Here is a 1153433-nt window from a genome sequence, read left to right as displayed (position 1 = left end):
ATCTGGTTACGAACGACTGTCAAAATGGTACCTGTCGAAATAACAAACACCGCGCATCACAGTAGCGCGTAGAGCGATGGCTTGGCGCATTGTGTATCGGTCGCGCGCTAGCTATGCCGCCGAAGCATTACAAAGGTTTTTGTGGATTGACATGTTTGTTTGTTATCTGAATAAAAAATAATGGAGTCATTTTCAATATGAAGTCTTTAATTTTATTATTGTATGTATACCCTAATTGTTTTGGTGTTTTACTGAAAGTGACCGAGTTTCACGCAACAAACTTGTTTTGAAATGGTATGGTTATTATCATCAGTTTACTATCTCCTAGGCCTAGGCTAGTAGTACTAGGCTAGCCTAGCCCTAGTCGTAAAACGGTTCCGGACCAACTTTAGGCCTGGTTAACTAGGCCTGGTGTCTTTACTATGTGGATTTTGGCGAAACATTGATGTAAGATTTATGATTTATAAAATGTAATACATTTTTCGATAGTGATAACTTGTTTATATAGGCCTATCGGTGCCGTGTAAGTAACTTTTTCGTTGTTTGTTGATCTCACCGGGCGATATTTTCATATTGTGATGTCTTACACAAAATCGCGATTATCTCGACTTTCTTGCGCGAAACTACGAAAAATTCAAAAAGTGGGTTACTTTCATTTTACTATTACGATTCACATATTGCGATTAAAAAATCGTTCTTGGTACCATTGTAAAGCTAAAATCTTTATGATTATTTTAGTCTAAATTACATATAAATCAGATCACATACATGGTTTCAATCAGCTTTAATAAAAACATCGAATTGGGCTAAAAACGCTGGCGGTGGCAGTTTCTAACTGGAAAAACCTCTGGCAGTCAAAGTGTTAACACTTTGGTGTTTTTATGTTAACAAGTTTTTTCTAAATGCACAAAATGGTCTAAAACGTCTCCAAATGCGATTTGAAGCTATTCTGTACACTTTGATGTTTTTGTGTTACCAAGTTTTTTCGAAAATCATAAAATGGTCAAAAACGTCTCCAAATGCGATTTGAAGCTATTCTTAGCACTTTGGTACTTTTATGTTAACAAGTTTTTTCGGAAATCACAAAATGATCTAAAACGTCTCCAAATACAATTTGAAGCTATTCTGTACACTTTGATGTTTTGTGTGAGAAAGTATTATCGAAATGCACAAAATGTTCTAAAACGTCTCCAAATGCGATTTGAAGCTATTCTTAGCACTTTGGTGTTTTTATGTTAACAAGTTTTTTCGAAAATCACAAAATGGTCTAAAACGTCTCCAAATGCGATTTGAAGCCATTCTTAGCACTTGTGTGAAAAGTTTTAATTCGGCCCTTTTTTATTCGGCTCTTTCTGCATTACGTTCGGCTCTTTTTGATTTGGCCCTTTTTTATACGGCGCAATTAAATTCTAACCTTTTACATGGGGTCAAATGGAAGAAAATCAACGGCTGGAAATGAGTCTATGAAAAGTTTACAAAACATATAGATGCAGCATGTAGAGTGTTTGGTTGGTTGAATTAAATGAATTTGAAGGCTATTTCAATATGACTAATCATTTTATTGACATGATTAATGTGTTAGAGAACTTGCAATTGTCCCACCTTATTGACCATTTTGAGAGAGAAAAGGTTTGATTTATGGCCTAGGCTAGCAAGGCCTAGGCTAGTGTCAGCCTTACATTTAATAATAATAATTTACCCTTTCTCTCTCAAAATTTGTTAAAAGATGAATTAATTTAGGTTATTCAACACATCTTTAATCGGTTGGCTACTCATGGTTGGCACCATGATGATCAAATGTTTGTAAACTTTTCATAAGACTCATTTCCAGTCGTTGATTTCCTTCAATTTGACCCCATGTCAAAGGTTAGATTTTAATTGCGCCATGTAAAAAATGCCGATTTAAAAAGAGCCCAACGTAATGCAGAGAGGGCAAAATCAAAAAGAGCCGAAAGTAATGGTAAATTGGCCGAATAAAAAAGAGCCGAATGCTGATAAAGCCGAACGTAATGGTAAATGGGCCGAATAAAAAAGAGCCGAATGCTGAAAGAGCCGAATGTAATGGTAAATGGGCCAAATAGAAATGCGCCGAATGCTGAAAAAGCCGAACGTAATGGTAAATGGGCCGAATAGAAATGCGCCGAATGCTAAAAGAGCCGAATGTAATGGTAAAAGAGCCGAATAGAATTAAAGTTTGCTTCCGGAGGCAGCGATGGCGTTCCATAACAAATGCGATTTGAAGCTATTCTGTACACTTTGTTGTTTTATTTAAAAAAATTTTGTCGAAATGCTCAAAATGGTCTAAAACGTTTTTAAATACAATATTAAGCTATTTTGTGCTCTTTGATGTTTTTGTGTGAAAAGATTTATTGAAATGCTCAAAAATGGTTTAAAACGGTTTATAATGTGATTTTAAGCACTTTGATGTTTTTGTGTAACCAAGTTTCATCGAAATGCACAAAATGGTCTAAAACGTCTCCAAATGGGATTTGAAGCTATTCTGTACACTTTAATGTTAAGTTTTGTCGAAATGCTCAAAATGGTCTTAAACGTTTTTAGATACCATATTTGTGCACTTTAATGTTTTTAAGTTTTATCGAAATGCTAAAAATGGTCTAAAACGGTTTCTATTGTGATTTTAAGCTCTTTGATGTTTTTGTGTAACCAAGTTTCATCGAAATGCACAAAATGGTCCAAAACGTCTCCAAATGTGATTTGAAGCTATTCTGTACACTTTGATGTTAAGTTTTGTCGAAAAGCTCAAAATGGTCTAAAACGTTTTTAGATACCATATTTGTGCACTTTGATGTTTTTTTGTGAAAAGTTTAATCGAAATGATCAAAATGGTCTAAAACGGTTTCTATTGTGATTTTAAGCTCTTTGATGTTTTTGTGTAACCAAGTTTCATCGAAATGCACAAAATGGTCTAAAACGTCTCCAAATGCGATTTGAAGCTATTCTAAGCACTTTTGTGTTTTTATGTTAACAAGTTTTTTCGAAAATTACAAAATGGTCTAAAACGTCTCCAAGTGCGATCTGAAGTTATTCTGAGCACTTTGGTGTTTTTATGTTAACAAGATTAATAGAAAATCACAAAATGGTCTAAAACTTTTTTTAAGCTTTTTTGTGATCTTTGATGTTTTTGTGTGAAAAGTTTATTCGAAAATCACAAAATGGTCTAAAACGTCTACAAATGCGATTTGAAGCTATTATTAGCACTTTGGTGTTTTTATGTTAACAAGTTTTTTTCGAAAATCACAAAATGGTCTAAACGTCTCCAAATGCGATATGAAGCTATTCTGTACACTTTGATGTTTTGTGTGAAAAAGTTTTGTCGAAATGCTCAAAATGGTCTAAAACGTTTTAAAATACCATATTAAGCTATTTTGTGCACTTTGATGTTTTTGTGTGAAAAGTTTTATCGAAATACCACCCGATTCTGCTACTGTCCACAGGTGCTATCTGTAAAACTATAGCAAGTTATACACGTTGCTGTCTGCTATAAATGCTGTACTTTTAACACACGGTACACTGTCTGTAGCACTGTGTGTGTTGACAATTTACAATGATGTACAACCATAGGCAGGTTTTCGTACTGCCATGCAAGAAAGGATAGGTGTTTTCCGCCGCTTTTAGGCTTTCTAGTCAATTATTGTTATTATTATACGAATTACGTAATTAGTCTAGTAGCTCATCTACCTTTTTAGCAGGGCATAATGAATATTGTAGCTAGGCTAAGCCTACTTGTCTAGCGGGAAATCAACAATTATTTGGTTGGATACGAGTTTAGGGTAGGAAGTTAAGTACGAGTTGGCATGGGTACGAGTCAACCAGGGGTGAATCGACCAGAGTACACCCGGCCGCCCTACTAGAGCATAGGCTACAGGCCTGCAGGAATGGGAAATCTGTCCTAGCTATAGGCATAGGCCTACATTGGGACGCCCAAAAAAGCCATCCTATGAGCATAAAAAGGCCTCGTAGAGCCAGACATGTTAACATATACTACACAGTACTAGTACGTCTACCATTTATTATAGTTCCATGGTACTACGGATCACTACTATCTAGGTCTAGTAGGCTAGGGTAGGGTTCCAGTAATTTCGGTCGCGTTTTTTCAGGAGGGCATGTGAGAGGTGAGGTAGGTTAGCCCAGCTAGGCTAAACTAACATGTAAGTAGTATTCTACCATGGGATGGGAACGAGTCGGCATGGGGGTACGGATTGATCTTTATCCGTATTCCGTAACGTACCCATGTCAACTCTTACCAAACTTGGCTAACTCGTACCCAAATAATTGGTCAACTCGTACCAATAGCTTTATAGCTTTATTGATAGCTGGGTTCAAATCTAGGTTGGGACGGTTTTTTCTCATTCTAAAACAGATTTCCTTATAATAATAAAATAATATCGACCTATGAATTTAACTGTAATATTGTATTGTATACATAATATTAGTAGTAATAGTAATTCCCATTGCATTTTAATTTATTATTATAATATATTTTACGGTTACCCCTTAATTATACTATAGTTTAACTTCCTTGTTATATTTTACAATATTTTCTTCATAATTCAAAAATTTTTTTTCACAGCTAATTATCAAACTGAATCATCACACACCAAATCTCATGAAATCTCTAGTGTATTTCTCCAAGCTAATCCAGCTACATGGTATTGCCTTGAGGCTAAACTACATTGTATACTGGGCGCTACCGTCATTCCTGGCCCGTCAACCTGGACCACATTATGGTCCAACACAGTCGTGTACTACTGATTCCAAATAGTGAATTACATCCTGTGGTCAAGGATTTATTTGCACTTATGCTTATTTCCTCCAACATACAGAGTACGTAGGGCTTTTAATTTGCTTTTATACCTGTTAATTAAAAAATCGTTTATGCCTATTGTTGCATAAAGATCAAATTTAGACTGTAAATACTGGGATGATCACCCTAAATTTTCTTTTTCATTTAACAATTTTATATTTCACAGCCAGAAAAAAGCATACAGAGTTTTTTTATTCATAACTGTTGAATTGCATCCCAATACATGGTACCTATTGGTATTATATCTATAAATATAAAGTACTCTCTTATAAATAGATGTATCTCTCCAAACTACTCCAACTACCTAATCTAATAATAGTACTATTAGCATACTACTGTACACTTTGTAGACAATAAATAAGTTGTATCTACCTAGAGGACTTATGGTAGTACTGTACAGTCGATCGTCCTCTCACTGGCCTGGTCAACATAATCTATGCCTAGATTATTACAGTAATTAAAAAGTACATTATTACAGAGATTTTTTTTTTTTTTGCAGAAATCAAAGTTATGTGTATAGAAAGCAATACTCGTATTAAAAACTAAGCAGGTTGTACTGAACGCAAACTGGCAGGATATTTTGAATATTTTTTGTTCATTTTCTACGAACTGGAGACAAAGACATATTACGACCCTTTTATTTAGATTTATTTGGATAGACCTCCATGTAAATTTATTAAAGGCTATATGATTGTTTTATATTTTAATAATGTGATAGTAGAAAGCCATTTTGCATAATGAGGACTATGAATCTAATATTTACTTGCATTCTCATCTTTTTAACATTTTATTTATAATGCTGGTAATGAATTTACTATTGAAAAGGTCATGTTTCCACTTATCTCAAATGTTGGCACCCACCTCTAACCTTGGTAAAACTGACTGTTTTCTACATGAGTACATATAGTAGTGTTTCCACCAGACTACTTCAACCTGGTAATTGAATAAATTTCATTGGGGTAACATTTAAACTAATTATCACCTTTAACATAAAGTATCCTCCTGAAACATGTATTTGTACTGTACTTCATCTAATATCCATTACTTAATACTAATTTATGTGATTTATGTCTAACTTCAGGAATGATCTGAGGCTAGAAGAACGAATTTCTGTACACATATAAAAAATAAACCAATGTTTTCCTAATAATTTAACCCCTAGGTTGATAACTAACAAAGAAATTATTGAAATTATGTTCTCACAATATATAGGTGTACTGTATCTACATATGCATGCTGCTGTACTTGTTTTTAACCGCATAATGGCATTGAAAACAAGAATGTTTTATAATTATTATAGGTTATTTCCAAATATTAAAGGTCTGAAACAGAAACTAAATGTTACCAAACTATGTTTTTGAAAATCTCTGTGATATAATATAATAATATGAACATAATATTAAATTATATTGATAATCATCATGTCCTTATAAATTCATTTATATTTCTTTTGTGTAATATAGTTCATATAATTATTATGTATTGAATAAATTGGTAAGGTATTGTTTATATTTAAGGAAAGTTTATATACACTATTATTTTATGCCTACCAATATTAGTATTAATTGTTTATGTAACTATTTTCTCTAATTGCATTGATTTTTTGTATAGGCCAATGGCATTAATGTTTTTCTCAAACCAAATTAGCCTAATAATGCCATATTTAGACACATAATTCATTGATTTCTGATATTCTGTACTTGTGTATGCATTACTAAAATAGTAGTTATTTTATTTCATTTATAATGTATGTATAAACATTTATTCAGGTTTTTTATTTTGCGTTCAAGAGTACAACCTGCTTAGTTTTTATAACGAGTACTGCTTTCTATACACATAACTTTGATTTCTGAAAAAAAAAATCTCTGTAATAATGTACTTTAATTACATAGTACTAACATAAGTCCTCTAGGTGGATACAACTTCATAGCGTGACAAGAAAGCGCTAGGCCCCCTAAACATTCCATCGCTTGGTGAATTTCCACATCTGCCATTGTCGCTATGGCATGACGTAGTTCAAGTCGGACTTGCACGAAGAAAATAATGTAATTTGTATACAGTTGTAAATAAAGATGATTTTCATAATATAAAAATAGATATTTCATTCTTCAATATCTGGCCAATATAACAACTCAATGACTGTTAAGTTTTTCATAAACATCGTTTAAAAACCATTTAGTCGACCATTTCACTGCGGGGGACCAAAGAATTTTTTTGGAAAAATAGCCAAAGATCAGCGAGAGAGAGAGATAGATCAGCGAGAGAGAGAGATAGATCAGCGAGAGAGAGAGAGAGATAGCTCAGCGAGAGAGAGAGAGAGATAGATCAGCGAGAGAGAGAGATATAGATCAGCGAGAGAGAAAGAGATAGATCAGCGAGAGAGAGAGAGAGAGAGAGAGATAGATCAGCGAGAGAGAGAGAGGATAGATCAGCGAGAGAGAGAGAGAGATAGATCAGCGAGAGAGAGAGAGATAGATCAGCGAGAGAGAGAGAGAGATAGATCAGCGAGAGAGAGAGATAGATAGATCAGCGAGAGAGAGAGATATAGATCAGCGAGAGAGAGAGAGAGAAAGAGATAGATCAGCGAGAGAGAGAGATAGATTGATCAGCGAGAGAGAGATAGATCAGCGAGAAAGAGAGAGATAGATCAGCGAGAGAGACATAGATCAGCGAGAAAGAGAGATAGATCAGCGAGAAAGAGAGAGATAGATCAGCGAGAGAGAGAGAGATAGATCAGCGAGAGAGAGATAGATCAGCGACAGAGAGATAGATCAGCGAGAGAGAGATAGATCAGCGAGAGAGAGATAGATCAGCGAGAGAGAGAGAGATAGATCAGCGAGAAAGAGATGGATCAGTGAGAGAGACATGGATCAGCGAGAGAGAGAGAGATAAATCAGCGAGAGAGAGATAGATCAGCGAGAGAGAGAGATAGATCAGCGAGAGAGACATAGATCAGCGAGAGAGAGAGAGATATAGATCAGCGAGAGAGAGATAGATTGATCAGCGAGAGAGAGATAGATCAGCGAGAGAAAGATAGATAGATCAGCGAGAGAGACATAGATCAGCGAGAGAGAGAAATAGATCAGCGAGAGAGAGATAGATCAGCGAGAGAAAGATAGATCAGCGAGAGAGAGATAGATCAGCGAGAGAGAGATAGATCAGCGAGAGAGAGATAGATCAGCAAGAGAGAGATAGATCAGCGAGAGAGAGATAGATCAGCGAGAGAGAGATAGATCAGCGAGAGAAAGATAGATCAGCGAGAGAGATAGATCAGCGAGAGAGAGAGATACATCAGCGAGAGACAGATAGATCAGCGAGAGACAGATAGATCAGCGAGAGACAGATAGATCAGCGAGAGACAGATAGATCAGCGAGAGACAGATTGATCAGCGAGAGACAGATAGATCATCAAGAGAGAGATAGATCAGCGAGAGAGAGATAGATCAGCGAGAGAGAGATAGATCAGCGAGAGACAGATATATCAGCGAGAGACAGATAGATCAGCGAAAGACAGATAGATCAGCGAGAGCCAGATAGATCAGCGAGAGACAGATAGATCAGCGAGAGACAGAAAGATCAGCAAGAGAGAGATAGATCAGCGAGAGAGAGATAGATCAGCGAGAGAGAGAGATAGATTGATCAGCGAGAGAGAGATAGATCAGCGAGAAAGAGAGAGATAGATCAGCGAGAGAGACATAGATCAGCGAGAAAGAGAGATAGATCAGCGAGAAAGAGAGAGATAGATCAGCGAAAGAGAGAGATAGATCAGCGAGAGAGAAATAGATCAGCGACAGAGAGATAGATCAGCGAGAGAGAGATAGATCAGCGAGAGAGAGATAGATCAGCGAGAGAGAGAGAGATAGATCAGCGAGAGAGAGAGATGGATCAGCGAGAGAGACATGGATCAGCGAGAGAGAGAGATAAATCAGCGAGAGAAAGATAGATCAGCGAGAGAGAGAGATAGATCAGCGAGAGAGACATAGATCAGCGAGAGAGAGAGAGAGATATAGATAAGCGAGAGAGAGATAGATAGATCAGCGAGAGAGAGATAGATCAGCGAGAGAGAGAGAGATAGATCAGCGAGAGAGACATAGATCAGCGAGAGAGAGAGATAGATCAGCGAGAGAGAGATAGATCAGCGAGAGAAAGATAGATCAGCGAGAGAGAGATAGATCAGCGAGAGAGAGATAGATCAGCCAGAGCGAGATAGATCAGCAAGAGAGAGATAGATCAGCAAGAGAGAGATAGATCAGCGAGAGAGAGATAGATCAGCGAGAGAGAGATAGATCAGCGAGAGAGAGATAGATCAGCGAGAGAGATAGATCAGCGAGAGAGAGAGATACATCAGCGAGAGACAGATAGATCAGCGAGAGACAGATAGATCAGCGAGAGACAGATAGATCAGCGAGAGACAGATAGATCAGCGAGAGACAGATTGATCAGCGAGAGACAGATAGATCATCAAGAGAGAGATAGATCAGCGAGAGAGAGATAGATCAGCGAGAGAGAGATAGATCACCGAGAGACAGATATATCAGCGAGAGACAGATAGATCAGCGAAAGACAGATAGATCAGCGAGAGACAGATAGATCAGCGAGAGACAGATAGATAAGCGAGAGACAGATAGATCAGCGAGAGAGAGATAGATCAGCGAGAGAGAGATAGATCAGCGAGAGAGAGATAGATCAGCGAGAGAGAGATAGATCAGCGAGAGAGATAGATCAGCAAGAGAGAGATAGATCAGCGAGAGAGAGATAGATCAGCGAGAGAGAGATAGATCAGCGAGAGAGAGATAGATCAGCGAGAGAGAGATATATCAGCGAGACACATATAGATCAGCGAGAGAGACATAGATCAGCGAGAGAGAGAGATAGATCAGCGAGAGAGAGATAGATCAGCGAGAGAAAGATAGATCAGCGAGAGAGAGAGAGAGAGAGAGAAAGAGAGAGAGAGAGAGAGAGAGAGAGAGAGAGAAAGAGAGAGAGAGAGAGAGAGAGAGAGATCTCAGCAAGAGAGAGATAGATCAGCGAGAGAGAGATAGATCAGCGAGAGGGAGATAAATCAGCTAGAGAGAGATAGATCAGCGAGAGAGAGATAGATCAGCGAGAGAGAGATAGATCAGCGAGAGAGAGATAGATCAGCGAGAGAGAGAGATAGATCAGCGAGAGAGAGATAGATCAGAGAGAGAGAGATAGATCAGCGAGAGAGAGATAGATCAGCGAGAGAGAGATATATCAGCGAGAGAGAGATAGATCAGCGAGATAGAGATAGATCAGCGAGAGAGAGATAGATCAGCGAGAGAGAGATAGATCAGCAAGAGAGAGATATATCAGCGAGAGAGATAGATCAGCGAGAGAGAGATAGATCAGCGAGAGAGAGATAGATCAGCGAGAAAGAGATAGATAAGCGAGAGAGAGATAGATCAGCGACAGAGAGACAGATTAGCGAGAGAGAGATAGATCAGCGACAGAGAGACAGATCAGCGAGAGAGAGATAGATCAACGACAGAGAGATAGATCAGCGAGAGAGAGATAGATCAGCGACAGAGAGATAGATCAGCGAGAGAGAGATAGATCAGCGAGAAAGATATAGATCAGCGAGAGAGAGATAGATCAGCGACAGAGAGATAGATCAGCGAGAGAGAGATAGATGAGCGAGAGAGAGATAGATCAGCGAGAGAGATAGATCAGCGAGAGAGAGATAGATCAGCGAGAGAGAGAGAGAGATATATCAGCGAGACACAGATAGATCAGCGAGAGAGAGATAGATCAGCGAGAGAGAGATAGATCAGCGAGAGGGAGATAGATCAGCGAGACACAGATAGATCAGCGAGAGAGAGATAGATCAGCGAGACACAGATAGATCAGCGAGAGAGAGATAGATCAGCGAAAGAGAGTTAGATCAGCGAGAGAGAGAGATAGATCAGCGAGACACAGATAGATCAGCGAGAGAGAGAGATAGATCAGTGAGAGAGAGAAAGATCAGCGAGAAAGAGATAGATCAGCGAGATAGAGATAGATCAGCGAGATAGAGATAGATCAGCGAGAGAGATAGATCAGCGAGAGAGAGATAGATCAGCAAGAAAGAGATATATCAGCGAGAGAGAGATAGATCAGCGAGAGAGAGATAGATCAGCGAGAGAGAGATAGATAAGCGAGAGAGAGATAGATAAGCGACAGAGAGATGGATATCAGCGAGAGAGAGATAGATCAGAGAGACACAGATAGATCAGCGAGAGAGAGAGATAGATCAGCGAGAGAGAGTTAGATCAGCGAGAGAGAGATAGATCAGCGAGACACAGATAGATCAGCAAGAGAGAGATAGATCAGCAAGACACAGATAGATCAGCGAGAGAGAGATAGATCAGCAAGACACAGATAGATCAGCGAGAGAGAGATAGATCAGCGAGAGAGCGATAGATCAGCGAGAGAGAGATAGATCGAGGAGAGAGGGATAGATCAGCGAGAGAGAGATAGATCAGCGAGAGAGGGATAGATCAGCGAGAGAGAGATAGATCAGAGAGAGAGAGAGTGATAGATCAGCGAGAGAGATATAGATCAGCGAGAGAGAGAGATAGATCAGCGAGAGAGAGAGATAGATCAGCGAGAAAGAGAGAGATAGATCAGCAAGAGAGAGAGAGATAGATCAGCGAGAGAGATAGATCAGCGAGAGAGAGAGAGAGAGATAGATCAGCAAGAGAGAGATAGATCAGCAAGAGATAGATAGATCAGCGAGAGAGAGATAGATCAGCGAGAGGGAGATAGATCAGTGAGAGGGAGAGATAGATCAGCGAGAGAGAGATAGATCAGCGAGAGAGAGATAGATCAGCGAGAGAGAGAGATAGATCAGCGAGAGAGATAGATCAGCGAGAGAGAGATAGATCAGCGAGAGAGAGAGAGAGATATATCAGCGAGACACAGATAGATCAGCGAGAGAGAGATAGATCAGCGAGAGAGAGATAGATCAGCGAGAGGGAGATAGATCAGCGAGACACAGATAGATCAGCGAGAGAGAGATAGATCAGCGAGACACAGATAGATCAGCGAGAGAGAGATAGATCAGCGAAAGAGAGTTAGATCAGCGAGAGAGAGAGATAGATCAGCGAGACACAGATAGATCAGCGAGAGAGAGAGATAGATCAGTGAGAGAGAGATAGATCAGCGAGAAAGAGATAGATCAGCGAGATAGAGATAGATCAGCGAGATAGAGATAGATCAGCGAGAGAGATAGATCAGCGAGAGAGAGATAGATCAGCAAGAAAGAGATATATCAGCGAGAGAGAGATAGATCAGCGAGAGAGAGATAGATCAGCGAGAGAGAGATAGATAAGCGAGAGAGAGATAGATAAGTGACAGAGAGATGGATATCAGCGAGAGAGAGATAGATCAGAGAGACACAGATAGATCAGCGAGAGAGAGAGATAGATCAGCGAGAGAGAGTTAGATCAGCGAGAGAGAGATAGATCAGCGAGACACAGATAGATCAGCAAGAGAGAGATAGATCAGCAAGACACAGATAGATCAGCGAGAGAGAGATAGATCAGCAAGACACAGATAGATCAGCGAGAGAGAGATAGATCAGCGAGAGAGGGATAGATCAGCGAGAGAGAGATAGATCGAGGAGAGAGAGATAGATCAGCGAGAGAGGGATAGATCAGCGAGAGAGAGATAGATCAGAGAGAGAGAGAGTGATAGATCAGCGAGAGAGATATAGATCAGCGAGAGAGAGAGATAGATCAGCGAGAGAGAGAGATAGATCAGCGAGAGAGAGAGATAGATCAGCGAGAAAGAGAGAGATAGATCAGCAAGAGAGAGAGAGATAGATCAGCGAGAGAGATAGATCAGTGAGAGAGAGAGAGAGAGATAGATCAGCAAGAGAGAGATAGATCAGCAAGAGATAGATAGATCAGCGAGAGAGAGATAGATCAGCGAGAGGGAGATAGATCAGTGAGAGGGAGAGATAGATCAGCGAGAGAGAGATAGATCAGCGAGAGAGAGATAGATCAGCGAGAGAGAGAGATAGATCAGCGAGAGAGAGAGAGAGAGAGAGAGAGAGATAGATCAGCGAGAGGAGAGAGAGATAGATCAGCGTGAGAGAGATAGATCAGCGAGAGAGAGATAGATCAGCGAGAAAGAGAGAGAGAGAGATCAGCGAGAGAGAGATAGATCAGCGAGAGAGAGAGATAGATCAACGAGAGAGATATAGATCAGCGAGAGAGAGATAGATCAGCGAGAGAGAGAGAGAGAGAGAGAGAGATAGATCAGCAAGAGAGAGATAGATCAGCGAGAGAGAGATAGATCAGCGAAAGGGAGATAAATCAGCGAGACACAGATAGATCAGTGAGAGAGAGATAGATCAGCGAGACACAGATAGATCAGCGAGAGAGAGATAGATCAGCGAAAGAGAGTTAGATCAGCGAGAGAGAGAGAAAGATCAGCGAGACACAGATAGATCAGCGAGAGAGAGATAGATCAGCGAGAGAGAGATAGATCAGCGAGAAAGAGATAGATCAGCGAGATAGAGATAGATCAGCGAGATAGAGATAGATCAGCGAGAGAGATAGATCAGCGAGAGAGAGTTAGATCAGCGAGAGAGAGATAGATCAGCGAGACAAAGATAGATCAGCAAGAGAGAGATAGATCAGCAAGACACAGATAGATCAGCGAGAGAGAGATAGATCAGCGAGAGAGGGATAGATCAGCGAGAGAGAGATAGATCGAGGAGAGAGGGATAGATCAGTGAGAGAGAGATAGATCAGCGAGAGAGGGATAGATCAGCGAGAGAGAGATAGATCAGAGAGAGAGAGTGATAGATCCGCGAGAGAGAGATAGATCAGCGAGAGAGAGATAGATCAGCGAGAGAGCGATAGATCAGCGAGAGAGAGATAGATCAGCGAGAGAGAGATAGATCAGCGAGAGAGAGATATATCAGCGAGAGAGAGATAGATCAGCGAGAGAGAGATAGATCAGCGAGAGAGAGATAGATCAGCGAGAGAGAGAGATAGATCAGCAAGAGAGAGATAGATCAGCGAGAGAGAGATAGATCAGCGAGAGAGAGATAGATCAGCGAGAGAGAGATAGATCAGCGAGAGAGAGATAGATCAGCGAGAGAGAGAGAGAGAGATCAGCGAGAGAGATATAGATCAGCGAGAGAGAGATAGATCAGCGAGAGAGAGATAGATCAGCGAGATAGAGATAGATCAGCGAGAGAGAGATAGATCAGTGAGATAGAGATAGATCAGCGAGAGAGAGATAGATCAGCGAGAGAGAGATAGATCAGCGAGAGAGAGAGATAGATCAGCGAGAGAGAGAGAGATAGATCAGCTAGAGAGAGATAGATCAGCGAGAGAGAGATAGATCGGCAAGAGAGAGATAGATCAGCGAGAGAGAGATAGATCAGTGAGAGGGAGATAGATCAGCGAGAGAGAGAGAGAGATAGATCAGCGGGAGAGAGAGATAGATCAGCGAGAAAGAGAGAGAGATTGACCAGCGAGAGAGAGAGATAGATCAGCGAGAGAGAGAGAGAGAGAGAGATAGATCAGCGAGAGAGAGAGATAGATTGATCAGCGAGAGAGAGATAGATCAGCGAGAGAGAGATAGATCAGCGAGAAAGAGAGAGATAGATCAGCGAGAGAGAGAGATATATCAGCGAGACACAGATAGATCAGCGAGAGAGACACGGCTGTTTCAAAGATATGAATTAAGTCACGCGCCGCCAACGGTAGAGCGGTGCATTGTGGAGCTACCACTCGCAAACATTTAAACGCGAATCCATGTGTGTATACCGGAAGCTGATTACTCATAATTTGACCGTTATAAAACCAACCAATAAGAAATAAATATAGACCGAGAGCTGAAATAAACTTATGAATATTCATTAATACAACAGCCGGGACAGAAACCATGTTGTTGTTGAACCTATTCGATTGATGACATGCTGATTTTGAGTGTAGAAATTGAGGTCAATTCCAATTATTTTCATAAAATGCGTCTTACGTAGGCACAGTCGAAAGTAGGTATACATTTGTTTTTATATATCTTGGTTAAATGTATTTTTCACGATAAACCTGCTGTAGGGTTTGGTAATTTAGATCCTTGTGATTGTTGAAACATTGACTTTTTCAAAAGGTGCCGGCTGAAATTTAAATTATGGCCGGTTCAATTTATGCTATTTATAAGCCTAGAGGAAAATTTTTGCCTTCTCCAGTCTCCACGCGCACGTGTAATACACTACACAGTTCTAGGTCTACTACACACACAGTACTTACTAGGCTAGACCTGCCCTGTTTTAACTGCTACCTCGAATTCTAATTCTACTGCTAAGCCGCCGCCTAGGCCTAGACTATTATTTATTAATTAGTTAGGCCTGGTCTGGACCGCCCAAGTTAAGAGGGTAGGCTAGCTAGGGAGAAGTAGTTGTGGTATGGCCTAAAACCCTCCTGGCTAGTCAAGAAGGGGTAGACCTAGCTAGGCTAGCTATTTCTATTATTATATATGTGGCATACTACTAGGCCTACATCATTCATATCAATATCATATGTGGGTCTGATAAATAATAAGCATAATTCAAACAGAAATTACAAGAACTATCCTAGGCCAGGCGATCTACCGGTACTACAGTAGGCTAAAGATGCCTGTTTACAGTAAGTAAAGTATCATTAGGTCTAGGCAAACCCGTTCTGTTATATAAACCTAATAATATATATATGTTCTTTTTTATTTAGACCTATCTTAAGTCTATACTACAGGTAATATTGCTACCAAAAGGAAGAACGAAAAAAAAATGGATGGCAAACATCAAAAAGTAAACAGAATTTTTCACATGCGGACCTATACATGCTCATGCATACATGCATACAGAGTGGCAAAAATACAACTGATACGCGCAATGTCTAATGATGATTTTTTAAGATGAATATAGCTAGCTTTGCACAGATAAGTAACATAAAGAATTATAATTTTTTATTACAGTATTTATGAATATTGTTTTCAACAACATTACATAAATTAACTTTCTTATTCCTTTAAAAATAAACCTTAACAGGCAGTAATTTAATTAATTAACATTACATAAATTTCAACAACATACAATTTAACCTGCATTTAAATGCTTATGTCTGGCAAAACTACTATTATTAACATTACACAAATTTAAACTTTCTTATCTTATAATACCTTTCAAAATTAACCTCAACAGGCAGTTAGCTCATTCTTCCTATTTACAACAACAAAACATTAAATGTAACCTGCATTAAAATTTTAATGCACGCATTGGGCACAATGCATACTTGTACATTTAATTATTTTTCATCTTTATATTATATTAACATTACATAAAATTAAACTTTCTTATCTTATAATACCTTTCAAAATTAACCTCAACAGGCAGTTAGCTCATTCTTCCTATTTACAACAACACAAAATAAAATGTAACCTGCATTAAAACCCGTTCTGTTATATAAACCTAATAATATATATATGTTATTTTTTTATTTAGACCTATCTTAAGTCTATACTACAGGTAATATTGCTACCAAAAGGAAGAACGAAAAAAAAATGGATGGCAAACATCAAAAAGTAAACAGAATTTTTCACATGCGGACCTATACATGCTCATGCATACAGAGTGGCAAAAATACAACTGATACGCGCAATGTCTAATGATGATATAGCGTTTAAGATGAATATAGCTAGCTTTGCACAGATAAGTAACATAAAGAATTAAAATTTTTTATTACAGTATTTATGAATATTGTTTTCAACAACATTACATAAATTAACTTTCTTATTCCTTTAAAAATAAACCTTAACAGGCAGTTATTTCATTAATTAACATTACATAAATTTCAACAACATACAATTTAACCTGCATTAAAATGCTTATGTCTGGCAAAACTACTATTATTAACATTACACAAATTTAAACTTTCTTATCTTATAATACCTTTCAAAATTAACCTCAGCAGGCAGTTAACTCATTCTTCCTATTTACAACAAAACAACATTAAATGTAACCTGCATTAAAATGTTGGCACAATGCATACTTGTACATTTAATTATTCTTCATCTTTTCTCCGTTTCCTCTGGATTGTGTCTTGGATTGTTGGATCTATAAATGTTAAATGAGCTTTCATAATTGATACTAATTGATCTAGGGGGCTCTTCATCCCATACACTGACCGTTTCCTTCTGTTAAACTCAGCGTGAATTAATTCACCTCCCTGCTCGGCTAGTAAGCCGATACCAACTTTCCATTCCCTCATAAACTGGATACAATGATGTTCTAACATGTGTAGCTTTGGCTGGACTACTCTAGGAGCAACTCTCCTGTACTCTTTTGAAAAGAGTTTTATAGCACTTTCTGTGGAAAAAAAGCATATTGTAACATATATGGTAATAACATACCTGCATGGTAACAATGTATTCATAATTATTTAATTTTGATTGCATTATCAATATCCTTGTATTGTTATTGTGAATATTGATACTAATCTTAAATAATTATTTTATCATTTACAACTGAAATTTACCATATGTGTCTATCTCTTCGTCAGTTATAGATCGTGTATGATTGATAGCAGTGTGCACTTTACTAAATGTTGAAAACACTGGCGTAAACGAATCTTGGATTTTCTTGAATTTTACTTCAAGGAGGCGTTTGCAATTTTCTGGGCACTGGTACATTTGTTGTTTGAGTGTTACATCAACACCATCAAATAGCTTGTCAATTATATTTGACTGGAAAAAAAAACAAATATATAAAGGTATATACAACTTTTTAGTTATTCTGCATCCTTTTTTTTTAATAAATGCAGCTGGGTACATTGTGTTGGATTGCACTATTCAATATACTCACTTTACATGCTCTATGAACATGGTTGCCAACAAAACTTTTGCCGTGGTACTGTTGCCTAGGGATTTTGTTTTGTCTGAGGACCTCATCCATTTTCGTTGCCAATGGGCCGCAACCAAATTTCAGGTCTTGGTTTAATGATGTTTCCTTTAAATTTAGACAGAATAATTTTCTTTGTAAATTCTATTATTATTTTAGTGTGTACGGTAATTAAATAAAAATGAAACATACCAAATCCATGACTTCTTGTTTTTTCAGATTTATTTTTGCACCAAGTTCAGCTATTTCTTGAGGTTTTGCTTTTTGTCCAACAAGTGCATAGGAGAGGCTATTTCGTAAATCCTCAAGCTTTTGATTTGCTTTTTGCATTTTTTCTGCACAAGTAATTCTGTGTGCTGCACATTCTGCTACCTTACGATCAAAATCTGCTAGATGTTCACCTTGAAAAAATAATTAATTATTGAAATTATCTTTGAAAATGTGGAGGAAAAAGTTTTAAATAAAAAGGAAATTAACATTTACTGACATACCTGTTGGAATTGTCGATTCCTGTCTCATGTTAAAGATAATTACATCAAGATTGTGTATTTCAATCTCAAGCAAATCGTACATTTTTTTAAAAAGCCCGAGAGAAATATGCAGTGCTGGAATTGATACCTGGAAATATACATTAATTAAAGAGGTATGAAAATATTAGTTGTTTTAAGTTTGTTTAGAACTAATATTGTTATGGACTTATTTGTTTGAATTATAATTTAAATAACCTACCCGATTTAATTCAATATCAACCATGTAAGGCCGGATGACACTGTGTGATATCAGTTTGCTCTTCTTTGGGTCACTGCCATGGTCAAGAAAACTTTTGTAATCTCTGTTGTATGTCTTTAGGCATCTGTTTTCTGATGGTTTGTTGTTGGACCTAATGTCATCTTGACTACACAGGCAGTATATACAGCTATATTTTCCTTTAAAAAAATACCAGATACAGTATATTATTTTCTATCAAAACAATAGTTTATTAAGTTTAAAAACTTAAATAAAAAAATAGGTGAATTTAACTAACCGTTGGGACTAATTAGTCCATATATTCTGCAAAGAAAGTCATAGTCTCCGAAGAAAAAAAGTCTGATGTTGTGAGGTCTGAAATTAGATTTTTTTAAATGTACTAAATAAATAATCTCTTTATATAATATATACAACTCCCTCCTCTAAATGTACAAAATTATAATTTACAAATTTTAATGAAATTGTGAACTTACATTTTGGTTTTAGGAGATATCCACTGACTGCCATTCAATTCCATTACTTCATCCATTATTAAATTGAGTCCTTTGTTGATGTTGACAGTAAAATCTGGGGCCTGGAATATCAAGACTACTATAATGTTGTGGAGAGCATTTGGTTTGGGTAACGCACAAATTTGTATCTCAAATTTTGTGGTATCACCACCCTTATCGCCGCCAAATTTAATAAATATTTCTCCATTGTTGAAAAAAGTTAGCTCATCTGACCTGAAATGCAGGAAATAATTTGTTTTATATTTATAATTCCTTATGTTATTTATAGCTGTACATACAATTGTTAATAAATGTAACCATTGATATTTCTTATTACTAATTGATAACTTTTATTTACGGTAGTTTGGTTGTTAAATAAAATTGTTATTAACATACAGTTTGTGTTTGTTTTTTCTAAAAAAAGAATTTAAGCATAATCTTAAGCTTCGTTACAACAATTATTATTAAATGTTTATTACATTTTACGATATTTTAAAAGTACAAATTTTAGTGGTACTGTACTGTATGTATAATAAAAATGCAGATCACATGATACAGTACTATTAGTGAAAGCCAATCAGCAATGTGTCGTAAGGATAACCAGGAATGAATAAAAAATTGTGTACATACATTTCATATTGATTTAAATATTCATAAATCAGTTTCTTAATTTGGGCGAGTCTGACGACTGCAACTTCTTCCAATGACAGCCCACCAATTGACGTAGCTCCCTCCCTCTTTACAAACATATACTCGGTTGATTTAACCAAATAGCCATCAACAATTTTGTCTTGGCATATTCTCATCTGGCGTTCTGATGCTAGTAAGCCTGGACAAAACCTAAAATGCAAATAAATAATTCAACTGCATAATAATTTTCATAGTGATCAGTATGTTTTATTAGTTCTGCAGTGGTTTATAAATCAATCAATTTATTCGTTATGGATTATGAGAATTCACTAATTAAAACTTCAATTACCTTCGTAATGCCCGCTGCTGACTCCAATTTATTTTGCAGGCGTTCATGATACCAAGGCACCTTGTTGCATCCATTTTTTGACCATTAGTATCTGGTGCAGCAGCAACATTCACTTTGGTGGCTTGCGAAGCGGTAACCATGTTTAGTGGCTTCAAAATTGAAAATGTTTAAATTAATTACAAGCAGAAAATAATATTTAAGCCTCACAAAATAATGACTAATCAGATGATTTTAAAGGAAAATTATTTTATTATTATATAATATTAATAATCGGATTTGGAATCTTACCCGTCCTTGAGTTTTCAAAGTTATTTTCCCTTCCGTCACATCTTGATGAACTAGCTTATGTGCCAGATTTGATAGCTCTGTTGGGTAGACATTTGTGTTGGCAGTTGCAGTTTGGATATCTTTAACAGCATTTCTAATTTTCATAAATGCTTGTTCCTTTTCCGTTTTACATACATGATTGTCTGTTTCACTTAGATATAATTTTGACAGACAAATAGAACATTGAAGGACAACTGATGTTAATGAGTGCTCAATGATTGTCGGAATTTGCACAAGTTCGTCCTTCTTAAAATTAGAATTACAACTAAAACAGGGAATAGATAATTTGGAAAAAGCAGAAAACAATTTGTTTGTACAGTGTGTGCAAAAAAAATGGCCACATGGTGTCTGGACGCTATCAAGAGATAACATTTTTTTGCAAATTAGGCATTCATAAATTTTATCACAATCGTTTAAGATTTTAAACTGCCGACTGATTGGGGCTAGCGGCAGAGGAACTGAAGTAAAATTACCGCTTGTACCTCTTTGAAAATTTTGTTTCTGTCTTCGCCCTGATACTAGTTGGTTTCTGTATAAAAAACATGTTAAACATCTTTCTTCCTCATGTGGCTGATAGTGAAACGGCGAAAGAGAATGCCCTTTATAAAATCTTGAATGACAAGTGGAGCAAAGTCTATCTGGATCAACAGCATTTTGAATTTCCAAAAAAGGGGATAATTTTTTCATGTTGACCAAAGAGTACCTCTCATCCTTTTCTTTCATTTTTTTTCCACAATCAAAACAAATAGAGGACAGTGCCATCTCATGAAACTCCATCTGTGGGAAGATAGTATTTTAAATTTGATACAGTGCAATTTCATTTGTTGTAAATTTTAAGTTAATATCTAATAAGCCTAGCCTAGTTCTAGGCCTAGGAAAATATGCATATTCAGTGAATATTAAACTTAATAAATGGAACAATCGTATTAGCTAGCATTATTAAAAATTCTTAATAATCATGTTACTTAAAGAGTTTTAATTCATTGCGAAAAAATCACACAGGCTTGGGCCTAGATTAAAGCTAGGCCGCCAGAAAGGCCACGCTCGTCGCGGGCCTCGTCTGCGCCTGCATACCCGGTGATCGGCTAATGTTTAAAAAAAGGCTGTTGTATTACGATAATTTATAAGATATTGAACCGTCACCTTTTAACAAAACTATGTTAAATATTTCCAATTAGTATTAATGGTTTATAGAAAATAAGTATTATGTTTTAAAAAATAACGATGTAAACACAATCGGTGAAGTTTGACGGTGTATTTTTAACTTTTGTTTGTTTACAATATAGACTACGCTGTTCGCTGCTATTTCCGGGTAAATTAACCGACTTTTATATTCGATAAGTCGTCTTAGTAATTGTTTTTTTATCATTATGCTGTAAATAAATCATAAAAAATCTGGTTTCAAACCAGCAAATACTAACCTTAACTGATAACTTGATTAAAAACACGTTGAATTGACTACAAATGATACTTGTATATTTTTGACGTTCGCGAAAGTTTCATAACCTCTCGCGAACGAATTTTCAATCTTCCGCGGTTCAGAAAAAGTCGTCTGCTAACATTGAGGGCGCTTGACTTTTTCTAAAATATTATCATAGGTTGAAACAGCTGTGGAGAGATAGATCAGCGAGAGAGAGATAATAATATAAGTAGTTCTTTGATAGTAAACCAATAAAACTTACGTTGGCAAGACAGTTTCGTCTAGCTGTCAGCTTGACTTCTTCAGTTGCTATGATGCGTTATGGCGCCGATTGGTCTCCTTTCCAGCCACTAGATGATTTTGTTGTGTAGCCTAGGGGACCAGTCGTCGTCAGAAGCTGATCGTAAATGTGAGATAGTTGGTGCGCGCCTTCGTCTCTATTCATCTTTGTATTTTTATTTTGCTTTCTTATGCTGATGCTTTCTTTAATTTTACGTTTAAGCCAAACTTGTTCTTTGTGTAGTACCTCTATCTTATCCCAGTTAGGTATGTGGTTGTGTGTGGTCATATGGTCCGTGATTGCTGATTTATGTAAAATGGAGGACGAAACTTTCCGTGATGCACGCGTCTGCATGTTCTGTGTGTTTTCCTCAACATCTTTCTTGTGCTCTTTAATTCTGGTTTTGAGTGCCCTACCCGTTTCCCCAATGTACACCATCTCACAGTTGGTGCACCCCACTTTGTAGACGACACCACAGGAATCCTCTTTGCATGCTTTATCTTTCGGTCGGACGATTAAGTTTTTAATTTTGTTAGATGGTTTAAAGTATGTTCGTATGTTATATTTTTTAAATGTTCTCTTGATTTTCTCTGACAGGCCTTGAATATATGGGATGGATATCGACCCTCTTATATCTTTTGTTTCGGGTTGTTTGTCGGTTTTTTGTTTATCTAGGTTACGTTGTACCTTTCTAATCGTCCATGTAGGGTAGTTGCATTGTTTAAGTGAAGTATGTATCATCTCAGTTTCGTTCTGTTTGTCTGCATTATTTGTGATTATCGTGTTACATCTGTGTAGAAGTGTGCGGATAACGGATAACTTGTGTTGTAGAGGATGATGTGAGTTAAAGTCCAAGTATTGATTTGTGTGGGTGGCTTTTCTAAAAACTTTAGTGTTGATGTTGCCTTCCCCATCAATTAAAATTAGCGTATCCAAGAATGGGATAGAGTTGTCTGTTAAGGACATTTCTTCGCAAGTGAAATTAATGTCATCATCGATTTTGTTTAAGTGTTGTAATAATGGTTGTGTCGCATCCTTGGGAATTATTGTTATAATGTCATCTACATACCTTTTCCACATCCTCGGTTTTATGTCGGTGTGAGCTGTAGTTATTGCCTCATTTTCCAGCCATTCCATAAATAAATTCGCAACAATCGGAGAACATGGACTACCCATGGCCATACCTGAATTTTGCTGGTAGATATCCCCTCTGAAGCTGAAATATGTGGTGGTGAGGACCAATTGAAGCAATTCCATAATGTCGTTGATATGTAACCACGTTCTCTCTGATAGTTGTTTATCACAGTTTAAGCGTTCTTCAATTATTTTGAGGGACTTGTTGACTGGTGTTTTGGTAAATAATGACACTACATCATAAGAGACCAATGTTTCATTTGTCTGTAACTTAATGTCCTTTATGTCATTGACAAATTCAAGCGAATTGGTAACATGATGGATGCTGTTTCCAACTAGTGGTACGAGAATGTCGGCTAAGCTTCGTGACAAATTGTACATAATGGATCCCGTATAATCGACTATGGGACGTAACGGATTATTCATTTTATGGATTTTTGGTGTGCAGTAAATTCTTGGTGTGATGTCCGACGTGGGGTACAAGTAGTGTTTTTGTTTGACAGTGATTTTCTTTTCTTTGAGGAGTCTCGTGATTACAGTGATAAGTTTTTTCTTGTAGGATGAGGTAGGATTTTTCTTTAATAGCGTGTATGTATCAGTATCTGAAAGCATGTTTCTCACTTTCTCATCATATTCTTTAGTGTTCAGAATTACTGTGGCCCTACCTTTATCGGCCGGTAATACCATAATGGTTTTATCTTTCGCGATGTTGTTCAAAGCCTGCATCTCTTCCTTGGTTACATTCGGAGTCGGAGGTTTAGTAGATTTAATTAGGCTTACCATCTTCCCTCGAAGTTGATCTTTTTCTATTTCCGGTAAAAGATTGCATGCTGATTCCGTGGCAACGATCAGTTCTTCAGTAGGGTGGTTAGGTTTCGTAATCGCGTAGTTTAAACCTTTAGTAAGTACATAGTTCTCAGTATGTGTTAGCCGTCTGTTGGATAAGTTAATAACCCACTTTTTTCGTTGTGATCCTGTAGATTGCAAACCATCTGTATTCTTTTTGTCCCTTATGTTCAATTGTATATCTAACTTATTGATGTGAATGTCTTTAGTTTTCTTAAATTCCGATTCGCGTATGTTTACAAAATGGTATTTATTTGTTATAGTTGCGTTATCATCTAGGTCAACAATGTTGCAAATCTTTTCTTCAATACGTTTGAATTCTTCATTTAAGTTTTTAATCTTGTTGGTCGTATTTCTAATCCTTTCCCCTACTAATCCTTTTTGTGCTTTCTTAATTATGTCATATCCTTTCTTCGTTTTTAGCGGGAAGTTCAGTCGTAGACTTCGCGGAGTGATATCTTCTTGTTTACACCTTAATGTGAATGTTCTATGGTTACAAAAACGCGCGATCTTTTTTCCAACAATTTCTCCCTTTCTGAGTAATCGGACCAAATCTTGTCCATATTTCTCTCTCAATAATGAAAACATTTCTTCTGGTTTCGATTCGTATAATAATATAAGTAGTTCTTTGATAGTAAACCAATAAAACTTACGTTGGCAAGACAGTTTCGTCTAGCTGTCAGCTTGACTTCTTCAGTTGCTATGATGCGTTATGGCGCCGATTGGTCTCCTTTCCAGCCACTAGATGATTTTGTTGTGTAGCCTAGGGGACCAGTCGTCGTCAGAAGCTGATCGTAAATGTGAGATAGTTGGTGCGCGCCTTCGTCTCTATTCATCTTTGTATTTTTATTTTGCTTTCTTATGCTGATGCTTTCTTTAATTTTACGTTTAAAAAAAAAAAAAAAAAAAAAAAATATAACATACGAACATACTTTAAACCATCTAACAAAATTAAAAACTTAATCGTCCGACCGAAAGATAAAGCATGCAAAGAGGATTCCTGTGGTGTCGTCTACAAAGTGGGGTGCACCAACTGTGAGATGGTGTACATTGGGGAAACGGGTAGGGCACTCAAAACCAGAATTAAAGAGCACAAGAAAGATGTTGAGGAAAACACACAGAACATGCAGACGCGTGCATCACGGAAAGTTTCGTCCTCCATTTTACATAAATCAGCAATCACGGACCATATGACCACACACAACCACATACCTAACTGGGATAAGATAGAGGTACTACACAAAGAACAAGTTTGGCTTAAACGTAAAATTAAAGAAAGCATCAGCATAAGAAAGCAAAATAAAAATACAAAGATGAATAGAGACGAAGGCGCGCACCAACTATCTCACATTTACGATCAGCTTCTGACGACGACTGGTCCCCTAGGCTACACAACAAAATCATCTAGTGGCTGGAAAGGAGACCAATCGGCGCCATAACGCATCATAGCAACTGAAGAAGTCAAGCTGACAGCTAGACGAAACTGTCTTGCCAACGTAAGTTTTATTGGTTTACTATCAAAGAACTACTTATATTATTATACGAATCGAAACCAGAAGAAATGTTTTCATTAGAGAGAGAGATAGATTAGCGAGAGAGAGATAGATCAGCGACAGAGAGACAGATCAGCGAGAGAGAGATAGATCAACGACAGAGAGATAGATCAGCGAGAGGAGAGAGAGATAGATCAGCGTGAGAGAGATAGATCAGCGAGAGAGAGATAGATCAGCGAGAGAGAGATAGATCAGAGAGAGAGAGATAGATCAGCGAGAGAGAGATAGATCAGCGAGATAGAGATAGATCAGCGAGAGAGAGATAGATCAGTGAGATAGAGATAGATTAGCGAGAGAGATAGATCAGCGAGAGAGAGATAGATCAGCAAGAGATAGATATATCAGCGAGAGAGAGATAGATCAGCGAGAGAGAGATAGATCAGAGAAACACAGATAGATCAGCGGGGGAGAGATAGATCAGCGAGAGAGAGAGTTAGATCAGCGAGAGAGAGATAGATCAGCGAGACACAGATAGATCAGCGAGAGAGAGATAGATCAGCAAGACACAGATAGATCAGCGAGAGAGAGACAGATCAGCGAGAGAGGGATAGATCAGCGAGAGAGAGATAGATCAGCGAGAGAGGGATAGATCAGCGAGAGAGAGATAGATCAGCGAGAGAGAGATAGATCAGCGAGAGAGGGATAGATCAGCGAGAGAGATAGATCAGAGAGAGAGAGATAGATCAGCGAGAGAGAGAGAGATAGATCAGGGAGAGAGCGATAGATCAGCGAGAGAGCGATAGATCAGGGAGAGAGAGATAGATCAGCGAGAGAGAGATATATCAGCGAGAGAGAGATATATCAGCGAGAGAGAGATAGATCAGCGAGAGAAAGATAGATCAGCGAGAAAGAGAGATAGATCAGCGAGAGAGAGATAGATCAGCGAGAGAGAGAGAAAGAAATAGATCAGCGAGAGGAGAGAGAGATAGATCAGCGTGAGAGAGATAGATCAGCGAGAGAGAGATAGATCAGCGAGAGAGAGAGAGATCAGCGAGAGAGAGATAGATCAGCGAGAGAGAGATAGATCAACGAGAGAGAGATAGATCAGCGAGAGAGAGAGAGAGAGAGATAGATCAGCAAGAGAGAGATAGATCAGCGAGAGAGAGATAGATCAGCGAAAGGGAGATAAATCAGCTAGAGAGAGATAGATCAGCGAGAGAGAGATAGATCAGCGAGAGAGAGATAGATCAGCGAGAGAGAGAGATAGATCAGCGAGAGAGAGATATATCAGAGAGAGAGAGAGAGATAGATCAGCGAGAGAGAGATAGATCAGCGAGATAGAGATAGATCAGCGAGAGAGAGATAGATCAGCGAGAGAGAGATAGATCAGCGACAGAGAGACAGATCAGCGAGAGAGAGATAGATCAACGACAGAGAGATAGATCAGCGAGAGAGAGATAGATCAGCGACAGAAAGATAGATAGATCAGCGAGAAAGAGATAGATTAGCGAGAGAGAGAGATAGATCAGCGAGAGAGATATAGATCAGCGACAGAAAGATAGATCAGCGAGAGAGAGATAGAAGAGCGAGAGAGAGATAGATCAACGACAGAGAGATAGATCAGCGAGAGAGAGATAGATCAGCGACAGAGAGATAGATAGATCAGCGAGAGAGAGATAGATCAGCGAGAGAGAGAGAGATAGATCAGCGAGAGAGATATATATCAGCGAGAGAGAGAGATAGATCAGCGACAGAGAGATAGATCAGCGAGAGAGAGATAGATGAGCGAGAGAGAGATAGATCAGCGAGAGAGATGGATCAGCGAGAGAGAGATAGATCAGCGAGAGAGAGAGAGATATATCAGCGAGACACAGATAGATCAGCGAGAGAGAGATAGATCAGCGAGAGAGAGATAGATCAGCGAGAGGGAGATAGATCAGCGAGACACAGATAGATCAGTGAGAGAGAGATAGATCAGCGAGACACAGATAGATCAGCGAGAGAGAGATAGATCAGCGAAAGAGAGTTAGATCAGCGAGAGAGAGAGAGAAAGATCAGCGAGACACAGATAGATCAGCGAGAGAGAGATAGATCAGCGAGAGAGAGATAGATCAGCGAGAAAGAGATAGATCAGCGAGATAGAGATAGATCAGCGAGATAGAGATAGATCAGCGAGAGAGATAGATCAGCGAGAGAGAGTTAGATCAGCGAGAGAGAGATAGATCAGCAAGACACAGATAGATCAGCAAGAGAGAGATAGATCAGCAAGACACAGATAGATCAGCGAGAGAGAGATAGATCAGCGAGAGAGGGATAGATCAGCGAGAGAGAGATAGATCGAAGAGAGAGGGATAGATCAGCGAGAGAGAGATAGATCAGCAAGAGAGGGATAGATCAGCGAGAGAGAGATAGATCAGAGAGAGAGTGATAGATCCGCGAGAGAGAGATAGATCAGCGAGAGAGAGAGATAGATCAGCGAGAGAGCGATAGATCAGCGAGAGAGAGATAGATCAGCGAGAGAGAGATAGATCAGCGAGAGAGAGATATATCAGCGAGAGAGAGATAGATCAGCGAGAGAGAGATAGATCAGCGAGAGAGAGATAGATCAGCGAGAGAGAGAGATAGATCAGCGAGAGAGAGACAGATCAGCGAGAGAGAGAGAGAGATAGATCAGCGAGAGAGAGATAGATCAGCGAGAGAGAGATAGATCAGCGAGAGAGAGATAGATCAGCGAGAGAGAGAGAGATCAGCGAGAGAGATATAGATCAGCGAGAGAGAGATAGATCAGCGACAGAGAGATAGATCAGCGAGAGAGAGATAGATCAGCGACAGAGAGATAGATCAGCGAGAGAGATAGATCAGCGAGAGAGATAGATCACCGAGAGAGAGAGAGAGGGATATATCAGCGAGACACAGATAGATCAGTGAGAGAGAGATAGATCAGCGAGAGAGAGATAGATCAGCGAGAAGGAGATAGATCAGCGAGACACAGATAGATCAGCGAGAGAGAGATAGATCAGCGAGACACAGATAGATCAGCGAGAGAGAGATAGATCAGCGAAAGAGAGTTAGATCAGCGAGAGAGAGAGAGAGATAGATCAGCGAGACACAGATAGATCAGCGAGAGAGAGATAGATCAGCGAGAAAGAGATAGATCAGCGAGAGAGAGATAGATCGAGGAGAGAGGGATAGATCAGCGAGAGAGAGATAGATCAGCGAGAGAGGGATAGATCAGCGAGAGAGAGATAGATCAGAGAGAGAGAGAGATAGATCCGCGAGAGAGAGATAGATCAGCGAGAGAGAGAGATAGATCAGCGAGAGAGCGATAGATCAGCGAGAGAGATAGATCAGCGAGAGAGAGATAGATCAGCGAGAGAGAGATATATCAGCGAGAGAGAGATAGATCAGCGAGAGAGAGATAGATCAGCGAGAAAGAGATAGATCAGCGAGAGAGATAGATCAGCGAGAGAGAGAGGTAGATCAGCGAGAGAGAGAGATAGATCAGCGAGAGAGAGATAGATCAACGAGAGAGAGATAGATCAGCGAGATAGAGATAGATCAGCGAGAGAGAGATAGATCAGCGAGATAGAGATAGATCAGCGAGAGAGAGATAGATCAGCGAGAGAGAGATAGATCAGCAAGAGAGAGATATATCAGCGAGAGAGAGATAGATCAGCGAGAGAGAGATAGATCAGCGAGAGAGAGATAGATAAGCGAGAGAGAGATAGATCAGCGACAGAGAGATAGATTAGCGAGAGAGAGATAGATCAGCGAGAGAGAGATAGATCAGAGAGAGAGAGATAGATCAGCGAGAGAGAGATAGATCAGCGAGATAGAGATAGATCAGCGAGAGAGAGATAGATCAGTGAGATAGAGATAGATTAGCGAGAGAGATAGATCAGCGAGAGAGAGATAGATCAGCAAGAGATAGATATATCAGCGAGAGAGAGATAGATCAGCGAGAGAGAGATAGATCAGAGAAACACAGATAGATCAGCGGGGGAAAGATAGATCAGCGAGAGAGAGAGTTAGATCAGCGAGAGAAAGATAGATCAGCGAGACACAGATAGATCAGCGAGAGAGAGATAGATCAGCAAGACACAGATAGATCAGCGAGAGAGAGACAGATCAGCGAGAGAGGGATAGATCAGCGAGAGAGAGATAGATCAGCGAGAGAGGGATAGATCAGCGAGAGAGAGATAGAGCAGCGAGAGAGAGATAGATCAGCGAGAGAGGGATAGATCAGCGAGAGAGATAGATCAGAGAGAGAGAGATAGATCAGGGAGAGAGCGATAGATCAGCGAGAGAGCGATAGATCAGGGAGAGAGAGATAGATCAGCGAGAGAGAGATATATCAGCGAGAGAGAGATATATCAGCGAGAGAGAGATAGATCAGCGAGAGAGAGATAGATCAGCGAGAAAGAGAGATAGATCAGCGAGAGAGAGATAGATCAGCGAGAGAGAGAGAGAGAGATAGATCAGCGAGAGGAGAGAGAGATAGATCAGCGTGAGAGAGATAGATCAGCGAGAGAGAGATAGATCAGCGAGAGAGAGAGAGATCAGCGAGAAAGAGATAGATCAGCGAGAGAGAGAGATAGATCAACGAGAAAGAGATAGATCAGCGAGAGAGAGAGATAGATCAGCGAGAGAGAGAGAGAGAGAGAGAGAGAGAGAGAGAGAGAGAGAGAGAGATAGATCAGCAAGAGAGAGATAGATCAGCGAGAGAGAGATAGATCAGCGAAAGGGAGATAAATCAGCTAGAGAGAGATAGATCAGCGAGAGAGAGATAGATCAGCGAGAGAGAGATAGATCAGCGAGAGAGAGAGATAGATCAGCAAGAGAGAGATAGATCAGAGAGAGAGAGAGATAGATCAGCGAGAGAGAGATAGATCAGCGAGATAGAGATAGATCAGCGAGAGAGAGATAGATCAGCGAGAGAGAGATAGATCAGCGACAGAGAGACAGATCAGCGATAGAGAGATAGATCAACGACAGAGAGATAGATCAGCGAGAGAGAGATAGATCAGCGACAGAAAGATAGATAGATCAGCGAGAGAGAGATAGATCAGCGAGAGAGAGAGATAGATCAGCGAGGGAGATATAGATCAGCGACAGTGAGATAGATCAGCGAGAGAGAGATAGATGAGCGAGAGAGAGATAGATCAACGACAGAGAGATAGATCAGCGAGAGAGAGATAGATCAGCGACAGAGAGATAGATAGATCAGCGAGAGAGAGATAGATCAGGGAGAGAGAGAGATAGATCAGCGAGAGAGATATAGATCAGCGAGAGAGAGAGATAGATCAGTGACAGAGAGATAGATCAGCGAGAGAGAGATAGATGAGCGAGAGAGAGATAGATCAGCGAGAGAGATGGATCAGCGAGAGAGAGATAGATCAGCGAGAGAGAGAGATATATCAGCGAGACACAGATAGATCAGCGAGAGAGAGATAGATCAGCGAGAGAGAGATAGATCAGCGAGAGGGAGATAGATCAGCGAGACACAGATAGATCAGTGAGAGAGAGATAGATCAGCGAGACACAGATAGATCAGCGAGAGAGAGATAGATCAGCGAAAGAGAGTTAGATCAGCGAGAGAGAGAGAAAAAGATCAGCGAGACACAGATAGATCAGCGAGAGAGAGATAGATCAGCGAGAGAGAGATAGATCAGCGAGAAAGAGATAGATCAGCGAGATAGAGATAGATCAACGAGATAGAGATAGATCAGCGAGAAAGATAGATCAGCGAGAGAGAGTTAGATCAGCGAGAGAGAGATAGATCAGCGAGACACAGATAGATCAGCAAGAGAGAGATAGATCAGCAAGACACAGATAGATCAGCGAGAGAGAGATAGATCAGCGAGAGAGGGATAGATCAGCGAGAGAGAGATAGATCGAGGAGAGAGGGATAGATCAGCGAGAGAGAGATAGATCAGCGAGAGAGGGATAGATCAGCGAGAGAGAGATAGATCAGAGAGAGAGAGTGATAGATCCGCGAGAGAGAGATAGATCAGCGAGAGAGAGAGATAGATCAGCGAGAGAGCGATAGATCAGCGAGAGAGAGATAGATCAGCGAGAGAGAGATAGATCAGTGAGAGAGAGATATATCAGCGAGAGAGAGATAGATCAGCGAGAGAGAGATAGATCAGCGAGAGAGAGATAGATCAGCGAGAGAGAGAGATAGATCAGCGAGAGAGAGAGAGAGATAGATCAGCGAGAGAGAGATAGATCAGCGAGAGAGAGATAGATCAGCGAGAGAGAGATAGATCAGCGAGAGAGAGATAGCTCAGCGAGAGAGAGAGAGAGATCAGCGAGAGAGATATAGATCAGCGAGAGAGAGATAGATCAGCGACAGAGAGATAGATCAGCGACAGAGAGATAGATCAGCGACAGAGAGATAGATCAGCGAGAGAGATAGATCAGCGAGAGAGATAGATCAGCGAGAGAGAGAGAGAGGGATATATCAGCGAGACACAGATAGATCAGCGAGAGAGAGATAGATCAGCGAGAGAGAGATAGATCAGCGAGAGGGAGAAAGATCAGCGAGACACAGATAGATCAGCGAGAGAGAGATAGATCAGCGAGACACAGATAGATCAGAGAGAGAGAGATAGATCAGCGAAAGAGAGTTAGATCAGCGAGAGAGAGAGAGATAGATCAGCGAGACACAGATAGATCAGCGGGAGAGAGATAGATCAGCGAGAGAGAGATAGATCAGCGAGAGAGAGATAGATCGAGGAGAGAGGGATAGATCAGCGAGAGAGAGATAGATCAGCGAGAGAGATTTAGATGAGCGAGAGAGAGATAGATCAACGACAGAGAGATAGATCAGCGAGAGAGAGATAGATCAGCGACAGAGAGATAGATGGACAGCGAGAGAGAGATAGATCAGCGAGAGAGAGAGATAGATCAGCGAGAGAGATATAGATCAGCGAGAGAGAGAGATAGATCAGCGACAGAGAGATAGATCAGCGAGAGAGAGATAGATGAGCGAGAGAGAGATAGATCAGCGAGAGAGATGGATCAGCGAGAGAGAGATAGATGAGCGAGAGAGAGAGAGATATATCAGCGAGACACAGATAGATCAGCGAGAGAGAGATAGATCAGCGAGAGAGAGATAGATCAGCGAGAGGGAGATAGATCAGCGAGACACAGATAGATCAGTGAGAGAGAGATAGATCAGCGAGACACAGATAGATCAGCGAGAGAGAGATAGATCAGCGAAGGAGAGTTAGATCAGCGAGAGAGAGAGAGAAAGATCAGCGAGACACAGATAGATCAGCGAGAGAGAGATAGATCAGCGAGAGAGAGATAGATCAGCGAGAAAGAGATAGATCAGCGAGATAGAGATAGATCAGCGAGATAGAGATAGATCAGCGAGAAAGATAGATCAGCGAGAGAGAGTTAGATCAGCGAGAGAGAGATAGATCAGCGAGACACAGATAGATCAGCAAGAGAGAGATAGATCAGCAAGACACAGATAGATCAGCGAGAGAGAGATAGATCAGCGAGAGAGGGATAGATCAGCGAGAGAGAGATAGATCGAGGAGAGAGGGATAGATCAGCGAGAGAGAGATAGATCAGCGAGAGAGGGATAGATCAGCGAGAGAGAGATAGATCAGAGAGAGAGAGTGATAGATCCGCGAGAGAGAGATAGATCAGCGAGAGAGAGAGATAGATCAGCGAGAGAACGATAGATCAGCGTTAGAGAGATAGATCAGCGAGAGAGAGATAGATCAGCGAGAGAGAGATATATCAGCGAGAGAGAGATAGATCAGCGAGAGAGAGATAGATCAGCGAGAGAGAGATAGATCAGCGAGAGAGAGAGATAGATCAGCGAGAGAGAGATAGATCAGCGAGAGAGAGAGAGATAGATCAGCGAGAGAGAGATAGATCAGCGAGAGAGAGATAGATCAGCGAGAGAGAGAGAGATCAGCGAGAGAGAGATAGATCAGCGAGAGAGAGAGAGAGATCAGCGAGAGAGATATAGATCAGCGAGAGAGAGATAGATCAGCGACAGAGAGATAGATCAGCGAGAGAGAGATAGATCAGCGACAGAGAGATAGATCAGCGAGAGAGATAGATCAGCGAGAGAGATAGATCAGCGAGAGAGAGAGAGAGGGATATATCAGCGAGACACAGATAGATCAGTGAGAGAGAGATAGATCAGCGAGAGAGAGATAGATCAGCGAGAGGGAGATAGATCAGCGAGACACAGATAGATCAGCGAGAGAGAGATAGATCAGCGAGACACAGATAGATCAGAGAGAGAGAGATAGATCAGCGAAAGAGAGTTAGATCAGCGAGAGAGAGAGAGATAGATCAGCGAGACACAGATAGATCAGCGAGAGAAAGATAGATCAGCGAGAGAGAGATAGATCGAGGAGAGAGGGATAGATCAGCGAGAGAGAGATAGATCAGCGAGAGAGAGATAGATGAGCGAGAGAGAGATAGATCAACGACAGAGAGATAGATCAGAGAGAGAGAGATAGATCAGCGACAGAGAGATAGATAGATCAGCGAGAGAGAGATAGATCAGCGAGAGAGAGAGATAGATCAGCGAGAGAGATATAGATCAGCGAGAGAGAGAGATAGATCAGCGACAGAGAGATAGATCAGCGAGAGAGAGAGAGATAGATGAGTGAGAGAGAGATAGATCAGCGAGAGAGATGGATCAGCGAGAGAGAGATAGATCAGCGAGAGAAAGAGAGATATATCAGCGAGACACAGATAGATCAGCGAGAGAGAGATAGATCAGCGAGAGAGAGATAGATCAGCGAGAGGGAGATAGATCAGCGAGACACAGATAGATCAGTGAGAGAGAGATAGATCAGCGAGACACAGATAGATCAGTGAGAGAGAGATAGATCAGCAAAAGAGAGTTAGATCAGCGAGAGAGAGAGAAAGATCAGCGAGACACAGATAGATCAGCGAGAGAGAGATAGATCAGCGAGAGAGAGATAGATCAGCGAGAAAGAGATAGATCAGCGAGATAGAGATAGATCAGCGAGATAGAGATAGATTAGCGAGAGAGATAGATCAGCGAGAGAGAGTTAGATCAGCGAGAGAGAGATAGATCAGCGAGACACAGATAGATCAGCAAGAGAGAGATAGATCAGCAAGACACAGATAGATCAGCGAGAGAGAGATAGATCAGCGAGAGAGGGATAGATCAGCGAGAGAGAGATAGATCGAGGAGAGAGGGATAGATCAGCGAGAGAGAGATAGATCAGCGAGAGAGGGATAGATCAGCGAGAGAGATATAGATCAGAGAGAGAGAGAGTGTTAGATCCGCGAGAGAGAGATAGATCAGCGAGAGAGAGAGATAGATCAGCGAGAGAGCGATAGATCAGCGAGAGAGAGATAGATCAGCGAGAGAGAGATAGATCAGCGAGAGAGAGATATATATAAGCGAGAGAGAGATAGATCAGCGAGAGAGAGATAGATCAGCGAGAGAGAGATAGATCAGCGAGAGAGAGAGATAGATCAGCGAGAGAGAGATAGATCAGCGAGAGAGAGAGAGAGAGATAGATCAGCGAGAGAGAGATAGATCAGCGAGAGAGAGATAGATCAGCGAGAGAGAGATAGATCAGCGAGAGAGAGATAGATCAGCGAGAGAGAGAGAGATCAGCGAGAGAGATATAGATCAGCGAGAGAGAGATAGATCAGCGACAGAGAGATAGATCAGCGAGAGAGAGATAGATCAGCGACAGAGAGATAGATCAGCGAGAGAGATAGATCAGCGAGAGAGAGAGAGAGAGGGATATATCAGCGAGACACAGATAGATCAGCGAGAGAGATATAGATCAGCGAGAGAGAGATAGATCAGCGACAGAGAGATAGATCAGCGACAGAGAGATAGATCAGCGACAGAGAGATAGATCAGCGAGAGAGATAGATCAGCGAGAGAGATAGATCAGCGAGAGAGAGAGAGAGGGATATATCAGCGAGACACAGATAGATCAGCGAGAGAGAGAGATAGATCAGCGAGAGAGAGATAGATCAGAGAGAGGGAGATAGATCAGCGAGACACAGATAGATCAGCGAGAGAGAGATAGATCAGCGAGACACAGATAGATCAGAGAGAGAGAGATAGATCAGCGAAAGAGAGTTAGATCAGCGAGAGAGAGAGAGATAGATCAGCGAGACACAGATAGATCAGCGAGAGAGAGATAGATAAGCGAGAGAGAGATAGATCAGCGAGAGAGAGATAGATCGAGGAGAGAGGGATAGATCAGCGAGAGAGAGATAGATCAGTGAGAGAGATTTAGATGAGCGAGAGAGAGATAGATCAACGACAGAGAGATAGATCAGCGAGAGAGAGATAGATCAGCGACAGAGAGATAGATAGATCAGCGAGAGAGAGATAGATCAGCGAGAGAGAGAGATAGATCAGCGAGAGAGATATAGATCAGCGAGAGAGAGAGATAGATCAGCGACAGAGAGATAGATCAGCGAGAGAGAGATAGATGAGCGAGAGAGAGATAGATCAGCGAGAGAGATGGATCAGCGAGAGAGAGATAGATGAGCGAGAGAGAAAGAGATATATCAGCGAGACACAGATAGATCAGCGAGAGAGAGATAGATCAGCGAGAGAGAGATAGATCAGCGAGAGGGAGATAGATCAGCGAGACACAGATAGATCAGTGAGAGAGAGATAGATCAGCGAGACACAGATAGATCAGCGAGAGAGAGATAGATCAGCGAAAGAGAGTTAGATCAGCGAGAGAGAGAGAGAAAGATCAGCGAGACACAGATAGATCAGCGAGAGAGAGATAGATCAGCGAGAGAGAGATAGATCAGCGAGAAAGAGATAGATCAGCGAGATAGAGATAGATCAGCGAGATAGAGATAGATCAGCGAGAAAGATAGATCAGCGAGAGAGAGTTAGATCAGCGAGAGAGAGATAGATCAGCGAGACACAGATAGATCAGCAAGAGAGAGATAGATCAGCAAGACACAGATAGATCAGCGAGAGAGAGATAGATCAGCGAGAGAGGGATAGATCAGCGAGAGAGAGATAGATCGAGGAGAGAGGGATAGATCAGCGAGAGAGAGATAGATCAGCGAGAGAGGGATAGATCAGCGAGAGAGAGATAGATCAGAGAGAGAGAGAGTGATAGATCCGCGAGAGAGAGATAGATCAGCGAGAGAGAGAGATAGATCAGCGAGAGAGCGATAGATCAGCGTTAGAGAGATAGATCAGCGAGAGAGAGATAGATCAGCGAGAGAGAGATATATCAGCGAGAGAGAGATAGATCAGCGAGAGAGAGATAGATCAGCGAGAGAGAGATAGATCAGCGAGAGAGAGAGATAGATCAGCGAGAGAGAGATAGATCAGCGAGAGAGAGAGAGAGATAGATCAGCGAGAGAGAGATAGATCAGCGAGAGAGAGATAGATCAGCGAGAGAGAGATAGATCAGCGAGAGAGAGATAGATCAGCGAGAGAGAGAGAGATCAGCGAGAGAGATATAGATCAGCGAGAGAGAGATAGATCAGCGACAGAGAGATAGATCAGCGAGAGAGAGATAGAACAGCGACAGAGAGATAGATCAGCGAGAGAGATAGATCAGCGAGAGAGATAGATCAGCGAGAGAGAGAGAGAGGGATATATCAGCGAGACACAGATAGATCAGCGAGAGAGAGATAGATCAGCGAGAGAGAGATAGATCAGCGAGAGGGAGATAGATCAGCGAGACACAGATAGATCAGCGAGAGAGAGATAGATCAGCGAGACACAGATAGATCAGAGAGAGAGAGATAGATCAGCGAAAGAGAGTTAGATCAGCGAGAGAGAGAGAGATAGATCAGCGAGACACAGATAGATCAGCGAGAGAGAGATAGATCAGCGAGAGAGAGATAGATCGAGGAGAGAGGGATAGATCAGCGAGAGAGAGATAGATCAGCGAGAGAGAGATAGATGAGCGAGAGAGAGATAGATCAACGACAGAGAGATAGATCAGAGAGAGAGAGATAGATCAGCAAGACACAGATAGATCAGCGAGAGAGAGATAGATCAGCAAGACACAGATAGATCAGCGAGAGAGAGATAGATCAGCGAGAGAGGGATAGATCAGCGAGAGAGAGATAGATCGAGGAGAGAGGGATAGATCAGCGAGAGAGAGATAGATCAGCGAGAGAGGGATAGATCAGCGAGAGAGAGATAGATCAGAGAGAGAGAGAGTGATAGATCCGCGAGAGAGAGATAGATCAGCGAGAGAGAGAGATAGATCAGCGAGAGAGCGATAGATCAGCGTTAGAGAGATAGATCAGCGAGAGAGAGATAGATCAGCGAGAGAGAGATATATCAGCGAGAGAGAGATAGATCAGCGAGAGAGAGATAGATCAGCGAGAGAGAGATAGATCAGCGAGAGAGAGAGATAGATCAGCGAGAGAGAGATAGATCAGCGAGAGAGAGAGAGAGATAGATCAGCGAGAGAGAGATAGATCAGCGAGAGAGAGATAGATCAGCGAGAGAGAGATAGATCAGCGAGAGAGAGATAGATCAGCGAGAGAGAGAGAGATCAGCGAGAGAGATATAGATCAGCGAGAGAGAGATAGATCAGCGACAGAGAGATAGATCAGCGAGAGAGAGATAGAACAGCGACAGAGAGATAGATCAGCGAGAGAGATAGATCAGCGAGAGAGATAGATCAGCGAGAGAGAGAGAGAGGGATATATCAGCGAGACACAGATAGATCAGCGAGAGAGAGATAGATCAGCGAGAGAGAGATAGATCAGCGAGAGGGAGATAGATCAGCGAGACACAGATAGATCAGCGAGAGAGAGATAGATCAGCGAGACACAGATAGATCAGAGAGAGAGAGATAGATCAGCGAAAGAGAGTTAGATCAGCGAGAGAGAGAGAGATAGATCAGCGAGACACAGATAGATCAGCGAGAGAGAGATAGATCAGCGAGAGAGAGATAGATCGAGGAGAGAGGGATAGATCAGCGAGAGAGAGATAGATCAGCGAGAGAGAGATAGATGAGCGAGAGAGAGATAGATCAACGACAGAGAGATAGATCAGAGAGAGAGAGATAGATCAGCGACAGAGAGATAGATAGATCAGCGAGAGAGAGATAGATCAGCGAGAGAGAGAGATAGATCAGCGAGAGAGATATAGATCAGCGAGAGAGAGAGATAGATCAGCGACAGAGAGATAGATCAGCGACAGAGAGAGAGAGAGATAGATGAGTGAGAGAGAGATAGATCAGCGAGAGAGATGGATCAGCGAGAGAGAGATAGATCAGCGAGAGAGAGAGAGATATATCAGCGAGACACAGATAGATCAGCGAGAGAGAGATAGATCAGCGAGAGAGAGATAGATCAGCGAGAGGGAGATAGATCAGCGAGACACAGATAGATCATTGAGAGAGAGATAGATCAGCGAGACACAGATAGATCAGTGAGAGAGAGATAGATCAGCAAAAGAGAGTTAGATCAGCGAGAGAGAGAGAAAGATCAGCGAGACACAGATAGATCAGCGAGAGAGAGATAGATCAGCGAGAGAGAGATAGATCAGCGAGAAAGAGATAGATCAGCGAGATAGAGATAGATCAGCGAGATAGAGATAGATCAGCGAGAGAGATAGATCAGCGAGAGAGAGTTAGATCAGCGAGAGAGAGATAGATCAGCGAGACACAGATAGATCAGCAAGAGAGAGATAGATCAGCAAGACACAGATAGATCAGCGAGAGAGAGATAGATCAGCGAGAGAGGGATAGATCAGCGAGAGAGAAATAGATCGAGGAGAGAGGGATAGATCAGCGAGAGAGAGATAGATCAGCGAGAGAGGGATAGATCAGCGAGAGAGAGATAGATCAGAGAGAGAGAGAGAGTGATAGATCCGCGAGAGAGAGATAGATCAGCGAGAGAGAGAGATAGATCAGCGAGAGAGAGAGATAGATCAGCGAGAGAGAGATAGATCAGCGAGAGAGAGATAGATCAGCGAGAGAGAGATATATATAAGCGAGAGAGAGATAGATCAGCGAGAGAGAGATAGATCAGCGAGAGAGAGATAGATCAGCGAGAGAGAGAGATAGATCAGCGAGAGAGAGATAGATCAGCGAGAGAGAGAGAGAGAGAGATAGATCAGCGAGAGAGAGATAGATCAGCGAGAGAGAGATAGATCAGCGAGAGAAAGATAGATCAGCGAGAGAGAGATAGATCAGCGAGAGAGAGAGAGATCAGCGAGAGAGATATAGATCAGCGAGAGAGAGATAGATCAGCGAGAGAGAGATAGATCAGCGAGAGAGAGATAGATCAGCGACAGAGAGATAGATCAGCGAGAGAGATAGATCAGCGAGAGAGAGAGAGAGAGGGATATATCAGCGAGACACAGATAGATCAGCGAGAAAGAGATAGATCAGCGAGAGAGAGATAGATCAGCGAGAGGGAGATAGATCAGCGAGACACAGATAGATCAGCGAGAGAGAGATAGATCAGCGAGACACAGATAGATCAGAGAGAGAGATAGATCAGCGAAAGAGAGTTAGATCAGCGAGAGAGAGAGAGATAGATCAGCGAGACACAGATAGATCAGCGAGAGAGAGATAGATCAGCGAGAGCGAGAGAGATAGATCAGCGAGAGAGAGATAGATCGAGGAGAGAGGGATAGATCAGCGAGAGAGAGATAGATCAGCGAGAGAGGGATAGATCAGCGAGAGAGAGATAGATCAGAGAGAGAGAGAGATAGATCAGCGAGAGAGCGATAGATCAGCGAGAGAGATAGATCAGCGAGAGAGAGATAGATCAGCGAGAGAGAGATATATCAGCGAGAGAGAGATAGATCAGCGAGAGAGAGATAGATCAGCGAGAAAGAGATAGATCAGTGAGAGAGAGAGAGATAGATCAGCGAGAGAGATAGATCAGCGAGAGAGAGAGGTAGATCAGCGAGAGAGAGATAGATCAGCGAGAGAGAGATAGATCAACGAGAGAGAGATAGATCAGCGAGATAGAGATAGATCAGCGAGAGAGAGATAGATCAGCGAGATAGAGATAGATCAGCGAGAGAGAGATAGATCAGCGAGAGAGATAGATCAGCGAGAGAGAGATAGATCAGCGAGAGAGAGAGAGATATATCAGCGAGACACAGATAGATCAGCGAGAGAGAGATAGATCAGCGAGAGAGAGATAGATCAGCGAGAGGGAGATAGATCAGCGAGACACAGATAGATCAGCGAGAGAGAGATAGATCAGCGAGACACAGATAGATCAACGAGAGAGAGATAGATCAGCGAAAGAGAGTTAGATCAGCGAGAGAGAGAGATAGATCAGCGAGACACAGATAGATCAGCGAGAGAGAGAGAGATAGATCAGCGAGAGAGAGATAGATCAGCGAGAGAGAGATAGATCAGTGAGAGAGAGATATATCAGTGAGAGAGAGATAGATAAGCGAGAGAGAGATAGATCAGCGAGAGAGAGATAGATCAGCGAGAAAGAGAGATAGATCAGCGAGAGAGAGATAGATCAGCGAGAGAGAGAGATAGATCAGCAAGAGAGAGATAGATCAGCAAGAGAGAGATAGATCAGCGAGAAAGAGATAGATAAGCGAGAGAGAGATAGATCAGCGACAGAGAGATAGATTAGGGAGAGAGAGATAGATCAGCGACAGAGAGACAGATCAGCGAGAGAGAGATAGATCAACGACAGAGAAATAGATCAGCGAGAGAGAGATAGATCAGCGAGAAAGAGATAGATCAGCGAGATAGAGATAGATCAGCGAGATAGAGATAGATCAGCGAGAGAGATAGATCAGCGAGAGAGAGTTAGATCAGCGAGAGAGAGATAGATCAGCGAGACACAGATAGATCAGCAAGAGAGAGATAGATCAGCAAGACACAGATAGATCAGCGAGAGAGAGATAGATCAGCGAGAGAGGGATAGATCAGCGAGAGAGAAATAGATCGAGGAGAGAGGGATAGATCAGCGAGAGAGAGATAGATCAGCGAGAGAGGGATAGATCAGTGAGAGAGAGATAGATCAGAGAGAGAGAGAGAGTGATAGATCCGCGAGAGAGAGATAGATCAGCGAGAGAGAGAGATAGATCAGCGAGAGAGAGAGATAGATCAGCGAGAGAGAGATAGATCAGCGAGAGAGAGATAGATCAGCGAGAGAGAGATATATATAAGCGAGAGAGAGATAGATCAGCGAGAGAGAGATAGATCAGCGAGAGAAAGATAGATCAGCGAGAGAGAGAGATAGATCAGCGAGAGAGAGATAGATCAGCGAGAGAGAGAGAGAGAGAGAGATAGATCAGCGAGAGAGAGATAGATCAGCGAGAGAGAGATAGATCAGCGAGAGAAAGATAGATCAGCGAGAGAGAGATAGATCAGCGAGAGAGAGAGAGATCAGCGAGAGAGATATAGATCAGCGAGAGAGAGATAGATCAGCGAGAGAGAGATAGATCAGCGAGAGAGAGATAGATCAGCGACAGAGAGATAGATCAGCGAGAGAGATAGATCAGCGAGAGAGAGAGAGAGAGGGATATATCAGCGAGACACAGATAGATCAGCGAGAAAGAGATAGATCAGCGAGAGAGAGATAGATCAGCGAGAGGGAGATAGATCAGCGAGACACAGATAGATCAGCGAGAGAGAGATAGATCAGCGAGACACAGATAGATCAGAGAGAGAGATAGATCAGCGAAAGAGAGTTAGATCAGCGAGAGAGAGAGAGATAGATCAGCGAGACACAGATAGATCAGCGAGAGAGAGATAGATCAGCGAGAGCGAGAGAGATAGATCAGCGAGAGAGAGATAGATCGAGGAGAGAGGGATAGATCAGCGAGAGAGAGATAGATCAGCGAGAGAGGGATAGATCAGCGAGAGAGAGATAGATCAGAGAGAGAGAGAGATAGATCCGCGAGAGAGAGATAGATCAGCGAGAGAGAGAGATAGATCAGCGAGAGAGCGATAGATCAGCGAGAGAGATAGATCAGCGAGAGAGAGATAGATCAGCGAGAGAGAGATATATCAGCGAGAGAGAGATAGATCAGCGAGAGAGAGATAGATCAGCGAGAAAGAGATAGATCAGTGAGAGAGAGAGAGATAGATCAGCGAGAGAGATAGATCAGCGAGAGAGAGAGGTAGATCAGCGAGAGAGAGATAGATCAGCGAGAGAGAGATAGATCAACGAGAGAGAGATAGATCAGCGAGATAGAGATAGATCAGCGAGAGAGAGATAGATCAGCGAGATAGAGATAGATCAGCGAGAGAGAGATAGATCAGCGAGAGAGATAGATCAGCGAGAGAGAGATAGATCAGCGAGAGAGAGAGAGATATATCAGCGAGACACAGATAGATCAGCGAGAGAGAGATAGATCAGCGAGAGAGAGATAGATCAGCGAGAGGGAGATAGATCAGCGAGACACAGATAGATCAGCGAGAGAGAGATAGATCAGCGAGACACAGATAGATCAACGAGAGAGAGATAGATCAGCGAAAGAGAGTTAGATCAGCGAGAGAGAGAGATAGATCAGCGAGACACAGATAGATCAGCGAGAGAGAGAGAGATAGATCAGCGAGAGAGAGATAGATCAGCGAGAGAGAGATAGATCAGTGAGAGAGAGATATATCAGTGAGAGAGAGATAGATAAGCGAGAGAGAGATAGATCAGCGAGAGAGAGATAGATCAGCGAGAAAGAGAGATAGATCAGCGAGAGAGAGATAGATCAGCGAGAGAGAGAGATAGATCAGCAAGAGAGAGATAGATCAGCAAGAGAGAGATAGATCAGCGAGAAAGAGATAGATAAGCGAGAGAGAGATAGATCAGCGACAGAGAGATAGATTAGGGAGAGAGAGATAGATCAGCGACAGAGAGACAGATCAGCGAGAGAGAGATAGATCAACGACAGAGAAATAGATCAGCGAGAGAGAGATAGATCAGCGACAGAGAGATAGATCAGCGAAAGAGAGATAGATCAGCGAGAGAGAGAGATAGATCAGCGAGATAGAGATAGATAAGCGAGAGAGAGATAGATAAGCGACAGAGAGATGGATATCAGCGAGAGAGATAAAGATTAGAGAGACACAGATAGATCAGCGAGAGAGAGATAGATCAGCGAGAGAGAGTTAGATCAGCGAGAGAGAGATAGATCAGCGAGACACAGATAGATCAGCGAGAGAGAGATAGATCAGCAAGACACAGATAGATCAGCGAGAGAGAGAGATAGATCAGCGAGAGAGGGATAGATCAGCGAGAGAGAGATAGATCAGCAAGAGAGGGATAGATCAGCGAGAGAGAGATAGATCAGCGAGAGAGGGATAGATCAGCGAGAGAGAGATAGATCAGAGAGAGAGAGAGATAGATCCGCGAGAGAGAGATAGATCAGCGAGAGAGAGAGATAGATCAGCGAGAGAGCGATAGATCAGCGAGAGAGAGATAGATCAGCGAGAGAGAGATAGGTCAGCGAGAGAGAGATAGATCAGCGACAGAGAGATATATAGATCAGCGAGAGAGAGATAGATCAGCGAGAGAGAGAGATAGATCAGCGAGAGAGATATAGATCAGCGAGAGAGAGAGATAGATCAGCGACAGAGAGATAGATGAGCGAGAGAGAGATAGATGAGCGAGAGAGAGATAGATCAGCGAGAGAGATGGATCAGCGAGAGAGAGATAGATCAGCGAGAGAGAGAGAGATATATCAGCGAGACACAGATAGATCAGCGAGAGAGAGATAGATCAGCGAGAGAGAGATAGATCAGCGAGAGGGAGATAGATCAGCGAGACACAGATAGATCAGTGAGAGAGAGATAGATCAGCGAGACACAGATAGATCAGCGAGAGAGAGATAGATCAGCGAAAGAGAGTTAGATCAGCGAGAGAGAGAGAAAGATCAGCGAGACACAGATAGATCAGCGAGAGAGAGATAGATCAGCGAGAGAGAGATAGATCAGCGAGAAAGAGATAGATCTGCGAGATAGAGATAGATCAGCGAGATAGAGATAGATCAGCGAGAAAGATAGATCAGCGAGAGAGAGTTAGATCAGCGAGAGAGAGATAGATCAGCGAGACACAGATAGATCAGCAAGAGAGAGATAGATCAGCAAGACACAGATAGATCAGTGAGAGAGAGATAGATCAGCGAGAGAGGGATAGATCAGCGAGAGAGAGATAGATCGAGGAGAGAGGGATAGATCAGCGAGAGAGAGATAGATCAGCGAGAGAGGGATAGATCAGCGAGAGAGAGATAGATCAGAGAGAGAGAGTGATAGATCCGCGAGAGAGAGATAGATCAGCGAGAGAGAGAGATAGATCAGCGAGAGAGCGATAGATCAGCGTTAGAGAGATAGATCAGCGAGAGAGAGATAGATCAGCGAGAGAGAGATATATCAGCGAGAGAGAGATAGATCAGCGAGAGAGAGATAGATCAGCGAGAGAGAGATAGATCAGCGAGAGAGAGAGATAGATCAGCGAGAGAGAGATAGATCAGCGAGAGAGAGAGAGAGAGAGAGATAGATCAGCGAGAGAGAGATAGATCAGCGAGAGAGAGATAGATCAGCGAGAGAGAGATAGATCAGCGAGAGAGAGATAGATCAGCGAGAGAGAGAGAGATCAGCGAGAGAGATATAGATCAGCGAGAGAGAGATAGATCAGCGACAGAGAGATAGATCAGCGAGAGAGAGATAGATCAGCGACAGAGATATAGATCAGCGAGAGAGATAGATCAGCGAGAGAGATAGATCAGCGAGAGAGAGAGAGAGAGAGGGATATATCAGCGAGACACAGATAGATCAGCGAGAGAGAGATAGATCAGCGAGAGAGAGATAGATCAGCGAGAGGGAGATAGATCAGCGAGACACAGATAGATACGCGAGAGAGAGATAGATCAGCGAGACACAGATAGATCAGAGAGAGAGAGATAGATCAGCGAAAGAGAGTTAGATCAGCGAGAGAGAGAGAGAGATAGATCAGCGAGACACAGATAGATCAGCGAGAGAGAGAGATAGATCAGCGAGAGAGAGATAGATCGAGGAGAGAGGGATAGATCAGCGAGAGAGAGATAGATCAGCGAGAGAGAGATAGATGAGCGAGAGAGAGATAGATCAACGACAGAGAGATAGATCAGCGAGAGAGAGATAGATCAGCGACAGAGAGATAGATAGATCAGCGAGAGAGAGATAGATCAGCGAGAGAGAGAGATAGATCAGCGAGAGAGATATAGATCAGCGAGAGAGAGAGATAGATCAGCGACAGAGAGATAGATCAGCGACAGAGAGATAGATGAGTGAGAGAGAGATAGATCAGCGAGAGAGATGGATCAGCGAGAGAGAGATAGATCAGCGAGAGAGAGAGATATATATCAGCGAGACACAGATAGATCAGCGAGAGAGAGATAGATCAGCGAGAGAGAGATAGATCAGCGAGAGGGAGATAGATCAGCGAGACACAGATAGATCAGTGATAGAGAGATAGATCAGCGAGACACAGATAGATCAGCGAGAGAGAGATAGATCAGCGAGATAGAGATAGATCAGCGAGAGAGATAGATCAGCGAGAGAGAGTTAGATCAGCGAGAGAGAGATAGATCAGCGAGACACAGATAGATCAGCAAGAGAGAGATAGATCAGCAAGACACAGATAGATCAGCGAGAGAGAGATAGATCAGCGAGAGAGGGATAGATCAGCGAGAGAGAGATAGATCGAGGAGAGAGGGATTGATCAGCGAGAGAGAGATAGATCAGCGAGAGAGGGATAGATCATCGAGAGAGAGATAGATCAGAGAGAGAGAGAGTGATAGATCCGCGAGAGAGAGATAGATCAGCGAGAGAGAGAGATAGATCAGCGAGAGAGCGATAGATCAGCGAGAGAGAGATAGATCAGGGAGAGAGAGATAGATCAGCGAGAGAGAGATATATCAGCGAGAGAGAGATAGATCAGCGAGAGAGAGATAGATCAGCGAGAGAGAGATAGATCAGCGAGAGAGAGAGATAGATCAGCGAGAGAGAGATAGATCAGCGAGAGAGAGAGAGAGATAGATCAGCGAGAGAGAGATAGATCAGCGAGAGAGAGATAGATCAGCGAGAGAGAGATAGATCAGCGAGAGAGAGATAGATCAGCGAGAGAGAGAGAGATCAGCGAGAGAGATATAGATCAGCGAGAGAGAGATAGATCAGCGACAGAGAGATAGATCAGCGAGAGAGAGATAGATCAGCGACATAGAGATAGATCAGCGAGAGAGATAGATCAGCGAGAGAGAGAGAGAGAGGGATATATCAGCGAGACACAGATAGATCAGCGAGAGAGAGAGAGAGAGGGATATATCAGCGAGACACAGATAGATCAGCGAGAGAGAGATAGATCAGCGAGAGAGAGATAGATCAGCGAGAGGGAGATAGATCAGCGAGACACAGATAGATCAGCGAGAGAGAGATAGATCAGCGAGACACAGATAGATCAGAGAGAGAGATAGATCAGCGAAAGAGAGTTAGATCAGCGAGAGAGAGAGAGATAGATCAGCGAGACACAGATAGATCAGCGAGAGAGAGATAGATCAGCGAGAGAGAGATAGATCAGCGAGAGAGAGATAGATCGAGGAGAGAGGGATAGATCAGCGAGAGAGAGATAGATCAGCGAGAGAGGGATAGATCAGCGAGAGAGAGATAGATCAGAGAGAGAGAGAGATAGATCCGCGAGAGAGAGAGATAGATCAGCGAGAGAGCGATAGATCAGCGAGAGAGATAGATCAGCGAGAGAGAGATAGATCAGCGAGAGAGAGATATATCAGCGAGAGAGAGATAGATCAGCGAGAGAGAGATAGATCAGCGAGAAAGAGATAGATCAGCGAGAGAGAGAGAGATAGATCAGCGAGAGAGATAGATCAGCGAGAGAGAGAGGTAGATCAGCGAGAGAGAGATAGATCAGCGAGAGAGAGATAGATCAACGAGAGAGAGATAGATCAGTGAGATAGAGATAGATCAGCGAGAGAGAGATAGATCAGCGAGATAGAGATAGATCAGCGAGAGAGAGATAGATCAGCGAGAGAGATAGATCAGCGAGAGAGAGATAGATCAGCGAGAGAGAGAGAGATATATCAGCGAGACACAGATAGATCAGCGAGAGAGAGATAGATCAGCGAGAGAGAGATAGATCAGCGAGAGGGAGATAGATCAGCGAGACACAGATAGATCAGCGAGAGAGAGATAGATCAGCGAGACACAGATAGATCAGCGAGAGAGAGATAGATCAGCGAAAGAGAGTTAGATCAGCGAGAGAGAGAGATAGATCAGCGAGAAACAGATAGATCAGCGAGAGAGAGAGAGATAGATCAGCGAGAGAGAGATAGATCAGCGAGAGAGAGATAGATCAGTGAGAGAGAGATATATCAGCGAGAGAGAGATAGATAAGCGAGAGAGAGATAGATCAGCGAGAGAGAGATAGATCAGCGAGAAAGAGAGATAGATCAGCGAGAGAGAGATAGATCAGCGAGAGAGAGAGATAGATCAGCAAGAGAGAGATAGATCAGCAAGAGAGAGATAGATCAGCGAGAAAGAGATAGATAAGCGAGAGAGAGATAGATCAGCGACAGAGAGATAGATTAGCGAGAGAGAGATAGATCAGCGACAGAGAGACAGATCAGCGAGAGAGAGATAGATCAACGACAGAGAAATAGATCAGCGAGAGAGAGATAGATCAGCGACAGAGAGATAGATCAGCGAAAGAGAGATAGATCAGCGAGAGAGAGAGATAGATCAGCGAGATAGAGATAGATAAGCGAGAGAGAGATAGATAAGCGACAGAGAGATGGATATCAGCGAGAGAGATATAGATTAGAGAGACACAGATAGATCAGCGAGAGAGAGATAGATCAGCGAGAGAGAGTTAGATCAGCTAGAGAGAGATAGATCAGCGAGACACAGATAGATCAGCGAGAGAGAGATAGATCAGCAAGACACAGATAGATCAGCGAGAGAGAGAGATAGATCAGCGAGAGAGGGATAGATCAGCGAGAGAGAGATAGATCAGCAAGAGAGGGATAGATCAGCGAGAGAGAGATAGATCAGCGAGAGAGGGATAGATCAGCGAGAGAGAGATAGATCAGCGAGAGAGAGAGATAGATCCGCGAGAGAGAGATAGATCAGCGAGAGAGAGAGATAGATCAGCGAGAGAGCGATAGATCAGCGAGAGAGAGAGATAGATCAACAAGAGAGAGATAGATCAGCAAGAGAGAGATAGATCAGCGAGAAAGAGATAGATAAGCGAGAGAGAGATAGATCAGCGACAGAGAGATAGATTAGCGAGAGAGAGATAGATCAGCGACAGAGAGACAGATCAGCGAGAGAGAGATAGATCAGCGAGACACAGATAGATCAGCGAGAGAGAGATAGATCAGCAAGACACAGATAGATCAGCGAGAGAGCGATAGATCAGCGAGAAAGAGATAGATCAGCGAGAGAGAGAGAGATAGATCAGCGAGAGAGATAGATCAGCGAGAGAGAGAGGTAGATCAGCGAGAGAGAGATAGATCAGCGAGAGAGAGATAGATCAACGAGAGAGAGATAGATCAGCGAGATAGAGATAGATCAGCGAGAGAGAGATAGATCAGCGAGATAGAGATAGATCAGCGAGAGAGAGATAGATCAGCGAGAGAGATAGATCAGCGAGAGAGAGATAGATCAGCGAGAGAGAGAGAGATATATCAGCGAGACACAGATAGATCAGCGAGAGAGAGATAGATCAGCGAGAGAGAGATAGATCAGCGAGAGGGAGATAGATCAGCGAGACACAGATAGATCAGCGAGAGAGAGATAGATCAGCGAGACACAGATAGATCAACGAGAGAGAGATAGATCAGCGAAAGAGAGTTAGATCAGCGAGAGAGAGAGATAGATCAGCGAGACACAGATAGATCAGCGAGAGAGAGAGAGATAGATCAGCGAGAGAGAGATAGATCAGCGAGAGAGAGATAGATCAGTGAGAGAGAGATATATCAGCGAGAGAGAGATAGATAAGCGAGAGAGAGATAGATCAGCGAGAGAGAGATAGATCAGCGAGAAAGAGAGATAGATCAGCGAGAGAGAGATAGATCAGCGAGAGAGAGAGATAGATCAGCAAGAGAGAGATAGATCAGCAAGAGAGAGATAGATCAGCGAGAAAGAGATAGATAAGCGAGAGAGAGATAGATCAGCGACAGAGAGATAGATTAGCGAGAGAGAGATAGATCAGCGACAGAGAGACAGATCAGCGAGAGAGAGATAGATCAACGACAGAGAAATAGATCAGCGAGAGAGAGATAGATCAGCGACAGAGAGATAGATCAGCGAAAGAGAGATAGATCAGCGAGAGAGAGAGATAGATCAGCGAGATAGAGATAGATAAGCGAGAGAGAGATAGATAAGCGACATAGAGATGGATATCAGCGAGAGAGATAAAGATTAGAGAGACACAGATAGATCAGCGAGAGAGAGATAGATCAGCGAGAGAGAGTTAGATCAGCGAGAGAGAGATAGATCAGCGAGACACAGATAGATCAGCGAGAGAGAGATAGATCAGCAAGACACAGATAGATCAGCGAGAGAGAGAGATAGATCAGCGAGAGAGGGATAGATCAGCGAGAGAGAGATAGATCAGCAAGAGAGGGATAGATCAGCGAGAGAGAGATAGATCAGCGAGAGAGGGATAGATCAGCGAGAGAGAGATAGATCAGAGAGAGAGAAAGATAGATCCGCGAGAGAGAGATAGATCAGCGAGAGAGAGAGATAGATCAGCGAGAGAGCGATAGATCAGCGAGAGAGAGATAGATCAGCGAGAGAGAGATAGGTCAGCGAGAGAGAGATAGATCAGCGACAGAGAGATATATAGATCAGCGAGAGAGAGATAGATCAGCGAGAGAGAGAGATAGATCAGCGAGAGAGATATAGATCAGCGAGAGAGAGAGAGATAGATCAGCGACAGAGAGATAGATCAGCGAGAGAGAGATAGATGAGCGAGAGAGAGATAGATCAGCGAGTGAGATGGATCAGCGAGAGAGAGATAGATCAGCGAGAGAGAGAGATATATCAGCGAGACACAGATAGATCAGCGAGAGAGAGATAGATCAGCGAGAGAGAGATAGATCAGCGAGAGGGAGATAGATCAGCGAGACACAGATAGATCAGTGAGAGAGAGATAGATCAGCGAGACACAGATAGATCAGCGAGAGAGAGATAGATCAGCGAAAGAGAGTTAGATCAGCGAGAGAGAGAGAAAGATCAGCGAGACACAGATAGATCAGCGAGAGAGAGATAGATCAGCGAGAGAGAGATAGATCAGCGAGAAAGAGATAGATCTGCGAGATAGAGATAGATCAGCGAGATAGAGATAGATCAGCGAGAAAGATAGATCAGCGAGAGAGAGTTAGATCAGCGAGAGAGAGATAGATCAGCGAGACACAGATAGATCAGCAAGAGAGAGATAGATCAGCAAGACACAGATAGATCAGTGAGAGAGAAATAGATCAGCGAGAGAGGGATAGATCAGCGAGAGAGAGATAGATCGAGGAGAGAGGGATAGATCAGCGAGAGAGAGATAGATCAGCGAGAGAGGGATAGATCAGCGAGAGAGAGATAGATCAGAGAGAGAGAGTGATAGATCCGCGAGAGAGAGATAGATCAGCGAGAGAGAGATAGATCAGCGAGAGAGAGATAGATCAACGAGAGAGAGATAGATCAGTGAGATAGAGATAGATCAGCGAGAGAGAGATAGATCAGCGAGATAGAGATAGATCAGCGAGAGAGAGATAGATCAGCGAGAGAGATAGATCAGCGAGAGAGAGATAGATCAGCGAGAGAGAGAGAGATATATCAGCGAGACACAGATAGATCAGCGAGAGAGAGATAGATCAGCGAGAGAGAGATAGATCAGCGAGAGGGAGATAGATCAGCGAGACACAGATAGATCAGCGAGAGAGAGATAGATCAGCGAGACACAGATAGATCAGCGAGAGAGAGATAGATCAGCGAAAGAGAGTTAGATCAGCGAGAGAGAGAGATAGATCAGCGAGAAACAGATAGATCAGCGAGAGAGAGAGAGATAGATCAGCGAGAGAGAGATAGATCAGCGAGAGAGAGATAGATCAGTGAGAGAGAGATATATCAGCGAGAGAGAGATAGATAAGCGAGAGAGAGATAGATCAGCGAGAGAGAGATAGATCAGCGAGAAAGAGAGATAGATCAGCGAGAGAGAGATAGATCAGCGAGAGAGAGAGATAGATCAGCAAGAGAGAGATAGATCAGCAAGAGAGAGATAGATCAGCGAGAAAGAGATAGATAAGCGAGAGAGAGATAGATCAGCGACAGAGAGATAGATTAGCGAGAGAGAGATAGATCAGCGACAGAGAGACAGATCAGCGAGAGAGAGATAGATCAACGACAGAGAAATAGATCAGCGAGAGAGAGATAGATCAGCGACAGAGAGATAGATCAGCGAAAGAGAGATAGATCAGCGAGAGAGAGAGATAGATCAGCGAGATAGAGATAGATAAGCGAGAGAGAGATAGATAAGCGACAGAGAGATGGATATCAGCGAGAGAGATATAGATTAGAGAGACACAGATAGATCAGCGAGAGAGAGATAGATCAGCGAGAGAGAGTTAGATCAGCTAGAGAGAGATAGATCAGCGAGACACAGATAGATCAGCGAGAGAGAGATAGATCAGCAAGACACAGATAGATCAGCGAGAGAGAGAGATAGATCAGCGAGAGAGGGATAGATCAGCGAGAGAGAGATAGATCAGCAAGAGAGGGATAGATCAGCGAGAGAGAGATAGATCAGCGAGAGAGGGATAGATCAGCGAGAGAGAGATAGATCAGCGAGAGAGAGAGATAGATCCGCGAGAGAGAGATAGATCAGCGAGAGAGAGAGATAGATCAGCGAGAGAGCGATAGATCAGCGAGAGAGAGAGATAGATCAACAAGAGAGAGATAGATCAGCAAGAGAGAGATAGATCAGCGAGAAAGAGATAGATAAGCGAGAGAGAGATAGATCAGCGACAGAGAGATAGATTAGCGAGAGAGAGATAGATCAGCGACAGAGAGACAGATCAGCGAGAGAGAGATAGATCAGCGAGACACAGATAGATCAGCGAGAGAGAGATAGATCAGCAAGACACAGATAGATCAGCGAGAGAGCGATAGATCAGCGAGAAAGAGATAGATCAGCGAGAGAGAGAGAGATAGATCAGCGAGAGAGATAGATCAGCGAGAGAGAGAGGTAGATCAGCGAGAGAGAGATAGATCAGCGAGAGAGAGATAGATCAACGAGAGAGAGATAGATCAGCGAGATAGAGATAGATCAGCGAGAGAGAGATAGATCAGCGAGATAGAGATAGATCAGCGAGAGAGAGATAGATCAGCGAGAGAGATAGATCAGCGAGAGAGAGATAGATCAGCGAGAGAGAGAGAGATATATCAGCGAGACACAGATAGATCAGCGAGAGAGAGATAGATCAGCGAGAGAGAGATAGATCAGCGAGAGGGAGATAGATCAGCGAGACACAGATAGATCAGCGAGAGAGAGATAGATCAGCGAGACACAGATAGATCAACGAGAGAGAGATAGATCAGCGAAAGAGAGTTAGATCAGCGAGAGAGAGAGATAGATCAGCGAGACACAGATAGATCAGCGAGAGAGAGAGAGATAGATCAGCGAGAGAGAGATAGATCAGCGAGAGAGAGATAGATCAGTGAGAGAGAGATATATCAGCGAGAGAGAGATAGATAAGCGAGAGAGAGATAGATCAGCGAGAGAGAGATAGATCAGCGAGAAAGAGAGATAGATCAGCGAGAGAGAGATAGATCAGCGAGAGAGAGAGATAGATCAGCAAGAGAGAGATAGATCAGCAAGAGAGAGATAGATCAGCGAGAAAGAGATAGATAAGCGAGAGAGAGATAGATCAGCGACAGAGAGATAGATTAGCGAGAGAGAGATAGATCAGCGACAGAGAGACAGATCAGCGAGAGAGAGATAGATCAACGACAGAGAAATAGATCAGCGAGAGAGAGATAGATCAGCGACAGAGAGATAGATCAGCGAAAGAGAGATAGATCAGCGAGAGAGAGAGATAGATCAGCGAGATAGAGATAGATAAGCGAGAGAGAGATAGATAAGCGACATAGAGATGGATATCAGCGAGAGAGATAAAGATTAGAGAGACACAGATAGATCAGCGAGAGAGAGATAGATCAGCGAGAGAGAGTTAGATCAGCGAGAGAGAGATAGATCAGCGAGACACAGATAGATCAGCGAGAGAGAGATAGATCAGCAAGACACAGATAGATCAGCGAGAGAGAGAGATAGATCAGCGAGAGAGGGATAGATCAGCGAGAGAGAGATAGATCAGCAAGAGAGGGATAGATCAGCGAGAGAGAGATAGATCAGCGAGAGAGGGATAGATCAGCGAGAGAGAGATAGATCAGAGAGAGAGAAAGATAGATCCGCGAGAGAGAGATAGATCAGCGAGAGAGAGAGATAGATCAGCGAGAGAGCGATAGATCAGCGAGAGAGAGATAGATCAGCGAGAGAGAGATAGGTCAGCGAGAGAGAGATAGATCAGCGACAGAGAGATATATAGATCAGCGAGAGAGAGATAGATCAGCGAGAGAGAGAGATAGATCAGCGAGAGAGATATAGATCAGCGAGAGAGAGAGAGATAGATCAGCGACAGAGAGATAGATCAGCGAGAGAGAGATAGATGAGCGAGAGAGAGATAGATCAGCGAGTGAGATGGATCAGCGAGAGAGAGATAGATCAGCGAGAGAGAGAGATATATCAGCGAGACACAGATAGATCAGCGAGAGAGAGATAGATCAGCGAGAGAGAGATAGATCAGCGAGAGGGAGATAGATCAGCGAGACACAGATAGATCAGTGAGAGAGAGATAGATCAGCGAGACACAGATAGATCAGCGAGAGAGAGATAGATCAGCGAAAGAGAGTTAGATCAGCGAGAGAGAGAGAAAGATCAGCGAGACACAGATAGATCAGCGAGAGAGAGATAGATCAGCGAGAGAGAGATAGATCAGCGAGAAAGAGATAGATCTGCGAGATAGAGATAGATCAGCGAGATAGAGATAGATCAGCGAGAAAGATAGATCAGCGAGAGAGAGTTAGATCAGCGAGAGAGAGATAGATCAGCGAGACACAGATAGATCAGCAAGAGAGAGATAGATCAGCAAGACACAGATAGATCAGTGAGAGAGAAATAGATCAGCGAGAGAGGGATAGATCAGCGAGAGAGAGATAGATCGAGGAGAGAGGGATAGATCAGCGAGAGAGAGATAGATCAGCGAGAGAGGGATAGATCAGCGAGAGAGAGATAGATCAGAGAGAGAGAGTGATAGATCCGCGAGAGAGAGATAGATCAGCGAGAGAGAGAGATAGATCAGCGAGAGAGCGATAGATCAGCGTTAGAGAGATAGATCAGCGAGAGAGAGATAGATCAGCGAGAGAGAGATATATCAGCGAGAGAGAGATAGATCAGCGAGAGAGAGATAGATCAGCGAGAGAGAGATAGATCAGCGAGAGAGAGAGATAGATCAGCGAGAGAGAGATAGATCAGCGAGAGAGAGAGAGAGAGAGATCAGCGAGAGAGAGATAGATCAGCGAGAGAGAGATAGATCAGCGAGAGAGAGATAGATCAGCGAGAGAGAGATAGATCAGCGAGAGAGAGAGAGATCAGCGAGAGAGATATAGATCAGCGAGAGAGAGATAGATCAGCGACAGAGAGATAGATCAGCGAGAGAGAGATAGATCAGTGACATAGATATAGATCAGCGAGAGAGATAGATCAGCGAGAGAGATAGATCAGCGAGAGAGAGAGAGAGAGAGGGATATATCAGCGAGACACAGATAGATCAGCGAGAGAGAGATAGATCAGCGAGAGAGAGATAGATCAGCGAGAGGGAGATAGATCAGCGAGACACAGATAGATACGCGAGAGAGAGAGATAGATCAGCGAGACACAGATAGATCAGAGAGAGAGAGATAGATCAGCGAAAGAGAGTTAGATCAGCGAGAGAGAGAGAGAGAGATAGATCAGCGAGACACAGATAGATCAGCGAGAGAGAGAGATAGATCAGCGAGAGAGAGATAGATCAAGGAGAGAGGGATAGATCAGCGAGAGAGAGATAGATCAGCGAGAGAGAGATAGATGAGCGAGAGAGAGATAGATCAACGACAGAGAGATAGATCAGCGGGAGAGAGATAGATCAGCGACAGAGAGATAGATAGATCAGCGAGAGAGAGATAGATCAGCGAGAGAGAGAGATAGATCAGCGAGAGAGATATAGATCAGCGAGAGAGAGAGATAGATCAGCGACAGAGAGATAGATCAGCGACAGAGAGATAGATGAGTGAGAGAGAGATAGATCAGCGAGAGAGATGGATCAGCGAGAGAGAGATAGATCAGCGAGAGAGAGAGAGATATATCAGCGAGACACAGATAGATCAGCGAGAGAGAGATAGATCAGCGAGAGAGAGATAGATCAGCGAGAGAGAGATAGATCAGCGAGAAAGAGATAGATCTGCGAGATAGAGATAGATCAGCGAGATAGAGATAGATCAGCGAGAAAGATAGATCAGCGAGAGAGAGTTAGATCAGCGAGAGAGAGATAGATCAGCGAGACACAGATAGATCAGCAAGAGAGAGATAGATCAGCAAGACACAGATAGATCAGTGAGAGAGAAATAGATCAGCGAGAGAGGGATAGATCAGCGAGAGAGAGATAGATCGAGGAGAGAGGGATAGATCAGCGAGAGAGAGATAGATCAGCGAGAGAGGGATAGATCAGCGAGAGAGAGATAGATCAGAGAGAGAGAGTGATAGATCCGCGAGAGAGAGATAGATCAGCGAGAGAGAGAGATAGATCAGCGAGAGAGCGATAGATCAGCGTTAGAGAGATAGATCAGCGAGGAGAGAGATAGATCAGCGAGAGAGAGATATATCAGCGAGAGAGAGATAGATCAGCGAGAGAGAGATAGATCAGCGAGAGAGAGATAGATCAGCGAGAGAGAGAGATAGATCAGCGAGAGAGAGATAGATCAGCCAGAGAGAGAGAGAGAGAGAGATCAGCGAGAGAGAGATAGATCAGCGAGAGAGAGATAGATCAGCGAGAGAGAGATAGATCAGCGAGAGAGAGATAGATCAGCGAGAGAGAGAGAGATCAGCGAGAGAGATATAGATCAGCGAGAGAGAGATAGATCAGCGACAGAGAGATAGATCAGCGAGAGAGAGATAGATCAGCGACATAGATATAGATCAGCGAGAGAGATAGATCAGCGAGAGAGATAGATCAGCGAGAGAGAGAGAGAGAGAGGGATATATCAGCGAGACACAGATAGATCAGCGAGAGAGAGATAGATCAGCGAGAGAGAGATAGATCAGCGAGAGGGAGATTGATCAGCGAGACACAGATAGATACGCGAGAGAGAGAGATAGATCAGCGAGACACAGATAGATCAGAGAGAGAGAGATAGATCAGCGAAAGAGAGTTAGATCAGCGAGAGAGAGAGAGAGAGATAGATCAGCGAGACACAGATAGATCAGCGAGAGAGAGAGATAGATCAGCGAGAGAGAGATAGATCGAGGAGAGAGGGATAGATCAGCGAGAGAGAGATAGATCAGCGAGAGAGAGATAGATGAGCGAGAGAGAGATAGATCAACGACAGAGAGATAGATCAGCGAGAGAGAGATAGATCAGCGACAGAGAGATAGATAGATCAGCGAGAGAGAGATAGATCAGCGAGAGAGAGAGATAGATCAGCGAGAGAGATATAGATCAGCGAGAGAGAGAGATAGATCAGCGACAGAGAGATAGATCAGCGACAGAGAGATAGATGAGTGAGAGAGAGATAGATCAGCGAGAGAGATGGATCAGCGAGAGAGAGATAGATCAGCGAGAGAGAGAGAGATATATCAGCGAGACACAGATAGATCAGCGAGAGAGAGATAGATCAGCGAGAGAGAGATAGATCAGCGAGAGGGAGATAGATCAGCGAGACACAGATAGATCAGTGATAGAGAGATAGATCAGCGAGACACAGATAGATCAGCGAGAGAGAGATAGATCAGCGAAAGAGAGTTAGATCAGCGAGAGAGAGAGAAAGATCAGCGAGACACAGATAGATCAGCGAGAGAGAGATAGATCAGCGAGAGAGAGATAGATCAGCGAGAAAGAGATAGATCAGCGAGATAGAGATAGATCAGCGAGATAGAGATAGATCAGCGAGAGAGATAGATCAGCGAGAGAGAGTTAGATCAGCGAGAGAGAGATAGATCAGCGAGACACAGATAGATCAGCAAGAGAGAGATAGATCAGCAAGACACAGATAGATCAGCGAGAGAGAGATAGATCAGCGAGAGAGGGATAGATCAGCGAGAGAGAGATAGATCGAGGAGAGAGGGATAGATCAGCGAGAGAGAGATAGATCAGCGAGAGAGGGATAGATCAGCGAGAGAGAGATAGATCAGAGAGAGAGAGAGTGATAGATCCGCGAGAGAGAGATAGATCAGCGAGAGAGAGAGATAGATCAGCGAGAGAGCGATAGATCAGCGAGAGAGAGATAGATCAGCGAGAGAGAGATAGATCAGCGAGAGAGAGATATATCAGCGAGAGAGAGATAGATCAGCGAGAGAGAGATAGATCAGCGAGAGAGAGATAGATCAGCGAGAGAGAGAGATAGATCAGCGAGAGAGAGATAGATCAGCGAGAGAGAGAGAGAGAGATAGATCAGCGAGAGAGAGATAGATCAGCGAGAGAGAGATAGATCAGCGAGAGAGAGATAGATCAGCGAGAGAGAGATAGATCAGCGAGAGAGAGAGAGATCAGCGAGAGAGATATAGATCAGCGAGAGAGAGATAGATCAGCGACAGAGAGATAGATCAGCGAGAGAGAGATAGATCAGCGACAGAGAGATAGATCAGCGAGAGAGATAGATCAGCGAGAGAGAGAGAGAGAGGGATATATCAGCGAGACACAGATAGATCAGCGAGAGAGAGAGAGAGAGGGATATATCAGCGAGACACAGATAGATCAGCGAGAGAGAGATAGATCAGCGAGAGAGAGATAGATCAGCGAGAGGGAGATAGATCAGCGAGACACAGATAGATCAGCGAGAGAGAGATAGATCAGCGAGACACAGATAGATCAGAGAGAGAGATAGATCAGCGAAAGAGAGTTAGATCAGCGAGAGAGAGAGAGATAGATCAGCGAGACACAGATAGATCAGCGAGAGAGAGATAGATCAGCGAGAGAGAGATAGATCAGCGAGAGAGAGATAGATCGAGGAGAGAGGGATAGATCAGCGAGAGAGAGATAGATCAGCGAGAGAGGGATAGATCAGCGAGAGAGAGATAGATCAGAGAGAGAGAGAGATAGATCCGCGAGAGAGAGATAGATCAGCGAGAGAGAGAGATAGATCAGCGAGAGAGCGATAGATCAGCGAGAGAGATAGATCAGCGAGAGAGAGATAGATCAGCGAGAGAGAGATATATCAGCGAGAGAGAGATAGATCAGCGAGAGAGAGATAGATCAGCGAGAAAGAGAAAGATCAGCGAGAGAGAGAGAGATAGATCAGCGAGAGAGATAGATCAGCGAGAGAGAGAGGTAGATCAGCGAGAGAGAGATAGATCAGCGAGAGAGAGATAGATCAACGAGAGAGAGATAGATCAGCGAGATAGAGATAGATCAGCGAGAGAGAGATAGATCAGCGAGATAGAGATAGATCAGCGAGAGAGAGATAGATCAGCGAGAGAGATAGATCAGCGAGAGAGAGATAGATCAGCGAGAGAGAGAGAGATATATCAGCGAGACACAGATAGATCAGCGAGAGAGAGATAGATCAGCGAGAGAGAGATAGATCAGCGAGAGGGAGATAGATCAGCGAGACACAGATAGATCAGCGAGAGAGAGATAGATCAGCGAGACACAGATAGATCAGCGAGAGAGAGATAGATCAGCGAAAGAGAGTTAGATCAGCGAGAGAGAGAGATAGATCAGCGAGACACAGATAGATCAGCGAGAGAGAGAGAGATAGATCAGCGAGAGAGAGATAGATCAGCGAGAGAGAGATAGATCAGTGAGAGAGAGATATATCAGCGAGAGAGAGATAGATAAGCGAGAGAGAGATAGATCAGCGAGAGAGAGATAGATCAGCGAGAAAGAGAGATAGATCAGCGAGAGAGAGATAGATCAGCGAGAGAGAGAGATAGATCAGCAAGAGAGAGATAGATCAGCAAGAGAGAGATAGATCAGCGAGAAAGAGATAGATAAGCGAGAGAGAGATAGATCAGCGACAGAGAGATAGATTAGCGAGAGAGAGATAGATCAGCGACAGAGAGACAGATCAGTGAGAGAGAGATAGATCAACGACAGAGAAATAGATCAGCGAGAGAGAGATAGATCAGCGACAGAGAGATAGATCAGCGAAAGAGAGATAGATCAGCGAGAGAGAGAGATAGATCAGCGAGATAGAGATAGATAAGCGAGAGAGAGATAGATAAGCGACAGAGAGATGGATATCAGCGAGAGAGATATAGATTAGAGAGACACAGATAGATCAGCGAGAGAGAGATAGATCAGCGAGAGAGAGTTAGATCAGCTAGAGAGAGATAGATCAGCGAGACACAGATAGATCAGCGAGAGAGAGATAGATCAGCAAGACACAGATAGATCAGCGAGAGAGAGAGATAGATCAGCGAGAGAGGGATAGATCAGCGAGAGAGAGATAGATCAGCAAGAGAGGGATAGATCAGCGAGAGAGAGATAGATCAGCGAGAGAGGGATAGATCAGCGAGAGAGAGATAGATCAGCGAGAGAGAGAGATAGATCCGCGAGAGAGAGAGATAGATCAGCGAGAGAGAGAGATAGATCAGCGAGAGAGCGATAGATCAGCGAGAGAGAGAGATAGATCAGCAAGAGAGAGATAGATCAGCAAGAGAGAGATAGATCAGCGAGAAAGAGATAGATAAGCGAGAGAGAGATAGATCAGCGACAGAGAGATAGATTAGCGAGAGAGAGATAGATCAGCGACAGAGAGACAGATCAGCGAGAGAGAGATAGATCAGCGAGACACAGATAGATCAGCGAGAGAGAGATAGATCAGCAAGACACAGATAGATCAGCGAGAGAGCGATAGATCAGCGAGAAAGAGATAGATCAGCGAGAGAGAGAGAGATAGATCAGCGAGAGAGATAGATCAGCGAGAGAGAGAGGTAGATCAGCGAGAGAGAGATAGATCAGCGAGAGAGAGATAGATCAACGAGAGAGAGATAGATCAGCGAGATAGAGATAGATCAGCGAGAGAGAGATAGATCAGCGAGATAGAGATAGATCAGCGAGAGAGAGATAGATCAGCGAGAGAGATAGATCAGCGAGAGAGAGATAGATCAGCGAGAGAGAGAGAGATATATCAGCGAGACACAGATAGATCAGCGAGAGAGAGATAGATCAGCGAGAGAGAGATAGATCAGCGAGAGGGAGATAGATCAGCGAGACACAGATAGATCAGCGAGAGAGAGATAGATCAGCGAGACACAGATAGATCAACGAGAGAGAGATAGATCAGCGAAAGAGAGTTAGATCAGCGAGAGAGAGAGATAGATCAGCGAGACACAGATAGATCAGCGAGAGAGAGAGAGATAGATCAGCGAGAGAGAGATAGATCAGCGAGAGAGAGATAGATCAGTGAGAGAGAGATATATCAGCGAGAGAGAGATAGATAAGCGAGAGAGAGATAGATCAGCGAGAGAGAGATAGATCAGCGAGAAAGAGAGATAGATCAGCGAGAGAGAGATAGATCAGCGAGAGAGAGAGATAGATCAGCAAGAGAGAGATAGATCAGCAAGAGAGAGATAGATCAGCGAGAAAGAGATAGATAAGCGAGAGAGAGATAGATCAGCGACAGAGAGATAGATTAGCGAGAGAGAGATAGATCAGCGACAGAGAGACAGATCAGCGAGAGAGAGATAGATCAACGACAGAGAAATAGATCAGCGAGAGAGAGATAGATCAGCGACAGAGAGATAGATCAGCGAAAGAGAGATAGATCAGCGAGAGAGAGAGATAGATCAGCGAGATAGAGATAGATAAGCGAGAGAGAGATAGATAAGCGACAGAGAGATGGATATCAGCGAGAGAGATAAAGATTAGAGAGACACAGATAGATCAGCGAGAGAGAGATAGATCAGCGAGAGAGAGTTAGATCAGCGAGAGAGAGATAGATCAGCGAGACACAGATAGATCAGCGAGAGAGAGATAGATCAGCAAGAAACAGATAGATCAGCGAGAGAGAGAGATAGATCAGCGAGAGAGGGATAGATCAGCGAGAGAGAGATAGATCAGCAAGAGAGGGATAGATCAGCGAGAGAGAGATAGATCAGCGAGAGAGGGATAGATCAGCGAGAGAGAGATAGATCAGAGAGAGAGAAAGATAGATCCGCGAGAGAGAGATAGATCAGCGAGAGAGAGAGATAGATCAGCGAGAGAGCGATAGATCAGCGAGAGAGAGATAGATCAGCGAGAGAGAGATAGGTCAGCGAGAGAGAGATAGATCAGCGACAGAGAGATATATAGATCAGCGAGAGAGAGATAGATCAGCGAGAGAGAGAGATAGATCAGCGAGAGAGATATAGATCAGCGAGAGAGAGAGATAGATCAGCGACAGAGAGATAGATCAGCGAGAGAGAGATAGATGAGCGAGAGAGAGATAGATCAGCGAGTGAGATGGATCAGCGAGAGAGAGATAGATCAGCGAGAGAGAGAGATATATCAGCGAGACACAGATAGATCAGCGAGAGAGAGATAGATCAGCGAGAGAGAGATAGATCAGCGAGAGGGAGATAGATCAGCGAGACACAGATAGATCAGTGAGAGAGAGATAGATCAGCGAGACACAGATAGATCAGCGAGAGAGAGATAGATCAGCGAAAGAGAGTTAGATCAGCGAGAGAGAGAGAAAGATCAGCGAGACACAGATAGATCAGCGAGAGAGAGATAGATCAGCGAGAGAGAGATAGATCAGCGAGAAAGAGATAGATCTGCGAGATAGAGATAGATCAGCGAGATAGAGATAGATCAGCGAGAAAGATAGATCAGCGAGAGAGAGTTAGATCAGCGAGAGAGAGATAGATCAGCGAGACACAGATAGATCAGCAAGAGAGAGATAGATCAGCAAGACACAGATAGATCAGTGAGAGAGAAATAGATCAGCGAGAGAGGGATAGATCAGCGAGAGAGAGATAGATCGAGGAGAGAGGGATAGATCAGCGAGAGAGAGATAGATCAGCGAGAGAGGGATAGATCAGCGAGAGAGAGATAGATCAGAGAGAGAGAGTGATAGATCCGCGAGAGAGAGATAGATCAGCGAGAGAGAGAGATAGATCAGCGAGAGAGCGATAGATCAGCGTTAGAGAGATAGATCAGCGAGAGAGAGATAGATCAGCGAGAGAGAGATATATCAGCGAGAGAGAGATAGATCAGCGAGAGAGAGATAGATCAGCGAGAGAGAGATAGATCAGCGAGAGAGAGAGATAGATCAGCGAGAGAGAGATAGATCAGCGAGAGAGAGAGAGAGAGAGAGATCAGCGAGAGAGAGATAGATCAGCGAGAGAGAGATAGATCAGCGAGAGAGAGATAGATCAGCGAGAGAGAGATAGATCAGCGAGAGAGAGAGAGATCAGCGAGAGAGATATAGATCAGCGAGAGAGAGATAGATCAGCGACAGAGAGATAGATCAGCGAGAGAGAGATAGATCAGTGACATAGATATAGATCAGCGAGAGAGATAGATCAGCGAGAGAGATAGATCAGCGAGAGAGAGAGAGAGAGAGGGATATATCAGCGAGACACAGATAGATCAGCGAGAGAGAGATAGATCAGCGAGAGAGAGATAGATCAGCGAGAGGGAGATAGATCAGCGAGACACAGATAGATACGCGAGAGAGAGAGATAGATCAGCGAGACACAGATAGATCAGAGAGAGAGAGATAGATCAGCGAAAGAGAGTTAGATCAGCGAGAGAGAGAGAGAGAGATAGATCAGCGAGACACAGATAGATCAGCGAGAGAGAGAGATAGATCAGCGAGAGAGAGATAGATCGAGGAGAGAGGGATAGATCAGCGAGAGAGAGATAGATCAGCGAGAGAGAGATAGATGAGCGAGAGAGAGATAGATCAACGACAGAGAGATAGATCAGCGAGAGAGAGATAGATCAGCGACAGAGAGATAGATAGATCAGCGAGAGAGAGATAGATCAGCGAGAGAGAGAGATAGATCAGCGAGAGAGATATAGATCAGCGAGAGAGAGAGATAGATCAGCGACAGAGAGATAGATCAGCGACAGAGAGATAGATGAGTGAGAGAGAGATAGATCAGCGAGAGAGATGGATCAGCGAGAGAGAGATAGATCAGCGAGAGAGAGAGAGATATATCAGCGAGACACAGATAGATCAGCGAGAGAGAGATAGATCAGCGAGAGAGAGATAGATCAGCGAGAGAGAGATAGATCAGCGAGAAAGAGATAGATCTGCGAGATAGAGATAGATCAGCGAGATAGAGATAGATCAGCGAGAAATATAGATCAGCGAGAGAGAGTTAGATCAGCGAGAGAGAGATAGATCAGCGAGACACAGATAGATCAGCAAGAGAGAGATAGATCAGCAAGACACAGATAGATCAGTGAGAGAGAAATAGATCAGCGAGAGAGGGATAGATCAGCGAGAGAGAGATAGATCGAGGAGAGAGGGATAGATCAGCGAGAGAGAGATTGATCAGCGAGAGAGGGATAGATCAGCGAGAGAGAGATAGATCAGAGAGAGAGAGTGATAGATCCGCGAGAGAGAGATAGATCAGCGAGAGAGAGAGATAGATCAGCGAGAGAGCGATAGATCAGCGTTAGAGAGATAGATCAGCGAGAGAGAGATAGATCAGCGAGAGAGAGATATATCAGCGAGAGAGAGATAGATCAGCGAGAGAGAGATAGATCAGCGAGAGAGAGATAGATCAGCGAGAGAGAGAGATAGATCAGCAAGAGAGAGATAGATCAGCGAGAGAGAGAGAGAGAGAGAGATCAGCGAGAGAGAGATAGATCAGCGAGAGAGAGATAGATCAGCGAGAGAGAGATAGATCAGCGAGAGAGAGATAGATCAGCGAGAGAGAGAGAGATCAGCGAGAGAGATATAGATCAGCGAGAGAGAGATAGATCAGCGACAGAGAGATAGATCAGCGAGAGAGAGATAGATCAGCGACATAGATATAGATCAGCGAGAGAGATAGATCAGCGAGAGAGATAGATCAGCGAGAGAGAGAGAGAGAGAGGGATATATCAGCGAGACACAGATAGATCAGCGAGAGAGAGATAGATCAGCGAGAGAGAGATAGATCAGCGAGAGGGAGATAGATCAGCGAGACACAGATAGATACGCGAGAGAGAGAGATAGATCAGCGAGACACAGATAGATCAGAGAGAGAGAGATAGATCAGCGAAAGAGAGTTAGATCAGCGAGAGAGAGAGAGAGAGATAGATCAGCGAGACACAGATAGATCAGCGAGAGAGAGAGATAGATCAGCGAGAGAGAGATAGATCGAGGAGAGAGGGATAGATCAGCGAGAGAGAGATAGATCAGCGAGAGAGAGATAGATGAGCGAGAGAGAGATAGATCAACGACAGAGAGATAGATCAGCGAGAGAGAGATAGATCAGCGACAGAGAGATAGATAGATCAGCGAGAGAGAGATAGATCAGCGAGAGAGAGAGATAGATCAGCGAGAGAGATATAGATCAGCGAGAGAGAGAGATAGATCAGCGACAGAGAGATAGATCAGCGACAGAGAGATAGATGAGTGAGAGAGAGATAGATCAGCGAGAGAGATGGATCAGCGAGAGAGAGATAGATCAGCGAGAGAGAGAGAGATATATCAGCGAGACACAGATAGATCAGCGAGAGAGAGATAGATCAGCGAGAGAGAGATAGATCAGCGAGAGGGAGATAGATCAGCGAGACACAGATAGATCAGTGATAGAGAGATAGATCAGCGAGACACAGATAGATCAGCGAGAGAGAGATAGATCAGCGAAAGAGAGTTAGATCAGCGAGAGAGAGAGAAAGATCAGCGAGACACAGATAGATCAGCGAGAGAGAGATAGATCAGCGAGAGAGAGATAGATCAGCGAGAAAGAGATAGATCAGCGAGATAGAGATAGATCAGCGAGATAGAGATAGATCAGCGAGAGAGATAGATCAGCGAGAGAGAGTTAGATCAGCGAGAGAGAGATAGATCAGCGAGACACAGATAGATCAGCAAGAGAGAGATAGATCAGCAAGACACAGATAGATCAGCGAGAGAGAGATAGATCAGCGAGAGAGGGATAGATCAGCGAGAGAGAGATAGATCGAGGAGAGAGGGATAGATCAGCGAGAGAGAGATAGATCAGCGAGAGAGGGATAGATCAGCGAGAGAGAGATAGATCAGAGAGAGAGAGAGTGATAGATCCGCGAGAGAGAGATAGATCAGCGAGAGAGAGAGATAGATCAGCGAGAGAGCGATAGATCAGCGAGAGAGAGATAGATCAGCGAGAGAGAGATAGATCAGCGAGAGAGAGATATATCAGCGAGAGAGAGATAGATCAGCGAGAGAGAGATAGATCAGCGAGAGAGAGATAGATCAGCGAGAGAGAGAGATAGATCAGCGAGAGAGAGATAGATCAGCGAGAGAGAGAGAGAGAGATAGATCAGCGAGAGAGAGATAGATCAGCGAGAGAGAGATAGATCAGCGAGAGAGAGATAGATCAGCGAGAGAGAGATAGATCAGCGAGAGAGAGAGAGATCAGCGAGAGAGATATAGATCAGCGAGAGAGAGATAGATCAGCGACAGAGAGATAGATCAGCGAGAGAGAGATAGATCAGCGACAGAGAGATAGATCAGCGAGAGAGATAGATCAGCGAGAGAGAGAGAGAGAGGGATATATCAGCGAGACACAGATAGATCAGCGAGAGAGAGAGAGAGAGAGGGATATATCAGCGAGACACAGATAGATCAGCGAGAGAGAGATAGATCAGCGAGAGAGAGATAGATCAGCGAGAGGGAGATAGATCAGCGAGACACAGATAGATCAGCGAGAGAGAGATAGATCAGCGAGACACAGATAGATCAGAGAGAGAGATAGATCAGCGAAAGAGAGTTAGATCAGCGAGAGAGAGAGAGATAGATCAGCGAGACACAGATAGATCAGCGAGAGAGAGATAGATCAGCGAGAGAGAGATAGATCAGCGAGAGAGAGATAGATCGAGGAGAGAGGGATAGATCAGCGAGAGATAGATAGATCAGCGAGAGAGGGATAGATCAGCGAGAGAGAGATAGATCAGAGAGAGAGAGAGATAGATCCGCGAGAGAGAGATAGATCAGCGAGAGAGAGAGATAGATCAGCGAGAGAGCGATAGATCAGCGAGAGAGATAGATCAGCGAGAGAGAGATAGATCAGCGAGAGAGAGATATATCAGCGAGAGAGAGATAGATCAGCGAGAGAGAGATAGATCAGCGAGAAAGAGATAGATCAGCGAGAGAGAGAGAGATAGATCAGCGAGAGAGATAGATCAGCGAGAGAGAGAGGTAGATCAGCGAGAGAGAGATAGATCAGCGAGAGAGAGATAGATCAACGAGAGAGAGATAGATCAGCGAGATAGAGATAGATCAGCGAGAGAGAGATAGATCAGCGAGATAGAGATAGATCAGCGAGAGAGAGATAGATCAGCGAGAGAGATAGATCAGCGAGAGAGAGATAGATCAGCGAGAGAGAGAGAGATATATCAGCGAGACACAGATAGATCAGCGAGAGAGAGATAGATCAGCGAGAGAGAGATAGATCAGCGAGAGGGAGATAGATCAGCGAGACACAGATAGATCAGCGAGAGAGAGATAGATCAGCGAGACACAGATAGATCAGCGAGAGAGAGATAGATCAGCGAAAGAGAGTTAGATCAGCGAGAGAGAGAGATAGATCAGCGAGACACAGATAGATCAGCGAGAGAGAGAGAGATAGATCAGCGAGAGAGAGATAGATCAGCGAGAGAGAGATAGATCAGTGAGAGAGAGATATATCAGCGAGAGAGAGATAGATAAGCGAGAGAGAGATAGATCAGCGAGAGAGAGATAGATCAGCGAGAAAGAGAGATAGATCAGCGAGAGAGAGATAGATCAGCGAGAGAGAGAGATAGATCAGCAAGAGAGAGATAGATCAGCAAGAGAGAGATAGATCAGCGAGAAAGAGATAGATAAGCGAGAGAGAGATAGATCAGCGACAGAGAGATAGATTAGCGAGAGAGAGATAGATCAGCGACAGAGAGACAGATCAGTGAGAGAGAGATAGATCAACGACAGAGAAATAGATCAGCGAGAGAGAGATAGATCAGCGACAGAGAGATAGATCAGCGAAAGAGAGATAGATCAGCGAGAGAGAGAGATAGATCAGCGAGATAGAGATAGATAAGCGAGAGAGAGATAGATAAGCGACAGAGAGATGGATATCAGCGAGAGAGATATAGATTAGAGAGACACAGATAGATCAGCGAGAGAGATATAGATCAGCGAGAGACACAGATAGATCAGCTAGAGAGAGATAGATCAGCGAGACACAGATAGATCAGCAAGAGAGAGATAGATCAGCAAGACACAGATAGATCAGCGAGAGAGAGAGATAGATCAGCGAGAGAGGGATAGATCAGCGAGAGAGAGATAGATCAGCAAGAGAGGGATAGATCAGCGAGAGAGAGATAGATCAGCGAGAGAGGGATAGATCAGCGAGAGAGAGATAGATCAGCGAGAGAGAGAGATAGATCCGCGAGAGAGAGATAGATCAGCGAGAGAGAGAGATAGATCAGCGAGAGAGCGATAGATCAGCGAGAGAGAGATAGATCAGCGAGAGAGAGATAGATCAGCGAGAGAGAGATATATCAGCGAGAGAGAGATAGATCAGCGAGAGAGAGATAGATCAGCGAGAGAGAGATAGATCAGCGAGAAAGAGAGATAGATCAGCGAGAGAGAGATAGATCAGCGAGAGAGAGAGAGAGATAGATCAGCGAGAGAGAGATAGATCAGCGTGAGAGAGATAGATCAGCGAGAGAGAGATAGATCAGCGAGAGAGAGAGAGAGAGATCAGCGAGAGAGAGATAGATCAGCGAGAGAGAGAGATAGATCAACGAGAGAGAGATAGATCAGCGAGAGAGAGATAGATCAGCGAAGGAGAGAGAGAGAGAGAGAGAGAGAGAGAGAGAGATCAGCAAGAGAGAGATAGATCAGCGAGAGAGAGATAGATTAGCGAGAGGGAGATAAATCAGCTAGAGAGAGATAGATCAGCGAGAGAGAGATAGATCAGCGAGAGAGAGATAGATCAGTGAGAGAGAGAGATAGATCAGCGAGAGAGAGATAGATCAGAGAGAGAGAGAGAGATAGATCAGCGAGAGAGAGATAGATCAGCGAGATAGAGATAGATCAGCGAGAGAGAGATAGATCAGCGAGATAGAGACAGATCAGCGAGAGAGAGATAGATCAGCGAGAGAGAGATAGATCAGCAAGAGAGAGATATATCAGCGAGAGAGAGATAGATCAGCGAGAGAGAGATAGATCAGCGTGAGAGAGAGAGATAGATCAGCGAGAGAGAGAGAGATAGATCAGCGAGAGAGATAGATCAGCGAGAGAGAGAGAGATAGATCAGCAAGAGAGAGATAGATCAGCAAGAGAGAGATAGATCAGCGAGAGAGAGATAGATCAGCGATAGGGAGATAGATCAGTGAGAGGGAGAGGTAGATCAGCGAGAGAGAGATAGATCAGCGAGAGAGAGATAGATCAGCGAGAGAGAGATAGATCAGCGAGACACAGATAGATCAGCGAGGGAGAGATAGATCAGCGAGAGGGAGATCGACCAGCGAGACACAGATAGATCAGCGAGAGAGAGATAGATCAGCGAGACACATATATATCAGCGAGAGAGAGATAGATCAGCGAGAGAGAGTTAGATCAGCGAGAGAGAGATAGATCAGCGAGACACAGATATATCTGCAAGAGAGAGATAGATCAGCGAGACACAGATAGATCAGCGAGAGAGATAGATCAGCGAGAGAGAGATAGAACAGCGAGAGAGAGAGATAGATCAGCAAGAGAGAGATAGATCAGCGAGAGAGAGAGATAGATCAGCGAGAGAGCGATAGATCAGCGAGAGAGAGATAGATCAGCGAGAGAGAGATAGATCAGCGAGAGAGAGATATATCAGGGAGAGAGAGATAGATCAGCGAGAGAGAGATAGATCAGCGAGAGAGAGATAGATCAGCGAGAAAGAGAGATAGATCAGCGAGAGAGAGATAGATCAGCGAGAGAGAGAGAGAGAGAGATAGATCAGCGAGAGAGATATAGATCAGCGTGAGAGAGATAGATCAGCGAGAGAGAGATAGATCAGCGAGAGAGAGAGAGAGAGAGAGATCAGCGAGAGAGAGATAGATCAGCGAGAGAGAGATAGATCAACGAGAGAGAGATAGATCAGCGAGAGAGAGATAGATCAGCAAAAGAGAGAGAGAGATAGATCAGCAAGAGAGAGATAGATCAGCGAGAGAGAGATAGATCAGCGAGAGGGAGATAAATCAGCTAGAGAGAGATAGATCAGCGAGAGAGAGATAGATCAGTGAGAGAGAGATAGATCAGCGAGAGAGAGAGATAGATCAGCGAGAGAGAGATAGATCAGAGAGAGAGAGATAGATCAGCGAGAGAGAGATAGATCAGCGAGATAGAGATAGATCAGCGAGAGAGAGATAGATCAGCGAGATAGAGATAGATCAGCGAGAGAGATAGATCAGCGAGAGAGAGATAGATCAGCAAGAGAGAGATATATCAGCGAGAAAGAGATAGTTCAGCGAGAAAGAGATAGATCAGCGAGAGAGAGATAGATCAGCGAGAAAGAGATAGATAAGCGAGAGAGAGATAGATCAGTGACAGAGAGATAGATTAGCGAGAGAGAGATAGATCAGCGACAGAGAGACAGATCAGCGAGAGAGAGATAGATCAACGACAGAGAGATTGATCAGCGAGAGAGAGATAGATCAGCGACAGAGAGAGAGATAGATCAGCGAGAGAGATGTAGATCAGCGAGAGAGAGATAGATCAGCGACAGAGAGATAGATGAGCGAGAGAGAGATAGATGAGCGAGAGAGATAGATCAGCGAGAGAGATAGATCAGCGAGAGAGAGATAGATCAGCGAGAGAGAGATATATCAGCGAGACACAGATAGATCAGCGAGAGAGAGATAGATCAGCGAGAGAGAGATAGATCAGCGAGAGGGAGATAGATCAGCGAGACACAGATAGATCAGCGAGAGAGAGATAGATCAGCGAGACACAGATAGATCAGCGAGAGAGAGATAGATCAGCGAAAGAGAGTTAGATCAGCGAGAGAGAGAGATAGATCAGCGAGACACAGATAGATCAGCGAGAGAGAGAGATAGATCAGTGAGAGAGAGATAGATCAGCGAGAAAGAGATAGATCAGCGAGATAGAGATAGATAAGCGAGAGAGAGATAGATAAGCGACAGAGAGATGGATATCAGCGAGAGAGAGATAGATCAGAGAGACACAGATAGATCAGCGAGAGAGAGATAGATCAGCGAGAGAGAGCTAGATCAGCGAGAGAGAGATAGATCAGCGAGACACAGATAGATCAGCAAGAGAGAGATAGATCAGCAAGACACAGATAGATCAGCGAGAGAGAGATAGATCAGCGAGAGAGGGATAGATCAGCAAGAGAGAGATAGATCGAGGAGAGAGGGATAGATCAGCGAGAGAGAGATAGATCAGAGAAAGAGAGAGATAGATCCGCGAGAGAGAGATAGATCAGCGAGGGAGAGAGATAGATCAGCGAGAGAGCGATAGATCAGCGAGAGAGAGATAGATCAGCGAGAGAGAGATAGATCAGCGAGAGAGAGATATATCAGCGAGAGAGAGATAGATCAGCGAGAGAGAGATAGATCAGAGAGAGAGAGTGATAGATCCGCGAGAGAGAGATAGATCAGCGAGAGAGAGATAGATCAGCGAGAGAGAGAGAGAGATAGATCAGCGAGAGTGAGATAGATCAGCGAGAGAGAGATATATCAGCGAGAGAGAGATAGATCAGCGAGAGAGAGAGAGATCAGCGAGAGAGATATAGATCAGCGAGAGAGAGATAGATCAGCGACAGAGAGATAGATCAGCGAGAGAGAGATAGATGAGCGAGAGAAAGATAGATCAGCGAGAGAGAGAGAGATCAGCGAGAGAGATATAGATCAGCGAGAGAGAGATAGATCAGCGACAGAGAGATAGATCAGCGAGAGAGAGATAGATGAGCGAGAAAGAGATAGATCAGCGAGAGAGATAGATCAGCGAGAGGGAGATAGATCAGTGAGAGGGAGAGATAGATCAGCGAGAGAGAGATAGATCAGCGAGAGAGAGATAGATCAGCGAGAGAGAGATAGATCAGCGAGATAGAGATAGATCAGCGAGAGAGAGATAGATCAGCGAGATAGAGATAGATCAGCGAGAGAGATAGATCAGCGAGAGAGAGATAGATCAGCAAGAGAGAGATATATCAGCGAGAGAGAGATAGATCAGCGAGAGAGAGATAGATCAGCGAGATAGAGATAGATAAGCGAGAGAGAGATAGATCAGCAAGAGAGAGATAGATCAGCAAGACACAGATAGATCAGCGAGAGAGAGATAGATCAGCGAGAGAGGGATAGATCAGCGAGAGAGAGATAGATCAGCGAGAGAGAGATAGATCAGCGAGATAGAGATAGATCAGCGAGAGAGATAGATCAGCGAGAGAGAGATAGATCAGCGAGAGAGGGATAGATCAGCGAGAGAGAGATAGATCAGCGAGAGAGAGATAGATCAGCGAGATAGAGATAGATAAGCGAGAGAGAGATAGATCAGCGAGAGAGAGATAGATCAGCGAGATAGAGATAGATAAGCGAGAGAGAGATAGATAAGCGACAGAGAGATGGATATCAGCGAGAGAAAGATAGATCAGAGAGACACAGATAGATCAGCGAGAGAGAGAGATAGATCAGCGAGAGAGAGTTAGATCAGCGAGAGAGAGATAGATCAGCGAGACACAGATAGATCAGCGAGAGAGAGATAGATCAGCAAGACACAGATAGATCAGCGAGAGAGAGATAGATCAGCGAGAGAGGGATAGATCAGCGAGAGAGAGATAGATCAGCAAGAGAGGGATAGATCAGCGAGAGAGAGATAGATCAGCGAGAGAGGGATAGATCAGCGAGAGAGAGATAGATCAGAGAGAGAGAGAGATAGATCCGCGAGAGAGAGATAGATCAGCGAGAGAGAGAGATAGATCAGCAAGAGAGCGATAGATCAGCGAGAGAGAGATAGATCAGCGAGAGAGAGATAGATCAGCGAGAGAGAGATATATCAGCGAGAGAGGGATAAATCAGCGAGAGAGAGATAGATCAGCGAGAGAGAGATAGATCAGCGAGATAGAGATATATCAGCGAGAGAGATAGATCAGCGAGAGAGAGATAGATCAGCAAGAGAGAGATATATCAGCGAGAGAGAGATAGATCAGCGAGAGAGAGATAGATCAGCGAGATAGAGATAGATAAGCGAGAGAGAGATAGATAAGCGACAGAGAGATGGATATCAGCGAGAGAGAGATAGATCAGAGAGACACAGATAGATCAGCGAGAGAGAGAGATAGATCAGCGAGAGAGAGTTAGATCAGCGAGAGAGAGATAGATCAGCGAGACACAGATAGATCAGCGAGAGAGAGATAGATCAGCAAGACACAGATAGATCAGCGAGAGAGAGATAGATCAGCGAGAGAGGGATAGATCAGCGAGAGAGAGATAGATCAGCAAGAGAGGGATAGATCAGCGAGAGAGAGATAGATCAGCGAGAGAGGGATAGATCAGCGAGAGAGAGATAGATCAGAGAGAGAGAGAGATAGATCCGCGAGAGAGAGATAGATCAGCGAGAGAGAGAGATAGATCAGCGAGAGAGCGATAGATCAGCGAGAGAGAGATAGATCAGCGAGAGAGAGATAGATCAGCGAGAGAGAGATATATCAGCGAGAGAGAGATAGATCAGCGAGAGAGAGATAGATCAGCGAGAGAGAGATAGATCAGCGAGAAAGAGAGATAGATCAGCGAGAGAGAGATAGATCAGCGAGAGAGAGAGAGAGAGATAGATCAGCGAGAGAGAGATAGATCAGCGTGAGAGAGATAGATCAGCGAGAGAGATAGATCAGCGAGAGAGAGAGAGAGAGATCAGCGAGAGAGAGATAGATCAGCGAGAGAGAGAGATAGATCAACGAGAGAGAGATAGATCAGTGAGAGAGAGATAGATCAGCGAGAGAGAGAGAGAGAGAGAGAGAGAGAGAGAGAGAGAGAGAGAGAGAGAGAGAGAGAGAGAGAGAGAGATAGATCAGCAAGAGAGAGATAGATCAGCGAGAGAGAGATAGATCAGCGAGAGGGAGATAAATCAGCTAGAGAGAGATAGATCAGCGAGAGAGAGATAGATCAGCGAGAGAGAGATAGATCAGTGAGAGAGAGATAGATCAGCGAGAGAGAGAGATAGATCAGCGAGAGAGAGATAGATCAGAGAGAGAGAGAGATAGATCAGCGAGAGAGAGATAGATCAGCGAGATAGAGATAGATCAGCGAGAGAGAGATAGATCAGCGAGATAGAGATAGATCAGCGAGAGAGAGATAGATCAGCGAGAGAGAGATATATCAGCGAGAGAGAGATAGATCAGCGAGAAAGAGATAGATCAGCGAGAGAGAGATAGATCAGCGAGAAAGAGATAGATAAGCGAGAAAGAGATAGATCAGCGACAGAGAGATAGATTAGCGAGAAAGAGATAGATCAGCGACAGAGAGACAGATCAGCGAGAGAGAGATAGATCAACGACAGAGAGATTGATCAGCGGGGGAGAGATAGATCAGCGACAGAGAGATAGATAGATCAGCGAGAGAGAGATAGATCAGCGAGAGAGAGAGATAGATCAGCGAGAGAGATATAGATCAGCGAGAGAGAGATAGATCAGCGACAGAGAGATAGATCAGCGAGAGAGAGATAGATGAGCGAGAGAGAGATAGATCAGCGAGAGAGATAGATCAGCGAGAGAGAGATAGATCAGCGAGAGAGAGAGAGATATATCAGCGAGACACAGATAGATCAGCGAGAGAGAGATAGATCAGCGAGAGAGAGATAGATCAGCGAGAGGGAGATAGATCAGCGAGACACAGATAGATCAGCGAGAGAGAGATAGATCAGCGAGACACAGATAGATCAGCGAGAGAGAGATAGATCAGCGAAAGAGAGTTAGATCAGCGAGAGAGAGAGAGATAGATCAGCGAGACACAGATAGATCAGCGAGAGAGAGATAGATCAGTGAGAGAAAGATAGATCAGCGAGAAAGAGATAGATCAGCGAGATAGAGATAGATCAGCGAGATAGAGATAGATCAGCGAGAGGGATAGATCAGCGAGAGAGAGATAGATCAGCAAGAAAGAGATATATCAGCGAGAGAGAGATAGATCAGCGAGAGAGAGATAGATCAGCGAGAGAGAGATAGATAAGCGAGAGAGAGATAGAAAAGCGACAGAGAGATGGATATCAGCGAAAGAGAGATAGATCAGAGAGACACAGATAGATCAGCGAGAGAGAGATAGATCAGCGAGAGAGAGTTAGATCAGCAAGAGAGAGATAGATCAGCAAGACACAGATAGATCAGCGAGAGAGAGATAGATCAGCGAGAGAGGGATAGATCAGCGAGAGAGAGATAGATCGAGGAGAGAGGGATAGATCAGCGAGAGAGATATAGATCAGCGAGAGAGGGATAGATCAGCGAGAGAGAGATAGATCAGAGAGAGAGAGAGAGATAGATCCGCGAGAGAGAGATAGATCAGCGAGAGAGAGAGAGATAGATCAGCGAGAGAGCGATAGATCAGCGAGAGATATAGATCAGCGAGAGAGAGATAGATCAGCGAGAGAGAGATATATCAGCAAGAGAGAGATAGATCAGCGAGAGAGAGATAGATCAGCGAGAGAGGGATAGATCAGCGAGAGAGAGATAGATCAGCGGGAGAGAGAGAGAGATAGATCAGCGAGAGAGAGATAGATCAGCGAGAGAGAGATAGATCAGAGAGAGAGAGATAGATCAGCGAGAGAGAGATAGATCAGCGAGATAGAGATAGATCAGCGAGAGAGAGATAGATCAGCGAGATAGAGATAGATCAGCGAGAGAGATAGATCAGCGAGAGAGAGATAGATCAGCAAGAGAGAGATATATCAGCGAGAGAGAGATAGTTCAGCGAGAAAGAGATAGATCAGCGAGAGAGAGATAGATCAGCGAGAAAGAGATAGATAAGCGAGAGAGGGATAGATCAGCGACAGAGAGATAGATTAGCGAGAGAGAGATAGATCAGCGACAGAGAGGCAGATCAGCGAGAGAGAGATAGATCAACGACAGAGAGATTGATCAGCGAGAGAGAGATAGATCAGCGACAGAGAGAGAGATAGATCAGCGAGAGAGATATAGATCAGCGAGAGAGAGATAGATCAGCGACAGAGAGATAGATAAGCGAGAGAGATAGATCAGCGAGAGAGATAGATCAGCGAGAGAGAGATAGATCAGCGAGAGAGAGATATATCAGCGAGACACAGATAGATCAGCGAGAGAGAGATAGATCAGTGAGAGAGAGATAGATCAGCGAGAGGGAGATAGATCAGCGAGACACAGATAGATCAGCGAGAGAGAGATAGATCAGCGAGACACAGATAGATCAGCGAGAGAGAGATAGATCAGCGAAAGAGAGTTAGATCAGCGAGAGAGAGAGATAGATCAGCGAGACACAGATAGATCAGCGAGAGAGAGAGATAGATCAGTGAGAGAGAGATAGATCAGCGAGAAAGAGATAGATCAGCGAGATAGAGATAGATAAGCGAGAAAGAGATAGATAAGCGACAGAGAGATGGATATCAGCGAGAGAGAGATAGATCAGAGAGACACAGATAGATCAGCGAGAGAGAGATAGATCAGCGAGAGAGAGTTAGATCAGCGAGAGAGAGATAGATCAGCGAGACACAGATAGATCAGCAAGAGAGAGATAGATCAGCAAGACACAGATAGATCAGCGAGAGAGAGATAGATCAGCGAGAGAGGGATAGATCAGCAAGAGAGAGATAGATCGAGGAGAGAGGGATAGATCAGCGAGAGAGAGATAGATCAGAGAAAGAGAGAGATAGATCCGCGAGAGAGAGATAGATCAGCGAGAGAGAGAGATAGATCAGCGAGAGAGCGATAGATCAGCGAGAGAGAGATAGATCAGCGAGAGAGAGATAGATCAGCGAGAGAGAGATATATCAGCGAGAGAGAGATAGATCAGCGAGAGAGAGATAGATCAGCGAGAGAGAGATAGATCAGCGAGAGAGAGAGATAGATCAGCGAGAGAGAGATAGATCAGCGAGAGAGAGAGAGAGAGATAGATCAGCGAGAGAGAGATAGATCAGCGAGAGAGAGATATATCAGCGAGAGAGAGATAGATCAGCGAGAGAGAGAGAGAGAGATCAGCGAGAGAGATATAGATCAGCGAGAGAGAGATAGATCAGCGACAGAGAGATAGATCAGCGAGAGAGAGATAGATGAGCGAGAGAAAGATAGATCAGCGAGAGAGAGAGAGATCAGCGAGAGAGATATAGATCAGCGAGAGAGAGATAGATCAGCGACAGAGAGATAGATCAGCGAGAGAGAGATAGATGAGCGAGAAAGAGATAGATCAGCGAGAGAGATAGATCAGCGAGAGGGAGATAGATCAGTGAGAGGGAGAGATAGATCAGCGAGAGAGAGATAGATCAGCGAGAGAGAGATAGATCAGCGAGAGAGAGATAGATCAGCGAGATAGAGATAGATCAGCGAGAGAGAGATAGATCAGCGAGATAGAGATAGATCAGCGAGAGAGATAGATCAGCGAGAGAGAGATAGATCAGCAAGAGAGAGATATATCAGCGAGAGAGAGATAGATAAGCGAGAGAGAGATAGATCAGCGAGATAGAGATAGATAAGCGAGAGAGAGATAGATCAGCAAGAGAGAGATAGATCAGCAAGACACAGATAGATCAGCGAGAGAGAGATAGATCAGCGAGAGAGGGATAGATCAGCGAGAGAGAGATAGATCAGCGAGAGAGAGATAGATCAGCGAGATAGAGATAGATCAGCGAGAGAGATAGATCAGCGAGAGAGAGATAGATCAGCAAGAGAGAGATATATCAGCGAGAGAGAGATAGATCAGCGAGAGAGAGATAGATCAGCGAGATAGAGATAGATAAGCGAGAGAGAGATAGATAAGCGACAGAGAGATGGATATCAGCGAGAGAAAGATAGATCAGAGAGACACAGATAGATCAGCGAGAGAGAGAGATAGATCAGCGAGAGAGAGTTAGATCAGCGAGAGAGAGATAGATCAGCGAGACACAGATAGATCAGCGAGAGAGAGATAGATCAGCAAGACACAGATAGATCAGCGAGAGAGAGATAGATCAGCGAGAGAGGGATAGATCAGCGAGAGAGAGATAGATCAGCAAGAGAGGGATAGATCAGCGAGAGAGAGATAGATCAGCGAGAGAGAGATAGATCAGCGAGAAAGAGATAGATCAGTGAGAGAGAGAGAGATAGATCAGCGAGAGAGATAGATCAGCGAGAGAGAGAGGTAGATCAGCGAGAGAGAGATAGATCAGCGAGAGAGAGATAGATCAACGAGAGAGAGATAGATCAGCGAGATAGAGATAGATCAGCGAGAGAGAGATAGATCAGCGAGATAGAGATAGATCAGCGAGAGAGAGATAGATCAGCGAGAGAGATAGATCAGCGAGAGAGAGATAGATCAGCGAGAGAGAGAGAGATATATCAGCGAGACACAGATAGATCAGCGAGAGAGAGATAGATCAGCGAGAGAGAGATAGATCAGCGAGAGGGAGATAGATCAGCGAGACACAGATAGATCAGCGAGAGAGAGATAGATCAGCGAGACACAGATAGATCAACGAGAGAGAGATAGATCAGCGAAAGAGAGTTAGATCAGCGAGAGAGAGAGATAGATCAGCGAGACACAGATAGATCAGCGAGAGAGAGAGAGATAGATCAGCGAGAGAGAGATAGATCAGCGAGAGAGAGATAGATCAGTGAGAGAGAGATATATCAGTGAGAGAGAGATAGATAAGCGAGAGAGAGATAGATCAGCGAGAGAGAGATAGATCAGCGAGAAAGAGAGATAGATCAGCGAGAGAGAGATAGATCAGCGAGAGAGAGAGATAGATCAGCAAGAGAGAGATAGATCAGCAAGAGAGAGATAGATCAGCGAGAAAGAGATAGATAAGCGAGAGAGAGATAGATCAGCGACAGAGAGATAGATTAGGGAGAGAGAGATAGATCAGCGACAGAGAGACAGATCAGCGAGAGAGAGATAGATCAACGACAGAGAAATAGATCAGCGAGAGAGAGATAGATCAGCGAGAAAGAGATAGATCAGCGAGATAGAGATAGATCAGCGAGATAGAGATAGATCAGCGAGAGAGATAGATCAGCGAGAGAGAGTTAGATCAGCGAGAGAGAGATAGATCAGCGAGACACAGATAGATCAGCAAGAGAGAGATAGATCAGCAAGACACAGATAGATCAGCGAGAGAGAGATAGATCAGCGAGAGAGGGATAGATCAGCGAGAGAGAAATAGATCGAGGAGAGAGGGATAGATCAGCGAGAGAGAGATAGATCAGCGAGAGAGGGATAGATCAGCGAGAGAGAGATAGATCAGAGAGAGAGAGAGAGTGATAGATCCGCGAGAGAGAGATAGATCAGCGAGAGAGAGAGATAGATCAGCGAGAGAGAGAGATAGATCAGCGAGAGAGAGATAGATCAGCGAGAGAGAGATAGATCAGCGAGAGAGAGATATATATAAGCGAGAGAGAGATAGATCAGCGAGAGAGAGATAGATCAGCGAGAGAAAGATAGATCAGCGAGAGAGAGAGATAGATCAGCGAGAGAGAGATAGATCAGCGAGAGAGAGAGAGAGAGAGATAGATCAGCGAGAGAGAGATAGATCAGCGAGAGAGAGATAGATCAGCGAGAGAAAGATAGATCAGCGAGAGAGAGATAGATCAGCGAGAGAGAGAGAGATCAGCGAGAGAGATATAGATCAGCGAGAGAGAGATAGATCAGCGAGAGAGAGATAGATCAGCGAGAGAGAGATAGATCAGCGACAGAGAGATAGATCAGCGAGAGAGATAGATCAGCGAGAGAGAGAGAGAGAGAGGGATATATCAGCGAGACACAGATAGATCAGCGAGAAAGAGATAGATCAGCGAGAGAGAGATAGATCAGCGAGAGGGAGATAGATCAGCGAGACACAGATAGATCAGCGAGAGAGAGATAGATCAGCGAGACACAGATAGATCAGAGAGAGAGATAGATCAGCGAAAGAGAGTTAGATCAGCGAGAGAGAGAGAGATAGATCAGCGAGACACAGATAGATCAGCGAGAGAGAGATAGATCAGCGAGAGCGAGAGAGATAGATCAGCGAGAGAGAGATAGATCGAGGAGAGAGGGATAGATCAGCCAGAGAGAGATAGATCAGCGAGAGAGGGATAGATCAGCGAGAGAGAGATAGATCAGAGAGAGAGAGAGATAGATCCGCGAGAGAGAGATAGATCAGCGAGAGAGAGAGATAGATCAGCGAGAGAGCGATAGATCAGCGAGAGAGATAGATCAGCGAGAGAGAGATAGATCAGCGAGAGAGAGATATATCAGCGAGAGAGAGATAGATCAGCGAGAGAGAGATAGATCAGCGAGAAAGAGATAGATCAGTGAGAGAGAGAGATAGATCAGCGAGAGAGATAGATCAGCGAGAGAGAGAGGTAGATCAGCGAGAGAGAGATAGATCAGCGAGAGAGAGATAGATCAACGAGAGAGAGATAGATCAGCGAGATAGAGATAGATCAGCGAGAGAGAGATAGATCAGCGAGATAGAGATAGATCAGCGAGAGAGAGATAGATCAGCGAGAGAGATAGATCAGCGAGAGAGAGATAGATCAGCGAGAGAGAGAGAGATATATCAGCGAGACACAGATAGATCAGCGAGAGAGAGATAGATCAGCGAGAGAGAGATAGATCAGCGAGAGGGAGATAGATCAGCGAGACACAGATAGATCAGCGAGAGAGAGATAGATCAGCGAGACACAGATAGATCAACGAGAGAGAGATAGATCAGCGAAAGAGAGTTAGATCAGCGAGAGAGAGAGATAGATCAGCGAGACACAGATAGATCAGCGAGAGAGAGAGAGATAGATCAGCGAGAGAGAGATAGATCAGCGAGAGAGAGATAGATCAGTGAGAGAGAGATATATCAGTGAGAGAGAGATAGATCAGCGAGAGAGAGATAGATCAGCGAGAGAGAGATAGATCAGCGAGAAAGAGAGATAGATCAGCGAGAGAGAGATAGATCAGCGAGAGAGAGAGATAGATCAGCAAGAGAGAGATAGATCAGCAAGAGAGAGATAGATCAGCGAGAAAGAGATAGATAAGCGAGAGAGAGATAGATCAGCGACAGAGAGATAGATTAGGGAGAGAGAGATAGATCAGCGACAGAGAGACAGATCAGCGAGAGAGAGATAGATCAACGACAGAGAAATAGATCAGCGAGAGAGAGATAGATCAGCGACAGAGAGATAGATCAGCGAAAGAGAGATAGATCAGCGAGAGAGAGAGATAGATCAGCGAGATAGAGATAGATAAGCGAGAGAGAGATAGATAAGCGACAGAGAGATGGATATCAGCGAGAGAGATAAAGATTAGAGAGACACAGATAGATCAGCGAGAGAGAGATAGATCAGCGAGAGAGAGTTAGATCAGCGAGAGAGAGATAGATCAGCGAGACACAGATAGATCAGCGAGAGAGAGATAGATCAGCAAGACACAGATAGATCAGCGAGAGAGAGAGATAGATCAGCGAGAGAGGGATAGATCAGCGAGAGAGAGATAGATCAGCAAGAGAGGGATAGATCAGCGAGAGAGAGATAGATCAGCGAGAGAGGGATAGATCAGCGAGAGAGAGATAGATCAGAGAGAGAGAGAGATAGATCCGCGAGAGAGAGATAGATCAGCGAGAGAGAGAGATAGATCAGCGAGAGAGCGATAGATCAGCGAGAGAGAGATAGATCAGCGAGAGAGAGATAGGTCAGCGAGAGAGAGATAGATCAGCGACAGAGAGATATATAGATCAGCGAGAGAGAGATAGATCAGCGAGAGAGAGAGATAGATCAGCGAGAGAGATATAGATCAGCGAGAGAGAGAGATAGATCAGCGACAGAGCGATAGATCAGCGAGAGAGAGATAGATGAGCGAGAGAGAGATAGATCAGCGAGAGAGATGGATCAGCGAGAGAGAGATAGATCAGCGAGAGAGAGAGAGATATATCAGCGAGACACAGATAGATCAGCGAGAGAGAGATAGATCAGCGAGAGAGAGATAGATCAGCGAGAGGGAGATAGATCAGCGAGACACAGATAGATCAGTGAGAGAGAGATAGATCAGCGAGACACAGATAGATCAGCGAGAGAGAGATAGATCAGCGAAAGAGAGTTAGATCAGCGAGAGAGAGAGAAAGATCAGCGAGACACAGATAGATCAGCGAGAGAGAGATAGATCAGCGAGAGAGAGATAGATCAGCGAGAAAGAGATAGATCTGCGAGATAGAGATAGATCAGCGAGATAGAGATAGATCAGCGAGAAAGATAGATCAGCGAGAGAGAGTTAGATCAGCGAGAGAGAGATAGATCAGCGAGACACAGATAGATCAGCAAGAGAGAGATAGATCAGCAAGACACAGATAGATCAGTGAGAGAGAGATAGATCAGCGAGAGAGGGATAGATCAGCGAGAGAGAGATAGATCGAGGAGAGAGGGATAGATCAGCGAGAGAGAGATAGATCAGCGAGAGAGGGATAGATCAGCGAGAGAGAGATAGATCAGAGAGAGAGAGTGATAGATCCGCGAGAGAGAGATAGATCAGCGAGAGAGAGAGATAGATCAGCGAGAGAGCGATAGATCAGCGTTAGAGAGATAGATCAGCGAGAGAGAGATAGATCAGCGAGAGAGAGATATATCAGCGAGAGAGAGATAGATCAGCGAGAGAGAGATAGATCAGCGAGAGAGAGATAGATCAGCGAGAGAGAGAGATAGATCAGCGAGAGAGAGATAGATCAGCGAGAGAGAGAGAGAGAGAGAGATAGATCAGCGAGAGAGAGATAGATCAGCGAGAGAGAGATAGATCAGCGAGAGAGAGATAGATCAGCGAGAGAGAGATAGATCAGCGAGAGAGAGAGAGATCAGCGAGAGAGATATAGATCAGCGAGAGAGAGATAGATCAGCGACAGAGAGATAGATCAGCGAGAGAGAGATAGATCAGCGACAGAGATATAGATCAGCGAGAGAGATAGATCAGCGAGAGAGATAGATCAGCGAGAGAGAGAGAGAGAGAGGGATATATCAGCGAGACACAGATAGATCAGCGAGAGAGAGATAGATCAGCGAGAGAGAGATAGATCAGCGAGAGGGAGATAGATCAGCGAGACACAGATAGATACGCGAGAGAGAGATAGATCAGCGAGACACAGATAGATCAGAGAGAGAGAGATAGATCAGCGAAAGAGAGTTAGATCAGCGAGAGAGAGAGAGAGATAGATCAGCGAGACACAGATAGATCAGCGAGAGAGAGAGATAGATCAGCGAGAGAGAGATAGATCGAGGAGAGAGGGATAGATCAGCGAGAGAGAGATAGATCAGCGAGAGAGAGATAGATGAGCGAGAGAGAGATAGATCAACGACAGAGAGATAGATCAGCGAGAGAGAGATAGATCAGCGACAGAGAGATAGATAGATCAGCGAGAGAGAGATAGATCAGCGAGAGAGAGAGATAGATCAGCGAGAGAGATATAGATCAGCGAGAGAGAGAGATAGATCAGCGACAGAGAGATAGATCAGCGACAGAGAGATAGATGAGTGAGAGAGAGATAGATCAGCGAGAGAGATTGATCAGCGAGAGAGAGATAGATCAGCGAGAGAGAGAGATATATATCAGCGAGACACAGATAGATCAGCGAGAGAGAGATAGATCAGCGAGAGAGAGATAGATCAGCGAGAGGGAGATAGATCAGCGAGACACAGATAGATCAGTGATAGAGAGATAGATCAGCGAGACACAGATAGATCAGCGAGAGAGAGATAGATCAGCGAGATAGAGATAGATCAGCGAGAGAGATAGATCAGCGAGAGAGAGTTAGATCAGCGAGAGAGAGATAGATCAGCGAGACACAGATAGATCAACGAGAGAGAGATAGATCAGCGAAAGAGAGTTAGATCAGCGAGAGAGAGAGATAGATCAGCGAGACACAGATAGATCAGCGAGAGAGAGATAGATCAGCAAGACACAGATAGATCAGCGAGAGAGAGAGATAGATCAGCGAGAGAGGGATAGATCAGCGAGAGAGATATAGATCAGCGAGAGAGCGATAGATCAGCGAGAGAGAGATAGATCAGCGAGAGAGAGATAGATAAGCGAGAGAGAGATAGATCAGCGAGAGAGAGATAGATCAGCGAGAGAGAGAGATAGATCAGCGAGAGAGAGATAGATCAGAGAGAGAGAGATATATCAGCGAGAGAGAGATAGATCAGCGAGATAGAGATAGATCAGCGAGAGAGAGATAGATCAGCGAGATAGAGATAGATCAGCGAGAGAGAGATAGATCAGCGAGAGAGAGATAGATCAGCGAGAGAGAGATATATCAGCGAGAGAGAGATAGATCAGCGAGAAAGAGATAGATCAGCGAGAGAGAGATAGATCAGCGAGAAAGAGATAGATAAGCGAGAGAGAGATAGATCAGCGACAGAGAGATAGATTAGCGAGAGAGAGATAGATCAGCGACAGAGAGACAGATCAGCGAGAGAGAGATAGATCAACGACAGAGAGATTGATCAGTGAGAGAGAGATAGATCAGCGACAGAGAGATAGATAGATCAGCGAGAGAGATAGATCAGCGAGAGAGAGAGATAGATCAGCGAGAGAGATATAGATCAGCGAGAGAGAGATAGATCAGCGACAGAGAGATAGATCAGCGAGAGAGAGATAGATGAGCGAGAGAGAGATAGATCAGCGAGAGAGATAGATCAGCGAGAGAGAGATAGATCAGCGAGAGAGAGAGATATATCAGCGAGACACAGATAGATCAGCGAGAGAGAGATAGATCAGCGAGAGAGAGATAGATCAGCGAGAGGGAGATAGATCAGCGAGACACAGATAGATCAGCGAGAGAGAGAGATAGATCAGCGAGACACAGATAGATCAGCGAGAGAGAGATAGATCAGCGAAAGAGAGTTAGATCAGCGAGAGAGAGAGATAGATCAGCGAGAAACAGATAGATCAGCGAGAGAGAGAGAGATAGATCAGCGAGAGAGAGATAGATCAGCGAGAGAGAGATAGATCAGTGAGAGAGAGATATATCAGCGAGAGAGAGATAGATAAGCGAGAGAGAGATAGATCAGCGAGAGAGAGATAGATCAGCGAGAAAGAGAGATAGATCAGCGAGAGAGAGATAGATCAGCGAGAGAGAGAGATAGATCAGCAAGAGAGAGATAGATCAGCAAGAGAGAGATAGATCAGCGAGAAAGAGATAGATAAGCGAGAGAGAGATAGATCAGCGACAGAGAGATAGATTAGCGAGAGAGAGATAGATCAGCGACAGAGAGACAGATCAGCGAGAGAGAGATAGATCAACGACAGAGAAATAGATCAGCGAGAGAGAGAGATAGATCAGCGAGAGAGATATAGATCAGCGAGAGAGAGAGATAGATCAGCGACAGAGAGATAGATCAGCGAGAGAGAGATAGATGAGCGAGAGAGAGATAGATCAGCGAGTGAGATGGATCAGCGAGAGAGAGATAGATCAGCGAGAGAGAGAGATATATCAGCGAGACACAGATAGATCAGCGAGAGAGAGATAGATCAGCGAGAGAGAGATAGATCAGCGAGAGGGAGATAGATCAGCGAGACACAGATAGATCAGTGAGAGAGAGATAGATCAGCGAGACACAGATAGATCAGCGAGAGAGAGATAGATCAGCGAAAGAGAGTTAGATCAGCGAGAGAGAGAGAAAGATCAGCGAGACACAGATAGATCAGCGAGAGAGAGATAGATCAGCGAGAGAGAGATAGATCAGCGAGAAAGAGATAGATCTGCGAGATAGAGATAGATCAGCGAGATAGAGATAGATCAGCGAGAAAGATAGATCAGCGAGAGAGAGTTAGATCAGCGAGAGAGAGATAGATCAGCGAGACACAGATAGATCAGCAAGAGAGAGATAGATCAGCAAGACACAGATAGATCAGTGAGAGAGAAATAGATCAGCGAGAGAGGGATAGATCAGCGAGAGAGAGATAGATCGAGGAGAGAGGGATAGATCAGCGAGAGAGAGATAGATCAGCGAGAGAGGGATAGATCAGCGAGAGAGAGATAGATCAGAGAGAGAGAGTGATAGATCCGCGAGAGAGAGATAGATCAGCGAGAGAGAGAGATAGATCAGCGAGAGAGCGATAGATCAGCGTTAGAGAGATAGATCAGCGAGAGAGAGATAGATCAGCGAGAGAGAGATATATCAGCGAGAGAGAGATAGATCAGCGAGAGAGAGATAGATCAGCGAGAGAGAGAGATAGATCAGCGAGAGAGAGATAGATCAGCGAGAGAGAGAGAGAGAGAGAGAGATCAGCGAGAGAGAGATAGATCAGCGAGAGAGAGATAGATCAGCGAGAGAGAGATAGATCAGCGAGAGAGAGATAGATCAGCGAGAGAGAGAGAGATCAGCGAGAGAGATATAGATCAGCGAGAGAGAGATAGATCAGCGACAGAGAGATAGATCAGCGAGAGAGAGATAGATCAGTGACATAGATATAGATCAGCGAGAGAGATAGATCAGCGAGAGAGATAGATCAGCGAGAGAGAGAGAGAGAGAGGGATATATCAGCGAGACACAGATAGATCAGCGAGAGAGAGATAGATCAGCGAGAGAGAGATAGATCAGCGAGAGGGAGATAGATCAGCGAGACACAGATAGATACGCGAGAGAGAGAGATAGATCAGCGAGACACAGATAGATCAGAGAGAGAGAGATAGATCAGCGAAAGAGAGTTAGATCAGCGAGAGAGAGAGAGAGAGATAGATCAGCGAGACACAGATAGATCAGCGAGAGAGAGAGATAGATCAGCGAGAGAGAGATAGATCGAGGAGAGAGGGATAGATCAGCGAGAGAGAGATAGATCAGCGAGAGAGAGATAGATGAGCGAGAGAGAGATAGATCAACGACAGAGAGATAGATCAGCGAGAGAGAGATAGATCAGCGACAGAGAGATAGATAGATCAGCGAGAGAGAGATAGATCAGCGAGAGAGAGAGATAGATCAGCGAGAGAGATATAGATCAGCGAGAGAGAGAGATAGATCAGCGACAGAGAGATAGATCAGCGACAGAGAGATAGATGAGTGAGAGAGAGATAGATCAGCGAGAGAGATGGATCAGCGAGAGAGAGATAGATCAGCGAGAGAGAGAGAGAGATATATCAGCGAGACACAGATAGATCAGCGAGAGAGAGATAGATCAGCGAGAGAGAGATAGATCAGCGAGAGAGAGATAGATCAGCGAGAAAGAGATAGATCTGCGAGATAGAGATAGATCAGCGAGATAGAGATAGATCAGCGAGAAAGATAGATCAGCGAGAGAGAGTTAGATCAGCGAGAGAGAGATAGATCAGTGAGACACAGATAGATCAGCAAGAGAGAGATAGATCAGCAAGACACAGATAGATCAGTGAGAGAGAAATAGATCAGCGAGAGAGGGATAGATCAGCGAGAGAGAGATAGATCGAGGAGAGAGGGATAGATCAGCGAGAGAGAGATAGATCAGCGAGAGAGGGATAGATCAGCGAGAGAGAGATAGATCAGAGAGAGAGTGATAGATCCGCGAGAGAGAGATAGATCAGCGAGAGAGAGAGATAGATCAGCGAGAGAGCGATAGATCAGCGTTAGAGAGATAGATCAGCGAGAGAGAGATAGATCAGCGAGAGAGAGATATATCAGCGAGAGAGAGATAGATCAGCGAGAGAGAGATAGATCAGCGAGAGAGAGATAGATCAGCGAGAGAGAGAGATAGATCAGCGAGAGAGAGATAGATCAGCGAGAGAGAGAGAGAGAGAGAGATCAGCGAGAGAGAGATAGATCAGCGAGAGAGAGATAGATCAGCGAGAGAGAGATAGATCAGCGAGAGAGAGATAGATCAGCGAGAGAGAGAGAGATCAGCGAGAAAGATATAGATCAGCGAGAGAGAGATAGATCAGCGACAGAGAGATAGATCAGCGAGAGAGAGATAGATCAGCGACATAGATATAGATCAGCGAGAGAGATAGATCAGCGAGAGAGATAGATCAGCGAGAGAGAGAGAGAGAGAGGGATATATCAGCGAGACACAGATAGATCAGCGAGAGAGAGATAGATCAGCGAGAGAGAGATAGATCAGCGAGAGGGAGATAGATCAGCGAGACACAGATAGATACGCGAGAGAGAGAGATAGATCAGCGAGACACAGATAGATCAGAGAGAGAGAGATAGATCAGCGAAAGAGAGTTAGATCAGCGAGAGAGAGAGAGAGAGATAGATCAGCGAGACACAGATAGATCAGCGAGAGAGAGAGATAGATCAGCGAGAGAGAGATAGATCGAGGAGAGAGGGATAGATCAGCGAGAGAGAGATAGATCAGCGAGAGAGAGATAGATGAGCGAGAGAGAGATAGATCAACGACAGAGAGATAGATCAGCGAGAGAGAGATAGATCAGCGACAGAGAGATAGATAGATCAGCGAGAGAGAGATAGATCAGCGAGAGAGAGAGATAGATCAGCGAGAGAGATATAGATCAGCGAGAGAGAGAGATAGATCAGCGACAGAGAGATAGATCAGCGACAGAGAGATAGATGAGTGAGAGAGAGATAGATCAGCGAGAGAGATGGATCAGCGAGAGAGAGATAGATCAGCGAGAGAGAGAGAGATATATCAGCGAGACACAGATAGATCAGCGAGAGAGAGATAGATCAGCGAGAGAGAGATAGATCAGCGAGAGGGAGATAGATCAGCGAGACACAGATAGATCAGTGATAGAGAGATAGATCAGCGAGACACAGATAGATCAGCGAGAGAGAGATAGATCAGCGAAAGAGAGTTAGATCAGCGAGAGAGAGAGAAAGATCAGCGAGACACAGATAGATCAGCGAGAGAGAGATAGATCAGCGAGAGAGAGATAGATCAGCGAGAAAGAGATAGATCAGCGAGATAGAGATAGATCAGCGAGATAGAGATAGATCAGCGAGAGAGATAGATCAGCGAGAGAGAGTTAGATCAGCGAGAGAGAGATAGATCAGCGAGACACAGATAGATCAGCAAGAGAGAGATAGATCAGCAAGACACAGATAGATCAGCGAGAGAGAGATAGATCAGCGAGAGAGGGATAGATCAGCGAGAGAGAGATAGATCGAGGAGAGAGGGATAGATCAGCGAGAGAGAGATAGATCAGCGAGAGAGGGATAGATCAGCGAGAGAGAGATAGATCAGAGAGAGAGAGTGATAGATCCGCGAGAGAGAGATAGATCAGCGAGAGAGAGAGATAGATCAGCGAGAGAGCGATAGATCAGCGAGAGAGAGATAGATCAGCGAGAGAGAGATAGATCAGCGAGAGAGAGATATATCAGCGAGAGAGAGATAGATCAGCGAGAGAGAGATAGATCAGCGAGAGAGAGATAGATCAGCGAGAGAGAGAGATAGATCAGCGAGAGAGAGATAGATCAGCGAGAGAGAGAGAGAGAGATAGATCAGCGAGAGAGAGATAGATCAGCGAGAGAGAGATAGATCAGCGAGAGAGAGATAGATCAGCGAGAGAGAGATAGATCAGCGAGAGAGAGAGAGATCAGCGAGAGAGATATAGATCAGCGAGAGAGAGATAGATCAGCGACAGAGAGATAGATCAGCGAGAGAGAGATAGATCAGCGACAGAGAGATAGATCAGCGAGAGAGATAGATCAGCGAGAGAGAGAGAGAGAGGGATATATCAGCGAGACACAGATAGATCAGCGAGAGAGAGAGAGAGAGGGATATATCAGCGAGACACAGATAGATCAGCGAGAGAGAGATAGATCAGCGAGAGAGAGATAGATCAGCGAGAGGGAGATAGATCAGCGAGACACAGATAGATCAGCGAGAGAGAGATAGATCAGCGAGACACAGATAGATCAGAGAGAGAGATAGATCAGCGAAAGAGAGTTAGATCAGCGAGAGAGAGAGAGATAGATCAGCGAGACACAGATAGATCAGCGAGAGAGAGATAGATCAGCGAGAGAGAGATAGATCAGCGAGAGAGAGATAGATCGATGAGAGAGGGATAGATCAGCGAGAGAGAGATAGATCAGCGAGAGAGGGATAGATCAGCGAGAGAGAGATAGATCAGAGAGAGAGAGAGATAGATCCGCGAGAGAGAGATAGATCAGCGAGAGAGAGAGATAGATCAGCGAGAGAGCGATAGATCAGCGAGAGAGATAGATCAGCGAGAGAGAGATAGATCAGCGAGAGAGAGATATATCAGCGAGAGAGAGATAGATCAGCGAGAGAGAGATAGATCAGCGAGAAAGAGATAGATCAGCGAGAGAGAGAGAGATAGATCAGCGAGAGAGATAGATCAGCGAGAGAGAGAGGTAGATCAGCGAGAGAGAGATAGATCAGCGAGAGAGAGATAGATCAACGAGAGAGAGATAGATCAGCGAGATAGAGATAGATCAGCGAGAGAGAGATAGATCAGCGAGATAGAGATAGATCAGCGAGAGAGAGATAGATCAGCGAGAGAGATAGATCAGCGAGAGAGAGATAGATCAGCGAGAGAGAGAGAGATATATCAGCGAGACACAGATAGATCAGCGAGAGAGAGATAGATCAGCGAGAGAGAGATAGATCAGCGAGAGGGAGATAGATCAGCGAGACACAGATAGATCAGCGAGAGAGAGATAGATCAGCGAGACACAGATAGATCAGCGAGAGAGAGATAGATCAGCGAAAGAGAGTTAGATCAGCGAGAGAGAGAGATAGATCAGCGAGACACAGATAGATCAGCGAGAGAGAGAGAGATAGATCAGCGAGAGAGAGATAGATCAGCGAGAGAGAGATAGATCAGTGAGAGAGAGATATATCAGCGAGAGAGAGATAGATAAGCGAGAGAGAGATAGATCAGCGAGAGAGAGATAGATCAGCGAGAAAGAGAGATAGATCAGCGAGAGAGAGATAGATCAGCGAGAGAGAGAGATAGATCAGCAAGAGAGAGATAGATCAGCAAGAGAGAGATAGATCAGCGAGAAAGAGATAGATAAGCGAGAGAGAGATAGATCAGCGACAGAGAGATAGATTAGCGAGAGAGAGATAGATCAGCGACAGAGAGACAGATCAGTGAGAGAGAGATAGATCAACGACAGAGAAATAGATCAGCGAGAGAGAGATAGATCAGCGACAGAGAGATAGATCAGCGAAAGAGAGATAGATCAGCGAGAGAGAGAGATAGATCAGCGAGATAGAGATAGATAAGCGAGAGAGAGATAGATAAGCGACAGAGAGATGGATATCAGCGAGAGAGATATAGATTAGAGAGACACAGATAGATCAGCGAGAGAGAGATAGATCAGCGAGAGAGAGTTAGATCAGCTAGAGAGAGATAGATCAGTGAGACACAGATAGATCAGCAAGAGAGAGATAGATCAGCAAGACACAGATAGATCAGCGAGAGAGAGAGATAGATCAGCGAGAGAGGGATAGATCAGCGAGAGAGAGATAGATCAGCAAGAGAGGGATAGATCAGCGAGAGAGAGATAGATCAGCGAGAGAGGGATAGATCAGCGAGAGAGAGATAGATCAGCGAGAGAGAGAGATAGATCCGCGAGAGAGAGATAGATCAGCGAGAGAGAGAGATAGATCAGCGAGAGAGCGATAGATCAGCGAGAGAGAGATAGATCAGCGAGAGAGAGATAGATCAGCGAGAGAGAGATATATCAGCGAGAGAGAGATAGATCAGCGAGAGAGAGATAGATCAGCGAGAGAGAGATAGATCAGCGAGAAAGAGAGATAGATCAGCGAGAGAGAGATAGATCAGCGAGAGAGAGAGAGAGATAGATCAGCGAGAGAGAGATAGATCAGCGTGAGAGAGATAGATCAGCGAGAGAGAGATAGATCAGCGAGAGAGAGAGAGAGATCAGCGAGAGAGAGATAGATCAGCGAGAGAGAGAGATAGATCAACGAGAGAGAGATAGATCAGCGAGAGAGAGATAGATCAGCGAAGGAGAGAGAGAGAGAGAGAGAGAGAGAGAGAGATCAGCAAGAGAGAGATAGATCAGCGAGAGAGAGATAGATTAGCGAGAGGGAGATAAATCAGCTAGAGAGAGATAGATCAGCGAGAGAGAGATAGATCAGCGAGAGAGAGATAGATCAGTGAGAGAGAGAGATAGATCAGCGAGAGAGAGATAGATCAGAGAGAGAGAGAGAGATAGATCAGCGAGAGAGAGATATATCAGCGAGATAGAGATAGATCAGCGAGAGAGAGATAGATCAGCGAGATAGAGACAGATCAGCGAGAGAGAGATAGATCAGCGAGAGAGAGATAGATCAGCAAGAGAGAGATATATCAGCGAGAGAGAGATAGATCAGCGAGAGAGAGATAGATCAGCGTGAGAGAGAGAGATAGATCAGCGAGAGAGAGAGAGATAGATCAGCGAGAGAGATAGATCAGCGAGAGAGAGAGAGATAGATCAGCAAGAGAGAGATAGATCAGCAAGAGAGAGATAGATCAGCGAGAGAGAGATAGATCAGCGATAGGGAGATAGATCAGTGAGAGGGAGAGGTAGATCAGCGAGAGAGAGATAGATCAGCGAGAGAGAGATAGATCAGCGAGAGAGAGATAGATCAGCGAGACACAGATAGATCAGCGAGGGAGAGATAGATCAGCGAGAGGGAGATCGACCAGCGAGACACAGATAGATCAGCGAGAGAGAGATAGATCAGCGAGACACATATATATCAGCGAGAGAGAGATAGATCAGCGAGAGAGAGTTAGATCAGCGAGAGAGAGATAGATCAGCGAGACACAGATATATCTGCGAGAGAGAGATAGATCAGCGAGACACAGATAGATCAGCGAGAGAGATAGATCAGCGAGAGAGAGATAGAACAGCGAGAGAGAGAGATAGATCAGCAAGAGAGAGATAGATCAGCGAGAGAGAGAGATAGATCAGCGAGAGAGCGATAGATCAGCGAGAGAGAGATAGATCAGCGAGAGAGAGATAGATCAGCGAGAGAGAGATATATCAGGGAGAGAGAGATAGATCAGCGAGAGAGAGATAGATCAGCGAGAGAGAGATAGATCAGCGAGAAAGAGAGATAGATCAGCGAGAGAGAGATAGATCAGCGAGAGAGAGAGAGAGAGAGATAGATCAGCGAGAGAGAGATAGATCAGCGTGAGAGAGATAGATCAGCGAGAGAGAGATAGATCAGCGAGAGAGAGAGAGAGAGAGAGATCAGCGAGAGAGAGATAGATCAGCGAGAGAGAGATAGATCAACGAGAGAGAGATAGATCAGCGAGAGAGAGATAGATCAGCAAAAGAGAGAGAGAGAGATAGATCAGCAAGAGAGAGATAGATCAGCGAGAGAGAGATAGATCAGCGAGAGAGAGATAGATCAGCGAGAGAGAGAGAGAGAGAGATAGATCAGCGAGAGAGAGATAGATCAGCGTGAGAGAGATAGATCAGCGAGAGAGAGATAGATCAGCGAGAGAGAGAGAGAGAGAGAGATCAGCGAGAGAGAGATAGATCAGCGAGAGAGAGATAGATCAACGAGAGAGAGATAGATCAGCGAGAGAGAGATAGATCAGCAAAAGAGAGAGAGAGAGATAGATCAGCAAGAGAGAGATAGATCAGCGAGAGAGAGATAGATCAGCGAGAGGGAGATAAATCAGCTAGAGAGAGATATATCAGCGAGAGAGAGATAGATCAGCGAGAGAGAGATAGATCAGCGAGAGAGAGATAGATCAGCGAGAAAGAGAGATAGATCAGCGAGAGAGAGATAGATCAGCGAGAGAGAGAGAGAGATAGATCAGCGAGAGAGAGATAGATCAGCGTGAGAGAGATAGATCAGCGAGAGAGAGATAGATCAGCGAGAGAGAGAGAGAGATCAGCGAGAGAGAGATAGATCAGCGAGAGAGAGAGATAGATCAACGAGAGAGAGATAGATCAGCGAGAGAGAGATAGATCAGCGAAGGAGAGAGAGAGAGAGAGAGAGAGAGAGAGAGATCAGCAAGAGAGAGATAGATCAGCGAGAGAGAGATAGATTAGCGAGAGGGAGATAAATCAGCTAGAGAGAGATAGATCAGCGAGAGAGAGATAGATCAGCGAGAGAGAGATAGATCAGTGAGAGAGAGAGATAGATCAGCGAGAGAGAGATAGATCAGAGAGAGAGAGAGAGATAGATCAGCGAGAGAGAGATATATCAGCGAGATAGAGATAGATCAGCGAGAGAGAGATAGATCAGCGAGATAGAGACAGATCAGCGAGAGAGAGATAGATCAGCGAGAGAGAGATAGATCAGCAAGAGAGAGATATATCAGCGAGAGAGAGATAGATCAGCGAGAGAGAGATAGATCAGCGTGAGAGAGAGAGATAGATCAGCGAGAGAGAGAGAGATAGATCAGCGAGAGAGATAGATCAGCGAGAGAGAGAGAGATAGATCAGCAAGAGAGAGATAGATCAGCAAGAGAGAGATAGATCAGCGAGAGAGAGATAGATCAGCGATAGGGAGATAGATCAGTGAGAGGGAGAGGTAGATCAGCGAGAGAGAGATAGATCAGCGAGAGAGAGATAGATCAGCGAGAGAGAGATAGATCAGCGAGACACAGATAGATCAGCGAGGGAGAGATAGATCAGCGAGAGGGAGATCGACCAGCGAGACACAGATAGATCAGCGAGAGAGAGATAGATCAGCGAGACACATATATATCAGCGAGAGAGAGATAGATCAGCGAGAGAGAGTTAGATCAGCGAGAGAGAGATAGATCAGCGAGACACAGATATATCTGCGAGAGAGAGATAGATCAGCGAGACACAGATAGATCAGCGAGAGAGATAGATCAGCGAGAGAGAGATAGAACAGCGAGAGAGAGAGATAGATCAGCAAGAGAGAGATAGATCAGCGAGAGAGAGAGATAGATCAGCGAGAGAGCGATAGATCAGCGAGAGAGAGATAGATCAGCGAGAGAGAGATAGATCAGCGAGAGAGAGATATATCAGGGAGAGAGAGATAGATCAGCGAGAGAGAGATAGATCAGCGAGAGAGAGATAGATCAGCGAGAAAGAGAGATAGATCAGCGAGAGAGAGATAGATCAGCGAGAGAGAGAGAGAGAGAGATAGATCAGCGAGAGAGAGATAGATCAGCGTGAGAGAGATAGATCAGCGAGAGAGAGATAGATCAGCGAGAGAGAGAGAGAGAGAGAGATCAGCGAGAGAGAGATAGATCAGCGAGAGAGAGATAGATCAACGAGAGAGAGATAGATCAGCGAGAGAGAGATAGATCAGCAAAAGAGAGAGAGAGAGATAGATCAGCAAGAGAGAGATAGATCAGCGAGAGAGAGATAGATCAGCGAGAGGGAGATAAATCAGCTAGAGAGAGATAGATCAGCGAGAGAGAGATAGATCAGTGAGAGAGAGATAGATCAGCGAGAGAGAGAGATAGATCAGCGAGAGAGAGATAGATCAGAGAGAGAGAGATAGATCAGCGAGAGAGAGATAGATCAGCGAGATAGAGATAGATCAGCGAGAGAGAGATAGATCAGCGAGATAGAGATAGATCAGCGAGAGAGATAGATCAGCGAGAGAGAGATAGATCAGCAAGAGAGAGATATATCAGCGAGAAAGAGATAGTTCAGCGAGAAAGAGATAGATCAGCGAGAGAGAGATAGATCAGCGAGAAAGAGATAGATAAGCGAGAGAGAGATAGATCAGTGACAGAGAGATAGATTAGCGAGAGAGAGATAGATCAGCGACAGAGAGACAGATCAGCGAGAGAGAGATAGATCAACGACAGAGAGATTGATCAGCGAGAGAGAGATAGATCAGCGACAGAGAGAGAGATAGATCAGCGAGAGAGATATAGATCAGCGAGAGAGAGATAGATCAGCGACAGAGAGATAGATGAGCGAGAGAGAGATAGATGAGCGAGAGAGATAGATCAGCGAGAGAGATAGATCAGCGAGAGAGAGATAGATCAGCGAGAGAGAGATATATCAGCGAGACACAGATAGATCAGCGAGAGAGAGATAGATCAGCGAGAGAGAGATAGATCAGCGAGAGGGAGATAGATCAGCGAGACACAGATAGATCAGCGAGAGAGAGATAGATCAGCGAGACACAGATAGATCAGCGAGAGAGAGATAGATCAGCGAAAGAGAGTTAGATCAGCGAGAGAGAGAGATAGATCAGCGAGACACAGATAGATCAGCGAGAGAGAGAGATAGATCAGTGAGAGAGAGATAGATCAGCGAGAAAGAGATAGATCAGCGAGATAGAGATAGATAAGCGAGAGAGAGATAGATAAGCGACAGAGAGATGGATATCAGCGAGAGAGAGATAGATCAGAGAGACACAGATAGATCAGCGAGAGAGAGATAGATCAGCGAGAGAGAGCTAGATCAGCGAGAGAGAGATAGATCAGCGAGACACAGATAGATCAGCAAGAGAGAGATAGATCAGCAAGACACAGATAGATCAGCGAGAGAGAGATAGATCAGCGAGAGAGGGATAGATCAGCAAGAGAGAGATAGATCGAGGAGAGAGGGATAGATCAGCGAGAGAGAGATAGATCAGAGAAAGAGAGAGATAGATCCGCGAGAGAGAGATAGATCAGCGAGGGAGAGAGATAGATCAGCGAGAGAGCGATAGATCAGCGAGAGAGAGATAGATCAGCGAGAGAGAGATAGATCAGCGAGAGAGAGATATATCAGCGAGAGAGAGATAGATCAGCGAGAGAGAGATAGATCAGAGAGAGAGAGTGATAGATCCGCGAGAGAGAGATAGATCAGCGAGAGAGAGATAGATCAGCGAGAGAGAGAGAGAGATAGATCAGCGAGAGTGAGATAGATCAGCGAGAGAGAGATATATCAGCGAGAGAGAGATAGATCAGCGAGAGAGAGAGAGATCAGCGAGAGAGATATAGATCAGCGAGAGAGAGATAGATCAGCGACAGAGAGATAGATCAGCGAGAGAGAGATAGATGAGCGAGAGAAAGATAGATCAGCGAGAGAGAGAGAGAGATCAGCGAGAGAGATATAGATCAGCGAGAGAGAGATAGATCAGCGACAGAGAGATAGATCAGCGAGAGAGAGATAGATGAGCGAGAAAGAGATAGATCAGCGAGAGAGATAGATCAGCGAGAGGGAGATAGATCAGTGAGAGGGAGAGATAGATCAGCGAGAGAGAGATAGATCAGCGAGAGAGAGATAGATCAGCGAGAGAGAGATAGATCAGCGAGATAGAGATAGATCAGCGAGAGAGAGATAGATCAGCGAGATAGAGATAGATCAGCGAGAGAGATAGATCAGCGAGAGAGAGATATATCAGCGAGAGAGAGATAGATCAGCGAGAGAGAGATAGATCAGCGAGATAGAGATAGATAAGCGAGAGAGAGATAGATCAGCAAGAGAGAGATAGATCAGCAAGACACAGATAGATCAGCGAGAGAGAGATAGATCAGCGAGAGAGGGATAGATCAGCGAGAGAGAGATAGATCAGCGAGAGAGAGATAGATCAGCGAGATAGAGATAGATCAGCGAGAGAGATAGATCAGCGAGAGAGAGATAGATCAGCGAGAGAGGGATAGATCAGCGAGAGAGAGATAGATCAGCGAGAGAGAGATAGATCAGCGAGATAGAGATAGATAAGCGAGAGAGAGATAGATCAGCGAGAGAGAGATAGATCAGCGAGATAGAGATAGATAAGCGAGAGAGAGATAGATAAGCGACAGAGAGATGGATATCAGCGAGAGAAAGATAGATCAGAGAGACACAGATAGATCAGCGAGAGAGAGAGATAGATCAGCGAGAGAGAGTTAGATCAGCGAGAGAGAGATAGATCAGCGAGACACAGATAGATCAGCGAGAGAGAGATAGATCAGCAAGACACAGATAGATCAGCGAGAGAGAGATAGATCAGCGAGAGAGGGATAGATCAGCGAGAGAGAGATAGATCAGCAAGAGAGGGATAGATCAGCGAGAGAGAGATAGATCAGCGAGAGAGGGATAGATCAGCGAGAGAGAGATAGATCAGAGAGAGAGAGAGAGATAGATCCGCGAGAGAGAGATAGATCAGCGAGAGAGAGAGATAGATCAGCAAGAGAGCGATAGATCAGCGAGAGAGAGAGATAGATCAGCGAGAGAGAGATAGATCAGCGAGAGAGAGATATATCAGCGAGAGAGGGATAAATCAGCGAGAGAGAGATAGATCAGCGAGAGAGAGATAGATCAGCGAGATAGAGATATATCAGCGAGAGAGATAGATCAGCGAGAGAGAGATAGATCAGCAAGAGAGAGATATATTAGCGAGAGAGAGATAGATCAGCGAGAGAGAGATAGATCAGCGAGATAGAGATAGATAAGCGAGAGAGAGATAGATAAGCGACAGAGAGATGGATATCAGCGAGAGAGAGATAGATCAGAGAGACACAGATAGATCAGCGAGAGAGAGAGATAGATCAGCGAGAGAGAGTTAGATCAGCGAGAGAGAGATAGATCAGCGAGACACAGATAGATCAGCGAGAGAGAGATAGATCAGCAAGACACAGATAGATCAGCGAGAGAGAGATAGATCAGCGAGAGAGGGATAGATCAGCGAGAGAGAGATAGATCAGCAAGAGAGGGATAGATCAGCGAGAGAGAGATAGATCAGCGAGAGAGGGATAGATCAGCGAGAGAGAGATAGATCAGAGAGAGAGAGAGATAGATCCGCGAGAGAGAGATAGATCAGCGAGAGAGAGAGATAGATCAGCGAGAGAGCGATAGATCAGCGAGAGAGAGAGAGAGATAGATCAGCGAGAGAGAGATAGATCAGCGTGAGAGAGATAGATCAGCGGGAGAGATAGATCAGCGAGAGAGAGAGAGAGAGATCAGCGAGAGAGAGATAGATCAGCGAGAGAGAGAGATAGATCAGCGAGAGAGAGATAGATCAGCGAGAGAGAGATATATCAGCGAGAGAGAGATAGATCAGCGAGAGAGAGATAGATCAGCGAGAGAGAGATAGATCAGCGAGAAAGAGAGATAGATCAGCGAGAGAGAGATAGATCAGCGAGAGAGAGAGAGAGAGATAGATCAGCGAGAGAGAGATAGATCAGCGTGAGAGAGATAGATCAGCGGGAGAGATAGATCAGCGAGAGAGAGAGAGAGAGATCAGCGAGAGAGAGATAGATCAGCGAGAGAGAGAGATAGATCAACGAGAGAGAGATAGATCAGTGAGAGAGAGATAGATCAGCGAGAGAGAGAGAGAGAGAGAGAGAGAGAGAGAGAGATAGATCAGCAAGAGAGAGATAGATCAGCGAGAGAGAGATAGATCAGCGAGAGGGAGATAAATCAGCTAGAGAGAGATAGATCAGCGAGAGAGAGATAGATCAGCGAGAGAGAGATAGATCAGTGAGAGAGAGATAGATCAGCGAGAGAGAGATAGATCAGCGAGAGAGAGATAGATCAGAGAGAGAGAGATAGATCAGCGAGAGAGAGATAGATCAGCGAGATAGAGATAGATCAGCGAGAGAGAGATAGATCAGCGAGATAGAGATAGATCAGCGAGAGAAGGAGATAGATCAGCGAGAGAGAGATAGATCAGCGAGAGAGAGATATATCAGCGAGAGAGAGATAGATCAGCGAGAAAGAGATAGATCAGCGAGAGAGAGATAGATCAGCGAGAAAGAGATAGATAAGCGAGAAAGAGATAGATCAGCGACAGAGAGATAGATTAGCGAGAAAGAGATAGATCAGCGAGAAAGAGATAGATCAGCGACAGAGAGACAGATCAGCGAGAGAGAGATAGATCAACGACAGAGAGATTGATCAGCGGGGGAGAGATAGATCAGCGACAGAGAGATAGATAGATCAGCGAGAGAGAGATAGATCAGCGAGAGAGAGAGATAGATCAGCGAGAGAGATATAGATCAGCGAGAGAGAGATAGATCAGCGACAGAGAGATAGATCAGCGAGAGAGAGATAGATGAGCGAGAGAGAGATAGATCAGCGAGAGAGATAGATCAGCGAGAGAGAGATAGATCAGCGAGAGAGAGAGATATATATCAGCGAGACACAGATAGATCAGCGAGAGAGAGATAGATCAGCGAGAGAGAGATAGATCAGCGAGAGGGAGATAGATCAGCGAGACACAGATAGATCAGCGAGAGAGAGATAGATCAGCGAGACACAGATAGATCAGCGAGAGAGAGATAGATCAGCGAAAGAGAGTTAGATCAGCGAGAGAGAGAGAGATAGATCAGCGAGACACAGATAGATCAGCGAGAGAGAGATAGATCAGTGAGAGAAAGATAGATCAGCGAGAAAGAGATAGATCAGCGAGATAGAGATAGATCAGCGAGATAGAGATAGATCAGCGAGAGGGATAGATCAGCGAGAGAGAGATAGATCAGCAAGAAAGAGATATATCAGCGAGAGAGAGATAGATCAGCGAGAGAGAGATAGATCAGCGAGAGAGAGATAGATAAGCGAGAGAGAGATAGAAAAGCGACAGAGAGATGGATATCAGCGAAAGAGAGATAGATCAGAGAGACACAGATAGATCAGCGAGAGAGAGATAGATCAGCGAGAGAGAGTTAGATCAGCAAGAGAGAGATAGATCAGCAAGACACAGATAGATCAGCGAGAGAGAGATAGATCAGCGAGAGAGGGATAGATCAGCGAGAGAGAGATAGATCGAGGAGAGAGGGATAGATCAGCGAGAGAGATATAGATCAGCGAGAGAGGGATAGATCAGCGAGAGAGAGATAGATCAGAGAGAGAGAGAGATAGATCCGCGAGAGAGAGATAGATCAGCGAGAGAGCGATAGATCAGCGAGAGATATAGATCAGCGAGAGAGAGATAGATCAGCGAGAGAGAGATATATCAGCAAGAGAGAGATAGATCAGCGAGAGAGAGATAGATCAGCGAGAGAGGGATAGATCAGCGAGAGAGAGATAGATCAGCGAGAGAGAGAGAGAGATAGATCAGCGAGAGAGAGATAGATCAGCGAGAGAGAGATAGATCAGAGAGAGAGAGATAGATCAGCGAGAGAGAGATAGATCAGCGAGATAGAGATAGATCAGCGAGAGAGAGATAGATCAGCGAGATAGAGATAGATCAGCGAGAGAGATAGATCAGCGAGAGAGAGATAGATCAGCAAGAGAGAGATATATCAGCGAGAGAGAGATAGTTCAGCGAGAAAGAGATAGATCAGCGAGAGAGAGATAGATCAGCGAGAAAGAGATAGATAAGCGAGAGAGGGATAGATCAGCGACAGAGAGATAGATTAGCGAGAGAGAGATAGATCAGCGACAGAGAGACAGATCAGCGAGAGAGAGATAGATCAACGACAGAGAGATTGATCAGCGAGAGAGAGATAGATCAGCGACAGAGAGAGAGATAGATCAGCGAGAGAGATATAGATCAGCGAGAGAGAGATAGATCAGCGACAGAGAGATAGATAAGCGAGAGAGATAGATCAGCGAGAGAGATAGATCAGCGAGAGAGAGATAGATCAGCGAGAGAGAGATATATCAGCGAGACACAGATAGATCAGCGAGAGAGAGATAGATCAGTGAGAGAGAGATAGATCAGCGAGAGGGAGATAGATCAGCGAGACACAGATAGATCAGCGAGAGAGAGATAGATCAGCGAGACACAGATAGATCAGCGAGAGAGAGATAGATCAGCGAAAGAGAGTTAGATCAGCGAGAGAGAGAGATAGATCAGCGAGACACAGATAGATCAGCGAGAGAGAGAGATAGATCAGTGAGAGAGAGATAGATCAGCGAGAAAGAGATAGATCAGCGAGATAGAGATAGATAAGCGAGAAAGAGATAGATAAGCGACAGAGAGATGGATATCAGCGAGAGAGAGATAGATCAGAGAGACACAGATAGATCAGCGAGAGAGAGATAGATCAGCGAGAGAGAGTTAGATCAGCGAGAGAGAGATAGATCAGCGAGACACAGATAGATCAGCAAGAGAGAGATAGATCAGCAAGACACAGATAGATCAGCGAGAGAGAGATAGATCAGCGAGAGAGGGATAGATCAGCAAGAGAGAGATAGATCGAGGAGAGAGGGATAGATCAGCGAGAGAGAGATAGATCAGAGAAAGAGAGAGATAGATCCGCGAGAGAGAGATAGATCAGCGAGAGAGAGAGATAGATCAGCGAGAGAGCGATAGATCAGCGAGAGAGAGATAGATCAGCGAGAGAGAGATAGATCAGCGAGAGAGAGATATATCAGCGAGAGAGAGATAGATCAGCGAGAGAGAGATAGATCAGCGAGAGAGAGATAGATCAGCGAGAGAGAGAGATAGATCAGCGAGAGAGAGATAGATCAGCGAGAGAGAGAGAGAGAGATAGATCAGCGAGAGAGAGATAGATCAGCGAGAGAGAGATATATCAGCGAGAGAGAGATAGATCAGCGAGAGAGAGAGAGAGAGATCAGCGAGAGAGATATAGATCAGCGAGAGAGAGATAGATCAGCGACAGAGAGATAGATCAGCGAGAGAGAGATAGATGAGCGAGAGAAAGATAGATCAGCGAGAGAGAGAGAGATCAGCGAGAGAGATATAGATCAGCGAGAGAGAGATAGATCAGCGACAGAGAGATAGATCAGCGAGAGAGAGATAGATGAGCGAGAAAGAGATAGATCAGCGAGAGAGATAGATCAGCGAGAGGGAGATAGATCAGTGAGAGGGAGAGATAGATCAGCGAGAGAGAGATAGATCAGCGAGAGAGAGATAGATCAGCGAGAGAGAGATAGATCAGCGAGATAGAGATAGATCAGCGAGAGAGAGATAGATCAGCGAGATAGAGATAGATCAGCGAGAGAGATAGATCAGCGAGAGAGAGATAGATCAGCAAGAGAGAGATATATCAGCGAGAGAGAGATAGATAAGCGAGAGAGAGATAGATCAGCGAGATAGAGATAGATAAGCGAGAGAGAGATAGATCAGCAAGAGAGAGATAGATCAGCAAGACACAGATAGATCAGCGAGAGAGAGATAGATCAGCGAGAGAGGGATAGATCAGCGAGAGAGAGATAGATCAGCGAGAGAGAGATAGATCAGCGAGATAGAGATAGATCAGCGAGAGAGATAGATCAGCGAGAGAGAGATAGATCAGCAAGAGAGAGATATATCAGCGAGAGAGAGATAGATCAGCGAGAGAGAGATAGATCAGCGAGATAGAGATAGATAAGCGAGAGAGAGATAGATAAGCGACAGAGAGATGGATATCAGCGAGAGAAAGATAGATCAGAGAGACACAGATAGATCAGCGAGAGAGAGAGATAGATCAGCGAGAGAGAGTTAGATCAGCGAGAGAGAGATAGATCAGCGAGACACAGATAGATCAGCGAGAGAGAGATAGATCAGCAAGACACAGATAGATCAGCGAGAGAGAGATAGATCAGCGAGAGAGGGATAGGTCAGCGAGAGAGAGATAGATCAGCAAGAGAGGGATAGATCAGCGACAGAGAGATGGATATCAGCGAGAGAAAGATAGATCAGAGAGACACAGATAGATCAGCGAGAGAGAGAGATAGATCAGCGAGAGAGAGTTAGATCAGCGAGAGAGAGATAGATCAGCAAGACACAGATAGATCAGCGAGAGAGAGATAGATCAGCAAGACACAGATAGATCAGCGAGAGAGAGATAGATCAGCGAGAGAGGGATAGATCAGCGAGAGAGAGATAGATCAGCAAGAGAGGGATAGATCAGCGAGAGAGAGATAGATCAGCGAGAGAGGGATAGATCAGCGAGAGAGAGATAGATCAGAGAGAGAGAGAGAGATAGATCCGCGAGAGAGAGATAGATCAGCGAGAGAGAGAGATAGATCAGCAAGAGAGCGATAGATCAGCGAGAGAGAGATAGATCAGCGAGAGAGAGATAGATCAGCGAGAGAGAGATATATCAGCGAGAGAGGGATAAATCAGCGAGAGAGAGATAGATCAGCGAGAGAGAGATAGATCAGCGAGATAGAGATAGATCAGCGAGAGAGATAGATCAGCGAGAGAGAGATAGATCAGCAAGAGAGAGATATATCAGCGAGAGAGAGATAGATCAGCGAGAGAGAGATAGATCAGCGAGATAGAGATAGATAAGCGAGAGAGAGATAGATAAGCGACAGAGAGATGGATATCAGCGAGAGAGAGATAGATCAGAGAGACACAGATAGATCAGCGAGAGAGAGAGATAGATCAGCGAGAGAGAGTTAGATCAGCGAGAGAGAGATAGATCAGCGAGACACAGATAGATCAGCGAGAGAGAGATAGATCAGCAAGACACAGATAGATCAGCGAGAGAGAGATAGATCAGCGAGAGAGGGATAGATCAGCGAGAGAGAGATAGATCAGCAAGAGAGGGATAGATCAGCGAGAGAGAGATAGATCAGCGAGAGAGGGATAGATCAGCGAGAGAGAGATAGATCAGAGAGAGAGAGAGATAGATCCGCGAGAGAGAGATAGATCAGCGAGAGAGAGAGATAGATCAGCGAGAGAGCGATAGATCAGCGAGAGAGAGATAGATCAGCGAGAGAGAGATAGATCAGCGAGAGAGAGATATATCAGCGAGAGAGAGATAGATCAGCGAGAGAGAGATAGATCAGCGAGAAAGAGAGATAGATCAGCGAGAGAGAGATAGATCAGCAAGAGAGAGATAGATCAGAGAAAGAGAGAGATAGATCCGCGAGAGAGAGATAGATCAGCGAGAGAGAGAGATAGATCAGCGAGAGAGCGATAGATCAGCGAGAGAGAGATAGATCAGCGAGAGAGAGATAGATCAGCGAGAGAGAGATATATCAGCGAGAGAGAGATAGATATGCGAGAGAGAGATAGATCAGCGAGAGAGAGATAGATCAGCGAGAGAGAGAGAGATAGATCAGCGAGAGAGAGATAGATCAGCGAGAGAGAGAGAGAGATAGATCAGCGAGAGAGAGATAGATCAGCGAGAGAGAGATATATCAGCGAGAGAGAGATAGATCAGCGAGAGAGAGAGAGATCAGCGAGAGAGATATAGATCAGCGAGAGAGAGATAGATCAGCGACAGAGAGATAGATCAGCGAGAGAGAGATAGATGAGCGAGAGAAAGATAGATCAACGAGAGAGAGAGAGATCAGCGAGAGAGATATAGATCAGCGAGAGAGAGATAGATCAGCGACAGAGAGATAGATCAGCGAGAGAGAGATAGATGAGCGAGAAAGAGATAGATCAGCGAGAGAGATAGATCAGCGAGAGGGAGATAGATCAGTGAGAGGGAGAGATAGATCAGCGAGAGAGAGATAGATCAGCGAGAGAGAGATAGACCAGCGAGAGAGAGATAGATCAGCGAGATAGAGATAGATCAGCGAGAGAGAGATAGATCAGCGAGATAGAGATAGATCAGCGAGAGAGATAGATCAGCGAGAGAGAGATAGATCAGCAAGAGAGAGATATATCAGCGAGAGAGAGATAGATCAGCGAGAGAGAGATAGATCAGCGAGATAGAGATAGATAAGCGAGAGAGAGATAGATCAGCAAGAGAGAGATAGATCAGCAAGACACAGATAGATCAGCGAGAGAGAGATAGATCAGCGAGAGAGGGATAGATCAGCGAGAGAGAGATAGATCAGCGAGAGAGAGACAGATCAGCGAGATAGAGATAGATCAGCGAGAGAGATAGATCAGCGAGAGAGAGATAGATCAGCAAGAGAGAGATATATCAGCGAGAGAGAGATAGATCAGCGAGAGAGAGATAGATCAGCGAGATAGAGATAGATAAGCGAGAGAGAGATAGATAAGCGACAGAGAGATGGATATCAGCGAGAGAAAGATAGATCAGAGAGACACAGATAGATCAGCGAGAGAGAGAGATAGATCAGCGAGAGAGAGTTAGATCAGCGAGAGAGAGATAGATCAGCGAGACACAGATAGATCAGCGAGAGAGAGATAGATCAGCAAGACACAGATAGATCGGCGAGAGAGAGATAGATCAGCGAGAGAGGGATAGATCAGCGAGAGAGAGATAGATCAGCAAGAGAGGGATAGATCAGCGAGAGAGAGATAGATCAGCGAGAGAGGGATAGATCAGCGAGAGAGAGATAGATCAGAGAGAGAGAGAGAGATAGATCCGCGAGAGAGAGATAGATCAGCGAGAGAGAGAGATAGATCAGCAAGAGAGCGATAGATCAGCGAGAGAGAGATAGATCAGCGAGAGAGAGATAGATCAGCGAGAGAGAGATATATCAGCGAGAGAGGGATAAATCAGCGAGAGAGAGATAGATCAGCGAGATAGAGATAGATCAGCGAGAGAGATAGATCAGCGAGAGAGAGATAGATCAGCAAGAGAGAGATATATCAGCGAGAGAGAGATAGATCAGCGAGAGAGAGATAGATCAGCGAGATCGAGATAGATAAGCGAGAGAGAGATAGATAAGCGACAGAGAGATGGATATCAGCGAGAGAGAGATAGATCAGAGAGACACAGATAGATCAGCGAGAGAGAGAGATAGATCAGCGAGAGAGAGTTAGATCAGCGAGAGAGAGAGATAGATCAGCGAGACACAGATAGATCAGCGAGAGAGAGATAGATCAGCAAGACACAGATAGATCAGCGAGAGAGAGATAGATCAGCGAGAGAGGGATAGATCAGCGAGAGAGAGATAGATCAGCAAGAGAGGGATAGATCAGCGAGAGAGAGATAGATCAGCGAGAGAGGGATAGATCAGCGAGAGAGAGATAGATCAGAGAGAGAGAGAGATAGATCCGCGAGAGAGAGATAGATCAGCGAGAGAGAGAGATAGATCAGCGAGAGAGCGATAGATCAGCGAGAGAGAGATAGATCAGCGAGAGAGAGATAGATCAGCGAGAGAGAGATATATCAGCGAGAGAGAGATAGATCAGCGAGAGAGAGATAGATCAGCGAGAAAGAGAGATAGATCAGCGAGAGAGAGATAGATCAGCAAGAGAGAGATAGATCAGAGAAAGAGAGAGATAGATCCGCGAGAGAGAGATAGATCAGCGAGAGAGAGAGATAGATCAGCGAGAGAGCGATAGATCAGCGAGAGAGAGATAGATCAGCGAGAGAGAGATAGATCAGCGAGAGAGAGATATATCAGCGAGAGAGAGATAGATATGCGAGAGAGAGATAGATCAGCGAGAGAGAGATAGATCAGCGAGAGAGAGAGAGATAGATCAGCGAGAGAGAGATAGATCAGCGAGAGAGAGAGAGAGATAGATCAGCGAGAGAGAGATAGATCAGCGAGAGAGAGATATATCAGCGAGAGAGAGATAGATCAGCGAGAGAGAGAGAGATCAGCGAGAGAGATATAGATCAGCGAGAGAGAGATAGATCAGCGACAGAGAGATAGATCAGCGAGAGAGAGATAGATGAGCGAGAGAAAGATAGATCAACGAGAGAGAGAGATCAGCGAGAGAGATATAGATCAGCGAGAGAGAGATAGATCAGCGACAGAGAGATAGATCAGCGAGAGAGAGATAGATGAGCGAGAAAGAGATAGATCAGCGAGAGAGATAGATCAGCGAGAGGGAGATAGATCAGTGAGAGGGAGAGATAGATCAGCGAGAGAGAGATAGATCAGCGAGAGAGAGATAGACCAGCGAGAGAGAGATAGATCAGCGAGATAGAGATAGATCAGCGAGAGAGAGATAGATCAGCGAGATAGAGATAGATCAGCGAGAGAGATAGATCAGCGAGAGAGAGATAGATCAGCAAGAGAGAGATATATCAGCGAGAGAGAGATAGATCAGCGAGAGAGAGATAGATCAGCGAGATAGAGATAGATAAGCGAGAGAGAGATAGATCAGCAAGAGAGAGATAGATCAACAAGACACAGATAGATCAGCGAGAGAGAGATAGATCAGCGAGAGAGGGATAGATCAGCGAGAGAGAGATAGATCAGCGAGAGAGAGACAGATCAGCGAGATAGAGATAGATCAGCGAGAGAGATAGATCAGCGAGAGAGAGATAGATCAGCAAGAGAGAGATATATCAGCGAGAGAGAGATAGATCAGCGAGAGAGAGATAGATCAGCGAGATAGAGATAGATAAGCGAGAGAGAGATAGATAAGCGACAGAGAGATGGATATCAGCGAGAGAAAGATAGATCAGAGAGACACAGATAGATCAGCGAGAGAGAGAGATAGATCAGCGAGAGAGAGTTAGATCAGCGAGAGAGAGATAGATCAGCGAGACACAGATAGATCAGCGAGAGAGAGATAGATCAGCAAGACACAGATAGATCAGCGAGAGAGAGATAGATCAGCGAGAGAGGGATAGATCAGCGAGAGAGAGATAGATCAGCAAGAGAGGGATAGATCAGCGAGAGAGAGATAGATCAGCGAGAGAGGGATAGATCAGCGAGAGAGAGATAGATCAGAGAGAGAGAGAGAGATAGATCCGCGAGAGAGAGATAGATCAGCGAGAGAGAGAGATAGATCAGCAAGAGAGCGATAGATCAGCGAGAGAGAGATAGATCAGCGAGAGAGAGATAGATCAGCGAGAGAGAGATATATCAGCGAGAGAGGGATAAATCAGCGAGAGAGAGATAGATCAGCGAGATAGAGATAGATCAGCGAGAGAGATAGATCAGCGAGAGAGAGATAGATCAGCAAGAGAGAGATATATCAGCGAGAGAGAGATAGATCAGCGAGAGAGAGATAGATCAGCGAGATCGAGATAGATAAGCGAGAGAGAGATAGATAAGCGACAGAGAGATGGATATCAGCGAGAGAGAGATAGATCAGAGAGACACAGATAGATCAGCGAGAGAGAGAGATAGATCAGCGAGAGAGAGTTAGATCAGCGAGAGAGAGAGATAGATCAGCGAGACACAGATAGATCAGCGAGAGAGAGATAGATCAGCAAGACACAGATAGATCAGCGAGAGAGAGATAGATCAGCGAGAGAGGGATAGATCAGCGAGAGAGAGATAGATCAGCAAGAGAGGGATAGATCAGCGAGAGAGAGATAGATCAGCGAGAGAGGGATAGATCAGCGAGAGAGAGATAGATCAGAGAGAGAGAGAGATAGATCCGCGAGAGAGAGATAGATCAGCGAGAGAGAGAGATAGATCAGCGAGAGAGCGATAGATCAGCGAGAGAGAGATAGATCAGCGAGAGAGAGATAGATCAGTGAGAGAGAGATATATCAGCGAGAGAGAGATAGATCAGCGAGAGAGAGATAGATCAGCGAGAGAGAGATAGATCAGCGAGAAAGAGAGATAGATCAGCGAGAGAGAGATAGATCAGCGAGAGAGAGAGAGAGAGAGATAGATCAGCGAGAGAGAGATAGATCAGCGTGAGAGAGATAGATCAGCGAGAGAGAGATAGATCAGCGAGAGAGAGAGAGAGAGAGATCAGCGAGAGAGAGATAGATCAGCGAGAGAGAGAGATAGATCAACGAGAGAGAGATAGATCAGTGAGAGAGAGATAGATCAGCGAGAGAGAGAGAGAGAGAGAGAGAGAGAGAGATAGATCAGCAAGAGAGAGATAGATCAGCGAGAGAGAGATAGATCAGCGAGAGGGAGATAAATCAGCTAGAGAGAGATAGATCAGCGAGAGAGAGATAGATCAGCGAGAGAGAGATAGATCAGTGAGAGAGAGATAGATCAGCGAGAGAGAGAGATAGATCAGCGAGAGAGAGATAGATCAGAGAGAGAGAGATAGATCAGCAAGAGAGAGATATATCAGCGAGAGAGAGATAGATCAGCGAGATAGAGATAGATAAGCGAGAGAGAGATAGATCAGCAAGAGAGAGATAGATCAGCAAGACACAGATAGATCAGCGAGAGAGAGATAGATCAGCGAGAGAGGGATAGATCAGCGAGAGAGAGATAGATCAGCGAGAGAGAGATAGATCAGCGAGATAGAGATAGATCAGCGAGAGAGATAGATCAGCGAGAGAGAGATAGATCAGCAAGAGAGAGATATATCAGCGAGAGAGAGATAGATCAGCGAGAGAGAGATAGATCAGCGAGATAGAGATAGATAAGCGAGAGAGAGATAGATAAGCGACAGAGAGATGGATATCAGCGAGAGAAAGATAGATCAGAGAGACACAGATAGATCAGCGAGAGAGAGAGATAGATCAGCGAGAGAGAGTTAGATCAGCGAGAGAGAGATAGATCAGCGAGACACAGATAGATCAGCGAGAGAGAGATAGATCAGCAAGACACAGATAGATCAGCGAGAGAGAGATAGATCAGCGAGAGAGGGATAGATCAGCGAGAGAGAGATAGATCAGCAAGAGAGGGATAGATCAGCGAGAGAGAGATAGATCAGCGAGAGAGGGATAGATCAGCGAGAGAGAGATAGATCAGAGAGAGAGAGAGAGATAGATCCGCGAGAGAGAGATAGATCAGCGAGAGAGAGAGATAGATCAGCAAGAGAGCGATAGATCAGCGAGAGAGAGATAGATCAGCGAGAGAGAGATAGATCAGCGAGAGAGAGATATATCAGCGAGAGAGGGATAGATCAGCGAGAGAGAGATAGATCAGCGAGAGAGAGATAGATCAGCGAGATAGAGATAGATCAGCGAGAGAGATAGATCAGCGAGAGAGAGATAGATCAGCAAGAGAGAGATATATCAGCGAGAGAGAGATAGATCAGCGAGAGAGAGATAGATCAGCGAGATAGAGAAAGATAAGCGAGAGAGAGATAGATAAGCGACAGAGAGATGGATATCAGCGAGAGAGAGATAGATCAGAGAGACACAGATAGATCAGTGAGAGAGAGAGATAGATCAGCGAGAGAGAGTTAGATCAGCGAGAGAGAGATAGATCAGCGAGACACAGATAGATCAGCGAGAGAGAGATAGATCAGCAAGACACAGATAGATCAGCGAGAGAGAGATAGATCAGCGAGAGAGGGATAGATCAGCGAGAGAGAGATAGATCAGCAAGAGAGGGATAGATCAGCGAGAGAGAGATAGATCAGCGAGAGAGGAATAGATCAGCGAGAGAGAGATAGATCAGAGAGAGAGAGAGATAGATCCGCGAGAGAGAGATAGATCAGCGAGAGAGAGAGATAGATCAGCGAGAGAGCGATAGATCAGCGAGAGAGAGATAGATCAGGGAGAGAGAGATAGATCAGCGAGAGAGAGATATATCAGCGAGAGAGAGATAGATCAGCGAGAGAGAGATAGATCAGCGAGAGAGAGATAGATCAGCGAGAAAGAGAGATAGATCAGCGAGAGAGAGATAGATCAGCGAGAGAGAGAGAGAGAGAGAGATAGATCAGCGAGAGAGAGATAGATCAGCGTGAGAGAGATAGATCAGCGAGAGAGAGATAGATCAGCGAGAGAGAGAGAGAGAGATCAGCGAGAGAGAGATAGATAAGCGAGAGAGAGAGATAGATCAACGAGAGAGAGATAGATCAGCGAGAGAGAGATAGATCAGCGAGAGAGAGGGAGAGAGAGAGAGAGAGAGAGAGAGAGAGAGAGAGAGAGAGAGAGAGAGAGAGAGAGAGAGAGAGAGAGATAGATCAGCAAGAGAGAGATAGATCAGCGAGAAAGAGATAGATCAGCGAGAGGGAGATAAATCAGCTAGAGAGAGATAGATCAGCGAGAGAGAGATAGATCAGCGAGAGAGAGATAGATCAGCGAGAGAGAGAGATAGATCAGCGAGAGAGAGATAGATCAGAGAGAGAGATAGATTAGCGAGAGAGAGATAGATCAGCGAGATAGAGATAGATCAGCGAGAGAGAGATAGATCAGCGAGATAGAGATAGATCAGCGAGAGAGAGATAGATCAGCGAGAGAGAGATAGATCAGCGAGAGAGAGATATATCAGCGAGAGAGAGATAGATCAGCGAGAAAGAGATAGATCAGCGAGAGAGAGATAGATCAGCGAGAAAGAGATAGATAAGCGAGAAAGAGATAGATCAGCGACAGAGAGATAGATTAGCGAGAAAGAGATAGATCAGCGACAGAGAGACAGATCAGCGAGAGAGAGATAGATCAACGACAGAGAGATTGATCAGCGGGGGAGAGATAGATCAGCGACAGAGAGATAGATAGATCAGCGAGAGAGAGATAGATCAGCGAGAGAGAGAGATAGATCAGCGAGAGAGATATAGATCAGCGAGAGAGAGATAGATCAGCGACAGAGAGATAGATCAGCGAGAGAGAGATAGATGAGCGAGAGAGAGATAGATCAGCGAGAGAGATAGATCAGCGAGAGAGAGATAGATCAGCGAGAGAGAGAGAGATATATCAGCGAGACACAGATAGATCAGCGAGAGAGAGATAGATCAGCGAGAGAGAGATAGATCAGCGAGAGGGAGATAGATCAGCGAGACACAGATAGATCAGCGAGAGAGAGATAGATCAGCGAGACACAGATAGATCAGCGAGAGAGAGATAGATCAGCGAAAGAGAGTTAGATCAGCGAGAGAGAGAGAGATAGATCAGCGAGACACAGATAGATCAGCGAGAGAGAGATAGATCAGTGAGAGAAAGATAGATCAGCGAGAAAGAGATAGATCAGCGAGATAGAGATAGATCAGCGAGATAGAGATAGATCAGCGAGAGGGATAGATCAGCGAGAGAGAGATAGATCAGCAAGAAAGAGATATATCAGCGAGAGAGAGATAGATCAGCGAGAGAGAGATAGATCAGCGAGAGAGAGATAGATAAGCGAGAGAGAGATAGAAAAGCGACAGAGAGATGGATATCAGCGAGAGAGAGATAGATCAGAGAGACACAGATAGATCAGCGAGAGAGAGATAGATCAGCGAGAGAGAGTTAGATCAGCAAGAGAGAGATAGATCAGCAAGACACAGATAGATCAGCGAGAGAGGGATAGATCAGCGAGAGAGGGATAGATCAGCGAGAGAGAGATAGATCAGCGAGAGAGGGATAGATCAGCGAGAGAAGGATAGATCAGCGAGAGAGAGATAGATCAGCGAGAGAGAGATAGATCAACGAGAGAGAGATAGATCAGCGAGAGAGGGATAGATCAGCGAGAGAGATATAGATCAGCGAGAGAGCGATAGATCAGCGAGAGAGAGATAGATCAGCGAGAGAGAGAGATAGATCAGCGAGAGAGAGAGATAGATCAGCGAGAGAGAGATAGATCAGCGAGAGAGAGAGATAGATCAGCGTGAGAGAGATAGATCAGCGAGAGAGAGAGAGATAGATCAGCGAGAGAGAGATAGATCAGCGAGAGAGATAGATCAGCGAGAGAGAGAGATAGATCAGCGAGAGAGAGAGAGATCAGCGAGAGAGAGATAGATCAGCGAGAGAGAGAGATAGATCAACGAGAGAGAGATAGATCAGCGAGAGAGAGATAGATCAGCGAGAGAGAGAGAAAGAGAGAGAGAGAGATCAGCGAGAGAGAGATAGATCAGCAAGAGAGAGATAGATCAGCGAGAGAGAGATATATCAGCGAGAGGGAGATAAATCAGCTAGAGAGAGATAGATCAGCGAGAGAGAGATAGATCAGCGAGAGAGAGATAGATCAGCGAGAGAGAGATAGATCAGCGAGATAGAGATAGATCAGCGAGAGAGAGAGATAGATCAGCGAGAGAGAGATAGATCAGCGAGAGAGAGATAGATCAGCGAGAGAGAGAGATAGATCAGCGAGATAGAGATAGATCAGCGAGAGAGAGATAGATCAGCGAGATAGAGATAGATCAGCGAGAGAGAGATAGATCAGCGAGAGAGAGATAGATCAGCAAGAGAGAGATATATCAGCTAGAGAGAGATAGATCAGCGAGAGAGAGATAGTTCAGCGAGAGAGAGATAGATCAGCGAGAGAGAGATAGATAAGCGAGAGAGAGATAGATCAGCGACAGAGAGATAGATTAGCGAGAGAGAGATAGATCAGCGAAAGAGAGACAGATCAGCGAGAGAGAGATAGATCAACGACAGAGGGATAGATCAGCGAGAGAGAGATAGATCAGCGACAGAGAGATAGATAGATCAGCGAGAGAGAGATAGATCAGTGAGAGAGAGAGATAGATCAGCGAGAGAGATATAGATCAGCGAGAGAGAGATAGATCAGCGACAGAGAGATAGATCAGTGAGAGAGAGATAGATCAGCGAGAGAGAGATAGATCAGCGAGAGAGAGAGAGAGAGATCAGCGAGAGAGAGATAGATCAGCGAGAGAGAGAGATAGATCAACGAGAGAGAGATAGATCAGCGAGAGAGAGATAGATCAGCGAGAGAGAGAGAGAGAGATAGATCAGCGAGAGAGAGATAGATCAGCAAGAGAGAGATAGATCAGCGAGAGAGAGAGATAGATCAGCGAGAGGGAGATAAATCAGCTAGAGAAAGATAGATCAGCGAGAGAGAGATAGATCAGCGAGACACAGATAGATCAGTGAGAGAGAGATAGATCAGCGAGAGAGAGATAGATCATTGAGAGAGAGAGATAGATCAGCGAGAGAGAGATAGATCAGCGAGAGAGAGATAGATCAGCGAGAGAGAGATAGATCAGCGAGAGAGAGATAGATCAGCGAGAGAGAGATAGATCAGCAAGAGAGAGAGATAGATCAGCAAGAGAGAGATAGATCAGCGAGAGAGAGATAGATCAGCGAGAGAGATAGATAGATCAGCGAGATAGAGATAGATCAGCGAGAGAGAGATAGATCAGCGAGATAGAGATAGATCATCGAGAGAGAGAGATAGATCAGCGAGAGAGAGATAGATCAGCAAGAGAGAGATATATCAGCGAGAGAGAGATAGATCAGCGAGAGATAGATAGATCAGCGAGAGAGAGATAGATCAGCGAGAGAGAGATAGATCAGCGACAGAGAGATAGATTAGCGAGAGAGAGATAGATCAGCGACAGAGAGACAGATCAGCGAGAGAGAGATAGATCAACGACAGAGAGATAGATCAGCGAGAGAGAGATAGATCAGCGACAGAGAGATAGATAGATCAGCGAGAGAGAGATAGATCAGCGAGAGAGAGAGATAGATCAGCGAGAGAGATATAGATCAGCGAGAGAGAGATAGATCAGCGACAGAGAGATAGATCAGTGAGAGAGAGATAGATCAGCGAGAGAGAGATAGATCAGCGAGAGAGAGAGAGAGAGATCTGCAAGAGAGAGATAGATCAGCGAGAGAGAGAGATAGATCAACGAGAGAGAGATAGATCAGCGAGAGAGAGATAAATCAGCGAGAGAGAGAGAGAGAGAGAGAGAGATAGATCAGCGAGAGAGAGATAGATCAGCAAGAGAGAGACAGATCAGCGAGAGAGAGATAAATCAGCTAGAGAGAGATAGATCAGCGAGAGAGAGATAGATCAGCGAGAGAGATAGATCAGCGAGAGAGAGATAGATCAGCGAGAGAGAGATAGATCAGCGAGAGAGATATAGATCAGCGAGAGAGAGATAGATCAGCGAGAGAGAGATAGATCAGCGAGAGAGAGATAGATCAGCGAGATAGAGATAGATCAGCGAGAGAGAGATAGATCAGCGAGAGAGAGAGAGATATATCAGCGAGAGAGAGATAGATCAGCGAGAGAGAGAGATATATCAGCGAGAGAGAGATAGATCAGCGAGAGAGAGATAGATAAGCGAGAGAGAGATAGATCAGCGACAGAGAGATAGATTAGCGAGAGAGAGATAGATCAGCGACAGAGAGACAGATCAGCGAGAGAGAGATAGATCAGCGAGAGAGAGATAGATCAGCGAGAGAGAGATAGATCAGTGACAGAGAGATAGATAGATCAGTGAGAGAGAGAGATAGATCAGCGAGAGAGAGAGATAGATCAGCGAGAGAGATATAGATCAGCGAGAGAGAGAGATAGATCAGCGACAGAGAGATAGATCAGCGAGATAGAGATAGATCAGCGAGAGAGATAGATCAGCGAGAGATAGAGAGATATATCAGCGAGACACAGATAGATCAGCGAGAGAGATAGATCAGCGGGAGAGAGATAGATCAGCGAGAGGGAGATAGATCAGCGAGACACAGATAGATCAGCGAGAGAGAGATAGATCAGCGAGACACAGATAGATCAGCGAGAGAGATAGAGATAGATCAGCGAGAGAGGGATAGATCAGCGAGAGAGAGACAGATCAGCGAGAGAGAGATAGATCAGCGAGAGAGAGATAGATCAGCGAGAGAGCGATAGATCAGCGAGAGAGAGATAGATCAGCGAGAGAGAGATAGATCAGCGGGAGAGAGATAGATCAGCGAGAGGGAGATAGATCAGCGAGACACAGATAGATCAGCGAGATAGAGATAGATCAGCGAGAGAGATAGATCAGCGAGAGATAGAGAGATATATCAGCGAGACACAGATAGATCAGCGAGAGAGATAGATCAGCGGGAGAGAGATAGATCAGCGAGAGGGAGATAGATCAGCGAGACACAGATAGATCAGCGAGAGAGAGATAGATCAGCGAGACACAGATAGATCAGCGAGAGAGATAGAGATAGATCAGCGAGAGAGGGATAGATCAGCGAGAGAGAGACAGATCAGCGAGAGAGAGATAGATCAGCGAGAGAGAGATAGATCAGCGAGAGAGCGATAGATCAGCGAGAGAGAGACAGATCAGCGAGAGAGAGATAGATCAGCGGGAGAGAGATAGATCAGCGAGAGGGAGATAGATCAGCGAGACACAGATAGATCAGCGAGAGAGAGATAGATCAGCGAGACACAGATAGATCAGCGAGAGAGATAGAGATAGATCAGCGAGAGAGGGATAGATCAGCGAGAGAGAGACAGATCAGCGAGAGAGAGATAGATCAGCGAGAGAGAGATAGATCAGCGAGAGAGCGATAGATCAGCGAGAGAGAGATAAATCAGCGAGAGAGCGATAGATCAGCGAGAGAGAGATAGATCAGCGAGACACAGATAGATCAGCGAGAGATAGATAGATCAGCGAGAGAGGGATAGATCAGCGAGAGAGAGATAGATCAGCAAGAGAGAGACAGATCAGCGAGAGGGAGATAAATCAGCTAGAGAGAGATAGATCAGCGAGAGAGAGATAGATCAGCGAGAGAGATAGATCAGCGAGAGAGAGATAGATCAGCGAGAGAGAGATAGATCAGCGAGAGAGAGAGATAGATCAGCAAGAGAGAGATAGATCAGCGAGAGAGAGATAGATCAGCGAGATAGAGATAGATCAGCGAGAGAGAGATAGATCAGCGAGATAGAGATAGATCAGCGAGAGAGAGATAGATCAGCGAGAGAGAGATAGATCAGCGAGAGAGAGATATATCAGCGAGAGAGAGATAGATCAGCGAGAGAGAGATATATCAGCGAGAGAGAGAGAGAGAGAGAGAGAGAGAGAGAGAGATAGATCAGCAAGAGAGAGATAGATCAGCGAGAGAGAGATAGATCAGCGAGAGGGAGATAAATCAGCTAGAGAGAGATAGATCAGCGAGAGAGAGATAGATAAGCGAGAGAGAGATAGATCAGCGAGAGAGAGATAGATCAGCGAGAGAGAGAGATAGATCAGCGAGAGAGAGATAGATCAGAGAGAGAGAGATAGATCAGCGAGAGAGAGATAGATCAGCGAGATAGAGATAGATCAGCGAGAGAGAGATAGATCAGCGAGATAGAGATAGATCAGCGAGAGAGAGATAGATCAGCGAGAGAGAGATAGATCAGCGAGAGAGAGATATATCAGCGAGAGAGAGATAGATCAGCGAGAAAGAGATAGATCAGCGAGAGAGAGATAGATCAGCGAGAAAGAGATAGATAAGCGAGAGAGAGATAGATCAGCGAGAGAGAGATAGATTAGCGAGAGAGAGATAGATCAGCGACAGAGAGACAGATCAGCGAGAGAGAGATAGATCAACGACAGAGAGATAGATCAGCGAGAGAGAGATAGATCAGCGAGATAGAGATAGATCAGCGAGAGAGAGATAGATCAGCGAGATAGAGATAGATCAGCGAGAGAGAGATAGATCAGCGAGAGAGAGATAGATCAGCAAGAGAGAGATATATCAGCGATAGAGAGATAGATCAGCGAGAGAGAGATAGATCAGCGAGAGAGAGATAGATCAGCGAGAAAGAGATAGAAAAGCGAGAGAGAGATAGATCAGCGACAGAGAGATAGATTTGCGAGAGAGAGATAGATCAGCGACAGAGAGACAGATCAGCGAGAGAGAGATAGATCAACGACAGAGAAATAGATCAGCGAGAGAGAGATAGATCAGCGACAGAGAGATAGGTCAGCGAAAGAGAGATAGATCAGCGAGAGAGATATAGATCAGCGAGAGAGAGATAGATCAGCGACAGAGAGATAGATCAGCGAGAGAGAGATAGATGAGCGAGAGAGAGATAGATCAGCGAGAGAGATAGATCAGCGAGAGAGAGATAGATCAGCGAGAGAGAGAAAGAGATATATCAGCGAGACACAGATAGATCAGCGAGAGAGAGATAGATCAGCGAGAGAGAGATAGATCAGCGAGAGGGAGATAGATCAGCGAGACACAGATAGATCAGCGAGAGAGAGATAGATCAGCGAGACACAGATAGATCAGCGAGAGAGAGATAGATCAGCGAAAGAGAGTTAGATCAGCGAGAGAGAGAGATAGATCAGCGAGACACAGATAGATCAGCGAGAGAGAGAGATAGATCAGTGAGAGAGAGATAGATCAGCGAGAAAGAGATAGATCAGCGAGATAGAGATAGATCAGCGAGATAGAGATAGATCAGCGAGAGAGATAGATCAACGAGAGAGAGATAGATCAGCAAGAAAGAGATATATCAGCGAGAGAGAGATAGATCAGCGAGAAAGAGATAGATCAGCGAGAGAGAGATAGATAAGCGAGAGAGAGATAGATAAGCGACAGAGAGATGGATATCAGCGAGAGAGAGATAGATCAGAGAGACACAGATAGATCAGCGAGAGAGAGAGATAGATCAGCGAGAGAGAGTTAGATCAGCGAGAGAGAGATAGATCAGCGAGACACAGATAGATCAGCAAGAGAGAGATAGATCAGCAAGACACAGATAGATCAGCGAGAGAGAGATAGATCAGCAAGACACAGATAGATCAGCGAGAGAAAGATAGATCAGCGAGAGAGGGATAGATCAGCGAGAGAGAGATAGATCGAGGAGAGAGGGATAGATCAGCGAGAGAGAGATAGATCAGCGAGAGAGGGATAGATAAGCGAGAGAGAGATAGATCAGAGAGAGAGAGAGAGAGAGAGAGATAGATCAGCGAGAGAGATATAGATCAGCGAGAGAGAGAGATAGATCAGCGAGAGAGAAAGAGATAGATCAGCGAGAGAGAGAGAGAGATAGATCAGCAAGAGAGAGAGAGATAGATCAGCGAGAGAGAGAGATAGATCAGCAAGAGAGAGATAGATCAGCAAGAGAGAGATAGATCAGCGAGAGAGAGATAGATCAGCGAGAGGGAGATAGATCAGTGAGAGGGTGAGATAGATCAGCGAGAGAGAGATAGATTAGCGAGAGAGAGATAGATCAGCGAGAGAGAGATAGATCAGCGAGAGAGAGATAGATCAGCGAGAGAGAGAGATAGATCAGCAAGAGAGAGATAGATCAGCAAGAGAGAGATAGATCAGCGAGAAAGAGATAGATAAGCGAGAGAGAGATAGATCAGCGACAGAGAGATAGATTAGTGAGAGAGAGATAGATCAGCGACAGAGAGACAGATCAGCGAGAGAGAGATAGATCAACGACAGAGAAATAGATCAGCGAGAGAGAGATAGATCAGCGACAGAGAGATAGATCAGCGAAAGAGAGATAGATCAGCGAGAGAGAGAGATAGATCAGCGAGATAGAGATAGATAAGCGAGAGAGAGATAGATAAGCGACAGAGAGATGGATATCAGCGAAAGAGATATAGATTAGAGAGACACAGATAGATCAGCGAGAGAGAGATAGATCAGCGAGAGAGAGTTAGATCAGCGAGAGAGAGATAGATCAGCGAGACACAGATAGATCAGCGAGAGAGAGATAGATCAGCAAGACACAGATAGATCAGCGAGAGACAGAGAGATAGATCAGCGAGAGAGGGATAGATCAGCGAGAGAGAGATAGATCAGCAAGAAAGGGATAGATCAGCGAGAGAGAGATAGATCAGCGAGAGAGGGATAGATCAGCGAGAGAGAGATAGATCAGAGAGAGAGAGATAGATCCGCGAGAGAGAGATAGATCAGCGAGAGAGAGCGATAGATCAGCGAGAGAGAGATAGATCAGCGAGAGAGAGATAGATCAGCGAGAGAGAGATATATCAGCGGGAGAGAGATATATCAGCGAGAGAGAGATAGATCAGCGAGAGAGAGATAGATCAGCGAGAGAGAGATAGATCAGCGAGAAAGAGAGATAGATCAGCGAGAGAGAGATAGATCAGGGAGAGAGAGAGAGAGAGAGAGATAGATTAGCGAGAGAGAGATAGATCAGCGTGAGAGAGATAGATCAGCGAGAGAGAGATAGATCAGCGAGAGAGAGAGAGAGAGAGAGATCAGCGAGAGAGAGATAGATCAGCGAGAGAGAGAGATAGATCAACGAGAGAGAGATAGATCAGCGAGAGAGAGATAGATCAGCGAAAGAGAGAGAGAGAGAGAGAGAGATAGATCAGCAAGAGAGAGATAGATCAGCGAGAGAGAGATAGATCAGCGAGAGGGAGATAAATCAGCTAGAGAGAGATAGATCAGCGAGAGAGAGATAGATCAGCGAGAGAGAGATAGATCAGCGAGAGAGAGAGAGATAGATCAGCGAGAGAGAGATAGATCAGAGAGAGAGAGAGATAGATCAGCGAGAGAGAGATAGATCAGCGAGATAGAGATAGATCAGCGAGAGAGAGATAGATCAGCGAGATAGAGATAGATCAGCGAGAGAGAGATAGATCAGCGAGAGAGAGATAGATCAGCAAGAGAGAGATATATCAGCGAGAGAGAGATAGATCCGCGAGAGAGAGATAGATCAGCGAGAGAGAGAGAGATAGATCAGCAAGAGAGAGAGAGATAGATCAGCGAGAGAGATAGATCAGCGAGAGAGAGAGAGATAGATCAGCAAGAGAGAGATAGATCAGCAAGAGAGAGATAGATCAGCGAGAGAGAGATAGATCAGCGAGAGGGAGATAGATCAGTGAGAGGGAGAGATAGATCAGCGAGAGAGAGATAGATCAGCGAGAGAGAGATAGATCAGCGAGAGAGAGATAGATCAGCGAGAGAGAGATATATCAGCGAGAGAGAGAGAGATAGATCAGCGAGAGAGAGATAGATCAGAGAGAGAGAGATAGATCAGCGAGAGAGAGATAGATCAGCGAGATAGAGATAGATCAGCGAGAGAGAGATAGATCAGCGAGATAGAGATAGATCAGAGAGAGAGATAGATCAGCGAGAGAGAGATAGATCAGCAAGAGAGAGATATATCAGCGAGAGAGAGATAGATCAGCGAGATAGAGATAGATAAGCGAGAGAGAGATAGATAAGCGACAGAGAGATGGATATCAGCGAGAGAGAGATAGATCAGAGAGACACAGATAGATCAGCGAGAGAGAGATAGATCAGCGAGAGAGAGTTAGATCAGCGAGAGAGAGATAGATCAGCGAGACACAGATAGATCAGCGAGAGAGAGATAGATCAGCAAGACACAGATAGATCAGCGAGAGAGAGAGATAGATCAGCGAGAGAGGGATAGATCAGCGAGAGAGAGATAGATCAGCAAGAGAGGGATAGATCAGCGAGAGAGAGATAGATCAGTGAGAGAGGGATAGATCAGCGAGAGAGAGATAGATCAGAGAGAGAGATAGATCCGCGAGAGAGAGATAGATCAGCGAGAGAGAGAGATAGATCAGCGAGAGAGCGATATTTCAGCGAGAGAGAGATAGATCAGCGAGAGAGAGATAGATCAGCGAGAGAGAGATATATCAGCGAGAGAGAGATAGATCAGCGAGAGAGAGATAGATCAGCGAGAGAGAGATAGATCAGCGAGAAAGAGAGATAGATCAGCGAGAGAGAGATAGATCAGCGAGAGAGAGAAAGAGAGAGATAGATCAGCGAGAGAGAGATAGATCAGCGTGAGAGAGATAGATCAGCGAGAGAGAGATAGATCAGCGAGAGAGAGAGAGAGAGATCAGCGAGAGAGAGATAGATCAGCGAGAGAGAGAGATAGATCAACGAGAGAGAGATAGATCAGCGAGAGAGAGAGATAGATCAGCAAGAGAGAGAGAGAGAGATAGATCAGCAAGAGAGAGATAGATCAGCGAGAGAGAGATAGATCAGCGAGAGGGAGATAAATCAGCTAGAGAGAGATAGATCAGCGAGAGAGAGATAGATCAGCGAGAGAGAGATAGATCAGCGAGAGAGAGATAGATCAGCGAGAGAGAGATAGATCAGAGAGAGAGAGATAGATCAGCGAGAGAGAGATAGATCAGCGAGATAGAGATAGATCAGCGAGAGAGAGATAAATCAGCGAGATAGAGATAGATCAGCGAGAGAGATAGATCAGCGAGAGAGAGATAGATCAGCAAGAGAGAGATATATCAGCGATAGAGAGATAGATCAGCGAGAAAGAGATAGATCAGCGAGAGAGAGATAGATCAGTGAGAAAGAGATAGATAAGCGAGAGAGAGATAGATCAGCGACAGAGAGATAGATTAGCGAGAGAGAGATAGATCAGCGACAGAGAGACAGATCAGCGAGAGAGAGATAGATCAACGACAGAGAGATTGATCAGCGAGAGAGAGATAGATCAGTGACAGAGAGAGAGATAGATCAGCGAGAGAGATATAGATCAGCGAGAGAGAGATAGATCAGCGACAGAGAGATAGATCAGCGAGAGAGAGATAGATGAGCGAGAGAGATAGATCAGCGAGAGAGATAGATCAGCGAGAGAGAGATAGATCAGCGAGAGAGAGATATATCAGCGAGACACAGATAGATCAGCGAGAGAGAGATAGATCAGCGAGAGAGAGATAGATCAGCGAGAGGGAGATAGATCAGCGAGACACAGATAGATCAGCGAGAGAGAGATAGATCAGCGAGACACAGATAGATCAGCGAGAGAGAGATAGATCAGCGAAGGAGAGTTAGATCAGCGAGAGAGAGAGATAGATCAGCGAGACACAGATAGATCAGCGAGAGAGAGAGATAGATCAGTGAGAGAGAGATAGATCAGCGAGAAAGAGATAGATCAGCGAGATAGAGATAGATAAGCGAGAGAGAGATAGATAAGCGACAGAGAGATGGATATCAGCGAGAGAGAGATAGATCAGAGAGACACAGATAGATCAGCGAGAGAGAGATAGATCAGCGAGAGAGAGTTAGATCAGCGAGAGAGAGATAGATCAGCGAGACACAGATAGATCAGCAAGAGAGAGATAGATCAGCAAGACACAGATAGATCAGCGAGAGAGAGATAGATCAGCGAGAGAGGGATAGATCAGCAAGAGAGAGATAGATCGAGGAGAGAGGGATAGATCAGCGAGAGAGAGATAGATCAGAGAGAGAGAGAGATAGATCCGCGAGAGAGAGATAGATCAGCGAGAGAGAGAGATAGATCAGCGAGAGAGCGATAGATCAGCGAGAGAGAGATAGATCAGCGAGAGAGAGATAGATCAGCGAGAGAGAGATATATCAGCGAGAGAGAGATAGATCAGCGAGAGAGAGATAGATCAGCGAGAGAGAGATAGATCAGCGAGAGAGAGAGATAGATCAGCGAGAGAGAGATAGATCAGCGAGAGAGAAAGAGAGAGATAGATCAGCGAGAGAGAGATAGATCAGCGAGAGAGAGATATATCAGCGAGAGAGAGATAGATCAGCGAGAGAGAGAGATCAGCGAGAGAGATATAGATCAGCGAGAGAGAGATAGATCAGCGACAGAGAGATAGATCAGCGAGAGAGAGATAGATGAGCGAGAGAGAGATAGATCAGCGAGAGAGATAGATCAGCGAGAGAGAGATAGATCAGCGAGAGGGAGAGATAGATCAGCGAGAAAGAGATAGATCAGCGAGAGAGAGATAGATCAGCGAGAGAAAGATAGATCAGCGAGAGAGAGAGAGAGATCAGCGAGAGAGATATAGATCAGCGAGAGAGAGAGACAGATCAGCGACAGAGAGATAGATCAGCAAGAGAGAGATAGATCAGCGAGAGAGAGATAGATCAGCGAGAGAGATAGATCAGCGAGAGGGAGATAGATCAGTGAGAGGGAGAGATAGATCAGCGAGAGAGAGATAGATCAGCGAGAGAGAGATAGATCAGCGAGAGAGAGATAGATCAGCGAGATAGAGATAGATCAGCGAGAGAGAGATAGATCAGCGAGATAGAGATAGATCAGCGAGAGAGATAGATCAGCGAGAGAGAGATAGATCAGCAAGAGAGAGATATATCAGCGAGAGAGAGATAGATCAGCGAGAGAGAGATAGATCAGCGAGATAGAGATAGATAAGCGAGAGAGAGATAGATCAGCAAGAGAGAGATAGATCAGCAAGACACAGATAGATCAGCGAGAGAGAGATAGATCAGCGAGAGAGGGATAGATCAGCGAGAGAGAGATAGATCAGCGAGAGAGAGATAGATCAGCGAGATAGAGATAGATCAGCGAGAGAGATAGATCAGCGAGAGAGAGATAGATCAGCAAGAGAGAGATATATCAGCGAGAGAGAGATAGATCAGCGAGAGAGAGATAGATCAGCGAGATAGAGATAGATAAGCGAGAGAGAGATAGATAAGCGACAGAGAGATGGATATCAGCGAGAGAAAGATAGATCAGAGAGACACAGATAGATCAGCGAGAGAGAGAGATAGATCAGCGAGAGAGAGTTAGATCAGCGAGAGAGAGATAGATCAGCGAGACACAGATAGATCAGCGAGAGAGAGATAGATCAGCAAGACACAGATAGATCAGCGAGAGAGAGATAGATCAGCGAGAGAGGGATAGATCAGCGAGAGAGAGATAGATCAGCAAGAGAGGGATAGATCAGCGAGAGAGAGATAGATCAGCGAGAGAGGGATAGATCAGCGAGAGAGAGATAGATCAGAGAGAGAGAGAGATAGATCCGCGAGAGAGAGATAGATCAGCGAGAGAGAGAGATAGATCAGCAAGAGAGCGATAGATCAGCGAGAGAGAGATAGATCAGCGAGAGAGAGATAGATCAGCGAGAGAGAGATATATCAGCGAGAGAGGGATAGATCAGCGAGAGAGAGATAGATCAGCGAGAGAGAGATAGATCAGCGAGATAGAGATAGATCAGCGAGAGAGATAGATCAGCGAGAGAGAGATAGATCAGCAAGAGAGAGATATATCAGCGAGAGAGAGATAGATCAGCGAGAGAGAGATAGATCAGCGAGATAGAGATAGATAAGCGAGAGAGAGATAGATAAGCGACAGAGAGATGGATATCAGCGAGAGAGAGATAGATCAGAGAGAGAGATAGATAAGCCAGAGAGAGAGATAGATCAGCGAGAGAGAGTTAGATCAGCGAGAGAGAGATAGATCAGCGAGACACAGATAGATCAGCGAGAGAGAGATAGATCAGCAAGACACAGATAGATCAGCGAGAGAGAGATAGATCAGCGAGAGAGGGATAGATCAGCGAGAGAGAGATAGATCAGCAAGAGAGGGATAGATCAGCAAGAGAGAGATAGATCAGCGAGAGAGAGATAGATCAGCGAGAAAGAGAGATAGATCAGCGAGAGAGAGATAGATCAGCGAGAGAGAGAGAGAGAGAGATAGATCAGCGAGAGAGAGATAGATCAGCGTGAGAGAGATAGATCAGCGAGAGAGAGATAGATCAGCGAGAGAGAGAGAGAGAGATCAGCGAGAGAGAGATAGATCAGCGAGAGAGAGAGATAGATCAACGAGAGAGAGATAGATCAGCGAGAGAGAGATAGATCAGCGAGAGAGAGAGAGAGAGAGAGAGAGAGAGAGAGAGATAGAGAGATAGATCAGCAAGAGAGGGATAGATCAGCGAGAGAGAGATAGATCAGCGAGAGGGAGATAAATCAGCTAGAGAGAGATAGATCAGCGAGAGAGAGATAGATAAGCGAGAGAGAGATAGATCAGCGAGAGAGAGATAGATCAGCGAGAGAGAGAGATAGATCAGCGAGAGAGAGATAGATCAGAGAGAGAGAGATATATCAGCGAGAGAGAGATAGATCAGCGAGATAGAGATAGATCAGCGAGAGAGAGATAGATCAGCGAGATAGAGATAGATCAGCGAGAGAGAGATAGATCAGCGAGAGAGAGATAGATCAGCGAGAGAGAGATATATCAGCGAGAGAGAGATAGATCAGCGAGAAAGAGATAGATCAGCGAGAGAGAGATAGATCAGCGAGAAAGAGATAGATAAGCGAGAGAGAGATAGATCAGCGACAGAGAGATAGATTAGCGAGAGAGAGATAGATCAGCGACAGAGAGACAGATCAGCGAGAGAGAGATAGATCAACGACAGAGAGATTGATCAGCGAGAGAGAGATAGATCAGCGACAGAGAGATAGATAGATCAGCGAGAGAGAGATAGATCAGCGAGAGAGAGAGATAGATCAGCGAGAGAGATATAGATCAGCGAGAGAGAGATAGATCAGCGACAGAGAGATAGATCAGCGAGAGAGAGATAGATGAGCGAGAGAGAGATAGATCAGCGAGAGAGATAGATCAGCGAGAGAGAGATAGATCAGCGAGAGAGAGAGAGATATATCAGCGAGACACAGATAGATCAGCGAGAGAGAGATAGATCAGCGAGAGAGAGATAGATCAGCGAGAGGGAGATAGATCAGCGAGACACAGATAGATCAGCGAGAGAGAGATAGATCAGCGAGACACAGATAGATCAGCGAGAGAGAGATAGATCAGCGAAAGAGAGTTAGATCAGCGAGAGAGAGAGAGAGATAGATCAGCGAGACACAGATAGATCAGCGAGAGAGAGATAGATCAGTGAGAGAGAGAGATAGATCAGCGAGAGAGAGATAGATCAGCGTGATAGAGATAGATCAGCGAGATAGAGATAGATCAGCGAGAGGGATAGATCAGCGAGAGAGAGATAGATCAGCAAGAAAGAGATATATCAGCGAGAGAGAGATAGATCAGCGAGAGAGAGATAGATAAGCGAGAGAGAGATAGATAAGCGACAGAGAGATGGATATCAGCGAGAGAGAGATAGATCAGAGAGACACAGATAGATCAGCGAGAGAGAGATAGATCAGCGAGAGAGTGATAGATCAGCGAGAGAGAGATAGATCGAGGAGAGAGGGATAGATCAGCGAGAGAGATATAGATCAGCGAGAGAGGGATAGATCAGCGAGAGAGAGATAGATCAGAGAGAGAGAGACATAGATCCGCGAGAGAGAGATAGATCAGCGAGAAAGAGAGAGATAGACAAGCGAGAGAGCGATAGATCAGCGAGAGAGAGATAGATCAGCGAGAGAGAGAAAGATCAGCGAGAGAGAGATATATCAGCAAGAGAGAGATAGATCAGCGAGAGAGAGATAGATCAGCGAGAGAGGGATAGATCAGCGAGAGAGAGATAGATCAGCGAGAGAGAGAGAGAGAGATAGATCAGCGAGAGAGAGATAGATCAGCGAGAGAGAGATATATCAGCGAAAGAGAGATAGATCAGCGAGAGAGAGAGAGATCAGTGAGAGAGATATAGATCAGTGAGAGAGAGATAGATCAGCGACAGAGAGATAGATGAGCGAGAGAGAGATAGATCAGCGAGAGAGAGATAGATCAGCGAGAGAGATAGATCAGCGAGAGAGAGATAGATCAGCGAGAGGGAGAGATAGATCAGCGAGAGAGAGATAGATCAGCGAGAGAGAGATAGATCAGCGAGAGAGAGATAGATCAGCGAGAGAGAGAGAGATCAGCGAGAGAGAGAGAGGAGAGAGATCAGCGAGAGAGAGATAGATCGAGGAGAGAGAGAGATAGATCAACGAGAGAGAGATAGATCAGCGAGAGAGAGATAGATCAGCGAGAGAGGGATAGATCAGTGAGAGAGAGAGATAGATCAGCGAGAGAGGGATAGATCAGCGAGCGAGAGGGAGATAGATCAGCGAGAGAGGGATAGATCAGCGAGAGAGAGATAGATCAGCGAGAGAGAGATAGATCAGCGAGAGAGAGATAGATCAGCGAGAGAGCGATAGATCAGTGAGAGAGAGAGATAGATCAGCGAGAGAGCGATATATCAGCGAGAGAGAGATAGAACAGCGAGAGAGGGATAGATCAGCGAGAGAGGGATAGATCAGCGAGAGAGGGATAGATCAGCGAGAGAGGGATAGATCAGCGAGAGAGAGATAGATCAGCGAGAGAGGGATAGATCAGCGAGAGAAGGATAGATCAGCGAGAGAGAGATAGATCAGCGAGAGAGAGATAGATCAACGAGAGAGAGATAGATCAGCGAGAGAGGGATAGATCAGCGAGAGAGATATAGATCAGCGAGAGAGCGATAGATCAGCGAGAGAGAGATAGATCAGCGAGAGAGAGATAGATAAGCGAGAGAGAGATAGATCAGCGAGAGAGAGATAGATCAGCGAGAGAGAGAGATAGATCAGCGAGAGAGAGATAGATCAGAGAGAGAGAGATATATCAGCGAGAGAGAGATAGATCAGCGAGATAGAGATAGATCAGCGAGAGAGAGATAGATCAGCGAGATAGAGATAGATCAGCGAGAGAGAGATAGATCAGCGAGAGAGAGATAGATCAGCGAGAGAGAGATATATCAGCGAGAGAGAGATAGATCAGCGAGAAAGAGATAGATCAGCGAGAGAGAGATAGATCAGCGAGAAAGAGATAGATAAGCGAGAGAGAGATAGATCAGCGACAGAGAGATAGATTAGCGAGAGAGAGATAGATCAGCGACAGAGAGACAGATCAGCGAGAGAGAGATAGATCAACGACAGAGAGATTGATCAGCGAGAGAGAGATAGATCAGCGACAGAGAGATAGATAGATCAGCGAGAGAGAGATAGATCAGCGAGAGAGAGAGATAGATCAGCGAGAGAGATATAGATCAGCGAGAGAGAGATAGATCAGCGACAGAGAGATAGATCAGCGAGAGAGAGATAGATGAGCGAGAGAGAGATAGATCAGCGAGAGAGATAGATCAGCGAGAGAGAGATAGATCAGCGAGAGAGAGAGAGATATATCAGCGAGACACAGATAGATCAGAGAGAGAGAGATAGATCAGCGAGAGAGAGATAGATCAGCGAGAGGGAGATAGATCAGCGAGACACAGATAGATCAGCGAGAGAGAGAGATAGATCAGCGAGACACAGATAGATCAGCGAGAGAGAGATAGATCAGCGAAAGAGAGTTAGATCAGCGAGAGAGAGAGAGAGATAGATCAGCGAGACACAGATAGATCAGCGAGAGAGAGATAGATCAGTGAGAGAGAGATAGATCAGCGAGAGAGAGATAGATCAGCGAGATAGAGATAGATCAGCGAGATAGAGATAGATCAGCGAGAGGGATAGATCAGCGAGAGAGAGATAGATCAGCAAGAAAGAGATATATCAGCGAGAGAGAGATAGATCAGCGAGAGAGAGATAGATAAGCGAGAGAGAGATAGATAAGCGACAGAGAGATGGATATCAGCGAGAGAGAGATAGATCAGAGAGACACAGATAGATCAGCGAGAGAGAGATAGATCAGCGAGAGAGAGTTAGATCAGCAAGAGAGAGATAGATCAGCAAGACACAGATAGATCAGCGAGAGAGAGATAGATCAGCGAGAGAGTGATAGATCAGCGAGAGAGAGATAGATCGAGGAGAGAGGGATAGATCAGCGAGAGAGATATAGATCAGCGTGAGAGGGATAGATCAGCGAGAGAGAGATAGATCAGAGAGAGAGAGACATAGATCCGCGAGAGAGAGATAGATCAGCGAGAAAGAGAGAGATAGACAAGCGAGAGAGCGATAGATCAGCGAGAGAGAGATAGATCAGCGAGAGAGAGAAAGATCAGCGAGAGAGAGATATATCAGCAAGAGAGAGATAGATCAGCGAGAGAGAGATAGATCAGCGAGAGAGGGATAGATCAGCGAGAGAGAGATAGATCAGCGAGAGAGAGAGAGAGAGATAGATCAGCGAGAGAGAGATAGATCAGCGAGAGAGAGATATATCAGCGAAAGAGAGATAGATCAGCGAGAGAGAGAGAGAGATCAGTGAGAGAGATATAGATCAGTGAGAGAGAGATAGATCAGCGACAGAGAGATAGATGAGCGAGAGAGAGATAGATCAGCGAGAGAGAGATAGATCAGCGAGAGAGATAGATCAGCGAGAGAGAGATAGATCAGCGAGAGGGAGAGATAGATCAGCGAGAGAGAGATAGATCAGCGAGAGAGAGATAGATCAGCGAGAGAGAGATAGATCAGCGAGAGAGAGAGAGATCAGCGAGAGAGAGAGAGGAGAGAGATCAGCGAGAGAGAGATAGATCGAGGAGAGAGAGAGATAGATCAACGAGAGAGAGATAGATCAGCGAGAGAGAGATAGATCAGCGAGAGAGGGATAGATCAGTGAGAGAGAGAGATAGATCAGCGAGAGAGGGATAGATCAGCGAGCGAGAGAGAGATAGATCAGCGAGAGAGGGATAGATCAGCGAGAGAGAGATAGATCAGCGAGAGAGAGATAGATCAGCGAGAGAGAGATAGATCAGCGAGAGAGCGATAGATCAGCGAGAGAGCGATAGATCAGCGAGAGAGGGATAGATCAGCGAGCGAGAGAGAGATAGATCAGCGAGAGAGGGATAGATCAGCGAGAGAGAGATAGATCAACGAGAGAGAGATAGATCAGCGAGAGAGGGATAGATCAGCGAGAGAGATATAGATCAGCGAGAGAGCGATAGATCAGCGAGAGAGAGATAGATCAGCGAGAGAGAGATAGATAAGCGAGAGAGAGATAGATCAGCGAGAGAGAGATAGATCAGCGAGAGAGAGAGATAGATCAGCGAGAGAGAGATAGATCAGAGAGAGAGAGATATATCAGCGAGAGAGAGATAGATCAGCGAGATAGAGATAGATCAGCGAGAGAGAGATAGATCAGCGAGATAGAGATAGATCAGCGAGAGAGAGATAGATCAGCGAGAGAGAGATAGATCAGCGAGAGAGAGATATATCAGCGAGAGAGAGATAGATCAGCGAGAAAGAGATAGATCAGCGAGAGAGAGATAGATAAGCGAGAAAGAGATAGATAAGCGAGAGAGAGATAGATCAGCGACAGAGAGATAGATTAGCGAGAGAGAGATAGATCAGCGACAGAGAGACAGATCAGCGAGAGAGAGATAGATCAACGACAGAGAGATTGATCAGTGAGAGAGAGATAGATCAGCGACAGAGAGATAGATAGATCAGCGAGAGAGATAGATCAGCGAGAGAGAGAGATAGATCAGCGAGAGAGATATAGATCAGCGAGAGAGAGATAGATCAGCGACAGAGAGATAGATCAGCGAGAGAGAGATAGATGAGCGAGAGAGAGATAGATCAGCGAGAGAGATAGATCAGCGAGAGAGAGATAGATCAGCGAGAGAGAGAGATATATCAGCGAGACACAGATAGATCAGCGAGAGAGAGATAGATCAGCGAGAGAGAGATAGATCAGCGAGAGGGAGATAGATCAGCGAGACACAGATAGATCAGCGAGAGAGAGAGATAGATCAGCGAGACACAGATAGATCAGCGAGAGAGAGATAGATCAGCGAAAGAGAGTTAGATCAGCGAGAGAGAGAGAGAGATAGATCAGCGAGACACAGATAGATCAGCGAGAGAGAGATAGATCAGTGAGAGAGAGATAGATCAGCGAGAGAGAGATAGATCAGCGAGATAGAGATAGATCAGCGAGATAGAGATAGATCAGCGAGAGGGATAGATCAGCGAGAGAGAGATAGATCAGCAAGAAAGAGATATATCAGCGAGAGAGAGATAGATCAGCGAGAGAGAGATAGATAAGCGAGAGAGAGATAGATAAGCGACAGAGAGATGGATATCAGCGAGAGAGAGATAGATCAGAGAGACACAGATAGATCAGCGAGAGAGAGATAGATCAGCGAGAGAGAGTTAGATCAGCAAGAGAGAGATAGATCAGCAAGACACAGATAGATCAGCGAGAGAGAGATAGATCAGCGAGAGAGTGATAGATCAGCGAGAGAGAGATAGATCGAGGAGAGAGGGATAGATCAGCGAGAGAGATATAGATCAGCGTGAGAGGGATAGATCAGCGAGAGAGAGATAGATCAGAGAGAGAGAGACATAGATCCGCGAGAGAGAGATAGATCAGCGAGAAAGAGAGAGATAGACAAGCGAGAGAGCGATAGATCAGCGAGAGAGAGATAGATCAGCGAGAGAGAGAAAGATCAGCGAGAGAGAGATATATCAGCAAGAGAGAGATAGATCAGCGAGAGAGAGATAGATCAGCGAGAGAGGGATAGATCAGCGAGAGAGAGATAGATCAGCGAGAGAGAGAGAGAGAGATAGATCAGCGAGAGAGAGATAGATCAGCGAGAGAGAGATATATCAGCGAAAGAGAGATAGATCAGCGAGAGAGAGAGAGAGATCAGTGAGAGAGATATAGATCAGTGAGAGAGAGATAGATCAGCGACAGAGAGATAGATGAGCGAGAGAGAGATAGATCAGCGAGAGAGAGATAGATCAGCGAGAGAGATAGATCAGCGAGAGAGAGATAGATCAGCGAGAGGGAGAGATAGATCAGCGAGAGAGAGATAGATCAGCGAGAGAGAGATAGATCAGCGAGAGAGAGATAGATCAGCGAGAGAGAGAGAGATCAGCGAGAGAGAGAGAGGAGAGAGATCAGCGAGAGAGAGATAGATCGAGGAGAGAGAGAGATAGATCAACGAGAGAGAGATAGATCAGCGAGAGAGAGATAGATCAGCGAGAGAGGGATAGATCAGTGAGAGAGAGAGATAGATCAGCGAGAGAGGGATAGATCAGCGAGCGAGAGAGAGATAGATCAGCGAGAGAGGGATAGATCAGCGAGAGAGAGATAGATCAGCGAGAGAGAGATAGATCAGCGAGAGAGAGATAGATCAGCGAGAGAGCGATAGATCAGTGAGAGAGAGAGATAGATCAGCGAGAGAGCGATAGATCAGCGAGAGAGAGATAGAACAGCGAGAGAGGGATAGATCAGCGAGAGAGGGATAGATCAGCGAGAGAGGGATAGATCAACGAGAGAGGGATAGATCAGCGAGAGAGAGATAGATCAGCGAGAGAGGGATAGATCAGCGAGAGAAGGATAGATCAGCGAGAGAGAGATAGATCAGCGAGAGAGAGATAGATCAACGAGAGAGAGATAGATCAGCGAGAGAGGGATAGATCAGCGAGAGAGATATAGATCAGCGAGAGAGCGATAGATCAGCGAGAGAGAGATAGATCAGCGAGAGAGAGATAGATCAGCGAGAGAGAGATAGATCAGCGAGAGAGAGATAGATCAGCGAGAGAGAGAGATAGATCAGCGAGAGAGAGATAGATCAGCGAGAGAGAGAGAGAGATAGATCAGCGAGAGAGAGATAGATCAGCGAGAGAGATAGATCAGCGAGAGAGAGAGATAGATCAGCGAGAGAGAGAGAGATCAGCGAGAGAGAGATAGATCAGCGAGAGAGAGAGATAGATCAACGAGAGAGAGATAGATCAGCGAGAGAGAGAGATAGATCAGCGAGAGAGAGAGAAAGAGAGAGAGAGAGAGATCAGCGAGAGAGAGATAGATCAGCAAGAGAGAGATAGATCAGCGAGAAAGAGATATATCAGCGAGAGGGAGATAAATCAGCTAGAGAGAGATAGATCAGCGAGAGAGAGATAGATCAGCGAGAGAGAGATAGATCAGCGAGAGAGAGATAGATCAGCGAGATAGAGATAGATCAGCGAGAGAGAGAGATAGATCAGCGAGAGAGAGATAGATCAGCGAGAGAGAGATAGATCAGCGAGAGAGAGAGATAGATCAGCGAGATAGAGATAGATCAGCGAGAGAGAGATAGATCAGCGAGATAGAGATAGATCAGCGAGAGAGAGATAGATCAGCGAGAGAGAGATAGATCAGCAAGAGAGAGATATATCAGCGAGAGAGAGATAGATCAGCGAGAGAGAGATAGATCAGCGAGAGAGAGATAGATCAGCGAGAGAGAGATAGATAAGCGAGAGAGAGATAGATCAGCGACAGAGAGATAGATTAGCGAGAGAGAGATAGATCAGCGAAAGAGAGACAGATCAGCGAGAGAGAGATAGATCAACGACAGAGAGATAGATCAGCGAGAGAGAGATAGATCAGCGACAGAGAGATAGATAGATCAGCGAGAGAGAGATAGATCAGTGAGAGAGAGAGATAGATCAGCGAGAGAGATATAGATCAGCAAGAGAGAGATAGATCAGCGACAGAGAGATAGATCAGTGAGAGAGAGATAGATCAGCGAGAGAGAGATAGATCAGCGAGAGAGAGAGAGAGAGAGAGATCAGCGAGAGAGAGATAGATCAGCGAGAGAGAGAGATAGATCAACGAGAGAGAGATAGATCAGCGAGAGAGAGATAGATCAGCGAGAGAGAGAGAGAGAGATAGATCAGCGAGAGAGAGAAAGATCAGAGAGAGAGAGATATATCAGCAAGAGAGAGATAGATCAGCGAGAGAGAGATAGATCAGCGAGAGAGGGATAGATCAGCGAGAGAGAGATAGATCAGCGAGAGAGAGAGAGAGAGATAGATCAGCGAGAGAGAGATAGATCAGCGAGAGAGAGATATATCAGCGAGAGAGAGATAGATCAGCGAGAGAGAGAGAGAGATCAGCGAGAGAGATATAGATCAGTGAGAGAGAGATAGATCAGTGACAGAGAGATAGATGAGCGAGAGAGAGATAGATCAGCGAGAGAGAGATAGATCAGCGAGAGAGATAGATCAGCGAGAGAGAGATAGATCAGCGAGAGGGAGAGATAGATCAGCGAGAGAGAGATAGATCAGTGAGAGAGAGATAGATCAGCGAGAGAGAGATAGATCAGCGAGAGAGAGAGAGATCAGCGAGAGAGAGAGAGGAGAGAGATCAGCGAGAGAGAGATAGATCGAGGAGAGAGAGAGATAGATCAACGAGAGAGAGATAGATCAGCGAGAGAGAGATAGATCAGCGAGAGAGGGATAGATCAGTGAGAGAGAGAGATAGATCAGCGAGAGAGGGATAGATCAGCGAGCGAGAGAGAGATAGATCAGCGAGAGAGGGATAGATCAGCGAGAGAGAGATAGATCAGCGAGAGAGAGATAGATCAGCGAGAGAGAGATAGATCAGCGAGAGAGCGATAGATCAGTGAGAGAGAGAGATAGATCAGCGAGAGAGCGATAGATCAGCGAGAGAGAGATAGAACAGCGAGAGAGGGATAGATCAGCGAGAGAGGGATAGATCAGCGAGAGAGGGATAGATCAGCGAGAGAGGGATAGATCAGCGAGAGAGAGATAGATCAGCGAGAGAGGGATAGATCAGCGAGAGAAGGATAGATCAGCGAGAGAGAGATAGATCAGCGAGAGAGAGATAGATCAACGAGAGAGAGATAGATCAGCGAGAGAGGGATAGATCAGCGAGAGAGATATAGATCAGCGAGAGAGCGATAGATCAGCGAGAGAGAGATAGATCAGCGAGAGAGAGATAGATCAGCGAGAGAGAGATAGATCAGCGAGAGAGAGATAGATCAGCGAGAGAGAGAGATAGATCCGCGAGAGAGAGATAGATCAGCGAGAGAGAGAGAGAGATAGATCAGCGAGAGAGAGATAGATCAGCGAGAGAGATAGATCAGCGAGAGAGAGAGATAGATCAGCGAGAGAGAGAGAGAGATGAGCGAGAGAGAGATAGATCAGCCAGAGAGAGAGATAGATCAACGAGAGAGAGATAGATCAGCGAGAGAGAGATAGATCAGCGAGAGAGAGAGAGAAAGAGAGAGAGAGAGAGATCAGCGAGAGAGAGATAGATCAGCAAGAGAGAGATAGATCAGCGAGAGAGAGATATATCAGCGAGAGGGAGATAAATCAGCTAGAGAGAGATAGATCAGCGAGAGAGAGATAGATCAGCGAGAGAGAAATAGATCAGCGAGAGAGAGATAGATCAGCGAGATAGAGATAGATCAGCGAGAGAGAGAGATAGATCAGCGAGAGAGAGATAGATCAGCGAGAGAGAGATAGATCAGCGAGAGAGAGAGATAGATCTGCGAGATAGAGATAGATCAGCGAGAGAGAGATAGATCAGCGAGATAGAGATAGATCAGCGAGAGAGAGATAGATCACCGAGAGAGAGATAGATCAGCAAGAGAGAGATATATCAGCGAGAGAGAGATAGATCAGCGAGAGAGAGATAGATCAGCGAGAGAGAGATAGATCAGCGAGAGAGAGATAGATAAGCGAGAGAGAGATAGATCAGCGACAGAGAGATAGATTAGCGAGAGAGAGATAGATCAGCGAAAGAGAGACAGATCAGCGAGAGAGAGATAGATCAACGACAGAGAGATAGATCAGCGAGAGAGAGATAGATCAGCGACAGAGAGATAGATAGATCAGCGAGAGAGAGATAGATCAGTGAGAGAGAGAGATAGATCAGCGAGAGAGATATAGATCAGCAAGAGAGAGATAGATCAGCGACAGAGAGATAGATCAGTGAGAGAGAGATAGATCAGCGAGAGAGAGATAGATCAGCGAGAGAGAGAGAGAGAGAGATCAGCGAGAGAGAGATAGATCAGCGAGAGAGAGAGATAGATCAACGAGAGAGAGATAGATCAGCGAGAGAGAGATAGATCAGCGAGAGAGAGAGAGAGAGATAGATCAGCGAGAGAGAGATAGATCAGCAAGAGAGAGATAAATCAGCGAGAGAGAGAGATAGATCAGCGAGAGGGAGATAAATCAGCTAGAGAGAGATAGATCAGCGAGAGAGAGATAGATCAGCGAGACACAGATAGATCAGCGAGAGAGAGAGATAGATCAGCGAGAGAGAGATAGATCATTGAGAGAGAGAGATAGATCAGCGAGAGAGAGATAGATCAGCGAGAGAGAGATAGATCAGCGAGAGAGAGATAGATCAGCGAGAGAGAGATAGATCAACAAGAGAGAGAGATAGATCAGCAAGAGAGAGATAGATCAGCGAGAGAGAGATAGATCAGCGAGAGAGATAGATAGATCAGCGAGATAGAGATAGATCAGCGAGAGAGAGATAGATCAGCGAGATAGAGATAGATCATCGAGAGAGAGATAGATCAGCGAGAGAGAGATAGATCAGCAAGAGAGAGATATATCAGCGAGAGAGAGATAGATCAGCGAGAGATAGATAGATCAGTGAGAGAGAGATAGATCAGCGAGAGAGAGATAGATCAGCGACAGAGAGATAGATTAGCGAGAGAGAGATAGATCAGCGACAGAGAGACAGATCAGCGAGAGAGAGATAGATCAACGACAGAGAGATAGATCAGCGAGAGAGAGATAGATCAGCGACAGAGAGATAGATAGATCAGCGAGAGAGAGATAGATCAGTGAGAGAGAGAGATAGATCAGCGAGAGAGATATAGATCAGCAAGAGAGAGATAGATCAGCGACAGAGAGATAGATCAGTGAGAGAGAGATAGATCAGCGAGAGAGAGATAGATCAGCGAGAGAGAGAGAGAGAGAGAGATCAGCGAGAGAGAGATAGATCAGCGAGAGAGAGAGATAGATCAACGAGAGAGAGATAGATCAGCGAGAGAGAGAGAGAGAGATAGATCAGCGAGAGAGAGAAAGATCAGAGAGAGAGAGATATATCAGCAAGAGAGAGATAGATCAGCGAGAGAGAGATAGATCAGCGAGAGAGGGATAGATCAGCGAGAGAGAGATAGATCAGCGAGAGAGAGAGAGAGAGATAGATCAGCGAGAGAGAGATAGATCAGCGAGAGAGAGATATATCAGCGAGAGAGAGATAGATCAGCGAGAGAGAGAGAGATCAGCGAGAGAGATATAGATCAGTGAGAGAGAGATAGATCAGCGACAGAGAGATAGATGAGCGAGAGAGAGATAGATCAGCGAGAGAGAGATAGATCAGCGAGAGAGATAGATCAGCGAGAGAGAGATAGATCAGCGAGAGGGAGAGATAGATCAGCGAGAGAGAGATAGATCAGTGAGAGAGAGATAGATCAGCGAGAGAGAGATAGATCAGCGAGAGAGAGAGAGATCAGCGAGAGAGAGAGAGGAGAGAAATCAGCGAGAGAGAGATAGATCGAGGAGAGAGAGAGATAGATCAACGAGAGAGAGATAGATCAGCGAGAGAGAGAGATAGATCAGCGAGAGAGGGATAGATCAGTGAGAGAGAGAGATAGATCAGCGAGAGAGGGATAGATCAGCGAGCGAGAGAGAGATAGATCAGCGAGAGAGGGATAGATCAGCGAGAGAGAGATAGATCAGCGAGAGAGAGATAGATCAGCGAGAGAGAGATAGATCAGCGAGAGAGCGATAGATCAGTGAGAGAGTGAGATAGATCAGCGAGAGCGATAGATCAGCGAGAGAGAGATAGAACAGCGAGAGAGGGATAGATCAGCGAGAGAGGGATAGATCAGCGAGAGAGGGATAGATCAGCGAGAGAGGGATAGATCAGCGAGAGAGAGATAGATCAGCGAGAGAGGGATAGATCAGCGAGAGAAGGATAGATCAGCGAGAGAGAGATAGATCAGCGAGAGAGAGATAGATCAACGAGAGAGAGATAGATCAGCGAGAGAGGGATAGATCAGCGAGAGAGATATAGATCAGCGAGAGAGCGATAGATCAGCGAGAGAGAGATAGATCAGCGAGAGAGAGATAGATCAGCGAGAGAGAGATAGATCAGCGAGAGAGAGATAGATCAGCGAGAGAGAGAGATAGATCCGCGAGAGAGAGATAGATCAGCGAGAGAGAGAGAGAGATAGATCAGCGAGAGAGAGATAGATCAGCGAGAGAGATAGATCAGCGAGAGAGAGAGATAGATCAGCGAGAGAGAGAGAGAGATCAGCGAGAGAGAGATAGATCAGCCAGAGAGAGAGATAGATCAACGAGAGAGAGATAGATCAGCGAGAGAGAGATAGATCAGCGAGAGAGAGAGAGAAAGAGAGAGAGAGAGAGATCAGCGAGAGAGAGATAGATCAGCAAGAGAGAGATAGATCAGCGAGAGAGAGATATATCAGCGAGAGGGAGATAAATCAGCTAGAGAGAGATAGATCAGCGAGAGAGAGATAGATCAGCGAGAGAGAAATAGATCAGCGAGAGAGAGATAGATCAGCGAGATAGAGATAGATCAGCGAGAGAGAGAGATAGATCAGCGAGAGAGAGATAGATCAGCGAGAGAGAGATAGATCAGCGAGAGAGAGAGATAGATCAGCGAGATAGAGATAGATCAGCGAGAGAGAGATAGATCAGCGAGATAGAGATAGATCAGCGAGAGAGAGATAGATCACCGAGAGAGAGATAGATCAGCAAGAGAGAGATATATCAGCGAGAGAGAGATAGATCAGCGAGAGAGAGATAGATCAGCGAGAGAGAGATAGATCAGCGAGAGAGAGATAGATAAGCGAGAGAGAGATAGATCAGCGACAGAGAGATAGATTAGCGAGAGAGAGATAGATCAGCGAAAGAGAGACAGATCAGCGAGAGAGAGATAGATCAACGACAGAGAGATAGATCAGCGAGAGAGAGATAGATCAGCGACAGAGAGATAGATAGATCAGCGAGAGAGAGATAGATCAGTGAGAGAGAGAGATAGATCAGCGAGAGAGATATAGATCAGCAAGAGAGAGATAGATCAGCGACAGAGAGATAGATCAGTGAGAGAGAGATAGATCAGCGAGAGAGAGATAGATCAGCGAGAGAGAGAGAGAGAGAGATCAGCGAGAGAGAGATAGATCAGCGAGAGAGAGAGATAGATCAACGAGAGAGAGATAGATCAGCGAGAGAGAGATAGATCAGCGAGAGAGAGAGAGAGAGATAGATCAGCGAGAGAGAGATAGATCAGCAAGAGAGAGATAAATCAGCGAGAGAGAGAGATAGATCAGCGAGAGGGAGATAAATCAGCTAGAGAGAGATAGATCAGCGAGAGAGAGATAGATCAGCGAGACACAGATAGATCAGCGAGAGAGAGAGATAGATCAGCGAGAGAGAGATAGATCATTGAGAGAGAGAGATAGATCAGCGAGAGAGAGATAGATCAGCGAGAGAGAGATAGATCAGCGAGAGAGAGATAGATCAGCGAGAGAGAGATAGATCAACAAGAGAGAGAGATAGATCAGCAAGAGAGAGATAGATCAGCGAGAGAGAGATAGATCAGCGAGAGAGATAGATAGATCAGCGAGATAGAGATAGATCAGCGAGAGAGAGATAGATCAGCGAGATAGAGATAGATCATCGAGAGAGAGATAGATCAGCGAGAGAGAGATAGATCAGCAAGAGAGAGATATATCAGCGAGAGAGAGATAGATCAGCGAGAGATAGATAGATCAGTGAGAGAGAGATAGATCAGCGAGAGAGAGATAGATCAGCGACAGAGAGATAGATTAGCGAGAGAGAGATAGATCAGCGACAGAGAGACAGATCAGCGAGAGAGAGATAGATCAACGACAGAGAGATAGATCAGCGAGAGAGAGATAGATCAGCGACAGAGAGATAGATAGATCAGCGAGAGAGAGATAGATCAGTGAGAGAGAGAGATAGATCAGCGAGAGAGATATAGATCAGCAAGAGAGAGATAGATCAGCGACAGAGAGATAGATCAGTGAGAGAGAGATAGATCAGCGAGAGAGAGATAGATCAGCGAGAGAGAGAGAGAGAGAGAGATCAGCGAGAGAGAGATAGATCAGCGAGAGAGAGAGATAGATCAACGAGAGAGAGATAGATCAGCGAGAGAGAGATAGATCAGCGAGAGAGAGAGAGAGAGATAGATCAGCGAGAGAGAGAAAGATGAGAGAGAGAGAGATATATCAGCAAGAGAGAGATAGATCAGCGAGAGAGAGATAGATCAGCGAGAGAGGGATAGATCAGCGAGAGAGAGATAGATCAGCGAGAGAGAGAGAGAGAGATAGATCAGCGAGAGAGAGATAGATCAGCGAGAGAGAGATATATCAGCGAGAGAGAGATAGATCAGCGAGAGAGAGAGAGATCAGCGAGAGAGATATAGATCAGTGAGAGAGAGATAGATCAGCGACAGAGAGATAGATGAGCGAGAGAGAGATAGATCAGCGAGAGAGAGATAGATCAGCGAGAGAGATAGATCAGCGAGAGAGAGATAGATCAGCGAGAGGGAGAGATAGATCAGCGAGAGAGAGATAGATCAGTGAGAGAGAGATAGATCAGCGAGAGAGAGATAGATCAGCGAGAGAGAGAGAGATCAGCGAGAGAGAGAGAGGAGAGAAATCAGCGAGAGAGAGATAGATCGAGGAGAGAGAGAGATAGATCAACGAGAGAGAGATAGATCAGCGAGAGAGAGAGATAGATCAGCGAGAGAGGGATAGATCAGTGAGAGAGAGAGATAGATCAGCGAGAGAGGGATAGATCAGCGAGCGAGAGAGAGATAGATCAGCGAGAGAGGGATAGATCAGCGAGAGAGAGATAGATCAGCGAGAGAGAGATAGATCAGCGAGAGAGAGATAGATCAGCGAGAGAGCGATAGATCAGTGAGAGAGTGAGATAGATCAGCGAGAGCGATAGATCAGCGAGAGAGAGATAGAACAGCGAGAGAGGGATAGATCAGCGAGAGAGGGATAGATCAGCGAGAGAGGGATAGATCAGCGAGAGAGGGATAGATCAGCGAGAGAGAGATAGATCAGCGAGAGAGGGATAGATCAGCGAGAGAAGGATAGATCAGCGAGAGAGAGATAGATCAGCGAGAGAGAGATAGATCAACGAGAGAGAGATAGATCAGCGAGAGAGGGATAGATCAGCGAGAGAGATATAGATCAGCGAGAGAGCGATAGATCAGCGAGAGAGAGATAGATCAGCGAGAGAGAGATAGATCAGCGAGAGAGAGATAGATCAGCGAGAGAGAGATAGATCAGCGAGAGAGAGAGATAGATCCGCGAGAGAGAGATAGATCAGCGAGAGAGAGAGAGAGATAGATCAGCGAGAGAGAGATAGATCAGCGAGAGAGATAGATCAGCGAGAGAGAGAGATAGATCAGCGAGAGAGAGAGAGATCAGCGAGAGAGAGATAGATCAGCCAGAGAGAGAGATAGATCAACGAGAGAGAGATAGATCAGCGAGAGAGAGATAGATCAGCGAGAGAGAGAGAAAGAGAGAGAGAGAGAGATCAGCGAGAGAGAGATAGATCAGCAAGAGAAAGATAGATCAGCGAGAGAGAGATATATCAGCGAGAGGGAGATAAATCAGCTAGAGAGAGATAGATCAGCGAGAGAGAGAAAGATCAGCGAGAGAGAGATAGATCAGCGAGAGAGAGATAGATCAGCGAGATAGAGATAGATCAGCGAGAGAGAGAGATAGATCAGCGAGAGAGAGATAGATCAGCGAGAGAGAGATAGATCAGCGAGAGAGAGAGATAGATCAGCGAGATAGAGATAGATCAGCGAGAGAGAGATAGATCAGCGAGATAGAGATAGATCAGCGAGAGAGAGATAGATCAGCGAGAGAGAGATAGATCAGCAAGAGAGAGATATATCAGCGAGAGAGAGATAGATCAGCGAGAGAGAGATAGATCAGCGAGAGAGAGATAGATCAGCGAGAGAGAGATAGATAAGCGAGAGAGAGATAGATCAGCGACAGAGAGATAGATTAGCGAGAGAGAGATAGATCAGCGAAAGAGAGACAGATCAGCGAGAGAGAGATAGATCAACGACAGAGAGATAGATCAGCGAGAGAGAGATAGATCAGCGACAGAGAGATAGATAGATCAGCGAGAGAGAGATAGATCAGTGAGAGAGAGAGATAGATCAGCGAGAGAGATATAGATCAGCAAGAGAGAGATAGATCAGCGACAGAGAGATAGATCAGTGAGAGAGAGATAGATCACACATTCATTTAGACTAGACAAAAAGTAGTGAGCCCTCTAGCGGTCATTTGTGATTTCTGAGAGATTCATCGAAGCACGACAACATCACCCGGAAATGATGTGAATTTAAAATTTTAATAGGGTTAAACTCTTTTAACCAATTGAAAGCCTTAAATTATAGTTCCTTATGAATAATTCATGACAATAATTAAAGCAAGGGTTGAAGAAGCATGTGACTTGGTTTTTGGAACAGGATAGCAGTTATGATCGTGTCAGGTAATCATTGAATTTGCTGTTCTTTTTGTTAGATTTTATACGGTTTTTATCAATAATAATATTGTACATTTTTACGAGACCATAAAAAAATTCCTCAATTTTTGAGTAAACGAGTGACTAAATAAAAAGTTACTATGTAATGTAAATATTCGTTTGACAAAAAATGGGCATGTTGATATTTTCAGGTATTTTTTAAATGGCGATTGAAATAGGTAAACAAATCACATGTATAACGGTGGTTTGTGCGAAGCTGGGCCTAGCCTTGATGGTCCAACACGTACTGCGTGTTAATCAATGCGTATAAGATACACACGTAGTCGTTTAGGCCATTTTTTTTACATGTTTATTTATTAATATTAGGCCCCATTCTCATTTATTTTAATTAATGTACTACTGAATGTACCACACTTTACAACTCTATATAAATTATATTTTGTACTTGTATTAAATTCAAACGTTTTATGGGATTTAAAACATTAAGCTAGGCCTTGTAGTAGGCCTAGGACCACATGCTAGGTTTTTCAGCCTAATTTATCATGCAGTAGGCCTATACCTCTAGCCCATCTTTCAAATACATATTTAAATTAACATACTTTTTATATTTCTATATTTTTTATAGGATCTGACTCCAGAAAACATTTGCATCACTTGAAAGCGGCTATTTATGGACAGCATGTTGACATTAAAAAAAATTTGACCAGCTCTTATTAATTAAATGTCTTTTAAATTAAAGGTTTTTATTATAATGAAATGTACGGTGACAGAAATTTAAATGATTCTCATAATTGAGGTTTCTCATAGATTTAATATTGAAGATAAATAAATAAAGCTGTTTGTTATTCTTGCCTTTAGAAATAAACATGTTGTTAGTACTATATTATTAGGCCTAGGCCATTATACAAATTAAAACTAAAAAAATACAGTAATCATATTTAAGGCCTACACAGCAGTACCTTTACTTGATTTGATTTTTTTCAAATATTTAATTGATGAAATAAATGAGTTTGACTTTTCAATTAGTTGCCATTTTATTAGTTTCTGTGTGTTTTTATTTATATTCTTAAAATAATTGTATACAACAACTTTAAAGTATTGCGCAGAAGTGATCAAATTATAGTAGGCCTATTTGTATGTTATTGTCGCTTAAAATTATGCAGTTAAAGCATTTGATTTTAGGGTGACAGAAACGGTTAGGCAAGAAAAGAAATAAATTTTGGAATTTTGTTATGCGGTAAAAACAATTAAACATAATTTACCCCTAATGCATGTAAATGTAGAAAACATTGCTTATGTTAGCGCGACCGAAACTCGCTACTGGGAATAGAGCCTGCAAAAGCGACGCGTACACACCTACTCGGGCACCGGCGGAGCGCGATCGATAGTAAATATACCCGATTTCAAATGATCATAAAATTCTTTTAAAAAATATCAACATTTTGATTTTTTGAGGATTAAAAGTAAAGATATTGAAATTTAATATAATATTTACAAATATGTATTTAAAAATTCGGAAACAATTTTAGCGTGATATTAAAACAAAGTTTTTAGAGTTCCGCGATTTCCTACGCAGGATTTGTTTGTTTTCATTGTTAATGGGCGAATGTTACCCAAAACTAGAATCGTTATAAATTTTTTAAATTTGTATTATAAGTAATTTCTTTAGTATTCTTAGTAACATCGAATGTCTCAAATTAACTAGCAGTTATTTATACTAACTATTGTTCAATAATAAGCGTGTATGAAGTGAAAATCTATAGTAATAATGTTCTTAGTCAGTTCGTCTCGCTCGCGTGAAGTCTTCGGGTTTCTCAATACAATTCTCAGCGGTAAAGATAGGCTCGCGCTAATGTTTAAATCAAAAGCGCTCTCAAAACACTTTTTGTCCAAAATTCGCAATATGACGTGAGTGTGATCAGCGAGAGAGAGATAGATCAGCGAGAGAGAGAGAGAGAGAGAGATCAGCGAGAGAGAGATAGATCAGCGAGAGAGAGAGATAGATCAACGAGAGAGAGATAGATCAGCGAGAGAGAGATAGATCAGCGAGAGAGAGAGAGAGAGATAGATCAGCGAGAGAGAGATAGATCAGCAAGAGAGAGATAAATCAGCGAGAGAGAGAGATAGATCAGCGAGAGGGAGATAAATCAGCTAGAGAGAGATAGATCAGCGAGAGAGAGATAGATCAGCGAGACACAGATAGATCACGAGAGAGAGAGATAGATCAGCGAGAGAGAGATAGATCATTGAGAGAGAGAGATAGTGCGAGAGAGAGATAGATCAGCGAGAGAGAGATAGATCAGCGAGAGAGAGATAGATCAGCGAGAGAGAGATAGATCAGCGAGAGAGAGATAGATCAGCAAGAGAGAGAGATAGATCAGCAAGAGAGAGAGATGATCAGCAAGGGAGATCAGCGAGAGAGAGATAGATCAGCGAGAGAGATAGATAGATCAGCGAGATAGAGATAGATCAGCGAGAGAGAGATAGGATCAGCGAGATAGAGATAGATCATCGAGAGAGAGATAGATCAGCGAGAGAGAGATAGATCAGCAAGAGAGAGATATATCAGCGAGAGAGAGATAGATCAGCGAGAGATAGATAGATCAGCGAGAGAGAGATAGATCAGCGAGAGAGAGATAGATCAGCGACAGAGAGATAGATTAGCGAGAGAGAGATAGATCAGCGACAGAGAGACAGATCAGCGAGAAGAGAGATAGATCAACGACAGAGAGATAGATCAGCGAGAGAGAGATAGATCAGGCGACAGAGAGATAGATAGATCAGCGAGAGAGAGATAGATCAGCGAGAGAGAGAGAGATAGATCAGCGAGAGAGAGATAGATCAGCGAGAGAGAGATAGATCAGCGACAGAGAGATAGATCAGTGAGAGAGAGATAGATCAGCGAGAGAGAGATAGATCAGCGAGAGAGAGAGAGAGATAGCGGAGAGAGAGATAGATCAGCGAGAGAGAGAGATAGATCAACGAGAGAGAGATAGATCAGCGAGAGAGAGATAAATCAGCGAGAGAGAGAGAGAGAGAGATAGATCAGCGAGAGAGAGATAGATCAGCAAGAGAGAGACAGATCAGCGAGAGGGAGATAAATCAGCTAGAGAGAGATAGATCAGCGAGAGAGAGATAGATCAGCGAGAGAGATAGATCAGCGAGAGAGAGATAGATCAGCGAGAGAGAGATAGATCAGCGAGAGAGAGAGATAGATCAGCGAGAGAGAGATAGATCAGCGAGAGAGAGATATATCAGCGAGAGAGAGATAGATCAGCGAGATAGAGATAGATCAGCGAGAGAGGATAGATCAGCGAGAGAGAGAGATATATCAGCGAGAGAGAGATAGATCAGCGAGAGAGAGAGAGATATCAGCGAGAGAGAGATAGATCAGCGAGAGAGAGATAGATAAGCGAGAGAGAGATAGATCAGCGACAGAGAGATAGATTAGCGAGAGAGAGATAGATCAGCGACAGAGAGACAGATCAGCGAGAGAGAGATAGATCAGCGAGAGAGAGATAGATCAGCGACAGAGAGATAGATAGATCAGTGAGAGAGAGAGATAGATCAGCGAGAGAGAGAGAAAGATCAGCGAGAGAGATATAGATCAGCGAGAGAGAGAGATAGATCAGCGACAGAGAGATAGATCAGCGAGATAGAGATAGATCAGCGAGAGAGATAGATCAGCGAGAGAGAGATAGATCAGCGAGAGATAGAGAGATATATCAGCGAGACACAGATAGATCAGCGAGAGAGAGATAGATCAGCGGAGAGAGATAGATAAGCGAGAGGGAGATAGATCAGCGAGACACAGATAGATCAGCGAGAGAGAGATAGATCAGCGAGACACAGATAGATCAGCGAGAGAGATAGAGATAGATCAGCGAGAGAGGGATAGATCAGCGAGAGAGAGACAGATCAGCGAGAGAGAGATAGATCAGCGAGAGAGAGATAGATCAGCGAGAGAGCGATAGATCAGCGAGAGAGAGATAAATAAGCGAGAGAGCGATAGATCAGCGAGAGAGAGATAGATCAGCGAGACACAGATAGATCAGCGAGAGATAGATAGATCAGCGAGAGAGGGATAGATCAGCGAGAGAGAGATAGATCAGCAAGAGAGAGACAGATCAGCGAGAGGGAGATAAATCAGCTAGAGAGAGATAGATCAGCGAGAGAGAGATAGATCAGCGAGAGAGATAGATCAGCGAGAGAGAGATAGATCAGCGAGAGAGAGATAGATCAGCGAGAGAGAGAGATAGATCAGCGAGAGAGAGATAGATCAGCGAGAAAGGGATAGATCAGCGAGATAGAGATAGATCAGCGAGAGAGAGATAGATCAGCGAGATAGAGATAGATCAGCGAGAGAGAGAGATAGATCAGCGAGAGAGAGATAGATCAGCGAGAGAGAGATATATCAGCGAGAGAGAGATAGATCAGCGAGAGAGAGATATATCAGCGAGAGAGAGATAGATCAGCGAGAGAGAGATAGATAAGCGAGAGAGAGATAGATCAGCGACAGAGAGATAGATTAGCGAGAGAGAGATAGATCAGCGACAGAGAGACAGATCAGCGAGAGAGAGATAGATCAGCGAGAAAGAGATAGATCAGCGAGAGAGAGATAGATCAGCGACAGAGAGATAGATAGATCAGTGAGAGAGAGAGATAGATCAGCGAGAGAGAGAGATAGATCAGCGAGAGAGATATAGATCAGCGAGAGAGAGAGATAGATCAGCGACAGAGAGATAGATCAGCGAGATAGAGATAGATCAGCGAGAGAGAGATAGATCAGCGAGAGAGATAGATCAGCGAGAGAGAGATAGATCAGCGAGAGATAGAGTGATATATCAGCGAGACACAGATAGATCAGCGAGAGAGAGATAGATCAGCGAGAGAGCGATAGATCAGCGAGAGAGAGATAGATCAGCGAGACACAGATAGATCAGCGAGAGAGATAGATCAGCGAAAGAGAGTTAGATCAGCGAGAGAGAGAGATAGATCAGCGAGACACAGATAGATCAGTGAGAGAGAGAGATAGATCAGCGAGACACAGATAGATCAGCGAGAGAGATAGATCAGCGAAAGAGAGTAAGATCAGCGAGAGAAAGAGATAGATCAGCGAGACACAGATAGATCAGTGAGAGAGAGATAGATCAGCGAGACACAGATAGATCAGCGAGAGAGAGATAGATCAGCGAGAGAGGGATAGATCAGCGAGAGAGAGATAGATCAGCGAGAGAAGGATAGATCAGCGAGCGAGAGAGAGATAGATCAGCGAGAGAGGGATAGATCAGCGAGAGAGAGATAGATCAGCGAGAGAGAGATAGATCAGCGAGAGAGGGAAAGATCAGCGAGAGAGGGATAGATCAGCGAGAGAAGGATAGATCAGCGAGAGAGGGATAGATTAGCGAGAGAGAGATAGATCAGCGAGAGAGGGATAGATCAGTGAGAGAGGGATAGATCAGCGAGAGAGAGATAGATCAGCGAGAGAGAGATAGATCAACGAGAGAGAGATAGATCAGCGAGAGAGGGATAGATCAGCGAGAGAGATATAGATCAGCGAGAGAGCGATAGATCAGCGAGAGAGCGATAGATCAGCCAGAGAGAGATAGATCAGCGAGAGAGGGATAGATCAGCGAGAGAGGGATAGATCAGCGAGAGAGGGATAGATCAGCGAGAGAGGGATAGATCAGCGAGAGAGAGAGATAGATCTGCGAGAGAGGCATAGATCAGCGAGAGAGGGATAGATCAGCGAGAGAGAGATAGATCAGCGAGAGAGAGATAGATCAACGAGAGAGAGATAGATCAGCGAGAGAGGGATAGATCAGCGAGAGAGAGATAGATCAGCGAGAGAGAGATAGATCAGCGAGAGAGAGATAGATCAGCGAGAGAGAGAGATAAGTCAGCGAGAGAGAGATAGATCAGCGAGAGAGAGATAGATCAGCGAGAGAGAGAGAGAGATAGATCAGCGAGAGAGAGAGATAGATTTTTTTTTTCATTTCATTTCATTTATTTCAATATCATTATCGCAGCCTTAGCTGAATTACAAAGATATTTACATTTTCTCAATATTAAAATTTGTATATTAGTATAAAACCAATAATAATTATATATTAAAAAAAGGAGGCAATTTACACAAGAAATACAATACAGGAACATTAAAAAAGTTTAGCTTAAAATATTAAAATAGAAAAAAAAAACACCTTAAAGCACCAATAAGAATCGCATAGCTGTACTGGGTGATATATACTGATTATTCATTTAGAAGCGAGATAAGGTATGGTATTGCACTTTTTAGTCGCGTGGAAGCGACTCTATAGTTCACTATGTCGGTCGGTCGGTCTGTCGGTCTGTCGGTCTGTCGGTCTGTCTGTCGGTCCGGTATCACTATGCGTTTTATCGCTTTCTGACCTTATCTTGATATCAGTTTAATCTAGCTAAGTCAATTTTTCACAGTATATTCTTTATGGCCAGGAATCGATGTGCTTATGTTTTCACGGTGCGCAATAAAAAATTACGCGGTCTACGTACGATGTAACGAAATCACGTTTGTAATCATATCTTCACAACCATGAATCACAATTAAATAAAATTTGGTACTCATAAATTTCAGGGCATAAATCATCATATGGCAGTACAATTACGTGCGTAGCGCATGTAACGCATGCGTACGCGCGCTTAAAATTTTCAAAATTTATTTTCGATGAAATAAGAGTACGTTTCAGGCAATTTTAAGCGTTTACAAATTGCCATGAGTCAGAAAGCCACAAAGTTACGCGCGAACGCGCATTTAAAATTTTAAAATGCGAAAAATTCATTTTTAATCAACTTTCTACGCGTTTCTTGTCATTTTGAGCATGTCAAAAAATTCCCATACGCGCGCAAATTTTTACGCGCGTGGTGCGCACGTATCGTTAAATACATACTTTTTTTGCGCGATTTATGTTTTTGCAGCCTTTTCTAATAATTTTACCATCTTTTAAACAATTTAGACTTAAAATTACGTCATACGAGCACGTCGAATTGGATAATTTGCGCACGTTTTTAATGAAAAAGTAAAAAAATTCGTCAAAATTATGCCTTTTTAGTCGCGTGGACGCGTCTATAGTTCACTATGTCGGTCGGTCTGTCTGTCGGTCTGTCTGTCGGTCTGTCTGTCGGTCCGGTATCATTATGCATTGTAGCACGCGACTTAATGGCTGTTGGCCTTGTTCTATATCTTTCAACTCTGCATTTGGGTTGTTGATACTTTACACGTCTTAGTTTCATGTTACTTACATTCTTCACTGGAAACCATTTTCCAAAATGAATACTTTTTGAACAATTCAGAGCAAACTTATAGCATAGATTACGCCTTCTATCAGATAAAGTGTCTAAAGAAAGATCATTGAGTGCCTGGTCATAACATATGTAGTCATTACACAATATTATTCTGCAACCCCTTTTTTGGACAGATTCTATCATATCACTTTGTTTCTTAGTGAGACTAGAATGCCATACTCATGGGACAGCATATTCAACACTTGGTCTTATGTAACTCTTAAATACATCTACAAGATCAAATTTCGAAGATTGAACTTTCTTAATCTACATAATATATGCAGACGTCTGCTGGCTTTGGATACAATTTCTTTAACATTACGGTCCCATTTGAGGTTAGCTTGTATCCATAAACCTAGTAACTTAGTTTCATTAACGATTTCAATTGTAGCATTACCAATCAAAAGGGGTTCATGTTCATATTGAAAGTTAAAATACATAGTTTTACATTTAGTTGGGTTAAGTTTTAGTTTGTTTTCATTAGACCATACATTCAGTAAAGCAACATCATTCTGAATTGAGGAAATTTCATCCTTTTTTACTATCTGTCCTATGTACAAATCATCTACATATTTCCAAGTTTACATGGCGAGTCTTGCATGGCATCATTAATTAGAGCAAGAAAGATCATAGGCCCAAGGAGCGTACCTTGAGGGACGCCACATGTTAGATTAACACTCATTGATAAGGTGGATTTATAGCGTACTTGTTGGGTTCTGTTTGACAAAAAGCTAATTAACCACGGTACAATTTCAGGTCTACAGCCAAGTGTTACTAATTTAGAAACTGCTATTGCGTGGTCAACACAATCGAATGCTTTACTAAAGTCAGTTAAAACTAACTGACCAACAGATTTGGGAATGTTACTACCTTCATAGAACACATTTAGTAGATCAACCAAATTATGGGTTGTAGAAAAGTGTTTACGGCAACCATATTGGTTGTTATAAAGATTTTTCTCGATATCTGTTAAGAGCCATTTTTTAATGAAGCCCCTAGTACAACCATTTTCTTTGGGAACCGGAGTAACAATAGCCTCTTTCCACATAGTTTGGACATGACCCTCACTGAGGGAGGCATTTAAGATATTAGTCATAGGGATGCTTAGTTCGCATGCAAAATCTCTTATTAATCTGTTAGGCACATTATCAGGGCCCGGGGACTTATTTACTTTAACTTTTCTTAATTAATTGTACATTTTCCATTCTTTTACATTAGGGGGTTTATTAGCAGGTAAATACGTAGGAAGCTTACATAAATCAATACTAGGTCTGCTTTGGGAAGTTATAGCAAAATGGTTGTTTACAAAATTACTTATACCATGATAGTCATCCTGCGGAATATCCCCAACACTAATAAGTGGTTGGGGTTTTGTTTTATTAGCTAACATCTGCACGCCTTGGTGCCATTTATGGGGATTAGTGGCTTTAAGTTTAATAAACGTTCATTGTAAAAGTTCATTTTGTCTTTCTTGATCACTTTTTGTACCTTATTCCTATAGAATTTCCATTCCAGCGATTTACCATGATTAGTAAAAGCGTGTTGACGTTTCATTATAAGATCCTTTGCTTGTTGTGAAATCCATGGCTTATCAGTTGGATGTATCTTAATGGATTTAACCGTGAAGAAAGTGTTCATAGCAGAAGTCAATGACAAATAAAATGATTGCGTTTTCTGTTCAGTAGTACTCGCGTTAATAACCTCGTTCCAGTCATGGGTAGTTATCCAACGGCCAAATTCTTCAACACTTTTCGCTTTCATTGGTCTGATTACACGCTTTTCGATTTTGTTGCTATTCGTCCTTGTAGTTACTGACAACAGAACACAATTATGATCGCTAGCACCCATCGGCGACACAATTCGGGGATCGCAATAATACTGCTTCAGATTGGTGGCTATAATATCTAGTATTGCATCCCCTCGCGTTGGTTCTTTCACAATTTGTTTTAGGTTATGTGCACGGCATAGTGGGGCTAGGTCAGTTCTGTTCAGGTCCTCCATAATAATGAAGCCAGCGTCTGGGTGTTTAAGTTTAAGACTGTCAAGAGAATTAATAATATGATCCAAAAGTAGTTGTTGGTCAGAAGAATTAGGTGGAATATATATTCCACAAACTATAATAGAGGATACAGCTCTAGGAAGCCTCTTCGGTCTTATAAAAACCCAAACACACTCTAGCTCTTCGGGTACTACTATTTCAGGTATTCTTCGCGACAGAAATTCAGAATTAACATATACAGCCACTCCACCACCCTTCCTATGCGTTCTATGATAGGTATAAATATTGAAGTTGTTAATCAGCGAGAGAGAGAGATCAGCGAGAGAGAGAGATAGATCAGCGAGAGAGAGAGAGAGAGAGAGAGAGAGAGAGAGAGAGAGAGAGAGAGAGAGAGAGAGAGAGATCAGCGAGAGAGAGAGATAGATCAGCGAGAGAGAGAGAGAGAGAGAGAGAGAGAGAGAGAGAGAGAGAGAGAGAGAGAGAGAGAGAGAGAGATCAGCGAGAGAGAGAGATTAGTAAAAAGGTTCATCTGGATCACTGTATAGTATTTTAAGTAAGATCAAATGGGATTGTCGGAGCCTCCTCTTTAGTAAGTTGTTGTACAATTTTGGGACAAAGTTGATTATATAAAAAAAGTCCAAGGGATGCTCAATAAGGTATACCAAGCCTTAAACCACAACCCTACCAAAAGATACAAAACACAGTATGTTAAAATATTAAAACGGCTCCTAGATGAAAAGAAAATTAGCAATAAAGAGAAAGCTACTTTATTCCCAACTGAAGAAATCACACCAAGGTTATACTGTTTACCCAAAATCCACAAACCTGATGTTCCACTACGACCTATTGTGGATTGAAACACCATCTACTATAACTTGGGCAAAAAATTAGCTGAAATCCTCTCTCCGTTGGTTGGCACCTCCTGCCACCACGTCGACAATTCAAAACAACTAGTTGAGGAACTAATCACGCTTGACATTCCTGAAAATCACACATTTGTCTCGTTTGACGTTGTGTCTCTTTTCACAAAAACCTCCACCAAAGAAGCAATAGAAATAGTAGAAAGGAGACTTTCACAAGATAAGACACTGAAAAAACGCACAAACATGGTCATTAGAGATATAATAGATTTACTATCACTTGTTATTAATACCACTTATTTCAGCTTCCAGGACAAAATATATAAACAGATTGGCGGTATTGCCATGGGCAGTCCCATCAGCCCGATCGTTGCAAATTTGTATCTGGAGGATTTAGAAGAAAAAGCACTGCAAACAGCACCAGACGGAATGAAGCCAACATATTGGAAAAGGTATGTTGACGACATATTAGCTCTCAATCCAGAAGGATCAGCGGAACATCTTAACTCACACTTAAACACAATTGACAAAACAGGTAACATAAAATTTACAACTGAGCATATGTCTAACAATACATTACCTTTCTTAGACATCATAATTACACTGAACAATGGAGACCTGACGACGACAGTTTACAGAAAAAAGACCCACACAGACCAATACTTAAATTTTCACTCCTGCCATCCATTGGAACATAAGTTAAGTGTGGTTAACACTCTGGTTGACAGATGTGAAAAAGTTGTCACTAAAAAAGACGAGAAACTATGAAAAAGATTAAACATGCGCTCGTTGGGTACGAGTACCCTAATTGGTCCATGGACAAGATAATCCAAAAAAGATCGGAGAAAGGAAAACAAAATGTCAAACAAAAAAGTGATTTCTTTCTTTATTCATCCAAAAAAAACAACACATAAACATAACATTATAATATAAAATATTAAAATAATTGGATAAAAAGGAAGAAGAGAAAAGGCAACTTCATGCCTATCAAGCTCCACTCCCTGTATAACTAAAATATTTCAATTTTATTCAAATCAAACAAATCATATTATGATAGAATTTAATTACTAATAAATAATAGTATAATAGTAATAATAATAATAGATGTATATATATAACATATATAAATTATACTGTAAATCATATACATATACATACACACACACATATCATTCCGTTTCAATTGTATATACATACATATACACACATGTATATATTAATGCCATACATTTACTCACAAATTGTATGACTCCAACAGGAGTTCTATGACTTTGGTTTTAAAATGTTTCCTATATTTAATTTCCCGGACTTGTATTGGTATTTCGTTCCATATTTTTGTGCCTATACAGGTAATGGAAAATTGGCCGGATGTACTATTTGCCTTAGGTTGGTATAGATTTCCCTTACATTTTTGTCTAGTTTCAGATGAATGGGTGATAAGTGTTACATATTCGTTTAGATCATGAGGCAATTTATCGTGATACAGATCAAACATGAATAAGGAAATACATAATTTGTGTAACTTAAATACATCTAGCAAATTAAATTGTTTAAATAAAGGTTGGGAATGGGAGGTAAAGTCACTAAAAGAAATTGCTCTCACTGCCATTTTCTGAAGTAAAAAGATAGGTTGTAAATACGATGAATAACTACTTCCCCATACATGATATGTGGTTGTATAAATGATTTGTAAATTAATAAAAGAATATTCTGTGGAAGAAAATGTCTCAATTTAAAAATGATTCCAATTTTTCTTTTAATAGTAGTTCTAATTTTCTCTATGTTGTTTTTCCATGTCAAATGTTTATCCATAATTAGGCCAATAAACATGAATTCAGATACTTCCTGGATGTACTTATTATCAATTATAATATTACCTATAGTTGTGAAGTTGGAATATAATGAAATTTGTTTTGGACGAGTTAATTGTTATCTTATTTGCTTTGCACCATTTTAATACTTTATTTAATTGAAAAGATACTTCATCAAGATTGATATTAGTGTGTTTTCCATCATATGTGTGAAAAAGATTTGAGTCGTCTGCAAATAATCGAAAATTAAAGAATTTTGATGAAGTTGGTAAGTCATTTATAAACAAAAGAAAAAGTGTTGGTCCCAGGACAGAGCCCTGAGGCATACCATGTGTAATACGTTCTTCGGTGGAGTTGCATCCACCATAATTTACAAACTGTTTTCGGTTTGTTAGATAACTTTTAAACCAATCCAGGCAAATTCCTCTTATCCCGTAGTGATGAAGTTTGTTAAGTAAAATATTATGATCAATTGTATCAAATGCCTTTGCCATGTCAATGAAGATTCCAATAGTGACTTTACCTTCATCCACTTTCTTGATAATTGAATTTACTAGATTTACAAGAGACAATGTAGTGTTGTAATTTTTCCTAAATCCATATTGGTGATCATAGAGAATATGGTGGTTTTCGAGAAATTATAACATTCGGACATTAACAAATTTTTCAAATATTTTGGCTAAAATTGGTAGAACAGAAATAGGCCTGTAATTGTTTATAACATCTTTTTCTCCCTTCTTAAAAATAGGATACACCTTTGCTATTTTCAGAGCATCTGTGAAGATCCCATTAATAAATGATAAATTAAATACATGCTCAAGTGGTCTACTAATATGGGAAGCAGAGTCTTTGACTAGACGCCCAGACATGTAATCATAACCAGATGACTTCTTTATATCTATATTTTTAATTAGATTTTTAATTTCATAATGTGTAATTGGTTTCAAGAAAAAAGAAGGCGTTATGGGATTTTGTAAATAATCAGAAGGTGGTGTCGAGTTTTCATTAATTTTGCTGGCTAAATTTGGCCCTATGTTAACAAAATAATTTTTGAAAGTTGAAGCACAATTTTCTGGACCGTTACTTATTTGCTCACCCATGTCATAGACCACTCTGCGTGTATCGAGAGGATTTCCGTGATCATTAGAGTTAGATCCTTTAATTAGCATGTTTATATTGTTCCATATTTTTCCACTATCGTTTTTACAATTTCTGAACAGTTTACCGTAATATATTTTTTTAGCCTTTCTGATTACACTTGTTAATATATTTCTGTATTTCTTATAGCGTGAAAATATCTCTGGATTAAAATTTCTTTTTATACACTTTGAGTACATTTTGTTCTTTTTGTTTATGCTTGTCTTGATTGCTTTGGAAAGCCAAGGTTTATTCACATGCTGTTTCTTTGGATTTTGCGTTGTAATTGGGGCATGTTTATCACAAACATTCAGAAATATATCATTAAAATTATTATAGGCTGTATTTGTATCATTGGTATCATACACTTCTCGCCAATTACAATAAGCCAGTTAAGAAATAACATTTTCAACTTTATAATTTTTAAAGTTTCTGTTTGTTATAGTTATTGGCTTATCTTTTATTCTTAGGCCTAATGTAACATCTTCAAAAACAGCAAAAATAGGGAAATGGTCAGATATGTCTGTATAAATTGTACCGGAATGTATTTTAAATTTATGAATATTTGTATAAATATGATCAATTATTGTACTAGTAGTAAGCGTTTTTCTTGTTGGACTGTTTATAAGTTGAGTCATGCAAATGCAGTCCATTATTGAAAAAAAGTTATTATTAAGTGTGTTGTTGTCATTTGCATCCAAATTAAAATCCCCTAAGAGAATACAGTCCGTTCTATCAATGTTATTTTCCTTTAATGTATGAATAAGACTGTCTTGAAATTCTTTAATATTAGTATTAGGTTTTCGGTAGATAACGCCTACAAGGATTCAGAATTATTACTATTTGCAACTTTTTAACCACAAGGACTCAGCATGGGTAACATTGGCTTTTACAAGTTTATAATTTAAAGAAGAATGAATGTAGGCACCTACGCCGCCCCCACGAGAATCCTCTCGACATACAACTTCTAAATTATAATTCTGTAGCCGGTAAAGCTCAGGTTGGGAAATTTTCCATACCTCTGAAATACCAATAATATTAAATTTATATTTAATACAGGTTTCATAAAATAAATTGAGATTGTCGTAATTTTTACTTAAGGAGCGAATATTAACGTGTGAAGCGGAAAAGGCTTTATCTTGATAATTCATAAAGTTTTGATCAAAGTTATATGCATTTTGAACTGAATGCTTGACATTGAAGATATTAATTTCATTTTCTATGTTGTTCATTTGTTTTATTAAGAAGAAGAAAATAAAAAAATAAAAAGAAACAAAAAATTATCGAAAAGTGATGCTAACGGTATAATAATCGAGGTCACATTAGTTTCAATTTCAAAATCGTGCTTAGTGAATTTACCTAGTGATAATACATTTCTTTAAAAAATTAAATTACAAACAGTTAAGTGGTATTGTAAAATTCCGTGCATAACCATCGTATATCTCTCTCTCTTTGGATTAAATAACATAATTATAGATTGTTTAGTTCAGCCAATGTAAGAATGGTTAATTTTACTTCCCTGTCATTTCTGACTACTGTCGCCATCACCTTTCCATCGATTGACCATACGCTCTTTGTGCTTGGGTGCTTCTTGGCTTCAGCAAGTAGATTCCTTCTGTTCCATGTCAGGTCCTCTTGGATTGAAATACCACTTCCTTTCAGCTTTCTACGTGCTGTGATGATTCTTTTTCTGTTCCGATAAGAAGTGAATTTCACGATAATTGGTCGTGGACGATTCGATTTGCCATTTCTTGCTCTTGTCCGATGAGACCTATCAATATCATGCAGATTAATATCAATTCCAAGTTTACTATTTGCTAGGTTTACCACAATTTCATCAGTATTGTCTTTACTTGTCTCCGGGATTCCGAAAAAGCGTAGACAGTTTCTACGAGAATATTGTTCAAGATCGTCCAGTTGTACGGCCTGTTTTTTTATTTTGTGCTCTAATTCATCAATGTACGAGATTTCCAAAGCAGTATTGGTTTGCAATTTCATCTTGTTTGCTTTCAATATCAAACATTTTCCCTTCCAAATAATCAAACCTGGTTCTATTTTCTCTACAGCTTTGTTCACAGATTTCTTCAACTGATCCATAAAAATCTTGCTTTCGCATGCTGACGTTATAGATGATTTAATTAAATCAGCCAACAAAGGGCCCGTAAAGGCCTTACTAATGCTATCATCTATTAGCTTTACTAGATCTGGGCTGTGTAGTACGTCTGTTAGCGTCGAACGTACCTGCTTTGAATGCCTTGTGTTACCGGCTGAGCTCAACTCGTTGACTGGAATGTCCTTTTTACTAGACATCCCGTGATCAGCCTAGCTGTTTTGTTTTGGTTACAGGTGGTGTTGAAAAAAAAAAAATGCAACAGTTTTCGTGCTAAAATAACAGTTTTGTAGTTTTAAAATAGGTTATTCAGGTATTCAGGTAGATTCTACTCGGAGACCTTCGATCAGTATTATTATTTATCTCATCATTATATTCCTCTTTTCAGCTTTTATACCGATTTTTTTTTGGGCGAGCAGTTTCGACAAGCAGCTTCGTGTCTCGCTACCAATGGTAAAACAAAAGATACAACCAACAAAACAAAGGTAACATAGGGATACCTTACATACCAAGAATATCAGAAAGAATTAGACGCTGCTTATCTAGTTACAATGTCAACACTTATTTTACTCCACAAAACAAATTAAGAAGTCTTTTAGTTCACCCAAAAGACAAAATAAAAAATGATGACAAATCTGATGTAATACACCAAGTAAATTGCAACAACTGCGAAAAAACATATATAGGAGAAACAGCCAGAACCTTATCCACAAGGATAAAAGAACACAAAGCAGATGTCACTTCACATTGTACAGGGATCCTAACACGTTCAGCCAGAAATTCAGCTTCAGAAATTGTTCACAACTCAGCCATCACCGATCACATGACCACTCACACTCATTTACCAAATTCGAACGTAAAAATACTAGGCACAGAATCGTCATGGAAAGACAGGAAAATAAAAGAATCAATAAAAATAAAAAAACATGGTAACACTATGAACAGAGAAGACGGCGGTTTGGAACTCCCAACATTGTACAACAACTTACTAAAGAGGAGGCCCCGACAATCCCATTTGGGAAAACCTGAACGATCTATAGATGGCGCTATACCATATACGAGATCTAATGGTAACAAGTCCAAGTCACCGAGACTCACTCATGATTAAGCTGCGTCGTTGACCAGCGAAGGCTAGAGTAAAAAACGTAAGTTTACGAATTTTATTCGACTTTGGATCATCCAAAAGAAAATTTACTTAAAAGAAAGAGAGAGAGAGATAGATCAGCGAGAGAGAAAGAGATCAGCGAGAGAGAGATAGATCAGCGAGAGAGAGAGAGATAGATCAGCGAGAGACAGAGAGAGAGAGAGAGAGAGAGAGAGATAGATAGATAGATAGATAGATCAGCGAGAGAGAGAGATAGATCAGCGAGAGAAAAATAGATCAGCGAGAGAGAGATAGATAGATCAGCGTGAGAGAGATAGATCAGCGAGAGAGAGATAGATCAGCGAGAGAGAGAGATAGATCAGCGAGAGAGACATAGATCAGCGAGAGAGAGAGAGAGAGAGAGAGAGAGAGAGAGATCAGCGAGAGAGAGATAGATCAGCGAGAGAGAGATAGATCAGCGAAAGAGAGATAGATCAGCGAGAGAGAGAGATAGATCAGCGAGAAAGAGATAGATCAGCGAGAGAGAGATAGATCAGAGAGAGATAGATCAGCGAGAAAGATAGATCAGCGAGTGAGAGATAGATCAGCGAGAGAGAGATAGATCAGCAAGAGAGAGAGAGAGATAGATCAGCGAGAGAGAGAGATAGATCAGCGAGAGAGAGATAGATAGATCAGCGAGAGAGAGATAGATCAGCGAGAGAGAGAGATAGATAGATCAGCGAGAGAGAGATCGATCAGCGTGAGAGAGATAGATCAGCGAGAGAGAGATAGATAGATCAGCGAGAGAGATAGATAGATCAGCGAGAGAGAGATAGATCAGCGAGAGAGAGATAGATAGATCAGCGAGAGAGATAGTTGGATCAGCGAGAGAGGGATAGATCAGCGAGAGAGGGATAGATCAGCGAGAGAGAGATAGATCAGCGACAGAGAGATAGATCAGCGAGACAGAGATAGATCAGTGAGAGAGAGATAGATCAGCGAGACACAGATAGATCAGCGAGAGAGAGATAGATCAGCGAGACACCGATAGATCAGCGAGAGAGAGATAGATCAGCGAGAAACAGATAGATCAGCGAGAGAGAGAGAGATAGATCAGCGAGACAGAGATAGATCAGCGAGAGAGAGAGATAGATCAGCGAGAGAGAGATAGATCAGCGAGGGAGAGAAAGATCAGCGAGAGAGAGATAGATCAGCGAGAGAGAGATAGATCAGCGAGAGAGAGATAGATCAGCGAGAGAGAGATAGATCAGCAGGGGAGAGATAGATCAGCGGGGGAGAGATAGATCAGCGAGAGAGAGAGATAGATCAGCGAGAGAGAGATAGATCAGCGAGAGAGAGAGATAGATCAGCGAGAGAGAGATAGATCAGCGAGAGAGAGATAGATCAGCGAGAGAGAGAGAGAGAGATAGATCAGCGAGAGAGGGATAGATCAGCGAGAGATATATAGATCAGCGAGAGAGAGAGATAGATCAGCGAGAGAGGGATAGATCAGCGAGAGAGAGATAGATCAGCGAGAGAGAGAGAGAGAGAGATAGATAGATAGATCAGCGAGAGAGAGAGATAGATCAGCGAGAGAAAGATAGATCAGCGAGAGAGAGATAGATAGATCAGCGTGAGAGAGATAGATCAGCGAGAGAGAGATAGATCAGCGAGAGAGAGAGATAGATCAGCGAGAGAGACATAGATCAGCGAGAGAGAGAGAGAGAGAGAGAGATAGATCAGCGAGAGAGAGAGAGAGAGAGAGAGAGAGAGATAGATCAGCGAGAGAGAGATAGATCAGCGAGAGAGAGATAGATCAGCGAGAGAGAGATAGATCAGCGAAAGAGAGATAGATCAGCGAGAGAGAGAGATAGATCAGCGAGAGAGAGATAGATCAGCGAGAGAGAGATAGATCAGAGAGAGATAGATCAGCGAGAAAGATAGATCAGCGAGTGAGAGATAGATCAGCGTGAGAGAGATAGATCAGCGAGAGAGAGAGAGATAGATCAGCGAGAGAGAGAGATAGATCAGCGAGAGAGAGATAGATAGATCAGCGAGAGAGAGATAGATCAGCGAGAGAGAGAGATAGATAGATCAGCGAGAGAGAGATCGATCAGCGTGAGAGAGATAGATCAGCGAGAGAGAGATAGATAGATCAGCGAGAGAGATAGATAGATCAGCGAGAGAGAGATAGATCAGCGAGAGAGAGATAGATAGATCAGCGAGAGAGATAGTTGGATCAGCGAGAGAGGGATAGATCAGCGAGAGAGGAATAGATCAGCGATAGAGAGATAGATCAGCGACAGAGAGATAGATCAGCGAGAGAGAGATAGATCAGCGAGAGAGAGATAGATCAGCGAGACACAGATAGATCAGCGAGAGAGAGATAGATCAGCGAGACACCGATAGATCAGCGAGAGAGGGATAGATCAGCGAGAAACAGATAGATCAGCGAGAGAGAGATAGATCAGCGAGACAGAGATAGATCAGCGAGAGAGAGATAGATCAGCGAGAGAGAGATAGATCAGCGAGAGAGAGAAAGATCAGCGAGAGAGAGATAGATCAGCGAGAGAGAGATAGATCAGCGAGAGAGAGATAGATCAGCGAGAGAGAGATAGATCAGCGAGAGAGAGATAGTACAGCAGGGGAGAGATAGATCAGCGGGGGAGAGATAGATCAGCGAGAGAGAGATAGATCAGCGAGAGAGAGAGATAGATCAGCGAGAGAGAGATAGATCAGCGAGAGAGAGATAGATCAGCGAGAGAGAGAGAGATAGATCAGCGAGAGAGAGAGAGAGAGAGATAGATCAGCGAGAGAGGGATAGATCAGCGAGAGATAGATAGATCAGCGAGAGAGAGAGATAGATCAGCGAGAGAGGGATAGATCAGAGAGAGAGAGATAGATCAGCGAGAGAGAGATAGATCAGCGAGAGAGAGATAGATCAGCGAGAGAGAGATAGATCAGCGAGAGAGAGATAGATCAGCGAGAGAGATAGATCAGTGAGAGAGATAGATCAGCGAGAGAGAGATAGATCAGCGAAAGAGAGATAGATCAGTGACAGAGAGATAGATCAGCCAGATAGAGATAGATCAGCGAGAGAGAGATAGATCAGCGAGACACAGATAGATCAGCGAGAGAGAGATAGATCAGCGAGACACAGATAGATCAGCGAGAGAGAGATAGATCAGCGAGACACAGATAGATCAGCGAGAGAGAGAGATAGATCAGCGAGACAGAGATAGATCAGCGAGAGAGAGATAGATCAGCGAGAGAAAGATAGATCAGCGAGAGAGAGATAGATCAGAGAGAGAGAGAGATATATCAGCGAGATAGAGATGGATCAGCGAGAGAGAGATAGATCAGCGAGAGAGAGATAGATCAGCGAGAGAGAGATAGATCAGCGGGGGAGAGATAGATCAGCGAGAGAGAGATAGATCAGCGAGAGAGAGATAGATCATTGAGAGAGAGTTAGATCAGCGAGAGAGAGATAGATCAGCGAGAGAGAGATAGATCAGCGAGAGAGAGAGAGATCAGCGAGAGAGAGATAGATCAGCAAGAGAGGGATAGATCAGCGAGAGAGAGAGAGAGAGAGATAGATCAGCGAGAGAGGGATAGATCAGCGAGAGATAGATAGATCAGCGAGAGAGAGAGATAGATCAGCGAGAGAGGGATAGATCAGAGAGAGAGAGATAGATCAGCGAGAGAGAGATAGATCAGCGAGAGAGAGATAGATCAGCGAGAGAGAGATAGATCAGCGAGAGAGAGATAGATCAGCGAGAGAGATAGATCAGTGAGAGAGATAGATCAGCGAGAGAGAGATAGATCAGCGAAAGAGAGATAGATCAGTGACAGAGAGATAGATCAGCCAGATAGAGATAGATCAGCGAGAGAGAGATAGATCAGCGAGACACAGATAGATCAGCGAGAGAGAGATAGATCAGCGAGACACAGATAGATCAGCGAGAGAGAGATAGATCAGCGAGACACAGATAGATCAGCGAGAGAGAGAGATAGATCAGCGAGACAGAGATAGATCAGCGAGAGAGAGATAGATCAGCGAGAGAAAGATAGATCAGCGAGAGAGAGATAGATCAGAGAGAGAGAGAGATATATCAGCGAGATAGAGATGGATCAGCGAGAGAGAGATAGATCAGCGAGAGAGAGATAGATCAGCGAGAGAGAGATAGATCAGCGGGGGAGAGATAGATCAGCGAGAGAGAGATAGATCAGCGAGAGAGAGATAGATCATTGAGAGAGAGTTAGATCAGCGAGAGAGAGATAGATCAGCGAGAGAGAGATAGATCAGCGAGAGAGAGAGAGATAGATCAGCGAGAGAGAGAGAGATAGATCAGCAAGAGAGGGATAGATCAGCGAGAGAGAGATAGATCAGCGAGAGAGAGAGATATATATCAGCGAGAGAGAGAGATAGATCAGCGAGAGAGAGAGAGAGGTAGATCAGCGAGAGAGAGAGATAGATCAGCGACAGAGAGAGATAGATCAGCGACAGAGAGAGATAGATCAGCGACAGAGAGATAGATCAGCGACAGAGAGATAGATCAGCGACAGAGAGATAGATCAGCGACAGACAGGTAGATCAGCGAGAGAGAGATGGATCAGCGACAGACAGATAGATCAGCGACAGCCAGATAGATCAGCGAGAGAGAGATAGATCAGCGACAGACAGATTGATCTGCGACAGACAGATAGATCAGCGACAGACAGATAGATCAGCGACAGACAGATAGATCAGCGGCAGACAGATAGATCAGCGACAGACAGATAGATCAGCGAGAGACAGATAGATCAGCGACAGTTAGATAGATCAGCGACAGACAGATAGATCAGCGACAGACAGATAGATCAGCGACAGACAGATAGATCAGCGAGAGAGAGAGAGAGATCAGCGAGAGACAGATAGATCAGCGACAGACAGATAGATCAGCGTGAGACAGATAGATCAGCGACAGACAGATAGATCAGCGAGAGACAGATAGATCAGCGACAGACAGATAGATCAGCGAGAGACAGATAGATCAGCGACAGACAGATAGATCAGCGAGAGAGAGATATATCAGCGACAGACAGATAGATCAGCGACAGACAGATAGATCAGCGAGAGACAGATAGATCAGCGAGAGAGAGAGATAGATCAGCGACAGACAGATAGATCAGCGAGAGACAGATAGATCAGCGAGAGACAGATAGATGAGCGACAGACAGATAGATCAGCGAGAGACAGATAGATCAGCGAGAGACAGATAGATTAGCGAGAGACAGATAGATTAACGAGAGATAGATAGATCAGCGAGAGACAGATAGATCAGTGACAGACAGATAGATCAGCGAGAGACAGATAAATCAGCGTGAGACAGATAGATCAGCGAGAGACAGATAGATCAGCGAGAGACAGATAGATCAGCGAGAGACAGATAGATCAGCGAGAGAAAGATAGATCAGCGAGAGACAGATAGATCAGCGAGATAGAGATAGATCAGCGAGAGAGAGATAGATCAGCGAGAGAGAGAGAGAGAGATATATCAGCGAGAGAGAGATAGATCAGCGAGAGAGAGAGATATATCAGCGAGAGAGAGATAGATCAGCGAGAGAGAGATAGATAAGCGAGAGAGAGATAGATCAGCGACAGAGAGATAGATTAGCGAGAGAGAGATAGATCAGCGACAGAGAGACAGATCAGCGAGAGAGAGATAGATCAGCGAGAGAGAGATAGATCAGCGAGAGAGAGATAGATCAGTGACAGAGAGATAGATAGATCAGTGAGAGAGAGAGATAGATCAGCGAGAGAGAGAGATAGATCAGCGAGAGAGATATAGATCAGCGAGAGAGAGAGATAGATCAGCGACAGAGAGATAGATCAGCGAGATAGAGATAGATCAGCGAGAGAGATAGATCAGCGAGAGATAGAGAGATATATCAGCGAGACACAGATAGATCAGCGAGAGAGAGATAGATCAGCGGGAGAGAGATAGATCAGCGAGAGGGAGATAGATCAGCGAGACACAGATAGATCAGCGAGAGAGAGATAGATCAGCGAGACACAGATAGATCAGCGAGAGAGATAGAGATAGATCAGCGAGAGAGGGATAGATCAGCGAGAGAGAGACAGATCAGCGAGAGAGAGATAGATCAGCGAGAAAGAGATAGATCAGCGAGAGAGCGATAGATCAGCGAGAGAGAGATAAATCAGCGAGAGAGCGATAGATCAGCGAGAGAGAGATAGATCAGCGAGACACAGATAGATCAGCGAGAGATAGATAGATCAGCGAGAAAGGGATAGATCAGCGAGAGAGAGATAGAACAGCCAGAGAGAGACAGATCAGCGAGAGGGAGATAAATCAGCTAGAGAGAGATAGATCAGCGAGAGAGAGATAGATCAGCGAGAGAGATAGATCAGCGAGAGAGAGATAGATCAGCGAGAGAGAGATAGATCAGCGAGAGAGAGAGATAGATCAGCAACAGAGAGATAGATCAGCGAGAGAGAGATAGATCAGCGAGATAGAGATAGATCAGCGAGAGAGAGATAGATCAGCGAGATAGAGATAGATCAGCGAGAGAGAGATAGATCAGCGAGAGAGAGATAGATCAGCGAGAGAGAGATATATCAGCGAGAGAAAGATAGATCAGCGAGAGAGAGATATATCAGCGAGAGAGAGAGAGAGAGAGAGAGAGAGAGAGAGAGATAGATCAGCAAGAGAGAGATAGATCAGCGAGAGAGAGATAGATCAGCGAGAGGGAGATAAATCAGCTAGAGAGAGATAGATCAGCGAGAGAGAGATAGATAAGCGAGAGAGAGATAGATCAGCGAGAGAGAGATAGATCAGCGAGAGAGAGAGATAGATCAGCGAGAGAGAGATAGATCAGAGAGAGAGAGATAGATCAGCGAGAGAGAGATAGATCAGCGAGATAGAGATAGATCAGCGAGAGAGAGATAGATCAGCGAGATAGAGATAGATCAGTGAGAGAGAGATAGATCAGCGAGAGAGAGATAGATCAGCGAGAGAGAGATATATCAGCGAGAGAGAGATAGATCAGCGAGAAAGAGATAGATCAGCGAGAGAGAGATAGATCAGCGAGAAAGAGATAGATAAGCGAGAGAGAGATAGATCAGCGAGAGAGAGATAGATTAGCGAGAGAGAGATAGATCAGCGACAGAGAGACAGATCAGCGAGAGAGAGATAGATCAACGACAGAGAGATAGATCAGCGAGAGAGAGATAGATCAGCGAGATAGAGATAGATCAGCGAGAGAGAGATAGATCAGCGAGATAGAGATAGATCAGCGAGAGAGAGATAGATCAGCGAGAGAGAGATAGATCAGCAAGAGAGAGATATATCAGCGAGAGAGAGATAGATCAGCGAGAGAGAGATAGATCAGCGAGAGAGAGATAGATCAGCGAGAAAGAGATAGATAAGCGAGAGAGAGATAGATCAGCGACAGAGAGATAGATTAGCGAGAGAGAGATAGATCAGCGACAGAGAGACAGATCAGCGAAAGAGAGATAGATCAACGACAGAGAAATAGATCAGCGAGAGAGAGATAGATCAGCGACAGAGAGATAGGTCAGCGAAAGAGAGATAGATCAGCGAGAGAGATATAGATCAGCGAGAGAGAGATAGATCAGCGACAGAGAGATAGATCAGCGAGAGAGAGATAGATGAGCGAGAGAGAGATAGATCAGCGAGAGAGATAGATCAGCGAGAGAGAGATAGATCAGCGAGAGAGAGAGAGAGATATATCAGCGAGACACAGATAGATCAGCGAGAGAGAGATAGATCAGCGAGAGAGAGATAGATCAGCGAGAGGGAGATAGATCAGCGAGACACAGATAGATCAGCGAGAGAGAGATAGATCAGCGAGACACAGATAGATCAGCGAGAGAGAGATAGATCAGCGAAAGAGAGTTAGATCAGCGAGAGAGAGAGATAGATCAGCGAGACACAGATAGATCAGCGAGAGAGAGAGATAGATCAGTGAGAGAGAGATAGATCAGCGAGAAAGAGATAGATCAGCGAGATAGAGATAGATCAGCGAGATAGAGATAGATCAGCGAGAGAGATAGATCAACGAGAGAGAGATAGATCAGCAAGAAAGAGATATATCAGCGAGAGAGAGATAGATCAGCGAGAAAGAGATAGATCAGCGAGAGAGAGATAGATAAGCGAGAGAGAGATAGATAAGCGACAGAGAGATGGATATCAGCGAGAGAGAGATAGATCAGAGAGACACAGATAGATCAGCGAGAGAGAGAGATAGATCAGCGAGAGAGAGTTAGATCAGCGAGAGAGAGATAGATCAGCGAGACACAGATAGATCAGCAAGAGAGAGATAGATCAGCAAGACACAGATAGATCAGCGAGAGAGAGATAGATCAGCAAGACACAGATAGATCAGCGAGAAAGAGATAGATCAGCGAGAGAGGGATAGATCAGCGAGAGAGAGATAGATCGAGGAGAGAGGGATAGATCAGCGAGAGAGAGATAGATCAGCGAGAGAGGGATAGATAAGCGAGAGAGAGATAGATCAGAGAGAGAGAGAGAGAGAGATAGATCAGCGAGAGAGATATAGATCAGCGAGAGAGAGAGATAGATCAGCGAGAGAGAAAGAGATAGATCAGCGAGAGAGAGAGAGAGATAGATCAGCAAGAGAGAGAGAGATAGATCAGCGAGAGAGAGAGATAGATCAGCAAGAGAGAGATAGATCAGCAAGAGAGAGATAGATCAGCGAGAGAGAGATAGATCAGCGAGAGGGAGATAGATCAGTGAGAGGGAGAGATAGATCAGCGAGAGAGAGATAGATTAGCGAGAGAGAGATAGATCAGCGAGAGAGAGATAGATCAGCGAGAGAGAGATAGATCAGCGAGAGAGAGAGATAGATCAGCAAGAGAGAGATAGATCAGCAAGAGAGAGATAGATCAGCGAGAAAGAGATAGATAAGCGAGAGAGAGATAGATCAGTGACAGAGAGATAGATTAGCGAGAGAGAGATAGATCAGCGACAGAGAGACAGATCAGCGAGAGAGAGATAGATCAACGACAGAGAAATAGATCAGCGAGAGAGAGATAGATCAGCGACAGAGAGATAGATCAGCGAAAGAGAGATAGATCAGCGAGAGAGAGAGATAGATCAGCGAGATAGAGATAGATAAGCGAGAGAGAGATAGATAAGCGACAGAGAGATGGATATCAGCGAAAGAGATATAGATTAGAGAGACACAGATAGATCAGCGAGAGAGAGATAGATCAGCGAGAGAGAGTTAGATCAGCGAGAGAGAGATAGATCAGCGAGACACAGATAGATCAGCGAGAGAGAGATAGATCAGCAAGACACAGATAGATCAGCGAGAGAGAGAGATAGATCAGCGAGAGAGGGATAGATCAGCGAGAGAGAGATAGATCAGCAAGAAAGGGATAGATCAGCGAGAGAGAGATAGATCAGCGAGAGAGGGATAGATCAGCGAGAGAGAGATAGATCAGAGAGAGAGAGAGAGATAGATCCGCGAGAGAGAGATAGATCAGCGAGAGAGAGAGATAGATCAGCGAGAGAGCGATAGATCAGCGAGAGAGAGATAGATCAGCGAGAGAGAGATAGATCAGCGAGAGAGAGATATATCAGCGAGAGAGAGATAGATCAGCGAGAGAGAGATAGATCAGCGAGAGAGAGATAGATCAGCGAGAAAGAGAGATAGATCAGCGAGAGAGAGATAGATCAGCGAGAGAGAGAGAGAGAGAGAGATAGATCAGCGAGAGAAAGATAGATCAGCGTGAGAGAGATAGATCAGCGAGAGAGAGATAGATCAGCGAGAGAGAGAGAGAGAGATCAGCGAGAGAGAGATAGATCAGCGAGAGAGAGAGATAGATCAACGAGAGAGAGATAGATCAGCGAGAGAGAGATAGATCAGCGAAAGAGAGAGAGAGAGAGAGAGAGATAGATCAGCAAGAGAGAGATAGATCAGCGAGAGAGAGATAGATCAGCGAGAGGGAGATAAATCAGCTAGAGAGAGATAGATCAGCGATAGAGAGATAGATCAGCGAGAGAGAGATAGATCAGCGAGAGAGAGAGATAGATCAGCGAGAGAGAGATAGATCAGAGAGAGAGAGAGATAGATCAGCGAGAGAGAGATAGATCAGCGAGATAGAGATAGATCAGCGAGAGAGAGATAGATCAGCGAGAGAGAGATAGATCAGCGAGAGAGAGATAGATCAGCAAGAGAGAGATATATCAGCGAGAGAGAGATAGATCCGCGAGAGAGAGATAGATCAGCGAGAGAGAGAGAGAGATAGATCAGCGAGAGAGAGAGAGATATATCAGCGAGAGAGATAGATCAGCGAGAGAGAGAGAGATAGATCAGCAAGAGAGAGATAGATCAGCAAGAGAGAGATAGATCAGCGAGAGAGAGATAGATCAGCGAGAGGGAGATAGATCAGTGAGAGGGAGAGATAGATCAGCGAGAGAGAGATAGATCAGCGAGAGAGAGATAGATCAGCGAGAGAGAGATAGATCAGCGAGAGAGAGATAGATCAGCGAGAGAGAGAGAGATAGATCAGCGAGAGAGAGATAGATCAGAGAGAGAGAGATAGATCAGCGAGAGAGAGATAGATCAGCGAGATAGAGATAGATCAGCGAGAGAGAGATAGATCAGCGAGATAGAGATAGATCAGCGAGAGAGATAGATCAGCGAGAGAGAGATAGATCAGCAAGAGAGAGATATATCAGCGAGAGAGAGATAGATCAGCGAGATAGAGATAGATAAGCGAGAGAGAGATAGATAAGCGACAGAGAGATGGATATCAGCGAGAGAGAGATAGATCAGAGAGACACAGATAGATCAGCGAGAGAGAGATAGATCAGCGAGAGAGAGTTAGATCAGCGAGAGAGAGATAGATCAGCGAGACACAGATAGATCAGCGAGAGAGAGATAGATCAGCAAGACACAGATAGATCAGCGAGAGAGAGAGATAGATCAGCGAGAGAGGGATAGATCAGCGAGAGAGAGATAGATCAGCAAGAGAGGGATAGATCAGCGAGAGAGAGATAGATCAGTGAGAGAGGGATAGATCAGCGAGAGAGAGATAGATCAGAGAGAGAGATAGATCCGCGAGAGAGAGATAGATCAGCGAGAGAGAGAGATAGATCAGCGAGAGAGCGATATTTCAGCGAGAGAGAGATAGATCAGCGAGAGAGAGATAGATCAGCGAGAGAGAGATATATCAGCGAGAGAGAGATAGATCAGCGAGAGAGAGATAGATCAGCGAGAGAGAGATAGATCAGCGAGAAAGAGAGATAGATCAGCGAGAGAGAGATAGATCAGCGAGAGAGAGAAAGAGAGAGATAGATCAGCGAGAGAGAGATAGATCAGCGTGAGAGAGATAGATCAGCGAGAGAGAGATAGATCAGCGAGAGAGAGAGAGAGAGATCAGCGAGAGAGAGATAGATCAGCGAGAGAGAGAGATAGATCAACGAGAGAGAGATAGATCAGCGAGAGAGAGAGATAGATCAGCAAGAGAGAGAGAGAGAGATAGATCAGCAAGAGAGAGATAGATCAGCGAGAGAGAGATAGATCAGCGAGAGGGAGATAAATCAGCTAGAGAGAGATAGATCAGCGAGAGAGAGATAGATCAGCGAGAGAGAGATAGATCAGCGAGAGAGAGATAGATCAGCGAGAGAGAGATAGATCAGAGAGAGAGAGATAGATCAGCGAGAGAGAGATAGATCAGCGAGATAGAGATAGATCAGCGAGAGAGAGATAGATCAGCGAGATAGAGATAGATCAGCGAGAGAGATAGATCAGCGAGAGAGAGATAGATCAGCAAGAGAGAGATATATCAGCGATAGAGAGATAGATCAGCGAGAAAGAGATAGATCAGCGAGAGAGAGAGATAGATCAGCGAGAAAGAGATAGATAAGCGAGAGAGAGATAGATCAGCGACAGAGAGATAGATTAGCGAGAGAGAGATAGATCAGCGACAGAGAGACAGATCAGCGAGAGAGAGATAGATCAACGACAGAGAGATTGATCAGCGAGAGAGAGATAGATCAGTGACAGAGAGAGAGATAGATCAGCGAGAGAGATATAGATCAGCGAGAGAGAGATAGATCAGCGACAGAGAGATAGATCAGCGAGAGAGAGATAGATGAGCGAGAGAGATAGATCAGCGAGAGAGATAGATCAGCGAGAGAGAGATAGATCAGCGAGAGAGAGATATATCAGCGAGACACAGATAGATCAGCGAGAGAGAGATAGATCAGCGAGAGAGAGATAGATCAGCGAGAGGGAGATAGATCAGCGAGACACAGATAGATCAGCGAGAGAGAGATAGATCAGCGAGACACAGATAGATCAGCGAGAGAGAGATAGATCAGCGAAGGAGAGTTAGATCAGCGAGAGAGAGAGATAGATCAGCGAGAAACAGATAAATCAGCGAGAGAAAGAGATAGATCAGTGAGAGAGAGATAGATCAGCGAGAAAGAGATAGATCAGCGAGATAGAGATAGAAAAGCGAGAGAGAGATAGATAAGCGACAGAGAGATGGATATCAGCGAGAGAGAGAGATAGATCAGAGAGACACAGATAGATCAGCGAGAGAGAGATAGATCAGCGAGAGAGAGTTAGATCAGCGAGAGAGAGATAGATCAGCGAGACACAGATAGATCAGCAAGAGAGAGATAGATCAGCAAGACACAGATAGATCAGCGAGAGAGAGATAGATCAGCGAGAGAGGGATAGATCAGCAAGAGAGAGATAGATCGAGGAGAGAGGGATAGATCAGCGAGAGAGAGATAGATCAGAGAGAGAGAGAGATAGATCCGCGAGAGAGAGATAGATCAGCGAGAGAGAGAGATAGATCAGCGAGAGAGCGATAGATCAGCGAGAGAGAGATAGATCAGCGAGAGAGAGATAGATCAGCGAGAGAGAGATATATCAGCGAGAGAGAGATAGATCAGCGAGAGGGAGAGATAGATCAGCGAGAGAGAGATAGATCAGCGAGAGAAAGATAGATCAGCGAGAGAAAGATAGATCAGCGAGAGAGAGAGAGAGATCAGCGAGAGAGAAATAGATCAGCGAGAGAGAGATAGATCAGCGACAGAGAGATAGATCAGCGAGAGAGAGATAGATCAGCGAGAGAGAGATAGATCAGCGAGAGAGATAGATCAGCGAGAGGGAGATAGATCAGTGAGAGGGAGAGATAGATCAGCGAGAGAGAGATAGATCAGCGAGAGAGAGATAGATCAGCGAGAGAGAGATAGATCAGCGAGATAGAGATAGATCAGCGAGAGAGAGATAGATCAGCGAGATAGAGATAGATCAGCGAGAGAGATAGATCAGCGAGAGAGAGATAGATCAGCAAGAGAGAGATATATCAGCGAGAGAGAGATAGATCAGCGAGAGAGAGATAGATCAGCGAGATAGAGATAGATAAGCGAGAGAGAGATAGATCAGCAAGAGAGAGATAGATCAGCAAGACACAGATAGATCAGCGAGAGAGAGATAGATCAGCGAGAGAGGGATAGATCAGCGAGAGAGAGATAGATCAGCGAGAGAGAGATAGATCAGCGAGATAGAGATAGATCAGCGAGAGAGATAGATCAGCGAGAGAGAGATAGATCAGCAAGAGAGAGATATATCAGCGAGAGAGAGATAGATCAGCGAGAGAGAGATAGATCAGCGAGATAGAGATAGATAAGCGAGAGAGAGATAGATAAGCGACAGAGAGATGGATATCAGCGAGAGAAAGATAGATCAGAGAGACACAGATAGATCAGCGAGAGAGAGAGATAGATCAGCGAGAGAGAGTTAGATCAGCGAGAGAGAGATAGATCAGCGAGACACAGATAGATCAGCGAGAGAGAGATAGATCAGCAAGACACAGATAGATCAGCGAGAGAGAGATAGATCAGCGAGAGAGGGATAGATCAGCGAGAGAGAGATAGATCAGCAAGAGAGGGATAGATCAGCGAGAGAGAGATAGATCAGCGAGAGAGGGATAGATCAGCGAGAGAGAGATAGATCAGAGAGAGAGAGAGATAGATCCGCGAGAGAGAGATAGATCAGCGAGAGAGAGAGATAGATCAGCGAGAGAGAGATAGATCAGCGAGAGAGGGATAGATCAGCGAGAGAGAGATAGTTCAGAGAGAGAGAGAGATAGATCCGCGAGAGAGAGATAGATCAGCGAGAGAGAGAGAGATAGATCAGCAAGAGAGCGATAGATCAGCGAGAGAGATAGATCAGCGAGAGAGAGATAGATCAGCAAGAGAGAGATATATCAGCGAGAGAGGGATAGATCAGCGAGAGAGAGATAGATCAGCGAGAGAGAGATAGATCAGCGAGATAGAGATAGATCAGCGAGAGAGATAGATCAGCGAGAGAGAGATAGATCAGCAAGAGAGAGATATATCAGCGAGAGAGAGATAGATCAGCGAGAGAGAGATAGATCAGCGAGATAGAGATAGATAAGCGAGAGAGAGATAGATAAGCGACAGAGAGATGGATATCAGCGAGAGAGAGATAGATCAGAGAGAGAGATAGATAAGCGAGAGAGAGAGATAGATCAGCGAGAGAGAGTTAGATCAGCGAGAGAGAGATAGATCAGCGAGACACAGATAGATCAGCGAGAGAGAGATAGATCAGCAAGACACAGATAGATCAGCGAGAGAGAGATAGATCAGCGAGAGAGGGATAGATCAGCGAGAGAGAGATAGATCAGCAAGAGAGGGATAGATCAGCGAGAGAGAGATAGATTAGCGAGAGAGGGATAGATCAGCGAGAGAGAGATAGATCAGAGAGAGAGAGAGATAGATCCGCGAGAGAGAGATAGATCAGCGAGAGAGAGAGATAGATCAGCGAGAAAGCGATAGATCAGCGAGAGAGAGAGAGATAGACAAGCGAGAGAGCGATAGATCAGCGAGAGAGAGATAGATCAGCGAGAGAGAGAAAGATCAGCGAGAGAGAGATATATCAGCAAGAGAGAGATAGATCAGCGAGAGAGAGATAGATCAGCGAGAGAGGGATAGATCAGCGAGAGAGAGATAGATCAGCGAGAGAGAGAGAGAGAGATAGATCAGCGAGAGAGAGATAGATCAGCGAGAGAGAGATATATCAGCGAGAGAGAGATAGATCAGCGAGAGAGAGAGAGAGATCAGCGAGAGAGATATAGATCAGTGAGAGAGAGATAGATCAGCGACAGAGAGATAGATGAGCGAGAGAGAGATAGATCAGCGAGAGAGAGATAGATCAGCGAGAGAGATAGATCAGCGAGAGAGAGATAGATCAGCGAGAGGGAGAGATAGATCAGCGAGAGAGAGATAGATCAGTGAGAGAGAGATAGATCAGCGAGAGAGAGATAGATCAGCGAGAGAGAGAGAGATCAGCGAGAGAGAGAGAGGAGAGAGATCAGCTAGAGAGAGATAGATCGAGGAGAGAGAGAGATAGATCAACGAGAGAGAGATAGATCAGCGAGAGAGAGATAGATCAGCGAGAGAGGGATAGATCAGTGAGAGAGAGAGATAGATCAGCGAGAGAGGGATAGATCAGCGAGCGAGAGAGAGATAGATCAGCGAGAGAGGGATAGATCAGCGAGAGAGAGATAGATCAGCGAGAGAGAGATAGATCAGCGAGAGAGAGATAGATCAGCGAGAGAGCGATAGATCAGTGAGAGAGAGAGATAGATCAGCGAGAGAGCGATAGATCAGCGAGAGAGAGATAGAACAGCGAGAGAGGGATAGATCAGCGAGAGAGGGATAGATCAGCGAGAGAGGGATAGATCAGCGAGAGAGGGATAGATCAGCGAGAGAGAGATAGATCAGCGAGAGAGGGATAGATCAGCGAGAGAAGGATAGATCAGCGAGAGAGAGATAGATCAGCGAGAGAGAGATAGATCAACGAGAGAGAGATAGATCAGCGAGAGAGGGATAGATCAGCGAGAGAGATATAGATCAGCGAGAGAGCGATAGATCAGCGAGAGAGAGATAGATCAGCGAGAGAGAGATAGATCAGCGAGAGAGAGATAGATCAGCGAGAGAGAGATAGATCAGCGAGAGAGAGAGATAGATCCGCGAGAGAGAGATAGATCAGCGAGAGAGAGAGAGAGATAGATCAGCGAGAGAGAGATAGATCAGCGAGAGAGATAGATCAGCGAGAGAGAGAGATAGATCAGCGAGAGAGAGAGAGATCAGCGAGAGAGAGATAGATCAGCGGGAGAGAGAGATAGATCAACGAGAGAGAGATAGATCAGCGAGAGAGAGATAGATCAGCGAGAGAGAGAGAAAGAGAGAGAGAGAGAGATCAGCGAGAGAGAGATAGATCAGCAAGAGAGAGATAGATCAGCGAGAGAGAGATATATCAGCGAGAGGGAGATAAATCAGCTAGAGAGAGATAGATCAGCGAGAGAGAGATAGATCAGCGAGAGAGAGATAGATCAGCGAGAGAGAGATAGATCAGCGAGATAGAGATAGATCAGCGAGAGAGAGAGATAGATCAGCGAGAGAGAGATAGATCAGCGAGAGAGAGATAGATCAGCGAGAGAGAGAGATAGATCAGCGAGATAGAGATAGATCAGCGAGAGAGAGATAGATCAGCGAGATAGAGATAGATCAGCGAGAGAGAGATAGATCAGCGAGAGAGAGATAGATCAGCAAGAGAGAGATATATCAGTGAGAGAGAGATAGATCAGTGAGAGAGAGATAGATCAGCGAGAGAGAGATAGATCAGCGAGAGAGAGATAGATAAGCGAGAGAGAGATAGATCAGCGACAGAGAGATAGATTAGCGAGAGAGAGATAGATCAGCGAAAGAGAGACAGATCAGCGAGAGAGAGATAGATCAACGACAGAGAGATAGATCAGCGAGAGAGAGATAGATCAGCGACAGAGAGATAGATAGATCAGCGAGAGAGAGATAGATCAGTGAGAGAGAGAGATAGATCAGCGAGAGAGATATAGATCAGCAAGAGAGAGATAGATCAGCGACAGAGAGATAGATCAGTGAGAGAGAGATAGATCAGCGAGAGAGAGATAGATCAGCGAGAGAGAGAGAGAGATCAGCGAGAGAGAGATAGATCAGCGAGAGAGAGAGATAGATCAACGAGAGAGAGATAGATCAGCGAGAGAGAGATAGATCAGCGAGAGAGAGAGAGAGAGAGATAGATCAGCGAGAGAGAGATAGATCAGCAAGAGAGAGATAAATCAGCGAGAGAGAGAGATAGATCAGCGAGAGGGAGATAAATCAGCTAGAGAGAGATAGATCAGCGAGAGAGAGATAGATCAGCGAGACACAGATAGATCAGCGAGAGAGAGAGATAGATCAGCGAGAGAGAGATAGATCATTGAGAGAGAGAGATAGATCAGCGAGAGAGAGATAGATCAGCGAGAGAGAGATAGATCAGCGAGAGAGAGATAGATCAGCGAGAGAGAGATAGATCAGCGAGAGAGAGATAGATCAGCAAGAGAGAGAGATAGATCAGCAAGAGAGAGATAGATCAGCGAGAGAGAGATAGATCAGCGAGAGAGATAGATAGATCAGCGAGATAGAGATAGATCAGCGAGAGAGAGATAGATCAGCGAGATAGAGATAGATCATCGAGAGAGAGATAGATCAGCGAGAGAGAGATAGATCAGCAAGAGAAAGATATATCAGCGAGAGAGAGATAGATCAGCGAGAGATAGATAGATCAGCGAGAGAGAGATAGATCAGCGAGAGAGAGATAGATCAGCGAGAGAGAGATAGATTAGCGAGAGAGAGATAGATCAGCGACAGAGAGACAGATCAGCGAGAGAGAGATAGATCAACGACAGAGAGATAGATCAGCGAGAGAGAGATAGATCAGCGACAGAGAGATAGATAGATCAGCGAGAGAGAGATAGATCAGCGAGAGAGAGAGAGATAGATCAGCGAGAGAGATATAGATCAGCGAGAGAGAGATAGATCAGCGACAGAGAGATAGATCAGTGAGAGAGAGATAGATCAGCGAGAGAGAGATAGATCAGCGAGAGAGAGAGAGAGATCAGCGAGAGAGAGATAGATCAGCGAGAGAGAGAGATAGATCAACGAGAGAGAGATAGATCAGCGAGAGAGAGATAAATCAGCGAGAGAGAGAGAGAGAGAGAGATAGATCAGCGAGAGAGAGATAGATCAGCAAGAGAGAGACAGATCAGCGAGAGGGAGATAAATCAGCTAGAGAGAGATAGATCAGCGAGAGAGAGATAGATCAGCGAGAGAGATAGATCAGCGAGAGAGAGATAGATCAGCGAGAGAGAGATAGATCAGCGAGAGAGAGAGATAGATCAGCGAGAGAGAGATAGATCAGCGAGAGAGAGATATATCAGCGAGAGAGAGATAGATCAGCGAGATAGAGATAGATCAGCGAGAGAGAGATAGATCAGCGAGAGAGAGAGATATATCAGCGAGAGAGAGATAGATCAGCGAGAGAGAGAGAGATATCAGCGAGAGAGAGATAGATCAGCGAGAGAGAGATAGATAAGCGAGAGAGAGATAGATCAGCGACAGAGAGATAGATTAGCGAGAGAGAGATAGATCAGCGACAGAGAGACAGATCAGCGAGAGAGAGATAGATCAGCGAGAGAGAGATAGATCAGCGAGAGAGAGATAGATCAGCGACAGAGAGATAGATAGATCAGTGAGAGAGAGAGATAGATCAGCGAGAGAGAGAGAAAGATCAGCGAGAGAGATATAGATCAGCGAGAGAGAGAGATAGATCAGCGACAGAGAGATAGATCAGCGAGATAGAGATAGATCAGCGAGAGAGATAGATCAGCGAGAGAGAGATAGATCAGCGAGAGATAGAGAGATATATCAGCGAGACACAGATAGATCAGCGAGAGAGAGATAGATCAGCGGGAGAGAGATAGATAAGCGAGAGGGAGATAGATCAGCGAGACACAGATAGATCAGCGAGAGAGAGATAGATCAGCGAGACACAGATAGATCAGCGAGAGAGATAGAGATAGATCAGCGAGAGAGGGATAGATCAGCGAGAGAGAGACAGATCAGCGAGAGAGAGATAGATCAGCGAGAGAGAGATAGATCAGCGAGAGAGCGATAGATCAGCGAGAGAGAGATAAATCAGCGAGAGAGCGATAGATCAGCGAGAGAGAGATAGATCAGCGAGACACAGATAGATCAGCGAGAGATAGATAGATCAGCGAGAGAGGGATAGATCAGCGAGAGAGAGATAGATCAGCAAGAGAGAGACAGATCAGCGAGAGGGAGATAAATCAGCTAGAGAGAGATAGATCAGCGAGAGAGAGATAGATCAGCGAGAGAGATAGATCAGCGAGAGAGAGATAGATCAGCGAGAGAGAGATAGATCAGCGAGAGAGAGAGATAGATCAGCGAGAGAGAGATAGATCAGCGAGAAAGGGATAGATCAGCGAGATAGAGATAGATCAGCGAGAGAGAGATAGATCAGCGAGATAGAGATAGATCAGCGAGAGAGAGAGATAGATCAGCGAGAGAGAGATAGATCAGCGAGAGAGAGATATATCAGCGAGAGAAAGATAGATCAGCGAGAGAGAGATATATCAGCGAGAGAGAGATAGATCAGCGAGAGAGAGATAGATAAGCGAGAGAGAGATAGATCAGCGACAGAGAGATAGATTAGCGAGAGAGAGATAGATCAGCGACAGAGAGACAGATCAGCGAGAGAGAGATAGATCAGCGAGAAAGAGATAGATCAGCGAGAGAGAGATAGATCAGCGACAGAGAGATAGATAGATCAGTGAGAGAGAGAGATAGATCAGCGAGAGAGAGAGATAGATCAGCGAGAGAGATATAGATCAGCGAGAGAGAGAGATAGATCAGCGACAGAGAGATAGATCAGCGAGATAGAGATAGATCAGCGAGAGAGAGATAGATCAGCGAGAGAGATAGATCAGCGAGAGAGAGATAGATCAGCGAGAGATAGAGTGATATATCTGCGAGACACAGATAGATCAGCGAGAGAGAGATAGATCAGCGGGAGAGAGATAGATCAGCGAGAGGGAGATAGATCAGCGAGACACAGATAGATCAGCGAGAGAGAGATAGATCAGCGAGACACAGATAGATCAGCGAGAGAGATAGAGATAGATCAGCGAGAGAGGGATAGATCATCGAGAGAGAGATAGATCAGCGAGAGAGAGATAGATCAGCGAGAGAGAGATAGATCAGCGAGAGAGCGATAGATCAGCGAGAGAGAGATAGATCAGCGAGAGAGCGATAGATCAGCGAGAGAGAGATAGATCAGCGAGACACAGATAGATCAGCGAGAGATAGATAGATCAGCGAGAGAGGGATAGATCAGCGAGAGAGAGATAGATCAGCGAGAGAGGGATAGATCAGCGAGCGAGAGAGAGATAGATCAGCGAGAGAGGGATAGATCAGCGAGAGAGAGATAGATCAGCGAGAGAGATAGATCAGCGAGAGAGAGATAGATCAGTGAGAGAGCGATAGATCAGCGAGAGAGAGAGAGATAGATCAGCGAGAGAGAGATAGATCTGCGAGAGAGGGATAGATCAGCGAGAGAGATATAGATCAGTGAGAGAGCGATAGATCAGCGAGAGAGAGATAGATCAGCGAGAGAGCGATAGATCAGCGAGAGAGAGATAGATCAGCGAGACACAGATAGATCAGCGAGAGAGATAGATCAGCGAAAGAGAGTTAGATCAGCGAGAGAGAGAGATAGATCAGCGAGACACAGATAGATCAGTGAGAGAGAGAGATAGATCAGCGAGACACAGATAGATCAGCGAGAGAGATAGATCAGCGAAAGAGAGTAAGATCAGCGAGAGAAAGAGATAGATCAGCGAGACACAGATAGATCAGTGAGAGAGAGATAGATCAGCGAGACACAGATAGATCAGCGAGAGAGAGATAGATCAGCGAGAGAGGGATAGATCAGCGAGAGAGAGATAGATCAGCGAGAGAAGGATAGATCAGCGAGCGAGAGAGAGATAGATCAGCGAGAGAGGGATAGATCAGCGAGAGAGAGATAGATCAGCGAGAGAGAGATAGATCAGCGAGAGAGGGAAAGATCAGCGAGAGAGGGATAGATCAGCGAGAGAGGGATAGATCAGCGAGAGAGGGATAGATTAGCGAGAGAGAGATAGATCAGCGAGAGAGGGATAGATCAGCGAGAGAGGGATAGATCAGCGAGAGAGAGATAGATCAGCGAGAGAGAGATAGATCAACGAGAGAGAGATAGATCAGCGAGAGAGGGATAGATCAGCGAGAGAGATATAGATCAGCGAGAGAGCGATAGATCAGCGAGAGAGCGATAGATCAGCCAGAGAGAGATAGATCAGCGAGAGAGGGATAGATCAGCGAGAGAGGGATAGATCAGCGAGAGAGGGATAGATCAGCGAGAGAGGGATAGATCAGCGAGAGAGAGAGATAGATCTGCGAGAGAGGCATAGATCAGCGAGAGAGGGATAGATCAGCGAGAGAGAGATAGATCAGCGAGAGAGAGATAGATCAACGAGAGAGGGATAGATCAGCGAGAGAGGGATAGATCAGCGAGAGAGAGATAGATCAGCGAGAGAGAGATAGATCAGCGAGAGAGAGATAGATCAGCGAGAGAGAGAGATAAGTCAGCGAGAGAGAGATAGATCAGCGAGAGAGAGATAGATCAGCGAGAGAGAGAGAGAGATAGATCAGCGAGAGAGAGAGATAGATTTTTTTTTTCATTTCATTTCATTTATTTCAATATCATTATCGCAGCCTTAGCTGAATTACAAAGATATTTACATTTTCTCAATATTAAAATTTGTATAAAAGTATAAAACCAATAATAATTATATATTAAAAAAAGGAGGCAATTTACACAAGAAATACAATACAGGAACATTAAAAAAGTTTAGCTTAAAATATTAAAATAGAAAAAAAAAACACCTTAAAGCACCAATAAGAATCGCATAGCTGTACTGGGTGATATATACTGATTATTCATTTAGAAGCGAGATAAGGTATGGTATTGCACTTTTTAGTCGCGTGGAAGCGACTCTATAGTTCACTATGTCGGTCGGTCGGTCTGTCGGTCTGTCGGTCTGTCGGTCTGTCTGTCGGTCCGGTATCACTATGCGTTTTATCGCTTTCTGACCTTATCTTGATATCAGTTTAATCTAGCTAAGTCAATTTTTCACAGTATATTCTTTATGGCCAGGAATCGATGTGCTTATGTTTTCACGGTGCGCAATAAAAAATTACGCGGTCTACGTACGATGTAACGAAATCACGTTTGTAATCATATCTTCACAACCATGAATCACAATTAAATAAAATTTGGTACTCATAAATTTCAGGGCATAAATCATCATATGGCAGTACAATTACGTGCGTAGCGCATGTAACGCATGCGTACGCGCGCTTAAAATTTTCAAAATTTATTTTCGATGAAATAAGAGTACGTTTCAGGCAATTTTAAGCGTTTACAAAATTGCCATGAGTCAGAAAGCCACAAAGTTACGCGCGAACGCGCATTTAAAATTTTAAAATGCGAAAAATTCATTTTTAATCAACTTTCTACGCGTTTCTTGTCATTTTGAGCATGTCAAAAATTCCCATACGCGCGCAAATTTTTACGCGCGTGGTGCGCACGTATCGTTAAATACATACTTTTTTTGCGCGATTTATGTTTTTGCAGCCTTTTCTAATAATTTTACCATCTTTTAAACAATTTAGACTTAAAATTACGTCATACGAGCACGTCGAATTGGATAATTTGCGCACGTTTTTAATGAAAAAGTAAAAAAATTCGTCAAAATTATGCCTTTTTAGTCGCGTGGACGCGACTATAGTTCACTATGTCGGTCGGTCTGTCTGTCGGTCTGTCTGTCGGTCTGTCTGTCGGTCCCGTATCATTATGCATTGTAGCACGCGACTTAATGGCTGTTGGCCTTGTTCTATATCTTTCAACTCTGCATTTGGGTTGTTGATACTTTACACGTCTTAGTTTCATGTTACTTACATTCTTCACTGGAAACCATTTTCCAAAATGAATACTTTTTGAACAATTCAGAGCAAACTTATAGCATAGATTACGCCTTCTATCAGATAAAGTGTCTAAAGAAAGATCATTGAGTGCCTGGTCATAACATATGTAGTCATTACACAATATTATTCTGCAACCCCTTTTTTTGGACAGATTCTATCATATCACTTTGTTTCTTAGTGAGACTAGAATGCCATACTCATGGGACAGCATATTCAACACTTGGTCTTATGTAACTCTTAAATACATCTACAAGATCAAATTTCGGAAGATTGAACTTTCTTAATCTACATAATATATGCAGACGTCTGCTGGCTTTGGATACAATTTCTTTAACATTACGGTCCCATTTGAGGTTAGCTTGTATCCATAAACCTAGTAACTTAGTTTCATTAACGATTTCAATTGTAGCATTACCAATCAAAAGGGGTTCATGTTCATATTGAAAGTTAAAATACATAGTTTTACATTTAGTTGGGTTAAGTTTTTGTTTGTTTTCATTAGACCATACATTCAGTAAAGCAACATCATTCTGAATTGAGGAAATTTCATCCTTTTTTACTATCTGTCCTATGTACAAATCATCTACATATTTCCAAGTTTTACATGGCGAGTCTTGCATGGCATCATTAATTAGAGCAAGAAAGATCATAGGCCCAAGGAGCGTACCTTGAGGGACGCCACATGTTAGATTAACACTCATTGATAAGGTGGATTTATAGCGTACTTGTTGGGTTCTGTTTGACAAAAAGCTAATTAACCACGGTACAATTTCAGGTCTACAGCCAAGTGTTACTAATTTAGAAACTGCTATTGCGTGGTCAACACAATCGAATCTTTACTAAAGTCAGTTAAAACTAACTGACCAACAGATTTGGGAATGTTACTACCTTCATAGAACACATTTAGTAGATCAACCAAATTATGGGTTGTAGAAAAGTGTTTACGGCAACCATATTGGTTAAGAGCCATTTTTTAATGAAGCCCCTAGTACAACCATTTTCTTTGGGAACCGGAGTAACAATAGCCTCTTTCCACATAGTTGGGACATGACCCTCACTGAGGGAGGCATTTAAGATATTAGTCATAGGGATGCTTAGTTCGCATGCAAAATCTCTTATTAATCTGTTAGGCACATTATCAGGGCCCGGGGACTTATTTACTTTAACTTTTCTTAATTAATTGTACATTTCCCATTCTTTTACATTAGGGGGTTTATTAGCAGGTAAATACGTAGGAAGCTTACATAAATCAATACTAGGTCTGCTTTGGGAAGTTATAGCAAAATGGTTGTTTACAAAATTACTTATACCATGATAGTCATCCTGCGGAATATCCCCAACACTAATAAGTGGTTGGGGTTTAGTTTTATTAGCTAACATCTGCACGCCTTGGTGCCATTTATGGGGATTAGTGGCTTTAAGTTTAATAAACGTTCATTGTAAAAGTTCATTTTGTCTTTCTTGATCACTTTTTGTACCTTATTCCTATAGAATTTCCATTCCAGCGATTTACCATGATTAGTAAAAGCGTGTTGACGTTTCATTATAAGATCCTTTGCTTGTTGTGAAATCCATGGCTTATCAGTTGGATGTATCTTAATGGATTTAACCGTGAAGAAAGTGTTCATAGCAGAAGTCAATGACAAATAAAATGATTGCGTTTTCTGTTCAGTAGTACTCGCGTTAATAACCTCGTTCCAGTCATGGGTAGTTATCCAACGGCCAAATTCTTCAACACTTTTCGCTTTCATTGGTCTGATTACACGCTTTTCGATTTTGTTGCTATTCGTCCTTGTAGTTACTGACAACAGAACACAATTATGATCGCTAGCACCCATCGGCGACACAATTCGGGGATCGCAATAATACTGCTTCAGATTGGTGGCTATAATATCTAGTATTGCATCCCCTCGCGTTGGTTCTTTCACAATTTGTTTTAGGTTATGTGCACGGCATAGTGGGGCTAGGTCAGTTCTGTTCAGGTCCTCCATAATAATGAAGCCAGCGTCTGGGTGTTTAAGTTTAAGACTGTCAAGAGAATTAATAATATGATCCAAAAGTAGTTGTTGGTCAGAAGAATTAGGTGGAATATATATTCCACAAACTATAATAGAGGATACAGCTCTAGGAAGCCTCTTCGGTCTTATAAAAACCCAAACACACTCTAGCTCTTCGGGTACTACTATTTCAGGTATTCTTCGCGACAGAAATTCAGAATTAACATATACAGCCACTCCACCACCCTTCCTATGCGTTCTATGATAGGTATAAATATTGAAGTTGTTAATCAGCGAGAGAGAGAGATCAGCGAGAGAGAGAGATAGATCAGCGAGAGAGAGAGAGAGAGAGAGAGAGAGAGAGAGAGAGAGAGAGAGAGAGAGAGAGAGAGAGATCAGCGAGAGAGAGAGAGAGAGATAGATCAGCGAGAGAGAGAGAGAGAGAGAGAGAGAGAGAGAGAGAGAGAGAGAGAGAGAGAGAGAGAGATCAGCGAGAGAGAGAGATTAGTAAAAAGGTTCATCTGGATCACTGTATAGTATTTTAAGTAAGATCAAATGGGATTGTCGGAGCCTCCTCTTTAGTAAGTTGTTGTACAATTTTGGGACAAAGTTGATTATATAAAAAAAGTCCAAGGGATGCTCAATAAGGTATACCAAGCCTTAAACCACAACCCTACCAAAAGATACAAAACACAGTATGTTAAAATATTAAAACGGCTCCTAGATGAAAAGAAAATTAGCAATAAAGAGAAAGCTACTTTATTCCCAACTGAAGAAATCACACCAAGGTTATACTGTTTACCCAAAATCCACAAACCTGATGTTCCACTACGACCTATTGTGGATTGAAACACCATCTACTATAACTTGGGCAAAAAATTAGCTGAAATCCTCTCTCCGTTGGTTGGCACCTCCTGCCACCACGTCGACAATTCAAAACAACTAGTTGAGGAACTAATCACGCTTGACATTCCTGAAAATCACACATTTGTCTCGTTTGACGTTGTGTCTCTTTTCACAAAAACCTCCACCAAAGAAGCAATAGAAATAGTAGAAAGGAGACTTTCACAAGATAAGACACTGAAAAAACGCACAAACATGGTCATTAGAGATATAATAGATTTACTATCACTTGTTATTAATACCACTTATTTCAGCTTCCAGGACAAAATATATAAACAGATTGGCGGTATTGCCATGGGCAGTCCCATCAGCCCGATCGTTGCAAATTTGTATCTGGAGGATTTAGAAGAAAAAGCACTGCAAACAGCACCAGACGGAATGAAGCCAACATATTGGAAAAGGTATGTTGACGACATATTAGCTCTCAATCCAGAAGGATCAGCGGAACATCTTAACTCACACTTAAACACAATTGACAAAACAGGTAACATAAAATTTACAACTGAGCATATGTCTAACAATACATTACCTTTCTTAGACATCATAATTACACTGAACAATGGAGACCTGACGACGACAGTTTACAGAAAAAAGACCCACACAGACCAATACTTAAATTTTCACTCCTGCCATCCATTGGAACATAAGTTAAGTGTGGTTAACACTCTGGTTGACAGATGTGAAAAAGTTGTCACTAAAAAAGACGAGAAACTATGAAAAAGATTAAACATGCGCTCGTTGGGTACGAGTACCCTAATTGGTCCATGGACAAGATAATCCAAAAAAGATCGGAGAAAGGAAAACAAAATGTCAAACAAAAAAGTGATTTCTTTCTTTATTCATCCAAAAAAAACAACACATAAACATAACATTATAATATAAAATATTAAAATAATTGGATAAAAAGGAAGAAGAGAAAAGGCAACTTCATGCCTATCAAGCTCCACTCCCTGTATAACTAAAATATTTCAATTTTATTCAAATCAAACAAATCATATTATGATAGAATTTAATTACTAATAAATAATAGTATAATAGTAATAATGATAATAGATGTATATATATATAACATATATAAATTATACTGTAAATCATATACATATACATACACACACACATATCATTCCGTTTCAATTGTATATACATACATATACACACATGTATATATTAATGCCATACATTTACTCACAAATTGTATGACTCCAACAGGAGTTCTATGACTTTGGTTTTAAAATGTTTCCTATATTTAATTTCCCGGACTTGTATTGGTATTTCGTTCCATATTTTTGTGCCTATACAGGTAATGGAAAATTGGCCGGATGTACTATTTGCCTTAGGTTGGTATAGATTTCCCTTACATTTTTGTCTAGTTTCAGATGAATGGGTGATAAGTGTTACATATTCGTTTAGATCATGAGGCAATTTATCGTGATACAGATCAAACATGAATAAGGAAATACATAATTTGTGTAACTTAAATACATCTAGCAAATTAAATTGTTTAAATAAAGGTTGGGAATGGGAGGTAAAGTCACTAAAAGAAATTGCTCTCACTGCCATTTTCTGAAGTAAAAAGATAGGTTGTAAATACGATGAATAACTACTTCCCCATACATGATATGTGGTTGTATAAATGATTTGTAAATTAATAAAAGAATATTCTGTGGAAGAAAATGTCTCAATTTAAAAATGATTCCAATTTTTCTTTTAATAGTAGTTCTAATTTTCTCTATGTTGTTTTTCCATGTCAAATGTTTATCCATAATTAGGCCAATAAACATGAATTCAGATACTTCCTGGATGTACTTATTATCAATTATAATATTACCTATAGTTGTGAAGTTGGAATATAATGAAATTTGTTTTGGACGAGTTAATTGTTATCTTATTTGCTTTGCACCATTTTAATACTTTATTTAATTGAAAAGATACTTCATCAAGATTGATATTAGTGTGTTTTCCATCATATGTGTGAAAAAGATTTGAGTCGTCTGCAAATAATCGAAAATTAAAGAATGTTGATGAAGTTGGTAAGTCATTTATAAACAAAAGAAAAAGTGTTGGTCCCAGGACAGAGCCCTGAGGCACACCATGTGTAATACGTTCTTCGGTGGAGTTGCATCCACCATAATTTACAAACTGTTTTCGGTTTGTTAGATAACTTTTAAACCAATCCAGGCAAATTCCTCTTATCCCGTAGTGATGAAGTTTGTTAAGTAAAATATTATGATCAATTGTATCAAATGCCTTTGCCATGTCAATGAAGATTCCAATAGTGACTTTACCTTCATCCACTTTCTTGATAATTGAATTTACTAGATTTACAAGAGACAATGTAGTGTTGTAATTTTTCCTAAATCCATATTGGTGATCATAGAGAATATGGTGGTTTTCGAGAAATTATAACATTCGGACATTAACAAATTTTTCAAATATTTTGGCTAAAATTGGTAGAACAGAAATAGGCCTGTAATTGTTTATAACATCTTTTTCTCCCTTCTTAAAAATAGGATACACCTTTGCTATTTTCAGAGCATCTGTGAAGATCCCATTAATAAATGATAAATTAAATACATGCTCAAGTGGTCTACTAATATGGGAAGCAGAGTCTTTGACTAGACGCCCAGACATGTAATCATAACCAGATGACTTCTTTATATCTATATTTTTAATTAGATTTTTAATTTCATAATGTGTAATTGGTTTCAAGAAAAAAGAAGGCGTTATGGGATTTTGTAAATAATCAGAAGGTGGTGTCGAGTTTTCATTAATTTTGCTGGCTAAATTTGGCCCTATGTTAACAAAATAATTTTTGAAAGTTGAAGCACAATTTTCTGGACCGTTACTTATTTGCTCACCCATGTCATAGACCACTCTGCGTGTATCGAGAGGATTTCCGTGATCATTAGAGTTAGATCCTTTAATTAGCATGTTTATATTGTTCCATATTTTTCCACTATCGTTTTTACAATTTCTGAACAGTTTACCGTAATATATTTTTTTAGCCTTTCTGATTACACTTGTTAATATATTTCTGTATTTCTTATAGCGTGAAAATATCTCTGGATTAAAATTTCTTTTTATACACTTTGAGTACATTTTGTTCTTTTTGTTTATGCTTGTCTTGATTGCTTTGGAAAGCCAAGGTTTATTCACATGCTGTTTCTTTGGATTTTGCGTTGTAATTGGGGCATGTTTATCACAAACATTCAGAAATATATCATTAAAATTATTATAGGCTGTATTTGTATCATTGGTATCATACACTTCTCGCCAATTACAATAAGCCAGTTAAGAAATAACATTTTCAACTTTATAATTTTTAAAGTTTCTGTTTGTTATAGTTATTGGCTTATCTTTTATTCTTAGGCCTAATGTAACATCTTCAAAAACAGCAAAAATAGGGAAATGGTCAGATATGTCTGTATAAATTGTACCGGAATGTATTTTAAATTTATGAATATTTGTATAAATATGATCAATTATTGTACTAGTAGTAAGCGTTTTTCTTGTTGGACTGTTTATAAGTTGAGTCATGCAAATGCAGTCCATTATTGAAAAAAAGTTATTATTAAGTGTGTTGTTGTCATTTGCATCCAAATTAAAATCCCCTAAGAGAATACAGTCCGTTCTATCAATGTTATTTTCCTTTAATGTATGAATAAGACTGTCTTGAAATTCTTTAATATTAGTATTAGGTTTTCGGTAGATAACGCCTACAAGGATTTCAGAATTATTACTATTTGCAACTTTTTAACCACAAGGACTCAGCATGGGTAACATTGGCTTTTACAAGTTTATAATTTAAAGAAGAATGAATGTAGGCACCTACGCCGCCCCCACGAGAATCCTCTCGACATACAACTTCTAAATTATAATTCTGTAGCCGGTAAAGCTCAGGTTGGGAAATTTTCCATACCTCTGAAATACCAATAATATTAAATTTATATTTAATACAGGTTTCATAAAATAAATTGAGATTGTCGTAATTTTTACTTAAGGAGCGAATATTAACGTGTGAAGCGGAAAAGGCTTTATCTTGATAATTCATAAAGTTTTGATCAAAGTTATATGCATTTTGAACTGAATGCTTGACATTGAAGATATTAATTTCATTTTCTATGTTGTTCATTTGTTTTATTAAGAATGAAGAAAATAAAAAAATAAAAAGAAACAAAAAATTATCGAAAAGTGATGCTAACGGTATAATAATCGAGGTCACATTAGTTTCAATTTCAAAATCGTGCTTAGTGAATTTACCTAGTGATAATACATTTCTTTAAAAAATTAAATTACAAACAGTTAAGTGGTATTGTAAAATTCCGTGCATAACCATCGTATATCTCTCTCTCTTTGGATTAAATAACATAATTATAGATTGTTTAGTTCAGCCAATGTAAGAATGGTTAATTTTACTTCCCTGTCATTTCTGACTACTGTCGCCATCACCTTTCCATCGATTGACCATACGCTCTTTGTGCTTGGGTGCTTCTTGGCTTCAGCAAGTAGATTCCTTCTGTTCCATGTCAGGTCCTCTTGGATTGAAATACCACTTCCTTTCAGCTTTCTACGTGCTGTGATGATTCTTTTTCTGTTCCGATAAGAAGTGAATTTCACGATAATTGGTCGTGGACGATTCGATTTGCCATTTCTTGCTCTTGTCCGATGAGACCTATCAATATCATGCAGATTAATATCAATTCCAAGTTTACTATTTGCTAGGTTTACCACAATTTCATCAGTATTGTCTTTACTTGTCTCCGGGATTCCGAAAAAGCGTAGACAGTTTCTACGAGAATATTGTTCAAGATCGTCCAGTTGTACGGCCTGTTTTTTTATTTTGTGCTGTAATTCATCAATGTACGAGATTTCCAAAGCAGTATTGGTTGCAATTTCATCTTGTTTGCTTTCAATATCAAACATTTTCCCTTCCAAATAATCAAACCTGGTTTCTATTTTCTCTACAGCTTTGTTCACAGATTTCTTCAACTGATCCATAAAAATCTTGCTTTCGAATGCTGACGTTATAGATGATTTAATTAAATCAGCCAACAAAGGGCCCGTAAAGGCCTTACTAATGCTATCATCTATTAGCTTTACTAGATCTGGGCTGTGTAGTACGTCTGTTAGCGTCGAACGTACCTGCTTTGAATGCCTTGTGTTACCGGCTGAGCTCAACTCGTTGACTGGAATGTCCTTTTTACTAGACATCCCGTGATCAGCCTAGCTGTTTTGTTTTGGTTACAGGTGGTGTTGAAAAAAAAAAAAATGCAACAGTTTTCGTGCTAAAATAACAGTTTTGTAGTTTTAAAATAGGTTATTCAGGTATTCAGGTAGATTCTACTCGGAGACCTTCGATCAGTATTATTATTTATCTCATCATTATATTCCTCTTTTCAGCTTTTATACCGATTTTTTTTGGGCGAGCAGTTTCGACAAGCAGCTTCGTGTCTCGCTACCAATGGTAAAACAAAAGATACAACCAACAAAAACAAAGGTAACATAGGGATACCTTACATACCAAGAATATCAGAAAGAATTAGACGCTGCTTATCTAGTTACAATGTCAACACTTATTTTACTCCACAAAACAAATTAAGAAGTCTTTTAGTTCACCCAAAAGACAAAATAAAAAATGATGACAAATCTGATGTAATATACCAAGTAAATTGCAACAACTGCGAAAAAACATATATAGGAGAAACAGCCAGAACCTTATCCACAAGGATAAAAGAACACAAAGCAGATGTCACTTCACATTGTACAGGGATCCTAACACGTTCAGCCAGAAATTCAGCTTCAGAAATTGTTCACAACTCAGCCATCACCGATCACATGACCACTCACACTCATTTACCAAATTCGAACGTAAAAATACTAGGCACAGAATCGTCATGGAAAGACAGGAAAATAAAAGAATCAATAAAAATAAAAAAACATGGTAACACTATGAACAGAGAAGACGGCGGTTTGGAACTCCCAACATTGTACAACAACTTACTAAAGAGGAGGCCCCGACAATCCCAATTGGGAAAACCTGAACGATCTATAGATGGCGCTATACCATATACGAGATCTAATGGTAACAAGTCCAAGTCACAGAGACTCACTCATGATTAAGCTGCGTCGTTGACCAGCGAAGGCTAGAGTAAAAAACGTAAGTTTACGAATTTTATTCGACTTTGGATCATCCAAAAGAAAATTTACTTAAAAGAGAGAGAGAGAGAGATAGATCAGCGAGAGAGAGAGAGATCAGCGAGAGAGAGATAGATCAGCGAGAGAGAGAGATAGATCAGCGAGAGAGAGAGAGAGAGAGAGATAGATAGATAGATAGATAGATAGATAGATAGATCAGCGAGAGAGAGAGATAGATCAGCGAGAGAAAGATAGATCAGCGAGAGAGAGATAGATAGATCAGCGTGAGAGAGATAGATCAGCGAGAGAGAGATAGATCAGCGAGAGAGAGAGATAGATCAGTGAGAGAGACATAGATCAGCGAGAGAGAGAGAGAGATAGATCAGCGAGAGAGAGATAGATCAGCGAGAGAGAGATAGATCAGCGAGAGAGAGATAGATCAGCGAAAGAGAGATAGATCAGCGAGAGAGAGAGATAGATCAGCGAGAGAGAGATAGATCAGCGAGAGAGAGATAGATCAGAGAGAGATAGATCAGCGAGAAAGATAGATCAGCGAGTGAGAGATAGATCAGCGAGAGAGAGATAGATCAGCGAGAGAGAGAGAGAGATAGATCAGCGAGAGAGAGAGATAGATCAGCGAAAGAGAGATAGATAGATCAGCGAGAGAGAGATAGATCAGCGAGAGAGAGAGATAGATAGATCAGCGAGAGAGAGATCGATCAGCGTGAGAGAGATAGATCAGCGAGAGAGAGATAGATAGATCAGCGAGAGAGATAGATAGATCACCGAGAGAGAGATAGATCAGCGAGAGAGAGATAGATAGATCAGCGAGAGAGATAGTTGGATCAGCGAGAGAGGGATAGATCAGCGAGAGAGGGATAGATCAGCGAGAGAGAGATAGATCAGCGACAGAGAGATAGATCAGCGAGACAGAGATAGATCAGCGAGAGAGAGATAGATCAGCGAGACACAGATAGATCAGCGAGAGAGAGATAGATCAGCGAGACACCGATAGATCAGCGAGAGAGAGATAGATCAGCGAGAAACAGATAGATAAGCGAGAGAGAGAGAGATAGATCAGCGAGACAGAGATAGATCAGCGAGAGAGAGATAGATCAGCGAGAGAGAGATAGATCAGCGAGGGAGAGAAAGATCAGCGAGAGAGAGATAGATCAGCGAGAGAGAGATAGATCAGCGAGAGAGAGATAGATCAGCGAGAGAGAGATAGATCAGCAGGGGAGAGATAGATCAGCGGGGGAGAGATAGATCAGCGAGAGAGAGATAGATCAGCGAGAGAGAGATAGATCAGCGAGAGAGAGAGATAGATCAGCGAGAGAGAGATAGATCAGCGAGAGAGAGATAGATCAGCGAGAGAGAGAGAGAGAGAGATAGATCAGCGAGAGAGGGATAGATCAGCGAGAGATAGATAGATCAGCGAGAGAGAGAGATAGATCAGCGAGAGAGGGATAGATCAGCGAGAGAGAGAGATAGATCAGCGAGAGAGAGAGAGAGAGATAGATAGATAGATCAGCGAGAGAGAGAGATAGATCAGCGAGAGAAAGATAGATCAGCGAGAGAGAGATAGATAGATCAGCGTGAGAGAGATAGATCAGCGAGAGAGAGATAGATCAGCGAGAGAGAGAGATAGATCAGCGAGAGAGACATAGATCAGCGAGAGAGAGAGAGAGAGAGAGAGATAGATCAGCGAGAGAGAGAGAGAGAGAGAGAGAGAGAGAGAGAGAGAGAGAGAGATAGATCAGCGAGAGAGAGATAGATCAGCGAGAGAGAGATAGATCAGCGAGAGAGAGATAGATAGATCAGCGAGAGAGAGATAGATCAGCGAGAGAGAGAGATAGATAGATCAGCGAGAGAGAGATCGATCAGCGTGAGAGAGATAGATCAGCGAGAGAGAGATAGATAGATCAGCGAGAGAGATAGATAGATCAGCGAGAGAGAGATAGATCAGCGAGAGAGAGAGATAGATAGATCAGCGAGAGAGATAGTTGGATCAGCGAGAGAGGGATAGATCAGCGAGAGAGGGATAGATCAGCGAGAGAGAGATAGATCAGCGACAGAGAGATAGATCAGCGAGACAGAGATAGATCAGCGAGAGAGAGATAGATCAGCGAGACACAGATAGATCAGCGAGAGAGAGATAGATCAGCGAGAGAGGGATAGATCAGCGAGAAACAGATAGATCAGCGAGAGAGAGAGATAGATCAGCGAGACAGAGATAGATCAGCGAGAGAGAGATAGATCAGCGAGAGAGAGATAGATCAGCGAGAGAGAGAAAGATCAGCGAGAGAGAGATAGATCAGCGAGAGAGAGATAGATCAGCGAGAGAGAGATAGATCAGCGAGAGAGAGATAGATCAGCAGGGGAGAGATAGATCAGCGGGGGAGAGATAGATCAGCGAGAGAGAGATAGATCAGCGAGAGAGAGAGATAGATCAGCGAGAGAGAGATAGATCAGCGAGAGAGAGATAGATCAGCGAGAGAGAGAGATAGATCAGCGAGAGAGAGAGAGAGAGAGAGAGAGAGAGAGAGAGAGAGATCAGCGAGAGAGGGATAGATCAGCGAGAGATAGATAGATCAGCGAGAGAGAGAGATAGATCAGCGAGAGAAGGATAGATCAGCGAGAGAGAGATAGATCAGCGAGAGAGAGATAGATCAGCGAGAGAGAGATAGATCAGCGAGAGAGAGATAGATCAGCGAGAGAGAGAGAGAGATAGATCAGCGAGAGAGGGATAGATCAGCGAGAGATAGATAGATCAGCGAGAGAGAGAGATAGATCAGCGAGAGAGGGACAGATCAGCGAGAGAGAGATAGATCAGCGAGAGAGAGAGAGAGAGATAGATAGATAGATCAGCGAGAGAGAGAGATAGATCAGCGAGAGAAAGATAGATCAGCGAGAGAGAGATAGATAGATCAGCGTGAGAGAGATAGATCAGCGAGAGAGAGATAGATCAGCGAGAGAGAGAGATAGATCAGCGAGAGAGACATAGATCAGCGAGAGAGAGAGAGAGAGAGAGAGAGAGAGAGAGAGAGAGAGAGAGATCAGCGAGAGAGAGAGAGAGAGAGAGATAGATCAGCGAGAGAGAGATAGATCAGCGAGAGAGAGATAGATCAGCGAGAGAGAGATAGATAGATCAGCGAGAGAGAGATAGATAGATCAGCGAGAGAGAGATAGATCAGCGAGAGAGAGAGATAGATAGATCAGCGAGAGAGAGATCGATCAGCGTGAGAGAGATAGATCAGCGAGAGAGAGATAGATAGATCAGCGAGAGAGATAGATAGATCAGCGAGAGAGAGATAGATCAGCGAGAGAGAGATAGATAGATCAGCGAGAGAGATAGTTGGATCAGCGAGAGAGGGATAGATCAGCGAGAGAGGGATAGATCAGCGAGAGAGAGATAGATCAGCGACAGAGAGATAGATCAGCGAGACAGAGATAGATCAGCGAGAGAGAGATAGATCAGCGAGACACAGATAGATCAGCGAGAGAGAGATAGATCAGCGAGACACCGATAGATCAGCGAGAGAGGGATAGATCAGCGAGAAACAGATAGATCAGCGAAAGAGAGAGATAGATCAGCGAGACAGAGATAGATCAGCGAGAGAGAGATAGATCAGCGAGAGAGAGATAGATCAGCGAGAGAGAGAAAGATCAGCGAGAGAGAGATAGATCAGCGAGAGAGAGATAGATCAGCGAGAGAGAGATAGATCAGCGAGAGAGAGATAGATCAGCGAGAGAGAGATAGATCAGCAGGGGAGAGATAGATCAGCGGGGGAGAGATAGATCAGCGAGAGAGAGATAGATCAGCGAGAGAGAGAGATAGATCAGCGATATAGAGATAGATCAGCGAGAGAGAGATAGATCAGCGAGAGAGAGAGAGATAGATCAGCGAGAGAGAGAGAGAGAGAGAGAGATAGATCAGCGAGAGAGGGATAGATCAGCGAGAGATAGATAGATCAGCGAGAGAGAGAGATAGATCAGCGAGAGAGGGATAGATCAGCGAGAGAGAGAGATAGATCAGCGAGAGAGAGATAGATCAGCGAGAGAGAGATAGATCAGCGAGAGAGAGATAGATCAGCGAGAGAGATAGATCAGTGAGAGAGATAGATCAGCGAGAGAGAGATAGATCAGCGAGAGAGAGATAGATCAGCGACAGAGAGATAGATCAGCCAGAGAGAGATAGATCAGCGAGAGAGAGATAGATCAGCGAGACACAGATAGATCAGCGAGAGAGAGATAGATCAGCGAGACACAGATAGATCAGCGAGAGAGAGATAGATCAGCGAGACACAGATAGATCAGCGAGAAAGAGAGATAGATCAGCGAGACAGAGATAGATCAGCGAGAGAGAGATAGATCAGCGAGAGAGAGATAGTTTCTTAATAGAAATAAAAAATATATTACTAAATATGCTCTTAAATTAATTGCATCTTCTCTGACACAATGTCATTATGACTATGGGTGCTGTGTATGGTACTCGTGTACAAATAAATATATTAAAAATAGGCTACAGACGTCTCAAAACAAAATTATTAGGTGCATTTCGAACCTAGGACCACGATATCATATAGGTATACATGAGTTTGTAAACTTAAATTGGTTGCCAGTTGACCTAAGAGTACAAGTGAGGAAACTATGTATTATGTATAAAATAATTAACAAAAGTGCTCCAACTTACCTGGATACAATTACCCTGACGAGACAACGTCACAATCACAATACAAGATTTGCTAGAGACAGCATTTCGATCCAAATTCCAGTCATAGGAACTCACAACAGGTCAACTTTCTTAATAACAAGCATTCAGTTATGGAATTCACTCCCCTATTTTGTTCAAAGCTCCTCTTCATTACAATTATTTAAACAGAGATCAAAAAGTTATTTTTGTGAAATTCTTAGATTAAGAGAAATTTAATTTGCTATTTGTTTGTGTATTATGTTTAAGTTATTGTGGTTTTCCTTGTTTATTCTGTTATATTTGTTTAGGACCACAATGGAAATAAGTTTGCCGTCTCGGTACTTTTTGTGTTTTTATCCTATTGATTTTGTATCAGAATAAAGAAATAAAATAGCTCAGCGAGAGAGAGATAGATCAGAGAGAGAGAGATATATCAGCGAGATAGAGATGGATCAGCGAGAGAGAGATAGATCAGCGAGAGAGAGATAGATCAGCGAGAGAGAGATAGATCAGCGGGGGAGAGATAGATCAGCGAGAGAGAGATAGATCAGCGAGAGAGAGATAGATCAGCGTGAGAGAGATAGATCAGCGAGAGAGAGAGATAGATCAGCGAGAGAGAGATAGATCAGCGAGAGAGAGATAGATCAGCGAGAGAGAGATAGATCAGCGAGAGAGAGAGATAGATCAGCGAGAGAGAGAGAGATAGATCAGCAAGAGAGGGATAGATCAGCGAGAGAGAGATAGATCAGCGAGAGAGAGAGATATATATCAGCGAGAGAGAGAGATAGATCAGCGAGAGAGAGAGAGAGGTAGATCAGCGAGAGAGAGAGATAGATCAGCGACAGAGAGAGATAGATCAGCGACAGAGAGAGATAGATCAGCGACAGAGAGATAGATCAGCGACAGAGAGATAGATCAGCGACAGAGAGATAGATCAGCGACAGACAGGTAGATCAGCGAGAGAGAGATGGATCAGCGACAGACAGATAGATCAGCGACAGACAGATAGATCAGCGAGAGAGATAGATCAGCGACAGACAGATTGATCTGCGACAGACAGATAGATCAGCGACACACAGATAGATCAGCGACAGACAGATAGATCAGCGGCAGACAGATAGATCAGCGACAGACAGATAGATCAGCGAGAGACAGATAGATCAGCGACAGACAGATAGATCAGCGACAGACAGATAGATCAGCGACAGACAGATAGATCAGCGACAGACAGATAGATCAGCGAGAGAGAGAGAGATCAGCGAGAGACAGATAGATCAGCGACAGACAGATAGATCAGCGTGAGACAGATAGATCAGCGACAGACAGATAGATCAGCGAGAGACAGATAGATCAGCGACAGACAGATAGATCAGCGAGAGACAGATAGATCAGCGACAGACAGATAGATCAGCGAGAGAGAGATATATCAGCGACAGACAGATAGATCAGCGACAGACAGATAGATCAGCGAGAGACAGATAGATCAGCGAGAGACAGATAGATCAGCGAGAGAGAGAGATAGATCAGCGACAGACAGATAGATCAGCGAGAGACAGATAGATCAGCGAGAGACAGATAGATGAGCGACAGACAGATAGATCAGCGAGAGACAGATAGATCAGCGAGAGACAGATAGATTAGCGAGAGACAGATAGATTAACGAGAGACAGATAGATCAGCGAGAGACAGATAGATCAGTGACAGACAGATAGATCAGCGAGAGACAGATAAATCAGCGTGAGACAGATAGATCAGCGAGAGACAGATAGATCAGCGAGAGACAGATAGATCAGTGAGAGACAGATAGATCAGCGAGAGAAAGATAGATCAGCGAGAGACAGATAGATCAGCGAGAGACAGATAGATCAGCGAGAGTCAGATAGATCAGCGAGAGACAGATAGATCAGTGACAGACAGATAGATCAGCGACAGAGAGATAGGAGAGAGGAATTTTTTCGCAAAATAACAAAAATTTTCACCTTTTAAAATTCAATAATTAGAATATAATATTGCCATTTATGCACATATGTTGTGTAAACATCAACTTATAGAGCCATAGTAACTAGTTATGTCAAAAAATAAAAAATTTCGCCATTTTTGCGACAATTTCCCTGCGGGGGACCATACGATTTTTTTCGAAAACGACCACAATTTCCACCTTTTTAAATTCTATAATTAGGCTATAATATTGCCATTTATGCACATATATTGTGTTAACATCATCTTATACAGCCACAGAAACTCGTTATGTCAAAAAACAAGGCCAACAACAATAAGTTGCGTGCTCTCTGAAATAAATGAACTTTAAAACTTTTCTGTACATCAAAACAGTTCAAAAAGTACAGTAAAGCGATAAAACGCAAAGTGATACCGGACCGACCGACATAGTGAACTGTAGAGTCGCGTCCACGCGACTAATAAAAGGTTTGAAGTTTGGCCATTTTGGCGAAAATTTCCCTGCGGGGGACCATACGATCTTTTTCGAAAACGACCACAATTTCCACCTTTTTAAATTCTATAATTAGCCTATAATATTGACATTTATGCACATATATTGTGTTAACATCATCTTATACAGCCACAGTAACTCGTTATGTCAAAAAACAAGGCCAACAACAATAAGTTGCGTGCTCTCAGAAATAAATGAACTTTAAAACTTTTCTGTACATCAAAACAGTTCAAAAAGTACAGAAAAGCGATAAAACGCAAAGTGATACCGGACCGACCGACATAGTGAACTGTAGAGTCGCGTCCACGCGACTAATAAAAGGTTTGAAGTTTGGCCATTTTGGCGAAAATTTCCCTGCGGGGGACCATAGAAATTCTTTCGATAAATGGCAAAAATTTCCAATTTTCAAAATTCTATAATTAGTCTATAATATTGCCATTTATGCGCATATATTGTGTTAACATCATCTTATACAGCCATAGTAACTAGTTATGTCAAGAAATAAAAGGGTCGAAATTTGGCCATTTTTCGAACAATTTCCCTGCGGGGGACCATAGGATTTTTTTTCGAAAAATGGTCAAAATTTCCATAGTTTAAAATTCAAAAATTATGCTATAATATTGCCATTTATGCAAATATATTGTGCTAACATTATCTTATAGAGCCATAGTAACTAGTTATGTCACAAAATAAAAGGATCAAAATGTGGCCATTTTTTGAAAATTTCCCTGCTCCCCGGGGACCATAGGAATTTTTTCGAAAAATGGCCAAAATTTCCACTTTTTAAAATTCAATAATTATGCTATAATATTGTCATTTATGCAAATATATTGTGTTAACATCATCTTATAGAGACATAGCAGCTAGTTATGTCAAACAAATAAAAGGGTCGAAAAATGGCCAAAAATCCCACTTTTTAAAATTCAATAATTATGCTATAATATTGCCATTTTTGCAAATAATTATATTGTGCTAACATCATCTTATAGAGCCATAGTAACTAGTTATGTCAAAAAATAAAAGGGTTAAAATTTGGCCATTTTTGCGAAAATTTCCCTGGGGGGACCATAGGAATTTTTTCGAAAAATTACTAAAATTTCCACTTTTTTAAATTCAAAAATTATGCTATAATATTGTCATTTATGCACATATTGTGCTGACATCATTTTACAGAGCCATAGCAACTACTTATGTCAAAATATCAAAGGGTCGAAAATGGCAAAAATTTTACACTTTTTAAAATTAAATAATTATGCTATAATTTTGTCATTTATGGACATATATTGTGTTAACATCATCTTATAGAGCCATATTAACTAGTTATGTCAAAAAATAAAAGGGTTGAAATTTGGCCATTTTTGCGAAAATTTCCCTGCTGGGAACCATAGGAATTTTTTCGAAAAATTTATAAAATTTCCACTTTTTAAAATGCAATAATTATGCTATAATATTGGCATTTATGCAAATATATTATGTTAACATCATCTTATAGAGCCATATTAACTAGTTATGTAAAAAAATAAAAGGCTTAAAATTTGGCCATTTTTGCGAAAATTTCCCTGGGGGGTGGGGAGGAGGGGGAACCATAGGAATTTTTTCGAAAAATGATTACAATTTCCACTTTTTAAAATTCGAAAATTATGCTATATTATTGCCATTTATGCACATATATTGTGCTAACATCATCTTATAGAGCCATAGAACCTACTTATGTCAAAATATAAAAGCGTCGAAAATGGCGACAATTTTCCACTTTTTAAAATTAAATAATTATGCTATAATATTGCCATTTATGGTCATATATTGTGTTAACATCATCTTATAGAGCCATCGTAACTAGTTATGTCAAAAAATAAAAAGGTCGAAATTTTGCCAATTTTCGAAAATTTCCCTCTGTGGGACCACATGAATTTTTTCAAAAAAATGACCAAAATTTCCACTTTTTAAAATTCAATAATTATGCTATAATATTGTCATTTATGCAAATATATTGTGTTAACATCATCTTATAGAGACATAGCAGCTAGTTATGTCAAACAAATAAAAGGGTCGAAAAATGGCCAAAATTCCCACTTTTTAAAATTCAATAATTGTGCTATAATATTGCCATTTTTGCAAATAATTATATTGTGCTAACATCATCTTATAGAGCCATAGTAACTAGTTATGTCAAAAAATAAAAGGGTTAAAATTTTGCCATTTTTGCGAAAATTTCCCTGGGGGGACCATAGGAATTTTTTCGAAAAATGACTAAAATTTCCACTTTTTTAAATTCAAAAATTATGCTATAATATTGTCATTTATGCACATATTGTGCTGATATCATCTTACAGAGCCATAGAAACTACTTATGTCAAAATATCAAAGGGTCGAAAATGGCAAAAATTTTACACTTTTTAAAATTAAATAATTATGCTATAATTTTGTCATTTATGGACATATATTGTGTTAACATCATCTTATAGAGCCATATTAACTAGTTATGTCAAAAATTAAAAGGGTTGAAATTTGGCCATTTTTGCGAAAATTTCCCTGCTGGGAACCATAGAAATTTTTTCGAAAAATTTATAAAATTTCCACTTTTTAAAATGCAATAATTATGCTATAATATTGGCATTTATGCAAATATATTATGTTAACATCATCTTATAGAGCCATATTAACTAGTTATGTAAAAAAATAAAAGGCTTAAAATTTGGCCATTTTTGCGAAAATTTCCCTGGGGGGGGGGAGGAGGGGGAACCATAGGAATTTTTTCGAAAAATGATTACAATTTCCACTTTTTAAAATTCGAAAATTATGCTATATTATTGCCATTTATGCACATATATTGTGCTAACATCATCTTATAGAGCCATAGAACCTACTTATGTCAAAATATAAAAGCGTCGAAAATGGCGACAATTTTCCACTTTTTAAAATTAAATAATTATGCTATAATATTGCCATTTATGGTCATATATTGTGTTAACATCATCTTATAGAGCCATCGTAACTAGTTATGTCAAAAAATAAAAGGGTCGAAATTTTGCCAATTTTCGAAAATTTCCCTCTGTGGGACCACATAAATTTTTTCAAAAAAATGACCAAAATTTTCGTTTTTAAACATTCTATAATTATGCTATAATATTGCCATTTATGTACATATATTGTGTTAACATCATCTTATAGAGATATAGTAACTAGTTATGTCAAAAAATAAAAGGGTCAAAAAATGGCCATTTTCCGAAAAATTTCCCATGAGGGGACTACAGGAATTTTTTCGAAAAGTAACCAAAATGTCTACCATTTAAAATTCAATAAATAGGCTATAATATATCCATTTATGCACATATATTGTGTTAACATCATCTTATAGAGCCATAGTAACTAGTTATGTCAAAAAATAAAAGGATCGAAATGTTGCCACTTTTCGAAAATTTTCCTGCGGGGGACCATAGGTATTTTTTATCGAAAAATGGCCAAAATTTCAACTTTTTAAAATTAAAAAAAAAAGCTATAATATTGCCATTTATGCACATATATTGTGCTAACATCATCTTATAGAGCCATAGTAACTAGTTATGTCAAAAAATAAAAGGGTCTAAATTTAGCCATTTTTCGAAAATTTCCCTGCGGGGGACCATACGATTTTTTTCGAAAAATGGCGAAAATTTCCACCTTTCAAAATTCAATAATTAGACTATAATATTGCCATTTATGCACATATGTTGTGTTAATATCATCTTATAGAGCCATAGTAACTAGTTATGTCAAAAATATAAGGTTTGAAATTTCGCCATTTTCCGAAAAATTTCCCTTCAGGGGACGACAGGAATTTTTTCGAAAAGTAACCCAAATGTCTACCATTTAAAATTCAATAATTAGGCTATAATATATCCATTTATGCACATATTGTGCTAACATCATCTTAAAGAGACATAGCAACTACTTATGTCAAAAAATACAGGGTCGAAAAAGGACAAAAATGTTCCACTTTTTTAAATTAAATAATTATGCTATAATATTGCCATTTATGCACATATATTGTGTTAACATAATCTTATAGAGCCATAGTAACTAGTTATGTCAAAAATAAAAGGTTTGAAATTTCGCCGTTTTTGCGAAAATTTCCTTCCGAGGGACCATAGGATTTTTTTTGGAACAATGGCCAAAATTTCCAATTTTTAGAATTCTATAATTAGGCAATAATATTGCCATTTATGCACATATATTGTGTTAACATCATCTTATAGGGCCATACTAGTTATATCAAAAAATAAAAGGGTTGAAATTTGGCTATTTTTCGAAAAATGTCCCTGCGGGGGACCATAGGATTTTTTTTCGAAAAATTTTCAAAATTTCCATTGTTTAAAATTAAAAAAGTATGCTATAATATTGCCATTTATGGACATATATTGTGCTAACATCATCTTATAGAGCCATAGTAACTAGTTATGTCACAAAATAAAAGGATCAAAATTTGGCCATTTTTCGAAAATTTCCCTGCGGGGGACCATAGAATTTTGTTTCGAAAAATGTCTAAAATTTTCACTTTTTAAAATTCAATAATTATCCTATAATATTGGCATTTATGCAAATATATTGTGTTAACATCATCTTATAGAGACATAGCAGGTAGTTCACATCCACGTCAAACAGCGAAAATGGGACATTAAGTGTTCCGAGAGCCGTTTTCATTGTTTAAGTTAGCCGGAGCCTTTTTCGATTGGCTATAAATAGAAAGTTAACGAGCATTTCGAGCGACGCGAGTTCTGAAGTCCGTGTTTTATAGGCTGTCTAAATTTCCTTTTTAACGGGTTTATATTAAATTATATTGTTGTTTGATTTATTTCTTTTAATAAAGAACATTTATATTAAACAAAAACCACAACAATAGCAATTTTAGTTGATTATGGATTAATTTATTTGAATTCTAAGATAAACGTCTAAGCCAAGTGTAAACGTAAACAAAGCGAGTCATACGGCGAAAACAAAAAAGTGAAAACTAACTAATTTGTTAAAATAGCTAACATTAATTTGCAATTTTTAAATGAAATTCTGAAAATGCTATAACATAGTCTTATATGCATTTTCAAAGATTTCCAAATATAAGCTTGGGGTTATTTTTCAAACAAATTCTATAAGGAGTTGAAGATAGTGTATTTTGAGCGAAAGTGCGGTGCGCGTAGGCCTAGGAAGACGCGGCAAGGCTGGAATACTCGTTTCCTTAGGCGACGAGAACGACGGAAAATGCGCTCCATCACTGTGCTCTCAATTTTAGTTCTTGTTAAGTGGATGATGCAGAATCTTATAATATGGGCATATAAATTTTAAAATAAAGTGCTCAACTTTCATTTTTCTTATAATTATGAAGATTAGTGTGAAGTGGGGACTGTTTGCATGCTTGAACGGCTGACTTGGTAAAATACTGAAAAATCAGTCAATTAGTTAGGCCTAGGCTAATTAATTAATGTACACAGTATATAATGTCATATTTTTATGAATAGGCTTACTAGTAATCTCATAATAAATCTGTTAATGTCACCTTTCACTAACATATGATTGATTTAAGTATATGCTGAAAATGTTTACTTTTTATCGGAGCTAAAATGAAATTTCACGGTTCCCTGCTTTTTATTTTATTATAATAATGGAGCAATAAATGAAATACAAATACACACCAATTAACATTTTAACTTTTAATATTATCACAAATTGCACCTTAAAAATCAGACAACAAGTTTTCTACATGAACTTAGCTAACATTTTTTGTACTAAGCCTAATCTTCAAAAGATTTACTATTACTGTAGTAGGCCTATTATCATTATTTATTTGCCGATTTGAAATGTACATTTAAACTTTATTAAACTACTGCACAACAACCAACCGCCATTTGAACCTTTAAATAAGTAAATTAGGATAAGTTAAAGTTTTTAAAAAATAAATGTCTCTTTGGCAATACATCTATAAATATCAATAATTACAGTATTAATAGTGCTTTTTCACATTATATGCCAGAGGTAAATTAATATGACTCATAAGAAATTGTTGTTGATTTAATGCTATTTGTATTGAAGTATGTAGAACAATCCTCTGGGGTCTGTAAAAAAAACACAAAACATTCAATTAATAATAATCATTATTTAATTATATGTGTATATTTATTCTTATTTTCTTAGGCCTATAAACAACGCGCGCCTGACAATGAACACGCGCCAATAATGCACGCACTACCCCACTATTATCGGCTAAAGCCTGGCTCTCCTACTGTCAAGTCAAGTCAAGTCAAGTATCATTTATTATCATTTGTTTTAGGAAAAACATAGAAATTCTGTTTGCTCTGTTGGCGGAGCACAATATCCAACGGACACAACACGAACTCAAAAAACAAGAACATTACAAAAAAAAGTCTACATCATATTTAAGGCTCTAATAGATCCTGGAAAGAAACTATTTGTAAATCGTGCCTTATTGGCCTTAATAGAACGAAATCGCCGACCGCTGCGCATCAACTGGAACATACTAGAGGCCGGATGAAAATGATCATCTTTGATAGCCACTGCCTTTTTCAGAAGACGATCCGAAAATATGTTCTCCAAAGGCAGTTGTGTAGATCCAATTATACGCGATGCGGTCTTGACTATTCTATTTAGGTCACGCTTTTCATTTTCGGTAGCGCTACCGAACCATACCGTTAAAGAATACGTTATTACACTCTCTATAACTGACCTATAGAAGGACGACATTATTACAGAGTTTATACCAAATGATTTAAGTCTACGTAGGAAGTAGATTCTTCTTTGGGCCTTTCTAATAATGTTACGTGTGTTAATATGCCACTTCAGATCATTTGAAATATAAATACCCAAGAATTTAAATTCTTCTACAAACTCAACTGATATACCATTAATAAATATTGGATATTTGACATTAAGTGATTTACGGAAATCAACAACCATTTCTTTAGTCTTAGATACATTCAAGAACAGATTGTTATTACTAGGCCTAGACTATATTGATTTATAAATAAAACAAAGAGGCTTTGTAGAGTTTTATCATTTAAAACAGCTTTCCTATATATTATATGTTGCCCTTATTAATTGTGTACCGCCAAACCAAAACCAGGCGTTTGTCGGCAGCAAGGGATTTCTGTAAAATGCTTCTGAATGTGTAAAACCTATATCTTGACCATTTTTAGTTTTTTAAATAATCTTACAGAAAATTTACCGTAGATTCCAAAAATCTATGTATTTTAAAGAAATTATAAGTATAAATCAATGAAAATAACATTTTAATGAGACCCCCTTTTTCGTCTTTGGTGAAAAAATCAAGTTCTATTCTGTAATTTGTGTCTATTTCTAACCAACTTTTACCTCTTTGATTATGAGAAGACCCCTTAATGTGTGGTATTTTTAGAAAGCTTGTGAAAAAATCTTTCCAAAGATAAAGGTTGTAGGTCATGTAAAATAATCGTATAGCCAATCAAACACATTCTTTAATAACCTTTTGGTAAAAGCAAACCAGTCTTGTTGCTACGGAATCCTGAAACAGGCAATTTGATTGGCTAACAGAGTGGCTCAAGTCATTGAAGCGTTATATTTGCCTTTAACAGCTATTCAAAGTACACTGAGGAAGCGGTAAGGTTTTAACAAAACTTTCTTACTGTAAAAAACATTCAATATTAATTCATACTTGCTATTTATGCATCCTAGATAATAATAAAACAACATAGAATAGTTTAATGATTTATATAATATGAAAAGTAGAAATATTGGCTTCACTAGCGAATCATAAACAACAAGAGGTTAGAAAGTACGAAATGACTTTCTAGCGCGACACACTCAGTTTGGTGAACACAGAAACACTTTTGATCAAAATATTAGGCCTAGCCTAGGCATAAGATAAGAGATGAACTGTATGCCAGCTTAGTACTTCAAGTTAGCCTAGTAAAACCACCTAGCCTACCTTGGTCTAGGCCTACCCCAAAAAAAATGATTTTTAAATGTGTTTAAAAAAGTTTAATTTAATTTTTCATTCTGTTTTCAGATCTTGATTGGTAATACTGTAATGTATATACCAATAGTTTTGACAGTGGTGGTGATGCTGTTGCTAGGCCTACTTTCTCTTCTCAAAGAACTCCAATAATGGTGGTGATACGCTGCTTAATATAACTTTACAAAAATGACTTTGATTCTGATGATACATGACACATGTATTCTATTATGCAACGTAACCCTGAATAAAACCGTGAAATAATTGTATCGAAAAATATGTATGTATTTAAATGACCCGGCACAAAAGATGATAATACTGTTGTTGTAACACGCAGCCTGAAATGACCAAAATGTTATAATTTAAAGTGTACCAATTGTAAATAAATTTAAACACATCAAACACAATCAACTGTCTGTGTATCATTAATTTTGGTTCATTTCTATGTGTTGTATTTTTATTGTCACTTTATTAATATTAATAGTACAGTACTTATTTATAGTTATTACAAGCCTCACACATAACATAAGTTTAGTAAAAAAAGTTTACTAACGTATGTTGTTATTTGAAGTCTCATTTGACAATGTTAATGTTAATGGATTTCTTTGAAAATTTCAATGATTATAGAACAATGTATTAGTTACATTTGTGCTAAATTTCAAAGCCATAGGTATACTAGAAGTTAGCGTTGTCAAGGTGAACATGAGTCGCTGTCTGCCAGCACATTTAAACTTCCTGTTTGAACTATTGTTTATCTTTGAATGCATTTTTCACTGCTAAATAAAAATGAATTCTTACTTGTATTTCTTTACTTATTGTATCATAACTCTAAAAATACTTGACCAAATTGAATAATTTTTTCAGTATTTTAAAGCAAATTATGTGCTCTGTACAAATATCTTGAAAACTCAAAATGTCACATTTACGACAAATGCCTGGTTTTGATTTGGCTGTACACAATTTACAAAACCACATTTTTTATCTTATGGCGTAAAAAATGATTTTAGCTACAACCATGTGTTCCATTTTCAATAGTGAAATACCCAAGAAGGCACATGTTTAAGCAGCCATTAAAAAAAAATAAAAAATAACCCCAACGAGATTTTTTTATTAACTACTATTGAAAAATCAAATATTCAGAAACTATAAAACCCACCTTCTCAAAAAAATGCGTTGTTTTATTACAGCGTCAACAAATTAGACAACATTTTAACATTCGAATAGCCTAAAATTGTTTAAAAAACATCGGTGTAATTCACCCTTGTTTCACACAAATATAATGGGTTCGTCGATTAAAAAACAATATCACGTGGTTCGTAGATGCCTCTTCAAAGGTTTTCATGAATTATTCATTAGTAAATAAAACCAAAAGTTCCAATTGGCCAGTTTGCAAAAACCTAAGATTTACTTTTCAAAACAAAGTTGCTTCCGGGTAATTGTCAACGCTGTCTCGTGTGCAAAAACGATTCGCTGCCGATAGAGGGCTCACTACTTTTTGTCCCTGGTGAATTGAGTGTGAGTTATGTCAAAAAAATAAAAGGGTCGAAAAATGGCCAAAATTCCCACTTTTTAAAATTCAATAATTATGCTATAATATTGCCATTTTTGCAAATATATTGTGCTAACATCATCTTATAGATTCATAGTAACTAGTTATGTCAAAAAATAAAAGTGTTAAAATTTGGCCATCTTTGAGAAAATTTCCCATAGGATTTTTTTCGAAAAATGACTAAAATTTTCACTTTTTAAAATTCAAAAATTATGCTATAATATTGCCATTTATGCACATATATTATAGAGCCATAGTAACTAGTTATGTCAAAAAATAAAAGGATCAAAATTTGGCCATTTTTCGAAAATTTCCCTGCGGGGGACCATAGAATTTTGTTTCGAAAAATGTCCAAAATTTTCACTTTTTAAAATTCAATAATTATGCTATAATATTGGCATTTATGCAAATATATTGTGTTAACATCATCTTATAGAGACATAGCAGCTAGTTATGTCAAAAAAATAAAAGGGTCGAAAAATGGCCAAAATTCCCACTTTTTAAAATTCAATAATTATGCTATAATATTGCCATTTTTGCAAATATATTGTGCTAACATCATCTTATAGATTCATAGTAACTAGTTATGTCAAAAAATAAAAGTGTTAAAATTTGGCCATCTTTGCGAAAATTTCCCATAGGATTTTTTTCGAAAAATGACTAAAATTTCCACTTTTTAAAATTCAAAAATTATGCTATAATATTGCCATTTATGCACATATATTGTGCTGAGATCATCTTATACAGCCATAGCAACTACTTATGTCAAAATATAAAAGGGTCGAAAATGGCAAAAATGTTACACTTTTTAAAATTAAATAATTATGCTATAATTTTGCCATTTATGGACATATATTGTGTTAACATCATCTTATAGAGCCATAGTAACTAGTTATGTCAAAAAATAAAAGGGTCGAAATTTGGCCATTTTTAGAAAATTTTCCTGCGGTGGACCATAGGAATTTTTTCCAAAAATGGCAAAAATTCCCACTTTTTAAAATTCAATAATTATGCTATAATATTGCCATTTATGCAAATATATTGTGCTAACATCATCTTATACAGCCAGAGTAACTAGTTATGTCAAAAAATAAAAGGGTCGAAATTTTGCTTTTTTTCGAAAATTTCCCTGCGGGGGACCACATGAATTTTTTCGCAAAATGACCAAAATTTCCACCTTTTAAAATTCAATAATTAGACTATAATATTGCCATTTATGCACATATGTTGTGTAAACATCAACTTATAGAGCCATAGTAACTAGTTATGTCAAAAAAATAAAAGGTTTGAAATTTCGCCATTTTTGCGACAATTTCCCTGCGGGGGACCATACGATTTTTTTAAAAAACGACCAAAATTTCCACCTTTTTAAATTCTATAATTAGGCTATAATATTGCCATTTATGCACATATATTGTGTTAACATCATCTTATAGAGCCATAGTAACTCGTTATGTCAAAAAACAAGGCCAACAACAATAAGATGCGTGCTCTCAGAAATAAATGAACTTTCAAAAAGTAATGTACTTTAAAACTTTTCTGTACATCAAAACAGTTCAAAAAGTACAGAAAAGCGATAAAACGCAAAGTGATACCGGACCGACAGACAGACCGACAGACCGACCGACATAGTGAACTGTAGAGTCGCGTCCACGCGACTAATAAAAGGTTTGAAGTTTGGCCATTTTTGGGAAAATTTTTCTGCGGGGGACCATAGAAATTTTTTTCGAAAAATGGCACAAATTTCCCATTTTCAAAATTCTATAATATTGCCATTTATGCGCATATATTGTGCTAACATCATCTTATAGAGCCATAGTAACAAGTTATGTGAAAAATAAAAGGTTCAAAATTTGGCCATTTTTCGAAAATTTTCCTGCTGGGGGACCATAGGAATTTTTTCGAAAAATGGCAAAAATTTCCAATTTTTTAAATTATAAAATTATGCTATAATATTGCCATTTATGCAAATATATTGTGCTTATAGAGCCATAGTAACTAGTTATGTCAAAAAATAAAAGGATCAAAATTTTGCCATTTTTCTAAAAATTCCCTGCTGGGGACCATAGGAATTTTTTCGAAAAATTTCCAAAATCTCCACTTTTTAAAATTCAATAATTATGCTATAATATTGACATTTATGCAAATATATTGTGTTAACATCATCTTATAGAGACATAGCAGCTAGTTATGTAAAAAAAAAATAAAAGGGTCGAAAAATGGCCAAAATTCTCACTTTTTAAAATTCAATAATTATGCTATAATATTGCCATTTTTACAAATATATTGTGCTACCATCATCTTATAGAGCCATAGTAACTAGTTATGTCAAAAAATAAAATGGTAAAAATTTGGCCATTTTTGCGAAAATTTCTGTGGGGGGGGGGGACATAGGAATTTTTTCGAAAAATGACTAAAATTTCCACTTTTTAAAATTCAAAAATTATGCTATAATATTGCCATTTATGCACATATATTGTGCTGACATCATCTTGTAGAGCCATAGCAACTACTTATGTCAAAATATAAAAGGGTCGAAAATCGAAAAAATTTTCCACTTTTTAAAATTAAATAATTATGCTATAATTTTGCCATTTATGGACATATATTGTGTTAACATCATCTTATAGAGCCATCGTAACTACTTATGTCAAAAAATAAAAGGGTTAACATTTTGCCAATTTTCGAAAATGTCGGGGACCATAGGAATTTTTTTGAAAAAGGGCCAAAATTTCCAATTTTTAAAATTCTATAATTATGCTATAATATTTCCATTTATGCAAATATATTGTGTTAACATCATCTTATAGAGCCATAGTAACTAGTTATGTCAAAAAATAAAAGGGTTGAAATTTGGCCATTTTTGCGAAGATTTTTCCTGCTGGGAACCATAGGAATTTTTTCGAAAAATTGCCAAAATTTCCACTTTTTAAAATTCAAAAAGTATGCTGTAATATTGCCATTTATGCACATACATACCTTTTTATTTTTGACTATGGCTCTATAAGATGATGTTAACACTGTAGCTATTCTTAGCACTTTGGTGTTTTTATGTTAACATGTTTTTTCGAAAATCACAAAATTGTCTAAGACGTCTCCAAATGCGATTGGAAGCTATTCTGTACACTTTGATGTTTTGTGTGAAAAATTTTTGTCGAAATCCTCAAAATGGTCTAAAACGTTTTTAAATACCATATTTTGTGCACTTTGATGTTTTTATGTTAACAAGTTTTTTCGAAAATCACAAAATGGTCTAAAACGTCTCCAAATGCGATTTGAAGCTATTCTTAGCACTTTGGTGTTTTTATGTTAACAAGTTTTTTCGAAAATCACAAAATGGTCTAAAACGTCTCCAAATGCGATTTGAAGCTATTCTGAACACTTTGATGTTTTGTGTGAAAAAGTTTTGTCGAAATGCTCAAAATGGTCTAAAACGTTTTTAAATACGATATTAAGCTATTTTGTGATCTTTGATGTTTTTGTGTGAAAAGGTTTATCGAAATGCTCAAAATGGTCTAAAACGGTTTCTAATGCGAGTTTAAGCACTTTGGTGTTTTTATGTTAACAAGTTTTTTCGAAAATCACAAAATGGTCTAAAACGTCTCCAAATGCGATATGAAGCTATTCTGTACACTTTGTTGTTTTGTGTAAAAAAGTTTTGTAGAAATGCTCAAAATGGTCTAAAACGTTTTTGAATACAATATTAAGCTATTTTGTGCTCTTTGATGTTTTTGTGTGAAAGTTTCATCGAAATTCACAAAATGGTCTGAAACATCTCCAAATACGATATTAAGCTATTTTGTGCACTTTGATGTTTTTGTGTGAAAAGTTTTATCGAAATGCTCATAATGGTCTAAAACGTCTCCAAATGCGATTTTAAACTATTTTGTACAATTTGATATTTTATGTGAAAAAGTTCTATCGAAATGCTCAAAACGGTCTGAAACGTTTTCAAATACGATATTAAGCTATTTTGTACAATTTGATGTTTTTGTGTGAAAGTTTAATCGAAATGCTAAAAATGGCCAAAAAATAATTTCTTCCGAGTCAAAATACCAAACGACATTCGCTTCATACCGTCTCCGGACAAACATCACATTTATTAAGTTCGCTTTATAAAATAATTTCTTTTAACTTCTTTTAACGAAGTCGTATTGTATCGTGAACTAGCTGTTTTACCTCTTATAGGGTATTTATCGGGTATGTATTACGTTTAATTGCAATTTTTAAGTATCATGGAACTGATACCTGTTCGTCACGAAGTATGCATACTCGGACACTCTTTTATTCGGCGTTTGGCTGAACACGTGAGTAATTCTCCTGATGACAAACATTTGCGCCTAAATAAGACATATTTACTGGACTTTAAATCCAAAGGCGGTGCCAGAGTACGGAACCTACCCTCTCTATTCAAGGGCCGTACATCGTTCGACATAGTATACATTCAGATAGGAGAAGATGACATAGGAACATGTAATATTTCAACCTTCATACGACACTATCAGGCATTCACTGACTTTTTATTGCTGGGGGCAGATGTCAAATTAGTGATAATAGGAGAGCTCATCCGTAGGTTACCGAAAAACTCCGTACCCACGTTCAACACTACGATAATGAAAGTGAATAATATTTTAGAATCGCTTTTCGCTGAACATCCTAAAGTGATTTTTTGGAGGCATCGCGGTTTTAAGGCGGACTTTACTCACGTGGGAGGAGATGGTGTACATTTAAGCACTGCAGATCATGTCCACAAATTATCGGGAATGAAGCGATTCATTCGAAGTGTTCGGAACGCCCTTATATATGGAACAAAACTTTTAAGGCCAGTATAACATAAATTATTTAAGATTATGCTTTATAGACGACTGTTTTGTATCATCGTTATTGATACTAAGTCGACGGGATGGTGTGCAACACACATGTCTCCCACTTACATTTTTCTTTTACTGTCAAAGTAAAACTCTATTATTTACGTTTTATGTGCCACTTATAGGCCAAGTTACAATACGTAAATGTTATACATTTAATACCTGGATCATTTTTAACCTCATTTTAATTTCTTTTTGCTCATGACGGCGGCCTTAGACAACTGTTCTTTTATATAGGCCAACCATTTTTACACCGGGCTACTATTGGCAGAGTTTTTCACCCTGCCCTTGAGGTTATTTTTGCTCTCATTTTGAGCATTTTAGTTTCTACGATTCGTTTTGCTCTCATATAGGGGCCCCATTGGGGCCTAAGTAGAAACAGTTTATTTCCGGCTATGTTTTAGTCCAGGAAGATACCTTACTATTTGAAACTCTTGCTGCTACTTTGCTTTACGCCCGAGGTACAGTTTTTCTAGCTCAATGACTCATACAGTGCATTCGTTTTTAAAGAATTGCACGACCTATACTTAGTTGGGTGGTTTACATCAACACTATATCTGACCTATATTTCTGAGCTATATTTGGTCTCCTCGTATTTCTAATTTCTTTGCACATGCAATGCTTGGCGATTTTATTTAAAGTAAGCAAGCCTTTGTAAGGTACCAGTAATAGGTATCTTATGTGCTCAGGAAAATTCTTCACATTAACCTATCATTTTAAACACTTTTTTCTTTTATGCTGGGGCTACAGGAGTCCAGTAGGCGTCCAGAAACAATATGCCAAAAACAACGTCAACAAATTCAAAAAAGGGGAAAAACCCTCAGAAAAAGAAGGCACCACAGGTAGCGACGTCGCTTGACTATGCCAAACTGGCAAAAGAACTGCACGCCTTACAACAAGTGGAGAGTCAAAAAGAACCTCAGGACAGCCACGCAGTATCCAAGGACATCGTGTCGACGACACCAGTACCTGAATTTATCCACCAAATTCCAGGTGAGGAGCTTTTGGCTCAACCCGATATCCATATATCAGAGGCCATCCCCCTTGGGGCATTTATCAGCGCAGCCATCAAAAATAAAATATGGAATGATACATTTTTTGAACTGCGTTCACTACTTCCTAGTTATAAAGAACAAGCTACAGTAACGGGCATGTCGGTAGGCATGGCAACATACAGCTTCACCATGAACCACCCCAACAACAACAACCACTTGAATGTTTAGATTGGGTGAAAGCGATGCATATTTATGTATCCATATATTTATTGAAAGAGAAAGAAGCATGCCAACCTAGGCTTAAGTATATAGCTAACATTCTAGATATATATACGTCGGGTCCGGTAGGGGCCTGGCGAAGATACGACTTGAACTTTCGAAAAGCCAGACAATCTCGTCCACTAGAATGGGGGCTCTTGAATACGGAACTCCTCGTAAAATGCTATAATTATTTACGTACTGACACGTCCCAAACCAAACGTTTTCAAAGTAAATTTCAGAGTTCCTTTCAAAACACGCGAAACCGGGGAGTCTGTTGGAACTGGATCGACGGAAAGGATTGTAGAAAGAAACCCTGTACCCTCAAACATACTTGCGACATTTGCAGGGAAAACCACCAAAAAATTCGTTGCCAAAAACCTAACAAAATTAGGCAACCACCATCCTTTTGCTACCAACCCCAATTCGACTGAACAACCTAACGTCTTACTTAACAGGTTCACCACAAGGTATTTACACATCCATTTTGGCCGGCTTTAAACATGGTTTTACATTAGGCTCGATAACTCCACCCAATCCTATGACAGCTAAAAACCATAGAAGTTGTTTTACATACTCGGGAGCGGTAACTGACTTTATTAAAAAGGGAGTACTCTTAGGCAGAATTGCAGGACCGTTCTCATCACCACCCTTTAAAAACTTCAGAATTTCTCCGTTAGGTGTAATTCCAAAATCGGAACCAGGTATATTTAGAATCATACACGATTTATCTTATCCGAAAGGTAATTCCGTCCATGACACGATTCCTACAGGGGAAAAAATTGTACAATACGACAACATAGACACAATTGTCAAACAAGTATTAAAGTTTGGGGTGGGCAGTCTCATGGCAAAAACGGATATCGAAGAGGCCTTTCGGATTATCCCGATCACACCCAAAGATTATTGACTTTTAGGTTAGGGAAGGTAGTTTTTTACTATGATAAGTGCCTACCCATAGGGGCATCAAGTTCTTGTAATCGCTTTGGTTTGTTCAGCGACGCATTAACGTGGATTATGCAAAACAAGTTCCAAACCCAGGGCATATCACATTTATTAGATGATTTTTGGTTCATAGGGGAAGCCGATTCCAATACCTGTTTAAATTCCCTGACTAATTTTATGTTTCTTTGTTCACAAGTAGCGGTCCCGATCAAGTACAGTAAAACGGTTACGCCAAGAACATGCTTGACCATATATGGGATGGAAGTGGATACACTGTCTATGAAATGTAGACTTCCTATAGAAAAAGTATTAAAAATTCGGGAAAAACTATCCTATTTTATGTCTAGGCAAAAAGTCACCTTAAAAGAATTACAATCTCTGTTAGGTCTCCTCAACTTTGCTTGTTGTGTAGTCGTTCCGGGCCGCCCATTTTTACGCCGATTAATAAATTTAACAGCGGGAAAACAATCTAATTCAAGAAAACCCCTAGCCACCGATTTCCGTACTTTAACTAGCGAGCCCAAGGAAGACATAAACACTTGGTTAGAATTTGCCAATAACTTTAATGGGAAGGCCATGATTTTAGAGGAAATTTGGTTATCTTCATCAAACCTCAATTTATTTACTGATGCATCGGGCTCAATCGGGTGCGCAGGGGTTCTCAATGAAAAGTGGTTTGCGATTCGTTGGCCAATTCACATGCAATATCACTCAATCACCGCGAAAGAAATGTTTCCCATTGTTTTAGCTCTCGAAGTATGGGGCCATCGGCTATCAAATAAATTCATCCTATTTCAGTCCGACAATCTAGCGGTGGTGTATATCATAAATAAGAAAACAGCTAGAGATAACGTGCTACAACGTCTACTAAGACGATTAATACTCTGCTGCCTAAAGCACAACATTCATTTTAGATCACAACACATTCAGGGGGTCAAAAATGTTCTGGCTGATTGGTTATCTCGCTTCAAAATCGACAAAGCTTTACAAACCTTTAGGCAGTTGGAAAATATTCCATCTGTCGTACCCTCCTCGTTTATTTATATTTAATTTATTTTTAATTTTTCCCCTTTTACAAATAGTTATCCACTTTTTATTCATAGGGCCTTCAACAAGGGAAGATGACATATTTTGGCCTTCACGTGCTGACAACTCACAATCAGCTCGTCAATTAATCAAAGCGTCCTTGTCAACTTCATCTCGTAAGGCTTATTCACGAAGTTGGGAATTACTCAATAGGTGGTCGGTAGATAAAAGAACTCTACCGCTACTTCCAACCCATCTCTGTAACTTTATTGCATTTTTATTTGAGAAGGGGTACGCTCCAAGCACTATTCATTCTCACGTTTCGGCTATTTGTTTCATTCAAAAAATTCACAGCTTTCCTGACCCTTCCGATTCTTTTCTGGTTAAGAAAACTCTCCGCGGCATGCATGTTTCGGCAAATTCAAAAGACACTTTGATTGATATCCTTAGGAAATTAATCAGGGCCCTAGATACTACAGTTACGTCTAGAAAAATGAGAATGCTGTTGTCAGCATTTTCCTTAGTAGCATTTCAGGGTTTCATGCGAGTGGGCGAATTAGCGGCCCGTTCGGGTATGGAAGCAAAAGTGCTCCAACGTGATGATATTACATTCACTTCCACGGGTATGAACTTAACATTACGCCATTCTAAGACATCTACGGGAAAACCTCCGACCATTGTAAATATTACATCACAAACAAATAAGGCGTTTTGCCCTGTACACCACCTTCGGGTGTATTTAGATTCCTTCGGTCATACGCACGGTCTTCTATTCCAACACATTAACGGTAAACCAGTGACACCACAATTCATATCATCGTGCATTAAGACAGCAATTTCTTGTAGTGGGTTAAACACTAATTTATATAAGGGCCATAGTTTTAGAATAGGAGCGGCTACGCATGCCGCCGGTCTTGGGCTGTCAGAACATATAATTCAAAAGATGGGGCGTTGGTCCTCCGATGCCTTTAAAACCTATATACGGATACATTCCTTCAAAATCTAGTTTACCACATAAAACACGCCGTTTGACCGAACATACCGAGCGTATGGCTCTTGATAATGAGCTTGTGGCTCTTGATAATGAGCTTGTGGCTCAAGAGTAAGGTATTTTACATTAAATAGATGTTTGGTAGTTAACTAAGTACTGTAGTAGTATGTTAGATGATACTGTTTCGTTTTAAATTTCCTTGTTTTTTTTTTCTTTCTTGGTTTTGTTTGGGTGCTCCCATTTGCAATGGGTTCTGGCCTTTTTGGCACCCACCATTATAAGCATGTATCATTATATCATTATATTTTATTTTATATTAATTTAAACTACTGGGTTAACTACAGTTTTGATTTCAATGTTTATGTTTCTATTCGATCAATTATTATTATACATGTTTAACCTGTAATTTAAGGGCAGAGAGTGAACCCACATTTCGTAGGGAAGATCAATTCTCTCGTAATTTTTATTGCTTCCCTACTTTGCGTCATTATCAAATAAAATGGCATTTCACACTAACTTTGTTTCGTATTTTTGTGAGAGCCAGTTGTCACAAACGGTTTCAAATGTGATTTTAAGCACTTTGATGTTTTTGTGTAACCAAGTTTCATCGAAATGCACAAAATGGTGTAAAACGTCTCCAAATACGATATTAAGCTATTTAGTGCACTTTGATGTTTTTATGTGAAAAGTTTTATCGAAATGCTCAAAATGGTCTAAAACGTCTCCAAATGCGATTTTAAACTATTTTGTACAATTTGATGTTTTGTGTGAAAAGTTTTATCGAAATGCTCAAAATGGTCTAAAACCTCTCCAAATACGATTTTAAGCTATTCTGTGCACTTTTAAGTTTTTGTGTGAAAAGTTTTATCGAAATGCTCAAAATGGTGTAAAACGTCTCCAAATGCGATTTGAAGCTATTTTGTACAATTTGATGTTTTCTGTGAAAAAAGTTTTGTCGAAATGCTCAAAATGGTCTAAAACGTCTCCAAATGCGATTGAAAGCTATTTTATACAATTTGATGTTTTTGTGTGAAAAGTTTTATCGAAATGCTAAAAATGGCCAAAAACGGTTTCAAATGTGATTTTAAGCACTTTGATGTTTTTGTGTAACCAAGTTTCATCGAAATGCACAAAATGGTCTAAAACGTCTACAAATGGGATTTGAAGCTATTTTGATGTTTTTGTGTGAAAGTTTTATCGAAATTCACAAAATGGTCTAAAACGTCTCCAATTACGATATTAAGCTATTTTGTGCACTTTGATGTTTTTGTGTGAAAAGTTTTATCGAAATGCTCAAAATGGTCTAAAACGTCTCCAAATGCGATTTGAAGCTATTTTATACAATTTGATGTTTTTGTGTGAAAGTTTTATAGAAATGCACAAAGTGGTCTAAAAGGTCTCCAAATAGGATTTGAAGCTATTTTGTACAATTTGATGTTTTCTGTGAAAAAGTTTTGTTAAAATGCTCAAAATGGTCTAAAACGTCTCCAAATGCGATTTGAAGCTATTTTGTACAATTTGATGTTTTTGTGTGAAAAGTTTTATCGTTTTAGACCATTTGAGCATTTCATCATTGCATCTGCTTAAGGGATGGTCTACGCCGCCGAAAGATATCGTTTAGGTTCATCTAAGAGAGAATGACATTGTGAAACGATCTAATGAATTTTTATTATGAACAAACTCGATAATTTAATTGACTATCTTAAATTTGGACTGGAGTTTAAACATATTGTGGTTAGCCAGCTGTTAAAGCGGCACCCCAGTCGGGTAAGCTCTAACTTCAACGACTCTGTTGTGGACATTAACCGTCGACTTCAGGCGAATTATGCCGATGATGCATGTGTAACATATTGGCGTCACAGAGGCCTGTGGAACGACTGGTCCCATATTCACGCCGATGGCGTACATCTTAACAGAAGTTCTTCAAATGGCCGATCGTCAGGGATGTATCGGTACGCACGTAGCGTCCGACAAGCTATTCTACACGCAGAAAAAATTTTAAGGCCAGTAGTTTTAATTTCAATTTATATAAAGAGGTTCAGAACCTCCACATATTTTGCCTTCGGGCAAGAATTTTGGCCTTCGGGACTAATGTTTGCCTTCGGGCCCTGTGTTTGCCTTTCGGGCACTATGTTGGCCTTCGGGCCTAATGTTTGCCTTCGGGCTTTATGTTTGCCTTCGGGCCTTATGTTTGCCTTCGGGCCTTATGTTTGCCTTCGGGCCTTATGTTTGCTTTCGGGCCTTATGCTTGCCCTTGGGCCTTATGCTTGCCCTTGGGCCTTATGCTTGCCCTCGGGCCTTATGCTTGCCCTCAGGCCTTATGCTTGCCTTCGGGCCTAATGTTTGCCTTGTGGCATTCGGGCTTTGGACACATCCTCTTGTTCTCAGTCCGGTGAATTTCAGGCGGACCATGGATATATAGCACATACTATGGAAACCGGACGATTGTTACAAATGTAACTCCGCTTTTCAGTAGTCAATGTGTCAACCATGTTTTTCATTTCTAACCATCAGAGGTGTTTCTTTGATTTCTATACAGGTATAATGCCGAAAGCTCCAAGAGGCCGTACAGCGTCGGCTGCGGTCCACATTCATTTAGACTGGACAACAAGAAGAGGGCGTTGTGATTTCACTTAACCAAGGTATAGTTTTTTACAGCTCCTGAAATATAGTTAAAATTTGACGTTTTCTAAATCTCGATTGATTTCTAAGTGAGTATAATACAGTGAATAAGTCAAGTTAAACCAAGTCTTTGTTAAGGTGGAAGTTTTTACCTGAAAGAAATACTAGGAAAAAACAATTTGTATATCGTTCACGTCTAAGCCCGGTGAAAGCCAAACAATGGCGTCAAAAACCCATAGAAACGGGACTAACAAAGGAATGTACAGTGCTGCACAGGCTGACGGTGACGAAATCAGCAGGATGAACGGGCAAACAGTAAACAAAGAACGTAGTGTAGTGAAGCCAATCTTTTTGAAGGCTGATCAAATACCAACAGGAAAAAGCTTTTTCAAAGATGAAGACCTATGTATAGCCCTACTAAAAATAATTGCTGCAGAAAGTATAATCGGTGTTCAAAAAATACGGAACCTATGGCGAATTTATCTAAATAATAGAAATGATAGAGTGAAACTAATTACGAATGGACTAAACATTAGGAATTGTAATATTACAATTCATGATAAAAATCCTTATTTGGCATACAACAACATGGAAACAACGAGAATAGTCATAAAGGATATACCATTATCGGTTGCTGACGTAGAGATTGCTAGCAAGTTGAAAGCGCTAGGATGCAAACCAATAGGAGATGTTACAAGGCTAAAAATAAGGGTTAATGGTCAATTAACCAGCTGGCTAAACGGTGACAGAGCTGTCGTTGTAGAAAAGCTAAAATCGCAAATACCAAGACAGATAATAATAAATGGTTTTAGAGCACGGGCTTTTCATGACGGTCAGGAAGTGAAATGCAACAAATGTACAAAGACTGGGCATTTAGCTTTTCAATGCAAAGCTGATATAATCTGTTTCAAGTGTCATTTACCAGGGCATACTAGGGACAGATGTAATGTTGAAGCGCATAATGTATCATCATCTGGTTCACCTGGTGCATACATTAATACAGTTTGGGAATCGGTTTTTAACTTTGAAAACCCAAAAAATAATAATGCTAACGATAACCACTACGGGAAAAGAGCTACGGTACAATCTGATACAGAAACACATGATGAAGTGTTTAGTATTGATGGAAGTAGTGAATCATCAGATGATGAAAATGCGCAGAAAGAAACAAGTGTGATCACTATAGAACAACACACAAACCAAAATGAGCAGGAAGATGATGACAGAGAGGAGCAGAGAGAAGAGCAGGAAGTGGACGAAAGAGAGGAGGAGGAAGTTGAAGAAGGAGAGGAACAAGAAGTACCGGGAAGAAAGTACCAGAAAGCTGAAGAAAGAGAGGAGCAGGAAGTTGGGGAAAGAGAGGAGCATGAACAGAAGAAGGTAACTGACTACTTTGAAAAAAGTATGCAAAAAAGTAAAAGTGTTAGCACAAACAAGAAAGCAGCGAGAGATCTGAAGGAACAGTCCGGAAATGAAGGCAGGACAGAAGAAAAAACAAAGAGTATTGAAAAAAGAAGTTTAAGAAAGAGAAACAAAAACAAGTAATTTAATCTTAATAATATGTATTCTAAATATTGTAATTTCCCTAGGAAGCTCTTTACTCTAATCTTATGAATTTACATTGTATAACACTAAACGTTAGAGGAGCTAGAAATATAAATAAGCAACATAAGCTATTCCAATGGGTAAAAGATCAAAAAGCGGATATATGTCTGCTTCAGGAAACCCATCTAACAAATGAGATTATTAATAAATCAAACTTTGTTTGGGAAGGTGAAGCGATCCATAGTATAGGTAATTCACATAGTAGAGGAGTGTCGATACTATTACGAAAAGGTCTTGAATGCAAAATTGTTAAAAAGTTAACTGATATTGATGGAAGATATATATTTCTTAATCTAATGATAAATGAAAAGGAATTGGACATTATAAATATTTATGATCCTAATGAAAGCAAAAATAGAAGTGCATTCTTTAGGACCATACACAAATGTTACAATGACTTTGATGGAGGGAAGGGTAATTCTATCATTCTAGGTGGAGATCTGAATTGCATCATGAATAGTGACATTGACCAAAAAGGTAGCGCAAATAGGTCTGATAAATCTGTTTTTACGATTAAAAACCTAATGAAAAATTTAAATTTAAATGATATTTGGAGATCCAAAAACATGAATAAGCGACAATTTACGTGGCGTAAGAGATTTAACAACATTTTCCGTAGGCTGGATTACTGGTTAATATCAGAAGATCTCTTTTTAAATGGAGATGTTTTAGCCTGTGACATTCGTCCAGCTATTCTCACAGATCACCAGGCGGTATCAATTAAAATAGATTTGCATGAAAAAAAACGCGGTCCTGGTTTATGGATGTTCAACAATAGCTTTCTGAAAGATGAAACATTTACAAAATTAGTAATTAAAATAATTGATGTTTCAATACTAAAAAATAATAGAGAACCTGTAAGTGCAAGTTTGTTATGGGAGCTTGTAAAAACAAAAATAAAAGAATTTTCAATTGCATACGGAAAACAAAAAAATAAAAACCAGAATAAAAAGAAAGAAAAATTACAAAAACAAATAAAAAACTTAAATGAAACAATTATGAATACTCAAAATTGTGATATAACCATTGAAAATAAAATTGAAAACAAAAAAATAGAGCTTGAAAACATTTATAATGTAGAAGCAAAAGGCGCGCAAATTAGGTCCAGAGTAAAATGGATAGAGGAAGGCGAGCGGAATACAAAATACTTTCTTGGGTTAGAAAGATCCAAAAGTAAAAAGAAACACATAAAAAGTTTAATTACTAAAGATGGGAGCTTAGCAACGAGCCCAATTGATATTTTAAAGGAACAAATACAACATTTCGAAGGTTTATACGCAAAAAATGTTATAAACCCTGGAAAAATTAATAAATACCTTTGTAATTCTATTATAAACAAGCTTTCAGAAATAGAAAAAGAAAATTGTGAAGGTTACGTCACTATTGATGAATGTAAAAAGGCCATTTCAATGATGGAAAAAAATAAAACACCTGGATCGGATGGTCTAAGTGTTGAATTTTATGTGTTCTTTTGGAATAATATTAAACATTTAATTTGCGATGCGTTAAATGAAAGTTATAATTCTCAAGAATTATTCTTTTCGCAAAAACGAGGTGTAATCACCCTTTTGTTCAAGGATGGAGAAAGAGAAAATTTGAATAATTGGCGTCCCATTACCCTATTAAACACCGATTACAAAATTCTTGCACATGTATTAAGTAACAGACTTAAAATGGTTATTAAATCAATAGTAAGTTCAGACCAAAAAGGTTATATAAAAGGCCGTTTCGCTGGTGAAAACATTCGGTTAATAGAAGACCTGCTTTATTATACAGAGTGTAATGATATCGAAGGGGCAATAATTACCGTAGATTTTAAGAAGGCTTTTGACTCTATTAGTAGAGATTTTATGTTCAATGTTCTAGAAAAGTTTAACTTTGGAATGTTCTTTTGTAACTGGGTAAAAGTATTATACAATAACGTTGAATGTGTCACAGTTAACAATGGTTGGGTTTCAAACAATTTTAAAATGGAAAGAGGTATTAGACAAGGTTGTCCTCTATCTGCTCTGTTATTCATTTTAGTGGTTGAAGTAATGGCATCTAGAATAAGAAACAAAGATGACTATAAGGGTATTAAACTTCCAAATAATGAAAATAACATAGAAGCTAGAATAAGCCAATTAGCCGATGATACTGTTTTGTATGTTGGTAATGACAAAAGTATTAAGTCAGCAGTCAGTGTAATTGAACGTTTTTGTGAAGTATCTGGAATGACACTAAATAAAAAAAAAACCAATGCTTTTTGGATTGGTAAATGGAAGAACAGAATAGATAGACCTTTAGAATTAAATTGGGTAAAACACCCGATCAAAATTTTAGGCATATATGTAGGGTATAATACAGAAGAATGTACCAGAAAAAACTGGGATGTTAAATTAATAGAGCTAGAAAAGACTTTAAAACAATGGAATGCTAGAAATCTCTCAATTTTTGGTAGAATAATAATCCTGAAAAGTCTTGCACTATCTAAATTAACATATGCTGCAAATATCACTGATGTTCCAAACAGTGGTGGCGCCAGCGGGGGGGCCGGGGGGCCAGGGCCCCCCCGTCGGGAAAGCTGGCCCCCCCGTCGGGGAGTATTGGTCATATTTGTCGGGGAGAAAAATATGATCATTTCTTTTCTGGTAAAAAATAAAACCATATTAAGTGTACTACTATATATTTTAAGTAACTGCGGCATTCCATTTTTGACGTACGTACGATATACTGACAGCGAAGTAAACGGTATGATGTGGTACGCATTTGTCTGGCGGTGTCTCTTTGTACGAATCTTTCATGGCTCACTGCGGTATACGCGTCGACATACATCCAGGGACCAAAATGTGTATTTTTCAGATTCCAGGCGAAAATCGAAAATTCATTTGCAACTACGCATCGACGTACGTTCATACAGGGATAAAGGTACGAGTTATGTTCTCACGGTTCAGTTTACGAATTGTTTCAATTTACCAATAACCCTTGGTGTACCGCGTATATGTCCGCTGTCGGTTGGTTGGCCCGAACCATAAAACAGGGTCTGGTCACGTTTCTTTTCGCGCATAAATCTCGATCTAGGGTAGGTGGGTGAATAGGGTGGCTAGCCACCTCCCTTAATTCTAAAAGGAAAAAAAAGATGCACCAAACCCGTGACCGTCGCTAGACGCGGATTCGACGCACTTGACTCTTTTTAAGAAGAGTAGGCTAGAGCTATAGTTGTGTAAATAGGCCTACATAGTGAAATAACTATTTATGAATTCAAGAGTCTAAAAAGAAAACGCAATTTAAAATCTTCGGAAAATACCCACAACTGAGTTATTTTCAAAACACATGCACTCCCACTACCAGCATCACGTTTTCTTAGCTCGCTCCTCGTGTGAATGCTGACGTCATCACTCTCCAAAAAATACACCATTTTCCGCCCTGGTCCGTGTGCAAGCGTTAGCGTGGACCTGTATATTTACACCCCTGTACAGAGTAGAGTGTAATATCGTGAACTTTTTTCTCGCGTATGAAGGTTTTTTATATAATGGTATACAGTATAAACGATAAAAAAAACGATAAACATGATGTTCTTTTATTATTATTTCATAGGCATAACATAAACATGAAATGTCTTGTTCTATGTACACGGCCGAAAAAACGGCATTTTATTGATTTGTGTTATAGACACGGCGATTACGGCAATCATCATTGTATACGGTACTAAATTACATTGAGTTATTCACCCGGCTATAGGGTATATATCTGAGGTTAACAGACCACCAAAGCACAGTCGTACACTAAACACATGCACTATCGAGGCATTTTCGGATCAAAGTTTATTATTAGTTCGTCGAAAAAGATCCGTATTAGAGTATTTAGGAAAGATTTATTTAAATTTACATTATTATGAGACATTGTTATTAAATGTAATGGAAACAGTTGCTCTAGCCTATTAAACAGTGTGTAAGCATCTATTTTTTCAAAATTTTTTGAGGCTCGGGAGGGGGCATACCCCCTCCCAAACCCACCCCCGCTTTCGCGCGTACGGCCCCCGTGGGGGGGATTCGGCCCCCCCGTCGGGGAATTTGGCCCCCCCGTCGGGGAAATCCTGGCGCCACCACTGGTTCCAAAATATGTATATACACAAGTTACAAATCTAATATATAATTTTATTTGGAACAATAAAAGGGAAAAGATAAAAAGAAAAACTCTAATTGGTGATGTTGAGATGGGAGGCATTAAAATGCCTGATTTTACTCTTCATGTTAACGCACTCATGTGTGGCTGGTTAAAAAGAATTATGAATGATGATGGTGCTAAATGGAAAAATATTCCAATGTATTATATTAAAAAAATATGTGATGTTAATGTTTTACTTAATATGTCATGTTATAACATTATTGATGTTAATTCTGATAAAATTCCACTGTTTTACAAAAATATGATAAAAGCCTACATAAATTATAACAGAATCTCTAAAAAAAAACCTGAAACTTATAACGATATAATGAATGAGCAACTGTGGGGAAACCACTACGTTAAACTAAAAAAAAAACCGCTTTTCTACAAGCATTGGATTGACAGTGGCATTATCAGTATTAAAGACATTGTTAATAAGAACACTTTTTTTAACATCGAACGAAATACTGGTGAAACTACAATGTAAAACAAACTGGTTAAATGAGTATTTGTGCATTATTAAGGCAATACCAATTCAATGGAAACGTATTATTAAGGAGGTAGATATTTTCAATTGTGATGATAATGATGAAGTAGTTGGGACTAAGTATGAGATTAATACTACCAAACTAATATACTCATGGTTTGTGAAAGAATATTTCATTATTCCAATGTCACAACTAAAATGGGAAGAGTACTTCAATGATAACAACATTGATTGGAAAACTTCTTGGTTACGGAAAGTATGTAAAATGAAAGATAAGAAACTAGCACAATTCAATTATAAGATGTTACATAGAATACTGCCTACCAACAAACGGCTGTATCAGTGGAAAGTTAAGGAAACACAAACGTGTGACAAATGTGGAGAAATTGAAAATGAAAATCATTTGTTTTTTAGGAGGAAAATGCTTAGTATCTTTGTAAGTTTAAATCACAATAATAATATTATATCATTTAAACAATTAATACTAGGAACGGGAGATAAGCTAATAGATTATATTTACACTTTTGCAGCATTTACTATTTATAGAATAAAAATGTTATCTGCACTAAATAAGCCAGTGGGTAAATCTTTATGGAATTCATTTAAAAGCAATATGTTATATAACATTGAATGTGAAACATATAACAATAAAGAAACAAGTATAGAAAAATGGGTAGCTTTAAGAAATAAGATTATGATAATATAAATTCTAACTTGATACGATTAACCGAAAAGGAATTACAGTAATACGGGTTACTGGTGGTACTGAGCTATTATTGTTTTTTTTTATCATGTATATAAATATATTGTATAATCCGGGTTGTAAAATGAAAACAAACAAATGAAAATGTGTGAACTATTTTAAAACGGGATAGATGATAATGATGATCCTGTCAAGTGTATAACAAAATATAAGAAAATTAATGAAAAAAGGAGTAATACAGAATTCATATATGTAAAAATGTTACTTATGAACTGTAACGACATTTACAAGTTAAATAATACGATTTTATGTAATATGAGATAATATGAATGTGAATAAAAGTGGTGTTTGCGCCACAAAAGAGAAAAAAAAAAAGTAGTGAGCCCTCTTGCGGTAATTTGTGATTTCTGAGATTCATCGAAGCGCGACAACATCACCCGGAAACGATGTGAATTTAAAATTTTAATAGGGTTAAACTCTTTTAACCAATTGAAAGCCTTAATTTATAGATTATTATGAATAATTCCTGAGAATAATTAAAACAAGGATTGAAGAAGCACATGACTTGCTTTTTGAAACATGATAGCAGTTTATGATCGGTCAGGTAATCATTGAATTTGCTCTTCTTTTTGTTAGATTTTATACGGTTTTTATCAATAATAATATTGTACATCTTTGCGAGACCATAAAAAAATTCCCCAATTTTTTAGGAAACGAGTGACTAAATAAAAAGTTACTATGTAATGTAAATATTCGTTTGACAAAAAATGGGCATGTTGATATTTTCAGGTATTTTTTAAATGGCGATTGAAATAGGTAAACAAATCACATGTATGACGGGTGGTTTGTGCGAAGCTGGGCCTAGCTTTGATGGTCCAACGCGTACTGCCTGTTAATCAATGCGTATAGATATACTCAGAGTCGTTTAGGCCAATTTTTTAAGTGTTTATTTATTAATATTAGGCCACATTCTAATTTATTTTAAATAATGTACTGAATGTACCACACTTTACAACTCTATATAAATTAGATTTTGTACTTGTAATACGTATTTTAAATTCAAACGTTTTATGGGATATAAAACCTTTAGCTAGGCCTAGTAGTACTAGTAGGTCTATGACCACAGGCCAGGTTATTCACCCTAATTTATCATGCATTATACCTCTAGCCCATCTTTCAAATACATATTAAAATTAACATACTTTTTATATTTCTATATTTGTTATAGGATCTGACTCCAGAAAACATTTGCATCCCTTGATTGAAAGTGGGCTATTTATCGACAGCATGATGACATTCAAAAAATGTGAACAGCTCTTAATAATAAATGTCTTTTAAATTAAAGGTTTTCATTTAAAGAAATGTACGGTGACAGAAATTTAAATGATTCTCATAATTGAGGTTTCTCATAGATTTAATATTGAATTTAAATAAATAAAAGCTGTTTATTATTCTTGACTTTAGAAATAAGCATGTTGTTAATAGGCCTAGCCTATTGTACAAATTAAAACTGAAAAAAATACAGTAATCATAGTTTAAGGCCTACACAGCAGTACCATATTTTATTTATTTTTTTTCAAATGTTTAATTGATGAAATAAATGGGTTTGCCTCTTCAATTAGTTGCCATTTTATTAGTTTCTGTGTGTTTTTATTTATATTCTTAAAATAATTGTATACAAAAACGTTAAAGTATTTGGAAGAAGTGATCAAATTATATATAGTATTTGTATGTTATTGTCACTTAAAATTATGCAGTTAAGGTATTTGATTTTAGGGTGACAGAAACGGTTAGGCAAGAAAAGAAATAAATTTGGGAATTTTGTTATGCGGTAAATACAATTAAAACATAATTTACCCCTAATGCATATAAAAGTAGAAACAATTGCTTATTTTAGCACGACCGAAACTCACTACTGGGAATAGAGCCTGCAAAAGCAACGCGTACACACCTACTCGGGCACCGGCGGAGCGCGATCGATAGTAAATATACCCGACTTCAAATGATCATAAAATTCTTTTTAAAAATATCAATATTTTGATTTTTTGAGGATTAAAATTAAAGATATTGAAATTTAACATAATATTTACAAATATGTATTTAAAAATTCGGAAACAATTTTAGCTTGATGTTAAAACAAACGTTTTAGAGTTCCGCGATTTCCTACGCAGGATTTGTTTGTTTTCATTGTTAATGGGCGAATGTTACCTAAACTAGAATCGTTATAAATCTTTTAAATTTTTATTATAAGTATTTTCTTCAGTATTCTTAGTAACATCGAATGTCTCAAATTAATTAGCAGTATTTATACCAAATATTGTTCAATAATAAGCGTGTATGAAGTGAAAATCTTTAGTAATAATGTTCTTAGTCAGTTCGTCTCGCTCGCGTGAAATCTTCGGGTTTCTCAATACTATTCTCAGCGGCTAGATAGGCTCGCGCTAATGTTTAAATCAAAAGCGCTCTCAAAACACTTTTTGTCCAAAATTCGCAATATGACGTGAGTGTGGGTCCCAAAAACCACTAGGAAGAAGGCAACGGCGAACAAAGAGACCCCACCACTAGACTACGCCAAACTGGCGGCTGAAGTTGCGAAGGTATTGAAGGCGGGCGAGGCAACTGGCCCCATGACACCAGGCGGCAGTCCTCTAACATCTCAAGCCGCTACCACATCCTTGATTGTGGATAATGCCACACAGGATCAGCCATTGGACGCGTCTGTAAACGATCTCTTTGAAGGTGAGCCGTCTCGGGCCGACATAACAATGACTGACTCGATTGCTCTGGACAGTAATGTGCCACTATCGGTTAAAAATAAAATATGGGCAAATGGATACATTGACCTGAGGGCTCTGATATATAACGACAATGATACTACTGGGGTCTCGTTATCAATTATTGATAAACAACTCCGTGTAGAGACAGACAACAGTAAGAAAAAGTTAATCACAATTACTGAATGGATGCGGGCAGTTACAATATACATGTATATATTTGTTGAAAAATCGCCTGCTCAATGTTTGCCTATGCTTAAATATGTCAACAACATACTAGAAATAAATGCTTTGGGGAACCTGAACTGGCGGACCTATGACGAAAGTTTTCGCAAAGCACGACAGGACAGGCCTTTAAATTGGGATGTGCTTCACCCAGAGCTTATGTTAAAACTGGCTTCGTTAGGGAATGTATCTTCTTTCAGACCTAACTGGGGCAGCATAATTTTCGTGGCCAACAGATATGTTTCAAATTTAATGCTGGGAAGCAATGCCACGCCCCCACATGCCGCTTCTCACATCTGTGTACCGACTGCCGTCAACCACACGCCAGAATTCAATGCAATAAACCACGAACGACAAGTCGTCAAACCGGCACTCGAGCAAACCCATCTACCAACGCCAGTGGTAATAAATGAACTTTCAAGGTATTTAACAGGGTATACACACGAATTGTTTAACGAATTGTTAGTTGGTTTCTCGTTTGGATTCCGTCTCCTCTGTTTAAAGCCCCCGGTTTCGGGCATCGCCCGCAACCATCCAAGTGCCCTCGATCACCCGATACAGATAGAAGAATTTATTTCTAATGGTTTACGACTCGGTAGATTGGCTGGCCCTTTCGAGTCCCCTCCGTTTGATAAATTTATCTCCTCGCCATTTGGGTGTTGTTCCCAAAGCTGAATTATGCAAATATCGCATTATCCAGGACCTGTCGTACCCCCGAGGGGCTTCGGTCAACTCAGGGATTCCACATGATGTTTCACAGGTTTCCTACGACACAATCGATGATGTAGTTAGATTAGTATTAAAAAATGGACCTAGTGCATTAATGTCTAAGACCGACATAGAAGACGCCTTCAGAATTATCCCTATTCACCCAGATGATTACCATTTGCTGGAGTTTTCTTGGGACGGCAGGTTCTTTTATGACCGGTGTCTGCCTATGGGCGCCAGTCGCTCATGCAATATTTTCGAATCATTAATAAAGCGTTAGTATGGATACTGCGTAATAAATTTAATGTAAGGGATTTATCCCATATTCTGGATGATTTTTTCTTCGTCGGCCCTAATGATTCTAATGACTGCCACAACGCACTGTCTCAATTTTTATATCTTTGCGATAAGATCGGGGTTCCTATAAAGGTGTCTAAAACTGTAACTCCGACTAATGTCATTACAATATACGGGATTGAGGTGGACAGAGTCATGATGGAATGTCGCCTCCCGTTACCTAAGATTGAAAAAACTGTAACAAAAATAACTGAATTTTTAATTAGAAAAAATGTCACACTGCGCGATATGCAATCAATGGTTGGCCTGCTTAATTACGCTTGTAGTGTGGTAGTGCCGGGTAGGGCGTTTTTACGCCGTATGATAAACCTCCTGTCATTAGCTAAACATCCATCTCATTTCATTCGCTTAACTCATGGAGTTAAGGACGATTTGCGGATATGGCTAACATTCCTTGAATCTTTTAATGGAAAAGCCCTTATCCTTCCAGAAAAATGGCTAAATTCTTCGACACTGCGCTTATTCTCCGATGCAGCTGCGTCTTTTGGTTGCGCCGCAGTATTTTGCGACAGATGGTTTTACATCAACTGGGGGTCTGACTTTGTAGGTTTTTCGATCGCTGTTTTGGAGTTATTTCCAATTGTTATTGCCCTTGAAATATGGGGGCATGAGCTCGCTAATCGCCGCATTTTGTTTCGTTGTGATAATTCAGCTGTTGTGGCTGTTATCAATAAGAAATCTGCTAAAGACAAAACGCTTATGCGTCTTATTCGGCGGTTAGTACTTATATGCCTCCAGTATAACATACAATTCCGTGAAATGCATATTCCTGGAGTAGATAACGTGTTGGCGGATCTTTTATCAAGGAAAAAATTTACAGTGGCTCTGGAATCCTTTCCTTCTATCAGTCCAAATCCAATTCATGTTCCGTCCTACCACATTTATATTTAATTCATTCCTATTTACAGGTGTTGTGTCTTCTGCAAACAACATGGTACCCCTTAGCTGTGAAGCTACAACACTCATTCACTCGTCATTGGCGCCAGCCACGGATAAGGCGTATCAACGCAATATTCAAAAGTTGGCATCATGGTTGGGAAAACCCGTTCAGCTCCCTGTAAACCCGGCTACGGTATGCAACTTTGTGGCACATTTACATGGTCTACAATATGCACCTAGAACGATTTCGTCTATCATTTCGTCCGTCTCTTTTATACACAAACTAGCAGAATTACCCGATCCTTGTAATTCGTTTTTGGTTGTAAAAATGTTACGTGGCGTGCATTATGCTTCGGATCGTCCGGATGTACGCTTGCCTACCACTGCAGAAATTTTGACTAAATTGTTAGCGTGTCTAGAGTCGATAGAACCCAGTTTTTCTTATAGATTACTTTTCGGGGCCTTTTTCCTTACCGCGTTCCAAGGGTTCTTCCGGATTGGTGAATTGGCCGTAGGAAAAGGGGACGCGGATAGGAAGGTCGTGCAACGCAGTGATCTATGTCTTTCTGGAAATTCAGCGTCCTTAACTATATACCATCACAAAACCGGCGTAGGTAAGCCTCCTATCCACATTTCATTCAATAGTGCTACGGGCACTCGGTTCTGTCCAGTAAAATGTTTACAAGATTACACCAAACATTTTCGGCATACCTATGGTCCTTTGTTCCAACATATGGACGGTCGGCCGATTGCGGCTCGGTTCATATACGCAAAACTAAAAGAGGCGATTTGTTTCATTGGTCTTGACCCTACATTTTATAAAGGTCATAGTTTTCGTATCGGCGCCGCAACTCATGCTGCTTCCCTGGGTTTAGCGGAGAACACTATACAACAATTTGGGTGATGGAATTCTAAGGCCGTACAAAATTACATAAGAATCCAATCATTTTCCATATAGAAACGCTTTCGTGTTTCGGATTGTTCGAGCTTGGCCTCGCGAGACAAGTTTGTTTCTGTTGGTCCTATCTGTCAAGCTTAGCTTCAGATATTTTTTGATGTTTGTTTGTCTGGGTGGTAACCCTCTTTGTTTGTCGGGTTTGTGGCATGTTCACACAGCAAACTTTTTAATTAGTTTTAGTTTAGTAAGTCAAGTTAATCTTTGGATTCTTGATAACCATGCATATTATATTTAACATTCAATATATATTTATGTGATTTTATGTAATAACCAAGGTGTTTAGTTAGTAGTAGTTATTGTCCGTACATATACGGTACACTTGATACACTGAAGTTGCGAAGGTATTGAAGGCGGGCAAGGCAACTGCCACAAAGGCTCAGCCATTGGACACGTCTGTAAACGATCTCTTTGAAGGTGAGCCGTCTCGGGCCGACATAACAATGACTGACTCGATTGCTCTGGGCAGTAATGTGCCACTATCGGTTAAAAATAAAATATGGGCAAATGGATACATTGACCTCAGGACATAATAATGACAATGATACTACTGGGGTCTTGTTATCAATTATTGATAAACAACTCCGTGTAGAGACAGACAAAAGTAAGAAAAAGTTAATCACAATTACTGAATGGATGCGGGCAGTTACAATATACATGTCCATATTTGTTGAAAAATCGCCTGCTCAATGTTTGCATATGCTTAAATATGTCAACAACATACTAGAATTACATGCTTTGGGGAACCTGAACTGGCGGACCTATGACGAAAGTTTTCGCAAAGCACGACAGGGCAGGCCTTTAAATTGGGATGTGCTTCACCCAGAGCTTATGTTAAAACTGGCTTCGTTAGGGAATGTATCTTCTTTCAGACCTAACTCTCGTCCACATGGGCAGCATAATTTTCGTGGCCAACAGATATGTTTCAAATTTAATGCTGGGAAGCAATGCCACGCCCCCACATGCCGCTTCTCACATCTGTGTACCGACTGCCGTCAACCACACCCCAGAATTCAATGCAATAAACCACGAACGACAAGTCGTCAAACCGGCACTCGAGCAAACCCATCTACCAACGCCAGTGGTAATAAATGAACTTTCAAGGTATTTAACAGGGTATACACACGAATTGTTTAACGAATTGTTAGTCGGTTTCTCGTTTGGATTCCGTCTCCTCTGTTTAAAGCCCCCGGTTTCGGGCATCGCCCGCAACCATCCAAGTGCCCTCGATCACCCGATACAGATAGAAGAATTTATTTCTAATGGTTTACGACTCGGTAGATTGGCTGGCCCTTTCGAGTCCCCTCCGTTTGATAAATTTTTCTTCTCGCCATTGGGTTTTGTTCCCAAAGCTGAATTATGCAAATATCGCATTATCCAGGACTTGTCGTACCCCCGGGGGGCTTCGGTCAACTCAGGGATTCCACATGATGTTTCACAGGTTTCCTACGACACAATCGATGATGTAGTTAGATTAATATTAAAAAATGGACCTAGGGCATTAATGTCTAAGACCGACATAGAAGACGCCTTCAGAATTATCCCTATTCACCCAGATGATTACCATTTGCTGGAGTTTTCTGGGGATGGCAGGTTCTTTTATGACCGGTGTCTGCCTATGGGCGCCAGTCGCTCATGCAATATTTTCGAATCATTTAGTAAAGCGTTAGTATGGATACTGCGTAATAAATTTAATGTAAGGGATGTATCCCATATTCTGGATGATTTTTTCTTCGTCGGCCCTAATGATTCTAATGACTGCCACAACGCACTGTCTCAATTTGTATATCTTTGCGATAAGATCGGGGTTCCTATAAAGGTGTCTAAAACTGTAACTCCGACTAATGTCATTACAATATACGGGATTGAGGTGGACAGAGTCATGATGGAATGTCGCCTCCCATTACCTAAGATTGAAAAAACTGTAACAAAAATAACTGAATTTTTTAATTAGAAAAAAAGTCACACTGCGCGATATGCAATCAATGGTTGGCCTGCTTAATTACGCTTGTAGTGTGGTAGTGCCGGGTAGGGCGTTTTTACGCCGTATGATAAACCTCCTGTCATTAGCTAAACATCCATCTCATTTCATTCGCTTAACTCATGGAGTTAAGGACGATTTGCGGATATGGCTAACATTCTTTGAATCTTTTAATGGAAAAGCCCTTATCCTTCCAGAAAAATGGCTAAATTCTTCGACACTGCACTTATTCTCCGATGCAGCTAGCTGCGTCTTTTGGTTGCGCCACAGTATTTTGCGACAGATGGTTTTACATCGACTGGGGGTTTGACTTTGTAGGTTTTTCGATCGCTGTTTTGGAGTTATTTCCAATTGTTATTGCCCTAGAAATATGGGGGCATGAGCTCGCTAATCGCCGCATTTTGTTTCGTTGTGATAATTCAGCTGTTGTGGCTGTTATCAATAAGAAATCTGCTAAAGACAAAACGCTTATGCGTCTTATTCGGCGGTTAGTATTTATATATGCCTCCAGTATAACATACAATTCCGTGCAATGCATATTCCTGGAGTAGATAACGTGTTGGCGGATCTTTTATCAAGGAAAAAATTTACAGCGGCTCTGGAATCCTTTCCTTCTATCAGTCCAAATCCAATTCATGTTCCGTCCTACCACATTTATATTTAATTCATTCCTATATACAGGTGTTCTCATGCTGCTTCCCTGAGTTTAGCGGAGAACACTATACAACAATTTGGGCGATGGAATTCTAAGGCCGTACAAAATTACATAAGAATCCAATCATTTTCCATATAGAAACGCTTTCGTGTTTCGGATTGTTTGAGCTTGGCCTTGCGAGACAAGTTTGTTTCTGTTGGTCCTATCTGTCAAGCTTAGCTTCAGATATTTTTTATGTTTGTTTGTCTGGGTGGTAACCCTCTTTGTTTGTTGGGTTTGTGGCATGTTCACCCAGCTAACTTGTATTTTAATTAGTTTTAGTTTAGTAAGTCAAGTTAATCTTTGGATTCTTGATAACCATGCATATTATATTTAACATTCAATATATATTTATGTGATTTTATGTAATAACCAAGGTGTTTAGTTAGTAGTAGTTATTGTCCGTACATATATGGTACACTTGATAGGGGCAGCTCATACATTATGTATACGTCTTAGATGGAACTAAATTAGTTAGGGGCTGCCCCATTATAACAACTCTATTATTATATATATATGCTATTATGTGTTTCGTCATTTAAATAAATATGACAATTTCCATCCAAGTTGGTGTCTATTGTATTTTTCCGTCTGGCCTCTTGCGGCATAAAACACATTTTTCAAGCCTGGGTAGAAAGAAGAGTTTGTGCCGCAGGAGGGCGGGGCTCTACGTCATCACGTAGTGGGCTGCGGCGGCTAACGTGGGGAATTTGATACATCCGCGTGGTGTATGTGTCCTATCGCTTTTAGCATCCATCCGGAGTAGACGTGTTTAAAGATTTACCCACCGTCCTCCCCTGCTTCCACCAGTGTTTGAAGTTTACATTACTTGGGCATGTTCACCCAGCTAACTTGTATTTTAATTAGTTTTAGTTTAGTAAGTCAAGTTAATCTTTGGATTCTTGATAACCATGCATATTATATTTAACATTCAATATATATTTATGTGATTTTATGTAATAACCAAGGTGTTTGGTTAGTAGTAGTTATTTTCCGTACATATACGGTACACTTGATAGGGGCAGCCCATACATTATGTATGCGTCTTAGATGAAACTAAATTAGTTAGGGGCTGCCCCATTATTACAACTCTATTATTATATATATGCTATTATGTTTTTCGTCATTTAAATAAATATGACAATTTCCATCCAAGTTGGTGTCTATTGTATTTTTCCGTCTGGCCTCTTGCGGCATAAAATAGCTTAATATCGTATTTGGAGACGTTTTAGACCATTTTGTGCATTTCTATGAAACTTGGTTACACAAAAACATCAATGTGCTTAAAATCACATTTGAAACCGTTTTAGACCATTTTGAACATTTCGATAAAACTTTTCACACAAAAACATCAAAGTGCACAAAATAGCTTAATATCATAATTATTTCGAGATGTTTTAGACCATATTGTGCATTTCGATAAAACTTTCATACAAAAACATCAAATTGTACAAAATAGCTTCAAATCGCATTTGGAGACGTTTTAGACCATTTTGAGCATTTCGATAAAACTTTTTCACACAAAACATCATTTTTCACACATAAAATCACATTTGAAACCGTTTTAGACCATTTTGTGCATTTCGATGAAACTTGGTTACACAAAAACATCATAATGTACAAAATAGCTTCCAATCCCATTTGTAGACGTTTTAGACCATTTTGTGAATTTCGATGAAACTTGGTTACACAAAAACATCAAAGTGCTTAAAATCACATTTGAAACCGTTTTAGACCATTTTGAACATTTCGATAAAATTTTCACACAAAAACATCAAAGTGCACAAAATAGCTTAATATCGTATTTGGAAACGTGTCAGACCGTTTTGAGCATTTCGATAGAAATTTTTCACACAAAACATCATAATGTACAAAATAGCTTCAAATCCCATTTGGACACGTTTTAGACCATTTTGTGCATTTCGATGAAACTTGGTTAAACAAAAACATCAAAGTCCTTAAAATCACATTTGAAACCGTTTTTGGCCATTTTTAGCATTTCGATAAACCTTTTCACACAAAAACATCAAATTGTACAAAATAGCTTCAAATCGCATTTGGAGACGATTTAGACCATTTTGAGCATTTCGACAAAACTTTTTTCACAGAAAACATCAAATTGTACAAAATAGCTTCAAATCTTATTTGGAGACCCTTTAGACCATTTTGTGCATTTCAATAAAACTTTCACACAAACACATCAAATTGTACAAAATAGCTTCAAATCGCATTTGGAGACGTTTTAGACCATTTTGAGCATTTCGATAAAACTTTTCACACAAAAACATCAAAGTGCACAAAATAGCTTAATATCGTAATTGGAGACGTTTTAGACCATTTTGTGAATTTCGATAAAACTTTCACACAAAAACATCATATTGTACAAAATAGCTTAAAATCCCATTTGTAGACGTTTTAGACCATTTTGTGCATTTCGATGAAACTTGGTTACAGAAAAACATCAAAGTGCTTAAAATCACATTTGAAACCGTTTTAGACCATTTTGAACATTTCGATAAAACTTTTCACACAAAAACATCAAAGTGCACAAAATAGCTTAATATCGTATTTGGAGATGTTTTAGACCATTTTGTGCATTTCGATAAAACTTTCACACAAAAACATCAAATTGTAAAAAATAGCTTCAAATCGCATTTGGAGACGTTTTAGACCATTTTGAGCATTTCGATAAAACTTTTTCACACAAAACATCATAATGTACAAAATAGCTTCAAATCCCATTTGGAGACGTTTTAGACCATTTTGTGCATTTCGATGAAACTTGGTTACACAAAAACATCAAAGTGCTTAAAATCACATTTGAAACCCTTTTAGACCATTTTGAACATTTCGATAAAACTTTTCACACAAAAACATCAAAGTGCACAAAATAGCTTAATATCGTATTTGGAAACGTTTCAGATCGTTTTGAGCATTTCGATAGAACTTTTTCAAACAAAATATCAAATTGTACAAAATAGTTTCAAATCGCATTTGGAGACGTTTTAGACCATTTTGAGCATTTCGATAACACTTTTTCACACAAAACATCCTAATGTACAAAATAGCTTCAAATCCCATTTGGAGACGTTTTAGACCATTTTGTGCATTTCGATGAAACTTGGTTACACAAAAAGATCAAAGTGCTTAAAATCACATTAGAAACCGTTTTAGACCATTTTGAACATTTCGATAAAACTTTTCACACAAAAACATCAAAGTGCGCAAAATAGCTTAATATCGTATTTGGAAACGTTTCAGACCGTTTTGAGCATTTCGATAGAAGTTTTTCATACAAAATATCAAATTGTACAAAATAGTTTCAAATCGCATTTGGAGACGTTTTAGACAATTTTGAGCATTTCGATCAAACTTTTCACACAAAAACATCAAAGTTCACAAAATTGCTTAATATCGTATTTGGAGACGTTTTAGACCATTTTGAGCATTTCGATAAAACTTCTTCACACAAAACATCATAATGTACAAAATAGCTTCAAATCCCATTTGGAGACGTTTTAGACCATTTTGTGCATTTCGATGAAACTTGGTTACACAAAAACATCAAAGTGCTTAAAATCACATTTGAAACCGTTTTAGACCATTTTGAACATCAAAGTGCTTAAAATCAAATTTGAAACCGTTTTTGGCCATTTTTAGCATTTCGATAAAACTTTTCACACAAAAACATCAAATTGTACAAAATAGCTTCAAATCGCATTTTGAGACGTTCTAGACCATTTTGAGCATTTCGACAAAACTTTTTTCACAGAAAACATCAAATTGTACAAAATAGCTTCAAATCGCATTTGGAGACGTTTTAGACCATTTTGAGAATTTCGATAAAACTTTTTCACACAAAACATCATAATGTACAAAATAGCTTCAAATCCCATTTGGAGACATTTTAGACCATTTTCAGCATTTTAACAAAACTTTTTCACAGAAAACATCAAATTTTACAAAATAGCTTCAAATCCCATTTGGAGACCTTTTAGACCATTTTGTGAATTTCAATAAAACTTTCACACAAAAACATCAAATTGTACAAAATAGCTTTAAATCGCATTTGGAGGCGTTTTACATCATTTTGAGCATTTCGATAAAACTTTTCTCACAAAAACATCAAAGTTCACAAAATAACTTAATATCGTAATTGGAGACGTTTTAGACCATTTTGTGAATTTCGATAAAATTTTCACACAAAAACATCATATTGTACAAAATAGCTTCAAATCCCATTTGTAGACGATTTAGACCATTTTGTGCATATCGATGAAACTTGGTTACACAAAAACATCAAAGTGCTTAAAATCACATTTGAAACCGTTTCAGACCATTTTGAACATTTCGATAAAACTTTTCACACAAAAAACATCAAAGTGCACAAAATTGCTTAATATCGTATTTGGAGATGTTTTAGACCATATTGTGCATTTCGATAAAACTTTCACACAAACACATCAAATTGTACAAAATAGCTTCAAATCGCATTTGGAGACGTTTTAGACCATTTTGAGCATTTCGATAAAACTTTTCACACAAAAACATCAAAGTGCACAAAATAGCTTAATATCGTAATTGGAGACGTTTTAGACAATTTTGTGAATTTCGATAAAACTTTCACACAAAAACATCATATTGTACAAAATAGCTTCAAATCCCATTTGTAGACGTTTTAGACCATTTTGTGCATTTCGATGAAACTTGGTTACAGAAAAACATCAAAGTGCTTAAAATCACATTTGAAACCGTTTTAGACCATTTTGAACATTTCGATAAAACTTTTCACACAAAAACATCAAAGTGCACAAAATAGCTTAATATCGTATTTGGAGATGTTTTAGACCATATTGTGCATTTCGATAAAACTTTCACACAAACATATCAAATTGTACAAAATAGCTTCAAATCGCATTTGGAGACGTTTTAGACCATTTTGAGCATTTCGATAAAACTTTTCACACAAAAACATCAAAGTGCACAAAATAGCTTAATATCGTAATTGGAGACGTTTTAGACCATTTTGTGAATTTCGATAAAACTTTCACACAAAAACATCATATTGTACAAAATAGCTTCAAATCCCATTTGTAGACGTTTTAGACCATTTTGTGCATTTCGATGAAACTTGGTTACAGAAAAACATCAAAGTGCTTAAAATCACATTTGAAACCGTTTTAGACCATTTTGAACATTTCGATAAAACTTTTCACACAAAAACATCAAAGTGCTTAAAATCACATTTGAAACCGTTTTAGACCATTTTGAACATCAAAGTGCTTAAAATCAAATTTGAAACCGTTTTTGGCCATTTTTAGCATTTCGATAAAACTTTTCACACAAAAACATCAAATTGTACAAAATAGCTTCAAATCGCATTTTGAGACGTTCTAGACCATTTTGAGCATTTCGACAAAACTTTTTTCACAGAAAACATCAAATTGTACAAAATAGCTTCAAATCGCATTTGGAGACGTTTTAGACCATTTTGAGAATTTCGATAAAACTTTTTCACACAAAACATCATAATGTACAAAATAGCTTCAAATCCCATTTGGAGACATTTTAGACCATTTTCAGCATTTTAACAAAACTTTTTCACAGAAAACATCAAATTTTACAAAATAGCTTCAAATCCCATTTGGAGACCTTTTAGACCATTTTGTGAATTTCAATAAAACTTTCACACAAAAACATCAAATTGTACAAAATAGCTTTAAATCGCATTTGGAGGCGTTTTACATCATTTTGAGCATTTCGATAAAACTTTTCTCACAAAAACATCAAAGTTCACAAAATAACTTAATATCGTAATTGGAGACGTTTTAGACCATTTTGTGAATTTCGATAAAATTTTCACACAAAAACATCATATTGTACAAAATAGCTTCAAATCCCATTTGTAGACGATTTAGACCATTTTGTGCATATCGATGAAACTTGGTTACACAAAAACATCAAAGTGCTTAAAATCACATTTGAAACCGTTTCAGACCATTTTGAACATTTCGATAAAACTTTTCACACAAAAAACATCAAAGTGCACAAAATTGCTTAATATCGTATTTGGAGATGTTTTAGACCATATTGTGCATTTCGATAAAACTTTCACACAAACACATCAAATTGTACAAAATAGCTTCAAATCGCATTTGGAGACGTTTTAGACCATTTTGAGCATTTCGATAAAACTTTTCACACAAAAACATCAAAGTGCACAAAATAGCTTAATATCGTAATTGGAGACGTTTTAGACCATTTTGTGAATTTCGATAAAACTTTCACACAAAAACATCATATTGTACAAAATAGCTTCAAATCCCATTTGTAGACGTTTTAGACCATTTTGTGCATTTCGATGAAACTTGGTTACAGAAAAACATCAAAGTGCTTAAAATCACATTTGAAACCGTTTTAGACCATTTTGAACATTTCGATAAAACTTTTCACACAAAAACATCAAAGTGCACAAAATAGCTTAATATCGTATTTGGAGATGTTTTAGACCATATTGTGCATTTCGATAAAACTTTCACACAAACATATCAAATTGTACAAAATAGCTTCAAATCGCATTTGGAGACGTTTTAGACCATTTTGAGCATTTCGATAAAACTTTTCACACAAAAACATCAAAGTGCACAAAATAGCTTAATATCGTAATTGGAGACGTTTTAGACCATTTTGTGAATTTCGATAAAACTTTCACACAAAAACATCATATTGTACAAAATAGCTTCAAATCCCATTTGTAGACGTTTTAGACCATTTTGTGCATTTCGATGAAACTTGGTTACAGAAAAACATCAAAGTGCTTAAAATCACATTTGAAACCGTTTTAGACCATTTTGAACATTTCGATAAAACTTTTCACACAAAAACATCAAAGTGCTTAAAATCACATTTGAAACCGTTTTAGACCATTTTGAACATCAAAGTGCTTAAAATCAAATTTGAAACCGTTTTTGGCCATTTTTAGCATTTCGATAAAACTTTTCACACAAAAACATCAAATTGTACAAAATAGCTTCAAATCGCATTTTGAGACGTTCTAGACCATTTTGAGCATTTCGACAAAACTTTTTTCACAGAAAACATCAAATTGTACAAAATAGCTTCAAATCGCATTTGGAGACGTTTTAGACCATTTTGAGAATTTCGATAAAACTTTTTCACACAAAACATCATAATGTACAAAATAGCTTCAAATCCCATTTGGAGACATTTTAGACCATTTTCAGCATTTTAACAAAACTTTTTCACAGAAAACATCAAATTTTACAAAATAGCTTCAAATCCTATCTGGAGACCTTTTAGACCATTTTGTGAATTTCAATAAAACTTTCACACAAAAACATCAAATTGTACAAAATAGCTTTAAATCGCATTTGGAGGCGTTTTACATCATTTTGAGCATTTCGATAAAACTTTTCACACAAAAACATCAAAGTTCACAAAATAACTTAATATCGTAATTGGAGACGTTTTAGACCATTTTGTGAATTTCGATAAAATTTTCACACAAAAACATCATATTGTACAAAATAGCTTCAAATCCCATTTGTAGACGTTTTAGACCATTTTGTGCATATCGATGAAACTTGGTTACACAAAAACATCAAAGTGCTTAAAATCACATTTGAAACCGTTTCAGACCATTTTGAACATTTCGATAAAACTTTTCACACAAAAAACATCAAAGTGCACAAAATTGCTTAATATCGTATTTGGAGATGTTTTAGACCATATTGTGCATTTCGATAAAACTTTCACACAAACACATCAAATTGTACAAAATAGCTTCAAATCGCATTTGGAGACGTTTTAGACCATTTTGAGCATTTCGATAAAACTTTTCACACAAAAACATCAAAGTGCACAAAATAGCTTAATATCGTAATTGGAGACGTTTTAGACCATTTTGTGAATTTCGATAAAACTTTCACACAAAAACATCATATTGTACAAAATAGCTTCAAATCCCATTTGTAGACGTTTTAGACCATTTTGTGCATTTCGATGAAACTTGGTTACAGAAAAACATCAAAGTGCTTAAAATCACATTTGAAACCGTTTTAGACCATTTTGAACATTTCGATAAAACTTTTCACACAAAAACATCAAAGTGCACAAAATAGCTTAATATCGTATTTGGAGATGTTTTAGACCATATTGTGCATTTCGATAAAACTTTCACACAAACACATCAAATTGTACAAAATAGCTTCAAATCGCATTTGGAGACGTTTTAGACCATTTTGAGCATTTCGATAAAACTTTTCACACAAAAACATCAAAGTGCACAAAATAGCTTAATATCGTAATTGGAGACGTTTTAGACCATTTTGTGAATTTCGATAAAACTTTCACACAAAAACATCATATTGTACAAAATAGCTTCAAATCCCATTTGTAGACGTTTTAGACCATTTTGTGCATTTCGATGAAACTTGGTTACAGAAAAACATCAAAGTGCTTAAAATCACATTTGAAACCGTTTTAGACCATTTTGAACATTTCGATAAAACTTTTCACACAAAAACATCAAAGTGCACAAAATAGCTTAATATCGTATTTGGAGATGTTTTAGACCATATTGTGCATTTCGATAAAACTTTCACACAAAAACATCAAATTGTACAAAATAGCTTCAAATCGCATTTGGAGACGTTTTAGACCATTTTGAGCATTTCGATAACACTTTTTCACACAAAACATCATAATGTACAAAATAGCTTCAAATCCCATTTGGAGACGTTTTAGACCATTTTGTGCATTTCGATGAAACATTTACACCAGCATCTCAAGATGAGATCCGCAACATTCTGATGAAATCACCAACAAAATCATGCAGGTTAGATCCAGTTCCTACTTCTATACTGAAGAAGTGTATAGACGCAGTCGTGCCAATAATAACGGAAATCATTAACCATTCTCTTAATACCGGCATAGTGCCAGATGAACTGAAAATTGCTCACGTTCGTCCTTTAATAAAAAAGCAAAACTTGGATCATAACACGCTGAAAAATTACCGCCCGGTGTCGAATCTTTCTTTTCTTGGAAAGACTCTGGAGCGTGTAGTGACATCACGCATTACTCCATATCTTCAAAAGCATAATTTAAATGAGAATTACCAGTCGGCATATCGTGCATGTCATAGCACGGAGAGTTCCCTTTTAAAGGTACAGAATGATTTGTTACAAGGAATGAATGATGGGAAAATAACGCTATTGGTGTTGTTGGATTTGTCAGCAGCGTTTGATACAGTTGATCACCAAAGACTGATAACCCGTCTGAGAAATCGCATTGGCATAAATGGTGTTGCTCTTAACTGGTTCCAGTCATATCTTACAGGAAGACGTCAGCTAGTCTGTATCAATGATGCATTCTCAGATGAAGCTTGCCTGGAATATGGTGTACCACAGGGGTCAGTAATTGGGCCTGGCCAGTTTTCCATTTATACACTTCCCCTTGGTGACATTATTCGCAAACACAGTCTACATTTCCATTTCTATGCAGATGATACACAGATTTATGTGTCAGTAAATCCAGTGCAAAGGGATGTTGCTGCAGCAATCAGTAAGATGGAAGCCTGTATAGAAGATGTTCGCAATTGGATGACAACAAATTACCTAAAGTTGAATGATGGAAAAGACAGAGTTTATTATCGTCGGGTCTAAATGTAACATCTCCAAAATCAACATCACACATATCAGAATCGGAAACTCTAACATCGCTCCCTCATCGGTGGTCCGGAATCTGGGAATCATGCTGGATAGTAATCTCACTATGGAAGCACAAATAACAACTGTATCCAAAGCAGCATGCATATCGATTAGGAACCTTGGTCGTATTCGCGGTAATCTTAACAAGAAAACAGCTGAATTGATTGTACACTCATTTGTCACTTCTAAAATTGACATTGGTAATGCCTTGTTGTTTGGCATACCAAAATCTCAAATACAACGTTTGCAGCGCTTGCAAAATATGGCAGCTAGAATTGTAACTTATACAAAATCAAACGCTCACATAACTCCTGTCCTGATGGATTTGCATTGGTTGCCTGTTCAACAACGTATTAAGTACAAACTTGCGTTGTTTGTATTCAAGATCCTAAATGACAGTGCTCCTGCTTATTTATCTGACCTTGTGGATCGTTACGAATCATCCCGCAGAGGCCTACGATCATTGTCACAAAACCTTCTTCAAGAGCGTAGAGCGAAAAATCAGTGGGGTCAGAGATCTTTTTACGTTGCGGCCGCAAGTGTATGGAACAGCTTACCAGCAACAGTTAAATGCTCAACTAGTCTAAACAGTTTCAAGACCAACCTAAAGACGTCGCTATTCGCTGATGTTTTCGCACGTTGTTAATGCACAAAGCGCCATGAGCGCCACATGGGTGGAGGATACCGGCGCTATATAAGTTTTCATTTATTATTATTGGTTACACAAAAACATCAAATTGCTTAAAATCACATTTGAAACCGTTTTTGACCATTTTGAACATTTCGATAAAACTTTTCACACAAAAACATCAAAGTGCACAAAATAGCTTAATATCGTATTTGGAAACGTTTCAGACCGCTTTGAGCATTTCGATAGAACTTATTCACACAAAATATCAAATTGTACAAAATAGTTTCAAATCGCATTTGGGGACGTTTTAGACCATTTTGAGCATTTCGATAAAACTTTTCACACAAAAACATCAAAGTGCACAAAATAGCTTAATATCGTATTTCGAGATGTTTTAGACCATTTTGTGCATTTCGATGAAACTTTCACACAAAAACATCAAATTGTACAAAATAGCTTCAAATCGCATTTGGAGACGTTATAGACCATTTTGAGCATTTCGTTAACACTTTTTCACACAAAACATCAAAGTGCACAAAATAGCTTAAAATGGTATTTGGAGACGTTTTAGACCATTTTGTGCATTTCGATGAAACTTGGTTACACAAAAACATCAAAGTGCTTAAAATCACATTTGAAACCGTTTTAGACCATTTTGAGCATTTTTACAAAACTTTTCACAGAAAACATCAAATTGTACAAAATAGCTTCAAATCGCATTTGGAGACGTTTTAGACCATTTTGAGCATTTCGATAAAACTGTTTTACACAAAACATCATAATGTACAAAATAGCTTCAAATCGCATTTGGATACGTTTTAGACCATTTTGTGCATTTCGATGAAACTTTTCACACAAAAACATCAAAGTGCACAAAATAGCTTAATATCGTATTTGGAAACGTTTCAGACCATTTTGTGCATTTCGATGAAACTTGGTTACACAAAAACATCAAAGTGCTTAAAATCAAATTTGAAACCGTTTTAGACCATTATGAACATTTCGATAAAACTTTTTACACAAAAACATCAAAGTGCACAAAATAGCTTAATATCGCATTTAGAGACGTTTTCGACCATTTCGATAAAACTTTTAAAGACAAAACATCAAAATGTACAAAATAGCTTCAAATCGCCCTTGGAGATGTATTAGACCATTTTGTACATTTAGATGAAACTTGGTTACACAAAAACATCAAAGTGCTTAAAATCACATTTGAAACCGTTTTAGACCATTTTGAACATTTCGATAAAACTTTTCACACAAAAACATCAAAGTGCACAAAATAGCTTAATATCGTATTTGGAAACGTTTCAGACCGTTTTGAGCATTTCGATAGAACTTTTTCACACAAAATATCAAATTGTACAAAATAGTTTCAAATCGCATTTGGAGACGTTTTAGACCATTTTGAGCATTTCGATAAAACTTTTCACACAAAAACATCAAAGTGCACAAAATAGCTTAATATCGTATTTGGAGATGTTTTAGACCATTTTGTGCATTATTTCGATGAAACTTTCACACAAAAACATCAAATTGTACAAAATAGCTTCAAATCGCATTTGGAGACGTTTTAGACCATTTTGAGCATTTCGATAAAACTTTTTCACCCAAAACATCATAATGTACAAAATAGCTTCAAATCCCATTTGGAGACGTTTTAGACCATTTTGTGCATTTCGATGAAACTTGGTTACACAAAAACACCAAAGTGCTTGTCACCAAAAATCAGACATATTCGTAATTTAGTGGCAAGGGTCAAAATGTCGAATTGGCTCATATTTTGCACATTGGTAGACCTTGATGTAAGTAAACCTGATGTGTAGTTTGTTTGGTAAAATATCGCTTAGTTTTCGAGAAAATCGAAAAATAACAATTTTCGGCCAATTTTGTTAATTTTTGGTGTATAATTTACATTAAGTTTAACAGCCTCTGGAAGCCAAACGTAGCTACCTAGCGTTTTAATATTTTACACTTATGTTAACTAGCATCTTGAAAATAATTTAGTGAAGTTTCAAAAAATTTGATGAAATTCTAAGATTTTTACTAATTAATTACAAATTAGCATATATAAAACTCATAAAAAGTAGGGTAAAAACAAACGCATTTTTTTTTCATGTGCGACGAATTTTTTTTTAATAAAAAAATGATCAATCTAAAGTTTAGATACTAATATTTATGAATCAAGTAAAAAAAATTTGGGGAAACTATTTTGCGCTCCGAAGAAATTCAAAGATTTTATCTGTCGGCAAGATCAATCAGATGTACCTATTGTTTTCTATTTACAGATTTAAGGTAAATTTTACTAAGAGAAACAAACTTTAAAGATAAACTGAAAGGTCCTGAATAATTTGGAATCACGTTTTCATATAAACACAAACTAAAAATATATTTCTAGTAAAATTTAAACGACTAACCCATGATGAAATTAAGCATTTACTATCTGAGCTCAACATTATAACTCGCTTAGCTTCATCAAGCCTGTTATGTTTTCCACAAGGTGAATTTATTCGCGCGAATTGAACATTTTTTGCACTATACGCGCGCATGCACAGTTTATTTTTATCAACAAAGTGTTCCATTGGGCGTGCGCGTATACGCGAAAATGTTTGATTTGCGCGAATAATTTTGCCTAGTGGAAAACAGGCTTTACAACATAATGTTCTTATCTTCTCATATAGGGAGTTTTCGCACGAGCACGTTAACGCTATTTTGCAAGCTCCGCCCACTTTGTAAACAACTTGATCTGTACGTGCGCAAGCATTACGAAAAACTTTAGTTACGTGCGTCGATAACCTTATTTCTGAAAAATAGCGTCAATGAAAAACGTTAACCAAAACATGATTAAACATGCCTGGCTAGGCTTAGTCTCTAAACCCAAGGTATTCCATGATTTATTTTAATACTTGTTGCGTATGTTGCGTGCGCTACACATGTGTTGCGTTCTACACTTCCCGTCGAAGCGCAAAATCAAAACGAGCAAGTACGTTAACGCAAATGTTTGCTGAACTCTGTTGTTATGCAAATGAGTAGAATGGTGACAACCGTTAACGTTCATGTGCTCGTGCGAAATGTTCTAATAATTTGTAGCCTAAACAATAAATTATTGTTTTACCATTGTTACACCCCTTCGCTTTATTACAAATTTACAGAACGCGACTTAAAATACTAACAATTTAGACAACAGAATCGTCCCACATATTAAATTGTTATTTTAAAGAATTCTCACAGACACAGTTCTACCTTCGTTGCTACCTTAATCAATCGAGCAACTGCACGTGGAAACCAGCTTTCCCAACAAATCAATGTATGGCTTCTTGCGCTTTATGGTTATATCTGTGGTATCAAGTTCAAGAGAAGTACGCATTTCTTGCAACACTGACAAAGAGAATCTGGAGAGTTTTTCTTGAGCTTTCAGTTCACATATATTATGCCTTTCAAACATTATTGGATGCTGCAAGCCTATTGTGTCCAGTACGGTTTGCGACAAAAGTTGAATTTCTCTTTCTTTTTCCGTTTTTGAATCGTCTCCATTTTCTTCGACTTCGTCACCATCTTCATTACTATCGTAATCATCATCTTCGTCATCATCATCATGAACGGCTGCATCTGTCCTCCTTTTTTTAGCTAAGCGTGAGAAAAAACTTGCAATCTGCTGTGCTGTTAAAAATTCACTCTTGCTAAATAGATGTGAACCATCGCTGTGCCTGGCCGATCTCATCTCTCGTGAGACATCACATGGATCAGCTTTCTGGCTCTCCAGCGTCAAAAACATCAATAAGGTAGGTTTTCTGTGGAACAGAAAATCGGGTTTTTTTGCAGAGGACTTTAGCGCCCAGCCCATTTGCAGGTCGGGGCCAATGTCAAACCGTGGCAAATCGTTGGTTCTTGTTGGTTCTGGATTTTTAGAAGTACCCTCTTCTAGTTGTGTTGCGTATAATTTCATTGCCCTGTCATATAGTGTTTCATGTTCTAGTGCGTTCTTGTGATTTTCGTAATCTAAGTGTTTCTCTAGGGAAGAGTACCTCTGATATGACCTAATGCAACCTTGTTCGCGACAAAAGAACAGTTTGCTGGGGTTGCCAGGACTTTCTTCACTTTCTATTTGGTCGTCGTCATTTATATCAGCTTGTTCTTCATGAGATGTCTTGGCTTGTATTCTTGCTTTTACTGTAATAAATGATACTTGATTTTGATCAGACGTTGTATCTTTGTTATGAATTAAATTGGGTAGTTTCGAGGGCACACAAAATTTACTCAAAAAGTAGATTTTGTCCTGCACCAATACCATACGCCATCCACACCTTCATGGACCTGCTTCCGTACTCTATGTTGTTGATGTGACTCACACCTTTCCATTTCCCTGCTGCACAAATAGTACCAGTAGGTAAAGCACAAACTATGACTTTCACTCCAGGAATGCCTCCAAAGGACTCAATTGCTGCCTTCATCTGCTCTGGATTTTCAATATCTTTTCCTGAATTAAGATATTTATTCATGTGATTTTTGATATGGGCTGCCTTGCGGTCACATGCGCCCTTCCCCCCTTGAGGGTCCAAAAAATCAATACGTCGGATTTTGATCTTCGTTTCTTTCGCTATCTTTGGTAACGAGAGTAATGTTATGGCAGAGTGGTAGCATCCTGCATTATCTTGACGCAGATACACAAAGTGTATATCGGGTGCAATAGATGGCAGCTGCCTCAACACATCGTCGATGATTGCCACAACAGTAGTACTATCCTGAGTGCAAGATTAAAAAATATGCACAAACGTAAGCATCTGTACCTCTCTATCTTTATTCTTTTTCGTCAAGACTGTTATGTGCCACGGAAGTCCACGCTTTCCAAACCAGTCTCTTTGGCTTTCGCGGTATTTACGTGGTAACAACTTCATCGCCCAGTCTAAAACAATTAGGGCACAACCAGGATTCAAATCTCCTAAGATATCATGTCGTGCAGCGTCTTGGTTAATGGATCTTAAGATATGCGCCTTCCACGTCTCGATGTCTTGGACTGACCGTGTAATTACGTACTCCATGTCATCTTTTTCTTCAGAAGAGCAGCGCACTTCGTTTAAAGCTTCATGAATTTCAGACAAAGCTTCTGGAAATATACGACATCTGTCACATCTTGCATTGTGGTCATGATCACAGACAGTCTGGTAATAATTGTCTTCGCAAGAACTAAGAGCATACGCCCTACAATGATCGGCAACTTCAGAATGGTTAGAAATGTGAATCTGCAATAATATATAAAAGGAATTGTATAAAAAATATAATTAGTCTTGAATGTTTCTTACATGCTTTACTGAGCAACATTCAACGTGCTACTTTGTGTTTTTCTATTTATACTGTAGCAGTTATCAAGATATTTAAACAAGATTGTTATTACCTTATAGTCACCTTTTAGGTAGCGCTTGGCATCTTTAAGTTTTTGGTTTTTTTGTTTGGCCCAAGTCAAACCCATTTCATAGCAATCTCCCAGCTTATCAACGATGTTCTCCAGGTCATCGAAGGCTTTTCCACCATTGGCAGAGATATAATCAAGGCCCTGTAAGGATTTGCGTACAGAAGCAGAACAAACGCTGAGAACTCTACGCAATGTACTGCGGCTCATAGGTTGAAAATTCTTCTCTTGACAGTAACTCTCGTATTGAAGAATACATTGTTCTGGGATAAGATAAGGCACAACATTTGGGATTTTTATAACTCTGTCTGTAGAAAGTTTTAGAGTTTTTTCTCCAAATGGCAAGTCTTGTATAACTTGAAAACTTGTTATAAAGGTAACAAAGTGGTCAATTTTCCCTGGCTGTACGCATACTCTAGTGTTCTTTAGAGGTTGAATTACAGAACCTCTACCATGTAACAATAAATGGTGTTTGGCCACGTTAAAACGGTATCTAGTCAAGTTAGGTATCCATTTCTGCAGTTCCTTGAAGGTAACCTTATCAACCATGATCGATAAAATCTGACGTCTTGTATTCCAGTGGTTAGTATGAAGATAGCATTCTGATAGAGCATCTAATAGAGAAGAATCGGTTCTTTCGTCAGCTTCTGTGGTTTTATCACTTGATAAGCCTTCAAGTAGAGTAGTCGACTGACCAGGTGCGATTTCTTCCAGGCACATAGAGACAACTTGACGAGCCTTGCGCATGTGGAAACGTTTAGTAAGGTCTGAAACTTGCTCCAGCGGTGCAGATAAAGGATATCTAATTGGACTGACGTCCCTTGAATTGAGAAATGCATTTAATTTTTCTCTTGGTGTAGATTGAATTGATTCATCTTCTGAGGTAGTTGAAGCAAAAGTTGGATCACAAAATTGATATAGGCTCATTTGAGTATCCATAACATCACACGCCGGTGCTTGACAAGTTGGAGTGGCTAATGGCATGTAGAACTCATCCTTATTACTTTCCTGAAAATAAAAATAATATTGGTAAAAAATTACTACTGACTTTGATTCAATTATTGACGCACTGATTCGTGATATATATAAAATGATGATGACAATGGCAGGGAATGCAGAAAATATTCCTCCTACCACCAACATACGAAATAAAATGAACAAAGTAACATGAAACACATTATTTACTTAATCTTTCCGCCAATAAATGCGTATTCATAAATGTCATACTGTACGGTATTTTTTAACTTACAGTTGTTAGTGCGCTCATCTGATCGACGAGACTAGGGTTATTTGTTTCAGTGTTCGAGGTTACAGGTAACAATGACTTCAGCATCTTACGGCAAGTTGAACAGATACCTGATAAAAATCGTAAAAACATTTACTTACAGGTTTTTGTTTAATAGTTTAAATTACATTAAATATATAAAAATATAAAAATTAAATTATATTTACCTGAACCAACTTGCAGGAAAGTTCCTGTTTTCTTTAATATTAGTTGTGTGATGGGTTTGTCACACAGAAGTGAGCCCTCTAGAGTAAAAGAGAAGAGAGGAATAAAGATGGACGACAACTACAACTTGTTTTGTTATGTTCTTATTGTTGGTTTCAGCCTAACGAGCGAGCCCGTAACAAATTGGGGGGTCATCCGTGAACAAAGTGCGGAATTGTAGTTGTAGATCGAACTGATGGTAATTTTAGTTACTTATTCTAAGCTGGTTTTAAGTTTAGAGGCGTTTTATAACGAACGAGGTTTGGCGGTCGTCGAGCCAGTACACTGTGTTGTTGTTTTAGGCTTGTGTAGGCTTGCCTGTTGTGATAGTAGAAGTCGGTTTGGCTTTGATTTTAGGGGTCTAGTTATTGAGACCACGGCGCACGGTAGGTTTAATACTGTGTGGGCTTGGCAGGTAATTTATTACTGGTGCCTTAATTATCGTCATATTGGTTATTATTTAAACCTGTGTTTTAGTTTGTTTGTTTCAAATAGAAACTATGTCAGAAAGTGATTTTGACGAGGAATTTTTGGATAGCATGTCCATTGAGGTGGTAGCTCAGCTATCAGAGGAGCGTTTGCGACTCCTAGGTACTAGGGTTGGAGCATCTATAAATGATTCCATGAATAAATATGACTTGATAAATGTGATTGGAAATCATGTTGGTTTAATTACTCATGAATCCGTAAAAACTGCGGGGAATGAGGTCGAGTTGGCTAGAATTGAGTTGGAACGTGAAAAATTGATTTTTGAAAGAAGAAAAATAGAGATGCAAACTCAAAAAGAAATGGAAAAAGAAAAACATGAATTTGAGTTAAGGAAATTAGAATTAGCTAACCAAATGGGTCACACACGGGTTTCTACACCTAATGATTCAGAGATTACTCAGAATATTAAATGGGTTCCCAAGTTTAATGAGGACGAGGTAGAGACATATTTTTTAGCTTTTGAGAAAATTGCTAATAGATTAAAGTGGCCTGCTAGACACTGGACTGTGTTGTTACAAACTGCTCTTGTGGGTAAAGCCCAAGAGGTATTTTCTGCATTGGCTGATGATCAATGTGAAAGCTATGATGCGGTTAAAACTGCTGTTTTGTCAGCTTATGAGTTAGTTCCAGAGGCGTATCGTCAGAAATTTAGGAACTTAGGTAAACCTTATGATCAAACTTTTACAGAATTTGCACGTAAGAAGCAGATTCTTTTTGATAGATGGTGTAGTTCGGAAGGAGTAAAGGGTGAATTTGGAAAGCTTCGTGAGCTTATGTTAGTTGAGGAGTTTAAATCTTGTTCCCCTACTGAAGTTCGTACACATCTGGAGGAGCAGAAAGTTGATAATTTAATGAAAGCGGCTTCTGTTGCCGATAATTATGTGCTCACGCACAAGGTGGTGGATACCAAATCGGTTTCCAAATCTGTTGATGATTCTAAGGTCCAAAGTCAGAAAACTACAGTTAATAGTAGTAGTAAATTTGTCAGAACTTGTTTTTACTGCAAGAAAAAGGGTCATATAAAGGCAGATTGCTGGCTGTTTCAAAGCAAATCTAAAGGGGATAATAAGAAACCCCAATCACTTCCAAACACGTTAGTAAATACAGTCCCGTTGAAAGTGAAAGCGAGTCATGACGTTGATGAATGTGAGAAGTTGATCCAATCTTCAGGTCCGGAAAAAGTGCGAAAGCTATTTAAGCCTTTCCTCTCTACTGGTTCTGTAGCATTGATCAACGATATGAATCTGAGTAAAGTTCGTGTCTTAAGAGACACAGGGGCGTCACAATCCCTGATAATAGAATCGGCATTGTCATTTTCAAACGAGTCTTCTGCTGGAGCAAGTGTGTTCATTCAAGGTGTTGAAGGGGGTTATAAGGAAGTCCCACTTCATGTAATTCGGATTGAAACAGATATTGTTAGCGGAGATTTTGTTGTCGGTGTCGTTCCGAGTCTTCCAGTATGGGGTGTCACACTCCTTTTGGGGAATGATTTGGCCGGAGACAGAGTGACAGTAGAACCGGTTGTGTGCAAGAGTCCTGTTGAAGACGAAAGCACGGTGTGTTTAGAGAAAGAATTATCACATGTGTTTCCATCATGTGCGGTGACGCGATCTATGGCAAATATAACCATAGATGAGGATGAGAGTATTGACTTATGTGATAGTTTTTACGGAGACATTACGGATCGCGTTTCCCAAGAGGCTGTCTGCTCAGGTACCGAGTCACACACTGCCCAGGCTGAACAACAGCACCCAAAAGTGTGTGATTTCGGTCCGACAGTTCTCAATCGGTCCAGGTTAGTGGAAGAGCAGAGTAAAGATCCTGATTTGGTGTCATTTGGTCAGAAAGCTCTTTCTGTAGAGGAAATGTCTATTGTTCCTGTTTGTTATTATATAAAGGATGGCATACTTATGCGTAAGTGGAGGCCACCAGATATTCCAAGTAGTGATTTTTGGAATGAGATTCACCAGATAGTTATTCCTAGTGGATACCATCAGGATATTATTGGTATTGCGCATGATGATCCTCTTTCAGGGCATTTAGGTGTCAATAAAACGGTAGACAAAATTCTCAGGCATTTCTTTTGGCCAAGTCTTAGAAAAGATGTGTCTAACTATTGTAAATCCTGTCATGCGTGTCAGGTAGTGGGGAAGCCTAATCAAAGGTTCCAGTAGCCCCACTTAAGCCTATTCCTGCATTCGGTGAACCATTTTCAAGGGTTATTGTTGATTGTGTGGGACCATTACCACGTACTAAAAATGGAAATGAGTATCTATTAACAATAATGTGTGCATCAAGTAGGTTTCCAGAAGCAATTCCTCTTAGGCGTATTACAGCTAAGAATGTTGTTAAAGCATTGGTGAAATTCTTTACATGGGTAGGATTGCCTAAAGCTGTTCAGTCCGATCAAAGATCAAACTTCATGTCAAAGATATTTAAACAAGTCTTAGAGCAGTTAGGTGTTGCCCATATAAGTTCAAGTGCTTGCCATCCACAGTCTCAAGGGGCACTTGAGAGATTTCATCAAACACTTAAGAATATGCTTAAAACCTATTGTTTTCAATGTGAAAAGGAATGGGATGAGGAAGTTCCCTTATTGTTATTCGCTGTTCGTGAAACAGTGCAAGAGTCCTTAGGGTTTAGCCCATTTGAGTTGGTGTATGGTCATTCGGTCCGAGGCCCTCTTAAAATAGTCAAAGAAAGGCTGTTAGGGAATGCAGAAGAGTCTGTATCGATACTAGATTATGTGTCTGAATTTCGTGATCGATTAAATCGTGCTCGTGAGATGGCTAGAAAGAATCTTGTGAAGGCTCAGGGTAAAATGAAGAGATTGTTTGATAGGAAATCAGAAAAGAGAAGCTTTAGTTCAGGTGATGAAGTGTTAGTTATGTTGCCTCTTCCCAGTCAACCATTATCTGCCATATTTGCTGGTCCTTACAAAGTATTAGAAAGAGTAGGAGAAGTTAACTATGTGTTAGATACTCCAGATAGGCGTAAGAAGAAGCGACTGTGTCATATAAACATGTTGAAACCATACACAGTGAGAAATAATAGTGATACCTGTACGTCAACACCAGTTGCGTGTGTTGTTGAAGAGAATTCTGAAGAGTTTGGTGATCCTGATACATGTGTTAAGTTCAGTAATTCAGATGTTCTTGCAAACATTGAAGAGAAAGTTGGTCATTTATCTCGTGATCGTAAGGTTGAATTTGTTAGTTTGATATTTGGAAATCTGCAGTTGTTTTCGGATGTTCCAGGTCGAACGAACTTAGTGGAGCATGATGTTAAGACAGCTGATTGTTCACCAATAAAACAAAATCCATATAGAGCAAATTCGTTCAAGATGAAGATATTACAAAATGAGATTGATTTAATACATGATTAAGAATGATATAATCGAGCCTAGTTGCAGTGCTTGGAGTTCTCCATGTATATTAGTTCCGAAGCCAGATAAATCTTATCGTTTTTGTACTGATTATCGGAAGGTTAATGCCAAATCTACTACAGATTCATATCCCATACCGAGGATAGATGACTGTATTGATCGTGTGGGTAGTGCTAAGTTTGTCAGTAAATTTGATCTTCTAAAGGGTTACTGGCAAATTCCTTTAACAGAGCGTGCGAAAGAAGTGTCAGGTTTTGTAACTCCCATGGGTCTTTATCAGTATAAAGTCATGCCTTTCGGTTTAAAGAATGCACCAGCCACGTTCCAGAGATTGGTTAATGGTATAATTTCAGGGTTGGAGGGCTGTGAAGCTTATATAGACGATTTGGTTGTTTATAGTGATACATGGGATGTGCATGTGCAGAGAATTAAGGCATTGTTTGACTGGTTGACAGCTGCGAAGTTGACAGTAAATTTGGTGAAAAGCGAGTTTTCCTGTGCAGAAATTGTGTTCTTAGGTCATAAAGTTGGTTGCGGAAAAGTGAAACCATTAAGTGCTAAGATTAAGGCAGTCTGTGATTTCCCAGTTCCAAAGAGTTAGCAGGAGTTAATGCGGTTCCTGGGAATGGCTGGGTTTTATCGACGTTTTTGCAGAAGTTTCTCAACGCTTGTAGCTCCATTAACGAATCTGCTGAAAAAGAATGCGAGCTTTGTGTGGTTGGAGGAATGCAATAATGCGTTCATTAAAGTTAAAGCGATGTTATCAAACGAACCGGTGTTGATGGCTCCACAATTTGATAAACAGTTCTCGTTGATGATTGATGCCAGTGATGTAGGTTCTGGTGCTGTGTTGGCGCAAACAGACGAGAATGGTGTTGACAAGCCTGTGTGTTTCTACTCAAGAAAATTCAACCAGCATGAGAAACGTTATTCTACTGTTGAGAAGGAGACATTGGCTTTGATGTCAGCGTTAAAGCACTTTGAAGTGTATCTTGGATCTACCCCGTTTCCAATTGTAGTTTGGACTGACCACAACCCATTAACGTTCTTGGCAAGAATGAAGGACAAGAATCAACGCCTGTTGAGATGGAGCTTAGCAGTTCAAGAAATGAATCTGGAAATTCATCATATCAGAGGAAAAGACAACGTTGTAGCTGACGCTTTGTCAAGAGTTTAGATAAAACTTGCATGAAATGATTTCAAAAGTTTTGGTGATTTTAAAAGTGTTTATTTAATTATAATATGTTAGTTGTGATAGAGTGATGCATTAATGGCATACACGGATTTAAAGTAATTAGAACTTGTGAAATTTTAAAGAAGCAGTTGAAGTAAATTCATATCAACGACCTGTTAAAATAACTACTGTATAAGAAAAGATTTAAGATGTTATAGTAAACCGTTATAAGTTTAATCATATCAAACTTTCTTTAAGTGGGGGTGTGTGATGGGTTTGTCACACAGAAGTGAGCCCTCTAGAGTAAAAGAGAAGAGAGGAATAAAGATGGACGACAACTACAACGTATTTTGTTATGTTCTTATTGTTGGTTTCAGCCTAACGAGCGAGCCCGTAACAGTTGCGAATCTTCTTTGCTAATACCCCTATCGCACTTAGGTCCCTTTTCCTTGCTTTGGATGTGATTAGAGAGATCAGGCGGCACTCTACATCTGTTGTTATTTCCTCGAGACCAACCTAAGCCAAGTTCCGATCGATGCAAGGGACAAACAGTCCAACTATGTATATCAGCGGGCAAGATAAACATTGCTGCTCGACTAAGAATTAGGTCTACCTCACTATCGATGCTCGTAAACCTAAACATGTATCTGTGTGCAGCGATTTCCTTCTGGCATGCTTGTAAAGGTAGAACTCCAGTGCTCTGTTTGCGGTCTTTTCTATCGAATCCACAAGCTCCGCCAACAACCGATTTAAAAGAACATGAAATCTCCATCTTGTTTGAACTTGAAGCCATCAGACAATAATTATATATAAAAATTATTTTCAACACGTCTTTACATTGTAAGACATAAACTAAAATGGATAATAAATCAGTTCCGTTGTCAACGCCAATGAAGATATAGTTGTCTATCGAATATATGCAGTGTTTTGTCTACTGTGGTTAATGTTTTGAAACATTCTCGTTGAGTAAGTTCGACCAGGTTCGACAAACAGGAAAACGATAACAAGTTAAAACAAATGTGTTTTTCAGTTTTATCCTATATAAACTATGAGAGGATGGAATAATTATAATAATATGGTTTGACAAAGCATAAGCGAGTGATTTTTAGTTAATTGCTTAATTTCGTATATTGGTTAGTAATTGAAATTTTACCAGAAACGTATTTTTAGTTTGTGTTTAAATTGAAACTTAACTCAAAATTATTCCAGGAACTTTCAGTTTATCTTTCAAGTTTGTTTCGCGTAATAAAAGTTTGGCTCAAAGCGACTTAGATTGCTAAATAGATAACAATAGGTACATCTGATTGATCTTGCCGACAGATAAAATCTTTGAATTTCTTACAACTTTGCTGCTCTGGCGCAGAGCGCAAAATAGTTTCCCCAAATTTGTTTTACTTGATTCATAAATATTAGTATCTAAACTTTAGATTGATGATTTTTTTATTTAAAAAAAATTCGTCGCACATGAAAAAAAAACGCCTTTGTTTTTAACCTACTTTTTAAGAGTTTTATATATGCTAATTAGTAATTAATTAGTAAAAATCTTAAAATGTCATCAAATTTTTTTAAACTTTACTAAATTATTGTCAAGATGCTAGTTAACGTAAGTGTAAAATATTAAAACGCTAGATTGCTACGTTTGGCTTCAAGAGGCTGTTAAACTTAATGTAAATTATACACCAAAAATTAACAAAATTGGCCGAAAATCGTTATTTTTCGATTTTCTAGAAAACTAAGCAATATTTTACCAAACAAACTACACATGAGGTTTACTTATGTCAAGGTCTACCAATGTGCAAAATATCAGCCAATTCGAAATTTTGACCCTTGCCACCTAATGTTTTTTTTTTTTTTTTTCACATTTGAAACAGTTTTAGACCATTTTGAACATTTCGATAAAACTTTTCACACAAAGACATCAAAGTGCACAAAATAGCTTAATATCGTTTTTGGAGATGTTTTAGACCATATTTGTGCATTTCGATGAAACTTGGTTACACAAAAACATCAAAGTGCTTTAAATCACATTTGAAACCGTTTTAGACCATTTCGAACATTTCGATAAAACTTATTCACACAAAAACATCAAAGTGCACAAAGAGAATTTTCCGAAGCATATAGGAAAATAGTTTTGTGTCACTTAGCAGACAGGTATAATTGTAATTCCTGATAGAGCGTGCTTCATTTACCAAGTCATGCATAACATATCGCTGGAGTGGCTTTATAAGCGGCGGCGCATGTGGTTTAATCCTCTCCTTTGTTTTAATTAAGACTAAACCTATGTCCTGCGTCAAAACTCAATTTTCAAATTCCATTTCAACGTTGTCATTACATATATAATAATAATAATAATAAATGAAAACTTATATAGCGCCGGTATCCTCCACCCATGTGGCGCTCATGGCGCTTTGTGCATTAACAACGTGTGAGAACATCAGCGAATAGCGACGTCTTTAGGTTGGTCTTGAAACTGTTTAGACTAGTTGAGCATTTAACTGTTGCTGGTAAGCTGTTCCATACACTTGCGGCCGCAAAGTAAAAAGATCTCTGACCCCATTGATTTTTCACTCTACGCTCTTGAAGAAGGTTTTGTGACAATGATCGTAGGCCTCTGCGGGATGATTCTTAACGATCCACAAGGTCAGATAAATAAGCGCTGCAAACGTTGTATTTGAGATTTTGGTATGCCAAACAACAAGGCATTACCAATGTCAATTTTAGAAGTGACAAATGAGTGTACAATCAATTCAGCTGTTTTCTTGTTAAGATTACCGCGAATACGACCAAGGTTCCTAATCGATATGCATGCTGCTTTGGATACCGTTGTTATTTGTGCTTCCATAGTGAGATTACTATCCAGCATGATTCCCAGATTCCGGACCACCGATGAGGGAGCGATGTTAGAGTTTCCGATTCTGATATGTGTGATGTTGATTTTGGAGATGTTACATTTAGACCCGACGATAATAAACTCTGTCTTTCCATCATTCAACTTTAGGTAATTTGTTGTCATCCAATTGCGAACATCTTCTATACAGGCTTCCATCTTACTGATTGCTGCAGCAGCATCCCTTTGCACTGGATTTACTGACACATAAATCTGTGTATCATCTGCATAGAAATGGAAATGTAGACTGTGTTTGCGAATAATGTCACCAAGGGGAAGCGTATAAATGGAAAACTGGCCAGGCCCAATTACTGACCCCTGTGGTACACCATATTCCAGGCAAGCTTCATCTGAGAATGCATCATTGATACAGACTAGCTGACGTCTTCCTGTAAGATATGACTGGAACCAGTTAAGAGCAACACCATTAATGCCAATGCGATTTCTCAGACGGGTTATCAGTCTTTGGTGATCAACAGTATCAAACGCTGCTGACAAATCCAACAACACCAATAGCGTTATTTTCCCATCATTCATTCCTTGTAACAAATTATTCTGTACCTTTAAAAGGGAACTCTCCGTGCTATGACATGCACGATATGCCGACTGGTAATTCTCATTTAAATTATGCTTTTGAAGATATGGAGTAATGCGTGATGTCACTACACGCTCCAGAGTCTTTCCAAGAAAAGAAAGATTCGACACCGGGTGATAATTTTTCAGCGTGTTATGATCCAAGTTTTGCTTTTTTATTAAAGGACGAACGTGAGCAATTTTCAGTTCATCTGGCACTATGCCGGTATTAAGAGAATGGTTAATGATTTCCGTTATTATTGGAACGACTGCGTCTATACACTTCTTCAGTATAGAAGTAGGAACTGGATCTAACCTGCATGATTTTGTTGGTGATTTCATCAGAATGTTGCGGATCTCATCTTGAGATGCTGGTGTAAATGTTGTGAGATGCTGATGAACAGCTGTCACAGGCTCATTAAATGACATGTCATCAATCTTGAAGTCGTCTCTGATGATCTTGATCTTGTCTGTGAAAAACTGACAGAACCTGTTCGCAAGATCTAAGTCAGAATGACTATCTGGGAGAGGTGATACCTGGCGATGATGAAGGAGTTGGTTAACAATTTTAAAAAGTCCTTTCTGATCTGCTGCATGTTCTTCACACAAGCCAATGTAGTAGTTGGCCTTTGCCTTTCTTACCATGGAATTTACATTCCTCTTCTGTGCAATGTAAGCTCGACGATCTATTTCCAGATGAGAGATTCTCCATTTCTTTTCAAGCTTACGCTTTGTTCTTTTCTCAGCATAGATGTCACTGTTATACCAACTAGTGTTTGGTCGGACCTTAACTGTTCTCTTTTTCGGTGGTGCGTGTTTGTCAAGAAGTTCACTCAAAGTGGTGACATATAGTCGTACTTTACTTGATAAATCAAGATTTGAGAGCGAAGTTCCGAGATCAGACTGTGTGATATCTTTACATAATGTCTCAAAATTTATAGCATTCCAATGACGAGTTTCGATGGATTTAGTGATTACGGGTGGCTTCTTGATAAGGAGATTACATGTGATTGCATAGTGATCTGATATACCATCAATGACATTAAGGTTTGAGAAAACAGGAGGATCAGATGAACGAGTGATCAGCAAGTCTAATGTATGACCATGTCGGTGTGTAGGTGTAGACACATGCTGTTGAAGACTGCTTGCTACAAGTAGATTCTGAAAAAGAATTGCATCTGCATCATTTGGCATATCCACATGGATGTTAAAGTCTCCAACGAATAGTATGGGAGCCGGCTTCAATACATAGTGATCAACCAAAGTTGAGAATTCTTCAGTGAAAACATTTAGACTGCAACCCGTTGATTTGCTTTGAGGACGATATACTGCTACGAGGAAAACTGAGGATGCATTGCTGACTATTTCCACATTTAGCAGTTCAAATGATTTTGGTAATAATCCCGTGTCATAACATTTAACCGCTATGCTTTCCTTGTAAAGAAGTGCAACTCCACCACCTCTTTTAGTACCAGCACGGGGAGCATGTTTGAGAGAGTATCCGTTGGGTGTAATATTTCCTATAACTGATGTGTCTTCTGGTTTAAGCCACGTTTCCGAAAGGGCAACAACATCCAGATTATGTTCGATAACGAAATCCACAAATTCTGTTGTTTTGTTCCGAACGGATCTTGTATTAATACTGCAAAATTTAATATTGTTTTTAGATAAGAGAGAGTTTGATGATAAGTCCAGAAATGATAGATTGTTTTTAGTGTGTTTGTCACGCCCAGCTCTTGTACCACGCCTGGTTTTTCTTTTTGGCCTCCTTGGTAATAGGTGGATACTACAGCTACTGGAGTTCAACTTAAAAGATTGTATAATTAAGCAAGATTCTTCAAGAAGTTCACAACTGTTATTGTTGTTGGTTACACAGCCCTGTAAACCATGAAGAAACTCTGAGCTATAGCTAATTAGCATGACAACAGCAGATCTTCAAGCATGAAGTGCACAAGGTCATTTACATAACAATATGCACAGTCAGATATATGGAGTGTAATTTTTTGTATCACATCCTAACTATTCGTGATTTCTTCAGAATTCAACTGTATTTTACGCATTCTCCCTCGTTTCTGTAAGTAACTGTTTTAATTTATAAAGGTATCATGCCAATTACGGTATGCCTTTTTGGGCACTCCTTTATTCGGAGGCTACGTGACTATGCCAACACGCCGTTCAACAATGCGGCTAATATGAGACTATCGAAACACAACTTTGTTATTGGCTACAGATGTAGAGGGGGTCTTAAACTGCGATTTGTCTCATCTACATGTAGATGGTGTCCATCTCGGTCCATCAGGCATGTACAAGTATATGAGGAGTGTAAGAGGAGCGATGATGCACGCAGAAAAATTTTTAAAAGGCCAGTATTTAAATAAATGTTTCTATCATCAGTAAATATAAAAAATAAAAAAATTATTGATGATAATTTTTATAAGAATATGTGTTAATACTGCTACTACTATTATATATATATATAGATATATTATTTTATACTATATAATTATCATTCTTCTACTATTACTTAGTATTAAATTTTCTTGAACTAAATGCCAAAAAAACTAAAGAGGTTATTGTCGATTTTAGAAGGAAAAATAAAACTAATCATGTAAATATTGAAATCGATAATGAAATTGTTGAAATAGTAGAAAGTCATAAGTAATTTAAAATTAATTAATTGATAATAAACTAAATTGGGAGAGCAACACTAAAGAACTCCGTACCAAGGCTAATAAGAGAATGTACTTTATATACAAAATGAAACGGTTTAATGTTAGTTCTCATCTCATTCATATGTTTTATTCCTCTGTTGTTCAATCAATCATTTCTTATTGTATTATTGTTTGGTTTTCTCATATCAATGTAAACAGTAAAAGTCAAATTCAGAGATTAGTAAACAAGGCCAGCAGAGTTATTGGTGTAGAAGTGAAATCTTTAGATGAAATGTTTAATATATTCATACTTAAGAAATTTGACACAATTATGTCATCACACCCATTACATTCAGACATCATTATAAGTAGATCAGGAAGGGTTAGACTGACACAGGAAAAAATATCCACAGACCGTTTCAGATTTTCACCAATGTACATAGCATGCAATTTATTTAACAAAAACTTTTCAAGATAGTCACTTGTATCATTTGTATTTTATATTGTTATCACATCGTATTATTTATTCTACTCAGGTACAAAACATATCTCGAAATTGTAAACAATTTTGACAAAAAAATTATCTTGTATTACGGTACCTAACCACCAACTCATTACATGGTAAACGTTGTTTTTAATGTTTTAATTTTGTTTTTTATTGGTGGATGATTATGTTTTGCTTTGGAGACCCACTTAATAGTTTGATTTAGTTCGCTTTTGGGAATCCTGTCTCTCTCTATTGTTTGTTATTTTTTGTTATAATTATGTGAGACGAAATAAATGAAATGAAATGAAATGGTTTTCCTGGGTAATTTCCAGCTATTTTAGCTGTGGCTCCAGGCTTTTTATCTTATGGTCGGCCATTTTATCTTCGGTTGGTGTCAACAGGCGTTCCACATCTATGCAGCCATTTTTTTGGCAAAATTCCCAAAGGAATGTTTTAACATTTTAAAATATGCGAACAACATTTTGGAGTTGTCAATTACCGCACAGAACAATGCATGGCGAGCATACGATGAACAATTCAGAAGAGCCAGTCAAGAACGCTCCTTGAAATGGGAGGTACTGCACACCGAACTGATGCTAAAGCTAGTAACATATCAATCGGTCCCGATGACCACTTCAGGGGTGAGAACGGGATTCAATCAGCCCTTTCGTGGGGTTCCCAAAGGCTACTGCTTTGCCTTCCATACAGAAAAAACCTGCACAGCACATCCCTGTATTTTCAAACACAACTTCCCTTGTGCGACCTCCCTCATCCCAAAATCCGCTGCAGGAAACAGCGCGCCTCTGGATTCGGACATATCAAGGCCAGAAATCAAACAGCCAAGCAAGGCAACATTACCAACACCAGTAAAAGTTAAAGTGCTGGCCTCGTACTTTACCGGTTATTCACCACGCCTCTTTACAAATTTAATTTCGAGATTTTCTGTCGGGTTCAGACTTTGTTGCACCACTCCCCCTCCGCTGGGAATCGCACGCAACCATCCTAGCGCCATTAACCATCCGGAGCAAATCACAACTTTTATTAATATTGGTATCCAACGCAAAAGGCTAGCAGGCCCGTTTGTCTCCCCACCTTTCTCAGATTTTGTCGCATCACCGTTGGGCGTCATTCCAAAGGCGGAGGCGGGAAAATTCCGTATTATACAAGACACCCGCGGGGTGTCTCTGTAAACTCCGGTATCCATTCCGAAGCCTCTGCCGTGTCATACGATACAATAGATTCGGTAATAATGCTTGTTCTCCGCAATGGAATAGGATGCCTTATGGCCAAGGCAGATATCGAAGATGCTTTTCGCATTGTCCCGATCCATCCAGACGACTATGATCTGTTAGGTTTCAGTTGGGAGGGTCTACTTTACTTTGACAAGTGTCTACCAATGGGGGCTAGCAGATCCTGCCAAATATTTGAGTCATTTAGTCGGGCAATAATATGGATCATGGGGAACAAATTTCAGGTTCATGAGTCTTCACACATTTTAGACGATTTCTGGTTCGTAGGCCCGGCGCATTCGAAAACCTGTCGCGAAGCATTAGCCAGTTTCATATTCCTTTGTCGCAGAATTGGAGTACCCATAAAAGAATATCATCATTTACGGCATTGAAGTTGATTCAATCAACATGATATGTCGCTTGCCGGAGGCAAAAGTAACGAAAATAAAATCAATTCTAGATACATTTGTAACAAGGAAAAAAGTTACTTTAAGGGAACTACAATCGTTAATAGGGCTCTTGAGTTATGCTTGTTCAATTGTCCTACCGGGTCGAACTTTTTTGCGAAAACTCATCAACCTCCTCTCCCTTGCAAAACACCCAAACCATTTCATTAGGCTTAATTTAGAAGCGAAACAGGATCTGTACATGTGGTTTACCTTTATTAAACATTTCAATGGCAAAGCCCTCATTCTTCCGGAAAAATGGATCACCTCGGATACGATCCGATTATTTACCGACGCGGCGGGTTCAATCGGATGCGGGGCTATTTTAGGAAGTGATTGGTTTGCGTTTCCTTGGCCGTGTTCATTTTTAGGCAGGTCCATAGCTGTACTTGATTTGTTTCCAATTGTGATTGCGTTGGAAACGTGGGCACCCAGGCTCGCGAATAAGAGGATCCTATTTCGGTCCGACAACCAAGCAGTTTGCGAAATACTTAACAAAAAACCGCGAAAGACGCTACTCTCCTGCGGCTTCTGCGACGCTTGGTGCTTTGTTGCCTAAATCACAACATTCTGTTCAAAGCAAAACACATTCCAGGCAAGGAAAATGTGTTGGCCGACCTACTGTCTAGGCTCCAAATCAACAAAGCATTGTCATTGGATACGTCTCTTAGCGCTCATCCTACAGAAGTACAGCATGAGTTGCTTCACATTTAAATGGTCTGGGATCATTATGCAGTACGAAAAGTTCAGCTTGGGCTGCTTCTAAGTACTCAGTCACGAACGATGAAGTCCAGCTTGGGCTGCTTCTAAATTACTTGCACAAAACATGAAGTCCAGCCTGCTTCAATAACTTACTTACGTTAAACAAGATTAATTTGTATAGTTTATTTTACAGGCTTCTCCATAGACCCACAGCAAGGAGCAGCCAATCCCGCTCTGGCACCGACAGCGGTCTCCTTAATCGAATCCTCCCTCGCACCAGCCACCAGAAAGGCTTACAGACGTAGTCTGCAACTGTTGGCATCCTGGTCAGGAAAACGAGTAACCTTACCACTTGATGTAGGTACAATGTGTAATTTCCTGTCTCATTTATTTGACAAAGGTCTGGCACCAGGAACCATTTCCTCACACATGTCTGCAATCTCGTTCGTACACAAGTTAGTGGGCCTACCGGATCCTAGCGGGTTGTTCCTCGTTCAAAAAATTATCCGCGGAATTCATTCTAGGGCGGCAAAAGTGGACTCTCGGCTTCTCATAACAAAAGGGATCTTGATTAGGCTACTCGATGCATTGCAGTTTATAGAACCATTACTACCCCATCGTTTGTTACTTACAGCGTTTCAGGGTTTTTTTCGGCTCGGAGAATTGGCATCTAAAGCCAAAGATTCGAACTTAGTACAGCGCAACGATTTAACTCTGAACGAAACAGGGGCCTTAATCATAATACGACACCACAAAACTGGAATTGGAAAACCCCCCGTTTCGGTATCATTTGCACCATGGATTAGAGAAAAGTACTGCCCAGTGGCCGCAATAACAAACTAACTCGCACATTGCCACAGGTCCCTTGTTTCAGCACCTTGATGGCAAGGCGGTTACACAACAATTTGTGTCGTGCCGGCTGAGAGCGGCAGTGTCGTTTATTGGGTTGAATCAAGGGCCACAGTTTTCGTATTGGGGCAGCAACACATGCTGCGTCATTAGGCATGTCAGATAGTCTCATTCAACAATTTGGGAGATGGAAATCTTCTGTTTTCAAGAAATACATTCGTATTTCATCGTTCAGTTCATAAGGGTCACGTCCGTGGTTTTTGTTTGGTCTGGGTGGGAACCCATCCAAGGCTGGGTTTTTGGCGCTGACACCCAGACTCATGTCTTATATACAAATCGCATTTGAAGACGTTTTAGACCATTTTGAGCATTTCGATAAAACTTTTACAGACAAAACATCAAAATGTACAAAATAGCTTCAAATCGCCCTTGGAGATGTTTTAGACCATTTTGTACATTTCGATGAAACTTGTTTACACAAAAACATCAAAGTGCTTAAAATCAAATTTGAAACCGTTTCTGTCCATTTTTAGCATTTCGATAAAACTTTTCTCACAAAAACATCAAATTGTACAAAATAGCTTCAAATCGCATTTGAAGACGTTTTAGACCATTTTGAGCATTTCGATAAAACTTTTTCACACAAAACATCATAATGTACAAAATAGCTTCAAATCCCATTTGGAGACGTTTTAGACCATTTTGTGCATTTCGATGAAACTTGGTTACACAAAAACATCAAAGTGCTTAAAATCACATTTGAAACCGTTTTTAGCATTTCGATTAAACTTTTCACAAAAATCATCAAATTGTACAAAATAGCTTTAAATCGCTTTTTGGAGACGTTTTAGACCATTTTGAGCATTTTAACAAAACTTTCACACAAAAACATCAAATTGTACAAAAAAGCTTCAAATCGCATTTGGAGACGTTTTAGACCATTTTTAGCATTTCGATAAAACTTTTCACACAAAACAACAAATTGTACAAAATAGCTTCAAATCGCATTTGAAGACGTTTTAGACCATTTTGAGCATTTCGATAAAACTTTTACAGACAAAACATCAAAATGTACAAAATAGCTTCAAATCGCCCTTGGAGATGTTTTAGACCATTTTGTACATTTCGATGAAACTTGGTTACACAAAAACATAAAAGTGCTTAAAATCGCATTTGGAAACGTTTTAGACCATTTTGAGTATGTCGATAAAACTTTTCAAACAAAAACATCAAATTGTACAAAATAGCTTCAAATCGCATTTTGAGACGTTTTAGACCATTTTAAGCATTTCAACAAAACTTTTTCACAGAAAACATCAAAGTGCACAAAATAGCTTCAAATCGCATTTGAAGACGTTTTAGACCATTTTGAGCATTTCGATAAAACTTTTTCACACAAAACATCAAATTGTACAAATTAGCTTCAAATCGCATTTGGAGACGTTTTAGACCATTTTGAGCATTTCGATAAAACTGTTCACACAAAAACATAAAAGTTCACAAAATAGCTTAAAATCGTATTTGGAGACGTTTTAGACCATTTTAAGCATTTCAACAAAACTTTTTCACACAAAACATCAAATTGTACAAAATAGCTTCAAATCGCATTTGAAGACGTTTTAGACCATTTTGAGCATTTCGATAAAACTTTTACACAGACAAAACATCAAAATGTACAAAATAGCTTCCAATCGCCCTTTGAGATGTTTTAGACCATTTTGTACATTTCGATGAAACTTGGTTACACAAAAACATCAAAGTGCTTAAAATCGCATTTGGAAACGTTTTAGACCATTTTGAGTATGTCGATAAAACTTTTCACACAAAAATATCAAAGTGCACAAAATAGCTTAATATCGTATTTGGAAACGTTTCAGACCGTTTTGAGCATTTCGATGAACTTTTTCACACAAAATATCAAATTGTACAAAATAGTTTCAAATCGCATTTGGAGACGTTTTAGACCATTTTGAGAATTTCGATAAAACTTTTCACACAAAAACATAAAAGTGCACAAAATAGCTTAACATCGTATTTGGAGACGTTTTAGACCATTTTGTGCATTTCGATGAAACTTGGTTAAACAAAAACATTAAAGTGCTTAAAATCACATTTGAAACCGTTTTTGGCCATTTCTAGCATTTCGATAAAACTTTTCCCACAAAAACATCAAATTGTACAAAATAGCTTCAAATCGCATTTGGAGACGTTTTAGACCATTTTGAGCATTTCGACAAAACATTTTTCACAGAAAACATCAAATTGTACAAAATAGCTTCAAATCGCATTTGTAGACGTTTTAGACCATTTTGAGCATTTCGATAAAACTTTTCACACAAAAACATAAAAGTGCACAAAATAGCTTAAAATCGTATTTGGAGAGTTTTAGACCATTTTGAGCATTTCGATAAAACTTTTCACACAAAACATCAAATTGTACAAAATAGCTTTAAATCGCTTTTTGGAAACGTTTTAGACCATTTTGAGCATTTTAACAAAACTTTTTTCACAGAAAATAGTAGAGAGGCCAAATACACAAAAGTCCTCTATAAAAAGTTTGGGGGGCATTTTTTGTTAATAGCAGGCAACCATGTTGAATGTATCCTTTGTGGGGTGACAAAAACGATAGGGGTGGATGCCATCTTCAGTTTTGGGGTTTAAGGTCCGTTTATGTGGTCAAGAGGTCAAACAAGGTCAAAATATAGGATTTTTTTTTATTCACTGAAAATCATCTACATCATCAGATCTATCCAAAAAAGTATATTTGAAGATCAACTGATGCTTCATATTAAAGTAATAATTATGAGATAAACATTTTATTTTACACATAAAAACATAGGAAATTAAATATAAAAGTGTAATTTTCTCAAAATGTTGTTTTCATATATTTCTGTAAAGTACACACAGTTTTTTAATAGGCTTTTCCCAGTCTGTTGTAAATTTTTCGTTTTTATGTTTTCCACCAGTCATCGTTTTGATTTTTGTCGGAAAAAATGAAACGCCATATGTGCCAAAAGATTGGTCTTTTACTATAATATTATTAATATTACCTATAATAATGTAATATTTAGAAATTTGTTTTTAGAAAAATTATTAATATTACCTATAATAATGTAATAATATTTAGAAATTTGTTTTTAGAAAAAATTTCGAAAACAGAGACCCCTATATGACCTATTGTTGAGATGTTTTTGTTTTACCCCCTATAATGTAATTATTTAAACATTTTTTCATTCTTTCAATGATACAAGTTTTTTTTAAGTTTGTTGTTTCAAGAAATCTCGAAAGAGAAACCTGGGTATCGAGTCTTTGTTTTCAAAAACCCTAACTATTGGACTTTATCAAGGTTGGAAGGAGTGGTAAATGGGTTCTCCTTCTTCAGACCTTCGCATGCTATCTTGGCTGGCGGTGTTTACAGATATAAAACTCCTTAAGTAATTAAGAGGTTCTTTATACACATGGATAAAGACGGTTTTAACGTTATTTACAAACATTACGTTACATACTGTGTCCAGGTATGGAATCCCTTTCTCCAAAAAGACTTAAACGCACTTGAAAGAGGACAACGTCACGCGACAAATCAAATTCCAGCTATCCATTCTTATTCATATGAAGATCGTTTAAAGTTTCTTGGCCTAACAGCCCTGTATGACAGACGAATTCGTGGTGACTTGATTGAACATTTTCAAAAGGTTTTAAGGGTGTAGCCAAGGAAGACTTCCTTCAAATTGGATGCAATCTAAGCAGAAATACACGAGGACATCAGCTTAGACTTTTTAAACCTAAATTTCACAAAGGACTGATAGGAGATCCACTTTTTCATAATGAGTAATTATATATTTGAATAGTTAGCCAACCGAAGTTGTCATTTCTGAAACCACCAACACATTTAAAAACCGATTGGATTCGTTGTAGAAATGAGGTTAAAAGGGTAAACAAGTTTACCTATCTAAACTAATCAGAACCAATGACTCTCAACACTGAGTGGATGATTGATCGATTCAAAATAGAATCATTGGTATGACAAGAAACGCTGTAATTCATTGATAGGTTCTGCATGACATGGTCGGACTGATCACGAATCACACATAATACACAATATTATTTCGACCTAACAGATGATAAGGAAGATCTTATATTTAAAGTAACAACTTATTGAAAGAAAAAAACAGTAGAACTTAAAACTCCATGAGTCACTGAGAAAGCATCGCTCTAAACATTTGCGGATTTCTATAAGGCAACTGTTTCGATAAAGTATATAAAAACAAAAAAACTGACAGAAAATCTACTGATCACCCATTGGAGTATGATCATAGCCTAATTTTAATATCTTTAACCAAATATGACTTCACATATCTTGATGGATGGCGTTGAAATACCCACAGTTCCAGAAGAAAACTTAAAAACATGATGGTCATGCACTATAGGATTCAGTAAACATGGCAGTAAAACATTTTGGTGACTATGCAAGTATTTATGCAAGTTACCTAGATATTTCGTCATTTTGTTGTACTTGATCATTACATTGGAAAGGGGTGGATAAAAGCAGTGACACAATTGAAAGGATAGTCCCAATGTACTAATCTGTACTTCCGTATATGTTTTGGGCCACAAATATCTGAACAAATATCAGAACGTTTTCAGACATTCTTCTATGTCAATAACAAAGAGCTTGCAATTATACATGGAAGTTGATGTATAATGATATGTACTTTGTAACTCCAATAGCAACCGTACAAAAGTATGGACGATGTCTGGTATAGTGAACAATAAAATGGTTGAAAACCTATTACGAATAATCTAACCAGCTTCCATGTCATTACAGGTTGCAGCACGTCATTATTTGCTGGTTATGGGAAGAGGTCATACTGGAAATCATTTGTAACGCATCCACTCCTTGTAAATGGAATTGACTAAGACTTTGCACGTACAGTGTACAGTAAAGTTGAATATTGCCAAATATATGGTACTCTTGAACAGATAACTGTATAATAACAGAATACTCTTTGGAGGGTCTTGAAATGCTACCTCCATCTAGACTCAGTGACCATATACCATTAACACTATAGTGATATAAATTTCCCTTGAATATTAAGTATTTCAATTTACTTAATAAATATTTAAATACTGTATTTCCACTTAGGGAAACACAAATTTAAAAAACTCACCTATGGTGAATACAAACATCATAGAACCTAAACATACGAGCCAACTATCAGGCAGAGATCAGTATGTGGCCTAAATGAATCGGGTTGTTTGGAAGTCCCTAACCCAGTTGTCAGTTTGGAACTTTTTACATGTGTATGTAAACTAAAGAGCCAGATGAAGTTGTTACCAAAAGCATGCATGTGTGGTTGTGATTCAATCGTTTGCCATTACCCAGATGGCCAGTAGGCATTATATATCGGTGCTGGAAGAAATACCCACCTCAGAGCGTTTACCTCCTTCCATCCCAGAAAAATTTTGAATATTGGCATGGGCTATGTCGCCCATTACTCCCAACCCACAAACCCTTTGTGACCGTTTTTAAATGAAATTTAAGACATTCCAGTAGACCTCCAGTTTCGGTTATTTTGATACTCTAGGACTCATCCTCTCCATCCCTTGAACACCTTCCAGGAGTGACTCAAAAAGTTTAAAATCTTCCCATTACAATTCTGGTCTTTTTGACACCACACTATCCATCAGCCCCAGGCTATCATGAAAATTATGTTTATTTCAATTATTAATACCGATAATTAACAGGTCTGTGCTCTATTTGACCTTATGACCTTGAAAATGACCTTTAAACTTGTAAGTTGAAAAATTTATGAACTTGTGACCATCTACAGCAATATGTCAATAATGATCCAATAATGGTTACATTTCTTTTAATTAGCTTATACGTTGTTGAAAACAGCTTAAACCTCTATTTTACCATATTTGACCTTATAACCTTGAAAATGACCTTTGACCTAAAATTTGAGAGCGGCATCCACCCCTATCTTTTTTGTCATCCTATAAGGGATATATTCCACATGGTTGCCTGCTATTAACAGAAAATGCCCCCCATGATGAAAAAGCTCACATTGGCCGCCCTACTAAAACATCAAAGTGCACAAAATAGCTTAATATCGCATTTGGAGACGTTTTAGACCATTTTGAGCATTTCGATAAAACTTTTCAGACAAAAACATCAAAGTGCACAAAATAGCTTAATATCGTATTTGGAGACGTTTTAGACCATTTTGTGCATTTCGATGAAACTTGGTACAAAAACATCAAAGTGCTTAAAATCACATTTGAAACCGTTTTTGTCCATTTTTAGCATTATCACAATTACATAATCATGGCATATAAAATTACGGTGAATGCACGAAAGTTCGGACTGTTACAAGCATAATATAATAATTAGTTATTATTAAATTATTAAAATTAATAGATATATTCATTGTATACAGATCGACTATTTGTATAATATTATTGATTACAATAAATATTGATTGATTGATTGATTACATGCCATACTACCTATTCTATTTTATTACCCATTTAGAAATAAACCAGTACGTAATCGATTTTTATAATAGGCTGCGCATGCATTTTAGGCCTATTATTATTACCACTAGGGCTCGTAATATATTTACTCACTCTGATGAAGAAGTGTTTCTAAAGCTAGGTATTACATTCTCTATCTCTGTCCAATGATAAACAATTAAATGTAAATAATTTAAAAATTGATTTGCAAATAAAAACATTAAAATAAAAGAAATAAAATACGGGTAGATATTCCAGGTACCTAAACAATTCCAGGTAATTGAAACACAAATTTGTATTCCAAAGCATATAAATATGATTCATTTGCACTTTCTATAAAGATAACATTACATTGTATATGTTAATTCGTATTAAATCTTAATTTTACAATCATATTATTATTATTCTACTGTTATAATAGCCTATTTCCTATACAATAACTTTCCGTATCCCTACTCGACGTGCGAGGCGCCCTTTAAATTTAGCTCCATGTTGTCTCGCTTTTATTTGCATTGAACGAATAGGAAGTGTAACATCTTACTATCTTTGATAATAGCTGAAAAATAAATAAACATCAGAAAAATGGCTGTTCACGGAGGAGGAAGAGATGAAGGTTTGGCTTCTTTGGCAAGGGAAGCAGAGGCATTAAAAACAAAATTAGAAGAAGAACGAAAGAAATTAAATGACATAGAATGTATATGTAATCTTTTGCAATGATTTGTGTAAATACTAGGCATAGCCTAGCCTAGAAGTACACATAGGCCTCTAGGCCTAGGGAGGCCTAGGCTAGGCCTATATTTTTATTTTATTATTAGCTTGCTAGGTAGGCTAGCCTGGGCGCGACTCGGGTCGGGACAGACGATCGGGACCAAACGATCGGGACCAACAAACAAGACGATCGGGCACGTTTTATTTTGGTCGCAATAATTAAACCAACTTTTTGAATTTTTTATGGCGCGCGTCAGTTTTAGCTAGGCCTAGGCCTATAGCCTAAGGCATTTTTTTTACGCCGTGGTTAGGATTCCGGCACCGGAACTCAACTGCCCAGCGTTAGGGAATCCGACACGCTATTGCGCATGCCCAGAGCGAGGTAATCGGCGACTCTATACTTATCAACAGCGATGGATCATTTCATAGCTGCGCCACACGGCGAACTAGCCTATAGATGCCTACTAATACGGGATCCACTAATCTAGGCTAGGGCTACCAGTTAGACGTGACCAGTGGGCCTATTTATTTTGTAATTAAAAAGTGGTTGCTTTATTCATATATAAACTTCATATCATTATGAATTATAATAATTACATGACTAGTTTTATGATTTTTCACAACGCATTATTATACTGTACATAACAACAGGGAGTTGTCCCTGATAACAACATGCAATCACAAGTTGGATGTGAAAAAACTGTTCGGGAAGTCAGGGTCGCAACACTAAAAACAGCATTACGAATCTTAGATAGAAACTGATACTTATTAATATCATTATAATTATTTTAACGCGTGGCGTAGTCGTATTTTAATTATTAATTCATGTATGGCATAGGCAAAGTTTCATCCATCGCTCTCTCCCCTCGCGCAACGACTATCTAGGCTACAGTAATCCCTATAACACTCCGACTCTCGGTGGTGTGGTGTGTGTGGCACTCTATAAAGTGCAAGCTATAATTCACTTCCCAGAGCTATGGGCATGCGCAATAGCGTGTCGGATTCCCTAACGGTGGGCAGTTGAGTTCCGGTGCCGGAATCCTAACCACGGCGTTTTTTTTATCATATCTGTCATGTTTTTTTTAATCGATTGGGTTTTATTACGTCGCAGTGCATATCGGCCGCCAGTCATTTCGGCCGCCCATCCCTCCATAAGTCATAAATCGGCTGTGTGATTTACACACACACACACGTCTATAGGCACATGTATACACCCTTTTTGACAATTAAGGCGTGCCATACGTTATTAACAATATTGACGATTCTGGCGGCCGAAATGAACAATACATATTTTGTCTTTTTTGGCGTTTCATGATTTTGGGCGTTCCATAACCGGCGGCCGAAATAACTGGCGGCCGAAATGATCAGACACCTTTGTATTTGGCGCACTAAATACATTTTCGTGAATATTATACATTTTGTGATCGTTTTTATATTAGGTATGCCTACTGTAGATTATTATTTTAGACGATGAGTATTTATTTTGCTAATTATATATTTTATTTACTTTTTAATATTATAGGTGAGGAGAGGATGTGGTTTTCCAAATTACCATTATTCTAAAAATATGATTGTTCATAATTATAATTATACTAAATTAAATGTTAACATTGTTTAAATGTAATCATTTTAATATAATGAACGTCAATGGTCAGATAATTTTATGTGGTGGTAGGAGATGAGACCAGTAAATCTTCCTGTACTGTGCGCCTGTTGTTCAGCACATGATTTTTTTTATCGTGATACAATCTGGGGATTCCCCTTAAAATAAAAGGTAGCATGTTACAGAATAAACATCAAAGCAGTAACAGTTGCCTGCCAAAAGTGGAAACAGTTTGAATTTATATTTTCATTATAATTGCATTTGCAGTAAAATTAAAAGCAAATAAAAAAATCTGTCTTTATACATAATGGTTTGTAATTAACATCTGGTTAATTTCTGCATGTACACTTTTGTGGGTGAATCGTGAATTCTTATATTCATAGTGTCAATATGCTACGGTAGATTCCTTAATCAACTCTAATTATAAACTATTTTAATTATTAATTTCTGATTTTTTTTCAGAAACAACATTTTTGTACAATGATTTTCAACCTGTTAAATAAATTGAAAAAAATTATATATACATTAGGCCTAAATAAACATTCATCCCTTATACGTAACAAATATTGACCAGAACCAATTACTGTACAACCACAAAAGCGTATCAGCGACGCTCCATACCGAATAGCAGATGTTGATTTTTATTGGAACCAAAATAAAACGCAATCGATTTTACCATATTGAACACAAGACTATCGGGCCCTGCGTTAAGACGATCGGGCACAGCGAATGAGACTATCAGGACCACATTTTCTGGGCCCGATCTGGGCCTGATAACCGGTCTAGCCTAGCTAGTCAGGTCTAGACCTAGCTAGAGAGTAGGCTCGGAGGTTGTTGGCGATAAAAGTACTCTCCATGAAGGCTAGAATAGAGGCCTACTAATGCTAGGCTACAACCCATCCCTAGCAAGCCCTAGCCTAGGCAGCAACTCTCTCTCAGGCAAGGAAGGAAAAAGAGTTGGTATGAAAGGTTGGGAATCGTTTGGGCAAAACTAAAAGCACAAACTGTCTATAGCATAGACCCTATTTATTATTTGTTTTGTGTATTTATTTTTACTATTTAAGGAGTACTAAATAAACTGCTTTTAAAACTTTTCTAGCCTGTATGCTGCATGGAAACATTCATTATAAACTAGCCTAGGCTACATAATGTATAGGCCTAAAACTATATTAATATTTATGAATTCTGTTTTTTTGAAAAAAAAATATACAGTAACTGTTGTAGCTGAAAAGCTGGAAGCATTACCTCAGTTAAGTATGAAGCCTCGTCGAATTCTGAAGGGACATCAGGGAAAGGTACTGTGCATGGAATGGGCCAGGGATAAACGCCATTTGGTCAGCTCCTCACAAGATGGAAAAGTTATTGTATGGGATGCATTTACTACAAATCGGGTAAACAATTAATCAATGAAAATCATCAGTGTTTGATAGATACAGTAGACTTATGATTGATGGATGTGATCATTGACACCTAAAACCATGGTACACAGTGGTGGTGGTGGACATGACTAGGAGGTTTTGGTTGTGGTATTTTGGTAGTGCTGCAAATGTAGGGGTGACAAAATTAAAAAATGTTTACATTTTGGTGATGGTAAAACAGAGAGGGATTTCTTATGTATTCTTTGCTTTGCAAATGAAGCCCGAGAAGTGATGATAGGAGCTTTGTTAGTACAGTACCTATTCTCCATTTTTAAACGATCATACTTAAGTATAAAATAATACAGAAATAGTTCTGACTGCTATTTTTGCTAATTTGTATAGAGTAAGTTAGGCCAAGCTAAAAAACCTGCAGTAAATACTTGTGATAGATTGAATTATTAATACTAAGTTGCAATGATAGGTAATTAAGTGTTTATTTGGTTTTATAGGAACACAGCATCACAATGCCAACAACGTGGGTGATGGCATGTTCATATGCACCTTCAGGAACAATGGTTGCTTGTGGGTTAGTATCAGACAACAACAAATAAAAAACCTGATTAAAAAAGCTATAATATCCTTTAATTGCATTTCTGCTAAACATCCCCTCTTTCCAAATTTTACAAATGACCATATGCTAATCCTGGTAAGGCAAGAAACTTTGCAATTGGCGCTAAATTTGTGAATTTCAGCATATTCATTAATTTTTATTGAACTTCCTTTTCCCAGAGGACTGGATAATAAATGCTGTGTATACATGCTAAATCAAGAGGAAGATTTGTCAAGCAAAAAGAGAGCAGTTGCCATGCACACCAGCTATGTGTCATGCTGTACATTTACCAATTCTGACCAGCAGGCAAGTTGCATGCTACAGTTTCAATTATTTAACAAAAAAATACAAGTCAATCGAAAGAAGACAATAATATTGTGATATATAATTAAGATGCTTATTGTTAAGCTAATATAGCAGTAGCTAGCCTAAGACATACAGATAAAATAGTATAATAGTTGTGAATATAAAATATATAAATTATTCAGATCACGTGGATCGAGCACAAAAAATGATACAAGATAAACTTCATATTTATTCACTACAAGCTTGTTTCGTATGGCCAGCACTAGTCACACTCTTCAGGTGAATTACAAAACATGAGTTGTGAATATATGTAGAAGAATGATGCCTGGAGAAAATGATATAGAAATCTAGTAGAAAGATATTAATAGCATGGAAAATTTTTACGGTTCATAGTTTACATTTTAAATACTGTTTTCTATTAGATTCTGACAGGAAGTGGCGACAGTACCTGTGCATTATGGGATGTTGAAAGTGGTCAGCTGTTGCAAAGTTTCCATGGTCATGATGCTGATGTAATGTCACTTGACCTTTCACCCTCAGAAGCCTGTCATACATTTGTATCTGGTGTAAGTGTTCTACTTAAAATTATAGTTAGTATATAGCATGTCAATAAATATATAAACAAATTATTTAAACCCATTTAGCAGAGAATGGATTCTTTTCTATAACTTCTAGTTCCATAATTAAAGATGTATTGTCCCCCAAAAACATGAACAATGAAGATTGATTAAATCAGACTTTGAATATGTTATTTTGTAGTTTTAATAAAGTTAATCACGTCCGTAGAAAAAAAAAATTATGTTTTCACTCACATTCACAAAATGAGAAGATAATGGTTAAATTAAACCAAAAACCCATTGGCTGGCAGCCAATTTGACCATTTTTTGCTTTAATTTACAGTTTTTTCAGGTAAATACATTTTTTTTTCAATCCAATTTTTAGTCAATTCAAAGTGGATAACTATTATGTTATGTTAATATGGTGTATCAAATAGCCTAGTCGACACACGCAAAACCCACATTGCCGACAATAATAAAACTATGAAAAATCATACTTTAATCAATGGTTTTAATTACCTAAGATACCTTGGTGTTTTGCAATGTTTTTTTCATTCGCAAAAACGAAACAATCACATGCATGAACCTAGCTAGGTCAGCAATAGCTAGGCCACCTAGGCCAGGCCTAGCTAAGCTATACAGCCCAGCGAACCCACACACGTAGTGACGTACGTCGCGGTGAAGGTCGATCGTATTAATTTATGGCGTGCCACCAATGAAATATTAATTATTTTTAAATACCATGAATATTATGAGTTAAATTAAACATCTTAAAAGCCATCAAAGATTTGGTGGCAGGTGTTAAAAAATGGATTTCTCTCAAATTTTTACCATGAATAGACACTTTAAATTTGTTGTCTTTGTTGCCATGACAACGGTCAATTATCCAAATTTTGATGTTTTTGCCATTTTTCACAGATTTTCTATAGTGAAAAAATACAAGCTTGTATACTTATTTTTAAAAAAAATACATACAGTATATAGTTTTGTTTACAGCATTGTAAACAACCAAGTATTGAGTTCCATATGTAGAAAAAAAACAATTTACAAAATGGAGTTTAGTTGATACCATTATTTTAAAAAGGTGTTTTAAAAAAATATTTTGCTTATAAAAGTATTCCTCATAAACTATAACTTCCAAAGGGGTGTATCTATATATAAATTATGGTTAATTCTGACATAGGTGAGCACAATGCAAAAACTAAGGTACAAATTTCCATCTTCGATACCTACCTTATCTATCTCAGATGTACTGTGAAACGTAGATTTGATAACATTAGTTTTCAGTCCGACGCTTGTTCCATATTTCTATCTTAGGAAGATATTATAAAGAGTTTTTTAACAAAATTTATGATTTCAACAGTAGATTTTCAACTCAATTTCAATTCTTCGCGTTCAAAGTAATTTCCGGGTTTACAATGATTTCACCTTGTAATAACCTGGTTTCAACTATTTTCTCTCTTTTATACACAAGAATAAAATATATTTCAATCAATCAATCAGCAGTTAAAATAATAGATTTTACCCTAAAGGCCTGGAAACAGGCACTTTCCATTAATCAATACAGTGTCCCTTTGGAAGACAGAAGAAAAAAACAGATATAGTAGGACTGAAGCTTAAGTTGGCCATTAGTCATAGCCATTTCAGTGTTTTGTTTATTTTAGGAACGGACCGCGTGTGTGTGAAGGTACAGTAGTTAAAAAATAAAAATTATACTGCAAATTAATAAAGATCAAATTAAATATACGCCATAAAGAATCGGAATATATTGTGGGGAATAGTATTATAAAATTACATAGGGAGATTTGATGATAAGACATTTTGTTTAAAATCGAGTGAAATCCTGATAGCTGAGTTTTATTGAGTAAGCTGGCAGGAATAACTGTAGGCTATCTGTGTCCCGTTAGGACCGAGATGTCTGCCCATGTTGCAAGCCGTAATGTCTTCTTTCTTGGGCCCACTCTGTCACGGCAGTTAGTTTCAAAAGATGTTTAATTTAAATAATGTATTAATAATTATTAGGATGGTATTTATTTGAATAAACGCCTCTCCAATAAAACATCACTTTGAATAATAATCCCCCCTCCCCCACAACCCAACTATCTAATAAACGTCCATACACATTTATAATTACACAATACTATTTGTAGTAGAATTCATCGCACTGTTCTACAATTTACCAAGCATTTGTTATTCTTTTTTACCACTTTTCATATCTATTAGAGGATTTCATTTGATTATAAATGTTACCATATTATTAAAAGTAAAAAATTTAACATATATCCCTCGAATAAGCACCTCCCTCAAATGAACACCGCCTCCCCAAAGGGTCCTAACAAACAATAAACACTATACTTTAAACTGTTATTAATCATCTAAGACACTGTGAAACAGAATAGTTTAGTTTTACGAATGTCAAGCATTTTCAATAATGGTAACCGACAGAAAACGTACAAGGAGAACATTGTCATTCCGAAAACCATCGTCTACACTTCCTAGAGGGGGAGCGAGCTCACCCTCTAGTTTATATCAATGAGGCTTTGTAATTTGATAGTCAATAGGTTTTTAAACAATAATCACGAAAAAAAAACTGGGGTAAATTACGTACATAGGTTTTGTGTTGCCAGGAAAATACAGAAAATACAAAAAAAAATACAAACAAAATAACATCAAACAAAACACATAAAAAAAATTATGTATATGGCTAATCCAATAAAATATATATTTGGCTTTTCATAATGCTACTAGAGTCATACGAATAGTTTAGATAAAATACGAGAATGGGTTGCCAGGTTTATTTCAATTATTTGCCAGAAAAACAGTATTTTGCATTGAAATATTTAATTGATGGAAAATAATGTTCAACAACTTTGAAATAATTGCGTCCAGGTTTTTATACATTTTGACATCTAGTTTTTGTAAAGAAATACAGAAAGACGTCACAAAAAAACTGACTTTGTAAATAGGTCATTTGAGGTCAAAAGGGGTCAGAATGCAAAATCGGACAGGTCCCCGCTTTACTACAACTAGTAATGATTTATCATCATTTACAAGTTCATAACAATTCTCAAAAAATTTCACTAAATTTTCATATATATAGTGTTACTTTAGCAACCATTTCTATGTGTACCGGTAACTAAGGAAAGTAATTTTTTAACAAAGCCCGGAAACATGGTGTTTTTATGAATACAAAAATTGATTGCATTTGCACTCCTACGATTTCTCAGGTTTACTTCTACTGCATTCTAATAATCATAAAGTGATGACAAACTTGGCCTTTTAAATTCATTCATTTTGAGGTCAAATGAGGTCAACATTTTACCATAGTAACTTTTTCTATGCGAAAATATTTTTAAAATAAGGGGTTTTCATAAATACAAAACATTTCTTCTACATAGTTTTACATTTCTACTTTTTTCCAAATTTACTTTAAATACTGAATCCTAATAATCTCAGAAAAAAGTCTTGACAAACCTGAATAAAGGTAAAAAATTGACATTAGGCATTTCTCTCCCTTAGAAAAATCAGTCCATTTCACCTGGGTTTTGGAAAAAATCCGGGTAATAAATCTTGGTCTGTTTTAAACAATTTACAAGTTCTGATTGTTTATCTTGACACACATGAGAGGCCAGCTGGAGTGTGATAGACACTTCACTACAGAAATTGCTGAAAATTATGTAGGAATTTTCATGAGCTGTCTAGGGTCGTGTTTATACAACACCCTAAATTTGAACACGGCTTTAATTTTTAGCGTGTTGTTCAGACCGAGGTCAACCCACCTTAACGTTTGCTGTTATACTATAAATCACGATACCGTGTTGTACCGGAAGTTTCATCAACACGCAGTGCATTCTAGGATAAAAGGTCAAATCGTTGATCGCTTGAATTGGCGGAGTTGTCAACAATCATCGGTTATTACCATTTTCATTATTGTATTCGTTCACGTTTGCATTGTGTTTATTTTGTTCTCGGTTCATTTAAATTAATAAAAGTTATTTTAAGGGTTTCATTGTTTCATCTATACACTATGGAAGAAGATGCCATTTTTGCGACGTTATTTTTTCTTCTGTTTGGAGTGGGAAATGATAGAGGCCTACTACCACTACGAGTTGGCCCCACTAGGCTAGGCGTAAGACGTGGTAGTAGGATGATTGCTGGCAGCAATAAATGGGCCCAATCTTGTTAGCAACGTCGCATGACATGATTGATATTACGACCTGTTTTAACGAGAGGTCAAAATATACCCTGAGGACACTTCCAACACGGTAACGGCAACCGGGAATCCACCAAATTTTAGGATTCAGCCAAGTAGCCTTTTTTGCAATTAAAATCTCATTACACGGAATCTCTTTGTTGTTATACAACACACTTCTCGTAGGCGTGTAGAATATGCGTGTAATAGCGTGTTGTATAAACGCGCCCTAAGTGACCTTGTTGTAAATGACCTAATAGTACCCTTGGGTTGTATTTGATGGGCAGTTAATATCATCAAATTACAATTGTGTGTTTTATGGGCTGACAGGCCTGTGGACCATTCTGCTAAGGGAGAGTTTTGCCTCATGACCTTTAGTGTTATCTTAAACCTGTTTCTAGTATACATAACTAAGGATAATTGAAAAAAAAAATATGGGGTTTTCATGAGAAAAAAAATTACATATTAAGGTCAAATGACATCAACATTTTACCTATAGTGTATTGTACCAACTGTTTCTATGCGTAATTAAATACATTTTTTTTAATACGGGGTTTCATGACTAAAAAAAATTGATTACATAGCTTACTACTTTTTCCCAAATTTACTTATCTGCTGAATCCCAGAAAAAGTATGATCTTGTGAAAGGGTCACTTGTTTGTCAAATCAAAATGTATTATTTATGTTATCTTAGAACCTGTTTCTAGGCGTAACTAAGGATAATTGTTTTTTAAAGATGTATTGTCCCTTAAAACACAAAAAATGAAGGTCAAAATATTCTAAATTTAAATTGGCCATATCAAAGTAATATTAAGGTTATTCACTTTAAAGCTCAGGTACAGGCATGAATTTTAAATATAATATCTTGCTAATTTTACATAAATCAAATATTTGTAAAAGAAATCAAGAAGAAAAAACATGAATTTCCCTTAATATGGTCAACTCAAATACAAAATTCTGCAAAATTCTGCCATAAAAACCAGGAAGACTTTTTTTCAGTAGTATAGGTAGTTTAACGTAATGTAATAATGCATGTCTGGTGACTCCCTAAAAGGTGAAAAAAGATGGTGGATATACGGTGGAAAATTGTTGCTATAGCATGAAAATAAAAATCTGAAGTTGAAAAAAAATACCAGAAATGTCGTCAGTGTAGCTCAGGTTTCGAAATGAAATGTACCGCAGAACTGGCATAATATATAGGCTGAGCCAGGTATGCGGGACATGGTACATATACATATATATATAAACAAATCGGGCAAAGAACAGTAATTCTAAACCGCCCGGTGATATACTGAAATTTAATTAATTAATTTTAAGCGATAAAGATGAGGAAATCTGTGAGAATGAGAAAAATTCGCCCCAACCGAGACTCGAACTTGGACCGCCTGCTTGATATGCAGATGTCCTAACCATTAGACCACTGGGGCTTTCATGGTATTGTTCAAACTCGATTGGATAGCAACTCTTTAACATTCTCGGCGTGGTACGGCGGAACAGCACTAGTCCTCAGTTTTACGCACGCGCACCAGAGATCTAATTGATACGCCCTCATCTTTCAGTATTTTTATTCACGAGGCGGGATCTCCGAAGAGATACTTTTATATATATAAACAAATCAGGCAAGAACAGTAATTCTAAACCGCCCGGTGATATACTGAAATTTAATTAATTAATGTTAAGCAATAAAGATGAGGAAATCTGTGAGAATGAGAAAAAGTCGCCCCAACCGAGACTCGTCAGGCAAATATATATATATATATAATCTTGATTCAACTTTATGATATTCTAAATAATTTGTTGTAGGGCTGTGATAAACAAGCATTGGTGTGGGACATGAGGAACGGTCAGTGCGTGCAGTCATTTGAAGGCCATCAGTCGGATATTAATGCCATCCGTTTCTTTCCCAGCGGAGATGCATTTGCCACAGCATCTGATGATGCAACAGTAAGTCTTAATTTATGGCCACTACCTAATATGTGTTAATTAATTTATGTTAAATTCAGTGTCTTTAATAAGTGGTCAGGACTTTTTTAATCAAGCAGTTTTTAATTGTGTTTTATGTATTTTGTACTCTTAATTTAATTAAGTGTACTCTTATTTTATAACATTAAAATAGTATGTCATTCATATGATGATGTTTAGCCATATGAGGAATATCATATGGCTAAACATCATCATATGAATGACATATTATTTTAAGTTATAAGATAAGAAATATTTATAACCTAATACTTGTCTTTCAATTCTATTTTTATATCACACAATATTCTACTTTTCCACTATAGTGTCGTTTGTATGACTTGCGAGCTGATAGAGAGATTAATTGCTATGGGAAAGAAAGCATTATTTTTGGTGCTACCTCATTAGACTTCTCACTTAGTGGTAAGTAACAAACAGATATATGGCTGCATGGCCACCATGTGATAAATGTTAACCAGGCAGTTTCCATTGTTGGACCAATGCATTTTTGTCTTTAGTTAACAACATATAGCCTTACTAGTAGAGCATAATAAATGTCTAAAATATTGGGATGCTTTTTCCATATTCAAACAATCAATAAAGAGACTTATAAAGGTCTTTCAAATGTAATTGATAGATATTAGTTAATAAAATAGATATTTTACACTTTATTCTACAGGTCGTTTGTTATTCGCTGGCTACAACGATTACTCTGTCAATATCTGGGACACCCTTAAAGCAAACAGGCTAGCAATGTTGAATGGACATGAAAACAGGGTAAGCTGTCTCTGTATCTCCCCAGACGGAACAGCTCTGTGTACTGGAAGCTGGGACTATACCCTAAGAATCTGGGCCTAAAAATCTAACACATTTCATTGTTACAATTTAGTAATTTTACATGTATAGATGAACCTTCAATTCATGCCTTAGTTTGTTATTGCCCAAAAATGTTTGTAGAAGATTAGGGACCAATTGATTTAGAAGGTTATTATTAAATGGAAAAACATAATTGTGCTAAATTTTATTTTATGTATCAATAATTATCTTATTTATTATGTTAAATAGATAAGGTAATTCAACAGAAGAACATTCAGAAAAATGTACTATTTTAAGCTTACTATAAATTAGTCAAAGGGTTGATAATCAACAAGTGTGGTAATGCCATGAAAATGTCCAATAAGCAAATATTTGAAGTATTCCAAATACATTTAAATAAATGTTCGCATCCGTACATTTGACATTGTGTCCCCAGATAACATTGTGTCCCCAGAATTTCAAGATTACATGTTAAACTTTGGTATTTTGAACTCTGGTGTTGACACCTTGATGTGTGTAAAATCCAGAGTTTTGCTGGGCGATGTAAAGGGGTATCGTGCCAAAGAATAAGTTGGTACCCAGCATGCAGTTTATGAAGTTAAAATATAAAGTTTAAACTTTTTTTATATTTTAACTTTAGATTTAAAAATCAACATGACTTTTCTTCTCATGTTATCTGCATTGCCACAGACTTACTTGTTTACTTAATTAAAGAGCATTATTACAATCATGTCCTTCTGTTGTTTTAAGTAATATAAAATATTGATGGTCACTGTGAGTGTATGATTCCTGTCATTTTTTTAGTTGTAACTTTTGATAGCATATTTAATAATTGTATAAGACATTTTTGTATTACAAATTAGAACTATGTGCAATTACCATTTTTTGTATAAAATGACAATATATTATATATTACAAACATAATATACTAGTTTACCGATTCTTTAACAGTGTATATTTAATAGCCTTTAATTGTTAACAGTATTAAAAATGTGCTAAGTTCATTTTGTTTTATTGAATGATAATTCTTTTAAAAAGTGCTATATTTAAAATCTATGATTGAAATGATGAGTACTAAAAAGGACCATAATAAGAAGGCTTTCTAGGAATTCATTGTCATTAATTATTGTAACTGTGTTTATTATTTAAGATTGTATTGTATTTTTATGCAAGGTAACATCATAAAACAACTGTAAAGGCCATTGGAAAAGCTATAGCTAGCTAGCTAGCCTATAAGCTCAACCCGGCTGATACAAAGTCCAAAGGGTGGTCAGTATTTAGAGACTCCACTGTATTATTTTTAGTTAATTTATACACTGTATCATACACATGTTGTATTTATGTAATGTAAGTATAGAATAACTGTATTTTATAAATATGAGGTGTTTAAATTTGTTTTGAATATTGTTACATTTTTAAGCATTTGTATGTATAAGTATGCTATATGCACCCAGCTCAATTTTAACCCAGTAGCCACCGTATAATTCTAGATCTAAATGTTGTTTAGTAGCATCACTATTTCAATGGTTCTAATACACCATTTGTACACATTTTGTACAATTACTTGGTGCTAATACAGTATATACATATTTATTTGTTTTAAATTACCATTCCTCTGTTTTGTATTTTATAGTTTTACTAAGTGATGATAGCTTTTTATTTATATATATTGTATGATGTTTTATCTAGCTTAAAATAATAGTGTAGATGTCTTCCTGGTATGATAATCACGACGTCAGGATTCACAGTTGAGCCAATGACCCCCCACAAGTTCATTTTGATTCTTCTCTTAGTCTACCCCTAATCTAAATCTTTTTACATTTATTTGTGAATATACAGTACTTATAAAATAAGGGTGTTTTCCTTGGGTAGCACTTCAATACATGGGTTTACTTACAGCATTCTCAAAAAGTTATTCATTTTTCTATGCTACTACATCATATGATTTTGATAGCTGCTATAGGAAAACTATAATAGGCATTCTTGAATGAGCAAAAGGCAAATTTTTCATTTCCATCACCATGGTAACAGATTAACATTCTAGTAGTCAATTACAAACATTGGTAATATAGCACTTAGTGTAATTAAGCACTTAGTGTAATATAGCACTTAGTGTAATTATTGTGTACAAACTACAATAGTAAAGTGTTTGTTCTTTTCAGATATTGGTATCTAATGAAATAAATGTTTATATTACAGCGAGCTGTTACTCAGATGTTTAATTAGGTTATTGTGTCATGTCCAGCCTTTATTATTGTATTATGTTATTGAAAGAATTGAAAGATGAACAAGGCCACTTCAGCTTGGATCTATAATTTGCTTAAATTCATAGCCAAGAGTATAGTGGTCTATATTTTGTTTAAATTTCAATTTTTATATTTCACATTATTGATTATTGTAGTTCTAATATAATATGCTTCTGAGTAATTATTTACAAATTCCTGAAACGGAGCCTGTTGTGGCCGCTTGGCCAGTCAAGCATTAAATGTTACCATTAATTAAATTGAATACATAAAACATCGCAAAATGTCGTTAATATCTTGATAATTAACCAGAGATAAGAAACACTATTATTCTATAAATATACTTAATTATGCAATTTTGTATTTATGCTTAAATATGTTTGTTCAGTAAAGCAAGAGGGAGCCCTTTCAATGACCTCATATTGTAACATTGGTTGTCATCTGGACCTTTATTGTATTCAAATAATGTTATAAATGCATTGTTTCTTGGCATCTCAGATGTTTTGTAACTACAATCTAATGAATATCTTGTTTAATTACCTATTATATTAGATTATAACTATTATAACATACAATTTAAATAATGACTAGATCTTGCCTCAATTAATAATTGTTATGCCAATCAATATGCTGTAAAAAATGTAGCAATCTATATTTGGACATTATTTATTCAATATGTAATAATATGTATGTTGCTATTAATCTAGTATTTGATAGTTTAGGTCTATTCCATGTCATTTTTTATGGAAAAGGTAAAAACAACTATATTAATATTGTACTTTATTTGCATGCTTTTAATGTTTTACATTGGTGTAAATGCATTTATGAATAATAAATGGTTAAACAGAATTAACATTGCTCAGATTGTATTTATGTCGTGAGTTTTCAAATAATATTGCAAGTATCAACTTTATTTCGAAACAGACATTTTTAAAGGATTCTAGGTCCAGATGACAACCAACGTTGCAATATGAGTAGGTCATAAGTCACTGAAGGGCTCCCACTTGCTTTACTGAATATTTAAGCGTAAATACAAAATTGCGTAATTAAGTATATGTATAGAATAATAGTGTTTCTTATTACAGTGTCTCTGGTTAATTATTCTGGTATTTGATTGAAATATGCTTAACTGAAAGTTAGCCATGCTTCTCTTTAATCTCTTATAATATACTGTACCTAGACTATCTGAAAATGAACTGAAAAATTGCTAAGGTCAAGTTGAATTAGATGAATGTACAATTGCCTTGAAATCTATAGCAAATTCAAAAAGTAGGGGATGTGACGGCTATCCAATTTAATTTTATAAATTTTTTGGAATCAAATTGGTGACATTCTGGTTGAATCATTTAATTTTTGCTTTAATTATGGTAGACTAGATGGTCGTATCCACAGATGGTTCTCGAATACACAGTAATTTCAGAGTAGCAAAACTGGCGATTTCAAATGTATACGTACCGCAGGACTATAATACATTGTCGTTTACAGAAACGAATAAATTATAGACACGGTGATTTATGTAGTCAACTAAAATTAGCACCCTGGGAATTACTTCCGAAGGAAAAATTTATCACAAAATGAGTCCAAATTTTTGATTTGGACTCATTTAAAGAAACCCAATTTGTGTTTTGTATGTAACCAGGGAGATGTAACATTAGGGTTGAGGGATGGGAAAGCGGATAGTAGGTGCAAAGAGGAACAATTTTTAAATATATTCTTTATCCACTCAGTAACGAAATAGTTTGTTCATGTTTTATAGGCCTATAAATAATATACCTCTAAATACAGTAAAACATTTGCGATTTAATACTTTGTTAAAACTGTCACTGTCATAATCGATTGAAATATTAAAGTCACGATACACCACACTACGATGTTTATATTTTTGGTAATTATTAATTAATACAAACGTTGAGAAGGAACTGTCAGTATAAAGTTTATTTGTATATAATAATGTGTTTATATATCTAACAGTAGAGCCTATCCACAATCTCAGTAATAAGTTTATTTGTATATATTTTTATATTACATCTAACAGTACGAACATTCACAGTAAGAAATGTTCGATTCAAATGAGGACCAAAAATAGTTAATAGGTATTTACAGTATTGTTCAAGTTTATTCTCAAAGGGCCCATATATTTACCTACCGTATGTGTTAAACCAAGGGCTCATAAATTTACCTATTGTGTTAAACCAAACTCTGGCAGACTGAGAGATTGGGATGTTCCATTCATCGCAAATCAATACATTTGTATAATCGTATATTAAATCTATCAAAATAGTACGGTATTTATTTAAGAAAATCGGCCTGTCTTCAACATTATGATGCTGTACTCTAGCTGTTCAACCGGTTTTCAGCTATTAAAAACAATTATCGTAGGAGGAGATAGGAAAATGCGAAGCCTCCTCGCATTTTTGTGGCGGGTATTTTTCAAGATGGACATCAATTAGACAGTGTATACCACGATCGAAAAGCACCCCTATTTGGGGCAAATCGTTGAACCTAAATTCGTTTTAATCGTCAATAACTAATTATCTAACTTAATGTAATTAGTAAACAGGGTTACATCAGGTGATTAAAATCAGTACCGAAAGTACGAACCAACTTTATATACCATCGAGTAAAAATTCTAGAAGTAAGGCGCGATTTACCGAATTTTGCCCTTACGTAAATTTACATATAGACTAGATGGTACGCGAGCGTACCATCTAGGTCGTGCCTACAGATGGTTCTCGAATACACAGTCATTTCAGCGTAACAAAACTGGCGATTTCAAATGTACGTACCGCAGGACTATAATACATTGTCGTTTACAGAAACGAATAAATAGACACGATGATTTATGTAGTCAGCTAAAATTAGCACCCTGGGAATTACTTCCGAAGGAGAAACTTATCACAAATGAGTCAACGTTTTTGATTTGGACTCATTTAAAGAAACCCAATTTGTGTTTTGTAAAGCGGATAGGTACAAAGAGGAACAATTTTTAAATATATTCTTTATCCACTCAGTAACGAAATATTTTTTTCATGTTTTATAGGCCTATAAATAATATACCTCTAAATACAGTAAAACATTTGCGATTTAATACTTTGTTAAAAGTGTCACTGTCATAATCGATTGAAATATTAAAGTACATGTCACGATACACCACTACGACGTTTATATTATTGGTAATTATTAATTAATACAAACGTTGAGAAGGAACTGTCAGTATAAAGTTTATTTGTATATAATAATGTGTTTATATATCTAACAGTAGAGCCTATCCACAATCTCAGTAATAGTAATATCGGAAAACACCCCTCTTTGGGGCAAATCGTTGAACCTCAATTCGTTTTAATCGTCAATAACTAATTATTATCTAACTTAATTTAATTAGTAAATAGGGTTAAATCAGGTGGTTAAAATCGGGTGTCACGAAACCTAAGACCACGAAAGCTAAGACCCCCTAAGACCTAAGATCACGAAAGCTAAGACCCAAGACCTAAGATTACAAATTCTAAGATATACTACAGCTTAAAAACAATACTTGTTTATCCATACATAATTTTAAACACAGTAGGTTTCATTTATTACCATAAATATAATTTAATACTACCGCAAAACATAGATAAACTCACATTATTTTCGCCCGTTGAGTAAATGTATATTTTTTCTTTACAACAAACAAACTTGACGGGTTGTTTGTTGGTATATATTTACTCCAATGTGTTGGTTCACAGGATGTCTTTCTTACGCACCTGCCTTTCTTGTATTTTGACTCCAAATTTGTTGACTAACTTTATCCTGAATACCACACTTTAAAATTAGGACTTATAAGTACTTTCAGAAGGAGAAACACATAATAACAAATAAATAAATCCTTTCCCATCCTGATTTTACAGACGTGTTTCTTTTTATACTGTGTAATGTAACTCCTCGAGCTCCCCATGCTCAATGTTTTTGTTTCTATGGAGCGCCAAAAGAGCAACAATAATAGTACAAGTATAAAAACAGAAAGAAAACGAAACAAAAAAACTTACCATAATTTTTAAGTTAAAATTTATTTGCCAGTATTTATTTCTTCGTACTTGCATGATTATACTATTATCATTACAATTTTAATTTTACATTGTTCCATCCACACTGTAGATGGACTCCACACAGAGTTTTCAGCCCTCTATATAATTTTTGCTCTTTTGACGTTCCATAGAAACAAAAACATTGAACATCTAGTGTGCTGGAGGCTAGTTATTTTGTGTGCGAGAAAAACGTCTGTAAAATCATCAATTTAAAAATGTATTTGTTACTTTTTATGTGATTCTTTTTCATGAAAGTGCCAATTCTAAGGTGTGGTATTCAGAATAAATGTTGGGAGTTAAAATACAAGGCAGGTGCGAAAGATAAATATTTGTAATCTTAGGTCTTGGGTCTTACTTAGCTTTCGTGATCTTAGGTCTTAGGGGGTTTTAGCTTTCGTGGTCTTAGGTTTCGTGACACCCGGTTAAAATCAGTACCGAAAGTACGGACCAACTTTATTTACCATCGAGTAAAAATTCTAAAAGTAAGGCGCGATTTACCGAATTTTGCCCTTACGTAAATTTATATACTAGATTATCAGATATAGTCCAAAAGAGCATTAGGGTTTGACCCGGACATTTCTGGTAACAAGCTAATTTTTGCAGGAAAGGTCCAGAACTATGATTGGAACATCATACTAAAAGTCCTGAAAAATCCTCCTTGTGCTCTCCGAGAAATCCAAGATGGCGTCCAAAATGGCTGCCATTTTAATTAGTCTATAACTTTGTAACCGCTTGTCATAGAGTAATGGTTTTGGTGTCAAATAGTTCACAGTATATACATTCCTATTTGCTCTAACAGAAAATTTTATCAAAAAATGACCGCAACTACAGTTTCTGGTAGTTTGACCTTTGACCTGGTCTTATCATATCTCGGTAACGGCTTGTCATAGAGAATTGAGATTAGGCCCAAATTGTTCAGAACATGCAATATTTTTATTTGGTGTAATGAAATATTTTATCCCAAAATGACCGGAAGTGAGGTTATTGACTTTTTGACCTATTCATATCTTTTACCGTATCTCAAGAAATATTTATCGTATGGCGTTATTTTAGGTGTCAAATTGTTTGGAACATATACATTTCTATTTAGTCTAATACAACAGTTTGCCCTAAAATGCTCGGAAGTAAGTTAAAAGATTGAAAATTTTAAAAATCAAAGAGCTGCATAGGCAGAGTATATGAATACTGTAGATAAAATCAAACTTATAACTTTTAAAAAATGCCTTAAAACATGTTTTGGGCATAGCACATCATCAGGTAAAGTGAATTGTTACTAATCAAAGTTGGTTAATTAAACAAAAAAATGGGTTATTCCACAACAAGCGTTACATTTTATTGGGTAGTTGAATAGTGTTTTGTTGTTTTCAACAATAACCTTGAGGGTAAATTTTGCTGCGATAAAACAAAGAATATTGGTAAAGCTTGGTTCCCACTAGAACGTAACGCAAGGACGTAAACGCAATTCGCAAGCGTTTTTACCAATGACAAGCGAAGTTATAGACAGTTAGCAATCACAAGTGAATAAGCCATCGCTTGTGATTGGTCAATTCACTTGCGTTGTGTTACGTCCTTGTGTTGCGTCGCTAGTGGGAACCAAGCATAACACTTGTTACAAAAAATGGACGTGACCAAAACACAGGGAAACTTAAATTCTCATACTAGTTATGGTTGAAATTTTATTGCTACAAAAGTCACCCGTAGATGTCAATTGTCATGAATACATTTTAAATGCTTTATTTGTCTTTAACTCGCGTTACATACGCGAATTAGTGCTTTGTTGAAATCACGTCATTATTTTTATTATTTTATTTATATACAAATTACGATATTTATTTTTGTTCATAGAAGTATAACTTTTATGTAATTTAGGAAATGTATAGACGTTATGATACTGTGAAAATGAAATGTTCAGGTCATATACATTTCACATGAAAATGCCCAAATGGCAAACACTACAGTATGTACATGGCATATATTTACTCAGGATTGTCAAAAAATGAATGTAAAGACCATTTTGAAACATGAAACCAGGTCATTCCTTGTTAAAGAGAATGCACTCTTGATGTTCTCTAACTGGCAAGCCTAGACTCTAACTTTTTAACTGTTTAAAGATGAAAACAAATTAATGTCATAACTGTTTTTGGCAAACATATAAAACAACATCCATACAGATGAACATGATGATAATGATGTGAAAAAAAGCAACAAACACCAAGATGTTGAAGATGCAACATCAGATGATGAATGACTGTAACAGAATGCTGCTGATCAATATTACAGTGATTTAAAGATTTTGCATATTTTCAATATATAATAAATCCTATATAGGGCATATTTTTCATCTTAGTAGAACAGTTAAATATGTTGAATTGAATTGAATTGAAATTTATATTTATACTGGGTAACCTCTTCAGTCAAAGACTGGTCTCCCAGAGGGCCCAGTTGGTGATCAGTGGCTGTGATGTACTAATACACCGGGGTAACCCCCTACTCGTCTCGAAAGATATACTAGGTTCTTTAAAGTGCACACGAGCTAGATGTGTACACTGGACCTACGGTTTATAGTAGTCCTTATCCGAGAAGACTCGTTCTACCACCAGAACCATGGAGTGAGTGAGCCTCGAACCCCTGCCGATGTTATGGCTACGTAATTACGGTTCCACTGTCTGAACCGCTCGGCCACTCACTCACTCATTTTACATTGTTACTGGGGGACTAGCTCAAATGGTAGAGCGCTCACTTAGTATGTGAGAGGTACCGGGATCATTGCCCGTGTCTTTCAATCTATTTTTCATGGATTTCCACAAGTACCAAATAAAATCTGAATCTGAAAAAAGTCTATGCATGCCGGGTAAAGGGTGTTTGATGCGAAATACCTAGGGTACATTCTCTTTTTATCATAAATAAACCATATAACGAACATTTAAAACAAGTAATGTTTCAAAATGCGTTATTTTAATAAGTCAACAAGGCCATTTAAATTTGAGTTATTGTTTACTGACCTACCGACCGACTTACCGACCGAAATTGCTGAAAATGTTTGAAAATGTTGATTTTTTGAATTTTTAAAAACATGTATTAATATCGACTGTCAAAATAACGAAAAAATATGAATATGAGTTTAATGTTTACTGACCGACCAACCGACCGAAATTGCTGAAAATGTTAAAAAATGTTTAAAAACATTTATATTTGCCTCCAAGTATTAATATCCTGTGTCCAAATAACGAAAAAATATGAATATGAGTTAGTGTTTACCGACCGACATCGTGAGCTATAGAGTCACGTTTAAAAATCTAATCTAAAAATTGCAGATAAAGGGTCTTTGACATTTGTTTTTGACAATCCGGGTATGTGCCATGTATAGGTATATGTCATATATATAAAAATCCAAAGGCAAATTACTGAAAATAATGACAATGCTGTGGGTATCAGTGGCTGGATCTCAATGGAGATACAAAATAAAAGCGAAAAGCTAAATCAAAACGAGAAGTAAAACAGCCAGAAAAGTTAGCAGAGCTTTCGGGCAACACTAGCCCTTCATATATATATATATATATATATATATATAAATCATACTGTAAATTACAGAAACAGTGCTCATATTCGGAACATGATCTCATAATCGCGTCGAGCATAGCTCATTGGCGAAAGTTCCGTATTTTTTAGTTGTATGAAAAAATGTCTCTGGCGGGATTCGAACCTGCAACCTCTCGCTTACAGGGCGAGTATCATACCACTAGACCACAGAGCCATGTATGGTATTATCACAGATTTTCACCCACCAGATACATTCTCTCATACAACAAACAAAATAATTTACAGTATGATTTATATATAATTTACACAGTGCTACGCAACATCATTGATTTACATATACACAATATTATTTAAAAAACCGTTGCGATTTAAAGTTGGAATTTATTCTGACTTGTTAAGACTCCACTGATTGTGAGGGCGTTTGTTGTATGAGAGAATGTATCTGGTGGGTGAAAATCTGTGATAATACCATACATGGCTCTGTGGTCTAGTGGTATGATACTCGCCCTGTAAGCGAGAGGTTGCAGGTTCGAATCCCGCCAGAGACATTTTTTCATACAACTAAAAAATACGGAACTTTCGCCAATGAGCTATGCTCGACGCGATTATGAGATCATGTTCCGAATATGAGCACTGTTTCTATAATTTACAGTATGATTTATATATAATTTACACAGTGCTACGCAACATCATTGATTTATATATATATATATATATATATATATATAAATCAATGATGTTGCGTAGCACTGCGATTATGAGATCATGTTCCGAATATGAGCACTGTTTCTATAATTTACAGTATGATTTATATATATATATATATATATATATATATATATATTGTCTTTTGTTTACTTTAACCAACTTTGATTGGCCACTGACAGTTGTTCTTTGTAATTTATTGATTTTCTTTTTGTAACATTCAATTCACTTTACCTGATGATGTGCTATGCCCAAAACATGTTTTAAAGCATTTTTAAAAAGTTAAAAGTTTGATTTTATCTACAGTATTCATATACCTGCCTATGCAGCTCTTTGATTTTTTAAATTTTCAATATTTTAACTTACTTCCGAGCATTTTAGGGCAAACTGTTGTATTAGACTAAATAGAAATGTATATATTCCAAACAATTTGACACCAAAAGTAACGCTATACGATAAATATTTCTTGAGATACGGTAAAAGATATATGAATAGGTCAATAAGAGGTCAATAACCTCACTTCCGGTCATTTTGGGATAAAATATTTCATTACACCAAATAAAAATATGCATGTTCTGAACAATTTGGGCCTAATCTCAATTCTCTATGACAAGCCGTTACCGAGATATGATAAGACCAGGTCAAAGGTCAAACTACCAGAAACTGTAGTTGCGGTCATTTTTTGATAAAATTTTCTGTTAGAGCAAATAGGAATGTATATACTGTGAACTATTTGACACCAAAACCATTACTCTATGACAAGCGGTTACAAAGTTATAGACTAATTAAAATGGCAGCCATTTTGGACGCCATCTTGGATTTCTCGGAGAGCACAAGGAGGATTTTTCAGGACTTTTAGTATGATGTTCCAATCATAGTTCTGGACCTTTCCTGAAAAAATTAGCTTGTTACCAAAAATGTCCGGGTCTGCCTATACTTATGAACTAATGCTCTTGGACTAATAGTCAACGAAGAAGGGTAATCTCACTAATTCCGAAGGATGGCAAAGATGAATTATTAACAATTTGGAGGCCTATATCAATTTTAAACATTGATTATAAAATAATTACAAAAGCCATTTCAAACAGAATGAGGAATGTACTGATGATTGAATTTGCAGATACAAATGATTTTCCACGAACCTTATTTTTTATCGATTATGAAAACGTGTACGATAAAATTGAATGGTCTTATATAAGTGCCTTGTTCTGGTTTTAAGTAGTTGTGTTATCAATAATGATTATCTATCCAACTATTTTAAAATAACGAGGGGAGTGCATCAAGAGTGCCCACTTAGTTGTTATATTTTTATTTTGTGTGCTGAATTAATGGGCATTGCAGTACGGGAAACTTACAACAATATTAAGGGAATTTGTGTTAATCCTGACAGTCAAATAAAAATCACCCAGTTTGCGGATGATACCACTCTAATTTTGGATGGAACTGAAACTTCCATAGCTATAATGCAATTAAACTTATAGAAGACTTTGGTGATATTTCCAGGTTGAAATTAAATAAGGCAAAATCAAGCTTTTTAAATATTGGTTAGGCTGAAAAATAAAATTAAGAACTTCCCTCCTGATTATAGATTGACTAAAAGGACCTGTGGGAATAAACATCTCTTTGGATAAAAGCAAACTCTTTGAATTAAATTATGATGTTCAATTTGAAAAACTAAAGACGATTCTGAATATTTGGTCGCCAAGAAAAAAAATACCAATAGATAAAGTTGCAATTATCAAATCACTGACACTTTCTCAATTAAAATATTTATTCTCTGTCCTCCCATCCCCTTCTAGTGAATTTATGAAAAAATTGGAGCGAACTCTATTTAAATTTATTTGGGACGGGAAGCCTGATAAAGTAAGTAGAGAGACTATGTATAACGATAAAGATAATGGAGTTTTAAAAATGACAAATATTTATAAATGTAATGAAGCCTTAAAAATAACCTGGGTTAAAAGATTTCTTGACACAACATCTAATGGAAAACAATTATTTAGAAAACAAATTTTGAGCATCGGCGGGGAATGGATCTGGCTTTGTAAACCAAAACAGGGAATAGGAATTATAATTATGAAAAGCTTGGTAACTCCTTTTTACAAGATGTTATAATAGCCTGGTTTAAAGAAATGATTATGGTGATGATGCATCTGATGAGAATGACAATTGAGATAATGTGACTTCCTCAAACGTCTTTGGTTTTCCTTTTTTTCTGTTTGTAAAGTGATGTATTGTAATGTGTTTGATAAAATGAAAAAAAAATAAAAGTTTTTGAAAAAGAAAGGATTTGGAAAATATCTACGTCAAACAAACTTTTTAGAACATTTTATTTTTTAGGTTCTTCACGCAATTGATATAGTATATACTGTATTTCAAAAGCTGAATTTTGTTTTTATTCTGTAACCTTCGAAACATAGGCTTAGTAAAATGATAATCATAGTTAGCACATAAATTAGCAAAAACATGTTATGGTGGCCATTGAGTAAACTTCAAAAAGCTGTATTTAGATTTCTACCCTCAAAACACTTGCCACCAAAATCATTTCCATACATGATGTAGAAGAGGAGTTATGAGCAAAAACCTGTACCGGTATTTTATGGCGGCTTTTTTGTGTTTCAAGGGACAATACATCTTTAAGCAACACTTGTTTCTAATTTTTTCCCTAGAGAAAGTGGAAAATGGGGATACTATAAAGACATTTTGCGATGTTTTATTTTTTAAACTTTAATCCATGTAACATTTAATGCTTGACTGACCTTGCAAAAGCCTAACAATATATAGTTTAAATTAACAAAGTATAGATACGATGTCAATTTATCAAGAGAGATATATTGAAATATATGGAAAATCCTTATAAAGCTTCAATAATAAACATAAGAATTAACTAATACTATCATATATTTGTATAATACAAATATGTATTTATATTAGTGTATAACATCATGCAGGAGTGAGTATATATACTGCATTTTTTATAATTTTATAGGCTATTAGTAACTAAATAATTGGCGTGGGAGGCGCTGGTACTGTAGTTATATAGATTTGTACAGCTCAGTTATATATAACAAGTGTACTTTCCTACAGCAAGAGATTTGTATATATAAAGATTTTTTTCTGTATTTCTTCTTCCAGAATAAAAGAAAAAACGATTATGAGATCATAAGTCTGGTTTTGAGCATGTGGAGTCTCGTTCTGTGTACTGAAATACCTCAAAATGTGTACGAAAATATAAACAAAAATTCTCTTGTACCCATTTGTTTTTCTGATGGAAGCATAACCATCGGATACTTAAACATGGCAAACGATTATCAGTCTTGGAAAATAATCTTTGCCAAATCATAACCAAAAATATTGAAGACTATATAAACAAATACAGATGTTTTAACTGTAACTGTCTGTTGATATACAAGTCTGTTCACATAATGCACACACCCGTCCCAGTGGCGTAACAGCTATGAGCGCTCACTGGCTAAACTCCGGGGCCCAAGGCTTAAGGGCACCAGAGCATAAGCAGCCACAATTCAACTACCCAGCATTGGAGTGATAAACTAGGGGCCTTTGCACCCTGCATTACGTCACTGACCCGTCCACATAATAGATAAGTATGTTGTCCACATGATACTGTACACATGCATGTTGTCATAATACATTCGACTCTATGGTGATTACTGATCACACACCACTATCAGCTGGTCAGCGCCTTAATCACAGTATGATCGTGACTTGAGGAACAGCCTTCTAATGCTGCTAAATATGTTATACTGCACTGCTGGTCGTAATCGCTTGAGCATAGGTTACTGCCACATGGTGGAATGGAAGTTTTTCTCACATAATAACACATGCTTTAGACTTGGTTGACATGGTAGATTTTGTTGACAATTCTGACCCTGATGACTTCATAGATGTCATTGAACTAGAAGGATTTTCTGACAGATTTTGTGAGCTATTCTGACTTTCTGATAATTTCCTATTGTTCTCTTTAACTTTATTTACTGCATCAATAAATGTTTTTGAATATGATTTCTGTAAAGCAATCTGATAAAGTCCTTTTTCTCTGAAAACAGAATTAAACAAATTAAAATACTGTGTCTCAAAATGTCTTTCTCTATAACCATATTATTCGATAATTAAATATACATAATTGACACTTACAAGATAATAAACTCATTTTTTCTATTCACTTGCATTCAACAGCACATTACAGGATGGATAACCTACAGTATATCATGCAGGGTGAAGCTGTTTTACAGTAATGAATCAGAACTCTGGCACTAAGGTCAACAGGCACCTTGGACGCGATTTTTTTTTCTGTTCGACAGTCCTCCATCGGTTTGGTAAGAGCATTATTATTGTATATAATTTGAAGACATTTTATTAATACTAAATAGGCAGCCACAAACCAATGTACCATCAGATACACAGCAGCATTCATTTGTCAGTTGTCACAAGGCCTAGCTAGCCTAGCCCTACGTGTGCTTCAAAATAGTATTTTCATGTACAGTACTACTTTTTATTTTAATAAAATGATGTAGTAGGTTAGAAATTATGTGTACAGTAACACTAACAGATGTTTTTATAAAACCAAATACAATTTGCTTTAGGTTTTAAGCGTCAAAATAAAGCTTTTAATATTGTATATTTAATTTAATGATATCTTGGCCAGTGGAAACACATTTTTTTAAAAATTAATTTATTTCAGAAACCATTGGTATTGTTGACATTTTGAAAAATCAATGGAATACAGAAAACCGATCTTCATGATAAGATGATAGTATCATATTATATAAGTTTCCTGGGAAATCTTTTATTATTAAATGTATTTGTAGTGTGTCAGTAATTGAATGTTTTACTTTGTATGTATTTTTTATAATTTTCCCAAAAAAAAGTACATATACATATAATAGACAATAATACTAGTAGGCCTATAACTGCCCTTAAGATGTAACCTATAATTTCTTACACTTTTATCAATTATTATAATAACAATAACAATAATCATAATAACAATAATTACAATAATTAAACATAACTAGATGATACGCTCGCTTCGCTCGCGTACCATCTAGGTCGTGCCCACAGATGGTTCTCGAATACATAATAATTTCAGCGTTAAAAAACAGGCGATTTCAAATGTATGTACCGCAGGACAATAATACATGTCGTTTACAGGAACGAATAAATAGACACTGTGATTTATGTACTGAACTAAAATTAGCACCCTGGGAATTACTTCCTTCCGAAAGAGAAACTTGTCACAAAATGAGACCAATTGTTTAAGTCAAATTTAAACAAACTTAATTTGTGTTTTGTATGTAACATTAGGGTTGAGGGATGGGAAAGAGGATGGGTGCAAAGAGGAACAATTTTTAAATATATTCTTTATCCATCCATGTAGTAACGAAATATTAATTGTTTTCATGTTTTACAAATAATATACCACTAAACACAGTAAAACATTGTTGAAAACCGTCCTAGTCGATTGAAATAGTATAGTACATGTAACGATACATCACTACGACGTGTATAATATGTTTATATAATGTAAAACAATTTGTGAAAACCACCCCTATTCGTGGCAAATCATAAATTCGATTTAATCGTCAATAAATATTAAATTATCTAACTCAACTTAATTAGTAGGCCTAATGGTTTTCAATTGTTTCTTAGAGCCAATTCATACTTAAGTTGGTTCCTAACCCTACCCACCAAAGTTGTTCTGCGTTTAGGGCATGTGATGCACAGTAGGCCTATCCTCTACTGGCTTTACAACGCTACTCATGCCAGTGAGGGAAGGGTGATGATGTCACGTGGGTGGTTTAACTGCAATAATAAAGATTTGTACATAATAATATACGGCGACTGAAAACGCTAGCTCATTATCCGTTAAAAAAAATCTATATCCAACCTCTGCAGCACAGATTGAAAAAAAAATGGATCGAATTTCTGTTATGAGTATACAGTACTTGCCTTTACGACGCCTGAGGGAATAGACACTTGTGGAACAGAGATTGGAATGTTCCATTCATTTCAAATCAATACATTTGCATAAACGTATATTAAATCTATCAAAATAGTATTTTTTTAAGAAAATCGGCCTGTCTTCAACATTATGATACTGTACTCGAGCTGTTCAACCGGTTTTCAGCTATTAAAAACAATTATCGTAGGAGGAGATAGGAAAATGCGAAGCCTCCTCACATTTTTGTGGCGGGTATTTTTCAAGATGGACATCCATTAGACAGTGTATACCACGATCGGAAAACACCCCTATTTGGGGCAAATCGTTGAACCTAAATTCGTTTTAATCGTCAATAACTAATTATCTAACTTAATTTAATTAGTAAACAGGGTTACATCAGGTGGTTAAAATCAGTACCGAAAGTACGAACCAACTTTATATACCATCGAGTAAAAATTCTAAAAGTAAGGCGCGATTTACCGAATTTTGCCCTTACGTAAATTTATATATAGATAATAATTACTACAGTACGTAGTAATGACTCTAATTTTTATGTGTTTAAATTTTAAATGTAAATATGTATAATTATGTTTGCATGATGTATGTTTTAGCGGATATTAGCCCTTGATGGCATTTGCAGCAATAAAGAAATTGAATTGAATTGAATAATTTATTTAAAATACTGCATTGTTAATACATAGGTAATATGGTACTGACTAAACACATACAGTGTTTGATATATTTAAATTCTTGTTCATTGCTGTTTCATTGTATGTCTTGAATAAAACTTTATGCTACAGTATAAATTCATGATCTATAAGAAAATAAATAAGTCGAAATAAAATATTAGTATTAGTATTACTTTTTTTTTTTAATGAAGAAAAGTATTTTTAATTGAAAGACATTTTTATTCATACAGGAAATTGGATTCAAATAAATTATTACAAGAGTTATAGTTACAGTTATTTTTGTATAGTATTTTTAGGATATTTAATTGACCTAATTTATTTTAATGATATTCATAATTTGATTTAATAATTTGATATACTGTAATAACAATAGGATTTAGGCTATATTATATTGTATGTATTTTTTTATTCTGAAAGTAATATAATGAATTTCCATTTCAAGTAGACCAATACAATTTCTTGAATCTAGACTCTGAATAATATAAGTTTTTAATTTTAAAGATATATTGTCTCTCTGAAAAAACAATTTTTGTAAACATTTTATTGTTGAATATGTTATTTTAATGTCACATAATAGTTATTCACTTTGACTAGTAAAAATTGAATCGAAAAAAACATAATATAAAGCAACAAATAGCCAAATTGTCTGTCAGGCAATGGGTTTTTGGTTAAATTTAACTGTTTATATTGTTTTTTTATAAGTGAAATCATTTTTTTTTTCTATGGAATTGAGTAACTTCATTAAAACTCCAAAATGGCCTATTAAAAGTCTGAAATATTAGTATTTTATCATGATTTTGGGAGATAATAATTAATACTTCTTTAACGTAAAATTTCTATTAGCCTACAATATAAATATGAATTTAATAATACTATTTTAAAAAGTATAAAAAACATACACTGTGCACAGGATTTCCGACTGTACATCATTTTAAATTCAAAAGTAATACATGGTATACTGTAGGCCTACACAAGCTTTGCTAGGCTAGCTACAATTGCATACCATAAGAAAGATACCCTGTCCTCGTTTGTGACAAAAGGTCCATTCAACTTCAACAAATAATAATGTTATCTGATAGGGCCTATTATTGGGTCGTAGGCCTAGGCCTAAAATATCTTTAACATTCTATTATGTTCTTAATGTAATTACAAAGTAGGCCTAGTATTTATTAATTAATATGGCACTCAAAGTTCTTATTAGTGTAGGCCTATAGATTCATATTATTACTGTCGGTTGTGACGACTGTTTGTCGCGGTTTGTATACGTTGTCACGCATCGGTGAGCTGGCTTACCAAAGATAGTCAATTGAGGTTGAAACGAACCGATAGAGGAAAACAAATTGCAGCCTGGTTGTAAAGATCAGGACATTAACCACCAAGCTTTCACTCTACTCTAAACTCTTATAAAGCAACACATTTTACTCTCACGTGTACATACTGATAAAATGATCATGACCATGTCAAAATACCCGATGAAAAATTCTATGAATGAGAATACGTGTTCCTTATAGTCGACCTGTTCTCAAAATAGAATTATGTTTAACAGAATTCTTGACCTACCTTTGACCTCTTGATAATTGCTTCATAAACTGTGGTGCCTCATATGTCTTATATGACATTTCATCTTCCTCGCTATCAGTGCTTCCATCAACATCATCTGTTTCACTCTCTGAAGACGAAGATTGATCCTTATGTCGTACACTGTGTCTTTTTGGTAGTGTTGGCGGTGGTGGTGACGGAGGATCACGTATAGGCATTGATGAGCCAAGCGGTGCTGTGCTCTTTAATCCATAATTTAAAGTTTCATATAGCCTCTCCTCATCTGCAGCAGCAGAATTAGCCTCGGCACCTTTTATATAGATTTGAAAATTGTAAAGTTCTTTATTGTGTCTGTTTCATACACGCAACAATAAATTCAAATAACAAAATGCTAAATATTAAATTAATCTTACTGTAAGCTCATTATCATTGTAGTCTCATACAAACATAAATAATAATAATTTCAACACAGTATTAAGCAGAAGGTAAGGGTTCGAATCTCGGTTGGGGCGACTTTTTCTCATTCTCAGAGATTTATTTATTATTTATTTAACAAATTTACAGCTACTAAATCCACTAGCAGCGTTGACTTTTTGGACACTATATAAAATGGTACACTCAATACTGACCCATTTCGCAAACACACGGATAAAAATATGTACCTGCTACCTAGCAGTTGTCATTCCCGACACTGTACTAAAAACATACCGTACAGTCAAGCATTACATATCAGACGTATCTGTTCTTCAGATTTAGATTTTCAGAATCCTACAGAAGAACTAACCGGATATCCAGAATAGTAAGATAAGATCATTCCTATTCAGACACTGACGTACAAACCATGTCAGCCAAATTCGAGTGCTGTTGGTCAAAATCTATCACCCTAGGTTGCCACCATTACGGGCTGTTATTGAGAAACATATGCCCATTCTACAGTCCACAGAAATTCTTGGGACTGTTTTTCCGGAACCACCTATTATTACATTTGTAGGGCCTGTTTGTGCTGAGCAGAAATAATCGATTATTTTTGGGCAGCAGAAACAGCGCAAAATTAAATAACCGATTAAAAACACTCAATCCATTGCGTTTTTTAACCGATTATTTCTTGTTTTAACCGATTATTGCGGAGCAGTTTTGAGCTGCAACACAAATAGCGATTATTGACCACACTTTGACCTCTAGAATATGACAACTCACTCACAGAGCATGCTGTTTATTTGCACGATCGACGACGATCAGCAAAACAACGAGGTGGACTGATGAGATAAAATTTGATTGTTATTATTTTGTGGGGGAGAATTATACCGAGAGACTCCAGGATTTTGTGTTACAAGTACACTGTAATACATCCCTCCCAGTCCAGGCTAACGATGGTTTGCATGTCCTTTTTTAGGCCTGTTGTTTTCAGTAGAAATTATAGCCCAGTTACTGGGCTAGGCTAGGCAGAGTAGAACCAACAATAAAACAAACTTTCTTGCCGACGTGGTTTTTTTTCAGTAATTTACCTTTGAATTTATATATATAAACATATGGACAATTTAATCAACGAATGATTTATTTCTCACTAACAATGCAACAGCAAATTCAAACTATCTTAAATTATACTAGCATAATAATATAAATTTACCAAAATTAATTGCTACTGTACATTGAACTCAATCTGAATAAACAAGATTAGAACTTTAATAACATGAATATACAGCATAATTATGACTGTGATGTTCTGGAAGGTAAATAAAATTACCTTATTGGAAAATGTCTTTGCCTTTGGTATGAAATTAAAAATGTTTATGGTACGTACTTACGTTTATGTTTTGTCACCTGTGCATATACCACTTTCTCATGGCTTCCTTCGATTTCATCAATGTCACATGTCCCATTTAATCTAGGTCTGCGAAAAAAAATTAATAATAACAATACTCTATAAATTGTCATTAAACTGTGCTATTAAAATGCCAACCATATTTCACAGAGAAGCTAGTAAAAATCAAGATAAATCAATAAAATGCAGTAAATGTTTATTGACAATAAAATCACAAAATTGCTTCTTCAATAGAAATGTATTTATACTGTATAATCCATTATAGAGAACTGAAACAAAAATGGAAACTAAACAGTAGGTACAGTAACTTATTGGGGACCTCACACTAAAATTTGTGCATTTTTTATTGGAAAGGGCGGATCAAGGGGGGCTGCACTTGGGGCTCCCCATCTAAAATAAAATTATTAGTTACTTTTTTACATCTACGTATTTTTGACAGAGCTGATATTAATAATATGTAAGCACTCCCCATGAATCCGCCCTGATTAGTGACCTACTTGCTGCTGCAGATAGTTACCATTGGTAACCTCACATTGTGATTGCTATGGCACATTGAGATTAATGAAAGTAAATCTGCATCTTTTAAATTCATTTAATTGTGATAGAAATTTGTGTGTCGATTTAATTTGCAGTGACCGTATTAGATCAATATATTTTAATCAACTTTTGATTACATTACCCTATCATAATAATTGATCTTAAGAATAAATGTAACCTTTGCCACAACAAGGGTTTGATTGAAAAAAGTAATGCATTTAATAAATAATTCATGTTTTCCAAACCTAAAATTGTTCCTACTGTAATTACATTATCATAATTTTAGACCCAAAAGTAAATTATAAATGAAATATTTAATAAGATAATGATGATTGCAACCAGGGATTGCAACATTGAAAACCATAATTGACTAGTCAAAACAAATCAAATAATGTGTAATTTGTACAAAATATTCCTACCAATTCAACTGCTGAAATGTGAATTGAATTGAGCAATGTACTGTAACTTAATAAATGCATGGGATTTAAGATCATGTTTCCAAATTTATAGATTCATGAATATACACAGTAGGATTATAAACAGCACATTCTGTTTACATAAATACACAGTTGATCTCTTCATATTAAGGAAGACAATGAGGATGTTTTATAATGGGTTACACTTTGTTGGGTCCAAATGTGTCCCCTTAACAGAGGTTCTACTGTATTGTGAGTAGATACATACATAGGAGTCTGATCATCTGATGTACTGTCTGTCAAAGATGATGATGTCGCAACATCTCCTGATTGCTGAATCTGTAGTGGTGCATTTCTCTTTCTGGTAGAACCAGGCCTGGATGAGCTCACCTCTACATCTGGTAAAGATGAACTAAAACATAGAAAATTTAATCTATGTGACCAGCTTTATTTTCTTAATTTTTTTTTCAGCTGCAGAGATGGTACTTGAAGCAATACAATACAAACCATTGTGTAATGATTCAATACTTCTACAGTACATAATTATGTTATCATCAGGGTATTCTATATTTGTACATGTCAAATATTTGCACTTCTCTCATATTCATTGTTGCTTTAAACACACATACACTGTGCATAGTACATTTTGTAATTAGTTTACTATATGAGAAAGACCATTAAAGATTTTAATTATATTCTTGATATCATAAACTAAAACTAATGAATATCAGAATATAAGTTATTTAAAATTATATTTTAATTTATGAAACTAAACTTGAAATCTAATATATAATACATTTAGAAAATATAGGAAAATGTTTAAAACATAATAATATAAACATTTGAAAATTTAGGAGAAAGACATTGAGAAGCCAAGCTGCAACAATGTGACAAACATGGCAACTATACTCAATTGAGGTTCTGCACAGAAAGGGTGATGATGATAATGAAAAAATAACTATATAAAACTAGAAAGGCACTCTGAGAATACATACTGTACCTATACTGTAAAATTCTCCTACATAAGATTTGTTGTGTGTGTGTTAATGCTGTGTGTGATTTAGGCTAATTTCACTACAAGCATGTGTATACGAGTTTGGTGGAAAAGTATGTAACCAGACTTTCAACTTAAAATAGCTTAAGTTGACTAACAATAGAACAGGAACGCCAAAAACAAACGGGTGAATTTGAAAAGAAATCGGTTTTTTAAAACTACTTGTATCAAAAAACCTGTACATTAAATCAAATTATGTTTTAAAATTATAAATCACAAATTACTCTTGCCTCTTGTACAAAAATGATTTTTTTTGGACAAGTAGTTCTCGAGAAAATGCAATTTCAGTTTACTTGTTACTTTAAGACTGCTCGCTGGCTTTTGAAAATTGCCGTCTATCTTTTAACACTAATAAAACTAATACTAAAAAGTGGTCCAGAAAATTTAATGGAGTGGTCCTTGACCACATATCTATCTGTATTTTCATTTTGGTAAAGATCTTGTTTGAGTAATCCTGCTAAAAAACAAACAGACACACGCGATCGGTTACATATACCTCCTTTGCGGAGGTAAAAAACCAATAATACAAGCAAAGATGTTTAAGGATCCAAACTATATAGAAGGTAAAATTGTCTCAATGGGATCCTGACTTAACTAAATATAAAGTATAACAAGAAAATAATAATTAATAAATAAACAAATTAAAATAAATAAGTTTTTTAAATGAAAAAATCATACTTAATGATATAAACTTATAAAAGATAATAATTTTTAAAATTTTACTTAAATGAATACAAGCTACAGTAATATAAAATCTTTATTCATTTCCAACTTTCCAAAGTTATGTTATTAGTGCTAAATTCTGTCTATTTTGTGTCATATAGTATATCAGTATACACAGTATAATTTGTATACATTACATACAGTGTAGAATAGGTGAAATTACAGTTCCCGCCATTTATTCCAATTTTTAACATGGTGACGGTATCAAAATGAAACACAAAGATAGCAATTTTGAAAAGAAATTATCTCGGTAACAACATGTAGAAGAAATTTGAATACGTAAAATATAGATGTGCGCTCATATATAACTATGACGTAAAATATGAAAATATTCAACTGCCATATGGTGACGTCACCACATAAGATTGGCAAAATGTTCACATGAATTCGTATCTACAATCCAATAACAGATTTAAATTTACTGTAAAGATGAAAACATGTGACCCAAGTTCTTTAAATTTTTAGATATGATGACAACATAAAAATTAAAATATTTTTAAATCATTCGAAAGATAGTTGATTGAGCTAGACAATATTAAACTCTCGGGGAAAATGGAATACGGATAAGCTAGATGCGCTCTATTAAATGTGATGCTATGACGAAAGATACAATTTAAATCCTATATTTTATATTCGGAAATAGGAGGTGCACAACTTAAGGTAAATGTCCATATGTTGTCAAAGTTATGAAATGTTTATGTTCACACATTTTAGAAAAACGCGACTCACAAAAATAGAAGAAAGAAAGAAGAACAATACAGAAAAAAAAATATTGCGGATAACTAATAATACAGAAAAAAAATGTTGATCCAATACAATAACAAGGAGTTGTCCGCATATTGCGGATAACTAATAAAAAAATTAATTTGGATTCTAAATATAAAGATAACAAAATTACACAGATAAATTTACCATGATACTGACTGACGATGGTGATGAAACAATGTCGTAGTTGTTGTCATCAAAGATTGGCAAGTAAATCTGTGTTTTTAAGAAAGTACAATAAACTTTGTCTATAGTACACCTAAAACCATTGACTCTGCCTTCACACCGATTGTCACAAATAAAATGAGGAAATCAGCCAATCACACAATCATACCTTCTATGATTAATTATGCATTAAACACAAAAGAATTTATCTGGCATCCAATGCCATTATCTTTACACAGAATTAATTGGTAAAGAGACACACAGTGTATAAAGCGTTGCCATAGTGTTGGTTTACACATAAAACCTAATGAAGATAGTTGCTACAACAACACTCTATTCATGTTTCTACTGATAACTTGTCATTAATGGGATACTACTATTGGAAAAAAACGTGTAAATAACAAAATGAAAGGAATCATGGTAATGATTTAGCGGGAATATTTAATAACCATCAATTAACCTGTCAGTATACTGGTCAAATGAGTTCAGACATGTTTAAGTAATCCAGGCCATCATGTGATTTAGATTGATTGGTGGTCAGTTAGTATTAACTTTAGTCAGTAAACTAATCTCCTAGTAATATATTGTTTGAAGGTTTGCATGGTGAAATCAAATGTTGATATAAAGTTTGCGTTACACCACGTAGATTAGTTCTGAAAAGAACTGTTGAGTTTCTCAACGTTTCGATCAATATGCTTTGATGCTTTGAGTGAGGACGATCAAAGCATATTAATCGAAATGTCGAGAAACTCAACCGCTAACTTTATATCAATAATCTCCTAGTACTTATCTAGTTATATAATTTAGTCATCTAATCATTCAGTCAGTAAACTAGTCTCCTATCCGTCAGTAAATCAGTCATCTAATAATATTCAGTTCAGTCAGTAAACTAGTCTCCTATCAGTAAATCAGTCATCTAATAATATTCAGTTCAGTCAGTAAACTAGTCTCTTATCAGTAAATCAGTCATCTAATAATATTTAGTTCAGTCAGTAAACTAGTCTCTTATCAGTAAATCAGTCATCTAATAATATTCAGGTTCAGTCAGTAAACTAGTCTCCTATCAGTAAATCAGTCATCTAATAATAATTAATATTCAGTTCAGTCACTAAACTAGTCTCTTATCAGTAAATCAGTCATCTAATAATATTTAGTTCAGTCAGTAAACTAGTCTCTTATCAGTAAATCAGTCATCTAATAATATTCAGTTCAGTCAGTAAACTAGTCTCCTATCAGTAAATCTGTCATCTAATAATATTCAGTTCAGTCACTAAACTAGTCTCTTATCAGTAAATCAGTCATCTAATAATATTCAGTTCAGTTAATAAACTATAGTCTCTTATCAGTCAGTAAATCAGTTATCTAATAATAATAATATTCAGTTCAGTCAGTAAACAAGCCTCAGTTTAGCAAAATTGTGGTCAAGTTGAATTAGATGAATGTACAATTGCCTTGAAATCTATAGCAAATTCAAAAAGTAGGGGATGTGACGGCTATCCAATTTAATTTTATAAATTTTTTGGAATCAAATTGGTGACATTCTGGTTGAATCATTTAATTTTTTTCGCGTACCATCTAGGTCGTTCCCACAGATGGTTCTCGAATACACAGTAATTTCAGCGTAACAAAACTGGCGATTTCAAATGTACGTACCGCAGGACTATAGGCCTATACATTGTCGTTTACAGAAACAAATAAATAGACACGATGATTTATGTAGTCAACTAAAATTAGCACCCTGGGAATTACTTCCGAAGGAGAAACTTATCACAAAATGAGTCCAAGTTTTTGATTTGGACTCATTTAAAGAAACCCAATTTGTGTTTTGTATGTAACATTAGGGTTGAGGGATGGGAAAGCGGATAGGTACAAAGAGGAACAATTTTTAAATATATTCTTTATCCACTCAGTAACGAAATATTTTTTTTATAGGCCTATAAATAATATACCTCTAAATACAGTAAAACATTTGCGATTTAATACTTTTTTTATTTTATTTATTTATTTATTTCTTTTAAATATTCATTGTACACTAATTTTCCCCGTGTATGGCAAGAGATTCCTAATTATATTAGAGAACATTCTTTATTTAGTTTAGTTAAAACTGTCACTGTCATAATCGATTGAAATATTAAAGTACCATGTCACGATACACCACTACGACGTTTATATTTGGTAATTATTAATTAATACAAACGTTGAGAAAGAACTGTCAGTATAAAGTTTATTTGTATATAATAATGTGTTTATATATCTAACAGTAGAGCCTATCCACAATCTCGCAAGTTTATTCTCAAAGGGCCCATATATTTACCTACCGTATGTGTTAAACCAAGGGCTCATAAATTTACCTACAGTACTTGTGTTAAACCAAACTCTGGCAGACTGAGAGATTGGGATGTTCCATTCATCGCAAATCAATAGATTTGTATAATCGTATATTAAATCTATCAAAATAGTATTTTTTAAAGAAAATCGGCCTGTCTTCAACATTATGATGGTGTACTCTAGCTGTTCAACCGGTTTTCAGCTATTAAAAACAATTATCGTAGGAGGAGATAGGAAAATGCGAAGCCTCCTCGCATTTTTGTGGCGGGTATTTTTCAAGACGGACATCCATTATACAGTGTATACCACGGTCGGAAAACACCCCTATTTGGGGCAAATCTTGGAACCTAAATTCGTTTTAACCGTCAATAACTTATTATCTAACTTAATTTAATTAGTAAACAGGGTTACATCAGGTGGTTAAAATCAGTACCGAAAGTACGAACCAACTTTATATACCATCGAGTAAAAATTATAGAAGTAAGGCGCGATTTACCGAATTTTGCCCTTACGTAAATTTATATATAGATTACATGATATGAGTTTAATCAGTTAATAATAATAATTACTAAGTCAGAATAATGTAGTTACTTTTTGACAATCTGTTTTATTCTGTCAGTCAGTCAGTATATCTAAAAAGCATTTCATCATTTGTGGGTGGCTTATAATAACAGATACATTACAATATTTTGATAAGGGTTGCTAGGATAGAACTATATGTATCTAGATGCAAAGACAAATTATCCTGTCGGTTTGATTTATCCTATACTGCCTACCAATATTAACAATAAAAGCAATTGAAATAGATAAAAATGTCAATTAAAAATTCAAAATTGATTAATAGTCTTGCCACAGGACAAAACATATTATTTATTTTTATTATTTATTCACATCAGAAAAGTAATTTAATTCAATTGCATTGACAGTGTATAATGCTTTATCATTAGTTATAAGGGTATGATCACTAAATCAATCATAGACAACATACAGGTAGCTTTCTACTAGAAGCAATTACGTTTTAATTCTTATAGTGCTACTAATATCAATGCACTTAATCAACTGATAATCTTCATTGAAACATAATGGTTAATGTTTTCATTTATATTTAGACAAGGAAAACCGTAAGTATCATCCATTTTTCTTAAGGTGACAAGTCTTAAAGTTTAAACAAAGAGTTTTTTTTTTGTCAAGATAAAAACAGGACAGGATTTGAACCCACGACTCTAGGGTCAGTAGCCGGAGCACCATACCCATAAAGCTATAACTATATGACTCATTTAATTTTCAAAAAAAGCATTTCAGTTTTTTTTTTTATTTAATTTGATTACACTGATGATGGGATAATGTTTCCAAAACGATATTACATTTCAAGTAATGAATGTGACCATGGAGGTTTCCTCCATGATGTGACAAACTATAAACATTAATTCCCTATGCTTTACCGCATATCACAAAATACAGTATGTTTCACAATGGGTTTTAGCTTAAATAAATTTCAAGATTATTTTACTATGCAGTTCCTCAGACTCAGAGATGGGTTCAGCTACAAAACATAAAATATATATATATATATATATATACACGATAAAATAGTGGGTTGCAACAGAATCCGGTTATCTTTAAAATGATTTATTTCATATGCATCTAACAGAAAGCGACTCGCCAATACAGGATAGATAAAACTATTTTATAATCTATCATGCTATAATAATCTCATTTTCATTTGAGGCTTAGAGTGTAGAGTTGAAAGAAAAAAAACCTTTGCACTATATGGTCAAAATTGAATCTGGACCTTGGAATGATTTTAAATCAATAAATTTATGTTCTCTTTGAATGACAATGATTCTGAACACAAATGAGTTAAAATTTATGTTTAAAGTGAAATAAATGGAAATTAGAATGTTGTGCAAGAGTATAAAAGTGTATATATAACGCCCGTATTCTTAAACCGGACTTTAGTCGTAGTTCGAGCTAAAACTAAAAAAATGACATCATTTTAATTCATAAACCGAACTTCAACTAAATCACCGACTAAATCAGGCCAACCTCGACTAAATCGAGACGGATTTTGATCGATTATTTTAGTCCTGGAGGGGGCAGGCTAAATGGTCGACTAAATGGTTTTTAAACGATGTTTATAAAAAACGTAACAGTCATTGAGTTGTTATATTGGCCAGATATTGAAGAATGAAATATCTATATTTATATTAGCTTAATTAAATATACATTGGTATAAGTTATAATAATGAAAATCATGTTTATTTACAACTGTATACAAATTATATTATTTTCTTCGCGCAAGTCCGACTTGAACTACTACGAGATGCGGCAATTCACCATGCGATGGAATGTTTAGGGGGCCTAGCGCTTTCTTGTCACGCTAGGAAGTGCGTGGTTCGTCGCGATCATACTTTGTTGGAGGCCTAGAAAATATGAAAGTTACCGTACCGCCATGGTTCCTAAATATATTTTGAAGATTTTGTTTGTTGTTAATCAAAAGTACTTCACTGTTAGATTAATACTGATCTTGTTCTAATAATTAACGATTAAAATTATTTTTCATGTATATAGTCCTGATGCGTAAACAGTTTTGTAAGAAAATGGAAAGTGATATCAATGCGCAAAATTTCATCTGCTCCTCAAATACTCTCTTGTCATCGGCCAATGTTTAGCCTTTGTTACCCAGACGTGTGCAACTCGACTAAAAGCTCGACTTCATTAAGTCGAACTGCAAACTTCGACTACTTCGTTAATCGAATTTGAATAGCTCGAACTACGACTTTTTCAAGTCGAACTTTGAACTATGACTAAAGTCCGGTTTAAGAATACGGGCGTTAGACTCACCTCTGAATTTGATAAGCCTGTTCAAATAATTCATTGGTAGAACTTGCACCATCTGATAACAGGTAATTCAAGTTATCATTAATACCATCCATAGCCATGGCTTGAAAGGCAACTGATAACTCTGATTCACTTTCATACGATACAACTCCCTGAGGAACAGGCAACTCCGCCGCTCCAGTTCGCCTTTTTCCCTTTGATTTTTTTGCCTTCTTTCTCCTACATAACAGAAAGAATTTCAATGTATCAGATAAATGAATTTGTAATTCACTAACACATGTTAGTTAAACTTAGTATTGATTTTAACAACTGGGAGTATTGATTTCCTATAGTGCACTTTATTAAAAGCGCTTAACAAAAACAAATATAAATTCTTTGCCATTAGTAATTAAGGAGGGCGCAAAACATGTTACAAAAACTGCTTTTGGTTTTCAGTTGGTAGATAATTATCTACATATATAACACTATGTATGAAAGCGCTTAACAAAAGTAAATGCATTTACGATAACAAATTAGGGCGCTAGATACAATTTAAAACTTGTATCTGAATTCTTTGCCAAAATTAATAATTGAGGGCGCTAAGCAACGCTATTAAAACACTTAACAAAAACAGAATTTACAATAATAAATGAGGGCACTATATACAATCTACTTGAAACTTTCATCCACCAGATATTGGTTTCAGCTTTTATTCTTATTCAAAGATAGTAAGACATAAAATGTTGTGTCTTTATGAGGCTCGCTTTAATAACATATAAAATAATAGTACGCATAATAAAATATCATCAATACACAATCTTGAAAATATAATGAATAAATTTACAGTGATAATTCACATGCTATTCAAACAAACATCTCTCTCAGAAACACGAACAAAATATCCCAAATTAAATGTAGAACAGAGAGATTTAAGAAGTCCACACTCCCATTCCTGATTAACAATGACCTTATAGTGCAATAATATATGAAATTCGTAATTTTGATAGATAGGCCTACGGATGATTAATAATTTGGCTCGCAGTTTGTATATTCCTTATTTTTTAATGCATTTGTATATATATATATTTTTATATTGGATGTTTCTGTAAATTTTGCTTGTTTTTTGGTATATATTTTATGTTAATGTTACTGGACGCAATTCAGTTTTGTACTGCCTTTGATTTGTTTTAATAACCAGAATAAATAAAAACTTAAAAACATTTTTTAAATGCAATATTGTGCAACTTATGTTTGACTAAAAATTAGTTGGAGAGTTTTGTCTTTGTGATATCTACTGTAGCTTATTTTCTAATATCTAAACTAAATTTAATAACTTTTATTTAACTTTGTACAGTATTTACAAATTTAAATTGAAAGAAACTATAAACAGCACAGTCTCAACTTTGAAATGAATGAACAAGCTAATAAATAAAGGAGAAAACAAGCCAAGTTAAAATGTCAGCAATCAATCACACATACCTGGATGACCTCCTCTGGGGTGATGTCTGTTCTGTTGTGGTATGTTGAACTGGTTTGTGTGAAAGTCTATCAAGATTCTGTGGAACTACTTTATTGTGGGTAAACATACCATGTATTGGTGTTGAAATTATGCTTTGACCTTGGAACTAAAATATCATAGAAGAATAGAATAGAAATTTGGACAAATAAAATGAACTATGAACTATGAAAGTGCATTATAAAACATCCCCTTTAAACACTTATTAGGTTTTTCCATTTTGAGATTAGGATATTATTAAGGTTATTACTAACTCGCTTAATTATCACACATTTTGGATTTTTATTCAGGCATACAGTACTTTATTTTAAAATAAAAACAAAATGTATAGTAAGCATGACAAATATTAGCAGCCAAGGGCTCACACAATAATATTGGCAATAGTCAAAATAGGTGATCTCAAGTAAAGGATGAGATCGCAGTGATGACAATGGAAATGTTGATTCGATTTTAACAGAACGATTGTAAGCTATAACAGTTATACACAAAATATAAGGAGTAAAATTGTGTACATAAAGAAAAACAGATTACAAATACAAGGGAATCAAAACAAAACCAAATAAACTAATATGGTTTAAAAAAAAATTAGAAATATACCTTGTCTCTGGACAGTGATATTGGCCTCCTCTGTCCATTTAAAGTTGCCCTTACAGCACCAGACACCTGACATTCCAACACATTGGCAAGTTTACTGAGAATGCGACGACACACGGATGGTGCTAAATTTATGTGCTGTGCTATCGACGAAGACAGTTTATAGTGAACTATCGCTCTCTCAATATCCTGCTCTTCGTAGTTTACATCCGCTAAGCTTTCATACACTAAACATTGTCCATTTAAATCTCCTTTATGTAGAGAGAATAATTTCAAACGAGTAGTGAAATGATTAATGAAAATGAGAGATGCAGGTAATTGTATTGAATCATATATTTCAAAATGGCAGCTGAAATACAGGAAGCAACAGGTAAATCAAATATTGAAAATACTGTACCTGATAATTATAAGAATTACATTAATACTGTATCAAATCAAACATTTTCAAACAAATAAAATGTGTTTTAATTGAAATTAAAAATGTATATTCTACTAGATATACTGCACTACACATATTTTGCGCATGTTAGCAGTTTTTATTTTTAAAGAAAAATATAATTTATATTAAGATTTTATTTAAAAGGCAAACAAAAATTAAACAATCAAATTGTAGCAGACCTACCACATAGCTTTTAAACAATTCAACATTTACTTTTAATTTGATTATTTATACATCCTCTATATATCTCTTTATTTAACCTCACATTGACAGGTTACCTTCCTGTTACCTTCACTTTTCTAGCTAATGGATTTTAAGAATGTTAATGACTCTAACAGAAAACCACATTAATTCTCTTAATCCTAATTGGTCAGATGAGATGGGCCAAGCCCAATATTACCATGCACTGACCACATTATTAACACACTCTTTTCTCAACCAGCATCTTAGCTACACCGTTTACTGCATTGTCTTATCAAATATTGTATATTGTATATTTTATCTATTTATTGAGAATCCTCACTTGATTCACTTGGAATAAATTGCATAGTTTACTGTATACATTTAGTAGTTGTTTTGTTTTACCGTTGCGCCGACAATTACTAAAGTGGTGACCCTCGACTTTCTTATACCGAATTTAACTTAAAATGGAAGGACAACAGCAACAACGACAGCTAACGCAACCTCCAGCACAACCCCAGCACCAGGAACAACCTGTGGTGCCCGCTCCTGACGCAGCAACCGTCAACAGGCCAATTTCTTCGGTAGCGTTGAAACTGCCTCCATACTGGCCCAATGATCCGATATTGTGGTTCACCCAAGTGGAAGCACAGTTCACAACGCGTGGGATTACAGTAGATGCTACAAAATACGCTTACTTAGTCGGATCATTGCAACCTGAAATTGCGCAGGAAGTTCGGGATCTACTTCTCAACCCGCCTACTGATAACAGGTATGTGAACTTGAAAGATACCTTAATACGTCGGACAACTGACTCCGACCAACAGCGCCTCCGCCAACTCCTGACGGCCGAGGAGTTGGGGGATAGGAAACCGTCGCAATTATACCGACGGATGTTAGATAAGATAAGATAATTGATAACTTTTATTGATCCTCAAAAAGGAAATTCATTGCTCGTCATAAAACAAAGAAAACACTATAAAAACAAATATAGCATAAAACCATTCATATAAAAACATCTAAAAAATTACAATATAAAATTATCTTCTTGACTTCCTGTTGTACTGGATGATACCGGAGGGAATAAAGGATTTAGCAAATCGATTTGTTTTCACACTGAGGAGCCTCAATCTACCACTTGGATTAAGTTGGTCTATGATCACTTTGTGGAAAGGATGAGAGGCATCCGACTCAATGCGTTCGAAATCTTTCTGGAGGTGTTCTAGGTGCACATCGGTAAAGGAAGGCAGTTCCAGACCAATCATTTTACCAGCCCGACGGATGAAAGTTTCAAGGCGTCCTTTATTCCCTCCGGTAACATTACCAGCCCAACAGGAGAGGCAATACGTCCAAACACTACATATAACGGATCTATAGAACGAAAGTAACATCAAATCACAGGAGTTAAATTTATATAAAGTTCTCATACAATACATTCTGGGACTTAATTTTTTGCTGATGAAGTCTATATGGTCTCCCCAACTCAGTTTATCATTGAAAACAATTCCTAGATACTTGTACTGGTCAACAATTTCAATTTCTTTACCTTTGATAGTGATTGGTTGAAAATTAAATTTATGTTTAGTCCTAAAAACAATGATCATCTCCTTTGTTTTTGATGCATTTATTTGGAGATAATTATCGTCACAAAATTTAACAAATCTTTGTATTTCGCTACGATAATTTTCATCATTGTTTGAAACTATGAGACCAATAGTACTAGTGTCATCAGCGAATTTAACAACGGGGCAAAGCTCATCATTTAAAGATCTGTAATCCGCCGTATACAAGGAATATAATTTAGGTGCGTTGACAGTACCCTGAGGAACACCGGTGTCAGAGGTTACGATTTCTGACTTAACACCATTAATATTAACAAATTGTTTTATATCACAAATGAAATTTAAAACTAAACGAACAATCGGACGGGGAAACTCCATATTCAACATTTTGTCTGCTAAGATATGGGGTTGTATGGTATTAAACGCAGATTGAAAATCAAAATACATAATACGTGCCGAGATGGCCTTTCTTTACATTATCTAGATGTGAATACAATTTATGTAATTTAAAATAAATCGCATCACTGGTACTACGGAGTGATCGGTAAGCAAATTGCAACGGGTCTAACACTTTTTCAGCATAAGGTTGCATAATTTTTAAAATAATACGTTCCAATATTTTCATCGCGACAGACGTGAGTGCAACGGGTCTCAAATCATTCATGCTGTTAATCTTAGGTTTCTTAGGTACCGGTATTATGCATGAAAGTTTCCAAATATCCGGGAACGCATGATAAGAAAGACACATATTGAAAATAAATGTAAATATACCATCAAGGTGAGGAGAGCAGACCTTAAGTACTCGTGGTGGGATTCTATCCGGCCCAGCAGCCTTCGATGAATTGAGTTTCATGAATTCGTTATGTACATCAGAAATGCTTATACTAAATTTGGGATCATCTTCAGTCACCCGACACAAGCTAAATAGAGCCTCTCTTTCTTTTTTAAAATCATGAACATTAAAACGGTTATAAAATTCATTTAACTCATTAACATATTGCACAGTAACATTCGGAATCGAGGTGGGTGTATTACCACCGTTTGTGTAACCACTCATAAGTTTCATACCCTGCCAAACTTGTTTCATATTATTAGACCTGAAGTTATGTTCAACTTTTTTCCTATAAATGTTCTTCTGTTTCATTATTTCAGATTTAATCTCTCTAGTCAATATTTTCATACGATTAGAGTCGCCCATCTTAAAGGCTTTACGTTTCTCACACAACAGTAATTTAACGCCTTTCGTGATCCATGGCTTGTTGTTAGGGTAGATTTTCACTTTTTTAACTGGAACGCATTTATCAATACAAAAGTTTATGTACGAGCTCACTGCATAAGTAATACTATTCAAATCTTCATCCTCCGTAAAAATATCCCAATCGGTAGATTCAAATTCCGCTATCAGGGCTTCCTCGGCTTCAGGAGACCATTTACGTACATTAATAATTTTTGGTTGGCATGTCTTATTTAACGGGCGATATTTAGGACTGAGTAAAATCAAATTATGATCAGATTTGCCCAAGTTCGGTAGTGGGGTCGAAATATAGGCATCCTTCACACTAGAGTAGCATAAATCAAGAATCGCGTTGTCCCTCGTTTTACATGTAACATGCTGATAATAAGTGGCCGTTGTTTTCTTGAGCTTGCATCTGTTGAAATCGCCATTGATAATTACAAGCGCCTCAGGGTGACTACACTCAATACCTTCGATAATTTCTGCGATCTCATTTATAGCAGGCTTTTCAAGCTTTTTGTTAGGTATGTATACCATAACATTGATAACATGCGAGAACTCTCTCGGAAGATAGTAGGGGCGAATACCAACAACCAGCACTTAGGCGACAGGCCACTTGAATCTTCAATTATGAAACAACTATTCTTAAGTCGCCTCCCAACTAATGTACAGCTTATCCTAGCTTCAACCAAGGATGAGTTGGACCTGGTAAGCTTGACATCATTGGCTGACAAAATTATTGAAGTATCTGTAACTGCAACTGCGCCAACAAGTGTATCGGCAGTACACACGGACAATACATCCTCCTTGTCTGCGACCCTTGAAAACCTGCAAAAACAGATTCAACAACTGTCAACGCAAGTTAATTCCTTGCAATCTGACCGACGGCACAACAGATATCAAAGTCGCAGCACAAGTCGACATCGAAATCGATCGAGTGGTAGGCATTCATCTCCTGCTCAACCTAACAGTACCAATCGCTCAGCTCAACATTCAAACAACACTCCTCAACTCTGTTGGTACCATGAAAAATTTGGAGTAAATGCTCGAAAATGCAATCCGCCGTGTTCGGAAAACTCCAACGCCGACAACTACATGCGACGAATGTTGCTGGCCGTCAAATCGTAAGTCGCCTTTTCTTTATTGTTAATCAATTATCCAAACAACGTTTCCTCATAGACACTGGGGCAGAAGTTAGCGTTGTTCCACCTACTCGCCATGAGCGTCTACATAGGCGACAAGAGTCTACTTTGACTGCCGCAAATAATACATCTATCAACACTTATGGACATCGCTCTGTAACCTTAGACTTAGGTTTGAGACGAACATCTCAATGGTTATTTGTTGTCGCAGACGTCACACACCCCATCATAGGGGCTGATTTTTTAAGACATTTTGGACTGTTAGTCGATATGAATAATCGACGACTCATTGACACTACCACCAACCTGAGTATTCAAGGTGTCGCCTCCAAAACTTCGCCTCTCGGTCTTATATTTACCACCCTTGAATACAAAATTCCCAAACATTACACGCCCTTGTTATCAGGAAGCGTCGCTAAAACACGATGTGACACATCATATTCAGACCCATGGTCCACCAATTTCGTCACATCCTCGACGGCTCGCACATGACCGCTGCAAAACAGCCAGACATGAATTTGAACACATGATGCAGCTTGGAATTATACGCCCCTCTAAAAGTAACTGGGCATCACCTTTACATATGGTGCCTAAGATAACTCCTGGGGATTGGCGTCCCTGTGGGGATTATCGAGCATTGAACAATGCTACTGTTGCAGATCGGTATCCTATCCCGTACATGCACGATTTTACAGCATCTCTGCACGGATCCACTATATTTTCTAAGATTGATCTCGTCCGAGCTTACCATCAGATACCAGTTGAACCTGCTGATGTTCATAAAACAGCAATTACTACACCATTTGGACTTTTTGAATTTGTTAGAATGCCATTTGGCCTCCGCAATGCCGCTCAAACTTTTCAACGTTTTATTGATCAGGTAACGCGTGGATTGGATTTTTGCTACGCTTATATCGACGACCTGCTTGTTGCAAGTTCCAACGCCGAGGAACACGAAACTCATCTTCATCAACTATTCACACGTCTTAATGAGTATGGCGTTGTTCTCAACCCAGCGAAATGCCAATTTGGAGTTTCGTCACTCGAGTTTCTTGGACATCATGTTGATTCGCAAGGTGTCCGACCACTTCAAGTAAAGGTCGAAGCGATACAAAACTTTCCACAACCAACTTCTTTACGCAAACTACGTGAATTCCTTGGACTTATTAACTTTTATAGGCGATTTATACCGCAGTGTGCCCAGATTTTACAACCTGTCACAGCTCTACTTGTTGGGGCAGGTAAGAAACAGGATCTGGTATGGACCGACGCAGCTTTATTGGGATTTAATAATATTAAAGTCGCCCTCGCAAGTGCTACACTTCTCACCCATCCGCAGCCAGATGCACCTTTAAGTATCATGGTTGACGCTTCGGATGTGGCCATAGGGGGTATACTACAACAATGCATTGACAACAATTGGCAACCTATTTCATTTTTCTCACAGAAGTTGAAACCAGCGCAGACGCGATACAGCACATTTGGTCGTGAACTTTTGGCGGCATCGCCAAACCAAATCGTCACTCGCCACGCGAAATCCGTCATCTCGATTTCATATCTCAATTCACAACGGACATACGCCATGTGAGTGGAAAAGCTAATGCAGCAGCTGATGCATTGTCGCGAATCGAACTTAATACTTTCAGTCACAACACAACTAACATTGTTGATTTTAGTCTTATTGCTGCTGCACAAAAGAATGACGATGAATTGCACAAGCTACTTGAATCACCGTTTTCACTACAATTTCAAAACTTTCCAATTCCAACTTCTGACTCTACAATTCTTTGTGATATTTCCAAAGGCAATCCACGTCCATATATCCCACAAGAATTCAGACGCATAATATTTGACACTCTACATTCGCTATCACATCCTGGTATACGAGCAACACAACGTTTAATTACTGACCGTTTCGTATGGCCAGCAATCAATCGTGATGTACGACGATGGTCTCAAACATGCATTCAATGTCAACGTTCCAAAGTACACCGGCACACCGTTTCGCCACTCTCTACTTTTTCTACACCTGACGCCCGTTTTGACCATGTACATATAGATATTGTTGGACCTCTCCCTCCGTCAAATGGTTTTTCTTATTTACTCACTTTTATCGATCGTTTTACTCGATGGCCCGAAGCCGTACCTATTCCGGATATCACAGCCGATACTGTCGCACACGCATTTGTCAATCGATGGATCGCTTCATTCGGAATACCTTCAACCATTACAACAGATTGAGGAAGACAATTTGAATCTGCATTATTTCATTCACTCGCCAACTTACTAGGAACTAAGCACATTCATACAACTGCCTACCATCCTATTGCGAACGGACTTGTAGAACGTTTTCATCGACATTTGAAGGGTTCTCTCAAAGCACATAATGATCACACTAAATGGACAGAACATTTACCTATAGTACTTTTAGGCATTCGTACAGCCCTTAAGGCTGATCTAGGTCATAGTGCAGCTGAACTTGTTTATGGCACTACTTTAAGATTACCTGGACAATTCTTTAATTCAAACTCTGAACATTGTGATTATTCTAATTATATTGATAGATTGCGTGATAATATGAGTAAACTACGTCCCACACCTACCCGCACCAACTCTAACCGTAAATCCTATATCAATCAAGAAATATTTAATTGTACCCATGTTTTTGTGCGAAGGGACTCTGTTCGAAAACCCTTACAACGTCCATATGATGGTCCATTTAAGGTATTAAGTCGAACAGACAAACACTTTGTTTTTTTTTTCTCTTTTGTGGCGTTAACCACTATTTTATTCATTTCATTCTCAAATGATCAATACAATGATTTTACACTTCATCCAAATATATATTCCCTTGTTATTCTGTTCTGTTATTTTCTTGTACTTTCTTTTATCTTTAGTACGATTTGATCGAAACAATTCGGTCAAATATATATATATATATACTTTATACTTTTATATGTATTATCCACTTTTTTCATTATTTTCTTTTATTTTAACTATTCCTTTCTACAATAGGTCTATGTCTCTGTACAAAACACACAAGTGCATATATTCGAGTACATGATTGCACACATGCATACATACATACCCACGACAAAGGTATATAAATAAATAAATACTGTATTTACAATATATAAAATGCAATACAATTATTATTCTTAATTCTTTTTTTTTTTTTTTTTTACAATAAGAACATAAATAAAAATATAAAATTCAAATAATTATAGTAAGCTTAAAAAAAAAAAAAATTCTTTCCTTTACTCTTGTGTTTTAGTTTTATGTCTCATGGTTATATTTGTTGCTTACTTATATGTTACGTTTCGTTTTGTTTTTAATATTTATTTCATTTATTTTCATTTTTTTTTTTTTATAATTCTATATAAAGATTTAACCACCTATTGGCATTGCACAGCGTTATATAAACCTCTGTAGAATATACCGTATTATAATAGTCGGTTAAGGTATAACCTATTATTTTTTTCTGCCAAATAGAGGCGAGAAAGTGAACCATAATTCCATTTCTTTACTTTTTTCAAAATGTGTGCTTTATAGATACAGAAGCATCCAAGAGAGAACATGTGGTCAACATATCTGTTTCCGGTACCGAGTACAATATTTTGAAAGTTTGCCTCAATTCCAAACTTATATGTGGTATAAACATTAATGTATTTCCATAACTCATTTGCTTCAGTACATTGGTAAAAGAAGTGTTTATCATCTTCTATTACATTACATTGCAGGCAAGTGTCTGTATTATTAATATTCCATTTAAAGAGCCTTCTACAAACACTTTGTTCTCGATCTAAATGGTCGACAGGACACAGTCAGTATTGATCGCTTAAAGGTAGCTCATTTGGATACTGATATATTTAAAAGCCAAGAGCAAACCCTCACTCCCAAGCTACAAGCATCACCCCTAGTCAAACCAACCAACCCGTCACCCATTTTGGCAACCCCTCCCCGTACTACTCGTTCTGGTAGACATGTTCATTTCCCTCAACGTTTTGTCTCGTTCTATCATTAATTCTTTCACTGGAAGGGGGCTCCTGTAGCAGACCTACCACATAGCTTTTAAACAATTCAACATTTACTTTTAATTTGATTATTTATACATCCTCTATATATCTCTTTATTTAACCTCACATTGACAGGTTACCTTCCTGTTACCTTCACTTTTCTAGCTAATGGATTTTAAGAATGTTAATGACTCTAACAGAAAACCACATTAATTCTCTTAATCCTAATTGGTCAGATGAGATGGGCCAAGCCCAATATTACCATGCACTGACCACATTATTAACACACTCTTTTCTCAACCAGCATCTTAGCTACACCGTTTACTGCATTGTCTTACCAAATATTGTATATTGTATATTTTATCTATTTATTGAGAATCCTCACTTGATTCACTTGGAATAAATTGCATAGTTTACTGTATACATTTAGTAGTTGTTTTGTTTTACCGTTGCGCCGACAATTACTAAAAAATAAATCAATGATAATACAAATATCCTAAATTGTCTGGGCTGGTACACATTAGAGCAAATTGGTTGCCGAAGGTCTAAAAATTATAAAATTAAGTGCTAAACTTAACCTAATGTCCTATAATTTGCATGGTAATTACCAACATTAAAGGCCAGGTGTGGGCAAAAAATTTCTATTGATCATACATTCCAATAATTATCGATCTATAGTTTCCCCTATGTTTCATAATTTTTGGGATTTTATTTGTGTTACACGAGCTTGTTGAAAATAAGCACTTTCTAATCAGTGGGGGGATAGTTCAAATTACACAGTAAAATCTCTATTCTTCTGTACACAAATTTTGTAAATAGAGAGGCGTTTTAAAAAGCTATGAAAAATAAACGGTGTGGTAAAAAATGTTATCAGATGACTAAATATAGGTAATATAACTTAAATATTACATTTCTGATATTTTTATTCAACTTCAGATTTTTATTTTCATGCTATAGCAAAAACTATCCACTGTATATCCACCATCTTTTTTCACCATCTAGGGAGTCACCAGACATGTTATTACATTAGGTTAACTACCTAACTACTGAAAAAAAATTATACTGGTTTTTATGGAAGAATTTTGCCAAATTTTGTATTTGTCCATATTACGGGAAATTGATGTTTTTTCGTCTTGATTTCTGTTACAAATATTTGATTTATGTACAATTAACCAATTATTATATTTAAAATTCATGCCTGTACCTGAGCTTTAAGGGGAAAGGGTGCTGGCTGGCTGCCATTCCTTCCCCATCTTGGAAGTGAAAACACATTGTGGGTTCTAGGTCCAGACGACCAACATCACAGTATACTGTATTTAGGTCGTACAGTAGGTCAATGGTGAGTGAGTGGCCGAGCGGTTAAGACAGTGGAACCGTAATTACGTAGCCATAACATCAGCAAGGGTTCGAGGCTCACTCACTCCATGGTTCTGGTGGTAGAACGAGTCTTCTCGGATAAGGACTATAAACCGTAGGTCCAGTGTACACAACTAGCTCGTGTGCACTTTAAAGAACCTAGTAAATCTTTCGAGACGAGTAGGGGGTTACCCTGGTGTATTAGTACATCACAGCCACTGATCACCAACTGGGTCCTCTGGGAGATCAGTCTTTGACTGAAGAGGTCACCCAGTATAAAAATGAACAAACAAACAAACAAATGGTTATCACAAATTGAAAGTTCCCTAATAAAATCAAATACTATACCAATTTCTTCCATCTTCTGTAATGCATTGTGATAAGCTTTTTCAGCCTTCAAGTAATCATGTAATTGAGAGTATGAAAAGGCCATGCTGGCAAAACACCTTCCCATTGACTTGTGACTACTCAACAAACCTGAAAAACCATGCAGTTGTTATATAATTATCAGCACAGAATTTATTGGTAACAATTAATTATTTCTCACAATATGTTTGTGAAGGCAATCGAGTTGTTCATTATGATCGCTGTAAACCAACCAATCATTATCTCACTCGTAAGATTGTTTGCACAAACAAAATCATTAAATAATAAATTATATTATAAAGATGCATGAATCGAACATAATAACAATAATTATGTTCTTTATATCTAGATTAAAAAACAAATGTTTCTCAATAATATATATTCTTTTACCTATTGTATATTACAAATAATAAATGTGTGCGATCAAAAGTCCAGCGTCCCAACACACGCATAAACTTACCGAGTAATCTGAGAGTTTTCTTATGATATTGCAAAGACTCATGGTAGTGCTGTTCAACATTTAAAAGTTCCCCTATGTGCTGAAGACACGACGCTCTGTACCTCAATAACTTTTGCTGATCATGTACTACATTCGTTGTGATAGATGGTGTAGTAGGTAATAACTCTAAAGCTGTTTTAAAGCAATCGATAGCATCTGATGCGACGCTTGTTCTTCCAAATAATATACCAAGATCGTGATATAATTTTCCTATAAAATTTATTCAATTGTGTTTACAACAAATAGTAAAAAATGTTGGTCTTTGTTATTCGTAGTAGTTAGTCCTCTTATAATAATGATAAATATGCATCTTCCTATGCTAATCGATAATAAAATTGGAATAATGTACTAAACAACCTAAATGTTGAGTCATACGTTAAAACATGGTGTATCTAATTACTAGTGTACCACAAACATAACTTAGTGTACTAACATATTATTAGTCATCAAAAAGTGGCAAAAGGGCTGAGACTGAGAGTAATGTAATATACAGTACAGTATAATGAGATATAAGACATAATAAAAATGATAGATGCCATAAAGTATTTCAATGTTGATTGATTAATTTCTAATTGACCTTGAAATAGAAATAGATAAAATCATTAAAATCTCATATATATTCAGAACAAAATGTACATGAATGATATTAATTAGTAAGGATATTGACTGCTTAAGGGGTGTATATAACATTATATTTTTCTCAAGAAATTTTGTTTTCCTGAAGCATATTAAGCCATTTTTGTGTTGGTTATGTTTTCTAATTAAATAAAAGTCATCTACTGGGACTCGAACTCATATCACAAAGACTAGTCCACATCATCATGAGAAAACATTGTACACGCTGCACCACGTAACTTGCTTGAAGAAATAATTAAATTGACCTATTTAAACTATGCATACTGTACATAGCGCCTTCATTTTGTTATTCGCCCTCTAATGATGCGACGAAACACTGTTTATGGTCAATACTCACAGTGATTCTCCTCGAGAATGATATTTTGCTTTCGAGAACTATGTTTCTCTCAGCTGGCGCTTCTGGAAATATATTCCGTCAAGCAAAATATCATTTCTTTGGGGATGTCAAATCTTATATTTTACCTCTAAGCAGGCAATATCTCTATAAACTTCTAAATACTACTATTAAAAAGTACAGCAATGATATACTGTATTGTATAGATATTTTTATTACATAATAAACATTTTATTAGTTCAATTCATTAATAACAATTCAGTAATAAAATATTGTTTGTTGTGGAGTACCTCAATTTACTGTAGATTTTATAGCCAATGAATTTATCTTAATAGAAATATAAAATGAAGGGATCAGAAAACATTTTATGTTGTAAATTTAAGATCGTAAAAAAAACATTTAATCTATTTTGAGTTTAGAAAGTTAGGTTTGCAGTACTACACCATGTGATTTCAAAGGAAATAAAGTAGTGTATATGGCTGAGAGTCTTGAACTTTTGGTTGTTATGCTAAACCGTCTTCTAGAGAATGATAGGCAAGAAAAGATGAGTTGAAAAATAGCCCAGCATATTGTGTTTATTACTACAGTATGACCAACACTTAGAGTATTCCTTTAAAGGCCAGGTACGGGCTAAAAATGTATATTGATCATACATTCCAATAATTATCGATCTATAGTTTCACCTATGTTTCATAATTTTTGGGATTTTATTTGTGTTACATGAGCTTGTTGAAAATAAGCACTTTCTTATCAGTGGGGGGATAGTTCAAATTACACAGTAAAATCTCTATTCTTTTGTACACAAATTTTTTAAATAGAGAGGCATTTTAAAAAGCTATGAAAAATAAACGGTGTGGTAAAAAATGTCATCAGATGACTAAATATAGGTAATATAACTTGAATATTACATTTCTGATATTTTTATTCAACTTCAGATTTTTATTAAATTATCCACCATATATCCACCATCTTTTTTCACCGTCTAGGGAGTCACCAGACATGTTATTACATTAGGTTAACTACCTAACTACTGAAAAAAAGTCTTCCTGGTTTTTATGGAAGAATTTTGCCAAATTTTGTATTTGACCATATTAAGGGAAATTCATGTTTTTTCGTCTCGATTTCTGTTACAAATATTTGATTTATGTACAATTAACCAAATATTATATTTTAAATTCATGCCTGTACCTGAGCTTTAAAACAGGGGTTCTACTGTATGTGAACAAATTGTAGAATACACAAACAAAAGGTTACCTGTTTTAGTGTCTTGTTCCAACTGTCTACATATTTCAGGACATTTTCTGATAACACTTAGGCAAGATTCTGGGTTACAACTATGATATAAACAATTTGCTTGGTTGATTAATGCTTTCACTGCTTTGTAATAATCATGCAACTCATTACATATATCAGCATTTTTTTTATATTCGCTTGCCCCTTGTTTGTAATTTAAAAGGCTTGTGTAAGCCTGTGCTAGTAAGGTGTGCGACTCAGCTGATGATGCTCGCTTTGAGGCAACTTTGTCAAAATTCTCAATAGCGAACTTTAAATTACTAATAGCTTTCTCATACTGTTTAATCATAAGATATGCAAGACCAAAGTTATAGTAGACATCACCGTTTAAATAAAATGCTTCTGAATCATAGCTGACACCATTTTGAGGCAAACTCTTTTCGAGGTATTGCAATGCATTTTGAGTGTCACCAAGTAGAAGATACAGACCACCTAGATTACACGAGCATACTCTCACAGAGTGCCTATTGTTTATGAGTTCTGCTTTTCCTAAGGCTTTAAGGAACACAGAGACTGCTGCATCTGGATGGCCTTCTTTGATGCAGGATGTTCCTTTTTGGACTAATTTGTCAACTTCCTTTAAATCTTTTTCCAAGCTCATGGCCTATAGCATTAATTCACTTACTGTAAAAGAAAATATATAATTTGAATATCAAAATCTGCAAATTGACTTTACTTGATAACATTGTATCAATCAATTAAAATAACATGATTGACAGAGGAGATGCCTCAGAACCTCTCTGGACTTCAACCATGACGCTATGCACTCCAACTGTATTTGCAGGGGCAGATCCAGCATTATACAGTAGATTAGGGGATAAATATTTCATAAATTATAAAAAAGATCCGTCAGGTTGAAAAAAAATAAAAAATAGTAATTATTTTATTTTTAAAAGTTAAATTTTAGGGGGGGCTAAAGCCTTTTTAAAAATCCTTGCCTGATTTGGATCACAATAACAATCCACAATAACAGGCCACACCAGAAAACTACTACTGAATTACCAGGTTAATTTAAAATTCAAATAGTAAGTAGTTGAAATGTTGACACAAGTTAATATACTCTAGTATAATATTAATAAACTATTAATGAGTTGACATATCTAAATGATCATAAGATAAATGATAAAGAGACATTTGACCTTTGAAGTTATACTAAACAGTATAATTATGCTCAATTTAGGTTGTGCACTAAATTTCCCATTTTTTCACAGCCTACTGTACATGTTCAATACATGTCATTGCCAAGGACACATTAGTAAAATCTGTTTATTGTTCTCTCTCATTTATATACAGTATGATTTGAATTTATTTGGGAAAATCCATGCATTTATGCCTGTATAATTAAAAAAAGTTAGATTTTACTATCAGATTTAACTGGCAAACCATTAACTAGTCACATACTGTACTGTGGTTGATAAAAATGATATTTATAGAAATTAATTCAGGAGAATAATGTATCATGAAGAATAGATATTTACAAAACCAAGGTCTATATTACATCAAAGGGAATTGAGCTCAGAATCCATCTCGGGTTCAAAACCAAAACACTCAGCCCAACTTTAATTGAATTTGAAGAGTTGGGGAACACTAACATAATTTTAATAACTAGGACCCCATTTACACTTCAGCTTTTAGCGAGCCTGAGGCCGGCTCTGAGCCAAAAGTGCAAAAGTGTAAACACTCTGGGAACAACCGAGCCGGCCTCGAGTCGGCTCAATTTTAAGCCTAGTCTAGAGTAGGCTTCGGGCCGGCAATTGCGGGCTTTGGGCCTGCACTTCGTATAGTGTAAACACTCGCGGTCATAAAATGAACGTTCTGGGTCAACCATAGTTTAAAGTTTACGAAACTTATTGCTGATGAACGTGAATTCTTCATTGAAATTAAATTGGTGAAGATGTATACGCCTTTTTCACGAAACGGAAGACATCTTCGATCGATGACAAACAATGCCGTGCAACGAAGCGTAACCAACAGAAATAACATAGCGTTTTCAGGGGATTTCAGGACACCATGCGGCGCCTACGCTTATAGTTATACACTGTGGTGTTTTTTTTCGATGGCCTTTAAGAAGTGAAAACAAATTTTCTAATTTTTTTCAATCACACAGTATGTAGGCTAATCTTTAAAGAACATTTTACAGTAAAAATGTTGTCCATACGGCTGTTCGTTGAGGAGTTACGAATTAACGGAGTAACTTGTCCTCAGAAAATAGGCTGTTATTTCTGTTGGTTACGCTTCGTTGCACGGCATTGTTTGTCATCGATCGAAAATGTCTTCCGTTTCGCGAAAAGGCGTATTGATCTACTACTATTCTTCAGAAAACGAGACGCAAACATTAGTAGTAAAGCAATAATACAATTGTTTTGATCCATATTAAATACCGTTATTTGATTCTTTTTTGCTAAATTTTGATAGGCCTAGCCCTAGGCCTAGTGTAGATAGACAACGTTTAATAATATTAACTTTTTAAGACGGCGCACATGAGCGGATATGACGTGAATGTAGCGAAATCGTATCATTGAGCACTCTTCCGCGAGAGCAAGTGTAAACACAATAGTACTGTAGGGGCCTGAGGCCGGCTTTTTGGGTAAGTGTAAATGCATTGCGGGCAAAAAAGAAAGCCGAAGTGTAAATGGGGTCTAGGTCGTGCCCACAGATGGTTCTCGAATACACAGTAATTCCAGCGAGAAAAAAACTGGAAATGTACGTACCGCATGACTATAATACATTGTCGTTTACAGAAACAAATAAATGGACACAATGATTTATGTAGTCAACCAAAATTAGTACCCTGAGAATTATTTCCGAAAGAGAAACTTGTCACAAAATGGACTCATTTATTAACAAACCAAATTTGTGTTTTGTGTGTAGTGTTGAGAGATGGGGAAAAGGATACAAAGAGGAACAATTTTTAAATATATTCTTATCCACTCAGTATTTGTTTTATTTTGTATAGGCCTATAAATAATATACCACTAAATACAGTAAAATAGTAAAGTATGTGTAACGATACACCACTATGACGTTTATATATTTTTTAATTATTAATTAATACAAACGTTAAGCAACTGTCAGTAATAAAGTTTATTTATTTGTACAGTATATTATGTGTAATAGAACAGTAGGGCCTACCCACACTCACAGTAATAAAGTTTATTTGTATTTGCGAAGCATCCTTGTATTATTGTGTTCAGGTATTTTTCAAGAGGACATCCATTAGACAGTGTATACCACGATCGGGAAACACCCCTATTTGGGGCAAATCGTTGCACCTAAATTCGTTTTAATTGTCAATAACTAATTATCGAACTCAATTTAATTAGTGAACAGGTGGTTAAAATCAGTACCGAAAGTACGAACCAACTTTACATACCATCGAGTAAACATTTTAGAAAAGCGCGATTTACCGAATTTTGCCCTTACGTAAATTTATAGATTGTCTGTAGTGTCAGAAATAGGTATCAAAAAGTAAATGTTAATGCTCCCACACATTTTTAAAAGAAATAATGGATCCAACCCAGCAACCTAGTGTCCTAGAAACGCCATACGATTAACTCAAGTTTCCATTATTATATTTTTCCATATTTCCATTATGTATTTGGAACCTAGGAGTCGGTCAGTCTAAAATTACCGAAAACAACCATAAACAACCGAAAACAAAATAAAATAATCTAAATACCGAAAAGAAATTTGTATCATTTTTGTTTATGTTGCCCTCTACTGATGGGTGTTTCTAGAGCTAAGACCATGACAGAGAGAAGACCGTGTGCGCAAAAGCCAAGGAAGACCCTACAAAATGGTATTACTGTAACTTAAGTGACGAAAACACAATGTTAGGTAAAATCATGCTTTGTTTTTGAAAATCTAAAGACTAAAAACGAAATGTGTTTATAGACTTTGTAAGTAAATGGGGAGCTTGCAAGACTATTTTAAGGGGGTTGCCCAAGAGTCCTCAGAGGGCCGTAGATACTAAGTATTTGCTCCACATGCCCTGTAGTGGGGCCTGTGGCGAGGGAATTTTTGTTAAATGACACCCCTAGATGGCCGGAAATGGTACTCTCGCACGTAAAATTAACGATAAATAGAAATGACAATCGGGCTACAGTAGCAAACAGATCGTATCACGCCTGTTTTTCGGCCGGTATAAACACAAACACAAACATTTTTTGCGTTCAATGCGAAGGTCAGAGGAGGTACCCGACGAAGGTACTTCCGGTAATTAATCAATTCTAGCAATTAAAATCAATTAATACAAATTAATTATTATAGATTGATAGCCCGGGCAACTGGGGCAACACCCCTGCGTCCGCCCCTGCAGTCTACAGTGTAAATCATTGAATTTGTACGATTTTGAGGGGTATTGCTAAACACCGCAAACCTCGCAAACCTCCAAAAAAACATAGCAAACCCCACCAAACCAACATAAAAGTGATTGAATCATGTAGTGTACAACCCACTGGGTATATCAATGTAAAAAAAAAATAAATTTCTACTGTTAACAACTTATTTTTTAGGTAAAACATCATTTTTTGGTAAAAAATGATTGCTAAACCCTACAAACCTCCAAAAAACCATAGCAAACCCCACCGAACCAACATAAAAGTGATTGAATCATGTAGTGTACAACCCACTGGGTATATAAATTATTAAATTTCTACTGTTAACTACTTTTTTGGGGATAAAACATAACTTTTTGGTTAAAAATTAGCAATAATTTTTGACCAAAAAATGATGTTTTACCCCAAAAATAAGTAGTTAACAGTAGAAATTTAATATTTTTTTTACATGGATATACCCAGTGGGGTTGTACACTACATGATTCAATCACTTATATGTTGGTTCGGTGGGGTTTGCTATATTTTTTTGGAGGTTTGCGGGGTTTAGCAATCATTTTTTACCAAAAAATGATGTTTTACCTAAAAAATAAGTAGTTAACAGTAGAAATTTAATATTTTTTTTACATGGATATACCCAGTGGGTTGTACACTACATGATTCAATCACTTTTATGTTGGTTCGATGGGGTTTGCTATGTTTTTTTGGAGGTTTGCGGGGGTTTGCGGGGTTTGCGGTGTTTAGCAATACCCATTTTGAGTTGTATTTTGTGCACACTACCATTTTGTAGGGTCTTTGAACACTCTTTCTTGGCTTTTGCGCGCACGGTTTTCTATCTGCATAGTCTTGGCTTTAGAAACACCCATAGTAGAGGGCGTCATTAAAAAAAATATTATACAAATTTGTTTTCGGTATTTAGATTTTTTTATTTTGTTTACGGTTGTTTTTCGGTAGTTTATGGTTGTTTTCGGGTTTTTTTTCGGTTGTTTTCGATAATTAGACTGACCCGTAGGAGTTATACTGTGTGTTACTGTAGTTGTGTATGAATTAGATATGATGAAAATTGCAGATGATTGCATTTTTATTGTTGGTCATAGGATGTTGTACTGAAAAAAATAAACTTTATTTGAGAGATTTTACTCCTCCGTCAGTGTAGACACTTACCTAATGGATTTTGTTAATTTAGAGCAAATTTACAACTCAATCCTTCATTTAAATTCAATATATTATTATTATTGTTTGCTCATGTCATTCAGTGTGTCAAGTCACGGGGAACACACAATTAAATCAAGAAGTATAAAAAGGATTAAGGGTATGTTCAGACTCACGGAGTTACGGTGGAGTTATCTACGCAAGGCGTACGGTAATCTGTGGCGTTAAAAGCCAAGGTGTTCAGACACAACGACCAACATTCCAACAATGCCTTGCGTTTAAAACACTCTGATCAGGTCAAAGCAGATAGAACTATATGTATACATTCATGACAATGCATGAAAGTTAACATTGTTTACATTGTTTTTTTTTTTTTTAATTTATATAATGTTTACCTTCAAATACTGTATACTGATTTGTTCTTACTACTTGTAGAATTGCATTTTAATTCAAAATAATTTAAAACGTAATTGTTACACGGACAATTATCTGATTATATGATTTAATTTATAAAAATATCATATCACTGATGCCAACTTAAAATAAAATCTGAACCTGAAAATACATTTGACATGGCTATTTCGCTGTCGTATCATAGGGTAAGGGTATGTAGTTGCTGTCTGCTAATCGTGGTCGTGTATTTTCATTGGTTAAAGGGGGATTCTGGGTTTAAAATTGCTTTTAAATATCGTTTATTTATTAAATAAAAAATATTATAACAATATAGACATGTCAGAATGAAGAAGTAATAACGAGAAATTAAAAAAATTAAATTTCATATACATTTTAGGGTAAATTCATGGAAAGTCTGTTTTTCAGCAGCTTAGGGAAGCTCATTAATATTCATGAGATATTCACAAAATCACGTCATCAGTGGATTCCAAACTCGCGACGTCAAGCATGTACGTTGTGTTCTCTCTCCCCTGTCAAACGACGAACACCCGATCATTGTGAAATACATTTTTTGTAGATTTTCTAAGCTAGGCCTAAAGTGTAATATTAATAACAGTAGTAGCATATATTTATTTGACATTTAATGAAATACAAAATTTACAGTAGTACAGATTACAGAGTCATAAATTTTTATACCTCGAATAGTACAGATCGTATATCAGCTTCACGTACTAGGCTAGGCCTAGCCTAAATCATTTTATTCATGGGTGAGAGCCATTTCTGACTAGGTATTCCATGCCACGATGGCTACGTTAAAACATTGGGGCCATCATTCATGGGCCTAGCTAGCCTATTACTAAACGATTGGCCCATAAATAACAAAACTCAGTGGATTCCAAACCCATCCTATCAACCAAACTCCTAAACAATCTAAACCTAAAACGTTCTACAAAAATCGGCTGTAAATATTGAGGCAAAACAAGGTCCGATCGCCGTCCGCACATATGGTGTCCGATCGTCTAAAAGTAGGCCTAAAATAGGCCTAGGCCTAGTTTACTCTCCAAAAAAGCGGATACTGCATCAAACAAGTAGACCGGTAGTAGGAAGGAGACCTAGCCGATCCGGCCCAGTTAAAAATTGAGCTAGCTAGTGTAGTAGAGCCTATGCGAATTGATACTACCAGGCCTTTTTACTATAATATAAGCTACACTTGTTAAAATTAGCAATACTTATGTTTACAAATATTTCAACTCTCTCTCATTCGAGCTATATTATCTATACCATTCCGGTAGGTCGAGTCGACCTTCAATCAAATACTGTACATCGTTCATGTTGTGATTATAGACGGGGTATACTCGACCCGACCAGTTTGGTATTGTATACTGTATCTGCTTATCACGTGACGATGCCAGGCATGGGCAGAGAGAGCTCGTGTATCGTCGTCTCGCTCTCCTCGAGAGAGAGAGCAGGAATGTATACGCTACGCTTCATTGATTTTGAAGGCTTTCCCTAAGTCAGTGCGAAAATCGGCAAACGTAAAGTGCAAACTTATCTAATTTTTCACTGTTTTGATGGATTTTCATAGAAAATTGACTTTATAAATGGGAAGACCGACTAAAATTACATCAGATAAGTATAATTTTACAAAAGTAATTGATATGGTTAATGATAACGAGTCGTCGGAAGATTGACCATTTCACGAATTTCCTATTCTGTAACCACAGTGTGATTTTGCCGTAGCTGCACTTGTAATCTGGCCTCATTTCACAGCCTTCGTTCTGCTTCACTGGGCGCTTATATAAATTGAAACTTTTACCGTTCAAGAGACAAACAAATATATTTTACATTTTTTATTATTCATTTTAAACCCGGAACCCCCCTTTAAGGTTAAAATCACTGATGCATCACTGGATTAGCATATGAAATCTACCCTCTCCCGCTAGAGTTATTAACGCCAGCTCCCTAACGCTAATCCGCGGCATGTTTCAGACACAAAAATATGTACGCCGCTTACATAACTCCACCGTAAGTCTGAACATACCCTACGAATCAGAAATAGGTTTATCGGGTCTTCCTAAATACCAATATGAATTAGCCTAGTTAGACCTACCAATTAAAAGTGTTAATTTAACGAAATATGATATAATAATTAATTAATAGCATTTCCAACATTAAAACCTAGGCCTAGGCCTAAAGTTTTAATATCATATTTCCAACAATAATACAGCAGTACCTCAATTTTAGCGCGATACTAATACTAATAGGCTGGACACCAAAATGTGTCACTCAACTTTAAACTTACTTAGCCTAGTAACTTAGGCCTAGTAGCTAGGCTATGCTAGGTAGGCCGCCTCTAGCTAGGGCTAGGCTAGTCTTGAATTAAACAGTCTCGTTTCACGTCATTACGCGTTTATTTATATAATAATCTATATGTAACATACTATACCTTAACAAATTATATTCAATAACATCCGAAACCAATGGAAAAGCATTTCCTTTTTATAAATTATTATGTGTTTTTCCAATCGACGAACGTATTAATAACAACCACCACCACACAACCAGAGCACATTATTAAAATATGTTTGTTGTTGTTTGGTGACGTCATACTCGGCAACCTTATAGGTGGCTCACTACAAGTTTTTTTTTTTTATTTAGTTTTTTTTTTCATTTTAAGTTATGATCTCTCAGACATTTTAAAAGTTAATAATGAATGTGTATATTTACTTACTGATTGTTTTAAAGTATTTATTTAAGTGTACAATTACTGCATTGTATTAGGTTTTTATTTATTTATTTTTGTTTGTTTTTTCATTTAATTTTGTCTATGATGATTTGTCCGAAGTTTAGTTGCAGCGATTTATTATTCTCTACGGTGGCCCACAACTGTCACGCACACTATAACACAGAATCACACAATTAAAGAAGGAATTACACAATTAAAGAAGGAATCACACAATTAAAGAAGAAATCGCACATTAAAAAAGAAATCGCATATAAACAAAAGAAAGCATGAAAATACAAAACGAAATGCACAAATAAAGAAGAAACGCACAATTAAAGAAGAGCTAAGCACAATTAAAGAAGTCCGCAACAAATTCGAAAGCTCCTCGCACAATTAAAGAGGTCTGCAACAAATTTGAAAGCCCCTCGCACAATTAAAGAAGTCCGCAACAAATTCGAAAGCTCCTCGCACAATTAAAGAAGTCCGCAACAAATTCGAAAGTACCTCACACACAATTAAAGGGTTCTAGGACACCTACCCCCTAGACAGTTACCCCCCGGATGTTTACCACCCGGACAACTACCCCCTTAGGACAACTACCCCCCGGACAACTACCCCCCGGACAACTACCCCTTAGGACAACTACCCCCTTAGGATAACAACCCCCCGGACAACTACCCCCCGGTCAACTACCCCCCCCCCCCCCCCATCCAAAAGTAGACAAATATATAGGACCGGTTTCTGTAAAAATGAAATCATCTGTTTTTAACGGGTGTTTCGAAAATAGAGACCCGAGACCAGAGACCTGACACGAGACCCAATACGAAAAGGGAGACCTATATTTGGGTCTCCCTTTTCGTATATTAGGGTCTCCCTTTTCGTATAGTGTGGTCTCTCTTTTCGTATAGTGGGGTCTCCCTTTTCTTATAGTGGGGTCTCTCTTTTCTTATAGTGGGTCTCCCTTTTCGTATATTTGGGTCTCCCATTTTGTATATTTGGGTCTCCCTTTCGTATAACTGGGTCTCCCTTTTCGTATATTTAGGTCTCCCTTTTCGTATATTAGGGTCTCCCTTTTCGTATAGTGGGGTCTCCCTTTTCGTACGTGGGTCTCCCTTTTCGTATATTTAGGTCTCCCTTTTCGTATTGGGTCTCTGGTCTCTGGTCTCGGGTCTCTAGTTTCGAAACACCCGTTTTTAACCGATTATTCTGTTTAACAGCACGCTAGACCCTAGATGCGCTAGATTTAAAGTACCGTATTTATTGAAAAAACGGCCTGGGCTGTTTATTGTTTAGGTGGTTTTTAGGTGGACATTTATTGGAAGAAAGTTGTTTATTCAATGGGAGGGGGTATAATCTAATGGAAATAGACGCCGATTATTTCATATGATGTTTCATGGGAGTGACATGGTCACCGTTTATTTGAGGGGAATTTATTTAAAGATCGACGTTTATTCGGTGAGTGAACATTGAGGTCAAATATCAAAAGTGATATTATTCTTCAAGTGTACAAAAATACATATATGACAAATTTGAGACAAAAATTAATTCTTTTAAGACCAGTGGTTATCGAAGCATTGTCCTGACGAAAAAATTATTATTATTATTAGCGAACCCAGTCTTTACAGTAAATACAGGGAGTACTATATAATACGTTCGACTATCCTATGATCATGTGTGACAATCTTCAGTTTATACCAGGCTATATTTATGTTCAATCTTTTACTTTTGTTTACAATAATGAATAGTAATTCGTCAAAGTAACGAATTAAAATATAGTTATTAATTCCTATTATACACTGTTGCAGAATCAGGTTGTTGAATGGTCCGGGGGGATAATTGTTCCTAGGGGATAATTGTTCCTAGGGGGTAATTGTCCGGGGGGTAGTTGTCCAGGGGGTAGTTGTCCTAAGGGGGTTGTTGTCCTAAGGGGGTAGTTGTCCGGGGGGTATTTGTCCGGGGGGTAGTTGTCCTAAAGGGGTAGTTGTCCTAAGGGGGTAGTGGTCCAGGTGGTGGTTGTCCGGGGGGTAGTTGTCCGGGGGGTAAATGTCCAGGGGGTGAATATCCGGTATACGCAATTAAAGTACAGTAGTCCGTATGGAACGCCATTGCTGCCTCCGGCAGGAAACTTTAATTCTATTCGGCTCTTTTACCATTACGTTCGGCTCTTTTAGCATTCGGCGCATTTCTATTCGGCCCATTTACCATTACGTTCGGCTCTTTCAGCATTCGGCTCTTTTTTATTCGGCCCATTTACCATTACGTTCGGCTCTTTCAGCATTCGGCTCTTTTTAATTCGGCCCTTTTTTATTCGGCTCTTTCTGCATTACGTTCGACTCTTTTTGATTTGGCCCTTTTTTATGCGGCGCAATTAAATTCTAACCTTTTACATGGGGTCAAATGGAAGAAAATCAACGGCTGGAAATGAGTCTATGAAAAGTTTACAAAACATATAGATGCAGCATGTAGAGTGTTTGGTTGGTTGAATTAAATGAATTTGAAGGCTATTTCAATATAACTAAATCATTTTATTGACATGATTAATGTGTTAGTTAGAGAACTTGCAATTTTCCCACCTTATTGACCATTTTGAGAGAGAAAAGGTTTGATTTATGGCCTAGGCTAGCTAGGCCTCGCCTAGTGTCAGCCAAACATTTAATAATAATAATTTACCCTTTCTCTCTCAAAATTTGTTAAAAGATGAATTAATTTAGGTTATTCAACACATCTTTAATCGGTTGGCTACTCATGGTTGGCGCCATGATGATGAAATGTTTGTAAACTTTTCATAGACTCATTTCCAGTCGTTGATTCTCTTCCATTTGACCCCATGTCAAAGGTTAGATTTTAATTGCGCCATATAAAAAAATGCCGATTTAAAAAGAGCCCAACGTAATGCAGAAAGAGCCGAATAAAAAAGGGCCGAATCAAAAAGAGCCGAACGTAATGTTAAATGGGCCGAATAAAAAAGAGCCGAATGCTGAAAGAGCCGAACGTAATGGTAAATTGGCCGAATAAAAAAGAGCCGAAAGCTGAAAGAGCCGAACGTAATGGTACAAAATGGGCCAAATAGAAATGAGCTGAATGCTGAAAGAGCCGTACGTAATGGTAAAAAGGCCGAATAGAAATGCGCCGAATGGTAAAAGAGCCGAACGTAATGGTAAAAGAGCCGAATAGAATTAAAGTTTGCTGCTGCCGGAGGCAGCGATGGCGTTCCATATGGACTACTGTACTCTAATTGTGCGAGGTACTTTCGAATTTGTTGCGGACTTCTTTAATTGTGCGAGGAGCTTTTGATTTTGTTGCGAACTTCTTTAATTGTGCGAGGAGCTTTCGAATTTGTGCGGACTTCTTTAATTGTGCTTAGCTCTTCTTTATTTGTGCATTTCTTTTTATATTTTCATGCTTTCTTTTGTTTATATGCGATTCCTTCTTTAATTGTGTGATTTCTTCTTTAATTGTGTGATTCCTTCTTTAATTGTGTGATTTCTTCTTTAATTGTGTGATTCATTACGCGGACCAGGCTACTTTAGCGTTACGTTTGGCATCCACTGAATCAGTGGATGACCTATCCCCTCAACATGTCAATTGTGGTATAAGTTGACAGGAATAATACTCTGTGGTGTAATAAAAATGCCAGCGTGTTTATTTAAGACTGCAAGTGTTAAGAATAACTTGCTGTCCATTTTCAACTTCCTCTTACCAATGACCAATAGCAAACAGGCACTGCTTGGCAATCAGGTCCTCACTGACTGGGTATTAACCAATCAATTTACTATTAGATAGGTCACTGATTTTATAAAATAGTTTGCGGGAAATTTGATTTCTGACCTTGTACAGGAATAAATTAATACTTTAGTGGTTGTTTATAATAATCTAAATATTTCTCAATGCTGCTTTATGCAAAGCAATTTAACTAGAACTACAGACACATTAAATAAATACTTTTAAACATGAACAATAGTTTTGTTAGGGAATTGGGATGGCCGTGTGATATTCAATTTATTAAATTTAATGGGAAAGTATATATATCTTTCACAAAATTTCGTATGTCATCAGGCAGCGTTTTAAAGGCTGGAAGCCCTTTGATCGATTTTGGGAACAAAATGGATTGATAGTCAATCATGAGTACTTCCGAACAGTGCTATAAATGTATCACGAAAGTATATTAGTGTTTCATGTTTTATTCACCTGTTGTTGGGTGGTGGACATCTTGTAGACAATGTACAGCAGCAACAAACATAGGCCTACATAATTGATACAAATGAACACAATTTAAATTTGATAACTCTACGCGATTTTATACGAGATAAATGCGTAGACTCGGTCATCAATGACCGTCTACTTGATAATATAAACGACGAGCCCGTGGAAGAAAATGTAGCCTACAACAGAACTATTGGAAAGAATTAATCGCAAAAGGGTAGGCCTTAGCCAGATATACCACGGAGTTCAAATATCCCCCGCCATTCCTCTTGATGGATTGAGGCGGCAGGCATCAAAGCGATTTTAAAATTGAATGGAAGCGCATCGAAAATAAATAAAAGATCTTTCTCGGAAGATTCATTGTGGAGGAAAATCTGACTTGCTGCATGCGTTTGCATGGTAGGTAGAAATCAACGTGCCGATAAAAATAAAATAATTAACAAATTCTTATCAGATAGATCTACGTAAACGTGTGAAGTAGGACTAAAGAGGTCTTATTTACAGTATATCAGTAGGCCTAATATATATTCGTATAAAATATCCTAATTTCCACAACTCAGGAGTATGTCCATAATGATATCAATAGTAAGAATCTGTTATAGGCCTATGCGTAATTTTTTTTAATTAAGCCACTAATTTTTCATTATCATACATTAAATTCAATTATACCATACACAATTCAGTGATTATTTTACAGTTATTTTCTCATTTTCCCAATTGTCTTTTCTCTTACAGGTAATAACGTGGTACGTGCTTCATGATTGATGGTAAAATTAATTTATACCTGTAACAATAGATTATGGCAAGGCGTTTCGGACCGGACGGAATAGGCCTACTCCTTTAAAGTTGTCATCGGAGGAGAAGATTAGGTGGAAGAAATGCTTTCCATGGACTGCACCAGAAGTAATTTCTGGTGTCGAAGCACCATCAGAGCACAGCGCTATTTACGCGTTTGGATACATGTTCAGCCGCATATTTACCAAAACGAACAACATAAGAATACGGGAAACTGGCGAGATATGCATGCGGCGGCCGTCACCTGCAGAGCTAGCTTGACCACCACCTTTTATTTAATAACGTTAGATCATGAATAATTAAAAGTCATACGTTTTTCAGAATGGATTTTTAAAAAAGGGGAGCAATAAATTGTAGCTTTGTTTTCTTTTATTTATTATTAGTTTATGTATATATATTTTTTTATTTTTCGTATTCGTATTTAATGTTATATTTCGTGGTGGGTCAAACTTACTGACTGACTTATTATGACTCTCTCCCCACATGATTACTTCATTGCATTTATTATCCTGTATGTATGTTATTATATTGTGGAAATAAAATTAAATTGAAAATGAAATTATATTTATTTGCAATTATCACGTATTTTGTTATAAAACGATGACAACATTACAAAAACAGTTTCTGGGTACAACACTTGTAAAAAAAAAATTGTTTTTTACAAAAACATTGACTGGGTACAAAAACGGAGGCAGGGTATAAAAACAGTGGCAGGGTACAAAAACAGTGGCAGAGTACACAAACAGCGACAGGGTACAAAAACGGTGGCAGGGTACAAAATCGATGGCAGCTGGGTACAAAAACAGTAGCAGGGTACAAAAACAGTAGCAGGGTACAAAAACGGTGACAGGGTACAAAATAGATGGCAGCTGGGTACAAAAACAGTAGCAGGGTACAAAAACGGTGGCAGGGTACAAAAACGGTGGCAGGGTACAAAAACGGTGGCAGGGTACAAAAACGATGGCAGATGGGTACAAAAACAGTAGCAGGGTACAAAAACAGTAGCAGGGTACAAAAACAGTAGCAGGGTACAAAAACAGTGGCAGGGTACAAAAACGGTGACAGGGTACAAAATAGATGGCAGCTGGGTACAAAAACAGTAGCAGGGTACAAAAACGGTGGCAGGGTACAAAAACGGTGGCAGGGTACAAAAACGGTGGCAGGATACAAAAACGGTGGCAGGATACAAAAACGGTGGCAGGGTACAAAAACGGTGGCAGGGTACAAAAACGATGGCAGGGTACAAAAACGATGGCAGCTGGGTACAAAAACAGTGGCAGGGTACAAAAACGATGGCAGCTGGGTACAAAAACAGTGGCAAGGTACAAAAACGGTGGCAGTGTACAAAAACAGCGTCAATGATTTTATACAATAGTTCGCGGGAAATCTGATTGCTGACCTTATACAGGAATAAATACTTAGTGGTTGTGATATTCCATTTATTTAATTTAATGGGAAAGTATATCTTTCACAAAATGACTTAAAATATCTTTGTATGTCAGGCAGTGTTTAAAAGGCTGCAAGGCCCTGGTGGAAGGGTACAAACAGTGGCATGGTACAAAAACGATGGCAGGGTACAAAAACGATGGCAGCTGGGTACAAAAACAGTGGCAGGGTACAAAAACGATGGCAGCTGGGTACAAAAACAGTGGCAGGGTACAACATCGATGGCAGTTGGGTAAAAAAAATGAGCAGGGTACAAAAACAGTGGAGGGTACAAAAACGGTGGCAGGGTACAAAAACGGTGGCAGGGTACAAAAACGATAGCAGCTCGGTACAAAAACAGTGGCAGGGTACAAAAACGGTGGCAGGATACAAAAACGGTGGCAGGGTACAAAAACAGTGGCAGGGTACAAAAACGGTGGCAGGGTACAAAAACGATGGCAGGGTACAAAAACGATGGCAGCTGGGTACAAAAACAGTTGCAGGGTACATAAACAGTGGCAAAGTACACAAACAGTGGCAGGGTACAAAAACGGTGGCAGGGTACAAAAAAAGTGGCAGGGTACAAAAACGGTGGCAGTACAAAATCGATGGCAGCTGGGTACAAAAACGGTGGCAGGGTACAAAAACGGTGGCAGGCTATAAAAACAGTCGCAGGGTACAAAAACAGTCGCAGGGTACAAAAACGGTGGCAGGGTACAAAAAAAGTGGCAGGGTACAAAAAGGTGGCAGTACAAAATCGATGGCAGCTGGGTACAAAAACGGTGGCAGGGTACAAACACGATGGCAGATGGGTACAAAAACAGTGGCAAGGTACAAAAATAGTGGCAGGGTACAAAAACGGTGACATGGTACAAAAACGGTATCAGGGTACAAAAACAGAGACGGTACGACCAAGCCGTGGTCTAGGATACAAAAACTTGTGTTGTATACAAAGTTTCTGGGAAAAAAGAAGATTGCAGGGATACAAAAACGGTGGCAGGGATACAAAACAGTGGCAGGGTACACAAAATTGTGTTGTAATAAAACAGTGGCAGGGTAAAAAACATACACACTTGTTTGTAGCATTTTACGAAAAAAAGTATCAGAGTATTCATCAACAGAGCTAAACAAATGAAGGAAAGAAAGGGTCAGAACATGTGACTCTGGCAGATAACAGATAACATTACTTTTCAAGAGTGATAAGAAAAAAGGAAACATATTATATTCAATTTGTTAACCTAAATATATCTTTCATTTTTAATTTAAGATAATTATTTACATGATGATAAAACTTTTTAATGTGTATTAATTTAAATTGGTTATCATCACTTGGCGTTTATTTTTATTTATATGTTTATTTTAGGGTTCTTTCATAGGTCAATCATTTTTTTCCATTCAAACTTAAAAATTGGCTATTTGTAGTTTATTGTATTAATCTTTATGGTTTATTTTACATCATTTATATCTCAATGTATATTGCATTATTTTGTTCTTATCTTTGATTAAATATTAATATTATGTACTGTAGTAGGCCTATACACATTTTTAAAAATGCTCAACAAAGTCTCAAACCACATAAAATCTAAAAGTTGAAACTGAATATTTAATGGCCCATGAGAATTCTAGGTAGCCTGCGCAAAGGTCTTCCATGCGAATCATCTCAGGTTAGACCAACCTCCAGTGGGCAAGGACTTGTAGTTAGAACTTGTGGCTCAAATGACACTCCAGGGCAATAAAATCACAATAACTTACAAAGCACTGACAGTAATTGCTTGTCAAAACCAAATTACCTAACCGTAACGGTCCAGGGGGCGAAGGCCCCTGGAAGCTTTGGCTCTCAGAGCAATTTCGGTTGTTTTAATAAGCTTACAGAGACATTTTTTACCTACTAAAATCTGAGTTATGCAGAGAAATTATATAGTACAGTATTATGGAAGTTAGTAGTACTGATCATGAAATACAGCTTTATTGTTGCAAAAAAGTATATTATATTAGGCCCTTAAATAATTTCTTATCCTATAAACATAAAAAACAAATAGTACCGTATATTTCGGTGTACAAGTCGCACCTATGTATAAGACGCACCCTTAACGGAGACTGAAATATTAGTATTTTTTATGTAGTCGATGCATAAGACGCACTTATTTCTAGGCCGAAATTTAAACATTTTACAATCAAAACAATGGTATTTTAATAATAAAACAACGATATTTGAGACATATTTATTAGAATCAAATGATATAATTTTGTTTGATTGCCTTTATTACATCGTAATCAGTCTCTACTTCAACTGAACGTTCAATGAAAAGGGAAATCCCCATATTGTTTCAGTTAAGATGCACTGTGTGGGTAGGGCTAGCCTATGTCTATTTAAGTAACTTTAATTTCATATTATTTAAATATATACCTTCTTATTGTGTGTATGACCATTATAAAATCAATCCAAATGATGTTCAGTTTTTTGGGCTGATAATGAACCAGGAATATCATGTTGTGTAGGCCTATATGAAAATCTTTCCTATTTCCATTCATGCATTACATCAATATGAGGAGAGGAGAGCACTAACCATGTGCCCCTTGCCTGGTGACCAGCACTGTTGGCCATATACACTATGAGATTAGGGGAAGCTACTTAACACAATAACAACACACTCTTTTTGATATCGCTTGACATACGAACTATTGCCTACATGATTATAAAATTATGTGATTGTTGACATAGAGATGTAATAAAAATGAACCACCGTGATCAAGGGAAATAGTTATTGTGTAATTTAAATGTGACACCACCGTAATTAATGGACTCTTCCATAAATGTGTTGCGCTGTGATGCATGCTGCATGCTGCTAGAATACACACCCGCGAGTTCAGAGAGTACTACTAGGCCTGGTAGTAGGCATGTTAAGGAGCATATTTTAGGCAAATCCTTCAAATTGTGATAACATTTTGAAACTTTGCACAGTTATTCAATAGGGTGTCAAAAATATGAAATGGAAGGGTTGCACAAAATTTGGTCAGGGGAAAGCCGCCATTTTGGATTTCAAAATGGCGGACCTCAAATTTTCACTTGTCAGGTATATCTCTGCTAAAGAGGCACCTAGAGTTCTGATTTTACATGCAAAATATATGGTTGTGGGGTCACCAAACATATTGGTATAATTAACATTTGATTGCATGGCGGCCATGTTGGATTTCAAAATGGCGGACCCCAATAACTTTCCAGGTATATCTCTGCTAAAAAGGTACACAGTGCTCTGATTTTAGGTGCAAATTATATGGTAATGGGTCACCAAATATATTGCTATTTAACTAACACTTTGATTACATGGCGGCCATTTTGAATTTCAAAATGGCAAGCTCAAAATATTTCAGTACGGTACCTACAGTTATAATTTTAGGTACAAAGTATAATATGGTATTGAGGTCAACAAACATATTGGTATAACGTCTTTGATTGCATGGCGGCCATTTTGAATGTAGCTCAAACCTGGTAACCACACAGCTCTGTACATCATAAATCACTCTTTCTGCATTTACAGTGTCCAAGTCCAAGATCACAGTCGGTGTGTCACAGCGATTTGTGACATCTGAAAGTTCCGGCAATGAACTCCAAACTGGACTAAATTTGTTGCCGTTCTTCCTCCATCCCCAGTTTGCTGGGTCCTGTTCAACCCTGAATGCATCTAGACAGTTGTACCACTTTCTGGCTTGTAGAAAAGACCGTTTCACATGTTCTCTTATTGCCGCAGATGTTGGAGGGGGGGGGATATTTTCAATAGTCTGTAGTAAAAAGATATCGTCTTGCATCATTTACCTTCTTTCTACATAGTTACAACAAACTGTTCTAGATAATCTGTGTCACTAACATCCCCTACAGACAATGACATCGTCTCAAATTCCTTTCCTTGAACAGATGAAGTTGTATCAGAACTGCTAAAGGAATGAAAGAACAAGTAAGCGGCTGATGCTTGTTATCCAAGAGAAGTAATCTTGTGTGTTGAGATATACTTCAAGTGCTTCCCCACTCCAAACTCGATCCAAAGCTTGTGGATGCCAGGTATTCTGTGGAAAGTTGACAATGAAATAACAACAACATCACTGTCTACAGTCTTGACAAGAATGCGCGGACAAATTTTAGCGGCATGTTTAACATGAACAAACATACGTTCATCTGCCTCTTCTATGTTACATGGCATCAGCGGTTTTATATTTACAGACTGGTTTGTTACAGCTCTGTCTCGCTCTCAGAGACCCTACAAACATTCCGTGATTTGTGTCAATGTTCTCTACTACTTCAATTACAATTAATGAAACAACTCTGATTTGTTGTCGTCATATCTCGAATATGTGGTCCAATTGTTGGGCATGCTCCCACTGGCTTTGACGCCCCTCCTTACACCAGAGCCGCGGTTTGAACGCGTACTAGCGCGTACTAGACTTTAAACCGTCGTTAAAGTATCTATCGAAAACCAAATCTGGTCACGTCACTGATCGAAGTTGATGGTCTATATATGGTTGTACGACAAAATGAAGCACCATTAGTTGCTGCCAAGGTGTTAGATGGACCAGCAATAATCAATATGCTCAGGCCCAATGATTCGAAGACATTCATTAAGTATATATCAAGTGTCATACAACCATCAACTTTGATCAGTGACACGACTAGATTTGTTTTTCGATAGATACTTTAACGACAGTCTCTGGTGTAAGGAGGGTCGTTAAAGCCAGCAGGAGCTTGCCCAACAATTGGACCACATTTTTTAGATTTGATGACAACAAATCAGAGTTGTTTTCATTTATTGTAACTGAAGTAGTAGAGAACATTGGCACAAATCACGGAATGTTTGTAGGGTCTTTGGGAGACAGAGCTGTAACAAACCAGTAAATATACAATCGCTGATGCCATGTAACATAGAAGAGGCAGATGAACGTATGTTTGTTCACGTTAAACTTGCCGCTGAAATTTTCCACGCATTGTCAAGACTGTACACAGTGATGTTGTTGTCAGCTTTCCACAGAATACCTGGCATCCACGAGCTTCGGATCGAGTTTGGAGTGGGGAAGCACTTGAAGTACATCCCAATACACGAGATTGCTTCTTCTCTTGGACCACAAGCATCAGCCGCTTACTTGTTCTTTCATACCATTAGCGGTTGTGATAGAACTTCATCTGTTTAAGGAAAAGGTAAAGCTACATTTAACGAGACTTTGAAAAAGATGCCATGTATGACTCCAGTTTTTGAGAGGATGTCATTGTCTGTAGGGCATGTTAGTGAAACAGACACAGATTATCTAGAACAGTTTGTTGTAACTATGTCTACTGCAGAACATTTAATGATGCAAGACGATATCTTTTTACAACAAGAGAAAGACTATTGAAAATATCCCCCAACATCTGCAGCATTAAGAGAACTTGTGAAACGGAAGCCAGGAAGTGGTACGACTGTCTAGATGCATTCAGGGTTGAACAGGACCCAGCGAACTGGGGATAGAGGAAGGACGGCAACAAATTTAGTCCAGCTTGGAGTTCATTGCCGGAACTTTCAGATGTCACAAAGGCTTTAATTCGCTGTAGACACACCGACTGTGATCTTGGATGCTGTAAATGCAGAAAGAGTGATTTACGATGTACAGAGCTGTGTGGTTGCCAGGGAAAATGTGATCTACAATAAGTGTCCGTGTTAAATGCATGTAATTATGAACATAAACAAATAGTGTAAAGCCAGTACGGGTTGAGCTACATTCAAAATGGCCGCCATGCAATCAAAGACGTTATACCAATATGTTTGTTGACCTCAATACTATATTATACTTTGTACCTAAAATTATAACTGTAGGTACCGTACTGAAACATTTTGAGTTCGCCATTTTGAAATTCAAAATGGCCGCCATGCAATAAAAATGTCAGTTAAATACCAATATGTTTGGTTACCCATTACCATATAATTGGCACCTAAATCAGAACTCTGTGTACCTTTTTAGCAGAGATACCTGAAAAGTGAAAATTTGAAGTCCGCCATTTTGAAATCCAAAATGGCCGCCATGCAATCAAAATGTTAGTTATACCAATATGTTTGGTGACCCCATTAACATATAATTTGCACCTAAAATCAGAACTCTAGGTGCCTTTTTAGCAGAGATATACCTGAAAAAAGAAAATTTGAAATCCGCCATTTTGAAATCCAACATGGCCGCCATGGAATCAAAATGTTAGTTATACCAGTATGTTTGGTGACCCCCCCACTACCATATATTTTGCACCTAAAATCAGAACTCTAGGTGCCTCTTTAGCAGAGATATACCTAAAAAGTGAAAATTTGAAGTCCGCCATTTTGAAATCCAAAATGGCCGCCATGCAATTAAAATGTTAGTTATACCAATATGTTTGGTGACCCCATTACCATATAATTTGCACCTAAATTCAGAACTCTAGGTGCCTATTTAGCAGAGATATACCTGAAAAGTGAACAATTTGGGTCCGCCATTTTGAAATCCAAAATGGCGGCTTTCCCCTGACTAAATTTTGTGCAACCCTTCCATTTCATATTTTTGACACCCTAATGAATAACTGTGCAAAGTTTCAGAATGTTATCACAATTTGAAGGATTGGGTCACTTAACAGGCCTACTATGGGTATAATGCGTACTGTAATATTAATTAATACAGTCGAGGATGACAATTATCTTAACTAAAAATTCAATAAACTTGTTACCACACTGTGGTTAGACAGGAGTGAGTAACTAGCTAGGCCTACATTGCAAAGTAGTACACTATTTTTATTTATTTTTTTTTTTTTTTTTTATTTTTTTTTTATTAGTAGGTAATTAAATTAATTAGGGTAACATTTAGAGGTCAAATTTGCGTGTCAAAAGTGCGTCTTATACACCGAAATATACGGTAGGCCTACGTACACGTACCAATTGAACTCAGCACCATTTTTATTCAAGTTTACACAGTGAAATTCTTTGGTTTAATAAAAAATATTTCCAGGAAAAAAATAAAAATCCCCAAAAAGATTGAACTGAACTGAACGTGATCTTGTGCGTTCCGAAAAGCCCATTTTTCTGTCCTATTTATAACCATCATCTCTCAACAATCTCTCGATCTCACGCTCAGCAGTGACTTTGACATCGGACAATCTGTATATTCGATCGATTTAAACATAGTCAATAGAAGTAAAATGACCAAAAAATCTGCTATAATTGATAATTAATTGCAAGATTTTGGAAGTGGGGCCTTTGTTTTTCAAGGGGGGTTCGCTGGTAAAAGGGGGGTTCGCGCAAAAGGGGGGGGGGGGGGTAAGGAGTTCGCCCGAACCCCAAAAAAAACCCCCTGGCTACGGGCCTGTCAGTGGTGGATACATTATTTTGAAATACTTTGGCCATGGGCCTAAAAATTGTAAAATTCCCCCTGGAACCGTGTTATGATCACCAGTTATGAAGACGCACAACGTGTTCGACTTTATTAATAACTTCCTTATTACAGAATCAAAATAGTAAAATAAATGATATAATTTGGTTTAAAAAATAAAATTCTCTTTCGGAGCTTATAATTTGATTAAAATGCTAATGCTTTCTTCGGAAATCAATCAGTTAATTCTCAGACATTATGAACACTTAAAATGATTCTTTTTTTAAAATTTGCAATTAAAGACTAAAACATCCGTACCCATCAGATTGCAAGAACAGACAAGATACTATATTCAGCATTTCCGGCGGGAATCATGATAATAGCAAACGGGTAGATTAGTTCTGCCAGGGACTTCCCTGGTTCTACTTTCTAAATATTGTGAAGTGTTTGGCATTTACCGTAAAGCGATGTAAAGTAGTAACTAAAATGCGGATTGACTTGTTTTTATTTGATTTTGCAGGACAGAATAGGCCCTATAATAAATATATCAAAATATGATAAATATTTGTAATGCTTTGTTATCTGTTGCCTAAATTTGAAACATTATGAATAGATAGAGATTGTAAATGAGATTTTTTTTAATTTGGCTTATAAAAAGTAATAATTAGTTTCCAATAATATTATACTTTTACAAGAGGTTATTGTTTATCTCCAAACTCATCGGTGATTTTTATTTTGTCTTTGATAATAATCCAATCTCTTCTAATTTCTAATTATAACAAAACACATTTTCCAGGCTTATGAAAACATGCCTCCATCGTGCAACTTTAGATGTGTGTGGTTGCTATAGTCGGGTAACGCCCTTTTGCTCAGTAAAAAGCGATAGTCAAGAACGTGGGTTGGAGGCGGCCTATATATATAATAGAGATGATAATTGAGCTAGGTTAGACCATTTATGATGGTATCGATGATGATGATAATACTTATGGTCACTATGATGATTGGTCAGATGTTTGTCCCACTCTGACGTAATTTTTTTACTTTATATTAAGTACATTGAAACACCTGCTAACAAATTAGCAAGTAATTCTTATGTGAGACCGAGGAAGGCAGTTGTCTGACCAATTACTCAACTACATGACGTAAAGCTACTCCACAGCACTAGTTCAATTGTCACAATGATAATGTTGATATACATTCGTGGCGATGAAGTTAAGTTGATTATGATGTGGTGATGACAAAGGTGATGGTGACATTGATTAAAGTGATGGTTGTTATGTATGTACATCGCACCTTGATACCTTGATATGTAAATTAGGCTAGTCACGATGTTGTAGTCACTGTTCATTGTATGAGAGCGGTGCACAATAGGCGATACGTTGTATTAACGTTGTTGTACACCTTCAATGCTCCGTGTGGAGACATAATCTATATTATAAGTGAGAGAGTTTGTCTGTCTGTCTGTTTGTCTGTTTGTTTGTTTGTTCGTTATACAAATTTTTGTTACTGCACGTAATCTTACATATGGGGTATCAAAATGACCGCAATTGTACCGGGAATGTTCTAAGCTATGTTATGACCGCAATTGTACCGGGAATGTTCTAAGCTATATTTCAACATCATCCGCCACCTAGGATCCATGTTAAGGACCAAAATGTGGTCAAAACCCCCACTTTCGATGTTTGTTCGTTATACAAATTTCTGTTTCTGCACGTAACCATACGTATGGGGTATCAAAATGATGGCAATTGTACCCGGAAGGTTTTAAACTACATTAAAAAAAATTCCCCCGACTCCTGGGGTTTTTGTGGAAGGGATGGGGGCGGGGGGTGGTGTGGTGGTTTGTGATGTCATTTTTTGCTAGGGCTCGGGGTTGTAGGCTATCGAATTGTAAAATTATACTACAAAAGTTTTACAGTATTTTAATTATCCTCAGCAAGGCGTATATAGATTTACATATTTTATTCATTAACCAATATGACACCTATTCATTTACACATTTAGCAAAGTACTTTAACCATATCTAGCTATGTATGGGTCTCTTGGATTGTCTCATTACAGACATCCATTCCTGTGTTAACATACAAACGTTGTTTACTGTTACTGTGTTCAACTACATCACCATGCGTCAACGTCAATTGTGGGAGAGTGTGGTTCAGGGGATAATAGTGGCGATTTTGCTTACACCAGAATTGTGGTTGGAAAATGTTAAAGTATTTAATTATCCCTGGGAAGCGGCTGGGAGTTTGGGGTGGGGATGTAGGCCTATCACCATGACCGAAACTGTATTGGGAATGTTTTAAACTACTTATGAAAACTGCCACTGAGGGATTATGGGTTGGGAAATGGCTAACATAATTTTTATTGGAACCTTCTTAAACACGTTACCCAGTATCTGGGGTGTGTTTGAAGTGGGAGGAGGAGGACCGAACATGCTGGCGTAATGAAGTAGCCTATATGATTGGAATTGTAATAGGAAAAGTTACTACATTTGAACTGTCCAGGGGAGGAGTTAAGGTTTGTTGATTGTGGCTTGGATGGTGAGAGGAGAAAGAAGGCTAGGGAGCCGCAGTATCAAAATTAGATATTTTAATTATCAGCCAATATGAAACCTATTTATTTACACAGTTTACAACGTACTTAAACCATAGGCCTATCGTAGCTATGTATACCCTCTCAATTTGAAGTTGAATTTGTACTGGGAAGAATTTTTTTTTTTTTAAGAGTGTGGGGTGTTATTGAAGAGGGGTGGGTGAGTATAGTGAGGTAGGCCTACTGGCGTCGGGTGTTCTGAGAAGGTTTTAAACTAATGTTAAAACCAATTAACCAATATGACACCTATTCAATTACACATTTAGCAAAGTACTTTAACCATATCCAGCTATGTATCGGTCTCTTGGGTTGTCTCATTACAGACATCCATACCTGTGTGAACATACACATGTTGTTTACGGTTACTGTGTTCAACTACATCACCAATCCTCCAAGGAAAAAACGTCAATTGTGCGAGAGTGGGGTTGGGAGATAGGGTTTGGGTTCAGGGGATAGTGGGAATTTTGCTTACACCAGAATTGTGGTTGGAAAATGTTAAAGTTTTTAATCATCCCTGGGAAGCGGATGGGAGTTTTGGGTGGGCATGTAGGCCTATCACCATGACCGAAAATGTATTTGGAATGTTTTAAACTACATTTGAAAACTGCCGCTGAGGGATTATGGGTTGGGAGTGATAATAACATAATTTGTCCTGGAACCGGCTTCAACACATCACCCAGTGTATCTGGGGTGTCCATCACTGGGAAGAATTTGTTTTTAAGATAGAGTATGGGGTGTTATTGAAGAGGGGTGGAGGTTGGTGAGTATAGACAGATACAGTAGAACCTCCATTTTACGTACGGTACGGGACCGAAAGGCGTACGTAAAACAAAGGATTCGTAAAATCAAGGTTGACCTTAAATTGACCCCAAATACGTAAAGATCGTAGCTGGCCGTGTTTGCCTTCTGTACATTATGCAGGTGGTCACTAGCTAGGCCTTGCCTAGACTATTCAGGCCAGGCTAGCAGGCCTAGCAAGATGTGAGGCCTAACTAGAAAAGTACAGTATATACAGGCTGTGCGATGTTTAAATAAAGTGTAAAATATAATTGTTTTCTATAAAAAAAAAACAGTCGCTGCTTTATGGGGAATGCAAGTGCGTAGCTTGTCCCACACACAGCAGAATTCCTCACACAGCCATGCTTGTGGCTTTGTGTGCTTTGTTGTTGTTAAATTGCGCCCTCAATGTAAGAAAATGATGACGTCATCGGTTATTTTTAGCGTACGTAAAATCGAGGGAACGTAAAATCAGGGTACGTAAAACACAGGTTCTACTGTACTGGCGTCGGGTGTTATGTAATGAGAAGGCTGCAAACTAATTTTGAAACCCGCCCTGGGGCGGGTATAATTGCTAGTCATATCAGGTATTTACATTATATAATTTGTATCTATTATTTACTTATGAATTAGTTAGGTTTGATAGACATAATGATGATAGTATGCCCATGTTAACGGCGAGTTATGTGTGATAAGCCGTAGTATACGTTAGGGACGTGCTTAATGGCGCCGTTTCAATTGTTTCTTTTTTTTTTTTTTTAGTTTACCGGATGAACGGATGAGTAGAAATAAAGTGAGCAAGTATAGCTCAAGAAAGAGAAGCTATTCTTCTGTGGTTTTGTCCGCGTTTAAACTGCGGGGGTTCCATGCAGAACAGTAAACTGATAATTCTTATTGCGGTTTAACAAGGCATCGTAGTACTGTGCTTGTTCCGCCATGTCAGATACAGGAGCAGCTAACCCTGAGGGACGGGAAAGCAGAGGGGGAAAGCAGAGGTGAAGAGCCGGATAATGCTCATAAAAGAGAAAGAACTCTGACTGAAAAAGGAAGAGAATATAAGTTAGAGTTAAAAGAAAAAGAGTTTAACGGTTGCGTTAAACATGTCAAGAAAGCCATAGCAATTCTGTCCAAAATTTGATTGCTCAGTCTGTGGATATTCATGTAATCCAAACGGAAATTGCAAAAATGGTCACAGTTACAGGAACGCTTGGTGACATTCAAGCAGATATGTATGAGTTATTGAGTGTAGAGAGACGAAAAGAATTGTATGATCGTTATGATTATTACGATAGGATCGTATTTGAAACCAGACAATCTGCAAATGTAAAATTAAAGGAGTTGTTAAGTATGGAAGAAGAGCAATTGTCAAGTAGAGCTAGCAGAGCAAGTAGACGTTCTGTTCGTTCGACAGTTAGTTCTAGCAAGTCTTCTGTAAAACAAAGGAAATATGAGTTAGCAGAGGCTGGAGCAGCAATGAAAGTGGAATTGTCGTTTATGGAGAAAGAACGTCAATTAGAGGAGAAAAGACTACAACAGGAAAGATTGGCTAAAGAGTTAAAGTTACAGAAAGATTTGGCAAAAAACATGGCGAAGATGAGCATCTGTCTGAAAGCAGAAGAAGAAGATTATTTTTCTGTTGAGCAGGTAGTTGAAGGATTACCCGGAGAAGATAAACAACACGACATGAAACGATTTCTGAATGATGTGTATTTAAAAGTTGATACTGGTAAAGATGTTCCGATCGTGCGTGTAGTTAGTGAACCACAATTAACTACTACAGAGATTGTTTTAGATCATGTTGCCTCCATATATCAACGAGTTAATATGGAAAACCAAGACCTGACTGTTGCAGTTGTCTGGCGGTGTCCTTTGTACGAATCGTTCGTGCCCCAGCTCGCTGTGAGACGCGTCAATATCATGTTACATGCAGTTTCGTCTTTGACGCCTCATCCAATTTCATATGGTAGAAAGGTTACGCAACCAGTGTCTGTGAGCTTTGCCGTTTCTGACTATCCCATTGCGCCTACAAATGTAAGAACACAGAGCCATTACAGCACAGTGGATCAATCTGTTATGTACACAACGCCTGCCTTATCGGACCGTCCAGTGTGTTGTTATCCAAATACCTTGCCACAATCGTTGGTTTCTTCTCATGTTCACGCTAACTCAGTTACATTGTCGTATGCAGTACCTGTATATGGTCAAGCAGCTGAGATGGTATCGACGAACAATGTTGTAAGCGAATTGCCAACATCAACAGCAAATTTAATGAAACAGATCGTTGATTCTATAAGGCTTCCAGCATTAAAAGTTGAGGTTTTTAGTGGTGATCCACTTAAGTACCCGATGTGGGAATCTTCTTTTAATGCTCTGATTGAATCAAAGGCAATTAATATTGACGAGAAGCTGAACTTGTTAAGTCAACATTTGGCTGGTGAGCCAAAGAATATTACTACTATATAACTACTTGTTACTGCAGACAGAAGACGCTTATGTATATGCTAAGATGGAATTGAAGGAACGATACGGTAATGACAGTGTCATTGCGAAAGCTTTTACAGACAAGCTCAATGCATGGCCAAATATCCGCGTACGTGATGCTTCCAGCTTGCAGAAATTCTCTGACTTTGTAAACGAAGTGAATGTTGCGATGCAGAGAATTCCGTATCTACAAATGTTGAATTTCCCACAAGAGAATGCGAAACTTGTTACAAAATTGCCATTATATATTGAAGCAAAGTGGCGTCATATTGTCCAAGAACAGAGGCCTATATTTCCAACGTTTACTAAATTTGCTAAATTCAACAACGTTACAAGAGTGATGAAGTCAAAGGAACTACAAGGTCAAGACAACAAAGGGTACAAAGTGAGAATACTTCATCGTTGGCCACAGTAGCGCACGATGAAACAAACCAAAGAAAAACTGTGAACTTTGATGGTAAAAAATGTCCGTTTTGTGAAGAGGCTCATCATGTTGACGAATGTGGAAAGTTCAAGAATCTAATCCGGAAGGAGAGAAAAGAATTCTTGAGAAAAAATAGGTTATGTTATGGTTGCGGAATGACTGACCAACATCAATTAAACACATGTGAAAACAGAATCAAATGTAAAACATGTTCTAACGAACACCTTACTAGCCTACACTTTGACAGGAGGCTAGTGCCTACCACTTCTCATCGTACTTTGGTACGCCGACAGAATATTGATAATTCAATGGTGGTACCTGTATGGGTCCGAAATAAAAATGATGTTTCAAATGAGATTCTTCAGTATTGTATTCTGGATCCACAAAGCAATAGCAGTTTTATTTCAGATGATCTGTTTAATCAACTTCAAGTTTATGGGCATGCAACTCAACTCTCACTGTCTACGATGCTAGAAGCAAACGTGATGATACCTAGTAGGAAAATTCACAATTTGGAAGTGTTGAGTTTTGACAGAAAAGAAATGGTTCCTCTATCGAGAGTGTTTACAAGAGACCAGATTCCAATAGGAAGATCACAAATACCCAGACAGCAAGACGCGAATAAATTCTCACATTTACAGCGCATTGCTAATCTGATTGTACCATACTTACCAGACGTAAAAATTGGGATCCTTATTGGTAACGATAGGCCTATACCCCGAGCAATAAGACCACGTGAGATTGTGGCTGGAGATGAAAACGATCCTTATGGCCAACGTTCCATTCTGGGATGGGGGGAATAATTGGAAATGTTAGCAAAACTTTCAAAACTCTATCTGATTCCCATAAGCAATCTTCTAGAAATCCAGGCTGCGTTGACACAGTCAAAAATCCTAAAAACAGACTTACTCATGCTACCAAGGTGAAAGAAATAATCAGCATGCAACAGGTTAGGCAGATGTTTGAGATGGATTTTGTAGAGCATGTATCAACAAAAAAGGGATATTCTGTGGAAGATCATAGATTTATTTCCATACTTTCCAGTAAAATTGTCAAGAGAAATGATGGTCATTATGAGATGCCATTGCCGATGTGTCGTGAAGATGTACGATTTCCTAACAATCGTTTAGCAGCCGTGAGACGGGCTTTGCAGCTTAAGAGAAAGTTTAAAAGAAATTCAACATTTAAAGAACACTATATTGCCTTTATGAATGGTATACTTGCAGGCTATGCAGAAAAGGTACCTGAATCTGAGTACGGCGTAACCGATGGTAGTGTTAATTACATACCGCATTCAGGCGTGTACCATCCAAAAAAAACGAATGAAATAAGAGTTTTTTTTTTTCTCTTTTGTGGCGCAAACACCACTTTTATTCACATTCATATTATCTCATATTACATAAAATCGTATTATTTAACTTGTAAATGTCGTTACAGTTCATAAGTAACATTTTTACATATATGAATTCTGTATTACTCCTTTTTTCATTAATTTTCTTATATTTTGTTATACACTTGACAGGATCATCATTATCATCTATCCCGTTTTAAAATAGTTCACACATTTTCATTTGTTTGTTTTCATTTTACAACCCGGATTATACAATATATTTATATACATGATAAAAAAAACAATAATAGCTCAGTACCACCAGTAACCCGTATCACCGTAATTCCTTTTCGGTTAATCGTATCAAGTTAGAATTTATATTATCATAATCTTATTTCTTAAAGCTACCCATTTTTCTATACTTGTTTCTTTATTATTATATGTTTCACATTCAATGTTATATAACATATTGCTTTTAAATGAATTCCATAAAGATTTACCCACTGGCTTATTTAGTGCAGATAACATTTTTATTCTATAAATAGTAAATGCTGCAAAAGTGTAAATATAATCTATTAGCTTATCTCCCGTTCCTAGTATTAATTGTTTAAATGATATATTATTGTGATTTAAACTTACAAAGATACTAAGCATTTTCCTCCAATATTTCTGAATAAATCTACAACTAAAAAACAAATGATTTTCATTTTCAATTTCTCCACATTTGTCACACGTTTGTGTTTCCTTAACTTTCCACTGATACAGCCGTTTGTTGGTAGGCAGTATTCTATGTAACATCTTATAATTGAATTGTGCTAGTTTCTTATCTTTCATTTTACATACTTTCCGTAACCAAGAAGTTTTCCAATCAATGTTGTTATCATTGAAGTACTCTTCCCATTTTAGTTGTGACATTGGAATAATGAAATATTCTTTCACAAACCATGAGTATATTAGTTTGGTAGTATTAATCTCATACTTAGTCCCAACTACTTCATCATTATCATCACAATTGAAAATATCTACCTCCTTAATAATACGTTTCCATTGAATTGGTATTGCCTTAATAATGCACAAATACTCATTTAACCAGTTTGTTTTACATTGTAGTTTCACCAGTATTTCGTTCGATGTTAAAAAAGTGTTCTTATTAACAATGTCTTTAATACTGATAATGCCACTGTCAATCCAATGCTTGTAGAAAAGCGTTTTTTTTTTAGTTTAACGTAGTGGTTTCCCCACAGTTGCTCATTCATTATATCGTTATAAGTTTCAGGTTTTTTTTAGAGATTCTGTTATAATTTATGTAGGCTTTTATCATATTTTTGTAAAACAGTGGAATTTTATCAGAATTAACATCAATAATGTTATAACATGACATATTAAGTAAAACATTAACATCACATATTTTTTTAATATAATACATTGGAATATTTTTCCATTTAGCACCATCATCATTCATAATTCTTTTTAACCAGCCACACATGAGTGCGTTAACATGAAGAGTAAAATCAGGCATTTTAATGCCTCCCATCTCAACATCACCAATTAGAGTTTTTCTTTTTATCTTTTCCCTTTTATTGTTCCAAATAAAATTATATATTAGATTTGTAACTTGTGTATATACATATTTTGGAACATCAGTGATATTTGCAGCATATGTTAATTTAGATAGTGCAAGACTTTTCAGGATTATTATTCTACCAAAAATTGAGAGATTTCTAGCATTCCATTGTTTTAAAGTCTTTTCTAGCTCTATTAATTTAACATCCCAGTTTTTTCTGGTACATTCTTCTGTATTATACCCTACATATATGCTTAAAATTTTGATCGGGTGTTTTACCCAATTTAATTCTAAAGGTCTATCTATTCTGTTCTTCCATTTACCAATCCAAAAAGCATTGGTTTTTTTTTATTTAGTGTCATTCCAGATACTTCGCAAAAACGTTTAATTACACTGACTGCTGACTTAATACTTTTGTCATTACCAACATACAAAACAGTATCATCGGCTAATTGGCTTATTCTAGCTTCTATGTTATTTTCATTATTTGGAAGTTTAATACCCTTATAGTCATCTTTGTTTCTTATTCTAGATGCCATTACTTCAACCACTAAAATGAATAACAGAGCAGATAGAGGACAACCTTGTCTAATACCTCTTTCCATTTTAAAATTGTTTGAAACCCAACCATTGTTAACTGTAACACATTCAACGTTATTGTATAATACTTTTACCCAGTTACAAAAGAACATTCCAAAGTTAAACTTTTCTAGAACATTGAACATAAAATCTCTACTAATAGAGTCAAAAGCCTTCTTAAAATCTACGGTAATTATTGCCCCTTCGATATCATTACACTCTGTATAATAAAGCAGGTCTTCTATTAACCGAATGTTTTCACCAGCGAAACGGCCTTTTATATAACCTTTTTGGTCTGAACTTACTATTGATTTAATAACCATTTTAAGTCTGTTACTTAATACATGTGCAAGAATTTTGTAATCGGTGTTTAAGAGGGTAATGGGACGCCAATTATTCAAATTTTCTCTTTCTCCATCCTTGAACAAAAGGGTGATTACACCTCGTTTTTGCGAAAAGGATAATTCTTGAGAATTATAACTTTCATTTAACGCATCGCAAATTAAATGTTTAATATTATTCCAAAAGAACACATAAAATTCAACACTTAGACCATCCGATCCAGGTGTTTTATTTTTTTCCATCATTGAAAATGGCCTTTTTACATTCATCAATAGTGACGTAACCTTCACAATTTTCTTTTTCTATTTCTGAAAGCTTGTTTATAATAGAATTACAAAGGTATTTATTAATTTTTCCAGGGTTTATAACATTTTTTGCGTATAAACCTTCGAAATGTTGTATTTGTTCCTTTAAAATATCAATTGGGCTCGTTGCTAAGCTCCCATCTTTAGTAATTAAACTTTTTATGTGTTTCTTTTTACTTTTGGATCTTTCTAACCCAAGAAAGTATTTTGTATTCCGCTCGCCTTCCTCTATCCATTTTACTCTGGACCTAATTTGCGCGCCTTTTGCTTCTACATTATAAATGTTTTCAAGCTCTATTTTTTTGTTTTCAATTTTATTTTCAATGGTTATATCACAATTTTGAGTATTCATAATTGTTTCATTTAAGTTTTTTATTTGTTTTTGTAATTTTTCTTTCTTTTTATTCTGGTTTTTATTTTTTTGTTTTCCGTATGCAATTGAAAATTCTTTTATTTTTGTTTTTACAAGCTCCCATAACAAATTTGCACTTACAGGTTCTCTATTATTTTTTAGTATTGAAACATCAATTATTTTAATTACTAATTTTGTAAATGTTTCATCTTTCAGAAAGCTATTGTTGAACATCCATAAACCAGGACCGCGTTTTTTTTCATGCAAATCTATTTTAATTGATACCGCCTGGTGATCTGTGAGAATAGCTGGACGAATGTCACAGGCTAAAACATCTCCATTTAAAAAGAGATCTTCTGATATTAACCAGTAATCCAGCCTACGGAAAATGTTGTTAAATCTCTTACGCCACGTAAATTGTCGCTTATTCATGTTTTTGGATCTCCAAATATCATTTAAATTTAAATTTTTCATTAGGTTTTTAATCGTAAAAACAGATTTATCAGACCTATTTGCGCTACCTTTTTGGTCAATGTCACTATTCATGATGCAATTTAGATCTCCACTCCACTCCAAATAAGAGTTGTGTTCGACTGTTCGGCGAAATACGAAGGCGTCTGTTTAAATGATTACCAACTTCAGGGTCCAGATTTAATGAATGGCCTGGTTGGTATTCTATGTCGGTTCCGGAAAGAAGAGGTTGTCATCATGGCCGATATAAAAGGGATGTTCCATCAATTTTATGTAACTCCCAAAGATCGAGACAAACTACGGTTCTTGTGGTGGGATGGTAGTGACTTTGAAAAAAAATTGGTGGAATATCGTATGAAAGTTCATTTGTTCGGTGCTAAAAGCTTTCCCGGGTGTACAATCTTTGGCTTGAAGCGAGCTGCCGACGACGGAGAAGGAAAGTTTGGTGAAATTGCAGAATTTTATTCGAGATGACTTTTATGTAGACGACGGTTTAAAGTCACTTCCTACTATTCAGCAGGCTATCGAACTTGTCAAGAGCAGCACGGAACTTTGTGCATCAGCTGGCTTGGTGCTACACAAATGGATGTCAAATAAAAGAGCTGTTCTAGAAGCAATTCCTGAAGAGCAAAGAGCTAAGGGTCTGAAAACGTTAGACATCAAGACCGATCCGCTACCAATTGAACGTGCATTGGGTGTCACTTTGTGCGTGGAAGCAGACACTTTTCAGTTTCGAATAGTATTGAAAGATTGTCCTTTGAGTCGAAGAGGCGTTTTATCAACAATTAGCTCCTTATACGATGCACTAGGATTCGCAGCACCTGTTGTCTTCGAAGGAAAGATTATTCTTCAAGAGATGTGTAGAGAAAATGTTGGATGGGATGAACCAATACCTTCGTATCTATACTCAAAATGGGAAAAGTGGAGGAAAGAAATCGTTGCGCTTAAGCAATTACAGATCCAACGTTGTTATAAAACAAGTGATTTTGGAGAAATACAAAATGTTGAGCTTCACTACTTCTCAGATGCGAGTGAGTTTGCGTATGGACAGTGCACATATCTAAGAATAATCAACCGGAATAACAGATGTGCTTGCTCATTAGTAATTGCGAAAGCCAGAGTTGCCCCATTAAGAAGGGTGTACACAATTCCACGTCTTGAATTATCTGCTGCAGTTATCTCAGCTAGAATGAGCAAATTCGTCAAAGAAGAATTAAACTACGACCATCATAAAGTGAACGAATTCTTCTGGACTGATAGTCAAGTCGTGTTAGGATATATTAACAACGAGGCTAAACGATTCCATGTGTTTGTTGCTAACAGAATTCAGCAGATTCACGAATTCAGCTCATGTAGTGATTGGTATTACGTAAACTCCTCATCTAATCCTAGTGATATTGCCAGTCGTGAAGTCAGTGCCAAGAAATTAATGGAAACTCCTAGTTGGTTTAACGGTGCAGAATTCTTGAATCAGGATGGTCCTTTTAAAAACGTGCAAGTGTCTTGAAAGAATTTCATTTAGCTTCGATTTTGTATAGATGACAAATTTCGTTTTTGTAAAAGCACAAGTTAACGGAGTACTTACTCGAACGTTTCGATCTCTATCAGAGATCCTTCTCAACTGACTGCGGAGTGTTAATGCAGCTTGGTCATTCTTGACGTCATCTGTTGATGACGTCGTACGCCTCCGGCCGCAGGTCGAAATTTGTCATCTATACAAAATCGAAGCTAAATGAAATTCTTTCAAGATTTAAGAGAAAAATATGGTCAAGAAACCATCAACATCGTACGCAAACAGGAAAATATCGCGAAGAAAATTTCACGGCAGAGAAATCACCGGGTATTCTCCCTTCATTGTAAGCGGTTGGACATTACCCCTCCGAGCCTGAAATTATATCGACCGATCAAATCGTCTAAAGCAGAGGAAATAATAAAACATGCAGAAAGACAGCTTTTACGCGAGAGAATAAGAATCACCACCAACAAAATCACACAGTTAGAAGGCAAAAAGAAAGATTTAAATGATGAAATCGTATCGCTAATTCGCAACGGAGGGGACATCACCAATGTATGTAATCACGTAAACAAAGTGTGTGAAGCGGAATTCTTAAAATGCCGATCACGACAACAAAACAAACTGTTGTGGTGGAAAAACAAAGCAGAAAACGCAGCTAGAGATTTACATCAAGAACAGGATTTATCCGGTAAGATCTTAAGAGAAAAATGGGTGGTAAATCTGTCTAGTAAGTTGGTTAGTGAGGACGAAATATCAGCATTACAAAGGGGATTGAACTATGCGGCGAGCCCACGATCCATGCCCATTGACGATCTCATAGTAGCGGCTGAAAAAGCGGCTGATCTCGTCCCCCTGGAAGAACAAGACACCGTTCGCAGTAAAATTGTAGCTATTGTAAAATCTACCACTCTACCACCTTCAAATTTAACCCCCAAAGAACGAAAGGCCATAAACAACTTGAAGAAAGATAAATCTATTCTTATTCTCCCAGCGGATAAAGGTAGATCTACTGTCATCCTAAATACTAATGATTACAAAGATAAAGTGGGAACCATGGTGAGCGACACTAATGTTTACGAACTGCTAAAACGTAATCCAACACAAAACTATAAACGAAAAGTGGTCAACATCATAGGCAGGTTGTTCAAAGAAAAGAAAATCAACTACAGAGAGAAAGAATGGCTGTTTCCCACGGCTGAAATTGTACCTAGGTTGTATTGTCTTCCGAAGATACATAAACCAAATTGGCCATTAAGACCTATAGTAGATAACATCAACACCGTTTTTTACACCGTTGCACAATTCCTCACCAAAATCCTGGGTCCACTTGTCGGAAACACAGAACATCATGTAACTTACTCAGGAGAGTTGGCGAGTGAACTAAAAGAAATAATAGTCAAACCAAGTGAAACATTTGTCTCGTTTGACGTAGTATCTCTGTTTACAAAAACACCAGTAGAAGAGGCCCTCAAAGTTGTCGAAAATCGCCTAACAACAGATCCGACACTTCTGGATAGAACTAAACTACATGTGACAGACATAATGGAGCTCCTCGGTTTAATTGTGAACAAAACCTATTTCTCGTTCAATGGTAACATTTATAGGCAAATACAAGGCATTGCTATGGGAAGCCCAATAAGTCCTATATTGGCGAACTTGTATCTAGAGTGGCTCGAACATCAAGCCATAAACACGGCACCCACTAACATCAAGCCTGTGTATTGGAAACGATACGTTGATGATGTATTAGCTATCATCCCCATAGGTACAGTACATACATTTAACACACATCTTAATAACATCGATATAACTGACAATATCAAGTTCACCACAGAATCGATGACAAACAACACAATACCTTTCCTGGACATGCTCATCACACTCAATGACAATGGAACAGTTACCACCTCAGTTTATCGGAAGCCCACTCACACAGACCAATATTTACATTTCAACTCACATCATCCACTCGAACACAAACTGGGGCTTATAAACACGCTGGTGGACAGAGCTGAGAAGGTAGTGGGAGATATGGATTTGAGGAAAGTTGAGATGGATAACATCAAGAAAGCGTTACACAACTGCCAGTATCCAGAGTGGTCCTTCCAGAGAGTTATGGAAGACCGAAGGGGAAAGGGGAACGGGGGGAGAAGATCGGGATGCGGGGTGGCATGGGGGTCCCCTACGTGGAAGGAATGGCAGAAAGAATACGACGCACTCTCTCCTATCACAATGTCGGAACCTATTTCCTACCCCAAAATGAAATCGGGAATGGCCTCGTCCACCCGAAGGATAGAATCGAGAGGATGGATACGTGTGGAGTGATCTGCGAAGTCGCCTGCCGCGGCTGTCCACGGGTTTGCATTGGGGAGGCGGGGGGGGGGCGTTGCAGACACGAATTAATGATCACAAAAAAGATGTTACAACAAACACGGGGGGAGTAATGACTAGGGCCTCCAGAGCATCCACATCTTCGATCATACACAAATCTGCCATTGCGGAGCATGTCATGGGACACGGTCATGTACCGGGCTGGGGGGCTGCCGTCTTGGCCAAGGGGCCTAGACGCAGAGACAGACAGATTGGAGAGTCATTACATGTGGGGAGAGGTGGGGAGGGGGCCGTGGGCCGGGGCGCTGGGGCCCGCGGGCTCTCGCGTTTGTGCAATGATTTGATGGACGCATCGCCTGGCCGGGCCCCACGCGGCCTCCGACCTGCGGCCGGAGGCGTACGACGTCATCAACAGATGACGTCAAGAATGACCAAGCTGCATTAACACTCCGCAGTCAGTTGAGAAGGATCTCTGATAGAGATCGAAACGTTCGAGTAAGTACTCCGTTAACTTGTGCTTTTACAAAAACGAAATTTGTCATCTGTGCAAGTGTCTTCAGATGATACAGTTCAAACTGAGATTGTGAATGAAATGAAGAAAGCCACTGTGTTTACTTTGGTGAATAGTGAGATGGATGTGCATCAGTCAATTATTACACGATTTGAGCGATTCTCTAGTTGGTTCTAACTCAGACGAGCTATTGCAAATTGTCAACGCCTGAAAAGGTATCTGTTAGCCTCTTCTCGTACAAATGGGAAATGTATACCGCCGATGTCTGTAGCAGACCTCCAAGATAGCGAACGATTCATTTGCAAGTGTACACAGGCGGAGTACTTCAAATCAGAAATTGAAATTCTCCGAAAAGTGAAGCAATCTGGTGAGATTACCGAACGAAATTTGGCACGAATGAGGAAGGTTACTCTAAAACGGACAAGTTGCATGTATAAATTAGACCCCTTTCTAGATGAGAATGGCATCCTTCGAGTAGGTGGTAGAATCCGGAATGCAATGTTGCCTTTAGATGTCACTAATCCCGTAATCTTGCCAAAGAAGTGCAAGGTTACTGATCTCATAATACAACATTATCATCAAGAGATTAACCATATGGGTCGGAGCACTACACATAACCGCATTTGCCAGAGTGGATACTGGATAATTGGAGCATCGTCTGCAGTTTCAACAATTATTCACGGATGTGTAACGTGTCGTAGGCTAAGGGATGGACTGCAAACACAGAAGATGGCAGATTTACCAAAGGATCGTCTGGAAAACCATCCACCTTTTACCTACTGCGCTGTAGATATTTTTGGACCGTTCTATATTCGAGAAAGAAGAAGCCGATTGAAGCGATATGGGGTGGTGTTTACATGCATGTATTCAGGGGCAATCCATATGGAGTCAGTTAATACTCTTCGTTCTTGAACGCCCTTCGACGGTTTTTAAGTATCCGTGGTCCTTGTAGGCAGATAAGATCCGATCGTGGTACAAACTTGGTGGGTGCGAGCAATGAATTGAAAAAGGGAATTCAAGAGATGGATGAAACTAAGTTAAAAGCATTTCTTCTGAAGCAGAATTGCGATTGGATTGAGTTCAAGTTTAACGTTCCTTCTGCCAGTCACATGGGCGGAGTTTGGGAACGACAGATCCGTACTGTACGAAGTGCGTTGGCGCTACTATTAACGCAATCTGGTGATCATCTAGATGATGAGTCATTCCGTACTTTTCTATCGGAAGCGCAAAATATCGTGAATTCAAGGCCACTGACAACTAATTTGTCAGAAGCTCAAGTACCAGAACCTCTAACACCTAACCATCTGTTAACGATGAAGGCCAACGTTGTACTTCCACCACCTGATAATTTTCAAGGAAAAGATTTATATAGCAGGAAAAGATGGCGCAGAGTGCAGTAACTGGCTAACGAATTCTGGCATCGCTGGAAGAAAGAATATCTGCAAACGCTTCAACCTAAAAGGAAATGGTGTGATAAGAAAAGAAACATGAAAGTCGGTGACGTTGTGATCGTCAAAGATGAAAGTCTACCTCGCAACGCTTGGAAGGTTGGAAAAGTCTCAGATGTATATACAAGTGAGGATGGTCTTGTACGAAAAGTCAAGCTAACGATGGCATCTAGGGACCTAGATAATCGTGGTAAAAGAAGTCAACCACTTTCTACATTGGAGAGACCAATACATAAATTAGTTCTGCTAATGCCAACAGATATAAGTAATTAATTAATATCTGAAAAGAAAAAGGAAAAAATGAAGACACTTAGAAAATAAATCAAGTGAAAGATATTTTACGAAAATATTTACAATATTTATGAAAAAAGTTTAGTATTATTGTAATCAATTCCCCGTCAAGGAGCAACTATTGTTGTGTATGCAAAGGAAAAGTGATGATACAGTCGGTTCATAATTTATCTTTGCAGGGAGCCATGTTGTGTATGTACATCGCACCTTGATACCTTGATATGTAAATTAGGCTAGTCACGATTTGTTGTAGTCACTGTTCATTGTATGAGAGCGGTGCACAATAGGCGATACGTTGTATTAACGTTGTTGTACACCTTCAATGCTTCGTGTGGAGACATAATCATATATAAGTGAGCCCTAGCATCAGGTATTTACATTTTATAATTTGTATCTATTATTTACTTATGAATTAGTTAGGTTTGATAGACATAATGATGATAGTATGCCCATGTTAACGGCAAGTTATGTGTGATAAGCCGTAGTATACGTTAGGGACGTGCTTAATAGCGCCGTTTCAATTGTTTCTCTGTTTGTTTTGTTTTAGTTTACCGGATGAACGGATGAGTAGAAATAAAGTGAGCAAGTATAGCTCAAGAAAGAGAAGCTATTCTTCTGTGGTTTTGTCCGCGTTTAAACTGCGGGGGTTCCATGCAGAACAAATCTTTCTGTAACTTTAACTCTTTAGCCAATCTTTCCTGTTGTAGTCTTTTCTCCTCTAATTGACGTTCTTTCTCCTCTAATTGACGTTCTTTCTCCATAAACGACAATTCCACTTTAATTGCTGCTCCAGCCTCTGCTAACTCATATTTCCTTTGTTTTACAGAAGACTTGCTAGAACTAACTGTCGAACGAACAGAACGTCTACTTGCTCTGCTAGCTCTACTTGACAATTGCTCTTGTTCCATACTTAACAACTCCTTTAATTTTACATTTGCAGATTGTCTGGTTTCAAATACGATCCTATCATAATAATCATAACGATCATACAATTCTTTTCGTCTCTCTACACTCAATAACTCATACATATCTGCTTGAATGTCACCAAGCGTTCCTGTAACTGTGACCATTTTTGCAATTTCCGTTTGGATTACATGAATATCCACAGACTGAGCAATCAAATTTTGGACAGAATTGCTATGGCTTTCTTGACATGTTTAACGCAACCGTTAAACTCTTTTTCTTTTAACTCTAACTTATATTCTCTTCCTTTTTCAGTCAGAGTTCTTTCTCTTTTATGAGCATTATCCGGCTCTTCACCTCTGCTTTCCCGTCCCTCAGGGTTAGCTGCTCCTGTATCTGACATGGCGGAACAAGCACAGTACTACGATGCCTTGTTAAACCGCAATAAGAATTATCAGTTTCCTGTTCTGCATTGAACCCCCGCAGTTTAAACGCGGTAAGTATAGCTCAAGAAAGAGAAGCTATTCCCGAACCGATCGTGGTACAAACTTGGTGGGTGCGAGCAATGAATTGAAAAAGGTAATTCAAGAGATGGATGAAACTAAGTTAAAGGCATTTCTTCTGAAGCAGAATTGCGATTGGATTGAGTTCAAGTTTAACGTTCCTTCTGCCAGTCACATGGGCGGAGTTTGGGAACGACAGATCCGTACTGTACGAAGTGCGTTGGCGCTACTATTAACGCAATCTGGTGATCATCTAGATGATGAGTCATTCCTTACTTTTCTATCGGAAGCGCAAAATGGTAATGGTGACAACTATTAATTCTATAGTCGGTTTGATGCTGGTGGCGGTGCCTTCTGATAGTAAATTTATTGATTATGGATTAAAATGACACCCGATTCTGCTACTGTTCACAGGTGCTATCTGTAAAACTATAGCAAGTTATACACGTTGCTGTCTGCTATAAATGCTGTACTTTTAACACACGGTACACTGTCTGTAGCACAGTGTGTGTGGGTGTGTAGAAAGCGACGACCTCGAATTGGACGACCCCAACGACTCGGGCGACCTCGAATTGGACGACCTAGAATTGGACGACCCATAACACGAAACCGACGACGCCTATAGCCTAGCCTAGGCCTAAGTGTGGTATAACATCCCGAAGCCGAACATAGCCAAAGATCTTTAAACCATATCTTATCGCAAGCAAGCAATTGATTGAAAAAATACAGAATATCGCCATTTGATACTGAATGTGTCGACACGAACAAACGAACAGATATGGAACGCCAAGAGTGCATCATTAAAACTGCATTCGACTCGATTAGCACACGAAATATCATAAACATGGCAAACCAGGTCAAAACGGCCCCTTTTTCAGCGGCGGGTAAGGTTTGACCGTATACAATGCATGTGTGAAATGTAAAGCTTTCTTATTTTTGTTTTTGTTTGTTTGTTTTATCTTTATACTGGGTGACCTCTTCAGTCAAAGACTGATCTCCCAGAGGGCCCAGTTGGTGATCAGTGGCTGTGATGTACTACTACTACACCGGGGTAACCTACTCGTCTCGAAAGATGTACTAGGTTCTTTAAAGTGCACACGAGCAAGTTGTGTACACTGGACCTACGGTTTATAGTCCTTATCCGAGAAGACTCGTTCTACCACCAGAACCATGGAGTGCGTGAGCCTCGAACCCCTGCCGATGTTATTGTTATATCTTATATCTTATGTGTCTTTATTGCATCTGTCATTGTGTACATACAGATTACTAACCATGTGGTTATAGTATATCGATCTACCTTAACCCATAATGCCTTGCTTTCCCTTAGTCTCCCAATCCAGACACTACATCTTCCCCCTTCTTTAGCTAAAACTCACAACCCAATTAACTCCATACAATATGATATTCATTTTGGTTTTTTTTTAACTTTAACAATAACAAAACAATTTAACTTTAAACTTTAAATCAAATATCATCATACATGCATATTATAAATGTTTCCTTGATCACATATCATTTCTTATTATTTCCAAGATTCCTATAATATCAATGAACAACTTAGCATATAATAGCACTTAAAACTTTCAACATCTTAACGAAATCTCAACTTCTGGTGAACTTTAAAAATTAACATAACTCATAAATATGACTTCTTAATTTTACACTTTAAAAATCATCAAACCTCTTGGGTTTTCTCTTCTCTCTTACTGGTCTGCTTTTAACTATCATATTTTCATTACTCTTTGTTATTTTGTCACTTTGCTCAGTATCAACTGGCTTATTCTGTTCAGTGTTATCAATCTTACTGTTACCATTAACTTTACTAGTATCAATTTGTTTTAAATTATCATTTGGTGTGTTAACATTTGCTTCATTTACTCTTTCATTATAGGATCGAACATGTGTCGAATTCCTTTTGTATCTTACACCCTGTGGTGATTCAACCACTACACTATTCCCTTTTTTCTCTATTACTACATATGGTTCTGTGTGATATGGCGTACTCATCTTGTCCCTCTGTGTCACTTTCACTAAAACCTTATCTCCTTTACACACATCACTTTCCTTCGCACCTCTCTTCTCATCAATGTACAGTTTGTTCTTTAATTTAGACACGGCATCACGATCAGAAATTTCTTCGTCCATTATTGTATTGTCATCTAATTCTGGCAATTTTGTACGCAACTTTCTATTCCACATCATTTCTGCTGGTGTCACTCCGGTAACACTATGTGGGGTTGTACGATATGCGAATAGGTACACTCGTAATTCTTTTTTCCAGTCATTTCCTTCAGCTTGCGCAATGCGAATTCTTTTCATTAGTGATCTATTTTGTCGTTCAACCTCTCCGTTTGCAGCTGGATGTAATGGTGTTACACGTCTATGTCTGATTCCATTTTCCTTCAGGTAGGTTTCAAACTCATTGGACACAAACTGGGCACCATTATCTGAGGTAATTGATTTTGGTATGCCATGTTGAACAAACATATTTTCAAGTGTGTCTATAATTTTCTCACTTGTGATTGTCTTCATTAAACTAATTTCACAATAACGACTATAATAGTCTACCACCACTAGTACATTATCCTTCGATGGAAACGGTCCCAGCAAGTCAATCGAAATATCTTGTCATGGTCCTGTTGGTAGTTGTGTTGGCTTCAATGGTTCTGGTGCTGGCATCGAACTTGTTATCTGACACTCATGACATGTTTTAACATAGTCTTCCACATTCTTCTCCATCCCAGGCCACCATACCTTGGTTCTAAGCCTTTGCTTGGTTTTGACTATCCCCAAGTGTCCTTGGTGTGCTAATTCAATACACTGTAATCTATATTTTTCTGGAATTACAATCCTTCTGTTTCTAAGAATTAAATATCCAAAACATGCAAGTTCTTGTTGTATTGCACTATACTGAATCAAGTCTGTGTCCCATTTATCTGTCCGTATACTATTTCTCACTTTACTCAATTCAGGATCTTCCTTTGATGCCTCTTCAACTTCACGTGATGATAGTGCACATGGGGTTGCATTTGATGCTACCAATCGAATATACATCTCTGTGTCATCACTGTCATTATTCTGTTTGCCATCAGTTTCTATTGGTAACCTTGATAATATATCAGCAATGTTATTCTTACCAGGTACATACTTTACTGTATAAGAATAGGACATAAGTCTCATCACCCACCTTTCAATCCGTGCATTTGGTTTAGACTTTGGTCCATACAGGCCTTCGAGTGGTTTATGGTCAGTTATCAATTCAAACTGTAGTCCATATAAGTAAACATGAAACCTTTCCATAGCCCATACCACTGCCAATGCCTCTTTCTCCGTTGTTGAATATTTCTTTTCAGTAGCTGATAATGTTCGGCTTGCATAACTTATAACTCTGGTTTCACCATTGTCTTTCTGAATTAAAACTCCACCAATGCCTACATTGCTTGCATCTGTCACCAACTGAGTACTTTCTGCATCTAATCTGAAATAGCCTAAACATGTTTCATTAGTTAAGCATTTCGTAAGTTTTACATAACTATTTTCTTGTTCAGACCCCCAATAGAAATTACAATCTTTTCGCACTAGTCGTCTTAAGGGTTCCGCAACTGTAGCTAAATTTGGAATGTATCGTGCTGAGAAGTTAACTAGACCTAAGAAACTTTTTACTTCTGCAGCTGTTTTTGGTCTCTTTGATTCTGCCAATGCTCTGACTCGCCCAATTGTAGGTTTGATTCCGTTTGCTGACAATATGTGACCCATGAATGTTATCTGTGATACAGAAAATTGACACTTATCCTTGTTGAGGGTCAAATTCTTTTCTTTAAATTTCTCAAGCACTACACGAAGTCTGTCATCATGTTCAGTCTGTGTTCTCCCGTGTACAACAATGTCATCTGATATGTTAGCTACACCTTCGCATCCACTCAGCGTCTGACTGATTACTCTTTGGTACTTTTCAGGGGCAGCATTTATCCCGAACATCAACCTTTTGTACCGATAAAGACCTTTGTTAGTTATGAAAGTTGTGATGTTTCGTGATTGCTCATCTAATTCAATTTGGTGATAGCCGTAATTCATGTCTAATTTAGAGAACACTGTACTTTGATTCATTTCATACAACACTTCATCAACTGTTGGGATTGGATGCCTCTCCCTCTTAACTGCTCGGTTGGCCTGCCTCATATCTACGCAGAGGCGTATATCCCCATTTGGTTTTGGCACTACTATGACTGGACTTACCCAATCACTTGGTTCGTCTACCCTTTCAATTATGTCAAGAGATTCTAACTCATCTAATTTATCACTCACTTTATCTTTGAGACTAAACGGTATTCTATACATGCTCTGAACAACTGGTGTTACCTGTTCATCAATAAATAAATGTAACTTATAATCTTTTAATTTACCAATACCTTCAAATACCTGTGTATACTTATCTTGTACACTATTTATCACTTGTGGTATTACAATATTTAACACTCCAAGCTTCATTGCAGTATCACCTCCCAACAAAGCAGGGCCTTTCCCTTTTAACACATATACATCTGCTGTTATTTTAGGCTCAGTATTATTACCTGTACCTTGAAAAATTGACATGTTCGTAGTAAATTTTCCTAACAACTCTAATGGTTTTTCTGACCCATATGCATATAACTTTCTGTTTGTCAACTCAGATTTGCATTTAATTTTCTTGGATTTTAACTGTTGCCATAAATACTGATCTATGATATTAACTGTAGCACCACTATCAACAATCATTTCTACCTTATGTACATCCATACAAACATTTATCTTTGTAGTTTTAGAATTATTATTTTGTATACCAAAAGCATAGTCATCGTCTTCACTTCCATTTTGAACATTACTAATACCACTACTCTTTTTGTCTTTACCTAATTTAGTTTTGCAACAAATAGCAAAATGTCCCAAAATTTTACATTTATTACATTTCTTGTCTCTTGCAGGACAACATTTATCCTTAGCCAAATGTCCTTCTCTTCCACAGCGAAAGCATTTCCGGTTATCTTGTCTATCATTGAACTTTGACTTACTTGTTCTGTTAGGCCTACCACTTGAATTTCCAGCTTGGTACCTGTTTCTGCTCGTCGTGCTTGATCTTGACCATCTCTCATTCCTCACTGCATTCATGTTTGTTGTTTCCACTCCATTAACTTCTTGTGACATCTCCTTTGCTTGCTTCTCACTCATTTCAAATGTGCTAGCTATTGCTTTTAAATTGGTTAATTTCAAAGTATTTCCTTTTTCTAGCAATTTTAGTCTCAGTCTATTTGATTTGCATTTTTCAATAACATGGTCTCTAATTAACTCATCAACATTCGCATCATCAAATTCACATTTTGCAGCCTGCTGCCTCAATCTGTTTATAAATTGGTGAATTGTTTCGTCATCACCTTGCGTCAGTTTTCTAAAACAATAACGCTCATACGGTACGTTGGTTTTCATAGCAAATTGTTTATTTAATGTGTTTACAACAACATCATACTCATCTGTTCCGTTCTCCTCTGTTAAACAGTCATATATGTCCTGTACAGCCATTCCGGCGCAATGCAATAACAAAGCTTTCTTTTGGTTTTTGTTTACTACTCCTTTACCAGTAGCATATAATTCAAAACTGCGAAGCCATTTCTTCCACCGTTCAGCCGAAGCGTGCACATCGTGTGGATCATACGCAGCGATTCCGGTGATTTCAACGTTTACAGCGGTCATCGTTACAACAGTATTAAAACAAATATATCGCCAAAAATTACAGTATTGAAACTTCTAATCACTTGTGGTTCGATATTCTCCTTAACTCGTCGCCAATGTTATATCTTATGTGTCTTTATTGCATCTTTCATTGTGTACATACAGATTACTAACCATGTGGTTATAGTATATCGATCTACCTTAACCCATAATGCCTTGCTTTCCCTTAGTCTCCCAATCCAGACACTACAGTTATGGCTACGTGATTACGGTTCCACTGTCTTAACCGCTCGGCCACTCACTCACTTATGGAAAGCCAAACCCGCCAAAAATACATAATACATACCATCCACCAATAATTAATTCGTACAAAATTCAAACCATCCAATATTATCTCATGCAGTTCAATGAAAACTTAAACCATTCACCTAGTATCTACACCATCCAATACAATGTGTGACCATCTACCACTAGCCCAAACGACAATACGCCGAACAAACTACCCATAACACAAACCATCTAAAGAATGTTGAGCCCAGGCAGCAATAATTGAATTAATCTAACGTTAATACAAGTATATATTAGCCAACTCATTTATCAACATTTCATGTAGTTCATGAACATTTCAAACAAAGCATCTTAATTTTAGTTCATCGAATTATAATTCTAATTCATTGCCTGTTTTATACACCGTTCGTCTGTTCAACAGTTGAAACAACTGTTTTGCACACGATACGCCCGTTCGTGAGTTCAAACCATGATATTTGAAGCATCGACTTTCCAAACAGCGATTTTTCGCACCGAACGTATTTTCTTGAGTTAAAGTGGTTGCATTTCAATCACCTACTTTCGATTGGCCAGTATTACACACCGTTCGCTTGTTCGTGATTTCATGTGATAACATTTCATTCGACAACTTTTCAAACGTTAGTTTTTGACTCTGCTTACGTATATGTCAGTTGATATACTATTTTTTTATTTTCATACTTTCCATAGTCAGTTTTGTACATCATTCGCATTTACGCATGTAAAGTGTAGATATTCCACTCGACAAGTTTTAAACGGTAGTTGTTCGCACATTTATTGTTTTATTGTTAAATTGTAACTGTTGGCGCCGATTTAATATTGAGGGGCGGGGGGTGAATGTCAACTTTACGACTGTATGACACTTACTTAGGCCTACGTTACACACACAGGGAGATGTAAACTAATTTATAAATTTATTTTACATCTCCCTGGTTACACACATTATCACAAACTTAAATAATGAAAAAAAAAACAGAATGAAATAATATAATTTAGCTTGTGGGCCTGTTACAATTTTACGCCCCACAACTAGGCCCGGGGTAACACCCACCTCACCCGCCTGTGGGGGAGAGACAGGGGAGAGAGAGAGCTGGTGTCGTGCTTCTCTCTCCCCCTGTGCGGCGGCTGCTAGATGAGGCCGGCCTAGAGCCATTTTCTGCTCTGTGCTCTCTATATGATGCATAAATTAACTGTTGTTGAGAAGCTTCCATTTGTTTACGGGGTAGGCCTATTTTTTTGAAATAATGACATTCATTATGTTTTATAGACTATAGTGGAGACGTAATTAATAAATATCCGAATAAACATATTTTACGAATATTTATCATGGATTAAATAAAAACATGTGTATAGCCTAGGCCTAAGTAAGTGTCATACAGTCGTAAAGTTGACATTCACCCCCGCCCCTCAATATTAAATCGGCGCCAACAGTTACAATTTAACAATAAAACAATAAATGTGCGAACAACTACCGTTTAAAACTTGTCGAGTGGAATATCTACACTTTACATGCGTAAATGCGAATGATGTACAAAACTGACTATGGAAAGTATGAAAATAAAAAAATAGTATATCAACTGACATATACGTAAGCAGAGCCAAAAACTAACGTTTGAAAAGTTGTCGAATGAAATGTTATCACATGAAATCACGAACAAGCGAACGGTGTGTAATACTGGCCAATCGAAAGTAGGTGATTGAAATGCAACCACTTTAACTCAAGAAAATACTAGTCCAGTAAAATATCACCTTCACCATTGCATAACGTTAGTAGTCAACGAGATTCTCACCGTACGTTCTAAACAGTATGTAAAGATCATTTATTGATGTTGCGTCGCGTAAAAGTTGGGATTTGTGGAGAAAATGAAGTTTTTATACGCAGTTTTTGCTTCCTTTCGTCGTGGTTTGTTTTCATCGAAAAATGACGTCATGGGGCATAAGTGAATGACACGCCATTGTCGACATTTGCGTTCGTATTAAAAAGTGAATTTTAAATGTACGAATATGGTATTAATTATCTGTATTACATTGTATTATTATGTATCGCATATATAACAAGTCATTTTGATAAAAAATAAGTCAAATAAATATGAAAAACAAAATAAAATTGTGATGTTTGCATGTCATCTGAAGTGACCTTCCATACAATGTGATAGCGCCCTCTATAAGTATTGATACACTCGCACTTCAAACTGCAAGCTTTTTGTTGTTATAAATTCATTCATTCAGAAATACAATTTAAGGAAGGAATCGAATCAAGGGCATTATTACTTGGTTTACTATATATTTATGATGTTTTCCCCAAAAATAATTACTAGTATGTTCATTTTGCGAATTGTAGATGTTTGTACCGGCGGTATGAAATTAAAAAAAGCTGTTTACGCGGTCTGTAGCCTAACGATATAATAATAATTATATGTATAAAATAATTGTTACTTTTTTCTGATAAATCAGTATGAATAATAATGTTTACTTAGCGCTGCTTTAAGCACCATATTTAAAAAAAAGAAACAAATTGATTTAAGCTTACTTTTTGTCACGTTTTCGGTAATTAATCGTCTTCTTCGCTCTCACTATCTGATTCGTCACTGTTCTCATCATCCGATTCTGTTGGAAGAGGCCCCAGCAAATCGTTATCGCCAACGCACCATCCGTTATTGTCTTGAGATTTCGGCAACTCTTAAATCGGCGTTAGTGCGAGCTTCCAGATCATGACTTGATAGTTCGACCGTGCGTCGTATATGTTGATGCAAGCACTACGCGACGGTGGAAAGTTAGTTAAATCAATGTTTTTTAACACTGATTATCCGTCTTTTTCCTTGCATTTCCTGCGAAGAAAGTAAAATCTAAGTTCATCGGTACTCCTTGATTTCGATTGGGATCCATATAAGACAGCGATGTTTTTTTTTTATATTGTTACATTTTGTTTCGTCCATTATTGCAAAAGTCCTATTCGATACAGGCAGTGGCAGGAATTGACAAATAACCAATCTCACCAGCAGTTTAGCCACTGAAATCACCCCAAGTCGATGTAATGCCATTCTAGGGCTGCATGCGTTCACAAAGTGCAGCACGACCAGCGCTTTCAAGGGAAAAGGAAAATTAAAGGCCATTAAACTTGTCGAAAAATATCCAAAATTTGAAGAGGTTTTCAAGAAAGTAGGAGAAAGTTGGAAAGGAGAAGAAGAGTTAATGTTGGAACTGGAATAGTTCACGTGCCTGTTATTTTATGGATTCCGTTCGAAAGCAAGGCGTAGGCCTACCGATGAACTTAGATTTGACTTTTTTCGCAGGAAATGCAAGAAAAAAAAACCGGAATAATCAGTGTTAAAAAAACATTGATTTAAAAATTAGCTAACTTTCCACCGTCGCGTAGATGCTTGCATCAACATATACAACGCACGATGATCGAACTATCAAGTCAGGATCTGTGGAGGCTCGCACTAACACACCGATTTTACGAGTTGCCGAAACCCCAAGACAATAACGGATGATGCGTTGGCGATAACGATTTGCTGGGGCCTTTATGGTGTGAAAGCGAGATTCTTCCAACAGAATTGAACGAGCGATTGCTGAGAACGACTCCTTTAACTCGGATGATGAGAACAGTGACGAATCAGATAGTGAGAGCGAAGAAGACAATTAATTACCGAAAACGTGACAAAAAATAGGCTTAAATTAATTTGTTTCTTTTCTTTTTTAATAGGGTGCTTAAAGCAGCGCTAAGTAAACATATTCATACTGATTTATCAGAAAAAAAGTAACAATTATTTTATACATATAATTATTATTATATCGTTAGGCTACAGACCGCGTAAACAGCTTTTTTTAATTTCATACCGCCGGTACATCTACAATTCGCAAAATGTACATACTAGTAATTATTTTTGGGGAAAACATCATAAATATATAATAAACCAAGTAATAATGCCCTTGATTCGATTCCTTCCTTAAATTGTATTTCTGAATGAATGAATAAACAACAAAAAGCTTGCAGTTTGAAGTGCGAGTGTATCAATACTTATAGAGGGCGCTATCACATTGTATGGAAGGTCACTTCAGATGATATGCAAAAATCACAATTTTCCTTTGTTTTTCATATTTATTTCACTTATTTTTTATCAAAATGACTTGTTATATATGTGATACATAATAATACAATGTAATACAGATAATTAATACCATATTCGTACATTTAAAATTCACTTTTTAATACGAACGCAAATGTCGACAATGGCGTGTCATTCACTTATGCCCCATGACGTCATTTTTCGATGAAAACAAACCACGACGAAAGGAAGCAAAAACTGCGTATAAAAACTTCATTTTCTCTACAAATCCCAACTTTTACGCGACGCAACATCAATAAATGATCTTTACCATAATGTTTAGAACCTACGGTGAGAATCTCGTTGACTACTAACGTTATGCAATGGTGAAGGTGATATTTTACTGGACTATACGTTCGGTGCGAAAAATCGCTGTTTGGAAAGTCGATGCTTCAAATATCATGGTTTGAACTCACGAACGGGCGTATCGTGTGCAAAACAGTTGTTTCAACTGTTGAACAGACGAACGGTGTATAAAACAGGCAATGAATTAGAATTATAATTCGATGAACTAAAATTAAGATGCTTTGTTTGAAATGTTCATGAACTACATGAAATGTTGATAAATGAGTTGGCTAATATATACTTGTATTAACGTTAGATTAATTCAATTATTGCTGCCTGGGCTCAACATTCTTTAGATGGTTTGTGTTATGGGTAGTTTGTTCGGCGTACTGTCGTTTGGGCTAGTGGTAGATGGTCACACATTGTATTGGATGGTGTAGATACTAGGTGAATGGTTTAAGTTTTCATTGAACTGCATGAGATAATATTGGATGGTTTGAATTTTGTACGAATTAATTATTGGTGGATGGTATGTATTATGTATTTTTGGCGGGTTTGGCTTTCCATACTCACTTGGTGAACATGCACATGTTCGCAACACGCTGCTTGGTAGCCATATAGTGTTCGTTATAAGAAGAGGAGATGCAATTATACGTCCATGGTTTAACCATGTAATGTATAATATTTATTTCTTTTAAATTTATTTTTAATATGTCGAATGCAGTTCCATATCTGTTCGTTTGTTCGTGTCGACACATTCAGTAGGCCTATCAAATGGCGATATTTCTGTATTTTTTCAATCAATTGCTTGCTTGCGAGTATCATATAAGGTATGGTTTAAAGATCTTTGGCTATGTTCGCCTTCGGGATGTTATATACCACACTTAGGTCTAGGCTAGGCTAGGCAAAAGGGGTCGTCGGTTTCGTGTTATGGGTCTGTCACACCAAAATCAGTCCGGGCCAAAATCGGTCCGGCGGACCAGTTTTGGCTGCCAAAATCAGTCCGGGGGACCATTATGGCTGCCAAAACCTGTCCGGCCGGACCAATTTTGGCCGCCAAAACTGGTCCGGCCTGGATAAAATCGGTCCGGGCAGTAGGACTGTGTTTGGCCGCCAAATATGGTCCGGTCTTACAAATATATGGTGCGCAAAATGAGTCATAATGTATATATCATTAAAAAAAGGCCATGATTAGTCATTAAATTGAAAACTACGGGGTTTTATTTGTTATTTTAATATTATAAATTAAGCCTGTTTTTTTATTATCATTATTAGTAGTAACTCATCAATAATTAGTACTAATTGTTAGGCTTTTTGTATACAATATGTATCTCTGCCTGTTTTTAATCCATTTTGTTCTTTTTTAACATCTTCGTTTCCCCATGATGTTAAAAACAATTTAATTTATTAATTATTTATGGTTAATCAATCAATATATCAATTCAATACAATTATTATAAAACAATTATCCAATTATTGATTAGGCTGAGGAATGAAAAAGGCCTCAATCATAAATAAAATCTAGCTGGCAATATCAGCGTCTCATACCCGTTCATGTGAGTGTGTGGCAGGCCGAAATATGAGTGAACACCTAAGTCATGTTTTTAGATAAAATACATTTATTTATAGTATTTATCCGACAAGATAACATACTAATATATATCATGGGATATTTTTCTAGCCATAAACAACTTAAAACAGCATCATAGGCCTAGTAATTTAATTAAAATCGACAGAAGAAAAGCCCGGACCGATTTTGGCAGTGGCGGACTGCTTTTGGCCACAATTTTAGAGCCAAAACTGGTCCGGCCGGACCGATTTTGGCCCCGGACCATATTTATCGTGACAGGTCGTCCAATTCGAGGTCGCCAGGGTCGTTGGGGTCGTCCAATTCGAGGTCGTCGCTTTCTACACAGTACACACCCCAGTGTGTGTTGACAATTTACAATGATGTACAACCATAGGCAGGTTTTCGTACTGCCATGCAAGAATGGATAGGTGTTTTCCGCCGCTTTTAGGCCTTCTAGTCAATTATTGTTATTATTATACGAATTACGTAATTAGTCTAGTAGCTCATCTACCTTTTTAGCAGGGCATAATGAATATTGTAGGTAGGCTAGGCCTACTAGTCTAGCGGGAAATCAACCAATTATTTGGTTGGATACGAGTTTAGGGTAGGAAGTTAAGTACGAGTTGGCATGGGTACGAGTCGACCAGGGGTGAATCGACCAGAGTACACCCGGCCGCCCTACTAGAGCATAGGCTACAGGCCTGCAGGAATGGGAAATCTGTCCTAGCTATAGGCATAGGCCTACATTGGAACGCCCAAAAAAGCCATCCTATGAGCATAAAAAGGCCTCGTAGAGCCAGACATGTTAACATATACTACACAGTACTAGTACGTCTACCATTTATTATAGTTCCATGGTACTACGGATCACTACTATCTAGGTCTAGTAGGCTAGGGTAGGGTTCCAGTAATTTCGGTCGCGTTTTTTCAGGAGGGCATGTGAGAGGTGAGGTAGGTTAGCCCAGCTAGGCTAAACTAACATGTAAGTAGTATTCTACCATGGGATGGGAACGAGTCGGCATGGGGGTACGGGTTGACCTTTATCCGTATTCCGTAACGTACCCATGTCAACTCTTACCAAACTTGGCTAACTCGTACCCAAATAATTGGTCAACTCGTACCAATAGCTTTATTGATAGCTGGGTTCAAATCTAGGTTGGGACGGTTTTTTCTCATTCTAAAACAGATTTAATAATAAAATAATATCGACCTATGAATTTAACTGTAATATTGTATTGTATACATAATATTAGTAGTAATAGTAATTCCCATTGCATTTTAATTTATTATTATAATATATTTTACGGTTACCCCTTAATTATACTATAGTATAACTTCCTTGTTATATTTTACAATATTTTCTTCAAAATTCAACAACTTTTTTTTCACAGCTAATTATCAAACTGAATCATCACACACCAAATCTCATGAAATCTCTAGTGTATTTCTCCAAGCTAATCCAGCTACATGGTATTGCCTTGAGGCTAAACTACATTGTATACTGGGCACTACCATCATTCCTGGCCCGTCAACTTGGACCACATTATGGTCCAACACAGTCGTGTACTACTGATTCCAACTAAGCCCCTTTCTCACAGATGTGCCTGCAATATACCGGTACAGTGCTGGCGTCGTGCCGGTATCGTTACCGGCATATACCCATTCTCATCGGACTATCGTGCCGGAAATATAACCGGTATATACCGGCTTTCTGTGAGAAAGGAGTCGGGCATATTCGGCCAATAAAAAGTCTCTGACAAAATAATTATTGAGGGCGTCCTTTATTGTTATTATTTTTGTCTAGCGATGATATGGCGGCGAATGTTAAGTTACAGATTATTATCTTCCTTTATAGCATATTTATGCAATACATGCTATGTACAGTATATTGTGCATATATTATACAGGTATAGCAATTAATTTGCCGTCATCGGCAATCTGTAAAACACCTTAGAAGGCTGTAGGCCTACAATTTACAAGGCGACGAAAGGTCAGGCACCAACAAACAAAGAGCTAATATTAATAATGGCCTAGCCTAGCGGCCTATATAGATTATGCTACAAATTTCTTCTTGTCCCCTTATTTTAAGCAGCTCTCTTATCTCATTATCCCTCCAGTTCCACATTATTATTGTTGAATAGGCGCCAAAGTGATACACTTGACTGCGCAAGGTGTCAAAGCCTCGACGGGGAACCCCGGAATATAACGGCAATACGTTCTCACAGAATGCCCGTCTGGCATTGCGGGGAATATCCCTAGAATATTACTAGGTCTAAAGCAGGTCATGTCGATGCCGGCATGGTGCCGGCATGATGCCAAGACGACCCGTTCTCACAGAAAACCATACCGGCATGGTAATGGTATATTCCCGCAATATTCCTGGCACACAACTCTGTGAGAAAGGGGCTCTAGTGAATTACATCCTGTGGTCAAGGATTTATTTGCACTTATGCTTATTTCCTCCAACATACAGAGTACGTAGGGCTTTTAATTTGCTTTTATACCTGTTAATTAAGAAATCGTTTATGCCTATTGTTGCATAAAGATCAAATTTAGACTGTAAATACTGGGATGATCACCCTAAATTTTCTTTTTCATTTAACAATTTTATATTTCAAAGCCAGAAAAAAGCATACAGAGTTTTATTTCTTCATAACTGTTGAATTGCATCCCAATACATGGTACCTATTGGTATTATATCTATAAATATAAAGTACTCTCTTATAAATAGATGTATCTCTCCAAACTACTCCAACTACCTAATCTAATAATAATTATTAGATTAGGTAGTTGGAGTAATAGTACTATTAGCATACTACTGTACACTTTGTAGACAAGAAATAAGTTGTATCTACCTAGAGGACTTTATGGTAGTACTGTACAGTCGATCGTCCTCTCACTGGCCTGGTCAACATAATCTATGCCTAGATTATTACAGTAATTAAAAAGTACATTATTACAGAGATTTTTTTTTTGCAGAAATCAAAGTTATGTGTATAGAAAGCAGTACTCGTATTAAAAACTAAGCAGGTTGTACTGAACGCAAACTGGCAGGATATTTTGAATATTTTTTTTTCATTTTCTACGAACTGGAGACAAAGACATATTATGACCCTTTTATTTAGATTTATTTGGATAGACCTCCATGTAAATTCATTAAAGGCTCTATGATTGTTTTATATGTTAATAATGTGATAGTAGAAAACCATTGTGCATAATGAGGACTATGAATCTAATATTTACTTGCATTCTCATCTTTTTAACATTTTATTTATAATGCTGGTAATGAATTTACTATTGAAAAGGTCATGTTTCCACTTATCTCAAATGTTGGCACCCACCTCTAACCTTGGTAGAACTGACTGTGTTCTACATGAGTACATATAGTAGTGTTTCCACCAGACTACTTCAACCTGGTAATTGAATAAATTTCATTGGGGTAACATTTAAACTAATTATCACCTTTAACATACAGTAAAGTATCCTCCTGAAACATGTATTTGTACTGTACTTCATCTAATATCCATTACTTAATACTAATTTATGTGATTTATGTCTAACTTCAGGAATGATCTGAGGCTAGAAGAACGAATTTCTGTACACATATAAAAAATAAACCAATGTTTTCCTAATAATTTAACCCCTAGGTTGATAACTAACAAAGAAATTATTGAAATTATGTTCTCACAATATATAGGTGTACTGTATCTACATATGCATACTGCTGTACTTGTTTTTAACCGCATAATGGCATTGAAAACAAGAATGTTTTATAATTATTATAGGTTATTTCCAAATATTAAAGGTCTGAAACAGAAACTAAATGTTACCAAACTATGTTTTTGAAAATCTCTATGATATAATATAATAATATCAATTCAATTTTCAATTCATCGACATTTTTATTCCATAATCAAAATAAAAACATATACAAATACAATACAAATAATAAGATAATGGAATGGGATACAAAATAAGCACAAGTGCTTTAAGCATGTAACCCTAACAAAAAGATCAAACAATTAGTACAAACAAAAAGAACAAACCAAAATAACATAATGTGATTTACTTAACTTAAATATTTCTATTGTTATAATATTGCTTTAATCTCTGTTTAAACAAACTTAAAGTGGGGGATTGTTTTATATAGTCTGTTAAATTGTTCCAAATATGTGTTCCTTGGTAGGAAATACATTGCTGTCCGACTTTGGTGCGTTTTAGTTGTGGACAGTAGTTTGACCTGTTTCTAGTTGAGTAATTATGGAATGAGGCAGATGTACTAAATAAGTTATTAAATGATTCAGGTAATAGATTATGTTTATATTGATACATAAATATAGCAGTGTGTTTCGTATAAAGGTCAAAAATATTTAATGTTTGGGTTGAAATAAAAAGTGGATGAGAAGGATGCATAAAATGAACATGACAAATATTTCTAAGTGCTTTTTTCTGGAGAATATGTATACGGTTTAAGTTTGTAGCAGAAGTAGCACCCCATACTGTGATAGCATACGTTATTCTAGGTAATATAAGTGCATTGTATACCGTTAACAAGATTTTACTTGATAACATAGACTTCACTTTGTTTAAGACACCAATTATTCTAGAAATACTGTTTGCTACCTCATTTACATGATAATTAAACGATAAAGTTTCATCCAGAAATAAGCCTAGAAATTTAACTTCAGTAGCTTTTACTATACATTCATTTCCCATCCTCAATTCTAGTGAGGTAGTGTCAGCTGACTTATTTCTAGCCTTAAATATAACATATTTTGATTTGTTTACATTTAGCGTTAATTTGTTAGCAATAAACCAGTCCGAAAGTATAGATAACTCCTGGTTCATTGTATCAAAAGCTTGAGTAATATCATTGTGACTATAAAACACATTTGTGTCATCTGCATACATAATCATGTCTACATGGTTACATGCTAGACTAATATCATTAATGAATATAAGAAATAATAATGGACCCAATATGGATCCCTGAGGAACTCCAGTGTTTACTGTCATTTTACTAGATGCAGTATTAACAATAAATGTGTATTGTAGTCTTTTTTTAAGATAGTTTGAGAACCAGTTTAGCGGAACTCCTCTTATACCATAAAATCTTAACTTATCTAATAATATATCATGATCGATTGTATCAAACGCTTTTGATAAATCAAGGAAAACTCCTAGTGTGAACTCTTTATTCTCAATAGCGTTTGTGATTTTTTCAATCGATTGTATTAAAGCATGACTAGTTGAATGGTGAACATAATATTAAATTATATTGATAATCATCATGTCCTTATAAATTCATTTATATTTCTTTTGTGTAATATAGTTCATATATTATGTATTAAATAAATTGGTAAGGTATTGTTTATATTTAAGGAAAGTTTATATACACTATTATTTTATGCCTACCAATATTAGTATTAATTGTTTATGTAACTATTTTGTCTAATTGCATTGATTTTTTGTATAGGCCAATGGCATTAATGTTTTTCTCAAAGCAAATTAGCCTAATAATGCCATATTTAGACACATAATTCATTGATTTCTGATATTCTGTACTTGTGTATGCATTACTAAAATAGTAGTTATTTTATTTCATTTATAATGTATGTATAAACATTTATTCAGGTTTTTTTTTACCTTTTTAAGTTTAAAAAATATTAAAATACCTATCAACCTTTCTGTTATTGTTACTATTATAATATTTTTTGCAGAAGATTGATTTCAATAAAAAAATTTAAAACATTTAATTTGACTTATACTGTACTATGTTAGTTCAGGAGATGAAGTGTGTGTTGGTAGAATCTGGTGTGTTTGAGGTTGGTGATGTGAGGTGTTTTTTTGTGACTTTAAGACCTAAATTAGATGTTTTCTGAAGAAAAGAAGCGAATAGGCTTCCCAATAAAATAGTATGTAATAGTGTATATTAGAGTACATTGAATGAATTCGAGCGGAAAAATAACACACATAAAAAAACATTCATTTCCTTGTCGAAAAGCGCCCTCTCTAGTTTTCTATTAATTTATTAATAATTATTATTAATTAATTAGTAATATAAACATATTTTTAACATTTGATGCTGGAAGCTGATTCTACTCCAAACAAAGTTTCATACCTCCAAATTTCATCAACGAATTCAAAGCACTTCAATAAATATCACATTGAACATTAAAAATTAGGGTTATGGATAGAATTTTGCTTAAAACATATACAAAAAACATCGATAAAAAATAGTTTTCGTATTCAAAAACATTTGATACTTGGTATAAATGTTCAATATAGGTTGCTCCATCCATATTACATAAAAAAATAACTATCGAGCCATATTACCGATTTTTTAAATTTACGTTTTTACAAAATATACACTTATGAAAGACCATACAATTCCAATGCATTTTTTAAACCTAATAACGATTTTGAAAAAAACAACCAACAAAAAACATTCATGAATGAAATTTTGTTTCTGTGAATAGAGCAACCTATATTGAACATATAAAAGAAGTTTCAAATGTTTTTAAATTCGAAAAGTATTTTTTATCGATGTTTTTTGTATATGTTTTTAAGCAAAATTCTATCCATAACCCTAATTTTTAATGTTCAATGTGATATTTATTGAAGTGCTTTGAATACGTTGACGAAATTTGGAGGTATGACACCTTGTTAGGAGTAGAATCAGCTTCCAGCATTAATTGTTAAAAATAAGTTTATATTACTCATTAATTAATAATAATTATTAATAAATTAATAGAAACCTAGAGAGGGCGCTTTTCGACAAGGAAATGAATGATTTTTTTATGTGTGTTATTTTTCCGCTCGAGTTTATTCAATGTAGTGTAATATACACTGTTACATACTATTTTATTGGGAAGTAATTATTTTTGTGTGAATCTTCTTGGAGTTGTTTGAAAGCCTATCCACTTACTTCTTTTCTTCAGAAAACATCTAATTTAGGTCTTAAAGTGACAAAAATACACCTCACATCACCAACCTCCAACACACCAGATTCTACCAACACACACTTCATCTCCTGAACTAACATAGTACAGTATAAATCAAATTAATTGTTTAAAATTTTTTTATTGAAATCAATCTGCCTCAAAAAATATTATAATAGTAACAATAACAGAAAGGTAGATAGGTATTCTAATAATTTTTAAACTTAAAAATGTAAAAAAAAACTGAATAAAAGTTTATACATACATTATAAATGAAATAAAATAACTACTATTTTAGTAATGGATACACAAGTACAGAATATCAGAAATCAATGAATTATGTTTCTAAATATGGCATTATTAGGCTAATTTGATTTGAGAAAACATTAATGCCATTGGCCTATACAAAAAATCAATGCAATTAGACAAAATAGTTACATAAACAATTAATACTAATATTGGTAGGCATAAAATAATAGTGTATATAAACTTTCCTTAAATATAAACAGTATAGGGCCTTACCAATTTATTTAATACATCATATATGAACTATATTACACAAAAGAAATATAAATGAATTTATAAGGACATGATGATTATCAAAAATAGTCAATATAATTTAATATTATGTTCATATTATTATATTATATCATAGAGATTTTCAAAAACATAGTTTGGTAACATTTAGTTTCTTTTTCAGACCTTTAATATTTGGAAATAACATAATAATTATAAAACATTGTTTTTTTTTAATGCCATTATGCGGTTAAAAACAAGTACAGCAGTATGCATATGTAGATACAGTACACATATATTGTGAGAACACAATTTCAATAATTTCTTTGTTAGTTATCAACCTAGGGGTTAAATTTTTAGGAAAACATTGGTTTATTTTTTATATAAATTATATGTGCAGAAATTCGTTCTTCTAGCCTCAGATCATTCCTGAAGTTAGACATAAATCACCCAAATTAGTATTAAGTAATTAAATGAATAGTAGATGAAGTACAGTACAAATACATGTTTCAGGATATATGTATATAAGGTGATAAAGGTGATAATTTTACCCCGATGAAATGTATTCAATTACCAGGTTGAAGTATGGTGGAAACACTACTATATGGCAAATTAAATGTACTCATATAGAACACAGTCAGTTCTACCAAGGTTAGAGGTGTGCCACAATTTGAGATAAGTGGACACATGACTTTTTCAATAGTAAATTCACTACCAGCATTATAAATAAAATTTTAAAAAGATGAGAATGCAAGTAAATATCAGATTCATAGTCCTCATTATACACAATGATTTTCTACTATCACATATTAAAATATAAAACAATCATAGAGCCTTTAATGAATTTACATGGAGGTCTATCCAAATAAATTTAATTAAAAGGGTCGTCTTCGTCTCCAGTTCGTGGAAATTGAAGTTAGGATTCTAATAGGTACCATGTATTGGGATGCAATTCAACAGTTATGAATAAAAAAAAACCTGTATGCTTTTTTCTGGCTGTGAAATATAAAATTGTTAAATGAAAAAAAAAATTAGGGTGATCATCCCAGTATTTACAGTCTAAATTTTATCTTTATGCAACAATAGGCATAAACGATTTTTTAATTAACAGGTATAAAAGCAAATTAAAAGCCCTACGTACTCTGTATGTTGGAGGAAATAAGCAGAAGTGCAAATAAATCCTTGACCACAGGATGTAATTCACTATTTGGAATCGGTAGTACACGACTGTGTTGGACCATAATTTGGTCCAGGTTGACGGGCCAGGAATGATGTTAGTGCCCAGTATACAGTGTAGTTTAGCCTCATGTAGCTGGATTAGCTTGGAGAAATACACTAGAGATTTCATGAGATTTGGTGTGTGATGATTCAGTTTGATAATTAGCTGTGAAAAAAATTTGTTGAATTATGAAGAAAATTCTGTAAAATATAACAAGGAAGTTATACTATAGTATAATTAAGGGGTAACCGTAAAATATATTATAATAATAAATTCAATGGGAATTACTATTACTACTAATATTATGTATACAATACAATATTACAGTTAAATTCATAGGTCGATATTATTTTATTATTATAAGGAAATCTGTTTTAGAATGAGAAAAAACCGTCCCAACCTAGATTTGAACCCAGCTATCATTAAAGCTATAAAGCTATTGGTACGAGTTGACCAATTATTTGGGTACGAGTTAGCCAAGTTTGGTACGAGTTGACATGGGTACGTTACGGGTTGACCAGCACCCTAGAATACGGATAAAGATCAACCCGTACCCCTATGCCGACTCGTTCCCATCCCATGGTAGAATACTACTTACATGTTAGTTTAGCCTAGCTGGGCTAACCTACCTCACCTCTCACATGTCCTCCTGAAAAAACGCGACCGAAATTACTGGAAACCTACCCTACCTACTAGACCTAGATAGTAGTGATCCGTAGTACCATGGAACTATAATAAATGGTAGACGTACTAGTACTGTGTAGTATATGTTAACATGTCTGGCTCTACGAGGCCTTTTTATGCTCATAGGATGGCTTTTTTGGGCGTCCCAATGTTGGCCTGTAGCCTATGCTCTAGTAGGGCGGCCGGGTGTACTCTGGTCGATTCACCCCTGGTCGACTCGTACCCATGCCAACTCGTACATAACTTCCTACCCTAAACTCGTATCCAACCAAATAATTGGTTGATTTCCCGCTAGACTAGTAGGCCTAGCATAGCTACAATATTCATTATGCCCTGCTAAAAAGGTAGATGAACTACTAGACTAATTACGTAATTCGTATAATAATAACAATAATTGACTAGAAGGCCTAAAAGCGGCGGAAAACACCTATCCATTCTTGCATTGCAGTACGAAAACCTGCCTATGGCTGTAAATCATTGTAAATTGTCAACACACACTGTGCTACAGACAGTGTACCGTGTGTTAAAAGTACAGCATTTATAGCAGACAGCAACGTGTATAACTTGCTATAGTTTTACAGATAGCACCTGTGGACAGTAGCAGAATCGGGTGGAGATTTAAACATGAAAATTAGATTAAAAGACGACGAACCCGTTCAAAAAACATATATTTCCATCCCACCACCACTGTATAGAGAGGTCAAGACCTATTTAAAAGATCTTATCGGCAGAGGATGGATTCAAAAGTCTGAGTCACCGTATTCATCCCCTGTGGTATGTGTTAGAAAAAAGGACAGCAGTTTAAGGTTATGCATAGATTACCGAGAGATAAACAAAAAAAACCATTCCGGATAGACAGCCTATACCTAGAATTCAGGATGTTTTGGACAGCCTCGGAGAAAACTCATGGTTCTCTACACTTGACCAAGGAAAGGCATATCACCAAGGATTTGTAGCCGAGGAAAGCAGACAAGCTACGGCATTTGTTACTCCATGGGGCTTGTATGAATGGCTTCGGATTCCATTTGGGCTTACTAATGCCCCAGCAGTTTTTCAACGACACATGGAGTCTTGTCTTGATGGTTTAATTTGTGAAATTGCTGTTGTATACTTAGACGATATATTGGTATATGGGAAAACGTTTGAAGAACACACAGCCAATCTACGACGAGTTCTGCAACGATTACAAGAACGAGGTGTGAAATTAAAACCGAGCAAGTGTTCGCTTTTCAAGCGTGAAGTACGTTATTTGGGTAGAGTAGTCTCGGAAGACGGTTACACAATCGATCCCAGTGAAACGGAGGCAGTATTAGCACTACGTGACCGACAACAAACAACTGTAGGAGAAGTGAGAAAAATCGTCGGCCTTCTCGGGTATTATCAGCAATATATTCCCAAATTCTCAAGTATTGCAAAACCACTATATAGTCTTTTAAAATGTGAGACTCAGAACGGGAAGCAGACAAAGAAAAAGAAGATGATGTCCAAACCCAGTCAACGCCAAAAGAACAAGCAAATTCCCTCAAAACAACCAGTAGTGTGGACCCAGCAGCATCAAAGCACACTAAGCACGCTCATCGATTGTTTAACATCACCACCTGTGATGGGTTTCCCTGATCACAGTCAACCATTCGTATTGCACACGGATGCATCCAAAGACGGGTTGGGAGCAGTACTTTACCAGTTACAAAAAGGAAAGCTCAGGGTTATTGCATACGGATTTAGGACCCTAAGCCCAGCAGAGAAAAATTATCATCTCCATTCCGGAAAACTTGAATTTTTGGCGCTGAAATGGGGTATTACCGAGCGGTTCCGGGATTATTTAATTATTCACCACCTTTTACTGTATATACTGACAATAACCCACTAACATATGTTCTTACATCAGCGAAATTGAATGCGACTGGCTATAGATGGGTTGCCGAATTAGCGGACTTCAACTTCTCAATAAAGTACAGACCTGGACGAATAAACATTGACGCGGATACTTTATCGAGACTACCACTGGATATCACCAATTTTAAAAATGACTTTACAGAAGAGGTCCATCCTTCAGTAATATGTGCAGGACTTTCAGGAATAAGTGAACAAGGTCAAGAAGGAGCATCGTGGATTTCAGCTGTGACGTCCAATTTGCAGCAGTTACCAGATGTAGAGTACAATCATTCTGTAAAGTCCAAGCCACTACAACCGACGGAAATCTTCTTAGCTCAACAAAAAGACCCATCCATTCAAAGATTACTAGAGTACAAATCCAAACATCGTCGACCTACAAGGAACGAAAGAAACGGAGAGACCGCCAGCACCAAGTCAATGATGCATGAGTGGAACAATCTAAATGTGGATCCGAAGGGACTTCTATGGCGAAATACTAAGTTTAAGCAGCAATTGGTTCTTCCATCTCAACTCAAGCAAAGAGTATTTAAGGAATTACATGAAGATATGGGTCATCTTGGTACGGACAGAGTGGTACAATTGGCACGTGATCGTTTTTACTGGCCACACATCATGGAAAGTGACATCGACCATTACATCACACATGTCTGTCGTTGCAATAAACAGAAGCGACCTCACAAACCGACAAGAGCACCGTTAGTTAACATTACGACATCTGAACCATTGGAGCTTGTGTTTATCGATTTTTTACATTTAGAGAAGAGTAAGGGAGGTTTTGAATATATTTTAATAGTAATTGACAACTTTACGAGACTAGCTAAAGCATATCCAACTAAAGACAAGAGTGGTAAAACAGTAGCAGATCGGATTTTTAACGACTATGTATTACATTTTGGATTCCCAAAGCGCATTCATCATGATCAGGGTAGAGAATTCGAGAATCAAATGTTTGATCAATTACAACGACATGCAAACATAGCTAAATCACGAACCACACCATATCACCCTCAAGGGAACGGGCAGGTAGAGCGATTTAACCGAACATTATTATCTATGCTGCGGACACTGCCAGAACATCAGAAAAGTGACTGGAAACATTCACTCAACAGACTTGTACATGCCTACAATTGTACACGACATGATGCAACTGGATATTCATCATTCTTTTTGATGTACGGGAGACACCCACGTCTTCCAGTTGATATTGCATTTGGACTCCATAAACCATCAGAGAGAGATACAGTAAATCCTTCCGAATATGCTCGTCAATGGAAAACAGACATGGAGGAGGTTTACAGAGTACTGTAGCAGCGAGGAACAGTCAGAAATCAGCCAACAGAGGAAAGAACAACTACGATCGAAAGGTAGCGTACACGTCTCTAGAACCCGGTGACAGAGTATTGGTCAAAAACTATGTGCACCCCGGAGGACCAGGAAAGTTGCAGAGCTTCTATGAAGATGATGTGTATGTGGTATTGGAACAAAAAGGTGAAGGCATGCCCGTTTATGAAGTTACACCAGAACATGGCCATGGTAGACATCGTACGCTTCATAGAAATCTTCTTTGTCCGTGTGACTACCTGCAGACGGAAGAGGACGAAGAAAATACCAGCTACGAACCATGTTCCAGAGAGGAAGCAGTGAACGGCTTCCAGCATTCTGATGATGAGTCCGATGTGGAAGATTATATATTTACAGAGGCAAGACTTCCTCCAGATTATATTCCAAACTCAGACTTGAATGTGAGTGCCCAGTCGTTTGTGCCAGACCTTGTAAATATACCAGGTGGAGACCAACACCCAGTAGTGGAAGACCAAAATGCTATGGATACTGTTCATGATACAGATACATTGGAGATACAATCAGACCCGACCACAGATGCAGCTGATGATGTACATCAATTACCACCAAGGACCCGTAGGCCACCAACTAGGCTTACATATGACCGCCCAGGAGAACCAGACCAATTTGCTAACCTATATTCATCGACTGTGAACTCAAATGGAAGGATCACCAATGGTTACCAACCTGCGATGTATTGGACCAATCCACAGATGAACCAAGCTATGATACCACACCCACTGATGCAAGTTATGCAACTACCAATGGTATGGATGGTACTACTACAACAACCAATCTTGATGTTACACACCGCACCGGAAAGCCTAGTGGCTCAATAGATTTACAATTCAAATACTAGATTGGATTGTATAATGCCTATATTACTGTGTAATTTCTATTTAGAAACTGCATGAATGTTATAGCAAAAGTTAAGATATTGACACTAAATTTTTTTTTTAAACATAACTGTGTATCTAGAGAACGAGATTAGGTTATGGTCATTGAATTTAATTTATGTATTATATTATTAGTACGATAGATAAAGTAGCAGCCAGCTTGGCAGCAGACATTATAAAGTATAAAATGTTATACGGTCAGAATATTGAGATTTTCGATTGAGGCTTGTCCTATTTGAGTTTATGTTCTGTAGCACGCGTGTTTAAGCCCTTTTTAGGAAGCGTGTATGGTGTAATGCAAGTTTTATTCATTTTAATTAAATTTTGTTTTGTGAAGGTGTGATGCACCAAAGTCATATATACATTTTAATTAAATTTTGTTTGAGTACCGTCCTGTAGGTGTGATGCACCAACAATGTGTTGAAGACATTGTGTCTTGATGTGGTGTGATCCACACACATTTTTTTTAAATATATCTCTTTCTTTAAGTTATGACTTGAAAAATGATTTTGATCCAGTTGATAGCCAGCCATTAGGTATGGACTGACTTGTATTTTGGGAATTACCCATATTGATGACCAGATATTATTAATTTCTAATAATGATTGACGTTGGTACTGGTTTTTATAACTATGTTTTCTTTTTATTTTATAGTTTAGTGTTGAATGTCGGGACGACATTAATTGAAGTGGGGGAGGATGTTAGAGCCCTACAGTTACTAGTACTGTACATTACAATTACTATTGTATATAGATATATAATACAACCTATAATCCCCCTACCCTAGATATAGACATTCCTAACCTATTGATCTCAGCTCCGTTTCCATGGTAATTGATGAGTATAATATTAGTGTAAGGGGAGTTGGAATCACTGTTAGTGTAGGAGTTAGTTTTTAGTTGACCAGCTTGATGATAACACCTATGTAATGTAACTTGCTTGATATATTATTCTATTAAATTATCGGATCTATATTCTGTTTTGAAATACTGAAACAGTGTACGAGTATTTGTTTATACGACCCGGTAACAGTTGTTTTAACTTAAGCTTGTTAATCTCTAGTTTGCAAGTATTGACATACAGATCAAGTTCAGCGAACATACCTTGTGGCGGTGTCCAGCTAGATGGCTTCTTATTCAGCAACTGGAATTCATCTTTTGTTGTTACATTTGTCTGATTCTTGCCGTGAAAGTTTGCTTTGAGTCGTAAACGTCTGTAATATTGATCCATGTCTTGTTTAAGCTGGAAATCATCAATCTCTTTCCTAATAGGAATAAAAGACAGACCCTTAGAAAGAACAGAGCGTTCTTCATCTTTAAGAGGCAAATCATCAGGTATAGTCACAACTAGTTTAGACGTATCAGGGTGTGCTCTCGTTGGTCCTACCTCATCAATGGAATACTCTCTACAAACACGATTAGCTTTAAGTAATTTAGCTTCTGTCAATGACTTTTAATACAATTTGTTTAATCCATGGACGATACTTCGTATTTTGTCAAATTCGTAGTTGGTACAAGCTGCTCGTAGGTTGGTCTTATGATGTACCATTTGTTCATCATGATACGAAACTTTCTTTAAGTTCATCTGAATGCTCATACGCATAAACCGTCTGGAAACAGCATTGATACTATCAGATATGAACTTCTTATCAACATAAGCAAAGGACGGTGACCAGGTAGATCTAAATGACTTGGGTATGACGTTCCGTCTTAGACATGTGGACAGAAAATAAACATTACTAGAACATCTTGCCTTACTGAACGTTGAGGTTCCAAAGCAAAAACCAAATTTCCTCACACATGGAGAATACAGGCTTAAGTCGTTGTTGAGAATCCGACGCGCTTGTTGTAAAACTTCCTTGGAATTGGCCATAATTGTTATAAAACAAACAGGTACACAACAAAAAACGATGGTGATAACAAAAAATATAGATAAACCCGGTGGATGCAGCAGATTAGTCGTGCTGTATATATATATATATAAATCAAAGAGCTGCATAGGCAGGATATAGAAAAAAAAATCAAGATCAAATAAGTTAAAACTGCCTCAATATAGAATTATTTTAACGACATGTTTCGGGCATAGCCCATCATCAGGTGAAAAGAATTGTAACGAAGGATAACATATATAAGTCATAAAATTACATAATAAAACAAATCAGTCAATCAAAGATGTTAACAAACAAAAGGCATAGTTATAAAGGCACGCCTCCAAAAGCTATGGGGTACAAAGCAGGAATGGTTGCTTATAAAGCATGAAATTTAAAACAAAGACAAAAGCTTCAAGTGTAAATAATTGTTAATATGTGAATGTCTCTGGCAAAATTAATGTTTAAAGGATCTAAATTGTACATTTATGCCGGTAGGGGCAAGAGTGCCAAGCTTTACAATTATTCTTTCATCTATAATTCTACGAGATGTCTCAGAACCATTACATACTTTAACACCAGAAATTGTAATATCCGAAAGGGAATGCTCATTATTACAAAAATGGGTGGCTACAGGTAATCCGGGAGTCTTTAGTTTAATAGACCTTAAATGTTCTACAAACCTATCACCTAACCTGCGTTTAGTTTCACCAATATAAAGCATATTACATTTAGTACACGAAATACAATAAACTAGATTTCTAGTGGTGCACGTAATACGATCTGTGATAACATAATTACCAGAAGGTCCTACTATTTGGTTTGAACATGAAACGTAATTACATGTCGAACATCTATTTCTATTACATTTGAATGTTCCAGTTAATTCATTACCTTTGTTTTGTAATTTAGATTTAACTAAAGTGTCTTTAATGCTTTGATCACGTCTGTAAGCTATCATGGGTGGTTCTTGAAAAATATCTTTTGTAGCGGATTTATCTTCAGTCAAAATTGAAAAGTTATCGCGGACAATGTTAATAACCTTCTTATTCATAGGATGATACGTGAGGACTAGAGGTATGCGGTCACAAGCATTTATTATGTGTAGGTTGCAATGTGTCCTCGTGCGTTAACTGGCAAACTTTTCTTAGAGATTTCACAGTAATGTCAGATGGATATTCGCGTGCATTGAAAAAATCGATCATCTCAGATGCTTTGATGTTAAAGTCATCATCATATATATCTGCATATCAAGCATATATATATATCTTCGATCTCTTCGGAGATCCCGCCTCGTGAATAAAAATACTGAAAGATGAGGGCGTATCAATTTGATCTCTGGTGTGCGTGCGTACAACTGAGGACTAGTGCTGTTCCGCCGTACCACGCCGAGAATGTTAAAGAGTCGCTATCCAATCGAGTTCGAGCAATACCATGAAAGCCCCAGTGGTCTAATGGTTAGGACATCTGCATATCAAGCAGGCGGTCCGAGTTCGAGTCTCGGTTGGGCCGACTTTTTCTAATTCTCACAGATTTCCTCATCTTTATCGTTTCAAATTAATTAATTAAATTTCAGTATATCATCGGGCGGTTTCGAATTAATGTTCATTGCCTAATGTGTTTATATATATATATATATATATATATATAAATCCAAAGGCAAATTACTGAACAAAATGACAATGCTGTGGGTATCAGTGGCTGGATCTCAATGGAGATACAAAAATAAATATATATATATATATATAGGCTATATATATAAACAAATCAGGCCACAGAACATTAATTCTAAACCACCCGGTGATATACTGAAATTTAATTAATTGATTTGAAACGATAAAGATGAGGAAATCTGTGAGAATGAGAAAAAGTCGCCCCAACCGAGACTCGAACTCGGACCGCCTGCTTGATATGCAGATGTCCTAACCATTAGACCACTGGGGCTTTCATGGTATTGTTCGAACTCGATTGGATAGCGACTCTTTAACATTCTCGGCGTGGTACGGCGGAACAGCACTAGTCCTCAGTTGTACGCACGCGCACCAGAGATCAAATTGATACGCCCCCATCTTACAGTATTTTTATTCACGAGGCGGGATCTCCGAAGAGATACTTTTATATATATAAACAAATCAGGCAAAGAACATAAATTCTAAACCGCCCGGTAATATACTGAAATTTAATTAATTAATTCGAAACGATAAGATGAGGAAATCTGTGAGAATGAGAAAAAGTCGCTTATATAAATCCAAAGGCAAATTACTGAAAAAAATGACAATGCTGTGGGTATCAGTGGCTGGATCTCAATGGAGATACAAAAATAAAAAGCGAAAAGCTAAATCAAAACGATAAAGTAAACAGCCAGAAAATTTAGCAGAGCTTTCGGGCAACACTAGCCCTTCATCAGTGCATATATATAAAATATCCAAAATGCTAATAGTATTCACAACAAAAATGCCCCGTTTTGAACTGAAGAGTGCTCTACAAAACAACATACTATATATGTGTATTGCAGAAAGTAGAGGAGCGAAATATCCCATATGCAGACAGTACTGTATCGATCTTATTAGATCTCGTCAGTGCAGCTCAGGTTTCGAAATGAAATTTACCGCAGAACTGGCACAATATATAGGCTGAGCCAGGTATGCGGGACGCGATTTTTTTTTTCGTACATAAGTTGGAGACCCCCTCATGAAACGTCACAAAATAAACATGAATAATTCATCAGTTAAATTTTCTTGTTCCGTGTGCACCCAAGCGTATAGCAACAAGAAGTGATTACACAAGTGCGGTACGATTCTAGGCCTATCTCCGCTGTTGTTGCGGCGTGCGATTTCATAGAAGATAGCGGCGTTTTGTGTGGATTGTCGAAATAATCAGCCTTTAGTTTATGGTGTTTTTAATATAATTTATTACTAAAGAATTACGTGTTAAAATTATAGTTTCTATTAATACTATTAGGCCTAATTATTAGTCTCTAAACCCATGTCTATTCTAGTAGTAGCTGTGGGTGTGTGTGACGTGTGTGTGTTAGGTATGACCAAAGATAGTTATCTTTGGTATGACACAATCCGAGTAATAAGTCAGCAAAATTAAACAATAAATTACACAAAAATACATTTTTTATTCTCGTGGGTCAAATCTTCCCATCTCATGTGTTCATATACGCGCATTTTTAAAGTTCCTTTGAGTAGCCTACATCATGCATATTGTTTGATAATAAAATAGCAGAATTAAAAAAATACAGTACACAAATTATACACATTCTTTATTCTTGTGGGTCTAAGATTTCATTGGGCTATGTCCAATGAATTACTACTTAGTTTAATGTCTTGCCTAGCTGTCGATTAGCCTCGACTCGACACATTTTGTGTGAAGAAGAGTGCGCGAAGGCAATCACGTGGATTGACTTAGAATCCTAGGCCTACTGTAGAAAAGTATCGTATCGCAGTTGTGTAATCACTTCTTGTTGCTATACGCTTGGGTGCACACGGAACAACAAATTTAACTGATGAATTATTCATGTTTATTTTGTGACGTTTCATGAGGGGGTCCCCAACTTATGTACGAAAAAAAAAATCGCATGCGGGACAGGGTACACTGATTATGAACACAAAGAGTGCACAAGTTCAACAAGCGTGCTTTGCAAAATGCTAATAGTATTCACAACAAAAATGAACCGTTTCGAACTGAAGAGTGCTCTACAAAACAACATACTATAATGTATTTAATAAAATAGCCTTGCAACATAAACACAAACAGACATTCGGTGTATAAACGTAGACAGCACCCTTAACGTATTATTATGAGTCCATACCAAATCGTAGACGTTCGCCATTTTTGCTCTTCACTGTTGCAATTTGCAAAGTGACGTAGCAAATTAAGCTGTAGGTTTGAACTGTTCTAATCAGTAGCAAACCAAAATGTATAGTTTTATGTAGTTTTTCTTTATGTAAATGAGTGTGTAATAAAGAAGGTTTAAAACATTTCACTCCATAATGCCCATATAATTTTTCAAAATATGCAAATTGGTTATCATGTGTTTAATGAATTTAACATTAAATTAAAATCAGCGGCGCGGGAACAGTTTTTAAAGGGATGCATCCTTAATTTTTAAATAGGGGATGGGAGCTTAGACACCAAATGTTTGAGTTGGTGGGGTCTGTGGCAACAAAGCGATTTTAGATAAATGACACCCCTAGGTGGTTAGAAATGGTACTCTCGCACATAAAATTCATGATAAAATGGTACCTCTCAGTCTATTCGGCCCGGAAATGACACTATACACGAAAATTAAATAAAAATCGCGAGCGGGCAGTCTGCTTGCATTGATTTTTGGAATTTTCTCGGTTCGGGTCATGCAACTTCGTAATGGAAATGGCGTCATATTCACAGAATACGTTGAAGGAAGTCGGGGACGAGCCGAACGAATGATCCCAGGATTTCTGAAACGGCGCGCTAATGAGGAGGTGATGTATTTGTTGTTAGTAAAGCTAAGTAGGTTAATTAATACTGCGATATGCCCGAAATTCGCCTTTATCAAGATATGAAAGACATATTTTTAGATTGATAATGCTATATTTAACCCCCATGATTTATTTTGGGAGGTCAGTTTTCCCCCTGACTCCTCCCCGTTCCCCGTAAAATTAGTTAGCCAACGACCGAATTTTACACGCGTGTAAAACAATACATGAGTTGTATCAGTACCATGACATTTCAGTCACGTACACACATAATAATTTGTATTGTATCTTCGAGAAAAGATTGATTTAGGTCTAAAGAATAATAATACTTTGCATTTTAAATACATTCAATACAAGGTCATAATATTTAACAAGATTAAACATGTTTAATAAAATCATTAGGAATAAATGACGGTTACCTAGACAAACCAATCAAGATGGTAGAAAATAAACAATGCCTTGATGTGATCGAAAAGTATAAGTAAAAATGTTGTACGTATGTTGATTTTGAGAGCAATCAGACTAAATTGGCAAAAGTAAAGCATTTAGATGATGTATGTGTGGACCTAGGCTTTAAATTTTGCTCTACCTAAATAATTCTTGATAAATACTCTAGTAGCTAGTGGTTACACATTTTGAAAATGTGGCGAAAGGTCAAAAGGTCAGGGTGAAAGGTTATCAAACTAAACACCAATAGGTCCTTAAATCTCGACAACCACTGGTCACAGCGAGGTACTTTTGGTCTCAAATTGATCAAAAGGTATACATTTATATTCAGTCTAATTGGACATTTTAGTCAAAAATGACCGGAAATGCCATTTCTGACCTTTGACCCACACCCCAGGGCATGTATGTATCTCCGTCACTACTGATCGTAGACACTTGAATTTGGTCTTAAATTGTTTGAAATAAACATTTTGTTATTTGTTGCACATTTTTTAAAATGTTACAAAAGGTCAAAGGGTCATGGTCAAGGGTTATATGAACAAATATAAGTAGATACTTGTATCTCGCAACCACTCGTCGTAGCAAGTCAATTTTAGTCTCAAAATGTTCAAAAGGCATGCTTTCATATTCAATCTAATGGGACATTTTAGTCAAAAATTATCAGAAATGCCATTTCTGACCTTTGACCCACATATCATGGCATCTTCATATCTCTGTAAGTACTGGTCGTAGAAACTTAAATTTGGTATCAAATTGTTCGAAATATACATATTTACATTCATTGTAATAGAAAATGTGGTTAAAAGATGAACAGAAATACTATTACTAATGTTTAAAAAAAAACATATGTCTACATAACTTATCCTTAGACAGTAATGTTATGCAATAACTGATACTTTAAATTGTTTCAATTTCAAGTACTAGTTATTGCTGTCTCTAAGAACATTTTGATAGAAACATCAAGCTCAACAATTCTTTTCAGAATTCTAGAAGTAACTTGCCATGTGTATCCGATTAACCGGGAATTTATTGTTCAAAAGGGTTTTTAGGGGGAGGGGAGGCATCTTTATTTGGGGTATAATATGGTAATATGTATAATCAAATAAATAGCACCTAGATGTAAAAAAAAAAATACAGCACAATTAATATCAAAAAGTGAAAAAAATGCTTGGTAAATTGTAGATTATGGTAGTTAATGTAATGTGTTGTGATACAATCATTGTGTAAATGCATATGGTGAGCGTATTCCACATGATGTTCTATTGGAGGGGTGGCGTTTATTTGAGGGAGGCTTTTATTCAAAGCGGGTGTTAATTCGAATAAATACTCTAATTGTAATAATTATAATTCGTTTCCCAACTGATAAAAGGTACTTTACATGATTCGTTTTCTTCTTTATGCTTTTTAACGAAATGTTTCTGTCTTTTAGAATAAAAGTGACACAGTCGTAGATAACATTAAATGGATCTTCTCCTCAAGGTGCCAGTATTATGATATAAAACAATGACATATCATTATTCTGACACGATTGCACTCATAATGGATCTTCATTCTATCATCTGTTTGTTTGTGACTACAATTTGACAACAATATTTTGCATATTTTTAAATGCCAATACATAGTTTCAATACTATTGTACAATATGTCCAGCTTTCCTGAAAACACCCTTGTGTACTGTAGTACAGTAGTATGATTTTAACATGATAACTTCTGAATGATGCTTTTATTGTCAATGCATTCAGTACCTAAAACATGTCAAAGTTCCTAGTGGTATTGATAATAAATCTCCAGAAACATATATTGTTTTATTATCTACACTGGGAACAGACGTATATACTATACACCGACAAAACTTATACATATTATGTATAAGTTTTGTCTGTTACATGATTGTACTTGCACCAGAATAGAATGAGGTTAAATCCAGTTATTATTCTTATTATATTAATTTATTTTTTTTAAATCTGGGGTGTATTTATTTGATTATACATGTTACCATTATTACACCCAAACAAAATAAACGCCTTCCCTGAATAAATAAATGCCCGCGCGCCCGGGCCTTTCATTCGCGTAACTATGATATGTTACTTCTAGAATTCTTAACTGTTGAGCTCGAGTATTTATTCGAATTAACACCCGCTTTGAATAAAAGTCTCCCTCAAATAAACGCCACCATTCCCTCCAATAGAACATCATGTGGAATAAACGCTCCGCCACATGCATTTACAAAATAATTGTATCACAACACATTTCATTAACTACCATAATCTACAATTTAACAAGCATTTTGGACATAATTTTATCAGTTTTAGATATTAATTGTGCTGTATTTTTTTTACATCTAGGTGATATTTATTTGATTATACATGTTACCATATTATACCCCAAATAAAGATGCCTCCCCTCCCCTAAAAACCCTTTTGAACAATAAATGCCCGGGGCGTTTAATCGGATACACATGGCAAATTACTTCTAGCATTCTGAGAAGAACTGTTGAGCTTGACGTTTATATCAACATGTTTTCGTGGACAGCAATAACTAGTACTTGAAATTGAAACAATTTAAAGTATCAGTTATTGCATAACATTACTGTCTAAGGATAAGTTGTGTAGAGATATGTTTTTTGTTTGAAACATTAGTAATAGTATTTTCTGTTCATCTGTTAACCACATTTTCTATTATTATTAATGAATGTAAATATGTATATTTCGAACAATTTGATACCAAATTTAAGTTTCTACGACCAGTACTTACAGAGATATGAAGATGCCCTGGTATGTGGGTCAAAGGTCAGAAATGGCATTTCTAATAATTTTTTACTAAAATGCCCCATTAGACGGAATATAAATGCATGCCTTCTGAACATTTTGAGACCAAAATTGACTTGCTGCGACCAGTGTTTGCCGAGATACAAGTACCTTTATATATTTGCTCATATAACCCTTGACCCTGACCATTTGACCTTTTGTAACATTTTTCAAAATGTGTAACAAATAACAAAATATATATTTCGAACAATTTAAAACCAAATTTAAGTGTCTACAACCTGTAGTTACGGAGATAAATACATGCCCTGGGTTGTGGGTCAAAGGTCAGAAATGTCATTTCCGGTCATTTTTAACTAAAATGTCCCATTAGACTGAATATAAATGTATACCTTCTGATCAATTTGAGACCAAAATTACTTTGCTGTGACCAGTGGTTGTTGAGATTTAAGGACATATTGGTGTTTGGTCTTATGACCTTTCACCCTGACCTTTTGACCTTTCGCCACATTTTCAAAATGTGTAACCAAGCCAAAAATGATTGTTTGACCACCCTAAACCAATTTCTGAAGTCAAATTCTCTGGACCTCAAAGCGCATACGAAAGTTGATCTAGCTACTAGAGTAAGAGTAGTGTACATAGTTTTGTTTGTGTTATTATAAGAAGAAAATGAAATCGGGATTTGAACATCTTAACCACAAATAAAATATTTTGGTTTTATGAAACTATAAGAATGAATCAGTCGGTTCTATTCGTTGTCTAAACACGGATATGACTCTTAATATTAATTTGTCATTATCATAAGATCCACGTGACGTACGTAATCTACATTTTTAGGACTTACACTGCGTAAATTATACGGTATACAAATAATACAATGAACAAACAAATATGTAGCAGGGAGATGTAAAATAATATTTTTTACATCTTCATTTTCTTTTAAAATCACAATAATATCTATTGCTCAAGCAAGTGATTACTTTAAAAAACCTACAGTATTTTAATAAGCAATCACAACGTCTTACATCTCCTGCATTGTCCTTTTTTATTGGTCTACTCACCTGCGTTACGTATACGTCCTTGCGTTGCGTTAAAGTGGGAACCGAGCATAGTATATTATTAATATGCATTAATCTGTTATTCAAATTTTGTGATTATTTGAAAACAAAAAATAATGTTTGTAAGCGTTTATAATTGGAAAAGGGAATTGGATCGATTCCATTCTTGATTTATATCAATCTGCTGATTAACTCTACTTGCTAACGTTTCAACATTTTATATTTAACTAATGTTAAGAGATGGCATTCGGAGATTCGCAGCATCACGAATAAAAAAAACCCATCCTCTACTATCCATATTAATGGTGTCAACCCAGAGGACTACTTAATGACCGCTAATGCAATAAACGCCCAGTTAGCTAGTTACTCCCAGCAACAACCCCCAATTGATACGTCCATGCTACCAGCATACCTACCCTGTCCTAACCCCCCGCCGCTTACTTCCAGACCGGAATTTCACAATTAATGGTACTGCGTTACCACTTGCTGATAAAGTCAAATTACTAGGTGTCGTGATTGATAATAATCTTAGATGGGAGAGCAATACAAATGAAATAGTTAAGAAGGGGAACCAAAAACTATTCATGTTGAGACTTCTCAAGCTAAGCGGTTTCAATAAGGAGGAGCTGTCCATTGTATTTAAGGTCTACATCAGACCCGTTTTAGAATACGCCGCCCCAGTTTGGCATTTTGGTATAACCCACGCACAATCCAACCTGATTGAACGCGTCCAGAAAAGGGCTTGCAGGTGTATAATAGGCTATGAGAACTATACATCATACGATGCGGCCCTGACTGAGTTAGACTTTGAACGTTTGTCAGACCGCCGTGACCTGCTTTTTCCCATTTTTCTCACAAATGTGTACAAAACAATAGATTTAGTGAATGGTTCCCACTAAACAATAAAACACATAACATGAATATGCGAAATTCACTTAAATACAAAGAATATAAATGTAGATCTAAACGATTCCAACGCTCCCCTATACCATCAATGGCTAAATTACTAAATGAATGAACGAAAAAGAATGAAAATGAAAACTACAGTACATTACTACTCGTTGATAAAATAAATAAAAAATCTTTTTTTAGAATATTTAAACATTATATATTTTTAAAGATATTTTTCTACTAATTAATTGACTATGTACCGTAACTTAACTATTGTATTAATCTTCATTTTGCTCATTTTGTTTAATTCTGTATATTTTGTATAATGTATTTAACTACTCAGTTCGCAATTCAGTTTATACTTCCATGACTTGTTTTATGTATATACTTTTTGATTAATAAAAGATACCGAAATATATATATTTTAGTTTTATGAGGAAATGATGTTTCATTCACAAACAAAAAACACTACTGGCATTATTCCAAATCTAAAAATATTTGTATATTATTCACATTAATTAGCCAAATTGTATCACATTATACGGCACGTGTTGAGGTCAAATTTAATTTAATGTCTTTGTTCTGATCTTTATCAGTGCATTGGGTAATACGAGGTAGCATTTTTATGTTTTTAAATAATGGTGTTTTTTAAAGTAAGTTTTTGAAAAGGAGGAAAGAAGTCTATATCTTTTTATTCTATGAAAAATGAAAAACAATTTATACATTATACAAATTATAATTGGAATCTTGGAGAACACTACGAAATATCGTAATGGCACGCTAAAAGGTTTGATTCTATCTATAAATTACTATATTTACTTATTGCGTGCTTCAAGCAAGAGGTGCATTATAGACCGGCAGCTCAGAGACATTTGGTTAGATGAGCTAGGTACCAATATCTGACTATTTAAGTGTGTTGGGGGTCACTTTAAGTCAATGAAAATGGGAGTCTGCCGGGTACCCCCTGCTGCGTCTAGACCGGGGGACCCCGAAACGTGCTAAAAAATCACCCCCGGTTAGATGAGAGAGATACTACCTACTACCAGCAGACTTCTTCTAAAACCTGGACCCCGTTCCAGAACTCGGTTTTACGGTGATCGTGCTTTCGCTGTCGCAGCCCCAAAACTCTGGAACACTCTACCCCTCGAAATACGCTCATCAAAATCTGTTATCACATTTAAAACGAAACTCAAAACTCATCTCTTCAGAGAAGCATAATCGCACGCTACTACTTGCACAGATCTTGGAAAACACAGCGCTTTGAAACCTTTGTCTCTTGCGCTTTATAAATGTTATTTATTATTATTTATTATTATTTTACCACCATGGGATGCCCATTGGCATCCTTATACCAGTATCACAAATGACAGACTTTTTCTCTGCTCACTTAAAAAACTTATATAAGCCAAATATATATAACAAGTACGGATTCGGGTAATTTATTTTTTTTAGTTTCTCCGACGTACTGTTTTCCACAAATATTACAGTATATGAGATAAATGACGTTTTTGGTTAAACAATTAATTGATTGTCTTATCCGAAAAATACGGCCAGTTTGGTTACTCTTAAATTTTTCATTAGAATCAACCAATGAACAAGTTTTGCAAGATTTGCCTCAAATGTGACTTTTTTTGTCAAACTAGTTTGATAGTGTAAACATAACTTAATATCAATGAACTTTTTCATTAGAATATGAGATTTCAATTAAATTTGGATCTGACTAATATATCACGAAGGTTGAGAGGTCTACGAAATTCAATAATGGGTGGTTCCGGAAAAACAGTTCTGAGACGTTCTGTGGACTGTAGAATGGGCATATGTTTCTCAATAAATAAATAGCCCGTAATAGAGGCAACCTAGGGCGATAGGTTGTGACCAATGGCACTCTGGTCGAACTTGGCTGACGTAGTTTGTACGTCAGTGTTTGACATCGAGGAATATCTTTTGCTTTCTTTATAGCAGTTTCGATGTATTCCTTCTTGTAATTTCTATTCCGGAGATGTCCGGTTAGTTCTTCGGTATGATTCTGAAAATTTAAATCTGAAGAACAGATGTCTGATACGTAATGCTTTACTGTTCGGTATGTTTATAGTACAGTATTGGGGATGACAACTGCTAGGGAGCAGGTACATATTTTTATCCGTGGGTTTACGTAAAAAAATCAACGCTACTTAGTGGATTTGGTAGCTGTAAATTTGATAGTTGGGTGGGCTGAATTAATATTGAGAAGAAAAAATTCCAAATTATCTTCACCATAGGTCCAGATCATGAAGATGTCGTCAATGTATCTATATTTTTTTTTTATTTATGGCGATCCTGTTTTTCTTTACACTGCTGGATCTTGAATAAATAAATAAAACCAAAAAAGTGGTTTATTAGGTTGGAGGGACAGAAATTTGGCCTCAAATTGTCCCATAAATAAATTTGTAAAAGATGGCGCCATTTTTGTGCCCATCGCTGTGCCATGAATTTGAAGGTAATGGTCATTTCCAAAAATAAAATTGTTGTTGTTAAAATCAACATGACCAGTTCTCATAAATGAGCTTTAGTAGGCGTTTTGCCTGTAATTTGTTTGTAATTTAAAATACATGCGTCGGCTCCTTCTTCGTGACGGATATTAGTACGGTATACAACGATGAAACATCTAATGTAGCCAGAACAGAATTATTAGTTAATTTTGCAGATAAAGTCCGTGGAGTCCTGAATGTATGAAGGGAGATTAGTCACATATGGTCTAAGTAAATCATCCCCATATTCAGAAATTTTTTCTGTAGCAGTGCCATTGCCCGAAATAATGGGTCTACCAGGATTGCCAGTTTTGTGGATTTTAGGTAGGAAATAAAATCTGCCTGGAACTGGATTGACCTGTGCCAAATGTCCAATCTTAGGACAGATGGAGTGTTTTTTTACCATCACAGAAACAGATTTGGCCACCTTATCCGCAATTTCCGGGGTGTGATCCGTTTACGATATATAATGAAGAGGATTGTTTAGCTGTCTTAAGGATTCCTCTTCATAAAATTTGATGTCCATAGCAACAATGGCAGAACCTTTATCAGCGGGTTTAATGAGGATATCATTACGCTGACGCAACTTGGCAATGGCCTGCCTCTCTTGTTTTGAGAGATTGTCACGTTTATCTGGACTCGAGACTCGAATAAATGTTTCTAAAGCTGGACAATTTTTAGGTGATTCCAGGAACTATTTGGTTTAAATTTGTTAACGTTGCCTTCGTTTTTCGTGGTGCTGCTGTCTGACTCAGCAAAATATTCACGTAATCGTAATCTTCTGGAGAAAGACTCTATATCCAAAGATAGTTGTTGTGCGCCGACCTGCCTTGGTTTGGGGCAGAATTTAAGTCCTCGGGAAAGACGTTTTTTCTCTGCTTTAGAAAGTCGACAATTAATTTTAACAACTGAATCAGGGGTGTTGCCCTGATTCTTGTTATAAGTCCCAACGAACCTTCTGCAGGGTTTCCTAAAAGCCCTGAAGTCATCCGAAGGTAGAGTCATTTGAAATGACTAAGTCTGCAGGTAGACCTCTGGGCTGCCTGTCTATTACAGTAGGCCTACATAATTAATTATCTTCCGACCTGTCTGGAAAAATGTCTAATTTGAGACAATGATTCTAATTTAATCATGTTGTGTTTGTGTTTAGAACAATAAATCAAGGATAGATTTTCTTACAATGAGAAAAAGAAAGAATCAATATCAGAATAAGCTAAGTAGAGATTGAAAACAATCTCAAAGCACCACATTAAGCAACGCCAATAATTGCAATAACTCAGCAAACCTTATTAAATACTATTGATAGAGTTATATAATACGAATGTAAATTAGAAAGTAGGCTGCAAATAAACTCTCTATGATTGCGTTCCCAGAAAGAATAAATGTCACTACAAAAAAGTATCACCAGCAATTACCTGTACAAATGGGAGTGAAGGAAGGCTTAGTACTGTACCATACTCTGTGATAAAACTGGTTTTGTTTAGCAATGTCACATCACCTTATAGTTAGACTGCGCTACTTATTCGAATCAATTTTACTTGCCCACACAACTCTAAAAGACGGTTGTTACGTTTTTAAACACACGATGAACCACAAACTTTACTAAATACTACTTAATAAATCTGTAATCTGACTTTGGGGTTGGGTCAACCGGCTCAGCTACAGTGATTAAGTTCACTTAGGTTGACCCTGGTCTCCCCAATTTCAGTTTGTTTTTGTTTTGTATATACTTAAATAGACCAAATAAATAATGAAACGAAATGAAATGTAATGAATCTCAATCGTGAATTTATATGCAATCATTTCTAAATTCAATATAACACACTTTAATTACTATAAAACCAACGTTGCTATAGTTTCTTTTTGTATTTCTCGTAGATATCGACATTCTAATTACGACACCGCCTGATTGATTTTGCTGTTAATAAAGGTAAGTACATGCACGAGTTTAAAGTGCGCCACTTCGACACCAGCTACAGGTAAAAGCGTGTTTAATAAATCTCTCATTTAGTGTCTCATCAACCAATGCAGTGACAGGTTTTCTGTAATATACAAGTTAACATAATCAAGTTGTTTGGAAAACTGACAAGGTAGGCCATCTATTTAACATTAAAGATGTAACAAAACGGTAATTAATGTTGTTATTATCAAACCTATCATAATATATTTGATATTGTGTAATGGTTATTAACCGTTTTAGGAATTTGCAATTATGATTTCTGGTTTAACTATTGTAATTTAGATTTCTAAGACGTAATGGTAAACAATGGGTAAACATACAACTTTGTAATTTGTAATTATGAAATATTATTAAATTAAATTTCTTCCTTAACCCGTACTTTTCCTATATGTAAATCTTCACATTTGGTCTATATACATTAGAGTATACAGCAGTAGATTAAAGGAAGCCCAAATGACATGTTATGATTTTTTTCAACTGAATGTTAAAGCCTACAGTTGACGGAACTTTAATACTAAATGGTTATTAACATTCTTTTCATTTATAGCTAAATAATTAGTTGTTACTAAACTGGAGAAATACCAACTGGAGATTGATACTTTAATTAATTTACGTGAAGAACGACTGATATCATGACTCTACTTCACGAACTAAGTAAAACAAAAATTGAAGATGAAAATGGCACGAATGTGGCACTTGTTGTAGGGACCAGCATGGAAAATATTTCTGCGCATGGAATTCCCAACATAAAGCGCGCACAGTATCCTAGCAGACGGCTTCTATGGGTATTTGCATTTCTTGTCTCATTCTCCGTGTGCGTATGGCAAGTGACGCTTCTGGTCAGTGCCTACATATCTTGGCAGATCACCACAAACTTGGAAGTTCGAGTGGCAACTACTCTTATATTCCCTGCTGTCACCATTTGTAACTTAAACGGAATGAAACTTTCATATTTACTGAAAACTCCTGAATTACATAGTTCATTAAATAATCAGGCTATGGAACAGGTAGGTGTTAATTATCATATTGTCTCAGTCACTCATAGGCTTTTAAATATTATGTTAATACGTAATTATAATTATATACTGTATGAACTGGGATCTGGAAATAAAAGATTGAAATTGAGTGTGTTTTTAGGATGATCAATTTATGGAATGGACGAGCTCTAATCTTGAAAGTCGTGAAGGTTACTTTGATATGATCAGCGCAGTGACAGAAACACTCGCCAAAATGCCATATGAAGACAGAGAGTATGCAGGTCACATGGTCACTAGCTCTATGCTGTCGTGTAATTTCAATGGATACCCATGTGTACCAGCGTAAGGCATTAGAATACTGTTCAAGTTGGTACCATTATTTGGCAAAACAAAATGTGCATTGTTTGTCTGCTTGCTTGTTTTGTTTGCATATTTTCCAAATTTATCGTCCTGAATAGAACATGTGGAATTTTAAATAGCACCACGATATCGCTTTGCATTTTATTCGCATAGTTCCTGATTGCTTAGGCTAATTTCTTGAATTTAATATGTGTGTGGATGTCTTAATGATTAATTAATATTTATACTAGATTGGCTAGATAAACTTTATAGGGGGCAATATTAATAATAACAATATCTCTTTGTTTTCAGAAATTTCACATTTTCATACAATTATCTGTACGGTAATTGCTATACGTTTAACGGTCTTGAAAACAATATAAGTAACACCTCATATGCTGGACCTCTATATGGTGAGCGTTTACCATTTGTTGTTACTACTAAACCAAGGCTAGATATTACTATTGAAGTAAGGGACTGACGAGGATAGTGGGTACGGTTGGAAGGGGCTTTTTTATTTGTACCATGGGCTTGCCGTTATTATCCTGATCATAATTATTACGGTATTATTCTTATTTACATTATAGGAACTTGACCTAATGCTATTGTATTGTATTATTATAGTCTAATCCTAAAATTCATGAAAATGATTGATATATCTATCGTTAATACAAATACAGGACTAATGAGTAACCTATTAAAAAAAAGAATTGAATTATGCATGGTTTACAAGGCACACTACACACACACAAGTCTCTGTTACTTAATTAACAGTTATTTATCCATACACTTACCATTATTGATAGAAAATTAACGAATCAATTGCCTCTTCTTAAGAGGCTGTCACATGGTTTATTAGAAATAATATGTCGATCATAGTGAAAGAACTGCCGAACCAGTTCGTAGAGCTTTGGCCAAAAACTTTAATTATTCCGTTAATTGTAAGCTGAAAAGTCTCATAATCGGCAGTGCTGAAAAATTTTGTTTTGAAAGAAAATTATAATGATCTGTTTGTTTTTACAGGCTTAACATTGGAAATGAATATACAACAGGATGAATACATTTCAGATATACAACCCGCGGCCGGATTACGAATCCTTATACACGACCAGTCGGAGATGCCTTTTCCAGAGGATCAGGGCGTCACTATTTCCCCTGGCAAAGAAACATCCATTGGCATACACAGGGTAACTTTTTCGTAAACTATAATAGCCAATTTTTGGTACTGTATCCATAATCTAGTATCTTATGTAGAGATACAGCAGAGAATCGGTGGTAGTGGTATAATGATGATAGTAAGTGGTCACCGAAAGAATAATCGCGATGGCTCACAAGAACTGTCATTTGTGATTGGTCAATCTTGTCGTTGGGTTGCATCCGAGCTAATTTATTATTGAAAATTTAAAATTATAGATAGATTTATAGATTTATTTGAACGCGTTCCACAATTTGTTAATTCCGTTACAGTAGAATGTATCTAATGTATATATAAATTATGGTTAGTTCTGACGTAGGCGAGCACAAGGGAAAAACTTCGGGACAAATCTCAGCCTTGGTTACCTACCTTATCTATCTCAGATGTACCGCAAAATGAGATTTGATAACATTAATTTCCACTCTTACGATATTGTTCAATATTTCTATCTTGGAAAGATATTATAAAGGGTTTTGAATCAAAATTTCTGATTCATCGGTAGATTTTAAACTTAGTGGGCGCTTAGAAGTAATTTCCGGGTTCACGGCGAGTCCACAGGTTCACCTTGCCTCTTTCGTGTTATGTTTTTGTTTATTTTCGCAGTAGCAAAATAAAAATTATACTGCAAATTAATAAAGATTAAATTATGAAATGAAAATGTGTAAACTATTTTAAAACGGGATAGATGATAATGAAGATCCTGTCAAGTGTATAGCAAAATATAAGAAAATTAATGAAAAAGGGAGTAATACAGAAATCATATATGTAAAAATGTTACTTATGAACTGTAACGACATTTACAAGTTAAATAATACGATTTTATGTAATATGAGATAATATTAATGTGAATAAAAGTGGTGTTTCCGCCACAAAAGAGAAAACAAAAAATTAAATTATAGTATATTGTGGGGAATATTATACACTATAAAATTACATAGGGGGAACTGGTGATCAGACCTTTTGTTTTAAATCGAGTGAACCCCGAAAGCCGAGTTATTGAGTATATGGCAGGAATAACTGTGGGCTATCTGTACACGTACGTCCCGGTATACTTCTGCCCATGTTGCAACGTTTTCCTTCTAAGGCTTAATATATTTTGCTATTAACTTTTTGTTTTTGTCTGCACCAGAAGGAGAGTACTCACATAGTGACTTAGTCACTTTTCTACAATCCGCCAGACTGGTGTCAGTTTTCTTGTGTTTGTATTCTTGAAAATAAATGAATTGAATTGAATTGAGACGGCCCACTCTGTCGCAGAAGTTAGTTTCAAAGGATGTTCAAAATAAATAATGTTTTAATAATACCAATTAGGAGGTATTTATTTGAATAAACTCCGAACACCTTCCCAATAAAACATCACTTAGAATAATAGTCACATTTGTATTATATTTATAACACAATTATACTATTTGTAGTAGAATTCCTCGGACTGTTATCTACAATTTACTAAGCATTTGTTATTCTTTTTACCACTTTTCATATCTATTAGAGGATTTATTTGATCATAAATGTTACCATATTTTTAAAACCAACAAATTAAACATATCCTACAAGGACCCTACCACAATAAACACTATACTTTAAAATGTTATTAATCATCTAAGACACTGTGAAACAGAGTAGGTTTAGTTTTACGAATATCAAGCATTTCAAAATGGTAACCGACAGAAAACGTCCAAGCCAGAACATCCTTCTAAAACCATTTATTCATTAGTCATTATCATTCCGAGAAGCAATGTCTACACTTCCTAGAGAGGAGGGAGCGAGCGTTCTTAACAATGTTTCCTTTACATTGCCTTGCTCGCAATATGTAATCCTACGCTTATGCTTATTATTGCTTCCAATCGTTCACTCTTTTATGATTTTAATGCTGTCTATTCTGTGCATGCAATTAATGTTTGTTATAAATTGTAAATTACTGACACTTATTCAATAACAATAAACTAATTTAATTGATTCGTTTTTGAGTGGTGCAATTCGAAACTTAATGGCAAAACAGGTTATTGATCTTAATTTTGTCCTATTTATTATTATGAAAATGTATCTGGTAGTTTAAAAATTTCTCCTCTCGAGGCAGGATGGATTTCATGTTGTTAAGACAGATTCAAAGAGGTTTATGAAAGGTTATATTATCATCCTTCATTATAACATTAAATATTTCCATAAATAAATAGGCCTAATCTTAATTTTGCTGTTTTACTTTTAATTTCAGACGGAGTTTGAAAGACTTCCATCACCTTACCCTTCAGACTGCAGTGATAGCAGTGTTCATACACTCTTCAGTGAACTCTTTTCACAGATTACATACAGCAAACCGGTGAGGCAACACAATTAACATTACATTCATATAGCACCCATTTCTATGAAAAGATTATAATCAACGGCGCTTCACCTACTCGCATAACATTGGTTAAAATAAAAAGTCTTTAAATGTTTTTAAACTGATAATATTCATTCAAAAATGTTTAATGTAACCTAATAAATTGTTCCAGATTCTTTGTTCAGCAACGGAAAACAACAGTCTGTAATATGGCCTAAAATGTAATACTGTATATGCATTTTAAACCGTATAATACAGGAGGTATCACATGTGCACGTGATACTGTATCATATAATTTGCCTATACTTAAAATCGGCTACAATACAAATATAGGCCTATTGGTTCTTATAGAAGTTTATTTCTTTGGCATAATTGTGGAATGTGTTATTTTTCTAGGCCTGTTGGAAAGATTGTATTTATTATAAGACTTATAACCACTGCAAATGTTACCTTCCTAAATACACATTTGACCATTCGGTAACACCATTATGTACAGCTGGCAATGCAACGCAAGGTAAGTATTTCTAATACAAGAACGTTCGCAAACAAATTACAATACCTTTGACATAACACATAATAAACAATCAATAATAAACAGCAGTCGAAAGCAACAAATAAATATTATATGCTTTAATAAATAGACATTAATTTTACATTAAAAATCATATTTGTATCTTCATTTACAGAGCAATGTATGCTTGAAGCAGAACAAAAGATTGCAGAAGGCAGTTTTATTTGTGATTGTCCTCCAGCATGCAAGTAATTAAGACTTCATTATCCTATATAGAAAATCACAATTACTGTATATAATAATAGGCCTATAGGTTTTACTTTGTTGTTGATATAGTTGTATTAGGCCTATTGATCGTTAATGGTATATTATCGTTATTGCATATGGTGGTTGTCTTCTATTTTCTAGAGAGGTTTCATACACAACAACTACTTCGTCTTCATCCTGGCCTAATTTAAATTATATGGTAGGTATAGTCCTTCTTTTCAATTTTCTTTTTGTCCTCACTTGTGGGACTATATCTCATTCTCATTCACTCTAATTGTTAACAATTAGGTCTATGTCTTTTCCTGAAAACTACTAATAATAATGATTCTATTGACATTGTACTTACAAATTGTAATTTAGGTTTTTCCACAAAGAATATAATGAAAAATTATTAGAAAGTAGGGAATTACATTGTGAAAGTGTGTGTCTAGGCTATTATTCAAATTATGGTTTTGACAACAAACCAAACGCCCAGCATAAAATAAAGTTGATAACGTCTCCAATGCATGACAAAAAAAAGCTACTATGTTATTTGTATAATAACTACTCGAATTGGAAGATATGTCTTACCACCAAGACAATTACTACCCGGACACTTACCCACTAGGAAATCTACCCTCAAGGACAGCTTCCCCCTTAGGACAACTACCACCCGGACACTTACCCACTAGGAAATCTACCCTCAAGGACAGCTGCCCCTTAGGACAACTACCACCCGGACAACTACACCCTGACAATTACCCACCAGGACAACTTCCCCCTTAGGACAACTACCACCCGGACAACTACACCCTAGGACAACTAACCTCTAGTACGAGTCTAGGACAACTAACCCCTGGACAACTACCACCCGGACAACTACACGCTGACAATTACCCACCAGGAAAACTTCCCCCTTAGGACAACTACCACCCGGACAACTACACCCTAGGACAACTAACCTCTAGTACGAGTCTAGGACAACTACCACCCGGACAACTACACCCTAGGACAACTAACCTCTAATATAAGCTAATATTATGCCACTCAAACCTATAGGACTTTTATTCAATTTCATTTATTTTGCCTTTTTTCTAGTAATAAATTACATTACACTTTGATTATGATTGTAAAAGGCTTTTGAATATTTCAATATGAGTATTCGTCAGCAGTTGACATTAAACAGGATTCGATAACGCTCCAAATATCTTAAAACGTATTCCAATTTCGAAAACTAAGGGGGTGGGCTTATTTTATTCTTCCGTGGCATGAAGATGCCGTACAGAAATCTAGGAACATATACAGTACAGTTTACCTAACTGCACCAGTCAATCGAAAATCATAGAGCTTATGTCATGCTGTTTAATGACATTATAGGTCTATGTTTACTGCAAGTCCAGTAATATGGAATATTGGTTTGGCTGTTACTACTTCATTATAAGAACTTTAATTGATTTTTTTTTTACATTTTCTCCCCACTCCTGAGAAAATAAGGAAAAAAATAAACGTTTTTAGAACCTGAGGAATAATTATATATCTACTTATTTTATTTTATTCCAATTCGTATTCTACAGCAGAACCTCCTAATTTTACTTTAGATTTAAAAAAGCCTACACTATTAATTAATTAATTAATTGATTACATTAGACTATTTGAAAATAAATCTCTATCTCTCTCGTTAGTCTTCCTATTATGAAAACATAGCTAACTGTGCCAATTGAGGAAATGTTTTTCATTGTTTGTCCAAGAAGTTTTTTTTAAATAAATATCGCTACAGTTATTACAAAATAGGCTACAAATCTTAGGTACATACTTCGATATGTAGAATATTTTAATAATTTTTTATAAAATAATTTCACGTCAAATATTGTAAAATGTATATTGTGGTACAACACGCCCAAGTAGTCCCACCTCAGACATAATTTGATTTACAATACAATTGGCACCAAAAGAAGCAGCTTGTTAATTTGGTTACCAAACGTAAGTTGTCCAAAGCTTTAGTTTTCCTAAGGGGAGTTGTAGGCTTACATGGGCAGTTGTCCTAGGGGGTAGTTGTCCTAGTGGGTAGCTAGAGGGTAGTTGTCCAAGGGGGTAATTTTGTCCTAGTGGGTAGTTATCATAAAGGGTAGTTATCCTAGAGGGTAGTTGTCCTCGTAGTAGAGCAGTTAACGCCATAAAAATAGCCAAGTTGTGCACTTTATTACCAAAGCATGAAACTTTCCACTAAGTTTCTTTGATGTATATAGATTCAAAATATCGGGGGGTGCCAAGTGTCCAACGTCCGGTATGGCGGCCATCTTGATTTCAAAATGGCCACCATAAAAACAAAAAGTGTTAATATCTTGGCAACTATAAACAGTAGAGACTTGATTCTGGTGTTAAATTGTTCACAAACCACATATTTCTATTTGCTCTAATGAAAAGTTTCGTCCAAAAATGACCGGAAATGACGTTTCTTCCAGTTTGACCTTTGACCTCTTATCTGTATATCTCAGTAACTACTGATTATTTTCAATCGATTTTGGTGTCCTTTTGTTCAGAATAAAGACATTTATATTTGTAGTAATGAAACATTTTCACATAAAATGACTGGAAATACAATTTATAACCTTTAACTATGTGAACATACTGTATGTGGTTAAATTGGTATAAATGCACCTAATTTTTTTACCGAAATAAATGACACGGAATTATTATTCTGAATTTTTAACTTTTGATGTGATAGGATAGGCATAAAGTATGACAGATCACTGAGCTCATCTATGCCGACATGTTTGCTAAACTGTTATGTGTCAATCGTTTTTTCGTTGCATCTAAAAAAATGTACTCCATTTTTATGGTAATGGGCCTTTGCTGTAAACCTTTCATCTGAATCCTTTTCCTCGATTTTCTCTAATCATTGATTTTTTAGCAAAATCCGAACTAAATCAATTCGTAAAAGACATCTCAATATAATTATTCAAGTAATCCTCAAATTAGTGACATGGACCTACAATATACTGTTCTGTACAAGACCTGTTTAGGCATCCACCTGTGGACTTTCACTTTAAAGGTCTTGGTTTCCTAATCATACAAGAAACAATGTCTAATTTAATCAATCAAAGTAGTGGGACCAGACAAAGAAGGGGGTGTAAGACCATCCACAGACAAAGAAGGGGGTGTAAGACCATCCACAGACAAAGAAGGGATTGTAAGACCATCCACATACAAAGAAGAGGGAATAAGACCATCCACAGACAGAAAAGGGGGTGTAAGACCATCCACAGACAAAGAAGGGGGTGTAAGACCATCCACACAAAAAGAAGGAGGTATAAGACCATCCACAGACAAAGAAAGGGGTGTAAGGCCATCTACAGACAAAGAAGGGGATGTAGGACCGTCCACAGACAAAGAAGGGGGTATAAGACCATACACTGACAAAAAAAGGGGTATAGGACCATCCACAGTCAAAGAAGGGGGCGTAGGACCATCCACAGACAAAGAAGGGGGTGCAAGACCATCCACTGACAAAGAAAGGGGTATAGGACCACTTACAGACAAATAAGGGGTGTAGGACCATCCACAGACAAAGAAGGGGTGTAGGACCATCCACAGACAAAGAAGGGGAGAAGACCATCCACAGACAAAGAAGGGGATATAAGACCATCCACAGACAAAGAAGGGGGTATAAGACCATCCACAGACAAAGAAATAAGAATCCACAGACAAATTAAAGGAGTGCAAGACCATCCATACACAAAGGGGTGTATAAGACCATCCACATACAAAAAAGGGGTGTAATACCATCAACGGACAAAGAAAGGGGTGTAATACCATCAACAGACAAAGAAGGGGGTATAAGATCACCCACAGGCACAGAAGGGGTATAAAACCGTCCACAGAAAAAGAAAAGGGTGTAAGACCATCCACAGACAAAGAAGGAGGGTGTAAGACCATCCACCACTGACAAAGAAAGGGGTATAGGACCACTTACAGACAAAGAAGGGGTATAAGACCATCCACAGACAAATTAAAGGAGTGCAAGACCAGCCATACACAAAGAAAGGGGTGTATAAGACCATCCACATACAAAAAAAGGGTGTAATACCATCAACGGACAAAGAAAGGGGTGTAATACCATCAACAGACAAAGAAGGGGGTATAAGATCACCCACAGGCACAGAAGGGGGTATAAGACCGTCCACAGAAAAAGAAAAGGGTGTAAGACCATCCACAGACAAAGAAGGGGGTGTAGAACCGTCCACTGACAAAGAAAGGGGTATAGGACCACTTACAGACAAAGAAGGGGTATAAGACCATCCACAGACAAAAAAGGAGGTGTAGGACCATCGGACCATCCACAGACAAAGAAGGGGATGTAAGACCACCCACAGACAAAGAAGGGGTGTAAGACCATCCACATACAAAGAAGGGATTATAAGACCATCTACAGACAAAGACAGGGGTGTAAGACCATCCACACACAAAGAAAGGGGTTTAATACCATCAACAGACAAAGAAAGGGGTGTAATACCATCAACAGACACAGAAGGGGGTATAAGACCATCCATAGACAAAGAAACGGGTATAAGACCGTCCACAAAGAAAGGGGTGTAAGACCATCCACAGACAAAGAAGGGTGCATAAGACTATCCACAGACAAAGAAGGGGGTGTAGGACCATCCACAGAAATAGAAGGGGTGTAGGACCATCCACAGACAAAGAAGGGAGTGTAGGACCATCCACAGACAAAGAAGGGGTGTAAGACCATCTACAGACAAAGAAATGGGTGTAAGACCATCCACACATAAAGAAAGGGGTGTAATAATACCATCAACAGACACAGAAGCGGGTAAAGACCATCCACAGACAAAGAATGGGGTATAAGATCATCTACAGACAAAGAAGGAGGGTTAGGACCATATTAACCGAGGAAGAATACAAAAATAAGATGCAATCAAAATAGGCCTACCACTTGGAAAACAATAAATTGTAGAATAACTGTGGCTTAATTGTTGAAATAGAAAGGGTTCTTTGTAAGGTCATTTATAATATATTGATATAAACACGATCATCATACTATATTCATTTGACAATCAAATACAGTCTGTTTCGAAAAGAAGCTCATACTATCACCTTTTCGAGGTTTTACGGTATTCAATAACATGTATGTTATTTCCTCTGTCAAACTATTAAAACTTTTAGCGAATCAGAAGGTGCCAACATCATTGAACTAATGGTACCACCAAGCACAATGTTTACCAATTTTATGTACTATATACAATTTAAGTCCATTAATCATTTAATATAATTACGCCTATCAGGTTAAAGTTCAAAATTAGGTGCACTTTAGACCAACAAAAACCACCTACAGTATATTCACATAATTAAAAATCAATAAATTAATGTCAAAGGTCATAAATTGTATTTCCGGTCAATTTATGTGAAAATGTTTCATTACTACAAATATAAATGTATCTATTCTGAACAAAATGACACCAAAATCGATTGAAAATGACCAGTAGTTACAGAGATATACAAATACAAGGTCAAAGGTCAAACTGTAAGAAACATCATTTCTGGTCATTTTTGGACGAAACTTTTCATTAGAGTAAATAGAAATATATAGTTTGTGAACAATTTGAGACCAGAATTAAGTCTCTAATGTGTATAGTTGCCAAGATATGAACATTTTTTGTTTTTATGGTGGCCATTTTGAAATCAAGATGGCCGCCATACCGGACGTTGGACACTTGGCACCCCCCGATATTTTGAATCTATATACATCAAAGAAACTTTGTGCCAAGTTTCATGCTTTGGTAATAAAATGCACAGCTCATGTCATTAACTGCTCTACTATCGGGAATAGTTTCTAGAAGGGTGATTGATTGGGGGGATTTTCCGGTTGGTAGTTGTCCGGGTGGTAGTTGTCCAGGGGATAGTTGTCCTAGACCCTTTCTCGTCCAGAAAACTAGAAAATAATCATTGACTTGCTTTATTATTTCTTTTTTATTCAGTCAACTGTCATAGATAAAATTGAGGATACTCCGTATTTATCTACCAGTAATGATACAGAATCATTTATTTCGTAAGTGGAATATTTTTTTAATAATACCGTTCGTTACACACGTATCAATTCCTTCTCACTACGTTCGTAATTACGTAAACAATACTACACAAAACTACTACAAACCAATCGTTTTGACTTAGGCGCTCAGTTTGGTAGCAATATTTAATAGTATACAAATAATGAATGTTTATTAGTGTAATGGTACAAATAATGGCATGAGGATTGAGGTGAATGATGAAAGGTTATATATCAACGAGGCAACGCCGAGTTGATATTTAACCTTTCATCATTCACCAAATGCCATTATTTGTATCAGTACACGAATATAAAACATTCGTCATTCGCCAAGGCCTACATTTCATTCACATTGATTAAAACAGTAACATTTGGTTTTTAATATTATATTAAACGTTATATTTATATGGATTTATAAACACACAATTATGTTCACAAACGACCAAACAATCGGAGACCTAGCAAGGCTAAAATACCGAGGCTAGGTCTAGCCTAATACTAACAGGCCTAGGCCTACGCTAGACTCGGTACTAGCTTTGCTGAAAAGGCAAAACTTCGACAGACAATTGGAACTTATCTAGGGTAATTATGCTTTTTCCAACGATTTCACGTCTTGTAGAGATGTTCCCATTAATTAATCAAAATCCTACACACGATCTAAAGCTAATTTAAATGCATTTTTGATCTAAATTATACATAGGCTTATATCTCTCCAGAAATGTATTCCGATCGCGAAAACATTCAAATCGCCGTGAAAGTACAAAATAGGTGGCGCTGTTATATTTAAAAAGCAATAGGATAAAAACAAAATATTTTCCAAACGCAATTATTGATATTAAGATATCTAACTCGGAGTTTCTTAAAGTAAAAGAATTATAAGTTTGACTTAATCTACTAATAAAACCATTTTTTTAAACATTTACTCTACTAAAAGGAATATATCTATCTATCTATCTATCTGTCTGTCTATCTATTTGTCTGTCTGTCTGTCTGTCTGTCTTTCTAACTGTCTGTCTTACTGTCTGTCTAACTGTCTATCTGGCTGTCTGTCTATTTGTTTATTTGTTTGTTAGTTAGTTTATTTATTTGTACTGTAAATCAAATTGTGTATGAGAAGGGGACAACATGGCCGGTGTACCACACAATATACATATTACAATATTTGACGTGAAATTATTATTATAAGACAATTATTACAGTATTCTACCAGTCTTAAATCGACATATGTACCTAAGATTTTTAGGTAAAACAATTTATACTTTTGATTTTAATTTTATCTACAGTATTCATATACTCTGCCTGTGCAGCTCTTTGATTTTTGTTATTTTCAATAAATAACTTACTGTTGTATTAGACTAAATAAAAATGTATATGTTCCAAACAACCAAATATTTCTTGAGATACGGTAAAAGATATATGAATAGGTCAATAAGAGGTCAATAACCTCACTTCCCGTCATTTTGGGATAAAATATTTCATTACACCAAATAAAAATATGCATGTTCTGAACAATTTGGGCCTAATCCCAATTCTCTATTACCGAGATATGATAAGACCAGGTCAAAGGTCAAACTGCCAGAAACTACTGTAGCGACCATTTTTTGACAACATTTTCTGTTAGAGCAAATAGGAATGTGTATATTGTGAACTAGTTGACACCAAAATCAATACGGTTACAAAGTTATATACTAATTAGAATGGCAGCCATTTTGGACGTCATCTTGGATTTCTCGGAGAGAACAAGAAGGATTTTTCAAAACTTTTAGTATGATATTCCAATCATAGTTCTGGACCTTTCCTGAAAAAATTAGCTTGTTACTAGAAATGTCCGGGTCAAACCCTAATACTCTTGGACTATACTTTTTCCGCCGGTAAACACATTTACGTTCAATGCTAACGTCAATGGGTTTTCCCGAACCATTCGCCTGACCTGAACAACATATGAGTGTAATTTGAAATGGACCTGATTGTATTGTTCTTTCTATTATTCTAACTTCTAGAGGGGATTCATGATAATAATGACAGACTACCCATTACTGCCTTATCTATGTTCACTTTAATATCTTTTTTTTTCTATTTTGTATGTGTTCATTCATTATTATCTGAATAAATGTTATCTGAATGAATGAATGAATGTTATCTGACTGAATGTAATGTTCCTTATAAAAGTTCCCACCGACGGTACATCAGAGTTGGAAGTTTTTCAGTAAAGTTACACACTCCTTTGCAAACTACAGAAAATTAGCGTCGTGGAACCAATTGGTAGGTTATTAAATCCACGTCCTAAAAGGGGATTCCCCACTGGTATATTAACAACGAACTATGCGTGTGTGTGTACGCTACGGACTCGCCGCACGTTTTTATTCGTGACCCATAGGTTGCGGAACAGCGTACTAGAAGGTACTGTAGTAATTGTCCTAGGGGGTTATAGTTGTCCAAGGATGTAGTTGTCTTAGGGGCTAGTTGTCCTAGGGGGTAGTTTTCCTAGGGGGTAGTTGTCCTAGAGGGTAGTTGTCCTAGGGAGGATTCATCCGGGTGGTAATTGTCAGGGGTTATGGATACGATCCACTTTATATGAATTCAAAAACACTTTTTTCATTCATTTTATAGTATTTAATGTATAATGGTATTGGTTTCAGACACCATGAACATTTTTATTTACTTTATTTCAGATTGAATTTTGCCAAAGTGAATGTTTATTATGAAAATCTGCAATACGATTCAGTCCAGCAAGTACCAACGTACACAGTAAGTGGTTCTTTTTGCATTCCAAACTTTTCCTTTCGAATGAGACTATATACTACGAAACAAAATCGTTTTGTTAATAAAGTACATAATAAATGAATGTTATGTCCATTGTACGGGGCGCGGTACGACCCACAATAAAAGATAAAATATTGTTTGTAATTTATTGAAAGACAATATGGTTTGGAAAGACAAATCATAGTTTGTAGGACAGAATAGTAGGATGACAATCCAGAAATCCAAACAAATGACATCACCAACATCAATAAGAACAATAAAATCGATTATAATTTGATTATGACGTCATTTTGGGTATAAATGGTTAGGCCTATGCTATAGTTCTATGATCAAACCGTTTCCAATTTCGTTTGTTTCTTTGGAAAAAATGTATATTTTGTATCTATCATCGTTCGTTATCATACCTAACAGACTTAATTATTTTATTAATTAATGTTTTTTTCAGTTGTTATCTCTAGTTAGTAACATTGGTGGGCATCTTGGTCTATGGATTGGTATGTCAGCTCTAACGTTTTTGGAGTTTTTAGAATGTTTCTACGACATTATGAAAAATGTATTCGCAGCATTTGTTCGACAAGAAAAGACAAAAAGATCAAAGAAAACAAAAATTGGTGACAAAACAAACCGTGTTACATTCCAGTCTGATGCTATTTCGTAGAAATATTGCAAGGAAACATTTGTTTGATTTATTATAACCAACTCGCCTAACAACAAAGACTTTAATTTGCTTGTTGGATCTTTCCTGAAAAAAGAAGAAATACAACCTGTACTTGTCTAGCACAAATGAGAGTGGCATTGTATCTTTCAGATTGATTTAAACTACCTGTTTATGTAAATATTATTGTTTAAGATGAAAATGTGTTCTATTTTCATCATATTTGTTCCATTGCAAGAATATAAGTAGTTGCATATAACGATTAATTAAGAGTTCTATAGAATTGTATATAGTAACCACAATTAACCAATAGGTGTCTAAAGCACTCTTGTTCAGTTGAATTTAGATCACGCCCTCTATTTAACAGACGTATTCAACATTTCACCACTGCTAACACTACTGAGAGAGAGGATTTTAGAATAAGATTTCAAATTTGATTTTATTTGACCAACTTTAGTTCAGAAAAAAAATTCCATAATAACATCTGGTAAAGAATACAGACAACAAAATAGAGGACTCACATTTACCGCAGGCCTCAAGGATTGAGCTCAACATTGCGTCATAATCTCATTTTCAATAATTTGTTTTATGTGTGATACTTGGATTGATGTATCTAGTATGTACCAACACCTCTATGGGAATTCAGACAAAAAGAGAAAAGAAAATAATTGGTTCCCACCTGAATACAACGCAATGGCGTGCATGCAACGCAAGTGAGTTGATCAATCGCGAGAGAGACAATTCGGATGATCCGTCACGTCTCGATTATTATCCCTGGTGGGCAACGCACAGTTTACTCGCAAATTTGTTCAGCAATTGTTTACATTACACTATTTTATTGATTGATAATTATGTTTGTGTAAACATCATACTGCTATGAACATGTTGCTGCGCTGTACAATAAATGGTTTAAATAGTTATTCTTGGTCAATCCTACATACCGTGAAGGAAAATAGTAGTGGTACAACAACTGACCAACTGGAACAAATTGATGCGTTTACTGCAAAATAAAGATAATTAAAACAGACTAAATTATCTTCAAATGAAAGTGTAAAGGTCAAATTTACAATTAAAACACACACAACGAACGTTATAAGATCAAACTAAATATGATTTTACGTTGTTGTCATGGTAATGAACTTAATTTAGTCAGCTACCCTTGGAAGATATGGTATTTTCATACTATCACTCTCGCGCAAATAAGAATATTCAGATTCAGATATTCAGCTGATTCAAGAAAACAAACATTTGCCTGCTGCCAAATCTTAGATCGTATTTCAAAAGTGTAGTAGACACTAAAAATTTGTTTAAAATGATGTAAAGGACGATATACGAAAGCAAAATATGTAGACGTGACGTATAATATATTCATTCATTTTATTTGATGTTTTGGTTGATACTGTTTTGCTGTAAGCAATCGCACAGGCGTCAATAGATTTTAAAAAAAGATTTAGGCCGAAATTACAGATACAAACAAACAGAGAATCAGTCGAATTCGACTTTCTTGTTGTTTTACTCCACTCACGAAGTTCGTTTAGTATCCCCGGTTTCTAAAATGACGGCTTGAAAAGAAAACGCAGAACACTAAAATTATGTTAAATACATTTTGTGTTGTTTTAATGATCAGTTTGGAAATGCGCTCATTAGGCTTATAGTAATACGACGACGTGCGCGTACAGAGAATACCGTTTTAAAATATGACTAAACATAATATTAGATGTGTTATCAGTAAAAATGAAGGCTTGCATTAGTTATTACCCAACTTTGTTAATATACACCTACAATGACAAAATGAAGATTACCGGTGTATCAAATCCAGGTCGAACGAAGCGTATACTTATAAACAGTAGCTGATGAGACATCCAATTAAGCGTGCATTTCAATCTGACGTTGTCAAATAAAAATGCCATTTGTTACCCAATGTTTTGGCACAAGATGTATAGCAATGTAGTTCATACCGTAGGCTAGTCATTATATGTAATGAAAACCCCCTAAGCTCAGCGTGAAATGACGGAAGCTTCCGCCAGTGGCATACGATTTCACTTGTTAAATAATGTTAACACTGTGGAGAAGATAATAATATTACCGTCAAAGAACAACAAAAAGTTAAGTTTAATACCCCTCTATAATAAATTAAAGTGATTGTGCCGTAGATTTTCGATATTATTATTAGTCTTTTTTTACAAACTAATGGCACTCACTGTTACTTTCTTTACAGTATTTAGTTTTTGAAAAAACGCAATTCAAGATTTATTTATTACACATACTACTGAAGATCTATATCTTTTTTTTGCGATATAAATAAAATTGTACTAATTTGTTTTAGGCCTATTTTGTTCATTCGTGCGTCTTACCTCTAGCAACTAATCTAATCTTGGCACTTCGACATTTATTTCGTTATATAAGCTTCAAACACATTTTGTTCAGTAATTGCGTACATTTCTACAAACACTACACAACCAGACCAAAGATATATTTCGTTCTACTTTTTATTGCGAATGCCCAGAGCAACAAAAGCTAGAGGTGGTGTGTTGTAATTCGATTTAGTAGCTCGGTGTATATCACTTTCAGTAAACCCGATTTTCTCAAAGTTAGACTTTTTCAGTTAAATTGTACATATTTTTCTTTTTCTAGCTGCCAAACTGTAAGATATATTCCGTTCTACTTTTCTTCGATTGTGGTATGCACTCACGGGCGCTTTCTCAAAGACGGAACGGCACTTAAGAATTACAATATCGATGCCATTTGCTAAATATTAATGAAGAACATTTGCCGAATTAGGACATATTGCACTATAAGTGAAGTTAAAACTTGACAGACGTTATACGCACGATGCCGTTACACTCATGGTCGGCCTATCAATAAAGGGCCCAATGGGAAAACATGGCAATCTGCCCCACTTGTAAAGAAATTTAAAAATGGAAAAATCTAACATTATGAATTAAAATTCAAAGTAATTTATAATATAGAAAATGAAAAAAGGAAAGAAAAAATAAAGATCGATCTCTTGAATTTTGTTTCTTCGGTCTGTAGGATCTTGCCAACTTTGAAAGGAGCTTATGTTCACAATTTAAACAGATAACAAATTTGTTATTTGTTAAAGTTACTCAGCCGATTCTCGGTACTGTATCTATTTCCGAAGTATCATAGAAATATTTGGTAATACAACATCACATGTATCTATATAGTAGTAACTTAACCCTTAACCTAACCTTACACGATACAGGCACCACATGTGATATAAATGAGATGCTGTATTATGAAATATTGCTATAATAGTTAATCAACTCACAAGGTTTTCTAGAAGTTATTAAAAATAAAATAAAAAGTATAAATAAGGGATAGAAATAATGTATACAATTTGTCTGTGAATGTATTTCCTGTGATTGTTACATTAGGCCTACGCACTCATCACTGACTTATGGTGATTTATGCGCAGCGTAATTGGGAAAAGAAATTGGGAACACTAAGATTAGTTTATCTTTTAGAATAAAACTTGTATCAGTGTCTCCTATTTAATGCATGCTCATCCTTAATGACTGCGTTGGGTCTATTGTAATAATATGTCCAGAGTATGACTTTTTTATTGCAGCTTTTATTTCCAGTAATGCTAATCGTATAGTTTTCATCTGATAAAACACATCAAAGTACAAAGTAATGACATCAAATCAAATTAATTCGTTCTTTATTTACAACAACGATGGCTTCTGCACATGCATTTATCCTCAGATCCACTGGTACCAGTAATTAACATGGCAACACGTATTTTATACTGTATACATTACACAATCATTACAAAGATTAATCATGCACAATGAAGAGTAACTAGTGCCATCACGACATTTCCTCACTTTTAAATTTAAAATAAATTATCTTTTTCATTTAAAAGAGTCATGATTTTGTTTAATCAGACAATTATAAACTGTGGTTTGTTTTTTTCTTTAGTCTTCTATTAGAACATTTCTTTGAAAAAGTTGCAATCTCGTTTCATGACTATCAAAGCTCGCCCATAAATATCGCCAGATGAGCTAAGGAGGCTGAATCACAATTTGTAATATATCGTTATTTTCACTTTTTAGTACAATTTTTTATAATAAAATTCCAATGAACTATAAAAAATTAAGTAGATAACATAATGTTGTAAAACTACTGTAATCAAATACCAATATAATAAAACGGTGTTATTGCAGTGATACATACAATATATATTGCTCATGCGACTGGCTTAGGTGACATAACCCGAGGGAATAAATACGGTTAAATACGGTAAGTATGGCTGTATGTGTAGGCCTACGATGGAACATTAAAGAGACAGATAAAAGGTGGTGAGTGCAATTTCAATCTGATGACGTAATACACGTTGGTTCATTACTCGCAATCTTATCGTCTTTGTGTACGGTAAAATACCACAGTATCGTCTTTGCGTATATACTCGTGGAAATGTACAATGTACTATGCCTGGTCATTATTCCTACCTGGCTACTTAATGTAATAAAACATTAATAAAGATGCGATTCTAAATTACGTTCTTATTAGACACTATAGTTATCTGGCTCCAATTTGTACGGTACCCAAACACAATCAAAACTACATGGACGTTTGGTGCATTTTATTCGGCGTTTCTTATTGGATGCGTCGTAATCGTACATGCGTAATGAATTCTTTCTCATTCTCAGTTGTTTCACCTCCCGGTCTTCTGAACAAATACTGTGTTTAGAAGATCAACTGTTATTAGCATTTACAGAATCCGTATAAGAATCATCTTTAGTCTGCTTAGCAGAAGTAAAGAAAACACATTACCAGCGCACGTTGAGACAATCTGTCACCGCCTTGATTCAAACTTGGAAAACAACTTTAAGAAATCGGTTTAGCTTTTAACACAGGTAAGTAACCATATTTTATGTGTAACCATTTTAAGCAACGTAAATGTCTTAATGTTGTTGGGTGTTTCTAATTCCATTTGATTGTATTTCTGATTTATCTCATTATCAATTCCTACCCAAATTTTACCTCTCAAAATTATCATCAACATCATTATAAAAATCATCATAAATCATTGTCATCATCATTAATTCCTTTCAATTGATTATCTTCTGGGTTCATATTTAAAAACTGCACAGAGAGTACCTTATCTACTAATAACGTCTACAACGATCCCGACCTGCTGCTACTTGGTGGTAACAACATTACCTGGTTCATTTGATTTGTTATTTTCTTTCTGTGAAGCAACCTTAACCAAAACTTTGCTAATTACTTTCTAGTAAAATGAGTTTCACAAATCGGTTCACGTTTTGGATAAATTAGTCCGATAATATAAACACATTCCTCCATGGTTCATTTAAATGAATATGTATGGTATGGTATACCATACTATATATATATAATAACAAGAGCCAAATAACTTTTTAATGAATTAAGGTAGGAATACAGTAATTTCATATTTTTGTCAAACGCGTCAAATGGCCTTGCTTTAAACAGTATTGGGGTTAGACTATGATACAGACACATGTGATGTATAACATAATCTGCCTATGATACTGGACATTTTAATAATGTCATGTAAAAAAACAGTCCAGAATATATCAACAGCTTATTTTTCCCTAATTTCTATATCATCAGCGGAGAGAAGAAACCTAAAACTACTACATTTTCCTTAATACAGGCTTAATCGTTTAAGCAAATATATCAACACATGTTGCACTTAAGATAATCTAGGCTTAAAATATAAATCCTCAATGTGTACTTTTCTTAGGCATTTTAGATGCGAAGTACAATCGGCACCTTCGATGCTAATCAACCTTGCATTGTGTAAAAACGGATGATTTAAATAAAACAAATTATTATAAACAATAAATTTGCATTGGTATTATACCCATAATAAGCCTTACCAATTGTGAGTAATATTAGTATTTTTCAAAACACCATTCATTACGTACCGATAGTAAATTAATATTGAATACAATTTTTAGTTGTTTATTATTTTAGAATACACAAACTGTGATTACTACCTTTATTCTTCTATTCAACAACAATCATTTCTGATCTGATGATTTTGGATATTTTGAGTATAAATTGAATGAAAACTAGTTTTTAAATTCAGATTTTGGGAACATGTTTTAACAAGTTCACCCTCAACATTTGCATTTTCCACCGTTAGTGATTCTGTTTCATGTCGATATATCTATTGAATTGAAGATAAAATATTGAACTATATCTCAAACTGACTGTGCCTTTGGTAAATTGTACCCTGTGGACACACACTAAACACGGCACTCGACAAGTCTCAAAAGTCAAAAAGCTTTTTACTGTCATTAAACTTCCAACTGCTAAGAATAAGAAAATCCTTGTGTTTTATACGTAAGGCGCATTTATTTTTTAAAACAGCACATGTCATGAGATAATCTTGTACCAAAACGTACTATTATTTAACATTTATTTAAATAATATTTCTAATCGGTAATATTATATTGTGAAATGAATTCGTCAGCGGTACAACATGAATAGATTACGCGCGCATACAACTGTTGATAGGTACTTGTGTTTTATACGTAAGGCGCATTTATTTTTTAAAACAGCACATGTCATGAGATAATCTTGTACCAAAACGTACTATTATTTAACATTTATTTAAATAATATTTCTAATCGGTAATATTATATTGTGAAATGAATTCGTCAGCGGTACAACATGAATAGATTACGCGCGCATACAACTGTTGCATATTCGTGCATTTTTTGTTTCGAAAATAAAAGGAAATACAATCTCACAATTTTTAAAGAGGAGAGAATTTGTTTATTAAAGACCATTTGATGGACTTAAATAACATCTTATTTTTTTTAAATATTGAATATTACGTTTATAATTTTTTTTTCAAACAGGAACTAAAATTGTTACAAGGTCCTGTGTAGCGTGATTAAAATAGGTCTATAAATTGAAAACTAAGGTATTTGCTAATATGGAGTAGGCCTATACGTAACAATAAATACAACATTCTTTTTATTTGGAAAAAATAATTCAATGACAATGACAAGAACAGATTTAATTCATCTTTAGTTGATGGTGATAATATTTATATAAATTCAGAATCATAATAGGCCTAATAAAATATGTTCTACATGCATGATAAAACGTAACGAAGCATACATTGACTGATTCCAGGATTGGGAGAGATGTGGGATGAACATAGGATTATAGTATTCCTCATCTAACGGTCATTTTCTATCTTTGTTTACCTTTAAAAAAGGGGATGACATCGTTCAGCGTCATGAATACCCATTATGATGTACTGTATTCATATTTTGCAGTTACATTTTATAGACCAGTTTGCTAAAATTCTTTAATTGTAGTGTGGTTTTGTTTGATTTTAATGACAAAGTAGAAACATGATATTTACATAGATACATTTAAGTAACATTACGGGTTAATAGGGACGTACTTAGAGATTATTCCCAGAAGCCCAAAACCAACATATTACAGCCGATTCTTCCGAATTGGAATGATACCGATTGAGAATCGAGTCTACGTTCGGCTCACAATTACTAATTATTTTGTCGGATAATTAAATCAATCTTCTCTTTAAAATGTAACCAGGAAAATGTGTTTATACAATTTCATCTGCCCATTTTGACCAGTTTATAATTATTAAAATTATATTAATAAAATATATGCCACAATAAAATTATAAGAAATTAAACCCACATGAATGTCCAAAAGGTCATTTCTTGTGTTATATCAGCGCTATAATTAGTCAATACTAGTCATCGCTGTGAATTAATCCAAATTAAAAGTTATTCTAATTGGAGAGACCTACCTGTATTTAATTCGATATTCGTTAGTTATAGCACAGAATAGACACAGTGACTGCAGTTTTATCATACAGTTCCTTTGTCGTATGAAAGTAATGAAATGTTAAGGCTAGCGACTTCTTCTTACGACTGAATGATAGTGTTAATGAATTCTAATGAAACTTTACTAGCAACTAGATTAATATATTTTAAAACTCGTAGTTATAGTAAAGTATTAGGCCTACCCGACTCTCAGTGCTAATGCTTGCCCAGTATCCAATAGGAAAATTCCGTAATACAGAATCACATGTGATTACGGATAGCGGGAATCGGGTGAAATACAGTATGGTAATAAATTGATATTAATTAAATAATAGTATCAAGTGAATAACAAATAAAGCTTCTTGAGATTGATTTTGTTTCTTAGACCGTGACCTTATGCCTAGTGTAACAAACCTCAAACATAATGTATATAAGCATGAGTGATAAGAGGTAGGACATTTAGTTAGGGAGCTTTTGATTTGCGAGACCGACGACCAAACTACGTCATGTTAATTAATTGTGCGCATGCGGAGATATTGGGACGACACCACAGTTAGCGTAAAAGTTCTCAGGTTATCGCAAATGATATAGTATAGACATTTTTTGATGCACAATATTATTTTTTATAGCATGAACCACGAAGTTTTACCGTGCATCTGTTGAACTTTCCATCAAAAGTCCTACTAAGCAAACATTCATATTCTTTCGAATATGCTGCCTCCTAATAGCCCATTGGATCACGGAATAAGGTGAAGTACTACAGAGAGAAAGAAAGCGGTTTACGAAGTAAAAGAAAAAAGTGCCATAGAATTATCCTTCAAAATTACATTGTGAATTTATTAACCGTTTACAGCCATCAACAAAAATATTGTGGAAAGTATCACTATTTTGCCTGTTTGAAGTTGAGATTAACTACACGTAGAGTCATGAATGTCCTCACATGCACTAGATAAAGTGAAATAATATCTGTTTGACAGTCAATAAACGATTTACTACTGAATGAGAAATTTAAATCGTAATTCGATTGATAAATCTTAGGAGAAAACGAAGCCTAAAACGTGATGTTTAAGTAAAAGAATCTGAATTAAATCAATCAAGCTTGTTGAAAATAAATAGTGTACTGAGTAATGGGGGTGTGATATCCACAATGTAGTTCTTGAACTTTTTCCGCGCAGTTACCTTAAGATAGTCTAACTATAATTTATTAGGTACTTTGTCTTGCATGTACTTATAATGTGTACATTGGCAAGTTATAGGTCGTCATGTTTTACACCTCTCTGTTTGGTGAATGGTATTGGTCATATTTTCATCAGTACGGTGTTTATGTAGGTCTAACAGTCGTAGCTGGCTACTGTGGTTTGATGGTAACATAAGTTCAGATTCTAAATACATTTATTTATACGAAAAACTACATTTAATAGGAAAAACTTGTATTGAGTCACATGTGTCCATACTACAATTTTAAAAGGCACGTGATCTTGATACAATTTCATTTAAACCGACTGAGCTGATTGAACTGGCCAAATATGGTTTCTGTGAATAGTGACATGAGTCTCACAGAGAGATCATGACAACTGAATGCCTTAGTCCTGTATCATTCTATTATCCTTATCAAAATCTTGTATAACCTAATTTAAATGTCTATTAAGTCATCTGTAACTCTATTTAAGAATCTAAATTTATCAATTTTATTCCGGGTTTTGCATTATAGCAGTTAAGTTATAATGCTGATAAAGGTAACTTTTTATAATGCTTTCTCCATTTATCCTAGGTACTTTTATTGATATTTTTACTTTTTAAAAATATCTTTATTTATCATTCTTTTAAGGAGAAATATTTTGATGGTATACGTTGTACGTTTACACAATTTATTTTTCATCGTTATCAACCATCTGGACAGGGCCAAAATGTTACAGTCTTGTAAACGATTTCATTATATCATATACAGTATTATCGTATTCATTTTTCCCAAGTTTAACATGATTCAAAGGAGATTTACCTAGAAAAATAAATTATCGATGACAGTTGCTTTGCTAAAGTCAATATGAAATCTGGACAGATAAATAAACTCATCATAAACACAACCAACTGTTCGACAAACAGGGAATGGTAACTTTCATTACGAAAACAAAATGTAAAATCAGCGTACATCATCATCATCCTTCTCCTAATAATAATCAGCATCATCACCAATAATTTAATTCATAAACAAAGATATTCTTTGATTATGTCAATTATTAAAATCATTTTTTAATATACTTTTCTGAATTTTAAAAAGGTAAGAGCATTAAAGAAATATCTTTTATTTATAATCTTCTTATGATTATTGTGACACCTTCTGGGATGTCACAGCAGCAGCACAACAATACTGATCAGTGGGCCTATTACTCGCTCATTGATGTTTCAGTACGGTCACACATACTGCAATCAAATTGTATTGATGAAAACGTACTTAAGACATGGAATCACGGATCATGAATCGTGTAATACCCGAGGGATTTTAACAATGTAACCTTCTAAAAGGTTTATTAATTTAATCTGTGTAGGCTTTTCATAATTTATAATCATCTTTTGTCAAATAATATGTTATTTTCATAGCTTTTAATAACAAACACATTTTAATTTTTCATCATGATCTTTTACAAGTTGAGTTTTAATTACTTGTCGAGTCAAGGCAAGGGCACCGCAAACCACAAATAAATCAGATTCGAGACTTTTCCTCGACCATAGTCCTGGTGGTATAAGGACAAGTCTTCTAGGCTGAGGTCCAATGTACTAGCTCACATGCACATTAAATAACCCAGTGCATCTTTCGGAAGATCGAGAAGGGGATTCTGGTAGAGTAGAGTAATTTTATAATTTTTAAATTCATTCATATGGGCAGTGTATTTCTGCAGTGTCGAGCATTAAGATCTAAAAAGGTAGGCCTAAACCTCACTTCAAGTGAATAATAAGAATATTGAATATGAATATTGCACGTTCTACTTCAGATGTCGACAATTAGGCTATTGGACTAATAAATACCACCGAAAAAAATACAAATTTTTCAATGTGATTTCCCACTTTAAAGAATTCCTACCCCGAGAAACTTCAAAGGTTATGTTGAAGACACTTCTAAGGTTATGTTGAAGACAGAAGATTCAAGATTCAAGATTCTAATGTAAGACGTTAATGCAATTTTTAATAGTTTTACATTTTTAACAGTATTTTTAACTTTTTATCTTGTATTTTTAATCTGTTATAATACTGCACGTTTTTAAATTGTTGCAATATTGTTGTTTTAATCTACCAAGCAAAGTGAATTTCCATTTTTATGGACAAATAAAATTTCTTGAATCTTGAATCTTGAATCTTCATTGCTACTATAACTCTCGTGTAACATGACAATAATACCATCGATTTGTTCACGTGACTCTCAGCTTGGTGTTATTGGCAATTATATAAGCAAGTGAAATTTACCTCACATAAAGAAAAAGCTAATTAAATGTCGGTAATTAGGTCTATTAGACGGTAATAAATTAAGAAAAGTCATACGCTCATTTGTCAATGTAATTGCTCGTATATAATAAATTCCCTAGCACGAGAAGATTCAACATGTTCATGAATATACGTTAATGGTATCATGTAGTGCTTTCTAATAATTGGTATACAATAAATGATCAAAATATAGTAATTTAAGCGAAAGTTAATTATTGTGTACACGATTGGATACAAATCTGTTGTTTTCTTCAAATTCAGAGGAATATCGGTACATTTTACTATATTTTATAGACATCAATTTTGTGTCGATCACTGCCCTTTAGGCGTTCCGTACAAATCCAATTTTACAAAATCCTCTAAGAGGCTCGGAGCTACTGTTACTGTACCATCAAAATGAAGACGGTGCATTCTCATGGAAAGAGGGGGCGGCGCGCCGTCCGAAACACTTCATCTGTCCACCCTAATAACACTTACCTTAATCCTAAAAGTCAGTCTACACTACCAAACTTTATGTGACACAAAATGTGATGTGCCCATACATGGATATATCATTATCACTACCATATTTTGGCATATCACTACCACATTTGGGGACATCACACTTGTTTTGTCAAACTAAGTTTGATAGTGTAAACAGAGCTGAATTTTTCTTACAAAACGATAAAGTTTCTAATAAAAATCATTGTATGTATAAATAATTATAATTGCTTATATAGCGCTTTTCAAAGTCGATCAAAGAGCTTCAAACGTGTATCAAATTTATAAAATAAATTTCAGGTAAAATTACATTATGAATAGTTATAGTCTCGTAATTTGTGAAAGGCAAGAACTATTCTTTAAAAGTATCATCATTTTAATTAATATTTGTTGAATGTCAGGATTTTAGCTTTATTGATGTGCGCGTACCGTTCTTGGAAAGTAGTTTAAATATTTGATCTTAGCTAAAATTATCACTAAACTTTATAATAACAAAACGATGTTAGTTGTTATTCTAAGGTTTAGATGTTAATGCGACACATTCTCAACAAAATATGAGTTTATTTCTTCATTGACGCAAATAGACCTATTATATACAGTAATATTTTGTTTTGCGTTTCTATATATAATTTTAATGTCATCAAAGAAAGAGATAAATAACCTAAATCCAATTAATCAACCGATTAGTCTATTTCAAGTAAAGAGTCTTTAAATCAAAAGTCTTCCCATTGTGTAACATTATTACTTTATTATAGACACATTGTTATTTTTCTTTCAAAATGCTAATTAGGCCTATATGTAGGCCCTAATGAAAATAATATATCCTTATTGATATAACCAGACCTTAATATGCCAGCATATGATTAATAGGCTAACATATGATTTCAGTACATACGACCGTTGTTAATACTACCAAAAACATTTAAAAAAAAAGTTTGTCAGCCTGACCCCGGGGGTCGGGTCTAGTCTCCAGGACCCCTCGGAAATCCTCCAAAACGGTTTATTTCACCCCATCTTACCCATGGACCAACATTTTTTCAAAAAAAGAAGTGTGTGAGGACATAAAAAAACAAATACCAGGTCGGAAAGGTCATGTCAGGTCATAGTTACCCCCCCCCCCCCATCTCATCCATGAACTAAATTTTGTCAAAAAATTTTGTATGTGAGTAAATAAGAAAAAAAAAATAAAAAATGACAAAATATGAGGTCGGGATGGTAAGACCCTCTTAACGTGATCCCTTCATTTTAATTTCAACCGACGTCATCCATACTAAATTGGTAGAAACATAGTAGGCCTAGTATATTACGTATCACATACCAAAAGGGGGAAGGTGTGCTGGGGTACAAAGGAATGGAACTGTAAGAGGCTCTGACATAACCTTTACTACCTGGTATTTTGTCAGTTTCGGACTTTTTTTTACCGATTTTGGTATGGATGACGTGGGTTGAAATTAACGTGAATGGGGCTATTTTAATGGCAGCTGACATGACCTTTCCGACCCGATATTTTGTTAGTTTTGTTTTGTTGTTGTTATGTATTGACACACTACAATGTTGTACAAATGTTGGTTCATGGGTGAGATGGGGTGAAATTAACTATAACTTTATAGGGGGCTGACATGACCTTTCCGACCTGATATTAAGAACAAAAATATATCATTTTTTTTATGTCCTCACACACTTCTATGTTTGTACCAACTTTTGTCCATGATTCAGATGGGAATTTTGTTGGAAAGTCTTTTGATATTATTAACAACATTTAGGGGTCAAACCTTTTGGGTGCAATGGGGTGAAATCATATGTAACGGGCTCCCATACTATAATTTTCTAAAAATAACTCTCTTTTTCCAAGTATAAATTTGCTACATATACATATTTTCGTAGTTTGCTTATGGTGTTGTAATATTACATTTTACAAATTACATGACCGAACTGTTTTTGTCGGCTTTATGCAGCTCAAGTTTGCATTAGCTCGGTGTAACTGCCTTAAAAAATCTAATCTTAGGTCTAGGCGATTTTACTTTCAGTGGTTATCGAATTCCGGAAATCGTCGGTATTATGTATTGATGCGTTCCTGACTTAACATGAGCTCAATCGAGTTTTGCATGTGATATGTTCAAATCGGCGATTCTTGCAAAATGTAGGTGATGTGTGCATAATATGGTCAAACAAGCGACGAACGTCACTATCTTTCTCATTTATTAATTTTTGCCACGTTCTTTCTGTGTATTATTCATTCTTATTCGATTTTATTATGATATTTGTTATCATTTTTGGGTACGTAAGTAGTTCAAATGTCTGTTTTGACAGCAGGTCTACATGCTTATTTAAGCAGGGGTGGTTAAATAGAGTTCATCAAATACACTTGTGTTCCGAATAAGAAACTTTCACGTTGCAACCTTCTTCTACAATTCTTTAATTTTTTTTTTTTCAGGCCGATTTATTGGACACAATGGAGGATGACGGGAATACTTCATATTATGACTATGAAAATTACACCGTTCCAAGAAATTTTACAAATGATGATATTGCGAAAATTGTTCCACTTATCATAATTTTCGTTATATCTATGATCGGAAATATAACGATACTAGTGACGTTATTCCGGAATCGCCAACAGCGGAAATCACGAGTTAATTTATTGATAATGCACCTATGTGTCGCCGACTTGCTTGTTACGTTAATTATCATCCCACAAGACGTTATCTACACATTTACTATCGTTTGGTACGGCGGAATGTTCGGTTGCAAGATCCTAAAGTACTTGTCAAACATGGCGCTCTACTCAAACTCTTTCATCATTATTGTTATTAGTTTTGACCGTTACGCGGCGATTATTACGCCGCTGAGCGTCCAGAAAGCAGATACACGATGCCGCATCATGCTCCAAGTTGCCTGGGCTTTAAGTTTTATTGTTAGCCTACCAAATGTAAGTTCTGGTGAATCATAACAAAGACATACACATGGGTATATAAAAATGAATGCAACTTGGAAGGTTTTAAGCTATTTTAATCACCCCATGTTTTGCAGGGTCTAAATATTGTAATATAAGTACTGAACCTAACAAAATGTTCTATCTTGTGCATTTGTTACTTCGGAATCTAGGAGGGGCCAGGCCGACTCTCACCGCCACTTCTGAATCCGCCTATAGGTATTCATTTATAAATGAATACGTCTACACATTTTATCTAGTGGTTTAGTTTGAATTGTTTAATCCGGGAACTTTTGTGAAGTTTGTCACTAAGGTCATAATGATGGCTAGGATTGGTGAGAGGACTACAGTATTAACATCACAATTATTTATCATAATTATTCTTTCTGTTATAGTATTTCATATTCGAGGAGTTAGTAAACTATTATGACCCAACATACGTGCGATGTGCCAGTTATAATTTTGTTGATGCGCATCCAAGGTGGGCGCTCGTTCATCACTTCACGACATTAGTTCTCAGTTACCTGTTGCCGTTGATTATCATCGTATCCTGCTACGTAGGAATTGTTGTGAAGATCTACAAGAAAACGTTTCAATCCAATCGTAAGTAGTAGATATAGGTTCACATTCAGATAACTGATCATGATATCATAATCAGTTTATTCACAATATTTTCGAGTTTATTTAATTAACTAATGATTGTATACTTTGCTTTATTTCAGCGCAATTAAATGGCGGTAAGAAAACGTATGTAACATTACGACGCTCTGGAACAAACAACATACCAAAAGCTCGAGTGAAAGCTGTCAAACTAACCGCTGCCATCGTGGTTGCATTTATTATTAACTGGACGCCGTACTTTGTTGCCACTACCACCGTAGAACTGAAACGGAACGAGTCCAACATGACATGGCTAACGGAACAAACCCTGTTTAGTTTTGCCGTACTAAACACGTGTATGGACCCGCTTATTTACGGCTTATTCAGCATAAAATTTTCGCGTGAATTTCGAAGATGCTGCTTGTGTATGAGACGCCGAGGACATCGAGCGAAAATAACGACGCAATCGACCATGGCGACGGCGATGACGATGCGCGGCATGTCAGGAGGAAGTGAAATGTTACAAATCGGCGAACAATCACAAAATACTAGAACGGAAGAGGACTGAAATATTTTTGGAAATTTTTTTCTCGAAATTCTGTTATATTGTGAAAAGCAACAAATGTGCCTACTTTAAAATAGTATCGGTGAAGCACGCACAGTGCTGTGTATCATCGTATTGATAAATAGTGCACTAGACATTAATCGTTGAAGAATCGTCTTTACATGGCTTTTCCACTTTACAGAGGCTAACGATTTTTAATTAGACAACAAATGAAACACAACATTATATGTTGGATACAAGTACGTCTGAAATGGTTTATAACATCATCTTCAGATTCCAGTAGATGGTAATTATCTGATGTGAAGTATAGAAAAAAAAAAACATGTAAAAACATTTCAAATTGATTCAGTTTCCTCTCAAAATAATTTTGCTAAGAATATGTAAGATAAGGTTCTGCAAAAAAAAATAGTTTTAAATAGGAGCCCTAAATAAAGATACTAAACTATATATTTTATATTACTTACCCAATCCTCCTACATCCACTTGCTTTTGTAACTCGGGTTCCTTTTTTCACTGTGTCATGATATGCGCCATTGTAGGTACAGTGTGTTTAACTCGAAATGGGTCTTATTCAGTACAGTTACGCCACCCGAGTATCGATGCTGTATCGCCACATAGGACAATACTTACTCAAATTCCGTAATACCCGTGCCCGTATTATGGGTTAGGTTAAAGGAACGGACTGAAGTAACTTGACTGAGAACCATATTTTAACAGCATTGGTTCTAAAACGGACGCATCTACGACCACGTGACCGAAAACAGTTGTCAACCGGTAGCCTAGATTGTCATTTAAAATTACATTACGGCAGAAATGTTCTTATCCTGTGAAACTTTTTTGTGATTGCACCCAATAACAAACTTTAGGCCTACAACGAAGATGGATAGGGTGGGTTATATAGAAACATATAGTAATACTTTTTATTTTAATAGTCTCACTGTTGTATTCAAAACAACATGACATGCTGAATTTACCTTGATCATCGGTAAAACAATATCGATTGAAATTTTGACATTGACTGCTGTGTGTAAAGAAATAACTTATTTTGGTTTATGTATGACTAGATTAAAAAGTAAAGTGTTATGCCTATAGTTGATTTCACAATGTATTATAATTGAATAGGCTTATTCGACATTATCAAATATTTGACGTCGACAGTAGGTAATTTGTCAATAAATGTATAACTTAAGACAATTTCTAAATGTTTTATTTACACGGCTGTAGCACATGTATTGCTCATTTTGTAGTTCAAGCTACCTGGTAGAGCTTGCTTTGTTGCTTCTGAAAGTAGAAACTCTCGATTTCGTTACGAAAACGAATAAATAGAAAAAAAATAGTCTTGATGGTTGTAACGTTTAAATACATCAAATTAGTTCCACAATGATATTATTATTATTTAACAACAAACATAGGCTATAAATATTTACAATGAAATATGTAATTTAATTGCACTATGCTCTAGCAAACAGAGAACTTTTTGATAATAATAGCACACCTGTTGATAATATTTGTGATAAATGAATTTATGCTCAAAGCAATTTAAATACCATGTTATAGGTTAATCACATGTGCTACTACACTAAAGTGACATCAAACGTGATCCCATCTTTTGACATGAACCCACGACCACATAACCAGTCACGTGACCAGGAAGTATTTTTAAAGAGAATCAATCAAGAAGAAGTGAAACAATCTGTTTACCATCAATTTGTCATTAATAAACATACAGGAGTATGTTGATATTAAATTGATGATGTCGGTGTGTCAGCAGGTAATGTTTAAACGCTCCCTCCCCCTCCTGCCTGCTTCACAATAGATAAGATGTGACATCTTATCTATTATATTCACGCATACTCATTCAGCTACGCGAAAAGATACGTATAACCAAACCAGATGGCCAATCACAACGCAACAATTAAAAAATTATCACATTTATCCGATAATTCGATTTGAATGAGATAATTATCGATTAATTTTTCCCGAGTGGAATCGGTTACCCACAGGCAGTTTATCCGTTAATTATCGTTTAATTGTTATCGGTTAATTTGTGGTTGAGGATTTTTGTTTGATTATGATCAAATTAATGATTAATACTCTTAATTTTCAATACGTTTCTGACTATAAAAAAACGCACAAAACGATTACCGTATTACATATGCCGTTGCTCTTTTGAGCATGCTGTGGTTATCTGAATAAACGCGTGCTACATAATAATATAACAAGATATTCCAGTATTTATATCATAAATAAAAATAGGGAGTACAACGTCATTTAGATATAAACTAAAGCCGTTGATCCTTTATCTGTCAGAACTAAGACCATACTATTATTACAGACATCCTAAGTTTCTGTCAATTTGAATAAAACGGTGATAATGACATGTTGGATCTATTGTACATATAGTTAAGCTAACTTTGAAGATCGGGTCTTTTAAGAAGAGGCCGGGGATGTGGATGAGGGGCAGGCTGTAAGGCGGTAATCCATGTAGAATGTGCCCAGCTAATGCTGCTTTTGTACATATACTCTATGTAGTAGGCCTGGTGTGTACCATCACCATCATCAATATAATTAATCGTTGGAATGTTTAGTTATTTTTATTATGAATAATTTACATATTAAAAAAAATAATTATGCATTAACAAATCAACAAAAAATAACAATATACGCCCACAATTACTAGCGTAAATTATTGTCTGAAAATATACGTTACAACAGTACGGAATTTATTAATTTATTTTCTAAATTGTAAAAATAAATTTTACCAAATGAAATATAGTAAAACTCCTCCTTATTCAGTTACACCTTATAAAGAGATACTTTCCAATGAAACGAATGATGGGAAATATCTTTGTTTTAAGAGCTAAGCCCAATTCAGGGGACATCTATATTCAAACTTTGTTGGGTCTTGAAGGTGTGCCCAATTGAGTTCTAAAAATAATGCTGAAAATATAAAATCATGTAGGCCTAAAAAAAAGAAGCAAGTCGATTATTATAGAAATATATAAATTGAGGATGGTAACAAACATTCGCTATTGTTGTTTTTAACATATAAGCACAAAATGTCAAGATGTTATTGATTTATTATGGCTCTAAAAACATAATCCGCCGTCAGAAACAATAAGTACGAAAAGAACGGAATGACGTAACCACGGAACGATGCACACCTGATTTTGAAACGTCAATTTAAATTAGGCCTATTGTTATATTTTACTTATATGGAATATTATAATTGGTTATCCGCACTTGGCGGATAACCCCTTGTTATTGTCAGGATCTTTTTTTTTTTCTTTTTGGTTATCCGCACTTGGCGGATAACCCCTTGTTATTGTCAGGATCTTTTTTTTTTTTTTTTTTTTTTTTTTTTTTTTCTATGTTATTCTTCTTTCTTTCCCCGAATTTTGTTCGCAGCACATCTCTATCTTGTGGCCAACATAAGATTGTATAACTTTGTCATAAGGTTGACCTATAGCTGTAGATGTGCAGCCAAGCTTTTGGACGATTTTGGAGTTGCGCAGTGTAAGTTACGCGCGATTTCATGAATTTCAATGATTGATCATAGAATAAAAACTAAAAGTTGTTTTGTATTGAAACTTTGTGAAAATTTAAGTGAGATCATGCGCAAACTTTTTATGGATTAAAAATGGCATGTTTCACAAAAAGTTACGCGCGCATGCGCGTTTGAAATTTCAAAATGCGAAAAATCAATTTCTAATCAACTTTCTATGCGTTTCATGTCATTTTGAGCATTTCAAAAATTCCCACGCGTGCGCAATTTTTTTACGCGCGCGTGCGCACGTAGCGCAAAAACATCTTTTTTTGCTTGATTTTTGTTTTTTCAGCCTTTTCTAGTAAATTTATGAATTTTCAATCAATTTCGACTGAAAATCACGTCACACGAGCACGTAGAATTGGATAATTTGCGCGTGTTTTTGATGAAAAACTTCAAAAAATCGTCAAAATTAGACCTTTTTTTAAACAGTCATAAATTCTAAACTACGTGGTGAACTTTTTTAAAATTACATATTCTGGAAGTAGATGAGTTGTTTTTCTCGAATCATGCATTGATATGGCTAACCGGACATTGTGACATCATCGTATGGCCACCCGAATATAAAATATAGGATTTTTTTCTCTTTTGTCATAGCTCGTCAAATTTAATAGAGCGCATCTCCACTTATCTGTATTCCATTTCACTCAATTTTTTTATATTGTCTAGATCAATCAATTATCTTTCGCATGATTCACCATTTTTAAAATTGTGATGACGTCATCATGTTCAAATGCGTCAATAACTTTGGTCACTTATTTTCACCTATTCTGCACTGTATGTAGTACGTATACAGTATATAGTGTATACCGTACACACTTAGACGCGACACAAAATAGAGGGCTCACTAACATTTTTTCAATGGCATAATCGTTTTTCTGCGCGCAATATTCTAACTTAGGTGTCATGCGCGTGGGTTTTGCGATGCGGATAACCTAACTCGTCCGTAGTGACGAGTTCAAATCTAGTTTTTTTTTTTTTTTTTCTATGTTATTCTTCTTTCTTTCCCCGAATTTTGTTCGCAGCACATCTCTATCTTGTGGCCAACATAAGATTGTATAACTTTGTCATAAGGTTGACCTATAGCTGTAGATGTGCAGCCAAGCTTTTGGACGATTTTGGAGTTGCGCAGTGTAAGTTACGCGCGATTTCATGAATTTCAATGATTGATCATAGAATAAAAACTAAAAGTTGTTTTGTATTGAAACTTTGTGAAAATTTAAGTGAGATCATGCGCAAACTTTTTATGGATTAAAAATGGCATGTTTCACAAAAAGTTACGCGCGCATGCGCGTTTGAAATTTCAAAATGCGAAAAATCAATTTCTAATCAACTTTCTATGCGTTTCATGTCATTTTGAGCATTTCAAAAATTCCCACGCGTGCGCAATTTTTTTACGCGCGCGTGCGCACGTAGCGCAAAAACATCTTTTTTTGCTTGATTTTTGTTTTTTCAGCCTTTTCTAGTAAATTTATGAATTTTCAATCAATTTCGACTGAAAATCACGTCACACGAGCACGTAGAATTGGATAATTTGCGCGTGTTTTTGATGAAAAACTTCAAAAAATCGTCAAAATTAGACCTTTTTTTAAACAGTCATAAATTCTAAACTACGTGGTGAACTTTTTTAAAATTACATATTCTGGAAGTAGATGAGTTGTTTTTCTCGAATCATGCATTGATATGGCTAACCGGACATTGTGACATCATCGTATGGCCACCCGAATATAAAATATAGGATTTTTTTCTCTTTTGTCATAGCTCGTCAAATTTAATAGAGCGCATCTCCACTTATCTGTATTCCATTTCACTCAATTTTTTTATATTGTCTAGATCAATCAATTATCTTTCGCATGATTCACCATTTTTAAAATTGTGATGACGTCATCATGTTCAAATGCGTCAATAACTTTGGTCACTTATTTTCACCTATTCTGCACTGTATGTAGTACGTATACAGTATATAGTGTATACCGTACACACTTAGACGCGACACAAAATAGAGGGCTCACTAACATTTTTTCAATGGCATAATCGTTTTTCTGCGCGCAATATTCTAACTTAGGTGTCATGCGCGTGGGTTTTGCGATGCGGATAACCTAACTCGTCCGTAGTGACGAGTTCAAATCTAGTTGGTTATCCGCACTTGGCGGATAACCTCTTGTTATTGTCAGGATCTTTTTTTTCTCTTTTTTCTTCTATTTTCTTCTTTCTTTCCACGAATTTTGTTCGCAGCGTATCTCTAATTCTGGCCAACATATGATTGTATAACTTTGTCAAAAGATTGCCCTGTAGCTGTAGATGTGCAAGAAACTTTTTTTTATGAATTTTGAGTCGCGCAGCGTAAGTTACGCGTGATTTTATGAATTTCAATGATTGATCATAGAATAAAAACCAAAAGTCATTTTGTATTCAGACTTGGTGAAAATTTAAGTCATATCATGCGATAACTTTCTATGGAGAGAAAATGGCATGTTTTATAGAAAGTTACGCGCGCACGCGCGTTTAAAATTTCAAAATGCGAAAAATCAATTTCTAATCAACTTTCTACGCGTTTCAGGTCATTTTGAGCATTTCAAAAATTCCCAAGCGTGCGCACTTTTCTTACGCGCGCGTGCGCACGTAGAGCAAAAACATCTTTTTTTTGCTTGGTTTTTGTTTTTCCACCCTTTTCTAGTAAATTTACCAATTTTCAATCAATTTCGACTTAAAATCACGTCATACGAGCACGTAGAATTGAATAATTTGCGCGCGTTTTTGATGAAAAAGTTAAAAAATTCGTGAAAATTATGCCTTTTTAAAAAAAGTCATAGATTCTAAACTACGTGGTGAACTTTTTTAAAATTACACATTCTGAAAGTTGATGAGTTGTAGATATCGAATCATGCATCGATGTAGCTAACAGGACATTGTGACGTCATCGTATGGCCACTCGAATATAAAATATAGGATTTTTTTCTCTTTCGTATAGCTCATCACATTTAATAGAGCGCATCTCCACTTATCCGTATTCCATTGCCCTCCATTTCTTTATATTGTCTAGGTCAATCAATTATCTTTCGCATGATTCACCATTTTAAAAATTGTTATGACGTCATCATGTGCAAAAGCGTCAATAACTTTGGTCACTTATTTTCACCTATTCTGAACTGTAAGTAGTACGTATACAGTTATAGTGTATACCGTATATACTCAGACGTGACGCAAAATTGAGAGCGCACTAACATTTTTTAAATGGCATAATCGTTTTTCTGCGCGCAATATTCTAACGTATGACGTGCACGTGGCCTTTGCGCTGCGGATAACCTAACTCGTACGTAGTGACGAGTTCAAATCTAGTATTTATTTCTTTCTTTCCACGCTTCTCTCCCATTTTTTGTGGGCAGCGTATCTCTAATTCTAGCCAACATAAGATTGTATAACTTTGTCATAAGATTGCCCTGTAGCTGTAGATGTGCAAGAAACTTTTTTTTTCAAATTTCGAGTTGCGCAGCGTAAGTTACGCGCGATTTTACGAATTTCAATGATTGATCATAGATTAAAAACTAAAATTCATTTTGTATTGAAACTTGGTGAACATTTAAGTCATATAATGCGCAAACTTTCTATGGATTAAAAATGGCATGTTTTATTAAAAGTTACGCGCGCACGCGCGTTTAAAATTTCAAAATGCGAAAAATCAATATCTGATCAACTTTCTACGCGTTTCATGTCATTTTGAGCATTTGAAAAATTCCAACGCTTGCGCAATTTTTTTACGCGCACGTGCGCACGTAGCGCAAAAACATCATTTTTTTGCTTGATTTTTGTTTTTCCTGTCTTTTTTAGAAAATTTACCAACTTTCAAACAATTTCGACTTAAAATCACGTCATACGAGCACGTAGAATTAAACAATTTACGCACATTTTTGATGAAAAAGTTCAAAAATTAGTCAAAATTATGCCTTTTTTTAAACAGTCATAAATTCTAAACTACGTGGTGAACTTTTTTGTAATTACATATTCTGGTAGTAGATGAGTTGCAGATATCAAATCATGCATCAATATGGCTAACCGGACATTGTGACGTCATCATATGGCCACTCGAATATAAAATATAGGATTTTTGTCTCTTTCCTCGTAGCTCGTCACATTTAATATAGCGCATCTCCACTTATTTGTATTCCATTTCCCCCCATTTTTTTTATGTTGTCTAGGTCTATCAATTATCTTTCGCACGATTCACCATTTTAAAAATTGTGATGACGTCATCATGTTCAAAAGCGTCAATAACTTTGGTCACTTATTTTCACCTATTCTGCACTGTATGTAGTACGTATACAGTATATAGCGTATACCGTATATACTCAGACGTGACGAAAAATAAAGAGCACGCTGAAATTGTTTCAATTACTTAATCGTTTTTCTGCGCGCAATATTTTAACGTACGACGTGCACGTGGCCTTTGCGCTGCGGATAACCTAACTCGTCCGTAGTGACGAGTTCAAATCTAGTATTTATTTCTTTCTTTCCACACTTCTCTCCCATTTTTTGTGGGCAGCGTATCTCAAATTCTAGCCAACAGAAGATTGTATAACTTTGTCAAAAGATTGCCCGATATCTGTAGATGTGCAAGAAACTTTTTTTTTCAAATTTTGTGTCGCGCAGCGTAAGTTACGTGCGATTTTATGAATTTCAATTATTGATCATAGATTAAAAACAAAAAGTCATTTTGTATTGAAACTTGGTGAAAATTTAAGTCATATAAAGCGCAAACTTTCTGTAGATTAAAAATGGCAGGTTGCACAAAAAGTTACGCGCGCACGCGCGTTTAAAATTTCAAATTGTGAAAAATCAATTTCTAATCAACTTTCTACGCGTTTCAGGTCATTTTGAGCATTTCAAAAATTCCCACGCGTGCGCAAATTTTTTACGCGCGCGTGCGCACGTAGCGCAAATACATCATTTTTTTGCTTGATTTTTGTTTTTCCTGTCTTTTTTAGTAAATTTACCAACTTTCAAACAATTTCGACTTAAAATCACGTCATACGAGCACGTAGAATTAAACAATTTACGCGCATTTTTGATGAAAAAGTTCAAAAATTTGTCAAAATTATGCCTTTTTTTAAACAGTCATAGATTCTAAACTACGTGGTGAACTTTTTTAAAATTACATATTCTGAATGTAGATGAGTTGTAGATATAGAATCATGCATCGATTTGGCTAACCGGACATTGTGACGTCATCGTATGGCTACTCGAATATAAAATATAGGATTTTTGTCTCTTTCTCATAGCTCATCACATTTGATAGAGCGCATCTCCACTTATCCGTATTCCATTTCCCCCCATTTTGTTATATTGTCTAGGCCAATCAATTATCTTTCGCATAATCTACCATTTTTTAAATTGTGATGACGTCATCATGTCCAAAAGCGTCAATAACTTGGGTCCCTTATTTTCACCTATTCTGCACTGTATGTAGTACGTATACTGAATATAGTGTATACCGTATATACTTTGACGTGACACTAACATTTTTTCAATGGCATAATCGTTTTTCTGCACGCAATATTCTAACTTATGTGTCATGCGCGTGGCTTTTGCGCTGCGGATAACCTAACTCGTCCGTAGTGACGAGTTCAAATCTAGTTGGTTATCCGCACTTGGCGGATAACCTCTTGTTATTGTCAGGATCTTTTTTTTTTTCTCTTTTTTTTTCTATTTTCTTCTTTCTTTCCACGAATTTTGTTGGTCGCATATCTCTAATTTTGGGCAACATATGATTGTATAACTTTTTCATAAGATTGATATGTAGCTGTAGATGTGCAAGAAACTTTTATTTTCAAATTTCGAGTCGCGCAGCGTAAGTTACGCGCGATTTTGTGAATTTCAATGATTGATCATAGAATAAAAACTAAAAGTCATTTTGTATTGAAACTTGGTGAAAATTTAAGTCATATCATGCGCAAATTTTCTATGGATTAAAAATAGCATGTTTTACAAAAAGTTACGCGCGCACGCGCGTTTAAAATTTCAAAATGTGAAAAATCAATTTCTAATCAACTTTCTACGCGTTTCATGTCATTTTGAGCATTTCAAAAATTCCCACGCGTGCGCATTTTTTTTACGCGCGCGTGCGCACGTAGGGCAAAAACATCCTTTTTTTGCTTGATTTTTGTTTTTTCAGCCTTTTCTAGTAAATTTATAAATTTTCAATCAATTTCGACTTAAAATCACGTCATACGAGCATGTAGAATTAAACAATTTGCGCGCATTTTTTATGGAAAAGTTCAAAAATTTGTGAAAATTATGCCTTTTTTTAAACAGTCATAGATTCTAAACTACGTGGTGAACTTTTTTATAATTACATATTCTGGTAGAAGATGAGTTGCAGATATCAAATCATGCATCAATATGGCTAACCGGACATTGTGACGTCATCGTATGGCCACTCGAATATAAAATATAGGATTTTTGTCTCTTTCCTCGTAGCTCGTCACATTTAATATAGCGCATCTCCACTTATCCGTATTCCATTTCCCCCCATTTTTATATATTGTTTAGGTCAATCAATTATCTTTCGTATGATTTACCAATTTTAAATGTGTGATGACGTCATCATGTTCAAAAGCGTCAATAACTTTAGTCACTTATTTTCACCTATTCTGCACTGTATGTAGTACGTATACAGTATATAGTGTATACCGTACACACTTAGACGCGACACAAAATAGAGGGCTCACTAACATTTTTTCAATGGCATAATCGTTTTTCTGCGCGCAATATTCTAACTTAGGTGTCATGCGCGTGGGTTTTGCGATGCGGATAACCTAACTCGTCCGTAGTGACGAGTTCAAATCTAGTTGGTTATCCGCACTTGGCGGATAACCCCTTGTTATTGTCAGGATCTTTTTTTTGGTTATCCGCACTTGGCGGATAACCCCTTGTTATTGTCACGATCTTTTTTTTTTTTTTTTTTTTTTTTTTTTTCTTTCTTATTCTTCTTTCTTTCCCAGAATTTTGTTGCGCGTGTATCTCTAAATCTTCTCAACATAACATTGTATAACTTTATCAGAAGATTGACCTCTATTTGAATATGTCGTAATAAGGTTTTCGGTCCCGTCCGAGTTGCGCAGCGTAAGTTACGCACGATTTTGTGAATTTTGCGTATTTACCATAGATCGAAAACCAAAAAACAATTTAAATTGAAACTTGGCAAAACTGTAATTAATATCATGCGCTAACTTTCTGTGGATTAAAAATGGCGCTTTTTAAGGAAAGTTACGCGCGCATGCGCGTTTAAAATTTCAAAATGCGAAAAATCAATTTCTAATCAACTTTCTACGCGTTTCAGGTCCTTTTGAGCATTTCAAAAATTCCCACGCGTGCGCAATTTTTTTACGCGTGCGTGCGCATGTAGCGCAAAAACATTTTTTTTTTGCTTGATTTTTGTTTTTTCAGCCTTTTCTTGTACATTTACAAATTTTCAATCAATTTCGACCTAAAATCACGTCATACGAGCACGTAGAATTGAATAATTTGCGCGAGTTTTTGATGAAAAAGTTCAAAAATTTGTGAAAATTATGCCTTTTTTTAAACAGTCATAGATTGTAAACTACGAGGTGAACTTTTTTTAAATTCCTTATTCTTGAAGGAGATGAGTTGTAGATATCGAATCATGCATCGTTATTGCTAACCGGATATTATGACGTCATCGTATGGCCACCCGAATATAAAATATAGGATTTTTTTCTCTTTCGTCATAGCTCATCACATTTAATAGAGCGCATCTCCACCTATCCGTATTCCATTTCCCACTATTTTTTATATTGTCTAGGTCAATCAATGACCTTTCGCAAGATTTACAATTTTTAAAATGTTTATGACGGCATCATGTGCAAAAGCGTCAATAACTTTGGTCACTTATTTTCACCTATTCTGCACTGTATGTAGTACGTATACAGTATAGTATACTGTTTATTCTTAGACGTGACACAAAATAGAGAGCACACTACAATGTTTTCAATTGCATAATCGTTTTTCTGTTTGCAATATTCTAACGTATGATGTGCACGTGGCGTTTGCGCTGCGGTAAACCTGAATCAAAGTTGTTTATTTTTTTCTTTTTTTTTCTATTCTTCTTTCTTTCCACGAATTTTGTTCGCAACGTATCTCTACTTCTGGTCAACATAAGATTGTATAACTTTGTCATAAGATTGACCTGTAGCTTTATATGTGCAATGATGTTAGAGTCGCGCAGCGTAAGTTACGCGTGATTCTATGGAATTTTATGGTTGCTCATAAATTTTTAAGACAAAATTATTTTTCAATGAAACTTTACGAAAGTTTATTTCATAATATTGTGCAACTTTTGAAATGATAAAAATGGCGTGCTACGCAAAAAATTACGCGAGTACGAGTGAAATTTTAAAATGCGCAAAATTAATTTCTATTTAATTTGCGTACATTTCAGGTCATTTTGTGCGCACAGCTCGTACAAAGTGTAGAAAATGTGTTTTGCAATTGATTTTGTTCTTATGCCTACGTTTTATAGTAGATTTCAATCATTTTCATGAATTTTTATTGCAAATTAACGATGCACGTGCATGTTAAAGTTTAGAAATCGTGTGCTAAAGAATGGGTAATATAATACAAATTTGTGCAAACATATTCCTATTTTTATTCAGTTATAGCTCCTCAGGATGGCAGGTTATCCCATTTATTTTTTATCTATTATGGAAGCTAATGAGTTGTAGATATCAATTAATGTACAATTTGTACCTAAAGGATGTTCTGACGTCACCATATGGCCACTCAAATTTTGAAAATAGATTTTTTTTTCTTTTGTATTAGTTAATCCCATTTAACAGAGCGCATCACGCTAATGCGTTTCAATGTTCTTGACAAATCAATTTTCTTTCACACATTACTTAACAAAGTGACCCATGTGATTAAAACTTATAGAAATGGTTGAATTGTGCATATACAAATTATGTCCATCTGATTTCATGACGTCATCATATGGCCAGTTGAATTTAAATAGTCAGATTTTCATCTATTTCGTAAAACTTAATCGTGTTTAAAATAGAGCGCATCTCAGGTTAACTTGCTCCAATAGATATAACATTTCTGATAAAACTAATATTATCACAGCATGACTGTTAAAAATAATCTTTTATTTCAAGCAAATTGAAGAAAACATACAAATCTGTATAAAATGTTTCGTATACCGGTATTTATATAAGCTTTCATTGGTTATTGCAAATGGTACAAAATTGTCAACATATAGTAGGCTGTTTATACTATACAGTAGTTCATCAACATTTTGGTGATCAGTAACTTTACTTAGTACATTATTACATGGTAATTTGTTAGTTTAGGATTCATTAAACGCATATTTATTGATCTATTTATAGAAGATTCTTATTTTTTAACAATCATTAATATGATTAATAATTTAATCTTTAGTCGCGTTTAGACAATTGTTATGAAAGAGCGAATGACTGCATTAGTGACTGCCTAAGAATCCGGATCCCATTATAATTGAAGAAATGAAACCATTCCACTGAACACCTGAAAACGAAAACAAAATAAATTGATTATTCTTGCAAATGAGTAAATTACTGTATTAGTAATTTCATATGGACCTGCATAGATAGAAAAAAAAACTGAAAGTATGTTTGGACCTAATGAAGTATTGGAAATCGTATAAAACAAAATGTATTTCTTCTTCTGTAAATTGTAACTTTTTATTTTTTACATTACTTGAATACCGGTAGATATTGAAAGATTATTATGTGCACAGATTGCAACATTGCATATTCAAATTCAGAACAATATTTATAATAATATAACTCACATAAAAACAAGATTAAAATGTGTTTACTCACCAGATATTGTTTCTCCTATACAGGAGAATGACATGGGTTGAAGTTACAGATTATTCGCTGCCCCTCTTGCATCGATAATAAATTGATTATTTTTCCAAATGAGAAAATTACTGTATTAGTAATTTCATGTGGACCTGGATAGAAAAAAAAAGAATATAAAAAAACACTTATAAAACTAAAATTATGTATAGACCTAATGAAGTATTGGTAATCGTATAAAACAAAACGTATTTTCTTCTTCTGTGAAATGTAACTTTTTATTTTCAACATTACTTGAATACTGGTAGATATTGAACGATTATTATGTACAGAGATTGCAACATTGCATATTCAAATTCAGAACAATATCTATAATAATATAACTCACATAAAAACAAGATTGAAATGTGTTTAGACACCAGATATCGTTTTTCCTATACAGGAGAATGACATGGGTTGAAGTTACAGATTACTCGCTGCCTCTTGTGCATAGAGGGTCATAATGATTTTCAGCTTGTTTTTATCAAATTGTTTTTTTCAAATTTGTATCCAGTTCTATTTTCAATTCCTAAAAAGTTTTTACAGAAATATAATTCAAATACTTAAAAACCATTGATGCAATTAAAATGTAATTTGAATGGCTTCATGATAGCTATAATAAATTGGAATTACTTCAGCCTGTACTGAATCAAGACCTTTGCTATAAACATGATCAATCAATGTATTGTTTTCAGTTGTAGAACATGTAACATGTTGTTTGTACTCATTCTCTGCCATTAAATTATTCACTCTGGAAGATTGTTTGAAAAGATTTTCATTAAAATCACCCATTACAATACATTTTGTACTCATTTTATGTAACTCTTCCAAATGTTTTCTCAAATTTTCACAGAATTGATTAATATCATAACTTGGGGGTCGATAAATTACTGACACGGCAACAGAAATCGGACTTGTTATTAAAAATGAAACTGCTTCTATATCATTATTACATATGTTTAATCTGCTTGAAGACGTATTCTTCGCATACACTGCAACGCCACCATGAGCCTGATGTTTTATTTTGGAACTGAGATCATTTGTATTAGAATACGAATCATACCTTGCTTGGTGATACAATTTATACGGCTCAATGCGTACGTCAAAAAAATCATCATCCTTTTTTAACCATGTTTCAGTTAGACATATGATATTAGAATTCATAAACAAATCATTACACTGAAGATCAACAAAATGTTGTTTAAGCCCTTGAATGTTATGTAACATTATTGAAAATCTAGAAGCCAAATCATGACCTTGTTTATCACATTGTACGTATGAATCCATATTATTTAAGCACTTCTTTATGTTTGGATCACAATAAATCAGACTAGGTTTAAAATTTTCAATAGTAAGTCCAGTTATTGAAGTAACACGACTGAGGCCTACATATGCTTGACCATGCGTAAAAGTATCTTTAAGGCAAACCACTGCTTTATCCATTGTCATTCCTTGCACTTTATGAACTGTGCATGCATATGCTAATTTGAGAGGAAATTGTTTTCGACTGTATTTTTTCCCCATAGATTCTTTAAACATTTCAATTGCCTGAATACCAATATCATTATTGTCAAATTTTACTTTAATAGATACTGGTTCGGTGTTATGATCAGGTTTGACTATTTCATCAACATGTCCCATACATCCATTCGTTAAGCCTTTTTTAACATCTACATTTTTAATCAACATCACTCTGGCATTAATTGCAATCCACAAATAATTTAATAAACTAGTTTGACGTGAATTCCGAGGTTTGTCACAATTTTTGCTCTGTTTCTTGCTATTTACTACACTATCTTCTGCTTTAATGCATACAATGTCTGTACAGGTTTTGTGCAACATTTTTTTATTCCATTCATCAACTTGTTTGTTGCGTGGGTAAATATGAACAGCATCTTCACATTCTTCGCCTGTTTCACGTGATTTTAGAACTAATAAATCGTTATCAGACAAACAATCATGTTTTTCTTTTGTACGCAATTTGTTTAACAATAAAGCAAATTGTTTATCTTCTTTTTGCCTCATGATTTGATCTAACTGTACTTGCTTAAAGTTATCTATCCACAGTGAACTTTCCAATGTGTCTTTATATAACGAACTGCCCATAACCGGGGGTAACTGATAAAAATCACCAACAGAAATTACTGAAATGTTACCGAATGGACTATCGTTGCGTACTTGTTTTATTTGCCTTAATCGTCCGTGGATATACCAAAGTAACCTTTGATTTACCATTGATATTTCATCTATAATAACAATTTGCAACTGGCCCAATTTATTACGAAGTGCACTTATTTTTTCTTCTCCAAGTGGTTGATACGGAAGTGAAATATTAATCGGGATAGACAAAGCGCTATGAATTGTTTGGCCTTTAATATTATATGCTGCGATTCCTGTAGGAGCTAATTTCAATATTGACAAATCATCGGGATTTTCCATAATTTTTCCAAGAATACGTGTCGCTTCATTATAAATACAGTTTACCAAATGACTTTTTCCTGTACCAGCGCCACCAGTTATGAAAGTGTAAAATGCTTCAGGTTTTTTACCATTAGCTTTATCTAAACACCATTGTCTTGTCTTGTAAAATATATGTTGTTGTTTTTCATTTAAAGATCGAATCATTTTGTTCAATTCTGGTCTTGGAATATTAGATGAATTAGACTCTACTTTAGATGTATGATTTTTTTGAATTCCAAAATCTGGAATGAAAAATTCATCTTCTTCATCATCAACCTCTACATTTGGCTTTGGGTTGTCTAACCTTTCTTTTTCGCTTTCTGGACATAATAAACTCCATGCATCTTCTTGTGGTCCAAATTTTGATAAACATTCCTGTGCTTCTTCAACATCATCAGCACTTTTTTCATATTGTTCCATGTTTCCATGAACTATTGACTTTACCGTTTGTAATTGACAGCCACATAATTTCACACATCCTTTCTCATGAAATTGTTCATACGTTTCAAAATTTGGAGGTTTTAACTGTTCATCTTTTCGAAATGGTAGAAATAACTGAAGTATACTCAAAAAATATTTCTCAGGTGCTGTATCCATTGGAAATCGAGGGTATCTTACTATAGCATTACTAGTTCGTGTTCTTTTTTGGATGAATCCCAACTGTTTTTTTAATTGAAATACATTCTTTTTTTGTTTGTTTCCTTTCATTTCTGATGAACTCAATATTCTATATTCCGAACAAAATTTTGCAAGGCACATTTTATTAAATTCAGAACTATTAGGTCGAGCTTTATATTTGTCGATCTTATTTGGCAACCATGCACTTACATCATCATCTTCTTTGTTTTTAATTACACTTAGTGGTAAACTCATTCTGACAGGATTAGGTCCTACTGGGATAAATTCAACTTTCCTTGAACATTCTTTTAATCTTAAACTACAAACACGATAAATACTTTCTTGTGCAGACACTTCTCGATTATTCATATAAACATTACCAAGTTTTCGCAAACTTTGCCTAGCATCTTCATTGCCTTCTTTTACTTCTGATGCTGCATGATTTAACAGTAAACCCATTTCACGTTCAGATTTTGACATATATCCTATAACGTAAATTATACATGCATATACATTTGTAATATATTGAATATCCATATTTGCATTCCATGCTCTCAATAAGGAAGGATTATATTGATTTACCCACACATCTTGAGGGTTTCTCTTTATAACAATTTTTTCCTCAGTAGCTACACAATTATTTGCTTTCTCAAATGCACTCTGTGTAATACCTAAATTTTGGAAAAGTTCTATTGCATTTTTATATGTTTCTTCATTAGTCACAGCATCTTTTACTGAGGTTAACAGCTCCATTGCTTGTTTATTTTCATCATTATCATCATTGTCTTTATCCACAATTGTAGGTCTCATAACAAATGTATTTCCAGAAGGTTGTCTGGGAAAGTTAAATCTGCAATTTGTTCCCTTTTTTTTACATGATTTAGAATGTCTTTTACTGTGAATTTGCACACTTTTAACAATTTCATTCAGTTCACGATCTACAGTTTCACATGGCACAGCACAAGAAATATATTTATCGACAAAATTAATAACTTCGTTATCTTTATCTGTACCAAAAATAGGAGCATTTTCAACCCATACTAACATATGAACATGTGGACTTCCTCTCATTTGAAATTCAATTCGATAAAAATAATCTACGACTTTACCAATAGGCTGTGCTTCAGACAAAATTACATTTTTCAAAAAAGTATGAAAGCGTTTATCAAACATTCTGGCAACAGTCACTGGATTTGATTTCAACAAATTACATTTATCTGCCCATTCTAATTCTTCAATGTTTCTTTGGTCTCCAGACTGACTTAGCAATGTCGTCATTATTTCTTTCCAACGGAAATCAGCACTTGAGAATGAAAGAAAGAATGTTGGTTTTCCAATCTGTCTAACCATTGCTATTATATCTTTTTGTGTAGCTTGCCAGTACGGTGGAGTTCCACGAATTTGTTTTAGAAATTTATAACCCCTATCAGATTTTAAAATCTCCTGAATTTTGGTAACATTTTTTAAATCGGATACAGTAACTTTGCTAAAATCATCTTTTTTACTTGACCCTTTTCGCAATGCAATGGAAATACTTGATAAAATTTGTTGAAGTTCATATAAAGATTGAGCATAAAATATGAATTCTGTATTTTGTGCAAACCTGTTATCTGTATGCATTAATCTATTGTGAAAATAACGTCCAAGTGTTATTTTAACATCTCTCGTATCATGGAATGTTGGTTGGCCTGTTGGAAATAACACTGGAAATGATTTTGCTTCATTGCTTTTATTACTTAACAATGCAATAGGACTATTATTTTCACATGGTGCACAACAAATTATGTCATTAAAATATTCATCAACCAAATTTTGTCGCCTGTCAACAGGTTGAAGACTTGTATCAAAGGTAACACCACATAATCGGTCTTCTATTTCTTCTTCTTTTTCTTCTTCTTCATTGTTTTCATTTTCATTAGTAGTTTCCCTTTCGATGTTATCTTCAGATAAATAATTGTGCCATTCTTCATTAATAGCTATATCAAAATAGCACTTGTTATGATCCTGTAAATATCTAAGAGCTTGAATAACATTGGCAGTGTTAACAAATTTATATTTGTAATAACCTTTGTAAGACAACTTTCGCTTCAATTTTACAGATATTAATTGATCATCAACCTGTGGTCTAGGAAGCATTTTTACAGTTTCAATAGTATTTGAAGGTACACATACAACAGGTCCATGTATTCCATTCTGTCCACCTTTAGGTAAATTCATTAATTTCATAAAAGGAATGTTCAATCCAATCAAATGCTGCTCTAAATTATTTAAACACCTAAGCTCAGGAGGAATATCGTGTAGTTGTAAATTGTTTGAATTGGCTTCTGCAGGAACTTTCCCGTTTAACAATTTCCTGTGGCATGTAAAACAAATCCATAAACGACATCTTGGTGATTCGTTAAATTGACAAGGTTTACTACATTCATTGTTGCAAATATGCAAATACTTTTCATTTATACAAGCCTTATTTTTGTACTTAGCTTTGGTACACTTCATAACTTGATCTTTAAATAACATTTTAAAGCATACACAACAAACATATTCAGGACCACGAGAAACTGTTTCCCTGAAATTTTCTAAAACAAACTCAAAATTACTGTTTTCTTTTTTCTTTTTTTCCCTGTTTTTCATGTTTTTCTTCATAATATTTTTTCGGAACTCTTCATCACCATGATACTTTTCTGCAAATCTTTGCTTACACCTTTCCTTAATACTTTGACGAAATTTTAAATTACCTCGATATTTCTCTGCCAATTTTTGTTTACAGTTTTGTCGAAATTCCAAATTACTCCGATACTTATCTGCCAATTTTTGCTTGCAGTTTTGACGAAATTTTAAATTACCTCGATATTTCTCTGCCAATTTTTGTTTACAGTTTTGTCGAAATTCCAAATTACTCCGATACTTATCTGCCAATTTTTGCTTGCAGTTTTGACGAAATTTAAAATTTCTCCGATACTTATCTGCCAATTTTTGTTTGCAGTTTTGACGAAATTTCAAATTACTCCGATACTTATCTGCCAATTTTTGTTTGCAGTTTTGACGAAATTTCAAATTACTCCGGTACTTATCTGCCAATTTTTGTTTGCAGTTTTGACGAAATTTCAAATTACTCCGATACTTCTCTGCCAATTTTTGCGTAACGTTTTTTCTGAATTTTGAATTATTACGATACTTCGCTGCTAATTTTTGCTTCAAATTTTGTCTGAATTTTGAATCAATGTGATACTTTTCTGCATTTTTTTGTTTATTATTTTGTCTAGTTTTATGTCTAAATATTATATCATTATTGTATCTATTCTTCAATTTTTCTTTCAAATTTTGCGCAAATTTTTCATTACATTTATAATTTAACAGATTGTTGACTTGTTTGGTTGTTCGATAATCCAAATCAATATTGTAGTTATGTCTCGCTTTATTTCGTACTTTTATATTATATTCAGGTTCACATCTATACATTTTGTGTTGTCTTTCTCTGTTTTGCTTCCTTTTTTGGAATTTATAATCATCATCAGCATATCTTATTTGTTGTGCCTCTTTTACTTTACGTTTCTTTTCTTCTCTGTATGCAGGATCACTTTGATATTTGTTTCTATTTTCATTTTTTTCTATTGAATTATCTTTTTCTTCTCTTCTTCTTTTCATTCTCTGACGATTCTTTTCTTTTTGCTTTCTATTTTCATAAGATATTTTTCTTTTCCTTCTCAATGTTTTTACTTCATTTCCAGAACAAGGTCCCTCAACAGTTTTACTCTTTTTGTGTTTTGGTTCTTTGTCTTCAAATGTGTGACATTCTTTTCTCATTTGCTTTCGTTTCTGTGTTGTATAATTCTTTTGAGATGTCACATCCATATCAAGTTGTCCTGTTGTTTCTTGAAAATTATTTTGACTGACATTGACAGATTCCACTACATTAAAATGCACATTCATGGTGTACAAAATATATATACCATTGTCAGTTGTAACATCATCTATTCTTCCCGGCTTTTTAGCAGAAAACAATTGCCACGTCAAAAAATGATCATTAAATGAATAAATATCTGTATTAAGCAAGTTTGCCATTGCACTTATTTCAGTATTGGATGCCCACGTTCCATTATCCATAACTCTTTTTTTTAACACATATTCCTTAACTGATCTATATTCGTGACTAAATGTATTAATAAACAAGTCTCCAGTCTCCAATAAATGATTAGTAATTGCTCTTCTTAAAAGAAAATGATTATCTTCAGTACCAGAAATAATGTATGAAATTGCACGATAAAAACAATTACCATCACCTGTAATATTCGTAATTTGAAGAGGATGTCCAATCTGACTAGCTCTGTTAATACCACAATTCATATCGGTATGTTCACAATGAATGCCTACTTCATTACACATGTTTTTCTTTTGTGCTTCTGAGATAGGAATAAATTTAAAATTCTTGTCAGGTCTTTCTCCATACTGAACATTAACAATTTCAATATCACTATCACTTTGCCATCCATTACTTGATGAGACATGACCTTCTTTATTATGTTTTTTGCCTTTAACGTTAGAATCAATATTCTTGTCTGGTAATCTTGTACTACATTTATACTGATAAGACGTACTAGGTTCATCAACATCGACGTTTCCCAAGTTTCTTTGTTCACAATTATCATCGAGCACAGAAGCGGAACATAACATCATAGACTTATTTTCAATATTTACACCAGTCAGTTCAAACTCGGTTTCATGTAAATTACAGTTCATTGACCTTGCTAATCTTATACAATAATCGTACACACCTTGCCAAAATGGACTGTAAAGTAAAATACTCTTTCCATGTTCACTAACACAACCAAATCGATCTCTTGCATGTGGATCAAATATAAGAAATCCATTTACACGTTTGATAATAGAAAATGTGCTTCTGTTGAAATTCATAAAAAATGCATCATGTTGGTGTAATTCTTGTTCAAGAGCTTGGTTTAATGACAAGGCTCCATATTCAGCCATAAATTCGAGATTTCCATCTATTATGCCAAAAACTGATTCTTTGGGAGATATTACAAATGTGTTATCCAAGATATCCAATTCTTTCGGCAGTTCAGAAATCATTAAAAGGTCCTCGTGCATAGTGGAATCTTTCTGAATGTAACGGTACAACTCGTTTCCAAGATTCAATATTGTATCAAGGTCTTTGGTGTAAAATTCATTTCCATTCCTCTTTGTAGAATAAAGAATAGCTACAAGACTATTTGCAACACACTGTTTACCACTTGCAAAGCCAAATCTATAATTCCCTTGATTAAAATTACCCTGTGCTACAGTTATATTTTCATTACTATTATATACTTGTAATTCAGTTATTGATTGTGTTTTCTGCCTTTTTCGTGTATTTTTTTGTTTTGGTACATCATCGATTATCAATTCTTCCGAAAAATTATTTTTTGTTAAAACTTCAATATCCACATCGATTGTATGTTGGTCACATTTAGGTTTAGTATGGGAGCTAATTTTTTCAGTCACTGCTTTTTTGCATCCGTCATCAATTATCAATACTTCATTTTCCTCAAATTCACAACTTGCACATGTTTGATTTTTATGATCTGTACAATTACTATCAATTATTCTACTTCTGTCATTCATTTTGCTATTATTTTGTGCTTTCGCATCGTCAGTCGCTGTGTTGTCGTTTTCTACAGTACATTCCATTTTAAAATCCTCGTCAGTTTTCGTTTCAGAATTGTCATTATTACCCATGTTCTTTATATCTTTCATAGTAATAGTATCGCAATCATTCTTTAAATTCACATTACCTTGTGCTTTTTTGTTATCAATCTTCTTAGTTTTGACAAAACGACCCTTGTTATTTCGTAAACGTTTCGAACCACCACCTGATTGTTGTTGTATTCCGTTTGTTACTTTGGTATTTTTCAAAACATCACACATAGGCCTACCACTGTCGTCAATTATTGTTTGTGAATTTCCCAATACATTCGTTTTACCATTTTCTTTGTTGTATTCTCTGCAAGTATTTGTATTCCATTCCATTTTGTTATTATTTCGTCTTTCATAGAAATCTTTTACACCTTTGCCAATATATTTTACACCTGGTTCTATACTTATACCATTTATAACGCGCTTTCTCCTTTTCTTATTTCCTCTATTTTTACATCTTTTTTTTCTGTTGTCGGTTCTTTTCTTTGATCTTACTCTCATCCAATCACTACCAAGTAAATCTTCACTTCCTGTTTGTTGACATTTTAATTTTGCATTATTACAACGTTTTTCTTTATTTTTCGTTAAGTCTGGAAAGTTTGAAGTGACAAATTCATCAGGTTCTAGAATCGTATATCTATTGAAATGACAGGGAATACCTATTTCACCCAACATGTTATCAACAAAATTACTATTCCCACACATTGAACAAATCCAAATTACCCGGGAATTACATAGTTTGTCTTCAAACACATCTCTTACACATTTCACATGAAAATTTTGACTACAACGGTCACATGTTATGCAATTGTCGTCTACTTTCACTTCAATATTACAGAAAATGCATGTATCATCAAACTCTGAAGTGACCTCTGTACTATAAGATAATATGTTTATGATATCATCAATTATTCCTTTAAATTCAGTTGTATCTTTCATAAATTCACAATTGACATTACCTGTATCATCATTTCTGTCGTCTTTGACATTCTCAGTTGAACAGCATTCATCAAGTAGGTCCAAGATGTCATTAACAACTATTTTAAATTCTGCTGTCTTATCCATAACTCCATTATTAACATTACCAGTTGTATTGACAAAAATCTGCTTTTTACTTGTAACTTCTTTATTCACATTCTTACACAAATAAATTATCATTGTAAAGATAATCAACAAAAAGATACCAACTACTGCTATGAATTCCATATCCATTATTCAAAATTTGTATAAGAAACAAGTTTCTTCAAATTAATAAACTTTGTTTACAAATTAAATTAAAATGTATTCTGCAATTCCAATGAATATTACAATTAGGTTCTTTTTATCAATTCAAGAAATCCTTGCTAAAACAAAATAAATTATTAAAATTCCAAAAACAAGTCAATTTTATATTGTCTTTTGTTTCTATGATTTTTAATTTTTGTCCTAATTTTTTTTCTTTTAATATATTTTTTTTTTGTCTGCTTTTTTTTCAATAGTTCAATTATACAATTTCACTGAATATAAAAATTAGCTTCTGCTTAATATTGGCTTGATGAAATACTATTTAATATTATTATAAATATTATTTTAAACTTCTCTTTAATACTTGGTTATGCTAAATAGTTTCAGATTCTAATTTTTATTCTTTTTACAATTCTACTTAATAACAGATTCAAATAAAAGTGACCTTTAAATCTTCTTTAATTAATTCTTTTGTAATAAACTCTGTTTAATATTTATTTCTTTATAATAAGCTTCTGTTTTATTCTTCAAACTTTTGTTTGTATAATCAAACTTTAACTTTACACTTTTGCTTTTGCAAAAATGGTTTTGTAATAAACTTTTGTTTATTAGTTGTTTCCTTGTGATTAACTTCTGTTATCTTCAAGGTTTTACACTTTTGCTTTTGCAAAAATGGTTTTGTAATAAACTTTTGTTTATTAGTTGTTTCCTTGTGATTAACTTTTGTTATCTTCAAGGTTTTACACTTTTGCTTTTGCAAAAATGGTTTGTAATAAACTTTTGTTTATTAGTTTTTCCTTGTGATAAACTTCTGTTTACTTCAAGGTTTTATTGAATGTTTCAAAGATACTTTTAAAAAATGTTTAAAAAGAAATTGTGCATATATTAAAATTCGGTAACCCCTCGTAGAAACTCTCTTTGGAGAGTGGATCTTTTTCTAAAGACCCGGATCTCTTCTGAGATCCAGTGGGTTTATATAAGACAGTCACCTACAATAAAAGAAAAAAAAAAGAATTAGTTATTAATTTTAAGATACACTGTACAGTACTAAGAATTTGTAAAAACACTGATTTATCTACTGATTCAATTTATAATATACACATCCCCCTTGTGGAATGTAACATGATCTATTGGGCCTAGCAAAACAAATTAGGACCAACTCACTACTAAATTCAGGATAGACCCATTTTATAAAATTGCAAGTTTGTGTCTGGAGAAACTGACCACCACATTTATGTTAAAAAGGATGATTGTCCCAAATTTTGAAGTAAATTATGATAATATATTTGTGACTTTGGTTTATACAATATAAATAAATCACTATAGAAGATATTTTGACCTAAAAATATGTCAAAACTTCATTACATGGAATGTGTCGGAAACAAATTCTTTCATAACAATTTCACCTTCACAATTTTTCAACTTCTACGAAATCAACTTGTATTTTTGTTGCTTTTAATCAAACACTTGTATCAAATGATAATTCACATAAATTGTTATATTGTAATATTCAATAAAGTCCTAGTATAAACATATAATCTGAAAATAGGTTTAATTATTCAATGTTCTAATATAACAGAATTTTATACACAAAAATATTTGGTCACTCAGTATTGTAAATTTACAGACAACACATGTTTATCAATTAAGGGAGGGCATAAAGTAAGGAAAATATGTTTTTTCCGTTTTACAAATAATTTTCTAATACTCACAGCTGTAACTGATACTGTATATTTTCTGTACAACTACAATCTAAAATATAAAAGGAAAATCATTAATAATTGCAATAAACAACATTAACACTTTTTCAAAATCAACATGCTTCTTAATCGAAAAAGTAAGAAATTTCCTCAAAATGACTTTAGGTATGGGCCGGTTGATTGGGGTATACATGTTGTCTTAATACTAATTTCATTTAATAATTTATTCACAAACAATAAAATCTGAATTATGTAAATGTTTCATAATAGAAAATGCCTACAAAATGACAGGCAACTGTTCACGAAGTAAGGAAAATATGTTTTCTCCATTTAACAGTTAATCTACTAATACTCACAGCTGTAGCTAACACTGTATATTTTCTACAATCTAAAAAAAACAAGGAAAACATTGATAATGGCAATAAACAACATTAACCCTTTTGCTAAATCAACATGCTTCTTAATCAATGTCTGAAAAATTAGGAAATTTCCTCAAAATGACTTTGGGTATGGGCCGGCTGATTGGGGTCTACATGTTGTCTCAATACTACTTTCATTTAATATCTCATTCACAAACCATAAAATCTGAATTATTTAAATGTTTCATAATATAAAATGCCTACAAAATAACAGGCAACAGTTCACAAAGTAAGGAAAATATGTTTTCTCTGTTTAACAGATAATCTACTAATACTCACAGCTGTAGCTCAAACTGTTTATTTTCTACAATCTAAAAAAAAAACAAGGAAAAACATTGATAATGGCAATAAACAACATTAACACTTTTTCCAAATCAACATGCTTCTTAATCAATGTCTGAAAAATGTAGGAAATTTCCTCAAAATGGCTTTGGATATGGGCCGGCTGATTGTGGCCTACATGTTGTCTCAATGGTAATTTCATTTAATTGTTTGATTACAAACAATAAAATCTGAATTATGTAAATGTTTCATAATACAAAATGTCTACAAAATAACCGGCAATAGTTCACAAAGTAAGAAAAATATGTTTTCTCCGTTTAACAGATAATCTACTAATACTCACAGCTGTAGCTCAAACTGTATATTTTCTATAATCTAAAAAAATACAAGGAAAAACATTGATAATTGTAATAAACAACATTAACACTTTTTCCAAATCAACACGCTTCTTAATCAATGTCTGAAAAATTAAGAAATTTCCTCAAAATGACTTTGGGTATGAGACGGCTGATTAGGGCAGGCAACAGTTCACAAAGTAAGGAAAATATGTTTTCTCCGTTTAACAGATAATCTACTGATACTCACAGCTGTAGCTCAAACTGTATATTTTCTACAATCTAAAAAAAAAGGAAAAACATTGATAATGGTAATAAACAACATTAACACTTTTTCCAAATCAACACGCTTCTTAATCAATGTCTGAAAAATTAAGAAATTTCCTCAAAATGACTTTGGGTATGAGACGGCTGATTAGGGCAGGCAACAGTTCACAAAGTAAAGAAAATATGTTTTCTCCGTTTAACAGATAATCTACTGATACTCACAGCTGTAGCTGAAACTGTATATTTTCTACAATCTAAAAAAAAAACAAGGAAAAACATTGATAATGGTAATAAACAACATTAACACTTTTTCCAAATCAACAAGCTTCTTAATCAATGTCTGAAAAATTAAGAAATTTCCTCAAAATAACTTTGGGTATGGGCCGGCTGATTGGGGTCTAAATGTTGTCTCAATACTACTTTCATTTAATATCTTATTCACAAACAATAAAATCTGAATTATGTAAATGTTTCATAATACAAAATGTCTACAAAATAACAGGCAACAGTTCACAAAGTAAGAAAAATATGTTTTCTCCGTTTAACAGATAATCTACTAATACTCACAGCTGTAGCTCAAACTGTATATTTTCTACAATCTAAAAAAAAAACAAGGAAAAACATTGATAATGGTAATACACAACATTAACACTTTTTCCAAATCAACAAGCTTCCTATTCAATGTCTGAAAAATTAAGAAATTTCCTCAAAATGACTTTGGGTATGAGACGGCTGATTAGGGCAGGCAACATTTCACAAAGTAAGGAAAATATGTTTTCTCCGTTTAACAGATAATCTACTGATACTCACAGTTTTAGCTGAAACTCTATATTTTCTACAATCTAAAAAAAAACAAGGAAAAACATTGATAATTGTAATAAACATTAACACTTTTTCCAAATCAACACGCTTCTTAATCAATGTCTGAAAAATTAAGAAATTTCCTCAAAATGTCTTTGGGTATGAAACGGCTGATTAGGGCAGGCAACAGTTCACAAAGTAAGGAAAATATGTTTTCTCTGTTTAACAGATAATCTACTAATACTCACAGCTGTAGCTCAAACTGTATATTTTCTACAATCTAAAAAAAACAAGGAAAAACATTGATAATGGCAATAAACAACATTAACATTTTTTTCATGAGTATATGTAAAACTATAATTTTTAATAGTTTGGAAAATATTATAATTGTCAAGAAGGTGCATGGTTCTTAAATTTAAAAATAAATGTTGTTTTTCGGTAACAATCCGACAAAATCATTAATAAATGTTGGCCCCTCTCTAATATTTCTATGTTGATTAATTCAATTTTTTTAAACTATATACTATATATTTTGATTATTGATTTTAAAGCATATTGAAATAAATTTTAATGTAAAAATGCTGGTTTAGCTTACTGTAATAACACTGGTCACAGACTGACATGTCAGTCTGTGACTAACTCGGTAACAACCAGACACTTTTTAATATCATATAAAAATGTAAAAATAAGGTTTTAAAAAAAAGTAACCTTATGAGTGTATGTAAAGCTATAATTTTTAATAGTTTGGAAAATATTATAATTGTCTAGAAGGTACATGGTTCTTAAATTAAAAAAATGTTTTTTGGTAACAACCCGACAAAATTATTAATAATTATGTTGGCCCCTCCTTAATATTTCTATGTTGATTAATTCAATTTTTTTAAACAAAATCTCAAACAATATATTTAGTTCTTTAATTCTAAAAAGAAATGACATGTATAAATTAGGATTTAGTTGTCTGTTATAGGATTTAAGTAAACCTCATATTGTTTTATTTTTTAAGTTTTCTAAATATCATTATTTTAAATGGAAATATGTCTGTATATATCTCATTTTTTTTTTACCACTTAAATATCCTGAAAGTATATAACATTAGCTTTAGTTTGATATCAAACATGTTAAGACTGCTAAAAGTTAAAAATTTTCAAAATCCAAAAAAAAAATTGTGGAATTGCCCTACTAATACTCACAGCTGTAGCTGAAACTGTAAATCTTCTGTTAATAAAAAACAATTACAATCTAAAAAATACAAGGAAAAACATTGATAATGGCAATAAACAACATTAACACTTTTTCCAAATCAACAAACTTCTTAATCAATGTCTGAAAAATTAGGAAATTTCCTTAAAATGACTTTGGCTATGGGCCAGCTAATTGGGGCCGACATGTTGTCTCAATGGTAATTTCATTTAATAGTTTGATCACAAACAATAAAATTTGAATTATGTAAATGTTTCATAATAGTATAAATGCCTACAAAATAACAGGCAACACTTCACTCCCAATCATGAGACCATAAATCATCTCTACAAATTATTTATTTTATGTTCACTATTTACGATATTCTAGAGATTATGAAGTACTGTAGAAACAATAATGTTATTACTGTACATGTATCTCTTCCAACTCTTTAGGAACTGATACAACTAAAAACTAGGCCTAGCCCCTAGCTAGGAGGCCTAGGCTAGTAGTAGGCATAGAAGAGAACTTCGCAAAAAGCAGACTCAGCTTGCTAACAATGCTAAGTAGAGTAGGCTATATTATACCGGTATTTAATTTTAAGGCATGGTATTCAAGATAAAGTTTGTTAACAAATTAGGAATTAATATATAGTTATAAGCCAGATGCAAAATGGAACTAGGCTAGCGTCACTATGCCTCTACTACAGTACTGTACAACTAAACCTAGGCTAGGTCTAGGCCTTCCTGAAGAGGTAATCCGGGACACGGCTAGGCCTAACCTAGCTAGGCCTAGCCTAGGGCCTAGGCTAGGCCATTTCATTTTGATGGCAAACACAAAAACAATTAAATATTACAAATCAACAATCCAAATTAATCAAAATATATCTTACCTATTTCTAACTATTATATTTAACACAATTGTGTTTAAACTTTTTTAATATAGGCTATATGTTCGTTTTAACAATATAAAATTGCAAAGCAATATCGGGAGCAATACTAGGCTATAATATTACAAATCCAACATGGAGGTGTAACCACGTTGTTCTTTACTAATATGGCACGCAATCGTCGCCAAAAGTAACATAAATGCTGTAGGCCAGACACAATTCACCACACTTTCACCATAAAAGTAGAGAGCGCATAAACATTTTTTCAATGGATGGCATAATCGTTTTTCTGTGCGCAATATTCTAACGTATGACGTGCGCTGCGGATAACCTAACTCGTCCGTAGTGACGAGTTCAAATCTAGTTTTTTTTTTTTTTTTTTTCTTTATTCTTCTTTCTTTCCACGAATTTTGTTCGCAGCGTATCTCTAATTCTAGCCAACATATAATTCTATAACTTTGTTATAAGATTTGCCTGGATCTGTAGATGTGCATGACATTTTTTTTTTCGAATTTCGAGACGCGCAGCGTAAGTTACGCGCAATTATATGAATTTCAATGATTGATCATAGATTAAAAACTAAAAGTCATTTTGTATTGAAACTCGGTGAAAATTTAAGTCATATCATGCGCAAACTTTCTATGGATTAAAAATGGCATGTTTCACATAAAGTTACGCGCGCACGCGCATTTAAAATTTCAAAATTTGTAAAATTAATTTCTAATCAACTTTCTACGCGTTTCAGGTCATTTTGAACATTTCAAAAATTCCCACGCGTGCGCAATTTTTTTACGCGCGCGTGCGCACTTAGCGCAAAAACATAAATTTTTTGATTGATTTTTGTTTTTTCAGCCTTTTCTAGTAAATTTACCAATTTTCAATCAATTTCGACTTAAAATCACGTCATACGAGCACGTAGAATTGAACAATTTGCGCGCGTTTTTTATGAAAAAGTTCAAAAATTTGTCAAAATTATGCCTTTTTTAAAACAGTCATAGATTCTAAACTCCGTGGGGAACTTTTTTAAAATTTCAGATTCCGGAAGTAGATGAGTTGTAGATAACAAATCATGCATCGATATGGCTAACCGGACATTGTGACGTCATCGTATGGCCACTCGAATATAAAATATAGGATTTTTCTCTCTTTCGCATAGCTCATCACATTTAATAGAGCGCATCTCCACTTATCCGTATTCCATTTCTCACCATTTTGTTATATTGTCTAGGCCAATCAATTATCTTTCGCATAATCTACCATTTTTTAAATTGTGATGACGTCATCATGTTCAAATGCGTCAATAACTTTGGTCACTTATTTTCACCTATTCTGCACTGTATGTAGTACGTATACAGTATATAGTGTATACCGTACACACTTAGACGCGACACAAAATAGAGGGCTCACTAACATTTTTTCAATGGCATAATCGTTTTTCTGCGCGCAATATTCTAACTTTGGTGTCATGCGCGTGGGTTTTGCGAGGCGGATAACCTAACTCGTCCGTAGTGACGAGTTCAAATCTAGTTTTTTCTTTCTTATTCTTCTTTCTTTCCCAGAATTTTGTTGCGCGTGTATCTCTAAATCTTCTCAAAATAACATTGTATAATTTTATCAAAAGATTGACCTCTATCTGAAGATGTCGTAATAAGGTTTTCGGTACCGTCCGAGTTGCGCAGCGTAAGTTACGCGCGATTTTATGAATTTCGAGTATTTAATTTAGATCGAAAACTATTAAACCATTTAAATTGAAACTTGGCAAAAGTTTAATTTATATCATGCGCTAAATTTGTATGGAGAGAAAATTGCATGTTTAACAGAAAGTGACGCGCGCACGCGCGTTTAAAATTTCAAAATGCGAAAAATCAATTTCTAATCAACTTTCTACGCGTTTCATGTCATTTTGAGCATTTCAAAAATTCCCACGCGTGCGCACTTTTCTTACGCGCGCGTGCGCACGTAGCGCAAAAACATCTTTTTTTTGCTTGATTTTTGTTTTTCCAGCCTTTTCTAGTAAATTTACCAATTTTCAATCAATTTCGAATTAAAATCACGTCATACGAGCACGTAGAATTGAACAATTTGCGCGCGTTTTTGATGAAAAAGTTCAAAAATTCGTGAAAATTATGCCTTTTTTAAAAAAGTCATAGATTCTAAACTACGTAGTGAACTTTTTTAAAATTACATATTCTGGAAGTTGATTAGTTGTAGATTTCGAATCATGCATCGATATGGCTAACTGGACATTGTGACGTCATAGTTTGGCCACTCGAATATGAAATATAGGATTTTTTTCTCTTTCGTCATAGCTCGTCAAATTTAATAGAGCGCATCTCTACTTATCCGTATTCCATTTCCCTCAATTTTTTTATATTGTCTAGGTCAATCAATTATCTTTCGCATGATTAACAATTTTACAATTTTTATGACGTCATCATGTGCAAAAGCGTCAATAACTTTGGTCACTTATTTTCACCTATTCTACACTGTATGTAGTACGTATATAGTATATAGTGTATATTGTATATACTTAGACGTGACACAAAATAGAGAGCACTCTAAAACTGTGTCAATGGCATAATTGTTTTTCTGTGCGCAATATTCTAACGTATGATGTGCACGTAGCGTTTACGCGGCGGCAGATAACCTAACTCGTTGATAGTGAGGAGTTCAAATATTTTTTTTTCTATATTCTTCTTTCTTTCCACCAGTTTTATTCGCAGCGTATCTCTAATTCTGCCGTGTCGTGTTTGAAAAAACGAGCGTCTTAATTTTACGTGGCCAAAATTCTTTACCTTTTTAGAATGTAATTATTTAGATATCTATGCTTTTAAATTGTTATCTTCATGATTAATTTTTATGACGTCATCATTTAAAAATTTTTAATAAAATATGGGTCTCGTAATTGTTTCTGTGCTTCACTGTATATAAGTATATACTAGACGTATGAAACAAAATAGACACAATTCAGTAAAAGTTCATCGGTTTTAAAAGACCGCGCCTCTCACTTTCACGTGCCTGAATTTCCTCAAAATGTGAACATGTTGTTGCTCAGACAAATTTTCCTATTGGATGCTGTGAGGTCATTCTATGGGTCATGCTATCAGATGATGCTATGGCCAGTAATTGAAAAGGTAATTGGAAAGGTAGAATTTTCATGTATTTTTGTCATAATTTATCACTTCAACATATTGCGTATCTCAGTCGTAGTGGCAAATTTTCTTTTTAAATTAAATTTATTATGTTCTCGTTGAGATGAATTACTTTTCGAAATTGGACATGCCTTTATGTTTCTTTTTGATAACATCAAACACAGTTCTGCTATACACCATAATATCGACAGTACAACCAGTTACAGAATGTATGAATAATAATAACAATTTCTTGTTTCCTCTGCTCTGTGTTTTGATCTAATGGAGTTTCAATTGCTCCAATAGATATAATAGTTCTGATAAAACTAATATAATCACACCATAACTGTTAAAAATATTTTTTTATTTCAAACAAATAATAAGTATGAAATGTATGTATTTATGTGTGTGTTTATAAAAGCTTTCATTGGTTATTGGAAATTGCACACAATTTTCAAAATTATAGTAGGCTGTTTATACTATACAGTAGTTTATTTGGTGATCAGTAATTTTACTTCCTACACTATATACATGTTAATTTGTTAGTTGTGGATTCATTAAACGCATATTTATTGATTTATTTAGAGAAGATTCTTATTTTTTAACAATCATTATTATAATTCATAATTGAATCATTTGCCGCGTTTAGGCAATTACTATGAAAGAGCGAATGACTGCATTACTGACTGCCTAAAAATCCGGATCCCATTATAATTGAAGTTATGAAACCATTCCATTAAATACCTAAAAACCAAACAAAATAAATTGATTATTCTTTTAAAGAAATAAATTGCTGTATTAGTAATTTCAAGTGGACCTGGATAGATGAAGTATTTGTAATCGTATAAAATAAAACGTATTTTCTTCTTCTGTAAAATGTAACTTTTTATTTTTAACATTACTTGAATACTGGTAGATATTGAACGATTATTATGTGCACAGATTGCAACATTGCATATTCAAATTTAGAACAATATTTATAATAATATAACTCACATAAAAACAAGATTAAAATGTGTTTACTCACCAGATATTGTTTCTCCTATACAGGAGAATGACATGGGTTGAAGTTACAGATTATTCGCTGCCCCTCTTGCATAGATAATAACTTGATTTTTCTTCCAAATGAGTAAATTACTGTATTAGTAATTTTATGTGGACCTGGATAGATAAAAAAAAAATAATATAAAAAAAACAATTATACAACTGAAATTATGTTTAGACCTAATGAAGTATTGGTAATCGTATAAAACAAAACGTATTTTCTTCTTCTGTGAAATTTTACTTTTTATTTTTAACATTACTTGAATACTGGTAGATATTGAACGATTATTATGTGCACAGATTGCAACATTGCATATTCAAATTCAGAACAAAATCTATAATAATATAACTCACATAAAAACAAGATTGAAATGTGTTTAGACACCAGATTTTGTTTTTCCTATACAGGAGAATGACATGGGTTGATTTTCATCTTGTTTTTATCAAATTGTATTTTTTTATTTGTATCCAGTTCTATTTTCAATTCTTAAAAAGTTGTTAGAGAAATATAATTCAAATACTTAAAAACCATTGCTGCAATTAGAATTTAATTTGAATGGCTTCATGATAGCTATAATAAATTGGAATTACTTCAGCCTGTACTGAATCAAGACCTTTGCTATAAACATGATCAATCAATGTATTGTTTTCAGTGGTGGAACATGTAACATGTTGTTTGTACTCATTCTCTGCCATTAAATTATTCACTCTGGAAGATTGTTTGAAAAGATTTTCATTAAAATCACCCATTACAATACATTTTGTGCTCATTTTATGTAACTCTTCCAAATGTTTTCTCAAATTTTGACAGAATTGATTAATATCATAACTTGGGGGTCGATAAATTACTGACACGGCAACAGAAATCGGACTTGTTATTAAAAATGAAACTGCTTCTATATCATTATTACATATGTTTAATCTGCTTGAAGACGTGTTCTTGGCATACACTGCAACGCCACCATGAGCCTGATGTTTTATTTTGGAACTGAGATCATTTGTATTAGAATACGAATCATACCTTGCTTGGTGATACAATTTATACGGCTCAATGCGTACGTCAAAAACATCATCATCCTTGTTTAACCATGTTTCAGTTAGACATATGATATTAGAATTCATAAACAAATCATTACACTGAAGATCAACAAAATGTTGTTTAAGCCCTTGAATGTTATGTAACATTATTGAAAATCTAGAAGCCGAATCATGACCTTGTTTATCACATTGTACGTATGAATCCATATTATTTAAGCACTTCTTTATGTTTGGATCACAATAAATCAGACTAGGTTTAAAATTTTCAATAGTAAGTCCAGTTATTGAAGTAACACGACTGAGGCCTACATATGCTTGACCATGCATAAAAGTATCTTTAAGGCAAACCACTGCTTTATCCATTGTCATTCCTTGCACTTTATGAACTGTGCATGCATATGCTAATTTGAGAGGAAATTGTTTTCGACTGTATTTTTTCCCCATAGATTCTTTAAACATTTCAATTGCCTGAATACCAATGTCATTATTGTCAAATTTTACTTTAATAGATACTGGTTCGGTGTTATGATCAGGTTTGACTATTTCATCAACATGTCCCATACATCCATTCGTTAAGCCTTTTTTAACATCTACATTTTTAATCAACATCACTCTGGCATTAATTGCAATCCACAAATAACTTAGTAAACTAGTTTGACGTGAATTCCGAGGTTTGTCACAATTTTTGCTCTGTTTCTTGCTATTTACTACACTATCTTCTGCTTTAATGCATACAATGTCTGTACAGGTTTTGTGCAACATTTTTTTATTCCATTCATCAACTTGTTTGTTGCGTGGGTAAATATGAACAGCATCTTCACATTCTTCACCTGTTTCACGTGATTTTAGAACTAATAAATCGTTATCAGACAAACAATCATGTTTTTCTTTTGTACGCAATTTGTTTAACAATAAAGCAAATTGTTTATCTTCTTTTTGCCTCATGATTTGATCTAACTGTACTTGCTTAAAGTTATCTATCCACAGTGAGCTTTCCAATGTGTCTTTATATAACGAACTGCCCATCACCGGGGGTAACTGATAAAAATCACCAACAGCAATTACTGAAATGTTACCAAATGGACTATCGTTGCGTACTTGTTTTATTTGCCTTAATCGTCCGTGGATATACCAAAGTAACCTTTGATTTACCATTGATATTTCATCTATAATAACAATTTGCAACTGGCCCAATTTATTACGAAGTGCACTTATTTTTTCTTCTCCAAGTGGTTGATACGGAAGTGAAATATTAATCGGGATAGACAAAGCGCTATGAATTGTTTGGCCTTTAATATTATATGCTGCGATTCCTGTAGGAGCTAATTTCAATATTGACAAATCATCGGGATTTTCCATAATCTTTCCAAGAATACGTGTCGCTTCATTATAAATACAATTTACCAAATGACTTTTTCCTGTACCAGCGCCTCCAGTTATGAAATTGTAAAATGCTTCAGGTTTTTTACCATTAACTTTGTCTAAACACCATTGTCTTGTCTTATAAAATATATGTTGTTGTTTTTCATTTAAAGATCGAATCATTTTGTTCAATTCTGGTCTTGGAATATTAGATGAATTAGACTCTACCTTAGATGTATGATTTTTTTGAATTCCAAAATCTGGAATGAAAAATTCATCTTCTTCATCATCAACCTCTACATTTGGCTTTGGGTTGTCTAACCTTTCTTTTTCGCTTTCTGGACATAATAGGCTCCATGCATCTTCTTGTGGTCCAAATTTTAATAAAAATTCCTGTGCTTCTTCAACATCTTCAGCACTTTTTTCATATTGTTTCATGTTTCCATTAACTATTGACTTTACCGTTTGTAATTGACAGCCACATAAATTCACACATCCTTTCTCATGAAATTGTTCGTACGTTTCAAAATTTGGAGGTTTTAACTGTTCATCTTTTCGAAATGGTAGAAATAACTGAAGTATACTCAAAAAATATTTCTCAGGTGCTGTATCCATTGGAAATCGAGGGTATCTTACTATAGCATTACTAGTTCGTGTTCTTTTTTGGATGAATCCCAACTGTTTTTTTAACTGATATACATTCTTTTTTTGTTTGTTTTCTTTCATTTCTGATGAACTCAATATTCTATATTCCGAACAAAATTTTGCAAGGCACATTTTATTAAATTCAGAACTATTAGGTCGAGCTTTATATTTGTCGATCTTATTTGGCAACCATGCACTTACATCATCATCTTTTTTGTTTTTAATTACACTTAATGGTAAACTCATTCTGACAGGATTAGGTCCTACTGGGATAAATTCAACTTTCCTTGAACATTCTTTTAATCTTAAACTACAAACACGATAAATACTTTCTTGTGCAGACACTTCTCGGTTATTCATATAAACATTACCAAGTTTTCGCAAACTTTGCCTAGCATCTTCATTGCCTTCTTTCACTTCTGATGCTGCATGAGATAAAAGTAAGCCCATTTCCCGTTCAGATTTAGACATATATCCTATAACGTAAATAATACATGCATATACATTTGTAATATACTGAATATCCATATTAGCATTCCATGCTCTCAATAAGGAAGGATTATATTGATTTACCCACACATCTTGAGGGTTTCTCTTTATAACAATCTTTTCCTCAGTAGCTACACAATTATTTGCTTTCTCAAATGCACTCTGTGTAATACCTAAACTTTGGAAAAGTTCTATTGCATTTTTATATGTTTCTTCATTACTCACAGCATCTTTTACTGAGGTTAACAGCTCCATTGCTTGTTTATTGTCATCATTATCATCACTGTCTTTATCCGCAATTGTAGGTCTCATAACAAATGTATTTCCAGAAGGTTGTCTGGGGAAGTTAAATCTGCAGTTTGTTCCCTTTTTTTTACATGATTTAGAATGTCTTTTACTGTGAATTTGCACACTTTTAACAATTTCATTCAGTTCAGGATCTACAGTTTCACATGGCACAGCACACGAAATATATTTATCGACAAAATTAATAACTTCGTTATCTTTATCCGTACCAAAAATAGGAGCATTTTCAACCCATACTAACATATGAACATGTGGACTTCCTCTCATTTGAAATTCAATTCGGTAAAAATAATCTATGACTTTACCAATAGGCTGTGCTTCAGACAAAATTACATTTTTCAAAAAAGTATGAAAGCGTTTGTCAAACATTCTGGCAACAGTCACTGGATTTGATTTCAACAAATTACATTTATCTGCCCATTCCAATTCTTCAATGTTTCTTTGGTCTCCTGACTGATTTAACAATGTCGTCATTATTTCTTTCCAACGGAAGTCAGCACTTGAGAATGAAAGAAAGAATGTTGGCTTTCCAATCTGTCTAACCATTGCTATTACATCTTTCTGTGTAGCTTGCCAGTACGGTGGAGTTCCACGAATTTGTTTTAAAAATTTATAACCCCTATCAGATTTTAAAATTTCGTCAATTTTGGTAACATTTTTTAAATCCGATACAGTAACTTTACTAAAATCATCCTTTTTACTTGACCCTTTTCGCAATGCAATGGAAATACTTGATAAAATTTGTTGAAGTTCATATAACGATTGAGCATAAAATATGAATTCTGTATTTTGTGCAAACCTGTTATCTATATGCATTAATCTATTATGAAAATAACGTCCGAGTGTTATTTTAACATCTCTCGTATCATGGAATGTTGGTTGGCCTGTTGGAAATAACACTGGAAATGATTTTGCTTCATTGCTTTTATTACTTAATAATGCAATAGGGCTATTATTTTCACACGGTGCACAACAAATGATGTCATTAAAATATTCATCAACCAAATTTTGTCGCCTGTCAACAGGTTGAAGACTTGTATCAAAGGTAGCACCACATAATCGGTCTTCTAATTCTTCCTCTTCTTCTTCATTACTTTCTATACATGTTTGATTTTCATCTCCATTAGTATTTGTATTTTCGATGTTTTCTTCAGATAAATAATTGTGCCATTCTTCATTAATAGCTATATCAAAATAGCACTTGTTATGATCTTGTAAATATCTAAGAGCTTGAATAACATGAGCAGTATTAACAAATTTATATTTGTAATAACCTTTGTAAGACAACTTTCGCTTCAATTTTACAGATATTAATTGATCATCAACCTGTGGTCTAGGCAGCATTTTTACAGTTTCAATAGTATTTGAAGGTACACATACAACAGGTCCATGTATTCCATGCTGTCCACCTTTAGGTAAATTCATTAATTTCATAAAAGGAATGTTCAATCCAATCAAATGCTGCTCTAAATTATTTAAACACCTAAGCTCAGGAGGAATATCGTGTAGTTGTAAATTGTTTGAATTGGCTTCGGCAGGGACTTTCCCATTTAACAATTTCCTGTGGCATGTGAAACAAATCCATAAACGACATCTTGGTGATTCGATAAATTGACAAGGTTTATTACATTCATTGTTGCAAATATGCAAATACTTTTCATTTATACAAGCCTTATTTTTGTACTTAGTTTTGGTACACTTCATAACTTGATCTTTGAATAACATTTTAAAGCATACGCAACAAACATATTCAGGACCACGAGAAACTGTTTCCCTGAAATTTTCTAAAACAAACTCAAAATTATTGTTTTCTTTTTTCTTTTTTTCCCTATTTTTCATGTTTTTCTTCATAATATTTTTTCGGAACCCTTCATCACCATGATACTTTTCTGCAAATCTTTGCTTACACCTTTCCTTAATACTTTGACGAAATTTTAAATTACCTCGATATTTCTGTGCCAATTTTTGTTTGCAGTTTTGACGAAATTTCAAATTACTCCGATACTTCTCTGCCAATTTTTGCGTAACGTTTTTTCTAAATTTTGAATTATTACGATACTTCGCTGCTAATTTTTCCTTCAATGTTTGTCTGAATTTTGAATCATTGTGATACTTTTCTGCATTTCTTTGTTTATTATTTTGTCTAGTTTTATGTCTAAATATTATATCATTATTGTATCTATTTTTCAATTTTTCTTTCAAATTTTGCGTAAATTTTTCATTACATTTATAATTTAACCGATTGTTGACTTTTTTGGTTGTTCGGTAATCCAAATCAATATTGTAGTTATGTTTAGCTTTATTTCGTACCTTAACATTATATTCAGGTTCACATCTATACATTTTTTGTTGTCTTTTTCTGTTTTCCTTCCTTTTTTTGAATTTATAATCATCATCAGCATATCTTACTTGTTGTGCCTCTTTTACTTTACGTTTCTTTTCTTCTCTGTATGCAGGATCACTTTGATATTTGTTTCTATTTTCATTTTTTTCTATTGAATTATCTTTTTCTTCTCTTCTTCTTTTCATTCTCTGACGATTCTTTTCTTTTTGCTTTCTATTTTCATAAGATATTTTTCTTCTCCTTCTCAATGTTTTTACTTTATTTCCAGAACAAGGTCCCTCAACAGTTTTACTCTTTTTGTGTTTTGGTTCTATATCTTCAAATGTTTCACAAGTTTCATTTCCCGTTTGCTTTCGTTTCTTTGTTGTAGAATTCTTTACAAAAAAATTCGCCTCTGTATTTGAAAGTTTATTGTGCGATGTCACATTCATATCAACGTGTCCTGTTTTTTCCTGAACATTATTTTGACTAACATTAACAGATTCCACTACATTAAAATGCACATTCATGGTGTACAAAATATATATACCATTGTCAGTTGTAACATCATCTATTCTTCCTGGCTTTTTAGCAGAAAACAATTGCCAAGTCAAAAGTTGATCATTAAATGAATAAATATCTGTATTAAGCAAGTTTGCCATTGCACTTATTTCAGTATTGGATGCCCACGTTCCATTATCCATTACTCTTTTTTTTAACACATATTCCTTAACTGATCTATATTCGTGACTAAATGTATTAATAAACAAGTCATCAGTCTCCAATAAATGATTAGTAATTGCTCTTCTTAAAAGAAAATGATTATCTTCAGTACCAGAAATAATGTATGAAATTGCACGATAAAAACAATTACCATCACCTGTAATATTCGTAATTTGAAGAGGATGTCCAATCTGACTAGCTCTGTTAATACCAGAATTCCTATCGGTATGTTCACAATGAATGCCTACTTCATTACACATGTTTTTCTTTTGTGCTTCTGAGATAGGAATAAATTTAAAATTCTTGTCAGGTCTTTCTCCATACTGAACATTAACAATTTCAATATCACTATCACTTTGCCATCCATTACTTGATGAGACATGACCTTCTTTATTATGTTTTTGGCCTTTAACCTTAGAATCAATATTCTTGTCTGGTAATCTTGTACTACATTTATACTGATAAGACGTACTAGGTTCATCAACATCGACGTTTCCCAAGTTTCTTTGTTCACAATTATCATCGAGCACAGAAGCGGAACATAACATCATAGACTTATTTTCAATATTTACACCAGTCAGTTCAAACTCGGTTTCATGTAAATTACAGTTCATTGACCTTGCTAATCTTATACAATAATCGTACACACCTTGCCAAGATGGACTGTAAAGTAAAATACTCTTTCCATGTTCACTAACACAACCAAATCGATCTCTTGCATGTGGATCAAATATATGAAATCCATTTACACGTTTGATAATAGAAAATGTGCTTCTGTTGAAATTCATAAAAAATGCATCATGTTGGTGTAATTCTTGTTCAAGAGCTTGGTTTAATGACAAGGCTCCATATTCAGCCATAAATTCGAGATTTCCATCTATTATGCCAAAAACTGATTCTTTGGGAGATATTACAAATGTGTTATCCAAGATATCCAATTCTTTCGGCAGTTCAGAAATCATTAAAAGGTCCTCGTGCATAGTGGAATCTTTCTGAATGTAACGGTACAACTCGTTTCCAAGAGTCAATATTGTATCAAGGTCTTTGGTGTAAAATTCATTTCCATTCCTCTTTGTAGAATAAAGAATAGCTACAAGACTATTTGCAACACACTGTTTACCACTTGCAAAGCCAAATCTATAATTCCCTTGATTAAAATTACCCTGTGCTACAGTTATATTTTCATTACTATTATATACTTGTAATTCATTTATTGATTGTGTTTTCTGCCTTTTTCGTGTATTTTTTTGTTTTGGTACATCATCGATTATCAATTCTTCCGAAAAATTATTTTTTGTTAAAACTTCAATATCCACATCGATTGTATGTTGGTCACATTTAGGTTTAGTATGGGACCTAATTTTTTCAGTCACTGCTTTTTTGCATCCGTCATCAATTATCAATACTTCATTTTCCTCAAATTCACAACTTGCACATGTTTGATTTTTATGATCTGTACCATTACTATCAATTATTCTACTTCTGTCATTCATTTTGCTATTATTTTGTGCTTTCGCATCGTCAGTCGCTGTGTTGTCGTTTTCTACAGTAGGCCTACATTCCATTTTAAAATCCTCGTCAGTTTTCGTTTCAGAATTGTCATTATTACCCATGTTCTTTATATCTTTCATAGTATCGCAATCATTCTTTAAATTCACATTACCTTGTGCTTTTTTGTTATCAATCTTCTTAGTTTTGACAAAACGACCCTTGTTATTTCGTAAACGTTTCGAACCACCACCTGATTGTTGTTGTATTCCGTTTGTTACTTTGGTATTTTTCAAAACATTACACATAGGCCTACCACTGTCGTCAATTATTGTTTGTGAATTTCCCAATACATTCGTTTTAGCATTTTCTTTGTTGTATTCTCTGTAAGTATTTGTATTCATATTCCATTCCATTTTGTTATTATTTCGTCTTTCATAGAAATCTTTTACACTTTTGCCAATATATTTTACACCTGGTTCTATACTTATACCATTTATAACGCGCTTTCTCCTTTTCTTATTTCCTCTATTTTTACATCTTTTTTTTCTGTTGTCGGTTCTTTTCTTTGATTTTACCCTTATCCAATCACTACCAAGTAAATCTTCACTTCCTGTTTGTTGACATTTTTTTAATTTGGCATTATTACGTTTTTCCTTATTTTTCGTTAAGTCTGCAGTGACAGATTCATCAGGTTCTAGAATCGTATATCTATTGAAATGACAGGGAATACCTATTTCACCCAATATGTTATCAACAAAATTACTATACCCACACATTGAACAAATCCAAATTACTCTGGAATCACATAGTTTGTCTTCAAAAACATCTCTTACACATTTCACATGAAAATATTGACTACAACAGTCACATGTTATGCAATTGTCGTCTGCTTTCACTTCAATACTACACAAATCGCATGTATCATCAAACTCTGAAGCAACCTCTGTACCATAAGATAATATGTTTATGATATCATCAATTATTTCTTTAAATTCCGTTGTATCTTTGATAACTTCACAATCGACATTACATGTATCATCATTTTCCAGTTTTATAGTGCTCCTGTCTTTGACATTCTTAGATAAGCAACATTGGTCAAGTAGGTCCAAGATTTCATCAATGACTGTTTCAAATTCTGTTGTATCTATAATACCACTATCAACATTACCAGCTGTATTGACATTATTGTACCCTTTATTTGTATTTTCTTTATTATTCTTAAAAAAGCACCATAACATTAAGAAGAACATTAAAAACAACATACCAATAATAAAGGTTATTAATAGTGTATCCATTATGTATGGTTAATCAAATCCAGAAATTGTTTTCAAATTCTATACAATTGATGTATTCTACTTCGTAATTACTTTATACAAATATGTTTTTTTTCCTGCTAAACTTATATTTATCTTTCCAAATTGTGTTTCGAGACAACTAATGTTTATATTCACTACGCCTAACTTTTTTGGTTCTGCAAAAGCCTTGATAAAGTTTCTATAGATAATAAATAGAAAGATAGATAGATTTAGATAGATAGATAGATAATAGACTGCTGTCTATAAAAAGATTTGAGATTTCGTTTTATTCATCCAGTGGAGATTTTGCTTAAAATAATTCATCCAGTGGAGATTTTGCTTTAAATTTGCTTTCGTTGTTGCTGATATGGAATACTTATAATCGGTTAATCCTCGTTGGTACTCTCTTTCGGAGAGCAGGATCTCTTTCGGAGATCCGGGTCTCTTCTGAGACCCAGCGGATTAATTCTTCAAAACTCTGCAATAAAAGAGAAAGAAAAATTATTAATAATGTTATATATTTTTTCTACCCCATGACTTATAAGAGAAAATTCTTGCATAGTATTAGTAAGCATGCTCAAGCAGCATAATTGTAATACGCATGATATAATCATTCACTTCACAATCTTTGTGCGATTTAATCGCTTAATTAAACTCATTAGTAGTTAGAGATGATAGATCAAAGAAACATACTATGTTGTGAGTCATAACTTGAAAATAATGTAGTCCAAACTATATGATTCTAGTTGGTATCTTTTACATAACCCAATTTTTTTTATAGGTTAAAATAAACTACAAAAACTAATGTATTTTTTTTAATAAGGCCCTGTCATAGGTATCATGTAAAATTAATAATGATAAATCGGCAGCACACTCATAATACACAAAATACTGTATAACACATTTCATGGTAGCTGTAGTAGATTTTACCGATTTTAAATGATGTAAACTTTATTTTGCATTTTTAACAATTTGTAATGTATTTGTTTTATCACATCTTGATATTAACTGTATGAAGGGGTGTAATTGCTTCTTAATCAATGTCTGAAAAATTAATAAATTTCCTCAAAATGACTTTGGGTATGAGACGGCTGATTAGGGCCTACATGTAGTCTCAATGCTAACTTCATTTAATATTCACAAACAATAAAATCTGAATTATGTAAATGTTTCATAATAGAAAATGCCTACAAAATAACAGGCAACAGTTCACAAAGTAAGGAAAATATGTTTTCTCCGTTTAACAGATAATCTACTAATACTCACAGCTGTAGCTGAAACTGAATATTTTCTTCAATCTAAAAAAAAACAAGGAAAAACATTAATGATGGTAATAAACAACATAAACACTTTTTCCAAATCAACATGCTTCTTAATCAATGTCTAAAAAATTAAGAAATTTCCTCAAACTGACTGGGTATTTGGGTGTTGTCTCAATGTTAATTTCATTTAATATTTTAATCACAAACAATAAAATCTGAATTATGTAAATGTTTCATAATAGAAAAAGCCTACAAAATAACAGGCAACAGTTCACAAAGTAAGGAAAATATGTTTTCTCCGTTTAACAGATAATCTACTAATACTCACAGCCGTAGCTGACACTGTAGGCCTATATATTCTACAATCTAAAAAATACAAGTAAAAACATTAATAATGGCAATAAACAACATAAACACTTTTTCCAAATCAACATGCTTCTTAATCAATGTCTAAAAAATTAAGAAATTTCCTCAAAATGACTGGGTATTTGGGTGTTGTCTCAATGTTAATTTCATTTAATATTTTAATCACAAACAATAAAACCTGAATTATGTAAATGTTTCATAATAGAAAAAGCCTACAAAATAACAGGCAACAGTTCACAAAGTAAGGAAAATATGTTTTCTCCGTTTAACAGATAATCTACTAATACTCACAGCTGTAGCTGAAACTGTAGGCCTATATTTTCTACAATCTAAAAAATACAAGTAAAAACATTAATAATGGCAATAAACAACATAAACACTTTTTCCAAATCAACATGCTTCTTAATCAATGTCTGAAAAATTAAGAAATTTCCTCAAAATGACTTTGGGTATGGGCCGGCTGATTGCGGCCTACATGTTTTCTCAATGGTAATTTCATTTAATTGTTTGATCACAAACAATAAAATCTGAATTATGTAAATGTTTCATAATACAAAATGTCTACAAAATAACAGGCAACAGTTCACAAAGTAAGGAAAATATGTTTTCTCCGTTTAACAGATAATCTACTAATACTCACAGCTGTAGCTCAAACTGTATATTTTCTACAATCTAAAAAAAAACAAGGAAAAACATTGATAATGGTAATAAACAACATTAACACTTTTTCCAAATCAACACGCTTCTTAATCAATGTCTGAAAAATTAAGAAATTTCCTCAAAATGACTTTGGGTATGAGACGGCTGATTAGGGCAGGCAACAGTTCACAAAGTAAGGAAAATATTTTTTCTCCGTTTAACAGATAATCTACTGATACTCACAGCTGTAGCTGAAACTCTATATTTTCTACAATCTAAAAAAAACAAGGAAAAACATTGATAATGGTAATAAACAACATTAACACTTTTTCCAAATCAACATGCTTCTTAATCAATGTCTGAAAAATTAAGAAATTTCCTCAAAATGACTTTGGGTATGAAACGGCTGATTAGGGCAGGCAACAGTTCACAAAGTAAGGAAAATATGTTTTCTCTGTTTAACAGATAATCTACTAATACTCACAGCTGTAGCTAAAACTGTATATTTTCTACAATCTAAAAAAAACAAGGCAAAACATTGATAATGGCAATAAACAACATTAACATTTTTTCATGAGTATATGTAAAACTATAATTTTTAATAGTTTGGAAAATATTATAATTGTCAAGAAGGTGCATGGTTCTTAAATTTAAAAATAAATGTTGTTTTTCGGTAACAACCCGACAAAATCATTAATAAATGTTGGCCCCTATCTAATATTTCTATGTTGATTAATTCAATTTTTTAAAACTATATACTATATATTTTGATTATTGATTTTAAAGCATATTGAAATAAATTTTACTGTAAAAATGTTGGTTTAGCTTACTGTAATAACACTGGTCACAGACTGACATGTCAGTTTGTGACCAACTCGGTAACAACCAGACACTTTTTAATATCATATAAAAATGTAAAAATAAGGTTTAAAAAAAAAGTAACCTTATGAGTGTATGTAAAGCTATAATTTTTAATAGTTTGGAAAATATTATAATTGTCTAGAAGGTACATGGTTCTTAAATTAAAAAATTTTTTTGGTAACAACCCGACAAACTTATTAATAATTATGTTGGCCCCTCCTTAATATTTCTATGTTGATTAATTCAATTTTTTTAAACAAAATCTCAAACAATATATTTAGTTCTTTAATTCTAAAAAGAAATGACATGTATAAATTAGGGTTTAGTTGTCTGTTATAGGATTTAAGTAAACCTCATATTGTTTATTATTTTTTAAGTTTTCTAAATATCATTATTTTAAATGGAAATATGTCTGTATATATCTATATATTTTTTTTACCACTTAAATATCCTGAAAGTATATAACATTAGCTTTAGTTTGATATCAAACGTGTTAAGACTGCTAAAAGTTGAACATTTTCAAAATCCCCCAAAAAATTGTGGAATTGCCCTACTAATACTCACAGCTGTAGCTGAAACTGTAAATCTTCTGTTAATAAAAAACAATTAAAAAAACAATTACAATCTAAAAAATACAAGGAAAAACATTGATAATGGCAATAAACAACATTAACACTTTTTCCAAATCAACAAGCTTCTTAATCAATGTCTGAAAAATTAGGAAATTTCCTTAAAATGACTTTGGCTATGGGCCAGCTAATTGGGGCCGACATGTTGTCTCAATGGTAATTTCATTTAATAGTTTGATCACAAACAATAAAATTTGAATTATGTAAATGTTTCATAATAGTATAAATGCCTACAAAATAACAGGCAACACTTCACTTCCAATCATGAGACCATAAATCATCTCTACAAATTATTTATTTTATGTTCACTATTTACGATATTCTAGAGATTATGAAGTACTGTAGAAACAATAATGTTATTACTGTACATGTATCTCTTCCAACTCTTTAGGAACTTATACAACTAAAAACTAGGCCTAGCCCCTACCTAGGAGGCCTAGGCTAGTAGGCATAGAAGAGAACTTCGCAAAGCAGACTCAGCTTGCTAACAATGCTAAGTAGAGTAGGCTATATTATACCGGTGTTTAATTTTAAGGCATGGTATTCAAGATAAAGTTTGTTAACAAATTAGGAATTAATATATAGTTATAAGCCAGATGCAAAATGGAACTAGGCTAGCGTCATTATGCCTCTACTACAGTACTGTACAACTAAACCTAGGCTAGGTCTAGGCCTTCCTGAAGAGGTAATCCGGGACACGGCTAGGCCTAGCCTAGCAGCCTAGGCCCTCTAGGCCATTTCATTTTGATGGCAAACACAAAAACAATTAAATATTACAAATCAACAATCCAAATTAATCAAAATATATCTTACCTATTTCTAACTATTATATTTAACACAATTGTGTTTAAACTTTTTTAATATAGGCTATATGTTCGTTTTAACAATATAAAATTGCAAAGCAATATCGGGAGCAATACTAGGCTATAATATTACAAATCCAACATGGAGGTGTAACCACGTTGTTCTTTACTAATATGACACGCAATCGTCGCCAAAAGTAACATAAATGCTGTAGGCCCAGACACAATTCACCACACTTTCACCATAAAAGTAGAGAGCGCATTAACATTTTTTCCATGGATGGCATAATCGTTTTTCTGCGCGCAATATTCTAACGTATGACGTGCGCGTGGCGTTTGCGCTGCGGATAACCTAACTCGTCCGTAGTGACGAGTTCAAATCTAGTTGGTTATCCGCACTTGGCGGATAACCCCTTGTTATTGTCAGGATCTTTTTTTTTTTTTTCTTCTATCTTATTCTTCTTTCTTTCCCAGAATTTTGTCCACAGCATATCTCTATCTTCTGGCCAACATAATATTGTATAACTTTGTCAAAAGATTGAACTATAGCTGTAGATGTGCAGCCAAGCTTTTGGACGATTTCGGAGATGCGCAGCGTAAGTTACGCGCGATTTTATGAATTTCAATGATTGATCATATATTGAAAACCAAAAGTCATTTTTTATTGAAACTTGGTGAAAATATAAGTTATACCAAGGGCAAAGTTCCTATGGATTAAAAATTGCATGTCTCACAGAAAGTTACGCGCGCACGCGCGTTTAAAATTTCAAAATGCGTAAAATCAACTTCTAATCAATTTTCTACGCGTTTCATGTCATTGTGAACATTTCAAAAATTCCCACGCGTGCGCATTATTTTTACGTGCGCGTGCGCACGTAGCGCAAAAACATCTTTTTTTTGCATTTTTTTGTTTTTTCAGGCTTTTCTAGTAAATTTACCAATTTTCAATCAATTTCGACATAAAATCACGTCATACGAGCACGTAGAATTGAACAATTTGCGCGCGTTTTTGATGAAAAAGTTTAAAAATTCGTGAAAATTATACCTTTTTTTAAAAAGTCATAGATTCTAAACTCCGTGGTGAAAATTTTTAAAATTTCAGATTCTGGAAGTAGATGAGTTGCAGATATCAAATCATGCATCGATATGGCTAACCGGAAATTGAGACGTCATCGTATGGCCACTCGAATATAAAATATAGGATTTTTGTCTCTTTCGCATAGCTCATCACATTTAATAGAGCGCATCTCCACTTATCCGTATTCCATTTCCCCCCATTTTGTTATATTGTCTAGGCCAATCAATTATCTGTCGCATAATCTACCATTTTTTAAATTGTGATGACGTCATCATGTGCAAAAGCGTCAATAACTTGGGTCCCTTATTTTCACCTATTCTGCACTGTTTGTAGTACGTATACAGAATATAGCGTATACCGTATATACTTTGACGTGACACAAAATAGAGAGCGCACTAACATTTTTTCAATGGCATAATCGTTTTTCTGCGCGCAATATTCTAACGTATGGCGTGCACATGGCCTTTGCGCTGCGGATAACCTAACTCGTCCGAAGTGACGAGTTCAAATCTAGTATTTATTTCTTTCCTTACATCCTTCTCCCCCATTTTTTGTGCGCAGCGTATCTCTAATTCTGGCCAACATATGATTGTATAACTTTGTCAAAAGATTGCCCTGTAGCTGTAGATGTGCAAGAAACTTTTTTTTTCAAATTTCGAGTTGCGCAGCGTAAGTTACGCGCAATTTTGTGAATTTCAATGATTGATCATAGAATAAAAACTAAAAGTTGTTTTGTATTGAAACTTGGTGAACATTTAAGTCATATAATGCGCAAAGTTTCTATGGATTAAAAATGGCATGTTTCATAAAAAGTTACGCGCGCACGCGTATTTAAAATTTCAAAATGCGAAAAATTAATATCTAATCAACTTTCTACGCGTTTCATGTCATTTTGAGCATTTCAAAAATTCCCACGCGTGCGCAATTTTTTTACGCGCACGTGCGCACGTAGCGCAAAAACATCATTTTTTTGATTGATTTTTGTTTTTCCTGTCTTTTTTAGAAAATTTACCAGCTTTCAAACAATTTCGACTTAAAATCACGTCATACGAGCACGTAGAAATAAACAATTTACGCGCATTTTTGATGAAAAAGTTCAAAAATTTGTCAAAATTATGTCTTTTTTTAAACAGTCATAGATTCTAAACTACGTGGTGAACTTTTTTATAATTACATATTCTGGTAGTAGATGAGTTGCAGATATCAAATAATGCATCAATATGGCTAACCGGACATTCTGACGTCATCGTATGGCCACTCGAATATAAAATATAGGATTTTTGTCTCTTTCCTCGTAGCTCGTCACATTTAATATAGCGCATCTCCACTTATTTGTATTCCATTTCCCCCCATTTTTTTATGTTGTCTAGGTCTATCAATTACCTTTCGCACGATTCACCATTTTCAAAATTGTAATGACGTCATCATGTTCAAAAGCGTCAATAACTTTGGTCACTTATTTTCACCTATTCTGCACTGTATGTAGTACGTATACAGTATGTAGTGTATACCGTATATACTCAGACGTGACGAAAAATAGAGAGCACACTGAAATTGTTTCAATGACTTAATCGTTTTTCTGCGCGCAATATTTTAACGTATGACGTGCACGTGGCCTTTGCGCTGCGGATAACCTAACTCGTCCGTAGTGACGAGTTCAAATCTAGTTTTTTTTCTATCTTATTCTTCTTTCTTTCCACGAATTTTGTTCGCAGGGTATCTCTAATTCTGGCCAACATAAGATTGTATACCTTTGTCATAAGATTCACCTATAGCTGTAGATTTGCAGCCAAGCTTTTCGACGATATCGGAGTTGCGCAGCGTAAGTTACGTGCGATTTTATGAATTTCAATGATTGATCATAGATTAAAAACCAAAAGTCATTTTGTATTGAAACTTGGTGAAAATTTAAGTCATATCATGCGCAAAATTTCTATGGATTAAAAATGGCAGATTGCGCAAAAAGTTACGCGCGCACGCGCGTTTAAAATTTCAAAATGCGAAAAATCAACTTCTAATCAACTTTCTACGCGTTTCATGTCATTTTGAGCATTTCAAAAATTCCCACGCGTGCGCAATTTTTTTACGCGCGCGTACGCACGTGGCGCAAAAACATCTTTGTTATGCTTGATTTTTGTTTTTTCAGCCTTTTATAGTAAATATACCAATTTTCAATCAATTTCGACTTAAAATCACGTCATACGAGCACGTAGAATTGAACAATTTACGCACGTTTTTGATGAAAAAGTTCAAAAATTCGTGAAAATTATGCCTTTCTTTAAAAAGTCATAGATTCTAAACTCCGTGGTTAACATTTTCAAAATTTCAGATTCTGGAAGTAGATGAGTTTTAGATATCAAATCATGCATCGATATGGCTAAGCGGACATTGTGACGTCATCGCATGGCCACTAAAATATAAAATATAGGATTTTTGTCTCTTTCGTTATTGCTCATCACATTCAACAGAGCGCATCTCACTTATACGTATTCCATTTCCCCAGAGATTTTAATATTGTCTACGTCAATCAACTATCTTTCGCAGGAGTTAAAATATTTTAATTCTTATGACGTCATCATGTCTAAAAATCTAAACAACGTGGGTCACTTATTTTCATCTTTACAGTGAATTTTAATCTGTTATATCTCGTCAGAATAAAAAGTGATATTCATGATTTAAACGTTTTCTGGAAGTCATTGAATTGTAGATACGAATTCATGTAAATATTTTGCCAACCAGATCCTGTGACGTCATCATATGGCCAGTTGAATAAAAAAAGTCGTATTTTTATCCTTTGCGTAAAAGTTCATTGCGTTTAAACGAGAGCGCATGTCACTTTTACGTGCCCAACATTCTTCAAATTTGTATTAATGTAATTATTTAGATAATTATCTTCTAAAATAGTTATCTTTATATGTCAATTTGATGACATCATCGTGTTAACAATTGGATTTAAAAGATGGTCTCGTAATTTCGTATATACTACACTGTATATAACATATAACAGTGTATTCTATAACATGCTGTATGCTACATAATAGGTACAATTCAGCACTGTAAACATGTTTAATTCATGTCATAGGATGGCATAATATTTGTCGAAGTTCATATAGTTTAAAGTATGTGCATGTTGCCTTTGCGCGGATAACCCGAACTCGTCAAAGTGACGAGTTCAAATCTAGTTGGTTATCCGCACTTGGCGGATAACCCCTTGTTATTGTCAGGATCTTTTTTTTTTTTTTTCTATCTTATTCTTCTTTCTTTCCCGGAATTTTGTTCGCAGCGTATCTCTAATTTTGGAGAACATAAGATTGTGTAACTTTGTCATAAGATTGCCCTGTAGCTGTAGATGTGCAAGAAACTTTTTTTTATGAATTTGGAGTCGCGCAGCGTAAGTTACGCGCGATTTTATGAATTTCAATGATTGATCATAGATTGAAAACCAAAAGTCATTTTCTATTGAAACTTCGTGAAAATTTAAGTTATATCATGCGCAAACTTTCTATGGATTAAAAATGACATGTTTGACATAAAGTTACGCGCGCACGCGCGTTTAAAATTTCAAATTGCGAAATATCCATTTCTAATCAACTTTCTACGCGTTTCAGGGCATTTTGAGCATTTCAAAAATTCCCAGGCGTGCGCATTTTTTTACGCGCGCGTGCGCACGTAGCGCAAAAACATCTTTTTTTTGCTTGATTTTTGTTTTTACAGCCTTTTCTAGTAAATTTACCAATTTTCAATCAATTTCGACTTAAAATCACGTCATACGAGCACGTAGAATTGAACAATTTGCGCGCGTTTTTGATGAAAAACTTCAAAAATTCGTCAAAATTAGACCTTTTTTTAAACAGTCATAAATTCTAAACTACAGAGTGAACTTTTTTTAAATTACAAATTCTGGAAGTAGATGAGTTTTATTTCTCGAATCATGCATTGATATGGCTAACCGGATATTGTGACGTCATCGTATGGCCACCCGAATATAAAATATAGGATTTTTTTTTCTTTCGTCATAGCTCGTCGAATTTAATAGAGCGCATCTCTACTTATCCGTCTTCAATTTCTCCCATTTCTTTATATTGTCTAAGTCCATCAATTATCTTTCACATTATTTGCCATTTGTAAAATTGTGATGACGTCATCATGTCCAAAAGCGTCAATTACTTTGGTCACTTATTTTCACCTATTCTGCACTGTATGTAGTACGTATACAGTATATAGCGTATACCGTATATACTCAGACGTGACGCAAAATAGAGGGCTCACTAACATTTTTTTTCAATGGCATAATCGTTTTTCTGCGCGCAATATTCTAACTTATGTGTCATGCGCGTGGCTTTTGCGCTGCGGATAACCTAACTCGTCCGTAGTGACGAGTTCAAATCTAGTGATTTAATTATACTTATTAGCCGAGTTATGACAAGTATTAGTGAAATTATCCTCAAGTTGTCTGTGCTTTTATTATATAATCTGGAATAAAATAATTAAATATAGGTCGTAAATTGTGCATCAGAATATTAATGGGTTGTAACCGTAACTGTTCGGCGAAAGACCGGCGCCCACTTTCCGAACAATACATAATTTATATTAATTTATACATATACTCTACAACATAATGGTAAACTTTAAAAAAAAAATGATTAGTGTTTCATAGGCCTACACAACATAAAGATAAATAGAGTGAATTGTTTGATTTTAACTCGGACAGCTAGGTTATCTTAATTGTATATTTTAAATGTTTTAATATAAATCAAGCAAATTGAAATAAAGGTGTAAAGCATGTTATAAAACTTGGATCTCGAGTAAATACCGGCCATGTGCCTTCAGAAGACGGCTACAAGAAAGCCTTACATTACTGAAAGGACACGTACGAGATACCAATATGAGCATAGGGTCCTACGCACTTATCTCGTACTAACAGAGAGGCACGCCAGTATATGGGATTGGTGTTAGGACGGGTGTACGACGGGCGTAATAAAGTGATAAAAAACAAACACTGCTTAACTTTACAGTAATAGGCCTACAACATCAGCGTCAAGTTCTGCGATGATTCAATGCACTACTGTCATACAAATTGATCTCTAATGACTACAGACTATTCGTTAGAAGTTACCGAATCGTGAAATCAATTTCAAGATTATCGCTACTATTTCTAACAATATTATCAACAAGCGGGGATTGTCTTCTCCCAAAGGACGTTCTTTTCCATCGATGATGTATTTTTGCGCCCCGTGGGACATTCCTTTTTCAATTCGCTCAGACTAAACTACGTTATGTTTCGCGTCAAGCCCCTTTTAAACGAACGCAAATTACATTTACCGGCGCATAGTGTGTCAATTCAAAGTGTGCCAAAAGTCCAAAATGGTAAATGTGGCAATCCAAAATTTTATTAGGAAGAAAACTTAAATTATATAAATCCACTAATAATTGTATATTTGGTAAATTGTAATGGTGTCTTGCACATGGAAACTGGAAGAAATCATGAAATTTCACTTAAAATATTTTATAAATTCACTGTTTTTCTAGAAAAAAAGCAATGGATTTGATATTGCATGAAATTGTTATCTGTTATTAACCATATTAAGCAGTAAAAATACAATTTATTTTAGGGTTAAAGGTCACCAAATACAGGCAAAAAATACAAAAAAAATCGTATTTTAAAAATAAAATCACTAAACTAGTTCAGATTCCTGTCGATTCACGCGCTAATTTTGACATCAGTATTTCGAGCAAAGCTTCAGCTTTACGACAATACCAAATTTGGCTCCGACAATCCACGACATTGCATATAGCATGAAGATAAATAATACATATAGGCGCGGTTCGTTTGGTTGCGCACATACGAAGAAGGACTTTCCAACGCACCTTGTATTGGAAAAGGAGATGCTACAACCACATGAGATTAATCTTTCATTCATTAAGCTACAGTTAACATGGCCTCCAAATATGAAATATACAACTTTGTGAATCTGTCCATTCGGCTGGTGAATTACGTGATGAAGATAACGTATCAAAAGCACTTATGAAGAATACTTCCAAAATTATGTTTATTACGTTATGTTATCGTTTACAAACGACAACGAGATGGTACTATGTTCATCACAAGCTTGGCACACTAAGGAAAGTCTTTACCAGTGACGTTTTCGTTTAGTGACGAAACTGAACTAGATATGACAGATGTGCCAGAAACATTATCCCAGTTAATTATATTTTCCATACATCGTTCTGAAAATTGTATTTTACTGCCTAATATATGGTTAATAACAGATAACAATTTCATGAAATCCGTTGCTTTTTCCTAGAAAAACTAACAGCGAATTTATCAAAACTGCCGTTTTGCTCATTTTAAGTGAAATTTCATGATTTCTTCCAGTTTCCATGGTTACAAGACACTATTAAAATTTACCAAATAAAAAATTATAGTTGTCTTCTTCCTAATAAAATATGAAAAATTTGGATTGCCAAATTGAACATTTTTGGCACACTTTAAAATGATTCTAAAGACTTTTCCACAATATCAACACGGCGGTAAAATATTAGCTTAAATTGTCGGGTACCATTGTTTTATAACAACCAACTGTAATTCATGCAATTCCTACCTTTCCTACAGAAATTATGAACACCTGTAATTTGCATGTACACACAATTATTCATTACAATGATAGAGGAGGGTCATCGCGTGTTGCACGGATATACGAGTATCACACGTGAGAAATAGTAAGACATTTTGTTACATTTTTAACAACCATAAACGGTGATTTTAATTCACTTTCATATTTATTTAATCTAATTGAGGTATATGTCAAATGGCATGGCTTTTTCTATTACACAATCAGTAATTATAACACGCTCGTAAAATGATCGCAAATGAAATATGACTGGCATATAGTCAACCCTAATAAAGTATACATTGGGGACAATATACAGTTATTTTATTGCATACATTCTGTCAATCTTACTCAAACAAAACGGTAAAAAATGGATTGTATGAGTAATTAAACAAACCAAATGCGCTATAAGAATCAGTTATTTAATTGGAATTGGTATGATGTCAACTCAACCATGGAGAAGGAAAAGAGATGCCTCAAATCAGAATCAATGAGCAACGTCCTCATTTATTAAATTAAAGTGACATGCCATGACATATATTAATATGAATGAGAGTTTATATAAAATGTGTTTAGTAGGAATAATTCTAAAATCATTTATAAAATAATAGATAACTGAGAAATCAAACGAAAACGCTTGCCGATGTTGTGAGCATAAAGTTATATAACTTATATAAGTTATATATCTTATTTCTCAATGGTATCAGTATTAATCATAAGATATCTAAGCCAAAGGAGAAACGATAAAGTAAAACAATTAGAAAGAAGTAAACCACTACGGTATTCGTCAGGGAATACGAAATATATAAGCAGACAGTTGCCCGAGTAAATTGGAATAAAAGAAAGTAGAAAACGAAGCCAGAGTAATAACAAAGCTTAAAAAATACATTTTAACCACAGGATCGAATACAGTACAAAAACAAAATTGACGTGATAACACTAAACAGTCTGAAAAGGGATTAATCGAGACTATTTTACTAAATATAGTTTTATATAGTATAATTGAAATAATGCCAAATGCCTAATATGCTAATAACTGTATATATTTTGACAAGTGTCTGATAAATAACATGTTGCATGACCTATCATGATCCCTTCTTCTATCCCTCATCAACTTTCACGCTATTTAGAAGAGCATGCGGATTACATTCAACACGCCTAAAGGTATCTTGAATTAAGTACATACTTTTTTGATTTATACACTTCGATGTCTCTGTAAACATATTTTAGAATTAAACAATAATTCACACGCACACTGTAAATCTTAAAATTGTAATATATAATAATATATATAGTTTAACGAAACCAAATTTTTTTTGCAATTAGTTCTAATTTGTCGTTTCGTTTTCTTGTTTATCTTGTAGAGCAAGAGCCGTTTTATGTAAATCAAATGTTTCAACACTATATTTCAAATTTTATAAGAGATAATTCTCATCTCTACTTAACTTTCGAGGCAACAATTTTCCGTAAGATCTGGAAGATTCATTTCACGCATTAGTTCATTTCTTTTGTAATACTGTATATTAAAGTCGGAAAATCAATTTCACCATATTTTGATTCTTCGAAGAAATACTATTATTATGCCATATCATTTCGAGGCCCTTGCAGCCGATTCGGTTCAGAATGAATACGGTACTCACCACTTAAGTATATAACCCTTGTGTTGTATTTATTGTCCTGTAAATTATTGAGTATCATCATTAATTATTGAAGTCATTAATACTATGTAGTAAGTACTTTATATACTTATTCATTTTGCAATTAATATCAATAGAATTGACAAAGCGTCAGAACATTACTTCAGTTCATTAAAATAATTATTATAGCTCCAAGGACGTGCAGTAGTTGTGTGAAACATTCAACTTTAAATATCTTTGGTTTTAAAATGTCATTACTACAGCTATTTGTATTAGTTAAAAAACGATACTTATATCAAACTAGATGATGTTGCAAATACACGATGAACATCAAGTAAAATATGTAACAATTATGTTATTGATATATTTGATATTAATATTATTGATTAACACGTGAAAAAAACCGTTACCAGACGGCCTTTACTTTTCCGAGTTGGATTTCAGTCCGATTTTAATTAAATTCACACACTAAATCTAAATTCAGCTTAAATGAAAAAAATTGCTCTAAAAACGACTCATACTCAAGTAGTCTAACAACCACTCGTACGCGAGTAGTCTAACAACCACTCGTACTCGAGTAGTCTAACAACCACTCATTCTAACAAGTAGTCTAAAAACCACTCATACTCGAGTAGTCCAACAATCACTCGTACTCGAGTAGTCTAACAACCACTGGTATGCGAGTAGTCTAACAACCACTCGTACTCAAGTAGTCTAACAACCACTCATTCTAACAAGTAGTCTAAAAACCACTCATACTCGAGTAGTCTAACAATCACTCGTACTCGAGTAGTCTAACAATCACTCGTACTCGAGTAGTCTAACAACCACTGGTACGCGAGTAGTCTAACAACCACTTGTACTCAAGTAGTCTAAAAATCCTTAATACTCAAGTAGTTTAACAACCACTCATACTAAAGTAGTCTAACAACCACTCATTCTAACAAGTAGTTTTTTTTTTTGTTTTTTTTTTTGATTGAAATATATATATTTATACTGGGTAACCTCTTCAGTCAAAGACTGGTCTCCCAGAGGGCCCAGTTGGTGTCAGTGGCTGTGATGTACTAATACACCGGGGTAACCCCCTACTCGTCTCGAAAGATGTACTAGGTTCTTTAAAGTGCACACGAGCTAGATGTGTACACTGGACCTACGGTTTATAGTCCTTATCCGAGAAGACTCGTTCTACCACCAGAACCATGGAGTGAGTGAGCCTCGAACCCCTGCCGATGTTATGGCTACGTAATTACGGTTCCACTGTCTTAACCGCTCGGCCACTCACTCACTAAAAAAAAAACACTATTCTTGTAATATTAGTCCACTAAAGACAAATAGATAAAATTCATTATTGAAAAGTTGCTAATTGAAAAGTTTGGCAGAAAAATAATGATATTATAGTTTGCAAAAAAAAAATCTTTGATAAAGTTTCCTAGTGCTTGTGTTTGAAAACTAACTTATACACAATGATGTTAAATAATCTTTGGTATTCTTTCTCATTTACTTTTTCTTCTTTCAAAAAAATCCTCTTCTATATAATCCACCTTTCTGTGTGAACCTCAATCCTATCAACAAGACCTTTACCAAGTGTATTGAAGTCCTCAATAATGGCTTCTACATTAGGCTTCATCATGACAGCATTTGATCCATCTTGTACACACTGTTGCTTTGTGTTTACTTTCAAAACCTGAAAAGATAAACGTAAAGGTATTTATTTTTTTTGCTGGATAACCACAGCATATCTAAGTTTATTAACTATCAAACTATTTTAATTAATTTTTAATGGAATAGACCGATTTAACAACTTCTTCATCATTTCATGAACATTCAGAAAAAAGAAATTTAAAATAAAAAATTCAAAATGCATTACATAAAGATTATAGAAACTCCTACACACTTTGTGGTTGAAACTACATAAAATGTCAAGAAATAACATGTAAACATCATTACAAAAACACAAATCAAAATGTACAAAACAATACATTAATAGTATTAAAAGGTGGCTGTAGATCAGGAGGGGAAGATAGTTCTTAACCTAGACAAATTCTAGGCTTCGACAGTATGTAATTGAATCACAGGTAGGACTAGGCCTTAATGGAGATTTTGGCCAGAAAACACACAAACTTTGACACAAGGAACATAAACCAGTCAAAAGTTGTTGCATTTATCAAAATGTTTACAAAAAGCTGACTGTGCAAAGGTATCTGTAATCGGTAAAATTAATGCATGGCATGCAATATGAAATTAACAAAAATTAAATGACAAAAACGTCAGTTAAATTTTGGTCAATTCATGGTAACTGCATGATTCAAGTGTGAAGAATGATCAAACTTACCGATGGCCTTTGGTAAAGTTACCATATTGAAATTTTTCACTGAAGTTCAGTGTAAACAAGGCTTTAGAGGTGTTGAGAAAGCTTGGCATTTATATATGTTCAGTATTATAATTAATTATACACACATGAGCTTTTTTTCTATCCAGCAAAGAATCTGTATAATCCAACAAAATCATAATAATCCCATAATAATCTCTTTGGTGTGAATTTTAAATAAGTCTGAATTAATGGTGATAACACAATTCTGACATACATCCTATAAAGCAAAGGTATACATGAATGTTTATGAGTTGAATGAAAAACATTTTACAAGCTGGATTGACTACTGTATTCCATTTAACTGTTTTATGAAAAACTAATGTAAATAAGGCCCTGAAAAGCTTGATAATTTCTGATTGTTTTACTTTACTGTTTTGAATTAGTTTTTGTTTTATCCTATTTGTGGACTAGGCAATCTATCATGTTGAGTGAAACAAATTCTAAACAGAGATTTTTCTTTTTAAATGGTCACATACGATGAGGAGATAACAATTTGCAATATTGCATTATATAACAAAATTAAAATGTCTGTAGATACTTTGTTCTACTGCCCTTAAATGGCTCAAATACAAGTTTCTAATAGTCAACACAAGATTTTAAAAGTCAATCTCAAAATCACGCCTGTATCACTAACCTCCAAAGTATGCAAATTATTAGTACAAGTTACATGAAATATGCAAATTAGGAGGTGAAATTACAGGTTCCTATATATCGAAAACCACTAAGGCTAGAGAGTTTTTCAAAAACTTGTTCAGAATATACATATTTATATTTGCTCTAATGAAACATTTTACGAAAAAATGACCGGAAATACAACAATTGACCCTCGACTCTATTATCAATGTTTGCATACATAATGCGACTAAAATGTTTGTAGAGACTTTGTTTTGGACTCAAATGACTCGGATACAGGTTTCCTATCGTCACCATAGGACCGCTTTGTAATTCCCAAAAATCACGCCTTTGTCACGTATCTCGAAATTATGCTAATTAGTAGTACAAATTACATGAAATATGCAAATAGGGGGGTGAAATTACAGTCTTCCCATATCTAGAAAACCATTAATGCTAGAGAGTTGATTTTTCAAAGCCGTATTCAGAATGTACATATTTATATTCGCTCTAATAAAACATTTTATGAAAAAGTTATTGAAAGTATGACAGTTGACCCTCGACCCTATTTCTCAATATTTGCATATGACGTAACTAAAATGTATGTACAGACCTTGTTTTGGCCTCGACTTGGATACAGGTTTTATATAGCCAGTATAGGACCGTAATTCCAAAAGTCAAGCACCTCGAAAGTATGCAAATTAGTAGTACAAGTTATATGAAATATGGAAATTACAGTGAATTGCCATATTTTGAAAAACTCTAATGACCGATAGAGATATGGCAACTTTCACCTGTACTACTAATTTGCATCTCTTCATCATATGTGACCATTTAAAAAAGAAAAATCTCTGTTTTCAATTTGTTTCACTTTGGGCTGTTTTTTTAGATAGATTGCCTAGCCTATTGTATCTCTATTGAGATCCAGCCAGTCCAAATCATCATACATATGTGGCACCTGGGAGTGAGACAGAAACTATAGAAAAGTATCTTTAATTGATGCATAAACAAATTGTAATGGGTATAGTATGAGAAATTAATCAGATGTTTTGCTTTATAATTTGAACTTTATACTAAGTAATTCATAGTCATATAGTCATATATACTTTATTGTCCATTTAAAAAACAGAAATGTGATTTGAAAACTGGCAAAATACAAAAATATAAAATACAATTTACAAAAACACACACAAAAAGTTAAGAGGCTAAAAATTGTTAAAATTAGATAAAAATTATTATTATTTAATTATATTATATGATTTATTATTATATTGCACTAACGATGATTTAAAGTTTATATAAAAGCATTAAAAATACATGCGTGAGCTATAAAAATAAACAAAAGCGGTTACATTTTACCTTTGTACTCTGGAGTTATATAAGTGTATAGCATTAGGTACAAACGAGCACCTAAACCGTTTTGTTTTGGTATTAAGTGCACGTAGTCTTATGCCAGAATTCATGAGAGCAAATTGTTTGTGAAGAGGATGTGTTTCATCATCAATGATACTTTTTACTTTTTTTAACACATTTTCTTTATACAAGGATTCAACATCAGGTAAGTGCTCTCCTACTAGTCTAATTGCTCTATTTCCTATTCGATTAAGTTTAATTTTATCTTTTTGCATTGTATTACCATAAAAACAAACATTACAAAAAAGTATTACACTGAGAATTACAGAGTTATAAAACAATTTAAGTATAGTTTTGTCAATTTGTAGGTACTTCATTTTTCTTAAAATAAACATCCTTTGGTTGGCTTTGCATGTGGCTTTATTTACATTAGTTAATATCCAATTTAGCTTATTGTCAATTATACAACCCAGATATTTGTACTCATTTACTACATTTTCATTTATAATCAGAGGTTCTAAGGGTTCTTTAATTTTCCTAAAATCAATTTGCATTTCTTTTGTTTTCTTTATGTTTAGTTTCAGGTTGTTATTGCAGCACCAGTGATAAAAATCACATCCTAGTTGTCTATAGCTTGTTTCATCATTGCCAGTAATGTATCCAGTGATGACTGTGTCATCTGCATATTTTACTATACAACATTCATTTGAATTGGCTCTGAAACTGCTGGTGAACAGTGAAAACAACATTGGGGAGATAACAGACCCTTGTGGCGTGCCAATGCTAACAGTTCTTTTATCAGATAAAATACCGTTTAGTTTAACATACTGGAACCTTTTTGTTAAGAAATTATATATCCATGAAGTCAATGTGTCGTTTACGTTCATTTCTTTAAGTTTGCGTACTAATGAACCAGGTTCAACGGTATTAAAAGCACTAGAAAAATCTATATACAAACATCTTACATATGATTTAGGCACATCTAAATGTTGGTAAATATTATGTAAGTGGAAGAGCACAGCATCTTCAACACTTCTATTACTCTGATAGGCAAATTGGAGAGGATCGAGAAACAATTTGATCTGATCAAGCAACTGCCTAAGTACAATCTTTTCTAGGCACTTACCAACATTGGATGTGATAGCTATTGGCCTATAGTCATTAAGTTCCTTGGGATTTTTTATCTTAGGAATTCTGAGGTGGGACTCGAAACCATGTGCTCCAAATTACTAGCCTGGTGTTCATACATCTAGACCACCAAGCTTGCGCTGACAGCTAGGATATGAGAAAACTTCATATGATACATAAAATTGCATCTTACTTAGACTTCAACATTTTACTCCACTTAATTCTGGCACATAATCCTTCCCACTTCAAATTGCTCATACACTAATGAACAGAATGACCTCAAATTACTATACCAACAACCTACAGTAATTGTAATTAACCAAAATGCCAGGTATTAGGGGGAAATTGGCAGAAATGTATTATAAGGCTAATTACCAAAGAATGTAGATAGCTCAAACCTCTGACATAATGAATTATAGTACCATTTAAATTGACAACTGCAATTAAAAGAAAACTTTACTTAATTAAAAAAACATTGAATTTATAATCACACACAAAGCCTGCCATAAATACTATAAGTATAGACTTAATGATGCTAGTTGCATACTAGAGCAGATTAGATGCATTTGGTCTGGGTTAGTTGTACTTTTTAATGATTTGTTTAAACATGACAAAATAATTAAAGAATTGTGGTAATAACACTGATTTTCTAAACATAACCTTCATTAAAATCTGAATGAATTTTCTACAAAATTGCAAGACATACAGCAAGTTTCTTTTAAGAAATATTTATAGAAACAACTAGACTATCAGTGCAATAAGTGACTTTTCATCTTGAATGCAGACCTTTAAACCTGGCCAAGATAAACTACTGACGGGTATTGCTAAACCCGCAAACCCCCAAAAATCATTTTTGACCAACAAATGATGTTTTAACCCAACAATAAGTAGTTAACAGTAGAAATTTAATTATTTTTTACATGGATATACCCAGTGGGTCGTACACTACATGATTCAATCACATTTATGTTGGTTTGGTGGGGTTTGCTATGTTTTTTGGAGGTTTGCGGGGTTTAGCAATCATTTTTGAAAAAAAAAATGATGTTTTACCCTAAAAATAAGTAGTTAACAGTAGAAATTTAATATTGTTTTTACATGGATATACCCAGTGGGTCGTACACTACATTATTCAATCACTTTTATGTTGGTTCGGTGGGGTTTGCTATGTTTTTTGGAGGTTTGCGGGATTTAGCAATAACCCTCCTGACCCATGCTCACATCTAAAACCAAGCTTGTTACTGAGATCACTAGACAGACACACACTAAGAGCACAAGTGCTAAAATAAAAAAAAACATCTCTCTTTAAACCAATGGGCGATTAACATTACCCAGAAGGCAATGTACTCAGTTGGTCAAAGGATCAAGATGTTATGGTAGTTGACTCAAGGTCAAAGACGGTCAATCAAATAACCATAAATTTGCAACTAAAGCTCAAAGTTGCACAGCAATTGGGTGTCTTTAACCATTATTATATAACACCGAACTAAATTCCTGTCATTTGATTGGATGATTGTGGGTCACTTGACGTGCAATAGTATGCACTATTAAACGATCGTTCAATAGTACTTTTTTCGTGTTTGGAAAATACTGTTCGCGTTTGAAAATATTTTTGTTTATACTATTGCTTTTGAAATACAACAGCGCCACCTATTTTATACTTTCGTTTCGAATGTTATTGTTTCGCAATGGAAGTACATTTTTGGAGAGATATATATGTACTTTAGATCAAAAAGGCATTTAAATTGGCTTTAGATCGTTTTTAGGATTTTGATTAATTAATGGGAACATCTCTAATTTAAATAGAGATAACATTAAACAAACGTCAGAGACTATGTTCCTTGGTGTTTTAATCCAGGAAAACTTGAGATGGACCAGTCATCAGAAACATATTGCAAATAAAATTTCTAAAACCACTAGGATTATAAATAATCTTAAGCACACTTTTCCCCAGCGTATCCTTCTTTCTTTATATTATAATTCTTTAATTTTACCTCATCTTCATTATTGTAACATAACTTGGGCTGTATCCATCTCATCTGGATAAACTTAATAAGTTGATTAAGCGTGCTATTAGAAATATTACTTTTACATCTCGCATTACTCCATCTGAACCTTTATTTTATGAACTTAAGTTACTGAAGTTAATAGGCGATATACATAAATTGCAAAATGCTTCTTTTGTCTTTCAATATTTTTCTAACAATCTTCCTTCTCCCATGATAAATTTATTTAACCCTGCTGATTTCAACCATGGTCATAATTTAAGAAGTACTGTTAATAAGTTTCAGCTAACTATTCCTTTTGTAAGATTAACCAGTTCTTCCCACTTTATTTATGTTTCTGGCCCTTTAATTTGGAATCAATTAAATACTAGTATTGTTAATCCTCCCCTCTCCCAACTTTTCGTAAAAATCATTTATTATCATTGTACTCAAACTAGACCTTTAAACTGTTTTTTGTCATGACTTTTTTAATTTTATATAATTATACAAATGTCTTTTTTTTTTCTTTTTGTTTATGGGTCTTGCGTGACCAAAAATGTCGGCCGCTGATATCTAGTTTTTACACTAAAGACAAACATTAAATTAAATTGTTTTTATATTAAAATTTAGTTTTACTTACACTTTGTTATTTTGAAATTTCAGACATTAAAAGAGTACAAAAACATTGTTGGTTGTAAAAAATCAAGAATTGCCAGCGCGTACGTATTTTTTCACAAACAATGATGACGTAATTTATGAACTATTTGATTGGTCAGTCAGTTTTATCGATCGTAACGTTGAAGTTGAACTCGGTTCAACTTTAAAAAAAATTGAAGATTTTAACGATTTTTAATGTTGATTTGTACCCCCTATTTCCTGTAAAATCGTTGATAAAATCGTACGTAAATGGGTGCATAATATATATATATATATTACAAAAGAGGCCCGGCCCCCCTCTAAATCAACCCCTGGGGATTGTTTGGCCTTTGTTGACATAATTAACACTAAACAGTAGGTGCGTTTATAAAATCCAAATAATAATATTAAAAACCAAATGTTACTGTTTTAATATGTGAATCAACCTACCTTTTATTTGATTCAAATGACAGGAATCTGCTTACAGTAGATTTATATAAAACAAACAATGAATCTTTTATATTCGTGTATGAATGGTACAAATAATGGCATTTGGTGAATGATGAAATGTTATATCACCTCATTGAAATAAAACTGGTCATCATTCACAAGATTCATTATTTGTAAACTGTTAAACGCTTTTATCCGGTTATTTGCAATTTATCGAGGTGCCGTTGCCAAGAAATTGCAACTAAAACCAGCAGACATGATATAGAAAGACAGATTTTAAACATTAATATAGTACGTCAGTCGAAGTATTCAATTGATGTGAAGAGAAAATTACAATTTTAAAGAATCCATACTGTATTTAAGACAAGATGAATTGCATAATTATCTAAAAAATAATAAAGAAATTTTAATGACAGATGGTGAATTATATTGAAGGAAAAATCTATCTTTTGTCATGGAACACTACAAGTAAACAGAAAAATTACAGCCTACAGTGACAGTCCAATGACTCTAATCTATGTCCCAGAAAAAAATCTCAAATTCACTTCACTGATTACAAAAGCCTTTTAATACAAATTTAATTGAACAGAAACTGAATGCAAATGAATTACAACATAAAACATTTCTTTACTCGATGTAGGTAAAGCCTGTCTGTGAGACCAACAACACCAATTATTCACAATTTAAGTAATATTGCATCTCTTAATATCTAATTAAGGGCACATTTTCCCCCTCTTCCAGAATAGCAAAAAGAAATTTATAGTTGAATGAACAGTTATTATTATTATAAGTTAACCAAGTAATTTGTTTCTTAAAATGTGCTAATTATTTGGATCATATGAATGTTAATAACTGTGCGGCAAAAACATACAGTAGGACTTCTACATGAGACACTATTATTACTATATTAAAGATGTATTGTCCCCCTGAAAAAATAATTCTTAACATTTTTTTTTTTAATTTTTCATTTTAATGTAACATAATAGTTATCCACTTTGACCAAAAATTGGATAAAAAAAAAATGTATTTACCTGAAAAAATGTAATTTAAAGAAAAAAATGGTCAAATTGGCTGCCAGCCAATGGATTTTTAGTTAAATTTAACCATTTATTTTGTCATTTTATAAGTGAAAACATTATTTTTTTGGTTTTTTTTTATATGGAAGTAAGTAACTCTATTAAAACTACAAAATACCATATTTAAATTCTGATTCAATTAATCTTCATTTTTCATGTTTTTGGGGGACAATACAGTACATCTTTAAGGGGATACTTCACTGTGAATTTGACAAGGCCAGCGGCAATATGTTTTAACAGTGACCCTTTAATAGGACATCTGTTAGATTTTCTTATTGGTTCTTCTATAATGTCCAAAGGAAAATAATATTTTACACAAATATTAATTTCTTTATAAAGGAAAGAAAAAGAACAGTAGTATAATTTTGATACCTCATGTGTATTGATTTGTGCGATAGCAAAAAAACAAATGTACAACCTTAAGATTCGTAAAATTCAAAAAATTTGTAAATCATCATTAAACTCATAATTAACTTACTATATTAGCACCAATTAGGAAATAAAACTAATAGATAAACTACTGTCGATGGAGTTTATAAATAGTACAAGACTATGATATCACTCACTGTAGAATTGTCAATCAGTGACTGAAATTATAAGATAGACATAGGGACTACTCAATTATGGAATAATCATCAATTAAGGCCACTTATGGATCATTAGAATTCCAGGGCCAAGATTCCTAACAGAAAAGAATGTTGTTTATTTCCTCTATCAATTAAAACAGGTAAATATTATCTACATTCGTAATGATATAAGTTGGCAATAAATCTAAGATTGTTGAATTTAATAAGAACATATAACTGGAATATTAGGTAGAATTCTAGAGCCGAGATTCCAAACAGAAAAGAATGCTTTAATTCCTGTGTTTGTTAATTAAAACAGGTAAATGTTTAATTACCAGGAAGACATAATGGTATAATTTGGCAATAAATCCAAGATTATTGAATTTAATAGGAACATAAAAAAGAATATTTGAATATTTTATAATTCTAGAGCTGAGATTCCAAACAGAAAAGAATGTTGCCTTTTCCACTATTAATTAAAACACCCAGTTAAACATAAAAAAATAATGAAAATTTGGCAATTAATCAAGTTTCATATTGAATTTACATTAGTACAATTGTAGGGCTGATTCCTAAAGTAACACTATAGGCCTGAGGTAGACATTGATAATAATAATGATACTAATATATTTTGGCAATACATCTAAAATTATTGAAGTTATATATGCACCCACAGTTTCAAGAGAGTTTAATGGCATTGAAAGTTATACAACTTTAAATGACATTAATTTGACCTTACCAGCATACACCAAAAATCAACCGGTGCACATATATTCTATTTTTATTACACATTTTTACTTTTTAATGATGCCAAGTCATTGAAAATAAGTAATAAAATCAATTTTTACCTTAAACTTTACAGGCTTAAATGCAAATGGTTTCCATACAACACCGATCACATCACCCCCATACACATCATGAAAAAATAACGCAAGTTCTCCAAATGATTCCTGAAAAAAAAAAAGAAAAAAAAATTGTATCCATTTATTATATTATCATAGAATACTACAGTATGTAGAATAATTTAATCAACAAGTATATAGTCATATAATGTTTAAAATAATAATTTAAAAAATAACAAGCAAAGTCTATGAAACAGGAATACAGTAAAATCTCAAAAAGGCTGAGGTTTTAAAGTATGATAAATATTAAAAAGATAAAAAATACCTAAAAATCTATATTCAGCGAGTGCTAAAAAAAGCCAACATAAATAGTGCAGTCAACAAGTTGTCAGTGTGTCTTCAAACACACAAGGACAAACCATTTAAACACAGCCAACTTTTTTTTTCTTTTTCGTGGGTTTAGCCCACTTTTATTCATTATTCCATTCCATGACAAAGATATACAAAGAATAAATATTTAAACAAATATGTTTATGTACAATAAAATGGTTAAGAGATATCTTTTTAAAACATAACATCATTGCATATCTTTTAAAACATAACATTATTGGTTATATTGGCATATACCCTCTTATAAAATTTGGCTAACTAAAGCGTTGTTTTTCTTTCTATATTTCTTTCCTTCTTTTTCATTTTTCTGTTTATAGTAAAATATAATAAATGTATTAAAAAAGTTACTTCTGTATTATTTTTAATTTTTCTAAATTTAGAAGAAAGAAAAAGAAAAGAGAAAAGAAAAAACAAGTTTTCATTATTATTTTATGAAATGTGATTCATTAATTTATCTTTTAGTTTAGCCCAATTACAAGCATATTGGTTAGCTAATCAATTTCTGAGTTCTACTCGGAACAAGCTCCAAATCATTGTTGATCTTTTTGTATATTTTTCTGAAGATTTGATATATTTAGATTTGTATATACAAAAGGTTAACAATAAGATTAATTCATTTACATTTTTACTTTTCGTTCCTGTAACTATTTCTATCCAGTTACTGTTTCGTTAAGTGTATAGCAGTCTTGAATCATGGAATTAAAATTATTCCATTCAAGTAATTTTTACACTTTAATAGTATGTGTTTGACAGTAGTCGCATAACTCTGTAGAAGCATGTAGAAGATAGCTTCCATGCCTCTATACGTTTTTTACATGCAAGTATACAGTATATCAGCTTAAAAATAAATTGTGCTAATTTCGTAACATATTTTATACTATAAACTTTGTTATACCATATCTCTTTCCAATCGAGATTTACAATTCTAAAATGTGTTTCCCATTTCGATTCACAAGATGGGGGGCAATTGAAATATTATTGATGAGTTGTCTATAGTAAAATGAGTTTTTGTTCTTTTTACAATGAAGTTGTTGTCTCTTGAAATCTATATTGTCTCTTTCGATTTCATTATTTGTAATTATTTTTTCCACTCAGAAGGAATTGCATTTATTAACATAAAAAACTCAATCAGACCAGTTTGTTGTTTTGAAAGGTTGGGGATTACTTCTTTGAATGATATTAATCTATAATTTACTATTATAATCTTTTACTGTTTTGTACCCTGCTTGTAACCAATTTTTGAAATATATATTGTTGTTTCGTTACATTTTATGAAATTATTTTCCCACAATTGCTGTGTTTTGACTTCTTTTGCATTTTCTGGGTGTGCATTATTGAAGTACAGTACAGTAAAATTTGGGCATACACTTCTATGAGCTTCAACATTAATCTGGGTAATATTGACCGTGTATTCAAAAGGATACATATAATATCTTGGTACACCTTTTAATTTACCCGGGTCAGGACTTAGCAGTCTCTCTTAACCCAACTAAGTTGAGCCCTCCTTCTGTTGGTTTTATGAGTTTTTCTCTTCTTTTTTTTTACCCCATAAAAATTAAAAAAACTATATAAAATCTTTTCTACCTTTAAAAATACATACTTAGGTACACTTATAATGCTAGCATTATATACAAGCTTTGAAATTGCAAAGGCTTTTATGATTATTATTCTACCAAAAAAAGAGGTTTCTTTTTTCCCATAGTTGCAAAACCTGGTCTAATTTTATAATTTTTTCGTTCCAATTTTTGTCCTCACACACTTTTTTTTATTATAGCCGACATGTATGCCTATAAATTTGACTGGATTTTTTGCCCATATGCTATACTAAACGGTGTTGTCTCATTATTTTTATTGGAACCAATCCACATTCCTTTAGTTTTTTCTTTATTTAATTTTAAATCAGATATATTGCAAAAAACCTCTATTTCTTTTAAGAAAAAGCTTAAACTAATCTCATCTTGTGCAAATATGACAGTATCATCTGTCAACTCATATTTTTGCTGTACATTCATTAACATCATTGATATTACTAGGCAACATGATGCCTTTACATTGTGGATTTTTTCTTATATTAATAGCCATTATTTCTACAGATAATATAAATAGGATAGCAGACAGTGGACATCCTTGTCTTCCTCCACTTTCCATCTGAAAACTTTCAGATAGCCATCCATTATTTTCTACACATTTTGTGTCTTTGTAAATCAAGTCAATCCATTTGGTGAACGAGGTACCAAATCCAAACTTTTTAAGACATTTTAACTTGAAGAATCTATCTAAAGAGTCGAACGCTTTTGCAAAATCTAAGAAAACTATTGCTCCACCCAAGTTACTATATATCGGTCGGGAAAAGAACGTCTTCTACTAACGGCGTATGTTCTCGCCTCCAAACCGTCCATTGATGTAACCTTTTTAGTCGGAATCAATGATTGACGCAATTATTTTTTGTATTCTACTTGACAGGGCATAGGCCAGTATTTTGCAGTCAGCATTTAATAAGGTAAGTGGCCTCCAATTTGTTAGTAATTCTTTTTTTCCGTTTTTGAATAATAAGTTTATTATTCATTTTTTTTAGTTTTAGATAAATTATTTTTATTGTAACTGTAATTTAAGGATGTACATAACATTCCTTTAACATAATCCCAAAAAAACATATAAAATCCCACAGTTAGTCCATCAGACTCTGGGCTTTTGTTTAAGTGCATTTTATGAACGACATTTGTTAGTTTCATTTATGGTTAGTAGACCTTCACATTGTTCGCCGTCTTCCGATGATGGTCAAGATAACTTTTTATGTTATCACCTGGAATATTTTTTTTGTAGAAATTAACTTGTTTACTTAATATTTCACTAGTATCTGTGGTGTACTTTCCATTAGATTTTAGTAAAAAAAAAGTTTCTTTTTGCGTTATTTTTTTCTAGGCCAAGGAATTTATACTTGATGCTTTTTCGCCTTTTTCACACCATTCTATTCTAGAACGAATTTGGGCTCCTTTGGCCTCAATCATGTATATGTTATCAAGTTGTTTTATTTTTTCTTTTAATTGGCATTCTGTTTCTTGATTATAAGTTAAATTCAGGATACTTGTGAGTTTGTTAAACTTCTTCAATTAATTTTGTTTTATTATTATTTCAATTTTTTTTCTTTTTACATGTGAATTCTTCTCTTTTTTCAATGATGCTTATTATGTTATAACGGGTTTATTTCGTCATTCAAAACACTATTGTTTAATTTCCAAAATCCTGGTTCTCTTTCTTTCTGATCATTTAAAATTTGTAGGGACATAGCCTGGTGATCAGAGAATATAAAAGATCTAATATTAGTTAGACACGCACCAAAAGTCTAAACGTCTGAATGTATCTTTTCTTCTCCAATTGAATTGGGATTTATCTTTATGGTATCATCTCCATATATTGATCAGGTGAAACTTATTCTTTAAGTACTACTAGTGGTAAGTTATAGCGATTTACACTATTTCTACTTTACTTTTTTATCTAATATACAATTCATATCACCTCCTATACATATTCTATGAAAATACTCACATTAAGCTCCTGTAAATAGTAAGCTGGTGGGTCAAAATCAATGACTGGCATGGGTGAAGTTTTTGGCAGAAATTTAGGGATATGTGTAGAATCAGATTTGGGTTTGTCCTTGTCTATACACTGATGCCTTCTGGGAAGGTGATCATGCTTTAAGTATATCAGTACATCGTATGAATCCATAGGTGGCCGGAAAATTTGCTATATAAGAGAATTAAAAAAAAGAATTGTTTAATATAGTCCTTCTACTTACAAACACTCTAAACTTTTATTTTATATGTGTTTGTTATAAACATTGTGAAACATTATGTGGCAATGGGACAAGATACTGTATTAATGTTCAATTATTTTACAATAAGCATGTTTGGTTGGAATTCAATTTTAAGAAATGAACTGCCAATAGACTTCACTAGCTATAGCTAGAGTAACTGTTGATACTCACAATGTATTCAGTAGGACTTGAAAGGTCCATCATCACTTTCTCCAATATATTCACTGATTCTTTTGCTAGCAAGATTAGTCTGTGTAATATCTTGAAAAGAAGTACAAAAGTAATAAAAAATTAACTATTTATTAACATTTATTGACTTACATGATTTATATCAGTGACAATCAATGAAAGGAACGTTAAAACATCAAGATATTAACCATGGCCAAAATCACAATCAATTTACAATTTAATATACAGCAATAATAGATTTATCCTTTTAAACTATTCATAATCTATATATAAATTTACGTAAGGGCAAAATTCGGTAAATCGTGCCTTACTTCTATAATTTTTACTCGATGGTATATAAAGTTGGTTCGTACTTTCGGTACTGATTTTAACCACCTGATGTAACCCTGTTTACTAATTAAATTAAGTTAGATAATAAGTTATTGACGGTTAAAACGAATTTAGGTTCCAAGATTTGCCCCAAATAGGGGTGTTTTCCGACCGTGGTATACACTGTATAATGGATGTCCGTCTTGAAAAATACCCGCCACAAAAATGCGAGGAGGCTTCGCATTTTCCTATCTCCTCCTACGATAATTGTTTTTAATAGCTGAAAACCGGTTGAACAGCTAGAGTACACCATCATAATGTTGAAGACAGGCCGATTTTCTTTAAAAAATACTATTTTGATACATTTAATATACGTTTTTACAAATGTATTGATTTGTGATGAATGGAACATTCCAAATTATTTGGTTTAACCATACAGGTAAAGATTTAGATTTATGGGCCCCCTTGGAGAATAAACATAAATAGTATTGCTATGCTGTACAATACTGTTAAGGTATTAACCACTTTTGATCGCAATTTGAATCGCAAATTTCTTACTGTGAGTGTTGGTACTGTTAGATGTAATATAAAAATATATACAAATAAACTTTATTACTGTGAGTGTGGGTAGGCCCTACTGTTAGATTATAAACATATAATATACAAATAAATAAACGTTATTACTGACAGTTGCTTCTCAACGTTTGTATTAATTAATAATTTAAAAATATATAAACGTCGTAGTGGTGTATCGTTACATGTACTTTACTATTTCAATCGACTATGACAGTGAGAGTTTTAACAAAGTACCGTATTAAATCGTAAATGTTTTACTGTATTTAGTGGTATATTATTTATAGGGCTATAAAACATTAAAAACAATATTTTGTTACTGAGTGGATAAGAATATATTTTAAAATGTTTCCTCTTTGTACCTATCTTCTTCCCCCATCCCTCAACCCTTAATGTTACATACAAAACACAAATTGGGTTTGTTTAAATGAGTCCAAATAAAAAAATTTAAAAAAAAGTTATTACTGACAGTTGCTTCTCAACGTTTGTATTAATTAATAATTTAAAAATATATAAACGTCGTAGTGGTGTATCGTTACATGTACTTTACTATTTCAATCGACTATGACAGTGAGAGTTTTAACAAAGTAACGTATTAAATCGTAAATGTTTTACTGTATTTAGTGGTATATTATTTATAGGCCTATAAAACATTAAAAACAATATTTCGTTACTGAGTGGATAAGAATATATTTTAAAATGTTTCCTCTTTGTACCTATCTTCTTCCCCCATCCCTCAACCCTTAATGTTACATACAAAACACAAATTGGGTTTGTTTAAATGAGTCCAAATAAAAAAATTTGACTCATTTTGTTTCTCTCTCGGAAGTAATTCTCAGGGTGCTAATTTTGGTTGACTACATAAATCATTGTGTATATTTATTCGTTTCTGTAAACGACAATGTATTATAGTCCTGCAGTACGTACATTTGAAATCTCCATTTTTTTCTCGCTGGAAATACTGTGTATTCGAGAACCATCTGTGGGCACGACCTAGATGGTACGCGAGCGAAGCGAGCGTGCCATCTAGTAATGATAAATTTGTAAACAAGTGGTATAAGAGGAAAATTATTAGCCTATTTGTAATAAACTGCCCTATTTTCATTACTAATAATTAAATGTAGGCAGGCTGTGTGCTAATTAGTAATATATTGTATACTGTGATAAGTCAGATTCATAATACAAAATTCATGTTCGAAATTATGCATTATGCATTGATCCAAACAAGTTAAAATCAATATACACATCAGTGAGGAAAATAAAAGTCACAGAGCTAGATTGACATTCTAATCAACAAATTTAGGCGGTGTTCTACAGAAAAGCTTATCTACACTGGGGCAATCCCCCAGGAAGCAATGCGTTATAGCGTAATTTGAGGCCGTTTTCAGATTTAGGGTAGCCAACTTTGTTCATTTTTTATGCTACATAAATAAAATAATGTGTGAAAAACATATTGCACGAGGTCCGATGCGATGACTGTGTAAATCCATTCTTTCAATAAAAATAAAGTTTTTAAAGTTCAATATACCTATCATAGAAAATATACGTGAACGTAAAACCTACCCACAGGCCAAGAGGTATATCGTTAATTGAAGAGGCGTAGACTGGTTGTTGTATGGGGGTGCGAAAATTGTAATGCGCGAGACTAACACCCATGGGCTTATTTTGAAAAATTTGAAAAATAGAGCTGCTAGGTCCCCAGAAATTACAATTATACATTGATGGATGGAGCTAAGAACATTTAGAAAAATAGAGTTGTTATGTCGCCGGAAATAGGATTATAGTACAGTATTTCGAAAAAAGAAACAAAATATAAGTAAATATAATACAATAAGTCTCCAGGACCTGCTCTACCATTAGTTGCTAGATCCTGGATATTGGATTTATTATACTTCGAAACATAAAACAAAATATATACCGGAATTAGTTTCCAGAACCAACCCTACTATGGCTGGAACCGAGATATAAAAAAAAATTGAGCTATAGGTCCCCAGACAATTCACTGACTGTATTGTACATCGAAAAATGAAATGAAATGCCTTTTGCCTTTTTTTTGGAGAGGAATGCGTCCGCAAGCGTAGACCATTTTTGTCTATTTTAGGTCCCCACGATACAGAGGGTTAATCGTAAACAACATACGAACAATAGATCGCAAACATAATTTGTATCCTTTTTGCTGTATAGCGTACGTCAATACATAGTACACAACGTAACCGTGGGTAAACTATTGGGTAGAGGAGGCATGTCACTGGTGTGAAACACTTTTTTTCCTCACCAATTTTGCTTGTATAATTTTTGAATTTTGGAATTTTGGTGTATTTTTGGCTTCAATTGTCAAGTACTTGTATTCCTGAATGTCTGATGAACACTTTGAACCTTAATTTGTTGAATTTGGAAGCTTTACCAAGTCGATGTTTAAGGATTATTTTTACCGATTGAGCTAAGCCTAGTCAAGAAGCCAAACCTGTGCAGTAGAGGAACATAAGCCGGTGGACATCAATCCTACCTGGCTGGTCTAGTCTAGGCCTAGGACTACAACATCTGAGGAGCTCACCACAGTAGGGTAGCAAAGGGAGAGTGCCAATATTTCGTGTGTTGAATAAATTAATTACTTTCTGAATTATTCGGTGAAATAAGGTATTCCTTTGAAAAAATTTCTAAAATAAACAAATAAAATGGGTTTACAAAAAAGTAGGCCTAGGACCGGGCCTAAGGCCTAAGCTAAATCAAGTTAATATCAGTAGTATACATTATCGTCACTGCATAACAATTCTAGCTTCAATTTTGGTCAGGTTGTCCTATGTATAAACTGCTGGCCAAATCAAAGAAAAGGTAGGCATAATACTGTTAGTGAAAATAATGGAATCGAACATCTAAATGGAATCGGAAATCTAAATTCTGTTGCAAATGAACTTAATACAATGAAAAAGAGATATGTCTTCTTTCCGTCTCCTCCAAACGAACATCCAAAGACATCTCTTATTCTAATAATAATAATTCTAGCAGGAGACATTGAAACTAACCCAGGTCCCATTAAACATCCTCGTGGGGTATGTGAGAAAACCGTAGCTTGTAATCACAAAGCGATAAATTGTGACGAATGTGAATCATGGCTTCACATTAAATGTATAGGACTAACAACTAAAGAATATAATAATTTACAAGGTAAAACATTCTCGTGGATCTGTTAAAAATGTAGCTTACCAAATTTCTCAAACAGTTTCTTTGAGGAGTCATTCGAAAGTGAAAACTCATATTCCTCACTCAATGATAGTAGTACGCTAGCAAATACAAATATAAATGACAATCAACCACAAATTGACCAATCATTTAAAAATACAAACACTAAAAGTAAAACAATAACAAGAAAATCAAGTAGAAGAAAATAAAAATAATGACAATAAATTGTCAAGGACTAAAGAGTAAACATAAACAAGCCGAACTAGATACAATATTAATATTAAAAGAGCATAATGCTGATATCATAATGGGTACAGAATCACACTTGGATTCTACTATACTGATTCAGAAGTGTTTCCAAATGGATATAACGTAACTAGAAAAGATAGAAATAGACTGTAATAAATCTAATCTACCATGGATCAACTATAAAGTTAAAAAACTTATGAGCATTAGAAGAAAAAAATATAGAAAACCCAAAACAACAAAACTAGCTAAGGATTGGGGACAGTATAGAAGTATCCAAAAAACAATAAAAATCGAAATTAAAAAGGCATATGACCAGTATGTCGAAAGCTTGTTCGATGAAATTGAAAATAGTGGTGGTGCACTTAAAAAACTATATACATTCGTAAAGGGTCTAAGGCGAGATAGAGTTGGAATCTCATCTCTGCAAACAAATGGTAAATTTGCAACTGAAGGAAAGGATAAAGCAGAAATGTTATCTAAACAATTTCAGAAAGTATTTACCAACGAAGATACTAGGAATATTCCCGACAAAGGCCAAAGTCCATATCCAAAGATGCCTGAAATTAAAATTAATACAGATGGAATATTCAAACTATTAAGTAAACTTAATCCCAAAAAAAGCAATTGGTATAGATATGATTCCGACGCAAATTATTAAAGACCATGCAGATCTTGTGGCACCCATCCTAACTAAAATATTTCAGCAGTCTTTAGAGGAAGGGGAAGTGCCACATGATTGGAAGCAAGCAAATGTAACAGCCTTATTTAAAAAAGGTGATAGATCATTACCAGTTAATTATAGGCCTGTGTCTCTTACATTTGTGACTTGTAAAGTTAAGGGAAATTTAATATTTAGTAATGTTATGGATCACCTAGAAAAAAGAAATTAATCATAATAAACATTAATCAACATGGATTCAGACAAGGCCATAGTTGTGAATCTCAATTTATTAACACAATAGAAATATTAACAAAAAACATGGATGTAAAGAAAATCACCGATTGTATAGTACTTGATTTTTCAAAAGCATTTGATACGGTTCCTCATCAAAGGCTTTTATACAAAGTTAATTATTATGGAATAAGAGGTTGTACACATAATTGGATAAAATCATGGTTAGTTGATAGGCCCCAATCGGTAGTTATGGATGGATACACATCCAATAAAGTAAACGTACAATCAGGAGTAAAACAGGGTACAGTTTTAGGACCTCTCATGTTTTTACTTTACATTAACGACATTACAGAAAATATTACGTCGGAAATGAAATTATTTGCTGATGATTGTATTTTATTTAAATCTGTCGAAAATAACAATGATGCCAAGCAACTCCAAAAAGATCTTGATAAAGTAGTGGCATGGTCTGAAAAATGGCAAATGAAATTTAATCCCAACAAATGCCAAGTAAATAAAGACCCCTTCCCTGCAATTTTGGACGTTTTTTGGAAAATAATACATATATATCACTTTAAAAACATTAAACCATGTCATTCCTTGTCTTAAATGTACGTTTTATGGTAAATTATGATAAAAAGTGAGAAACAATGCACTATACCTAAGTAGCTCGCGGCGACTGACCTCTCGTGGACGGTCTTAGGCCTAGCTTAGCTATAGGCTTAGTTTTGTAGGCCTCTGGTAAACATCGGTAACGTACGAACATCATACGCTAGCTATATACCTAGCCTGACGTTGTATAGTTGCTGCATTAATTGTCTTTCTATTTTTGCCAGACTCCGTTGATACAAATTGGGGAAAACCCGGTATTTTCGCTGAAAAGTTAGGAGTCTTCCATTTGTTTTGGTCTCACGATCGATCAAAAAGTGGGCGAATTACAGGTGAAAAACAAAATCAATCCGCGCGCAATGCATTTTGGGATTTATAGCGGGCCGCTATAATTATTAGAATAGACTTATTTTTCACATTTTTAACCGTTTAAAGACAAAAAAAGTTATCACAATAGGACCATATAGTATTATTTTTACATTAAATATAGTTTGTGATCTTAAATTAGATTTAAAAAACGTAGGGAAGGGGGCTTTAAAATAACAGAAAAAATAATCAACAGTACGAATATACAATGCATGTTACACTTCAATCAACAAAACAACTTAGATACCTTGGAGTGGAACTTACCCATAACCTAACATGGGGAGCCCACATTGACAAGATTACAAAAAAAGCAAATAATACATTAAACATGTTAAGAAGAAATTTTCACAATTGTTCTGTTGAAATTAAAAATAAATCATACACGACATTTGTTTGGCCAACACTCAAATATGCGCAGACAGTATGGGATCCATATCAACTAAAACAAATTAATAAAATACAATCAATTCAAAACAAAGCAGCCAGATATGTGACAAAAAATTATGACAGAAATAGTAGCATTACAGAGATTAATAAACAGTTAAAATGGCCACTTCTTCAACATAGAAGATTTGTTGCCAGACAATCTCTTCTATACAAAACATGGCATGGAAGAACAGCCATAATACTACCACCATACACAAGTAATATTCATACAAGAGTGTTACGAAACTCCAATAATTTTAAATTGTCAAATGCGAGATACTCAATAGACAAATACAAATATTCTTTTTTTCTGCGTACTGTAAGAGCACGGAATGTACTTTAAATCAACACTGTGGACAAACTTTAGAGGATTGCACAATCACTATTGCACCACCTAATAGCATGTACTGCCAAGTCATGGGCTTCAATTTAATGCAGCAATCGATTTATGTATATTAATATATGGATGTTGGTTTGTTTGTTTTTTCGTCATTGTTTGGTCAGTTTTGTGAAGTTAATAAATAAATAAAAAAATAAAATAAAATAAATTCAGTTAAGTATGATGTTTGCACACCGAGAGACGCACCCCCCTGGCGCATATACCCAAGTGGTCCTTCGCCAGTATTCATCCAGACCCAGATCCAGTGGGAACAAAGCTTATAAATTGTGTCACCAATCAGGGCAAATATTCGTTTATCTGTTGCGATACATCATAAAAGTAGCTGATGGTTTGATAGCTGTAGCAATTTAATTTATGAGTTTAATTTGATAAAAATGGAAATATTTTGATAAAGTTTGTTTGCATTTTCTAATTTCAATCAGCAACCCAAATCTTTCTGCCCTTAATTTCACCTTTAGTACTTAAAATAATAAAAAAAATGTTGTTAAACTGCTGGGGACGATATGCTTTCACTTTCATCACATTATCATCAAGAGCGCTCTCCTGGCGGTATTTATTAATATCCATGACAAATTTATTGTTGTTCCTAATGGAAGTACAATAACATTCGCAATACACAGATTCATTTAAATTGAACTCTTGCCCCAGTCGACATTGCAAACAAGGGAATAAAATAAAGATTTAGCGCAAGTCATTGACATTTAATAATTGCCTATAACTAATAACTAAAATACAAATTAACACCCTAATGGCTCAACTAGTTCTAAGAAAATATATATACAACTAATCTGATCTTGTCACCGTGTAACATGGTGGGACCAAACCCTATTAGTCACACAGGCTATTCACCCCTTACTCTCCCCGATGTCTACTTAACTTGGAACACTACATTCCTGAGGTGGGTCTTCCAAGGAAAGTCAATCAGGATGTGGTACCATTTAATTAGTCATCCTTCCTGTCCCCTTAATATAAATATATGTTTTGTAGTTAAGTTAGTTAGTTCGGGTATTGATTCTTGAGACTATAACATCAGTCAGAATCACTACGTTTCACATTGTTTTATAATATTACTTTTTGATTGAATAAATATTATATTTTGTACATTGAATCATTGTGTGCCATCGTTATTGTCTTGGCCCTCGACACGACTACCGTTACATGGTGGCAGCGGTTTTTACGAACTCACGAAGAAAAAGTAAATTTATACAGTCGACCAAGCTGTAGAATTTGAAAGGAAGCTGATTTTTATTTCCGAAACGGATTTTGTTTTTCAACACAAGTAAAGAGTGAGTAGTAACCAATCTACACTCTTGGACACAACAACAAGGAACACAAAGGAACACAGACGAACACAGAGAGCAACACAAGTAAAGAGTGAGTAGTAACCATTCTACACTCTTGGAAACAACAAACGCAAAGGAGCAGAGACGTACAAAGAGCAACACAAGTAAAGGGTGAGTAACCAATCTACACTCTAATTAGCATATACTTTCATACTGACAGTGGCATTTATTTTATACTTTAATAATTCTTGTTGATAATTGTATTATAATTCTCAATATTACTTATATTGTAGTTAAGGTACATTCTGTTATTAGCCTAATTGATTTTAAGTTATCATACATTTTCACTTAAAATGGCAAGGTCCCTATCCTATCTCTAAAGTTGTAAGTGATGTTAATTATGAAATACTAGTTGGTAACAAACACAAAACATACCACATTAATTTACTACGATTATACAACGAACGTCCACAGAAACAGAACAATGATTGTATGTACACTGCCCCTGACCCAGATCCAGACGATTGGTTTCCCCCTGAGCCACCAGGCCCCGCCACTTCCCAGGCCCAATCCTATAAAGACATTGATATCCCGGGCTATCTTACCCCTTCCCAGAAAGATGACCTTCACCATATCTTCTACTCAAAACGATTTATGTTTACAGATATCCCAGGTAGAACAGATATGGTAAAACATGAAGTCCGTACGACAACAGATACCCCAATAAGACAAAAAGCCTATAGAATCCCTTATGCATTAGAAGACCCAGTCAAATTACAAATACAACACATGCATGATAATGGTATCATTGAACCATCGACAAGCCCATGGGCTGCCCCCATTGTTTCTGTTCCAAAACCGGATGTATCACTACGTATTTGTACCGATTACAGGGAATTAAACAAAATCACCATTATTGACCCATACCCTATGCCCCGTATAGATGATATCATTGATAAGGTCGGTAATGCCAAATTCATTACTAAACTTGATCTAACACAAGGGTATTACCAAATAGCTCTGACTGATGAAGCTAAACTTAAGTCTGCATTTATTACACCATGGGGCCAATACCAATACAAAGTTATGCCATTTGGCATGGCTAATAGCCCAGGTACATTTCAGAGACTAATTGATAACATTCTAAGGGGCACTGAATGTTTTGCCCGTGCTTATTTAGATGACATTGCAATATTTAGTACCGACTGGAATTCCCACTTACTCCACATAACTGAAGTACTAGATAGGATAAACGCAGCAGGCCTCACAGTAAAACCTACTAAGTGTGAGATAGCCCAGGAAACTGTGTCATATTTGGGTCATGTAATTGGAAACGGCCTAGTAAGACCCAGTCCGGATAAATTATCTGCTTTACAGAACTATCCCCGCCCCATAACCAAAACCAATATCCGGGCATTCTTAGGCCTTGCTAATTATTATCGGAAATTCATCCCTGACTTTTCCCAAATTGCGCTCCCCCTGACTGAGGCCACTCGGAAATCATCCCCTAATAATGTTAACTGGTCGGAGCAAATGGAAACTTCCTTTAGAACCTTACAAACAAAATTGACCGATTCCTCTGTATTAGTAAGCCCAAATTTTGATAAACAATTTATCCTACAATGTGACGCTAGCAATAAAGCTATCGGCGCAGTCTTGACCCAATGTGACGATAATGAACATGAACACCCTGTTGCCTATTTAAGTAAGAAATTAACTCCGTGTGAAGAAAACTATGGGATTATGGAAAAAGAATGCTTAGCTATTTTGTGGGCCATACGACAATTTCATGTTTATCTATATGGTCGGCCCTTTATAGTACAAACAGATCACAAAGCTATTAAATGGCTGGATCAAATGAAAACTACAAATCCTCGTCTTACTAGATGGAGTTTGACTTTACAGCCTTATAGTTTTACTGTTCAATATAAGAAAGGATCACATAATACTAATGCTGATGCTTTGTCTCGAATCTAATTATGTTAGGATACTTTATTTTTACACCTTATGTACATGTACAGTAGTTAAGAGTGCCTTTTTCAATAATTTTGTAAAATCAATTTCATCTTGTTATTTGCTTATCAGATTGGATTTAGTTAAATGTAGTATTAAGTTTACTGCCACTGTCATGATGATGTGTATGTTGAATTGTGTTTTATTGGTTCTCCCCTCCTGCCCATTGGGTACAAGAAGCTTTTCACAACTATGTTCTCTGAATGAAGTTAATTATAATGGATCACAAGAAACTTTTAACACTTACATGAGAATTACTTATTGATAAACTATTTCACTTTATTCCTCGTATTGATGAGAAACTTGAATCCAGAAATGTACACTTTTTAAAGATTTTCTTCAAGATATAGTGGACAGTCAACTGCAGTTATGTCGTTCTCCAATTTTTTTTGTTATGAACTGAATTTTGGGAAGCAGGTCAACTTGTTTCTAGGCAACAGCTGATTGATGGATCCATCAGGAGTAAATACAGGAGTTACTACATTTATGACCTGCTGACTTTCATTTTCAACTGAACATGTTTGCTGAGCTATATATTATTATGAACGCGTTATATTATTATTATGACTTTTAATCTGAGAACTTTTACCAATTTTACTTTTACTTTTGTATGTTTTGCCACGTTTGCCGATTTATTGATTTGTGACGATTTGCGTTACGTTTTCTTTTGTTTAGATTTATAAGATGTTCGTAGTTAAGTTTGTTTCTCAATACATTTTTGGCTCAGTGACTCGTTGGTTTCGAAGACACGGCTTCGCATTGACGAGCGGGGGAATGTAACATGGTGGGACCAAACCCTATTAGTCACACAGGCTATTCACCCCTTACTCTCCCCGATGTCTACTTAACTTGGAACACTACATTCCTGAGGTGGGTCTTCCAAGGAAAGTCAATCAGGATGTGGTACCATTTAATTAGTCATCCTTCCTGTCCCCTTAATATAAATATATGTTTTGTAGTTAAGTTAGTTAGTTCGGGTATTGATTCTTGAGACTATAACATCAGTCAGAATCACTACGTTTCACATTGTTTTATAATATTACTTTTTGATTGAATAAATATTATATTTTGTACATTGAATCATTGTGTGCCATCGTTATTGTCTTGGCCCTCGACACGACTACCGTTACACACCGCTTTGGTGTAATTATATCCAATTTTCTCATTCAATTTTAATGTATTGGTAATTGGTATTAAAAAAATGTTAAAAAGATCAATCCAGGATATTATTATTATTATTTATAAATAAATTCCTCAAAAAGAGGAATGTGAATGAAGAGTCATTACATAGTCTGTAAATATGTCATTGAATTGCCATCTCTGTCATTTGAAGCTTTCAGATTTCTTTATTGCCAATAAGAACAATAGTAATTGCATTAGTGTTATACAAGGTATACTTAATACCATTGGGCCATCCGTTTATCTACCCCATTATGTTCAGCCATATTACAAAATATTTAATATATAAAAAAATATTTATAATTGGAGATTGCATAATTTTTCTTGACTATTTAAAATAGCTTTACCTCAAATAACATACACAGAAAATGTATAAAAATGAGAAAATTCAAAACTGGAGTTCTGCAATGTGTCTAAAAGCAGTATACAGTATTTCCATCAATACATCATCAAGACAAGAGGATGTTTAAAAAAACTAAACTCTTCAATCAACAACAGAATTGGAAGTAGCTGACAATAATTTTGAATGAAAAACATCAAAACCAATATTGGTGAAATTTTAAAACATGTTCATGGTATTCTAGCTTGATGCAAAATTTGTATATCAGTTGAATTTTATATATTATTTTAACCTTTTAACTTTCGATACATATTTTTACATTAAACATTATTATGTTTGTGTATTTTAATGTGGAAAGTCTTAACTGTATCTTTTATAATTATTCTGTAATCATGCCTCATAGTTCATGCCTTGGTTTGTTCATCGATATTTTTTGTTGTATGTCTTTAGGCACATGTGTCCAATTAATCACTGTCCTATCAGATAGGTTGTAATCCTCTTGATACAGGGTCTATTTTCCGTACAAGTTCACCGGTGTTAGCGACGTGTTTGTCCACACTCTGCATAAATGTTGTCTAAGTCGCTTTTTTGATTGATTTTTGTTGATTGTTGATGTTTGACAAACTATATCGGTGACTTGTGTTTCTCTGTCTTGTGGATTTCTGTGATTTCTAGATGTGTTTAAGTGCAGTATCAAGGAGATTGGTGTACAGTAGTCAGGCCCTAAAATCACTGCAGGTTAGCCTATTATCTATCAGGAAGCCCGCGTCAAAGACTGAAGCGTAGAACCTTCAATCCACCGCTTCCTTCGATCATAATGTTCAATGCTCATTCTGTCGGGGAGAAGCTGGATGAACTTACGACTAAGGTATCTACCTTGAATGACTACAGAGATGTAAGTTTAATGGTTGTGACAGAAACATGGTTCCAACCAAATAAGGACACTCAAAGTTACAGCCATATTGATGGTTTTACATGTGTACGAGGAGATAGGACACCACATGCGCTTAAGGAATGTGGGGGAGGTGTATGTATTTATATAAATAACCGCTGGTGCTCTAATGTAAGCATTTTCAGACAATACTGTTCACCGGATATCGAAGTACTTACGCTCTCTCTTATCTTAGGCCTTATTATCTCCCAAGGGAATTTCCTATGATTTTTATTACTGCCATATACATTACCACCTCAGCAATTGTGAAAAACTCAGCTGATTATTTACATGATCTAATATTAGAGACATGGAGAATGACTCACCTGACGCGGTTATAATCATTGCAGGCGACTTTAATCAGTCCGAACTAAATAAAGCAGTACCACACTACCACCAGTATGTAGACAAACCTACTAGAGGTGAGAACATTCTCGATAAATGCTATGGCAATGTTACTAAGGCTTATAAATGCATAATAAAACCAGGAATTGGCGCTTCTGACCATAACTCTGTTCACCTGATGCCTAAATATGTTCAGAGAATAAAGGCAATTAAACCTATTATCAGGTCTGTAAAAGAGTGGTCCTACGAAAACATTGAACAGTTAAAAGGATGCTTTGAATCTACCGACTGGAATATTTTTTTGGAAGGTGCTACAATTCATGATGCGACAGACGCGATATCCGGATACATTGATTTTTGTGTTGGAAGTATTATTAAGGAAAGGAAAATGAAGTTGTTCCCTAATAATAAACCTTGGTTAAATGGAATATTAAGAAATTAGTGCAAAGAAAGCAAAAATGTGCTAACCATGCACGATGAAAGGAGAAAAATACAGAAGGAATTAAAAAAAGTAGCTAGCAGTATTAAAGAAACAGTATGGAAAAAAAGTGGAGGCAAAGTTTAAGTCTGGAAACAGCAAGCAGGTATGGAATAGTATGCCAGCATGACAGTTTATGGAAATAAGATGGGTAATAATATTACAGCAGGAAATGGCAAAAAAATGGTGAGCGAGTATAACTCTTTCTACACTCGGTTTGACGACAAGGACTTTAGTGCAAAAAGATCTCAAACTGTTAACGAGATAGTAGATAGTGGATTACATGACAAGCCTGTGGTGGTTGACACATCTGATGTCAAGTTCATGTTTGGGAAAATTAACATTAAGAAAGCAGTAGGGCCGGATAAAGTCAGTGGAAAGGTGCTAAAAGAGTGCAATGAGCAACTCTCGCAAGTGTTTTCGTCGTTGTTCAACTGGTCACTGCGTACTGTACATTTGAAATTCCTAGAATCTGGAAAAAAATCCTTAATTCACCCCCTGTCAAAGAATAATAAACCTAAAGTTCTCAATGACTATAGGCCCATTACCATAACTGCTGTTAGAGATTTTAGAAAAATTAATTAAGAATGAGATTTTAAGTGAGACCATGGATTAAAGAATAGAAGGATATGCATCGACGTGAGATCAAGGGTTCCTTGACTCTCGCCGACAGACCGCGGCCCGCCCACAATGTTACAGTTTAATCAAAGAATATTCTTTGGTTTAATTAACCGCATGGTAACAACGAAACGGTCGCGTGCCTAATATATTGTTTACTGCACATGTGCAACGACATTCCTTGTTGGCTTCTTTCGCGCGTTCTTTGTTGCACTGTATGTATTCATTCATATTTGAACAGTATAATCAGTGGCGTAACGGCTATTTGCGCTCACTGGCTAAACAGAAGCTTGGGGCCCCCATGAGCAGTGCCCAGAGGAACAGGCATAAAATATGTCGAAAATGCTAAAAACGTACGTCCGAGGCCTCGATCTTTGAAACTTGGAGGGCCACTTAGGTTTCCTAAACAAGTGGCTTCAGGCCTCTGCCTCACGCCACTGAGTATTATGTTTATTGAAAACAGTTATTAAATTACATTGATATGTTATTGTGAAGACCCTGCGCGTAGGCCTACTTCATCAATATACCAGATAAAAACAATACTAGGCCTATATTGTTATTGGCCTAGAATTGTATATGCTATAATTGTAATTAGTATAGGTTTCTGCCGCAATTGATCTACGCTAATGTTTTTAATGACATTAAAGTAGCATTTTATGACCTGTAGTAGCCCTACATCTGAGACAATAACTATTTATTTGTTGTCTCAGCCTACATTAAAATTACAAAATCAGCAAGGATACTAGGCCTAGGCCTTAGGCTTACTAGTAAACCATATGATTTGGCGACATTGATACTGCCTAGGTAGGCCTAGGCTAATCTTAAGTGTAGTAGATACAACGTGTAATCATGATCTCCTCACCGTTGTCTTACTTCTTGTGTACGTGTGAATAATAATAGGTACTTCGTTTGTTCGTGATTAATTATTTGCCCTGCGTGTACTTTTCAAAACGACCGCTAGGTAACGTATCGCAACTATACATAGCCAGCCAATCCCGGATCAGGGATCGCTGTTTTCATTCAATTAGGCCCGGTGATTGGATGTGATGATGATGACATAACCACTAGCCAATCACCAGGCACTAAAATTTAAATATAATTACATCGATAATTAAGGAGATTTATGAAGAAACCACTGCTTAGCCATATATTAAAACACGATTGTTCTATGTGTGGACACCGGACACGCTAACAACATACATGGTCAAATGCATAATTTAATATTCTATAGATTAACGCAATTTTTAATGACAGAAGATGGCAGGCAAATAATGATAATTCAAATATAAAAATTGCATATTTTATTAATAATACCAACTACTTAAAATTACCAGTCGTAAGAAAGTGAAGTTTTCGTAGTCCGATTGTTATGAAACTAAAACAGAATTGTTCAGCAATACATTTTTGTTGTCAATTAATCATCGACGCAGACATGTCAATAGAACATTCAGACTGCGCATACGATTTCTACATGGTTACGTTTTGGTCTAAAAAAATGTAGCAGTTGATTTGCAGCGTTCTGCAGAGGGCCGCGGTTAGAGACACGGAGTTCAATGTTTGATTGGCAGCAGTGCTTTAGTATAGGCAAGCGCGTTGTAAAATCGTTTGATGTCACCGTCGATGCATATCCTTCTATTCTTTAATCCATGGTGAGACTGAGAGTCTTTTAGATCCCTGTCAATTTGCCTACCGTTCCAAAAGGGGTGTAGAAGATGCAGTTACAACTTTATTACATAAAATATTTGATCATGTTGACAGGCCAAATTCGTATGCCAGAGTTTTATTCTTAGATTTTTCATCCGCTTTTAACACTTTGCAACCTCATATTTTAATGGAGAAAATGAATGTCTTGGGTATAAATCCAGCTACTATTTTATGGATCAATGATTTTTTAAAAGATAGGGAACAATTCGTCTGTTTTAATGATAATATTTCAGAAAAACTTATGTGCAATACTGGTGCACCACAAGGTTGTGTTTTATCTCCTATTTTATTTTCTTATATACTATTAATCATATCATATCATATCATTTATTTCGCCAATATACAGAACAGTACAAAAAAAAACAATACAAAAGTAAGTCAATGAGGCCGGATAACCTAAAAGTTATAAATAAAAATAATTGTCGAGAGGCTCTCCACATCGAAATACTTACATAAAATGAATAATACATGGATTCTATTAAAATTGAGATAAAACTATAAAATTCAGCAATGGGTTTTTATAAAAAATTGTTAATTTAAAAAGATAGAATTTAGAAAATATCTTTAAAATATACATAATGTTCAGATTAAAACAGATTATTAAAATATTTCTTAAGGCTATGCTTAAAACAGTTTATATTAATTAAAAGTTGGTCGCAGAGATCCGCAGGCAGATCTCTAAAAGGTCTAACAAAAAAATTAAAGACAGAGTTATGAAATAAATCAGTCCGGGCTATAAAATTATTGCGCAACTAAGGTTACCGGTATTAACATGTCTGCAATTAATAGATAAATATTTAAAAACTTTAACATCATATAATTTGTACATACATTTGGTAACAAAATTAATACATAAATACCCAATACGATTGTTAATGGACATCAGATTAAGGCGTTTCAGACTGGCAGATCTTGGGAAGCATCAAGTATCAAGTATCAAGTATAATCTTTATTTAAACCAGTTCAGCATTGAATCACAGATACCAAACTTATGTAATTTACTTAACAGAATCTTATGGCTAATTTGATCAAAAGCTTTCCGCCAATCGAGAAAAATCGCATCGATATGGGGCGGAGAACGCTCATCAAGTATTTTAGACCAATCAGTTATAACATCTGTAAGTAAGGTGGTACAAGACCTACCCCTCAAGAAGCCATGTTGTTTCTCGGAGAGAAGTGTATTTTTTAATGATTTTTAATGTTCAAATGATCTAGTTTTAACCAAATGCTTTACTGTGAAATACGCTGATGACACCGGTCTAGTTGGCCTGATAAAACATGATGACCTAAGTCATATTTTGATAATGTCAGTTATTTTTCTACTTGGTGTTCTAATAACTATCTAAAATTAAATGTTAACAAGACTAAAGAAATAATCATTGATTTTAGAAAAGGTAACAAAACACATGATAATTTAAGCTATGTATATTAAACGATGAAGTGGAAGTTGTTAGTAACTTTTAGGCACAGTAATCTATGATAAACTTAATTTGAAGGAAAACACGTACGCCCGTATTCTTAAACCGGACTTTAGTCGTAGTTCGAAGTTCGACTTGGAAAAGTCGTAGTTCGAGCTATTACTTCAAATTCGATTCAAAAACGAAGTAGTCGAAGTTTTTTGACTTAATGAAGTCGAGCTTTTAGTCGAGTTGCACACGTCTGGGTAACAAAGGCTATACATTGGCCAATGACAAGAGAGTATTTGAGGAGCAGACGAAATTTTGCGCATTGATATCACTTTCCATTTCTTACAACACTTTTTACGCATCAGGACTATATACATGAAAAACAATTTTAATCGTTAATTATTAGAACAATATCAGTATTAATTTAACAGTGAAGTATATTTGATTAACAACAAATAAAATCTTAAAAATATATTTAGGAACCATGGCGGTACGGTAACTTTTAAATTTTCTAGGCCCCCAACAAAGTATGATCGCCACGAACCACGCACTTCATAGCGTGACAAGAAAGCGCTAGGCCCCCTAAACATTCCATCGCGTGGTGAATTGCCGCATCTCCCATTGTCGCTATGGCGTGTGACGTAGCTCAAGTCGGACTTGCGTGAAGAAAATAATGTAATTTGTATACAGTTGTAAATAAAGATGATTTTCATTATTATAATTTATACCAATGTATATCTAATTAAGCTAATATAAATATAGATATTTCATTCTTCAATATCTGGCCAATTTAACAACTCAATGACTGTTACGTTTTTTTATAAACATCGTTTAAAAACCATTTAGTCGACCATTTAGTCTGCCCCCTCCAGGACTAAAAAAATCGATCAAAATCCGTCTCGATTTAGTCGAGGTTGGCCTGATTTAGTCGGTGATTTAGTTGAAGTTCGGTTTATGAATTAAAATGACATCATTTTTTTAATTTTAGCTCGAACTACGACTAAAGTCCGGTTTAAGAATACGGGCGTAAGTCAGTTACCACAAATTGTTATAAACGACTACTTTTTGAGAAGACTGAAGAAATTTCGTGTGTGCAATAGGATCTTGACTTTATTTTATGAATCTGTTATTTTATCTGTTTTAACTTTTAATGCAATAGTTTGGTTCAACAATTTAAACCAGCAATGTATGAAAAAAAGTACAAAGAATAAGTAAATCTGCCAAAAAGATAATAGGAAACGATATTAAGAAATCAGATGAAGTTGTTAACAACGTACTTACAAATAAACTTAAAGTTATTATGTCAGAATGTTAGTCACCCCCTTAACCAGTACATTACGTTAATTAAGCAGGTCTGGGCGCATTACATATCCTCGCTGGAACACTGAATGCCTACGTAGATCCTTACTCCCATCTGCTATGAGGCATTTTAATTTAAGGTGGAAACGATAACTGCAATAAGTATCTTGAATCTGTATTTTTAACTCAATTTGTACTTTTTGTGTCCTCTTTTAACTTTTTTATATAACATCTTGTCCTCTGTTTTATGTGATTTTATTCTTTTTTACTGTTTGTGCGACAATGTTTTTAGACAATTTTAATGTGTGTACTTTCAGCCAAAGTTTCAAGTCATTTATGAGTTTGACAATAAAGTTTATTGAATTGAATTAATGAACTAGGTCCAGTGCACACAGGTTACAACTGTGTACACTGGACCTACGGTTTATAGTCCTTATCCAAGAAGACTTGTCCACCAGCAGAACTAGGAGCGAGTCTGACTTGAACCCTTGCTTATATTGTTGGCTTTTACGGTACGGTAAATGGAGCCCCTGCCTTAACCGCTAGGCCGTTTGACTTGCTCTATAATAATGATATGTGGTAAAATATCGATGTTTATGCAACTACAGACGAAAAAAATTATTATAGAATATAGTTTTAAGTACCTGTACTGTTGGTGATTTTTTGGTCCACACCGATTCTTCCCTGTCCCAAGGAGTCACTACAAATAACACTGGTAGGTTAGCACGGTTGTTTGAAAAATAGTTCTTCAACGTTTCACGATCTGAAACTGTAATGAACTGATTATTAGAGTTTGTTCTCTCTAGACATGTGAATCTAAAACTCCAATAAACTGATTGTTAAACTGTATTCACACTAGTAAGTGTTGACAGTATCAATATGTCACATTTTAAAACTGCTATAAATAGATTTTTATGGCTTATTCACACTAGTAAATGTTGACATCAACATCTGAAAGCACAATATTAGGGTTTTTACACTATATATTTAAACACATTGCCATGGTTAACCAATAGTGATTTTTTTTTACTGTCCTGATATACAGGTGACAATCCACTCATAAGACAAACACACACACAAGACGTTAAAAATTACCAAAGTGATGAAAACATGAAAGTTAAAAAAGAATATTACCTGTCATCTCATTATTGAAGTTAACTATCACTGGTGAACCATTCCAGTCGTAATTAATTAACAGCTTAAGAAAGCGGTAAAATCCTACCAGCGGCAAACTAAGAAAAAAAAAAAACACAACATCCGTAATAATAATCTACCTTGTCTAAGCCTAAAAATAAAGTTCCCTGACTCATAAAACAGTTCATCTAAGCAGTGTTTAATGTTACACTATATTAGGTAATTTTAATTTAAACTACAAGTGAGAAATACATACTGTGCAATATACAAACAATTATTTATTTGTTTGTTTTATATCATTCATCATCATTTGAAAGAGAGTTACTGAAATGAACTAAGCTTATGTCAACGTTTTTTGTGCACCTGTCAGTTGCGTTCAGTTGCTCGGAGCGCTTATGCCGACACAGATGAGTTTCGTGTCGACATAAGCGCACCCAATACTAAATGAGTGCATTTTGCCTTGATTGACTGCAGTAAAAAAAACCGTATACGAACGTATACGATTTACATACGTTTCGTATATGTTTCGTACAGGAAGTCCACTTCGTATACGAAACGTATACGTCAATTCGGAAGTTCCTGCCCGCATAATAAACATATACGAACCGTATACAATCATTTATAAACAATTTCCTAATTATACGATCCAAATACGATCCGTATACGACGACGCGTGTATACAAACTGCATCGTATTACCAAGCGAAAAGGGACTGTCCCTCTTTTTACAAGACGACGATAGCATACGTTTACGATGGCAGGAGCATCTTGACTTCAATAATTAGTGTACAATTTGTTTTTTTTTTCAGTCGGTATATGTACATTAAATTCCCTATGATGATTTAGTTCATGATATGTCTACTATATTTGTATATATTCTTGTTATTTGTTATTTATGTGTTGGAGAGACACACCTTACCGGTGACAGCGTTTGTTTAATGCTTTTGTCTTTCCTCGGCCTCGTGTCTTGTTTTTCATATATATATATATATTTTTATGTTTTTTTTTGTAATTATTATTTTATGTTTATTGCCGAAATGAATAAAATAAATAAAATAAAAAATAGTTTTCGCGAATGAAAAAAATTGGTGCTGTATTTTACTAGACGTTGTTTTTCTAGCAAGCATAAAAACCCACCCAGGCTGTTCTGCCTTGTTTATCCCCTCTGCTATTTCTTTACCTTTTGTATGTTCCATTAATAAGTGAATCACACAAAATGTTAATGTACTTGGAAATAAATAAATAAATATTAAATTGGGCCCGCAGTATATTAAATTTAAAACGAGTAAGTAAAATCCATAAATTACGATTTAATAAAAATGTAGAATACATGTGGCTCCCTATTATATATATGGAATGATCCAAATAAATTCGCCCAAAACGTGCCTGTGTTATGTGCGCTGCATGCATGCATCACATGGATGGATCAGATTTCATTCATTTTCAATCATCATTGTTGATTTTTTGGCTACGGGTTTTAACTCACCATAAAAAAAAAATAAAAAATGGGATGTAGGCCTAGTTACAGTAGGCCCAAGTAGATAGTACATTCGATGACTTCTAGCTAGCTATGCTATAGGCATATTGTAATTGTATATATCGAATATGCAGTATATAGCTACTGCAGCAGCTCTAGTAAACTAAGAGTAACTAGGCCTGGGAAAAATACGCCAAGGAAAAGAGTCTGTGGTACACTCATTGTGAAAATAAGCTAGCTAGCTTTCCCCCATATATTAGATTTGGTTATATTGTATTATTTTAATAACCTACTCTAGCTAGTAGTATATCAACAACGGTGAAATGGAAATACGATGCATTATGGATATCATCGTTGCAGAGTTAGGGGGTGCCAACAAAAACATTCAACAACCAGAAATACAAAAAAGAAGCTCCGACATTTTAGAGCATTTTACTATTTTAGGCATACAGAACTAATTGCTGTAAATTTCCTAGAGTTGTCACTGATAAATACAATTTAACATAACCTACATATAACTTAAAAAATCCAAATGATAAATTGTACGCGAACGCAGTAAAACCAACCAGTTAAATGTTTGTTAAATAATTATTTTACATCTCCCTGGTAAAATGGTACCCTACGCCCCCATTTTTATGCCTCCGTCATTGATAAGCCGAGCGGTATTTAATTATTTTTATTATTTCATTCGTAAATTTAAAAAAAAAATCGTTAATATAAATATGTGAACCTTTGTAACTTTTTTTTGTATATGCGCTGGCGCGATACTATTTAATAAGATAGGCTTTATTCATATCATTGGCGTGGTAAACAACTATGAGCCTAGTTGATACCGCCTCGTAACTACGTATTGACGTTTTACTATAATATTGAATATGCACTGTTAGTGTATACTTTAAAAAGGATTGAATTAACAAAGGACAAGGATTTCAAATAAACTGTTACAAATAAACAATTACTAATGAAATAGTTGGGGTATTGTTGGGTCCATGGGAAATCAACAATGTTTAGTAGACTTATTTAATTTGTTATTTAAAGTTGAGGATAGTTATTTTTTAAACATATTGGAATACCATGAAAATAAAGAAAGATATGTTTTATGATTTCTTAATCACCAAGCAGAAATACCGCTGAGATAAATGAAAGCAATTCAATCTGTTCGCTACCGGGAATAAATTGAGATTCGATATAATTGTATTTACTATCACCACTATAATTGTGTTTTTTTTTTTTTTCCTCGGCGGAAGTGATCGACTTCATATTCAAAATCCGAATGTATTCATCGTTAAAAAATAATTATTATTATTATACAATGACCCCACTTCTGTTTTGGGTCATGGTTTTCCTCTTCGGCATTATTTGCCGAATTATTGTTACTCCATCTCCATTGCTACAACACACGTCGCGGAATAATATCGTTTAACATAACGATGTAATTTGACCACCCAAAGCTCGCACGTGGCATGACGAATTGAGAGGATCGAACGACGTACCTGATGATTCACCCGATGATATGCAGGCCACCAGGGAGCCGAGTCGACCACGAGTTGGAACTGTAGGCAACCGAGCGACGCTCGGTCGTCGTCGGCGGCTGCACTTTCTGACCTCTGTCATATTTTATAAAGAAAAACTGCAAACAACATCGTCGATTTGTGAAAATGGCCCCTTGTTTTTTCTAGGCCTACCTCCTAGTAGTATACCGGTTTAGCATACTTTATTTACTTGCGAAAAACGTTGTTTGAATTTTATCGGTAGCCTAGGCTATCTAATAAATATAGAAATAAATATGATCTTATGTACTAGCTCCTACTACTTACTAATAATACTACTAGACTAGGCCTATCTAATGGCTGGTACTAGCTAGGCCAGAGCCTACGTACGTATTTGGTGTAATGACAATTTAAATGTTTTATTTAGTTCTATTCTACTCATTACTGCTATTATAATTTATAAAATGGCCTAGTTTGTTCGTATATGATACGATATTCTTATCATGTATAAACAACGTATACGTTACGTATGCTAAACGTATACGACGCCAACTCTTTGTTGAGCAAAAGAGTGGAAATAATGTAAACAGTGAAATCGTATACGATCCGTATACGTTTTCAGCGTATACGGATCGTATACGGCTTTTTTGCAAAGGCTAAAGCAGGATTTCATTCACCACAGTAAATATGTGATTAATATGTAGTACATGTTCACCAGTTGAAGGACAGGACTCAATGAATTCACATCTTATTATAGTAAGGTAGTCACTAAACTAATTTGATTATAAAATTTACTTTGAAGATGTTGGAAGACAAGTTTAGTTTTTAAAGACATAACTTTGGCTCAACAAACCTACCTTGGAACTCGATATGGTAAAGGAGAAAGGTACAAGTAGGCCCCAAGAAGCTCAACTGACTCTTCAGAGATATGATTGGACAGCAGTTGGGCTGAAACCCACCTCTTGCACAGTCTCACGGTTGCACCAAATGTGGAATACTGCTGCTGAAGACTAAAGTAGATAGGAAAACCACACTAAAATTGGTTAGAGTCATATTCATTGCAACATGTACAGGTATGTACATTTGAATACAACAAAAACCAAAAATACGCATCCAACAGAGAGCACAAACTCGCCAATTACAGGATGGATAAACTATTTGAGGCTAAGGGAGTGGAGTTGAAAGAGTTGTGAGTTATAACCTTGGCACTAGCTCAGGATTGAACCCTTGGCCTTGGGATTGGAAGGCAAGAATGTCCCCACCAAGATACAGCTCCACTACAATTAATTGAAATTAATTATTTACATTGTAATAATTTTAAAGATTGTATCAATTGCTTCAGGTGACATAATGATCAGAATTACAATTTAAGAACTCACGATAGCTTCGTCTGGTAAACTTACAGTAGGTAAAAATTCTTCATGAAGGCAAGAGAAGGAAGGGAAAAAATTACGATTTGTATTATCGAGTAAAATATTCTATTAACCCAGAGGGGAAAGACAATTCTTTTGGGTCTGTTTTCTCTTATCTGCAAGAAGACATTTATTTGATTTATTGTACATTGTCTTCCAAGCATATGGATTTATCTGTTATAATGATTCTTTATTACTTTAGCTTTTAATTACATCATTGTTTTTTATGGTGATAGACAGACTGCAGACAGTCTACAAGACAATATCTTGGAGAGAGGGTAAATAGTAATATATATATGTCTAATAAAAATGTACATTTTTTTTGTTATTCATCTAGATATATTTTCCTATATTCTTATCTCATTTTTCCAATCTTATGTTTGTGGACCCAACAATTAATGCTATGCTTACAGTGTGGGTGCCCTTTTATCAGGATATAAAGTTTATTGACATTATTTCTGTATTTTCTGGAGAAATAAATTTATAAATATCATTTAATCTTACAATATAAATATTTATGTTATTTGGTCTCTCATAGATGGCAGTATTAGTTGAAGTTTCCATGGACACTTTTTATGTATTAAAATGATATATACCCATTCAATGCACTTGTAAGCCTTGGTAGATGAACTATACGTTTCTCTAAATCTTGAGATTTTGGATTGTCACGTTGCATTAGCAGACCAGTAGAGTCGGACACCTCCTTTAGTAAGTGCACTTCACGACGATGAGAGACTACCAGACGAAACACATAGCTGTCCTGCCAATGAAATTTTGTTTATATGAAAAACAATTAAGAAAACAATAACTGTAATGTAAACACATTAAAAAGATTCATTCAGTTGGAATTACAAATAAAATGTAATAGTTATTTAAATCTCAACCGTAGGTTATAATAGTAAATAACAATTATTTACCTGACATTTCGCCCACTATCAGTTGGCTTTCTCAAAGTGTAGTGACACGTATGTCACCGTTGACCTCTAGATAACGGGGTCAACACATTGGTCCACACTTGACTGAGTTTGTATCCGCCCTCCATCTCTGTCAACTACTTTCAAATTATCTAAATCAATAGCGTGATTTGTCTGCGCTACATGGTCAGTAATTCCCGACTTGTTGATTTCTGTTTGCGTTTCGATCAAGTGTACGCTCGTTCCGAGACCAAATTAACGTCCTTTTGGTGCTCTTTTAGTCAAGTGCCCAATTTCCGTCCTGTCTCACCGATATACGATCTGTTGATTTGGTCTCGGAACGAGCGTACACTCGATCGCAACGTAAACAATCGCAAACAGAAATCAACAAGTCAGCAATTACTGACCATGCGGCCCAGACAAATCATGCTATTGATTGAGATAATTTGAAAGTAGTTGACACTGACAGGGAATCGGTCAGATTAAGACGCTGGGTTAAGGAATCCATCTGGATCAGGAAGACCCCCAATTTTAAAAGAGATGAGGGCGGGTGCAAACTCAGTCAAGTGTGGACCAATTTGTTGACCCCGTCATCTAGAGGTCAACGGTGACATACGTGTCACTACACTTTGAGAAAGTCAACTGATGGTGTGCGAAACGTCAGGTAAATAATCGTTATTTACTATTATAACCTATGGTTGAGATATAATTAACTATAACATTTTATTTGTAATGTGAACAATTGTAAATAACGCTTGACTGGATTACAGTAATAGTTTTAGCTATATTACTGTACCCCGCCCAAAAAAGGAAAACTAATTTTAGTTAGTACACATTTCGAAATATCAAATAATTGTTTGCTTCTTTGAAAAAGCAAAAAAAAAAAAATAAATATTTTGATATTATTAAGAATTAGTGGAATAATGAAAGAAAGATTTAAAGAAATATAATTTTTGGTTTGAAACTATGGAATTAGTTTGGTTCAATTATTAAGTTATTGTAGCCAAGACCTACTGTACTAATTCAAAAAAATGGTAATTTGTTAACAATTTGTAATAAAGAATAAAGATTTATATGGTATTTCAGCAAATGGGTGCTAAAAGCATACATTATATTACATGTGTTAAAGATTGTTTATAGCACTATTGACAATAAGTAAATGACAGTGTACAACATAAACGACTACACTCTACATGATATTGATAATGTATTAATCGTACATATATGCCTTGTGGGTAAAGATGAATTAAAGTCTCTGAATAAGTTGCAATCGCACAAGACTTTTTTCGGTCAAATTCATTCAATTCTAGTTTAAATTCTGTATGTTTATTTGGATATTTTTTAAGCTTAAAATGTATTCTTTATTTGCTAAGATTACAATAAAAAAAGGTTTTAATTGTCCAAGAAAATGGAAATTGCACTGCTTGTGGCTGCCACAAAAAAAAATTCTTAAATTATTTAGGTATTTTAAAATGATAATTTGTTATCCAGTCAAGTCAGAAAAAGTCCTTGATTAAGTCACAAGAGGCATAACTTTTAATTTTAATAAATCATTCCTTATACAATTACAGTTCTGCTATGTTAAATATGTTATGACGTACGTCCTACACTATTTTCGATTGTAACAAATTTAACATTCACTTCTTTTATCAGCCTTGGTTTAAAAAAGTATATATATATATATCACCTGAATTATATAAGAACTAAACTATTTCCTATTCAATGCAAAAAAAAAGACCTACAGAAGATGTCACTGTTAACAAATTTAACATAATTTACTGCTTTTTTTAGCCTCGGTTAAAGTACGAACATATTCTGCAGGTTCTTATATCACATTGAACTCATAACCTATTAATAAAATACAGATTTATGGAGCTTATAATGCCCAATGTCCTGATAGGCTTTTAAGACAATGACATTCACAAATTAGTACACTTAAAGTTTAACATCATCAGCATTAACCTAGTAAAAGCATAACCTTTGCATGTTTAAAAGAATATATTTAAACATAGAAGGCCATGGCAGCACACTGTATTAGGATTAGAGTTTGTAGTACGTATTATTCAACTATTCTCCATCAAAAATGGTTTATTCCAAATCTATAGATTTCTCCATAAATCTATTTCCTAATCTACTCTCCCTACAATTCCTCCATTGGTTTTCCCCAATTTATCCTAAATCCATATTCTTAATCCACTCACCCTGTAACACTCTATTTGTTTATTCACAATACATAAAACAAATGTTATCATTCAATTTCTTTGGCAATAAAATGTTATAATACAAATGTCTACATGATGTGGCATAGAGTGGAATGTTAATTGATTGTGCACATTAAGCCTATTCTTTGACAGAGGTTTTTGGTTTCTAGGTCCAATGATGCATAAATGATTAGCCCCTATGTCGTCAGTCGTTTCTAATTGAAATCTGTCAAATATGAAACTTGGTATTAAAATAGAAAATGATGATGTGAACTTTGTTCCTAGTTAAAGTAAATTCTGAAAATCAGACATTTTTCTGGGAAAGTAAGATTACAGTAGTTTTTGGAAAAGTTGAATTGATTTCCCACTGGTCATTGCAAATAGAAAAGATAATTGAAAAGATTCCTCTGAGTCCTTTGAGCATATTCACCAATCACACTAAAAGTGTGATATTTCCCTTAAAACTAGATTATTCACTAAAATCAAATTGTTAAAAATTTCCCTCAAGTGATTACAAATCTTAAGGGTATTTCCCTTGAATTAGTTTAAGATCAAGCCATCAACTACAAAATGGTCAATACACTTTCAAATACTAAACATAAATGTCATTCTAATTTTACTTACTTTAAGAACATCAATATGAGTGGCTGTGGCGTATGTCGTGAGTTGGTGTTGCTTGTGTAACAGCTCAGCTACTTTGATATTGAAAGCTGCCTTGATATGACGTACTGCCTCAGCATTGTCAGGCCATCGTCCGCTTCCTTCAAACTGGATTAATACTATAAAACAATAGTTTTACTAACAATTGGCATCAAAAAAAATATATACTTACCGTGTTTGTATCAATCATAAAATTTGTGATAGTGTGTGTTTTGTACTTTTATAATTAATGTGCATACATCTATTCCTTATATATAATTAAAAAAAAAAGAATTTTTCCATGTTTTTTAAAAGTGCCGAATTCTTTAGGGGCTGCCTATAATATACAAATACATGAAGTCAGACTATTTTCAACCAAAAAATCAGGTTCACTGACGACAATAAATAAAACTAGAATATTTGTTTGTGGGCATGAATTGAATTGAAATACTTTATTTATACTGGGCGACCTCTTCAATCAAAGACTGGTCTACCACAGGGCCCAGTTATGATCAGTGGCTGTGATGTACTAATACACCGGAGTAACGCCCTACTCGTCTGGAAAGATGTACTAGGTTCTTTAAAGTGCACTAGATCTACGGTTTATAGTCCTTATCCGAGAAGACTCGTTCTACCACCAAAACCATGGAGTGAGTGAGCCTCAAACCCCTGCTGGTGTTATGGCTACGTAATTTCGGTTGCACTGTCTTAACCACTCAACATAGGCAGGATTATAAATTAAGGTACATACTTGTGTGAGCAGGTACCCAACTGGAAGATGGATTTACTGCAGATGGAACCTGGACAAACTTGTGAACCTTATTCCCTCTGGTATTCAGTGATGTCGGTTTAGCTGCAAAAACCTGAAAAATAACATAATAAAGTTTACCATTCTTTAAGTAATGAGAAAAATAAATATTATTATGAAATAGAATGAACACTTTAACACTTTATTTACCTGCATCATATTAAAAACGATAATTATGAAACATGATGAAGTCGCTATTTAAAACCGTTACATTATAATCTTATTTTATCTTTTTAAAACAGACAATTAAAATAGTTGAAACAAGATAAATGTTAAAAATCTATTATTACTTTTACCTCTGTGTGCCTAAAAGTTGGAGAAATACCCTGTACTGAGGTTACAGCAAGTGGTAAGTCCTTCAAAGCTCTTAATTGTTTATTTAAGCTATCATACACTTGTGTTATCGAGTAGCTCTGTTCTTCTCCTGTTCCTCTAGATAATCCTTTACTTGCAGTACTGTCAGGCTTTGGAGGCTTCAGTATGCAATCAAGTTGACCTGCAACACAATGGATTGACTCTGGATCCAGGCTTGCAAATCTGTAGTAAAACAGAAATATTATTATGTTAAAAAACTATATTAATTACAAAATTAGTAACACTTTCAGTTTAAAAAAAAAGTACATTGAAGTTTAAAATAAATCGAGACCGTTTCAATTTATGTGTGTTGTGCTGTAATAATATAAAATTGGACAATAGACTTTTTTTTTCTCTTTTGTGGGGGCAACCCACTTTTATTGCAATGATAAACAATATGGTGAAGGTTACAGTATATATGTCTATCTATCTATTTATCAATGAATATTTAAGTGATATTACACAGACAGAGGTTAAAAGATTATATAAAATATTTTTATATTGTGTTGAAATCTAGATAAAACAAATATGTAAACAGAGAAAATTTATATTACAGAGCTAAAACGATATAAAGAATGATATTCAGTATTAAAAAGAGATTCGATATAATAATGATAAAATGATATATATGGACAATAGACATACTGCAGCCATGAAAAACCTTTCCACGTCTAATCAATCACTATTAGTAAGGTAATAGTAAGAATACTATAGTACATAAATCATACATGATACTATCTTTTTTTTTTAAAAGATAATTAATAGTTGAGTTTTTTAGTCTCATTTTATATTTTATAATATAATTATAAATAAATTGTGGAAATAAATAAACACTAATGTAAGATATGTAGTATTAATGTTTTGCTATTAGGTAAGAGATTTAAACCAAAACCACTGAGGTAGGCAATTAGGTTAAAAGCTACAGTGTCACTACTATTATTTACAGAAAACAAGCACAAATGTGCGATACTCGGGGTACAGCAAAAGAAGCTGTAATGACGTTATAAGACGGGATGTAACGTCACATACACATCAATAACCTCGCTACCAAATATGGCTATATTCCGAAAAGTTACGTCACATAAACCGGAAATGGCATATTTACGGTAAATTATGAAATCTCAAAGTAATTTTTTGCTATTTCCAACAATATATATAAATAGGTTTTACTGTATATATTCTTATTCTCCAAGTCAAGACCTTTGAAATGACACCAAACACGGCTATATTACGACAACATTTGTTTGACACCAAGGTACCATCTTCAAGACGTCATTTCTTGCTTTGAGGAAATGTCCATGTATACCAAATCCCAGCTCAATACTACAACGAATAAAGGAAGAGTAGTACTTTTTTATATTGCAATTTTTTCGATTGGTACCATGTTTATGACGTCATAATTCTGCATCCGGTTGAAGTACAAAAATGTTCTCTCTATAGAGTATCACGATGCTGACGGTAGGTAATTGAGCATGAAAACCAAGAAACACCACCCATCCTAAATGAACTTGACATCAAAGTAGGGCCATTTGATCAAGAGGAGTATAATAAAGCGAAAGGATCACTTGTCGAAGGGAAGAGTAGTGGAGAAGATGGCATTCCTCCAGAAGTTTTGAAGAGATGCAACCTAGATGATATTATCCTTGGGTTTTGCAACCAAGTTCTGCTGGAAGGAAGGAAACCTGAACAGTGGTCAATCCTCAACATCATTCCGATAGCCAAGTCAGGGGACTACAGAGGCATCAGTCTAAGTTCAATTGTCGTCAAGATCTTTAATAAAATGATACTCAACAGAATCAGACCAGAGCTTGATGATCATCTACGCACAAACCAGAATGGCTTTAGAGAAGGGAGAACAACTGTAAGCCACATTCTTGCTTTAAGACGCATAATAGAAGGTGTAAAATTGAACAACTTGCCTACTATCATCACATTCATCGACTTTAAGAAGGCATTTGACACTATTCACTGTGGGAAGATGCTTTAAATTCTTAAGGCGTATGGAATTTCAAGAGAGAATGTTGATGCTCTTGGGACTATGTATCAAGGTACTAAGGCTAAAGTGGTCACACCTGACGGAGATACTGAGACTTTTAACATTCTAGCGGGGGTACTTCAGGGAGACACTCTAGCTCCATATCTTTTTGTTATTGCTCTTGATTATGCAATGAGGAAGGCAATAGATGGAAAAGAGGAAGAACTTGGTTTCCAGCTTGTTAGGAGGCAAAGCAGGAGAGTTGGCCCAAAAGTACTCACAGACTTAGACTTTGCTGATGACATTGCCCTCCTGTCAGAGGAAGTACATCAGGCACAAGACCTTCTATACAGAGTGGAAGCATCAGTAGCATCTGTGGGGCTAGCAATGAACACCAAGAAGACCAAATACATGACCTACAACCAAACGCAACCAGTCTCTATCAAAACAAAAGATGGTTCCATCCTTCATGAAGTACACGATTTCAAATATCTTGGCGCTTGGATGTCAAGTACAGAGCAGGATATAAGCTAAGAGAGAGCATGTTGTAAGCTAAAGACAATCGGGAAGTCAGCTCTCTGCCCAAATCGCTAAAGTATCGCATCTTCGCAGCCACGGTAGAATCAGTCCTTCTAAATGGATGTGAATCCTGGACAGTCACCAAAAAAATTGAAAGAGCCTGGATGGCTGTTATACAAGGATGCTGCGAACAGTTTTCAACATTCATTGGAGTGAGCATAAAACCAACAAGGAGCTCTACGGTGATCTACCAAATCTCTCTCAAAAAATCAGAGAGAGAAGGAACCGATTTGCTGGCCACTGCTTCAGAAGTAAGCAAGAGCCTGTGTCAGAACTAGTAGTCTGGAAACCAAGACATGGGAAAAAGAAACCAGGCAGACCACCTCTTTTGTATACAGACGTTCTAAGGATGGATACTGGCTTGGAGGGAGCAGAAGTGGAAACAGCTATGACAGACAAGAAACTTTGGAGGGCCATGGTGGTTCGAGGACTCCACTCGCCATAAGTCAAGTCAAGTCAAGACGGTAGGTGGCGCTGCATGGTTGTTAGCACAACCAAAAATGCGTTCAGCCTGCCTGAGTGACTCCAAGGTCACCAATGGTTTGGAATAGGCTTATTGAAGTAGTCATGACGACGCGTGAAGAACTAGTAGGACTTCAAAGTTGACTCAATAGTGTCCAGATGGAAGAATAAGAGGAAGAGAAAGAGAAAGAGGAGAAGAAGATGAGAGAGTCCTAGACTCGGGTACCCCGAGTAAAAACATAACAAAAGACTTACCGCTGTAGTATATACTTGATAACATGATTGACAACTAGTCTCCTATCAGCCAGACTCTTACCAGGCCATACAACAGCCTCACATATTGAACCATCTTGAAAACGACGCATCTCTGCTTTATCACCCCAGAATTTGCGAAACACTTTAGCTAGTTGTGTGTTTGATTCTGGACCCTTATCCAAAATAATTGATGAAAACTGTGTATTGAGGTTTAAGCCAAATGTCAGAAGTCCTTTATTAAAACTTGGTGGTAGTGATGAAATTTCCCACTAAAGAGTAAAAAATCATTTTATTAGGTAATTAACAGAAATATGAAGAAATAATTTGATACGTTTAAAATTAAAAATTATATTTACAGTATTTCATAAACATTCAATAGCAAGTAACTCAACAATTACAAGATGAATAAATAAACTTTTTTGAGGCCTAGGGAGTGGAGTTGGTTAGGATTGAACCCTAAACCTTAGGATTGTGCCAAAGCTACACTACAAATTAGTAATGCTTTGAAATTGGTTGAAATTTATCTTTTAGAGATCAATAAAGTTTTACTGATCACACACCTCTTTAGTTTCTGTTGTTTTCAATTGAATGAAATGAACACGTTTATCCAGTCCATCTTGTAAGAATTCCAGTAGCTTAGGGATGCTAGCCTGCACATAGTTTCCGCCAAGGTCCATTGATTGGTCACCACACATCTGTGATGAACATGTCATCTTAAGTTGCGACAAATTACAAATACTATAACAAAAAATGCATTCAATTAAGTCATTTTGTTTTTTATATAATAAATAATGTAAAAACATAAAATATTTTATGCCACAAATTTAAATTGACTTACTGAAATAAGTGGTCAAATCTGGAAGTGAAGGGTAGGCTGGTCATATACAAACAATGAAAACTATCACAGGCTCTATCATCAATGATTGCAACAGCTTGTGCAGCTTCCATTCGCAACTTAAAAGAAAAATAACACAAAATTAGTTCAAAAAGATTTTAAATGTAAAATGTTCTGGTCACTATGTATAGTGGAATAGCATAGTAGATGCAAGACTGAGACTTCAAATTTGTTATATTAGAGAATAGGTACAGTACTGCATACAATTAAAAGTTATAAAGTTAAGGACCATGTCAAAATTATAGTTATATACAATTATCTAGCAAGCTTTTTTTCGGGGGTAATCATACACAATGTTTATTGCAGTGAATTCATCATAAAATTTTACTTTGCAATCAGTCATACGTTATTGCAGTTAAAAATGTAGTTACTGCACTAACTGCAGTAGAATAAGTTTGACATGATCCTTTATGAAACAACTGAGAATAAGCTGTGGAGCTATGAGCTATATCAGGAATGAGAGTGAGAAAAATAAAAAAAAGAGGAAAATACCAACCACATCACATAGGCTGGGGGAAGGGGACCCCCATCGGCGCAATTGTAGTTTCGCACCTAAAAGAGAGACTTACGGTCATGTTTTTAAATTGTGCAGTAGCACTGGGCCGTCTAGGGCCCATGGACGATTGAGCCCACAGGCGATCGGGCCCATTTCTTTATGGGCCCGATCTTCATAATCGTTGATCGTACGTGGGACCCACTGAATGTGCCTCCTGTGTAGCATGCAACAGTCGTAGTTAATATGCTTTTATTTATTCTTATGTTATTTTTTGCTACAAAAAATATACTGTTTAGCAGAAACAGGTCTTTGTTTTTGTTTGTTTTATCTGCACAACAAACACTATGTGCTGCATATTCACAGAAAAGGATTAATCATTTAATCAATTGAACGCACACACACGTCCTTCCGACTGGAAATTAGACATTCATGAAGATATTAACCCTGTAGCCAGTTTCATTACACAAATATTTGAACAGTTTGCGGTTACTGAAATACTTACGAAAAACAAAACGACCGCCGTGTTAATATACAGTACTAGTAAGCAGTAATAGCACCACCAACAAAGGCAATATAGTTTAGAAAAAAATCTAATTAATATTTAAAAATCCAGATCGCGAAAATTGATCGTTTGACAGTGTTAACCATGGATTAAGGAATAGAAGGATATGCATCAGTTTGAGATCAAAGCTTCCATGACTCAACCCGACTAAGCGCGGACCGCCCACAATGTTACAAAATAAACACAGTTTAATTAACAGCAAAACAGTCGCATGCCTAATATTAGCATTGGCATGATTACTACTTCATATTTTTAGCGTTAGCTGCTATTGCGACGAATTTAATTATAATTATTGAATTATCTCCAAGAAATATTACAAAATTATTAATAAATGTAATTACAAGATTGAATAAAAAAAACATTCATTTTTCCAATGTTCATAATCTGCCGCGATTGATCTATGCTAATGTTTTTATGACCTTAAAGTAGCATTTTATAACCTGTAGTAGCCCTACATCTGAGACAACTAGTTGCTGTCTCAGCCTACATGTAAAATTACAAAATCAGCAAGGATACTATAGGCCCAGGCCTTCTGGGCTTCTAGTAAACCCTATGATTTTCCGACATTGATATAGACCTATTGGTAGGCTAATCTTAAGTGTAGTAGCTACAACGTGTAATCATTATCTATATACTCACTGTTGTCTACTTCTTGTGGAAATAATAATGCAGTAATAGACAAGGCACTTTTATGCTTCGTTCGTTTATGGTTAAGTTTGCCTTGTATTAACTTTTCAAAACGAGTGCTAGAGAGTAGTAGAGTCAGTGGTGACGTATCGCATCTATACATAGCCAGCCAATCCCGGATCAGGGATCGCAGTTTTCATTCGATTAGGCCCAGTGATTGGATGTGATGTGGATGACATAACTACTAGCCAATCACCAGGCACTACAATTTAAATATAATCACATCGATAATTAATGATATTTATGAAGAAACCACTGCTTAGCCATATATTAAAAACATGTTTTTTGTACTGCAAACCACAACACATGGTAACATACATGGTCAAATTCTAAAATCGTCAGACCGTTTGGAAAATGGACAATATGCATAGCTTGTAATAGTTCCGCCCACTAACATGCTTGACTGATTTTTACGAATTGTTTAACGTCATTACGAATCGCTTTATTTAGCAGAAACATGTCTGCATATTCACAGAAAAGGATTAATCAATTAATCAAATTGAATCGCTTCGTGTAACATCGTTTGACATTTTGTTTAACAATGAGCCATCACAAACAAGCCCCAAACAATTCGTTTCAGTTTGCCTTTTAAGACAAAATCTCTGAATTGTATGCCGGGGGTGCCGATCTCAAGCATCATTTTAAAACGTTTATAAGTTCGTAACCTCAATAAATAATTTAATATTAATAATAAACAGGGGCCTGGAATGTTTTTAATCGCTTTCTTTTTCATATAAACAATTTAGACAATAGCAACACGATATGCCATGGCACCAACTTCTAATACATTAGCGAACGTCTAGAGTAGCCGATTGGATTGCAGGAAAAGAAGAGATACCGTCAGTGAGGAGATCGATAAAAACAAGGTCTTAAAAAATAGCAGCAGCGAATGCTCAGCCGTCGATGTTCGCTCGCTCATATATTGCCGGCCAATATTATAGCGTAAACAAGTACCTAGATGTTCACACGATATCCTCTTTCTCGTCCTGTTCCCATTCACAGTGCTCACATGTTTTTACTCCAAATTCTGCCGGTTAGTAATCTTATTTAGATCGTTAAAAAGATGACTGATCATTAATTTAATGTTTAATTCTATATTTGTGCTTTATTTTATTTTGTTTCAAATTTAATTTAATTTTTATTGTTACACGTATATATTATGTCTTGTCATATTGTATTTTTTTAGGGTCCCTAATGATATTGTGTATTCTGTCCTACCTCCAGATAAATATTCTTGTTAACATCTGCACAGAAATTCAAGTACCCAGTGGAGTCAATAAAAACAACATCAAATCGATTATGGAAACTAGCTAGAGATGGTTGGTTTTCTTCAATTGAGTTATTGATGCTAATACCACTTTCTGTCCAATTGCTTGTTACTGTAAATACAAAATTTGCGTTGATAATTACTTTATCAAGCATTCGTACACCTGTGCGCTAGTAAAATTCCATGACATTTCAAGGACATTAAATGTCAAAAGTTAAAAATGTCAAGGATATATAACCTAATTATTAAGTTCAACAAAATAACAATTTTATTTTTTAAGGTTGAAGAATTTCATAGTTAGTTGTCAGAAAATTTAAGTACTGTAACCACTAAAAAAATACATTAAACCGTTTATTTTATGAATCGTCAATGATGTCATCGACGAACAAATAAAATGTTTAAATAATTGATTTCTATCTTGAATTTAAAGTCCAAATGCATATGTGTCGCCGTACGGCCTAGAAAAAAAAATTGGTAGCTATGTTAACCACAGTACATACGCTATTAATTTTTTAAGGTTGAAGAATTTCATAGTTAGTTGTCAGGAAAAAATGTTTTAAGGTTGAAGAATTTCATAGTTAGTTGTCAGAAAATTCAAGTACTGTAACCACTAAAAAAAATACAGTAAACCGTTTATTTTATGAATCGTCAATGATGTCATCGACGAACAAATAAAATGTTTAAATAATTGATTTGTATCTTGAATTTAAAGTCCAAATGCATATGTGTCGCCGTACGGCATAGAAAAAAAAATTGGTAGCTATGTTAACTACAGTACATACGCTATTAATTTTTTAAGGTTGAAGAATTTCATAGTTAGTTGTCAGGAACAAATTTTTTAAGGTTGAAGAATTTCATAGTTAGTTGTCAGAAAATTCAAGTTACTGTAACCACTAAAAAAAATACATTAAACCGTTTATTTTATGAATTGTCAATGATGTCAACAAATAAAATGTTTAAATAATTGATTTTCTATCTTGAATTTAAAGTCCAAATGCATATGTGTTGCCGTACGGCCTAGAAAAAAAAATTGGTAGCTATGTTAACTACAGTACATACGCTATTATACTTATTATATACAGCATATACATAAATACTCTCTCGGTACCGCAGCGTGGCATTTTTTACGTATGTTTGAGGGCTATAAACACTTTATGCATGCCAGCGATCTAAACAAAAGGTGGTATGCACTTGTCTGCCATTGTCTCTTTGTACGAATCATTCAACATCACTCATTGCGGTTTACGCGTCCATCTGGGCTGTATCACGTTACATACAGGGACCGAAATGCCTAGTATTGAGAATCAGAATCAGAAGTTTACCAAGTTCAGTGCACCCGGTGTAAGTGCATTTACTGTTGTCATTTTGAGAAATTTATGTTTTACAGTAATTATTTTTGCTGTTGATTTTAAACTATTACACGCTCGATATGATTCAAATCATTTGCGTTCACTCCGTTAGTTCCGTTTGGCCAAGACGTACAGCATTTTGCCAGCGATCTAAACAAAAGGCATGTGATCATCTGGCGGTGTCCATTTGAACGAAACAGTTCAACATTCGTTACGCGGACTCAGCTCATTGTGGTTTACGCGTTCATATCTGGGCTGTGTCATGTTATATCCAAGGACCAAAATCACGTGACATGACCACTATATGGACGATGCAAGTCACGAGCCGCCGCCGAGATATGTAAACACATGTTTTCCCTTTTGTCTGAATCGTCCATTTTAATGCGGTAACTTGTATATTGTAAATAAAGTTTTCAGTTAAAATAATGATTGCATTGTTTTTCCTGTAAAAATGTTATGTGTATTAAAAAATAAATATCATAATGATATTTTCAATACCACACTGAATTGATTGACTCTCTCTGGATCGGTGGAAATTACTCTTTAGACGGTAACATACCCACAACATCAAAGGAGATTAAATTGCTAGTCGCAATTCATTTGCTAGCTGCTTCAATCAAATCCGATTGGGCCGAGTTTCCACACGTCACAAGGTGTGAAAATTAATTTGTTAATTTTAACTGGCGGAGGACGAAGTTGTACATTACTAAAAAATATATAATATAATATTTTTTAATTGTATTCGTTTCCTTCGTGCGTGTTTACTTACTCAACAGCGAATATATGAATTTCCCAAGATGTAAAACGTAGAGACACGATCCAACACAATGAAATAGGCCAACTAATAAAAATAATATAGCGAACGTCCAGAAACGATGCCGACAAAAAGATTATACAAAGTTCATTCTAAATATAGTATCAGAATGTTCAGTCGGTCACTCAAAAAGACTGCCGACAGAAGACCGTAATTAATACAGACCTAGTTGTTTTGGTCACATAGGATTAAATAATTTATATAGTGTGACCGCCGAAACTCTATCTGCATGAGCTGTGAGGGCCACGGGCCCGATGTCATCTCGTCGGGCGGATAACCGATGCATAGGGCGGCTACAAAAATTGACTAGAATTTTAATTAGCAAACAATACAGTACTGACTACATATCATATACCAAGCCCACACATTTTACACGGGTGTGAAATTACGTGGAACGCGTGTAATTAGGTACTAACAATACTGTCCATATTCACTCATGCATTACTGCATTGAGTAATTCAACTGCAGCGAACTGTATTTATAATTTGTTGATGTTTTGTTCATATATATTATCATCATCAAACAGCTGGAATTACAGTACAGGATAACAGCATTTTATACAACAAAATATAGGCCTATTTGAAATAAAACATGGATTTATTTATCATAGTGCAATCATGGAGGTAAAAACCTCCATGATGCAATTATGTCTGTGATTGAAAATACTAGTACTAACAGGAGTACTACAACTCTAGGCCTAGTTCTAGGCCTAGTTTGCTTTCAGGGTTTGTTTATATATATTTTTAAGTCATATTTATTAAGTATTTGAGAAAACTCATTAAAAAAAACAAGGTAGAAAAGACCCAACAATATCTTTCGCAAACACTTGAAATTCACAAAACACGATCATTGCTGGTGGCCGATCGAATGACGTACTTTCTGTACGCACCACGTTGTAGAGTTCATCCATTGAGTACACACAGTTGCTAGGCCAAATAATGACATAAAGGTTTTACCATTTCCCGTCTGGGAGGAAAAGAGTTATATAGTATTACAACGCCAGTATCATGCATGTATTTAGCGCGGTAACTAATGTACACCCTTGTTACGGACTGGACCATTAATCGCTCCACGAAACCATGTTGGAGCGATCCTCCGCACACAGCCAGAGCGAGACAGAAGCGAGGTCGAATAAATACAAGTTTTTACCATTTCCCGTCCAGGGGAAATCAGTTCTCTTATATTTACAGCCCCAATACCGTGCGCATATGTTTACGTTGATAATTATTTAATTGCACACCTCATTTTGGACTGTACCATTTTCGGAACCTTGTTTTGTTTTCATTATAAACATGGGCTGATGTCAGACAAATATCTGCTTTAAACGTCAATTTAGCAACTTATTAAGTCGTTTCATAAGCAGAGAATTTATAAAGCAACTATACAATGCAGACATGTTAGATAGAAATATACATAAATTTAACAAACGTGTTAGAAGAACGTAATAATTTGCCTTTCTACAACGGGCGGCGGAAAACCCATTCACAGCAGTCAGTTATTTGAGCGAATACTGTACTTGGCCTAAAACACTAGCTCTCTTAAATAAATATTTGGCTTACGGTTAGGAAAATACAAGGAAACATCATTTTATAATATTACTATTATTAGGTTATTTATTGACCTATTAAAGATCGCTAAATATGTTTTTTTTGTGGGGCTTAGGTAGCTCTCTATTCTAGCCTAGCCTCCCTGTTGTACACTTCTCGATGTACGCCTAACATATAAAATAATACGACGTGAACTCTAAACAACACATGTACAAAACCCCGATGAAAAACGATTTACATGAATTCTATAAACTTTCTTATTTATTGTTTGCCTAACAATAGAGAAAAAATAAACTTTGTTACATACAGTAACGGGCGGGTTCAGATTACATAAATAAATGATGGTAGGCCTAAACAATAGAAACAAAACAACTGATACCCACGTGTGTGTTGTCGCGGGCGTCGTACCGGGAGTTCCATATTTTACCAGTAAAAAGCTACAAAGTGATGACATCATGGTCCACACGGCAAATACAGGCACGCGGCAATTACATATTTTTTACACGAGCGACAAACGCAGGTTATAGTACATGATTTGTAGTCAGTACTGTACATTGTTTGTTTGAATTGTCTTGAATATGCTTCTAAAGCTAATGACAATTGTGTTGACAGTTGTGAACCATACGAACCACCCTACGATCAACACACAGATAATTATCATTTCATAAACAATACATCGTAGGCTGCTACGAACAATACTTCGTACTTAGGCTACGAGAACAATGACCTACGATCTACCTACTTACCCAGGTAAGACAGTGTGTTCTTAAACACTTGGTTACAGCTCATATTCTTGTTTAACCTTTTTGTGTTGAGTAAGTGGACAACCAACATGGACATTATAAAACAGTTGAAACCTCCAAAGCCCTACTCATAACAAGAAAAAAACAATTCAGATACGAATGCTTATCAAACCACATAGTTTTCTGTACTGTATCTCCACTTATGGCATAATTTGCCCAGTATCATAGGCAAATTCTGTAAATACAGTGTGACATATGTATCACATGTGGCACTATTAAAGGTTATGACCTACAGTACTGGTCAGAGGACTTTCGACATTCCCGCTCGTGTTTTTCTGCTGTTTTTCTAGAGTGTTTGTGGAGCGTTTCTGGAGTGTTTATCGAGGGATCGAGCGATCGAGTGCTGGCCTCGACCAGCGAAGCGTGAACGTTTTACAACAACAATAGAAATCAATCATACATACATAATATATGAGCTCTTTTTATCTTTAGATTACCGACTTTGTTTATCTTCAACAAATAATACAAAGTATATATTAATTAACATAATAAAAAAACAGTAAAATATACGTTTAAAATTCACATGAGCAGCTTTAAAATCATGGTAAAATTCATATCTTCAAATTCCGAGTCAACAACACCGAGATGATAGCTAGACTACTATATCGCTCGCTCACTTCTCGCATAGACGCGCATCTACGATCTTTGTTATGTTGGTGGTCATCAACCCTAGATTTACAAAACTTTGGGCGATGTGACGTCACGCAGCAAGCACATGGTTTTCTCATCAGCTCTCGCGCTGCGAATATGACAAAATTGTTTCTGTTGATTTTTTCCACGGCATTCAAAAATGATCGTTTGGATGCACTTTATTTATTTTGTTTATACTGTTCATTAGATATACATAATAATTATATCGGTGATGATTACATACAGTACATAGGCTATGCTACGGTAATTCATTGAAAATAAATGTAATTTCTTAACGTATGATTTTATTTTTCTTTCTGCACAACGTTCAAACTAAGCCATGTGCGAGTTGCGGCACCACGGCTGCAGACCATGTGTTTACTGACTGAACTATGAGATCAATCACATGGTTCAATTAACAGTGTAGAGTAGAGTAGATGGGGTAATGTTTTTGTTGAAAAAACAACATCCTTAAGTATCGTTTTTTTTTTATAGATAAAAACTGTTATAATATACTCATACTGTTATTAAAATTATTATTTTTGAAATTCTGATTTTACACGAACCTTGCCTATGTCAAATACGTGATAATAAAATATGGACACCCCCGAAGTGGATCGTACCATTTACCAAACGTTGTTGTTTATATAGTGTACATCACACGAGAGACAAATGTTGGAAAATAATTTGTACTTTGTTGGTTTCTCGTAGAATATTCAATTCAACAACTTATTAAGTGGTCTAATAAATGAAGAATTTATAAAGCAAGTATTCAATCTAAATATGTTATGTAGAAATATACCAAAGCATTTTAAACATTTTGTTTACATTATGCTCTACCGTGCACTTTCTCCCCGCAGCAAGAGTCGAGTCTCACATATAAATACTAAGCCTAATAAAGTAAGCCTAACATTATTAAATGATTTTATTATATCAAACATCTAAAGAGCCCCCAAAAAATGACACAGTATGCCTTTGATTTTGAAATAAATAACAATAGAATCAATTACTGACATTTCAGGCGGTACGATTTTTAATCAACATGGTGTCCTGAAATACTCTGAAAACGCTATGTTATTTTTGTTTGTTACACTCGGCTGGTCACAACTGAGCGAACAAAAATTGTTTATTATAAGCTTGGTTACAGTGTTAATCACTGACTTGTTGATTGTTGATTGACATTTGCTATTTCTAAAATAAATTATTATCGCCGACAACGGCCTAGTTTTTCACGCTAATAACGTGGAACACGAAAGACAATGACATCGGGATAAACTGCTCGCCGGAAATCCCTGCTCGATAAAACCGTTCATGCGTGGATTGTGAACTTAATGTATTACTCGAGGATAGCGACGCTCGTGAATATCGCTAGCTATTCTCGAACAATGCTCGGTAAACACTCGTTCAAAACACGCGAGGAATGTCGAAAGTCCTCTGACCAGTACTGTATGATACAGCAATCATTTGATATGTGGCACAATATGAAACAACTTTCCTATGATACATGATACATACACTACCAAAAATTGACAAATTGTGACCTGATTTGGCAAAACACTACTTTTTTCGGAAATTTTCATTTTGTATTTTTTTATATATTTGGATTATTTGAATCTTAAGCTTGGTGTTTATGCATACATTGTACATAAGCTTTTTTCGTCATTCAAAGTCCAATGTAATTCCTGTTTAACATACCTCATCCAGTCTTCTTTGATGAAGCCAAACTTTCAGAAGAATCAGTGCATCTGTCATACCTCCAAAGCCCAAGGCAGCCTCGTGGAGTATTTGAAGGTGATGCTCAAAGCTGATGTCACGCAATATACTGGTGTTGTAATGTGGTGTGGACGTAAAGTTATCTAAAAAGTTATGTATCATTCATAGGTTTTATTTAGTATTTAGACAATCAATTTATTACCAATATCTTTTCATGGTTCTAACCAGAACATACAATATTAGGACTCTACAAAAGAATTGAAATGGTTTTTTGCAATCTGTTAACAAGTTTCTAGGTGTCATAGGTGGTTATAAGAAGAAGTTCCTTTTACAATTACTAGGCCCTATGCCTTCCTTATAAAATCCTGGATCCTCCACTGATAATGCAAGTTAGTTGAATGTTTCCCTCTATGTTAATGGAAAAACATCTTAAACTTCAATTATTTTACCTGCTGGCTCCTCAGGAATGTCATTAAACCACTTCTTATTAATATTGCCATTATCTGGCTGCAAGTTGGTCAAGTCCAGTATTCCATCTTCTAAGCATGGCCTGATGTTGATCTTTACGATTTTATTAATCTTTCCTGCAAAACAAAATATAATATCAGAATATATATATATATATATTCGAAGAAATTGGAAAGAAAATGATTTTAGAAAAAAAATATAATAAATTCAATTACTAAACATACCTTTTGGCCTGATTGTAAGAATAGGCATCACATGATCATTGGCTGTAAACATTAATTGTTCAATGTCCTGCCATTGTTCTAGCTTTGCCGCCAAGTATGCGAGATAAATTGAACGTTTGTGATGATAACGAAAGTTTAAATAATCCTTTTGACGTATGTACCCCTAAAATAAACCAGAAAATTAGGTTATAAAAGAGCATGTTATTTTAATGATAGGGATAACGATGCAACATTAAAAATTGTTATTTTTTCAACCAGCAGATTTTTGTGTACGATTTGGAGAAGTTTCGTATTGCTACAGCCTAGCTGGGCATAGGCCTGTTAGTATTAGGCTAAGCCTAGGCGTTTTTGGCTTGATAAGATTGTTTGGTTGTTTGTTGACATAATTAACACTAACAGTAGGTGCATTTATAAAATCCATATAAATAATAATATTTAATATAATGATTAAAAACCAAATGTTACTGTTTTAATCAACGTGAATCAAATGCAGGCCTTGGCTAAGCCTACCTTTTATTTGATTCAAATAACATTAACAGGAATCTATTTAGATGTTAAGCAAATAATGAATGTTTTATATTCGTGTAATGGTAAAAATAATGGCATTTGGTGAATGATAAAAGGTTATATATAACCTTTCATCATAAACATTCATTATTTTGCATATTGTTTATTGTCTGAAATTTAAAATCTGTAATATAACAATGAGGTTTTATAACATTTCAAAAATGAGAAACAAATAGCACTTTAAACACAATTACAAACCGTTGGATATGCAACAGCAATATCAACATTGTAAATTGGTTTGATTGCAGCACCAAGCAGGTAACTACCAACAACCTTAACACATGATGGTTTACTCAGTATCAGCTTGTTTCTAACTTGAGTTTTTTCAATTGAAACTGGAAGTTTGATGTTCCTAGGTAACCAAGAACCATCTTTGGCCTAAAAATAAGTAAAATCTATGTCATGACACATTACAGAGGTAGATGAAAATCAAAATATAAAAAAAACAATGACAAAAAAATGAAAGCTGTGTACTGCATATAAAAAATTTGAAATAGTGTGAATTAATTTCTTGTTTTTTCAATAAAAGAGACTTTCGGGCCATTTCACAACAGAAAATCATATTCATTTGTGAAGAAACTTTAAACTGTATGTTTCCATACCATATCCAAAAATGTAATATGTCTGATAACTTTGATTAAATTGAGGACTGCATGGGTTTTTTTAACAATTATAATTAATTTAGGAATTTTTAACCCCATTCTATGTCTACTAATTTTGTTTATCAAAGAGAATAGTTATTTTTAAAATCACTTGATCCTAAAGGTCAAGTTGTTGCAAAATCAAATATTAGATATTTTTATTCAGAAAACTGTGTACAATATTACAGTAGTTACTCACATCTTTAATTTTTATGTCCTTCAATTTCAATAGTTTTTCATTTAATGAATGCAAAAATTCATCTAACTCTTTCTTTCTTTTTTCTTTTAAAACAACTTCAGTTATTAGTTCTTTGACCTTTTAAAGAATACAAATAAACATTAGCATTATGAGTGGGAAGATTTGGGTAATTTGTATCCAATAGCCCATGTGCATGCCAATACAGATGTACTGGATATCAGTAGTAGATGATTATGGATCTGAAATAAACAAATAAATGGATTATGATTTACTGCACAACGATTTATATATTAGCATTTTCCGATAAAAAATGTAATTAAAATATTAATTAAACCAATTAATAATTAAAGTGATTTATAAAATCCATCACCTTTCTGTGGTTAGTTTACCTGTAGTCTAAATATATTTGATTGGTTTGCCCCTTCAGCATCTTTTTTTAATGAGTTTAGTTCTTCATTTGTTGGTGGTTTGTAAAAATCTCCTTTCTTCAAACATTTTGCTTTAATTTCTTTTGTCTCATTAGCACCACGCTTAAGTGCTGATTGTGACATATCTGAATAATCCTAAAAAGTACAAAAGCATATTGGTCTTTAAGGATGCTGTCTAGGCACTAGCTAGGCCTATGAAAAGCTTTGGGTCCTACTAAACACCAAACGGAAACAAAAACAAGACTCAGAATGTTGCAAATACCTACCAAACAAGAGTAGATAATTGTTATTATTAATTAATTTTTTAATTAACATTAATTTTTTATTAAAGTTGTATTGTTCCTCAAAGCATGAAGATCAATAAATCAAATTTTGAATAGACCATTTTGTAGTTATATTATTATATTATTAATTTCACTTAGAAAAAAGAAAAATAAGTTCATCATTTTTCCCAACTCGTCAGCTCAAAAATATGGCCGGTAGAGCTAACTCATACATATGCATGATATGTTAATGAGCATCCACACAGCTGAGATCTGATCTAACAACAAACATGGATGATGCACTTGCATAGATCAACGCAACTAGGGGTTTCCCCTGATTGTACCCGAGCTGTTAATTTGTTGGTACTGTAAGAGGTCTAGACGGTTATTTTAAATGTAATAATTTATAACGCAAACTAGACAGACGTTTCTCTTCATTGCATCAGTCATCAGTGCATTATTTATATATAAAAACAGTATATCTTTTATTGAATTCCTGTATTGTTTTTTTTTGTGACAATTTGTCTTCAACTAATTATCAATGTGTTAATTGTGGCAGTAATTACGGTAGCTACAGTCTTCTAGGATCGTTAAAATCCATTACAGTGTCATTTTTAATAGTAATGTAAGAAACAAGTCAAAAAATTGCGAATGTTGCCACTGTACGATACATTTTGTGCTGATTTACCATTTCTCACTACTTGCTCTTATTGTTCAATCAATGTTAATACGCTGTACCTGAAAAAAAATTGTATTCAAATATCTGCATAAAAAGGTTAATTGTGCTAATGTTGCTTTGAACTTATTGCATTGGATGCAGAAAATATTTTCAACATACGGTACAGTAAACATCCAAAACAATATTTAGATTTATTTGGTAATTTTCTCTGCAGAATAGAATAGTTAAAATATAAAAAAATTTAACTAATTCATCATGATGGCCACCCTCTTGGCGGTGGTCTAGCCATTGGAAGTCAGTGAAGTTTATATAATATGCTGTAATATGAGCAAATCTTGAAGTACCGGATACAAGTTGAGCTGCAGTATTTAGAAGAAGTTGTAGTTTATTAAGTTCTTTATTTGGTAGACCAAACAAGATGGCATTGCAGTAGTCTAGCCGTGATGTTATTAGGGCATGGACAAGTTTAATAAGCGAGGAGTGGGTTAAGGATTTGCGAATTGATACAAAAGTGGTAGGTAACACTACAGATTTCAGATTTACTAATGTTGTTGGACATAGTCATTGCATAGTCAAATACAACTCCGATATTTCTAACCTCCAACGATGGTGTGATAGGGGTGTTGCCAATGCTGATGTTTCTAGCAATGGGCACATTTTTGGATTGTTTTGAAATAAGAAATAAGACTTCTGTTTTACCAGGGTTAAAAAACAGAGCATGTTTTTATTTAGCCAATTCTGAACATCAACAACACAAGCTTCGATAACCGACTCATTAAACTCTGCTGGATTGAAGCTGATATACAATTGTGTATCATCTGCGTACACATGATATTGGAAACATCACTCAAGGGCTAGATGTAAACTAAAAACAATACTGGACCAAGTATTGATCCTTGAGGAACACTGCATTTCAGGTCGATAGAGGTGGATTTTACATTACCAAAATTAAAATAATTTCATAGTTATGCAATTTTATTTATTATACAGTAGGCCTATGCTGTAGTTCAAAGGTCAATAACCATATTATCGGCCATTCTTTTACAAAATGTGCCATTAGACTGGATAGAAACACACATGTTTTAAACAATTTAAAAAGAAAAAAAAATGTCATAAGACCAACATTTACAGAGTTATATTATTATATTTGACTAATAGTTGAAAGGTCAATAGTTGTAGAATCGGCCATTTTTTTGTAAAAACATTTCATTATAATAAATATGAATGTATAGTTTCTGAACAATTTGAGCCCAATTTCGTGTCTCTCCGATTATTGGTTATACTGAGATACGATAAATCAAGGTTAAAGGTCAAAATGTCAGAAATAAAACATGCATCCATTTTTTGACAAAATGTGCCGAATTTCGCTTGGGATCCACCATATTCGTAATCAGCAAGGTCGAAATATCCTAAATCAAGTAGATCCCAGCTTCTACCCAAAAATGCTTCTTGATTCGTTTTCTAGGCCGTTTTTTGAGAAATGAAACCGGTCTATAAGAATGGAATGATCAATAAAAGCTGCCGACAGACTCTGTACACCGACAAAACACAATTACCTTTATCCAGAGCTTAAATAATATCTCTATGCACCTTGGTACTGGTACTGGTTCAAATAACCGTCTCACAGAGACATCTGGTAGCCATTGACTTGAAGTTGGCATTTGGATGTGTTACTTTTAAATGTAGGCCTACAGTATGAGAGTGACTACTACCAAATTACACAGTCACAAAACAACTTATAAAACAGTTCATATATACAGTTAAAACATTGCTGGGAATTATAAATTTCTGTTGAAGCAGGCTCTAATGAAGTTGCATCTAGTAAGTTGACTTTGTTGTACAACTCTATCAAGTACTGATGGTATCTTCCGACCTCTTCGTTTACTTTGTGTTGTGTGAAAAGTAAGAATTTTTGTAGGATCTTCATTTTCTTTTCTAATTACATGTCCGATCCAGTTGAATTGTTGCTTGTAGACATATTCTTCTAGCGGTTGACAGCCAGTAATTTTGTAGAGATCGTCATTATCAATTACGTAACGCCAGTCTATATAGTTTTCATCCGTTTCTTCATCTGAGGATATGTCTACATGGTTTGGTGGGCAGACTCTTTGAAAGCCATTCACTAGCATTCTTCTTAGGAAGGTTTTGTATGTTGTGCTAAGTTTGGACATTTCACTTCCTGTTGCCCTCCAAGCATAGCAACCATAGGTGAGTCTACTCCTAACTAGACCATTAAGAAACATCATTCTTGTTTGTAGGTGGATCGTTCTGTTGGTAAGCAATGCCCTATTCTCTGCAAATGCTCCTTTGGCTGAATTGATTCTGTATTTTACTTCTTGATCTCCAATATGAACATCATTGTAGGTAGCCCATACACCAAGGTATCTAAAGTGTGTTACGTTGTTAATGTGTACGCCGCCAATTTGTATGATGCATCTTGGGTATTCTTCAACTTCCTCTTTCCAGTTCCATATAATGGTTTCTGTTTTGGGGGCACTAATTCTTAGACCAAATTCCAGACAAACTTTATTCAAGATGTTCACAATGGTTTGCAGTTCTTCTTGTGACCAGGAGCTTACAGCAAAGTCGTCAGCATAGCCACTTTCAAAGTCGTCATAGATGCCCCTTGATGGTGCTTTACATCTTTGAGCACGATTTGTAGCTTCAATAGGAATTAGGTATTGTATCATTAGGCCATCCAAACTAGCATCTTTACAGCGTTGTTTGAACACTCTAATAACGTAATCAAAATATTGGTTAAACATGCTGGTACTCTCAATACCACCCTGGCGCACCCCAGAAGATGTTTCGAACTTATCATCACTCGGATCGTCGTCAGCAAGGTATGCTTTCGTTGAGCTGTACAGTGATTGTATAATGTCAATCATAGTAGTAGACTGGTTTAAGTGAAACCTATTACGAACGCTTAGGAAAAGAAGATTACGATTCACATGGTCGAATGCTGCTGTTAAATCAATGAAGCATGTATAGAGTTTGCGATTTGAGCGATACGCAATTTCCTGGATCTGCTTGATTACATATATAGCATCATTGCACCCTCTGTTGGACCTGAATCCAAACTGTGTGCGTAGAAGTTGACTTTCATAAAAGATGGAAAAACGTGAAAGAATGATAACCATAAGTATCTTTGAAAATGTAGACCCAATCGATATTCCTCTATACATTGATGGATCAAGTGGACTGCCTTTTTTTTTCCAAATGGTTGTTAATTTGGACAGTCCCCAATCACTTGGTACTTCTTTCGTTCTCCAAATTTCCTCAAACAGTCTATGTACATGGTCGACGAATACTGGGTTCTCTGTGGCGACTTGCAATATTTCAGAAGCGACATCTAGGGTAGCTTTGCGACCTTTTAGATGTCCGATTGCATCAATAATTTCTTTCTTGGACGGAGGTTCATTGTCTATCTCAAATTCTGGTTGTCTCAGGTTGATAATATATTCTGGGGGTGTGCTAATTTCATCTGGGATTTTAAGGCTAGATTGGTCTGGATTAAAGTGATCTTTAAAGTGTTCACGTAATCCAGGACATTTTATAGGCTTTGGTGCTTTTCTTATAACATCACCGTGCTCCTTAGCTTTTCTCCATAAATCAAATATTTTTCTATTTTGGTGGGCTTCATTTAACTTGCTTGCTTCTTCATTCATTCCGTAGTTCCTTCACCCTTAGGCCAAAAAAAAAAATAGTTTGTTTGCTGTCATCCGCCGCCCCTAATTTCACCAAAAATTTGGGGCGGAAATAAGAAAAAGTTTTTTTTTTACGTTGAGGGCGCTTTAAAAAAAACAGTTTTTTTAATGATTTTTTTTGGCCGAAAAGGTGTAAAAATCGAGTGTGCGAGGATGAAACAATAAAAATAATAACGTAGCGTATATTTCGGTGTATAATCGCACTTTTGACACGCAAATTTAACCTCTAAATTAAGGGTGCGTCTTATACACCGAACATAAATGCCTCAACACACAGATCGCCACCTCGTTGGCTAGGCCGGGCTTTTTAAGGTAAGGCCTAGGCCTATTAGTATTACTAAAGTCTAAAGAGTAGGCCTAGCCTAGCTACAGTGTACTAGCGTAACAGCAACCTGCTAGTTTTCAAGGCATTTTAGCGTGATTTTGTACTAATATGATGAAAAGATTTGTTCATTATGGAGCTGTTTTAGGCGCTCCGATAAAATTTCATTTGAAAACGACGTTTACGATTGGAATAGTATTATAGTTATACGCACGACCGTCGTACCCCCAGCGCGAGCGAGCCCTTCTTGGCAACCACATTGTGTACACAGTTAAGTATTCGACTGGTATATTCTCCAGTTGATTATAGCATAGACCTAGGGTACACACTTCTAGGATACATAGATACTAATCGAATACGATTGTCCGTGAAAACGTGCGCCTCTCGATAAAAGGATCGAGCGAGGCTAGCCCACACACACGTGCGGTCATGCACTCGATGTTGCGGGTGCGAAACTCATTCATAACAAGTTAGAAAGAACTGACGGAATGGGGGACTTCCCTTCTTGTTGAGGCTATGCGCGGCCGTCTTTAACATCGACGATATACAAAATACCGATATTTTACTCTCAGTTAGGGGTCGGGTGCGTCTTATTATACACAGGTGCGACTTATACACCGAAATATACGGTACACTCTAAAATTAAAATATTTAATTAGGCCTGCTAACAACGACCTACTGTGTAGTAGTAGGCCTAGCCTAGTTTAGACACGGGGCCTAAGGCGCCCAAAACAGAATTAAAGTGTGAAACAAATTATGAATAGATGTTTGAGCTCGTTGTTTTATTCAGTGTGTTTTGTTACTCTCAAATTCGCGAGCAATTAACAGAGAAATTAACATTAAAAAAAAAAAAAAAAAAAAAAAAAACTTTTTTTCCACCCGCCCCCCCTACCAAAAAAAAAAACTTGACAGCAAATAAACAATTTTTTTTTTTAGGCCTTATCTTAATTGCTTTCTGCATAGCCTTGATCTCCTCTTCTTTGTAGGTAACTGTGCTTTTGTTAATATTCTTTCTTTCTTTTATAAGCTGTTGTAGTCTTTCATCACCATCCCAGGGATGAGCATTTTGGTTTCTTGTTTTCTTCGGGACTTCTTCAACTGCCTTATTTAGCACTGTCATAAGTGTTGTATAGCGCTCAGTTGATGTAGTGGTTGTTGTCTTTTCAGGAGAAGTAATTTTATTAATTTCTTCTTCTATCTTTGTTTTAACATTATTTCTTACTTCTCGATCTTTAAGTTTACTCATGTTGGCTCTCTTGCTCTGTTTTTTCTTTTTATGCTTCTTCCACCTGGCTGCTTTGTTGGCTGGTGTTGTCATATTACTCACAAGGATTCTATAATCCGACGAAAGATAATAGTTGTTATAGACTCTTGTGTCAGTAACATACTTCCTCAACCAGTGATCACATATGTTGTAATCTAGTATTTTCTTTGTAACACCATCGTTGCTATGCCAAGTGATCCGACGAACGTTTGGATGGTCAAACCAGGTGTTCAGTATGCATAGCTTGAAGTCAGAGCAGTAGTTGATGAGTCTTGTGCCATTGTCGTTACTAATGTCATCTGTGTCTTGAAATCTATGTAGGTTTCCATCAAAGAGTGATTTTCTGGTTGTTATTGTTGATGTTGCATTAAAGTCTCCCATCAGTAAGAATTTTGTGTTGTTCTCGACTCTTGTTACTTTGGAGAGTTTTGCATAGAAAATATCCTTTGATGATTCTGAACCGGATTCCGTAGGAGAGTACGCAGACACAATTCTTAATTTACAATTTTTTATTGTGACGTCTATTGCCATTAGACGTTCATAAACATAATAAACATTAGACACTTTGATATGGGGTGACTGTTTGATGGCAATAGCAACCCCATACATCTTTTTGATTTTCAGTCCAGTCCAGTATACATTGTAGCCCTCATGTGAGATTGCACCGGTACCAATCCGTCTCACTTCCTGCATACACACGATGTCAAGGTTTGCTGCTTTAATTTGAATGAGGGTTTCATGTAGTAAGAAGTCATCTGAGCAGGTATTAACCTTGAGAATGGCTGACTCTGTGCTGTGGTGCTTTCTATATGCTGATTAAAGAAGGTCGAACAGATTATTGTCGTCAAGAAAATGTATACGAGATCTAAAGCAAAGCATTTCTCAAGGATCTTAGAAAGCGACATATATAGGTCGAAAATTTGCCATGAAACTATGATCCAATGAAGGCTTCTTTAAAATAGGTGTAACTAGACACAACTTCAAATCATCAGGAAAGGTACCAGTTGATAGAGATAAATTAATAATAATTCTAAATACTGGAGTCAATATGCTTTGAAATTGTAAAAGAAAATTTGTTTGAAATAGATCAAGAGCTGACGTCTTTCATGTTTATATTAGCTTGTGAATTACATCATCAGTTACTACGGTGAAGTTGCAAAGTGTGGGCGAGTTTGATGAATGTTCCAAAACCAGCTGCTGAGGAATTTGATGTGGGCATGGTATTGGTAGATCACCAAATGAGATTAACAACCATGTCACGAAAGAAGGTTTCATTTATTATTAATGCTTTTTATCATAAATTTAATTAAATACTTACCACAAACATAAATAAACTCACAATATTTTTCACATACAGTAAAAAGGAACCAATATATAATTGGTATTAAATAAACATTGGTGATTTCACATGTTTCTCACACACTATTCACAAATTTCGCATACTCAATGTTCAATATTTTTATTTCTACGGAGCGCCAAAAGAGCAACAGTAATAGAGGGTGGAATGCGCCTACTATTAAAGCATTATTGGTGAAATGCACCTTTAATTTAAATAAATTTTGTCAATAAAAATGCTGTAACCTGTTACTGCTGATACTTTTATTTCTGTTTAGAATATTAATCGATCTTAAATCAGCATCACCTACCCCTTGGCCTAGTCATAAGGGCGACCTGAGGGGGATGTATGAATTTGTCGAAATTTAACAAAACCATGTAAAGAGACTCGCGCATTATGAGTGAGAGTTGGCAGGTGTAAAAACAGAAAATTCAATATTAAATTATTACACACTTGGTCGTTAAATTGATACTGTAGGCCCTAGTATTTATTTATATTAATATACAGTAACCCTAGGCCTAGAATGTTAATCTTGAAACTTGCATCGCCGAAATCAAATCATGGTGTACACATAACATGCTTGTACTGAACGATGCCAAGACTGAATTGATTCATTTCACTTCTCGCTATAGACCTTCAGACTGGATACCCTCTGTTAAAATCTGTATTAACTCTTTGATTAACCCATCACCTACCTAGTCCAGGAGTACCGTATATTTCGGTGTATAAGTCGCACTTTTGACACGCAAATTTGACCTCTAAATTAAGGGTGCGTCTTATACACCGAACATTATGCCTCACACCACACAGATTGTAGCCTACATATCGTCACCTTGTTGGCTAGGCCTACTGTAGGCCTAGCCTATAGGCTAGCTACAGTGTACTAACGTAACGGCAACCTGCTTCTGCCTAGTTTTCAAGGCATTTTAGCGTGATGTTATACTAAATATGATGAAAAGATTTGTTCATTATGGAGCTGTTTTAGGCGCTCCGATAAAATTTCATTTATAAACGTTTACGATTGGAATAGGCCTAGGCCTAGTATTTATTTATAGTTATACGCACGATCGCCGACCGCCGTACCCCCCAGCGCAAGCCCTTCTTGGCGGCCACATGGTCTATGGTATTCGACTAGTATATTCTCCAGTTGATTATAGCATGGACCTAGCGTATACACTTCTCGGATACATAGAGACTAATGGAATACGATTGTCCATGAAAACGTGCGCCCTCTCGAAATGATCGAGCGAGGCTCTAGCCCACACACGGTCATGCACTCGATGTTGCGGCGAAACTCATGGATAACAAGTTAGAAAGAACTTGTTGAGGCTGGGCGCGGCCGAGCCTAGGTAAGAAAAACCCTAAATAAAGGACTCCGTTGTAGATATAACAATATATTATTACAATAATATTTATTACAATTTAAAAAAAACATTGTTTTGATGAAATATAAAGTGCGTCTTATACATCGACGATATAAAAAAAAACGATATTTTACTCTCAGTTAGGGGGTGCATCTTATACACAGGTGCGACTTATACACCGAAATATACGGTATTAGACTTTGAGGTAGAAATAATGCTAAAGCTGAATTTTTCAGGATAGGTCCCTAACGTTGTCTGAAACAACATACTAAAAGTCCCCGGGTTTCCCCGTTGTGCTTCAACCCGATTGGGCCATTTTTCAAAAAGGCGGCCAACTTAACATTATTTACCATGTTGACAACCAGTAGGTGTAAGTAAACAATTTTGTGTGTCAAAATACTCAGAAGACCCATATTTATATTCACTGTAATGGAAAAGTTTAACAAAAAATTGCCGGAAATGCCTGTTTTGACCTTTGACCATAAATTTGGATTATCTCACTATCTCATCAACGACTGGCCGTAGAGACTTCAAAGTTGTCCCAAATTATTCAGAATGCCCAACTTTCTATTCACTTTAATGAAAGAAAAATACCAAATTCCTTTAGAAACCTTCTATTTTGACCTTTGAACTATTGACCTAAACATATTTAAATTTTATAGACATCTTGGTGATCGATAGGAATATACAAGCAAAATTGGTGACAAAACAATCAGAAGACCCACATTTATATTCGCTGTAATGGAAAAGTTAAAGTAAAGATGACTAGAAATGCAAGTTTTGAACTTTGACCCTAAATTTGGATTATCTCAATACGTCATCAACTACTGTACTGTCCCCAACTTTCTATTCACTGTAGTGAAAGAAATAAAAATACCAAAAGCCTTTAGAAACTACCTATTTCGACCTTTGAACTATTGATCTGGTCATATTTTATACTAAAATTGTATAGAAATCTTGGTGATCAATAGGAATACATAAGGGAATTTGGTGTCAAAATACTTCAAAACGCCTATGTTTCTGTTTACTCTTATAGAAATGATGTACTAAATGCGATTGAAAGTGTTTTGAACTTTGACCTTACATTTAATGAGAATTAGTCTATTTCATGCCTAGCTTACCTGGATAAACCGACAATAGCCCGTGCTCTCCAGAGGGAGGGCTTAGATACGAAAAGTTAAATTTAAGTTGACATTTAAGATGGACAGAATCTAACAATGCATCAGTATGGCCATTGCCATGAGAGGTAAAATTCATTCCAAATTGGAATATTAAGCTATATTCATATGATACATTTTAATGTCTGTTTGGGCTTTAGCCTGTTTTCACTTCTTTTATTCAAATAGTAACCAAACAAATTTTATTATTTATTTATTCTTTAAATATTAAGGTTAGAAATTAGTCCTCCAAAAAATGCCATGCCTTCTCTATTGGCTAATGTCCATGTTTAAACTTTGCAGTTACTGTACACCAATTCTGAAATGTTTCCTATTTGGCAGTGCCATTTAATATACAGTATAGCAGAGACCACTACTGGTTGATTTGACATACTTATTGGTAAAATTGTTTTTTTTTAAATTGAGCTGCACTATTACATTTCCTTGTGTATATAGGTGTGGAGTAAAATATTCCTCTTATAAATAAAATTTTTTTAATTGTCTAAAACTGCATACTGTACATAGTCACCCACCCAACCATTTATCAAGGTCTAAGTCTAAGTCTCATTTTAGGCTCTAGTCATACCTCCGATTCTTATCTGATATGATGCAATTTAATTTTAAAATAATTATTGCATTTATTATATTATTTATTTATGTGAACGTTTTTCTCTGGTTATTTTCTAATCAAAATTCTCTAAAAATCGAAAATACTTTAGGACTAAATGATGGTTAATAAAATAAGGGCATGAAAATTAAATCTGTTGAAGACCATAAAAACTTTTTTACAGTGACATTTCCTTTATATACAGTACATCTTGATAGATTTGTAAGAGTTTCATATTGTATTTTATTATTTAGGTGATATGTCAAAGGACATATTGTGACCCTTCGATACCTGAAATTATGGCCTCATATCTATATTGATGTGTCCATCATGCTATTTGGGACTTAAATTATCAAATTATAATGTAGTGATTAAAGTCAAAGGTAAAAAAACATGGGTGTTTTGGAATAATTCGCTTATATACTCCTATCGATTACCAAGATTTCTATATAATTATGATATAAAATACTGTATTGGCCATTTCAATAGTGCAAATGTCAAAATAGGTGGTTTCTAAGGGCTTTTAGTATTTTTCACTGAATAGAAAGTTGGGCACTCTGCTTAATGAGGACAATTTGGAAGTCTCTACAGCCAGCAGTTGATGCGGTATTGAGATAACTCAAATTTAGGGTTAAAGTTCAAAACATACATTTCTAGTCATCTTTACTTTAACTTTTGCATTACAGCGAATATACATTTTGGTCTTCTGAGTATTTTGAAACCAATTTCGTATCCTATCGATCACCAAGATGTCTATAAAAATAAATATGCCTAAATCAATAGTTCAAAGATCAAAATAGAAGGTTTCTAAAGGTTTTTGGTATTTTTCTTTCATTAAAATGAATAGAAAGTTGGGCATCTATATATAAATTTACGTAAGGGCAAAATTCGGTAAATCGCGCCTTACTTCTAGAATTTTCACTCGATGGTATGTAAAGTTGGTTCGTACTTTCGGTACTGATTTTAACCGCCTGATGTAACCCTGTTTACTAATTAAATTGAGTTAGATAATTAGTTATTGACGATTAAAACGAATTTAGGTTCAAAGATTTGCCCCAAATAGGGGTGTTTTCCGATCGTGGTATACACTGTCTAATGGATGTCCATCTTGAAAAATACCCGCCAAAAAAATGCGAGGAGGCTTCGCATTTTTCTATCTCCTCCTACGATAATTGTTTTTAATAGCTGAAAACCGGTTGAACAGCTAGAGTACACCATCATAATGTTGAAGACAGGCCGATTTTCTTTAAAAAATACTATTTTGATAGATTTAATATACGATTATACAAATGTATTGATTTGCGATGAATGGAACATCCCAATCTCTCAGTCTGCCAGAGTTTTAACACAAGTACTGTAGGTAAATTTATGAGCCCTTGGTTTAACACATACAGTAGGTAAATATATGGGCCCTTTGAGAATAAACTTGCAATACTTTGACAATACTGTAAATACCTATTAACTATTTTTCATTTGAATCGAACATTTCTTACTGTGAATGTTCGTACTGTTAGATGTAATATAAAAATATATACAAATAAACTTTATTACTGAGACTGTGGATAGGCTCTACTGTTAGATATACAAATAAACTTTATACTGACAGTTCCTTCTCAACGTTTGTATTAATTAATAATTACCAAAAATATAAATGTTGTAGTGGTGTATCGTGACATGTACTTTAATATTTCAATCGATTATGACAGTGACAGTTTTAACAAAGTATTAAATCGCAAATGTTTTAGGCCTACTGTATTTAGAGGTATATTATTTATAGGCCTATAAAACATGAACAAAATATTTCGTTACTCAGTGGATAAAGAATATATTTAAAAATTGTTCCTCTTTGTACCTATCCGCTTTCCCATCCCTCAACCCTAATGTTACATAGCGAGGAGGCTTCGCATTTTCCTATCTCCTCCTACGATAATTGTTTTTAATAGCTGAAAACCGGTTGAACAGCTAGAGTACACCATCATAATGTTGAAGACAGGCCGATTTTCTTTTAAAAATACTATTTTGATAGATTGCTAGAGTACACCATCATAATGTTGAAGACAGGCCGATTTTCTTTAAAAAATACTATTTTGATAGATTTAATATACGATTATACAAATGTATTGATTTGCGATGAATGGAACATCCAGTTTGGTTTAACACAAGTACTGTAGGTAAATTTATGAGCCCTTGGTTTAACACATACGGTAGGTAAATATATGGGCCCTTTGAGAATAAACTTGCAATAGGTTCGGAAAATGTTAAAAAACCAATTTCTATTATTTTAATCGGTAAACAGTTTCCATTTATTATACATTGATAATGAAACATGAAATATTCCTATTTATGTCCCTCGAGGTTCATTACAATTTATATTTAGTAGTCCCACGGACTTCATCTCAGCCACTCCCCCGAGTGCTAAGGCCAAATTTATGATACCCTACTTTCTATGTAAGTTTAGTTACAGTTAGTTCTTGACGATAATACAACGAATTTAGGTTACACCCTTCGGCCGCGAAAACGTTTCTGTACAAATATGATACCGATTGGCTTTATTTCATTCAACAGCGACCATAATCTCGCCAATTACAGGATAGATAAACTATTTTATTATTGATGTGCTTATAAATTAAGACTCATGTAAACAGCTTGATTACATCATTTTACAGACTCCATAGCGAGGAGGCTTTGCATTTTCCTATCTCCTCCTACGATAATTGTTTTTAATAGCTGAAAACCGGTTGAACAGCTAGAGTACACCATCATAATGTTGAAGACAGGCCGATTTTCTTTTAAAAATACTATTTTGATAGATTGCTAGAGTACACCATCATAATGTTGAAGACAGGCCGATTTTCTTTAAAAAATACTATTTTGATAGATTTAATATACGATTATACAAATGTATTGATTTGCGATGAATGGAACATCCAGTTTGGTTTAACACAAGTACTGTAGGTAAATTTATGAGCCCTTGGTTTAACACATACGGTAGGTAAATATATGGGCCCTTTGAGAATAAACTTGCAATAGGTTCGGAAAATGTTAAAAAACCAATTTCTATTATTTTAATCGGTAAACAGTTTCCATTTATTATACATTGATAATGAAACATGAAATATTCCTATTTATGTCCCTCGAGGTTCATTACAATTTATATTTAGTAGTCCCACGGACTTCATCTCAGCCACTCCCCCGAGTGCTAAGGCCAAATTTATGATACCCTACTTTCTATGTAAGTTTAGTTACAGTTAGTTCTTGACGATAATACAACGAATTTAGGTTACACCCTTCGGCCGCGAAAACGTTTCTGTACAAATATGATACCGATTGGCTTTATTTCATTCAACAGCGACCATAATCTCGCCAATTACAGGATAGATAAACTATTTTATTATTGATGTGCTTATAAATTAAGACTCATGTAAACAGCTTGATTACATCATTTTACAGACAAACGAAACTTTTTTAAACCTACTGTTTCAATAACTGAGTATAATACTGTATACGTTTTCATAAGTAAGTGCATATACATTTTCGTGTTTTCATTGACGAGATTGTAATAGTAACTTCAGTAACTATTACAGTACTTATTTATTATACGACACAAGACAATTGTATCTGACAGGTACGTACATTATTCTAAAAAAATAAGTCTAGATAGATCCCTTAGGCGTCATAAATCACAGGCCAACAAATCAGTACTCATGACAGAAATTCGACCCAGTTTGGTTCACACAAATGTTTACAGGAAGTTCAACACCACAACCGATGATTTGCCCTAAATATTTAGGTAGACTACAGTTTAATTTTTCACTGAATAGGAGCTTCAATTTCCGATTTCCATTTCGCAGAATGTCTAGGTCTATTTATTTAGTTTGGTTCTTATAATATATAAATACAATCAACTTTATTACTGCGGTTCCATCACCACAACCACGTGCCGCCGCCCAATTCCCGTACATACATTTCCATTTCTCCCTAATTTCTTTAATCCACATAAATTAATTGTCCTTTATGGAATCCAGTATTGGTTTTGTTGTCTCTATTTCTGAATACCCCAATTAGGGGGACACTTCCGTTTTTGTTTAGTGTCCCAAAAAAGTCCCCGTCCGTGGATTCTACTTTATTCGAGAACCATCTGTGAGCACCCCTAGATGGTACGCGAGCGAAGCGAGCGTGCCATCTAGTTCTGAATAATTTGGGACAACTTTGAAGTCTCTACGGCCAGTCGTTGATGAGATATTGAGATAATCCAAATTTATGGTCAAAGGTCAAAACGGGCATTTCCAGTAATACAGCACTATTAGAATAGAAGCGATGAATCAGTGGACCAAATGGTTAGATGAAGGTTGAGTTTCGATTGTGTTTTCTTGGAATTCAAGAAAGCTTTTGATCAAATTGATTCAGAGATAACAATTTTTGCAGATGACACCAAGATTTTTAGACAAATAAACAATTTAGATGATGCCAAAAAGCTTTTGATAGTGTTCCACACAAAAGATTAATCAACAAGCTGAAAGCATGGTATAGGAGGAAACTTAGTGCAGTGGATAGAGGCGTTTCTTACTAATAATAGATCACAAGTAGTTATTGTAAATGGTGTTAGGTCAAACAGGGTAACAAGTGGAATACCTCATGGACCACTGCTACAGTATTCAACTTGTATATCAACAACATTCCTGATCAAATTGATTCAGAGATAACAATTTTTGCAGATGACACCAATATTTTTAGACAAATAAACAATTTAGATGATGCCAAAAAGTTACAAGTTACAAGATGACATTGACAAGCTGTTTAAATGGTCTATAAAATGGCAACATACTGTTTAACCTAAAAAAATGTAGTGTCATGCATTTTGGTAGGAAGAACATTAAATTTCAATACAAGATGGGCCATGCAGAAAACAAGAAACTAATACAATGGGTCACCAAAATGACATCTCGGGGTCGTAATTGACGATAACTTAACTTTTGAATCACATGTGGCTCAAGTTGCTATGAAAGCGAACCAAAAGCTGGGCATCATAAATAGTTATTTTGATTATTTATCCTGTCACTCCTTAATATCTCTGCTGTATAAATCGATTGTAAGACCATCCATGGAATATTGTAGTACTGTTTGGAATCTGATAAGTTGGAAAAGGTTCAACAGCGTGCATCAAGAATGATAACAGATTTACGTCACTGGTATGAATACAATCAACGGCTTTCCAAAATGTACCTTTCTACTCTAGAATACAGAAGATTGAGATCCGCAATGATTCAAGTATTCAAAATGTTCTAAGGTTTTACTATTAATGTAACGAGGATTTTTTTAGATTACAGTAAGCACTGAATCTAGAACCAGAGGACACTTTTTGAAAATTATTAAACCTTGTACTCATTTAAGGATCCAGCAGAAATTTTTTAACAACTCTGTATCGACACATGGAACAACTTGCATCAGGATGTAATAGAAGCTGAAAATGTTAATCAATTTAAAAACCGACTAGAAAAGTTTTGGAAACACCACCCACTCAAGTTTTCCCCATATGATAGAACATGCAATAGAATATACCAGAGAGACACACAAGCATTGCTTTAGATGTCCAAGATCAAGTAAATCAAGGTAAAAACATTTTTGAAATACATACGAGAAATTTGAGATGGGTCTGTAGTTGCCCAGTACATTTGTATCAAGGTTGGAGCTTTTCAGTAGCGGTGTAATAACAGCATACCTAAATATCAGTGATACTTTTGCTGACTCAAGAGAGGTATTAATTATTGTAGTATTACTGTACTACAATAATTAATAAAACTGTGTTAATACATGTTGGGTAGCGCCCTCTAAAGTTTTGAAGAAATTGTGCGTGCTGCTGAAAATTTCTAGCGCCCTCTGGACCACAGGCTGGCCAAATGTCTAGCGCCCTCGGACCACAGGCTGGCCAAAAAAGAATCACAGACTGGCCGTGTGTTTTACGACCCCTTTAGCAAGCTCTAATGTCTGATCACTGCAGACACTAGTCAGAAGTCAAAGGTCATCTTCATCTGTTGTGGCATCCAACACCAGACAAATCATAGTGATCTTGTCAATGAAGTATCTGTTGAAATCATCAGGCCCTATGTTTGCTGGCTGATGCAGCTTATCCTGATCTAAGAAGTTGTTCCTGATTAGAGAAAACAACTCATTTGATCCAGATACCATGTGGCGATTCAGATACCATGTGGCGATTTTGTCTTTACTAGTACAAGTGACTGATACTATAGTAGATATCACACTGTGTCAGGAAAACCTGATGGTCAACTTCTAAGCCAGATTTTTTCCATTGTTTTTCCAACTTGCGTTTCAGTTGATTTAGACTTGTGGAGTTTCTCGTTGTACCACTTGGTATTTGGACGAACAGTAATGGTATGATTTTGTATAGGGGCAAACTTGTCCAACAGCATGGTTTGAGAATCGTTGTACATTTCAGGAGAAAATGGTGATTCTAAATCCAACATGGGTTCGAGCATTTCTTGAACATCAGTTACGAATAGGTCAATATCGAGTCGCTTGAGATGACGACTGGCAATCACCCTCCGGACAGGAGAAGGCTGTGGCATAGATACACAGTAGTACAGATAATCAGTGGATGGTCAGATGGTAGTCCATGCTGTATCTTCAATTGACTGCCAATCTAGACTGATATTGTAATACTATACTGTAATTCACTGTCAGATAATCATTAAATTAAACATTTCATATAATAAATAGTAAAGTTTTTGTTTCTAATAGGATGCAATTTGTTCACACCTGTGAAGCATTTACAAGACAGAAAGAAAATACTGCAACTTTACCTACGAAGTAGATTTGTAGATAGAACATAGGCTACGTTGTTGACTTCGTAGGTTCCATTGTTTTGCTTCGTAACCTCAATAAACAACTTTCAATAGTCACGTTCACATAAGATTTTATCGTGCTTTCGTTACGTGATATTGAATATCATGTTAACAGGAAGAGCGTTCACAAAGAATTTAACATCATTCGTGATATTAGTATGCTAATGAGGTGCACTGATGCATGAAAGGCCAAACACACATGTTCGGAGCACACATGGGAAGGGATTGTTGATTTGTTTTTGTAGTGTGGGCCTCTATGTAGTAGCTAGCCAGTAGGCCTAAGATAACAAATAATAATAATAGGCGTTGTCCATGGTTTTTTTGCGGATGAGCCATGGCATCTTTGCTTCAAATATTTTGGGTCAAAAAGTAGGCCTAAGTAGCGAGCGTGAATTAATTTGAAAACAAACTTGGTCTGTCTGTAATTTCACCTCATTTACGCTTACCATTCCAAAGTTGTTATAATTTCGGCAGTAATAAAGAACGTTCATAATCGATGATATTTATTAATTTTACAGAACATAGGTTTCAAAACACATAATTTTAACTATAAAAATCTCATCTTGTTTGAAAATGGTGTTGGCAAGTACACTACAGTACAAAACATTCAATCGTACACTCTCTATTTGCACGATGGATTAAAAGTGGACAAATTTATTTACCAGGCTATACATATTTTTTAGTGCCCCGTCAAATGATACATACATAATGGTCTATTAAATCACACCATACTATCTACGCTCGCGCTAAGGTCAAATTTTTGTTCGCCAAAATGGCGAAAGGTTTTGAAATACATTAGCCAAATTGAAAATCCTTTAGCCAAATTTAAAAAACCATAAAAATTCAAAAAAATGTTTATTAAATAAATAATGCATGTATTTTTTTTATATTTTATTTCTTTTACATTTATATTATTATTAGGTATCCCAATGAACCTGATTTTCGTTACCGGGATTTTAACACGTTCGTGAAATTTCAAAAAGTGACGTGTCTTTGAAGTTAAAAATATACTATTTCTTATGTACCCATGAGAATAAAAATTATATGCCTGGAAAGATCTTGTTTAAGGGATTATTTTTATATATTTATAATCTATGTTTATTAAATATTTTAATAGAAAACGCGAGTTAAAAATGAGGTACAAAAGCCGGCGAGCCGAAATCCGCGCGCTAAAAATAACTTTGGAAAACACCTACCCATTTTCGCACCCGATCGCACGAGGTCCATAATAGGTGGTGGAGTAATTTTTGTTGCATGTTATCAGGCTTTAAATACTCTTTATTTTGATATGTAAATCGGTTATTATTATTATGTACATCCGCCTCAAATGTCAATTTTAACGATAAAAATTGAATTTTTGAGTCTTTCTCATTATCAAAATCTGGCTAATTTAGTATTGAATTAAAGCTAATTTATATTTCTGTTTGATAAAACACATCGTTTTATTTGACTTTGCGTGGACCTCGTGCGAAGAGGCCAACAAGACCAACCCCTGAAAAAAATAATCCCTACCATAAATATCAGTGTTTACCATTTTCCTTACGGGGGATTCAGTTCTCCGCTTATTACTAAATTACCGTCGCCCAGGCAATGTGCATGGTATGCATGTATTAGCGCGTTAATTAATGATTGGATAACCCCCGCAGTGGACTGTTCCATTTTCTGAACTAGTCTTTGCCGCACACGAGGCATGTCGAAAAATGTCACCTCTCATCATGGAATATTTGCTTCGAAACGTCAATTTTACCGATTTATTAAATTATTTAATAATTGGAATATTTATCAATCTATTAGTATTATATAAAACAAGAAAAGTACCGCAGAAATTTAAGAAGCTTTGAATTTGCTATGCAGCGGCCGTAACCCATTCTATGTAGGCGGCCGAAACGCGCTTTGGCCATGGTTGCCGTTGCAGTATACGCTGTTTCTTAGCTATTCAATTTAAAGCGCAACTTTCGGTTAGAATAATCGAAAGGGAAATAAAATTAAACATGTTAACATTATATACTATTGAGGTAATTACTTTGTTAAATTTAAAATTCCCCTTTATAAATAACAGAACAGCCTCGTTTACGGAAGTATTCGTCCACATGTTTCTGTTTACATTTTCTTCTCGAAGTTCATTTTCTACGTCGAAGAATAGGGACTTCCCCTTTTATTCGCTCATCATCACGTCGACGACGGCCGGCCACGAACCAATCACATTAACTGTGTGTCATTAAAACGTCATCGAGGCACGCTCTGCGCATGTTTAAACAGAACTAAAACAATTAACACGGCGATCGTGACGTCGTCACATAAAATGCTGTTGTGGTAAAAAGTGTACCCGAGTCAGAAAGTACCGAAGTGTGGCGAATTCTCGCTCCCATAAGAAGTCACGCCGACCAGGCTAGGCCTAGGCTTGGAAATGTATTTTCGCCAATTTGGCGAACGAGGCGATAATTATTTTCGCCAAATGGAGACTCCAGTCGCCATTGGCGAATTGGCGAGCGGTTAGCGCGAGCGTAGACTATACTACATCGAATATTTTATTAATTACATTACAGTACTTTAATTTTAATGTATTTACTGAAAGAAATTCTTGACAACAATATTTAATATGCATCCATATAGGTCTAGAATAGTTAGTAAGTAGGCCCTACCCCCACAGTTTACGTACAATACATGTTTTACTTCATGGAAAAAAAAATTCGGCCTAAAAATGTACAATGTCTATTTAGGAATTAGTTTTGTTTAAACAATCAGTTTCCCGTCAAGAATATGAAATCATCTACACATGCATCACAACGATATTTTATTATCCATTTCGTGGTTAAAAATCAATAGTTTACAAAATAGTGCATGCATAATAGTGTCAGCCTTTATAAGGTCGTGCATGCCTTTGTGGTGGATCGAGTGTGGGTTAGCTTTTTGAGTCTAGCTTTCGAAATAGTCCTGGCTGTTTCACATTAAAGCCCCATTCCCTACGTTTTTTAGATCTAATTTAAGATCACAAACTATATTTAATGTAAAAATAATACTATATGGTCCTATTGCGATAACTTTTTTCGTCTTTAAACGGTTAAAAATGTGAAAAATAAATCGATTCTAATAATTATAGCGGCCCGCTATAAATCCCAAAATGCACTGCGCGCGGATTGATATTTTTGTTTTTCACCTGTAATTCGCCCACTTTTCGATCGATCGTGAAGCCAAAACAAATGGAAGACTCCTAACTTTTCAGCGAAAATACCGGGTTTTCCCCAATTTGTATCAACGGAGTCTGGCAAAAATAGAAAGACAATTAATGCAGCAACTATACAACGTCAGGCTAGGTATATAGCTAGCGTACGATGTTCGTACGTTATCGATGTTTACCAGCTAGGCCTACAAAACTAAGCCTAGCTAGGCTAGGCCTAAGACCGTCCACGAGAGGTCGATCGCCGCGAGCTACTTAGGTAGTGCATTGTTTCTCACTTTTTTTCATAATTTACCATAAAACGTACATTTAAGACAAGGAATGACATGGTTTAATGTTTTTAAAGTGATATATATGTATTATTTTCCAAAAAACGTCCAAAATTGCAGGGAAGGGGTCTTTAACTTCTGGATCGTTCTCCTGATTTCGATATTTCATTCTTTAATCGTCTAACTAACTTGATGTATGATATAGTGCGTTAAACCCAAGCAATTTAACAATCAAAACAAAAACAACTTGTTGAAGTTGACGGTCAAAGAAATCAAAACAACAACAATGGTGACTTCTTCCGGTGGGTGGCCGATGACGCAGTAAATAACCAAGCGCTGATTGGTTGAATTTTGTCTCTGCATATAACGGTGTCTAATATATCCTGATAACTTCGCAAGAGCATGATTATGATAGGCTCTACGAGAGCACGTTAGCCGGAATTAACGTGATATTCTAGATCACGTTAACGACTTCCTGCAGGTTCATATAGAACATCATGATAATTTCTGAATGTGAACCTAACCTAGCTGAACAAAATATGGTTTATGATTTTTAAAACTGTTTAAAAATAAAATATATGTACGAACTCATGTCGTCGTCGTTTTGATATGTACAGCGGGTTCTTTATAAAACCACTCTCTGCAGTATAAAAATAAAAACAGAAAATAAAACATACAATTGATTCCTGGCAATTTTCTGATTCTAAAATGGCCGCAATTGGATCAAAGTGTTCGAGGAAAAGGAGCTGTTTTGAAAGGCATTTTTTATTGTGATAAAGGTAATTTAACGGTCGCTAAATCATGGGAACATGTATTGTTACATAATGGCCCAAAATTGTATGATGTGGGTATGAGAAAGAATTTAGGTGAGAAATTGAAGATATATAACAGTGTGGTGCGAAACTGTAGTAGCCTAGCTAGGCCTAGATAGATACGTTTGGTTTTATTTAGGCTTAGCCTAGGCCTAGTTTTTGTTGAAATTCATCGTTTTTAACATAAAATCGGACCACATAAAAGTTAGGTTTCATAATTAATTAACAATTATCTACTCTCGTTTGGCAGGCATAGGTATTTGCAACATGTTTTGGTCTCGTTTGTTTCAGTTTGGTGTTTAGTACTAGACTAGTAGGACCGGTCCTACTAAACACCACCAGATACCACCAGATACCACCAGAGCAACAAATCCTAACACCAGAGAGCAGCCACCTGTTTGGAATGTATTATTAATGGTATATTACAAATTTCAAGGTTCAATTCTTTCAGAAACCGATAAAATCAAAGTTAAAAGTGAATTTCTCGCCGTCGCCTTTCCAGAATCGAATGCGTTCAACTTCGTAACACTCAGTAACGAAACGAACGCGTTCGTCCGTGTCTATTGTATTTGGCGGTCAACTATGAGGTGCTACCGATGCATTTATTTGGTCAAATAAATCACTATAACAGTTCAAAATAAATAACGCGTTTGTTACTCGGTCAACTGCTCTCACAGCATTTATTTGGTCAAATAAAATCAGAAATTCTTTTTGTACACTATAATAACATTTAAAAGTAAATAAAACTTAAAGCAACTATATTCTTTGGTTGATATTTTGTTCGTCCTTTTTTAATGAAACCATACTATTGTCTACGGTCATTCCAGTAATCCGACAATCCTTTCTGTCAGTGATGGTATTCTGTTTAATAAATATTGGTACAAAAAAATACACCAATCGATTGCGCAATTTCTTTCATTACGGCCGGTTATTTAGTTTTTATCATGTTTCGTATGGCAAAAACGATACGATAACTTAACAAAACATACAATAAAAGTAAACGTGGAAGTTTATCATACAAAAGGGGTAAAATGGCTTGTTGGTTTCACGATCCTTTATCTTGTCAATCAGGTCGGCTACTTTTAATGTTTTAGTTGCTAATTTCAATATATTATTAGAATTTTTCTTCCAATCAAACGGCAACCATGTGTTTGATTTCGGCGGCAAAATAGCGTATTTTAACAAAATCAGGATTTTCTTTAAAGATTCTTTCCTTTAGTAGGCCTAAATCGACATTTTTTGGAAGTCATGTTTGTCTTCGCATCCAAATAAACCTTGGTTTGAAAAAATAACCTTCATTAATTCTGTGCGTAATATTCTTTTGTATTTTTGTACCAAGAAGATGTCTTTGTACAATTTCTCCAGAATGCGTAAACGAATTTTAAATAATAATCGACTTTCGGAAGAATAATTACATGAATTGAAAATCGAAAATGATAACATTTGGATTGTTTTGAATAAATACTTTGGGTACAATTTTATATGATCAAATCACACACGCATTGTTGAACAGAATACCATCACGGACAGATGGCGTGTCGGATTTACTGAAATGACCGTACTTATAGTAAATTCTATGGTTTCATTAAAAAAAAAGACTATTTTCGATGTCATCTTGTTTAAATTTGTTATCTAAAGTAATTTTTATTAAGATTTTAACCAGCATGTTAGTGGCGATGATTCGATGTTTGTCTGGAATGAAATGAATAATAAATGTTAGTGCACACAGAATTTATTTGACCAAATAAATGCATCGGTAGTGCCTCACAGTTGACCGCTGAATACAATATACAATAGACACGGATGAACGCGTTCGTTTCGTTACTGTTTCGAAGTTCGAACGCATTTGATTCTGGTAAGGCGACAGCGAGAAATTCACTTTTAACTTTAATTTTATCAGTTTCTGAAAGAAATAAGCTATGAAATTTGTAATATACCATTAATAATACATTCCAAACAGGTGGCTGCTCTCTGGTGGTAGGATTTGTTGCTCTGGTAGGTATTTGGTGGTATCTGGTGGTGTTTAGTAGGACCCTAGTAGGACCAAAAGCTTTCTTATCCACCTAACGAGTTGGGAAAGGCCTCGTGCTACATATGCCTAATGCTATGCTAGGCTAAGTAGGCCTAGGCTAGGCCTCTAGGCCTCAGTCTAGGCGTAGGCCTATATAAAAGTGTGTGGTGGGGGCCTACAGCTTTAAAGTAACGACTATTCAACTCAAATGTAATACAATTATGATATACACTTAAAATAAAATATTCTAACATATAAATATTAATTGTCAATTCATGTTATTTTAAAGAGTTTAATAAAATAAAATAAAAATACCTATTTGTACACATGCCAAGTGTATCGCCACATGTGAGCATTAACCAGTGATATGTAATAGCCGCAGGCTGGATGGCAATCTTTTAATGTTATCGCATTTCAAAAGTGATTCTCCGTAGAGAGGGAAAAATGGCGACTGCAATCGACCAATCAGATATGCCCTACGCTGTACGCACTGCTACTGTTTTTTTAGCCTATATCTGCGTGAGAACGGTACGCAGCGCAATCATTGAGTGTATAATAAACGCGAACGCATTCTACATGATCCTCGTATAAAAAGAAATTATTCATTCTATTGCGGTTAACAATAATTATTATTATTATTATTTCATTTTATAAAAACTTCACTGTGCTTTGACAAGAATATGTGTTCTTATGTGGTCTTAATGTAATATATATATTAGATTATTATTTTTTATATTAAATAATGTTTTTGAACACATTTACGGCCACCATATTGTTGGTTCCTCTCCTGTTGGAATCACTTTTCAGTCTAGCGTACGCCCTCTAGTGTTCTTATTACATCTCTCTGGCGCATCAACAAAAAGATAGTGAAGTAAATCCAGAGGTATATATTTATATTAGTAGATAAAGTAACTGTTTTAGATGATAATCTTTATGATTCGTTTTGTGATGACATTGAGAGATGTTGGATTCGTGTTAAAATTTGTGATAAATTGCTTAATATTGCTGTGGTATATTTTCCAGTAGAGGGGTCTAATCCTGACCTTGCTGATGAACTATATAACCAACTACTCTCTGAAATAATTCAAATTGAAAATGAAGTTGAAAATTGTGACCCACTTATCTTAATTGTAGGCGATTTTAATGGCAGAATAGGTAATAATGTAAGTAATGGTGATCCCATAATTAATTCTAATGGGGAGCGTTTGATAAATTTTAGTATTGACACAGGGCTAAATATTCTAAACTGCTCACAAAAATGTTTTGGAAAGATAACTTGGTTTAGACACCCACACTCAAGCTGCATTGATTATGTGCTTTCCTCGTGTAGTGTCGATAAATTTATACATAAAATGGTCATCGATGAGGAAAGAAACTACCACATGGGTAGTGACCATAATGTGCTACTAGCCTATCTTAAAGTTGAATATAATACTAATGTAAAAAATTCGAATGATAATAAACGACAAGTTTGGAATATTAAAAGCGATCAAGACTGGTCTGCTTACAAAAATTCAATTATTGATAAATTTGACAACATTTGGTTTAATAATAACCTTGAGGATATTAGTGATATAAATTATGGTTGGGAAAAATGGAAAGATACTCTTATTTCAGTTACTAATAATACAATTGGCTTTAAGGATGTTAAAAGCAAAAGTAAACAATGGTGGGATAAGACAATAGACACTGCCATTCAAGAACGTAAACGTGCTTGTAAGGAGCATCGTGCATGGTCTAAACATAATAGGGCAGATCTTGATAAGGGGGATGCTTTATGGAAGGATTATAAAATGAAAAAAACTCAAGCGAAAAATGTAATAAAAAATAAAATGATGCAATTGAAAGTTGACAAAAGTGTTGCCATAGCGAAAGCAGGTGGTCAGAGTTCTAAAGACTTTTGGAACGAATTAAGGGGGCCTAAGAAGGTAATTGTTCCTTCTAACCTAAAAATTCCCGACTCTACACAAGTTACCTCAGACAAACAGGTTATGGCTAACTTGATTAAAATTTATTGGAGTAACTTGGGTAATCAAACTGGTGTCAATACTTATAATGATATAGTTATCAATAGTCATGTTTCTGATATTAGGGAAAATTATATAAATTATGTTAATGATGATCCACAAAAAGTACTGGATGATATAAGAATTTCATTTGAAGATGTTAAAAGTTCAATACTTCGTTCTAAAAACAATAAAGCACCTGGTGTTGATGGCATCACTAACGAATTGTTAAAGAACGGAGGTGACTGCCTTATTAGGTCACTTACATATCTTTTTAACTATTTTGTTAAATCAGAGAAAATTCCCACCGAGTGGAATAAAGGGATCATTATACCTATCCATAAAAAAGGTAGCAAGAACGATTTAAATAACTATAGAGGTATCACATTATCATCATGTGTTGCTAAAATTTTCAATCGTATTATTTGTGATCGTATCTCAGAATTTCTTGAGAGTAATAGTATTCTTACGGAAATCCAGGGAGGCTTTAGGAAAAATCATAGATGTGAGGACCACATATTTACACTTAAAAGCATATTGGCTACGCGAAATGCGGAAAATAAGTTAACATACTTAGCCTTCCTGGATTTCCGTAAGGCTTTTGACACGGTTTGGCGTAATGGCCTTTTGTCAATAGCATGGAATACTGGTAAAGTCTGGAAAATTATTGATAAACTTTATACAAACGTCAAATGTAATGTTAAGTTTGGTGATATTGTAACTGATTATTTTGATGTCGATGAAGGGGTTAAGCAAGGCTGCGTATTATCACCGACCTTATTCTGTATTTTTATAAATGAACTCTCCAAAATGTTATATAATGAAAATGTCGGATGTCATACTTTAGGCACAAAAATTAGCTGTCTTTTTTGGGCTGACGACGTTGTCTTGATTGCTAAAGATGAAAATGATCTGGAGAAAATGTTATCTATCGCTGGAATTTTCTCCAAAAAATGGAAACTTAACTTTAATTATGACAAATCAAATGTTGTGGTTGTTGGTAAACGTACTAATAAAACTAAACAATGGCCTCTTGTAAACCACTTCATCAAAGAAGTAGATTGTTACAAATACTTGGGAGTGAATATTTCAAGAAACTTCTCCGAAAGTATACATGTTAATGATGTAGTTAGAAAAGGAAATAGATTAATTGGATATATCAAGTCCATTTTTAATGATTTTAATAGGATTTATTTTGGTAATATCTTGTGGAAAACTATAGCACTACCTTCAATTAACTATGCATGTGCAATATCAGCTTATAGTGCCAGTGATTACAAAAAAAATCGAAAACATTCAGCTACAAATGGCTAAAACACTACTAAAAGCACCGAGGAACACGCCATCATTGGCTCTGTTGGGTGACTTAGGATGGGATAGCATTGAAAATACCCATAATGAAATAAAAATTAAATATTTTGACAGGCTTATCAACTTAGAAGCCCATCGTTGGCCAAAGCTGCTGTTGCATGCATTATTTACCTTGCATGACAATAATGTTAATATAAAATGGCGATGGTTAAACTCAATTAAAAGTATTCTGAATAATACTGGATTTAATCATGTATTTTCAAATAACATACCTATAGATTCAGCATGGTTTAAATCTTTTAAGTGTGTTAATCGTCAAATGTATGAATTGGATTGGTTTAATAAAAGCTGTACCAAACCATCATTATCACTTTATGTTAAATTTAAAAAAATGCCTGAGTTAGAAAATTATCTTACTGTTAAAACTGATTTTCATGGTGCTCAATTGAAATTTAAGGCAAGGTCAAATACTCTTCAACTTGAAAGTAGATTAAGTAAATGGGATATGAATAATACTGGTAATTGTATGTTATGTAAGGATGAACCTGAAGATTTATATCATTTTATGTTAAATTGTAAAGTACTACAAGAAGTGCGAATTTCAGAATTTGAATGCTTGGAACAAAACCTTAATGATTCTGGTCTTTCAGATCTATGGAATTCACTCCAGTTAAATAATTCAGAGGTTATCTTAATGATTATACTTGGTGGTGATTGTTCTGTTCTCATTCCAACAATGTCGATTAATATGGTAAACAAAGCCCATGACATTCTTGATAAATTCTGCAAATCATATCTTAAGAAAGCATGGGCCTTTAGACAACGTATAAAGTCTAACATTATCGAATGATTTTTTTTAATTTTTTTATTGTATGTAAGTTGGTTTAGTTATCTTAATTCTGTTTACAGTCATCAAATAATTCACCACAGCTGAAATAATTTAATCTATGCTTTCCTGTTTATTGATGTCCCTAATTTGGGTTCCTATTGTTCCTTATTATTTTTGCTGGTAGACACTGTGTATCAAGAATGTGTATATCTTAACATAGATTCTAAGTACTGTATATTCATTTGTTCATATACTAATTGATATGCTAATTTAGTGTCCAAGCTTATGTATGTGGGTTGCATTTAATTGGTTTTAGTATTACAGTTTATTTTTAATTTGGTTTTATCGAACTTCCGTTTTATCTGAGTATTATCTGTTTTAATCTAGTTTATCTTTATTTTTATACTCATATTTTTTATATTGTATGTTTAATTGTTTTAAGGATGCACCATTATTATGTGTGCCGCTGTTCAAAAAGCGTTTTCCAAATAAATTATTATTATTATTATAGTATAGAGGTCATTTCGACAATCGAGCATTCTCTACTTCTACGGAGCGCCATTTATGCCTTTATTTACTTCCGAAATAGAAATAGTACTACGGTAACTGGTTCAGTGGACCAAATTTAGCACCAGTGGAGCACACTGATATAAAATAGAAATAAGTCACTAAATTAATATCTATCGTATGTTAATACATTGTGCTCAAGTGGACCCAATTTGGTACCAGTGAAGCACATTGATATAAAATAGAAATAAGTCACTGAATGTTAATCTTTTCGTATTTTAATACACTGTGCTCAAGTGGACCCAATTTGGCGTCAGTGGAGCACAGTGATATAAAATAGAAATAAGTCACTGAATTGTAATATCTTTTCGTATTTGAATACAATGTACTCAAGTGTACCCAATTTGGCACCAATGGGATCATAGGGAAATAGTCAAAAAAATACTTCTGGAATTCAAAAATATTTCAAACTTGGTATGTTCAATATCGGTTACTCCATCCGTAATGCATTGATTGTATTTGTTGTAAATATTCTTTATTCTGTCAAGTACAAGCGAAAATTAGGTTCACAGTGGTTTAAAACATGCTGTATAAAAACGCTATGATATAAACTTACAGGAAAACCATGTTACGTTATTGTAAAAAATGTGCAAAATGCTAATTAATTAGATAAATGATATCAAATTATTGTATATCATACAGTTATAGATTTAAATAATAATTACCTTGATTTTTATTGTTTATTAATTTCTTCTGTAATTTATCATTGTATAGAAAAAATGTAGTGCAGAGTAAAAGAACCATGTCAAGATTATTATACTGCAAATACTGCAGTAACTACACTTTTATCCAATAATTTGTTTGGTTAATCATACACATTAACTTTTAACCTAAACATAAACCAACATTGAAACAAACTGAAAGCATGTATTACTGCAGTAAACAAAATGTAGTTACTGCAGTAGAATAATTCCGACATGATCCCTAAGAAGTGTGATTGTTTAAACTATTTTTATTCAAAGATGATCAAAGATGATGGTATCTAAACATTATAGTATATATAACTATTTTTTGTGTAGTTTTTTTTAAGTCGCCTCTATTTTACTTATTCAGGATGGATATAGTATTATCATACTACATGTATAAACATTTAGTACTACAAACAATACTGATTTCAATATGGTACTATATAAAAGAATCATTACAAAATATGATTTATAATTTTTCTTTCGGTAATAAAAAAAAGTGAAATAGATTAAATCAATATATTTTATAACAAAATTATATATGACGTATAAATGCATACACATTATGTTGACCATATTTTAGAAAATAATATATATAGCGCTTATTAAATAATATGAAATTATACTTTAAAGATGTATTTTCCCATAAAAACATGAACAATGAAAATTACTAAAATCAAACTTTCCGTAGAAAGAAAAACTCCAAAAATGTTTTCACTTATAAAAAGACAAAAAAAACGGTTAAATTCAACCAAAACCTGGCAACCAATTTGACTATTTCTGCTTTAAATGTTTTCAACTAAATTTTTTTTTTTTTAGTATTAAAAACAAATTTCAGGGAGACAATATATCTTTAAATAATACGGTACTTTAACTTCAATCTTTAGATTAGATTGTCACTGTCATAGTCGATTGAAATAGTAAAGTACAAGTAACGATACACCACTACGACGTTTATATTTTTTGTAATTATTAATTAATGCAAACATTGAGAAGCAACTGTCAGTAATAAAGTTTATTTGTATATTACGTGTTTATATATCTAACAGTAGAGCCTACCCATAATCACAGTAATAAAGTTTATTTGTATATATTTTTTTACATCTAACAGTATTCACAGTAAGAAATGTTTGTATATATTTTTTCACGCTGCTGCTCTAGCCCGCTACGTCCCATTAGGACTACTCAATCAGAAGCTAAAGCAAGCAGCAGTTATAGTTCTAAGGACAGACAGTTTTGTGAAAATGGAAACTCCACTATGATTTATTGATTCCAGCTGCTACAGTAGACCCAAAAAACGGCTGGGAAAGAGTCTATTAGGACATGTCATGCTAAAATTACAAATCCCTAAGCATTTCTGGTATATTCACTGTCAGATATTCATTGAATTATTATCGAAACAGTCCATTAAAGTTTGTGTTTGTAATAGGATACTTCACAATTGAAATATCTAGGGTGATGAAGTGACCCCCAGATTTGACCTTAGCAATAAAATTAACTAAAGTGACAGAAATTGAGTATTCACTTCTGTAACAAAAAAATAATATTTATTCACATATAAAAAAAGAAAAGAAACCCAAAAACCATTGTCTGACAGACAATTTAAGTATTTGTTGCTTTAAATTACATTTTTTTCAGGTAAAATAACTTATGTGACAATAAAATGACACATTCAAAAACATTTGAAATAAAAAATATTTTTCAATAAGCGAGCAGCGTTTTTTGTAAGAAATATTTCTTGTTTACATCTATTCACAGTAAGAAATGTTCGATTCAAATGACGACCAAAAATGGTTAATAGGTATTTGCAGTACTGTATTGTCAAAGTATTGCAAGTTTATTCTCCAAGGGCTCATAAATTTACCTACTTGTGTTAAACCAAACTGGCAGACTGAGAGATGGAATGTTCCATTCATCGCAAATCAATACATTTGTAAAAACGTAAATTAAATCTATCAAAATAGTATTTTTTAAAGAAAATCGGCCTGTCTTCAACATTATGATGCTGTACTCGAGCAGTTCAACCGGTTTTCGGCTATTAAAAACAATTATCGTAGGAGGAGATAGGAAAATGCGAAGAGTCCTCGTATTATTGTGTGCGGGTATTTTTCAAGTTGGACATCCATTAGACAGTGTATACCACGATCGGAAAACACCCCTATTTGGGGCAAATCGTTGAACCTAAATTCGTTTTAATCGTCAATAACTAATTATCTAACTCAATTTAATTAGTAAACAGGGTTACATCAGGTGGTTAAAATCAGTACCGAAAGTACGAACCAACTTTATAGGCCTATACCATCGAGTAAAAATTCTAGAAGTAAGGCGCGATTTACCGAATTTTGCCCTTACGTAAATTTATATATAGACTCGCTTCGCTCGCGTACCATCTAGGTCGTGCCCACATATGGTTCTCGAATACATAGTAATTTCAGCGTAAAAAAACTGGCGATTTCAAAATGTAGGCCTACGTACCGCATGACTATAAAACATTTATTTATGTATTTATGTAGTCAACCAAAATTAGCACCGTGCGAATTACTTCCAAAAGAGAAACTTCTCACAAAATGAGTCCAAATGTTTCATTTGGACTCATTTAAACAAACCCGATTTGTATTTTGTATCTAACATTATTGAGGGTTGGGTTTTTTTTTTAATAGGCCTATAAATAACATAACACTAAATAGAGTAAAACATTTCCGATTTAATAACTGTTAAAATTGTCACTGTCATAGTCGATTGAAATAGTAAAGTACATGTAACGATACACCACCACGACGTTTATATTTTTTTGTAATTATTAATTAATACAAACGTTGAGAAGCAACTGTCAGTAATAAAGTATTATATTATTATGTGTTATAATCTAAAAGTAGGGGCTACCCACACTCACAGTAATAAAGTTTATTAGTATATTTGTTTATATTATAATAAACAGTAGGCCTACCAACGCACACAATAAGAAATTTGCGATTCAAATGGCTATCAAAAGTGGTTAATACCTATTTACAGTATTGTATAGCTTTACAATACTATTTATGTTTATTCTCAAAGGGCCCATAAATTGACCTACTTGTGTTAAATCATGGAGGTATGCAAGCATGGTTAAACCAAATAATTTGGAATGTTCCATTCATCGCAAATCAATACATTTGTATAAACGTATATTAAATCTATCAAAATAGTATTTTTTAAAGAAAATCGGCCTGTCTTCAACATTATGATACTCTACTCGAGCTGTTCAACCGGTTTTCAGCTATTAAAAACAATTATCATAGGAGGAGATAGGAAAATGCGAAGTATCCTCGTATTATTGTGTACAGGTATTTTTCATGAGGACATCCATTAGACAGTGTATACCACGATCGGAAAACACCCCTATTTGGGGCAAATGGTTGAACCTAAATTCGTTTTAATTGTCAATAACTAATTATCTAACTAAATTTAATTAGTAAACAGGGTTACATCAGGTGGTTAAAATCAGTACCGAGATTATAACCAACTTTATATACGATCGAGTAAACATTCTAGAAATAACGCGCGATTTACCGAATTTTGCCCTTACGTAAATTTATATAGATTAGAAGATTTTTCAAATCATGTAAATAAAATATTTTCCGGGCGGGAAGCTAGCATTTCCCCTCGTTTAGTTTGTAATTTAGTAAGTAATCTCGAAAAGAACTCCATGTGGAAAAGAAGCCCACCCAAGAGTACTAACAATGAAGGAGCACATGGACTTCTTTTAAGGTTTTATGGCAGTCTATTTAATGGAAAATAATGCCATGCAACTTTTTTTTATTTTAAAAAAGGTCTACTTGACATTTACAACCCTCAAAATATCTCTCTTTCAAAATAAAAGAAAAACAATATTTACTAGACATGGAACTCGTCACTTGAGGACGAGTTTGGTTATCCGCCCGTAACAAAACTTATCTTGCGTATTCAAGTAGGCCTACTCATTCAAAATTGAAACTGCCCTTTCAGTGTAATAAGTAAATAAATCATTTTATGTAATTGATTTCCCGTGACGGGATTCGATCCCGGTACCTCTGATACCATAGGCATATGAGCACCTGCCGAAGAAAATCCAAAGAAAGATGCCTCGTTCATTCGATATGTCGTGAACCCCTCGATACAAATAGATTATTACAAACCAAACTAAATCATAATTTTTACTATGATGAAACCTTCACAAATTTTAAACACTGACATATTATGAAAGTGCATACTTTCAAGTTTTATATATTAACATGTGAATACAAATGATAAACGTTATGTTTATTGTTTTGCTCTTTGAAAATGTTTCCGCAAGTTTCTTTTTCTTCTTCTTTTTTTAATTCTCATTTTAGGCAAATTGCCAAGAACAGGTGAATTCATTTACTATCCTTCTCAAAGGTGGCAATCCTGTTCACAAGACAAACATAAACAATTAAGTCTTTGGAAGTGGAGTTGCAAAATCCTGGCATATGACAGAACTTGAACCCAGGACCCTTGGATTGGTAGCCAAGCATCATAACCACCAAGCCTCAACTCCACTCCTTTGGCGATGATGAAATCGATGATGAAAATTAATTCGATGAAAATTGCATATATCGATGATGAAAATTGATTCGATGAAAATTGCATTGATGTAATGAAAATTGCGTCGATGAAAATTGCGTCGATGCAATGAAAATTGCGTCGATGAAAATTGCATCGATGCAATGGAAATTGCGTCGATGCAATGAAAATTGCGTCGGTGCAATGAAAATTGCGTTGATGTAATGAAAATTGCGTCGATGAAAATTGCATCGATGTAATGAAAATTGCGTCGATGACAATTGCATCGATGAAAATTGCGTCGATGAAAACTGCATCGATGAAAACTGCGTCGATGAAAATTGCAAGAGACCGCATTTCTAGTAGACATTTTTTGGACGATACATAGCCTAAATTGATGTTTCTCAAATTCGACTGGCAGCAACAAAGTAATTTAATACTAAACGTTCAATGCATTTCATTGCAACCGACGTAAGTGTGGTTGACCAAATGTCATTCAGTGTGTCAATGGTAGCTTTCTTGAGTGTTGGCACTGTGGGAAATAGAGTCCGACATTTTTATGAGTATTTTAAAAGGACACGTAAATATAATAATATCATTTTGTTTGACAAATCCAGTAACAAAATTTACTCACATTCTTTAGAAATGACAACAACAGATTTCCAAGTCCAGATCACTTGTGATCAAGTCATCAGCCAAGATGGCGAAAGCTAAAGAATGTGAGTAAATTCTTTACTGGATTTGTCAAACAAAATGATATATATTATTATTATTATTATTATCTACAATCCTACACAATGTAATTATTCATGGATACCTAAATATTATGATGCAAATTGATGACTACACTCCTATATAATAATATCATCAGGCCCCGTATCTTTTTTATATTTTGATTCTAACCAAGTCTCTCATGTTTAAAAATCACAAACGGGGTATTGTTGACAGGGATTGACATTGGGATCATAACATTGAGATTCGAAAAGGGCATAAAAAGGTGTTCAATAGGCAGGTCGGCATCATTTTGTGTACCGACTGTATTTGTGTGACCGACTGTGTCATGTCATTTAAAGTTTTCCAAAATACTCTTACTCATTCTTTTAGTGTAGAGGGTAATCTTTTTTAGCCTTCACAATACCTTTCCGTAAGGCCATACATTGATTTCTTAATTAATTCAATGTCTCTTGTATTAAAGGTTAGATTGCGTTTATAAATTAGTTTATCAACTCATTCATTCTCATTCTTTCTTGGAGATCCAAGAAACATTTATTATATATGGCCTTTGGCCCAAATAATATACAATGTAATACAATATTAAATGAATATCAGTTGAGTGCGTTTAAAAATTCTGTTCTACGTTTAAATGAAAAAAAATAAATATTTTCCAAGTTTAACAATAAGATCAGTATTTGTGGCAGACATAAGATAAATATATTTTAATTTAGTTGGGTTGTTTGTATAAAAGGAAAACATATATTTAGCTCTAATATCTGAATAAAATGGACAAACTAAAGTGAAATGATATTCATCTTCAATTGATTGTAAAGCACATAATTTGCATAATCTTTCATTTCTATTTATACAATTCCATCTTCCTTTTTCAATTTCTAATTCTAAAATTCCTAGTCGTATCTTAGTCATAATTTGTCTATGTTTGTAATTTGTTACTTTTGTTAGATATTCTTCAATTCCAAACTTATATTTAACGTGCTTGTAATATTGGAGCTTAGAGTGTAGCCTAGTATCTTCGTAGAATTTCTGTCGTTCAATGTCTGTAAGCCTTTGTTTAAAATTTGAAATAAAAGTATATATATTATTAACCTGTTGTGAGTACCATATGTTACCAAATCCATTTATGCATAGTATTTGTTTTACGTCATTGGCCCAACATTGCTCATTTCTTTGAGCTTTTCTATATTGAAAATCATAACATTGTTTAATAAATTTGTCATTATCCATTTGGATTACTCTAAGCCAATAACGAATTATATTAATGATAATTTGAATTTGGATAGTGAATCTTCCACATTCTCCTCTCACTGCAACACTTGGTGCAGAATTACCTATTCCTAGAATGTATTTACAGAATCTTAGATGAACTTTCTCTAATACTGATATATCATTTAAACCCCATATTTCGCTACCATAAAGTAAGATTGGCATAATCTTAACATCAAATATATGGTAAACAGTAAACTATTAAACCAGGGAATCTGATTAGGATACAGCAGGAATTCACAGGTCTATACAATATCTATGACAGTAACAGTCTCAGTACATAATCTCCTCATTAAGGATGTTTTTCCAATTTCTAGCTTCTAGACATCCTTGTAATCATGCTGTAGAAAAATAAAATAATTTAAATAATATAAAGACTCGACTATCAAGTAATATACAATGCACAGTTGATCATTGACGCTTCAATTGTGACGCTATAAAAATGTTTGATTAATATTGAATATTATTATGCTACAGCCTATAATCTTTATACTAGCAATGCATTTTCTAAAATTGTTTTCTTGTCTAAAACCATTCGTCTTCCTTTATGTTATGAAATGCATAAAAATTAATATACAGCACAATTGCGGAGACGCGGTAGATTCAATCAAATCAGGTGGATTGGTGTAAGATTAGTACTATGACGTGTCAGATCAAGGGCTAATATTATTTCGAGGGAACGAAATAATATTTCGAGGAACGAAATAATATTTCGAGGGAACGAAATAATATTTCGAGGGAGCGAAATAATATTTCGAGGGAACGAAATAATATTTCGAGGCTCGAAATATTATTTCGAGGGAACGAAATAATATTTCGAGGGAACAATATAATATTCATTCATTCATAATAACATTTATTTCTTATCATTTCAAAGTAAACAAAATAACAATTTAAATATAAATAATTAAGAGGCAACACCCAGAAAGTAATAACATTTGGAGGTTTCCCTCCAAAAAAACTTGTGATGGGTAGCCAGTTAAGAAATTGTAATCATATTGGAGTTTAAACAAACAGAAACAAAACAAGACAAACAAACATGTAAAGCAAGACAACGACAAATTAATAATAATAAAATACTATGGAAGCACAGAAAACCCAGAATAAACATGTTGTTTTATTATTATTAGTTATTTATGGAGTAGAATTTGTTTAAGTTTAAAAGAAAATGTATTTTTTGAAGGTGCCAATTTAATTTCGTCGGGGAGATCATTAAATAATTTGGTGCCACTATAACGGATTATGTTGCATTAATGTTAATTTGGTAAGGGGAGGGTGAGATTACAGGAGGATCTAGTTTTATGGGTATGAATGCTATTATTTTTTATAAAGTTGCAAGAAAGTTTGGTTGGAAGTAGACAGTTGACATGTTCATAGACGAAGGTGCATTGTTGGAGGATATTGATGTTTTGGACAGTTAATAATTTAAGGTCAGAGAAAAGCTCACTAGTGTGATCTAGGCGTGACGCACCAGAGATGAGGCGAATAGGTTTTTTTTTGGAGAATAAAAATTTTGTTGAGGTTTGAAACATAATTGTTTGCCCAGACAATATTACAGTAAGAAATAAAAGGTAAAACAAGTGAACAATAAATCATGCGAAGGACTTCTTTGGGCAAATAAAATGAAAGACGATATAAAATTCCAATATTTTTCGAAATTTTAGTTTCGATTTCTTTAATGTGATGTTTGAAGTTTAGTTCTTCGTCTATTTCTACTCCAAGAAATTTAGTATGCTTAACAAGAGGAATTTTGTGGGCAGCAAGGTAAACATTATGAGTGTCGTTAATCAAATCTTGGTGTCGAAAACCAAAAAGCATAAAATGGCATTTGTTAATATTTATTGAAAGTTTGTTTGCATTGAAATAATCGTTCACGTTCTTCAATTCCCTATATTAAAAGTATTGAAAATGAAATCAAAATTAGTGTTTGAATAAAAAATGGTTGTGTCATCAGCATAAAGGTAAAAAGAAAGGATGTCAGATGCATTTGGTAAATCATTGATATACAATAAAAAAAAAGAAGAGGGCTTAATAGAGACCCTTGAGGAACACCACAATCAATAGGTTTAATATAGGAAGAAACATTGTTGATATAGGTGCATTGAAGTCGATTGGACAGATAATCTTTAAAAAGGTCAAGAGTAATGCCACGGATACCATAGTTAAAGAGTTTTGAAAGTAAAATAGTGTGATCAATGGTATCGAATGCCTTAGAAAGATCTATGAATAGGCCAGACGAAAACAACTTATTATGAATAGCATCCACAATGTTGTTGGTAAGATCAATTAAAGCAAAAGAAGTGGAATAATTTTGTCTGAAACCGTATTGTTTATTGTAGAGAATGTTGTTTTGGTTAATGAAATCATACGTACGGTCATAGATAAGTTTTTCAAGAATCTTTGAAAAGAAAGTAAGAACAGAAATTGGTCGATAATTGTTGGGATCGGATTTGTTACCTTTTTTGTATATAGGAGTGACCTTTGCTGTTTTCATGCTTTTAGGGAAGGATCCTGTGGATAAAGATAAGTTGCAAATATGAGTAAGTGGAGAAAGAATAAGGTCTATTGATTTTTTAACAACATTGCCACATATATCATCAATTCCAGCAGCCTTGTTGTTTTTGAAAGAGTTGACAATTTTAAAAACCTCATGTTCCGAAACTGGAGATAAAAAAATGGAATTTGGAGTAGGAGGACTAAGATAGTGACGGAAACTTTTGATAGAACTAGTGTCGATTTCTTTTGCTAATTCAGGCCCTATATTGGTAAAATGGTTATTTAATAAGTTGGACACCATTTTCGGGTCTTTTGTTAGATTTCCATTACTCATTATCTCAATGTTAGGAATTGTGTTTTTTGATGGTTTAAGTATAGAGTTTATAGTACGCCAAGTAGCTTTAATATTGGATTTGTTTTCATTAAAAAAGTTTTTATAATAATCCACTTTAACACTTTTTAGAAGATTATTTAACTTATTACGATACTTTTTGTATTTCAATATATTAGCGTTGGAAGGGTGCCGAATGCTCTTGAGATAAAGTTTTTGTTTGTATGAGATGGAGGTTAAAAGCCCGTTGGTCATCCAAGGTTTTAATTTCTTTTTAGTTTTAGGTGGATCTAACAAAGGGAAGTTCCTATCATATAGGGCTTTGTACTTTACGAAAAAGGTATCATACGCTTCGTCAGGGTCTAATTTATCTAAGACATCAATCCACGATGTTATTGACAGATCATTTCGAAAGTGATGAATATTGTTTTCATTAAATTTTCTAAATTTACGCTTCACTTTGTCTGTAGACTTACTTGAATTAGTAATGTTCACAGTGAAAACGGGAAGGTGATCAGTTGCGTCACTAATGACAATGCCGCTCATTGAAGAGTCTAGACTGTTTGAGAAAATGTTATCAAGAAGAGTGGCAGAACTGGGAGTTATTCTTGTGGGTCTGTGGATAAGAGGATAAAAAGAATTGTTAAATAGACAATGGACAAAATCATTTACATTATTATTTGAATCAAATTTTAAAATATCGACATTAAAATCACCTAAAAGAAATACCTTTTTTTTCTCTCTAGATATTTGTTTTAAAAGAAGTTCAAGTTGTTCTGTAAAAAAAGGCATATTAATTTCGTGAGGTCTATTATATAGTACCTATTAGAATAGATTCTTTGTCTGTATGCACTTCAATAAATTGTGATTTTCACAGAAGTATTGAGTAGAAGTTAAATCATCTCTGGTTGAATAGCGTGTATTATCATTTAAAAAAATTCCAGTTCCTCCACATTTATATGAACGAGGATTGCAAAGAAATGTATAGTTGGGTATCTGAATAAGTGGGCTTGGGTGATCCATCCATGTTTCTGTAATTGAAATAATATTGAAATTAAAGTTTAAAGATTGAATGCAATCATAGATAGAATCAAATTTGTTTGCAGGCTTCTGGCATTAAAATGGACACAAGAAAAGTTAAATTGGGTTTTGTCAATAAACTGAGTGTTAAAATCATTTGGCAGGTAATAATTTGAGATATTTATGTCATTAAAAAAATTATCTGGGTCTATATCGTCGAATTGTCTACTGTGTGTAGAGGGGTTAAAAACTAAATTAGAGGGTCGGTCATGGTTATTATTTTGGTTTTGTGCTTCCATATTATTAACAAACAAATAAAAATAGTTAGATTTGAATAATAAAAAACTAAAAGCTTAGAGCTTGAATTACAGTACATAACATAACTCGCAAGTCTATTAACTATCAACATTAAGAAGTGAGTAACTTTGAAAAACAACATTTGAAAATAGCAACTTTTCTCTTATATATACATATATACACATTATATCACATGAAATAGGTTATACAGCAGTATGGTGCTGTTGGGTAAAATTGTATCAATAATAATTGAGTTGATTATCTAAGTTTAAATTAAAATACTGTAAATACAGTATGTATTAATGCATTATTTGTAATTCGATTACTTGCATAATTGATTATTTTCGAAAGCTGATATTCATTCGTATCTGAAAATACAAACATAGCATTAATTTTATAATATCGAGGGAACGATATGATATTTCGAGGGACCGAAATAATATTTCGAGGGAATGATTTCGAGGGAACGAAATAACATTTCAAGGGAATGAAATGATATTTCGAGGGAATAAAATAATATTGTCGAGGGAACGAAATGATTTCGTTCTCTCGAATTCGTTCCCCCGAAATATTATTTCGTTCCCTCAAAATAATATATATATTTTTACAACTAATATCCCTTTACGGGCTCCGTACAATACATCTCTAATGTGTGACAAAATAGTTAGTCACGTCTCTCTGTGTGTATACATCCGCCCTTATGAGGGCGGGCATAACTCTCTGTTACAAATTTCTAATGCAAAAATCACTCATTTGTATTCAGATCTCCTCCTCAGCAGATCGCCAGGAGAGAGTGGATGAGGAGAGGTTGAGTGGTGGTGTGTCGTGTAACTTGTGGTGTTAATGTAGGCCTAGCCTGGTGATTTCTGTAATTAATGCCATACTCTTGGCACTGGTACGCCGGTAACTTGTTTTTAACCGATTAATTTGTTACTACTAGGCCTATCTTTTAGCTAGGATAGGAGGCTACGCCCAGGGAGTTGTACTCCCCCTGGCTGGCCCTGCCTGCTACTCCCATCATCATGGCATCGCATCCACCCCACCCAACACCACCACTCTCGCTCATTCGGCACCAACCACCAACAGCCAGGAAAAGAGAATTTTCCCACTTCTATTCAGACTATAATAGCTAGCTAGCACTATAGGACCTAACCTCACAGTCACAGAGAAAAAATCGGACCGGTAAAAGGCTACTACTGACTGTACATACGTTGACCACTACATACGTTGACCACTACATACGTTGACCACTACATACGTTGACCACATCCAATTTTATTAATAATTCTGGTTCACTACCACCCCTTCCTTATTTATATTTCAAAAACCCTGGATACGCCACTAATTTTGACATGCCGAATATCGGCTCATGGCTCTAATCGACTTTTTAAGCTTTTTTCTATACAATGGTATGGTGCTACTGTAGTTTAATGTATTTTTTCCAATTTTATAGCAGCGTTCTCTCCTACTTTGCTACGCTTTCATAAATTCTCTGATGATTATATATTATATATATATATACCGTATATTTTTTTTTTTTGTGACCTCTGCTATTGATGCTCAGAATAGTCAATGCTGAGAATAGTACTAACAGTGCTAACATTTAATTTTGTTTCAGATTGACGAGAGTGTAAACTAAGAAAGGTTGTATCTATCCAAGAACAAGATGGAAAGAAGAATGTGCACAAGAAGTCACGCAATCCAACTAGCAATACAGAACAGCAATGACAGAGAAATCAGAAAAGCAGTAGCCACAGGCAATTTGAATAAGGTTTAGAAAGTTTTCAGTTAAAATGCATGCCATACAAGTCTTGTGCAACTGGCATAATTAAGCCCCGTTTTGATTTTTGTCTGAATGCCATATATGCCAAAGTATTTATCTTTTTTACTAATATTAAGTCAAAACTAACTATACTAAATTAACAAGTGCTGAATAATACACTGCGCCTTTGATCACTTACTGCTGGAATTGGCGCGTTACAAATTCTTACTATTATTATTAATAACCAGGTTATTGAACTATGTTACAATTGACACCCTTATTTATAAATTGTAACATTATTTTAATAATAATTATTTATTAATTAGGTGCAGAAATTGTTGTTAGAGGGTGCATCTCCAAACACTGTTGACTCAAATGGCTGGACGTTGTTACACTTGGCAGCATCAAGAGGCACTGACCGCGTTTTACGAATTCTTTTACAATATGGAGGTATATCACTTGCTATTAAAGCTTGGTTCCCTCTTAATCACAACACGTAAGGACGTCAGTGTGTCACTAGTAATTTGACCAATCACGACGCAATGGATTGTCGTGCCTACGTTGTATTGTGCTTATGTTTTTGCATCCAAGTGGGAACCAAGTTTATAGTAGACCTATGTGTTTATATTTAAGCACAATCATTGACTAAACAAAATTGCAATGTTAATCAAGTTGGATCAATCCAACCACAGGTATCGTGGATGGGAAATATGCATTCCGATTTAAGTTCAATATTAAATATTGATGATTTATTTTGTTTCATAGGAAATCCTGAAATTGTAGATCGTATTGGAGGATTTACATGTTTACATTATGCTGCGATGCATGGCCGTACACGACTAGCTCGCATCCTATTAGAAGTTACCAAAGATAAATTCAAATTCATTGATACTCAAAGCGTAGATGGTTGGACCCCCTTGCATGTGTCGGCACACTATGGTCGCGATTCGTTTGTTAGGACACTTCTACATTTCAGAGCGTCGGTAGACATGTTGAGCTCGAAGGGAACTACGCCTCTGCAACTGGCTGTAATAAAACAAAAGTTAAATTGTGTTCGGTTGTTAATAGGAGCAAAAGCTAAAATTAACATCCAGAATGGTTTCCCCTTGCGATATGCAGTTATAAAGGATTATCACAAAGAAGTTGAACTACTATTACATGAAGGAGCTGATGCTACTCTAGCCCGGGAGGAAGACAGTCAAACTCCATTACACCTAGCTGTACTAAGAGATGATGTTGAGATGTGTAAAATACTTTATAGATTTGGTGCTCTTTGTCATGTACTGAATGATGATAATGAAACTCCATTAGACATTGCAAAGTTACAAGTTCTTATTGATGGTCAAGTTTGTAATAGATCCTGCCTGCCAATAATATCACAATTAGCAGGTACAGTATTAATTTATCCCCCATATTTAAAATATTTTGAATTTAATTTAATTATCCAAATTTTATAAAAATTCAATGCTTTCATAACTCACAAACAATAAATGAAATATTATTAATTTATCTTTTTATTCAATACATTAGGCCTACATTCAGTTGTACAATCATTGTAACAAACTTTTTTTTAATAGGAAACCCAAGAAGTTTGCAGGAGCTGTGTAGATTTGTTATCAGAGCAGTTGTGGTCAGCAAGACTGAACTTCATCGCCTACCACTTCCAACTTTTATGATAAAATATCTAAAATTTAAATTTAGTTGGTGACCATTCATGAAAATAAAAAATATATAGATGATAAAAGAAGATAGCAATACTGTATCCTACAGTCAGGGGGCGAGTTCCACAATATCAGTACTGTATTAGTTTTACGAATAGTTGGGTACTCTGACTAAGAGATTACATGTTGCGTTTTACAGTGAACTTAAAACAGTAATTTTTATAGTTAAAGCTTATTGGTCAGAATTTGTGGGTAGATCCACAATAGCTGTACTGTATTATAGTTTAGGGTACCTACCCTACTTAACACGAAGCGATTTGTCAAAAATAAACATGTTAGATGTAAAAAAATATTTTTAAACAAACTAAAATAGATTGGAAATTGGTCACTAGAAATGACAATCCAGACTCCAAAGTGATTAATTTGTGTTAGTTTGACAAAAAGCAATAGTAGCAATGTATGTGTTACTGTAGTTTCTCTTAATTCAGGCAGGACATGAAAATTAAGTATTCCAACTGCTATGTAACATTGTTTAGCAGTTAAATAAGTAGCGAGTATTTGAGGAATGCTAACAAAGTGTACTCTGGTTTAAAAGATTGTAAAGATATACTGAATCCTATTTATATTGTTGTGGCCCCTGGCCTCCTACTTCATAAAGTGAATGTACTTTGTTATAGGAACTGTTTTAAGTACTGGAATTGATACATTCACAATGTCAAATATGCTGCTCTGTCATGATAATAGTTATTGCAAGTGTGGTTCAGGACATTTTATATTCAAAAGAAAGAAGATAGTGCCTATCTAATTCTTTCAAATTTTATACAACAGGAACAAATTTTACATTGATAAAGTTATAGCAGGAATTTTAGAATTTAAATGGTCTTATCAATTTCAGATGTCTTCCAATATTTTATCGTTTATATTTTGTATTTATAAATTTTATAAAATAAAATGGCAATGTTATTTGGATCAATGTTGGAAGTATTTCAAACCATTGAGTTTAGCTTTCAATAATCTTTTGAATAATCAACAATTTGTATACATACCTTTTCCAATATTTTAAGTAAAATAATTTTGTATTCAATTAAGTGAATTGTATTTATTTTAACACATTATTTTTATTAAACCTTGGTTCCCACTAGGACGCAATGCAAGGACTTAGCACATAGTAAATTGATCAATCACACGTGATGGATTATTCAAACTGTTGCTTGTGAAAAATAGGTGTTGCGCTTACATCCTATTGGGAACCAAAAGTTAGAGAAATTGATATATTTATTGGCCTGGGATGATTGTTGTTTTATCGAAAATCAATTGGGTTATATCATACTTACTGTCTTCAGTTCTAATGTTTAGATAAGTTTTATTTTACATTTACAGAAATTTTCTGTTAACATCATGGTTAAAGTTAAACCTCATAGGGTGAAGCAATATTAAAACTAATTTTGCTAAATAATATTAGCCTAATATAACTAATAATATTAAACATTCCAATGTGTCTTGTGTCAGTGGTTTGTAAGTAAGATGTGTAATAACTGTAAATATATTAAAATAAAAAAATCAATTGTTTTAGTAATAGTATTTTATAATTATAATTGCATTACTTAAAACACAAATATAATTGTCAGTTTCGGCTTTTATACTGTGTATACATTTTTTAATAATTTAAAAAATAACGTTATATTGTCACAGTTAGTGATTATATACAATCTGATTATTTACAAATATTTTTTTTTATATAACACTAAATAAATGTCTGTCATTTGATTGCACGATTGTGGGTCACATGGCGTGCAATAGTACGCACTACAGTATTAAACAATCGTTAAACATTTTTGTGTACGAAAAAAAAAACGTTTCGCGGATGAAAAAAAAATTACTGTGAAATACAGCACGATGACTTTGGACAGAAAATGTTTGAGGCATTGGTAAAAGTCTAGTAATAAACTGTCTATGGGATCCTAAAAGAAAGGGACAAATTGTTGAAGTTTGATGGATACAACAGTAGGAAGGTTAACTTACTGTATCGCATTCAAGACACCTCACTGATTAGACTTATTTTATCGAAGGACTTTGGCAGAGTAAATTGCCATTAAAGGGGGGTTCCGGGTTTAAAATGAATAGTAAAAAATGTAAAATATATTTGTTTGTCTCTTGAACGGTAAAAGTTTCAATTTATATAAGCGCCCAGTGAAGCAGAACGAAGGCTGTGAAATGAGGCCAGATTACAAGTGCAGCTACGGCAAAATCACACTGTGGTTACAGAATACGAAATTCGTGAAATGGTCAATCTTCCGACGACTCGTTATCAATAACCATATCAATTACTTTTGTAAAATTATACTTATCTGATGTAATTTTAGTCGGTCTTCCCATTTATAAAATCAATTTTCTATGAAAATCCATCAAAACAGTGAAAAATTAGATAAGTTTGCACTTTACGTTTGCCGATTTTCGCACTGACTTAGGGAAAGCCTTCAAAATCAATGAAGCGTAACGTATACATTCCTGCTGAGCGAGGAGAGCGAGACGACGATACACGTGCTCTCTCTGCCCATGCCTGGCATCGTCACGTGATAAGCAGATACAGTATACAATACCAAACTGGTCGGGTCGAGTATACCCCGTCTATATCACAACATGAACGATGTACAGTATTTGATTGAAGGTCGACTTAACCTACCGGAATGGTATAGATAATATAGCTCGAATGAGAGAGTTGGAATATTTGTAAACATAAGTACAGTATTGCTAATTTTAACAAGTGTAGCCTATAGTAAAAGGCCTGGTAGTATCAATTCGCATAGGGTCTACTACACTAGCTAGCTCAATTTTTAACTGGGCCGGATCGGCTAGGCTAGGCTAGGTCTCCTTCCTACTACCGGTCTACTTGCTTGATGCAATATACGATTTTTTGGAGAGTAAACTAGGCCTACTTATTAGACCATACGTGCGGACGGCGATCGGACCTTGTTTTGCCTCAATATTTACAGCCGATTTTTGTAGAACGTTTTAGGTTTAGATTGTTTAGGAGTTTGGTTGATAGGATGGGTTTGGAATCCACTGAGTTTTGTTATTTATGGGCCAATCGTTTAGTAATAGGCTAGCTAGGCCCATGAATGATGGCCATCGTGGCATGGAATCCCTAGTCAGAAATGGCTCTCACCCCGGCATGAATAAAATGATTTAGTCTAGGCCTAGCCTAGTACGTGAAGCCGATATACGATCTGTTACTATTAATTCGAGGTATAAAAATAGTATAATTTATGACTCCGTAATCTGTACTAAATTTTGTATTTCATTAAATGTCAAATAAATATATGCTACTGTTATTATTACACTTTAGGCCTAGCTTCTTAGCAAATCTACAAAAAATGTATTTCACAATGATCGGGTGGTCGTCGTTTGACAGAGGAGAGAGAACACAACGTACAAGCTTGACGTCGCGAGTTTGGAATCCACTGATGACGTGATTTTGTGAATATCTCATGAATATTAATGAGCTTCCCTAAGCTGCTGAAAAACAGACTTTCCATGAATTTACCCTAAAATGTATATGAAATTTAATTTTTTTAATTTCTCGTTATTACTTCTTCATTCTGACATGTCTATATTGTTATAATATTTTTTTTTTAATAAATAAACGATATTTAAAAGCAATTTTAAACCCAGAATCCCCCTTTAATAACTGAAAAAGTTTATGAGATATTTTAATATTAAGACGTGTACTGTTCTGAGACCTCCTGATGGTCAACATTTTGTGTTAATCTCTATGTTGTTGTCATAGGCATATCATTTTGTGTAATTTCAATCTCATTTTATTTAACTTACACACTTTTTTCAATAATGTATTTAAATTTTTTAAATTGTCATAAAACACCATCACACGTTATACTGTATATTGATCATTGATGGCCATTGGTTATTGATGTTAAATTTTCCTCATTTACGTTACCAGCGTAGTATAAGTTTGCCGTCTCGGTACTTTTTTTGTGTTTTTATCCTATTGATTTTATATCAGAATAAATAAAGAATAAAACACAAGTTAGCTTGAAATTTGATCTATATTTGATTAAATGTTAAATCCCAAAAATTGATTTTATAATTTCAAAAACGTGTTTGCTTGTGTGTAATCATCTAAGCAAGCCGAAGGTTACAACAAAATACAAAAGCTTGCTTAATCGCCGCTATTTCTCTCTTGATCTGTTCACAATACTTTTTCCGTCAGTTCAGCATTATCGCTGGGAATTTTTTTATGGTACCAATATCTATTAATATCCGGAGATACTGCCTTGTAAATTCATGTCATTAAGATGAGTGGCGTGCTCTCTTGCGCATGTGCACCGGAGATAATATAATGTCTTCCGTCGTTTTACGTCGTCTGTGGAAACTTCGTTATAACAGCGAATTTCTCATCTTGGAGATTTCAACCTACTAGTCCGGTGGCAGGAGGGGGGATATCATCACCCGAAAGGGGACAAATTGCCATCCAACTTTTCTAGACCAGAATTTTCCGTAGATTACGAATATGGAAGGTAATCGATCAGGATAGGAAGCGTTTTCGAGATATAAGGGGTCAAAGTTCAAAATTGACCAATATAAAAACATGCTATATCTCTGGAAATTCTGGACGTAGTGAGATAATTTTGGTGTCAAATTGTTCACAATGTATATGTTTATATTAGCTCTAACAGAACTTTCTTTGAAAAATTGACCGAAAACCCCATTGTTAGCAATGTTGACCTTTGACCTCTTTTTGTTATATCTAAGTAACGGCAGGTCGGAGAGAATTAAAAATAGGAGCAAATTGTTCCCAAGATATACATTTATATTCAGTATAACAGATGATATTGCTTGAAAATGACCGGAAGTGTGGTTATTAACCTTTGACATAATTGAATAAGGTTATAAAAACATAAATTAATAAATATTTGTCGTAAGGAGCCAATTTTGGTGTCAAATTGTTCACAATATATATGTTTATACTTGCCATAATGCAACATTTTTTTCAAAAAGTGACTGAAACACCTATTTTTCTGTAATTTTAACCTTTGACCTGTTTTTCTCATCTAAATAACGACATGGCATAGAGATTTCTAACGGCAAATTGTTTATAATAGATATTTTTATTCAATCTAATGTTTGAAAAATACAAGTGTGATTGAAATCCTGTACATAAGAGCCTATCAGGGCGGATTTAATTCAAAGAGGTGTGGAAGGGGAATAATACTATTACTATACAGTAAATCCATGTGTTCCTTAAGGATCGAGAGTGCACAGGCAGCTTTATTCCATGTGCCTGTCTATATAAACCCACAGTGTCACCCATTATATTTCCATTATGGGGCTTAATGTCCATCCATGGAGGACCAGCCCTTGGGTTAATTTGGGCAAATCCATAAGTGTTCCTTAAGGATCGAGAGTGCACAGGCAGCTTTATTCAATGGTTCTGCCTGTCTATATAAACCCACAGTGTCACCCATTATATTTCCATTATGGGGCTTAATGTCCATGGAGGACCGGCCCTTGGTTTAATTTGGGCAAATCTATACATTTTTCTTAAGGGTCGAGAGTGCACAGGCAGCTTAATTCATGGGCCGCGCCTATCTGTATGAACTCACAGTGTCACCCCTTATATTTCCATTATGGGGCTTAATGTCCATCCATGGAGAACGACCGGCCCTTGGGTTCATTTGGGCAAATCCATAAATGTTATTTAAAGATTGAGGGTGCACATTTAGTTTTATTCCAAAGTTCATCTATGAACTATTTACCCCATACTAATTTCTAATACAGGGCCTTATGTAGCACACCACATAGAGATCCCAAAAGGGTCCTTAGAGGGTTCATTCGGGCAAATCCATATAGGTTATTTTAGAATCCTTTGTATACAGGAAACGCTTTCCTGTATGGGCCAATAAAAATTGTGGTCTGTCTGTGTAGTGAGTTGTGGATTGAGTTTGGCCACCTGGATCTGCCTATGCCCTATCCTGTACGAATTGGTATTCTCTGGTTCTGATGAATAGTAGTTTATTTTCCAAAAACGAATATTGTAGCCCTAATAAATGCAACTGTATAGTGGCAAATCATTGAAGGTCAGCGCAACATTTTAACATCATAACATTTTAATCGTCATAATATTAATTTTATTATTTATTTTAAAGTATTATATTAATACATTTAAAATAATGCGCACTATAAAAAATATAAAAATACCACAACTTCACTGATCAAATAACGTGATTACATTTATGAACATTGATCTCATAGTTTGAATAACTTTGCATTATTTAGTATATCATTTATTCAAATGTTGACCTTTGACCCATGTCAACTTGTGTAATGAAAAATGTACTCTTTTGATTGTGTATGATTGATAGATGTCTTAACAGAATGATAAAACATAACATTTTGTCTTAAATGTTAGTTTTTATTTGGTTTTAAATGCAATTGTGTGATTGGTCAATATTGACATTTGACCTTTAATTGCAAAGTATTTGTTTTATAAGGCGACTGAATAACACCATACAATACATATAACCATACAAATGTATTAAAATACCAAATTGAACTTTAATAAATTGGTTATAATACATATGTATATAATACATTGTTATAATTGGTCAATTTTGAACTTTGAACCCTTATCTCTTCCTATTCGCTTCCTATCCTGATCGAAGTCTGATTTGATTAAATACAGTATTATAATGAAATAACATAACTTTACTAATCAAATAATTTGATTACTTGTAAAACCATCAATATCATAGTTTGGACAACTTTGCATTTATTTGTTAACTAATACGCGTATTAAAATGTTGACCTTTAACCTTATGTCAACTGATGAAATTGACCTTATGTCAACTGATGAAATGATGTATTCGCTCTTTTACATTGCGTATGATTGATTAACAGGATGAGAAAACATCCAATTTTTATTAATTAAATACTAGTTTTTATTTGGTTTTATAGGTACGTTCTATGATTGGTCAATATTGACATTTGACCCTTAATCACAAAGGATTTTTTTTTCATAAGGTGATTGAATAGACACTTCTCTCTCTCGAAGTGCCATATCATGAGACTTTGGCGATCATGTTGTGCCACAATTCTCTGTCTATTGCCATATTCAGCAACTCCACTTCTTTGGTATTCTCGCCTCTATTCCGAATCCATTCAGCTATGCTGGCCAACCAAGTGACTCTTTTCCTCCCCCTGCTCCTTCTTCCTTCTATTTTCCCCGTTAATGCCAAGTTCTCCAGACCTCCCTTCCTCAACACATGTCCCATGAATCTCATCTGTCTAATCCTAATACCCTTCAGTAGTTTCCTGCATACTCCAGCTCTTATCAATACATCTTCATTACTAACTCTATCTGTCCATGGAATTCTCATCATTCTCCTTAGAAACCACATCTCACAGCTTTCCAATCTTTTTCTGAGGTCAGTTGTGATTGACCAGGCTTCACTTCCATACATCAGCACAGGATAGATGTAGCAGTTTAATACACGCAACCTGGTTTCCATACTCATCGCACAGTTCTTCAAGATATTCTCCATTTCTCCAAATGCGGATTTCGCAAGGACTATCCTTCTCTTTATCTCCGTTACACACCTGGCATCATCTGTTATTTTGCTCCCAAGATAGTTAAAAGAGGACACCTGCTGAATTAACTGGTCTCCTGCTTGAAGGTTACACGTTGGACTCTCCTTTTTTGACACTACTAAACACTCTGTCTTACTACAATTTATAGACAGACCCATCTTTTCGCTCTCTACTACAACCACATCCAGCAACCTTTGGAGATCTTCAGCTGACTCTGCCAGTAGAACTGTGTCATCTGCATATCTGATGATGATGATGATGATGATCTGAATAGACACTTATAATCATAAAAATGTAATAAAAGACCAAATTGTGCTTCAATAAATTTGTTATAATACATATACATAATACATTGTTGTAATTGGTCAATTTTGAACTTTGACCCCTTATATCTCGAAAACGCTTCCTATCCTTATCGATTACCTTCCATATTCGTAATCTACGGAAAATTCTAGTCTAGAAAAGTTGCATGGCAATTTGTCCCCTTTCGGGTGGTGATTCCCCCCTCCTGCCACCGGACTATACCCAAAATTAATTGGAGTAGCAACCCTCATTCTGCTCCGGTTTCCAAGATACAGAGTACGTTATTAAAAATGGCGGCCATTTTTAATTATGCAAATTAGGTTACTTCCCGTTGTCGAAAAATGTCCTAACGTTGATAATGTGTTCAGTAGGGTCTAAAGAACACATTTCATCAAAAAAACCTTTTCTTGCAATTTGTGTGAGTTAAAAGTCTAAATCCCATGGACTATTTAAATCCTATAGGCAGCATGGATTTGTCTCGGGGAGATTATGTCAAACCAACCTCGCACTGCTTCTTGCTACAGCAAACGATGCAACTAACAGCAAGCAATGCGATGTGATTTACAGCGATTTCTCTAAGACTTTTGGTTTCGTTTCTCATGATTTGATTATTTTTAAACTTTCAAAATTTGGTTTATCCGGTTCACTTTTAAGATGGTTCAAACCAGGGACAACTCCCTGGTTCAAACGCTATTTAACTAATAGACAACAACAGCGTGTTTTCATTGGGGGAGAGACATCTGATTGGCTCCCTGTGTTAGGTCGTGTTTATACAACACCCTAAATTTGAACACGGCTTTAAAGATGTATTGTCCCCCTGAACAAAAAAATTTTTTTTTTTTAAAGCCATTTTAATGATACATAAAAGTTATTCACTTTGAAAAAAAATTGGATCAAAAAAAAAATTATTTACCTTAGAAAATCGTAATTTAAAGTAAAAAATAGTCAACCGGAAGTCGGTTGGCTGGCAGCCAGCTGGCTTCCGGTTTAATTTAACCCTTGACCTGAATTAGCTTATGAATTATGCATATTGTATGATTCTTGTGCGTGTATGTGACCCCTAGGTCATCAGAAAAAAAATACGACGTGATATGGCGAGACGACGATGTGGGAAAGTTCTGTAGTTTAACAACAAAAAAAACAACTCCTACTTGAAGAAAAGACTATGGCTAGGCCCTAGCAGATTGGTAAGTAAGAACTGTAGTAGTTTCTATGGTGCAGCTTTGTTAGTTAGTATAGGAAGCCTAGCTAGCCCATTACAGCTGTACTGGCTATCTAGTGTACTATCCCCTATCTATTGGCTAGGCCTAGAGTAGTAGCTAGTCTAGTAGTAGTAGTAGTACTGGGGGTGTCAGATGAAATCGGTCGCGTCTGAAATCGGTCGCGTTTGAAATCGGTCGCGATAAAATCAACTTCCGGCATTTTGTATGGCGCGCCGCTAGAGCTATACGTTTAATGATATCGGTCGCGTTTGAAATCGGTCGCGCTATTTTGCATGGGACGCACTAGATACATTTTAAATGTAAACGCTAATTATGTTTTTAGTTAATTTTGAATATAGAATTTCTAATACTATTAACAATTGTTTTACCTCGATCGTTATTATTTTTTTAGTACAGTAAATATAAATATTATCTCATTATTTATAAATAATTTGTGTTTTCATTTTATCTTACGTCAGGTGTCAATGAATAATTGTAATGTGTTTAGAAAATCGTTTTAAAAAGTGTTATTGAATATTGTTTAAGTTTTTGAAAAGATTAACATGCCACTGTTTAAAGTTTTAATAATGTTGAAATAATTTAATATTAAACAATTAGACGCGCCTATTGCGTATTTTTTAATCGCAGTTAATTACGAAACTAGTTTTATATCTGCAAGTGGATACCAGCTCAATGAGGTTTATGCAATAAAGGAAGATGATGTATGATGATGATTTTTACGTTCGATTTCCGCCACTCTTACGTGAGCATGGTTTTAGGATAATACTAATAAAATAATATGCCGTTATAAATCAATCTACAGGGCCTATACTATGACTATGCAGTATGCTGTACAATGATAGGCCTATATGTGATAATAATAATGGATGGATATTAAAAGGTGGGCACGATTCTCAAAGAGGTAATCTTGCACTGATATTTTAAACATTTAGATGTACGAACGGCGTACGGATGTGAGACACTGAGTGGTACTTATATTATTTACATTAAAGTGATTATTATAAATGAAGAAATATTCAAATTAAAAACTATAGTATCGCCGACGTAGGCCTATATACGTAAATTATATACATCGTTTCACCATGGAACTATGTTTCACAAAAACACGTGCAGTGCAGAGGCCTATATATAGATGTTTCAAACGTATGGTTAGTAATAGGCCTATACGTCATCTTTACATGGCCATGGACAACGATCGTAGTACGTGTTTTGTCCATGATTTGACACACTAGTGCGTGTTTTTTTAAGGGGAATCCCCGTCAGCAAAATAACGTGCAGTTAACGTCGTCTGCACGATCATAGAAGGCGCATCCACGTTATGGCCTATTTCGGGGTTTATTTCAGTAACTCGTCTTTTAACGACCCGCATATAATAATCATTTTTACTAGAAACTATTTTAGGCCTAAACATTAGAAATAAAAATATACACGTGATTTTCCTCAACAATAATCATTATAGGCCTCTACTTAATCCTACATAGCGTACGGACATAAATAAAATAGAAATTAAAATAAGGTGGTCCAATATATGATATATCTGCCACATTATGCATAAGTATAAAAATGGATACGCTGGCTTTACGGGTTATACATTGTAACGTTTATTGTTTTTAAATAAATTGTTCTCTTTTACGTAATTGTTTGCATAATACTGTATTACTAAAAGACACAGACGTATATTCTCTATACAGTATAATATATTAATTACAGTACATATAATAAAATAGAGGTAAATTATTATATGCCTAATAAAATATTTAAACGTGTTTAGAAATGGCCATTTTGAAAAGACACGGTCCTTCTTCGAGACCTGTGAAATAAAAAAAAATGATTGATAATAAATATTATTAACCAAAATAAAAAATATCCACATAAATAATCTGGTTCCTAAAAAATATCAATTAAATCTAGACTATATAAACGAAGAAAATGTAAATCCCGCCAGCATGCATCTCGCTCCATACAAAATAGCGCGACCGATTTCAAGGGCGACCGATTTCAAACGTATAGCTCTAGCGGCGCGCCATACAAAATACCGGAAGTTGATTTTATCGCGACCGATTTCAAACGCGACCGATTTCACACGCGACCGATTTCATCGTAAACCGTACTGGGCCTAGTTGTAGGCCTGAGTGAGGGTTCACCCTGAGTGAGTAGCAGGCCTAGCTAATACTAATAGATACAACTTGTAAGCCTTATTAATAGTTATTGCCAACCTAGCTTTAAATAGGATTAGGCCTATAACATTCATCTGTGAGCATGGAGTAAGGAATAAGGTTTTAGCATGGAGGTATAAAAATAAAATATTTTATACCTCCATGGTTTTATTGTGACTTGTGTGAATTTCGACACCACCAACTCGTCTTATTTTTAGTATAATACTATAATATTAATAATAGTCTTTAATTTATCATTATTCATATCACTTTTCATTCATTTTAAAACATTTAATTTTCTTTTCTATGTAGAGTTTGTGATTAAAAAAAATTATACATAAGAGCAGCGAAACTCAAAAAGCGAAAACTTGTGAATGGCTGCCAAAAATAGAAAATAAGGTCACCACCAGGGCCAGGAGAGATTATGGTGCTTGGTTTTTCCTTCATGATTAATTAGATTTTAATGCTAATATAAATTTGTGAAAATTGTAACTAGGCCTATACTGTACATCCAATAATGTAATTATTTTAGAGAAAATGACCAAATAATCTAAGTTAAATATTTTTTGGAATGTGTACTTTACAGTACTTAGTACTGTTATGTTGAAAATTCTTCCAAAGCAATAACGTTCAAACCAACATTCACACAATTAAACTTTTTATGTACATATTTTAATAAATAATGTCTTTCTTTTAATAGGTATTAACACACTTGAATGAACAATATGAGCAAGTAGTGGAAAATGGTGAAGAAATCAACACAAAATGTGGTAGCAACATTCACAATATTTATTTGAACGTTTCTTACTATGACACTTTAAAATGGATGAACAATCACAGAAGACAAGCTATTGCTGTAATGCCACAATCAACACATCAATTAATAGTTGAAAATAAATTGTCAACAATAATGCAGAAATTCAATGAAATATACTAGTAATTAACTCATTTTTTACTGTACTGTACTGTAAATCTTCACACATTAAAATTATGGTGATTTTATCTCATGTACTGTAGTAGTATTTTTTATTTATTTAATGCTGTATACAAATGTTATTGCTCGAATTATGAAAACTATACAACATTTTAAAAGCTGGAAAACAACCAACACATTTGCCTAATGCTTTATGATAGTCATCCAATATTTATCTTGTGTTCCACTACCGAGTCTACTGCCAGTTGCCTTTAAAATGCTGTTCCAGTCTTCATTAGCTTAAGTCTATAAATTGAAAAACAATGATGTATAAATACAAAAGTCAAATAGAAAAGTTAAATATTTCACAATTTATTGCATACATATAATTATTATTTCTGTACATGAATCTGAAGTTTTCAATTTGGGGTACTAATGTACAGTAAGGAATCCCTGAAAAGTGCATCTCCTCCCTAAAAAAGGCCTAGTCTAATTACTAGTGTTTTCGTTTTGGTTGCTATCAACAACAATCTATTCTACCGGCAACTTCTTGGTACTGTATGCTGATCATTTTCCAAATGTTCGTTTTTTGTCATCAGTTAGTCTTTTTTTAGACTTTAAAATTAATTCGAGCTCCAAATGTATATCAGTGGTACATCAACATAGTAGGCCTATTTCCTGTAGCTAGTTGTGGAGTGATGGCTTAGCTAGGTGAGTACGATATATAGGACCTAGCTAGGCCTCAAAGTGGGTTCCCGTCTACTTTTCTGACCCGATTATCTGCCTGCCTACAGCTGCTGCTACACTACACTACACAGCAGTAAACTACAGTACTAACTAGGCCTAGGCCCTACTAGATAGTAGAAGTAGGCTTATATTATAGCCCTAGCCTAGATAGCTAAGCCTATAACTATACGCCAAAAACTATTATACAGGAGGATGTGTCATTCATCTAAAATAGAATTCTACTTACCAGCAAATTAACGGCACAGCTTTTTACATCATACGATCAGGGAAACCGTACCCCAGCACAGCACTTTCTTCGCACATGTTTACGTGGTGAACAGATCGGATCTCCCCCCTGTTTGGATACTCATTAACATATCATGCATATTTATGAGCTGTTAGCTAACCATCGTTATTTTGGAATTTCTGAACTTATGAGTTCGAAAAAAGGGTAAACTTATTTTGATTTTTTATAAGCGAAATCAATATTTTTTCCGGATTTTTTTTCGGCGAAAGTGAATAACTTTATTATAACTACAAAATGGTCTATTCAAAATTTGATTTTTTTCATCTTTATTTTTCATGTTTTGGGGGACAATACAACTTTAATTTTTAGCGTGTTGTTCGGACCGAGGTCAACCCACCTTAACGTTTGCTGTTAATGTTATACTAGGGCCTGTTTCTGCTGCATAGAAAATAACCGGTTAAAATCGGTGTGAATAAATTAAAATCAGTGTGAATAAATTAACTCCATTTTCTTGGCAGCAGAAACAGGACACATTTGTGGTAACCGGTTAAAAGGCAGCGCAAAATAACCGGTTAAAAACACCAATTTAAATCGGTGTTAGAACGCCGTTTAACCGGTTATCGCTTAGCAATTCTTAGCTGCAACACGAAATAACGGTTATTTGATTGACAGTTGTGACCCCGGGTCAGATACCGTCGCATACGATGTGTGTGTTTTCCTCGTGGTTTTGACAGTCGAACGAAGAAGTGACCCAGTGGGCACAGAACATAATTTCAACGTTGAATCAACGTTGAAATATAGTTTATTTGTTGAAATCATGTTGTCAGCGTTTTTCAAATGTTGAATCAACGTTGAAATAACATTTTTTCCCTAACTATTTTTTTTACGTTTAGTAATAAACATTGAATCAACGTTGAAATAACATTTTCTTTTTAACTAGTAATTTATGTTAATTAATAAATGTTGGTTTAACGTTGAAATAACATTGTCTTTCTAACAAATGTTTTACGTTAATTTATCAATGTTGATCCAACGTTGAAATAACATTGTTTTTAAAACAAATGTTTTACGTTAATTTATAAATGTTGATTCAACGTTGAAATAACATTGTATTTTTAACTAGAAATTTACGTTAATTTATCAATGTTGATCCAACGTTAAAATAACATTGTCCTTCTAACTAGTAATTTACGTTAATTTATCAATGTTGATTTAACGTTGAAATAACATTGTCTTTCTAACTAGTAATTTACGTTAATTTGTCAATGTTGATCCAACGTTGAAATAACATTGTATTTTTAACTAGAAATTTACGTTAATTTATCAATGTTGATCCAACGTTAAAATCACATTGTATTTTTAACTCGAAATTTACGTTAATTTATCAATGTTGATCCAAAGTTGAAAAAACATTGTATTTTTAACTAGTAATTTACGTTAATTTATCAATGTTGATCCAACGTTGAAATAACATTGTATTTTTAACTAGTAATTTACGTTAATTTATCAATGTTGATCCAACGTTGAAATAACAATGTATTTTAAACTAGAAATTTACGTTAATTTATTAATGTTGATCCAACGTTGAAATAACATTGTATTTTTAACTAGAAATTTACGTTACTTTATGAATGTTAATCCAACGTTGAAATAACATTGTCTTTTTAACTAGTAATTTAAGTTAATTTATCATTGTTGATCCAACGTTGAAATAACATTGTCTTTCTAACTAGTAATTTACGTTAATTTATCAATGTTGATCCAACGTTAAAATCACATAGTATTTTTAACTAGAAATTTACGTTAATTTATCAATGTTGATCCAACGTTGAAATAACATTGTATTTTTAACTAGTAATTTACGTTAATTTATCAATGTTGATCCAACGTTAAAATCACATAGTATTTTTAACTAGAAATTTACGTTAATTTATCAATGTTGATCCAACGTTGAAATAACATTGTATTTTAACTAGTAATTTACGTTAATTTATCAATGTTGATCCAACCTTGAAATAACATTGTATTTTTAATTAATAATTTACGTTAATTTATCAATGTTGATCCAACGTTGAAATAACATTGTATTTTTAACTAGAAATTTACGTGAATTTATTAATGTTGATCCAACGTTGAAATAACATTGTATTTTTAACTAGAAATTTACGTTAATTTATTAATGTTGATCCAACGTTGAAATAACATTGTCTTTCTAACTAGTAATTTACGTTAATTTATCAATGTTGATACAACGTTGAAATAACATTGTCTTTATATCTAGAAATTTACGTTAATTTATCAATGTTGATCCAACGTTGAAATAACATTGTATTTTTAACAAGAAATTTACATTAATTTATCAATGTTGATCCAACGTTGCAATAACATTGTATTTTTAACTAGAAATTTACGTTAATTTATCAATGTTGATCCAACGTTGAAATAACATTGTCTTTCTAACTAGTAATTTACGTTAATTTATCAATGTTGATCCAACGTTGAAATAACATTGTATTTCTAACTAGTAATTTTTTTCAAACAGTTATTATTTTTGTTTTTCAATGTTATTCCAACGTTATTTTAACGTTGAAATCCAGTTGTCATTTTCAAATGACATGTTTTCAACGTTGAAAAACTCTTGAAATTATGTTGTTTTTTCAAACAATTATTATTTTTTTTTTCAATGTTAATTAAACGTTAAATTAAAGATAAATTCTATTTAATACTTTGGTTAAAATGACATGTTTTTAACGTTTAATATTAAATAATTGTTTAAGTGCATTGCCATTGATGTTTCAACGTTAAATTAACATTAGATTTCAGTTGGCGGTTTATTTTATCATCCTTTATTGTAAAACAAATGATTATTGGTTATTTAGGAATTTTAGATTGGCAAATTGTCTCTGTATAATACAAAAATGTTCTAAGAAGTTGTTGAAAATTGAATGATCCTTTCATGCAAGATCAAATTTCATAAGATACGTGCTTGTCATTGGTTAGTTTCGTTTTGATAAAATTTTGAAACTGGTGTCAGTAATTTCAGTTACTTCGACATAGGCTAGGCCTACAGTAGTAGTGGTGTGTAGAAAAAAAAGGCTCATCATTGAAATTGTCAAATAAGTATGTTTTGAGGTAGGAAAACAATCTTTTTTATTTGTAATCTACTAATTTATAAGCTTTGAGCTTGACTATTTTACCCTTATCAAACAATAGCTAGCCTCTAGCTAGTCTAGGCCACACATGCATAGCTAGGCTATAGCCTGGTAGGCTAGGCCTAGGCCTATATAGGCTAGGCTAGTAGGCTAGGCAGGCTGCCAAACTGATGAACTGAATTCACTCACTAGGCCTAGTGGAAGCATTTAGTATTATGCATGTCAAGTGCAAACATTTGCCTTGCCAAGGATAACTACAGTTCTGTACTTTATGGTTATAAAATGGTATGTATTAGGCCTAGGCTAGGCCTTTTAGTTCAATAATACTTTCTTTATTTATCCAAAAGTATACATAAATATAACATTATAATATTTAATTAGTTGGCCTAGCCTAGCTAGCTTTCTGCTAGGCTGTCTACAGTAGCTGCTAATGCTATTATTAGTGTTAATAGTATACAAACACATGTTGCTTGCCTAGCCTAGGACGGCTATTTGTTAAACTTACTCGCTTTCTTTATTTCAGATTGTAGGCCTAGCTAAGGCCCTTAGGCCTATGCCTAGCTAGAGTACAAAATAATGAAGTACATGTAGGCCTATAATCTTTTCTATGTGAATCAAACGAGAAAAATCTAATGGATGATCAATATTTTTATATACAAAAGGTTGGTATTTATAGTTCTTAACTTTAATATTGAATTGAATAAATATTACGCCGTGGTTAGGATTCCGGCACCGCAACTCAACTTCCCATCGTTAGGGAATCCGACACGCTATTGCGCATGCCCAGAGCGAAGTAATTATAGCTTGCACTAGTGCCACAGACCGCGCACCACATTACCCGAGAGTCGGAGTGTTAACTAGGGATGTACTGTGTAGCCAAAGATATCTTTGCTGTGGCCTAGTTAGTCGTCGCGCGGGGGAGAGAGCGATGGATGAAACTTGGCCTAGGCCATACATGAATTAATAATTATGCCACGCGTTAAAATAATTATTATGATATTGATAAGAATCAGCTTGCATATTTCAAGAAATGTACGAAAATGAATAGCGTAGCGTTGCGACACCGACTTCTCCCGAATAGGTCTGTTTTATTTTTTCACATCCGCACGGCGGCTGCTGTCAACAAATCAACTTGTATACGATTGCATGATGTTATGTACAGTATAAATGCGTTATATGAAATCTTTTATTTTGTACTTGAAAAATCATAAAAATTAAAACTAGTCATGCAATTATAATTCATAAATATATAAAGTTTATATATGAATGAAGCAAATTTAATTACGAAATAAATAGGCCCAATGGTCACATCTAGCTGGTAGGCCTACTAGTATTAGTAGGCATGTAGGCCGCTAGTTCGCCGTGGCGCAGCTATTAAAATGATCCATCGCTGTAAAGCTTGGTTCCCACTAGAACGTAACGCAAGGACGTAAACGCAACGCAAGCGTTTTAACCAATGACAAGCGAAGTTATAGACAGTTAGCAATCACAAGCGAATAAGCCATCGCTTGTGATTGGTCAATTTACTTGCGTTGCGTTACGTCCTTGTGTTGCGTCGCTAGTGGGAACCACGCTTTGGTCTGTTGTAGACAAAAATAGAGTCGCCGAATACCTCGCTCTGGGCATGCGAAATAGCGTGTAGGATTCCCTAACGCTGGGCAGTTGAGTTTCGTTGCCGGAATCCTAACCACGGCGTAAATATTAATACAGTGTTGCAATATTATTTACATAAATTGAATTGATTGCATAGTTTACGAGTAAGTGTGAAATGATGTTCTGAATTGAATTTTTGTTTATGTACAGTATGATTTTTGAACAATGTGTTAAAGATATAATTGAACTGAACAATTTTTTTTTAAATGTTTTGTTGAATATGCCGTCACTATAGAGTTGTTCACTTTGACCAAAAATTAGATTTTAAAAAATGCATTTGTACCTTAAAAGGTGGACAATTTAAACAAACAATTTTGGTTTTTGGTTAAATGTACTGTTTATTTTGTATTTTTGTTAAGTGAAATCTTTATTGTTTTTGTTTATTTTCTACGGCAAGTGAATATCTAAATTGTTAAAATTGCAAAATGGCAAGGTATTCGAAGTATGATTGTATTAATCTTCATTGTTCATGTTTTTTGGGGACAATAAATCTTTCAACAATTAATTTTTTACTGTATTATTTTTGTTTAAAACTACAGTAACTTGATTGAATTTGTTTCAGGTTTGGAAAAATAATATTGCCACACTTTTGGAAAGCATAGGACAATGTCAACACAGGAATCGAGGCAACTGTTTATTGACTAATCGGAACAATGCAATTACAGTATTGTGTTATTACCATCATTTGGACTTCTGCAACATTAGCACAAGGCACCTGTGACGTGTGTTGTATTTATTGTGTTTTACTGTAATCAGCCAATATTTATAGTTATTCAATCATGTTAGTTGGCAAACATATTACAAACTGGTTATTAGTATATTTTTTATACTTAACATTGGTACCTGAGAACTGTCAGTGAGGATGTACATTATTTGATTGTTGCTTGGATTTTGCCTGATGATTTGATAACACCTGATTAAATGTTATTTTATGTTTTTATAGAAATTAAAGATTAGTAAGATATACAGTATTTATAAAATGTCTCTATTGATGGATTCTGCGATGTAACAGTAACTTTACTACTAACTACTTTAAAACCGTTGATTCAAATTGGATATAGTAATTCAACAAATCAAATTTCAACGTTAAATCTATGTTTAAATTTACGTTGATGAAAATTTTCATTTCAACTTAATTATTACGTTGTTTCAACGTTAATAATGTCAACATTGAATCAACATTGATAATTTCAACGTAGACATTTTTACGTTGTTTCAACGTTGATAATCTATGTTGAATCAACGTTGACATTTTTGTTGAGGCAAACTTTCATTTTCAACGTTATTTCAACGTTACCTATTTTAACGTTGTTTCAACGTTGATAATTTCTATGTTGATTCAACGTTGACATTTACGTTGAGGCAAACTTTCATTTTCAACCATTTTTTCAACGTTATTTCAACGTTACCTATTTTAACGTTGTTTCAACGTTGATAATTTCTATGTTGATTCAACGTTGACATTTAAGTTGAGGCAAACTTTCATTTTCAACCATTTTTTCAACGTTATTTCAACGTTACTTATTTTAACGTTGTTTCAACGTTGATAGTTTCTATGTTGATTCAACGTTGACATTTACGTTGAGGCAAACTTTCATTTTCAACCATTTTTTCAACGTTATTTCAACGTTACTTATTTTAACGTTGTTTCAACGTTGATAATTTCTATGTTGATTCAACGTTGACATTTACGTTGAGGCAAACTTTCATTTTCAACCACTTTTTCAACGTTATTTCAACGTTTGCAGATAACGTTGAATTAACGTTAATTCAACCAATTTTTGCCCACTGGGGAACATGTATGTGGATGAATGAAATCACAAGATATGTTATTCAGTTGTGGGGGGAGAGAAAGTACGGGGAAGGATGGCAGGGAATAGAAAAGAATCACAGATAATAAATAAGAGCATTTTTGCGAAAGTAAAAGAGGAGTTTGGGGTGGAGTTCCGGGGACTACCCAAGCTAAGCAATTTGAGGCGTTAGTACACGCTCGCGAAAGATATGGATGGTCCCCTATATAAACACCAAAACGGAAACAAAAGGAACTCAGAATGTTGCAAATACCTACCAAACGATAGTAGATAATGGTTAATTAATTATGAAAACCCAAATTTTATAGCAAAAATCATCCGAATTTATGTTATAAACGATGAATTTAGCAACAAAAACTTAATCCAAACGAGCGTATTTATGGCATGCCCTTAGTGCCTTCTTTAATAGGAGAACAATGAACATTCTTACTTTGATCGTTTTACATACTATAATTTTTTAGAAAAACATCACATCGACCGAAAACAAAGGTAATCAGAGCCTTTGATAATATATTAAATATGATTTTATTAAGCATAGAAATGTGTTATTATTTATGTTAGTACATAAATATACGAAATAATGTTCAATACTCATTATTTTATTAAAGGCACTATATGCGTGCGATATTCTATGACTTGGATACTCTCGTTTGATTTAAGTTTTTGTGGCTAAACTCATCGTTTTTAACATAAATTCGGACGATTTTTGCTATAAAAGTTGGGTTTTCATAATTATTTAACAATTATCTACTTTCGTTTGGTAAGTATTGCAACATTCTGAGTCTCGTTTTTGTTTCCGTTTGGTGTTTTGTAGGACCGCGCTCGCGAAAGACAACAGTCGTTCACGTGGGAAGGGCCGTATGTCATCGCCTTTGTTGAGGATAAAAATTATCCTAGTTTAGGCGATCGGGCGCTGCACGACCTCCCCATCATGTTATTGAAGGCGCCATGAGAATTAATTTTATTAGCGATGTAAGTAGGCTTTACAAAAAACAAAACTTGTAGACCTGGAGACAACATTTTATTTTTTTAACATGTTTGAGTGAGATGTTCGGCGATATAATACACACGTGTGTACTCACGACGTCGATGTAAACAAACAGCCAACTTCTACTTCCGTCTGAGTGTATTGCATTTTGGGTAATGATGACGTTTTGCTCGACGACCACCCATAGATTTAACCGGTTATTTCGGAGCACAAATTGAGCAGAAACGCGGTCTTGTTATTGTTATCTATTTTTAATCTATTTTAAAATAACCGGTTAAATTGCGTTATGCAGCAGAAACAGACCCTTAGAAATCACGATACCGTGTTGTACCGGAAGTTTCATCAACACGCAGTGCATGCTAGGATAAAAGGTCAAATCGTTGATCGCTTGAATTGAATTGTTGGCTGGGTTGTCAACAATCATCGTCGCCTCCTCGCTGTCCGATGTATTCGGGCGGTTTTTACCATTTTCATTATTGTGTTTGTTCACGTTTGCATTGGTGTTTATTTTGTTCTCGGTTCATTTAAATTAATAAAAGTTATTTTAAGGGTTTCATTGTTTCATCTATACACTATGGAAGAAGATGCCATTTTTGCGATGTTATTTTTTATTCTGTTTGGAGTGGGAAACGATAGTCTAGAGAGAGGCCTACTACCACTACGAGTTGGCCCAACCAGGCTAGGCGTAAGACGTGGTAGGAGGATGATTACTGGCAGCGAAGCAGCAATAAATGGGCCCAATCTTGTTAGACGTCGCATGACATGATTGATATTACGACCTGTTTTAACGAGCGGTCAAAATATACCCTGAGGACACTTCCAACACGGTAACGGCGACCGGGAATCCACCAAATTTTAGGTTAGGATTCAGCCAAGTAGCCTTTTTTGCAATTAAAATCTCATTACACGGAATCTCTTTGTTGTTATACAACACACTTCTCGTAGGCGTGTAGAATATGCGTGTAATAGCGTGTTGTATAAACGCGCCCATTGGGCGTTCCGCCGCGGGGCTCGATCCTGGGCCCGCTTATTTTAGTTTATCGCCGTGGCTAAAGATACGGTACCGTATTCTAACTTCTGTTTACTAAAGGTACGGTAAAATTGCATTACGTCATAACCAGCCAATGGGGTGCTGGTACGTGTGTGACGTCATCGTATAAGGACTTTGGATTTTTTTCATATCGGGAAAACAGTGATCAACCGCATTTTCTTTATGTTTCATTTATCTCTATATTATCGCCGTCGTGTGTGACAAAAACTAAATGTAGCCTACGTCTGTTATTATTATTGAAAAGCCAAAACATGTTGATTTTAATTCTAGAATACAGAAAACCGTTTCAAAAGAGGCCTAGGCCTACTTACTACGTACTATAACCTCATTATATGAGTTTGTTTGTGTAGGGAAAGCGATGCCAGGCTGGGGCCAGCTGCATGTGTGCGCTGATTTCTGTGACTCAGACCTGGGGCTACTGTCTAAAAAATCATAGTATTTGAGGGCCCCTTTATTGTCCGCATTTGCTTGTTGTTTATGGTCACCATTGTAAACAAAGTTTAATAAAAAATATAGGCCTATAGGCCATTTGGAATAAAAATAAAACCCTCCGATCAGCGCGCACACACACATCCATGCAGCCTGGCGCCGCCGACAGGAATTGTCTACATATCATGCAACAGACGCGATGATATGAAAAAAAATCAAAAGTCCTTATACGATGACGTCACACACGTACCAGCACCCCATTGGCTGATTATGACGTAATGCAATTTTACCGTACCTTTAGTAAACAGAAGTTAGAATACGGTACCGTATCTTTAGCCACAGCGTTAATCTATTTATTAACGATCTTCCTTTAAAATGTAATCATTCCGAGTCTGTTGTTTGCTGACGATCTGAAATTGATTAAAGTGATTACCACTCCACAGGATGCTTTTTCACTTTATTTTATGTAGAGAAAGATTTAGGTATTTTTATTGATACAGTAGTAAATTAAATTTGTGTTCACATATTAATCAATGCGTTGTCAAAAGCTAATAGAATGATGGGCCTGATATGGAGAAATTGTAGGTTTATGAATGACGGCAGGGCACTTTTATCTTTATACAAATACGTCCTCACCTTAAATATTGTTCCGTAATTTTCAATTCAATTTCTCCATGTGTCAGTCCCGTCGAATCGACGCTGTTCAATGGAAGTTTTAGACTTGCCCCAAGTCTGTATTATCTTTTTTTTTTATTTATTTGTTTTTATTTCGACCGCGATTTTTGTCTGAAATTGCCCCAAGTCTGTATTATCTTTTTTTTTTTATTTATTTGTTTTTATTTCGACCGCGATTTTTGTCTGAAAATACAGACTTGTGAAACACGTATAGAAATCGATTTGCAGACCGCAAACATCCGATAAGAATGACGTAGGTTATCATACCGTATTTGGCTATATGGGGCGGGCGATATGTAAATATGGATTTCGAATCAACCAATGATCATTTTGTTTCAAAATGAAAAAGATCGAGTACGTACAGTGCTGAATGTACGATCGAGACTGTTGAAATATAAAATCGTAATGCCAAGTTGTTTTGTTTATTAATTGTTTAGTCCTTGGCCTGGCCTCTCTCGTAGGTCCTACTCAATTCGCACGTATGACCTGCCAAATAAAACGCCAATAAAGTAGGCCTACATACCACCACCGGCGGCACACAACAACAGGGCTACACCCAGGGCCGTAACCAGGTTTGACGGCGGGGTGGATCGTTAAGTTGTTTAGTGGAACCCAGGGGCGGATCCAGGATATTGAAATAGGGGTGGCGTAGCTTTGCGAGCGAAGCGAGCAAACATTGGCTGGGGGCCAGGGGGCCGCCAAGGGCCCCCGGTCGGGATCCAGGGGCCGACGGCCCCTGGAAATTTTGGCGTTCTAGCGCATTGTAAGTCGTTAAAAACGATTTACAAACATCTCATTTTTTTTCTCTATAGGCCTATGGCCGCAAATCGCATTTCCGGCTATTCTCTTTTGTTTATGAACTATATTGTTGGTGTAATTTCCAGCCCACAAATTTCAATTGCCGACCTTAATATTGCCGACCTTATATTGTCAGAGGACGGCATTCTCTTGCCGACCGAAATTAGGCTAGATCCCTCCTCCTTTCAAGCCTCCTAGCAACAACATGGTACATTAGGGATCGTATCATTGAGACTTTAACAGGCATATTCACCATCATGTGGTGTTTAGGTAAAAAACCATGGAATTAAGATGATTCCTGAATTCACTCAACCATTGCATCTTGCACTTGCGTGTGAGCTGCATGCTTTCTCTATCAAGCAGCTGACTGGACACGTCACACACGCACGCGGAGACCTGTGTAGGGGAATACCCTGTTATGTCAACCAAACAACAACTATGCTCTGTGTACAGCTCGCTAGCTCCAGAACCACGATGTTCAGAAGTTATCAAATAGAACTTATCTTGTAAATTTTAGTGTTAGGTTTTTATATATATATATAAATCAAAGAGCTGCATAGGCAGGATATAGAAAAAAATCAAGATCAAATAAGTTAAAACTGCCTCAATATAGATTTATTTCAACGACATGTTTCGGGCATAGCCCATCATCAGGTGAAAACAATTGTAACAAAGGATAACATATATAAGTCACAAAATTACATAATAAAACAAATCAGCCAATCAAAGATGTTAACAAACAAAAGGCATAGTTATAAAGGCACGCCTCCAAAAGCTATGGTGTACAAAGCAGGAATGTGCTTATAAAGCAGGAAATTTAAAACAAAGACAAAAGCTTCAAGTGTAAATAATTGTTAATATGTGAATGTCTCTGGCAAAATTAATGTTTAAAGGATCTAAATTGTACATTTATGCCGGTAGGGGCAAGAGTGCCAAGCTTTACAATTATTCTTTCTTCTATAATTCTACGAGATGTCTCAGAACCATTACATACTTTAACACCAGAAATAGTAATATCTGAAAGGGAATGCTCATTATTACAAAAATGGGTGGCTACAGGTAATCCGGGAGTCTTTAGTTTAATAGACCTTAAATGTTCTACAAACCTATCACCTAACCTGCGTTTAGTTTCACCAATATAAAGCATATTACATTTAGTACACGAAATACAATAAACTAGATTTCTAGTGGTGCACGTAATACGATCTGTGATAACATAATTACCAGAAGGTCCTACTATTTGGTTTGAACATGAAACGTAATTACATGTTGAACATCTATTTCTATTACATTTGAATGTTCCAGTTGATTCATTACCTTTGTTTTGTAATTTAGATTTAACTAAAGTGTCTTTAATGCTTTGATCACGTCTGTAAGCTATCATGGGTGGTTCTTGAAAAATATCTTTTGTAGCGGATTTATCTTCAGTCAAAATTGAAAAGTTATCGCGGACAATGTTAATAACCTTCTTATTCATAGGATGATACGTGAGGACTAGAGGTATGCGGTCACAAGCATTTGTATTATGTGTAGGTTGTAATGTGTCCTCGTGCGTTAACTGGCAAACTTTTCTTAGAGATTTCACAGTAATGTCAGATGGATATTCGCGTGCATTGAAAAAATCGATCATCTCAGATGCTTTGATGTTAAAGTCATCATCATCGCTACATAAACGTCGAAGTCTAACAAGTTGCGAATACGGTATAGCATTCTTACAAGCTGGAGGATGCGAAGAGTTGTAATTTAAATAAGTGTGCGCGTCAGTATCTTTGTAGTGGACGGATGTAGAAAGACCAGGTTTATCAATAGATAAACTAATATATATATATATATATATATATATATATATAAATAAAATAACAGCAGAAAACTTGGTTACTTCATTGTTTTAATCACTACAAATTTGTTTCGTACGACCAGCGTGTAGCTGGCCGCACTCTTCAGGTGAAATATAAAACATAAGTGACACAGTTGTCTCATAGTACTTTATAGAAGTGAGTTATCAGGAAGTCGTATACAATAGCCTATTGTTTTAGATAAACTATTTGGATCTGCAATTTAGTAAGAATTTTTTCCTATGTCTACAAGTTGAGACTAACTCGTTCTTACGGTTCAGTGAGCATAGCTCTGGTTGACATAATAATATACTTTTCATATTACATAAATTACATCTTTTGTTATTTTGAGTAAGGTTTGCATTTCTTTATAATTTTCCATTTAATTGAGTAATTTGTTTTTCTGTATATATATATATATATGTTATGTATATATAAATCCAAAGGCAAATTACTGAAAAAAATGACAATGCTGTGGGTATCAGTGGCTGGATCTCAATGGAGATACAAAAATAAAAAGCGAAAAGCTAAATCAAAACGATAAAGTAAACAGCCAGAAATGTTAGCAGAGCTTTCGGGCAACACTAGCCCTTCATCAGTGCAAGTGTTATGTATATATATATATATATATATATCAGCCTATATACTGTGCCAGTTCTGCGGTACATTTCATTTCGAAACCTGAGCTGCACTGACGAGATCTAATAAGATCGAAACAGTACTGTCTGCAGATTGGATATATATATATATCTGTATTTTCCGTTTTTGATGTTGTATTGTTTTATGTTTAGTGGCGGTATTTTCGCTGTTAGTTTTGATTGAATAAAATAAAATAAAATATCAAAATGATTCTTCCTATGAAATTATATTCATTCATCTTATATAAATAGGAGAACTTACGAAAACCTGTTGGAGTACAAGTAAGTTTGAGAATTGTGTAGAAATTTCCTTCGTTGTTTTAGCTTTAGCTATGGTCTACTCTTACGGTCTGTATATCGTTTGCTGTGGAATTAAAACTCCCGAATCCATCCAACCTACAAACGAAGCTTACGTGCGGTACTAAGCCTAGGCCTAATCCTTTTTGGATTGGGTGTAATTATCTTGCCAATGCTTGCTTAATTGTATTGTAGGCATTTGGTGTTATGAACAATCTGTTTATAATGGTGCAGATAGGATTCTTTTATAAGATTACAGAAAAAACATTCACAAGCACGTTTCTTCTTCTCGTTATAGCTTGGTTATTGTCATAGGCCTATACGCATCTAACATTGTTTCCTGGTTTAAAAAGTTTTTTGAACGAATGAATCTATCATCGACAAAAGTACAATTTATTGAATTACAGTCAGGTAATTTATATATAGCCTATAATATTCAAAGCCAAATATTATTTGTCTTTGTTGAATTGCTAGCTCGTCCGTAGAATTAGAATAATAAAAAGGGGAATTCCCTTATTATAAATGACGTAATCAACCAAACCATAACAATTTAGTGGAGGCGCACTTTACTTTAATTTAATTACGTACTGTTTTACTTCCGACTAATTTTTATGAAACACAGAAGGATGTTGTTGGTTAATTTTCATTAATTTACATTGAATATGTGAATTTAACCATTTTTTTGCATTAAAAACACTTGAAATTACATTTCTATTTATAGACGTCAAATAGGTAAGACGAAACAACCATCAATGTATTTTGTTTTGTCGGGGTTATATTATCCTGAATATCTAGGCCTAGCCTAGCTAGGCCCTAGCCCCTAGGCTAGGCTAGCTAGGGCCAGCATACTAGGCCTAGCCTATAGGCCTAACCAGTAACCTACTAGGCCTAGCCCTGGTTATCAGACGATCGGGACCAGGCACGATCGGACCAACTTCAAGACGATCGGGCCTAAATCGTGAGACGATTGGGCCCATCAAGGGCCAGCAGGCCCAGGGGGTGAAAGACGATCGGGACCAGAGACGATCGGGCCCAATAATATATTAATATTAATGTTATGCGCGATTTGAACGATTTGCGCAATTTGGAATTGCGCAAAAAAATCCTTGCGCAATTTGAAATTGCGCAAAGAATTCTTGCGCAATTTAAAATTGCGCAAGGATTTTTTTGCGCAATTTCAAATTGCGCAATCAACTTGCGCAATTTCAAATTGCGCAAGAAAATCTTTGCGCAATTTTAAATTGCGCTGCACAATTTGTAAATTGCGCAAGATAGTTCTTGCGCAATATGACACCTTTGCGCAATTTGAAAACGAACTGTAAATTTTCCCATACATGGCTAGGCTAGGCCTAGGCAGAGGAGTTTAAAATTTAGTATTTTATTATATAAATAAGACCATTTCAATGAAGATAATGTTTAATACTCACTTTTTAAGTTTTTAATATTAGTTTAAGCTAGGCCATGTAATCTAGTCAGTATCAGTAGTCCAGACCCTAGCTAGGCTAGAGTAGTATAGCCGGCCGCCCGCGCCGCGCCCGCCTGGTGGAACACCACCGCTTCGTTTTCCTTCGTCGGTTCTTCGACGGTATGCTAACTTATAACAATATTTGCACTACTAAAATAAGGAAATGCGATATTTATGTTTAATTTTGAATCATTCTTAGAAATTACTATAAAATATGGGTGTGCATGATTTCACAATCTGTCGAAAAACCTTGCGCAATTTACAGATTACTTGCGCAATTTAATACGTTGCTTGCGCAATTTGAAACACATGTTTCAATTCAAATTGCGCAAGGATTTTTTTTGCGCAATTTCAAATTGCGCAAATCGTTCAAATCGCGCATAACATTAATAATGAATAAGTCGATCGGGCCCAATGAATAAGACGATCAGGCCCAAAACATTCTTGGAAAATTAAAAAAAATAATTATTCGATTTAAAGTCAGAAAATATGAATTGAAAATATATATTACTATTAGGCCTATATACCGAATCAAGTTTCACGCATGTGCTATTAATTTAGTCAAGTTATTATCCATCACACTGTATGATAGTGTATGACAGTATAATCAGGGAGACAACGGATATGTAGAAAGCGACAACCTCGAATTGGACGACCCCAACGACCCGGGCGACCTCGAATTGGACGACCCATAACACGAAACCGACGACCCCTAGCCAAGCCTAGGCCTAACATCCCGAAGCCGAACATAGCCAAAGATCCTTAAACTCGCAAGCAAGCAATTGATTGAAAAAATACAGAAATATCGCCATTTGATTCTACTGAATATGTGTTCTTATAACCAGCAGTAGGCCTAGTGAAGTGTTAATTAGGGGAAAATTATGATAAAATCAAAAAAATCTAATTAACCTTTTTAATTAAAATCTTAATTTACGCAAGAAAAGCATGTTGACACTAGCACTAGGAATGAAATGTGGCACATTATTTTATATAACACAAAAGACTATCGGGCCTAATGCTAAGACGATCGGGACCAACTGGTAAGACGATCGGGCCCAACACATAAGATGATCAGGACCACAAAATATGGGCCCGATCGTCTTGCGTCCGTGGTCCCGATCGTCTGATCCCCGTCTACAGTATACCTAGTACTAGGCCTAGCCAGTTAGGCCTAGCCATACTACTGATTACACAACAGACTACAGAATACAGAAACGGCCTTGGTTGGTTGGGTTGGTCAGGCTTTAGCTAGGCCTAACTAAAGTAGCCATACGAAACATATGTAATATAGGCTATGTAATGTGGACCGAATGAGTGATTACTCTTTCTACTTTGGACTAGCTACATCTTGCTTGATTTTAGAAAAAGGTAATTGAGCTAACTCAAACTGTCGGTACAGTTAAACCACCTCACCATGCCATCGGCATGGGTGATGGGTGATGGCCATGGTTAAACCTAACCGTTATTTAAACAATACTCTCCTAGGCCTACTACCACTACTAGTACTAGAGTACTAGTACCATGGAGGATTTTTTACCTCCATGCTAGTACAGTACTAACTAGGTACCTGACAAGAAAATTTAAAATCAATGGAACACATTGAGTCATACAATAAAAGGGGCAGGAGAAAAAATGCAATCCATAGACACTAAAAATTATTAAAATTCATCATTCTGGTCATTTTTTACAATGTTTTTAAACATTTAATTTAGTAAAAAATTGTGATGGGAATTTCAATGCATTAGAAAAAAAAGTGTGGCCCATGGTGGCATTAGACAATTTCCCCATTCATATAACATGACCGACAAGAAGGGACTTTTGCAGTCTTTAAATTATACTTTTCCATCTATGAATTCACCTAAAACTTTTAATTAACTGATAATACTTTATAACATGTATTATTATATGGCCCCTTTGTTAAGAATAATGGACCAACCAAGTGTGTTATGAGATCGTCAGTCAACTCAATGTGTACAGCACAGATCCCTATTCATAACACATACGAGGGTGTCTAGAAAACTCAGATCTAGAAAACTCAGATCTATCTGATCTGACTTTTCTAGATCTCGAAAACTCAGATATCTGACTTTTTTAGATCTAGAAAACTCATCAAATGATTGGTTGGTAGGTCATTTGGATCATTCCATTATCAATCAGAAGGTACATTTTGAAATACTAGAGTGCAGTATTGTAACGAAATTTGTCTTCAGGGTTCGTCCCTTTTTGGGGGGAAGTCTACGGCTTGAACCACTCCTTACTCTCACCAAAATAAACAAATACAAGAAACTTATTTTGAGGTGTCTCGTTTTATTGTTTCTCCAGATTAATGATCAACAGCAGAAAATGATTATAATTATGATTAATTAGATAAAATATGTACAAATAACTGTTCAATCCAAGGACTTTAATCTAGATCTTTAACCAGCATCACCAGTTTCTGCACAACCACTAGCTATCGGGTTGTCCACCATGCAATAATAAGCGTATCCACTGGGTAACCACCAGTAGTCTTAACCACTGGCTAACAGGTGTACCCACCAGCAAACGTAACCAACAGCAACTGCGTAACCACCAACCAACGGCGTAACCTCCAACAGCAGCGTAACCTCCAACAGCAGCGTAACCACCAACAATGGCGTAACCTCCAACAACTGCGTAACCACCAACAATGGCGTAACCTCCAACAACTGCGTATCCACCAACACAGTATCACAACCAGAGGGTGTACCACTGGCTAACTGTATCTCACACAGTAACACAACCGGTAGGCAGTACCCTACGGCTCATTGTATTACTTATCTCCTTTTATTATTCACCTCTAATTTTCTCTTTTACGCTTATTTTCCAATCTCTTTAAAGTCTCTACTTACTGTACACGTCTGCTCTCTGGTTTTCTCCTCTTTTCCAACTCCCTGCTCCTCTGCCGCCCTCTATCTTTTCTATCCTCCCCAAAATCATTACATCACCCCCCTCCTAAAATGATCGATGAAAATGTATTCAAACAGTAACACAACCAGTAGGCGTAACCTCCGGCTCTGCTGTTATCTCAAACAGTAACACAACCAGTAGGCGTAACCACTAGCTTACCTGTCTATCTTTTCCTTATTATCTCTCCTGTTTATTACGCAGCTTGAGTTCACCCTCCATTGCCTTTCTTCTCCATTCTCTCTCCCCGTTTTCTCACGTCCGTTTTCTTCTTCTCCTCCTGCCTAACTCTGCCTTCATCTGCTGCCCTCTATCTTTTTCTTCTACCCCAAAATCATTACAATATACTGTATTTAGTATTAATGAAATTGCATTGCGTATTATTATGGCTCATTGATTATTTGTTTTTAAAAAAGCTACTTACCAAGTGATTTAAAATAATTGTACAATAAGTATTAGCTATTTCTTGAAAGAACTTTGCGAGGCAAACAAATATGGCCTAGTAAAATATAATTAATAATTAGTATCAGTATTATTACTACAGTTGTACATTATTAAATGAAAACCACCAGAGACCAAGTTTTTCCTCCATGCATGCAGAGACTAGGTACTTTGCTACCACATGCTCTACTAATTGGCCACATAATTTGTATTAATAATTTTAAATTATTATTAATAATTACTATTCTAAGAGACTAAGAAGTAATAATTCCATGTATTTTTATGTTACTATTGTAACGAAAGTCTCCGTGTTCTTCCGGGTTTGTTCCCTTTTGGGGGGAGGGGTCTGCGGTAAATAATGAGATAAATCAATTACAATTACAACTTGTGGAGTGGTCTCCTTTATTCTTTCTATGATTCCAAATTATAAGTGAAAACCGATTAAAATAATTAATTTAGATTAGTGTTGATCTTACGCCGGAATTGAAACAACAGCGTAACCAACAGAAACGGCGTAACCACCACAATGGCGTAACCACCAACAATGGCGTAACCACCAACAACGGCGTAACCACCAACAACGGCGTAACCTCCAAAAGCAGCGTAACCACCAACAGCAGCGTAACCTCCAACAGCAGCGTAACCCCCAACAGCAGCGTAACCTCCAACAGCAGTGTAACCTCCAACAGCAACGTAACCACCAAAAATGGTGCAACCTCCAACAGCAACGTAACCACCAACAATGGCGTAACCTCCAACAGCAACGTAACCACCAAAAATGGTGTAACCTCCAACAGCAATGTAACCTCCAACAATGGTGCAACCTCCAACAGCAACGTAACCACCAACAATGGCGTAACCTCCAACAGCAACGTAACCACCAACAATGGCGTAACCACGTACCGGCTAACAGGGTAACCACCAGTAGTCTTAACCACTGGCTAATAGGTGTACCCATCAGCAAAGCAGTATCACAACCACAGGGTGTACCACGGGCTAAGTATCTCACACAGTAGCACAACCAGTAGGCGCAACCTCTGGCTCAGCTATGTCTCAAATAGTAATACAACCAGTAGGTGCAACCTCCGGCTCACTATGTCTCAAATAGTGATACAACCAGTAGGTGCAACCTCCGGCTCATTATGTCTCCAACAGTAACACAACCGGTAGGCTGTACCCTCCGGCTAACTTTACTTACTGTGTCTTAACTCTCCTTTTATTCAACTCTAATTTCCTCTTTCTCTTTTCTCTAATCTTCTCTACACTTTGTTTTCCAATTTCTCTACTTATTTTACATGTCTTTTCCCTGGTTCTCTGCTTTTCCAGCTCCAATCTCTCCCTCCTTTTTAACGCAGCTCGAGTTCACCCTCCATTGCCTTCCTTCTCCAATCCCTCTCTGCCCTTTTTCTCACGTCCGTTCTCTGCTTCTCCTCCTGCCTAACTCTGCCTCCATCTGCCGTCCTCTATTTCTTCAACCCCAAAATCATTACAATATTATTATGATAATTGTACATGTAAAACCTTTGTTCATTGTAAAGGGGAACCCTGTGCTGCGCTGAATTTTGTTTTGATTGGCCAATGGATCAGTGCAATTTTACACACAAAAAAAATTAATAATGTACAATGCAATTTCCTAGAGGTCCATATTCTTAAAATGTTTTTACCTTTTATCTTAAGGTGACAGACTCAGTTTTATTAACTCCATTACTGTATATATGTGGTTCAGCTTGGTTGCTGGGCCGCACATTGGTCCTGGGAACCATATTTTAGGCTGGAAATTAAAAGTTTGGCGAACTCTTTTTTTAGATTATGGTGTATACAGGATCTAGGATTTTGATAAAGAGGGAGCCGATATTGGAAAATAATTGTCTAGGGATTCGGGAAAAAAATATTTCTAGACGCCCGGAGATAGCATCTGAGGTGTCTTTGCCAGTCGATTCTTGTCATACAGTATAATTATCTGAATATACAGTAGTGGGTTTTAAAAACCATATTGACTATACAGCACTGTTTTTTTTTGCTGTTTGGACTGTACAGTACATCAGACGCCAACAAATTTTGTTCCCAGAAAGAACAGATAATTTTACAGGCACTGCTTCGATAGAATAAATCCTTAAAATCTGATCAAAACCAGTCTAATATATTAAGTTACTTCAAGGGAGCTTCTTAAGCAGTAACATTTTTAGTACAGTAACTTGAATCTTGTAATAAAAGTATTAAGTTTTCTTTTTTTTTCTAGAATCAGCAGAATTACTTGAAGGTTTAATTGCATGATGACGCTGTGCATTGCAATTGTCATTTTTGCTGCTATGAATGTTCATTTTTTGTCAGCACAATCATACACTCCTGCTGAAGCCAGCCTAAAGATCAGAGACAGTCAAATAGTTGGTATGTACTGTATTGTTTATTGGTTGGAAACATATTCACAGATCTTCACACCAGATAAATTCTTCATCGTGAAGCTCAGATCAACAATAATATTCTTTTATTTTAATGATAACAAATGATACACCTCCACCAAGACTTTGTCAGAAGACTTTTAAGCAGACCTATCTAATTGGCAAGGGTAATTTGATGGTCAAACTGTATTCGATGTCTGGATTCAATTCAATCACTAATTATAAGTACTAGATGGTACGCTCGCTTCGCTCGCGTACCATCTAGGTCGTGCCCACAGATGGTTCGCGAATACACAGTAATTTCAGCGTCACAAAACTGGCGATTTCAAATGTACGAAGGCCTACCGCAGGACTATAATACATTGTCGTTTACAGAAACGAATAAATAGACACGATGATTTATGTAGTCAACTAAAATTAGCACCCTGGGAATTACTTCCGAAGGAAAAACTTATAACAAAATGAGTCCAAATTTTTGATTTGGACTCATTTAAAGAAACCCAATTTGTGTTTTGTATGGTTTTTTTTTTATATTAGGGTTGAGGGATGGGAAAGCGGATAGGTACAAAGAGGAACAATTTTTAAATATATTCTTTATCCACTCAGTAACGAAGTATTGTTTTCGTGTTTTATAGGCCTATAAATAATATACCTCTAAATACAGTAAAACATTTGCGATTTAATACTTTGTTAAAACTGTCACTGTCATAATCGATTGAAATATTAAAGTACATGTCACGATACACCACTACGACGTTTATTTTATTGGTAATTATTAATTAATACAAACGTTGAGAAGGAACTGTCAGTATAAAGTTTATTTGTATATAATAATGTGTTTATATATCTAACAGTAGATCCTATCCACAATCTCAGTAATAAAGTTTATCTGTATATATTTTTACATTACGAACATTCACAGTAAGAAATGTTCGATTCAAATGAGGACTAAAAATAGTTACAGTATTGTCAAAGTATTGCAAGTTTATTCTCAAAGGGCCCATATATTTACCTACCGTATGTGTTAAATCAAGGGCTCATAAATTTACCTACTTGTGTTAAACCAAACTCTGGCAGACTGAGAGATTGGGATGTTCCATTCATCGCAAATAAATACATTTGTATAATCATATATTAAATCTATCAAAATAGTATTTTTTAAAGAAAATCGGCCTGTCTTCAACATTATGATGGTGTACTTTAGCTGTTCAACCGGTTTTCAGCTATTAAAAACAATTATCGTAGGAGGAGATAGGAAAATACGAAGCCTCCTCGCATTTTTGTGGCGGGTATTTTTTAAGATGGACATCCATTAGACAGTGTATACCACGATCGGAAAACACCCCTATTTGGGGCAAATCGTTGAACCTAAATTCGTTTTAATCGTCAATAACTAATTATCTAACTTAATTTAATTAGTAAACAGGGTTACATCAGGTGGTTAAAATCAGTACCGAAAGTACGAACCAACTTTATATACCATCGAGTAAAAATTCTAGAAGTAAGGCGCGATTTACCGAATTTTGCCCTTACGTAAATTTATATAGATTGTGCTAAATTGCATCAACATCATACAAATGCATGTGTTGACCCCCTGTTATGTGCAACATCCATTAGGAGATTTGAAAGTGGTATTATACTCTATTCGCAACAACCAGACAATAGGGAACTGTTTCCAGTACACACAAAGTACTGTATTATATACACTCTGTAATTAATAACCTTGGATGGCTTAACATTATAAGAATTTATCTTTGTCATAATTAATTTATCTCTGTGATATTATGTATTTCCTTTATTTTGTTACTATGTCATTGAAAGTAAATAAATGTAAAATGCAAAAAAAAAAAAATGTTAGGTAGCATATTACATCTAAATCATGACCAGCATGAAACCACAGATTATGAATTTGTAAATTATTTAAATCATGCATTTATAATTATAATTATCCTGGGCAGATGTTAGTTGATATCACTAAGAACTTTTATTATCCCTTTAACTAAGGGCCTGTTCGTAGGGGTTGAAAATACCAGCTTATTCCCGATTTCCGTTCGCGTGATCCAATTAACTTTTGCCTCAGGCTACAAAAAATTCGAGGTAAAATGTTCACCAAATTTGCAGGTTATTTCAGCGATAATCCAATTATACTCGGCCTTCGAGGATAATAAATCTCCGATAGAGGCAATGTGTCAAATTTTGACAAACGTTCGCTGCCTAGGCCCGTCATTTTTCCTACGAAGCTCTTCCATACACGCTTCGAGAGCGATCGTCAGCTGGTGCTGTCCTTGTTGGTGTAGACCGCTTAGTAGGCCTAGCTTGTCGGGGAGCCGCTGGTCGGTGGTGTTTCCGTCGTGTAACATTGGGCTCAAATTCTTCGTCAATGAGTAAAATAATGGTCGTCAGGAGAAGGCATATTTCGGCAGGATTATCGGCGTTAAGAGGCATAAGGTTTGTCGCAAGGATAAGCAGTGTAAAAGGTAGCAAGTAATTGTTATTGTAAAGAAAGATCGCGAGTAAAAAATATACAACACGAAACTAGCGTGCGAAAATGGGGTCGTAGGTTGTAAAGACAACTGACCTTAAAACGTAATTTCCGGTTTGTGATTCGATTTAAGCGGTTAAATATTTCAAGTACGAACAACGCTCAATTTATAACCCGAGGCATGGGTGAAATTAAGCGCTTATTTTAACCACCGTACGAACACGATCTAAGTAGGCATAATAAACCAAGTTGACTATGGTCCACATTGGTTGGCATTTTAATTGTTATGTTAACACTAGATCACATGGTCTGCATTGACCACCTACTGTACATGTGTATCCAATTTACACAGTTTCAGTTTTTAAGCCCTGTCTCCCTGTATTAAACAAAATTAGATCTGTATTATTTCAGATAAAGTGTTTGAAAATTGTTCTAACGCCAGGGCACTTGTTCGATCAGAAGATAAGATATTAGTTGGATGTAGAAATAAACTCATTCAGTTGAACTTTAACCTTACAGAGATTGTAAGTATTACGTAAAATTTAATAAATTCTTGAGGCCAGTAGTTCTTACATGTACACAAACAAATTTTTTTGTCTCTTCCTGAGAAGATTTTTTTTTTTTACCGTCATTACCTTCCACCAACCTATGTTGATTTTATGGTCAATTGTAGGCTATATTGACAGTTCCTAACTTTTGAACCGGCAACACTCATGCAATTTCAAATTAAATTTTAAATATGTTTTTTTAAACAAACCCACTACCTGAAAATGTTATTTTAAAACTGAAAATAAAATGTATATATGTATTTGAAACGATAAGATAAGGAATCTGTGTCTCACAGATTTCTTCATCTTATCTTTTCAAATTAATAAAATTTCAGTATATCATCTGGCTGTTTGAAATTAATGCTCTATGCCTAATGTTTGTATATAAATGTATGTATATAAAATATAATAAAGTTTATTATATCATGTTTTCTTTAGAAATCGTTAGATTTCAAAGTTTGTGACCTTCCTCCGTTAGAAATTACATGTGAACAGGCAAAGACTACAACAAAAGAAGTAAGTAGGTCTAAATAAAATTGCTTTTTTAGTTGTGTCAGGTCTCTGAACTTTAAGTTTGAGTTTTTATTTTTATTTTCTATAGGATATTTTTAATTTTCTTTAATATCCATGATTGTATTATAAATCTATTGTCTATTGTAGTAGGTGTCATGATTTATCTATTTATTGGTCACACCAACATTGTATATGGAATTTTGAAAGTGTAATGTTGGTAATTATTTTACAATAGGTTTTCTTTATCCATGATTTTGTATTACCTCACCAATATTTATATAATTGATTTAATATCTATATATTAATGCTTCATTATATTGTTCATCATCTATTTTCGACTACCACAACCATAATTTTAAGTCCGTAAGTAGCTGTAGTTTTAAACTGCTGACTGATTGACAGAGTTCAACGTGCATGTCCCTCTCATGAATTCTCTTTGGTAGAATACATTAATTATGGGGGTGTTCACTATCTAAGAGCCTATTAAACATGCGTCACCCACTGTGTAGCCTAAACATTTATTTATCTACATCCCTCAATTTATGATCACGTATTCTGTAATTTTACTGATGCTATTCAATTGTTGTTTTGACGTTCATCGCGGAGAGACTACAGTAAATATATTTCAACAAATTACACAAGAAACTCAAATTGCGAAAATAAAAGGTCACGAAAGAGTTGAAAATGTAAAATCGCAAACATTTTGGGCTTTACACTACAGTAGTTAAAATCTAAATATAAAACATTAAAAATCTAGAAAAAAAAACAAATTCACAACCCATAACATTTTTTCTTTCAGTATTACTGTCAAAACTACATCAGAACAATCATAGAATTATCAGATGATCCTAAAGGAAAATATTTTGTTTGTGGCACAAATGCTCGGACACCTCTTTGCTACTATATCACAGAGGTAAGAAAATAATATATTTATTTTTGTTATGACATTTAGATAATCCTGTCTTTATGATTTAATTGATTATCCGCACTTGGTGGATAACCCCTTGTTATTGTCAGGATCTTTTTTTGTTAAACTTTAATAATCGTGAGGTAAAGAATAATTTTTTTTTTATTTATTATGGTTTAAAAACAACTTCCACACCAGCAGCAAAAGCTGGAAAGGGTGGATTACAATACAAATTATTCCATCAAAATATAAATATGAAAAACAGAAATTACAAGTAAACCTAAAAAGTTACAAAATTCTAGCTAGGTGTACAGTATTTAATACTGTAGGTAATTTAATGCCAATTTGTGCAAAAATATACCTAGTATCAGTCAGTCCTCAGGATGGCTGGTTACCCCAATTTTTAAAAACGTATTATAGAAGCTGATGAGTTGTAGATATCAATTGATGTAAAATTTGTACCTACTGGATGTTCTGACGTCACCATATGGCCACTCGAATTTAACGAAATTGAATTTTGTCTATCTGTGTCATGACGTCATCATATGGCCAGTTGAATTAAACAAGTCAGATTTTCATCTCTTCCGTAAAAATTCAACGCATTTAAAATAGCGCGCATCTCGCTTTTTCGTGTAAAAAAGTCTTATTAAAAAATGTTTAATAATGTAATTATGTAGATAATTATCTTATAAAATTGCTATCTTTATATTACATTTTGATGATGTCATCAAGTTAAAAATTGGATTAAAAAATGGATCTCGTAATATTATCTTTGTTAAACTGTATATAACATAATACAGAGTATTCCGTAAAAACTGTTCAGTGTTAAATGCTGTACAATTCAACATAGGATGGCATAATAATTGTCGGCGTTCATATAATGTATGTGGTGCATGTTGCGTTTGTGCGGAAAACCCGAACTCGTCAAAGTGATGAGTTTAAACCTAGTTTTTTTTTTTTGGGGGGGGGGGGGGTTAAATAACCTCTTGTTATTGTCACAAACTTTTTTTTTTTTGGTTATCTGCACTTGACCGTTAATTGGTTATCCGCACTTGGCGGATAACCCCTTGTTATTACTCTAGTAGCTAGATCAACTTTCGTATGCACTTTGAGGTCCAGAGAATTTGACTTCAGAAATTGGTTTAGGATGGTCAAACAATCATTATTGGCTTGGTTACACATTTTGAAAATGTGGCGAAAGGTCAAAAGGTCAGGGTAAAAGGTTATCAAACTAAACACCAATAGGTCCTTAAATCTCGACAACCACTGGTCACAGCGAGGTAATTTTGGTCTCAAATTGATCAGAAGGTATACATTTATATTCAGTCTAATGGGATATTTTAGTCAAAAATAACCGGAAATGCCATTTATGACCTTTGACCCACACCCCAGGGCATGTATGTATCTCCGTAACTATTGACCGTAGACACTTGAATTTGGTCTTAAATTGTTTGAAATAAACATTTTGTTATTTGTTGCACATTTTTAAAAATGTTACAAAAGGTCAAGGGGTTAGGGTCAAGGGTTATATGAACAAATATAAATAGATACTTGTATCTCGGCAACCACTGGTCGCAGCAAGTCAATTTTAGTCTCAAAATGTTCAGAAGGCATGCTTTCATATTCAATTTAATGGGAAATTTTAGTCAAAAATTATCAGAAATGCCATTTCTGACCTTTGACCCACATATCATGGCTTCTTCATATCTCTGTAAGTACTAGTCGTAGAAACTTAAATTTGGTATCAAATTGTTCGAAATATACATATTTACATTCATTGTAATAGAAAATGGGGTTAAAAGATGAACAGAAATACTATTACTAATGTTTCAAACAAAAATCATATCTCTACATAACAATATCCTTAGACAGTAATGTTATGCAATAACTGATACTTTAAATTGTTTCAATTTCAAGTACTAGTTATTGCTGTCCCCAAGAACATTTTCATAGAAACGTCAAGCTCAACAGTTCTTTTCAGAATGCTAGAAGTAACTTGCCATGTGTATCCAATTAAAGGCCCCGGGCATTTATTGTTCAAAGGGGTTTTTAGGGGGAGGGGAGGCATCTTTATTTGGGGTATAATATGGTAATATGTATAATCAAATAAATACCACCTACAGTAGATGTAAAATAAAATACAGCACAATTAATATCAAAAAGTGACAAAAAAATGCTTGGTATTGTAGATTATGGTAGTTAATGTAATGTGTTGTGATACAATTATTGTGTAAATGCATGTGGTGAGCGTATTCCACATGATGTTCTATTGGAGGGAATGGTGGTGTTTATTTGAGGGAGGCTTTTATTCAAAGCGGGTGTTAATTCGAATAAATACTCTAATTTTAATAATTATAATTCGTTTCTCAACTGATAAAAGGTACTTTACATGATTCGTTTTCTTCTTTATGCTTTTTAACGAAATGTTTCTGTCTTATAATAATCTATATATAAATTTACGTTAGGGCAAAAATCGGTAAATCGCGCGTTATTTCTAGAATGTTTAGTCGATCGTATATAAAGTTGGTTAGAATCTCGGTACTGATTTTAACCACCTGATGTAACCCTGTTTACTAATTAAATTGAGTTAGATAATTAGTTATTGACAATTAAAACGAATTTAGGTTCAACGATTTGCCCCAAATAGGGGTGTTTTTCGATCGTGGTATACACTGTCTAATGGATGTCCGTCTTGAAAAATACCCGAAGACAATAATACGAGGATGCTTCGCATTTTCCTATCTCCTCCTACGATAATTGTTTTTAATGGCTGAAAACCGGTTGAACAGCTCGAGTACAGCATCATAATGTTGAAGACAGGCCCATTTTCTTTAAAAAATACTATTTTGATAGATTTAATATACGTTTATATAAATGTATTGATTTGCGATGAATGGAACATTCCAATCTCTGTTACACAAGTGTCTATTCCCTCAGGCGTCGTAAAGGCAAGTACTGTATACTCATAACAGAAATTCGATCCATTTTTTTTCCAATCTGTACTGCAGAGGTTGGATATAATTTTTTTTTAAACGGATAATGAGCTAGCGTTTCAGTCGCCGTATATTATGTACAAATCTTTATTATTGCATTTAAACCACCCACATCATCACCCTTCCCTCACTGGCATGAGTAGCGTTGTAGCCTAAAGCCAGTAGAGGATAAGCCTATATGGTGCATCCCATGCCCTAAACGCAGAACAACTTTGGTGGGTAGGGTAGGGACCAACTTAATTATGAATCAGCTCTAAGAAACTATTGAAAACCATTAGGCCTACTAATTAAGTTGAGTTAGATAATTTAATATTTATTGACGATTAAATCGAATTTATGATTTTCTCCGAATAGAGGTGGTTTTCACAAATTGTTTAACATTATATATAAACATACGTCGTAGTGTATCGTTACATGTACTGTACTATTTCAATCGACTACGACGGTGATAGTTTCAACAAAGTATTACATCGCAATGTTTTACTGTGTTTAGTGGTATATTATTTGTAAAACATGAAAACAATTTCATTACAATATTTCGTTATAAAATAAAGAATATAATTAAAAAATTTTCCTCTTTGCACCCATCCTCTTCCCCATCCCTCAACCATAATGTTACATACAAAACACAAAATAAGTTAGTTTAAATCTGACTTTTAAAACAATTGGTCTCATTTTGTGACAAGTTTCTCTTTCGGAAGTAATTCCCAGGGTGCTAATTTTAGTTGAGTACATAAATCACAGTGTATATTTATTCGTTCCTGTAAACAACATGTATTATTGTCCTGCATTATTGTACATTTGAAATCGCCAGTTTTTTAACGCTGAAATCATTATGTATTTGAGAACCATCTGTGGGCACGACCTAGATGGTACGCGAGCGAAGCGAGCGTACCATCTAGTAGAATAAAAGTGACACTGTCATAGATAACATTAAATGGATCTTCTCTTCCAGGTGCCAGTATAATGATATAAAACAATGACACATCATTATCGTGACACAATTGCACTCATAATGGATCTTCATTCTATCATCTGTTTGTTTGTGACTACAATTTGACATCAATCTTTTGCATATTTTTAAACGCCAATACATAGTTTCATTACTATTGTACAATATGTCCAGCTTTCCCGAAAACAACAACAACAACAACAACAACAACTTCTGATGCTTTTATTGTCAATGCATTCAGTACCTAAAACATGTCAAAGTTTCTAGTGGTACTGATAATAAATCTCCAGAAACATATATTGTTTTATTATCTACACTGGGAACAGACGTGTATAATATACACCGACAAAACTTATACATATTATGTATAAGTTTTGTCGGTAACATTCAAAAATATTATTCAACAGTGTTACGGAATAATGACAATGAATTGGTCTATTATAGTTGTCTCTGATACCTTTTATTACATGATTGTACTTGCACCAGGATAGAATGAGGTTTAATCCAGTTATTATTCTTATTATATTAATTAATTTTTTTTTATCTGGGGTGTATTTATTTGATTATACATGTTACCATTATTACACCCAAACAAAATAGACGCCTTCCCTGAATAAATAAATGTCCGGGCCTTTTATTCGAGTAATTGTGGTAAGCTACTTCTAGCATTCTTAACTGTTGAGCTCGAGTATTTATTCGAATTAACACCCGCTTGGAATAAAAGCCTCCCTCAAATAAACGCCACCATTCCCTCCAATAGAACATCATGTGGAATAAACGCTCCGCCACATGCATTTACAAAATAATTGTATCACAACACATTTTATTAACTACCATAATCTACAATTTACAATTTACAATTTATTGATTATACATATTACCATATTATACCCCAAATAAAGATGCCTCCCCTCCCCCTAAAAACCCCTTTGAACAATAAATGCCCGGGGCCTTTAATCGGATACACATGGCAAGTTACTTCTAGCATTCTGAAAAGAACTGTTGAGCTTGACGTTTATATCAAAATGTTCTCGTGGACAGCAATAACTGGTACTTGAAATTGAAACAATTTAAAGTATCAGTTATTGCATAACATTACTGTGTAGAGATATGTTTTTTGTTTGAAACATTACTAATACTAATAGTATTTTCTGTTCATCTTTTAACCACATTTTCTATTACAATGAATGTAAATATGTATATTTTGAACAATTTGATACCAAATTTAAGTTTCTACGACCAGTACTTACAGAGATATGAAGATGCCCTGGTATGTGGGTCAAAGGTCAGAAATGGCATTTCTGAGCATTTTTTACTAAAATGCCCCATTAGACAGAATATAAATGTATGCCTTCTGAACAGTTTGAGATCAAAATTGACTTGCTGCGACCAGTGGTTGCCGAGATACTAGTACCTTTATTTATTTGTTTATATAACCCTTGACCCTGACCCTTTGACCTTTTGTAACATTTTTCAAAATAACAAAATATATATTTCGAACAATTTAAAACCAAATTCAAGTGTCTACGACAAGTAGTTACGGAGATAAATACATGCCCTGGGTTGTGGGTCAAAGGTCAGAAATGGCATTTCCGGTCATTTTGAACTAAAATGTCCCATTAGACTGAATATAAATGTATACATTCTGATCAATTTGAGACCAAAATAACTTCGCTGTGACCAGTGGTTGTTGAGATTTAAGGACATATTGGTGTTTGGTCTTATGACCTTTCACCCTGACCTTTTGACCTTTCACCACATTTTTAAAATGTGTAACCAAGCCAAAAATGATTGTATGACCACCCTAAACCAATTTCTGAAGTCAAATTCTCTGGACCTCAAAGTGCATACGAAAGTTGATCTAGCTACTAGAGTATATTGTCATGATCTTTTTTTTTTCTTTATTTTTTTTCTATCTTCTTTCTTTCCAACAAATTTTGTTCGTCGGGTATCTCTAATTCTTGTTAACAAAAGATTGTATAACTTTGTCAGTAGATTGACCTCTAACTGTAGATGTGCAAGAACTGCGTTATATGACTTTGAAGTCGCGCAGCGTAACTTACGCGCGATTTTATAAATGTTATTGTTGCTAAAAAATTCTGAGCAAAAAATTATTTTTTAATGAAACTTTATAAAAGTGTATGTCATAATATGGAGCAACTTTTAACATGATAAAAAAGGCGTTCTACGCAAAAAAAATTATGCGCAAAATTTCAAAATTAATTTCTAATCAATTTCGTGTACATTTCAGTTCATATGAGCATTTCAAAATTTTGAGCGTAGAAAAATGGTTTTTGCAATTGATTTTTGTTTTTCATACCTTCTGTAGTAGATTTTATTCATTTTGATTTTAAACTTTAATTGCAAAATAAGGACGCTGGTTAAACTTATACCTATTTTAAATCAGTTATAGCTCTTCAGGATGGCAGGTTACCCCATTTAAAAAAATGTATTATGGAAGCTAATGAGTTGTAGATATCAATTCATGTACAATCTGTACCTACAGAAGGTTCTGACGTCACTATATGGTCACTCAAATTTTAAAAATAGATTATTTTTCTCTTTTGTACTAGTTAATCCCTTTTAATAGAGCGCATCGCGCTAATGTGTTCTCCATTTTCTCCTAGATTTCAATATGTTCTTGCTAAATCAATTCTCTTTCACATGCGTTAAAAAAATTTAAATTTTTGTTACGTCATATTAACAAACGTGAGTTACCTAATTTCATCTATACAGTATATTTTAATCTGTTATAGCTCATCGGAATGATAAGTGGCCCACATGATTAAAACTTATGGAAAGCTGTTGAATTGTAGATGAATTAATTTCATATACAAATTTTATCTATCTGCTGTCATGACGTCATTATATGGCCAGTCACATTTTCATATCTTTTATAAAAGTTCATCGCGTTAAAAAAAAAGCGCATCTCACTTTTACGTGCCCAAAATTCTTCGAATTTTTATTAATGTAATTATCTAGATATTTATCTTCTAAAATATTACCTTTATATGTCAATTTGATGACATCATCATGCTAATAATTGGATTAAAAAGATGAGTCTCGTAATTTTGTGCTACACTGTACATAATAGTACTGTATATTCTGTAAATACTGTAATATGCCGTATGACACAAAATAGATACAATTCAGCACTGTAGGATGGCATAATAATATATATTAATATAAACAAATCAGGCAAAGAACATTAATTCTAAACCACCCGGTGATATACTGAAATTTAATTAATTAATTTGAAACGATAAAGATGAGGAAATCTGTGAGAATGAGAAAAAGTCACCCCCAACCGAGACTCGAACTCGGACCGCCTGCTTGATATGCAGATGTCTTAACCATTAGACCACTGGGGCTTTCTCATGGTATTGTTCAAACTCGATTGGATAGCGACTCTTTAACATTCTCGGCATGGTATGGTGGAACAGCACTAGTCCTCAGTTGTACGCACGCGCACCACAGATCAAATTGATACGCCCTCATCTTTCAGTATTTTTATTCACGAGGCGGGATCTCCGAAGAGATACTTTTATATATATAAACAAATCAGGCAAAGAACATTAATTCTAAACCGCCCGGTGATATTCTGAAATTTAATTAATTAATTTGAAACAATATATTTTACCAAAAAAGTGACAAGTTCAAATCTACTGTAGTTTTGTTCTGTTTTCATGTACGTTTTTTTGTCTATATGGCAGAGAAAGAAAGTTACAAATGCTTTTTAAAATCTAGGTGTGTCAGAAATGAAAACACTGGAGATTAGTGATTGTATACAGTATATGCAAGGATCTCGACTGAATCCTCTTGATTTATTCTCGCAATAGGCTACGTGAAAACTACAACAAGTAGCAACATAAACCAGTACATTATAGAGTATACAATGATACGAATCACAGCATTGTACAATATAGTCATATTATTATTATTATTTCTAAGTTTTAAACTATATTGTTTACCTCCTTGCATCTCTAAATCTTTTCGTATCAGTTGTTGTTAGTCTGGGCTCCAGACGAAGTTTTGTCTTAATATTACTATTAGTAAAAATATAAATATTTTTGCACATGTCGTTTCATATGTTTATTACTTGAGTTTGAATACTCCGTCTGGGGAAAAAACGCATAAGTCACATGGTTTGACACCAAGAATTCTTGGTGCATAGATTATCCAGTTGACTAGTTTCAGCCGCATGTGATTGGCTACTCACTCGTACGCTGTTTTGATATTTATATTTTAGAATTTCAAGGACTCACAACAACTAAGATGATGCGCATGCGCTATGTTACGTTTAGACAATGTGTGGAGACGTACAGTACACACGTGTGTACTTTTGTACATTGATAAAAGTTTCTGAAGGCAAGAAATGATTTTATATGCCTAGTTGTCTGGTAAACATTTGATGGGATTTTCTCCAAGAACATGAAAACTCTTCTTGATATGATAGGCTAGCTTCTCCACAAATCAAACATTGAATGGATTTATTATGCTGAGATTATTTAATTCCCACCCAGACCCTGTCCTCCTAGCCTGTCGTGTCCGTGGTGGTGTAGCTCTGTTGGGCTGTCTTGGTGGGGGTATGTACCTTATTGACGTTTTATGGCAGGTCATAGGCTACGTACGAGTTAAGTAGGCCTACGAAGGAGGCCTAGACAATTAATAAACAAAACAACTTGGCAGCACTATTTTATATTTCCTTGGCAACACGATTTTATATTTCAACAGTTGTTCAGTCTCGATTGTACATTCAGCACTGTACGTACTCGATCTTTTCATTTTTAAACAAAATGATCATTGGTTGATTCGAAATCCATATTTACATACCGCCCGCCCTATAGCCAAATACAATATGATAACCTACGTCATTCTTATCGGATGTTTGTGGTCTGCAAATTGATTTCTATGTGTTTCAGAAGTCTGTATTTTCAGACAAAAATCAAAACGACGACGTGTGGAATGACATAAAAAAGACAATAAATACAGACTTGTTGTCAGTAACTCCTGAACCCTAACCTATAAATAGAGGGTGCTCGCATTGTCTAAATCTTTATCTTCAATATGAGCCGAAATTATCATGTCTTCTGTTACTCTCCTTAATATTCATGTCAAGTATTACGTTCATTTTCCAAGCGCTTAATTAATTTATCTATGCTTTTTTATTAAGAATTTCGAAAGAGATCCAAGAAATCCCAAGTTAATTGAAGAATGTGTAGTTGATGACAATGGTGAGAATCCTGCCCTTGGATTATACAGTGGTAAAGAGATTGGAGCATTCAATCCAAATCAGAATATATCATCTATACTTGTCAATATACCACACTCAGGTAAATGCTGTATGTATATTGAGTGTAATTATATAATTATATGAGATAGGGTTTCAGTAACTAAATATAAAAAATGTTATTATATGCATATTGTGTGTAATTATATGAGATAGGGTTTCTGTAACTAAATATAAAAAATATTGTATGTATATTGTGTGTAATTATATGATAGGGTTTCTGTAACTTATATAAATGAATGGATACGGCAATAGAAAGAGGATTTGTTTACTCTATTAATTTCTTTCTTAACTCTCACTTCTTCTGAACCTCTCATATTCTTTATTATATAACACCTATATAAATTCCTGTCATTTGATTGGACGAATGTGGGTCACATGGCGTGCAATAGTACGCACTATTCAACGATCGTTAAATAGTACTTTTTGAAACATTTTTGTGTACGAAAAAAAAACGTCTCGCGGATGAAAAAAAATCTAGTACACAAATTATCCTATGATATGGCTCTGTACTGTGAAATACAACAGCGCCACCTGTCGTCTGGTCTCAGTTTCGTTTTTCTTTTAAACATTTGAGTACGAAATTTATTTAGGAATTTATTTAGATGTTATATAAAACAAATAATGAATGTTTTGTATTCGTGTAATGGTACAAATAATGGCACTTGGTGAATGATGAAAGGTTATATTTCAACTCGGCTCCGCCTCGTTGAAATATAACCTTTCATCATTCACCTCGTGCCATTATCCGCCGAGTTGAAATATAACCTTTCATCATTTACCAAGTGCCATTATTTGTACCATTACACTCATAAACATTCATTATTTGTATATTAACTCTCATTTTCTTTCTAACCTCTCATTCTCTTTCTTAACTCTCACTTCTTCCATACCTCACGTTTTCTTTCTTAACTCTCATTTCTTTCTTACCTCACATTTTATTTCTTAACGCTCACTTCTTCCGTACCTCTCATATTCTTTCTTAACTCTTACTTCTTCAATGGCGGATCTAGGGGGTGAAGAGGGTGGCTAGCCCCCCTTAATTCTAAAAAAAAAAAAGATGCAACCAACCTGCGACCGTCGCTAGACGTAGATTTTGACGCACCTGACTCTTTTAATTAAGAAGAGTAGGCTAGAGCTAGGGTTAGCATTACTGTATAGTTGTGTAAATTAGGCCTACATAGTGATGAATGAAAGAGCTAAGATTTTAATTACTATTTATGAAATTCAAGATTTTAAAAAGAAAATGCGATTTAAAATCTTTGGAAAATATCCACAAGTTATTTTCAAAACATACGCACTCCTAGTACCAGCGTCACGTTGTCTAGCTCGCTCCTCATGTGAATGCTGATGTCATCACTCTTAAAAAATACACCATTTTCCATTTTAGATTACCGCCCTGGTCCGTGTGTGCAAGAGTTAGCATGGTATATTTACACCCCTGTACAGAGTGGTGTGTAATATCGTGAACTTTTTTCATGCCTATGAAGGTTTTTTTATATATAATAGTATATGCAGTATAAACGATAAAAATAAACTAGAACTATGGTGTTCTTTTATTATTTCATAGGCATAAAATAAACATGAAATGTCTTGTATGTACAGTACACTACTGAAAAAAAGTGTGTGGCGTATTTGGCGTTTTATTGATTTGTGTTATAGATTACTGCAATCATTGTACTGTATTTACTAAATTACATTGAGTTATTCACCAGGCTGTAGGGTATACAGTATATCTGAGGTTAACAGACCACCAAAACACAGTACCATATACTAACACATGCACTATCGAGGCATTTTCGGAGTACCGCATTACCAAATGTTCATTTTGTTTGAAGTATTTTTCTATCAAAGTTTATTATTAGTTCGTCAAAAAAGATCCGTACAGTATTAAGGAAGGATTTAATTATATTTACATTATGTAACTGTTGTTATTAAATGTAATGGAAACAGTTGCTCTGCCTATTAAACAGTGTGTGAGCATCCATTTTTTCAAAAATGTTCTGAGGCCCCAAATTTGTATTAATGCAAATAGGTAAGTTGTAGATATGAATTCTTGTAAAATTGTTGCCTCTCGGATGTTATGACGTCATCGTTTGGCCACCAGAATATAAAAGTGACGAGTTCAAATCTAGTTCGAATTATTATCCTCAACTTCATAACATTTTTTCAAGAACATACAATTATCAAAACTAAGATGAATATTTTACAATAGGTATAAACAAAGATTTATTTTGTAAGAACCAAAAAATCATAAGCGAACTTACAGCGATAAATATTGGAAATTGTAAGTCTCATTAATTGCTAAGCACAGCATGGTTATTATTTAACATTTGGTAAATCAATTGCTTATACAGCACATACTGTAGGCCTACGATATGAGTGTCACAAACTCCCTTACGTATGTTTCCGAGCGGTTGAAAATACTTTAGGAACTCCGTTGTGACATAAAAGTATACACCAAAAGTCCACAAAGTTGTAAAATAACTCAAAACAAAGCTTTAATTTCAATCAACTTCAACTTTCAACAATCCAGTAAGCACTTAACAGCTTCACAGTAACTTTTACAATCGAATACCCAACCTCTAATATCCAACCTTCTTCAAAATAAATGCTTCAAACAAAAATCCTTCTCCCTCCTCCCTACTGGAATGTTCCTGATTGTACTTATTAATTATACATGGTTTCTTAAATCAAAACATCTTATTCTAGAATGTAGACACTATTTATTAAAAAACTATCCAATCTCATAGATAATAACATACCTACAAAAAGTAATAAGCCAAATGGTAATACAAAGAAAAACCCATGGATCACAACAGGAATTTTGATTTCAATAAAAAAAAAAAATAAACTTTATAAAAAATACCTTAAAAACCCAACACAATTATTAAAACAAATATTTAAAAAGTACAAAAACAAATTAACTCATTTAATTAGAATTCGGAAAAAAACAATATTATTCCAAAAAACTGGATGCGGCTCGACACGATTCAAAGCAAACATGGAAAGGAACTCGTCACTACGGACGAGTTAGGTTATCCGCATCGCAAAAGCCACGCGCACGCCACACGTCGGAATATTGCACGCAGAAAAAAGATTATGCCATTGAAAACAAATTTAGTGCGTTCTCTGTTTTGCGTCACGTATAAGTATATACGGTATACACTATATTCTGTATACGTACTACATACAGTGCAGAATAGGTGAAAATAAGGGACCAAAGTTATTGACGCTTTTGGACATGATGACGTCATCACAATTTAAAAAATGGTAGATTATGCGAACGATAATTGATTGGCCTAGACAATATAACAAAATGGGGGGAAATGGAATACGGATAAGTGGAGATGCGATCTATTAAATGTGATGAGCTATGCGAAAGAGACAAAAATCCTATATTTTATATTCGAGTGGCCATACGATGACGTCACAATGTCCGGTTAGCTTAATCGATGCATGATTCTATATCTACAACTCATCTACTTTCAGAATATGTAAACAAAAATAAAATTCACCATGTAGTTTAAAATCTATGACTGTTCAAAAAAAGGTATAATTTTGACACAATTTTGAATTTTTTTTTCAAAAACGCGCGCAAATTGTTCGATTTTACGTGCTCGTATGACGTGATTTTAAGTCGAAATTGTTTGAAAGTTGGTAAAATTACTAGAGAAGGCTGAAAAAACAAAAATCAAGCCAAAAAAAGATGTTTTTGCGCTACGTGCGCAAGCGCGCGTAAAAATATTGCGCACGCGTGGGAATTTTTGAAATGCTCAAAATGACATGAAACGCATAGAAAGTTGATTAGAAATGAATTTTGCGCATTTTGAAATTTTGAACGCGCGTAACTTTATGTGAAACATGCCATTTTTAATCCATAGAAAGTTTGAGCATGATATAACTTAAATTTTCACCAAGTTTCAATAGAAAATGACTTTTGGTTTTTAATCTATGATCAATCATTGAAATTCATAAAATCGCGCGTAACTTACGCTGCGCGACTCGAAATTAAAAAAAAAAAGTTTGTTGCACATCTACAGCTACAGAGCAATCTTTTGACAAAGTTATACAATCATATGTTGGCCAAAATTAGAGATACGCTGCGAACAAAAATCGTGGAAAGAAAGAAGAACATAGAAAAAAAAAAAGAAAAAAAAAAAGATCCTGACAATAACAAGGGGTTATCCGCCAAGTGCGGATAACCAAAAAAATCGAGTGTTAGGCCAAATGAGGTAATTAACCATAGTAATAAAACTTTGGTATGTGATCCAAAAGGTATGTATGACGCTTTTAATGACTTCTTCTCCAACATTGGAAATGAATTAGCAAACAAAATACCAAATGTAAACAATTCTGACTTTAAACAATATATGAAACTGAAAGAGAGTCAATCCCAATCTATATTTTTCAATCCTACGAATGAAGAAGAGGTTATTGAAATAGTTAGTCAAATCAAAAATTCAAATTCAGAAGGTGTTGATAACTTAAGTAATCGCATTCTAAAACATATTATTGCTGCTGTGGCATCTCCTCTTGTACATATCTTTAACCTCTCTCTTGAGACAGGCATGGTCCCTGATAGTATGAAAGTAGCTAGAGTAGTTCCAATTTTTAAATCTGGCAATAAAAGTGATGTCAGTAATTATAGGCCAATCTCTATTCTGCCTACCGCTTCAAAAATTCAATTATATCACAAAGTTTAACATCCTTAATAATGCACAATATGGTTTCAGAAAAAACAGTTCTACTTTTATGGCCGTTATAGATCTGGTTGAACGAATAACCGATGCGGTTGATAAGAAAAAAAATACCATCGGTATATTTATTGATTTGTCAAAAGCGTTTTGACACCATCAACCATGATATACTTCTAAAAAAATTGGAACACTATGGCATAAGAGGCACGGCACTTAAATGGTTTAGAAACTATATTAGTGGAAGGAAACAATTTACGTCTATTGATAACACAAGTTCGTGTTTGATGGATATAAATTGCGGTGTACCACAGGGTTCAATTCTGGGGCCTCTACTTTTTATTTTGTACATTAACGATGTATTTAATTGCTCAAACTCGTTATCTTTTGTTTTATTTGCTGAGGACACAAATATATCTGCATCTCACGAAAACTTGGATACGCTCATAGATCTAGTTAATGGTGAACTAAAAAATGTTTCGGATTGGTTCATGTGCAATAAACTATCAATCAACGTTAAAAAAACTAATTACATAATTTTCCGCAATCAGCGAAATCCAAGTAAATTAGAGAATGTAAATATTTATGTCAACAATAAAAGAATAGATACTGTAGAGTTAAATCGACTAAATTCCTTTGAGTACATATTGATGAATTTCTCACATAAGAATCACATCAATGTTACAGCTAGGAAAATATCTCCGTAGGCATACTATATAAAGTAAGACATTTTATACAAATCACTCATTGAACCAGTATTAAATTATTGCAACATAATATGGTGTAGTACATTTCCAAGTTATCTAGATGAGTTATTTAAACTCCAGAAAAGGGCATTACGAGCTATAAGTATAACATGGTCAAAGTTTAATGATTCAATGACTGAATGTTTCTATAAATTTAAACTTCTTAAAATTGCGGATATCAATAGGTACCAAATTGGGCTTTTCATGTATAATGTTACTACTAATCAGGACGTGCGTTTTTCATCGCTCTTTATTAAAAATGGTTCTTACCATTATTATAATACAAGATCTAAAGACAAAATGAGACTCAGAAAACGTAATCGTACTTCTACTAGTTTTACTGTGTCATGTGTGGGACCTAAATTGTGGAATGACTTGAATTACGAACTACAAAGTACCAAATCAATATTTATATTTAAATCATTGTTTAAAGAACATTTATTATCATTTTACAAATAATTTTAAAATAATACTTGTTGCAGGATTTAGCTTTTTTTATTATTTATGTTTTAGTTTTTAGGCTAGTAGTTAGGGATGTAGGGGGACACAATTAATCAAGCTCTTTTGAGTTTTTATGTGTTTCCTTTTTATTTTTTTTTTTTTATGTTCTCATATATTGTTGTATATTTTCATGATTGATGATGAATAAAGAATATTTGAATTTGAATATGATAATGTGTTAGGAATGGTAATTTATTACAATGTTATAACCAAGTAAATTAATGATATTCAGTTGCCAAATACATTATATAATACGATAACTTACAATATTTGTTTATTTCGTTATAATCATAGATGAAAAGAGATTGTATACGGCGACAACGCACAACAGTGCCGAGACCATTCCAATGATTCGAAGATCCAACATTTCAGACTTAAATGATAAAACAAAAGTTATAATTGACAAGTCATATGAGAAATGGTTAGATGGTAAGTTCAATGCTGTAGTATTTGAAATTTACTGTAAATTTAAAAAATAAGTTATGCAGTTTAGTTTTACAACCGAGGACCAACAGGTGTCATCGGTCATCGTCTGGACCTAGAAACCTTCAAACCTGTGTTAAGGTGAGCGAAGACATACAATACAATACTCTCGCATGCGCACAATGAACTAACTTTTTTTGTGTGGAAATTTTGATGTCCACCAACAACAATTGATTAAATAAATTCATTCAAATTGACTTAATAATGAATGTAAAACTTTTTTTTAGCTCCACAATTTGTTGGAAAACCAATTGAGTATGGAGATCGTGTGTATTTCTTCTTTCGAGAACATGCTCAAGAATTTAATAATGAAGGAGATGCAGTGTATGCTAGAGTGGCTGCTGTCTGTAAAGTAAGTATACAACTACTATCTTCAAACCTTCCTGACAATTATAGGAGGTTCCCAATGTTTTGAGCTACCTTCCCATCACTCAGGATTAGTTTTATGTGGGGGGAAATGCTTTCTAATAATGTATAATTTGATTGGCTCACTACTAGGTCTTATTTTTACACACAGTACACCGTCAAGAACTAAAAAAGTGATCCTTTTATAAATAGATGTTTCAAGGTGTTAAAAACATATATTTCCTCTTGTTCATGTCAAGGAAATAGGGGTGTTCTATTAGGTTCTTCTGTTTCCCCAACACATTTTTGCTTTTTCCTTGTCTGATATTAAAGAAATAAATAATGTAATAAATAAATGCTTGATCTCCACCCCAAAAATTTCAATTTTTCATACATTTCAACTGGTATTTAAAATATCATCCTTCATACTTCATATTTGAAAAAAATTGTTCTCCAAATGTACAATTTCCTTTAAAGCCACGCCTTTTCATGATTTGGAGGGATTCCTTGTATAAATTTCCTATCCTTTTACATGCAAAAGAGCAATTTGAATAATCTTAAAAAAATTATTTCTTCACTAAAAAAACAAATATTAAAATGATTTTTCCAGATTTCTATTAAGTATACTACTACAATTTTGTGTAAATAAAAACTTTCCCCTGTTAGGGTGTACAAATAAAAACTTTCCCCTGTTAGGGTGCAACTGTGTTTTTTTTTATTATGCTAGGGAGTATGATCACATACATTTTTCACTATCACACTGCTGCTGCAGCTGTTCTCGTCACGTAAAGTATATTAAAACATTCTGAATGTGACACTATAATGTTTTCACAGTGTAATACTGTGATTATGAGATTATTACTAAAATGTCAAACGAGATCTGAGAAAGACGTGGCTATAAATAGAGTCTACTGTAGGTATGTACAGCCGATGCTGCTTGGCCTAGCTAAGCTGATAATAGCCTTATAGCAGTGAATTTTGATCAATCGTCCTACATAGTAGGGTGCCTGAATAATTGCTCTTCACTCAGGCCTAAGCTTCCATATCACTTAACTATTCTGAGCAATATCAGTCTTGTTTTGCAGAGGATGTGCGAGAAAATCCAGGAGCGATAAATGGGGAAAAATTACCAAGCCTTTTCGAACCCGTGAATAAATAGGCATATGAATTCATGTAGCAGGTGTTCACTCCTCTTAGCATACGTTTTGCGCAATTCTAGCACCGCAAACTACAAATACTATATCTACTCGCATTGTCCTGGTATCTTGAACTTCCGAATGAATATAAAATGACATTAAGGCATCGTGGGGTTTCAGTTGGTTTATGATGATATCTGTCACGCTGAAATCGGTCACGATAAAATCAACTCTTCCAGCATTTTGTATGGCGTGCCGCTAGAGCTATACTTTTGATGATATCGGTCGCATTTGAAATCGGTCGCATTTTTATTGCATTCACGCTATTTTGTATGGAGTGGGGATGCATGCGAGCGGGATATAAATTTTCTTCTTTTTTATAGATTTAATTGATATTTTTTAGGAACTAGATTTTTTCTAGAATTTATGTGGATATTTTTTATTTGGTTAATAAATATTTATTATCAATAATTAAATTGTTTATTTTTTATTTTACAGGTCTCTGAGAAGGATCTGTGTCTTTCAAAATGGCCATTTCTAAACATGTTTAAATAATATTTTAGGCATTATAATAACCTATTTTATTCTATTTATTCTCAACCATATCATATATCATGTCATAACAAATTATTTTTTTTAAACAGATGGTGTATACCTCCATGCTAATATAAACTTGGCTAGTGAGTTATTCACTATGCAAACCATTTAATCCATAAGATTGTAAACTTTAAAAAAAGTCTTTTTGAAAATTTGTTTTTATAGAATGATATTGGAGGTGTAGATGGAAGTAGCTTAGATGGCATGTGGACTACGTACATTAAAGCACGACTCATTTGCTCTTTGCAAGGCACCTACCCATTCTACTACGATCATTTACGTAAGATACTATTGCTCTTATTTCCTTTTGAATTTTGGACTGTCATAGAGAATTACACAGTAGAATAGACAACATTATAAATAAGAGCTCCTGAGATTCACCCACCCATATTTCTCTTTCAATTTTCTGCATTGTCTCCAAGATTTTAAATTGACATTGAAATTATAAAGCCAACAATTTTTAGCAAAAAGAATATTTTTTTGAATTGAAATTAAGGGGAAACAAGGTTATTTAACAAAAATATAACAATTCAAATGTTGTGGCTATAAACACATTTAAAATCTTTTGGATTGAACAGCACACAGAAAGCTTTTTTATGCGCAATATAAGAATTAATGCTTAAATAAAAATCCTGACTGTGAACAATTCAGCTTGTATAATTGCTTAAAAATTGATAATTAAATATGCTGATTGAAATAGTACAGTATCAAATATGTATTTTATGATATAATATTTATATCGAGTATGGGAATCTTTGGATGACATCACTGTATGATGATGTTTTTTATATCACAGTACTGTATAGTATCAACCATATAAATACACCTACCTACTGAATGTTTTTCATATATAACGAATATGCTTTGCCTATTTTCAGTTTCTGGTTAAAACTATGGGCTCGATGCCTTCAAAATATTAGGCCTACTATATCGATTACCTTTGTCTATAGTTTTAACCAGAACCTCTAAAAGAAAAAAATGAATGAGTACTTACACAGATCAAATGTTTAAGCAAACTTTCAATTGAAGACTATACTATATGTGAGGGATTATTATCAATTGATGAATGCACAAATGCTGTTTTAAAAATGCACCTTAATAAAAGCCCAGGATCTGATGGCTTGAGTGTTGAATTTTACAGAAAGTTTTAGGACCATATAAAAGAAATGCTGTGCACAGCTCTGAACTATAATTATCACAACAATATACTTTCCAATTCACAAAGGAGAGGTATAATTCATTTACTTTTCAAAAGTGGACAAAGAGAAAAGTTAGAAAACTGGCAACCTATCACACTCATTAATGTAGATTATAAGATTTTAGCTCATGTTCTATCAATCAGATTACAAAAAGTAATTTCAACTATTATACACATTAAAAAGATTAATTCGGTTGGTATTACAAATAAAATGTAATTAGTTAATTTTATATAACACCTAAATAAATTCCTGTCATTTGATTGGACGAATGTGGGTTACATGCATGGCGTGCAATAGTACGCACTATTAAACGATCGTTTAATAGTACTTTTTAAAACATTTTTGTGTACGAAAAAAAAAAATGTTTCGCGGATGAAAAAAAAAATCTAGTATATATTTTTACTGTGAAATACAACAGCGCCACCTGTCGTCTGGCCTCAGTTTTGTTTGTAAAAACAACCGCGAGATATGCAGCAGCAGATTTTGGTGTATGATTTGGAGATATTATATGTACTAATTTCATTCAAAAAGGCATTTAAATTAGGATCATTTTTAGGATTTTGATTAATTACTGGGAACATCTCTACAAGACGTGGAATCGTTGCAAAAAAACATAATTAGCCTGGATTAATTCCAGTTGCCTGTCGAAGTTTTGTATTTCTGTCTTTCAGCCTAGCCTAGTAGTAGTAGTAGGTAGTAGTAGGCTTAGGCTAGGCCTGTTAGTATTAGGCTGGCCTAGGCGTTTTAGCCTTGCTAGGCCTAGGATTGTTTGTTGACATAATTAACACTAACAGTAGGTGCATTTATAAAATCCATATAAATAATAATATCTAATATAATTATTAAAAACCAAATTTTACTGTTAATCAATGTGAAACAAATGTAGGCCTTGGCTAGGCCTACCTTTTATTTGATTCAAATGACAGGGATTTATTTATGTTATATAAAACAAATAATGAATGTTTTATATTCGTGTAATGGTACAAATAATGGCATTTGGTGAATGATGAAAGGTTATATCAACTCGGCGTTGCCTCGTTGATATAACATTTTATCATTCACCTCATGCCATTATTTGTACCATTACACTCATAAACATTCATTATTTGTATAATATCTCAATCGTAATAGTAAATAATATTTTATTTACCTGAAGTTTCGCCAACTATCAGTTGGCTTTCTCAAAGTGTAGTGACACGTATGTCACAGTTGACCTCTTGATGACTTGGTCAACACATTGGTCCACAATTGACTGAGTTTGTAACCGCCCTCATCTCTATTAAAATTGGGGGTCTTCCTGATCCAGATGTATTCCTTAACCACACTTTGAGAAAGCCAACTGATAGTTGGCGAAATGTCAGGTAAATAAAATAATCGTTATTTACTATTACTATTACAGTTGAGATATAATTAAATTTTAACTATTATACATTCTGATCAAAAAGGTTACATTACTGGAAGGTTTGGTGGTGAAAATATAAGAATTGTAGAAGATATACTTTCTTTTACTAATATAAAAAACAAACCCGGCGTCTTAAGTTTCCTCAATTTTGCAAAAGCGTTTGATACGGTAAACAGAAATTTAATGTTAGAAACGATAACAAAATTTAGATTTGGTCTTTCTTTTATTAAATGCATTAAAGTAATATCTACTGATACAGAAAGTATAATGATAAATAATGGTTGGATGTCGGAAAGCATTAGGATGGAATGTGGAATAAGACAAGGGTGTCTTTTACCGGCATTGTTATTTATTTCGGTAGTTAATGGCCTGTAACATACGGAACAATCCCCTATGTAAAAGAATTGAATTGCCAAAAATATGAATGAATGAAGAATGTACTGTTAAGATTGCTCAGCTTGCAGACGATAATATCATCTTTACAAAAGAATCGTTGATTTGTTTTTTACATGAGATTGAGCTATTCTGTAGAATATCAGGTTTAAGATTAAACAAAGGAAAAACAAATGGCATGTGGATTGGGGCGAGTAAACATAATATGTCAGAACCATGTAATATTACATAGCCAAAGAAACCTGTAAAGTTTCTAGGAATTTATGTTGGATATGATAACAAATTATGTGAAAAGAAAAACTTGGACGATAAGATTATTTCTTTAGAAAATATCTTAAGATTATGGAAGAGAAGAAATGTTACGTTCCAATAACCAATAACGAAGTTGCAGGATAACCCTTGTGATTGTACGGAATCGTCTTTCTTTTTCTTCTTTCTTTCTGTGATGTTTGTGTCACGCGTATCTCTAAAACTTGCAAACATAACATTTCGTAACTTTCTCAACATATCGTCATTCACATATTAAAGTTTTGCAGCTAAGGTTTTCATGACGTTTGTAATTGCGTAACGTGGCTTACGTACGATTTTATGAATTTCGCGTATTTAACATTGGTCAAAAACCAAATAACATTTTTAATGGAAACTTAGCAAAAGTTGAATTATATCATGCGTTAACTTTCTGTGGAATAAAAATGTTTCACAGAAAGTTACGTGCGCATGCGCGTTTAAAATTTTGAAATGCGAAAATTAATTTCATGTTTCATGTAATTTTAAGCATGTCAAAAATTCCCATGTGCGTGCATTTTTTTACGTGCACGTACCGCTGAAAACATCTTTGTTTGCGTGATTTATGTTTTTTAGGCTTTTCTAGTAATTTTACTGACTTTCAAACAATTTCGACTCAAATTCATGTCACACGAGCACGTCGAATTGAACAATTCGCACATGTTTTTGATGAAAAAGTTAAAAAAATCGTCAAAATTATGCCTTTTTTTTAACCAGTCATAGTTTCTAAACTACATAGTAAAGTTTTATTTTTACTACATATTCTGTAAGTAGATGAGTTGTATGAGTATAATAGAGCGCATCTCCACTTATCCGTATTCTATTTTCCCCCATATTTTGATGCTGTCTACTGTAGGTCAATCAATAATGTATAATGTCCACGTGGCGTTTGCGCGGCGGATAACCTAACTCGTGTATAGTGATGAGTTCAAATCTAGTTAGCCATATCTAAACTAATATACAATGCTAGCATTATAAATTAAATATGATTAATTTTAATGCAAAAGTCAAAGCATTGAAGCTAAACTGGGTTAAGCGACTCCTAATACCCCAGATCCAGGAAAATGGAAATGTATACCAAATTATTTTATGCACCTTATTAAGTATACTGTAAATATCACTCAAATGAATAATGAAGATCAATCTGATCTATATATAATATAGATCAGAATGAGAGAGAGAAATGCTAATTGATATAGTTAATATTAACAACTTTAACTGAACATTAAAGATGTTAAAAACCAACAATTGTGGGAAAATAAATGTATTGATTGATTGATTGATTTTATTCGATATTCATACACAAAAGTTAAAATATACAATGTACAAAAAGAATACCTGGATAACCCATTAAGTCGACAAATAAAAATTAAACTTATTTCCAATAGGGTCCAATCCGTAATGACTGAAAAAGTGAGTGGTTGGGCCTAGTACAATATATCATTAAGTTGGACGCAGTAAAAATGGAAAAACAAGAAAATACATATAAGACAAGATAACATCAAAAAACAATATTAAAAAATAACTTAATTAAACTGATATTCCAAGCTGTTCATTATTAAAATATTCTTAAGTTTTATTTTGAAGGTTGCATTATTTTGTATTGATTTGAGTGAATTGGGGAGCCTGTTCCAGTCACGGATACCTAAGAAATAAAAAGTTGAATCATTAACTCCAGTAGAGTAGCCTTAGGAGTGACAAAATTAAATGTTGTACCCCTGGTGAAATGGTTATGATGATCAGAAATTAACAAAAAGTTATACTTAAGGAAAGAAGGCGTATTAAAGTTATAGCGAATTTTGTGAACATAATTTAATCTTAAAAACTTATTTCTGAGGCTTGGACCTCGGACCAACATTTAAAATGAAACGTGCCATCTTGTTTTGGGCAGTTTGTAATTTATGTTTAAGATTCTTATTGACACCGCTGTACCATGCCGAGGCAGAATAGTCAAATGTACATTGTATTAAAGCAGTGCTTAATAGTTTACGACATTTTTTATTCAAGCATGAACTTTGCCTATGTAAAAACTTCAACCTTGACTTAACTTTACTGATAACACTAGTTGCAATAATATCACATGATACATATTGGTCCCTAAATCAATACCCAAATATTTTTTAACTTGCTTAGTACTTTTAATTTATGGCCCATAAATTCCACAGAAAACTCTTTAACTTTGTTAAGCTTTGCTCTGCTACCAAAGATAATACTTTCGGTTTTGCCAACATGTAAAGATAATTTGTTTTCAGTTAACCAGTCCTGGCACTTAGCTAGGACAGTACTTAATTTATGAGCAATTTTGGTGGCATCGTGATGAGAATACAGAATCGTAGAATCATCAGCATATAGCAAAATTGAACATCAGAATCAATACAAGAAGCAATATCATAACATAGAAAAAGAATAGGGCCCAAGATGCTACCTTGCGGTACACCATGAGTAACTATAAGAGGTTCAGAGCAGATACCATTCACACTGACAACTTGTGTACGGTTTAGCGAGATAAGATTGAAACTAGTCAGTACACTTAAAACCCATGCAATTTAGCTTGTTAATTAAAATCACATGATTGACGGTATCGAAAGCTTTTTGTAAGTCAATTAGAACCATTCCAGTAAGAAGGCCTTTGGACTTATTGTTTTTTAAACCGTCGATGAGATTTATGAGGTTGCTTTCAGTTGAATGGGCCTGCCGAAAACCGGATTGATAGGCATAAAGTATATTATTTTTGGAAAGATACCTTTCAACTTGACAGTTGTATACAGTTAAATGGAAAGTCAATCTATTTTAAAGTTTGGCTTTAGAACAATGAATGACATAATTATTAGGAGAATATATTATTACCATTGAATGAAGTTCAATTACTATCACAGAAACATGGAAGGAAATTATTTTGAATGGTGAACATGGAAATATTAATCAAACAAACACTGATTGCTTTTGGCTTCATACAAAACAACTTAATGCAAAACTACCTTATAATTTATTTGTGGAAAATTTAGTATCAACTCTTATAGCACAAAAAAATGGGAGATAGAATTAAAAAATTTCACTTTTGAATTGGATACCGTATGGTATAACAAGTTGTTTTCTATGCAACATATCACAAAAGTTGCGCAATTCAATTTCAAACTACTACATCGTATTCTTGCGTGTAGTAAGCTAAAAATTTGGAATCTTTCTATAAATAAATAAATTGAAAATGAAAAACAATTGTTATTTTCATGTAATAAGATTAAACCCATATATTGTATTTAAGTTTTTGATCTCGAACTGTTTTGTAGAAAAGACTGATAACATGGCGTAATAGAGAGGTTTCGCAATCTTACGAATACGATAACGAAAACGGATACGTCACGCACACGTATTCGTTTTCGTAAGCCATAAAAAAATCTGTTTCGCATGGCAACGAAATATTGAGGCGCGTCCAAAATATGACTGCGGTAAATTTGAGCGAAGCGCAGATACGTGTTGCTTGGTGCTTGGCTGCCTAGACGTAGCGTAACATCAAAGCGAGTGAGGACTTTAAAAACTGCTATTTATCAAAATTGACTTGGCATTTTAGTAAATTACTTTAGTAAATTACTTTCAATAAATCTATAACTATATTATAATCATAAATCATTCCTGATTCAAATGCAAAATGTGCAAATAGATCAAAAACTATACTCGTTTTGTAGTTACGAATATGACTGGTGATATTCGTCAACACGAATACACTTTACGAATATGAAATGGGGATCAGCTCAAAAGTTTCACAAATGTATGACGTATCCGTTTTCGTTATCGTATTCGTAAGGTTGCGAAACCTCCCTAGTATTGTTAACGGAACGGAAATGAAAACAGTAAATTAACTTACTTCAATATTTACTTTTTGCATTTATAAATCCTGTTTAGTAATAAGAAAAGAAAAGAAACAAAATCAGGAATCAAAAATAATTTTTAAGATTATTTTGCTATGAATTAAAGCATTTATTAACAAATGAATTTTAATGCATAAAGATAAACTATTAAAACTATCAAAAGACTTGATGGTAATAATTTAATTATTTTATTGATTCCTTTTTTTTTTCTTACCTTATCATCCTGTATATTAACGTAAACTCTGTTTTTAGGCATCTTAACTTTTTAAGATGACAATTATTCAAATACATGTACATGTGATTCATGAATCATTTAATGTATTTAATGATGCAATATAATTTGATGGCATGTCAATATAATCTGTATGTATTGGTATATGTTCAATATATATATTTTTCTATATTTGCAATATTTTATATTATCGTAAATACAAATTGTAAGTAGTACTAAGATGACATCGGGTATGTGTCTCACATACGCACAGAGCCAAAATCGCATCTTGGATTGCACAGTGTATGGACTCTAACCTTACGGTTTTCATTAAATAAATCATTTCATGCTATCATTCTAAATATCTAACTTACAAACTTTTGCATTCCTCTTTTTTCATTTCATCCTTTTTATCTTGGTGAAAAGGGAGGATACTACATTTTCCTCTCCTGAGTTTATAGCCTCTCTACTTGAACACAAATAAGATAGTTTAACAATTTTAATCATGTATTTTACCGCCATTTTTCATTTTTACATTTTAATTAACATCGTATCTAAACTTTTAAACTGAATTCTGGCATCGTATGTAAATATACCTGTATTTAACTACTTTAAACACTTGCTTTAATTGTCACAAATGTAATTATATGTATATAATGTATTCATCACTGAGAATTTAAATAAACGTGAGATGAACTCACACAAGACAAAAAAAAAGAAACTCTAAAAGGCAAAGTATACGTATTATGATTTGTACAAGCCAAGATAATTCTTTTAGTTAATATCTAATTTACAATGAGTGATTACTTATTTCAGTTTTATATTTTTTGCAGAGGATATTTATCAGTCTCCTTCAATGAATAACACCATTTACGCTGTGTTTACAACACAAGAGTAAGTTATTTACTAATGATTTATATAAATAAACAACAATTACATATTTTAATATTTTACAATTTAAATTGGTATTTCAGATGGAGTGTTTTGACTATGGACTAAAACACCTTACCACACTACCAATCAACCAACTTAGTAGGCACACGTTATTTTTTAATTTATTGTTAATTTGTATTGTAGATATGGTCAGCCTGGCTCTGCTCTATGCACCTACAACATGGATGAGATTGAACTTTTAATGAATGAAGGTGATTTGAAAGGACAGGAGACGCCAAACTCTCTGTGGCTGAAGCCCACAATTCCCCCAACACCAAGGCCAGGAAGTGTAAGTATTAGACAAATACTGTTATTAATGTTAGATACTGTATATAAGAAATATTTTGGAGTCATTACCCAGGCAAAATATTGAATAATAAGTAAGTTTAATCATATTTTAGACATTTATATAAATGATTACAATTTCTCCAAAATAAAATCACAGCCATCTGAACCAACCAGATTAAACCATAGTGTTGAACTTGACTATTAAAACCAGACTGTAGAACCAGATTGAACCAAATTGTAGAACTAAATTGGAAGTTTTCTTATCTTAATTCAATTTTAAACCCAGAGTGTTCTTTTAAGACTATATTTATCTACAGAACTTTTGCTTTTGTAATACTATACATTTTATTAAACTGCTGTTTAGTGTTCAGATGTGCAGCCAGAAGCAAACTATGCAAAAATTAGATCTTACTCACTCATTAACCAACCTGTGCCAAATTTAGCAGAATATCGAGAAGCTCCTAGTCCGCCAACACTGGAACGTGATTCAGACAATCCACTACTTACACAGAAAGACGTTCGCTTCTTGCAGTTGGTAGTCAAGGAAGATGTGAATGATTCTGGACAAGACATGTTTTACATTGGCACAGGTGAGAATGGTGTTTTTGTTCATGTAACATGGCGGAGTCAAACTCTATTAATCACACAGGTGTTGATTAACTTGGAACAGTACATTGCTGAAGTTGGTCTTCCAGGGAAACTTAATCAGGATGTGCTCCCATTAATCAGCTCCACATGTTTGCTTGCAGTGTGGAATATTAATTAATATGAGCCATTTTTTATTATGATGTATGTACATAGATATCTTTATGTATGTATGTCTTGAACAGATTGTGCTATTGAGAGACCATGGAATATTTTGTTGGCAATTTAACTAGAATATGGTGATCATGTTTTTCAATTCTAGATCGTGGTACTTTAATCAAGTTCTTAAAACCAGCTGCAGGTCGAGGAATTTTATCCCAAGAGATAAATCTTAATGTGAGTTTGTTGATATAAACGCCAAACTTTATTCATGATTAAAAATAAGCTTATTTTATGGCCACAAACAATTATGTACAGTTTGTACCTCCTTCAAGGTGGTTATGTTTCAACCACTCTGTATGTCCATCCATGTACAAGATATCTGCCAAACAATCCATTGCCTTTTGGTCGTAGACATTTCTATTCAGTTTTTAACAAACCAAATTACAAAGGGTGCTCTCTACAAGGCAATTCTTTGGTGTACAGTATTTTGTTTTGTTTTTCTCCAAAAGAAAAACATGGATAATACTCTGTAATACATATTTGGTACTTGGTGCAGTGATCCCTTTGCAGCTCATAACAAAGCTATCTGACATTGGGTCCAGGTGAAGCACCAGAGCCAAAATGAGAAAAAACACAATTTAAATTTATACTATCACTCTTTAGGTGAAAGAGCCAGTACTGACAATGGAATTGTGGGATGACCTAATTTTTATTGGGTCTGAGAATGCAATTCAAAGGCTACCACTTAATCACTGCGATGCTTATAATACAGACTTTCAAAAGTGCTTAACAAAAGATCCTTATTGCACGTAAGTAAATCATCGTTGTCCAAATAATATGTTATCTGCAAATCTTTTAAATAGCAATTATAAAAATGTATGAAAAAATGTAAATGTGAGAATGTTACGTCACAACATGGCGATCCAGTTGGCAGGCGTATTGATATTTATAAACATTCTCTTCTTTGTTTCACATAAATTTAATCAATGATGTAATATAAATACATGATGAAAACATGCATTATTACTTATATTTATTTATATGCATAAACCTATATGTATGTCAACAGAAACAACGTATTAGGAGAATATTTTGTTTACACGTATACATATTTTGGAGTTGGTAGGTGGCAGTACCTTCCTTCAATTTTGGCATTATAAGATTCGACATACAAATACAACCACTGAATAATATTTTGGCTACTGTTGATAAACAGGACTATGTTGATAAACAGGACTATGTTGATAAACAGGACTATGTTGATAAACAGGACTATGTTGATAAACAGGACTATGTTGATAAACAGGACTATGTTGATAAACAGGACTATGTTGATAAACAGGACTATGTTGATAAACAGGACTATGTTGATAAACAGGACTATGTTGATAAACAGGACTATGTTGATAAACAGGACTATGTTGATAAACAGGACTATGTTGATAAACAGGACTATGTTGATAAACAGGACTATGTTGATAAACAGGACTATGTTGATAAACAGGACTATGTTGATAAACAGGACTATGTTGATAAACAGGACTATGTTGATAAACAGGACTATGTTGATAAACAGGACTATGTTGATAAACAGGACTATGTTGATAAACAGGACTATGTTGATAAACAGGACTATGTTGATAAACAGGACTATGTTGATAAACAGGACTATGTTGATAAACAGGACTATGTTGATAAACAGGACTATGTTGATAAACAGGACTATGTTGATAAACAGGACTATGTTGATAAACAGGACTATGTTGATAAACAGGACTATGTTGATAAACAGGACTATGTTGATAAACAGGACTATGTTGATAAACAGGACTATGTTGATAAACAGGACTATGTTGATAAACAGGACTATGTTGATAAACAGGACTATGTTGATAAACAGGACTATGTTGATAAACAGGACTATGTTGATAAACAGGACTATGTTGATAAACAGGACTATGTTGATAAACAGGACTATGTTGATAAACAAGCTCAATACATTTCATTGGCACATTTATATGTAGTTAAATGTAAACATAGTTTCAATCTATATTTCCTTGATACATCCTCTGCTCATTTAAATCAAACTGAAGTTGCTAAATTTACGTTTAAATCGATTCTCTGATAATCTACGTATAGGTTTGTACACAATGTTGTTCTGGTGGTAAAAACCAACATAACGAAAAATGGTATAGTCCGTTGCAGGAGATGTTTACTATACACCAAACAGTGTATTGCAAACACGTAGACACAGCGATATCGAAAAACCTATTTTCCCTGACATAAAATTATCTACGCTAGATATTGTCTGTGGGAATCAAACGTACACTATGTACTTCGTGCAAAGGAATTTGGAAAGGGGTTTTCCACATATGTTTTTTACCGTACATAAACGATCAGGCTACAGTATTGCAAATTTTAAAATTGCGTTTTCTTATAATATAATACTCTATATGGTACAATATAAATAAACCCAAAACAAAAACTTAATTAAAAATTACATTATATACAAATTTTTAGAATTATGACACTATACATTTTTTGGGAAGGGGAGGTGGGAGAGGGGGGTTTGCGTACCATGTGGTAAAGTTTTAAATAATTATATTCTCAGACAAGTAATGTATATAAGCAATAATAATGTTGGCTTTTTATTTACAAACAGTGAAAATTATAAATGTTTTTTATGGACACTCATAATAGCATAACGTAAAGTACAGCTAACCAGCAAATGAAATATCTATTCTAACCACAGTACAAATTGTACGGAACTAATTTTACAACATGGAGCTACCAGAAAGCATGTTTGCATTTACACATAGATAAGCAAACAAACATGACCTTGAGTAGCAGTTGTTAATTAGCACCCTGTTGTTTAATGGATATTGTAATGAGATTAAAATTTAAGTCAATCAAGATGGTGTGAAAATGAGAGTGATGTTTCAGTTTTAATGGGCTTTTAAAAGAGTACCCTAAAAATAACTATTTGTTAGGGCCCTAAAGAGTGTCAGGACAGTTAATGGATTTCATAGTTGATAACAGAATTTGTTTTTTTTTTTATTAATAATTAACTTTTTCTTTAATTTTAGAGAAGTGGAAGCATCATGTGAAGGTACAATATGTTATTTTTTCAAACCTAATCATATTATGCATACCTTGGTATTAAAGCAATAGTGTGAATTAATAAGCCACCGTTTTCTTCGGTGGTTGATATACTGTATGGGCTAAGTGCTGCGATGAGGATGTATAATCAAATCTCACTCTTCCCTCCCTTTAGGCTTATAAACAAACTATAAAAGAATTGCAATTGTATCAAAAATAAAATTCTAAATTATTTATGGCCAATTAACAAATTAATTTAAAACATTTTGATTGGACTGTTCACTTGGCTACAATTTTTACTTTGGTTTTAACCTGTCTGATAAAATGAGTAAGTAAAAATCTAGCTGAAGGTTTGATATTAAATTGCCATGAAATGGCATTATATTGTTTGAAGGTTTGCATAGCGAAATCAAATGTTGATGTAAAGTTTACGGTACACCACGTGTATTAGTTCTGTAAAGAACTGTTGAGTTCCTCGACGTTTCGATCAATATGCTTCGATCAATATGCTTTGATCGTCCTCACTTTTCAGAACTAATACAGTACACGTAGTGTACCGCAAACTTTACATGAATCAATATGAAACGGCATTGTTTAGCATTGAAAGTGGCTCACTCTAATTGCTTAGTAGTATCTTTATATTTTACTTTGTAGTGGCACCCTCTATTGTTTGGTAGTGCCGTATGGTGTAATAAAAAATGATAAACAGCACCATTATCATTATAAATAGTAATTTATTTAAATTAATATGGTTACATGGTTGATGAACTGAAATATATGTTTCTTGACATAGTAACCTTAAAAGAGATATTTGGTCCAGAGAACATAACAGCAGATCCTGGAGATGCTGTATACCTGTATTGCCATGCAACAGTTGAGGAAGGCATTGCATTGGAGGTGGAATGGCTGAAGGATAACGTTAGTTTGACAACTGGTGCAGCATTCACAAAAATTGAGCATCTACTTCAAGGAGAAATAAACTATGACTATTTGCATGGCAAGAAAATTGAAAACGAAGTGAGAAGCCAACTGAGGGTGTTTGTCAATGCAAAAACCAAGGGAACATACAAATGTAGAATATACGGAGAAGGTTTTGAATTTGAACGTAACGGAACTATCACTATACAAGGTAGTATTTACTGTTCTAGTTTTCTTCAAATGATATACAGTATACCGAATCTCTTCTCTGCTTTTGGTGTTCACGTATCCACAAGTGAATATGGTATTTATTACAGTTTATTTAATCAGTGGCTATCAGTATGCTTATTAAAGCGTGGTTCCCACTAGAACGCAACACGGCGGCGTATATCGATGCCAAGTGCTGTATTGCATAATCACAAGTGGGAACCAATGACGTAACATTGCTGCAAACATCGCTACGGGAAATCAAATCAGTTTGATTTCCTGCAACAATGCAAGGCAAAAGAACACTTGGGGAACCAGGTCAAAGTCTACAGCATGCTAGTGTTGACGCGCAAGAAGCACGTTTGATTTCACGCAGGCGGGGCCAAACACAATTATTGGAAGGGCATTTGTTTAATTTGCGTCGGTTGTGTTACGAGGCGTCGCTAGTGGGAACCACGCTTAAGTGCAGAGAGAGTTTCCATTATCACATTAAACCCTCTTGATACAAATTTATCTAAAAATGCTTGCAAAAAACAAAGAAAGAAGTATGTACTTAATGAGCTACAGGTATATATAGATTGGCTATAGGGTGAAATGCCGACAGCAATGTGATTCCAACAGGTTTAAACCATAAATGTGGCCACCGTAAGTCTTCTAAAAAATATTACTTAGTTATAAAAACAATTTGATTTATTGTTAAGAACACATACATTGTCATGTTGTAATAATGAACTGCGTTGCCAATATAATCTCATTGTAAGTACCACACATCCTCATATACCAAGGAATATAAATTGCGTATTTGCAGCTTTGACTTTAAATTTCTACTTAAAGATATATTGTATTGTCCCCCAAAAACATGAAAAATGAAGATTATAACTAAGTCAGAGTTTGAATAGGTTATTTTGTAGTTTTAATAAAGTTAATCCCTTCCGTGAAAAAAAAAACAAACAAAATAACGTTTTTTTCTGGTCAAATTCAACCAAAAACCCATTGGCTGGCAGCCAATTTGACTGGCAGCCAATTTGACTATATTTTGCTTTAAATTACATTTTTTTCTGGTAAATATATTTTTTTTTATTCAATTTTTTTTCAAAACGGATAACTATTATGTGGCAATAAAATGGCACATTCAACAACAAAAATGTAAAAAATGATTTTTTCAGGTGGACAATACATCTTTAACATAATTATCTAGTCACAAGTTTACATTATTTGTTTGTGTTTTTATTTATTTTTTCAGAAATGAGAGTGACACAGAATTCATATGACCAAAGAGATGTGGAAGCGGAACGACTTAAGAATCTGGGGACTGAGGCAATGGAACAGTGGTCTGAGAACAAGCAGCAGGTAATTAGTATACAAATAATGTTTATTAGTTGAATGGGGAAATATTTTCATGAATTGAAAGATTGACTGTTTGCAATACAATGTCAAATAGGATGTAGTCAGGTTTTCAAAAATTTAAAATATCCTTATTTTTAATACCCATCAAATCAACATATACAAAACATGAAATAAATTAAATAAACAAATAATTATAACAAATAACTTCAGTAAAATGCTATATAGACCAAACCATTTTTCTGAAAGATATGAACAAATACAGGTATAATAAACTAATTTAATTTAAGTAGCAAAAGTGTACACTGGACCTCTAGTTTTAATAATACCCGATTCCCAGTTTTTTAACAAGTTTTTAAGCAATAACATACTTTTTTTTCAGTGCACCATCAGCAGCAGTGAATTGTGTGAGGAAATAACTGAAGTAGATTTGGAGAAACAGTTTGTAGATTCAAATCCATATAATGGTATGAACACCCAAATTGAAACATAAATTAAAATGTTTCTTAGTACCGTACTCTTCAATTGATTCAACTATTAATTTGCTTTTTAATGAGATAGTGAGTGTGGTTATGCCACAAAGTGACACCAGCCGTGCAGTGGTTTGATAATAACATGTGTTTCACGAAAGCGCTTCACATATTTTTTATTTTCGCAAAGGTATAGTTTAATTGTATATCTTGTTAAAACATTTATAGTGTCTCTTATAGTAAAAACACAAAATCAATTTTATGTGAGTAGCGTCTAGTCACGTTAGTGTCTGTTTATGACGCCACTGATGATATTTAACAATTTGAATGAGATTTTTCTCTTTACCTACAGTATATTTTTTTATGGTACAAAAAATGTCAAGTTTTCTATTTTGCCTCTACGTTGTTTTTCAATACAAAATGCCCTATTACCATAATGTTATAATCACATCAGAAGTAGGTTATGTGACATGATGTTTTCCTAGCACAAAATATCAGTTTTCTGATTTAGAAATGTCTCAAATTTAGAATATGAAATAATTAGTAAATATATGGAAGATGCTGTTTTTCAATTTTAAAAAATAGTACAGTAATGATAATTTTCACTTGATAAATGCATTATGTTTAGTAAAATTAGCAAATTGTTTTTGAACAAGATTTTTAAATAGCTGTTTAACTGATATGATATGCTGTATGAGCAGAGACTTTGAAAATGTGTCCCTTTTAACATATATCCCATGAATGAGGGCACATGGATTTTTAAATGTGAGAATTCTATCATTGAAAGAGAAAATTTATATAGCAGGTCATTTTGAATTGTGCGACTCCTTTAATTCATATCCAACTAAAACAGTCTTTCAATATATTCAAAAAATGATTGATTTACTTGTTTAACTGTACAATGTTGCCTAGCAACTGTAGTAGTCCGGTGCCAGAGAGAGCGGAATCACCACCCGAAAGGAACAAATTGCCATCCAACATAATTTTCGGTAGATTATGAATATGGAAGGTAATCGATCAGGATTGGAAGCGTTTTCGAGATATAAGGGGGTCAAAGTTCAAAATTGACCAATTATAACAATGTATTATAAATCCAAAGGCAAATTACTGAAAATAATGACAATGCTGTGGGTATCCATGGCTGGATCTCAACGGAGATACAATATAAGAAAACAGATAAAATCAAACCGATAAAATAAAACAGCCAGAAAAAGTAGCAGAGCTTTCAGGCAACACTAGCCCTTCATCAGTGCAAGTAAGAGTACTTAGACAAAGTATATAGTATTTATTAAGCACACAAGCACTGCTTAAGTGGACTGGATTAAAAGAAATAAAAACAAAGGAGGCACAGGCTGGTGAATAGAGGGTGGAGAGAGTAAGATTAGAAATTAGAAAAGAAGATAGCGGATATAACGAATTTTGGAATGGAACTAAAAAGACAGCTTTATGGTGGTTAATATTGAAACTTAAATTTAGGTAGTCAATGAAATTATTTAAACGATCTGGGAGTATGTTCCTATAATGTCCAAAAGGTTTGTGGTTTTAAGTAGTAATTCCCAGTGGTTTTCTTTGTCTTTGTGAGTTTTGTCACTCGATTTGACATCGTGGTCTATTGCAATAACTCTGAAATTTGCAATCATAAAGGACCACCAAAATCGAGTCTTTTATTACATTTGTATGGTTATAAAGGTCACCTTATAAAAATCCCTTGCAATTAAAGGTCAAATGGTCAATATTGACCAATTACAACATTTTCCTGTAAAAAAATAACATTTCACACAAAAGTGATGTTTTATCATTAAAGACATCAATCAATCATAGACAATCAAAAGAGCGCATTCATCATTAAACCAAATGTTTTGCCCTACTGTGACGTAATTTCTACTTCTCGGGTGAGGCTCAAACCCACGACTTCCATACCTAGAGGTATGAACGCCAGGCTAGGGGTTGGTTACTTTACATTTATTTGGGAACTACAGTACCTAATACGCATATTAAAATGTTGACATTTGGCATTATGTCAACTGATGAAATGATGTATGTGCTCTTTTACATTGCGTATGATTAACAGAAAGAAAGATTTGATGTTATACAGTAATACATAATTATATTATAATACTGTACATTGTTGTAATTGGTAAATTTTGAACTTTGACCCCTTATCTGATCGATTACCTTTCCAGATTCGTAATCTAGTGGTGATACCCTTTCCTCTCCTGCCACCTATAGAATATGTCTTATACTGCTGTACATATTCCTGAATACAAATAATTATAATTGTTGTACAAAAGTGTTTATAATTTGTTTTTTAATTAATAGTAAAAGTTTTCCCTTATTGTAATGCATGTGAAAAATATGTGAACTGTTGAATTTTGTAGATGGTTGATATGTTGAGCATCAGAAAGGTATAAACTGTAAATTGTGATAATGCTGAACTAAATATTGTGTAAAAGATTTAATTATTAATATAAATTATTTATTTGTATCGTTGCCTATTGTTTAAGTGGTAAAGTTGAGCGGAAAACGCAAAAATGGAATATATGTTATTTCTTATGACCATTTACACAGAACGTGGAGTGAGCGTAAATCCGATCAGGATAGAAACAGATTTGATTTTGTGAAAATACTGCGCGGTAATTATGGATTCTGGCTAATCAATGACATGATTGATATGACGTCGTTGATATAAAGTTTGCTGTTCTGAAAACTGTTTCTCGACGTTTTGATCAATATGCGAGTACAATAACAATAAATACGAGTGCGCTAGTAGTGTTTGTATAAGGATTTTTAAAGAAGATAAATTTAGGACGTTATTAAGCAACAAGTCCATCTAAAACCTAGGCCTGTGTGTGCTAGGCCTACTGACAGCCAATAATATCCAAGGGAGCAGTAAGCGGAAAACCATTAACAAGACGCTCGTCTGTGTAAATTGGCCTTTAGGGTCACAGTATGTACAGTATGTGTATACCATATAGGAAGCTACATGTATAATTTTTCTATCTGCAACAGGAACTGTGCGAGACTAGTGGGATAATACATCTCGAGAAATACAGTAGGTTAGGTTTTTAAAATAATTTCTTATATGCCATTACCAGGTGTAAAAAAAATGTATTTTGCACTTTTTAGATGCTTTTTTTAAATGTAATTTAATGTTTAATTGATCTCAATAAACGTTATTATTATACTCTTTAACTATGGTTTTTCTTGTTGGTTATCCGCCTCAAGCGGATAAGCATTTGTTATTGTAGTGTTAATTTTTTTTTTTTTTATTATTCTTCTTTCTTTCTCAGATTTTGTGCACGCGTTTTCTCTTCAACGTGTTAACATAACATGTTGTAACTTGGTCAACATTTAGACATTTAACTGAAGATGTTCAGCCAAGCTTTTGGACGCTGTCAGATCCGCGTAGCGTAAGTCACGCGCGATTTTCTGAAAATCTTAAATCGGTCATAACTTCGAAACCGATAAATATTTTTTAACGAAATTTTCAGCCACATTTTCTTCACATCAATGGCTAACTTTTGGAATGTTTAACAAATTTTTGGAGATTAGAAAGTTTTCGCGTAAATTGCGTTTGAAATATTTTACTCTTCTTATTTTGTGCACGCTGTTTCTCTTCAACGTGTAAACATAATATGTTGTAACTTGTTCAGCATTTAGACATTTTACTGAAGTTGTCCAGCCAAGCTTTTTGACGATGTCAGAGCCGCGTAGCGTAAGTTACGCGTGATTTTCTGAAAATCTTAAATTGGTTATAACTTCGAAACAAATGAATATTTTTTAACGTCATTTTCAGCCACGTTTGCTTCACATCAATAGTTAACTTTTTTAACGCTACCGCAATTTGTAACATTAGAAAGTGCGCGCGTAAACGGCGTTTGAAATTTTAAAATGCTTCAAATCAATTTCTGATTAAATTAGAGCACGATTCAGGTCATTTTAAGCGTTTAAAAAATTGCCACTGGTGCGCACATTTTTACGCGCGCACGGCGCAGGGAACACGTATGAGCATTTCTTTTACACGATTTGTGTTTTTAAATCTTTGGTTAACAATTTTACGTTATTTTATTCACTTTTCAACTTGAAATGGCGTTCTACGAGCACGTTAAACATGACAGGTTGCGCACAAAAACGTCAAAAAATTGTGAAAATGTTGCAAAATATGTCTACTTTTAAAAATGAAACAGTTCATCAGAATGCAAGGTTACCCCCATTTTTTATTTTAATTTCTTGCAGTGTATGAATCATAGCTCTGATTTATTATAGTCTTGAATGTTAAAAAGTGTTTGATGGCTACATTATTTGCATATTAAATGTAATTTTTGAAATAATTATCATCAAACAAACATAAACATATTCAAAGAGTAAAACAATAAACATAACGTTTATCTTTTTTCTTTACATGTTAATATATAAAACTTGAAAGTATGCACTTTCATAATATGTCACTGTTTAAAATTTGTGAAGATTTCATCATAGTAAAAATTATGATTTAAGTTGATTATGTAATAATCAACTTGCATCGAGGGGGTTCACGACATACCGAATGAACGAGGACTCTTTCTTCGGATTTTCTTCAGCAGGTGCTCATATGGCTGGATGTGTAGTGCAACCGACTTTGGTACCAGAGGTACCGGGTTCGAATCCCATAATGGGAAAACAATTAATTAAAAGGATTTATTTGGTTATTACACTGAAAGGGCAGTTTTAATTTTGAATAGGCTACTTTTTTTGGAAAAGTCATAACTGAGAAGTACTTTAATACGCAAGATACGTTTTGTTGCGGGCGGATAACCAAACTCGTCCTCAAGTGACGAGTTTAAGTTCTAGTTACTTATTAATCTTGTTGGCCGTGGAATTAGAGCATCCAGGTGGGAACCAAGCTTTAAGTAGCTGTGAAATGTTCGTAAATTAAAAAAGACTATTATAACAATAAGTAAATACAATACCGTACTTTATTTATTCATCTCCCACTTCAATCAATTAAAATAACAATCTATTTAAAATAGTTTAAAAGTGAAAAAAATTAGATATTAAAAATAAATCCAGTAATCTTTTAGACTATCTGTATAAATGTAATATTTGTATGCAAACATGATTACAACTGAATCAGACATATTATCATGAAACAATTGTTGGTGGGACATAATACCGTAATGCACAATTTGTATAATATGCCTAGTCTAGGTTCAAGACAGTGATTCAGCTTAGAGTAACATATCGTAAAAAGATAAATATTTGGAATTTGTTCAAAATGCCCACTGGTGCTCGTAATGAGATAATAACTTAAAAAGAATATAATTACAGGGGCAAGAATGAAAATTGTGCTATAAATAGATAAATTATAATTATGATTTTTTTGCTGTTACTTAATAACGTTTGCAATAAAAAATACTCTCACTATCAAGATGATTATGAAAATCATTTGATGGTATCTAAAATTATTATCTACATTTTTGGTGTCTATAATACTGTATTTCAATACTTTGACATTGTGGATATGATGAAGATAAGTCATGCACATGCAATAATAACTCGTGTACAATACAATTTATTATAATCATTCAAAATTTGACCAATTTTGATACTGGAGCATGGTTAACGAAATTCCTACTATGCACCGAATTTTGTATTGCCAAACTTTATCTTAAGACTAATCTTGTTAATGAACCCAATAATACAATGGCATTTAAAATCATTAAAAAACGGTACACCAAATTGTTAAAATTATCATATAAAATTACCAAATACAATATCAATTAAAATCATCATCACTTTTGATCGATTTTCATAATGCGAATTTTTAAAGTGGATTTTTTACCTTTTTACCTAGGTTTCAATCGGGTTGTTATTGCAACACTAAGGATAACAGTCATGCCATAGTTTTCTTTGTAACTCTACATTGTCATGGATTTATTACACTACTAATGTACATTGAATTGGCTGTTCTGTTGCTGAACAATGAGAACAGCTATTAATATAATGGCTTTGGAATTTCATAATTGCTAGGTCTATGTCCTTCCCTCAATTTTCCGACACTTGCTGTGACGATATTCATTGCAGCCATGATGGTAGTGTCTTGCTCTCTGGGTGCTCCAAGCTCAGGATTAAGCTCTACAATATCCACGGCATGGAGTAAACCTGTATCAGATACAACCTCGGCAATATACATTCCCTCTCGATATGTCAAGCCACCCATCACAGGGGTGCCAGTACTAGGCGATACAACAGGGTCTAGTGAATCAATGTCATAACTCAAATGAATAGGTCGATTTGCTTTTGGGTTTACAGTATCAAGGGCTCGACTTAGTACTTCTTTGACACCAAGTTTATCCACGTCGTGGATAGAATACCCGGTCATACCAAACCTTTCCATAATGTACTTTTCTCCTGGATCAATATCCCTGAGTCCAATATAAACAATATCTTTTAATGATATACATGGCTTAATCCATTCAAAGCCAGGAATCTTTGGCATGTACTCTTCCAGTTCATGAACTAAGAATGATTGCACCATGCCATGAAGGTTTCCAGAAGGAGAACTCAACGGTGTGTTTAAATCAGCATGTGCATCAATCCATAACAAGCACATATTTGGGTTTACTCGTGCATGACCGTTAACACTACCGACTGACAATGCATGATCACCACCTAAAGTCATACAAAGACGTTTATCTTCTTTCATAATTTTGTAAACGGTATCTGATATCATCTGAGTTGCTTTTCCTAATGAACGCGAGTTTTTTAATGGCTTCATAGAGGAAACATCTTCTTCAATTTCAGGAAATTTAATATCGCCATAATCTTTAACGTCTCTTTCAATATTTTTCAATTGTTCAATAAGTCCAGCATCTCGAATTGTTTGTGGACCTAATCTAGTTCCAGATTTACTCTGTCCTTTATTTAGCGGAACTCCAATAATCCCTATGTCTTGGGGTGCCTGTTCTTTACTGCTTAGGGCTCTGACATCAAAGACCAAACCGCCTAGGCCTAGTAGGCCTACTGACGATCGAAGAACTGATAATCGAAGAACTGATAATCGAAGAACTGATGACATCTGACCTAGCAACATCCTGCTAGGCCTAGGCCGAATGCTGTTAACTAATAAATTCATTGGCAAAATGTAAAATGTTTGATTTGGAGCTGTAATAAGAAAACAAGTCAGTCGGATCGATCCAGTCCCTACTAAACTAGCTACAAACCGAATATGGTCAAAGCGGCCGCCAACTTACTGTAACCAAAGAACTTTTAAGTTCTTTGCTGTAACCACCACGAGCTGATCGTCGAGGATTGCTGAAGAGAGAGAGAGCTAGAGCTAGCTAGAGAGGAGAGAGAGGAGAGCGATTATTATGTAATCGCACAACAAACAAACCAACAAAACAAGTTAACTCTAGAGGGCATCATATTATTTATAATGGCGACCTGCTGTAATGGTACGTTGATCTTTAAATTGCTTTTTATGTTATTTTTACGGAACGAAATACATTTTACATAAGTAATCTGAAACATACACTTTTGCTGGAAATTTGGCTATAATATAAGTGAATTATAAGACCTAAATATTCCTAATTAAGCCTAGGCCTAGCCTAGTCACTAGTGTTACTGTACGTGTTAGGTGTAGTAGCCTGGCCCTAGTAGGCTAGGTTAGAGTTTAGTTAGCCGGCCTACTACTATGAATACAGATCACTCCGGCCGCGCTTCAATCCGGCCGCAGATATGGTGCGCCCAATGAATCGGTTATCCGGCCGCAGATATGGTGCACCCAATGAATCTTTTACAACCGAGACACGTTTTTTGTAGAGAATCAAAATAAACATTTGTAACATAGGCATAGGCCTACTACAGTATATTTTTTCTCTTTCAGGATCGCAAGTGTTTTAAATTAGGTGTAGGCTAGGCCTGTAGCTAGGCCTAATGCTAAAACAAAATAATTTATGTGTTTTATCCAATGTAATAGGCTAGTAATGTATATTAATTGTAATGTGATTAATTAATGTAATTGATTGCAATGTACCCTATTAGTATTATGTCATATTATTTTTATCATATATAAATAAAAATATAAAATTATTGTAAATTGGACTGTATAATTAATTATTAACTAGGCCTATAATTAGTAAGTATGGGTACTGGCAAGATAAGTGTTATAAAAATAAGGTTTTTAACTAATTTACCTATAAAATGTACACAGAAAAAAATTAAATATTGTTATTCAAGCATTAATTAGACGGGTATTTGATTATTTGAAAGGAAAAAGTTAAGATAAGTTTAGTTTGAAAGAAAAAGCAGTTCCAACTTCTTTGAATGTTAATGAAAAAAGTAAAATTGTTGCTAATAAATATTCAACTAGTTCCATTTAAATTCGTTTTTGTTTAAAATTCTTTTGGTCACCAAGAATTTGTTATAACACTGAACAGTATAGAAAACGTAGATATGGGCGCTTCATACTAACGGCCCCTTTGCACAGGAAGTCGAATTGAATAGCAGCCGGAGTGCATAACATCGCGCTATTTACTGATACGGCGGCCGGAGTGAAGCGCGGCCGGAGTGATCGGCTTCCCCTACTACTAGGCCCTAGTACGGATTACGGTCGAAGCGGCCACCAACCAAAGTGGCCGCTAGTTCAATAACGGTAATCTGTATGGAACGCCGTGTGCGCTTTGATTGTTGTTGTTTTGTAATCTTTGATTGTCATTGTTTCGACAGGTTTTCTTTACCTACGTAAATAACAATCTACATTATTATGTAATTTATTCTCTTTTTTACAGATTGAATGTGATAGGCCTACGTTCTTTTAAATGAAATGGTGAATCGGTGATTACTTACTTTAACTGTTGTAACTGATATATAATATCTTTATTAAAGTCAATAAAATACATTTTGGTGTTTGTATTGTATATAATATAATATATAATAAGCCAATTATTAAGAATAATATATATATTTTTTCAATAAAGTATATCAAAATATATATATTTTTTATTGTATATTAATTAATTAGTATTATAACTAGTAGTGTTCGCAATCATAATTTAATTACAATAACATGATGACAGCCATTTATTTATTTAATATCCTAAATTATTTTATACCTTCAGATATATAAATATTGATCAATTTAAAATGAGTTTTAAATAATAAAATAAGATGCAAGTGTCTGTACGGTACGGTAATTAATTACGCGAATTTCTGCTAATAACTCGACTGGCGGCTGGCCAGGAATAGTGCTGTAAAAGGTCGCGTTTTCATCCCCACGTTGTTTTATTGAAAACACAAACAATGTACATTATTACAATGGAATAACACTTGTAACACATGTATAACACACCCTATTACTAATCAATAACAAAAAAAACAAGATTCGATAGTATGTGTAATTTATGAGATATAAAGATTCGGCAAAATACCGTACGTAAATTATTAATGCAATTACTGTATGAAGATTCGATAGTATGTAAACAAAATATAAAAATTCGGCAATACCATACGTAAATTATCAACGCAATACTGTTTAAAGATTCGATAATATGTAAATGAGATAAAGATTCGGCAATACCTCACGTAAATTATTAATGCAACACTGTATAAAGATTCGATAGTAAAGTAAATGAGATATAAAGATTCGGCAATACCGTACGTAAATTATTAATGCAATACTGAGATTCGATAGTATGTAAATGATATATAAAGATTCGGCAATACCGTACGTAAATTATTAATGCAATACTGTATAAAGATTTGATATTAGTATGTAAACGAGATATAAAGATTCGGCAATACCGTACGTAAATTATTAATGCAATACTATATAAAGATTTGATTAGGTAAATGAGCTATAAAGATTCGGCAATACCGTACGTAAATTATTAATGCAATACTGTATAAAGATTCGATGATAAAGTAAACGAGATATAAAGATTCGGCAATACCGTACGTATGTATTAATGCAATACTGTATGAAGATTCGATAGCAGGTAAATGAGATATAAAGATTCGGCAATACCGTACGTAAATTATTAATGCAATACTGTATAAAGATTCGATAGTATGTAAATGAGATATAAAGATTCGGCAATACCGTACGTAAATTATTAATGCAATACTGTATAAAGATTCAATACGAGAAGAAACGTCTGGTCAGTTCAACCAATATATTTTTTTTTTAAAGAGAGAGAGGGATATAAATATCAAATAGTACGTAAATGATATGAGAGAGGTTCACTAGTACGTAGATTATGATGCAAACGTAAATTATTAATGATCCGATAGTATGTAAATATATTTAGTAAGTTAATATTAAAATACAAATAAAATTTACATTGATTTATTGGCAGGCAAACTTAATTATTATAGAAATATAAAGATTCGATAGTACATGATTTGGCTTATATTTATTGGTTTGACCATACTCCTTTAGCTGTAACTCAACTCGCCATAGGCCATGTTGACAACGACAATCAAAAGATTAAAACGAGCATGGCGTTCCATACAAATGACGATATTAAACTGGCGGCCGCTTCGACCATACTCCACTAGTACTAGGCTAGTACTTACACTAACTTGGTGGGCCTAGCTAGACTACATGTAGACCTATTTATTAATATTATAGTAACTACTAGGCATAGCCGGCCTACTAGTACTGTTGTAGTAGAGAGGGTGTCGGATGAAATCGGTCGCGATAAAATCAACATCCAGTATTTTATATGACTATTATTATTATTACATTACAGTGTTATCATTCTTAACTGACATTCTACTACAATTTGCATATTTATTAGATTTGTTGTTTCCAGTTTAGTTGTATTTTGTTAGTCTGCTGGACAAAATAGTTAGAGATTCCATAGTCGTCGTCAAGGAAATGGCAGCGATACTTTGTTGTGATAGTCGTTGGCCCGTCTTGGCGAAAAAAACCGAATTCAACTGTCAGTGACACAGTTAAATACCCTCTCAGTACAGTATTAATAGTTTAGCTATGAAAGAAGAAATGCTAAGAAAAAAAAAGAAAATGAGTTTTTCCTTTCATTGCGTAGGTGACCTAAGGAACAAAGAGGATTATCAGGAACTCACACATCATCAGAATCAAGAAAAAAAAATTATTAATAAGAAAAAAAAAGATATTTAATCAAACTTTGTCGTTTTTAATTCAATACATGGAGCTCAAGTGTTGTGCATAAATAAAACGAACATATCTGACCAACATAATAGTAATTTGCGGCGATATGCAATTGAAACAGTCATTTAACATATTTTCACATACTGTACACAGAATAAATGAACATATCACAAAATTAGTAATAATTCGGATAAAAATGCCAGTCAATTGAACACTGGACACTAACTCACTAAATAACAAAAAATATTTTTTGGGTCGCTGAAATTGCCCAAATTGCCAAATTTTAAAGACACCTTCCCTACGTTTTTTAGATCTAATTTAAGATCACAAACTATATTAAATGTAAAAATAATACTATATGGTCCTAATTGCGATAACTTTTTTCGTCTTTAAATGGTTAAAAATGTTTAAAATAAGTCGATAATAATAATTATAGCGGCCCGCTATAAATCCCAAAATGCATTGCGCGCGGATTAATATTTTTGTTTTTCTTCTGTAATTCACCCACTTTTCGATTGATCGTGAGGCCAAAACAAATTGAAGACTCCTAACTTTTCAGCGAAAATACCGGGTTTTCCCAAATTTGTATCAACAGAGTATGGCAAAATTAGAAAGAATATTAATGCAGCAACTATACAACGTCAGGCTAGGTACCGATGTTTACCAGCTAGGCCTACAAACATAAGCCTAGCTAGGCTAGGCCTAAAGACCGTCCACGAGAGGTCACTCGCCGCGAGCTACTTACCTAGGTAGTGATGGTTTCTCACTTTTTATCATAATTTACCATAAAACGTACATTTAAGACAAGGAATGACTTGGTTTAATGTTTTTAAAGTAATGTATTATTTTTACAAAACGTCACACATTGTAGGGAAGGTGTCTTTAAATCAAATCAAATCCATATATAAAATGTTTACATAAAAATTGTTTTCCTTGACAGAAAAAATGGTAAAAACATTTACAAATACATTATACTGTACATACTGTAGAATAAAATTACAATTAATTAAAACATTCATTATCAACGTCGTGAGGTGGTTTCCCGAATGATTGTAAAATCAAAACGGTACTGGGTATGACCAACTAGCGTTATTGTCACCAACTAGTCATCCATTCATAGAAGTACTGATGTAGTAGCCTATCTGTACGGTGACCATAGGATGTGACCCGAGACATGACTAACTACGACTTTTAGTTGATAGAAGATTGAAAACATTTTGTTAAGAAGATTGAAAACATTTTGTTAAGAAGAGTTGTTCTGTATGTGGATGTTTATTGAAATTATGTCATTGTCAATAATGTTTACACACTAGGCATATAAATATTAATGTTTGTTAGTAAAAATAATTTTGAGTTAATAAGAATAAGATATAAGGAAGAAAAGCAAAGAGACTATGGAGCGGCTATTCCTGAATATACAATACTAAGTATCGTAGTTTTAAATAATAAATTTTAGGCGATCTTGTCAAAGGTCATACAGTACATCAATCCCACATAAAAATACTTTGTTATATTTAGGTTAAAAATTATATTCCCATTTAAAAAACTAAACTTAAAAAAATATATATATATCGTAAATCTTTTCTAATAGTAACCCACACTCAGTAACCCTCTTCTAATAGTAACCCACCCTAGTCAATCTATAATAATAACCCAGAGTCACAAAACTATTGACAAAATTACATTATGAAGACTGGTCGTTTTATGATGCAGCCGTATTTTGAACATAAGGAGATAATGCATATATTGATCTCGGGAGTGGGGGGAGGATTGAGTGTTTTTGAGTTTATACAATAAAATTAGAGTTCAAACAAATTTGTTTATTCGTACTGTTTAATTATTTTGCCATGAGTTGCTGAAGAAGATTTACTGTATTACTGGTACTGGTACTGGTTCAAATAACCATCTCACAGAGACATCTGGTAGCCATTGACTTAAAGTTGGCATTTGGATGTGTTACTTTTAAATGTACAGTATGAGAGTGACTACTACCAAATTGCACAGTCACATAACAACTTATAAAACAGTTCATATACAGTTAAAACATTGCTGGGAATTATAAATTTCTGTTGAAGCAGGCTCCAATGAAGTTGCATCTAGTAAGTTGACTTTGTTGTTCAACTCTATCAAGTACTGATGGTATCTTCCGACCTCTTCGTTTACTTTGTGTTGTATTGCATTTGCGCTATTTAAAAATATGAGTGGAATTTGGTACAAATGCTACATTAAGTAAATTGAAAAAAAAAGCTGGGGGGGGGGGGGTTCGTAATAAGCTGTGTTTATCAGTTGATTTTATTTTATTTTATACACTTTTACTATATCTTGTTTTGTATTCATTGTGTAAAGTAATGATCTACTGTATGTATCGATGGATGTAAATTGGGGGGGGGGGGGGTAGGATAGGGGTTGATAGTTGCTTTTGCCTTTTTTTACTTTTCTGTTAATTGATATATTTTATATTGTGAAGGATGCACCTTTGTGCTAAGTGTGCCACCGATCTAAAGGTGTAATTCCAAATAAATAAATAAATAAATGACAGTTTTTTTTTTCTTGACGTATCAGCTCTAGGAGCCCGTACCTGGCCTGATATGTTTTTATAAAATCTCATATGTAATGGATGTTTCTTATCTTCTAAAATTTTACTTAATTTACTTAGGACCATATTTTATTCAAAGCTGAGTTGATCATCAATATGTGTACCAAGATATTTGGTTTCATGAACAGGTTCAATTGTCTGATCATTAACTATCAGATAACTTTTTTTTTTCCTAAAATCTCATAGGATTCTTTAGTTTTTTTTAGATTTATCTTAAGGCAATTGTCATTGCACCATGACATTAATTTAACATATTCAGCCTTATACACATGATCGTCAATATCTTTCAACAGATGAATTAGTATCATGTCATCTGCGTATTTAATTATATGGCACATGCTACATGAGGATCGACATTCGCTAGTATATATTGTAAATACTCGGGAACAGACAACACCCTTGGGGTGCACCAGTGTTGATCTTTCTCATTTCTGAGATAAATTTACCAACTTTAACATTACATATTGTAACCGATTTGTAAGAAAATCACCAACCCACAAAGCAAGGAAAGGATTAACCTTCCATTCAGACATTTTATTCATTAAAATATGAAGCTGCATCAAGTTAAATGCAGATAAAGACAAATGCACGCATTATGAATATTAAATTATGATATTTAAATTTAAAACTATTTTGATTTATGACTTTGTATTGAGGCGACTTTGCAATGGGGTGACTTGACTGCATCCCATACATTTGCCTAATATTATTAAACGCAAATAATAAATATTGCTTTGAATTTAAATACCTAGTCCTACAGTTGCAAAATATTGTATATGAATTTTAACAATAATTTGTCATTTATTCTTCAAAGCATTGCAATCACTACATCGACTGTCGATTAACCAATTGAATTCAGTCCGACTTCAAGCAGCTAGTCTGCAATGTACTCGAAAACTACATGATCAAACGAAGACAACAGATGCTACTTCTAAAAGGTTTATTAAAAAACCTTCTTGACATAAAAATTAATTCATTTAAAGTTTGTGTGAATACAATTTCTGACAATATTGTTTTTATAAACATAATTTTCTGTTATATAAACATAATACTCACTGGATAACTGCTGAAATTCTCTCCAATGTTGTCTCCATAGTCAATTTTTGATTGAATGATGCATGATGATGATGATGATGATGTTTAAAAAGAAGATATACTAGTCTATAATAATTATGTTTTTTCTGATGATATTCTTTAATAGTATTGTGCCATACAGACAGAAGAGTTCTGCACCTGCAGTCACACAACCAAGTAGACTCAGCAATGCCGCTGATTTCACTGTTGCCAAGATGGATGATCTAATCAACTGGGCCAGAAGGGTATTAACATTTAACAAATGAACCTATATTGTGCAACAAAATATGCATACTCCTGTAAATACTACTGGAAAAACAACCTATTTTAAACAAATTATAAAAGATTAAACACAGATTACTGAAACAAAGTAGACATCAACTATTACTTTCGGTTCTCTTAAACCAGGCAAATTGCCTTTTTACAAATGTTAACCTCATATTTGTCTTTCTGGCTAAAGTACAGTATAAACTGAAATTGTTTATGATTTATATATTTCATCTACTACAATAATTTCAATAATAAAGAACTTTTGGCTATGTATATACTGTACTGTTTTTTATATATAGGCGACAGTAATTCCATTTTTTCTGATTACTTTAGAACTCTCTGTGGCCTATGACGTTTGGCCTTGCATGTTGTGCTGTTGAGATGATGCACATGGCTGCACCACGTTACGATATGGATCGTTTTGGTGTGGTATTTCGTGCTAGTCCAAGACAGTCGGATGTTATGATTGTGGCAGGAACTCTTACAAACAAAATGGCACCAGCATTACGGAAGGTTTATGATCAGATGCCAGAACCTAGATGGGTCATATCAATGGGAAGGTATGTATCCTGTCATTAAAGCTTAAAAAGACATTCTCTGTGGTTTTCTTTCAGTATATATTTGTTTCCAGTTGCATTCAAAGTAGAAAAAGTAGTAGGACAGAATGTACTGTGTGAATGCAGTGGAGTACTAATTTGTCAATGATTTCTCTTTGCTTTATCAATGATATTTTTCTTCTTCTTTCAGTTGTGCCAATGGCGGTGGTTATTATCATTATTCATACTCTGTTGTCAGAGGTTGTGATCGGATTGTTCCTGTAGATATATATGTTCCAGGTTTGTGATTGATGTATTCTTTAACACCACCCGTGTTTATATTCTTGCCTATTAATTAGGTAATGTAAAAATAAACTAACATTTTCACTGTAAATTGGTATGGGTGTAACCCTATGTTCTTTTCTTGATCCACCCCTGAATTTGTTCAATATTTCTGTAAATTATACTGTGGCTGTTTAACAGACTGCTTATATTTATCTGTCCATGTACTGCAATGATGATCTGATAATGCAGGGGTGCTGAAAGCAGCTTATATGAGGGCTGAGTGTATTAAGACTAGTTCTTGTCTAGCATGTGGCTTGATAAGTCTATTTAATTCCAGGATCATGCATTGTCTGAGCTGTTTCTGACCAGTCCTTCGTACAAAAAATAAAATGATGCAAAATAAGGATTTTACAGTACATATTAAAGGACCCGACAATGTTTCCCCTTTATTAGGGGTGTCCCCGTGAGAGTGTTGAAAATGTATTTGTCCTTGTTTGTTTCACAAGAAATTTTCCTCTTTATAAATTTTTCCATGAAAAGGGGTGTCCCAACAGAGAAGTTCTGATAATAAAAACTCATTTATCACAACAAATACAGCCTACAATTGATAATGGATAATGTATGAAGCATATTTTACTATGCATCGTATATATGAATAGTTTAGCATACTGTAAATTAAAATAAGCATTTTATTCATTCTTTTTCAGGTTGTCCTCCTACTGCAGAAGCACTATTGTATGGCTTTCTACAATTACAGAAAAAAATAAAAAGGCAAAAAAATGTTGCCATGTGGTACAGAAGATAAAAATTTTAGAGACAAACGCGCACAAAAAAAAAACAATATCAATTTGCAGTTATTAATTAAGGAATATTTTGTATCATGCATACTTCTATGTAGTATTATGAATAACTTTTTAGTATGAACAATACATGAGATATTATTAAAGATGCGGTCTCTACAGGTACATGGCAACATTTCTTAGTGGTCTTATAATTGCAGTTTAATTAATCTACTAATGTGATGGTAAGGTGTTCGCTATAAAATAAAGTATTTCCGCTGTGAATCGAGTGTTGTTTTGTTTTAAAAAGAATAACAATTTATTGTATCTCAGAAAAACTAAAAATTGTCATCATCCAGCAGCCTATTGTATATAATAAAATTGATTTTAAATAAATCAAAACATATTTTGTGTTGAATATTCATGTCAACATAGAAAATAAAATAATGCTGTATGTGTAAAATGGCTTTTACTGTTTTTGTTCATTTATGTATTCATTCCCCTAGGACAAATACCCTCTAGCTACCCACTAGGACAGCTACCCACTAGGACAACTACCCCTTAGGACAACTACGATTGGTAACCAAATTAATAGGCTTCTTCTTTTGGTGCCAATTGTATTGTAAATCAAATTATGTGAGGTTGGACTACATGTGCGGTGTACCACACTATACATTTTACAATATTTATATTCTTTAAAAAATTATTAAAATATTCTCCTGGTCTTATATCGACGTATGTATCTAAGATTTGTAGTTATTTTGTAATAACTCTAGCGATATTTATTTTTAAAAATATCTAGGTTAAACAATAAAAATGATTTCCTCAATTAGCACAGTTAGCTATGTTTTCATAATAGGAAGACTAAGCAATTTATGTCAAATGAGAGAGATTTATTTTCAAATAGTATAATGTAATCAATTAATAGTGTAGGCTTTTTAAAATCTAAAGTAAAATGAGGAGGTTCTTTGCCGTAGAATATGAATTGGAATAAAATAAAATGAGTATAAATGTTTAAGTTAGACATAAACACATCATGGGTATTATAATTGAGAGTGGGGAGAAATGTAAAAAAAACAAGCTGTAATGACGTCATAAGACCGGATGTAACGTCGCACATACACATCAATAACCTCACTACCAAATACCATCTTCGAGACGTGATATGACTGCATCCGGTTTGAAATTAAAAAATCTATAGATTTGAGGACATGCCCCTGTAGTATATTCATGCCAAATCCCAGCTCAATACAACAACGAATAAGGAAAGAGTAGTACTTTATAAGTCGCCCTTTTTACTCAATAGTGTCCGGATGGAAGAAGAAGAGGAAAAGATGAGAGAGTCCTAGACTCAGGTACCCCAAGTAATAAAACGAGATATACTCTACCGGTATATCATATTACGTATACAGTATATTTCACCATAAGTTTAAGAAAAATAGGTTTCGCCAGGGCTCGAACCGGGGACCTTCTTCATGTTACGCAGACTTGATAACCACTACACTACGAAACCTCTTACACCAAAAATGTGGGTTACACAAAGTTTTTTAATACATTTAAATTACAAATAAATAGGCCTATGGTAATAAGCACAAAGTAAAATATACATGTGTAAAAGTGATAATTACCGATTACACAAAATAAGTATTTAAAAAAGATATACTGTATATCATATTGCGTATACAGTACTTTTCACCATAAAGTTTAAAAAAAAAGGTTTCGCCCGGTCTCGAACCGGGGACCTTCTGCGTGTTAAACAGACGTGAGAACCACTACGCCAAGAAGCCGCATATAACAACATAACGCCGTGGTGTGTGTCACACATTGTGGCTTATTAATTAAACAAATTAACAAAAAAGTACAAATGTGCGTTACTCGGGGTACAGCAAATGAAGCATCAATAACCTACCAAATACGGCTATATGGTACCATCTTCGAGACGTCATATGGCTGCATCCGTTTTGAAAATAAAAAATCCGGCTCTATAGCTTTGAGGACATGTGCCTGTAGTATATTCATGCCAAATCCCAGCTCAATACTACAACGAATAAGGGAGTAGTACTTTAAAAATAGCACTTTTTACTCAATAGTGTCCAGATGGAGGAGGAAGAGGAGGAGAAAATGACTAAGTCAAGTCCTAGACTCTGGTACCCCGAGTAAAAATCAATTCAAGTTCTCCTATGAAGTAGTAACAGCCAAACCAATATTCCATATTACTGGACTTGCAGTAAACGTATAAAATGTAAACTGCATAACATAGCTTTTACGGTAAAACATTTTTTTTAGAAAAGAAAAGAGAGAACAAAATCAGGCAAATTTTATCGATATTAAGGGGCTGAAAGATTGATTGAAAGACAGACCCCAATTTGTATCAACGGAGTCTGGCAAAAACAGAAAGACAATTAATACTGCAACTATACAATGTTAGACTAGGACTATCTAACGTATGATGTTCGTATGTTACAGACGTTTACCAGCTAGGCCTACAAAACTAAGCGTAGCTGGGTAGGGCCTAAAGACCGTCACTGGGAGGACATTTACCGCGAGCTACTTTGGTAGTGCATGGTTTCTCTCTTTTTATCATAATTTAAGACAAGGAATGACCTGGTTTAATGTTTTTAAAGTAATATATACATTATTTTTACAAAACGTCACAAATTCTAGGGAATGGGTCTTTAATGAAAAGCCTAAGGTGTCATGATATTAACTATTCTAGAGGTTTGGTTGTTCAGAGGGTGTTGTTGTTCTAGTGGGGTAGTTGTCCTAGGGGAATATCAGTTGCACTAGGGGTAATTGTCCGGATTGTAGTTGCCCGTATGTGTTTTGACAACTCTGTACCATGACCACAGTGCGGATTTGCCATTTCCCCCCCTGACTGTACATGAAAGCATGTTTTCTAGATGTGTATAGATTTGAGTTACACCTAGACGTGGATGCAGCCTTTCATGGGCTCATCATCAAGTATCTCACCCATAATCAAAACACAACATTCTGCATTGCATGGATTACAAGACTTCAACAGAACAGAGACAAATGTCAATTTACTAATTTGTTTTTATTGTTCTACAACAATTTGTATAATACATAACATTTTCGTATGTTTACTTGAGCGGGATAAATCGAGAGGAGTGAGTGGCACCAATACCAGGTCTGCCATGCTTCACAGGTTTGTATGTGATACTGAATTCTCCCAAGTAATGGCCAATCATATCAGGCTAAAAAAATTAAACGAGAAACATGTTATGAACGAGTGAAATAGGACAGGTTAATAGTTTGGTAATTTAAGTTTAGTAATAAAAAGTCTGAAAATATAATATAAAGTGTAATTAAATATGACCAATATCGATAATGTGTTTTTGAGAATACAGTGAAGCGGAACATTGAAAAAGACAAAATTGCATAAACCAATACCTTGATCTCCACTTGGTTAAATGTTTTGCCATTGTAGACGCCAACCATGCTGCCGACCATTTCTGGTATTATGATCATGTTTCTAAGATGCGTCTTTACCACTTCTGGTTTTTCCAATGGTGGGGCTTCTTTTTTGGCCTTGCGTAGCTTCTTCATAAGTGCTAATGGTTTACGTTTTAAACCACGACTGAATCGTCTTCTAGCACGGCAATGAACCAATTCCATGAATTGTTGACTAAATAAGAATGGCCAAAAAATAGTATTAAGTCTCAGACTTAAATATGTTAAATAAATAACTTGAATGGAAAAAAAAAATTATAAACACAACAAGCATAAACTTCCAGTAGAAACTCTTATTTCACACCCAATTATTTTACATATTCTCAAGTTTACAATTTTACATTTTTTCGCATTTCGATCTCAATTATTCACATGATCATTGTTGTTTTTTGTGAGGTTGTACATCGGGACACAGGCGGTAAAATTATACATGCCTGACACGATTTTTTGTGGCTCCAGGACATTTTGCGAGCCATTTTTGATAGAAATTTATATACTAATAATAAGGATAGTAAAATCATGTAATATGTATCATAACAAAAAAAATCACAATTTTTCGCATGGTTTTGATAGTTTTCAATAGTGTTGATTTGGTTTAGTTACTTTAATTTAAAACATACTTTTATCATATTTTACTCCCCTGCAAAAATTAGTCTGAAAAACTAGTACTTGTCAAAGATTCGTAAGAAAAACAGTCACAACTTACGTGCTCATATCCAACAGCTGGTCGAGATCAACACCTCGGAAGGTGTACTTTCTGAAAGTTCTCTTCTTCTTTACTTCAACCTCAGCCTGAAAAATAAAATGTAAATTCCTTAATAATACACGACAGGCAGTCAGTAGTCTATATTGGTCTACAGTACAGACAGTACCCTAACCATTTTTGTCTATTCAGCATCAGTGGAAATTCAGAGAATGTTAGGCTACCAAAAGGATTAATTACATCCTCATTCCTACAGCTAGCTGATAAATACAGTAAATAAGTAAACTAAAAGTAAACACATCATATTTAATAACCTACTCGACAAAAATAGTCACAGTGCAACTGATTTAGAAATAATGACAATTTTGTAATTACCATTTAAAAGCTATGTTAAAAAAAAACCTTCAGCCCAACAAAATAAAACAGGATAGGGTTAGGCCTAACTAGGGCCGGCTACTACACTTATAATAGGCCTAGGTAGCGACTAGCAAAACCGCTAGAGGGCAGCAGACATCTTTAGGGAATAGACAAGTGTGACCCTTAACCTGTTAAAAAGGGGTCAACTTGCGCATGAATTTACGAACTCTGATTGGCTATTCAGAAAAAACGAATGACTGTACGATCTTTTCCGGAAAATTCCGATGAAAAATTTGAAATTCCTTTGCCCACATGTCTTCGCGATGACATTTTATTTTGGGCTCGAAATGTTAGTAAAATCAGAAAAAATCGAAAACATGCCTAATATTTTGGGATTTTGCTTATATATTTTAGATATATTTATATTTTAACAGTGTACACCTTTGGTTTTACATAAATATCACCTATATTGGATCACAAAAGGTTTTTAATCACCTGATGCTAGGTGAGTAAGCAATTCTAGGCCGCGAAGTGTCTGATGACGTCATCACACAGCCTGGCTGAGGTGGGGGTATTCCTCCGGGACATTCGCGCAGTCCGGGGAGAGGGTAAACATAAAATAAGTACTTTCTATCTTATTTTTGTGATTTTGACACAATTTCCAAACAAAATGTGGTACTATGCAAATATATATTTGTCACCATCAACTTTCTAATTAAAAATATGTTCATAAAATGTATTTATATGTGTTTTAGTAGTATTTTCACCCAGTGACTATTTTGTGTACAAGGTCACAAACGCGGGGTGGGGATTCCTATGTAAACAAAGGATAGTGATGGTGCCAAATTTTTACACCTTATTTTATTCATAACTTTCGAAATACTCAATCAATTTTGTTGATTTAAAGTTTAAAATGCTTACGATTATATACTCTTTCAAACTGAACACTATTCATAGCAACATTTCATGAAAAATTTAAAGGCATTGAATTCACTTTATTTTAGCATAGTAAGAAAGGGTAGGATTATAGCTTTTATTTGCCACCTCCCTTAGTCAATTTGGACATTGGGTTCCAGAGTTATCGCAATTTGAAAATTTGAAAAATCATGATTTTTCGTTAATCTTATATATGAGGAATATTGGTCAAAACAGATGTATATACAGGTAGTTATCAAGCTAATTAAATATTCATAAAAAGGTAAACAACTTTAAACAAATGTAAAATCTATATGAAACATAGTTTCTTCATGTTTTTTCACCTATAGGTACCTCAAGTCTCAACGACCCCATTTTGGCAAAATTTTTATTATATTCGACATTGCGAATATGTTACCATGACAACCAGAGTTTGTGTAAACAAGAAAATAAACAAATGGATTTAACTCAATGTTTAAGCATATTTTATTATTAAAACAAAGTTATTATGTTAGTTTCAATAAATTGTCAACAAACTAAATAATTTTTAATTTCATAAGATGAAAAGTTACCATAGCAACAAGACTTTAATTTGTTTACTAATAATTTGAATGTGATGCGCAAAAAGATGTCAACCTATAAAAAGGTAAACAAGTGTACAGAATATATATAAAACTTGTTTTTTCACCAATAGGTACTATTAATACCAAGTGACAACAACCACATTAAAACAAATATGATTATGTGGTAGAAATAAGTTACCATGGCAACCAGCATTTATGTAAACAAGAAAATAAACAATTGGATTTAACTCGATATTTAGGAGTGTTTGCATACAAAAACAAAGTTATTCTCTTAGTTTTAATTGTCAGCAAACTATATAATTTTTAACTTTTTTAAGACGAACAGTTACCATAGCAACAAACATTAATTTGTTTACTAATAATTTATATACAATATATATTATGATGCGCAAAAAGATGTTGCTTTAAAAAGGTAAACAAGTGTAGAATATAAAACTTAATTTCTTCATTGTTTTTTTCACCAATACTGTAGGTACTTACCAAGTCTCAACAACAACATTTTTGAAGAAAAAAATGATTGTGTATGTTACTAATAAGTTACCATGGCAACCAGAATTAATGTAAACAAAAAATTGGGCGTCCAACACTAATGATCATTTTGTTTTTTCGTAATTGTAAACGTAATTTTTACTGCATCTTCAACACATCATCAAATCACCAGCAGTAATAAAACCAAAGCAGTCAACAGTAATACAAAAAATACATTCATTTATTTTTTGTTTGCAACACATTTATTTAAAAGTAAGCGAGTTAATGTAGTCTACAGTATAGCAGATTTTAATAAATGTGTGTTTATACATGGTTTATATGTAATATTCTTATGTTTGTCTTGATTAGTATAGCTCAAATTCATTTTCATAATTAAATTATACTATATAGTATGATAAACTACTAATTAAACTATGATTTGTGGAATTTATATATTTCTTATTGGTTAAAATATCAGATTGGTAACTGGTGCGGGTATTTATATTGAATCTGAAATTAGAAAAATAAAAAAAAACAATTAATATCGATATTAATAATTTTATATATAAATAACAAAATTAACGTTAAAATAAAATATTTTCATTAGAAGACAATATTGAACAATAAAAACAACAAATAATCAACAAAACATATAATTAACAAAAAACAGTATATAATAGAAGGAGTAAACCTACCAGATAGAACAGCAAACTTAATAATCAAGGGACTGCACACGGTGGTGTTAACAACTAGGCTAACACCCTCTGTAATTAAAAATATCAATACAGTAATATTATTTAATTTACGGTATTTAAATAACTCAAAATTCTAGAAAACATTAAATATACATCAACAATTAAATTTACAATGTCAACAAACATTATTTATTAATATACTAAATGATTTTATTATGGTTTTATTGATTAACAAAAAGCTAGGCCAAGTGACCTTCAAATGACCTAGACTTGGCCTAAGAAAGTCGTTGGCGTCGGGAAGCGTCGCATTTAATCTGCTTGAAATTATTGCATTCAAGTCAAAGACAACCTGTTCTTTCCGTTTTTCATATTGTTTTTAATGGGTCTATAACCGTTATATTCGAAAAATTAGGTTAAAAATCATTTTTTTATCACTCAATATTACTTACCTATTCTGAAATCAATAACTTTGCTTATAATAAACGGATCTTGATAATTTTTTTTTTAAACCGATCGGAAAAAAAAGATGGCGAAGGTAAACGATTAAAAAGGTGACATATACACCCACAATGCACCATAAAAACCGTTTGAACGGTACAAGGTAAACAACCGCTGGCGGCGTCAACTAAAACCAAGATTTTGCACAGCGAACTGAACCGAGTATATTGATGCGCAGAAACGATGCGCGGTAGCAAATTGCGGTCGCTACTATTCAAATGCAGAAAGATAAATTGAAAAATACATGCCAGTCCCTAGCCTAGGCCTAGTAGCAGATTATTCCAGTAAAGACTGGGCCTACCTATTTATTGTATTCTTACCTACAAACAACAGCAGAGCAGAGAGAGTACTACTACTACTCGCCTACTTTACTGTACATCGGCTACTAACGCACACATTACTACTAGGCCTAGGCTAGTAGTAATCAGAGAGCCGTAGAGTGGCGTTATGGTACTATACAATACATTTAGGAACCAAGCCTAAAGGCCTAGAATATATTGATTCTCTATATGCTTTATTTTATTTTCAAATATTTAAAAAACTTTATTTTTAAATAGTTGTATTATAAATAAAGCCTATAAGCATTAATATTAAGGTAGATGGTTTATAACAACTGAGATTTTAAACGATAATATACAAGGAGTTGTAACAATTAATTACCATCTTGGATTATCAAGAGAAAAAGAGCGATAGAGTACGCCACCATGAGAAGCTTACTTTCGATAGACTTTTAAACCAGGCGGTATTATTAAATAATACAAAAATTTAGTCCATTCTTGGTGGTGCTGCACGTCGTACGTGTGTGTACAAAACAATAACAACAAAAAGATCTACAAACCGGAACCACCACTGACTGGGTTTTTGCAGTCTCATTGCTTGTTGTAATTTCGAAAGTACTGCTGGCAACTCGCGTATTGTAAATCTCATTATCTTGCATCAATATGGAGACAGATTTTATGACTTTAACCCGTTTTATGCTTGAGGAGCAGGGTCGTTGTGATGGTGCAACAGGTGAAATGACCCAACTCTTGAATGCCATCTGTACGGCTGTGAAGGCTGTGTCCTCAGCTGTAAGGAAGGCAGGGATGGCCAAGTTGTAAGTTCTATGCTAGGCCAAGGCCTAAGCCTACACCTATCTAGTTTATATATTTTTTTAATTATTTGTTATTGTTTGAATATATGTGAACTATACTATACTAATTATAGTATTATTGTCCACATACATTATATTATTTGAGTACATCATACAGAGTTCATTTTTATTTTTAAACCAAAATATTTGACACACCCACTTCGGGCCCTTTTCGTTTCAATGGACAATCAAAAGAGATTTGAAAGTTCTAAAATCGGCTTCTGTTCATAAATATGTGTAATATACACTGCATTATAGAGGTACAGTAGTCGTTGTAGAGTTTTTCATTAGGAGTTCATCATAACAATTTTATATCCTGGTTTTGGTATGCCTGGTATAAATCATCATGACTTGCATTTTCTTGTTTGGTTTGCTGTTTATGATTCTTTTTTACAGTGTTGTGTAGAAACAATTTATATACTTTGACAGTGTCAAATCTATCAAGGATTACAGTATAGTCACATGAATCAAACATGTCACAGAGAAAAAAATTGTTGGTATTTTCAACTGCAATTTTCATTTCGGTTGTGTATCTGTTGGGTCAGTCTAATTACCGAAAACAACCGAAAATAACCGAAAACAACCGAAAATAACCGAAAACAACCACAAACAACCGAAAATAAACCGAAAACAAACCAAAAACAAGATAAAAAAATCTAAATACCGAAAACAAATTTGTATAATATTTTTGTTAATGTCGCCCTCTATTGATGGGTGTTTCTAAAGCTAAGACCGACCATCATAGAGAGAGAAAACCGCGCGCGCAAAAGCCAAGGAAGACCCTACAAAATGGTAGTGTGCACAATTAAAATACAACTCAAAATCGTACAAATTCAATGAAATACACCGTAGACTACATCAACTTACAAAACACATTTCGTTTTTAGTCTTTTCAAAACAAAGCATGATTTTACCTAACTTTGCGTTTTCGTCCCCGGTTTTCGTCACTTAAGTGATTAAGGATAAAAACGTTATTTACTCGACTACGGTAATTTTACTGAATAGATTATATTGTGAATCCTTTATCGTGAGCTGGTTTTAAGTATACTTTATAGTCTCTAATATCAATATTCTTAAAAATATCATTTTTGTATTATTATCTTTGAAAATCTATAATTAAATTGATCATGATTAACCATAGTCAATTTACTTTCTATGGATTAACGTGATTCACAATTATTGTGAGGAGTAAATGCGTTCGTTTCTGGATCAAAAATCGAAAGACTAAAATTATAATATTTTTATAGATTCTGTAAGTAAATGCAAAGTTATCATTGATTGATTGTACGACTTTTAGTTGTATTTTGTGCACACTACCATTTCGTAGGGTCTTCCTTGGCTTTTCCGCGCGCGGTTTTCTCTCTGTTATGGTCTTTAGAAACACCCATCAATAGAGGGCGACATTAAAAAAAATATTATACAAAATTTGTTTTCGGTATTTAGATTATTTTATTTTGTTTTCGGTTTGTTTTCGGTTGTTTTTGGTTGTTTATGGTTGTTTTCGGTTGTTTTCGGTAATTAGACTGACCGTATCTGTTGTTTGATTCGCGTGAGCTCTGCACAATTTTCGCATTGCAAGAAATATTATAACAAAATAACAAAAGTTTATAAATAGAAGATGGAAATATGCGCATAAGCTGAATGGAAAACAGGCTTTAAGTTGGTCATTGTGTGAGTCTGTGTAAAACTGTTGGTAAGTTTCTCTTGTGGTGAATTAATTTCAGTTGTAAATGATTGAAGGGGTAAGTAAGTGATTGCGCATTTAAAGTTTAACGTATCATTTTTAAATTATTTCAATTTATTTTTAATGATTTTTATTTTACTACTTTTAATTCAGACCATTTTTTCACTTCTATCAGGTATGGCATTGCAGGCTCCCAGAACACAACTGGTGATGAACAAAAGAAATTAGATGTACTGGCTAATGATGTTTTTATTAACATGATAAAATCGTCATTCACTGCCTGTGCTCTGGTTTCTGAAGAAAATGAAAATGTTATTCTGGTTGATGTAGATAAAGCTGGCAAATATATCGTAACTTTTGACCCCCTCGATGGATCTTCAAATATAGACTGTTTAGTGTCAATTGGTTCTATATTTGGAATCTGGAAAAAGGTGAGGTTTGCTAACTTGTAAAGCAAATTATGTAATTTAGAATTACCTTGAAATATTTTGGTATGATTTTAAGGAATTTTGATGGGTACTGTCACATTGGAACCTGTTTTTATTTTGAATTTTACAATGCATGGGAAAAAACAGCGATAGTACAGATTTACCATGGAAAATTTATATCAAGTTTGTTTCAAAATAGTATACTTACTGTCTTCCGTTAGTTTGTACATGCCTCACTGTGGTGCAAACCTTTCCAGCACCATTATTTGAAAATACAGAATTATATATTTAAAATTTAATTGTGTAATAAAAAATAATATCCACAGGAGCACACAGGAAATGCAACTGAGGCTGATTGTCTACAACCAGGCAGCAAGATGGTCGCAGCAGGGTATGCCTTATTTGGAAGCGCCACTGCAATGGTTATCTCAACTGGATGTGGTGTTAATGAGTTTATGCTCGACCCAGTAGGTCATCGAGATATTTAAGCCCTAACTTTGAATTAATTATATAGAAGGTTACCTAAAGCTCTGTCTACACTATCAAACTACTAGTTTGACAAAACAAGTGTGATGTGCCCAAATATGGTAGTGATATTTCTAATATGGTAGTGATATTTCTAAATATGGTAGTGATATTTCTAAATATGGTACTGATATGACATCATGTCCATATATGGGCAAATCACATTTGATAAACATAAAGTTTGATAGTGTAGACAGAGCTTTTTATTAAAAGCATGTTTTTGACCTATTATGTGATTTCATTTTTATTTTGCTTAATTTATTAAAAATGTGCTCTTTTATATTTGATATTACGTCTCCTACTTCACATAAAAGGCTATGCTCGAATGTTTTAACCTAAATGTGTAGACTCTAGTTTCTTTTTTTTGCGCCAATAGAACTAAGTTTAGAGACCTGTATGACACACTATGTGTGCCAACATTTTTTATTTTAGAAATATTAAGCTGAATTTCAGTTTAATGAAGAAAGTAAAAAGAAAGAAAATATGGTTTGCAAAACAAGGTCAATTATCTTTTCAAAACAAGTAATTATTTTTGCAGGCTATTGGTGAGTTTGTTCTCACAGACCGCAGCATAATGATGAAAACTAGAGGTAAAATTTTTAGCATAAATGAAGGTTATGCTCAATACTGGGACGATGCAACTAAGGAATACATTCACAGTAAGAAGTTTCCAGATGATGGCAAGACACCCTATGGAGCTCGCTACATTGGATCCATGGTGGCAGACATGCACAGGACCATCAAATACGGTGGAATATTTTTGTACCCTAGCACATCAAAGACTCCGAGTGGAAAGGTTATTATGATTTCTTGTTACAAATATTTATACAGAGAAAAGAAATTTGCTGAAGTTTAGTACAGTACAATGATTCATTTTAAAAAAGCAATAAAGTATACCATTCACTATATCTTACAGCTTCGTCTTCAATATGAAAGCAACCCTATGGCATTTTTAGTGGAACAGGCTGGTGGAATGGCAACAACAGGAGAGACTAGAATACTTGACTTAGTGCCAAAGGGTATTCATGATCGTTGCCCTGTCGTGATGGGCTCATACCATGATGTCAAAGAGTACTTGAACTGTAGGGCAAAGCATGCTAAGTAGTTATAGGAATGTGTAATAAAACGTATTATAGAAAACCATGGCCACTATTTCTACAGAACAGGGTATAGTATATTATGGTAGATCCACAACTAATAAGCTAAATACATTTTTTTAAACTTCAATGACGTGTGATTTTAGTTTATGATACAGCCACTGCGATGAACAGTATGATTAACCCAAAAAAGCTTGCCAAATAAATGTATTAAACAGATTAAAGAGTACACAAAATGTAGTAGGCCTTCTACAGTATACTATTTTGGCATGATCCCTTATTGTTGTTGGCATCTGTGAACAAAAATATATTGTTTATACCCTCTTGGATTTTGCACAAAATTATTCTTAATATGTTGTAGACATTCAGTATTATTTTCACCCTATTACTATCCAAATAAAGAAGTAATTGCTTGATTCAACAGAATATAATTTGTTGTTTTATGATAATCTGCCGGTAACTAGCATAATAGACTGGTACATGGTTTTCCTACTAAAAGTGAATATATAGGTACATTCTAATCAATACTCTTGATGTTTTCACAATGAGAAATGTATATTTGAATGCAAGTAATATAAATCATTTCTAGTATAAAATCATGGTTAGATGATTATTTTATTATTGACAGCAGTTAATAACAACTGTTTAATAGAACCTTTAATAATATGTAGGCCTACAATGGATAATGTAGTTTAACTATTCACATATTAATGATGTAAAGATTTTCCATATATTGAAAAAAAAATGAATTGCTTAATTATTTTTTTTTATAAAATGATGTTATAGTTTTGCACAACATGAAGAGACGAACGCAAAAGAAAGTTTCAGAGGAAAATGTAAATGATTGGTTTGCGGACACGATCAGTTGATAATAACTTTAGTCGTATTGTTTATGTCCCATATATATACAGTGCGATAAACTGTTTTTTGTTTTTTTTTATAATATAAAATATATTTTACTCATTTGAATTATATAATAGTAACAGCCTTGATCTTACTATCAAAGATCCGTTAAAGATTTAAATCCCTATATTAGCAAACCATTCAAGAAACTACCGTATCTATATCTGTCTGTAGCTGCACAAATAGAAAAATAATAGAAAATAAACCTTGTTTTTGTTAATTAATCCAATATATTTTTATAAAATAATTTTGTGGTTGTGGCGATAATAAACAGTTTGAACTAAACATTTCTTATTTCATATATTTTCCATACTAAAACTTACTTAACGGTAGAAATTTGCGTAAATATATATATTTCCAAGATGCATAATGTGTACTTAACTCAACTCACCGTTGCGCCAGCTCAAATTAATGAAGTGGCATAAGAGGCTGGCGGGTCGTATTAGAGCCTTTAGTAGTTTCCTCGTCTTCTTGAATTGTTCTTGAATTCAAGAGTACTGTCAGCATCTACAATGTTGGCAGGAAATATGTTCCAAACATTTACCACCCCTTGTGATAAAAAAATGCCGACTACAAATAGTTTAATGTATACAGTACATACAAACACAAAATTAAAATTCGATAAATACTTTTATTTTATTATATTTTATTGATCACTATACATCGTCAATATTGAATTAGCTCATACATGTGACATTGAATACATGTTAACATTCTATTTACTTTCTATCCAGAGACGTACTCGCGTCTAGTAGTCGTAGTAGTAGTGACTTGAGGTTTAGAGTATTTAGTGTATGTTGTGTAAATGTGGGTCGTCGAAGATGACGAAGAAGAACTTTGCGAATAGTGACCATTACTATAGCAGTAAATTACACCATTTCTATTGTATTTACTAACTGTATACCATCTGCCACCCCACCAATACATCAATCGTCGACCACTATACCTAAAACTTACTACATAACTAGTAACGCGTCCTCCGTATCGGATCCGTACATAAAGTCGCCGATTTTTGAAGTAGAAAACACGGGAGCAACGCGATTTTGTAATAAATCTTCCACCAGAGAAAACGTAACTAATGCCGTTAATTGTATATTTACGGACTACACTCCATCTACCGCTGTCGAAGTAATATAAAGTGCGTCCACGCAATCTGTAACGTACGCGATATTTTCCAAACTGTCTACCACAGCGGAACATCAAGTAAAGGCTTGTTCCCTTCCAAGAGAAATAAAATCGAGGACGCCAGTGACCACTAATAACAAATCGTCTTCCATTAAATGTATACTTTGCGCCATATTGACCATATTTACGCACCAATTGCCATCTTCGTTGAACGTACGCAAACAACCGTCCTCTACGCCATCTATAACGTACGCGGTATTTACGGAAATCGCGACCCCGTCTAATATTATAGTACAGTGTGTTTTTATCAAACGTATAGTGAGTGCTGGTCGGCACTCTTTTGATTGGACAGATGATAGGTCTAGGCCTAGGTCGCTTAATGACATACTGGCCTCTATAAATTATGTACCATCGGCCATTGCGTCTATATCGTCGGACGGTATACCATCTGCCACCCCACCAATACATCAACCGTCGACCACTATACCTAAAACTTACTACATAACTAGTAACGCGTCCTCCGTATCGGATCCGTACATAAAGTCGCAGGTTTTTAAAGTAGAAAACACGGGAGCAACGCGATTTTGTAATAAATCTTCCACCAGAGAAAACATAACTAATGCCGTTAATTGTATATTTACGAACTACACTCCACCTACCGCTATCGAAGTAATATAAAGTGCGTCCACGCCATCTGTAACGTACGCGGTATTCCTCTTTTACAAAACGCTGCCGTCCACTGCGGCGGATTCCTAAATAAAGGACTCTTCCCTTCCAGAAGAAATACAGACTCGAACGCCAGTGACCAGTGGCAACATATTGACTACCACTAAATCTATACTTTGTGCCGTATTGACCGTATTTACGTACGAAACGCCATCTCCGTTGAACGTATGCAAACAACCGTCCTCTACGCCATCTATAACGTACTCGGTATTTACGGAAATCACGACCCCGTCTGATATTATAGTACAATGTGTTTTTAATAAACCTATAGTAGGTGGAGGTCGGCACTCGTTTGATTGGGCGGGATGTAAATCTAAGTCGTCGCGAATTAACATACCGACCTCCATATAAAATAAACAATATCCCATCGCGTTTGTAGCGCCGAACAATTTGCCATTTTCCTCCATAGTAAGCATATAACTTTCGGTTAAAATATTGGTATCTAAGAGGAATTCGACTCATTCTATTTCCTTGTATTATCTGCATAACCAAACGGTTTTTCCGCCATAATATTGTAGTGTACCGACGCATTCTGTTACGGACACGTCGCCTTTTGCAACGGTAACGTCGTTTTATGAAACGGAATCGTCGTCCTTGGCAGCGGTAACGTCGTCTTCTGCAACGGTAACGTCTTCTTCGACAGCGGTAACGTTTTCTTCGACAACGGTAACGTCGTCGTCTGCAACGGTAACGCCGTCTTATGCAGTGACGGCCACGTCTTCGACTGCATCGTCTGCTCCTGCAGCGACAGCATCGTCGTACCCTCCTCCGTCTACAGCATAACTTTACTTTGTCTGTCTCAACTGATGTGATAGCATCTTGAGGGCTAACACTCGTTACGTCTGCCTTTATATCCAAGTTTACTTCAGGCCTTGAAACTTCCTTGATTGCATTTTCCTCGTTTTCGATAGTTCCTGAATCTCCTTTCACAGCTACCAGGAACAAGATAGAAAGTAGAGCAACTCGAACACACCACATGGTTCTGTTGAAAACAACAAAAAGTAAGACATAGGAATTGGTTACAAAAGTTATGTGGTTACAAAACCAAGTAAGAAAGAAAATAACGTGTCTCGACATATTCTAACCACCGCATGCAAGAGAAAGCTATCTTTCTATTTAAAACAGTGAAAGATTTCTTATTCAATGTAATAGGCCTACATTTACTATAACATCAGAATTCTCACATGTGCAGATACAGGGATCAATGTTATTTGCTCCTCCATGTTTATTCAACAGATTTCAAAATGCACCTAACTCTACCTACAATTACACTGTTACACACTATAAGGACATCTTAGTTATTTATTCCGACCGGCATTCCCGGGTGAGTTGGTACCCACCAAAGTTAGCGACATCAAGTCAAACTTAGCCAGTTAAATAACTAAGTACGAACCTTCCCTTTGCCCTTACCTGAACAACTACTGAAATAAGTTTTTTGCTTATTCAGGTCGACTTAATGAGTCTCCAAAACTGCAACTGATTATGGTGAACCTGTGATCTTTCTTTTATAGTTTTTCCTCTGTAAATCAATGTTAACATGTACTGGTCCCGTCAGACTTTGAAAGTACCATCAAGCACCCTCAATGTGAAGTATTTTCCATTTTTTTATATAAAAAAATGCACATGATTTTCTTAAACAATAGTACATTTGTTTCATTTTATGTGTTTTTCATTCTTTTCTATTGTAAATTTTGTTTTAATATAAATAACAAACTTATACGGTAGGCCTATATACAAAATCACTTATGATGCATAGACGTTCCACAGTGATAGCCTGATTCATATTCTAGTAAAGTGTATAATATAATATTATCATATCCGTTAATGAAATGTATATCAATATCTTAGGTTACGTGTATGTTAAGATATAGTCGCATTCAAGAAGTTAATTGATAGGATGACCGCAGTCAATTTGCAACTGCACACATAAGGGTGTAAGCTTACAAAATGGTGTGCTTAATGTGTAGAGAGGTGGCAACGGACGCTCTCTAAAAAAGCAATTAGACCTCCGCTTGTTTCGGACTTGCTTTGCGTACGGTATAATTATGAATTTGTTTTATTTATTTCGTTTTCATTTAGTTATGAAAGCCCTCTCAGTAATAATGTTGCTGTTATTGTATGTAGCCCTATCATGCAGTGGCGTATCCAGGATTTTGAAGTTGGGGGGGGGGGGGCGGGAATTGCCAATTTGCCGACAAAATTGGTGTCATTCTGTACATACACGACGTCTCTGATCAATATATGTTCTAGGATTACATAGTCATATTGTCTTATATGGGATAACGATGCAAAATTAAAACCAAACCAACATTATCTGTTAGTATGTTGTATTCATATTACAATAAAGAAAGAATTAGGAAAATCTGACTTGTAGTTTTCGAAATATAGGGTCTAAAACATCACCGAAAATGATCGTTTTTAGCCACGAAAGAAGTAAAACAATTTGCGGCCTCAGTCGACAATTCTATTAACTACGCCATTTTTGGTTAAAATAATTACATATAATTACGTTTTTTAGTAATTTATTATATATATCACCATTGGAAATATCAATAAAACATGTTATTAAATGCTTATAAAATATATAAAGTTGTTTACTTAACGGAATTCGGACAAATTCATTGCTCTAACTTTGTGTAGTAAACGATCAGAGAGATTCATGGTACACGCGCGAGAGAAAACATTCCGCTGCGGGTGATTCGCATCCACCAATCAAATCAGCTAGAATCCTAAATCATTCAACCGTGAGCAATGCCAATCGCGAGAAAGCTCAGCTTTGATTGGCTTACGATGACATCATATCACAAAATGGTGGTTTTGTAGTTGAGCCTCACGGAATATTCTGTTCCAAAAATGAAATACATGGATATTTCTTATGGTATATGTGCTTTTTCTTTAAAAATTTTGAATAAATAAAGGCCTCAAATCGAGAAAAAAACCCGGGTTTTTGGCACTTATAATAAATATATCTTAGACAAAAAACACATGGCATGTGGAACTATATAATCTCTTAGCGTAGGAAGACATACAAATCTCAGGTCATGAGAGGCTCAACTGCATGCAAAAACAAGGTTTTGAGTAAACAATCTACCGCATACGGCCGTACGTACGTGCTACACATTTTTAACGTGTTTCGTTAGATGTAATGAAAATAAAAAATAGTTGATCTGAAGGGATCAATGATATGATATGTAAATAAACAAACACTCAAAAAGAATTATGTTTACAGTTCAATTATTGTCAGAATAAATAGTTTATTTTTTTCCCCGGCACCTTTGTGTGCCGACGGAAACGAAATCAGGGGGGGGGGGGGGGCGGGCCACTGCCATCATGTATGATAGCCCTCTCAGTAATAATGTTACTGTTACTGTATGTAGCCCTATCATGTATGATAGCCCTCTCAGTAATAATGTTACTGTTATTGTATGTAGCCCTATCATGTATGATAGCCCTCTCAGTAATAATGTTACTGTTACTGTATGTAGCCCTATCATGTATGATAGCCCTCTCAGTAATAATGTTACTGTTATTGTATGTAGCCCTATCATGTATGATAGCCCTCTCAGTAATAATGTTACTGTTATTGTATGTAGCCCTATCATGTATGATAGCCCTCTCAGTAATAATGTTACTGTAATTGTATGTAGCCCTATCATGTATGATAACCCTCTCAGTAATAATGTTACTGTTATTGTATGTAGCCCTATCATGTATGATAGTCCTCTCAGTAATAATGTTACTGTTATTGTATGTAGCCCTATCATGTATGATAGCCCTCTCAGTAATAATGTTACTGTTATTGTATGTAGCCCTATCATGTATGATAGCCCTCTCAGTAATAATGTTACTGTTACTGTATGTAGCCCTATCATGTATGATAGCCCTCTCAGTAATAATGTTACTGTTATTGTATGTAGCCCTATCATGTATGATAGCCCTCTCAGTAATAATGTTACTGTTACTGTATGTAGCCCTATCATGTATGATAGCCCTCTCAGTAATAATGTTTGTTTTGTTTGTTTGTTTTATTAGTTTCTCCACACATTTTAAAATAAAAGATAAAAATTACAAATTGCAAAAAGAAATGTTACTGTTACTGTATGTAGCCCATGTCAGTGCATGATACACGGATCCAATCTGTCATTGTTATTATAAATGATAAATCACTATCCCAATCGATATGTTGTCTAGTATTATATACTTTTGGCGGTTCATGATTAGTTCAGAGTTCATTTTATTTATGTTTTTTTTTATCTTATTTCTATACGGTACCATCACATTTTATTTATAGTCATAGAAAATGATGATACATAAACGATTGGTGTGAATGACCCCATGATACACATGATATTATATTAAACTTAAAATTACCATATAAAACTAATAGCAAATGTATCACATTTATGGATAATGGTGTTTTACAAAAAACATGAGCATAAGAGAACAATAGTAATATAAAAACAGATAATCGCCGGACGCGACCAATTGAAAGTTATTTATTTATTATTTTTCTAATTCATTTAGACCACAGATAAAACGTTTTTTTTAGTCTAATCATAGACCTCTAAATATATCCATGGTATAATCATGTGAGTAATCTATGCCGTACGTTATTTCCTTGAACATAGATTACTTTCATTTGAACAAAGATTAACGTTAGAGGGAAAATCAGTATATGTGTTCAATGAATTACTGATTGAAATTTATTCAATCCTATACCCGTATGTTCAAATTTCCTTTGAACAAAGATTAACGTTGAGGGAAAATCAGTATACACCACTGAACACCCATAAGTTTTAATATCCTTTGAAGAACGTTAGAATGTAAAATCAGTATACACGACTGGGCTGACGGATCCTATCAGTATGTTCCAATTTCTTTTTGAACACAAATTAAACGTTAGAGAGAAACTGACGGAGACCCAAATGCATTGCAGTGTGCTCTACTTTTCATCGACCAAATATTAAAAGAAAGGATTCCAGTCCAATCACTGTATTCAACACGAGTGAGTTTTTATATGAACAATGTATTATTAATAGAATAATGCACTGATTATGTTTAAATAACATTGTATAAAACTGAATCATGACTTGCCTCTCGTAAAATGAATTAGCATAATTATTTTTTGGTTTTAATTAAATTTAGACATAATATTAAAATAAAAGTAATATTTCCAGAAGCTATTGGACTACTTAATTTCTTTTTCTGATGGAAAATTATAAAGAATAACTGGGACAAACTCGTAACTCATAAAAACGGACAATTTAACAAAAAGTTGTATATATCTTCAATTTAATTTCCATTGACATACTTTAAATAATCTATTTTCTCATTTCATATCATACCAATCAGTATTTGCTTGATAAGTGTATACAATTTGATATGTTGTTATAATTAATGACGTGATTTAGTCTATTCAGAGAATTGGGGACTGCATGCCAATTAATAACATTTTAAAAAGTATTCTAATTTATTTATTAAGATGCTCTACATAAAGTCTGATTATTACAAAAGTCTTTAGGAATGATCATGGTAGGATTTGGACCCAGGACTCTGGGATGAAGCTGTATCTTGGTGGTTAACGTACTTGCTTTCCAATACCGAAGATCCAGAATTTAAAATCTGACTTAGTGTCAGGGTTGTTCCCCACGACTCTTTCAACTGCACTCTATAATCCTATCTGAGATAGATAAGGTAGGTATCCAAGGCGATGCTAGAAATCTCTCAATTTTTGGTAGAATAATAATCCTGAAAAGTCTTGCACTATCTAAATTAACATATGCTGCAAATATCACTGATGTTCCAAAATATGTATATACACAAGTTACAAATCTAATATATAATTTTATTTGGAACAATAAAAGGGAAAAGATAAAAAGAAAAACTCTAATTGGTGATGTTGAGATGGGAGGCATTAAAATGCCTGATTTTACTCTTTCATGTTAACGCACTCATGTGTGGCTGGTAAAAAAGAATTATGAATGATGATGGTGCTAAATGGAAAAATATTCCAATGTATTATATTAAAAAAATATGTGATGTTAATGTTTTACTTAATATGTCATGTTATAACATTATTGATGTTAATTCTGATAAAATTCCACTGTTTTACAAAAATATGATAAAAGCCTACATAAATTATAACAGAATCTCTAAAAAAAAACCTGAAACTTATAACGATATAATGAATGAGCAACTGTGGGGAAACCACTACGTTAAACTTAAAAAAAAAACGCTTTTCTACAAGCATTGGATTGACAGTGGCATTATCAGTATTAAAGACATTGTTAATAAGAACACTTTTTTAACATCGAACGAAATACTGGTGAAACTACAATGTAAAACAAACTGGTTAAAAGAGTATTTTTGTGCATTATTAAGGCAATACCAATTCAATGGAAACGTATTATTAAGGAGGTAGATATTTTCAATTGTGATGATAATGATGAAGTAGTTGGGACTAAGTATGAGATTAATACTACCAAACTAATATACTCATGGTTTGTGAAAGAATATTTCATTATTCCAATGTCACAACTAAAATGGGAAGAGTACTTCAATGATAACAACATTGATTGGAAAACTTCTTGGTTACGGAAAGTATGTAAAATGAAAGATAAGAAACTAGCACAATTCAGTTATAAGATGTTACATAGAATACTGCCTACCAACAAACGGCTGTATCAGTGGAAAGTTAAGGAAACACAAACGTGTGACAAATGTGGAGAAATTGAAAATGAAAATCATTTGTTTTTTAGTTGTAGTTTATTCAGAAATATTGGAGGAAAATGCTTAGTATCTTTGTAAGTTTAAATCACAATAATATATCATTTAAACAATTAATACTAGGAACGGGAGATAAGCTAATAGATTATATTTACACTTTTGCAGCATTTACTATTTATAGAATAAAAATGTTATCTGCACTAAATAAGCCAGTGGGTAAATCTTTATGGAATTCATTTAAAAGCAATATGTTATATAACATTGAATGTGAAACATATAACAATAAAGAAACAAGTATAGAAAAATGGGTAGCTTTAAGAAATAAGATTATGATAATATAAATTCTAACTTGATACGATTAACCGAAAAGGAATTACAGTGATACGGGTTACTGGTGGTACTGAGCTATTATTGTTTTTTTTTATCATGTATATAAATATATTGTATAATCCGGGTTGTAAAATGAAAACAAACAAATGAAAATGTGTGAACTATTTTAAAACGGGATAGATGATAATGATGATCCTGTCAAGTGTATAACAAAATATAAGAAAATTAATGAAAAAAGGAGTAATACAGAATTCATATATGTAAAAATGTTACTTATGAACTGTAACGACATTTACAAGTTAAATAATACGATTTTATGTAATATGAGATAATATGAATGTGAATAAAAGTGGTGTTTGCGCCACAAAAGAGAAAAAAAAAGGTATCCAAGGCGGAGATTTGTACCAAAGTATAATCCTTAAATGAAATTGCCTTTTATACACTATCAAACTTTATGTGACAACAAAAACATATGATGTGCCCATATACATATGGGCATGATGATGATAACACTACTATACACTTTAAAAATAGTGTTTAGATCTTAAACATTTATTTTGTACCCACTTTTTCCACACATTTAGCCTTAAACATGTTTAGATGTGAAACATGTTTAGGTTCTAAACACATTCTAAACATGTAGTCTGTATCCAACTCAACACATCAGTGACGTATTGATTGTTAAACATGTGGAGCAGTATGAAGACAAGTTTAGGTTTTAAACGTGTTTAATTTGCCATGTGTGGAGCTTTTTTCCACCACAGTAAAATCGTATGCACGCAACGCTAAACACATACCTAAACATTTTGACTGCTAAACATGTGGAGTAATTGAACATAATATTGACATTAGTCAAGTGGAGGAAAACAACATGTAGCTATAAACACGCTTAGCTTTTAAACACCCTAAACATGTAACTCGTGTCTAAAAGCTAAACGTGTGGAAAAAGTTGGTACAAAATAGGTGTTTAAGATCTAAACACTATTTTTACAGTGTATTTGGGCATATCTCCACCATATTTGGGCAAATCATACTTTTCATGTCAAACTAGTTTGATAATGTTGACAAAGCTTTAGTTTATAAGCATTATAAATTATAAAAATCGTGTATCTATCCTGCAATTGGCAAATTACTCGCTGTTGAATGCCTATAAAAAATAAACTTCATTGAAGGGAAGGAAAATAAATCATTGAATCAGATGAATTCGATGATGATTGTGTTTTAATAATATTTCCTTTCCAACTACATTTTATAGTAATTCATTTCTCTGCAGGAATCTGTCATGTGAATTTTTAAACTTCTTCTTATGTTCTAGGTTGTCTTGTATGTCTTTATTTTCCTAAAATTAATGGAACAACGAAATGAATAATATAATTATTTGGTCTTTTTTGTTGTTTTTGGTGACGGAACAATAAAATAAAGAAGCGTACATTGGCATTTTGTGTAGGCCTACTCAAATGTATACTAAATTACAAAAAAAACAAATTACAATTCGATAAATAATTGCATTTTTTCATATTTATTGTAGTTCATAATTATTTTCTAATATACTATAAAGAACACGGGATACTGTAATACTACGGCTTAACGCCGTGATGGTTCTCACGCTATAGTTCTATATAGCTTTTCTATTCAGGGACGTATTCACGTTTAGTGGTGGTGGTGGTAGTAGTGACTACAGGATTGGAATCGTTATTGGTATATGTTGTGTAAGTTTGGGTCGATGACGACGATGATGATGACGAAGGATTTTGCGCATAGCGACCATTACTATAGCAGTAAACTACACCATCTTTACTGTATTTACTAACAGTAAACCATCTACCACCATCGAAGTAGTATAAAGTGCGTCCACGCCATCTGTAACGTACGTGATAATGGCCAACTTGTCTCCCACAGCGAAATCTTAAATAGAGCACTCTTCCCTTCCAAGAGAAATAAAAAACAGGACGCCAGTGACCACTAATAACAAATTGGCTTCCATTAAATGTATACTTTGCGCCATATTGACCATATTTACGCACCAATTGCCATCTTCCTTGAACGTATGCAAACAATCGTCCACTACCCCATCTATAACGTACGCGGAATTTACTGCCCCGTCCGGTATTACAGTACAATGTGTTTTGGCTAAACGTATAGTAAATGTTGGTTGGTAATCTTCTGATTGGACGAGTGATAGGTCTAGTTCCCCGTCTTCGTCTTCTGCAACGGTAACGTCGTCTTTTGCATCGGAAACGTCGACGTTTTCGACAACGGTAACGTCTTCTTCTGCATCGGACACGTCGACGTCTTCGGCAACGGTAACGTCTTCTTCTGCAGCGGCAACGTCGACGTCTTCTGCAACGGTAACGTCGTCTTCTGCATCGGCAACGTCGACGTCTTCTGCAACGGCAACGTCTTCGACAGCATCGTCTCCTGCGGCGACAGCACCGCCGCCGTCTCCGTCTACAGCATAACTTTACTTTATCCGATGTTGCATTTGATGTGATAATATTTTGGGGACTAACAATCGATGAGTCCGTTTTTACATCTAAGTTGATATCAGGTCGTGAAACTGTTGTGATTCCACTTTCTTCGGTTTTGACAGATTCTGAATCTCCTTTCACAGCTACCAAGAACAATACAGATAACAGAACAACTCGAACCCACCACATGATTCTGTTGAAAGACGACAAAAAGTAAAGAATTGAAAAAAACATAGAAACTTTTGTTTTATGTGTTTAGTGAAACGTTCCACGAACAGAAAAATATGTAAATAACGTAACACGCTCGTTGTATTCCAGAAGACCTATTTTAAAACTACTGTATATTAAAACTATAAAACTTGCTCCTTGACTTACACTCGCACTAATTCTCTACGCTAAAAATACACTAATGTCACTTACCCCAACAAAGAACGTGCACAGAAACTATTGTAAAATAATTTGCAGGCGCGCCTACTCGGACTACAAACAGGAATTGGAGGTTGTGAGTTTGTGATCTTCCTTTTGTATAGCTTTCTAACAGACTCTTAATGAATGTGCTGGTGCCATCAGTTATTTGAAGTACTAAGTATCAAGTATTCTCAGTGCTAAGTGTTTATATATTTTGGATGTTCAAAATGCACTTTTAATCTCAGTTAATATCGAGATCTAATAAGATCGAAACAGTACTGTCTGCAGATTAGATATAATAATAATAATAATTAGATAATTGTTTTTAATAGCTGAAAACCGGTTGAACAGCTCGAGTACAATATCATAATGTTGAAGACAGTCCAGTTTTCTTAAAAAAATACTATTTTGATATATTTAATATACGTTTATACAAATGTTTTGATTTGCGATGAATAGAACATTCCAATCTCTCAGACTCCCAGTTTGTAGGTAAATTAATGAGCCCTTGGTTTAACACAAGTAGGTAAATGTATGGGCCCTTGGAGAATAAACATACAACTGATAGTATTGCAATACTTTGACAATATTGTAAATACGTATTAACCTTTTTTGGTTGCCATTTGAATCGAAATTTTCCTATGCCGGACACACGTGCCACTGCTGAACAGGATTTTGAACAGTTTGTTCGTTCTTCCCTAACAACCTTGCTTAAAGGCCAACAGGAATGAATACTTTCAATTTCCACTGAAACTTCTATTACCGAGTTAAAAAGGAATCTACTAAGCATGCAGTCGGAATTAAACAAAGGTGAGCGGTTTTCCCGTAGAAACAATATCCGTATAGTGGGTATTAAAGCCCACGTTAACAAGAAGGAATACATCGAAACTGCTATAAAGAAAGCAAAAGATATTCATCGATGTCAAACACTGACGTACAAACCACGTCAGCCAACTTCGACCAGAGTGCCATTGGTTACAACCACTAGGTTGCCTTCATTACGGGCTATTACTGAGAAACCCAAATTGCCATCCAACTTTTCTAAACCAGAATTTTCGGTAGATTGCGAATATGGAATCAATCAATCAGGATAGGAAGCGTTTTTGAGATATAAGAAGTCAAAGTTAACAAAGCCATATAGATGGCTGCAGTCGCGTGCTTAGTGTTTACCGACCGACCGACCAACCTACCAACTGACCGAAATTACTGAACATGTTTAAAAATGTTGAAATGTTTAAAAACAGTTATATTATATATATATTTTTAATTTACACGTGCGTAGCCTGTCACTTTTGACGTGCTCGTATAACGTAATTTTGAGTTGAAAAGTAAGTCAAGAAAACAGAAATCGGGCAAAAAGAGTGCGCAATAATATTTAACGCGCAGTGCGCGCGCAAACATCTGCGCACTCATGGCAATTTTTTAAACGCTTAAAATTGCCTGAAACGTACTATTATTTCATCGAAAATAAATTTTGAAAATGTTAAGCGCGCGTACGCATGCGTTACATGCACTACGCACGTAATTGTATTGCCATATGATGATTTATGCCCTGAAATTTATGAGTACCAAATTTTATTTAATTAAAAGATATGATTACAAACGTGATTTCGTTAAATCGTGCGTAGACCGCGTAATTTTTTATTGCGCACCGTGAAAACATAACCACATCGATTCCTGGGCCATAAGGAATATACTGTGAAAAATTGACTTAGCTAGATTAAACTGATATCAAGATAAGGTCAGAAAGCGAAAAAACGCATAGTGATACCGGACCGACAGACAGACCGACAGACCGACAGACCGACGGACCGACATAGTGAACTATAGAGTCGCTTCCACGCGACTAAAAATTGACCGTATTACAACAACAATGTACTATGTATATGTATTATAACAAAATTTATATTGAAGCACAATTTGGTCTTTTATTACATTTTAGTATTATTATGTATCTATTCAATCACCTTATGAAAAAGATCCTTTGTGAATAAGGGTCAAATGTCAATATTGACCAATCATAGAACCTACCTATAAAACCAAATATAAAAGTAATTAACAAAAATGTTGATGTTTTCTCATCCTGTTAATCATACACAATGTAAAAGAGCGAATACATCATTCCATCAGTTGACATAAGGCAAAAGGTCAACATTTTACTATGCGTAGTTACCGGTACCAAATAAATGCAAAGTGATAATATCGATGGTTTTACAAGTAATCAAATTATTTAATCAGTAAAGTTATGTTATTTCAATATAATTTTGAATAATATAATTATAATACTGTATTTAATCAAATCAGACTTCGATCAGGATAAAAAGAGTTTTCGAGAGAAAGGGGTCAAAGTTCTAAATGACCAATTATAATTTATTCTGACTTGTTAAGCCTCCACTGATTGTCAGGGCGTTTGTTGTATGAGAGAATCTATCTGGTGGGTGAAAATCTGTGATAATACCATATATGGCTCTGTGGTCTAGTGGTATGATACTCGCCCTGTAAGCGAGAGGTTTCAGGTTCGAATCCCGCCAGAGACATTTTTTCATACAACTAAAAAATACAGGAACTTTCGCCAATGAGCCACGCTCGACGCGATTATGAGATCATGTTCCGAATATGAGCACTGTTTCTATAACTTACAGTGATTTATTCTTATATATATATATTTGTATCTATATATAAATTTACGTAAGGGCAAAATTCGGTAAAAACGAATTTAGGTTCAACGATTTGCCCCAAATAGGGGTGTTTTTCGATCGTGGTATACACTGTCTAATGGATGTCCGTCTTATACGAGGATGCTTCGCATTTTCCTATCTCCTCCTACGATAATTGTTTTTAATGGCTGAAAACCGGTTGAACAGCTCGAGTACAGCATCATAATGTTGAAGACAGGCCCATTTTCTTTAAAAAATACTATTTTGATAGATTTAATATACGTTTTTATATAACACCTATATAAATTCCTGTCATTTGATTGGACGAATGTGGGTCACATGGCGTGCAATAGTACGCACTATTCAACGATCGTTAAATAGTACTTTTTTCAAATAACTAGAATTTATTTAGATGTTATATAAAACAAATAATGAATGTTTTGTATTCGTGTAATGGTACAAATAATGGCACTTGGTGAATGATGAAAGGTTATATCAACTCGGCTTTGCCTCGTTGATATAACCTTTCATCATTCACCTCGTGCCATTATTTGTACCATTGCACTCATAAACATTCATTATTTGTATAATATAAATGTATTGATTTGCGATGAATGGAACATTCCAATCTCTGTTACACAAGTGTCTATTCCCTCAGGCGTCGTAAAGGCAAGTACTGTATACTCATAACAGAAATTCGATCCATTTTTTTTCCAATCTGTACTGCAGAGGTTGGATATAATTTTTTTTAAACGGATAATGAGCTAGCGTTTCAGTCGCCGTATATTATGTACAAATCTTTATTATTGCATTTAAACCACCCACATCATCACCCTTCCCTCACTGGCATGAGTAGCGTTGTAAAGCCAGTAGAGGATAAGCCTATACGGTGCATCACATGCCCTAAACGCAGAACAACTTTGGTGGGTAGGGTAGGAACCAACTTAATTATGAATTGGCTCTAAGAAACTATTGAAAACCATTAGGCCTACTAATTAAGTTGAGTTAGATAATTTAATATTTATTGACGATTAAATCGAATTTATGATTTTCCCCGAATAGAGGTGGTTTTAACAAATTGTTTAACATTATATATAAACATACGTCGTAGTGTATCGTTACATGTACTGTACTATTTCAATCGACTACGACGGTGATAGTTTCAACAAAGTATTACATCGCAATGTTTTACTGTGTTTAGTGGTATATTATTTGTAAAACATGAAAACAATTTCATTACAATATTTCGTTATAAAATAAAGAATATAATTAAAAATTTTTCCCCATCCCTCAACCATAATGTTACATACAAAACACAAAATAAGTTAGTTTAAATCTGACTTTTAAAACAATTGGTCTCATTTTGTGACAAGTTTCTCTTTCGGAAGTAATTCCCAGGGTGCTAATTTTAGTTGAGTACATAAATCACAGTGTATATTTATTCGTTCCTGTAAACAACATGTATTATTGTCCTGCATTATTGTACATTTGAAATCGCCAGTTTTTTAACGCTGAAATCATTATGTATTCGAGAACCATCTGTGGGCACGACCTAGATGGTACGCGAGCGAAGCGAGCGTACCATCTAGTTATAACCAATTTATTGAAGTTCAATTTAGTCTATTAATACATTTGTATGTATCTATTCAGTAACCTAATAAACAAATACTTTGCAATTAAAGGTAAAATGTCAATACTGAACACTCACAAAATTTGCCTATAAAAACTAACATTTAAGACAAAATGTAATGTTTTAGCACATTCAAGAGCACATTCATCATTATACCAGTTGACATAGGTCGAAGGTTAACATTTTTACAAGTGATATACTAAATAATTCAAAGATATTCAAATTATGAGATCGATGGTCATAAATGTAATCACGTTATTTGTGAAGTTATGGTATTTTGATAATTTTTCTAGTGGGCATTATTTTAAATGAATTATTATACTGTAAAATAAATAATAACATTAATATTATGACTGTTAAATTTAAAGTGTTATGATGTAATTTGTGACGCTGACCTTCACTGATTTACCACTACACAGTTGCATTTATTAGAGCTACAATATTCGTAAACTACTATTCATCAGAATCAGAGAATACCAATTCATTCACAGGATAGGGCATATGCAGATCCAGGTGACCCAGCCCACCCCCATCCTCCCACCTTTAATTTCAATTCACAATTTCTCTGGGACTCTGGCCATTCACTGATCCCCAACTTTTTCTATTTACTGATCTTGGATTCGTCACTATGTATTTCATTGTCAAGTTCTGCAAATACTGTATGTTTCAAATATGTCAATGATTACCTTTCATAAGAGACCATCAGGATTTCTTTCCCTTTTGAAAATATTAAGAGAATATTGCCTGTTTCCCTAGTTGACAACACAATTACTCAGATCTATAATCTTGGTCAATAATGCTTTAGATTTTTACTTTTATTGGCTAATAAAAACTGGAATCCACAACTCACTACAAAGACAGACCACAGTTACCACCACCACTTAAGGTGCACAGTCTGGCTAGTACATAACTAAGTATTCTCAGTTATCTGAGTACCTAGACAAATAAAAACCAAAATTATATATTGCAAACGTAAAAAAGCAGATCAAATCGAATTGATATGCATATTAAACTGTTCACCTTTGACCTTATGTCAACTGATGAAATTGACCTTATGTCAATTGATGGAATGATGTATTCGCTCTTTTACATTGCGTTTGATTAACAGGATGAGAGAACATCCAATTTTTGTTAAATCTTAGTTTTTATTTGGTTTTATAGGTAGGTTCTATGATTGGTCAATATTGACATTTGACCCTTAATCACAACAGTTTTCATAAGGTGATTGAATAGACACCTATAATCATAAAAATGTAATAGAATACCAAATTATGCTTCAATAAATTTGTTATAATACATATACATAATACATTGTTGTAATTGGTCAATTTTGAACATTGACCCCTTATATCTCGAAAACGCTTCCTATCCTGATCGATTACCTTCAATATTCGTAATCTACGGAAAATTCTAGTCTAGAAAAGTTGGATGGCAATTTTTACTCTTCCGGACTATTAGGACTGTTTTTCCAGAACCACCCATTATTGCATTTCGTAGACCTCCCACCCTTCGTGATAAGTCAGATACAATTTTAAGAGTGAAATTAACTCTCATGTCAGCCAAAATTTGGGCAGTAACCTTTGCGGCAAATCCTGCAAAACTTGTTCATTGGTTGATTCTACTGGAAATTTTAAGAGTAACGAAACTGGCTGCATTTTTCGGATAAGAAAATCAATTAATTGTCTAACCAAAAACGTCATTTATCTCATATACTGTAATATTTGTGGTAAACAGTACGTCGGGGAAACAAAAAAAAACACTCTCCGTATGAGAATGACACAACACAGATCAGCTATCAAAACATTAAAGCTTGATCAACCTGTAGCCGCACATTTTAATTCGATTGCAAATTTCAGAGTTATTGCAATAGACCACGATGCCAAATGGAGCGACAAAAAACAAAGACAAAGAAAACCACTGTGAATTACTTCTTAAAATCACAAAACCTTTTGGACTTAACATTAGGAACATACTCCTAGATCGGTAAAATTATTCCATAATTGATTACCGAAATTTAAGTTTCAATATTAACCACCAATTTTAGCTGTTTTAGTCGCGTGGACGCGACTCAATAGTTCACTATGTCGGTCGGTCGGTCTGTCGGTTGGTCTGTCGGTCTATCGGTCTGTCTGTCGGTCCGGTATCACTATGCGTTTTATCGCTTTTCTGTACTTTTTGAACTGTTTTGATGTACATTACTTTTTGAAAGTTCATTTTTTTCTGAGAGCACGCGACTTATGGCTGTTGGCCTTGTTTTAGTTCCATTCCAAAATTGTTTATATCTCTACCAAGCTACCTTCTTTGTTTTCTACTCTTATTCAGTCTCCAGCCACCCTTCACCACCCTGTCTCTTTTGTTTGTATTTATTTTATTACTATCCACCCAGGCAGCACTTGTCAGTTCTTATGCTATGAATTTATCCAAATTCCCTCACTTGCACTGATGAAGGGCTAGTGTTTCCCGAAAGCTCTGCTAACTTTTGCTGGCTGTTTTACTTTATCATTTGATTTAGTAATTTGCCTTTGGATTTGGAAGCAGGATCTCCGATGAGATACTTTCATATATATATACAGACAACAGACAAAAGAACATTAATTCTAAACCGCCCAGTGATATACTGAACTTTATTAAATTAATTTGAAACGATAAGATAAGGAAATCTAGGAGAATGAGAAAAAGTCAGCCCAACCGAAACTCGAACATGAGAAACGGTAACGATGAGGAGATATTTAACTAACTTTGGAACCTGTGCTTGCTTATTATTGACACCGTATCATAGACCTATGGTGTCATCTTTGTAAAGGTCTAATGGGATTGAAGGATTCTTTCCTTTATTTCATTCTTTAGGTTATATAATATTGTTACTTTACTATTGTACTTTATCAGCATTAACCGACTCTGCTTCTATTGCTTGGTCAAACAAATTTATTAGATTAAAGCCAAGTGGTCTAGTCTATTATGTTGGTATATCAAGGAAAGAAGCAGACAGTATTAATTGGTAGATTGAAGGTACAGCATTACAGTAGGCCTACGTTTGCATGTTCGAAATAATGCCTATTGATTAGGCTTACTCACATGGTGTTTTCTTTCTTACTTTTTCTTATATCATTGATCGTGTGCTTTATTTTGTAAATTTTTTTCAACCAGGGGCGATTGTTTTACTTTTTTGTTAAATCAAAATTACTTTTCGTCGACCAGCGGTTGGCTTCTTTAAACTAATGTTTGTCGTCAGTAGGCCTACCGTTGTTGCTAATGATTGAGTATGTCCTGCAAACGTGTACAACATGCACAGTTTATATTGATGTTGTGATTTCTGTTTTCTTATGCATTAGCTTGAATAGTCGACAGGCTGTACACGAAACGTCACACAGGTTAATTTAAAATATGTGATTATATTATAAACAATTAGTAAAATTCAAAACTTAATATTTTTTGGAACCAGTCGACTTTATTCAACATGTTACTAATTTGGCATGTAAGTGTTTCTGGTACCTAAAAAGTCTCTCACATAAACTCGAACTATGGTGAGACTGCGAAGTTCATCATGATAGGATGGAGAACTCGAGGAAGATTATTTTGTACATCAATCGTTAAACTGCATTTGAAACGTTTTATTTTACAGTAGTTGGCCGTACAAGTTATATTCACCCCAAATTTCGTGAGGTTGGTTGCGACCTCGATATAAAATATACACTTTTCAATTGCGTCTGTAGCGTCGAACAATGCTCCATTTGTTTGTGTCCAGAGTACACATGTAACACGTGGCTACGATACCTGTAACAACACAACTTCGATGTACAACAATACGCCCGCGTCGGATATCCAAATAACATTGTATTTGATATCGCCGGCTACGCTGATAACGCATTCGATACGTCAGGTCGTGAAACTGAAGTAATTTCATTTTCTTCGGTTTTGACAGCTTCTGAATCTCCTTTTACAGCTACCAAGAACAAGACAGACAACAGATGTAAGGTTTTGGAATTAAGAAGAAGGAATGCAACACACATTCAATATGAGTATTCATTGGACCCAGATAGTAATACTGAAAATCTCCTACATGTCGACCATGAGAAAGACCTAGGAATTATAATAGATAGTAAATTATCATTTGAAATGCATATAACAGAGATGGTCAACAAGGCAAATAGGCTATAGGTTTCTGTGTGGTGTCCATATTTAGAGAAACATATAGATCTTCTAGAAAGTGTTCAACCTAGAGCTACACGTTTGATCCCTAACCTTAAGGGGCTTAATTATTCAGACAGATTAAGAGCTTTAAAACTGCCTACTTTGGTCTATAGAAGATGTCGTATTCATATTCATATTCATATTCATTTATTATCCAGAAAAAATAATACAAAAACAATACAAAAAGCATATATAACATAGAACAACAACAAGCAGAGAAAAAGCGCAGAACACTATCCTGGCGGATTGTCAAAAAGCAAAAAAATATCGCTATAAAAGACTCTCCTGATAGTGCTGGTGGCAAAATAACATTAACAAGGATAAACATTTAACAACCCGGTAACATAGAATCTATATAAAACAGAATAAAAATTGCAATCATTATAAATAAACATGTCTGTTATATATACCGGAATCTCATCCCACATCCGTGGAAATGAAATAAAAACAGAATAAAAAAAAGCATTAGTACGAGACTTCTCATGTCTGAAAACAAGTTTCTCACTTCTACGTTCAACAGGTTTAGGTAGCAAAGCACCATCAATTAGGAAATCTGTACAGAGGCACTTCACAACAAATTTAACACGGATGAATTTAAGTCTATTATAAATCGTGGGTAATTTTAGAGTCCGTAACCTTCGTTCGTATGACGGCCGCATGTCATAATCCATGTGAAAAAAACGTGGGAAGCATGATCGTGTAAAGCGTCTCTGAACAGATTCAATCTGATTGATGGTGCTTTGCAGAAATGGAAACCAGACAGGTGAAGCGTATTCAATTACAGGCCTAATGATAGACTTAAATAATTTAGGAAAAACGGTCTGATCATTGGTTCTAACACACCTCTGTCGTAATGACATGATTGAAACTTTCAAAATTCTAAATGGCTATTATGATAAATCAGTATCTGATTTCCTAAAACTAAATGTATCTAATAGAACACGGAGGCTCTCTCTTAAGCTAGCTAAGAAAGTTTCCCATTTGGATAAAAGGAAATTTTCCTTTAGTAACTGTATAACCGATAATTGGAATGCATTACCGGAACATGTTGTGACAGCAACCTCACTAAACAGTTTAAAGAAAGTCTGGACAAATTCTGGCGGAATCAACTAGTAATATACGATCACAAGTTAAGGATTCAAAATACCAGGATTGGACCAATTGGATCTGGATATAGAGGACTTTAGTCCTGCGTCCAGTATATCACCTAAGTAAAGAGAACAACTCGAACCCACCACATGATTCTGTTGAAAGAGAACACAAAGTAAAGAATTGAAAGAAAACATAAAAACTTGTGTTTTATGTGTTTAGTGAAACGTTCCACGAATAGAAAAAATTAACTTAACATGCTCGTCATATTCCAAAATAAGTTATCTATATATGCCATCGGGTGAAGGCAAAAATGCAGCTAGAAATATAACCACTCTCGTTCCGACCTCTTAAGAATAACAAATTTAGGCCTAGCTCTTAATAATTTTGTTCTTTATATAACAGTTGGACCTAAATATCATAGGTAGGGTAATACGCACTTGATTAAACGTCATCGCTAGGCCGTTACATAAAATAAAACACTGCGAAACAATCTTAATATAGAATTTTTAAAACATTTTTGCTTGTTTCTTGTATTATCTGACTTAATACAGAGATGCATAGATTAGTTTACCCTTTGGTATAAATAACTAATAACTAATAACTAGTCTTAGTAACTTGACATCTTTATATTTATATTGATGTTATTCTGTAACATAGTTATAAGTTTACCAATGAAGCCATCTGAAATAACATTTTTTGTTGTTAACAATCAAAACATTATGAAAATGAAATGGTGTCTGGAGAAAGTCTACAATGTCAAAAATTATTAATACTGTCTTTATTAAGTAGAGGTGCTTGGGATCTTTGAATATCTTCTCGAACATTGGTCATTGATAAATCAATTCATGTGCTCCTGCATTGTTTTGGTACTTTGCTGAGGTATTACATTTATTAAATGGTGTGAAGGGCGGTTAATACATTGGAAGGCAAAGACCAATACATTTTTAAATTCATCGTTTGTTATTTTCCCTAGATTATGGGAGCAACTTCCCAATGAAATTAAACAATGTGCTACAATTTCAGACTTTAAAGCCCAACTCATCAAACATTTGATCTCAAAATATTAAGTTGTACTGTAATTGTTTATATTGTTTATTCAATGCAGCTTATTTTTAATTGGTGTATCTCATTATAACTTTGTTTTGTTTTGTTTTATTTTGACTTAATTTGTGCTACTTAGTTTTGTTATTTTTGTATTTTATAAGTAATGATGGAGTAAGAGCAGTTTTCTGTTTGGGCTCATGCCTATTACTTGCTCCTGGCAAGATGAATTGTAAAATGTACTTTATGAACTTTTGCCGAATAAATATTATTATTATTATTATTATTATTATTATTAATTTAAATACAGTTCCATTGCTCGTGGAGGCCATACAGGTTATTGGTTCTGATGAAATGAGTAGCCTTCTTTGAAATTAAGCCTGTAAAGATAAAAAAAATTCACTATAATATTAATAGTATAATTTGATTCAATATATATATTTACTTTAATCATTGACTATTGTGTGTAGTTTATTTTCTTAAATATGTAATTGAAACAATTTTACAATGCACTTCTAGTAGTCCATAGATACTCCATAGTTACTTGGCTCACTGTCATTTCTAATACTTAAAAAAACAAGCTTCATTATTTGACTTGGGTAATAATAATACAGTAGTATAACTAGGCCACCACAAACAATTAAAATACTAATTTTGTTTGATTGCTTTTATACATTTTGTACAATACTCAATTTAAAATGTTTATAGGCCTATAGGCACTTTACAGGTGGGCTAATAGCATCTAGAGTAGTCATAGTACTCAAGACCGGTAAGCATTGAGGAATGTTGGCTCTGTGTTTTTGCCTTGTGAATTCTTTTCACTATACAATATCTAACCAACAAACTTCAGGGTACAGTAGGTTTTTCACGCTGCTGCTCTAGCCCGCTACGTCCCATTAGGACTACTCAATCAGAAGCTAAAGCAAGCAGCAGTTATAGTTCTAAGGACAGACAGTTTTGTGAAAATGGAAACTCCACTATGATTTATTGATTCCAGCTGCTACAGTAGACCCAAAAAACGTCTGTGAAAGAGTCTATTAGGACATGTCATGCTAAAATTACAAATCCCTAAGCATTTCTGATATATTCACTGTCAGATATTCATTGAATTATTATCGAAACAGTCCATTAAAGTTTGTGTTTGTAATAGGATACTTCACAATTGAAATATCTAGGGTGATGAAGTGACTCCCAGATTTGACCTTAGCAATAAAATTAACTAAAGTGACAGAAATTGAGTATTCACTTCTGTAACAAAAAAATAATATTTATTCACATATAAAAAAAGAAAAGAAACCCAAAAACCATTGTCTGACAGACAATTTAAGTATTTGTTGCTTTAGATTACATTTTTTTCAGGTAAAATAACTATTATGTGACAATAAAATGACTCATTCAAAAACATTCGAAATAAAAAATATTTTTCAATAAGCGAGCAGCGTTTTTTGTAAGAAATATTTCTTGTTTATGATGATGCACTTAGTAGTTGATACTTCAGCAAAATGAAACTATACCGCATAATAGGTGTCTCATTTATATTCCATACTACTGTAAATGAAAAAAAACCATTTATTTAATGGCGATAATAAATTAATAATTAATATATAAATAAAAACATACTATTTTAGTCTTACACATTTTTGTTCTGGTTTTTATACAAACAGGGAACAGGCCCACTACTACACTGACTAATTAGACTAAGCTAGCCGCTAGCGTATATATTATTATACTAGGCCTACTATTACTAAGTTAGCCCAACTACATGTTCTAGAGTAATTATATTATCATCCAATATTAATAATACTAATAATATAGATGAGATGGTAATTTATTGTTTATTGAAATATTATTATTGATTCAAATGTTATTTGTCGTAGGCAAATGGTAATTTTTCCTGGCAAAAATCTCTTTACTATAAAATACAAATACAAGTTATTTAATTATATCAACATTTAAGCAAGTACGGTGTAGCACATAGCTTGCACGAAACGAATTTTGCTTATAAGGTGTTAAACTTACCAATGACTGTTAACGTTGTTGCGCCGTGCCACAGGGCTGGGGAATTGTATATCTATTTACTACTACATTAAAGGATCCCAGTGGAAATAAGCTAATAAGCTGTTTGGGCTATCCTGGAAAATCTTTTATAAATGTTTTATTTGTAATGTCAGTAATTAATGTTATCACTTATGTATTTTTTATGATGATTTTCCTAATAAATACAAATCAAATCAAATCACTGCATGTCAGACGATCGACATAATAATAAGTATCATAAAATCAAACTGTTTCCCATGTTGGTAGGCAATTATTAGTATTACCGCTTTGATGTTTAGTCGTAACACGCTACGTTTTATTTTAAGGAGAATCCCCGGTGTGTCACGGTCAACAAATCACGTGCTGAAGAATAACAGGGCACAGGAGGTTTTCTCGTTTCATCTTCTACCAAATTTATCCGACCATTGACGTTTATTATATTAAAATGATTACATTTAAACAATGTTAACATTTAATTAATTAGTATAATATAAAATTATAAACAATCATATTTTCACAACAATTTTGAAAAGCACATCCTCTCCTCCCCACCTGTAATAAAGTAAAGGAAATATATAATTAGCATTAATACTCATCGTCTAAAAATACCCAGACGGTAAAATATAAACAATGGGCATACCTAATTTAAAATCAATCACGAATTATAATGATCACGAAAATGTATTTAGTGCACCAAATACAAAATAGCACGATGCAATAAAACCCAATCGATTAAAAAAAACACGACCGATATGAAAAAAAAAATGGTCCCGATCGTCTGTTCCCCTTTACTACATAATATTAACAATCAATTAAAGTAAGGCGAAATCCGAATATGAAAAAGTTTAGTCTTCATATTTTTGCAGATACTATCCACAATCTGGTACAAGCAACAACCTTATTAAATCTAACATCCTAAACACGGCTTTCATGGTGGAATCAACATTTTGTTGGAACTCTCAGAAAAAAATGTGTGATCCGTAATCGACGCCATGTTATTGTTAAATCGTAAATATTTGTCGCACTAGATTAGGATAAAACTATTTTAAGCTATTTATTTGCTTATTTTTAATTCATTTATATATTATTTTGATTATTTGAAGATATATATATAAGTAACTATTTTATTCAAATAAATAATACTTAGATGAACGAATACAATTTTAAATTGGTCAAAACCAGTAGAACAAATTTAATTTACGGACATTTGAATGTACAGTTTTTCTCTTTATACCACACATTTTTTTGGGTCAAACTTTGTGTTATAACTTTTAAAATATTATTAAACTAATTATCATGAGGATTTTTTTAGTCTTAAGAGATCGGAACAGGATTGAACGATAGGATTTTTACCCGAAGACCTAATACTAAAGACTATAAAACTCATCTACTTCAATACGGTAGTTGTTATTTGATTCTCTTAACCAGTTGTATTCACCCGATTGAAAACGGAATTCATTCTAACTCTAAAAAAAAAAATACAATCCATACCGTACAATGTCACTTTCCGCCAAAAGTGCACTCCGAAAACTTTTTTTTAAATAGCTTTTCAGTTGTTGATGTGCTTGTATAAAGTACCATCAAGTACTCTCAATGTAAAGTGTTTATATATGTTGGATGTTAAAAAATCCACTTTTGATCTAGGTATTATATAATAAATAATCTATTTAATTTAAATCTGTATCTCTTGTCTGACAGCTCAAAATTGCATGAATTCACTGTTCATTCAAAGTTAAATTTACACAAAAATGGTCGTTAACTGTTTTCAGTCAATTTAAAAATGTGATTTTCGTGTTTGACGTCACTTACACCAATGACATCCAACAAAGAAAAGTCTAATCATTAGTGAAAACATTTTACTGTGGTTTCGATTAGTATTGAGACAGCTTGACGAAACTGTCTTGATACTGATTTACAATAAATGAATTATTAGTCCATGGGCCAGACATTTTTTCGGTATCAAATTGATGGCAAATGCTACCATACATTTTCGGAAAGCCTAAAATGTCTAATTTTCAGAAATCCATGATAGCAATGCCAATTGTACAGCTTAATAGTCATTTTTTTAGGATTATATAACACTGTCTACGGAAAATATGCAACACAAAATTTTGGGGTAGGGGTAACACTTTTGCTAATAACTCTGGATTTAATGAACAGATTTGCATTTTCTTGGTATCAATATGTAGTGTATAGATTGCTTAAGTGTAATATATTTTTCTAAGTAAATTCAACAATTATTAACGCCATTATAGGTCATTTCTAATATTAACTTATAACTTTCAGTTTTTAACAAAAACTAATGTTTTCTTAAACCTATAGACACAATAAATAAGAAAATTGAAGTTAACATTTTTTCAAAATAGAATATGCTGTTCATTATAAAGAACATTTTTCGTCATTAGTAATTTGTGACAATTATGGGGTAGGGGGTAACATTTTTGCAAATAACTTAAGATTTAGTGAACAGATTTACATTTTCTTGTTATCAGTATGTAGTGTATTGATTTCTTTATTTTAATATATTTGTAATATGCTTTAAAAAATGAATCCAATATCTATTGATGTCTTTAGAGGTCAAAAATGCAATTTCTTCTAAATTAACTTATAAATTTCAATTTTAAACACAAAAATACAAGATATCTTATGCAAACTAATGTTTTCTTAAACCAATAGACACAATAAATAAGAAAGTTACATTTTTATTAATAAATTTGTATTTAGTGATCACATTTGCATATTTTTGGTATTAATATGTACTGTGTAGGTTGCTTAATTGATATATTCATTGTGAAAAAATAAAACGTAACATATATTGACATCTTTGTAGGTCAAATGGTCATTGAACATTTAAAGAAATGCAATTTCGTCCAAATGTAACCTTAATAAAGTTTCAATATTTAACGCAAAAATACATCAAATCTAACTTTTGTATATATCTGTTATATATCTATAAGTCTAACCATTGTTTGCAGGTTACTCTTTACACTCTGCTTACCCTATCAAAGCAAGGGTAACAATTGAAGCGTTATATCACTGATAAAACACTTTGCGGAATTTCCAAATTTATTTATTATTATTTTTCTATATAATATAATAATAACAAATTTCAACAAAGAACGAACATTTTTTTGGCTTTCCTAAATTACATGTTACTATAATAATACTAAATATTTTGTTTTAATTTTTCTTTAAACCAAAACAACGTAATTTATTACTCTTAGTGACTTAAACTGATTTAGTCCAGTAAAGATAAGTCAAAGATAGTGTGAATTGCAACATAAGGAAGGAAGTGGCTTAATTAGCATAAATTAAAAATGGCCGCTTACTTTACCATTTTGAAGCTCCGTATCTCCTTAATGGTTGATTTTAGACCACTTAAGTGCATTGCGAGTAGATATAAATGTGATATTAAACTTTCCGATTAGCATATTTAAATTACCATATAATGTACCTGTGATGTCATAAGATAGTTATGACGTCATATTGTGTCACAATAATGCTCAATTAGCATTATATTCTAAGCGAAAAATATAAAAGCCGTAGGAAAGTAGTACTTTAGTAAAACTTCCAGGTTAAGATCATGGGTATCTGAAGTTATTCGACCACCCTTCACAGCATGCATTAGAACATTCCAGTTAATTTTCTGCAACTGCATTTTTTTATAACTACAATCTCATATATATTTAAAGAAAAGAGATTATTAAGTCTGTAATGAGTCTGGGGTTTAAAAATTCGACCCCATCCTAAATATCAGAGTTTCCTATCCAAAGTACATACATAGAAAATGTAATAGTTGGTGCCGTCAAAATACTTCCATCATACATGTAGGCACAGCATGTTAATTTTGGACTGAACAGTTCTTGCTTCGAATATAATTCGCCCTTCTCTTTCTTTGCAAGTGCAGAGCGTTACAAAGATGTTGCAAATTTGCTCCTTAAGATGTTTTCTTTAACTACTGATTATTCCACTACTGTTTGCTTCTTCTGTCTTAAAACGCAATCGTTTTTTATTAATGAAGGGAAAGTATGACATTTATCATTTAATTTTTAATTTTGGATGGGGAATTGAGATGAGTTTGTGGGTTGGGTTTGAATAGCCTGACCAACAGACAATGGCCTCGTTACAATATTTTTTATTTAAAGATATGAGGTTCTAAAAGATGCAGTTGTAGGAAACACAAAACAAGTAAGTTGTGTGCAAATCAGTTGCGGAATTACAGTTGATGATCACAACCTTTTATAACTGTTCTGTAGAATTAATGGTTTTATGAGATTTTGTAAATAAGGATCATACTTAAGGATAAATTTCAATAGATTTTACATTTTCCCTATAGGATATGTCATTTGAACAGTATTGTGACATTTTATGACATCACATTTACCATATTATGTCATAGTATTTCCGAGATTGTCAGTATTTTTTTTATATTTAACAACATTTATTCAACATTTAACAGTTTTATGGGTTAGATACACAGAAGCCAAAGTGGCTTGTCTTTGTAGTCTAAACATAAAACATAGACGGACGCATTACATAACAACAACAAAAATGACATTTTGAGACAGAAAAAGAAAAAAACAAAGTGAGATTAAGCAAAATACTTACAACTCCATTGTGCAGTAGCAATAGTAGCTAGCAATATGTTTCAAATATCATCTTTTTAATATTGTACTTTAATATAGGGAGCAAGGTCATGTGATTTTGTTCTAGAGTAGACTGGAGTTTATTCCAGTAAGATGGTCCTTCAATGAAAATTGATCTTTTATTTATTTCTAGTCTACTGTGTGGAATGTATATCTTATTTGCGTTTCTTAATGTCTTTTAAGCGATCAGTTTTAGGGTTTAAATCAATCAAGTTGTTTATAGAGATGGGAAGTTCTTGGAGATGATATTTGAACATAAAGCATGCAATTTGAATTTTATATATATCGTATATATTTAACATTTTTAAACTTTGTAATAGTGGTTTGGAGGCTGTTCTCATCGGTGAGTTTGTAATCATTCTAGCTATACGTTTTTGTAATTTATGTATTTTTTCTAAGTTTGTTGGATATTCATTTCCCCATATTATATTGCAGTAATAGAGGTGTGGTAGGCTAAAACGCATAGGTACGTCATATAGTAATTTAAATGCTAATTGAAACTTTTAATATCACATTTATATCTACTCTTAATGCACATAGGTGCAAAATGGTATAGTAAATAGCGGCCATTTTACATTTATGCTAATTAACCCCCTTATTGAAGTCCGATTTTGGTAAACTTTGGATATCATGTTCATTTCAACAGGAAAATGTTTTGTTTTCCTGCAGTTTCTACATTTATTAGAATAGGATAATGTCATTTAAGTAGTTATAACATAATATATGACGTCACAACTACCTTATGAAGTCATAGTTACGTCATATGGTAATTTAAATGTGCTCATTGGGAAGTTCAATATCAGATTTATATCTACTCGCAATGCACTTAGGTGGTCTAAATTTAACCGTTAAGGAGATACGGAGCTTCAAAATGGTATAGTAAATAGCGGCCATTTTGAATGTATACTAATTAACCCACTTCCTAGTGTCCGATTTTGGTAAACTTTGGGAATGATGTTTATTTCAACAAGGAGAATGTTAAGAAACTTGTCTTCCTGCAGTTTGTAAATTGTTCGCATAATATAATGTCATTTAAGCAGTTATAACACTACCATATGACGTCATAGGTACGTTATATGGGAATTTAAATATGCTAATTAGAATGTTTAATATAATATCTACCCGTAATGCACTTAGGTGGTTTAAATCCAACCGTTAAGGAGATACAGGCCTTTAAAATAGCAAATGGCGGCCATTTTGAATTTATGCTAATTAATCCACTTCCCGATGTTCTGTTGCAATTTGTTCTAGGTTCAACCATATTTTCACTGGACTATTTGGTCTGTAATGGGTTTATTTACCTTGATATTAATACTTATAACGCCGTAGTGTGTGTATATCCCTGTAAAGTTCTATCACTTCATTCTTGTCTACTACTGTATATGGGGCAAACTTACAGACAGTTTTATGACGCTGTACTTCCGCTGGCAGTGAATTTCATCTTCTATTAAACTTAAATTACAAAATTTACGTAAACGGCCTTGAAGTGGAATTTTGTTCCATCTACCCTTTTCAACTTGGAGATCTAGAACTCCTAAACGAAATTTTGTCTTTTACGTTTCCTATCTGTAATATTTAATAAATGATACCATAATTCAATCTCTAATTAATTAATTTGTTTTTCAACTTTCTGATCGTACCAGACTTAACCGTAGCCAGTGGAACAAAGCAGATCTTTCACTTGTTTAACCAAACACTGTTCATTTCTATTAGTTTTTCTTAGTTGAAACGTATAATTATTTAAAAAGAAATCTATTTTTATCCATTTCAATGATACATAAAGCGAATAATAGAAATAAAGCACTTAATTTGTAAGGATAGACTCCAATAGGGTTGGTGAAATTCAGTCCAAAATACGCAGAATTTTTTCCAAAATACGTCAAGTTAAGGGCGCTATACTAATCCAAAATACGCGAGTCTTTCCAAAATACGTCGACTTGAGGGCGCTATTCATTTTCCAAAATACGCGAATTGTCCAAAATACGTCAACCTGAGGGCGCTATTCATTTTCCAAAATACGCGATTTGTCCAAAATACGTCAATTTGGGACCGCTAGTAATTTTCCAAAATACGTCAACTTGAGGGCGCTAATTATTTGCATAAATACGCAATTTCTCCAATATAATTGTTGTGGCACTTGTTCCAAAATACTTCAACTTGAGGCTACTATTAATTTTCTAAATTAGGAAAATTATCCAACTTAAAACAAGTTTTGTAGCGCTATTAATTTTCTACAAAAAGAAAGTTATCCGACATACCCTCCAACTTGAAGGCACAGTTTTCCAAAATACGCGAATTTTCCAAAAAAAATCTTCGAAACTTCAAAACGCGAGGCTGTTTTCAAAAATACTATAAAATTACATTTAGATCTCTCTCGCTTAAAGATGTATTGTCCCCCTGAAAAAAATTTTTTTTTCGATATTTTTGTTGAATAGGCCATTTTAATTGCACATAAAAGTTATTCACTTTGACCTCAATTTGGATTGAAAAAAATAATTTTTTACACGGGAAAATCGCAATTTAATGCAAAAATTAACCAACCGGAAGCTATTTGTCTGGAAGACAAATGTGTTCCGGTTTAATTTAACCCTTGACCTGAGTTAGCTCATAAATATTCATATTGTATGGATACATCGTGTGGATGATGACGCTTTCCAAATCAACAGCCAACAACGATAGCAATGCCATGCGTGCGAGAGAGTCGAGTAGTGATGCGAGACGAATCTTGAAGAAAACACGAAAACTATAGCTAGCAGAATGCTAAGTTAGAATTACAGTTGGTAACTTTGATGTTGAATCTTATTCATTTAGGTGAGTTTTTGTTTCGCTAACAGGAGAGGCCTAGCTAGGCCCGAATTTGCTGCTACTGTACTACTAGTCTACTACTACTAGCACTGACAGTCTCGAGTAGCCTAACTGCTGCCTACTTCTGTCTCTAGAAGTAGAGTGTAGTAGGCCTAGGCAGTACACTGCTAGCTAGGGCTACAGTAGACCACCACCAGAAGGGATGTATTTTTGTTTTAATCACGATGAATTGGTTTAATTTTTAAAGATTTCAACTATCTATTCGGCAGTGAAAATTTAAAAAAAAAGAAAATCTAAATATTGTTTTGGATGTTTTACTGATGCAATATTTAAAAAATATTTACTGTATCAAATGCAATAGGTTCAAATAAACATTCCGCAAATAAACATTTTATGCAGATATTTTGACACAAATTTCTTTTTTTTTTTAGGTTGATTGATTGAACAATAAGACCAAGTAGTGAGAAACATAACATGTATCGTACAGTGGCAACATTCACAATTTATTGAAACGTTTCTTACTATTAAAATGACACTTTGTAATGGATGTTAGCGATCTTAGAAGACTATAGCTGTCGTAATTACTGCCACAATCAACACATTGATAATTAGTAGACAAATTGACACAAAAAACAATACAGTGATTCAATAAGATATACTGTATATATATATTTTATTAACTACTTTTGCACTGTAATATTTACAGTAAAATTATGAAGTGTAAGTAAATTTGAAGAATTTATCCTGTGTACTGTTGTAGTAGTTCTTTTTTATTTATTGAATGTTATGTTTACAAAATAATATACTGTACATATAATACAAAAAAAATTATACAATATTTTACAAGCTGGACAAGAACATATTGGCCGAATGCAGCAGGATAGTCAGAAATATTTTTCCTGCAATATCCAATCATATTCCAATACCGAGTCTATCATTGTTGTCTTTGGGTGACCTCTGTTCCAGTCTTCATCAGCTCAACGTCTTTAAAAAAAGTAAAAGCAAAGTATGAAAATCTGGAAAAAATAGAATGAAACGATGTTTAAACAATATCGTAATTTGCTCATTACTATAATTCGCTCTTCAAAATCTGATTACTTTCTTAAGCTCTTCACCAAACATCAACACAATATTAAAAAAACTTGGTCTACAATTAGAAATGTACTTCATACTACTCCCAGCAAAAGCAACAATGTAAAACGTATTAATTGTAATGGTACCTTAACTAGCGATCCAAAGATTATTGCTAATAGCTTCAATGACTTTTTTGTTGACATTGGACCCACACTTGCCAGTAAAATTCCACATGATCGCAATATTAGTATTACTGACTATTTACCCAATTCCGTTGCGCAGTCTCTATTTATAAACCCAGTTGATGAAAATGAAATTCTCAAAATTATTTCCTCATTTGGCAACAACAAAGCTCCTGGTTTAGATGGATTTAATACTTTTGTTATTAAACAATCTGCATATTTTATTTTCAAACCCCTTTGTCATATCTTTAATTCTTCGATTTCATGCGGTATTTTTCCAGACAAATTAAAGCGCGCTATTGTAACTCCCGTCTTTAAATCCGGTAACACCTCTGAAATCAGCAACTACCGCCCTATTTCTATTCTCTCTATTTTTTCGAAATTATTTGAACGCATTATATATGATCGAACTTATTCCTTTCTTCAAAAGAATAATGTCCTCTTTCAGCATCAGTTTGGATTTAGAAAATGCTACTCCACCTCAATGGCACTTATTGAGCTGACTAACTATATTTTAGATGCTTTTGAAGAAAATAAATTATCCATGGAAATTTTGATTGATTTATCGAAAGCTTTTGACACCATTGACCACAACATCTTGTTATCTAAGCTTTCTCACTATGGCGTTAGAGGGATTGCACTTGATTTATTCAAGAGCTATCTTCTTGACCGCACTCAGTGCACAAAATTCAATAATAATACATCGGATTTCCGGTCCATCTCGTGTGGCGTTCCACAAGGGTCATTGCTTGGCCCTCTATTATTCATAATTTATATTAATGATTTTTATAATTCCTCCATTCTCTCGTCTTTCTTATATGCTGATGACACCACTATTTTATATTCGCATAGTGACATTAATACACTATTTGATGTTGTTAACAACGAACTTAAGTCTGTTTTAAAATATTTTTCAGCTAATAAACTTTCGGTAAACTTTAAAAAATGCAGTGCTATTATTTTTCACAGTCCTAACAAATCCTTCATTCTTGGAAATAACTTAATTTTGTTAAATAATATTAATATTCCGCTCACTGATACCGTCCAGTTTCTTGGAGTTTTCCTTGACTCTAAATTAACATGGAAATGTCATATTGATTCGGTTGCTTCGAAGGTTTCAAAAAATATAGGAATTATCTATAGGCTTTCTCACTATATCCCTTTAACAATTTTGCGTTTATTATATTGCTCTCTTATTTTGCCCTACCTAAATTATTGCAATATTGTTTGGGCTAATAATTACAAGACATCTATTGATAGACTTATTATTTTACAAAAAAAGGCCATTAGGCTTATTACCCATTCGAATCGTCTTTCTCATACTTCCCCTATTTTTTCCGTACATAATTTTCTTAAATTAGCTGATATCAATCTTTTTCAACAAATGTCATTTATTTATGACTCTTTGACAGCTGATTCTCCTTCATCTCATCTCTTCAAATTTAATCACGAAGTTCATAATTATAATACTCGTATTGCACAAGACCTACATTTGCCAAAACCAAGACTCACTGCCTTTAAACATTCAATCAGATATACTGGTCCCATGAATTGGAATAAAATTCCTTTTCAAATTAAACATTCGGCTACTAAATTTTTATTTAATAAAACATTCAAATCTTTCCTCATTTCTAAATATTAATGTTTTCCCCTGGTGATGTGTGTTCGGGTGTGTCTGTGCATGTTCTGTTTGTTGATGTCTGTTTGTGTTGTGATTCGTGTCCTGTAAGTTTGTTCTGTACCTATGTGTTTGTCGTTCTGTCTAACTTATTTATTACTTCATTGTGTGGGCTTCCACATCACAGGCTTGCCTTTCGTGGATTGCCATCTTTTTTTCCACATGTTGCAGTTCTTTTTATATAAGGTATTATTTGATGTTATCAATATATTAAAAAAATAAAATAATTTATTTATTTATATATATTTACACAGTGCTATGCAACACAATTGATTTGTATATATGTATGTGTGTGTGTGTATGTATATAGCTCTGATAACTTTTCTGGCTGTCTACTTTATCGTTTTGATTTAGTTTTTCGCTTTTTTTGTATCTCCATTGAGATCCAGCCACTGATACCCACAGCATTGTCATTTTTTTCAGTTATTTGCCTTTGGTTTAGAACTAATGTTCTTTGCCTGTCGTGTTTATATATTATATTAATGAAATGTATTATTTGTAACTCGTACTTACTTTTTTTAATACCTTATTCATTTGTTTTATTATTGAATGAAAGAAAGAAAATAAATGTTTACGTTGAGTTGAGTTGAGTAGATCATGCATATTTAGTGCAAAATTGGGCTAGTGAAATTGCTTACTTTGACATAGTCAAATAAGTATACTACCTTTCTATGGTAATTAAAACACATTACTTATAATGTTATAACTTATAAAAATAGAAAATAAATATTTGACTTACTACAGTACAGAGAACATTTGTTTGTGTTGTAAAATGGCTAAGCTGGCTTTTCCCCTCTGTCTACTTGTACAGTGCTGCTGGAAGGTTCTCAATTTCAGGCTTGTATTGCAACCATTTTCCCTGAAAAATGTTTGTTTTATTTTTATCATAAAAATTAGTTAAACAAGCTTCAACTGTAAATATATATGGTACAGCAAGCTGGCTGTATTTTCGGAATGTAGCTAAGATTAAGTAGCTAACATAATACACCACACCCCTACCATAATAATGGTATAGTCCATATAAGTCGAGGTGGCCGAAAACGGCACCTGATCCTATTATTATATTTAAAATAACCGTCTAGGCCTACATACCGACAAATTAACAGCTCAGCTTTACATATTTATACGATCAGCCATCCCAGGGAAACCCACAGTCGCGTCGATCTCTGGTGGTGTTGTTGTACCATACAACGTGCATCGTCCATTGTTAGATAGATCAGATCTCTGCTGTGTGGATGCTCATTAACATATCATGCATATGTATGAGTTAGCTCTACCGGCCTAATTTCTGAGCCGATGAGTTCGAAAAAATGGTAAATTTATTTTGATTTTTTTATAAGCGAAATCAATATTTTTTTCGGATTTTTTTTCGGTGGAAGTGAATAACTTTATGTTAACTACAAAACGGTCTATTCAAAATTTGATTTTTTTCATCTTTATTTTTCATTTTTTGGGGGACAATACATCTTTAACCTAACCATTTTGAACTTTAACTAACTGTTTTAACTATGGGTATTTTGCCGACGTTTTCGTGTCAAAAAATAATTACTTTACTTCTTCTAACCAATTATTGATATTATTTTAATTACAATACCATATACCTTTTTATTATTTTTATTATATAAACTAACTATTGTGTTAGAATTCAGATTAGATAACTTGTATTAGACCATAAGTACATTAAATTGAAAGCGATGTTGGTCTGTCGAGCTCGGGAAAAATATCAATTTTGTAGATCACCAAATATATAACACACACCTATGACTATACTTGTACATGCTGTTTTTGTAGCCGGTTTATGCCTCATTTAAACTAGCTACGTCTGGCAATGCAATCGTACATCGTTCAGACATTATTAATGTATATTATAGGCACTGTGTCTATTGACACACATATTTGTTTTTATTCAGTAATAAATGATTACATTGAAAAATAATAATTGGCTACTCTATGACATTTTATTTACAAAAAATTCTGCCTTCCAATAATTTCATTTATAACTAAAATGTACTTGTTTGTTTTATTCTAAGAAATACATTAAATTGTAATTTTACCTTACACTCTCAATGATACATTTGGAAAGGCTCTCGTATTTTGGAAACAAGTTTGCCGCCCTCAAGTTGACGTATTTTGGAAAATTACTAGCAGTCCCAAATTGACGTATTTTGGACAAATCGCGTATTTTGGAAAATGAATAGCGCCCTCAATTTTACGTATTTTGGACAATTCACGTATTTTGGAAAATGAATAACGCCCTCAAGTCGACGTATTTTGGAAAGACTCGCGTATTTTGGATTAGTATAGCGCCCTCAAGTTGACGTATTTTGGAAAAAAATTTGCGTATTTTGGACTGATGTTCACCAACCCGACTCGGATAGTCTGCCTAATTCTGATTTGACAGTCACGCTGGGTGCGCTGTTTCCAATGCCTAAAATAAATCTTAAAAAACGTGTATGTAAATGATCAATTAGTGATAAATTCGAAAAGGCCCATATCCCACTTCCGTAAATTAAAATTGGTTAAACTTTGATGTCAAAAAATGGGGTTCCAAGTTATATAATTATTGTTGAATTTTAAAAAATATGTCTGAAAGTTAACTGTAAGGTGTACAACAAAACAAAAAATACAAACATATTTAAATTGTTTGTAATTTATTGACTGATTGATGATATAAAATGTGTAGGCCTACCATAGATATTAACGTTCAATACTATGTATGTTGTATTAATTATCGTTTTACGCTGTTTTTTATTTGAAGTTTAGCGTATAGTGAGTTGTATATGTATGAATAGTATGGATCTTCGATGAGCTTTGTGTATAGCGACCATTACTATAGCAGTAAATTACACCATTTTTGCTGTATTTACTAACGGTATACCATCTGCCACCCCACCAATACATCAACCGTCGACCACTATACCTAAAACTTACTACATAACTAGTAACGCGTCCTCCGTATTGGATTCGTACATAAAGTCGCCGATTTTTTAAGTAGAACTTACGGGAGCAACGCGATTTTGTAATAAATCTTCCACCAGAGAAAACATAACTAATGCCGTTAGTCGTATATTTACGGACTACACTCCATCTACCGCTATCGAAGTAATATAAAGTGCGTCCACGCCATCTGTAACTTACGCGATATTTTCCAAGTTGTCTACCACAGCGAAACATCAAGTAAAGGCTTGTTCCCTTCCAAGAGAAATAAAATCGAGGACGCCAGTGACCATTAATAACAAATTGTCTTCCATTAAATCTATAACGTGCGCCATATTGACTGTATTTAGACAAAGATTGCCATCTACCGCCGTCAAAATAATATAAGGATTGACCTCGCCATCTATATCTTACGCGGTACTTATTGCGAAGTCTGCCACAGCGAACACGCATGTACAATTTATTCTGTGTGAAGTAGAAATAAAAACCTGGATGCCAGTGTCCACTCACTACATATCGCCTTCCACGGAAAGCATAGCGTGCACCATGTTGATTAAATTTACGAACCATGCACCATCTGCGTCGAATGTATGCAAACAGTCGCCCACTACGCCATCGATAACGGACCCGGTATCTACGGTAAACGCGACCAAGTCTAGTACAACGGTACAATACGTTTCGTTTCCACATATAGTAAGTGTGTTTCCGTACTACTTTGATTGAACGGGACGGTATAGATCGCTTAATAACATATCGACCTCGATATAGGATATACAATATTCGATTGCGTCTGTAACGTCGAACAATGCGCCATCGTCTTTTGTAATAAACATACAATAAGTGGCGACGGTATCTGTATCTAAGACGATATCGTCGAACGTGACGACCATATCGGATCAACAGGTAACAACGGTTTCTGTACCAATATATTCTTCGGTAACATCTCTTAAAACGACGTCTTGTAACGTATCGACCTCTGTAGTACGTATACCATTTCCCATGACGTCTATAACGTCGAACAATGCGCCATCGTCTTCTGTAATAAACATACAATAAGTGGCGACGGTATCTGTATCTAAGACGATATCGTCGAACGTGACGACCACATCGGATCAACAGGTAACAACGGTTTCTGTACCAATATATTCTTCGGTAACATCTCTTAAAACGACGTCTTGTAACGTATCGACCTCTGTAGTACGTATACCATTTCCCATGACGTCTATAACGTCGAACAATGCGCCATCGTCTTCTGTAATAAACATACAATATGTGGCGACGGTATCTGTATCTAAGACGATATCTTCGAACGTGACGACCACATCGGATCAACAGGTAACAACGGTTTTTGCGCCAATATATTCTACGGTAACATCGCCTAAAACGACGTCTTGTAACGTATCGACCTCTGTAGTACGTATACCATTTCCCATGACGTCTATAACGTCGAACAATGCGCCATCGTCTTCTGTAATAAACATACAATATGTGGCGACGGTATCTGTATCTAAGACGATATCGTCGAACGTGACGACCACATCGGATCAACAGGTAACAACGGTTTCCGCGCCAATATATTCTACGGTAACATCGCCTAAAACGACGTCTTGTAACGTATCGACCTCTGTAGTACGTATACCATTTCCCATGACGTCTATAACGTCGAACAATGCGCCATCGTCTTCTGTAATAAACATACAATATGTGACGACGGTATCTGTATCTAAGACGATATCGTCGAACGTGACGACCACATCGGATCAACAGGTAACAACGGTTTTTGCGCCAATATATTCTACGGTAACATCGCCTAAAACGACGTCTGGTAACGTATCGACCTCTGTAGTACGTATACCATTTCCCATGACGTCTATAACGTCGAACAATGCGCCATCGTCTTCTGTAATAAACATACAATATGTGGCGACGGTATCTGTATCTAAGACGATATCGTCGAATGTGACGACCACATCGGATCAACAGGTAACAACGGTTTCTATACCAATAAATTCTACGGTAGCATCTCCTAAAACGACGTCTTATAACGTAACGACCTCTGTAGTACGTATACCATCTTCCATTACGTTTAAATCGTCGAACACAGCGCCATCTTCGCCTGTAATAGATGTATAACTTATGTCGATAGTACCTGTATTTAATGCGGTATCGACGAACGCAACTGCCTCGGTGGACTAACATATAGCAACGATTGTGACGCCAATAAACTCTATATCGTCGATGGTATCGCCTACAACGATGTCGGTAACGCCGTCTTATACATCGACGAACACGCCTATATTGTATTCTGCGTTGACGTCGTCGTCGTTGCCTAACACAGCGACGATAACGTCGATGGTATCGCCTACAGCGACGTCTTCTGGAACGATTACGCCGTCTTATACATCGACGAACGCGTCTATATCGTCTTCTGCAACGGCGTCGTCGTCGGCAAATCGAGCGACGATATTGTCGACGGTATCGCCTACAACGCCGTCTTCTGCAACGGTAACGTCGTCTTATAGAGCGCCGACAACGTCTATGTCGTCTTTTGCAATGGCGACAACGTCGTCTTACACAACGACGGTGTCGCCTACGACATCGACGTACTCTCCTCCGTCTACGACAACGTAATTTTACTCTGTCTGTCTCATCTGATGTGATAGCACTTAGAGGGCTAACACTCGATAGGTCTGCTTTCACATCCAAGTTTACATCAGGCCTTGAAACTGCCTTGATTGTATTTTCGTCGTTTTTTATAGTTCTTGAATCTCCTTTCACAGCTACCAGGAACAAAATAGAAAGTAGAGCAACTCGAATACACCACATGGTTCTGTAATCATTAAAAGTAAAATACAAAAGTTAAAATAAGTTAACATCTTTAACGAGCGTGGTTCATCACGCTTAAGTACAAGGTCCATAAAGAATAGAACCTAAATCTATATGTATAAAAGGCAAACACAAAAAGTTTGTCCTCTATGCACGCCGTGGTACAATCTCTGTTGTTGTAAATTGTGCACTCAAAATCAATCTTGCAACGGACATGGTCATGGTCTATATAAACAGTTCGTAAACCAAATATAAATTGAATGATGACTGATATTTTTAAAATTACCTGAGATATCAGAGAGGTGAGTCGATAGGTAGGCACAATTTTTAAGTAAAAGAAAAGCCACGTGGTCTTGGATTACTTCAGTTTACTTCCATTTGTAATAATAAACATCTATACGATGCTTTATGTAGGCTATATAACTATATTGCTATATCTTTCTATTTGAAGTTTAGGCCCTACGTTTAGCCTACAGTATTCGTTTTCTTTCAATCGTACATCTGTTATACCACCTGTATTTTGACAACGGGAATGCGAATTATTCGTTTATGTAAGGCGATTATTACTATAAACTTATAATGCTACCACGTTTTAACTTGGGCATACTCAAGCCCTGAACGTCCCAAACAATTTCATGTTATACCCGAGGTTTGAACGTAGTATTCATTCATTATTGTACAAATCCGCCGGATAATTACCAGCCTATAGTTGGTACAGAATCGTAATTATAATTATAATTTGTTTACTCTGGATTTCATAAGTTGTACAATCAAAAAGTATGTAAATGTATTTTAATTTTACTTTGAAGTGCTTACATCATGCACTTTATATGCCGGCTACTGTACATACAATCTGTCCCATTGTATCATCGTATTCGGGATTGTCAACGTTCGACCACCTGAGTCTGCTAATTTACAGTGTATTGATTATTATAGTAACGTAATTGTTATAACGCGTTACACGCCTTAACATTTTGTGCCCATATAGTTGTATATTAGTTTTCGATTTTTGTCTCTCCAATCCAAGTAGTAAACTTTTGTAATGAAAGTTCTATAGTTAAATAAGTGGTAATGTATATTATACAAGCTCATGGAGTAATTTATAATTCTTCCATAAGCTTCCTAATTACATGTAAAGATAATAAAAGCTTCTAATGTTTTATTTTATTTATTTTGTGTATTAACATTGTATTTCAGTAATAAACATTTGTTTGTACTGTATGGTAATCATTAACTTAAATAATAATTAATTATTTGCATATCTACGGACATATCATTATTTCAAATTCTTTTCAATATTATGTTCTAGCAATACTTTCGAATTCGTAAATAACAGAGTGGACCTAAAACTTGCAAGTGTGTTTAAAATATAGTGCAAAATGGTCTGTATTTATTTTTGTTTCTGACCGCATACATTGCGTACTTACAATAAGCATTTAGCCTACCTGTACCAGACGTATGTTATGTTAAATATTCTTTCAATCCTTTGTATATCAATGAATTTAAAACGTAGAAAATGACTTCAATTGCGACGCTTTCATATAATTGACATACGTTTGATGACAAGTTTTCTGAGCGTGGTTGAAATCTGTTAATCAGTAGGGCTCACACCCGTAGAAGACGGGTACTAATTCTAGTAAATAATAACGTAAATCTTCTAATAGCAATACTCTAATAGTAAACCCTTTATAATAGTAACCCACCTTATACGTAGTCAAGCTATAATATTAATCAACTACTCTAATAGTAACCCATGAGGGTTACTATTAAAGTCAGAAAAACTATTGACAAAATGACACTAAAATCAACATTTCTGTTGATTTTAACACGATGTATTCCTTAAAATAGGCATTTTTTCACAATGTGATTGTGTCGATGATCCTTATTTGTACGTACTCCAGCTTAGTATGCCTCAATTATTGTTTTAGTTCAAAATAAGGATATTTTAATACAACCCTTGACAGTTCATCAATCAATATTTTTCGATTTGTTTTCGGTCACAAGTAGCGACAATAATCTTTTCCCCATTACTTCCACTGTACTTTTATGAGTATCATTTAATTTTTAGAATCCAGCAAGAATTCTTGACAATTCAATTGAGGCATGTCCAACAAACCTCTTCATGATTTTCTTTGTAGGCACCTAAGGCATTCTTGTCGCTGTATTGATTTAATACTAGTAAAAAGATAATATTTTTGCACATATGGCGTTTCATACGTATACTACTTGTACTACTTGGATATTTTCAGAAAAAAATCCGAATAAATAAAAAATAAATAAAAAAGACAGTGAATACAGACTTGGGGCAAGTCTAGTCATACAATAGTGTTTCGTCTCTATCATCATTATACCAGTGTAGCCATTCACCTGTGATTGGTTTCCAGACTTGTTTATACACTTGTGGCCCCTGATGTTAATCAAAAATGTAGTTTTATACACATCATCTACAGTACACTAGCTTCCGCCATAATTTATGTTTAACGTTGATAAAATAAAGCTAGATTTCAACCAAATTTGTTTATTTATACTGTTTTATTATTTTGCTATGAATTGCTGATCGGAAAAGTTAGGGTTACAATTAGAAGATTTACGGTATACAATGAAAAGACAATTACTGTACGTTGATAAGAGAACGAATACAAGTTCACTGACAATAAATTGCAATAAATAGCAGTCATGAGTGTATTTGACTTCCACTTCCGTTGGCACTGTAGTTGTATTAGTTGATTGATTTTTTTTAATGAATGTGTATGAACAGAATATCGTAATTAGTCAAAGCCATCTGATTTTACTAATTATAATAATAATAATAATAATATTTATTCGGCTAAAGTTCTTAAAAGTACGTTTTACATTTCATCTTGCCAGGGACAAGCATGAGCCCAAACAGAAAACTGCTCTTACTCCATCAAAAATATGATGTAATACTTACCTGAATCGTCTCTCTGCATCCAGTATTTAATGAATTTCCAACACAGCAATTGATCTTGATTCTGTGTTTTTCATTTTTATAGCTTTTCAGGAGTTGTTGGGCTGTTGGAATACAATATGCTGGTGCCACCACCAGAATGTTAAAGTACCATACAAAGTACCCTCAATGATGTTTATATTTAGGATTTGATTCAAGTAGTTTTTTTTATAAAGTAAAACATGTTGTCGCTGTCAATTATTGACGTGGTACTATTTTATGAGTTACTTTAATATGATACTCTAGGGTAGGTAATTGTGTAGGCTCGGTATTAAAATAGTGAGTATTTACAATGTTGTTAATTCGTGTATTAGTATTTTTATATAACACCTAAATAAATTCGTGGGTCACATGGCGTGCAATAGTACGCACATTTTATACGATCGTTTAATAATACTTTTAAACATTTTTGTGTACGGAAAAAAAAACGTTTCGTGAATTAAAAAAATCTAGTGTACAAATTACTGTGAAATACAACAGCGCCACCTGTTGTCTTGGCTCTGTTTTGTTTGTAAACACCAATATGCAGCAGCAGATTTTTGTGTACGATTTGGAGATATATATGTACTAACCTAATTTCATTCAAAAAGGCATTTAAATTATCGTTTTTAGGATTTTGATTAATTAATGGGAACATCCCTACAAGACGTGGAATCGATGAAAAAAACATAATTAGCCTATATATAGACCGGCAGCCCAGAGACATTTGGTTAGATGAGCTAGGTACCAATATCTGACTATTTGAGTGTGTTGGGGGTCACTTGAAGTGAATGAAAATGGGAGTCTGCCGGGTACCCCCTGCTGCGTCTAGACCGGGGGGACCCCGAAACGTGCTAAAAAATCGGCACAGGTTAGATGAGAGAGATACCACCTAATTTTACCACCATGGGATGCCCATTGGCATCCTTATAACAGTATCACAAACGACAGACTTTTTCTCTGCTGCAAAAGGCCCGCCAGACCCCCCGAGGGAGGGCCTAAAATGGGGTTAGCATAGATGAGTGAGGTACCACTCAAAATCAATTCCAAACGATCAAGTTGTGTTCATACAATACTAAATGGATAACAACAGACTAATTGTCTGCTGCACCGCAAGTGCCAGACACCCTGAAGTTAGACTAGAGGCCCCCCTTCCCCCAACTAACCCAGCTTAGATATTGTAGATACCACCAGCAACCAATGTTATATGATTTAGCACATTGTAAGCAATACCAAATGACCTATTACAGACTATCTGAACACTGCCCTGGCCCTGGCAGACCTCTCTAAAGTTAGACTAGAGACCCCTCTTTCCCCAACTAGCCCAGCTTAGATATTGTAGATACCACCAGCAACCAATGTTATATGATTTAGCACATTGTAAGCAATCACCAAATGACCTATTACAAACTATCTGTACACTGCCTTGGCCCTGGCAGACCCCTCTAAAGTTCGACTAGAGACTCCATTCCCCCAACTGGCCTAGCTTAGACATTGTAGATACCACCAGCAACCAATGTTTTAATTATGATTTAGCACATTGTAAGCAATACCAAATGACCTATAACAGACTATCTGTACACTGCCTTGGCACTGGCAGACCCCTCTAAAGTTCCCCCATTTACCCCAAGTATATAGCCTACATGTACCTTAGATATTGTAGATACCAATAAATTTTAACTTTAATCGAACTAACACAAAACAATTGAAAATATATCACATCAATGACGATAAAATGACCATTACCATTTTAAAGGGAAAAATAGTTTAAGAGTTTCACTTCAAACTTATATAAGCCAAATATAAACAAGTACAGATTCGAGTAAATTTAGCATTCCTGCTAGAATTGTGAGGATCTGAAATTCCTTGCCTTTGAATGTCAAAGATACATTCGTCTGTAACTCTTGCAACCTATTTTAAGAGAAAGCTTAGTAATCACCTTAATCAAATTCAGGATTGTAGTAACTTAATCCAAAGTGATTTGATTAATTAATAGTTGGTAATTTTAAATGCTGTATATTATAATCTTAATCCTCTATATATATTTATATATATAAATCCAAAGGCAAATAACTGAAAAAATGACAATGCTGTGGGTATCTGGCTGAATCACAATGGAGATACAAAAAAAAAAGTGAAAAGCTAAATCAAAAGGATAAAGTAAAACAGCCAGAAACGTTAGCAGAGCTTTCGGGCAACACTAGCCCTTCATCATTGCAAGTGAAGGATAAGAGCTGGCAAGTGCTGCCTGGGTGGACAGGAATAAAAGAAATACAACAGACGGAGTCTGAAAAAGAGTAGAAAACAAAGAAGGTAGCTTGGTAGAGATACAGTATAAACAATTTTGGAATGAAACTAAACAAGGCCAACAGCCATAAGTCGCGTGCTAAAACACATAGAGATACCGGACCGACCGACAGACCGACCGACATAGTGAACTATAGAGTCGCGCCAGGAAAGGATAGGTACTAAAAATAACTATCTAAGTGGAAGCTGTTTTAAGGACGTACTTAACATAGATAAAGCTTTAGAATAAAACTAAAAACAGCTTAAATGGTGGTTAATATTGAAACTTAAATTTTGGTAGACAATGGAATAATTTTACCAACCTGGGAGTATGTTTCTAATGTTAAGTACAAAAGGTTTTGTGGTTTTAAGTTGTAATTCCCAGTGTTTTTCCTTGTCTTTGCGAGTTTTGTCGCTCCATTTGACACATGGAATATTGCAATAACTCTGAAATTTGTTACCGAGTGACCAGCTGAATTAAAATGTTCGGCTACAGGTTGAACAAGCTTTAATGTGTTGATAGCTGATCTGTATTGTGTCATTCTCATACGGAGAGTGTTTTTTGTTTCTCCGACGTACTGTTTGCCACAAATATTACAGTATATGAGATAAATGACGTTTTTGGTTAGACAATTAATTGATTGTCTTATCCGAAAAATGCGGCCAGTTTAGTTACTCTTAAATTTTTCAGTAAAATCAACCAATGAACAAGTTTTGCAAGATTTGCCGCAAAGGTGACTGCCCAAATTTTGACTGTCATGAGAGTTAATTTCACTCTTACATTTGGATCTGACTAATATATCACGAAGGTTGGGAGGTCTACGAAATGCAATAATGGGTGGTTCCGGAAAAACAGTCCTGAGACGTTCTGTGGACTGTAGAATGGGCATATGTTTCTCAATAAATTAATAGCCCCGTAATGGAGGCAACCTAGGGTGATAGGTTTGTAATTTCTATTCCGGAGATGTCCGGTTAGTTCTTCGGTACGATTCTGAAAATCTAAATCTGAAGAACAGATACGTCTGATAGGTAATGCTTTACTGTTCGGTATGTTTTTAGTACAGTGTTGGGGATGACAACTGCTAAGGAGCAGGTACATATTTTTATCAGTGGGTTTACGGAATAGGTCAGTTTTTGAGAGTACCATTTTCTATGGTCACTATAGTGTCCACAAAATCAACGTTACTAGTGGATTTGGTAACTGTAAATCTTAGGATCGATGGAGTGTTTTTTTTTTACCATCACAGAAACAGATTTTGCCACCTTATCCGCAATTTCCGGGGTGGGTTCCGTTGTGAGTTTACGATATATAATGAAGCTGTCTTAAGGATTCCTCTTAATAAAATTTGATGTCCATAGCAACAGTGGCAGAACCTTTATCAGCGGGTTTAATGGTGATATCATTACTCTGACGCAATTTGGCAATGGCCTGCCTCTCTTGTTTTGAGATTGTCACGTTTATCTGGACTCGGGACGTAGTTTTGTACATCCTCCTCAATAGCCTGGATAAATGTTTCTAAAGCTGGACAACGAATTTTAGGTGGATTCTAGGAACTTTTTGGTTTAAATTTGTTAACGTTGCCTTCGTTTTGCGTGGTGCTGCTGTCTGAATCAGCAAAATATTCATGTAATCGTAATCTTCTAGAAAAAGACTCTATATCCAAAGATAGTTGTTGTGCGCCGACCTGCCTTGGTTTTGGGCAGAATTTAAGTCCTCGGGAAAGAAGTTTTTTCTCTCCTTCGGAAAGTCGACAATTAATTTCAACAACTGAATCAGAGGTGTTGCTCTGATTCTTGTTATATGTCCCAACGAACCTTCTGCAGGGTTTCCTAAAAGCCCTGAAGTCATCCGAAGGTAGAGTCATTTGTGTTGAAATGACCAAGTCTGCAGGTAGACCAAATTTGTGATGTTCCCTTCGGGCCATTACCGTTGATTGTTTACGGCAGTCATTGGCGATAATCCTGAGTTTGTTTTGAAACTATGATGCAGGAAGTTCTCTTTTCAACTTCTTAGTTCTAGAGTGAATTTCAACGTCAAACTCAGTGAGGATTTTGCGGCAATTGTCAATTTGGATCTCATTGAGATCTCTAATTTTGTTCAAATACCTTTTTTAATAGATACAGTACTACATATCTACATAAATAAAGTACATAAAAAAAATTATATATATTTATAATTTTTTTTAAAAATATTTTTTTCGATCGAGATACGGTATTGTTCAGTCTATCTGAAGATCGTTTAACGTGAAACACCGTGTAATAGACGTCCGTGTTCCATCTACTTTATAAAAATATATATTTGCTCTTGATTGTATCTCCATTGAGATCCAGCCACTGATACCCACAGCATTGTCATTTTTTCAGTAATTTGCCTTTGGATTTATAAATATATATATATATATATATATATATATGAATACAGGATTAAGATTATAATATACAGCATTTAAAATTACCCACTATTAATTAATCAAATTACTTTAGATTAAGTTACTACAATCCTGAATTTGATTAGGGTGATTACTAAGCTATGTCCAAAAGTTACAGACGGATGTATCTTTTTTTTTCTCTTTTGTGGCGTTAACCACTGTATCTTTGACATCCAAAGGCAAGGAATGCTAAATTTACCCGAATCCATACTTGTTATATATATTTGGCTTATAATATATAAGTTTTAATTGAAACTCTTAAACTATTTTTCCCTTTAGAATGGTAATGGTCATTTTATCGTCATTGGTGTGATATATTTTCAATTGTTTTGTGTTAGTTCGATTAAAGTTAAACTTTATTCAATTAAACATGTTGTTTTGGGTGGTTTTTTTTGCTGCTGGTGGTATCTACAATATCTAAGGTAGGCTATATACTTGGGGTAAATGGGGGAACTTTAGAGGGGTCTGCCAGTGCCAAGGCAGTGTACAGATAGTCTGTTATAGGTCATTTGGTATTGCTTACAAATGTGCTAAATCATAATTATAACATTGGTTGCTGGTGGTATCTACAATATCTAAGCTAGGCCAGTTGGGGGAATGGAGTCTCTAGTCGAACTTTAGAGGGGTCTGCCAGGGCCAAGGCAGTGTACAGATAGTTTGTAATAGGTCATTTGGTGATTGCTTACAATGTGCTAAATCATATAACATTGGTTGTTGGTGGTATCTACAATATCTAAGCTGGGCTAGTTGGGGAAATAGGGGTCTCTAGTCTAACTTTAGAGGGGTCTGCCAGGGCCAGGGCAGTGTTCAGATAGTCTGTAATAGGTCATTTGGTATTGCTTACAATGTGCTAAATCATATAACATTGGTTGCTGGTGGTATCTACAATATCTAAGCTGGGTTAGTTGGGGGAAGGGGGGCCTCTAGTCTAACTTTAGGGTGTCTAGCACTGGCGGTGCAGCAGACAATTAGTCTGTTGTTATCCATTTTGTATTGTATTAACACAACTTGTTCGTTTGGAATTGATTTTGAGTGGTACCTCACTCATCTATGCTAACCCCATTTTAGGCCCTCCCTCGGGGGGTCTGGCGGGCCTTTTGCAGCAGAGAAAAAGTCTGTCGTTTGTGATACTGTTATAAGGATGCCAATGGGCATCCCATGGTGGTAAAATTAGGTGGTATCTCTCTCATCTAACCTGTGCCGATTTTTTAGCACGTTTCGGGGTCCCCCCGGTCTAGACGCAGCAGGGGGTACCCGGCAGACTCCCATTTTCATTCACTTCAAGTGACCCCCAACACACTCAAATAGTCAGATGTTGGTACCTAGCTCATCTAACCAAATGTCTCTGGGCTGCCGGTCTAATAGCCTATAGTTCCAGTTGCCTGTTTCGTATTGCTTTGGGGTTACAATGTAGCCCAGTTGGGCCAAATCAAATGTGGGCCTTGGCTAGGCCCACCTTTTAATTTATTTGATTCAAATTAAAGGAATCTATTTTAGATGTTATATAAAACAAATAATGAATGTTTTATATTCGTGTAATGGTACAAATAATGGCATTTAGTAAATGATGAAAAGTTATATTTCAATTCGGCTCGCGCCTCGTTGAAAAATAACCTTTCATCATTGACCTCATGCCATTATTTGCACTTATAAACATTCATTATTTGTATAATAACAACTAACAGCTAGTGTATTATTATAATAATATTTTTTTTCTCTTTCGTGGGGCCAACCCACTTTTATTTCATTCTTCATATTACACAGTGTAGTTATATATAGAAATTGTATAAAATGTCATTAAAAAAATGTTTTAAATATATATATATAAATAAAAATTAAAATAATAATGAAAAAATTAAAACATAATACATGTAATTTTAAGAAATACAAGTTAATAATTTTCTTTTTAAGTTACCCCATTTCCTTTTTGCCTTGTTTATGTTACAAGCATATTGATTCTGTATAAGATTTTTTAGCTCAAATCGGAACAAGTTCCAGACGACCTTTGATCTAATTTTTGAATGCTTTTCTATTGATTTAATAAAATTCGTATTATAAATACAAAAAGTAAACAATGATAATAATTCATTGACATTTTTCACTTTTTGTTCCAATAACAATGTCTAGCCAATCACGTACGGTTTCTTCAAGTGTATAGCATTTTAGAATCATGTTATTGAATTTTGTCCATACTTTTTGGATACTTTTACATTTCAAAAGCATGTGCTTGTCTGTCTCAATTTCGTTTTGGCAGTGTTTGCACATTCTTCAGGAGATATTTTCCATATCTTCATTCGTTGTTTACATGCCAGAATCCGATGTAGCAGTTTAAAATTAAATTGTGCTACTTTTGTTACATGTTTCATGCTATATACTTTTTTTAACCATATTTCATTCCACTTAAAGTTCACATTTCTAAATTCTGTTTCCCATTTCGATTGACAAAATGGAGTAATAGATATATTGTTGATGAATTTTTATACTTTTTACAATATATTGTTTGTATTTCTTGTTTGTCTCTCTCTTTTTCATTGTTTATAAATATTTTCTTCCAATTTGAGGGAATTGCATTTACAATCTTAAAATATTCAATTATTCCATTTTGTTGCTCTGAAAGGGTGGGTATCAATTCTGTCGGAGTCATTAATCTGTGATTAACATATATTATATCTTTTATTGTTTTATACCCTGCTTGTATCCAACTTTTAAAATATAATGTTTTTCCACTGCATTTTATAAAAGTGTTTTCCCACAATTGTTGTTTTTCAACTCCGTTTACATTTTGCGGGTATGTAATACTTATATTGTTAAAATACACTAACACTTTTAACATTTCTTTATAAAATTCAGGCATACATTTCAGTTCTACATGACTTTCAAAATTGGGTTCACTAGTATTGACAGTATAATCAAATGGATACATATAATGTTTTGGTAAATATTTCCATTTACCTGGGTCAGGGCTTAACAATCTCTTAACCCAACTAAGTTTTAACGAACTAACCATTGTGCTAAGATGTACCATATTTAGACCACCTTCTAATATTGAATTTATAAGGGTTTTTCTTTTTATTTTTTCTCTTTTTTTACCCCACAAAAATCTATATAATACCTTTTCTACTTTTGGGAATACATATTTAGGCACATTTATGACACTGGCATTATATACAAGTTTGGAAATTGCAAATGTTTTTATAATAATTATTTTTCCAAAAAAAGAGAGGTTTCTTCTGATCTGATCAAGTTTAGTGATTTTTTCATTCCAGTTCTTTTCTTAGCACACTCTTTTATTGTAGCCGACATATATCCCTAAGAATTTAACTGGATTCTTCGTCCATGTTAGATTAAAAGGTGCTGTTTCATTATTTTTGCTGGAACCAATCCACATTCCTTTAGTTTTCTTCTTTATTTAATTTTAATCCAGATATATTACAAAAAACCTCTATTTCTTTCAAAAAGTGTTTTAAACTAGTCTCGTCTTGTGTAAATAAGACGGTGTCATCTGCTAATTGACAAATTTAAACAGTACTTTCATTTACATTATCTATATTACATGGTAACATAATGCCTTTACATAGAGGATTATCTCTTATATTATTAGCCATTATTTCAACAGCAAGTGTGAATAAAAGAGCAGACAGTGGACATCCTTGTCTTCCTCCACTTTCCATCTGAAAACTTTCAGATAGCCATCCATTATTTTCTATAATACATTCTGTTTCTGTATATAGCAATGTAATCCATTTTGTAAATGACATTCCAAAGCCAAACTTTTGGAGGCATTTAAAATTAAAGTTTCTTTCTAATGAATCGAAGGCCTTTGCAAAGTCTAGAAAAACTATTGCTCCGGGTAAGTTAAATGTATTGGTCTGGAAAAAGAACGTCTTCGACTAAACGCATGTTTTCTCCTCCAAATCGTCCGTTGATATAACCTTTTTGGTCGGAATCAATAATTGGGGCAATTACTTTTTGTTTTATAATCAACATTTAATAATGTAATTGGTCTCCAGTTTGTTAGTGATTCTCTTTTTCCTTTTTTAAATAATAATTTTATTATTCCCTTTTTTTTTGTGTTTTAGGTAATTTACTTTTATTGTAGCTATAATTTAAGGATGCACATAACATTTCTTTTATATGATTCCAAAAAAACTTGTAAAATTCTACACTTAGTCCATCACACCCCGGACTTTTATTCAAGTGCATTTTATGAAGAGCAATTGTTAATTCATCTATAGTTAGTAAACCTTCACATTGCATACTGTCATTTAATGAAAGTGTTTTGGATTTTGATTTTCCAAGATAGCTATTTATATTATTAACAGATATATTTTTTTGGAATATAAGTTTTTGTAAAAATTGACCTGTTCTCTTAAAATTTCATTAGTGTCGGTAGTGTACTTTCCATTAGTTTTTAATAGGGTAGTAATTTGTTTTCTTTTTCCATTATTTTTTTCAAGGCCGAGAAAAAACTTTTTCTCCCTTTTCAAACCATTCTATTCTCGAACGGATTTGGGCTCCTTGGGCCTCAGATGTGTATATTTCATCAAGTTGTTCTATTTTATTTTTTAATTGACAGTCAGTTTCTTGGCTGTAGGTTGAATCAAGTTTTTTTGTAAGTTCGCTAACTTCTTTAATCAACTTTTTTTTAGTATAATTGTTTTTAATTTTTTTTCTTGAACAATATTTACATGAGAACTCTTTTATTTTAACTTTTAAGTATTCCATAAGCTGTCAGGTTTCAAGTTATATTCATTTTTTTTGTCTTTTCAATTATGTGTATAACATTTAACGCATATATTTCATCATTCAAGACTTTATTGTTTAGTTTCCAGAATCCTGGACCTCTCTTTTTTTCCTCATTTATTATTTTCAAAGATATAGCTTGATGATCAGAGAAGATACAAGGTCGAATATCTGTAGAAATGATGTCACCATTTTTATAAAGGGGGGTTTGATAAGTCTAACCTTCTGTACGTATCCTTTCTTCTCCATGTAAATTGGGATTTATCTTTATGACTTTGTCTCCATATATCAATTAAATGTAACTTATTCATGCATTTTTTTTATGCTATTGGTGATTTATCTTAGCTATTCACGCTGTTTTTCTGATCTACCTTTTTATCTAATATGCAATTCATGTCACCTCCTACTATTATGTATTCATTAGTTACATCACATAATGTGTTTATCTTATTTTCAAGTTTCTTAAAAAATATTGCTCTTTCCTTGTAATTGTTTGGAGCATAAACATTTACGAGGTTAAAGGTGGTCTTATTATGAATAATACATACTATGAGAATTCTACCTTCCTCGTCAATATATTTACATGTTATGTTTTTTACATCAAACCTTGTTTTAAACAGTATTAAAACGCCTCTACTGTTTGTTGTGCCGAAACTATGGTAGCTTTCGCCTTTCCACAACAAATCTATAGATTTTTTTTTTATCGAAATGCGTTTCCTGTAGGAATATTATGTCTGCATTTTGCTCTTCGCAATAGTTAAACACTTTTTTTTTTTTATAATTTTCTTGTATACCTCTTGCATTTAATGAGATTAAATGTAGGGCATTATTTTTTGGTTTTCTATTCATTTTAAACATTTTTTGTTGGATATTAAATTTTATTTTATTACAAAACAGTTTTACGAAAGCTTAATCTGACAATTATAAATGAGTTATATATATAGTAACTCACACAATTGATTTATGATGACTTGCTGCTCCCTCGTTGTGTTCTTTTCTTTTTTGTTTTTTTTTTTGCGCACTTGAAGATGAATTTGGTTTCTGTTCACATTGTTGGGCGGGAACCGTTGAATCCTCTTTTTCTTTTTCTTGCTCTTGTTCTTGTATATTGTCTTTTTGCTCAGGGTGACTTTGTGGCACGATGAACGAGGTTATTTTCCTTTGAGCGTTGTTGCTGCTACTAGCAGGTCTGAGACCGGGCATTTCATCTCTCTTGGTTGATTCTTTGTCTTCTTCACTTTCTTCTATGATTGATTCGTTGGTGATATCATCACTCATCTTTGTATTGTTGTTCGAATCATCTTTTTCTTTTACTATTTTATCAAACATTTCCTGAATGAAACGTTCACCTGCGGATGGCAAGAAAAGAGGGTCATCATGCTTAGGTGTAGATACTGATGAATCCGACATTGGCGTGGTACTATTTGCTTTTGTCGGTTGAACGTTATCGTTGTTTTCGTTTGGTCGTATTTCATTTGTAAGATTGATGGTGGGTTTATTTCCTGTAGTTTCGACCGCACAGAGTTTTTCGACGTGGCAATTTTTCCCGCATTTTCGGCATGTAATGTGGACATTTTTGGGGCATTGGTTGGCTTTATGACCTTCTTCATTGCAATTGAAACATTTGTTATGTGCATCAACTTGGTCCTTATGAAATATTATAATAATATAGCAACATTGTAAATGTTCAATAACATTTAATGTTCATCAAATGAATTTCAAACAGGTTTATTATTATTGTTTCCATTATTTTAATAGTGTATATGTTATTATTAGTAGTATTATTAATTAGGGCTTGTTAGCAAATTTTTTACTATTCTAAAAAGTCTCGGAAACTACTTGTCATATATACCTCAAACTTGTCTAAATTTGTTCAGAATATTCATTGTTATATTTACCTTCATAGAACTTATTTTTCAAAATTAACCAGAAATCTAAAGTGTGTTCCTGCTGCTTACTCTAGTGTAGTTACGAACCTGTGATATTTAAAATGCATGAGACTACACCATTTTTTGGAGAGGGAGTGGGAGGTAGATTGACACGAAGTATTTGAACTCCCCATGGTAGGACCTGTGGCGAGGAGAATTTAGTTTGATGACACCTCTAGATGACTGGAAATAGTACTCTTGCACATTAATTATAAATGGCAGCTCCAGTTACCCAGAAATGACACTCCCATAGTGCGCTATCAGAAAAAAACGTTCGTAGTTTACATTTTAAGGATAACATGTTTCGCGTTCAATGCGAAGGCTAGGTTATGGGGAAGTTTCGGTATGATAAACGACGCAAATATTATTAATTGTATTAGTAACTCTTTTGAATCTGTTATCATTCGACGGCGTATCCAGTAGGGGGGCCGGGGGGAACATAGAACATATATTGATCAGAGACGTCGTGTATGTACAGATAATGACACCAATTTTGTCGGCAAATTGGCAATTCCCGGCCCCCCTCCCCCCACCAACTTCAAAATCCTGGATACGCCACTGATTCGACGTTATTCAAGACAATTCTTGAATTTATTTCATTTAAATAAGCAATATTTCCGTTTGATTAGTAGTCTATTCTAAAACAATTCGAATTGATAGAAGTGAATATTTGCATCCTCTTTTGTGTGACACAAATTAATTACTTAATTTGAATTTTTTTTTCAAATTACTCCATTTATTATCCTAATTCAAACACATAGAGTTTCGGGACACAAATGACGTTTTGGCTACAGTAACAGTAGATGCCGCAATGTCTATTAATACAAGATACAAGATACGTTTTATTTATTTCCTATAATATCCTACAAAACCAAGAAAAGAACACCCCCCCCCCCCCCCAAAAAAAAAAGGTTGTGTAACGCTGGTCTAGACATCGGCATCATCTTTACAATGTTCTATATTTGTTCCTAATTTGCTGAAATGTATTTTTGTTCTTAAAATTAAGGGCGCTAAGTATAAAATTTACGAGATCGAATCCACAGAAAAAAAACACTGACTGAACCAAAACTTAAGTGACCCAGTACTATGGTGTCCTCTCCTACATCTGGTAATGTCGTGGAAACGACCTCAATGCTGTGGTCAGAGACATAGTGTCGTTTCCACGGCATCACCAGATGCATTGACTTGCTTGTGTGGTGGAAAGGGGGACGTATAATTCTGTGAACCCCAAACACAGTAGCGCGCATAGCTTTAACTCTATTCCACCACGACCAGCATGTGGTTCAACATCCGTGTTGTTAACACGACGCTCCTCAGTCGACTGAGCTAACCGGTCATCTTGGATATAAACAGGTTAATACCAGCTTTGACGGTCATGAATATATTTATGACGTAACGATGAAGTATGTAATACGAAGTACGTATAAATAGACTATTGTCAGCTGCTCAGCCGTGTACTTCGTGTCGTAACGGGTAATTCTCTGTTCGAATACTCTAAGCGCTAGCGGGTTCGAAACAGATTTGCTGATGTAGATGAATATGTTTTTTTATTTTTGTTTAAATGAAATAAATATTGTTTTTATTTTATTATGAAAGGTATTGAGACAGTTAATTTAGGAAATAGGTAAGCTATCTTTGCGATTTCTACCGCCATATTAATACATAGTAATGATGCATACATAATCACGTCACTATCGTTATAGTAATCTGAATATCAATTGCGGATACAAATGTTGATATACTTTCTGTCCGTCCTCCTCCATCAGTGTTTATATCTGGCCAGATGAAAGGGGCTACCCCGTATATTTATAGATGTTGTACCGCTGCACAATAATTAAAAGATGAAAATGACCAGGTAAAATTACTTTTGCTAACATGCAGTGTTTGTTGAAGGCATGATGGAGGGATTTCAATGCACTGGTGTACATGTCTTGAACTGTTTTGATGTTGCACATAATTTTGTGTTATGTTCCTCTTGTGCTTGGAGGATGACTGTTGTTGATGAAGGATTCTGGTGGTGAAATGATGCATTACCCATACGGGGAATGCATCCTCTCACCTACTGATTTTGATGTTTGGAGATGTTGGGATAGTGTCTGTACTCACATATTTTGGTCATGTATGTGACTTCGTTATTAGTCTAATTATAGTGCATCTATCTGTCTGATGGCTTAGTTTTATCAACTATGATATTTTCTTGATAAAAACATAAGTAATAAAACATAAATATTGAAAACCTAACCCTCTAATTAATAAACTCTCTCAAACTAAAAAAAAAATTGTAAAGTAGATTATCACTTTTTACACATGTTTATTTGTCATTTAAATGGATTGAAAAACTTTGTGTAACCAACATTGTTCTTGTAAATGGTTTCGTGGTGTAGTGGTTATCACGTCTGCTTTACACGCAGAAGGTCCTCGGTTCGAGCCCGGGCGGAACCTAGTTTCTGTGTAATTGTTTATTTTTGATTGAAAAACTCATATATCTTTAAAATTAAGTATTCAACATGTTTACCAATAATGTGTTTAGGTATTAAACATGTTTACCAATATGTGCTTAGGTATTCAACAGGTTTACCAATAATGTGCTTAGGTATTCAACATGTTTACCAATAATGTACTTAGGTTTTCAACATGTTTACCAATAATGTGCTTAGGTATTCAACATGTTTACCAATATGTGCTTAGGTATTCAACATGTTTACCAATAATTTGCTTAGGTATGCAACATATTTACCAATGTGTACCCTCGATAGCTCAGTTGGTAGAGCGGAGGACTGTAGAGCTAATTATTGGTATCCTTAGGTCGCTGGTTCAAATCCGGCTCGAGGGAACATTTTATTTCCATTTTCCGTTGTTTTCAATTGACAATGAATTTTAAAAAGATTTTACAGTCTTAGTATAACGTATCCATTCTTGTTTATTTCAAACAAAGTCTAATAGACCATGGAATAAAATAATTTCCCACACCGGGAATCGAACCTGGGCCGTGGCGGTGAAAACGCCAAATCCTAACCACTAGACCATATGGGAAAACTTGAGAAAGCCTTAAATTTAAGCACTCATATTGGTATTCGTGTTTAACAATGGAACACGGTTCATTATTAGTACATTTTATTGAAACAAACACTCCATAATAGGCTACAACGAGAGAGACACACCACCCTCAATAGCTCAGTTGGTACAGCGGAGGACTGTAGACTTAATTAATTGATATCCTTAGGTCGCTGGTTCCAATCCGGCTAGAGGGAAGATTTTTACTCGGGGTTTGGTGTACCCGAGTCGATCTAGTACTCACTCATCTTCTTCTCCGCTTCCATCTGGACACTATTGAGCCAACTTTCAAGTTCTACTAGTTCTTTACGCGTCGTCTTACGGCTCTGAAACATGGAATGCATATACTAGCCTAATAGATGAACAGAGATATAAAGAGAACATTTTCGTAATTCAACTGGATGCAGAATTATGACGTCATAAACATGGTACCAATCGAAAATAGTACGATTTATAAAGTACTACTCCTCCTATATTCGTTGTAGTATTGAGCTGGGAAATGGCATCCGTATACTACAGGGACATTTCCTCAAAGCTATAGAGCTTTTTTTTTCTCTCTTTTGTGGTTAACCACCACCTTTATTCATTCTTTCATACAAATTTCGTTCACATTTCATTTCCATACATTAAATTTCTGTTTTCTACTTTTTTCGTTATTTTCTGATTTTTACTCTTTTAACCTTTATACATATAGTGGTTTGATTATATGCATACAAAAACTGTACATCTTAAAATACAAAAATGGATGCCACTTATAAGTTACAACATGCCTAGTGTATTCATATCTTTTAAAATATATTTAAACTGAATCCAGGGATTCTGGCATACAGGTTTTTTAAGTTCAGTTTTAATTTTAATTATGTATATGACGTACACAGCTATTGAATACAATTGGTTTTTTAATTGACATTTACTTCCTAACAGGAGTTCTTTGAACGAGCTACTGCTGTTATCTAGCTTTTTAAATATATTGTCAATTTTTTCCCATAGTATTTGATTACGTCTACAATAATAAAACATATGTTTTTCGTCTTCAATGACTCCACAATTGTTACATATGTTATTATTTTTCAGTTTCCAGTTATACAGTTTTAGATTTGTAGGTACAACTCTATTTAGTAATTTGTAATTCAATTGGGCAAATTTCTTAATTTTTTCGTTTTTCACTTTTCTTTTCCAGACATCACACCACTTGATATCTTCATTAAATATGTTATTCCATTTAAGTATGCTTTTCGGGGGAATAAAAACATTATTAACAAAGTTAGAATAAACATCTTTTGTTGTCATCTTAATTATATTGTTGATATTGTATTCCAGATTCACATTCATATATTGGTTCATATTTGGCATATTATGTTTAATTATACTTAACCACTCTTTTGGAATAGCTCTGGTTAGAGAAACGTATTCAGCTATCCAGTTTTTCTTAATACGTAATTGTTTAATTATTTCTATAGGTTTCATTAGACGATTGAAAATAATTATATCTCCAATTTGATTAAAACCTGTATCTATCCAGTTCTTAAAGAATAGTGGTTTGTTTCTATATTTAATATCATTATTACCCCATAAGTTTTGCTTTATCACTTCTTCATACTCGTTAATTGTACCTTCATTATTCATATTATTAAATTCAACACAACACTTTAGAACATTATAATAAAAAGATGGTATATTATCTAAGCCCATGTTATTTTGAAAATTGATATTTGACATACTTAAAATTAGTTGTTCGGTTCCAAATTTGTTAAAATAGTATAGTGGTAAGATTTTCCATCTTACGTGTTTTCTACACGGTAATTTTCTTGCCCATATCATTTTCAGAGAGTTTATATGTAATGCGAAATCAGGCATACCTATGCCCCCTTTAATCATCTTACCGATTAAAGTTTTTCTTTTTATTTTTTCTGTTTTTCCATTCCATAAAAAGTTATATATCAATTTATTTATTTTAAAAATAACATCATCTGGTACATCAATTATACATGCATTGTATGTTAGTTTAGACAAAGCTAAACTTTTTAAAATGGTAACTTTGCCAAAAAAGGTTAGGTTTCTTCCTTTCCATCTATTGAGTAGCATTTCTAAGTTTGCCACCTTACTATCCCAATTTAATTCACTGCATTTGTTCTCATTATATCCCACATAAATACCCAACATCTTAATTGGTTCATTAACCCAATTTAGACTGCATGGTTTTTGAATTTTGTTTACATTTTTGCCAATCCATATAGCGTTGGTTTTTTTTTTATTTAAAGTCATACCAGACACTTTACCAAACTTATTAACAATGTTTAAACCAATCTCTATACTTTTTTCATTTCCCACAAAGAGTACAGTGTCATCTGCCAGCTGCGCAATGCGAACTTCCTCACCATTATCATTGTTAGGTAAAGATATTCCTTTATAGCATTTATCTTTTCTTATATTACACGCCATAATTTCTACTACTAAAATAAAGAGTAACGCCGACAATGGGCAACCCTGTCTTATTCCGCATTCCATTTCAAAACTTTCTGATATCCAACCATTATTAACAATAACACATTCAGATTTACTATAAATTGTATTTACCCATTTTAAAAAGGATTCTCCAAAATTAAATTTTTTTAGTACCTTAAACATAAAATCTCTATTTACAGAATCAAATGCTTTTCTAAAATCAAGGGATAGAATAGCTCCTTCGATTTGTTCTTCTGCTATATAATACAGAATATCATTAATTAGACGGACGTTTTCTCCAGCGAATCGTCCTTTAATGTACCCCTTTTGGTCATTGTCAACTACATTTTCAATTACTTTATGAAGTCTCATACATAGAATTTGAGTTAAAATTTTGTAGTCTGTATTTAATAAAGTGATAGGACGCCAGTTTTCAAGCAATTTTTTATCACCTTTTTTGTATAATAGGCTTATAATACCACGTTTCTGTGTAGAACTCATTTCATTGTTAAAATAACATGCATTTAGAGCGTCACAAACAATGTGTTTAATGTCATCCCAGAGATGTAAATAAAACTCAACGGTCAAGCCATCACATCCGGGAGTTTTATTTAATTTCATTTTTTTAATTGCATTGGTACATTCATTTATTGTGACACTACCTTCACATATCCCCTTTTCTTCTTCAATTAAACTCGTTACATTTGATTTATCTAGGTAAGTGTTTATTTTTTTAAGGGGTATACCCTTATTTGCATATAGATGCCTATAAAATCTAACTTCCTCACAAAGGATTTCCTTTGTCTTCGTTAGTACTCTACCCTTCTCGTTTTGTAAACATTTGATTTGGTTTTTTTTCCCTTATTTTTTTCCAGACTAAGAAAATATTTAGTGCTACGTTCGCCCTCTTCGATCCATTTTACTCTAGAACGTATATATGCACCTTTTGTTTCATTATCATAAATATTTTCCAGCTTTTTTGTTTTTTTTTTGCAATTTTTGCTTCTATGCTCTCATTGGCAGTACAATCATTTTTTAATAAAGAATCATTTAGTTTTTTTATTTCTTTTTCTAGTTTTACTTTTTTTATTTTTTTTTCTTTATTGATTTTTTATTTTCATTGGTTTGGGTTTTTTTAATTACATTTGTAATATAGTTTTGGTAATCAGTATTTTGCAATAGGTTGTTATTAAATTTCCAATAACCTGGGCCTCTTTTGGACTCATCAAAACTGATTTTAATTGAAATTGCTTGATGATCTGTCAAGATAGCTGGTCTTATATCACATGATATTATGTCATCGTGATCAAGAATTTGTTTAGAAGTCAACCAGTAATCAAGCCGTCTGTAAATTTGCTTAGATTTTCTACGCCAGGTATATTGTAATTTTTCTGGATTTTTATTTCTCCAGGCATCTTTTAAATTAAGTTTTTTAATAAAATTTTTAAGTGTAAAAACAGATTTATCTTTTCTGTCTTTACTGTTCTTTTGGTCCCATTTTCTGTCCAAAATACAATTGAAGTCCCCGCCGATAATAATTATATCGTTGTTTAAGTCAACAATATCCAAAATGGTCTCATTTAACTTTCTGAAATATGAGCTTCTTACTTTATAATTGTTAGGAGCATATACGTTTACAAAAACATGCATTTTACCATTAATTTCAACATTTAGAATTATATATCTTCCATTTTTATCGATACATTCGTTAGTAATCTTAAAATTGAATTCATTTAAGAATATTATTGATACCCCTGCACTGTTTGAAAAGCCAGTGCTATGTATGCATGTACTGTTCCAAACTAAATTAAATTTGTCAAATAAGTCAGGTGTAAGGTGTGTTTCTTGTATAAGTACAATGTCAGCCTTTTGGTCTTGACACCAACTATGTATCTGCCTTTGTTTATCTATGCTACGTAAGCCTCTTACGTTTATAGAGACGCAATTAATGCTTGCTTTATTCATCTATATGTAAGCTTATAAATTAATTAAGTTGTATACACCAAACAGCTAACTTATTTGTCTATATATAAAGTATAGTATACACATACACGTACACATACATGCGGTGCTTAGAATACATAGCCTACAAAATGGTTGTTGGTATCTGTAATATGTATTATCATCTTTACTATTATACACTTTTTAGATTGGTGTGTCTACAAAATTATTTCTTTTGTCAGTCATTCTTACTTTTACTTGCTTTGCGTCTTCTTTTCGTTCCCGGCATCGAGGGTGAGATTTCGGGCTCAGCTTGTTCCTCTTCTTTCTTGTTATTTTCTTTCTGTTTAGCCACTTGAAGGCCTACGCTGGAGCTAGCTGGAGCATTCATAAAAGTTGTTATCTTTCCTTGTTTCTTTTGTTTCTCCTTTGTTGGCTCGCTTTCCTCATAGTCATCTTCGTCACTCTCCTCACTTTCCTCTGATAATGATTCATCTTTATCTTTAGCTGGCTTATCGGTGTCGAGAGCCTTTTTTTCTATGACACGTTCCCACATTTCTTGGATGAGAATTTCACCCGAATCATTGTGTAACAGCTTTTATGCACCACATTGGTCCTTTTTATGACCCTCCAAACCACAGGCGTGACAGACAAGCTTATTGGAACATGTTTTCGCACTATGACCATTTTTAAGGCATTTCGAGCACTTAATTCTGTCATCTATTTGACCATCGTGAAACATTCTCGTTTTAAAATTTAAAACGCTTACAAACCTTGGCAAAGGTGTTTTAAGGGTTTCAGCGTATAGTACCCGGTCTCCATTTAAACAATTTGTTAATTGCCCGTCAACTCTCAGTTTCATCCGTTGTATAGATCCCAGTATTTTGCAATTAAAACGTAGAAGGCTTGTTTTAATTTCTTCATCTGATACAGATAAAGGCAGATCTTTAACAATAATGCGAGTAGCATCTGTGTCGTATGGCAGATATGGGTTCCTATCATAAATGGTAACATTTCTACCTCTTAGGTTTAACCCAGCTGTTATTAAACAAACCCTATCTTGATGTGTTCCTATATAAATCCTCCATAGATTTTTGATACGCTGTATACCAACAATATTTTGGCTTTTCACTGATTTCAGTATAGCCTTGTAAATATCTTGGGTTTCTACAAAAGAATCTCCTGTCATGTTAACTTCATCTACTTTCATAAACACTGGTTTCACTTTATTGTAGCCCAGTTTCGTACCCGCGTCTTGGGTCACATGATCTTTTCGCGGGACATCCGAACCGGCTATCGTAGTCGTCATCTTTTACAAGTATTGATTCCGGCTATTAATTACTAAAAAATCATATGCTTTTTTACCTTAGGCTTTCTTTGAGGGTAATGCACCTTGTATATATCCTTTTTAAAGCAAAATTCTAGCAAAATCCGATATTTTAACGAAAGGCGTTGAAGAGCTAGTTAGCTAAACGTCTCCTTAGAGAAATACACACCGCCCTCACCTATAGAGCTATAGAGCTTGATATTTTAATTTCAAACCTTATGCAGCCATATGACGTCTCGAAGATGGTTCCTTTGTGCAACTTTGTTTCTGATATTAAAAAAGGTCCACTTGTTTAGGCCTAACATTTACAACTCTCAAAATATCTTACTTTCAAAATCAAAGAAAAACAATATTTATTTTCAATTCCAAAAAAAAAAAAAATATCAGTAGAGGAACGAACCCAACAGTGAGAGCACTTAAACCTGAGCATTACCCGTTACGCCACAAAGTAGTACATGACTGAACAGCTGATAATAGTCTATTTATACGTGTATTACGTAATTCATCTTTACGTCATAAATATCATGTTAACATTGTTAAAACCAAAATGACCAGTTAGCTCAGGCGACTGAGCGTTGAATTTTTGTGAAGTCACGTTGTCTCTAGAGAGTATTCAGTTACAGGTCAAACACACACAGCACATTAAAGTTCAAAGTTGACCATTTTAAATGGGCATATGTACGGTGGCTGATTTCCGCCAAAGAAAACAATTATTTTATAATAATACGGCGTTATAACGCCGTAATTAGGGTGTTATAACGCCGTATTAGGGCGTTATAACGCCGTATTATTATATCTTTGATTTGTATGTATTTTTGCGATTAAAAGACATCTTTTTAATAATCAATCATAAATATATCTGAAGAAAGAACAATGATTAATTTCAAAATGTCGAGCAGCGTTTTTTGTAAGAAATAAATAAATGTTTTTAATTAAAAAACCAGAACTATGTTTCCCCACAGCGTTATGTTATAAGAAGCGGCTTCGTAGTGTAGTGGTTATCACGTCTGCTTAACACGCAGAAGGAGCCCGGGCGAAACCTATTTTTTTTAAACTTTACCGTGAAAAGTACTATATATGCAATATGATTATACAGTATATCTTATTTTTTTTAATAGGCCTACTTATTTTGTAGAATCGGTGATTATCACTTTTACACATGTTTATTTGTCATTTAAATGGATTGAAAAACTTTGTGTAACCAACACTGTTCTTGTAAATGGTTTCGTGGTGTAGTGGTTATCACGTCTGCTTTACACGCAGAAGGTCCTTGGTTCGAGCCCGGGCGGAACCTGGTTTTTGTTTAATTGTTTACCTTTGATTGAAAAACTCATATATCTTTAAAATTAGGTATTCAACATGTTTACCAATAATGTGTTTAGGTATTAAACATGTTTACCAATATGTGCTTAGGTATTCAACATGTTTACCAATAATGTGCTTTATAGGTTTTCAACATGTTTACCAATAATGTGCTTAGGTATTCAACATGTTTACCAATAGGTGCTTAGGTATTCAACATGTTTACCAATAATTTGCTTAGGTATTCAACATGTTTACCAATGTGTACCCTCGATAGCTCAGTTGGTAGAGCGGAGGACTGTAGAGCTAATTATTGGTATCCTTAGGTCGCTGGTTCAAATCCGGCTGGAGGGAACATTTTATTTCCATTTTCCGTTGTTTTCAATTGATAATGAATTTTACAGTCTTAGTATAACGTATTCATTCTTGTTTATTTCAAACAAAATCTAATAGACAAGGAACAAAATAATTTCCCACACCGGGAATCGAACCCGGGCCGCGGCGGTGAGAGCGCCGAATCCTAATACTGTACTACATACATGAGAATCTGACCCTGAAACGCTCGGAGCTATTACGAGTCATAAAAACCAAATATGCGAAGTTCATTAAATCTACATGGACACTTGAACGGCAAGATCTTTATTCTTACCAACGGCTTGAAAAAACTTACCATCAGTAATCAACTAGATCTATCTCGGAACCTAAACGATTTAAAAGCTTGAACTATAAATTAATAACAATGACATTATATAACTAACAGTATGAGCTGGTTGACCTTTAAATAAGGCGATACAAGTTGGCAAATTTATTTTGTTTTTACAAGTCTTTTCTTATGTTTCACCTTTTTTTTGTTATGCCTTTCAGAAATGTACTACTTGATTATTTAGGCCCAAGCATAGTTATGTATTTTGGTATAACGGCAATATATTTAAGTATTATACATTTTAATGGTGACTACACTTGATAACTCAATATTGCAAAACTATGGTGGTGTAGACGGTAACTCTCTACAAAACATTCTATGTCTTGATGAAAATGATTTTAGTGATAATCCAGTTCAGTTACTTAAACACTCTCCATATTATGATTGTGATTCTATGTTGAATTTTCTTGAGTTAAGAAAAAACAATTTCTGTATACTTAGTACGAATATCCAATCAATACATGCTAAATTCAATGAATTAGTTGTATTTTAAAATGATTTAGCAACTAAACAATTTTATTTTTCTGCTATTTGTATACAAATACATGGTCGAGTGACTGTGCCGATACTTCACAAATTGAACTTGATAATTATGTGTGTATTTCACAGGGTAAATCTTGTAGCCCAAAAGGAGGTTTGATTATATACCTACATAAAGATTTTAATTACACTGTGAAATCAAGTGTTGTTCATTCTACTGAATGGGAAGGTCAATTTCTTCAAATAACAGGGAATAACCTGGTGAAAAACATACTCCTTGGTAAATGAAAATTACAATAAGTTTATACAGGAGCTGGTCCCTGAACTTACACGTTTTGACAAACTCAATCAAGAGATTATTATAACTGGAGACACAAACATTAATCTACTTAAAATAAATGAAAAAGAATGTTTTAGTAATTTTTTTGATACACTTACAAGTTTCAGTTATTTCCCCTATATCACACTGCCAACTAGATTTTCAAACCGAAGTGGAACTCTGATCGATAACTTTTTCTGTAGATTAAATCAATCATCAAATAGTGCTAATTCCGGTATTATGATTAAGAAATTCAGTGACCATCAACCTTATTTTCTATGTCTTGATATACTAAATACATCTCTCAAAAAAGCAAATCCTGTCCACCATGTTAAAAGTTATAATCCTAGTGACATCATCAAATTTGTTAATGAAATAGAAAACTCTGACATACATTCAAATATATATCATGACCCTGCTTCAAACCCCAACAGAAATTATAATGAAATCATGAATAATCTTATAATGACTGCTAAAAATAAATGTATGCCTTATAAAATTGTAAAATTTAATAAACATAGACACAAAAAATCAAATTGGATTACTAGTGGAACAATCAAATCTATAAAGTTTAGGGATAAACTACACCTAAAATTAAAAAGAACACCAAAAACATCAAATGAGCATGATACATTAAAAATAAATCTTAAAACATATAACAACATTCTTAAAAGTAACATTAGGACAGCTAAAAAAATGTATTATGAATCATGCTTCTCCAAATGTAAAGATGACATTCGTAAAACCTGGTCAACCATAAATTATGTTCTAAATAAAACAAAAAATTGTAGACAGTTTCCTGAATTATTTAAAGATGATGATCGATCAATAACAAATCAATTAGAAATAGCAAATAAATTTAAATTTAATTTATATTTCACAAATATTGGCCCAAACCTTGCAAATAAAATCAATACTGACAGCTGTAACAAATCTTTTGAACATTTTCTCTCAAATAAAACAAATAACTTTAATTTTGAAAATGTAAATGAAGATACAGTTTTGGAAATTATAGATAAATTAAAATCAAAGTCAAGTTGTGGTTGGGATGGTTTATCAACGAAATTAATTAAATCAATTAAATCAATTATAATCAAACCACTCACAATAATTATAAATCAAATGATAAACACAGGGATTTTTCCTGATAAACTGAAAATAGCTAGAGATACCTTTGTTTAAAAATGGTGATAACTCTTGTTTTACAAATTATCGTCCAATCTCGTTGCTCCCTGCAATATCCAAAATTGTAAAAAGTAATTTACAACCAATTATATTTCCACTTTCAAATAAATAAATTATTTTAAAGCAGCCAATATGGTTTTCGGTCAGGCCATTCTACGGAATTTGCTGCACTTGAGCTTGTAGATAAAGTTATTCAACACTTGGACGTGACAATTATGAAATACCTATTAATATATATTTGGACCTATCAAAAGCATTTGATACATTAGATCACAAAATAATGTTGCACAAATTGAATCATTATGGCCTTCACTCGAATTCACTTAATCTTATGAAGGATTATTTAAACTAATCGTAAACAAATATGTGGACATTAATGGAACTCAATCTGATATTTTAAAGATAACTACAGGTGTTCCACAAGGATCAATACTGGGTCCGCTTTTGTTTATCATATAGGGCCTACATAAACGATATCGCAAACGTTAGCACTATTTTTAAAACTATAATATATGCAGACGATACAACACTTTTAAGCACCCTCAGGACATGTAATCCAATTAACAACATTCTCAACATTGAACTTGATTAATTTAGTGAATGGCTTAAATTAAATAAATTATCATTAAATGTGTTGAAGTCGAAGTATATGATATTTCATGAGTATACTAACGTCGTGTTGATACGTTAGATATAGAAATTGACAATGTTAAGATTCAGCGGGTTCATAATTTCAACTTCCTTGGTATAATTATTAATGAACATCTAAATTGGAATAGCCATGGTGATTATATTTCAAATAAGATTTCCAAAACTATTGGCATTTTAAATAAACTTAAGCGCTTTATCCCAGAAAATGTTATGAATATTTTATATAACTCTTTGTTTCGCACATAAATTATGGTATACTGCTTTGGGGTTATGCTTGTAAAAGAGTAACAATATTGCAGAAGAAAGCTTTACGTATTATTACTCAAAGTAAATACAATGCCCATTCAGAACCTCTTTTTAAAAAAACTCAGATTTCTAAATTTAAGTGATATTCATAAACTATGCCAATTAAAATTTTACTATAAATATTAAAATAATATGTTACCTGATTATTTTCAAAGGTTTCCTTTAGAACTAAATTCAGCTTTACATTCGTATAACACACGTATAAAAGACAACTTTCATGTTGTGATGGTCAATCATGAGTTTGCAAAGAAGTGTATTAGGTATAGCCTACCTTTATTAATTAACAATACTGTTAATTTGATCACTGAAAAGGTATATTATACACATTCTTTGAAAGGTTTTTCTTCATATTTAAAAAATAATTTTATTTCACAATATGATGATTTATGTTATATCCAAAATTGTTATATATGTAATAGAGATGGGATGTAGCTGACCTTGATATGATTTTGTTAATTTTATGATTTGTTAATTTTTACATTATATTATATACAGAATTGTATATTATTTAACATGTGGCTTCCATGCATGCGGCTTTTGGCCTTAATGGAAGTCTCCATGGTCCTTTTGTATATTTTTTGCTTTGTATTTTTGTTTTATTTATGGATCAAAATAAACTGATTTGTGACTTGTGACTTGTGACTTAACCACTAGACCATTTGGGAAAACTTGAGGAACTCAAGTTTAAGCGCAAATGTTGTTGTTCATGTTTATCATGGAACACGATTAATTATGCATTGGTATACTTAGGTCGCTGGTTCAAATCTTATTCACCTTTTCCTTTGTTTTTCATTGATAATAATGATTGTACAGTCTTGGAATAATTTACGCATTCTTGTTTATTTAAAATAAAATATTATAGACAAGAAAAAAATAGGTTTAGGCCAGAAATTTACAACTCTCAAAATATCTCACTTTCAAAATCAAAGAAAAACAATATTTATTTTCAATTCCAAAAAAAAAAATATCAGTAGAGGTTCGAACCCAATACTGAGAGCACTCAAACCTGAACATTACCCGTTACGCCTCAAAGTAGTACATGACTGAACAGCTGATAATAGTCTATTTATACGTGTATTAAGTAATTCATCATTACGTCATAAATATCATATTAACCTTGTTAAAACCAAAATGACCAGTTGGCTCAGGCGTCTGAGCGTCGTGTTGACAACACGTGTGTCGTGGGTCCACTATGTTTGGGGTTCACAGAATTATACGTCCCCCTTTCCACCACACATCTTGAGAAGGCACTAGCAACGCATCTGGTGATGATGTGGTGGAAACGACCCCAAGGCTGTGACAGGGCCTTAGTGCTGAGGTATAGGGAGAGCACATTTTTTACTTTTTTTTTTTTTTGGCTTTCGCTACATGTATTTGATCTGGTAAATTTTATGTTTAGCGCTCTCAATTTTAATGTAAAAAAGGAATGAATTATCTTAGTTACGTGTTTAGAAGAACGAATGTATGTCTCACCGTAGTTTGGTATGCCGTTCGTTGTTATGGAAACAGCAGTTATAGTATCTAAGGCCGACAGTTTTGCGACTTTGTAAACTCGACTATAATTTATAGATCCCATCTGCTGGACCCAAAAAACGTCTGGGAAAAGAGCGTCTATGAGGGCTCACGGTTGAACGATTTTGGTTTCTCACCCTTTGATTGGTTGACGCGAATCAACTGTCTGGGAAGAATTTTTGTGAAGTCACGTTGTCTCTATAGAGAGTATTCAGTTACATGTCAACAGGTTGAGGTCACACACACATAGCACATTAAAGTTCAAAATTGACCGTTTTAAATGGGCATGTGAATCATAATTAAAGAACTATCTTTGATTTGTATGTATTTTTGCGATTAAAGGACATATTTTTAACAATCAATCATAATATATATATATATATATCTGAAGAAAGAACAATGATTAATTTCAAAATGTCGAGCAGCGTTTTTTGTAAGAAATATTTAAATAAATAAATTTGTTTAATTAAAAAACCACAATAATGTTCCCCCACAGTGTTATCTTAATCTTATAAGAAGCGGCTTCGTAGTGTATAGTAGTGGTTATCGCGTCTGCTTTAGACACAGAAGGTTACCGTTTAGAGCCCGGACGAAACCTATTTTTTTTTTAACTTTACGGTGAAAAGTACTGTATACGCAATATGATATACATTCATTCATTCATTCATTCAGGCTTATCGCCTGACTTTATTTACTTTAGGTCTCTGGCCCCTAGTAATTAACAAAATAATAATTACATTGAAAAATAAAGCAATTTATGGTCACAAGATAAATGAGTTAATTAATTTCGTTCTCTTAGCAAAACATATATCTTAACTTATAAGCATGATAAATATATTTAGATAGATTATCAATAATTATTGGATCATGTGATGACATTAAACGGCAGAATTTAAAAGTATTTGGATTTTCAAAAAATAAAGAAGGTATAAATTTCCTTGTAACGAGAGCAAACCGTAACAAAATGATATTCATCTTCAACTTCATTTTATATTACATATTTTACATAACCTATTGCTGCGCTCTATTCTTTTCCATCTTCCCCTTTCTACCTCTAGTTGAAGTGTGTCCAGTCTTAGTTGAATTAAAGCTCGCTTATATCTAGTATCAAGGGTCTGTAGTAAGTATCCATCTACTCTGAAATTGTTTTTGAACATTTTATAATACCTTAATTTTGAAGAAATATTTATGCTTTCATGAAAGGATTGGCGTTCCATATCGGTTAGCCTTTCTTTTATTTTATTAATTATATAAAATTTATCAAGGAAATTATTTTGTGAAAACCATATGTTTCCATGACCAATAGAGCATAACATATGTTTTACATCGCTTACCCAACAATTACTATTATTTTGCGCTTTATGAAGTTGAGATTTATAACATTTCTTCGCATATTTGTCCTCGTTCATATTTACTAGTCTTACCCAATAACGGATAACATTGAGTACACTTTCGATTGATAAAGAGCATCGTCCACATTCTCCTCTAATTGAAACATTTGTGGCTGATTTCCCGACCCTTAAAACATATCTACAGAAGTTATTTTGAATATCATCAATTTTGTTGTTGTTTAGTTTTCCCCATATTTCACTACCATACAGTATAATTGGGTTTATTTTAACATCAAATAAGTAGTTCCAAATATTCACTGGTAGATGTCCATATTTCTGATATACTATATTTTTGAGTGAGAAAAGTGCTTTATTAGCCTGTGTATTATTTTGTTCTCTGGCCTTTTCCCAATTTCCTGAACAATCGAAAGTGACTCCAAGATATTTAAGAGATTTTACTATTTCAATTTCTTTACCAAGATAATTCCACTTTTCGTAGTTCTTAAGTTTTCCATTTTTTTAAAATACTATTATTTTACTTTTGTCAATGTTAACTACCAATCCCCACCTATTACAATAATATGCTAATTTATTTAAAAGATCTTGTAATGAGTACACTGTATCACTGATTAAAACTAGATCATCTGCATACAGTAGGTGATTAATATTTATGTTATCAATTGTTATTTTGTTTCGATTTTCAGCAGTATGTAATAACTCAGTTATATCATTAAAAGGTGACCTGGTACTAAATTGGGTCCACTTGAGAAGTAACCGTAGTATTATTTCTATTATTCTCAGACATCAGCAAAGCAAATGAGAACCGAAAGCTCAATCAAGAACTTACTTATTGGCGATTCTATGCTAAAGCATATCAAAGTTAGAGGCTTAAAAAATACCACAGTGTGCACACTAAGAGGCGCTACCATCAAAGACGTAGAACAACGGGTTAAAGGTACTGATCTAACAAATATCAACAACGTTATTATACATGCCGGAACCAATGATTGTGCGTCCAATAACTACTCTCTTCGAAAAGTAATCTCTGATATGAATGACATTATCAAATATCTAGAACCAAAAATCTGTGGTCAAGTGTTCATTTCAGGTATCTGTCCTCGTTTCGATAGATATATCTTTGACAACAGAGTCTATGAGGTAAACAAAGTTCTGAAATCAACGTTTGAAGGAAAATATATTGACAACTCAAATGCTTTTATCATGGGAAGTAAGTATGACACAAGAAAATTTACACAACACGGTCTCCATCTAAACCAACTAGGCACTGCTGCTCTTCTAAAAAGCATCAACAAGCAAATTGAAATACTGCCAACACGTAGAGTCACTGATAGTTCTTATGTTCATCAAGGAGCAAAATCCCGACGATGCCACTTCTGTGGGGAAACTGGACACAATGGAAGAGTTTGTCGACATGGCCATTCTATTGTCTGCTGGGACTGTAACACACCAGGACACAAATCAAAATACTGTGATATGAAATTCAACAGAAACTGAAAAGTAGGCGATGAAGAGAATGCCACAGATAATACAAACGATACGAACTCTTCTACAATCAACTCAGAAAATGAAATTGACTCTGTTAAGGATAATTTGCCTACAGATATTGGTAATGTATTTAATGGAAAAGGGCTTAATATTTTAGGTTTAAACATCGTTACCCTCCCTGGAAAATTTGATGAAATCAAATACTTAATGGAAAATAACAATGTTGACATTGTAGCTTTAAATGAAACACGTCTTGATAATACTATAAGCGACAATGAAATTGAGATTAATGGTTTTAATGTTGTTAGAAAGGATAGAAACCGAGAAGGAGGGGGTGTAGCAGTATATATAAGTCAAAACTGTTCTTTTAATTATGAAATTTTAGAAAATTTAATGAGTCCTAATCTTGAAGCAATTGTTATCAAATTAACTAAACCGAAGAGAAAACCTATTTTAATTATTGCATGGTATCGCCCACCTAATTCATGTACTGATACATTTGATGAATTTGAAAAAATTCTTAAACAAATTGAAAGAGATAATACTGATAATGAAATTATTTTAATTGGGGACATAAACTGTGACCTTCTATCATCAACTCCATCTTACTATACTTTAAAATTAAAAGAATTAACAAATAACTATCACTTAACACAATTAATTTCTGAAGCTACGCGAATTACAGATCACTCTAGTACTTTAATTGATCATATTTATGTTTCATCGCCAGAAAAAATAACTAACAGTGGTGTACTTCATACTGGTCTTAGTGACCACTCCGCTATCTACATCAAATTTGGAAAAGCATACAAAGAGAAAAGTAACCATAGATTTAAAACAAATAGGAACTATAAACATTTTGATGAAAATAAATTTAAAACTGACTTACTTAATACAAATTGGGCTGAAATTAAGAATTATACTGATGTTGATGATGCTGTTGATTTCTTTCAAAAAACCTTTCTTAATATTGCAAATAAAAATGCACCCATTAAACGTAAAAGAGTTCGCCAAAAAAACAGTCCATGGCTAACTAAAAATGTAATACTTCTCATCAGAAAAAGAGATGCATTAAAAAGACGAATAAATAAGAAAAATAGGCTTCAGCTTTGGCCTGAATATAGAAAATTAAGAAATCAAGTAAATTATGAACTTCGAAAAAGTAAGAAGAACTATTTTTCTGAACAACTCAATACTAAAGATCAGAAAAAGATATGGGAAAATATTAAATTAATTATTCCTGGCAAAACTAAAAGCATGAATATAACAAGTATTAAAACCACAAATGATGAAGAAAATGATGAAGTAACTAATTCTAAAGATATTGCAAATGTATTAAATAAATATTTTGCCAATGTGGGTCCAACATTAGCTCAAAGTATTCAATCTACTAATCAACTTTCTAACTTTACTAATGATTTAAATAATACTAACGACAAATTAACTTTTAAATATGTTAATAAACAAGACATACATAAAATTCTTAACTCACTTTCATCAAAAAAAGCAACTGGAACTGATGAAATACCAGCTAATCTTCTAAAAATCGCTATTGATGAAATTGTTTACCCAATAACATATATAATTAATTTATCTTTAAAAAATTTAACTTTTCCAAAACAATGGAAAAGGGCCAAGATCTGCCCTCTTCATAAAGGTGGAAATAAAAATGAATGTAATAATTATAGGCCAATTTCAATTCTCCCAATATTATCTAAAGTTCTTGAAAAAGTTGTATTTGAACAAGTTTATGATTTCTTAAATCTAAACAAAATGCTATATGATAATCAGTCTGGGTTTAGACCAGGCTACTCAACTACGACTGCATTGCTTAATATCACAGAGACCTGGCTAGAAGCCATTGACAAAGGAAATTATATTGGGTTAGTAATGATAGACTTGAAAAAGGCTTTTGATACAGTAAATCACAGTATTCTTATCAATAAACTAAGATCTTTCAATTTTCATTCAAATGTTATTCAGTGGTTTGAAAACTACCTGCAAAATCGTGTACATATAACCAATGTAAATGGTGATTCTTCTGATGAAAGTCACAGTATATGTGGAATTCCTCAGGGGTCCATCCTTGGACCATTAATGTTTCTCCTTTATGTTAATGACTTGCCTAATGCTGTAAATAAATGCTCTGTTTCTATGTATGCTGATGACACTGCCATATACTACACTTCCAATAATATTAATAACCTTACTGAAACAATAAATTCTGACTTATTGTGTCTTAAAAGATGGCTCATATGCAACAAACTTAGCCTAAATGTTAAAAAAACTGAATTTATGTTAATTGGAACGAGTCAGAGGTTAAGTAAACTATCTGACTTACAAGTCAACATTAACATAGATGGAGAACCAATCTCTCGTGTAAATAAATGTAAACACCTTGGTGTGATATTAGATAATAATCTTTCTTGGTGCTCACAAATCGATAATGTTAAATCTAAGGTTTTGCAGAGCTTGTACTACTTAAAAAAGACTAATAATATATTTCCAAAAGAAATTCAATGCAAACTATACAAATCACTTATGGCTCCTCATCTTGAGTATTGCCATGTTGTTTGGGGACGTTCAAATATAACTCAAAGTAAAACACTACAAGTTCTTCAAAATCGCGCAGCAAAAGTTATTACAAACAAATCTCAAACCGACTCTAGTACTCAAGCTCTACAAAGTCTAAATTGGATGAACTTAGATGAAAGATTATATATAAATGAAGCTATTGTTATGTTTAAGATTATGAATAACCTTGCACCTCCATATTTATTAAATAAGTTCAATATCAAAAACAATTACTATGATATTAGAACTAAGCCAAATTTAATTGTACCAAAACCAAACACAAACTACAAAAAACGTAGCTTATCATATAGAGGTGCCAAGGTTTGGAATGAGCTACATGAAGATATTAAAAATGTGAACTCTGTCTCTCTTTTTAAGAAACTGTTAACTGCTAATTTCATGTAGCTTTATTTAAATGTAGTGTATTATTTAATTTTATAGTTAGTAAGTGTATCCTTGTTTTATTTTATTGTAATTGTTTTATTATCTGCTTTTGTTTTTTTGCTTCTGTAATTGTTTTATTACTTGATTTGATATTTGCTTTTTACATTTATTTTTGTTGGTGTTTTCCTTTGAGCACGGTCTTACTGAAAAACAACTTTTAGTTGAGTTAAGTATCCGTGATTAAATAAAGCTTATTATTATTATTATTATTATTATTATTGAAGTTAATAAAGGCATAAATGGCGCTCCGTAGAGAAGTAGACAATGCACCAGTCGTTAGAACGACGCTCTGGTACGTACGACGAACGGGTTTCGTTTCGTTACTGTTATGATGATCAAATTCTTGAATTCCGACGGCGAGAAATTCACTTTTAACTTCAATTTATCAGTTCCTGACAGCTTTGAAATTTGTAATATACCATTAATAATCAATGCCAAGCAGGTGGTATCTGCTCTCTGATGGTAGGATTTGTTGCTTTGTTGGTGGTAGCTAGGCTAGGTATTTGGGGTATATCTGGGGTGTCTGATGATTTCGGCCGCCAGTTTATGGAATTGCCAAATTTATGAAGCGCCAAAAACGAAAAAACATGTATTGTTCATTCCGGCCGCCAGAATTATAATTGTTGAATATGTATGACCAGCCATGTGTGTTAAAATGTTAATATTTTACTAATATTAAGCCGTATCGACGGTCTTCAATTTAATTCCAGAAACGTAATATAAACAGCTAGGTATGTCAAGAAAAATTTCAAATTTATTTGATTTTAACCAAACTATTTTTTTATAATTCTATTTAAAAAATGGAATTCAACAAAGTTTAAATGAACAAAATCAGTCAACTATTTTTTTTTATACGATTTCTTTTAATAATCAAATTTGGTGATAAATCTTACTTGAATCTTACTTGAATCTTCGGGCTCTTGATTAAGGCAAATGCCTTTTAAACGCCCTCCATTTCTTCTGTATTTATCTAGAATTGGTAGCAAAATTTATCTCCCATTGCTCTGTCTTTGTTTAGTTGATCCTTGAATGCATTTATGTTTTCTGCTTGTACTGTAGTGTGGTATAGATTGTTCCATGTGTTGACGATTCTACATGAAAAGGAGTGGCTTCTGATTTTCAGTCGGGCTCTTGGCTTTCTTAATTTGAATTGATGGCCCCTTGTTCTACTGTCCTCTCTCTAAAGTCAAAAAAGGTTTCGGCTTCAATATCATCCAAGCCCTTGATAATTTTAAACACTTGTATAATGTCCGCTCTCCTTCTTCTGTAATTCAGTGTAGGTAATCCAAGCTCTTTTAATCTCTGATCGTAAGATTTATCTCTTAACTTTTTGACAATTTTAGTGGCCCTACGCTGCACTCTTTCAAGCTTATCCAAATCACCTATACAAAGTATACAAAATTTTGTGACCTTTCTTTTACTTCTGAAAATATAAAGTCATAACTTTTTTGTTTGTAATTCTTTTTTAATTCTTTTTTCACACCAGTTGAATATCAAACTGATAACATCAAACACAATACATTCATCTGTATATCAAGATGATTTAGAAAAAAAATGTATTTAAACTTTAACCCCCTCCCCAATAATAGAAATACTGGAACCATAAACATAGCATATTTTAACACATAAAATCATTTGAAATTTGTTATTCACACAGGTTGAATGACAAGATCATGTATCTACACTGTACATTAAGATGAATTAAAAATAAATTATATTTAAACGTTACCCCCCTCCCGCAAAATAGATATTTGAACCATAAACATAGCATATTTTACCACATAAAAATCATTTGAATTTTTTTTCACACAGGTTAATTGGCAAGATCATGTAACTATACTGTACATCAAGATGAATTAGAAATAAATGATTTAAAACTTTATCCCCCTCCCAGAAGATACAGGAAACAATTATATACAGTACTGCTTATTGCGTTAATAAATCGCCTTTCACTTTTACTGGTAGCATTCTCTTCTCTTTTTTATGTGTTCCTGACATTTCTATAAAAAAATAAAATATAATCATAAATATAACATTTTTCAAAACATACAAAATCAAGTTTAAACAATAAATAAATATTGCATTTAAATAAAATTCTATATTACTTTCAATTAATAGAATGGTCTTACCAGACAAATGGTTGAAATAATAGTTGGATTTCTTGATTCTTGAAATTAAAGTCTGATATCTACTGTAAATAAAGCAAAATAAAAAGTTAAAATAAAACAAAAGATGATTATTCCTTATACTATTGAAATCATCCAATGGCAGACCACCATTATGGTCACGTGGCATATATCAGCCAATGACAGAATAGTAAACCGCCATATGCAATTTCCAAAACCACACCAGTTATTTCAAATGGTGTTTTAATCTTAAATTATCTAATTAATTACATTGGAATCTAAACAAATATCGTATAAAATAATAATAATTTATATTTGACATTTTAGTCACAAATCTGGCTATAGTACGTCGATTTCATAAAAAATATGGCATTTTTAATCTGCTTTAACATGCACTATTCATTGAATATAGTGTATTGAACAACATCCATTCTCAACCCCCAGCTCTGAAGTTGGGTTATTTGTTGTGGGCTAAACTGTGATTGCTTAACGATCAATTTTCTTCAAACTTAGTAGGAACATTGTTTATATTATAAAGAAAAATACAGGATATTTTTTGAAAAAGACAATACTTACGAAATGTGTAAAATTAATGCGTTTTTCCAATGCTAAAATTAACTTGTGTACCACGTCGCGATCGCTTTTCTAAAAATGTTGTTTTTTTGACAAAAATAAACTTTGACCTGTTCACTATGTAAACAAGTTCAAAGGTTAGTGAAATTCAGCCAATAAGCATTTTAAATTAATTTTTTTAAATCAAGCACCTATATGAAGACGAAAAAAACAGGAACGAGTTTCCCGACGAAACCCACAGTGTGTGACGTCACGTATCTTGACATACCTAAAACAGCAGCAATATTTATTATGGCGTGCACATTGTCATCACTACAGTGAATATTATTAATGATATTTTCAGCGAACTTTGTACTCTACATTTTATAATGTAAGAATATTTATTAAAGCTCCCTTCCCTACGTTTTTTAGATCTAATTTAAGAGCACAAACTATATTTAATGTAAAAATAATACTACCTAGGCCTAGGCCTATATGGTCCTATTGCGATAACTTTTTTCGTCTTTAAACGGTTAAAAATGTGAAAAATAAGTCGATTCTAATAATTATAGCGGCCCGCTATAAATCCCAAAATGCATTGCGCGCGGATTGATATTTTTGTTTTTCACCTGTAATTCGCCCACTTTTCGATCGATCGTGAGGCCAAACGAATGGAAGACTCCTAACTTTTCAGCGAAAATACCGGCTTTTCCCCAATTTGTATTTAAAAACGGAGTCTGGCAAAAATAGAAAGACAATTAATGCAGCAACTATACAACGTCAGGCTAGGTATATAGCTAGCGTATGATGTTCGTACGTTACCGATGTTTACCAGCTAGGCCTACAAAACTAAGCCTAGCTAGGCTAGGTCTGAGACCGTCCACGAGAGGTCGGTCGCCGCGAGCTACTTAGGTAGTGCATTGTTTCTCACTTTTTATCATAATTTACCATAAAACGTACATTTAAGACAAGGAATGACATGGTTTAATGTTTTTAAAGTGATATATATGTATTATTTTCCAAAAATGTCAAAAATTGCAGGGAAGGGGTCTTTAAATTAAACCTAATACATTTTTGTTCTCAATTTATTTTACAGGTGGCAAGAAGTATGTGTGCTTTTGAAAATAAAGTGGTTTTGGGGTTTTCGCTTTACAGTATTTTGAAAATTGTCGGAAATTAATTTAGATATTTTATAATTATTTATTATTGCAATCTAATCTTTTTATACGATACGTACCCTCACTGTCAAACATATACCGCGCCGGTAACCTTAGGGATACATGTAAATTCAAGTGCTTAAAAAATGAAAAATACAATTGAAAAAAGGGAAATATTGTGTTATGAGCTAAAATAAAAAAATTAAAAAAACTAGTGTCTCTTTTAAATACTGTGTATTTATCAGCTACCTGTTGTGAAGGATTACGGTAAGACACTCTAGAGCCTAAATTAAGCCTTACACTTCAACTGTTAGACGTATTCGCCGGCAGGATTGCCCGCTATTCGATACATTAAAAACAATCTCCCTACACCAGTTTTACTTTAAAATGTATAGCTTTTATTTAATATAGAAAAAACGTCACCATTCTCATAAAAGGTGGAATCCCGGATTTGTTAGTTTTAGCGGCAGCGCGTGCATGGCACGAGGACTACGCCGCCGTTTCCACAGCCAAAACAAAATATCGGTTAATTTTTCAACCAATTAAAGTGTGCATGATCAGTCATATCAATCACATTGTAACAATTTCAAAGGTTAAAAATTAACGAATTTATCCGATAATTATTTGATTTGAATGAGAGAAAAAAGAATCTCCGCGTAATTGATCTAACCCTTTCCTTTGATATTTCGTCAAACAAATAAACAATGCATCGCACGTCATCGCATGTTTATTGAAATTTAATATAAAGTGTGCTAAAAGAAGACCACTAAACTTGTTTAGCGCATAATACCTGTTTATAGCGTCGGATTTTTAGCCCGCCTTTGTTTTTTTTATTTATTTTTTTATTTTATTCAGTTGTCAACCAACAGCAATGAAACCGCCACTAATATTATGACGAAATGCGCCCGACAATGACTAAGAAAAATCACCTCAGATATGTACGGTTAACGTTAGCGGTGGTTTCAAAGACCATTTGTGTGTAGGCCCCAACTAAGGTATTAAAACCAAGGCACTAATGTTTGATGAGCCTTGTAAAACTCATCCTAGGGCATTTTGCTTGGAAATTATAAATGAAACTTCCCTTTATAATATCGCAAAGCTATCATTTTTTTTAATAAGGAGGTGATGCTGAAGTTTTTTTATATTCCAGCCAAAAACACTTTTATTTGTATGGTTTATTTTTATTAGATTCATAAAGAAACACATTTTTACAAAGCACACACAGCTACGGGACCTGTAAATAAAAAAAATAAAAATTTAATCAATATTCATTTTGATCAAAATATTCAAATGGTAAAATAATATAACTTTAAAAAATACAAACGGCAAAAAAAAACTGTATTTAGCCCATTGCACAAGATCTCTGGTTTAAATGGCCATAGTTCTATGTTAGACTTGGTAAAGTTATTTTTTTTACTGTAATAATGTACATAGCGGCCGAAATGCCATGTTATTTTTGGAGTTTCATGAATTTAGTTCGTTCCATAACCGGCGCCCGAAATGATTGGCGGCCGAAATGCACTGTTACCATCATATCTGGTGGTGTTTAATAGGACACACACACACACACATCTTCAGCAGCGTTGTAGAAACCTGTGTTCTACAGTCTGTGGTGGTGTCTGTCTATTTTGCTATCTCTACCCCTACTCTCTGCACACACATACCGTACCATGATAAATTCAGTAACAGTATAGGCCTAGTTTAGTAACCAACTCTTTAGTCTGGGTTCCAGACGGAGTTTTGTCTTAATATTAGTAAAAAGAAAAATATTTTGGCACATATGGCGTTTCATACATATACTACTTGATTTTGGATACTCCGTCTGGGGAAACACGCACAAGTCACGTGGTTTGACACCAAGAATTCTTGGTGCATACGATTATCCGGTTGACTAGTTTCAGCTGCATGTGATTGGCTACTCACTCGTACACCGTTTTAATATTCATATTTCAGAATTTCAAAGACTCAACAACTAAGATGATGCGCATGCGCTATGTTACGTTTAGACAATGTGTACTTGGGTACATTTATGAAAGTTTCTGAAGGCTAGAAATTATTTTCTATGCCTAGTAGTCTGGTAAACATTTGATGGGATTTTTTCCCAAGAACATGAAAACTCGTCTTGATATGATAGGCTAGCTTCTCCGCAAATCAAACATTGAATGGATCATTTATTACGCGGAGATAATTTTGATTTAATTCCCACCCAGACCCTGTCCTGTTCTGTGTGGTGGTGTAGCCCTGTTGTGTGCCGGTGGTGGTATGTAGGGCTACTTTATTGGCGTTTTATTTTGCAGGTCATGCGTGCGAGTTGAGTGGGACCTACGAAAGTGGCCTAGGCCAAGGACTAAACAATTAATAAACAAAACAACTTGGCATTACGATTTTATATTTCAACAGTCTCGATCGTACATTCAGCACTGTACGTACGTCTCGATCCTTTTCATTTTGAAACAAAATGATCATTGGTTGATTCGAAATCCATATTTACATACCGCCCGCCCCATATAGCCAAATACGGTATGATAACCTACGTCATTCTTATCGGATGTTTGCGGTCTGCAAATCGATTTCTATACATGTTTCACAAGTCTGTATTTTCAGACAAAAATCGCGGTCGAAATAAAAACAAATAAATTAAAAAAAAAAGATAATACAGACTTGGGGCAAGTCTACCAACTCTTGGGCGCTAATGCAGTTTCGTACCCACCCCTTAAATTATTTAGAATAACGATTGTTGTAATTCAGTTTCTGAAACAATAAAAAAAATATTAAACACTGTACTGTAAATTTGACATATGATGCGGACGGTGGGGAACAGACGATCAGGACCACGGACGATTGGGCCCAGAAAATGTGGACCTGATCGTCTCATGTGTTGGCCCGATTGTCTCTCATGTGTTAGGCCCGATAGTCTGGTATTCGGTATGGAGCGTCATTCTGGTCAATATTTGTTACGTATAAAATAAGGGATGAATGTTTATTTAAGCCTACTGTATATTATTATATTAATGAGGTCCTTGTACTTTGAAAGTTTGCTGTATGCACAGGCAAGCATGGATGTAAAATTAGTATTTTTAGTTTACTTTTAGTTTTCTAATATGTGGCATAAATGATATAAATGAATCAAAGTAGAATACAAACAATTGTTTACTATTATTTTGTTTTCAGTTGCTCAATACAACCTAAATGATTGATATGAGTGAAGATTTAAAAAAACGTCTTGTCTTTAACAACAGAGCTGTGCAAAATTCGGCTATTAAAAAAATAAAATGTCTAATAATAAACGGACTAGCAAGAGCTGAGGCTGAAGGTGTTCAGGAATCACAATTAAAAAAGGTTGGAAAGTTAAAACTCAAACTTCATATTTAAAAGAATTACCACCAAATAGAGCTATTGGGGATATAATAATTACAAATGCTGTATTTTTCTGTGCAATTTCATATTTTATTATGCAGCCTGCAAATCAATACCTTAAAAATCAGGGTTTAGTCATCAAGTGACAGTTATCCATGTACATATTCTATATCTTATATGCACTTTCCTATTTATTTTTTTTTAGTTGACATTTGTTTTTTACTTTGTGTATTGTAAAGTACTAGACAAATACTTTATTACACACAGGTGCCATAAACAGGTTTTTGTTTTCATATAAATACTGAATACAGTGATATAAGATAGACTCCAAATAAAGTGTTATACCTTATACGTGTGTTCCCTGAACATGGGTTACCAATTGTGGTAAAACATTATTGTTGCCCCTCGTTTCAAGCATGGGAAAGTGTCCTATTAATAGGGGTTTTCCAAAGGAGTGGTTCTACTGTAATTATTATTGTAAATTACTTTTCAGCTTCCAGAACTTGAATTACTTTGGGACCAGTGTCAGGTAGAAGCATCTTATCTGAGTCATGCATGTTGCAGCGCCCTTACTTCACTTGTACTTAGTTCACATTTGAACATGGATGATGTTTTTAGAGGTTTCTTAAATGTGTATCCGTCGGCATGCAATGTGTCTGGTATTGTGAAAGCTTTGGTTAATCTTCTTGTACTTCAAATCAAAACAGTTGTAAGCAAGAAAACCGAATATAATAATCCATATAAGATTAGGTGAGTGTGAATTATGTATTGAATGAAAAGTTCAGTTATCAATTGTGGTTTGTATGTTTTTATGTAAGTTTGCACAATATCGTCCACAATTTAAAATGTATGTACAGTATTGTCCTAAAATTGGTTGGAAATAGGTACAATATGCCCACACTATTGGTATGGGCATATTTTACCTATACCATGCCTATTAATTGTCAGGAAAATCGATATATTTCATTTCATTTATTTCAAATATCGTCAAAGCAGCCAAAGCAGAAAAAAAGATATTTACATATTCTAAATATTATATATTGTATATATTGGTAACAAATGCTTATCTTGTCTAGTTATTTCAATATCAAGCAAATATCAATCAATTAATATGTACCTAAATATTAAATTTGCCAAGCATTTTTCGATCAATTTTTGAGCATTTTAATCAATTTTGTTTTTTTGTTGTTAATATTTCACAAATTCACAAAACAATAATGTCCCTGTTGAAATGGTAAATGGTGGTATCTATTGATGCCATATCTCAACTACAGTACAGGTATTATCAATAAATGCAATTTATGTTTTTCAGGTCCCCTCCGCACCCTTTAATCACCTGCCTCACCAGTCGTCCCAACACCTGGCCTACAATATTTCATCACATACAAAATCTGTTTAGCTCATCAGATAAAAGGTAATTAGGTTATATGCATTAATGCATATAACCTCTTGATTCTGTCAGGATCTTTATTTATTTATTTATTTATTCTTTCCTTAGCACTATTTTGTCCGTGAATTATCTTGGCATCAGTTTCATCTAGCTAAGTCAATTTTTCAGAGTATATTCCTTATGGCCAGGAATCGATGTGGTTATGTTTTCACGGTGCGCAATCAATCATTACGCGGTCTTCTACGAGCGATTTAACGAAATCACGTTTGTAATCATATCTTCACAAGCATGAATCACAATTAAACAAAATTTGGTACTCATAAATGTCAGGTAATATTTCATCATATGGCAATACAATTACGTGCGTAGCGCATATAACGCTTGCGTAGTACGCGCGCTTAAAATGTTCAAAATTGTTAAAATTTATTTTCGATGAAATTAGAGTACGTTTCAGGCAATTTTAGGCGTTTAAAAAATTGCCATGAGTGCGATGATTTTTGCACGCGCACTGCGCGTTAAACGTTAATGCGCACTCTTTTTTCCTGATTTCTGTTTTACAGTCTTTAATAATATCATCATATTTGATTCACTTTTCAACTCGAAATTGCGTTATACGAGCACGTCAAAAGTGACAGGCTACGCACGTATAAGTTAACAAAATGGTGAAAATATGCTAATTTTTAAAATTAATATATATCGTCAGAATGCTGGGGAACACCTATTTTTTATTTCATTTTCTTGAAGTGTATGTATCATATGTATGATTTATTATCAAATTAAGAGAACAAAAGTTGATTAAGTCTTCATTAATTGCATATTAAATTTAAAAAAAATAATTTCGACAATCAAACAAATTATGACATTTTCTTAGGCCGAAATAACAAACTTAACATTAACTTTCTTTCTTAAGAAGTTCATATATTAAAGTTAAAAGTATATAGTTTGACAGTGCATCATTTTTTTTACATTTTTAAAGATGTCATAATAGTAAAAAATTATAATTCATTGCGGTATGTAATAATCTATTTGCACCAAAGTGGTTACTGCATAGTAAATACGGTACACAGAGGAATTTTTCTACAACTTTTAGTCAGTTGTGTATGGCTCGATGGTCTGTGCTCGTGTCTATGGCATTCAAGGTACCGAGATCGAGTCTCACCTTGGGAAACGAAATAAGATTTTTTTTTTTATTATCCGTATTGTTTGTTCAAATTTATTTCTTTGTGTATAGATTATACACATGATTTATAATGAAATCTAGATAAAAAGTAACTTATGTCTTTATTATTATGTAACAACAAATGTGGTTTATGACATTATACGCATATGGATCTTTGATCGGATTGTGATACCGGCTATGGTGTTCGCGTTAGCAAGGTCCTATCATATATTATAAATACTGTAATTAAAGATTCTGAGAAAATCAATCAATCAATATATCTTTTAAAAATCAATTATCTTTATTTAAATCAATGCATATAACCTATAATTCGTCATAGTGACGAATTAAATCTAGTTTAAATTATAATTATAAACAAGAAATATTTCTTACAAAAATCGCTGCTCGCTTATTAGTATCCCTAACTAAAGGTTTATCTGTGAAAAAATTTAAAAGAAGCAAATTTCAACTGATTTTGGTAGGTATGGGTATGGACAACTACCAAAAATAAAGAAGGGAAGATAGGGGCTGGGGAAAATTTTTTATCGGAGGTCAAAGTTCATTGACCAGGCCTGTAGCCAGGGGGGTTTTTTGGGGTTCGGGCAAACCCCCCTTTTACCAGCGAACCCCCCTTGAAAAACAAAGGCCCCACTTCCAAAATCGTGCAATTAATTATCAATTATAGCAGATTTTTTGGTCATTTTATTTCTATTGACTATGTTTAAATCGATCGAATATACAGATTGTCCGATGTCAAAGTCACTGCTGAGCGTGAGATCGAGAGATTGTTGAGAGATGATGGTTATAAATATGACGGGAAAAATGGACTGACCAATCGCGTGCTTCGGCCGGGCTTTTCGGAACGCACAAGATCACGTTCAGTTCAGTTCAATCTTTTTGGGGATTTTTATTTTTTTCCTGGAAATATTTTTCATTAAACCAAAGAATTTCACTGTGTAAACTTGAATAAAAATGGTGCTGAGTTAAATTGGTACGTGTACGTAGGCCTACCGTATATTTCGGTGTATAAGACGCACTTTTGACACGCAAATTTGACCTCTAAATGTTACCCTAATTAATTTAATTACCTACTAATACTTAAACTAATTAAAAATAGTGTACTACTCTGCAATGTAGGCCTAGCTAGTTACTCACTCCTGTCTAACCACAGTGTGGTAACAAGTTTATTGAATTTTTAGTTAAGGTAAATTGTCATCCTCGACTGTATTAATTAATATTACAGTACGCATTAGATATTCTACTACCCAGGCCTAGTAGTACTCTCTAAACTCGCGGGTGTGTATTCTTTCTAGCAGCATCACAGCGCAACACATTTATGGAAGAGTCCATTAATTTTACGGTGGTGTCACATTTTAATTACACAATAACTATTTCCCTTGATCACGGTGGTTTATTTTTATTACATCTCTATGTCAACAATCACATAATTTTATAATCATGTAGGAAATAGTTCGTATGTCAAGCGATATCTAAAAGAGTGTGTTGTTATTGTGTTAAGTAGCTTCCCCTAATCTCATAGTGTATATGGCCAACAGTGCTGGCTACCAGGCAAGGAGCACATGGTTAGTGCTCTCCTCTCCTCATATTGCTGTAATGCATGCATGGAATAAGAAAGATTTTCATATAGGCCAGGGGCGCAGCCAGTGGGGGGGGGTCACGGGGGTCCTGACCCCCCCTTTTTTTTAGAAAAAATAAATAAAAACATGAGACAACAATACAGATCAAATCATCCTGGAGATACTGTGGAAGATTACTACCGAGCAGTATTACCAAATCAACTTCTTGATTACAAACCGAGTTAAAAACCCGTTTTTCTGCCGATAACAGGCCATGCTTTAAAATATTTGGCGTAGCACCCGAGTCTATAGTGAAGTGTAATGTTGAAGAAGTCTTCAAGGAACTTGAATTTGGTACGATGATCTGCCAAGACACGAACATCTTCATTCCGAGCTTCAGTGATGGAAGCGACTGTGTAAAATTAGCGGATCCAAATGTGTTCCCGAATGTGCGTGCACTTCTTCTAATCGCGTAGGCCTATGCCCGTAACGTCTGCTGAAGCTGAGTGGAGTTTTTCGACTTTATGGAGAACGAAAACCTGTTTGGGAAATCACATGTCTTATGAGCAGCTTTCGGGACTGTGCCTCATGAAAATACACTTTAACATGAACATTAATACAGAGAATGTCATTCGCGAATTCTGTCTCCAAGCCAAGAAGAATGTTCCAAACTTATGTTTAAAGATGCATCACGCGATGTCAAGAGCGCCGTTATAGTAACTAACGTAAAATGTATGATAATAATTTAGAAGTTAGTTATTACAATTATGTATAAGCTATCACCTATACTATACATTCGAACAAAATAGGTATATTTTTAAACAAAATATTGTATGTACTGGGTATGATAAGCGTCTCACATACACACGGAGCCAAGATAGCTTCTTGGACTTGCACAGTGTATGAACTCCAACCTTACGGTTCTCATTTAATAACATCACTCCCTCCATGCTATCATTCTAATTTCTTTTTTCAAACTTTTGCATCTCTACGTTCATTTCATGCAACTTTTGTATTGGTGAAAAGGGAGGAATTCAAATAATTCCTCCTCTGAGTTTACAGCCTCTCTACACAAATCAACAAACAAGCAAGAAAAAAAGTGTTTGTCTGTGGCAGCCTGGAATATAAAAATGTTCTGTAATGAAAATGAGAGTTGTTTTTTGTTTTCTTTGTTTCAGTTTATTAGTGTTAACATTGTCATATTTGTGTGTGCATAAACCGATTCAAATGATCTAGATTGCCCTAGACCGCCAAAGCTTCCAGGGGGCTTCGCCCCCTGGACCCCAACCGGGGGCCCTTGGCGGCCCCCTGGCCCCCAGCCCATGGTTGCTTGCTTCCCTCGCAAAATACTCACATATTGGTTGACCCCCCCCTTTAATTCTTTGCTGGCTGCGCCCCTGTAGGCCTACCCAACATGATATTCCTGGTTCATTATCAGCCCAAAAAACTGAACATCATTTGGATTGATTTTATAATGGTCATACACACAATAAGAAGGTATATATTTAAATAATATGAAATTAAAGTTACTTAAATAGACATAGGCTAGCCCTACCCACACAGTGCATCGTAACTGAAACAGTATGGGGATTTCCCTTTTCATTGAACGTTCAGTTGAAGTAGAGACTGATTACGATGTAATAAAGGCAATCAAACAAAATTATATCATTTGATTCTAATAAATATGTCTCAAATATCGTTGTTTTATTATTAAAATACCATTGTTTTGATTGTAAAATGTTTAAATTTCGGTCTAGAAATAAGTGCGTCTTATGCATCGACTACATAAAAAATACTAATATTTCAGTCTCCGTTATGGGTGCGTCTTATACACAGGTGCGACTTGTACACCGAAATATACGGTACTATTTGTTTTTTATGTTTATAGGATAAGACATTATTTAAGGGCCTAATATAATATACTTTTTTGCAACAATAAAGCTGTATTTCATGATCAGTAGGCCTACTACTAACTTCCATAATACTGTACTATATAATTTGATCTCTGCATAACTCCGATTTTAGTAGGTAAAAAATGTCTCTGTAAGCTTATTAAAACAACCGAAATTGCTCTGAGAGCCAAAGCTTCCAGGGGCCTTCGCCCCTGGACCCCGACCGGGGGCCCTTGCCGGCCCCCTGGCCCCCAGCCTACAGTTGCTCGCTGCGCTCGCATAATACTTGGTGTCAAGAAAACCCCCCTCTGTATATTGTATATTGATGTTAAAGTATGCAGAAAAAAAAGTATTTATTCTATCATGAACATGCGATTATTAGTGATTGTTTTTTTTGTAATTAACAAAAATCCCCAAAACATTAACTTGAGGCGTACATGGTGTCAAAACGCACAGAATAAGTGGGTCAAACTAAATTTGACAATCTCTGTAGATATCATCGTGATTAAGGCTCCTTTATTCTTCTCATTTGCCAGGAATACCTCTCTATCACATGACACAGTCGGGTCCAGTGTGACACTCAAGTCCAAAGAAACCTTCTTTCCAGCCATCCGGCGTATATGCTCAATGGTCTTTCATTGATGATTCTTCCCCATAGCCATCAACCACGACGGTAGCACTCTTGAATTTGTTGTCAACATACCTGACATAAGAATCAACTATAGCCTTGACAGTTGCTCCGCTGGCCCATTTTACCTGATGAAGAAGCCATCCTCCATCAACCACGTGCACCTTGCTGTTCATGTCTACATAGAGCTTTGTAGCTTTCTTCTTTAGCATCTGGCCAAATTCATGTTTTTTTGGTTTCCTCATCATGCGGTCCATTGTGAAAAGAGATGTTGGGAAAGGGGTCAACTCAAATTTGAATATGTCTTCTATTGACTAAATTATCTGTTGGGATGGATCTCTTTGGTACTTTGTGATGAAGGTATTCATACTTTATGAGTTTCGTCTCCATTAGGGCGTTTGTTCGTTGTGGAACATAATAATGCAGGCCTTCAATATTTGACAGAGTTTCACTCTTCACGATTGGCTTTCTTTGTAACTTCCGACTTCAAGTTGATTGGAGTTTTCAGGAGTTGTTACTTTGATCTGACCCATTGCGTGAAAACCGAGCTGACCATCTAATGAGATCAGATTGTGATCTATGTTGTCTCCAATGTGTTGTTCGACCTGCTTCTCAAGGACGGCCATTGATGCTGCATTTGTGGTATTAGTAGAGTCAATATACGTATACTTGTAGTCTACTGTCTCTTTTTGACTTTCACAAACGCCAAGCCTGTGCATGACATCAATCAGCTTATCTGAACCAAACTTGTGATCAAGGTACAAACTCATGCCAAGCTGAAAAGGCATCTTAGATGATCTTGGGTGTTGTGAAGATATAATATTCTGCCCCGCAACATTTCGCCTAACAGATGAACGAGGCATTAAGGATGTCAACATCAGTTCAAGAGATTCTTGTTTTGATGTCATTTCTTTTAGTGATGGAAAGTCCTCTTTGCTGAAATTGAGACACTTGATGTCGTTGATAATGAGTGAAGCTGCAGTTTTGATGATGGCTCTTTTCTTTGCCTCTTCATCATCAGTTTGCATTTCATGGTAGTCTTGGATGATACGTGCTGTACAGCTTCTAAAGCAGACAACATCCTTCCTGCGCTCTTGGTTAGTTATACTATCACCATAGTATCTTTTAAGTGCTTCTTATAAGTATCTCTCATGGTACACTGAAGTGTCATCGCCTGCTATTATCTTCATCTGGTCATATAATTGACTTACTGTATACACTCCACTCTCCATTTCACTGTCAAGCCATCCACACAGCTGATAGAAGGCATTTTCCTTGCAAGCATCTACAGGTCTGCCTGGTTTCTGAAAAACAAACAAAATGTTCAAGATTTTTGTTTATTTGACATAATTTTAAGGAAACAACAATCTGCATATTTATTGAATATTTTAAATAAAAGGTGAATTTAATAGAAAAGGGAAAGAAAGACCTAATTTATAAATAATAAGCCTTGACAAAATGGTTAAATGCATCTTTGTAAAAATGAAGATTTGAATAAATTTCATATACTGTGACATTTAACAATTAAACTTCAAGAACATAGTGTATGTCTACTGTATAAATACAACTTACATTACAGCGACCTGCAACGTTGTTAAGGGTGCAGTAGCATTTATTATGATAAACAGCCTCTTCTGCTATAAGATCTGCCATGCCTTCTAAGCGTCCTTTCACAGCCATTCCCAGATTATCATTTCTTTCACTTGCGATTCCCAAAAGTGATTGCTTTAGTGTAATAGTTGATGCTCGATGTACAATCTGATGTCTACCAGGATGTCTTTCATCGAAATGGATCCTTGTTGCATATGAAACATTTTTTACTATATGGAAATTGAGTTGAAACCTGGCCTGGAAAATATTATTAGGACAAAGTTAGCTGCCATCACATTTATATTACACTATGCCCTATTAGTGCTAATATTCAAAATTGAAATAAAATCGTTTTAAAATTAATTTAGCTTGGAATCTTATTTAGATGTATGAATCAAGTACAAAGAATGAATATATCTTACCATGATCTCTGCCATCATTTACAGATTGTAAAACTTGTTGTTTATTTCGTGGTGAATGCTCTTGCTCCTCAACATCTTGCTCCTTTTGCATGAAAAGTGTTTGGCATCTATGGTGGACTTTCATATGAATATTGCTGATCCATTTTGTTGTCAATCGCTCTAACAATAAAGAGTCATCAATACTGTAAAGTTAGTTACCTCTGTAAGTTCCTATACACTTACTCTCTTAGTCGTCATAACAATGTAGTAATAACACGAGACGGGTTAACTCTATTTAACACAAACAACGGTGCCTTTATTATCGATATGGCGTGCTCGCAGCACAACAAAACCGCACACACACTTTATGTGCTCTACAACCTTTGACCTCTCGGTCGCCGTGTCTATAGACACTACATCCCTTCTTTTCTCATTTAAGATAACAACTAAAATTAACTAACATTAAAACTATAACATTAAAACTATAAACTTCTACTCTGTAACATCAGATTCATTTACTTTCTCATTACCCTTTTCAAACTCAATCTTTTTAAAGGTCTTTTACATTTCTTCGTTTCTGTACACCTTCATCGTTTTCGATCTGAACACTGTTTCCCTTCTTTTCTATTACACTATATGGCATCTCTCCATAAGTCGTACTCAACTTATTTTTCTTATCCTGTTTCACAAACACTTTATCTCCTTTCTTAATTTCCGATTCTTTCGATTTCTTTCTTTTATCCCAATATTCCTTCTGTTTTACTTTACTTTCATAATCCTTAACTCTAATATCATCATCGTTTGGGTCTCTCCCTTCATTACCCATCTCAGGCAACTTGGTCCTGAGTTGTCTACCATACATCAATTGTGCTGGACTTTCACCAGTAACACAGTGTGGTGTTGTTCTGTACGCCAACAGAAACTTATTAATCTCTCTCTTCCACACTTTCCCTTCGGCAGACATTGCTCTAATAGCTTTTAGGAGTGTTTTATTCTGCCTTTCAACTTCTCCGTTTGCTTGAGGAGAATAAGGTGTAGTTTTTCTGTGAGAAATTCCGTTCTCATTTACGAACCTCTTAAACTCATCACCTCTAAACTGAGGACCATTATCGCTCACGATCATCTCTGGTAATCCGTGAGTTGTGAACCAATTATCTAAGGTCTCGATCACTTTCCCTGCTGTGGTTGAGTGTAGTACACCTACCTCAAACCATCTAGAATAATAGTCCACTGCTACTAATAAGCTTTCCCCTCCAGGAAACGGACCACACAAATCAATACCAATATGCTGCCATGGCTTTTGTGGCAGATCGGTTGGTTTCATTGGTTCAGGTCTACTTTGTCTATCGACTACCTGACAAGCCTGACACACTTTTACATAATTCTCAATTTCTCTATCGATTCCAGGCCACCAAACCTTTGTCCTTAATCTAGATTTACATTTTACTATGCCTTGGTGTCCCTCATGTGCCAAATTCAATACTTGTTTCCTTAACTCTTCTGGCACTACAATTCTATGTTGCCTTAAAATCAACTTCCCTATTACTGCTAGCTCCGTTCTTACATGTTTGAAGCTTTCTACTTTTGGATTTGACCAATTATTATTAGTGATTGCTTCCCTTAAGCATATCATTGTTTCGTCTTTCATTGAAACTTGTTCTATTTCTTTAGTGGTTAAGGCCATTGGTGTTGCACTCTTTGCAACAAAATATATACTCTTCAGCTACATTTCTCTTAGACTCTACTACAAGTGGCAATCTTGAGAGGGCATCAGCAGCATTTAACCTTCCTGGTCTATACCGTTGTAATCTTAAAACCCAGCGTTCTATTCTCGCTGATGGTTTCGATCGTGCTGAGTAAATAACCTCTAACGGTTTATGATCTGTAATTAAATCAAACTTAATTCCGTACAGATACAAATGGAACCTCTCACATGCCCAAACTATCCCCAGGGCTTCTTTTTCTGTTTGGGAATACCTCCGTTCGACATCAGTTAGCGATCTACTGGCATACAACACAGGCTTAAACATGCCATCATCCTGTTTTTGTACTAGAATTGCCCCTACCCCAACTGGGCTAGCATCAGTTATAACTTGTGTTTTAGCCTTGTTATTGTAATATGCCATTGCTTCTGCACTTGTAAGTGCATTCTTCAGGTCATTTAAAGAATCATTTTGTTCTTTACCCCAGACCCAGGGTTGTTTTGCCCGTGTTAATCTTCGTAATGGTTCTTCCCTTGTTGAAAGATTATTTATATATCTTCCACAATACCCGACCAAACCTAAGAAACTTCTAACTTCCGCAACATTTGTCGGAACCTTTGCTTCTTTCACAGCAACTACTTTTTGTTTAAACACCTCTAATCCATCTTTGGACAATACATTTCCCATATAATCTAACTTATCTAGACCAAACTTGCATTTGTCCAAGTTTGCCGTTAACCCTCTTTCTCTTAATGTATTTAATACATTCTTTAGATTTACGTCATGCTCTTTCTGATTACAACCATACACCACTATGTCATCGGCAATTACCTTTACCCCTTTACATTTTTCCAGTACTTGTTCCATGATATGCTGGAACATTTCAGGGGCACTTGTAATACCGAACATGAGACGTTTAAACCTAAATAACCCACAATGTGTTATGAATGTAGTTATGTCACGTGACTTATCATCCAGTTCAATTTGGTGGAACCCCCATTTAAGATCTATTTTCGAGAATAGTGTGGCTCCATTCATGTCATATCTATACACATTCTCAAATCATCACTATTTTTCTTAGGTACAAAAACTGGTAGTGATATCCACGATGTGGGACCCTGTACCGGCTCTATTATGTCATGATCTAACAACTCATTTAACTTTCTTTCTACTGCATTTCTTAAGTTAAAAGGAATTCTTCTTTGTGGTTGAACTATGGGCTGTACCTTATCATCAATATGTATCTTTAATTCATAATTCTTTAATTTACCAACTCCGGTAAAGACATCCTTGTATTCGTTAAACAACTGATCATTTTTGTCATTGACTTGGACATTACACAACATATCTATCTTTAATATGTTAAGATCACTTGCACCTCTATACCCAAGGATTGTACAACATTCCTTATTATCAATTACCACAAATGTTGTATTTATACCTTTTTTTCCATAATGCACATAGGCATCAAACTCTCCTTTTACTCTTAATGGTTCTTTTGATCCATAAGTATACACTTTCATCTTGCTAGGCCTAATCTTTATGTTTAATTCTCTAGCAATATCATAATTAATAATATTTACACTGGCTCCTGAATCAATCAAACACCTTACATCTTTACCGTTAACATTTACAGTACACAATGGTTTAGTATCTTTTGTTTTTATAACAAATAAAGTCTCAGAGTTATCAGTATCACTATCAGAACTACTGTTCGTCGTGGTTTGATACACTTTTCTTGGTTTAGACTTTCTTGAGTGATTACTTGGTTTTTTTGACTGGCACACTACCGCAAAATGTCCAGATTTTCCGCAATTATGACATTTCTTGTTATTCACAACACTACAAGCTTTAGCTATGTGACCTGGTTTGCCACAACGATAACACGTCTTATCTCCTCCACTCGAGCTCGAAGCACTACTGTAACTTTTCTTAGACTCCGCCTACTTTTTTCGGTTACCATCGCGACTTGCTTCGCGGCGGTTGTTTTGACTCATCGCGTACGCGCCTTCGACGCTACCTTGTTGTTGTTGCGTGGTCTGTAATCTCGAAGCTTCCATTTGATGGGCCTGCGTGTCCGCTAGCTCATGTGCCCGTGCTATTTCTAACGCTTTGTCTAATGTTAATTTTTCCTCTCTAAGCAATCTAATTCTCAACTTCTTTGATCTACACTTTTCAATTATTTGATCTCTTATCATATCTTTTTCTAGTTCAGTTTCGTACTCACATGTTTTTATCAATTTCTTCAGGCGTGTAGCAAAACTGTCCATCGTTTCCCCGTTCTCCTGCACAGCTTGTCGATAAACATGCCTTTCAAATGCAACATTTTTCTTCGGCAAAAAATAAGCATTTAGCGCTTCGATTGCTTTTTCATAAGTGTCATCTTCCTTTGTTAACGTTTCAAATAACTCCTGTACTCCTTCCCCTGCTGTATGTAATAATATAGCCTTCTTTTGCTGGTTGTTTTTGACGTTGCTCGCAACTATGTACAACTCAAAAGATTTCCGCCATTTTTCCCAACGTTGTCCGAGGGCTTGGCTGTCCGTCGTATCAAAACCGGCAATTGGGCTTACCTGAAAAGCCATTCTATAAATTTATACTCGTCGCCACTGTAAAGTTAGTTACCTCTGTAAGTTCCTATACACTTACTCTCTTAGTCGTCATAACAATGTAGTAATAACACGAGACGGGTTAACTCTATTTAACACAAACAACGGTGCCTTTATTATCGATATGGCGTGCTCGCAGCACAACAAAACCGCACACACACTTTATGTGCTCTACAACCTTTGACCTCTCGGTCGCCGTGTCTATAGACACTACAAATACGTCTACACGAGGTTCTCATATCCCTTTGTGTACAACCGCTGTAGCTTCCCTGCTTCTGAAGAGTCCTCACTACATATTTCACAAACTTCCATGTTGGTAAATTGTTGTAATTTGTTTTATTACACAGTTTTTTGATTTACTTGTTGTTAATTAGAGACAACATCTAGTCAAAATAACTGTCTAGACATAAATCATATGTTTTTGTCTGGGTGAACTTACAACCAAGGCCCTATCATGAAATTAGCTTCTTTCTTACCTCATACAGTAAGTAAACAAAAATGTGGGGATTAAATTAAAATTACTAATAGGGTTCATGATAAAATGAATACATTTGACCTTTGACCTAATTTTCTAAGGTCAAGCCTTGTTTGTTTTTGTTCCAAGTTTTCTTCCTTTTTTTTCTGCATATATTAACATCAATATACCATTATATGTTGCTGAAATATCAATAATATGCCATTTTATGTAGAAAATTGACTTTTTGACCTTTGACCTCATTTTTAGTGGTCAAGATTTGATCCAAAGACATGACGTTCTCCTTTTTTTAATTCTGCACATTTTGACACCAATTTTACCTAGATACCATATTCTGTGACGAAATATACTACTGTATATTGACGTAACAGTTTTGAAAACAAATTTGTTTTTGAATGTGTCATTTTATTGTCACACAATAGTTATTTTACCTGCAAAAATGTATTTTAAAGCAAAAAATACTTAAATTGTCTTGTCAGACAATGGTTTTTGAGTTATAATTAAACGTTTCTTTTCTCTTTTTATATGTGAATAAATATTATTTTTTTGTTACAGAAGTGAATAACTTTGATATGAAACACAGACTCAATTTCTGTCACTTTAGTTTATTTTATTGCTAAGGTCAAGTCTGGGGGTCACTTCATCACATCTAGATACTTCAAGTGTGAAGTATCCTATTACAAACAAAAACTTTCATAGACTGTTTTGATAATAATTCAATGATTATCTGACAGCCAATTACAGTACTGTATAATATCATGGGACTCATAAATACCAGAAATGCTTTTGGATTTGTCCTTCAACCATTAGACTCTTTCCCAGACATTTTTTGGGTCCAGGGACCTATAAATTATAGTGGAGTATGCATTTTCGCAAAATTGTCAGTCTCAGTACTAAACTGCTGTTTGCTTTATATATTGCATCATCTCTTGTGACATAGCGGGCTAGAGCAGCAGCGTGAAAAAAAATGTGATTTTTTTTCATTTTCTAACATTCATGTAGCTGATCTTCAATGTACTTTACAGTACTACTGTACTTTACTTTTTCAATTATTTGTTACACTCTACTGTATATCAAGACTAAGCATGCTATAGCATTTCTGCACACATTTTAACATACATGAACGATTTAATATCTAGTTCTTTTTGGTTGCAGCATACAGCCGTATATTATACCAATGTTGGAACCACTTCTGAAATATGTATTTTTAGAACCTGTACAAACAGCAGAATATGCTGGTCTAAGAGCTTCCCTCTACAGCAGTCTTTTACAGCAATGTACCCTAGGCTTCCATGGCATGGATAAAGTATTTCAGAAAACAATTGTTAACTTCTTTTTACAATGCATTCCAAAGATACAGGTAAGAAATTATTTTATCTATTAGTATTACATAGGATTAAAGGTTTTTCAAGTCAAGATTGTTAAGACGTGAAAGCTTTATTTATCAAACCATTTTTTAAATATAAAATTCATTACTGAGATTTTAAAGAAATTTGGTCACCAATTCATAATAATTTGATTCAATAAAACTTTATTATCCCACTCCCACACTGGGAAATTCATGTGGTCATTTAGACAAATATCCATAAAATATATTAAATACTATTAAAAAAAGAACAAACAAACAATTATATAAAACAAATTCTGCACTTCTTTCATATTACTGTAAAAAAATAAAAAAAATAAATAAATAAAATAATAATAGCACCATCATATAATGATTTTAAGGTTCGGGAATCAAAAAGATAGTACAGTAATATAGTACAATGCAGTACAGTATACACAAATATATGAATGGATTTATAGTGGCAAGAGGTACAGTACAGTACATTATACAGCATCTATATATAAATTACGGTTAATTCGGACATAGGCAAGCACAATGCAAAAACTTCGGTACAAATATCCGCCTTGGATACCTACCTTATCTATCTCAGATGTACCGCGAAACGTAGATTTGATAACATTAGTTTTCACATCGACGCTATTGTTCCATATTTCTATCTTAGGAAGATATTATAAAGAGTTTTTTAACAAAATTTATAATTTCAACAGTAGATTTTCAACTCAATTTCAATTCTTTGTGGGTCAAAGTAATTTCCGGGTTCACCTTGCAACAACCTGGTTTCAACTATTTTCTCTCTTTTATACACAAGGGAGCAGTTAAAATAATAGATTTGACCCTAAAGGTGACTGGAAACAGGCACTTTCCATCAATCAATACAGTGTCCCTTTGGAAGAAGGAAGAAAAAAACTGATAGTAGGACTGGAGCTTGTTGCATAGCCATTTCAGTTTTTTGTTTATTTTAGGAACGGACCGTGCGTGTGTGAAGGCACAGTAGTTAAAAAATAAAAATTAATAAAGATCAAATTAAATATAGGCCATAAAGAATCGGAATATATTGTGGGAAATAGTATTATAAAATTACATAGGGAGATTTGATGATAAGACATTTTGTTTAAAATCGAGTGAAATCCCGATAGTTGATTGAGTAAGATTTGATTTGATTTGATTTGAATTTATTCGGAAGTACACAAATATACATTACAATTGGTAAACAAGAACAATTAAAACATACGGTAGTCTTCCATGGATAACCCAAAAAAGCCTGTAAATATCATTCCAGCTTATTTCCATTGGGGTCCATTACTGTATATACATACATACAAACAATAAAATATTAAACCACTAAAACAATAAAACATAGCATATAAAAGCATACTGTATAAAATTGATTATTAAAATAATATTTCATGTCATTCTTTAAAATCTTACAGTAAGTTAAAATTTATTTATTCATGAGACGTTGCTAAATATTCCTTTACTTTAAATTTAAAATCTGTCTTGTTAAAAATGGTTTTTAAAATGTGTGTGGTAATAGGTTCCATTGTTGTGCTGCTGTGTAGAAGAATGTGTCTTTGATATATGTGTCTGATTTAGACAGGTAGAATGTATGAGAGCTTCTTCTTGTGATATTTTGGATGGTGGATGTCTTGGAGAAGTGTGTGTACATGTATGGAATGGCTTGGTTGTTGAATATTTTGTGAACATGTTTTAGTTTTAATTGTTTAACCCGACTTTCAATATTAAGTTGACCATTCATTCATTCATTCATTCAGATAATATTTATTTAGATAATAATGAATGAATATATACAAAACAGAAAAAAGATATTAAAGTGAACATAGATAAAGCAGTAATTGGTAGTCATTATTATCATGGATCCCTTCTAGAAGTTAAAAGCTTGTCTCGTAGGGACCCATAACAAAACACATTACTAAAAAAATAAAAATAACCTAGAATATATAATTATATAATTTAGGATAAAAAATTACAGTATAATAACATAACTAACATCTTCTTTATAAAAATTATTTAAATTATATTTCAATAGTTTCATGATAATTATAAATGAAATAACTACCGATATTGGTAAATGAAAAAAAAAAAAAAATATGTATACATAAATTATAATTCCAGTATATATATAGTATATACTATATATACATTATATATAGTATAGATTAAAGATTGCAATAATAAACAACAACTAATATTTTGTGTAAGACATAAATAGTATATGAGTATAAATAATGATAATAAGCATATTAACTAAGCAGTATAATATTTAGATATATAATGATTCTTTAACTTTTTTCGGAAAGTAAATAATGATATTGACGTTTTGATATTTGGTGGGATATGATTCCACAAATTAGGACCTGATATAGTTATAAAAAATTTAGTTTTTGTAAGTCTAGCAAAAGGAATATTTAAATGAGAAGTTCTTAAATTGTAATTGTGAAATTTGGTACGTTTACAGAGCATATCAATCATAGAAATAGGAAGTTGGTTTTTAAAATAATTAAACATAAAACTGGCAACTTGAACATTGTGGATATCCGTTAATTTTAATATACCAAGACGTTTAAAAAGGGGTTCAGATGAGGTTCTATATGGTGAAAAAGTAATAATTCTAGCTGCACGTTTTTGTAATTTAGTTAATCTAGCAATATTAGAAGAGTAATCTGCAGCCCAAATAATGTTACAATACTGGAAATAAGGAAGTACAAGTGTGTTATAAAGAGAAATTAAAATATTTAGAGGGAAGAAGTGCTTAAGTCTGTTAATAATACTAATAGATCTTGATATTTTTTTCGAAACGTAATTTTGATGACTGGTCCATTTGAGGTTTTCATGAATATATACACCTAAAAAAAGTGTTTCAGTTTTGCGTTCAATTTGAATTCCGCCAAGAAGTATATTTAGGTCATCAACTTTTAGTTTACGTTGAGAATTGTGAAAAATTAAATAATTTGTTTTAAGAGTATTAATAAGTAATTTGTTTGAAATAAACCAGTCACAAAACCAATAGATTTAAGTTCTTCCTTACCAATATGGGCATATTTTGGGCAACTTGAAGTTTTCCCTTATAGTAACTGGTAGGTCCAGAATACCATGCACAAACACGCATAATCAAAGTGACAAAGTATGAGGGCATTTACTTAAAAGTTTACGATTTGATCTATTAAGATAACAACTTCGTCGATACAAATATTTAAGTCGTGCATACATTTTTGCAAGTACGTTTTCTACCATGGTTTCACCACAAAGATCTTCATCCATATAACATCCTAAGTATTTAACATAATGCTTCCGTCATAGTTCTTTACCATTACAATATACTTTAAATTCTTCAACATGTTTAACTTTTTTCTTTGGACCAAAAAGAATAGCCTCAGTTTTATCAACATGTAGTGAAAGTTCATTATTGATTAACCAAGTGTGACATGAATCAAGGTTGGTACTTAAAGAATTTGCAATATTTTCCGGGCTTTTATTTACCAGAAACTAATAATGCGGTATCATCTGCATATAAGATAGTTTTACAGTTCGTACTAATAGAGATATCATTTATAGCATGTGAAAAGCAAAGGACCGAGTATGCTTCCTTGTGGAACACCGGTATTTATTAAACAATATTTTGATTGGCTTTATTTAAATAAACAGTAAACTGCTTGTGGACTACCTTTTCCAACAACTTTGATATTACAGGAAGAACACTTATGGGTCTATAGTTACTAGAATCACTTTTGGAGCCTTTCTTATATATTGGAGTAATCTTAGCGTACTTAAATTCATCTGGGAATATATTGCATGAAATAGAAAGGTTGGTGATGAAGGTGACAGGAGAAGCAATTGCAATAGACCCATCTTTAAGAAACTGGGAAGGCAAGTTGTCCAATCCACAGCTTTTACCAATTTTCAGATTTTCAAGCTCCTTCAAAATCTCTTCCTCAGTAACTTCTTTAATTTCAAATTTATTTTCGCTCACTTTCTTGTCATAATAAGCCTTAAATGCTGTTTTCGAGATCCCAAACAAATCTGGACAGGGTTTTAGCTGAGATGGAAGTTTTGATGCAATATTCGTAAAAAACATATTAAAATGATTTGCCACTTCGTGAGCATCATGTGACAATGTGCCATTAATATCTAGGGCAACTTTACTCTTAGATTTACATTTTGAATTTGCACCAAGCTGTTTTAAGTATATCCACAGTTGTTTGGAATCATGTTTGTTCTCTTCTAATTTAACTCTAAAGTAGTTTGCTTTTGCTTTTTTAATTTCACGTTGAACTTTGTTTCTTAAAATACAGAAATCTTTATAAACTTCCGTGTCATTTCTGTTTTTTCTAAATTTTTGAAGTAACTTATCTCTTTCATTTATAGATAATAAAATATCATCCGTGATCCATGGTTCAGACCTACATTTCAATCTAACCTCTTTGATCGGAGCTATTTGATCGATGATACTAGTAAAAATAAACTTTAAATTATACCAAGCGTCATTAACATTCTTACAGTTGTACACATTTTGCCATTCAGCAGATCGAAGCTTATTAATTAACAATTATTTAGAGTTAGTTATGTAAAGATCTTATTTTTACAGTGTTATGTTTATTTATGTGTCCTCTCATTACCTTACGGGTAAAGTATATTAATAAGTGATCACAAAAAACCAGCACCAATTGAGCCATGTTGACAAACTTTTTCCTTAGAGTTAGTTAGAACGTGGTCGATAATGGTGGCGGATTTGGACGCTATGCGAGTAGGAAAATAAATAGTCGTAAAAAATCACAATATTTCTTAAACATAGGATCATTGTTTTTGTTGTAGTCGATGTTAGTGTCACATAAATATATATCTCTGAATCCGATCTAAGTTTTGAAACGTCAGACTCTAGGTTTTCAACAAACGTAGTTTAAGTACAGATTTGCGATCGATAAACACAACCAACTATGATTGGCTTAGTCTTAGGAAGCATCAGTTCTATCCAGATCGACTCAATGGCTGGCAGGAATAATTGTAGGCTATCTGTGTCCCGTTAGGACCGAGATGTCTGCCCATGTTGCAAGCCGTAATGTCTTCTTTCTTGGGCACACTCTATCACGGCAGTTAGTTTCAAAAGATATACTGTAGTCTTCTAACCTCTGTCTGTGTAATATCACTTAAATAGTCATTGATATATAGACATATATACTGTAACCTTCACCATATTGTTTATCATTGCAGCAAAAGTGAAAAAAAAATGAGAAACATAACCTAGGCTAGTGTTATCACTGCATTTGGTGTTAGAAAAAATGGTAAAAGGTAGAAACATACGGTGTATTGTACTTACGTCCGTTTGAGCTTTTGTAAATTGTAAAGTCTAAACCTTCTGCTGCTGCGCTGATCAACTGTGCTGCTGTCTTGATATTGCTAATGACCTAAGTCACCTAATTGTGACGTAGGAAAATGGCAGAGAATTAACCAACACAGAGTTCGCCAGTTGCAAAGAAATCGGTCTAAAAACACATTTTCATACAAATTTGCCATTCTAATACAGTATATAGACATATTATAATATATATGATACAAAATTTAACTTGTATACTTTTCATAAAAATAAAATGCTTCTGTTTTTGAAAGCTTGGTGTTTCACTTCTGTAATTGCCAGTTATGTGTTTTCTGTTGGATGGTGTGGTATAAAAAATGAAAAAAAAACATACTTATTTTTTGTTATAGATTTGTCTTTCACAATGTGTTGCAGAGATTACTACATTCATTGGCCAGTTCTCAACCATCTTGTTATCTAGCAGGCATGACAATGAGGAGTGCACTCTATTTTCACAACTATCAAACTATGTCACAGCTCTATGCCTTCATGTCAGACAACTTGGACTGGATACCTCCGATCTGTTGGTTACTCTTCAGAAGCTCGTAAAGGGGAATTCCCTTCCTCAGTCTACTATTGTACTGATTGGTTGGTTGATATTGGAAGCGACCTCATTAAAGGAACTCTCATTATTACTTGAGTTTGGTGAGTGTTTTTGCATTTTAGCGGTGATCAAAATCTTTCTTTTTGCATAACTTGTTATAATCAGGCTATGATTGATCTATTATTAACTTATGGTTTGTCTAAAAATACAATAATTATATATTTTATATAGAGAAGGAGTTTAGGCAAAAGTTTTTTGTAGCTACAGTATAACTTTCTATTTGACACTTTTTTTGGTAACACTTGTCTTTTCAGTTGAAGAAGCTCTTTCAAATTCATACATCACCAAACCCATTGCCTTATTTTTAGCCTTCCCTCTTGTTCAACTGATTTCCTCCCCGCCTCTCTCAATTTCACTACATGGAGATCCATTTTCAACGATTCAAAAGAGAGCCAGCTATTGCCTAAGTCTAATTCAAAGCTACAAATCAGATGATAGTAATATGAATCCATCAAAGGTTGATATACGTTTACAAAATCTATCTGGAATAAGTGTATGTCCTTCTTATGCCGACATTAAAACATTCACAAACCTAATTTTGCATCTCCATGGCAATGACCTGATAGTTCATGATTGGCTGGCAGTTATTCAATCAAAAGTGACCTCTAAGTCTGTCTCAAATCATGTGATATTGACTATAGCATCCATTCTGTTGAAGCGACAGGAAGAGCTAGTCGATGGATGTCTTCAGACATTACTTGTAATTGGTAGAATGGATCCATCAAAGGTACAGTACAGTATATCTAAATATTACAAAGATTTTATAGCCGAAGGCTAGATTGCAAACTTCAATGTTTTCGCAGTTCAAAAAGTGATTCTTCTTGGAGAGAGAACCAACAAGATGGTGGCTGCAATTGACCAATCAGAAATGCCCTATGCGCAGTACGCACTAATATATGCCTGTGTTGAGCCTATCTGCGTGAGAACAATCCGCAACGCAGCGTGTTAAGTGTATAAACGCAAACGCATTCCTCGTATACAAAAAATGCTAGATTACCAAGAAATTATTATTCCATTGCAATTATAAACAATATATTTAATTTATAAAATTTCACTGTGCTTTGACAAGAATATGTGTAATTTATGTGGTCTTAGTTTATTATATTAGATTGTTGTTTTTTATTTTATATATTGTTTTTGAACACATTTACGGATGCCATCTTATTGGTTCCCCCTCCTGTTGGAATCACTTTTCAGTGTGGAGGACACCCTCCAGCCTTTGGCTTATAACAGCCCTCTGATATACACCAGAATAACACCAGCGATATACTGTATGTACTTCCTTTTTGCTCCCAGGTCAGACTATACCTATAGGTTCAGGTGCAGTCACTGACTAGTGTTGCTGTGACCTGACACATACCCTAAAGATAATTTCAGTAGGAATTGTAGTTTTTGGGAATGTATGTTAGTTTGTTTACACCCCCTGAACAAACACTCACTAAAAACCTAACTGAAGTGATGGTATTAGCAATATTTATTGCAAATTTGGAAGTACTGTAGTGTAAACAAACGTTTTTTAAAATGTATTAAATATTATAGTATATAATAGACAGTGTATATTTTTCTTCATAGTCTCCTGTCATTTTAACTTTATTACTATACTTGCTTGGAATTGAAGACCGGCCTCCAGTCACAATGCTCATTTTGAACGCCATCCCCCAAACAGCTACGCACAGGTATAACATCTCACCTGCCTTGAAGGTAATTCAGTCACTCGGAGCAACACAAGACATGTTTCCTGTTTCTATTAGGTTACTATCAGCATTATGGAAACTTCAGGTAAGAAATTGTAAAAGTAGGGTTGAATATGTTGCATTGTTTCTACCATTTTAAGTGTTGTAGAGTTGTATTGTCAACCCAAGATTCAGGGTTCAATCCTGACCTAGTGTCAGGGTTTTGGATGACTCAACTTCACTCCCTAAAGCTTGGTTCCCACTAGCGATGCAACGTAACGCAAGCTACGCAAATGCCCTTCTAATAATTGTGTTTGCCCCTGCCTCCGTGAAATCAAACCTGCGATGTTTGCAGCACTATTGCGTCGTCGGTTCCCACTTGTGATTACGCAATACAGCACTTTGCTCGATACGTTGTTGCGTTCAAGTGGGAACCACGCTTAAAGCCTGTTTTCCTGTCGATGTAACGCTACAAAAAAAATCTATGCTATCATCATCCACATTAGTTTTTTTTTTAACATAGCAAAAACTACTAAATTTTAATAACTATCTCTGCTTGTCATTTAGATTGTACAATGAGCATTTTAATCTTGGGCTGAACTTGACAGCAAAAATGTTGTCTATTTTTGTTGCCATTTATTTTTTGGTTTGTTTTAAATTTTACTTATTTAGGATCGATGTTTTCCACATCTTCAAAAAATGTTGACCTTTGACATGCAAAAAAGTCAATCAAAATCTTTTGAGTACAATGAGGAGTTACTGGCAAAGACGGCAACTATGAGAGATATATGCATTACAAGGTATTTTTTTACATGACTTATGTTACATAATTCCGAATTCTGTATCTCCGGACCAGCCACATATGACCTATCAAAGGAAAATTCCCTAATTATGATGTGTGTTATGATACTGGGTGATACATTTGAAAGACACCCATCAATTATTTTAATCTTTTACTCGGGACTTTCTAGTTATTTTGTCATTGTATTGTTTTTCTTCCTCTTGATTTTCTTCCATTTTTGGAGGCTATTTGAATGTAAAGATGGAATTGAATAAATGATAGAATAAGCGCCTCTGTCAAATAAATGCGAATGTAAATATATTGCAATTCTAATTGAACATTGACCATGATGACCTTTTGTCTAAAAATACCAATTACATTTTTGCAGACCTTTCCAACATGGACCCGATCTTCTGCATTTGTTGTCAACTATTCTTAGTGACTATACTGAAAGTCATCATGCTATCCCAGCAAGCTTTGCTCTGGAAGGCGTTGCTGCACTTTGTGAGGCTGAAGTTGTGGATATCAGATCAACATGGGGCTTACTGTCACCTAAACTACAACATGATGAACGGTAGGTCATGTTAAATATAACAAACCAATCGAGTCCGTCTAATTATAGTGTAGGCCACTATGTAATTTCGTGTCATTTTTTTGTTAAAAGCAAAATTCCAGCTGATTTAGTGTCTTTTGGATGTAAAGTAATGTCATTTTTCTTAAAAAGCTTAAGGGTGTCAAATCCAAGATGGCCGCCAATACGTAAAATATCCAATAAATGTACCATATTGGACAAAGTAACACCCATTATGAATAATATTTTAAGTTCATATGGGTTCTCTGCTATATAAGAATTATTATAAACCTATATTCATTAGTACGGTATTCTGACATTTTGAATTTCAAAATGGCCGCCATTTTTAAAAAATGGATTAAATTTCTTATTAAAACATGTGCAAGTTATGACGTTGATTGAAATAACATAAAATAATAGGCCTATGACAACAACATTGGTGATTAACACAAAATGTCGGCCATTTTGAATTTTAAAATGGCCGCCATTTTTAAAAAATGGGTTAAATTTCTTATTAAAACTTGTATAAGTTAAATAAAATTAGATTGAAATACACAAAATGATATGCTTATGACAACAACATGGTGATTAACACAAAATGTTGACCATCAGGAGGTCTACAGTACTGACAGTACACTTCTTCATATTAAAACATCTCATAAACTTCTTCAGTTAAATGACAACTAACTCTGCCAAAGTCCTTCCATGAAATATTTCTAATCTTGAATGCAATACAGTAAGTTGACCTTCCTTTGTTCTCTACTACTGTATCCATCAAACTTCCACAGACTGATCTGCGTTGCCAACAACCTTGTTCAGAAACAAATTGGCAAAATAACTGAAATACCTCATTTCACCGGCAAATAATCTATATAGGAGTCCTCTTTTACTTTGGTAAGTTTGTCACCTGTATTCACCGTCATATATATTTTTTGCCAATATTCGTCTTTTTCTTACGATCCCATATAGACAGTTTGCCTTCTACAAGACTTTTACCAATGCCTCAAACATTTTCTGTCCAATTTCATCATGCCATGGCCAACAAACACCTTTGTGCGAATTGCAGCATTCTTCATTAATCAGGATATCATCTCTCTTTAAATGTTAACTAGATTTGCCAGCTCTGATGAAATCATTAATTTGTGTTATTCCAATGATACCACGCTCAATGACCCTGATCAATTGATGTAAATCCAGCAAGTGCCACACATACATGTCCTCTCATATACATAGGATGTAGTTTAACCACATCATTTAGATTTCGTCGACTCTCTGTATTCAAGTTAATATCTTTATGATCAGCCTCTTTCAAACAAAATGATACTTAACTTAGAATCTCTTTCTCTGTCTGCATTTGTAGAAGCAAGTTGTAGAGAGAAAGCAGAATTAGTGTGCTTCTGTCCTTTAGAGATGTTTTCCATTTAAGATATTTGTGTCACTGGTTGTATAGGTAATACAAGTTCAGTTTCAACAAAAGCACTTGCCTCAACACTATTTTCACAATGCTACATGTCCAAAAGCCATATAGTTCACCGGGTCGACATAATAATTGCTTTTTGATGTCATCTCTGTCCACCTCCACTCATCTCGGGCAAGAGTCATCACCAGGCATTCTTGTCTTTCCCTAGTACATGAGTTTTTATACCACAACCATGTGCACTCATCAAACCAGTGTATAATGCTGGTCTGTCTGTAGGGGGTACATATCTAATGAAATTTGTTGAGATTTTAGAAGATGAGAAGTAGGAGTTCATTCATTTACAAGGTTATTTATAGGCAGAGCTGTATCTGTATTTCCTTCAAGCTTCTGCCAAACGTTGACAGGTTGAAAACTTACCAACCATACTGGTGACTATGGCCCTGAAGGTTCAGACATTGAATTACATAGCAATAACGCATTTATTATTTAACATATTTATACAGGATTTCATAATAAGGTATAAATGCACTTTGTTAACAGGTGTACAGGATAAGTCAGGCAGATAACAACAATCACGATGCTCAGTAAAATCTGTCAAAGTATCTTTATTCTTTTCTCTTTCTTTCTTTAATTTGAGTATGGTCGAGGATTGAGAGGTTTCTAAACAATGATAAAAACAATAACAAACGTAATTAGCCTAAACTGAGGAATCGAGCTGATCCCTGTTGTCATGGCAACCGTAACAAGCTGAACAGCGTGTGCTCCATGCACCGAGTGGTGGCTAGTCTAAATTGACCAACGTCAACTATATAGGCCTACTATAATACAATATTATGATCGCTGACGGTAGCTTATGCTACTCAGCCTATAAACGTTAACAATATAAAGATTTAACAAACAATAATATGTCGACATAACGCCATCAACAAGTTATATAATGAGATCATTCTCAATTTCAATACTGAAGAACAGAGAGACGACAAGCCGTCGCCATGATGAACCGCTAGTCGTTAATTAAAGTGAAATTAACACAGGCCTAGTGATCAATATTACAATCAGAAAAAACGTACCGAAACTTCTGAACCTTCCTAGTACACTTGAAATCTTCCTCTATCTATTAACAATATATCTTAAAGTATCTATCTAGTTTCCCTATGAAACTATACTTTAAACTACACTTTGGATGTTTAGTTCCCCTATAGAACTACGAAACCATTTTTTGCCATCCTCCGATCATGTCGAAGGTCATCGCTAGAGGGCTAATCTAAAATAATTATCTAACGCCCTCATCTATATGTATCTTATGAACTTTACACCGGCCCTCCTAATGCGAATAACATAAAATGAGCATTAGCAAACTGCAAAAACAATTATTAATCTTAATAATTAGTCTCGTTTAAAAATTTGTATCATCGTTAACTAAATAGCGTAAGATTTACTTGTTAGCTATATTATGACATAAATAATTATGGAGAATTTGCTTCTAACAACACCACCAACTTAGTAATTGGTCTCTTCAGTTCAGATGTGCTTGTCTTGAGCTTCACTGCTCTAACATAACCTTTCTCATCGGGGTATACCTCCACCACTCTGCCCATTGGCCATTGTCCTCTTGGTGAGTTGTTGTCGCATATCAACACAATTTCTCCTACATTCACATTTTTTCTCTGGTGAAACCATCTCTGTCGTTCCTGAAGTGTTACCAAATATTCCTTGGACCAACGTCTCCAGAAGAGATTTGTTAAATACTGAATTTGTCTCCATCCCTTTACTAGTTCCTTTCTTTCGAACACGCCTGGTTCCATTGATGTTTGCTTGTTTCCCACAAGAAAGTGGTTAGGTGTTAACGGATCTTTATCTAATGGTCTGATATAATCGTCAACGGTCTGCTATTGACAATTCCTTCAACTTCACAAAATACTGTTGGAAGTCCTTCGTCATCTAGCTCCATTGGTTGCTCCTTCAGAACACTATATAAGACCTTCCGAACAGAACGAATCATTCTCTCCCATGTGCCACCGTAGTGTGAAGCGGAAGGCGGATTAAATTTCCAGTCTATATTTTGTCGAAGCATATTACTTTGGATTTCCCTTGGGTCGAGCTCCTTAATTGCCTTTTTCAGCTCATTCTTGGCACCAATGAGGTTTGTTCCATTGTCTGACATTATCATGCGTATTGGGCCTCTCCTTGCGGTAAAACGTCGACATGATGGCGCCGTTCAATGGTGACACAGCTCTGTTGGCTCTGTTAATGTGTTCTGTGTTTTTGTCTTTTCTTGTGGATGATATTGGTGCTATAATCACTTATACCAGGATTGAATTGGTAAATATTAGAGAAAATGTGTCAAATCGGCCGATCAACTTGCCCGAGTCTCTACTTTACAACGATTTTTTCAAGCCCGAAGACGTAGGCCTACCAAATCCGGTATTGAAAACCCCGCGAAGAAGAGGTAGGCGTGGCGGTGTTTTAGCGAGGCTCAGGCGAGATTCGTGGAAATCACCGTTACCAAGTATCTTTTTAGGTAACGTGAGATCTCTAAAAAACAAATTTGACGAACTTACCTGCTGCTTAAACACAAAACGCGAATTTTGTAACTCTTGTATTTTCGCATTTACGGAAACCTGGCTTGATCAAAATGTACCCGATCAGTACGTCACACCACATAATTTTGGGATGTACAGACAGGATCGTGACTCGGAAGCTGTAGGGAAATCCCGCGGTGGCGGAGTATGTCTACTTGTTAATCAAAATTGGTGTAAGGATGTAAAGAATCTGTCAGCCATATGCACATCGCAGCTGGAGGCGCTTACGATTCGCTGTCGTCCTTTCTACTTACCACGAGAGTTGACGTCGCTAATCATAACAGTAGTCTACATACCTCCTGATGCAAATGCAGAATCCGCGGCTACCCAACTATCTACTATAGTAACTGACAACGAATTAAAACATCCAAATGCAACTTCCATAATATTAGGTGATTTCAACCACGTAAATTTGAAGAAAACGCTCCCCAAATTGTTTCAACATGTTACGGTTGCGACCCGGAACAATAACATCTTGGATCATTGTTATACAACAATTAAAGATGCTTACAGGTCACTAAAGCGACCTCCACTTGGCGAGTCCGACCACAACCTAATTTACATGATACCACGATACAGATGTCAGTTCAAGCGCGAGGCTGTCAAATCACGCATGATTAGCAAATGGACACCGGATAATATTATGAAACTACAAGGCTGCTTTGATTGTACAGACTGGAATGCTTTTAAGGACAGTTCGGACATTAACTTATGTACTGAATCCGTTATTTCATATATTAAATTCTGCCAGGACATATGTATTGATAAAGACGTAGTTAAGATATATCCAAATCAAAACCCATGGTTTAATAAGTCTATTAAGGATCTGATACGAAATAGAGACAGGGCTTTCAGATCAAATGATAAGGATCTATTTAGGAAATCAAAATACGAGTTAAGAAAGGGAATAAATAAAGCCAAGAGAGAATATAAAAATAGGTTAGAGGAAGATATATCTTCCGGCGATTCCAGAGAGTTATGGAAAAGCTTAAATAAAATAACTAACTACAAACCAAAATCTGATAAAATTAACTCAAATGATGACCTACCCCAACGACTGAATGATTTCTTCAGTCGTTTTGACACTCCCCCTCTCCATCAAGACAATAATTATGAAAATGGTAATGATGTACCGTTAGTTGTTCTTGAAGAGAATACTTGTATTGAGTTTAGTAGGTGTAAGTCAAATAAGTCAGCTGGTCCAGACGGTATATCCCCTAAGCTTGTTAAACATTGTTGCAAACAGATTGCCCATATTTTTACATACATTTTCAATTTCTCTCTTATATCTCAAATTATTCCGCGATGTTTTAAAGATTCTATAATAGTTCCAATTCCGAAACGTTCCCCAATCGAAACCCTGAATGATTATCGACCTATAACATTAACATCGGTTCTGATGAAATGCTTTGAACATATAGTCCTTAATTACCTAAAGGCCAAGTGTCCTCGAGATCTTGACCAATATCAGTTCGCCTATAGACCAAACCGGTCTACCGAAGATGCTGTATCGATCACTTTGCATAGGAAATTAGAGCATCTCGAACGTGATAAAAGATATGCAAGGATTTTATATATAGATTTTAGTTCAGCATTTAATACGATTGTACCGTATAAGTTACACACTAAGATGGTTGAAATCGGTTTCGATATTTCTATATGTAACTGGGTGTTAAACTTTTTAACTGATCGACCCCAACGTACTATAAAGTGGGTACCATTATATCAGATAAGCGTATTATAAATACAGGTGTACCACAGGGCTGTGTACTGTCGCCCTTTCTTTTTACTTTATTTACCTATGACTGTGTTACCTACTACAGTAACTGTCATATCGCTAAATTTGCGGATGATACTACCATTGTAGGTCTAATCAATGATGACAGTGATGAGTCTAATTATCGCAACCAAGTTAAACGAGTTGTAGACTGGTGTAACGAAAACAATCTGTTCTTGAATGTATCTAAGACTAAAGAAATGGTTGTAGACTTCCGTAAATCACTTAATGTCAAATATCCAATATTTATTAATGGTATATCAGTTGAGTTTGTAGAAGAATTTAAATTCTTGGGTATTTATATTTCAAATGATCTGAAGTGGCATATTAACACACGTAACATTATTAGAAAGGCCCAAAGAAGAATCTACTTCCTACGTAGACTTAAATCATTTGGTATAAACTCTGAAATAATGTCGTCCTTCTATAGGTCAGTTATAGAGAGTGTAATAACGTATTCTTTAACGGTATGGTTCGGTAGCGCTACCGAAAATGAAAAGCGTGACCTAAATAGAATAGTCAAGACCGCATCGCGTATAATTGGATCTGCACAACTGCCTTTGGAGAACATATTTTCGGATCGTCTTCTGAAAAAGGCAGTGGCTATCAAAGATGATCAATTTCATCCGGCCTCTAGTATGTTCCAGTTGATGCGCAGCGGTCGGCGATTTCGTTCTATTAAGGCCAATAAGGCACGATTTACAAATAGTTTCTTTCCAGGATCTATTAGAGCCTTAAATATGATGTAGACACTTTTTTTTTTGTAATGTTTTTGTTTTTGAGTTCGTGTTGTGTCCGTTGGATATTGTGCTCCGCCAACAGAGCAAACAGAATTTCTATGTTTTTCCTAAAACAAATGATAATAAATGATACTTGACTTGACTTGACTTGACTTGAAGAGCATTGAGGCAACTAGTGGTCGTCAATGAGTGAGATACTTCCAAGTGAATTGCTCTAGTTTTCAAACAGGTAAATATTACTCCATATCTCTTATGTATAGTTCTTCCCCTTTTTATATCGAAGGGTCCAAAGTAATCCATTCCAGTATGTGAGAATGGGTTTTCACCAACAGTTACTCTACAACTCGGCAGGTCGGCCATTTTCTGGTTTTCCGCTCTTCTGTGGTACCTTCTACATAGTACGCATTTGCTGATTAATTTCCTGGTAGCAGAGATCACTTGAGGTATCCAGTATTTTTTCCTCAGGTGCGTTATGATTTGGTTTCTGCCACAATGGCCAAGATTTCTGTGCATCTCTCGTATTATTAACTGAGAAACATGAGAGTTCTTAGGCAGGATCATTTGGTGTTTAGGCGAACCCAACTCTGCTCTTCTCAAGCGACCTCCTACCTTTAGAACGCCATTTTTCAAAAATGGATCAAGTTTTACTAATGGACTTGATTTCTTGATTTGATTACCAGCTTCCAATGATTTAATCTCTTCTATGTAACTCCTTCTTTGAACATTTCTTACGAGAGACACTTCAGCTGCTTCTAGTTCGGATACCGTCAGATATTTTCTGTCTACATCCTTCTTGCGAAGAACCTGTTTTAACTTTATCATCCAGGCGGTGGCTCTACGTAGGCGACTCCAAGATGAATAGTGTTTCGCCAAGGTTTCTAGTGTATCAGCATAAGGCAAGACTGGGCATGCAACCTTCTTGACTTCAGGATCATCTATCTTCAAATTATGGCTACCTTGAATTTGTTGAGGCCACTGGTTTGTTTCCTGCCAGAGGAATTCCGGCCCTCGTAACCACATTTTCTCATTTTCGATTCTTCCTAGTTTCAGTCCTCTTGAGGCGATGTCAGCAGGGTTATCTTTAGTACCAACATGTCTCCATTGACTCGTAGTAGATCCTTCTTGTATAACATTTAGTCGATTAGCAACAAAGGTACTGAATCTTGTACTCACATTGTTAATATAGTTGATCACCAACATGCTATCAGTCCAGAAAAGGATATCGTCAAAGTTGTAATCTATTTCAGATTGGATTAAGCTTGCACTCTTAACCGCCAATGTCGCTGCTGTAACCTCAAGTCGTGGTATTGTCATTCGCTTGAGTGGTGAAACTCTTGAACGGCTATACAGATTGTTGCAGGTAATGGCTCCATCTACTACACATCGTACGTAGGCGACTATTCCGTAGCCCCTTTCACTAGCGTCTGCGAACATATGGAGTTGACATGGTCTCTTTGCACAATTCAAGTTAACGCATCTTGGTATCTTGATGTTAGAAATAAGTTTTAATTCTTCCAATGGGTTCATCCCAGCCTTTGTTATCTCGCATTACTTCTTGAAGTAATATCTTCGCCGGTAGGATAACTGGTGCTATTAAGCCCATTGGGTCAAAAACAGAACTTATTGTAGATAAGATTCCTCTCCTTGTGACAGGTTGCTCTCTGGTTGGAGCTTCGAAATATAAATAATCTTCTTCTGGATGCCATTTAATGCCTAATGCTCTTTCACATGGTATGATTTCTTCATGTAGATTAATTGACTGAAGTTCCTTTGACCATTCAGATTCTGGTATAGTGTTTATTACTTTCTTTGAATTGCTGGTCCATTTTGTCAAACGAAATCCTCCATCTTGGCATAGTATTCTCAGCTGCTTAATAAGTTCCACTCCTGTCTCCGGATTCTCAACACTCTTTAACAGATCATCTACGTAGAAGTTACGTAACAATGTTTTCTTGGTGTTTTCTTGGATTTCTGAAATAGAACAGTCGGCTGCTGTCTGTTGTAGTGCCTTATTTGCACATGAGGGTGACGAGGTTGATCCGAATAGGTGCACGGTCATTCTATATTCTACGGGAGTAGCATAAATGTTTCCATTTGGGAACCATAGAAATCTGAGGAAGTTTCTATCACTTTCCGGTACTTTGACTTGGTGGAACATCTTTTCCACATCGGCAATTATGGCAACTTCTTCTTCCCTGAAACGGAGTAGCACCCCCAATAGGTTGCTAGTCAGGTTTGGTCCGGGTAACAAAACATCATTAAGAGCTACTCCCTGATATCTTGCTCCACAGTCGAAAACCACTCTTAATTTCCCAGGTTTCTGGGGATTGTAAACGCCATGGTGAGGGATATACCATTTGTGTCCATCTTGTATAATTTCGTCAGGTGGTACTATCTCTGCATATCCCTTGGTTAGCAATTCATCCATGTAGTTGATGTATTCCATTGCATATGGTTTATCTGCCTTCAGACGACGACATAATGACTCTAGTCGTTTGACTGCTTGTAGTCTGTTGTCAGGCATGACCACTTCATTGCGTCTAAAGGGAAGGCTAATTGTAAAGTGATTGTCGGGTCCCTTCACTATGCTTTCGTTTACTTTCCTGAGGAATAATTTATCTTCAACAGAATGGTTTTGTGTAAGATCCAAACCACTTTCTGGGAAGTCAATCTCGGTGCACCTTTTTACTAACTTCTCCAACGTGTCGTAAGTAGACTTTTCTACATTTCTTCCAACGAAGTTTGCTGGGTATGGGTGACTACTTTCGTGGTTACCAATCAAGTTCCAAACGATCCACCCCAGGTTAGTTCTGGTTGCATGGGAGCGTCGATAGGTCCTGTTTTTACTTCCAGAGGTGTATAAGCACTTGCTACACCCATGCCTATCAGTAGACCCACTTCTTTACCTTTATCTATCTGGGGTATTTTTACGCCTTGTAAATGTGGCCACTTGTCGATGTCCGATTGTTTAGGAACATTAAAGACGAAAAGGTATCTCAGCGCAAACCACCACATAGACCAAAGGGAGCTTATGCTGCAGTCGAAGTACAAAGAGACTGTCTTTACTGCAGTAAAGGCGCACACAGAATAGAAGAATGCAGGAAATTCGACAACCTGCAAAGACCAGAGAAACTAACCTACATTAAAGAACACAGATTATGCTACGGCTGCTTAACTACTGGTCACTTGGCTAAACATTGCAACAGTCGCCACACGTGCACCAAATGTAAGAGGAGGCACCCAACCACGCTCCACCAAGACCCTTCTGAATAGGTAAGTTGCTCTTAGTATATGCAGTGTGTATAACAGTTTCCATATTTCTGTTGTCTAGGGAAGTTACCTTTAGTCCCTTTACCGCCTTTGTTGTTAATCGGTACGTAGACCCCATCGTGTCAATGGTGATACATTCATTCCTTCCACCAACGCCAAGTTGTTTTACGAGTGCCTCTGAGCAAAACGAAATGGTGCTCCCTGGATCTAGAAAGGCGTATGTTTCTACTTGGTGTGAGCATCCAACGCTTACGCGAACTGGGATCACTGCCAAGGCACATTCTCCTTGATTTATCTTGGCACACGCAGCTTGCAGTTGGTTAGGCTGCTTATCGTTATTCTTGTTTGTCGTTTCAGTGTTGACAACTGGGTCTTGGTGGAGCGTGGTTGGGTGCCTCCTCTTACATTTGGTGCACGTGTGGCGACTGTTGCAATGTTTAGCCAAGTGACCAGTAGTTAAGCAGCCGTAGCATAATCTGTGTTCTTTAATGTAGGTTAGTTTCTCTGGTCTTTGCAGGTTGTCGAATTTCCTGCATTCTTCTATTCTGTGTGCGCCTTTACTGCAGTAAAGACAGTCTCTTTGTACTTCGACTGCAGCATAAGCTCCCTTTGGTCTATGTGGTGGTTTGCGCTGAGATACCTTTTCGTCTTTAATGTTCCCAAACGTAGGATTACTAAGAATCCTGGACTGTTTTTCTACGAATAGTACAAAGTCGTCAAATTGTACCCTTCTGGTTTCTTGAATAAGGTCTGTTTTGGTCCTCCATTTGTCTCTCATGCGGTAAGGCAGTTTCAACGTGAGGGTCTGTATGCTACTTGTATGATTTAATTCTTGTAAATGATCGAGACTGGACATGGAGTTCTTACATTCGATAAGTAGTAATGAGTATCTGGACAAAGAATCTTTATCCTCTGCCTTTATCTCAGGAAAGTCCTTTAATGATGTAATATAGGCATCCGCCAATCTGAATGGATTACCGTATTTATCTATTAGCGCCTGCTTCGCTTGTCTAAAGCCTTCTCCAGGATCCATAGCTAAATAGCTCTTGACCAGATTATTCACCTCACCAGTTGTATATTGTTCTAAGTAGTACAGTTTGTCTCTCTCGCTGCGAACCTTGCCTTCCACCTCGTGCTCAAAGGCTCTCTTAAATCGTCCATAATCCATTGGGTTGCCGTCAAATTTTGTAAGTCCCCTTTTAGGTAGACTTGTTTGTATCAACCATTGGGACAGTACTTCTCCCTGTTTTTCAATCAAATTCTGTAGTAGTATATTATTGGTCTGTTCAACGGCTGGAGTAGGTGTAATCGGGTAAGGTGCAGAGCTTATTTCGGGTTTACCCTTTGCAAAAAAACCGTATACGAACGTATACGATTTACATACGTTTCGTATATGTTTCGTATAGGAAGTCCACTTCGTATACGAAACGTATACGTCAATTCGGAAGTTCCTGCCCGCATAATAAACATATACGAACCGTATACGATCATTTATAAACAATTTCCTAATTATACGCTCCGTATACGATCCGTATACGACGACGCGTGTATACAAACTGCATCGTATTACCAAGCGAAAAGGGACTGTCCCTCTTTTTACAAGACGACGATAGCATACGTTTACGATCGCAGGAGCATCTTGACTTCAATAATTAATGTACAATTTGGGGGTTTTTCAGTCGGTATATGTACATTAAATTCCCTATGATGATTTAGTTCATAGTTTTCGCGAATGAAAATTTGGTGCTGTATTTTACTAGACGTTGTTTTTCTAGCAAGCATAAAAACCCACCCAGGCTGTTCTGCCTTGCTTATCCCCTCTGCTATTTCTTTACCTTTTGTATGTTCCATTAATAAGTGAATCACACAAAATGTGCTGTTATTAATTTGAAAGTACTTTAAATAATATTAATGTACTTGGAAATAAATAAGTAAATATTAAATTGGGCCCGCAGTATATTAAATTTAAAACGAGTAAGTAAAATCCATAAATTACGATTTAATAAAAATGTAGAATACATGTGGCTCCCTATTATATATATGGAATGATCCAAATAAATTCGCCCAAAACGTGCCTGTGTTATGTGCGCTGCATACATGCATCACATGGATGGATCAGATTTCATTCATTTTCAATCATCATTGTTGATTTTTTGGCTACGGGTTTTGACTCACCATAAAAAAAAATAAAAAATGGGATGTAGGCCTAGTTACAGTAGGCCCAGGTAGATAGTAAATTCGATGACTTCTAGCTAGCTAGGCTATAGGCATATTGTAATTGTATATATCGAATATGCAGTATACTATAGCTACTGCAGCAGCTCTAGTAAACTAAGAGTTAACTAGGCCTGGGGAAAATACGCCAAGGAAAAGAGTCTGTGGTACACTCATTGTGAAAATAAGCTAGCTAGCTTTCCCCCATATATTAGATTTGGTTATATTGTATTATTTTAATAACCTACTCTAGCTAGTAGTATATCAAGAACGGTGAAATGGAAATACGATGCATTATGGATATCATCGTTGCAGAGTTAGGGGGTGCCAACAAAACATTCAACAGCCAGAAATACAAAAAAGAAGCTCCGACGTTTTTATTTAGAGCATTTTACTATTTTAGGCATACAGAACTAATTGCTGTAAATTTCCTAGAGTTGTCACTGATAAATACAATTTAACATAACCTACATATAACTTAAAAAATCCAAATGATAAATTGTACGCGAACGCAGTAAAACCAACCAGTTAAATGTTTGTTAAATAATTATTTTACATCTCCCTGGTAAAATGGTACCCTACGCCCCCATTTTTATGCCTCCATCATTGATAAGCCCCCTCTGTACACACGCCTGCCGGCTATTTGTTTATCATTTTAATGAATGTAGTACGAGTCTAACTCCAAATAAAGATAGAACACATTTTAAGAATTCAAAGTGTTGATCTTTTTTAAGAATCTGATATATACCATGAATCATCTTTTTACATAATATACAGCATAAGCATGTACAATCTAATTTAATTGTCACACAATTGAATTAACAAAGGACAAGGATTTCAAATAAACTGTTACAAATAAACAATTATTAATGAAATAGTTGGGGTATTGTTGGGTCCATGGGAAATCAACAATGTTTAGTAGACTTATTTAATTTGTTATTTAAAGTTGAGGGTAGTTATTTTTTAAACAATTATTGGAATACCATGAAAATAAAGAAAGATATGTTTTATGATTTCTTAATCACCAAGCAGAAATAATGAAAGCAATTCAATCTGTTCGCTATAAATTGAGATTCGATATAATTGTATTTACTATCACCACTAATTGTGTTTTTTTTTTATTCATATATAATTCATAATTCATACAATTTATATATATTCAAAATCCGAATGTATTCATCGTTAAATAATAATTATTATAATGACCTTACTTCTGTTTTGGGTCATGGTTTTCCTCTTCGGCATTGCCGAATTATTGTTACTCCATTTCCATTGCTACAAACACACGTCGCGGAATAATATCGCTTAACATAACGATGTAATTTGACCACCCAAAGCTCGCACGTGGCGTGACGAATTGAGAACGACGAACCCGATGTTTCACCCGATGATATGCATGATTGGCCACCAGGGAGCCGAGTCGACCACGATTTGGAACTGTAGACAACCGAGCGACGCTCGGTCGTCGGCGGCGGCTGCACTTGCTGACCTCTGTCATATTTTATAAAGGAAAACTGCAAACAACATCGTCGATTTGTGAAAATGGCCCCTTGTTTTTTCTAGGCCTACCTAGTAGTATACCTGTTTAGCGTACTTTATTTACTTGCGAAAAACGTTGTTTGAATTTTATCGGTAGCCTAGGCTATCTAATAAATATAGAAATAAATATGATCTTATGTTCTAGCTCCTACTACTTATTAATAATCAATACTACTAGACTAGGCCTATCTAATGGCTGGTGCTAGCTAGTTAGAGGCCTAGCCCTAGGCCAGAGCCTACGTACGTATTTGTTGTAATTACAATTTAAATGTTTTATTTAGCTCTATTCTACTCATTACTGCTATTATAATTTATAAAATGGCCTAGTTTGTTCGTATATGATTCGTATACGTCCCGTATACGATATTCTTATCATGAATAAACAACGTATACGTTACGTATGCTAAACGTATACGACGCCAACTCTTTGTGGAGCAACAGAGTGGAAATAATGTAAACAGTGAAATCGTATACGATCCGTATACGTCGTATACGTTTTCAGCGTATACGGATCGTATACGGCTTTTTTGCAAAGGGTAGGTGTAACTGTGGTCTGATCTGTAGTTGGGTTTGCCCTTGGAAACCATGATGTTGCATTAGGTGATAATGTAGGTGGTACTGGTTCTAAGACAGGCTGTACCGCTTTGTTTTCGTCTAATGAGTCAAGGTATTGACTAACCTTATCGACCGCATCAGTATTTGGTACCTGAGGTGTATCCTCAGCCGTAATGGACAATCGTTCTAGCTCTTTGTCCAAGGCATCTGAGCGGGCTTTTGCTACGGCTAATTTACCCTCTTCTTCTATTTGTTCAAGTTCTAATATTTTCTGTAAGGTCTTCTTATTATATTGAGCTCTCGCCTTAGCAACCGCCAATTCAGCTCTTGCTTCTGCTGCTGATATCTCTAATTGGCTACTTCTAGTCGAACTCTGTGTGCTTGACATTGTCAAGTTTCGAAATGTTAACAGGTGTACAGGATAAGTCAGGCAGATATTAACAACAATCACGATGCTCAGTAAAATCTGTCAAAGTATCTTTATTCTTTTCTCTTTCTTTCTTTAATTTGAGTATGGTCGAGGATTGAGAGGTTTCTAAACAATGATAAAAACAATAACAAACGTAATTAGCCTAAACTGAGGAATCGAGCTGATCCCTGTTGTCATGGCAACCGTAACTAGCTGAACAGCGTGTGCTCCATGCACCGAGTGGTGGCTAGTCTAAATTGACCAACGTCAACTATATAGGCCTACTATAATACAATATTATGATTGCTGACGGTAGCTTATGCTACTCAGCCTATAAACGTTAACAATATAAAGATTTAACAAACAATAATATGTCGACATCGCCATCAACAAGTTATATAATGAGATCATTCTCAATTTCAATATTGAAGAACAGAGAGACGACAAGCCGTCGCCATGATGAACCGCTAGTCGTTAATTAAAGTGAAATTAACACAGGCCTAGTGATCAATATTACAATCAGAAAAAACGTACCGAAACTTCTGAACCTTCCTAGTACACTTGAAATCTTCCTTTATCTATTAACAATATTATCTTAAAGTATCTATCTAGTTTCCCTATGAAACTATACTTTAAACTACACTTTGGATGTTTAGTTCCCCTATAGAACTACGAAACCATCTTTAACACATGGTTTTTTTTGCCATCATCCTCCGATCATGTCGAAGGTTATCGCTAGAGGGCTAATCTAAAATAATTATCTAGCGCCCTCATCTATATGTATCTTATGAACTTTACACACTTGTTTTATATTGTGGTCCTGTCTCCTATCAAGTTTCAGTTTCATGAAAAGAAATGAGATCTGTAAATTAGAATCTATATATAAATTATGGTTAATTCTGACATAGGCGAGCACAATGGAAAAACTTTGTAACAAATTTCTGCCTTGTATACCTACCTGAACTATCTCAGGTGTACCACGAAATGTAAAACAGTTTTCACTATTACGATATTGTTCCATATTTCTATCTTAGGAATATACAGTATTATAAAGAGTTTTAAAACAAAATTTCTGATTCATCGGTAGATTTTCAACTCAATTTCAATTGTATGCAGTCAAAGTAATTTCCGGGTTCACGATGAGTTCACAGGTTCACCTTGCAACTACCTGGTTTCAGTTACGTTTGTCGTTAGTGGCTATAGCTATTTTAGTTTTTTGTTTATTTTCGGATCGGACCGCGCGGGTGAAGGTACAGTAGTTAAAAAATTAAATCCCGATAGCCGAGTTTTATTGAGTAAGCTGGCAGGAATAACTGTAGGCTATCTGTGTCCCATTAGGGCCCATATTGCAAGCTGTCTAAAACAATTCCTTCTTGGGCCGAAACGGCCTACACTGTCGCGGAAGTTAGTTTCAAAAGATGTTTAAATTAAATAATGATAGTATTTATTTGAATAAACGCCTCCCCAATAAAACATCACTTTGAATAATAATCGCCTACACACCCCCCCCCCCCACCCAACTATCTAATAAACGCCCATCCACATTTATACACACAATATTGTATATACTATTTATAATAGAATTCATTACACTGTTAACTATAATTTACCAAGATTTGTTCTAATTTTTTACCACTTTTTATATCTATTAGAGGATTTTATTTGATTAAAAATGTTACGATATTATTAAAACTAAAAAATCCCTCGAATAAGCATCTCCCTCAAATGAACTCTGCCTCCCCACCTCCTTTTGCAACTCCAACTTTGAACGATTATTTAATAGTCATAGTGGGGTATTATATATCTGTTATATAGAGAACATTGACAACTTTAGACAGCCTTATCTATATATAAATTTACGTAAGGGCAAAATTCGGTAAATCGCGCCTTACTTTTAGAATTTGTACTCGATGGTATATAAAGTTGGTTCGTACTTTCGGTACAGATTTTACTATAAACAGATTTTGATTTTAATCTTCCGATTTTTGATCCAGAAACCAACGCATGTACATTAATTGTGAATACGTTAATCATGATCAATTTAATTGTAGATTAATATTAGTGACTATGTATATATAAGTATACTTAAAACACGCTCCCAATAACGATTCACAATAAAATCTATTCAGTAAAAAAAACTACCATTTCGTCGGGTCTTCCTTAGCTTTTGCGCACGCAGTTTTCTCTCTGCATGGTCTTAGCTTTAGAAACACCCATCAGTAGAAGGTGATATTAAAAAAAATATTATACAAATTTGTTTTCGGTCATTTTCCGTTTTTTTCGGTAATTAAATTGACCCTATTAAAGATATTGTATATTGTGCCACTGAAAAAAAAATAATTGAAATACTCTGCATTTTTTACATAAATGCTTGTACAGGTAGGAATCCAAATACTTAACTTAACTTAATATATTCATATCCATAGTATGCTGGTTCAAGTGAGCCTTTGCAAGTTATTGTCTCTTGTTCCAAGTCTTGTGGTCAATACTGAGGAATATGAGGTACAGTATTTGTATATTCATAGTGAGCACCTAATATTGCTTTTTTGTAGACACTGCAAACATTGCAAAAGAAACGTTTTAATCTATTCTCAGTTCCTTCCATTTGTGCATTTCAAATATATTTTTAATTGTGTTATTGTACCTGTTTATTTATGGTTTTACGAGTGTGTGTCACTCAGGTGTGTTAATAATATTATTAGTATTTACCACCTTTATGTATTTACAAAGGTACTTGCTTCTACAAATTAATATGACACTTTTTTTATTAAAAAAGTAATAATAGGAAGAATGTTTATCTTCTAAGGAATTTCGATGTGATGTTGTTGAGTTGCTATGGTTATTATCATCCAATCAAAAGGCTGCCGTTTCTGGCGCTGCATTTAAGGCATTATCCAAGTTTGACCAGGAAGAGTTTACTCTTTATGACCTTCCCGAAGAGGTAAAAGTGTTCAAATTTTATTGCACAAATTTTAGTGCATAAGAGAATTTACAATCAATTTTCTATTGCGTGCAATTTCTATGAAAAAAATACAAACACTTTTATAGGTTTTCATTAAAACATATTTTGTATAATTATTTTTCAATATCTTACTGTTAGAATGTACTGTACTGGAATCCATATTAATAAAAAAAAAATTATTATTTAAATCATCAAATCAACCACAGTTTTGTTTTTTAATTTATATTACATTGTACATACATATATTGAATTTTATTTTTTCATGTCATTTATGTGTTTAAAAGTTTAATATAATAGTGGCACTGTAACTCATGTGTTCGAATCCAGTGACTGTTTTCACCAATCATATTTACACTTTTGCATGTTTATTTTGTTATTTAAAAGTTTAATATAATTGTGGTACAGTAACTTGGTGCTTAACATTATTGCTACCCACCCAAGACTCATGTGTTCGAATCCAGTGACCATATTCACCAATCATCAATCCCCAATTCACCTATTCACAATATTTTCGCAGCATTTTCCATACAATTTCAAACTTTAAATAAATAATTGATTTCATTTTAGGTTACCTTGAATGTAAGGCAGAAACTTGCAAATCTTAAGAAAGATAGGCCTGTGGTAGATGGTGATGATGAGGAGGAGAATGAAGATGATAAGGATGAAGATATTGATGTCCCAGGATGCTGCTACATGCAGTTATTGTTACATGTTGACCAAGACATATTGCCTGGTAAATATTGTGTATTATAACAACTAAATAAATTCCTGTCATTTGATTGGACAATTGTGGGTCACATGAAATGCAATGCACTATTTAACTATCGCACTATTAAATTATCGTACTATTAGTATAGTAAGTACTATAGTACTTTTTTTTGATGTATGAAAAAAAAAACTTTTTTTTATTCTACATACTATCGAATCTTCATACAGTATTGCAATAATAATATTATACGTACGGTATTGCCGAATCTTAATATCTCATTTACATACTATCGAATCTTCATACAGTATTGCATTAATAATTTACGTACGGTATTGCCAAATATTTATATCTCATTTACTGCTATTGAATCTTTATACAGTATTGCATTAATAATTTATGTACGGCATTGCCGAATCCTTATATCTCTTTTACATACTATCAAATCTTTATACAGTATTGCATTAACAATTTACGTACGGTATTGCCAAATATTAATATCTCATTTACATACTATCAAATCTTTATACAGTATTGCATTAATAATTTACGTACGGTATTGCCAAATATTAATATCTCATTTACATACTATCGAATCTTTATACAGTATTGCATTAACAATTTACGTACGGTATTGCCAAATATTAATATCTCATTTACATACTATCGAATCTTTATACAGTATTGCATTAATAATTTACGTACGGTATTGCCGAATATTTATATCTCATTTACATACTGTCGAATCTTTATACAGTATTGCAATAATAATTTACGTATGGTATTGCCGAATCTTTATATTTCGTTTACACTGTACTCTCAAATCTTGGTTTTTATTATTAGTAATAGGGTGTGTTATATTCCATTGTAATACATTGTTTGTGTTTTCAATAAAGTAATGTGAGACGAAAATGCGACCTTCTACAGCACTATTCCTGGCCGGTCGCCAGTGGAGTTATTAGAAATTCGCATAATTAATTACCGTACCGTACAGACACTTGCATCTTATTTTATTATTTAAAACTCATTTTAAATTGATCAATATTTTTATATCTGAAGGTATAAAACAATTTAGGATATTAAATAAATAAATTGATGTCATCATGTTATTGTAATTAAATTATGATTGCGAACACGTACTACAGTAGTTACTTTACTAATTAATTAATATACAATAACAAATATATATATTTTGATATACTTTATTGAAAAAATATATACATTATTCTTAAGTGTATTTTATTGACTTTATTAAACATATATCTCATTTAGAACAGTTAAAGTAAGTAATCATCGATTCGCCATTTCGTTTAAAAGAACGTATCACATTCAACCTGTAAAAAAAGAGAATAAATTACATAATAATGTAGATTGTTATTTACGTCCGAGAAAAAGAAAACCTGTCGAAACAATGACAATCAAAGATTACAAAACAAAGACAATCAAAGCGCACACAGCGTTCCATACAAATTACCGTTAAGCGGCCGCTTTGGTTGGCGGCCGCTTCGACCGTAATCCTTAGTATTAAGCTAGGCCTAGGCGTTTTAGCCTTGCTAGGCCTATACTATACTATACTATACTATACTATACTATACTATACTATACTTTATTTTTATTTTTTTTTATTTTATTCAAACTCATTCAACAGCGGGAAACCCGCCCCTTACAGAATGGAATAAACTATACCATATAAAAATATATAAAAATCTACTATACTATACTATACTGTTTGGTCGTTTGTTGACATAATTAACACTAAAACAGTAGGTGCATTTATAAAATCCATATAAATAATAATATTTAATATAATTATTAAAACCAAATGTTACTGTTTTAATCAATGTGAATCAAATGTAGGCCTACCTTTTATTTGATTCAAATGACAGGAATCTATTATTATCCATTATTTTTACCATTACACTCATAAACATTCATTATTTGTATATTAATTATTATATGTAGGTGTTGTACTAAGTAGACCATGGTTGGAAAGGATGACTATTTTAATGATAAAACCATTATTTAGTTAAATGAACAGTAGATGATTTTAAAGCTTAGGTACAGGCATGAATTTTAAATATAATATCTGGTTAATTGTACATAAACCAATTAGTTGTAACAGAAATCAAGACAAAAAAACATGAATTTCCCTTAATTTGGTCTAATACAAAATTTGGCAAAATTCTGCCATAAAAACCAGGGAGACTTTTTTTCAGTAGTTAGGTAGTTTAACCTAATACAATAACATGTCTGGTGACTCCCTGGAAGGTGAAAAAAGATGGTGGATATACCGTACGGTGGATAATTTTTGCTATAGCATGGAAATTATAATCTGAAGTTGAAAAAAAATACCAAAAATGTAAAATTCAAGTTATATTACCTATATTTAGTCATCTGATAGAATTTTTTACCACACCGCTTATTTTTCATAGCTTTTTAAAATGCCTCTCTATTTACAAAATTTGTGTACAAAAGAATAGAATTTTACTGTGTAATTTGAACTATCCCCCAAAAGATAAGAAAGTGCTTATTTTCAACAAGCTCGTGTAACACAAAAAAAATCCCAAAAATTATGAAACATAGGGGAAACTATAGATCGATAATTATTGGAATGTATGATCAATAGAAATTTTTTGCCCGCACCTCGCCTTTAAGGATGTTATTTTCACAATGTATGCACTGTCAAAAACTTACTAATTATTTGAATTATCAAATTAATTGATGAACAATAATATTTTATCTTGACTATCATTTTCTTGGTTGTCCCACTGTTTTAATGAATTATTGTTGTTAAACATCTATACTATGTATGTTATACTCATAGCATACATTTCATATGAAGAAAATATTATTGAAAGACGTACAACTTCAAGCACTAGTTTATTCACAGTTATATACAGATACAATACATACATGTATAGCATAAAGCCCATTTGGTAAGGTAATCGAAAAAGTATTCTTCCTACAACTATGATACAGCTATTGCCTTTAAATCTTCCTAGGCCTCGCAATATTGGTCGTATCCGAAAATACCTTACTCTTACCTCCTCTAAAATTTTCACTCGCGCCTTCATTTCATCTTGGCTCGACTACTGCAACTCCTTATTGTTCAATCTTCCTCAATTAAACGCCTGCAACTCATCCAAAATAATGCCGCCCGTGTATGCACGCTCACAAAGATACAATCACGTCAATCCTGCTCTCCGTAGTCTTCATTGGCTACCAGTCGAAAAGCGCATAATTTTATAAAATACTTTTCTTAACCTATAAAGTATAAAGCTCTCTCGTTCAAATCCCCTTCATATCTCTCTGACCTTCTTCCTCTTCACATACCTTCCCGTCGCCTTCGCTCGTCTTAAAAAAAATCTCTTTTCCATTCCGACTTTCAACACTAAAACGTATGGCTTAGGCACCTTCAATTCTGCTGCCTCTGCTGCCTTTCTTTCAGATTGAGCTCTCTCATCACTTACTGCTGGAATTGGCGCGTTACAAATTCGTACTATTATTATATTTTGTTCAAGGGAATATATTCCCAAAGGGCTAGCTTGGGGAAATATATTTCTTGAGAACATAATATCATTCCCAAAGGGTTGTCAAATCTGATATTTTAGCGATATAAAAGGCAATATCTGTTATATTACATAGCCAACAAGTTGAATATCTACTGCTGAGTTGGGTGTAGCTAGGCCTCCTTTATGTAATAAGCCTACCTAGTTAGGCGTTGCATTCACCTTTCCTTGCAAAGAATAATATACAGAAAAATTACTAATTATTGATTCCTTGGCAATAAAATATTCACTTAGGCCTAGGACGTTTAAATTAACAGAAGAATTTCCACCAATAAGCCTACATTAATGATAATAATATTATCAGGTAGGCCGAATAAATAATAATTCTTTTTCGAGGAGCCGAATCACCGGATGTTCAGCGTGTTGTGCGTACCAGGTAACCAATTACAAACGGTCTTTTATCACATCTAGGGAGGTCTAATAACAAATGAGGGTGCTATGTATGCATAGTTTAAATAGTTTAATTGATTAATTTCTTCTTCTGGCATGGCACAACGGGTAAAACGTTGTAGTGGGATGATGGACAAATCATCGCTAGTTCAAGTCTCAATAAGTTTATTTATCGCCAAACACGAGTGTTGCCACACGAAAATTACACAGTCAGTATCATCATACTCGAGAATCTGCTGTATTTTAGTTTAATGACAGGGACACGATAATTACGCGAAAATTACTCAGTCAATATCATCGTACTCGAGGATATATACGATTTGCGATCCTCGCAACGGCAGTTTAAACCAATCACGTTCACGTATTTACATAGGCTATGTAATATTATAAAATAATGAATGTTTGTAAGTGCAATAGTACCAATAATGGCATGAAGTGAATGATGAAAGGTTATATCAACGAGGCGATGCCGAGTTGCTATAACCTTTCATCGTTCACCAAATGCCATTATTTGTACCATTACGCCAATATAAAACATTCAACATTCATTATTTTTTGTTTTACAATGATAAATAATATTACATTTTAAAACATAAGGAAGGAGCTAGAAAATAGTGTAAACACTAATCAAGTCCAGCCCCTTTAACATAAATTATACTTAACTAAATTTTACAACTATGGGCAATAATTTCATTAACACAGGCCTAAAAATAAAAATACAAAATAAGTTACAACAATCCCATTTATATTTCAAAATTTAAATATTACTACACTTTTTCATAAACATTCATTGTTTGTTTTATATAACATCTAAATAGATTTCTGTCTTTTGAATCAAATAAAAAGTAGCCTAGCCTAATACTAACAGGCCTAGCTAGGCTAGACCTAGTAGTAGTACTAGTTTGGCTGAAAGGCAAAACTTTGACAGACAATTGGAACTTATCTTGGCTAATTATGGTTTTTTAATTAATCAAAATCCTAAAAAGGATCTAAGTTAATCTAAATGCCTTTTTGAATGAAATTAGTACATATATATCTCCAAATCGTACACAAAAATCTACTGCTGTTGCATTATCTCGCGGTGGTGTTTACAAACAGAGGCTTGACGACAGATGGCGCTGTTGTATTTAACAGTAATTTTTGTATACTAGGTTTGTTTTCATCCGCGAAACTTTTTTTTTTTTTCGTACACAAAATATTTTAAAAAGTACTATTAAACGATCGTTTAATAGTGCGTACTATTGCACGCCATGTGACCCACAATCGTCCAATCAAATGACAGGAATTTATTTAGGTGTTATATAAAATAGGATAGCCATTTATTAATTTATTTTATATTTATAGGTTTTGTTATATCATAATATTCACTATCTATTTATGTATGTGTTCATTCTTATCTGACATAAAGTTATCGTTTTATCTTTATTTTTACCAAATATATGTTCTTAACAGGACAAGAACATTTGTTTACCTTATTTACAGTTTTATTTGCAACTCACAACGAAATTATGCTGTAATGAAAATAATATTATAAGTTCAATCAAAGTCTATTAGTATGCGCAATTGTATCGTGATGATACAACGATTTTATTGTTCTTATTGATCATGACGCCACTTTGATTATATTTATATGTTTGATATTTTCATTCTTTTAGGTTGTAACTATATTTTTATGCAAAAATATGTGCCATTTAAAAAATTTTTTTTTTACAGATTTTGGATGTTTTTTAACATCTATGGTACAAAAGGAAGTGAAGGATTTACCTCGGAGTATCTATCATGCAAGTGATATGAAACAGTCTATTAATGAGAAGTCCGACAACAAAGCTGTTTCTACTATCTCTGGGATTCTTAAAAACAAATATGAACGGAATAAGCAACCAGGCTTGAAGGCGGGCCTTGCAGGTACTGAATAAATAGAGGGAAGCATTCAGTTATAGATATCTTAACTTTTATTAGATTGCACCATTTACAATTGGACTAAACTAACAAGGTATTGATTTTTCCATTTACTAATGGAACTAAAACTTAATTCTGAGCCTATTGAAGAAAACCGCAGCTATATTTTTCATGTGCTTTCACAGATTAGTTATTAGTTTTCTGTCTTTAAATTTGAATTGTTTTTTCTTGTTTTCTAGGTGGGTTGTTGTGTTGTTTTGATTCTATACATAGTGCTGGCAGAGATGGAAAATTAGAAAGACGCCATATTGCCAGCTCAGGACGAGGTTATCAGCAAATGCTAACCACTTTAGTCAATGAGGTGAATTAAGAATGTTTTACTACAGTATGTTAATTTATTTGTGCAAATTGAAAGTGTACGTCATGCATACTTATATTTCCTTCTTCCGAAGGAAAAAGGGCAAGATAATATTTTCAGTGGCAAAAAAACCAATAATAGAATATTCAATAGTATGCAAATGAAGGTTCTTTAACTGTATGTGTTGGTAGTAGACATTGAGAAGAATGATTTTGTTTCATATGACGAAGACTGCTTGAGTGAAGATTTCAGTATGTTTTATTTAGCAAAACTTTTTTTTTATTTCTTAGGTACCTATTCAATCCTCAGAATGGTTCCAATCACTGCATCTACCAATTTCATGGAAGAACTTTGTGGAAAGGTCTTATTTTTCTATATTAGAGGTTAGAGAATTCACTTTATTGTCTCAACAGCTCATACAATTTACCTAGTCTCCCCATTAATCATTTTAAGATCTGTCTACACTATCAAACTTTATGTGACAACAAAATTTGATACATAAAGTTTGATAGCGTAGACAGAGCTTAAATTACGATTTATTGTTTAAAATTGGTGGATAACACATTATAGAACAATCATGTATGACAAACTTTATTCCTTCAGGGAAGGAAAGCAGAACTGGAGATTCAACAAAGTCATGGTCACCGTGATGAAGAGGATGATGATCTTGAAACAGCACAGAGTATAGCCTGGTTATGGACACGTGATAAGCTAACAGACATCCTCAAATCTTGTGCCAGGTAAATCACTCATACATTAGAACCTCTATTAAGGGACACCTTTGGGACCAAAGTGTGCCCTTAATAGGAGTGTCCTCCAAATAAGGCTTGGCCTTAATGTTCATTTCACATTAAAGTGTCCCCCTAATAAAGATGTCCCAATGGATGGGCTTTACTGCAATTTTTTTGGATGGATGCCAAAACCCTTTATCAGATCATTTCTAGCCTTTTTTATCATAAGCTATCCAGAATCATGAAAACCATGATTATAGATACATTTTTTTAATCTAGAGGAAATCCAAGTGCTCAAGCAAACTCAATCCTAGCCCTAGCATCGCTAGCCTGTGTAAGCACCAAGCATGCAAACAGTCTGGGCTCAGATGCACAAAAAAACCAATCGGATGCCCCTGAACACATGGGTCAAAACTTTTGGCTGGAGACTGCAGCAGAAACTGTGTTATGTCTTGTGAATAATAACTACAAAGCAAAAAAACGAGTTTTTTCATGGTGTCAGGTTAGTAAGTAGAAAACTCTCCAAATATCAGATATCCTTGTAATATGTCACAGGAATGTTGGTATTTGAAATGTGTTTTTAATAGTAAAAAAGTATTTGTGACCTTTTGGACCTCAAGAAATGTCAGGCGTTTTCAGAGAGCCAAGTATTTGATAAAAATACATATAATCTAATCTATCTACTTTGTCAAACAAAGTACTCTCACTTGCATTGATAAAGAGCTAGTGTTGCCCGAAAACTCTGCTATTTTTCTGACTGTTTTACTTTTTTTGATTTAGCTTTTTCTTATTTTATTTTGTATCTTCATTGAGATCCAGCCACTGATACCCACAGAATCGTCATTTTTCAGTAATTTGCCTTTGGATTTATAATATAATCATCAGATATACTGTTCTTGTATGAATATCAAAATGTTTCATCATTTTTTTTAATTTTGAAGAGATCTTCGGAGAGACGAGGACAATCGTCTGTAAGCCCTGTTGTAAAATCATGTGCTGCATTGGCTCTGTGTACTCTAGTGCCTGTTTTAACAACAAATCACTCAGAGTTGATATTCAAGATGGTGGACTGTTTATGTGCAGAGTTACCACAGAAAGATCTGGCAGACACTCATATTTCTCATGTCAGCTTAGGGCTTGGATTTCTTCTTAAAACATTATATGAGGAAAGGTTTATAGATGTTACTGACCAAGAAGTAAGTAGACCTTTAGTTTACTAATTTTCAAAGTTTAAAAACAAAATATAAATCTGGGGCACTAAAGTTGAGAAAAAAAAATCATATCTCATGTAGGCTCTTTCAGTTAGGCTAAAACACCCAGACCCACAATTAAAAACAATCTCCCCATCTATTGTGAATACCAATTAAAGGAAATTCTTAAATATTTATTGTCTCAAATACTTAGTATTCAAACAAAATATTTTACATTTTTCAAAGTATTTCACATTTTTCCATCACTCCTGAAACAGGACTGCTCTAAATTCTTCCCTAAATAACAATTATTTGTTTAAACCAGAGAACCATACAATTTGAACATACCCAAGCTGTTGGATTGTGCAAAAGTTTTTTTTCAATGCATTAAATCTAACTTTATGTTACCCTATACAGGGAAAACTAATGATAATGAAGGCACTGGACAGACTTGAAGAACTATGCCTTGTGAATGATATGGAAAACGTTGGAAATTACCTAGGCCTTATGTTAGCATTGGTGGGAATGTGTCATGATGGATCGACACAAACTAGAGTGCATCTCTCTTCTGTGTTTGGTAAACTTAAGTCCAGGCTAGACAGTGATGAAAACAATCTAAACCAGGTATGTACAAAATAACTTTGGTGATATGCTGTAGAGTAACTTGCTTGTGAGAGGCATAGGTTTCTTCTCTTTATCTTGCTGTTTCATTGTCCCTTATTCATAATTTTTGCTTGTTAATGTTATATTTCAGGGTTTGTTAATGTGCATCAGCTGTGTAACAGCATCTCTGTTTGCTGCCAATCTTGCCTCAAAGGATGTTGTACTGGATGTGGTTACCAAAATGCTTTCACTTCAATCTAGTCATGAGACATCCAGTATGTTCTCATTAAGTCTGGGTTTACTGCTACATAGCTTGCTCAGGGCTAATTATCCACAGGTTGTTGAATGTTACAACAAGGTGTGCACAGATTGGTTTGGCAGAGTCGATGATAAGGTATAAAGCTGTTTATTAATATAGATAAGAATAAGGTAAATGAACTTCCAGCAATTAAACATTGTGCAGTTAAAACCTGTTAATATTGCGTTATTCCGAGTGTAGTGGGTTTTATATAGTCAGTTCCGAGCGTATGCTTTCTCTGGCGTATTAAATCCACGAGACCGTACACTGACTGCCAAAATGATTCCACATACAAAAAGTATACTGTATTCAACTAAACTTTTATTTCTTTGAACTCCGAATTAATACAACTTTCTATCAGTCTAGACCTTTCTTCTCTATACGTCTTTCTACTATCATCTTATATTCTCTTTTTCTCTAATATCTATGATAACATTTTACTACTTATACTTGACATGCAAATTAGGGGCTTCTGAGGAGGATCAAATGTTGCCTTCCAAAAGTTTCCCACCAAAATTCTACTATTCTGATTGGCTCATAAATTAAGCAGACCTAGTCTGAAGCATCCTTTATCTAACCATAGGAAATCAGATACATAATATTATGACACCGAGTTACAGATGATGCCATAACAGTGAGACATTAAATATAAGCATGATATAGTTTATCTATCCTGTATGGCAATCCATGTTGGATGTGTATGGAAAAAATAATTTACAGTACATTTTTTTGTACAATGGGTAAGTATAGTACAATAGTATAATTTCCACTGACATCCACATTAACATTTGTGATTGAATTGATATATTTATTTTCCTTTAAAGACTATTGAAACACCAGAAAGGCTTGCAGCAATAAATGGACTATCAGCATTATTAGCTGGCCCAGGTGCTCTTGTGTATGGTATCTCAGAATCCACTTTACCTGCTGACATCAATGCAAAAACAACTAAGCTTGTTAAGCAAATGATACTTGTAAATATACATTTAGAAAATGTTTAAAAATATATCTGACTTTAAGTACATTAAAGAAAAATAATAAACTAAAAGAACCATAGACTTACCGCACCAATGTAATACATTGTAATGATTTATTATAATAAATAATTGCATTACAGCTGATGAATGACAATTCTGATATGACCTTACAGAGTCAATCTTCCTGGTTTCTAGGCTATGTTTATTTGGTAACACTGTCCATGCCGTCAATGGCTTCAGGTATAGTAATAATTCAATTTAATTGCAGTAATGATTGGTTGTTCACTCATCTGCACCTTGCAAAGTGCACTCTGATAAAAGTACTTATAATTATTAAAATAAAAATAAATTGTATCAAAAATAAAATTAACTATTTTACTTCCGCTAATTTTGTTATTCACTATCCCTTCACTTTGAAATATCTGTAAACTCAAAAATGAAAGCAATACTGGATATGGAACTTTAGACTTTACCTTTTGACTGTTCAGACTTTACGAAAATAAAAGATGCTAAAGAAAAATTGTGCTGTGTGAATTAGTATGTGCGTGCAAACACTAACGAAAGTATAAAATGCCAAACTATGTTATTTTGGGTGTTTTTTTCGTGGTGTATTAATTATTTGATACATATAGATAAAATAAATCGAATGAAAAACATATTGCTGTGGAAACACAAATTGTTAAGTTGTTTTCTACAAAATGAAAGCAATACTGGATATGGGACTTTGTGCTGTGTGAATATTAATCTAGGGTGCGCATCAAAAAGTGACAATGTGTATGAGAGGGACATGCACGTTGCCAATCAGTCGACAGATTAAAACATTTTACTGATAAAATATTAATTGGTAAGAATTAAGATGTGAAGTATTGGAATAATAAAACTACAGCCGTGGACTTTGAAATCAACACAAAAAGTGAACATGGTAGTCGAAATTAGATGATGCACGGTGTGTATTTTTATTTGATATTTTGTGGAAACACGACACACCTTTGGATTCGTTTTATTTGTGTGTGCGTGTTTGTTTTTTTTTATTTCAATGGTTTTTATATTTTACAATTTCTTTGTGCGAGGTTTGATATCTTTTTTGCTAGTTTTGTAATTACATTGTGGTCTAGTTTTAATTTTTTGGTTTAAACGTTGATACTTATTATCACATATTGCAGATTCAAACTTGTGGTTTCGGAGGAGATATGTAAAATTATACGAAAAATTTAGTAGCATTAATATATAGATAACATAATATAATTTTCTTTCAGCTTCAACAACTTACAACCAACTTCCAGAATCAAGTATTCTACGAAGTGCAATTGACATGTTGATTGAAGCAGGCAAGCTTGGATCTGAAGGCCTGTTACCAGCTAGATTGGAAGTACTTATGAAAGCACTTTGGCAGGGGTGCGAAACTGTTCTGCCACCCCTCAATTGGGCTGGGGTACTATCACCAATTAAGAGGCTTGCATTTGGTAATGTTTTTTTGTTTATTTTATATATATATTTATTTTGATTTTGATATACTGTACAGTAGTAACGACTACAAATGTCACTATTTAAATACTGCTGGAAAAGCAGTACAATGATGATGAGTATTTAACATGAATTAAAGGCAGATAATAATGAAAACACAACAATGCTGCTGTGTAACTTAGGTAAATGTAATTGTTTTTTTACTAGGAACCTCAGTGCATGTTTTGTGTCTGCAGTTGGCATTGAGGGAATGTGTATCTTCACCAAATGCATCACTATTTCTAACTGCTTGGACAGGCTCGTCATTATTTAACACATTACAGGGGAGTACATTTTAATTACATAATCAAGAACATTCATTTCCAATGGGCCATGAAGACATGAACTACTGTAGGCCTACAATATTTGACATTATTCACAGATGAAAACATTTTTATTTTGAAATGTTGCTACACACTATCATTTCATATAATTTGCAAATAATAACAGTGGGTATATAAGAAGTTAATCTGTTTTACAGGCCAAAGAAAAGGAGCTTCTGTACAATTCACTACCAGTTCTGATAAAAACAATGCCCCTGGCCAAGCTAAAGTTCTTCTTGGCCACAAGCATACTTGAACCATTTACCAACTTCAGTCCAGTCACTGTTACACTTTGTGCATCAGTACTGGAGGGATTAAAAGCAGCATTAGCAGTACCTGACCCTCCACAATCTGTTACATATCTACTTTATCAAGCTGTGGAAACTATTTATTTTACACTTCCACGAAATATTGAGGTAACATTTGTTTTGATTCAGTCGAGTTTCTCAATATCAGATGCCATTGGGCTGGCCTAATACAAATTCTGGTATTCTTTGAATGTGATTTTTATGGTATGAAGAGCTTCAAGAGAAAGTTTTTCATTTTCAAAGATTGTTTTATTTGGAGGTTCGAACATTTTAAGATTTGCATGAAACAAAAATGAACAAGATTACTACAGAATTAGATTACTTAACAGCTTGCTTTTGTGACCTGGTGACCATTTTGGATGGAGAAAGATCTCACAGAAGATGTATTGTCCCCCAAAAACATGAAAAATGAAAATAAATTAAATCAGCCTTTGAATAGGTTATTTTGTAGTTTTAATCAAGTTAATCACTTCCGTGGACAAAAAATAATGTTTTCACTTATAAAATGACAAAATAAATGGTTAAATTCAACCAACATTTTTTTTTGCTTTAAATTAGTTTTTTTCAGGTAAATACATTTTTGTCGATTCAGTTTTTGGTCAAAGTGGGTAACTATTTATGTTATATTAAAATGGCATAAAACAAAAATTTAAAGAATTATTTTTTCAGAGGGACAATACATTTTTAGGTAGTTTTTCACATTAAAACAAGCTAATATCGGTTTGTGAGCAACGTGATGTGGTACATATAAGTGTATTCTATGTCATTGCATGTGATAAAAACTTGAATTTATATATAGAAATAGGCATATTTTTTGTATATTATTATGTCCTATGTTTTTATTTTCTATAGAACTATCAATGTATTTTGCTGTCAGATTGTGTTTGTCAACTTCCTGGTGAGGTCATTGATAGGTTGACCTCTCCTGAAGCAGAGAAAAACTTAATAAGGTCAACATTCATCAGGTCACACACAGTGGGCAAACAGCCACTTGTTTGGCTCAATCCTTGTATTGGTAAAAGTTGTTTTAAATAATTTTGTGCTTTTTAGTAGATAAAAAAAAATATGTATTTGTATTGAATAGTTTATTTTGAACATACTGTATATGTAAATATGAACCTGATGACAACATTAGATATGATATTATAAACTAAAACAATTCAAAATAAATGTACCCTATTATTTATTTACAGATGTGGCAATGAATTGTAGTGAGGCTGAACAGCAGGTTTTGTTATGGTATATTTTAAGCAGCCTCTCTAGGTCTGCTTCTATCAACAATGAGCAAATAAATGATTTGAGTCGCCTCAATTGGTTATTGGAACTAATGGGGCATATTCACAACGTTGCAACTTGTAAACAGGAAGGGTCGAAGAATGATGGGAATTTTTCAAGGGTGAAAATATTATTTTTGTTAATAATATTTATTCGGCATGTCATCAAGTACAATCTTGCCAGGAGCAAGCAATAGGCATATGAACAGTTACTATAACTGCTGTTGCACCTTCTTTATGTAAATTCTTCTTCACCAGTTAGATAATAAATAGTGTTTTTTTTTACCACAGCCGGTTCAATTTTTAATAAAGGTATTCACTGCAGCTGTAACTGCCTGGTCTTCGCCAACAAACATCACAAACCTTAGTGTTCCACTGGAGTTTAATACTGAAAAGGATATAGTTTTAGATTATGGTTCAGTGGGATGTAGATCAATGGAGGTTTTTATCTGTCAAGAACTAGTGGCTCAGTTACCAGCATCACTTGTAAATTTGTTAAATCTTACCCCTTGGAATCAAATAATTGACAAGGTAAGGTTTTTGTATTGTGTAACAGTTTAATAATAATTATAATATGAATAATACATTTTAATTTGGATGATAATTGTTTATTTTAAACTTACAGATCATAGATTGGTTAATTACCTTATTGAAAGATGCCAGTCACATGTTGTCACCCACCTTGAAAGTTACTCTTAAGGGTTAGTAGAATGCGTTTCATATTTCAAGAAATTAGTATAATACCCATTTCTTTACTGATGTCAACCAGGGTATCAGCCCCTCTCGAATACTTTAATCCTCTTTTTTTATGTTTAAGGAGTGTGGGCTTGTGTTTTTACCAAAGTGATAAACTGTACAGTAATGTCCTGGTCCTCTTCCGACAAGTCATGAAAGATGTGCATGGAATAGTATATTAGAAAAAATACCTCCTGATATCTCGGGACGTTGGACTATAAATAACTTTATCATGTTTCTTTTATACAGAATGTGTTTATTCATTGAGGCACACGACACCATTCAAGAAGTTTGCTGTTTGGAGCAAGGCGCTATCAAATCTTGATTGATAACACTTCGTTTATGGACACCGATATAAAGAGACAACAGTAATTCTGAATTTCATAAAATGGACAAAACAAAAAAAATATATATTTTTGCTAATTCAGTGGAAATTTAATATCTATTTTCTGTTTGTTGGCAGTAGCATGCTTAACATAAATTCATCCATTGTTATTTATATGTAAACACACTTTGAAATATCATAGATTTCAGGTTTTTGCCAACAAAAATTAAATTCTATAAAAAAAAAATGATAAAGTTGGATGAAGAGAGGCAAAACAAATGCATGCATTAATAATACTGTATTTTCTTTAAACATAATAGCTCCACCATTTGGTTATTTGATATACATATTAATTAATAAATGAGACAAACAATATTTTCATTGAAAGCAGTTTGCTACATTATTTTTAAAATACTGATCAACTGTGATTTATGAGTTCTTCTGTGGCACCTTGATGATAACCTGCAAGTAGAAAAACCCAACAAAGTATTTGTTTGGTATAAAGACCTTTTTGTAATGATCCCACTACAATCAACCCTATTTAGGGGACAATCAGTGGTGTAACGGCTATGAGCGCTCATTGGCCAAACCTAGGAGCCCTTGAGCTCAAGGGCCCCAGAGCATGAACAGTCTAATTTAACTACCCAGCGTTGGAGGGTCCCTCATGAGTCCTAAACCAGGGGCCTTTGCGCTGTGCATTCGTAACTGGGGACAATCCTATTAAGGAGATACCTCCACTATTAATAAAATGCTACTTCGTATTAAGATGTTATCTATAGATGTTTTTTTAGTGTACATGAAAGTAGACTGACTTACAGTTTTAACCTCATGGTATTCTTTCAAAGAATCTTCTCCCCTGAAAAACAAACATAATCATTCGATATTTATTGACCGATTTATATCACCTGGTACTTTGCACTTTATATACTTGAAACATGAACATTTGAACTTACAAATCTCTACCAAAACCAGACTGCTTGTATCCACCAAAAGGAGTGGAAGGTCCGCCCACATTGTAGCAATTCACCCTGAAAATACAAGAAATGTAACTACGGTTAGTGTATGTTAAAATATGGACCGCGGAAAGTGTTCTATTTTGAATAAATCGAATATAATTTAAAGTACCAAAACACTGTGAATATAGCATTTAAGTTTACAATAGTAGCAAGTCATTTCCGAATACTCAATGCTTTACCATACGGTTCCAGCTTTTAGACTGTGTGCCACTGTCATAGCAACATCAATATCTTTTGTGAATACTGCTCCTGCTAGGCCATAATGTGTCTTATGAGCACGCTCAATGACCTCTTCAATATTCTTGAATTTCAAAATAACTTGCACAGGTCCAAAAATCTTAAAAGAGTGCAAAATACCAGAAACTGCTAAATATATTGTAAAGTAACAACTATTAAATAAACCCCTTATTTCCTTTCAATTGTATACAGTAGAACCATTTGGGACACCACTATTAAGAGGATTGCAAATGTGTACTACAGTACTATCAATTATAAACATGTAAATGCATTTTGTCAACAAATCAATCTTAGCCTACCTCTTCTTTGGCAATAGTCATGTCATCAGTGACATCAGAAAACACAGTTGACTGCAAGAAGTAGCCTTTGTCACCATGACGACTACCACCACACGACAATGTGGCACCATCTTTTTTACCAGATTCAATTTTTCCAAGAACTTTATCAAACTGTTCTTGATCAATCTGTGAAACAATTTCAATACAAACATTAATAAATAGTGGTGACAAATATTTAAATTTATGTTACTCATCAAAATCATCTTCAGCATTATCACCCTCATCAAGAGTGGTGGATCCAGGATGTTGGAAAAGAAAAACCCTTTTTCCAGTTTTCACCTTCTAAAAAATAAAAAGTTTTCCCCTCTCCGTATAAATTTGCATATGCTCATAATCAACAGCAGGGTAATATTTACCTGAGGGCCTGATTGGGTACCATCAACATACGGATCTCCAATAACCCTAGCGTTTGCTTTCTGCACACTTTTCTTCACAAACTCATCATAGATCCCCTCTTGGACAAATGTACGGGAACCTGCAGAGCAGCATTGGCCCACATTACAAAAGACGGCTTCATGGGCCTCATCGACGGCAAAATCCACTATAGTACATAGAATAATAGGTTTTTTAATTTAGTTTATTTTAACGCATTCAACAAACCGTAATTAGCCAATTACAGGATGAATGATAAACTAAATCATGCTTATAAACTTCAGGATTGAACTCTGGCAACCAGGTCAGGATTGAACTCTGGCAACCAGTTCAGGATTGAAACCTGCCATTAAGTCACTATTGAATAATCGACCTTGGGATTGGAAGGCAAGCTGCATTGCCACTAAACTGCTATTATGCAACTTCAAGTATTGATGTTATAATATAAAACGTTACCATCACTGTCTGCAAATACAATGTTTGGACTTTTTCCACCCATCTCCAGAGACACTCTCTTCAAATTGCTTTTTCCTGCTGCTTGCTGGATCAGATGACCGACCTATTATAAATTGCACAATAAAATATACTTTGATTAGCATAACTATTTAGAGGGAGGGGCTTACATAAGTTGAACATTACTATGTCTAGCTAGTTAAGTAACTTTTGTGTCAAGGAGTTAAGTTAATTAGTCAGATATTTTGTCCTTCTCTGACGTAATTGATACCAAGTAAAATAATAATTTCTGTGAAGAAGATTGCATTGTTTCTGCAGGCATGGGGCAAACGGTTTGCAAATCTTTAAATAAAACAGTATACAATAAGGATGTTATCTAATAGTACCTCAGTTGAACCTGTGAATGCCACCTTATCAACATTCATATGCTCACTAATTGCTGCTCCAGCTGTTGGACCATATCCTGGAATGATGTTAATAACACCTGGTGGAAAGCCAGCCTAGGTTTACAAAAAACATAAGTATTAGACTAAAAAAAATTATTTGCCCAACAATTGTATTGTCATGCTAGAATGTTTACTATTTAGTAAAATTGATTGATAGGAATGTACCTCTTTGATTAGTGAACCAATAAAAATGGCTGTGAGTGGTGTCTGTTCTGCTGGCTTAATAACCATTGTATTCCCACATGCTATTGCGGGGCCTAACTTCCACCCTAGCATATCGATTGGATAATTCCATGGAATGATAGCCCCGCATACACCAACAGGCTCAAGTTTTGTGTAGCAGAAGTAATCACCATCTAGAATTAATTAAATTATGTTAAATAAATATCTTATTTGCCTATAGCATATTATTGGGGCATAAAGTTTACATCTGCGGATAGAAAAGTTTGTTGAGTCGAGTGGCAGAGCAGTTAAGGCAGCAGGGGCGTTGCAAACTATAGCCATCAAATCGGCATAGGTCCAAGGGTCCGGTGCACATCTGGCTCGTGTAAACTGTAAAAAACCCAGTGCATCTTTTAGAAGAGTACTGTAGGGTGTTGAATGATTGCAGTTTGGTAGTAGCTCGACAGTACTGTACATGGACACTAGAGGATAAGAAAGTTGTATATAGTATGTATGTGTTACATACTGTAGTACAGTAGTCCATTACGCATTGAGACAGTTGTATACAAATACTGTATGAATCAATTATTATGACTGCACCACATATGTTTCTAATTAATAAATTCACCTAATGGAATAGTTTTTCCATGAATCTTGTCACACCAGCCTGCGTAGTACGTCAGGGTATCAGCAATAGAATCCACCCACATCTCGGATTCAAAGTATGGCATGCCATTATCAAGAGTTTCCAAAGCCTAAAAAAAATGATGTCAATGTTAAATGTAACATACTAATATTAAAGCCTAAATTTTGGCCTTTTATCTGTGGAGTGGGGTTGTGGCTTGGCGGTGCTTAGTCCACAGCTGCAGTCCCAGGGTCCTGGTTCAAATCCTATTCAGTACTGTATCTCCACTCCCAGAGACTTAGTTAAGACTTTGTTTATGTAGAGAAACATACCGTAAAACCTTGAAAAGAAACCCATGGGCTTCTTCTTTTTTTAGTGCTCTTGGGTGGGCTTCTTTTCGAGATGGGCTTCTTTTAGAGAGTACTTTTGCAAACTGTAGAGGGGGGCTTATCACACATCACAAGTATTTGGCATTAAATTATCCTACTACAGATAACTCTTAATCACATGTTTGTATTGTTTATTTCTGTTCCTTTGACATTCAGTTAATAAACCTACATTCTTAATACAGTATAGTAGTCTATCTCGAAAAGAAGCCCATACTATCTTGAAAAGAAGCCCAGGGGGCCTAATTTCGAGATGGGCTTTTTTTCGAGAGTACTTTTGCAAACGGTAGAGGGGGGCTTCTTTTCGAGATGGGCTTCTTTTTGAGGTTTAAGCCCATGGGCTTCTTTTAGAGGTTTTACGGTACTGTATGTATGTATTGTCTAGTGAAACAGGATTGCCACCTTTCAGATGGATAATAAATCGATTCAATTTTGAATGGTATGGTATGATTTTTGGTTAAGTTTTCCACTGAGAAAAGAATGATAAATTGGTGCTTACAGATAGATAGTCTTTGTTTTTTTTTAAAAGATCAGCAAGTTTTACCATCATCTTAGCTCTCTTGCTGGCGTCAAGTCGTCGCCATGGTGACCCAAGATTAAAAGCTTCTTGTGCAGCTTTCACAGCAATGTCAACATCTGCCTAATTTATTGAAGCATAAGACAAAAAGAATTTGTTTATGTTATGGGTAAAAATTCTAGAAGTAATGCACAATTTAACGAATTTTGCCCTTACGTAAATTTATATAGATTATACTGTAGGCCTATTGCTATAGAAAATGCATACTCAGTACCTTGTCGCCCTCCTGGACATCACATATCTTTTGACCAGTACAAGGATTGATGGTTGGAAATGTTTTACTGCTTACCGAATTAACAAACTCATTGTTAATGAACAACTAGGAAAAAAGTTACAAATAAATATTAACAGTACATAAAAATTACTGGATTTAGTCAACATATTTGCTATGCAAATTATTAGGGTTGGTTTAGCCTACCACCAGCCTATGGTACATTAATTATGCCTTTTCTCTACTTAATTGTTGCGTTTAATGTTTGGTTGAAACTTACCTGAGTATATTTAATCTCTGGTTGGGTATATAATTTAGCCATGTTTGCCAAACCTGTGTAAACAAAGTCAAAATTGTAGGTGTATGACTGATTCATATTATGTGCAATTTGAAATTGAGCATGCTTATCAGTTGATCATTTAGAATAAAATGATCACCTATTGTTATTGTATACAATCTTATTATTAATATTATTGGTTATCCGATTGTCAAATATCATCTTTTTTTTCTTTTCTTTTTTGATCTGATGGTCAAACTTGGCATATCAAATTTTGATGTTTATACATGTTATAAGTTAGGGAAGAACAATTATTTCAAGATTTTAATTGATTTTAACCTTGTTTTTAGTCGCGTGGAAGCGACTCTATAGTTCACTATGTCGGTCGGTTGGTCGGTCTGTCTGTCTGTCGGTCCGGTATCACTATGCGTTTTATCGCTTTCTGACCTTATCTTGATATCAGTTTAATCTAGCTAGGTCAATTTTTCACAGTATATTCCTTATGGCCAGGAATCAATGTGGTTATGTTTTCATGGTGCGCAATAAAAAATTACGCGGTCTACGCACGATTTAACGGAATCACGTTTGTAATCATATCTTCACAACCATGAATCACAATTAAATAAAATTTGGTACTCATAAATTTCAGGGCATAAATCATCATTATGGCAATACAATTACGTGCGTAGCGCATGTAACGCATGCGTACGCGCGCTTAAAATTTTCAAAATTTATTTTCGATGAAATAAGAGTACGTTTCAGGCAATTTTAAGCGTTTACAAAATTGCCATGAGTGCGCATATTTTTGTAATTTTGTAAACATGTTCAGTATATTTAAATGTTATTGCGCACTCTTTTTGCCCGATTTCTGTTTTCTTGACTTACTTTTCAACTCGAAATTACGTTATACGAGCACGTCAAAAGTGACAGGCTAAGCACGTGTAAATTAAAAAAATATAAATGTTTTCAAACATTTCAACATTTTTAAACATGTTCAGTAATTTCGGTCAGTATAGTTCACTATGTCGGTCGGTCGGTCTGTCTGTCGGTCTGTCTGTCGGTCCGGTATCCCTATGCATTGTAGCACGCGACTTAATGGCTGTTGGCCTTGTTTTAGCTATATCTCACCTATTCTTGCTTAAATTTTTTCATCATTTTTTTATATTTTGATCAGTGTCATTATCATGTAATATTGTATAATCTAAAATCAAAATGTCAATTAAGCATTTTAAAGGCTGGCCAAAGAAAAACCACAGGCTGGCCGTGTTTCACAACCCCTTCAGTATAGATACAATTCATTCATCGCTATAAACATAATTCCCTCGACTCGTACGGTACAATGGCATACATGAAGTTTCTGCCTCATAAAAAACGTGTGTGTGTCGTTCACCGTCCATGTTGCACAATTTGCGCAACGGATAATCTAGCTCGTCTATAGTGACGAGTTCATATCTAGTTAGGTGATCATTTAGAATAAAATGATTACCTATTGTTAATGTATGAAATCTTTTATTGTGATTGATCTTTTTTTTTCATCTTCTTTATTAGTTATCCGCAATATGCAGATAACTTTGTAATTGTATGAAATCATCTTTATTGTGTATAACTCCTTGTAATTGTATGGAAACATCTTTTTTTCTCTATTATTCTTTCTGTAATTTTTGTGTCTCTCGAAAACGTGTAAATATAACATTTCATAACTTTGTCACTATACTGTATGGACATTTACGTGAAGTTGTGCACATCCTATTTTGTTATGACGTCACCTTTACAAGCGCTTTCATGAATTTTTGTGATTGAGCATAGATTAAAAACTAAACATCACTTTTTAATGACACTTTCTGTGGATACAAAATGGTGTGTTGTACACAAAGTTACGCACAAAATTAATTTCTAATCAACTTTCTACATGATTCTCGACATTTTGTATCAATCATATCAATAAAATTCACTATAAATAAACTTCAGGTGAAGGGTCAAAATATTAGCAAATAAAAATGTATGCATACATACAGTAGGGTCATGCGCGAAAAAAAAAAAGCTGAAAATTATGTTTTAATCAATTTACAGCATGAATTAGGCCATTTGTGTGTTTCAAAAAATTATTTGTTTTTGCCTGGGCAATACATAAAAAACGTACAAACATTTTTTTGTACAAATCGCATTCTATTTTTTTTTTAAACCTGAGTAACGTAGGTCGTGTAATTTTGCCTTCACCGTATGTGAATACCTTATGGCTCTTCAGAATTAAAGGTGACCTTGATTTTTATAATTTATTATGAAAGCTGATGAAATGTAGATATGAATTCATATAATGTTTTGACGTTATCATACAGTAAGCCTGTTGAAGTGAAAAATGATAGTTTTTCATCTCTTAGTCAAGCATGGAGGTATACCTCTATAATCAGTTGAAATTAGCTTCTTTAAAATTTTTTCACAGATTTGCTCAATATATGGCTAATTTAGGGATACTAACTGTATATATTCTATTAGTATAACATAGGACAACTCAGTGTCTAGGCATCAGGTCATAGCCTATACATACAGTAGTAGGATGGTACATCATTCAACATTTTGTGATCATATTTTTAATAATACGTGCATTTTCTTAAAAATTTAATGTTGACAGTCAAATTATAAAAAATAGGCAACTATAATTCGTCAAAGTGAGTTTATGTGCATGTACAGTACTTTTTTTATGAGTAATTTGAAAATTATGCAATGTAATTTGAATGAAGACAACTTTTGAGCATGTTAAATTTCAAAATCGCGCAAACAGTTTTTTTACGTTTTTGTGGGTTGAGTTCAAATTGTATAAAATAATAATTAATAGGCACTGTAACACTAATCAATAATGTCAATATAAAAGATACTAGGCCTAGGTCTAGTAAGCTAGGCTAGTAGTACTAGGCCTAGCCTAGCTGCTGACTATCATACACTCCCGCATACACTGTAGTGTAGTGTTAGACAGTAGAATAGGCCTAGCCTAACCGACGAATCACCACCAGCAACATTGAAGCCTCTACTATTAAAAAAACTGAAAGTGTTATCATATAAAGCAATAAAACGTGCAATAAAATACAATTAATACATTCATTTGTATATTTCAAGTACTGTAAATGGGTAGCCTACCACCAGCCTGCACAGCAAAAAAAAATGGTAGGCCTATATAGAGCTGCTCCTGTTTGAGCTTGTTGCAAGGTAAGCGCTATAGATCAGAGGCACCATACACCAATTAGTAGAAGTTGTGGTGGTGTGAGCATGTTGTGCGTTCATAAATTATCTATTCGTACGGCTAATCGTCTATTGATACGTGTAGCTTAGTATAAAGTTCATCAAAACGATTTCACGTGTGTGAATTTGGTCTTCTACAAATTTCTTTCCTTTAGAATTAGGCATTTTTTCGCACAAATATGTGGATTGAAGAGGCTAATGAGATGCTTGATATGTTCAGGGGTAGCATACCTCTTACAATTATATTAATTGTTCCTGTTTTAATCATGATTTCCCCTGGTGTTCCTGTCGACGCAGCCCATGAGTTTTCAGTTTATCGTATGCAGCAGTATGATCTTCAAGGCACACAATACGGTAGGACGCCCGGCGGTAGAACAAAGGACGAAGCCCGGTGTTCATGAGCCTGGGCCTAGCCTGGACTAATTGACCCATTCTAGCAATTCAACAACAAAAAATGTTTGCCTACCTAGTCTAGGGCCTAGGCCTATGTATGTTTTAATCCTAGGCCTATATAAATTGTTTTTTACATTAGGTAGGCCCTGGGCCTAGAGACTAGCTAGTAGGTCCTAGCTAGTAGGCCTAGGCTAAGCCTAGAATTTTTAATTTATTAAAATAATATTATAATGTAAATGGTTAATTTTGATTAATTGACAATTAATAATATTGAATATTTTTGTTCATTATTATTCAAAGATTGAAGGTACTAATGCACTTGTCAATTGTATGACCCACTATACGACCCCCGGGAGAGGTGCGTCATGGGTGCGTCATTTACAAATAATTACTGACGCAGGGGTGCGTCAAAAAACCTTGATGGTACGTCACATCAATGAACAAGGTGTGTCAATGTCCGTCACTTTACCACCCACCATATCATAAACAACATGGCCACAGTGCGTCAAAATGGGTGCGTCATGGTCACCTAAAGGTAAGTCACCTTTTTGACGCACGGGTGCGTCATGGTATTCAAAAGTATGACGCACATCTGACAAATGACGCACCTCTCCCGGGGGTCGTATAGTGGGTCATGCAATTGACAAGTGCATAATAATAATATAATATTTTATCAATTTAAAATTTAAGACGGGAAACCATGTATGTAGAGATAGAGAGTGCGCAGTCTACTCATAACTCTGCTTCAGCGATCAAAATCTGACCACAAACACAATACTTGTGCAGTGCAGTCATCAACATTAACAAAAAATAGGAATGTTAAATTGTTGAATGGGTTCGTCTATTTAAATAGAACAGTCTTCTTTCACCTCTACTCAAATACTTGGCCTATTCAACTCTATAAACATTTGTTAAATTCATTATTTTTTTCAGGATGTCGCAATGCTCTGGTTAACATGGAAGCACGTCCAATTAACTCAAATGTTATGGTCAGGAGGTGTCTTGTAACTAGGTTAGCAGAACTCACTTCCGAACGATATCAAGAGGTTATCGAAGGAGCAGGAGCTCTGTTGATCTTGCTGCCAAAAGATATCAATGCTTTACCGCAGTCAGTTGTGCAAGTATGTTTTACAAAGTCTAAGAAAATTGTTTATTTGCTCACTTTAATTTAAAGTGGGTGGGAGGGTGTTTGTGGCGTTATCAAAATGTACAGTAATACTAAATGATATATTTGGGAGGAAGGGGGGGTGGGGGGGGGGGGGGTGATATGGTTTAAAGGTTAATTTTCAGCCCTGCAGTAGTTACCCAAACCTGTAGACATAGACCAGTTACGATGATTACGATAATTACTATATCATCTTACCTTGCAAGCTTATTCAATACATATTCTTATAATGATTTCTTGTGCAGTATTGGCTAGAGTTGGAGCCACAGATATTGGAACAAGAATCAAAAGTTCCAATTTATTTTGCACATGAAGATGATCGTTTGATCGAGATATATGAAGATATCAGAACAGCGGTCAGTTCTGACCAAGCAGCTTCTGGTGCTGAAGGTCAGTTACACTATAGTTTTAACAATTCCTAAAGAGGTATCACTGTATACTATGGCAGTAAAGTAGATAATTTGATTCACTGAGATTTACATCCTAGACTTTAGAAGGTCCATTGTGACTTACTAAAGTAAATAAGATCAGGAAAACTAGTCTGATGCGTAACTGTACAACTGCAACATGTTAAAATATATCTACATTGTTCTTATTTCTTTATTCAAATTATTAGTATTGTTTATGTATATTTAATATGTATTTTCAGCTTTATTAAGCGCAGTTTATGCCAATGGCTTTCAAATGGTAGTATCTGGATCTCAATCAAAGCCAGTAAAAGATGGAACTATTACCAGTATCCAGGTAATATATCAATACAATATGCTCTATTAATTGGTTATCTGCACTTGAATTGCCTTGTTATTGTCGGGATCTTTTTTTTTTCTGTCTTATTCATTTTTCTTTCGAACAAATTTTGTGTGACGTGTATCGCTCTTGTCAACATAACATTGTATTAACTGTAGATGTGCAGAATAGAATAGAGACGCACGATTTTATGAAATTTTATGGTTGATCATAAATTCTGAACACAAATTTATTTCTAAATGAAACTTTGCAAAAGTGTATTTCATAATAAGGAGCAAGTTTTGATATAATAAAAAAAGCATGCTACGCAATAAATTACGCGAGTACGTGTAATTAAAATTTCAAAATGCGCAAAATTATTTATTTTTTTTGTAAATTCACTTTATTCACTTAATGTAATTAATTAGATAATTATCTTCTAAAATTGCTATCTTTATGTTCCATTTTGATGACGTCATCGTCGTAAAAGGTGGGTCTAGTAATTTCATCTATGCTACACTGTATATTATAACATATACAGTGTATTCTGTAAATACTCTAATATGCTGTATGACACAAAATAGGTACAATTCAGGACTGTAAACATATTTAATTAATTCATAGAATGGCATAACAATTGTCAGCGTTCATATTTTAACATCTGTGCATGTTGCATTTGCGCGGATGACCCAAACTCGTCAAAGGGACGAGTTCAAATCTAGTTTTTATTTTTTATGTAACTCATTTATAGTCTTTGTATATTTAGTTCATATGTACTGTATTATCAGTTAATTCTGGTAGGCCTATGCCTATTGCTTGCTCATGGCAAGATTGTGCTTGATGACATGCCGAATAAATATTATTATTATTAATTATTAATACTTTTTACTACAAATAGCGTTATCATCATAAGGTGAATAACTGTCTAACTGTATTTAAAAATACTTTTCTTACAATTCAACAATGTAAACTAATATAATGTATACATTTACTCTGTTCATAATGTACTGTTAATAATTATTTCAGGGTATGCTAAAAGGGAAAGGTATTGAAGATCAACTCCCCACTATTGCTATCGTAGCCCATTATGACTCATACGGAGTTGCACCAGTAAGTAAACATACATGATAAGAACTTTTTTTTTTCGTTCAATTAATACGAACGTCAGGAGAAATGTCCCTTAGGACACCTCTAGTTGATATCGCGCTAGCAAACAGAAGAACGATCATAGCCTTCTTGATTGCAATGCAAATAATATTATACAATCAAAGCAGCTAGCAAATCAATCGCGCCTTTGATGATGTGCGTACGTTAGGTACGAAATACTAAATTCCACCGATCTATAGAGTCAATTAATTCAGTGGGATATTGAAAATATCATGATAGATAACATTTACAAGAAAAAAAAAAATACAATCAATTATTATTTTAGCTGAAAACTTAATTACAATATACAAGTTTCCGCATTAAATGGACGATTCAGACAACAGCCAATTAAAACTAGAGATTGAAAGAGAGACATGACAGCAGCGAAACACTTCTACATCTCGCGGCCGCGGCCGGTGAAACCAAGTCTCAGTCATTATAACATTTTGTTGCGCAGTTTTTTGTTTCTTGGCTTACATCGTCATGTCACGTGTCTCATGCATGCCTCAGTACCTGTTTTTAGATTGGTTGTGGTTAATAAGGTCACAGATAAGGTTTAAATGTCACGGCCGACCATAAAGCATCACAGTAGAGAACCCAAGCATCACGGTGCCATGACGCTCCTGGAGAGAACACTGACTCGGTATTATATATCGTGTAATATAAGGAAAAGAGGGAACAATATGGAAATTGAAGTAATTATCGATTTCATAGTCTATTTTAAACAAATAACAAATAGTGTTAAATTTTACGAGAATGTTATAAATTAGAATCTTAACTAGCAGTAACCCGTGCTCCACACGGTTTTTTCTACCTTAATATGTGGGTTATACTTTGCATGGGCAAGTATGATAAAAGCGCCCTCTGATAAAAGTACAAATTATTAGAATAAAAACAAATTGTTTCACAAATCAAATTCGGAACTACGGTATTTACGGCCATTGATTTTGTTACTAAAAATGGACAATTCATACATTTCACGGATTTTATTTTTAATATGTTTTAAAAACCAATGATCAAAATTTTACATATATATTTTTACTATACTATCGTGTGCGGCCCATCAATATACATCATGGAGGAGATTTTAGTTTAGTAGCATTAATATATTATATGCTAGATTATTTGCAATTTTTGCCACTACTCTTTTTGTATCATGTAATTATACAGTCTACATTTTTGTATCTAACTGCATGTGCAGTAGTTTATTACTTGTATTAATTTGTTTAAATTTCTGGACAAGGTTCACAGCTTTTTTGTTGCTAGTAACAATGTGCTGCTGTTAAATCTTCCCTTTTTTAAAATAATTTTTGTAATGTGATATCTTTTTCTGTTTACTAAAATTGTGTGTGAATAAATAATGAATTTTGTTTTTCAGTATCTAGCTCACGGCGCCGATTCAAACGGAAGTGGAGTGGCTGCTTTATTAGAATTAGCAAGACTCTTTTCAAAACTTTATTCAAACTCAAAAACACAAGCAAAGTATCCTTTTAATAGATGAAAATAACAATGTGTGGGGTTGAATCCTTATCTAGTGCTAGTAGATAACTACTCTACGCCCTAAGCCTCAAGTGAAACTTTATAAATACGATATAATTTGAGTGAATTTTCTGTTTGATGTGTATGAAATTTAAAAATAATAAACGCTAAGGCCATTAGATAAATGCATAACTACAATGTTTTCTCATTATTATATTGCAGTTATTATCCTGAAATAACTGCAGGTATAATCTTTTATTTCTTCTCTCTGGAGGAGGAAAGTTCAACTATCAAGGAACAAAAAGATGGATCGAAGATAGCCTGGAAAGCACAGGTAAGGTGTGACGATAACACATAGAGCTTGGCAGCATAGGATTTTGATGATGAGTTTTGATCAGTGACTAAAGCCAGGGAACATCCCTATCAAGTAGTCAATGTGGATTGACAGTGATAATCCAGAGCAGATTTTAAAATTTTAATTAACTTCAGACACAACCATTTATCAGAGATTCAAATAATACTATGCCCTTCATTCTTTCTTCCCTATGTATTATATTATAAACATTAATTTTTTGTTTTATTTAGAAACGACATTTCTGAGTGAAGTATCGCATGTGTTATGCTTAGATAGCATTGGATCTGGTAATGGTTTGTTTATGCATGTCTCCAAACCACCTAAGGAAAGGACTGTGCCTCACAGTATCTTACAGGTAAATAGCAACAAAACCTACTTGCTACATAATCTCATAATTTCACTCTCAACTTGAACCAGTGAAACTTAATAGTGGATTGATTGATTTTTAGATTGATTAATTTTCACTAAGCTTGAACCAGTTTAAGTGAATAGATTGATTGATTGATGGCATGCATCTTAATATTTGTATTAGAACTTTTTACTTCATTAAGAAAAATAAGAAGCACTTTTGTTTTCTATGTTTTTAGGAAATAATTGCAGTCAGCAAAACACTCTATCCAGAATTAAATACTAGTATGATTCATAAGAAAATTAACTTAGCAGACGACTTTTTGACATGGGAACATGAAAGGTTTAGCATGCGTCGTCTGCCGGCTATGACCCTCTCACATTTTGCATCTTACGTAGATCCTTTAAGAAACTCAATCCTTGATGATGGGTAAGTTATATTTTAAAGTAACTTTTAATTACACATAATCATACATGTGTGACATAAGAGGGTGATATAATTTACCTCCGCCAAGGAAGTATATGTAATCGGTAGCGTTTGTTTGTTCATTTGTTAGCAGGATTACTCAAAAAGTTATTACAAGATCTTTACCAAAATGAATATACAGATAGATATGTGTGTGGTCAAGGACCATTCCATTAAATTTTGGGACCACTTTTTAGTATAATTTTCAGACCTGCTAGTGGTAAAAGATAGGACTGAATTTTTCAATAGCCGGCGAGCAGTCTTAAAGTAACAAGTCTTCTCGGATAAGGACTATAAACCGTAGGTCCAGTGTACACATCTAGCTCGTGTGCACTTTAAAGAACCTAGTACATCTTTCGAGACGAGTAGGGGGTTACCCCGGTGTATTAGTACATCACAGCCACTGATCACCAACTGGGCCCTCTGGGAGACCAGTCTTTGAATGAAGAGGTTACCCAGTATAAATATAAATTTCAATTCAACAAGTAAACTGAAATTGCATTTTGTCCAAAAAACTTCATTTTTGTACAAGAGGCAAGAGTTATAATTTGTGATTTGTAATTTTAAAACATAATTTGATTTAATGTGCACGTTTTTTGATGCGAGTAGTTTAAAAAACCTATTTCTTTTCAAATTCACTCGTTTGATTTTCGCGTTGCTGTTCTATTGTTAGTCAACTGAAGCTATTGTTAATAACCATTACACCAAACTCGCATACACATGCTTGTAGTGAATTTAGCCTAAATCACCAACAGCATTAAGACACACACAAATATATATATACCTGTATATTAATTTTTTTTTTACCGGAGAAATCTTATGTAGGAGAATTTTACAGTAGGCGGAGGTATGCACTCTCGGAGTGGCTTTCTAGTTACATATGCATGTGATATCGTAATGTTGGTTTTTTTTAATCTATAAATTTTATGTTTTTTTTTTATTCTGTCTATTTTTAATGTTTCAATCTTTGTACTACAATATTTTTAGACTTATGTCTGCCTTTTTTATACCTAAATAAAATAAAATATTACATATGTGTGACATAATGGCCTATCGTTGATTAGGTGTAACATTGAAATTGATTAATTATCTCAATTTATCTAGGACAACATTGGATGTTAGTGTTCTTGCAAGGAATGTAAAAATTATAGCCGAAGGCTTGGCTAGACATCTATATGGATTATCAAGCAGCTCATCTAATCAAAGCCTAGAAATATTCACTGATTTAATGGTGAGTATATTTGAATTTTATCTAGGTTGGAACTTGCTATTAACTACTTTTATGAAATGACTGTGTATGTAGAGCATTAGTTTGCTTCTGACATGGGTCTGATGGACACTCAATTCAAAATAATTCAATTCAAAATTACCTTCAGGGTTCTCACCAGCATGTCGTAAGTGGTGGAGGGCGACCCCCCTCCAAAAAAATCCTAGTAGGGGTGGGGGAGGGGTGTGTCGGCTACTCCGCCAGCCCACACATTTCACAAGGTCGGAAAAAATGCAGTTCGTAAACAACCCTACGATGTTCTTTTTGTGAGGTAACAAGGTGTGCAAAATTAATAATTAAATTTTGAGGTGGGGGACCAAGTTATAAATTACCCAGAAGCACATAAATAAATACTATTTTTAATCGTTTTCTTCGTGGTTGTTTTTATATACACAATGGCGAATATAAATTTCCCACGGTAGAGGCACGATGGCGCCACACGGTGAACCTTTACACCATGGTGAACCTCAATGAACTATGTAGGCTAGGTATACTTCTAAACATAATATAGCGAACATCCAGTTGATCCAGAAACGATGCCGACAACAAACGATCGCGCAGACCTAACTAGATATTTTTTTTGGTGTCATATGGCATTGGCAGGCCTGGAAACGCGACGAAGATCATGTACCTAGATTTTGTGTCATATGACATGAAACGCATACTCTCTGTAACTTAAGTGTTCCCACCACAATTCGCATACATTTTTTTTTTCACTCAAAATTCTGGTCGGGGTGTGAGAGGCCGCCAGGTAGCTACAGAATACTAGGCCGACTAGGGCCATTTTCTTTACACAGTGACATGTCGTAATAATTGAATAGGCCTAGGCCTATGTAAATCTTTATATGGAATATATTGATTTTTTCCTAAGTATCTCAACATCTTTAGTTATCCTCTCACCTGAATTAAGCACATAATACTCTACATACAGTTTTCATACATTAATTTAATATCTGTATTCTACAGGCTGTAAGTGAACCATCTCTTAAGTCCTGGACAACTTTCTTATCCTCACAATCAAGAGCAGCTCAGCTGATGACCAAAGATAGTCCAGTTGTCAACACTTTGTATGCAGGCATGGAAAAAATGTTTCCCAATGATGTCGTCACTAAAATAACTGTTAAAGCAGATAAAAGGTAGCCATTACATTTTAATAATTATTATATATTAATTATATTTATTCAGCAATTAGAATACAAGACATTTTACAGACAGAAAAAACCTAAAATTATTATGTACAACTATTAAAATTATACAAGACTTACCTTACATGGTCAATGCATTGTTCCACTGATAATTCAGCATGTATAGTAAACCATTTTCTGCTTTTATTTTGCATGTTAGTTTAAATGAATCTGTATGCTATTTATACTTCTACCTTTACATGGTCAATTTGCACTGTTCTAATTTTCCACTACATCTATATGATTTTTTTTTCAGAGAACCAGAATTTATTTTCTATGATGGTATGACAATGAAGATGAATGCTTATAAGTAAGTGAACTCCTCCAACTTGAACCCTGTTGTTATATGTTTACTTCATCATTATTACTTAGTGCTTGATGGATATCAACTTCTACCTATATTTCAATGTTGTTCTTATAACAAATTGTTGTATATTGAATAAAGAAGGTGAACATGTTTGTTTATTTTTCTAGTGTGAAGCCAGCTGTATTTGACCTATTCTTAGCAGCAGCTATTGGATGCTATATTGGTATTGTTTATCTCGTTGTTCAGGTCGGTATTCTTTTATTGTAATACTTCCATGTTTATATAAACTAGATCTAAGCTAGGATGGGCTTGCATGGAATCGTTAGTGGTGGTACATTAATTGCTAGAAAGAGCTTACAACATTTCAATGTGCATACTTGCTAGGCAAATCCTTGCCTTATAAATTTAATTAATTTGCATCCCCACATTGCTAATCGAATGTTCTGTAATCTTGTGACTGATTCAAAGGGCTTACTAGATTCAATTATTTATAAGGATGTCCACATTTTAATAAACAACCACTATTTATTTCAAATGGTAAATTCGTTTCACCCCTATTGACAATCGCATATTCTGTAATTCCAACATGTGCTACATACACCGTGGTTATTTATTCGTCTGTGTATTTTTGGACGTCCAATAGAGGCAAAATATAGTCGCCAATTTGATGAAGAGAACAACATTTTTTTTTATCACATCGATTCCCATCATTGTGTTGTGCGCTATTGTTTTCTTTGTCTTTTAATTAATAATTTCTGCTAATAAGTGCAAAATATAATGTTTATTAAAATAGCAATAAAGGTAATAAATTCTCATAATTTAGATCTATTTATAGAACAATTAATTAAACTTTTTTCTGCATCAAAGATAAATAATTGTTAATTTAGCATGTTAATGACTATAAATGCAGTACAGTAGTAGAGGCCTTGCCAACAGTAGTTTTAAAAGGAAGGAACTTAATGAATATTTTCCAGTTTTCTTATTAATGTAATACTTAAATCAACTTAAAATGTGCTTTGATATGTCTCTAGCAACCGTTGATGTACATAAGGCCTGTTAAAACTAGTAAGGCTTATTATGTCCTCAATGTTGGCTTATTCCAAATATAAATATTGAGTCAGTAAAGTAGTTTATGAGAAGATTTATGTATTACAAATTGTGTATTTCTTTACAGAAATTCCCAGCTCTGTTTTCTTTAATGCAGCAGTATTCAAGTGTGAAGGTGAAGCATCAATAGAGCAATATATTGCAATAAAAAATAAAAAGCAATAAATACATAATATGTCTGTACACTAATACCGGATTCACAGAACAAAAATTACATATTGCTACCAAGCTATGAACATTTAAATGCATTTACATGTTTACATTTCTATGAAATTTCGGAACATTGATGTACGGAATCTGCACATACACAAGTCTTTTTCTAAAGAAAGCAGCAGGTGAATGCATTGTAACTCAGTAAGATTATCCTACATAATATCTACTATAATAACTACTTTTTGCATTTTGTTGTGTGTGAATTGGGTATAAGCGTATTACATACATTACATATATTAAAAGATGCATGAATGGCACTTTATTATAATCTTCCTTCATGTGTTTGGTAGTACGGGTGGTATTTTTTTTAACTAAATGGAACTTTTCAGTAGATGTAAAAAAAATAGCATAAAACTTTAAAAAGAAAAAGGAATTAAATCATGAAAAAAAAATGTTTTTGTATGTAAAACTTACTTTTAACAAATAAGTTTTAGTTGATACAATCGTTGGTTCACATATTGTCACTTCATTTGACGTTTCCAATATGGTTGGATTTTGTTTTAGGATTTAGTACCATTCTAGGTAGAAATAGTATCAGTAGTTGCACAGTAGTTTTGGTTGTAGAGTTCGTTACTGTTCTGTTGGCTAACATTCCTGTAACAAACGTATAATGTACATGATTTTGAAAATTTATTTAAAAAATATAATTAGATTATCACAAAGCTAATGGGAGCTTTTGTTCTATGGTTAATTCGCTTGAAACGAAACACCCAAACAACAACAGAAAAAGTAACTCGATCCCATAAAAACCAAATGTAAAGATTTTTTGGGAAATTCAAACATTGAGAGAGACACCAAGGTGTTTTAGTAGGTTAATTTATAAATTGTACTCTGTTCTGATGAGCAAAAAAAAAAATGTTAAAAAAATCTATAAATAGAATGTTGTACTTTCATTGTTCATGATTTAATGTTTTAAGTCTTAAGTACATTGTTATATATTCTTTTTTGTCAATATTTTTCATGACATTTTTATGTTTAAATTCAAACTCTGTTTCTAAAAATACATTTATATCAAACAGTAGGCCTATATAGTTCAATTCATGGCACAGTTTCACAATCCTGATTGTTGGCTACAATGTTCAAATGTTTTCATACAAGTGACAGGGTATTAAAGTGAATGCGATACAATATATGCATGTACCAGAGATTGATACAAAGTACCAGGTACTTTAGTGTACACCAGCATAACATGCTTTTTTATGGGTATTATTGTTATTATTGTTATTATTAAATAGGTCATGCAGGATAAACTGCTCAGCAAGAAATTCATATATTCATACAATTCTGTATCATTTCATTTTAAGCAGGTTTATTTGTGGGTGGGTGTGCATGTATTAGTGTGTCTATTTCAAAATAACAACATTTTTTGTAAATGTTTTAAATAAAATAAAACAAATATAAAATAAAATTGTAATTACTTTAGTAACAGGCCAACAATTTGATATACAATTTAGGCCTATCAACACTCGCGAAATGCCGCAGCCGTCAGGATACCTTTTATGTCGTGTGTATAGCTGCTCCAGATATATTTATCTGCAGTGTTGTATGTATATTGCAATAATTTGTGGTGAAAAAGAAATATGGAAATAAGAACTAACCTTTTGTTATAGTTTATTGTACTAATATGAAAACATACGGTATCTTTAATGTAGGCCCAGTAAAATACTGTATTCGAATATAACATATTGGCCTACATAATCCTGGCGCCACCACTGTACTCTCTAGTCTTATATTACGGCTGCTGCCGACTATCCTCTTATACTTCATCCAATTCAATTATACTTCATCCAACCTACGCACATGTTGTTTACAACATCATGTAAGCATACAATTGTAAAAAATCGATATTTTTAAGAATGTATAATTTTTTTTAATTTGTTGGTGCTCATTCATTCATTCATCTTATTTTTATTATGCATGTTTAGGGGAAGGTAGATTACTTTTTCGGTGTCCTTATAGCAATTAAAAATATGTAGAAAAAAGTCGTACATAATTGCCGGTTATAAATGTTGAAACCGATATACTTGCAGATATCAACTAATGTACTACTTTTTGATAAACTTATTGGCAATAAAGTATCATCAGATATACATGATTATATCTTTGTCTTAATCGTTATTGTGTTGGTAACAAATATCTCATAATAACTAAAGTTATATAGATGGACCTACACATACAGTAGGCCTAATAACAATGACTGTACTCACAATACAATATTTGTATTGAATTAACAACACACAAAAAATGGTATGGTTTAATCATACCTCCATGGTTTAATATCGTATATACAACAGACATTATTGATGACATATGACGATTGAGTGTAAGAACGAGACGTTGAATTAGAATATAATAACGGTAAAATTATTCAGTTGTACTTTTTGTATTGTTGTTATGCAAAATAAAACTAACTTCATGACACTGTATGAATTTGCGTCTTAAATTAAAAAGCAGTTGTTGTATACCTGGGAACAAGGCAAATGCTCATCACCTGCAGTAATACTTTTTGTTTCAATAAACTGGGAATTTTTCATAAGAATCTAATTTTTATAATACTTTTTGGAAAATTATAGCCTAGTCTCCATGGCAATAACAAAGATCCAGTGTTATTCTTTATTTATTTATTTGCTGACCGTTTGTTCGCCGTAGCAGGACCCAAAATTTGGAACAGATTACCAAGTCACATTAAACACTTAGACGACTATAATCAGTTTAAAAAACATTTAAAAGCACAATGTTACGATACTAATTGATTTGAAGCGCCGCTGATTATAATTAAATGTTGTATAAATGTGCGCTATACAAGTAATAATAATAATAATAATAATAATAATAATATAAGAAAAGAAAACTCATCAAGACAGATAAAAAAGTCTTTAATGACAACGTGACTTTAAGATGGAATCACCAGCAATATCAAATTATATAACATTGGCAAGTTGTGTATGATAACAATGGTTGCTATGGAAATATCGTGTATACAAAATTATATGGTGGTTCTTTATTTAATATGGAACAGAAGGTTATAGCGAGGAATTTTATATCTTGGCAGTTAAACAAATATAAATATTGCACGTTGTTCTAAAGCTCTGTCTACACACCCAAACTTTGTGAAAAAATGTAATGTGCACATAGGACTGGACACAATAACGTCATATCACTCTTATTGGGCACATCATCTGTCTATGCCATTTTAATATCTATCAATATTATAGATACGTACTTAATTGCTATTATCATAAATCGTTTTATCGAGAGAAGTTATACATTGTATATATTATTAAAATATGCACTGCCACTCAAATTAAACATTATTTCACAAAGAATGAGTTTAAAAATGACTCTTTATACTTATATTATATAAGAGCCTGTTCACACGTATGGCGCCTTGCGTGTAAACATCGGCAGTGGCGTTATTAACGACAGATATACATACCCCATTTCCTCTAACGCAACGGAGCTAATTCCAGAGACGATTGAATGATTTTGACCTTTGCTGATATAAAAACAAGCTATTCAGCACATGAATTAAAATTAAATTATTTAGGGTGAAATAAAAGTAAATAATGTCCAAAAGCAGAGTGTTTTTCGGGAAAGAATTGATTTAGAAATCAAGTGCTGTCTATAATTCAAGAAATGGTTAAAAAAAAATAAAGATTTGTTGAGTGTTTCTGTTAAAGTTCTGCCTGAATGAATTAATCTGTTTTTCTCTTTCAATTTAAAATCTATTCAAGCACGTTTTGTCTGAAATAAAATTGGATATAAAATGTATTTGATTAAATGTACACACATTTAAAATGTGTAATTTCACTCTTAATTCCTTGGAAAAAAACAAACAAATAAATACTTGTTTGTTTTTTTTATCGTGATTTCTGTCAAGACAAAAGAAACCTAAAAACAAATGTATAGAATTGTGCAAAGTTTGCATAAAAACCAGCCAGACCTTTTTAGTTTAACCGTCAAACTGAAAAATGTATTTTATTTCGTTATACGTTACTCTACTCTATTGATGTAATGCACTGCAGCTCCTTCGTCGAAAGAAGAGCAACCACTATTATCGTTGATATTCGATCTGTAACCGTGAAATCATTGATTACGTTGTCAACGTGATGGTGAACAGAATACTAGAGAGTTGTTTTTGCTAGGATATTTATTTCAAGTAGGCATTAGTTATAAAAATATTGAAATTGATGCATTGTTGTGTCGTTTAGTTCATAATGTATTCATAGGCTTGCAATACAGAAAGTATGGACGTACACATTCCTACAATCTTGTAAAACAATCTTCTAAATGCTTCGTTTATGCAGTAGTCAAATACAGTAACATGAATACGGCAAAAAAAAATGTATTTAAAATTTCCATATGCCGACAAGAAGAACACGTTTTAAGATAGGCTTAGTTTCTGCTGAGTATAGCAAGGACCTTTAGAACTATATATTTTAAGAGCCTGGGGATCGCTCCGTTAGTTTACGTATGCTGTATTATGCTAATTATATCCAAACTAACGTTTGTAAGTTTAGTTTCCAAAATGATAGAAGGTTAAATGATAGATTAATTACCCCCTTGAAGTAAAGAAGTGACAAGAATAAACACGCATTTTTTGCTTCAGCCTTTTCTTTTAAATTGAATCCATTATCAAATTCTTCCCCACACCCTTTACTTTGTTTATTGTTTATTGCTCCTGTTTATAGATACTTGATACAAAATTACCAAGTAATATTCATTTACGTTATGGAAATAAGTATATTTCATCTTATCTATCGATTGTTATTGTCATTGTGTATTGTATTCATATTATCGATTTGTAAATAAATACAAATATGTTTTTAAATATATATATATAAATTCAAAGCAAATAATTACTGAAAAAATGACAATGATGTGGTTATCAGTGGCGCAATGGAGATACAAAATAAAATAAGCAAACCAAAACGATTTTCTCTGAAAGTTTGTCACTAGCCCAGGCCTTCGCCTCAGTGGTTATTGGAATTCTTTTTGGAATTTATTTGATTAGATTTATTTTTCTTTTAAGCTTTTTGTGAAAATGGTAATATTATTATTACATATTATTTCTAAATTTTACCATGATATAATAACGCCACTACCAATACTTAATAAATATGATTATATATGCCATCCAAGAATAATTAATTTTATAGAATAAACAAACTGCTTATCTTTATTAATTGTTATTAACATCATTATTACTAAATTATATTTGACATGTAATGTATGTAAATATATAACTTCAGTATGACAATATAATATGTAAATATATACAATTTCCAAAACTAACCATGATAATGATACATTCATAATAAAAATAATGATCATGATAATATATTCATAATAAATAATGATAATTCATAATAAATGATACATTCATATATTTAAGCTTAAAGTTTGAGAATTTTCTTTTTTCTTTTTCTGTTTGTACGTTTGTTGATATGGATGACATTTTTCAAAGAAAAAAGAAATTTAATTTAATAAATAAAGATAATAATACATTTATAATAAATAATGATACATTTTTTAAGCTTTTAAATGTGTGATAGGCCAAATATAGGGGAAGCTTTCTTTAAGCCTACAACAATTTACATGCTTTATTTTAAATATTGAACGTTAATAAAAAATATAAAAATGTTTTTCTAAAAAAGAAACATCTAAAACTTAATCTCTTAGCGACCAATTTATTTTTCCTTAGAAAGTTTGATTGTTGATTTCCCCGATACGGCGAGCAATCACCATGGGAACCATCTCTAGGCATCGATACATGTAATTGACTTATGATATAATTTTATATTGGATGAAACCATTAACAAGACGAGTTAATTTTTATCTTTAAATATAATTCTAATATTACATAAACATATTATACATTTGATAACAATAATAGGTATATGTATATGTTTATATTTCGATAAATATGTATTGCCTTTATTATGAGGTGTGATTCTTATTAAATATTTAATTTATATTCTCGAAGCCACCCCTATATATGAAATCATTTGTTCCACCAAATATCAAAATATCTAGCAACCGTGAATAAGCTATTTGATAAGTGTATATAAAACAATTCATGTATGAAAACATCAAACTAACAAGAAACCGGTTTTCGTATATAAGGCGGTTGCCATCGTGGAAAGACACTGACACACTGGTGTACATCATCCCTTGAACAACGAGGTAGCGTGTTGGAAACCGCAAAAAGGGCCCGTTGAGAGAAAAAAAAAAGTAACATAGACTTTGCTTCAACCATGTCTTTTGAATTGCTTGGTATTTTGCCTGGACCGGTCCATAACATCCGTTCAAACAATCCGCATCCACGGAGGGTAAGTGAAAACTTTTCTCGATAATTTACAATAATAAAAAAACAATAATAATTTTAACATAATGTTTTGTTGCATTTCGTTTTTTGTGTAATTAAATTTACTGTAATTAATCATGTGCCCAAAACAATTTTCGCCCCTGCGGTTTAGTTGAATCACCTTACTCACCGATACATTGTTGTTAGAAAGCTAATCTATGTACACAAAATTGTTTGAAAATATCTGAGATAACTTAATTATAATTATGTAAATGTTATCTTAGTATTGTTTAATATTTACCTATCCAATTGTTTTTTTTATAGTAATTGACAACTCCGGCTACCTTTTTTTTCTTTTTGATTTTATAAACAATTTGCCGTTCGGAGTTTTCTGTCCGGGTTAACGTCCAAAAATCCATGTAGCCTTAGAAATATGAAAGTGTATTGATTTAAACAATGTCGACATACCACTGCATTTAAGAAATGGAAATATCGCTTAAGCATTTGTTTTATTAATAAACACATGGAATTGATAAGTATATTACCTGTTTACCAAAGCCTGTCTTAATCAGAATTTAACAGTAGTCCAATTTGTCATAGGTTAGTTATATGTCAAAATATCATTGGTGATAAACACTAATTCCTCGATTTGGACAGAATAGTTAACTATATTCTACGAACTTGTATGACGACGTATATGAGGCTTTGAAATGTACGTTCCTTTTCTCTTGATCTTCTAAAAAAATTCCCACTCGAACTCCCCTTCATTCATTGCCAGTTCTATGATGACATCTTATCTGATACAAGAGTGTCAATAAAATGTTATATTGGTTTGTTGTATTTTGCTATATTGACATGGGTGCGGGTTATTGCTAATTTATAGTTTACATAGCTAGATAGAACCACCAGTGTATTACGTCAGTTAACGTCGATCAATTTGCGGCGATAGTTTGTCAATTCACTTTCACCAAGTTTTATTTGCAACTGTATTGGTGTAGTCATTTTGTCCAGCTGCACGATCTACAAAGACTGTAATCTCGTTGAGTTCACGAACCTCACAATTAGTTTGTCACTTCTGCAAACTAAGTTATCTGATATTTGCCAAAAATTAACTGGTGACGAACTTTTCAAAACTTTTCTTTGCCAAATTCGTATTTTGAACGCTATCGAGTATGGTTTCCCGTAAACGAAAAACGAGTGTAAAGTACAGAGTTTCGAAACGTATTAAAATATTATCGTTATGAAAGATTACAAAACAAAGTTATTTTTTACTGACCTAAATGTGTAGGCCCTATATGTTTTGTTTATTTTTTCAAGTAGTTTTGTAGAATAGCAACGACAATATGAACTAGTAGCGGTAGCGGGAAGGCTTGCAGGTTGACATATATGATAAATACAATGAAAAGATTAAATAAGTAATTGAAAACTATTGAACAGTAAAGCATTCTCTCAATACTCATTTTATTGTACGCTATTGCGTCCTGTAACCTAGCAACTAATTTAAACACAATACACTTTAACTGGGAGTGATGCGTTCACTAAAGGCATTCAAGACCAACATAATACCATATTCTTTAATACACAATATTGATAGTTTGGCTTCTAGAGTTCTTGTATTACACAATGAATTGTTTACTGCCGTTCATTAACCAGCACCATTTAATGTCAAGCAATTTGATACAAACATTGGACAATTTATGTCAGAAACGCGTTGCAAATTACCATTAAATGTCCATAGTTTCTATCGAATACAAGAGTCAATTTCCATCGATAAGTTGTGCTCGATAGTTGCCCTTTTTCTGCCTACAGTTCAACTGAAAAATGTGTCTAAATAAACTACATCTGTTCAACGGTATAATTTCTAGTGAGTCTAATTACTGACTGTCGGATTGGCGTGTTTTTCCAATAACCATTGCACTTTAGTATGCCCTAAGTATTAGGCCTACATTGACTCAATACCAAACAAGTAAGTAAAGTATTTCTTGAACCTCGAATATATATTGGTAATCTATACATAGCATTTCGTTTAACGCTTAATTAGTTGTCTCAATATTTTTATTAATCTTGGTAATTATTTTGGGTAGGTATGACATAATTGATACGTGTTTGTGTCATCGAGGCGTTGAAATCAATACACTCCGTTTAATCCATACTACATAAACGTGTGTTAGCAATATCAGTTTTTGTTTTTAATTGCTGTGCTGATACAACATAATTTATTAAACATATAATAGTTGTAGGCCTAGGCATATAATGTTTATGTAAAGGTCGTATTATTTTACATTGTCGTTCGTTCTCCAGAAGAATGTTAATTTTGATTTTACTTATAGTTCTCTTTATTGATGAACTATGGAGTATTTGATGTAATGATCACAATTCTTATTATCATACTGAATTCATCATGGTCATTTTCATCATTATTTTGCGCGCATCGTTTATTATCAACTAAACTGCCTATAAAACAGGCTTTATTGAATAAAGAGATCGTATAAACGATCTCAGACCATTTCTGGTAGAACTTTTTATCTAATATTTCGCTTGGTAATCAATTTTACTCTTTACAGTATCCTAGTGCAGTATTAATCGCTTTCGCAGTTCTCAAACAGTATAAGGTGGATACCCGGTTAAATCAATCGACACCCCGCTATGTTATTGTCTTCAGTTTAAAGGAAGGATTATTATGCTCATTCAACAATTATTGAATAAATTTCAATTCGTTATTATCGTATTTCTCATGTATTGATCTCTTGTAGATAGCTTATGTAATTAATATAAACCACGTCTATAATGCTTCTTATTGATACGGTATTTCATTGTATATATTGCATGTATACTGTAGAGTTGCTCCTAGTCTCTTTTTATGTTAGTCCTCCAGTCGACGTTTCGATTTTTACAAGCTCAAGTAGTATACGTATGAGTCGCCATATGTGCCGTGCCAAAATATTTATCTTTTTACTAATATTAGGTCAAAACTCCGTCTGAGGAACCCAGACTAACACCATGTGGCATGCGTGTAATATTCGAGTTATACGCCAGGATTACAAAACGTGTATGCAGTAGACTAAATAACATATTTTATGAAAAACCATGCAGCAGAAAGAATGCATTCAAAAGATCGATAGATTCGAATATAGTGGCCTGCTCCTATTCATTATAATAGTGTGTAACAGTTCTGATCGAACGCATTCATTCTAAGTCAGTGTTTAAATCGTAATTGCTTTATTCCAATACCCTCATAACGATAATGAAAATTAAATATATCCTTGAGTCATGTATATTGCTTTTAATATTAAAAATAACGGTTTATCATAAAAGAACACGTTTACTTTATTACTGATAGTGATAGTAGGCCTATAATTCTTTCAACAAGAAATCTTCGCTTCGGATCTTTGCTCTCCAATCTTCCCTTAAAGATAATAATAGCCCACGCTTTCAATCGCACAGAGGCTAATGATTACATTATCGATAATTTTAGGACTGAACTTCAAAATTGTAGTGTAATTTAGTTATGAGATAGGCCTAGGTATAATATAAATAATAACAGTCTTTGTTTCCAGATCGGTAATTCAATACATATAAATGTACAGTATATTTAAATGATATAGACGTGTTGCTACTGTGAAAAATATAAAGCCTTTTTTGTGATTTCAATATAAATATAGGCCTACAGTGCCATATTGAATGTACATGAACAAACATGACTGCAGCTAATTGAATATTATGTTCTGATAGCATTAACTTGTATAATCGATGTGTTTGAACCATTGGATTTATCGACGAGCTGCTGCTGTCATGCTTAATGTCAATATGTTTAGATCACAAAGCATCAGTAAAGAAAAGGGATTATTGAGAAGGTGTGTGATTCGTCCACTCTTTGCTATTGTCTTGTCGTTCCGTTGATGTCACCATCTAGTGTTGACACACCGGTGTTGCGCCAGCATGACAACGGGAGCTTATGGAAGCGTCTAAAGGCAGATAATAATATGAGTCTATAACTATCTGCCTTTGAATCTGGATTTAGAATTTAAAAAAAAAAACAGTTGAAACATTATCTATTGGTTCAACTATCATTTCGTTTATTGGTTTAATGCGCGTATTATTGTGTTGATTATTATCCTGTTACCGTTTCACAACATAATTGATGTTTAATTAATGTTCGTATACTGAAATTACATTCTGGAAACATACGTCTACAAATATGCCGTATGTAAGCATTTTAAAGAAGAGGGCATTACATGCAACTAACTATCGTCAAAGTCACCCAGTTAAAAAGGCTGTTAAGTTAGTGCTTATTAAACCATCTGATCAATTGAGACGAAACAACCCTCACCCTAAGTCGGTAAGTGAATCAATGTAGGCTACCGTAAGGTTATAAGTTACGATTGTCAGTATTGCACAATTTGCAAATTAATAAAATGAAGATACTTTAGTCTTATAAGATAGGAATACGAATATTAGAACGTATACGATCCCAACAGAGAGACTGAAAGACCTATAATTTGTTGTAATGCATGTGCGCAATTGCAACTTGTAGGATGACCCTAATTTTCTAATTATTCTCGCAATTTATGATAAGCAACGCAAAACTGGCTAACTAATTTATTCCATTTTTATATTCTCGAGTATAATCGATATTTATTACAAAAAAAACTATCGTTTTCAGGAACATAATAAAATAAACACTATGAATGTAGGCCGAAACTAATTAATTTCAAATAGAGTTGTATAGAGATGTCTCATTTTAATCACTCACCGTACTTACCATATCCTATAATAGTACTTACAATACAACATAGTGAACCGTGAAGTTTCGCAGCTTTCTTTTGCTAAAATTGTATCAGTTCATAGAATTATTTATACCTGTTGAAACTAACAATTGTGTGTTGTGTTAAAATTCATCGCGTACCGTTAGTTTCACTGTGTAGAATAATAATAAGCTAAATAACAGAATTAAATGTACTACTTGAATTCCATTCCATGTTCAAATGTTTAATGAAATGAGGTTTAGGTTTAGGTAGGCCTACCTCCGGTAATGTCATGCAGATAAAGACATTTTATTTTTACTTAATCTTTGTTTTTGCTATGGGTTGTGATCCCTGAGCACATGGTGTTTTTGTTGTTAGACAGAATCATATTAATCCTTAATTACGATAGTTTATTTTCATAGTTTTGATCTTCGACCTCGTCTAAGGACCACGTTCACAAACACTCAACCTGGCGATTTTTTAAAGGCATCATGAGCCATCCCGGCGCATTGACCCTGGCTTACTATACCAATCAATATAAAATCTAAAACAAGGTTATTACTGAGGCCTATTGGTAATTAGCAAACACAACCTTATTATATTGTATGTTAAGAGATGTTAAGAGAAACTTGATATACAAATTCCGGGTTCGAATCTCGATTGGGGTGACTTTTTTCATTCTCATATATTTCCATATCTTCGCTGTTTATAAATTAAATAAATAATTTACAGTATATCACCAAGCGGCTGGAGTTTCTCTCATACCTGCCAAATTATGTCTTATAACAATGAAAAGTAGTTTGATAAAGCATCATTATTTTTCATCTTTAATTCATTTTAATTTACAATGTTGTGCTTCAGAGAACCAAATCGATTTGTCTGGTGAAAATGGAAATTATTATTAAAGATAAACTCAAGAGAAATTATAATATCTGCCTGTCTGAATTGCACACCATTAAAGAGACGTCAATATTATATTTTATATTAGCTTAGGCCTTTCTGTTGAGTCAATGGTCACTTTCCCTTATATAGAGGTACGTCACCGTTTTTAGTGTATGTATTTGTTATGATTTATCAAGGCCTATATCGTTAGTAGATTTACGATAATTTTCCTAATTTCACTTTAAAAATAATGAAAATTGAAATAACCGATGGACTTATCCGCGAATCCGTGAATCCGTGAATAACGCATATAAGCATGGAGCTATAAAATTAATTTTATAGCTCCATGATATAAGCATACTCTATACGATAGTAGGCCTACTTCGGACGGTTACCGTATTTACTCATTTGAGAGATTGATTCAGAGAGACAGCTTTCTAATAGGTATTAGGCCTAACTAAATTCTGCAACAAAAAGAAACCCCTTTTAACCAATCTAATGGTAATTTTAAACCATTGTAAGCAAACATTTGTAAAGCGTATACGATTATCTCAAAGGTTGGATGAGGTATTTAGGTGAATAGCAAAGGTCTTTACTTGCCCATTGACGCGAAGCAAACTTTAAGCCTCGCTTTATCATCAAGCAGGAAGTAAGCAAATAGACACACATAACAACGACTTAGCAACGGGACGCGACACTACAAAATCGGCTTAAATGTAACGTGTATAACATACTGTATGAATTTAGTCTCTAATATGGAATATATTCTAAACTATTACTTTAACCTCGTTATATACTTTATGTAATTAACATGATCGTTAACATGACTGATAAATGTACTGAAAATGGAGTTCCAGAAGAAGGGAACGTAAGTTGATAGTCTCAATTGCCTAGGCCTAGACAACATACCACTGTATTATAATATTATGCACATATGGTGCTTTGCTATCTATATACAATCAAACCATTGTTTGTTAACATACAGTAAGCCTATAATAATGTTACTAGGTAATGTAAATCATCTATAAATCATAATATATGTGTTGTATCCTTGTGATTTTGTTAATTCAGTATAGGCCTGTACAATTACATTTGATATGGTATTTTAAATATAAGCCTACGCTGGCAATATTAACTTGTTTTCAATATTTTTCTTACCAGTGGCGGATCCGGGGTGGGGATGTGTATTTATGCCTTACGTTAAAGCCACCATTGTTATGTTAATATTCTCGACATTTGTTTGTTTGTTTGTTTTATTTGGTACTCAAGAAACACAACAAAAATACCAGGATGACCCATAAAGCTGAAACAGCTTAATTCCAATGGGGTCCTTTAAACAAGCAAGTTAGATAATAATGTGTACATTAAAAATGCATACTAATACAATAAACAGAAACATCCAAATACAAATACAATCATCAGCATGGTTAATGCACAATACCAAAGTGAACCTTTAACGCACGTTTATATTCAATTAATTTGTGTATACTCTTAATATCAGAAGGTAGATCATTCCAGTCTTTAATAGCATTATAATAAAATGTTTTAGAGGCTTGGCCTTTAATATTTGGAATGTGTTAGGCCTACAGTGATGTCTGCATCATGGAAGGTTAGGCTCTTCTTCCTTGAAAAAATACCAAGATAAATTATTCATCATAATATTAATAAGGCCTTCATTCCAAATAACATACAATTTAACAGATTTATAAATTAAAGTGCGCTTTAAAAAATCGGTCCTACGTTACATTACAATACATTAAAACATTAACACATGTACTGTATTGATAGGCCTGATATCGGTATGAATTAAAGTCCTCCTTGACATGTCCGTTATTATATTATACGTTATTATTATAGTACGATCTATATATAGATTGCATTCTTCTCTTTTTCTATATGCTAATTTTATTATTTAACAAATAACGTTAATTCGGTACGTCGTTACACAATCAACATATATATCGATGTTTGTAAGGTAGCTATTATTATAATGATCTAGTAATAGATGTGTATAAATTATGATGTATCCACTCTGGCAAAAGAGCAATTAAGTACCGTATAATATAGCGTCTGTCAACCTGTTGAATACATTTGAGAATACAATTCTGTGCATGATTAATCGTACTCTATACTATTCATCATGTAAAACGACCGTATACCGGTATTTCATGATTTGAATTTTTATTTAAAGTTGTTCTGTATGGATAGATGATGTAACGACGGAATTTGCCATGGTACTGGATAAACATTTGTGGAGATAAAGCACTGAGAATCTTAGTCTTATATGTCTGGCTATGTCGATGATAACAATATTTATGGGACGCAAATACAGTTTAAGGTGCTGCTCCTTTAGTTGTAGAGCAGTGATGAAAAACCGATACCTTTGCCTTAGTTTGGATGGGGAACAGAATTAATTCCTGCTTCTTTAAGACAGGAAGTATTGCATTAATTGCGGTAATTGTTATATTTTACAGGATTTCCTGGAGCCTAAACACATGAAGGAAAAAGATGCACAAGCTCGTCTTGAAGCACAGGTACAAAAGGCCGTCAATCATCTACAAATGGACAACACCAGAGTTCGGGAAGCTGTCCAAGAATATCTGGATAAAGTGAAGACGGAGAAAAAAAATATTCCCCCTAAGATTCCACATGCTACATTCAATACAATGACGACGGAACGACCCCATGGTACTTATATTTAGTTAATTAGTGTATTTTTGCTAACTTTGTTTCTATTTGGTGTTTTACTTGTTAATGAAAGGTATTGTTACAAATGGTTTGGAAAATTCGGATACCTATTTTGGATTGATTGTGTCCGGTACAAAGACGTAATATACTGTTATATTTTGTTAGTATGTAGGCCTATATGATAATTTAGGGTAACTGCAATCTTTCGCTTCCCATACCTAAACTTGAGCCACAATTAAAAAGAATTGTTACACTAAAGAATAAATAGTTCTTATACGTTAAATTATAATTGTTACCAGGTGGAAGAATGACTCGGTCGAAAACAATGGCTGAAATGAGACCAAAATCTACACAGGAAATAATGGAAGCAGATTTCCGAGATGGCGTACAGCCGCGAGTGGAGAGACAACGTAAGGCATATAGAATATTTGAAATAATTAGTTTTGATAACAATGATAAACACATGACTGTAGAAATACTTATTATTAACGGAGGCTATGTAGTAACATTGTTTTTTTAGTAGCTGGAAATGAAGAAATTAGTCATTAATAATTATTTTAAATCTTTACTTTATTATGATTAGAAACAAGTCTAGCTGAACGGACATATCATGACGACTTTGAATTTGAGGATCACACTGAAGGCCGCCCGTTCAAATCATGTTCGCCTGGACCCTCATCACCACCAATACGAACACGAGTGGTCAAACGTCCAATCACTCCTACATTCTACAGGGAGCACTGGACCACCTGGAGAACAGAAACACCTCCTGAACCCGGTATGAGGGATAAACCAATCAAATGGGTACATAGGTCAAGCAAACTACCGTTGTCGAAGCCTGTAAAGCGTGTTCATACGCCACCGACTCCACCACCCGGACACCGACACAAGGCTATGGCAACGGACATTGAGCGACGAACGCCGTCACCAGTCACCATATTACGTCATATGAGGTCAAAGTCATGCCCACCACCTCAGGTATAATAAAATTTAATGCCTGTTTTACTTAATTTGCACTTTGTTATTTCGTTTTTGCACGCTGAAAGTTTGAATAGTAATAATTTACTAATGCATTAGGATGTTCCCATGTGTGTACCCCAGTACTCATTCACGCACCCCACTTGGTTTTCTCCATACACCTTTACATTCTAGACAAATTCTACATATTTAAAAAAACAATTAAAAATATTAAAATATTATTTTTCTATTCATTTCTACGCTTACTTAACATTGCTAACATTATTTCTAACTTGCGGTGTTTGGTTTATTTCGCACAAATCAGGAGAAACCTCAGGTGTATAGAGTGCGTTACGAAGAGGATGATGATGTTAATACCAATAATACGGACAATCAATCTGTAATCGCGGTAAGGAAACGTATTTTGCGTCAACATTATTCAGTATATATGTATTGTAGTTCGTCATCGCCATAGTTGGCTAAGTGCTGATATTGCTCGTACTATCGGTTTTTGACACAACGCAACGACGTAAGTGCAAAACAAGTGAGTTGACCAATCACAAATCGGATGATCCATCGTGTCGTGATTGGTCAAATTATTGAAAGTTGGCCTTACGTCTTTTTACGTTGTGTCCAAGTTGGAACCAAGCTTTATTTATTGCCAGTTAAACGACAAAAAGAAACAACATTGCAACATTGAAATATTATTTGTGATAAACATCTATCCGTAATTTCACGCATTTTGTTTACTGGTATCATTTGCACTTTTATATTGTTTTGTTGCTTGATATTATTGTAATAATCATTAGATACTAATAAAATAATATATAACAATAAATATTAATGCTCATCTCTATAAACTGTAAGATTAAGAAAATATGTTATTGCCATGTTTGAGCTAGTTGTATTACTTTGGTAACAAATACATTTCTAATCTAACCTGCACAACATTATTTTGATGAGTGTTTTTTTTTTCAAACAGAGACCTACAACTGCTGGACCTATCATTGCTAAAAGTATGATTGAACACCCCCGTATGAAAAACTGGATGACTGGAGCAACTGATTACGGTATGAAAATATTTATTGAAATACAATCTTGACTTATTTTTCCATACTTAATCCAAACACACATATTTAAGCCTACAGTTAGATAATATACCGAATTTTTGTTTGCAAACTCTGAGTTTACAAACTAAAGTGTAGACTTTTGCAAACTGGTCTATATTATTAAACTTTGGAAACCTTTTTTTGACAAACCTCGTATGTCTGCTGTGTAGAGTACCGCTAGACTTTTAGTGAAAGAAGACAATTACAACCAAATTTGTGTGACGATATAGAGGGCGCACTCTTATTTGATTATCAAAAGATAAATTAAATAATTATTTTTATATCAAATTTAGATATTTTCATATCCTTACAATCCGTATGCACTGAAGTACTTGACTACAGAGTTTGGCTGTTACTAAATTAAAACAGTTTAGCGTCAGAAATGTACTGTACAACCAAATTCATTAATTTCTATTTATTGTATTTTGTTTCTAAAGAAAAGGAAGTAGCTTATAACTTACTGCATACTATTAATGGAGGAAAAGGTCCAGAGATGGCAGCTAAGGTGAACAATATACGGCCACGATCTAACAGTGCCAGTAACCGCAAAAGGGTTCCAGTTCCGAAGGCAACACTGTTACACCGAGCACCCTCTTCGCCGAATCTGAGATCACCGGATGTAGAAGCAAAGGGCGTTGACTCAAATTCCTTGAAAAAGTGGATGAAAAAAGTTGAAAAACAGCTTGAAGAGTAAGTTTAAATTACGTGCATTACTTTACTATTAGGGGCGCAATTGAAAGATAACATCCATCTTGTTACCGGTAACTGGTACCGAAAGTGGCCCCTTACTATAAATCTTTTCCGTTTTTCCTTCAGACATAACTGCACACAGACTATGCCACAAGAAAAGCTGTACACAAAAAAGGTTGATATAAAACTGCCAAGAACTGGTGCACCACAATCTGCGCATCACCAGCCACGAATCATGACCCCAGAAGCGTATTCACATGAAAACAGTCACTTCTTTATGACTGGGAGTCAGTCAAGAGGTCATTTCGTCATTGCCCCAGACTGGGTATCGGAGGGGGCATCCCATCGAAGACTTCTTCGTCAGGCTAAAGAGAATCAACTTCGTCGGCAAAGACAACTCGCAATATCTGTTTAATCTGCAAAAACTTGAACCAAGGCAACAGGACACTGGGCGACCAGGATAGGAACTCGTAACAGTCCTTTGATCTTATCTGGCTGCGACAAATACTAACAGTACGGTACTGTATGATGTGCATTCTCCGCGTCTCGCGCGGTGTTTGCAAGGGGCGTGCGTGAAACTGATCGTATCGCAGCCACAGATAAACCCTTTGATCTCCGGAGCTCAGCATCCTCTTGTTAGATTGCCTTGCTTGAACGTTTTCAACATTATAGAATTTTGTTCGTGTATGTAAGTGGAGTAATAATATCAAATGTACGTATTATTATGTCATATACAACATTTCAAATCCTAATTATAATTACTGATTCAATTTATTATATATAAAGAGTACAACATTTCAGATTAGAAATATTTTAGAAGACTACACATGAGCTCTTATAGTGGACTCGTGTTTATTAGTGTGCCTTCTTTTGGGTAATTTTTAGTAATGGTACTTAATGGTTGTTAACTATATATGTAAACCAGTGCAGTATTTAGTCCAGTACAGAAAATTAATAAATATTTTTATTTGAAATCAATTGATATTTGATAATCGTAATATTTAAACATATTTTAAACTAATATAAGATTACTGTTTTTCTGGAAAAAGAGGTTTTGTTAGACGTCAACTATTTCTCTGTTCATGAAGTTGATGAATCTGTCACAGGTTTTTTTTTATAAATTACTGCATAATAGGCTATACATGTACTGGTTGGGGTTTAATTTTGTCTATACTTTTGCAATATGCTTTTTAAAGTCCGTCCGGTTATAAAGTGTGTACAGATCGTATGAACTTTTTGTATCTCATTCTTGCTAAGCTAATTCTGAAGTAGTAGAATATATTTTCAGAGGTTTTTTAAAAAAAATATTTTTAGTTCATACGCATCCTATCAACAGTTAGTAACCCACCAATTACAGGATGGTTAAGCTTTTTTTTTTATTTATCCTGCTTACAAATCGTGCTTATAAAGTCTTATTTGAGGAGTTAAAAGAGTCGTGAGTTACAGCCATGGCACTAGAGCAGGATTGAACCCTTGACCTTGGGATTAGAAGGCAAGCACGTTAACCACCAATCCACAGCTCACATCGTTTTTATTGGTTTATCAATCATTTATTAATTTCCACTAATAATTTAAACTTAGGAAATAAATTTAGAAATGTAGATACTACAGTAGCTATTTGGTATAATGGGAAACAGATATTTGAAAAAACAGTAAATATATTTTGAACACACTTTTATTCATGAGTAGAAATGCTATTTGTATAGTGATAAAATGACTTTCCACAATTCTCACATGATTATTAAGGAATTACAGTAACAATATTCCGAAGTTGCTTTATGATTATGAACATTTTTACCTCCGCCAAGGAGGTATAATCAGTCGATCGCGTGTTTCTGTTTGTCGGGATTACTCAAAAAGTTATTGCACAAGGGTCCCAATTCTGGGCCACTTTTTAGTATTATTTTCAGACCTGCTTGCTAGTGTTAAAAGATAGGAGACAACTTTCAAAAGCCAGTGAGCAGTCCGAAAATAAACTGAAATTGCATTTTCTCGGGAACTACTTTTTCATTTTTTTACAAGCGTTATAATTTGTGATTTCAAAACATAATTTCACTCGTTTGTTTTTAGCGTTGCTGTTAGTCAACTGAAATTATTGTTAGTTAAAAGGCTGGTTACACCAAATTTGCATACACATGGTTGTAGTGAAATTAGCCTAATCACACACAGCATTAAGACACACACATTAAAAACAAAATTCCGGTTAAATCTTATATAGGAGAATGTTACAGTAGGCGGAGGTATGAACACTCATAGCGCCGTTCGAGTTTTAATGGCATCTGAAAGGAAGTCTCATGACAAATTTTTTTTACATTGTACATTGTTTATGTTCATATAATATATGAACATAAACAATGTACAATGTAAACAAATGACTGCCAAAAAAAATTATTATCATCATATTATGATGTAATATGTTAACAATATGCACTAAAATATAAAGTATATTTCTTCGTTATTGATTATATATTAAATAAAAATTAACAAAGATGACGATGATGGTGTGTGTCTTATTTGCATTTACATACATACACAAAGGACAATAAATTTACAAACATTTGAAGACATGTAGCCTATTTGTATGAGACCGAAAAACTCATTGAAATTGGTTTCGCTTGATTTACGATTGTGGGAATTTTATTTGAGCTCAAGGTAACTCAGTTTAACGATCTGTGATTGGCTAAAGTTCTTGTTAATGCATTAAAGTGTTAAATCATACAGGTGTGAGTTTTAACAGAGTGAGAGCAGCTTTACGTAATGGTGGATTCGATGCATAATTTACTGCTGGGAAATACAAACCCGTGGTAATGTGCTGCTTTAGGAGACGCGTAACATAACTTTAATAGTAGAACGTAGATGAAGTAGGAATGCCCGAGTTTTATCGGCGGAGTATTTAAAACTTGCTTCCCATCTCACTAGAAATGCACAACGCAATCGTGTTGACCACCAATGACAAGTGACGATGGATTGCTTGTCACGATGGTCAAATCACGCTAACTTGGTTCCCACTGCAGACGCAACGACGAAATAAAGTAGACACGATAGTACAAGCGACTTGACCAATCGCAAGCAATTACGTCCTTGCGTTGAGTCCAAAAGTGGGCACCAAGTCTTACATTGCGCTCACGTCCTTACGTTGCGACCAAGCATGATATTATGGATAACAGGTCATCTTGGGCGCGCATACCTCTCGGTCTCACTAACCCAATATTACGACAACGAAGAGGATCACATGTATTATATTAGTATCATGGATTTGGTTAATACGAGTGTCTTATGTAATTGGAAAATATACTATTATCACATTTATTATGTGTTATGACGTAAAAAATGTTTTTGCTGTATTATTGTTGCACAACATGTGGGAATTTGTTTTTCATAAGCTTTATGATAATAAGTACAGTAAGAAAAAGGCTTGTTTCGGATAATCGTGTAATTCTATACATACAAATTAAATATTTAACCGTACTAGGCTATACTACTACATATACAGTTTATATGAATCACTGTATAATTTTCTATCTTTTTATTGCGGAGGAGTGTTGACATTAATTTGTGGAAAAAAGGTTATAATATTGTCTAATATCCAAATAATTAATAGTATAATCATGGCTCAGGAATTCAAAATAGAATATTTATTTATTTATTTATTCAAGATCCAACAGTGTAAAGAAAAAACACCAAAAACAGGATCGCCATAAAATATACATTTGATTTACATAAAAAAGAACAAGGAACAAACAGATTTATATATTATTAAAAATGACATTAAAAGCATAAGTATTACAACTAAAAATATCGATGTAAGGAAACATTTGAACTAAACTATTATAAGAATGAGCAACCCGACAAAAAATACCGTTTTTACATACATTAACACGAGAAAACTGCACTTTTAAAAGATTATTAATACGAAGTTTACGCACAGGGACACGAAAATGAAATTGAGAGACAAATTTACAATCAAACTTTGAATTTAGGCATTTAAAAAGAAAAATCATGTCGGTTCGTGAGCGTCTAGTACTTGGCAAGAATGTATTGGTGTTGAGAGAACCGGCTGCTGGGCCGAGGAACTTTATGAATTTAGTATGAATCCGATCGATTCTTGTGGCATGAATTTGGGATATTGAGTTGTAGATAACAGAACAGAAGTCTAAGGGCGGAGTAATTAATGAGTAATAATGAATACCGCCCTCGGATAGAAAGCCCTGTGACAGTAGTATGACAATAACAAAATTAATACTGTAATGTGACACAAATCAGATAAAAACATTAATTAACTCAGAGTGTTTAGTAGGTTTCTCAGAAATGGTAATTTTTCACCCATGTTTTAGTATACAATAAGAAATACATTAATTATATTATTTTTTAAATAGTGAACAATTATCTATATATAAATTATAGAACTAGTATTGTCAGGAAAATGAAATAACAATTACTTTGTTTAGAATAAATTGTAAAATGAAGATAAATAAAATTAAACATTAAAGCCATTTTTTCATAATAAAGATATACAATTATACAAATTAAACTAATAATATCACTTACATATATTTTTTAAATTATGGTTTTAACAGGAATTTGCTTAAACATTAAAATGGCCAATTCAACAGGTTTTACAAGGGGGGGGGGGGGGGGTGGGGGGGTGGCGGACTAATATATTTATACTAGGAAAATAAAAACTGGACATTTAATTAAAATTATTAATGCACATTAAAGTCATGGAGATATAATATTATAATAAGACATACTCAACAGACAAATTGTTAAAATACTTTTACTTTTATGTACACTATTAATAATATGATTATTTTCTAAAAGCAAGTGTGTATTTACAAAAAATGAAATAATTAAAATGCTTTTATTTGTTCACCACCTATCGCTCCATTCCTTCTTGTTAGATTCCTTTGATTTGCTGCTGTTTCTTCTTCTTGAACTAGTGGATGATGCCGTCTTGGCCCTGACTGGCTTAGTCTGGGAAATAAAAGAATTTTAATCAATCAAAAACTATAATGCATAGATCAACATTGGAAGAATGAAGTTTCAACATAATGAGTTTTACCTTTAAATTTATAAAAATAAAATGGCTCATTTTTAGATTAATATATATAATGCTGACCCAACAGATAATAATGGCAATATAATAATACAAGCCTTTTTTTTTATATTAAACTTGCCTCCGGACTTTGCGTTGACCTTGTTGACAACTTCTTGCTTGCAGAATTGTCTCTCTGTACCGGCTGACGAATTCTCATTTGTGCTGCAGAGAGTCCCCGTTTTGTGTCCAGTGGCGGGAGGTCACCACCTGGTGAACTAGTACCTTTCTTAGGCTTCTTTCCATTGGCTGTTGATTTCTTTTTCTGAGAACCGCCTTCTTGTTTCAGAAGATGCTCTTTTAAAATTTTGTTTAATTCCAAAGCATCTTTTAATAAGATTTCTGTGTCTTCTTCAGTTAAATTAATGTTTTCCAACTGGTGACAAACTGCATCTGGATCAAGTGATAGTGGATCAATCATATTATCATTAGATAGGTCTTGTTTTGACTTGTTTGTATTATTATAACCACCTGAAATCTTGTCACTATCGACCATATCTAGGCCAGACTCTGACTCATCTTTGCTTTCCATCTCCCCGCAAGAAACGCAATAACCTCGGTCATAAAAGTAAACAAACTCGCTTGTCGATGGAGGCCTAAGTTTTCGGACTATTATTATATATTAATTTCTTTTAAAGTAAAAAAAAATATACTAAATACTCATTACTAAAAAGTTATTGAAGGTTGAAAAACATAAAAAGAGAACGTTTCATCGATAAATTATGACGTTACTGCTGCTGCTTCGAGATTAAAATGAATGTAAAAAAAGCGTTCAGCGGGTGAAAGGTCAAGCACTAAGCAACTATACACGGCCTCTTCCAAAACGTAATTATTAGTCCAGTATAGTAAATTGTTTTCAATAGAAAATCAAAATTTAAATAATAATTAAATATAATTTTAAATTACTTATCATATATCTAACAATTTTAATTTCTCTTTATAGTATATAGTGTGATCACAAACAAAGTCGACGCGTACACAATCCGTACCATATAATATAACGTCATTTCAATGATGAACGCAATGGAGTGAATCAGGTAGTGTTTATTTGTTGTACGTACATAAAGCACCCACGTTGTTTGCGAAACGGAACTAGCGCCCGTTGTTTTACCAAATTAATATTAAACAAAGAGGAATCAACAGTTCATTCACGCTCTTGTCAGAGTTAATATAGGTAAGATTTGTCGTTTTCCTCGTAGATGTTTATAACAATAACTTCTCTATAGACTCTGTCTGCTAATGACCCTGACCAGACTCCAGTTACTTTTTTTCCATCATAATTTTCAATCAAGACAAAACAGTAAGTACCGAACCGACTCTATCTGCACACTCATCACCAGACAGGCCAAAGGGGAAGTGTGACGTGACCATCCACCAGTTTGTTTGTGTTTTTTTTTTTGTGAATTTCGTACAGCTGATGTACTTCCTCCAGCAGAAGAAGTGTGTGCCTAAAATAGATAGATAAATGGGCCTAGGATATTTTGTTATAGGCCTAGCTAGCTGGCTAATAAGCTAATATTTAATAATATCAGGGTCCGAACGAGAGTAAAGAATTTACTCCATGGTAATATTAATGCGATATTAATAATATGAAATAAAACTAGGCCTAGGCCCATGGAGGTATTTATACCTAGGCCTATACAGTATCTCAATCATCAGAATCTATTTCTTCTCTTCAAAATAAGTCCAAACTTGACCATATGAATGACCAGTTTCGAAATTATGAATAAATTAGTGGACGGTCTCATCCAACGATGACCATATGGTTCCAGGATGAGTCGGCCCTGAATGAGACGATGCGACCCGGGACTATTCGGCCCACCTTTGGGCCGAAACATCCCACTTTGTGGGCCGAAACGTCTCACTTTAGACCAAATTCATGTATTTATTAATTTTTTTTGGTATTATCAAGTTTTTAAAGGTGTTTAACAATCTGTATTTTATTGATATTGACAATGCTGGTATAATAATAAATTACTAAAAAAATGAAATTTTATATTCAATTTATTACTTCGAAAACCTTGTTTATTTCGTGCATTCGCCAAGCGGCCAACAGAGGGCGTAACTTGTTTACATTGTTCGCGTGACTAAGAAATGATCATTTTCATTTTCGACAATGTTTTCAAAATGTTTGCTTTATTGTATCTTTATTCCTAGTAGTACTACCCTATCGTCTCTGAAAATAAAGTTTGAGGAAAAAGCTTATTTTATGTTTATAAAATGCATATCAAAGCCGATAAATTTAAGTGTGCCGAATTGTCTCAGGGCCAAATCGTCCGAGGCCGAATAGTCCCGGGCCGAATCGTCCCGGGCTGAATCGTCTCAGGGCCGAATCGTCCCGTTACCGACCATATGGGGCCTAGGCCTATCAGGAGCTGCCGAAAAAAAAACCCTCCTGTAGTACTACTAGCCAATCATGAATAGAAACAGTGGTGATAGTGAAAACCTACAAAATTCATTTGAAAACTGCAAATTAATTTGATATTTTGATAGTGTTTCAATTTAAAAAAAGATACTGGCTCTACTAACTAATAGAGAATAAGTTGAAATAATAAAAAGAAACTAGTAAAGGGCTAGTACATACAATAATGTACTGTAGTTACTACTGCTACTGTTACAACAAAGAAAACCACTGAATTAAATGAACATTTTGTATAAAGTTGCTTTTATTTTAATACCATTTCTGTTTTATTACCTTTCTTTTTCATCGATACTGTACTACTACTCATTTGAGTAAAATTGATATGACCTTTGCCATATTAATGGTGGTGATACACAATGAATTTAGTAAGCATTGAACAAAAGATCAGATATCACTAATATAAACCGTATACAATTTCAGCAAATCATGTAGAGTATGAGTATGAACATGGATGTATTATAATAATTGCTCAATTTGTCACCATATTATCAGGGAGGTATAAAATATTATGTTCTATAAATATTTATTGAAATTATTTATTTAAAAAATCAACCCCAGGAAGAAGCATGGAGACAGTGATAGCTACTACTAATAAGGCCAAATAAAAAAATATACTTGTTAAGCGTCACACCCTCATAAATTTTCAGGGGCGGGGGGACGGTTTTTTTTTTTTTTTTTACTTTTTATTGAGGTATATTTTTGCGCGGTGGACGTTTTGCCCCACTTTTTTTAGGACGAAACGTCTAACTTTTAAAATGCGAAACAGAACAAAATTGACTATGTATGAAATATTATTGCTTATGACAAAATTGAGTTTTGTATTGTTTATATCCAGACGTAATTAAAACATTAAATTTAATTGCCACCAAGCGAAATTGTAGACTCTAGGCTAACTAATCCGTCCAAGGTGCTACCCCCACCTCACTCATCGGCCATCCGCCGTCTCTCGCTCGACTCATCTATCCAGGAAATTCCCTATCGCGAGAAGCATGATTTGGTCTCAATAATACTAAATAGTGGGCTGATTTATAGTTTGAAAACAGCTTACGGCATTTCTTAAGTGAATTTTTATTCAACGTATTCATTCTTCTTTGATGAATCCTTTGCCAATTGCTGTGTAAATCAGTATTTGCAAAGTTGTGATGCAAAAAGTGTATGTAATTATTCCACAGGTAAACCAGGCATAAGGAAACCCATCGCCAAACAGGACCTCGTGGTGTGCCGATCTTGAGCGCGAGATCATCGTAAACAAAATTGGTAGAGTCCATTATGTATGGGGTGTTTCCTATTTACGAACCTATAAAAAAACGCGCTTCGACCACTGTGTAGGCAAAATATTTATTTCGTTAAATCCCTAAATTGATAATCGCGTATTCTGTAATCACGTGACTGATGATGTAATACTCAGCGACGTACTAAATGCACATGATTTAATGTGTTGGGGAAAAAGCTTGCTGTTTACCACATTACATGATTCACGGTGCTATTCGCGTTTCCTTGACGTAAATCGGCGGCGTGTAAATGAAACAATTGTTTTCACCAAATTGCCGTTGTCGACATAGAGCGATCGGCGGCTAGCGTTGTCTAAGCTAAAAAGTACGTATTTTTCAAAAATTACAATAGCCTAACAAACATTTGCTAGTTTTGAAATTTTCAAATAGCAATTATGAAGAATCTACTAGCAAAATCCTAGTTTGCTAGCGTGAATTTCGAGCCCTACTCTGGAGCTGGGCCTGGCCGCTGAACTTTCCGTTGTATATCGGTAAAAAAAAAATAAAAATAAAAAGAGAGGCGGCTGGATAATCAGGAGCGGGCGGTGACGCTTAACAAGTATGTTTTTTTATTTGGCCTAATAGTGGTACTGTGCTTTTGTATTGGTGGCACATTTCTTCTTTGTATCCAAAAACATAACAATGAAACATAAGAATCAAAAGAATACATTCTATTAATACTACTGTAAGTAACTAGACCATAAAACTACTTGACCAGTTAGTGATATACACCGCTGCTCAATGAAAAACTATGTACAGTACTGGTGTGTATGGAGTTACGGTATTAAAACACACCTGCAAGTTTAAATGACAATGATATTTTATTACAATATAAAATATTATTATTATTTTCACTATAGCCTAATATTTGATGGTAGTCTACTGTACTTCATACCAGGTGAAATATTGCTTTCATTATGTTTGATGACACAGTACACAATCATGATCCGTTTAACAAAATGTAATCTTAATAAGGGGTTAACGACGTCATATTAGTTCCAGAAACATTTCCAAGAATGGCCATAAGGTACTACTGTACTGTGTAATCATATCTACAGTACAGGGTGTTTCGAAACCCGAGACCAGAGACCAGAGACCCGAGACCCAATACGAAAAGGGAGACCCCACTATACGAAAAGGGAGACCCCGCTATACGAAAAGGGAGACCCCAAATATACGAAAAGGGAGACCCAAAATATACGAAAAGGGAGACCCAAAATATACGAAAAGGGAGACCCAAATATACGAAAACGGAGACCTAAATATACGAAAACGGAGACCCAAATATACGAAAACGGAGACCCAAATATAAGAAAAGGGAGACCCAAATATAAGAAAAGGGAGACCCAAATATACGAAAATGGAAAGCTAAAATATACAGTTATTACGTCGGCCCAGAGCCGCCTTAACTGTAAAAACTCAAAACCAAAGTTTTGTTCACAGTCCGTGTTTTAAGTCGGCCGAGGGTCGCCTTTCGAACGTTCACAACAGTTGTTTTCCGCCGAACAGGCAGCTCGCTTGGCATGCTGGGAAGGGGATATTCTCAAAACACAATATAGTTTACCCTATGAAGGCGACCCGAACAATTTCAATCATTATCCAATATGACACATTACACAGTTAAAGCAGATGTTATATAAACATCTGTATTATTTAATATACAGCCGAGAATGTTACATTCTATTTTTACTTCTTTCTGCATTAATTAATATTTACATTTTATAAAAATAGATGGGAACACAAAAGATTGAAATATATATCATTATTTCCTATTGAGAGTCGATTCTCTAAACTTTCATCAATGCAACAACGTACTCCCGCCCTGGCTAGTATCTGGGCTAGTAATTATATACAAGGCCCTTGTTGCCCTTACTATAAGGAAGCGGCGCGAGTGATTTTATTTTACTAGGATGGGTAGGAGGAGAGTTTGCAGGCTTATTTACACAGCGTTAAAAGCTTCACAATATATATTAATAAATCCAGGCTATTACTCAATGTTTTTTTACATCAAGTTTCTTCTTTAATATGATTTGTGAAAATATGTTTTCAATCAATACAATCAATCAATTCATTATGAATCAATGTACACTTATGTGGATAATGAAACAATGTAAAATTATAATTTTAATGGTAATGATATAATGATTATAGTAACGAGAGAATAAATACTTTCACCCGAACCATAAAAAATCCACCCTGGCTACGGGCCTGAATTGGCTGTTGGACATAACAAAGTTTAAACTTGATTGCGCTCTAAAAAAAGAACTGAATATATTAAAAAACGATATTCAATACATAAAAAAAAACCTCATATGCTCAAACTATAAGTAAGCTCGCAACCTATTCTCATAAATTCAAAATTCTCATTCTGATAAAATACGCAAATTCATGAAACGTTGCGCAACTGTAAACAGCATCATGGTAATATTTTGTTTGTAAGTTTTTGTGAAAAGCGATACACCAAAATGGCAGAAACCGTTCTGACAATATAACGCCACGAGCAGATAACCAGAAAGTAAAAAAAACAGTAAATTGACGTATTTAAGTTATCGAACATTTGGGTCTCCCTTTTCGTATATTTGGGTCTCCCTTTTCGTATATTTGGATCTCCTTTTTCGTATTTGGGTCTCCCTTTTCGTATATTTGGGGTCTCCCTTTTCGTATATTTGGGGTCTCCCTTTTCGTATATTTGGGGTCTCCCTTTTCGTATATTTGGGTCTCCCTTTTCGTATATTTGGGTCTCCCTTTTCGTATATTTGGGGTCTCCCTTTTCATATATTTGGGGTCTCCCTTTTCGTATAGTGGGGTCTCCCTTTTCGTATAGGGTCTCGGGTCTCTGGTCTCGGGTCTCTAGTTTTGAAACACCCCTACAGTACACACACTTATGAAACCCATAGTCCAGACCAGACCTGAAATGTCCTTGTGTGGAGTTTATCTGCATTTTTTTAACATAGGCCTATAAATAGTATTTTAACATTGCCTTTTGTATTTTTCTTAGTTTTTTTTATTGTCTTAATTATGCCAAGTAAAACAAATTTCCATTTTAAAGTGGACCAATACAATGTTTTGAATCAAAATGTTAATCATTAAAAGATTGTAATCTTTGGTGAATTTCTCAACCACATTGAATTTGAGGTTATGAGCATTGACTACAAATTGCAACATTTAAATATAATTTCATAAGTTCATAGTTCATTTTATTTTTCCAAAGGAAATTCATGTTGACATACCTGTACAATTGCTCAAAATTGTTGAAGGTTAAGTAACACAGAAAAATAAAAAAATATCTTAACCATTGATAATTACTATGGAGTGGATGGGCATTTCTTTCATTATGCTACTAACTTTTCATAAACTTTAACATTACAAACATCATCGATTAAAATTGTCTGATTATTAATAATTCTACACACCTTATTTACTAAAAATTTTATTTCCTAGAGCTACTGAACCACACCAAACAGCCATATCAAAACACGTTCCATAACCGACTTTAAAAAAGACCTACAGTACTGTATTGTACTGTACCTTTGTTTAGACCTAATTAAATTACATTGTTCGCCCCAGTTAAGTTTGTTTCCAATTGCCATGCCTAGATATTTATACTTAGATACATACAATATCAATTTCAACCTTATTTTTAGTGATTAAAATGTTTTCTGAAGTCAAATATAATTTCTTTGGTCTTATTTTCGTTAACTACTGTAAATGATTATCTACACGTCACCAATGAGACAAATGCATCCACTGAGTTTCTATACAGTGACTGATCATACTGTAACTCCTGTCAAATAAACCCATTAAATCATCGGCATACTTCAAAATATAATTGTTTGTTGGATTACTAGATTTATAGTACAATCATTCATACAACAAATATAATAAAGGCGAAAGAACGCAACCCTGCGGAGTACCGACATTCGTTATACGTTTATCTGATAGAGTCTCAGATACTGACACACGTTATCTAAGTAAGAAGCTACCAATCCATGATATAATATGGATTAAGGTTAAAGCTCACTCCTAGTTTAATAGTGCTACCTATCAAGGTACAGTAGGATATTATAATTATCCTACTGTGTCGTTACCTCTACTCTCTGTATGAGGCAAGCCGCCTTAGCCACAAGACTGCTGTCCATGAGTCAGGTATTGCTGTGGCAAACAAAGAAAAGCTTCCTTTCATGGTATGCATGGTCATGAACTTTTTAGGAGAATTATTATGAACCTACCCTGTTATTTGTATAAACGTTTTACTGTTTATTTATATGTAGTGTTTTTCTAATTTTTTTTTTGACTTATTCCACTTCCAATCCATTAGAAGCGGTACAGTACAGTATGTCTAATTTTTTATTAGAGTGCAGTTTGCTTGGTGCTTTATATGATCTCGGGTCTTGGGTTAAAGTCCAATGCCAGATTTTTTCTTCAATGACAAAAAAAAAACTCTACTCCCAAATACTTGTCTAAAGCTCAGTCTACACTATCAATGTGTGCCCATAATATGGACATGATGATGTCATATCTCTACCTTATTTGGGCATACAGTTTCACTACCATATTTGGCCATATCACTCTTTTTCTTGTGAACAGGGTTGCCATGAGTAGGATAGTGATTGAAATCTTGATACAATTAAAATTGAGAGTATATAATATTTATTACAATAATAAATGGACGAGAATGTTTGCATTGACTTTCATTTATACAATGTGTTCATTGCCCACTGAACTGTGTACATAATTGACAAGTGATGGTGCCTAGCCTGAAGGCCAATCCATTATTCTAGTTGAGTTATATTAAACCCTAAAAAAATAAAATATTGATAACTGATTATGAGAACAATTAATATTAAATGTCCCTTCAAATAATCATTAATTATAAATTGACCTGCATTGTTGGAAGCTGTATGAAAATGCTCAAATACATTTATGCTGCTCCTTTGCATCATAGGACAAGATTTTACTGTATTGTACTGTACTGTAGGTACAGTAATAATATCATCATAATAAATTATGTAATGGTATGATAGCAAGCATGTTTCACTATATTAAGTAAGTATAAAAATAGAAGCAATCATAACTAACACTGATGTTAACATCTTTCTCTAGGCATGCATTCATGTTGCCAATTTTAGTAATTTCTCATAGTATTTTGTGCACTTTTCAAATTTGAAACATGTCTACTTCTAGCATGTTGTTTTATTCATATGCGAGTTCCTTTTCAGCATTAATCTGTTTGATTTATTACAAATATAGTTTTTGACGTCTATTTTATCTACTGTAGTTCAGCATTAATACTGCTATATTCAGTAAGAATAGAAAATATTATATTCTTGTCCAGTATTTGCATTTCCTGTTAAAATACATTCCGAATTCCATGAGGAATATTGCACACAGACAATTTCACATTATTAGACTGTTACTTTAGTGGAATTGCCAATTGCCACATTCAAATCTTAGTTGCTCAATTTGGGTTACATTTGCTTGCGTCTTATTTTCTGTCAGATAGGATATAAAGCCATTGGTCATATAACAGAAATTCACAGGAGTGTTTTCATTTAAAAAAAAGACACTATTACTATTTTATAAACCATTTAAAATAAATGTTATTCTACAGGTTACATATTCATCAAAACATTATGGAGTCTGTGAAGCGTGGGAGCTCTACAATTGATTGGTGTGAAAGTAATTATAGCATTTTACCTGGAGTTGCTGAATTTTATAATACAGTAAGTTAACCAGTAATGATAACAGTATTTCAGGAAAATTTATAATTTATTCAGAGGGACGCCTAATGGATTTAAGAAAAGGGGTTATCTTTAAAATATTTTCTGGGAGATGACCTCATACATCTTCTTTGAAGATTTCTTTTATACAGTACCTACACAGATTAGTGTATTTGCTTAGTTCACTACATCTGTATGATTTACTAACTGTTCCATTCACTGATTTTATTTCAGTTTGCTGACTGTGATTCACTCAAAACAAACACATTTGTCATAATAACAACCTTACAATATGGATCTTGTTTCAATCTATAATTGAATTGAATTTTTATTCACTTCGCTTGCTCCCCCTCTAGGAAGTGTAGACGATGGTTCTCGGAATGATAATGACTCGGGTAAAAAGGTTTTAGAAGGACGATGTGATTCACTCAAAACAAACACATTAGTCATAATAACAATCTTACAATATGGATCTTGTTTCAATCTATAATTGAATTTAATTGTTATTCACTTTGCTCGCTCCCCCTCTAGGAAGTGTAGACGATGGTTCTCGGAATGATAATGACTCGGGTAAAAAGGTTTTAGAAGGACGAGCTCCTTGTACGTTTTCTGTCGGTTACCATTATTGAAAATGCTTGACATTCATAAAACTAAAACCTACTCTGTTTCACAGTGTCTGATGATTAATGACATTTTAAAGTATAGTGTTTATTGTTTGGTAGGGCAACATTTTAAAGTATAGTGTTTATTGTTTGGTAGGGCCCTTATAGGGCGGAGGTGGGGAGGCGGAGTTCATTTAAGGGAGCTGCTTCTAGGGATATGTTTAATTTTTTAGTTTTAATAATACAGTCAACTCTCCCAATACCGGACTCTCTGAAAACCAGAAACTCTCCCAATACCAGACTTTTTTTGAGGACCAAAAGGTCCCAAATTTATATTTACCATTAAAAACACATTCCGAATACCAGACTTTCCGGAAAACCAGACTTATTTGGCCGGCCCAAAGGTGTCCGGTATTGGGAGAGTTGACTGTATAACATTATAATCAAATCAAATCCTCTATAGATATGAAAAGTGGTAAAAAAGAATAACAAATGCTTGGTAAATTGTACTGTAGATAAGAAGAGTGCAATGAATTCTACTACAAATAGTATAATTGTATTATTATAAATATAAGGGTTGACACTGACATTACATAAATTGTGACGTAAAGATATTTTCTAAACTAAATGATAGTATTAAAGAGCTGGGATTGTCATCACCAGAACATGTGCAAATATTATTATATAATACTGTATGTAGAAACTAGTACTCTAGTAGCTAGATCAACTTTCGTATGCACTTTGAGGTCCAGAGAATTTGACTTCAGAAATTGGTTTAGGGTGGTCAAACAATCATTTTTGGCTTGGTTACACATTTTGAAAATGTGGCGAAAGGTCAAAAGCTCAGGGTGAAAGGTCATAAGACCAAACACCAATAAATATGTCCTTAAATCTCAACTGGTCACAGCGAAGTAATTTTGGTTTCAAATTGATCAGAAGGTATACATTTATATTCAGTCTAATGGGACATTTTAGTTAAAAATGACCGGAAATGACATTTCTGACCTTTGACCCACAACCCAGGGCATGTATTTATCTCCGTAACTACTGGTCGTAGACACTTGAATTTGGTTTTAAATTGTTCGAAATATATATTTTGTTATTTGTTACACATTTTGAAAAACGTTACAAAGGGTCAGGGTCAAGGGTTATATGAACAAATAAATAAAGGTACTTGTATCTCGGCAACCACTGGTCACAGCAAGTCAATTTTCGTCTCAAAATGCTCAGAAGGCATGCATTTATATTCCGTCTAATGGGGCATTTTAGTAAAAAATGATCAGAAATTCCATTTCTGACCTTTGACCCACATACCAGGTCATCTTCATATCTCTGAAAGTACTGGTCGTAGAAACTTAAATTTGGTATCAAATTGTTCGAAATACAGTATACATATTTACATTCATTGTAATAGAAAATGTGGTTGAAAGATGAACAGAAAATACTATTACTAATGTTTAAAACAAAAAACATATCTCTACACAACTTATCCTTAGACAGTAATGTTATGCAATAACTGATACTTTAAATTGTTTCAATTTCAAGTACTAGTTATTGCTGTCCACGAGAACAATTTTGATATAAACGTCAAGCTCAACAGTTCTTTTCAGAATGCTAGAAGTAACTTGCCATGTGTATCCGATTAAACACCCCGAGCATTTATTGTTCAAAAGGGTTTTTAGGGGGAGGGGAGGCATCTTTATTTGGAGTATAATATGGTAGCATAATCAAATAAATACCACCTAGATGTAAAAAAAATACAGCACAATTAATATCAAACTAGATTTAATTCGTCACTATGACGAATTATAGGTTATATGCATTGATTTAAATAAAGATAATTGATTTTTAAAAGATATATTGATTGATTGATTTTCTCAGAATCTTTAATTATTTATAATATATGATAGGACCTTGCTAACGCGAACACCATAGCCGGTATCACAATCCGATCAAAGATCCATATGCGTATAATGTCATAAACCACATTTGTTGTTACATAATAATAAAGACATAAGTTAATTTTTATCTAGATTTCATTATAAATCATGTGTATAATCTATACACTAAGAAATAAATTTGAACAAACAATACGGATAATAAAAAAAAAATCTTATTTCGTTTCCCAAGGTGAGACTCGATCTCGGTACCTTGAATGCCATAGACACGAGCACAGACCACCGAGCCATACACAACTGACTAAAAGTTGTAGAAAAATTCCTCCGTGTATTTACTATGCAGTAACCACTTTGGTGCAAATAGATTATTACATACCGCAATGAATTATAATGTTTTACTATAATGACATCTTTAAAATGTATACAAATGATGCACTGTCAAACTACATACTTTTAACTTTAATATATGAATTTTTGAAGGAAGAAAGTTAATGTTAAGTTTGTTATTTTGGCCTAAGAAAATGTCATAATTTGTTTGATTGTCGAAATTATTTTTTTTAAATTTAATAATGCAAATTAATGATGACTTAATCAACTTTTGTTCTCTTTATTTGATAATAAATCATACATATGATACATACACTTCAAGAAAATGAAATAAAAAATAGGTGTTCCCCTGCATTCTGACGATATATATTAATTTTAAAATTTAGCATATTTTCACCATTTTGTTAACTTATACGTGCGTAGCCAGTCACTTTTGACGTGCTCGTATAACGCAATTTCGAGTTGAAACCTGAATCAAATATGAGGATATTATTAAAGAAAGATTGTAAAACAGAAATCGGGCAAAAAGAGTGCGCATTAACGTTTAACGCGCAGTGCGCGTGCAAAAATCTGCGCACTCATGGCAATTTTTTAAACGCTAAAATTGCATGAAACGTACTCTAATTTCATCGAAAATAAATTTTGACAATTTTGAACATTTTAAGCGCGCGTACGCAAGCGTTACATGCGCTACGCACGTAATTTTATTGCCATATGATGAAATATGACCTGAAATTTATGAGTACCAAATTTTGTTTAATTGTGATTCATGCTTGTGAAGATATGATTACAAACGTGATTTCGTAAAATCGCGCGTAGACCGCGTAATTTTTGATTACGCATCGTGAAAATATAACCACATCGATTCCTGGCCATGAGGAATATACTCTGAAAACTTGACTTAGCTAGATTAAACTGATGACAAGATAATGCACGGACAAAATAGTGCTAAGGAAAGAATAAATAAATAAATAAATAAATAAAGATTTTGACAGAATCAAGAGGTTATATGCATATCATGCATATAACCTAAAAATGATAAAATTATGTCAAAATGCTCGGTAAATTGTAGATTATGGTAGTTAATGAAATGTGTTGTGATACAATTATTTTGTAAATGCATGTGGCGGAGCGTTTATTCCACATGATGTTCTATTGGAGGGAATGGAGGCTTTTATTCAAAGCGGGTGTTAATTCGAATAAATACTCGAGCTCAACAGTTAAGAATGCTAGAAATAACTTACCATAGTTACCCGAATAAAAGGCCCGGGCATTTATTTATTCAGGGAAGGCGTTTATTTTGTTTGGGTGTAATAATGGTAACATGTATAATCAAATAAATACACCCCAGATTAAAAAAAAATAATTAATATAACAAGAATAATAACTGGATTAAACCTCATTCTATCCTGGTGCAAGTACAATCATGTAATAAAAGGTATCAGAGACAACTATAATAGATCAATTCATTGTCATTATTCCGTAACACTATTGCATAATATTTTTGACAAAACTTATACCGGTACATAATATGTATAAGTTTTGTCGGTGTATATTATACACGTCTGTTCCCAGTGTAGATAATAAAACAATATATGTTTCTGGAGATTTATTATCAATACCACTAGAAACTTTTACATGTTTTAGGTACTGAATGCATTGACAATAAAAGCATCAGAAGTTATCATGATAAAATCCTACTACAACACTGTACTACAGTACACAAGGGTGTTTTCAGGAAAGCTGGACATATTGTACAATAGTATGAAACTATGTATTGGCATTTAAAAATATGCAAAAGATTGTTGTCAAATTGTAGTCACAAGCAAACAGATGATAGAATGAAGATCTATTATGAGTGCAATCGTGTCAGGATAATGATATGTCATTGTTTTAAATCATTATACTGGCACCTGGAAGCGAAGATCCATTTAATGTTATCTATAGCAGTGTCACTTTTATTCTAAAAGACAGAAACATTTCGTTAAAAACCATAAAGAAGAAAACGAATCATGTAAAGTACCTTTTATCAGTTGAGAAACGATTATAATTATTAAAATTTATTCGAATTAACACCCACTTTGAATAAAAGCCTACCTCAAATAAACGCCACCATTCCCTCCAATAGAACATCATGTGGAATACGCCCGCCACATGCATTTACAAAATAATTGTATCACATTACATTAACTACCATCTACAATTTACCAAGCTTTTTTTTCACTTTTTGATATTAATTGTGCTGTATTTTTTTACATCTAGGTGGTATTTATTTCATTATACATGTTACCATATTATACTCCAAATAAAGATGCCTCCCCTCCCCCCTCAAAACCCCTTTGAACAATAAATGCCCGGGGCGTTTAATCGGATACACATGGCAAGTTACTTCTAGCATTCCGAAAAGAACCGTTGAGATTGACGTTTCTATCAAAATGTTCTTGGGGACAGCAATAACTAGTACTTGAAATTGAAACAATTTAAAGTATCAGTTATTGCATAAGTACATTACTGGATAAGTTATGTAGAGATTAGTTTTTTGTTTGAAACATTAGTAATAGTATTTCTGTTCATCTTTTAACCACATGTTCTATTACAATGAATGTAAATATGTATATTTCGAACAATTTGATACCAAATTTAAGTTTCTACGACCAGTACTTACAGAGATATGAAGATGCCATGATATGTGGGTCAAAGGTCAGAAATGGCATTTCTGACTAAATTTGACTAAAATGTCCCATTAGATTGAATATGAAAGCATGCCTTCTGAACATTTTAAGACTAAAATTGACTTACTGCGACGAGTGGTTGCCGAGATACAAGTATCTATTTATATTTGTTCATATAACCCTTGACCCTGACCCTTTGACCTTTTGTAACATTTTTAAAAATGTGCAACAAATAACAAAATGTTTATTTCAAACAATTTAAGACCAAATTCAAGTGTCTACAATCAGTAGTTTACGGAGATACATACATGCCCTGGGGTGTGGGTCAAAGGTCAGAAATGGCATTTCCGGTCATTTTTTACTAAAATGTCCCATTAGACTGAATATAAATGTATACCTTCTGATCAATTTGAGACCAAAATTACCTCGCTGTGACCAGTGGTTGTCGAGATTTAAGGACTTATTGGTGTTTAGTTTGATAACCTTTCACCCTGACCTTTTGACCTTTCGCCACATTTTCAAAATGTGTAACCAAGCCAATAATGATTGTTTGACCATCCTAAACCAATTTCTGAAGTCAAATTCTCTGGACCTCAAAGTGCATACGAAAGTTGATCTAGCTACTAGAGTATAGATTCTACTGTATAACTTTGTTACATTCAGAATCATTAGTTATTACATTACACAGACATATCATTAGCATTTGAGTTTACTGTATGTATGGTTCTATTAACATACAGTACACTGACAATGACATACAGTACCCATCTTTTTACAGTGTATGAATGTAAAATTGAAGGAAATATTGTACATTTGTTTTTTAATATGCACTGTAAAAGTATAATTAAATATGACGTACAGTACAGTACAAGACTAATATATAATTAATAATATTGAAAATGAAACTTGTATTAATTCTGGGATAATTTTGAATACAAACTAAAACCCTCCGACCTATAATTATAGTATACAGTACATTATTTACAGGTAAGGGCACTTTCTCAATAAATGAGGTATAGGCAATTTACTGTAACACTACAGTATGGCCAACACCTCTATTCAACACTTTTTGGTTCCTGAAGGTGTCCCCTCTACTGTAATAATAATAATAATAATTAGTGTCTCAGTGTGGTAATTGCATTTTTACATTATTTTAAGAAAAACAGAAACCAGGTTATTTTTGCAATATTCTGTCATTTTTGGTTTTGTTTTGACCTATGATTACTTCAATCATTATGAATATTCTTCACTTCCTTCCGTTACAACCAGACAAATTGTTATTTTAAAACTAAAACTTGACTTAAATAACACATTCATTATTATTATTTTGTTAATCATTTATACTGTAGTATAGACTCCTTATAATAATACCAATTTTTTTTATTTTAACTGGTCTCATTTTAAAATTTCAGACCAGTTTTTAAAACTTGAATCAACTGTATGATAAGACAAATTTGTTGTATTCATACTGGTGTCTAGATCAAATTAAGTTGATCTCTATATATACATTTAACATGAAATATATTACTGTTGGTTCAGTGTGGCTTGATCCCAATTGAGACAGATGAACAAACAAAAAGCTAGAGTTAAGAATAATAAGTCACTAATTCATTCTTCTCTGCTATAACTGGGTGGGTGGCCTCTTTGCCTTCCTTAATAATTCTCTGGGTTCAATCCCTACCTCAGTACAAAGATATTTTGTTTTTTGCACCATGCCTTTAGGCAGCTATATTCCCAGAGGAAATAATCATTAAGAAGCTATATCAAGTGGAAGCTATAATTATAGAGGCTGACATTTTAAGAATGTTGTAAACTAGGAACTACAGTATTTAAGGCTGAATATGGAAGGTAATATGCACTAGCCTAAAGAACTTATTCCATCAAACATAAAAGTTAAAGTGTAATTCTTTCTTTTGTTTTTTTTTAGGTTAGCAATATTTTCTTCTTCCTGTTTCCACCTCTTCTTTGGTACCTATATCGTCAGTATTCACAACAAGTGAACAACAGTATCAACATCATGTGGTTATTATTTGTGGCTGTCGGAGCATCATCGGTTTATTTTCATGCAACATTAAGTTTAGTTGGCCAGCTACTTGATGAACTAAGCATAATATGGGTTGTGATGTGTGGCGTTGCTATGTGGTTTCCAAGGAGGTTTTATCCAAAACTATTAAAGGGTAACAGGTAAAATAACAATGAGAAATATTTGTAGTTGGTTAATTTACCAGGGTACTCATCATCTATAAGCACAGGCCTACACATGTTTAAGCAATATTAAGAATTTTTTAATTATTGACATTTTGTAGGACAATTTAGAGTTGGTCTGGACTACGGATTTCATAATAGTAGAGCAGTTAATGACATGAGCTGTGCATTTTATTACCAAAGCATGAAACTTGGCACCAAGTTTCTTTAATGTATATAGATTCAAAATATCGGGGGGTGCCAAGTGTCCAACGTCCGGTATGGCGGCCATCTTGATTTCAAAATGGCCACCATAAAAACAAAAAATGTTCATATCTTGGCAACTATACACATTAGAGACTTAATTCTGGTCTCAAATTGTTCACAAACTATATATTTCTATTTGCTCTAATGAAAAGTTTCGTCCAAAAATGACCGGAAATGACGTTTCTTACAGTTTGACCTTTGACCTCGTATTTGCATATCTCTGTAACTACTGGTCATTTTCAATCGATTTTGGTGTAATTTTGTTCAGAATAAATACATTTATATTTGTAGTAATGAAACATTTTCACATAAAATGACCGGAAATACAATTTATGACCTTTGACATTAATTTATTGATTTTTAATTATGTGAATACTGTATGTGGTTTTTGTTGGTCTTAAATGCACCTAATTTTGAACTTTGACCTGATAGGCATAATTATATTAAATGATTAATGGACTTAAATTGTATATAGTACATAAAATTGGTAAACATTGTGTTCAATGATGTTGGCACCTTCTGATTCGCTAAAAGTTTTAATAGTTTGACAGAGGAAATAACATACATGTTATTGAATACCGTAAAACCTCGAAAAGGTGATAGTATGAGCTTCTTTTCGAGACTGTATTTGAATGTCAAATGAATAGTATGATGATCGTGTTTATATCAATATATTATTAATGACCATACAAAGAACTTTTTATATTTCGACAATTAAGCCTCAGTTATTCTACAATTTATTGTTTTCCAAGTGGTAGGCCTATTTTGATTGCATCTTATTTTTGTATGCTTTCTTGGTTAATATGGTCCTAACCCTCCTTCTTTGTCTGTAGATGGTCTTATACCCCCTTCTGTGTCTGTTGATGGTATTACACCCCTTTCTTTGTGTGTGGATGATCTTACACCCCTTTCTTTGTCTGTAGATGGTCTTACACTCCTTCTTTGTATGTGGATGGTCCTACACTCCCTTCTTTGTCTGCGGATGGTCCTACACTCTCTTCTTTGTCTGCGGATGGTCCTACACCTCCTTCTTTTTCTGTGGATGGTCCTACACCCCCTTCTTTGTCTGTGGATGGTCTTATGCACGCTTCTGTGTCTGTGGATGGTCTTATGCACGCTTCTGTGTCTGTTGATGGTATTACACCCCTTTCTTTGTGTGTGGATGATCTTACACCCCTTTCTTTGTCTGTAGACGGTCTTACACCCCTTCTTTGTATGTGGATGGTCCTACACTCCCTTCTTTGTCTGCGGATGGTCCTACACCCCCTTCTTTTTCTGTGGATGGTCCTACACCCATTCTTTGTCTGTGGATGGTCTTATGCACCCTTCTTTGTCTGTGGATGGTCTTACACCCCTTTCTTTGTCTGTGGACGATCTTATACCCCCTTCTGTGTCTGTGGATGGTCTTATACCCCCTTATTTGTCTGTTGATGGTACTACACCCCTTTCTTTGTCTGTTGATGGTATTAAACCCCTTTCTTTGTATGTGGATGGTCTTACACCCCTTCGTTGTCTGTGGGTGGTCTTACATCCCTTTCTTTGTCTGTGGATGGTCCGACACCCCTTCTTTGTCTGTGGATGGTCGTACACCTCCTTTTTTTTCTGTGGATGGTCTTATACCCTTCTTTGTCTGTAAGTGGTCCTATACCCCTTTCTTTGTCAGTGGATGGTCTTACATCCCCTTCTTTGTCTGAAGTTTGTAGTAATTACTTTGAAAGACGGTGTTCTCTTCTCTTAACTCATGAAAATGAGAACTTTCCGAACTTGTCTCATATGCAACATTAAAGAGGCCAACGAAAGAATGCTACTTTACATCAAAAATATTTCCAAATGCCATCTAACAATTCAATTCAATTTTTATTTCAGACAATTGTCCATATGGTATAATACATTAAAAAAAAAAAGATGAAGGAGAGAGGACCAAAACTTTTATCTAACAATTGACAAATCACAGTTTAGCAAACAAGTCGGCATAGATGAGCTCAGTGATCTGTCATACTTTATGCCTATCCTATCACATCAAAAGTTAAAAATTCAGAATAATAATTCCGTGTCATTTATTTCGGTAAAAAAATTAGGTGCATTTAAACCAATGTAAACCACATACAGTATGTTCACATAATTATGTCTTAGGTTATAAATTGTATTTCCAGTCATTTTATGTGAAAATGTTTCATTACTACAAATATAAATGTCTCTTTTCTGAACAAAATGCCACCAAAATCGATTGAAAATGATCAGTAGCTACTGAGATATACACATAAGAGGTCAAAGGTCAAACTGGAAGAAACATCATTTCCGGTCATTTTTGGACGAAACCTTTTATTAGAGCAAATAGAAATATGTGGTTTGTGAACAATTTAACACCAGAATAAAGTCTCTACTGTTTATAGTTGCCAAGATATGAACACTTTTTGTTTTTATGGTGGCCATTTTGAAATCAAGATGGCCGCCATACCGGACGTTGGGCACTTGGCACCCCCCGATATTTTGAATCTATATACATCAAAGAAACTTTGTGGAAAGTTTCATGCTTTGGTAATAAAGTGCACAACTTGGCTATTTTTATGGCGTTAACTGCTCTACTATAAGTGAAGATCTGATTACACAGGTTACCTAATAGCGTTACTGTTTCTGGAACAGGAACTATGACGTCCTTAACCCCTTAATAGGGACTTTACGAAACACGACAGTAAAGGGGGGGGGGGGACGACGAATCTCCTGTGTTTGCTTGAGCGTAAAATCATATACAGTCAACATAGCGGTTTTATTAGTTACGCACCCTTGCACGAAGACGACCGACAGTATTTCACTAAGCTCCGCCCACTTTGTTGAAGATCATGCATAAATTATTCAGAAGCACCACTTTCCTGTGGCTTCCCGTCGTGTTTTGTAAAGTCCCTATTAAATCCAAAGATTACATTTTGTAATAACTTAATCATGAATGTTTACTGTGTTATCAAACAAGAGTTTAAAACGTTACCCGCTATTTACACAAACCATGAAATCACAGTTCATATAAAAATGGATATGTAAATTTAAGAGATGTGTGACTGCTAAATTGCGCTGCGTATTGTACAGCTGTCACCAATTGGCGCTCATTCATCTGTCTATGACATTTCGAACACCTGTATCCTAAATTTACATACAAACTTTATTCCACTGAAAGTGAGAGTCGAACCGAGTACCCTCAGATATGCGAGCCCTACCATTAGACTAACATTAGACTACTAAAAGACAATGGTATTCATCTATAGTATCTTTTTACACTCCCAAAATGGTTGAATTTAATGTGATAGGGGTATAGAATAAAGTTTTTATATAATTTCTTTAAAATAGAAATTACCAATAAGTGTTAATGCTATGCTATACAATTATTATTATTAGTGAGGCATCTGTTTAAAATCAAAATAAGATGATTTTAAAAGTATGATACAGTGATTTAAATTAATTCTTCATTAAAACTATTGATGTTGGTTTCAGTTTCATCAGATAATGTATGTTCATTGTTTTGTTTTGTCTTTTGCGAGATTCACTCACATTTATTTCATTCCTTACAATTGTTACAATAATCTATTATTTCAGTAGAAAAAACTTTCTCTGCACCTAACGTTTTGTTTTTCTTATTTTGAGTATTTTACATAAATAAACAAGTTAAAGTATTTAGAAAATAGACTGAAGTTATTTTTAAATATACATCACTTAATATAGATTCACTAATTGCCATTAGAACATCACAAAATAAAATATACTGTAACTAGTATACCACCAGTAAATAAAACTGGTAGGGTAAAAACAATACTAGAATGTAATCATATTTTCTTGTGTTTTTAGCCTGTACTGTATGTTCATTGTTAACTCTAGTTGTCTTATCTTTTTCAGGAGGATGTTTAAAATGATAGTATTTATGATAACAATGACCAGTAATGTAATGGCCTGCATAAAGCCAGCGTTGAACTCTTTTTTCATGATGCCTTTTGTTCTACCCTGTGTAGTTGTTTTATATCTTGAGATGAAAAGGTAAAATGCTGAACATTTATATTATATAGAACGCACATAAAGCAAACATACTCCCTCTTTAAGCCCCCACCTACAGCAAATCTCAATTCCAGTTGTTATGGCAACGTATTATTGCTCCAGAAGCCCTCCCCTTTTTGGTTTCTACTGTAGTTTCAATGAAAGTGGAATGATATGTTTTTTAAATATGCTTTACAGAACACATTGTTTAAGAATCAGACGTCTGGGAGTAAGCTGTGCTGGTTTATGGTTTGTTGCCGTGTCTTGCTGGGTGAATGATAAACTGTTCTGTGATACCTGGCAATCATTGTCTTTTCCGTACCTTCACTGCTTCTGGCATCTGCTGGTCTTCATATCTGGTTACACTGCCGTTGTTCTCTTTTCTTATTTCGATGCAATGAACGAATGTCCTGAGATGGGACCAGTGCTTAAATATTGGCCTAAAGACACATGGGAGTACGTTGGTATCCCGTACGTTACTCTCCGATGTGCAGGGTTAAAACCAAAAGATTAAGAACCTTTTCATTCATGCTGATAGTTTGTGCAATTTATCATGTTAAAAAGTTGAATAAAATATGACAGTAAATTAAATATGCAACTTATTAAAATTATTTTAATATTTTCAGAGCTGCTATGCATTGTAGTGTAATATTTATTTAAATGTATTGTATATGTATTTGAATTTGTTCATTTTAATATATGTGGAGAAAGAAAAGAAAATTCATGGTAAATGTCAATATTTTATGAGTGAACATCTGGGACATGTAAAGGAAATAATATGTTATTTTATTAATTTGTATATTGTTTTTCAATATTGTAATTTGCAATATAAATATTAGTGCTCATAATATTCTTCTTTTTTTTGCTGTTAGTGTTACAATAATGATTGTAGTTATTTCCACAACTTGACATAGAAATTTACATATTATGATGCTATATATTTTGTCTATTTTTTTATTTCTGCTATTTTTGTTATTTTATTTTAAAAGTGTTTTGTTTTTTGCAAAACCAAATGATGTAAATTAAGAAACAAAACAAAAGGAAACAGTTTTCTGTGAAATTAACAAGGGGAAATGTTTTAACACTACAGCCAATTCATATTCAGGTGACACCCCAATTAATGGGAACACTTTATGCATTCCAAAGGTGTCCCTTAAATAGCGGTTTTACTATATATCATTTGTATATATATATATATCAGTTTTACCAATGTTAACAGTTTTATTCAAAGATTTTATTAATATTGTTGGAATTGCATATTTAGTTGGTAAAGTTACCAAAATTAGTTTTTTTGTATGAATAAACATTATTAAAAATTCAAGTATGGCTAACATCATTGTAAATTGTAAATATAAAATATTGTACCAAGCTCAAACCATAGCAATTACTTTGTGTATGCTAGTTCTGATCAATGCATTTGTCTTTATGTCCTGTAAGTTGTAAATTGCATATATTAGGGAGCTTTTAATTTGCTACGACCTATGACCCATGTATATTGTGTTGTTGGACATAGAATCTAGTAAGCACGTCCTAATGTCCTGGTATAAACACAGTGACTATCTAAAGCTCCTTGTTATTATTTATGGTAGCTATATTAGTTAAGAGCAATTATTACAAATATTGACTGGGCTGAGGGGCATGGTTAAAGATATAGCTCAAGGTGAATTTTGGACTATATCCCAAGACAAAGATCTCAGGGCGTCGCATGTGTGTATAGGCCTAGACTCGATCCACATTTAGCAGTTTAGTTTGAGAGCATGGCAATAACTATAAACCGGCGATTAACCAATTAAAAAGTCTTGATTTCATTTTCCTTCCATTCTCACCATTATTTCAATATTTAATTCAATATTTATATCTATATATTATTTATTTATAAATGTGAAACTGTTATATATTTATTTATGTTGTTCATGTACCTAATGTACAGCTGTTGGTTTAGTTGGTGTGATCATTAAGAAATTAACCGTAGCCAAAGAATATATATCACAAGAATGAGTATTCCACGATTTTTGCATGAGAAATTTGTAACAGAGAGTGATACCCGCCCTCATAAGGGCAGATGTATACAGACTAAATATGACTTGATTTAATAATATTAATATTATACATGTCACATTAAATAGAATTATTATAATATATTTTGCAGTTGTAAAACATTTTATAATACATATTTAATAACAAACTAGTGTACATTCACTTCTTAAGGAAAGTATTTACTACCATACTAAATTAGTTCACAAAAAAGGCCGAACAGCAACACCAAAAATCAACGAAGCGTTACTCAGCATGGCCTATTCTTTACCATTGCCGCATACTAATCTACGCCCGGTAATTTAAGTATTGTTTTTATGATATAAATTAGTATAAAATACATGTTATTAATAGGATACAAGGTTAAATTTCATTAACATTTATTTGTTTTACCAGAAACAAGTTAAATATAGAAATATTATTAAACTATCCTTTATGAAAACGCGTTAACACCAACGCGCCCAGGGTAGCGTCTGGTTGATGAAGCAAACTGTTTATTCGGCAGTTTTTACTATTTACTACATAAATTGCATAAATCGAACAATTAAATATCCAAACAGCATTTAACATGATGTTGGCATGTAGTTGATACATTTTTTATCATGAAAATACTACCGGTGGTCCAACCTTAGATTAGTGTAACCATCACAAAAAGTTGTATACATCCTCACTTATGGTGGCGCCCTACCACATGGACAATATTACTGTTACAGGGAAAATCGCAGGTTACTCATTCTTGTGATATATATTCTTTGCTGTAGCATACCTATGTTAGAAATATATATTAGTATTATTATAAGTAACAAATTGTGTTTAAATTATACAATAGAGTAATTACCATTATTCAAATTAGGAACTCAATCTTTAAAATTGTATTTGAGTTCACACATACAGTACAGGGTGGTCATCTAAGACCTTATAATCTATATAAAGGTAACTAGTCAATCACTGCCACAGTGTATAAAGCTCTGTCTACACTATCAAACTTTATGTGACAAAAATGTGTGATTTACCGGAATATGGTAGGGATATACCCAAATATGGTAGTAATATGACATCATGTACATATATGAGCATAACAATGTTTGTTGTCACATAAGTTTGATAATGTAAACAGAGCTTAAGATGTACATGTTTAATGTGTTTACAATATAGTACTCATGTTGATTAATGTACTGTATAGGCCTGCCTGTTGGTTTGGATGTTCTTTAAGTTTAGATGCTTATTTATCTCTATTGAAAGCTAGTCAGTCTTATCCATAGGATTGTTTTGCCTTTGGATTTTTCACACATTATTAAGATTTGCATTGTATAAGTGTATAATTAAAAATGCATAGGTTATTTTCTTTTGATTTAATTCTTTTTGCTTATTTAATTTTCCTTATCTCTATTGAAAACTAGTCTATCTGTTATCCATAGGATTTTTGATTACCTTTGGATTTCTTACATGTATAAGATTCAAATTTTAATTGTACAAAATATAAAGTGTTGTAGTCGTGTGCTAATATTACCAACAATGATAAGTTTATTAGAAATTCAATTTCCTCAATACAGAATAGCAATCTGTAAAAAGGTAATGCTTGATGATGACTTATGATTTATCATCTATTTAGGATTGATTTTGTATATAAGATTTTAATTATAACAAAATGAATGTACCAATTGTTGAATTTGTTTTCAAAGGTGATAGAAAAAAATATATAATTACAATAATACTTTTTAAGTATTTACTCTTTATATATAGACCAAATCGTAATAAAAGAAAAAAAAATGATTTGGATGTTTATATTGATGCTTTCGCTGTGTTTTAATACGTATAGGCTAGGCAATCTATCATTTTGAGTGAAATAAATTGCAAACAGATGTTTTTCTTTTTTAAATGGTCATATATGATAAGGAGATCTAAATTTGAGCATCACACCTATGTCACTCATCCTGATGATATGCAAATTAGCTTAAATATGCAAATTAGGGTGAAATTACAGGGTTCCATGTTTAAAAAACGACTACGGTAGTCCGAGAGAGTTTTTTTTTACTGATTTATTCAAAATGTATATATTTATATTTACTCTAATGAAACATTTTACGATAAAATGACCGAAATACAACAATTGAGCCTTGACCCCATTTATAAATGTTTGCATACATAATGTGACTAATACATAGAAACTGCTATCATCCATAATCAAATATCAAATAGATGATAATTGTTATCTCGAAGTTTGTAATACGAAAAATGAATTTAAACGTGAACATGTCAATACTCATTGCAATGAAATTATTGTCCTTTTGGACAGTCTTTATCTATATATAAATTTACGTAAGGGCAAAATTCGATAAATCGCGGTTTATTTCTAGAATTTTCACTCGATGGTATATAAAGTTGGTTCCTACTTTCGGTACTGATTTTAACCACCTGATGTAACCCTGTTTACTAATTAAATTGAGTTAGATAATTAGTTATTGACGATTAAAACGAATTTAGGTTCAACGATTTGCCCCAAATAGGGGTGTTTTCCGATTGTGGTATACACTGTCTAATGGATGTCCAACTTGAAAAATACCCGCACACAATAATACGAGGACGCTTCGCATTTTCCTATCTCCTCCTACGATAATTGTTTTTAATAGCTGAAAACCGGTTGAATTGCTCGAGTACAGCATCATAATGTTGAAGACAGGCCGATTTTCTTAAAAAAATACTATTTTGATAGATTTAATTTACGTTTTTACAAATGTATTAATTTGCGATGAGTGGAACATTCCAATCTCTCAGTCTGCCAGTTTGGTTTAACACAAGTAGGTAAATTTATGAGCCCTTGAAGAATAAACTTGCAATACTTTGACAATACAGTACTGCAAATACCTATTAACCATTTTTGGTCGTCATTTGAATCGAACATTTCTTACTGTTAGATGTAAAAAAATATATACAAATAAACTTTATTACTGTGATTGTGGGAAGGCTCTACTGTTAGATATATAAACACGTGATATACAAATAAACTTTATTACTGACAATTGCTTCTCAACGTTTGCATTAATTAATAATTACAAAAAATATAAACGTCGTAGTGGTGTATCGTTTCATGTACTTTACTATTTCAATCGACTATGACAGTGACAGTTTTAACAAAGTATTAAATCGCAAATGTTTTACTATATTTAGTCACCGTGGTATATTATTTAAAGGCCTATAAAAATGAAAACAATATTTCGTTACTGACGTGGATAAAGAATATATTTAAAAATTGTTCCTCTTTGTACCTATCCTCTTTCCCATCCCTCAACCCTAATTGGGTTTCTTTAAATGAATAAACAATTTGGACTCATTTTGTGGTAAGTTTCTCTTTTGGAAGTAATTCCCAGGGTGCTAATTTTGGTTGACTAAATAAATCATTTTACTTATTCGTTTCTGTAAACGACAATGTATTATGTCCTGCGGTACGTGCATTTAAAATCGCCAGTTTTTTTACCCTGAAATTACTGTGTATTCGAGAACCATCTGTGGGCGCGTCACGACCTAGATGGTACGCGAGCGAAGCGAGCGTACCAACTAGTCTATATATAAATTTACGTAAGGGCAAAATTCGGTAAATCGCGCCTTACTTCTAGAATTTTCACTCGATGGTATGTAAAGTTGGTTCGTACTTTCGGTACTGATTTTAACCGCCTGATGTAACCCTGTTTACTAATTAAATTGAGTTAGATAATTAGTTATTGACGATTAAAACGAATTTAGGTTCAACGATTTGCCCCAAATAGGGGTGTTTTCCGATCGTGGTATACACTGTCTAATGGATGTCCGTCTTGAAAAATACCCGCCAAAAAAATGCGAGGAGGCTTCGCATTTTTCTATCTCCTCCTACGATAATTGTTTTTAATAGCTGAAAACCGGTTGAACAGCTAGAGTACACCATCATAATGTTGAAGACAGGCCGATTTCTTTTAAAAAATACTATTTTGATAGATTTAATATACGATTATACAAATGTATTGATTTGCGATGAATGGAACATCCCAATCTCTCAGTCTGCCAGAGTTTGGTTTAACACAAGTACTGTAGGTAAATTTATGAGCCCTTGGTTTAACACATACGGTAGGTAAATATATGGGCCCTTTGAGAATAAACTTGCAATAGGTTCGGAAAATGTTAAAAACCAATTTATATTATTTGAATCGGTAAACAGTTTCCATTTATTATACATTGATAATGAAACATGAAATATTCCTATTTATGTCCCTCGAGGTTCATTACAATTTATATTTAGTAGTCCCACGGACTTCATCTTAGCCACTCCCCCGAGTGCTAAGGCCAAATTTATGATACCCTACTTTCTATGTAAGTTTAGTTACAGTTAGTTCTTGACGATAATACAACGAATTTAGGTTACACCCTTCGGCCGCGAAAACGTTTCTGTACAAATATGATACCGATTGGCTTTGTTTCATTCAACAGCGACCATAATCTCGCCAATTACAGGATAGATAAACTATTTTATTATTGATGTGCTTATAAATTAAGACTCATGTAAACAGCTTGATTACATCATTTTACAGACAAACGAAACTTTTTTAAACCTACTGTTTCAATAACTGAGTATAATACTGTATACGTTTTCATAAGTAAGTGCATATACATTTTCGTGTTTTCATTGACGAGATTGTAATAGTAACTTCAGTAACTATTACAGTACTTATTTATTATACGACACAAGACAATTGTATCTGACAGGTACGTACATTATTCTAAAAAATAAGTCTAGATAGATCCCTTAGGCGTCATAAATCACAGGCCAACAAATCAGTACTCATGACAGAAATTCGACCCAGTTTGGTTCACACAAATGTTTACAGGAATTTCAACCACCACAACCGATGATTTGCCCTAAATATTTAGGTAGACTACAGTTTAATTTTTCACTGAATAGGAGCTTGAATTTCCGATTTCCATTTCGCAGAATGTCTAGGTCTATTTATTTAGTTTGGTTCTTATAATATATAAATACAATCAACTTTATTACTGCGGTTCCATCACCACCACCACGTGCCGCCCAATTCCCCGGTACATACATTTCCATTTCTCCCTAATTTCTTTAGTCCACATAAATTAATTGTCCTTTATGGAATCCAGTATTGGTTTTGTTGTCTCTATTCTATTCTACTGTATTCGAGAACCATCTGTGAGCACCCCTAGATGGTACGCGAGCGAAGCGAGCGTGCCATCTAGTTTTTTTAATTTGTTATACTGTAGGCCTACTATTAAATCGGAAAGGAAAAAAAAGACTAGTTTGAGAGAACCCAACACTCAGAATGCATGGTATACACTAGTAAATAATTTTATCTCAGTTTTAAGTTTATTCTCAAAGGGCCCATAAATTTACCTATTTGTGTTAAACCAAGGGCTCATACATTTACCTACAAACTGGGTGTCTGAGAGATTGGAATGTTCCATTCATTGCAAATCAATACATTTGTATAAACGTATATTAAATCTATCAAAATAGTATTTTTTTCAGAAAATCGGCCTGTCTTCAACATTATGATACTGTACTTGAGCTGGTTAACCGGTTTTCAACTATTAAAAACAATTATCGTAGGAGGAGATAGGAAAATGCGAAGCATCCTCGTACTATTGTGTGCAGGTATTTTTCAAGAGGACATCCATTTTATAGACAGTGTATACCACGATCGGAAAACACCCCTATTTGGGGCAAACGGTTTCTAAATTCGTTTTAATTGTCAATAAATAAGTATCTAACTCAATTTAATTAGTAAACAGGGTTACATCAGGTGGTTAAAATCAGTACCGAGATTCTAACCAACTTTATTGTGGTCTATTGTGTGTTGAGGATAGGGTGACTCAAAATAAAATTAAACACTGCACAAAATGCAGTATAGAAAGGTAGCATCTTATCTTGGTAATAATTAATTTGATAAAGGCTGGGAACCAACATGCACATGGTACCCGACACAGTTATTTTAATTTTGTTTCACCAATCTCTTGTAATGTTATAGATGGCACATTTTATGCTTCAGCAATTAAAGAATGGAACAAATTACCAAGTACAATCAAACGTAATGAGAGTGTAAATGTATTTAGAAAATTAGTTAAAAACAATCTCGCATCGAAACGGCATAGCATCTAAACTTATTTATAACTTCTTTTAAAACTTTTTTTTTTTAACTCAAGGACTCCAATGGAAATAAACCTGAGTTATTGGTTTTCTAGGACGATCCTGATCGAAATTACTTTTTCTCACCCTTTTTATCTCTTTTAAGATTTTTTAATGGTTTTTTAAAAATATTTTATAAATATTTTAAACTTTGTCTTTTTATACTGTTTTAGATGTTTTAAAATATTGTTATGATTGTTTATATGTTGTTTTTTTATACTGTTTTTATTCATGAACCTTTTTACTTGTCTTATGTGATTTTGATCAAATAAATGAATAATATACCATCGAGTAAACATTCTAGAAATAACGCGCGATTTACCGAATTTTGCCCTTACGTAAATTTATATATAGACTAGATAGTACGATCGCTTCGCTCGCGTACCATCTAGGTCGCGCTCACGGATGGTCCGGTTCTCGAATATTAATTTCAGCGTAAAAAAACTGGCGATTTCAAATGTACGTACCGCATGACTATAACACATTGTCGTTTACAGAAACAAATAAATAGACACAATGATTTATGTAGTCAACCAAAATTAGCACCCTGTGTGTTTTTTGTATCTAACATTAGGGTTTAGGGTTGGGGATGAGGATAGATACAAAGAGGAACAATTTTTTAATATATTCTTTATATTAAATTATTCTTTATATTTCTTTATTATCCACTCAGTAACGAAACATTTTTTCATGTTTTATAGGCCTATAAATAGTATACCACTAAATAGAGTAAAACATTTGCGATTTAATACTTTGTTAAAACTGTCACTGTCATAGTCGATTGAAATAGTAAAGTACATGTAACGATACACCACTACGACGTTTATATTTTTTGTAATTATTAATTAATACAAACGTTGAGAAGCAACTGTCAGTAATAAAGTATTATATTATTATGTGTTTATAATCTAAAAGTAGGGGCTACCCACACTCACAGTAATAAAGTTTATTTGTATATTTGTTTATATTTATCTAACAGTACCAATACTCACAATAAGAAACTTGCGATTCAAATGGCGATCAAAAGTGGTTACATATTTACAGTATTGTATAGCATTTCAATACTATTTATGTTTATTAGGGCCCATAAATTTACCGACTTGTGTTAAACCATGGAGGTATGCATCCATGGTTATTAAACCAAATAATTTGGAATGTTCCATTCATCGCAAATCAATACATTTGTATAAACGTATATTTAAATCTATCAAAATAGTATTTTTTAAAGAAAATCGGCCTGTCTTCAACATTATGATGCTGTACTCGAGCTGTTCAACCGGTTTTCAGCCATTAAAAACAATTATCGTAGGAGGAGATAGGAAAATGCGAAGCATCCTCGTATTATTGTCTGCGGGTATTTTTCAAGATGGACATCCATTAGACAGTGTATACCACGATCGGAAAACACCCCTATTTGAGGCAAATCGTTGAACCTAAATTTGTTTTAATCGTCAATAACTAATTATCGAACTCAATTTAATTAGCAAACAGGGTTACATCAGGTGGTTAAAATCAGTACCGAAAGTACGAACCAACTTTATATACCATCGAGTAAACATTCTAGAAATAACGCGCGATATACCGAATTTTGCCCTTACGCAAATTTATATATAGACTAGATGGTACGCTCGCTTCGCTCGCGTACCATCTAGGTCGTGCCCACAGATGGTTCTCTCGAATACACAGTAATTTCAGCGTAACAAAACTGGCGATTTCAAATATACGTACCGCAGGACTATAATACATTGTCGTTTACAGAAACGAATAAATAGACACGATGATTTATGTAGTCAACTAAAATTAGCACCCTGGGAATTACTTCCGAAAATCAAAAATTTGGATTCATTTAAAGAAACCCAATTTGTGTTTTGTATGTAACATTAGGGTTGAGGGATGGGAAAGCGGATAGGTACAAAGAGGAACAATTTTTAAATATATTCTTTATCCACTCAGTAACGAAATATTTTTTTTTCATGTTTTATAGGCCTATAAATAATATACCTCTAAATACAGTAAAACATTTGCGATTTAATACTTTGTTAAAACTGTCACTGTCATAATCGATTGAAACATGTCACGATACACCACTACGACGTTTATAATTATTGGTAATTATTAATTAATACAAACGTTGAGAATTAAGGAACTGTCAGTATAAAGTTTATAATTTTGTATATAATAATGTGTTTATATATCTAATAGTAGAGCCTATCCACAATCTCAGGAATAAAGTTTATTTGTATATATATTTTTATATTACATCTAGGCCTAACAGTACGAACATTCACAGTAAGAAATGTTCGATTCAAATGAGGACCAAAAAATAGTTAATATGTATTTACAGTATTGTCAAAGTATTGCAAGTTTATTCTCAAAGGGCCCATATATTTACCTACCGTATGTGTTAAACCAAGGGCTCATAAATTTACCTATACTTGTGTTAAACCAAACTCTGGCAGACTGAGAGATTGGGATGTTTCATTCATCGCAAATCAATACATTTGTATAATCGTATATTATATCTATCAAAATAGTATTTTTTAAAGAAAATCGGCCTGTCTTCAACATTATGATGCTGTACTCTAGCTGTTCAATCGGTTTTCAGCTATTAAAAACAATTATCGTAAGAGGAGATAGGAAAATGCGAAGCCTCCTCGCATTTTTGTGGCGGGTATTTTTCAAGATGGACATCCATTAGTATGGAACGCCGTTTACGCAACATTGCGATGATATGATATTTATGACAAGATATAAATGAAATGTTTTGAATTGAATGCTTTGAGTTAAATGTTAGTGAATAAAATGTTTTGAATGAAATGTTTTGAAATGAATGTCTTGAATGAAATGTTTTGAATGAAATGTTTTGAATGAAATGTTTTGAATGAAATATTTTGAATGAAATGTTTTTAACGTAATGTTTTGAATGAAATGTTTTGAATGAAATGTTTTGAATGAAATGTTTAAATTGAATTGAAAAGTCAAACTATTTGCGGCGTATGTCATTCTCGCTCGCGATTTTTTTTCTCCATCTCTTAAGCCGGGTTACCTTCTTCTCCTTTCCATATAGGCCTATAATGCCAAGTTATTTGGAATGGCGTACGTTTACTGGCAGCCATTATGGATGCATTACGTTCATTTGCATATTTCCAAACCCAGGTCTATTAGGATTCTCTGTAAAGGATCCATATTGATGACAGCGTGGAAAGGAGATGAGGGTACCCTGGCTTAAAGAGGTTGAGAAAAACCGTGAGCGGGAATGACATACGCCGCCAATAGTTTGACTTTTCAATTCAATTCAAACATTTCTTTCAAAACATTTCATTCAAAAAATTTCATTCAATTCAAAACATTTCATTCAAAACATTTTATTCATTTCATTCAAAACATTTTATTCATTTCATTCAAAACATTTCATTCAAAACATTTTCTTCAAAACATTTCATTCAAAACATTTCATTCAAAACATTTTATTCAAAACATTTCATTCAAAACATTTCATTCAAAACATTTGATTCAAAACATTCAATTCAAAAAATTTCATTCATATATCGCGCCATTCAATTCATATCGATGCATTTCATTCACATATCGCGACATAAAATTCATATCATCGAAATGTTGCTCAAACGGCGTTCCATACATTAGACAGTGTATAACCACGATCGGAAAACGTCCCTATTATTTGGAGCAAATCGTTGAACCTAAATTCGTTTTAATCGTCAATAACTAATTATCTAACTTAATTTAAATAGTAAACAGGGTTACATCAGGTGGTTAAAATCAGCTTTATATACCATCGAGTAAAAATTCTAGAAGTAAGGCGCGATTTACCGAATTTTGCCCTTACGTAAATTTATATATAGATTATGGTCCTAATGGCCGCCCATAGAAACGAAGGTAAAAAATTCGCGCGCGGGAACCAGATACTAGTCTTTGGTCAAGATTGTATAGGCCTAGCCTAGCTAGAGCGAGAGAGCCTAAAGAATCTTCGGCGAAGAATCTTTGCTTTTTGGTAGTGGCCAAGCGGACGGTCGTTTGATCTTAAAGATCGTATAGTTTGGTCTCTACGTCGTACATATTTGTGTGTGTGGACACGCACCCCGGCCCGGGGGAGGAGGAGCGACAGTTTTTTGACATTATTTTCTATAGGCCTAGGCTAGGGGGAAGCCTACTTAAAATGCATCATGAACTTCTTTTGGCGTTAAGTGGACATACGGGCAGTATTTTTGTGTTAAAGAACAAATGTATTGAGGTTTGTTAAATCTGATATCTTGACTATAAATAATTCCTAGCTTCCTAGCTAGGGGGGTTCCAGGACGATTCGGCCCGGGGGACTATTTGGCCCACTTTTGGTGTGACCAGAGATATTATCTCAATGGTGTGACGATTCGCCCCACTTTCGGGCCGAAACATCCCACTTTGTGGGCCGAAACGTATCACTTTAGGCCTAGGCCCTAGACCAAATTCATATTCTTTTTTTTTGGTATTTATCAAGTTTTTAAAGGTGTTTTACAATCCATATTTTATTGATATTGACAATGTTTTTTTTTCATTTATTTCAGTATCATCATCGCAGCCTTAGCTGAATTACAAAGATATTTAAATATTCTCAATATTAAAATTTGTATAAAATAAAAGTACTACACAGGAACATTATAAAAGTTTAGCTTAAAGCTCAGGTACAGGCATGAATTTTAAATATAATATCTGATTAATTGTACATAAATCAAATATTTGTAACAGAAATCAAGACGAAAAAACATGAATTTTCCTTAATGTAGTCAAATACAAAGTTTGGCAAAATTCTGCCATAAAAACCAGAAAGACTTTTTTTCAGTAGTTACGTAGTTTAACCTAATGTAATAACATGTCTGGTGACTCCCTAGAAGGTGAAAAAAGATGGTGGATATACGGTGGATAATTTTTGCTATAGCATGAAAATAAAAATCTGAAGATGTATAAAAATACTAGAAATGTTAAATTCAAGTTATATTACCTATATTTAGTCATCTGATAACATTTTTTACCACACCGTTTATTTTTCATAGCTTTTTAAAATGCCTCTCTATTTACAAAATTTGTGTACAAAAGAATAGAGATGATTTAACTGTGTAATTTGAACTATCCCCCCACTGATAAAAAAAGTGCTTATTTTCAACAAGCTCGTGTAAGACAAATAAAATCCCAAAAATTATGAAACATAGGGGAAACTATATATCGATAATTATTGGAATGTATGATCAATAGAAAAAAAAAACACCAAAAAGGACCAATAAGACTAACATAGACATTAAAAATAGTGAATAAAAGGAAACAAAAACCGACAATATAATACAGGATTATTGATTTCATTGTGTTTTTCTTTAGTATTTTGTTTTTAAATAGGAACCTTTTAAACTTGACAATTAATTAATCGTTGATAAAGTTTGCGGTACACCACGTGTATTAGTTCTGAAAAGAGCTGTTGAGTTTCTCGACGTTTCGATCAATTATAAGGATAAAAAAGTATAAAAATGTTGAAAACTGTAACAAAGTACGCTTTTTCGTTTGAACAATCTCAACGCTCAAAATACTCTGTTAAAACTAATACAATATTTCACTTCATCTCGGTACGTATGCCGTAAACTCAATTATAAGGGGAACTGATTTACAAACGATACACTTGGCTATCGGGCCCAATGTTACTACTATCAGGCCCAAAAATTAAGACTATCATATCAGGCCAAGTGTATTGTTTGTATTATAGTTTATAATTGAGTTCTCATCAAATAATGTTTATAATAAATAGTAGCCATACTAAAGATATGATAGAAAATTATTAGATTAATGAAGGTGGCGTAAGCTAAAAAAAAAAACACCACATTTTGTCATTTGGTAACTGTATAATCTGTTTCGAGGCCTACTATTGCAATTGTTGGGCAGCAGAGAGAAAAATTAACATTGAGTCCCTTTTTAGCCTAAATGATCATTATTTGTTTTTTATTTTATTGTGTTCAAATAATGTAAATAGGGTAATCATAATATATAATAATATTTTATGGTGAACAATTATAAATCCAATTCATTTTTCGTCATTTTCGTTGACCCAATCGTCTTTCCTTTATTTTATAATGGGCCAGATCGTCCACAACGTTTTGTTAAATGACACCCCTAGATGGCCAGAAATAACACTCTATATGGGGCTACCAAACAGCAATACCATCGTATCCCACCTTTTTTTATGTAAAACACACACGACTAGTATCGTTTTTATGCGTTTAATGCGAACATCAGAGGAAGTCTCCAACGAAGGTACTTCCGGTAAGCTAATACAAATTAATTATTATTATCAATTAATAATTAAAGTTAGAAAATATGAAGCTGCTGCTATAAATATATTAAGCAAAATGTTAAATTGTAATATTTTGACAAATAAGTCAGTAAAACCACAATTACCAAAATTCGTTTTCATTTATCCACTATAAATTGCTTAAACTGCACCCAGAACAGAAAATATGATCAAAATTTGCAGAAAGAAGCAATTAAACACTGTTATTTCAAAGTTTGGAAGGTCCGTATTACTACGTATATCATTCCATCATTACACATTTGTGTGATACCTTTAATCTCGACACCAATACTACTGTATTCTGTTTAACTCACTCACATTTTTCTTTGTTAGACCATTTTATACCCAAGTAACACAGCAAAAGCTTAAAACAGATTGAATAACACTTTAGTATTTAGTATGAGATTAAGGGTGTTGCTCAGGCAACTGGGGCAACACCCCTGCAATAAAGCAAACATTTTGAAAACATTGTCGAAAATGATAATTTTTTATCCACGTGAACGATACAATGTAAACAAGTTATGCCCACTGTTGGCCGAAATTAAGAAAGTTCTTGAAGTAATAAATTGAATATAAAATTACGTTTGTTATTAATGTATTTTATATATTATTATATCAACATTGCCAATATCAATAAAATACGGATAGTTAAACACCTTTAAAAACTGAATAAATACTACAAAAAATGTATATAAATTTGGTATAAAGTGGGATGAATCTTCCCACCACGGGCTGAATTGTAGGGCCGATTCACTAGCCTATCAGGTAGCAGGGCTGGGCCTTTTCCAAAAAAGAAAAGAGGAGGAGGGCCCTCCGTTTTTTTTCTTTCCCCAAAGATGTCGTCATGCTATTTTCCTAAGAGTTTGCCTGCTTTTGTCGTTCTTTCTGGCATGCTAGGCTGATTTTCCAGAGTTATTGTGATTGTTGACTTTTTTTAGCATAAAACGAAGATTTTTTTTTAAAACAAAGTTAAAAAGGAGACGGTGTCCAAAAAGGAAGTGGGCGGGAATGCTAAACTATACAAATTTTTTTTGGATTAATTTAATTATATTGTCAGTTGTCTTATCGTCGTGACTGTGCATTTTATTTTAAATAGTAGATCGTTGAGGTACAATCCCCAACCCCGCTTCCCCACACCTTTCAAAATATGCTTTTGTCACCTACTAAAGCCTTAAGTGAGCCCATCTGAAGCAAGAAGGACGTAATCTACCTAGCCCTATATACAATAGCCCTTCAATTTAAATAATCTAACAACCCAACCCTAAATATCTATTAACCTGTAGCTACTCTGATCCTAAACACATCCTAGAAGCAGTGTCGTTAAAATTAGTCGAAAAAGGGCTAAAATCGCCTAAGCCTCTTAGCATCCCTAAATCAGAGGCCTCATGCCTCTACGTTACGCTACTGCCTCCTAGAAGGTAAGCCACCAACACTACAACATAGACTGATACTATTTATTATCCAGGTTGCACCTGATCTGCCGTTCCTTCATTGCTGTGAAGTTGCACTTTTAAACCGTATGTGTCAACTTGGAACACACTACAGGCAATTTCAAGAATTTATCACAGCATACTCTGGAAAGCCATCGTTACCTCACTCTGTCATTGAGAACGAAAGTAAGCTTATTAAACTAACTACATTCAAATTACAGTACAAAATTATTTGTGGTGGATGACACAGACAAAGCAAAGCAAAGAAAGGTATTTTATTGTAGTGTTAAGTTCAATCTTTTATAGGACATTGTATTCAAGAGTGAAAATAAATATATCATTAAATTATATTTTTTAGCCTCTAAAAATGAGCTTGATGATGGCTTGTACATAAGAGCACTCTGTGTAGGTTTGGATACCGTGTTGGATAATTACAGAAAAGTTCTATTAAGATTGGAACAAGAAGTAAGAATAAATACAGTATTTTCAAGTGATATGAGTACACAGTATCTAAAGTTCTATGCATTTCAGTTCAATATTAGTTCTATTCTACTGTAAAACTTCTAAATGGTTCTATTACACGGCAGCTTTTTGTAGAAAGGGAATTTTGTGCAACATTTGAACAACCAACCCGGTGTGCGCCACAGCATGTTGTACTCTGCAGCCAAGAGCCTCATTAAAGATAGAGCATCAGATTAATCAAGTTAAAGCTTACAGTTGGTGTGTCATTGAACAAATTGTATTTGTTAATTGGGGAGAATATTGAAATCCTGACTCCTATTTAAATCCATCTCATAACTCATAAATATTCATCACTTGTAATTATATTTTATATATATTATAAATTATTTTTAAACAGTTTTATATATTTAATTTTGCACAGGTTCTGGAAGATGTGCACTTGCCTCTCTCACATATACAGCAAGCTTTGGAGGTGTTCCATCCAGTTTTTAAAGAATTCACTGTGTTACTGACTCAGTTAGAATCACGTCATGTACATGGCTGCCATTTACTAGAAGTCTTACATAATCGCAGCATCTGTGGAATTCCACATGTTAGAGATGCACTTCTCCAGTAAGCTAATTGTTTTCTTTTATTATATGTACTGTATGTGTAAAATTTACCTTAGCCTCCTATATAATCTCTTCAACTCCAAAAAATCTTGCCACCATTTGTTTGTTGTTGTATTTTACACCATCTGCCTGCAAATAACTGGTTAAACATGAATAAACAAGAAATATTTCTTACAAAAAAGGCTGCTCAACATTTCAAAATTAATCATTGTTCTTTCTTCAGATATATTTATGATTAATTATTAAAACGATGTCCTTTAATCCCAAAAATTGATACAAGTCAAAGATAGTTCTTTAATTATGAATCACATGCCCATTTAAAAATGGTCAGTCTATTTCGTGCCTGCTTACCTGGATAAACCGACAATATAGCCTCTCTCTCCGAAGAGAGGATACAATTTACGAAAAAGAAAAATCTGTATATATAACATAGCACCCCTATCGGATAATGCACGCATCCGTAACCACGCCCTCAAGAGGGAGGCATCCAACGTAGTAGCGTCATCATTTCTTTTCGTACTGCCGTTGTGTTCGTACGTGATACAAAGGACGATAGAATTCCAGGAATTCAGAGAAATACAAGCCGAAGCTAAGTTCCTTTGTTCAGTCAATATAGTGATTAGACAGGCTTAGTCATTCCTTGTTGTGTGTAGTCCAGTCCCTAAGGGGAAATGATGTTACCATAGTGGATACAAGTGTGCCCTTTGGCATGTTGATAGAACATGATATGGAGATACCAAAACAAAGTTACTGGAAATCTGATTTGACCTCTGTGACCTCTGACCTCAATTTTTATATTTCTATCTTAAACAGCCATATCTCTGCAACGGGTTTGACAATTGAAATGATATTGGTGACAAATAGATCAGAGGGTACATATTTATATTCGCTCTAATAGAACTTTTTTCAAAAAAAACGACCGGAAATGTAATTTCTCAATGTTTCGACCTTTGACCTCGGCTTACTATATCTCAATAACTACTGGTCAAAATTTCTTGAAATTTGTTTCAAATTGTTAAGAGCATACATATTTATATATACTCTAATTAAACATGTTCTTCCAAATCCACAGGAAATGTCATTTACTGACCTTTGACCTTTAATGTGTAAATATGTCTGTATCTCTGTAACCAAATGTCATAAAAAGTTCAACTTGGTTTCAAAATGTTCAAAATGTAAACATTTATATTAGCTCTAATAGAAGATGTTATCATATTTTTACTGGAAATGCCAGTTTGAGGTATGACCAGGATATACTGTTAAGCGTGCGTGTGTCATACTTATAATAATATACCTAAAATATAGATTTAATGGACCAGAACTACATTCAATATCCTATTTAACCTTTTACAATTTTCTTAAAACTTAATGTTTAATTTAATTTCAATATATAATTCCATCGCATGGTAGGCCTACACCGTAAGAGCAACACTTAATATCAACAAAAAATTAGATAAACTTAAAAGTTAAATAACATTTAAAAAAAAAGAAAGAAAATCAGGATCTTAATGATGTATTGTCCCTTGAAACACAAAAAAATGAAGGTCAAAATATTCTAAATTTAAAGTGGCCATATCAAAGTAATATTAAAGTTATTCACTTTAAGTCGAAAATTCAAGCTAAAACAACTAGTTTATGTAATTAACAGGTAAATTAGTTTGATTACATTTTATCTGGAAAATCGTCGCGAGCGAAAGTAAACAAAGATTTCAAACCATGAGTATGCATTATGCATATGCTAATTAGGATTGTTTACAACTCGTCACGGTTGAGAAGGTATTTTCACACAGATCATAAGGAAGTTTTATGATTATGCATACAGAGTAGCCAAACAAGCGCGTTTCATTATGGGATATGTTTTGATCGAAAACTTTGACTGGAAGTCAAAGTTATTTTTTTAACAAAAAAACGTCTGTATTTCAGTTAAATGATTTTTTTTTTCGAAAAATTTTTGGTGAAAGTTAATAATTATTATGATACTTCAAAATTAGCCACCTTTTTTCGAAATCTTTTATTTTTTATTTTTTTAGAATTAGTCAAAGGAACAATACACAGAAAGAAAAGAAGAATTAACCAATGCGATTTGATACTCATAAAACATATGACCTAATTATCAATTAATTGCTTGAAGTATGCTGAAAAAATAAAATGTTTGAAACAGTGAGGAAAAAGCGAAGAAAAGAAAAACATGTTTAAAATATTAGAAATCTGAAAAGGATCAAAGACAAATTAATTACAAAGCTAATTTCTTTTCAAGAACATACTGTAGTGGAATATAAAAGGAAAACAAACCAGTGAGCAGTCAAAATTACCATCTTGGCTTGATGAGGCAATAACACATCCAGCTCATAACACTATACAACAAAATCTTTGAAACCAGAAGAAATTAAGAGAAGCAATGATAATTATACTTTAATCCACAAAAACATGACAAAACTGACATCAACCATTACCGACCAAACGAACATTATCACATGTACACAAATAATTTACAAAAGTAATCAAAAAACAAAATCAGAGACCGACTAGAAGTAAATAAACCAATATATAAGGCTTTATACAGTAGGACCATCTTATACAGTTTGTCAATCAACTAAAATAAAAAGGAAATGAATATCACCAAATCTTTGATTTAGATATTATCAGAAAGCATTTGACTCAATAAAACAGGCATTACCATATTAGAGGGAAATATTATACCTCAACAAATATTGATTACGATCGTTCAAAGAGAAGTTAAAGGAAGATTAGTAAGACAAGGCGACACTTAAGATCTTCACTGCATTGGAAGAGGTGTTTAATCAAAGAGCTAATCTAAAAAATAGGAGTAAATATCACTTTAAAGACAAAATGACTTCCAGCCTATTTTTTGCTTTGAATTACAGTTTTTTTGGGTATGCACTATATCATTTTTTTTCAATCCAATTTTGGTGAAACTATTATGTGTGACATTAAAATTGCATATTCAACAAAAATATTTGTCAAAATTACTTTTGTCAGGGGGAAAATAAGTATATCTTTAATAGCATGTGATATTATTAGCAAATATTTAAAATGTAGTTTTAAAACTTTCCCATTACAAACAATTGCCATAATTCTGATAACATTACAATACACCCATCCTCTGGGACTTATTTTCAAATGTAGCTAAAAACTTTCCAGTACAATTCCTGTCATCTTGATTTGTATAGATGCATGCAGTAGCATTGGAAAAGCGAGAGAGGGGGAGGTGGTTGGGGTGATGGAGAGACACATATTTTTTACATGTTTGTCTACACTATAAACTAGTTTAACAAAAAAGGTGTGATGTGCCCAAATATGGTAGTGATATGTCATTCATCGTGTCCATATATGGGCACATCACATTTTTTTGTTGCATAAAAATGTTATAGTGTAGACAGAGTTTAACATTTGTGTAACATGTAACAAAAATATGTGTCTCTCCATCCACCCCAACCCCCTCCCCTCTCTCGATCTCTTTTTTTAGATTATTAATTGCTAAATATATGCAAAACGATGGGTCTTAGCTCAAAATGACATTTCCAATTGAATTCTGACAAAATATTTTGTTAGAGCAAATATAAATGTGTATATTCTAAACAATTTGACACCAAACTGAACTTTTTAGGACAAATAGTTACCGAGATATTGACATATTCAAACATTAGAGGTCAAGGGTCAAAAAAGCTTGATTTATGGTAATTTTTTGAAAAAAGTTTCTATTAGACTAAATATTAGATTTATTTTCTTAACATTTTGAGCCCATTCTCAAATCTCTGAAATTGCGTGTTATTGAGATATTAGGCAATCAAGGTCAAAGGTCAAACTGAAAAATAAAGCCTTTGCGGCCATTTTTGTACAATTATTTTCATTATAGCGAATATAAATATATATCTTCCAAGCATTTTGAAAAAAAAATAAATGTCAAATGTCCCTGCGTTGTCAAGATATGGCGATTTTTAGTTATATAATAGAAAAATATAAAAATTGAGGTCAGAGGTCACAGAGGTCAAATCAGATTTCCAGTAACTTTGTTTTGGCATCTCCACACTATACTCTACCAAACTGCTATACTGAAAAATTTGTATCCAGTCTGGTAACATCCCACCCCTTTTTCTCCCCTTAGGGACTGGACTAGTGTGGATACGTTGAGATCCGTTATTGTAGGCTTATCTAGAGGATTCTAGTTACGTTTGAAAACGTTATTTTAGGCCTAGAATAGAAATAGTGATACGTTGCAAATCGTTATCCTAGCGTGCTAGGATAGAAACAAGTACACACGCCGTTAGTTAGTTTACTCCGTTTGCGTTAGGTGTACGTTGTGTAACAATACGATTGTTAGTTGGCACTATGCCAAAATCAGAGTGCATACAGTGCAAGGGTCCCCATGCTACGACCAAGTGGGATCGGCACGCAAAATGCATTAATTGCCGTTCTTGTAGTGAGGAGGCTCCGTGCGATATTGTGTCCAGTGGACCCCTGCGAAGTTCGCGTCGCTACCTAAGCCTCGGGATCGTGTGGAGGTCACTGACCCCACACTGTGTGTAACTCAGGAAACAGTTGTTAGTCAGCCTACACCTGCACGCGAGAATGCTCCTCCCGCGATGCCTGCCTCCGCTGCAGCTGCGGCCGATCCGGATGTTCTCTCCCCGGCAGTCATGCAAGCTATCTCGGCAGCGGTGAGAGCGTTGCCTAGGGAGATGCCCTCTGCAACCTCTCGTCATACCGGCCCTCCCCAAGTTCCGTACATCGAACTTCGGCCCTCACCTCAGACGTCTGTGTCTGAGGGCCCGTCCATCGTCAGAGGGTACGAGTCCGATTTGACGATGGTCACGCTCTCTGATGAGGAGCGCGCGAGAGAGCGTGAGGGACCGGAGGGTGAGGGCCTGCAGGCATTAGTGCTTCGTACTGTCCCGGCGGTACTCGAATTTCTTGGAGTCGACTACGCGTTTAACGAGCCGAAGCCCGCGCCATCGTCGAAACGTTTTTCGACGTTCGGTCTGCGCACGCCGCTGAAGAGGACCTCCACGTGCCCGGTTGTGCCGCTTGATCCTGAGCTTATAGATAGGATCGAGCTTATAGCTAAGGAACCGAAGATTCCTAAGCCTGCGCCGTTTGTTCTCGGAGCGGCCTTTCCAGTACCTACTCAACAGTTTGAACACTATATTACGTCATTCCGGACGCCGCTAAGGGACGGGTCCGCGAAGACCAAGGCTTAGACGCAAGTAGGTCAAATTTTCTTAAACAACGCTCTAGATCAAGGTCGACACGACCGCCTCCTCTTCTCCCCGTGGTACCGCCGCGTGCACCCGCACCCGTTCCCCCTCCTCCTACACCGGCTCAGCCTGCCTTTCAGACTTGGACCTCCTACCCACAGAATAACAATCCCCACCGTGGTGGTGGAAGAAGAAGCGCCCGCCGCGGTGGCTGTTGGCGCTCGGGTAATGCGAGGCGCCGGTGACGCCCTCGGGGCGCCCGTCCTCACGGCGGAGGATGGAGAGGTGGGGGGTCGCCTACTACGCTATGCAGGGGTTTGGGAGACCCTTACTACAGACAAATGGGTTCTCTCTACCGTGACGCACGGGTACGCCATAGAGTTCACGAGTCCGCCGCTGTGCGGCGGTCCTCGACCAACAAGGGTTCCATCCGAACCCGTAAAGAAACAGGCGCTCATGGAGGGCCTTTCTGCACTTCTCCGCAAAGGTGCCGTGGTGCCGGTAAACGAACTCTATGCGTCCCCGGGACACGAGTCCACCGTGTTTCTCGCCGAGAAGAAGTCCGGCGATTGCCGACCCATATTAAATCTGCGGAGTCTGAACAAACGGTTCATCCTTCCCCGCAGGTTCAGAATGGAGACAATACCATCCATCCTGCTGGGGTTGCGGCGAGGCGACTGGGCGGCGTCAATAGACTTGAAAGACGCGTACTTTCATGTGCCTATTGCGGAGCAAGACTAACGTTGGTTGCGCTTCCGGATTCATGATCGTGTTTACCAATTCGTTGCAGAAATCGATCTTATGACGGGCTTGATTCGCCCCTCACAGGAGAGGGTACAAAAAGCACGACTATCAGTGCAGTACCTAGTCACTTGTCCTGCGCCAACGGCTTACGACTGGCTACAGACCCTTGGGTACCTGACCAGTTTCGTTGCCTTGGTTCCGTTTTGCCGGCTCAGAATGCGGCCTCTACAACTGCATCTGCTGGCCTTGTTCCGTCCAAATTCAGACTCTCTGCAAAAAGTGGTTTTGTCGAATGCGTTCATCCGAACGCATCTCGACTGGTGGCTCGCAGACGGCAGGTTGACTGTGGGCAGACCTATTCAAAGGTCCATTCCGGACATCCGTATAGATACGGATGCTTCCGAGATAGGCTGGGGCGGTTATTTACCGTCCACAGAAAGTCGCGTCTCCGGCGTTTGGTCGCCCGTAGAGACGTGCGGCCACATCAACCTTCTAGAGTTGTGGGCAGTCGAGCGCACTCTGAAAGCACTCCTGCCCCGCCTGGCGAACCAGCACGTTCTGGTACATTCCGACAACACCACGGTCGTGGCTTATATCAATCGGCAAGGAGGCATAAGGTCCCCAACGCTGTGTTGCCACACGTGGTCTCTACAGATGTGGTGCATCAGCAACAACATCACTTTGACAGCGGCCCACATAGCAGGCCGACTGAATGTTGTTGCGGACAGTCTGTCCCGACCAGGACTGCGTCCGACGGAATGGCGCCTTCTGCCAACTGTTGCCGCCCAAATATTCGACCACTTCGGGCGGCCCCTTGTAGACCTGTTTGCGTCGTCAGTCAACACGCAGCTCCCGACGTATTGCAGTCGCGTCAGGGATGCTCAGGCGTAGGTGGTGGATGCGCTGTCCATTCCGTGGAACGGTCTATGGGCGTACGCATTCCCGCCGATTTCGATCATTCCGATCGTCCTAACGCACATTCAGCGCTATCATTGCCTGTTGAGTCCTGTTGATCGCGCCTTTTTGGCCACGCCAGCCATGGTTTCCGCTGATCAACAGTCTGCTCTACGATCAGCCCCTCCGTCTTCCGGTACGCGAGGACTTGCTGACTCAGGGCCGAGCCAGGTTCTCCGCTTCGAACCTCCGATCCCTGCACCTGACTGCTTGGCCATTGTCAGGGATCAGCTCAGAGACTCGGGCATACCAGATGGCCCGGCCGCCCTCGCGGCGAAATCCCGCCGGGAATCAACACTCACCGTCTATGATAGCCGTCTGAAGCATTATTTTAACTGGTGCAAGCGCCAGCCGGCACACCCCAAGACTGTGACATTGGTGCAGGTATGCGCTTTCCTGCATTACCTGTTTGAGTCAGGTTTACAGGTCCGCACCATATCCGGCTATCGGTCTGCCATAGGTGCCATCACACCGACTTTTCCAGACGGTTCGAGCGTCTCAACATCCACCACAATATCAAGTTTGCTGCGTGGAATGTTTAGAGAACGGCCTCCTTCAAAGGCCTTGGTTCCCCGCTGGGACATCAACGTCGTCCTAGCCGCTCTCACACGTCCACCATTTGAGCCTTTACATAAGGCCTCTCTGTACAACCTTTCGCTTAAGACGGCGTTCTTGCTGGCGGTGGCGTCATGCAAACGCCGAGGCAAATTACACGCTCTCTCCTTAGAACCAGGCCATATCAGGTTTGAGCGTGGTGGCGTTCGGCTAGTTTTTAGGAAGGACTTCCTAGCTAAGACGCAAACGTTGAATTTCTCGCCGCCCGCCGTTTTCGTCCCCACCATTGCCTCGATTTCAGGGGTTGAGGAAGACAGGTTCTGGTGTCCTGTTAGAGCGATTAAGATCTACATCAACAGAACCAGAGCTTTGCTAGATGGTGTTTCACACCTGTTTATCGCTTCAGTGTCCCCATTCCGTCCGGCAGCGAAGTCAACGATCGCAAATTGGATTGTTGCAGCAATTCGCGCTGGATACGAATCCTCGGGACACTCCTCCTCCTGCGCATATGCACCAGGTGCATGGCGTCGCCACATCTTGGGCATTGTTCACGAGAGTCCCTCTCCCTGACATTCTGAAGGCGGCTTGGTGCCGGACGCAATCAACGTTCACTTCGTTTTATCTATCGGATGTATCCGCTAACTAGGCACCAGTGGCGACCTCAATTCTGAAGCCTCGTCTTTAGGTACGTATTCTTCACTTACTTGTCGCCCGCCGCCGACTAGGTTTAGTCCGGTGCTAGACTGGCTATATTGTCGGTTTATCCAGGTAAGCAAGCACGAAATAGACTACACAAACCAACAGTGGTGTTGGTAGTCTATGAGTGCTACTTACCTGGATAAACGCCCTCCCGCCGTCCTCACTGACAAGTGTACTCATGAAATGATGACGCTACTACGTTGGATGGCTCCCTCTTGAGGGCGTGGTTACGGATGCGTGCATTATCCGATAGGGGTGCTATGTTATATATACGGATTTTTCTTTTTCGTAAATTGTATCCTCTCTTCGGAGAGAGAGGCTATATTGTCGGTTTATCCAGGTAAGCAGCACTCATAGACTACCAACACCACTGTTGGTTTGTGTAATTTTAAACTTTAATGTGGTGTGTGTTTGTGGGACCTCAAGGCATGTAACTGAATACCCTCTAGAGACAATGTGACTTAAAGTGAGAAATTCTTTTCAGTCTGTTGATTCGCGTCAACCAATCAAAGGGCAAGAATCCAAATTATTCAACCGTGAGCCCTCATAGACTCTCTTTTCCCAGACGTTTTTTGGGTCTAGCAGCTGGGATCTATTTAAAATTATAGTCGAATTTACAAATTCGCAAAACTGTCGGTCTTTGATATTATAACTGCTGCTTGGTTTATATCTGAATGAGTACTCATTGGACGTAGCTGGCTAGAGCAGCAGCGTGAAAAGTACTTAATGATTGCATTTGTATTTGATTACACAGAGTTGCTCAGATCTGCCACTGTGTGATGTACAAACAACTTACAGCATGGCTCTTACATGGTATGCTGTTAGACAAGTATGACGAGTTGTACATACACCAGGTTCCTAGAGTAATTGAGGAGGAGTCTGCTGTGGCAGAGGCTAAGGGTAAAGATACATCACCAGGAGATATTCCTGACAAACAACTGCAAGAAGTAAAGTAACCATTTAAAAATCTCTTTGTAATCATTACATTGATTGATCTCTGTTGTGTGTGTATTATACTATTGAGAATTGTTACTGTGGTACACCATACTTGGTTTTGATTGAAATGAGTTGCTATCTAATCATACATAAAAACTTAAGTAAACTAATTCACATATATCACTTAAACCCAAGATTCAATCTAGTGTGATGCATTACTCACTATAGTGAGCCCTCTATGATTTGTAGTTTCCTTAAAGGCCAGGTGCGGGCAAAAAATTTCTATTGAGCATACATTCCAATAATTATCGATCTATAGTTTCCCCAATGTTTCATAATTTTTGGGATTTTATTTGTGTTACACGAGCTTGTTGCAAATTACACAGTAAAATCTCTATTCTTTTGTACACACATTTTGTAAATAGAGAGGCATTTTAAAAAGCTATGAATAATAAACGGTGTGGTAAAAATTGTTATCAGATGAATAAATATAGGTAATAGAACTTGAATTTTACATTTCTGGTATTTTTATTCAACTTCAAATTTTTATTTTCATGCTATAGCAAAAATTATCCACCGTATATCCACTATCTTTTTTCACTTGCTAGGGAGTCACCAGACATGTTATTACATTAGGTTAACAACCTAACTACTGAAAAAAAGTCTTCCTGATTTTTATGGGAGAATTTAGCCAAATTTAGTTTTTGACCATATTAAGGGAAATTCATGTTTTTTCGTCTTGATTTCTGTTACAAATATTTGATTTATGTACAATTAACCAAATATTATATTTAAAATTCATGCCTGTACCTGAGCTTTAACATTTACAATATAATGTATTTTATCTTGATCAGAAATTATCAGAAGATAGTTCAAGTGAATCATGCCAATGGACATTTGCTATTAATCTATCCATGTTGCCAAGTTACATCCCTGCTAGAGTGGCCGATAAGATTCTGTTCGTTGGAGAAGCTGTGCAGATGTTTGAGAATAAGAAAAAGAAAACTGCATCTAAATATAGAGGTATCTTCCAATTTGCTACAACCTAGGACATATTCATTTTTAAATATTTTCAAGTTAATTATTCTTCATTTGATTCTTATACATAATTTTGGTGTATTCTAGCTAAAATTTAACATTTTTTTTTGTACGTGTTGTCAATTTTTTTTAGGTTCTATTCTGCAATCTCATGAACAAGAGTTTTCCACTGATTTATACAAACTTCAACAACAGTCAATGTTTAGTCTTCCAGCTTTCGAGGAATGTATCGATAAAATACGAAGATGTGTAGCACAGGTAAATTATTTGACATGAAATACCAAACATTATTATATAGACAAATATGTAAATGTTGTATGTAGGAGTGTAAAAAAATAGAGACATGGTAGTTGATTTACCACAATTTATTTGAAAAATATATTTCTATTTCAATAATGAAAGTATATTTTTGTTATGCTTCATATAACCAGACATTTTATATATTTACAATTGTTCTTTCAGAAATACTAAGTACCTGCTCATAATTTAAACAATATAAATTTTAAAAAAAATTTCTTAAAAATTAATGTGTATTCTGATTTAATTTTTTTCTAGCACTTGTGGACACTTGTGATAGAAGATTCTGATCTTATTGGCCAGCTTAACACCATCAAAGATTTCTACCTACTAGGAAGGGGTGAATTATTTTTAGTGTTCATTGATATGAGTCAGAATTTGCTAAAGGCACCCCCGACACCAACAACAGAACATGGTAAATACAATTCTTAACTACAGTTGAATGCAGTATGCAGCCACTTTTTGCCCCGAGGGTGACCGCTTACAGGTGGTTCTATCGATAGATGGCCAAAATCATGTATTATGGCTATGCTCAATATTTTTTGACATTCTTAATAACTCAATTTAATTTTTCTGGTGGCCGCTTACCGGAGGTAATGTACGATACACAAAATCTAATTGTGGCCGTGGCCGCTTACGGAACAAACAGGCTTTTGAAAGTGCGGCTGTTCACGGAGGTTCAACTATATTCTTTTGTGAAATCATTTATGTCACAAGATAGGATTATTCTTGGTGTGCTTTTGCATATTCATAAGACTAACTGTTTACATAGCATAATTTGTAATATATTATAGTCTATATATAATATATACCACTATATACCCATCTATATTGCCTTTTTTATTTTATGTATTAAATTAATCAATATTTTATCATACTTTAAATTTTATTTTTTAAATGTGTTTTTTGTAAGATATAAATTCTGCATTCAAGCAAGCAGCGCATAAAGTACTCATGGAAGATGAGGCATTCTCAATGTTTAAACTCACTGTAACAAAAGCTCAAACGAAAACAACCGGCAAAAGTAAGTTGTAAAGTACCTTTTATAGTATTTCAATGTTTTGATTTTTGTCCATAACTGCTGTAGTTCCAGCAAGTATGGCACGGTCTGTGTGCCAAAATGTTTTTTTTTTTCATAATTTAGCCGAATTGCTGTCTAAAACCTAGACTATACCTTTGGGTACAATGTAAATGTAGTGGATGAAATTTTTGTAAGAAGTGTTTGCATTTTTCAGAGCCTGAGATAGCAGCACAGACAACTGGTTGGGCATCACTGGGAATGTCTTTCTCTGTCCAATGGCCACTACACATTCTATTTACTCAAAGTGTATTGGATAAGTAAGTATAAATAATAATGTATATTTCTTTTACCACCTCATAGAGAAGCAGCACACTTGTATACTCCTTTCACATTTCCTGCATAATCCTGAAGAACAAGCACCTGTGTACCAGTGTTTTAATGACCAAATTAGTGTTACTACCATATAACTAGATTTAATTCTGACGATTTATAGGTTATATGCATTGATTTAAATAAAGATAATTGATTGATTTAAGATATATTGATTGATTGATTTTCTCAGAATCTTTTTAGTTATTTATAATATATATGATGGGATCTTGCTAACGCAAATACAATAGCCGATATCATAATCCGATCAAAGATCCTTCTGTGTATATAATGTCATAAACCACATTTGTGTTGTTATCTAGATTTCATTATAAATCATGTGTATAATCTATACACTAAGAAATACAATTGAACAAACAATACGGATAATAAAAAAAGATCTCATTTCGTTTCGTTTCCCAAGGTGAGACTCAAACTCGGTACCTTGAATGCTATAGACACGAGCAAAGACCACCGAGCCATACACAACTGACTAAAAGTTATGGAAAGATTCCTCCGTCTATTTACTATGCAGTAACCACTTTGGTGCAGATAGATTATTACATACCGCAATGAATTATAATGTTTTACTATGATGACATCTTTAAAAATTTTAAAAAATAATGCACTGTCAAACTATATACTTTTAACTTTAAAGATGTATTGTCCCTTTGACTAATTTCCAAAAACATTTTTTTTTAATATTTCGAAAAAAGGTGGGTCATTTTGAAGTATCATAATAGTTACTAACTTCCACCAAAAATTAGTCGAAAAAAAAATCATTTAACTGAAATGCAGACGTTTTTTTGTTCAAAAAATAACTTTGACTTCCAGTCAAAGTTTTCGATCAAAACATATCTCATAATGCAACGCGCTTGTTTGGCTACTCTGTATGCATAATTATAAAACTTCCTCACGATCTGTGTGAAAACACCTTCTCAACAGTGACGAGTTGTAAACAATCCTAATTAGCATCATGCATAATGCATACTCGTGGTTTGAAATCTTTGTTTACTTTCGCTTGCGACGATTTTCCAGACGAAATGTAATAAAATTAATTTACCTGTTAATTACGTAAACTTGTTGTTTTTGGCTCGAATTTTCAACTTAAAGAGAATAACTTTAATATTACTTTGATATGGCCAATTTAAATTTAGAATATTTTGACCTTCATTTGTTGTGTCTCAAGGGACAATACATCTTTAAGTTAATGTTAAGTTTGTTATTTCGGCCTAAGAAAATGTTATAATTTGTTTGATTGTCGAAATTAATTTTTTAAAATTTAATATGCCATTAATGATGACTTAATCAACTTTTGTTCTCTTAATTTCATAATAAATCATACATATGATACATACACTTCAAGAAAATGAAATAAAAAATAGGTGTTCCCGAGCATTCTAACGATGTATATTAATTTTAAAATTTAGCATATTTTCACCCTTTTTTTAACTTACACGTGCGTAGCCTGTCACTTTTGACGTGCTGGTATAACGCAATTTAGCGTTGAAAAGTGAATAAAATATGATGATATTGTTAAAGAAAGGTTGTACAACAGAAATCGGACAAAAATAGTGCGCATTAACGTTTAACGCGCAGTGCTCGCGCAAAAATCTGTGCACTCATGGCAATTTTTTAAATGCTTAAAATTGCCTGAAACTTACTCTAATTTCATCGAAAATAAATTGTGACAATTTTGAAAATTTTAGGCGTGCGTACGCATGCGTTATATGCGCTACGCAGGTAATTGTATTGCCATATGATGAAATATGACCTGAAATTTATGAGCACCAAATTTTTTTTTAATTGTGATTCATGCTTGTGAAGATATGATTACAAACGTGATTTCGTTAAATCCCGCGTAATTTTGTATTGTGCACCGTGAAAACATAACCACATCGATTCCTGGCCATAAGGAATATACTCTGAAAAATTGCCTTAGCTAGATGAAACTGATATCAAGATAATTGACGGACAAAATAGTGCTAAGGAAAGAATAAATAAATATTCTGACAGAATCAAGAGGTTATATGCATGATAAAGCATATAGCCTAATAAAAAATACCTTAGAAAGAAGGTTTATTATACAATTGAAGATTAAAAAACAAATGTAATATATTTACAAATAATCTTCAGTATGGTTCTCTTTAGATATAATACTGTGTTTAAGTTCCTATTGAATGTGAAGCGAGTTCAACTAGAACTTCAACAATGTTGGGCCACACAGATGCAACAGAAACATCATCTGACAGGCCGCTGGGATTCAAGTAAATGGCGTCTTCGCAACAACATGGCATTTTTACTAGACAACCTACAGTATTATTTACAGGTATAGAAATCATGATTACATAATATCTGATACATTATTGCAAATAAAACTATTTTAGACTGTACTCAAATACATGGCAAGTGAATAAAGTTTCAAAGCTCATCACACATAGTATGATCTGTCCAGGCTGGCACTGTGGCTTGGTGCTTGACATACTTCCTTATCTATTTCAGAGTTATTGGTTCAAATCATCTCTAATACAATGTAATAGTGAATTTTGAATATTCTGTATATACTTTTATAACCTTTCTCAAGCCTTTTGGAAGGTTGATCCCCATGCACCTCATAATAAAGCTATACAGTGATTGGGTGCAGGTGAAGGGTCCGAGCCAAAATCCTTTCGCATGATAAAATAATACATTAGAAAAACATTTTTCAGGAAAAACTGGAAGCTTATAGTTAGTTGACTTTATTGGTTTTCAATTCAAATAGATTTTTACAAACTTAACTAGGTTGATGTTCTTGAAAGTCAGTTTTCTGGATTGATACAAAAAATTCAGTCAACTCGTGATTTTGAAGAAGTTCGCTTTGCTCACGACCAGTTCCTCGCCTCACTCATGGCACAGTCTTTTCTACTTATGAAACCAGTAAGTAGTAAACATATTTATTTCAAATTGTATACAGTACAATCTTTGAGACCCAACAAAGTGTTCCTTAATAGGGGTGTCCTTTGAATAGGGCTTCCCTTATATTTTTTTCAAATATGTTCCATTGTTCATTAAAGTGTACCCTTAATATGGTGTCCCTTGAATAGGGCTTGGCTGTAGTGAAATTTTCCCTATATTTTTTTTCAAATATGTCCACTTGTTCATTAAAGTGTACACTATATTAGTAAGGTGTCCCTTGAATTGGGGTCGGGCGTAGTGAAATTTTCCCTGTATTTTTTTCATAGTCCATTTCATGGGAGAGTCTCCTTAATAGGGATGTTGAACAGAGGTGTTTCAAACAAGAGGTTCTACTGTAAATTGAGCTCTGACAATATTTGGGTTTATTTAGTGTAGGCCTAATTTTAAAGCTAGTGTTATCTAAAACAGATTTATTGAAAGTATACACATATTTCTTTATCACTTTGATTTCATATTTGTTGTAGGTTCGTCATTGTCTCAATGAGATACTGGACATATGCCACTCATTTTGCACTTTGTTGATGCAAACTGTAACCATGACAGCACGTGAAATATCATACATGGAAAGAATTGCACAGGTTAGTAGTTCATCAAAATATGTTCATAATTTCATTGTTTCAAATCCTGTTTTATGCTAAAATGAAGTGCTTGACAAAGCAGTTGCTTGTTTAAAATTTTGTATAAAGTAGATTTCTCTTGCAGTTTGCTTAGTGGTAAGGTTTCGCTCTATAATATATAATTTACCTCTGCAAGGAGGTACAGTATATGTATTCGATCGCGTGTGTTTGTCTGTTTGTTAGCAGGATTACTGAAAAAATAATTTCAAGCTCTTTACTAAAATGAAAAAATAGATAGATATGTTGCAACGGATGACTCCATTGGACAATTTTTTAAATATTATTTTAAGACTTGCTAGTGTTAAAAGATAGGAGACAATTTTCAAAAGACAACGAGCAGTCTCAAAGTAACAAGTAAACTGAAATTGCATTTTTTCGAAAAACTACTTATACAAAAAACTTCATTTTTGTACAAGAGGCAAGAGTTATAATTTGTGATTTGTATATTTAAAACATAATTTGATTTAATGTACAGGTTTTAAAAGGTTTTTTTTGGCGTTGCTGTTCTATTGTTAGTCAACTGAAACTATTGTTAGTTGAAAGGCTGGTTACATAACTATGACCATAGTTACACCAAATTTGCATACACATGGTTGTAGTAAATAAGCCTAATCACACACACAACAATTTTTATGGGGAGCCAGAAAGGATTTACCTACCTGTTTTTTGCTTCCTTATATCAATACAAATCAATTTGTTGCTGTTGGTGGAAAAAAAAATTAGGATACTTGGTCAGTACAGCAGCTAAAAGCGGTCAATATGGTCAAAGTTAAGACTTTGCGTAACTTATTAACTACTGAGTGTATTGGAAGACATATTTCTATTCACTCTAATGATAAACTTTTGCCAAAAGAGGACGGAAACCCTTTTTGACTACTGGTCAAGAAATTGGCCATATGAATATCTCAGCAACCACTCGTCGGAAAGTGATAATTGTCGTCCCAAATTACTCGCAAAGTACATTATATATTTATATTGCTCTAATACAATAGATCAAAATGTTAAAAAACACCTTGTTTTGAGAACCTATAGCTGGTAAAAACATTTTTGTCTGCACATTTACAATAGCTTAGGGGAATATTGCCGTGCTTCATATAAAAAAACACTTGTATTGATATCACTCTAATAAACAAGTGCCAAAAGTTAACCACTGGTCAAGAAAATGGGCATACAAATATTTAGCACCTTGGTCTCTATGTTTATATTTACTTTACCCTTTATTTTTCATTTTTTATTATATCTCATTCTCAGTGACTGTTGTGTGAGTATGGTACAGTATAAATGGATACTTTGTATTGGAAGTCCTCAGTAATACATAATTCTATTCATTCTAATAAAAAACATCACAGTTAAATCTCTCACCACCAAGATTATTATTAATTAGGTTATATGCATCATCATGCATATAACCTTATTTATTATCTTGAGATCAATTTTATCTAGCTACGTTAATTTTTCAGAGAATATTCCTTATGGCCAGGAATCGATGTGATTATCATTTTACGATGCGCAATCTACGCACTCTACGTGCGATTTAAAGAAATCATGTTTGTATTGTACTCATATCTTCTCAAATATGTATCATAATTAAATCAAATTTGGTACTCATGAATTTCAGGTAATATTTGATCATATGGCAATACAATTAAGTGCGTACTGTAATTATATGGCAATACAATTAAGTGCGTAACCCATATAACGCATGCTTACTCTAATCATATGGCAATACAATTAAGTGCGTAACCCATATATCGCATGCATACTGTAATCATATGGCAATACAATTAAGTGCGAAACCCATATAACGCATGCGTACTGTAATCATATGGCAATACAATTAAGTTCGTAACCCATATATCGCATGCGTACTGTAATTATATGGCAATACAATTAAGTGCGTAACGCATATAACGCATGCGTACTGTAATCCTCTGGCAATACAATTAAGTGCGTAACGCATATAACGCATGCTTACTGTAATCATATGGCAATACAATTTAAGTGCGTAACCCATATAACGCATGTGTACTGTAATCATATGGCAATACAATTAAGTGCGTAAACGCATATAACGCATGCTTACTGTAATCATATAGCAATACAATTAAGTGCATAACGCATATAATGCATGCGTACTGTAATCATATGGCAATACAATTAAGTACGTAACGCATATAACGCATGCGGACTGTAATTATATGGCAATACAATTAAGTGCGTAACGCATATAACGCATGCTTACTGTAATCATATGGCAATACAATTAAGTGCGTAACCCATATATCGCATGCGTACTGTAATCATATGGCAATACAATTAAGTGCGTAACCCATATAACGCATGCGTACTGTAATCATATGGCAATACAATTAAGTGCGTATTTAATTGGAGCTGTTGATTCCTTGTTTTAATGTACGCTGCTCTCACAACATACAGAAATTAAAAGAGTAAAATTAATGTTTAAAGCAACTTCCTTTAATATGCACCATCCACAATTATGTCAACATTTGCAAAGTAATTCCAAAACAAAGTAAAATCCCAGAAATATCCAATAGTAATAAGAGAGCTGGTAAAAGAAAAATAATGGCTGCTTATGCACTTGCACAGACCTGTACCCTTGCACAGGCAAACAACAATTGAACAGAACAAAAGAAAATTAGGACAAAGGAAAACAAAGGAGAAACAGCACACTGTGCACACTTGGCAAATAATATGTAAATGAGAATGCAAATAAGAAAGTAACAGAATAAATGAATATTCATAGGGCAGAAACTACTAGAATAATAGGAACTAAAGTAATATAAAATAAATACATGCACTCTGCAGTAACAGCGTAACCCATATAACGCATGCGTACTGTAATCATATGGCAATACAATTAAGTGCGTAACCCATATAACGCATGCATACTGTAATCATATGGCAATACAATTAAGTGCGTAACACATATAACGCATGCGTACTGTAATCATATGGCAATACAATTAAGTGCGTAACGCATGCGTACTGTAATCATATGGCAATACAATTAAGTGCGTAACCCATATATCGCATGCGTACTGTAATCATATGGCAATACAATTAAGTGCGTAACCCATATAACGCATGCTTACTGTAATCATATGGCAATACAATTAAGTACATAAACGCATATAACTGTAATCATATGGCAATACAATTAAGTGCGTAACGCATATAATGCATGCTTACTGTAATCATATGGCAATACAATTAAGTGCATAACGCATATAATGCATGCGTACTGTAATCATATGGCAATACAATTAAGTGCATAACGCATATAATGCATGCGTACTGTTATCATATGGAAATACAATTAAGTGCGTAACCCATATAACGCATGTGTACTGTAATCATATGGCAATACAATTAAGTGCGTAACGCATTTAACGCATGCTTACTGTAACCGCGCTTAATATTTTCAAAATTGTCAAAATAGATTTTCGATAAAATTAAAGTACGTTTAAAAATTGCCATAAGTGCGCAGAATTTTGCAGGTGTACTGCGAGTTAAACTATAATGTGCTCTTCCTGCCCGATTTCTGTTTTACAACCTTTCTTTAGCAATTTCATCATATTTTATTCACTTTTCAACTTGAAAACATGTTATACGAGCACGTTAAAAGTGACACGTGTAAGTTAACAAAATGGTGAAAATATACTACATTTTAAAATAAATATAGATCGTCAGAATGCTCAGGAAACCTTATTTTTCATTTTATTTACATTCCTGAAGGCATAAACAAAAGATTATCAAACATTTCTTTGAATGAAACTGTTTTCAATGAATCAAAGAAACCGTACCAAGAAGCCTTGTATGAAAGTGGATACGACCACAATCTGAAGTACAACCCGACCAATACCAGCGCGGTCAAAACAACATGAAAAAGACAAGGAAAAGAAATATCGTCTGGTTCAACCCGCCTTACAGTGCCAACGTGAAAACCAAAATAGGGCACGAGTTCTTTAAAGACTGCAGATGAATGTTTTCCACATAACCATGAGCTACGAAAAATATTTAATAGAAACACCATTAAAATCAGATATAGTTGTATGCCTAATATAGGGTGTATAATATCGGCCCACAACAAAAATGTATTACGTAATGATATGCCCTGTGATAACATCAAGCAATGTAACTGCCGAAATGAATGCCCATTGATCGGAAATGCCTAACCAGTGGTGTTGTTTATCAGGCTACAGTAACAACAGATGGTGATAATAAAGTTGAAACATATGTCGGACTAACTGAAAACATTTTAAAATGCAGATATAATTATAACGCACACAATAGTTCATTCCGTAATGTTAAATACAAAAACAGCACAACACTTAGCCAGTACATCTGGAAGCTAAAAGATGATAACATAAAGTATAACATTAAATGGCGAATAATAAAGAAGTGTAAACCATATTCCAATGCTAGTATTACGTTATATGCAAACCTGAAACCAGCTCACTTAACCATAGGAACGAATTAGTCAGTGCATGTAGACATAGGAGAAAGTTTCTATTAAGGTATCAGTAATTTAGATAATAGGAATTCGGTTTACAATAGACTGTCCAGGAAATAGAGATTTGTTGTACTTGCTAATTAGCATACTATTGTTCACATTAACAGTTTGCCTTACAACTTCATTATAGCTTTTTGTATTCACTTATGACTATCATTCAGAGCCAAGCACCTGAAGATTGAGTTCATACTAAGTAATAGTACAAAATTAATCTATCTGCACCAAAGTGGTAAATACACGGAAGAATCTTTCTTCAACTATTAGTCATTTGCGAATGGTCTGTGCTCGTGTCTATAGCATTTAAGGTACCAAGATTGAGTCTCACTTTGGGAAACGAAAGACGATTTTTTTTTATATCCGTATTGTTTGTTAAATTTTATTTCTTAGTGTATACATTAATTATAATTAAAGATCGGGTTGTTTTTATTCAAGTGACTCGATGTGTTATAATACTGGCTGACGTTTTCGCGCTACCAAGATCCTATCTTTTATATATTATAATTAAATATGACAAAATCAATATATCTTTTAAAAATAAATGATCCTTATTTAAATCAATGCATATAACCTATAATTCGTCATAGGGTCGAATTAAATCTTGTACTGTATTTAGTATTATAATTACAATTGGAAACTAATCACTGTTTAACTGTTTATGAACTCCGGTAAATGAATGAAAATTGCTATACTACATACTGTTACATATTTTTAAACCATAGTTGAACAATAAAAACGAATAAAGTAAATGTAGACATATGACTATAATTATGTTATAAAGAAGAATATTGTTTATTTACTCATCCTTTTTGTTGGAATCACTAACTTATAATAATTTATAACTAATACTATTTAAGAACCAACAACTCTTCCATGTTTAAAAATGCACAGTAAACCTTAAGCATCATACTACATGTGAATTAATTAAAATGAAATATTAATAATTTAGCAATTCTAGAAGAACTTAGGTTTGTTTTGGTCAGATGTTCCAGTGTTTCCTCCATTACAATAAGCTGTTTTATGCAACATACTTAGTCATATTGAATCTTTTTAGTACAAACAAACAAAAATATGTAAATTAGTTGCATATAGTAATCTTTTTTCACAAACCTATATTTAGGATAGGATGCTTCTTAAATTATTAGTAAATCTAACAAAAAGGAGGACGATTAGATAACAATAATGTCCATTAGAAATATTATAAAATAGTCATAGTATGGTTTACTTTGACTTGTCTTTAGATTTCAACATTATAAACACAAGCAAGATCGAATAAAACTGGGTAAATTTTGTAAAATTTGGTATTATAGCATGATGATTTGGGCAGTGTGGAGACGGCCTCCATTAATTAAACGTATATAGTACAAATCAATAACATTAGTGTTACTGTTAAAGAATTAAGAAATTCAGAAAATAAATATACTGTATACTTTGCGAGTAATTTGAGACCACTTTCCGACCAGTGGTTGCTGAGATATTCATATGGCCAATTTCTTGACCAGTGGTCAGAAAAGGGGTTTCTGTCCACTTTAGGAAAAGTTTCCCATTACAGTGAATAGAAATATGGGTCTTCTAAATAGTTTGTCACAAAATATATTCCAATACACCCAGTAGTTAGTAGTAGTTGACCATATTGACCTTTTAGCCGCTTTACTGACCAAGTATCCCAATTTATTTTTTGGCCAACAGCAAAAAATTGATTTGTATTGATATAAGGAAGCAAAAAAAATTGTTACATAATTTGATGGAGGTTGCAGGTAAACCCTTCCTGGCTTCCCAACTATATGTAGGAGAATTTTACAGTAGGCGGAGGTATGCACTCTTGGAGTGTCATTCTAGTTTTTATAATTAACTAGATCATATTTTATATCCTGGATAAAAATATTAAATCTACAATTTTGTTTTCTTAAATCAACATAGATTTATTGGGCTTTTTTTTAGTGCCGGTTCAACTACACCAATTATAAAAAATAAAGTATTATAAGTATAATCAATGGGGTTACACACAATAATTATATTTTGAAATGACAATGTGGCCGTTACCTAGATAGGAGAATTCAAATTTTCAGGGTGTTTTCCTTAATCGCGAGTGAGTGGCCGAGCGGTTAAGACAGTGGAACCGTAATTACGTAGCCATAACATCGGCAAGGGTTCGAGGCTCACTCGCTCCATGGTTCTGGTGGTAGAACGAGTCTTCTCGGATAAGGACTATAAACCGTAGGTCCAGTGTACACATAGCTCATGCGCACTTTAAAGAACCTAGTACATCTTTCGAGACGTGTAGGGGGTTACCCCGGTGTACTAGTCCACACAAACACAGCCACTGTGCAAATTGGGACTGGACCGTTTTAGAGGTGTTTACCACCTTTTGGTCCAGATCCTTCACTAACTGAGTTAGTGAGAAGTCGAATAAATATAAAAAATAAAAAAAATAAATTAATTAATTAATTAATCGCCAAAGTGAGAATGGTGAATACAGACACAGAGCCTCTAAAATAGGCTATATCATAATTTTAAAGTTTTTTTATGAATTAAACATATTATATTTTTGGTTTTTTAAAGGGTTTTAATCGTCAATCTTCACTATTATTCAAGATTTTAAGTGGTGTGCGTAGTCATCAAACAAGTCCACATCTAAGTCAATTTATGTTGCGACTAGATTTCAATAAGTTCTATAGCCAGTCAGGAGGCTTACTGGGAAGGTATTTATTCCTAATAATAGATGGCAAAATAAATTAATCAAGAGGATTAGGCCTGCTTAGAAGAAGGCCAAGCCGTATAATGTTCAGTCATATTTTTGGCAAGCATAATAAATCACTATACATAAAAGAAAAATGTTGGAATCAAAAAATTCAAATTATAATTAAGTTTTTAAAATCTGTTCGAAAACAATTATCTTCCGCCAATTAACATTTTAGTTGCAAGCACAAAAAACAATAATCAACAAATGTAGCAACAGTATTTCTTATTTTATTCAATGTTTGTACTTCTTAATTATTACCAAACTACATTTGATGTATATATTTAATACATACAATTTATTTTAACTTTATCTTTCAGCTTTACATACAGACGTATAGAAGATGATAATTAATTACAACAAAATCAAGAAAAATATTGATTTAGCTTGTGAGAATAACTTGACTGAATTTCCACAGGTGTGGACAACAATATTGATGTTGTAAAGCTGCCATAAACGGTGCTCATTCGATTGTCCACAACAATAACATGGACCGAGATGGACAAGCACACTAGGGTAAACCCCTGCTAGTCCGAAAGATGCACTGGATTCTTTAAAGTGCACACAAGCCAGGTCTTGTTCTACCACCTGAAAAATATCAAGCATGTGTCAATTGTTTGAATATGGTTTAGAATGCCCCTAGGTAACTCAAAGTATTAGTCTGTTGTTATAAATAAACTGTTATTCAAAATCTATGTATAAAATGTAAATGAAGTACTGTATATATTATCAGAAATTCTGGAAAAAAAGTATTGTATAAGAAAATTAATAAAAACAAGCTCCTTGAAGATTTTTGTTAGCCTCTTTAGTGTTGTCAATTGGCGTTGATAGGATGAACCTTTCTTCTTTTCAAAATGATACACAAACAGTGGTAGAATCAAAGTGCATGTGTTAGTGGAGTTTGTTAGGGCTGAAATAAGAGTGTTTGGTTCAGTTTCTTCCAAAAACACCAAATTTGGGTATACAGGTTGACCACCCTATACGAATTCAATTTTTGATGGGCGCCTAGCAAAATGACCCCTTGGGTCACCTAATTTGCATAATTTAAAATGGCGGACATTTTCGCTTAAACACTCTATATCTCTGAAACTACTGGTCATAGAGAGTTAATTGTTAACTCAAACTGTTCAGAACATAAACATTCCTATTTACTCTAATAAAGTATTTTTGACCTTTGACCCAGTCACCCATATTTTTAAGGCATTGCCATATCTCTAAATAATTGTCACAGACAGTTTATTTTGGTGTCAAAAAATGCCCGGAAGTAAGCAGTTTTGCCTTTGACCTTTATGATACAATTGTCAACTGCATTAAGGTTAATATATTTTGCTATCCATAAAACTACTTATCATAGAGAGTTAATTTTGGTGTCAAAATGTTCAGAACATAAACATTTCTATTTACTATAATGACCAGAAATACCATATTTTACCTTTGACTTGTTTTTTCAGGCAAATTGCCATATCTCATTATTGGGTGGGTGGCTTGGAAAGTTAATTTTGGTGTCAAATTGTTCAGAATATAATATGTTTCTATTCTGCTTAATAGAACATTTTTCAAAAAAATGTCAGGAAGTACCAAATTTGGTGCTTTTGGAAAAAAGTGAACCAAAATATCCCTAACAGACTCCACTATGTTGAGAATGAGAATAAATAAGTCCACCAATTTTTTTTTTTTTTAATAATAAAATAATGGTTATTTTTTTATCTTTATGCTACATATTCCCTACCTGCTACAGTAGCTACCACCTTTGTCCATTGCTTACTGGTCTTTTATTACCATCTAAACTCCAGACTAATATACTGTAGGCTATATTTACGATTTTTCCAGCCTGTGATAATATATATATTTTGAAGAACAATAAAATGATTATTATTTTAATTAATTATTGTAATTTGTTTCACTGTCATTGTTCATATTGCTGTCGTAAAGTGCTCATTAATTGTGGATTTTTTTTTATTTGTATGCTTACGGTACATATAAATGAATTGTAATATGCTGGTATTGTTTTGAATTAATATTTAATTATTATGGATTAGTTATTTGTATGCTTTTCTTTGCACCAGGAACACTATTGAAAATGGCTAACGTGTTTTTATTTGTGCCTAATATCATAGGTAAGTTAGGCTACATTATAACCGCTACTAAGGATACACCTTAATATAGGTTTGCTGAATAGTGGTTGGCTTGGCCTTAGTGTTACTAATTACAATTTTGGGTGTTACAATGCACAGTATAGTGCAGCGGTTGTTTCGCGGTCTGAATCTACTGTAAGAATCAACAGTTATGCATTCTACTTATTAGTGTAGGCTGAGTATGTCGTTTATATGAATCTCGTGTATATTTTTTGTTAAAAGCAAACTTTGACTTTATTTCATATCTTGATAATATAAGGAATAAAACAAAATATGTTGCCATTTTTTCAAAAGACATTTAAACGACCAAATTCAAGATGGCCGACAACATTCAAATAACCCTATTAAAAATCAGAATATCACCAATAATACAACTTATGTATGTGGAACTAGTCCGTTTTGATGGTATTACTGTACCCATTATACAATCTTAACTATGTAAAGCGATAATCTGTGGGCCATCTTGGATTTCAAAATGGCCGCCACTAAAAATAGAATTCTTTAAATAATTTTTTTTAAATATGTGTGCATAAATTGTTGTTTGTACACAATGTTCTAAAATTATCACTTCTCACAAGATTGTCTAAATATAAGGCTGTCTAAAGTTGTCAATGTTCTCTATATAACAGATATATAATACCCAACTATGACTCTTAAATTAAGTAATCGTTCAAAGTTGGAGTTGCAAAAGGAGGTGGGGAGGCAGAGTTCATTTGAGGGAGATGCTTATTCGAGGGATTTTTTAGTTTTAATAATATCGTAACATTTATAATCAAATAAAATCCTCTAATTGATATGAAAAGTGGTAAAAAATAATAACAAATGCTTGGTAAATTGTAGTTAACAGTGTGATGAATTCTATTACAAATAGTATAATTGTGTTATTATAAATATAATACAATATTGTGTGTATAAATGTGGATGGGCGTTTATTAGATAGTTGGGTATAGGTGGGTGTGGGCGATTATTATTCAAAGTGATGTTTTATTGTGGAGGCGTTTATTCAAATAAATACCATCATAATACATTATTTAATTTAAACATCTTTTGAAACTAACTTCCGCGACAAGTGTAGGCCGTTTCGGCCCAAGAAGGAAGATGTTTTAGATGGCTTGCAATATGGGCCATATTTTTTAACTACTGTACCTTCACACGCGCGGTCCGATCCGAAAATAAACAAAAACTTAAATGGCTATAGCCACTAACGACCAACGTAACTGAAACCAGGTTGTTGCAATGTGAACCTATGAACTCATCGTGAACTCCGGAAATTACGTTGACCGCGTACAATTGAAATTGAGTTGAAAATCTACCGATGAAATCAGAAATTTTGTTTTAAAACTCTTTATAATATATTCCTAAGATAGAAATATGGAACAATATCGTAATAGTGAAAACTGTTTTACATTTCGCGGTATATCTGAGATAGTTCAGGTAGGTATCCAAGGCAGAGATTTGTTCCAAAGTGTTTCCATTGTGCTCGCCTATGTCAGAATTAACCATAATTTATATATAGATTCTAAATTACAGATCTCATTTCTTTTCATGAAACTGAAACTTGACAGGAATATAAAACAAGTGTATTTATACCTTATTGTGAAATCCTGTATAAGAATAATGTTAAATAATAAATGCATTATTGCTATGTAATTCAATGTCTGAACCTTCAGGGCCATAGTCACCAGTAGGCCTATGGTTGGTAAGTTTTCAACCTGTCAACTTTTGGCTGAAGCTTGAAGGAAATACAGATAGGCCTACAGCTCATTCACAAGATTATTCATAGGCAGCATTAACTCCTACTTATCATCTTCTACAATATCAACCGATTTCATTAGATATGTAGCCCCTACAGATAGACCACCATTGAATTGAATTGAATTGAATTGAATTGAAATATATATTTATACTGGGTAACCTCTTCAGTCAAAGACTGGTCTCCCAGAGGGCCCAGTTGGTGATCAGTGGCTGTGATGTACTAATACACCGGGGTAACCCTCTACTCGTCTCGAAAGATGTACTAGGTTCTTTAAAGTGCACACGAGCTAGATGTGAAAACCATTATACACTGGTTTGATGAGTGCACATGGTTGTGGTATAAAAAATCATGTACTAGGGAAAGACAAGAATGCCTGGTGATGACTCTTGCCCGAGATGAGTGGAGGTGAACAGAGATGACATCAAGAAGCAATTTTTATGTCGACTCGGTGAACTATATGACTTTTGGACATGTAGCATTGTGAAAATAGTGTTGACTCGCCAGTGCTTTTGTTGAAACTGAACTTGTATTACCTATACAACCAGTGACACAAATATCTTAAAATGGAAAACATCTCTAAAGGACAGAAGCACACTAATTCTGCTTCTCTACAACTTGCTTCTACAAATGCAGACAGAGAAAGAGATTCTAAGTGAAGTATCATTTTGTTTGAAAGAGGCTGATCATAAAGATATTAACTTGAATACAGAGAGTCGACGAAATCGAAATGATGTGGTTAAACTATATCCCTATATATGTCCGAGACACAAGAAATCGATATCTGCACACATGGAAAGTACACATGCTTTTATCAAATATTTCTTCGCTCATGACCACCTGAACTACGACCGGTTACTTCCGCTGTATCAATTTCAACAGATTACTGAAACAAATTACAGATATTGGAGTTTATGAGAGGACATGTATGTGTGAGACTTGCTGGATTTACAATCCATTGATCAGGGTCATTGAGCGTGGTATCATTGGAATAACACAAATTAATGATTTCATCAGAGCTGGCAAATCTAGTTGATGAGTTTGAAAGCCAACATTTAAAGAGAGATGATATCCCGATTAATAAAGAATGCTGCAATTCGCACAAAGGTGTTTGTTGGCCATGGCATGATGAAATTGGACAGAAAATGTTTGAGGCATTGGTAAAAGTCTTGTAGAAGGCAAACTGTCTATATGGGATCCTAAGAAAAAGACGAATATTGGCAAAAAATATATATGGTGAATAGGCCTACAGGTGACAAACTTATCAAAGTAAAAGAGGACTCCTATAGAGATTATTTGGCGGTGAAATGAGGTATTGCAGTACTTTTGCCAATTTGTTTCTGAACAAGCTTGTTGGGATCGCAGATCAGTCTGTGGAAGTTTGATGTTGATGATGTCATTTAACTGAAGAAGTTGTTTTAATATGAAGAAGTGTACTGTCAGTACTATAGACCTCCTGATGTTCAACATTTTGTGTTAATCACCATGTTTTTGTCATAAGCATATCATATTTTGTGTATTTCAATCTAATTTTATTTAACTTACACACGTTTTAATAAAAAATTTAACCCATTTAGAAAAAATGGTGGCCATCAAAATGGCCGCCATTTTGTGTTAATCACCATGTTTTTGTCATAAGCATATCATATTTTGTGTATTTCAATCTAATTTTATTTAACTTACACACGTTTTAATAAAAAATTTAACCCATTTTAAAAAAATGGTGGCCATCAAATCGCCGCCATTTTGTGTTAATCACCAATGTTTTGTCATATGCCTATCATTTTATGTGATTTCAACGTCTTTAATCCATTTAAATGGCGGCCATTTTGAAATTCAAAATGTCAGAATACTAATGAATATAGGTTTATAATAATTCTTATATAGCAGAGAACCCATATGAACTTAAAATATTATTCATAATGGGTGTTACTTTGTCCAATATGGTACATTTATTGGATATTTTACGTATTGGCGGCCATCTTGGATTTTACACCCTTAAGCTTTTTTCAAAAAATGGCAACATATTTTTTTCATTACTTTACATCCTAAAGACACTAGATCAGCTGGAATTTTGCTTTTAACAAAAAAATGACACAAAATTACATAGTGTCCTACATTATATATGTATACACAGTATCACAAAATAGAATACATACTCCGCTGTCTGCTGCGAGGAAATAAGTGGTTGGACTGGGCCTGCAGTTTGCAGGCCTAAATGAATTAATTTGTTGACAATATTAATAACTGAGCTCAAAACATACATAAGTCTTTGTATTGGAATTGGGATTTAACAAACTGTGAATCGGCAAATTGGGGTTCGACAAACTGGGATTCGGCAAATTGGAGTTCGACAAACTGGGATTCGGCAAATTGGGATTCGACAAACTGGGATTCGGCAAACTAGACGGACATCACACTGATTAAATATTACATAAAACACAAAAACATTACGTAACACATGATTTTTATTTTTTCCTAAGGATATATACGAATTGTACTAGTGATCACTGCGTGTTATCATATGCAATCTGATTACGTAACAGCCATTGTTTGCTATGCTTTGGGTGTTGCTCTGGATGAAATCGATGGATATGCAGCTCGTTATCTCAACCAAGGTCTAAATACGTTTACTTTAGCAGTGCATTCAGGGAGTTGTTAATTAGTTGCCTCCAAAAAATGGAAGAATAAAAAGAAAAACAATAAATCCAATCTAAAACAATACAATGATAAAAACTGATAAAACCACGAACAGAAAAAAATCAGATGTTGTTAGAAATCACAATCGAAATTCTTACGGTTATGTGAGTGTAGGCTTATACTTCAATTTGACCCATCATAAGAGATACTTATTCCATACATTAATATTCCAGAATACGGAGGTATTATCCTCTAACCCCATTTGTTCTGATGTCATAACTAAGTTGTTATTAATTAGGCACTCGATTTGGTGAACTGTTGGACCTGATAACAGATTGTTGCTCGAATATGTGCATCTCAATGGGACTTGCTGTATTGTACCCCGACTATGCCCTGCTCTTCCAGTTTTACAGCACAGTGACCATCGCTGGACATTGGATGCATACTCAACGGTATGTTTATTTTAAATACATTTGATGGTCTTTTTACTTTTATTATTTTACCGCAGAAATAGAATAGAGACTCTGGTTACAAACTACCTTACTGTGTAAATTGTAATTTTTAACCATTTATATTCATTATTGAACAATTTCTATAGTTTATACACTAGTACTACACAAGCACTACGGTATATTATTAAAGCGTTTATTTACGGTTTAGCCTATTTAACCCTATGGTATAATCTCAGTCGTGGTGAATTCTCTTTGCGTTATATCATTTTAATTCTCAGATTTTTCCAGTTTTGCCGTTCTATTCTATTTCAGTATAAGGTGTTTCAATTAAACAATTAACAATGCTTCTATTACACGGATTCCTAACAACAACATGATTTGTTTTCCTTACTTGCTTGTTTATTTCAGAATGGGATGGATACATCACAAATTGGTTTCTTCAAAAGATAACTGGATTCTATATTATTACTACAATTCTTCCTGTGTAAGTAGCATAATCGAAATTCAATGTTCGGTTTTGGAACGACAGTTTCAAAGTTATCTGAAGAAATTTATAATAGGCCTAACGAAGTTCACAAGGTATAAACAGCTTTATGTATATTATACCCGCTTAATGATATAAGTCATACTAGTTTAGGCGCAATTACCGTAGCTTAACTGTGGAGCCTTTAGAAAGCCAAACAAACCTGAATGTAACATATATTAATTGTATTTTAATTACGTTTCTCTTTGACAGAGTGGGGTAATGTTCGCTTTAGTTTACGGTAACGAAGGATTTTTCTGCACGTTGTACCTTTTGTATCATACTGAGGGCCCGAAAAGTAAGTACAGCCACATGCAGCCCTTAAAAATTATTGTATTATAGTATTTATATATATTATTGTATTCAGCTTCTTTTCGATATTAGTTTTGCAAACTAAAGAGGAGATTTCTTTTCGAGTTGGGCTTGATTTTTAAAAGAAGCCTACGAGGTTTTATGGTATAGGTTAATGCAGTGTGGTGTAGGAAATTGTATTAAAATTGTGAAAACGAAGAACATATTATATGTAGAATGAAGATAGACCTAACAACTGTAGGCCGACATAAGCCTGCCTTTAAATCATTTGAGTGAGGCATATTTGTTTTTTTTCCAATTAGTGCCGTGCGTTAGTGAAAAAGTAATTTGCATGTTTATACGACTACTCGCAACATAAATTCCATTCCCGTCTTTTATGTTTTCAGTCGGTTACGACGTTGGATTTTTTCGCATCTTGCTGTATGTATGTCTTCCTTTGATGCTAATAAAAACATTTATTAGTTGTATTCATTTGATTGTCGGTCGAAAAGTTATGCTACAGTCTGAAGAAAGCAATTGCTTGCAGTTAGACCGACAACAGAAGTTAAAATGAGGTTTAATTATCATAGCCTTGTAGAAACATGGCTTGTACACAACTGTTTGAGGTAAAGGTTTTTTAAATAGCTCTGCTGCTTGATCTTAACCATATAGTAGCACTATTGAAGCTAACAAAAGGAACTTTTGATTTGCGTTGACTTGAGACTTTTTTATTTTGTTTATGATATTTAATTAGATTATTATGTCCCAAGTCGTCGTCCATTTTGAATGAAATAGCAATGACGAAATACTGTAGAATTTTGCCAAACCAAACTCAACCGCATCTTAACATGGCGTCATGGCTCGTCGCAAATCGAAAGCTCCTAGGGGCCTATTATAATATCTAGATTAAAGTCGCTCATTTATAATAATAAACAAGAATTATTAAAAAACCTTGTATCGTAAATGTATACTGGCGCAATATAACTTTAGTGAGTCACTTGGCTAATCGTTTTATGAAGTTATACTTTATAAGGCCGGGTCCGCTAGTCTGTGTGAATTGGCCTTAACTCATTCTGGATTCCACATAAAAGCACGTGAATAATCTAAGATTCGGTAACAAGGGTTGCCGTATCAGGGCCTTAGTGTAACTTTAGTTAGGATAACGTAAAGATTCAGTGCAGTAGGAACTTTGATTTTGAGGAAATTAAACCGTGTACCGCATAACTAATGAGCCTTGTTCACACAAATACGTAAGCGCAACGCAATGACTAATCACGACACGGTGGGTCATTGTTGTGACTGTCGCTTTTGATTGGTAAACTTACTTGGGAACCAAGCTTTAGCTCATTTGTTCTTTTCGCAAAATATTTCTACAATATTAAATTAATTATACTTACATAAAACAGATGCCATCCGATTTTTCTTGAACTATTTTTAAAAGTGGATATTGAAGAAATGATGATGAAACAAAAACCATATAGAGATCCCGAATATCTTGCAGGAAAGTTGTAAAAGAATTGAAGAAAAGAAAGAAATACATGTCACATGTTTTAGATCCTAATTCGATGTGATTGATTATGACTTAAAATAAATTGTCTGTAGGTGTATTAAAAAAAACAGGAAGAATACAATAAAAGAAAAGATAAAAACTTTTAATGGGCAATTTTGTAGTTAGGCCTATTTTAATAAACTTATGATAGTGTTTGTGAGAAGAGTAAGTAATTACTATGTTGTAGATCGTCTAACGATGTTCGTAAAATATAATTAAAACATTCAACTACAAAAATATACTTCCGGTTTGACTATTGTGCATGTGCCTGAATAAAAATTACTTGGTGGGGAGTAGAGAAAAGCGAAGTCTAGAGCCGGTTTTCCACCACTTAGAATCTAGTTGCACGATCGAACATTATGATCATGAGGTCTGAATTATTGCGTTTTTTTTATTTTTAACTAATCGATTCGAGAGAATAAATTCGCCGTCTGTGGAAATCCAATCAGAGCTCAGAGTATTAGGATTATTAAACACGCTTAACTGGTTGTATGACGTGACGTCCCTGGAAGAACATGTTTCCCACAAATAGTCTATTATCGCATAAATATATTAGTAATATTGTTGATTTTACTATACTTGTAATATTATTACGGTACTACACTAGGCCTACCTTTATTGGTTGCTCTTTTACGACAAGCTGCTCCGTCAATAATTCGTCCGCATATTGGAGATATCAAAACCGAAGTACAAGTAAGACCAGTGAAACACTTTGTAAATAATGAAACTTCAAATGAAAATGTATAACAACTATTTTAAAATCTTAATTTTGACAATTTTTAATTGATTAATATCATGAACATTCTAAAATTGTTGAAAATGCTATTAAACTGAAACAATTAAACAGTAATTAGACCAGCTGTATGACTTAAGTACAATTAAACAGTAACAGCTGTATGACTTACACAATTAAAAATTAAACGAGTGTGGTGGTACATGTATTTATCTTTTCTTCTTTTATTGTCGAATATTGTGAAAACGGTAGCATGATGGTTACGATGAATCTATATGTAGACACACTGGCACATTTTTAATTTATGGAGTTTTTTTTTCAAATAATTTTGAGTCTAAATTGAATTATCGTAAAGATACTTATACCTATACATATTTCAGTGTCTTGATTTGCAAGAAGAACATGTAATCTATAATTTAAAGGTCCAATATAGTCTGGGTTCCAGACGGAGTTTTGTCTTAAGTTTAGTAAAAAGATAAATATTTTTGCGAATATGGCGTTTCATACGTATACTACTTGAGTTTTTTTTTTCAGACAAAAATCGAAATTTAAAAAAATGAATAAAAAAGACAATGAATACAGACTTGGTGCAAGTCTAGTTCCAATAAAGAATAGTAGAATAAGCTGTAAACTCGAAAACCACATCACAAACAACAAATTGAACATAGGAGACTTTAAACAGCTTGCTAGGTTTGTATTCAACATCATCCATCAAGGTAGATCTGGTAGGCCTACTTGCTAATGCTTCTAAAAGTTAAATCATATAAGAACAGGACATTGCATTGTATTTCATATTTAAAAACTAAATAGGGCCTACTGTATTAGAGAAGCATATAATATATTTTAGCAAAGGGGAATGGGCTACTCAAATACAAATTAACAAAATGAGTTAGCGTATGTTTGCTTACGTCAATGTTGTATTCGGTTTGTTTATAGATATTGGCATTGCTTAATCCAGTTGTCATGTGATTATATCTTATTGGGTAGATTTTGGATATAGCATTCTTTAATATATTTTGAACATGTTTCAACAATAAAACAAACTGTTGCAATTTGTTTGACTCAACGCCTATTTTTCATCTATTTCCACTCATCTATAGGGATTAATGTCGATAAATCAACCACGAAAATGTAACGTTTACAATGGTCATTTTATCCATGTTTACCAGTAGCCTCTTGACTTCCATAATTACATCCAATTGGCAAAGGCCAGGGTATCTTGTATTTCGGCAGTAGATCAAATGTGTTAACGTTAAAGAACAGCTAACAAATTAAAACACAGAAACGTTGTCATTGATACACCGTGAGTGTATGCTATTTGTGGCACTAGGTCAAGATTGAACTCATAGACGTTTGGAATGGAGGGAAGCATGCTAGCCAGCAAGTTATCCACCAAGCTATCAGCTCCACGTGAAATCCATAGACAGATTTTAGGCAAGGTTTTAGTATTTTATTTTATTAAAACATTAATAAATCAAAATAGTATAAAACAATTAAACTACTTTTTCATTAATTATTATTATCATATTATAATGATTTACCTGAAAAAAAAGAGCATCCACTGTCGAAGTTCCAAAAGCACCGGAATATAATGTTATCACTTTGAGCGGTACTGATGAAATATATTCACAACCTGTAGAAGAAATATTCAAAACTGTTGAGCGGTACTGATGAAATATATTCACAACCTGTAGAAGAAATATTCAAAACTGTTGAGCGGTACTGATGAAATATATTCACAACCTGTAGAAGAAATATTCAAAACTGTTGAGCGGTAGGCCTACCGATGAAATAGATGCACAACCTGTAGAAATAGTCAAAACTTTTGAGCGGTACTGATGAAATAGATTCACAACCTGTAGAAATAGTCAAAACTTTTGAGCGGTACTGATGAAATAGATTCACAACCTGTAGAAATAGTCAAAACTTTTGAGCGGTACTGATGAAATAGATTCACAACCTGTAGAAATATTCAAAATGTAGGCAGATTGAAAGGAACCTATCTAGGGGTTTATCTCAATGCAGTTATCGGGCCTCAATCAAATTTGTACATCCTAAGAAAAATGATTAGACTTTGTATTTGTGGGCTATTACGAATCTTACATTGAAAATAGTTATATTCATGGGTTTTGCCTTATATTGGGATAAAAACACATAGTGTGGCCAGCCCCATACAATAATTTATATTGCAAATCTTTAAAATATTATTAATCTCTGACATTGCCAGGTTTAGATTGTGATTGAGATTTTTGTATTCCTTGAAGAGAAAACTCTTTAAAAATTACACATTAGCATATGCGTTGCTTAGTGTGCACCAAACGTTAGAGGGCAACATACCTGACTGTTTAAAAATGTAGAAAAGAACCACCATTTGTTAAAAGATGCAGAACTACAAAAAGCAGATAAGTTGAAGATGTAGGCCTACTGCCGATTGCGAACACCAAACATGCCAACAAAATGGACATACTTCTGAAAGAAAAAAAATTCTTAGTAAGCTACAGCAGAAGCCCTAATTAACTGACCTTCGGAGTCCAAAAAAATCTCTACTTATGTCCCTTGAATATATACGTTGACCGTACTGTTTTTTTTTTCGGAGGATTGTTTCCATTAACAGGGGCATATTAGGGAAGGCTAATCGAAAAGTGGAGTCATAAAAATATTGCTAAACGTTAAGCATCGGCTAGCAAACAATGATTGAATATAAAAAAAAATATAGAAATATGAACATTTTGAATTTACAAATTTAAAAACTGTATTAAAAAAATAATATAAAAATAAAAATATTAATAAAACTATATTAATGATCAAATATTTTGTTTTTAATAATGACAGTAGAAAATAACAAAAACGAGATAACAATAAATAGGCCTATGAGAAGATGATGATAATTAATAATGTGTAAAAATAACAAAAGAGGACAATCATTGAATTAGGCCTGCTAATTGGTATATTACTAGTACCTATTAAAATAATACTTACGAACTTATTAATCTTGAAACTCGTAATCCATATACGTATCGTACAAGGGACCAAATACATTCTGACCTGAGCCTACACCAAATAGTCAGATAATATATACAAGTTGGAGAGCCGCATCTTGTTCTGGACATCCACTGAAATATTTCCTGTCGTTTGTTCTATTATAATTATAAAATAAACAAAAACTGAAATGGCTATGGCTAATGGCCAACTTAAGCTCCAGTCCTACTATCTGTTTTTTTCTTCCGTCTTCCAAAGGGACACTGTATTGATTGATGGAAAGTGCCTGTTTCCAGTCACCTTTAGGGTCAAATATATTATTTTAACTGCTCCCTTGTGTATAAAAGATAGAAAATAGTTAAAACCAGGTTGTTGCAAGGTGAACTCATCGTAAACCCGGAAATTACTTTGACCGCGAAGAATTAAAATTGAGTTGAAAATCTACTGTATCATAAATTTTGTTAAAAAACTCTTTATAATATCTTCCTAAGATAGAAATATGGAACAATAGCGTCGAACTGAAAAATAATTATCAAATCTACGTTTCTTCGCGGTACATCTGAGATAGATAAGGTAGGTATCCAAGGTGGAGATTTGTACCGAAGTTTTTCCATTGTGCTCGCCTATGTCAGAATTATCTAAAGAAAGTCAGCTTATTTCGACTTGGTACGTCCATAGTTATACAGTATAGTTAGCTAGTATAGAGATAACATTTGAATATAATTAATATGGCTTGTGTTGAGCTGGAATAAAAACTAATAATACACTCCAACACGAAAACGACAATAACTAGGTATGTCCATCCTCTTTATTTACATTCATTCTCAATTTATTTCAGAAATAATTATAGCATTTTCAGCATTGCATGAGTTTATCACATTAAGAATATTAAAATAGTTTTATATTGAAGCGTACCTCTTCTAATAATATTAATATTTTGTACACTTCACCGTACCGTATGTTATGACGTATATACATTTCATCCAATGTAATTTTCAAATGAAATCACCTACACATAGTCATTAGTAAGCTGTTGATATTTTTCGTGGTTCATAAAAACAATAACAAGGATTGTCGATTATCGGAAGCAACTTTAACAAAACAACATTTTTTTTTTTCAAAACTTGTAATTTTTTTATTTTATCAAACACATTATAATACATCACTTTACAAACAGAAAAAAAAAGAGGAAAACCAAAGACGTTTGAGGACGACACATTATCTCAATCGTCATTCTCTATTTTCTTACTTATTTTAATGTTTGATTATACCACAACACCTCATCATAATCCTTTCTTAGTTTAAACAGGCTATTATAAAAATCTTGTAAATAATGATTACCAAGTTTTGCATAATCAACTCCTATACCTTGATTTGTATACAAAGTCAAATCCTTTTCCCCATATCTATTAGATATGTCAAGTATTTTTTTTGACCCAGGTTACAAAACAATATAGAGAAATAAATTTGTCAAATTTACTAAAGGCGTTACAACGAAATATTGTAGACGCTTGTGGGTGTATTTCATTTCAATTGTCGTTATCTCTTTCTAATAGTGGTTCCACATTTTTTAATATGGACATTTATACTTATTTCTATTTTTTGCAATATTATTCTCCACAGTTTCCGAAATAAAAGATGAAATGATGAATGAATGAAAGGCACTTATTGATATAAGACCATTCAATTTTATCGTACGCCTTTTCAAAATCGATAAAAAATAAGGTTCCTACTGTATATTCAATCATGTCCATTATTAATCTGACATTTTCACGGACACAAATCAAACAGCTAGAAATGCTCCGTTAAGTATAACCGTTTTATTCAAAGACTGAATATGTGTGTATGGTACGTATGGTAACTGAAAATAACAGAAAGTATAATTCCTTCAAATTGATATTCAAATACAGTAGTACATATAAAATACTTTAAACCTTGCTATCATATAAATATGATTATACTGTATATGCTATATTATTGTTAATTAAATTGTTACATAGTTTGTTGTTTACATACAGTATCTTTTATAGTATGACATAACTTACAAAGCTGTGAGCCTATGGATGCACAATCACATCTGTGAATTTCTACTGTTAAACTTTAATACCTATGATTGAAAAAACTATAACTGACAATCTACGAAATCTATAAAACTATTAAAAAGTACAAAATACAACAAATGTAAGCATTAAGGGATCACCACCCTAAACATAACTATCAAAAAAGTACATCCAGTCGCCTTTTCAACACTATCCCTGTTGCCATAGCAACTAAGGAGAAACCATCGCGCAGACCTAGGCTATACAGCATCTCGCGCACATGTGTACATACTGTGTGATAACTAGTTCACCCTTCGAACTATACACAATCAAAACTATTATATAGATTCTCAAAATGCAATAACATTAATATCCATAGTATCCTAAATATATCTAAAACAAGCTGATTCAACAATTAAAGTGATTTATCCATTTTAAACTAATATTTCTTACCTACAAAGGTACGACTGAAGTTTATGACTGATTTATCTAACTACAGGCAAAACAGTGCCGCAAAAAGTTACAATATGAAACGCCACAAATATTGTATGGAAGGCAACTGCGGCCAGCATACTCCCCCCATGATGACACTTCATCACCACTAACATTCTCTAACATATATAACTATTCAAAATAACATTAACAATTCAATGGTCATAACATATTTATGCGTTAACTAAACAGATTCGACCAGTAATACCAGTTCATGTATAGGTCTTTGATACTCAAGAGTTAGTTGAAGGTAGCTGTAGGTTGACTTTTCGAACATAGCCGTCATCACTGGTAAACGTTTGGGTGATTATACCAAGATGCCATTGATTTCTTTTAACATTCTTCTCCCTCAATAATACAATATCTCCTACACGAAAGTTTCGCTGCTCTTTCTTCCAAAGCCGTCTTTGTTGAAGGGTTTGTAAGTAATGTATCCTCCACTGTTTCCAAAATTGGTTTGCTAATACCTGCACCATTTTCCATTGTGCTTGAAACATGTTGGATACATTGTCATCCACTGCAATTTCTTCAATACAACCATGTTTCTGAGTTAACAATAATGCTGGGCTCAAGTAAGACACTTCGTCAGGATCTGTAGTTAATGGTACTAAAGGTCGTGAATTGATAATTGCCATTGCCTCTGCCATAAAGGTAACCAATACTTCATGGGAAAGAGATTTTCCTTTGTAGTTATAAAGTATACCATCGAGTACCTTTCTCGTCACACCAATCATCTTCTCCCATACGCCTCCCATATGGGACGAATGGGGTGGATTTAACTTCCACTCTGCTTCGTTTTTTAGCAAATATGTTTGGACTTTGTCATCCCCAATCGCACCAATGAAATTGGAACCTTGGTCTGATCTAAAAAGCTTGACTTTTCCTCTGATTGCTATCAACCTCCTCATTGCATTTATGAAAGAAGATGAACTCATTGTCTCAACAACTTCAATGTGAACGGCTCTCGACGTTAAACATGTAAACATTACCGCCCATCTTTTGTTTTGGGCAACACCTCCTCTCGTTTTCCTGGCTACCACTTCCCATGGCCCAAAGCAATCCACTCCAACATTAGTGAATGGAGGAGTACATATAATCCGGTCTTCTGGTAGATCAGCTAAGCGTTGCAAACTTAACTTTCCCCTTAGTTTTCTACAAACAACACAATGGTGGATGACAGAAGATACAACTGCTTTCAGACCTGTAACCCAGTAGCCAGCCTCTCTCACAGCCCCCTCTGTGAACTGTCTTCCTTGATGGTGAATACTGTTGTGAAACCTTCGTACAAGTAGTTTTGCAATGTATGATTTGCCTGGTATGATAACTGGATGCTTTACAACAATAGGAAGATTAGCTTTTCGAAGACGTCCGCCAACACACAACAACCCATCTTTATTTAATGTTGGGGCTAATGAGAGAATCTTTGAATCGTTAGGTAGTTGTTCATTTCTATCAAAACCTCTCAATTCTTGCTGATAGAACAAATCTTGAAGTTGTCTGATTACAATAAATTCGGCCTTTTGTTTGATTTCCCAATTATAGAAGTGACAATATTGCCAGCCTACTTTACATTTAGTTTCATTATTCTTTTTGAATGACTGGGCCACATGAATTAGAAATGCAACAGCCTTAATGAAACGTTCCCAACATGTGAACTTCTTGGCCTTTTCTGGAAGTTGGTTGCCTGGTAATTCGTTCTTGCGAACCACCACTTGGCTTTCTTGTCTGATTTCTTTATCTTCATCAGGCTCTACTAAGGAAAACTCGTCATCTGTCTTTATGTCAAATACAGTACAATCCGGACCAGTTAACCACGGACAACTCTTCATGGTACGGGCAGACACTTGGCGAGTACCATAATTCGCTGGATTCTTGCTTGTCTGGATATATCTCCACTGTCGAGGGTCTGGAAACTGCAATATTTTTGTGGTGGGCCTTCCTGTTGGTAGAACTTGTGTGCGTAGACAGTTCGTGCTTTGTCTGTGTAAGCCACTAAGGCATGCTTCGCCAATCACAACCCAACCTAGGTCTAGTCGTTGCCCCTAAGGGGCGTTGTTAGGTCAGTTTATTACGTCTCTCACTTTGTGTGCTTGGGGTACATCCCTTCCTAGTAAAACTAGAACTTCTGCACTCTGGTCTACAGTTGGTATTTCACTAGAAATTGATTGCAAATGAGGAAATGCTCTTGCCACTTCTGGAGTGGGAATTTCTGATCTGTTACTTGGAATTTCGTCACATTCCAACAGGTTAGACACTTCAATCTTGACATCTGTGCTGAGAGACTCTATTACAAGATTTTCCATTTTTCTTCCAGTCACTCTTCTTTCTCCATTACATGTTTTAATTCTGTAGTCTAATTTCTCGCCAGATATTTGCAACAATTTGAATAATTTGGTATCTACTAACGATTTGTTGCTCTGTTCATCAATAAGCGCATAAGCCTTTACTTTATTTTCTGGGTTATCCGGCATGTATAGGTTGACTAAACAAATCTTTGCGCATGACCTGCTCACACCATCCTTGCAAATCTCTGTGCATTTGGTACCGACTATTGGTACGGGTGCCTGTGTTGGTGCTGTGTTTTCAGTACTTTGTTGAGGCGTCTCTCCAGAGGGTTGCGGTTGTGCAGTGTCTTTCTGTGGCTGTGCAGTGTTTTGTTGCTGTTGTTGTACAGTGTGCATTGATGATACATGTTTTGGGCTGTTGCACTCACTGCATTTTACTTCTGCTTTGCAATCTCTGGCGAGGTGGTCAGATGATGCGATGCATCGAAAACACAATCTGTTGTCTTTTATTATCCTTTTCTTTTCGAGATAGGGTTTGTTTATAAAGACTCGACATCTCTCAAGAGGATGTGATGCACCAGAATGAAGTGGGCACATTATAGACTCTTTGCTGTTCTTGTTTTGGTCTTTTACACTGGTCTTTGTAACGCTCACTGTTTGTTGCTTTGGCTTTTCTTTTGTTTTATTTGCATCACATGTGATACCAAAAATTGGATCATTTGCCTTCCTTGACTCTTTTTGTGTGAATTTGACAAAACCTTGGAATTTGATTGGTTTTTTGTTTTCTTTTAGATTTACAGCTATGTTGCGCCACTTATCATGCAAATAGAATGGTAATTTGTTTGTCCATTAATTTCTTTAAATGTTCTGGATATTCAAGGATTCTACTTGCATTCACATGTTCTGCTGTGTGTAAGCACTCTACCAGGAACAACGAAAACTCATCTAAAGCTTTAGGATCTGCTGGCTTTAATCTTGGCCAATCTAATGCTTTCTTGATGTATTCACTGGCAATGAATTCACTGTCACCATATCTGTCTTCTAATTGCGACATAGCCATATGGTAGGCCTTTTCTGACGGTAAGTGGCTGTAACCTACAACAACTCTATTGGCTTCTCCTATTGTCATTTCTTCGAGATAGGCCATTTTTTCTTCCTCAGAATTGGTATTGGTAACAATGTGAGAATTGAACTGCCTCCTACATCTTGGGTACCTATTCTATTGGGTTTCCGCTAAATTTCTTTATCGTGTGTATAGGCTTTCTTAAGCTTTTCACAATTTCGGCAACGGCATCATAGGATGGAGCGAATGTCTTGGCTGTTGGGTTGAGTTGTTTTCTATGATTTTTAGGAGTGATTACATTTTCATCACCACAGGCAGAAACCCCTGGGGTAATATCCAGTGCTGGCATAGCTGCTGGTTTAACTGGAGAAGTTTCTAGGTATTGATTGAAACCATTGTTTAATGACATGGGTTGAGGAACTATAGGTATTTCAATAGGTGAACTTCTATCAGGTATAGACATTATAAATTTTGATACCTGACTACGTTTGTCTTCTTCTGGAATGCTGATTTGTGAATTTGAATCACTGTATGACCTTAATTCTTGATCTAAGGCCTCTGATCTGGCTTGCGCCGTTGCCAGGGCTTCTTCTTGTTTGAGGTTTTCTATTTCAACTTGAGCCTTTATAGCCGCTATCTTGGCTTCAGCTTTCTTTTTTGTTTTCTGTGCAGTTTTCACAGCTAACTCTGCCCGTGGTTGGGCTGCAGTCAGTTCCAATTGGCTTCTCGCTGAAGAGATGCTGGACATCCTGATTTATACAGCTTTTTACTTTCACGGACACAAATCAAACAGCTAGAAATGCTCCGTTAAGTATAACCGTTTTATTCAAAGACTGAATATGTGTGTATGGTACGTATGGTAACTGAAAATAACAGAAAGTATAATTCCTTCAAATTGATATTCAAATACAGTAGTACATATAAAATACTTTAAACCTTGCTATCATATAAATATGATTATACTGTATATGCTATATTATTGTTAATTAAATTGTTACATAGTTTGTTGTTTACATACAGTATCTTTTATAGTATGACATAAATTACAAAGCTGTGAGCCTATGGATGCACATTCACATGAATTTCTACTGTTAAACTTTAATACCTATGATTGAAAAAACTATAACTGACAATCTACGAAATCTATAAAACTATTAAAAAGTACAAAATACAACAAATGTAAGCATTAAGGGATCACCACCCTAAACATAACCATCAAAAAGGTACATCTAGTCGCCTTTTCAACACTATCCCTGTTGCCATAGCAACTAAGAAGAAACCATCCCGCAAACCTAGGCTATACAGCATCTCGCGCACATGTGTGCATACTGTGTGATAACTAGTTCACCCTTCGAACTATACACAATCAAAACTATTATATAGATTCTCAAAATGCAATAACATTAATATCCATAGTATCCTAAATATATCTAAAACAAGCTGATTCAACAATTAAAGTGATTTATCCATTTTAAACTAATATTTCTTACCTACAAAGGTACGACTGAAGTTTATGACTGATTTATCTAACTACAGGCAAAACAGTGCCGCGAAAAGTTACAATATGGGCCCGTTTCTGCTGCCAACCCAAAATATACCGTATAAATATACCGTATAAATATACCGTATATATACCGTATATGAAATTCGTGCACCGTTTCCGCTGCACATACTTCGTGGGTGGGTTGTAAAAAAGTTGGCTTTCATTACCCAAAATGCATTTCGTGAGACGGAAGTATGGATTGACCTCGTGTAGTGAGGTTTTTACCTACCGGTACCGGTACATGCTGACAAAAACAATGATGGTTTCTCAAAACGTCGTAGCATTGCTCTCTATTTTAAATCTAATGAGCAGAAGTGGCAACGAATTTACACCGCACATACAAGCATAATCTAGAAATGTCACTATAAATAAACTCTGTTATTCAAATTGAGTTTATATTATGCTATATTATCCTATATTGCCGTTTTAATTTCCATTTTCTATTATACAGTATTTTACCATGATTTTACATCACGTTGTTGTCGTGTAAGAACATTCGATTTATTGTAATTAAAATCTCGGTATCTCTTCTGTTGCCATGCAGTCTCCCCCCAACTTTCGCTTCACCCCACAATTGAATTGCAAAAATAGTGATTTGTTCGGTCCACAGTGACATTTTGATCTGTTGCTTGCTTTTACACGTGTTTTTCAACTTTCAATGCAGCAGAAAAACCAAAACAAACGCGTCGCGCTCTGTTAGTTTTTGACCTCGTGTCATGAGTCGGGTCACATTTACGGTATATTTTGAGTGCAGCAGAAACGGGGAACGAAATATACGGTATATTTTGAAATATACCGTATAATATCCACAAACGATGGGGATATTTATGCAGTATATATACCGCAAATATATACGGTATATTTTCTATGAGACCCATTTCTGCTGCCAAAAAATATACCGTATATAAAATATACCGTATATATACGGTATATTTTTGGCAGCAGAAACGGGGCCTATGAAACGCCACAAATATTGTATGGAAGGCAACTGCGGCCAGCATAATATATCTGTTTGACAAAAATCCGGTCTGGTCATTAGAGTTAATTGTTACCAGTACATTCCTCATTCTGTTTAAAATGGCTTTTGTCATTATTTTATAATCAACGTTTAAAATGGATATTGGCCTCCAATTTTGTAAAAAAATAATTTTTCTTTGCCATCCTTCGGAATTAGTGAGATTATCCCTCTTCTATCTGATAATCTACCATTTTTAAGCAATAGGCCTAATTAAATGAATCAACCAGAATGTCACCAATTGGATTCCAAAAAAATGTTATAAAATTCAACTGGATAACCGGACTTTTTGAATTCGATTGTACATTCATCTAATTCAACTTGACCTTCGCAATTTATCATTTCATTTTCGGATAGTCTAGGTATTTTATCAGGAGAAATGCCAAGTTTTTCTAGCATTTCAACAATATTAATAGAACAATTACTACTATATAACTTGGATTAAAAATGGTATTCCTCTTTTAATACTTCCTTATTCCCAGTGACAATGTTTCCTTTATCATTTTTAAAATTTAGTATCGATTTTTTATTGTGATGTATTTTCTCAAGGTTTAAGAAGTATTTGGAATTCTTTTCACAGTTTTCTTCCACCTACATTTACTACGAATTATTGCCCCTTTAGCTTTATAATTATATATTAATTTCAATTCTCTCTTTTGTAGTTTCAAGGCTAAGGGATGTGTCTGGGTTTGAATTTTCTGCATACAATATCTACAACTCATTAATTTCCTTTTCAAGCTTTTGTTGATGTTTATTACGTTTTTTTGCCTTTTTCACAGAATAGAGTTTGACCCCTAATAACACATTTAATTGTTTCCCATAGGATATCTGGAGTCGCTTCTTTATTCTCATTTTTAATATCTGTAATACTTTGTTTAATCATATTGACATAATCTATATCTGTTTATAGTGAAACATTTAATTTCCAAATTCCTTTACCCGGTTTTTCTTAATTATTTTTAAAAGCGACAGTAATCATTGAAATGGTCCGTCCTATAACCAGATGTTATTACATTATTTTCCACACATGTTTTAAGCGATTTTGTGGTTAAAAGAATCCATTCGACATATATAATATATGCGGGTCATTATTCGATTGCCAAGTAATTATCTCTTGAGTTTGGATTCATTTTACGCCATATATCAATTAAAGTTCTGTTTTCCATACATTTTCTTATCTCATCACGGGCCTTAAAATTGGTATGCATTCTACCACCTTTTTTATAAAGATTTAGGTCCATAAAATGTTGACGTTTTAACTTCAGTAATCTCTGCTGTTGTACCGAGCACTCTTCAAGTTAAGCCATTTTAATCAGTGAAAACGTCCGGAAACGGTTTTAACAGCATATAATGTTATGAACTTCAACAATGATTGACAACGACATTTCGCGGAAATCATCACATTTTTCAAATTAACCCTGGATATAATTAAACCTCGGTTCACGAGGATCCATGAAAGCTAGGTAATATAGGTATTCATAGATTACCATTCAACCAATCAGCGTAAACATACCATCGAACACGACCTCGAATTTCTATTTAATATCTCTTTGACATTTTCACGTGGTCCAAAGTACTGTACTGTACAACGGAATCAGAAAACAAATAAAGAAGGGCGATACATCCACACCAAGGACTTCCAGCTCAACCATGGCTAGGATACGTGTGAATAACAAGAAAGGATGGCTGATAGTGATGAGTATTTTTGTTTTGAACTTCTTCATCTTCGGCATTATTCACGCGTTTAGCCTTGTGTTTGTAAATTTGCAACGAGAATTTAACGCTACTGCAACAACACTTGGTAAGTGCTTTTTCACATGTCTGTGAAGTTTGTTAGTTCCTAGTTCCTTATTCAAATTCAATTAAAGGGACAGTCACAAATATTTTTAAAAACAGATTTTAATACGTAATAACTGTCTAATTGAGTTGTTATTGCATCAACATGTTAGCCTTGACCTTCTCTACTTCTTCCGGTCAAAGTTCAATAACATTTTATGAATTTACGCCCTCTACGGTGAATAAGTAACTAGCTTACGAACGTTATAACACTTTACCTACTTAATTTTTAGCGACTCTATAGTTCACTATGTCGGTCGGTTGGTCGGTCTGTCTGTCGGTCTGTCGGTCCGGTATCACTATGCGTTTTATCGCTTTCTGACCTTATCTTGATATCAGTTTAATCTAGCTAGGTCAATTTTTCACAGAATATTCCTTATGGCCAGGAATCAATGTGGTTATGTTTTCACGGTACGCAATAAAAAATTACGCGGTCTACGCACGATTTAACGAAATCACGTTTGTAATCATATCTTCACAACCATGAATCACAATTAAATAAAGTTTGGTACTCATAAATTTCAGGGCATAAATCATCATATGGCAATACAATTACGTGCGTAGCGCATGTAACGCATGCGTACGCGCGCTTAAAATTTTCAAAATTTATTTTCGATGAAATAAGAGTACGTTTCAGGCACTTTTAAGCGTTTACAAAATTGCCATGGGTGCGTATATTTTTGCGCGCGCACTGCGCATTAAATGTTATTGCGCACTCTTTTTGCCCGATTTCTGTTTTCTTGACTTACTTTTCAACTCGAAATTACGTTATACGAGCACGTCAAAAGTGACAGGCTACGCACGTGTAAATTAAAAAAATATAAATGTTTCTAAACATTTCAACATTTTTAAACATGTTCAGTAATTTCGGTCAGTATAGTTCACTATGTCGGTCGGTCGGTATGTCTGTCTGTCTGTCTGTCGGTCTGTCGGTCTGTCTGTCGGTCCGGTATCACTATGCATTGTAGCACGCGACTTAATGGCTGTTGGCCTTGTTTTTTAAATATTTTGGTATGGATCGATGACCCTTGACCTACTTTACCATTTGCCATCCCAGTTCCGCTACTTTTTTGCATCTACGCCCTCTACGGCGAATAATTAATTGACTTTACGATCGTTATAACACTTGACCTACTTATTTTTTTCAAAATATTTTGGTATGGATCGATCACCCTTGACTGAAAAAAAAATGATAGCTTTGCGATATAAGAGAAGTTTCATTTATAATTTCCAAACAAAATGCCCTAGGATGAGTGTTACAAGGCTCATTAAACACTAGTGCCTTGGTTTTAATACCTTAGTACACACAAATGATCTTTGAAACCGGCGATAACGATAACCGTACATATCTGATGGCATTTTTCTTTGTCATTGTCGGACGCATTTCGTCATAATATTTGTTTAAAAAAACAAAGGCGGGCTAAAAATCCGACGCTAAACATTTACTAGGAGTGGAGCTGTGGCTTGGTGGTTATGATGCTTGGCTACCAATCTCAGGGTCCTGGGTTCAAGTCCTGTCATATGTCAGGGTTTTTTTCTCATGACAATTTACAACTCCACTCCCAAAGACTTAATAATAAGTCTTTGTTTATGTAGAGCATCTTGTGTATATGCTTGTCTTGTGAAATTTTAAATAGTTTATCCATCCTGTAATTGGCGGGTTACTCGCTGTTGGATGAGTATGAAAAAAAAAGTAGGCCTATTTTTTTATATATATAATGTGGTCTTCTCTTTGCACACTTCATATTAAATTGCAATCAACATGCGATCCTTTTTTCTCATTCAAATCAGATAATTATCGGATAAATGCGCACTTTTATTGGTTGAAAAATTAACCGATATTTTGTTTTGGCTGCGGAAACGGCCGTATTGAGCTGCACGGGTGCCATACACGCGTTGCCGCTAAAACTAAAAAATCCGGGATACCCATTTTATGTATATGGTGAAGTTTTTTTCTATATAAAATGAAAGCTAGGCCCTATACATTTTTAAATAAAACTGGTGTAGAGCTACGTATCAGTCGGATTGTTTTTAATCGAAAAGCGGGCAATCCTGCCGGCGAAAGCGTCTAACAGTTGGAACGTATATTAAGGCTTAATTTAGGCATGGAGGTATACCTTCCTCCATGAATTAGACTATAGTGTCTTACCGTAATCTTTCACAAGTAGCTGATAAATAACAAGTATTTATAAGAGCCATTTATTTCTGCATATTATTATACATACCCCAAACGAGGCTCATAACCACAATATGTCCCTTTTTTCAATTGTATTTGTTTCCCAAACGTAACAAAAGTATCCGGTATCTGTTTGACAGTGAGGGTACGTAAGTATGGATCGTATACACTGTAGTAGGCTATCGTAAAACAGCAAAAAGATTAGATCGATAGGCGCGGCACAGAAAGAATGTCCTAAGTTGTTATCGATATAAATAATGGATTATTAATACTGGTAAATAATTTATAAAATATCAAAATTAATTTCCGACATTTAAATACTGTAATACATTAATTTAACTAGTTTTAATGTTTTGATTTGTTCACTATATTCCATATTGTATGCTTATTATACTTTTCTTATTTCTGCATGAACAGTAATTACCAAATCCCCAGTCAGCAAAAACACGTAGCTGTTTTATCGCCTAAACAAACTGTGTATCATCATTTTACTGAATTATTTATTAAAAAGTATATAGAAAAAACGATCCATACGTCATTACTGAGTTGCCTATTTGACACCCTAATGTGTGTTTTTTTTTTACGCTGATGCTTTAGCCAGCTACGTCCCATGAGGACTACTCATTCATAAGCTAAAGCAAGCAGCAGTTATAGTATCTAAGGCCGACAGTTTTGCGACTTTGTAAAATCGAATATAATGTATAGATCCCAGCTGCTGGACCCAAAAAAAGGTCTGGGAAAAGAGAGTCTATTTGGGCTTACGGTTGATTGGTTTACGCGAATCAACAGACCGCGATTGCGACATCTTTTTTTAATAATTAATCATAAATATATCTATATAAAGAACAATGATTAATTTTAAAATGTAGAGCAGCGTTTTTTGTAAGAAAATTTCTTGTTTATAAAAGGGGATGGTCAGCAAAAACACGTAGCACGAAATCTACGAGTAATTCGACCCCAGCCCTCCTGTAGGTTTTTTTTGTGCCTAAAACATGGATTTCTTAATTCAAACAATCTTATATACCAATAAAATGTACATAACGTTTTTTTTTCTCTAAAATAGAAATAATATTTACTTGATCGAATATATGTAATAAGGGAAGATAATTATGTATTAAGGATAAAAATTGATAAGTATAAAAATGATACGTTGCTGGTACTTTACCTAGGCTTAATTAAATTGTATACTATACTAACAACAGTAAAATGATTTTTACTCGGGGTACCCGAGTCTAGGACTTACTCATCTTCTCTTCGTCCATCTGGACACTATTGAGTAAAAAGTGCGATTAGTACTACTCCTCCCTTATTAGTTGTAGTTTTGAGCTGGGATTTGGCATGAATATACTACAGGGACATGTCCTAAAATCTATAGAGCCGGATTTTTAAATTTCAAACCGGATGCAGCCACATGAAGTCTCGAAGATGGTAGGCCTACCATAGAGCCGTATTTGGTAGGTTATTGATTTGTATGTGACGTCACATCCCGTCTTATGACGTCGTTACAGCTTCATTTGCTGTACCCCGAGTATCGCACATTCGTGCTTTTTTGTTAATTAATTTGTTTAATTAAGAAGCCGCATATAACTACATAACGCTGTGGTGTGTGGCGTAGTATCACGTTTGCTTAACAAGCAGAAGGTACCTGGTTCGAGCCCGGGCAAACCTTTTTTTTAAAACTTTATGGTGAAAAGTACTGTATACGAAATATGATAATTATACACAGTATATCTTATTTTTATTATTTTTTAAAATACTTATTTTGTGTAATCGGTAATTATCACTTTTACACATGTTTATTTTGCTTTGTGCTTATTACCATATTTATTTGTAATTTAAATGGATTAAAAAATGTTGTGTAACCCACAATGTTAGTGTAAGAGGTTTCGTAGTGTAGTGGTTGTCAAGTCTGCTTAACACGCAGAAGGTCCCGGTTTGAGCCATGGAGAAACCCATTTTTACTCGGGGTACCCGAGAGTCTAGGACTTACTCATTTTCTCCTCTTCTTCCATCTGGACACTATTGAGTAAAAAGTGCGATTAGTACTACTCCTCCCTTACTAGTTGTAGTATTGAGCTGGGATTTGGCATGAATATACTACAGGGACATGTCCTAAAATCTATAGAGCCGGATTTTTAAATTTCAAACCAGATGCAGCCATATGACGTCTCGAAGATGGTACCATATAGCCGTATTTGGTAGGTTATTGATGTGTATGTGACGTCACATCCCGTCTTATGACGTCATTACAGCTTCATTTGCTGTACCCCGAGTATCGCACATTCGTGCTTTTTACTCGGGGTACCCGAGTCTAGGACTTACTCATTTTCTCCTTCTCCTCCATCTGGACACTATTGAGTAAAAAGTGCGATTTTCAAAGTACTACTCCTCCCTTATTCGTTGTAGTATTGAGCTGGGATTTCGCATGAATATACTAAAGGCACATGTCCTCAAAGCTATAGAGCCGGATTTTTCATTTTCAAACCAGATGCAGCCATAAGACGTCTCGAAGATGGTACCATATAGCCGTATTTGGTAGGTTATTGATGTGTATGTGACGTCACATCCCGTCTTATGACGTCATTACAGCTTCATTTGCTGTACACCGAGTATCGCACATTCGTGCTTATTTGTTAATTAATTTGTTTAATTAAAAAGCCACAATGTGTGACACACACCACAGCGTTATGTAGTTATATGCGGCTTCTTGGCGTAGTGGTTATCACGTTTGCTTAACACGCAGAAGGTACCTGGTTCGAGCCTGGGCGAAACCTTTTTTTAAAACTTTATGGTGAAAAGTACTGTATACGCAATATGATAATTTATACACAGTATATCTTATTTTTATTATTTTTTAAAACATTTATTTTGTGTAATCGGTAATTATCACTTTTACACATGTTTATTTTGCTTTGTGCAAAATCCCCTGAACCCAAACCCTCTCCCAACCCCACTCTCCCACAATTGACGTTTTTTTCTTGGAGGATTGGTGATGTAGTTGAACACAGTAACAGTAAACATCATGTGTATGTTCACACAGGTATGGATGTCTGTAATGAGACAATCCGAGAGACCGATACATAGCTGGATATGGTTAAAGTACTTTGCTAAATGTGTAATTGAATAGGTGTCATATTGGTTAATGAATAAAATATGTATATCTATATCTATATTTCCCCAAACGCCTTGCTGAGGATAATTCAAATACTGTAAAACTTTTATAGTATATATTTTACAATTCGATAGCCTACAACCCCGAGCCCTAGCAAAAATGTGACATCACAAACCACCACACCACCCACCCCTCCCACAAAAACCCCAGGAGTCGGGGTATTGCACATTCGTGCTTGTTCTTTAACTTTATGGTGAAATATACTGTACGTAATATGATATAGGCCTAGAGTATATCTCGTTTTATTACTCGGGGTACCTGAGTCTAGGACTCTCATCTTTTCCTCTTCTCCATCCGGACACTATTGAGCAAAAAGTGCGATTTATAAAGTACTACTCCTCCCTTATTCGTTGTAGTATTGTGCTCGGATTTGGAATGAATATACTACAGGGACATGTCCTCAAATCTATAAAGCCGGATTTTTAAATTTCAAACCGGATGCAGCCACATGACGTCTCGAAGATGGTACCATTTATTTACTTATTTATTTATTTGGAATTACACCTTTAGATCGGTGGCACACTTAGCACAAAGGTGCATCCTTCACAATATAAAATATAACAATTAACAGAAAAGTAACCATATAGCCGTATTCTGTAGGTTATTGATGTGTATGTGACGTTACATCCGGTCTTATGACGTCATTACAGCTTCTTTCACTGTACCCCGAGTATTGCACATTCGTGCTTGTTTCTTAATTAAATGTTCTCTTACGTAAATAAAAGACACAAACATACGTTCTCTATAAACATATATTTACATTTTAAGTAAATGTTAACAAATAGATATGCCTAATAAACGGTGTTTACAATCAATGGTCATTTTTATCGGCACATTTCTGCGAGACCTGTACATTAAAAAAAAACAATTTAAATATAAAAATATTCACACGGCAAAAGCATACCTCTAGGTTTTGCGCCATCAAGGTTAAAGTAAGTACCCGCACGAGTAAGCCAAATAATTGGTACGAGTAAGCCAAATACTTAGGTACGAGTTTCCATGGGTAGGCCTACGTGTTGGTTTGGTCACGGGTTAGCCAAAGTCGGTACAAGTTGACCAATTATTTGTTAGCCAAGTTGGTACGAGTTGGCATGGGTACGAGTTTGTTTCGGGTACGGCGTGTTGACCAGCACCCACCAGATCAAAATATGTTGAAAATGCTAATAACGCCCGGCCTTCAGCGGTGGGTTTCAAGCATCGAGTCTAAAATTGTATACTCGTATTGTTAGTAATAAATGGCCTAGTTACACACCAGACATAAACCGAATTTGATAATGAAAATTAGCTCATACTAAATTATATATCAGTTCCTCCTACCATGGAGGTAAAAAATAAACCCTGCTCCTACTGAATCACAAATTACATTTAGCCCCTTTAAAATTTAATTAGGCATATAGTATAGATAGTGACAAAGCTCTTACTACATTAGATAATGTTTAGTACTAAGCATGTAAATTTATTCTTGTATTTTTCAGGTTCAATAGGTTCAGTAACATCGGCGGCTGTCAGCTTCATGACTCCCATATCTTGTCTTCTCTATGAATTGACATCCCATCGCAGTGTGTCGATAATTGGCGTATTTCTATGCTCTATTGGAGTATTAACATCATCTTTCGTTAACGACGTCAGACTGCTTATGCTAACGTTCAGCTTCATATACGGAACGGGAGCAAACTTTCTTTATAACCCATTGTTTAATCTTGTTAGCTATTATTTTCCGGAAAAACAGTCGGCCCGTGTGACATCATTAGGCAGTGCTGGCGCATCGTTAGGTAGGGTAACACATTGAAACACATGCAAGCCTGAGCAAACTCCTCGGAGTTTAGCAATAACATTTGGCAAACTGCATGAAACTAGTTTGCAAAATTAGCCCATGCACCTTCTTCGACATACTAGTTTGCTGAGATGTAAATGTACGTTTGGTAAAGTTTGCTAGTGTTGACTAGGCGAAATATAAAACAGTTTGAATTTGGTAATATTGTTTAATATTTTTCATTTTCACTAAATTGGACATTTTTTAAATTTCTTTTCTTAGGTGCTCTGACACTAACCCCACTGATGAATATGCTGTTTCCTCTCTGTGGATGGAGGGTTCTCTTCCAGTGTTACAGTGGTGTTATCTTCGTAATTGGACTTGCTTGTTGTAAACCACTTTCTTCGCCTCCACAAATTCACATAAAAAGTCCCAAAAATGAACGAAGGGCCTCAAACAAAGATAATAGTAATATACGCAATAAATACATGAAGTACATATGTATACTTAAAACATGGGAACATTGGCTTTTCAATTTTGGAGTAGCGTTTGGAGCAAGTGCTGTTTTCTTTTATTTATTTTTTCTGGTACGTAGGCCTATTTACTGTCTTAATTATCCTTTCGAATTTTCCAAATACCGGACCTCCTGAGCTGGCCCTATGTTGTTTTTGAAAGGCTGGTTTTCTAATTGCAATATATATATTAGGAAAGAAGTCGGAGCCTCATGAAAATGGATTTGGAGACTGTTTACAACTTCCTTCTATTACAATTCAATATTATGATGTTTTAACTTGACTTGACACCCCACACATGGTGTGGATTTAAAATATGTTATACCCACACCCATGTTTTAACATAAAATAAATATAAAAATACTTTCTCGTATTAATTTCAGGTTAGTGTGGTGGAGAGTTTTGATATATCAAGTGAAAAAGCTTCTACACAGGTCATCATTTTGTCAGCTGCACAGATATTAGGACGAGGGTTTTGTGTACTATTTGGAGATAAGTTACCAGTATCTCGACCAATGGCACTTGCGATTAATAGTATTATTGGTGCTGCAAGTTCTGTATTATTGTTTTTCAATGGCAGCTACACTCAGATTGCTGTTTCTACGTCAGGTAAACCACCTATTATTACAATCTGCATCTAGTATGAGATTAATACTACCAAACTAATATACTCATGGTTTGTGAAAGAATATTTCATTATTCCAATGTCACAACTAAAATGGGAAGAGTACTTCAATGATAACAACATTGATTGGAAAACTTCTTGGTTACGGAAAGTATGTAAAATGAAAGATAAGAAACTAGCACAATTCAATTATAAGATGTTACATAGAATACTGCCTACCAACAAACGGCTGTATCAGTGGAAAGTTAAGGAAACACAAACGTGTGAGTACCTTATACTCATAACCTTTAGCCATTCAGCTGTTAAATAAAATATTGGCAAAGATGCGTTTTTTAGATAATTTGCTTGCAGCAATTCTCAACGTCACAATCAGGTCTCAGAGAATGACTCATTTTCTAACTAGATGTCCCTCCCCCGCCCCCATGGACTCGTATAGTAATTATAATGTATTTATTGTCTTGCTAACCCTTCTCATTATTGAGTACACCAGGATGTCATTCAACAATATTGTATAATATTAAACATATTTTATTGATCTCTCTCATTTGTGATTTGAATGACTGTGAATTAATTATGTATATTTATTTATATAATTTAGTTACAGGATTTGCGATCGGATTCTATTTTTCATTAATATATGCAGCTGGTATAGAGGTATTTGGATTGGAAAGAAACTCCGAATCTGTGGCATATACCATTATTTCAATAGGTTTATCAACACTCACGATTCCATTTCTGTACGGTAGGTAGAATTTAACACATTTAATTTAATGGTGATGATGATTTTGATGGTCATATTGATAAGCGTCTCAATGATGATAGTGATAAGCATAATGATGATAGTGTTAAGCATGTCAATGATGATGATGAACAATACACGTACCAATAATGATAGTGATAAGCCTACCAATAATTATAGTGATAAGCGTACCAATGATGATAGTGATAAGGTACCAATGATGATAATGATAAGCGTACCAATGACGATAGTGATAAGCGTACCAATGATGATAATGCTGAGCGTACCAATGATAATGATAAGCGTAGGCCTACCAATGACGATAGTGATAAGCATACTAATAATGCTAGTGATAAGCGTACCAATGATGATAGCGATACGCATGCCAATGATGATAGTGATAAGCGTACCAATGACGATAGTGATAAGCGTACCAATGATGATATGATAAGCGTACAATGATGATAGCGATACGCATGCCAATAATGATAGTGATACGAATACCAATGGATGATAGTGATATTAGCGTTCAAAATGAACGTTAATCCTGCAAATGATGATAGTGAAGCGTACCAATGATGATTGTGATAAGCGTATCAATGATGATAGTGATAAGCGTACAATGATGATAGTGAAGCGTACCATAATGATAGTGATAAGCGCACCAATGATGATAATGCTGCGCGTACCAATGATGATAATGATAAGCGGACCAATGATGATTGTGATAAGCGTACCGATGGTGGTAATACTAAGCTTACCGTGATGCATTAATATAAAATTAATCGCCCGCATATTCGTCTTTTACAGGAACGTCGTATGATAATACAGGCAGCTACAGCATCTCAATTTTAACAAGTACGATTGTATGGATTTTATCGTCTGTTTTCTTTACATTTACCACCATCTATCATAAACGATTGAGTCGTCGATTTCAGTCTTTAAACAATACTTCTTCCATCGATCATAAAACAAACGATACTATAGGCGATATAAGGCTACGTCTAGAAAACGAAGCAGAAGTCGGAGAAGAGTTATTATAAACGTCGGCCTATTTATTTTGTTTCACTTTGTGTTTTTCATTAGGCTACCGGTTCATCACCGGCTAATCAACCATGTCTTTCATAATTTTGAAGTTGATTATTAAGCATATTTATAAAATGTATCAACCATTAAGTTAAGCGCCGATACTATGTTTATAAATGAAGTCAGAATTATTGACTGTAATATATAGGTTTATCATATCTAGAAAATAAATACCAACATTTTATATATTATATTAAAAATATGTATTTTTATATGATATGCGTGTTGTCACAATAAAGAATGTTTGTGTGAATTCTCATCTGAATTCAATTTAATTGTATGACGGAAAACCATTATGAGAAAATAATTTAACTAGAAAGCCACTCCGAGAGGGCATACCTCCGCCTACTGTAAAATTCTCCTACATAAGATTTCTCCGGTAAAAAAGAAATATATATATATATATTTGTGTGTGTCTTAATGCTGTTTGTGATTTAGACTAATTTCACTACAAGCATGTGTATGCGAGTTTGGTGTAATGGTTATGTAACAAGCCTTTCAATTAACAATAGCTTCAGTTGACTAACAATAGAACAGCAACGCGAAAATCAAACGAGTGAATTTGAAAAGAAATAGGTTTTTTAAACTACTCGCGTCAAAAAACGTGCACATTAAATCAAATTATGTTTAAAAATTACAAATCACAAATTATAACTCTTGCCTCTTGTTCAAAAATTTGGTTATTTGGACAAGTAGTTCTCGAGAAAATGCAATTTCAGTTTACTTGTTACTTTAAGACTGCTCGCCGGCTTTTGAAAAATTCTGTCCTATCTAGCAGGTCTAAAAAAGTATACTAAAAAGTGGTCCAGAATTGGGACTGTGGTCCCAAATGGTCCCAAAATTTAATGGAATGGTCCTTGACCACATATCTATCTGTCTATTCATTTTGGTAAAGATCTTGTAATTACTTTTTGAGTAATCCTGCTAACAAACAAACAAACAAACAAATGAAAGCACTCAGAAACTGAGTGAAGTACTTGGCAAAATATATCCACTGACTGGGAGCATGTTGAAAGATACAATTTTTGCTTTAGGTATTATCTTTACATGGTTAAAATACTGATAAGGTTAATAATTTGTTTAAATAATTTTTAATGCAAACAATTCCGGCATTGCAACAATGACCTTTCTAAAATCAAGTTTGACCAGAATAATGGTCGAGGAGTGTCTTGAAGCTGTACCGATTTGCGGCGCCTCTGCCTTAACCCATGTAGTAATATATCAATTTACCTGAAAATCAATAGGCATGTTCTGTAAGTATATACCTGATGAAATAAGGAAGGACACACGCTGGTGCTAACAAAACTACTTATCAACTTACAATAGCTTAATTTGAATAACAATAGAACAGCAACGCCAAAAACAAACGGGTGAATTTGAAAAGAAATAGGTTTTTTTAAACTACTCGTATAAAAAAGCTGGTACACTGAATCAACTTTTGTTTTAAAATTAAAAATCACAATTTATAACTCTTGCCTCTTGTACAAAAATGATGTTTTTTGGACATGTAGTTCTCGAGAAAATGCAATTTCAGTACACTTGTTACTTTAAGACTGCTCGCCGGCTTTTGAAAATTGTCTCCTATCTTTTAACACTAGCCGGTCTGAAAATAATATCATTTTTGTTATTTGTGAAGTTATTAATAAACCAATTTTGTTGATTTTCAATAGGCATGGTCTGACAATATATACCTATCTACACCCAAAAATTCAGAACGATAACTTGAAAACTGTAGGCGCTATCGTGCTAACAAACAAACAAACAAACATACAAACATACAAACATACAAACATACAACAAAGTGAATACTATACTTGGCAAAATTCTTTTTTGCCAAGTAACAAACTAGCCTTCGCGCATAGCGCGATACTTGGCGAAATCAAAATTGGCCTCCTAAACACACTTGACCCGATTTTTACCATAAATGTGTGTCTTAATGCTGTGTGATTTAAGCTAATTATACTACAATCCTGTGTATACGAGTTAGGTGTACAGGTTATGTAACCAGCCTTTCAACGAACAATAGCTTCAGTCGGCTAACAATAGAACAGCAACGCGAAAAACACACGGGTGAATTTGAAAAGAAATAGATTTTGTAAACTACTCGCATCAAAAACCTCTACATTAAATCTAATTAAGTATTAAAATGACAAATCACAAATTATAACTCTTGCCTCGTGTACAGAAATGAAGTTTTTTGGACTAGTAGTTCTCGTGAAAATGTAATTTAAGTTTACTTGTTTGTTAATTTAAGACTGCTCACCGGCCTTTGATAATTCTGTCCTATCTTTTAACACTAGCAGGTCTGAAAATTATTTTTTAAAGTGGCCCAGAATTGGAACCGTGGTCCGGATTTTAACCAAAATTGGGCGGTGTCGTCCTTGCACCAGGTGACATGTATGGTAATTTGGAGTCATTCGAACCAAAACTGTGAGCGCTAGAGTGATGACAAACAAACAAACACACACACAAACCGCACCAATACTTGGCCAACAACATAACAACATACTTGGCCAACAACATAACAACATACTTGGCCAATTTTCAATTTGGCCAAGTAACAAACAAACAAACAAACAAACAAACAAACAAACACACACACAAACCGCACCAATACTTGGCCAACAACATAACAACATACTTGGCCAATTTTCAATTTGGCCAAGTAACAAACAAACAAACAAACAAACAAACAAACAAACACACACACAAACCGCACCAATACTTGGCCAACAACATAACAACATACTTGGCCAATTTTCAATTTGGCCAAGTAACAAACAAACAAACAAACTAGCCTTCGCGCATAGCGCGATACTTGGCCAAATCAAAATTGGCCTCCTAAACACACTTGACCCGATTTTCACCAAAAGTGTGTGTCTTAATGATGTGTGATTTAGGCTAATTTTACTACAATCCTGTGTATATAAGTTTGGTGTACAGGTTATGTAACCAGCCTTTCAACGAACAATAGCTTCAGTCGGCTAACAATAGAACAGCAACGCGAAAAACACACGGGTGAATTTGAAAAGAAATAGGTTTTGTAAACTACTCGCATCAAAAATCCTGTAAATTAAATCTAATTAAGTTTTAAAATTACAAATCACAAATTATAACTCTTGCCTCTTGTACAAAAATGGAGTTTTTTGGATAAGTAGTTCTCGAGAAAATGCAATTTAAGTTTACTTGTTAATTTAAGACTGCTCACCGGCTTTTGATAATTCTGTCCTATCTTTTAACACTAGCAGGTCTGAAAATAATTTTTAAAAGTGGCCCAGAATTGGAACCGTGGTCCGGATTTTAATCAAAATTGGGCGGTGTCGTCCTTGCACCAGGTGACATGTATGGTAGTAATTTGGAGTCATTCGAATGAAAACTGTGAGCGCTAGAGTGACGACAAACAAACAAACAAACAAACAAACACACAAACCAAACAGATCAACATACTTGGCCAATTTTCAATTTGGCCAAGTAACAAACAAACAAACAAACAAACAAACAATTAACACACACACAAACCGCACCAATACTTGGCCAACAACATAACAACATACTTGGCCAATTTTCAATTTGGCCAAGTAACAAACAAACAAACACACACACAAACCAAACAGATCAACATACTTGGCCAATTTTCAATTTGGCCAAGTAACAAACACACACACAAACCAAACAGATCAACATACTTGGCCAATTTTTAATTTGGCCAAGTAACAAACAAACAAACACACACACAAACCAAACAGATCAACATACTTGGCCAATTTTCAATTTGGCCAAGTAACAAACACACACACAAACCAAACAGATCAACATACTTGGCCAATTTTTAATTTGGCCAAGTAACAAACACACAAACCAAACAGATCAACATACTTGGCCAATTTTCAATTTGGCCAAGTAACAAACAAACACACGCTACCGATTACATACCTCCTTGGCGGAGGTAAACAAACACACACGCTACCGATTACATACCTCCTTGGCGGAGGTAAATAATGTATCGTTTATTATACAACAAGAACGATAAGAACGTTTTAGTCGTCGATAGATGGCGTGCTAGTTCAAAATGGCAGCCGCCAGAGAGGCCAAAAGACTCTTACGAAAAGATATAAAAAGAAGGTTAATGCAGTTATCAGACACGGAGAAAAAGCGACAGTCGCAAATAGTTACAAATAAGGTGATGATGATACTAAATTGAGTTCTTAATTAAATTAATGTTACAGCCTAGCCCGTTGTTGACGTATACTACTACTACTAGTAGTAGGCTATATAACAAGCCTAGCTAGCCTAGCCTAGCTAGGCTAGGCCTAGTTAGTAGTAGCTAGCTAGGCTCTAGCCTATTAGTATTATAGGCTAGGGCCTCGTCATCATGATGGCCGTCTGCAGCGTGCTGGCTGGGCTTGCACTGTGCTGTGGTTTCCTTGCTTGGGAGTTCAAAAGAATTTTATATTATCGGTGTTATAATAGGCTAGTTGGATCAACTGCCGTTTTGGCTCCGGAGTTTTTTTTAGGGTTATTCCATTATTAAAGTGGGGGTGTGTTGTTATGAATATTGTGTGCAGGTACGTCAATAGAAATGACATTGAGAGCCCTCTTCTGTCAGTTGACTGGTTCCCGGTCTACCGCCTTGTAATTGACTTAATCATGATCGAATTCCAACAACTTAAGAATATACAAAATGTTTACATAATTATATAACAATGTACATTGTAGATCTATCTAATAATGTTTTTATTTTTTTGCAGATAAAGGAGGATCATCAATAAAATAAAATGATAAAAATTCCAGGCATTTAATATACGGTTTACTGATAAAATATAATGTACCAATGAAATAAACCTGGTGTTCTGAAACATATTTTAATAACTTTTGTCGGCCTAGCGCCTATGTGTATCTAAATCTATCTAAATAATTAAGTTAGTACAGTATAAACAAATAAAGGGTTAGGGTTATGTATAATAAAACGATAGAAATGAGGCATTATCTAATAATGTTTTTATTGATTTTTTTTTCAAATTTTTATAGTTTTAAAATTCAAGTACCGTTTTTATAGCGTTATGTATCCTGTAAATGCTAACCTAAAAACGTTATCTGAATGTTTCTTTTTACGTTATAGAAATGTAATAAAATAACGGTTATTAGTGAACCTAAACATTAACCAAACACTAACGTTAGAAAACCACTATGTGATTGCTGGACTGCCACAATGGAACAATAGACCTAGGTATGTTAAACAAAGAAATCACGTCAAAGCAGGGTGGAGACGGAATTTTAAGACAAAGGCGTTCTATACAAATGCAAATCTGGTGGTGGAATATAACATGATCAATGCTGACAGAAATTCACGTAAACTCTGCAGTAAAAAAAATGTAGAAACATTATTTGCGTATTAAATCACTATATAAAATGTTCAGCTTGTTTAATTAATATACTGTACAATAATAACCGTACTATGATTTTCTTTTTTAACCTGTTTTGAACGTCTCTTTTATCTACTACAAGGAATAATTTTGCCAGTGTGGCATAGCAAAAAGCTATACAAAACAACCTTATTGCTACACATTTCGAAAATTGTGTAGCAAAAAATACAATACAAAACTATGTTTCTCGACTAAATCAGTTTGATTAGCAATTTTGCTAAAATGTTGAAATGAAATTTTTCACTGTACTACAGACTCCCACTTGTAATTTTAATGCTAGTCGATATATGATTTCTATACTGTACTTACTGTTTATTACAGCTCATACATAGTTGCTATTCTCTTGAGGCTCAAGACGACCAAATAGACAGTTTGATATCCAAGTACAACTTGTAACTAGAATTTAATTCGTCACTTTGACGAACTATAGGTGATCATTTTTATCATTTTATTGACATTCATATTTTTTAAACATGCACCTACGTTAACATACAATCGGAAAATGTTGATGTATGCCATCCTATTATACGCTTATAGTGCTTAATTGTGCCTATTATATGCCATATACAATATGTACAGTATATACTGTACTGTGTATATCTATATACAGTGTAGCATAGGTGAAATTACGGGACCCACATCATGTTCTAATTTTTTGGTATGATGACGTTGTCAAAATAAACTTGAAGATAACAATATCGAAAGATAATGAATTGAGTAATAAAATATAACAATTGGAAGAAAATTTGGCACGTAGAAGGGCGGTGCGCGCTATTTAAAAATTGTATAACTTTTACGAAAGCGATGAAAAAAATACTTTTTAACTTCAACTGGCCATACGGTAACGTCACAACATCCAATAGGCTTAATTTTTATATGAATTAATATAAGCTTCGCTTGACGACGTTACACAAATGTCAAAATGTTAACATAGTTCACAAAATGTTATGTTTGCAAGTTTCAGAGAAAAGCGTTGCACAAAAATCATACAGAAAGAAGAGAAATAAAAAGTTGATGTTGATGATGATTTCGTACAATCACAAGAGGTTATCAGCAACTTCGTTGCGGATAACCAATAAAGATTTGATACAATAACAATAGGTGATCATTTTATTCTAAATGATCACCTAATTATGAATATTAAATTCCTGCTTCCAGACGACGTCACACTTGGGTTTAATCAGACCTTAAAAAACCTAGTATTTGATTTTCTTTACCAAAATGATTATATATTGTACCGTTACTACTGTATTATTCCAACACGTAATTGCTATTCTCTCTCTCTCTCTCTCTTTTATTTCTAGGCGTTTTTTAAAGATAAATCAGTCCTTAAAAACCTAGCTATTTTGGTTTGAAATAATCATAACCTATTGAATTCCAACCTATTGTACCGTTATGTTGATTTGTTAAACAGTACAGTACATAAAATTTCATTAAATTCAATCTTCAATTTGAATGAAAAAGCTAAACGGTAGTGTTTCAAATTTTGAGTTTTAAAAAAAATGGTTGGGAAGATAAATATTAATAAAATATATGTAATCAGGTTAAGAAACAAAAACCGCTGTAGCATAGTTTTACTTTTTTTTTTATCGCTGCACAAAAGTGTCTCATTGAAGCTTACAATATTACATAATAAAGCATATAACAATATCGCTCATGCCGACATGGAGCTATGTATACAAACTAAAATATGGCACATGTATATAAACCAAGATCAGTTGTCTTCAAATCACTCATTTTTCGAAAAACTTTCAACTATATTATAGGCCTACAACTCCGATATTTTACTGGGTTCTCGATTTGATTTTACTGCGATTTAAACCAAGGACCATGCTGCCGAAGATAGGACCACATTTGTTTAATGGATTTGATGACTACCTGGACTTTTTCCAACGAAGGGGTTTTTATCCAACTGCCAAGGATTGCTCGTACTGTAATGTACCAATGTACATGTCTACTCGTAACCGTAAGTGTTCTCATCATTAATTATTATAATTGCATTTAAAAAACGTAATTTAAATATTTATAACCTGTACCATTATATGTATACTTATGTCTTTATTATAACCTGCATTTTATGTGCAATTATTTAGTAATTTTATGTACCATTTATTAAGTTACTGTAATGTAAGTTAAGTAATTAATTAATTGTAAGTAAATAATGATGTAATTTAATAAAAAATATTTATATTATTGAAATGAATTTCTAAATAAAAATACATTGTCAATTTAATTTTGTTGTTGTTATGTTTGGTTTATTTTTGGCTATCCTATGTATTATGATAATTTTGCTATTCTATGTATTAGAATATTTATATATAACAGCATATCAAAATCTTTTAATAAAGAAACTAAACAAAATTTGTAAAAAGTATACATGAATGATTTGCATTTGTATAGAACGCCTTTGTCTTAAAATTCCGTCTCCACCCTGCTTTGACGCGATTTCTTTGTTTAACATACCTAGGTCTATTGTTCCATTGTGGCAGTCCAGCAAACACATAGTGGTTTTCTAATGATAGTGTTTGGTTAATGTTTAGGTTCACTATAACCGTTATTTTATTACATTTCTATAACGTAAAAAGAAACATTCAGATAACGTTTTTAGGTTAGCATTTACAGGATACATAACGCTATAAAAACGGTACTTGAATTTTAAAACTATAAAAATCAGAAAAAAAATCAATAAAAACATTATTAGATAATGCCTCATTTCTATCATTTTATTATACATAACCCTAACCCTTTATTTGTTAATACTGTACTAACTTAATTATTTAGATAGATTTAGATACACAAAGGCGCTAGGCCGGCAAAAGTTATTAAAATATGTTTCAGAACACCAGGTTTATTTCATTGGTACATTATATTTTATCAGTAAACCGTATATTAAATGCCTGGAATTTTTATCATTTTATTTTATTGATGATCCTCCTTTATCTGCAAAAAAATAAAAACATTATTAGATAGATCTACAATGTACATTGTTATATAATTATGTAAACATTTTGTATATTCTTAAGTTGTTGGAATTCGATCATGATTAAGTCAATTACAAGGCGGTAGACTTGGAACCAGTCAACTGACAGAAGAGGGCTCTCAATGTCATTTCTATTGACGTACCTGCACACAATATTCATAACAACACACCCCCACTTTAATAATGGAATAACCCTAAAAAAAACTCCGGAGCCAAAACGGCAGTTGATCCGGCTAGTTTAGATAGTACGCCAGTTTCCATTAAAGATGGCATTATAGGCCTCCCCTAGCCATAGGCCTAGATAGGCCTATATCGTTGACACAAATTACAAATTGATGTAGCCTAGTGAACAAAAACAATTTAAGAGTAGACTAGGCCTAGAGGGGCCTGTGTGGTATGATTGGGTGTCTTCCAATATAACATGATGGAACACATTACATCGGCTAGCCTAGTCGCTGTATAGATCGAGTCAAGCATTTTATTTTTTATTTCGATTTGCATTGACAAACCCGCTCTACCCAGCACCTTCTCAATTCGGTCTTTATCCCCCTTGCTGATATTCCCAACCCAACATACAATCCCCGTAGAACATCACTGATTAGTAAAACATTCTATACTATAGCCTAGTAAATATCCTGCTTTACCCCAAATGAACCGAGTTTACCCCAAACGAACTGAGTTTACCCCAAACGAACTGAGTTTCCCCCAAACGGACCAACTTTCCTCCAAACGAACCGAGTTTATCCAAAACGAACCGAGTTTCCTTAAGCAGTACATCCTTGTATTTAACTTCTTAACATGTTCACCAATTTAAGCTTATACTAGTCAAACACTACTTCCAGATACTTATAATTGTTAACAATCTCTACTTCCTTTCCTTTAATGTGTATTGAATCTATACTGTCAGACCAATTATGTTTTCGAAAATCAATCTGCATTTCTTTTATTTTATTTATGTTTAGTTCAAGAAAATTGTTGCCACAGTAATCGGTAAATCGCATGATCTCAGAAAAGGTACAGAGAAGAATCGTTATTAATAAGTCCAAGCCGAGTCGTCATATTTTAAAAAATACATTTAATTATGTCAATGAATCTGTTACCATTTTGTTTCTGTATCTACAATTGTTTTATTAATTTATATTTAACATTAATGTAAAACAAATAAACATAAAATAATGGAAATGAATCTGTTATCATCCATTCCGATTTACTATAGTTTATAGTAACCTATACTTGTATAGTAAGTATATTATCTAGTAATATTGTTACAAAATCTTGGCATTCTGTAACAGTAACCTAATAATATTATGCTTTAGGAAAAAGTACATGCTTGCTAGTTTTATTTCTGTATTGTTCCTTGTAGTTTGTACCGTAGGTTACATATAAACAGAATAATTGTATTGTTTTCCATTCAATAGACACCCTTCTCTACATAAAACACAATACACCCTATCATAATAATGGTATAGTCCATATAAGTTGAGGTGGCCGAAAACGGAACCTAATCCTAATATATTATTAATAAAGGTGCAAATATTACCGTAATAAGCTAGGCTACTGTACTGATGAAAAAAGGTCTTGAACTTGATTAAAGAGTTCAATGCTGATTTAATACTAGCCTAGTCGGTTCCAAAGAAATGGAGCAGCAAAAGTAAGTGACCGGAATTAATAATCAATATACGACCATTACTTTTTAGGACTTGATGATGGAAGTAGGATCCATATAAAAAGTGTAGGAAGAGATTTTACTTTATTCACTTTATTCTCAAACCTACAAATGTTTATTGTAATTTGTTTATAAAGAAATTTACCTTTTTTTCTATTTGCAGTTACTGGAACATCCAGGTTATATCCAGAGTCAGCGAATATCTGTGTACCTTAGCATGCCGGACCAAGAAGTGCATACAGAGGGTATCCTCCAAGACATATTTAGACAAAATAAACTATGTTATGTTCCACAATATATTGGTGAGTGCAAATCGAGATGTGAAAATTTGGCATATAGAAATTTTTTTGTGGGGGATTACCCGCAAAATATAATTAAAAAAATATAAACATTTTATTTTGTTTCTTGAAGACTCTGTTTAAAGGCTGCTACACACTATAGGATGAAAGAAAAAGGTCGACGATAAATAGATTTATAAACATATACTTTTCTTGCATAAAACTTTTTAAAATCCCATCAAAAAGAACAATAAAATCATTGTATCGTGGAAGATATTATTGCTCTTATTAATGACATCATTTGATTGGATGTGTGAAAATTTTATTATCAAAGTCCGCATAAATGCTTAGCCTATTATAGTTCTAGACTGAAAACTGTACTCATTTTGTTTGTTTTTTATATGTTGATCTACTTACTACTGACTTACTGACTGTTTATTGATTTAAATATATATATATAAAATGATAATTAATACTTGACAATAATGCAGATAATAGTGAAGATATAGCACACTAATGTGTCTTAACAATGTGTATATCCCAACATTTATTATGCAATGTTCATAACTTGTACATACCCTGTAGAATTTCCCTAAAATGTACAGTACAACCCCTATTAAGAGAAAACTTTTGGGTCCTACAAAATGTCCCGATTAGGTGTTGACCATAGTGTTAAAACATATAATTGCCCATGTTTATTTCATTGTGTACCAAATAATACATTTTGATTGATCTGTAATATAATGTGTCTTAAATATCTTGCATCTAAAGGATCTGTGATGAATATGTTACGAGTAAATTCAATGAAGGACTATGAATCTCTACCAAAGACAAAGTGGAACATTAAACAACCAGCAGATGATGATAAAGATAGGGAAGATGCTTTATTAACAGGTATGTTAACAAGTAGCCAAAAGAGGCCCTTAAGTTTAGGTGATAATTGTGCATACTTAAAGGACAACGTTACCGGTAAACATAGTTTTGCAAAATATTAGAATTGTAAGATTTCACATGTGTGCTCATCGTACAGCCATTGTCTGCAATGCATAGGAAAATAACATACAAGTAAATATGCTTTAATTAATTAACACTTTAAATGCTAATATATAGTATTAAATTATTTATTGATTAATTAAAATAAAGGTATTTATTTTTGATTAAAATTCAAATGTTTTAGGTGGTTTGGATCTGATAATTATACCAGGTCTTGGCTTCTCAAAGTTCGGTGATCGCTTAGGCCGTGGCAAGGGATACTACGACAAGTATCAGACCAAATGTCAGCAACTCACAGGAAAAAAACCAATCACTATTGCACTAGCCTTCAATGAACAGATGTGTAATGATGTCCCTACCACAGATTTGGATATCACAATTGACTATGTTTTGTTTTGTGATGCTGTATAACATTAAACAAAAGTAAAAGATTCGCAATAACACAAAAATGAATTACTATGCGATGTATTTTAACAGGAATAGTTCTATCATGTTTTGCTATTAATGTGCAACCAACAACATACACTGAGAGGCATATTTAGCCACAGTTAATTCAACGTTACGGCCACAAGAATTGTAGTGCAGTGCGGTTGTCGTAAGAAAAAACAATCTCCTGTGTGGGCCACAGGTCTGTCAAAAAGTGGTCAGGTTGAAACCCTAACCCAACCGTACTGGTGGATACGGCAATGCCACCTGGTCATGACATAACATTGTTGTTGAATGATTAAAATCTGCTTCGATATTTTGCAAGATTGCTTGTTTGGACTGCTCAAAAGATGTATTTTAGGTGCATACAGTTTTAAACTTTATTATGTGCATTACACATGAAAATATGAACTTACATAGAAAGGAATACTATCCATGTAAGACGTTTTTCTCTTTGCAATTCAAACTACTGTATTATTTTATATAAAGATATACTTATACTGTTTGTTGCAGTCAATAAAATATTCACTAACAATAGGATACTCTGTATTGAAGATCGTAAGCAGTACAGGCATTTTTTTTTAAATGGCAACATTTCGACCTTTCTATTTTTCAACATAATTAGTTACTTATCATAATTGACATGCGCAGAATCAATTATTGTGTTCTGCGCATGTCAATTTTATAATAACATTAACCATGAAAATAGAAAGGTCGAAATGTTGCCTTTTTTTTTTAATCACTGTACTATTAATATTATAGTACTAAATTAAATTTCCACCCTTTTTATTTTTTTGACATGATTCATTCATATCATACAAAATAAACAAGTTGATCAAAATTTTGAAATTCAAATGAAATAGTAATTAGTATAACATTTTTTGAAAATGTCCCTGTACTAATTTAACTGTATTTTTATAATACTTTAAACACTTTTTTAGATCATCTCCATAGTTATATTATTTAAAAAAACATTATTTACAGCCCATAAAAATGTCTCCTAAACAAATTATATAATATACAAATGCTCATTAATAAATTCGTCTATATCACACTTTATACACATCTACGATCAAACACCCTAACTTGTTTACCATTTTTGTTAAAATATAACAAGTATCCATTAAAATAAATTAAAATTGTCAAATACATTAATAATATATAATAGACATAACTTGAATATATATTTGCATAATATACTTTCTAAGTACACAACAAAGCATGTTTTGTAGCTCGGATTATTGTATAGCACTATTTTAGTATAATTTTAAAATAATATCAACCATTTGATGATTGTCCATCATCTAAAAGCAAGTACGTACAGTAACTAAATAATTCTATGCAGACTATCCATTGTGCATTATGTAGGCCTAATCGACCATGAAGTTGTTGTTGTTGTAAGGCTACGTACGGTATATTCAAACTTATCCTACTAAAGCTTGGTTCCCACTTAAACGCAACGCAAGGACTTGTTAATCGCTAGTAATTTGTCCAATTACGGATGGATCGACAGGACTGTGTTGTGTCTTGTAGTGTCCAAGTGGGAACCAATCGTTAGATATTATATTGGTGTTGTAATTTGCCAGTATTCACAACAAAGGCTGCATTGCATTTCTTGCATAGAAAGTAGTGCATTTGCAAACTCCTACTTCAATTTAAACGATATTAATCAAATAATTCGTCATCAAGGATAGGCCTATGAATATTCCCCTTTTTTCACTATTATTATTTTACCATAAGACATGTTTTTATTATGTTATTATACTTAATATTGATTGTCCATGCATTCGACAACACATATGGTTGAATGGGAAAGTTGTCGAGAAACGTAGCAATGGAAATATGTGGTGATGTTATTCCGAATCCATACACCTTCTGAAAGTGCTTTTTTCCCTTTCTTTTTTGAAATTATGTTTACTATGGTTGTGGACAAAATCAATGTAGGCTATTTTATTTATTTTTATTGGAATTTCACCTTACTTTTATTATAAATGTTTAAATTAAAAAATTATCTTAAATTATAAAACGATTTTAATAAACACACTAACGAGTCACTTAAAATTCCGTCCCATCTCATCAACCCTCTCCCTTACAAAAAAAAAGTCTTCAGTTATTCTCGTCATCTTCTCTAAAAATAGTAAAAGTTAGGACAATGGCTACAATTAAAGCAGTTAATAATAAAATAAGAATTGCTATGACTACCTTACGGCAGTTACGTCGTATATTATTTTGCACAACTTGAGTTTCTATCTCAACGGCCTTCTTCCCACTTTTGGTACTGCTCTTGGTCGTAGACTGCCCGTTCGTTGAATCAAACCCAGCCAATGCATTATGTGTGTTCTGCAAACAAAGGAACATTGTCATTTTTTATTTTTACCAAAATAAACTGAGAGCAAACACTTTCTTACTACACGTATTTATTACACTCTATATCATAATTTCTACTGTATCTCATATTATTCATGGCATTTTCAAAGTTCCACCCCATAGGCCTACGTTTGTTATCTCTTTATTTCTAGCTCAGTATTGGCGGAAGAGACAAGACGGCCTAAAAATGTATGCCTAGTTTTTTTTACCGAAAATAAATTATATTAATCGAATATTACAAGCCTTATGTTTGTCAAGTTGAATTATTGCTGTCAAGTATTGTTTTGGATGAAGGGATGGATGGAAGAAATTTTTTTAATATAAAATAAAAATTCAAGATCTATTTATTTATTCTTTTAGGCGAGGCGAGAAATATAGTGGTTGACAGTAAACAATACATTTTATTTAGAATGAAAACAAGTTATACCAAACTGAGGACCTACATACCTTATGAATTCTTGAGGGCATAACTCTTCCAAAGCTTTTCTGATACAGAAGTAAAAAAAGATACCGTAAGTATTACTACAGTTAACTAGTGGTTAATTCAATATGATGCATATCAAATCAGAAGTTTCACGTTCTAATATGTCATGTAACCGTTTATAAATTATTATTTGTCTGAGCTGCAGGTCAAGTTTCTCATTCTGATAAACTTGAATATTGATTTAAATGACCAATTTTATGTGCTTTGATATAATAAATATAAAATAAATATCAAAGTTATGGCGAAGTCGTAAACTTGATCAATTTTAGTTTTTGATGAAATGCCCCTTAATTAGACTTAAGTGTACTAAAAAAAATATATGACATTTACTTTTTTTATTTTAATGAAACTTACCACGGAGCCATTTCTCTCTGTTGATACATTATTACTATTATTTTGTTTCGTCTTCTGGCTGTGTTTAAATCGGAAGTTTTTACTATATGCTATCTTGGGCTGAAGCACGACTTCTTCCGTTTCTGTGACTGGATTTGTTTCTGAAGACAACGGCCTACAATAATAATAATAAGATTTAAATTGATGATGATTATTAATTTGTCATCATACATGATATTATTATTATCTTCGTTCTTCTATATTTATCTTCTCGTCATGTTCTTTATTATCATCTTATCTATAGCTTAACCACCACTACGTTCAAACGTACATAACTTTGTACTACAAATAAATACATCAATCGCATTTGCTCATATTTTTTACTAATTAATTTATTAAAATAAATATATGAATGGTGTTTTCTATCATACCGCGTTGATGAAGAATAATCACTACTTCTGGGCCTATTTTTTGGATGGTAATTTTTTGCAGACATTGTCGCTCGCCGTACTTTATCAGCTTCCTCTGGCGTCACCTCTATAGTACCATTTTTGTCGTAGAGGGGGTTAAGTTTCATAGAGCTTGGTGTTTCTTCGTCTGCAACACCAAATACTGTTACCATTTTAGCGTCATCAGCTTCGTAATCGTTCAACTTATTTAGTTTAAGCCTCTGTCAAAAAAGATGAAAGCAATGGTGAAATAGTCTAATGAGACAATAATCAATTAAAGTTCAAAACTGAGCACACGATGTACATACAGTGCCACTCATGTTTTAAGCGTGCCGAAACATTATTGCGGCATGACGGTAATATTATAAGAATTGTATTTAATATTATTTATAAACAATATTCTTACTGTAGTATACTATCAAATATTGGTGTTATGCATTTTTCTGATGAATTATAATACTCAAGTGATTCTACTGATAAAAATTGTGTAAGTGATTTACCGAAACTGAACTCAATAGACATATAATCTAAAGTTCTGTCTACACTATAAAACTAGTTTGACAAAAAAAGTGGGATGTGCCCAAATATTGTAGTGATATGACATCATTATGTCCATATGTGCGCACATTACGTATTTTGTCACATAAAGTTTGATTGTGTAGACAGGGCTTAACTGGTTTTCATACAGGATAATGAGTGTTTATAAATTTCCCGGGCTTTAATTATCCTGTTTTACCTAAACAGACACCCTCTTTTTTGAAAGGTAAATGTAGGGGTTGGCCCACTGGTTCTGCTTGTCTTCACACATTGTGGTCGTATTCGCCACACACTTAGGTCTAAATCCTAACAGAAATACCATTTTTTCTAAGTAAGAATTTTTGACGTCACAATTCAGTGTGATTCATGGTGAAATACTGAATTCACCTTTGTTAATATTGTTCGATGTAGACCTATTCAACAACAACGCAAACGAAATAGGATATGAAATAAAAACAATTTCATGTAATGGAGCTTTAAAATAACAAAAAGTTTAGTGGACACATTGGCATAATGGTTATTTAAAAGACAATCAATTTATTAATATGCTGTATAATGGTGAGACATTCATATGGTAAAGAATGAAATATACCCCAGCTCACTCATTTTTGGGCTGTTTCATATATGGCCCCTCTCCAATTTAGGCCTATGTATTCACACCTGTGGTAATTTACATGTGAATATTCGGCCGTTGTACGCTAACCAATATTTCGTCTGTCATCTATCATATTTATCACGCATACAATTGTTATAATTATATGAATAAGAAATTATTATATTTACCACACTTCCGTTTGTAGATCCAGCGGATAGGGCATCTTGCGTACTTTGGGGTCGAGATTGGCGTCCCCTCTTTTTGTGGTACAGTCTATTATTGCCAACCTCATCATGTGACACATCCGCCGACATTTGGATATTGTAGGCCTATTTGATTCACACAATCTGTATACGATCGAGAAAGAACAAGATAACCAATTTTAATTCTGTTTTGTTACGGAATGGCACATTATAAAATGTGTGGTATATTAAAACACTGAATTCTTAATTTACCGTATTATAAATGATGTCACTGTCCCGTAGTATCCCGTTGAAACTGTCAGTAAAAGCTTGTGTTTAGTCGTGTTTCATCTGTTGAATCAACATCATTGTGAATAATTCACAGACACAACTACTGGCGAATATCTATAATCTAAACTGTATTATCGTTCAATATTTCCGATCACTTCGTATACAAGGTATTCCGATTATTATTTTTATTACTCAGACACACAATATTACACCACGCCCGCAGGATGCCGTTTTCTATACCTGATTGGGTTTTATATGAATAAGAGTATTCAATAACAGGTAATAACACTGTCGTTTCAATAGGATTGTATTGACCCATTATTCTACGTAATCACAAAAGCCTTTTGAGATGCAAAACACCACTATTGTACTAATCAGGCACTCATTGGCGGCGCTGTACAAGTTAAAGACAACGTTTCATACCTACAACACAGACATTCCAAACCTCTGCACGTTCCAAAGCTGGACATAATATATTCATTTTAAAATCGTTGGAGATAAAAGTTCAATATTTTAAACATTATTAATTCTAAGAATAATTGATTAAATGCTTTTTAGTTTTTAATTTATTTATTTTATTCCTGATCACTAGTTTTTATTTAAATTACATTCAAATAATTTTTACTTCAATAAATTATTGCTCCAAAAAAAAGCACGACCACAAAAACGTTACATTTAGGAATTATAAAGGTTTTAGTGAACACAGTTTTTTAAATGATATAATTAATAACAATATAAATAGTATTGATGACTGTAGTAATGCAAATACTGCATGGATTAGTTGGCGTAATGAATTTATAAAAATCTGTAATACCCATACCCCAATAAAAACATGCAGAGTTAAACGCAGATGTTCACCCTGGATAACCCCTGATATTCTGAAATTAATGTACGAACGAGATTATATCAAATTAAACTGGTAAATCCTGACCTAAAAATGAATATAAGCGACTACGAAATCTCGTTACAAATACTATTAACAAGGCAAAGCGCGAATATTACGATACAGTTCATCTTAACTATAAAAATAATCCAAAAAAATTATGGAATGAGATAAATCGAGTAACTGGAAAGGGTAAAAAGAATTTGAATACTACAATTAATATTGAAAAGTGCAATAAATATTTTACTAATATTGGAACAAACATGGCCGATTCTTTTGATAAAAATAGTTTTCCCAAATGGAAAAATCCTGATTGTCTTTATAAATTTAAGTTCCATGAGGTTAATGTTGAAACGGTACAAAATAAACTCTCAAAATTGCCTTAAAAAACATAGATGTGATAGACTTTAATAGAAAATTACTCCGATAATTACTCCGATCTCATATTCCTTATGTCAAATATTTAACTCGAGTTTATTAAATGGTATTATACCAGATGACTGGAAATAGCAACAGTTACTCCTATTTATAACAAGGCCATATAGATGGCTGCAGTCGCGTGCTCATTAGTATTTACCGACCGACCAACCATACCTACCAACTGACCGACATTACTGAACATGTTTAAAAATGGTGAAATGTTTAAAAACATTTATATTTTTGTAATTTACACGTGCGTAGCCTGTCACTTTTGACGTGCTCGTATAACGTAATTTCGAGTTCAAAAGTAAGTCAAGAAAACAGAAATCGGGCAAAAAGAGTGCGCAATAACATTTAACGCACAGTGCGCGCGCAAAAATCTGCGCACTCATGGCAATTTTGTAAACTCTTAAAATTTCCTGAAACGTACTCTTATTTCATCGAAAATAAATTTTGAAAATTTTAAGCGCGTACGCATGCGTTACATGCGCTACGCACGTAATTGTATTGCCATATGATGATTTATGCCCTGAAATTTATGAGTACCAAATTTTATTTAATTGTGATTCATGGTTGTGAAGATATGATTACAAACATGATTTCGTTAAATCGTGCGTAGACTGCGTAATTTTTTATTGCGCACCGTGAAAACATAACCACATCGATTCCTGGCCATAAGGAATATACTGTGAAAAATTGACTTAGCTAGATTAAACTGATATCAAGATAAGGTCAGAAAGCGATAAAACGCATAGTGATACCGGACCGACAGACAGACAGACCGACCGACAGCCAGACCGACCGACATAGTGAACTATAGAGTCGCGACTAAAAATAAAGGTGCTAAAAACGATATGTGTAACTATAGACCAATCTCAGTGATTGGCCAGATAGCAAAATTAATGGAAAAGGAGGTACAGTTACAGGTTATTGAAAATCTTGTAAATCATAACTTAATTAGCATTGATCAATTTGCCTTCTTAAAAGGCCACTCAACAACAACATCCCTACATAGGGTTGTTGATGAATGGTTAGAATATTTAAATGATTCAGAAATGATAGGTGCATGTTTTCTCGATATTTCAAAATGTTTTGACACAATAAACCATGATATATTATTATATAAACTAAACAAATACGGTTTTGACACAGTATCAGTTAAATGGTTTGAAAACTACTTAAAAGGGAGAAAACAATTTGTGTTTGTAATGGTAATAAATCTGATTTTGAGCTAATCAAAATTGGAATTCCACAAGGGACCGTTACTATTTCTTCTTTTTATAAATTACATTTCAAAGTCTGTGGAAACTGGAACATGTAATGTATTTGCTTATGATACTTGTACATATGTTACGGGCATGATAATGATATAAATATTGATCTAAAAAAATAGTAAACTCTATTAGCGAATGGTATAAACAAAACCATCTTACTATTAATGCTGATAAAACAAAAGTAATGATTATTAAAAATACAGGAAACAAGTTAACTAATATAACAACTCTAAATATAAATGTTAATGGTATCAAATTAGAACAAGTTAACAATGTGTGATATCTTGGATTACAAATCGATGATAACCTAAGCTGGAACAAACATGTACTTAATATAAACAAATCTGTTGGTTACAAGATAACAATGTTGGGGAAAATGAGTAAATTTTTATCTAAACCACTAATTGAAACGCCGTACAAAACTACTATTGAACCTGGTATTGATTATGGAATTACAGTATGGGGAAATACCTCATATTGTTTTATTGATAGGCCTATTGCAAAGAAACAACAAAGACGTGCTGCTAGAATCACGTCAGGAAACTATGATTTTATAAACTTCAGAGGGGATGACATTATCAATGACCTGGGTTGGAAGTCCTTTGAACAGAGGCGTGAATTTTCAATATATTGTATGATGTACAAATGCATTCATGGCCTAGCCCCTCAACGTCTGGTAGATCAAGTTGAATTAATCATTGATAGACATGGTTATAATACTCGATTGGCATAACCCTTATAAATGTAGTTATACCCAAGATAAATGTTAGCAAAATGAATATGTTACTTCAAGTGGCTGGTGGGAAAGTATTGAATAACCTTCCAATATCATTGCAAGAAGCGACCTCTTACAATGCGTTTAAATATAAGTACGGTGCAAAACACAACACAAATGATGTATTTAAATAGAAAGTTCAACTTGAGAACCTGTTTAATTGCGATGTAATTACTTAACTGTTTATTATTATTAATTCTGTATCTGTATTTTAAATGTAATTGTACTTGTTTGTCTTTCTATAATCTAAAACAACAAAAAAACATTTTTGGAACTTATGAATATTCACTATTATGCATCCATTTCTTTAATCATGGACCATTTGTAAGAACATTATTTTTAATGAAAATGTCATCCATGTATAATAAGTTTGTAAATAAATAAATAAATAAATAAATAGACCCGTCCACCACTGATGATAGATGCATTTATTTTGTCAAATAAATTCTTTTCTGTGCACTATAACATTTAAAAATAAATAACTTATTTGTTACTCAGTCGACTGCTCTCACATAATTATTTTTTCCAATAAAATCAGAAATTCTTTTCTGTACACTATAACATATAATAATAATAAAACTATACAACTCTATGTTCACGCAATTTGTCTTTTTTTTAAAATGAAACCATAGAATTAAGTGATACGCCCTCATCTTTCAGTATTTACGAAGCGGTATCTCAGAAGAGATACTTTTATATATATAAACTAATAATAATAACAATAAAAATAACATTGCAGTAGTAACGGCGGTAATTTCGAAACGTTGCAGTAGTCTCATGTACTGTCCGAACATTGCAGTAGTATCATATTTACAGTATTTGGTCTCTTTAGTTCTGTTTGAAGACTGCTGTCCGAAAATGGTATAGTTTCTGGTCTTTTCAGTTCTGTAGGCCTACTAATATAGTAGTTGTTTCCTTGGTAATCTCCAAATATTATTTCTTGACCTCTCCAGTTTTGTACGAACATTAATTAGTTCCTCAGTGTGTTCGAACAATGAATTTCTTCGCCTCTTCCGTTTTTTACTTTAAGTAGCCTCCTCTGTACTATGTGTCCGATTGCATTGCAGTTCGTGGCCTCTTTAGTTCTATACGAACATTACTGTAGTTTCCTCGGTATATGTCTGAACATTGCAGAAGTCTTATCTGTGTGTGTCCGAACATTGCAGAAGTCTTATCTGTGTGTACGTGTCCGAACATTGCAGAAGTCTTCTCGGTGTGTGTCCGAACATTGCAAAAGTCTTATCGGTGTGTGTCTGAACATTGCAGAAGTCTTATCGGTATATGTCCGAACATTGCAGAAGTCTTAACGGCGGTGTTTGTCCAAACATTGCAGAAGTCTTCTCGGTGTGTGTCCGAACATTGCAGAAGTCTTATCGGTGTGTGTCTGAACATTGCAGAAGACTTATCGGTATATGTCCGAACATTGCAGAAGTCTTATCGGCGTGTGTCTGAACATTGCAGAAGTCTTATCTGTATATGTCCGAACATTGCAGAAGTCTTATCGGTGTGTGTCTGAACATTGCAGAAGTCTTATCGGTATATGTCCGAACATTGCAGGAGTCTTCTCGGTGTGTGTCCGAACATTGCAGAAGTCTTATCGGTGTGTGTCTGAACATTGCAGAAGTCTTATCGGTATATGTCCGAACATTGCAGAAGTCTTATCGGCGTGTGTCTGAGCATTGCAGCAGTCCTATCGCTGTGTGTCCGAACATTGCAGGAGTCTTCTCGGTGTGTGTCCGAACATTGCAGAAGTATTATCGGCGTGTGTCTGAACATTGCAGAAGTCCTATCGGTGTGTGTCCGAACATTGCAGAAGTCTTATCGGCGTGTGTCCGAACATTGCAGAAGTCTTATCGGTGTGTGTCTGAACATTGCAGAAGTTTTATCGGTGTGTGTCCGAAACATTGCAGAAGACTTATCGGTGTGTGTCCGAACATTGCAGAAGTCTTATCGGTGTGTGTCCGAACATTTCAGAACTCTTATCAATAGCAATATAGTTTCTTCTGCACTCTTGGTCTGTTGAGTACACATACCAAGTGTAGTGAAATTTATAGAGTTGGTTGCGATCGTTCTCTGGCGTATTTAATTCACGCGACGTACACTGACTGCCAAATGATTCCACATACAAATACTGTATTCAACTAAAACTTTATTTCTTGTAACTCGTATTAATATAATACAACTTTCTATCAGTCTAGACCTTTCTTCTCTATAGGTCTTTCTACTTTGATCTTATTTTCTCTTCTTTTCTAATATCTATAACATTTACTACTTATACTTGACATGCAAACTATGGGCTTCTGAAGAGGATCAAATGTTGCCTCCAAAAGTTTCACACCAAAATTATACTATTCTGATTGGCCCATAAATTAAGCAGACCTAGTCTGAAACATCCTTTATCTAATTACAGGAAATCAGAAACATAATACATGTATTATGACATTCCCCTTCTTGGGAAAAAGATTGTGTCAATCTTTCAAAAAATTTTACATTTAAAACCATTTTACCTTTAACTATCTACTAATACTACTACAAATAACACCTCTATAATATTACTTATGCACGGCTTAATCCATCTGCATTTCTATTTAATGTTCCTTTCTTGTAAATAACTTTAAATTTATATCCTTGTAAAAACAAAGCCCATCTCATAAGTCTAACATTGGCACCCTTCATTGAGTCCATCCATCTCAATGTCTGGTGGTCAGTATGAACTTGAAATTCACAACCATACAGATAATACTTAAGCTTATTTATAGCCCAAACAATAGAGAGGCACTCTTTTTCTGGCACGGAATATCTCTGCCCATGTACAGATAACTTTCTAATTAAATACACAATGGGATAATCATTACTATACCCTCGCCATCTATTTGTGGCTCAGCGCTGCCCCTCTGCCATAATTTGAAGTATCGGTTTGCAATATAAACATCTTATCAACATTCGGGGATTTTAATACATTATCATCAGTAAGTCGTTTCTTTAAAGTTACAAAAGCATTTTCACATTGTTCATTCCACTTAACGGTATTACTTTTACTCCCTTAAAGTTAAATCAATCAATGGCTTAGCAATATCGGCATAGTTTTGTACTTTTTTTTTGTAATAGCCAGTTAATCCGAGAAATGATCGGACTTGTTTCTTAGACAAAGGGAACTTTTCCACAGCCTTAATCTTATTAACCATGGGTCTAATTTCGCCGTTACCAATCTTATGCCCCAGAAATTCTACCTGTGCATAGGCAATTTTACATTTCAAAGGCTTTGCTGTCAATCCAGCACTACTTAATCTTTCTAATACATCATTCAAAATGAAAAATATGATTTTTCCAAGTTTGACTATAAATACATATGTCATCTATATATGCCTTAGCATATCCCTCAGTACCTTGTAATACCTTATCCATTAATCTATAGAAAGTACCAGAGCTATTTTGCATACCAAATGGAAGTACATTGTAACAAAACTTCCAAATTGTGTAATAAATGCTGATTTGTCTTTGGTCTTAGGATCCAGAGGCACCTGGTAAAATCCTTTAGTTAGATCTAACGTAGTTATGTATATTGCAGATGATACCTCATCCAACATTTCGTCTATGCGAGGCATAACATAAGGGTCAAGATGTGTAGACTTATTTAGTGATCTAAAGTCTGTCACCATTCTAATTTGATTCTGGCCTTTCTTCAGGGCAATAATAGGTGCAGCATAGGCACTAACTGTAGGTTCTATTATACCCATAGCCAACATACTATCTAATTCCTCTTTCATGCTTGGGGCGTTCTATATGACCTATGCCTTATAGGCATTTCACCATTAGTCTTAATTTCACGTGTCACTAAGTGAGTTCTACCTGGTACATCCGAGAATACATTCTGATGGTACTTTAACAATTCTGTTATGTGTTTAGTTTGTGTATCATTTAAGTTATTACTAACGTTAACATCTCTCCATGTTTGCGATTGATGATAAGACAATCCTATCCTATGTCTATTTCACTATCTAACTTGTCACGGACTAATAATATAAGTAGTTCTTTGATAGTAAACCAATAAAACTTACGTTGGCAAGACAGTTTCGTCTAGCTGTCAGCTTGACTTCTTCAGTTGCTATGATGCGTTATGGCGCCGATTGGTCTCCTTTCCAGCCACTAGATGATTTTGTTGTGTAGCCTAGGGACCAGTCGTCGTCAGAAGCTGATCGTAAATGTGAGATAGTTGGTGCGCGCCTTCGTCTCTATTCATCTTTGTATTTTTATTTTGCTTTCTTATGCTGATGCTTTCTTTAATTTTACGTTTAAGCCAAACTTGTTCTTTGTGTAGTACCTCTATCTTATCCCAGTTAGGTATGTGGTTGTGTGTGGTCATATGGTCCGTGATTGCTGATTTATGTAAAATGGAGGACGAAACTTTCCGTGATGCACGCGTCTGCATGTTCTGTGTGTTTTCCTCAACATCTTTCTTGTGCTCTTTAATTCTGGTTTTGAGTGCCCTACCCGTTTCCCCAATATACACCATCTCACAGTTGGTGCACCCCACTTTGTAGACGACACCACAGGAATCCTCTTTGTATATGTGTATATTGGGGAAACGGGTAGGGCACTCAAAACCAGAATTAAAGAGCACAAGAAAGATGTTGAGGAAAACACACAGAACATGCAGACGCGTGCATCACGGAAAGTTTCGTCCTCCATTTTACATAAATCAGCAATCACGGACCATATGACCACACACAACCACATACCTAACTGGGATAAGATAGAGGTACTACACAAAGAACAAGTTTGGCTTAAACGTAAAATTAAAGAAAGCATCAGCATAAGAAAGCAAAATAAAAATACAAAGATGAATAGAGACGAAGGCGCGCACCAACTATCTCACATTTACGATCAGCTTCTGACGACGACTGGTCCCCTAGGCTACACAACAAAATCATCTAGTGGCTGGAAAGGAGACCAATCGGCGCCATAACGCATCATAGCAACTGAAGAAGTCAAGCTGACAGCTAGACGAAACTGTCTTGCCAACGTAAGTTTTATTGGTTTACTATCAAAGAACTACTTATATTATTATACGAATCGAAACCAGAAGAAATGTTTTCATTATTGTCACGGACTGTTTCATTTAAGTCTACTTCTTCTATCGACTGGACATTTGTCACTACATAATAACCATCTTTACTTATTTCTACTTTATCATACCATCTCTTTAACATATTAACATGTAGAATTTGTTTTTCTTTTCTTCTACCTCCTATGTATATTTCATAATTTACCTCATTGACCTTTTTAGTCACAGTGAAGAGGCCTTGCCACTTACTGTCTAATTTACTATTTCCTACTGCAAGGAATATCAACACTTTGTCCCCTTCTACAAATTCTATATGAATAGCATTCTTGTTATAATTGTGGGACATAATTTCTTGTTCAAGTTTGTTTACATTAGCATCTTTCATTAATTTCTCCATTTTTTCTCTTATGTCTAACATGTATTTGATAACATCAGTAGACCTGTCTTCATCCTCTACCCAATTACTTTTAAGTATAATCAATGTTCGTTTGGCTAAGTGTTCTTATATGTGCTAGCGTTTTTAAAGTGAGTACTTTACTTATTTTTTTTACTGATAATGGATAATTTATTTATCATAAATTTGGGGCGTAATAATGTTGCTATCAAATTAAGTATTCTAATGTGCATGCTTTTAATGTGCGGCGATATACATCCAAATCCTGGTCCGGAACAGTTTACAGTTTGCCATATTAACATACGTAGTCTAATCGTTCCAGGTAAACTAGCTGAAATTCAACACCTAGCAAATTTAAATAACTATGATATTATTGCTTTAACAGAAACATGGCTAGATCAAACTATCTTGAACCATGACATTTTACTAGACGGTTATCAAGAACCTATTAGAAATGATAGAAACCGCCATGGCGGCGGATGTGCTCTTTACATATCTAATTCTATACACTTAGTTGATTCCCATATTTGTAATGATCTCTTGTCAGATGTGATAAGGTGTGAAATACAAGTTTCAAACTGGACGATTTTGACTTATGTATGTTATAGGCCACCACAAAGTGATGTTCAATCTGATCAGGATCTACTTGACTATTTTCAAAACAGTACTAATAACTTTGTTTTGTCTCGACACAGCTTAACTTTAATGATGGGCGATATGAATGCTCAAAATAACAACTGGTACAATGATGGAAACACAAATAGATTTGGAAAATCATTTTACGAATTTTTACAACAAAACGGTTTAACTCAACACATCAATATGCCAACACGTTGTATAAAAGACCAACGGTCTTGTATTGACCATATAGTTACTAGTCAAAATGTATATATTAATGATTTTGGTGCATTGTGCCCACTTTTAAATTGTGATCACAGTCCAGTATATGCAAATATTGATATTCGTATCACACGGGACAAGCCATACAATCGTAAAATATATCTTTTTGAAAAAACTGATTTTAATTTATATCGTAATGCTCTTAATTCTGTAAATTGGGAAGAAGTTTATTCATCTTCAAAGGTTGAAGATGTTTGTCATAATTGGATTGACTTATTTAATAATTGTGTTGATAACTATATTATATCTAAAATTATAACTGTGCGTCCTAATGACAAGCCTTGGATTAATGCTCATATTAGAACTCTTATTCGAAAAAGAAATCGCGCCCATTCAACTCGAAATAACTCAAATTCGCATATGCAACGTTTTAAGAAAATTCGCGCAAAAGTTGTTAAAGCAATAAGAAAAGCTAAACAAACTTTTTTGGATAAACAATTTGATTTATTAATGAATAAAAACTGTGATTCAAAAACTTGGTGGTCTACCATAAATTCAGTTTGTAATTCCAAACAATATTATAAGATTCCTCCAATCAAATTAAACGATGATGTCCTAACTTTAAATAGTGAGAAAGTTAAAGCGTTTAACAATTATTTTAAATCTCAATCGTTTATTCCTAATCATGATGATTTTCCTTCGGACTTCACATATAGAACTGCATCGAGACTCTCAACTCTCAAATTATCTGTTGATGAGATCATGAAATTATTAACTATGCTGGATAAAAACAAGGCGATGGGACCTGATGAAATTCACAGTATCATACTAAAAGAATCTGCTGAAATTATTGCACCCCATTTGACAAAGCTTTATAACTTCTGCATAAGCCAAGGATATTTTCCTGTAGAATGGAAAAAATCAAATGGCATTCCTCTGCATAAAAAAGGCAATAAATCCCTTATTGAGAACTATCGCCCTATATCCATACTTTCCAACTTTGCAAACATTTTTGAGCGTGCAGTTTTTGATATAGTATATAAATACTTTGTGGATAATAAACTTCTTACTCAATTCCAATCTGGTTTTACACCAGGTGACTCGACAACGTATCAACTTCTTTATCTTCTAGATACATTTAATAGAGCTTTAGATTTAAGGAAAGAAGTAATCTCGGTATTTTTGGATATTTCCAAAGCCTTCGATAAAGTTTGGCATAATGGGATTATATACAAATTAAATCAATATGGAATTAATGGCACTCTTCTAAAATGGTTCCAAAGTTACTTAAACTCACGTGAGCAACGTGTTATTATTGAAGGAACTACCAGTCATTGGGTGACCATTACAGCAGGAGTACCCCAAGGATCTGTTTTGGGTCCATTTTATTTATTGTATTCATAAATGATATGGTTGATAATATCAAATCTAATATTAGTTTATATGCAGATGATACTTCGTTATATGATATTTGTACAGATCGTAATATTTCAGAACAAAAATTAAATGGTGATCTTAATGTCATTTATAATTGGGCAAAAAAATGGAAAGTAACATTCAATGCTAACAAAACGAAAGCTATACTGTTTACACGTAAACATTTAGATAACTATGTTAGTTTAAATTTCAATAATGTAAATCTACAATTTGTAAATGATCATAGGCATCTTGGTGTAATGCTTAATGCAAAACTCAAGTGGGATTCCCATATCCAATCTGTAATTAACAAAGCGTCTTTATCTTTAAATATGCTACGTCGTGTCAAACATATTCTACCTCGACAGGCTCTCTGTCACATTTACACATCACACGTTAGACCATTAATGGAATATGCAGCTCCTGTTTGGTGTAATATTCCAGATAAATTAAGTGATGAACTAGAAAATATCCAGATTTCTGCAGGTAGAATATGTACTGGTGCGTGGAAACATACAAGTCATAATGCATTAAGACAAGAATTAGGCTGGTTATCATTGGAAAAACGTAGACAATTTCTTAACCTAATACTGTTTTTTAAAATTATTCATAAGTTAACACCAGTGTATCTTTACTCCTTATTTAATTTTTCTGACAATATTGAAGTTTATAACTTGCGTAACATCCGAAATATAATAATTCCATTTTGTAAGACCACATCATATCGTTTATCTTTTGTCCCATCTATTATAACACATTGGAATGAGTTAAATAATGAAATAAAAAATTCCTCATTTCTTGTTGAGTTTAAAAAATTGCTACTGAAATCCAATTTGTTTGAAACAAAAAAACGTTCTTATTATGATACAGGTGATAAGAAGATTAACCAAATTCACACTAGAATCCGACTTGGTTTCAGCTGTCTCAATTCGCATTTATTCTTACATGGACTTCGGGACAATCCAAATTGTACTTGTGGCTTTAATGTTGAGAATCCGCTTCATTTCTTATGTTACTGCCCTAATTATAATACACAAAGAGATATTCTACTTGTAAGCGCTAACTCAATTATTGAGGATATCTTAGCCAAGGAGTTTTCTTTAACATTTAATTTTACATTTTTAAGTGAAATTTTTATTTTTGGTTCCGATCTTCTTTCGAATTGTGAAAATGTTTTATTATTTTATTATGTACAATAATTTCTTGTTAATTCTGGAAGATTTAATTGATGTTTCTGTTAGTTGTTTTAAAATATTGTATTTGTTAATCTGAGGCGCCTTGAAGCTAAGATGGTTCCATCTTGTAAGGCGCCTCTGTGTAATATACTGAATAAAAAAAAAAAAAAAAAAAAAAAAAGTATAATCAAGGGTCCCCTCACCTCTCTACCATAAAGCAATTTAAAAGGTGAATGGCCCGTCGCTTTACTAAGAACTTTTCTGTATGCAAACAGAAAGGGGGTATGTAGTCATCCCAATTTTTCTTTGATTAACTGTAAGTGTCCTTATCATATTCTTTAATGTACCGTGAAATCTTTCAACAAGCCCATTGCTTTGGGGGTGGTACACTGTAGTCTTTAATTGATTAATCCCCAACATACTACATATAGATTGCATAATTGAAGACATGAAGTTAGTTCCCTGATCATGTACAATCTCTTCGGGTAATCCTACACTAGTAAAGACTTCTATTAGAGCCCTGGCTACTGTTTCGGCTCTAACATTGGATAACGGGATTGCATCTGGATATCTCGTAGCATAGTCTATGGTAAGCATATATTTGTTATTACGGCTTTTTCTAGATAAGGGTCCAACAATGTCTATCGCTATACGTTTAAATGGTGTACTTATAATCGGTAATGGTATCAAAGTATGTTTCCTACCACATCTTTAAATATACCTGGCCAATAGAATTGGTTCAGTACCCTACTTTGTTTTCTCAACACTCATGTGACCAGCAAATGGCACATAATGAGTGTAATACTGTACATCCTGTCTACACTGAGTGGGTAATACAATCTGTTCCACTTGGTTATTCTTATATCTTTAATACTACTCCAATTTCTCATCAATATACCTTGTCTCATAAAGAAACATACCCTATAGGCTATTTGTCGATGAAACTGACGTACCGCAAATTCAGGATCTGGCACCAAACATGGATGAACAGCAATGTTTCGCTGATGACAGGTCAAATGAGGATGAATTAGTTGATCAACTACAGGACAATGATAACAGAATTTCCAATACTGGTAGTGTAGTAGAGGAAGCAGAAGACCGGCCAATCCGAAATAGGCGTCCACCTCAAACACTGACTTACAGCACCATGGGAACGCCTGACCCATCTTGTATGAAGATAACAGAAAGCATCGACAGAACAAGCGAAAAGCAGCGAAAACTGAATTTTATATCGTATCTATTTATACCCCAGTCGTGTCGGTTGTTCGGCAGTTAGTTTACCGATGATATGGCCGGGATGTATTATATATATTTTTTTTTTCGTTCTTCAAAAGTGTTTTAATTTCTCATTATGTACATATTTGTAGATTAAGTTTGAAATGCCGTTACGTCATTTTTTTTAGTGGAGGAGGGTGTGACGCCCATAAATCCCCCGGACTAATTTGGAATAGTCCAAGTACACAAGGTGACAGGGTGGGCATAGGTGGCCTGAGGTCATTAAAGATTTGCCACATATGAGTGTAACATCTATAAAATCCTTGTCATCATTTATTGTGTATTACTATTCTTAGGTACGTAAAGTTTCATTGTGTCAATTACTATAAAGTAATATATTATTCTCTGTATTATTTTGTATTATAGAGATAATTTCCATAATGTAGTTATTGTTCAGGATGATAGATATTACCCTTAGGATAGATATGTTGTTTATACAATATGGTTACAGTTGCGGTTCTACACCGTATAATGAGAGGGTAAGCCAAGGTTAACATTCTTTCCATGAGGGAACGTCCTTGGATTCAGCATGGTTACTATGACAACTAAGATAAGAGTATCATTGTGTTATTTTATAGGTTACGTATGAAGTATAACTTGATCAATAGGGCCTGTTTCTGCTGCATACAAAATAACCGGTTAAAATCGGTGTGAATAAATTAAAATCGGTGTGAATAAATTAACTCCATTTTCTTGGCAGCAGAAACAGGACACATTTGTGGTAACCGGTTAAAAGGCAGCGCAAAATAACCGGTTAAAAACACCAATTTAAATCGGTGTTAGAACGCCGTTTAACCGGTTATCGCTGAGCAATTCTTAGCTGCAACACGAAATAACGGTTATTTGATTGACAGTTGTGACCCCGGGTCGGATACCGTCGGATACGGTGCGTGTTTTCCTCGTGGTTTTGACAGTCGAACGAAGAAGTGAACATGTATGTGGATGAATGAAATCACAAGATATGTTATTCAGTTGTGGGGGGAGAGAAAGTACGGGGAAGGATGGCAGGCAATAGAAAAGAATCACAGATAATAAATAAGAGCATTTTTGCGAAAATAAAAGAGGAATTTGGGGTGGAGTTCCGGGGACTACCCAAGCTAAGCAATTTGAGGCGTTAGTACACGCTCGCGAAGGGTATGGATGGTCGGGTGTCACGAAAGCTCAGACCACGAAAGCTCAGACTCCCTAAGACCTAAGATCACGAAAGCTAAGACCCAACACCTAAGATTACAAATATTTATCTTTCGCACCTGCCTTGTATTTTAACTCCCAACATTTATTCTGAATACCAACACCTTAGAATTGGCACTTTCATGAAAAAGAATCACATAAAAAGTAACAAATACATTTTTAAATTGATGATTTTACAGACGTTTTTCTCGCACACAAAATGACTAGCCTACAGTACAGTAGGCCTACCCCATGGGCCATGTTCAATGTTTTTGTTTCTATGGAACATCAAAAGAGCAAAAATTATATAGAGGGCTGAAAACTCTGTGGAGTCCATCTACAGTGTGGATGGAACAATGTAAAATTAAAATTGTAATGATAATAGTATAATCATGCAAGTACGATGAAATAAATACTGGCAAATAAATTTTAATTTAAAAATCATGATAAGTTTTTTTGTTTCGTTTTCTTTCTGTTTTTATACTTGTACTATTATTGTTGCTCTTTTGGCGCTCCATAGAAACAAAAACATTGAGCATGGGGAGCTCGAGGAGTTACATTGTCATTAAAGTATACAGTACAAAGAAACACATCTGTAAAATCATCAATTTAAAGGATTTATTTATTTGTTATTATGTGTTTCTCCTTCTGAAAGTACTTATAAGTCCTAATTTTAAAGTGTGGTGTTCAGGATAAAGTTAGTCAACAAATTTGGAGTCAAAATACAAGAAAGGCAGGTGCGTAAGAAAAACATCCTCTGAACCAACACAATGGAGTAAATATATACAGTACCAACACACAACCCGTCAAGTTTGTTTGTTGTAAAGAAAAAATATACATTTACTCAACGGGCGAAAATAATGTGAGTTTATCTATGTTTTGCGGTAGTATTAAATTATATTTATGGTAATAAATGAAACCTACTGTGTTTAAAATTATGTATGGATAAACAAGTATTGTTTTTAAGCTGTAGTATATCTTAGTATTTGTAATCTTAGGTGTTGGGTCTTAGCTTTCGTGATCTTAGGTCTTAGGGGGTCTGAGCTTTCGTGGTCTGAGCTTTCGTGACACCCATGGATGGTCCTATATTAAAACCAAAACGGAAAAAAAAGGGACTCAGAATGTTGCAAATACCTACCAAACGATAGTAGATAATGGTTAATTAATTATGAAAACCCAAATTTTATAGCAAAAATCATCCGAATTTATGTTATAAACGATGAATTTAGCAACAAAAACTTAATCCAAACGAGCGTATTTATGGCACGCCCTTAGTGCCTTTAATAGGAGAACAATGAACAATCTTAATTTGATCGTTTTATATAATTTTTTTAGAAAAACATCACATCGACCGAAAACAAAGGTTATGAGAGCCTTTGATAATATATTAAATATGATTTTATTAAGCATAGAAATGTGTTATTATTTATGTTAGTACATAAATATACGAAACAATGTTTAATACTCATTATTCTATTAAAGGCACTATGTGCGTGCGATATTCTATGATTTGGATACTCGTTTGATTTAAGTTTTTGTGGCTAAACTCGTCGTTTTTAACATAAATTCGGACGATTTTTGCTATAAAAGTTAGGGTTTCATAATTAATTAACAATTATTTACTCTCGTTTGGTAGGTATTGCAACATTCTAAGTCTCGTTTTTGTTTCCGTTTGGTTTTTTTTTAGGACCGCGCTCGCAAGACAACAGTCGTTCACGTGGGAAGGGCCGTATCATCATCGCCTTTGTTGAGGAATTTTAGGCTAGATAAAAATTATCTTAGGCGACCCTCCCCATGTTATTGAAGGCGCCATGAGAATTAATTTTATTAGCGATCAGTAAGTAGGCTTTACAAAAAACAAAACTTGTAGACCTGTAGACAACATTTTATTATTTTAACATGTTTGAGATGTTCGGCGATATACACACGTGTGTACTGACGACGTCGATGTAAACAAACAGCCAACTTACTACTTCCGTCTGAGTGTATTGCATTTTGGGTAATGATGACGTTTTGCTCGACGACCACCCATAGATTTAACCGGTTATTTCGGAGCACAAATTGAGCAGAAACGCGGTCTTGTTATTGTTATCTATTTTTAATCTATTTTAAAATAACCGGTTAAATTGCGTTATGCAGCAGAAACAGACCCTAGACACAAGTACAAGTCATGTATTATTGATATTGATGTTCACCTTGGTATAATAGGAAGGTGAAGAAGTGTTACAGGTTTATTACTTATTTAACACGACCTTAGTTGAGAGACAATGCTTCATTGTTAGTATTTTTAGAGTTATGAAATACAGTAGGCCTAGCAGATGTACTATAGTTTTAAGCTTACTATGTTTGATGATAAGAGGTCATTAAAGATTTGCCACATATGAGTAGAACATCTATAAAATCCTTGTCATCATTTATTGTGTATTACTATTCTTAGATCTCTCAACGACGGAAAACATCCCTGTAATCATTGACCAGGGGTAACATCAACAAAGTCAAGGTTAACATGTTTTTGTCCAAATTTTGTTTCAAAAATCGACAAAGTTATCACAACCATTATGGCACATGCCCTAACTAACCGAATGCATGAAATTATTGGATCAATAATAAATTTCGATCAAAAGGGTTATATAAAAGGAAGATTTGGACCAGAAAATATAAGATTAGTGGAAGATTTATTAACTTATACAATAGATAAAATATACCAGGTGCGATGATATTCCTTGACTTCGCCAAAGCCTTTGATTCAATAGACAGAAACCTAATGTTCAAAGTTCTGGAAAAATTTAGATTTGGTAAATCGTTCATAAAATGGATACAAATAATTTACACGGATACAATGTGTAAAATAACTAATAATGGTTGGATATCCAAAACTTTTTAAAATGAACTGTGGAGTAAGACAGGGCTGTCCATTGTCCGCTTTGTTATTTATTTTAGTTGCCGAAATCATGGCAATTAACATACGAGAAAATCGACACTGCAAAGGTATTAAACTACCAAGCACAGAAAACAATGATAATATAGTAAAAATTGCACAATTGGCAGATGATACTGTAATTTTCACAAGTGAAGGACGCAGTTTAGAAATTTTTTTTAATGAAATACAGACGTTTTATAACATATCAGGTCTAAAATTGAATAAAAAAACAAAAGGCATTTGGATTGGTTCAAGTAGATTTAGTAACTCCACTCCGTTCAATATTTCATGGACGAAGGAACCAATAAACTTTCTTGGAATATATGTTGGCTATAATACCAATTCATGTGAAAAAAAAATTGGGATGACAAAATTATTAACTTAAAAAATACATTAAAATTATGGGAAAAAAGATATTTATCCTTTCTTGGGAAAATAACAATTATTAAAACACTGGCTATATCCAAACTTATATACAACGCCAGTATTATAGATGTACCTACACATATTTTTCCTCTAGTTGAAAAATAAATTTTTCATTTCCTATGGGGAAGAAAAAAGGAAAAAATTAAAAGAAAAACACTTATCAATAAAATTGAAGACGGTGGTCTCAACATGGTAGATTTTAATGTTTTAGTTAAGTCTTTAAAACTGAGTTGGATCAAGAGGCTATTAAGCCCTGACCCTGGGAAATGGAAATTCATTCTGAAATACTATATGTATCCATTTGAATGTACAGTTAAAATTACTAAAATGAATAAAGAAAACCATACAATTTTAAAAAGACATGCCAATATTTTATCTACAATTATTAAATGCGGCTGTGATTCTAAACAATATTATAAGTTCAGAACCACTAACTGCAAATGAAATCAAATCTCAACAGCTGTGGGAAAATAAATATATAACTCTGCAAGGTAATTCAATGTACCTTAGCAATTGGTTAAATTCGGGATTCCGAAAATAAATGATATCATTATTAATAATGAACTACAGTAATAACATACCAAGAGTTGCTTCCCAAGTTGATTCATAAAGAAAATGGTTTCATAGAATATTTCTCAATTATCAATGCTATACCAAATAAATGGAAACAAATAGTAACATCACCAATTGTTGAAAATGTAAATGATAAATATGTAGATTATAAGTTTATTTTATAAGGAAAACAAATCTTCAATATTTCATAGACACATTGTTAATAACAAAGCATCCATTCCAATATCTCAAGCAAAGTGGGAATTTGAATTAGGTGTTGAGTTAAATTGGCATAAAATATGGTTTAATAAAGTTGTTAGCTCTAAACATATAGTTAAAGTTTGCCAATTGAATTTCAAACTGTTGCACAGAATTTTAGCATGTAGTGCAAAGCTTAAATTATGGAAGTTAGTGGAAACTGACCTATGCAAAAAATGTAAAACTGAAATAGAAAATAAAAAACATATGATATTTCTTTGTAAAACAATTCAATCATTCTGGAGAAAGTTTGATTTAATGATTGTAACGTGTTTCCCTGCCAACGAAACACGCCATCAATTTTCCAGTTGGATAAACATTGTTACAGGGAATACTAACAGCAAACTCATAAATGAACTTATTTCTATTTTCTGTTTTTGTATTTATAAGTCAGGTTTTACCTATAATAATTTATTAAAAGAAGAAAATATTTCACAAACAATATGGAATGTATACAAAACGGAAATTTCCAATTTAATAAAATATGAACACGCATGTAACTTTATCAAAGCTGAACAAAAATGGGCTAAAACGTAAAAGAAAAACTGTTAGACTTTTCTAGTACGTTTTGATAGTTATAAATATATATCTATGCTCTTCCGTAATACGACGAGGGTGAAAAAGATTCGCTATCCAATCGAAGATGAAAAATACCATAAAACCCTAGTGGTCTAAAGGTTAAGAAAAATCTGCATATCAAGCAAACTGTTCCAGTTTCGAATTTCGATTTTAGCGACTTTTCCATCTTTATCGTTTTGAATTTTTCTGTACCTGTGATGAGTATATGTATAATATGTATATATATATATATATATATTTAATTGAATATATATACAAATATTTTAATATTGATGTATAAAGTTATTTTAAGTCTTTTTATTGGTATTATATATATATATCCGGGTATGAAGCGTACACACAGAGCCAAAATACTATTTTGGACTTGCACAGTGTATGGACTCTAACCTTACGGTTTTCATTAAATAGATCATTCCATACTATCCATTCTAAATACCTTATTTTTCAAACTTTTGCATTCTTCTTACTCATCTCATTCATTTTTGTCTTGGTGAAAAGGGAGGGTATTTTATATTCCTCTCCTGAGTTTATAGCCTCTCTACCCGAACACGAACACGAGCTTTATTGAATAATTACAACTGTCAAAAGTACGTTTTTAATCAATTTTTATCGTCTTTTATTAGGCATTTTGTTAATTATTTTATATATTTAAATTACTTTTTTTAAATGTAAAATAATGAATGCAATGTTTTTATTACAATTACTTTTAACATTGTAAGATATAAACGAGAGGAAAAATTATGTTTAAAAAATATAATATTTATAACAGAGTATGATAATAAAAGTGGGACGAACCCACACAAGACAAGAAAAAAAAAGTTATCACAACCAGGCTTAGCAATTCCTTTATCGTAGATTAAATAATGGAAAACTAAGGTAATTATTAAAGTTTATGGTAAAGCAGCAATGATGCCAACTGCACTGACAAAACAAGTCTAAAACATTACCTTTAAAAATGTTAAGTGCCCGATTGTGTTACAATTAGGCCTACATTCATTTGTTTTAAGTATAATTAACCACCTCTGATAAGTATTGTATATTGTATTATACTGTATTGTAAATAATGTATTTGAACTAAACATTCATCAAGCATGTGCATCCGCAAAATCCTAACCCGACGACTGAGTGCAACGCGCCGGTCAAACCTCTTACATTCCAATGCTGTTTTTTATTCTCCCCTAATCAGTGTTACTCTCATAGCAGCCACCTTCCATAAGTTGATGTGGATAGTTTGTTTACAGTTATACATATTTTTTAATGTAATATGCCTCCACCTACAATGTTTGGAAATGACATGGCCGACCGTATCTCTCGTAAGTGACCGACTCGAAAATAACCACCTCAAGTTAGCCACTTCCAAAGTATTTCTTTATTTTAAAGTAGACTGACTTGAATATTAATTTATATTAAAGATGTCGAATGAAATCTGTAAAACAGCACCTGTCCACAGTTATTATGTGATTGGTCACACTGGTCATTTTATCTAGGCCACATAACCTCGTAAGTCGTAGAACATGAAGATACGAATCGACAAGGTCCCCTTTGAGGACAATGATCAGGAGATATTTCGAATTAATGTTCATTACGCCCTCATTTTTCAGTATTTTTATTCATGAGGCGGGATCTCCGAAGAGATACTTTTATATATATAAACACACTAGCAATTATACCCGCCCCAGGGCGGGTTTCAAAATTAGTTTAAAGGCTTCTCAGTACATAACACCCGACGCCAGTATCTGTCTATACTCACCAACTGGCGGCCCTCTTCAATAAACACCCCATACTCTTTCTTAAAAACAAATTCTTCCCAGTGATGGACAAATTCAATTCAACCTAAGCTTCAAATTGAGAGGAGTATACATAGCTATGATGGGTCTAATAATGGTTGAAGTACGTTGTAAATTGTGTAAATGAATAGGTGTCATATTGGCTGATAATTAAAATATCTAATTTAGATACTGCGGACCACCCCAGCCACCATCAACAAACCTTAACTCCTCCCCTAGACAGTTCAAATATAGTAACCTTTCCAATCATATAGGCTACTTCATTACGCTAGTATTTTCGCTCCTCCTCCCCCTACAAACACAACGCAGATAAGCTAAATCCCCTGAATCCCAACTCCCAAACCCTATCTCTCCCACAATTGACGTTCTTTCCTTGGAGGCATGGTGATGTAGTTGAACACAGTAACAGTAAACAACGTGTGTATGTTCACACAGGAATGGATGTCTGTAATGCAGGAGGCCAATACATAGCTGGATATGGTTAAAGTACTTTGCTAAATGTGTAATTGAATAGGTGTCATATTGGTTAATGAATAAAATATGTATATCTATATTTCCCCAAACACCTTGCTGAGGATAATTCAAATACTGTAAAACTTTTGTAGTATAATTTTACAATTCGATAGCCTACAACCCCGAGCCCTAGCAAAAATGACATCACAAACCACCACACCAAACCCCGCCACCCCTCCCACAAAAACCCCAGGAGTCGGGGGAATTTTTTTAAATGTAGTTTAAAACCTTCCGGGTACAATTGCCATCATTTTGATACCCCATACGTATGGTTACGTGCCGAAACAGAAATTTGTATAACGAACAAACATCGAAAGTGGGGGTTTTGACCACATTTTGGTCCCTAACTTGGATCCTAGGTGGCGGATGATGTTGAAATATAGCTTAGAACATTCCCGATACAATTGCGTTCATTTTGATACCCCATATGTAAGATTACGTGCAGTAACAAAAATTTGTATAACGAACAAACAAACAAACAGACAAACAGACAGACAAACTCTCTCACTTATAATATAGATTAGGCAAAGAACATTAATTATAAACCGCCCGGTGATATACTGAAGTTTAATTAATTAATTTGAAACGATAGATATATATTCGTAATCTATATTTAATAAGCTTTAAAATGAGCCATTGTTTATTAAAATTGGTTTATTATATGTAGAGTTATTAATAACAAGAATATTTCTTACAAAAAACGCTGCTCGCTTATTGTTATTGCTAAGGTCAAGTCTGGGGGTCACTTCATCACGCCTAGATACTTCAAGTATCCTATTACAAACAAAAACTTCAATGGACTGTTTTGATAATAATTCAATGATTATCTGACAGCGAATTATATCATGGGACTCATAAATACCAGAATGCTTTGGGATTTGTTGTTAGACTCTTTTCTCAGCCGTTTTTGGATTCAACAGGTGGTACCAATAAATTATAGTGGAGTTTCCATTTTAACAAAAATGTCAAAGTGTAGTACTATAAAGCTGCTTGATTTCATCTAATGAATGAGTCATCTCGTGTGACGTAGCGGGCTAGAGCAGCAGCGTGAAAACATACAAGTCACTTTCTAGCTAAGGAAATCTTCATTTTCAGAAAATCAACAATGAAGTAGCGACGCTGATTAGCTTAGCCTCCGCCTGATTTTCTTCTCAATAACGGCAAACTAGTCGAAAATATATCACTGTGTGGTACAGAATATTATATTTCTTGTTATTATTTAAAAAATATATGGATAAAAATAACGATTAACTTCCTAAATATTCACAAAAAATATTGAAACGTTCATTCGTGAAACTACGGTGGAAGTCATGCTGTTTCATCGTAAACAAAAGCGTAAGTCAATCAGATCTCGTAATTTATCTCTATAGACAATCACAGTCAAGGATTCACAAATTCTTTTTTAGAAATTTTAGCAACCTAACACCTTAATAAAGCCAATTTTCATTGACTAGATGGATAACAACAGAAGAAACCAAGAGGAGACGACAGCAAGAGAATAATATCGAGAACTTCGATCTGGTCGGTATCTTCAGAGAAGAAGAATTGGAAAATGTTTGCAGTGGACATAAAGTGGGATGACAATTTACCGAACAACAAAAGTAGAAACAGCAACAACAGCAGCGACAACATAAACGGCAGCAGTAGCGACAGCAACAATAACAGCACCAACATCGCTTTTCCCGACTAGATCATGGTCCCTTATTTTTAGTTGCTGCTGGACTCCGTATATGTTGCCATGGATACAATGGCAATGACTCCACCATGCAATTAAACTCTTCAAAGCGCGGTGTCATATCAACAGGGTAACCTTCTGCAAACATCTGTGCTAACGATGTGATGAAATTTAGATTATCATTGGCAGTGTTACTTACATCACGTGGTGTTTTAAGAGAATGAGTGATAAAGTAAATCGTTGGTTTGATCGATTTCGAAGCTATAGTTTCTTTAATAACTGGTGACAACGTTGGATGAGCTCCTATTTCTAAAAAACCATTGCAACCGCTATTGAGTACGACATCTATTGCGTCTTTTAAACGCACCATCTGGCGAATATTACTCCACCAGTAAGCAGGGTCATGTGCTTCTTGTAGGGTAATATAACGGTTTGTTACAGTTGACATCATTGGAATAACAGATGTTTCGTTAGTTGAATATGTTTGCTTCTGATTAAGGAAACTAGTATTTCTAAGAAATTCTTCCTTCAAATCGTCTTGATGACGACTGTGAAATGGACTATTAACATTTAGTAATTTTGTCAATATGCCCTCTTTTTTTAATTTGGATGAAAATTCAATAAGTAACTCTGTTTTCCCAGACAATACAATCTGCTTAGGGCTGTTTATTGCCCCTATGTCTATCTCTATTGGAGTACAGTCTAGCTTTCTTTTGACAACTTCCACGTCATGAAGAACTGCCATCATCGTTCCTGAGCCACTTATTTTACTTAGGATATTTCCTCGTTTAAATATTAGTTTGACTGCTGTTTCCATAGTGAAAAGTCCAGCTGCGTAGGCTGCTGCCACCTCACCTACACTCTGACCGATGATGGCACTCGGCCTTACTCCATAATGTTTGTAAAGTTCAACTAATCCAATCTGAACGCTACAAATGCAGACTTGTGAAATTTCTGTTTAAAGCAATTAACAATTAAAATATAATTATATATTAAGGTAAAATACACATTTATTAATCGGTTGCATAAGTTTAGTACAGTATGTTTTTCTAATTGTTATATATAAAATGTATAACGTTATAATTATAAGCTTGATTATACTAGACACTAAATAGATAGATTAAAATCATTCAGAAATGATCTTTTTAATAATATTATTTAAAACGAGGCGAAGCAGAGTGGAAATAATATGACATGCACCCTACATAGGTATATAAAAAAAAACTATGAATTGTGTCAACAACAGATCAAAATATTCATAGGCAGCCATAAACAAATTCCACGTCTTGTTCCCATTAATTATTCAAACTAATATACACTAATCTAAAGCAAATCACTCAAATGACAAGAGTCTACTTAGGGGTATATTATAGAATAACAAAAATGTTTACCTGTATCACCTTTGATTCTGTTTTTATCAGTTTCTACTGTTAACATTTCAATAAGCGACCATTTTCCACCAGTCTTTTCTAAAAAACCATCTATCTTCTATAAAATAATTATATTATTATCTTATTGAAGTAGGTAAAAACAAATTATTGGTAATTGTTTTAATCATTGTATCCGTGATAAATAATTATAATTTTGAATATATGATTTCAACCACCAACCTCTAGGTTTTGTATATTCCAGTAATATCTGAAAACTAATTACCTTTATGACTTTTTTGAATATAGGTTGTGTATTGATTAATTCTCTCGCCATGCCCCACCACTGAGTACCACTGCCAGAGAAAACAAAAACTGTTCGGTTAACAGACTTGTCATCTTTTGCTTTGCCTTCAATTATAGCATCTGAGCTTTCTCCGACTAATTTCTTTTGCAATAAGTTCACAAACTCATAACTTGACTTTGCTACAAAAACTGCTCTCTCTTTGTGAATAGTAATTCTCAAATTTGCTGTGTATAACATATTTTTAAAAGACTCCAATCCTGTTAAATTTGATAAGAAGTCTTTCCAGTCGATACATCTTTGACGAAGAGTTTCTAGTGAATGAGCCGAGATCATCAACATGTTATATGATTCAAACGACAATGGTTCAATTTGATGAACGTACTGTACTTTAGGCACAGGCGCAGTTTCAAACACAAGTGTGTTAGCACCATTGGCTTCAAATGAGCTACAGCCTACAAAGAGCGTCGAAGCAACCGACCAAGGGATGTTAGTTGCCGGAACTCTCAGTTTCAAATCTTGAAATTGTATATTTGGATTATGTTTGAATTGCACAATGCAATGAATTTCTCGATGATGTAATAACAATGCTACCATGATAACTCCTCCTATTCCAGCAACGCCTTCGACTTCTGAACTTTGCTTACCCATGGATTTGACAATGGCATTTTCTTCAGTCTTGTCTCCTAGTTTAGTTTCAGTGACACATGCGATATTACTGAAGTCAACTTTTACCGCTTTATTTATGTTATGTGCGAGATCAATTTGGGCATCATGGCTATGATTTGCAATAACTGGTGCTCCATCATAATTTGTAATAGCATCGCCTTGAATCACTGCATAAATACGATCTTTGTCTGCTTTTGCTTGGCTTAGTGACTTAAGAATTATTATACCTTCACTTCGGCTGTTTTCGTCCACTGTCGACTCAGGAGAAAGCAATTCAGTTTGAGAGAAACCAAGTGTAACTGTAGGATTATGATTGTTATTTACGTCTCCGGCAATTGCTGTGTCACAATCCCCTTTTCTTAGAGCATCACAAGCAATTTGTACAGCATATAATGACGACGAACTGGCGGTGTCGGTTGGAAAACGTGGTCCTCTGAAATCAAACTCACCCGAAACTCTGTTAGAGATCATGTACGAGTTAGTTCCTGAATATGTGTATTGACTGATAAAAGGTAACCCAGCCAACGTATAATATTCATTTTCCGTCACCCCAATATACACACCAGTGTTGGAGCCACGCAGTTTCGATGCAGGAATACCAGCATCTTCAATCGATTCCAATACAACCTCAAGAACATTTCTCATTTGTGTATCAATGTGTTGAACTCCACCTAGAACAACAATACATTTCAATAGTTAAGTAGTGCAATGAACAATAATGCTCAGACCAACCATTGTGATTCTATGACAACTAAATCTTAGGCTAACTACCCATTAAAGTACTCAATGTATTGAACCACATCTGTAAATATCACAATATATATCTTAATTGGAAACTCAAGGAAAAACCGAATTATCCAGAGTTTTTCGGAACTAGAGATAAATGATATGTGTTGCGTCTTGTCAGTCTGATGTTGTGCGGCATGCACAATAATTAAAAGATGAAGGTCTTAGCAAAATGACCAGGTACAATTACTTTGGCTAATATGCAGTGCTTGTTGAAGGCATTGCCTGGTGAAGGGATTTCAATGTACTGGTTTACATGTCTTGAGCTGTTTTGATGTTGCACATAATATTGTGTTATGTTCCTCCTGTGCTGATGTTAATGAAGGATTCTGGTGGTGAGAGGTACCTACTGATTTTGATGTTGGAAGTGAATGTTGGGATAGTGTCTGTACTCACATTGGTCATGTATGTGGCATCGTTATTTAGTCTAATAGTGCATCTATCTGTCTGACGGCTTAGTTTTATCAACTATGAACTTGTCTTGATAAAAACATAAGTAAAAAATCTCGTCCTAAAAACTAACCCTCTAAATAATTTTGAACTTTTTTGGGGTGATAATTCCGAACATCCCAATGCTTCCGAAGATGTTGATTCCGAAGACATGCCGAATACTTTACTTTAAATAAAATACTAAAATTCACATTTTAGTTCAGATATATACTGTTTCGTATGTTTTTCAGCGTTTCCAACCCTCTTGAAACCATTCTAAGGCGTTCCGTGTCAAAATGTATGCTACAATATACATATCTGGGGCATTTCATGTCATTACCTGATTTCTCTCTACGAAAGTATTAAGTGTGTCCTGTCATGGATAAGGGAATAGAAGGATATGCATCGACGGTGACAATAACAATATATTGCTGAACAATTCTGTTTTAATTTCATCACAATCGGACTACGAAAAGTTCACTTTCTTACGACCGGTTATTTTAAGTAGTTGGTAATATAAATAAAATATGTAATTTTTATATTTTAATTATCATATTGGCCTCCCACCTGCTACAATAAAAAATTGCGTTAATCTATTTGATCATGTATGTTGTTACCGTGTCCTGTGTACTCAAGTACAACAAACTTGTTTTTAATATATGGCTACGAAGTGGTTTCTTCATAAATCTCCTTCTTAATGGTAACAAGCTTAATTGGGATGAACATTGTAAAACGATCATGTCTAAGGGTAACTCTAGATTGTAATTTTTAAGAAAATTAAACTCGTTTAATGTTAACACAATATTAGGTATATTTTATAAGTCGGTAATGGAAAGTGTCTAATTAGTTTATGTTTGTCTGACATGGTTCCGTAGTTTTAGAAAATCAGACCTAAAGAATGTTCAGTGTTTAGTAAATAAGGCGTGCAGAATAACTAAACAGATCATTAGATTTGATGATGTTTGTAATGTCAAAATCTATGATAAGGTCATTGCCATAATGAAAGACAAATAGTTATCCGCTCTATAATGATTTTCAATGGTTGAGATCTGGAAGGCGTTTGAGGGCTACACGTTGTAGAACAAAACGCTTTCTTAATTCTTTTATTCTGTACTCAATTAGACATTTTAATAACCGTTGTTAAGTCGTTGAATTTTGTTGCTATGTAATTTTCACGTATTAACCTTTTAATTTTGAGCAATTGTAGGCCTATGTCACATGAATTTCCGTATGAACAAATAAAATGAACTGTTATGGAGAAGTCTCAACCATCATATAATTAAATTCAATACGGAAGAATTTCACAGATACTAGAGAGGTTTCGCAATCTTACGAATACGATAACGAAAACGGATACGTCACGCACACGTATTCGTTTTCGTAAGCCATAAAAAAATCTGTTTCGCATGGCAACGAAATATCGAGGCGTGTCCAAAATATGACTGCGGTAAATTTGAGCGAAGCGCAGGTACGTGGTGCTTGGTGCTTGGCTGCCTAGGCCTAGCGTAACATCGAAGCGAGTGAGGACTTTAAAAACTGCTATATATTTATCTAAATTGACCTGGCATTTTAGTAAATTACTTTAGTAAATTACTTTCAATAAATCTATAATTATATTATAATCATGAATCATTCCTAATTCAAATGCAAAATGTGCAAAATAGATCAAAAACTATACTCGTTTTGTAGTTACGAATATGACTGGTGATATTCGTCAACACGAATATGCTTTACGAATATGAAATGGGGATCAGCTCAAAAGTTCCACACATGTATGACGTATCCGTTTTCGTTATCGTATTCGTAAGGTTGCGAGTAAGGCTGTCACTTTATTTCGTATAAACTTTGAACGTGTTCAAACATTACATCAGTACAAATCACCTCCTATTCCTCCTGGCAACCACATATCTGGCTCCCTCTATCATTCTTATTATCTCCAGAACATCCTCCCCCTTCTTGACAGACTGATGTCAAACTCAATTAAAAACAAAAAATTATTCCCAACAACTTCTAAATCTATAGAAATCCGTAATGTAGGCCTAACGCAAACTGGTCTGTTCGATCTACAGCTTCGGGTGCAAACTTGCCGATTGGTATGTTAGAGGTCTTGAGGTTATCAGTCCTTCCGCTCCAATTTCGGCGCTGATTAACTCTTCATCAGTGATGTCAGCGTTTCCTAATATCACTTTTATCGCCCGCTTAGCTGCTTTTATCATAACTTCATGCACTCCACTAAAATGGGGGTGCTCCTGGTAGATTGAACCTCCATTTTACTCCATGGGCTGCTGTTTTGTCGGTGATTATATGATTAGCCAAGTTTCTCAGCTTTTTAGTTCATTATTTCCTCCCACGAAGTTGGTTCCGTTATCTGATAGAACGCTCTAAGGCATACCTCTTCTTGACGCCATTAAAAAAAATTCATTGAGAAATAAATCTGTGTCCAGGCTCCAAGCTACTTCTAGATGTACTGCACGTACCTCTAGGCTTGTAAACAAGCACAAGTATCTTTTCACTCTTGCCCTTCCTCGTCCCTGTATTGTGATGAATGGTCCACCAAAATCAACTGAGATGTTGGTAAAATCACGGAGAGATGTGCCTAATCGATACTTCGGAAGTGGTGCCATCTTTGGCTGCATTGGTCTCGCGTTTCTCTTTTTGCATTCATAACATTCTTTCTCCCAGCTTCTGATTGCTTCTCGAGCCGATATAATCCAGTATTTCCTTGACAGTTGGGATAGAATTATAATTTTTCCCCGAATGTAATGCTTGTTCATGTGCATCTTTTATTATAAGTTGACTGATATGATGATCTTCGGTAAGATAATAGGGTATCTAGTTTCCCAGGCAATACATTCACTGTATCGGAGCCGGCCATTACACCTTAATACGCCATCTGAATCAATCATTGGATTTAACTTGGATCCATGGAGAATTTGTTTTTTGTATTTTAGAGCTTTTATTTCATCTCCAAATGTCTCACTTTGAGCTTTCCTGACTAGTCTGCATTGGGCTTCTACAATTTCCTCCGAAGTTAGGGGTCCCGTCTGGCGATATATAACAGGTAATTTACAGTTTTGTAGAAAATTCGAATAACGGTTGCATAGACTCTGCTCAATCTAATCCAACACGAATATCGCGTAGGTTCCAGTCGACTATTTGCAAATTGATTATCAACAACAAAAAATTTCTCTTGATTTTTCTCATTAAATGAAGTTTTCATTTCGCAATTGTTCTCTACGTTTGCGTATATTTTGCATTTTGGCCACTCTGAATTTTCTTGTAACAGAAAGTTTGGTCCATTCCACCACTTAGTTTCTTGGGCTAAATCTGATACCTGTATACCTCTTGTGAGCAAGTCTGCTGGATTTTCTTTTGTCGGTACATATGTCAACTGTGCCGGATCAGTTCTTTCTTGGATTAACCCTACTCGATTGGCAACAAAAGGCTTAAACCTCCTGCTCATACCCCTAATCCAATACAATGTGTCCCTACTATCAGACCACATGGTCCACTGCTGTTGATCAATTTGTAGGGCTTCACCAATCTTCTGTGCTAGTTGAAGTCCTTCAACTGCTGCTATCAGCTCTAGTCTTGGGATGCTTAGTACTTTTAGTGATGCTACTGGAGGTTTTGATGCAACAAGAACAAATGAACAACTTCCATCCATGTACGTATAGAGTAAGTAGGCACATGCTCCGTACGCCTTCTCAGATGCATCACAAAATGTATGGAGTTGCTCATCCTTTGTTTGTTGATCATAGCGTACACAACGTGGAATTTGCAAATCTTGTAGCTGTTGGAGGTTCTTAAACCACTGATCTGCTTTGTTGGCAATGTTTAAATACAGGGGGTCGTCCCATTCATACCCCTTTATCCATATTTCTTGAAGTAAAGTCTTTGCTATAATGAGGTTCGGTGCAAGTAGTCCAAGAGGATCAAACAATGATGCAATCCTCTTTTTGTCCACGTAATTCCTTCAACTACTGATGTATTTACTTTGAATGTAAAATAATCTTCCTTAGGTGACAATTGAATGCCTAGAGTTTTCACCTGAGGAAGATCCCCTTTATCTAAGTCAACTTCGGTAGGACAATCATCTTGTGGAATTGTTTCAAGTAGCTCAATCTTGTTTGATATCCACTTTCTGGCATGCGCTCCAGCTCGTTTCCACAGCTGTGATAATTCTTTATAAAGTTGTATTCCTGTCTCTACATTTGTTGTAGAATCCATGCTGCCATCCATGTATGTACTCTTGAGCACTGTTTGCGCTGCAAGCGGGAATTCGTTACAAACCGCTGGGCATGTCTTTTTACTACATACTGTGCCATAAATGGGGATGAATTGACTCCAAACACTACTCGTTGAAACTCATATACATCTGGAATTCGAGCTGTGTCATTCTCTCTCCACAAAAAGCGATGATATGGTCGGTCTTCAGTAGAAAGTTGAATTTGTAGGTACATTTCAGTTATTTCACACATAATAAAAATGAAAATTGCCATCGCACCGGGAAACGCCGTTTAGATAACAAACCGAGGCATATAATAGCTAAATTTCTGTACCGTCCACAAAGAAACCAAGTCCTAAAACTAGGAAAAGTAAAATTAAAAAGTAAATCACAAAACGTATTTATTACTGAAGATTTACCTGACGCGGACATGAAGAAAAAGAGAGAATTATCTACAATTATGGCGCAGGCATATGCCAAAAAACGTAAGCCCGTATTCAGAAATGGACAACTGTTTATCGACGGTAAGCCATACAAGCCACTAAAATAACTATAATTAAGTCATTAAGCCAAATTAATTAATGTTCAATTGAACACAATTAATTAATGTTTATGAATTATATTTCATACCTACATTACCGCAGAGTCTATCATTGTCTTGTAGAACGTAGACTAATTATGTGATTGTAGTAGTATTTCTACCGTTATAAATTGTAAATAAACGAAGTTTGTTTGTTTATGTCGCGCACCTGGCTGTTAGTGTTATGTTCTGGATATCTCTGTCCATTCAAACTTTAATTCATGTGACCCACGGCAGGTGTGCGACGATAGTGTTACATAATGAGAAATACCAACAACAATTAAGTGGCTGTTGACGATGTAAGTTTCAACGTAGTTGTTTACCGGTAATTCATCGATGAGTTACTGGGTTGATCAAACTCGTAAACGTTAAACACATCGTTTTAATGAAACACAACACAACTAAATGTATTTAAGTTATACTATCCGTACTTTACTAGTGATGTATAATGACAAATTATAACAACATTAAGTGGCTGATGTGATTAATAAGTGAGCGCCGTTATTGAGACATCATGTTCTAGACCGTTTCAACGTAGCTGTTTACCGGCGATGTTTGACTTACCAGTGAGTAACGATAACTTGCCATAATAATACATTCTGGACATCGGTGAGTTAGATTGATCAAAATCTTTTAAGTTAACCAAATACTTAATTGGCGTCCATGATCATCATTATTGTTTCACTGCCTGTCGTTTAGTTGTTGTTGGTATGTCATGATAAAACAATTCATATTACATTGTATATATTGTAATTTATTGTACATACTTGTTAACTTAGGCTATATAGTGTTAACTATTCTCTGCTGTAAGCAGCTTGCTCAATTTTATTCATTTGTCATTTCCTTTTCTGTCTAATTTAAATGTTTGAATGTGACCTTTTTGATAATGTAAATGTGAGCACAGAATATTTTAACGAAGATAACTTAATTTCTTCACTTGAACATTCTAATTTATCATCAAACTTTTCTATATTTGGACTAAACTGTCGTAGTGTTGTTAATAAGTTTGACTTAATCTCAAACTATTTAGACTCACTCGTACATGCCTTCTCCGTCATTGCCTTCAGTGAAACCTGGTTAACCGAAAAAGATAATATTAATCTATACCAGTTACCAGGCTACAGTTTGATTCACAATGATAGGAAAGATAAGAGAGGTGGTGGGGTAGCGTTCTATGTTACCAACAAACTAACATATATTATTAGAAATGATCTGTCATCTTGTATGACTGAAGCAGAGACTATTTTTATTGAGATTGAGTTAGAATCAGGAAATAATGTTATTTGTGGTATAGTTTATAGACCACCCTCACGTTCCTTGCAAAAGTTTGATGATGAATTAACATGTGTAATGCAAATGATTAATCTAGAAAAAAAGAAAGCTTACCTTGTGGGAGACTATAACATAAACTTACTCCAACAATCTACCGACAACACTATCCAATCACACTTAGACACAATATTTTCTCAGTCATTTCAGCCAATCATAAAAAGTCCTACTAGAATATCCGATAATTGTGCTTCAATAATTGATAACATTTATTGCAACATCGATTCTTTTACTACGTCCCTTAAAAGTGGAATACTTATTACTGATATTTCTGATCACTTCCCAATATTCTGTGTAGATACTTTGGAAAAACATAATAAGCAATATCCTCGATTTGTATATAAACGACAATACTCTCCTCAACAAACGGAGTATTTTTTGCAAGAATTACAAAGTAATCAGTGGAATGATGTGCTATTCTCAAATAATGCGAATGTTGCTTATCAAAATTTTACAAACACTTTAAATAAAACAATTGATAATTGTTTCCCTTTAAAACGAATTAGAAATAAGGCGAACAAGTTAAAATCTCCTTGGATCACAGCTGAAATTGCCAGAGCTATCTCTCAAAAACATAAATTATATAAAAAGTACAAACAAAATAACACCACTACTAATAAAAGTACGTACATACATTTTAGAAACAAGTTAACCACTACTATTAGAAATCGGAAAAAAGAATATTATATGGTCCAGTTTGAACGAAATAAACAAGATATTAAAAAAACGTGGACAATCCTAAATGATATAATGGGTAGGAAAAAGACTACCAATTTGCCTAGAAAAATAAAATTGGGTACTGAGACTTTCTCTGATAATGATGAGAAAGCTGATGCATTCAACTCTTTTTTTATTAATATTGGAGAAAAACTAAATAATAAATTTAGGCATGAATCTCAAAATGAAGAAATCACCCACAGAACTTTCTTAAAGGGAAATTTTACCTCTTCAATGTTTTTTAAGCCTGTTACTGAACATGAACTTAACCACTATATTAAAAACACAAAGAATACTTCTCCTGGCCATGATGGTATAAGTGCCCAACTCATAAAATCTGCTTCCCCGTTTATTTTAAAACCTTTATTGCATATTATTAATACGTCATTATCATCGGGCTGTGTCCCGGCTGATATAAAAATTGCTAAAGTTATCCCGGTATTTAAGAATGGTGACATCTCCGATATAAATAATTATCGGCCTATTTCCATTTTACCCTTTTTTTCCAAAATATTTGAGAGGATTGTGTATGATCAAACGATTTGTTACCTCTCAAAATATAACGTACTGAGTAAAACACAGTATGGATTTAGACAACACCATTCAACTAGTCATGCTTTAATACAATCGATTGAAAAAATCACAAACGCTATTGAGAATAAAGAGTTCACACTAGGAGTTTTCCTTGATTTATCAAAAGCGTTTGATACAATCGATCATGATATATTATTAGATACGTTAAGATTTTATGGTATAAGAGGAGTTCCGCTAAACTGGTTCTCAAACTATCTTAAAAAAAGACTACAATACACATTTATTGTTAATACTGCATCTAGTAAAATGACAGTAAACACTGGAGTTTCTCAGGGATCCATATTGGGTCCATTATTATTTCTTATATTCATTAATGATATTAGTCTAGCATGTAACCATGTAGACATGATTATGTATGCAGATGACACAAATGTGTTTTATAGTCACAATGATATTACTCAAGCTTTTGATACAATGAACCAGGAGTTATCTATACTTTCGGACTGGTTTATTGCTAACAAATTAACGCTAAATGTAAACAAATCAAAATATGTTATATTTAAGGCTAGAAATAAGTCAGCTGACACTACCTCACTAGAATTGAGGATGGGAAATGAATGTATAGTAAAAGCTACTGAAGTTAAATTTCTAGGCTTATTTCTGGATGAAACTTTATCGTTTAATTTTCATGTAAATGAGGTAGCAAACAGTATTTCTAGAATAATTGGTGTCTTAAACAAAGTGAAGTCTATGTTATCAAGTAAAATCTTGTTAACGGTATACAATGCACTTATATTACCTAGAATAACGTATGCTATCACAGTATGGGGTGCTACTTCTGCTACAAACTTAAACCGTATACATATTCTCCAGAAAAAAGCACTTAGAAATATTTGTCATGTTCATTTTATGCATCCTTCTCATCCACTTTTTATTTCAACCCAAACATTAAATATTTTTGACCTTTATACGAAACACACTGCTATATTTATGTATCAATATAAACATAATCTATTACCTGAATCATTTAATAACTTATTTAGTACATCTGCCTCATTCCATAATTACTCAACTAGAAACAGGTCAAACTACTGTCCACAACTAAAACGCACCAAAGTCGGACAGCAATGTATTTCCTACCAAGGAACACATATTTGGAACAATTTAACAGACTATATAAAACAATCCCCCACTTTAAGTTTGTTTAAACAGAGATTAAAGCAATATTATAACAATAGAAATATTTAAGTTAAGTAAATCACATTATGTTATTTTGGTTTGTTCTTTTTGTTTGTTCTAATTGTTTGATCTTTTTGTTAGGGTTACATGCTTAAAGCACTTGTGCTTATTTTGTATCCCATTCCATTATCTTATTATTTGTATTGTATTTGTATATGTTTTTATTTTGATTATGGAATAAAAATGTCGATGAATTGAATTGAATAATAGCTACTGGATTCCGGCGGAATCTTAGTAGTACATTTATCAAATCATTCTGGAGTTTTGGGCCGGTAAAGATGTAGTCATTCAAACATTTACCTGGAGTTTGAGCTGCAGCGTCGAATACGATTCTGATCTTTGTAGTCTGTTTCTCTGAACGTATAATGGGAAAGTGAGGCAGATACCATACGTTGTTGGGTTTTTTCTCTTCTTCTGGCGGCACTTTACGGATATACCCCTTTTCCTGATGTTTTTGAATTATTTCATCATATGATTTGGCCAGCAGGGGTGATCTTAGTAACCTTTTTTCTGTGTTCCGAAGACGTTGTTCTGCTACGGGATAGGTGTCTGGAATTTGCTGAGTTTTGATTTCACTCTTCCATGGGATAACTATGCTATATCTGCCATCTTGGTAAGACAGTGATTTTTCAGTCCTCTCCATGGTTGTTTTTTCGTCTTGATTGATAGTGTGACTATTTTCTGGTATGTTTGGTATATCCCAGTATTGATGTATTAACTTCGTTATTTCGTCACTTGGCTTGCTGACGAATGTAAAGTTTGTTTGAATTTCTGTTGGTGTACTACCCAGATTGCCGATACATGTCCATCCAAGTGGGTTTAACCTAGCTATCGGTTCTCCTGGATTTCCTTTTACGTCTTGTATTGAGTACATAAGTTCGGCCTGGTCAGCTCCTATTAGTAAGTCAACGTGAACTTTTTTTTTCTGCTCTTCTTGGGAACGGAATATTTTTTCAGATTGCTCCATTGCTGTTTTTTGATGGTCCAACTGCATGCATATTTCCAGTAACTTTCTCTGTTGTATATGCTGATATCTGTTTCATTATTTTACCATCAAGACTGCCGATTCCCAACTCAACTAAAGAACTTTCCAGTGTTTCTTGTACTCTATTTAAAACATTAACTCTCACCCGTTCCGTGCGACCTTCGAGTCCTAATTCTGCTGCAATGTCCGCATTTAAATAGCTCTTGCTGTTTGCCTCATCAAGGAGAGCGTTTATTTTAATTCTCTTCTGACCTTTACATACAAATACCGGTATCGTTCGAAGAGCTACAGATTCACTACTATGTCCCGTTTTCATGGTTGCTGGGTTTTCATCTACATGATCAAAACTATGGAGCGTATTTTCAGGGCTAGCACTCGGTTGCATATTTTCCGGACATGGACCATGTTGACTGACTGCGGTGTTATTATTATTATGAGTTTGAGTGACTAAAGGTTCATTATTGGCATCTATGTTGTTATTAGGTCCGGTTTTGGTTTTGTTGTAATCTGGATCATGAAGTAGACGGTGATGCTTTCGGCGACAGCCTCTCAATCCACATGTTCTACTTCGTTTACACTCGTCTCTAAAATGTCCTCCCCCTAAACAACAGAAGAATGCCTTTGCTTCTTTCACTTGCTCCATCGTTGATCGACGTTCAATTTTTTAAACTTGTAACAAGCATATAGTGCATGTCCTTCACCACAGACTACACAGTCTCGCCAAGTCTTTTGGGTTTTGCTGGTTTCTGTATCTGTTACAAATGTTCTGATATTCTTGTTTTCTTTTCCGATTCCATCAACTGCCTCACATGCAGTAGTTAAGAACATTGCTTCTTGATTAATGAATTTTCTCATGGAGTTTGTGTTTTGAGTGTATCCATTGTCAAACGCCCAACGGTGAAACTTGGATAGTAATGGTTTTGTCAGCTTTTTTTGTAATGTGATATACAGCGCACAGCTTTCCAGCTGTCCAGCTGTCTCCTCCAGATTCACTGCTAAGACGTCAAGAAGTTCTGCAAACCCTTCTAGGTCATTACCATTACCTTCACGTATTTGTTTAAAATTATCAAGTTCTTCTAACCTCAGCCTAATTTGTCTTTCTTTTCCACCATATTTTCGTTCCAATCTTTCTTTTGCGACTGTATATGCACTGGCTGAATGTCCTAAACTTTCTATTACCTTTAGTGCTTCTCCTATTAGTCTTAATAATTTATACTCTGCTGTGGAGTTTGTATTGTCAACACATGCCATAAACGCGGATTTCCAAGATTCATAATTTCTTTTATCTCCTTCAAACTGTGGTACCTTTACACGTGTGAGCAGTCGTGATGCATCACCTGAGAGTTGAACAGGAACATGTGTGATCCATTGTTACATTAGAAATGCGTGTCTGTTTCGAGTCCACTTGCCCTTTGCTTAGTAGTTGTACTTATATGTATTGGCGGCACTGGCATGTATTGTGGTATTTGGTTTATATTTTGTGTAGTAGTAGACGGATGATGAGTTATAGGTGTGGTCCAGTTTTGAGATAGATGATCATTTAACGCTTGTGATACTGTTGGCTTAATAGTATTGGAGTTGGCCTTTTGTTGTTTTTTCTGTACTGTAATATAATTCAGTTGGGATAACTCATCATCTAATTCTAATGTTAGCTTTTCTATCTCGTTTTCAAGTTTATATTGTTCAGCTTTGATTACAGACTCATGTGTGTTACCTCCTAAAACTCTTTAGGAGGTATTAGTATAGGGCCTAGACTCGGTTGTCAGAGTAAGCAATGTTTTCTCACGTGCCGCAAGTGCTGTGACCGTTTCATCAATCATATTATCGATACTATCATATTGTTCTTCGTACTCACGTAACTGTTCTTCGTTTTCTTGATCTTCAGTTAGTAATTTATTATTCACTTCTGTGTATGTTTCAAACTTCTTCACCAACAGCGTTTTTGTAACTTTGTAATTTTTTCAATCTCAACATAAGTGCTTTTCTTTATCGCTGCTGGGCCTAGGCCTAGGCTTAGCGGTAGGTCTATGTTGAGTACTCTCCGGGCCTCTTCTACGAGGTCTTTTATGTATCGATATCTTTGGCCTAATTGCCTGCTCAAAGTATTAATTGGCATGGCCATATTTTCTTTTTACAAACCTCGCTCTGCTACCAAAATACCATCATATAATTAAATTCAATACGGAAGAACTTCACAGATACTGTCACTTTATTTCGTATAAACTTCGAACGTGTTCAAACATTACATCAGTACAAATCACCTATTCCTCCTGGCAACCACATATCTGGCGCCCTCTATCAGTCTTATTTTCTCCAGAACATGAACTATGAACTATGAATTATCGATGTGATTATATTTAAATCGTAGTGCCTGGTGATTGGCTAGTGGTTATGTCATCACATCACATCCAATCACCGGGCCTAATTGAATGAAAACTGCGATCCCTGATCCGAGTTTGGCTGGCTATGTATCTGTTGCGATACGTCCACTGACTCTACTACTACTCTCTCTAGCGTAAAAAGCGACGACCTCGAATTGGACGACCCCAATGACCCGGGCGACCTCGAATTGGACGACCTAGAATTGGACGACCCATAACACGAAACCGACGACCCATATAGCCTAGCCTAGCCTAGGCCTAAGTGTGGTGACAAACAAACCACAATGAAGTGAGTGAGTGGCCGAGCGGTTAAGACAGTGGAACCGTAACCATGTAGCCATAACATCGGCAGGGGTTCGAGACTCACTCACTCCATGGTTCTGGTGGTAGAACGAGTCTTCTCGGATAAGGACTATAAACCGTAGGTCCAGTGTACACAACTTGCTCGTGTGCACTTTAAAGAACCTAGTACATCTTTCGAGACGAGTAGGGGGTTACCCGGTGTATTAGTACATCACAGCCACTGATCACCAACTGGGCCCTCTGGGAGATCAGTCTTTGACTGAAGAGGTCACCCAGTATAAAGATAAAACAAAAATAACATCCCAAGCCGAACATAGCCAAAGATCTTTAAACCATACCTTATATAATACTCGCAAGCAAGCAATTGATTAAAAAAATACAGAAATATCGCCATTTGATACTGAATGTGTCGACACGAACAAACGAACAGATATGGAACGCCAATAGTGCATCATTAAAACTGCATTCGACTCGATTAGCACATGAAATATCATAAACATGGCAAACCAGGTCAAAACGGCCCCTTTTTCAGTGGCGGGTAAGGTTTGCTCAGTGGATTGGTCATCGTTAACCCAAATAATCAAATCAAATCAAGGCTATCTGTATGTTTGCCCCAAGATGGCGGCCAACAACATGACTACATTTTATGTTGCCAGATCTATGTAACTAGCAGAGAGGATTTGTTCAGAATCCATCATTTACTCTAATGAATTTTTTCTCGAAAAATGACCGGAAGTATCACTTTTGATCTTTGACCTGATTATAATATAATTACCATGTTTAAATTAACCTAAAATGATCGTTTTTTCTTTTTAAATGTTCGCACTTGGTGAGTGGACCAATTTACAGAAGATAAAAATGAGGGCCGCCATACCCCCAACAATACAAATTAGGTTTTAAGATAGGGTTCTCCTAGCTATGCAACTATTCGTCGTAGAGAATTGTAATTAGAATAGAATTGTTCAGCATGTGCATTATATTTACTGTAATCGAAAATATGTGTTACTTTTGATCTTTGACACGAAATTAATTAAATTATAATTATTAATATGTTAATTAGCGTCATGCAACGATTTAAAGGCAATTACGACAAAAAAGGTATGGTTATTCCATAGAGTAGGAGTTAATTTCAAATAATATTCTTTGTTATTTCCAGTATTGTTTAGTTTTTATTTTATTGGTTATTATAATTCTTTATTCTGCCCTTTATTCTGCCCGTAATCGATCAGGATTTTGCAGTATATAGGAAAATATATGTTGTATGAAAGATAAATGGTCAGATTATGGACGTATAATTAGACGTCCATGGGTCAGATGAATATTGGTTATTATCTTTTCTGTTCTTTATTCTGCCCGCAATTGATCAGGATTTTGCAGTATATAGGAACACATATGTTGTATAAATAGGCCTGTGTATAAACGATGGATGGTCAGATGGATATAGATAAGAGAAATACTTATGTCAGTTGTTAATGATGTTATTAATAAGTTATTGTGTTATATTTGTTTTCATAAAATGTCAGCAATTATGTTTTAGGCCTAAAACAAATTGTCATGTTGCTCAAGCAGAATATCTGTTTTTTAAATTTGGATCGGTTCGTCGGGATTTTTTTTGAAGCCACTAAAGACTACGAGGACACTATTTATACAATAGTGTCTGAACAATCTACACACGGTTTGCTTTATACGTCAACAGTTGGCGAATCTAGTGCAGCGGATCCGGAGACTTGGTAAAATAGTGTCCGCGTGTGACTAGGGAGAATGCATTAGACCTAACATTCATTGACTTATAATGTTAAATAGAGGGCACAATTTTTAAAATGTGTTTGTCCGTAGCCAAAATTTATAAAATTACAGTTTAGAAGGCTCTTTTTAAAACAAAAAAGGCTAAAAAAAAACAAAGAATGTAATAAAATTATAAAGTAAACAAGTCCCTCAAATGCCAAAAAAAAAAAAAAACCGCCGACCGATTTTCAAGATTTTGGGTAACATAATCTCTGAACATTAAAAAAAACAACCTGTAGAAACTATGCAGAATCAACAAAAGTATGTTATGGTGATTCAAATAGTAAACGCTAGTTGCAGCAAAGTTTCCCGTAGATTGAGTTATTAAAATTTCAGTCACTAATGTTAGCCTATATTACGAAAAAAGTATCCGTCCGTTTTATAAATCTATTGAGCATTGTTCATAATGCGTTATGTTTATCATGTTCTATAACCAATTACACAATCAATTTATTTTTTCCAAATCAAAGCAGTTTACAAATAAGAGATAAATAAAGAGATAAACAAGATTAATTAAATTGAAGAAGGCATGGTCAAAAAGCAGATGATTGTGGTAAACAAAGATGGTATTTCGACAAACATATTAAAAATAAATTAAAAAGAAATAAATTGGTTAAACCATAGACGTATAATTACATCTCGTCTTCTTATAACGAACACTAATAGGCCAGCCAAGCAGCGTGTTGCGAACATGTGCATGGGGAGGGCCATAAGAAAGCTTTACATTTCACACATGTATTGTATACGGTCAAACCTTACCCGCCACTGAAAAAGGGGCCGTTTTGACCTGGTTTGCCATGTTTATGATATTTCGTGTGCTAATCGAGTCGAATGCAGTTTTAATGATGCACTCTTGGCGTTCCATATCTGTTCGTTTGTTCGCGTCGACACATTCATTATCAAATGGCGATATTTCTGTATTTTTTCAATCAATTGCTTGCTTGCGAGTATTTATATAAGGTATGGTTTAAAGATCTTTGGCTATGTTCGGCTTCGGGATGTTATACCCGGGGTTATACCACACTTAGGCCTAGGCTAGGCTATATGGGTCGTCGGTTTCGTGTTATGGGTCGTCCAATTCTAGGTCGTCCAATTCGAGGTCATAGAAACATTAGCTTAGATCAATCGCGGCAGATTTTGAACATGGCAAAATTAATGTTTTTTAAACATAAAGGGTACCACAATTTACAACAAATTTGTATTTAATCTTGTAATTCCATCGCATAAAATTGTGTTCGTCGCCATAGCAGCTAGCGCTAAAAATATAAAATATTAATCATGCGACCAAGATAAGAGCGCGCGAAAGCATAGTCAACAAGGTTAAAGGTTGTTGAGCATGTGCAGTAAACAATATATTAGGCACGCGACCGTTTCGTTGTTAACGACGGTTAATTATACTGTGTTTATTTTGTAACATTGTGGGCGGTCCGCGCTCTGTAGGTTAGATTCATGGAAGATTTGATCTCAAACTGCATATCCTTCTATTCCTTAATCCATGGTCCTGTAAAAGTTTTAGTCTTGTACAGCGCCACATACCGGTGGTTCCGAGGGCATTGCGTCAAAAAAAATAAGTACATAAATAAACTAAAGGGTAACCTACATAAAATAGATGAGGGATTTCAAGAACACTTTAGCAAAACGTGTTAAAGAAACAGTAGAAAAAACACGCTAGGAACTAAGTGGATAGAAGAAATAAGAAAATATACACGCGTGTATGGTTATTCAATTCAATTCAACTTTTATTTCAGACAATTGTTGTCCATATGGTATAATACATTACAAAGAAAAAATATTTAAAAAATGAAGGAGAGAGGACCAAAACTTTTATCTATTGGTATATAATGCCTCTCTCCATTTGTAGTACATGTTTGAATCCATCAACAAATATTTATATATACAAATTAACATTCTGTTTTCGCTTTTCATTATACTTGTAAGAAATCGGTAAGTGGAAATCCTCAAATATTCATAAAATGATGGGAATATTGATTTCCACAAACAAATTCCTCGCACTAACAAATCTGGGTTGTCCAAACAACCTCCGGAAAGCATCATTATAACAAACTTTAAGTCGGTTGATATCTTTTTTTTTAAATGACTAGACCATAAAGGAGAACAGTACATGTTAATACAATATGATCTGAACAAAAAACATTTGATTGATTTGGAGCAGTATTAAAATTTCCTACATAAAACATTACCTCTAATAAATAGAGATCTATATTGGCGTTTAATATATGCCTCATCTCTTATGGACATAGGCCTAAAAGTAGGCCTAATCATGTACTGTATTTAAATTAAATGTTGTACTTGTTATATTATTTGGAAGAAGGGGAGGGAGGGGAATGAATGGGTTGTATTACATGTTACCGTATGTAGATTAAGTATAGATTACCTATTGTTTTGTCTATTTTGTGATTTCATTTATTTTTTATATATTTTTTGTTGGACGCACCTTTAAAATGTGAAGTGTGCCACTGTTACAAAAGTGAGGTTCCGAAATAAATTATTATTATTATTATTATTATTATTAGGCCGGATTTCCGTAGTAATTTATGGAAGTTCCGAAATTTGAACCGTGTTATACCGGTAGCAGAGCAACGTTCTTTCGGCAAATGTCCTATCCTTATTTTCTTTGTGTGGTTTAAACAACACTTTTTAAAAGTCTATAGTGGATAAATAAAAATGAATTTTGGAAATTGTGGTTTTAACATTTGACATTATTTAGCATTTAATTCAAAATAATAATCCTTTTTGCTTAATATATTTATAGCAGCAGCTTCATATTTTTTGTATAACTTTTTAAAATTATTAATTGATAATAAATTTACCTTAATTTAGTACAGTTATTAGAATGTATTACCGTACCAAAAGTACCTTCATCGGGGACTTCCCCGTGACGTTCGCATTGAACAAAAAAAAATGATATCCTATATTGTTAGTCGCGCGCGTATGTTTTATTACCGGTCGAATAATATAGGCTACAATCCTTTGTTTGCTAGCGCACTATAGAGTGACATTTCCGGCGAACTAGAGGTGCAATTTATCATGAATTTTACGCGCGAGAGTTTGCGTCTAGTTGTGATACAAAGTTAATGAATATTAAATATTAACGGATGGTTCGTCATTTAATTTATCAACAATCTGTTGTATAATATGCCTTACAGTTACCTTTTCCTTTTTTGCCATGGCAAAATAGACTAGATTTGTCAAATCGCTCAGTAGAATGAGATGCTGTACAGCCGTTCATCTCCATCAAAATCTTCCACATTTCTCGTGGTCCTGCAACATCGTCGCCGTATCTGCATCCAATGCCTACAATGGCAATCTTGTCATTGTCGTCAAGATGATCCACATTTACGGGCCATAGTGAGGACTGATCATTAGTTAGACTCATGATTAAGCTCTTCCTTTCAAACGTTAAAATAAAGGTTTCTGGCAGACCTTTATCAAAATAATGATACTATGCATTAGTTGTTCCTTTGAATCCATTACTGAAAGGAAAAAAGTAAAAACAAACACATACAATTGTAAAAACAGCAGATAACCAATACTTAATAGTAGCATTTTTGTAGAAAAGCCTCTGAGCATTACTCAATAGTAGATTTTTTTAGATAAGCCCCTTTATAACAAACGTACGTCAATATACATAACTCGCAAGCAACAGACCATGAGACATTGTATTCAGTGGATGATACAGGTCACGACTGTCTCTATTATTTGGTAATAAGGGATGTTAGAAGCTGATAAAAGTAATGCTGACCTTCGTAATTCACAACATGCTGTGTAACAAATGCTTCTAAAATAAAAAATAATAAAATTCTCCAAGCCTAATTAGATCGTATTGTAATAACTCTCAGGCAATTTAAAATAGTTGAGTAGTGACGGATTAGTATTAAACGTCCTATTTATTTGAAATAAGTAGTATTTTTATGATAATAAGTTAGGGTGAACATTTTAAAACTGATCAGTATGATCAATATCATGTCTTTTGAAATATATTGATAATAGTTTTATATATTGTTTTTATTTTTGTATTTTTATTATTAAAATAATAATTATCTTGTTATCAACTTCTCGAGTTTACCTGTTTCTGATTTTGGTAAATTTAGATTTTAAAAAACAAATCCCTTGTCCACCAATCATTATCTACTGTATAGTTAGTATGTTATATCATAATATTTCTCACCCAAAAAACGTTTTCTTTAATCTACTTGTTGAAATTTACCAAGTATTGATATTTTTGATAGCTTTAAATAACAGTCTTTACTATTTCAATTATTGCATGTAAACTAGAGGTAGATTTTGTTTCTTATTCTCTATTTCCCTATTCGGTTAAGTTCTTGGTCTGATAACATACTTTTAGGGAATTGTTTAGTAACCGTCAGAAACATCTGATCCAGTTCCAGAGTCATGTTTGTAATAATTCTGATTTAACAAAGTACCAAAAATGTATAAGTGGTTTACGGAACTTAACTTCAATGTTTAATCTTTTAATTATATTGTACACAATAAACTTTACTGTAGACAGAATTGAAATCCTGATAAGTTTTATAATCCGTTGAAGTTGGATTGCAGTTATTATACAAGTACAAGTTTAACATTGTGCGACTACCTGTAAAGACTTTGTTCTGGATTCAAATGACAGGTTTTCAATAGCCAATATAGGACCGCTTTGTAATTCTTAAAATCATATAGGCCTACCCCGAAATATGCAAATTAGTAGATACAAGTTACATGAAGTACAGTACAGTATTCAAATATGGGGTGAAATTAGTCTGCCCATATGGAACGGCGTTTACGCAAGTTTAGGCGACGATAAAATTGCATCGATGTAATGAAAGTAATGAAAATCGCGTCGATGCAATGAAATAAAAATTGCGTCGATGTGATGAAAATTGCGTCGATGAATATATAGTATCGATTTAATGAAAATTGCGTCGATGTGATGAACATTGCGTCGATGAAAATTGCGTCGGTGTAATAAAAATTGCGTCAATGTGATGAAAAAAATGCGTCGATGAAAACTGTTTCGATGAAAACTGTATCGATACAGTTTTCCAGTCCAAGTTGGATCAAAATCCTTCGTATTGGATACATTGCAAAAATGTTTTGACAATAAATCACTTAATCATGCATATTTCAACATTGTATCAGTGCGCGATCACTGTGCGCTTGTCCTTAACGCGCGCAAGTGGTAAACATGTTTATCACATCAAAATATTCAGAAACATTATTATTAACATCATCATTTACTTTAATAGTAGGCCAAGTAGTAATTTTCATCATTGATTGAATTTAAATCAATAATGGAGTTTTCATAATTGAATTTAAATTTATATTTATACTGGGTAACCTCTTCAGTCAAAGACTGGTCTCCCAGAGGGCCCAGTTGGTGATCAGTGGCTGTAATGTACTAATACACCGGGGTAACCCCCTACTCGTCTCGAAAGATGTACTAGGTTCTTTAAAGTGCACACGAGCTAGATGTGTACACTGGACCTACGGTTTATAGTCCTTATCCGAGAAGACTCGTTCTACCACCAGAACCATGGAGTGAGTGAGCCTCGAAACCCTGCCGATGTTATGGCTACGTAATTACGGTTTCACTGTCTTAACCGCTCGGCCACTCACTCACTCACTCACTCAATAATCAATTCAATTCATCACATCGATGCAATTTTCATCGATGCAGTTGCCCCAATCGCAAAGGAGAAGAACAAAAGTATTGTGAATGTAAATAAATTGCACCCCATATCTCTAACTTGCACTCTTGCTAAAATAGCAGAGGGAATCGTATCCCGCTGGTTAATCTCGGACATTCATAAGAATATTAATAAGCGATAATTTGGTAGCCAAAAGGTTGTTCTACCAGCCATTATTTAATTGATTTATTGAATGTATTTTTTTCTGGTAGTAATACACCTAAGTCCTTAGGGAGGTTGGTTTTGACCGACTTCTCCAAGGTCTTTGACAGTGTGGACCACACTATTGCTGTAAAGAAGCTAGTTAAATTAGGATGTAGACCCGAAATAATACATTGGATCATAAGTTTGTTTCAGAACGTACACAAAAGTGAACTCTGTCTTGTCTAATAGTGTTCAATTAAACTGTGGTGTTCCTCAAGGAACCCGACTAGGTCCCATCATTTTACTTGTAATAATAAATGATGCACTGTTCTAAAAGTATGTAAATACGTTGATGATATATGTATCGGTGAAGTGGTTAAAAGAAACAATTCTTCTAATATCCAACAAACAGTTAATGATTTTTGTATATGGTCAAATGAAATTAAGCTCAATCTTATTGTTGATAAATGTAAAATGATGTACTTTTCGTTTAAAAAGTACTTCCTGTCATTGACCCCATTGTAATTGACGACCGCCAACTGGAATGTGTCACTGAAGTAAATATCTTAGGTGTCTGGGTCCAAAACAACCTTAAATAGAATTAAATTGTTAGTGAAATCATCTTAAAAAGCAGTAGAAAACTTCATGTTATGTCGTCTAAAAAAATTCAGTGTCTCCGTAGAAGATCCAGTAGCGGTATATACTGGCTACATTAGATCTACGCTTGAATATGCATTAGGGTTGGTGAGTACCCTACCAAAATACGCAAGAATTTTGCCAAAATACGCAAGAATTTTGCCAAAATACGCAAAATGAAGGCGCTATGCTTTGCCAAAATACGCAAATCATGCCAAAATACGCAAATTGAGGGCGCTATGCTTTGCCAAAATACGCAAATCATGCCAAAATACGCAAATCTGCTTTGCCAAAATACGCAAATCTGCTTTGCAAAAATACGCAAATCTGCTTTGCAAAAATACGCAAATCTGCTTTGCAAAAATACGTAAATCATGCCAAAATACGCAAATTTAGGGCGCTATGTTTACGTATTTTGGCATGATTTGCGTATTTTGGTAAAGCAGATTTGTGTTTTTTGGAAGGTTTGTGTATTTTGGCAAAGCAAAACGCCCTCAATTTGCGTATTTTGGCATGATTTGTGTATTTTGGAAAAGCAGATTTGCGTATTTTGGCATGATTTGCTTTTTTTGGCAAAGCAGATTTGCGTATTTTGGCATGATTTGTGTATTTTGGCAAAGCATGGCGCCCTCATTTTGCGTAATTTGGCATGATTTGCGTATTTTTGCGAAGCAGATTTGCGTTTTCTTGCAAAGCATAGAGCCCTCAATTTGCGTATTTTGGAATGATTTGCGTATTTTTCGTAAAGCAGATTTGTGTGTTTTTTGGCATGATTTGTGTATTTTGGCAAAGCAGATTTGCGCATTTTTGCATGATTTGTGTATTTTGGCAAAGCATAGCGCCCTCAATTTGCGTATTTTGGCATGATTTGTGTATTTTGGCAAAGCAGATTTGCGTATTTTGGCATGATTTGTGTATTTTGGCAAAGCATACCGCCCTCAATTTGCGTATTTTGGCATGATTTGCGTATTTTGGCAAAGCATTGCGCCCTCAATTTGCGTATTTTGGATTTGTTTTTTCGTATTTTGGCATGATTCTCACCAAACCCATTTTGAATATGCGGCACAAGTGTGGCGTTCAGGTATAACTAACGAACAGAGCAATGCTATTGAGAAAATACAGAGGAGAGTATTCCGAATCATTCTAGGCTATAAATATATAGATTATCCTCACGCATTGAATAATCTTAACCTCCTAACCTTATCAGAACGTAGAACAAAGCTGTGCGCAAAAGACGATCGCTTTTCATGGTGGTTTAATAGAAATAACACAGCTAACAATATGGTTCTTCGAAATCAAAAACAATATGTTGAGCCATTAGCCATGATCAGCCGTTATCATAATAGTGCAATCCCATATTTTACCAGAATTTAAAATAAAAATAATATGAATAATATAATATAAAGATTTAACAACATCTGTTGGCTCCCTTGTGTATTTTAGTGAATTTTTATACCATTGTAATGTTTTTAATGAATTGTTAATGAGTTTATATATATATATATATTTATAAGTGCATATCCGTACCGTAATTTTTATAATAGTTATTGAAAGATAATTCTTCAATCATATATTGTTGATATCTAATTGATAAATTTGTTTTTGTCTTTATATGTGTATAATGATCAGTGCAATTTTGATTGTTATGTAAATCCAAAGCAATTCAGTTTCTTTTTTGTGATTTGTGGATATATTAAAATAAATAAATAAATCGACGCAATTTTCATCAACGCAGTTTTCATCGATGCAGTTTTCATCGACACAACTTTCATCGATGCAGTTTTCAGCGATGCAATTTTCATTACATCGATAACATTTTCTTTGACGCAATTTTCATTACATCAACGCAATTTTTACTACATCAATGCAATTTTCATCGACGCAATTTTCATCCTCGATGCAATTTCATCATCGCAAAAAACTTGCGTAAACGGCGTTCCATATATTACAGCATACCGTACCTCATTTCACTGGAATATTGCTATGCAATTTTCCAATCCTTCGTAATGGATCCTTTGCAAAAATGTGTTGACAATAAATCACCAAAATTAAATCAGTGCATATTTCAACATTGTTTCAGTGCGCGCTCAATGTGCGCTTGTCTTTAACGCGCGCTAACGCAAGCGGTAAACATGCTTATCAATTTTAAGCAACATAATACCATTATTAACATCATTATTAACATCATCATTTACTTCACTTAGTAGGCCAAGTAGTAATTTTCATCATTGATTGAATTAAAACCATAAATACACTTATAAGCGATAAACTACACTTATTAAATATTAACATTGAAAACGCTCATAGAACAGGTAAACAGACCATAGCCAATGCGTTTACACATACTTTATAAATATAGGTGATCAAATGACAGGTGATGATAACCGTAATAGTAACACCGAATATAAAATACAACATGAAATTTTGAATTCAATGTTTTTTAGAGCGGTATCTGAGCCCGATATCATTTAATACATTAATGACATAAATGTAAATAAGTCAAGTGGTTGTGATGACATTGGTACCATTTATATAAAAAATAACTCGGAATATACTGGCTAAACCGTTATCTCATATAATCAATGTATCCCTTCAATCGGGTGTATTTCCTTGTCAACTAAAAATTGCTAAAACAATTCCTGTGTATAAAAAAGGAGCAAGGGAGAACATAGAAAATTATAGGCCGATATCGATATTACCATATATATCTAAGGTATTTGAAAGGGTCGTATATGACCAAACAATCGATTTTTGTGTAAATATGATATGTTACATGAGTCTCAATATGGATTTAGGGCAGGTCATTCAACTAACCACGCCCTCCTACAAGTCCTTGATAAAATAAAAACTGTCGTCACGACAACAAGCATTTTATGATTGGCGTATTTTTGGATTTATCAAAGGCGTTCGATTCGATAGATCATGAATTATTGCTCACACAATTGCCCCATTATGGAATAAGAGGCGTGGTTCTTGATTGGTACCGAAGCTACCTTAGAGTAAGAAAACAATTCGTACAAATTGGGAAGTGTCAGTCTATAACCAAAATAGTAAAACAGGGCGTTCCACAAGGGTCAATCCTTGAACCCCTGCTGTTTTTGATTTTCATAAATGACATGTTTTCTGTAAGTTATGTCGTTGATTTAATAATGTTTGCAGATGATACAAATATGTTTTTACAACACAATGATATCGTCACTGCCTTTACAATAATAACAAATGAACTAAATAAAATTGAGAAATGATGTAAAACTAATAGATTAACTATTAATACAACCAAGACTACGTATATGTAATTTAGTGGAAAGAATACCAATATTGACACATCCCAATTAGTACTTTCAATAAATAGAGTTTCAATAGACAGAGTACCTTATACTAAATTTCTCGGTGTCATCATTGATGAAAAACTGAACTTTAGACACCATACAAATGCAGTTTCTTGTAAAGCATCCTCAATAATTGGTGCCATGTGTCAAATAAAAAAGAAAGTATCTACTGAAGTGTTACTTACCATATACAAGACACCTGTATTACCAGTGTTGACATATGGTATTATTGTATGGGGTGCGGGAAACAAAGAAAATATATACCGCCTTCTTATGCTTCAGAAAAAAGCTCTTTGGATCATTTGTAAGGTAGACTTTCATCCAGTGGGAAAGCCACTTCGCGTTTTGACCGTTAAATCGTGTAAAATCGACTTACTTCCGCATTGACGATTTTGAAGCGCCACCTATCGTTGAAAACTGAAACCACGATTTTTCGTCGCCTAGCAAATAAGTGCTGTTTTATTTTAAGCTCTCATGAATATTTAAGAACCGCCCAACATTACCTATTATGGTAAAAGCATTTCCTAATAAGTATTATTGAATAACCAATCGGTTTCCTTCAAAGAAACCGAAGCTAATACAATACATTCGGCGACTGAAGTCGGGACTCGTGAAATTTATAAATGTGGTACGATTTGACTACTGTTTTGTTGTCCATTTTCTGAATAGTCGGAGGTGCATCCCAACAAATTAAAAAAATTATAATCAATTTTTTTATCAAGAATAATATTAGTTTAATCGAGTATGATATATTTCTATCCTGTTCAAAATGTGTTGGTGTATTCTCAGGCCTCGAAAGGTAGGTACATTTTCTAGCTGTGAGCGTGGTTTCGGCAACGCGAGACACGTGTGTCAGTATAGGCGATAGCGAGACGTGTGTTGTACTGTGTTGATGCTGATCCGATAGTCGTTAAGTTGTACTGATTACGAGTATCATTGGTCCTGGCCGGCCTAGCCTGGTGATCTGATCCCCGCAAAAAAAATACCTTTTTTCAATCAGTATTAATATTATTATTTTATTTTTCATTTATTATTTGATTTATTAGGCTCAATAGATGCCTAGCAGGCTACTAGTACTAGTAGGCCTAGATTATATAAATAATAATACAGTAGTAAATAAATACTGTAATTTAATTAATAAAATACAGCTTCCATTTGCCTTGCTTTTATGTCATCATATAATACAGTATTATAATTATATATACAACCAGACATTAACATTTTTTTTAAATAATATTTATTATTTTTTCTGACACTTTCAGGAATCGTTGATGATGCAGAGTTCTTTGTCTTTGTGACTTCAAACTGAGAGTGAAGTGGATAAAAAGATGACACCGATACCTACCGACATTGTCATACCCAAACTATAATTTAATTATTTAAAACAAAATGTTGAATTACAAATATATGTAGGCCTATGTTGCAGAGGATTTAGATGAATTACAATACACATATTTATGTTGAATGCAAACCTACTACACTATACTCTGTAAATTATGTTATTGTCATGTGGTAGACCTTAAAAATTGAATATTTATTGTATGTTAGGCCTATTTTATATTTTAATAATACTGTATTAGTTTAATATTACTATTATTATAATTTATATTATACAGTAGGCCTACTACTAGTTTGTACATGTTTTTACCCAAAAAAAATGAAAAAATAATTTGTTATTCAATCTAATTGCTTGTTTGTTCATCAATAACAAAACAATTGTAAGAAAGCAAGTATATAACAGTTCTTGTTAGCCGCTTATTTCAGGTCATATTATTAATATTAGCTAGGCCCGACGCGCCCGATCACAACGTCACTAAGTGACTTTCCGCCCCTGGAACAATCGGTCGCTAATAGGGCTAGGCCTCGGACTCGTATAAAAGCTATTATAATAGTTATGATAAATATTCCTCAACTAAAATGTATACTGTGATAAATAAACAAGTAATAATATACGTTGTATTGGAATGTATTTATTTATATGAATTCTTATACGCGGACAATTATAAACATCGCGTATATCGTTCGATATAAATAAATTCATAAACACGATGACGATGTGTTTACAAAATGGCGGTTTCGCTAGTTTTCGATGGAACAAATAGTGGTACCTTTAGTTTGAATAGTCGGAGCTGCATCCCAACCACCGAATTTTGTATCTTAATATCGTATTCTGTAGATTATTAATTTTTCTAACAGGGATTTTAAATTCAGGACTGTTCAATTTTTCTAAATATTTTATTTTAATGATTTTCTAGGGTACAATTTCGAAAAAAAGACATTGGTTGATTTTGCCGTTAAATTACAGATTATCGTTTTGTTCAAATACATTTAATTTTACATGACAATATATTAAAACAATTTATGAATTTATTTCACTAACAATATTTTTCCGATAATCAGCTAAATTTACAAATATTGTGTTTTTCCAACACCCTAAAATTTAGCAATTTTGAACTAAATTAGAAAAGTAGGGCGCCCTTTCCGAGTCGAAATTTGACACGATTTGTCGACTGGCTGTCCCACTGCATCATCCCTCTTCTCAGCTCTTTGTGAAAACGGGCACATTTAATATACTTGATTTGTATAAAAACAGTGTTTTAAGTTTTATGTTTAAATACCAAAAAGGACAACTTACAAAATGTTTAAATTCTTTATTCAGTTTATTTTATAATTATCATACATCGATGCAATTTTCATCGACGCAATTTTTATCGACGCAATTTTCATCGACGCAATTTTCATCGACGCAATTTTCATCGATGCAATTTTCATCTACGCAATTTTTATTACATCAACGCAATTTTCATCGATGCAGTTTTCATCATCGCAATTTTCATCGATGCAGTTTTCATCGTCGCAATTTTCCTGGATGCAGTTTTCATCGATGCATCTTTCATTACATCGATGCAATTTTCATCGACGCAATTTTCATTACATCGACGCAATTTTCATTACATCGACGTCATTTTTATTTCATCGATGCAATTTTCATCGACGCAATTTTCATTACATCGACGCAATTTTCATTACATTGACTCAATTTTCATCGACGCAATTTTCATCGATCCAGTTTTCATCGACGCAATTTTCATCGATGCAATTTTCATCGACGCAATTTTCATTACATCAACGCAATTTTCATCGACGCATTTTTCATCAATGCAGTTTTCATCGATGCGGTTTTCATTACATCGATGCAGTTTTCATTGACGCAATTTGCATTACATCGACGCAATTTTCATTACCCCAACGTAATTTTTATTACATCGATGCAATTTTCATCGACGCAATTTTCATAACATCGACTCAATTTTTATTACATCGACGCAATTTTCATCAACACAATTTTTATTGCATCGACGCAATTTTTATTGCATCGACGCAATTTTCATTCCATCGATGCAATTTACATCGACGCAATTTTCATCATCAATGCAATTTCATCATCGCCAAAAACTTGCGTAAACGGCGTTCCATAGTCCCATATCCAAAGAAACAAACAGCCTTATTCACATATTTATTTTTCTCTAGGAAACAATTGACGAAAAATTACTGGATGTACGACGTTTGCATATTATAGTTCAATATAATTCAACTCTGACTATTAGTTTCTTAGATATCCTGTAATTTCACCCTAACTTACAAATTAGGCTAACTTGCAAATTAGGCTAATTTGCATATCATGTGGTTAAGTGACAGAGGTGTGATTCTCAAATGTTGATCTCCTCATAATAATGTGACCATTTAAAAAATAAAGATCTCTGCAATTTGTGTCACTCAAAATGCTAGATTTCCTAGCCTACTGTATATGCGAATATTTTAATATAGATAGGCAAGGCGAGTTCAGCATCAGGTATAATTAAACAAACATATTATATTAATTTTCAACTTGATTTACTCAAAAATAAGAAGAATGAAATTATGTACCATGGGAAGCTTTGATAGAGCCGAGACATATTATTATACCACAACTGTCGCAGAGATATGGCAACAATATAGGTTTATATCGCGATGATGATGATCGTGTTAGCTGTATTTAAAGAACCGCCTCGGAAGATTGAATCAATCAAGAAAGACATATGCAAAGTATTTAGTGAAAATGGTTTGAAATTGACTATAGAAAAGGAAAGTAATGACTTACCTTGATTTAACGCTTGAGAGCAGGTACTTTTAAGGTCCTTCTTGAGGATACCAGCTTAGGTAATACATCTGAACTTGCTTGTGTCATGGAGGACCGCAAAACTTGGAAATCTAGCTCTGCTGATGTCTGATTGATGATGATGGTCGACTGCGGTCGATATATGATGATATGATATGATATGATGACTAAGTAAATCTTAAAACGTTTAACTTTTAACTCAGTAACAAATGTATAATCCTAGTTATTAATATTAAATTAAAATTAAAGTTCAGCTCATGATCGAAGTGTATACTCAAACTTACATTTTTCGACATCCAAAACTCAACTCAAATTACTCAACAGCTTGAACATCAAAATGTTAAATATCACCTAAAAAACACAAGAACGTTTATACATGTTAAACCATACCGTAAAATTGTAAGCTCAAAACTAATTAAAGTAGATCAAATCAAAGTAATAAAATCTCTTCTTATCTTTCTACACCCAGAAACTTCTAACCACAAAATACCATTAATCATGGAGAAACATTCACGAGCCAAACCCCAACCTCAGCACAATAGAAACTCTAAATGATATCGATCCGCGTTATGTACAGAACATTACTAACAATTTACTCTAACATTAATACACTGATAGACTATAGTTCCAATAATATAATGTTCTTAGACATCTACAACTAAAATGCATTACTAGTACATATTCCGTATAATTCAATCCACAAATTAGTTCAACTATGAGCTATAATGTTGATTAAGTAATTAAGCATACAGTAGTAATTTCCTTTTAAACGTTAAGTTGACTAACTATCTATACTGTTACCATATTTATAGACTATGATTTCGGCATTTAAATCATTCTAATATAACTAATACTTTTATAATCACGTTTAATACAATAAAACTCAACGATCGTTTCTTAAAATACTCTTAAACAATGGTGTTAATTTACTCAATTATTTCTCTTAATATGTTCACGTTTTCTCAGAAAGGTATGCAGTCTTCTCACGTGTATTACTCCAAAAACACAACTTTGTAGAGGGCGTTAGTTCCTTTCTCTAACAAAACACTCCCCCCCCCCCCCCCACCCCACCTCAAATTGAAAAGGCCGGGCTAGCGAGCATCAGTGTAACACGTCCTCACTTCACCAAGACTGTGACCCACAGTCAGTAAATACTTCTGCTGGATATCCTCTTATCGCAGAAAACCTCCTAAATACTTTCTGCACTGCACCCTCACTGTAGTCAACCGCCAAATCGAGATGCACAGCTCTAGTCACTAGACAGTTTAGTATCACTACATACGCCTTGCCCTGAGTCCTCTTCTGGACTTCACCTCTTACTCTGAATGGGCAGAACAGAATTTATTTATTTATTTATTTTTATTTATTTATTCCTTTAGCATCCATTCAACAATACATTTAAAATACATAACAAAGAAAAAATACAAACAGTTGGAATATTAAAATTCATTAAAACCAGAGTGAATGGATGCAAGGACGACCCATAAAATCGACAATCGTCAATTTATTTCCAATGGGGTCCATTGCAAGAGAAATCGGAGATGTAAGGTGAACAAAGATCATAAGAAAAGCATATGGAAATGTGAAAGACATTTTTTTTTTGTCTTGTGTGGGTTCGTCCCACTTTTATTATAGTTCTATAAATATAAATAATATATGTATATGTGGGGATTAATCTAATCATGTGATAATTAAATACTGCCCCCTATAGGTGTTACTGCCCCCTATAATTGTAACAGTCTTTTTCAAATGATTTTCTTTCTTTTGTATTCATGAACCGGTCAAGGAAGCAGATAGTTTTGTCTCTTATTTAATTAAAGATCTGATTAAAAGGTAATTGCTCTACTTTTTACATATATTACTTTGTTATACATTTATAAGATTCTGTTATGTTTAAGAAACACTATTAATGTTGTATTTTAAGATGATTGCATTCATAGGCCTAGACATTTGTTTTGGGTTAACCTTGACTCATGGAATGTGCAGTTAGGAAGCCTATTGAATAGTATTGTGTTACAATCTTTGAACTAGGATTTTATGCCATATAATGTTATAATATATACTTTTGTGATAAACCTTCTTTGTATTAACAAAATATGTTTAGATAGATTTAGTAATGTTTAGTTTATAGAAGATAGTTTCTAGTTAACAGTTTGTATAAAATAGTTCATCCTACAGTTCACACTTGATTAATTTGTATACACGAGGCTACCATGCTCGTGATAGATCGTCATGTAGTGCGCCCTCTATTTATCATACAAAATGGCTGTGCCCATGGATTTGTTATTGTTTATATATTTTACACAAACCTAAGATTATAACTCCTTGATTCAATGAATAGACTAAGTTTAGTATTCAAATAGTGTGAGTAAATTCCAACATGCATTTATTCTAGTAATATAATAGTAATATTCAGGCACTTATGATGCAATTGTGTAGGTAATTAATTAGGTATTTGTATACTCTAACAAAGTATACAGAGGCTGTTTAGGTAGACGTGCCGTTTGACGTAATAGTCGCAGTCCTCAGAGAGAATCCTTTTTATTAGAGTCGCCTGTTAAGTGAGGTCGTTACTAAGAATTGGCTTGTATTTTAGAATATTATTTACTTTTGTTTCTCATTGTATTTATTTTGTGGTTTTCAGGACCATACTGATCTCTATTGTTATGCTAAAAACAAATTAAAACCAAATACACCACCGGACCGTGGTAAAAGTGAGAAAAGGCGTGTTTTTCCTTTTGTGTTGTCGTCCACATCCTTACAATTTGGTGTCAGAAGTGGGATCGTGGATCGTATTTGGCTTTAACATTAGAGATCAGTGATGGCAGGCAAGGCATCGTTGCGAGATGTGCAGAGGACGGTTGATGAGCTAAGAGCCGAACTAGAAGCAACTAGGCGTGCTGCCCATGGGAATGGAAACACAGTATATGTTCTCCCAGAGAAGAAGATGAGACACTTTGTGGGAGCCGAAGGGGAATGTGTGGAGTCCTTTGTTGAAGACATCAAGGCAGCTATAAAAGTCAGAAAGTTTGAGGACAAACTCAGCTTAAACAGGGGAGTGTGGGGATTAATCTAATCATGTGATAATTAAATACTGCCCCCTATAGGTGTTACTGCCCCCTATAATTGTAACAGTCTTTTTCAAATGATTTTCTTTCTTTTGTATTCATGAACCGGTCAAGGAAGCAGATAGTTTTGTCTCTTATTTAATTAAAGATCTGATTAAAAGGTAATTGCTCTACTTTTTACATATATTACTTTGTTATACATTTATAAGATTCTGTTATGTTTAAGAAACACTATTAATGTTGTATTTTAAGATGATTGCATTCATAGGCCTAGACATTTGTTTTGGGTTAACCTTGACTCATGGAATGTGCAGTTAGGAAGCCTATTGAATAGTATTGTGTTACAATCTTTGAACTAGGATTTTATGCCATATAATGTTATAATATATACTTTTGTGATAAACCTTCTTTGTATTAACAAAATATGTTTAGATAGATTTAGTAATGTTTAGTTTATAGAAGATAGTTTCTAGTTAACAGTTTGTATAAAATAGTTCATCCTACAGTTCACACTTGATTAATTTGTATACACGAGGCTACCATGCTCGTGATAGATCGTCATGTAGTGCGCCCTCTATTTATCATACAAAATGGCTGTGCCCATGGATTTGTTATTGTTTATATATTTTACACAAACCTAAGATTATAACTCCTTGATTCAATGAATAGACTAAGTTTAGTATTCAAATAGTGTGAGTAAATTCCAACATGCATTTATTCTAGTAATATAATAGTAATATTCAGGCACTTATGATGCAATTGTGTAGGTAATTAATTAGGTATTTGTATACTCTAACAAAGTATACAGAGGCTGTTTAGGTAGACGTGCCGTTTGACGTAATAGTCGCAGTCCTCAGAGAGAATCCTTTTTATTAGAGTCGCCTGTTAAGTGAGGTCGTTACTAAGAATTGGCTTGTATTTTAGAATATTATTTACTTTTGTTTCTCATTGTATTTATTTTGTGGTTTTCAGGACCATACTGATCTCTATTGTTATGCTAAAAACAAATTAAAACCAAATACACCACCGGACCGTGGTAAAAGTGAGAAAAGGCGTGTTTTTCCTTTTGTGTTGTCGTCCACATCCTTACATATATATGCACATTTATATAATTCTCTTATTTATAAGGTACATTGTTAAAAAAATACATATCTTTTGAACTGTATATACATAAGACTAAGATTATTTTGATGTTAAGAAGTAACCACATTTACATTCATATACATTTTTAAAAATACAATTAATTAAAATATGTCGATGGCAGTAAACTGACGATAAAAATTGATTTAAAAAAAACGTACTTATGAAAAAGTTATTATTGTTGTTTTATTCTGTTCGTGTCCGTTGTCTGGGTAGAGAGGCTATAAACTCAGGGGAAGAATATAAAGAATCTTCCCTTTTCACCAAGAAAAAAATGGATGAGATGAAAACGAAGAATGCAAAAGCTTGAAAAAAGGGTGTTTAGAATGGATAGGATGGAATGATATATATAATGAAAACCGTAAGGTTAGAGTCCATACACAGTGCAAGTCCAAGGTAATATTTTGGCTCTGTGTGTATGTGAGTCGCTTCATACCCGGATGAAATATCTTAAAACTAATATAGTTACTAGGCCTATATACAATGTATTTAAGAGATAAAAATAGCATTTTTTTTATTTCATTAATTTAAGGAGATTTTGCTTTATATCTCCCCATTTACATTGAGCTTTAAAGTAGTGAAAGACATAATAAATAATAATCACACCCTACATAAGTCCACGGGGGTGACGGTTTTAGTTTTTGGATAGGTAGTGATCCCATAATTTGTTCCTGCACTTCAAGGCGTCTGCAGCCTATACACTTGTTTCTTACTGATGATACTATGCGCCTTAATCGGATTATCCAATATTTTTCTCTAACCTTTGCCATAGTAGCGCTCACTCTACTGTGAGATAATTTATGTACCTTCTCTAAATACAACTTAGAAAACATATGGTCTGTTGGAAGTAGAGGTACTAGTTTGTTATTGTAACTGAAATGGACATGGTTCTTGATTCTCTCTCCCACTACCACGATTCCATCTTCGTCTATCATCGGTCCTAAGCTACCATATTTGTTTGTAAATGCTACTGGCATTTTAATCTTTAAGTTTCTTATCGGGCGTTGTACGGTCTTGATCCAATACCGTTCAGCTTCATATATGTCGTTCTCGTTCAGATCTATTCCAGCGGACTTAAAGCTTTTTTGCTTTTCTATGCGCTTAACAATGGCGGTTGTTTTTAACAATTTGTCAAAGCTTCCAAATCTTTTAATGTTAATAGGGCTTTCTATCACTTCCTCTACGTCTGCCACCATGATCACTCCAACTCTTTCTGGTATGTCCGAAACGCTACAACTCTGAGAGATTTGCCATTGCTCTAAGGGATTTCTCATGAATTCTGGCCCCTGGAAAGACTGTTTATTCTCTTCTAAAAATTTGCTCGTAATACCCCTAGAAATAATATCTGCAATGTTATCTTTGTCGGCAACCCAGAACCAGTCAGTAGAGTCAATAAACTGCTGAATTTCTCCTGTCCTGGTCGCAGCGAATGTTTTAAAACCATAGCTCTCTTTCTGTATCGGACTATTTCGCTGTCTACGAGGTATAAAACCCTTACAAACGGGATTCTGCTCTCTTCTGTGATTTTTTTTTTGCTAGTCGCACACTCATCACTGCCGCGCTCAACTCCAACCTGACTATACTTGTTATTCTCACGAGGGCAACTCTACTTTTAGCAGCCATCAAGCGAGATTCGAAGACCCCAATATTCGTCTCATATCTAATGTAGGCATCTGTCCCCATAGCTTCTTCTCGGGCATCTGAGAACATTATCAACGTAGGTTTTTCGCTTTGTTTGCTTGGTTCTACACTTTGAGGACACCTTTTCGCAATTTTTAACATCCTTTAGAAAAATGCGCCATTCGCCCAAGTCTCCAGGCTCAATCTCTTGATCCTAATCCACTTTCTTTTCCCACAAATTTCTTAGTAGCATCTTCGCTCTTACGGTCACTGAAGATAGTAACCCTAATGGATCATATATGGAATTGGCTGCACCTAAACATTTCCTCTTAGTCAGGGTTCCTACTTCTTCGCAGTACGTTGGTACTGGTGCTTTAAGCTTATCGTCTCGGGGGTTCCACTCTAACCCTAAAAACTTGGTAGCCTCCATGTTTACGCCTGAGATGGTCCACTCTTTAACATTGAAACTTCCTTTGCTCAGTATAGCGTTGATCTCTTTGGATCTCTCGTAGGCCTTTTCTACGGTCTGTAGATTATCGGCAATATCGTCCATATACACGTTTTCCTGTAGAGTTTGTGCTGCCGAAAGCTCTGTAGTCTTTTGTAGTGCTCTTATAGCCATAGTAGCAGATGGTCCATCTCCAAAATTCATCGCTGTGACACAGTAAGTGTGAATTGGACGATCTATCTCCATATTCTTCCAAAGAAAGCGATTGGTATGCTGGTACAACATTGAAATATCAATACTGTGTGGTACATTTTCTTAATATCTCGTACTAAAGCAACTTGTTCTCTTCTAAATTGAAATAGAACGGCCAACAAGTTATTGTTAACGTCTGGTCCTTTGGCCCAATATCCATTCAGCACATGGCCCTTATAGTTTGCACTACTGTTAAAAACAATTCTTACAGGTGTACTTTTACTGTCCGGTTTTGCTATTCGGTGATGTGATATGTAGTGAACAGGTCCTCATCAGATAAGTCAGATAACTTACGAGCAACTTTCCTCTCTATCATGTCGTCTATATGTGAAGCATAACACTCTGCATATTTCTAAATTTTCTGTAATCTCTTTTCGGTTGCTCTCAGTTTCACTTCCGCAACCGATCGGTTGTCCGCTAAATCTTTAAGATCTCTGATCCATGGATATTTGGCTGTCCATTGACCATCTAAATAACTCAAACCTTCGTCAATAAGATTCAGTTCTCTTTCTTCCTTTAGGGTAAATCGTTTTGACCCGATAGGACAATTGCCATACTTCCGCACTTCGGATTGCAAGCAACTCCCATACTTTCTATATCAAGGAATTGCGAAGAAACCTTTTTTTCTATGTACGTAAGATTGGTTGCGCTAGACTCACTCCCACACATAGGATGTTTACCAAAAACCATTACTCCAAACGTCCCTTCACATAGAGCCAATTCCCCTTCAGTCCGCAGAATGGTCGGAAATAGACTTGCATTGTCTGCTCCTATCAACAATTCTACTGCACCTGTAGGTCTCTCTAACAGATGCTTTTCCACCTTGAAGATTTCAGCTAACGTCTCAGTGCCTTGAAGGAGTAGTCTGTTTGTAATGCGTGGCATCCCAAATACTTCTATTTTAATATATTTTTCCTATTCTATATGACGATAGGTACAGAAAAAACACAGGTTGCATCAAATGCATCGACAATTATAGAATAAGACGTTGCAGTTAATCATTATTTTTGTTAGGACAAATTTGAGTTTTTGTAAAAGGTCAATGACATGTTTACCTCTAGTTACATATAACTGTGGTATTAATTGTTTTTCTTTAATGTATATTGGTAGGATATAATATATACTCTACACATTGGTACTAAAGTTAATAATGTATGATTATAAAACAATGGATTATAGGCATAAACGTTACCCCTACCCCAAAATTGTTTACATTACATTTGATCAAGAATCAGTTTCAATAAGAATAGTACATCAGTACTTAAAAAATTATTCTAGTTAACATCATGTTTTCTATTTAATATATCGATAAGTACAGTAAAAGCACAATTTTGATTAATTGCATCCACGAATATGGCATACGATATTGCAGTTTTTAAGGAAAAAATGAGTTTTTATAAAAGGTCCTTTTGACCTCTAGTTATATAAATAAGTGTTGTGTTATTTTTTTTAAATTGTATATTAGAAAGAAATATATATCCTACACATTGATTTTAAGATTATTGAGATTGGATTATAAAACCACAAGTTATATGGGCATAAATGTTACCCCCTACCCCAAAAATATTTACGGAATAAAATTACTATATAGTTGTTGAGATTACGTAAAATATAATGTGTTCCAATGCTTCAATTTTCGGTGACTTTTAATATTTATTTTCATTCTAAACTACAATTGGAATGAAAAAAATCAATGTTTCGTTAATATTGCAATTTGTGGTGGGTTTACCTCTAAATATCACTAGATTGACTGGACTCATCATCATCAGGCATCCTTCGGTCAAAATTGACTATGGAAACAACATTGGAGAGGATTTCATCCGTTATCCAGTGAGTCTGTGTGAGTTCCAGTAGCTGATCTAGATTTTCTTTTCAGATACCTCTCTTCATTTTCCATTCGATATCTTTCTTCGCTGTGTACAAGTCCTGCCTTAATACAGTCTTTCCATGATTTTCGGTCATCAGCCTTTTTTCCCAAGTTGTTAACATTTGATGTTCATTGCCTTCAAGTCTCTTTCACATGCATCTTTGAAACGCAAAAGTGGACGTCTTTTGGATCTTTTACAATTCACTAGCTCACCATACAACATAACCTTTGGAGTAATTGTATCATCCGTTCTTCTGACATGACCAAGCCATCGTTGTCTTCGCTGTCGAATTAATGTAAACATCGAAGGAATGCCACATCTATCAAGGATACTGTTGTTTGTTACCCTGTCCTGCCATCTTTTTTTTATTTTTTTAAATTTCATTTCAACACATACATAATACAAAATTAAGAGATAAAGGTAACGTAACTATTAAACAAATAAGAAGAAACACGATAATACTCTCTCAAAAATAAGAGAGTAATGAATTAAAAGAAAAAAAAATAATAATGTATCGCAAAAATATACTTTATAAAAATAATTGTTCTTTGATTTTGCAATTAAATATGTACCACTAATTAAAATTAGAATGTTTGCATCACTGTGTGTTTTTCCAAAACCAAAACATATACTTTTTTTGGTGATAATTAAGTTATTGTTGATATTTTGATACATATATTGTTTTACATTTTTCCATATTTTCTTTACTAGATCACATTCAAAGAACATATGTAGCAGTGTTTCCTGCCTTTCCTTGCAAAAACTACACATTGGTGAATCGACCTTTGACATCTTAAAGAGCATTGTATTTGTATAAATTATACGATGAATAAATTTAAATTGAACATTTTTTAGCTTGGTTTCATCTGTACAGTCGTGTAAATTTGAGAAACGGTTTTTCCAATCAAGTTTGTTGTCAAACTCCCTTTCCCATTTGGATTCAATTCCAATTGGCTCTTCAACATGTTTTAATATTATGTGTTTATAGATATAATGACAATTTCTCGTTTTCAAAGAAATAAATGTCTGTAATTTAGATTCAACTTCATTAGTTGTGTCTACACCTTGTTCAATTAATTTCTGTTTCCAGAGCTTGGGAATTGAATTTACAATCTGGTGATATAATAAGAAGTTTGGTTTAAAATTATATTTATGGTTAAATTCGTCTAGTTCTAATATTTTCCCTTCTTTGTTCACGATATCTTTTACATAGTTTTTACATTTTTAATCAACCAATTTTTTTCAACTTTTTTTCTCTTTTATCAAAACATGAGTTGTTCCATAAAGATTGATTTAAGATGTCCTCTGTCGTATACGGTTCTACCAAATTGTATTCACTCCAAGCAGAGAGTATATCTTTATGGAACCTTTCAAATGTTTTAATATTTTTTAAGATTTAGAAAAGTTGGTTTCAAAAACAATATTTCCTCCAACCTCTTTAATCTTACTTTTTAAAAACACTTTCCACTTGGATTGATTTCCATCAAGATATCTTTTCACCCAACATGATTTGAGAGATGTACAGTAACTCTTAATATGGGGAATTTTTAACCCTCCTTCGTCAAAATTGTTAAGCATGACTTTTCTTTTGACTTTATCGGGTTTTCCGTTCCATATAAATTTAAATATCCTGCCATCTGATATTTAAGATAGTCCGTAGGCAGCGGAGGTGAAATACATTTAGTTTCTTTTCTTGTCTAGCATAGGTTTTTCACGATTCAGCACATACAAGAGGACACTAATGACACATGCCATATACACTTTGATCTTCACAGCCACTCTAATATTTTTTGTTTTCCCAAACACGTACAGACAACTGACTGTGAGTACTAGGAGCTCTTCCGATTCGAATGTTTAGTTCACAATCAAGAGAGTTGTTATAAGTTATAACTGAGCCAAGGTAAGACAATTTACTAACATTTTCAAGTAAAAAAATTGTTGACAGTAAAATTTTTTGACCAGTTGTTTTAAACGGTAAAATCTTTGTTTTCTTTACACTTATGGTAAGACCAAAGTGTTCACAGGCACATGCAAATTTATCAAGTAGAAGTTGTTTAGACCATTAGGAGAATGGCTGCAGAAACAGGCATCATCTGCATAAAGAAAATCACGAAGAAGAACCTTAAATATGTTTGTCTTTAGGTCTGGTCGGATTGTACATCTTACCAGTAGATCTACAATGCAATAAAACTCCTTCCATAAGATTAGGTTCCAAAGCTCTTTGGAGGACGACTGCAAAGTAAATCCCAAAAAGAAGAGGGGCAAGAACATCTCCCTGTTTTGTCCCATTCTCGACATCAAATGAGTCAGACACTGCTCCATTGTACTTGACAGTAGCTTGCATTCCTTGATGGAAGGATTGGATAAAATTTAATAGAGTAGGTGGACATCCAATTTTCCTTAGGATTTCAAAAAGACAGTCTCTATTAATAAGGTCAAAAGCCTTGGTGAGATCGATAAATGCCTGGTAGAGTTTCTGTTTTTACTCAACACGTTTTTCCTGCAGCTGTCTAATAGAGAAAATCATATCAATGGAAGATCTTCTTCCAGAGCGAAAACCACACTGAGACTCTGGATATACCCTTTCCGCTAAAGGCAGCAGATGTTGTAGAACTATTTTTCTAAATACTTTTCCACAGATATTGAGCAGAGAAATGCCGCGATAAGTATCACAGCAACCACGATCACCTTTATTCTTGTACAGAGTGACAATGGATGCATTCTTAAAATCCTGTGGAACTTTACCGAGAGAACAACAGAGACTAATAAACTCATGCAGATGATGTATTAGAGTCAGGCCTCCTGCAATTTCAGTTGGTATACCATCATCACCAGGAGCCTTGCCTGAAGACAGTTTCTTAACTGCTGATCGTACTTCATCCATAGTTGGGTAGGCATCAAGTTCCAACTTAGTTGGTAAATTTTGAACATTTCTGAGTTCCTCCTGGGATACAGGTATCTTAGTTTGGTAAACTTCTGAGTAATGTTCTATCCATCGGTCCATCTGTTTCTTCTCATCGATTATGACATTACTATTTCGGTCTTTAATTTGTGCTGTTTTCTTTTGCACTGGCCCAATGGCTTTTCGGATTCCTTCATACATTTTTCAAATGCCCTTTATCAGCATCTTGTTGTATCTGAGCACTAAGTTTCTCCCAGTTCTCGTTAGTGCACTGGCGCACAGCTTGTTGAACATCAGCCCTTGCTAAACGTAGAGAAGCAAGATTATGCCGTGTAGCGTGAGTCTTGTAAGCTAACAGAGCTGTGCGTTTCTTCTCAATGACGGGCAGTAACTTTTCAGACTTTTCTTCAAACCAGTCTTGGTTGTTTACACAGAGCGGATGCACTCATGAGGTAAACTTTAACCAAGATACATCAAAACAAAAATTATTTCGTTCTGGGAGTTGTTTGATATTAGGAAAATTGCTACAATTTTGCCTGGAAGGATTGAGAAGTTTGCGAAGTTATAGACATTGTGTTGGAAATAGGGATACTGTTAGGGTTGATTATTGCTTTAGAATGGGTTGTGTAATTGATTTAAGGTAGTCGATACAGCCTCTATTTAAGTTTGGGTTTTTCGCAATGCATTTTAGGCTAGTTTGCTTTAACACATGTTTGAAGCAGTAGAAGTTTTTAAATACACGTATCAACACGTATGGCTACTCGTTGTAGTCTGTAATCTGGAATTTAGGTATAGCTGTCTAACGATGTTATGTTGTAGTCCTTTTGCTTGATAAGGCCGTATTTGGAAAAGATCAGAATTGATGTATGCATCTTAGTGTTGAATTGCGCCATAATTTATGTAAGCCCTTTTGGTTGTTTTTGACTATTAGTGTAACATGATATCCGCATTGACTAGAAATAAGATATATATTGCTTTAAGATATTAGCTATGATAATGCTCTATTATTACAGTAATGGCTCATTACATGTCATGTTTACACTGTTTGCATTTTAAATTGTTTATAATATTTACGGTTTGCATTTATTTATACATATTGTATTATTTTTAGTCACCAGGTTGATGCAGAATAATAAAAAAGTTGTCTGACAAACACTATACTTGTAACCTCTTGTCTAATTGCGTGTCCTACTGTGGCGCCCTCAATGTTACTTGTATGAGTAACATTACAGATTGCTCTAGAAATCCCTTCCCTAACCTCTGGTTCCCTACTGCTTCCATTTGATGACCATTTGTCTTCTACGTAATATTCTATTAGCATTCCATAATTCTTAGCTTGCTCAGCAGTTCCAAACGAAATTAATTCCACGTAAGTCACGTTCCTGCTACGAATCTGCCGACGTCCCTATTGTCCGACCATCCATTAGCTACTCTGCATGAATTGAAATGGACAAGATACTCTCTCAAGGTACCTATCCGGGCTAATTATGGGCCGCTTCATGGCCTCTCCGAAAAGGATTTTTTTTTCTATTATTCCATATTCATGATGTTCTGCACTGATGAACTTCTATTGTATTGTAAAAAAGATCGTAAGGTAACTGAAAAACATAAATCTAACTTATCTCGTGACACAAACGTAGTAATATACAATAGAAAGAGCAATATTCATACAATAATTAATTGTTACACAAATGTACCTTTATTTTTATATATAATATATATACCTATAAAACAGAGTATTATAATAAAAGTGGGACGATCCCACACAAGACAAAAAAAATAATCTTGTAGCCTGTGTGTTGAGCCGTGAAATGTGCAAAAAGTCACATTTGTGCAAACATGTTGCCTTCAAATGTGGAAACAACCACATTTGTGCAAACATGGCGCCCTCAAATGTGCAAATCTGTAAAAATGTATAGTCCACTTATGTGCAAAAATCACGCCGTTAAATGTAAAAATGATCAGTTTTGACGTTAAATGTGCAAATGAAAGTCTACAAATATGTAAATCGTGTTTTTCAACCTAAATCGTTTATTCTAAATGATAACCTAATTCTAATCAGTCACGAGTTTTTCTAACAATGTTTTCAAGATATAGCCAGTGACATACTTAATTGTAGTACAGGCCGAAATCTAATTAACTCAGTTCATTATGTTTTGTTAATTTCGTTTAAAATAAGAGGACAACTATAAGGGACTTAAATTTCAACGGTATGGAAGTTAGCATCTCCAGCAAGCAGCGGCCACGTGTCAGTCCTGCATCCACGGACATTCGGATTGTGGTTTTTTTTTCAAAAACATATTATTTCAGCCTGTACTACAATGTAATGCATATATTGAAAACATTGTTAGAAAACCCCGTGACTATTTAGAATTATGTTATCATTTTAATAAACGATTTTGGTTGATTTTTACATTTGTAGAATTTCATTTGCACATTTAACTTCAAAACTGATCATGTTTACATTTACCGGCGGGATATTTGCACATTAGTGGATTATACATTTTTACAGATTTGCACATTTGAGGGAGCTATGTTTCTGCTTCACATAAAGCACATAAAGGTGATCAATTTTCCCAATTTTAAACAAAAAGGAGTTATTACCTAAAATTCTATGCACAATTTTATATTGAAACCAGATTAGTGGTATGGACATAGTAAGTGAGAAAGACATGGTATTAATAATTTCCCACTCTTTATCAACATATAAAGTATCCAATGCCTTCTCCCACTTAATTTTAGCTTTCGATTGTTTTTTCTGGAGTTGATTAGAGTATTATAAATTAGCTTTGATCCTTTTTTATTTTTAATAACTACGCTAAGGTTAAAAGGTAGTAGTTGGCTATTCATTTTTCCTATTGGAGAAATTTGATTTAAAGACGTATGTTGTCTGACCGCATTTATTAGGCCTTCACATTGAAGAAAGTTGATGTTAAGGTTATGATGTTTACTAAGTTGTTTTAATGGAGTTATTCCATGTCTATAAACTAAATCATTTATAAAATTCACCCCATGATCGCTCCAGTTTTTATAATAGATACTTTCTCCGCCGACTTTAATATTGTCATTCATCCAGAGTGATTCTCTACATATCGATTCGGTGCTCATAGGAATGTTGTGTTTCAAGAATACGCACCACGCCTTTATATCCAGCCAAAGTGCATTGTAAGGCTTAACCTTCGCTAATTTGATTAATTTCGATGACTAAAAGAGCCCAGCCCGTCTCATTGGACGTTACTAACCGTCTAACCCACGTGATTTTTACCGATTGAATATATGCATTTATATCGACCATTCGTAAGCCTCCAAATTTATTTTCTTGTATAAGTTGATCTCTGGATATTCTATCCACCCCTTTCCATATGAAACGATATAGTTCTGACTTAAGGGATTTTATTACTTTTTCAGGGGGATCGGGTAATGTCGAAAGGATATAGTTAAGTTTGGACAGTAGTAAAGACTTAACTACCGTGATTCTTCCCAAAACAGCTAAGTTTCTTTTTGACCAATGTCTCATTGTATTTTTTATTGATTTATATGCGTCTTCATAGTTCAGATCTACCATTTTATTTAAATTTGTACTGAACCGAATACCCAATGATACAAATGGCTCTCCATGTTTGATCCATTATATATTATAGTTTTCGCATATTGAGTCACCTCGGTCTTTAAACGAGCCAACCCAGACAGCATTTGTTTTGTTCACATTACTTTTAGCCCGGAAAATTTGGAAAATACATCGAGAGTCTTAAATGCTTCGTGCATTGACTTATCTTTACCGTCAAGAAACAATACAGTGTCGTCCGCATACTGAGATAATCGATACTCATGATTTGCAATTGATATTCCTTTAATTTGTTTATTTTCAGATATCATTGAGGATAAAATTTCTGCGCAAAGAAGAAACAGGTATGGACTCAATCCATCCCCTTTTCTACATCCTCTTTCAATTAAGAATGATTCGGAGAGAAAGCCATTAACAAGAACTGAGGATCTTGTATCTTTATATAGTACTTTTACCCATTTTTGAATGGATTGTCCGAAGTTAAAATATTTAAGAACGCAGTTAACAAATGTATGAGAAATGCAGTCGAACGCTTTTTCAAAGTCTATCAGTAAAAGCAGACCAGGAATTTTCTTCTTTTCACAAATTTGAATAACATCATACTTAAGTCTTGTATTTTCGCCTATATATCTCCCATTAATAAATCCTTTCTGTTGTTCACTAATTAATATTATCAAGGACCGATTTTATTCGTTCTGCAATACATGACGAAACAAGTTTAAGTGACACTTAACAGGGTAACAGGTCTCCAGTTTTGTAGATACTCTCTGGGTTTATCCCCCTTAGTGAGTAAAGTAATTATTCCTGACTTTTGGAAAATTGACAGTTTACCTGAGGTATACGACTCGTTAATAGCTCTCAAAAGATAGCAAACTAAATCCGCAAAAAAGAACTAAAAAAACTCATAGCTAAAGCCGTCAATACCAGGTGACTTTCCATTTTGTGACCTCTTAAGAGCCACTAAAAGTTCATTATAAGTAATTGGCCACCAGATTCTGCTACTGTCCACAGGTGCTATCTGTAAAACTATAGCAAGTTATACACGTTGCTGTCTGCTATAAATGCTGTACTTTTAACACACGGTACACTGTCTGTAGCACAGTGTGTGTTGACAATTTACAATGATGTACAACCATAGGCAGGTTTTCGTAATGCCATGCAAGAATGGATAGGTGTTTTCCACCGCTTTTAGGCCTTCTAGTCAATTATTGTTATTATTATACGAATACGTAATTAGTCTAGTAGCTCATCTACCTTTTTAGCAGGGCATAATGAATATTGTAGCTAGGCTAGGCCTACTATCTTGGTCTAGTAGGATAGGGTAGGTTTCCACTAATTTCGCGTTTTTTCAGGAGGGCATGTGAGAGGTGAGGTAGGTTAGCCCAGCTAGGCTAAACTAACAGGGTGTCACGAAACCTAAGACCACGAAAGCTAAGACCCCCTAAGACCTAAGATCACGAAAGCTAAGACCCAAGACCTAAGATTGCAAATTCTAAGATATACTTCAGCTTAAAAACAATACTTGTTTATCCATACATAATTTTAAACATAGTAGATTTCATTTATTACCATAAATATAATTAAATACTACCGCAAAACATAGATAAACTCACATTATTTTCGCCCGTTGAGTAAATGTATATTTTTCCTTTACAACAAACAAACTTGACTGGTTGTTTGTTGGTATATATTTACTCCATTGTGTTGGTTCAGAGGATGTTTTTCTTTCGCACCTGCCTTTCTTGTATTTTGACTCCAAATTTGTTAACTGACTTTATTCTGAATATCACACTTTAAAATTAGGACTTATATAAGTACTTTCAGAAGGAGAAACACATAAAAACAAATAAATAAATCCTTTAAATTGATGTTTTTACAGACGTGTTTCTTTGTATACTGTAACTCCTCATGCTCAATGTTTTTGTTTCTATGAAGCGCCAAAAGAGCAACAATAATAGTACAAGTATAAAAACAGAAAGAAAACGAAACAAAAAAACTTATTATCATGATTTTTAAATTAAAATTTATTTGCGAGTATTTATTTCTTCGTACTAGCATGATTATACTATTATTATTACAATTTTAATTTCACATTGTTCCATCCACACTGTAGATGGACTCCACAGAGTTTTCAGCCCTCTATATAATTTTTGCTCTATTGACGTTCCATAGAAACAAAAACATTGAACATGATGTAGGCCTAACTGTAGTGTAGGCCATGCGAAATTCGCAAACAGTATGTGTGCGAGAAAAACGTCTGTAAAATCATCAATTTGAAAATGTATTTGTTACTTTTTATGTGATTCTTTTTCATAAAGTGCTAATTCTAAGGTGTGGTATTCAGAATAAATGTTGGGAGTTAAAATACAAGGCAGGTGCGAAAGATAAATATTTGTAATCTTAGGTCTTGGGTCTTAGCTTTCGTGATCTTAGGTCTTAGGGGGTCTTAGCTTTCGTGTTCTTAGGTTTCGTGACACCCTAAACTAACATGTAAGTAGTATTCTACCATGGGATGGGAACGAGTCGGCATGGGGGTACGGGTTGATCTTTATCCGTATTCTAGGGTGCTGGTCAACCCGTGACGTACCCATGTCAACTCGTACCAAACTTGGCTAACTCGTACCCAAATAATTGGTCAACTCGTACCAATAGCTTTATAGCTTTATTGATAGCTGGGTTCAAATCTAGGTTGGGACGGTTTTTTCTCATTCTAAAACAGATTTCCTTATAATAATAAAATAATATCGACCTATGAATTTAACTGTAATATTGTATTGTATACATAATATTAGTAGTAATAGTAATTCCCATTGCATTTATTATTATAATATATTTTACGGTTACCCCTTAATTATACTATAGTATAACTTCCTTGTTATATTTTACAATATTTTCTTCATAATTCAACAATTTTTTTTCACAGCTAATTATCACACACCAAATCTCATGAAATCTCTAGTGTATTTCTCCAAGCTAATCCAGCTACATGGTATTGCCTTGAGGCTAAATTACACTGTATACTGGGCACTACCATCATTCCTGGCCCGTCAACCTGGACCACATTATGGTCCAACACAGTCGTGTACTACTGATTCCAAATAGTGAATTACATCCTGTGGTCAAGGATTTGCTTTTATACCTGTTAATTAAAAAATCGTTTATGCCTATTGTTGCATAAAGATCAATTTCAGACTGTAAATACTGGGATGATCACCCTAAATTTTTTTTTTCATTTAACAATTTTATATTTCACAGCCAGAAAAAAGCATACAGGGTTTTTTTTATTCATAACTGTTGAATTGCATCCCAATACATGGTACCTATTGGTATTATATCTATAATAATAAAGTATTCTCTTATAAATAGATGTATCTCTCCAAACTACTCCAACTACCTAATCTAATAATCTATTAGCATACTACTGTACACTTTGTAGACAAGAAATAAGTTGTGTCCACCTAGAGGACTTATGTTAGTACTGTACAGTCGATCGTCCTCTCACTGGTCTGGTAAACATAATCTACGCCTAGATTATTACAGTAATTAAAGTACATTATTACAGAGATTTTTTTTTTCAGAAATCAAAGTTATGTGTATAGAAAGCAGTACTCGTATTATTAACTAAGCAGGTTGTACTCTTGAACGCAAACTGGCAGGAAAATTTTGAATATTTTTTGTTGTTGAAATGATGGAATCCTAACTTCAATTTCCACGAACTGGAGATGAAGACATATTACGACCCTTTTATTTAAATTTATTTGGATAGACCTCCATGTAAATTCATTAAAGGCTATATGATTGTTTTATATTTTAATATGTGATAGTAGAAAATCACTGTGTATAATGAGGACTATGAATCTGATATTTACTTGCATTCTCATCTTTTAAAATTTTTATTTATAATGCTGGTAATGAATTTACTATTGAAAAAGTCATGTGTCCACTTATCTCAAATTGTGGCACACCTCTAACCTTGGTAGAACTGACTGTGTTCTATATGAGTACATTTAATTTGCCATATAGTAGTGTTTCCACCATACTTCAACCTGGTAATTTAATACATTTCATCGGGGTAAAATTATCACCTTTAAAATGGATATGAAAGGATTTTAAAATTTCACAAAAAGGACTTTGTATGAATCCTTTTAATGTTAATAAACAGCACACAAAAAATTAGATTCAAATACCTAGTAGAAATTGAGAAATAAACAAATTAAATTTTGGTATAAAACGTCCGCAAAATGGCCGACCAACTGGCACGCCATCTTAATTTTTATGAACGTTCTATACGCACGTACGAGATCGTCAAATTTAGAGTTTGAAACACCCGGGGTTGTAGCCACGGCAGCAGTCGTTTTGTGATTGGTTAATGAATTTTAATACAGTCCAATCACCGCCTTGTCTCGTTCGCGGACTGTGTGGTGTAAACAAAATAAACAAACCCATGCTACACGAGACTCGCGTGTTGCAAGCTCCCTGTTGCTGCAGTCGTAGAAAATATCGATATTTCACAAATCAATAAAAAGTTATGTCTGCAAAGATTGTACGTGAAAAGAAGAAAGTGTGTATTTGTACTTCTCACACTAAACCACTCACGCAGACTACAAATTAGGCTAGGTCTAGTAGACTATAGTTTCTTCTAAATTCGCTAGTAGTAGGCTAGGCCTACACATGAAGTTACTCCATGGCCTACAGTACAAGAGAGTAGCAGTCGCCGGTCCACCGACGAACCTCCAGGAAGTGGACAAGGCGCGGGCGTAGACGTATGTAAAAGGCGACGTAAATAAAAAAGGTAAGCTTGTGTTGAACTTGTTTTTGGCTCTGACTTTTGTTATTGACTAATATAGTAATATAAAATTAATAATAATTAAAGTAGAGCAGAGGAGGTGAGGCCGAGAGGATTATTATAGTTTAGTTAGTAACTGTAGTGTAATTAAATAATAACCTCTTTCTGTTTGTTACCAAGTCATAAAATATAATACTATAGGGCCTAGAGGTAGGATTGAATAAAAATAATAGTACATTTTCATCCATTTATTGGTCTTATCTTTGCAGATTTATGGAATCAACAGTACATGAGATGGCTTTGAAGAACTGTAATAGTACTAGTAGTAATAAAATTGTAAACATCAAATTATATGGCAGAAATAGTGTGTGGAATGAATTTTATTGAACAAATGTATCATAATGAGTTTGGAACAAGCAGGATTTTTCAAACAGGACATAAATTACTTTTGAGACCTGAGTGATACATTTTAATTCTATCAACACCAGCCAGCTCCATCATATATTCAAGAGATGGATTCTTTCATAAATGTCCATTGTACATAGTATTTGGCTAAATAAATAAAAAAAGAAGTACAGTAGTGGTTTATTTGTTTATATACCCAGACCCATTTAATGGTTAAAAACAAACACTATATGATGCACTGCTACTAGTGTACTGTCTGGTAGTACATTACCATAGTTACAGTATGACTGTAACCCTAGCACTCTCGTCTAAAGAATTCTATTATGCATATTTTACTATTCTTCATAAATATTTAGTTCTGTAATTTTAATTGTCTGCGCTCATTCTATACTTGGTGTCTTAGTATACTGCATAAATGTATCGTGCAAGCATGATCCAAGTAGCATCTATTATAAAGTACTCTGGGTATCTTTCTATTCACCTGAAAAAAGGAAAATGAATAAGCACATGTTTATCTGCCCTCAAAACAAAATAATAATTTAGTATAATGTATTATGTAGGTTTGATCAACAGTTTAAAATAGCAATGCTCAGTATCTGTTACCTTAATATTATAATTTTACTCTAACATTTGCGCTTCCATTCCAATCAATAAATACATTTGCTTATCCCGTCCATCAATTATCATAATTGCACTCCAATTATAGACCTGTAGGTAGGTAAAAATACAAATGAATTGTTTATTTACTGTATACTGTACTGTATATTGTACTGTATATGATACAAGCTGAAATACCCCTAACTAGGCCTGGCCTGTTATAACCTTTATTACTACATTAGAGAAAATCCAACTCTATTCATTTTATTGGGAATCATAATACAGTATTTAGTATTCAGTGTTGCCTAGCCTACTAGCTAGTAGGGCGGCATGTAATAACAAAAAAATATTTTAATAATACGTTAGTCAGGACACTACAGCACACAACAATATTAATAAACGTACTTATAAATAATGTGTATATACATAATACAGTAACACAATTGTGCCTACCATTAACACCCTCAACGATACATCAAGGAGCATACGCTCTCAGCTCACCTCTGGCCGGGCGACTAAACACCGTATCCAGCAGTCATCACTACTAAAAAGGCCTAGGCCTAGCTAGCTCCAGGCCATGGCATTGTCAAACACCATTTACTCGTCCAACCGTTTCTTCAAAACGATGTTAACACCCGCCGTGTTAACAAGACGATGTGGACGAATTTCCATCAATTTCAGTTAATTACAACGAAATAATAATAAAATGAATGTTTCAATAATACGTGTATAATAAATAGCGAAATAAACATCGCTCGCGAGGAGGGTCGAGAGAGAGGCCAAGGTGGTCGACTCTGTGATTCTCACGCATGCGCAAAATAACTCCGTGTACCCAGCAAGATAGGCATTTGGCTATGAATTTCGTAAAAGATGGCCTTGAAAAACGAAATTAAAATCCGTTTTAAAAAAAACTTGGTTGATAATATGAATTAATTTTATTCGATTAGGCTAACATACTTATCCAATAATAAAAATATCAAAGCAATAAGTAATTACTACCATGCTTTTGCATCAATCAATGATTTACTGCTAAATTCCTATCTCTGTAATACAAAAATAACTTTTAGTGACGTCACAAAAAGTTTTTCACAGGTTTCTCAGGGGCGTTTTGAGGGCGTTGTCGTCCTCCAAAACATTAAGTATGACTATGGCAAGCTTAAAACTGATTGATCTACACGTTGAGCCAATAAAATGATATTGCTAGGAACCCTTTCATATCCATTTTAACATAAAGTATCCTCCTGAAACATGTATTTGTACTGTACTTCATCTACTATTCATTTAATTACTTAATACTAATTTGGGTGATTTATGTCTAACTTCAGGAATGATCTGAGGCTAGAAGAACGAATTTCTGCACATATAATTTATATAAAAAATAAACCAATGTTTTCCTAAAAATTTAACCTCTAGGTTGATAACTAACAAAGAAATTTTTGAAATTGTGTTCTCACAATATATGTGTACTGTATTATATATTATATATATATTAAATTATATTGACTATTTTTGATAATCATCATGTCCTTATAAATTCATTTATATTTCTTTTGTGTAATATAGTTCATATATTATGTATTAAATAAATTGGTAAGGCCCTATACTGTTTATATTTAAGGAATGTTTATATACACTATTATTTTATGCCTACCAATATTAGTATTAATTGTTTATGTAACTATTTTGTCTAATTGCATTGATTTTTTGTATAGGCCAATGGCATTAATGTTTTCTCAAATCAAATTAGCCTAATAATGCCATATTTAGAAACATAATTCATTGATTTCTGATATTCTGTACTTGTGTATGCATTACTAAAATAGTAGTTATTTTATTTCATTTATAATGTATGTATAAACTTTTATTCAGTTTTTTTTTACATTTTTAAGTTTAAAAATTATTAAAATACCTATCTACCTTTCTGTTATTGTTACTATTATAATATTTTTTGAGGCAGATTGATTTAAATAAAAAAATTTTAAACAATTAATTTGATTTATACTGTACTATGTTAGTTCAGGAGATGAAGTGTGTGTTGGTAGAATCTGGTGTGTTGGAGGTTGGTGATGTGAGGTGTATTTTTGTCACTTTAAGACCTAAATTAGATGTTTTCTGAAGAAAAGAAGTAAGTGGATAGGCTTTCAAATAACTCCAAGAAGATTCACACAAAAATAATTACTTCCCAATAAAATAGTATGTAACAGTGTATATTACACTATATTGAATAAACTCGAGCGGAAAAATAACACATAAAAAATCATTCATTTCCTTGTCGAAAAGCGCCCTCTCTAGTTTTCTATTAATTTATTAATAATTATTATTAATATACACTATTACATACTATTTTATTGGGAAGCCTCTTCGCTTCTTTTCTTCAGAAAACATCTAATTTAGGTCTTAAAGTCACAAAAAATACACCTCACATCACCAACCTCAAACACACCAGATTCTACCAACACACACTTCATCTCCTGAACTAACATAGTACAGTATAAGTCAAATTAAATGTTTTAAATTTTTTTATTGAAATCAATCTTCTGCAAAAAATATTATAATAGTAACAATAACAGAAAGGTTGATAGGTATTTTAATATTTTTTAAACTTAAAAAGGTAAAAAAAAACTGAATAAATGTTTATACATACATTATAAATGAAATAAAATAACTACTATTTTAGTAATGCATACACAAGTACAGAATATCAGAAATCAATGAATTATGTGTCTAAATATGGCATTATTAGGCTAATTTGCTTTGAGAAAAACATTAATGCCATTGGCCTATACAAAAAATCAATGCAATTAGACAAAATAGTTACATAAACAATTAATACTAATATTGGTAGACATAAAATAATAGTGTATATAAACTTTCCTTAAATATAAACAGTATAGGGCCTTACCAATTTATTGAATACATAATATATGAACTATATTACACAAAAGAAATATAAATGAATTTATAAGGACATGATGATTATCAATATAATTTAATATTATGTTCATATTATTATATTATATCATAGAGATTTTCAAAAACATAGTTTGGTAACATTTAGTTTCTGTTTCAGACCTTTAATATTTGGAAATAACCTATAATAATTATAAAACATTCTTGTTTTCAATGCCATTATGCGGTTAAAAACAAGTACAGCAGCATGCATATGTAGATACAGTACACCTATATATTGTGAGAACATAATTTCAATAATTTCTTTGTTAGTTATCAACCTAGGTGTTAAATTATTAGGAAAACATTGGTTTATTTTTTATATGTGTACAGAAATTCGTTCTTCTAGCCTCAGATCATTCCTGAAGTTAGACATAAATCACATAAATTAGTATTAAGTAATGGATATTAGATGAAGTACAGTACAAATACATGTTTCAGGAGGATACTTTATGTTAAAGGTGATAATTAGTTTAAATGTTACCCCAATGAAATTTATTCAATTACCAGGTTGAAGTAGTCTGGTGGAAACACTACTATATGTACTCATGTAGAACACAGTCAGTTCTACCAAGGTTAGAGGTGGGTGCCAACATTTGAGATAAGTGGAAACATGACCTTTTCAATAGTAAATTCATTACCAGCATTATAAATAAAATGTTAAAAAGATGAGAATGCAAGTAAATATTAGATTCATAGTCCTCATTATGCACAATGGTTTTCTACTATCACATTATTAAAATATAAAACAATCATATAGCCTTTAATGAATTTACATGGAGGTCTATCCAAATATATTTAAATAAAAGGGTCGTAATATGTCTTTGTCTCCAGCCAGTTCGTGGAAAATGAACAAAAAATATTCAAAATATCCTGCCAGTTTGCGTTCAGTACAATCTGCTTAGTTTGTAATACGAGTACTGCTTTCTATACACATAACTTTGATTTCTGCAACAAAAAAAAAATCTCTGTAATAATGTACTTTTTAATTACTGTAATAATCTAGGCATAGATTATGTTGACCAGGCAAGTGGGAGGACGATCGACTGTACAGTACTACCATAAGTCCTCTAGGTGGATACAACTTATTTCTTGTCTACAAAGTGTACAGTAGTATGCTAATAGGACTATTATTAGATTAGGTAGTTGGAGTAGTTTGGAGAGATACATCTATTTATAAGAGAGTACTTTATATTTATAGATATAATACCAATAGGTACCATGTATTGGGATGCAATTCAACAGAATAAAAAAACTCTATATGCTTTTTTCTGGCTGTGAAATATAAAATTGTTAAATAAAAAAGAAAATTTAGGGTGATCATCCCAGTATTTACAGTCTAAATTTGATCTTTATGCAACAATAGAAATAAACGATTTTTTAATTAACAGGTATAAAAGCAAATTAAAAGCCCTACGTACTCTGTATGTTGGAGGAAATAAGCATAACGGTGCAAATAAATCCTTGACCACAGGATGTAATTCACTATTTGGAATCAGTAGTCCACGACTGTGTTGGACCATAATGTGGTCCAGGTTGACGGGCCAGGAATGATGGTAGTGCCCAGTATACAGTGTAGTTTAGCCTCAAGGCAATACCATGTAGCTGGATTAGCTTGGAGAAATACACTAGAGATTTCATGAGATTTGGTGTGTGATGATTCAGTTTGATAATTAGCTGTGAAAAAAAATTGTTGAATTATGAAGAAAATATTGTAAAATATAACAAGGAAGTTATACTAGTATAATTAAGGGGTAACCGTAAAATATATTATAATAATAAATGCAATGGGAATTACTATTACTACTAATATTATGTATACAATACAATATTACAGTTAAATTCATAGGTCGATATTATTTTATTATTATAAGGAAATCTGTTTTAGAATGAGAAAAAACCGTCCCAACCTAGATTTGAACCCAGCTATCAATAAAGCTATAAAGCTATTGGTACGAGTTGACCAATTAATTGGGTACGAGTTAGCCAAGTTTGGTACGAGTTGACATGGGTACGTTACGGGTTGACCAGCACCTTAGAATACGGATAAAGATCAACCCCCATGCCGACTCGTTCCCATCCCATGGTAGAATACTACTTACATGTTAGTTTAGCCTAGCTGGGCTAACCTACCTCACCTCTCACATGCCCTCCTGAAAAAACGCGACCGAAATTAGTGGAAACCTACCCTAGCCTACTAGACCTAGATATAGTAGTGATCCGTAGTACCATGGAACTATAATAAATGGTAGACGTACTAGTACTGTGTAGTATATGTTAACATGTCTGGCTCTACGAGGCCTTTTTATGCTCATAGGATGGCTTTTTTGGGCGTCCCAATGTAGGCCTATGCCTATAGCTATGACAGATTTCCCATTCCTGCAGGCCTGTAGCCTATGCTCTAGTAGGGTGGCCGGGTGTACTCTGGTTGATTCACCCCTGGTCGACTCGTACCCATGCCAACTCGTACTTAACTTCCTACCCTAAACTCGTATCCAACCAAATAATTGGTTGATTTCCCGCTAGGCTAGTAGGCCTAGCCTAGCTACAATATTCATTATATTCAATATTCATTATGCCCTGCTAAAAAGGTAGATGAGCTACTAGACTAATTACGTAATTCGTATAATAATACAATAATTGACTAGAAGGCCTAAAAGCGGCGGAAAACACCTATCCATTCTTGCATGGCAGTACAAAAACCTGCCTATGGTTGTACATCATTGTAAATTGTCAACACACACTGTGCTACAGACAGTGTACCGTGTGTTAAAAGTACAGCATTTATAGCAGACAGCAACGCGTATAACTTGCTATAGTTTTACAGATAGCACCTGTGGACAGTAGCAGAATCGGGTGAATTGGCCCTTCAATTTTATTTTGTTGTTCTTTTGTTTATGTTGGTAATGTATTCATAGTTTTAAGAAGTTTTACAACCTTTGTTTCGTCATCTGTATTGTGGTTTGAGGAATAAAGGTTTTTATAAAAGTGTCTAGACTCCTCAAGAATTTTATTTGTGTTTTGCAGAATACTATTTATTTATTTATTTATTTATTTGGAATTACACCTTTAGATCGGTGGCACACTTAGCACAAAGGTGCATCCTTCACAATATAAAATATAACAATTAACAGAAAAGTAAAAAAAGGCAAAAGCAACTATCAACCCCTATCCTACCCCCCCCCCCCCCCAATTTACATCGATACATAGGCCTACAGTAGATCATTACTTTACACAATGAATACATAACAAGATATAGAAAAGTGTATAAAATAAAATAAAATAAAATAAAATCAGCTGATAAACACAGCTTATTACGAAAAACCCCCAACTCCTCCCCCCCCCCCCCACTTTTTTTTCAATTTACTTAATGTAGCAATATAGATAACATAGTTATTGAGTCATGGAATTCAGTGAATCATTTCGAAATTGCCATGCTTGTTTTAGGTATCTTTTACAAAAACTATCCAAAATATTTTCACACTCTTCATCAATTAAATTATCTGAGTATCCCAAAATATATTTAAGTTTGTCATTTTCAGGAGAAGTATAAAAAGTATCAAACATATCTTTGCTGCCATTTCTATACATATCCACATATAAATTAAATAATTCCTGATTACGTATATTATTTAAAGCTGGACAATTAATGATGAAATGATGGATGTCTTCGTCCGAATTTGTACCGCACAATTTACATTTTGTATTATTATCAATATTCCAATTTGCAGTTCTATCATTCAAAGGTAGAGTATTTGAACGAGCTTTAAATTTTAATGCAGCACCTTCAAAATTAGTTTTATCAATTAAGTAATTTTCAAGTCCAGGTTTTGATTTTAATGTTTCATAGATGTGGAGACTTGATTTATTTTGTAATTCAATTCTCCATTCATCTATCATTATATAGTTAAGTTTTCTTAAGATTTCAGAAATTGGAAAGTAGACTTCTTTATAATTTGAGAGAGTGGTGAAAATATTTTTGGATTCACAATTACACTTCAAGAGAATATCGTTTATACAAGATAGAAACTTATACCTTAAGTCTTTAAATTCACAATTAAGTTGTAGCATTCCAATAAACATAATTTTTGGCCATCGATAGTTTTCCATCTTTATAATTCTATGGAAGTATTTCATACGAAGAGCGTTATGAATCTCGTTAATTGGAGACCAACCAAGCTCTCCATATAAGGCGGCACAAGGTGTATTTCGAGGTGCTTTTAAGATATAACGTGCCATTTGGAGCTGGAGACGCTCTAGTTTATCTATATCTATTCTACTTAAAGAGCACCATACTGAAGAACCATAGTTGATAGATGGGAGAACTATCGATCTCCACAGAGTATCCCCATAATATACTCTGTTAAAGTTATCAAAGCTACTGATAATTGATTTAACGTACGCTATTAATCTTTGACCTTTTTTTATAACATTCTCAATTTGTATATGGTCATTTAATTTACGAGAAATATGTACACCGAGATATTTATATGATTCAGTTTCAGATATAAAGCCATTACCTAATTTCCATTACTATTGTTGCTTTCCTTTACTATTTTATTTATAGTTTTATCAACAAAATTTTTCTTTTCCATGTTAAGAAAAAATTTGGTGGGCCTTTCGCCTTCTTCGATCCATTTAAGTTTAGTTTTCATCATTATTCTTTCCATCTTATCTTTTCTGATACCCATCAGTTCGCCAGACTTAAGTTCTAGTGTACCATTTAACGTGGAGTCGCCCTTATTGATATCAAGTGTTATTTTTTCTATTTCCCTTTCTAATTCTTTTTCTTTTTTATTTTTTTATTTTTCTTATAAGCCCCGTAAGAAATAGTTTTTGCTCTAATTTCCATTAATATCATTTATAAAAGAAGTTGATCACTGATGCTAAACAGCGCTTTATTAGCATCTTTATTATCTTTTTCGTTTTGCACTATATATTGTTTCAGGACTCTATTTATGGTTTCTTTAACTTGTTCCACGTATTGAATATCTTTTAATAAGATATTGTCAAATTTCCAATATCCTGGTCCGTGTTTTATCTGGTTCATCGTCATTTTAATATCTACGAGTGAGTGATCGGTTCGGTAACCTGGTTTTATATTACATTCCAGCATTATGCTGTTTAGTTCAGATGAGATTAGGAAATAATCAAGCCTGGCTTGTTTATTGAATTTATTCTGTCTCCAAGTAAACTTTTGTTCATCTTGGTTGTAAACACGCCAAACATCTGTAAGATTAAATACACTACAAATATTTATTATCTTTTCTCTTGCCTTTGGGTTATTAAGTTTTAGATAATTTTTACAGTCTAATTTTTTGTCCAAAATACAGTTCCAGTCGCCAAAAACGATAGTATGTGTGTTTTCATATTCTAAAACAACTTCCCTCATTTTGTCGTAAAAGCAGGGGGTGTCGTTGTTGGGCCCATAAATTGAGATTAGCGTAAATTTTAGATCATCAACCTTTACTTCCAAAGCTAACATATTTCCATCATTATTCAAATTCAAATTCAAATATTCTTTATTCATCCTCTATCATGAAAATATACAACAACAATATATGAGAACATAAAAAAGATGAAAAGGAAACACATAAAAACTCAAAAGAGCTTGATTAGTTGTGTCCCCCTATGTCCCTAACTAGCCTAAAAAACTAAAACATAAATAATAAAAAAGCTAAATCCTGCAACAAGTATAATTTTTAAAATTATTTGTAAAATGATAATAAATGTTCTTTAAACAATGATTTAAATATATATATTGATTTGGTACTTTGTAGTTCGTAATTCAAGTCATTCCACAATTTGGGTCCCACACATGACACAGTAAAACTAGTAGAAGTACGATTACGTTTTCTGAGTCTCATTTTGTCTTTAGATCTTGTATTATAATTATGGTAAGAACCATTTTTAATAAAGAGCGATGAAAAACGCACGTCCTGATTAGTAGTAACATTATACATGAAAAGCCCAATTTGGTACTTATTGATATCCGCAATTTTAAGAAGTTTAAATTTATAGAAACATTCAGTCATTGAATCATTAAACTTTGACCATGTTATAGCTCGTAATGCCCTTTTCTGGAGTTTAAATAACTCATCTAAATAACTTGGAAATGTGCTACACCATATTATGTTGCAATAATTTAATACTGGTTCAATGAGTGATTTGTATATTGTCCAGAGAGCATAGGTTGGTAAAAAATTTCTTACTTTATATAGTATGCCTACATATCGAGATATTTTCCTAGCTGTAACATTGATGTGGTTCTTATATGTGAGAAATTCATCAATATGTACTCCAAGGAATTTAGTCGATTTAACTCTATCTATTCTTTTATTGTTGACATAAATATTTACATTCTCTAAATTACTTGGATTTCGCTGATTGCGGAAAATGATGTAATTAGTTTTTTTTAACGTTGATTGATAGTTTATTGCACATGAACCAATCCGAAACATTTTTTAGTTCACCATTAACTAGTTCTATGAGCGTATCCAAGTTTTCGTGAGATGCAGATATGTTTGTGTCGTCAGCAAATAAAACAAAAGATAACGAGTTTGAGCAATTAAATACATCGTTAATGTACAAAATAAAAAGTAGAGGCCCCAGAATTGAACCCTGTGGTACACCGCAATTTATATCCATCAAACACGAACTTGTGTTATCAATAGACGTAAATTGTTTCCTTCCACTAATATAGTTTCTAAACCATTTAAGGGCCGTGCCTCTTATGCCATAGTGTTCCAATTTTTTAAGAAGTATATCATGGTTGATGGTGTCAAACGCTTTTGACAAATCAATAAATATTCCGATGGTATTTTTTTTTCTTATCAAGCGCATCGGTTATTCGTTCAACCAGATCTATAACGGCCATAAAAGTAGAACTGTTTTTTCTGAAACCATATTGTGCATTATTAAGGATGTTAAACTTTGTGATATAATTATTTACTCTAATTTGAACAATTTTTTCAAGAATTTTTGAAGCGGTAGGCAGAATAGATATCGGCCTATAATTACTGACGTCACTTTTATTGCCAGATTTAAAAATTTGAACTACTCTAGCTACTTTCATACTCAGGGGCGCAGCCAGTGGGGGGGTCACGGGGGTCCTGACCCCCCCTTTTTTTTAGAAAAAATAAATAAAAACATGAGACAACAATACAGATAAAATCATCCTGGAGATACTGTGGAAGATTACTACCGAGCAGTATTACCAAATCAACTTCTTGATTACAAACCGAGTTAAAAAAACCCGTTTTTCTGCCGATAACAGGCCATGCTTTAAAATATTTGGCGTAGCACCCGAGTCTATCGTGAAGTGTAATGTTGAAGAAGTCTTCAAGGAACTTGAATTTGGTACGATGATCTGCCAAGACACGAACATCTTCATTCCGAGCTTCAGTGATGGAAGCGACTGTGTAAAATTAGCGGATCCAGATGTGTTCCCGAATGTGTGTGCACTTCTTCTAATCGCGTAGGCCTATGCCCGTAACGTCTGCTTAAGCTGAGCGGAGTTTTTCGACTTTATGAAGAACGAAAACCTGTTTGGGAAATCACATGTCTTATGAGCAGCTTTCGGGATTGTGCCTCATGAACATACACTTTAACATGAACATTAATACAGAGAATGTCATTCGCGAATTCTGTCTCCAAGCCAAGAAGAATGTTCCAAACTTATGTTTAAAGATGCATCACGCGATGTCAAGAGCGCCGTTATAGTAACTAACGTAAAATGTATGATAATAATTTAGAAGTTAGTTATTACAATTATGTATAAGCTATCACCTATACTATACATTCGAACAAAATAGGTATATTTTTAAACAAAATATTGTATGTACTGGGTATGATAAGCGTCTCACATACACACGGAGCCAAGATAGCTTCTTGGACTTGCATAGTGTATGAACTCTAACATTACGGTTCTCATTTAATAATATCACTCCCTCCATGCTATCATTCTAATTTCTTTTTTCAAACTTTTGCATCTCACGTTCATTTCATGCAACTTTTGTATTGGTGAAAAGGGAGGAATTCAAATAATTCCTCCTGAGTTTACAGCCTCTCTACACAAATCAACAAACAAGCAAGAAAAAAAGTGTTTGTCTGTGGCAGCCTGGAATATAAAAATGTTCTGTAATGAAAATGAGAGTTGTTTTTTGTTTTCTTTGTTTCAGTTTATTAGTGTTAACATTGTCATATTTGTGTGTGCGTAAACCGATTCAAATGATCTAGATTGCCCTAGACCGCCAAAGCTTCCAGGGGGCTTCGCCCCCTGGACCCCAACCGGGGGCCCTTGGCGGCCCCCTGGCCCCCAGCCCATGGTTGCTCGCTTCGCTCGCAAAATACTCACATATTGGTTGACCCCCCCTTTAATTCTTTGCTGGCTGCGCCCCTGATACTATCAGGGACCATGCCTGTCTCAAGAGAGAGGTTAAAGATATGTACAAGAGGAGATGCCACAGCAGCAATAATATGTTTTAGAATGCGATTACTTAAGTTATCAACACCTTCTGAATTTGAATTTTTGATTTGACTAACTATTTCAATGACCTCTTCTTCATTCGTAGGATTGAAAAATATGGATTGGGATTGACTCTCTTTCATATTATTGTTTAAAGTCAGAATTGTTTACATTTGGTATTTTGTTTGCTAATTCATTTCCAATGTTGGAGAAGAAGTCATTAAAAGCGTCAGACATACCTTTTGGATCACATACCAAAGTTTTATTACTATGGTTAATTACCTCATTTGGCTTAACACTCGATTTTTTTTCTATTTAGAACTTCATTTAAAACTTTCCATGTTTGCTTTGAATCGTGTCGAGCTGCATCCAGTTTTTTGGAATAATATTGTTTTTTCAGAAATCTAATTAAATGAGTTAATTTATTTTTGTACTTTTTATATATTTTTTTTAATAATTGTGTTGGGTTTTTAAGGTATTTTTTATAAAGTTTATTTTTCTTTTTTATTGAAATCAAAATTCCTGTTGTGATCCATGGTTTTTTCTTTGTATTACCATTTGGCTTATTACTTTTTGTAGGTATGTTATTATCTATGAGATTGGATAGTTTTTTAATAAATAGGTTATATGATGTATTGGTATCTGTGCATAAATATAGTTCACCCCAATCCTCATTAGAAATAGCAATAAGCAAGTTATTTAATGTTGTATCATTAATTATTTTTTGTTTTGTAATTGGAGCTTGTGTGTTAGTATTTAATGACAAGTGTGTTGTCATGAAAATGGGTAGATGATCGGTAATGTCAGTGACTATTACTCCACAATGCGAAATGTTATCATCATTTGTAATAATATTATCTAAAATTGTAGCAGAAGACGATGTTATTCTGGTGGGTAAGTTGATTAATGGATTAAAAGATGTTGAGTAAATAATGTTTGTGAATTCCTGTGTTGTTTTTTGAATGTCATATTTTAATAAGTCTTGATTAAAATCTCCTAAGATATAGCAGTTTTTGTTTTCGCGATTAAGTTTATGTAAGATTTCTTCCAGATCAGAGTTAAATGAGTTGACGTTTGAATTTGGTGGTCGATACAACATACCTACAATATTATTTTTGCCGTTTGTGTTTATTATTTCTAGAAAAAGTGAATCAATGGAGTTATCATTAAATACAAAATCATCACGTGTTACGGTGTTGATTTGTTCTTTTAAATATAGACAAACTCCACCACCGACTCTACCTTCTCTATTACAAGTGTACATATTGTATCCATTGATATTTAATAAGTCAATTGGCGTGTTCTTATTTATCCAGGTTTCCGAGAAACCAAGTACATCAAACGCACGACCTATGGTATCTAACATAATGCTAATTTCGTCGAAGTGTTTTGGAAGACTACGTGCATTCATGTGTAACGTTGTAAAGATACCATTGTTATCAATTTGCGCCTGTAGCTCATTTAGTTGTGTTTGAGTGAAATATTTGCATAAACCAGCCTCGTCACTTTCAAAGCAATCTATGGAATGTGTAGGACTCGATTTATTTTCATATTGAGTCGTGCTCATAAAGTAGTATTGGAAAAAGAACAAAATATAATCAATTCACCAAAGCTGTTAAGCAAAATGGCGTTCAAATAAATGACTAAAAACCGGCAGGTTAGCAATACAATAATAAAAAAAACCACAATTTACAATAAAAAGAATCACAATAAAGCACACACACCAAACAGTTAATGCAGTCTATAATGTATACAATAGTTAAAATTCTGGTTTCAGGGCAAAAACAAGAAATCTCACAATTTCACATTTAATGTACTACCACACGGTAAATTAGGTGGAATGCAGTTTGTTGAGATCGGAAAATTTTGTTACGATAATCTTCTTATTATTCTTAGTTAGTACATGTATGCGTCCATCTTGGGTCCAGACTGCGGTCAAGGCGGAATTATGCTGGGTTTTGATGGTTCTTAACAATTTCATCCTTTTCATTGTTAGGTTCTCGTGTATAAAGGTATCGGTACCTATCAGTTTCCTTTTTGCTTTATAAACTTCATTTCTTTTATTGTATTGAGCGAACTTCACAATAACTCCCCGGGGCTTGCCGTTACTTGGTTTCTTGGGGCCTAGTCTGTGACTCCTATCAATGTCATTATGATTCACCGTAAGGTTCATCTTAGAACTAAATAATTGTGTAACAATATTATCGGTATTCTCACCTACTTTCTCCTCCAGTCCGTGTATCACCAAACAGTTCCTCCTGGAATATTGTTCACTTTCATCCAGTGATTCCCTAATGTCCTCGATTTCCTGTTCCATTTTCTTCATGCGATCATTCGACTCGTCAAGTTCAAATCTAAGAGCATTGTCTTTGTTATGCTTTGTAACAGTGTAGGGAAAGTTATTATTGAAAAAAATTGCGACTCCCCTTGCATTACAACGATATGAACTAAAAAAACAATCAAGGTCCCACTCCAATCTAACAAGTGACTCCGTTTCTGCCGAAAAGTGTACATCTTGGAGGCAGAAACCATTAGTTAATGAACCTGAACCCATCCCTGTACTTAGACGTTCATCTAGGGTTACAAAGTCTCCAGATTTTGTTGTACCTTAGTGCTAACTTGGGTGAGTGGGGTGATGTAGTGTTTACGTAGTTATTTATGTAAATAGCCTACTTAGTCTGCAAGTTGCATTATTTGCATATTAGTCTGCAGATGGTCAGTCCTTTATAATGGTAACGGGACATATACAACGAGACACACAGAATAACGTTTGTTATAAATGCGATACATGATAGCCTACTGCACAAGTTTGTTATAAGAATGTGAGAATACAAATAAAAGCACTTGAATGGAACGTTTGTTTATGAATATGAGAATACAAATACTACAAGCTCTTGACTGGATTGTTTGAATACTCTTTTTTTATTTGGTATATCACAGACACCTTTTAGAATCTTGAATGTCTCTATTAAGTCTCCACGTAATCGTCTCATCTCCAGTGGTTGGAGGTCCAAATAGTCTAGCCTTTGCTCGTAAGGTAGATCCCTTTTTCCACTCACCATCTTTGTAGCTCTCCTCTGTACTTTCTGTAATAATTCTTTATCTTTACTGTAATACTGGGACCAAGACTGAATGCTATATTCCATATGTGGACGAATATATGACGTGTACATTATTTGAAAACGTCAATGTTTTTGAATTTCCTCTTCACAGTTCTCATACTGTTTATTGTTCTAGCTGCTGCTGTTGCACACTGCCGACTTGGCTTACAATCACTTGTGACAATAACACCAAGATCTTTTTCTTCAGCCACTGGCAACAATGTCTCACTGCCTAGACGCTAATTAGATTTATTTTCCTTTCTTCCAAAGTGAAGCACTTTTCTTTACATTAAATTTCATCAACCATTTATATGACCATTCTTGTGTCCTTTCAAGAACGTATTGGAGTGCAATTGAATCTCCTTCCTCTTTAATGGTTTTTATCATTTTATCTGCCCTAGCAGCGCGATGATAGATCATTGTCGGTTACCGCGTGAAAATAATTTCCAGGGTTTGCCGTCACATCAAGAATATTCATGTGAGGATTCAGGCCCTCTGTAGTTTCTGCCTTAACAAAATAGAAAAAAAATAATGCCCCAAAAACACATCCAAATGCTTCTCTATCGGCTCAGCGAAAGTTTATTGGGGCGAACCCGGCCGCTGTGTAACTGGGGTTTACTCTCCGAACGTATGTATCACCCGGTGACTGCATTACTGTACTGTTACTACTCTGTCTATACTAGATTCTGGTAGCCGTTCTCGTACTGGAACCAATCTATTCATCTTTGACCTCCTAGGCCTCCAATATCGCCTACCATACCTACGGAATCATCGACGTCCCATTTATCGGTCAATATGACGATGATGATAATGATTTTTTAAGATAAGATGCTCTGTTTATTGGAAGGAGCATGCTCATTCTAAACGGACCATCGGAATCCTAGTTTATTTAACGGAAGGAAGGAAGTTTAAGTTTGGCTAGGCTATAGGACTATAGCCTATAATCAGGTTCTCTGGTTCTTTCGCCCGTCTGATGTAGGTCTAAACACGTAAGCAAGTAGTATTAATTAGTAATAGTATAGTAATAGTCCAGTAAAATTTCACCTTGGTAGTCAGCGAGATTCTTACCGTAGGTTCTATAATATTATGTAAAGATTATTTATTGATGTTGCGTCGCATAAAAGTTGGGATTTGATTTGAAGTTTTTTTACGCATTTTTGTTTTACCTTTCGTCGTCGTCTGCTGACAAATGACGTCAACAGGCAAAAGTGAATGACACGTCATTGTTGACATTGGCGTTCGTATTAAAAAGTGAAATTTAAATGTACGAATATGGTATTAATTATTGCATTATTTTGCATTTTGATAATAAATAACTCAAATAAATGAAGAAGAACAAAAAGAAAAGTGTGATTTTTACATGACGTCTGAATTGACCTTCCATACAGTGTGATAGCGCTCTCTATAAAGCGTAGTTCCCACTAGCGACGCAACGTAACGCAATCTACAATGTTGGCAGCACTATTGTGTCGTTGGTTCCCACTTGTGATTACGCAATACAACACTTTGCGTCGATACGTCGCTGCGTTGCGTTCTTGTGTGAACCACGCTTCTAGCTTTCTGTTGTTATTCAGTCATTCAGAAATACAATACAAAATATGTTGTACAATAATGATGTCAAGGTCATATCCAACTATCAAATAATATATATAAACAAATTGTCATACTAAACATTAATGCAAGGTGTAATAGAGAGATCTAAAGAAGGATCGTCTTGGCAAAATCTGCTTTTGCAAGTTGTAGAACATGTTGAGGAATGTTAATATCGGTTGTCAACCATACTGAGAGTGCAGAACTGCTATATATCCTGTCTTGATGTGTGGAAGCGAAGCCTGGTCAATAACATCAAAATGTGGAAAGTATCTAAAGATCTATGAAGTGTGGTTTTTGAATAGAATGTTGAGGATTTCATGAAGTGACTGTTACGGCTCATCTTTAGTTTAGCGCCTTCTATAATTAACAGTTGTCTAATATGTCCGCTTACAAAGATAATGTGTTCTATGAGTAGGTCTATCTAAAAGAGACACAAACGTAAGTTTTAATCATCTAATTAATAATATTGTGATAATAATAAGAAAAAATTAGGATTAATCCAGTAGTTGATTGAAGTTATATTATAGTTAATTTTGACTCCGAACGCCGTCTAAATGGTGCGTTGAGTGTAGTAGGCCTATTTGTGGCCAAGATTGAAAGCATGTTCATGCTCGTTGTACAATGTTGTAACCTGTAATCTCCCGCGTTTGTCATGGGAGGAAATCCAGTGATGCGGACGGTGCTCGTTTCATTTGATTGAGCACGGCCCTATACAAGAGCTATTTACACGGAAGTGTTTGTTACTGTTATGTTTGGAGCTCCGTAAGAGCTACTTAAACGTAAATGCTTGTTATAATAACAAACATGCTATTATCTTTGTTTCTAGTTGAAACCATCATCACCATCAGTAAAGTCAGTCTTTATTCAATAGCTGATCATCATCAGCGTCATTATCGTGATCTTCATCACATCGGCAAGTTGCCATGGCCATCGCCATTTGAGAATTGAATAAAGTGTTTGATGCGTTTACAAGTTGTCTAAGATTGTTTATTTGTTCGTTCAAATGAAAACCTATACGCCCAACAGTAGAGGCTGTTACATTGACCAATGAAGAGGTGTTCTGGAGTTAATGTGAAAAGGAAAGTTATCAAGGAAATAAGGTTAACGCAGTTAAAATTCCTCAGTCATATGGGCGCGTTTATACAACACGTTATTACACGCATATTCAACACGCCTACGAGAAGTGTGTTGTATAACATCGAAGAGATTTTGTGTAATGCGATTTTAATTGGACGTGTCCTGAGGTTATTGTTTTGACCTATCGTTAAATCAAAGTAGGTGCTGTGAAATTGTTGCCCAAATCTAGTAGATAATTGTGCTTTTTTTTTGCATATTTTAAACCGATTTAGCACTTAACATTATAACGCTAATCAAATGTTGGCAAATGTAGCATAGTTTTATCCTAATTTCTAATTTCAAAACTTTAAAAACTCAATAACTGAATAAACTAAATTTTAAACAAAATCATCCTTTATTAAAATCCTTTATAAAACTCATATTAATTCAAAATGCATGCGAGTATAATTATATACAATTTAGGATTATGAACTACGGTATAACATGGTATTACTATTTCATGTATAACGGCAAGATTTTTGTGGGGTCGACCTCGGCCCGTGCAACACGCTAAAAATTAAAGACGGTTTCAAATTTAGGGTGTTGTATAAACACTCAGGAAAGATGGTTTGTTTCATTTAACTGGAAAGATAAAATGAAAGAGGAGCAGGGTAGAAGACGAGTAATGTGGATGACAAGTTAGATTAAGATTTTAGGCCCGCTACTCTTTATTATTTACATTAATGATTTAGCAAACATCTGTAAACATTCCAATCTTATTTTATATTTGCAGATGACACTAACCTTTTAATTTCAGATAATGTTTTAAACCGTCTAGTTGATAATGTTAATTCCGATCTCTCGACTATCTCGAGTTGGTTTAAAGCAAATAAGTTATCGCTTAATGCTAATAAAACTAATTATATGATTTTTAAGAACAGATATAGTAACCGTGTTTACAATGACCTTAACATTTTTATTGATAATAATAACATCTCTCGTGTAACTAGTTGTAAATTTCTTGGTGTAATAATGGACGAATGCTTAACCTGGAATCAACATACAATCCATATTGCAAACTTAGTTTCAAAATATTCTGGTATTCTTTTTAGGCTAAAACCAATTTTACATGTCAATGTTCTATCATCCTTATACAAGACTCTAGTCCTTCCTCATATCATAACTTGATTTGGGCTGACCACAATAACTGTCGCCTTGAAACTGTTTATCGCAAACAAAAGCGCATAATGCGTTTATGCAAAAATTCTCAATTCCTTGAGCATTCATCACCATTATTTGCTAGTCTTAACAACTTAACTGTGTATGATATTCATAAGATATCAAAAGGTGTTTTCATGTACAAATTTAAGAATAATTTATTACCAGCTAACTTTTCTAATTATTTTGTTAAAGTAAACTCAGTTCATAATTATGGCATCAGGTCCTTTGATACTTATCGTCCTTATAATTTTGTTACCGATATGGGTAGAAACACTATCAGAGGACATGGTCCAATTTTATGGAACAGTATTGATGCTTCTATTCGTAATTCATCATCTGTCAAAGTATTTAAAAAGTTGTATAAAAATAATTTGCTCTTAACTTATCAATGAGTGTTACAAATATGTTTACATGTACATTGTTCTTTTGCTTTTTTGATTTTATCGCACTATCTTTGAGTTCATATGCCAACATGTTTAGCTAGTATTGTCTCGTCCTGTGCTTCAATTATGTTTATATCATGTCTTAATTATTTTGTTAAGGTGGCCAAATACTGTACGAGCTTTGCTCTTTTTTGGTCATCCTTCCATTTTTGCTATATATTCATGACACTTGTTTTATTGGAAAATAAAAACTGAAACTGAAACTGAAACTGAAACTGAAGATGGTTAACAGAAAACAGAGTAAAACATTGGATTTTGTTTTAATGGCCTTTAATTTTCTCTTGAACATTAAAAATAATCAAAAAGATACAGTAAAACAGCTATATAAATCACTCCAAAAATCAACCGGGTCTAAATAAATCGTCGGGTCTAAATGTAACATCTCCAAAATCAACATCACACATATCAGAATCGGAAACTCTAACATCGCTCCCTCATCGGTGGTCCGGAATCTGGGAATCATGCTGGATAGTAATCTCACTATGGAAGCACAAATAACAACTGTATCCAAAGCAGCATGCATATCGATTAGGAACCTTGGTCGTATTCGCGGTAATCTTAACAAGAAAACAGCTGAATTGATTGTACACTCATTTGTCACTTCTAAAATTGACATTGGTAATGCCTTGTTGTTTGGCATACCAAAATCTCAAATACAACGTTTGCAGCGCTTGCAAAATATGGCAGCTAGAATTGTAACTTATACAAAATCAAACGCTCACATAACTCCTGTCCTGATGGATTTGCATTGGTTGCCTGTTCAACAACGTATTAAGTACAAACTTGCGTTGTTTGTATTCAAGATCCTAAATGACAGTGCTCCTGCTTATTTATCTGACCTTGTGGATCGTTACGAATCATCCCGCAGAGGCCTACGATCATTGTCACAAAACCTTCTTCAAGAGCGTAGAGCGAAAAATCAGTGGGGTCAGAGATCTTTTTACGTTGCGGCCGCAAGTGTATGGAACAGCTTACCAGCAACAGTTAAATGCTCAACTAGTCTAAACAGTTTCAAGACCAACCTAAAGACGTCGCTATTCGCTGATGTTCTCGCACGTTGTTAATGCACAAAGCGCCATGAGCGCCACATGGGTGGAGGATACCAGCGCTATATAAGTTTTCATTTATTATTATTAACTGTTTACTTAAAACAAATATATGTAATTTACTAATAGGCCTATGTATTGTTTCATAAAGCTGATTGTATTGACATAGACCACATTTCTATGAATAATAATTGATCGGAAACTTGATTGGAAAAATCATGTGGCAAGTGTATCCTGTAAACTATCTAAAATATAAGCTATCGATTGTTAGTAAAGTTAAACATCTTTTAAGTTAACTAGGACTCCACATTTTATATTGCTATCTTTTTGTTGTTGTACAATACATTAGCTATTGTTGCGAAAACATGAGGATACCATCGAGGAATTAAATATTGGCTAGAGGGCGGAGTTCAAAAAGTGATTTATGGAGAAGGGAAGAACCAACAACAAGACGACGGCTGCAATCGACCTTTCGATACGTCTTTACGCAGTAGAGTAACGACACAGCGTAAACGCGAACACATTCTATTATAATCCTGTATACAAAACATGCTAGACATTAACAAGACATTATTCATTCCATTGCGATTAATAATATTATATAGGTAACTTTATTTCCAAAAAAATGTAACAAAACCATGCACTGTGGATGTACAAAATCTGTTCTTACATGCATGCCTCTTACAACAACAAAACATATAAAATAACGTAAAAATAATGATTCTAAATAACAAAAGCCACTTATTTCTGTTGCTGGCAATCTCACGCAAATGAAATAAGTCATTTAAATTACTTAACTTAAAATTTCTGATAAATAAATCATTTCTAAGTGTACTTAACAGATTAGTTTGATGTTTTCCAATTCACCATTTTATTGAATTAGAGTGTACAATACCAAACACCAATTCTGAAAAAGCAGGAGTATCTTCACTCATTCAAGTATATGGTCAAACATAGACCACCTAAGTTTATTTACAATCTCAGATATAGGTTTAGTATTTGTTACCAAATATAACTTATTATTGCTAATCTTTCGGATATTTCACATTAATAATAGTGTGGGACCTATGACAGGTATCAATATTTTTCATAAAAACTTTGGGAGAAGACCAGCTATTGCAATTATACAATCAAATAGATACAACTAATACATAATATAACTTGAGTTTCAAATCAGTTGCAATATTTTTCTTAAGCCACACATTATTAAAGTTGTTAGGCCTAAATGCTACATTTGCTAATATAATTCTATGCTTAATGTGATGAATTGAGTATTGAGGGCGCTGCGTAGTCATTCTGTAATTGGAATACAGGTGACACTGTGTGATAAAAGACCGTGCGTAAGCAGAGCGGGTCTTTTGTTCGTTTTGTTGGCTCTCGCTATGTTACTACAGTTTTGGTTGAGAGTTTGTTTAAGCTATTGATATGTTCTTATTTTGTAAGTACTAAGCTTAACTTGTATATATATAAGCAACTGATTTACCATATGTTAACTATAATCATGCTTGTTCGGACCACGACATTAATATCCTTAGTAGTATCTAAAAATGAACTTAAGACCTTATGAGACATCCATACCTCAGATTTTGGGTCCTTACTGTAATATAGTGTTGTGTTGAGGTACTAATGAAGACTCTTACTCGCTTAACTGTCGTAACACATATTGTTTATTCAGTATAATACTTGATACGATAATAATGATACAGCTAACTAACTGACTAAGGATAAGGAACGGAGGATCAGTGATGCTGTCGGTGAGGTGTGAAGGTGTTCTTCTGGAGAAGTGGCTGTAAGGTGTGTGTTCCATGAGGTGGCTGTAAGGTGTAGATGTTCTTCTGAAGAAGTGGCTGTGAGGTGTGTGCTCCGTGAGGTGGCTGTAAGGTGTGTCTGGGCTCTTCTGAAACTTGGGGGTATATTGGCTTCGGTTCATTTGCATATGTCACTACGTCATCTGTGAGGGTAACTATTGGTCCTAAGTTGATCCAGGATGGGAAAAGTCACAAAATTAAGCTAAGTGTTTTCTTTAGGGATTCTATTATAAACTAAATGGTCATTAAAACATCTGAACAAACTCTCCTCTGGACTTTCTGGGTCAAGTTTGTGAACTTATTTGAATTCTGATACAAAGGTCAATTTCTTAATTATAAAGTATATCATTATATTACATCCCTCTGTTTCCCTTTTTTTTCTTCTAATCTATTTAAAATATAAAAATGGTTATAATAGTGGCATGCAAAATTAAAGTTATATAAAAGAAAAAAAAACATTATTATACATATAAGCAATGAGTTAGCCAAAACCATTGACTCTGAAGTGTAACCTTATCACTTTCACTCTCTCTCTTCTCTCTCTTAAAAAAATTAAATTAAAATTGAATTTGGTATAAAATTCGCGTAAATCAAACATAAATCAGTTAAAAATAAAATTACAAAACTTAAAAATAGTATGTTACATTGAACATGCATCAATCAAATCGTGCGACAACTCATCGCGTTCTAATGGCCTTCAAACTAAATCATCAAATCAAAACATAAAACTCAAGAAAACTGACAGTGGCTGATCAGCCTAAAATCAAAATTGATTCAAAATATCAAACTCAATCACTTAAAACTTTAAAGATGTATTGTCCCCCTGAACAAAATTTTTTTTTTTTAAAGGCCATTTTAATGATACATAAAAGTTATTCACTTTGAAAAAAATTGGATCAAAAAAAAATTATTTACCTTAGAAAATCGTAATTTAAAGTAAAAAATAGTCAACCGGAAGTCGGTCGGTTGGCTGGCAGCCAGCTGGCTTCCGGTTTAATTTAACCCTTGACCTGAATTAGCTTATGAATTATGCATATTGTATGATTCTTGTGCGTGTATGTGACCCCTAGGTCATCAGAAAAAAAATACGACGTGATATGGCGAGACGACGATGTGGGAAAGTTCTGTAGTTTAACAACAACAAAAACAACTCCTACTTGAAGAAAAGACTATGGCTAGGCCCTAGCAGATTGGTAAGTAAGAACTGTAGTAGTTTCTATGGTGCAGCTTTGTTAGTTAGTATAGGAAGCCTAGCTAGCCCATTACAGCTGTACTGGCTATCTAGTGTACTATCCCATATCTATTGGCTAGGCCTAGAGTAGTAGCTAGTCTAGTAGTAGTAGTAGTACTAGGCCTAGTTGTAGGCCTGATTGAGGGTTCACCCTGAGTGAGTAGCAGGCCTAGCTAATACTAATAGATACAACTTGTAAGCCTTATTAATAGTTATTGCCAACCTAGCTTTAAATAGGATTAGGCCTATAACATTCATCTGTGAGCATGGAGTAAGGAATAAGGTTTTAGCATGGAGGTATAAAAATAAAATATTTTATACCTCCATGGTTTTATTGTGACTTGTGTGAATTTCGACACCACCAACTCGTCTTATTTTTAGTATAATACTATAATATTAATAATAGTCTTTAATTTATCATTATTCATATCACTTTTCATTCATTTTAAATTATTTAATTTTCTTTTCTATGTAGAGTTTGTGATTAAAAAAAATTATACATAAGAGCAGCGAAACTCAAAAAGCGAAAACTTGTGAATGGCTGCCAAAAATAGAAAATAAGGCCAGGAGAGATTATGGTGCTTGGTTTTCCCTTCATGATTAATTAGATTTTAATGCTAATATAAATTTGTGAAAATTGTAACTAGGCCTATACTGTACATCCAATAATGTAATTATTTTAGAGAAAATGACCAAATAATCTAAGTTAAATATTTTTTGGAATGTGTACTTTACAGTACTTAGTACCGATATGTTGAAAATTCTTCCAAAGCAATAACGTTCAAACCAACATTCACACAATTAAACCTTTTATGTACATATTTTAATAAATAATGTCTTTCTTTTAATAGGTATTAACACACTTGAATGAACAATATGAGCAAGTAGTGGAAAATGGTGAAGAAATCAACACAAAATGTGGTAGCAACATTCACAATATTTATTTGAACGTTTCTTACTATGACACTTTAAAATGGATGAACAATCACAGAAGACAAGCTATTGCTGTAATGCCACAATCAACACATCAATTAATAGTTGAAAATAAATTGTCAACAATAATGCAGAAATTCAATGAAATATACTAGTAATTAACTCATTTTTTATTGTACTGTACTGTAAATCTTCACACATTAAAATTATGGTGATTTTATCTCATGTACTGTAGTAGTATTTTTTATTTATTTAATGCTGTATACAAATGTTATTGCTCGAATTATGAAAACTATACAACATTTTAAAATCTGGAAAACAACCAACACATTTGCCTAATGCTTTATGATAGTCATCCAATATTTATCTTGTGTTCCACTACCGAGTCTACTGCCAGTTGCCTTTAAAATGCTGTATGGGTGTAACTTCTGTTCCAGTCTTCATTAGCTTAAGTCTATAAATTGAAAAACAATGATGTATAAATACAAAAGTCAAATAGAAAAGTTAAATATTTCACAATTTATTGCATACATATAATTATTATTTCTGTACATGAATCTGAAGTTTTCAATTTGGGGTACTAATGTACAGTAAGGAATCCCTGAAAAGTGCATCTCCTCCCTAAAAAAGGCCTAGTCTAATTACTAGTGTTTTCGTTTTGGTTGCTATCAACAACAATCTATTCTACCGTCAACTTCTTTGGTACTGTATGCTGATCATTTTCCAAATGTTCGTTTCTGTCATCAGTTATTCTTTTTTTAGACTTTAAAATTAATTCGAGCTCCAAATGTATATCAGTGGTACATCAACATAGTAGGCCTATTTCCTGTAGCTAGTTGTGGATTGATGGCTTAGCTAGGTGAGTACGATATATAGGACCTAGCTAGGCCTCAAAGTGGGTTCCCGTCTACTTTTCTGACCCGATTATCTGCCTGCCTACAGCTGCTGCTACACTACACTACACAGTAGTAAACTACAGTACTAACTAGGCCTAGGCCCTACTAGATAGTAGAAGTAGGCTTATATTATAGCCCTAGCCTAGATAGCTAAGCCTATAACTATACGCCAAAAACTATTATAGGAGGATGTGTCATTCATCTAAAATAGAATTCTACTTACCAGCAAATTAACGGCAGAGCTTTTTACATCATACGATCAGGGAAACCCCAGCACTTTCTTCTGTTCTTCGCACATGTTTGTTTACGTGGTGAACAGATCGGATCTCCCCTGTTTGGATACTCATTAACATATCATGCATATTTATGAGCTGTTAGCTAACCATCGTTATTTTGGAATTTCTGAACTTATGAGTTCGAAAAAAGGGTAAACTTATTTTGATTTTTTATAAGCGAAATCAATATTTTTTTCCGGATTTTTTTTTCGGCGAAAGTGAATAACTTTATTATAACTACAAAATGGTCTATTCAAAATTTGATTTTTTTTCATCTTTATTTTTCATGTTTTGGGGGACAATACAACTTTAAAAGAAACAAATGTGTGTGTCGTTGACACAAACTTATCCACAATATATCATTATCGTCACGACTTTATCGATAAAAAAGGCCTAGTCTAATTACTAGTGTTTTCGTTAAACACTAGTAATCAAAATTTCAGAACCGTTTTGATTTTTGAATTGTAACCCTGTGTGAAAGTTCATGGTATACACTAAAATTGTTACACTGGTAATTACGATTTCAATCAATCGACAAATTCGACTTTTGTACTCAATGTCAACAAAATTACAATTAAAAGTACTAAGAAAATCTCCTGTTATTGTATATCAATTAATTAATGCTTGAGATTAACGACTCAAAGGTTAAACAAAATATTTGTTACAAAATGCTTGTCGTTCTTTTCAATATCTCAATATATCGATCATCAAAATTCAAAATTAATCTTTATCAAAAAACTCGTTACAAAATCAATACTTAATCATAATTTTAATTCTCTTTTAACTGAAATCACATCATTACTAAACAAATCTCATCAAATACGTAGACTATGCTATCATTAATTTTTTTTTTTTGTCTTGTGTGGGGTCTTCCCACTTTTATTATAATTCTCAGATTTATATGTATATATATTATATATAAAATAAAGGTACATTGTGGCAATTAATTATTTGTATGAATATTTCTATTTCTGTTGTATATTACTAAGATTGTTACAGGTTAACAAGTAGTTAAAAAGTAGGCATATTTACATAAAAAGATGATTAATTTCAATATAATAACCATGCTTTCATTTACAATTTTAAAAGGATGTTAATTAAAATATAAAGATAAAAGATGGTAATAAAAGTCTATGAACTGTCATTAAAAACGTACTTATAAAATCTTGTTCATGTTCTGGTAGAGAGGCTATAAACTCAGAGGAGGAATATAAAATATCCTCCCTTTTCACCAAGACAAAAAGGATGAGATGAAAAAAGAGGAATGCAAAAGTTTGAAAACTAGATAAGGATGATAGAGTGGAATGAAATATTTAAATGAAAACCGTAAGGTTAGAGTCCATACACCGTGCAAGTCCAAGATGCCATTTTGGCTCTGTGTGTATGTGAGACGCTTCATACCCGATGACATCTTATTATAATACTACTTCTACTTCTGTATACAATTTGTAATTGGGAAATAAACAAAACATATTGCATTTTAGAAAACATGAAAAAAAAAACACTTCATACAGACTATATTCATGCTATCAATTGTAACAGAGTTTCCTTTTTTGCACCCCATTTACGTTGTGCCTTAATGAAGTTACACATATGTTCATTTTCTATTAGATTTTTAACTTCAGCAGTGAAAAGAATCCAGATCTTTTTTTTTATCATCTTTATCTTTTCTTCCACCATTGGATATTATGTGTACCTTGTATATACAGAATAAAAACATAGAAATCAATTCATTTACAATATTGTTTTTTGTTCCTGTAACAATTTTAAACCATGTAATATTATCTTCAGCTGGAAAGCAATTAGCCAGCACACCTTTAAATTTGTGCCATGTCCATTGAATGGCATTGCATTCAAACAGCATGTGCTGTTCACTTTCTATCTGATTTATACAATTGTCACATAAATTATTTTCTGCCAAATTCCATAATTTTAATCTTTTTTTACACGGTAATATTCGATGTAAGAGTTTAAAGTTGAATTGAGCAACTTTAACTATATGTTTCATCTTGTATACCTTATAATACCATACTTTATTCCAATCTATTTCTACGTTATTTAGCTCACATTCCCATTTTCTTTGTGAACCTGGTTCAGTGGAACGTTTGTTTATAAAATATTTATAGTAGATAGATCCTTTAATGTTCTTATGCAACAATGAGTCATTATTACCTACATCTTGATTATTTGTATTGTCTTTTCTAATAATTTCTTTCCACCCATTTGGTATGGCATTCATAAGCTGTAAATATTCGATTAAACCATTATGTTTTTTATACAAATTTGAGATTATTTCACCTGCGGTACATACTCTATCATTTATAAATATGTCACCAATTACTTTATAATCAGAATATAACCATGATTTGAAGTACAATGATTTATTGTTAGATAGTATAAACTTATTTTCCCATAGTTGTTGATTTTTTATTTCTATTAAAGTTGTTGGTTCTGAATACACAATATTATTAAATTTTACAACAGCATTAATCATGTTCTTGTAGAATGTAGGCATATCTCTCAAGTTAGCATGATCATGTACATTAAGTTTAGTACTTTTTATTGTATATTCAATTGGGTGAAGGAAATATTTTGGTATGCATTTCCATTTACCTGGATCTGGACTTAACAGTCGCTTGACCCAATTCAGTTTAAGTGATTCAACCACAGAGCTAATATCTGGCATGTTTAAACCACCTTCCTTAATATTTTTAATTAAGGTTATTCTCTTTATCTTTTCCCTTCTGGTTCCCCATAGGAACGTATATAATAGTTTTTCTATTTGTTTAACTATATCTTTGGGAACATCAATTATACTTGCGTTATATATAAACTTAGACAATGCAAGTGTTTTAATAATAGTTATTTTACCAAAAAAAGGTAAGATTCCTTCTTTTCCATAAATTTAATACGTTTTCTAGGTTGGTAATTTTTTTGTCCCAGTTTCTCTTTTCACATAAATGCTTATTGTAACCTATATGGATTCCTAAAAATTTAACAGGTTCACTAGTCCATGTAATATCTAATGGTTTTGAAACACTATTTTCGTTTACACCAATCCACATACCATTTGTCTTTTTTCTATTTAATGTTAACCCTGAAACACTACAAAAAGACTCAATCTCATTAAAGAAATATTTTAAACTACCTTCGTCATGTGAAAAAATTACGGTGTCATCCGCTAATTGAGCAATTTTAACGATATTATCATCATCGTCATTGCTATTAGGTAACGTAATTCCTATACATTTAGAATTATTTCTGATATTTACTGCCATTATTTCTGATACCAGAATAAATAGCAAAGCAGATAATGGGCAGCCTTGCCTCACACCACACTCCATTTTAAACTTTTCTGACAACCATCCGTTGTTTACTATGACACATTCTGTTTCTTTATACATAACCTTTATCCATTTGATAAATGAATTTCCAAAACCAAAGAGTTTTAAAACCTTAAACAGCAGTATTCTGTCTATTGAGTCGAAAGCTTTCGCATAATCAAGAAAAACAATAGCACCTGTCATACTTTTTGCTTTTGTGTAGTCTAGTATGTCGTTTACCAGTCTTACATTTTCTCCTCCAAACCTTTTCTTAATATAACCTTTTTGATCTTCATTTATAATGGAACCTATAACGTTGTGTAACCTATTAGCTAGAATGTGAGCCAATATTTTATAATCCACATTAAGTAGTGTTATTGGTCTCCAATTGTTTAGGTTTTCCCTCTGTCCATTTTTGTATAAAAGATTAATAATACCTCTTCTTTGTGTTGTTGATAACATGCCTTTAACAAAGCTATAATTCAATGAATCACACAATAAATATTTTACATTCTCCCAAAATGTACGATAAAATTCTACACTTAATCCATCAATACCAGGACTCTTATTTATTTTCATTTTAAAAATCGTTTTTGTGCATTCTTCGACTGTTACAAGACCTTCACATTTTATTACATCTTCCTCTAACAACGTTTTTAATTTTGTGTGCTTTAGATATTTGTTCATATCGTTTAGAGGTATTTCTTTATTAGAGTATATGTTTTTATAAAATAGAACTTCTTCTTTCAGAATTTCATCATTGTTAGATGTATATTTTCCATTACTTTTTAAAACAGATTTAATGTGTTTTCTTTTAGCATTATTCTTTTCTAACCCTAAGAAGAATTTATTATTTTTTTCTCCTTTTTCAAACCAATCAATTCTGGATCTGACAATTGCACCTTTTGCTTCAACTAAATATATGCTCTCTAAGTTATCCCTTTTTGTAATTAATTGTTTTTCGATTCTTTCATCGTATACTTGATTAAGCTTTTGTGTAAGCTCGTTGACTTCTTTTATTAAGCTTACTTTATCCAAATTTCTTTCCATTTTCTTTTTTTTACAAAATTTTACAGAACATTCTTTTATTTTTACTTTAAGTAATTCCCAGAGCACGTCTGGTCTCAGATTGTTTTCATTTTTTTTTGTATTTTCAATTATTCCTTTTATTTTTCGGACGTATTCTTTATCGTTTAGGATACTATTGTTGATTTTCCATACTCCTGGACCTCTTTTTTCTTGATGTTGATCATTGGATATTTTTAGTGATATGGCCTGATGATCTGAGCATATCGAAGGTCTAATGTCTGTAGACAAAACATCACCATTTTTATTGAGGGAACTCGATATGCACCAAAAATCGAGTCTTCTATATGTATCTGTCCTTCTCCATGTAAACTGTGTTTTATTTTTATTGTTATGTCTCCATATATCGATTAAGTTATGTTTAGTCATACATTTTTTTAAAGCAGACGGTGAACTGTCATATAGATTTACACTATTTTTCTGATCCAATTTTCTATCTAAGATACAATTCATATCTCCTCCAATAATTATAAATTCGTCATTGGTAATACTTAAGTTATCAATCTTTCTTTCTAATTTATTAAAAAAGAGATACCTTTCTTTGTAATTGTTGGGTGCATATATGTTAAAGAAGTAAAACATTTTATCATTATATTTTACTCTAAGGATGATCAGTCTACCCTCATCATCACTATATTTGCACTCAATATCGTTGGGATCAAACCCTGATTTAAAAAATATTGAGACGCCTCTACTTTTCGTCGTTCCAAAACTATGATACGATGCGCCTTTCCACAACGTCTTATTATAGTTTACAACATTTTTATCAAGATGCGTTTCTTGTAGAAAAACAATGTCGAACTTTTGGTCATCTAACCAATTGAATATCTTCTTCCTTTTATACTTTTCTCTAATACCTCTAACATTTAGAGATATTAAATGTAGAGAATTATTTATATTTTTTTGTTTTTTCATTCAATATATATGCATATATACAGAATACCTCCTTATATACCCATTGGATGACCAAACACATATAATACAAAAAATTAACAAACACGCATGTGTTTCTTTCGATATTTTTGTTAAACACCATCATTTTTTTGGGTTTTTTAAAATTATTTAATAAATTAAAAATGTTAAAGTTAAAACAATGTCAACCATATAGTATCAGTAGAACCAGACAAGCAATTTTAACTTACAGAGTCGGATTTCTTGTCCTTTTTTTCTGCGTTTTTTTCTCCACTTTCAGTGAGTTTCTTTCTTTTTCCTGCTGCAAAGTTCTCTCTTGCTGTGGTAGCTTGATCTTTAGTACCGGTACTTGCCGGCTCAGCGTTACTAGCAATTGCAAAATCAGTGATCGGCCTCAAACCCTTCTTGTTACTACTAATCTTGTCGGTGATTTTATTCAATTGTTCAACGTTGTTTGATTTTTTTTTCTTTTGTTTCTTTTTTTCGTTCTTGGTTACTTGATGCTCTTTCGTTTCCGTTGATTTGTTACCTTCATCTAATTCGATATAATCTGAGATGTTTTTTGGTTTGTCTGGTTTGCTTAAAAGTTCTTCTAGGTCTGATTCATTCTGCTCCCTTGCTTCTTGAACATTTTCAATATCCGCTTCTTCATCTTGTTCTATGTCTTGTTTCTTTTCATTTATTTCTTGCGTATTACTTTCTTCATAATCAACATTGCCATTAATTTGATAAGAGTCTGTTGTATTAGCAACATTATTACAATGCTTTGCCATGTGACCAGGTTTACGGCATATGTGGCAGATTGTATTTTCCATCTTTTTGGGGCACTCATATATTTTGTGCCCTACAAGACCACACTGAAAGCATGTTACTTCAATCTGTTGGTTGCTGTGGAAAAGCCTAGCATTGAAGCTGTTGATCTTAAGAAATCTCGGCAAGCTTCCTTTAAATCGTTCTACAAATACTGCTCGGTCCCCATTCAAGAAGCGGGATAATTTGCCATTTATTCTGAATTTTACTAGTTGTATCTCTCCAATTCTTACCTTTAGTAATTCTTACCTTTAGTAAAGTTAAGAGGCAATGAGTTTTTAAACTCGTAGGGAGCCTCTTCTCTCATATGTGTGTGTGTGTGTGTATTTGTCAAGTTTGTTTTTGAATGAATTTACACTCTTGCCATTGACAACAGATTCGGGCAGCGAGTTCCACTTAATTACTCTAGTATCAAAAAAATTATTCCGTTTAGTTGAGTTCCATCTAGGTTTCTTTAATTTAAAAGTTGAGCCTCGAGTGATATTTGGACCAACTTCAGATGCTAATTTAAAAAAGGAGTGGCGATCTATATTTTCGTAACCATTCAAAAATTTAAAAACTTAGATGAGGTCTCCGCGTTCACTTCTTTCCAGTAAAGTTGGTAAACCAAGCTGTATCCTGCGCTCTTCATAAGGCAAATTTCTGAGTTCTGGTACAAGTTTTGTTGCTTGTTGTTGGATTTTCTCAAGTTTATTGATGTCTTGTTGTAGATATGGTGACCAGGCTTGAACTGCATACTCCATAACCGGACGCACAAGAGAAGTATAAAGCGACATGAACATCTGTTTATATCCATATATGTAAAGGATTTCCGTATTCGGCCTACAATTGAATTGGCTTTGGCTGCAACTTTAGAAACTTGTGTCGACACTTTACAGTCAGATGTTACATAGACTCCGAGGTCTTTCTCAGCAGAGGTTGTATCAAGAACTGTACCATCAATTGAATAAGTGTGTTTTGGATTTCTGATTGGTGGAAGAAAAAGATCCATCCTGTTTTTTTAGTTTGGATACCCCTTCCTTAATTGAAGTTTGACTACAAACATAGCTATAAAATGCCCTCGGATTTCTCTTAGCATTTAGTGCGACATCCTTCTCGAAATTAGATTTAGCCATTCTTACTGCCGAAGTAGCATCATTTCTAGCCTTACAGTATTATTTATGTCTTTTGTTAGACCTTTGACGTCTGTAACGTTGCCATGCATCCTCCTTCATTTGAACTTTATTTAGTGCGAATTTTGTCATCCATTTCTGTTTACTTGGGCGGAGATTTGTGTTTACAATGTTTTTCGGAACACAATCAGAAATCAAAAAGTTAATCTTATTGTGAAAAATGTCCCACATTTCTTGGACAGATTTGGTTTCAAACAAGCTTTCCCATTCAACATCAGCGAGTTGGGCATTCATTGTAGTGAAATCACCTTTAAACAAATTAAATTTAGTATATTCTTCTGCGCTTTGATCAACAAAACAATCTAATACAAAATCAAAAATTATAACGGCATGGTCGCTTTTCCCGACTGGAGCATCATAACGTAAAATATCAACATCAAGTTCATGTTTACTAAAAATTAAATCAAGTAATGAAGGCTCGTCGTCTCCTCTTACACGTGTAAATTGTGTCACATGTTGCGTCAAGAACGAGTCATTGACTACATCTAAAAGTTTCTGCTGTTCACTCAATTCGCCGCGTCTAGTAGAAAGAGTATCCCAGTCTATATCTTTAATATTGAAATCACCGCAAATTAAAATCTGGTCAGTTTTGTATGAATTAAATTTCAACAGCGTATCCCTGATCATCTGGTTGTATTCACCTCGAGAGCTAGGGCTACGGTAGACACAAGCGATAAAGAGCAGATTTCTCTCCATATTTCAATAGACAAGTTATCACTTCTATATCAATCCAGACTTCGTCAATTACAACTTCAGAAACAATATCCTAGCGCACCAGGATTAGGACGCCACCACCTCCATCACTTGGAATTCTATCTCTTCTATAAACTAAATAAATATTAGTATCAAAATAAGTAATTGTATCGTGACTCTCTTCCAACTTTGTCTCAGTAACAAAAATAAGATGGGGGTTTTCTTTCACAACCAATGAACTGAAAAGGTTTCTTTTGTTCGATAAACCATCTAAATTTGTATACAGGCATGTAAGATTTTTTAATTCGCTTGGTTTGGTTTTTGCCGTTGGCCTGTCTGTGTTTGACCGGGGTGATTTTCGTCTACTTTGATTTCCTTCAGTAACCCGTTTCTTATTATCCATCGTTTTTCTTTTATCCCGCGACTTTCGAGCTCCCAGTTTTTTTTGTTCCTCATTTCTACGAGTTGTTTTCTAGCCTTTCTCTCCTTAAGGGTTCGATCAGGAAACATTAATACATTATGAAAGTCGGCAGATTTTTGTAATTTATTTCTTGTCTGACCAGACAACAAACTAAGCTTGGTAGCTTCATCAGTAAATACAACTTTAAGTAGTCTCGGTTTGGTAGAATTTGTATTTGGGTTATTATCATGAATCCTAAAAGCTGTCTTAATATCAACGTTACCAACACAGGCAACCAAAGCCATCCGTTTAACAATTTCAATATCATCTGCTTTCTTTTCGTCTGATGTTAACTTATTTGATTCTTTAAGACCCTGAATAATGAGGTTCGGCTTCCTCGCTTGTTGAGCATCGATTTCAATTTTAAAATCGTTTAGTTTTTCGTCAACAGCGGAATTAAACTCCTCACTATCTTTAAAATCAGTCTTCTCTTCTAACTGACATACACGCCTCGTTACATCATTAAGGGATGAGTCGATGGATGCAAAGCGCTCTTCTAGTGTATTTAAAATGTGCGAGCCCCTGAACAACTTAGCAATTGAGCCCTCATTTCCTCTACAAGAAATGCAAATAAATGGGGGAGAATCTTCCTCACTGAAAGCGGTATACTGAGCTTTAGAAATCTTTTGGCATTTAATATGGTACCATTTTTCACAGGCATCACAAGCAATACTGTTATCCTTTCCTTCAATTAACACCTTCCCACATGGTTGGTTTGCGTTACCTTCACATACAAAAATAGCCTTTCCAAAATTGTCAGCCTCTTCTAGGCCTAGGCCTATCCCACCATGTGCTCCAACCCCTGCAACACCACCTTTTTCAGCAGAGCACTGCATCACTGATTCACTACTAAGCCCCCGCTGTTGAGGCCTAGCTTTCTCGGCAGTTTTTTTCGGAATATTTCTGTTTGCCATTGAAAGTAAAGTTATGAATATGTAGTATGAGAGAAGTTAGCAACCCTAGAAAACCAAAATACCTCACTTTACCAGGTAAAAAAAAATGCAAATTCTTGACTTTTTCAAGGATCTCAGCCAGCATGATACCATAGTCAATATTTACTTTCTATTTCGAGGTATATATTCCAATGATCTTGCATCCGATTTTTTTTAACGAGTCGGTTATTTCTTCGTTTCTAACAGACAGTGGTATGTCTTTGACCAGTACTCTTACAGAATTTTCATCTCTATTTATGTATGGGTTCAAGTCGTAGACAGGTACTTGCTTTCCTTTAATGTTAAGGCCTGCAGTTATTACTTTAACTCTTTCATTATGGTCGTTTATATATATTCGCCATAGGTTTTTCACTTTTTGTGCTCCGATAAGGTTATCACAGTTCATCACTTTTAATAAGGCAAAGTAGATATCTTCTTCTTTCAGATATTCATCTTCCTTTTTCCGAATGTCATCATCTTTTACAAATACTGGTTTAACCCGTTGTATGTTAGGTTGAGTTGATGTCTCCATAGCAACAGACGTTTTTCTTGAACAATGGATGCTTACTAGAGCGTGAAGCGTGCGTACAAAGGATAGCTAGGCCTTGTTGCTAGAGTGGTTGTCAAGATAAACAATAGCCTTACCCTTGTTTTCTTCGCTGTAGTATTGGCGGTACAATCAAAACGTAGTCGTGTTCGGGCCTGTTCAAATTTACTGCTCAAATAACGTTAAAGAATATCCAAATGTAAAATTTCAAGCTGATATAAGATCTCCTTCAAATGAGTGATTAGATGTTAGATATACCGTATTTTGATTTCAATCTTACGTTTAGTATTTTTAGATTTTTGAACGTTGGTTTTCTTTAAGTACTTGTACTTTAAAACGCCACCATCGATCATTAATTTAGCAAATGTCGTAATTTAAAAAATTCTTGCAAAAAAAATTAAATCAGTAACTTGTTGCATTATACAAACTTTTTATGAATCGTTTGGCGATCCACTTATCGGTATCTGTTTATCATTAATTCTTTTAATCAATTTATCTGTATCGTTATATCTGTCAATATTCCACCAAAATTTTCGAACATTGGATTCGTGTTTTGTTTTATCGGTGTTGCGTTTGGCTGAAGTCGGTTTAGAATACGAAACTAAAACTTGGAAATGTCCTGCTTTAAATCTACCTCGGTTTAATGTAATATTTGAATCATTAGGTGCTGTCATAATTAAATTAGTTTGTTCCTTAATTTGTTCTTCTTTCATTTGGAATGGGGCTGCTAATCCCATGTTATTCTCTACACAGTTAATGTAAGGTTGCAAGTTTAAGGGGTTCTACTTTAGTTGGATGTGTAAGGGTATCTGATTGCAATTGGGCTGGTGTCCTATCATGTTCGTTGACAAATTAAACATGGTTTTCGTCATTTACTACGTTAACGGTGTTCTGAATTTTCTCATTATTATCGGTGGGTTTATTCAACAATTATTTTAACAATTTAAAAAACAATTTTAGTGTATACCATGAACTTTCACACAGGGTTACAATTCAAAAATCAAAACGGTTCTGACTTACCCCAAATGCTTCGGATCCAATTAAAAATGAATTAAAGGAATGCAAAAAGTGTTCAAAAATGTTTAAATGTTCAAACAACGAATTAAAGAAATGTTAAAAGTGCTCATCAATGTTCAAATTTTCAAACAACGAATTCAAAAAAATACGAAAGGTGTTCATCAATGTTCACAAAAGGTAAATGTTAAAAAAACGATCGAAAAAAAAAAACGGCGTGAAGTTGAAAGTGTCCAAACGAAACAGTTCTTGTCCGCTTGCTTCTGTTTTCCGTTTTGATTCTTCTTCTTCTTCTTCCTCGATTATCTTCTTTGTCTTCATCCAATGGTTATACGAAATTTAAAAATTCTGCTTGTCTCGATCCAGTTAAAATACAAATTTGATAAAATTTCTGCTTGTCTCGATCCAGTTAAAATACAAATTTGATAAAATTTCTGCTTGTCTCGATCCAGTTAAAATACAAATTTGATAAAATTTCTGCTTGCCTCGATCCGGTTAAAATTGTTATTTAAAAAAAAATCTGCTTCTCTCATTCAAATATAATTTCAGCTTGTCTTTTGTGTAAAAGTAAATTTCTGGTTTTCTCCTTTCAAACAAATATGGTTGTCTTCGTCTTCGTCTTCGTGTCTTGTTGTGTTTATTTCTTGTTTTCTTGTTATTCTGTTTTCTCACTCTGTTCCTTATAAAATTTGGGTCTTCCACCATGTAATATAGTGTTGTGTTGAGGTACTAATGAAGACTCTTACTCGCTTAACTGTCGTAACACATATTGTTTATTCAGTATAATACTTCAGTACAATATACAACTATAAGTATAGATAAGGAACGGAGGATCAGTGATGCTGTCGGTGAGGTGTGAAGTGTGTAGGTCTGCTTCTGAAGAAGTGGCTGTGAGGTGTGTCTGGGCTCTTCTGAAACTTGGGGGTATATTGGCTTCGTTTCATTTGCATATGTCACAACGTCATCTGTGAGAGTAACGATTGGTCCTAAGTTGGTCCAGGGGTGTTTAGTTAGAAGTAATTAACGGTATAATAAGGTATTTCTATGATGGATGACACTGTCAAATCTGTACTTAAATAGTGTCAATCTCTCCTGGTTTAACGATGGGAAAAGTCACAAAATTAAGTGTTTTCTATTATAAACTAAATGGTCATTAAAACATCTGGACAAACTCTCCTCTGGACTTTCTGGGTCAAGTTTGTGAACTTATTTGAATTCTGATACAAAGGTCAATTTCTTAATTATAAAAGTATATCATTATATTACATTACTATCAATAAAAACACATGGTTAAACTCAGTCTTGCTTTCATTAATATATAAATTCCAAGCAATTGGCATTATAAGTTTGCTCTTGAGTTCAGAAAGAAAGTCAATATCGTCAGCATAGGAAATTCAAGCGGAAAACATTTAATGTCAATTAGTGGATTGGGTCTGAAAGTAGTCATGACTCTTAACTGGTACAAAGCTCCAGCAAATGTGATAGTAAAAAAGGGTCCTGATAAACAATCGCCTTGAAACAAACCTAATACAGATTCGAACGAACTGGAAAGTTTACCACCAACTTTTACTTGTAGTTTGGTATTTGACAACATAAACCTAACTAGACGTATGTCATCGTCGGAACAACCAGCATCGCTTAGTAAACGTAACACAGTATCACGTTTAATAGTATCGAACGCAGAAGACATGTCTAAACCCATTTTGTAGAATTCCCATTTCTTTTGTTTGACTATATATGTTAATATTCTTTGCGCCCATACAATATCAGCACATCTCTGACCTCTCTTATAAGCACTTTGGACGGGCCCTGTGTAATTGTTAACGTTTTCCTCAATACGTTTATAAATAATCAATGACATTACTTTGCGAATAACGTTGCTCACTGTAAGAGGCCTTAGACTTTTACATGGTCCCTTCGGTTTTCCAGGTTTTTGCAGGGGTGTAATTAAACCTTCAGTTATACTCTGCAGATGTATATTTCTTTCAAAACATTGATTAATGATGCAAGCGTAAAGCACATCATTACTCGCATACTTGAACAATTCTGGTGCAATCTTGTCAGGTCCACAAGCCTTATTATTTTTTAAAGAGGAAGTAGCATTAGCCACTGACCGTTATTGGGTAGTTTAACTTTCTTGGTGGACCATCAAATGCGTTTATTGGTTCAATGCTGAAATCAGTTAACTGTTTGCAAAACCAATCTTTCACGATTTCTGCTTTCTTTTGATTTGAATAAATCACACTTCCGTCATCTTCTGTTAGTTTTCTTATTTGCGCAGAGTAATTTTACAGAATCAAACATTTTCTTTGTTTCATTTGTAGTAGTGATTCTATCGATCAATTTTTTTGCTTTGATTTCTTAAATGTTTTTCAATCGTTTAGAAATTGTATTTTTTGTCTTATTAATATACGTACGCTATAAACTACGATCTTTCGAGGTATTGCACGAGTTTAATTGACAACTTAACTCAGATCTTTCAACAGTGAGCCTTGACAATTAATTGTCTTGTACATAATTAAGTCTATCATTATTTGTCATACCAATTGTCTTCCGTGCAGAAAGTACAGTTGCTGTTAACAATTTACTCATTGACACATTAGGATCATTATTAATATTAATATTCATTTTACAAAGTTCATGTTTTATTTGATTACAATATCTATCACGTGATTTCTGATTAAACTTGGTTGTATATTTACTTTTCTTAAAAGTTAGTACACGCATATTTAGATTAAATTGAACACACACTATTTAGTGATCACTGATGGTTCTGGTGCCACTATATGCTCTGCTATTTTTTAAAGTACTTTTAAAACGAGTTTTACAAAGTATGAAGTCAATCTGTCTATGATATGGCTTAGTTTCTTTTGTCACTCTTCCAGCATCCCAGGTTTTAACATACATTGTGTGTGTTGTTACATGGCGAATTTTATGTTTGAATGCTGTATTACAGGCAAAAAGCTTATTATTCATCATAAATTTAAAGAACACTTGACCCATATCATTAAACACCGTGTCCATAAGAACCAATGTGTTCAGATAAGTTGTCTAAACCAATATTATTAGCTTTACCAAGTACAGCGTTAAAATCACCCAGCACAAACAATTCCCATTTTGCAGGTACTCAACATGCTTTCTCAGGATCAGTATAAAATTGATTTAGCAATCCGAGATTAGTTTTTGCCCTCACAGCAGTGGGGCTATATGCATTAACAACTCTACACTTAATGTAACAATTCATTTTTCGGCTTGGAAAAACAATGTTAAGGTACGCAATATCATCGTCAATTACGTTCCAGGTCTCAACATATTCATTAATTCTACTACTTATAACAAAACCTACTCCTCTGTGTCTAGAATTATTTTGTTTAAAACAAATTAATCTATATTTTGATGGAAAAGTAAAGTCATATTGTTCACATATTTTAGTTTTTTGTAATGCTATGATATCACTTCTATACCGCTTACAATCATCATCTAAAGTGTGTTTTATATTAACAATCCAACGTACATTAAAGGTGGAAAGAGATAACATAATTACATTCACTAAGTATACAAGCCTTATATACATATTGTCACATATCTTTTTATATATAATATGTGTGTATTTACGTCAGTCAGGAGTTCCCAGAATGCTTTGGAATAAAAAGTTACTCTCTCTCTCTCTCTCTCATTAATCTCATATAGTCGTCTGTCAATTTATTTCTTGCAACTAATATTTGCAATATATACGTTTAACAACGTCACACATATCTAGGAATATTTAAGGAACAATACTGACTACAAAATATCACACAAAAGACAAATAGCTATGTCAAAATTCACATAATCAGATCACAACAACGTACTGTATATTTAAATGAAGCAAAATTCGTGAATTTTTTACAGCTGTACAGTTTGGTCCAAAAATTCGCTCGTGGTTCAGAGGTCGTAACTTTCGGAATGCATCCTATCACGTTGGTTTAGGCTGGCAGTGATAGTCATACTCATAGTCCAGCAAGGCGGTCTGTTCCGGTGCCTGTTTTATAACCCCGATAGTGGCAGGCTAGGTTGCGTGTAACACTTCACCGTAAAATTACAGAAAAATATACAAAAAAATTATGAACAAATAACAAATAATTATAAGTAGCATGCACATAAGTTAAACTGTCTAGCAGTGTATAAGCACGTCGTTTTGACGGTAAAATATGCTCCACTGCTATGCGTGGTTGTTACAAGATCGCGCCATAGTATTACCATTATTTAATTTTATAAAAACTAAACTGTGCTTTAACAAGAATTATGTGTTGTGATTTATATGGTCTTAATTAATTAGATTAATATTTTTTATACTAGATAGTACAGAACAAAATATTAAATATTAGACGAATATAAGTATCTCTTTGTGTTGTGCTTTATACAAATCTTAACTGGGAAACACTTTATCCACAACTACAAATACAAGTCAGTGAATGTTTTTCCTTCGTAAACTTAAAACCTTCAATATCACTTTAAATAAACTTATTTTTTTAAGCATTATTAAAAGTATTCATTTATTCGGCTTTGTTGTCTGACTATTGAAAAGATAAATTCATTCATTCATTCAGGCTTATCGCCTGACTTTATTTACTTTAGGCCTCTGGCCCCTAGTAATTAACAAAATAATATTTACATTGAAAAATAAAGCAATTTATGGTCACAAGATAAATGAATTAATTAATTTCGTTCTCTAAGCAAAACATATCTTAACTTATAAGCATGATAAATATATTTAGATAGATTATCAATAATTATTGGATCCTGTGATGACATTAAATGGCAGAATTTAAAAGTATTTGGATTTTCAAAAAATAAAGAAGGTATACATTTTTTTCTGATTTCCTTGTAACGAGAGCAAACTGTAACAAAATGATATTCACCTTCAACTTCATTTATATCACATATTTTACATAACCTATTGCTGCGATCTATTCGTTTTCATCTTCCCCTTTCTACCTCTAGTTGAAGTGTGCCCAGTCTTAGTTGACTTAAAGCTCGCTTATATCTAGTATCAAGGGTCTGTAGTAAGCATCCATCTACTCCGAAATTGTTTTTGAACATTTTATAGTATCTTAATTTTGAAGAAATATTTATGCTTTCAAGAAAGGATTGGCGTTCCATATCGGTTAGCCTTTCTTTTATCTTATTAACTATATAAAATTTATCAAGGACATTATTTTGTGAAAACCATATGTTTCCATGACCAATAGAGCATAACATATGTTTTACATCGCTTACCCAACAATTACTATTATTTTGCGCTTTATGAAGTTGAGATTTATAACATTTCTTCGCATATTTGTCCTCGTTCATATTTACTAGTCTTACCCAATAACGGATAACATTTGTGGCTGATTTTCCGACCCCTAAAACATATCTACAGAAATAATTTTGAATATCATCAATTTTTTTGTTGTTTAGTTTTCCCCATATTTCACTACCATACAGTATAATTGGGTTTATTTTAACATCAAATAATTAGTTCCAAATATTCACTGGTAGATGTCCATATTTCTGATATATCATATTTTTGAGTGAGAAAAGTGCTTTATTAGCCTGTGTATTATTTTGTTCTCTGGCCTTTTCCCAATTTCCTGAACAATCGAAAGTGACTCCAAGATATTTAAGAGATTTTAATATTTCAATTTCTTTACCAAGATAATTCCACTTTTCGTAGTTCTTAAGTTTTCAATTTTTTTTAAATACTATTATTTTACTTTTGTCAATGTTAACTACCAATCCCCACCTATTACAATAATATTCTAGTCTATTTAAAAGATCTTGTAATGAGTACACTGTATCACTGATTAAAACTAGATAATCTGCATACAGTAGGTAATTAATATTTATGTTATCAATTTTTATTTTGTTTCGATTTTCAGCAGTATGTAATAACTCAGTTATATCATTAATAAAAATATTAAATAATAATGAAGATAAAGCTGACCCTTGTTGTATTCCTACTTCACATTTAAAGGATTCTCCAATTTTGTTGCCAACCTTTACATGCCCTTTTAGTTTACTATACATTGTTTTTATAACTTTGATTATTTTACCTTTTATACCAGATTTTCTTAGTTTACTTATAAGGAAATCGTGTCTAATAGAATCGAAAGCGCGTTTTAAATCTATAAACGCCATGAACACAGTTCCTCGTTTTTTGGAGAGTTATTTGTTAACAATTGTGTCTAAAATAAATATGTTATCAAAAGTACGACAATCTTTTCTAAACCCTCCTGTTCTTGATGTAATATTTCTTTTTCTTCTGTCCATTTGCTTAATCTATTGCTTATAATGTATAAAAACACCTTGCCTAAAGTGGATATTAAGGATACGCCTCTATAATTTGCTGGTTGATCTCTTTTGCCCTTTTTAAATATAGGAATAATAATGCTTGTTGCCCATTTTTTATAACTCCTTTTCTTTAACAGTATTCCTTTAATAGGGTGTTAGTTTTGTATTTTCTATATTTATTAAGAATGCTACGAATAATAATTTTCTTTTTTATGCATTGACGATCAAACCATGTATTCTTGGGCAATTTTGTGCATTTTTTTTGTATTTATGTAAACATATTCTAAAGTTCTATAAAGGTTAATTAGGGCTTCATCAATATCCCTTTTTTTAACATTTGCATTAATATCATCAAGACATTTGAAAATTTGTTCATCATTCCATTTGTCCTTGGCTTTATTCACCTTTGTTTCGGACCATTGAAATGTTTCATGTGTTTTCCAGATTTATTTTTTTAAATCATTCGTAATTTCTTTTTTGATTTGTTCAGTCTCTAATAAAATTTCAAAACGTAAAGGCATATGGTCGGATTCTATCATAATATCCACTTTTGGTCTTATTATTTTATCAAAATTAACTGGAAAAGTAATAATATAATCAACAACACTTTTGCCAAAATTTCCTAAAAAAGTAAAGCACCTACTAAATTCCCTATTTATCCTACCATTTACTATTCTCATCCCTGTTTCTTTACAATGACTTAATAAATTAGTTCCATATTCATTGACTATTTGATCTTCATTACTTCTAACACCTATATTACTATCTATTTCATTATCTTCTTTATATATATCATTATCCCAATTGGGTGGACATTAATCTTCTGTAATAAAATCATTCATTGTACCTGTTCTTCCATTAAAATCTCCCACTACATATATATTATTTCCAATTTTTTTTTTGTAATTTGTTAGGTCATTTGAAATAGTTCCAAAACAATCTTGATTATTTATAGCATGTGTTGAATTAACTGGTGGTCTATAAACCACTGCTAAGGCGATATTTTCAGAATTATGCTTGATAAATAAACTAGCTAAAATTGTGGTGGGCCATTAAAATCATCGGAATCAACCTTCAACCTACAAATTTCGTTTTGTGAAAGGGACACCTAAAAACTAAAATTCAGATTCCTGAAAAAGATCATGATCTTCCTCTAAAATACATTTTGTTAATCTTAGCTAATCTGGTAGAATGATCACTTTAAATCAAAACACTAAACGCTGCCGACAAGCCTAATGTGTTTATAATTTATTTTATGTATTCAGCAAGTGTGTAAGATCGCTTTAGATTCACCAATTACAACGCTTTATATATTGTATTTGCCTAATTTGTGTTGTTTGCAATCAATTAAATTTCATTTTTACCTTGTTTTTTAAATTACAATAAATACTATCGTATTGTATCTTTAAAGAAAGATAATGCGAATATTCTATTCTACTTTATTTCAAAATTTAAAAAAATACTGAAAATGGAACATATTAATGTTTGGCTTAATACTGCTATACTAACAACGACAAACACAAAAACAAATGTGTGTTTCAGTATCTGGAGTTAAACTTTGGAATAAATTATACTCAACTTTAAAGAATTTAAACAGGTTAGATCTTAAAAATGAATAATAAAGAAATACTATTTTAAGAGTACTAATACATAAATAAATAAATTGGTGGTATCTATTAAACAAACAGGTAGCTAACATGGGGTTGCACTTATATTATTAAATGGAGGTACAGTGTAGTAAGTATACAACAATTTTTATATCGTATTATGCTGAAATTATTAAGAATAAATTATCAATCAGTAATTACTACTAGACAGACAATGTAATCAATTGTTAGAAAGTACCTAATGTAGATTTAACTAAATAAATATAAAGAACACACAATTAAAACAATAAAAACAACAATGGGGAAAAATCAAATAAAATAGACTAAATGCAATTTGAAAATTTTGCTTTATACTGCAAAAATCATGTTACTGTTATGGTGAAATTAATATGAATGAAGTATTTAAATTGAATATAGGCCTACCACTTGATAACAATAAATGTTATGATTTACTCAGTAGGCCCTAGGCTTTAATATAAGAAATAGTTGAAGTAGTTGTATTCAATTGAAGAAGAACGTTTATGTTCTAAATATTATTCTAAGACCAGAAGTGACTTTAGACCTTAATCAAATAAAAGTCACAACAGCATCAACAAGGAAGGCCTTGTAGGTGTGTTGTTGGTTACTGGAATGTAGCTTTAAGAACTTTTTGAATATCTCGGAAAAAAGCTTTCTTTGTTACGTGCATGTGACCTCCGGGCACCATTATTTTTTTGAAATGCTGATTTGCATCAATTTCATGACACCATGCATCTAATGAGTTGGGAGGAATGCACCGATCCGACTTGGCACCAAACACAGTCATGCCGCATTGAAGTTTTGTACTTTGTGTGTAATTGTACTTTTGGCAAATTTTAAAGCCAGCATTGAAGCAAGGGATAAGTCGTCTCATCAATTCAGGATTTCCCAACACGTCCTCATCAACAAAAGAAAGCGTCTCAGATTTGTTGTTGATTACTGGGATGTTGTTGTTGATATTTTGTTCAATTTTCCTTAATATAACTGGGCCTTTTAAAAGCTCTATTGTATTAGGATAGTCAAGCGTGGGTGCATACCAAGAACTAATGATCATATGAGCCGGCTGTAAACCCATAGTTTTTAGAAGGTAAGCCACCTCAAATGCAATGAGTCCACCAATACTATTACCAAACAATATAAACCTGCCTGGCAAAAGTCGTGGTGCTAGGTTCTCCGTTAATTTGCTCACAATTTCTTCAAGGTTTTGAAGAGGTTTCTCATTATGACGTCCTTCCCATCCGGGTAATTGTGCCATGATTAACTGCACATTATTTTTACTCAGTTTTTCCTGCCACCATGCATATGCAGAAGGACCTCCTCCATTTGGTGGAAAACAAATTAGCTGGATATTAGGAGACATAGTCATACCATCCATTATATACCAAGCCTTCCAAGTCATGTCTTCCTCACTTTCTTCTTCACTGTTTGGTTCACCTCTCACTTCATTCTTGTCTAATATTTTTCTGTATATTGAAATGGACAAACTGTGCATTGTCGCGTTTGCATTAATCAATTCCATAGATGGAAATGGAACATGAAATGTTCTTTGAATGTCTCCGCTCAATTCAGTTGCAGTCAATGAATCTACTCCGAGTGAAGATGGTGAGGAGTTTGGAGAAATATCACTAGTTAAGCCAATACGTTTGGAGATGAAACTGCAAAGTTGCTGGAAAATATAATGTTTAGCTTCATCTGGTTCTAAATTAATTATGTCACCTGCGTTCTCATTTTGACCCACTGATCTTGTAGAAGAAAATCCTAGCATAATTGAACTTTCTTCATAGTCGTGGCGTTTAAGAATGCCTCGGTATTCCATAATAACATCATTAATTCGAAGATTTCCAGTTACACCAATGTCAGTGGTATTTCTACTAAGCATTACATCAAGTGAATTTAACACCTGCTGTGATGTCACACTTCCTATTCCTCTTCTTTCCCAAAACTCAATAATACCCGATATTCTTGCTGCAAATCCAGTGTCTCTAATCACACCTGGACATACGACAGTTGCAGGTAAGCCTTGGTTTCTACGATACTGACCAAGAGAAGAAAGGTATGTATTAGCAGCACAATAACTTGCCTGACCTGCGTTTCCTACCATCTGAACTACAGAAGAAATCATTACAAAGTATTCCAGTTGAACATTAAACTTAATTGTCGTTTGATGCAGTAGAAGAGCACCCCATGATTTGGTTGACATTATTCTCTTCCAGCTATCAGGTGTGATGCTCTCAATTAGACTATCATCATACTGTGCAGCACAGTGGAATATTCCTGTTAAAGGTTTAGACAGATCTTTTAAAACAGTAGAAAATGCGTTTTCTATATCTGATCTGTTCGTAATGTCTGTCTTAATATGTACTATTTGGATTCCTCGATCAGTAAGACTTCTTAATCTTTCTTCAGTTTCTAAACCTGGCACAGATCGACTTAAGATAGCAACGTATCCAGCTCCATTATCTACCAACCATTCTACAAGACGAAGTCCAAATCCAGTTGTACCACCAGTTACAATATAAGAATTGCGCATGCTTAATCTAGTCTCTTTCCCTGAAAAGTCGTAGTTTACATTAACGGATTCATTTTTTTCTACTGAGAATATAACATCATCAAATACATACTAATTTTGGGTGTTTACTTCTTTAAGTAGCTTGATATGTGGACTCTTTATATAATTCTTTCTTAAGGGTTCCTTAAAGAGATTCAATAACGAGTTGAAAGTAGGCTTCATCTTGTGAAACTGACAAAGCAATGGTAATGTGTATCTGTTGACCACAACCCTTACATTTCTAGGAAGACCAAGGTTATCAGTAACTGGAATGTCTTCCTTAGACTTCAGTATTTCAACTTTAGCAAAGATTGTCAATCTATCTTTTAATCCTTCATTAACCTTTAATAATTCGCGTATGCATTGTTTATATCCTATCACACAGCCAACACTGTGTCCATTTAAGACAGACATTACATCTTTACTTTCAATGAATCTTGGAAAGGCATCTGAAACCAAACTATAGTCCTCGGGAAAGTGTTTAATTACAATCAAAACATTGTGACCCATCTTTTCAGCCATGTGTGCAACAGATAAGCACTGTTTATCCTCATTAGAATCTAAGCAAACAATCGTCGCATCATCTGGTTTCAGATCACGAACAGTAAGAAACGGAACGGTGTATGACGAGACAATACCAATTACTTGTGAAGGTGTAAGGTTTGTCTCTAGCTCTAACAGTTCATTTTTGTTGCACTGTATTGTAGACTTCATTTCGTTTGAAGAACAAACACCAATCACTAAAAGAGGACTTTTCTGAATTTCCACAAAACATTACAATCGGCTTTACCTCTTGAGAAGAACCTTGAGTTTCTGATGAAACCAGTTGGAAGGATTCAATGTTTACTGTTACCAATTTGACAGAGTTAGTTTCTTCTTTGTTATAAAGGAACTTTGTCAGCAACAGTCTCCCAGTTTCAAAACTTTGAAGAATGTTAAATTTCCAATTAGATGACGAATGATTACAAGGAAAGTAATAACTATCACGTATACACAACTGATACACATACACCTTGAAATCTGTTGTTTGTTCAGGTGACGAATCATTCATACGTAATGCTATAATTATCTTATCATTGTTACTGCCCCAGATGTATTTCAATAACCAATCCGCCGTTGTAATATTGCTGATTTCTGATGGAATATCCAAAATGGAGAGCTTAAAGTCTAGATTTTCGTGTGCCGCACAAATACCGAAACCATAAGCTGAAGCCTGGCATGGATCAACTACGTCATCGTATCTGACATAAAACCCATCTCGTGTAATCAGCCATATTTTCGGATCTATGTCTTTCTGGGTTTATAAAGCTTTGTATAGATTGATACACATTTCTGCAATACTAGATTGCAGTTCCAAAAAGGTTGTCTTAGGAAGTTGGTCGTGGTTTTTTTGGTCACTTGGTTTAACCATGATTATAATATTTAACAATGGTTCATTACCACCCATAGTTAATTGCTCTTCTTGAAAATCACCTCCATTGTAAATACCAGACTGAAGTCCAACCGAATTCAAGTGGTTCTGGAGATTTAACGACAACTCTTCGTCATTTCCTGTTATCAAGGTATAACCTGTTGGATCAAATGATTTCATGCCCATGTCGATAGGCACCCATTCCTTATTCCATATTTTAATGATGTTGTCTTCACTACGACCAGCAACCGATCCAAAACGGATTTTTGAAAATTGACCAATGATCTCAAAAGTTTCTGCATTAGCAATAGAAACTTCGCCATAAATGCCTGCTTCATCATCGCTCATTAATTTTAAATGAAGATATACACTTTCCGGAAATAATACGTCTTTTTTAAGGTACATTCTTTCAATAGATCTGGGAACACGACCATCGGGCTTTGATGTGGGATTTTGAACTGTATTTTTAAGACGTTCAAGGCCTGCCATAGCTTGCAAGATACCATCTAGCAAAGCGGGATGGATGTAGAATCGACTGGACTGTGCAGCAACAGTATCAGGTGCTCTGATATAAAAAAGTGCTTCGTCAGCCAGTTTGTTGTGGTTTACCATTTCGATACACAGGAAACTTTCACCAAGATTGAAACCAATTTGCTGTTTGAAGGCATAAAAACCAGTTTGATCGAGTTCTTCGGGACATCTATTTTTTATGTCGCTTACAGGAAGGTACGTCAAATTAGTTAGACATGTATCATTGATAGAACAAACGTGTGTTTCATTTTTTATTAATTCCATAGTTGTATGTGTTGTCCATTTATTTTCTCTTGTATTGAGTGAGCAAAATCTGAATGAAGCGGTGTCTTCAGTTTCCAATTCGGTTGTTGTTTCAACGGTTGTGTCTTCATCAGAAACAAACATAAAACGGTCGAAACTCATATCTTTTATAATTACGTGAGGTGAATTAAAAAACAGTTTCTGATGCGCTGCTATTGCTGTTTCTATAAACCCAGCAGCGGGAAACACTACACTACCTTGAACCACGTGGTCGGCAATCCATGGTTCCTCGTGGGTTCCAATAGTTCCTTTCCAAACCTGAAAACCTTTGTTTGAGGAAAAGTTAGCTGATGTGTCTGGCTTTCCTAAAAGGGGATGGAAAGAATTTGGATACCGCATGATAACGTTCCTTGAGGAAGTTGCTGCTGAACACTCTGTACGTTGCCATGGATATAATGGTAAGGATTCTACCTCACACTCAGATCCTAGAAAACTTGGTGTCATATCAACCGGATAGGCCCGTATAAACATCTGTGCTAATGATATATTAAAGTTGAGATTATCATTGGAAGAGTTATTAATATCACGTGGTCGTTTACGAGAGTGAGTGATAAAGTGAACGGTTGATTTGCTTGACTTCGATGCTACAATTTCTTTAATTGCTGGTGACAGCGCTGGATGAGCTCCTATCTCTAAAAAGTTAATGTAACCGTCCCTTAGTATGGCATCTACTGCATCTCTGAAACACACTTTCTGGCGAATATTACTCCACCAGTAAGCAGGATCATTAGCCTCTTGTAGAGTAACATAACGGTTAGTTACAGTTGACATCATTGGAACAACTGGTCTATGATTTGTGGAAAAAGTTTTCTTCTTTAGAAAATTTGTCTTCTTCAGAAATTCTTCCCTTAAACCTTCTTGGTGACGACTGTGAAACGCATTATTAACCCTTAGTAATTTTGTCACAATACCAACTTGATTTAGATGTGATGTGAATTCATTGATTAACTCTGTTTCCCCTGATAATACAATTTGCGTAGGGCTGTTTATAGCTGCCACGTCTATACATCTGGGATTAAACTCCAGCTTACCTTTGACAATATCTACATCATGAAGAACTGCAGCCATTGTTCCTGAACCACTTGTTTTTCTGATAAGATGTCCTTGTTTAAAGATTACCTTAACTGCATTTTTCATAGAAAGAAGTCCCGCTGCGTAAGCTGCTGCTACTTCTCCGACGCTGTGACCGATTATGGCACTTGGAGTTACTCCATAATGCTTGTACAGTTCGACTAATCCAATTTGGACGCTACAAATGCAGACTTGAGAAATTTCTGTTGAAGACAATGCAACAATATAAAATTAAAACTTACAAAGCAACTTGTTAAATTGAAGTTCAAACGATAGTAGATAAACTAGTTTGGCTTTTGATTAATAGTATTGACACTGGTATTTCAGCAACATCGTAAGAGTAGTCTATATTAAGTACTTTAGTAAATAACATTATATTTAAACACAATTTTCTTCTTTTTTCTTGTTTTCAAGATAGCAACAGTACTGTATGTGTATGTATATGTATGTATGAATCTTTTACGAGTTAATTAATATAAAAAAAGTATTAAAAATCAAGTAAATTCCAATAACATTCACTGCTTGTTAGAATGTGCATAAATCATTATAGATTTCATCGATTAACTTAATTATACAATTCCAATCAACACTGCGTTTGAACATTAACAATACGCCTACTGTACTACAATGATTATTTTAACTTAAAAATTGTGTAAACCTGTATCGTTGCTTATCCTGTTTTTATCAGTTTCTTCTGTCAACATCTGAATAAGCGACCATCTTCCTCCAATTTGTCCAAGGTAACTATCAATCTTCTATTTTTAAACAAAGAAGTTTGTTTAAATATTATTAATCAGTAATGTACTATAATGATTTTATTTGGTTTAACGTATCATATTGTTAATTACCTGTATGACCTTTTTGAAGATCGGTTGTGTGTTCATTAACTCTCTAGCCATGCCCCACCACTGAGTTCCCATGCCAGAAAAAACAAAAACTAGTCTCATGATAACATTACCTTCTGGTGCCTTTCCTTCGATTATAGTATCTACATTTTCTCCGTTTAAGTTTCTTTGCAGTAAATTCACAAATTCCTCTCTGGTCTTGGCTAAAATAACTGCTCTAAAAACATGATTATGTGTTCTCACATTTGCAGTATATAACGTATTTTTTAGAGAAACCGAACTTTGTGAAATAAAATTTCCATAGTCGATAAACTTTTGCTTAAGAGCTTCTGATGTCGATGCTGAAAGTATTAACATATTTGATTTCTTGGAATTTAATGAATTACCATTCGTTACCTCGCCATGATTTTGCATTGTAGATGGCGCTGCTTCAAAAACAACATGTGCGTTAGCACCACCGAATCCAAACGAACTGCAACCTGCGATATATTTTGAATCAGCAGGCCAAGGGATGCTTGTTGAAGGAACGGTCATTTTGAGGTCTTCAAAATTAATGCTTTGGTTACCGCGTTGGAAATGTACAACACCGGGAATTTCACGATGATACAACAACAACGCTGTTTTAATAACTCCTGCTATACCAGCAGCACCTTCTGCATGTCCTACGTTTGATTTGATAGAACCAATATACAAAGGTGGTACATCATCCGAACGTTGTTTGCTCATAGCTTCACCAATGGCGTTAGCTTCAGTCTTGTCACCTACTCTAGTACCTGTACCATGAGCTTCGATATAAACAACTTCACGTGGGTTTACTTTCGCTGCTGAACATGCTTTGTGCACAAGATCAATCTGAGCATCAAAACTTGGGTTTGCAATACCTGGCGTCCGTCCGTCATTTGTTAGAGCGCCACCCCTTATTACTGCGTAAATTCGATCATTATCTGCTATTGCTCTTTTAAGTGGTTTTAGAAGTACTGATCCTACACCTTCACTTCGGCTGTAACCGTCAGCTGACTCATCAAAACTTTTACACTGGCCATCAGGAGAAAGCATACCAGCTTGACAAAACCCAATTGTAACAGACGGTGTAAGTATGATATTTACCCCACCAGCAATTGCTGTATCACAGACGCCTCCTCTTAGAGCATCACATGCAACATGTACAGCATAGAGAGATGACGAACATGCAGTGTCGATTGAAAAACTTGGTCCTCTGAAGTCAAACTCGTACGAAATACGATTGGATATCATGCAAGAGTTGGTTCCTGAATTTGTGTATTGACCGATGTTACTAAAAGGTAAGCCGGTTAGGGCCAAATACTCATTAGCCATTACTCCCATATACACACCAGTGTTAGAGCCACGAAGTGTCGAAGCAGGAATACCAGCATCTTCAATCGATTCCCAGACAACCTCAAGAAGAATTCGTATCTGTGGATCCATGTGTTCAGCTTCACCTACACAATAATTACATTGTAAGTTAGTGATTAATTATAAATTACTTAATTCATTTTATATTACACAATTCTTTCATAGCAGATTATGATTTCGCATTATTTTTTTATAATAAATTTCAAGTTACACGGCCACCACGACAAGTAACACAAAAAGCATTTTTCAGCTATTAAGGACTTTTACCAATTTGTTCAAACAGGTCTCTACAAGCCATTGACGGAATGTTATTGATTCAAGGTTGTGGATGTCTTAGATGTACTTTGTTAATAGTTGACGACAATTCGTCCTACTTTGTGGGCCGAAATGTCTCCACACCATTGTTAATATACAATTTTGGGGTATTTATCAAGTTTTTGTTTAAACTACCATCTAACATATTTATTGATATTGCCAATGTTAATATAATATATAGGCCCTACAATAAATTACTAAAAATATGTAATTTTATATGCAACTATTATTTCGAAAAAGGTTTTTTTTCGTGAATGTAATATGTTGTCTTTTTTGTTGTGTTTTACGTATGTTTATAATATTTAACAGTGTCAACTGTAATAAAGAAGGTTTTATTCACATTACCTCTTTCATATAATAAGTTACTTAATCACAAATCAATTTTCATTTGAATAAAAAAAAACATTTTAACACATTTATTCAATTATTATTTATGTTGTTGATTGGTATGTATAATTTAATGTTGTAACTTTTATAGTTACTACTGTGCCAATCGTTTTATGCTGTGATTAATTAATTACAAATGTTACTGTTTAAGGCATCCTGTAACTGAACAAATCTAATATTGAAAAAAAATCAAGAATTGTGTTCGCCGACAAATGCTATGGCTTAATGGGTGTGTAGAAAGCGACGACCTCGAATTGGACGACCCCAACGACCCGGGCGACCTCGAATTGAACGACCTCGAATTGAACGACCCATAACACGAAACCGACGACCCCTATAGCCTAGCCTAGGCCTAAGTGTGGCATAACATCCCGAAGCCGAACATAGCCAAAGATCTTTAAACTATACCTTATTATATAATACTCGCAAGCAAGCAATTGATTGAAAAAATACAGAAATATCGCCATTTGATACTGATTGTGTCGACACGAACAAACGAAAAGATATGGAACGCCAAGAGTGCATCATTAAAACTGCATTCGACATATTAAAAATAAATTAAAAAGAAATAAATATTATACAATACATGGTTAAACCATGGACGTATAATTACATCTCGTCTTCTTATAACGAACACTATAGGCCTACCAAGCAGCGTAACATGTGCATGGGGGGATATGACCGGTTGGGCCGCCGACAAGTTGAGCCGCCGGTAATTTCTATGAAACGGCCAGTGCGTCTTTTACGACATTTCACGTAGTGATAGAGTGGTGTCCTAGTAGGCCCTACATAAGTTCATGGTCTTTAGGTTTATTGTGTCATGAAAATAAATAATAAATACATACTACAATTTTGTTGGTTTGAAACAGCAAAGGAAAGTAGTCATATTTAATAATGTAATTGTTTTTAATCTTTCAAGGTAAAAATGCAGTGCACTCCATAATATTTTTCTCGCGTGTATGCCTTCTACCACGTAAAATCACGTTGTCTCTCAGGACTAATAGAGTATTGATATTCTTCGAATGAGGTTAAATAATTATTATTTTTTATTTACTATCTTTTAATATCATATTTTATTGAATTTTACAATGTTAATACACAAAATATTTTACTAAAAAACGGTGATTTTATGCAATTATTTTACTTCAACTGCCGCCTGAGGGGGCAACAAGTTTACGTCATTTTTGGCTAAAAACGATCATTTTCAGTCATGTTTTAGGCCTTATATTTTGGAATCTACAAGTCAGATATTCATAATTATTTCTCTTTAATTATAATATTTAATAATATATACTAAAAACCGTGATATATAAACTTTGGAATATACATCGTTATATCTAATAATTAATATAAATAGAACTTCTATTAAATAGAAACGAGCACCGGCGAAAGTAAGCATTTGGCGTTTCATAGAAAATAACGTTTCTGGCGGCGCCTCAACTTGTCGGCGGCTCAACTTGGCCTAATCCTGCATGGGGAGGGCCATAAGAAAGCTTTACATTTCACACATGCATTGTATACGGTCAAACCATGGAGGTATAAAAATATTTTTATACCTCCATGGTCAAACCATGGAGCTGGTCAAACCATGGATATACCTCCATGGTCAAACCTTACCTGCCGCTGAAAAAGGGGCCTGGTTTGCCATGTTTATGATATTTCGTGTGCTAATCGAGTCGAATACAGTTTTAATGATGCACTCTTGGCGTTCCATATCTGTTCGTTTGTTCGTGTCGACACATTCAGTATCAAATGGCGATATTTCTGTATTTTTTCAATCAATTGCTTGCTTGCGAGCTTGCGAGTATTATATAAGGTATGGTTTAAAGATCTTTGGTTATGTTCGGCTTCGGGATGTTATACCATACTTAGGCCTAGGCTAGGCTAGGCTATTATATAGGGATCGTCGGTTTCGTGTTATGGGGGTCGTCCAATTCTAGGTCGTCCAATTCGAGGTCGCCCGGGTCGTTGGGGTCGTCCAATTCGAGGTCGTCGCTTTCTACACACCCATGGCTTAATGCCGACTGGCTACATGGTTATATAAAACCGCTATGCTACACTACACTAGGAGGCCGCATTCGATCGGACATGGAGCCCTATCAAACATTGATAGCGTAATCACAACATACGAATTTTCAAAATACGCTGACCAACTGTACGTTGAGTTTAGCACGTGCCGGGGCATGCTGACGTATATAGATGAGTGTGGAGACATACTCAATTATACAAAATAATGCATTTGTACAATGACAATGTCATGAGGTGAAAGAGGAAAGGTTATATTTCTACGAGACAAAGCCGAGTGGAAATAGAACTTTTTATTTTCACCGAATTAAATTAGTTGTACCATTGCACGAAAGACTGGGCGGAAGGAGAATGATCTCGCAATGATTTTCTGGGAAGATGTAGTATGCCATACATATAGCGTCATAGGTCATTAGGACTGCAAATTACAACATAAACATGTATTAAAAGCGTATAGCTTACTTGGTGACATCCTGAAGAATTGTCGATCAAACATAAAAGGATCTTGCTTTAGGTAACCGCCACGTTCTGTGTACAATTTACTTTTCTTTTTATTACCAGGAAAAAAGAAAGATGATTTGTCAAATCGCTCTGCGGGATGAGATGTTGTACAGTCTCTCATCTCCTTCAACATGCGCCACATTTCTCGTGGACCTGCCACGCCATCTCCATATCTGCAGCCAATGCCTACAATTGCAACCTTGTCATTGTCGTCTAGAGGATCGACGCACGAAGATGACGAATGTTTCATGTTTTTTCTACTCTTGTTCACTCTTCAAAAAATGAATAGAAAGAAAATGCAAAGGTAATAAAATAGGACAAAAGAAGAAATTAAATAACCTCTAATCGGTTCTTTTGCGAACATTTTTTTATTTTTTTTTATATATTCTTTTTAGGCATTTATAGCCAAGGAAGACCACAAGGACCCTTGGATTGGTAGCCAAGCATCATAACCACCAAGCCACTCCTCCATGATAAACATGGGCGCCGATTAAAAGGATTGGGGAGGGTGAAGGTTAGTTGCCCTAGGACATAACCACTTAAAAATTCTCATCCGTGTTGTTCAGACGTCGAAGATTAAAAAATGAAAAGGAAAAGCTTCATCATCAATAATCTATAAACCTGGTGTCCATTTAAGACGCACGGCAAAGACGTAGGTACAATGAAAGCGAGTTGATCATTGACAAGGCGCGACAGTTAGAAAAACAAATTGCTGCTGGTGATTGTTCAAATAACTTGTAATGTGCTTACGTATATAAAGGGAACCAAGCTTTACTTGGCCCTATTGCACCTTACCTGGTAGTAAATATTAAATAGTTAGTAAACTCAAAAACAAATATTATAAACTTACCATGGTCTTCTTTTGGACAAATTTTCTTCTAAATAATTACAAAGTTAAACAACAGATATTTTTGTAATGTTGAGTAATGTTTGCGTCATTCGCCAGAACCAATACAAAATGCGATCGTGACCAATCAAACAAGCTAAATTTCTATCACGCTTTTAATTGCCATATCGTGACTAGAGAGGTGATCTTGACTAATGAAATAACGAAGCATAATTTTTGGTAAAACAAATCGGAAAATTCCAAAAGTTTGAGATTATTTTCTTTTTACTGTTACGAAATACGATATCAACACCCACAGCGGAAATGTTATACAATCATGCCAAAGATTGATTCGTACAGACATTTAATTATTAGCCATGTTTTTAAACCTTTTTTATTTAGAAGGATTGGAAGAAAATATAAAAAATATATTATAAATTAATAATTTGAACATAGTATCCCAGGCATCGAGTTGTAGGCCTATTACTAAGTGGAGATATAGATTGGTATCATCTTTTTAAAATGTCTATTTGAACACAATTACAAGATAAACCATGTAAACAAAAACACTATACAAAAATACTACTTTAATTGTACAATAATAATACTTTATTTTATAACATTTATAAATTTGTTGTTTTAGAATATTTGCAACGTGTTTCTTGTTTAAATATTATATTGTTCATTAAGAAAGTATAATGTATAATAAATACAAATTACAAGTTGGTTACTCCCACAAAATTAAATCTACTGCAAATTTGTTGGACTTGATTTCAGGTCTGATCTAATACAAATTAAAAGTAAGATTACTTATAAAGATAAAAGATGAAAAACGAATTATGATAGATTAATGTAATGTTAGGAGATTATTTCTAAGGTAAAGATAAATGAGGCAAAGGACCAGATTGAGTCAGAAACAAGCTGTTGAAAACACGTGGCCACCAACTTGCATCTCGTCACTCTATTGTTTCAATTATCTGATGATAAATGTGAAACACCAGCAATATGGAAAACTGCTCATATTACTCTATTATTTAAGATTAGCAAAGTGTCTTGTTGCAATGACTGTCGTCTTTGATTACTCTATACGACTATGAATTGCTTGGAACGTTTTTAAAATTAAAATTGTTAAATACGTTATTGAATTAAAAATATATAAAAGTGAAACAATTTGCGTATAGAAAGACGAGGGTGTAGAAGATGATGCGACATACTACCTGCACAACGTAGGTATAATAGAACATCTTGAAAGAAATCCAAAATGAATAATTATTAATAATGTAAGTGCAATTATTATTGACTTTTTCAGTACATTCAAGACAATTCAGCCGCAATTGATAAGAAAGAAATTATATGAAATAAAGGTAAATAATAAACTCAAAGAATAGTATGGGTCCCAGTTTGGTTCCCTGTAGTACTCCACAAGATATTGGTTTGGTGGAAGAAATGTGTGTGCCAAGTTTGGTAGTATGAGTTCTTTCACACAGAAAGCTGCAGACAATGGAAACAATGGATGACCTAACTCCAAGTTTAATTAATTTATCTACAATAATTGCATGATTAACTCTATCAAAAGCCTTAGTAAAATAAATTGTACAGAGTTCAATCAACTGTTTGGGCTTGTCAAGACTTTCATAAACATAATTTAACATATCCACTAGATAATGTATAGTAGATGAACCTTTAGTATTACCATACTGTTTAGTGTCTAATTTATTATCAATATCCTCAATAATCCATTTGGCAATAAATGCCTCAAAAATCTTAGCAAAGACCGGCGTCAATGATATTGGACGAAGATCATCAAAGGAGCGAATCTTGTTTTGTTTGGAACTGGAACTATTGTAGCAGTTTTCCACTGACGTGGAAAATGTCCCTCATTGAGACACGTATTAAATAATTTAGTTAGCGGGTTAGTAAGTTCAATAGATTGAGATAGAGATTGGGACAATACAAAGATCTTAGACAAGGAGTCAGCCAGAGTACAACGCACTATTAAAGAGGCCATTTGGATCGGAAGAAAGAAACACACCATGAACAGAGACGAAGGAGCATACGAGCTGTCACACATCTATGACGACCTTCTTCTTCTACACCAACAAAGAGAACCTCTTTTATTTAATTTTAAACATAGTAGGTTTCATTTATTACCATAAATATAATTAAATACTACCGCAAAACATAAAACTTTTTCGCCCGTTGAGTAATTTTTTTTTTCTTTACAACAAACGAACTTGACGGGTTGTTTGTTGGTATATATTTACTCCATTGTGTTGGTTCGGAGGATGTTTTTCTTTCGCACCTGCCTTGTATTTTGACTCCAAATTTGTTAACTAACTTTATTTTTAAAATTAGGACTTATATAAGTACTTTAAGAAGGAGAAACACATACAAACAAATAAATAAATTCTTTAAATTGATGATTTTACAGACGTGTTTTTTTGTATTGTATACTGTAACTCCTCCCCAATGCTCAATGTTTTTGTTTCTATGGAGCGCCAAAAGAGCAACAATAATAGTACAAGTATAAAAACAGAAATTAAAATTTATTTTCGAGTATTTATTCCTTCGTACTGATTTTCACAAAAAAATGCGTTAAAATAGATGGACTCCACACAGAGTTTTCCGCCCTCTATATAATTTTTTATCTTTCGACGTTCCTTAAAAACAAAAAATATTGAACAAGGGGTAGGCCTAGGCTAGTCATGCAAAATTCGCAAACAGTAGCCTATGTGTGCGAGAAAAACGTCTGAAAAATCATCAATTTAAAAATGTATTTGTTACTTTTTATGTGATTCTTTTTCATAAAAGTGCTAATTTTAAGGTGTGGTATTTAGAATAAATGTTGGAGTTAAAATACAAGGCAGGTGCGAAAGATAAATATTTGTAGTCTTGGGTCTTAGCTTTCGTGTTCTTAGGTCTTAGGGGGTCTTAGCTTTCGTGGTCTTATGTTTCGTGACACCACTGAATTGCGCGACTATTTTAACAACAATTCCCTATTTCCTGAATCAACCAACTTGAACGTGTCCGAACAAGGGTAATTTAATGATACCACTATGACTCTAAAAGTGTACATCACCTTTTGGTGTGACTCAATCGTGCCATCAAAATTCTTTTTTAGGGGCCTTTAATGAATTAAAAAACATATTGAAATAAAAATGACTTTCATGGATGGCTACAAATAAAAGAATTGAGATTAACGATGAGGATAGAATTATGATAGATAACAAAGGAAACGGAAACAGATGGGTTCAGCAACAGGTTGCACATATCTTTACTATGTTCCAATAATATCTGTAGATAAAGGCGAAATTACAGCAAACTACTCATATTACTATTACCAAAGACTAACAGCGTGTCTTGTTGCAATGAAAGTGGATAACAAATCTGTAAAGTTATTTTATCATAGTGTTGTACAGAGTATTTTAGCTATTGGTTGATAAAAAAGGATACATAAAAATATGATATTTTAGAGAAAAAAAATGACCGGAAATGCCATTTCTGACCGTTTGTATTTATCTTCGTAACTACTGGTCATTACAGATTTCAATTTGGTCTCACGTTTTTTAACATATACATTTGTTTCTTATTATTTACACATGTTGAAAAATGTTTTAAAAGGTCAGAATGAAATGTTATATGGACAAACACAAACACCATGTTAAATCTCGACAACCACTTGTCACAGCAAAAAAATATTGGTTTCAAATATTCATACAGACATTTATATTCAGTATTCAAAATGTTAGTGAAAATGATCGAAAATACCGTTTCATGACCCCCATTTTTCTTTGCGTATTCATATCTATTTAAGTACTAGTCGTAGAAATTGGTCTTAAATTGTTCAAAATATACGTATTTACATTTAATTTATTAGACAATGTAATAAAAGATGATCGGAAGTACAATTATTTGAAACAAAACACCATATCTATTCTTAGTAGACGAATTGTATGGAATATCAGGAAGAAACAGTTTAATAGAATTTTGCTGTTGTATTCCTATAATAATTGGGGCTGAACTATAAACATCTATAGAAATAGTCCAACAAAAGGCACAAAATGGGTATTGACAAACTGCAAGCCATGGATTCATTGGAGTCAGTAGAGTCAACGGCCCACGTGACCATGTTAATTGCAATTCAAGCGAGTCAGTACGAAGTGTAACTGCACTATTGTACCAAAAGTGCGAGGCACCATAAAACATTAAATTAAATCTAGGCCTAGTCTAGCCCCTAATATAATATAGGGCTTTCTACTAGATGATATTTTGTTGGAAAAAATACATTTCACAAGATATAAAATATCTGTAATCTACTGTATTCTTGATAAAGAAGACTGCTAGGCCTAGACCGTACTACAGCGAATAGCCGTCTCTACTCCGGCGGGGGGCTACAGTATACTATAGGGCCTAGCTAGGCTAGCTAGCCTTCTTAGACAGTGACCAGGCACCACCTAAAACTAACTGTAAACATCGAAGTCGCATCTGGATATTCGAAATTGTTAACATAATTCATTCATTTCATAAATGTTCATGAATTGTACACAAATATTAACGAAGGCTTATTATTGGATGGCTTGCACTTGTTGGTATTTTTTCCGTTGAATTACCGTCGTGGATTGCGTGCATTGCGTGCCTCGTTGACTCGCACTTTGGCAACACTCGCACAAAATGTTTACACGTTTTATTCGTGTGCACTCTAAAGTAGTAGTGCACGAGTAGGGGCGAACTGCTTCACAAAAAATTGTGATGACACATGACACACCCTGATGTTCGGGAGTTTACCACCTATCTAATGGGACATTGATTAATTGGTAAACTATGGTTGGCATTGATGGGTGTTGTGTCTGCGGGCTTTGCAGTAGTATCGGAGTTTGGTTTTCTCGTGTATTGCACGAGTACCGTTCATTGATATTGTTGCCACCACGCCAATTCTCATTCTAAGTAAGTAAATTGCATTTTTTATTTAATATCTTTATCTTCTGGCATAGATTTCTGGAAATCACACATTACAAGATTTATAGATTTATAGCGGCTAAAAACAACAATAATTTTTCTTGTTGGTTCGCCACAATTTGTGTGAATTCTGCATTGAGTGGCCGAAATGAAGAAGCTTTCGATTTCCGACAACCGTCGACCAATCTAGGTCAGGTCAATCGATATGTTGTCAGTCGTCATTTAGACCTAAACATGCGTCAATGTGGAAAACGATGACACATGTTACAATATCTCCACATGCGCACAATGAATTGTTGTTGTCGGTCTTCGCAAATTGAAGAATCCCTAATAAACATACTAATAATATTATGCGTGAGAGCCTCTTATTTTTCCGAACAAGGTAATCTAACAACAGGATACTATAAGCTCTATTATGTTAAATGTTTATGTTTGGTTGTGACACGATCAGTTCAACACCCCTAAACATAAACCGAGAAAGATGTACTTGGTACTGTAACCGCAACTATAGTATGAATTTGTCGCAGGCAATTCTTGGCAAAGTGAATCCAGCATTCTGTTGTCAATTCCCGTAATAAAAACAGGTGTCAGGAAATTAGAAGTTATTCTAAATACAGTACAATTAAACCTATTCTCATTTTGAGTGCAAGTGCACAGATCATATACAATAAGCCACACTATTTGTTAACATTAAACTGGTATTTCTATTTATAGGTATTGGCGTGGATGATAATGTTTATCATGCTAGCATCACGGAGAAAGACGAATATTAGGTGGAAAGTTGAAGAACGTATAGGGGAAGCCATATCTGAGGCCGCTCTATCCATAACCATTACTAGTGTCACGGACGCTCTGAAATTTGGTGTTGGTGTTTTAAAGGTATTTCCATCCGTGCGCATTTTTTGCGCTTACACGGGTCTTGCCGTTGTATTTGATTACTTATACCAGGTATCATGCTAATTTTGACAAAGCAGAATTGCGTATTTTGGCATGATTTGTGTATTTTGGCAAAGCATATCGCCCTCAATTTGCGTATTTTGGCATGATTTGCGTATTTTGGCAAAGCAGCACCCTCAATTTGTGTATTTCGGCAGGGTACTCACCAACCCTAATGAGCTTAGTTGGGCTTAGTTTTGTAGGCCTAGCTTGTAAAAAGCGGTAACGTATGAACATCGTATACTAGCTATTATGCCTACCCTGATGCTGTCGCGTTGCTAAAATAATTTCCTTTTTTGGCAGAATACAAATTGGGCAAGATCTAGTTTTTAGCTGAAAGTTACGGTTCTTTTATTTGTTTATTGTTTACCCTTTCACGCGATCGATCGAAGTTGGTGCATCACATTACAATATGAAAATATCAATCCGCGCGCGACGCACGTTGGGATTTATAGCGGGCCGCTAAAATGATTAGAATCGACTTATATTTTACATTTTTTACCGTTTAAACTTAAAGACGAAACAAATTATCGCAATAGGTCCATATGGTATTTACTTTTACATAAATGTAGTGTGTGACTTTAAATTAGGTATAAAAAAAACGTAAATCTTATAGTGTCTTTAATAAACGGTAACCATTTGTTTTCTCAAATTAGCTGGTTTGTCCTTTCTGTCTTGAAGTATATAAACATGTATATTGCATTATCCCAGTGAATTGTAATCATAAAAAAAATCATAAGACTAGTTAACTCTTGTTTTATTTAAACAGAAATCTCACATTGACACTAATGTACTCCTCGCTGTGTACCTTTATTATACCTTCTTACCATTATCTGCTTAATATCACCTTTGACGTTACCATTGTGCGGGTAAATCAATACATTTATTAAGTAATTTACCCAGACTGTAGGCTTACACTAAAAACTTACATTTATTTTAAAGCCAATACTAAACAACCAAAACTATCATCAAAATTAAAATCCATCATTTATTATCAATAAAAACATTCTACTATTTTTTATCGTAATACTTAAAGATTTAATGTCCCTCCAAAACATACATGATTATTTCTTATTTTGAATAGGTTATTTTGCTGTTTTGATAAAGTTTATTCTTGATTTCATTCCAGACCAACAGCGAATCATCGCCAATAACAGGCTGGTTAGTTTGTATTTCCGTAGGAAAAACATTATATCACTTAGAAATTGAAAAAAAAAATGTTTAGTTAAATTCAACGAATTTTACTATTTTATTTATTTTTTTAAAGGTAAAGTTTAATCAGGTAAATAAATATTTTACTGATCAATTTTTTGGTCAAAGTGGATAATTATTATACAATAAAATGGCATATATTTTTCTAAAATAATTATTTTTGCATCTTTAATTGTACGATCCACCAATAATTATGGCTTTTCGAAAAAACGTTTGAAAATTTTACCGATTTAAAGGATAATTTTTTTCACAAAATGACAAGTTAGTCAAAGTGTATAACTATTATGTGACCTAAGATATCTTAGTTTTCTAGATCTAGAAAACTAAGATATCTTAGGTCTTAGTTTTCTAGATCCGATGCTGGGTGTCTAGAAAACTAAAATCTAGAAAACTAACCCCTAAGATATCTTAGTTTCTAGATCTAGAAAACTAAGATATCTTAGGTCTTAGTTTTCTAAATCCGATGATGGGTGTCTAGAAAACTAAAATCTAGAAAACTAACCCCTAAGATATCTTAGTTTTCTAGATCTTTTTTTTAATGGTGGGTTGTGCCATTATATCAAGGGTAATAGGAAGATTAAACGAGACTTACCTGTAAGTTGAAGTTTGATCACTATTTTATGAATATGTGAGTGAGGTGTAAACTGAGATCCCGACGCGCACGCGCACCCTCATACTTTCAATCAAACATGTCCAGAGTAATAATTTGCAGCGATAAGTATATATATGATAACCTGCATTGTTCTATAATAATAATTGTTTTACTTGGGGTGGGTTGAGGCGGGCAGTTTACACCTCACTCACATATTCATAAAATAGTGATCAAACTTCAACTTACAGGTAAGTCTCGTTTAATCTTCCTATTTTATTTCATATACGTTCGCTGTAAACTGAGATGTTTAAAGCCAACTCTGGTGGAAACATGTTTGAACTGTAAACCAAATAATTGACGGAAATGTTAGTTTCAATAAAACAACTTTATTTCCAAAAGTCTACATTCATTCATAAGGATGTTTGCCCTAACGGGCAACTTAAATATGACAACTATCGTGTTGTATTAATAATAAAGCATTTATTTTGCTTATAATCACTAGTCCAACGTTTAAGATTCTCACCCTAAAAACATCAATTAGAAAACTAAACAACAATATTAAACTGGTTCAAAATGCAAACAGGGGCTATTTGTAGTAGCCAACAACAAACACAACCCATATTAATGAGTTGATGAATCAACTTTTCTCAACAGTGCCTGTTGAAATGACGGATTTTCTACCAATTTTATAGGCTTATTATAATATCTGTTTAGTGTATGTTCGTTTCTCCACCCAGCTGTTTTCATTATTAAGTCAACCGGGACATTCCTTAATTTTGCTGATGAAGATGCAGCCGCTCGGACCGAATGGGCTTTAAATTTTGTTGTATCTACTCCTGCTTCTGATAAACCTGTCCTTATCCATCGAGCAATTGTGTCTTTTGATGCCTCGGCATACGGTTTCTTATGACATATAAAAAATCTGTCCTTATTTTCCCTTAAATTACTAGTTTTTTCCCTGTACTTTAGAATTGTTCTGACCGGACATAGGGCAGGGTCTTCACTTTTGTGGAAAACCACCAGTTGACCTGTATTGTTTGGTCTGCTAGTTTTTAGTAATGTACAAATGTAAAAGGTGATTGCTTCATTCTCGATATTCATATTTGAAAATTTGAAATTATATAAGGTCTGAAGCCTACTTGAGGACAATAATGCTAATAACAATGCTACTTTTATGGTAAATTCTTTAAGCGATAATGTATCGTCGTTAATTGTTCGCCTCAGATAGTCTGTAACTAAGCGAACATCCCAAATTTGTGCATATTTTGGAGTCGGTGGGTTAAAATTGAATAACCCTTTCATAAATCGTTTCAGTTCAATAGACTCCTTCATGTTTATATCTAAGATTTCGAGAAAGTTTACAATTGCGCTTTTCGCCGTACTTATAGTACTGTAGCCTAAGCCCTCGTCCTTCAGCTTTATCAAGAAATCGAGGACGTGACCGGTGTTTAGCTGTTGCCATGTGATTCCTCTGATTTCACAAAAGTCTATAAATTTTGTTAGCTGTGAGTTATATTGCTTCCACGTTGACCGTCTCCGGGATTGCAGAATGACGTCTGCTGCAGTATTGCTTATTCCTTTGTTGTAGAGTTCCGCCCTGATAGCCTGCAGGCAAAAAGGTTAAGTCTGTTATAAAGAGGATGACAATCATCTGAACCATGTAATGTTAAGGCATGTTTGGTATTCTTAAACCTCAGTGGTTCTCCAACCATCATTGATAGTAATTTAGGATACCAATACTGTGTTGGCCAGTTTGGGACCACCATGATAACTATGGCATTATCTGTCAATATTTTTTGCAAACACCTACCTATAAGGCAGAACGGCGGAAAAGCATAGAGCTTGGCAGAGGACCAATTTTGTAGAAATGCGTCGATACCAATTGAATATGGGTCCGGTTTCCATGATATATATTTCGGAAGCTGTGCATTGTGCCTAGAAGCGAATAGGTCTATATCTAGTTCGCCGAATGTTTTAGTGATTTTTATAAACAATTCTTTGTTAAGCATCCATTCTGTCTCATCTTTAAACTGACGAGACTTTGCATCAGCTATTATATTATCTCTTCCTGGGATGTATTCTGCACTTATCCAAAAATTGTTCTCAATGCACCAAGACCAGATGGCTTTTGAAATCTTATTGCACGCAATTGATTTTGCGCCGCCCATGTTGTTTATGTAAGCTACTGCCGTGGTATTATCAACCTTCAACCTTATGTGCTTAGCTTTTCTCTCACGGGACAATGCTTTAAGGCCGAAAAAAGCAGCCAGCAATTCTAAGTAATTAATATTTAGTGCCCCTGTAGCATATGCAATGTCTAGGTCTTTGTTTATCCACCTTCCCCCAGTGTGGGTATGTCCATCAGTGGCACCCCAGCCTAGACCACTAGCGTCTGTCTCAATTGTTAGGTCGGGGTACCCATGATATATCAATTTATATGCGTCTTTGACATTATTTTGCCACCAAAGAATATCGTCCCGTCCATTGACGGAAATACTAATAGGCCTATCGTAATGGCCTTTATTTAGTTTTAGAGCTAGTATTTTCTCCTTCTCTAGTGCCCTATAATGAAGCTTTCCATACTCTACAGCAGGTAGTGTTGCTATAATTTTGCCTAAAAATTGCGCAACTTTCCTAATGGTAGTATGACTTAATGTAAGTATGTGTTTACTTTGAACTCTAATTTCCTCCTTCTTGTGATATGGAAGGGAAACCGTCATACTTATAGAATTTATTTCAAATCCCAAGAAGGTTATGATCTGCGTAGGATTCATTACTGATTTTTCTCTATTAATGATAAAACCCAATGAGGCTAGAAGTTCACTAGTTTCCCTGGCGGTACCGCCGGCCAAGTCTTCTGACTGGTTTATACACAAAATGTCATCAATGTAAACCAACAGAATATGCCCTCTGCTGCGCAAAAACGCAATTGGGGGCTTCAATAATTTCGTGAAAAGTCTAGGCCCTGAGCTAAGCCCATTAGGCAATGCGACAAACTTATACAGGTTGTCTTTCCAAACAAATTTTAAATATTTAGTATCCGACTCTGCTATGGGTACAGTAAAATATGCATCTTTGAGGTCGACTGACGTCATATATACACCTGGTGAAATTAGTGTCAATGCATTTCCAAACATTTCCATTTTGAAATGTTTGTATGTCACATATTCATTTAATTTAGAGAGGTCTAATATCATTCTGAACCCTCCATTTTTCTTTGGCCTTGTAAAAATATTTGATACAAACTGGTCATGTTCAAACATGGCTGGTTTGACCACCCCTTTTGATATCAATTTAACTATTTGATCATCAATAGCCTCCATATCCATGCTGCTGAGTTTGTATGGATGAGGTATTTTTCCTTTTAGGTGGTAGGGTATGGCTTTATCAAACTCTATTTTATATCCTGAAACCGCATTTAGGATGTATGGATCCGAAGTATATTTTTTCCACCTATGTATATATGACCTGAGTCGACCTCCTACTATGTCAAGGTTATTATGTTTGTTAACCTTATTGTTAGGAGAAATACTTATACTGTATTATCAATCGACTCATACCTCTTCGGCTGTTGTTTTAGGTCCTTTTTCCCCTGATAAAATGTGGTCTGGTTGTAGTTGTTTGTTGACCATTTGTGTCGCCGGGTTTGACCTAAAAAGGGTTTGCCATTTCTATTGTATGGCTGGTATCTGTAGTTGTTGGACCTGGTCTTTGGTTGGTACGACTTAAAATTAAATAAGCCTGCCGTAGCCTTTCTTTCCTCATCCAGTCTTTTAACTGTAGTACTCAGGTCACCAAATAAATACTCTGTAGGCTTAATGCTGGGTTTACATAAATGAGTATATTTGGCATTTATTTCCGGTTTCAACATCTCCTAACGAAGTGCAAGTAACTCGAAGTTCGCATTGGCAAGTAGGCCGATTGTGTCCTGTGCTATCTCCGATGACTCATTTCCATCAACTAATTTAGCAAGGGCGGTAATTCCCTTTATCAAAGGTTTTTGTACCTTTTGAAATTTTAGATCGTTAGACCGTGCCCTTGGTGTAATTGAATCCCAAATAGTTGGATTGACCTTTGGCACCATTAGGGCCTCTAGATTTTCCGGTATAGGATAGCTTTTGATCAGCTCGGTCATTACACTCTCACTCATATGCGAGTGCAATAAGTATTATGTTAGCGTGTCAGCCAACTCTTGGCTGACTGCTGGTGCCAATTCGTTAGAAACAGCAAATCTTGCTGCAAAACCCGGAGGAAGGGGGCCTTTGACCTTACTATTACTATTAGTGGCTGGCCGCTCAGGATTTTCATCCTTCTTGGATAGTTGTGTACCTGTTACTTCCCCCTCCTCCAGGTCAGACACATCACGTTCGTACTGATGATGCCTATCGTAAATGTTACTCGTGAGGCTAACCACCGAGCTACTGTCAATGTCATCATATTCATTGTTGTGACATTGTGATGACATTTGTGTCATCAACTGAGATAAAAGGTCGTGCGTTGACTCATTTATTTGTTGAGCAGCCTTCGTCTCTTTAACCTGCTGCTCAACCAACCGCTCAAGGTTTTCAACCCTAGCCTCATAGTTCAGGCCTACTCCGACCTGTTGATTAGGCTGCAGCACGTTAGTGCATGATTGCCCGGCGATAGCAACGGCATCGCTGTTGCTATGCGTATTACCTTCTTTAGGAGGCCTAGTAATAGTACAGCTAGACCCCGCCTTCCTGGCCTTTTTTGGTGGGCTTAGCCACCGTATGCTGTACAAGTGGAGTTGTAGCTGCAAATGTTATATTTCCAGCAGAAATCTCCAGCACATCTTCTTGTATTGCAAGTGATTTTCGTTCCATGATCGTTCGGGTGCACGCCGTCTCCAAACGATGGCGCCGATATGAGGGTGCGCGTGCGCGTCGGGATCTCAGTTTACAGCGAACGTATATGAAATAAAATGTATGTTTAGTGACTTGTTAATGGTTAGATTATTCTATTACATAAAAAATATTATTCTATTACAAGTGTGACTCGTCAACACGGTTCTTTTAATTCAATTACTGTTTTATTAATTCACCGAGCGTAACGTAGTTTGCATAATTAGCAAATAACAAACAAATATAATTAGCATATTAACAGAACATATGTGACATCTTTCCTTTTCTAACAAAATAAATTTCTAAAGTTTATTTTTTTTTAAATTAATATCAAAAGTAAATTAGACACGATATCACATTTCTCATAATAAATAATATTACTTTTCTTTAAACATAAATTGTTTCTTAGATCACATTCATATGTTTCAAATTGTTTCTTAGATCACATTCATATGTTTCATACATTATTATAGGATGGTTTGAAAATAAACATAATATCTGCAAAATAAACATAAAATGAAGTTAATTATTGATACATTTATTTATAATCCAATCGATCCGGTGGACGACTAACACGATCACTTCTACGTAAGGGTGGTGCTTCCGGTACCTTCTGCAAAGTTGGTACACCCTTCTGCAAAGTATCCGGTTGTTGAGTGTTTAATAAATGTTGTCGATTCCGTCTGTACGACGTTCCATCTTCGGTCATCACTACATATGAACGGGGTAGCTTATGTTCCTTAGCCACAACAGCAGGTTTCCATTGCCGTCCTTTCAATATTCTCACGTTGTCCCCTTTTCTTAATTTCGTCAATACACGTGTACCACGATCATAATATTTTTCATAGATTGTTGACGTGACTGAAGGCAATCTCTAGCTCCGACAATAACTTGTGGTTGCAGCAATGTATGTGTGACTGGAAGTGTTGACCTTAACTTTCTGCTCATCAACAACTGAGCAGGAGAACAATTCAACCCTGCAATTGGTGAATCACGATAGTCTAGTAGAGCAAGATGAAAATCACTTCCCTCATCAACGGACTTCCTCATGAGTTGCTTAATGGTTTGGACGAAACGTTCAACTTGCCCATTACTTCTGGCATATGTCAGACTGGACGTCACTAAATCGAACCCCCACTGGTTAGCAAACTGTTTGAACTCGTAGCTGGCGAACGGCATGTTATCAGTCATTAATGTTTCAGGGATGCCATGTCTTGAGAATATAGATTTCAATTTTTTGATGATTTCTCCAGCCATTTTGCTAGTGAGTGTAATTAACTACTTCAGGGTATTTGGAAAAATAGTCAACTAAAATAAGATGATCTCTGCCAGCGAATGTAAATTTGTGGATCAAGACGGTACGATTCGTGATAAGCTTTTCTTCAGTGTAACAAATCCAGGGATGAAAATGAAAGTTATGGGCGATGATGGCAACGCTACACTTGATACTGTGATACACCGAATGAGAACTTTTGAGAGTTCTAGACGCGAGCTTGAAATGGCCGGTGTTGCGAGTTATTATAAGCTGAAGGTTCATGCATTGAGAAGAACCAAATCACATAAACATACGCCAAGGGTTAGTGGTCAACAGGATCTTCATTTTACAGATGCAGCCAAAATTAAATGTAGCAGGTGCGGTTCTTCACATCTACCTCGTCAGTGTCCAGCTTATGGTAAAACATGCTACGGGTGTAAGGGTTTGAATCATTTTCAATCTGTGTGCACCAAACGTTTTTCCCGAGGACGCGGTCGTGGACGTGGAAGAGCTGTACATACAATGGATGAACAGTATATTGTTGCCGAAGGTGTAAGTAATCCTAATGACTTATACATTGACACTTTAACTGTTGAAGATAAAAATGAGTACTTTTATATTGACACTCTAAGAGATAACAGTGACAAGAACGCTTGGTTCTATGATGTGTTTGTGGGAGGTAATTTGGTAAAGATGAAGCTTGACACAGGAGCAGGTGTTAACTGCATACCACTGGAAACATTTAGAAAGTTAGCAGGACATAAGAACATTAAAGTATATCATTCTAAAACTAACCTATATAGTTATAGTGTTGAAATTGTAAAACATATTGGTAAAGTTACTCTAAATTTAAAAGTTGCTAACATCCAAAATGATTATGACTTCTTTATTACTAATGTTGATGGTCCACCCATACTTGGGTTGAAAGCATGTAGGGAGCTTGGTCTGATCAAACGTGGTAATAATATGATGTATAGTGATAATGTGATAAATAATAAATATGTACATGCACTAAATAAAGATTCTTTGCATCGAGAGAATCGTGATGTATTTACAGGTTTAGGTAAATATCAAGATCCTTATGACATCAAGTTGAAAAGTGATGTTTCTCCAGTAGTCCATCCACCCCGCAGGGCGCCACTTACTCTGCATACCAAGCTGAAAGAGAAACTTGACGATATGGAGAAGAGGGGCGTGATTAAGCGGACCAACAAACCAACAGATTGGGTCAACAGCCTAGTGATAGTGGAGAAACGAGACGGATCCTTGAGGTTGTGTTTGGATCCACGTGATTTGAACAAAGCCATTAGACGTGAACATCATATGATACCGACCGGTATGGACGTAGTGAGTCACCTGTCCGGTAAAACACTTTTCACTGTCTTTGACCAGAAAGATACGTACTGGCAAGTTCCTCTTACTGACGCTAGCGCAGATATATGTACATTCAATACTCCCTTTGGACGATACAATTTTATAAGAATGTCATTTGGTATCTGCAGTGCTAGTGAGGTGTTACAGAAACGAAACCAGCAAATATTTGGTCATATACCTAACGTACACATAATATCTGATGATATGATTATAGCTACAGGTAGTGAAGCAGAGCATAATGCAACAGTACAGAGGGTGATGGATACGGCCAGAGCGAACAATGCCAAATTCAATGGAAGCAAGCTCAAGTATAAACAGTCTGAATTGGTGTTCATGGGAAACGTGGTGAGTGCCGATGGACAGAAACCAGACGAAGAAAAAGTTAGAGTTATCAAAGAAATGGCTGACCCACAATGTAAATCTGACTTACAACGTATAATGGGGATGCTTAATTATCTCTCACAATTCATACCTAATATGTCCAATGTGAGTGCGCCTCTCCGGGAATTTCTCAGGAAAGATGTTGCATGGTTTTGGGGTCCAGAACAAGCAGAATCCCTGAGGCAGTTAAAGGCGTTGATTAGTAGCAAACCAGTCTTAAGTTTCTTTGATCCACAGAAACCAACCATTATCCAATGTGATGCATCATCCACAGGGCTCGGAAGCTGTTTGCTTTAAGAGGGTCATCCGGTTGCGTTTGCCTCTAGGTCGTTAACATCAGCTGAAGTTAATTACTCACAAATCGAGAAGGAGATGTTGGCGATCTGCTTTTCTATACACAAATACCACCAATATGTATATGGCCGAGCTGTTGAAGTTCACACTGACCATAAACCACTCGAAACAATCACACGTAAACCACTCCATAAAGCTAGTCCTAGAATACAACAAATGCTGCTCAAATTGATAAAGTATGAACTTGATGTCAAGATGCCCTGTTTGTGTAAAGTTCATGCGTAGAAATCAACGGGAGCCGATGATTCCACATAAGGTTCCTATGAGACCATGGGCTAAGCTGGGCGCGGATATATTTACAATTCACCGCCATTGTTCTTAAGTCATTCACAAACTCATCCAAACCCTGACCTTCGGGTCGTTCATATTGCCAATATTGCGCTCGTAACGCCATTATTGGGTCCCGTTTATTACAGTGTTCATCATACTTTGACATTACTGTATCAAAATCATTATTGTCCTCTGCTGGGACATAACCTTCCTGACCCGGTTCGCCTACAAGATCAGTGAACGTAAAGTTGTTGTAAATATCTAAGCCACGCCCTTCCAGTGTAGTAATTAAAATTGCTACCTTTATTTCACCACTTTTACGTGAACTGCCAGTCGCTTTCAGAAAGAATGTAAATCTCTGTTTCCACCTTTTCCAAGCAGCAGACACACTAGGACCATCAAAATCGAAGGGTGGAGGCGGCTTAAATTTCAACTATTCTAACACCATATTACAAGTGTGACTCGTCAACACGGTTCTTTTAATTCAACTGTTTTATTAATTCACCGAGCGTAACGTAGTTTGCATAATTAGCAAATAACAAACAAATATAATTAACATATTAACAGAACATATGTGACAAAAAAAATGTTTAGTTAAATTCAACAAATTTTACTATTTTATTTATTTTTTTAAAGGTAAAGTTTAATCAGGTAAATAAATATTTTACTGATCAATTTTTTGGTCAAAGTGGATAATTATTATACAATAAAATGGCATATATTTTTCTAAAATAATTATTTTTGCATCTTTAATTGTACGATCCACCAATAATTATGGCTTTTCGAAAAAACGTTTGAAAATTTTACCGATTTAAATGATAATTTTTTTCACCAAATGACAAGTTAGTCAAAGTGTATAACTATTATGTGACCTAAGATATCTTAGTTTTCTAGATCTAGAAAACTAAGATATCTTAGGTCTTAGTTTTCTAGATCCGATGATGGGTGTCTAGAAAACTAAAATCTAGAAAACTAACCCCTAAGATATCTTAGTTTTCTAGATCTTTTTTTAATGGTGGGTTGTACCATTATATCAAGGGTAATGTATTGTTTAGTGACTTGTTAATGGTTAGATTATTCTATTACATAAAAGGGGTGTAGTGAATTTATCTTAGTTGGTTCCGAGCTTTCTCAGGCGTATATAATTTCCACGCGACGTACACTGCTGTCACTGAATGATAACTCATACAAAAAGTATATTTAACTCAACTAGAACTTTTATTCCTTGTAATTCGTTTAATACATCTTTCTACCACTACCAGTCAAGCCTTAATATTTTCCTTATCATCTTTCCGTTTATCTACTCTGATCTTATTCTCTCTTCTCCTCTAATATCTATTACATTCTACTTTTATACTGGATATGCAAATTTTAGGCTTCAGAGGAGGATAACATTTTCCCTCCAAAAATTATACGATTTTGATTGGCTAATAATAAGGCGGACCTGGTCTAAAGCATCCTTCTCTAAACACAGAGAATCACAACATTTAATATGACATTCCCCTTTTTGGGAAAAAGATTGTGTCAATCTTTCCAAAAATTTTAACATTTAAAACCATTTTACTTTAAACTATCTACTAATAACACCTCTATAATATATTTATGCACGGCTTAATCCATCTGCGTTTCCATTTAATGATCCTTTCTTGTAAATAACTTTAAATTTATATCCTTGTAAAAACAGAGCCCATCTCATAAGTCTAACATTGGCACCCTTCATTGAGTCCATCCATCTCAATGCCTGGTGGTCAGATAATACAGATAATACTTAAGTTTATTGATAGCCCAAACAATAGAGAGGCACTCTTTTTCTGGCACAGAATATCTCTGCTCATGTACAGATAACTTTCTACTTAAGTACACAATGGGATAATCATTACCCTCACCATCTATTTGGCTCAGCACTGCACCTATGCCATAATTTGAGGCATCGGTTTGCAATATAAACATCTTATCAAAATTTGGGGCTTTTAATACATTATCATCAGTAAGTCGTTTCTTTAAAGTTACAAAGGCATTTTCACATTGTTCATTCCACTTAACGGTATTACTTTTACTCTTTAAAGTTAAATCAATCAATGGCTTAGCAATATCGGCATAGTTCTGTACAAATTTTCTGTAATAGCCAGTTAATCCGAGAAATGATCGGACTTGTTTCTTAGACAAAGGTCTGGGGAACTTTTCCACAGCCTCAACCTTATCAATCATGGGTCTAATTTCTCCATTACCAATCTTATGCCCCAGAAATTCTACCTGTGCATAGGCAATTTTACATTTCAAAGGCTTTGCTGTCAATCCAGCACTACTTAATCTTTCTAATACATCATTCAAATGAAAAATATGATCTTTCCAAGTTTGACTATAAATGCATCTTACATACGTCATCTATATATGCCTTAGCATATCCCTCAGTACCTTGTAATACCTTATCCATTAATCTTTGGAAAGTACTAGAGCTATTTTGCATACCAAATGGAAGTACATTGTAACAATACTGTCCAAATTGTGTAATAAATGCTGATTTGTCTTTGATCTTAGGATCCAAAGGCACCTGGTAAAATCCTTTAGTTAGATCTAATGTAGTTATGTATATTGCGGATGATACCTCATCCAACATTTCGTCTATGCGAGGCATAACATAAGGGTCAAATTGTGTAGTCTTATTTAGTGATCTAAAATCTGTCACCATTCTAATTTGATTCTGGCCTTTCTTCAGGGCAATAATAGGTGCAGCATAGGCACTAACTGTAGGTTCTATTATACCCATAGCCAACATACTATCTAATTCCTCTTTCAATTTACCCTTTAATGCTTGGGGCGTTCTATATGCCCTATGCCTTATAGGCATTTCACCATTAGTCCTAATTTCATGTGTCACTAAGTGAGTTCTACCTGGTACATCCGAAAATACATTCTGTTGGTACTTTAACAATTCTGTTAATTGTTTAGTTTGTGTATCATTTAAATTACTACTAACGTTAACATCTCTCCATGTTTGTGATTGATGATAAGACAATCCTATGTCTATTTCACTATCTAACTCATTGTCATGGACTGTTTCATTTAAGTCTACTTCTTCTATCGACTGAACATTTGTTACTACATAATAACCATCTTTACTTATTTCTACTTTATCATACCATCTCTTTAACATATTAACATGTAGAATTTGTTTTTCTTTTCTTCTACCTCCTATGTATATTTCATAATTTACATCACTGACCTTTTTTGTAACAGTGAAGGGGCCTTGCCATTTACTGTCTAACTTACTATTTCCTACTGGAAGGAATATCAACACTTTGTCCCCTTCTACAAATTCTCTATCAATAGCATTCTTGTTATAATTGTGGGACATAATTTCTTGTTGTTCAAGTTTGTTTACATTAGCATCTTTCATTAATTCCTCAATTTTTTCTCTTATGTCTAACATGTATTTGATAACACAGTAGATGTTTCTTCATCTTCTACCCAATTACTTTTGAGTAAACTCAAGGGTCCCCTCACCTCTCTACCATAAAGCAATTTAAAAGGTGAATGGCCCGTCGCTTTACTAGGAACTTCTCTGTATGCAAACAGAAAGGGGGGTATGTAGTTATCCCAATTTTTTCTTTGCTTAACTGTAAGTGTCCTTATCATATTTTTCAATGTACCGTGAAATCTTTCAACAAGCCCATTGCTTTGGGGGTGGTACACTGTAGTCTTTAATTGATTAATCCCCAACATACTACATATAGATTGCATAATTGAAGACATGAAATTAGTTCCTTGATCATGTACAATCTCTTCGGGTAATCCTACTCTAGTAAAGACTTCTATTAGAGCCCTGGCTACTGTTTCAGCTCTAACATTGGGTAACGGGATAGCATCCGGATATCTCGTAGCATAGTCAATTATAGTAAGCATATATTTGTTATTACGGCTTGTTCTAGATAAGGGTCCAACAATGTCTATCGCTATACGTTTAAATGGTGTACTTATAATCGGTAATGGTATCAAAGTATGTTTCCTTTTACTTTTACCCTTATCTACCTTTTGGCATTCCTTACAGACTTTACAATAGACTACCACATCTTTAAATATACCTGGCCAATAGAATTGGTTCAGGACTCTACTTTTAGTTTTCTCAACACCCATGTGACCTGCAAATGGCACATTATGACCTAAGTGTAATACACCCTGTCTACACTGAGTGGGTAATACAATCTGTTCCACTTGGTTATTCTTATCTTTAATACTACTCCAATTTCTCATCAATATACCTTGTCTCATAAAGAAACATACCCTATGCTGACCTATTTCTTCTATAGGGACTACCCTGTCAAACACTCCTTTGAGTGAGTCATCCTTAGTTTGCAATTTGATCAGTTCTTGTTTAGTTAGGTTCAGCTTGTGCTGTTGTTCATAAGTTTTATGTTTGACTGTTTTATCTTTAGCTTTATCCTCATTTTTGTCAAACAAATTATTCATTTCTGTTCCATTCATATCATCTAAACACTTAGTTTTATTTACTTTGTTGTCATTTACTACTGTTTTCAACAATTGTACATTATTTTCTTTAGGCGGCTCTTCTATCGGCTTAAAGTTACTATCTTTCCCTAACAATATCATTTCGTCTTGTATTCTAACATCATTTTCTATTCTGGCTTGCTCCCTAGTTAGGACGAACATTTCTTTAGCCATTGTTTCCCCACAATTCTGGTCCAAATCATGACCCAATAACATGTCCCTCTGTAATCCTTCGATTACGGCTACAATCACTTTTCCTGTCACTATCTTACTTTCTATAGCTACCTCAGCTAAGGGGACGGTAATATCGCCTCCTATACCTTTTAACGTAACCCATTTTCCTGGCAAATAACATTTGTTAGGCACTAGACTTTCCTTAACAGCTGACTGGGTACATCCCGAGTCTCTAAGCATAGTTATATCCTGTCCTTCTAATTTTCCTGTTATTGTACACTTCTCCATTTTATTTTCTACACTATCCATAACTACTTGGGGTCTATCTGATTTTATTCCTTCACATCTTAAGCCATCTTTCACATTCGGGCCCTTCTTAGTGTCACTAGTCTTTCCTTTTGCTACCATCTTAGGACAATCCCCTATTTTATGTCCCTTCTCCTTACAATTAAAGCATAGGCCATTAATCCATTCATTTGAAGGTTCTCTCTGTTGGAAATTTCTACCATAGTTATGGAATTTGCCTCCCCTTCCGCGATACCTATTGTATCCTTGCTGCCTAGCTCCAGGGTTATTCTGAGTCGTACTATTCTTAGGTTTACTATTTTCTTGGCCCTTATAACACGTAGGCTTATTTTCAGAATTTACGGCATTCCAATAGCCACGGCCACCTCTATTAGCTATATAATCATCGGCTATCATAGCCATATCATAGCTCTTATTTACTTGTTTATCTCTAAGATAAAGCCTCAGATCTTCAGGCATTTTATCAAGTGCCTGTTACATTATAATCATTTCAATAATGCCTGCAGCATCATCTTCTTTTACATTAGCACATTTCATCCAACATTTTAAATAACGGGAGAGCTCATTCAGCCATTCCCTGATGGACATATCTTTAACTCTGTTTGAATTTCTAAATTTAAGTCTGTAGAGCTCAACAGTACTTCTTCTTCGTTGTAATATCCAAACAACGCACGGTATAAAAACTGTCAGGAATCCAGATCTTCGTAACCATTTAACTTTTTGGTTACTGATTTAACAGGCCCGTAGAGTAGGCACTGTCACTTCTTCTTCTTCTTCTTCTTCTTGATACTTAAATCATGTATCTTAAACAAAAATTTTCACCGCTGCCACCATGTAGTGAATTTATCTTTAGTTGGTTCCGAGCTTTCTCAGGCGTATATAATTTCCACGCGACGTACACTGCTGTCACTGAATGATAACTCATACAAAAAGTATATTTAACTCAACTAGAACTTTTATTCCTTGTAATTCGTTTAATACATCTTTCTACCACTACCAGTCAAGCCTTAATATTTTCCTTATCATCTTTCCGTTTATCTACTCTGATCTTATTCTCTCTTCTCCTCTAATATCTATTACATTCTACTTTTATACTGGATATGCAAATTTTAGGCTTCAGAGGAGGATAACATTTTCCCTCCAAAAATTATACGATTTTGATTGGCTAATAATAAGGCGGACCTGGTCTAAAGCATCCTTCTCTAAACACAGAGAATCACAACATTTAATATGACAAGGGGGTTTATTTCTAAGAGGTGGATGAGATTTTCAGTAAACAATTTTAGAATGTTCTGGTTGTACACATAATATACCTACACACAATTACTGTATATAAAGAAAAAAAATATTTTGCTTAAATACAATAAACATTTTTTTTTTTTAATTGTTTTACTATCCTCAATTTATTTTCTCACAAATGCATTTAAAATCAAGGTAAAATAGAAATAGCAATTTCGATGAAAAAGCAAAATTAGCATTAGCAGTGCAAAAAAAGCGCATAATAGCTGCTTTAAAGCTTACATAAGTTATGCAAAAAAGGAGAAAGAGGTTATATAAGAGCTTATTATATGTTTTATTGTGCAAAATTAGCTAATACTATATTCTGTTTATTTATGCTTGTTATGCTTTAACCAATCCTGTGCCTTATATAGTGATTGCGTATGCATTGTTTAAGTGTAAAGCGAGTGAAATGATATAACTGAATTTTCTGTATGTTATGATTTTTAACAAATGTGAAAGACTCATCCTTAAATATAATTTTCCCCCTGAAAATGTTG

The 1153433-nt window shown here is 35.6% G+C and overlaps 38 protein-coding genes, 11 long non-coding RNA genes and 8 other non-coding genes across 72 annotated transcripts; 31 read left to right on the top strand and 26 right to left on the bottom strand.

The window, feature by feature from the left end:
• Positions 1-182467: 182467 nt before the first annotated feature.
• LOC140061969 (uncharacterized) lies at positions 182468-182971 on the bottom strand. The gene has a single exon (XM_072108009.1). The coding sequence runs from the start codon at positions 182969-182971 to the stop codon at positions 182468-182470; it is 504 nt and encodes a 167-aa protein (XP_071964110.1).
• A 22573-nt stretch (positions 182972-205544) lies between these two features.
• LOC140062778 (uncharacterized) lies at positions 205545-206829 on the top strand. Its single transcript, XR_011847533.1, has 2 exons — positions 205545-206067; positions 206477-206829. It is a non-coding gene; the product is annotated as an uncharacterized lncRNA (long non-coding RNA).
• Positions 206830-212206: 5377 nt separating this feature from the next.
• Positions 212207-212803, top strand: LOC140061968 (uncharacterized). The gene has a single exon (XM_072108008.1). It carries the CDS (start codon positions 212207-212209, stop codon positions 212801-212803), a length of 597 nt encoding a protein of 198 aa, XP_071964109.1.
• A 20601-nt stretch (positions 212804-233404) lies between these two features.
• Positions 233405-234469, top strand: LOC140063114 (uncharacterized). Its single transcript, XM_072109551.1, has one exon. The coding sequence runs from the start codon at positions 233405-233407 to the stop codon at positions 234467-234469; it is 1065 nt and encodes a 354-aa protein (XP_071965652.1).
• A 23636-nt stretch (positions 234470-258105) lies between these two features.
• Positions 258106-262876, bottom strand: LOC140063112 (uncharacterized). Its single transcript, XM_072109550.1, has 2 exons — positions 261277-262876; positions 258106-258278 (listed from the first exon to the last, which is right to left on the bottom strand). The coding sequence occupies exons 1-2, from the start codon at positions 262874-262876 to the stop codon at positions 258106-258108; spliced, it is 1773 nt and encodes a 590-aa protein (XP_071965651.1).
• An 11488-nt stretch (positions 262877-274364) lies between these two features.
• LOC140063247 (guanine nucleotide-binding protein subunit beta-5-like) lies at positions 274365-288147 on the top strand. Its single transcript, XM_072109762.1, has 8 exons — positions 274365-274530; positions 277360-277538; positions 278015-278091; positions 278295-278421; positions 278844-278987; positions 284974-285114; positions 285456-285552; positions 285809-288147. The coding sequence occupies exons 1-8, from the start codon at positions 274419-274421 to the stop codon at positions 285985-285987; spliced, it is 1056 nt and encodes a 351-aa protein (XP_071965863.1). The 5' UTR covers positions 274365-274418; the 3' UTR covers positions 285988-288147.
• A 7787-nt stretch (positions 288148-295934) lies between these two features.
• Trnat-ugu (transfer RNA threonine (anticodon UGU)) lies at positions 295935-296006 on the bottom strand. Its single transcript has one exon. It is a non-coding gene; the product is annotated as a tRNA-Thr (tRNA).
• Positions 296007-296268: 262 nt separating this feature from the next.
• On the top strand, positions 296269-296340 carry Trnat-ugu (transfer RNA threonine (anticodon UGU)). Its single transcript has one exon. It is a non-coding gene; the product is annotated as a tRNA-Thr (tRNA).
• Positions 296341-298403: 2063 nt separating this feature from the next.
• LOC140063189 (uncharacterized) lies at positions 298404-338918 on the bottom strand. Of its 2 annotated transcripts, XM_072109670.1 has the most exons (11): positions 338810-338918; positions 330446-331108; positions 328183-328431; positions 327705-327833; positions 317431-317678; positions 316797-316942; positions 315342-315557; positions 307731-307874; positions 306493-306578; positions 304709-304997; positions 298405-300554 (listed from the first exon to the last, which is right to left on the bottom strand). In XM_072109670.1, the coding sequence occupies exons 2-11, from the start codon at positions 331083-331085 to the stop codon at positions 300326-300328; spliced, it is 2376 nt and encodes a 791-aa protein (XP_071965771.1). In that variant the 5' UTR covers positions 331086-331108; positions 338810-338918; the 3' UTR covers positions 298405-300325. The 2 variants fall into 2 exon arrangements, with proteins under 2 accessions (XP_071965772.1, XP_071965771.1); XM_072109671.1 differs by lacking the exon at positions 307731-307874 and having other exon boundaries at positions 298404-300554.
• Positions 338919-360075: 21157 nt separating this feature from the next.
• On the top strand, positions 360076-365585 carry LOC140063111 (uncharacterized). Its single transcript, XM_072109549.1, has 2 exons — positions 360076-360406; positions 364564-365585. The coding sequence occupies exons 1-2, from the start codon at positions 360076-360078 to the stop codon at positions 365583-365585; spliced, it is 1353 nt and encodes a 450-aa protein (XP_071965650.1).
• Positions 365586-365810: 225 nt separating this feature from the next.
• Positions 365811-368613, top strand: LOC140063110 (uncharacterized). Its single transcript, XM_072109548.1, has 2 exons — positions 365811-367359; positions 368486-368613. The coding sequence occupies exons 1-2, from the start codon at positions 365811-365813 to the stop codon at positions 368611-368613; spliced, it is 1677 nt and encodes a 558-aa protein (XP_071965649.1).
• Positions 368614-368697: 84 nt separating this feature from the next.
• Positions 368698-369348, top strand: LOC140063109 (uncharacterized). Its single transcript, XM_072109547.1, has one exon. The coding sequence runs from the start codon at positions 368698-368700 to the stop codon at positions 369346-369348; it is 651 nt and encodes a 216-aa protein (XP_071965648.1).
• A 3898-nt stretch (positions 369349-373246) lies between these two features.
• Positions 373247-374113, bottom strand: LOC140063108 (uncharacterized). The gene has a single exon (XM_072109546.1). It carries the CDS (start codon positions 374111-374113, stop codon positions 373247-373249), a length of 867 nt encoding a protein of 288 aa, XP_071965647.1.
• A 39524-nt stretch (positions 374114-413637) lies between these two features.
• LOC140063107 (acid-sensing ion channel 4-A-like) lies at positions 413638-428841 on the top strand. The gene is made up of 10 exons (XM_072109544.1): positions 413638-414012; positions 414143-414324; positions 414634-414734; positions 415345-415508; positions 417729-417833; positions 418233-418350; positions 418523-418595; positions 418975-419035; positions 427268-427405; positions 427866-428841. Exons 1-10 carry the CDS (start codon positions 413638-413640, stop codon positions 428076-428078), a joined length of 1530 nt encoding a protein of 509 aa, XP_071965645.1. The 3' UTR covers positions 428079-428841.
• Positions 428842-432593: 3752 nt separating this feature from the next.
• On the top strand, positions 432594-445366 carry LOC140062548 (adipokinetic hormone/corazonin-related peptide receptor variant I-like). Of its 2 annotated transcripts, XM_072108812.1 has the most exons (4): positions 432594-432958; positions 442293-442787; positions 443186-443393; positions 443513-445366. In XM_072108812.1, the coding sequence occupies exons 2-4, from the start codon at positions 442311-442313 to the stop codon at positions 443956-443958; spliced, it is 1131 nt and encodes a 376-aa protein (XP_071964913.1). In that variant the 5' UTR covers positions 432594-432958; positions 442293-442310; the 3' UTR covers positions 443959-445366. The 2 variants fall into 2 exon arrangements, with proteins under 2 accessions (XP_071964913.1, XP_071964911.1); XM_072108810.1 differs by lacking the exon at positions 432594-432958 and having other exon boundaries at positions 442168-442787.
• An 11655-nt stretch (positions 445367-457021) lies between these two features.
• Positions 457022-487809, bottom strand: LOC140063106 (uncharacterized). Its single transcript, XM_072109543.1, has 13 exons — positions 487795-487809; positions 487505-487579; positions 484083-487023; positions 483137-483178; positions 481733-481748; positions 463928-465781; positions 463068-463675; positions 462074-462671; positions 460681-461893; positions 460063-460512; positions 458782-459972; positions 458026-458571; positions 457022-457057 (listed from the first exon to the last, which is right to left on the bottom strand). The coding sequence occupies exons 1-13, from the start codon at positions 487807-487809 to the stop codon at positions 457022-457024; spliced, it is 9585 nt and encodes a 3194-aa protein (XP_071965644.1).
• LOC140062615 (nucleolar protein 6-like) lies at positions 467995-586170 on the bottom strand. The gene is made up of 35 exons (XM_072108905.1): positions 586133-586170; positions 561950-562123; positions 561561-561677; positions 560919-561098; positions 560154-560316; positions 559911-560045; positions 559444-559604; positions 557062-557182; positions 552557-552717; positions 549537-549652; positions 549259-549436; positions 548699-548967; positions 545370-545610; positions 545017-545128; positions 544251-544405; positions 541108-541271; positions 539957-540109; positions 536134-536231; positions 535644-535768; positions 516379-516468; positions 515940-516137; positions 512010-512111; positions 502489-502671; positions 490794-490818; positions 489853-489884; positions 489612-489643; positions 489370-489401; positions 470953-470984; positions 470608-470639; positions 470369-470400; positions 470127-470158; positions 469781-469812; positions 469439-469470; positions 469095-469134; positions 467995-468371 (listed from the first exon to the last, which is right to left on the bottom strand). The coding sequence occupies exons 2-23, from the start codon at positions 562109-562111 to the stop codon at positions 502516-502518; spliced, it is 3357 nt and encodes a 1118-aa protein (XP_071965006.1). The 5' UTR covers positions 562112-562123; positions 586133-586170; the 3' UTR covers positions 467995-468371; positions 469095-469134; positions 469439-469470; positions 469781-469812; positions 470127-470158; positions 470369-470400; positions 470608-470639; positions 470953-470984; positions 489370-489401; positions 489612-489643; positions 489853-489884; positions 490794-490818; positions 502489-502515.
• Positions 586171-597352: 11182 nt separating this feature from the next.
• On the bottom strand, positions 597353-608208 carry LOC140062600 (uncharacterized). The gene is made up of 4 exons (XR_011847506.1): positions 607763-608208; positions 601403-601611; positions 601057-601196; positions 597353-598094 (listed from the first exon to the last, which is right to left on the bottom strand). It is a non-coding gene; the product is annotated as an uncharacterized lncRNA (long non-coding RNA).
• Positions 602581-606886, top strand: LOC140062362 (ankyrin repeat and SOCS box protein 7-like). Of its 3 annotated transcripts, none has more exons than XM_072108546.1 (5): positions 602581-602800; positions 603516-603668; positions 603986-604109; positions 604425-605048; positions 605237-606886. In XM_072108546.1, the coding sequence occupies exons 2-5, from the start codon at positions 603564-603566 to the stop codon at positions 605365-605367; spliced, it is 984 nt and encodes a 327-aa protein (XP_071964647.1). In that variant the 5' UTR covers positions 602581-602800; positions 603516-603563; the 3' UTR covers positions 605368-606886. The 3 variants fall into 3 exon arrangements, with proteins under 3 accessions (XP_071964647.1, XP_071964646.1, XP_071964648.1); XM_072108545.1 differs by having other exon boundaries at positions 602694-602792; XM_072108547.1 differs by lacking the exon at positions 602581-602800 and adding an exon at positions 603066-603079.
• Positions 608209-615976: 7768 nt separating the features above from the next.
• On the top strand, positions 615977-617618 carry LOC140062923 (uncharacterized). Of its 2 annotated transcripts, XR_011847554.1 has the most exons (3): positions 616566-616639; positions 616920-617034; positions 617308-617618. It is a non-coding gene; the product is annotated as an uncharacterized lncRNA (long non-coding RNA). The 2 variants fall into 2 exon arrangements; XR_011847553.1 differs by having other exon boundaries at positions 615977-617034.
• Positions 617619-621264: 3646 nt separating this feature from the next.
• On the top strand, positions 621265-625285 carry LOC140062293 (uncharacterized). The gene is made up of 3 exons (XR_011847467.1): positions 621265-621625; positions 622169-622307; positions 623861-625285. It is a non-coding gene; the product is annotated as an uncharacterized lncRNA (long non-coding RNA).
• A 6860-nt stretch (positions 625286-632145) lies between these two features.
• LOC140063232 (semaphorin-2A-like) lies at positions 632146-679794 on the top strand. 3 transcript variants are annotated; one of them, XM_072109734.1, is made up of 18 exons: positions 632146-632231; positions 638891-639039; positions 641944-642056; positions 642519-642596; positions 643393-643506; positions 652619-652778; positions 658974-659108; positions 659390-659514; positions 661406-661520; positions 669430-669490; positions 669674-669818; positions 670182-670407; positions 670725-670798; positions 671228-671373; positions 673651-673673; positions 674457-674792; positions 676032-676138; positions 676515-679794. In XM_072109734.1, the coding sequence occupies exons 2-18, from the start codon at positions 638922-638924 to the stop codon at positions 676623-676625; spliced, it is 2187 nt and encodes a 728-aa protein (XP_071965835.1). In that variant the 5' UTR covers positions 632146-632231; positions 638891-638921; the 3' UTR covers positions 676626-679794. The 3 variants fall into 3 exon arrangements, with proteins under 3 accessions (XP_071965835.1, XP_071965834.1, XP_071965836.1); XM_072109733.1 differs by lacking the exon at positions 632146-632231 and adding an exon at positions 632432-632552; XM_072109735.1 differs by lacking the exons at positions 632146-632231; positions 643393-643506 and adding an exon at positions 632432-632552.
• A 1548-nt stretch (positions 679795-681342) lies between these two features.
• LOC140062186 (arginase, hepatic-like) lies at positions 681343-683906 on the bottom strand. The gene has a single exon (XM_072108274.1). It carries the CDS (start codon positions 683714-683716, stop codon positions 682577-682579), a length of 1140 nt encoding a protein of 379 aa, XP_071964375.1. The 5' UTR covers positions 683717-683906; the 3' UTR covers positions 681343-682576.
• An 88-nt stretch (positions 683907-683994) lies between these two features.
• Positions 683995-693540, top strand: LOC140062832 (NADH-quinone oxidoreductase subunit B-like). The gene is made up of 6 exons (XM_072109192.1): positions 683995-684035; positions 691126-691249; positions 691513-691630; positions 691989-692215; positions 692403-692491; positions 693184-693540. Exons 1-6 carry the CDS (start codon positions 684017-684019, stop codon positions 693279-693281), a joined length of 675 nt encoding a protein of 224 aa, XP_071965293.1. The 5' UTR covers positions 683995-684016; the 3' UTR covers positions 693282-693540.
• A 2751-nt stretch (positions 693541-696291) lies between these two features.
• On the bottom strand, positions 696292-950980 carry LOC140062959 (small ribosomal subunit protein uS19). 2 transcript variants are annotated; one of them, XM_072109353.1, is made up of 4 exons: positions 950975-950980; positions 697433-697518; positions 696667-696901; positions 696292-696470 (listed from the first exon to the last, which is right to left on the bottom strand). In XM_072109353.1, exons 1-4 carry the CDS (start codon positions 950975-950977, stop codon positions 696357-696359), a joined length of 438 nt encoding a protein of 145 aa, XP_071965454.1. In that variant the 5' UTR covers positions 950978-950980; the 3' UTR covers positions 696292-696356. The 2 variants fall into 2 exon arrangements, with proteins under 2 accessions (XP_071965454.1, XP_071965453.1); XM_072109352.1 differs by lacking the exon at positions 950975-950980 and adding an exon at positions 701607-701659.
• Positions 699670-701174, bottom strand: LOC140062960 (uncharacterized). Its single transcript, XR_011847561.1, has 3 exons — positions 700898-701174; positions 700449-700517; positions 699670-700263 (listed from the first exon to the last, which is right to left on the bottom strand). It is a non-coding gene; the product is annotated as an uncharacterized lncRNA (long non-coding RNA).
• On the top strand, positions 701733-707002 carry LOC140062523 (fructose-1,6-bisphosphatase 1-like). 2 transcript variants are annotated; one of them, XR_011847492.1, is made up of 6 exons: positions 701733-702042; positions 703938-704193; positions 704517-704657; positions 705254-705511; positions 705632-706734; positions 706830-707002. XR_011847492.1 is itself a non-coding variant. In XM_072108777.1 (5 exons), the coding sequence occupies exons 1-5, from the start codon at positions 701888-701890 to the stop codon at positions 705818-705820; spliced, it is 999 nt and encodes a 332-aa protein (XP_071964878.1). In that variant the 5' UTR covers positions 701733-701887; the 3' UTR covers positions 705821-707002. The 2 variants fall into 2 exon arrangements, 1 of the variants encoding a protein (XP_071964878.1); XM_072108777.1 differs by having other exon boundaries at positions 705632-707002.
• On the bottom strand, positions 707342-710037 carry LOC140062465 (uncharacterized). Its single transcript, XR_011847486.1, has 2 exons — positions 709977-710037; positions 707342-709548 (listed from the first exon to the last, which is right to left on the bottom strand). It is a non-coding gene; the product is annotated as an uncharacterized lncRNA (long non-coding RNA).
• LOC140062902 (uncharacterized) lies at positions 717119-718593 on the bottom strand. Its single transcript, XM_072109291.1, has 2 exons — positions 718511-718593; positions 717119-718283 (listed from the first exon to the last, which is right to left on the bottom strand). Exon 2 carries the CDS (start codon positions 718277-718279, stop codon positions 717251-717253), a length of 1029 nt encoding a protein of 342 aa, XP_071965392.1. The 5' UTR covers positions 718280-718283; positions 718511-718593; the 3' UTR covers positions 717119-717250.
• Positions 739302-742994, bottom strand: LOC140062748 (uncharacterized). Its single transcript, XR_011847529.1, has 3 exons — positions 742624-742994; positions 742271-742390; positions 739302-739613 (listed from the first exon to the last, which is right to left on the bottom strand). It is a non-coding gene; the product is annotated as an uncharacterized lncRNA (long non-coding RNA).
• LOC140062878 (uncharacterized) lies at positions 744166-750267 on the bottom strand. Its single transcript, XR_011847541.1, has 2 exons — positions 750227-750267; positions 744166-747298 (listed from the first exon to the last, which is right to left on the bottom strand). It is a non-coding gene; the product is annotated as an uncharacterized lncRNA (long non-coding RNA).
• On the top strand, positions 763997-764069 carry Trnav-uac (transfer RNA valine (anticodon UAC)). Its single transcript has one exon. It is a non-coding gene; the product is annotated as a tRNA-Val (tRNA).
• Trnay-gua (transfer RNA tyrosine (anticodon GUA)) lies at positions 764374-764460 on the top strand. The gene is given in 2 exon segments: positions 764374-764410; positions 764425-764460. It is a non-coding gene; the product is annotated as a tRNA-Tyr (tRNA).
• Positions 764589-764660, bottom strand: Trnae-uuc (transfer RNA glutamic acid (anticodon UUC)). The gene has a single exon. It is a non-coding gene; the product is annotated as a tRNA-Glu (tRNA).
• Trnay-gua (transfer RNA tyrosine (anticodon GUA)) lies at positions 764791-764878 on the top strand. The gene is given in 2 exon segments: positions 764791-764827; positions 764843-764878. It is a non-coding gene; the product is annotated as a tRNA-Tyr (tRNA).
• Trnav-uac (transfer RNA valine (anticodon UAC)) lies at positions 771616-771688 on the top strand. The gene has a single exon. It is a non-coding gene; the product is annotated as a tRNA-Val (tRNA).
• On the top strand, positions 771964-772050 carry Trnay-gua (transfer RNA tyrosine (anticodon GUA)). The gene is given in 2 exon segments: positions 771964-772000; positions 772015-772050. It is a non-coding gene; the product is annotated as a tRNA-Tyr (tRNA).
• Positions 782975-846390, top strand: LOC140063269 (focadhesin-like). The gene is made up of 31 exons (XM_072109805.1): positions 782975-783169; positions 789714-789881; positions 790393-790649; positions 791212-791313; positions 804479-804683; positions 810390-810684; positions 810898-811370; positions 812216-812422; positions 812989-813116; positions 813486-813671; positions 830601-830676; positions 830981-831115; positions 831704-831869; positions 837515-837706; positions 837940-838061; positions 838349-838441; positions 838662-838798; positions 839069-839291; positions 839731-839985; positions 840397-840603; positions 840734-840976; positions 841705-841854; positions 841998-842097; positions 843114-843320; positions 843529-843645; positions 843843-844099; positions 844844-845006; positions 845185-845387; positions 845557-845796; positions 845891-845966; positions 846250-846390. The coding sequence occupies exons 2-31, from the start codon at positions 789732-789734 to the stop codon at positions 846327-846329; spliced, it is 5445 nt and encodes a 1814-aa protein (XP_071965906.1). The 5' UTR covers positions 782975-783169; positions 789714-789731; the 3' UTR covers positions 846330-846390.
• LOC140062872 (uncharacterized) lies at positions 784119-785502 on the bottom strand. Its single transcript, XR_011847539.1, has 3 exons — positions 785410-785502; positions 784837-784898; positions 784119-784707 (listed from the first exon to the last, which is right to left on the bottom strand). It is a non-coding gene; the product is annotated as an uncharacterized lncRNA (long non-coding RNA).
• Positions 846511-857743, bottom strand: LOC140063271 (aldehyde dehydrogenase, mitochondrial-like). Of its 2 annotated transcripts, XM_072109808.1 has the most exons (15): positions 857738-857743; positions 854558-854582; positions 851429-851481; positions 851152-851256; positions 850860-851000; positions 849978-850104; positions 849353-849543; positions 849128-849241; positions 848745-848847; positions 848273-848457; positions 847878-848042; positions 847521-847678; positions 847279-847353; positions 847142-847181; positions 846511-846787 (listed from the first exon to the last, which is right to left on the bottom strand). In XM_072109808.1, the coding sequence occupies exons 3-15, from the start codon at positions 851468-851470 to the stop codon at positions 846755-846757; spliced, it is 1479 nt and encodes a 492-aa protein (XP_071965909.1). In that variant the 5' UTR covers positions 851471-851481; positions 854558-854582; positions 857738-857743; the 3' UTR covers positions 846511-846754. The 2 variants fall into 2 exon arrangements, with proteins under 2 accessions (XP_071965909.1, XP_071965910.1); XM_072109809.1 differs by lacking the exons at positions 854558-854582; positions 857738-857743 and adding an exon at positions 854517-854535.
• Positions 854563-866913, top strand: LOC140063270 (BOS complex subunit ncln-like). Its single transcript, XM_072109807.1, has 14 exons — positions 854563-855013; positions 855986-856173; positions 856463-856607; positions 856867-856961; positions 857970-858053; positions 859468-859571; positions 859814-859902; positions 860154-860278; positions 860511-860701; positions 861842-861968; positions 862971-863140; positions 863445-863498; positions 863663-863741; positions 864670-866913. The coding sequence occupies exons 1-14, from the start codon at positions 854839-854841 to the stop codon at positions 864730-864732; spliced, it is 1689 nt and encodes a 562-aa protein (XP_071965908.1). The 5' UTR covers positions 854563-854838; the 3' UTR covers positions 864733-866913.
• On the top strand, positions 870904-884643 carry LOC140062843 (uncharacterized). Of its 3 annotated transcripts, none has more exons than XM_072109210.1 (8): positions 870904-871147; positions 879224-879437; positions 879737-879847; positions 880021-880415; positions 880720-880803; positions 881377-881464; positions 881941-882193; positions 882320-884643. In XM_072109210.1, the coding sequence occupies exons 1-8, from the start codon at positions 871073-871075 to the stop codon at positions 882606-882608; spliced, it is 1509 nt and encodes a 502-aa protein (XP_071965311.1). In that variant the 5' UTR covers positions 870904-871072; the 3' UTR covers positions 882609-884643. The 3 variants fall into 3 exon arrangements, with proteins under 3 accessions (XP_071965311.1, XP_071965314.1, XP_071965312.1); XM_072109211.1 differs by lacking the exon at positions 870904-871147 and adding an exon at positions 877439-877617; XM_072109213.1 differs by lacking the exon at positions 880720-880803.
• LOC140062550 (uncharacterized) lies at positions 885886-888052 on the bottom strand. Its single transcript, XM_072108813.1, has 2 exons — positions 887371-888052; positions 885886-887167 (listed from the first exon to the last, which is right to left on the bottom strand). Exons 1-2 carry the CDS (start codon positions 887818-887820, stop codon positions 887063-887065), a joined length of 555 nt encoding a protein of 184 aa, XP_071964914.1. The 5' UTR covers positions 887821-888052; the 3' UTR covers positions 885886-887062.
• On the top strand, positions 888290-912457 carry LOC140062097 (alkaline ceramidase 2-like). Its single transcript, XM_072108144.1, has 5 exons — positions 888290-888462; positions 896593-896704; positions 904128-904384; positions 908534-908671; positions 908867-912457. The coding sequence occupies exons 2-5, from the start codon at positions 896615-896617 to the stop codon at positions 909180-909182; spliced, it is 801 nt and encodes a 266-aa protein (XP_071964245.1). The 5' UTR covers positions 888290-888462; positions 896593-896614; the 3' UTR covers positions 909183-912457.
• Positions 920741-949100, top strand: LOC140062956 (gamma-tubulin complex component 4-like). 2 transcript variants are annotated; one of them, XM_072109348.1, is made up of 15 exons: positions 920741-921129; positions 924671-924821; positions 924994-925100; positions 925519-925709; positions 934631-934823; positions 935667-935835; positions 935984-936108; positions 936406-936562; positions 937061-937171; positions 937383-937485; positions 939689-939866; positions 940319-940453; positions 940957-941070; positions 948203-948342; positions 948701-949100. In XM_072109348.1, exons 1-15 carry the CDS (start codon positions 921055-921057, stop codon positions 948732-948734), a joined length of 1983 nt encoding a protein of 660 aa, XP_071965449.1. In that variant the 5' UTR covers positions 920741-921054; the 3' UTR covers positions 948735-949100. The 2 variants fall into 2 exon arrangements, with proteins under 2 accessions (XP_071965449.1, XP_071965450.1); XM_072109349.1 differs by lacking the exon at positions 920741-921129 and adding an exon at positions 923101-923177.
• Positions 932297-934617, top strand: LOC140062957 (uncharacterized). Its single transcript, XM_072109350.1, has one exon. The coding sequence runs from the start codon at positions 932707-932709 to the stop codon at positions 933745-933747; it is 1041 nt and encodes a 346-aa protein (XP_071965451.1). The 5' UTR covers positions 932297-932706; the 3' UTR covers positions 933748-934617.
• On the top strand, positions 949198-958815 carry LOC140062958 (CDP-diacylglycerol--inositol 3-phosphatidyltransferase-like). Its single transcript, XM_072109351.1, has 6 exons — positions 949198-950497; positions 954752-954886; positions 955207-955360; positions 955769-955844; positions 956097-956181; positions 956582-958815. The coding sequence occupies exons 1-6, from the start codon at positions 950428-950430 to the stop codon at positions 956746-956748; spliced, it is 687 nt and encodes a 228-aa protein (XP_071965452.1). The 5' UTR covers positions 949198-950427; the 3' UTR covers positions 956749-958815.
• Positions 958816-964199: 5384 nt separating this feature from the next.
• LOC140063104 (uncharacterized) lies at positions 964200-965795 on the bottom strand. Its single transcript, XM_072109542.1, has one exon. The coding sequence runs from the start codon at positions 965793-965795 to the stop codon at positions 964200-964202; it is 1596 nt and encodes a 531-aa protein (XP_071965643.1).
• A 5645-nt stretch (positions 965796-971440) lies between these two features.
• Positions 971441-981943, top strand: LOC140062852 (monocarboxylate transporter 1-like). Its single transcript, XM_072109224.1, has 6 exons — positions 971441-971673; positions 978532-978828; positions 979092-979396; positions 979705-979930; positions 980545-980688; positions 981496-981943. Exons 1-6 carry the CDS (start codon positions 971523-971525, stop codon positions 981726-981728), a joined length of 1356 nt encoding a protein of 451 aa, XP_071965325.1. The 5' UTR covers positions 971441-971522; the 3' UTR covers positions 981729-981943.
• A 3874-nt stretch (positions 981944-985817) lies between these two features.
• On the top strand, positions 985818-994082 carry LOC140062422 (5-formyltetrahydrofolate cyclo-ligase-like). Of its 3 annotated transcripts, none has more exons than XM_072108636.1 (5): positions 985828-985951; positions 991137-991188; positions 992004-992142; positions 992890-993012; positions 993296-994082. In XM_072108636.1, the coding sequence occupies exons 2-5, from the start codon at positions 991174-991176 to the stop codon at positions 993520-993522; spliced, it is 504 nt and encodes a 167-aa protein (XP_071964737.1). In that variant the 5' UTR covers positions 985828-985951; positions 991137-991173; the 3' UTR covers positions 993523-994082. The 3 variants fall into 3 exon arrangements, with proteins under 3 accessions (XP_071964735.1, XP_071964737.1, XP_071964736.1); XM_072108635.1 differs by lacking the exons at positions 985828-985951; positions 991137-991188 and adding exons at positions 987516-987624; positions 988961-989160 and having other exon boundaries at positions 993296-993522; XM_072108634.1 differs by lacking the exon at positions 991137-991188 and having other exon boundaries at positions 985818-985951; positions 993296-993522.
• Positions 993561-999046, bottom strand: LOC140062421 (uncharacterized). Its single transcript, XM_072108633.1, has 6 exons — positions 998758-999046; positions 998491-998649; positions 997153-997391; positions 996743-996896; positions 996352-996390; positions 993561-995877 (listed from the first exon to the last, which is right to left on the bottom strand). The coding sequence occupies exons 2-6, from the start codon at positions 998614-998616 to the stop codon at positions 995644-995646; spliced, it is 792 nt and encodes a 263-aa protein (XP_071964734.1). The 5' UTR covers positions 998617-998649; positions 998758-999046; the 3' UTR covers positions 993561-995643.
• Positions 999047-1031567: 32521 nt separating this feature from the next.
• Positions 1031568-1035228, bottom strand: LOC140063102 (uncharacterized). The gene is made up of 2 exons (XM_072109536.1): positions 1034655-1035228; positions 1031568-1031608 (listed from the first exon to the last, which is right to left on the bottom strand). The coding sequence occupies exons 1-2, from the start codon at positions 1035226-1035228 to the stop codon at positions 1031568-1031570; spliced, it is 615 nt and encodes a 204-aa protein (XP_071965637.1).
• A 20223-nt stretch (positions 1035229-1055451) lies between these two features.
• On the top strand, positions 1055452-1057936 carry LOC140062375 (uncharacterized). The gene is made up of 3 exons (XR_011847477.1): positions 1055452-1055614; positions 1056426-1057010; positions 1057822-1057936. It is a non-coding gene; the product is annotated as an uncharacterized lncRNA (long non-coding RNA).
• Positions 1057937-1058558: 622 nt separating this feature from the next.
• Positions 1058559-1059771, bottom strand: LOC140063100 (uncharacterized). Its single transcript, XM_072109535.1, has 2 exons — positions 1059563-1059771; positions 1058559-1059465 (listed from the first exon to the last, which is right to left on the bottom strand). Exons 1-2 carry the CDS (start codon positions 1059769-1059771, stop codon positions 1058559-1058561), a joined length of 1116 nt encoding a protein of 371 aa, XP_071965636.1.
• Positions 1059772-1059823: 52 nt separating this feature from the next.
• On the bottom strand, positions 1059824-1060303 carry LOC140063099 (uncharacterized). Its single transcript, XM_072109534.1, has one exon. It carries the CDS (start codon positions 1060301-1060303, stop codon positions 1059824-1059826), a length of 480 nt encoding a protein of 159 aa, XP_071965635.1.
• Positions 1060304-1073792: 13489 nt separating this feature from the next.
• Positions 1073793-1075064, bottom strand: LOC140062426 (uncharacterized). Its single transcript, XR_011847481.1, has 3 exons — positions 1074886-1075064; positions 1074439-1074543; positions 1073793-1074316 (listed from the first exon to the last, which is right to left on the bottom strand). It is a non-coding gene; the product is annotated as an uncharacterized lncRNA (long non-coding RNA).
• Positions 1075065-1120960: 45896 nt separating this feature from the next.
• On the bottom strand, positions 1120961-1129901 carry LOC140063098 (uncharacterized). The gene is made up of 6 exons (XM_072109533.1): positions 1129613-1129901; positions 1125053-1126509; positions 1124863-1124959; positions 1122217-1124407; positions 1121742-1122129; positions 1120961-1121644 (listed from the first exon to the last, which is right to left on the bottom strand). The coding sequence occupies exons 1-6, from the start codon at positions 1129899-1129901 to the stop codon at positions 1120961-1120963; spliced, it is 5106 nt and encodes a 1701-aa protein (XP_071965634.1).
• Between the last annotated feature and the right edge of the window lie 23532 nt (positions 1129902-1153433).

Source organism: Antedon mediterranea, chromosome 11, assembly GCF_964355755.1.
Source record: "Antedon mediterranea chromosome 11, ecAntMedi1.1, whole genome shotgun sequence".
Taxonomy (NCBI): domain Eukaryota; kingdom Metazoa; phylum Echinodermata; class Crinoidea; order Comatulida; family Antedonidae; genus Antedon; species Antedon mediterranea.
The sequence above is the reverse complement of the archived record's forward strand: the minus strand, read 5'-3'. Positions and strand labels throughout refer to the sequence as shown.

What these genes read in the sequence shown, in the direction of transcription:
- LOC140062186 (XM_072108274.1), bottom strand. Translation starts at nt 683,716, where the DNA reads ATGAATTTATTAGTTAACAGCATTCGGCCTAGGCCTAGCAGGATGTTG.
- LOC140063100 (XM_072109535.1), bottom strand. Translation starts at nt 1,059,771, where the DNA reads ATGTTAAAAATTGCGAAAAGGTGTCCTCAAAGTGTAGAACCAAGCAAA. An exon ending in AGAATAACAAGTATAGTCAG is followed by an intron (nt 1,059,466 to 1,059,562) that starts GTTGGAGTTGAG and finishes TATACCTCGTAG; the next exon opens with ACAGCGAAATAGTCCGATAC.
- LOC140063098 (XM_072109533.1), bottom strand. Translation starts at nt 1,129,901, where the DNA reads ATGAAACATTCGTCATCTTCGTGCGTCGATCCTCTAGACGACAATGAC. An exon ending in CAGGATAAGCAACGATACAG is followed by an intron (nt 1,124,408 to 1,124,862) that starts GTTTACACAATT and finishes TGTCTTCAACAG; the next exon opens with AAATTTCTCAAGTCTGCATT. An exon ending in CAATCTAGTATTGCAGAAAT is followed by an intron (nt 1,122,130 to 1,122,216) that starts GTGTATCAATCT and finishes GTTTTATGTCAG; the next exon opens with ATACGATGACGTAGTTGATC.
- LOC140063104 (XM_072109542.1), bottom strand. Translation starts at nt 965,795, where the DNA reads ATGAAGAGTTGTCCGTGGTTAACTGGTCCGGATTGTACTGTATTTGAC.
- LOC140062957 (XM_072109350.1), top strand. Translation starts at nt 932,707, where the DNA reads ATGGTTTCCGCTGATCAACAGTCTGCTCTACGATCAGCCCCTCCGTCT.
- LOC140062550 (XM_072108813.1), bottom strand. Translation starts at nt 887,820, where the DNA reads ATGGAAAGCAAAGATGAGTCAGAGTCTGGCCTAGATATGGTCGATAGT. An exon ending in GGTCAACGCAAAGTCCGGAG is followed by an intron (nt 887,168 to 887,370) that starts GCAAGTTTAATA and finishes TTTATTTCCCAG; the next exon opens with ACTAAGCCAGTCAGGGCCAA.
- LOC140063109 (XM_072109547.1), top strand. Translation starts at nt 368,698, where the DNA reads ATGTCTGTAGCAGACCTCCAAGATAGCGAACGATTCATTTGCAAGTGT.
- LOC140062548 (XM_072108812.1), top strand. Translation starts at nt 442,311, where the DNA reads ATGGAGGATGACGGGAATACTTCATATTATGACTATGAAAATTACACC. An exon ending in TTATTGTTAGCCTACCAAAT is followed by an intron (nt 442,788 to 443,185) that starts GTAAGTTCTGGT and finishes TTTCTGTTATAG; the next exon opens with TATTTCATATTCGAGGAGTT. An exon ending in GAAAACGTTTCAATCCAATC is followed by an intron (nt 443,394 to 443,512) that starts GTAAGTAGTAGA and finishes GCTTTATTTCAG; the next exon opens with CGCAATTAAATGGCGGTAAG.
- LOC140062902 (XM_072109291.1), bottom strand. Translation starts at nt 718,279, where the DNA reads ATGTGGTGGGTTCGAGTTGTTCTGTTATCTGTATTGTTCTTGGTAGCT.
- LOC140062523 (XM_072108777.1), top strand. Translation starts at nt 701,888, where the DNA reads ATGGAGACAGATTTTATGACTTTAACCCGTTTTATGCTTGAGGAGCAG. An exon ending in AAGGCAGGGATGGCCAAGTT is followed by an intron (nt 702,043 to 703,937) that starts GTAAGTTCTATG and finishes CACTTCTATCAG; the next exon opens with GTATGGCATTGCAGGCTCCC. An exon ending in CAAAGACTCCGAGTGGAAAG is followed by an intron (nt 705,512 to 705,631) that starts GTTATTATGATT and finishes TATATCTTACAG; the next exon opens with CTTCGTCTTCAATATGAAAG.
- LOC140063270 (XM_072109807.1), top strand. Translation starts at nt 854,839, where the DNA reads ATGTGGATTGAAGAGGCTAATGAGATGCTTGATATGTTCAGGGGTAGC. An exon ending in TACCGCAGTCAGTTGTGCAA is followed by an intron (nt 856,174 to 856,462) that starts GTATGTTTTACA and finishes TTTCTTGTGCAG; the next exon opens with TATTGGCTAGAGTTGGAGCC. An exon ending in GAACTATTACCAGTATCCAG is followed by an intron (nt 856,962 to 857,969) that starts GTAATATATCAA and finishes TAATTATTTCAG; the next exon opens with GGTATGCTAAAAGGGAAAGG.
- LOC140063099 (XM_072109534.1), bottom strand. Translation starts at nt 1,060,303, where the DNA reads ATGGAGATAGATCGTCCAATTCACACTTACTGTGTCACAGCGATGAAT.
- LOC140062362 (XM_072108546.1), top strand. Translation starts at nt 603,564, where the DNA reads ATGGAAAGAAGAATGTGCACAAGAAGTCACGCAATCCAACTAGCAATA. An exon ending in AATTCTTTTACAATATGGAG is followed by an intron (nt 604,110 to 604,424) that starts GTATATCACTTG and finishes TTTGTTTCATAG; the next exon opens with GAAATCCTGAAATTGTAGAT. An exon ending in AATAATATCACAATTAGCAG is followed by an intron (nt 605,049 to 605,236) that starts GTACAGTATTAA and finishes TTTTTTTAATAG; the next exon opens with GAAACCCAAGAAGTTTGCAG.
- LOC140063107 (XM_072109544.1), top strand. Translation starts at nt 413,638, where the DNA reads ATGACTCTACTTCACGAACTAAGTAAAACAAAAATTGAAGATGAAAAT. An exon ending in ATAATCAGGCTATGGAACAG is followed by an intron (nt 414,013 to 414,142) that starts GTAGGTGTTAAT and finishes GTGTGTTTTTAG; the next exon opens with GATGATCAATTTATGGAATG. An exon ending in GGATACCCATGTGTACCAGC is followed by an intron (nt 414,325 to 414,633) that starts GTAAGGCATTAG and finishes CTTTGTTTTCAG; the next exon opens with AAATTTCACATTTTCATACA.
- LOC140062958 (XM_072109351.1), top strand. Translation starts at nt 950,428, where the DNA reads ATGCTTTTCTTTGCACCAGGAACACTATTGAAAATGGCTAACGTGTTT. An exon ending in CATTGGATGCATACTCAACG is followed by an intron (nt 955,361 to 955,768) that starts GTATGTTTATTT and finishes TGTTTATTTCAG; the next exon opens with AATGGGATGGATACATCACA. An exon ending in TCATACTGAGGGCCCGAAAA is followed by an intron (nt 956,182 to 956,581) that starts GTAAGTACAGCC and finishes TTATGTTTTCAG; the next exon opens with TCGGTTACGACGTTGGATTT.
- LOC140062097 (XM_072108144.1), top strand. Translation starts at nt 896,615, where the DNA reads ATGGAGTCTGTGAAGCGTGGGAGCTCTACAATTGATTGGTGTGAAAGT. An exon ending in AAACTATTAAAGGGTAACAG is followed by an intron (nt 904,385 to 908,533) that starts GTAAAATAACAA and finishes TATCTTTTTCAG; the next exon opens with GAGGATGTTTAAAATGATAG. An exon ending in TTATATCTTGAGATGAAAAG is followed by an intron (nt 908,672 to 908,866) that starts GTAAAATGCTGA and finishes TATGCTTTACAG; the next exon opens with AACACATTGTTTAAGAATCA.
- LOC140063114 (XM_072109551.1), top strand. Translation starts at nt 233,405, where the DNA reads ATGGGCAGCATAATTTTCGTGGCCAACAGATATGTTTCAAATTTAATG.
- LOC140063269 (XM_072109805.1), top strand. Translation starts at nt 789,732, where the DNA reads ATGATTGATATGAGTGAAGATTTAAAAAAACGTCTTGTCTTTAACAAC. An exon ending in TTTATGACCTTCCCGAAGAG is followed by an intron (nt 831,116 to 831,703) that starts GTAAAAGTGTTC and finishes ATTTCATTTTAG; the next exon opens with GTTACCTTGAATGTAAGGCA. An exon ending in GAGTTTTTTCATGGTGTCAG is followed by an intron (nt 839,292 to 839,730) that starts GTTAGTAAGTAG and finishes TTAATTTTGAAG; the next exon opens with AGATCTTCGGAGAGACGAGG.
- LOC140063111 (XM_072109549.1), top strand. Translation starts at nt 360,076, where the DNA reads ATGCAACAGGTTAGGCAGATGTTTGAGATGGATTTTGTAGAGCATGTA. An exon ending in TGAGTACGGCGTAACCGATG is followed by an intron (nt 360,407 to 364,563) that starts GTAGTGTTAATT and finishes ACTTTTATGTAG; the next exon opens with ACGACGGTTTAAAGTCACTT.
- LOC140063106 (XM_072109543.1), bottom strand. An exon ending in AGTGGAATCTGTTAATGTTA is followed by an intron (nt 483,179 to 484,082) that starts GTCAAAATAATG and finishes TATTAAGGAAAG; the next exon opens with GTGTAAGCAAAGATTTGCAG. An exon ending in AAAAAAGAAAAAAGAAAACA is followed by an intron (nt 462,672 to 463,067) that starts GTAATTTTGAGT and finishes ATTTACCTAAAG; the next exon opens with GTGGACAGAATGGAATACAT.
- LOC140062832 (XM_072109192.1), top strand. An exon ending in TAATCAACTGGGCCAGAAGG is followed by an intron (nt 691,631 to 691,988) that starts GTATTAACATTT and finishes TGATTACTTTAG; the next exon opens with AACTCTCTGTGGCCTATGAC. An exon ending in TGTAGATATATATGTTCCAG is followed by an intron (nt 692,492 to 693,183) that starts GTTTGTGATTGA and finishes ATTCTTTTTCAG; the next exon opens with GTTGTCCTCCTACTGCAGAA.
- LOC140063110 (XM_072109548.1), top strand. Translation starts at nt 365,811, where the DNA reads ATGAAATTCTTTCAAGATTTAAGAGAAAAATATGGTCAAGAAACCATC. An exon ending in ATTAGCTATCATCCCCATAG is followed by an intron (nt 367,360 to 368,485) that starts GTACAGTACATA and finishes AAGTGTCTTCAG; the next exon opens with ATGATACAGTTCAAACTGAG.
- LOC140062843 (XM_072109210.1), top strand. Translation starts at nt 871,073, where the DNA reads ATGTCTTTTGAATTGCTTGGTATTTTGCCTGGACCGGTCCATAACATC. An exon ending in ACAATCCGCATCCACGGAGG is followed by an intron (nt 871,148 to 879,223) that starts GTAAGTGAAAAC and finishes TATATTTTACAG; the next exon opens with GATTTCCTGGAGCCTAAACA. An exon ending in ACAATCAATCTGTAATCGCG is followed by an intron (nt 880,804 to 881,376) that starts GTAAGGAAACGT and finishes TTTTTCAAACAG; the next exon opens with AGACCTACAACTGCTGGACC.
- LOC140062956 (XM_072109348.1), top strand. Translation starts at nt 921,055, where the DNA reads ATGCATCATGAACTTCTTTTGGCGTTAAGTGGACATACGGGCAGTATT. An exon ending in TAAAGAACAAATGTATTGAG is followed by an intron (nt 921,130 to 924,670) that starts GTTTGTTAAATC and finishes TTTATTATCCAG; the next exon opens with GTTGCACCTGATCTGCCGTT. An exon ending in CTCTGTCATTGAGAACGAAA is followed by an intron (nt 924,822 to 924,993) that starts GTAAGCTTATTA and finishes TATATTTTTTAG; the next exon opens with CCTCTAAAAATGAGCTTGAT.
- LOC140062852 (XM_072109224.1), top strand. Translation starts at nt 971,523, where the DNA reads ATGGCTAGGATACGTGTGAATAACAAGAAAGGATGGCTGATAGTGATG. An exon ending in CGCTACTGCAACAACACTTG is followed by an intron (nt 971,674 to 978,531) that starts GTAAGTGCTTTT and finishes TGTATTTTTCAG; the next exon opens with GTTCAATAGGTTCAGTAACA. An exon ending in CACGATTCCATTTCTGTACG is followed by an intron (nt 980,689 to 981,495) that starts GTAGGTAGAATT and finishes CGTCTTTTACAG; the next exon opens with GAACGTCGTATGATAATACA.
- LOC140063108 (XM_072109546.1), bottom strand. Translation starts at nt 374,113, where the DNA reads ATGAAGACAATCACAAGTGAGAAAATTATAGACACACTTGAAAATATG.
- LOC140063189 (XM_072109670.1), bottom strand. Translation starts at nt 331,085, where the DNA reads ATGAGCTTGGAAAAAGATTTAAAGGAAGTTGACAAATTAGTCCAAAAA. An exon ending in GAAAACTCTCAGATTACTCG is followed by an intron (nt 327,834 to 328,182) that starts GTAAGTTTATGC and finishes ATGGTTTTTCAG; the next exon opens with GTTTGTTGAGTAGTCACAAG. An exon ending in ACAGAAGATGGAAGAAATTG is followed by an intron (nt 317,679 to 327,704) that starts GTATAGTATTTG and finishes CTCTACATAAAG; the next exon opens with GAGATTTAAATGGACAATGT.
- LOC140062959 (XM_072109353.1), bottom strand. An exon ending in CAGCTGTTGGATATGAGCAC is followed by an intron (nt 696,902 to 697,432) that starts GTAAGTTGTGAC and finishes ATTCTTATTTAG; the next exon opens with TCAACAATTCATGGAATTGG. An exon ending in TTAACCAAGTGGAGATCAAG is followed by an intron (nt 696,471 to 696,666) that starts GTATTGGTTTAT and finishes TAATTTTTTTAG; the next exon opens with CCTGATATGATTGGCCATTA.
- LOC140062421 (XM_072108633.1), bottom strand. Translation starts at nt 998,616, where the DNA reads ATGTCGGCGGATGTGTCACATGATGAGGTTGGCAATAATAGACTGTAC. An exon ending in GATTATTCTTCATCAACGCG is followed by an intron (nt 996,897 to 997,152) that starts GTATGATAGAAA and finishes TTATTATTGTAG; the next exon opens with GCCGTTGTCTTCAGAAACAA. An exon ending in CAGAGAGAAATGGCTCCGTG is followed by an intron (nt 996,391 to 996,742) that starts GTAAGTTTCATT and finishes CTTCTGTATCAG; the next exon opens with AAAAGCTTTGGAAGAGTTAT.
- LOC140061968 (XM_072108008.1), top strand. Translation starts at nt 212,207, where the DNA reads ATGGAACTGATACCTGTTCGTCACGAAGTATGCATACTCGGACACTCT.
- LOC140061969 (XM_072108009.1), bottom strand. Translation starts at nt 182,971, where the DNA reads ATGAGTGTTAATCTAACATGTGGCGTCCCTCAAGGTACGCTCCTTGGG.
- LOC140063112 (XM_072109550.1), bottom strand. Translation starts at nt 262,876, where the DNA reads ATGCTAATTAGCTATAGCTCAGAGTTTCTTCATGGTTTACAGGGCTGT. An exon ending in GAAATCACCAACAAAATCAT is followed by an intron (nt 258,279 to 261,276) that starts GCAGGTTAGATC and finishes GATGGCTTCAAG; the next exon opens with TTCAAACAAGATGGAGATTT.
- LOC140062422 (XM_072108634.1), top strand. Translation starts at nt 985,841, where the DNA reads ATGGCAGCCGCCAGAGAGGCCAAAAGACTCTTACGAAAAGATATAAAA. An exon ending in CGCAAATAGTTACAAATAAG is followed by an intron (nt 985,952 to 992,003) that starts GTGATGATGATA and finishes TTCTATTTGCAG; the next exon opens with TTACTGGAACATCCAGGTTA. An exon ending in TTATGTTCCACAATATATTG is followed by an intron (nt 992,143 to 992,889) that starts GTGAGTGCAAAT and finishes TTGCATCTAAAG; the next exon opens with GATCTGTGATGAATATGTTA.
- LOC140063232 (XM_072109734.1), top strand. Translation starts at nt 638,922, where the DNA reads ATGATGACGCTGTGCATTGCAATTGTCATTTTTGCTGCTATGAATGTT. An exon ending in GCTGTGTTTACAACACAAGA is followed by an intron (nt 669,491 to 669,673) that starts GTAAGTTATTTA and finishes TTTGTATTGTAG; the next exon opens with ATATGGTCAGCCTGGCTCTG. An exon ending in CGGAACTATCACTATACAAG is followed by an intron (nt 674,793 to 676,031) that starts GTAGTATTTACT and finishes TTATTTTTTCAG; the next exon opens with AAATGAGAGTGACACAGAAT.
- LOC140063102 (XM_072109536.1), bottom strand. Translation starts at nt 1,035,228, where the DNA reads ATGTACTCAATACAAGACGTAAAAGGAAATCCAGGAGAACCGATAGCT. An exon ending in CGCTGCAGCTCAAACTCCAG is followed by an intron (nt 1,031,609 to 1,034,654) that starts GTAAATGTTTGA and finishes TCGGTTAACCAG; the next exon opens with GTTTCACTGAAGGCAATGAC.
- LOC140063247 (XM_072109762.1), top strand. Translation starts at nt 274,419, where the DNA reads ATGGCTGTTCACGGAGGAGGAAGAGATGAAGGTTTGGCTTCTTTGGCA. An exon ending in GTCATACATTTGTATCTGGT is followed by an intron (nt 278,988 to 284,973) that starts GTAAGTGTTCTA and finishes AATTTGTTGTAG; the next exon opens with GGCTGTGATAAACAAGCATT. An exon ending in ATTAGACTTCTCACTTAGTG is followed by an intron (nt 285,553 to 285,808) that starts GTAAGTAACAAA and finishes TTTATTCTACAG; the next exon opens with GTCGTTTGTTATTCGCTGGC.
- LOC140062615 (XM_072108905.1), bottom strand. Translation starts at nt 562,111, where the DNA reads ATGTCACAATCAGCACTTAAGCGTGGTGCTAATGAGACAAAAGAAATT. An exon ending in AGGACATAAAAATTAAAGAT is followed by an intron (nt 561,099 to 561,560) that starts GTGAGTAACTAC and finishes ACTTATTTTTAG; the next exon opens with GCCAAAGATGGTTCTTGGTT. An exon ending in TTGCTGTTGCATATCCAACG is followed by an intron (nt 560,317 to 560,918) that starts GTTTGTAATTGT and finishes GGTTTATTTTAG; the next exon opens with GGGTACATACGTCAAAAGGA.
- LOC140063271 (XM_072109808.1), bottom strand. Translation starts at nt 851,470, where the DNA reads ATGGCTAAATTATATACCCAACCAGAGATTAAATATACTCAG. An exon ending in TGGAAAAACTATTCCATTAG is followed by an intron (nt 849,544 to 849,977) that starts GTGAATTTATTA and finishes AATTAATTCTAG; the next exon opens with ATGGTGATTACTTCTGCTAC. An exon ending in AATACCATGAGGTTAAAACT is followed by an intron (nt 846,788 to 847,141) that starts GTAAGTCAGTCT and finishes TTCTACTTGCAG; the next exon opens with GTTATCATCAAGGTGCCACA.